This window comes from Phalacrocorax carbo, chromosome 25 (assembly GCF_963921805.1).
Source record: "Phalacrocorax carbo chromosome 25, bPhaCar2.1, whole genome shotgun sequence".
In the NCBI taxonomy this organism is placed as follows: domain Eukaryota; kingdom Metazoa; phylum Chordata; class Aves; order Suliformes; family Phalacrocoracidae; genus Phalacrocorax; species Phalacrocorax carbo.
In genome coordinates this window covers 4,687,710-5,662,503 of record NC_087537.1, presented here as the reverse complement: position 1 = coordinate 5,662,503, position 974,794 = coordinate 4,687,710, and the positions used below count along the sequence as shown (strand labels likewise).

General features: G+C 50.6%; 20 protein-coding genes and 3 long non-coding RNA genes across 55 annotated transcripts; 9 read left to right on the top strand and 14 right to left on the bottom strand.

The window, feature by feature from the left end:
- The first annotated feature begins 2,544 nt into the window (after window positions 1-2,544).
- ITGA2B (integrin subunit alpha 2b) lies at window positions 2,545-11,511 on the top strand. The gene is made up of 30 exons (XM_064473205.1): window positions 2,545-2,748; window positions 2,826-2,956; window positions 3,036-3,133; window positions 3,227-3,392; window positions 3,469-3,518; window positions 4,201-4,246; window positions 4,439-4,567; window positions 4,653-4,700; window positions 5,038-5,081; window positions 5,214-5,273; window positions 5,630-5,682; window positions 5,816-6,024; window positions 6,193-6,375; window positions 6,458-6,503; window positions 6,595-6,699; window positions 6,812-6,867; window positions 6,969-7,120; window positions 7,382-7,495; window positions 8,758-8,828; window positions 8,908-9,055; window positions 9,195-9,287; window positions 9,394-9,473; window positions 9,588-9,662; window positions 9,734-9,836; window positions 9,917-10,069; window positions 10,159-10,269; window positions 10,381-10,494; window positions 10,706-10,813; window positions 10,890-11,012; window positions 11,300-11,511. The coding sequence occupies exons 1-30, from the start codon at window positions 2,582-2,584 to the stop codon at window positions 11,390-11,392; spliced, it is 3,129 nt and encodes a 1,042-aa protein (XP_064329275.1). The 5' UTR covers window positions 2,545-2,581; the 3' UTR covers window positions 11,393-11,511.
- A 932-nt stretch (window positions 11,512-12,443) lies between these two features.
- On the top strand, window positions 12,444-20,474 carry FAM171A2 (family with sequence similarity 171 member A2). The gene is made up of 9 exons (XM_064472938.1): window positions 12,444-12,665; window positions 15,016-15,243; window positions 17,079-17,171; window positions 17,248-17,406; window positions 17,496-17,672; window positions 17,804-17,920; window positions 18,105-18,231; window positions 18,523-19,797; window positions 20,192-20,474. The coding sequence occupies exons 1-9, from the start codon at window positions 12,566-12,568 to the stop codon at window positions 20,244-20,246; spliced, it is 2,331 nt and encodes a 776-aa protein (XP_064329008.1). The 5' UTR covers window positions 12,444-12,565; the 3' UTR covers window positions 20,247-20,474.
- A 108-nt stretch (window positions 20,475-20,582) lies between these two features.
- On the bottom strand, window positions 20,583-27,970 carry GRN (granulin precursor). Of its 6 annotated transcripts, none has more exons than XM_064472940.1 (15): window positions 27,894-27,970; window positions 26,579-26,703; window positions 26,423-26,500; window positions 26,238-26,322; window positions 26,045-26,148; window positions 25,822-25,963; window positions 25,599-25,705; window positions 25,027-25,144; window positions 24,846-24,943; window positions 24,165-24,392; window positions 23,115-23,342; window positions 22,308-22,535; window positions 21,501-21,728; window positions 20,836-21,108; window positions 20,583-20,758 (listed from the first exon to the last, which is right to left on the bottom strand). In XM_064472940.1, exons 2-15 carry the CDS (start codon window positions 26,666-26,668, stop codon window positions 20,639-20,641), a joined length of 2,127 nt encoding a protein of 708 aa, XP_064329010.1. In that variant the 5' UTR covers window positions 26,669-26,703; window positions 27,894-27,970; the 3' UTR covers window positions 20,583-20,638. The 6 variants fall into 6 exon arrangements, with proteins under 6 accessions (XP_064329010.1, XP_064329012.1, XP_064329009.1 ...); XM_064472942.1 differs by having other exon boundaries at window positions 26,579-26,682; XM_064472939.1 differs by having other exon boundaries at window positions 27,888-27,958.
- A 1,216-nt stretch (window positions 27,971-29,186) lies between these two features.
- On the bottom strand, window positions 29,187-33,155 carry TMEM98 (transmembrane protein 98). Of its 6 annotated transcripts, none has more exons than XM_064473129.1 (7): window positions 33,046-33,155; window positions 30,702-30,896; window positions 30,384-30,515; window positions 30,094-30,127; window positions 29,891-30,006; window positions 29,721-29,780; window positions 29,187-29,477 (listed from the first exon to the last, which is right to left on the bottom strand). In XM_064473129.1, exons 2-7 carry the CDS (start codon window positions 30,830-30,832, stop codon window positions 29,273-29,275), a joined length of 678 nt encoding a protein of 225 aa, XP_064329199.1. In that variant the 5' UTR covers window positions 30,833-30,896; window positions 33,046-33,155; the 3' UTR covers window positions 29,187-29,272. The 6 variants fall into 6 exon arrangements, with proteins under 6 accessions (XP_064329199.1, XP_064329196.1, XP_064329198.1 ...); XM_064473126.1 differs by having other exon boundaries at window positions 30,702-31,006; window positions 33,046-33,149; XM_064473128.1 differs by having other exon boundaries at window positions 30,702-30,971; window positions 33,046-33,140.
- Window positions 33,156-34,476: 1,321 nt separating this feature from the next.
- Window positions 34,477-45,931, bottom strand: ARHGAP27 (Rho GTPase activating protein 27). 2 transcript variants are annotated; one of them, XM_064473147.1, is made up of 16 exons: window positions 45,835-45,931; window positions 44,845-45,581; window positions 41,259-41,687; window positions 39,902-40,117; window positions 39,552-39,662; window positions 39,383-39,450; window positions 39,188-39,275; window positions 37,806-37,910; window positions 37,259-37,357; window positions 37,085-37,175; window positions 36,784-36,927; window positions 36,388-36,486; window positions 36,017-36,094; window positions 35,725-35,859; window positions 35,264-35,369; window positions 34,477-35,160 (listed from the first exon to the last, which is right to left on the bottom strand). In XM_064473147.1, the coding sequence occupies exons 2-16, from the start codon at window positions 45,559-45,561 to the stop codon at window positions 34,983-34,985; spliced, it is 2,664 nt and encodes an 887-aa protein (XP_064329217.1). In that variant the 5' UTR covers window positions 45,562-45,581; window positions 45,835-45,931; the 3' UTR covers window positions 34,477-34,982. The 2 variants fall into 2 exon arrangements, with proteins under 2 accessions (XP_064329217.1, XP_064329218.1); XM_064473148.1 differs by having other exon boundaries at window positions 36,784-36,909.
- LOC135317235 (uncharacterized) lies at window positions 38,958-41,549 on the top strand. Its single transcript, XR_010376287.1, has 2 exons — window positions 38,958-39,227; window positions 41,191-41,549. It is a non-coding gene; the product is annotated as an uncharacterized LOC135317235 (long non-coding RNA).
- Window positions 45,932-46,563: 632 nt separating the features above from the next.
- On the bottom strand, window positions 46,564-67,928 carry PLEKHM1 (pleckstrin homology and RUN domain containing M1). 9 transcript variants are annotated; one of them, XM_064473557.1, is made up of 15 exons: window positions 67,799-67,928; window positions 66,693-67,139; window positions 65,496-65,579; window positions 63,233-63,324; window positions 61,312-61,556; window positions 59,246-59,881; window positions 57,604-57,997; window positions 55,091-55,331; window positions 53,742-54,650; window positions 51,901-52,046; window positions 51,531-51,724; window positions 51,020-51,083; window positions 50,301-50,458; window positions 47,807-47,864; window positions 46,564-47,471 (listed from the first exon to the last, which is right to left on the bottom strand). In XM_064473557.1, the coding sequence occupies exons 4-15, from the start codon at window positions 63,272-63,274 to the stop codon at window positions 47,265-47,267; spliced, it is 3,294 nt and encodes a 1,097-aa protein (XP_064329627.1). In that variant the 5' UTR covers window positions 63,275-63,324; window positions 65,496-65,579; window positions 66,693-67,139; window positions 67,799-67,928; the 3' UTR covers window positions 46,564-47,264. The 9 variants fall into 9 exon arrangements, 6 of the variants coding, with proteins under 6 accessions (XP_064329627.1, XP_064329628.1, XP_064329626.1 ...); XM_064473558.1 differs by lacking the exon at window positions 65,496-65,579 and having other exon boundaries at window positions 65,957-67,139; XM_064473556.1 differs by lacking the exon at window positions 65,496-65,579.
- A 790-nt stretch (window positions 67,929-68,718) lies between these two features.
- LRRC37B (leucine rich repeat containing 37B) lies at window positions 68,719-82,988 on the bottom strand. Of its 3 annotated transcripts, XM_064473116.1 has the most exons (12): window positions 82,533-82,988; window positions 82,034-82,105; window positions 79,241-79,312; window positions 78,726-78,806; window positions 77,185-77,256; window positions 76,188-76,262; window positions 75,564-75,682; window positions 71,958-73,579; window positions 70,504-70,568; window positions 69,607-69,667; window positions 69,360-69,508; window positions 68,719-69,214 (listed from the first exon to the last, which is right to left on the bottom strand). In XM_064473116.1, exons 4-12 carry the CDS (start codon window positions 78,743-78,745, stop codon window positions 68,992-68,994), a joined length of 2,406 nt encoding a protein of 801 aa, XP_064329186.1. In that variant the 5' UTR covers window positions 78,746-78,806; window positions 79,241-79,312; window positions 82,034-82,105; window positions 82,533-82,988; the 3' UTR covers window positions 68,719-68,991. The 3 variants fall into 3 exon arrangements, with proteins under 3 accessions (XP_064329186.1, XP_064329185.1, XP_064329184.1); XM_064473115.1 differs by lacking the exons at window positions 79,241-79,312; window positions 82,034-82,105; window positions 82,533-82,988 and having other exon boundaries at window positions 71,958-72,053; window positions 72,156-73,579; window positions 78,726-79,161; XM_064473114.1 differs by lacking the exons at window positions 79,241-79,312; window positions 82,034-82,105; window positions 82,533-82,988 and having other exon boundaries at window positions 78,726-79,161.
- Window positions 82,989-84,208: 1,220 nt separating this feature from the next.
- RDM1 (RAD52 motif containing 1) lies at window positions 84,209-90,403 on the bottom strand. Of its 4 annotated transcripts, none has more exons than XM_064473120.1 (7): window positions 90,275-90,403; window positions 89,336-89,515; window positions 88,823-88,945; window positions 88,242-88,404; window positions 87,567-87,665; window positions 86,408-86,496; window positions 84,209-86,181 (listed from the first exon to the last, which is right to left on the bottom strand). In XM_064473120.1, exons 1-7 carry the CDS (start codon window positions 90,359-90,361, stop codon window positions 86,170-86,172), a joined length of 753 nt encoding a protein of 250 aa, XP_064329190.1. In that variant the 5' UTR covers window positions 90,362-90,403; the 3' UTR covers window positions 84,209-86,169. The 4 variants fall into 4 exon arrangements, with proteins under 4 accessions (XP_064329190.1, XP_064329187.1, XP_064329189.1 ...); XM_064473117.1 differs by having other exon boundaries at window positions 84,209-84,938; XM_064473119.1 differs by having other exon boundaries at window positions 84,209-84,470.
- Window positions 90,404-90,641: 238 nt separating this feature from the next.
- On the bottom strand, window positions 90,642-97,173 carry GH1 (growth hormone 1). Its single transcript, XM_064473677.1, has 5 exons — window positions 97,083-97,173; window positions 93,725-93,888; window positions 92,889-93,005; window positions 92,329-92,490; window positions 90,642-90,932 (listed from the first exon to the last, which is right to left on the bottom strand). Exons 1-5 carry the CDS (start codon window positions 97,171-97,173, stop codon window positions 90,732-90,734), a joined length of 735 nt encoding a protein of 244 aa, XP_064329747.1. The 3' UTR covers window positions 90,642-90,731.
- Window positions 97,174-98,822: 1,649 nt separating this feature from the next.
- CD79B (CD79b molecule) lies at window positions 98,823-104,171 on the bottom strand. Its single transcript, XM_064473334.1, has 6 exons — window positions 104,078-104,171; window positions 102,082-102,123; window positions 100,930-101,241; window positions 100,269-100,387; window positions 99,932-99,973; window positions 98,823-99,580 (listed from the first exon to the last, which is right to left on the bottom strand). The coding sequence occupies exons 1-6, from the start codon at window positions 104,142-104,144 to the stop codon at window positions 99,482-99,484; spliced, it is 681 nt and encodes a 226-aa protein (XP_064329404.1). The 5' UTR covers window positions 104,145-104,171; the 3' UTR covers window positions 98,823-99,481.
- A 2,510-nt stretch (window positions 104,172-106,681) lies between these two features.
- On the bottom strand, window positions 106,682-140,869 carry SCN4A (sodium voltage-gated channel alpha subunit 4). The gene is made up of 25 exons (XM_064473264.1): window positions 140,593-140,869; window positions 140,176-140,294; window positions 139,125-139,214; window positions 138,309-138,437; window positions 138,084-138,175; window positions 136,076-136,384; window positions 134,254-134,317; window positions 133,782-133,923; window positions 132,711-132,923; window positions 130,584-130,739; window positions 130,213-130,336; window positions 129,233-129,471; window positions 127,282-127,455; window positions 126,615-126,971; window positions 123,073-123,501; window positions 118,575-118,704; window positions 118,106-118,260; window positions 116,701-116,874; window positions 115,997-116,119; window positions 115,455-115,733; window positions 114,219-114,272; window positions 112,590-112,727; window positions 111,638-111,742; window positions 110,647-110,917; window positions 106,682-109,679 (listed from the first exon to the last, which is right to left on the bottom strand). Exons 1-25 carry the CDS (start codon window positions 140,854-140,856, stop codon window positions 108,487-108,489), a joined length of 5,523 nt encoding a protein of 1,840 aa, XP_064329334.1. The 5' UTR covers window positions 140,857-140,869; the 3' UTR covers window positions 106,682-108,486.
- Window positions 140,870-155,758: 14,889 nt separating this feature from the next.
- Window positions 155,759-167,389, bottom strand: LOC104042938 (vasoactive intestinal polypeptide receptor 1-like). Its single transcript, XM_064473333.1, has 13 exons — window positions 167,318-167,389; window positions 163,802-163,925; window positions 160,871-160,978; window positions 159,817-159,926; window positions 159,462-159,559; window positions 158,772-158,904; window positions 158,147-158,300; window positions 157,397-157,457; window positions 157,057-157,123; window positions 156,831-156,922; window positions 156,462-156,591; window positions 156,119-156,160; window positions 155,759-155,851 (listed from the first exon to the last, which is right to left on the bottom strand). Exons 1-13 carry the CDS (start codon window positions 167,387-167,389, stop codon window positions 155,759-155,761), a joined length of 1,284 nt encoding a protein of 427 aa, XP_064329403.1.
- A 1,956-nt stretch (window positions 167,390-169,345) lies between these two features.
- LOC135317271 (uncharacterized) lies at window positions 169,346-187,681 on the bottom strand. Of its 2 annotated transcripts, none has more exons than XR_010376294.1 (3): window positions 187,525-187,681; window positions 186,572-186,734; window positions 169,346-170,745 (listed from the first exon to the last, which is right to left on the bottom strand). It is a non-coding gene; the product is annotated as an uncharacterized LOC135317271 (long non-coding RNA). The 2 variants fall into 2 exon arrangements; XR_010376293.1 differs by lacking the exon at window positions 169,346-170,745 and adding an exon at window positions 185,691-186,112.
- On the top strand, window positions 174,905-179,007 carry PRR29 (proline rich 29). Its single transcript, XM_064473427.1, has 6 exons — window positions 174,905-175,009; window positions 175,465-175,582; window positions 177,395-177,513; window positions 178,415-178,590; window positions 178,739-178,809; window positions 178,976-179,007. Exons 1-6 carry the CDS (start codon window positions 174,932-174,934, stop codon window positions 179,005-179,007), a joined length of 594 nt encoding a protein of 197 aa, XP_064329497.1. The 5' UTR covers window positions 174,905-174,931.
- LOC135317270 (1-acyl-sn-glycerol-3-phosphate acyltransferase alpha-like) lies at window positions 181,923-186,151 on the top strand. The gene is made up of 6 exons (XM_064473225.1): window positions 181,923-182,107; window positions 184,561-184,694; window positions 184,993-185,168; window positions 185,307-185,402; window positions 185,643-185,715; window positions 185,910-186,151. The coding sequence occupies exons 1-6, from the start codon at window positions 181,923-181,925 to the stop codon at window positions 186,149-186,151; spliced, it is 906 nt and encodes a 301-aa protein (XP_064329295.1).
- A 94-nt stretch (window positions 187,682-187,775) lies between the features above and the next one.
- Window positions 187,776-212,854, top strand: LOC104049865 (alpha-2-macroglobulin-like protein 1). 3 transcript variants are annotated; one of them, XM_064473217.1, is made up of 36 exons: window positions 187,776-187,967; window positions 188,430-188,619; window positions 188,939-189,101; window positions 189,211-189,263; window positions 189,874-189,894; window positions 190,476-190,629; window positions 190,749-190,833; window positions 190,935-191,049; window positions 191,467-191,581; window positions 192,370-192,479; window positions 192,639-192,809; window positions 193,434-193,667; window positions 193,988-194,045; window positions 194,129-194,274; window positions 194,577-194,726; window positions 195,236-195,463; window positions 196,047-196,128; window positions 196,244-196,343; window positions 196,683-196,908; window positions 196,984-197,110; window positions 207,851-207,972; window positions 208,154-208,205; window positions 208,454-208,528; window positions 208,696-208,872; window positions 209,064-209,145; window positions 209,281-209,437; window positions 209,584-209,658; window positions 209,845-210,001; window positions 210,129-210,346; window positions 210,439-210,654; window positions 210,728-210,852; window positions 210,948-211,038; window positions 211,215-211,283; window positions 211,387-211,489; window positions 211,662-211,703; window positions 212,140-212,854. In XM_064473217.1, the coding sequence occupies exons 1-36, from the start codon at window positions 187,894-187,896 to the stop codon at window positions 212,166-212,168; spliced, it is 4,392 nt and encodes a 1,463-aa protein (XP_064329287.1). In that variant the 5' UTR covers window positions 187,776-187,893; the 3' UTR covers window positions 212,169-212,854. The 3 variants fall into 3 exon arrangements, with proteins under 3 accessions (XP_064329287.1, XP_064329286.1, XP_064329285.1); XM_064473216.1 differs by lacking the exons at window positions 190,476-190,629; window positions 190,749-190,833; window positions 190,935-191,049; ... (10 more) ...; window positions 196,683-196,908; window positions 196,984-197,110 and adding exons at window positions 202,422-202,575; window positions 202,722-202,806; window positions 202,905-203,037; ... (10 more) ...; window positions 207,168-207,393; window positions 207,469-207,595 and having other exon boundaries at window positions 187,777-187,967; XM_064473215.1 differs by lacking the exons at window positions 187,776-187,967; window positions 188,430-188,619; window positions 188,939-189,101; ... (15 more) ...; window positions 196,683-196,908; window positions 196,984-197,110 and adding exons at window positions 199,795-200,050; window positions 200,470-200,659; window positions 201,061-201,223; ... (15 more) ...; window positions 207,168-207,393; window positions 207,469-207,595.
- A 293-nt stretch (window positions 212,855-213,147) lies between these two features.
- On the bottom strand, window positions 213,148-219,972 carry FTSJ3 (FtsJ RNA 2'-O-methyltransferase 3). Of its 3 annotated transcripts, none has more exons than XM_064473220.1 (22): window positions 219,861-219,972; window positions 219,509-219,635; window positions 219,314-219,419; window positions 219,071-219,117; window positions 218,811-218,890; window positions 218,562-218,661; window positions 218,208-218,402; window positions 218,013-218,128; window positions 217,363-217,467; window positions 217,090-217,190; window positions 216,935-217,015; window positions 216,687-216,845; window positions 216,209-216,344; window positions 215,897-216,102; window positions 215,666-215,777; window positions 215,496-215,574; window positions 215,078-215,225; window positions 214,896-214,972; window positions 214,616-214,718; window positions 214,309-214,492; window positions 214,113-214,207; window positions 213,148-213,844 (listed from the first exon to the last, which is right to left on the bottom strand). In XM_064473220.1, the coding sequence occupies exons 2-22, from the start codon at window positions 219,573-219,575 to the stop codon at window positions 213,655-213,657; spliced, it is 2,487 nt and encodes an 828-aa protein (XP_064329290.1). In that variant the 5' UTR covers window positions 219,576-219,635; window positions 219,861-219,972; the 3' UTR covers window positions 213,148-213,654. The 3 variants fall into 3 exon arrangements, with proteins under 3 accessions (XP_064329290.1, XP_064329289.1, XP_064329288.1); XM_064473219.1 differs by having other exon boundaries at window positions 215,481-215,574; window positions 219,863-219,949; XM_064473218.1 differs by having other exon boundaries at window positions 215,481-215,574; window positions 219,776-219,919.
- Window positions 219,973-220,216: 244 nt separating this feature from the next.
- On the top strand, window positions 220,217-224,734 carry PSMC5 (proteasome 26S subunit, ATPase 5). Its single transcript, XM_064473224.1, has 12 exons — window positions 220,217-220,369; window positions 220,819-220,890; window positions 221,304-221,373; window positions 221,525-221,622; window positions 222,014-222,070; window positions 222,185-222,415; window positions 222,608-222,734; window positions 222,908-223,098; window positions 223,197-223,295; window positions 223,427-223,537; window positions 223,612-223,698; window positions 224,633-224,734. Exons 1-12 carry the CDS (start codon window positions 220,331-220,333, stop codon window positions 224,684-224,686), a joined length of 1,236 nt encoding a protein of 411 aa, XP_064329294.1. The 5' UTR covers window positions 220,217-220,330; the 3' UTR covers window positions 224,687-224,734.
- Window positions 224,735-224,795: 61 nt separating this feature from the next.
- SMARCD2 (SWI/SNF related, matrix associated, actin dependent regulator of chromatin, subfamily d, member 2) lies at window positions 224,796-240,322 on the bottom strand. 2 transcript variants are annotated; one of them, XM_064473221.1, is made up of 13 exons: window positions 240,019-240,322; window positions 232,287-232,471; window positions 230,088-230,130; window positions 229,393-229,515; window positions 229,140-229,259; window positions 228,867-228,962; window positions 227,678-227,779; window positions 227,244-227,405; window positions 226,885-226,982; window positions 226,497-226,632; window positions 226,262-226,384; window positions 226,069-226,170; window positions 224,796-225,962 (listed from the first exon to the last, which is right to left on the bottom strand). In XM_064473221.1, exons 1-13 carry the CDS (start codon window positions 240,181-240,183, stop codon window positions 225,909-225,911), a joined length of 1,509 nt encoding a protein of 502 aa, XP_064329291.1. In that variant the 5' UTR covers window positions 240,184-240,322; the 3' UTR covers window positions 224,796-225,908. The 2 variants fall into 2 exon arrangements, with proteins under 2 accessions (XP_064329291.1, XP_064329293.1); XM_064473223.1 differs by lacking the exon at window positions 240,019-240,322 and adding an exon at window positions 239,493-239,509.
- On the top strand, window positions 239,322-244,517 carry LOC135317272 (uncharacterized). The gene is made up of 4 exons (XR_010376295.1): window positions 239,322-239,523; window positions 241,341-241,416; window positions 242,041-242,258; window positions 242,361-244,517. It is a non-coding gene; the product is annotated as an uncharacterized LOC135317272 (long non-coding RNA).
- A 70,926-nt stretch (window positions 244,518-315,443) lies between these two features.
- On the bottom strand, window positions 315,444-831,444 carry LOC104050730 (acid-sensing ion channel 2). 3 transcript variants are annotated; one of them, XR_010376290.1, is made up of 11 exons: window positions 417,352-418,808; window positions 364,962-365,112; window positions 336,952-337,079; window positions 323,675-323,825; window positions 323,176-323,232; window positions 322,485-322,638; window positions 321,653-321,744; window positions 319,758-319,837; window positions 316,644-316,712; window positions 316,250-316,424; window positions 315,444-315,914 (listed from the first exon to the last, which is right to left on the bottom strand). XR_010376290.1 is itself a non-coding variant. In XM_064473186.1 (10 exons), the coding sequence occupies exons 1-10, from the start codon at window positions 831,165-831,167 to the stop codon at window positions 316,323-316,325; spliced, it is 1,548 nt and encodes a 515-aa protein (XP_064329256.1). In that variant the 5' UTR covers window positions 831,168-831,444; the 3' UTR covers window positions 315,444-316,322. The 3 variants fall into 3 exon arrangements, 2 of the variants coding, with proteins under 2 accessions (XP_064329256.1, XP_064329255.1); XM_064473186.1 differs by lacking the exon at window positions 417,352-418,808 and adding an exon at window positions 830,604-831,444 and having other exon boundaries at window positions 315,444-316,424; XM_064473185.1 differs by having other exon boundaries at window positions 315,444-316,424.
- A 55,922-nt stretch (window positions 831,445-887,366) lies between these two features.
- On the top strand, window positions 887,367-915,403 carry CRHR1 (corticotropin releasing hormone receptor 1). The gene is made up of 13 exons (XM_064473378.1): window positions 887,367-887,641; window positions 896,084-896,168; window positions 905,095-905,214; window positions 906,431-906,516; window positions 907,586-907,692; window positions 908,095-908,215; window positions 908,485-908,638; window positions 908,914-908,974; window positions 909,860-909,932; window positions 911,097-911,182; window positions 912,976-913,111; window positions 913,309-913,350; window positions 914,598-915,403. The coding sequence occupies exons 1-13, from the start codon at window positions 887,600-887,602 to the stop codon at window positions 914,736-914,738; spliced, it is 1,254 nt and encodes a 417-aa protein (XP_064329448.1). The 5' UTR covers window positions 887,367-887,599; the 3' UTR covers window positions 914,739-915,403.
- The last annotated feature ends 59,391 nt before the right edge of the window (window positions 915,404-974,794 follow it).

Sequence of the window (974,794 nt, the reverse complement as noted above, 5' to 3'; positions counted from 1 at the left end):
TCAGGTTCAGGTCCTCCTCGTGTTAGAGCGGTTCGAGGGCCTGATCTCCGAGCGGGCAGCGAGGGGCTGCGGAGCCCGCGGCAGCTGCGTGGCATCCCCGTCCTCTCCCGAAGTGCAGCACCGAGACCCGGGGTGGGGGGCAGAGATCGGAAGGATTGAAAGCTTGAGCTTCCTCACTCTTTAAATGAGAAACTTTGTGTTTGGGCAGGCCGGACTGCAACACGACGGTCAAAAAAAGGGACTCAATTTCTCTGTAAATAATTAACAGAATACAGTATTAATGTCTCAATGCTGAGCTTCATTAGCTTCTAGATTCAATATGCGTGTTCTGGCACCCTTCACACTGCAGTCAGGGGTTTTTTTTGACTTCCAGAATAGTGCTAAAAATAATTAACCCATCATTACTTAACAAGCATAAACAGACTGTATTTAACTTTGTCACATAAGATATATATATAAATATATATATATGCTGTAAAATGAGGGGAAAAAACCTTTCTAATAAACCAATGATTTGTGGAAAAAAAAAAAAAGTGTGGTTGCGTGCGATGACTTGGAGCTGCTGCATCTGATCGCGGTGTAGCCCAGGCCTGTTTTTTTTCCTAAAATAACAGTATTAGATGCTTGGCTCATCAAGTTAAACTACTTTTAATTGGAATACTTTGCTTGGGAGCTATTGAGCTGGATACAGACAAAATGTACTCTTCATTTATTATTTTGGATGTTATTTTGAGTAGGAGCCCTCTAGGCACGGAGCGGGTTCCACAAGTTCTCTCCTGGCCCGATCAACCTCCCTGGTCAAACTGTTACTAAAGGTGAAACGGGGCAAGAAACGGCGGTTGCGGGTACTTTGGTGGCTGGAGTGGCAGCGTGCCCCGGGGCCGAGCATCTCTGCCACCCCCTCTTTCTGCTCTGTGCTCTCCCCTGTGCCGTTCCTGTGGCCCAGGAGGCGACTGCTCGTGGTGAGAAGCACCAGCCTCTGCTTTCTTAACTAAAGGTCCTGATTTGGTTAAAGGGGAAAAAAAAATTTGAAGCCCTGAATGTTGCTGGGCTTGGGGTACAGGGTGCCCCCTGCCTTCGCCCGGGCTGTCCTCTGTCGCGTACCCTGGAACTGGTTGGCTGGATGAATGACAACGTGGAAGTGTTGTGAGAAATAGGAAAGGAAGTAATTTGATGGGGGAGAGGAATATAGTTGCCTTAAAGCATTCTGGTGCGGGTTTCACCTGCGTTTGGGTGCTCGCTGCTGCCAGCCTGGGAAGAGACCTCTGCAAGTGGAGCAGCTACTGTAGTGCAGACCCCTGTGCTCAGCATGTTCCTCTGCAGGGGCGTGGAGCTGAGCTAGGCTTAGCTAAACCCTTCCCCATCTTCAGAGCCTGCCAGCCTGGGCTCAGCCCCAGCTTTGGGCAAATCCCACTGGTTTCTGATGGCAGCCAAGAGCGTGGAGCCACCTTCCAGCTGCTCCAAAGGGCTGGTGCTGGGGGCTGCATCCCTCCTCGGGGGTCGAGGTGGCATGTGGGCACTGTGGGGACCACCCCGGGGAGCACAGCACCCCATGGTCCCCCATGGTCCCTGCCTCGCTTCCCACCCACAGCTTCAGAGTAGATTAAAAGGTTGAAAACCCCATTTCTGCACAGGGGCTGGCTTGCAGCGAGATGCCCAGTGCCTCTCCCCACCACCGGCTCTGGGTGGGCAAGAGGGGCTGCTGGCAGCTGGAGTGGCCTTAAGTGAGTGTGTTTAAATGAACTACTCGAGTGGGTTAAGCCGGAAGGGACGCGTGGGTCCAGCCGGGCAGCTCCCGCGGCCGTCCCTGCAGGGCTGGGCCCCAGCAGCTGCCGGAGCCCCTGCCAGGCGTGCCAGGTGCCTTTTGCTCTGCCGAGACCGAGGGTCCCCTTGCTCGCTCGGCTGCGGGCTGTCCCCCCGCCCTGGCACCCGTCCCCTTGCCGGGGCCGCTTCCCTACAAAGTGCTGGTGCTCGGTGCCTGGGCTGCCCCGGCCGGCGTCCCTCCACGGGGAGGGTTTTGGGGTTTGGTGTGGTGGTGATGCCCAGTGCTGGTGAGGCCAGAGCGGGAAGCCAGGCATCCTCAACCCCGTCTGCTCTGTCCGGCCGTGGAGGGGACCTTGGGGGATGACGGATGGGCCCCCTGCACCCTGTGGCCGTCCCCCCCCCAGTGTGTTTCCGCTGGCCGGGCCCCGCAGCTGCCTGCGCCCCGAGATAGGCGTCCCACGGCGCGGGCGGAGGGCCGCGTTTGCCTCTGGCGGAAGGCGGGTGGTGGGCGCAGGCTGTTGTGCCGCTTCCCACCGTGGCCACGTCCTCCCTAGCCCCTCACTGTGTCCCCCGAGGATGCTGCCACCTCCTGCCCCCTGCCCTGCTCTGCCAGCCAGGCTGGGCACCTCCGTTCCCCCCACCAAAAGCAGCGTGACCCCCCCTGCACCCCCAGACCCCTTTGGGTCCCTGGCAGGAGCCATTGTGTGTGTGTGGGAGCTCTTCCTGTGCCCCCTGTCCCCAGCTGCATCCCAGAGATAAGCAGGGGATGTGCTGGGACGGGCTGTGCTGGGGCTGCCGGCCGCATTTCGGGGAGGCAATGGGGGCCGCTGCCGGCACTGCTGCCTTGCTCCAGGCCTTGCTGCTCCTCGGGGGGCCGCACTCAGCCCCCACCCTGGGGCTCCTCCAGGACCCCCCCACCGTGTACGAGGGACCCCCTGGCAGCTACTTTGGCTTTGCCCTGGATTTCCACATGGCCGAGGGCAGGTAGGGAGTCACTGGGGTGCTGGGGCTGGGCACGGCACCTGTCCCCCCCACCCTGACACCCGCTCTGCCCACCCCAGGCCCAGCGTGGTGGTGGGGGCACCCCGCGCCAACACCTCCCAGCCCGACGTGGCTCAGCCCGGCGCCGTCTTCCTCTGCTCCTGGCCCCCCGGCAAGACCCCCTGCCGCCCCCTCGACATCGACACTACGGGTGCGTGGGTGCCACGGGGTGATGGGTGGGCGTGGGGGGGCTGCTGGCCCAGCACGCTCCCCCTCTCCTGCTCCCCCAGGAGATGAGACCGAGATCCAAAGCACCTTGGAGCTCCACACCTACAAGTCGCACCAGTGGCTGGGGGCGTCCGTCACCAGCTGGAACGGCAAACTGGTGGTGGGTGCACCTGGCAGACGGGTGGGCACTGTTGGGTGAGGGTGGGGGTGGGGGTGGGAGTGGGGTGGGCACCCACCCTGTCCCTGTCCCCAGGCCTGTGCCCCGTTGCAGCACTGGAACGCGATGTACAGGGAGCAGGAGGCTTTCCGCACCCCGACGGGCGCCTGCTTCGTGGGTGCCCCCGGGCTGCAGCGCATCGCCTGGTACTCGCCCTGCCGCGACCGGCTCATGGCCAGCACCTACCGCGAGAGCTACTACGGTGAGGGTGGGTGGGTGGGTGGGGGCAGTGGCTGCCCCCCACCCTGGGTGGGTCTGACCCTGCCCTGTACCTGCAGCCTATGACAAGCGCTACTGCGAGATTGGCTTCAGCGCGGCTGTCACCCCGGTGAGATGGGTGCTGGGGGGGGGCAGCGTGCCCGGGGTCCCCACAGGGATGCAGAGGGTGTGGCTGGATGTGGGTGTTGGGGATGCCAGGGCAGGGGATGCTGGAATGGGGATGTGGAATGGGGATGCTCGGGTGAGGGTGCTGGGGTAGGGGATGCCGTGGAGGAGGTGCTGAGGTGGGGGGTGCCAGGGTGGGGGTGCTGGGGTGGGGGATGCCACAGAGGGGGTGCTGGGGTGGGGGTGCCGGGGTGGGGGATGCCACAGAGGGGGTGCTGGGGTGGGGGATGCCACAGAAGGGGTGCCAGGGTGGGGGTGCCGGGGTGGGGGATGCCGGGGTGGGGGATGCCACAGAGGGGGTGCTGGGGTAGGGGTGCCGGGGTGGGGGATGCCACAGAGGGGGTGCTGGGGTAGGGGTGCCGGGGTGGGGGATGCCACAGAAGGGGTGCCGGGGTGGGGGATGCCACAGAGGGGGTGCTGGGGTAGGGGTGCCGGGGTGGGGGATGCCACAGAAGGGGTGCCGGGGTGGGGGATGCCACAGAGGGGGTGCTGGGGTGGGGGTGCCGGGGTGGGGGATGCCACAGAGGGGGTGCTGGGGTAGGGGATGCTGGGGTGAGGGATGTCAGGATGAGGATGCCAGGGTGAGGGTGCCCCAGGGTGGATGCTGACACCAGCTCATCCTGCAGGACGGCATGCTGGTGCTGGGTGCCCCTGGCGGGTACTACTTCATGGGTGAGTTCTGCCTGCCGGGCACTGCCACCTGGGCTGGCCAGTGCCGGGGTACCCACCTTCGGGTGGGCACGGCAGGAGGAGGGTACCCCGGATGGGACAACGTGTAGGTGCCACCTGCAGCAGTACTGGCAGCCCAGGGCAGGTGCCAGCGGGTGCCCTGTGAGCGCTGGTTCCCACCCCGGTGTTCCCCAGGTCTCCTGTACTTGGTGGAGGTGGACACCATCCTCAGCCGCTTCCACGGCAAGTCCCTGCTGTGGCCGGAGCGCCCGGGGCGCCCCACGGAGCAGCCGGCGTACATGGACTATGGGGACGGGTACCGGGGTGAGCGGTGGGCGTTGGACAGCCTGGCCCCATAGCCAGCTCACGTGGGGGATGACAGGGGTCACCAGTGCCCATCTCCCTGCAGGGTACTCGGTGGCCGTGGGCGAGTTCGATGACGATCCCAAAACCAAAGGTACGGCCAGGCAGGTGCAGGGGACTGGGCCACATGTGGGGGGGGGGAGGAGCCAGACCCTGGGCACCCCCTGGGCTTCAGGGTGCCCTCCCAAGGGCTCTGGGACATGGGTTGTGCCAGCTCAGGAGTCCTGCCTGCCTCTGTGCCCCCGTGCCCACCCCAGTGCTGGGGGGTATCTCTGTGCCCACCCCAGTGCCAGGGGTACCTCTGTGCCCCTGTGCCCACCCCAGTGCTGGGGGTACCTCTGTGCCCCCGTGCCCACCCCTGTGCCAGGAGGGTACCCCAATGCCCACCCAAGTGCCATGGTGGGGGCACTCAGGGTTCTCATCCCCCGCAGAGTTCGTCGTGGGGGTCCCCGACAAGAGCAACACGAGGGGTGAGGTGAGTGGTGCCGAGCGCCCGCTGCCCGGCTGTGTGGGGATGCCTGGTGGTGGGGACACTGCCATGGCCGGGCACCCCGGGGTGGGACCCCGGGATGGGTACAGGGACAGGGCCTGATGCTGCTCTGGGCAGGTGGAGATCTTCAGTGTGGGGGTGACCCTGCGCCAGCTGCAGGGCATCACCAGCGAGCAGGTATGCCCCCGCCCCCACGTGCCAGCGCCCCCCAGCACCCCCAGCACCCTGCCCACTGCCCCATCACCCCCAGTGCCTGTTCCACTGCCCCCACTGCCCCCCTTATCCCACTGTCCCCTTCCAGCACCCCATGGCTCCCTGGTGCCCACTGACACCCTGCTCAGTGCCCCATCACCCCACAGCATCCAGCTGCCCCCCCAGTGCTCTACAGCACCCCAGCACCCCCTATCGCCCCCAGCACCCAACTGCCCCCCCTCACCCCACCACCCCTGTCACCCAGCGCACCCCATGGTGCCCCCAGCACAACACCCACCCTGTGTCCCCCCCGTGCCACCCCCCACCCTTCCATTTTCCAGGTGGCATCATACTTCGGGCACACGGTGGCTGTGGCTGACGTCAACGGGGATGGGTGAGAGCAAGGACTGCCCCCCCCCATCCCCCGTGGGGGCACCCTAGGGTGCTGCCCCCTGCCTGGCACACCCCTGGGTGCGACCAGTCCCCAAACCTGGGGACCCTGACCCTGACCCCCACGCTGGGTGCAGGAAGGACGATGTGCTGGTGGGTGCCCCCCTGTACATGGCCCGGCGCCCCGACGGCCAGCGCAGCGAGGTGGGCCGCCTCTATGTCTATCTGAGCGGGGGGCATAGACGCCTCGCCCAGACCCCGCAGACCCTGACAGGCACCCACCCTTACGGCCGCTTCGCCGCCGCCATCGCCAGCCTCGGGGACCTGGACAAGGACGGCTACGGCGGTAACATCGGCCTGGCACGGGGGTGGTGGGGAGGGGGGGCTGTGCCAGGGGACGTGCCACCCCTCCAGTGCCTGCTCTAACCATTGGGGAAACAGGCAGGAGCAGCCGGGTGGGTCGTGGTGACGGGCTGGGGCACCCGGTGGGTGCTCATGTGCCCTGTGTCCCCAGACGTGGCCGTGGGTGCCCCGTTGGCGGGAGATGGTGGCAGCGGGCAGGTCTTCATCTTCCGTGGGCAGAGCGAGGGATTGATGCCGGTGCCCACGCAGCGCCTCGACAGCCCCTTCCCTGGCCCAGCCGCCTTCGGCTTCGCCCTGCGTGGTGCCACCGACCTGGATGGCAATGGCTACCTGGGTACGGCCCCGCCATGTGGCCACCGCTGTGCCACCCGATGCCACCCATCCCATCACCAACCCCCTGCTTGTTCCCCCCGCAGATCTGCTGGTGGGGGCTTACGGGGCGGCCAAGGTGGCTGTGTACTGGTGAGTGCCCGTCCTGCAGGCTCTGGTGGCAGCACGGCCTGGGGGTCCCTGCCCGCGTCCCCGGGCACTCAGCTCTGTCCCCGTGTCCCAGGGGACAGCCTGTGGTGGTGGCCCAGACCCAGCTGAGCGTCCCTGATGGTCTGAACCCTGAGATCCTGGCGTGTGTCCTGCCTGACTCTGGCGCCCGTGTCAGCTGGTGAGCCATGTGGCGGGCACACCACTGCCATGGGGACACTGGCAGCATGGGGACATCGCTCTGGGGATGGCGGCAGGTCCCTGAGCACCCATGGGTGCTATCCCCCTTGCAGCTTCCCCGTGGTGCTGTGCGTCAGCGTGACGGGTCAGAGCATCCCCCAGAGCATCCGTGAGTGCCGGCATCACCCGGGGAGGGGACAAGGGGCACTGCCGGGGTGTCACCAGGGGTGGTACTGGTGCCATGCCCCGCTGCCTGCTGTGCCCTGCCAGGCCTTGACGCCGAGCTGCAGCTGGACAGGCTGAAGCCCAAGCTGTCCCGGAGGGTCCTGCTGCTGCAGGGCCACCAGTCGTCCTGGCTTGAGGCGCTGGTGCTTTCCCCGGGGACACCCCCCCTGTGCCACAACCTCACCGCCTACCTGCGGGTATGGGGACGGTGCCAGCATGAGTTGGCAAGGGTGGGGACAGTGGTGTGCCCAGGGCAAGGAGGGTGGGGGACAGGGATGGGGACAGTGGCATGTCCAGCCAGGATGGGGACCAGGGTGGGGGTGGGAGAACCCCCCAGCTCCAGAAGGGTGGGGGACAGGGATGGGATCAGTAGAGTCCCCAGCCCGTGAGGGTAGGGGCCCTGGGGTGGAGTGGGTGCTGGGTGCCCATGGGGGTGCTCTGCCCATGGGTGTCCCCAGGATGAGGCCGACTTCAAGGACAAGCTGAGCCCCGTCGCCCTGAGCCTGAGCCTGGCACTGCCCGCCGGGACCCTGGGGCTGGTGCTGTACGGGGACACCCTGGTGCAGGCCCAGGTAGGGGGGGACGCGGCTGAGCTGGGGACATCGCCGCAGTGCCCCGGGGTGGGCACGTCCCCATGGCTGGGCTGGGGCATGTGTGGGTAGCCTCAGCCCGGGGCACCCGCTGCCACTGCTGTGCTCCAGCCCCACAGCCTCCAGCCTGTCCCCAGTGTCCCCAGCCCCTCCCTGGGACATAGCCCCTGCCCTCCCCGCTGTCCCCAGTGTCCCTGTGGGATGTCCCCCCTGCTTCCCCCACTGTCCCAAATGACTCCTCAGGATTTGTGTCCCCTCACCCCCCGCTGCCCCCAGCACGCCCCCAGGATACGTCCCCTACCTCCCTGCTGTCCCCAGTCTCTCCCTGGGATATCCCTGCTGCTGTCCCTGCTCCCTCCTTGGGGCATCCCCCCAGTATGCCCTGCTGTCCCCAGTCCCTCCCTTGGATATCCCCTCTGTACCCCACCCCCATACCCCGTCCCTCCCCAGCATGCCTGCTCAGTAACGCCCCACTGTCCCCAGTCCCTCCCCAGGACATACCCCCTGTACCCCCCTACTGTCCCCAGTCCCTCCCTTGGATGTCCCCTCTGTACCCCACTCCCATCCCCAATCACTCCCCAGGATGTCCCCCAGCACCCCCCTACTGTCCCTAATCCCTCCCCAGGGTGTCCCCCCAGTGCCCCCCTACTGTCCCTAATCCCTCCCCAGGATGTCCCCCCAGTGCCCCCCTACTGTCCCTACTCCCTCCCCAGGATGTCCCCCCAGTGCCCCTCAATGTCCCCAGTCCCTCCCCAGGATGTCCCCCCAGTGCCCCCCTACTGTCCCTAATCCCTCCCCAGGATGTCCCCCCAGTACCCCCCTACTGTCCCTACTCCCTCCCCAGGATGTCCCCCCAGTGCCCCCCTACTGTCCCCAGTCCCTCCCCAGGATGTCCCCCCAGTGCCCCCCTACTGTCCCTAATCCCTCCCCAGGATGTCCCCCCAGTGCCCCTCAATGTCCCCAGTCCCTCCCCAGGATGTCCCCCCAGTGCCCCCCTACTGTCCCCAGTCCCTCCCCAGGATGTCCCCCCAGTGCCCCCCTACTGTCCCTACTCCCTCCCCAGGATGTCCCCCCAGTGCCCCCCAATGTCCCCGATCTGCCCCTGGGATCTGCCCCTACCCTCCCTGCTCTCCCCATTACCTCCCCAGGATGTCCCCTCTGTACCTTCTGTTGTCCCCAACGGCTGCCCATCCCGCACCCCCCCCACTGTCCCCCTGTCCCTCCCGTCTCCCCCTCCCTCCCAGACCCACATCATACTGGAGGACTGTGGTGAGGACAACCTCTGCATCCCCGACCTCCGCCTGGCCGCCGACACGTGAGCGCCCGGCTGGGTGAGGGTGGGTGCCCAGTGTCACCCAGGGGTGCTGACCCCTGTCCCTTTGTCCCCCCCCAAGGCCCAGCAGGCGCCTGCTCATCGGGGCGGAGGCCGCGCTGCGCCTGCGCGCCAACACCAGCAATGAGGGCGAAGGGGCCTTCGAGGCCGAGCTGCGGGTGCAGCTGCCCCCCGGCACCCACTACCAGGCAGCCCGTAGCAACATCCTGGTGGGTTCCTGGTGGGGGGGTGCGTGGGGTGGGGGAGCTCGCACCCTGCCCTTGGGCCCTGTGCGTCCCCGGGGTTGTTGGTGCATGGGGGGGGGTCCATGCTCTCTCACCCCTGGCTGTGTGTCGTCCCCCCCCACAGGGGCAGGAGAAGCTGAGCTGCAACCCCAAGAAGGAGAACGGGAGCCACGTGGTGCTCTGCGAGCTGGGCAACCCCATGAAAGCAGGTGCCCAGGTAAGGGGATGTGGGGTCCCCCCGCTGAGCCCATCACCCTGGCGTCGGGGCTGGGCACGGCCAGCGGTGGTTGGTCACCCACACATCCTCCCGCTGACCCCCCCAGATCACCGTGGACATGGAGCTGAGCGTGTCCGGCCTGGAGGACATGGGCGATGCCATCACCTTCCAGCTCCAGCTGCGGAGGTGACACAGTGCCAACCCCCTGTGGCCCTGTCCCCTGCCCACCGTGTGGACCCGGGCGCCCGGGACTCGGTGGCCTCAGTGTGTCCCCAAACTTACCCCACCATGTCCCCACAGCAAGAACAGCCCCAGCCCTACCAATGTGTCAGTGACGGTGCCCGTGGAGGCGCAGGCGGCAATGGAGCTGCGTGGGTGAGGGTCTGGGGGTGCACGGGGGACTGGGGGGACCGTGGGGGGACACTGACCCCCCTCTCTCCTGCCAGCAACTCCCTGCCCGCCACCACGGTGCTGCCCACGAGCTGGCACAGGGTGGAGGGCAGCCGGCGGCTCGAGGACCACGGCATCAAGGTGGAGCACGTCTACCAGGTAGGATGCTGCACCCATGGGTGCCCGGGGGACTGTCCCCAATGTCCCCTCCCTGGTGTCACCTCACCATCCTCCCGCAGCTCCACAACAAGGGTCCCAGCACCGTCAGCGGGGTCACGCTGCGCCTCGCTGTCCCCAGCCAGCTGGGCGGCCGCTTCCTGCTCTACCTGCTGGAGCTGGGCACCGAGGGGGGCATGAGCTGCACCAACCCGCCCGGCCTCAACGCCGAGCAGGTAGGGCGCTGCCCGGGGACCGGCACCCACCCGCTGGGTGCTGGGTGGGTGTTACGGCGGTGCCCCTTCCCCCCCTTATCGCCTTCCAGCTGGAGATCCCCCGACCCACAGGCGCAGCACCCCAGAATGGCACCCACCAGCGGGAGCGCAGGGAGGTGGAGGAGCTGCTGGGTGCTGAGCTGGAGAAGCCCGTGTCCGTGGTGAGAGGGGGCTCCCTGGGGACCTGCGGCCCATGATGGGTGCGGGGGGCTGGGGTGGTGCCCCCCGGGGTGCTGGGGTGGGGTCAGGGTGACGCCCGCCGTGTCCTGCAGGACTGCAGCAACGCCACATGCGTGAGCATTGCCTGCCAGGTGCCCAGCCTGGCCAAGGACCAGCGGGTACTGGTGAGCGTCCGCGCCCTGCTCTGGATGGACACCCTGCAGCAGGTATTGTCCCCGTTGGGGACAGGGTGGCACTGTGTCCCCAGGGTGTCCCCAGGGTGTCCCTGCCGTGTCCCCTCCTGCACGGTGGTTCCTGGGGACCTGCAGAGAGCAGCCCTGGGGATGCGGGGTGTGGGGTCATGGGTGCCCCATTGGCTGCCAGCACCCCTGACACCATGTCCCCCGTGTCCCTACTTGTCCCCATGTCCGTCCTCAGCGGGAGCACCTCCTGAAGCAGTTCCTCATCCAGTCACGAGCCTGGTTCAACACCTCGTCCATGCCCTACCGCGTCCGGCCCCTTGTCCTGCCTGCCGGGGAGGCCACGGTAGGACCTGCACAGGCACAGGGGACACGGGGACAGGCTCTGGTGGCGGCAGCGTCACCCACCCATCCCTCTGCAGGCTGTCACCGAGGTGGTGCGCACCAGTCCTGGGGGCGAGGGGGCTGTGCCGGTGTGGTGGGTGGTGCTGGGGGTCCTCGCTGGGCTCCTGCTCCTCACCCTCCTCATCCTCCTCATGTGGAAGGTGAGTGGACAGGGGGACGATGACACTGGGGACACTGGTGACACATCCCCCACACCCCCACACCCCCCTGTGGTTGTGGGACCCTGATGGCACTGGAGGGACCTGTGAAATGGGAGACACAGCCCTGGGGGTGGGAGGCACAGGGTAGGGGGCAGCACCTGGGGTGATGCCATGCGGTCCCACGGGGGTGATGCCATGGGGTCTCCCAGGGGGGATGCTCTGGGGTCCCCAGGGACTGATGCCGTGGGGTCCCCCGGGGCCGGGCTCTCACCATGTCCCTCCTCCAGATGGGTTTCTTCAAGAGGACGCGGCCACCTGCCGAGGACACAGAGGAGCTGGCGCCCAACCAGGCCCAGGAGCCAGGGGGTGCCCAGGGCTAGCGGGGTACCCCAGGGTGACCCTGCACCACTGCCCCATGGCATGTCCCCCAGCCCCCATGCCCCAGCACCCCTCGGTGTCTGTGGGGTCCAGCTCCTGGACAATAAATCTCTGCCTGGCACTGTGGTGGTTCCCATGGGGTGCCATGGGGGTGCCCCCCCAGGACCTGTGCTATGGAGAGGGGCCTGGGGAGGGGACAGGACACACATGGGGGTAAATAAGGAGTTGGGGGGAGTGCCTTTTGGGGACCTCCGTGTGCCTTTTGGGGCACCCCAGGGGCCTGTGTGCCTCCACAAAGGCCTGATGTGTGGGTGCTGGGAGGCGGGGGGGGGGGGGTGCTGGGGGGCAGGAGGGGTGCAGGGGGCTGCTGGAGGGCAGGAAATAGGGGTCGAGGATTGGGGGCGGGGTTGGTACCAGGTGGGTGCCAGGGCTGGAGGGAGATGGGTGTGGTGGCAGTGTTGGGGTGTCAGTGCTGGGGGGTCGGTACCGGGGTGGTTGGTGCTGGGGCGTTCAGTGTTGGGGTGCCAGTGGTTGGGGGGCGTTAGGGCCGGGGCGCTGCGGTGGTACCGTGGGGGCAGCCCCGGGGTGCCGGTACCGGGGGTGTCAGTGCTGGCAGTGGGGGCCGGTGCCAGCGCTGGGCGGGGGCGGTGCTGATGCTGGGCGCTGGTGCTGGTACCGGGGTCAGTCCCGGGATGCCGATACCGGTAGTGGGGGTCAGTCCCGGGATGCCAGTGCTGTACCGGGAGTGGGTATGGGGGGGGGGGGGTCGGTGCTGGGACGGGGGGCCGCGGCCGGGGTGTCAGTGCCAGTGCCAGGGTCAGTACCGGGGTGCCGGGGGCGGAGCTCGGGCCGGGGCCGGGGCGGGCCCGGGGGGCGGGGCGGGCCCGGGGGGCGGGGCGGGGGCCGGGGCGGGGCGGGCCCGGGGGGCGGGGCCGGGCCCGGGGGCGGGGCGGGGCCCGGGGCGGGGCGGGCCCGGGGGGCGGGGCCGGGCCCGGGGGCGGGGCGGGGCCCGGGGCGGGGCGGGCCCGGGGGGCGGGGCGGGGGCCGGGGCGGGGCGGGCCGCCGTGCCCGGCGGCTCCGGCAGGTGGAGCCCGGTCCCCGCGGCGGCGGCGGGCGGAGCGGAGCGGGCCGGGCCGGGCGGGCCGGGCATGGCGGGGTAACGGCGCGGAGCGATCATGCGGCCCCGCCGCCTCCTGCCGCCGCTGCCGGTGCTGCTGCTGCTGGTGGCCGCGGGCGGGCGGCGGGTGCGGGGCGCGGCGGAGCCGGGAGCGCACGGTGAGAGCGGCCTTTGTGTGCGGGGGCGGCGGCGGGAGGCGCCCGCCCCCGCCCCGGCCCGCCCCGACCCCCGCCCCGACCCCCGCCGGCCCCTCCATCCCCCCCCGGCCCCGCCTGCTTCACCCCCATCCCGCCGGGAACGGGCCCCCCCCCCACGTCCCCGGTGCCCCCCTCCCCGGTGCCCCCCCCTCCGTGCCCGCCCCCCCGGCTGGTGGCCGTCCGTCTCCGGCTGGCTGTTTGTCTGACCACCCCACCCGTCTTCCCGCCCCCCCGTTTGACCGTCCGTCTCCCCCCATCTCGGGCGGTTCTCGCCACCGGCGGGCACAGAGTGCTGGGAGGGGGGTCCTGGGGAGCGCCTAGGGGTGCGAGAGGGTGGGTGGGGGTCCCTGGCAGTGCCACGGGGTGCATCTGGGTGGGTGGGGGGCGCGGACGGAACTCGGGGGTGCAAGAGGGTGGGGTGGTCTCAGGCCATGGGGTGCAGGTGGGTGGGTGGGAGCCCCGGGCGGCGCCATGGGGTGCAACGCGATGGGTGGGGGTCGCAGGCCAGGGGGTGAAGGAAGGTGGGTGGGGGTCCTGGGCAGAGCTTGAGGGTGCAGGATGTTGGGTGGGGGTCCCAGGCAATGGGGTGCAGGGTGGTGGGTGGGGGTCTTGGACAAAGGTTGGGGTTGAAGGATGGTGGATGGGGGTCTTGAGCAGCACCAGGGGATGCAACATGGTGGGGGGGGGGGGGGCCCGGGCCAGGGCGTACAGGAGGAAGGTGGGTGGGTGGTGGTCCTGAACAGCACCCGGGGGTGCAGGATGGTGGGGAGCGTCCTGGGTGGGGTGCGGTGATCACCCTATTGCAGGTGCCTCTGCCCGCTCCTGGCAGGCAGGGTGGGCCTTCGGGTGCAGTGTGCCACTTTGGGGTCCCCATGGCTCTCCGTGACCCCCCACCCCCACCCCAAACCCTCCTGGCAGTGCCCTTGTGCCAGGGGGAGGTGTGCCCGGGTGTGAGGTGGGGAGCAGTGGGGCGAGGGGGGTCCCTGACCCCGGCATGCCCGCGGCTCAGCTGGAGCCACCCGTGCCCATCCCCATGGGGTGGCAGCGGTGACAGGGCGCAGGGCCGGATGTCTGGGTCCCACTCCCATCCCAGGGCTACCCATTATGGAGCCATGGGGTCATACCGGGAGGAACTGGGAGGCTGGTGGGGTGCCAGCATGCCCCGCGGTGGCTCTGCCATGGGCTGGGGGCCCCTTGGTGGTAGTAGGGGGCTTGTGCCCATGGAGGCAGAGAGTGGGGAGGGGGGCGGTGTATCCCCCCGCACTGGGGAGTGGCACCTTGGCCCCCCCCCCCCCGGAGGACAGCAGGGGTGGCCGTCGGTGCCAGCTGTCCCCCAGCAGCTGTGGGTGGCCGGCATGTGGCTGCAGGGACATTCCTGCCCCCTGGGTGCCGGCTGTCCCCGGTATGTGGGGGGACAACCCCAGTCACACCCCCCCACCCCAATGTCCGACCCCCCCCCCCCCCGTGCATCACAGCAGCTGCTGCAAATTCCTCCCCTGGTCCGTTGCAACATCTGGGCAACATCTGGGCTGGGGGGTGGGTGGTCCAGTGATGCGGGGGCTTTTGGGGGGCAGGATGCTGCCAGAGGGGAGCACGGGGTCCCGAAAGCACCCGGGGCTGTGGGATGAAGGAGGTCGTTGCCAGGGTGACGGCGCCCGAGCCGGGCCGGCTGCCAAGGGCTGCGGGCTCATGCGCAGGATGGCGCCGGTACGGGGGGGTGCCGGGGGCAGCGGGGGGTGTGGGGTCCCCCTACCCCCCTCAGCCGTGCCCATTCCTGCCCTGCATCAGGAACTGGGGTGGGGAACCTGTCCCTGGGCTGCCGGTGGGGCCCGCTGGGGTGGAGACCCTCCAAACTCATGACATGTGTGAGCTGCACCCTGAGGGAGAAGGGCCCTGCCTGGCCCCTTGCAGTGGATTTTGGGAGGGACACACTTGAGTGCACCCACCCCGTGTGGGCACAGCACCCTGCAGCAATACCCCCCTGCCCCTTGGTCCACCCACTTTGGGGGGCACAGGGTGGGCGCAGGGATGATGCCCACGCCTCCCCTGCCGGTGCCTGCTGTCCTGCTGGATGGTGCCCCTGAACCTGCCAGCAAGGTGCCTGCCACGCTGCTGGGGTGGCACCTGGAACCTTACTGGGGTGCTGCCCAGGACCCACCAGGGCGGTGGCCGTGACCCACTGGGATGGGTCCCACCACCCTGCTGAGGTGGTGCCCCCTACCCCATCCACCGGGCATGCTGGGGCGGGTGGTGGGGGCTTCCCACCGTCATGTGGGGTGCCCGCACCCATGCGTCACCCGTGTCCCCGCAGAGGTGCTGCTGAAGGTGCAGGTGTACGAGAGTGGGACGCTGGCCCCGCTGGCCCAGGCCGCCCTGGAGGTCTTCGGCAACCGCAGCTCGCTGGCAGCCGGCACCACCGACCACGAGGGCGCCGGCGTCCTGCCCGTCCCCTACCGCCTGGGCACCTGGGTCCTTGTCACCGCCGCCCGCCGCGGCTACGTCACCGCCTCTGTCCCCTGGCGCGTCAACAAGCTGCCGCGTGAGTGACTGGGACCCCCCAGACTTTATGGGGGGACCCCAATCCCTTACTGGGGGGCTCTGAGCCCTTATGGGGTGGCCCAATCCCTTGCTGGGGGGCTTTGACCCATTATGGGGAATCCCCATGCCTTAATGGGGGGCTCTGAGCCCTTACTGGGGACCACAACCCCTTACTGGGGGCTCTGAATCCTTATGGGGGACCCCAACCTGTTACTGAGAGGACTCTGATCCCTTATTGGGGGGACCCCAACCCGTTACTGGGGGGATCTGACCCTTATGGGGGGACCCCAACCCCTTATTGGGGAGCTTTTGATCCTTTATGGGGGTCCCCAGTCCCTTCCTGGGGGGCTCTGAGCTTTTATGGGGTGGCTCAATCCCTTTTTAGGGGGCTTTGAACCCTTATGGGGGACCCCAACCCCTTACTGGGGGCTCTGAGCCCTATGGGGGACCCTAACCCCTTACTGGGGGGGCTCTGAACTCTTATGGGGGCTTCAAGCCCTTACCAAGTGGCTCTGAATCCTTATGGGGGACCCCAGTCCCTTACCTGGGGCCCTGAGCCCTCACAGGGGCCCCCAACTTTTTATTTGGGAATTTTGAGCCCTTACTGGGGGGCTCCAATCCCTTACTGGGGGGCTCTGAGCCCTCACAGGGGGCCCCATCTCTTTACTGGGGGGGGCTCTGAATCTTCACTGTGGGTGTGCGTTCCTTATGGGGGACCCCGATCTCTTACAGGGGCCCTGACCCCTTACTGGGGGAACTGGTCCTTTATGGGGAGCCTCAGTCCCTTATGGGGGGGCCCAAGCCCTTAATGGGGTCCCTCATTTCTCCCTTACTTGGCGGTGGGGCTCCAGTCTCTTACTGGGGGCCCTTGACCCCTTCCCAGGGACCCCCAGTCCCTTACTGGGACCCCAGTCCCTTCCTGGGGACCCCAAAGGGCTTTTGGGGAGGGGATCCTGTACAGAGGGGTGTTTGGGGTGGGTCTGGCCCCGTCAAGAGGGGATGGGCATGTCCTGGTGACCCCGAAGGCCCCCCCATCCCTGTGCAGGGGGAGCCGGGAGGGACACCCTGGGCTGGGCGCCAGCCCTTGTCCCCAGGGCCGTCGCGGGGTGGGGGGGGAGCGCAGGGCGGCGTCGATGGGGTCACCTTGCTGGGGGGGTGGGACACGTGGGAGCGCTCAGAGGGGGGGCATGCAAGGCTGGGGGGTGCGCAGGGGTGGAGGTGTGCAAGGATGGGGGTGCATGTGGTGGGTGAGGCGGGGGATTTGGGGTGTGCAAGGATTGTGGGTGTGCAAGGGAATGGTGGCAGGCGGGGACTGGGGGTGCGGAGGGTGTGTGCGAGGGCTGGGGTGCAGGGGGTGTGTGCAAAGGTAGGAGTGCAGGATCGTGGTGCGAGGATCGGGGTGTGCAAGGGTCAGGGTGTATGGGGTGTGCAAGAATTGGGGTGTGCGGGGTTGCGCGGGGTGCATGGCGTGTGCGAGGCCTGGGGATGCGCATGGGTGTGCCAGGACTGGCGGTGTGCGAGGGCACCGTGGCATACAGGGACGGGGAGGTGGGGTGTGTGCGCAAGAATTGGGGTGTGTGGGGTGTGCAAGGATGGGGTTGCGCAGGGGGTGCCGCCACCCTGCCTGCCCCCACCTATCCCTCCCTGTCCCCATGTCCATCCCACTCCTTGCTGCCCTATTCCCCCCCTCCACCCACCCGTGGGGCTCTGCTGGGCCCATCATCCCCTCTCCCCATCACCCCCCACCCTCCCCCTCCTCCCTAGCCCCATCCCCCAACTGGGGGGAGGGGCTGGGCAGGTATTTTGGGGTTCTCCCCATCACCGCTCCCCTTGCAGTCTACGCCTCCATCAGCCTCTACCTGCTCCCAGAGCGCCCCGCCACCCTCATCCTCTACGAAGACCTGGTCCAAATCCTCCTGGGATCCCCAGGTGAGCGACAGGGATGGAGGGAGGGGTGACGCCACCTGCTCTGGGTGCTGCCACCCACCCTGTGTCCCCCGCGCAGGTGCCCGGGGACAGCCGTGGGCGCAGTTCCCGCGGCGGGCAGCCCGCCTGCCCCGCAGCTCCACATACAGCCAGCTCGCCGCGTCCCTCACCGCCGCCACTGGCCCCAGCCTGGCCCGCACCTTCCCCGCCTTCCTCGGGGCCGAGCAGGACGGCAGCGGTACGGGGACACCGGGGGGACTTGGGGACACCCCCCTCCCCCCCATGAGGTGATCCCGTATGTATGTCACCCGTCCCTTGTCCCCGCAGCCAATGCCACCTGGCTGGAGCTGGCACCCGTGGCGGCTCTCAGCGTCCATCTCTTCACTGGGAACGGGACCGAGGTGCCGCTGGCCGGCCCTGTCCAGCTGTCTGTCCCTCTGGCCCCCGACGCTGGGCCCGTGGTGGCCACCAGTGTGCCAGCCTGGAGGTTTGACCCCAAGAGCGGTGAGTGCTGGTTGAGGCGGGTGGCAGAGGGGTGGCACTGCTCCTGCCGGGGGGTGGCGGCGGTGGGGGTGATGATTTTGGGGGGGGGTCTCAGCCCACCTGGGGTGGGGGATGGCCGTGTCTCCCTACAGGGCTGTGGGTGCGTAACGGGACGGGGCTGATCCGTAAGGAAGGCCGGCAGCTCTACTGGACCTTCGTCTCCTCCCAGCTGGGGTACTGGGCAGCGGCTCTGCCCTCTCCCAGCACAGGTAGGGTGACACCCATGGGTGCTCCCTTTCCCCGTGGCTCTGGGGGGGGTGGGGGGTGGGGGGTGTGGCAGCACCCCAGGGTGAATGGGGGGGATGTGTGGGAGGGGGTGAATGACACCCACCCCATGGGCCGTCGGTGGGTGCAGCCCCTGGGCTGCGCTTACTGTTGGGGGCTGCCCCCCAGGGCTGGTGGCGATGGCGGCAGGTGTGACGGACATCACCACCTACCACACCATCTTCCTGCTCACCATCCTGGGCGCGCTGGCCCTGCTCGTCCTCATCCTCCTCTGCCTCCTCATCTACTACTGCAGGTCAGCACCCCCACCCGGCACCCTTGGGATCCCAATTATGGCGGGGTAGAGGCCCACCTGGCACCCTTGGGTATCCTACAGCTGGGTGGGGGGGGGGTGGTGGTGGAACCAGGATTCCCCGCCACCCCTGGGTGCCCTATAGCTGGCTATGGGGGAGCCACCACCTTCTGGCACCCCCAGGGTGTCCTATAGCTGGCTGGATTCCCCCTCCCAGCACGTGAGGGAGGTGGGTGGGGAACCCCAGCACCCTCCTGCCGTGGGGTGACCCCCCCCATCGCCGTCTCCCCGCAGGCGGCGGTGCCTGAAGCCGCGCGCACAGCACCGCAAGCTGCCGCTGCCGGGGCCGCTGGACGCCGCCCGACGGGACCAGGCCACCTCGGTGTCCCAGCTGGACCTCCTCTGCGGCGGCAGCCACCTGGAGACGGCGTCCTCGGGGGGGGACACTGACCTCCCCACCCCCAGTTTGCCCCCCACTACCCGTGACCTCCCCACCACCCGGCCGGACTTCTTCCAACCGCCGGCCCCCCCCCAGCTCCGTGCCGGTCCCCGGACCCCCGCCGGCACCCTGGCCCCCCGCCGCCGCCAGCCCCCCGCGCCGGAGGACTATGGGCGCCCTGGGGAAGCCTTCGGCCTCAGGGCCGCCCGCTCAGTGGACGGGCTGCAGCCGCCAGACGAGCATCCCCGGGGGACCCCTGCTTTTCCCCCCCGGCCCCCTTCGCCCCCAGTGTTTTCCCGTTATGGAGGGCAGCCAACAGAGCACCCGCTGCCTGAGCCCCCCCCTCGCCCCCCCTCGCTGGCCCCCCCGGGTCCCCTCCTCCTCTGCGGCCCCTTGGACCGGGGTGGGGGGCCGGATGATGTTTACCGGGGAGTGATGCCCACCCTCCTCATCCCTGCCAGGTACATGCGCCTGGCCCCTGGCGAGCCGGAGGGTCCCCCCGAAACCGATGGGGGCCCCGGTTCGACGGTGGCAACAGCTGCACCCCCGGCCCCCCCATCTGCTGGGCAACCATTTGAGGAAGGGGAAAACTGGGGGGGAGCTCGTGCCCCCCAACCGGTGAGCGGCTCGGTGGCCATCCCGGTGCTGCTGGACGGGTCGGCGGTGGCCCAGCTCAACGGGGAGCTGCAAGCACTGGCAGGCCAGCAGTTATTAGAATTGGGGGGTCCCCCCCCTCCAAGAGCTTGGTTCGTCTCCTTGGACGGCCGTTCCTCCCAGGTCCGGCATTCCTACATCGACCTGCAGGGCGGCGAGAGGGGGTCCGGCCCCGCGCCCCCCCCCCGCCTCCCCCGGGGAGTCGGAGGTGGGGGGGAGGATGGCGGGACCCGACCCCCCCTTCCCGTCGCCTCCCCAGAGGACAGCTCGCTGGCCCCCTTGCTGGAAGCGGGGAGCGGGGGGCGGCGAGGGGGGGGCAGCGGGCGCAGCAGCGCCAGTGAAGCCCCCCGCGATTCCCTGACCAGCCCTGAAGAAGAGGCGCTGGCGGAGGCGGGCGAGGGGGGGGACGAAGGGGGCGACCGTAAAAGCCCCTGGCAGAAGCGGGAGGAGCGGCCGCTGATGGTCTTCAATGTCAAGTGAGTGCGGGGGGGGTCTGTGTCCTCGTGTCCTCTGGTCCCGGGGGTGGCGGGAGCTGTGGGACCCCGGGGGTGTGCACGCATGGCAGATACGCTGCTCCTGTGTCCCCTCCTGCCACCGTCCCAGCCACCACATTGTCCTGTCACCATCCTACCACCACCGCATCCCACCACCCCATCCCACCCTGCGCCCCCCCGGGGAGGTGGCAGAGGGACAAGCCCCACGTCACCTGTATCCCTCTGTGCTTGGGGTGTGTATTTTGTGTGTCCCCCCCCGGTGCCACCAGGCTCTGCCCTACCATGACATTACCATTCATCTCCCTGTCTTTTGTGGGGAGCAAGAACTGTGTCCCCCCCCAAGCCCTGAGGCATGTCCCTGCTTGTGTCCCTGCAGGGCAGGGGGGGCCGGCAGTGCCCCCCGGGCCAGCGGTGCCTCCAAGCTGCCGTAGGAGGTGGGGAGGGGGGGAGGGAGCCCTGCCTCCCCACCCAACCTCATCCCCCCCTCCTTGGCATTGGATTTTAATCGTGTTTCTAAACGTTTTCTACGTGGCGAGGAAGAGGAGGGGCCAGCTGGGGCTGGGCCAGCGGTGGGGGGAACATGGAGACCCCCCCTCCCTGGGCACTGCCTGCCCCCAGCCGGGCTGGGCACGTCCCTGCCTGTTCATTAGATGGCATTAATATATTAAAAAAAAAAAAAAAAAAGGAAAAAAAAGAAAAAACCTGCCTGCCTCTGCTTCCTCCCTCAGCTCCAGCCCCACCCCTGCAAGGAGCCAGGGGATGGGGGCTTGTCCTAGAAACCGTTTATTGGGGTGGGGGGCACCCAGGGGGGTCCCCAAGGCCATCAGAGCAGCACCCTGCGGGGCGCAGGCAGGTCCCAGCGCTGGGGGCTGCACCCCTGGCCCCCCCGGGTGCAGCGGGACCCCCTGGGGCAGCAGTGTCGGCCGTCGGAGCAGCAGGAGCCCTGTGGAGAGACGGGATGAGCGGAGGAGCAGCGGGGTGATGGCACCCAGAACCCCACCCTAATACCTCCCCACTAACCTGAGCATAGGGGCAGCACCCCCAGGAGCCCCCCCGGCTCCGGCAGCACTGCTGCCCGCCGCGGCAGGAGCGGGCGGCATCGCAGGGCACGGCGGCACCCAGCTCGGTGCCGGCGGCTCGCAGCAGGGCGGGTGGGGCGGTGGGTGGCTGGCGGGGGGGCAGGGGTGCTGGCAGCAGCGGGGTGGGGGCCAGCAGCTTCTCACAGCTCTGGGTGGCCACGTTGCAGGTGTAGCCCCGGGGGCAGCAGTGCTGGTGGTCTCTGCAGCAGACGGCCTGCCGAGGGGAAGCTGGGCTCAACGGGGGCGACAGGCGTCCGGGTGGCTGGGTGCCCCCTCAGCCACATGTACCCCCCCACCCCGCCACACAAGCCCTGCTCACGCCCAACAGCAGCCCCAGGGACTGTCAGACCCTGTCCCCAGGGTGCCCACAGAGCCCCCATAGAGGGGGCAGCAGTGATGGAAGTGGGGGCTCTTATCCCCAGACAACCCACAGCACTGCTCTGCCCCAAAGCCCCCCCATCCCATCCCATCCCCAACCCCTTGTGCCCCCACTCCCCAGACTCCTCTGGAGGACCCCCCATACCCGCCCCAGCGGGCAGCACCCCCATACCCACTCCAGCGGGCAGCACCCCCCATACCCGCCCCGGCGGGCAGCACCCCCCATACCTGCTCCAGCGGGCAGCACGCCCAGCTCCCCGAGCTCAGCTGGCAGCACGTGCTTCCATCGGGGCAGCTGGTCTTGTCATCGCACCGCACGTCCCCCGCCCGGGCCAGCGCCGGGGTCTTCTGCAGCCAGGGCCGGCGGCCCCCCCCCTCCTGCAGGCAGCTGCTGGACTCGGGGTCGCAGGTGTAGCCCTGGGGGCAGCAGTGCACGTGGTCGGGGCAGCAGACGGCCTGGGGGCGAGAAGGGGCTGAGCCCAGCCTGGACCCCTGGGGACCCCCAGTTTCATGCTGGGGACCCACAGGGGACAAACTGTGCCCCCTCCCTGCCTGTCCCTGCCCTCCCTTGTCCTCTGTCCCTGCCCTCCCAGCCTGGCTCCATCCACGTTTTGGGGATGGGGGACATGGGGACGCCCCCATCAGTCGTGAACCCTGCAGTGGGACACTTGGTGGTCCCCAAGCATCCTGGTGGCCTCGTGGCCCTTCATTGCGTCCCTCCACAGGAGCCCTAGACAGGTCCCAGTTAGCGGAGTGGGCCTGACTGGGGCGCATCAAAGGAGGCCGGTGTCACCCCCACCCCAGTGGGACACTGGCCCTCCCTCATCCACCCAGGGAAGGGTGGACATCGGCCATTGTCCCTACCCGCCCCGGCGGGCAGCAACCCCCATACCCGCCCCGGCGGGCAGGACCCCCCCATACCCACTCCGGCGGGCAGGAACCCCCATACCCGCCCCGGCGGGCAGCACCCCCCCATACCCGCCCCGGCGGGCAGCAACCCCCCATACCCGCCCCGGCGGGCAGCACCCCCCATACCCGCTCCAGCGGGCAGCACGCCCAGCTCCCCGAGCTCAGCTGGCAGCACGTGCTTCCATCGGGGCAGCTGGTCTTGTCATCGCACCGCACGTCCCCCGCCCGGGCCAGCGCCGGGGTCTTCTGCAGCCAGGGCCGGCGGCCCCCCCCCTCCTGCAGGCAGCTGCTGGACTCGGGGTCGCAGGTGTAGCCCTGGGGGCAGCAGTGCACGTGGTCGGGGCAGCAGACGGCCTGGGGGCGAGAAGGGGCTGAGCCCAGCCTGGACCCCTGGGGACCCCCAGTTTCATGCTGGGGACCCACAGGGGACAAACTGTGCCCCCTCCCTGCCTGTCCCTGCCCTCCCTTGTCCTCTGTCCCTGCCCTCCCAGCCTGGCTCCATCCACGTTTTGGGGATGGGGGACATGGGGACGCCCCCATCAGTCGTGAACCCTGCAGTGGGACACTTGGTGGTCCCCAAGCATCCTGGTGGCCTCGTGGCCCTTCATTGCGTCCCTCCACAGGAGCCCTAGACAGGTCCCAGTTAGCGGAGTGGGCCTGACTGGGGCGCATCAAAGGAGGCCGGTGTCACCCCCACCCCAGTGGGACACTGGCCCTCCCTCATCCACCCAGGGAAGGGTGGACATCGGCCATTGTCCCTACCCGCCCCGGCGGGCAGCAACCCCCATACCCGCCCCGGCGGGCAGGACCCCCCCATACCCACTCCGGCGGGCAGGAACCCCCATACCCGCCCCGGCGGGCAGCACCCCCCCATACCCGCCCCGGCGGGCAGCAACCCCCCATACCCGCCCCGGCGGGCAGCACCCCCCATACCCGCTCCAGCGGGCAGCACGCCCAGCTCCCCGAGCTCAGCTGGCAGCACGTGCTTCCATCGGGGCAGCTGGTCTTGTCATCGCACCGCACGTCCCCCGCCCGGGCCAGCGCCGGGGTCTTCTGCAGCCAGGGCCGGCGGCCCCCCCCCTCCTGCAGGCAGCTGCTGGACTCGGGGTCGCAGGTGTAGCCCTGGGGGCAGCAGTGCACGTGGTCGGGGCAGCAGACGGCCTGGGGGCGAGAAGGGGCTGAGCCCAGCCTGGACCCCTGGGGACCCCCAGTTTCATGCTGGGGACCCACAGGGGACAAACTGTGCCCCCTCCCTGCCTGTCCCTGCCCTCCCTTGTCCTCTGTCCCTGCCCTCCCAGCCTGGCTCCATCCACGTTTTGGGGATGGGGGACATGGGGACCCCCCCATCAGTCGTGAACCCTGCAGTGGGACACTTGGCGGTCCCCAAGCATCCTGGTGGCCTCGTGGCCCTTCATTGCGTCCCTCCACAGGAGCCCCAGACAGGTCCCAGTTAGCGGAGTGGGCCTGACTGGGGCGCATCAAAGGAGGCCGGTGTCACCCCCACCCCAGTGGGACACTGGCCCTCCCTCATCCACCCAGGGAAGGGTGGACATCGGCCATTGTCCCTACTGGGGGACAGCGGATATCTGGCATTGTCCCTCCAGGGCACACCTGCCCCATCCGATGGGGACAGGAGGTGGCAGTGTCCTGCTGAACATCCCCATGTCCCCAGGCCCTCTGCCTCAGCTGCCCAGGATCCCTGAGATGTGTCCCCCCTACAAGGACACCCTGTTCCCCCTGGTGTCAGCCCAGGCCGGGGCCCGCTGCTCCCCTGGGTGCGCCGCTCTGGCCCCTCCACCCTGCTGGGGACCCAGCATGTCCTTCTCCCCATACAGGGGCACCCTGTCCCTGTGGGCAGGACCCCCATACCTGCTCCAGCGGGCAGCACCCCCCATACCCGCCCCGGCGGGCAGGACCCCCCCATACCCGCCCCGGCGGGCAGCACCCCCCATACCCGCCCCGGCGGGCAGCACCCCCCCATACCTGCTCCAGCGGGCAGCACGCCCAGCTCCCCGAGCTCAGCTGGCAGCACGTGCTTCCATCGGGGCAGCTGGTCTTGTCATCGCACCGCACGTCCCCGGCCCGGGCCAGCGCCGGGGTCTTCTGCAGCCAGGGCCGGCGGCCCCCCCCCTCCTGCAGGCAGCTGCTGGACTCGGGGTCGCAGGTGTAGCCCTGGGGGCAGCAGTGCACGTGGTCGGGGCAGCAGACGGCCTGGGGGCGAGAAGGGGCTGAGCCCAGCCTGGACCCCTGGGGACCCCCAGTTCCATGCTGGGGACCCACAGGGGACAAACTGTGCCCCCTCCCTGCCTGTCCCTGCCCTCCCTTGTCCTCTGTCCCTGCCCTCCCAGCCTGGCTCCATCCACGTTTTGGGGATGGGGGACATGGGGACGCCCCCATCAGTCGTGAACCCCTGCAGTGGGACACTTGGCAGTCCCCAAGCATCCTGGTGGCCTCGTGGCCCTTCATTGCGTCCCTCCACAGGAGCCCCAGACAGGTCCCAGTTAGCAGAGTGGTTTTGATTGCGGCCCAGCAAAGGGGTCAAGTGTCACTGCCATGGGACATCAGCGGGGTGGGTGCCCTCCCTGTCCCTCCTGGGCGATAGGGAACATCTGCCCTCATCCCACCAGGGGACAAGGGACATCTCCCGCCCACCACACCCCGTACCTCCTCCATCGGGCAGCACCCCCAGGCCCCTGAGCTGAGCCGGCAGCACGTGTTTCCCTCGGGGCAGCTGGTCCGCTCGTCACACTTCACATCATGAGCTGGGGACAAGGGGGCAGTCAGAGCCAGTGTCCCCCTCCTCAGGCCGGGACAGGGGGTGGCTGCCCCCAAGAGGAGTCCTCACCTTTGGGCAGGGATGCCAGGGGCTGTGCCCAGTCCCCTGATGACGTGCAGGTGGAGCGCTCCAGGTCGCAGGCAGTGCCCTGCGGGCAGCAGTGCTGCCCGTCGCTGCAGCACACCGCCTGCCCAGGGAGAGCCCGCCGTCGGTGCCTGCCGGACCCCTGCCTGCCCCAGGGGCCCGGCGGCACTGCGGACAGGGTGGGCTGCCAGCATGGGGTGCCCGAAATGGGGTGCACGGCATGGGGTGCTCAGTGCAGGGTGCCTGACATGGGGTGGCTCAGGACAGGGTGCCCAGCTCAGGGTACGCAACACGTGGTGCTCAGGACAGGGTGCCCAGCGTGGGGTGCTCAGTATGCGCTGCCAGTACAGCCTGGCCAGTACAAGGTGGCCGGCATGGGGTGCTTGGGACACGGTGCGTGAATCAGGGTGCCCAGCATGGGGCGCTTGGTGTGGGGGTCTGGTATGGGGTGCCTGTTGTGGGTGCCTGGTATGGGATGTTTGGCAGAGGCTGCCCAGTGTGGGGTGCCTGGTGCAGGGTGTCCAGCGCGGGGTGTCCAGCGCGGGGCCAGCACTCACGTTTTGCAGGGGACAGCAGCCGTACTGCGCCGAGGGCATCTGGCAGCAGGTAGCACCGTCGGGACAAGCCGAGCGACCATCAGGACACAGCACCTGGCGCAGCGCGACTGTGGGGGACACACACACAAACACAAGCAGTGTCACCATGCCCCTTCCCCACCACCGTGTCCCCTCTGTGAGGACAGCGAGGACACCCCACCATGCAGAAGGGGACAGCTCTTACCTGCTGCTGGGGGCTTGCGCTTCCAGGCGGGGAACGCGGTGCCCATGGGGACATCACCGGTGGGTGACAGGCAGCGCCCGTGGGCCAGGTCGCAGACGGTGGCGTGGGGACAGCAGTGCACCTTGTCGGCACAGCACGAGGCCTGTGGGCACCGGATCTGCTCGTCACAGCGGTGTCCGCGTGATGTGTCCCCACCCAACATCCCCGTGTCCCTCCCCTGTACCTGAGGCATTGGGCAGCAGCCCCAGGTGCCACCGGCCGTCATGCAGCAGGTGGCATCATCAGGACACTCAGACTGTCCGTCGGGACAGGGGACAGCACGGGGGGCTGCAGAGAGCAGGAAAGGGGTGAGGGATCCCCATGCTCCCCACCCAGGCCCACCCATGGCTCCCCACCCACATGTGACACCTCTGTACCTGGGGATGTGATGCACAATTCACCATCGGTGCTACACTGGGTCCCTTGGGGACAACAGCGGCGGCCACCAGCGCAGGGGACACCCTTGGGGAAGAGAAGTGGGGGTGGGAGGGCTGTAGTGGTGGGGAAGCCCCCCCAAAATTGTGGAGTGGGGGGGAAACTGAGGCACGGCAGGTGGGCTCACCTCTGGCAGTGGGCAGCTGGCTCTGGCAGGGCACGGCAAGCCATCCTGGCACACTGCCGCGCTGCTGGCGGGCAGGACCTGGGGGGTACGGGGGGTTACCCATGGGTCGGGGCACCCCGTGTACCCCCCCCCCTCCCCCGGACCCTGGGCACTCACCGGGGTGGCAGGGCACGGCTGCCCGTCGGGGCATCGCAGCCAGGCACCGGCTCCAGTCAGAGCCAGCCACAGCGTCAGGAGGGTCCTCATGGTGCTGGGGGCACCTGCAGGCAGTGGACACCCCCCTGGCACCGCCGTGCCTCAGCTTCCCGCTCACCGAGGCAGGATGGGGGCAGGTCTCTGCCCCAGCCCTGCACCCCAGCTCTCGCTTCCCCTTTTGGCCGGGTGCTGGGAAAGCCCCAGTACCCCCTCCTCACTTAGGGCCGCCCCCCACCCCAGGATGCTGCAAGGAGCACCCAGGCGTGCTGCAGGGACCGCTGCGGTGTCTGGCACCCCAACCGCTGCCCGCAGCACCCTGATAACATCTTCCCGCAGAATAGGAAGCCAGCACTGCTGTTGGAGGGGGGCAACCCCCCCAGCCAGAACCTATGGGTGCTAAGGGCTGCCCTGCACCCCGCTACCGAGTCGGTCCCCCGCCCTGATGGCCCCCCTCCCCCTCCCACCCCCACTTCCACAATCACTTTCACTTCCCTCTCACCACGTGTCATCACCCCCCCCCTCGGCGGGTGTGTGGCCCAGTCCATGGGTGGTGGCGCCCCACGGGGGGGGGGACGTGGGTGCTGCCCCCCATATCCCCCCCCCCCGGCTCCCAGCAGGGGGGAAGCTGAGGCAGGCCTAGGCCCCACAGCCCCCCACACTGCCGGGACACGCCCTGGGGGGGCACCACCCCCGGGACCCGGTGTGGGACCCTGTGCTGGGGGGGGCGGGGGGGGGGGGCAGCCTCGTTCCTCCGGTGTCACTGCGCTGTCCCCCACACCCCCGAGACCCCCCAGGGCAGGGCAGGGACCCCCCGCGGCAGGGCAGGGCTGGGCACTCCGCACGGCCCCCACAGGGACACTGAGGGCCCAGACCCAGTGCTCCCAGTGCCCCCCAGTACCCCCCAGTGACCCCAGAATCCCCCATGACTCCCAGTGCCTCCCAGTGCCCTCCAGTGCCCTCCAGTGTCTCCCACTGCCCCGAGTGCCCCGGGACCCCCAGAGCCCCAAGGGACTCCCAGTGCCTCCCAGTATACCCCAATGCCCTCGGGATTCCCTCCCAGTGCTCGCAGGGACTCCCAGTACTTCCCAGTGCCCCCAGTGCTACCCTGTGACTCCCAGTGCCCCCCCCCGGACCTCACAGCGCCCCAAGGAATCCCAGTACTCCCAGTGTGCCCTGAGACTCCCAGTGCCTCCCAGTCACTCCCAGCGCACCCCAGTACCGCCCGCCCGCCCGCCCACTCCCGTGCGCGTGCCCGTGCCCGTGCCCGTACCTATACCCGGTGCCGGTGCCGGTGCCGGTCCCAGCCCCGCCGCGGGGGTCGCCGTGCCGGTCAGCCGCAAGCCCCACCCCCCGCCCCCCATTGGCCCACCTCCTCACCCGCCCCGCTCCCATTGGTCAACTCGGCGAAAGGGGGCGGGAAGCACCGCCTCCCCTTGTCCCGCCCACCCCGTCACGTGACGCGAGGCACATGACCGCAGTCCCCCCCCGCCGACTGCGATGAGTTGCCCAGGTCTCAGCACGGGGGGCGCGGACCCCCTCCCCCGTCCGGAGCACGGGGCCTCGCGTCGCGCTGGTGCTGAGCCCCGCGGCCCCTCAGGTCCTCGCTCATGGGGGGAGCAGCACCCCCAAACCCCACAACCCCCCCAAGGCCTCCCCAGACCACTCCATCCCCCTCCCAAACCCCTCCCCACCAGCCCCCCGCAACTCCCCCCAACCCTCCACCAGTCCCCCCAAATCCCCTCCAACTCCCCCTGAACTCCCAATGCCTCCCAAGCTCCTTCTAAATCCCCCAAACTCCTCCAAAACGCCCCCATCCTCCCCAATCCCCCCAACCTACCCCAAACCCTGCCCAACCTCCCAGCCCCTCCTAAACTCCCACCTCCCAAGCTGCCTCCAAACCCTCTCACCCCCCCAAATCCCTGCACACACCCCCCCAAGCCCTGCCCACCCGGCCCATGGCCCTGCCAAACCCCCAAACTCCCTTCAAACCCCCTCCACCCCCCTAAACTCCCACCCCCAGCCCCTCCTAACCCCCTCAGTGTCCCCCAAATCTCCCCAACCTCCTTCAAGCCCCCCCAAAGCCCCTGCCAAACTCCCCCCAAATCCCCTCCAACCCCCCAAACTCTCCCTAAACTCCCCCCAAGCCCCATAAAACCCACCTCATCCCCCCAAGCTCCCCTAAACTCGCTGCCAAACCCTCAAGCCCTGCAAATCTGCTCCACACACCCCTTCAGCCTCCCCAACTCCTACCCCCCCAAGCCCCTCAAAACCCACCTCAACCCCCCAACCTCCCCTCAATGCCCCCCAAATTCCCCCAGCCCTCCCCCAAGCTCCCCTAAACCCCCTGTCAAACCCCCAAGCCCCCCAAATCCCTTCCAACCCCATCTTCAACCCTCCCTCAACTTCCCCAAGCCCCCCAAAACCCAGCTCATCCTCCCAGCCTGCCCTAAGACCCTGTTAAACCCCCAAATCCCCTCCAAACCCTCATTCACTTCCCCCAAACCCTCCCCAACCCCCCCCCCCCCCCCCCCGACCCTGCCATTTGGAGCCAGAAACCACAGAACCAGTCTAGACCCAGGGACCCCCACGATGGGGGCCAGGACACACACGACATCCCAAGGGTTTATTGCCAACGTGGGGTGCGGGGGGGGGGTCTCAGATGGCCGACTGCTCCTGTCGGAAGGCCTCGGTGGCCGGTGGCCGGTCGGTCTCGGTGGCCATGGCGGCCTGGCGCAGCACCGCCATGTGCTCCTCGGCGGCTGCCAGCGACCGCTCGACCCAGTGGCGGGCGGCGGGCTGGCGGCAGGCACTGCGGGTCACCAGCACCAGGTGGCTGACGGAGAGCAGCAGCGCCGCCGCCCTGCGGGGACACGCGGTGGCCTTGTCACCTCCCCCTGTGCCGGACAGCGATGGTGGCTTTGCCACTGGGAGCGTGACTTGTGCCTCAGTTTCCCCACCTGCAGCACGGGGTGCGGAGGTTCCTCCCCTTGCCCATCCTGCCAGGTCACCCCGCAGTGGTTGTCCCCAGCTGTGTGGCACTGGTGTCCCCCACCCACCCATGGGTGTCCCCCCACCCAGGGGGTGTCCCTGTCCCTTCCATCACCTCGCATCCAGCAGTTTGGGGTCCAGCGGCGGGTACATGGATCTCACCACGTCATCCACCCTGCCGGTGGGGATGGCATTAGCCCCAGGGTGTCCCCTGTGGTGGTGACACCATCACACCCCCCAGAGCCCTGCAACAGCCCCCCCCCCCCCACCCCGTCACCCTGTCACCTGGGGCTGATGCGTTTGGCCACCACGATGATGTCACCCAGGCTGGCGGGTGACTTCACGCGGGCGCCCGAGCCCATCGTCATGGCCACCAGCTTCTCTGTCAGCGTGTGGCAGATCTGTGGTGACACACACACACAATGGGAGAGGGGCCAGGGTGGGCGCTTGGTGCCACTGGTGCCACCAGTGCCACCCCCAGGACTCACCTTCAGGATGGCGATGCAGTGGGACACCAGACCCCTGTGGAGAGGGACGGGGGTGTGAATCCGGGTGGAGCCCCCCACCCTCGCCCCCCAGTCCCCCCACCTGCCTGCCCACACCCCGTGACCCTCAGACCCTTGGGGACATTCCCACCAGAGCCCAGCTTGAGGTCCACCCCTTCTTGGGACCGGCTGTGGCTTGGTGACCCCCAAATCTTGACCACCTGCATCCCATGACGGGGGGGGCTGGCACTGCATAAGGGTCCCCAGCAGTGGTGGGGGGGACACACACTTACGAGGCGTCCTCGACCCAGTCCTCGTTCTCCAGGATGGCCTCGATGTGCGGGTTGGTGATGACCACGTCATCCAGCTCCAGCTCCGAGGGCTCCGAGGGTGTCTCGGTGGTCCCCATCAGGTCCACGATGGGTCTGTTGGGGACATGGGGGACATCCCTGGGGACAGGGCCACTGCCTTGGCTCACCCCACTCCCCCAGCACCCTGATGCTGCTGGATGTGTCCCCAGCCTTGTCCCAGCCCAGGGGGTCGGGGTCCCTCCCCAGCCCCCCTCAGCCGGCGGGGACAGGGACGACGCCACCCCCCGCGGGTTCACTCACTTGGTGTCGTAGTGGTGCCGGAGGTCTTTGGGGTGGCAGTACCGCTGCCGGCAGACCACCACCAGCGCCACGAAGGACGCCAGGAAGATGGTGGCCAGCACCCCGATGGCCACGATGACGACTGTCTCCATGGCTGGTCCCCACTGCGGGGTTGGGGGGGCTCAGGCGTCCGGCGCCATCTCAGCACGGCGGGATCTGCAGTGATGGGGGCCTGGGGAGGGGTCGGGAACCCCGCAGGTGCTCTTCCCCACACCCCGCACCCCAAAATGCCTGGCCAGGACGTGGTGTCAGCCACAGATGGATCCCTGCCCCAGAAGGCAGTATCACCCGTGGGGGTGGGACCAGGGGGCAGGGGTGGTGCTGGGTGTGGGGTTTGGCCACCGTGGGCAGGATTTGGCCACGGTACATGGGGGGCTGTCCCCATCCTGCCACCACAGCCACGGTGACACAGGGCAGGGGCAGGAACTGGGAGCAGGAGAGCAAGGTCAGGCTGCAGGGACCCCCAGAGCCCTGTCCCTACAGGACCACAAGGACCCCCACAGCCACTGTCTGTGGGGACCCCCAGAGCCTGGTCCCTATGAGGCTATAGGGACCCCCACAGCCAGTGTCTATGGGGACCCCCAGAGCCTGATCCTTATGGGGCTACAGAGACCCCCAGAGCACTGTCCCTATGGGGCCATAGGGACCCCTCCAGCCTGAACCCTATGGGGCTATAGAGACCCCCAGAGCCCCGTCCCTATGGGGTTATAGGGAAGCCCTCAGCCAGCCTCTATGGGGCCACGGGGACCCCCAGAGCCTGATCCCTATGGGAACGTGGGGACCCCAGAGCCACCCCCGCCGCAGCAGCGGGGCCCCGGAGTCCCCGTCCCCATGGGAGCAGGACACCTGGCCACGCCAGGCCCAGGGGATGCCAGTCCGGGGCAGAGCCGGCCGGGACCCCCGTGCCACCGTGCAGGACAGACAGCAGGTCCCCGGTGGGTGCCCACCCTGGGGCAGGGAGGGGACCCCATCCTGCCGGAGTCGGGGACCCCCAGCCCTGCCCTCCCTACCTGCTGCCAGCACTTCCGCACCGCGCGCGCAAACACCGCCGGCTCCCGACCTTTACACCCTGACTAATGCCTGGGCCCCCCCACCGGGGGGGTGCCAGACGTGCCCCCCCAACCCTGCAGCCCCACTCCCCAGTGTGCCCCCCCCCACCTTTTCCCCCCACTAAATCTCATTAAATTTTAAGCCAGGTTTAGTGATTTGGCTTAAATTTCCAGGCCGGGTGCACTTGTCCCCGCCCCCCTCCCCCCCCCCCCCCAGGCTGGGGACAGCGAGGGGGGGGACACGGGACGGGACACGGTGGCCCTGCCCCCCCCCCTTCCCACTGTGATTAAGGCCTTTAGAGGGATTTCGGCCACCAAAGCCGGGGCTGAGCCGTAACCCCTTGGTGCCTGGTCCTGGGGGGATGGGGGGGCAGCCACGGGGGTGTGTTCCCCCCCGGCTCCGGGGGGGGTCCCTGCCCCCGATTGGCGTCGGGTCCTGCCTGTGCAGCGCCTACAACTCGGGGGGTCAAGGCAGCAGGGGAAATGTGGGGGGGTGTGGGGGGCCCTGCGGGGGGGATCGCTGCTGGGGGGGCTGGGGGGGTGTCCTGTGAAGTGGGGGGTCGCTGCTGGGGGGAGTCACTGCGAGGCTGGTGGGGGTTGCTGCCGGGGGGCTCTGGAGGTGTCGGGGGGTCCCTGTAAGGCTGGGGGTGGGGTTTGCTGTTATGGGGGTGTCGGGGGGGTCCCTGTGAGGCTGGGGGTGGGGGTTGCTGTTATGGGGGTGTCCGGGCGGTCCCTGTGAGGGTGGGGTGGGGGTTGCTGCTGGGGGGCTCTGGGGGGAGGGTTTGCTGCTATGGCGGGGTCCGGGGGGTCCCCGTGAGGCCCTGGGTGGGGGGGTCGCCGCTGGTGGTTCGACGCGGTCTCGGGTCCTGCACGGCCCCGGTTGCGGGCGGCGGAGGTCGCTCCGGGGGTCGCAGGGCGAGGAGGTCGCTTTGGGGGTCCCTCACGTCTCTGGGGGGGGGCATCGGTCCCAGGAGTCCCCTACAGCCCCGGGGGTCCCGCACGACCGCGGGAGACGGGGGTGGGGGGCGCTCCTGGGGGGTCCCAAGGGGCGGGGGGGGGGAATCGCTACGGGGCCCCCGCCCAGCCCCGGGGGGATCAATCCGGGGGTCCCGGGGGGTGGGGGTCGCCCCGGGGTCCCCTCTCGCTCCGCCCTGCGGGGTCGCGCTCCCCCCCCCTCGACGGGTCCCTCCGCGGGACCGGGCGGGGCGAACCCCCCCCCGGACCCCCTCCCCTCGGACCCCCCGACCCCCCCGCACCTGGAGCCGCTCCGCGGCGGCCGCGCACAAGATGGAGCCGGGGCGGGGGGCGCGGAGCGGGGCCGGCAACGGGGCTCTGTCCCCGCCCGCCCCCCCGGGCCGGCACCGCCCCCGCCCGCCCCGCCGGGACCCCGGCCGGGCCCTCCCCGCCGCCCCGCCCCGCCGCCCCGCCCTGTCCCCCTCCGTGTCCCCAGGTGTCCCCGTCGTGTCCCCTCGGGTCCCAAACTACCCCCGCTGCGCCCTGAAGCATCCCCCCGTGTTCCAAAGTACCTCCTTGTGCCCCAAAACGTCCCCACCACATCCCAACTTGGCCCCGTTGTGTCCCCTCGTGTCCCAAAGTACCTGCACTGCACTCCCAAAGCATCAACTCGTGTCCCAAAGTATCTCCTTGTGTCCCCAGATGTCCCCACTGCATCTCAAAGTGTCCCCAAGCACCCATGCTGCACCCTTGAACCAGCCCCTTGTCCCCCAAGGAATCCCCTTGTGCCCCATAATCTTCCCACCGCATCCCAAAAGGTCCCTGTCCTGTCCCCATCATGTCTCCTTGTGTCCCAAACTACCCCTGCTGTGCCCCTGAAGCATCCCCTCATGTCTCAAAGTACCTCCTTGTGGCCCAAAATGTCCCCACTGCTTCCCAAAGTGTCCCCATTGTGTCCCCTCATGTCCCCAAGTACCCCCACTGCACTCTCGAAGCACCCCCTTGTGTCCCAAAGTACCTCCTTGCGCCCCAAAAATCTCCCCACCACATCCCAAATGGTCCCTCTCCTGTCCCCATTGTGTCCCTTCATGTCCCAAAGTACCCCCCGCTGCACCCCCAAGCATCCCCTTGCACATCAAGGTATCTCCTTATGTCCCCTCACGTCCCCACTGCATCCCAAGTTGTCCCCATTACAACCCCAAAGTGTCCCTGTTGTGTCCCAAAGCGTCACCACCGTGACCCAAAGCACCCTCTCGTGTCTCTGCCGTGCCCTTTAGTGTCCCCATTATGTCCCAAAGCATTTCAGTTGTGTCCCTTACTGTCCCTTGTGTCCCATACTGTCCTGGTTGTGCCACAGATTGTCTCCATCATGACCCAAAGTGTCCCCAGCCCGGAGGGGTGACTCTGGGTGACGGCAGCTCATGTCTCACTGGCACCCACTCCCCGCCATATCGCCCTCAGCACCCTTCCCCGCTGTCTGCGATGACGCTTGTGGTGACATGGGGTTTGTCGATGCCAGCCAGGGAAGGTGTCCCAAAGCCCAGGGACAGTCACCGCGGTGGCCTGCAGTCTCGCCCCTCAGGGGCTGCAGAGGTCCCCTCCTCCCCATGGGGTACAAGGGGCACATCTTGTCCCCAAGAGCCACCAGGAGCCAGAGGGCACCGAGCCCCCACTGTGCTGCTGGCGTCCCCGGGGATGTCCCCATGCCCTGCCAGCAACACCTTGTCCTCGTGGCTGTCCGGGCTCTTTATTTGGGAATACGGCGGTGGGCTCGTGCCGGACGCCAGCTCCAGCCATGGCACAGCCTGGCTCCTCCCTGCCCGCCCCACCGGTGGCACCGTCCCCGCGGGCACTGCCTGGCCGGGCACCTCCATCCTCCTACCCGGGGATGCCGGGCCTCTGCCACCAGCGAGCTGGGGACCGCTGGGCTCCATCATTCCCTCTGACTGATGGGGATCGCCCCAAACCCCACGCACCCCCTGGGGCTCAACCTCCGCAGATCTGGCCCCAGCGGGAGGGGGTGCCTGAGGAGGATGGGGTGCTTGGGGTGCCCCCAGCTCCGGCACCCATCCTTTGAGCCGCATCCCGAGCGAGCCGGGCTGCTGCGCTGCCCTTCATCGAGCCCACGACTGCCACCACCCACAGTCCGAGGTGACACACGGCTGAGTCCTTCCCCTGAGATGCTGCTCCTTCATGTCCCCACGGCTGGGCTTGTGCCCATGCATGTCCCCAGGGGGGTCTAGCCGTCAGGGAAGATGTAGCTGTACTGGTTGAGGAGGTGCTCCACCACCTGGTTCTGGAAGACCATGTGCATGGCCATGTTCCCCTCCTCGTTCGCTGGCCGCAGCAGCGTGGGGCCGAAGACGATGGCGATGCTCTGCACTGACATGCGGTTCTCCTCCTTGTACTCGATAACCCTGTGGGGATGAGGGACAGTGTCACCTGGCATGTCCCCAACCCTAGGCCCTGTCCCCCTTCCTGCCACCGGGTTGGGTGTGGGAGGAGTGAGACGGGTGTCACCTGCAGAGGTGGCGGAAGAGGACCTTCATGGTGTCGTGGTGGGCAGGCGGGAGGGAGAACACCAGGTCACGGATGCACCGGCCCCGCCTGGTCGGGTCCTGCATCTCTGCAAGGGGAGGGAAGACACGGTGGGGTGCTGGCTCTGGCAGCCGGAGCATGTGTCCCTGTCCCCATCCCTGTCCCCCTCCCATCCCCATCCCATCTCATCCCATCCCACCCTATCCCATCCTCTCTCACCCCATCCCATCCCCATCCTACCCCATCCTATCCCATCCCCTCTCATCCCATCCCATCCCCTCTCATCCCATCCCATCCCGTTCCATCCCATCCCCTCCCACCCCATCCCATCCCATCCCAGCCCGTCCCATCCCATCCCATCCCATCCCATCCCATCCCATCCCATCCCAGCCCAGCCCAGCCCAGCCCAGCCCAGCCCATCCCAGCCCAGCTCCAGGCCTCACTGATGGCAGCGATGAACTTGTCGAAGTGGCTGAAGGGGACGAGCGGCTCCAGCAGCTCCCTGAAGAAGAGCTTCAGCGCTCCGGTGACAACGTGGATGTCCTCCCAGCGCCCGTCATCCAGGTCCAGGTGCTCGTCTGCAGGGCCGGGGCAGCACCTCAGGCAGGTCCCAGAGCCCCAGGGATGGGCAAGGGTCCCCATCCCCTCCCTCCTCAGCTGGAGCCCTGTCACCCTGCCCTTTGAGGGGGGGGTTATATCCCATTTGTCCCCCTTTGTCACCACGGGTGACCTTACCGTGCTCCACTTTGTAGCGCAGTTTCTGGATGGTGGCCAGGTTGCCGCTGACCCGGTACAGCCCGTCAATGTCCAGACCTGGCAGAGGATGGTGGAGATGGAGGTTAACCCCAGCTCATGGTTAGCCACAGCCTGCCCCGGGATGTGACACCAGCCACCACGGAGGAAGCTCCAGGCACCCGCGTGTCCCCACCGTCCCCTGGGAGATGCCCACAGCTGGGTGGCACACGGTAACAGTGACCAGCATGGCTTTGCAGGGGTGCAGCAGCCAGCTTCCAGGGAAACCCCAGCCACCAAATTTAGGCTTTACCCAGAGCTGTCCCCATCCCGGTGCCCCCCGGGTTGTCCCAGTCCCCACGCCCGGGCGGTACCTCTCCTCTCCACGGTCTGGATGCACTGCAGGACGAAGCGGGGCACTGTCCCCCGCTCCCGCTCGCACAGCGCTTGCAGGGAGCAGCCGAAAACTGGATCTGGAAAAACCAATGGGGACTTGAGCATGGCCAGGTGACACCGAAAGGGTGCCTGGTGGCAGGAACGGGGTAGGGGACAGGGCTAGGGACATCGCAGGAGGGCCCGTTCCCATAAAGGGCAGCTGGAGGTGGCGCAACATGCCCAAGCCCACCACCATGACGTTGGGTCGGAGTTGGGCTTCGTCCCCCAGCCCCATGTCTCAGCTCCATCCCCAGCTGTCCTCACCCACCTCCCAGCCTGGGGACACCCACCCCTGGTGCAGCCCCACCCTGGGCGCCCACCCTTGATGTACCCACCCTTGATGTAGCCCCTCTCGCGCAGGGACTGCAACGTCGGCCGCCTCTGCAGGAACTTGCGGAGTTTGTTCCGGACTTTGCTGGAGTCGTTCTCACCGCTGGCACTGCCCGCTGCCTGCCCGGCCACTGGCGAGGACAGGGCACCTGTCAGCATCATCCCAAGGGAACAGGGTCCTCCCAGCATGTCCCCACACCACCGGGAGCTGGGGACACCGTGCAGTGGCCACCCTGCCCGGCCCGGTGGGTGGTTTTGCCGGTGCCACCCCGGTGCCCGCCCCTGCGCAGGGATGCCCGAGCTCACCTGCCCTCTTCTCCTCGCCGCCCCCCAGCTTCTCCCGGGAGCCGAATTCAGCCCCGCTCTCGGCATCCTCTTCGCCGGGGAGGTCGGTGCCCTAGGGAAGGGCCAGTGTGAGACCCCTGCGCCCGTCCCCAGGGTGGCAGGGCAGGGGTTGGTGGGCGGCAGGCCCCTGCTCACCAGCCTGCTGATGCTGTCGGTGATCGCCTTCTGCCAGGCAGTGATGATCTGCTCTGAGTCGTGCTGCATGAGGAACTCTGAGCCCTCCCGTGTCTTTAGCTGCGGGAGCAGTGGGCAGTGGTCGAGGCAGGGCCGTGGGGCTGCCGCAGTTGGCCACAACCACCCAGCTTTGGGGCCAGGTTGTGGCTGAGAACTGCACCCAACTCAATACACCGATGACCCAAATTGCTGCGGCTTGGCAGTGAGCCGGGGTGGTTGGAAGCCCCCTCACTGTGCAAAGCCCAGGTGGAAAAACCCCTCTGGGAGCCAGAACACCCCTTGGTGACATCTCCATGACCGTAGGAAAGGGACAGTGGCTGGCAGCGCAGCATGTCCCTTTGCTCCCAGCCCGGGGTCGTCCACCAGTGCCCCCACCACCATCAACCCCAGCACAACCCCTTCACTGCTAGCAGGATTAACCAGGCGGGTGCTGGCATCACCACTGTCCCACAGGTCACGCGTGGACCCTAATGGGTGACCAATGTCCCCCCGCCATCACCCGGCTCACCTCCAGGACATGCTTCTTGCTGGACTTGTCCTTGCCAGCCCAGGTGAGGGTGGCCCCGCGCAGCTCCACCGTGTGCTCGGGGGTGGTCAGGGTGCTGGGCTGCCGCTGCAGGAGCAAGGGGATGAGGGTGGCACCGCTGGTACCCGCCTGGAGGGGACGGGGACACCGGGGTCCTGCTCTGCAGGGTGGGGCTGTGGGTTTCCTCCTCCAGAAAGGCAGGAGTGGTAAATGTCCCCTGTGGGACACGCCTGTCTGCTCCCATGGCACCGGGGTCCCTCTGCAGGACCAGGACATGGTGCTGCTGCCGTGGCGTGGGTGTCGTGGCCACCAGCTCAGGGACAGCCAGGCCCTACAGCCACCACCGCTTCATGGGACATCCCCAGCCCTGCCTGGAGACCCCAGGGGTCTTCAGCTTTAGGGTCCCTCTCGGTGACAGCATGGTGCGGGAGCAGCGTTACATGGGAAAAGGAGTCCCTTGCAGGCTGCTTTCCCCTGGGAAGGGACAGTCCCCTGGGGTTTTCATAGGGGAAGGGCATCAGACCCTCTTGCTCTCGCCATGCCTTGGGTTTTGGGGTGCTTTGGCTATGCACCCCCTCCCCCGGCCCCTCTCCACCCCTGTTTTCCAGAAGGGCCCCCCAGAGAGAGCCCTGCACCCGCGTCCCAGCAGAGGCACCAGCCCCATGTCCCCCCCCCGCGAGGGCGGGAGTCCATCCCCCCTCCTTCCCCTGCTGCCATCACCACAGGGTGTTGCAAGACCCACGGCAGCGTCTGCATCCGGGTGGTGGGTGCTGGGTGCCGGGGCGGGGCTGGGTCGGGCGCTGCTTCCTCCCTGCTCGACCCAACGAGCTCCAGGCGCGCGTTAGCGTGCCCCGGCACTGACCCCAGCCCGGCTCCCGCACGGGGGGTGTGAGCGTGCGAGGGGGGTGTGAGCGCACACGCGCTGCTGTGCGGCGACCCAGCCCAGTGCTGGGAGGGGTCCTCGTGCAGGGTGCTGGGCCTGTCCCATGGCTGCTGGCCCCATCCTACAGGTGCTGGCCCCGTCCCATGGGTGCTGGCCCCGTCCCATGGGTGCTGGCCCTGTCCCATGGCTGCTGGCCCCATCCTACAGGTGCTGGCCCCGTCCCATGGGTGCTGGCCCCGTCCCATGGGTGCTGGCCCTGTCCCATGGCTGCTGGCCCCATCCTACAGGTGCTGGCCCCGTCCCATGGGTGCTGGCCCTGTCCCATGGCTGCTGGCCCCATCCTACAGGTGCTGGCCCCGTCCCATGGGTGCTGGCCCCGTCCCATGGGTGCTGGCCCCGTCCCATGGGTGCTGGCCCCGTCCCATGGGTGCTGGCCCTGTCCCATGGGTGCTGGCCCCACCAAGGCTGTTGGGGCTCTTACCAAGGCACTGGCAGCCGAATGCTTGGAGTCCTTGAAGAAGGTGAGGATCCCCCCTTCCAGCACCGTCCAGGAGGAGCTCCAGTTCTTCCTGGGGAGCAGAGGAGGGGTCACGCAGGGGGGACAGCACAGCCCCTCTCCCCTCTGCCCCCCTGGGACTCCCTTCTCTCTTGGCACAGGACACCGGGATGTGCTTACCGGAGCCGCTTCCCTCTGTCCACCGTCTTGGTCCGGTTGAGCACCCCAGCTTTTTCGAGGCTTTTAAACTGGAAGGCAAAACATGGAGGGGGAGGTGTGTCAGGTTTGCCCCCTGCTGTCCCTGGCACTCGGGTGGGGAAGGGCTGGCTGCCCCTCCCCAGGGGCTCACCTTCTCCTCCTTGAGCCCCAGTGCCAGTGGCGCAGCACCGTGCCAGGCAAAAAGTCCGCTGTCCTGGCTGGAGCTGCTGCTGGCCCGGTTGTGGCGGCTGCCCGATGGCACCTGGGAAGGGATGGAGGAAGGGAGGGAGGGAGCAGGTGATGCCCAAGGTGCCTGTGCCGATGGGTGCTGGGCTTCGCACCCACTGCACCCCAGAGTCCCTGCCCTCTGCTTTTGTGGCCCTGTGGGATGCACATCCCCTGGCAGACACCCCGACTCCATCTTTGTTCCTATCCCTGTCCCTGTCCCCATCCCCATCTTTGTCCCCGTCACTACCCCCATCTCCATCCCCCTTCCCGTACCGTGTCAGAGGCGAAGTGCTCGGGGCAGAACACGGCTCCCTCAGGGTGGTTGTCCCCATACCAGCCTGGGGGTGAGCCCAGCTCCTCGGAGTGCCTCGGGGACAGAGAGGGAGCGGCCCCCGGATCATAGGAGCCCATGGGCGAGTAGTCCTCCTCGGGATAACCCTCCAGCTCATCTGGAGACAGGTCGGGATAGTCTGCTTCCGGAGTGGGCGGCTGGAGAGAAGAGCCAGGTCAAGATCTTGTGCCCCACCAAAAACATCTACATCCCCAAGCCATGGCCAGTCCAGGTGGGGGCTGCCCCCTCTCCATCATCTCCATCCCCATCCCCATCTACATCTCCATTTTAGTGTCTTCATCAGTGATCTGGACGAGGGTATTGAGTGCACCCTCAGTGAGTTTGCAGATGACACCAAATTGGGCAGGAGTGTGGATCTGCTCGAGGGCAGGAGGGCTCTGCAGAGGGACCTGCACAGGCTGCATCGATGGGCCGAGGCCAGTTGTGTGAGGTTTAACAAGGCCCAGTGCCGGGTCCTGCCCTTGGGTCACACCAACCCCAGGCAGCGCCCCAGGCCTGGGGCAGAGGGGCTGGGAAGTGCCCGGCGGAGAAGGCCCTGGGGGGGCTGGCTGACAGCCGGCTGGGCATGAGCCAGCAGTGCCCGGGTGGCCAAGGAGGCCACCAGCCCCCGGGCTTGTGTCAGCACTGGTGTGGCCAGCAGGAGCCGGGCAGGGATGGGGCCCCTGTGCTCGGCCCTGGGGAGGCCCCACCTCGAATGCTGGGCTCAGGTTTGGGCCCCTCGGGACAAGAAGGGCCTGGAGGGGCTGGAGCGTGTCCAGAGAAGGGCAGCGGGGCTGGGGCAGGGTCTGGAGCACAAGTGTGCTGGGGGGCGGCTGAGGGGGCTGGGGGGGTTTAGCCTGGAGAAGGGGAGGCTGAGGGGAGCCCTTCTCGCTCTCTGCAGCTGCCTGAGAGGGGCTGGAGTGAGGGGGGGCTGGTCTCTGCTCCCAAGTCACCAGGGACAGGACGAGAGGAAACAGCCTCAAGTGGCATCAGGGGAGGTTTAGGTTGGAGATTAGGGAAAATGTCTTCACTGAAATGGGTGTCAAGCATCGGAACAGGCTGCCCAGGGAAGTGGTGAAGCCACCATTCCTGGAGATAGTTAAAAGATGTGTAGACATGGTGCTTGTGGGCATGGTTTAGTGGAGGATTTGGCAGTGCCAGGTTAACAGTTGGACTTGATGCTCTTAAAAGTCTTTTCCAACCTGAATGATTCTATGATTCCTGTCCACAGCTCCATCCCCATCTCCATCTCATCTCCATTTGCATCCTCATCATCCCTGCGCCTCGCTGGGTACTCACCCTCTGCTCCATGGGACCGTACCGCATCACCCCAGGGTACAGATCGTGGGAGCTGCCTCGATCTCCTGTGGGTGGGGGTTCCCACGACGTCTCACCTGTTACTGAATTATAGAAAAAAACCTGTCCGCTGGCTTCGTCCATGTACTGTTCCCACTCGGGAAGCTCCGGGCTGTGGGTGAGTGAGGAGGCGGGAGAGGCGACGGGACTCACTCCATCTTCTGCCTGCCCAAAGGGACAATCCCACGTGGTCTCGCCCGTCACTGGGTTATAATAAAACAAATGTCCACTGTCCGTATCTGTGTGGGTTTCCCAATCCGACACAGAGCTGCTGGACTCCTCCGGGGCTGAGCTGGTGGCTGCAGCTTCTTCCTGCAGCTCCTGGATATTGAGGTAGATGGGGGCAGGCGACTCCTCTGGCTCTTTGCGTGCCTGGGGGACACACGGATGGGTCACTCGGGTGCTGTGGTTGGCGATGGGAGGGCAGGGATGCTGGGGATGGCATTCCTAGGCTGTCCCCGCTGTGGTAGCAGGGCTGGTGAATGGGTGAGGTGGACGAGGAGCTGGACCCTGCCCTGCCCCAGCTGCTGGGGCATCCCTCCGGATGGGCACCCAGCGGGCACTGCCCTGAGAGACCCTCTTGCGTGGGGCAGGAGCTGAGAGCCATGGGGTGTAAAAGGCTGGGTGGTGGAAGAGGGCACCCACAGCACCGTCATCAGGGCAGAGAGCACCCAGCTGGCAGTGGGGATAAGAGTCTGGCCTGAACACAAGGAGAGAGTTTGGGCTTGGGGCATCGTGATCCCCAGCGTCAGCACCTGCATCACTGGTACCGCATCACCCGCTGCGCCTGCACCCCCAGGATCTGCACCCAGGGCATCGGCATCCGCACCCCAGCACTTGCACCCTCACCACCTGCACCCGCACATTAGCACCCGTATCATCGGCACCCTGGGACATCTCCGACACCCACATCACCTGCACCCCCAGGCTCTGCCCTTACATCGCAGCGCCCAGCGCATCTGCACCCACGTTGCCAGCACCCACACCACCAGCACCCACACCACCAACCAGCACCCGCGCTGCCAGCACTAACAGCCCCTGCCACCCACACCAGCACCCTGACCAGTGGTGAGACTGACAGCCCTGTCACCACATCCCAAAATAAGTCCCCGAGCCCCCCGGCGCAGCTCCCTGGCTGCCTACACTATCCGCAGGGATGCTGGGGATGGGGGGACATGTCCCCTGGGACCAGGCAGCCCTAAGGGGGGTGGCTTCTGGCAGGGAAAGGGTGCTCTCCTGGCACCCTTTGATCTCCCCAGCTTTATAGCCCCTGAGCCTCCCTCCAAGGGCAGTGGGGACAAAGTTTCCCAATCCTGGCCTGCCTGTCACCCCAGGGTGGGGTGGGACAGCAGGTGGAGTGTCCCTGGGGACACACGGGAGCAGAGGGGACAGCAGACCATGTCTACCTAGGGACATCCCATCACCCTCCCCCCTGCCAGTCCAAGACCCCTCTGCCATGGTGATCGGGTCTGGAAACCCAGTGTGAGAAGCCACCATCATCTTGGGGACAAGGGACATGGGGGTGACGATGGGGACCCCCACATGGAGCCCCCCCAGCACCTCCTTCCCCTGCATGGGTGAGTCTCCGGGGGTTTCTCTCCCCCCAGGGAGGGACTGGGTGCCCCTTGCTGCTTCGGGATGGGCATCTTGGCACCCGCTGGTGCCCGGTGCCACCTGCACGGTGTAAACACCAGGCAGAAATTGAGAAGACAGCTTGGAGCGGGGGTGTGTGTGTGTGTGACCCCACAACATCTCCCCCCACCCTGGCTGGGTGCACCCATGGGTGCTGCCTACCTTCCCCAAGTGCAGCAGCCGCGACACCCTGCTACGGGACTGCTGCCGAGCCCCCGACACGCGGTCACCCATCTCGGCGGGCACTGGAGGGGGTGGCAGCGGCGGGGACACCGAGAGGCCCCAGTAACGCCGATGGCGCCCTGTGCTGGGCCCCGCACCGGTCGCGCTTCCTGCTGGGGTTCGGGGAGCGGAAGAGCCGCCTCCGAGCCTGGTGCTTGGCCCTGGGGCGGAATTGGCTTTTTTTGGGGTTGTTGTCACCCGGTCACCCGCCGCCCATCAAACGTCGCCCACTTCTGCAAAGCCAAGGCCGACCGAGCAGGAATTGCACCGGGACAATGCAGCGCCAGGGATGCAGCTGGTGCTAACCAGGAAAGCTCCCCCCCAAATTTAGGTTGGCCCATCCAGCATCGTGCCACTCCACCAGCCACAGCATGGGAACGAGCCGGGGGGACCGTGTCCCCCCAGCGCCGGCTCTGCCCTGTCCCAGCAGCCGAGGCGGTGGATGCACATGGCGGCTGGGCCAAGGCCGCCGCTGCCCCACCGCTGCTGCCGCTGGCTGGTTTTGGTGCCGGCTGCGTTTAAGCAGGGGAAGGGGAAAGGTCCGGTGACGGCACTGGGGTTGGGGACCACGCTGGGCCTCTCCTGGGGGGGCGTCGGTGGCTTTGGGAGTGCAAAAAGCACTGGAGGATTAATCCTGCACGGCTGGGGTCTCAGTGTGTAAAACACGGTGTAAAACCCAGCCTCCTGCCACCGAGACCCCCTTCCCTGCAGGAAAACACCCCCCTGGGTGGCACAGCCCCTTGAGCCCACCTGAAAGCAGGGGACATGAGGGTTTGGGGTGCTGTGGGTGCCTGGAGTCACCCAAAGGGAGGTGCTGGGGTGAGGAGGGGGACAAGGACATGGGACAACCTCCCCCCATATTGTCCTCTCTCCCCAGTCAGTGTCAGGCAAGGGGCCGGGGGGCTCCCCCCACCCTTGGGTACCCCCCACAAGAGGGGTGCAGTGGGGAGCCCCGGGGGGGGCAGGGAAGGTCGTTTCACTACTTACTGGCACAGGGTGAGGGTGGGTTTTGGGGTGGCGGGGCACCTGCCTGAGCCGGGGTGCACCCAGCACTCACCTTCGGCACTGGGTGCTGCGCCCAGGTGAGACACCCGCCCCGGGCAGGGAGGAGTTGCTGTGCTTCCCTGTTAACCCCTTTCTGCCTTCTCTCACCGCGGGACTGCTCGTGGGATGGGGTGCATGACCCCCCAAAGACCCGTGGGTAGCACCGAGCACCCCCCAGGGACCGCGGGCATTGCTGGGCTCTGCACCCCGGTGGGACGCTGCTGTGGGGGTAGGACGGGGGGCTGGGAGAGCCCAGGGGTGCCCATGAGGGTGGGGAAACTGAGGCACAGTGCAGCAGGGGCTGAGCAAAGGACGTGCTCTGGGTGGGTGCCTGTGAGGGGGTCGCTCACCCCTCCTGAGGTGGGAACTGCTGGCAAACCTGTATGGGGGGAGGCTGGCCCACAGGTTTGCCCCATGGGATTAGCTTGGTGAGGGGATGTGGGGGGTCCCAGCAGTGCTGGGGAGCCCCTGGATGACACCCCACCCCATGCCAGGGGACATGGGGTTGTGCTGGGGGGGTTGGACGTGGGGCACTCAATCAGCTGATGGACCCAGCCACCTGCCACCCCCCCACTCAGCCCCCCCCACTCCGGTGCTGCCTTTGGGGACAGCAAAGGGGATGTCATCGTACCTGAGCTGCATGGCTGGACCCCGGCCACCTCCTGGCTGTGTCCCTGTCCTTGCCGGGGCTGTAGAGGGTCTCGGAGCAGCTCTTGCCGAGTGGGCGAGTGTGTCCTGGGGGGTCCCTGCACGACCCCATGGCAGCAGCACCATGTGGCACCGGGGTCACGCGTGCCAGGTCATCTAGGGAGTGCGAGGGGCGCATGGGCTCGGCGGGGTGGGGACTCAGCCTCGGTGGGACCCGAAAAGAGCTGAGCACTGGCGGTGAGTCCCTCCTGGGCACCGAGTCCCTCCTGGGCACCGAGTCCCTCCAGGGCACAGAGTCCCTCCAGGGCACCGAGTCCCTCCTGGGCACCGAGTCCCTCCTGGGCACGGAGCATCCTCTGGCCGGCTCCTCCGCCTCAGCAGCGCCGATGAACCGATACTCGTAGGCTGGTGGCAACTGCGGGGCGAGCGTGGCTGGATCTGTCCCGGCGTGCCCTGGCAGCGGGGGGTCGAGCGGGGCCGGGGTGGCGATGGGGGGCAGCTCCTTCACATACTGGGCAGGGATGTAGAAGGGCCGGGTGTCCCCGCTCTTCTTGACGTGCCACCAGTGGTGGTTGGTTCGTTTCAGCAGGACATAGCGCTCGTTAGGCTTGATGGAGACCAAGGTCCCGTCCTTGGCTCGGTACTCGAAGCCGTACTCCACCAGCACCAATGCCTCCTCCGCCGGCACCGCCGCCTCCATGGCCGCCCCAGCACCTCTGCCTGTGGGAGACGGGGCAGGGAAGGGGTGATGGCACCTCCCAACCCCTCTCGGGGTGCGCAGGGATGCCAGGGGAGCCAAGCTGGGGGGCCCCCGCTGAGCCCCAACCCCACACAGACGTTCCCCAAAGCGCCCAAACCCGCCTGAAACAGCCCCGGGGTCGCACCACCGTCCTCGCCCACCATCTCTAAGCCCCCAGTGCCACCAAGCCCCAAGTCCCCGAGCCCTCAAAGCCACTGAGCCCCCAAATCTCACCTCCAGCCGGCGCTGGGGTGCAGGCGGGGGCGGTGGGGCGCACGGCAGGTCTCGCTCGTGCCTGTGCCGGGCTGGTTCCAACTCGCCCCGGTTTCCTGCCAGCGCCTCGCCGAGGGATGGGGCCGGGCTCCACGCCGGCGCTGGGTGCCCGGCCCCTCGGCCGGAGGAGAGAGGCGGTGGGGACCCGGCCTGCTTCCTCCCCTCGGGCGGGAGGGAAGGGACGATGGCGGAGGGGACCCACTGCCGCCCGGCTGAGGAAACAGCTCTTCGGGAGGTTCCTGCCGCAGGAAGGGCCCTGCCCCGTGCCTGAGCCGGGATCTGCGCCGCTGCCGGATCTGGCACGGCCTCCCCAGGCAGGGGGATGGGACCCCCACGTAGTGGGGTGCTGTGGGAGCTGATTTGGCTTTTGCCTCCCCCTCCCCTCCAGGGAGTCCCACTGGGGTCCCCATGATGGTGAGCGCACCCCAAACCCTCCCGGCAGCAGAAGCAGAGTGGCTGGGAAAACAGGGAAAGAACCACCGGAGATGCTGACAGCAGTGGGGAACAGGTGGGAAGGAAAAGGGGGCAGGGAAAATGTGACAGCGTCCCCCCAGTGACCCCACCAAACCCAGGAGGATGGGCAGGGAGGACATCAGCATCCCTGTCCCCAACCCTCATCCCACAGAGACACAGCATCAGGCCCGGCACAGGATTCAGCGCTGCTGCAGAGAAGCAAACCCTGAAGACATCTTTGCTCATCATTAAATAAACTTTAATTATTTTTGCATGGGGAGGGGTGAAAGGAAAATAAAATTTTGTCTGGGGCTTAAAAGCAGCTTGTGGGGAGGAGCAGCCCAGCTCTTTTCTCCCCTCTCTTCCCGGAGGCCACGGTGATGGGTGGGCTCTCCGAGCGGGAGATACTCGGTCAGCTCTGGGACCCGCGGTTCCCCGGGGGCACACAAGGTCCCTAAAGGCACAAATGTCACTTTTCCCCCTCCTCGCGCGGCTGCCGTCACCTCCCCGGAGCAGGCCACCTTGTGCAAAATCCCCATGTAAAAAAATACTGTTTTTTCAGTATCGAACATCCTAAAAAACTAGAGCTTTAATCAATGTCAGTTATCCACACCCTTGATTGGAAATCCTGATTTACACCCTGGAAAGCCGCTGGGTTTCCACTGGGAGGGGATGTACCAGGTTGGCACCAGGAGGGTGACTGGGAGCATCCCCCAGCAGCACCGGGTTTGTGTGAGCAGTGACACCCCCCCCCCCCGCTCCAGTCCCCCTTGCTCAGCCCTGGGCGGGCAGAGGGTCCCTCCATGGGGCAGGAGCACCCACGCCGCATCGCCCAGCACCGCCAGCTCCCTGTCCCCGGGGAAGGGCCGGGCGCAGGATCAGCCCCAGGGCAGGGGGGTCTCTTCTCGGCACTTTTCGCTGGCTCCTTCCCCTCAGCGCTAGTCTGGCTGGCCAAGAAGCGAAGGGCAGCGTTGAGGTTGTTCCCCGGATGCTAAAGGCTTGGCTCCACGCTGGCCTCCACGCTGGCCTCCACGCTGGCCTCCGCCTCCAGCTTTCGCTGGTACCTCTGCCGGCGCTCGCAGCGGGGGCACGACTTGGCACGGGCTTGGCAGTCGCGGTGGAAGACGGTTTTGCATTCGCTGCACCTACAAGAAACCAAGGTGGGGGGAATAAAAAAAAAAACCCACCCTGTTGGTAACGTCAGAGCAAAGACTGAAGTTCTCCCCACCAAACCAGACCCGGGGACATACCTCGTCTCTGCTTCCTCCAAGCACTTGCTGAGCAAAGAGCCCCGGCCACAGCAAGAGCCAGCTCTAGCTCAAGACTTGCTAGCAGGAGCAGTAACAACTCAAGCAAAAGATCCACCTCCAGCAAGCTCAGAGCAAAAGCAGCCGCTTGCCCGGAAAGCGCGTTGTGGGCAGCTGCCAGCGCGCTGCTGGTTTTTGCAGATGTTGAGGGAGATGTTGAGTGAGGTTTTCACCTTGTTTTCAGAGCGCTGACAGCACAGGAGCAACATTTCGAGGCTGAGACACCAAACCCTGCAACAGTGCAGAGCGGCGAGAGCCCGGCTGGCGACGCGTCGCCGGTGGGGCCGGGATGCAGCGCGGTGCCACGGCGCGGACCCTCCCCACTCGCCGGGGCCGGGGTGCAGCCAGGAGTCCCCCAACCCTGACTGCGGGACCCGCACGTGGCAGGGACGCTGCGTGGGGACACCGGAGCCGCAGGGAAGGGGACGGGCAGCCGGGATGGCGTTGCCTTTGAGCCGGCAGGCTCCGGGGAGGTCTCGCCAGCGCCCGCCTGGGACCTCCCTGCTCTGGCTCAGCGCCGCAGCAGGAATGTAAACAGCCAGAAATTATACCTTGCATGGGGCTGGCGGGGAGGAGACACCCAGCTCTGCGCGGGGCGTTCACTACTTATCTTGAGTCAACAGAAGAAAAGTCTGTGCTATGAAGGCTGAGCTCACGTTTTTTCCCTGGTTGCGATGCCCCAGCTCGCCAGCAGCAGCAAAATGCAGCCCATCCACATGCCAGCGGGTCAGCTAGATTATTTTTAAAATGCCCTCAAGTGCAAATACCTGCTGCACAATCGATGTGTGCATACCACTGGGTACCTTAATTTCCCAAAGGATGAGTGGCGAGGGGAGCAGGGACACGCCCAGCAGCGCACCAGGCAAGGGACCATGACACATTGCAGCCTGGGTCAAATCCTGCTCCTGACAAGCGGCTGCAACCCCCCAGTTACTCAGGATACGGAAAAGACTCGTGACGGGATGGGGGGTGTGTGCGTGCTGCCTGGTGCCGTGCATTTTCCCAGTGGAGTATATTTTCACACGGCTTCTCCAGATTAGCAGCGGTGGCGGCTCCTCCCCGAGCGCGGGAGGATTCGCAAAGCCGGGGGCTGGTTTTTTACCCTGCGTGTTTCTCAGCGAGCGGCAGCCAAAAGGCGGCATCTCCTGCCTCCACCTGCCAGAGCAACGGCTGCAGGAAGGGGCCGCCGCTGCTGTGAAAAGGAGAACAGCGAGCGCCCGGCTGGGTTTATTGTTAGGAGGCATTTCAGACGCATCCTGCAGCCAGTGACGGCGTGACCCCAGCAGCTGGCTGTCTCCTGGGGCGGGCAGAGGGGCAGGAAGCCGGGTTTAGCTTGGCAAGGATGTTGGTTGAGCTGCTTTCCTGCTGCACAACCTCCTCCGCCAGGAAAAAAAATAAAAAAATAAAAAAGAGGTCAACAAACTTCAGAGCCCGGCTTTACAGGACATGAGACCTGCAGCTGGCTGCCAGCAGAGCTCAGCCCGCGTGCCTGCTCCTTCCAGAGCCTGTACGCTTTTTCAAGGGAAAAATCGGTGCCCCGGGGGATGTTGTGCTCGATAACAAGCACGATGCTGTCGCTGCGGCAAGGAGGGAGAGCGAGCAATCGTGCTCAACTGCCCTGGGAGTATGGGCAACCACGTAACGCACGGGGTAGCCGGCGACCCTGGTCTTGCTGGTGTTTTCTGCAGCTTCTGGATGTTGCTGCTCGCTTTTAGGGTCCGCCAGGCAAAGCAAGGCCACGCAGACCATCAGGCTGTTCAACTTCTCTGCCAGGATTATACTCGTTACCAAATAACCATCGAGATGTGGAGATGTCTCCACCCACTACAGACCAGGCTCCTGGGCTGGAAGGGTTTGATATTGATTTCTTCAGAAAGCCCCGATGGTGGGGATAAAGACACTCCTTCTAACACAGCCATCCGATCTCAGCGCCTGCTCAGCTGCGGTTGACCCCACGGCAGGCAAGGACCCTGCCTGCAAAGGCCGCGAGCTCCGCAGGGAGGAGGAAAGCCCAGATGAAAGCCAGTGTCCCCTCTGTCCTGCTGGGAAATCCCCAACCTCTCCCCAGCACATCCTGCAGGGCTGCCCACCATCTACCTCCAAATCTGTGTCTGTGTGTCCTTCCTCCCCTCCTTCGCTGTAGAAGGGTGTATGAACAGTCCCACGGCTGCCTTTCCATCCCTCCTGCAACCCCTGGAAGGGGCTGGACTGAATTTGAAAGGGAGATGCATCGGCCAGGTGAGCGAGGCAGGGGCTCACAGCACCTTCATCCTCCTCCTCCTGCTCCTGCCCCTCTGCCCCCTCGGGACCCAGCACCCAGCACGGTTTCTGCAGGCAGACAGCAAAGCGCTGGCTGGCTCTGCATGTTCAGCTGGCAAAGCCACCTCGCTTGGCAGCATCTTGGCTCTGTGAGGACGGTCCTCTCCTGCCCCGAACAGCCCAGTTGTGGTGGGAAACACCTCGGAGCTGATGGGTGCCGCGAGGACGTGGGTGCCACGAGGATGCACAACCAGCTCTGAGCTATTCCCAGGCCACCCCAGAGCTACGTGCCTGGAAAGCAGAGAGCCCCAGAGAAGGACCCAGGGGACGGTCCAGGCTCCTGGGAAAAGCCAGGCCACAAGCTCGGGTGGCCTCGCAGCGGCGGGATGTGATGGAGACGTCACTCACCTGGTGGTAGTGTCAAACTCGAAGGGAAAGATGATGTCGCTGCTGTTGCAGATCTGGCAGATGAAGCCTCGCTGGGTGCACAGGTCGCAGTTGTAGACGTGATGGGAAGCAAACTGGATCAGAGACTGCAGGAAGCTCTCAAAGACGCCGTCGGCTATCTACGGGGCAGAGATACGTCAGGCAGGCGCGGAGCCCGGCTCCTGTTGGGTTTGCAGTGTGCAAAATCCACATTACAGCCGTGCTTTGTGCTGCCACACGAAGACAAGGCTGTCCCTCCAAAAACAACCCCCACCCCACGTGCCTGGGTCACAACAGGAGCTCAGAGAGCCCTGGGAGCGGCACCCACGACCTGCCAGGATGGGGCTCCTGGCTTTGGAGTCGATGCAAAATCCAGCTACCGACGACCTCCAGCATTATTTGCAATCGGTACCGGTTTGCGTGGAGATGCACTAGCAGCAACGCCGGCTTACAGAGGTGAGCTTTTATCCTGCACGATCTCCACGGTTCTCAAAGGATACAGACACGTGCCAATTATTTTGGCAAATTAAAATAAAGGCAATGATTTGCCTTTAAGCTGATGTGCACGTGATCGAGGACAGCAAGGCGAAAGGAAAACAAAGCGGTTTGAAACCTTCCACTGATGATGAGGAAGTGCCACGCTCAGCAGAAACCCGGATGTTTTCACCAGCAAAACCCCTACGACCACGCAAAGCTCTCACCTGCCTCAGATCAGTGACGCTGTATTTGTGGGGACACTCCAAGAGGTAGTGCCTGTGATCAAGCCTGCAAAGAAGCACAGAGAGGAAGGTGGCAGATGGTTTCCACCACATCTCCAATAGCTTTGGACCAAGGGGGAGCCTGGACGATGCAGACTCTTGAAGAAAATCACGGCGGACCTGATTTTTGCACCATGCCATACATCCCAAATCCTGCCATTGGTAATTTCAAAGGGGGAAAAAAAAGAAAATAAATCTCTCATCTATTTTCCCAGGTGTTTCCTGTCCAGCCAGAAGCTCCTTGGTCAGGAAGGTGTTTCCTGAGTCACATCTCAGTGTGTGGACCCAGCCAACAGACAGATAACTCCTTAGAGCAGATGACATGGAGCTAAAAGCCAGCCCATGCCTTGGCAGCATCGCTCCCCGCTCCAATGGCGAGCGATGAGGAGGACCAGGAGACTGTTGGGGTGCAGAGAGGGGGATGCAGGCATAACGTCACCCAGAGAGACCTCACCGCTTGCTCAGCTCCTTCAGGGCCCCGCTGCGGCACATGATGAGATAATCTCCCAGCAGCTTCAGCTGTTCCCTGCTCTGGCGGATCCGTCCCATCCTCTCCACGTGGTCGTAGAGGCTCTCGTTGACCAGCTTCAGGTCGATCAGCGGCTGGTTACGGATCTGGGTGAGGAACTTCAAAGCCTGCTGGCAAACCTGGGGCAGGGACAAGAAGCGGGCATGCACCGAGGAGCGGCCCAGGAGGCTCGCAGGGAGGCCTAGGGTGGGCACCTCCACCTCTGCTGATGGCGGCAACATCAGATGGACCTTCAGGAAGCGCAGGCAGAGGCAGGAGCATTCCCCTGCTCCCTGCACCACCCGAGGGGACTTACCCCTCGTTTCGTCAGATCCCAGTTGTGGATGAGGCGTGAGGGAATCACCGTCTCCTCGTCCCGGTGGCAGCTGTCGCAGTAGTAGAGACCGGAGAAGGCGCAGAGCTTGGGCTTCGCGAAGGAGAAGCCGATCTGCCTGGAGCAGCCTGCGGGGAGCAGGGACGAGGCGATGAGAGGGGATGTGCGCTGCCCCAAGAGCCTAGTCCCCTCCCGCCAGGACGGGGGGAGAAACTTTTGGGAGGGGAGGAATGGAGCAAGGAAGTTTTCGGAAGCGTTGGAGATCAGCTAAAGCACTTGTAGGACATTCGGTGAGGGGTCCCCAGCCCCTTCCCCGTGGATGTAAGACCACGATGGTCCAACAGGAGCCGCTTCAATTTTTCCTCCACAAAAAAGGAGTCTGGACTATCCCTGAGCCCACTTTTATCTATCAAGTGGTTCAACTGTTTATTTATTTTTTTTTTTTTAGGAAAAGGGAATTTTGGAAACATCCCAGTGCTTTAGGGGAGATCCCAAATCCCGCCAGCCTGCCCCATCACCTCCTCCCGTAGCTTTGCCCCGTTTTGCCTTCACTCAGCCCTTCTCTTTCCCGCTGCTGCTGCAGGGTACCAAGCCCTCACCTGCCAGGGATCCTCGCTTGCGAGGGCTGAGGTCAGGACCAATTAAGCCAAAAAAAAGCCTTTATTATAGCAGTGGATTACCTAGGAGGAACGCAGCTTGGGTCTCGGGGGAAATCTGCAGGGTTTTTAGAGTGACTTGTAAAGTGAGCACGTCTCGTTTGGAGTCGGGAAGGCAGGAAAACCCTTTGGGCTATTTTTAATGGATTCCGCTCTCTAAAATAACTGACCAAGCATATGCGAGCCTCTGCCATCCTTGGGGAGGGCTTTGCCACCCAAGCCTTCACACTTCAGGGTAGCTGGAGCACATCCCCCCCAAAAAATTCATGGAGGTCAGGTGTTGCTCACTAAATTAATAACAACAAAAAGCTTTTATCACTCATTATGCCCTGGAATGTATGGAAACCACTCCTGCACCAGGCTCCGGTGTCAGGCTGGGAGGGAGGTGAAAGCAGGGCAGGTGGCCCCCTAAGAAAACCTATATATAAAAACTGGGAATTTGTCTTTTTGGCTTGCTGCTTCCATCTGTTGGTAGGTGGAAGATGCAGGACAGAGCCTGGAGGGGAAGGTAGAGATCAAATAGAATGGAAAATATATTTATATATATAAAAAAAGAAGAGCGATTAAAAGAAAAAAAAAATCCGCTGGAGGGTACAAGAAATATAATTGAAGCAGGAGAAAAATCTGGAGTTTAATTAACTTACCAAGGTAAAGAGCAAATTATACCTCCTGTGGAGGTCAGCAAGTGTTATCCTGTTAAACCAGCATCGCCCTGCGTGCCAAGGGGCGTTAGTGGCAGGTTGAATGAACGTTTTGCAAAATCAGCTTGTCACACCCATCGCAACATTCGCTCCTGTGCTGCGTTACCGGAAAAACAGCGTTTGCCCTTGACTGTACTTTCCCTGCAAGCTTGGGCAACAGAATGCCCAGGAAGAGAGTCCGGGGCCTCTTGGTCTATCTAAGGTTGCCTTCAAGCCAAGACCCACCACTCTCTATACCATAAGCGTCTCAAACAGGAGCCCAGTAGCAGCCCAGTTGGACCCCTGGACCTGGTGTGGGGGGACTCTGTGCACACAGACCACCAAAGGTGCCGCTGATTTGGGATGCGAAACCCCCCGAGGGGCTGGCAGGACTCAGGGCGTCTCTAACTTCATGGCGACTCATTAACACAACATCATCCTCTAAGACGGAGCTGGGTTTCTTGTTTTTGCACAAGCCAACGTATACCTGCACAGATGAAGCTCTGCGAGTCCAGGCCCTTCTCCACAGGGATGGCCACCAGGTATTGCAACAAGAAGCCGTTCTCCTTCACGATGTTCTTCAGGACGACTTGGGAGTGCCCGTCCAAGCTGCCACCCAGCGTCAGCGCCTCCTCCGCGCTCTCCAGGTAGGCCATGAGCACCCCTCGGACCAGCTCCCTCCACGAGGCTGCTTCTTCTGCATTCTCAGCCTGCAGCTTCAGGACAGCTTTGGAGGTGATCACCTTGAAGAACGCGGGTCCCCCGAGGCTCGTGTCCGGAAGGATGTCCTGGATGGTCTCTATACCGTAACTGTTGCTTAAAATTTTATCGTTGTTTCTGACTTTAAAGCACTTTAAAGTTTCTAGAGACAGGGAAAAAATATAGGGGACCCAGGTTTTGTCTACGTCCATGTACAGAACAGTCTCCTTTATTGCATCCAGCTCCGGTTCGTGAGCTGGAGTCCAGTCAAAGCTGTTTCCAGGCACGTTGCTGTACTGGAGAAGAGCAGCAGAGTTGTTCTGGATGGGCTGGCCTTCGCCAGCGTCTTCTGGATACTCCAGTGTCTCCCACTCCTCCTCCTCCAGCTGAGGCCGGCACTTCTGCAGCGCCTCGCGGATCCTGTCCAACCAGTCCTCGGCCTCATCTCGAGAAGGAGCTCGTAGGTAGAGTTTTTTCCCCAGGAAAACCAGCTCAAAACGGCCGTCGGAGTGCGTCAGTGCCAGTGACTCGCACCGCAGCAGGGAATAGCTCTCGACGCAGATGCGGTCCTCGTGGTCCAGGAAGAGCTGGAGCTCCAGCGGCGACAGCTCGCAGGAAAACTCCTTCCATATCCCCATGGCTCCTCTCCGCTCCAGGCTGCCCAGCTTCAGGAGCCCTCGGAAAGGGTTGGAAAGACCTGGAGCAAAAGCAGATGTCTTAGTTTAACTGAAAAAGGGAAGAGAAAAGCCAATGGGCGGCTCAACCAGAGGCGTCGCAGCTTTGAGAGCTGGTCCTGGTGGACCGTGGGGTAGGGCAGATGTTTTCAGGACCTCAGCCTCCGTAATCGGTCTGCATGCATTTGGGTTTTGAGACTGAGAACGAGTGGGACAGCATAAAGGAAACGTGTCCCGCAGAGTGGACAGAGACACCCAGCATACCTCCCCTCCTCCAAAAAATGCTTCCCTCCAGAGCTGTCGTGGGCTCAGCAGTGCCAAGAGAAGCTGCCCCACTGCCTTCTGGAGCTTTTAGTGCCGCCATCAGCTTAGCAATGGCAAACTGTGCTTCCCAAATGGGCCATCACCTGAAACACGCCCCCAGCCCCTGAGCACCTGATGACAGGAGAGGGGAGGCACGTACCCATCTGCCTGCGATGCACAACGCTGAAGCCCTTTTGCTCCCGTTCAGGTGACATTTTGGCCTTCCCGCTCTCCGAGGACGGCACTGACAGCCTTTCCAAGTCAAGAGCACTAATGAGCCCTGGGGCCGGACCCTCGCCAGCCCCCTCTGGCCCAAAGCCATTGATGTCAGCTGTGCTTTTGCCGCTCTCTCCTGGAGGAGGCCTGTAGAAATCATCTTCTGAGATCCAGCTCTTTCTTTTCTGTTTAAAAAAACCCCAAACATTAATTACCAAACTTATTGAACACCCTGCACCCCTCACACACGCATGCCCACAGCAACCCCTCCGCGGGGGCTGCTCCTGCGCAGACTGAATCCCCGGCAGCGACACTGGCTGTCCCCACGCGATGGCTCCCCTGCTCCCTCCGATCAGGGAACGCTCCATGGGACCGTGTCAGCAGCTGACAAATAAGAAGATTACATACTGGTGGGATTATAAAGGCCAAAATTATTCAGTTGTCTTCCCGTAAAACCAATGAGGGGCTCAGAGGGAGAGCACATTCCCTGCAGTAACCCCATACAAGATATTTGGCCCTTGAAATGTTTGCGATAGAGGGTTAGAAACTGTGGAAGTGTATGAGCTTGCCTGGAGCGATGGCACCGTCCTCGTTCCAGGAAGAGCAGAGATGGGGCGAGGTGCAGAGATGTCTAGGATGAAAGAGACCCCTACGGCTTACAAGCAGATGCTACAGACACCAGGCCTGACCAGTACAAACAAAAAGTAAGGCAGGAAAGGCAGAGGAAACCTTTGTCTCCATATTTCGGGAGGGGATGAGACCCACAAGCAGAAGAAAGCCCGTTAAGCTGTAACTTCTCCAGGAGTTTTTCTGGCTACAAGAATGAAGTTGTGGGACAAAGTTCCCAAACAACCACCAGGAGCAAAACACGAACCATCTCAGTGCTCTGGCAAAAGGGAGCAGCTTCCCTGGACCCAGCACATCCCTTCCAGGGCTGCACCCACCCAGAATCTCCTCCTGACTACCCTAGCCTGCTTTTCAAGAGCCTTTCATTCTGAACAACAAACTCAATGACAGCAGAAGAGCCATCACCACCCTGCAGTGAGAATCATGGGTGGCTCGCGGTGCAGCTCCCAACATACAGGCAGGCTCAGCCTACTCCCGGACCAGGAACGCAGGTTGCTCCATGAGTCACATGAAAGCAGAGGGGAATTTCCTGTTGACACTGTATGTTATACATAGATTAGGTCAAACTGGCCCAATGCCGTGAGGAAGCAGCGGAAATGGGATAACGGGGAGGGAGCTGGAAGGAGCATGGACCAAAAAGAGAAACCATTTAGGGGGTATGAAGTATTATCCTAACCTCACCAGGACGGAAACGACGGGAACCAGGATGGAAAAGACAGTAACAGATCAGACAGAGGACAGGGCTGTTCATACAGTTTCCCAAAAGCAAAAGCAAGTGGATCAACTCCTTGGCAGCAACAGGGGAAATCCACCACCTTAAGCTAGCCTAAGTACCAGGGAATGCCATCCTGCTCTGCGAACAGATGTGCGGTGTGAATATTTTTCCACTGGAAAACTGAAATTTGTCTCCTGTCCAGTCAATCCTTTTCCCTCTTATGTGGAAGTGAAGCAAAGCCCCCATGAGAAACTCGACTCTCAGGCTGTTGATTGGCTTGCACACAGCCTACGGCCAGATTTGTGCAAGAGCTCATCACTCTCCAGATATTGTTACCAAAACCAAAAACTTCCTGTTGCAGCCGCTCTTGGCAAGGAACAGCTGGCAGGACAGGCAGGGTTTCAAAAGCTTTGGTGCCTCTTTTATCAGGAAATATCAACTTAAACCCAGTTCCTCTGAGGGCAGCTGCATGGACACAGCTCCACTGGGTTGAGAAGGATGCTCAGGGAGCATCACCTACACCCAACTTGCTATCAGAACACTGGAAGCCCCATGGAAGATGAGAGCTTGGAGAAACTAGTGCCTACTCAGAAGCTGCCACAGACTCCCAGACTGGTGGGGGTTGGCAGGGCCCTCTGGAGCTCACCCCATCCCACCCCTGCTGGAGCAGGCACCCCCAGAGCAGGGGCACAGGGCCGCGTCCAGGCGGGGGGTGAATGTCTCCAGGGAAGGGACCCCACAGCCTCTCTGGGCAGCCTGTGCCCCTGCTCTGGCACCCGCACAGGGAAGGGGTTTGTCCCCATGTTCAGGGGGAACTTCCCGTGTTCCAGCTTGTGCCCGTGGCCCCTTGGCCTGGCGTTGGGCACCGCTGAAAAGAGTCCGGCCCATCCTCCTGACGCCCACCCTTTAGATATTTATAAGCACTGATGAGATCCCCCCTCAGGCTTCTCTTCTCCAGGCTGAACAGACCCAGGTCTCTCAGCCTTTCCTCACAAGGGAGATGCTCCAGCCCCTGAGCATCTTTGTCACCAGTTTTATTTCCCTTTTTCATTAGATGTGCTGGTCAGGAAGCATAAAACCAAGGAGACTGATAGCAAGCGAGCTGTAACACCTACCGGACAACCCAGCAGCGGAGAAAGGAAGTATTCAGCCGTCGGGCTGCGGACAGCCTGGTTTGCCTCGCTGCCGCTGACCGTGCCGCTTCTGCCTGTCTCTCCTCCAGCTGGACCGCCAAGCCGCGTGGCCGAAATGCCGGCTGTGCCGCCGGCTCGCGTTGCTGCATCTCCATCCCCACCGCTGGCGGTCGCCGAGTCGCCCGTCCGAGCGGAGCACGGACTGTCGGCGCTGGGAGGCGGCTGCCGGCGAGCTTCGTGGGACGGTGCCGGGGGGTTGGGTGATGCAGCCGGGGGGCAGGCGGGCTGCCGTGGGGAGCAGCTCAGCACGCTGGGGACCAACCCTCCCTCCAGGGCTTCGGGGCTTGGCTTGGCTTTGCTGAACTCGGACAACACCCTGGGAACAGAGAAACAACCAGTTTGAATGCAGCAAACGTTAACTAGAAGCTATAAAACCCCCCCCAGTTATTACAAATTATAACCACCCAGAAAAAGGGCTCAGCATCACTGCTCGTCTCCTGTGGGCTGGCAGCACTGTATGGCTGCAAAAAAACCTGTGGCACCAGCCCTGCTAACAGAAAAATGTGTGGTTTGTGCCCTACGGAGCAGCAGTCAACCCCGCTGCAGGCAAAGACCCTGCCCGCAAAGGTTGCGTTTCCTAACTACGCCCATTAGCGGGGTTTAATTTCCTTCTGATGGACACGTCGTAAGGGAGGGCGGGCGCCGGGTGCTCCCCGCAGCCCCAGCCCCACGCACGGCTCCCAGACGCGTATCCAGCCACGGACCACGTGCCAAATTTCAAGTGTTTTCATAACCGTTAACAAGCAATTATTAGTGGAGCCTGGCCAGACAAGACGCTGTTGCCGTGCCCCTGCTCCGCCACCAGCTAGGCTGAATGAAACCTGCCCAGGATTAAAATTCAGAAGGACGTCTTTCCATCACGAGTTTAATCCAATCAAGGCAGGTTCTCCCAGGATCATCTTAAGATGCAAAATCCTCGAAGTAGGTGATGATGCCGTTATTGATGGGGAAGAGCAGACTGCAGCTCTAAACCCTCTCCAAGACCCTTATGGGGAGAGGGTGCCTTTGTCAACCAGCACCCCAAGGCCAGGCTCCTTCAGAGCCAGGTTTTAAAGGTGGCATGGAAAATATTTACTAATTACTCAGAGCTTATATAACCCGCTGGAAATCTTTGTGCTGAGTGTCTGGCAGAAATAAATCATGAGGATGACAAACTAACAACCTCCCTCCTCTAAATTATCTGCCAAAGCTGCAAATTATAACCTTTTCCTTGACCAAACTCATTTCTTTCCCCCCGCAGAAAGCCCCGGAGAATCCCCCGGCATGTGCCAAGGAGAGGTGACATTCCTGAAACCACGAGGCAGCATTTTTCTGACATTTCTGCCCTGGTAAAGAGGACAGACGCACATTTCAGTGGCCAGAGGCTCATTTGCCGCGGCAGCAGGGTCCCAGCAAGCCGTGCCGAGCGTTTCTTTTTACATTTCAGGCTCTTTCCAGGAGGAAAAAAATAGCTTGTTAAAGACAAAGAGGGGAGAAAGCCTTCCTGCCTATAGAGAGAAAATAAATGAGATCCCAGGAGAGGGTTAAAAATCCCTCTGAAGAGGAGATATGGGAAAAGACTCACTCTTGCAGCGACCTGTCCAGGTCCTCGGCGGTGGCCGTCCCCAGGTCGGAGTCGCAGGAGAGCGGCTCCTCGTTCCGCTCGGGACTGCGGGCGCAGTGAGCTGGGAGGATGCTGTCGGAGCCCAGGCTGGAGGAGAGCTGGGACGAGCTCGTGGTGTTAAGGCTCAACGAGGACGATGTGAGCTTGATTTTGCTGCTGGCTTTGCTGATGGGTAAGACGGAGGGTTGAATCTCGATCTCATCTGACCCCGATGACTGGGAGATCGAACCCAGCGACGCTTTTCTGCGGGGTTCGGATGTCGAGGACGTGAGGGGCTCCAGCAGCTCCGAAACGGGACAGAGACCCGACAGGGACAGAGGGGTGATAGTCCACTCGTTCAAAACCGCTGATTTATAGGAGAGCTCGAAGGTTAAGGACGTTAAGCCCTGCAAGTAGCTAAGGAGAAACTCGCACTCTTCGGCATCTAAGAGCAGAGCGGTCGCCTGGTAGTATTCGGGCAGCCGGGACTTCTCCCGCAGCAGCAGCTTCAAGTAACACTCCACAAGGCCATCGTTCAAAGCCAGCCTCAGCCAGGCTCGGCAGCGGCCAACGTCCGTATTGATAAAGATGAGTTGTTCCAGCTCTGAGACAGTATTTCTGAAGAAAGGGAGAAAAAGAATAGAACAGAATGTGAGCAGCTCCGTTTTCAGTCCATCACAGGGTGCAGGAGGGGCAGAGCCTCCATCAGGAACTTCCCAACCTGCTCTGCTGCAGGGAGTTTAGGAGTTGGGTCAAAAAAGGCTGTGGAAAGTCTCCTTCCCCTGTGGAAAACACGGTTTCCCACAGAGAAAAAAAGAGCTCCTGAACTCCCCAAAGCTAAATATATTGGTAGCAATCCCAGGCATCCCTGGGGTGCCTCTGGGCACTCCTCCTCTCTCTGGCTGGAGGCATCTGACGCATATCGCTCGCCCTGGACCAAGGACGCAGAGGGGGAAAGTCCCTGCACATTGGTGGGGCTCGCTCTGGCTGGATACTGCTTGGTGGTGACCGCGTGTCTAAATCCTAGCTTTGAATTTAAAATCAGCTGAAACACAGTGAAAAGGACCGGGTCAGGTTGGGCACCTCAACCACCCTCAGCCTTCTGCCTTCAACCGTTCTCCCCCCAGATCCAACAGCGACACCACGCTCCCTCATCCTCCCCGGCCCCAGCTCACGTCAGCGCTGCAGACGTTACAAAAAACAAAGCGAAAGTTTTGTAAGAGCTTTTCTTTTAATCTGTCTCTCAAGAAAGAAGAAAAACCCTTCAAAGGGCATAAAAATATCCCCCGTAGCATATGAAGGAGTTATTTTCATCCACTCTTTCATAATTTAAGAGTCGGTGATGGAGTTGGATGAGGCTTTCAAAACTATTTGCGTGTGGGCTGTTATTCAGTGTGGGAGGACTCTGCTTAGGGAGTGGCTCAGAAAAACCCCAGCAAATAGTGATAGTTACCCAGGCGAGACCTCCTCAAAGGCTGGCTGGGACATGGGGAAATGGACACCAACCATCCTGAGCACATCCAGGCCAGAAGAGAGACCAGACTCCTGTGCCGGGCACCCCACAACCCGCCGCTGCCGCACGCCAGTGGGGTCACCGGGGTCCCACCGGGGACACAGAGTCCCCATATAGAGCCTGGCACCCAAAAATAAGTAAGAAAAGAGTGTGCCCTAAGTTGTCAGCAGCGTTTCATTCCTGAACCGTTTGGGGACACCAGCTCACACCTAAATGGCACCTTTCCCCCTGCACACGCCGAGAGGGGCCGTGCTGGCAGCCCTGGGCGCCCAGCCTGGCATTGCTTGGCATCGCAGCGGCTTTGCTCTTCTGTTTGCACCTCCCAGAGGCCCCGGGCAGCCCCAGCCCCTGAGACACCCCGTGACGGCATTTCTCCCTCCAACTGAAGGGACTGAGCACACGGGACGGGGTAGAGACGTATCTTTCCATCGAGCCATCCTCCTGTTCACCGTTCCCTGAATTTTGTGGCTTTTGGACCAAAGAGAGGGGATAAACCTGAGCGTGCAAACACCTTTCGGCAGGGCCGGGCACTCACCGATGGGTGATGCTCTTCAGCAGCCCCCAGAAGACCGGCTGGGGAAGTGGTCCCCGACCCCCTTTCTTCCCTTTCCCCCCACTCTCTGCCTTTATATGCTTCGCCTTCAGCCCGTGCACAAAGACAGCTTCCAGGGCGCTGCAGAGGGTGTTCGCATTCCCATCATCGCTGGTTACAACAGCATCCGAGGTCACGTACTGCTTCTGCAACGCCTTGATGGCATTCACCAGTTGCTTCTTGATCAGCTGCAAGGCAGGAGGTACATGCTCACGTTATTAAAAAAAAACAAGTATTAGGAAATATTTCTTATACAAGGGCTCAAAAATGGCGTGGCTCATCCAGAGCAAAACACCACGCGACTCCTGCTGCATCCACGTGCTCTGCAGCGGCTCTTAGGGAGCACTACAGCCGAACCGGTCAAGCTGAGGCTCACGCTCTTGGCATCACATTTCATCTGGCTTTTTTTTTTTTTTTTTATTAAAATGAGTACTTCATGCAATTCTATCTGGCATTTCAGGGCCCACAGCATTGCTGGGATTGCCTTTCGAGCGTGTGGCGCTTCCTCTGCGGACACCAAATTGCTTAAAAGGATGGGGACAAAAAAAAAAATCAGCTCTTTCCAGGCGCTTGCTTGGGGGAAACACAGGGATTAAATAACCATGGTTGTTAAGCAAGAAATGCGAAGGAGGTAACTCGTAATAAGGGCTGTGATACCACTTGAACTCGTGCAGATCAGACCCAGCAGCATGTGATGCCCTAACGAGTCCTGCCAGCAGAAATCAAAGCCATCGATCTCGCTCTCAGCGAGTGTCGATTAACCCATGGGCGCTGCTGGGGACGGGCCTCCCCAAAAAAAGATGTTTCTGGAAGGACGGCTGGGGTTTAGCTGCTGCCTTCGGAGAGCCTCGGTGGGCTCTGAAGCAGGAACACGGGAATTTTACCTTCCAGCAGCTTTGCTTCCCTCCTTCTCACACCAGTCGAAAAGAAGCAAGTTCAGGGAATTTAACATTTTTTCTCTAATGCAGCTGAGCCCGGATGTCTCAATCAACCTTATTTAAAATGAAAGCTGCACTTCCCAGCAGGCATTTGGCAAACACTGCAAATTCAGCCAGGACCCCATCAAACAATTCACGTTTCGGTATCAATCACGCAGCATTCAAGGCGAACGCTGAACAGCACCAGCTGCTGCGACTGGGGCAGGGCAGATCTTGACTCGAGCCTGAGTTGGCAGCACAAACCCATATTAAATATCCAGCCCAGTATATTTTTTTTCAGCATCAAAATAAGATTTCCAGCAGCTGTAGTTCAAGGACGACAGCCAGGGGAACAGGCACCTTCTCCCTGTCCTTATCAGGGGACGCTTCTTGCAGCAGGAGCTTCTTTCCAGCTGCCCTGCAGATCTGCCAGCTCAAGCAACCCACCTGCAAGCAGCCACCGTGAGCTAACAGGATTAAAGAGTGCGAATGATTTTATCTGTCATGCATGCATTAGTTCTGCTGTGGGATGAATCAAACACCTGGCTTTAACTGCTGGGCTTGAACTTTGCTCACTAAACGTGTTTAGACTCCCAAAGCTGGGTAAAGAAACCCCAAATATAGAGAGCAGGAATACTCCTTCACTCAGGTATCAGGGCTGAGCGCCTTCCCCTGCCCCACGCTGGGTCTTGTCACGAGGGGCAAAGCCCAAGGTAGAGTCTGGCATGATTTAACGCTTGGCCACCCTATTTGATTTAACACCCCACCCCCCAGCCAAACCATCATGGATCCTCTCTGCTGGAAAGCACAAGCCACCCTTCACCTGTATAAACCATCCCAATCCCAGCTGGCAGCACTGGCAAGTCCTGCCATGTCCCTGCCTGCAACTGGAGGTGCACCGGGGAGTAACTGGAGCTGTCTGGGGAGGTTTGGGGCATCTCGCTCACCTGTATGGCTTCCTTGGGGTCATCGGCGTGACTCGAATGCATCTCAGCTGCTGCCGCCGCTCCCCGTGCCGGGCGCTGCCTTCACATGTCACCTTTGGGACAAGGAGGAGCATGTCTGAGCACCCATTCGGTTCACACCTAACTCACCTGCCACGCAAAGGGCACACGGCACCACGCAAGAGACGTGGATTGTCTGCTGAGGCATTTTGCAAGCGCTCACGGCCAGACCGCTGCTGGATTCAACCTGGGACTGACCCACGACTGCATCAAAACTCGCCCACTTCCCAGGGACCAGGAGAGTTTCAGGCAAAACAGACCGTGGCCAAGAGACCGAGAGGGAGTAATTAACCCTTGCAAGAGGGAGTAATTAACTCTCGCAAGCTGCCCACAGGCAGCCCTAAGCCTGGGCGAGAGGCCGGGCCGGTCAGGCCGGCAGCAACGCGCGCAGGGCCAGGGACTGCTGCTCTTCTGTTTCTACATCGCCTGCAATGCCCAGGCACTGCTAAGGGCATCAAAACAGGCATTTAGCGAGTGAGCCTGAAAGACGGCACCCAAAACCCATGTGAATGGCATTCAGGCAGCCCAGACAGAGGGTTGTCACCCCCTCTCAGACCCTGGGCAGAGGTGACAGCAGCTCACCCCTCCAGTACTCGCTGGAGGAGCGATACTGCTGCCAAACCCCACTGGGACAGACCCTCTTGGAGGTGCCCGGGGGCCTGCCCCGATGGCCAGAGCTGTCTGGGAAGCTGGGGAGGAAGGATGCTGGTTCTCTATCAGGTTTCCAGTCGCTCCGTTCACAGGCAGATGCACCCCAGGATCTCCCCGCCCCTGGGGGCACAGATGGCAGGGCTGCAGTTGGCTTTGGTGGGAGAGAGAGAAAAATCAGTGCCCTCCCACTATGGGAAACCCTGGCAAAACCAGAGCCGAGCAGGCAGCGGCAGCCTCGCCTGGATCAGCTGAGCTGCAGGGTGTCTGCAGACAACAAGGGACCTTTGACTTCTGACTTCTGGCCTCCTGCCCTGTTCTTCAGAACCATCTGCCAAAACCAAGCTGTGCCTGGAGGCTCTGTGAGCCCAGCATGGGGCTGTCAGCAAAATGCCCACCACACGGCTGCGTCCCCGCTCAAACACAGCGTGTCCTGGTGCAGAAAAGGGTCTGAGAGACGCTCCAGCACCAGCTACTGCCATAACGCTTTCCAAGGATGCAAGAGGTGGGAGAAGAAATGTATTCCCTTGAGTTGGATGCGCTTGCCATCCAGGTGGAGAAGGACAGAGCCCAGCAGTTGACAGCAGGGTTTGGGCAAGCCCATGGCAGACAACGGGCTTGGCATGGCATCGATACTGATTTTATTTCCAAGCCAACACAAAAACCCCACAGCTTTTTCCCAAGCAGACCTGACAGCCTCTATCTGCCCCTCTCCCTGCACCATGAGCCATGATACCAGGGTAGAAGCATGGTTTGGAGACCAGTTCTTACACGGCCACGGCTGGTCCTGAAGGCAGCAGCGGCCCCAATCCGGAGCAGCCCCAATCCGGAGCGGCCGGCCCATGCACATACCACACCTGCTCAGAGCAGCAGGTCAAGAGCTCTTTGGGGACAAACCCCAGATCAGTCCTCAGAGTTTCCAGAGTTCACAGACAATTTCATAGAAAAGGAAACTGTTTTTGCCATGACTTGTCATAAGATTTCCTCTCTTTGGGTTGCAACACAGAAATGGGGGAGCGCAGTGATTACAGGAACATTAACCTCTGGCTCAGAGGCTTGAGGCACTGCTGGGGGTTTTTGGGGGGAATGAAGGGACACCTAAATGACAGCAGCAGTCGAGCTGTCCCCACCTCTGCCCTCTGCATGGGAGGTTCAGGCAGCATTAGGCTCCTTGGGGCCGGGCAGCCTCTGCCCCTTTCCCCGCCACCTCCTGCAAACAAGCAATGCATCCCACCCAAGCCAAATTCAAGGTGCAAAAACCTGGGGCAGAGCCCCAAGGGCGGGAGAAGCAAGCCATGGGCACAGGGCAGCATTTCTCACGCCTGGAGAGACAGCGTGGGCGTTTCAGCTCCTGGACTGCACCTGCCATCCGTGCTCTCGGTGCCGGCCACCCTGGTATCCCCAGCTGGTTGCAGGGGAGGAGGTGAAAGTGGTGTTTTTGCAAAGACCTCATCCAGATTTTACTAAGCCTGTGGTATTTCCCCAAAACACAAGCTCCTTCGCTGGCATCATCTCTCCCAGCATCTGCAGGAGGCGAGATGCCAAGGAGGACACCCACCGCCTTCACCACGGGACTCTCCGCTCCCACCACGACCAGTCCAACCAGTTTGCTCCAGCGCTGCGAATCCACACAACACAGCTTCTCTTGGGACAGCATTTTCCTGAACAAGTGCAATGAACCAGCTCCGAGGCGGATTTCACCTAACACAAGTCTTTGGTGAAACATGGGAAATCCTGGCTGGGCTAGCTGGCTCTAGAAGGAACTGGAGAGGACCAAAGCACTTCCAGGCAGGCCCTGGAAAGTCACAGCTGTTGCTTGTGATCTTGAAAGGATAAGAGATGGGATGGATGTGCACATGCAGAGACAAGCATATCTACAGCAAAAAAAACCCCACATGGTTTCCCAGCAGTCACCACCCCGGTGGCTACGCAGGCAGGGCACAACAGCTCGAGTGAAACAGAGAAAATAAACCAAGTGAGAAATAAAAACAGCCAGCAAGCTGGCGTGGTTAAACCTACCGAGGAAGAGAGTTGCTGGTGCGAGAGCAGAGCTGTATATTTACCAAACTGCTGCAAAATAGCCAAATTCTTTGGGAATGGCTTGTTCGAATCAAGCCTTGTGCCAGGGGAGGCAGAGACCCCGTCCCAGAGCTTGGCTCTTCAGTCTCCCAACAAGTGACGCTCTCCAAGTTATAAATAAACAGCAGGTCACAGCTCGTGCTTTGCAGACGGAAAACAACAGCCCACAACAACAGCGTGAACCGGTGACTCAAGGCCTGGACGCGGAGCCAGTCATTTTCCAAGCACGAGTGCTGCACCAGTCACCCTCCGCCCCGGGGAAAATGAGGGCTTTGAGAGGACTGTGGGTCCAATGGCCGCTGTCGGGACAGCCCTCTCCTCCTACACAGCTTCTGCCTTCCACCCAGAGCCCACGCACACCCAGCCACGCTCAAAATACAGCCGACCCCAAGCAGAGGTAGCTTGGGAGCAGGAAAGCCAGCTGGCACGGCCAGAGACTTGGCTTGTTGCAGGATAAAACCCCTCGGAAATAATTCGGCAAGGGTTAGGGCAGGGTTAGAGCCCAGCCCTGGCTCTCGGCAGCAGCAGGACCTGCACAGTCCGACTTCAGCTCCTTCTCTGTGCCCAACCTGGCCCTAATTCAGCACCATCGCGATTCCCACAGGCATCACGTAAGGGAGGGGGACCTACGCGCCACCCTCCCCCCGCAGAAACGTCCTCCTTGCGGCCGACAAACCTGATGGGGTTGGAGCAGAATCGCCACTGATGAACCCCTCCACGTTCCACCCCCGCGGCACCGAGCGGGACGCCCAGGAGCAGCTGGGGGAGGCAGAGCAGCCGCTGCGCTCCCAGCGCCGCCCTTGATGGCAAGACCGTGTTTCTCAAATGCTCAAACAGAGAATTTCTTTTAGCCTGTCGCCTGCTCCTGAACCAGGCTATAATTTGCTGGAGCCGCAGGTAAAGCTGGGGTTGATTTTCCCCAGCGTTGCAGCCAACAGAGCCACCACGCAAGGGCGAAGCGGGTTGCGAAACCCCCAGCACGTTGTGGCAAGATGGTCCCGTACTTATACTCCTGATTTTTGTGTCGTTTCGGATTCCCAGCGCTGTGTTTTCCCCGTCGATTCGGTGGCCATCTGACACGGCGGGCAGCTCGCATCCCTTGACGGCGGGGAACCGGGGGTCGCTGGAAGCAAGGCAAAAAGAAACGGGTTCTTTAAACTCTGCATTTTCTGCCCGACGCAGGAACTGCCCACGATCATTCGCGACCACTTGTTTTAAGTGAGAAAATGTCACTTCCAGAGAACGTAACGCACAATAAATCTAAGAAAGCTGTAAAGATGCCGCCTGCGCTGGGGTCTCTGCATGGGTACGGTGCCTCCAACCGGCATGGGGTCTGCAGGGGGGCTTGGGGCCTCACTGCTGGAGGGGGGGCCCGAGGACAGGACACCAGACCCCAACCCCCTCCGGGAGGACCCCACGGAAAGGGGTGTCTGGCCCACGGCGCGGTGGGGTGGCACAAGCCCCCCCACGGCACGGGGGGACCCACGGGGGCGGCTCAGCGGCGTTGGCCCCGCTGGGGGAGCCCGGCTCGGGTCAGGGTGGGGGAGGCGGTGCCGGGGGGGGCCGCGGCTGTGGCGGGGTACCCGCGTGGGGGGGGGTGTCTGGGGGCCCGGCCCCCCATCCCTGCCGGGGTGGTGCGGGCAGAGCCGGCCTGGGCAAGGGGCTGCAGCCATGGGGTGCGGGGGACACACACAGAGCCCTTGCTTGTACCACCCTGCGCCCCTCAACACCCTGCATCCCCGACACCGGCACCCCGCGCCCCCCTTCGCCCCCCCGACTCACCGGCTCCGCGCCTCCGGCCGGGGAACCCGGAAGTGCCGGCCTTGCCGGGAGCGCGCACGCCCCGCCCCCTCCTGACGCCAGCGCGCAGTGGGGCGGGGCGGGGCCGCAGGGCCACGCCCATCCTGGGGAGGGGGCGGGGTTGCAGGGCCGCGCGGGCTCGCAGTTACGGGCGCAGCGGGGCACGGACTTGCAGGGCCTTCGTGCACGCGCACACACGCACGCGCGCGCACACGCGCATAGAAACACAGAATCGCTAAGGTTGGGAAGGACCTCGAGGATCATCAAGTGCAACCCCCAACCCAGCACCCCCAGGCCCCCTAAACCATGGCCCCAGGTGCCACGGCTGCACGGTGGTTGAACCCCCCCAGGGATGGTGACTCCCCACCTCTCTGGGCAGCCTGTGCCAGGGCCTGACCCCTCTGGCAGGGAAGGCATTTCCCTCATCTCCAACCTAAACCTCCCCTGACGCAGCCTGAGGCCGTTCCCTCTCGTCCTGTCCCTGGTGACTTGGGAGCAGAGACCGACCCCCCCTCACTGCAGCCCCTCTCAGGGGGCTGCAGAGAGCGAGAAGGGCTCCCCTCAGCCCCCTCTGCTGCACGCACGTGGCAGGCACCCATGCACCGACACGCACAAGCAGCCACACGTGTGCACACACATGCACACACACACACGGCAGACGCGCACAGGCACGGCCCTACACACACGTACTACACACGTGTGCTCACGCATGCACAAGCACGCACCCTCGCAGGCCGGTGCCGGTGGTGCAGCGGCTCTGCAGGGGTCGGTGCTCACTCCCCCGGCAGGCCCTCGTCCCCACTGTCTGTTCAAGGCCCTCCTGTTGCCGCAACACGCGTGTGCGTGCATGCACACAGGCCCGGACACACGTGTGCACGCTTCCATCCGCCTGTGGGATGCTCTGGGTGAAAAACTTGCAAGTTTTAATGGCAATTTCAGCAGCCCTTTCCCGCTATTGAACAAATGGAACAACTTTACACAGTCCCTGGGGCGCACGGCAGCCCCCCAAGGGCCTCGGCAGCCCCCCGCTCACCTCCTGCAGAGAAGAGCTGCCCCTAGCCAGCGCGTTCCCCCGCAGGGATGTCCTCTTCCAGGGGCAGCGTGTCCCACATGTGGGGGGAGCCTGCACGGCTGCGGCTCCTGGCACCCGGCGCTGCACCCAGCCTGCCGGAGCCCTACGAGGGCTCCCTGTCCCTCGTAGCCCTCCTGTTCCCATCCCGCTGCGATGAGGTTTGGGGTATCCCGAGCATGTGGCTTCCCACAGCATCCTCCTCCGTGGAGAGGGACCATTGCTCCAGCTCTTGGGGTGCACCGGAGCTACAAGGCAGAGGTATTGGGTCTCTGTATAATTGCATATCCCCACGATCGCAGCTTTTCTGGGGCGCTGTGGGCATCCAGCTGAAATAAGAGCAAGGAAGTAACATCCAAGGAAATAGCCAAGGAAATAACAGCAAGGAAATAACATCCAAGGAAAGCCTCAGCAGTTCCTACATCAGAACAAAAACGGAAAAATCGGTGTGGGCATCATCGCCATCCCACTTACTTTAGCTTGGACTTGTTGAAAATCTCCTCATCTGAGGTCTCTTCATCGTACAGCTGAGCCATGGATTTTTTATGCTGGGAATCGAGGGGTTGGTACAGGTCTCTAAGCCACTGCGGTGTGGTTTTGCTCGGATCTGATACGCGTGAGCTCTGGAAAGCGCCAGGGAGGGAAAGGAAGGGGGTGAGAAACAGCCAGTGGTGCAGGTAGCGGCAGGGGGGCAGACCGGGCCCATGCTCCCTGCCCTTACCTGCCCTCTAACGTCGTACTTGCTCTTGATCCATCTCTGTGGCAGGAGTTTTTGAAAGAACCTGAAAAAATAAAAAGGAAAAGAAGGGTAAAAAGTGGAGGCAGCTGGTGATGGTGGTTACGGGCAGGAAGGCTGCCTGCGCCCTGCCCTGCTGGGGAAGCAGCTACTGTAGGATTCGGGCAAGTGGCATTTAGATCGCTGCAAAACATTGGGATTTAGCAGGTATAAAGGGGGAGAAAACAGGCTTTTGTGCATCATCACCCCAGAATTCGCCTTCCCTGGTCCATCAGCAGCGGGGCTCGGCCAGGGAAGGCTGCAGTGTGTGCCAGTGCCCTGCCAGGGCAGAGGCCTCTGCCTGCGCAGGGTGATATTTCAGCTGACCCTAAGGAAGATGAGGAGCCCTAGAAGGAAGGGACAGTGCTGGCTGACATGGCTGGGAAGGAGTTCTGGTTTAGCCTGGGTGTGAAATGGATCTGGAGAGGACAGGAGCGAGCTCGTCAGCAGCCTCCCTGGGGAGCGGGGCAGGGAGAAATAGGGCAGAGCTGCCACTGGAGAAGAGTTTTGCTGGGAAGCAGAGCAGGGAGTTATTTCCTTGTGGCTGGGCGGTGTGGTCACAGGGACACGGGCCCACACGGGAGCCCAGGACCAACACATCCACCTCACCCAGGGTGTAGCATCATCACCTGGGTGCCTGGTTGAGATGTGAGCTTACGGCCGTGCCCACCACTCACGCTTTGCGGTCCCTTTTCTAGGTCTCTTAAAAAACTACGTGTTTTAAACATAGGCTCGTGAGTCTTCAGCAGCCGGCACCTGCACGGCTGGGGGGCTCGAGGATTGGAGTCTCCAGAGTAAAGACTGTTCGTGGCATGGCAGTGGCATGGTGCAGGGAGTAATTACCGTCTTGGGCACGATTTACTGGTGCTTTGGGGTTGGGAAGCGGCTGCAGGTTTTTGGGAGCAAACCTGGTGAAGGAAAGAGAGAGACTCGTAATATCAGGATTTTCTTGTCATACTCTGCAAAACAAGGTAGGCCAAAGGTAGGCTCCAGCCGAGCCCGCTATATACATGTGCAAGTCTGTGCCAGCAGCCACGGTTTTAGAAAGAGCCCATCCTCCCTTCCCGACTCCCCGCTTTTCCCTGCCTCCGGAATGACCTGAAATCCCAGAGCTCTCCTAATCTCAGCAATGTTTATGTCTGTTTTTCTTATCAGTGCAGTGTTTTGCGGGGTACTCCTCGCCTGTTTAACCCCGGTCTGAAACACATAGGTAGGCTTTTATAGAAATAAAAGCTTTTTTCTTTTTCCCTGAGGGGAAAGGCCCCAAAGGGAGGCTGAAACTCTGTGGGCATGCTGGATCCTCTCCCCACCCGGCTCCGGCACTGCCCCAACCCACGTGGAGCCCGGCGCCTTGCCGAAGACCTTGATTTGGCAAGAGGGAAGGTAGCAGGGGAACAGCTGCATGGCTGAAAGCAATTGGTGCTGGCAGGAGAGCAGAAGAGGGTCAGAAGAAGAGCCTGGAGGTGACCCAGGCTAGGGACTGTGGGATAAAACCTGGGGGAGGCTGATGGGAGAGGCTGAGATGAGAGGGAGCCACAGCCCCCTTCAAGAAAGCTGTTAGGAAAGCTGCAGAGCAGAGCTGTGGACAGGTCGTGACAGACGCCAGGACAAGCTCCCCCCCCGCAGGCTTGAACCCGTGCTGAGCTGTGTGGTGTGGATGCTGCGACAAGCCCCAAGGTTGGAAACACATCTCCTGCGCTACCTAGCATGTTCATGGGCATTGTCAGTGACATCCCAGGGCTCACAGAATGTCCTGAGCTGGAAGGGACCCACAAGGACCATCGAGCCCAGCTCCCGTCCCTGCACAGGACACCCCAAATTCACACCGTGGCTCTGAGGGCCGTGTCCAAGTGCTTCTGGAATATCGCCAGGCTGGTGCCGTGATGCCTCCCTGGGGAGCCTGTGCCAGGGCTCCACCACCCTCTGCGGGAAGAACCTTTTCCAGCACTTGCCCATGTTAAACTCCATACAGTTGGAGACTGCCCGGCTCTCCAGCCTGTCCAGAGCCCTCTGCAGGGCCTCTCTGCCCTCAGGAGCATCAACAGCTCCTCCCAGTTTTGTGTCATCAGAAAACTTAATTAGCATTCCTTCCAGTCCTGCATCCAGGTAATTTACAATGAGATTAAAGAGTACCGGCCCCACAATGGATCCCTGTGGAACCCCACTAGTGACTGGCCACCAGCCCCATGTAACCCCATTTACCTCATAAACTGTGCGGGAAGGCACCACCCTGCCCCTGTGCGCTCCAGCTACAAGGCTTGACTGACAGCTGTCTGTCAAACGAGTTATTGGCTTACCTCGATGAGACAAATCACCATGAGATTAATCGCGATGATGACAGACGCTGATACTGCTAACAGGAGCCTGTCGCTGGAGATGTATTCTGCTTTCCACTGGGAGAAAAGGCGAGAAAATCGGGAGGGGAGAGAGGGTTGCTCCTCCCATTCCCCGTTGTCTCGAAGGACATGTCCAACAAAGCCGGGTATCTCTCCTACCTTCCCTGCGGTTTTCCTGCCCGCCTCCCTGGCTGAGGCCATGCCGCTGGAAACGTTCCCTTCTGGGAGACACTGGCCTGCAAGAGCAGAGGCTCCCGGGTCATCCTGCCTCTCGCTGAGCAGCTTTACGAGCAGCCCCGTCTTCCAGACCATCTTTGCACAGGCCAGCTGGAGCTCGGGCAGGCCGCAGTCCATCCTCAGGGCTCGTGCCATGTGGGCGATGAACACCTGTGGGGCTTCGTCTGGGATGAGCGAGCGCAGGGGACGATGGGCCTCAGTTTCAAAGAGGTCTCCTTGGAGTGACGAGCCATCCGGGCTGTCAGAGCTGCCTGGTTTGCTGAGGAAACTGGATCCTTCCTTTTGTTGCTTCCAGTGTGTTTCTGCGGTTTGAGGAATGGCTGGTAAACGCTCACCTAGAGAGGAACCCTCTTCTTCAGCCGTGTCCTCTAGCACACTGCGTGCAGCAGAGGGGCTGTCGTTAACCATCAGGTTGTAGAAAAAATGCTGGTTTTTGTTGAGTCCCCACTCTGCTTCACTTTCTGTTGGTGTGGGCTTTTCCTCTGGATTCACATTGCCAAACATCTTGTAGAAAAGCTGATTACTTTTATACAGGCTGTCCCCCTGCTTGTGCTTTGTGTGAGTCCAAACATAGTCCTGCCTTGGAGATGGTGCTTCCTCTGCATCTTCTACATCCTCGACATCCTCCATCCTATGAGTTTTCTTGGTCTGTTCCACAGCATTGGAATAGTTTTGAATCTTAAGAGACGCAGACAAACGAGGGGCCTCTGCTGGGGAGCGTGACAGGGAATGTTTTGATAGGGGTGCGGATATTTTGTGATGTCCGAAAATGGAGATGTTGTCAGTGGGGTTTAACCCTCCAGCCGCTTCCCAGGGGTTTAAGGCTGCCTCGTTCAAACCTAAGTCACGCTGCTTCTGCACCCAGGCCGCGGTTGTCTCTTCCTCCGCTGCTGGGATCTCGTGTACCTCGTCCTGCATGGCGGGTGTTGGCAGGGAGGAGATGGTGTTTTTCACAGTCATGATGTTTTTAGCCTTGTGCAGCTTATTCTTGAGCTCAGCCACAAGTGCCTTTGCTAGAAAATAGAGTTTCCTTATATCAGTTTCACTGGTCCAGCCCATGTGCTGGATGCTGTGGAGCAGCAGCAGCAGCTCCTTACTGGTTTTACCTTCCTGCCTGGATAGGGGCTGAGGGGAATATGAATTTGTTCTGGAAATGGGGTCATTTGGGTTACTGAGATCACCATCAGTGCCGGTCAGGCTCAGGACAACTCCAAGTGTAACAGTGTCGTGGTCCCCGAGCGAAGGCGACTTGGGCTTTAGGTTCAACACTGCGCTGGTGTTCCGTTTTCTGGATTGTACTGCTTCCATTATTTCTCCTTGCATCCCTGCTGGAGCATCTGTGCGAGCTGTAAAACACCAAGAGAGCAGATCACTGACTCCTGCGGCATGAGAAGCTTTCGGCCAAAATACAAGGTCAAAGGTTTACCCCGAGCAGCAGATGCTCATCTTTAAGACAAGGGAGTGTGTGAACTGAATGGTGGATGTGTTACAGATGGGAAAAATCTTGTTAAATCAATCGGATTATCTCATCGGGGCAGAACAGATAGATGCTTCTTTTCTGGTGTCTCCCAGGGCCCTGTTTGGATCGGTGGGAAATATCCTGGGGGAATGGGTTTGCTGTCAGAGAGTTTCCCACAGCTTGATACGAGCCAGTGTTGTGTTGCTAAAATCACCATAAAGCTTTTAAACTCAGAGCGAGCCTGGAAAGCGGAATACCCAGAGACACGGTGTTTGTTCCTGGTCAGTTATCCCCACTAGCCCTTCTCCCTGCAGTCAGGAAAACCTGGGATATTTCACATTAAATTGCTGCTGGGTTGTTGTCTGCAACAATCTGGAGTCAGAGTGAGCCCCGACAACGGAGAGCTGTTTCTCTGCTGATGGATGCAGCCCCCATCACCCAGGCCTAGGAGAAGTGGAAGATGTGGGGATTTGACCCAGAGCCGTGCAAACAGCCCAGGAGAGCTCCTGCCCCGGCAAGCAAAGGGCACTCACTGTGTCTGCAGAGCTAGGATAAGTCTTCAGGAGTCCTACACCAAGGCTGCAAACACAACCTTATCTCTAATCCTGCTTTACAGATAGCTTAATGGCAGAGGCAGTGTGACATGGTCAAGAATATTTACAGATTACAAATGTATTTACGCCTTTTTTTCCTGTTGAAATGACAGGAAGTTGGACACATAAATACCTTTGAGGTATCTAGACCTAATGGCTTAGCAGCCCGTTTTCCCTAGACTTTCCATGAGGTTAGGCTCACTTGTCCACATCCAGTTTGAAAATGAGTTACTTGGGACCTTGCAAACCTTACTCTATGTATTTGCAGAAGTGCAGCTTGTCTCTGCTTTGAATAGGATGATGTTTACCCTGTGCAAAGATTGAGCAGGACAGTGCATTTCTCATGCTGCACAGGCTAACGTGAGAATAATGATGCTTGGTGTTCACCTAATGCCCTGCGAGGGAGATTGGGGTTTCTGTCCTCTCTCCTACACATGGGGAGCGGTGTGGCAGAGAGACCAGGCAATTTTCCAAGGTCACTCAGGCAATTTTTGGAGCCTGATATCCCAGACCCTCTCCAACACATCATGCATTAAAGCCTGCCTAGGGCCATCCATGCCTGGTTATGGGTCTTGGGGGTTCCAGTGTGGGTGGCAGGTTTGAGGTGCAGCTCAGCACATGCCACCTTGCCAGAGCAATGCAAACATTGCCGGACCCTTTGGCCATGTCTGCGCTGTGTCTGGGACCTGTCTCGCTGCTGAGCTGTGACTAGTCAAGGTGTGGTGGCACTGGAAAGGCTCAGGAGGTTGTCAGAGGAAATTTGGGGGGCTTACAAGCAGACGGTGCCTTCCAGTGCTTGGGATCGGTACTGGGCATGCATGGTTTCCTTGGCTAGATGTGCTGTGTGGATTGGAAGCTCGTGTGTTTGTTTAGCCCAGCAAGCCGTTTCTTGTCAAGATAGTATTTGACACAGAAGATATGTGTAATCGCTAGTAACTTTTCAACCCTTGTTTTTTCCAAGTCATGTGCTCAAAGGGGAATTTTTTGTGCCTAAGGCTCAGGGAGTACAGTCTGAGGCTTCCCAGGTCCCACCTGAGCTGCCTGCGCTGGCCTTTGAGCTGATTTAAAGGCCTCGCATGGATGAAGCTCCCTCTAGAGAGTCTGTCCAGATTTAGTGTCCCTGGGACTGGCCAGGAGCCACCAGGCTGCACTGATGCCATCGAGGAGGCCAACGCTGCCTGGGACCCCACACAAAATGGGGCCATGCTACAGCATCTCCTAAAGCTAGAGGAAACCAGGCAGATTTGATGTCTATGTGGACATCATTGGGAAGCCTACCGCACTGGGGAGCGCTGGTGGTGCACAGGTTCTCACAGTGGAACTTGATGGTCCTGCACGGGGTTTCGGTGGTGAGTTTCTCCTGGCAGAGGCAGCAGGCCATATCGCTGGGCAGTTTGCTAAAGACAGGAGGTTATGGAGAAAAACCCAGCATCTCAATACGTGTCTCTGAGTCCAACTCAGGTAACACACATATAATGCATCATGGTTTTGCTTGGATTTCTTCTACAGCTCTTGAAAACTTCCCACCCCCCAGTTCCCATGGACAAATATGTTCTCCAAATTTCTAAGAGAGGTTTTAAATAGAAGGTAGGCTTCTCTGGTGGCATCAAAATGTTGATTTTACCTTTGAAAATGGAACCAATCCCAAGGTGCAGTTTGAAACAGGAACGCACCCCACCTTGATTTAAAACTTCCCTTTGAAAAACCTGAAAAATGTCATCTAAAAGGGGAAATTCTATTTCTTAGCAGGTGAGTTTGGGAGGTCCTCAGAAGTAAAGAGCAAACCTTAGGCTTACTGGGGTTATTCTGATTTATTGGTGAGCTGGTTTGTTTCCCAAGCAGACCACTTGTTTCAGCAATTACGATCTGCTGGCGGCTGGGACTGAGTCCCTGCATACTCACAGCGTTTCCAAGCAGACTGTTGTCAGGAGAAGCATGAGCAATGTCTGCTGAGTCACTTGGGTTGCACCCAGGTCTCTGAAAGGATTTGAAAAAAACATATTAAATTTTCAGAGAGCATTACCAAAACTCTGCTCTGTGAACAAGACCAGGTCCCTGAGGATTGTGGTGGTGTTTGAAGAGGGATTCACTTCTGCCTAATCAAACAGAAACAATTCAAAACCCTATTGTGTTTCTGCTTTGACCTGTTCCTAACCATGGGATCTGAATCAGGAAGAGGTCCTGCAGATCTTGTGGGAGACAGATGCAAAGCGAAAGGATTCCCCAGCTCAAACCCCTCCTCCTGCTCTCCTATGAGTGCAGCTCCAGTCCTTGAAGGGAGACACTTCTTGCCAGAGAGGATGAATCCACTGTGACTTTGGAAAGAGAGATTATACCAGTGAAAAGAGAATATGTGCTGAGCAGAAAGCAAAGAGTATCTGTGGGATAGCGGGGTGGCGAGCAGGAAGGACCTCTGCAAAAAGCCTGGATGTCTTCCCCCCTGAGGAGTCTCACAGATGTGAGCAGGAGCCATAGGATGCTGTGAATCTGCCTGGAGCTATGTCAAGGCAGCGGGGTGGGGACGCGGGCTGTGCAGGAGCCCAGAACTGCCGGCACGAGCGCCCCAATGACCAGGAGCTACTGGCTCCCACCTTGTCAGTGCTCAGGCAGGAGCGGTGGCATTCCCAAACCCGTCAGGCCACTCCACAGCCCCAGACCTGGACAGCCTCTAGGGTTTAAAGTTTGTGTCCCAGCTCCTTGGTTGCTTTGCAGCTGGGCACACACCACAGCTGCTTGGCCTTTGCCTTGCTCCGCCGGGTGCCAGGGTTATTTGTGCCTCTAGCAGACTAAAGGTGGGAGAAAAGTAAGATTTGCTACTGGATCTCTGCTTTCCTGACAACAGGGCACTTAAGAGAGACAAAGATCTATATTAATCTCGTAAAAATGAGTCAATACTTACAGATATTTGACTGAAGGCAGCTCAAAGAATGATGTGTCAGCAATAACAGACAGCGGGTTATGGCTTAGGATCCTGAAAAAAATAACACATCACTGTGAGCGGGTGATGGGAAGGATGTGATCTGTGTGGGCAGGGGCACGTGGTGATGGCCTGTCCACATGTCCTGTTATGTACATAGACCCACGATTCTGGAAAGCCACGACCAACTGGCCCTATGCAGCAGGCACTGGAGAAATGGGAGCTGGTTAAAACGCTGTGGAGTAAAAAAAAAAACCCAGTGGTTCCTGGACTGTGTAAACACAGCTAAATCAAAGTGCATTTCCACTAAATCATTGCAAAGTATTTCTGTGATCATGGAGTTTTTCCTCTTTGCCAGGCTTCACTCTACCCTTTGAATATCAGAGAGGACCAAAGAGAGTTGTGTCTGTTGGATCTGATGCAGAACTATGCTGAAATCCCCTCTCCAGGCTCCTCTCTACTGTGTGAGTGGTGTAAAGAGGTTTATGGTGGGTAAGGATCCAGCTGACTTTTATGGATGGCAGATGTGGAGTTGGCTGAACAATTTTTACTCAAACCTCCCCAAAGAATTTCCTTTCAAGTGGAGAACAAACATAGGAAATTTCAGCCTGAAGATAAAAAATTGGCTCAGTGGCGTGTGAGGAAGGGCCTGGGATGAAGGCTAGAGGCAGGACAGATGCGGATGGGCTGATTCACAAAATACATCAGGTCCTGATTATCTCCAGCTAAAAGAGCAAAAGCCCAGAAGTGCTTCTTCTGGAAGACACATCTCTCTCTTTCCTCCTCAGCTCACACCTTCTCTTTGCTTCCCTCCACCAGGACTTTGATGTTATTTTGGAGTCTTACTTCCCATATTTCCTTAAGTTTCCACTGTCCATAAACTTTTACTCTATTCCTGCATCCAGCCAGGCAAAGCTGTGGCCTAGTCCTACGGGAACTGCCATTCATAATTTATTCTATCACCTTATTTGGTGTATCATGTGAGAAGTATTGCACTTTCAGGAGAGCAGAGAGCCTTTTCCCTATGTATATGAACCCTTGGTGGGCAAAATGTCCTGGCTTCCCATTTACTTCAGCTCCAGATGGAAACGGTGATCCTATTCCTGGAAGGGCTTCTTGCTAGAACTGGTTATGGATTAAGTCACAGTTTCTCAAGGCACCACAAGAACAAAGTTTCCTTTTTGTGGATGTTTGCTTTTAAATGCAAGTATGCAAAGTGAAATTTTGGGCTAGAAATCTGCGTCACATGCCCCTACCCCTCATCATTCTGCCTCTTCTCCCTCCTGCAGCATTTTTTTCTTATCTATCCCCCTGGGCTCCCACTGCTGCTGTTTAAACCTGGTGCTGGTTCAAGGAAGCCATGGAGGAGATAAGCAGGCCAGGAGAAAGTGTCTTTCAGGCTGGAGACTCCTGGTAAACCCTGGATGACATCTATAGTAGGTTTCAGTTCTTTACAGAGAGCTCTTCCCCGCTGTCACTGCACAGTCCCGCTTTGCTCTACTGTCAGACCTTGTAACACTTACAGCTTCTGTAAAAACTGCATCCCATGCCATGCCTGGAAAGTGCCGTTCTGGATCTGTGTGATGCGATTTCCACCAAGGTTTCTGGGGAAAAAGAAGATCACAGAAATGAACCGGGTCTGTCCTACAGGAAGCTGGAGCAAAGCAGTATTGATTTGTAGGAAATATGCAAATCCACGGTAGAATAGGGAGGAAACTGCCTTTTTCTCATTTTTTTTTAACCTGTCAAGGAGAGGAAATGAAGCACACATGTGCTTAATCTATTTCTGTTCCAGGATACAGCAAACCTGCAAGAAATGGCTTCTATTATGGCTGCGTTTGGACAGCCACGCTATGATCTCTCATCCTGTTGTGGGTCATCCAGCCATCTGCATTGATCTCTTTCGCTCCGTTAGTCTTTTAGTAGGAGAAATTTAGTCATTGTTCTAAAAATAACAGGAACATTTTCTAGCACAAAAGGGGTTATAAATGCAACCAGACTTCACTAAATACACTAGAAAGAAACTTTTATAACTCACATAAGCTGCAAAAAAGGAAGTGGCTCAAAAGCATGTTCCTCAACCGACAGGATTTTATTGCAAGATAAATCCCTGTTAAAATTAGAACACAAAATGTTAATTACATTTGCACTGTCATGTTTACTTTCATTTGCTTGACACTGGCAGCATCTATGTTTCACGGCTCCGATTTCACATGGTGTTTATATCTGGTATTAGCTTGCAGTGGCGTGTAACCTGTGATAACCTTCCTGACCAGAGGTGGATTTCATCTCAGCGATTTCTTTTGAGCTCTGATCCCACCAGAATTATTTTAGGGCTTCATAACAGATAAAGATTCATAAAAGACTCAGTAAAGATTACTCTGATAACAGAAAAGATTCTTCACGCAGGCACAGTTTGGCAGCTGAGGATGCATTTGCACGGACCACACCGACATGTGACCCTCTGGATGTGCCACAGATTTGTGTGCCACAAACCCTGGTGCCATCAGTGCTTTGCTTTCAGCCAGAAAAGCCTGAACACCACCTCTTGTTTGCAGGCTCAGAGACAGGTTGGTAACCACGTGTGACCAAAATGGTTATTTCTCTTGTAATTCCTCCTTCCTACACCATATTGGGTGAAAAATTATGTTAAAGGGACCCTACTGAAGATGCAAATTCAAGAACACCGAAGACTGGAAAGGGCACAATGAAGGGGTAACCAACCTAAACTCCACCTTCCTGCACAGCTCTGCTGTGAGATGTGCGTACACACTCAGCTGCTGCGGGATTCACCTGGCCTAGCTTTAGAAATCAAGAGGTTTGTTGTCTCAGCCTGAATTAGCTGCCTGGGCTTGTTCTGCAGGAAAGAGTGAGAGAGAAATATTTCTGAGGAGTGATTCATCCCCTCCTCAGACAGGTTCCCAAGATCGTTTGGGTGAATGGGAAGTGCCTGTTCCTCTCCATGGAAAATAAAAGAGCCTGAACAATTAGCTTAATCCTAGGCAATTATTAGGCATCTAAAATTAGAGGAGATGAATGCACTGGCTTTCTTCTATCCGAGATGGCCTCTCTACTCAGAGGGCGTTCAGGGAGAGCGTCGGGGAGCAACTGCAGGTCTTGCCTGCCGGGTCTGGGCCTCCCAGGGAGGCAGCTTGGTGGTGGGAGGAAGGTCTTTGCATGTGCAATCTCAGAAGTGCTGTGGAAAGTTCAGTTTTCAGCCTTGTGGAAGGGGAGCATGGCTGGAAGCCTGTTTCTTCCCATCCTGATTCCTTTAACCTGCAAACCACATCCTGCAGAACACACTTTCTGCTTTAAAGTTCTTGGATCCTTCTTTACTACGGTGTAGGGCACACGTACCTGCTAAAAAGGCATGGGGAAGGGGAGCTAGTGTGGGCAGTGGGACCTAGCGCTGGCAGTACCTTGCTTTCCACCATTCCCCAGCACTAAGACAAGGCTTAGATGCAGCCCTAGGGCTGGCTCACTGCAGAAGCAGCTCCAGAAAGGCCAAGACCACCCTGGGCCTGGCTCCTTCCAAGCCAACGTGCATACTAGAAAATACAAACCCTCCCTTTTTGTGGGAAAAATGCAAGCACATAAGGGTCACACTGAATAAATGACACTACAAATGCAAATGGTGATGGAGCTGAGATACTTGCAATGATCTACAAATATGAGCAAGGGGAGTTTGGGCCACCTCTCTGTGTCCTTATTTCAGCTACTCTAATAACAGAGGAGCGGGAAACAAAACATGACCCTCATGAGCCAACTCCAAGCCAGGGCTTCCCCTTGCTGTCAGCTTTTTCACAAGAGTAGTATTTTTATCTTTGACATGAGGTTTGTATTGAGAAACAAGCGTAGCCATGTGTCCTCCGAGGCTCAGGAAATCTGGACTCTGGACACTTAAGTTCTGAACTTCAACAGGGGATTTATTCTGCCTTTAGGGTAAGAAAAGAGAGTGTGACAGAGGCCAAGCAGGGGACAGAGAACAGGGTAAGATTTTGCCGTTCTTGTTTCACACTTCCTTTGCCTGCACCGCACAGGAAACCCCAAAATATGTAAAGAACTGAACTTCAAGGAGAAAAAAACTCTTAATGCTCCTCTGCTCCCTTCCAGTGTTAGAGACAGCACTTGTTGCGATTTCATATGATCGTGTGGCCTCAGATGAACATTTGTTCCTCCTCCAAGAGAGGGGACTCAGCAGGATATGGCCCTGAGCAACCTCATTGATCTTTTTTCATAGAAAAAACTGTGCTAGCTTTGAGGTTAGCCCTGCTCAGAGCAGGAGGTTGAAGCAGAGCTCTCCCAAACTCAGTCCATCTGGGATTTCAGCAGAGGAAGGGCGAGTGCAGGCTCCTCTCCTTCCACCTGGGGAAAAGTGATCAGCCATCTGCAGCACTGTCTTTACCGCAGCAGAGGTCTTTCCACCCAAACCCTAGAAGCAAGGCATGCGTGGATTTTGCCTTGTTCTAGGTGCTTCTCACCCCAAAAATATCGTTTCTCAGATAAACAGAGCCAGAGGTAACCTCCCAGGGTGTGGAAAGTCACTGCTAGCTTGGGGTTGACTACAAGTCGTGCAATATCTGTGGGAAATGGCAGCAGCCTCCTCATCGTGGTTGGATTTGGGGAAATGAAAGCAGCACCGTGCCACTGTGGGGGTTCTCCCATCGGGCCATCAGGCTCTATTGCAGCACCAAGACACCCCCCTCTGCTCTGGCTGTAGCCTGAAACTGAGGAGGAATAAAGCACACTTGCACAGGGGTGGGCCGAGCAGCAGGGTTCCAAGGGAGGGTGAGGCAGTAGCCCACTGTGGTGGGCAGGGGATGGTACCTACAGGTGCTTCAGCAAGAGCAGACCCTCTAGTGAATGCCTCTTCACTGCCTGCAGATCATTGTCCTGGAGGACTCTGGAATGAGACAGACAGACATTTACTGTTACACCAGCTGCCCTCCTGGAGAAAATGGGATTTTGGGGGCAAAATACCCTGCAGTAGCTTTACTAAACATCGCTCTGAGTCACTGTGGGGATCGTCACCACTCATTGCAGGAGCAGCCATTTGCTCCTGGGCTCCTGAAGCTAACTGTAGCCTGATCATTGATTAAATAGGCACAGGGAAGGCCCGTAGGATGGAAGGGACACAGCTCATGCCAGTTCTTGCCATCCTAGGAAGCCCTGGGGGTTAACACCCCTCCTTGCTGAGCAGCTCAGCTTTGAATTCAGATGGAAATGGTTTGTGTGGGTGCCTGAGCTCACCATACCCTTGGCTCAAAAAACATATGAAAGGAATGAAAATACCTGAACTCCCAATGTTTTAAATGCTAGAGGATACTTACAAGTACTCAGCCCACGGGTATTCTCTCCACACTTGTTTTTCGATGGACGAAATCAAGTTGCCAGTGAAATCTCTGCAAAGAAATGATTGACACAGTCATCCCTCAGGAAAACCCCTTCCCCTGCAAATTTGGCTGCTGACGTGGAAGCGGAGTTCGCCTGGAGATGCAATAGCATGGCCAGCTCGCCTTCATCCCTCGGTGCTGCAGCACGAGCCCCCCGAAGGCAAGACGTCTCCTGCCAGGGACTCCCCCCGGGAGGGGTGACCAGGAATAAGAAGCCGAGGAGGGGCAGATGGAGGGGCCTGGCGGGGCGGCCGGCACTCACAGGACAGAGAGGGCCCGGTGGCGGGGGGCCGGGGGCACACCGGCCAGGGTGGCGTGGCTGCAGTCCAGCAGCCGCCGGCGGCAGCGGCAGGGGAGCGGGCAGGCGCCCGTGGGCCGCCCCGGGCAGGGGTCTGCCACCAGCAGCAGTGCCAGCAGGAGGAGAGGGCGGCGGGGCCGGGGCAGGACCATGGCGGCGCGGGCTGGGCCGGGTCGCCGGGCAACGGGGAGGCCGCAGGGCTGGGGCCGGCCGCAGGCCTCACCTCACCCGGCATGGCCGCGGCCCCTCGCCACATGGCTCGGAGCGGGATCCGGGGCCTCGGGCGGCTCCGCCGTCAGGATAATTTGTAATATAATATAAATACAGTCTCTGAGAGCTCTGCCCCGCTCTGGTGAGACCCCCCTGCAGCGCTGCGCCCAGCTCGGGGCTCCTCAGCACAAGGACATGGAGCTGCTGGAGCGGGGCCAGAGGGGGCACAGAAATGCTCCGAGGGCTGGAGCCCCCCTGCTGCGAGGCCGGGCTGGGAGAGCTGGGGCTGTGCAGCTGGGGAAGGGAAGGCTGTGGGGAGACCTTATTGCGGCCCTTCAGTGCTTAAAGGGGGGCTGTGGGAAGGGTGGGGGCGACCTCTTTAGCAAGGCCTCTTGTGACAGGACAAGGGGTGATGGTTTTAAACTGAAGGAGGGTAGATTTAGACTGGATAGAAGGAAGGAATTTTTTACAGTGAGGGTGGTGAAGCGCTGGCCCAGGTTGCCCAGAGGTTGTGGAGGCCCCATCCCTAGAGACATCCCAGGCCAGGCTGGACGGGGCTCTGAGCGACCTGATCTAAAGCTGTCGCTGCTCACGGCAGGGGGTTGGACTGGATGGGCTCTAAAGGTCCCTTCCAACCCAAACCATTCTGTGATTCTATGGTAGAGGATTTACCAAATCCCATGCAGGGTTGTTCCCTCCCTTCAGTATTTCCCCTTGCAAAATGCTGCATCTCACTTCCCATTTGGATTTATCCAAATTCAGTGTCCAGCCACTTGCTTCACGTTTGCCTTCCTGGTTAAAAAGCTCACTGGGTATCAGGTCTCTTCTCCTGGATCAAATCACCCCTTTCCTCTCCTTTTTGTTAAATTAAACACGCTCCTCTCATTTCAAGAGGGATCTCAAACCGTTCCCGTGGCTCTTCCCTGAGGTCTCCCATTTTTCAATCATCTTTTTTTCCAAAGACAGAGGTCAAAAAATCAGAGCAGGCATCTGTTATCAAAAAAGCATTCCCCCCACCACCACACACCCTCGTAATTTGGGGAGCTTGATGTCCCTTCCCATTGCTTGTGCTGACCCTGAGGTTCACTTATCACACCAAGTCACAAAAGTTTACATAATTTAATGAAAAACCTGTTTGAAATTAGAAAGAATCTTTGCTTTACATCGCGATAATGTCCCAACTACTTGTAGCTGGCACTCAACCCATGGGGCTCCTGTGCCACAACACATTATTACGAGACAGGCTTATTTCTTTAAAAGAAATTTCACCAAGAGAAGTATTTTCTTCTGTGTCTGTGCAGATGTGTGTAAGCACCACAGCTACTCCTGCTGGTAAGATGTCTCCTTCTGCCGTCTCCGGCTTTCTCCTGCAGAGCAGAGCGAACGTGAACTGTAGGCTCTTGCAAGGAGGGCCTGTTCCTTTTATTCTTCTGTAAGTGCTATGCACATCTGTTATACTGTCTAAATGATAATCGTGCAGCTAAGCTGGCTTCCATATATAGCCGACCTGAATAAGTTGACAGGAAAACACTTCCTCTCTAAAAACAGCATATATTTTTGGGCTTAATTTTAGTAACACTAGGTTTATTGCCCATTTCTTTTGCTGCTATGTATTTGGTGGGAAAGAAAACACTGGATATGACACATATGTCATTTCAGAGCGTTACATTTTCATTCCTAACCAAACACTGCAGAACTTTTGGACATGAGGTAAAGACAGAGCTGTACTAATTAGATGGCATCTCCCGGCTAGGGAGCTCATAATCAAAGCTGAGATCTGAGAAAACAACTTCTTCTTCTTCGAGGTCAAACTGTTCCAAGGAAAATTCACTGACCTGAGAAGAGAAATCAAGAGTAAATTTCTTTCTCTACAATGTATTTTAGCTTCATCCCTCTGCACCTGGAAACAATCTATTTTTACCATGTACTGGAGACAGCCTCCCCGGAATTCACCAGCTCAGGAACATTTCTGTTTTGGAAAGACTGAACGACATCACAAGGCAATGAACCAAAAGGACGCCCAGCAGCTCTCTCCCCAAGCAAGTCCTTCCGAATTCCTGCCTGTTCCTCTTCCCATCAGGCTGGAAGGTGCCTTGCAGAGAGGGCGCCGAATTACCTCCCACACACCATCACAAGGGAAGTGACATGGCAGGGGAGGTGAGGGATAACTCTGCTGGTAAAAGAGAGATTTGAGAAGCAGCAGGCTTTCTGTTTGACTTTGCTGCTCACTTCTCCTGTGGTCATTGCATCTTAGGTCAGTTCTCTGCGGGTTTAAAGGAAGTCAGACAGAAGGGGCAGCACAGAGGAAAACACAGAGAAAGAAGAAACCAGCAGAAATTTCATCTTCTTAGCTGATAAAAAAAAAACATCTGGTGGACGTTACTTACTTCACACACCAAAATACCTCCTGTTTTACTGCTACTCTCAGTAAGAAAGGAAGCTAGTTCTGCCGGTGGACGCTAGGTGACTCAGTGTGATCAAGTGGAATAACATGTCACAAGGTTCGTTAGACACTTCCTCCATGCAAACTGCAGGAGTTAGACGCTGCGCAGCGCCGTGCTGATGCATCATGTGAGGGTGATGTTTGCTTTCAAAACACCGTTGTATCAGTGATTTTCCCTGGTAAGTAGCAGTGTTTTCCAACTAAATGAGATGAAAACCCTCTGCTCATGACCAGCTGCGTGCAAAGGCTGCCCCACAGAGCTCATCCTCTCACTGAGCACGATGACAGAAGTTTTACTGTTGTACCTGGGGTATTTTTGTTCGATGCGTGGTAATAGATCCCACAATTACCTGAAGGGATTTCACCAAAGCTTTTATTTGACCAAACCTTTTAACAATCATTCCCTGTGGGTCAGGATAGGTTTATGAAGTACATTTCTGGATGGGAAGTTTGATTTATTTAAGAACTTATTAAAAAATAATTTGATTTAACCTACTGTGACCTTACTGAGATTTTCATGCTCACAGATTCTATGAAGAGCAGTCCTGGACACGGTCATGTGTGAGACTTGTCAAGCTGCACCGCAACCATCCTGTACACTAGCTGCTCACCTTCCTGCTTTTTCACTGTGCCATCTAAAATATCCACCCATTTCTGCACAAAGATACCCAAAAAAGTAAAAATTTTGAAACTTTAGCATGCTGTACAATTCCAAGATGGGATTACTCCCTGGGATTTAAGTCCAGGTAACTGCTGCATAAAAGGAGGATGTCAGAGGCTGTAACAGTTAACAGCTGTGTCTCTGATCTCTAGATATAACATACAGGTCCTGTGGAAAAGCTAAATATCCACTGGTTTTACCTGAACAAGCCCCTTCAGTTCCTCTTCTGTGAAGGAGTCTGTGAGCTCCTCTTGGGTGGAATTGTACTCCACGGCCACTTTCCCATTCTCTGAAACAAGCACACAGAATAAACAGCCAGAGACATGGTTAGTTACTACCATGTATAGTGACAATAAACCTACCCTAAACTCCAAATGGGACAATTCTGCTTCACAAAGGCTTTCAGAGTAAGTGACTGGTTGGTCTGAATGAGTGTGCTGCTTTCTCTGGCCTACCTGTCTGTCTTCTCTGCAGAAAACCAAATGGCTCTTACTAAATGGAGCAGAAACTGAAACTGAGGAAGCAGAATTCTATGGAGAGGACGGATGGAGCATGTTAATTGCCTGCCTCTGTGCATGTGATAGACCAGAAGGCAGGAAGCACTGCAAAACATCTGAATCCAGAAACCCACCTTTCAACAGAACACCTTAAAAAACCCAGGGGAGGAATCTGGCAGATGAAAGGCCCCTCTCTGTAAAATGAGGATTGAGGCACTGACCTGATCCCATCAGCGTCTGTCCTGATAAGCATAAAAGACTAAAGTACTCAGATACAATATAAACAGGAGTCAGTTAAAAGCTCAGAAAGCACAAGACCTGGAACCCAGAGAAAGCAGATCTAGCAGTTCCTGGATAGGCACAGAGCCAGCTTCTATGATTAAAAACCCAAAGGAGACAGTACCCCAAAGGCGCAACCCTGAACACAACAGTGGGGCATGGACCTCTGACGGCACCTGTTTGGTTTGGAATCTGGATGGGAACGTGCAAAGCGTTACAATTCAGTTCACGTTACCCCTGGAAGCAGAACTCCCCCACATCCCCATTCGGCCTGCACGTGTAGTTTAAAAAGCTCTCCCTGCCAGGGTTTACACTCTTGGAATTTGGAGTTTCAATGACTTATTTATCATAAAAAAAATCTGACCTCCTGTCAGATTTTCCTTTCGCTCACATAGCTCATAGGGTGGAACCACTCTGTTAAATCATTACAGACCACAACACAAGTTTAATTTTGCCTGAGACCCCCCGAGCCTCAAGGAATCCCAAGGAAGTTTCAGACAAAAAGAATTCATATCAATTATCATGAAAGTTATACTATCGTTAGCCCAAACATCCCAGTGTTTAATACAAAAATAGGCCTTACCTAAGACTACAAGGAGTATCTTCTGAAAGGCGCTAGACAAAGCTTTCCCAACCGCGAGTTTCTGAACTCTCCTTGAGGCTGTGACAAACTCGAGAGGATCTGAACAAAACAAGCAGCATGTTACTGGTATTAAGAAGACACTCTGCATACGAAGCACACTAGCTGCATTGTGCTAGGAAACGTAACCGAACACAGCTTTATGGATCTGATAAGAAAACTGCTTATGTTTCAGGAGTTGCTGGCAGCATGGCAGCACCTCACAGGGGCTCTATGCGCCGACCCACAGCAGCACACGATCCTCAGCCCGTGTCAGGACCCTGCCCAGGGCAGCGGGCAGTGCGGAGCCCTGCTGGCACCTGAGCTGTGCTACAGACACGGCACAAAGAACCACATGGCATGTTTACACCAGAAGCGGCTGCGATGGGGAATGAATAATGCTGCAGGTGAGAGGGAGGGAACAGAGGGTAGGAAAACAATACTGGTGTAAAGCAGGGAGGGAAGAGGCATGCTCAGGATCCCTCACTGCACTGCACAGCCGCTCACAAGACCCTGCACATATCCTTGCCTCCAGCTAAATTCAGATACTACATCAGACCCACAAACTGTGCAAACACAAGATTGACCAGTGTCTGTACCAGCTGCTAAGAGAGACTTCCAGCTGCATCCAAAACATACCTTCACCGTTTTCTATGTCTGCCTCGCCGAGGGCAACTCCCCGGGTGCATACCCCATGGTTGGGCAGTGTCACTTCTACAGCACACAGATATTTAATGGATCGCTTCTGTAATGTCTTTCCCAGTTCCTCATTCTCACCGTCAAAGCCAGATACGTTCTGCAGCTGTTGGGAAGACCACAGATAATTAATTTTGATAAAATAGATGGGGTTGCTATGACTATTTAGGCCTACGCCTGCATACCACAGACCTCCTCTGTGCAGTGTGTGTCTCCAAGGCAGTAGCACATGGTCCCCATCCTCTGGGGTTCTCAGTCATCTCAGACACTTTCAGCATGTGAGGACTACTGTCAGGCCCTGGCACTGCTTTAATCACAGCCGCCATAATTTTTATTAACAGAAGCCAATCAGTGCCCATAGTGATCTCCTCTCCCCAGGCTTTCAAAATACCCCCATTTGTGGTCCAGAACACAGCTCTCTATTATTTGCTGATTTGAGGACAATTCTTATTCCACCAACCGCTATAATTAAGAAGATGATGAGGGGAAGGATGATGGATGAGGAAGGATAAAGGGTCCCTTACTGTGATGATGCGACTGGACCAGCCGTTAAAGCCAAGGTAGTGGTTGGCCAGCTCCTGGCACTTGTTGCTGTTGAGAGCAATAACTTGTTGTTGAAACCCTTTCTGCTTGGTGCAAACACAAACCTGTCCAGAAAAGAACAACCCTGGTTAGCCAGGCTTTGCTTGCCAGGTTCAAACTCCAGACATACCGCGGATGGCGCCAGGAGAGTCGTCCGAAGGTAACCTCCCCCTGACTGCATGAGGGCTTCTGACATGTGTTAAATATTTTTTACTCAGGAATGGGCCCTGCAAATTATTCCAGAGGAGGGATGCTGCCACTTTACTGCTTAAGTGCTGCCTGGGAGCCAGCAGTAGGGGATGTCACCACAGGGGTAGTGTCCAGCCAAAAGTTAGCAAACATTTTGCACAGGGAGCATCACTGAGATCAACAAGTATTTCATGTGATTCTGCCCTGCTGCTGGAGGTTGTGGTGCTGAGTCCTACAAGTTTCACACCTGGGGCCGTTCTGCTTACCTTCAAAGGAGATTTCTGAAACAGCCTTTGCCCGTTGCACGCCTCCTGGGCTCTGCTGGCATCTCCAGCTGAATAAAATTTGATGACGGCGTAATACCCTGGCCCTGCCACAGCAGCATTTCTGTGTGCTCGCACCGAGTAGAGCGGCCCAAATTTGGAAAATGCTGAAAACAGGGAATGCTGAGGAAAAACAAGAGAAAAAAGGGTCTTTTGAAATATCGATGGGTGCTCCAGGGGCTGAGCAACGGCGACAGAGAGAGAGGACTACTCACAGGACTTAATAACTTAGAAAGCAAGGAAAGTTTTTAGTACTGTTTCATGTCAATAAGCCCTGGAATAAGCAGCAAGACTGAAGATGAGTATCTTCATAAAAATAAGCTCAACCTGGCTGACCTCTGGCCCTGCCGATGTCTCATCTCCCTTATCACCCAGCCTCTGCACCGGGAGAGTGCAGACAGACGTGGGATTTGCCGTCTCCTCATCATCCTCATCCCAGACTGCCTCCTGCCACCCCGCTTCGTGCGGGCACGCTGTTCTGCTGAAGCTTTCAGTGAAACATCAGCACAATATTTTGAATGCAGAGTAACAGGGGTTTGTTCCAGCCCTTCCACCTTGTGCTGGGCTCTTACTTTTGCTGTGCTGACCGCAAACCCGGCCGTGGCACACGGGCAGAAATCACCCTGCGGCGGCACAACAGCCCTTCTGGGTTGCCCTGCACCCCACAAGGAGGCAAACTGAAAAACGATTAAAAACCAAGAAAATAAAATAAAAGAGAAGGATTAAAAATATATTATTAGCACACGGGTGAAACCGTCGGTGCAGATGGGGGAGCTGAGCTCCCGCGGGGCACAGGGACGCTGCGGGATGCCGGGCCCCGCTCCCCAGCCCCGGGGGGTGCCGGTCCCCGCTCCCCAGGCCCGGTCCTAGGCCTCGCCTCACCTCTAGGCCCGGCTCAGGCTCCAGCCCCCAGACCAGCAGCGTCTGGGCGCTGCCGGTGGGCACCCGGAACTCCACCACCTCCGCCATGCCGGGGCGGCCCGGCCTCCCGCCTCCCGGCCTCGCCTTCCCGCCCCGCCATCGCCCGGCCCCCGGCCCGCCCTCGCTCCCGCCTCAGCCGGGCCGCGGGGCGGGGCGGGGGTCCCAACCGCGAGTGCGAGGGAAAACCCCCCCCCAAAACACCCCCCCGCCCCAAAACAGCCCCAGCCCCCCCCCCCAACACCCCCCCTGCCCCGGCGGGGTCTTGTCCCTCCCGGCCCCCATGGCGGCCTGTCCCCACAGCCCCCCAAAACCAGAGACATGTCAGCAGTTAGCGGGTTTATTCTCCAATTTTCTTTACAAGGAGCAGGGCAGCCACGGCAGGCGAGGGGCCGGAGCGGTTGGGGAGCCATCCCCGGCATCAAACGGTGCAGTTTCCCTCTCCGAAGCGCCGGCACTTCATCACCTTCAGGTAGGTTTCCACCTTGTGCAGGTCCTTCTTGAAGCAGGAGAGCAAGCCGTAGTTCTTCAGCAGGGCGTCCTCATTGCGCAGGTGGATGTCGAATTTGTCGTAGGTGGGTTTGAGGATCTGGGGACCCCGCGGGCTCCGGTCCTCCAGCTCCTGCGAGAGGATGGAGAGGGGCTGGGGGAGGCAGCGGGGGCCTGGGGATGAGCATCCTCCAAGGGGCCCGTTGCCAAGGCTCCCACCTGGCTTTAGAGGTTGGGTTTTTTTCACCCCACTCTTAATTGTATTTCAAACCTACTTCTCAATTTCTGTGTTTACAGGAAGGTTAATTATGCAGGGATGATGCTATACAAATTGCTGCCAGCAGTTTTGCTGCAGGGAGGGAGGAGTGTGGCTTTTGGGGTCTTTAAATAAGGGGAAAGTTGCAGGGTCTCTGTGTAGCTGCTCTAGCCAAGGAGATGGGGAAGCAGGCAAATAACTTTTTTTAATCCCACTTCCCTACTGAGCAAAGCTCTAACTCAGACCCAAGACATGTGCTTGTGGAACTGAGAGGTCTGCAGTCTGCCACTTCTCCTGCCCTGCTTTGCTCACCAGCTGGCAGAGTAAACAAGACAGTTTTGGTTAAGAAAACAGCGTCATAAATGGATGAAATGTGATTGTCTAGTTTCTGTGTATCGCTTCCCAATGCCCAAGCACACATCATATGGAGAGCAAAATCTGGAAGTGGTACTGGTACATAAACCTACTTACTCTAGCTGAAGTGTCAGGACAGAAGATCTCTAGTTACTCTCAGGGCCTGACTTTCAGAGTTATTTAGGTGCTAGAAGATGTAAATAATTGTCGAGACTCATTTTTCACAGATGAAGATCTTGGAGCTCTAGCTACATGGTGATGCTGGCAAATAGACTTAGTTATAGAGTAAGCATAACTGAAAAGGTGTCTTGGCAGATAATAAGCTATTTCATTTAAAATAACAAAGCAAAAATTCTTCTTGAAGAAGATCACTTTCCAGCTCTCAGCTGTCTGGGTGCTGTATTAATGTAAGAGAGAAACACCAGAGCATAGGCTTCCATCCGTACACAGTCAAATGTTGCATGTCCTTGCAAAATTTACTCCACTTTAAAGTATTTTGCATGGAGATGTAGCAAGCATTATGTTGCTCTTTGTACACTTAAGCAGATTAAATCTGCAGGTTTAAGCAACTTTTTTGCAATTTAATTTTGCAGTTTAAGCAATTTTTGCAGATTTAAGCAATTCTTTCATGCTGGGTTTGGAAAGACTTTGGGTCGTACTGTTATCTGAGTGGTTATGGCAGTGCTATTAGCATTTGTTTTGTGTTTTCTTACAGTCCCCAGTGATGGAACGTGTGCAATGGGGTGTCGTGATCTACTTATCTTAAGGTAAACAAAGTCCAAAGGATGCCACTGGTCTTCAGAATGGAAGGTGGGGAGATTTCTCATGGTCTTTGGATTCTGTAGGAGACCCTGAGAGCCAAGTGCTCTGTACCTAGATCTCTTGTTATTCTCTAATCATGCTACATGTTGCAGCTTACCCTCATCAGAGCTTGGATCCCCTCTTCCAGGTCCTTTAGTTTGTCATACACTCTGTCTGAGGTGCCAAAAACCAGATTGTTTGTGAACACCTTGCTTAGGTATTGCACCGGGGTCAGCCAGGACTGGATGAGGACCAGTGAAAACCGAAGGAGCTCCATGTCCTGAAATTAAGAAAAGAAAGGATCAGAGCTGTGCAGGTGAGGTATTTGGTAGAGGTACCTGTGTGTCCTGCTCCCTCTGAAACAGCCTGGAGGTGACCCAGAGATGTACTACTGCTCCTGCAGCTTCAGCAGATACAGACAAGCTGAGGAGCACCACCCAGACACACGCCCTGTGCAGACAATAGTTTTTCTCCTCCTTGGGGTGGGAAAATGATTTATAGCGTCACCTAGAAGAGTCTTTCCTTTTTCATGCAAGGTTTAAATAGTAAAAAGGGGAGAGGAGGAATGGTACCTCAGGAAGCACTGAAGTGCTCACAGATGGAAACGTTCTGTTGCTGTAATGAAGCACAGCTGGGCTCTTCAAACAGGCCTGTGCTTGCCCCGGGGAGAGAACTTACCGATTTCTGCTGGGCATCATCTTTCCCTGTGGGAGCAGGGATGGCTTCCGAGTAGCAAAATGCTGCCTGGGAATTTTTGTTGGCATGTCTTTGGTCCTCTGGAATATAGGTGCGTTCCTGTGGAGACATCCCAGATACGCTCAGATCTGTTGCCCATCTACTGGGAGAAGATCATAGACACTTTCCCAAGCTGAATGGTTACTTTTTGCAAGAAATAAATGTAAGACATGAGGTGTCTCTGTAAAGGGTTGGCAGGAAGCAGGAGTTTGTATGTTGGCACAGTAGCTACTGGACCTAAAGGTCTTCCTCTCACTAAGCCAACGTGCTAAGGTGAACGCAAAGCACGCTTGGACCAGGTTCTCACAAGGAGTAGATGGCCCCCAAGGACAGCTCTTGCCAAAGTGACAGCTCATGCCAGCTCCTGGCAACAGCAGGAACTGAGTAGTTTTAAGCACTCAGAATCAGCCAGGGTTGGAGGTGACCATCACAGGGAAGACTTGCAAAATATCTGTACCATCTCCCACTGCTTTCAGAGCCTGGCTTCTCTTTGAGACAGCTGACCCTGTGCAGTAGGTTTGGACATAGGCAGCACCGGCCCTGAGGAGGGGACTGTGCAGGATTGGGGAGGGGCAGAGAGCTGAGAGGAGGCCGGGCTGGTGGGACATAACCTGCCCTGTCCTATTAAGACCCTTTTGCCTCATCAAGAGCTGACAGAGAAGGCACCAACAGTTGAAAAGTCTCTGTTTCTAGGAAGTTATACTGGGTGGGAAGCTGTGGCAAGGTCCTGAAACTGTCAAGCTAATGCGGAGGAGATGCCCAGAGGCTGCAACACTTACGAACTCTTTGTATGTCTCGGCAGCCAGGAGGTGAAGGTGCTGAGCCCTCAGCACAGCGTTGGCAAACAGGTTGGAAAGGGGCATGGCTGGGAAGGTGGCAGCTTCCTGTGGCCACTGCAGTCCCAGAGTGATCACAGCGATGAAGAGAGGAGAAAACCATGACCCTGCAGCAAATTGGAGAGGAAAGGTGTTAGCAGTCCTTTAGCGACTGCTGAGGAGGGGGGTGGCACCTGGGAATTAATTCCCAGCCTCTTCTGTCCATGCTGGCTGAGGGCTCACCTTCCTTGATGACTTGTTAGACTCTGTAGGTGGGCTTAGCCCTCCCCGAAATCAAATGAAACCCTGTCCCCTTTCACTAGACATGCCCTAGGGGCTTGTACTGCTCCCAGTGTTACAAGAAGTGCCTTTCTGGATGAAAAGTTACTGTTGCTCGATGAAACCTAGAGTGTGCCCCAACGTTTTTCCCTAACATGCTCGTGTTTTTCCGTAGGCCTTGCCCTCATGAGAAGAGCACAGTGCTCTCTTCATTGCCTGAGCAAGCAGGGGATGGTGAGTACCAGGTGAGGGCCTGGGAGTACCTCACCTCAGCCTTGGTTTACACCATGCTGCTGATGTGCAAACGGCTGTCTGCCTTTGCTAGGATGATGTCAGTACCTGTGCTGTGACCAGCTACTTTTGCTCTATGGCACATACCTTTAGAATGTGGTGATCTTTGTCGAGCCTAAAAGTTTTCAACCCATGACATCTGATTCACACAAGTGTCCATCTATGCTTACAGAGACCACAAAGTTAATCTCGGACAAATACCATTCAGTGGAGGGATGCCCTGCAGCCTGTAGGACTTGGACATATGCATTAGACATCATCCTGATCCCCATCTTAAGCTTTGAATATGAGTTTTGATATCCCTGCCAACATTTATGTTAATGATAACTATTATAACTGTGGCTTCACTTTGATTTTTGTGTTCTCCATCCTCTCCTTGCCCAGTTCAGGCTAATGACTACTTAAGTCAATTCATGGATTAAAGTCATGCTGTGGGGAAAGGTACGCTTTCTCATTGATTCAGAAGTTGCCGCATTTTAATTTGGGACTGGCACTGAGTGTGTGTAGCCCACCATAGTACCACCCCATCACCCTCTCCCATCACCCTAAGCATGCAGCAGCGCTGCCAATCCTTTAAAACTGAAATAAATAAAAGTACCTGGAGCCATTTCTGCCTGGTGAGTTGCTCAGGTGTTGCTTGACAGTGAATGTTTCTTCTTTTCATCTAGGCTGGTAAAAGTAACTGTTGAGCCACCCCTTATATAGGAGGGGGGCTGTTTAAAATGTATATATGTGTTCATGATCACAACAACATCTCTATATCTTCTCTGTGCATAAATGCACAAGTGGTCACAATGGTGCTACCTAATTGTAGTCATTTATACACAGATGTAAAGGTTGGGGAGGTTGTTTGCCTAGGGATGAATGTGCTAAATGATTTCACCATATTCTGCTGTTTATCGCAAATAAAGGTTTTATGGTGATGATGATATCGGAAGACCCATCCCAAATCAGATCCATGCTTTTACGCAGTGGAATTTGCTGCAGGGGTTTGAAAATCCACCTGATTCTCCTGCCTGCCTCTGCCGCCTTGGCCCACAGATAGCGGGGCTGACTGACCACTTGGGGAGACTTCTGACTTAAAGCATGTGGGATGTTTTCCTGTTTATTGTTAGTGGGGATGGAGCTGGCTGGGTGCTGTCAGACGAATCCTGCTTCTTCCACTTAATTTCTTTCATGCTACCAAAATTTCAAAAGTTCAGTAAATAGTTTGGTTTGGCATAGGTGCGACGAAGAGCTGCCTGTTTGGGTACCAGCCTGCCCACTGCAAAGCCAGGTGCCAGTGCGCTGAGAGGTTTCTCACATCCTCAGCTGGACAAGGCTATGAGAAGATCTGGTTATGAGCTGCTGCTTGCTCTTGCCGGAGATACAAATGTGAAATATCTCTGGGTTAAGCAGAGGGCTGGTACAGAAAGGAGGGAGAGGAGAGGTCGCAGCACACCTATCCCTGCTTTTGAGCAAAGCAAGACAGAACCTGGGATGGGCAGCTCCAGGAGGGGCTTAAAGGACTTTTACTACCCACAAGGCTCTGGTTGCCCCAAACCACCCTGTTTTCGCCCTTTGTCTGGGGTTCAGGGACTGCTCCCTGGTCAGGGGTGGTGGTTTGGCTGCCCCAGGCCCTGGCTTTGCCATGCTCCCCTGGTGTGACTCTGGTTTCTGAGAGGCAGCATTATCACTGGGGCGGCTGGAGCAGAGGGTGCAAGAGCTGGTTAATAAACATGCCTGGGAGAGCGCGGTCTGTTCCGAGAAGCCCCCGGCTGTTTGCTCACTGGGGACATGGTGGTGTCGCAGAGTAAATGTCAGTCCCTAGAGAAGAGGGAACAGTGGGTCCTGCAGCTATCAGGTATCCCGTCACCCAATAGCCAGCAACATCTGGGTGTGTTTTTTTACTCCAGATCGTGTTTAAATATGTCAGTATTTGTCAGAGATGAGCAGAGCAGCAGGCACCCCAGCCCAGCCCAGGCTCTGCTGCCTGTTCATGCTGATGCCCTACCGCTGCAGCTAGATTGGTACGGCACCTTGCACCCGAGTCCTGCCCGCCACTTGCTGCCCTGCTGCCTCTAGCTCTGTTAACAAAAGCATGGGGCTAAATCAACATTTTTTGTGTTGCAGCCAGGCATGGAGATGCCTGGATGATCCAGGCTGTGCAGTGCCCCTAAGACTTGGTTTGTCCCTGATCATCTCTGGGCATTAAATGAGGCAGAAGCGCCATGGAGATGGCGGTGCGTGACTCTGAAATGCTGGGCTGGGCAAACACGCCACTGGCAGAATTGCAGTTGCATAAGCAGCTCTCAAATATCAGCTTGGCATTTTTCTAGCTTTCAAATGCCTGCATATGCGACCCAAAGTAGCATCTTGTAAAGCAGCGTGACACTGTAATTTCCAAGTTCCTTTTGTTTTTTCAAAGAGAACCCCCCCCGCCTTAATTCTCTTCGGGGTGGTCTTGTGTTCACCCGCCTTACCCTGAGCATCACCAGCAGCATCTAAACAAGTGAAGCAACTCTCCTTGCAGGCGCGCGTACTCCTTGGGCCCTCCTGACCCCCAGCCCGGGGCGGCTGTGTGGAGGGGACCTTCCCAGGCTGATGGGTGGGCTGCACCCAGTGAATCCTGACCGAGGAGCCGGCTGCTGGCCCCCAGCCCAGGCTCTGCACTTCGGTGGGCAACGACATGGTTGACAGAGGTTTTAAGTGACGGTTGACTACCTCCAAGGTAAATATTCCTTTTCAGATTGAATCGATGGGTTTCATGTACTGGTGCTAGAACCGCTCAGTTTCACTGAACCAATTTCTAAGAGGAGGTTGATGCATTCCAGGACTGCAACCCAGTCCGTCTGCCTGACCATCCTGCCGATGGCAGGGATACAGATCAGGACAAAATACAGAGCCTGCACTGCGTATACTGAAATGTGTTTATTTACATTAAATACATTTTAAATACAAACCTATCTCAGTATAAAATGACAACAAACCCTATCTCTAGGCTCCCTAGAAACTAGTCTAAGCATTTGAAATAAAGCACTAACACTACAGAAATATTTATTTGCTTCTGGCATTTTAAAGGAGGCCAAAGCCCTGGGCCAAGAGTATAGCCAAGCGGAGGAGCGGAACTGGGGTCGCCGAAACTGCTTTTGACATCGGTGGCTTCCTCTCCAGGTGCAAACAGCAGATTCTCCTTATTTTCGTACGATTTGGTTAAGTCAGTTGAGCGAGTTGTTTATGCAGAGCTGAGAAAGTGGTTGGGAACTGGGAAGGCCAGAAAACTTGCCTTCCTCTTCCATTTCGTAACCGAAAACAAGGGATGGAGGGATGAGCTCTGCTAGTCCTAAAATCTTGGCAAACGTGGAAACCGGGAACAGCCAGTTCACTTCCCTCTCTGTGAATACTCCTTTATTTAATTAATCATTTTTATAAGTAAAACATGTTTAAGTAACGTTTATATGCGTGTGCATGCAACTAATTTGGGATAGTTTTATTTAACTAGTAAAAATCAATCTTAAAAATGCTGGTTTTGTGCTGTTTAGATTGAATACCCGTTTTCCATGAAGGTGGTTTACAACTAAACAAGAACCATCCTGTTCTGTGCTGAAAAGCCCTGTCTGCTCACGATTTTACCCCCCCTTTTCTGCCGGCTGCTTTGGGAAGCGGGGCGGTCCTGTCTTCTTGAGGCCCAAAATGTCGTGAGCCACAGGGGTGCAGGGGCCCTGGGCTCTCCGAGGGAGGACAGACTTTCAGCCCCCCAATCCTTGTCACCCCCTTGTCCTGCCTCATCTAGCCAAACCCGCCGAACCCACCGCGCTGTGGTAGCCGCGTCTCTCCGTCCCCCCGAGCCCCGGTGTTGGGTGCCCAGCCAGCCCCGAGCCGCCTCACCCACGCAGCTGCTGCTGCCGTGCCAAAATAGTTTTTATTAACAAAACCAATTAGTGCCGCTCTGCTCCTCTCCAGATGGTTTTTAGCATCTCTTGCAAGACCAGATGTAGCTGGGAGTGGGGGCTCCTGGCCCTGGGCCCTGATCTCCTGCTTTGGTTCCTGGCGATGGTCTTTGTCTCCCGTCCCAAGCTGACGTCCTGGGACTGTGGAGGTCTCCCCGTGCGTGCTCAGCGAGAGCTTCCAGGAGAACCCCGCGGCTGCTCTTGGCTTTACATCCCCATCTGTGCTCGGGGCCCTGACAGGGTGAAGTTTGGTTTCTAGCTAGGCTGGACCCATGAAAAGTTGCTCCTTATTCCCAGGGCATCCCACCGACACTGGCACCAAGGTTATGGGACACCGCCGGACCGGGCATGGCAGGATGGAGCACGATGTGAATTTACCCATTACCTTTATTAGGACTTCAAAAGCAGTTGGACATTTGCGTCCCACAATTTACATCTTTCCCACAGGTTCTGAGGTCCCCCTCACCAAGGGGACGTCCTCGTGACACAGGCCAGCTCTTGCCTGGAGAAAAGCAAGCCTTGTGCAAGACCCTCTGGGCGAGAGCTGTCTTCCCAAGTCTTCCTGTAGTCTTTGGGGAGAGAGAGGTGTGTTTGGAGGATCCTTTATCTCAGATGACTGCCAGCTTGGCCTGCTGGACACGTCCATGGCTTGAGAGCTAAATAGTGGCCCAAAATCCACTTCTTGTAACACCAGGATGGTGCTGCTCACCTCGGCTCCTCTGCCAGGGCTGCAGCAGGGCCTCACAGCCCAGGAGGGTCCTTGCAACACGGAGAGTGATCAGAACTGGTCCTCTGCTTCCCAGGTGGGGCTGGAGGAGACCCACCACCCACCCTGGTATTTCCATTGCATTAACCAGGCAGTAGGTCAGCGCCGTGGTGTGGGGCTGCCTGGGGTTTGGGGCCAGTTTGCTACTGGGGGGACTGCGGTTGGCTCCTAATTTCTACATAGGCTTTAGGGGTTCATCAGCGGGGCGGTAAGAGAGGCAGCCGGGGCAGGGCAGCCTTGGTGGGCACAGCCCGGACGCGGCAAAGCGAGCACCCAAGGGCAGCCGGACCCGAGCTCCGCGCAGGGCTGCTGGAGGTAGCTTGCAGCCCGGGATCCAGGCACCCGTCATAGCTGTGGTCCAGGGCGGGAACTGGGGGCCCGTCCCCATGGGTGCCGGCAGGGTGCGGGCAGGGAGCCGCGCCGCCGGTGCCAGCCTGGTGGTGGGCGCAGAACCCCTCACTCTTCGCCCGGGTGCTCCCCAACTGTCCACTTGGCCTTCACGTCCCGGAAAGGAGTGATGTCCTCGTAGGTGGCCATCTGCTCCACCTCCAGGCCCTGCACCAGGAAGGAGGTTAAGACACGGGAGGGAGACCATGGTTCCGTTCACAGCACATCCCGCCCTGGGGCCCGCAAGTGGGGACCCATCTCCAGGCTATTCCCCCCAGAACTGGGGCAGCTTCCGAGAGGGGAGAGGACGGAGAGGAATGGCTGGATGCGCTCAGAGCTTGGCTTGGGTTTACGAGCAGCTCTTTATGGCTGATATGAATGGGCACTTGGCAGGAAGATGCCCTGATGTGCCCTGCAAGGGCTGGTGGTACCTAGCAGACACCCAGCAAGGGCACAACCACGTATTTCAAGGCTCAGGTTGGTACTACAGAGGTACTTCTATAATTAATGCAGCATTACCTCATAGGTGTGGTCCTCCTCCGGGCTTTCCTTGCCTTCACCCTATGGAGAGGAGAGCCACAGGTTGGGTGTCAGCACCCACCACGATTCCCCATCCCCTGTTCCTGGCTTTGTCCCCCCGGGCCAGGTCCCGCTGCTTCCACAGGCAAATCCCACACACTGATTTAGATGCTTATTTTCCCACTTCAGCTAGCCACGCTCCCCTGCAACAGCCCCAAACCCAGGGCCTGCCCATCCCCACCCCTAGCAGTGTCCGACCCGGGACGCAGGACGCCGCAGCGAGCAGCGCAGTGGTGGCGCTGGGGACATCCCCGCTGCTGGAGACGCTGTCACTTACTTTATCTAGGAAGAGGAGCATGGGGATGCTGATGAAGATGACAAGCAGGATGGACTGGATGATGATGATGGCATCTTTCAGGGTGTTCCTGCTCTGGATCTGCTGGATGTTACTGTGACCTGGGAGCAGCAGCACAGGGAGAGCCCCAAGTCCCACCTCTGTGCCAGGCTCCCAGGGAACGGGGACAAGCTCGGCATGGTCAGAGGTTCATGTGTCAGCAAGAGTGGATTTGGGGAACCAGGGTGACATGTCCTCCCCTTTGGGAGAGACCAGAGCATTGCAAACTGTCCCCGGCATCAGGGACAAGCTCTGGGATGAGCCACCCCGGGCAGGACCCACCACCAGGCAGGACCCACCACCAGGCAGGACCAGGAAAAATCTGATCTATTAGGGGAATGCAGTCCCTCAGATGTGTTTCTGCGGGATGGACGTGCCAGGGCAAACTGGGCAGGTTGTCCTGGTGCTTGGTGGCTGGCAACAAGCAAAGAAACCTCTGTGGTGCCATGGGGCATCTACAGTTGTATCTGAAGGAGGTCCCACCGGCATGGGGAGAGGTGGGTGCATAGGAGTATGATGTGGGGTTCACATGGAGAGGGAAAGAGTGAGAGAAGGAGAAAGCACATCTCCCGGGGTGCGTGGAGGATGGGGAGCTCCCACTCACCCATGACTCTGAGCTGTGTCCCGCACAAGTGTGACTGCTTCTTCTTCTCCGTGAGGTTCTTGCTCTCACACACGTAGACGCCAGTGTCCTCGTAGGTGACCCTGAAGATGGTGAAGTTGATGAAGTTGTCTTTCCTCTCGATGCTGTAGCGGGAGGGGCTGAGATCCAGGTCGTAGACCTCATCACTGTTCTCTCTCATTTTGTACCACTGCATGCTATAGGGGTCGTGCGAGTAGCAGATGAAGTGTACGGGCATGTTCTTCTTGGCTGCCATGTAGCGCGGGTGCTGGTGCACCATGGGGCACCAGCTGTCTGCCAGGGGACAAGGGTGGTCATGGCAAGCAACGAACCGGCACCCTGTGAGCATCACAAAAAAAGCCTCTCCTACTAGACCACCCCCCCCAGCATCTCCCAAATCAAGGTCTTTCAATTTTCATGGATTATACTGCTTTTGAGCATTCAGCTTTGTTTTGGTGAATCATTATCGTCCGAGGGTAGAAATCAGAGACTTTTGGTGAAAACATGCTTTTAATGGAAACTCCAGTTTTCTGTAGGAATGGCCTCAAATATTTTTTTGCGGCTCCCACCCCTCTGAATGTACATCTCATTAGTCCCAGCTCCAAAATTACAGCTGTGCTGGCATGCGCCACAGAGCCTTTGCTAGGACAGACTCATCTCCCAGCAGGCTTCTGCCCTGCTTCCACATTTTTTGCATTTTGCTGTATTTTGTATTTTTGCCCATGTTTTTTTCCCAGTGCTGGTGCATTTGAGGGCTTTTTTGGGTTGCAGAGTTCATCCTTAATACCCCATGGGTGGGAATGGCACAAGCACTGTGTGGATGAGCCCAGTGCCTGGTCCCAAGGCATGGCTTGTTCAGGCAACGTCCTCTGCAAATGCAAAGGAAAAACGTGTCTGTGTGTAGGAAAGACAAAACGGATCTGGCTTTGCAGAGGGAGAGCAAGGTGCATGGCTGGGGAAATGCCACGGAGGAGGTCACAGCCTGGGAATTGCCTTTGCGATGGAGAAGGCCTGTGGGTGATGAGACATCTCCAGCTCTGCAGGGGACCAGCACCTTCATGTCAGAGCCAGCGGGGATGGGAGGGACCCTGAGGACATACACAGGGGAAGAGCCCAGTGGGCCCGAGAGGTTACCTGTGCTGTTCCTGGTGCTGTTCTTGTCTGCTGCTTCTCCACCTGCAAGACAGGAGAAGGGTCGGGAGGGAGCATCCATGTAGGACAAGTACCATGGGTCCGTCATGCCCACTCCATACAGGAAGGAGAGCTTGGGAACATCAACCAGAGCCCCACTCAGAGGACATGGGACAGTGCAGGTCTGGGTGCAAACCCTTCTATTTCCATCCTGTCTCCTGAATCTTCTCTAAGCTGCTTTCTGGCTGACATCCCAGTGAAACCTGCCTTCGCTATTAATATCCCCCTAGGCTGCCACCTCTTAGAAAGGGTCCAGACAGGCTCATGCCTCTTTATTTACCCTCTATTTTCTGAGTCAATCAGAAACACTTTCACTGCCAGAGCTTCCCTGGGCTTGGAGCCCCGCGATAGCCAGGGGGGTTCTCAGACCCTGGGACCATGCAGCCCCCCAGGACAAGGGCTGGATGGAGCTGTGGGGCCTGCAGTGCGGTGCAGGAAGCGGGGTGAGGTGGGGGGACCCCAGCACCCATGAGTGCCCCTGCCTACAGCGCCAGTCCCCCTGTGCCTCGGTTCCTCTTGCTGCAGCTGGGCAGGAAACACCAGCCCTGTTTACTGCACCGCTTCAGTGCCCAGCTCCATCAGCTTGATGAATATTTGCCAAACCCCACCGTGGGGAAGCTGGCTCGGAGGTGGGGGCTGCACCACCTCCCACCATGTTGGGACAGCTGCAGAACTCCCTCCAGAAGAAGAAGGAAGGTTCAATTCCCTACGTTAAGCTTTGCCCCTAACCTTGCCACCCGGCCGCAGACCTTTCTGCCTCGAACAGCAGCCTGGCAGGGACCTCCTGGCTCAGACGTGGGCTCCTCTCCCTGCCCCAGAGCATATTCCAGGTCTGTGCTGCCCTGTTCACCTCCAGCACCTACAACTCCGGTGGCAAACTCTCCCCTCCAGCACCATTTCATTTTTTTCTGAGATGGGGAGATGCACCTTGTCTGGGCTGTGCGTTGGGTACGTACCCATGCCACCTGCGGTCCTGCCGGCCAGCTGGGACCCAGGGCTTTGCTCTCTATGTTTTATTGGTGTTTCTAAATGAAGACCAGGCTGGTCCTTCACCCTGAAAGCCCTCACACCCCTCAAATCAAAGACTTCCATTGCAGCCATGGATGGGCTGAGCTTCTCCCGTCCTCCCTCAAAGCCACCATGAGAGCCAGGATGAAATCCCGTGACCCTGAATCTGTGCTGGGCTTGGGTGGCCACCCAACAGAAACCCTTTAAATGTCCTTTCTCCTGAGGGCACAAGTTTCCCCAGCCAAGGGTGGTTTCTGCTGCAGGTTTTTGTGGGCGTCCCTGCACCAAGCAAGAGCAGCTGGAAGGGGACAGGAGCTGCGGCCTGGGTTTAGCTGCTGCTTCTCCATGGGGATGCAAAGGGGAACAGCACAGGGATGCTCACACAGGGCCCACAAATCACTCCCGAAAGACTTTTTCCTCTCATTTCTCCTCCACTCCTGGGCACTGAACCCTACGGAGCAAAGGGGCGTCGGGTTGCTCAGCAATGTGCTGGCCCTGTCCCCAGGCCTCTGAGAAAAATAAATGGTAAAAAAAACCCACCAAACAACCCTTCTTTCCTGCCACCTGCAACCACAGCCGGGCAGGCTCTGCACCCGCTCAGCACCGGGTTCCTGCCCAAGCCAGCCGGCCACCCGAGAAAGTGTCCCCTCTCTGCACCCATCCCTGCACCGCAACGGGAAACAAAACCCGAAACCTGCAGCAGGCATCGAGCCCCGAGACCCTGCGGGTCCTCCCTGGCTCCCCTGCGCCCGGGGCTAGCTTCCTGCACAGGGCAGGACTGAGAGCTGTGACTGCAAAGTTTAAAACTAATGCATTTAAAGCCAGAGCTGGGTGAAGTCCCTCATTGCACTAAGCAGGAGACGCACGCCGGTGCATCGCCTGGGTGCACGTTTCTTTGCTCTGAAATGCAAAGCTCCTGTTGGATGCCTACCTGTGACCAGAGCCATCAGCCAGATGTTCACCTGGAGCACCCAGAGCCTCACGCAAAGATCAGCCATCTTTCACTGCAAATGGCAGGGAAACATCCAGTCACCAGCCCTCGCTTCTGCAATACACAGCGGCTGCTCTGGCTGGCTTGGCCTCTGTACCTAAAAATGGCAAAGCTGCTGCTACGTGAGACAGCCCCTTTCCTGCTCATGTAAATCCTCCTGAACGGGGACTTTCCCCTTGGGGCCGATTTTGAATGTGGCGCAGACGCTGGGGCGGAGGGTGCCTGCGCTCTGGGCACCGTCCAGCCTCGTGTCGCTGGGCTGTGCTTGTCATGGTGGCGTTATTTGATGGAGGTGGCCACGACTGGTGTGGGTCCGCACCAGAACCAGAGATGAGCCCATCTGCAAAGTTCTCGGTGATTCAAAACCTGGGCTCAGCCCAGGGGATCTGCCCCGGGAGCAGATGTGCCCAGGGGGCGGGATGCGACTGCTGGCAGTGCCGCATCCCCGAGGGGTGGAGGATGGGGGTTACCCCCAGGGTTGTACCCCAGCTCCACAGCAGCGTGGGCAGATCCCCCCTCAGGTTAGCCCTGCAGGTGATGGGCAGGGGTTGATGCTGGCCCGGCTGCAAGAGTTGGAGCAGGAATGGGGTGGAAAGAGGGGATGTTTGTGGGGTTCCTCCTCGCTGCTTGTTGTGGGGTGCAGCGGGGTCGGTCCCCCGGCTCCCATCCTCTGCATCCTGGAGAGTCCCTGCAGCTGCTCTTCCAGGGATGGGTGAAATCTAGAAGAGGGGAGAGATGGCCAAAACGACATGTCACCTCCTTGGGTGCCAGCCATGCCCACGCTTTCTCCGCACCCTGCTTGCCATGGCCGAGACCCTTCTCTGTGAGTCCTTTGGAGACAGTCGCTCTTGGGGAAAGCGCAGCGTGGCACCCCAAGGTGAGCTCTGTCCCCCTTTGCTCTGATGCAGAAAGATGGTTTCTCTCCATGCAGTGCCCTTTGGCTGCTGTGCGTTACCAGCTGCGGGTGAGCACTGAACTGTAACTCCATGTGAAAAACACCTTAGGGTACTTTTGCCAGCCATGTTGGTCCCCAGAGCCCGGGTATCTCTGCCTGGGGCCTCCCCAAACCTTCACCTTCTGCAGGTTTGGTGTTTTTTTTACGAGTTCTGAGCATCCGGTGGCTGCCAGAAACCAGCCCGAGCCTCACCTTGTATGTGAGAGGACATGGAGCAAGAAGGAGGAGAAATAAAGGTTTCCAGAGAAAAACTAGCCTGAGGAGGGAAAGGGAGATGATGGAAGAGGTGCCTTCTCCCGGTAGAGGGGCAGGTCACGCCGTGCACGGTGCTGTACATTGGGGCTGTGCTGCTGAGTTCCTGCTGCCATCACCCCAGGTCTTGCTGGAAAAGCACAGCCTTACCATGACATCCCAGCAAGGCAAAAGCAACAGGGAATGCCCATGGGCTCGGCAGGCACTGGAGAGATTTCTATCAAGCCCTGGGGTTGGAGGTGGGAGCTGTGATGACCAAGGCAGGGATGCTGGAGGTGCCTGGGAAAACCCCATATGACAAAACCAGGAGTGGGGCACAAACTAAAGAGGGTTTGCAGTGACGGTGGCCAAATTACGGTGCTGTGCTGCCTGCAGGCTCCTTGGCACCCTCGAGCAGTAACAGACCTGGTCCAGAGGGGCTTGCTCTCCCCTTGAAGTACCCTGTGCTTGCAGTACCCAGTGGCATGGGATAGAGGGAGACCTGATGGTATCACGGGGAGGGTCTTGTGTCCCCATGTCTCTTCGCCCGGGCCACCCTGGCTCCCCAGCTCACAGCGCATGGCCAGACCATGCCCTGTGGGCAGAGCAGAGCTGCTGCCAGGCAGCTGCGCCCTTCCCCAGCCCATTCCTATTCATCAGGGCTTGGGTTTCACCGCTGTCCTTTCCCCTGCCGTGGGAGGATAGGGACAGTGGGTTGTGCCACCTTCTCCCTCCAGCCCCCTGCCTGCGTGGTACCACGGTGCTCTCAACTTGAATTACATCAGCCCTGGGACGAGCTGTTCCAGTGAAAGCAAAAACACAGCAGTGAGGCCATGCTGTGGCCCTTGGGGACGTCAGCGGGTCCCGGAGGTGGCTCCTCCTCCACCTACCCACTGACGCACGAAACCTCCTTTGCCCACCGCTGCCTTCTCCCCATGATGCTGAACTGCTCCCACGTGGCTGGCGGGGCGGGTTTGGCCCCGCAGAGCCTTGCATGGGCCAGCTCGGGGGGTCTGCACCTCCTCCAAGCCCATCTCTCTCCTTGGCTGAACCTGCAGCATCTCCTATAGCTCTTGGAGTCAGGGCTCATTGCTGTGAGGCACCAAGGGCTCCAGGGGACTTGCTCATGAGCAGAGCGGAAACTCTGGGGTCTGGGCTGGGTTAGAGGTGCCGGGAGGAGGCAGCCCAGGGGGGCTCTTGTGCAGGATGGGACAACTAGGTCCTGAGGATGGCAGGTCCAGCCAAGAGCATGAACAGGGTCTCCCCAGAGCCGCCCTGGAGCAAAGGGAGGGGACATTTACCCCTCGCAGGGGCAGGGAAAGCATTTTTCCCCTCTAACACACACCACTGCATTTGGTATCATAATAATAGACCATTTACAGTTTATTTTAAGAAATGTACAAAGAAAAATGGCTTTAGCTCACACAAATTCTGCTCTTTGGCATTTCTCCCATCCCAACGACACATACGTACAAGCAGCATTGATTGTGAACCACAACCCAGGCTGGAAACCGCCGTGCCATGGATGCTTCCCATGCAAACGCCATTTAAAGCAGCTCAGGCTCCTGTTCCAGGGAGCATCACCCTATGCAACACGGAAATGAAAGCACAACACTATGGGATGAGCAGAGCGACCCCGGCTCTGCCGCCTGGCCGACAGCACGTGGATGCAAGCAAGCTCAGCACCGCTCCTGGCCAGCCTGAACGTGGGGCATCCGTAACGGCTCAGCGCCAAAATCAGCCCAAGAAAAAAAAAAAATAATAATACAAAAAGACAGACCCTTTGGCTTCAAGAAGCAGCCCTTGTTTTAACTGGAAGAGGTTTTGGTTCGTGTTCGTTTTGATCTCAAGAGGTTTTTTTCCCTTTTGAGGGCAGAAGGCGGTCCAGAGATGAACTGGGGGCCTTTTGCATGTTTTTCTTGATATACTTTTCTTTTGCCCATCTGTGTTAAGAGCAGTAAAACCCTTCCCCCCCTGGGAAAACGCTCCTCTGCCTGGAGGTTTCCTGGTGCGGACCTGCCTGGCCCCATCAGGCTCTGCAGAGACCCCAGCACGTGCCACCGGGTCACCTCCAGAGCCCCAGCCGAGGGAAGGATGCTCCGCCTGAGTAGTTTGGGATTTACACCCCGGTGGGAACATTCATTGTATTAAGGCCGCTGGTGCTCGGCGGCCGGTGGGATTTAAGGGACCCCGCTGAAGCAGCTCATTGCAAGGACTGTTCAAACACCTGCTCCGATCCCCGGGGATGCGTCTCGTTAATTAACGCTAACAAAGAGTGCTCCAGCGGGACATTTCCTCTTGCTGTGGGGCTTGGAGAAACCCTAGAGGGTTTTGTTACGGGGACTGGGGATTCCTGGAGGAGGTTTTTCAAACCCTACTTTTTTCCATTGCTTTCCTGCCACAAAATCTGGATGAAATGGGAAAACAGAGAAGAAGCATGACTATAAATACTGTTTACATTCGTAACGTAGAGACCTGAATGATTTATGATTTCAACGCATATTCAGAGACCTTTAAAACCTGATATTTAACCCTGAGAACATATCTGCAGATGCTTTGTTTTGGATATGCAAACAAATCTTTAAGACATAATTGCACTTTCTCTGTATATAACAAAAAAAAATAACCCATAAAGCTTATTAAAATATTCAAAAGAAAGGTGCTACTTTAAGACATTGGAGATTTTTGTTCACAAAACCTTGTATTTTCTGTAATTATTCTTAATATTATTTCACTTGGCTCATCTTTCACTGGCTACTTGGCTGCGCTCCGGAAGAATAATATACAAGAAAATCTCTTAATTGTGAAATAACATTAATAAATAATTACTTTAAGTGAAAGGACAGCCGTACTCATTTGTTAATGTCTGAAAAACATCGTTACCATGATGAGATCATTTCAAAACTAACATGTTTCTCTTTCACCAACAACAGTTTTCACATTTAATTCTCATAAGAAAAAATATTAAACTCTTTGCAAGTGCAATGAGCTGTAAAAACCAGGATCAGTAAGAGATCCTGCTTCGAAAGATAAGGTGTCTGCTTGAAATATCTGAAATTAGCTCAATATCTAAGATCTATTGATCTGTATATGGAAGAGCTCTTGAAAAGGAGATACAAATGAAGTCTTTTCAGGCTGGGCGAGAGACGAAAGCCTCTTTCTGTTATACCAGCGACTCCTTCACAACGCGTTCCTTATCCCATCCTTTTGCTTCACCAGGAGCATCTCGAGTCTCTGAGCTGGGAACGGGTGCAAGACCAAAGGCAGGGGCTGTCTCCGCATCTGTCCCACTGTTCCCATACATCTGGTGCATTTTGGTGGCGATCAGACCTTCCTTCTCGGGTGCTTCCTCTCTCAGGGCGTCCTCATCCTTACTGTGCCTGTACATGTAGGACGCCTGCTTCACCGAGCGCCTCAGGAGGTACCTACGGAAAGCCCTCTGGATTTTTGTAGCACAGACTTCCTCATGTTTCCTTTTCAGAGTGGTGGTGATGGGTTCATAGGAAACCTTTGAGGGGTTTGCAGCCATGAACTTCTCCTCCATGGTGGCCTTCAAGGCATCCATCTCTCCTGAGTCTCCCAGCACTTCCTTAGTCAGGGCAAAGAGGATATCCAGACAGTGGATTTTGTCCCCAGCAACCATTGGTAGATCCATGGTGATTAGCTTGATTTTGTTCGGCTTGGGAATTTTGAGTGGCTCCTGTAAGGTGTCTACGAAGTCAGACAAGGTGCTGTATGCAATGAACTGGGTGGCGTCCGGGTCAAACTTCTCCCAGGTTTCATAAAACATTTCAAAATCGTCTTCACAGAGGGGTTCACTGCTCTCCTCTGTGGCCACGTTGAAGTTCTCCAGAATGATGGCAATGTACATGTTCACCACGATGAGAAAGGAAATGATGATGTAGCTGCAGAAGAAGAAGATGCCGATGGATGGATTGCCACAGTCCCCTTTTACTGAACTGCCAGGGTTTTCCAGGTTGGGGTCGCAGTCGGGGGGGCCGCTGTTCAGGATTGGGCTGAGAAGGCCATCCCATCCAGCCGACGTGGTGATCTGGAAGAGGCAGATGATGCTGTTCCCAAAAGTTTCAAAGTTGAAGATGTCATCGATCCCTGCCTCCTTCTTTACATAGGCGAAGTTGGACATCCCGAAGATGGAGTAGATGAACATGACAAGGAAAAGCAGGAGGCCGATGTTGAACAGGGCAGGCAGGGACATCATCAGAGCAAACAGGAGAGTCCGGATGCCTTTTGCCCCTCGGATCAGCCGGAGGACACGGCCAATCCTTGCCAGCCTGATGACCCTGAAGAGGGTGGGTGATACGAAGTACTTCTCTATGATGTCCGAGAGGACGATGCCTGCGAAGGGATGAAAAAGAGGTGAGTTTGCCATGCTCTACAGCCAACGTAGGGAGGTCAGATGGACGTACTCCATCTGCTAGGACTGGGGGGACAGAGCCAGATGAAGCCAGCCCCAATGGCACACAGTGCTCAGCTCCGCTGGTGGCAAAGGGAATGTATTCCAAAATATCTCTGTGCACAGACTCAAAGGTTAAATGCTGGCTGCTCTGTTTCAGCCCTGCAGCCATGCAACAAGGGGAGCCCAACGCCAAGGAGGGGTGCGACAGGATCCCAGCCTCTCACCTTGCCTGGAGGTCTCACACCTGTCTTGTCCTATTGGCCTGTCCCTGCTCGAAGGGTGGGTGTAAGAGGGTGACCAGTGGCAGCTTGCTGGCTGTGGACCAGCCACCAGACCATTTCCACACTTTGTTATCTAGTGGGACCCCTGAGGAACCAGTGGAACCAGCAGGACTTGTGTCCAATTTTGGACCCCCCAGTTCAAGAAGGACAGGGAACTCCTCGAGCAAGTCCAGCGGAGAGCTACTGAGATGGTCAGGGGCTGGAGCATCTCCCTTGTGAGGAAAGGCTGAGAGACCTGGGTTGGTTCAGCCTGGAGAAGAGAAGGCTGAGGGGGGATCTCATCAATACCTATAAATATCTAAATGGAGGGTGGCAGGATCATGGGACTGGGCTCTTTTCAGCGGTGCCCAACGCCAGGCCAAAGGGCAACAGGCACAAGCTGGAACACGGGAAGTTCCCCCTGAACATGAGGACAAACCCCTTCCCTGTGCGGGTGCCAGAGCAGGGGCACAGGCTGCCCAGAGAGGCTGTGGGGTCCCTTCCCTGGAGACATTCACCCCCCGCCTGGACGTGGCCCTGTGCCCCTGCTCTGGGGGTGCCTGCTCCAGCAGGGGTGGGACGGGGTGAGCTCCAGAGGGCCCTGCCAACCCCCACCAGTCTGTGAGTCTGGGATTCTGTGACTCACCTAAGATGGAGAGGATGACCACCACAAAGTCAAAGATGTTCCAGCCGATAGTGAAGTAGTAGTAGCGCAAAGCAAACATTTTAAGCACACACTCTCCGGTGAAGATGACAATGAAGACCAGGTTGATCTTGTAGAGGACAGATGTTTTGAGTTCGCTTTGATCATCTGTTTCGACCATCATGGTCACCATGTTAAGACAAATCAGGATCATGATGGTTATGTCAAATACTTGCTTGGTAACAAAGTCAAACACCATCCCTTGAAACTTGTTCTGCCATAAGGGCCACGTAGGTGATGATGGTGAATCAGAGGTGAGGTGGGAACATGGGACAGACACACAAAACAAAGACACAACAGAAAAAGAAGAAGGAACCGTATTTAAAAGAGTGTAGAAAACCTCAGGTTTGTGGCCAGGTCTCACGGCCCCAGAAGCTATGGGAGGAGGATACTCAGCACCTTGCAGGATGAAACCCACCTGGTAACCCCATGGCCAGGAGGCGTGGGCACAGGGGACAGTTGCTTTCTAATTATATCCATAGGTAATGCATCGAGGCAGGAATAAACACATGGGGAAAGGCCTCACTTGGGCTGGGCTATCAAAACCAAGCCCAAGTCACAACTGCGTATGTATTGCCATTGTCCCTTCTAGGAGTGTTGAAAACTGAGCTTTCCCTGAGTAACTCCCTTTGAGACAGGAGCCGGGAGCTGAGCTAGGAGAAAACCCTCATCCCTGCAAAAGGGATCCCCTCCTTGCCCTTGCCAGCAGGCCCAGGGCTGAAGAGCAGATCCAAAGGAAGCCGACTGATGTGAACCTCTTCTAAAGGCCCAGCTCTTAGGAAGGTCCTGTCTGCAGAGTAGCAATGGGGAGCCAGGATTTGGCTCCTTGCCCTGGCAAATGCTCTTCCCTAGACCCTTCTCATTCACTTTGGGACAGTTGGTGGCTTGAAATGCTCCCTCCCCGCTGCCCTCCAGTGTGATTAACCCAACCTACCGATGGCCTGGGGATGGGCTTCTGGGGCTTCTTGGAGCCGAGCTTTTTCATGGCATTATAGTATTTCTTCTGTTCTTCTGTCATGAAGATGTCTTTGCCTCCAAAGTATAAAGGGAATCACCACTGTTAGTCTTGGGAACTCGCCTCTTCCTACGAAGCATCTCCATCCATGCTCCTTCCCACCAACCATCTCCAGCCAAGCTCCTACCAGGCATTGCTCGCTGCACTGGCTCAGTGAAACCTGCTTTCTCCCTGCTTGCCCTTTTCTGTGCTGCTTCCCACAGTTCACAGCACTCATGTGTGCTCACCCCAGCAATGTGGTTTCCTCCTGCAGAGGTGAGATGCTGCCTCCCAGCCCGCTGCGGCGAGTGGGGCGCCCTATGCCCTGCTGGGGATCAAGCCCTCCTTGCTGGCCAGATTCTACTGGGACCAAGGCAGCATCTTGGTGTGCCTTAGACCTCACTTGGCACAAACACCAGGCGCTGTGTTACCCACCCTCCACCCGATTCCCGCTCCGGCAGCCCAGGGCTATTAGTCCTGTGCTGTTCGCTTGAAAGCTGAAGTCAAGTTTTTCCTTGACACATGGAAAAATTATGAGAAAGGGTCATGGGGTCGGAAAAGAAAATAAAAGTGATGGCTCAGGTGTACAGCCATGCCTGCTGTGGCACAGGCAAGAGAAAACACAGCCCCCTCTTCCCTTTGCATCCATAAATGAAATCCTCTATATGTGCTACGGCCAGGACACAAAGCCCCACGTGCTCTTTGTCAGGCTCTCCTTGTTCCCTCTGCGGGAAGCCACTGACGGGTAACAGCAATTCAGGTTGCAGAGGGACCCTGGGGTCCATCCAAGCACGGGACACAGTCCCCTCACCCCACAACTGTACTGGTCCCCTCCACCCTGGACCAGCACCCCAGGAGGCAACAGTGGCTGCAGGACCCAGAAAATACTTATCTTTTTCTTCTGCTGGTTGAAGTTGTCGATGATGACGCCGATGAAGAGGTTCAGGGTGAAGAAGGCACCGAAGATGATGAAGATGACGAAGTAGATGTACATGTAGAGGTTGATCTCGTACACTGGCTGCTCTTCAATCTGACCGGGAGAGATGGGGAATGTGAGACTAACCCTCTCCGGAAAGCGTGTCCCCACGCCCCCAGACAAGGGGTCACTATCTGAGCTGTGGGGTGGCTGCTCCAAAATGTTTGGCAGACACTGTGCGGGTTGAGTGGTCCCCGTGGGGGCAGCCATGGGAAGGAACATCCACATGACACTGTCTGGGGGACAAGGGTGTGCTGACCCCTGATCCCGCACCACGGGCTGGGGAACAGGAAAGGATGCCCAGGTGCAGTGATATCAAAGAGCAAGCTTGAGTCTCTTCCTGATAATCACCTTTCCAAGGGCTGAAATATAGCCAAGAGGGGAAAGAAAAAGCGGTTTAATTTGTGCCACCCCAGCACGCGGGTGCGGCACAGCCTGGCGGCCTTGGGAACCACTCATCTTAAGGGGAACCACTTAAATCTGCTCTACATTGGACTGGAGACATCCCAAGGTGTCACAACCTGCTCCCCCATTTCAAGGGAGGCTCTTGGCAGAAGAGGTTGGATTTGCTCTCAAACCAGCTCTGCCTCAAGTGTTCAGGCAGGCAGGAGCCCACACCATTTTCAGAGGGAGCTGGAAGCAGCTCCTCTGCTGAGCACCTGCAGCTGCAGCCGGGGGGAGCAGAGTGCCTCTTTCTGATGCTAAAAAAAGGCAACGAAAACAATGCGTTCAGGCCCGTGGGTGTGCGAGGCTGACCTCCCCAGCAGGTGACGGGCGACTTTGCTCACTTAGAGAGAGGTAGGAAGCCCCTCCTGCTGCGCTGGCTCATGGCAGTGCATACATACGTGGGCTGGCGTGGGAAGACTTTTTGGGATGGATCACAGGAGAAACAGCCTCTGCATGAAACTCTTCAAAACACTTTTTTTTTTTTTTTAATAACCCATTTAACCCAAAGGTTAAATGCTGCTCTGTTTTAATAACCCATTTATTGTTCAAGGCAAGGCAAGCACTTTCTCCAGGATGGGATAAGCTCTCCCGGATGGAGGGGTACATGGAGGGCATCATCTCACAGCAGGGTGAAGGATGAGCCCTCCAGTGTGGAGCTGTGGAGGCAGAATTGGGATTTCAGACCATGAAGCTGAAGCTGAGGAGTGGGCTTGGGTCCAGCTGTAGCCTGGGTGGGGTGGGAGCCTGGTGTGGGGGCCAGGCTGTGGTTGGGATGCTGTGGTGACGGTGACATGAGTGGCACAGGGACACAACTGGCTGCCCTTTTTGAGGCTGTGCACCTTAGCAGGAGGGATGTTTTAGGGTTTCTTCAGTGTTTAGCCCATGTCCTAGCTGAAGCCACGGGTGGGATGCAGGCAGCCCCCTGGCACCAATGGGCAGAGCCAGAGGGGTTGCTGTGGCTGAAGGGTCCATCTCCAGACCACGCTGAGCTGTGCCTTGGCCCCAGGACTCTGCTCCCAGTCTGCCAGGGGGAACTGGCCTGGTGGGATGAGTTGATGCTTAGTGCTGGCTGTGAGACACCCATGCTTGCCCACTCACCTCACGTGAGTCCACAGCAGCGTACATGATGTCCATCCAGCCTTTGAAGGTCGCCTGCAGTGGAGAGCAGATTTGCTGGGAGGTATTTGGGGCTAGGGAGGGAGGGGAGGGCGATGGGTGCATGCTTGGGGTTTAGTTTGGGGGATTAGCTCTGAGAAAGCCTGCTCAGTCCGGAGTTACAGCTTCTCTGTGGGAATGGCAGGAGAGGGACGATGAGTTGAATCACAAGAAAGATGCCCCGATGCAGAAATACTGAGATTTGCACTTGCACACAGGTACGCATGCACAAGCTCTGTTCTGTGGCCGAAGTTACCAGCAAATTCCCAAAACACCACTGCAAAACAGGCTGGGACAAGAATCAATTGACTCTTTCCCCCCAAAACAAAGTGCATTTTCCCAATGGCAGGGCTGTGCCGGGGCCGGCTGCTCCTCCTGCTCCCAATCTGTGTCACCTCTGTAGTCCTGACTTCTGTATCATTGCTTCTGCTATTTGCTGGATCCCGATCCTGGTGGGGTGGGGGGTACACTGCACCTTTTACAGGCTTTTGCTGCTGATTTGTTAAACAAAAAGCCTAAACATCTTGTTTCCTGAATCTGATGGAGCAATAAACCTGAAGAGGAAGCTGCATTTAAAGCTGGTTAATCAATTTGGCTTATGCTCCGATTCTGCAACCGCCACTTACCCGGGATCTGATGGGAGTAGCCCCAGCCCACCCCATAACAAAGCTCACACCTATATTTTTGTTAACATTGCGGTGAGCAGTTCCCCTTCCGCTTGCCCGGCTCAGCTGCGGTGAGTTCGGTGGAAGCATGGCTGCGTTCGCCCACTGCCCTGCAGCGGACACATGCACTCTTTTTCCAGTTGTCATCTTCCCCATGCAAAACTCTTGCAGCCTATGGCTACAGCAGACTGAACTTTTCAGATGAAGAGGTGGGGGAGAGGAGAGTGCCTCCCCTCCTCGCTTTTGCGTCCTGTGCTGTGCAGAGGACTTCCTGCAGCTCCAGGCTTGGTGCTGCCTACACTTATCCACAGCGGGTCCCTGGTGACACTTACCTTCCCCTCCCATATTCTACCCTGTCCCTTTCCTCCTAAGCTCTGCAGGGTTTTTTTTTTTTGTGTTAAATACCAATTTTGGAGCTAAGAAGCAGCCAAGAGGCCCCATCTGTGATGCTATTCACGCTGCCCTGCTATGACAATACACGTCTTGAGGGATGGTAGCTGCTTTTGTTACATACCACCTGCAGCAAGGAGAGGTATCCCAAGCCCACATTGTCGAAGTTGACCTTGACGTTGACCCATCTGACTTGATTGGTGTAGAGGAGGGCCATGCAGTCGCTCTTGTTGTTCACCACGCTGGTGTCAAAGAGCTCTCCCGAGGTGGTGTTGATGCATCGGTAGTACTTCCCCGCAAAGAGGTTCACCCCCATAATGCTGAATATCAGCCAGAAGATGAGGCAGACCAGCAGGACATTCATGATAGAGGGGATGGCACCCAGCAAGGCGTTGACCACCACCTGCAAGGGGGAAAAAAGACCTTGGAGGACCTGGCTGGGGAACCAGGCTAACGATGATGTGGGCCGTCATGTCCCTGTGCCACATTACCCTCCTCGGCAGCACCAAGTGGGCTCAAACTGGACCAAAGGTACCTTAGCATCCATCCCACTGATCTGGAGGTCCCTAAAAGCCAGCTGGGATGGGTCCCTGACATAGGTGGCTGCTGAATGGTGCTGCTTGCATGGCCGTGTCGGAGCCAACAGCACACAGGGGAGGCACTTACCCTCATGCCTTCAAATCTGGACAGGGCACGCAGTGGCCTCAAAGCCCTCAGTGTCCGCAGGGACTTGATGGCTCCCAGCTCGGAGTATCCCAGCCAGTTCGCTGTCAGGCTGATAAGGGAAACCTGGAAGGAGCAGCCCAAGGGATTAACAACATTGCAGATGGAAACAACAGAGAGGAACTGAGCCACATGCCTGCAGCTCCTGCCCGCCCCTCTCTCCCCGGCACTCCCTCAGGCCAGTGGTCATTGTCTTGCCGTGACACACAAACACTGGCATCAAGTCCTTGGGACCCTGGTGACCGGCCACCAGGAGGATGCCCCTGCCTCTTGGGTATGAGGGTGGAGGTGACGGGGGACGCAGAAATACTACACAGGCGGCATGGCCTGCTGTGTCTGAGCATTTGGGAGACACTACCTCCCTTCACATCTCTACTGGGGTCTGGCAGAACAGCATGGGATTGTTCTTGGCTTGAACGTAAAACAGAAAGGGTTTGAAAGGGTTTCTGCAACCAGGGAAAGCCGTGACCCTTCCTGTGGAGGACAGGAACATTTTAAGCAATGGTCTAAGCCCTCATTCCACAGCCACTTCATTGTCCTTTAAAATACAGTATGGGTTCATTTCCAACAGCCTCCTACAATCCCTTAATGCACCCAGATCCCTTGGGTAACTGTGGCTCTAGAAGTGCTCATCAGACAACACTTACATCGACAATGAGGAAATCCAGCCAGCACCATGCGTTGGTGAAATACACCTTGAAGCCGTAGGCCACCCACTTGAGCAACATCTCAATGACGAAGACATAGGAGAAGACTTTGTCAGCATACTCCAGGATGGTGCGTATCACCTTTCGTTGCTCAATGTAGATGTCCTCAAAAGCCTGGAAGAGGCGTGGAGCTACATGACAGTCATTCTTCCATTAGACCCGCTGCACGGCCCACGCAGCCACATCCATGCCTGCGTTGCCCCTGCTTTCCTAGGGCTTGGGGTAGCTTGGAAAGTTGACAGTCTAACTACAGGTGGCGTTTACTGACACGCCTGATCAACATGTGGTCTAACGCTTGTTTGGAAGTTCTTGTAGGCTATGTAGCGTGGTGTTTGTCCTGAAGCAAAGCTTCATGGAAGCAAATGTCCAGCTGCATCAAATTCCCACCAGTCTAAGCACAAGTCAAAAGCCAGGACACCAACCCGCCCCTTTGGATGCCTTGGTAGTTTTGAAAATGCTCTTAGGAGTTTGGGTTATTGCTACATTTGCATGGCATGTAAAACATAAGCAATCAGTGGTACAGACATGGTGACCAGGTGTTGCACAGCTGTTTTAGCACAGATTTCGATTCCGGCACTAGCTATAACCTCAGACGTCCCCAAACTGCACTTCAGAGCATGATGCAGACCCATAAAGTATGTCTGAAAACCAGGTCACTCCTTCTATCCTCCTTCCCTCTCTCTTTACCTCCAAACTTGCAGAGAAGTTGGTCTCCCCATCAGCCCTGTTTATTTACAGGTGCAGCTGAGCTATATCCAGCCCAAATCCTCAGAGAGGACCAACAGCTGACATACATACAATTTTTTCATGCAGTTGATTTAAATGGATGCCCAGGTTCTGGGAGGGTGCACCAGTCTGCGGTTGGAAGTGCTGAACAGCAAAATAATAACCATGAATTATTTGTAAAGCACCTTCTGACAGACAGTTATGGAGGCCGGGAAATGAGGAATCATCCACATAAAGCTAAATAGATGATGCAGATAGTTCATGGTTGACGGGAGGGAGGGGAGGCTGTAGGCAGCTGCATGCCCTTGAGCCCATGGACCACAGCCCATGGTGGATGCCGGGGAGGGTCGCACAGGGGTAACTGTACCAATGCAGAGCTCTTGGAGGGCAAGGGGAGGATGTTTAGATCCCCTGGAAGCCTGTACATTGGGCAGACCTGAGCCAAATGGGGTTTAAAATCAAATATCTGCCCACAGCTGTGTTATTTTGCACAGGAGACAACCAGACTACGCCCAGAGCCTCCGGTGCTGCTGCCTGGGCCCTGCCCGTGTTCCTGGGCTCCCACCAAGCTGGGGAGCTGCTGCAGAGCAAATGGGACAGGGCAAAAGGTGGGACCTACCAGCGCCCCGCTGCTGAGGAGGATCATGAAGACGATGAAGGTCTCGAACCAGTCGTGCTCCACAATGCGGAAGCAGGTTTTCCGGATGTTCCACCATACCTTCCCTCTGTCGCTGGTGATGTCCACATAGAGGCAGGGAAACCTTTTCACACAGGCTGGGGATGGGAGAAAGAGCTGTGGGTCACCTCCTGCCCAGGGCGTTTCCACCAGCATGACACTATTTGTGCTTTTATTGTCTTTTCAAACCCTCCCAGGTGGAGGCTGGACCAGGATCCTGCTGGGTTTGAGGGAGCGCACACAAGAGGGGAGCACCACTGGGACCATATCCTTGGTGGTACAGGAGGATTTGGAGTTTGGGCTGAGCCAAGTGACCCTGGGGGTTGTTATCCTTCAAGAATTGGTTGGCAATAGCCCCTCCATACCCACCTTCCCCTCTCCCTGGGGTCCCCTGCCCCGCTTGGTCTCTCACCTTCGGTGAAGCACTCCTCGGGCTCATTGCTGTCCTCAGCCTCTTCCGCCACCTCCTCCTCCACCGGCGGCGGGTGCTTGTAATCCACGGTGCTGCACAGGGATGATGCGTTGTCGCTGGAGAGGGGATTCTGCAAAGGGAGAGGAGGATTCAGGCTGGGCTGCCCTGCAGAAGGGATGCTCCCGGGATGTGGCTGCCTCCAGCCATCTTCCGGCTCCTCCTGTCCCCACCAAGGGAGCCAGCTGGTGGGACACCCTTGCTTGAAGGCTGCTCTGAGTCCCTTTGCTATGAAAACGCAGAGCCCAGAGTGAAGCTGTTGAATTGTCCAGGGCTGATAACCTTGGAGGACCGTTGGTACATGAGCTTGCACGAGCTTTGCTTTTCATCCGGGTTCAGAGGAGAAAAAGGTGTTCTGACCCCAGCCTTCCTCTAAGCATAGCAAGTCTGTCTCCCATCCACTTGTACCATCATCTCAGGCTGATATTATCACCACCTCCCCTCCTCCTCTGCATGCTCCCATCCAAGAAATGCTCCACCAAACACCCTTTGGTACAATTAGACCTACAGAAACCTGGGTGGCCACCATGGCACTTCTTTCAAATCCTGCTGGCTGGGCTCATGCTGAAGAGCTTTTAGGCTGAGGTTCACCCAAGTTCAAAACCTGCATCCCAAACATCTCTCGCAGGCTCCATCCCGCACCACAGCTCAGCTTGGCTGGCTTCCCAGACACCACTCAGCAAGGCCTGGAGGGGCTGATAATGAGAGAAAACCCTGTCAAGTCCCTGGGATTTCTTTTTTTTTTTTTTTTTTTTTTCCCTTTGGCTTTCTGAGGAGACCTGCAATGCTTGAGGAAAGAGAATTCCCCAGACCTGCCTGTCCTACCTGGGAGCAGGTATGATCTTGGGTGGGCATCTCCAATGCAGGATGGCATTGCATGGGGAGGAGATAATCCTCCCCCAAGGTTGCTAGTGACTTTGGTAGTGAATAAAGTAGCTACTCCATCCTCCAACAAGCCAGGGAAGACCCCCTAGGGTAATTTGAGGCACTGCTGTTGCCTGCAGCTTCAGTGGCCACAGCCACATCAGTAGGAGATGACATTGCTTTGGGGGACCCTTACAGCCTGGCTACTGAGTGCTGGGGACGTGCAGGGCACTGCTTGGGGAGCAGGACACAGCAGTAGCAGCAGCATGAGCTGGTGGCTCTGAAGGAGCAGTGGGACCACCCTCCGCCAGGGTTGGGATGGGACAGGAGGGGCAGATGGATCAGGAGACCTCAGCAAGGAGCCAGGCAAGCTATGGCCCCAGGGAAGGACACACAGAGATTATCTGCCTCCAGGAAAAGTCTTGCAAAGACACAAGGTGGGGATAAACCAGCACGGTCACCCCAGAGATCGGGGGAAAGGTGCCCAAGAGGTGCTTGGCAGCCTGGTGTAACCCAGGAACTCTGTGTGCTGGTGCTCAGGGCAGGTCCTGTTGGATGGGATGGGGATAACCACGCTGATCCCGCCCCATGGTCCCCAAACCCCATCTCTGGAGGCTCCTGAGCCCCCACAAGCCTGTGATCAGCAGGTTTGTAGGACAATGTCCATAAAACACCTGGGAGAGCACCTCCAACCTGCCTGGGTGTTTCCACCCAAATCCATGGCTTTCCCCATCCTTGCCAGCACCGGGCATTGACATTCACGTGCTGCACACCCCGACTCAGCCCGTGACCCCCAAAATTCACAGCACTTGGCAATACTCCTGTGATGCCCCACAGCCCAGAGCGTCTGAGGAGACACCACCCTGCCCGGCAGGATGGAAGTCCGAAGCAAAAGCCCCTGGGAAAGGCCCTGAGCCACAGCACTAACTCTTTGCACAGCCACACACCAACACTGCTGTTCCTGTCACCTCCTCGCTGCTTTGTGGTGCAGAAGATAAATCAATCATAAGATGCAAAAGTGCTCAAGGAGAGCAGCCTCACTGCTGCCGTCATCCTGCCGCTACCATTTCACCCTGTAAAATATCTTTGCCTCAGAAGGGAGCTGCTCTGGAAGGGGAAGAGCATTTATCGTCGTTTTCTGAGCAGCCCAGCCAGAGAAAACCCCCCCAGTTTGCAGTTGTCACTGGTGGCCTGTGTCCCTGATGTGAGGTGGTGTTCTGGGCTTTGGCTCCATCTGGAGCTAATTGACGGCATGTGAACACAACAAGCTAGCAGCAGTCTTCCCCAAGGACCAGCTCACGGCTCCCACCAATTAGCACCCAATTCCTATTTACTAGAGAGTGATTTCAAGTGATGACCGCCAGCCCCTTGCCCACCCTGCCTGTTTGGGCAGGGGCCGGTTTGTTAATGTGTTCCCCTGGTTTGCACCTTCGGCAATGTTCAACTGAATTTAGCCACCAAAACCATCAGCGATGACGGAGTAAACTGGTATTTAGTGGCTGAGAGATGCTGTTTGCCCCCAGCACACACCGAGCAGCCAGGGATGGCTCTGAGAACACAAGCTCGGTGCAGGGCGTTGGAGCGGGTGCCACTAGATGTCAGCTGAAGACAGCCCCAAAACGCCGGAGCCGCGCTGGGACACGTCCATAATTGCACACTGAGGTTTCCCCCGTCCGCCAGGAAGCCCATCGTGGTGGCAGGGAACTGAGGGCCGCGGGGACCCCCACAGACCAGGCTGGATGTGTCCCCCCACAGCCGCCGGGCGGCATTAGCTTTGCCTCTGTGCAGCGCGACCGCACGCCCGTGTGCAATGGCATGGCCTGGGTGTACTGAGGATTAGTGCCACCAGACTGGACTTATAGTAGGAAAAATTTGGGGAGGAATGCCAACTCTCAGCCCTCCTGCTGGCAACACTCAGGGGACCAGCAACAGCAACTCCCCTCACCCATTCGCTTCACCAAAATGCTCCAGGCAAGTTTGTCCCTTCTGAGCACAGCGTTAGCAGCACCTTTGCAATGGGTCACAGCCAGCCACAACCTTTCCTGACATCTTCCTCCTGCAGCCCCAACTGCTGAAAACACCCTGTTTTCCCAGCTAAAAAAAATTAATTAAAAATAATCAGAATTGTCCCCTCTTCTTGCACTGTGCCCCAAGCGAAGCCAGGTCCCTGTCACTGCATGGAGCTGCACGGAGCCTGCAGGTGGATGAAGGTGGATGGACCTGGGGTTTTGCGAGTCCTGGTTCATTTTGCAGCCCTTCATTGGGCTCCCTGTGCAATCACAGCCAGGCATTCATCAGCAATGTTGGCACCCAGACTGCTCCACTGCCTTCTGCCCCAGCACAGCCCCCGAGCAGGACTAGCTGGGCCAGAGCTTCCCAGAGGCTCCTCAGCTCCTGGGCAACACGTTTGCCATCAATAGTCATGATAAACCCCTGGGTCAGAGCTGTTATATTATTCATACAAAATCTCTTTTCAGATTGTTGTAGTTACAGAATCTCAGACTGGTGGGGGCTGGCAGGGCCCTCTGGAGCTCACCCCATCCCACCCCTGCTGGAGCAGGCACCCCCAGAGCAGGGGCACAGGGCCGCGTCCAGGTGGGGGGTGAATGTCTCCAGGGAAGGGACCCCACAGCCTCTCTGGGCAGCCTGTGCCCCTGCTCTGGCACCCGCACAGGGAAGGGGTTTGTCCTCATGTTCAGGGGGAACTTCCCGTGTTCCAGCTTGTGCCTGTGGCCCCTTGGCCTGGCGTTGGGCACCGCTGAAAAGAGCCTGGCCCCATCCTCCTGCCACCCTCCATTTAGATATTTATAAGCACTGATGAGATCCCCCCTCAGCCTTCTCTTCTCCAGGCTGAACAGACCCAGGTCTCCCAGCCTTTCCTCACAAGGGAGATGCTCCAGACACTCCAGTTGCCTCTCTCCACCGCAACATCCCCAACTGCCCTGCATATTCCCAGGACCTCAATGCAACCCCACTGCGAGCTGTGATTTCCCACCAGACTATCACCCTCCTTTCTGTGTCCACTTAGGTCTTCCCAAGTTTCTTGTCTCGCATTGCCCAGTTGTGTCCCACGAGCCCTGACAGTCCTCTTCATGCCTCGACACAGCAATGCTGACATCAGCTGTCTCGTCAGCTTTGGATCCAAAATGCATCGCTTCATGTTCACTTGTGCTAAGCTCCTCCATCTGATTTCATACCCTCCCCGATGATGCTGAGGCATTAGCAGTGGATCCAATGTTAGTGCCATCAGCAGATTTCATGGCATCGAATTCCTCTGGAAGATCTTTAACCCCAAAATGAGCGCTTCGACCCTTGCACCAACCCTGTGGTGCAGTGGGCCGCCCTCATGTTAGCAATAACCTCACAACCTGACCCAAAACAGGCCAAACGCCTGCTTGGAGCCCACCCCTCCAGCTTACACTGGGAAATGCCAGGTTGAAAAACCCCGAGTTTGGCTCATGCCACGCACTGTGGAAAAGCTAGAAGTAACCAAACCCAGCATAATTCTTTGGGCAGCACAGCAAGAATGGGTAAGTCCCAGTTTTGGGGTTGAAACCCTTCCACCCACCTTTCTTACCTTGGCATCTTCTGTGTCAGACTGGGTGCTCGTCTCCTCGTAGAGGTCAGACTCCTCCGAGGCAATGGGGACTTGCACCGTCAGGTTGGGGTTGTTAATGAAATTCATGTGGTCCAGTTCATCCATGAAAAAATGCTCTTTGCTAGTGACTCCGTCCAGGTACTCCGACTTGGGCTCCTGGCCAGTGTCCAGGTGGTTTAGCACAGAGTTGTCCCTCTTACTGTGTTCTTGCTCTTCCTCCGGGGCCACCTTCTTCCCCTTCCACAGCCTGCGGAGCAGCATGAGGACAGAGGCCTTTACAAAGTTGATCCCCTTGGTGATCCTGCCAATAGCGATCTGCAAATTGTTCATCTCTCCATCGTCGTCAGATGCCGCCAGGCTATCAGCACTGAAGGAGCTCAGCAGCAAAGCTAAGAACAGGTTCAGCACCTGGAGGGGACAAAAGCAAATGCCAGCGCTGATTTGTGGCACCAACATCGCTCCCCCAGGTTGGAGCAGCAGGGACCAGTCATGGCCATGGAGAAGACCTGTATGTTGACCATGCCATGGGAGTCCCTCCTGTTGCCCAACTCAGGGGACTGTGGAGAAGCCAACCCCTTCTCCCGGAGGACATGGTCCTCCTCCCTCCTGTGTGGGCTGTGATGCCCTCAGTGTCATGCCCGGCTGCTTGGGTCTTGCTGATCCATTTGCAAGTAATGCCAATCATCACTTCAGCCCCTCTCAAACCACCTCCCCTGTGGGTCCATCAGCATATCCCTCCCTTCTCTCTCTGGGAGCTCTTGGCCTGGCTGGTCCCTGTGTGGGACTCCCCAAAGCCTGTGGTTCTCCCCACCACCCATAAGGATGCCACTTAGCTTCATCCCTTCTCTTTGCAGGGAGAAACCTCCTGCTTATTGTCCTCCCTGCTGCAAGTCTTCCTCTCCTCTCTGCTGGCTCTGGTAGGTCAGACACCCAGTGATCTCCTGAGGGTCTCCAAAGTGCTGGAGCCATGTAGGAGCCTGACCCACAGCCGTAACCTCATCCCTTTCTACCAGAGACTGCTCTGCTCTGGGGAGAGTGGCATGTCATCTCAGCACAAGTCAGTTCATGGGATGCAAACACAATGTTCTATATAGCTCTGAGCATGGGCTCTCCCTTCCTTCCCCCAGATCTCTCCTGCTTCCCCATGCCCAAAACGTGACTGGACCCAGCTGCAGCCTCGCCTGGCATGGGTGGGCTCACTGCATGCCAGAAACCCAGAGCAGCTCACGAGAAGGGGAGCAGGACAGGTTCTCTCCAGGGTACGGGAGCATCGGCGGCACACAGACATGCACTTGCTGCGCAGAGTGGCCCATGGGCCAAGCCCACAGCTGTTGATGTTTGTGCCTTTTTATGCCAGCAGCGTATCTGAGAAGGGAATTAGCTGCTATTCAAGGTCACTGCTGTTTTCACATGGCTCATACCATATGACTTAAATCGCATCTTTAAATAAATCCCTACTATCCCACCAGTTTAATACTTACGTTAAGCACAAATTACAGCTAATAGTTGCTGCTGGCTCTGGTTTTTTTGGACAGGAGTCTGTTACCTTGTCACCCGACTGACTTCCTCTCTTTTCCCTTAATAACGCCAAAGGAAATGCTCAAAGTGTCATTAGCAGTAAAGGACGACTGACCGTCGCCTTATTCCTCTGCAGGGGAAGTGGGGAGAAACACACACCTCCCTGCAGCCGGGATGCTCGGGAGGCTGCTCGGGACAGGCTCCAGGCCTCGGAAATACCTGAGATGTGGCCAGGACAGCCTGGCATAGAGGATGAAGAGGGCAGAGATGGCTCTGTAGGTGGTCTTGCACTGTGTTTCTCTACTTAGCTTTAAATGAACCCTGCGCAGCAGCACAGAGCACAGCAGGAGCTGCAAAGCTTGCCCGGAAAGGTGGGATGCAATCTCAGGGAGGGCTATGCCTCTGGGAGGGCTGCCTCAGGCCCCACCAGCTGAAAGTTGTACTGTCTCCAGGGAAGGCTCCTGGAGGGGTAGATGGGCTGTCCTACTCCAAAAACTGCCTCCAGAAGAAGAAAGGTTTCCAGAGCCCCTTTTGGGGAGGGTCTTCAGGGAGCCCCAGCTGCAATTCCCAGTCTCTAACTCCTGCACTCTCTGCAGACTGTTTTGGAGATGCTCCTGCTGCTTTTGGGTGATTTTCAGCCTGATTCAGCATTGCAATTCTAATAAATGAGCTCTCCCTTGAAAGGTAGCGTTACCAACTGTCGCTGACTACTGGGTGATGGGCAGCCTGGGGGGACATCGGGCTGTGCCCCACCACGAGGCGATGCATGCACATCTGCCCAGCATCACCCAGCACAGACCCCAGGACACCCCAGCGTGAGGTCTGCAGCCAGCGCAGCTCTCTGTGCTGCTTATGGGGGCCAGTTCAAAGCCCCAGATACCTCGCATGAGCCAGGGAAGCCAAGCAGTACTCAAATCCCAACTTTCTGCCTCAAAGTAAGACACTCCAAGCTGCCCTACCCCTGACCTGAGCCATGGGGTGGTCTGGGTTTCTCCCCAGGGCTGCTTTCACCCCTCTGGAGAGCTGTGCCAGCCCGGGCCTGGAGCCGTCGTGGGGAGGGAGGCGTCAGCAGCTCCCTGGGCAGATAGTTTTTCAAAGCAAATTCCAAAGGGCTTACACAACCCCGGCAAGTAATAGGAGTGATTCGGCAAGCCGCTGCGCTTCCCTCCCCTGCCTTGCTCCTTAAGAAGGGAGAGCAGGGCCCACAGAGCCTGGAAAACAAGCTTCAAAGCCGCCAGCAAGAGGGTTACCAAGTTTAGAAAGGATTTCACGCTCGCCTGGAACTTGCAGACCTGCAGCCCGGGCAGCAAGCAGCTCGGGTTAGCGGGGAGGGCAACAGGCAGGGAGGGAGGGTGATGGTGACCAGGGTTCACCAGGACCCAGGGGAAGGACCCCCCGTCCTGCGGAGAGGCCATGCATCCCCGGGATGCCACTGGGACCATGGTAAGGGCTGGGGATGCTGGGGATCTGCAAAAGTCTTTCAGGGTGTTCCGCTCCCAGAAGCAGCTGGGAGCAAAGGGCCAGTCGTGGGGTGAGGTGGAGATAACGCTGCCTCCGTCCCTCATCGCAGGAGGGTGGGAAGTGGGGGAGGAAAGCCTGAAAAGCCCTGTAGAGAAGAAGGGGCAGCTTGAAGATGAGCCCTCTTTTGCCCCAGAGTTGCTCCCGCAACTGCCTAAAGCCTGTTGTGAAATTTCCGTGCCTCGGTTTCCCGTTCTGTTCCTGATCTAGTTTCAGCTGAAGGTCTCTCAGAAATTGCTTTTTACCCTGCCTTGCACAGAGGTGGCCACACAGCACATCCTCACCAGATCAACAGGAGGGAGGTCAAGCCCTTTGCCTGTGTGCCTGTACAGCTCCAGCAAGAGCAGCCTGCAGGCATAGCCCTGTAGCTGAGCTGAGCTGGACAGCTGGCCGGTGAGCAAGGGGCAGAGGTGTCCCCATGCCACAACGCTCTCTGACTTGCCCCCCACCTTTCACTGAGGGTCCACCCCAGCTCCGAGACTCACCACGAGGTTCCCGATGACCATGACCATCATGAAGACGATGAGGCACATGGTCTGGCCAGCCACCTCCATGCAGTCCCACATGGTCTCAATCCACTCCCCACAGAGGATGCGGAAGACGATGAGGAAGGAGTGGAAGAAGTCGTTCATGTGCCAGCGGGGCAGCGTGCAGTCGAGGGAGATCTTGCACACACACTCTATGTAGCTCTTCCCAAAGAGCTGCATCCCCACCACAGCGAAGATGAAGACAATGATGGCCAGCACCAGCGTGAGGTTCCCCAGGGCGCCCACTGAGTTGCCGATGATCTTGATGAGCATGTTGAGGGTGGGCCAGGACTTGGCGAGCTTGAAAACCCTCAGCTACGAGGAGCAAGGAGACAAGGCGCTGATTTGCTTAGGGCTTTCATTGCCACAAGGTGTCAGCAAGGCCGAGAAGCTGGGATTAGACCTTCGTGTGACAGTTTTATTAAGGCAGGAGGAATTAAACACTCAAGTGCTTTGCAAAGAGCACAGACTATGACTTTCCTAAATATTTAGCTTGACTGTCAGCGTTATCTTTAACAGGGGACAAGTTAGTGATCGCCATAAAGGAGGTTGAATAAGCAATTCTCCACCCTGGTGGCAATTGCATCCAAAACCCCCCAGCACATCTCGTCCCCACAGTACGTACCAAGCGGAAGGAGCGGAGCACGGAGAGCCCTTGCACATTGGCCAGCCCCAGCTCCACCAGGCTAAGGGTGACGATGATGCTGTCAAAGATATTCCAGCCCTGCTGGAAATACTCGTAGGGGTCCAAAGCAATGAGCTTCAGGACCATCTCCGCCGTGAAGATCCCTGTAAAGACCTGTGGGAAACAGCACCCCATCAGCTTGCTTGAAAGCCAGTGCTCGGCATGGGGTGGGTAGCGCCTCTCATTTTCTGGGGTCTTCTCAAAGTGTTTCATCCCACTGGGTCCAGCCCTGGTTGAGAACGAGCTCCCCAGCTGCTGCTCAGCATGGCTTGTGGAGGCTTGTGGGGACCGATTGCTGCTGGGGAGACTTGGCAAAGGTGCATGTTGGCAGGTGGAAATTAAAAATGAAAGCCTCTTTGGCAAAGGGATGCCCTTCAAATGACTGTTGAATCACAGGGATTCCCAGCACTGGGAACTGGGCTGCTACTGGGATGCCCCTGCCCCTCCCCAAGCCCTGAGAAAGCTGATCTGGCTTTTACACATTACTCTTTTCCTGGGACTACAACAGTGCTGTGCATTATCACATTACTCTGGAGCAGGAAAAGCAACGTGACAATTAGCATCCTTGATGCAATTTCATGACACAGCATGTGCAGAGGGGGCCTGGTGACAAATTCTGCCCTGGATGCGGATTGTGTTGGAATGCACAGGTCCTTGCCTCTACTTTGCAGGGAGATTTCTGCACCGGCACCCCCAGGGGATGCTCCCCGACATGGCCCTTTGCACGCCAGCCCATGAATGTTCCCTTTCCTGCTCCTGCCAGCTGATCCCGGCACTTACAGCCTGGTCATCTGTCTGCCTGCAGCAAGATGGGCAGCAGGCGCTGCTGCTTTCATCTCAGGCACAGGCAGGTGATGTGGGGGAAAACCGTGGCTCAGTGGGAGCTGCTTCTCCTGCTCCCATCCCTACCTGGCCCTACCCCAGCATATCCCCCCGGGCCCCTGCATTGGGGTGGTACCTGCAGCCAGAAACCACCGCTGGCCCGAAGGAAAAGTTGGACCTGTCTTTGCAGCGTGACCGTGCTTCGAGCAACAGCCGATTAATCCCCTTGTATTTCCTGAATGAAACCAGAGACAAAGCAGCTATGTGCTGAGCGTCATCCTGCCCACCCGGGGCTTGGGCGCTGGCATGTGTCACTCCAGTGCCTGCACAGAGAGGCCCTGGCAGGTGCTGGAGCAGGGCAAGGTGGCAGGAGAGGAGGCAGTGAGCTCTCCCATCCCTTAGCCGCATTTCCCAGAGCTACCAGTGGCCTCCTGGACTTGTCCCACCAGCAGATTGCATCAAGCTGAAAGCCATTTACCCTGAGCTCCAAACAGGAGCAGCCACAGCTGGTTGCTAAATACAGGACAGACCAGATTTGCAGTGATTTCACTGGGAAAAGATCTGATTATTATTATTTAATGCTGCTAGCACTGTTGCCTCCTGCTCTGTGGGGACCTGTTTGCTCCCAGCATCTGAACTGGTCCCCACCCCATGGCCACCCAGCATCATGAGGACGCTGTGGTGTCAGCCAGGGCTGGCAGCAGCTCGTGCCTGGCCCTGGGTTGCAATGTAGAAGATAGCTCAGGACAGCTCTGCAAGGGCATGGCCACATTGGCATCACTGAGATGCACCAAGCAAGACAGAAGCTGCAGCAGGAGGGGAGCAGGGGGTGATGGATCCCACCCCCATATCACTTCCCTTGATCTGAGCCATTCTGGAGTCCAACCCACCACAGGGATGCTGTGATCAGATCCCTACAGGAACTTCTCAGCAGCCGGGACATATTTCCAGGCATGCATGCATGCTGTTCGGGTGACACAATGGCAGTAGGGGGATCTGCCCACCAGGGTGAATGGTGTGGCTGCTGTGGCTCTAAGCAGGGAAGGACAGGATGCCCATAGCTGCCTACCAAGTTTCCCACAGTCAGCACGTTCTCAAACTCCTCCGTCATGGGGTAGTGCTCCATGGCCATGAAGACTGTATTGAGCACAATGCAGATGGTGATGCCCAGGTCCACGAAGGGGTCCATCACCACCAGCTTGACAAACTCCTTCAGCTTCAGCCACAGAGGACAGCAGTTCCAGACCAGGAACATGTGGGCAAATTTGTACCACCAGGATGGGCACTTCTGGTGAGCTTCCTCCAGCTCTGAGGGAAGGAAAGAAAGATTGTATCAGTGTAGGCTTATCCTGTCCTCCCCTGCATGGGGCAAGTGCTAACCCACTAGGAGAGACCTGTCCTGAGGTCCTGAACCAGCCCTAGACCATCTATGAGTTTAATATGGGGGCTTAAAGGAAGACCCTTCCCATGCCCAGGCACAATGATGGTGCAGACCTTACCCTCCAAACCAGAGAGGGATGGAAAGGCAGACCAGTCAGGGGACCGTGGGTCCAATCCTGCTCTCGGCACCTGGGCAGGATTTGAGGTGTTCCTGCCACGCTGAGGTTGTGGAGACATCCAAAGGAACTGCTCTAGGGTGGCCAGAGGGTTTGGTGCCCATTCTCGGGGAGGGCAGGGCTGAGAAGCCTGTTATTGCTGAGTCCATGGTACTTCTTGCTGAAGTTGAGACAGCAGCTCTTGAGAAGCCACTCAAGAGCTCCCAGTTGGCTCTGGGGACTGCTGTAACCAATTGCAATTCCATGCGTTTGCAAGAGATATTGTATTATTGCCTCCAGGTGTCATCCTGGTGAGCTGGGATGAAAAGCCTTGCTTGAGAATCACTGCAGTGCACTGACCCCATAGGGGGACCCCAGGTCCAGAGTCATCCCTTGCATACGGCTGGAGATTTAGGACAGCTGCTGTCACTGGTGTGTGCCGAGCACCCCAAGCCCACCAATACGCGACAGTTGGGGTAAACACAGCCCTCACCCCGGCTGGGGAAGGACGTACCTTCCACAGCGTTGGAGATGACACTGATGGCACTCCCCACTCTCTTCTCGAGGCCTGGCCCGTCTTGGTTGCCCACAGTGAGGTGGTTGTGGTCTGATTTCTCCGGCTCATTGGTTGGGTTGAACTAGAAGGAGGCCACAGGGGATGAATGCAGAGCGCTGCAGGATATTTAATACCCTTAAAGATAGGGCAGGCAGAAAAAAGGGTGTGGTCTGGAGAGACCTTGGGGTGCAACATGGGAACTACAGGTGGGCTGCAGAAAGGCTCGTAGGACCCGACCCACAACAAACTGGGCGCAAGCCTGACCCTCCACCTGGGTTTGTTGGGGTTGGCACCCTCAAGGGATGGCAGAAACAGAGCCAAGCACGTACGCCAATCACCGTAGCAGACCGCTCCAGCACGACCTTGGGTACCACCTGCCCGTTGCAGTCCTTTGCCTTGTCCTGGTCACTGTTCACATCCGAGTCGCGCTCCTTCTCGGCCACGCTGCTGCGCAGGGAACCACTGCTGGACTGCCGGTCCTGCAACTGCAGCAACCCACGTCTCCATCACCCGCGTGTCCGCAGCCATCCGGAGCTTCCCGCAATCGCTGCAGGGCACCAGGCGAAGGAGGGGGGTGAACCGAGCCCCGGGGCCTGGGCAGGACTTTGTGACTCCAACACCTGCTGCTGCAGGACTTGGGCAGCAAACTCAGGTCCCCATGAGCCACAATGAGGGACAACAATTTGCAGTAGCTAAACAGAAGTTGCAAGCCTTTCCTTTTCACTTGCACACCCCACCGTACTAAGCTCTGCCCAGCAGTATCAGATCTGCTCAGATTTGGTCAGGGTGAATAATTCATAATGACAAAACTATGCAAACCTTCTAATTTCTGTCTTGCAGGAAGCTTTAATCTTTGAAACATGCTTTCAACCCAAAGAGGAAAGAAGCAAAATCTTCAAGGCTCTTGCTGAAATGCAATGTCCAAGACTTTTGGACTTGCACTGAATTTGTGAATGTTTGGGTCAAAATTTAAGATTTTTTTCCAAATGCTGTTTTCTTAGGTTTTCATTTGCACATGCAATAATTTATTTTTTTCTTTCTTTTGTTTCTGACAGTGGTATTAATATTTGAAGTTTACACACCCTCTGGTAACAGATGCCACGGTGGGGTGGGACCCTCTCTGTTCCCACTGCACATTGCTGAGATGCAGCACGGTTTCCACGCTTGGCCACTGGATATTAAACGATCTGAGCACCCATTTCTTGTAGGTGCTTTGCCCTCACTCTCAGCCTTATTCCCTCTGTCTTCTCTATTTCTCTAGGTATCAATAAAGAAGTATCATCCCTTAATAAAGCCTTTGGGCAACTCACTGGTTAATTTGCTCAGGGAACTGGCCACGGCACCAGCTCTGTGCCCAGCCCTGGAGTCCCCATCCCTTGGGCAGGGCTTGCTTAGACCCATCCTGGAAACACCAGCAGCCAGATAAAGCAAGCCACTTCCCCGGAGGATGTTGTGGCTCAGCACAGATAAGCAATGAGAGATAGAGGCTCTAGAAAGAGGAAAACGCTGGTTTGTGTCTCTCTCTCTATGTGAGGAAGCTGGTCTTCTGCCCAGACTAACAGATTTGCAGGGATGTTTCCCGTGGGTGTTGCTGACACTGGCCAAAATGATGACTAGAGATGGAAAATGTCTGGGCTGCAGTATCGGACATCACAGAAGCTTTTGCCCACATTTTTTATAGGTATATTGTGCTGAAAAGAGGCTCCCAAGGACTGGAAAGGGGCAAGGTAACACCTCAGGACTGCAGTGGGTGGAAATCAGGCAGCTTAGAGATGCCAACTCAGAGAAATATCAGTGCAGACTCTCTGCAGCACCAGGTGTGCATATCTGCTCATGTATGGGGTACAGCAGTGGGGCCAGACGCTGAGATCTGTGCCTCAGCTCCTGAAAGGACACCCAGACCTCCCCGGGCGAGACGCAGGGTCTCTCGAGCCCTCTCTGCTGTTTCCAGTCTTGGCCAAAAGCAAATTGTTTCCTAATGCATTTAGCTTTGCTGCAACTGCCCAATCTTCCCCGAGTGCTTCTTCTGTACTCTGATCATAATGTGCCTGTGCAGGCTCTCCGCCAGCCTTCCTGCTCTTGATGGGCTGCAGGAAGAGATACTGTCAGTTCTGGTGCCTTTTATGCCTTGTTTCTCACCTCCTGCTTTCAAGCAATACCGTACCTCTGTGCTGCACCTCTCTGCTGCCTCCCAGTGCTCCCTGTGCTGGATTTTGGGTGTGGAAATTAAATCTTTTCAGCCTTTCCCGCCCCCCCCAATCCACGATAGTATTTCAACTTTTTGATTCAGCTGTGATCCCCAAAATAGTTAATCAATTATTATCTCTGCTTACTATGGACCAAATGGGGCTTATTCTTGGATTTTACATAGAGGCACCACCACATTTGTCGCTGCCTGCCCTTTTCTCCCCCCATTCCTAAGGTCCCTCATTTTGGCCTCTACACTTCCCACCAACCATCTTCTCTTGCTCCTCTTGATGCTTCTTCAACTGCTCCATGAGCTGCTGAAATTCCTCCTCCTTCTGCTGCTCCTCCAGCATCGTGGCGTCGTTTTGTTCTGCATAAGCCATGGCCACCACTGCGAGGATGAGGTTGATGAGGTAGAAGGAGCCAAGAAATATAACTACCACGAAGAAGATCATGTACGTTTTCCCTGCTGCACGCAGTGTCTGTGGAAAGAGGAGGCACGGGCTGTCACAGCACCTCGGCATGATACCGGTTTGGAGATGCTTCCAACAAAAGGTCTTGTACCAGGGCACCCCCCCATTTGTGGTAGGAGTACAATATTTTGCTCCCATCTTCCCCAAGGGCTGGTCATTGCCCAGTTGACCTTCCTGCAGTCCATGGCACGGGGTTAGGACTTGTGTGAAACAGCCAGGAGCAAACCCAGCCATGCTGCTCTGTGCTATCTGGTAGCCCAAGGGCTGCAAGCACGTGTGGAGGCAGGACCAATATTTCCTCAGAGACTCACTTTGCCCTGACAGGGGCTGATGTCTCTCACCCCCCATCTTCTCAGGTCTCAACCCTTGGGCCAAGAGTGGTCCTTTTCTAACTCTGGATCTGGGCATAATAATTTCCAGAGGACACAGGTAGACTTCAGACATTGGCTTGCTTTTTTCTGAACAGTCTCTGGACCCAGGGTCAGCTGGGATTTTATGGTCTCTTCAACTCCTCCCTGGAGGATGACTCAATGCAGGGGACAAGTGACCTAGACGTAGCTTTTCCCCCTTACCCTCTTCCCTTAGTTCAAGCTAGAGATGTAGTAGATACTCTTATAAATCTCTGATTTCCATGATACAGCTGACAGCACTGCTGAAGCACACCTGGGATTTGCCCTGGAAAATACACTGCACTGCTCAGGTTGGGAAACTGGATCGAATCTTGCCCTGTCTGTGATAATCCTGGTTAGACCCATAAACCACCGGACAAGGTCCCACAAGTTTCCCGTCAAGTGACTTTTGACCTGTCCTAGACCAGGGACGGACATTGTAACGAGAGGAGCACAAGGACAAAAACTTGGTGCCTACCAGCTGGAAGAGGTTCTCCCAGAAGTCCTGCGTCATGAGGCGGAAGAGGGCCAGGAAAGCCCAGCTGAAGGTGTCGTAGCTGGTGTAGCCGTAGTTCGGATTCCTCCCTGCCTTCATGCACTGGTACCCTTCAGGGCACTTCCTACCAGAGGAGCCGCGGGGGCAGCCGGCATGAGCCCCCAGCGCTGCCCCTCCTGCACCCGCCGCGAAACGCCCCATCCCTGGAGGTGCTGAGATGCTTCAGCAGACACCCCCCCTCCCCCAGGCTGATACAGCTGGGATGCCCGGACCATTACTCCCTCCAAGCTGATACAGCTGGGATTCCCAGACCATTCACCTGCAAAACCACATCCCCAGCCCCGGTCCTGTCCCATCCCAAGCATTAGTGGTGCCACAGGCTGCACTGGCTGCCTCATCCCCTCCCGGGGAGCCAGAGGGCACCTCAGCCACCACCACCGTGAGCTGCACTCACCCAGCATCGCTGCTGTTCCCGCAGAGCAGGGCGTCAAGCGCTCCCTCCAGAAAGTAGAAATTGGCTTTGCAGTTGGGGAAAGAGCAAGACAAAAAAAAACCAAACAACCAAAACCAAACAATAAACGTTGATTTTAAAAATCTTGGCAGCTCCTTGCTGTCAGGGAAATCCCCCAAATCCCAGCATTGGGCACTGGGCTATCTCCTCTCTGCTGACTTTGCTATTTGCATTGAAATACTTGGCACTAGCTCAGAGAGCCCAGGGCATTGTTTTGCCGACCCAACTAGGTGGCTCCCAAGCCCATAAAGTGTTCTGGAAACAGTCAGGTTGGCCAGGGTCAGGGCTCCTGGGAAGGTGGGTTAACACGTGGTCAATGGACCGGGGCTGGTCTGTTTTTCTGGGAAAACGTACAAAATAGCAGGGCATTCCCAGGAGTACTGAGCATGGGGGAATGGCTGGGGTCCCAAAAAAGCCTGGGGAAACGGTCTGCTGTTGCCTTCCTCCTGCTGCTCCCATCCCAACCAGCCCTACCTGGTGGGGAAACCCACCCTTCTGACAGACCAGGGGCCCTTAAAGCTCCTCCTTACAGCCTGAGCACAGACCCAGAGCCACAGGAGCTGCCATGCAGTGCCACCACAGGCCACCTGCCCCCAGAGACACATAGATGAGCACCTGGAGACACCTACCCCAGGACATGGCAGAGGGCAGCTGGACCCTATCCTGGGCATCACAGGAATTTCTGGAGCTTCCTCAAAGCATCCCTGGCTCTGCCTGGCTTCTCGCCACCAGGCTTTTATTTAACCGACATGGGCTCATCGAGGAGATGTCCCACTTGTGAAACTCCAGGCGATATGTTTTTGGCCTGGCCCCAACAGCTGTTAACCTGAACGCATGGCTGCAGGGTGCTGTTGCTATTTGCACTGCACTCATTAGATCCTATATATTGAATTTGCACCCCTACCAAGAAGCCTTCCTGTAATTAATGCCAGAGCTACTTGTAAAGTTGGGCAAAGCAGCTCAGCCGAGATGTAACCCGACCTTCTGCTGAGCTCTGCCGAGTGCCATAAATGAGATGTGAAGCATCCCTGTGGAGCGCTCCACCACCATGCAGCTCTTCCAGGCAGATTTCCTGAGATTTTTACATTTTCATGGAGTTTAAAAACCCAAAACCAAAGAACAAACAAAAAACCCACCACACTTTTTTGGGGCCAAACTTGTTTCAAAGAGGTGGTAGGAAATAACCTTGGAGACCTGTCTGAGGGTCTGTGCTTGATCCCACCTCTCCCTCCTTCCCCTCCTGTTTGCTGTCACAGTGTTGCAGGCTTGCATGCAATGCTTACTGGATGTAGTGGTACTTGGGGAAGGACCCAGCTATGATGCAGCAGTGAAAGTGGGTGAGAAATGTCATTCCAGCATCCTTCCCTCTGGTTTTCCACCCAAAGTCCCATCTGCTCCTGGAGGGTTTGATCTCCCTGCCGAGACCAGCCAGATGGAGCAGCTGTTCACCAGCACCCACCCCAACTGGGAGCTCCTACCCTCACTAGCAAGTAGGAGAGAGATGGAGACACTGGTTTGTCCAGGTCTTCCCATGGTGAAACCTTTCTGGTGGAGTTTAGCTTGCCCAGGTGGACTGCATTTTCCCTGGCAAGGAGGATTTGATGCCATCTGTCCGTCCTGCGAGTATGCACAACCCCTGCCTCACCCACCGGCAAAGCGTCTCGGTCTGACTTGGAGGGAAGGAAATGGAACCGGCAAGGGGCAGGAAACCGAGGAGCATGTCAGAGCGATGGGTCAATGGAGGAGGGGATGCACGAGTGTTTACCTTCATCATTGATGTAGGCCTCGAAATCAAAGGTGCTGTTGCTGGTGAAGTTGGTGGTGAAGTTGCTGGCAATGTCATCAGTGAAGTTGCCGTAGAGCGTTGCATTGGCCAACATGTCGTTGTCCAGCCCCAAGTCCCCCAGCAGGGTGTCGTTGAGGGGGGGCCACCGCACGCACTTCTGCCGGAGGTTCCCCATGAAGAGCTGGAGACCAATTAGGGCGAATACGCTCAGGCAGAAGACGGTGAGGATCATGACATCCGAGAGCTTCTTCACTGACTGGATCAGAGCCCCAACGATCGTCTTCAGCCCTAGGGGGGAGGCGCCACTACTGAGCTAATGGCTCGTTTGCTAATTGTGGAGAACGTGCTATGGCGTTCCCAAAAGGTGCTGGAGCTGGTGGGGACATATGGTATCACCAAGTTCACCCCGTGTGCTCAGACCCCCAGCTCTGTGCCCCATGTTGCTTCCCAGCTGCCCCTCTGTCCCCACACGTTGCTGGGCAGCATAAACCCTTCCCCCCAAACTGTCACCCTTGGACGAGCACCAGCCAAGCCTCCCCAAGCCAACCTTAACCTGGGTATCACAAGACAAAGCCCATCCCAGCCTGGCAGCCATCAATTCCTTTTGGCTTTATGTTTTCTCCAGATGCCACAATCTGGCCTTTTTTGGCCCAAACCACTGGCATAGACCACTTTGCTGTGGCACATGGAAAACCTATTTGCCAGCCCAGCTGGAAGATGCTGAGCATTGCTTTCAGAAAAACCTCCGTGGTCCAATGCCCTCACGCTCTGCTGTCCCGTGGGTGGTTGGGAGCCCAGTTGGACCCTTCAGCCTGATCCCTTCAAGCTGGAGAAACCCCAGTGCGTCCAAGGGAAGGTGACGAAGCGACATCTGCATTAAGCATCGGGATTAACTTTTCTCTCCCCTAGCATCACCATTTCCTCTGCAGAGGAGGCTCATTCACAGATCCTCAGTGTGCTTTTGACACGGAGGATGTCATTCCCGTCACCCAAGGTCTACATGGATGATGGGTGATGCCGGGACATCCTGACGTTGATCTTAAAAGCAGCTCTGAGCACAGAGCTTTCTCATGCAGAGGCAATTCTCCAGAGACCCATGATTTTTAGCCCTGTCATCATGCCAGTTCCCCATCTCCCCAGACTGTTTAGGTAAAACCCTGCTCTTCAAAGGCTTGTCTATGTTGGGAAACTGCTGAGGACAGCCGCTCTAAACCAGCTTATTTTTGCAACTGCTATTTCTGCGGAACCTCTTGGGGGGATGTCATTCCAGAAAGAAGCAGCAGCTTACGATTTGCTAAATGCAGTTTTTAGCCTGTTTGATGGAGGCAAAAAATGTTCAGATATGAACCGTAAAGATCTGGAAACTGCCCGGACACACAAATTTATTCACCACAAGAAATTACCACTTTCAGTTCAATCTCATGCTTCTTCAAGGGGTCTGACATATCAGTTCTGTGAGCTTGCACTAGGTGGTCCAAAGGAGGGTATTGATATGGCACCAAATTTAGGGAACAGCCACCACAGGCTGGATGTTTGGGGCAATGTTAAACACTGACCACGTGGCTCTTGCAGTAATACCTATTAAATATCTCAGCCTAGCAGCAGAGCAGTCAGCAGTGGGACAAAACTGAGTTTATGGCTCCAAGGACAGCGCAAAGCGTATTGGTTAACTGAGCCCATAACACAACATGAGCAAAAGCCCACTTAAGACATCTCCAAGGAGCCCTAAAAACAGCATGTCTGGCTCATCAGGGACTTTCCCTGGGAAAACAACCAAGTGAGTGCAGCTAATTTCAAGATGTAAAATCAGCAGGACCTGACCTAAAGGCTGAATTATATGGAAAATTATTTGTAAGTATCAAATACCTTATTTCTTCTGTTTTCTCTCAGAGTCCTCAAAAGAAGAATGAATTGCTGTCAACTGTGGGAAAACCTGAGCTCAAGGAAGGGGTTGGTATGGAGAGGAGACCCCTTCTTTAAGTCCCACCTGGTATCACAGTGATGGTTTTCAAGGCACGGAGGACACGGAAGGTTCTGAGAGCAGAAATGTTCCCCAGGTCCACAAACTCGGTAATGTAGCTGCAGGACAGGAGAGGAAAGGGCTTCAGGGGCTCTGCCAGGCACCCACCCTGGTGTTTCTCAGTCCTCCTCCCCGGGGTCTCCCCGGGCTTGCAGGTCCCCTCCTGGCCTCTCCCCATCCCACCAGACTCACGCCATGGAGATGACCATGAAGTCCAGCCAATTCCACGGGTCACGCAGGAATGTGAAATTGTCGATGCAGAAGCCTCTCGACAGTATCTTGATGAGGGACTCGAAGGTGTATATCCCAGTGAAGGTGTATCTGAAATGGGAACTGTGACTCAGGGGATGCTCACCTGGGTCCAAGGGCCATCTCAGGATGAGGTTTTGTCCACCCCTGCCAGCGGGACCATCTTGGGGAGCTGAATTTGGGGGCTCACAGTCATGGGCTGCTGGGTTGTTGGGGTGCTTTGGCACTGGGGAGGTTTTCACCTCACCTCATAAGGCAAGTTGGGACATCTTGAGGTGCTAATCCCTTTGGTGACTATTCTGCAACAACTCTGATCCCTGCTGATGTCCCACCACCACCACGCTCTAAAACTCTGCTGAGACCTGATTGTGCAGAACCACAGCAGAAAATGTTGGATATTCCCCTTCTCACCTGGGGCTGGTTGTCCATCCTCCTTGGACTGGTGGATCTGCTCAGCCTCTCCAGACTATCACTGCTGTCCTGACACAACCTGCTCTGCAGTGGTCTCCTGTCACAGGGACCCCACCAGATTTTGGGCAGCTCTGAAACACTCCCACTCTTTGCAATGCCTAATGCAGAGCATGGACATCCCTTCTGAGATCAAGAGGACCACCAGCATCTCCCAATGACGCCTCTCCTCCTCTGAAGCGTGCCTGGATCCCAACACCCATCTCTCAGCCTTGATCCTGTCCCTCCTGAGGATGGCCAGGCTGGGATGGTCCCCATGACTGTGGGAGGTTGCGGGAGGCAGGGACTTACTCTACGTTCTTGGACCACGCCGGGGGGTTGCTCAACGTCATAAATACGCAGTTGGTTAAAATCGTGATCATGATGAACATGCTGAATAATTTAAAACCTGGTCAAGGAGAACTGCTTTTGCTGTTGCCTAGAATCACCCCTTCTTGGGGTTATGAAGCCAAGTACCCCTACTCCTCTTGTCCTGGCTCCAGCCTTGGTCCCGCTCCCTGACCTGCTCCTCCTGCAGCTCTCTGCTGACTCAGTCCTGTGCTCACACCTTAGTCCCCAACTCCCATACACAGTCCTGGCCCCTGCCCTCCCTTTCTGCTCCCCTCCCCATCTCCCTGGTGCTCGGTCTGCCTCCCTTCTTGTCCCCCATGCTCCTTTCTCTCCATCACCCCAGCATACAGCTTTCCCCACTTGTCTGATCCCTCTGCCACAAACACCCCCTCTTTTTCCTCCTACCTCCTGGCCACCAACCCCTGCTGCCACCAGAACCCTGCTGGAATCACTTCCCACCCATCCTAGTGCCCCTCTTGCTCTTGGGGTCCTTTCCCGTCTTTCCATCTCTGCTTGTCTCACACCAAAAGCCCCAGCACTGCCCAAGTTGCCTCCTTCCCTGTACGCCAATGTCCTGGTTCCTCTGCCGTCCCCCTCCCAAAGCATCCTTTGAGTTCCCCAGTTCACCCACTTCCCAGATCAGGATCCCCTGACCTGTAAACATTTTCCTTCCTTTCCAAGTCTCTCCGTACCTCAGAGACCTTGAACCTCTTCCTAGGAAGCTCCACCACTTAAGTAAGTTTCTACCTTTTTCCAACCAAACTGATTCCTCCCTTCTCCAACTAAGACTGAGCTCTTGGTGCCACCAAGGTGCCCAAAGCCACCTTGGGAAGGGAATCAAAGCACTAGGATGGCTGGGCAGTGGCTCCTGGCTGTGGTGGAGGCCAGCCCAGGAGATTTTCTCACCACACCATCATGAAACACTTCTCCCAGCCCTCTACCAGGGCTGTCTGTGCTCTGAGCTTCAGGGTTTGACCTGGAAATGGGTGAGCATCACAGAGGGCAAGGATATGAATGCACAAGCACTTTGATGGCTCCTCTACGAATGGGGTGGAAGGGCCCTAGCAGGTAGAGGGCAGGGGTCGCCGAGAAGCGGAAGATGGACTTCCCTTTGTTGAGCACTATGAATGTCTGTGGAGAAAAGAGAGGAGGGAGATGGGTTAACCCTTCTGCATACCCCCAAAACATCAAGTGCTGCCATTAAAGGCGAGACCTCTATGCGTGCTTTGGCTCTCCAAATGCTTGGGACTTTGCCAAGGAACGGATACTCTGCACTGGAGGAAAAGCAAACACAGCAGTCTGGGGCCAAGATGGGCTCAGACGAGACCCTGGGGCATAGTGAAAAGAAGAGGAGGTCTGTGCTTTGGTCTTTTTCTTGGGACTTCTATCTAATGCCAAGTCTACCCATGGGCTAAGTTCTGCCCCTCACCTTCTTATCCTTATAGAAAGGGTCCAGGTCCTCCAGGGGGGTTGCGATGAGCTCCAGCGGTGGGTCACCATAGATGAGAGGCAGGTTCTTGCCAGCTTCCAGGTCACTGCTGGGCTTGATCTCCTCTTCCTCAGGCAGCTCCACTTGCTGCCGCTTTACCTTGAGCGCCTCTGCCTCGGCGATGCGCTGCTCGATGGCAGCCAGCGAGGCGGGGGTGAAGGGGCGGAGGTTCTCGGGGCCCGGGATGTGCGGCAGGCCGGCCATCCTCTCATTCTGCTCCCGGGACGCCTTGCCCAGCCTGCTGGGGAGAGGGGGCCTGAGAAGGCAATGCCAGCTGTTGCTAGTTTGGGGCATTTTTTTCTCAGCCCTTAAAGCCAGGTGGTAACAGGATCTTGGTGGGTTTTTGCAAACAGGTTTATTGCAGAAATATTAAACTTGCAAGAATGGTTATTATGCATGGGTTGCTTGCAGACGGAGCACGCCGTGTGCTCCTTCTCCTCCCAGACCCCCATTCAGCCTCTGATCAAAAAGCACCATCAGGTTGAGCACCATACGAACCAGGCAGCTGTTGCCCCTCGCACCAGCTGGCTGTTGTTAGACATGCAATTTCACAACCTAGACAGGGTTGTTCAACAAAACAAAACACCTTCGGCATCAGCGGCAGCGCTCCAGCTGTCTCCCCTTTGCAATATGCTGCAAGGCATCGGCAGCTTTCCTCCTGCACCTTGTGGTGCTCAAAGCAAGAGGTTCCTCAGCCAGAGGAGCTCGGTCCTTCAGTGGCCATTTCGCAGCACCCATCTGTAGGAAACACGAGTAACCTGCAGTGGAGGATGGCTCTGCTCCCAAGAGGAAGGGGTTAAATCTTGTCTTGAGCCCAAAAGCAAGGCAATAATGGCACTTTCTAATGTTACAGAGATCAGGATGACTCCCCAGACAGGAATAGGATGGGTAATTACTCAGGAGAGATAAGGGTGGCTCCACTGAGCAGCAGAACAACAAAAAGGCTTGGAGAGAGCAAAGCAGGGCTGAGACCAGAGGTTGCACCCAGACGAACAGGCTGCCATACCCTGAGCGAGGCCAGAACGCCCGGCAAAGGCTTCCTAGACGCCACAAAGGTTCCTGCTTTGAGTCACCTCCCCTTGGCTTTGCCTTGATATCTGTTTGACCCGTAAACACCAGCTTGCTTCAGAGATGGGCCCAATATACCATAGCACTCGGTCCCGCTTTGCAGGGATATCGGGATAGATGCACCTCTGTGCCTCACCCTCCCCAGAATGAGCATCCCACTGGCAAGCAGTGACTCCTCCATGCACCAAAGCATTACATGATGCTGCTAGGCACCTGCCCCTGAAAAAGGTTTAGGATCAATACTCCTCACAGCCCCAGCCCCGCCATGCTGAGAGCTGGAAACCTTCAGCCCTTGGTAATTAAAGGAAACTGGACATTTATAGCCCTGATGGGAAGAGAGGCTCTGGGAGCATAACAGTATCGACACGTTCCTATGGTGATTATAAAACCAAGTGATAAAAGCAATGGCAAAGGGAGGTATTGATTTCAAGCAGCACAGGATAACTGCATTTTAGAAACCACTATGCTCCCTCGCTATCGCTGCTGGATTGAATCCCGGTGTGCAAAATGGATTTTCTTCTGCCAAGGGCAGGTAATCCGCACAGCAGCACAGCCTTGTGGGGGTATTACTGCTCACCCCCCATCACATCCAGCCCCAGAGATAGAGCAAGGACCAGTGCCCAGCTGCAACATCCCTTGGGCAGAGACCACCTTCATCACAACGTTTGAACAGCCCCTTCACGGCTCCAGCACCAGGGCTTTGGTGCACGCTCAAAATGCAGCTAGGAGAGAGATGGGAGCAGCTTGCTGCCTTTTGGAACAGGGCAACATTTAAAAAAATTTAAATGGCAAGAGCACCAATTTTTGTATTTAAACTTGTTTTAGAAGCAGAAGAGTTTTGTTCTTGCTGAACCGGGTTGTCTAGTAGGATAAACTGAGTCACATCACTGCAAAGCGGAGTCTGGCACTGCTTACACCCCAGCTTGTGGCCCAAACTGCTGCAGAACAGAGAGCCCGGAGCGGCTACCCCAGAGGGGCATGGCCCATCTTTCCCCAGGCCCGCTGGACCCCAAAGGTGGTCCCTCATCAAAGCAAGCAAAAAGGGAACTTTTGCCACCGCACATTTCTGCAAGGGGATGATGCCCATGGCAGCGGGTGAGCAGGATGCCACCGTTGCTTCTTCTCATCCAGAGTTATTCTGGATTTACACCCATTTCATGCTCCACTTGGGCAGCTCTGGAAACCTGCCCTTTGCATTCCCTCGATACCAGTGGCCTCAAAGCCCAAGCCAAAAGCACGAGGCTGTGTCTGGCTCTGCCGCCCCGAGTCCCATCCGGCATGCACTGATGCGCGCTCAAGCAGGTCCCGCAGCACCTATGATGGGGACCAACCCACCCATCTCCTGGCATCTCCAAGGACTCACAGGAGCTTGTTGTCGAGGCAGCCTCAATTTCCCTGGAAATAGGGTTTTCCAGAGCTGTTAGGGCAAGCCTGCGTTCCAGGCCACGTCAGTGCTCCGTTGGGCTCCAGCCCCTTCGGCAGCACACTGCTCTCCAAGGCTGCAGTGCATGGGGTGCTGCCCCTCCGAACCCCCAGCCATGCCCTGTCCCCACTCGCTGCGCCCAGCCCACGGTCCCGGCGGCGGTGGCTGTGCCTCCAGCTGCCACCAGCGATCACCGCAGGAGTCAGGTTTCTGTAGCCCCATGACTCTGCTCATTCCTCCCCCGGCAGGACCGAGCGCAGGAGGAGAGCTTGAGCAAGCAGAACCAGCTCTGCTTTCGGCCCGCGTCGCCTTCTCCCCTCGCTGGGCTGAAACAATCGCGCCGTGCCACGCTGATCCCGCTGCCGATGGAGCAGCCCCAGCACCACCCGGCACGGGGCCGGCAGCCACAGGTTAAGACGCTGGGGGTTGGCAACACTGCCCAAGGCTATGCAGGGGGTCCTCAAAGGGGATGTTGCCCTGGGAATGGAAATGCTTTGTGGCTTTTTGGGGTCTTTTGCAGCATCTGGTCCTGCTCTGACCCCTTTGTGGCCACCCAGAGATAGTGGGATGACCCCAGGGAGCAGGATCAGGACTTAAGCCTATGCCCAGTTCCCACACAGGGCAGCCCTGGAGGCATCAGCATCTCTGGTTGATCGCTGCTTCCCAAAAGAGAAGGTGCCAAGAGCCAAATGCAGGCTCTGCGGGGCCTTGGCTCAGCACCCCTTTCTCCCCCAGTGAGGCCAGTTCCCACACCAGTGCGTGTGTGAGACACAGTGCGGGGTAGACAGTCAGGTCCCGCCACCCCGAGTGAGGTGGCTCACCCTGGGAACAGCCGCCCCAGCTGCCGGGACGGGGTGACCAGCCCCTCTGCCCCCCGCCTGGCACATCCTGGCACATTTATAGCAGCTGCTATAAATAACTGAGATCAAACCCTTGGGCCTCTGATAGGTAAAAGCAGTTCTGGTGCAGCAACAGGTGCTGCCCCAGGCACAAATCACCCCCATGGTCCGTGGGGCTCAGCCCCAGCTCTCCCCAGGACCTGGATCCCCCAAAAGCTCCTTTTTAAAGGGAGATTCTTGGCTTTCCTGCTAAGAAATCAGTCACTTAAAATGTCTCTACAAAGCTTGATCTGCAATTTATTGCCTTCTTAAATTTTGGACTCCCAGCTAAGCTGGATAACTCCTTTTTACTTGACACACTTGAGCTGTTGCTTTTGGACACGCTGCCCATGTCCAACACCTTGGCATGCCACGGATGAGCATCTCACCCCCCAGTGCAGCATCAGCAGTTATCAGCAGGCAACCGGGAGCAGCTCCCTGCTCAGGAGAACAAAGCCTTCACTTTGATAGAAATTCAGTTTCCTCTGATATTTTTGCTTACTCTGAGGCCACTCGCATCAGCCTCCAAAATAACGGGAGTAGTTTGGAAGCTACCAGAGATGCTGCGTAATATGTCCTGTATAATCAGGACAGACAGAAAGATGACAGGGTCCTGTCTGAGACTGCTTGGAGAGCCAACCCCATCCAGAATTGGCATTTCATCCCTGCACAGAAAATAACCTCCTGCGAGCTAAGGAAGATGGGGAGGGACTTTCCTGGCTGCTCTGTGCAGATGTGTGGCTGTGGGAGACACAGGGTGGCTAGAGGCCTCTCCCCATCCTGCTGACCCATGCAGGTGCAGGGTTCAACCCATCACCCAAACTCCAGGGCTCTGCTCCTCCCTTCCCAGGGCACACTCTGGGAAAGCATCTGCAGCCTTGTATGCCCAGAGAGATGCCCTTGTTCCCTGACCATACTCAGAGCTGGGTTAACAAAGACAGGTATGACTGAGGCATCTCAAGTGAGGACATGCTGCTCCTGAGAGACCTTAGCTGATAGGAACACAAGTCCAAGACAGAAAACAACCTGCACGGTCATCAGCAAGTGTAAACCAGCTTCACTCAGCAAGAAACAACAGAGCCAGGTGATGCTCAGCCAAGTGCTCGCAGTGCACAGCACAGGGGGGGACTCCTGCATCAGGGATTAGCGCGGAAACAAGGAGCTCATGCACCAAAGCCAGCAAGCAGCCAGCACCAGGGGGCCCAGAGCTGGCCCACATGGTTGTAGCTCAAGATGTTAATGCCGGGAGAGATAAGCCCACACCTAGCAGCTCAAGAGCTCTAGAAACCAGACCCTGTTGCGCACAGAACCCAAACCCATCACAGCACACAAAAAGCACACTCCTACAGCAACCCCTCCTTGCTACCTGCACCCCAAAGCCTCCTGGGACACACCACTTCCAGCCCAAGCAGCACTGAGAGGCTAACTGCACACAGGACAACCCAGCCCTCTCCATCCCTCGCTTATTTATCCCCGTGAGGACACCCAGGGTGGGGCAGGATGGTGCAACCGGGACCAGCTGGGACAGCAGGGTTTGGGGATGAGTCACGGCTCAGTGATGGGTTCTCAGTCACGTGCATCCCAAGTGCTGCTGCAAACACTGTCCATCCCCCACGCTGCCGATCCCGGGGCAGCCGCCTCACTCGCCCAGGAGGACCCTCGGAGCTGCACCATGGGTCTCGCTCTCCCAACCCTGCTGCATGCCCTGCGAAGCCCCCCATAGCAGGTCCCCCCTCCTCACCCCTGCATGTGTTAAATAGGTTTTAAAAAACCAAAACCACACGGGCTAGGAGACCTGATGCCAGGAGAACATGCATTTGTTTCAAACCCAGCCCAAGGACATGGACACTTGCTGTGGTCAGGACAGTATTTGGATGTCCATGGAGGACAGGGAGCTTTATGGGGATGATTAAATACCAGAGCCCTTATCCCCCCTGCATTTCCCACCTTTACACAGCCGACTGCTGTTTGAGCTTCAGGATATTTGTGCTTTTTTTTTGATGATGCTTGAGTGCACGGGGTGACAGGGTGCTTTGTTGTAAAGTCTGATAGTAGTAGAAAAAAAGCCTCTGGGCATGGCCCCAGGGACATCACAGCCTGAAAAAGTCCTACGGGCTGTTTATTTCCTACTGTATTTTCCCCAAGTTTTGCAAAAAATAGTAGGAAAATTGAAAAAAATCTACTGTGAAATGTTTTTTTTCTGCCCACAAATAGCACAGGGGGTGGAGAGATTGGATTTAAGTCATGCACATGGGTGATTTAACAGTGTGCTGAGCAGAGCCTGGAGCTGCATTAGCAGTTTTAAGATTATATGAGTTTCTAGCAGTTACTAGGATAAACACCCTTCAGTTGTGCCAGACAAAATTAGCCATTTTATAAACCAGTTTATGCCTCTTTCTGTAACATGATAATGTGCTATTTAAGAGTCTGATGTTTACTATCCCCAGATATATTGTCGTCCTTTAATGCTTTCCTGTAACTACATTAGCAAAACTCTCTGGGAAGATATGCAAAGTCTCCCAAATTTTCTCCTGCACAAAAATGCCTCTTCCAGTGCTGCCGTGGGGCACCGGATCTCCACCACTGTGGTGGTTCTGAGCCCACCATAAACTTGCTGCGTTTTCAGGCTGCCCTTTTTTAAAGGGAGCTGGTGCTAAGTTTTCAGGAAAAGAAAATAACACCATTAAAATAGTAAGAATCACCCCAATCCTTTTCCCTCTCTATTTTCAAATAGCAGTGGGCTTGGAAGACTTAGAGAGCGAGACAAAAATTAATTCTTCATTTTCCAGCATTATCCTTTGAATTGCTAAGCTTTTTGAGCACTCGGCTGCGAAATCCCATGGGCTGCGTGGCTCAAACACCAGCCTCTCCCCTGCCAAGCCTGGCAAGCACCACTGGCTCCTGTTAGGGACACATCCCCCCATGTTGGCCTCTGTCACCGCTGTGGTTTTTTACCCTCCTCTTGTGTTTTGTGCCTTTGTTTGAGGCGTGCCCCAAGCCAACCGCACCAGAGGAATGCGGGATGCTTCCAAGCAGCACCCATCATCGTGGGGCTCCGGGTGACGCTATGCTGCCTGCAATTTGCCCGATGCCTAGCAAAGGGAAAGCCCTTGGAAAACAGTGCCAGAGCAAGCGCAGCACTGGTGGATGCCTTTCCCCAGCCAGACCAGGGGGACTGAGATGCTGCAGCAAGTTTGCGTTCGTCAGGTGCTGTCATGACTCCCCAGGTTGGTCCAGACCAGCCAAGGTCACCCTAAAGCAGCAGCTGCGGTGCTGGTATAGCTGCAGGAGTTCACTGCTATGGGAATGATGCTGCTCCGCTGCTTTCTGCCTGTTGGACACTGCCTTTCTCAGGCAGACCAAAAGGAGGTCTCCAAATGCTCTCCAGTCCCTTTCCTGGTAGCAGCCAACCCACCCCCTGCCTTGCGATGCACTCTGGGACAAGGACACCTGCGAGCCGAGAGCTGTGCCAGCGCTCGGGGGATTTACACGGAGGAGGAGAAGGACGTGATGCACAGTCCCGTGTTTCATGGTGCGTTGCAGCAGCACCTTCAGCAGGGCCCCAGCCGCGATGGGTGCTCTGCAGGTGGCAAACAAGGCGGTGGTCCCTCCCCCAGCTCCTTGCAAATATGCAGCCGAGCCTGTGCCATCGCTGGCTTCCTTTGGAGAGCTAAATCCTTGTTGTTGAACACGCTGAGGGGGCACCAGTCTCCCCCTGGGACATAAACCACTAAACCCCCAAAAATATATGCCCTGCAGAGGTGCCTCCACTCCTGCAACTGGCATCATAAGTCGCAGGGAAATTAATTTCATACAATTAACTGATCGCTATTGCCCTGAGTTTACTCAAATGCCAGTGCTGTAATGCCTGTTTGCCCCCAGCACTACCAAGGGTACCTCGATATGCTTGAAGGCGGGGGTGGCATACATACGCTGGAAGCTGTGAAGTCCTCAGATACTCTCCTGGGCAACAGATGGAAATAGGAGGTTGCAACATCCTGCAGCAACGCGCTAACCCCCTCCTGCCTGGAGCCGGGGGATGCAGCTGGGGGTACCACCCCCTCCCTGCTGCCTTTCCATCCCACTGTCCCTACTGATCCTCGGGAGGCGATTGATGGAAAGGGGGCACTGGGGTGGATGGCTGCTTGGGTTTATTTTTGGGGGGCTTTGGCTCTGGTGGAGGCTTGGGCAGGCGGGGAAGGGTTAAAGCGGGGACCCTGTGCTTGCCCACTGCCCATTGCCTGCACTCAGATGTCATCCAAGGCTCCTGCTCCTCCCTGCCAGCAGCTCTCATGTCAGGCTTGGAAAAGATCTGCGAGGTGCTGTGAAGGCAGAGAGGGGACAACGTGGGGGAAGGGAGGGCAGCATGGGGCCGTAAGGAGCTGCTGCCCCCCACAGGGTCCCCCAGGCTCAGGGGACATGGGGGGCAGTGATGCAGCCACCTCCGAGGGATGCCTGGAGAGACACAGCCCCACCAGCTCCCATAGGGATCACCAGTGAGCAGGTCCCACACCTGATGCTCCCATGGGATTTGCAATATCGTGGTCCCTGCAGCACACTGGGACTGGAGGATGCCCATTTTCCGAGGCTCTGTGCCCGAATACCCCGTACCAGACACCATGCAAACCAGGACCAACATGGGACACCTGCAGCCATCACAGCCCTCCCCATGCCCAGCTCCGGGTGCTGAGCCCCACACCTCAGCTCTTGCTCTCCAGGTCCCGAGGGATCTCATTCAAATCCACTCGGATCTGGACGAGGGGAACTTGAAGATGAGGTGTTCGCAAGGGCTGTATAAATAACCAGGGAGGGAGGCAGCTGGACAGACAGACACAGAGGCTGAGCACCCTTCCCGGCATCTCCGGAGCTATAGCTGGGATCTTTGCCCTCATAACTCCCCAAAGCATCCACTATGTTCTCCCCCTTCCTCCCCTCCATATCAATGACCTAATTAGTCCAACCTGCTGAACACAGAAACGATGCTGGATGGCTCGTCATTACCTGCTGCCGCTCGCTCTCCTAATCCCAAATCCAGCAAGTTTCCCTGAGCGAAGATGGAGCTGCCCGAGCGGCTCCACAGGGCGCTTTTGCCCTGAATGATGCTCACCAGACCCTTATGAACACACCGGAAAATAGAAAACGCTATTTACGTATTAGCCCAGCCAAGTCAAGGCAGGACTCTGTGTTCTTTAACCAGTTCCCATAAATAAGCCCTTTTTCCCCGAACCATTATAACGTCGGGTGTTTTCCTAGCAAGGACTAGAGGAAGCAGCTCCAGCGCTCACAGCACCAACCCATCAGCTACATGTGCAGGATCTCCTCTGTTTAACAGGACCAACTGGGGTGTCCCGCTCTCCCCAGGGTTTTATGGAATTGTTGCCCCTCATCGATATCTGCTGTTAAACCTTTTGCAGTGCGATTTGCTCTCTGCATGCCCAGGCTGATCCCTCACATCTCTGTCAGCAGCGGTGTGGGCAGGGGAGGAAACGCTTGTGCTTATCTGCAAACCTCACGCTGCAACTCAGCACCAGCACCGGGGAGCGAGAGAGCAGCAACGCAGGATCTGGCCGAGAGGGCTGGGTGCTGTTGCGAGAGGTGGGAGGACCAGGGTGGCTGATCATTTGTGGGTAGACCCCAAAATGGCACTGGGGGTGCACAGTGGTCTCCGCACGTGCAGGGAGTGATGGGAGCTTTGCAGAGCCCCGTGCACCCGCTGCCGGCAGGGTCCCGCGGCCAGGTCAGAGCCGTGTGTGGTGATTCAGCACCCAAAAAATGAGCCGAATCCCACCCTGGCCCTGCCTGTTTCTCTGCTGCCCATGGAGGGATCCCAGCACTGAACCCCACATTGGGGTCACCCTGCCTGCCTGGCACCCCAAAGCTGTTTGCTGTGTGCGTGACCCCGCAGCCCCTGCGTGCGGATGGGGGAATGATGGCCTCTCACCCCCGCATCCCCCATCACCGCTGGTTTGGCATGGCAGAGGGGCCCCACCTCCTCCCCCATCCCCGTGGGGGTCCCTCTCCTCTCCCCCACGGGGGACCGAGGCTCTGCGGGGACAGGCGCCTTCCCGAAAGGAGACACTGTGCAGCAACCCGCAGACCTTTCCTGCAACCTTGGCTTGGCCACGCTGAGGTTTATATTTAGATCTCCAGAAGGAGAAGCCAGGAGAAAGGCAACTTGTGACTTTTAAGCCCTGCCTGTAGCTCCCTTCCTCCGGGTGGGAAGGTGGCTCAGAAAGCGGTTGCCCGTCACATCCCCCGCTGTCCCTGCTCACCCCAGTGGCAGGTCTGTGGCCACCGAGGGTCTGGTGACTGCTGGCACCCTTGTCCCTGCGCCCCGCCTGCACCTTTGCAGGGACTTTCACCCCCCCCATCCTGAGCTGTTTTCGATGCAGGGGGGTCCGGCAGGTGCCTACAGCCCTAACCACTGCCCCAGTGACTGCAGGGCCTGTCCTGCTCCCATCCACCTCCGGTGCTCAGACGGTGAAGCCCCCGGCATTGCTTGCACTGCTCCAGGCACAGCGAGAATGACAAACCTGGGGACATCAAAGACCCCGTAGACCCTGCCCGGTGGCCTGGCATCAGCCCAGGGCTGACCCCAGTACTTACTGTTGGGTGGAGAGAGCAAAATCCCAAGGAGAGACCTTTCAGGGCCAGAATTTCCCTCTCCTTCGACTCCTGGAGGCTTTGGCTCAGCGAGTGCCTGTTGGCAGAGCAGCTGCTGCTGCTGTCAGATGGTCATGAGTGAAACCTGAGGACATGCGGGGTCCTTCAGGTAGCCTCGGCCCCGTCTCAGCTGTGGCATTCGTCCCCCGCCGCGCCAATCATGGGGCTGGCGGCGCCTGCAACCCCCGCGGCCGCATCGCCCAGCGCTCCCGGGGTCCTGCGTGCACGGACCCCCCTGCACCGCAGCCACCCTGGCCATGCCCAGAGCCGGGGACGCCGGCCGCCCGGGGCGGTCACGGTGGCGGAGCAGGGTGTCCCAGATGTTGAGGTGGCTTCAGGCTGGCCTTGGCACCAAATGGTGTGTGGGGAGGTGGAGGGGAGGTGGGAAGGGACCCTGGCCAGCACCTCCCCAGCTACCTCTCCAAAAACTGACATGCAATTGGAAAGAGCAGCAGGACAACTGCGAGGGCGGGGAGGGAGTCGGTGCCAGCACCGCTGCCAACACTGTCTCCGAGCTGGTGGCTTTTTGGGAGTGTTATTCCCGTTGTGCAGCATCCAGCAATGGCCACAGCTCCTCCTCTTGCTTGCAAGCGAGGGGTGTCTGTCATTCCTGCTTCATTCCCCCCATGCCCACCCTCTGCTGCTGCCTAATTTTGCACCAGCACCGTGTTTCTTTGCACGCCAGGAGCATTCGATGGCCGGGACGGCCAGCAGCCATGCGGGGTCACCCTGCTTCGACACCAGCACACCTCACCCTGTGGGTCCTCGCCACACACTCTGCCTGGGGGCACCCCTGTGGGTCTGAGCCAGACCAGGGTGGCACGGGATAGTGCAAAAGGGAGGCTGGCTGTGTGGTTGGCTCCCGTCTTGTCCTTCTTGATGGGACCTTTGGGTGCTCTTTCCATGCCCAGGTAGTTGCACAGGTGTGTAGGGTGCACAGAGGGCACCCAGGATTGGGAGCAGAGCACGGAGGGGTGCCTGGATGGCAGGGCTTACCCCTTTTGGGGTGCACAGGGCTGCGCTGGAGGTGGACCAACCACCCCAGCACCCAGCTTGGTCAGAGGGGACTCATCATCCCTCCAGCACAGCCATCTCTGTGCAACTCTTCTGCTGCTTGTCCAGTCCCAAAATACCCTGTAGCAACTTTCCCATGCTGGCAGGGGCTTTTCTCAAGCTGAAGCATCTGCCCTCCCCAGCAAGGCATCCCTAGCTGGCGCGTTCCCATGGCAATTCGCCTCTCCCTGCCTGCAGTCTCTCACCCACGGGGCTCCTTGTGCTCACTGACATCCCATGCCATCAATAAAAACAGGGCCAAAACAGTACACCTGAACATCCAGGAAGCTCCTTGGCTCAATTCTGCTTTTCACTCAATAATTGTCCTTTTCTGTTCAAGACAGTGTAAATATGGCAGCCCAGGAGACCAGTTTCAGCTCTTGAGGCAGAGGCTGTGTGGGACAGAGGATTAGCTCTGCATGGGAGATGCTGAAGGTGTGCTTTAGGAAGCATTAACTTTGATTTCTTGCTGACCTGGAGCCCAGGCCGGGCTCAGCGTGGCTAAATCCAAGGGCAGGAGGGAGTGAGGAGCCCCATGTTAGCTCCCAGGGGATTGCTACAGCCAGGACAGCGGGTGCAGGGAGCCCATCGGGAGCTCAACAGCAAAGCAACAGCCTGTGCCTGTGCGCAAAGAGCATCCTTTGTGTGCCTGGCGGTTGGTGGTTTTGGCTGGTGAGGAGGGCAGGTGTCCTCCCGCTGTGGCTGTGGGGACTTTCCACTTGCTCCGTTGGCCACAGCAGGAAATTCAGGGGATGCTCGGTGGGCCCCATCAGCTGCCAGCTTCCCCAAACCCAGCCCTGTCACCACCAGGAAGCCTGTGCAAGCTGTACTGGTCTTTTTTTGCTTTGCATATGACCTAGAGTAAACCTGGGGTGAGGCACATGAGGGTGGAAACCACGGGATGTGGCTTCTGCCCTTCTGGAAGCTGGGGGCACCCCAGGGTGCCCATCTGGGCACTGGGCAGGCACAAGGTCACAGCTCTGCCTGAAAAAACAGCTAAATCCCAAACAAATGGGAGCTTGGTGTATCCAGGGGCACTCGCAACACTAATCTGGGAGCAAAACCTGTGCCCTGGGGGTGACAGGGTGGGATAAGGGCAATGCCTGGCACAGCCTGCGGGACCCTGGTGTGTTTGAGGTGCCTTGGCATGCATCTTCCCACGAACCTGCTGGCGCTGGGCGCATCCTGACCCACCGTGGGGCTGGCTGCATCTGTGGGGGCTCTGTGGGGCTGAGTTCTGGCTGATCTCTGCACAGGCAGGACCTGGGCAGAGTCAGAGCTGCCCATGCTGGGCAGGGTGGGAACAAGGTGCACCAGCAAGCTGGGGCGCGAGGGAGGGACATTTGCAGGGTGAACTCCCTGAGCCGCAGAGCTGGGCACATCCCGGAGCCGGGGTGAGGGAGCGGGTGCGGGCGCTGGCATTGGGTGCACCCTCGGCACCCAAGCAGGGTGGCCTGGCAGCCCCCAGAGGAGCAGGGGATGCAGGCAGGGAAAGGAGTGACAGGCGAAGGCTGTCCCAGACCTAAACCTTATTCCGATCCCCATCGCTGATTAACCCTCACCTGGCCAGGGTGGCCGAGGGAGACCCTGTGGGGTCCCAGCTCTTGCTGAAGCCTTGGGACACGTGCGGGGCTGGGTGCACACTCCCCCGAAGCGGCGTGGCCCCTTACCTTACTCCCTGGGTGCTCTCAGGGCCCTGGGCAGAGTCATTGGGTGCTGGCACCCAGGACCAGCAGCCGGCAGCCCCCGGGACGTGCCGGGGTCCCTCCACTCCGGCTGAGCCTGTGTCCAGGGCGGTCTGTGCAGGGACACTGTGCAGTCCAGGGCTGACACCCTGGATCCGATGTCAGTGCCCGCGGCGGCGTTGCGGGGCCGCAGTGCCACCCACCGGCTCCAGGCAAAACACCCCCCCTTCTCCTAGACATCCCTCTGCCCGGGGGGAGGGCAAGGGACCTCCAGGGCAGGGCGGGCAATGGGGGTGCCAGGCTACTGTGGCACCCTGGGCCATGCTGGAGGGGAGATGGGAGGGAGACCTGGCCCTGCTGTGCCTGGCCTCAGCTACCCCAAATACATAGCTGCAGGGCATGGTCCATGCTAGAGATAGAGCTAACCCCTTTGCAAACCTTTCCTGCAGACTGAAAGCGATGCAAAGTCCCCGTGGCAGTGGCACATCAGCCCTTCTGCACCCATGGTGGGCTCCTGGCTTTGCAGGCTCTGCCGTGCACCGGGGAGACCACAGCATTGATGCCCAGCAAAACCCAGGGGCTCACTTGAGGTGCAGGTCTAGCACCCAGAAAGGCCCATCTACAGCTGAAATTACATGCAAAACCCAGAGCTTTTCAAAGCTTTATGGCAACTGTGGCATTCCCATGAAGCATCCCCAGCCCTGGTCCGATGTGCTGCTGCTGTCTGCCTCACACCCCTGCCAAAACAGCATCTTCCTTGCGGATGATGGGGGGAGATGTTTATTCACCTGTGGTCTCTGCTGCTGCAGGCAGACATTTATCTGACAGCTTTCATGGTCCTCTGGAGGTTTCCTGGCTGGCGATGCAGGATGTTGCTGTCCCAGGGGGGTTTTTTAACAGGACATCTTCCACCTCACCTCAAATTAAGTCTGGGACTCTGTTTCCCTCTGAGTGCCTCTTTGTGAGGCCAGACGGGATCTCTGGAGATCCTGCAGTCTGGAAAGGGGCCAGCAAGTGGGCTTTATTTAAGGAAGGTCATGTGGCTACATGGAGAAATTACAACCCAGAAAGTGTGAGAGGGTCTGCTGAGATCGGGTGGCTTGGGCCTCGGGAGCACGGTGCAGCCAGGAGAGGCCAGGAGGTTTGGGGATTGGGCATTTGAGGCCTTTCTTGGCCCTGGAGACAGTGTTTGCCAAGGCAGGAGCTCAGCCCAGGGAGGGCAAAGGATGCTTGTGGGGGTGAAAGGGGCCAGGCTGCAGCGTGGTGGCGGCAGCTCCAACCTGGAAGGGACACAGCACCCCAGAACCTCTGGGGCAGCCCGTGATGCACCCACCTTGTGGTCTTCCTCGCCTTCCTCCTCCATCTCCCCTCCATGGCTGTGCCCAGAGCCTGCAGCTTCGCCAGGCAGAGAAAAAGCAGGTATTTCTCCCACAGGGAATATTTCCAGGCTTTACAGACATTGGTGGGTTTCCACCCTCTAGCAAGCCTGGTACCAAGTTATCTGGGTTTGTGGAGCAAACCAAGCATCTGAAAAGCAATGCTGCGTTTCAGGACAAGATTTTATTGGCAAAAACCTCACTAGTCCCAGGCAAACAAATTCCCAGTAAAGATGGGTGACCCCCACTGCTTGAAAACCATCCTGTCCCTCTGGTGCAAAGCCCCTGGGGAGCTGCAGAGCCCCTCAGAGCTGGCATGGCAAGGGTGATGGACCCTCTTCCCCAGCTCTGAGAGCAGATGAAGCAACAGGCACAGGAGAAAGGGAAACATTTTGGAAATCAGGGGGGATCTAAGTCATGAGACCATTGGGTCTCACGTAGAGAGCTGTGGGTTTTTGTCTGTCTCTGTATTTGCTTCTCCCACTCCCAGGATGGCTCCTGGGGGCTCTGTCTAGGCATCTTCCCGTAAGGGAAACAATTCTGTAAACCAAGGAAGAAGGGGAAAATAACCAGCAGTAAAACCCTTCAGCACTGAGGCTGCTTCGGTTTTCATTCCAGTGCCAAACAAAAAATGCCAGATGTACTTTGTGAAATGATATCTGTGTTTCCTACCGAGTCCCGGGGCAGAAAAGGGGAAGCAGCTCTCTTCCCTTTGCCTAAAATACCAACCAAACTGTGAAGAGAGCTTTGGGTGGGTGAGACACCATCACAGGGATCCACAAGAGCCACCAGCACCCCAGCAGGCAGAGCCTTGCCCAAGGGCTGTTCACACCACCCTCCGAGGATGCCAGACCCAGAACCTACAGAATCCTTTTCATTGTGTTTCTGGGACCATAGACACAGAGCTGCATCACCACCACCATCCTCGAGGGAGGTATTTCCCCCCGAACGCCGTTCTTGTCATGCTGTGAAGTCTTGGGTCACCAGGTTGAAGACGTTGCTTTCCATGGACAATTGCCACTTGCTCCAGTTCCTCTTGATTTCAGCCTGGACCTGAACCAACACCACAGGCCGGTGATGGCACCCAGGGGCGCCCACCAGCACCCGCTGGAGGGGCAGAAGCTGCACCCGGGGCTTGACAAGGGATTTGGGGTGCCAGAGGGTGGGGACCCCCATGCATGTCTGCATGCCCACATGTGCACACACGCATTGTCGTGTGCATGCAGTGCTCACTGGGGTGCCGTGCACCCTTGGGGGTGTCCGCATGACCACGTGTGTGGCTGTGGTGCCCAGGGGATCGGCGCTGGGGGGGACACTCACCTCCCCATTCAGGAAGCAGTACAGCAGGGCTACCAGGAACCCCTGGAAAGGACAGAAAGAGCAAATTTTGCCCAAGGAAAGGGGCTGAACCCCTCTGTGTTCATCTGCTTCCTGCATGTAGCATCCTCCCACACCTCTTATCCCATCCCACAGGCGGCAGGTGTATGGGGTCCGTGCAAGTTCACAAGACCACAACCCTTGTGCTTTGTCCCTGGTGATTGAGGGGTGTCTGGGACATCATCCTCTCCCAAAAGACTGCACATCCCAGGGTCTCCTGGTGTGATCTTGGGATGGGACAGGATGGGTTCATGGGGATTTTGCCTACCCAGGTCCCCGTCCGTACCTGGTAGGAGCCGAGGACTAGCTCAAAGTATAGCCGGGCGTCCACACCGATGTGCTCAGGGAATAGCGCAAACACCACATAGTGCACCCCAAAGAGAGGGATGAGGAGCAATGTGGACTTCGTCAGCCTCCTGCAGAGAGTGGGGCATGAGCAGGGGCCTGGGTGCAGGCGATGGTCCTGTTACCCTGCAAGACAATCCCTTCCCAAGGACTTGGTCTTAACCCAAAACAGGTTTTCCATGAAAGGCAGGTGTTGGAGGCTCCATGGATGGTCCTCCTCTGTGCTGCACCAGGGAAGGGTCCTTTCTGCCCTGGGTCCCCCCAGAAACCAGGGTGAGGGGAGCTCCCCATGGCCCAAGCTAGCCCTTACATGTACTGCTGCTTGTAGTTTTTGCTGATGTCCGGGGACCGGATCTTCTGCGCTAACATCCTGGTGACATTGAGGAAGATGAGGAAGTTCACCTGCCGCAGGAAACCATGTCTCAGGCTCTGCGGGGACCCCTGGTTGGGTCCCCCTGCCCTTGTGGAACGCCCGGCTCCGGATCTGGGATGCTCAGGGGACATACTGGCTCACATATCATGACTGACATACTCACAAATATGGCCAAGAGGATGGGAGCCTTGATCACCCACCAGTAGAGACTGGTGTAGTCATCCCAGCACCTATGGGAGAGGAGAAATGGCTCTGCCACCCACTTGCCCCCTTTTAGCCCAAGTCTTCCCCACGCCCCCACCCCTCGTCAGCCCCCTGCCCTCTTGCAACGGGGCCCTGCCATAGTATGGGCCCTACCAGAAAAGAGAAATAGCTTCAAAATAAAGTGCTGCCCTACTTCTCCCCTCCTGGGCCTCCCATGCAAGAGGTTCATCCCCACTGACTTGCATGGGGGACACGTGGCCGAGCTGGCCTGGAGAAAGAAGAGGGGTGGCTGCTCTTACCCATGGTTGTCGTACTGCAGCCTGGTGACCACCCAGACACAGACTGTCAGCATGGGGACGCCTGCAAGGACAGGAGCCAGGCAGGGTTGTGGCGTGACCCCAGGGCTCTGGGGAGTCCCTGTACCTCCCATCCATCCCTTGTCCCCAAAAACACATGTCCAGGTCAGGTCTGGGGCCCTGGGTGTGGCAGGAAGGTGACAGCCTTTCCCACTTCTCCAGCTTTTAAAAGGAGGTGGTGCCCACTGATGGTGATGTGATTGTCTGTGTGTCACCTTCTGGCCACACTCCTGGTCCTCTGTGTGCTCTTACATCTAACCTGGGCACCCGGGATGGGCGTTTTCAGCCCCAGATGGATGTTGGAAGAGGGAAGGCCCTGTCTCTGTCCCATTCTGACCATGTTCAGGATGGGTTGGCAGCAGATGCTGCTGCAAAGACTCTTTGGTTGGTGTTAGCAAGCATTCTCCCCTTTTGAGTGATTTTGTACACATCATGAGGGCGAGGATCAGGCCATGCTGCCCGACTAGCTCCAGGGGCTGGGAGGAGCTGGTGGGTGCCCCACCAAACATGAGGCCATGCAGAGATGCTGGGGTGGGGTGACATGAGAACAGCCATGGGGAACAACATGCCTGTGGACCTCTGGCCAGGTGGGTCTCAGAGCAGGCAATCCCCGAATCCCCAGGGGTGCCTACCCCTGGTCTGTGTCAGTGGGACCTTGCTGGAGGGTTGGTGTGCTGGGGGTCCCGCACTCACCCCAGCCGATGAGGATGTACCACCAGATGTACCTCTTTTCAGAGGTGAAGGTGAGCAGCAGCAGGGTCTGCAGGTACATGCCTTCCACCAGCAGCCAGTAGAAGTTGGCCAGGACCGAGTACTGGAAGAAGGCGATGGCTGCTTTGCAGTTCACCTGTGAGGATGAGGATGGGGAAGGCTCAGGAGAATGGCTGAGATGGCTGGCATCAGAGCCTGTCCTGGGGGCACAGGGTATGTCCACAGTGGTGTCCACAGTGTTGTTTCGGGGCTGCACGCAGGGGTTTCTCTTCCTATTGACAACCCCAAATCTGCGCATCCAGCAGTGCAAGGTCTGTTGTGTGTTTGCACGTACATGGCGCTGCTGGGTTTGTGCAGAGCTTTACCCCTGCCCGGAGACTCTGAAATGAGGGAGAGCTTTGAGGGCAGAACATATTCTCTGCAGACAGGGCCCAAGCAGAGATGCTGTCGTGAACCTCCTGAACTCCACCCAAGCCAGCCTTTCCTCCCCAGGGTCACAGCCTCTCTCTCTCCTCTTTGCAGTGCTAAATCCACTGCAAATCCCCGTAGACCTCTCCAGATCAGCACATCGTGCCCTCTCCTGCACCGTGCCTGGGCTGGGCCTTACCGTTGACATCGTACAGTGGTCAACAGACTCATCCGAGAAGAGGACGGCATCCTTGATGAAGACAGCAGCCCCGCGCAGTATGAAGGAGGTGAAGAAGTGGATGTGGATAGAGTTCCTGGTGCAATGCAGCTTCCTGTGGGAGGAAGAGATGTGCTGTGCTGAGGGAGTAGCAGAAAGATCACATGGGCAGGGAAACTTCTCCTTCAGGAGCCACTTCCATGGCTGGACCCCAGCCCAGGGGGCCATGGGCTGGTAGTGCTCAAGCACAAAGCCCTGGAGAAGGTTTTCCTCCTCTGAAATAATGGACAGGGTTGTGATGTGTTTGAGTCAGCTGTCCAGGGATAAGGTCTGCTGGGGAACGTCCTCCAGCCACCTCTGGAGAGCATGGTTGGACCTGATGATCTTAGAGGTCCTTTCCAACCTTAATGATTCTGTGATTCTATGGTTCTGCAGCACAGTGAGGTCTGCAAAAGCCAAACTTGAAAGGGCAACCTGTGGGTTTAAAGTCTGTGTGTCAGCAGGAGAGGACAACGCTGCAGTTCATCTCATGCCTCCCTTGTTATCAGTGTTGGCAGGGATGGAGCCTGGATGCTCTGGGAGAGGAGAGGCTGAGAGCAGCCATCCCCTGCTGATGATTTACCCTGCTTTTCGCCAGCTGCAGCCCACCGAGCAGGCGGCGCCGAGCCCTACCTGAAGCAGGAGAAGATGCCGATGGCCAAGAACAGGGCTGCCAGGGACGTGGAGTAGCCACAGGTGTAAAGCACCTTCATCGTAACAAAATAGCCTTTCTGGAAGGGAAAGCACCAGTGGAATGAGGCAACATGGGCTGGGAGGTGCTGGTCTGCGATGGGCCAGGAGGTGCCAGCGTGATGTCCCAGCCATTGCCCAGGCTGGGCTTGTGCCCAGCCAAACTCAGGTCCTTCCAGGCAGCCCAGCAACAAGGATGAGGCCAACAAGATATCCCTGAGAGCATCTTCATGTTCCATTGCCCAACGGTATGGGTCAATGCGGGGTAGGGTGATGCTGGGGAGGGGGACCCACTTGCCTTGGCCTCTGTGTCGTTGCTGCTGCCAACGGCCTCCAGCTCACAGGCGATGTAGTAGGGAGGGCTGGGGGAGCTCCACCCCGACTCCGTGCAGTTCCTCTGGATCAGCGCTGCAGCAACAGGAAGGGACCTCATGAGAGCCAGGGAGCCTCTGCATCAGCACCCCCAAAATGTCCAGCCTGGGGATGGCATGCTGCTCTCTGGGATGGAGCCTAAATCTCAGCACCAGCATCCCGGCTGTGACAGCAGCATGGTACCCGAATGGCCCGGCTGCCCCATCCCTCCCATCCAAGTCAGATCTCTGCCCTCCAGTGCTGTGCCTGGAGATGCCAGGGCATCTTAGGGCAGGATGTGAAAGCAAGCGTGAATCCCCACGGTGGGAGGGAATTAAGGCTAAAAAGGGGCTTTTTTTTGGTCCTGTGAGGGCTTCATCAAGCCTCTCCTGAGCTTTTTCTACCCTAAAGAAAGCATTTACCAACCCTCCATCACCTTTTCAATTAGCCCAGCCGAGGAAGCGCTCGGATGCTGCAGGGGCTGCTCGGGTGCTCTCCTTCACACTCTGCTGCCTCCAAGATGGATGGAGGCAGTGGCTCTCCCGGCAGCAGCGTCTGCCCTGGGAGTGCGCCCAGCCTTGAAATAATCATGATCTTATGCTGTGTTTTTTATCCACATGGCTTGGAGTGGTACAGAACAGGTCAGGAGCATGAGGCTGGTGTGTGGATGGGGAAAGGAGGGCGCGGAGCAGCTAGGGGACTGTCCTGGTGTCACCCAGTTGGAGGATGAGGTCCCCAAGGGCTCTACCCACATGGGATTCTTGGTTCTGGTGATGAAAGGGTTTGGGGACTTTCCTGGCACGGCAGCACTCTGCATCTCTGCTTTTGCCCATCCCCTGCTTGGATTGCAATATATGCCAAGCTTTTGGATGGGGCAGGAACTGTGGGAGCAGAGGGGAAGGGCTGGGGTGGCACAAGGGTCCCAGGCAGGCAGGGGTGGGTGCAGCTCAGCCCTCAGTCCCAGGGGATGAGATGTCTGGGCTGGATTCAGAGCACTGCACCTTCAGACTTCTTGAAGACGTGGAGGATGTCGGGGCAGGTGACAGCTTGGGACTGGCCGACGGGCACAGCTGACCAGCAGCTCACTCCATCCCACTCGGTCAGGCAGCCTGGGGAGGGACGGGAGGGTTAGTGCTGCTGGGAGGGGACGTGCCGGGGAGACACAGAGACCCCTGGTCCCCAGGCACAGCCCGCAGCAAGCACGGCTGCACGGATGTAATGGGAGAGCAGAGAGTGGCCGGCCGTCACCCGATCTACAGGGCGATGCCGTACCCCCTCAGGAATTAGGAGCATCCTGGCTCAGTTCTAGGAATGATCTCCCCCGGCGCAGAGCTCTCCTTTTAGCCCTGCAGCGAGACAGGACCTGCTATTTCCTGGGGCTACATCAGACCTAGAGCTCCTGTGGGGAGTCCCCAGGGCACAGAAAAGCTGGGACTTTCCTCGTGACATCTAAAATAATACAGGTTTTTGTTGGATTTCTGCACCCAGTGGCTGTGGTGGCTCAGCTCGGGACGTCTCTCCAGCTGCAAGGGGGAGGACAGGAGAAAGCACCACAAGACTTTCTGGAGAGCAATTAGCTTAAACATGTTTTGCTTCTCTCTCTAGCACTAAGTTCATCTCTAAATGACTCCCCAATTGCCCTGGAAACAAGCACGGCCGAGCAGATGTGGGGCCTTGAGGAATTAGTGCTGCGGCACACTGGAATGAGACATAGACATCATACTTCTAGGACAGCTCTCCTCCTTGCACATGTACATTATTAACCTTGTAGATATACATTATTAACCTGGAGCCACATCTATTCCCAGCCAGGGAATGTGGACTCAGACAAGTCTAATTAGTTTTCTCTGATTTCAGCAAAGCAGTCTGTAGGTATCTGGCCAGGCTGGGAGGGATTTGCAGGGCTGTCATTACAACGCCAAGGTATGTCTTAATTTTTGCTCTGGAGGACAGGTGAATTGAGCACAGCTATTGGGACCGGTGCTGAGAGTGGTTGCTTCATTTCTTGGGGTCTGAGCTCTGGCTGGGAGCCAGAGGAGCAGCCCATGGCACAGGGACTGAGCTGGGATTCATGCAGCTCTGCAGTGGAATCCCAGAGAATAAAGTCATCCCTCCATTTGGATGGGGAGAAAAGGTGTAAGTCCCCCTTCCTACTCTGTTTCCCTCTCCTGGGATGCTGCAGCATCTAAAACCCCACATTTCTTAGAGCTGTGCAAAACTAAAACAACTCTCCATGGAGAAGAGGTGATGGAGGCAGCTCCTGGGGGACAGGGCAAAAAACACGAGCAAAGGAACTGGCAACGTGTCCCATTGCCCACCTCGCAGGCAGGAGCTATGCCTTCAGTGTCCCCACACTCTTAGTCCCCAGGGGCCACCACATCCTCTCACGGTCCCTGTCCCCAGGCTCCCAGCCGGTGTGGCCCGGCAGCCCGAGGCGTTTGGTTTGGATCGACCCAAAGCAACCTGCTTTATTCCAATTTTCCCAGCGGGGAGGGCTGAAACATTCCCAGGATCAACATTATCCTCATGATGTTCTCCTTGACATGGTAGAAAAGAGCATTTTTCCCATCAAAATGCAGTTTGATGGGAAGTTCCTGCCCAGCATTTCTACTGGTTAATTATAAGCAGACATTCAGGGCCGCCTCCAGATTTCTTGCTGCTTTAACTGGCATCCGGAGATCTCCAGAAGAGATCATTTGAGCCTCACCAGCAGGTTATTTCTTCCCAGCTATTTCAGAGCAGTAAATGCTGTGAGCACCAGAGCAGACTTTGAAGTGAAAGTGCTGCAAACACGCTCTCTAACCAGTTTTGGTGCCCCATGGTGGGTTCCCCAGCAGGATGCTGAAGCCTGACGTCCCTGTCCTGTTCCTTCATGCTATGTCACCACCGTGCCCAGGGCGTCTGAGCCTTCCCTCCCATCGTCACTTCGTGCCACACTCTTCGCAGGACCCTCTTTACACTGGCACAAGTGAGCAAGGGTCAAGGGATAAATTCAGTTCAGGTGGGCAGAGGAGGCAGCAGTCAAGCAGGACACCTGGGATTAAATACTGATTTTAATTACGCACTCGTGTTTCTCGGTTATTTTCCTACAGTGAGATTCCTTCCCCCTGGCTGGCACGATCTGGGCTGTGAAATGGACCTTTTCCAATCAACTTGGCTTTTCTCTGCTAAGCTGGATGATACGTTATATCTCTGCACAGTTACTTAAGCAATTATGCACCTTAACATGCATTTATTGAGATGCTTCATTTTTACATTTGTATTAGATGAAACCCGTTGAATGACGCATTTCTTATTCACTAGGTGATAATTTTTATCCAGAATTTGAGCCAAGCTGCTTTTGGATGGAAACTGAAATGCAAATTAAAAAAAAAAAAAGTACAAAAGCAGCACTTTAAAACTGTTTTTCAATTAGTTAATTAGTTTAAAAGTCCTGGATATGTAAAAATTAAGTTGCTCAAAACATGTTTGGCATTAAAACTGACTGGATTAGGGAGGCAGGAAGGCATGAAGTGGTGACACGCACTGTGCGACCCTCGTGCTGGTGGCCAGGGCTCTGCATCGGCGGAGGGAGGACGGGAGCAGGGCAGGAGGCTCTGCCTGGGCCACGGGCCACGCTGTCGTTGCGATATGCCATAAATCTGGAGGGACTCAGCCGTTGTGCTTGTTTGCGTCCCTCAGCCCACCCGTACCCCCTGGCTGCAATCTCAGCCCTCCCTCCTTGCAGCAGCAGTTTTTGGTGCTCTCCAGGGATGTTCGTTAGCCTTTACGCCAGTGCTGCTCTCCATTTTCCTGAAAATACCTGCTTTTCTGCATCCACGTGCACTCTGCAACCCCCCTACCATGGATCATCTTCCAGAGACCCCCTTAGCAAATCCTCCCCCTCCTCCCGAGGGAGATGAGCCCTGTGCACAGCGGCAGCTCGCGCTCACCTTGCTGCCCGGCGCGTCCGGGGGAGGCTGCCCTTTGGCTTTCCCTCCTGGTAATCTCTAGACATTCAGCTTCTTGCTCTTGGAAATAGAGGACGACGGAGCAGTCAGGATGTGTCGCTTGCACCTTGGGAGGGGGGAGAGGGCAGACAGTAGGAGGCTGGGCATTAAAAGACCTGAGCAGGCAGGGTACCGGCCAATATTCACTATTTCTGCTGCAGCCAGCCCCAGGAGAGCCTATCTACGTAACCGCGCTTTTGGACCCTGACATTTCCTTAGCTTTCTACTGTTTGCCTTGTAAACACCATAAAGAACTACCGCAATTATTTCTAATTCCTTCTGAAAGCGTGTGATGCTTGAGGGCAGTGCTCCACCAAGGCACGAGCGCCATGCAGAGGAGCTGAGCTTGAAGACGGAGGGGCCAACCCCATCCACAGGGCAGAGGCAAGCACGTTCAAAGCCTAAGCAAGGCAACTATGCAATTAGAGATTTTAAAAAACCACCTATTTGGGGATGTCTAATCCTTCCCTTGCTGGCTGGGTTTGGCTCATGTGGGTTTTGCTCACGTTCAGGCTGGTGTGTTTTAATTGGCAGCATTGCAATGGCCGTCGGAGTTCACCCTGTTCCCCGCCTCTTTGGTGAGATGCTGTGAAATGGGCACACTGATCTCCCTAAAGCTCTCTGGTTTGCTAGCAGGAACGCTGAAACACAGAGGAGTGCGCCCCAACCCCGCAGCTCCCCAAAATGCAAGGGGTGTTGTGGCTCAGCACCCTGGGATCGGGCGCCCCGGGGAATCCCTGCTTTTGGGGTTTGCCCCCTTCAGCTTCCAGCTGAAGAGCCAGGAGAGCAGGCCATGAATTTTGCATGCCTATTCCCAAGCATCCGTCCCCATTCCCAAGCATCCATGCCCGTGGGGGGGTGTGGCGGGGGCTGCAGCATCCAGATACAGGCCACGTCTGGGGCAGGGTCTTTGGGCCAAGATGTGGGATTGGGTTGCTGATGATTTTAGGTGTGTGCGCAGAGATGTAAAAGCTGGAGAAACAGAGGGATGAGGGTGGGCAAGTGGACCCAGGGACTGGAGGGAAGTGTGGGGCGTTAAAGCATCGCTTGGCTGAGTCCTGTCCTCCCCTGCCCTGTCCTGGCCACCATGCAGCCGCTCCTCTGGGGTCCTTTTACCTGCCCTGGAGAGTTTGTTTCTTTTTCCTGCTGAACATAAGATTTACAAGGAAATTCCTGGTCTGCAAAATGCATTTTGGTGATGGCTGCTGGGCACAGCACTGAGAAAGCACACCAATTCATCACGGTGATGAAGGACCTGGCCTGGGCAGAGGGGCTGCAGCTCCTTTTGGCTGCAGAGCTGCTGGTTTTTATTATTTATGGCAACGCAGCCTGGCTTCTGGAGCAATGGAGCAGAAAACGTGCAGTGCTCCCTTCAGAGCTTGTTTCAGGGCAGGCAACTGTGTCATGCCTCAGTTTCCCCATCTGGGAAGGGGCCTGATGCCATCACTCTCCCTGTGAAGACCTTAAAGCTTCTGGTGCTCCCCTGGCCCTGCTTCCCTGCTTGTTCTCCCTCGTCTGTCTTTTCTTTCTTTCTTTCTTTCTTTCTTTCTTTCTTTCTTTCTTTCTTTCTTTCTTTCTTTCTTTCTTTCTTTCTTTCTTTCTTTCTTTCTTTCTTTCTTTCTTTCTTTCTTTCTTTCTTTCTTTCTTTCTTTCTTTCTTTCTTTCTTTCTTTCTTTCTTTCTTTCTTTCTTTCTTTCTTTCTTTCTTTCTTTCTTTCTTTCTTTCTTTCTTTCTTTCTTTCTTTCTTTCTTTCTTTCTTTCTTTCTTTCTTTCTTTCTTTCTTTCTTTCTTTCTTTCTTTCTTTCTTTCTTTCTTTCTTTCTTTCTTTCTTTCTTTCTTTCTTTCTTTCTTTCTTTCTTTCTTTCTTTCTTTCTTTCTTTCTTTCTTTCTTTCTTTCTTTCTTTCTTTCTTTCTTTCTTTCTTTCTTTCTTTCTTTCTTTCTTTCTTTCTTTCTTTCTTTCTTTCCTTCTTTCCTTCCTTCTTTCCTTCCTTCTTTCCTTCTTTCCTTCTTTCTTTCTTTCCTTCTTTCCTTCTTTCCTTCTTTCCTTCTTTCCTTCTTTCCTTCTTTCCTTCTTTCCTTCTTTCCTTCTTTCCTTCCTTCCTTCCTTCCTTCCTTCCTTCCTTCCTTCCTTCCTTCCTTCCTTCCTTCCTTCCTTCCTTCCTTCCTTCCTTCCTTCCTTCCTTCCTTCCTTCCTTCCTTCCTTCCTTCCTTCCTTCCTTCCTTCCTTCCTTCCTTCCTTCCTTCCTTCCTTCCTTTTCCCTTTCTTTTCCCCTTCCCTTCCCTTCCCTTCCCTTCCCTTCCCTTCCCTTCCCTTCCCTTCCCTTCCCTTCCCTTCCCTTCCCTTCCCTTCCCTTCCCTTCCCTTCCCTTCCCTTCCCTTCCCTTCCCTTCCCTTCCCTTCCCTTCCCTTCCCTTCCCTTCCCCTTTCCCTTTCTTTTTCCCCTTCCCCTTCCCCTTCCCCTTCCCTTTTTTCCATTTTCTTTCTGTTCCCTTTCTTTTCCCTTCCCTTTTCCCCCTTCCTTTCCCCCCTTTTCCTTTCTTTTGGTTTTCTTTCCTTTCCATTACTCAAAGCCTCCATGTTAGCTAAAGAGCTTGCGGAGCAAGCAGCACCGAGAGAGGTCCCAAAGGATTTGCAGAGAAACACTGAGCCAAAACCCTCTCCATCCCCCGGCGTTTGCTGCCGAAGCAATTGGACAAGTTCAGGACGGGTTTGCGGGTGCGGCTGCCAGACGTGCCGCGCATTGCTCCGGCAGCACACCCGCTCCACGTCCCCCATTTCGGGGGGGGGTCAGTGCCTGCCATCCCCACGGGTCTGCCCGGGACTGGGGAGCATCCCATAGGTGGTCCTTGCTCCCTGCGCCCTCCGGCCATCCCAACCCTCACGCCTGCGGATGCTCCACCAGTCCCTTGGGGTTTGGGGCTCCTTCGAGGCATGTAGGATGATGTGAGCAAAGCCCTCACCAGGACCCACGTGAGGATGGAGGGGGCTGTCCCCAGGGGAGGGCAGAGCGGGGTCACCCTCCCTGGGGATGCCCTGGAGCAGCCCCTGTGGCTGAACCCCTCGGGAGCTTTGCTGGCTGCCCCGGCCAGACCCCAAGTGCTGTCCCAGGCAGGGGGAGCGCAGCAGGGTCCCAGCGTTGCCCACCTCTCTCCCTGCCCGTCCCTGCCCTGCGTGTCAGCAAATCCTCCCCCAGAAGCTGCGACGAAAGCACCCGAGTGGGTGCAGCGGTGTCGGCAGCGTGCAGGGCTGCGGCTCGGCGTCACCCCTGGATCGGGTGGCACGAGGGATGGGGACAGGGATGGGGGTGTGCTGGGGGAGATGTGACCCCTGACCGGGACTGCAGGCATGCTGCTCCCCAGGGCTGGCCAGACCCGAAGCGGCTGTCAGAGGCAGGGGACGGCCGCGCTCACTGCCCACTCTCTCCCCACCGTGGTCCCGTTCTCCCCAGGGACACTTACCCGAAGCACTGGGAGCGCGAGCAGCAGAACCAACAGCATGCAGGTGCCGGGGGGCTGCCCTGGGACCCCCATAGCTGGAATCAACCCTGTGCTGCCCCATCCACGGGTGTCCCGGCTCAGTCCCCAAGGGCCTGGGGACAGCCCAGCTCCTTCTGCATGGCCCGGCGGGTGGGGGGCTGCATCAGGACACCGGCTCCAAGGGGCGACCCAGCACCCTCCTCCCCCTAACCCTGCTTCGCTGCTGCTTCCCAGCCCTGTCCTGCTCCTGGCTCACCCTGGGACCACAGTGGGTGCTCAGTCCCACTTGGGTGGCCCTGACCCACTCCCCGTGCCCACCTGGCTCTGGCTGTCCCACCCTGCCTCGCTGTCCCTGCCCAGTGCCGATGGGCTCTGTCTCTCTGCGAGACTGAATGTCACAGCTCCTGGATCTGGTAATATGGCAGGCTCCACCCTCCGCTCCCCCTCCCCACACAGAAGGTTGGATGCGTGGAGCAGCACGGGGGGGACACCCCAGCCTGGCACTGCCCAGCCTGGCCACTGCCAGGATCCCAGCACCCCATTACCTGCTCCTGTCAGGGACCTGGAGTCCCCCAGCTGGGCCCTGGGGGATGTGCAGGGGCCACGGAGCCCTCCCGCCTGCTCCTTGGATGACGCTGAGCTGTAAAACTGCTGGTAAAGGCTGTGGGAAGTGGGGGTGCCACCAGGATGGGATGGAGGGGGCATGCCGAGAGTCACCACACTCTCCGACTGGCCGTACGCGGGACGTGGGACTAGAGGAAGGTAGAGAGCTCAAAGGAGATGTCGTGATGCTGGGATTGTGCGCACACGTGTGTGCAAACACATGCCCTGACACGTGTGTGTGTGCCTGGACCGTGCATGCCCATGGGGTGGGGGCAGTGATGCTCCTCCAAGCCCTGCCTGCACAGGAGGCTCTGCCGGTGCCAGCATGGCAGGCAGCGCTGCCCATCTCCGCCCCCGGCTGCACCCTGCCCGCTCACCTCCTGCCTCTCCTGTCTGGGACACACCAGAACCCCTTTCCAAAATGCAGCCCCTGCCCAGAAAGGCCCAGGATGGGCACTGGGTGTCTGGCAGGCAGCACCCAGCTCTGCAAAATAACCTTAACTCTGCCCCAACCGAGGTTTTCAGTCTCGGCTGACCTCGTGATTTTGGCGGTTTGGTGCTACCAGGATGCTGGGTGCTGTAATCTGGGTACCAAACCGGAGCGGAGCAGAGGGGGTGCTGGTTTACCCTGGGAGCAGGAGCAACCCACGATGGACACACACCTCCCTGAGCACGAAACACCCAGCGCAGCATCTCCCCCCGTCATGCCCAGGGATGGGGCGGCTCTTGGGGCCAGCTACAAGTTCCCAGAACTTCCCTGGGGTCTTCTCCATATATATATGTGTCCAAATATCTACCCGTATATGTATCTAAAATAGAGAAATATTTATAAATCTCCATGCTAGAGAGACCCAGCCCCTTTAGCAAAGGGAATTTTGACCCAAACTTTACCATTTTAATGCTTTCAGTGATGAAGCAGAGAGGGTAAGAGGGGCAAATGAAGGAGGAGGAAACCCAGGAGTGCCGGGAAGGCAGCTCTGATAATCTCTTGGGATTGAAAATCCAGCCTCGCATCCCTGGACCACCCAAAATCCTCCTCACCTCAGCAGCTCAGGTGTGGGCGATGGTGAAAGGAGGGACTGAAAATGGCCCCAAAGGCCCTCGCTGAAGGGTGGAGGGCTGGGGGGCCTGCACGGCGCTTTGTACTGGGGTGAGAGGAGGGTGAACCATTTATTTTGCTAATTTTAGTAATCCTACGTCATCACGATTTCTTAATGAGGCAGCAGATCACATTAGCTGGTCCTTCCATAACTTCTCATCATGAGGTACAAAGCCTCTACTGTTGCTCTGCCATTCAAAGACCTCCATCAGAACTGGTATGTAAATTAAATACCCCTAAAAAATGCAAATAAAAGAACTAGGACCTTAATATTTAAAAGCACCTGTTTGACTTTATTAGGAGGGACCAACGCTGCTCTCGGAGGCGCTGACCAGCTAAGGCTGAGCCCACAGTTATGTTGACACAAAAGGCTGCCGAGACCTGGCCAGACTCATTACCGTTTAATAGTTTCCACTGAAATGCAAACGCCCAAACTTAATACTTTAATTTTCTGACAGGGTATAAACACGCAGCAGGAGGGTGCCTTATCAAATGCTGCTAAAACCACATAAAACAATACCCGATGCAAATGCCCGAGCCGGCTGCATCGTCCCATGGGCAGCACGGGCAGCTCCGGCTGCTGCCGGCCGAGGTGGGGAGCAGAGGAACGGGGTGATGGGAGCCAGGGTCTGGTTCAGGCGTGGCAGTGGCCCTGGGCCACCCCGTGTGTCCCCGCAATGGTTTATTTGGTGCCATCTGGTGGCAAATTGACCCGAGTGTCCCGTCCCCAGCTGGTCGCTGGAGGGGAGCAGCCCAGCTTCAAAGGCGGCCGGGTCTGGTCCCTGTGGTGGGAAAGGCCAGATGAGGTTTGCAAAGCATTGCTTTGCTGGAGGAGGGACATGGCTCTTCCCTTCCCCAGCAAGCACCCCATGTGATGGGGGGTGCGATGGGGAGCACCGGGGACCCCTTAGGCGATGCCCAGCAACCTGCGCCTTCCTGAGCTGGTCTTGTCCTTCCTCCACTGAGGGTGGGCTGGGACAGACCATGGTGGCTTGACCGCCTGCCTGCGCTGGGTGACCTGCCCAGCCCTGCTGGTCTTAGGGCCATTGCTCTTTTTTGCAGCAGCAAGTGGAATATAAACGAGGTCAAACCCACTGCACTGCAGATCCTGGCTGGCCTGGGACCCTCCAGCCCCCCTTGGGCTCCCCGCCTGGACCAGCGCATGGGCATGCGATGGTGACACTGATGGGGACCTCGTGGCTGGCTGGAGGGGACAGGATGGGAGGATTTGCCTCAGGCACATTGCTTTGGTGTGGCAGCACAGGCGTGCCTAGCTGTGGGTGGCGGGGAACAGTCACTGTGGGGCTCCGTGTCCGTGCCAAAGCCCCAGGGAAGCTCCTGGAGACTGCCCTCCAGCCACGGGGCTCCCATTAATCCAGCGCCAGCGCTGGGATTGCTGCTGGTGCGTGTCGGTAATTACAAATGACTCAGCCGTTTCCAAAGCAAATGAAGTCACTCACAGTAATCTTGTTGCGTGTGGCAAATGCTCATTTACCAAGGGCTGGAAATCACTAACTGTGTTACCTCCACCCCACCTAACAGCAAAGAAGTGGGGTGTCCCCAGCCCTTGCCAACAGCCTCTTGCTTAATGTTAGGCTCTGTGGAAGGAAACAGTCTGCGAAGGGCGATTTGGAGCAAGCGGAGATCACGGTGGCTGGATGATGGCATGGGGAAGATGGGGCTCAAAGCAGCAGCGGAGTAAGACCTCCTGGAAGAGAAAAGTGGTGTTTTTTTTGTAATTAGCTTTCAAAATGAGATGCTTTCACCCACTCGTGCTCCTGGGCCCACAGAGCATCCCTGAGAGGTGTGTGCCTGGGTGGCTGTGTGTGACGGCGTGATGCAGAGCACAGGGGACTGTGGCTGCCAAGCTGCCACTCCATATCCAGAGTTTGTCTTCATGTGCAACGACAAACTGGTTTTTGGACTGGTTTTTTTATACCCCTTAGGAGCCAGCAGTGATTATGGGGGGGATGTATTGCCTCAGTCATGCTTACTTCATCTTCCATGAGTCTTAGGCAAGGTTGCTGCCTCCTGCCTGTGTATCCTAATTTTGGGAACCTCTCCAGCTCCAGTTTGTCTCACGGGAAGGGGGATGACACAAGGGATGCTCCGTCACCTCGCTGCCCTCCCTAGTGATCGGAGGGCAGCTCAGTGAGTCACTGCTGACGGGCCACATCAGAGCACATCTCATCTGGGTTTGATGCATCCCTGTCCCGGTGTTCCTGCTCTGACAGCCGGCCATCACGCCCCGGTGCCCCTGCTCTGCTGCTCAGCTAATTTGATGAAGTTTGTTGATGCTAAGCTTTCATTGCTTGCATTGCAAGCAGAGACCCGTTCAGAGAGAGCATTTTGTGCCTCTGAGGGTCTGGATCATGTTGTTCCTGCTCCAGATGCCTGGTGCAGCATCACCCCCTGCTCCCAGCTTGTGCTGGGGTGTCTGCTTGCACCTACATGGTGCGGATGTTGGGTTCATGTCCAAGGTGGTGGCAGAGGGTGCCTGTCCCTCCTGGTCCCCGGGGGCTTGACCCTGTTTCAGGTCCACTGCCTTGTTCCTGATCCTGGCTAAAAGCAAAGCTTCTGGTGGAGCCCACCCTCTGCCTAACCAGTGGATGGGGCTGAGTTCCTGGCCTTGGGTTTGATTTAGGGTGGAGATTTAGGTGAGGGTTTCCAGGACAAGAAAACCCAGACTTACAGTAAGAGAGGGACTCGAGAGCTTCCAAAAATGAGGGCTGCTAGTAAAATTATCTGCTGAGCATCCTCAGGGTTTCTGGACACATCTCAGTCTAGGGGTTGGGTTTGGCAGAGTGTCTTTTACTGGGGACAGTGGAGTCCATTCCCACCAGAACTTTATAATCCTCTGATCCGTCCTGAGCCCTGGTTTTCTATGATGCACGTGTGGGTGCCATCATCAAGCATGCCAAGACAGGGAGCATGAACTGGTCCTGGGCTCTCACCTCTCCCCAGTGTAGGTGAGTTGGCTGATGGGGGTCCTCATCTCACCTCCTTAGTGAGAAGAGGTGGTATCTCCAGCCAGAGGCTCATTGCTGCCTGTGAAAGGTGTTTCTGGGCAGCGTCCTGGAGACAGCACAGCTGCGGCTGCCTTTGTCCCCATCCCACATGCCTCAACACTTGCATTTCCTTGCGCACAGACCATGAGTTCTTGGCCAGCGCTTATGATGCCCCTCAGCACCCCTCCATCACCTGGCTGTCGATCCTCCTGTTCACCCACATGGCCATGAGCGCTCCTGCCCAAGGGGGCCTGGGCAGGGGTTGCCCCTCTCTGATATCTGCAGCCCTAACTCAATGATGTTGTGATTTAAAGAAGATTGAGAGCCGGGCTGACATGCACAGGTGGGCGCACGGTGCCTGCTTCTCCTGCTCCCTCTCTCCCACGGACGCTCAGACCTTCTCTCTGTGTGACAGATGTGCTGGGGGGCTCTAAAAAGGGACATGCCATGGTGACAGGCTGCAGCCAAGCACAGCCCTGCCCATAGCCGAGCCCCCAGCCTGCGCCCTGTCCCGCAACGCTGCACGAGATGCATCGGGGCTGTGGGTTGCACTGGAGGGCAGCTAATAACACCCCGAAAGGGGCTCAGGCTGCCATGGAGGGGGGCTGAGGATGTTCAGAGCAGGTCCCCTGTCTCCCCTTGTTGTCCCACGGCTGGCAGAAGGTTTCCTTACACTGCTCAGCCCTTTGCCCTGGTGCTTGAATCCTTCTAACAGATGAGAACAATATTAGCACCAGCGAGATGGCTGCCCGGGCTCTGTTCAGAGCAAGCCAGCCTCTGCCAGAAGCAGGGGGTAATCAGCACAGTAATTAAATGTGCAAATAATGGGAATTTGGGAGTTATAACAAAAGGCGGAGAAATAATATGAAGAGGCTTGGAGAAATTAGGAACACAGAACAAAATCTAATCAAGCAGAAAATAGCCTGACTGGAGCCAACGGCTGGGGGCTAAGGCAGCCGGCCTCGGAGTGCTCCTCCCTTGGCATCTGGGGGTGTCTCCAGTGCCATTTTGGGGCAGAACAAGAGTTTTTTGAGCGATCTGTTCCCGCTCGGTGAACAGGGCTGGCTGCAGGCTGGGTTCCTGGGAAAAGTTCCCAGATCTGCACTATCAGTGGATGGTGGATTTTGGATGTAATATTGATGAAAATAATCACCCAGAAGATCGGTCTGGGGAAATGCAGCTGATGGAGGTGGAGGAAAGACACCTGAGGCCAGCAGGAAGTTGGGCTGTTCTGGGGGAGAAAGTGGTTTTTCATTGCAATGGGTTTGCTGGGGCTTAAATATTTTGTGCAGACATACCCTTTCCAGCCGCAGTGTTTCCCTGGGATGAGCTTGGACACGCAGAGCTCTCTGGCCGGGGGAGATAAATGGAAAACATGTTTTTAGTCTGCTGGACACAAATCCCTGGGAGGGACTCGTGGTAGGGGAGAGCAGCAGGCTGGAGTCGGGCTCTGGTGCAATCGATTCATGCTCATGCTAAGCCTTTCCTGGGTTTCCATGAGGGGATATGGTGGCCGGTCATTGCATCCCTGAGGAAGTGGTCCGCGAGGCTGGGAGCCAGACCCAGGGACCCAGCACTGACCCATGGGTGCCCTGGGGACCAGACCTCAGGTGGCACTGGCAGGGCTGAGCGACCTCCCTGGGCAACATGCCTTGGTCGTGTGTGTGGGATGTTGTCTCTAAGAACCTGCAAGGGGACATCCCACGGGGTGGAAGGACCTTCTCCCTCCACCAACGGCGCGCCCAGACCTGTGGTGCGCAGGCAGGGATGCCTCCATCCGACAGCAGGCACTGCAGAGCCTTTCAGGTATGATCCCAGCCTGACATCCAAAGCTATCCTGGACTCTCACCCAGACCCAACTCTCAATGCTCCCTGCAAGGCACCTTGCCAGGTTTGCTCCGACACCCTGGAGCTGCCCCCAGGTGCAGGTGACACAGCTCAGCCCTGCAGGGACATGCCACAGCTGCCTCCCGGCCCCTCCACGTGCTCTTCACCAGCACTCGAAAGGACCTTTCAGTAAGTCCCAATCCAAGAGGTGGCGTGGCGAGGAGCAACCCACTCTGATGGGAAAGCATAGCCCACCAGCCCCCACCCCATCCTTGTTTTCTCATTTCTCTGCCTTCCACCCCAGGGAGGTGACCTGGCAGTGGGCTTGAAGCCAACGCAAGGCAATGGCCCTTAAACTGGAAAGAAAAGGCCAGGGATGCCTCTGGCTTGGGATGTTCTAGAGCTCCAGATTGCCAAAGCTCGGGAGAAGGTAGCAGGGAGCTGTCATCCCAGGTTTTCCCTCTTATCCCCCGGCTGAGTGACCTTTGCTCTGTCCCAGGGTGGCTGTGTTTGGGCTCAGTATCCCCAAACACCTCGCAGCTCAGAAATGCAGCCCCTGAGACTGGGAAACAGAGGCACCGAGAGCACAAGCTGCAGGGCAGGAGCAGACCCGTCTCCTGCTGGCTGCGATTGATGAGACCTGTGGAGACCACAGGGTGCCGCGACCTGGGATTTTAGGACAGCTCCCAAAGCCACAGCTGTGAGATGCCAGCGGGGCTGAGCAGCCCCAGCACTGGGACCAGGTCTCCCCTGCCACTGGGACCAGTAGCAGGGCTTGAGAAAACCTGCAGCCCCCTGCTCCCAGCTTGCTTCCTTGCAGGGAAGGCTGTCCTGCAGGATCAGAAATGCCACTGGGGGGGCACGAGCCATCCCTGCCCCACAGCCTTTTGCAGTGGGGGGGGTTATCCTGGGGATACACTGCAGGGAAAACCAGCCCAGGACACTCCTCTGCCGGCCAAACCTCTGGGGAGGGTTTGTTTAGCCCCAGCAGCTATAGCGACGAGCCCTGCTGCCTGCAGCAGCTCTGCTCGCCCCATCGCCTGCCTGCCTGCCCGAGCCATGCAGGTGGGGGCAGCGGGGGACCCCCATGGGGTCTGGGGAGACATGCCAGCAGGAACATATGTCATCCCACATGGGGTAAGCCCTGGAGAGCAGCTCTGCTTCTGGATTTATGGGATGACTGGGGCTCACGAGGGTATGGTGGGGAAAATGAGATGGGGTGGGAGGAGAGATGGGATGGGGTTGGGGTTTCGGGTGGGCACTGGGGTCTGGGACAGCGAAGCTGCTCTTTGCAAAATGCCCCCCTGCTCCCTGCAGACCCCAGGGACCTGGGAAAGGCCACTTCTGCAGAGGGACGTGTCCCCAGGGGTTGGGAGGGACTTGCCAGGCGTGCAATTCATCCAGGCTTGCAGGGCTGCACCCCTGGAAAGGGGGATCAGTGCAAGCCACCCCTTCCTCTGAAGCTGTCATCCCTTCTGTCCCCTGCCACCAGCTCCTCTCCCCTCTCCTCCCCGGCTGCCCGGCTAACAGGGCACTAAATTAAAGCAAGAGTGGGAGATCCCTGGGGTTTTCCTTCCCCTCCTGCCTTTCAGCTCCAACCTGGGAGATCTGGTGAGGCCATGCCGGTGCCCCAGCAGCCAGTGATGATCCTCCAGCAGCTTCCCAGGACTGCCCTGGCCCCCCCCACTGGACCCCCACATGTCCGGGGAGGTGCGTGTTGATAGATGTTGTAGACGTCAGTGTTAAAACCAACTTAACTTCATCTTCTATTTTTTCCAGCCTTTTTAGTACCAGGGGCAGGCAGGGGGGCTGCACCTTTCCCCCACAGCCTCACCGGGCTGGCCACACCATGCTTTGATGGCTGCTTTGCCCCATGAGATGCAATTTTTGGGGGTTTTACCAACCTTGAAGTCTGGGCTGGCTTTGGCTGCACCAGGATGCTCCCTGGGAATGGTTTGGGGCTGTTTTTTGAAATCCACCTACCTTTGTTTTCCAAAACCCCATTTCACATGGGTGTAGGGAGCATCACCAGGGAAAGCCAGGGTGACATGGGCTCCTTGGCCATGCTAGGTGGGACTGGTGGGAGACACGTGCCACCCCCAGAGCCTGTGGGATGCAGCAGGCAGGTGTGAAGACCAACTGTCTACAGGGGCTTCACCCAACCTTGTGCAACCCAGGATGCAGCAATCCGGGCTGTGGGAGCAGGCAGCAGAGGTGGTGGCGGGGGCTTGTGATCCCCAGAACATGCTGTGGGTGAAGCTGTGCAGCCTTGTGGGGAGGGGGGAAAGGTTGAGCTGTCTTTAAAAATACACAGAAGAAAGGGCACACTCAAAACTGATGTGGGAAGAAAAAAGGGACCCCAGCCTGGCCCCTTGCAGCCTTGCGGTGGGGGCTGGCTGCTTTTCCAGTGGGATGGGTGGGATCCATTAAAAGCCACCAGCCCTTCGTGTGCTTCCTCCTCCTGGTTCAATGCCTGGCTGCCGGCCCGCTCCCTCTTCGTGGCTCCGACTCCGGCCACCTCCCGGTTGTGCTGTAATGATCCTCGCTGGAGGGTTGGCTGTCTCATGGGTGCCCGGGGAGCCCATCCCTGCAGCTGTGAAAGCATTTTGGGATCTGGTATGTGGGACGTGGGCATTCCCAGACCCCTTGTTACCCATGGCTCTGGCTAACAGGGGCTCACGGGTCTCGTGTACAAATCTTCGAGGCAGCCCCTCTGGCAGGTTTACAGGCATTTTGCAGGGGAGCTTCACGCCTGCGGCAAACGGGGATGTTTTAATGGGGGTGCAGAGCCAGACGCCGTGCTTCCCCTGCAGCCAGATTGCCCTCAGCAGCCACGCTGCGGCTTGGGCACCCAGCCAAGGGGACTGGGAAGCTAACCTGTACGTGCACGGCCGCTCCTGGTCCCAGCTCCGGGTGTGGAGCCAGGCGGGTCTGGGGAGGCACCGAGCATCTCAGCTGCTCCTCTCCTGGACCCAGCTCTGTAGGTGCTTGCCCCTGGGAATGGATATGGGATCAGCACCCGCGGTCCAGCCCCGGCCTCCTTGGGGGTTTTCTGAGCTTCCCCGTGCCTGACACGGTGCAAAGTGCAGCTGACCCTGCCGCGGTCCCCATGCGGTGCCACCCCCAGGACACCAGCCTCCTGCCAAGGCAGAGGCTTTTGCCAAGCCTGAATGCTGCCAGGACCGGAGCAATTCTCCTCCGAATGGGCGGAAAGTCTGATGCCTCCAGCACCACTAATCACCTTCTGTGAGCAGCCTTCAGCAAGCCAGACCAGATGTTTAATTACATTTGCAAATAAGAAAAGGCTGAAATATGGCTATTTTAAAGCTTTAGCCAAGCAAAATAATTTTTAAGTGCCACATGTGCCTTTCAAATTGGGGTGGGGGGAGTTTGGCTTAGCTCCCACCGCTTGGGCACAGGGACAAGCCTTGGTGCTGCCTCACCCCAGGCACTCATCCCATGGCCATGTTTCTCATGCCTTTGCTCTGATCTCACTCTGATGCAGAGCCCTTTACTCTCCAGCAGATTTAATTGAGTTGATGATGATTCAAAACTCCCAAATGCATCAGGTGGTGATGAACAGCCTCACTGTGTCAGCACTGATGGCCTTTGGGTTTGGGACATCCCCAGCTGCTGCCCAGGTAAGGGTCAGGGACAGTGGGTGGGCAAAGGGGCCATAGAACCAAATTGGACCAAAGACAGGTGCAAAAGGACCCTTCCAGAGCTTCTCAGGAGAGTGGGATGCCCGTGTCCTGCTTTGGCACAGTGTGGGACCCCTTTGGGTGCAGAAGCTGGGTGGTCTCTGTCCGGGCTCTGCAGCCCCTTGGGGTTTGGGGGCCCTTTGTCCATGTTTGACCCCCCAGCTCTGCTGGAATAGATCACATCCAGGCTGCTCGGAGGTGGTTTAGCCCAACTGGGAAGAGCCAGAACCCTCCCTGTGTGCTGCAGCATGGGCAGGGTGCAGCGCTGGGCTGTGGCGGCCAAGCAGCGAGGCTGAGCACTGTTCATTAGGCAGGATGGCTCTGCAAGGGCTTTCATTTAAAAGTCCATCTTGAACCAAAATCATATGAAACATTTTATCCCTGTGGGGGGAAACAAATGCTGCTTTCTCAGCGGGGGCGAGAGCTGGGCTGCGGGCAGCTGCCTTGCTCACTGCCAGCTGGCATCTCTAGGCATGCACCCCCCCGTGCTGCCCACCCAGTACCCGCCAGGTCACCATGCTGGCCAAGACCAGACCCTGCCTGTCGCATCTCAGCGGCTGGATCAGATGGGCTCTTCCCTGCAGCGTTTTGCGGTCCCATCTGTGGGGCTGCCACCTCCCCGTGTCCCCAGCAGCCGGCTTCCCAGGCTGGCTGACCGCGGGGCTTTGTGTAGGATTGAGCCCACCCAGCCAGACCCTGGGAGAGCTGCTCCATGCCGGCGGCATCACAGCCAAGTGCAGCTCTGTGGGAACTCTCTTGCTGGTGCTTTGGGGAGCAGTGCCCCAGGGAGACGGCTGTTGAAAGGGCCCGGCACAGCCCTGGCTTTTGTTCCTCCCCACAGGCAATGGCGGTGCCTTTACAGACCGGAGAGGAAAAGGAGGCTGTGGTTTTCCACCATCACTACGTCCCCTACCCCAGTCCTGCTCCTATCCTGGCATGGCCGGTCCCGGCGCAGGGTCGGAGGCTGACGGCCATGCGGTACCTGGGCACAGGCTCATTAGCCGAGGATGGGGAGGTGTGAGTAGCGCGGGCGCTGCTTTGTGCCACCCGGCGCGGAGCTGCGCACGTGTCCCTGTGACCCTGGTGTAACAGGACTTCCAGCCCACACTGGGACACAAGGGGCAACACTATGCCCGCACTTACGCCTGTCCTTGCTCCTCTCCAGCAGTGCGGTTCCGCCCCCTCCACCCCCCAGTGCCACGGGGACCGTGGGAGCCAGTGTCCCACCAGCATCAGGTAAGGACACGTTCTCCCCATGTCCCGCAACGAGGGGTATCTTGCCCTCAAGCGTGCATCAACCGGGCAGCCCCCGGTCAAAGGCTGAGCCCTCCCTCTTCCCTCCATCCATTGGATCCTGGGGGTGGCTCTTGCACATCCTCCACGTCCCCTTTTCTTTCCACAGAGTACTATGACATGGTGGAGGAGAGGCTGTGAGCTCCATGCTTCCTAGGATGGTTTCTCCTGCACATCCCAGCCCTTAACCCAGAAGATCCTACAGGTGCTGAACATGGGTGCTCCATGATGCCCGTTGTTCTGGGGTGGCTCGCAGGGAGGAAGCCAACGTGCCCAGCAAAGTGCATTTTGTTGGGCACATTAGCTTCCTCCCCTTGAGCCACCCCAAAACGATGGGTATCATGGAGCCTGTCACCAAACGCAGGTGACAGCATGACCCCAAACAGGGACAGGCTCTGTTTCCGTGCTCTGCAGAGGGCTTGTTCCCTCTGCAGAGGTGACATCCCAGTCCCAGCTGGACAACATGTGTCTGCTAAGCCATGAGGACTCTGCGGCATGAGCTGTGCTGTGTCCCTGTGGGTGGGGGGGTGTGGGTGATGCCAGCCCAGGTGGTCCTGGTCTTCATTAATCCCTTCAGATCTCAATGCAGCACATTGCCTGTAATTAATTCGCTTTGTTAAGAAAGCATCCTGCTGTCACTAATTAAGCATCTGTAATTACCCGGGCTCCTGGCTTCGTGCCTGAGTGCAGGGTTTCCTCCAAGCTGGAGGGGTGTGAGTCTCTCGTGCCCAGCGGGGAGGGGGTATATCAGTGCCTGGTGTGGGTGCTGGAGCAATGTAGGGAGTTGCTGATGGTTGGTGCTGGGAAGAAGAGTGGGATGCTTCTGGCTGAGCACAGCATGGGGAGAGCTGGATGTGTCCTGCAGCATGTTCCTTGTGGGGATGCAGTCAGGGCAGCAGCCTGATAAAGGGGATGCAGCGTGGGTGAGCATGGGGTTCCCTAGGACTCAGTGTCTCCTCTGCTCTCCAGGAAAAAAGGGGCAGATGCACTTTGGATGCTGGAAGCTGTCCCCTGCCTCTGCTACCTCTCCAAACCCACTTGGGGGTGACAGCCCTGCTCTGACCCCGGTGAGGTTACAGGCCAGTAATCAGGAGGCTTTGCCTGAAGAGCAGCGATCCTGGCAGGAGACTTCAGGGCTGGTGGTCCTCTGGAGCTCAGAGTGTGCAGAGAGATGGTGCCCAGGCAGCTGCATCTTAAATCAAGGACATAAGGACTGTCACTCTTCTGGGGTCCCTATGGAAAGGAGGGCTCATCTTCCCCAGGACTGAGCTGTGTTCTGGCACAGGCAGATCTTCCCCTGCAGTAAAGCTCAGCCTGACTCCTGCTGAAGATGGATAAGAAGTTGGAGAAGCAGCTCCTCAATGCAGAGCAAAAAAGCCTGCATGAAGGCATATCTCCAGCTGGGACCAGCCTGAGAGGCTGCAAGACTGGCTGGGCAGAGCAGCAAGAGGCGACCATCCAAAAGCTGAGCTGGATTTGATGGGGAAACCAGGCTGGTGCACAAAGGTTTCCATGTCCGTATAGACAGAAAGGGAAGACAGTGGAGAGGAGTCACCTGGGGATGGGGTGGACAGGAATGTTGGGCTCACGGTATGGCCCAGTCAGCTTGAATATGAGAATAACAAGAGGAATGGGAGGATGAAGCAATGGGGATTGCAACACCCATGGTGGAAGCAACCCCTGGAGCCCTCTCTGGGTCACGCTGGTTGAACTGGGGCACCTTTCAGCTGGCAGCACGGAGACCATCGCACAGCCAGGAGCCCAAAGGCATGTGCTTGCATCCACAGCAGCAGGGACAGGGAGAAGGTGTGAGTAGAAAGAGCAGCCATGGGCATGGAGGGGAATGGAGCAGGGGAGATGCAGAGCAGTTTTGCTGAAGGTAGGCTGTGTCAGACAAGGGCAGGACTGCTGGGTTTGACGCAGGTGATGTGACACCTCTCCCCAGCCTGGTGTAATGGTACTGTTTGCCCTAGAGCCCTAGTGAGGTTGTTATGGGAAGGTATGGATCAGAGATGAATCGATGGGTCTGGGCAGCAGCATGTGGATGTCTCTGGCAGGGCTCGGGAAATGGAACAACTGGGCTGGGAGATGCTGCTGGTAGCTGAGACCAAGCCAGAATTCTCTCTGCAATGACAAACACTTGCTTTTTCAAAGCAAGACCAGAGTTTCTGCAGGGCAACCTAGAGCTGGCCTGGATCCTGCATGCCCAGTTCAAAAGCACCAGAGCGGGAGGAGAGGCTAATTACAGGCCTGTGCATGTTAATTGTGCCTATGTAAACACCTAACACAATGCAGCCCCTGGCTGCCAACTGGGATAAGGGCTGGCATCTCCTTCAGCCCGGGAGGGTGGCAGGGCTCAGACCCCTGTGGCATTGCTTGGACCTCGGTAACAGATGGTGGGCCTTGGGAGAGGAAGGGCAGAGGGGCTCCTGCAGCCCAGATTGGTGGGGAGCACTGGCACCACGTGCCTGCTGCAGACCCAGGCAGGGAGCAGCAGGGAGATATGTTCCAATAATCTGATACTCTGCAGGGTGAGGTTTAGGGATGAGCCGTGATGCCAACAGGGACCTGTGACAAGCCTTGCTGGGGTGATGGGCATGCCCAGAACCAGCTCCCACTGTCCCTACCATCTGAGATCATCCTTTCCCAGGGTTGAGGTCCCTATAGCCAGGAGAGGTGCCCAGAGCACGGATGCTTTTGTGGGAAACAGATCTGATCACATCAAGTTGGAGGCACAGCAATGGCTTTTAACAGCCTACGAGGGCACTTATCAGCAGTGACACTTTGGGTGACCCAGGGTCCCTGGCATTGACTCACTACCACTCCCCACCCTTGGTGGGGTAGCCCGCCTCCTGTCTGAGCCAGCGCATCCTCAAGCCTCTGTACAGGGTGAGATACACACAGGACCTTCCCCTGGACCAGCCCCAAACGCCCACACACTGCTCTGCTGATACACCTGATTTACCCGCCACACTCCTTGACATCCCCTGCTCTGCTCATCCTGCTCCCAGGGACGTGGGCTGAGCACCCCAGCATCCTCCCGCTGGAGCAGCATGATGGAGGTGGTCCTGCTCCACGGGCTGCTGCTCCTCTTCCTCTTGGCAGCCCTGCTGCTTTACCGGTACAATGCCACCTTCCACTACTTCTGCAAGGTGGCTTTCTTCAACGGCTGGATCGTGGCCATGGCCACCCTCCTGTCCCCATTTGCAGCTCTTCGGGGACGCTCTGTGGAGAACATGAAGTGAGTACAGCTTGGGGATGTGCTTCTGATGTGGAGATGGCTGGAGCTTGGCTCTGACGGAGGACCTCATGTGGTCTGGTGGACCCATGCTCTCTCCTGCCCCAGGCATACCCACTGCTGTGTTACGGCTGGCAGTTGAGCCCTGGGGCCACAGTGAGGGCTGTGGTCATGTCCATGTGGTAATGAAGGGTGCATCTGCATCTTGTGGTGTGGTGAAGAGGTGCTGGCTATGCCCCAGGAGGGTTACACCACAGAGGTGGCCAGCTGGGTCGGGACTAGTGGTCCCTGGGGGATGAAGCAGTGTAAAAATGGGATCGTTCTTGGCCATTGCAATGCTGTGGTCACTGGCTGGGTGGCTGATGGGTTGGGGTCTGGCAAAGCTTTGAAGTACAATCATTAGCAGGATGTATGTGCACACCCATCGCTGTCTCCCTGGCACTGCATCCAGGTCTTGCTTAGTGGGAGCCTGAGGGACCGTGCTTTGGCAAAGGGATTTTGGGATGTCTCAGTGCCATCCAGCTGTCGGGCATGGCACAGTCGTGTCCTGGCGGGTCATGCGCTGGTGCTGTCAGCTGTGCTCAAGGGTGGTGGCAGCCAAGATAACATCGCTGTGCAACACGAGAGGAAGGTCTGATTGCTTTCAAGTGTGTTGCAATCTTGTTACTGGATTCCTGGGCATGATAGCATCCAGAAGGGATATAATTATGTCAGAGTGAAAAATGTCTGAGCTTGTGGTATTTGCTGAGCTCGAGCCATCACGTATTTGTGCTGATGGATTTCGGGCCCTCGGCAGGAGTGTGGTCAGGGGTTTGATGTTATCAGTCTGTTGTGTAGCCTCTCTCCCCCCTCCTTTCTGTGCAGAAATGCTGTGCACACACGCCCGCACCTGGAGGTGCTCTAAGCCCGGATGCGAACGCTTCCGGCTTAGCAGAAATACCCAGCGTGATGCAGCAGTGACTCACGTTGCCTTATCTTGTCCCGCTGATACCTCACAGCCATCCTCCCCTGGAGCAGCATGCCCAGCTCCTTCTCCTCCTCAGCATCCAAATCCCAAAGCCTCCGGCTTGGAGCATGTTCCTGTCATTAGTCCTGCCTTTGGGGCATTGCCACAAGTGTTCTGCTTCTCTGCAGACACAGGGATGTCTGAGCCTGCACGCCCCGAGGAATGGGTGGTCTTCTGATACAATGGACCCTCTAAGCATCATGTCTCCTGCTCCCTCTGTGCCTGCCTCTAGTCTCTCCTCCCAAACTTCTTCTCACCCCTGCCTGGCGCTGAGCTCTTGCTGACAGCCCTGTCCCCTGCCCTGAACCCTGTGGGCTCCCTGGGACCAGTCGCTGCTGGATGTGTGGACCCTGGCACGGGTGCTCTTCATGCTGTGGGTTGCAGAGTGCCCCATTTCAACACCAAAACTGTACCAGTTTTTTATCTCCACTGTGGATGCTGCAATCCCCATTGCTCCATCCTCCCTCCATTCCACTTGTTATTCTCATACTGAGAGTCACCCTTCATCAGCACTGCCATCCTGATGTTACAACCCTCCCTGTCCAACCCTCCCTGGATGGTGACAACACTCTTCCTTGTTCCACTTCCATCTGCACAGATGGAACCGCCATCTCTTCCTGACACTGCAGGTCCAGTGAAGCTATTCTTTGTGATTTCCTCTAATAAAGGAAGCTGAGTTGGTTTTCCCTTCCCTGCTCTCTTCCCCCTCCACGTGCAGCACAAAGCTTGGTGCCTGCAGCGCTGCCCTTTGGCTGCTCTGCAGGGACAGGCCCTGGTGATGGCCACAGCCCTGTAGACCTGTCTGTCTCAAGACTTTTCCTCTGCATGCCCGTCTTCAGTGCTTGTCCATCCTCAGTGCTCATCCATCTACAGCTCAGTACCTCTCGGCTGCAACCCAGCTCCTCTGGCTTTAGGTGTCATCTGCAGCGCAGGCTGCAAGGCTGGTGTCTGAGTTTCCAGCCCGCACACACAGACCCAGCTGTGCACACAGGGGAGCCTCAGGGTGAGGCTCACCTGGCCAGAGGCAGATGTCCTCATTGGGATGTGATGATTTGCACCTTGGCTGCAGGCAGACATCCCATCCTTTCTCTTGATTTCCCATCATCCCTGGACAGCAAAAAGCCTGGTTTTTTCCCTCCCACCGCTGGCTGCTGTTGTCCGTCAGCAGCTCCAATGCAAACTTCCTACTGTTGAGACGGCAGCTGGTCTCACCTTGGGGATGGTTACAAGGTTAGCTTTGAGCCATACAGGCTACAAATATGCTTAGAAAAGCAAAACATCGCTGAGACTGAACACAGATCCACCTTGGGACACAGTATTTGCTCATGAAGACCAGATCTAGCCTGGCCCATCTTACACTTTGCTCCCTGAGTGATTGTGAAGCGGTGGAAAAAGTCAAGCAGCCACCCTCTGTGTCGATCTGCTCCCCACGTGTGTTCCTCTGCCCTAGGCTCCTGCGTGCTGTGATCCTGCCCCTCAAACACTTCTATGGCATCAAGATGCAGGTGTGGGGCTCTGAGCATCTGAACATCAAGGAGCCCTACGTGATAGTTTGCAACCACCAAGCTTCCCTTGACATCATGGGTACGTGCAAGGGAGAGTGGGGGCTCATCTCTGCATGGGCAGCCTTTGGGGTGCTGCAGGCATTGACCAGGCTCACCCTGATGGGTCCCAGCAAGGCCAGCACCAGGATTTGTACAGGGCAGTGTGGAAGGCATAAGCCAGAAGAGCTGGCAGGACACGATCTCCGGGCTATGGGTGTGCTGCGGGGAGAAGGTTGGGGCAATGGAAGAGGATGCCAGGTCACTGTAGCCACAGGGCTGGTTGGTTCTGAGTGCCATTGGGCAGGGATGGATCTTCTCCTCTCCCATCCATCCTCCAGGCATGGTGGAGGTCATTCCTGACCGCTGTGTGCCCATCGCCAAGAAGGAGCTCATGTACATGGGCACGGTGGGGTGGGCCTGCTGGCTCAGTGGCATCATCTTCATCAACCGTCAGAAAAAAGAAGATGCAATTGATGTCATCTCCCAGACGGCCAGGACCATGCGCCGTGAAAATGTGAGGGGGGGCTTACAGCAGAGGGGAGTCGGGGAACAAACACAGATGGGGCAAGGGGGGTGCGGGGAGGACTGACATAGTGGGTCCCAGGGTGTTCTGGTTGGGGTCCGTGCTCATGCATCTCCCTGTCCCGTGAAGCTGCGAGTGTTGGTTTTCCCTGAAGGCACCAGGAACGAGGCCAAATCCATGCTGCCCTTCAAGCGCGGGGCTTTCCACTTGGCCGTGCAGGCTCAGGTAAGGCCATCCTGCCCCTCCGCTTGCCCTGGACGGAGTGGGGTGGGCATGCAGTGGGGCAGCAGGATGGGGGACATTAGGGTCTTTTGGGGTCTGCAGCCCCTAGAGACTGGCACCCTGATGTGCAGGACCCAGGGAGGGGACAGGGACCTGCTGAAGCCTGGGGCACGGCAGGAGCTGGACTCCCGCCTGGGGAAGGGGTCTGTCTGGAAGACACCCCTGACCCTCCATCTCCTACAGGTTCCCATTTTCCCCATCGTGATCTCCCCATACCAGGACTTCTTCAGCTCCAAGGATAAGAAATTTACCTCTGGTAAGCGATGGCCAAGAAGCCCCATTGCTGGAAGGCAGGGCTGGCAGTGAGGATGAGGCACGTGGGGCTTGGAGGTCTCTTTGGGGGACATTGAGGCATGGGGAGGCAGCTGGTGGTGGAGGATGCTGGTGGGAAGGCCTGGTTCCTGGTGGGTTCATCTAACAGCATCCCTGGCCTTTCCCGTCTCTCTCCAGGGACGTGCACCATCCGAATCCTCCCCAAGGTAAAAACTGAGGGCCTGAGCCCAAAGGATGTCCCTGAACTGACGGAGACTGTCCGCCAGGCCATGGCCGATGCCCTCGCTGAGATGTCTGCAAATCACTGTGGGGACCAAGGCGCTGAGCAGCCTCTGCTCCTGCGCTGCGCGGGGGCCGGTGCTGGCAGGGGGGCAGGCAGCCTGCAGTGTGAGGAGGACGCAACAAGGATCAGCAATTAGGCAGGGGGACCGAGCCCCTCGGGGGCGTAAGGGAGGGTGTACAGCCAGAGGCTGGGCCACACCATCCCCTTGTACCCTGCGGATGTGTCCCCCAGACTTGCCACCGCCCCGGCAGCCTGCAAGAGCAGGACGGTGCCCTGGTACAAGGGGAAGCAAAGCAGTGCAGAATGGGGACCAGGGAGCACCCCGAAAAGAGTGCAAGGTGCCCCCAGAACCCCTTTGCTACCACTGTGCATCCCCTCCCCAGGGCATCGGCTGTCTCGCCCGAACCTGGCGCTGTGTCTGGCCCCGGGCAGCAAGACCCGTCTCCCTGGATGGCTCCTGCCTGCACATTGGGTAGGGGGGAGACACGTGCCAGGCAGGGCTGGGCGTTCCCCGCACCATCTTCCACCCCTGATAGTGTGACTTAGTGGGGTTTACCTGTGGGTTTGCTGGGTTGCTTCTTCCAGAGGCTCCTGTGAGCTGGCGATGCTGTTCAGATGCAGCCAGCCGTTGGGGGGTTCCAGAGCGCAGTGTGTGCCTTGCAGGGGGGCAGCAGGTCCAGGGGATGTTGCCACGTGGAAAGAGCATCCTTGATGCTGGACTCTGAGACATGGGTACAAGATTAAACAGTCCATACCTGGTGGCGTGTGTACATGGTGCCCTGCCTGCGCCTCGGGTGCTGAGGGGAGCGCGGGGAGGGGGATCTGTCTCCTTTTGGCCGTGCAGGGTGCCTGTGTCACTGCACGCAGAGCATCCCCATGGACACCACAGCTTCTCCATGGGGTGCGGTGCTGGGCGGTGTGAGGAGCGTGTGGCAGGCTGAGTGACACTGGGGTGGACTGGGTCTGCCCCTGAGGTAGACCTCTCCCTGCCTTAGGGTCAAGCAGTAGGTGCACAGGAAGGGCATTCATTAAAGCCCCAAACCCTCAGAGGGCAGAAGTGACTGGATTATGCCCACCCAGAGCAGGAGGGACCTCCCCATGGCCTCCAGACCATGGCACAACCAGACCCATCCACCAGCTACCATGTCCCCTGGCCTGATCCCTGCAGCCAGGACAGGGCTTTGAGCGACTGCTGGCTCCTTCCCAGTTGAGCAGCTCCTCTTGCAGCCACACCAGGGTGACAGTGGGGCAGGGAGAAATGCAGTGCATGGCTGTCCCCAGTGCTGGGAGCAGGGTGGGCAGGCTTCACCTCCCATCTTCAAAGAAGATGTGCAAACCATGGCCAAACAAGGGCACAGCACTCCAGTTTGGCATCGTTCCCACTCCTGGGAGCGGCTAGGTCATTATAGAGGAAATTCTGCAAAACCGTGGCAATTGTCTGCTCAGAAAGATACCACCAGGCAAAAATATTAGCAACAGAAAAGAGGTTTCCCATGAGTAACAGCTCACCAGATCAGGAACAATCATGTGGAGATGGTCAAGGGCAGCGTGCACATGAAAGATCTGATTTCCCAGAAAGCGCCTTTATTCCCTTCCTTCCTGCCAGGGCTCCCTACGTGCAGCATAGTCTGTCAGCTCTGAGCTGGCTCGGCAGTCCCACCACGTGCCCACCATCATAGGTGTGGTTTGGCTGCCCAGGGCCTTGAACCCAGCAAAGCTGGGGTCTGGTGGTTAAACATTGTCCTAGCTGGATGGCTGGGTCCCAGCCAGAGACCTTGCTGGCATTTGCTTGCTGCCAGCGGGGAGGTGAGAGCTTGAGGAGAGGAAAACTCAGCACGGTGGCTCTGAGACCACCTTGCTTCCACTGGTCCTCCAAGCATGGGCTCTGCAGTTGCCCTGCCCTGCCTGCTTCTTTGCATCCTATACCTCACAGCTGGAGCATCTGCAAAGCCGTAAGCCCTCTCTGTGTCTGCCTGTCCATGCCTGGTGGGATGGGGGTTGGTCTCGGTGGTGTGACGATCCTGCTGTGACAGTGGATGCTGGTCAGGGTGGGAATGCTTGGGGTGGCAGTTGCCCCATAGAGGACATTGCACCCGAGTTTGGTGTCTCCGAGCTGCTTCGCTGTAGGTGCAACCTCACACAAAAGCTAGTGGGTGAGCAGAGCCTTTCCTCCCCTCTGCAGACTGACCCTTCAGCTCTTTCCCAAGGTGTTTAGACAAAGCGGCTCTGGTCTGTGAACTGGCCAGCCTGCCTGGGTAGACGGGGGAAGATTGGGTGTTGTAGGCCTGCAGAGAGAAACCAGGGCTGGAAAAAACCCAAGTGACCTCTGCCTTGAGAGTCTGGAGTGGAGGGGAGCCCTGGGATTTGGTGGGGGGTCCCTGCTCTCCTCCGCTATCAAGGTGTCCCCTCCCCAGGCACTACATGGTGCTCTTCCCCTCTGTGCTCTACTACCCGTACACGGGCAAAGTGCTCGTCCACCTCATGGACCTGGACGAGCCCGTGCGGGTGACCCTCCACCTGGCGAGCAGCCACGGCGTCCCCAACGTCACCCTGGAGGAGCAGGGCAGCGACATCCTCCAGCTGAACTGGCCCCACTTCTCCAACGTGAGTCACGGCCCCGCGGCAGGGTTGAGGACCTCAGGAAGGGGTATCCATCCCCTACCCACCACCAGAGCCGGGCTGGGGGAACTGGGAGGGGACATGGGGTCCATCCAGGATGGCCAATGAGTGAGGTGAAGGGTGGAGGGACATGGGGCATGTATGGCGACCTTGTGGGCTGTATCTGTGTCATCTTCCCATGCACACCGGTTCCCTGGTGCCTTCATGGGGCAACGGGGTGGTGGTGAGGGGCGATGGGTATGATATCTCACTGGCATCCAACACAAAGGCTTTGCAACCACTTCTACTGTTTCCCTGGGTGCAGATTTCTACCCCTCCTGCAGGGGTCTACGAGGTTGCGCATCTTCACGTCTCCATCCAGGGAGGTTCCCTGCAGGTCTCTGAGCAGAAGAAAGTACTGGTGAAAGCCCTGGAGCTGGGGACCTTGGTGCAGACAGACAAGGATGTCTACAAGCCTGGACAAACTGGTGAGGGGCAGGAGCTGCTGGAAGAGCTTGCAGGCTCTTGGGATGGGATCCCTGGGCTTGCGTCCCAGGCCCTAGCGCTCACTCCTGCTCCTGCCTTTACTCCCTCCAGTGAAGTTTCGAATTCTCCGTTTGGATCAAAACTTCATTCCCATCAATAGGGAGGTGAGAGGGGGTGGGGTTGCAGGGGGGACATGGAGGCAATAGGGTCCCCACATGCCCAAGACGATCGGTCTCAGCAGCAGTGGCACAGCATTCAGTGTCCCCACAAGCACAGAGGAGATGGGGGTGTGTGTGGGTCCCTTCCCCCAAACACTGAAGGGATGTGGGATGTGAGGGGGGCTCAGCTCTTCCCAGAGCTCCCAGCCTGAGTGCCCAGGGTACAGCCACTTGCTTTTGGCACTGGCACAGGAGATTAATTATTCCTTTTAGAGCATCCCTTTGCCTGTCTTCTCTCGTGTAGCTTTTATGCACCATTATAACGCCTGCTGGTTTTAGCCCCCCAGTGTTACGCAGCGCTGGCAGCCCCAACTGCACAGCTAATGCTGTTTGCACAACGCAGCCTTGCTGCTTTCTTGCTGCTGCTTGGAAAAGGCAGTGTGACGGCTCTGGACATGGCAGCAGGAACCAGGCAATGATAGCGGCTCTGAGCCCCCAGCCCTGCAACCAGCTCTGTAGGGACCAAGCCAGATGCCACAGGCTCAGCCCCCTGCCCCACTATAAGCTCAGCCCTCTGTTCTTTGATCATGCTAAATGCTCCTCTCTCTCTTTGCAGCTTCCCTTGGTGGCCGTGCAGGTGAGTTGTCACCCTGTGCCAGCGTGTCGGCTCCCTCGGAAGGAGCAAAGGGCCCCAGCACCTGTGTGATGCTGGGGACAAGGAGCAGGGACAGGGACATCCCCACTGCAGGTGCTGAGAGAAGTTACAAGGAGGGTGGAGAAGGGCTTGGGTTCCTCGTCTGCATTTCCAGCCCACTCAGGGTCAGCTTGTCTGTCTGCAAGACGGGGGTCCTCTAGGGAGATGCTGCTAAGGGACAGGTTACATAGATGAAGGCGGCAGTGGCTGTTGCTACAGAGACTTTGACCCAAACTGGAGAACCCCCTGATCTCCCAGTCCAGGCTGGAGCATCCCCCTGCCAGCTCTGGCTGCTGTAGCCAGGCTGGAGCTCAGCTAACAGGGCTCCTGGGGAGGAATTTTCCTTCTGGAGAGGTGACGCCCTCAGGGCTGCTCTGAGCGTGATGGCAGGGCAAAACCTCTGCTTCTTGTGATGGATACGCAGGGTGACTTGAGTCCTTAAGGCTGCCAAACCACCACCACCACCACGCACCCCACCTTCAACCCCATAAGCAAGTGCTGATGCTGCGTGTCCCTGTGCGCAGGGTCCCCGCAGGAACTGCGTGGCAGAGTGGCGGGAGGTGAGCCCACGGCAGGGCATCGTGGACCTGTCCTTCCCACTGGCTGCAGAAGCGGCCCTGGGCACGTACACCATCGAGGTGGAGGGGAAGAGACACTCCTTCAGCGTGAAGGACTATGGTGCGTGGGGACAAAGGCTGGGCTCCGCATGGGGTGTTTGGGAGCCATCGCATGGGATGGCAAGAAACTCCCGAAGGAAGAAATGGGCACAATCCCATTGCCCGCTGGTCTCTACCAAGGGCTGCCCCACTTCGAAGTGCTGATCCAGCTGCCCTGCGTCGTGACGGTGAAGGACGAGAAGATCCCGCTGGCTGTCTGTGGGTGGTGAGTTGGAGAGCAGCCCCAGCAGCAAGGCTGGCTGCTCCTGCGGTGATGCTTTCCCAGCAGCCTCCCCATCTGCTCCCCTTCCTGCTCCTTCCTGACAGGTACCCATCCGGGAAAGCTTTCCGGGGAAGGGCTGAGGTCAGGCTGTGCCAGCTTTACGAAGCTATTATTTTGATGAAGGGCTCTGCAGGGATCTGCACTGAGTTTAGCGGCCAGGTGAGGGAAGCAGGGGAGGGAGAAGGGACATGGGTGGTAGTCCTGGAAATGTTTCCCCACCGTGGGGTGCCTGAGCTGATGATGACTGGGTGCATCATTCAGGCATCACAGGTGATCCAGCTCTCATGTGAAAGTGCTGCAAACCCAGAGTAATCCCAAAGAGGAGAGAGGAGCTGAGCAGGGACTCTTGGGGTGGTCCTCAGGCCAGGACGGGCAGGAATGGGACAGCCAGCTGCATGGTGGAGTGTGGTACCAGCCCCGGGGGACAAGTCTGCAGCATCCGGGGGGTGCAGGACAGGATGGAGGGAGGCAGCAGCAGCAGGGCGAGTGGCAGCTGGGAGCCCAAGGATGACAGCAGATGACACTCAAGGGCCCGGCCACAGCACTGCTGCTCATGCGGGTGACTCTCTCCTTCAGACAGGGAGGAACGGCTGCTTCTCCACCCAGGTGCCGGTGGCTTCCTTCAACCCGACCAGCTTCTACAATAAAAGATGGCTCCATGCCTACGCATCGCTGCTGGAGGAGGGGACCGGTGAGCACAGCCCTGACGACAGCCACCCAGTGATGTCCTAGAGGACATGGCACAACTGCTCTGCTCGGGTGTCCCCAGGGTCTCTGTCCTTCCCATCCACAAGCACCAGCTGCTCTATGCCCTTACTTGCTTTGGTGTCAATTTATCTCTACTCCTGAGTGCTGGAGCAATCCCTCAGGACCCGAAGGCTGATCAGGAGCTTCTTCCCCTTCTAACATCCCACCGGCAGATATTCCTTCATCACCCACCTCTCCTTCCCCACCCTCTGCCTCCCTGAGACTAGTTAGTGTGCTGGATTAGTGCCTGGAGAGCTACCAGGGTAATTATTTTTCTAATTGGGTCTTTCTGACTTTGAATCTAGTTATAAATAGTCGCTATCTGCCTGGGAGGGCTTGTTAGGGACATCCTTAGGGTCAAGTAGAAAGCCCAATTTCAGCACAGTGCAGCTGTGAGTGGCCTCTTCTATTTGTGTGCAGCCATTAAGAGGGGCATTTTGGGGTAAAGCTTGGTATTTCAGTAGCACGCAGACCTTGGCTGAGCATGATCCTGTCACACCTGAGGACCATTTTTTGCATTTGTTGCCCAATAGGTGTGGTTTTTCACTGCACAGCCTTGCCCCTAACCACTACCTGTAAGAAGGCAGCTTTGTTTTATATGGCCACTTGCAAAGACAGCAGTAGGGAGAAAATGTGCAATGCTACACGTTTGAGACTCTCTGACCCATCTTTCCTGAGGGGAATCACCAAGACACATTGCTGAGTGCCTTTCTCACCTCCACCCCTCCACAGGGAAGTGGCGTGCAGTGAGAAAAACCTGTAGGATTGTGTATGAAAAGCCCACGATCACCTTTGAAAACACTGATAAATTCTACAAGCCTGGGATTCCCTACACTGGGATGGTAATGGGGGGGGGGGGTCCCTGTGCCCCCCAGGGCTCCCCCTGAACAGTGCTGCACCCAATCCCGCTCCCTCTGACCCCGAACCCTGATATTCACCCTTGCCCTCTGCCCCATGGCTGCAGCCCAGCCCAGGGCATGTCCCCTTCCCTCCCGGTGCAGGTGCAGGTGCTGCTGAAGGCAACCAATGGCTCTGCCCTGAGGGGGAAGGAGCTGCTGCTTGTGGTTAACGCTGAAGGAGAAACGCAAAATAAAACCCTGCTCACAGACGAACTGGGGAGAGCCGCCTTTGAGCTGGACACCTCTGGTTGGAATAACAAGGTCTCCCTGCAGGTAAGTGACCCATGTCCCACACCCCTCAGGCACCCTGGATTTAGTAAAGATCACAGAGGGTTTTTTTACATAAAGTCTTCCAGCCTCCCCATGACCCCATTTGGTTTTTTCGCACCCGCAGCACCCTATGGTGAAGAGCTCCATGTGTTTATTATCCCTGTTCAATACCTTAATTGCCTGTCAGACCCAGCAGATGCTGCCACTCTTCCTGTTCCTCTTCTCTCGCTTTTCATGTATTCTGCAAGCTCTTCCTTGAATTCCTTCTTTCTGCCTTACTGTTTTCATACTTCACTGCCGAATTTCAGGATCCTTTCTACCTACAGCATCTGGCCACAAGATCGGATAGTTCTGGGATGTGTTTTCAGTTCCTACCACCTGCCCACATGTGCTGCTTAGCCATGCCTGCCTCCTCTTGCTGGCTACTCCTTTGGACAAGCCCTGTGATGGCATGCAGCTCCGTTTTTGGGGGCTGAGCACAGCTGGATTGCCTTTCTCGGCGTACTCCTGCAGGGATGTCACAGCAAAGCACACGGCAGTCGCAGCTGCAGAGTGGCTTTCCACCCCCACCATGCTCTGCTTCTGAGCTGGTCTTTGCCATTGAGAACTTTGATTTCCACCCCTCAGGCTGAGCTCAAGGATGACCCTTCAGCCTCGGAGCATGAAGACAAGGAGTATCTCCAATACCAAAGTGCCACTCGTTACCTGTATCCCTTCTCTTCGGACAGTAGAAGTTTCCTGAAGATCCTCAGGGTGCAAAAGAAACTGCCCTGTGGCCAGCCCCAGCAGCTTGGGGTGGATTACTTCTTTGATGAGAAGGCCATGAGGATCAAGCTGCAAAGCCTGGATGTGGTGTTCCTGGTGAGCCTTCACCCAGGGAGAGATGGGAGACTGCTCCAAGGGCAGAGCTCAGAGGAGGAGAATGAGGCTGTCTGGGGTGCAGGGTTAAACCTTCTCCTCCAGCTGATGCCATTTCCAGCCAGCCCTGGGCAGGTACTCTTGGGTTCAGGGTGCTGGGATGGACACTGGAGCTGTCAGGTCTTGGGCCATGATTTCCATCCTTCCTGTAGGATGCGGCTCTAATAGTCTCTCCCTGAGCGTCCTCCCATGGCCTCCCCTCACCTGCTTGTGCCAGTTCCCCCTCATCATCAGTTTTGTAATTCCCATCTCCTCCTCTACAGGTCCTGGCCAAGGGGACCATCGCCTCCGTCCTCAGGAGAGAGCTCCCTGCAGAGGCTGGTAGGTCCTGAGGCACGGACCAGTTGCGCAGGGCTCTGCTCTCCATGCCCGGGCCTCATCTCCCCTCCTTTCCCACGGCCCAGGGCTGAGAGGCTCCTTCTCCCTGGAGCTGCCCATCGGCCCCGAGCTGGCACCCACGGCCAAGGTGCTGGGCTACGTGGTGCTGCCTAACGGCGAGATGGTGGCTGACAGCACCGAGCTCAAGGTGGCCAAGTGCTTCCCCAACAAGGTGAGCAGAGGCTGCTGGAGTCGGGAGTTGCTGCTGGGCTCGTTGGAGAGACGTGGGCACTGAACTGCACCCTTCAGCAGAGCCTTTCTGCATCCCCTGCAACCGGGTCTTCCCAGACTCTCCTTGCAGGGAGGTTTTTCCTTCCTCTCCCATTCCTATTGCTGCTGCAAACCATCTCCTGCCTTTGATCACAGTCCTCACTCTCCGTCCTCTGCTGGCATTTGTGGTCCGATTGAGGCACAGAGGTCCTTCCTGGGACCAGCTCCCCTCTCCCCTAACCCAAAGGCTTGCTCTCTCTCCAGGTGAATCTGTCCTTCTCGGAGCAGAGGGCTGAGGTGGGCGCTCAGCTCCACCTGAAGGTGCAGGCTGCCCCAGGGTCACTGTGCGCCGTCTACACCGTGGCTCAATACATGCAGTCCTCTGATCCCAAGGGCAAGCTCAACCCCAGCATGGTGAGTCTGGACTATCCTCAGCACTAGGCTGCTCCTGGGCTGGACTGGACTCACTGCTGGGGCATGGGGACAGCAGTTTCTTTCCACTGTTACCCATTTTAGGGGAGGGCAGTGGGGACTTTGGGGGAGCTGTGCCTGCGGGATGAATGCCGGGTGTCCAGGAGCCCCCAGCGAGCCCCTGCCACCACCCATGGATTTTGGGGCTTTGCAGGGGAGATAGTGCTTTGCTGACTGGGAGGCAGAGACACAGAATTGCTCTGCGATGCCTCCTGGGGTGGTAATCCTGAAAACAGGGTGCCGGCAGTGGAAGCATCCCCTGCTCTTGGGGAGAGGAGATATGGGGCAGTGATGGGTCCCAGCGGAGGGGCTGGGGCTGCCAGCAGAGCAGCATCACTGTGATGCCTGGGGAGGTGCAGATGCTATGGAGGGATGCCAAGGGCAAAAGGGGTTGGAGTTGGGCCAGGAGCATTTCATGTCTTTCTCACCCAAAGTTCACATGTTCAGTTTAGGTCTATAACTTACTCCCAACGTTTTCTGAAGACAGCTATCCTTTTGAAGTTGAAGATCCTGATTCACCTAACTGCTGGAAATATGAGTTTGAACCCCCCACAGCATTTCTTCCAGCCATTAACTGTTTTGATGTGCCAAGGAAGAGCTGGCAAGATTGCCATTCCAGACGGTGGAAAAGGGAGGTACTGGCGTCTGACATCCAGCCAGGCTCCTACAGCCTGGTTAAGGTACGAGCCCTCCAGCCCTACCTCGCACTCCTCTTCCTCCCAGGAAGGATTACTCAGGGTGCTGGGGGTACCCCATCTCTCACCCAGCCCATGTCTGTGCTCACAAACCATGCTTTCACAATGCCCTGCCCCTCGCTTCGCCAGCCAGGACAGATGTGAAATGCATCTGTCAGTCCAGGCACAGCAGCATTTCATGGGGATGCGGCTAAGCTCTGCTCTTCTTGTCTCAAATCTGGGCTTGGAATCAAGGATCAACTGGCCTGGCATTCCCCTGCTATATGGGGGCTGTGTGTGTCTCCCACTGGCAGCAAACCCAAGGGTCAGGGCTGTTTGGGAAAGGAGTGAGCAGAGAGATCCACCAGATCTTTCCCAAGTGTCGCTGGTGCAGCAGCTTCCCCTGGCACAGATATTCCTCTCCTGCACTCCTGTTGCAGCGTGGCGGGGGTCCTGATCTGTGGGAGCGCTGTTCTGGCATGGGGCTTTAAACGCATGCCGATTCCTGGCTTCAGAGAGCGATGGAAAGGTGTTTCGGTATCTCTGGGCTTCAGTGCGGTGCTATTCTCTCTCATGTGTTGTGTTTCAGGATGCAGGTTTGAAAACTGTCACCAACGCCCAGCTGGGCTGTGCACCAAACGTCCAGTTCCAAGGGCCTTTATACCCCCAAGGCGAGTGGAGCCAACCTGTAACAGCCTCCATGGTGGCTGCGGAAGGGCGGCTGGGGACAGCCTGCCTCCTTCCACCCTTCCTGGCAGCATGGTTGAGTCATGCCCCCGTTTGCAGGAGCAGGACTGGAGGATGATAAGCAAGCGGGTGTCAGGCAGGACACAGGGATGCAGATGGATTTCTTGGAGACATGGCTGTGGGAGCTGGTCCCTGTGGGGTGAGTAAGGAGTCCCAGCAGACCTCAAGCCAGAAGACTACCCTTATTGCATCAGCTTTACCTCTGGGTGCAGCACCCAGACCGTTGGTGTCCGTGTATCCAGGAGTGACACAGACATGTCCAGCCTCTTCCCTTGGATCTCAGCACAGACCTGGGAGAGGCCAGGGCAGTCTGTCCTGTAGGCAGGGGATGCCATAAGAGATAAGAGAACTGAAGGTACCTCTGCCCATCTCCAAGCGTGTGATGGCCACCAATGGTCCCCAGGAGTGAGAGGAAGGGGGTTGGCTCTGCCCATCAGACCCAGCCTCCAAGGTCTGTCCATCTTCTACCGCCCTGCAGGGAGGGGGGCTCTGCAGAGGTGATGGTGACGGTGCCCGATGCCGTCACCAAGTGGGAAGCCGGGATGTTCTGCATGGCCCCACTGGGCTTTGGGCTGGCCCCTGCTACCACACTCACAGCCTTCAAGCCCTTCTTCGTGGACCTGGCGCTGCCCTACGCCGTGGTCCGCCACGAAACCTTCACCCTCGTGGCCACCGTCTTCAACTACCTGCATCAGTGCCTGCAGGTGAGCGGGGCTGGGGAGGGGGCCCTGGGTCTGGGGTCTGGCGGGGGCTGATGGGCCGTGGCTGTGGTCTGGCAGGTTCAGGTGACGCTGGCGGAGTCGGCAGAGCTGGAGGTGTCAGCGAGTGCGGATGAGGTATACGGTGGTTGCATCTGCGCAGATGAAGCGAGGACCTTCCACTGGAGCGTACGAGCCACCAGCCTGGGTACAGAGGGGACAGAAAGGGCTGGAGAGGGGGAAGAGAGCCCAGCAGTGACACTGCTTGCAAATCTCCCCTTTGCCACTGCTTTTCTGATCCTTTCCTCCCCCTCCCAGCTCCCTCTCCCCTCCCCTCTCTCCTCTTTCCTTTCTCCACTCTCCAGCCTCTTCCCTCCATTTCCTGGTCCCATTGCACCCTCTTCCTTCCCTGGCTCCCCGGGACGGCTCCGAGCTGGAGCCAGCCCCTGAGACAACGTCACAGCCACGTTCCCCATCTGCCTCTGCAGGGGAGGTGAACGTCACCGTCATCGCCAAGGCCCTGCACTCCGAGAAGCTCTGTGGCACCAAGATGCCCGTGGTGCCCACCCAGGGGCGTGTGGCCACTGAGACAAAACTCCTGATGGTGCAGGTGAGCAGGGTGAGGCAGTGGGCTCGCACCATCCTCTCTGGGAGCAGAGCTGCACAAAAATCACTCAACCCCAGAGCAGAGCATCGCCCTATCCCTCGGCCAGGCTAGATGGTGCCTGAGGGTGCCGCAAGGCGCAGGGAGAGCACCAGCACCCAGAGCGAGGGGAGAGTCTGTGTCCATGCTTAGGAGCCATCAGTGGGATGGTGCCTTTGCTTCTCTTTTGGGGTGAGATTGGTAGATTTGAGGCCACTGGGTACGTGATGATCAGTTTGCTCCCCTCATCACACCATGCACAGGGCTGCTCCAAGAACAGCCTGGCTTGACCTGGGTGGCCCTGAGCTCTCCCGGCCCATCAGAGCCCGTGGGCTCTGCTGGTGGGGGACGGGTTCCAGGTGGGGTGTTTGTTGGAGAGGGGGAGGCATTTCTGGGACAGAGGAGGGCAGACTGACTCTGATCTCCACCTCATACATGCTGTATTCCTGGTTTTAAAGCCTCCAAGACCGATGTGAAGGAAAATTGCAGCTGCATGGCTGTCCCTCTGCTCCTGACCCTGTTGCACCCCACCAGACAGCCACAGTCTTGGGGCTGGCAGCCTTTTCCTGGCCCTTCGTCCCGTTCACCTGACCCGGCAGGAACCTGCAGGAATGCGGTTGAGACAAGGACTTGGAAACCCAGCCCCACTCCCCAGCAGCCCTGCCATCCCGTGGGGGTCGGGGGCTGCCTGGGGAGCAGCTGCTTTGCTGCCCACTGTGAGGTTGTTGTTTCCCTTGAGCTGATGCCAGTGCATGGGGACCAGGGCAGGTGAGATGACCCTGTGCTGACAAAAAGCCTTGGGAAATCAGTGCAAGCCTGATGGTTGGGCATGGAGAGGATGCTCAGGACTGCCCTGAGTGCAGCCTTGTCCCTGTGCCTCTCCCTGTCCCTGCCCAGCCAGGCTGAAAAATGAATAAAAACGCAAGTGGGGTAAAGGAAGTGGAAGCAGCAAAATGTGTTTCTTGCAAGAAAGCTCGCTTTCTTCAGGCTCTTTCCCCCCATCCCTGACCAAAGCCAGCCTCGTGTCCCACAACACACTTTGGGTTAGGGGCTCTGACCGCCTTGATGATGTATAAGAGGGGCTGTGCCTTCACTTTGCTTTGCTGAATAAAAAGCTGAGGCCAAACCAGAGAGAGCATTAATTGCACGGGCAACAAGGCATCAGAAGAAACAGCACGACATGGGGTCAGTGATGCCTGGTCAGGAGGGGCTGGGGGACAATACAGTCTGGGTCCTGCTCTGAAGTCACCAGCAGCACCGAATGACAAATCCTCCATGCAGTATTTCCCCTCAGCAGCCCCAGAGACGCAACTCCCGAATCAATCTCCCCTTGGCCACACTGCTCATGGCCCTCACTGCATCCTGCCCCATGCCCTCAAGGGCTCGCTGTGCCAATGGCCCCGAGCTCCTTGTCACATTGGACTGTCCCCGGGATGCCTGTTGGGACACTGACCCATGCCCACAGCCTGGGGCGGCAGGATGGGCTCGGGGCCATGCTCCCGCCTTGTGTCCGTGGGGGTGGTGGGGACCAGCCTCCTCCAGACGTCGACACTGTGTGGGGCTGCTCCCAGAGGGCGGGAGGCTGAGCACAGGGCTGTATCCAGCAATACCCAAGCAGGGCAGGCATGGGGACAGCAGCTGTGGTCATCTGAGAGCCCATGGCTTCCCACAGCACTGCCTCTGCCTCTCCCCACATCTCCAAAGGGAAGGGAACTGCAAAACCCCGGGGCAGGGGATGCCCTCAGGACACTCTGTGGCTGTCCTGGAGCTGCCTCAACTTCCCTAAATTCCCACCAGGACAGCAAGAGGTAGCTCAGCCCATGCCCCGGCTGGTGTCTGGCTTCCAGGCATGGTGCACAGAGGAATGAGAGGGGGTGGAGCTGGCACAACAGCCCAGTACTGTCTGCTCCTGTGCCCATAACTGATCTGATGAAATTGGAGGAAACCAGGCAAAAAGATAGCCTGAGACCTGTGATGAGCCCAAATGGCTACTGATTGGCTAAATTTGAAATTCCTGAAAATAAGCCCCTCTGAGAAATCGCCAACTTACAGTCTGTTCTCATGATGTGCTGCCTTCTTTCATCTGGGGAACTCGTTCCCCCTCCCTCCTGCCATCACTTCCCAGCAAACTGGTGTGTAGGTGGGTCCTGCCCCCTGGTTTTGAACCTCTACAGCCTATTGGAACCTTTTCTCAAATTGCAAAAATCCATCAGAGCCTTGAACCCCGGAGGCTGTGGGCAGATAGTAAACATTGCCTTGGCTATATCTGCAGGTCCACGCTGGATCCCTCTGCCAACCCTTGTTCGCTCACTGGATGGAAAGCAAAGATCTCATTTCAGAGCCTGCAGCAGAGCAGACGCAGGTCTACAGCAATCCAACACCTGGAGAAGGAGGCTGTGGCCCTCCCCAACACCTGCTTGCAGCTGGAGACATGAGGTCCCCACCTGCCCTGGCCGTCCTGCTGCTCCTCATCCTGCACCTCACAGCTGGGGCGTCTGCAGCACCGTAAGCCCTCTCTGTGTCTGTCTGTCTGTGCCTGGTGGAAGGGCATTTAGATGTGGCTCCTTGGCAGTATGTAGTAGGAGCTAATCCTTCCCGTGCATGTGATTGTTGGCCAGGGTGGAAATGGTCAGGCCGGTGGGTTGTCCCTGCCCACGAGCATCGAGGACTTGGCACCCAAGGGCTGGTGGGTCTGGGATGGTTTATTGTGGGTTCTGCCTCACTTGCAGCAGCTGAGTGAGCAGAGCCTTTGCTTTGCTGAGCTAAGTCAAGGAGAGCCCAGAAGCAGAGGGGGGAGGCTGGGGGAGGTGGCCCTGCACCCCAGCACAGGTTTCTGCACACCCAGGAGCTCTTGAGGACCTCTGTGGGGTCTGTACTGGGATGTGCCGCAGCCCCACGTCTCTTATGCCACTTGTCCTTGCCAGGAGTTATGTGGTCACGTCCCCAGCTGTGATCTACCACCCCCACACAGCGATGCTGTGGGTGCATCTCAGTGGCCTGCACGAGCCCGTCCAGGTGACCATCCAGCTGCAGAGAAAAGACAGGACCCGTAACATTATCCTGCTGGAGAGGAAGGTCCAAGAGCCTCAACTGCACCTGAACATCACCTTCCCTGTGAGTTTCGCTCCATGCACAGCTGTAAGCACAGAATGGGATGCCCTGGACAGCCCGCTGTCTCGAGGCAGAGCAGTTTCCACCAGCTCCCCTGAACATGGGGCTGTGGTCCCATGTGGGGCTGGGAGCAGGCTTGACTTCCCTGTCTTTTGGAAGAATCTCATCCCCCATGCAGGCTAAATTATTCTAGGCTCAGCCCAGTTATTCGGTGGCTGAAATAATTTGCTGGTAGCAGACCTGCAAGCTAGGGCAAGGGGTTGGGGGGACATTTCTTCCTTCCCCTGGCTTGGGGAAGGTGTCCCTGTGGGTGAGGAGTGCTCTGGGTCACTCGGAGCAAGCACAGCATCCTGGCCATGGCATATCCCTTGTCCTCACCCGGTGCCTGGTGTTTCCCCTGACAGGCTCCAGCCCCCACCGAACAGAAGGAGGAAATCGTAGACCTGCACATTTCGATCCAGGGAGATTCCCTGGATGTCTCCAAGAAGAAGAAGGTGATGCTGAGAGCCCTGGAGCCTGGGATCTTCATACAGACAGACAAGGTTGTCTACAAGCCTGGACAGCAAGGTGAGGGAGGCAGGACGGACCACCCTGCTATGGGCTGAAGGACCTGGTGGGAGAGGTGTGCAGGAGGCTCAGCCTTGCTCCTACACTGCATGGACATAGGAGGGCTCATCCTGGGATGTGCTGGGACCCCCAGCACTGGCCAAGGGCAATGCCAGGACATGCTGGCAGCGCTGGAGGCTGTGCTGCTTGGGGGTCAGTGCATCACTACAGAGCTGAGGGTGGATTTCCATCCACCTTCCCCATGGAGAATCCCCCCTCCCTGTGGATGCACTCACCACTCACTCCTGCATCCCTGTTTGCTCTTTCCAGTGAAGTTTCGAATTGTCTCTTTGGATAAAGACTTCACTCCCAGTAGTAAGAAGGTGAGAGCAGGGCTGGGAAAGGGGGGAGGCAACAGGGCTTCTCTGCACTGCCCTCCTACAGTCTTGGCAAGCCATGAGAGAGGTGTGGGAGTCAGCCAGCGCTTCTCCCCTGGGAATCTTGCCCCAGCCATCTCTGCCTGGGTGGCTGTGCTCCCCAGGGGCAGGGATGCCCTGTGTTGTCCTGCAGGCTTCAGCAGGCTAAGGAAAGAGAGAGCAGAATTGCAGTGTGACACGGGAATGTACTCGCTTATACTTTTGGTTAGGGATGTAGCGATGGCAAGTGGGAAGTAGGGAATGTGCTATTGATATACATCAAGTCATCAGACTCCAGAATTACAGGTAAGTTCAGTCTCTGGCACCCTTGAGCAAACATCTGGGTCTCTGGAAGTGCAGGAGGTTCCCAGGTGAAATGGTTGCTGGCTTCTTGCAAAGGCGCTAGGAGATGCCACCTTTCCATGCCATGCTGGCAGTGCCCTCAGCTCACCCCAGCTACAGCCCACAGGCTCAAAATCAATCCCAAAGCAAATTGAAGGGTGGGAAATTCACAGCATCCCACAAATAACCCTCATTCTACTCCATCCATGGCTTCATAGATGTCCCCGTCCTGGTGAGACCCCAAGGAACGCTTTGAATTTCTCCTCTAACTATCTTCTCTTTGCCTTGCAGCTGCCCCTTGTGTTCCTGAAGGTCAGTCTGAGAGCTGGAGGGAGGCTCCTGGGCAGTATGGTCTTGGGAAGGCAGCGTGGCTGGGAGAGAAGCATAACACAGCCATGGGCTGCTTTATCGCGGGGTGCTGGGGTCCCCGGGGTGCTGACGCTGCCTGTCCCTGGGTGCAGGATCCCAGCGGGAACCGCATTGCGCAGTGGCGGGAGGTGAGCCCACGGCAGGGCATCGTGGACCTGTCCCTGCCGCTGGCTGCAGAGCCGGCTCTGGGCACGTACACCATCGAGGTGGAGGGGAAGAGACACTCCTTCAGCGTGAAGGAATATGGTACGTGGGGACCGGGAGGTGCGCGGAGGGTGGGAACCCCACCTCAGCATGTCCCTGTGGGCAGCATGCCTTTGTCCCCCTGGCCACCCAGGCACCATTGTCCTTGTCCTGGGAGTGACAACCCTCTCCTTTTGCTTCTCCATCAGTGCTGCCCAAGTTTGAGGTGACCATTGATCTCCCTGCTGTGGTGCTGGAGAAGGACAAGAAGTTCCATATGGAGATTTGTGGACGGTGAGCCCAAACAGGCTGCGTCAGGAAGAGGGAGGGGATGGGGAGATCTGACATGATGTGGCCCATCAGGCGTACCCTCCCCACCTTCCACCCAACAGGTACACCTACGGAAAGCCCGTCCAGGGGAAGGTCCAGGCCAGCTTGTGCCAGCCCTTCAGGCACGTGGGGATCCTGAACAGACTTCACGGTGCCCCCCAGAAAGAGATGAACTGCATCGAGGTTGGCGGGCAGGTGAGGACTGCTGGGAAGTGTGGGTGCCACTGGGAGAGAGCCCCTTCCCAGGACTGCTGCGAATGGGCTTGACTGCCCCTCTAGACCGAGAAGAATGGCTGCTTTTCAACTGAGGTTTTGTTGACTGCCTTCAACCTGACCAGCTCCATGTATCAGAAGGAATTCCAAGTCCAGGCATCGCTGGTGGAGGATGGGACAGGTAGGGATGGCCGTGTTGTCCTGCTTCTTGGATTCCCAAGGGCATTGCTACTGATGTATGGTTTTGTATTCATCCCTGTGTGCACCCAGACGCACGTGGCGTGGGGATATTGGTCTCCTCTGGGGAAGTCCAAAAGCAACATTGTGATTTAGAGGTGCATGTGTGCAGGGACCGGGTCCAGGTGGGGATGTGAGCCGGGTCAGCCAGACAATAATAATTCTGACCAGAGAAATGGATGGGAGGCAAAAATGCCTTTCCAAGATCCAACAACTCTCCCAGTGCTATGGCTAGCAGCGAGTTGAGTCCTTGTGACACAGAGCAGTGGCTTCACTCAGTCTGGTGGCGTGGCTTCATTCTTTGAGATAATCCACCTCACTCACCACCTCGGTTCCACTGGAAATGACTGCAGGTGGCTTGGCTTCAGGAAAAAGGGAGCAGACCAGGGGTTGTCCCAGGCCCACCAGCACCGAGGTGGCTCTGCATCATGGTGCTTTGGTGAGGCACTTTTTGTGAAGTCTCTGCAGGCAGCTGTGCCTTGGCTTTAGGTCTAAAACATGCTGTAGAGGTTTGGCACCTCTTGCAGGAGGTGCCAACTGTGCTCAAGGCTGCTGGCTGCAAAGGGACAGCCTAAAATGTCCAGGGACCTTTTCTGCAGCGTGACGGGGGAGGTGCCAGCAGCTAACCTGTTCCCTGTGTCCCCACAACACTCAGCTCCCCGTTCCCTCTCCACAGGGTTGGAGCTGAACAACACCAAGAGCTGCAAGATTTTACCTGAAATCCTCACTGTCACCTTCGAAAACACTGACGATTTCTACAAGCCTGGCATGCCCTACACTGGGACGGTAATGGGGGTGTCCCCGCATGCCGCAGGGCTCCCCTGCACCCCTCTGCACCCAACTGCAGTCCTACCGATGTGCAACCCCACTCTTCCACCTCTGTCCTGTGCCCCACGCCTGCAGCCCAACCTGGGGCATCTCTCCTTCCCTCCTGGTGCAGATGCTGCTGAAGAGAGCCGACGGTGCTGTGCTGCCACAGAAGCAGCTCTTGCTCATCGTTGGGCAGCAAGGAAAAGATACAAGACAGACCTTCCTGACAGACAGATCAGGGAGAGCCTCCTTTGAGCTGGAGACCTCTGGCTGGAGTGGCACGGTTTTCCTGCGTGTAAGTGACCTGTCTCCCACCCCTCGCTGGTCCCCGCACTGTTTTCTCCAGTAGTCCGGGGCTGGGCACCTCTCCAAGCCAAGAACCTGCATTAATGGTGCCCGGTGACGGGACCACTATGTTGTGGAGTCTGGACAGCTTCAGAGCCTTGATTTCTACCCCCATTGCTCAGGGTCAAGTCAACGAGGAAGCTCACACCCAGAATGACAGCTCGACACTCATCTACCAAAATGCCCACAGGCACCTCCACCCCTTCTTTTCGGCAAGCAGGAGCTTCCTGCGGATCCGCCGGCTAGAAAGCGAGCTGCCGTGCGGCCGGCCCCAGCAGCTCTGGGTGGATTACATCCTCAGCAAGGACGCCTTGGGGACGCAGCAGGAGAGCCTGGATGTGGTCTTCCTGGTGAGCCCCAGCCTGGGGGGGGGGGCAGCAGGCATTAGGGTGGTTGTGTGCAAAGGTCCACATCTACACACATGTTCGCGGTTGTGTCCCTGAGGACAAGACAATGAGCGATCTGTCCTGGCTAGATCGAGGGTCGTATGCCTGTTAGTAGAGGTGTCTGTTGGCACTGTTGGACCTGCATGCCAATGGGAGATGTTGGAGGGGCTGGAGACTGGGGAAGGTCAAAAGCCATCCCGATAGTGTCACCCTTGGTCCACCCTCCATCAGGGCATTTCTGTTCCCCCCTCAGCATCAGTTTTGTAATTCCCATCTCCTCCTCTACAGGTCCTGGCCAAGGGGACCATCGCCTCCGTCCTCAGGAGAGAGCTCCCTGCAGAGGCTGGTAGGTCCTGAGGCACGGACCAGTTGCGCAGGGCTCTGCTCTCCATGCCCGGGCCTCATCTCCCCTCCTTTCCCACGGCCCAGGGCTGAGAGGCTCCTTCTCCCTGGAGCTGCCCATCGGCCCCGAGCTGGCACCCACGGCCAAGGTGCTGGGCTACGTGGTGCTGCCTAACGGCGAGATGGTGGCTGACAGCACCGAGCTCAAGGTGGCCAAGTGCTTCCCCAACAAGGTGAGCAGAGGCTGCTGGAGTCGGGGGAATCACTCCATGGCTTGTTCATAGCTGCATGCCCGAGGCCCATCCTGCCCCAGGCGTACCACAGCATCACAGTCTAACCCATGCCCTGATCCCCAAACCCTCGAGCCTGATTTTATCCTTCTCTAGAAGAGATCTCCATCTCCGTGGCTTGGTCCTGCTCCTCCATGGGAGGTGACTCCCCCTCCTGCCCTTGCCCCCTGACACCCCTGTCCCTCCCAGGTGAAGATAGCTTTTTCGGAGGACAGGGCTCTGCCCAGCTCAGCGCTGCGGCTGGAGCTGGAGGCTGCCCCGGGGTCCCTGTGCGCCGTTCGTGCCGTGGACCGCAGTGTGCTGCTCCTGAAGCCCGAAGCTGAGCTCAGCGTGGAGGCGGTGAGTGGTGGCATTGCCCAGGGCCCCTTCTGCAGCCCCAGGAGCTGGCTGGGGATAGTGTGCCTGTGGGAGAGATGACATTGTCTTGGACCTCCCCTACAGTGCCATGGTGGCTGCTGTGCAGGGGGTAGGTGCCTGGTGGGTTTTGTACGTAGCACATGTGTTTATTCCCAGGTCTACAAAATACTCCCTGAATTCGACTATCCTAGAAGCATTCACGACCCATCACGCTGTTCAGACTTTTTCTGGGACTATTCCGAATTTGACATTCCCATCGACCCATTTGTACCGAGATGGCAAGACTTATTTCGCCCTTCAAGGAGGCATCGCTTACCTCCCCTTTCTTGGAGGAATTCCCAGATGGACACCTACAAGTTATTTCAGGTAAAGGCCCTGCCCGCTCGTGCCTCTTGGTTCCTCTTCATCCAAGAGCGGGCTGTGGTTTACTCAGTGTGCTGAGAAACCACAGCGACATCCTGTGAAAGCCACACTTGTGGCAAAGGTTTTGTCCTTTCCTGTGGACACCAGGCTCTGGTCCTTCTCCACTTGTCTTCTTCTGCAGCCCTGTGACTATTTACTGCTGGGATGGGGATATTCCTCCTGCTGGGTTTTGGAGATGGCCAACCTCTTTTCTTTTTCACAGAATGCAGCACTGAAACTTTTCACCAATGCCAAGACCAGCGACGTTTGCAGGACGTTCAGATCTCCTGGGATGCCGGGTTACAATCGTGCCAGAGGTCAGCACAGCCCTTGGCTTGCTTGCTCCACTGAGCCCTCTCGAGAAAAAAAAGGCAAAAAGCTGGTGCCTGGTCCTGCCTCCCATGTCCTCAGGGGAACTTGGAGCCATCCTGAAAATACACTCGGCATCAGAGGAATCAAAGAGGATTGGAAAGGCTTTTGGCCACTTTCAGGCTGTCTGCAGGCGAGGTCCAGCTGAGATGTGGAGACCTCTGGACCCTAATTTCTGCTCTGCCTTTTCCAGGTGTCAAGGGTTTATTGGACACCTCTTTCCTGAGAGGAATTGATGTCCCAGACGTAATGAACCGTGCTCTCCCAGACGTAATGAACCGTGTTGCCCCAGAAGTAACAGCTAGTGCCATCCCTGTTGTTGCTGCTCAGGAAGAGCCACTGGCACCCCGGACGTATTTCCCAGAGACATGGCTGTGGGATCTGGTCCCCTTGGGGTGAGTGAGGACGGTCCCCATGGGGCTAGTCCTCTCCCCACCTCCCCTCCTGCATGGAGGGAGGTTGGGGACATCAGGACAGCTCCTTCTCCCATAGGGAGAGAGCCAGCCCAGCTGCGGATGACACCAGCTGTGGGTGAACATGGTGGGATGGCCTCATGATGTCCTTCATCCTGCAGGGAGGGGGGCTCTGCAGAGGTGATGGTGACGGTGCCCGATGCCATCACCGAGTGGGAAGCCGGGATGTTCTGCACGGCCCCGCTGGGCTTTGGGCTGGCCCCTGCTACCACACTCACAGCCTTCAAGCCCTTCTTCGTGGACCTGGCGCTGCCCTACGCCGTGGTCCGCCACGAAACCTTCACCCTCGTGGCCACCGTCTTCAACTACCTGCGTCAGTGCCTGCAGGTGAGCGGGGCTGGGGAGGGGGCCCTGGGTCTGGGGTCTGGCGGGGGCTGATGGGCCATGGCTGTGGTCTGGCAGGTTCAGGTGACGCTGGCGGAGTCGGCAGAGCTGGAGGTGTCAGCGAGTGCGGGCGAGGTGTACAGAGGCTGTGTCTGTGCAGATGAAGCGAGGACCTTCCGCTGGGGTGTGCGAGCCACCAGCCTGGGTACGGGACACCAGGGCCATGGCAGGACCCCTCTGCCCTGCTGCCTGGGGATGCCCTCAGAGGATGGGGGGGATAAATGCAATTCTACTCCACTCTCATCCTCCCCATTGCCCCCCAGCACTGCTCCTCCACCTGATGACCCCCATCCCAATCCAACCGGCCCCACGCAGAGCCCCACGGCTGATACAAACCTGTGGGGCTGCAGTGTGGGCTGGGGCGCTCTGTGGGGACTGAGTGCCCTGCTTGCATCTGCAGGGGAGGTGAACATCACCGTCAGCACTGAGGCCCTCAGCTCCAAGGAGCTCTGCAGTAACGAGGTGCCCGTGGTGCCAGCCCAGGGGCGCGTGGACACCGTGATAAAGCCCTTGCTGGTGCAGGTCAGATGGGTTATGGAGGAGGAAAGCGGGATGGGGTCAGGGACAGGGTCCGAGCACCCCTCACGGTGCAGCAGGACCAGGAGCAGGACGGCATCTGGCCCCAAGCCTGAGCTGCAGGCATGACCCTGGGGGGTGCAGCTGCTCTCTTCTCCTGACCAACTCTGACGCTGCTTCCCCACAGCCCGGGGGGATCCTGGTGGAGAAGGCTCACAACTCCCTGCTCTGCCAGGAAGGTAGGACTGGCTGGTGGTGTCCAGCAGTGCCATGGGGATGTGGGGCAGGGATGCTTGGCTGCTGGTACCAAGGGCCAACAGGCCAGAGGAGCCAAGGACCAGGGTCCATAGATGCTCTTGTCTGAGATGCCCCAACCCAGCCTTGAGCATACGGAGGGTCAGAGCAGGAAGGGGGTGGGCAAGGGTGCCATGGGGCCAGGCAGGGAGGAGCTGGGCATCCTCACTGCCATTGCCCTTGATCCCCACAGTCACTGAAGAAATCTCCCTGGAGGTTCCTGCAAACATCTTGGAGGGCTCCCAGCGAGCCCATATCACTGTGATGGGTAAGGGACAGGCAGGGGACAAGGGACCACCTAGGGCAGAGAGGGTGTCCATGGCCCAAGCCTAGCAGGAGGTGGGACTGCCCAAAGCTGGGGTGGGAGGGGATATGGGGTGCTGGTGGCAGAGGCCACAGCCAGTGATGGTGCTCTCCACGTCCCCCCTGGGACAGGCGACATCATGGGCAATGCTCTGCAGAACCTGGACCACCTCCTGGCCATGCCCTATGGCTGTGGGGAGCAGAACATGGTCCGCTTCGCCCCCAACATCTACATCCAGCAGTACTTGGAGAAGACTGGGCAGCTGCACTCTGACATCCGTGCCAAGGCACAGAGCTTCCTGCAGAGTGGTGAGCATCCCCAGTCCCCTCCTCTCCCTGTCCTACTCTGCCTGGCTGCTGAAGGACACCACCATCCCATATCCCCCCTCCCCGTTTTCTTCCTGTGCCCTGGGGTGGGTCTGGGCTCCAGGCTGCCTCTGGGATCCCCTTGGGTTCTAAAGACCACTGCGTGAAGACTCATCTCCATCTCCTCCCTGCAGGGTACCAGCGAGAGCTGCTCTACAAACATGATGACGGCTCTTACAGTGCCTTCGGGAAGAGTGATTCCAGCGGCAATACATGGTGAGGGACTGCACAGGGCTCAGGCAGGCGGTGCAGTGGCATCCCTCCGGGCACCGGCCGTCCTGGAGCTCCTCCTGCCACAAAGCGTACTCCAGCCCCAGTCTCCCATCCCTCCGACATGTCTCTGGCTCGTAGGCTGACAGCGTTTGTCCTCAAGTCCTTTGGGCAAGCCAGAGCCTACGTGTCCATCGAGGAGCAGCACATCATGGATGCGCTGCACTGGCTGCAGAAGCAGCAGCAGGAGACGGGCTGCTTCCGCAGCGTGGGGAAGCTCTTCAACAATGCGCTGCAGGTGGGTCGGTGGGGCGGGACATGGGGACATGCGGCTGGAGGCGGGTTGGCCCCAGCATTTCCCTGGTGTGTGGTCCAGGCAGTGGGGGAGTCCCTGTGCTGGTGGCATGGCACGGCCGGACCCGTCTCCTGCTGTCCCCTTTGCAGGGTGGCGTCTCGAACGAGGTCTCGCTGTCGGCTTATGTCACAGCTGCGATGCTGGAGCTGGGGCTGTCCCCAACGGTGAGGATGGCCCCACCTTCCCTGGAGGGGCTGGTGGGATGGGGACGGGTGCTGGGGCAGAGAGTCTTGCTGTTCCAGGCCACCTCCTAGCTCGACCTGGGTGCGACTGGTCTCACTGGGCAGAACTGGGGTCTCTGAGAGACGGCCGTGCCCATGGGCCGGCTCCTGACTCTGTTCCCATGCCAGGACCCTAAGGTAAGCTCAGCCCTGCAGTGCCTGGAGGCTTCGACCACAGACGACCTCTACACGCTGGCACTGCTCGCCTACGTCTTTGCGCTGGCGGGGCGCGGGGAGCAGCTGCAAGCCCGGCTGCAGAGCCTGGCCCAGCACAGCATCAGCACAGGTACCACCCGGCACAGGCACTGGCCTCTCTGGGCAGTGCCACCCTCTGCCTGGGTCACCCCATGTCACCCCCAGTCCTCCGGGATCCCTGGAGCAGGGGGCTGAGCTCCCAAGCCCTTTCCTCCCAGAGGGGCAGCTCTACTGGCAGAGGAAAGGGAAGGCTCTGCCCTCCTCGCAGCCCTCCTGGGCTGCCGCTGCACCGGCAGAGGTGGAGATGACCTCCTATGTCCTCCTGGCCTACCTCACCCAGCCCCAAGTGTCCTCCACCCACTTGATGACGGCTACCCAAATCGTCCGCTGGCTCACCAAGCAGCAAAACCCCTACGGGGGCTTCGCCTCCACACAGGTACTGGCACCAGGGTCCATGGGGCTGCTCCAAAGCATCCACTCCCTGTACCTGCAGTCAGGGGTGACCCTCGGAGCTTTCTCCATGCCCAGGACACGGTGGTGGCCCTGCAAGCCCTGGCCAAGTACGCCGCCCTGACACATGGCAGCAACGGGGACTTCACGGTGACGGTGACATCCCCGATGGGCACCACCCAGGACTTTGTGCTGCACAAGAGCAACCAGCTGGTGCTGCAGCAGGCGGCTCTGCATGAGCTGCCGGGGACGTACAGGGTGCTAGCCCATGGGCAGGGCTGCGCCCTGGTGCAGGTGGGTACGGCCCGGGGTCCCTGTCCCCGTGCGGTGCCCGCTCGGTGGCTCTAACCCTCCTGTGTCACCCCAGGTGACCCTGCGCTATAACGTGCCACCCTCTCCGAGCAAGGGGATGTTCAACCTCCGTGTGGAGACAGAGCCCAGGGAGTGCACGGGGGATGCCAGCACCCGCTTCCACCTCCTCCTCTGGGCACGGTAGGGGCTGGGGCTGTCCCCTGGGTTTGGGGGCACCAGGCAGCCAAGGAGGCAGGGCAGACCCTAGCCCCCACCCTGGCGTTCTGCCCTTGCAGGTACAGTGGGGAGCGTCCCACCACCAACATGGTTGTCATCGAGGCCAAGCTGCCATCTGGTTACATCCCCAACAAGAGCTCCGTGGTGGAGGTGAGAAGTCCCTGCTGCCCCCAGGACCCCCTCTGCCCTACTGGGGCACCCACCCTGCCGCCGAGTCCCTACCCCTCGGGGGCAGTGGGACATGGAGGGGCACCTACTTGGGCTGCTGGCCCTGGCTGGGGCACCCAGCGAGCAGCTGCTGCCCATCCTGAGCCATGTCCCTCCAGCTGAAGAGGCAAAAGCTGGTGAAGAAGGTGGAGGTGCAGCCCGACCAGGTGACAATTTACCTGGATCAGGTGAGATGGGACACCGGGACAGGAGCAGGACCCCGTGTGCTGGGGCGTGGGGATGCTGCCCCATCGTGGGTGGCTGCATCTCCCCTTTGGGCTGTCTCCACAGCTGACGAAGGAGGAGGAGACCTTCACCTTCACCGCCACGCAGGACTTCCCGGTGAGGAACCTCCAGCCAGCCACCGTGACGCTGTACGACTACTACGAGACGGGTGAGCCCTGCCGGGGACGTGGCCCCAGGTTTCCTGGCCCCGCTGCCACCCCTTGCAATCCCAGTGGTGCAGAGTGGGTCTGGCTGAGCTTTCAGTTCACGTCGATGAGCTTTGGCTCGTTAACGGGAGCAGCTCACCCTGAGCCCATCGGTCGCCATCCTTCCCATTGCAGGTGACCGCACGGATGCTTCCTACAGTGCCCCTTGCAGCTCAGGTAGGGGCTGAGCCTGACGGGGCAGAGGGGTCACCCCACCATTGGGACCCTAATGGGGACCCACCGACCCTGAAGGGCCAATCTGGGCTGCGCTGAGCCGCTGGACTCAGGGGAAGGAGGGCAATGTGGGGTGGAGGAGCCCAGCCCAGGGTTGATCATTGGGGACTTGGTGGCCAGAGCCTGGGGGGCTAGAGGTCAGGAAGGACCCAGGCATCCAGGTTGTGTGGTGCAGAGAGGAGCTGTGCCTCTTTGAGGGGGCTTGGACCCCCATCAGCCCTGGCCATCCTCCTGTTCACCTTATGGAGCTCCCCATCCATGGGTTTGGGGTCACACAGGGGCTGAGACACTGAGCTCCCAGGGATGGAGCTCAGCTGGAGGGTGGCTAGGGGGGCAGGGGGGCTCTCCTCTCACAGCACACCCTTATTTGATTTTGAAGGGGCTGACGGTCAGCAGGAAAACTTCTAGCACAGCCTGAAGCCTGGCAGCTGGTCCCCTCCGCTTGCCCCAACTCCTTCAGCCACCAAGGACTGGGACAGCCGATGGTCTCCGGCCACGGCCTCTACCCTCCACCGGGGCAGAACGAGGCCCAGAGCTGCTCACAGCACCGCCGGCCCCCAGCACGGCGCGGCTCACTCTGGACTCAGCCAATTCTCCCTGTTGCGCAGCTCCCACCCCACCAGGACCCACCAGAGCCACAGCCGAGGGACTGCCCCAGACCCACGGGCAGAGACATCTTGCTGCTCTGTGCCCCGGCCACAGATATTTGACTGGTTGAGCAGCCCAGCGGTGGCTTTACAGGGACACCCCAGTGCATCCCCACCACCACCCCGAGGGAGCTTTGGGGCACTAGGTCTGGCCCCTCTGCTCCCTGCGGCACTGGAACAGGATCAGGACCTGCCCCCTCCTGTCAGACCAACTGTCCCTTCCCCAGCAGGTCCCCACTGCCACTCACCCCATCTTGCTCTCCCTGGGAGTCGTGGTGCTGCCCTGCTCCCCTCCCCGGCACTGACACGGTGCCGCTGTCACCAAGAGGGATGTGGGGACACCTCCTCAATGCCATTAAAGCAGATTCAGGCACTCGTCAACAGAGAGAAGCTGCAGTCCCCCCAGCCCCTGCCCCGGGTCTAAATAAATACATTTGCTCAAGTGCGTATTTTCCCTTGGTCTTTCTTTTCTTAAACTCGAAGGGTCCCACAGCTGGAGGGGTGGTGGGGACGGGGTGGCTGCTGCGGTCAGGGCCGGGAGGGTGGATGTCAGGCAAGTCAGCTGTTCACCCGCTTTGGCAAAGATAAAACGAGATGGCCCGAGGGAGGAGAGCTCCCCAAGGTGTTAGCAGAGGTGTGCAGACCCCATCCTACACTCCTCTCTCTACCAATGAGCGCATGAAGGGGCATGGCAGCTCGCAGCGCAGGCGCCTCACCTCATCAAGACGCAGGACACATCCTGGGGCTTTGTCAGACCAGGTTTTAATTCTGCTGCAACTGAGGAGCCGCTCCATGCAGACCACCGACACCCACCCGCCTCAGAGCTCAACACCCACCGCCCTGCGACCCCAGTGACAAATATGGCCCAGGAGCCATCCACCCGAGCCATGACCTCTCAGGACAGCGAGGGCTGGCGTGGGTGCTCGTGCCATCTCTGCAGGGCAAGAGCCTCCCAGCAGAGCCAGCAAACGGTGAGAGACCTGGAGATGCGGCCACCCACAGTGAGCACGGGAAGGGGGTCGGTGCTACAGCGCTGAGGCCAAATAACCCCTCCCTGCCTCACTGGAGGACAGGAGGCAATGTCACGTCAAGGCACGGACTAATAGCAACAGGGGGCTAAGTCACAGCCCTGTCCCCACGATGGGGGAGGGTGGCGGGGTGAGTCCGGCTGCTCCCAAGGCTGTGGTGGGACAGGAGCCAGTCATGCCCAAGCCGAGTCCCTTGTGGAGGATGGAGCCAGTCCCACATCACTTATGGCGTTTCTTCTTCTGTTCTTTGCGTTTCTGAGCCCTTACATCCTTCTTCAGGCGGCTGTCGACGACCTTGAACTGGCCCTTGACGCCGGGAGGACGGCGCACCCGGGGTCCTACGCCTTTCTTAGCTACCAAGTAGGTGACCTGCCGCTTCTCCTTGGCCAGCCCAGCCTTCTTGTAGATCCTGCGGGAGAACGGCAAAAGGTGAAACCGAGACCTCAGCACCCCAGCAATTTGGCTTTGGGATGTAGCCAAAGACCAATATGGGGTCCCACCACTCCGCTAGGCCTTTGTGCCCCATGACAGGGCTCCCGTGCTCGCTCTCCCACCCCTCAGCCTGCAGCCGGATCCAGCCCAGCCCTTTCCAGCCCTGCTGGGTTAAGTGCAGTAGCTGTTCCCGCAATCAAGCCTAGCACAACACGCAGGATCTGGACCCCAGCTTCACCACTCACCGCCGCAGCTGGGCCACCTTCTCCCTCTCTGAGATATCCACCGTGCTCACCACGGCCTCTGCTTTCTTCTTCATCTGCTCCATCTTCTTCAGCATCTGTGGGGACAGCGAGGGTGAGGGACAAGGGGGATTGGAGGAGGGACAGAGCACCCAGGAGGGGGGACGGAGCACCCATCCAGGACCACAGCCCCACTCACCCGCCGCTTCTTGCGGGCCTTGGCCTCTGCCACCTTCTTGATGGGGCGAGCATTGATTTCACGCCAGCGCTGCCGATAGGCCTCGACCGTCTGCCGGTCCACAGGTATCTGCTTGCGCCGGTGCTGCTTCTCCTCCTCTGTGAACCACTCCGGCAGCTCTCCCTCGTCCTCGTTGAAGGAATACCTGGGGAGCAGCTTGGGTGAGTTGTGAGCAGGACACGGGGTTCTCACACCAATATATCCATGGCCTGTCTCCTGTTGGGAGACCGAATGCTGCTCCCCCTCCAGCACCCACAGCAGCAAGTACCTGTTGAAGGAGTCATCAATCAGGTCCCGCCTGGCCTTTTTGGAGGTGGCGATGACAGAGCCGAGTGCCAGGCCCTCTGCGTCCAGGATGCGGGCTCTTTTCACTGCAGCATATGAACAGATTAAAGCTTGGCCTATCTGCAAGCAGCCTGAGACCCAGGGAGCAGCCAGCAGCCCTGCCAGCCCAGAAAACCATGGTCTGACCCTGCCTCCCATCCCTAAGGAGGCACTCACATGGTATCACCGGGTGCACAGGGGTCCAAAGAGCACCCCCCACTCACCTGGGTTCTCAATGGGCACCACCTCAAAGCCACACGGCTCAACACGGCCCTGCTTCTTCCCCACCCGTGTCAGCGGCCTGCGGAGAGGTGAGTGGTTACAGCTGGCATCCTCACCTCCCTGCTCTCCGGGACGGTGGAGCTGGGCGGAAAACATCCAGACCTCCTCCCTTCTCAGCCCTCACCTCTCCTCGTCGCTGCTGCTGCCATCATCACTGCTCTGCTCGTCCTGCGCTTTACCAGCGTCGGGCCCTGTGTCTGCGGCAGGCGGGGGCTCAGCTGGAGCTTCCTCCTGGGGAACCTTCTTCTTCTGCCCTTTCCTTGTGGCTTTGTCTGGGGAACAGGAGCCACTGGGTGAGAAAGGGTTGAGGCAGACCTCACTGCAGATTATTCCTCTAGAGAGCCAGCTCGTTAATGCTACACTAATGCTAGCTCATTAACTGTGTAATGATCCAGACTGGAATCAACCTCTGGAGATCTCCGGTCCTGCTCAGAGCAGCATCCACATCATAGTTTGATCCAGTGCCCCAGAACGGGCCGTGTGGCCTCCCTCTGTGCGCCCTGCCAGCGACGTAGCCCCCCACTAACCTCTCTGAGACTCACGCTGTCTCTCAGCCAACACCTGCGACTGCCCCAGCTCCAGGTCCTCATCCGCATCGTCCTCAATGCCGGCAAAGGCGTCCTGGGGACGGGGAGCAGCAGGTCAGGGGAGGCAGGGCAGACCCAGGGAGCTGCTGAGGCTGACCTGTCATTTCTGGCCCATTAGGACTCACCTTCCCGAACCACAGGCTGGTTTGCCGTTCCTCCAGCTCCGACTTCTCCTCCAGGGGCACCAACAGGGGATTCTCCTCTTCCTCCTCTTCTTCCTTTTGCTTAAACTTCACTCTGTAACAGACAGCAGCAGGATCGGCGCTCTCCAGCCAGGATGGGGTGCATCCACTGCCAGACTCCAGAGCTGCTCCATAGGAAGCCCCTGCCCCAGGGGGGCCTCTCCTGACTCTCACCTCTTTGCACCCTGCTCTCGCCTTTCCCGCTCCAGCCGGCGCTGACGGGCCTCTATCTCAAGCAGCTCCTCCGGGTCTAGATCGCTGGCCAGGGACACATCGTCCCCTTCCTCGTTATCTGAGATATAAATGTCATCGTCCCCAGGTCCTGTCTCCAGCAGGGCATCTGCCGATGCCATGTCCCCCCGGGTCATCTCGTTCAGCAGCTGCAACGCAAGTGAGACGAGTCGCAAACTACAGTCCGTCAGCCACGTGCCCGCCTGTCCCGGCCCTGATGGCTTCGGGAGCCTGGCCTCCCCCTGCCCCACACACCGGGGTCCTGTGGAGAGTCCGGAGGGAGAACATGCTGGTGTCACCGTCATCGGCAATGGAGACGCCAGGGAGGTCCATCTTCAGCTCCACTCGCTCGCGCTGCTTCCGCTGTTCCTTCAGGATCTTTTTCTTCTTTCTGGAGGACACAAAGGAATGAGGCTACATTGCCCCCCTCGCCACACACACGCATCCGCTGCCGCATTGGTGCCAGATCTCCCCCGGGAGGGGACCCAGCAGCACCATCATGTCTCTGTGAGGGGTCCCCAGGCCTGGGGCAAAGGGGGCCCATGCCAGCTGGGAACAGCTGCTTCACCTGCCTGGAGGAGCAGACAACCCTGAGGACCCCAGACCCACAAACCCCATGCACTGTCAACTGAGCGCCAGGCTCTGACACAGCCGCCCTCTGTCCCCAGGGCTAGAGCCCCCCTGTGCCCTGCTGGCCCAGTACTCCCCCATCACTCATCTGAGCTCTTTTTACCTTTTTAGCTCTGCCAGCTCCTTAGCCTTCATCTCTGCCAATGCCAGCTCTACCTCCTCCTCTTCCTCTTTTACCACCTCATCAGCTGCGGCTCTTGGCAATGTCTTCTTTTCCCTCTTCTCCTCCTCATTGCCTTCCTCCTCTTCACCGGAGCTCAGGCTGCCAAAAGGAAGGAGCTCAGAGCATCTGTCCTGGTGGCAGGCCCATCCCATTGCACTGGTGCTCTGGGGCAGCCCTGTTGCTCCTACTTGATATCCAATTCCTTTGCTTGCTCTTTCAGCTTTTTGGCCAAAAAACGCCGCAACTTCGTCCTCCAGTTCAGCAGGGCTCTGCGTGGGGAGGCAGACTGTTAGAGACGCCCACCAAGCCCAGCATAATGCCCTGTCCCAGACCCCCCCAGTACCTGAGCTCTTTGCGTCCCAGCACGCGGATGTCCTTGCAGCACTGACGCAGCTCCTCCGTGGTGGAACTGTGATTCTCCAGCTCACCGTCCCCCAGCGTGATCTGCACAAAGCAGAGGGAAAGGGCTGTTACGCCTGAGCCCCAGCTCCAGCCCTGCCTCCCCGCCGCAAGAACAGGAACGGGGCTGCTGCTGGGGCACCTGGCTCCTTCTTTTCATTGCTCTGTGCTCCTCGGGACGCCTCAGGGGCCACCACCCTTCGCTTCAGGCACTCACCTCATTGGCCTTAGAGAGGAAGTCCACAGGGTTGGGAGCCTTGAGGAAGTCCATCAGGGTGAAGCGGTGGTAGAGGGTCGTGTCACCATCTGCGTAGCCTTCTGCCTACAGGAAGAAGGAGCTGTATGAGCCGTAGCAGGTCACACACAAGCAAATACAACCACCCCTAAAGGACGAACAATGTCATGTAACTCATGTCTTGCTGCAGTGTCCACCTAAACGTGCCCACACGACGTAGGGACAAGGGCAAATTACCAGCCCCAACCTGCCAGCTCCACAGCATCATCTCCCAGCACACACCTCAGACTCAGAGAGGTGATGGAGGTTTGTGTCAGCTCTGTGTCCAGATGAGGCCACCTGACATGGCCTTTACTGCTCTGTGTCCTAAAGACACTGCACAGAAACACAAAACCAGCAGCCAACCGCTGTAGGGAGAGTTTTACCGATCCATCCCCAGCCTCACAACTTGCTCACCACTTGCCCATCAGTATACCACCTTCTAACCTTCCCAAAACTGTCTCTTCCACCACTTTGCATCTCCAGACCTTTCACTTCCCTGAGCAACTTTGCTTATTACAATCTCTTTGGCCCTAACTCCCAGCCCCTTTAGCGTGTGTTTGGCCTTGCTGCCCAGCAAAGCAAGCTCATACCTTTGGTTTCTTTTTGTTAACCAGCTCACTAACAGACTTAGCCTGAACCTCCACCTCCTTGAAGGCGTATTTTGGATCAAAGAACTTGCTGTCGATTTTGTCTGGAGCTTGATAACCTGCGATGGAGGAATCAGAGATATCAGCAGGTTATTCCCAGTTCCATCCCAGCAGCTGCAGGTGCCCCCAACCACTCACCCTGGCACACCACAAAGATCTCAGCAGACTCGTTGCGGGAAGCTTGGGGCTTGGTGGCCTGGACCTTGTGGAAGAACTGCTGGAAGATCCAGAGAAGTGGCTGGTAGTCCCGGGAACGAAAAACCTTAGTGATGAACCAGCCGCCTTTGCAGAGGAATTCGCAGGCCAGTTTCAGAGCCATGAGGGTCAGGTTGGCTGGAGGAAGAAAGAAGAGCAGTCAGCAGTTGTCACCATCCTCACCGCCCAGCTCCCTGTCCCACCGCGCACACCGCTGCCACCCTGCCCTGCCAGGGTATGAGATGAGCCTGCCCTCGTAGGCCCGCAGACCACACGCCAGCCCCGGGTGGGCCCTACCTTGGGAGTAGGCATCGTGCACCCAGCTGGCTCCCACGTTGGGTGCTCCATCGTTCAGCACCACGTCCACCTTCCACGTCTGCAGCTCCTTGCGCAGGGCCTGAGGGATGGGGACATGCGCTTTGTCCCACTAACCCCTCTGCAAGAGCCAACACACAGCATCCCATCTGTGTCAGCTCAGCAAAGCCCCCTGCCACGGTTCCACCAGACCCGCACACAATGCTTGGGGCAGGGGAGGCAGGTTCGTACCTGGCGGCACTTCTCAGTGGTGATGTCCTCCTGCAGCGTCACTACGTTGGGAATGGGCTTGATGGGGACCAAGTCCACTCCTGGTGTAAAGAAGAGATGTGAGCAATGCAACCTCTCAAAACAAGGCTCCAGCCCATCCCACATGGCTTCCCCACCTGCCCTCTCCTCCTGCCAGGACTCCCAAATCCAGGATTCCCTTCCTTTGCCCCAGGCAATGGGCAAGTCCAGATCCCCCAGCTCACCCCACACCCATCACTCACCAATGATCAAGCTGGAAACTGGCATGAATTTGGAAGCCACCTGCAGCCTGGAACAACAGAAAGGATCAAAGCTACAGCAGAATCCCAGGAGAGCCCCCAGCTCAGCTGTTTGGGATCAGCTGTGGCATCGAGGACTGTGACTGGGATGAGCCACCACAACCGAAAACACAAAAGCCACTTCACAGCGAGGTCCCAGGGCAGCTGGCGGCACCGGGCTGCCACTGGGGCCCTGACGCCACTCACCACCCGCCGGGGGCCGCACACAGGTCCAGCAGCGCCCGCGCCTTCTGCAGGAACTGGAACTTCCTATTGAGCTGGAGAAGCTTGAAGGAGGAGCGGGAGCGAAATCCTGCGGGCGGGAGAGCCGCGGGTTACGGATCACCGGGGTTACGGGGGCCGCGGCGCCCCGGCCCCGCAGCGAGCGGGGAGGCCCCTCACCCGTCTCCTTCGCCAGGTGGTAGAACTTGTCCCTCCGGCTCTTTCCCAACTTGCTTTTCTTGCCCATGGCGGCGCGCGGCGGGGCCCTCGGCGGGGTCGGGACCTGCTGTCAGCCGCCGGCACCGGCCTGCGGGACGCAGAGGGGGTGAGCTGGGGGCGAGGGACGGCCCGGTGGTCCCCCGCGGCCTTCCCCGGCGAACCCCGGCATCCCCTCGGCGCTCTCCCGCTGCTCCCGGAACCGCGGCCCGCCGAAGCCTCCCGGCCTACCCCGGCTCAGCGTCTTGCACGGCCCCGGGGCCCCCACTCCCCCCGCCCGGGCCGCAGCCGCCACCGCCGCCCTCAGCGCACACACACGATCGCGATCCCGATCCCGATCCCGATCCCGGTCCCAGTCCCGATCCCCCCGCGGCCGCGTGCCGGCACCGTCTTCCCAGCGTGATTCGCGCAGGACAATAAACTTCCGCTTCCGTTCGCTCATCGTCGCCATCTTGAGAGTGGCGCATCCCTGTCCGCCGTGTTCAGACGGGCTGCCGCGGGAGAAGGAAGGAGAAATGATAACGGGTCCCCTAGGAGGAGCTTCGGTGTCCTGTCCTTGGGCCTCTGGCACCTGGTGGTGCGGAGAAATCACCTTCGACCCTACCGAGATGGCGGCAATGCCCTGACGTGAGGGAGCCACTGCTGCGCATGCGCTCTGCGCCGCTCGGGGGTGTGCAGCGCCCAGGGAGAGGAAGTGACGCAACTACGCCCGGCGCGTGGGGGGCGGGCCGCGGAAGGAGGGTGGCGGCCATCTTTAGTGCCGGCAGGAGCGAGGCTGGTGGCCCGATGCCGGCGGAGAAGATGGCGGTGGACGGGCCCGAGCAGGTGCGGCGGGCCGGGGCGAGCGGGGCCGGACAAAGCCGGAGCGGGGGGTGCTCGGGTCCCGCCATGCTGCCGTGGGGCTCTGTTGGGACCGCGTCTGGTCGGGGCCCGATGGGCGCCGTGACTCGGCGGGTCCCGCTTCGGCGCCCCCGAGGGGGCGGGGGGCCCGGGGCAGGCCTTGGGGTGCGGGGTCAGGCTCGGGGCAGGGGGAGGGGGTGTGCCGATGGGGACGGTGAGGCTCGGGGGAGCTCTGGGGCTGTTCTTGGCCACCGGCCGGGGGCGAGAGAAGGCGGGTGGCAGGGAAAGCGGGGACCCAGGACCCGACCCGAGGAGGGGGGAAACGGAGACCTGAGGGTCAGCGCGGAGATGGAGCGGGAGTAGAGGTGGTTTCCGAGGCTCTGCGTGGAATGGGAGGCCCTCCGGGCTATGGCCAGTGCTGCTCTCTCTCGCAGATGGAGATGGATGATGGGAAAGGCGGCACAGGGCTGCGACAGTACTACCTGTCCAAGATCGAGGAGCTGCAGGTGAGCCAGCCCTGGCTGCACAGGAGGTGCTCAGCCAGCCCGCCCCAGAGCGGCGTTGCTGTGGTCTCAGCCCCGAGATCACCTGCAGCCTTTTCTGTGCTGTGGGTGTCCTGTTTTGGGGTGTGAGGAGGGAGCAGTGCCCCAGGGGCGGTATCTACAAGCAGGACCCAACCTCTGAGCGGTGTAGTTACGAGATGGCGTCCTAGTCCTGAGAGCTGACCGCACCGCTGTGTGTGTGCGAGGCACTGCCCAGCCCTTGGCAGTGGGGTTTGGCTGGCCACATCCTGCTGGGGAGGGCTGGACCCCTCCAGGTGCCTGTCCCAATGCAGAGGCCGTTGTGCTGCTGCCCATGCTTGGTTGATGTGAGTGCTGCCTGGGACACGGAGGACTCAGCAAAGCTTTTCTCCTAACAGCTCATTGTGAATGAGAAGAGCCAGAATCTGCGGCGCCTGCAAGCGCAGAGAAATGAGTTGAACGCTAAAGGTACAGCTCAGCTCCTCTTATCTTCCTCGCCCGCGGCTCTTTGGTCCTACCTGTAGGGCTGCTGGCCACTATGGCGAGTGCAGCCCCTCTGTTGTGGGTAGGGGGTCTGGGTGTGGGTGCTAGTGGTTGGTGCTGATGCCTCCCTCTGCAGTGCGTCTGCTGCGGGAGGAGCTGCAGCTGCTGCAGGAGCAGGGCTCCTACGTGGGAGAAGTGGTGAGAGCCATGGACAAGAAGAAAGTGCTTGTCAAGGTATGAGGCTGAGCAGTCCCAAGGGCAACTGGGGCTGGGGCAGAGTCAGAGTGGGCGGGCTGGGGTCCGACAGACCCTCCCTTTGGCCCAAAGGGGTTGGAGCAAGTGTGCGCCTGAGTTCTGAGGGGATGTAACAACTAAAAGATGTGAAATAAGAGTTCTTTTTCCAGAAGAGCGTGTTGTGGTGCCTGTCCTGGGCCCAAACCTTCCCCAGACTGGTGGGAGGCAGCTGGCTTAGGCCTTCCTGGGGGCAGGAGGGTTTGCAGGGTGTTTGGCAGTGGCTGAGCTCTCTGGCTCCTTCACCCTGCTCTAAGCAGCCAGTGCAGGTATCGGGCACGTGAAAGGACCTCTTAGAGAAATAACTCTCACGGTGGCAACTGCTACCTTTCAGGTGCACCCGGAGGGGAAGTTCGTGGTGGATGTGGACAAGAACATCGACATTAATGACGTGAGTGTCCTGGGGCTGTGGGGGGGGGCACAACTGCTCCCTCCAGGCAGCCTGGGGCTGCCTGCCCCCTTCCTTGCTGCATACATGCTGAGCTCCCCTCTGCTCTTGCTGCAGGTGACCCCAAACTGCCGCGTGGCCCTGCGCAACGACAGCTACACGCTGCACAAGATCCTGCCCAACAAAGTGGACCCTCTTGTGTCCCTGATGATGGTGGAGAAGGTTCCGGATTCCACTTACGAGATGATTGGGGGCTTGGACAAGCAGATAAAGGAGATCAAGGAAGTGATTGAGCTGCCGGTCAAGCACCCGGAGCTTTTTGAGGCGCTGGGGATCGCCCAGCCCAAGGCAAGTGCTGCTGCTGTGGGCCTGGGGTGGAGCTCAGCGTTTGGGGGTGCTGCGGTGCCACTGTGATGTTGCCTGTGTCACCCCTGGGGCATCCCGTGTCACCTGTCAGGGTCTGGCTGCCTGTGCGGCTGTGGACAGGGGTGCTGAGCCCGGCCCGGCCGCGGTGCTGAGGTCTCCGCATGGCCGTTGCAGGGTGTGCTGCTCTACGGACCCCCTGGTACAGGCAAGACCTTGCTGGCCAGGGCTGTGGCCCACCACACCGATTGCACCTTCATCCGCGTCTCGGGCTCTGAGCTGGTGCAGAAGTTTATCGGTGAAGGTAAAAGGGTCTGAGGGGGGGCAGCTGCGTACGTTGGAGCCCCAGTGAGGGCTCTCGTGGTGCTGGGTGGCCTCGGGACAGGCCCCTCGCATGGTGCCCAGGGCAGACGGAGGCGCTGTGGCCGTGCTGAGCTGTGCACGGGGCCAGGACTCAGCCCTCTCTGCTCCCCACAGGCGCCCGCATGGTGCGGGAGCTGTTTGTGATGGCCCGGGAACACGCTCCCTCCATCATCTTCATGGACGAGATCGACTCCATCGGCTCCTCCCGCCTGGAGGGGGGCTCTGGTGGGGACAGCGAGGTGCAGCGCACGATGCTGGAGCTCCTTAACCAGCTCGATGGCTTTGAGGCCACCAAGAACATCAAGGTAGGAAGGTGCCACCCCTGCCAGGGGATGGGGCAGTGTCCCGCTGGCCCTGTGGTGGCAGTGGGGTGCCCAGGGTGGTGACAATTCTCCCCGTGCAGGTGATCATGGCCACGAACCGCATCGACATCCTGGACTCGGCTCTGCTGCGCCCTGGCCGCATCGACAGGAAGATCGAGTTCCCCCCTCCCAACGAGGAGGTAGGTGGGGGGCCCTGGTGCTCCCTTGCTCCCCTGCTCTCCTTGTCCCTGGGAGGAGCGGGTCGTCCCCAGACATCTCCGGGAGTGATTCCTGTGGCTCCAACCCTCGCTTTGCTGCTGTTCTCCTCCAGGCCCGCCTGGACATCCTCAAGATCCACTCCCGGAAAATGAACCTGACGCGAGGCATCAACCTGCGGAAGATCGCGGAGCTGATGCCGGGGGCGTCGGGCGCAGAAGTGAAGGTGAGCCGGGGGCACCGCGGTGGTACCGGGGCTGGCAGAGGGGGAGCGGTGGGTGACATCTCTGTCCCTCGCAGGGGGTGTGCACAGAAGCTGGCATGTACGCGCTGAGGGAGAGGCGGGTGCACGTCACGCAAGAGGACTTTGAAATGGCTGTTGCCAAGGTAAGTACCATGGGGGAAGTGAAGCTGGGGCTGCTGGCGAGTTCCTCCCATAACAGAGCGCTGTTGGTGGGGCACAAACTGTCCTGGGCAGCATCTGCTGGGAGCTGTGAAGCTTGGTGGGGGTTGTCACAGACTTGCAGGATGATGGGGGCTGGCAGGGCCCTCGAGAGCTCACCCCGTCCCACCCCTGCTGGAGCAGGCACCCCCAGAGCAGGGGCACAGGGCCGTGTCCAGGCGGGGGGTGAATGTCCCCAGGGAAGGGACCCCACAGCCTCTCTGGGCAGCCTGTGCCCCTGCTCTGGCACCCGCACAGGGAAGGGGTTTGTCCTCATGTTCAGGGGGAACTTCCCGTGTTCCAGCTTGTGCCCGTGGCCCCTTGGCCTGGCGTTGGGCACCGCTGAAAAGAGCCCGGCCCCATCCCCCTGACACCCGCCCTTCAGATATTTATAAGCATGGATGAGATCCCCCCTCAGCCTTCTCTTCTCCAGGCTGAACAGACCCAGGTCTCTCAGCCTTTCCTCATAAGGGAGACGCTCCAGTCCCTGAGCATCTTGGTAGCTCTCTGCTGGCCTCTCTCCAGTAGTTCCCTGGCTTTATTGAACTGGGCGGCTGGGAACTGGACCCAGACCTGCAGATGTGGCCTCACTAGGGTGGAGTAGAGAAGGAGGACAACCTCCCTTGACCTGCTGGCTACACTCCTTTGAATGCAGCCCAGGATACTGTTGGCCTTCTTGGCTGTGTGTGACATGGAAGAGGCCAGGGAGGTCATGGACACCTCTCCCAGGGCTGTGAGATGGAGGCCACAGTGCCTTCCCTGTGCAGGGCTGAAGCTTGGTCATGGGGGGTGGTTTTTGGGGGATTATTAGCACCCAGATGGGGGGAGTAGGAGGGGATCTGCCTGTCTGGAACCAACTGTCTCCTCCTCCCTGCCCAGGTGATGCAGAAGGACAGCGAGAAGAACATGTCCATCAAGAAGCTGTGGAAGTAACGGTGAGGCTGGGGCTGCGCTGCCTCTAATAAAGTGCTGCTATGGCCACACCTGTGCGCTGACTTGGGGAAGGGGGGCTGCAGGACGCCAGCACACACACACACAGAGCTGCTGCTAACTGGTTTTATTAGAAAATATCCAAAATAGACAAAAAATGGTTACACAAGAGGCAGAGCAGGCACCCCTGAGCCGCACACCCTGGGAATATGTAAACGCCCCCCTCCCCTCTGCCTGCAGCCGCCCAGAGGCAGAGCTCTCCGGCCCCACCGCGAGGAGCCTGCGGGCAGGGGGCCGGCGGGGGCAGGGGGCCGGCGGGGTTAAGGCACTTCAGTAGGTGGTGGCACCGTCCCCTCAGCCCAGCGCTGTGGTCCCCTCGCTCCCCAGCGGCTCCAGTTCTCGCGTTGCCCCGCTGACTGGTGCGCGGCACACTTCCCAGCCCCGGTGAGCCCACTGCCCGCAGGCTCCCGGGGGCAGAGCTGCCCCCAGAGACCTCGCATCGCTCACAAGACAAGTCGCTAATTATAATTAACTGATTGTCAAAAACTTAACACTAAAAAACTTGGTTACGTATAAAAAAGAAGAGCTGGGGCTGAGCCAGCTCTGAGACCACCACGAACCACTGCATAGATTGAGGCAATGAGTGCAGTAAGAGGAACTCAATATATTAATCAAATACAAACCCACTGTACAAAATGCTTCCTTTTTTTTTTATAAAACCTGTTCACAAAAATAGTGCAAAACATTGGGCACCAGCGGGGAGGGGAGCTGGCGTTTGGAATGACAAAACTTTGGTTGAAGAGGGGCAGGGCCGGGCCTGCCCTCGCACGGCTGGGCTCGGGGAGGGCTGGCGGGGGCCTCCCAGTCGGCACAGGCACCTTGTCCCTGCTGGGCAGCAACTCCAGGAGGGCTTTTGGCCAGAGGAGGGGAGCGAGGGCTGCATTCAGTGCTAGGGGGAAGAGGCGAACAGCACGATTCAAAAAGCAGGACGCGTTAATGCAGCAGAAGGGCCGCAGCGGGACTTTGCGGGGACCGGGGGACCCTCCGCTGTGCTCTGCCTGTGGCTAGAGCTTCCTGGCTGAGGGGAGCCCAGGGGTGCAGGTGGCTCCGAATCCCTCCAGGCACGTAGGGTTTGTGCAAGTGCTGTATTTGATTCCAGTAAAAAGTACCATCAGGCTCAGGCAGCAGGGACAGGAGAAGGAGCTCCCGAGCCCCCACCAGCCCCTTAAGTGAGGCGGATCCCAAGCACTTGTTCCAGTTCCTGCCGACGCTGCTGGACCTGCAGGAGATGAGGGCGGTCAGGCAGGGAGAGAGGGGCTACCCCAGGGACCCCCCGCTGCCACCCCAACCCACTGCACGCCCCACCGGCACAGCACAGAGCCCACCTTGGCGAAGATGTGTCTGCCCACAGCCTCCTGCGCCCAGGGCTGCTGGTAGAACTCGGCTCGCCGTTCCTCCTCAGGGTTCCCGATCACGTCCGTTATGATCTGAGCAAAACACGGGCCGGGGGGGATGTGGGGTGAGCGCCAGGGCTGCCCCCCCTGCAGCCCCTCACTCTGCCCAGCCCCAGGGCTTTACCTTGAGGTCCCTCCTCTGGGATTTGATCCATTCCTGGATGAAGTCCTGCGGGTTGTTGCTGAAGCTCAGCATGAAATCACGCTGCGTCTTCAGCTGGTTGATGGATTCGATGGTCTCATGAATCTAGGGAGATGACAAGGGTGAGAGGCAGCTGTGTCCCCCTCCCAGAACAGGACACCAAGCTCCCCCCCAGCTCTGTGGCGCAGCCTTGAAGTGTCCCCCTGCATCCCCGCACCTTGGCGTCCAGGGAGGCGATCTCCTGCTGGTTGGTGGTGGAAGCCAGGAAGTTGCTCATCTGAGCTTTCAGGGGATCATCCACCTCCACATCGATGTCGTAGCAGGCTGTCTTCTTCTGGTCATTGGGGTCCACGCTGGGATGAAACGGGGTGTTAGTGGGGAACATCTTCAGCCTCCAACTGGGGAATCCTCCAGTTGGGGGACTGACTGCCCCGAGCAGCCCCCAGCTGATTCTTCCCCTCCCAGGTGACTTGTGCTCGCCCTGCTTTGGGCTGGAGCCCTCGGTAGCCCCTGCAGGTACAGCCCTCCCCTCCCGCACCCCATGGGGGAGGCAGTGCCCCTCCAGCAGCCCCGGGAGCGCGGCCCAGCACGGCCTCCCCCCCTACCTGATGGTGTGGTTGATGATGATGGGATCTGGGTGCTGCAGGAGCCCTGCCAGCTTCATGGGGATCTCAGAGAAGCGCATGCGGATGCAGTTAAAGATCTGGAGGGGCAAAGCAGAGCATTTGCTGTCCATGGCAGGGATCCTTCACACCGGCCATGGAAAGGGCGGGCAGGAGGCGGGGACTTGCCCAGCCCTGGCAAGCTGATGGATGCGAGCCATAAGGAAGGGGCATAGACTGAGACTGGGCAGTCTGGAGTATCTGTTCTGAGCCAGAAAAGATGCTTTTTCTGGCCTTACTGGAGGTGGGAAGAGTGCTCTCCTCCCAGCAAAGCATGCTGGTGCCGTGGGGCAAGGGCTGACCTGGCGGAAGTAGCGGTTGCAGTTTATGTACTCCTTCTCGTGACTGTCCTGCAGCTTGTTGTGCTTGATGTAGAGCCAGAGTGCCTGCATGATGCTGGCGCGGGTCTGGGTGTGCACCCCGAGCAGGCGAGCCAGGCGAGGGTCCAGTTTGTACTGTGGTGGCTGCAGGGACAGGCAGGATGAAGCGGGTCTGGCACTTGGAAGGGCCCCTTCTGTGGGCACGCTCCCCTGCGCTGCCCGTGTGTCACACGCTTGTGTCGCCACAGGCTGCAAGCTGGGAGCTCTGAGAGCTCTCTGTGCTCCTTTCCATCCCCACGGCAGCCTCATATTAAGGCTCTGCCCTGGCATATTTGCCCCCGCCAGACCTCCCTGCACAGACAAGCCATGCTGGAGGAAGGGCAGCAGGGTACAGCCAGCACCCGCACGGCCCCTACCTGGTGATCCAGCATGAGCAGCAGAGTGCATTTCACATTGACATCGCCGGGACGCTTCACTTGGAAGCCATCAGTCTCCTGGGTTGTGGGCAGCCGGTGCCACTGTGGGGGACCAAGGGGACACTGGTCAACTCCAGGATCATGACAAGCCACCTGCTGACAGGCTTTGGGGTCTGCAGCTGGGAGCCGGCACTCGGGCTCCGCACAGGGGTCTAGCAGAGGCAGGCAGCCTGGATCCCACCCCTGCGGATCTGGGAATCTGACCCCAGTGGGCTTCAGGCAAGAGCCCACCTGGTCCAACAGATGCAGCTTGATGTGCTCCAGCCCTGAGGCGGATGGGAGCTTGGACGGGCTGGGGGAATTACAGCCCTGAGCACTTGATATCAAGGGCTCAGACAGCTCCTGGAGTCAATGCAGGATCAATCCTGCCTCAGCCAGTGCAGGGGCTGGGCATCAGAGCTGCTCTCACAAACCGCCCCACGCATGAAGGGGATTCACCCCCACCGCAGCAGGCACCGCCACAGAAACAAGCATTTCTCAAGGCCAAAAGTGTGAGCTGGGTGCAGGGAAAGCCTGCTCCAGGCAGAAGCACCCCAAAAAAGGTGTAATCCCACTCACAGGCAGTGCGTAATCTCCCCAAGGACCTTCCAGCTAGGCAATGGGCTGGGAGGCAACAGGGGAGACCCTTCTCCCCGCATGGTGCTGGGACACACGGATGAGCCTTTTTGTGGCATCACCACCTGTGTTGGGCCTCGTATTTGCAAATCTGTGGGGCCTGGAGCTGCCCAAGCTGCCTCGCAGGCCAAGTCCTCGCTGCAGCCCCACACCTCTCAGCTCTAGCTGCGTACCTGCAGGCATGAGGGGGTTAAGGGCCGCACGGGCAGCAGTTGCTGCTGGGAGCCATCATGCCAGCCACCAGCCAGCACCAGGGAGGAAACCAGAGCTCTAACTTGAGCCTGGAAAGCACGGCAGCGTGGTTGCCCAGGGAGGGCTTGGCACCGAGCCCCGGCACCCGAAAGCACCTTGCTCAACCCCCTCTCGCAGCGGGACAGGTGCTGGGCTGGGGAGCGAGTGCCCGCAGGATAAGCAGCGGGACCACCTCCCATCGCCCGCTGGGGATAACAGCTCTCCCACCCGGCTCGGGCTGCGGAGCCAGCGCTGCAGGGTGGCCAGGAGCCTCCAATCTCACCTCCACCAGATGGTTGTCTGGCCCGTACAGCTCTTTGTCCAGCTCGATGACAAGACTCTTGAAAAAGGAGGAGAACTTCCTCTTCTGCTTGCTCGGCTGTAAAACAGAGCGGGAGAGGCTTGGCCTGACACCACCAGCCACAGAGGGCCCCAAGCCCAAACACCACCTCCATCACCCAGCGAGCAGAGGCCGCCGTATCCACCCCAGCCAAGCTGTCAGCACAGAGCACCAGCGTGGCCGCTGCAACCAGTTCACCCCTGCCTGTATCCTTACGTCCTCCAGCAATTTGCCCTCCACACGTAGCTCCCAGGAGGCCACGCGCTCACCACCCTCCCCTTCTTCTTTGGCCGGGGTGAAAGTGTTGGAGATGTAAATCCTCAGCTTCCGCTTTTGCTGTGGAATAGGAAAACAGAGAGGGGGGATGCTTGGAGTGAGAGGGTGGCTGGCATCACCCGCACCAGCACCCACCCCGGGTGCCCCCGCTCCACCCAGCTTGCCCTCCCAGGTAGCCAGGGCTGCCACGCACCGTCAGCGGTTTCTTAATGGCCTCCTGAATCTCCATCCTCTTCCGAGCAATGGTTTGGTCCAGCTTGCGCTCAAAGGCGAGGAGGTCCATGTAGGCCTGCGATTCTGGGACCAGTTCCCGGATCTGTCAAACAGAAACAATCAGCCCCTTGCATGCCAGGATGGGGTTGTGACCCCGAAGCCAGCCCCAGCAATGCTACCGGTGCTGGGCTGACTCACCAAGGAGTCACCAAGTGCCAAGTCCAGCACAAAAGCACCAATTCCTCATTTTAAACAAAGACTACAAGCCCTGCAAAGCTCCTCCCACATCACAGAGTTGTACCATGGACCCCAGTTTTGAGCCCATCACGGTGCCCAGCAACCTGCCCAGTGTCACAGGCAGGTAAGGGATTGTTAAGAGGGACCCCCAGGAGAGGCTTAGGGTCCTCCTGGGGTCTCCACCCCAAGTCACCGCTGCTCCTCACTTGCCCAAAGTCCTGCTTGTCCAATTTGTGCACACCCCAAACCGCTCCTGCCACCCCAGAGGGAGAGACAGAAATCTTCTGAGCAGAAATGCCCAGCGGGCAGGAGGCGGCTCAGCAAGATCCTCCTCCTCGTGATGACCGCATCACCCCAGATGCCCTGGGAAGGCAGCACGGATGCACCACCTCCCTCCAGCAGCTCAGCTCCTTCCCCACGCACCGAAGCAGCACTCACCCTCTGTGGCAGGACCTTGTCAGCCATCTTCCTCCTTTTCACCCTGCAAAAACCACAGACACAGGCAAAGACAAAAAAAAAATTACACTGCAAGCTCTTGCAGGACAGCTTGTTGTGCCTGGTGGGAAGGTACTGCATGTCCCACGCTCGGGCAGCAGCGGATCTCTGGGGACAACGCCAGGAGCCTGGTGGCTCTTTCGGCCCCATCCAGGCCAGGAATGGGGCCGGGCTCCAGGGAGGGGAGTCACAGCGGCAGTGCCAGCTGCGTGCCACGTGCACAGCTCAGCCTGAGCCAGGTGTCAAGGCTCCTGCTGCAGGAACAGTTCTGGGGGAGCAGGTCCGCTTTCGGGGCTGCTGTGTGTGTCAGGGACTTCGGACTTGCAGGGCAGGGAGCAAAGAAAGGCTGTAAGATCACCTGGAGTGCAGGCTTTTGGATTATTGCTGGAAAGCAAATGAGTGAGAAATTATAACCCTGTGGGCCCAGATGACTCCAGGGGGGAAGGTGTTGGAGGTCTGCAGCGTATCATCAGGGAAGGAGATCCAGTCCCTGGTTTCAGTTTGCTTTGCTGCTGCTTGCTACAGGTACTGCAGGGCAGGAGCAAGGAGAAGGAGGTATAAGGCAAAGCTGCAGCTGCAGGCATGCTCCCGTCTGCAGGACAGTGTTCCAGTTTCCTCTCTGGAAACAGCTGTCACATTCTCTCAATGCTACAAACCGAAGCCCAGTTCCAGGAGCTTAAAAACAGCTTAAAACAAATCAGCCTTGCCATGGCAGGGCGGCCTCTAGAGCCACAGCACGGCTGCAGCCTTGCTCAGAGCCATTTTAGCCCTGTTCAAGCTTTACGCTGTCAGACCACAGGGCCCTGAGCTCTCCTCCCATCCCACATGCTGCAGGCTCTCAGCCCCATCAGCCTGAGCCCACCCTGACACCCCGTTAAATTCACGCTCAACGCCTGGATATGCAGGCTCTCCTCCTGTTCTTCTGCACATGTGAGCAAGACATGGGGCAGAGTCCAGCAGGCAAAGGGAAGTCCCTTTCCCTTGGCAGCATGTGAAGCAGCAGGGCAGCACACGTGGGCTTTCGTGCTGCCATCATGAGGTTTCCGAGGTAGGCCGGCTGCCCCACGGCTGTTCGTGCAGGAGGACAGGTCGGGAGGGCAGCCCTAGCTAGGAGCGGGGTCAGAGTGCTTCCCTGAGCTCTTCTTGCTGCATCAGATGCATCCTGCCCTGCAGGGTTTAGCCACCTCATCAGCAGCTGGCAGGTGCTGATCCCCTGATCCGCAGCCGGCTGACAGCGAGGATGCTCGACCAGCTGAGCATGGCTGATCCCACACAGCCAGCCCCTGGGAATGGAGCCGCAGCCTTATCTGGCTGCTGACGTCCTTGCAAGCTGCCCCTTGTCCTTAATCCGCAGCTTGCCCTGGAGCTCCAAAGGGATGCGCAGGCGCTCTGCAGAGTCTGTGACTCCCTGCGGAGGGATTATGGAGCTAACCAAGCTGTCAGCCACCAGCCCTGCCACACAGCCGGGGCAGGGAATGGGGCCCGAGTATCCATTAGGACCAAGGGACCCTGCCCTGAGAAACAGCCTCCAGTAATCAAGAAGCCCTCATGGAAAACAGATCAAAGGGATTAGCAGCATTGTGAACAAGTGAGGAGCGGCTGGCAGAGCCTTGCCTGCAGCCTGCTGAGACCAGCCCCAATGAACACTCCTGCTGAGACCGCAGCTCCGAGGAGCGTCTCTGCAACCTGCCACCCCCATCGCCTGTTTCCACCCATGTCTGTGCCTGCCAGAGCCAGCACGAACCCCTGTGAGAAGGGGAAAGACCCCGAGGAGGCGGTGCTGGGGCCTCTGGCAAGCACAAACACATGCAGCGAAGCTTTTCAATTACTGGCGTGGAGATCAGAGCATGGGGAAGCTACAAGCTGAGTGATCTCTGCCCCCACTCCCGCCCCTCCATCATTGCAAAACATGCCAGCCTCGAGCTCTGGCAGGTTTCCCAGTGCCAGCGGTGCTAGCTGGGGAGAGGCTGCAGGCAAGCCGTGCCAGCTCTTGCCCCACTGCGGGCAGCTCTCCCCTCTGCAGTGGGGCACGGAGCTGTGGGTTTCTGCAGTGAAGTGCAACTGGGACCCAGTGGGTCAAACCAACCCCCTCCAGCCTGGCGCAGGTGTCTGTCCCGGAGCGGGACGGTGCCAACCCCTTACCCTCTCCTCTGGGTGGCCAGTGGCGGCTGTGCCTGGGGGGTCAGCAGGCGCTTCCTGAAGGGGTCCATCATCGACTGTGGCAGGCCGGGTCTCATCGGGGACGCTGTTCCATAAGGGGGGGCTCCTGGTGGTCCCACTTGCAGCCCTGCCATGGGCATCCGGCTGCCCGGCGGCATCCCGGCGCGCTAGCGGGGAAGAGAAGAGAGGAATAGTGTGTGTTAAACACTGCCCTGTGAGGGAGCCTGACCTTTGCCGGGGACCAGCGGATGCCATTCGTCGTCTTGCTTCTTCCCTGGGAGAGATTTTGGAGGCCATTCTCTGCTCCGAGGTGCAGGCGAGGGACAGGGCAGGGAGGAGGGAAGGACATCAGGAGCTGCGTCCTTCCTTGCAGGAAGAGAGATGGGAAAGCAGAACAGGACAGGCAGAAGCCGCTGACCGCAGGGGAAGCCCAGCCTGCCAGCCGGCACGGAGCCGAAGCCGCATGTGGCCCTGAGCCACCGCCACAGAGCAGGAGACATCAGACCTGGAGCTGCGCGAGAGCCCATCATGAGGGTCATTGCCTTCAGGGGACATCAGGGGCTGCGGTGTGGGTTGTGCCGTGGGTTCCTCTCCAGAAAGCGCCAGTGCTGGCAGACAATGCCCAGGAGGGGAGCGGGGCAATCCCACTTCCTAACGGCACTGGTCACGAGGCCGGCTGGCAGGAAGGAAGCCGAGCTCCTGGGCGCAGGGGATGGAGGCAAGAGTTCACCCCTCACCGCTAGCTCCTGCCACTGTCCGTCCTCCAGGGACCCAGAAAGGACATTTATGAGTCATGACATGATACTTAACCATTCCTGCAAGGGATCCCAACCCAGGGCAGCACTTGCAGCCCCTCCCTGGAGCAGAGCAGATGGCAAGCCAGCACCTGCACTGCTGCCTCACAGGTGCCACCAGGTCTACACCCCATGCATCCCTCTGGGGCCCCTGACAAATGGTCACAGCACCCCACAACCCGTCAGCCGTCCCTACATGCTCCAGCCTGCTTCACCAGCAGTCCGAGCCAACAGCTTCCCAGGATCCTTTGATCCTCAAGCTCCCCACTGCCAAGATGCGAGGCTGGGAGAGCCACCAAGCCAGCAGAGCCGTATTTCTCCCCTGCTGCAGGCTCCTCAACATGCCAGGACATCCCCCACAACTCCCCTCCCACCGCCCTGCTGGGGCACACAGCCATGCCATGGAAGAGAGCTAATGAAGCCACCTCGTTATTCCAAGTGAGCCTAGCATGGCAACACCACGAGGGTTGACGAGGTTACCTGCATTCAGGCATCATTTTCAGCACAAACCCCGGGCGCAGGAGTGCTCCACAAGACCACTGCCGGCAGCCTGCCTGTCTTCTGCAGCTTTTATGGGCAGGCTCAGAGCTGCAGCAGGGAGGTTGGTTTGACAGCAGCAGAGCCAAAACCCACTCACCTCCTCCCTGAAGAACTGGTAAACACAAAACCAAGAGCTTGACTTGCTCTTACTCCAGAGCCCCTGCAAGCAGGACATCCCAAAAATATACCAACCGCTGCATTGAGAAGCGTATTGCAGCCGGGAAGTCAAGCAGCAGGAAGCCACAGGATTAGCACCGCACGTGGAAGTTAAAAAACAGGCACACGAAGCATGGGCAGAGCCCGTTACACAACCAAATGCTGTCTCCACCTTTGCTCAGCCTTCCTTTGAAGCAGCACCTCCAGAGCCTAGACCCACCTTACTTACTGCCCTTACTACAAGGTAGGAGCCGGTTTCTTCCTCCTAACAGCCCCCAGATGTTCCTCTCCTTTTGATCAGCCACATTTGCACAACTCCTCATGACAACTGGGATGGCACCAGCATCGCCAAGAGCTGACCGTGGCCAGCAGCACCTCCTCTTTTGCCAAAAGTCATGAGGCAAGAACCCAGTTTCTCCAGATTTATCAAGAAATCCTCCGTGGCAGGTCTGGGAGGAGAGGCAGCACCGAGAACTACACCCTTTGCAAAATTAAGAAACACAGGCAGTGGGTAAATACTGTTTGCCAGCGCAGTGTTCACAGGAGGGCTGTGCCATCAGAAGAGGCTGTGAAACTTTTCATCAGAAGTTTGTGAGCCCCAGTAAAAGTTGCATAGCGCCAAGGCTGCATGCAGTCACCTGCAGCTCCCTAGAGCCACCAGAAGCATGGAGAAGACAGATGGCTTTCAAGGAAAGCCTTGCCCCTGGGTGTTTCTCAAGCCCACGTAGGAGACTGTGGTCAGTGCCATGGGGAAACCGGTCTGAGGTCAGGCAGGTTCCCTATGTGACAACATACACCACCACGACCCCTTCCCAAAGCTTGCGGATGGGGGAATGCACTCAGTAGCTCGCTTGGACTAAGAGGTGACGTGGCCACGACCAGCTCCCATCCTTTGGCCAGGGCAGCTCTCACCACCAGCAGGCCCCGAGGTCTCTCCTGCCTCCCTCTGCCACTCCATGGGTCACATTTCTGATCTATCCCTGAAAGGTGAGATTTGGAGGCTGGCTGAGATGGTTGAGAGGGTCTTTGACAGCTCCACGTGAGTGATAACATCTTATGCAAGGTCTCTCGCACATCCATCTGCTCTTCAGAGGGCCAGAGATTGTTCAGTTACACGAAGAGGAGACACCTCTGTCAGCAGGGAGAGATTCAGCACAAGGATGAACAAATCCGTCACACTTAAGACTTTAACATGAGCACCACAAACATCTGAGAACCATCAGCCACAGTTAAGCTGCCAGGGGAGTGAGCTCCAGCCCACCAGGGACCCGCATCTGATCACTTGGACAAGCAAAAAAAGGGAAGGCAGAACCCTGCACATGGATGTTTTCTTCCCCTCAGTTTACCATCAAAATTTGCAAATTGCTAACGGATTAGCCTCTTGGCAAAGCAGGACCAGCCTCTGCCTTGTGTTCAATCAGTGACCGCATCCGTGTCTGGGGGAGCCTCAGCTCCCCGAAGGCTGCAGGCTCCTAAGGCTCAACTCACGCAAGCATGGCGCAGCCTTAAATCTCCAGCTAAGCCACGAAGCAGCATTTCAGCCCTGGCAGGCTGACGCCAGCCTCCAGCCCCTTTCGGAAGCCCTGAAAATTAGCACGATGCAAGGGGGCTTAAATTCAGGAAATTGTTTTAGACTGGCTCAAACCAAGGAGACCTTCCTTAGCTCCTCTCTGGCTAACAGAACCCCTTGTCCCTCCATCCACGCTTCACCCAGGGCAGCACTCCTGCCCCATCGCCTCCGGGTTCTGCCTCGTCCTCCCCTGCCAGTGGGGCAGACAAAGGGCAAATCTTGCAAGCTCAGCTCTGAGGAACGAGCTGGACTGCCTCCAGCCTTCCCTGCAGAGAGCGAGCGGAGCCGTTTGGAAACAGGACAGAAAACAGCTTGTTTCTGTTCCCTGCCAAAGCTGAAGGAACGAACGGGGCTGGCTGCGGTTTAGCGGTTCATCCCAGGTCAATGCACAGGCCGCTTGCGTTTGGGGAGCTCTGTTGAGAGTCAGCTTCACTTGAATCCAACGTGAGGCTGGAAGGCTTCCCGATGGACGTTCGTTGGCATGACAGGAGCCTCTCCGCCTGCCAAAGGCCCCTTCTTGAGGAAGGGCAGGCCAGAAATTGGAGGCTGGTAGCAGAAGGGAGAAACAAGGGGAGCAATAAATTGCAGGATGGATCTGCAAGTGGCCAGGCTGGAGAGCGAGCTTGAAGAAAAGCAGCATTTCAGAAAACAGCTTGAGAGCCTCTTCATCCTCCTTCTAAGACCGCAGCTCTTTTCCTGCAGCTCCCAATGAGGGGGGAAAGGCCCTTCCCAACGCATGTCCCGTTTCGCTCTGTCCAGAAAGGCGTGATCCAACTTTGTACATACTAACAGTCAGGGAGCAAGAGCCCACATGCATCCTCGCCTGGGGCTTTGGGAGCAGAGCCCTGGACAGATGCCAGGCGACGACAGCTTTTCCTGCAAGTCCACAAGCCTGGATGGCAGCACTTCCCGTTAGGGCAGATGCAGAAGCAAACCCTGTTCAGATGGGATTTAAATTCCACGCCAGGCTGGTCTCAAGGAGAGCTTGGCTGCCTAAAGCCACCGCTCAACCCGGGGCTTTGTATGGATTGGGACCAACCAAGTCACCCCCAACACACCCCAGAATGGTGCTTTTCCTTTCTTTGTTCACTCTTATCTGTGAGCAAATCCCTCTTGGGAGGGTGCCAGGAAGAGCCTGGCTTTGTGCTGGCAGAGATCTTTATCCGGGAGGTGGTGGTGTTACCAAGATGCCATTGCATACTGCAAGCTTTTGAGCAGCACCCTGCTCCCAGCAAGCCCCCAAACTGCCCCAACGCAACTTGTCATGCTTGGAAGACTTGGTGTATTTTGATACAGGAGGAGCTCCAGGAGTCAGATTGCTTCTCGGCTAAAAACCATAGACAAGGAAGTAGTAAATTAAAGGGAGAAGGGCAAAGCAACAGGCAAAGACAGTGAGCAGATTCAGGACATGTGCTGGCAATGTTTCAAGCAACAGCAGAGATGTCTGGGTCCAGACAAGCCTGCCCATCTGCGGCCTCACATCCGAAGCTGCAGATGTTACAGGTCAGAGAAAGGAAAGGTCGCAGGGATTCAAATAATAACATGGGTGTTAACGCAAGCAGGAACAAGGAACAAAGGTGTTGGGTTCCCACTTGAAAGAGAAATTCTGGCAGCCTCTAATGCAGCGGTGGAGGCACGCACAGGAAGAGCGGAGGTAGGTGCCTGGTATAAAACACTGCCTTTGGTGCTGCTGCAGTGCTAAACTGCCCAGAGAATGGCGCTGAGAGCTCCTGAGAAGGTCCTACGGAGGAAGGTGGAGGGAGGGCCTTCAACAGCAAGGTCTGGAGATGTTTTCCACCTAGCAAAACTTCACTGTCACGTTTCTCCAGGAGAAACAAAGGGTCCTGTGGTCTCTGTTGTTGCCTTCCTCCCTCTTGATCCAAGAGGACAGCGTTCATCTGCTTTGTATCATCACTTAAACTAACTCGAGGCTCAGTCTATGATGAAACCTGCCTTGGAAACCATCTCCCTTGGGAAGGGTGGAGTCACCCAGCCCAAGCAGCATCACAGCTTTCTGGGCAGCTGTCTGGTACAGCTCAAGCCCTGGCTGTTGTCCCCAGGCCCCCTTCAAGCCAATCCCTATCGCCTGAGGAGCAGGAACACTGTTTTCCTGGCTCCCAAAGAAGATTGGAAGGATCTCTCCCATGCTGCACTACACCCTCTCCAACGTGTCCAGGCCACCCCATCTTTCTCCTGGCTCCATACCAGCAACCCACACTTCTCCGGCTCCTCCATCCCAGCTGCCTGCCTGGGTTTCTCCACGAAGCATGCCTGTTTTCCTTCACACTGCTGCCTGCCCAGGGAAAGGATCGCTGAGCCGCAGCTGCTTTCAGGGTTAGGAGTTGCTTGGACTGCAGCAGTCCTCCTGTCCCACGGAATCCAGGCTCCTTCCTGCCAGCAAGTGCCAATGAAACCCTTTTAACAGGGCACCTAAGGAACGCTGCTTTTTGCCACCTCTGTGCACCAGTGAAGCATCAGCATGGGGTAACTCTGAGGCCGGGGCACTGCTCTGCCCAGTCCCAACTCCACCACACAGAGCCAAGCCCATTCCCTGCCACAGTGTCAATCTGATAACTCAGGAAAAACTCTCCTAAGGCCAAAACTAGCACCTGAATAAACAGAAGAAAGGTTCCTTCTCACTGAGTTTACACCAGCCAGCATAACCGGGATGCTGGGGGCTGGGACTCAGCCTCGGCATCTGTGCTGCCACCAGCACAGGGTCTGCCCATAGACCCCACCACCACCAAGCAGTCTGATAGCTCAGCTGATCATCCTCCTCCTGCAAAAAACCCTCTCCTTCCTGCTCTGAGCACTGCACCACTGCCCGGCTGCTCTGGAAATACCAGCTCCCACAAGGGTGTCAAATCGGTCCCAAAAGGGATTCCCAAAGGCAACTGTCGTCTTGAATTCCCTGCTTGAGCCAGCAGTAAATAACCAGCAGACGTGGAAGGGTGTCAAAAGGACAAGCATATGTTTAATATTTCAGTGATTAAAGAGCCCCTAAGCACTTGCTGGCATGGATGAGGGCTGTTGTGTCTCCTAGTGCCCAGATAATGTTCTTCATTAAGCCAGGGCCTAACGGAGCAGACAAGTCCTCCAGGTACAGCAGGGATGGCCACTGGGAGGGGACGGGCTGCTTTCCTCAGCCTGGGAATTGCAAAACAAAGGGCAGACCCTCTGGATCATACCCGCTCTCCATCCCACACGCAGGCAGCCCTGCCAGCGAGTCGCCAGCCAGACGCAGCTCGCAGCCAGACGCAAGGCACAGCGCTCACCGCCAGCCCCCCGGCTCGACCAACCCCGCCGACCCAGCCAACTCCCGCACTGGCTTGCCGGTGCCAGATACCGCGGTGATGTACCCTCGGTGTACATCACCCTGCGCCAGCCGCGCGCTCCCGACACCTGCTACCATCACGGCATTACGGCCAGCAACGGGGGGGGGAAAGCAAGCATATGTTAGCCTGTTTACCCACAGCAGCGAGCGGCTTGTGGCTGCTCCCGTCAGGCTCCAGCTTCTCGGCTGGATTTTGCAACCTGCCACACGGAAGGTCAGGGCGAACGATCGAGCGCCCGCTCAGCCTGAAACGCCTCTGAGTCGAGCTACCGTCGATTCACGCTCAGATCGGCCTCGGCTGCGCCATCTCAGTTTTCAGTGCCGGGCTTTTCAGCATTTTTAGGGTTACAAGGGGAAGTTGTTTCCCCATTTTGTATTAATGAAGCTTACGAGCTGGAAATTCCCTCGGCTTGATTTATTTCTCAAGTTTTAATTCATGCAAATAAGGCGGCAGCTCTGCAGGAGGCGATCGGCGGCGGATGAGAACGTGTTGCACAACTGGGCTCCTCCATTTCAAGCCCGTCTGGAAGATCGCGCTTCACACCAGAAACCTCATAAGCAAAATAATCACCGTGCGCCTAGCTGCTGGGGCACTGGGGAGGCGGAAACTTGGGTGTAGGTCAGAATATACTTCTTAGAAGAGAAATGGGGGATTTCTGTTGCTTTTTGAGGGCTGCTCCCTGTTTAGATTTACTTTCCCCCAATATTAGCAAGCGCCTGCTCTCCTCGCCCACCGCTGAGCCACCTCCCGAGCTCCTCCCAGGAGCCATCCACCCGCGGCGCCCCACGGTTACCTCCACCTCTGCCGGAGACGCAGATAAACAGGTTTGCGGGCAGCTCCGCGCTGCGGGAAATGGCTGCGGAGCCGGGCACACGCTCACGCCTCCTCCGCCCGGGGGCCCCGGCGGCACCGCACGGGTACCGGGTCAGGCCCGGCGGGCGCCGGCCTTCGCCGCGGAGGGGCCGCGCTCGGCGGCGCCGCCGTTACCTTGGCCTGTGGAGCGGGTGGGAAGCCGGAGCGCGGGGAGGTGTCCTGACTAAAACCGGCAGGAAAATAGCGTTACTCGGGATTTGAGGCGGGGGTGCCGGCGCGGGCTGGGCTCCGGGGTGAGGGACCCCCCCCCCGGGTGACCCCGGCAGCGGGCGGAGGCCCCGAGCCGCTGCCCCGGCGCGCCGCGGGCCCTGCCCGAGGCCCGGGGAAGGCCCCAACGGCCGGCGCGGCGCCCTCCGCTCGCCGGCGGTCCGGGGGGGAGCCCCGCCACCCCCCGCCCCTCACAGCGCCCCTCACGCCGCACCCCCCCACCCCCGAGGCCGCCTCACCTGGTACTGCGCGGCGGCCGGGCCCATGGGGCGGTAGCCCGGGGCGGCGGCGGCGGCGTTGGGAGCCGGGCTGGGCCCCCGCAGGATGGCGGGGCCGGGCCCCGGGGGCGGCGGGGCGGCGGTGGGGGGCAGCGGGCTGAGCGGGAAGGCGCCGCGACCGGCCATGGCGGGGGGGACGGGACGGGACGGGACGGGACGGGGGGGGGGGGGGCGGCCCCCGCCCGCGGTGCGCGCTCGGAAACGGCAGCGGCGGCGGCGCCCGGACACCGAGTCAGCGCGCGGCGCCCGCGGGCCCCGCCCCCGAGAGGTGGCCCCGCCCCCGAGAGGTGGCCCCGCCCCCGAGAGGTGGCCCCGCCCCCGAGAGGTGGCCCCGCCCCCGAGAGGTGGCCCCGCCCCCGAGAGGTGGTCCCGCCCCCGAGAGGTAGCCACGCCCCCGAGAGGTAGCCACGCCCACGCTAGAGGCCACGCCCTCCCGGCGGAGACGCCACCGCCCAGCCCGGCCCGGAGCGGGCGTGACTGTACGTGTGTGTGTCTGTGTGTCTGTCTCTGTGTGTGTCTGACTGTCTGTGTATCTGAGCGAGTGTGTGCGTGTCTGTGTGTCTGTCTGTGCAGGCGTGCAGGTGTCCGTGCACATGGGTGGGAATGCACGCGTCCGTGGGTGCGCAGGTGTGAGGGTGTGCTCGTGTGTGCAGGCGTGTGTGTGAAGGCACGTGTGTTTTCAGACACGAGTGTGAAGGCACGTGTGTGCCTGCAGGCGTGTGCGTGTGGCCGCGTGCGTGCACGTTGATGTGTGCGTCTGCCAGCACGAAGGCCTGCACGTTCGCACGAGCAGCACGTGCGTGTGCAGGCGTGGGTGCAGAGCCCCACGTGTTCTCTGGGACGCAGGTGTTTGGGCATGCACATTCGCACGTGAAGCGTTTGCATGTACACGCGTGTGCGGGTGGCTGGGTGGGAGGGCCTGGGTGGGTCTGTGTTCGTGGGGGGTGGTGTGCAGGCGTGGCGGGTGCTGGCGCACGCGTGTGCAAGCGAGCACACACGTGGGGCGGCGGGTGGGAGGCAGGACCAGGCCTGGGGCAGGGCTTACGTTAGATATTCGGAACAATTTCTGTACTGACAGAGCGGTCAGGCGTTGGAACAGGCTGCCCGGAGTGGTGGGGGAGTTTGAACCCCTTGGGGGGTTCAAAAACGTGGCACCTGGGGCCATGGTTTAGGAGGCGTGGGGGTGTTGGGTGACGGTTGGACACGCAGGGCCTGGCGTGGGTCAGGGCGCAGCAGCCTGCTGCGGGATGCGCTGGTTTGAATCGCAGTGCCTTCCCTCGCAGGCACAGGGAGGCGAGGAGCGGGGCCCCGCAAGCCCTGCAGCGCCGCGGGACAGCCACGAGCCCGTCACCCCCCTGGGTGAGGACCCCACGGGGTGGCACCGGCCGGGCTTCGGCCCCACAGCCCTGCCCCTCCGGCCAGAGCCCCTTGAGCAAAGGGCGCTGGTGTGGCTCTGTGCTTTCAGACCATGGTGGTGACTGTCACATCCCTTCCTGGGCCTTGGGGCAGGGCTGGGGTGTAAAACCCCCTCCTTGTCACCACGACCCCCCATCTGGCTGGGCCAGGTCCGTCCAGCCACCGCAGAGGTGTCCCAGCGCGTGTCGTGTGTCCCTTCCGCAGTGAGGATCAGCAAGGCAAAACTGCTGTTCAAAACTGGTTTTGACCAAAATTTGGTGTTCAAAAACATGTAGACGTGGCACTTCATGACATGGAGGCATGGGTGGTGGTGGGTTGACGGTTGGACTTCATCTTAGAGGTCTTTTCCAACCTTAGTGATTCTATGAAGACCTTTCTCTGTTTGCTGTCATTGCCTTGTGCACGGTCCCGTTGTCACTGGTGTACTCTGAGCCCGGTGGTCTCAGAGGTGCCGGTGGCTGGGGACAGGGAGGTGACAGCCCCGTGGAGGGGTGACCCGCCTGGGGAGCGGCAGAAGCTCTGCGTTAGCATCTCTCTCCCATCATCATCCCCTCCGTTGCTTTGCAGATGCAGACACGGAGCCTCCCTGGGGGCACCAGGAGCCACTGCATGGTCGGGCAACAACCCCCTCATGCCTGGGGCCATCTCTGGGAGCAGCTGAAGGCCACCCTGCAAACCCTGCCAGACCCAGGTGAAGAAGATGCTGCAGGAGCTGATGAAGGAGCAGAAGCAGGAAGGAAGAGTCTGGCGATGCTGGAGGGCTGCAAAGGGCCCCAGAGGCAGAGGTAAGGGCTGGCGGAGCAGGGACCCCTGGACATGGCAGCAGGCTGCCGTGGATTTCCTCTTGTCCCTCCTTCCCCCGAGCCGTGTGTCTCTCTCTGTTCCAGCGGGCAGCGGGACTGGGACGGTGGCAGAAGAGATGCCTCCTCGGGTCGGCAGCGCAGCGATGGCGGGTGATGGGGCATCTTCTCAGGGCTGCCCAGGGGAAATGACCCCAGGGCTTGGAGCAGGACCCAGCCTGGGCTTGCCAGCACTGGGGAGCCCCTCAGCAGGATACCCCCCCCGCCCCCGGTTCGTGGGGGTCGTGGGGAGGCCGTCAGGACAGCCAGAGACATCCCAGCCCCTACGAAACCCTGGGTGGAGGAGCTGGGCTGAGGCCTCCGGGCTGGGCGCAAGGAGGGCTGCAGCAGGCAGGGTGATGGCCCCCCCCAAGCTGTCGGGGTCCTGGAGGAGACACCCCACGGCTGCCTGGATGCTGAAGAACTCTCTGCCTTGCCACAGGCCTCCCTGCTTGGTGCGGAGGCTGCCAGACCTCTCCTGCCATGGGCAGAGCTGGCCCCCCAGCCCCGGCCGTGGGGAGCCTGGGTGACTGCCCGGCTTGCGGGAGGTGTGTGGGGCCGGTGTCCCCCGTTGTCCCCCAGCAGAGAACGCCCTGTGAGTGCCATGTCCGCCTCAGCACCAGCCTGGCCAAGCACCCAGGGACCACTGAGGGTTCCCAGCCCCAGGGCTCCTGCGTGGCTTGCGGACGGCACGGCAGCCGCTGGGGCTGCCTGGCCGAGATGCCCACAGGCTCGCAAGCAGCCGGTGGCTGTGGTTTCCCCTCTGCCTGCTGGGAGCTGCCGGTACTGCCTGTGTGCCGAGCGCGGCAAAGGCTTCACGCAGCGCCCAGCCCTGAGCAGGCGCCGGCGCATCACTCGAGCGAGCGGCCGCACCAGCGCGGGGACTGTGGCCGGCGGTTCCTGCAACGCTCCGACCTCACCGTGCACCAGCGCCGGCACACGGGCGAGCAGCCCTACGACGGCCCCGAGTGCAGGTGCCACTTCAGCGACAGCTCCAACCTGGCCAAGCATCGCTGAGCCTGCCTGGGCCAACGTCCCTTCCCCTGCGCCAGCTGCGGCAAAGCCTTCATCCAGCGCTCCGAGCTAGCCATCCACCAGCGCCTGCACACCGGCCAGCGGCTCTTCTACTGCCCGCTCTGCACCAAGGGCTTCAGCCACCGCTCACACCTCACCCGCCACCAGCCACGGACCTCGGCACCCCTCCGTCCCCCACCCTGACTGGGGGCATGGCCCGGAGCTGGGTGGCACGGCCCTGGACCTGTCGTGGTCCCCGTACCCCCCTGCCTCAGGTGGTCCCCCAGTCCTTGCAGCCGAGTGCCACCACTCTGCCCCGGGGGCTTTCTCTGCTTCTACCTGGTCAGGTAGAGCCCACCTAAGGTGGGACAAGGTTTGCTGCCCCTCTGGGGCTCAGCTTGGCCTCTCTCTTTTCCTTTCCCCCCAGCTCCGGCTACAAGACCCTCAGCTGCAGCTGACCCACTCTCTTTTCTAGCTCCTTGCATCCTTTTTCTCTCCTTCCCCCTCCCTTTGCTGCTCCATTTCTATCCCAGAATAGTCATCTTGTGGCCACTGATGCTCTTGACTAGGCAGATGCATCCCCCCCTTCTCTCTTTGTCACCACCGCTTTTTAGTTGGGCAGGACACCAGCGCTCAGCGCCGTCCCCCAGTGACCTGCCCCAGCCAGCCCTGGGGCAGCAGGATGCCTGCCTGGGCCCAGTTCAACCAGTCTGGCTGCCAGTGTGGGGACCAGGTCAAGAGCAAAGCTCTGCCTGCCTTCTACCAGCAAGCTGCTTGCAGGAAATATGTGGTGCTGTGGGGGGGTTCCCATCCCCACCCATGCGTGCTGGGTGCCAGACAGGGGCCGGACCATGGAGCACCCCTGCATCTTGCCGTCAGAGCTCATGTTTTTTGAGCTCATATTTTTTGGGGGATGTGCTGTGATGGGGAAGGTGATGCCTACGCCATCCCACAGGTAGGGATGCAAAGGAGACTTTTTTATCTTCTGGCATTCAATTAGAAGTAATAAAGTAGAAGTTTTGCAGCTCTTCAGCTGAAGTCACAAGTGAAAATGGGCACCCCAAGGGGGATGGGGTCTTCCTGCAGCTCCCAGCCCCACTCGGATGTGGGGGACCCCATGGCTGATTACAGGGTGGCCTAAAAATCCTGCAGCCCTCAGTGACGGGGGGCTGCATCCATGGGAGATCAAACCCAATGAGCAGGGGTAGGGGCAGAGGTACCTGGGGCATCCCTTGGCATGGGGATGCAGGTACTGGCCCTGAACTGGGGTGCACGGGGCTCTCTGGAGGAGGCTGCTGCATCCCCAAGCCACCCTGTGTCTTGTTGACTTGTCCTCCACGGCTGCTGATCCCCTGTGCTGGCGATGTAGAACTGGCACATCTAGGCCTATTTTTGGTTTATTATTCATCCTGTGGGGCTGGGAGCAGGGTCATTCCTCCCCAGAGGCTGGGACAAGCCAGGGCTGCTCCCCACGGAGAGCAGGGGGGCACAGTGCTGGAGGAGAAGGTCTATGGGACGAGGTGGCTTCCCCAGGGGCAGGTTCTCAAAAGGTGACCACCAACACCCGTGTCCCCTTCGAGCCTCACTCTTGGCACTAGGTGGAGCAAGGCACCAAAAAAGTGAATTTTCCTGTTAAATTACATCTCCCGCATCCCTGTTGTTTGACTGAGTCCCGGTGGTGGATCCCTATGCCTGGATGCAACGAGGTTTTGGGGCAGTTGGTGCCAGGCAGTGCTCTTGCCTGTTTCCAAACCGTCCACCTCTCTCCCCCCGCCTGCGTGCTTCCACCGCAGCCTTAAACCATCATTAAAACACGTATCTTCTCCTCAGAAGCACTGACACTTCATTAAGCAGAACATGAAACCCTGCTCTGGTGGCGATTACGGAGCTGCTAATAACCCTTAATGAAATCCCACGAAAGGCTGAAATACCAGCGTGGGAGTTGCTCGGTGGCGGCACAGGGCAGCGAGCCATCCTTGGGGACCGCGCGCTGTGCCTGGGAGTTACTCGCCTGATGAATCAATCTCTGGGCTGGCATCCTAACCTTGCTGCAGATTTAGTTGCTGGCTGCCATCCCAGCAAGCCTGCTAGTGGTTTTGGGGAGGTTCCTAGGATTTTGGGGGAAATCTGGATGTTGCGTAGTCCCTCTCTGTCCAGTGAAGGCACCAGGATGGGTGGTAAAAGTGATGATGTCTTTCCCCTCCAGCGGCTTCACTGCAGTGTCCCAGGCCCTGGGCATGGGCTAAATCCATCTGAAGGTGATAGTGAAGCCTCTTCACATGGCGGTTGTCACCGAAGACCTTCCCCTGAGCAGACTAACTACATATAAATGGGTCAGAAAAGGCTCCTTTCAGCCCTTTCCCTCTCATAGGGCTTAAGTTCCCAGCTGGACTTTGCCCCAGTCTCAATCCTGCTGGCTTCTCAGCTCCACGGGACGGCAGCGATGGTGGGTGTTCACTCCCATGAAGGACTCACGTGGCTCTGCTGTTCATCTGTGCAATCACTGAGATTATTTTCCTGCTTTGTTTCAGACTGGGCTGTGCTGGGCACCAGTTTCTTTTCCCACAGGAAAACCATTCTCCAGGGTGCAGAGGTGCTTTCGTACTCATAGGTAGGAATGAGATCGAAACCAGAGAATCCTCACTACTTTTTTTTTCTTTTGCTGAAATGTAAGAGATGTTCCTAAACCCAAATAAACTTCTGGAAATAAGGTAGATAAACAAAAGGCTTAAGATTAAGAAATGCCAGCACAACAGCGATTTAATTTGCCTGCATGTGTGCTCTGCAATGCAGTCGGTAGGTACAAGGCATCCTGCTGCGATGCCGCAGGGCCCTTGCAGAAGCAATGGGCTTTCAGGGAAAGAAGGCAAGGATTGTGAGGATTAGGGCTTTATTGCTTTTTCAGCTCTTGTTTTTGTTCCTGTCGTCTTACCGTGAGCGCACGGAAATCCCCAGGGCTTGGGGACGAGCACAGGCCAGCAGCCGGGATGCAAGGTCCTCCTCCTGTCCCAGGTTTGCTGAATGACCTTCAGCAAGTTGCTTCTTTTCCCTTCTCCCCAATTTCCCCTCCCCTGCTGCAGAGGTAAATCCTCCATCCCAACCCGCCTGGTCCCGCTGCTGCTGCCAGGAGATTTCCCTGCATGGGGCAGAGGTGGCCAGTAAATCCCGGCACCAGTTTCCCAGCGGGAAAGCAGAGCAGGCTATGGGGGACCATCTCCCTGGGTGCTTCCAGTGTCTAGTGGGCACATCTTTGCAATCGTTTTGTTGCCTGAGAGCTTTGGCAGCTTTAGCAGTACCTCTCTGTTTCAGTCTGTCTCTGGTCATCAGCAAGTGCTTGGGAAAAATCCTACTTTCCTTTTTCCCTTAATGCAGAAATTCTGGAGCGCCCAGGAATGCTAGGCACCATACCGTCTTTTCCACTTACTCAGATGTTGTTTTAAATCTCCTCTTGTGTCACTTTTCAGTGGTGTGGAGACCCCAACAATTACTTTGCTGAAGTTCCTCTTAAAATTTTGAACTTTTCCAGCATCCCACCAGGTGCCAGATCATTAACAGGAGGTCAAAGCCCAGATGATGGTGATTAAAGGACCTTCTCTTTGTCACCTAGGAGCAAACGTGATTACTCTGGCTTCTTTTCCCATTATGTGGCACAGTCTGATGCCAAATTAGTGAGACCCTGTTCATCAGCATAGGTGAGGCTCGGTGCCTCTCTGGAAAGGCTGCCTGTTCTCAGCTGTCTGCACAGACCAGGGGAACCTCCTCTCTGGATGAAAAGTCAGGAGCATCCTTTGCATATTTTTCAATTAAACCTCCCTTTCTGGAGGTCAGCGCAGTCCCTGGAGGCAGATACAATTAACATATAAATTGCAAATCCATGCCAGCGGCCAATTCACACTCTTGGGGTGGAAGGCAGACATTTAGCTTATCACAGTAACACTCCTGGGAGATGGAAATATCTCCCAGACGGACAGTCACAGTTGGCAGAGGAAGGCAGCAGTGGCCAATATGGCTTGATGAGTAGCCTCGATGGTGTCAAGGAAAGGCACAGAGTCCCCAGGCCAAGACAGCTGCAGACATCTCCAAAAAAAGCTGTGCTCCTGAGGAAGGATTGAGGGGAACCAGTAGAGAACCACCAACCAAAACCTGGATTTTGCAAATTCCGTCATTGGTGGGATTTATTTCTTGGGAGACTGAAGTAGTTGGTCTGGTGGGAGCTATCAACATGCTCTCCGTGGGTTAAACCCCTTCCCAGGCACCAGAGGCTACCAAGAGCCCAGGAGAGCATTAAAACAACAAGTTGCTGGAGGTGTTGGGTCGAGAGGGCTTTGGTTCATGACTGGTGCAGAAGCCTGGGTGGCAAGGACATTTCACAGCAAAGAGCTCAATATATCAAGCCTACTCTCACCGCGCATGGGACCGTACCGCCACCAGATACGACCCTGCAGTGCTCCATCCCGCCAACAGCCTCCGGCTGTGAGCACGTTGCATCTGCAGATGTGTTGGGTGTGAGCCCGCTCTGCCTCTCGGCCATCCATCACGCCGTTGCTTCCAGGAGAGCTGCAGCCTCAGCCCAGTAATCCATGGACAGCCCCTGTTTTTCCCTTGCTGGCAGAGCAACATCGCTAGGGGTGATTTCACATCCCAGCTGCAGGACCACTGGCTTCGTGGTGCCCAATAACATCTCAGGGCTCCACAGCTTGAGCTCGTTGCTGGTGGAAGTCTCCCAGCAGTGTGGATGCTGGTCAGAGGACATCACTCTCTTCACCTGGGCAGACGTGTTGCTCATTTTGGAAGGTCAGTCACTGCTTTTTATGTAATCTTTAGGCTGGCTATTGCAAAATCTTCATCCAAGCAGAAGTCCTTGCAAGCCCATGTCTACCCCAGTCCTTCCCAACTCCATCTGGGTGCAACCCATGACACAGCTCTGCCTGACACCTCGCATAAGGCACATGATTAAGCTTTCAGTTATCAGCCAGGTAACTCAGATTTTAAACTATTTACCTCTGCAGGGAAGGTTTCCCTGTCAGGGGGACTTAAAGCCATACTGGGAAGATGGGGGCTGTTTAACCTTCTCCAAGCTGTAATGAGTTTGAGTTTGTCATCTCACCTCACCGTTCTCATCCGGCAGCTGTAAGCTTTTAGGCTGTCTCTGGAGCCTGTCAAACTCCATCCACCGCTAAAAGGTTGTGCGATGGGCTTGGGATGGGATGGGTTGTGTTGCCTGGAGGCTGGCAGCAACCCATCTTGGTCCCCTCCATTCCCATGGGTCAGGTGGCAAAGCCTGGGCTTGGAGTGCGGGTTATTTCTGTGGCATTTGGTACACCAGGACAGAGCTGAGACGAAGCCTGTGCTTTTCAGCTGAGCCAAGATGCTTTGAGGGGGAAGGGAGCAGCTTAAGACAGCCTCTTTATGCTGAAAATCTGGGATACACCATGCCGGGAAGCTGCACCCATGCTGGCAGGTGAGCTGGGTCTCCTGGCAGATCCCCAGCATCGTTCCCAGCCCCATTGCTTCCTCCTGTGCCTCTCTGGCAGCGACGGGCTGCCCCACCATGCCATCTTCACAGGGAGTCACCCCAAATCCCCCCTGCCTTCCCTGCTATGGGTGACCTGCCTCGTAATTCAAGGCACCTGGTATTTAAAAGCATTAAGCCTAATTTTTGTTGGCCTTATCCCTTCATAGGTGTCATGCGTTAGGTCAGGATCATGCTAAGGGGATTGATCGTGGCGGAAAACCTTCTCCCCTCCTCCCAAAACCACCGGGGAGACCTTTGCCCCAGCACCTCTCCAGGATCAGCCCCTCCATAAACCCTCTGTGCTTGGGCACAAGAGGGCACTGAAACACCACTGTGATCGGACAGTTTCTGAGCGCAGACAGAGCTGCTGGAGCCATAAAGTCCCTTCTGCACCTTTCGCCTGGCTCGGCAGGGTCACTGTACACGGAGGGGTGAGCAGACACATCCAGAGGCTGCTCCTGCCCTACACCGTGGCGTGCATGGCCATGCAGTGCCATTCCCATTGCCACATCATCTTAAATGAGGGGAGCAAGGGCCAAGGGGAGCCAGCACCTCCTCCTGCATGAGCAAACCTGTTATTTCTGGGGCTGGGACCAGCAAGAGCAACAAAATCCCTTGGGTTTTGCATTTGTTGGGGTCAAACACCCACTTACTGTCTGCAAAAACCCCAGCTCCTTCACCTGCTCTGGTTAAAGCAGGTGGAAATCACCTGTTTTAGGTGACCAGTCAGCTGTGCTCTGCAAACCTGGGAGCGCTTAATTGATATTAATCTCATCAATGCAAATCATATTAGCTCTCCTAGAAACACTGGGCCTTTACCAATAGCAACACTGACAATTCCATATAAATCAAATTTACCAGCCTATAAACATTAGTACATCCCACAGACATATTCACCCTCATAAAAAACATCAATTGCTGCCTGACTATATTAGTGGAAATAAATTACAGAACTTTATCTCTCTGTCATGATTATGGGCAAAACCACATAAAAGAGACACTTGGAAGATGCTTTTGTGTCGATTGATACAGAAGTTGCTGATGCTGTTCGGCTTCTTCAAACTGCTATGAATTGCATATAATTAAGGGATTTGAAGACCTTCAATGACTAAATTATAAAAATGCCCCTGTTGCAAGCCCTGAAACACTTTTGTGAGCAATTTTTATGCAGGTGAGGTGAACAAAATCAACTTATTAAGCATTGCACTTTGGGACGGAGTGCAGAATAGGTCCTTTACACTGCTTTTTTCAGGGATGGGTGAAGAGGAGAAAGTGTCTGATAGGGCAAAAAAAGAGTTTGTGCCATTTAGCTCCTCAAAGAGAAGACTGTCAGGTGGCTTTGTTGAGTGTGTGACTCTCTGGAAGAGCAAAGCATCCAGTGGAATAAAGGTACAAGAGCGAAGCGCTGGCTGGGAGGGAACTGGATGAGAAATGAGGCTCGTGCTTCAGGCAGGAGGGGTGGTTAAGCATGTGAGCAAACCTCTTAGGGAAGAGGTGGGTTTTCCTGCGGAGACTGGATGCTTTGAGAGATGCTTCATTGCCACGTGAGTTATTGGGGAATTGGGGGTTTTGATGTGGTCTGTGGTGCTGAGAATGTTGGTCTTGATGGTTGAACATGGTATATGCCTGTGAATCTGTGGCAGGGGGAATGAGGAGTAAGGTGGGGAATAGGAGACTTCAAAGCCATGGGATGTGCCTGCAGGTGTCCCCAAGCGAGGGACAAGCCTTATCTTCCCCAGAGCCTCCAGGGTACCCATGGGTCTCAAACCATCCTTCCCTCACCACACCGTTGCCTTATCCTTCCTTCCTGCCCTAGACATGATGCCCAGGCTAGTTTAATGTGCTCTGCGGTAGATGAGCTTGGGGACATCATCCCCTTAAGTGTTGGCCAACTGTTGGGTTTCCTGCTGGTTTCCCACCCAGTGAAGTCACACTGGGGTGCTGCAGGTGGTCCTGTGTCCGTCTGACCCTCCTGAGCAGGGAGGAGGCTCCCAGCAGAGCTGATCTGCCTCTCCCATCTCACCTGCTTTATCTCCTCTTGAGTGTCAGCCTGGGTCACTCATCAGCCTGGGTGGTGGCACGGTGCCTGCTGCCAGCTGGCAGGGATTAGGGTAAGTCTCCCATTCTTCTGCACCTCTCTGCTCTTTTTATCGAGGCCTTCTCCTCCAGGTCTGTCTCAGGTATGTGGTACTCCTGTTACCATAGCAATGTATCTCACCATCTCACAGTCTTCAGCGCATTTATCCTCGTAACGTCGCTGTGCAGGAGAGGAGCACTATTGTCCCCACGATACTCGTGGTGGAGGCAGACACTAGGATGAAAAGCTCAAGTGAGGTGGGGATCAAAAAGCCCCTGAAAGCCTCAAAGGCTTGGTGTGGTCACCCAGGTGTTGGACAAATAACCATCGCTGGTTGCTCTTCTTCACCCTTCCTCAGCCCCATAGCAGGGTTTCTTGTCTGGCTCCACCACTGATGGTGCTTACAACCTCGTCCCTCCTCTCTGAGCCTGGTGACAAGAAGTGATTAAGGGGTTTAATAATATGGATTTATTCTTTGATTCTGTCCAAGGCTGTTCAAAGAACAATAAAGTGACTCCAGTGTGATTAAGGCTTAGTATAAGTGTCCAGGGATGCTTCCCTTGGCAGCGCGCCCGTCGGTGTGACAATATCTGCGAGGGCAGGACGCCTCCCCATCTTGGGGGAGGCTCATCTTGGGCACGTGTGAAACCTTCACGGTGGTTTGCAGTGAATTTTGGATTTTCCTTTGGGTTAAGTCAAATGCAAAAGAGATGCATGTGCCTGGCAGCTGGGCAACGGAGCCTTTCGTACCTCATAGGCTATTCATTGACAGGGTTTGTGTTTAATGTGGGAGCCTGGCTCCAGCCCAGCCTTCTGGGGCTTCCTGTGATGTCTTAATGTTGTCTCTGCCCTTTGGCAAGGAAAGCATGGAAGGAAAATTGTGGAAACCTGCACTGCTGCAGAGCAGAGCATGCGGAGGGGCAGGGAGGCTGGCGTGGGGCTGGAGGGCAGCGGCCTTCCCTCTGGGGTGATGGGGAGCTCAGCTCCACCAAAAATGAGACTTCAGCACTTGTAACCAGGGGAAAAACCCCTCTGTGGCAATGGGATATGAAGGCAGCTGCATGATACTACAGGGGGGCTGAGAGTAAAGCTCAGGGAAGGGTCTCGAAGATGTGTGAGCACCATGTTGTGGTGCCACATTGCACCTTCCATCAGCCCCAATTGGCCCGGAGCTGCACCCGAATGTGTTGTCAGCCTGCAAAAGCTGGATTCTCTCTCAGCTGAATCCAGCTTTTTCCAGGATCAGATAAATCCTCCCCTGAAGCATAGCTATGGCAAATGCTGGTGTAGATGTGCCCTAGCAGTGTGCCCAGGGCTCCTGCCCATGTGTGGTCTGCCAGATGCCCCCAGGCAAACCCCTCTCAGTTCGTCAATGGAAATGGGATGCTGCTGGGGCCTTTATCCCCTTGCCACGCTCCCGGGAGCACCCAGGGCCTCACCGCATGCTTTAGTCTAGCACTGACTAATTACTGGAGCAGTTGCCACTTGGGTAGCTGGACACAACCTAAATCCTTCTGTTGAATCTGGACTTTATGGGCAGATAGGAAAAAGCAGGAGGTAGCCACCAGTGGGGGTCCAACCCACCTGTCAGCTCCCCTCTGTGGATGGGCACTGGTTTCAATATCACATTAACTCTAATTGACTTATTGCTGTTCTTTGCAAATCATCCTCTTAATGATGGTTACTACTACAGTGTGTGCAAATTACCCTGCTAATGACGGTTACAGATGTACTAAATGCCTTTGCTTATTCGTAGAGCCAGGCAAGAAAGCGTTTGAAGCCGAAAGGTCAGGAGCAAGAGTGGGATGGGAGAGCATCATCTCCTTGGCAACTGCTCAGCTGGACCCCTTCTCTGAGGGTCTGTCCCACCAGCTGCTGCTCTGTCCCGCACCTCCTTGCTGGGCTCGGATGAAGGACATGGTCTCCCCATGGGGAAGGAGCAAAGCATGGACTTACCTCCCGGGAAGTCCCGGCACAGGGATGCTCCTTGGAGCAACATGCGGAGGGGATGAGCCCATTTTCTGTGGTGTGATAATTGCAAAGCTGAAATAGAAACCAGGGAGAGGGAATGTGATCTCTACCGATTTAATATTTTGCCAGGAAGAGGCTGTGGTAGGGGAGGATGCCTTCTGAGCCACCTGTGTTTCTGGTGGAGCCGAGCCCCTTTGCATCCTCCCCCAGCCCCATCGCAGCAGCCAGCGCCCCGCGCCACGTCCTGTCCGCCAGCAGCGCAGCGGCCGTGCGTGGAGCTCCTGGGCTGGGGGATGTAAACGGCTTTCACGCCTCAGAAAAGGCTAATGATTGTTTAATTGGACCCCTCCATGTTACCTGCGTGTTAGCGGCTGGTTTGGCTCGTGACCAGAAGCAAGGCCAACCTGGGCTCATCAGAGCTGCTATTTCCATGCGAGGTCTGAGTGAAAGTGCTTTTCTGGCTGACTCTGGTGGTTTGATGACTTGGGTTTATCACCTACCAAAATGAATCGCCTTCTAGACCTGCAGCGGATGATGTGATAAGCAAATAATAACTCAGCCACGGCAGCTTAAAAAAAAGCACCATCTCTGCTGGCATGCCAGCACTTTGGCAACCCTTGGGGCATGGGGGCAAAGGGCAGCAGTGTCTCGTCTCTGTCCACAGCATGGTCTGAGGGCTGATGGAGATCTTACAGCTTTTGTGGAGGTTGTTGGCTGAACAGAGAGAAGGGACCCAAATAAATGCCTGTCCAAGAGGAAGGCGGGCAGCACTTGGCCATTAGATGGTGAGTTTGGAAGTAGCTGGTTGGCCAGCCAGCAAGGTGGTGGTCTCCTCTTCCTCTGGACGTCATGGGCGGGGAGCTGATGTTACTGTTCCTACTGAGCACATGAATGCATGAGAAATCAGGCTCTCTTCTTTCCGCTCTTCACAGAATATCTTGGTTCTCTTTTTTTTTTCTTTGATATAACTCTGGATTTTCTTATTATCTGCATAAAACTGTGATCTCTTTTTAAATGCTGCCAGATGATATATGATGGCAATCAGTTTCAGAGGCCAAGTGTGTCATGCTGTTATGAGTTTCTCTAGTGAATTTTATTTAGCTGTTTCAATCCCTTGCTCCTGCTATGGAGCTTCAGAAGAGCACAGTCCTTCCTACGGTGTGGGAAGAAATGCAGTGATGGAGCTGCCCACCAGGAAGTCATGCTCAAGGTGGTCTCGAGCACTTCTTCATCCACTGACATGTCTTCAGCTACATCCAGCCTCAGCTTTAAAACGTCCATAATTAATGCCTCTGCTTAAGACAAACAGTGTTCAGGAAGATTTATCATTTCTTCTCTTGTAATTACCTGTCAGAATTAAAATAATGGCCTTTTAGAAGGAATGGAGGGTTTTTTCTTTAATTAATTAAGTATGCAGCTTGTCATGCAAAATCAAGGTCATCAAGATTGAGATGAAGACGACTGCCCCACTAGCACTGCTATTTTCACAGCACAGCACGTACCCTTGGGGGAAGCGGGGCGGTATTTGAGGAAAGTGGAGGGGGTTTATTCAAGCATCTAGCTCCTAGTGGATCTTAATGAGCTGAAACTGTATTTCATACATACATTATTCCTTGTGCTGGTGGTCCATCAGCCTGTGCACCCTGGATAAGGACGCTTAGAGCAATCTGTCACGGACCGGCCTGTGCAGACACAGGCCAAGGCATGGTTTGCTACACCCGACACGTGGCTGAGACCTGAGCTCCTCTCCTGCCAGTCTGCAAGAAGTGTTGTGAGACCTGGCGTCACCATCCAGCAGGAAAGTCCTCCCGTATAGGTGAGGAGCAGTGACCTTCTGCTGGGAACAGGCTACCAGGCAGTGTCTCACATTTCAGATGTCCTAAGTGTCCCCGGAACCACCTGGCACCGCGTCCTGGTTCTCCTGGACTGAACGTCTCTTGTCCCTGCTGCATGAGGGCTAGCTCCTCTTGGAGAAACAGGTTGCAAGCTCTGGATAAAACTGGGGTGTCATGGAGGTGTGAAACAATCTCCGAATGCAGATACTGCCGGCTGCACCCCATGGGGCACAAGGGGAGAGGCACGGTGCTCTTAGCATGGGAAGGATGGGGACCTTGCCCTATTTTCCTCCATCTCCACCCCTGCACCTGATGGGAGGTGGACGTCCCTGCTCCTCCTCCCAGTCCTGTCATCTTTGCTTTTTGGGTGTGTCCCAAAAGCAGGTTCTCCATTTTTAGCAGCCTGTTGCTTTTTGACCAAGACGTCTGGATCCCTGTGCTCTAAGATGCTCTTCTCTGGGGAGCTGGCGAGCTGGTTGCGCAGGCTTATTTCCCTCTGATAACAGACTCTGTTAGCATGAAGTATTGCTTTCAGTGCTTCAGTGAAAAATGTTAGCTTTCTTTGTAAGAGGTATCTATTGGGTTAGGATTACACTGCCCATAAATAACAGAGACAGGCTCAATTCCAGGCGCTTTTCCAGCCCATAATTGGAACACCATTATAAATTGTAAACATCTACTTTGTGCTATAAATGCACCTTTAAATGCATCAGGGTGGGGAATGGCACAAAGTGGCTGCCAGGAGGAGAGCAGGGATGAGGGTCCTCTGTCACCAGCTCCAGGTGATGGGGAAGGGGGCTGCGGACCAGCTTTGTGGGGGTCACCAAAATGTGCGCATTTTGCTCTGTTGATGGAGAAGCTCACAGTCATGGATGCTCTTGGTTTTTCGGTGCAGAGAAGTAATCCTGCTCCTGCATCTTGTCCTTGAAGCTTGACTCTGGGCTTCGTCCCTTGCTCAGCTGCAACTGGAGTCACCCACTGCCTCTAGGCTTGGTCTCAGCATCCCCTTCTCCATCCCAAGCTGGGCACGTCTGAAGCCTCTAGCAAGCACCAGGCTGGATGTGGCGGGTGTCTGCAGAAAATGTGGACTTTTAACAGGAAAAGAAAAAAAAAGAACTTCTGAGAAACCAAGACCTTCTGTAATTTGTTGTCGGATATTTTTTTTCTTTGTTTTCTGTGTGTGTTTTCATCCTACTGCAATGCCAACTTCCCGTCAAAAAAAAAAGCACTGTTTGATTTAAATTTTCCAGCTGTTCCTGCCTTTCTTTTAAACTCTTCTCTGGCGGTATTTAAAGGGTGTGATAAGAGTCATGCAGGGGTGATGGGGGCAAACGGCTTGTTTCATCTCCCCTCACGATATGCAGTGACCTAAGACTGACATTTATTTCAAAGTATTATTGAGCTACTGATTTGTATAGGCAGAAACCTTTTAGCCGTCAATGTGTTTGATTTCTTCAGAAATACATCTCTAAAGGAGCCAGTGACCTTCTGCTGGCTGCTGCAGCTCCAAAGATGCTCAAGTAGACCTTTTTTGCATAGGAGCAGATGGAGGGACCCTATGTTACAGGCATGCAGTGGTGCAGGAGAAGACCCAGGAGCCATGGGTATGGGATCATGTCCCTGTGTGGGGTATGGGACAGAAAACATGAACATCCATAGGAAACCAGCTTCCTAAAGGTGCCTGAGGCAAAGGCTGCTTGGTGTCTCAAACAAAAAGAGGATCTGAAATAATTTCCTTGCGGTGCTTGCTTATCTTCACAGGGGAAACACGAGCATTAAGGGGTGAGAAGAGCAGGGCCGGCAATGCTCATGGTCTCAACAAGAGGTACTATCTGAGAGCAGGAGGTGGGGAGGACGAGGCTACCAGATGTGATGGTGTGGAGGTAGCCTGTGGCTCGGGAAGTCCCCGAACCACTGACAGCCTCAGGGTGACAGATGGAGTCAGGAGGAAGATTGCTGGGGACATCGTCTGCTGCCACGATCCAAGGGGACATGAGGGCTTTGGTCCGAGGCATGATGTCCTCTGACTCTTCATCCCTTCTTGGCCTGAGGACCGTGTCGGAGCCTCCCTGTGGCATCCGCATGGCTGTGCCGAGGAGCTGATGCCTGCTCCCGCAGAGGGGAGCGGTGGCAGAATTAATTAGCTAGCAAAGTCTGAGCGCTGGGCACTGCTCATTTGCTTCTACTTGTGTATTAGTATTGTTTATTAATTAGATAATATATACAAGTTTATATGAATCTCATTTCAAATCCCAGCAAATTTGCTGGGCAAATATTAATAGCTACAAACGCCAAGAGGATAGCAGAACTGCGAGCAGCTCAGGTTTATTAAGAACAAATCATGCTAGACAAACTTAATTACATTTTTGATAGAATTGCTAAATTAGGGGGTGAAGCGAAGGCAATAGACATTCATATATCTTGATTTTTACTAAAGTGTTCAACTCGGCCAAGTGTGTATCGCTACAACACGTCATATAAACTGGCAGGGAGTTGGCTACTGTCATGGGAAGAGTGGGATCACTGCAGGACCACGCGGGTGAAAGGGGATGGGTGCATTGCAGCCCACTGGCAGCTGCTCCTTTGTCCTGGTGCTGAGATGCCTGGGTGAGCTGGGCTGTCCTGAGGCTTCTCCTTCGACCCACAGGGGGGTCACAAGCCCCCAGATGTGGTGTACCAGCGGGTGTGGGTCTGCTTGCATGGAGGAGGGGATGCTGGGCATGGTGATGCTGGAGTGGGGCAGAGCCGGAGGAAGGCAAAGCCATCCCAGCAGCTCCATCTTCTGCCACCCTAATTTGCCCTAAAGCTGCAGAGCCTGAACATGTGTCCTGTCCCTAAGAGGGCCACGAGCTGGCTAAAAATGCAAGGGCTGCATTGCGGCTTGGTGGATTGATGGCTGCAATGCTTGGCAGCTCCAGGACCTGCTGCAGCTGTCTGGAGTTTCTCTTCCTCCAGCACCATCGGCTGCAAGCAGAGGAAGATCTGGGTGGATATTAATAAGGATGCAGTGCCTTGCTGGCAGCAGAGTTGGTTTTTCTCCTCACCCCATGCATGAGCAGCTTGCTGCAGTCAGAGATCAGCACGTGGTCAAGCTCTGCCATCAGCAGGAGAGATTTTCACTTAATACAGCCACTGGGACTGCTAATGCTGCTATGGGGGAAAATGCTGTAATGCTAATATCGGTATAATTCTGTAAGAGCTCCACCTGCATGACTGTTACAAAGAGAATAAGATATACCGCAGTAAGCGCTCACCCTTATTAAGACCATAATCCCAGCTCTGGTTTTTCTTCCCCTTTGTCCCTAGTAATCCGTTCAAACGTCGATGGAATAAGTCATCAGCTTTATATGTTGATTTTCCACTGCTTCAAGCTCATCTCAGGTCACTTATGTTGGAGCGAAGCAGAAAACAGGGCTCATGGCAGCGGGGTTGCATAGGCAAGCTGGGATGATATCAGAGGACATCCTTCTCAATTAGATGGTATAATTTGGGCTTTGCCATCTCCTGCCCAGCTCCCTCACCTCTTCCTACCTACAACAAAGCACCCCTGCCCTTGCTTCGGTGTTGTACACCCAGGCGGGTCTGCCAGCGGAGCAGCAGATGGGGTCAAGCCACCAAATCTGCACCGTGGGGGCAAGAGCAGCATCTTCCCTTAGCACCATGCTTTTGGGATACTTCTGTGCCAGCAAAAGTCTTGTGAAAGATATCATCACTTTGCCTGGCCTGGATCAGACAAAAATGGAAAAAGCCATTTCCCTGCAGTCAGACCATGCTTTGGGATGAAGAATGTTGCCACCAGCTTCACCAAGAGCATGGTGACAGCAACATCCCTTCCATAGTTCAGCAGCTATCCCAAGAGGCTGCAAGCTTGGGAGCCGTCCCTGGGGCTTGTTGAATGCCCCTCGATGTGCCCCCGCTGTTTTATCGTAGGCACATCAGCTTCATTAGAAAGCTGCCATCTGCACTTGTTCAGTGTGACTTGCTTTGGTCCCAGCCAGGAGACGCATTTGATCACCTGGAGTGGTGGTTCCCTGGGTTCAATAGATGCGGGTGCTTTAGCAGAGCTTTCCTTAAAAAGACAGATGGGTTTGAGAGGGAACGAAAGCTTTGCGTGCCACATGGGGAGGCTTTTCCTGGGATTTGCATGTTTATGCTGTATTACCGAGGCCATGAGCTGGGCGCCTTTGAAAAGAGGTTTAATTCCCAGGAAGGGAAATGCAGTCATTGAATTTTTTTTTCCTTCTGTGCCAAGAGAGGGGAATAGTGTTGGTGCTTGGGAATAAGCATAGCCTCCATCCACCTCCATCCATGGGCCGCAGGAGCTCCATCGTGGTTCTCTCGGGGTTGCTCCACTGCCACAACCCCTGAGCTCATGGCCACACAGGGATCGGGAGCTCAGACCCCTGGATCAGGACACGTACTTGCAAAGCATGGGATTTTTCAAAAAGGGATGTCAGGTCTTTTATTCCTTCATTAGATCTAAGGCTTTGAGTGCTGTTTCAAGGTGGACTTTTTGTCTGACTCCAGGAAAGCTGGGAATCTACTTAAAGTAAAAATGAGTGCTGACATTCCCATGAAATGATGCGATCCTGGGAATTGGGGTTGCAAGAAACAGCCTTATTTCCTGAGACTGGTGTCAAAGCTGTGACCCAGCAGCCCCGTGGGAGGGATGGGTTCAGCTCCAGTGCCAGGCCAGACATTTGGTGGGGTTTCCTCTCCTTAGTGGCACAATTAAATAGAATTACTACCATGGGATTTTCCAAAACAGGTCACCGCTCACCAGAATCCCAAGAAAGTAATGGGTGCCCTGGAAATGGGGCAAAACCACAAGCTTTTGGTGCAACCTCATACAGGTTTTTCCCTCCCTTTCTTCTCCAGAATACCATCGTTTTATCCATTGTTGTGATGATTTTGTCCATCCTCAAACATGGTCATGCCTAAACATCACCAGCCCGCCCCTGCTCTTGCCTTTCATATCTTAGGATACATGAGTTGGTTTATTTCTGATTTACCTTTGGGTGTTATCAGTCCTCTGCTGTTCACAGGGTTGAACTCTGGGTAAAGGGACAGGTCAAACAGATGCAAAAGGCACAGGCTCTTCCCAGCTCAGCGTGCTCCGGCCGAAGCCACCAACGCCTCTCGAGCTGTCCTGCGCGACGCAATCTCACCTCGCGCGGCTGGATTTACACTAGCAACCAGTGCCAAAGAGGGAAAAGCTCTTTGTAAAACAGGGGTTTAAGCCTCTAAACAGCTGAGAGCAGCTGCTTGTGGAGTAAATGGGTGTCCTTTGAGGGGAGAAAAGCATTTACGGTGCGGGGCTTCGTAACATGATGGCAGAGAGCTGGGTAGATCTGTGCCACCTGCCCGTGCAGCAGTTAGATTTCACTCCACTGCTCGTTTTTTTTTGTAGCTGAATGTAACCCAGGTAAAATTGATTCACTGCCTGGAGCTTTATAATGAAAATTAATGTCTTTGGTGCATAGCTGTTGCCTTCAGGGTGCATGCAAACTAACAACCAAAAAAATGTAGCGTGGTGTAAAATCAGGGTTATATCTGCTTCGAATGCTAATGTTTTTTAAATTGTCTTGATTTATGAAGTGTTTCTTTACTGAATTTCCCTGATATTCATCATGATTACTGCATCTTTGCTGGAAATCTGCATGAAGTTAATCCAACAAATGAGACATATAACTGGACATGGCTTTTTCGCAGACCGAGATATCACGGGTCAGTCACAGCGTGGCTTTGCAGAGGTGGGATCACAGCTCTGTCTTCTGGTGGTTTCATGCACATCCTTCAGGGATGGGCATGTCTGTCCCCAGGGATATAAGAAGGAAATTTTGTTACATTATCTAACAGCTTTTGGATCTACCAGCTGATCAGGGGGCAGGTGAAGACCATCACCTCTGTGTCTTGAGTAGCATCAGCCAGAACATCACATCTGGCTGCAGCTGGAGCCAGAACATCACCGTGCAGGTATTCCCACTGAGGAGACACCATCCACACAGAGAACCACGGCGGGGGCAGGAAGGAAGCCTGAAGGCACCATCAGAGATGCCTCTGTGACTGGAGGAGCATCCCCTGGACTACAGCGCCTTCAGAGGAGCTCAGCCAAACAGAAGTTTGATTGCTTTGGGCCACCAACTAAGGAAAGGAGTTTGCAAAGTGTTTTAGGACCATTTGGGCTTGAAAGGTGGTATATAAATGAAAATGAATCGCTAATCCCCTGAAGGCCTCCAAAGAGCTCTCCTAAGTGCTGGCAGATCCAGCTGGACAAGTTTAACCTCAGGAGTCGGTTTATGCAGCAAAACTAATTTCTCAGCAAAACCAGTTAATTGCATGAAAACTCCCCAGTGACTGAGTTTCCATCCACAATAAACCTTATTTGATAAAATGCATAATAATGAAACTAATCTGTGACCCGGGTCAGCTCTTCTGAGGAATTCGTACCTCACATGAGGATGTGAAGATACTCACTGGGATGAGAAAACAACAGAAATGACTGACCTTTAGCGCAGAGGGCTGGTAGGTAGGTCATAACAGAAAAGCAACGATTTCTTTTGGGAGACAACAGAAAACAATTAAACTTTGGATTTACTGGAACACAAAGCTACTCCTATTGAGCCAGCACTAAATCACTGCAGGAGCAGGCTTTGTCCTCAAACTGCACATCTTCAGGGCCGTTGCTGCCCTTCCAAGGTTTCTCTGGGGAAACCTGGGTTTACCTGCTCCCTGTTGCAGCAGGATAAGAGCCTGGCCTTGGTTTTCTCTTCTGTTTCCTCTTGTCTCTGTGCTGAGGTGCAATTCATGGCTAAAACCTGCCCGTGAATGAGGACAGTCTCTTATAGTGACCGGTCCCTGGAGGAGGCCATTAGCTGGCTCTTCCAGATGGAACACAGCAAGCAATCACAGCCAAGACTTTGCTATTGCTCTGGATTTCCCGATAGCGCTATTGAACAGGCTTTGCAGAGGATCAGATGTGCCAGTGTGGTGAATTTATCACTACAGGGATAAATGAGAGAAGGGCTTGGAGAATCCTGTGGAGAGTACCAGGACTTGGCAGGCTTCACTCCTGAGGTAATCATTGTTAGCTCTGGTGATTATTTGTTAATTGGTGGGGGCTAAAGGGAGAAGACCTATGCAAGAGCCCTTCACACTCCTATGCTGAACAAGGCATGGACCAGCTCAGCCTTCAAAGCCAGAATGGATCCAGTCTGTAAGCTCCGGAGGCTGGGTGGGGGAGGTTTAAGCATTTATTTCTCTACATTTATTATAATCTGTTGGGAATACATTTCACAGGATCTCTCCTGTCCTTCACACTTCCTCAGCCAAGTCCCTTTAAACTAACAAGCTCCCCACCACAGCAGCAAGGTGAAAACAGCAGGGAGAGGGGGAGGTTGAACACATCAACATTATTCCTCCATCCCTGCCATGGAGTGATGGGGAAGCCGGCGGAGGGTTTGGCAGTACACGGGAACAAGCAGCTCTCCTCCTCTTGCTTATGAGTGTCCTAACCTCTCCGGCGGGGACCAACACCCTGCAGCAAAGGAAAGCCGAAACATCAGTCACAGCCTGCTGGGAGCAGGGCAGGACTGTGCCCTCTCCTGTCTCTGCTGCTGGAGATAAAAGGACAGCGGAGAGCTGCCGCAAGCATCCTTACAGCAGGGGAGGGAAGGCTGTGTTAATGGTGCGAGGGCGTCAGGCTGCTGAGAGGCTGCACAGCCATGGTCAGCTGGGCTGCAATTTAAAGATGTTTGCACTGACTAAAGTGCTCCAGAGAAACATTTCTCCTTTATCACATGCAGGCACACATGTGCACACATTTCTTTCTACTTCCCCTACTTCGGCCAGCCCTGCATGCTGTAGGTGAGGTTCATCTAACCTACCTTTTGGTCCCTATGATGCTGATTTGGGGGCTGAGCTCATGCCAAGCTAAGTTGGCTGAGCAAAATTTAACAACCCTGGCAGCCTCTTGGAGATGCGTCCATGGCCATGAGGACAGAGCAAGTGCAGGAGCATGCAGAGATGGGGAACAAGGCATAGCCCATCCTCTCTTTTCACAGAATCCCAGACTCACAGACTGGCGGGGGTAGAAGGGCCCTCTGGAGCTCACCCCGTCCCACCCCTGCTGGAGCAGGCACCCCCAGAGCAGGGGCACAGGGCCGCGTCCAGGCGGGGGGTGAATGTCTCCAGGGAAGGGACCCCACAGCCTCTCTGGGCAGCCTGTGCCCCTGCTCTGGCACCCGCACAGGGAAGGGGTTTGTCCTCATGGTCAGGGGGAGCTTCCCGTGTTCCAGCTTGTGCCCGTGGCCCCTTGGCCTGGCGTTGGGCACCACTGAAAAGAGTCTAGCCCCATCCTCCTGACGCCCACCCTTTAGATATTTATAGGTATTGATGAGATCCCCCCTCAGCCTTCTCTTCTCCAGGCTGAACAAGCCCAGGTCTCTCAGCCTTTCCTCACAAGGGAGATGCTCCAGCCCCTGATCACCTTGGAAGCTCTCTGCTGGACTTGCTCAAGCAGTTCCCTGCCCTTCTTAAACTGGGGGGCTGAGAACTGGACAAAGTACTCCAAGTGTGGTCTCACTAGGGCAATTTTCCTCATTCTGCCTTTCTAAATCCCTTTGCACTGAGCTGCCAAGGCATCTCTGGGTCTCACCCATGTCCTCATTGCTTGGGAAGTCTTGGATCCTGGCTGCTCTCACTTTACCACTGGCATTATGAACTTTCCAATGATTTTTCCCTTGTTCCTGGCCACAAAAGTGTCATCCCCTCTGCTGCTGAGGCATCACTTAAATTGCACTAGGAATAGTCCTTTATATTTCCCTTAGCTACATAAATCTTGCAGACGATCCTTATTAAACAAAATGCAAGTTTTTTAGTCACCCTTTTCTTGAGTTTTTGCAATTAAAAATAGTTCCAGGTGACTGGGTGGATGTTCTCAGAGGTTTGAGAGAGGCAGGCTTAGCAGAGGCAATGCCTAGTGGGGCTAAGTGTGGTGGGAGAAGGACAGAGCTCCCTCTACCCAGACACTGCAGGAGCAGAAGGACCCCACAGAGCCCTCCAGATCCAAGCTGCCCTTTCCCACTGCAATACCCCACTGCTCACTTAGCCCAATTAGCTCCTTTTTAAAGACTTTTCTTAAATAACTAAGAGACTTGTTCAAATGCCCCCGTGCAGTTCATCAGCCCAGAGCCACGAGTGTGGCACTTTCTACAGGAGGGCCTGAAGAAGCAGAAACTTCCCTTCCAAGTTCCCATTTCCCTTCTCCTTGGGGATCTGGATGGGACAGATCCACCTACACTTGCACTATGCATCCAAGTAGAAGATTTTATCACAGTGGATTTAGGAGGGTGGGCTTTGCCAGTCCATTGGACACCTCTGCACCACCAAGTCCCAGCTTGGCCATGACCCAGCCCTTTCAGATGTGCTTTGTCAAGGTTCATCTACCAGTGAAGAAGGTTACTGAGGCTTTCAGCTTACCATCACGACAGCAAAATATGGCCAAGGAGATCTCCAGGAAAGGTTGGTCCACCTCCCTGTGGACCACGGTCCCATGCAGCCCGGCTCCGCTAATTGCCACCTCTTTCAGGGAAGGAAGGTGGTGGTAACCCCGGCTGGCTTACAGTGTTTTTCTTGGTTTCAGGCTGTATCTGTTGTCCCCTTCTGGCTCTGCACTTTGTGAGTATGAAGCTGTAGGTGGGATTATCCCAGGGCCCATCAGGAGCATCTGTTCTTATATAAGTCCCGGTATCTCTGCTGGGCCCTTCCCAAACTTTCTGGACAACTCTAGAAGTAAAGACATCTCCTCTTTATTACATCCTTTAGGGTCCTCTGAGAACCATAAGCTCTTGCAAACAAGGGAATTAACCAAAATTTCAAGTCTTTTCACGTGTTAACAGCTCTCTTAAAAATGAAAGCCTTAAGACACAGCCTTTCATAGCAAAGTCTGATTATTCTCTGCGCTGTGTCAGCCCTGTGGGCAGGTGGGATGAAAGCTTCATGGGGAACTCACGGCTTGTATTTTCCTATACTCCTTTCTTTCTATTAAAGTGCCAAATCGTTAACGCCATGCTAATGAAATCCATTCACTTTGTCTGAACTGTCCCTTAGTCACTTGATAAATCACTTGATAGAGGAGTAAATGAACCTGGCAGGCCATCAATTGATATCCAGCATCAATGCATCCAGTCAGCAGCACTTCTCTTCCCTGGGGTTACCAGCTGAGGTGAACGGAGCTGCCTCCAATTCTGTTCACTCCTGAAATTGCCAAAAGCAGGAAACAAAGGAGTTTGGGAGGCTGAGCATCCCCCACGGGGCGAGGGCCTTGTGCTCCATCTCAGGATGTGGGTGAGTGGTGTCTGTGGGGATATACGTGCTGCTTTCCACCTGGGAGCATGCTTTGGGAGCAAAACCGCTGGCTGGCAGTGCTCAGGGCGGGCCTGGGAGGGTGGGAGGTGGCTGCTGGGCTGCTCCGATGGATGCCTGATGCACAGCAGAGTAGCAGGATCCTCCCCATCTCACAAGGAGGAGGGTATAAGCTGTTACTCTAGCAAAGGGTCCAATAGTTTTGCTATTGTAATGGAGCAATGAAGGGTTGGACAGACATGAAAAATGCCTGAATCAAGATAAATATTACAGACTGGGTCCGAAGCAGCCCCCAGTATCTCTGCTGGACTGTGCATTAGGTGGCTTCTGCCTATTTAGCTGTCAAAGGCTTTGTCTTCTACTGCGCGCTCGGCTTCCTGGTGATGGAGATGGGTATCAAGGTTTGCATGTCCCAAAGGACTTCAGAGCACAAATGAAATACTGCTGATTAAAAAGAAACCTGTAACAAACCCAGTCCTTACCCTTATTCTGAGATTGCCTTAATAAAGCATGGTATCTCTAAATTGCTCCTCTGTTTCTTGCAGACGGACAGCAATCCCTGCATGTCCACATCAGTGCCAGTGACTCTCCATACCAATAATGAGATAATTTTGTGAATTGTTTTTATCCTGCTTGTCTGTTCTCCCTTTGCTCATCTCTCCAGGCTCTCAGGTACCTTGAAGGGAGCCTTACACTCTGTTCACTAGGTTTTTTTTCCCGACCCGTGCCCTGAAATATGTTTGTGATCCCAGTTCTTGGTGGAGCTGACTTGTGTCATTGACGATGAAACCAAGATCTTGGACTTTCTAGTCCCTTGAAGGGAGAGCTGGTCTCCCTCCTATGCTCTTTTGGGGGGCAATGTCATGTTCATCCAGAAGGCGTCCATCTCCTGTGAATTCAGAGAGGGTTTAAGCTTGTTGAGCACGCCGAGGTGCCCAGCTCCTCTGCTGCTGTCCGGAGACAACATCCCATCCAGCTGGGGCTGTATGGTTGACAAGGCTGATTTTTCACTTCTTTGTGTGGCCACAGCTCTTGTGTTCCCACTTCCCTTGATCCTTGGTATTCATGCCCATCCTCCTACCACTTTTCCATCATTTCTCATCACTCCCTGGCAGTTTATGTCTTTACCTGAGGCTCAGCGGTACCAGACAGACTCCATCTAAGCCATCAGGGTGCACGTGGTTACACAATCTCTGCAGCTTCTATAAGCCATTCCTGAAGGGAGAAACAGCTCTTCCCGGCCACTCAGAGAAACCTTTCCTGCTCTTGATATAAGCACTGTCAGGTTTTCCTCCCAATGCTGGGTGTTATGAGAGCTTCTGAATGTTTGTCTGAAAGCCAGGCACCTGCTGACTTGATGCTGTCTGCTGCTGTCCTGCAACACTTTTATTTCTGTCATCCCCCCCCTTGCTCCTTTAGCTCTGCTGTTCCCCCTTGCTGGCTCAGCTGGACGCCATAAACAATTACATTGTTCTGCAAGAACAATTGCTTTTCTAACTAAAATATTGGGAGAAAAAATATCTGGTTGAATCCAAATGAGGGTGCATTTGTTTCTTTTTCCCTGGCTGAAAGGAATTAATTATTTTGGGCAGAAGAGAAACTTTTCAGTTTCCGTTTGGGAGTCAGGGGATGCAAGGTCCTGCAGGAGGTCTGAGCTCAAGCACAGTCATGGCACAGCCAGAGCAAAGGATTCGCGTGAAACTTTCCCTCTGCCTTTGGGCTGTGTGGCCTCGACTGGGGAGGTGCTCTCAGGCTGCCCAAGGACCAGCACTGATCAATGCCATGTGTTTCCAGTGAGCCCGGTCCTTTTTGGTCACTCCCCAAAAGGTATCTAAGCTTTGGGCTGGGTGGTCTCTGCTTGGTGGGGTTGGTCTTTGGGCTTTCGATGGATGGAGGTTTTCTCTAAGTGGGTCTCCTTGGCCCGATGTGGACAAGAGGGGTTAGAAATGGTGCACGTGTTTGTGGCGGTGAGGAAGCTCCTTGGGGAGGCAGGGCAAGGATCGCTCTCTGTTCAAGGGGATGCGTAAAGGCTTTCAGCAAAGCGGAGCAGCGGCAGAGAGACGCATCTCCCGCCACCCCTGAAATACTCTTTTCAGAGAAGAGCCCCATGGGCTTGACCCCTGCCTGGTGGAGGAAGAGGTCCCATGCCAATGTTGGGGGTAGGTGCCTGGATGATGAAGCAGGCTGTGGTGTGGGGGTGTCCAGGGGTGCCCCAAACTCTGCCCTGGGCTTTCTCTTCAGGGCATGGGCAACTGTAAGCGTCCGGTGTCTGAATTCACAGCTGGGTGTGGATGAACCAAAGCTCTGCTTCTTTTCAGCTCATAAAATATCCCTGGGTCTTTCTTTGAGGCTTTTATTTGTTTTGGGTTTTTTTTTTCCCTCGGATTTTTAGCCCTTGGCATATACACATTACTTTTCCTGGCACCATAATCATCTCCCCAAGAAACTGCTTGAAGGTTGTGTGGGTTTTTTTTTACTGCTACATCTCCAGGCATTCTGGTCTTTAATAAAGAGCCTTGTAAAATCTGTATTCACAGGTCTGGCTTTCTCTTAAATCTTTTACAAACTCCTTTTCTGTTTTTCCCTCAGTCCGCTCTCCTCCATTACAAGTAAAACTTAGGGAACCATCCTCAAACACTTCAATTCTTTCTCCAGCTCTTTCTTCCCCTCCCCAGAAGCTTTGGATGGACGCACTGCACTTGTGCCTGTCCCTGCAAAGAGCAGAGCAGTCATTACACTGTCCTGTTCCTGTGGCCCCGGGGTTCATCCGTCACAGACTGCCATGCAAACCCTTCGTTTGGGCTGGTGGGAGATTTATCTGCAGCTGCTCTGATTTCTCCCATAGTCATTTAATGTTACAGCTCCCTATAAGCTCTCCAGGGCTCTGTACATCTGACTTCAGCAATGCTGTTAAGCAAGACTGATTGAAAGAGAAGCCTGTTATTAAGAGCTGAATTGGTGGGTGAAAGTAAGGTAAAGCATTTCCCAAGGTTCAGCTGCATCCCATGAATGCAGACTACCCTTTGGTCCTTTCCTTATTCTTCTGCACTGAAAACACGCCACGGCCTCGAGCAGAGCACGCGCTGAGGAATAAATAGGGAGCGGCTGAATTTCCCGGAATAATTTGCCTTGTAGTACACGTTGGAGGCATAACTTTGGGTCTTGAAGCATTTTGACAGTCTGGGCATGGGATTAGCAGTGGAGGTGCAATTATGCCTTGCCCTGTGTCATAGGATCTTTGAATGAAGCAGATGCTTTTTTTCTTCTTTCTCATAAAAAAAGACAAAATGAAGCAAATTGTTTAAAACAACCCTGTTCTGTCTGAGATTTTCTGTTTGGGGACTGTGTGCGTTGCTCCAATCCCTGCATTTCTTGCTCAACCCATGATTTTTTAGGAAAAACACCCCTACTTTTGTCATGTTAATCTTCCTTTTGTCTTGGACAAATCTATGCTGACTGAACCCAAGGCAGGCTGCCAGCAGGTTTTCTACCTCTTGGGGTTAACTTGATTAAAAAAGTAGTGATACAAATGCCTAGACTGAATGTCTTGTTTGGTAACCACAAATGATACAGCTCAGCTGTCTATTTTTTCCTACCATGCAAATAAAAAGAAGGAAAATAAAGGGATAGAAATATTATGAAAGGAGCCTTGTCTGAGTTCCTGGAGGTAAGTAAAAATTCATCAGGTGTTTACAGCGCTTCCACCTAGTGGTTGAAATAACCTCCTTTGTGGAGAAGGCGGTAATGAAATGTGCGTTGGTGTGGTATTAGATACAAGTCGCACAGTGAATATTTTCAAAAGGAAGAATTTGCTGGGGCATGGGGCTTCAGCTGAAGCTCATGTTACCTGGTTGCCAGTTAAAGCAGGCAGAACTTCCACTGAACATTTCTGAACGAAAAGCCCCAATTTCTGTTATATGATTTTTTCCCCCCTAGAAAATATCTGTTTGATGTTTTGCTGGAAAACTGAAAAGTTCCAGACTACTAAAACATCAGAAGCTGGTTCTTTAGATGACTTGTCATAACTGGAAGTGTAAATCCAGGTGCTTCTCTTTATATTGAGATTGAGGGGCAGTAAATTCACCTGGTATTGTGGATTCTACTGTAGCACCTCAGTAACTTTTTCCAAGGCTTTCCGAATAATGCAGATGTTTCCAGCAAGGCCAGCTCACTGATGCATTTTGTTTCTAGGCCTTTGAGAACAAACCTTGGACTTTAGGACATTCATTTGTTGCAGGATGCTGACTTTATGAAAATCCAATATTTATTTGTGCAGTAGAGGAATAAACGTGGGCCAGAAAATTCAAGTTTTTCTAACACAAGGAGATGGTAAGAGCTTTCTGAAAAAGGTTGTTTTATGCAGCTATTGATTATTGGCCATGGCAACAACAGGTTAAGCAAGGTGATATCTCATCTGGCTCAGGAAAGACTGGGTTCTGGCTCAAGGAAAGACAAGTCACCCACCTGGCTGACCAAGGAAAGCCAGTTGATGTGATCTGTTTGGATTTCATCCTCCCCCTGCACAAAATGCCCAGCACACAGCTGGATAAACACCTAATGCAGGGGGCGAGCAATGGGCCGATGGGTCGGGCTCAAGGGGTCGTAGTACCTGGGGTTACATGGGGCTGGTGGCCAGTCACTAGTGGGGTTCCACAGGGATCCATTGTGGGGCCGATACTCTTTAATCTCATTGTAAATACTGGAAGGAATGCTAATTAAGTTTTCTGATGACACAAAACTGGGAGGAGCTGTTGATGCTCCCGAGGGCAGAGAGGCCCTGCAGAGGGCTCTGGACAGCCTGGGGGGCCGGGCAGTCTCCAACCGTATGGAGCTGAACAAGGGCAAGCGCCAGATTTTGCCCCTGGGGCGCGGCAGCCCTGCACAGACAGCCTGGGGCACGAGGGGCTGGGGAGCAGCTCTGCAGGGACCGGGGGGCTCTGGCCGACGGCAGGCTGAACACGAGCCCCCAGCGTGCCCTGGCAGCCCGGAGGGCCAGCCGTGCCCTGGGGGGCACCGAGCCCCACATCGCAGCCAGGCGAGGGGGGGGATTGTCCCGCTCTGCCCCGCGCTGGGGCGGCCTCACCCCGAGCGCTGTGGGCAGCGCTGGGCGCCGCAGGACATTGGGGGTATAAAGGTACTGGAGAGTGTCCCGAGGGGGGTCATGGGGTTGGTGAGGGGTTTAGAGGGGAAACCGTACGAGGAGCGGCTGGAGTCCCTTGGGTTGTTCAGCTGGAGCAGAGGAGGCCGAGGGCAGCCTCATGGCCTCTGCAGCCCCCTCCCAAGGGCAGGAGGAGGGGCAGGGCTGGTCTCTGCTCTCTGGTGCCCAACGCCAGGACCCGAGGGGATGGCAGGGGGATGTGCCAGGGGAGGGTTAGGCTGGGTATTAGGGAAAGGCCCTTCCCCCAGAGGGTGGTGGAGCCCTGGCACAGGCTCCCCAGGGAGGCATCGCGGCACCAGCCTGGCGATATTCCAGAAGCACTTGGACACGGCCCCCAGAGACACGGTGTGAATGTGGGGTGTCCTGTGCAGGGACGGGAGCTGGGCTCGGTGGTCCTTGGGGGTCCCTCCCAGCTCAGGGCATTCTGTGAATCTATGTTTATGTGGCCCTTGGAGTAGAGAAAACCAACAAGAGCTTGGGGTCAGGGCTGTGTGGAGTTCCTGAAGATCTTATCTTTTCCTGGAAAACCTGGCTTTCTGAAGATGACTGTGACTTTTTGAGTATAAAAAGTGTATTCTACCTGACTTTTTGTGATTACCTTTAAAATTAATAAAAAATGCAAAACCATGACAACATCCCAGGAATGGGCACCATCTGGGGCTGGTGGGCTTTCAGGGGAGGAAACATTTCCCAAGGGGTTTTGGTGCTACTCTAAGCTCCTAGCAAGGAAATATTTAATGCTGATTTGTGACTCAGGCATGGTGCCCTACCTGGGCAGGGGATGGCAGTGATGACGCTCTCTTAGAGCAATTCCTCAAGGGCTGGAGGAGGGTATGTGAGAACTGGCGTGAAGGACATGGGCCTAGGTGTGCCTGTACGCTGTCCTGCTCGTGCTTGCTTGCATGGAGGTGCATCTGTTTGCACCTGCAAGCACAGAGCTCTGAGCTCTTAACCCACAAGTCCCCATCAAACAACAGATGGGAGAGTGATACAGAGCAAATGAAATATGTATATTTGTCAAAAAAGAGATGAAGATTAATCCGAGGCAGGTATGCATGCTCCAGGCAGGGCTGGCTCTGCATCAGGGTACCAGTATAGCTGCGAATGAGAGAAGAGGCTTTATTTGTGTTGCCATAAAGCAAAGAAACACCACAGATGATAATAACAATAGGCACAGCACCACTGCCTTAGGGTCTTGCTTGGGTCAGCTTAAAGTTTGGGCGGAAGTTTGCAAGCAGGAGGTGAAAAATGCAATAAATCTATAAATCCAAGCATGGTGCAGGTGAGGCTTGGAGGAAAGCGGGGTGTTAATGGGGGGATGGTTATGTAGGGAGAGGGTGATGAGGTGGGTGACCTTGGGGAACTGAGGGGCAGCTGGGGCAGTGACTAGGGGAGAAGGTGGGATTTCTACTGGGGAAGGGATTTTGGTGATGGGAGCAGCTGCTTCTGTCATCCATGCGAGCCGAGGAAGGTGGTGCCAGGCTTGACCCTCCAAAGCCCCAGGGAGCTGTTCCTCTGCAGCAACAAATTTTCTTTCCTCCTTTCCCCGGCAAAGAGCAGTTTTCCCCAGAGTGCTGCATGCTGCGGGCCCGTGCTTGGGAATAAACGTAATCCTGGATGTAGCCTCTTGCTTGCAAAAGCTTGGCTGCCTTTGGAGTGTGCCCTGCCTGCCTTGCTTTGGCTGCTGCTGGGATTTTTCTGTAGCTAGCTAATGGCTCTCTGCAGCCAGCAGTACACCTGTAAGATCATTAGTGGAGAGGGGGTGTGTGAAAGATGGTCCCACCAGAAGGATAAGGCTGAGCCAACCTGTAGTGGTGTAAGTAGCCATAAAAGCAAAGAGGGGGAGCCCAAGTAAAGGGTTTTGGGGCTTTCGGGTCAGAAGTGGATTTGCTTAGTGCATGTTTGTCGTGGTTCAGCCTCAGTCGGCAACTGAACACCCCGCAGCCGCTCGCTCACTCCCCCCACCCCTGTGGGACGGGGGAGAGAATCGGGTGAGCAAAAGAACTTGTGGGTTGAGATAAGCACAGTTTAATAATTACAATAAAAATAATAATTATAATAATAATGATTATGATAATAATAACAATAATGATATAATAAAATGGAAAAGAAAAAAAAAAACCCAAAACCCAGAAACACAAGCGACACAACCGCTCACCACCCGCCAACTGATACTGCCGGTCCCCGAGCCGCGATCGCTGCATCCCCCCGCCCCGGCCAGCTCCCCCCAGGTAACACACTGGGCATGACGTTACATGATACGGAATATCCCTTTGGCCAGTTTGAATCTGCTCTCTCGGCTGTGCCCCCTCCCCTCCGGCTCCTTGTGCCCCCGGCCGAGCAGGGGAAGCTGGAAAAGCCCTTGCCTAGCACAAGCACTGCCCAGCCACAGCCAAACCATCGGTGTGTTACCAACGTTGTTTTCATACTAAGCCCAAAGCACGGCACTGGGCCAGCTACGATGAAGAAAATTAACTCTGTCCCAGCTAAAACCATGACAATGCTGCAACCTGGGAACCAGGTCATGGCCTTGGGGAATAAAACCCCATTTCACCTGGTTGTTTCCAGCAAGAAAATGCTGGAGTTGTGGTTCCTGGGACACTGGGTTTGTTTCCTGCCCATCCTCTGCTGGGTGCGACCCAGCCCTGCTCATGATCACCTGTGCGCAGGAGTTTGAGACCTCATCCATCAAATGGGAGTGTTTTTTGAGTAAGTGTTGGATTAAATCTTCCCCTGATGGGGCTCCAGCAGAGGTGGGGTGCAGATGAGCTCCTGCAGAAATGCCCACAGCTTCTGGTTGATTCCTATCAACCTGTTTCAGTGGAGAAAAGTCTTCCCTGAAGGTGCTTCTCCAGCATTTTTACTGGCATCACATAAGTGAAGGTGAGAGAAGTGTTTAAGGTAGTAAAAGAATAAGTGGGAAAAGGGTTGTTAGGCAGATTGGAGCTGAAGATGTGGCTTCATTTAAGCAAGAACACAGGAGAAATGAAATTTAAGCTGTGTTTTATGGGAAAAGCAATAGCAAATAAACTCTGCAGATCATCTTATTTCATTTACTGCTTCCCCTGTAAATTGTGCTGACCGTCAATGTACCAGGTGGAAGTGGGAAACCTGCAGGGTTTTATTACTTCAGGAAAATTGGTAGGCTTTTAGTGGGTTTTATCCCTGGAAAGAGCAGCTCCTCTCTCCTTTGGGGCACAGGGAAACCTCTTGGTTTTCACTAGCTCTTTGCAGCATCACCTCTTCTGGCTGCAAAGACTTTCCAGGCCAGCAGAGATAACTTTATTAACATACTGGGCTAATTATATTTATAAACAAGAGCCATTGATTTCTATCCCCACAGAAATGCCAGCTTCTGAACTCAGCACAACCCACGGAGTCGGTGTGTCATGAGGGGACCCTGTGGAGGGAGGTGACGCGGCCAGGGGGCAAACGCCGCTTGCCCACGCCTCCCTGTTGCTGAATTGCAGGTGATGGAGGCGGACTGCATTTGAAGTGTGATGTACAATAACGCTGATGGCAGAATTATGCTGATCCATTAGCTCCCGAGCTGCTCTGAGCTTCCTCCATCACATGCGGGTCGCGGCGAGCAAGTGCTGCCGCATGCTAATGCAACCTGCCAGCATCACTGGGTGATAAAGTTTGTCCATTATTGGCTTGTTCGGCATTAGCCTCTTCGAACACGGAGTCATTTTGCAGCTCGTGATGTTGGACAATTTGGAGACAGGAGATTCATATCTGCTTGTGTGGGAAACAAAGCGCTCTGTCCTTAATCAGATGAAAATAGGAGCAAGGAGCGGCTTTTTCCATCGTTTGAGAAGTGCGTGGACGGGTTCCCCCCCTCATTTGTTCCTTTGGCTGCGTTTCAGCACTGGGCAGAGGGTTGTACATGGGGTGGAGTGCAGACTTGTAAAGTGCTGTCGGACCCACTTGGGTGTGACACGGCACATAAATGCGTGACCATTAGAAGGACTGATTGCTTGGAGGTAGAGGGGAATAAACAAACATCCAACACGCTTCTCAAATTGAAATGAGTTCCCTAAAAATTCTAGATAATAAGTTATGCTATGGAAAGAAAAAAATCCAAGCCTGAACATCATTTAAAGCGTTGCTCTCCAGTCACTTGGAAAGAAGTGATGGATCCGTCCTTTTTTAATTGCGTGCAATCATCAGTCCTGGGGGAGGAGGAGGTCTGTAACTTTGCTGTAGCAGCAGGAAAGGTCAGTGTGCCTGTGCTGCCTCGAACAAGTGGATTTCCTAGCAGTTTCTTGGGACCACATCTTGTCTCAAAGCTCCCTGAAATACCTTTTTTTTGCCCAAAAATCTGGTCTGCTACATGCATGTGGTGTTGCACCCTGGGCTTGGCAGCCTCTTGCAGGCTCCTAATGAAATGGTCCACTGGGAGAGCGGAGGCCTGAGCTGGGCTGGATCTGTGCGTGGAGCAGAGCAGCTGCCTGTGCTCTCAAGCTGGTGCGGGTGCCCCCAGCATTTGGGGACCAGAGCTTGTGGGTCCATGTGGCACAGGCCATGTGGCAGGCTCAGCACCCTGCCATGGCCATGCTTGGGCCATATTCAGGTCTCAGTGGGTCAAGTTCAGGGATTTTAGGTGCTTTTGCATCATGCTGCATCCCTTCTGGGTTAGGGGAGCCAAGCAGCACAGTGGGCTAACATCACCTACTGCTAAAACAAATCAGCCTTGGGTGTCTTATCATTCTTTCTGCTTTTATTTTCTCTTCCTCCCTGGATGCAGTTGCCTACATTGCCCCTCCTTGGGGTGACAACTGCATTTGAGATGCCCTTTAGCAGAGCCGCCTCATTTGAGCTGCTTGTTGTGACAGCCCCAGTCCCCTTGACGTTAGATCTTCTGTTTAAAAGGTACTTCCAAATGTTGATCGGCTTTTACTTTTAGCAAATTACCATATAGCCACTAATATGATATGAAACAGCATAAACATTTTTATGGCCAGTAATAGTCATGGGTAACAACTTCTCCATATTTACACTTCCCAGCCCATTACACATTCTTAAATAATTCATGTTATATCATTATTTAAGCCTGTGTGGCATTGCTTTGAGGTGATTATGGTCTGTAACAAACCTCTACTGGGAGTGGTAGAGTTAACACAAGTTACTGGTTTAATATAGGTGATGGCAAATGCTGTGATGCTACCTTGGGGTTAGGAGGGGTGAAGTTTATTATCCGTGCCTGGGTTATGTAGTAGGGGTCTGACCAAGCCAAGATGCTGCACTGGGGTGGATGAGGAGGTGATGTGGGACTGGAGCGGGGAGCTGAGGCCACTGGTACCTGGCTTGGCAGAGCTGTGCCCATGCCATCAGTGTCACTGATGACATCTGGATGCAGAGACTGTGGGCTGAGATGCTCTTTTCTATTAGATGTTTGCAGAGGGACTATTTCTTGCCCCTTTGCAGATCTGTGGTGCATGCAGCCAGCACAAAGCAGCCACCCTGGCCCCAGGAGCAGGGCTGGGATGCCAAACAGGTACAGCCTCCCAGAGTGAAAGCGATCGCAGTGTACCCCAACCATGCACCTGCTTTGGGGCCCATGGGGCTCCTCAGCAAAGCTCAGGAGGTTTTTATTTTTTTGTCCCAGATGGTCGAACAAACCAGCTCCACCAAGTGATGGAGGTTGATTGTCTATGTGATGCCTCTCTCTCCTCCCTGATGCTCTTGGTTGGCCCCAGCATTAGCTTTCCTTCGCAGCCTTCTCCTGATCTGCCCTCATGTTTAATGGATGAAAGCCTTTCCGTCCTCCCCGCCGCAGATGGCGAATGGAGAGCTCTGCTCCGACGGCAAATTCCTCCCAAGGCAGATGGAAATCTTGTCAGAGCCGTAAAGTTGTCTTGGTGGTGTCAAGCTGGTCATAGAAAACTAAAATATTGACCTGTTCTTCCCCACAAAACATGACTAAGTAGCTGCACCAAGTGCAATGATAGAGGGTGGCTGTGTTTCCATAAGGTCTCATCTAGCTGCTGGAAAGGCACTTTCTTTGCTGGTGAGAATTTGTTTGGGTTCCCCAGGTGGAAGATGGTTTTAGGAGCTAGAAAAGCTGCTCAGGGCTGTATGTTCCCATGTTGGGTCCTCAACTCATTCACCTCAGAGCTGAGCCCTTAAAAACATGATGCCTGTCATCTTTGGAGACTTGGTACTTGAAGTGCCCTGTTTCAATACGGTTTTACCCCAATTTTCTAAATTGCTCGTCTCTGTGTAGAGAGCTCCAGGAAGGCTTCAGCTGTGGTAAATAAGGTAGATGAAATTGGGACTCAAGGCATGTAGAAATCTGTTTATTTGTCCCTAAGCTGAGCAGTCATAAAACTAATGCCCCATGCTCAAGAGGGACCTTGGCCTTTTCTGTCCTGATGATCACCCGTGGGAGGAGTTCGCAGCTGCTCTTCCCCTCCCCGGAGAGGCACAGCAGGATTCAAAGCCCCATCCTGAGCCCAGTCCTGCTCCACCAGCTGCAGCATCCCAGGCAAATAACCAAGAGGGTCGCTCCGTTTGCACGGGCGGAGGGAGGTTTGCCCCTCTGAAGCAGCACACACTGCAGCGAGGTGTGCACAGTTAACACCCACACGCCTCCGACAGCAGCTCAAGTGTGAGTTACGGCTCCGTTTCATTCATTCCAGGTAGAGGCACCCACGTGAAAGCTCCTCTGACAGCCCCCAGTTGCACTTAGGTTTCCTTGTCAATTTTTCTTCCCTGTCTGGAGTTCTCCAAGTTAGCTTGGTCAGCGAGCAGTAATGGGAAAAATAGATTATTTTAAAAATAAACTTTGGGGGGTTGGTGTTTTACCTGAAACTTTAAAAATAAGCAGTTGGGGGGTTCTGCTGTGCCTGGAGTCAGGGAGAAGCTTCCCCAGGCAGCTGCTGCTGTGGCCGAGCTGTTCCTCTGCCCATGCGGCACCTCCCATGGTATCGCTGCCACCCCACCACCCTGTGACAGATACAGCCTTGTCTGACCCAAAGGAGGACTGCAGCTCGCACAAGACCCGCTGCCGACATTTCCGACACAAAGCTTTGTGCCGAGGGCTCGCCATGTGGTTCTCTCTCTTACAGCCCAAATCAATACCTCCCCCAGGGAGCAGAAACCTCTGTGTGAAACATGCCGCCGGACCAAAACATGTTTTTTTACCCTGGGGAAAGTTTTTGGCATGTGACTTCAGAGTTTTTGTGAAATTTGGACTGCAAAGCATTTAACTGGGGATTTCTCAAAGGGACCAGAGCTGATCCCAGCGAGCAGCTTTTCTGCACGGGGGGTCCAAGCTCTTGGGTGCTTTAAGCTGGGCGACAAGCTCCAGAAACCTTGGACACGTCCTGGCTGATGACAAGTGTCCCCCATCACCCAGGACTGAGGGCAAGTCACCCCCAAACCCTGCCAGTTCTCAGAGCAGCGGGTGTGAGCAGCATCGTTGCTGTCCATTGGAAGGAGGTTAAGCAAAGTATTTTGGACATCAGCATCTGCCCCAGGGACTGAGCTCCTGAGCTGCCCTGAGAGCTTCACAATTCAATTTTGCTTTGCTGCAGGGCTTAGAGCCCCTTACCCATGGAAAGGAGGGGAAGAACTAAACTGATTAAAAGATTTAGTAAAAACCTGTCTCCATGACCAAATCTTTCTTATAGCAAACAATGAGGATGTGTGGTCGCCCCTCACCCTTCCCGTGCTGTAACCTTTTCTCTTCTCCCTGACTCACCAGTGACCTGGAATATTAGTCCAAAGCTTAAGATGAGATATCAGATTTAATTCTAGAGATTAACCTCTGGCCATGCATAAATCCCCCCATGCAGGGCTGTTTTGCTTTATACCATCCCTGGTGTTTTCCTGAGCTCTGGCAAGGGCGGCTTTTGAGGGGCTGCACCAAACACTTGCTTTATAATAAGCTGTGTATCAACATTCAGTTCAACATTTGCCCTGAACCTTATGGCAGTGCCTGAGCAGCTCTGCACTGCACTGGGAGTCTCTGAGACGGGTGCCTGCAGAGAAGGGGCGTGATGTGTTAAACCTGTTCATTTTTATTGCACGGGAGTGCTGTCTGAGGAAACCTGGGTCTGTGGCTGATGGGCTACGAAGGCAGAGTTTGGCCAAGGCTGGGCTGGCAGTTCTCAAAGGTCAGGGTGTGATGGCAGCAAGTTTTGTGCCACGGATGATGGTTGCATCGATGCTTCCCTCCCTGGCCCCTTCCTTGGAGGCTCATAGCTCAGATGGAGCAGCCTGGTTGCAGATGCTCGGGGCTGTCTGCAGCGGGATGCAGCAGGATTTAGTTTTCCACCCAATCTCCAGCTCTGCTTGGGCTCCAGGAGGGGCAGGGAGATGTGGAGAGAGGAGCATTGGGCAAAAGCTGCCGTTCCTTGTCCTGGATGTCTTTGCTGTGCGACTGAAGCTGTTCAAATGGAGGATCTATGGTGAAAGCATGTATTTTGGTCCCCAGGTGAGGATGGGGCTGGGGACTAGGAGCCAGTAATCTGGGTCTGGGGATCCAGCATGAGGACTGGGACCAAAAGCTCACAATCCCTCTGCTCCAAGTACCCATCCACCATGTCCCTTCAACTGGTCCCACCAGCCAGGACACGCTCCTGTCCCACCACAGTCCTGGCTATTGGTTGCTCTGCAAATATCTAGAGTAGCTCTGCAACAGGGCTATGTCCTCTTAAAAAATAAAATAAAATAAAAATAATCTGGGAGTAGAAGTAAGGTGGTACACGAGCAATATCAGCCCAGGGAAGCGGAGGAGTCCTCGTGGCGTGTTTCTGCAGCATCCCCACCTCCTCCCCCGGTGGGGACCTGCCACAGCTCCCTCATCTGCATTCACCCCCTGTGCCGTGAGTCCCTGGGCACGGTGGGGATCGTCACATCTTTAATTTCAGCTTTGGGAGGAGAATGTCTCTAAAGCAAAGGAGTAATTGTACATCCAGGGTTTAGTCACTAGAGGGAGGGGTGCCTGCACGCACGGGTGGATTTCCAGGCAGACCTGGCAGCGTTTTGGGGGTACATTGTTTTATTCACCAAAAATGTGCCTCACACCCTTTTTGTAACAAAGCTTAAAACTTTATTTTTCCCCCGAAGTGACAGGTTGTATGTGTGACAGCTGGTCTCTGGGAGAACAGCGGCAAAGCTGAAAATGCACAAATACCTTCTTAATTTGGGGCTCGACAAGGTATTGCCGAGTGAGAAGGCAAAGGCTGCCAGCGTTTCTTCCCTTGTTGAAAAACAAAGGACCAGTGGTCCTGCCCATGCCAAAACTCGCGAGAAACCTGCTCCAACCCCAAACCAGATGTAAATACTGGTTTGTGGGGGAGCAGGTCTTGGTAATATTTAGGGGTTAAACAGTTGAATTGGTTGTGCTGGGTACCTGAATAATAGTGACGGTATCTAATGTCTTTTAAGGATTTGAGCCCAGGCCAGTTACAGATTTTATCCTCCGTCTCTGCCCAGTTTAACCTGCCGGACAGGGCAGAAAGCTGTGTTTGGTGCCTTACGCAGGCACTGTGACCTGCAAGAACAGGATTGCACAGAAACAGCCAATTTCTGTTCGCAACAAGTTTTATTGAATTGGAGAACTTTGCAGCAGGTTCTCGATCCTCCTCTGCTGCCGTTGAATTAATGAGCGACCTGGTCACATCCCAGCATCTGCAAGTCCTGCTGACACCGTCCAGCGAGGAAAGGGACAGCACTGGAAGCCTGAGGTGAAAAATAACTAGTTCTCAAGCACAAGAAAAATCTGAAAATATCAAAACCATAAATTCTTCCAAATCATTCTTTTATTCCCATGCTATTGGAAAACAGCAAGATGAAGGGGAAAGTAGCTTTGCTGCTTGGAGGACTTTACTTCTCCAAGACTTGGCTGTATCAGCAGGAAAGGATGTAGAGCGGAGGCAGAAAAGAATAAGTGAAGATGAGAAGCAGGAGAGTGCTTCAAGTTTCCTCCAAGGTAAGTCCTGGGAGCTGCAAAATAGCCATTATAGTGCACAATATTTGTTATTACAGACAAATGGGGAGAATTTTCCCCCAGTTTTCCTCTAGAAATGGAGCACAATTTGTGCAATTTGGCCAACTTTTCCCCAATTTTCCATTGACCTGGGATGTGCCTTGTAGTCCCCTCTCAGCGTGATAGCGGTGTGTACATCTGCAGTTAATGATTTCAAATTGCATGGTGTGAGGCAGCCGCCATCCATTTACTCAGCTAAAAATGCCTTCAGAAAGCAAACAGCCCTGTCCACGCCGCGATGGTGATGGCCGAGCCCAAGCGTGTCCAAACAAGCCGTGTGGCTCTTGACAGGTAAATCGCTCAGGGTTACATCAAATGTCATCGCTAACAGCTCCTGGGCCTGGGGTATTTATTTACTAATCAAAATAAGAGAAGAGAAAATGCACTCTGGCTGGTTTTAAAAGCAAGCCAAACTCTAAATAAAGCTTTAATGGTGTAATTGCTAATTGATGATGAACACAGAGGATTGGAAAAGCCATATTTCTGGCTATTCGTAAAACGCGTTCTCCACAATGGAGAAAAAGGGGAATTTTTTTTTTTTTTCAAGGTTTTATTTATTTTAGACTTTTTTTCATAAAGGAGAGAAGTAACATGGGGATGTGGAGCTTGTTGGCATCCTTGGAGTGAAATGTCACCCGTGGGCACTGGTGACCAGTCCATGCTTACTCAGTTGGCAGTGTCTCTTCATGCTTGATCCTTATAAAAATAGAAAATCACTGGAAGACAGTTTTGGACCCTTCCTTCCCAGCCATGGGCTGTAACCACAGGGCTGGTAGCTTTTGGGAAGCTTCCTCTTCCGGCTCTGACTTTCAGCTCAACATCAGCTCCCAGCTTTTTTCCTGAACTGAGATTTCTGTGCCCTTGCGAAAAGCTTGATTTCAAGGAAGTGAGCTTTTCTATATTTTTTTCAGACAAAATACCCTTTCCCTTGAAGTCCCTGGACTTCAGCAGACATTGCTGGAGGAACTGATGGGCACCTGAAGACAGGGGACCGTCAACCCATGCTTTTCCCACCGTGCTGTCTCCATCCCCTCCATCCAGCTCCATGGTAGCCCTACACGGCGCAGGGGCTCTGGGTGCCTCAGTGCGGCCCCAAGGTCCACAAGAAGGGGATCAGCCCAGGGTGTGGGTGAGTAACTCTGGGCTGCTGGCACCTCTGTGGCCCCAGACAGAGAGCGGTCTGTTCTTGGGGCTGGGAGAGGGTTCCTGTGCCAGGGAGTCTATAGCTGGACTTGGCATGGTGGAGGTGGATTAATATACTTGTCTGTCTTCAACTCCAGGGGAGCAGAGAAACAATTAGATTAAATCCTGGATTAAATGGAGGCACATAGTGATGGTATTTAACTGAGGAGCTCAGCTGCTACAGGTCCCCTTGGATGGTGGATGGATGCAGGCCCTTCCCAAGGGCAAGATGGGTGCTTGCAGGGGCTGCGTTGTACTTGCTGGTGGCTGGAGCAAATCCTGGTTGGGAAGTGAAGGAGCATGTGGGTTGTCCGCTGATGGCTGCAAGTATTTTCAGGCTTTGGGACAGCTGCAGCTTTCAGTGGTGCTGGAAGCAGAGACCTCTTGGTGTTACCACTGCCTTGCATGACCCAGCGCAAAGCTGTGTTCAAGCAGTCATGATGCTCCCTTCATTTTAGCAGGGCAAAGGCTTACTGCTGGGCTCACTCTGGCAAAGCCAGTCACCCGGGGACCTGGAGCTGCAAAGTGTGATGAAAAAATCCTCCTCTAGCTACCATGAAGAGCTGGGCGGTGGAACAGCTTGCTTGGAAGTCATTGCTGCTGGGAGAGGGGTGCTGGGGGGAGAGGTAAAGGGCAGAGCTGAGCTTGCCACATGCTCTCTTTGTAAAGCATGTAAAGAAGGTTTCCTTCGCTGGTGCTGTTGGGTGCCCAGGAAACATTCCAAGAAGTTAATTAATTTTCTCTCATCAGCATCCACAGTGCCAGCAAACACAGTCTGGAGGGGAGCATTGCCATTTTGCAGCGGCAGCTCCCCCCTAAGTTACAGTGGTAGTTACTTTGTCTTAGCAAAAATGAAATGTCAAGTGGAGACAGAGAAAAATACTCTCTTAATGCTGAGCAGTAACTGGGTTTCTGAAGTGCTGGGCTCTGGAGGTAATGGGGAAAGCTGGGACCGAGGCAGCTGGGACCACACAAGATTAATTTGGACTCCAAATGAGGCTTCATACGTGATGTGTTGCACTATCCATCACTGTAACGCAGACAGCAGTAGGTTCGGCTCAGAGCTCACTTGTTTGCTCCAGATGCAGGGGTGGGGTGTCACGGATGTCTGCTGCCCACCCTTGCTGTATTTTGGGTAAGAAGCTTAAGAGATGAAGGACACAGGGAGCAAAGTGCACACCTGAAGCAAATTCTGCCCAAATGGACCCAGAACAGCATGGCTTAGTGGGGGATAACCCCGAGAGGGACCACAGCCACTGTGTATTGCCCCATATTGTCCTATCTGAGGCCATCACATCATGACACGCAGAGCCTGATGCAGTAAATACTCAGCAAATACTGGTAGATATCCTGCCTCTTCCGAGAAGCTGGGTCTGGGCTTGTGAGTAATTTTCAGATAAATAAGGACTCCGCTTCCTAGATGACTTATTTGCAAGGGATAATTCAGACAGCCGTGGCCTTGCTGGTTTTTTCCCTTCTGAATCATCAGGCTGGCATTGTAAGTGCCATACTTTCATTAAAGTTTAATTTCCCTGAAGAGTGAAATATTAATGAGAATAGGCTTAATACTGTCAATAGGAAACAGACCCAAACAGATAATTTGCTAATATAATGACTTGGGATTTTATCTATTTCAAGCTTCATGATTGCTCTTCTGCTATGATCTTGTGCAGGTAATAACCGTCGTCGCCTCTGTTCAGTGAGAAAGCTTAATGAGTTTAGAGCTAAATCATTGTTTTGCACATTCACGTGCCAGCGTACCCATGATAATTCCACAGCCCCTGCTCCCCTGCCCTCTGTGTGCTTCATCTTGCACCCTTGGGTGGTGGTGGGACACCAGCACTGCTCTAATTCAGGTTGGAGAGAAGCTGAAACAAATTTGGGGCTGAGATCCAGGAGCTTGGATCCACTCAGCATCCCCCTCAATGACTTACCCGAGACCAGGATCCCCAGATACCGGCACCCTGGAGACTCCTGCCTTTGTGGATGTGGTTGGGTGCTGCGCAGACCTCTGGGACCTCAAAGCCCTCTCCCTTTCCCCAGCACTGGGGACCATCTGCTCCATCATGCTCCACCGCTTGCTTTCACCTGAACGTCACATTTAAAGAGCTGCCCTCTCTAATCTCTGCTGCTTAAGGAAACTAAAGGCAGTGAGTTACCTGGAGCGGTTCCTCGGTCCCTTGGCAGGTAGGATGTGCTGTTAACTGAGGGGTGCTACATGAAGGTACGTGAGGAGGTGGATGGGGCGAGCGGCTGGGACGTGACCCAGGGACAGCCTGACCTGCTCAGTCCAAACGGACACCTGGACCAGCTGGGGAATCTTAACATGTTAGGAAGTATATAAGAACTGGAGAGCGAGCCGTGATGCTCTCCCAAAATGCTTTCCCAGCCCCACCTGTTTGTAGCTCAGATGCTTTCCAGGACAGACCTGTTCGCTTTGCATTTGGTTTTTTTGGGGTTTGTTTTTTTTTTTAATGGCTTTTTCTCTTGAAATTTTTCATCACTTTTTGAAGTCGCACATCTTGCAGCAAGACGCACCGCAGGCTTGGTATGAAAACTACCTTGTCTACGGCAAGCCTGGCTTTTGCTAGTTCGCTTTTTTCCCATATTTTTGCCTCAGAACAGACAGAACAATTACTTTCTGTTCCCTTTTTCTATGCCATTAGGGGTTTGATGTACCATATCTTCTTTTTGGTAATCTTTTCATTTTGGACTGGCTTTGTCTACTCGACCACTTCTCATCCGGAATCTGTGCCAAGCCTTTGCTCGCCCCCATTATCATGCACCGAACCTTTTCCAGTCCTGCTGTACTCTGAGATGGGAGACCCAAGCCACTCTCAGCATTCCAAATAAGCACATGGATTTATAGAGTGATTGGAACTGTTTCGAAGACAGACTTTATTCCCATGGAGGTAAGTCTCTCCCCTCATTTCTCAGTGCAAGCCCACTGTGGCCAGGAAGGGCATCATGAGTTGTCTCTCTGCCCAAGAGCTGCTCTTTTTCTCGAGCTCCATCAGTAGGTATCCTAGAGGATGCTCTCCCTCCCTGCAAACCATGATGTCTCCCTCTCTCCTCTTTCTCCTATCAGCTAAAAGAAAGACTATCTGGTGCACTGGCTTTCATTCCTGATGTGTTTGCCAGCACCTGGGGCATCCAGCCACTCCAATAAAAATACAGATAGTAACATAGTTGTTTCCAGCCCGTATTTCCCCTTGGAGGCCAGGACGAGTATTCACACCCTCTCCAGCAGGTCTGTGCATTCAGAGCACTGAAATTTCCCCGTTACGGAGCTTTCCTGAGTAGTTTCACCCAGCTGTCCCTAGTAAATAAAACACTGTGGTTTTGGTGTTTGGAAATGAATGCAGATCTAGCTGGTTCTGGAGCTGAGCATATGGGCTGTGTTTGAGTGCTGGGAATGTGTTTGCTTGTGATTTAATAATACTGTGAGTCGTGACTGTACCTTCCTCCCAATTACTACCCTTGCATCTCTTTGTTGTAGAGTGGATGTTCTGGAAACTCTGTTTTCCTTGTAAAATCAATTACGTTCCACCCTTTATTATCTGCCAGGTCTCATGCTGTCCCTGCTTGCCAAGAAAACCTCCACAACAGCTCGGGTGTGAACTGCGGCAGGGATGCTGAAGGCAGCCCAGCCAGGAGATGGGGTCTGGGGCCAGGCTTGGGGTGGGAGCTCCAGGGTCTTGTAAAGCTCATTCCCTACCCCGTGTTGCTTGGCTGGAGCAATCCCTGGGGTAAGGGATGGTCCACAGCTCTGACTTCTGCACACCCCTCTGACCCAGAGGACTGGCAAACCCTGTTTGCACATGAACTGTAGTAGCCACAGATTTTTCACTAGAGCGGAACATGATTCTTTCTGAAATGAAGTCAGATCCTATGAGACTTCAATAAACCTTTAAAAGTGTTTAATTAAAAAAGCACAAAGCCTGGGAGGATCAATCTAGTGTTAATGACCTGCAATGGTGCCGTGTGTAGTTTGTTCTTATTGACCCGCAAGGCAGGAAGGAACAACTGTGTAACCTGAGGTCTCTAAATCAGCCTCACTGGTGCTATCCCAGCCCGCAGGAGAAACGGGAGCTGCCTGCTTTTAATTGCATCCAGACGGTTCCTGATTAAAATTCAGGTAGCACTTGAAAAGGTCTGGTTCTGGAGGCCACAAGGGGTGTGGGGCTGTCAGCAAGTAGCCAGCTGGCTTCCCCCCAGCAACGGGGCCATAGTGGCGTCTCTGGGTGGAGAACTTGGAAAACTGGGGGTGGCGAGTGAGAAAGGGCTCCTCTTGCTTTGGAAAAAAATCATCTGAGCGCAGGAAAGCATAAAACCAAAGTTTTAAGACAGGGAAGTTGATTTTTAAATCAGAATTTTGATGCAAGGAAAACAAAGTGGAATCATTCAAAAACTTGCAGCTGCAGGATGGAGAAGGGCCAGAGAAGGAGACAGCTGCTGTCACCAAACATCTCCACAAACAGCCACGACATCTTTCTTGGAGAAACGTGTTTTAAAAGACAAGAAATTGGAGAAGAAACAGTTCCTTTTATTTCCCTCCAAGTCCATCCCTTTGGTCTTGAGTTAGTAGAAAACACATTTGTATGGCCAGCAAGATGTAAGAAATGTTTGTGGACGTGTGTGTCGGAAGAAAAAGCCTTCATCCCCTCCAGTGGTGAGGAAAAGGAAACTGGTATGAAACTGGACCTTGAAGAGACAGAGGGAGGTGGGGGTGAGGACAGAGCTGCCATTTTAGACTGAATCCTTCAACAAAATGGAAGGGAAGGACATTTTCTACCCAGAGCAGCAGAAGGGGAAATGGGAATATTTTTCTCAGAGTGAGTGATCAAACGTGTCAGAGAAAAGCAGATGTTTTGGGCAGATATTTGCATGTAATCAAACCCTCTGGTTTTTGATTGAAAAAATTGGCAGTGGCAAATTTCCAGTCACCACCCTGCAATCAAAGAAGAAAAAAGCTTGTCAATGAGGAAAGTGGATAAAAGAGAGGCTGGGAGAGACCTGGACATGTTTCCCCACACTGACTTGCATCAGGGTCATTAACCTAAGCCTTCCTAAGCTGGGCTTTGGGGTGCATTTGCACACTGGGCACGTCCCCTCCTCTGAGCACCTTGTATTTGTGGTCACGGTCCCTCAAGACCTCGGTGAAGCTGCCCCTTCAGCAGCTATGCAAGGCCATGCTGCCCATGGCAAAGCTCGTGCAACACATCCTTAGGATGTGGGGAGCCAGTGTGTGACCCATAACCACCCAGAAAATGTATTTTTAAAGCTCCATGATTCATCTTTCTGGTGCTGAGGACAGTCTCTGCATGCCCCTCTCGCCTTCCTCGCTGTCGGGGAATGGCTTCGCACAGGGGCTGGTGGGTCCCCAGGGAGAGGGGGGGGCTGGGGGCTGGGCTGGGGCAGGAACAGAGGGAATATGCTGCATCTCTCTGGGGGAGCTTGCTTTGCACCATGGAGGCGTTTTGCTCCACAGCCTGGCTCAGGGACCGCACTGCTTTTGGCTGACTTACGCTCCGTTTTATTGGACTTGAAGCAGCCTCCAAGCCAGAGATAAAACACGTCCTTCCTGTCTGTAAGTGGGTAAATTATTGACATACTTAATAAGCATAACTTATCATTAGCCATAATTCATACTGGTGACAGAGATACAGCTGTTCCTGGAAAGCAGAGTGGCTCTGAATTTCGATTTCCATGGGCTGGGCTCCCGCTGCAGCTCCGGAGCAGTGACACACATCACCGCACACCGTCCCTTGCCCTGGTGATTGCCATCCCAGGGCTTTGCACAATGTTCAAGCTCTTGTCTGTGCTGGGAGGAAGGGGAGGCTGGACACCGTATGCCCCTCTCCAAGGCCAGGGATTGGTAATGCAACTAAATGCGTAGTTCTTGCAGAGCTGGTGGGGAACGGAGTGTCCCTGGAGGCATCCAGCTCGCAGCCACATGGGGCCAAAAAGCCCTGGTCGAGGACGAGGTCTCTTCTTCTCCCTGCAGTGCCCAGCTGCAGCCCAGGCTGCTCCTGCTGGCAGTGCCCAAATCCTGGCAGGGTGGTCGCAGCCAGTACAAACTTCTTCTCCTTTAATTTCTCTCCCATGTTCACCCTGGTTCCTAATGTGATAGGAGTGGGGAGGGCATGTTCCCACAATCTACACTGCTTGCAGATGAAGAGCAGCCAGTCGTTTGTAGGCATGGAGAAAGCCCTGGGCCACTTGCCAGAAGTTTTCATAGCACTTGTGGAAGAAGAAGAGAGACTGAAGCCTCCCACGCTGGAGACAGTTCATGGGGTCTGGGGGTCTTACAACTAGTAGGTGAAGTTTCATCACTAGGGGTGGGAAATCATGCAGGGTGGCTGTGTCATGGATGGGACAGGCGTGTAAGATGGGGTCTGGGGACCTGGTGTTCACTGCTGTCTGGCAGATGGGTCCACGCTGATCTCATTTCCCTGTCAGACAGGGAGCTCCCAGCTTCCTTCCTGCCTCTGGCCGAAGGAGAGGAGATTCTTGGTCCTTGTCTCCCAGGTGGGACCTAAGGAGGGGCCACTCAAGGTAGGTGCACATCAGGGAGGATGTGGGGAGTTATTTCCCACACTCATTCAACCACTCTTCCAAGCTGTTTGCAAAAATTTGAGCTCCAGTCTGGGCCCTAGAGAGCAATGTATCCCCACGTGGGAGCTCAGCCCTCACCGGTCTGGTGCAGCAAGACAAACGGGTGATGGAGGTGTGCAAGGGCAGGAGAGACTATGTGTGAATGTGTGTACCCCACGAAGTGACAATGCACCCTCTGAATAGCCAGCAAATTCCCAAAGCTTTAAGGTGCCTTTCAGTAAAAATATCCTCTGCTCCCTGCGCCTGGGAACTCAGGCCTGGGTGTCAGCCTGGCTTTTGGAAAACTCTCCCGGGGATCTTGGCATGTTGGACATCTGCAGCGAAGTGCTTGTGAACACCTGAGCCTCAGCGCCGGCTGATTCCAAATAAAGAATCTGTTGGGGAAATACTGCTTTTTTTTTTTTTCCAGGCAATTTGCAAGAAGTGAAGACAGTGGAAATCCATCAAGTGATGGCTGCCACGTTGTACATTTGATTTGCTCGATGGCTTGAAGACATCAGCATGTTTTACAGTGACACTGATTTTCAAACCATCCCTCTGGCTCGGCAGCTGTGGGAGATGGGAAGGCAGGCACAGGGCTGCCTGAGCGTGCCGAGCGTGCCTCACGGCATGTATTTCCCCACTGCTCCAGGGAGGCATACGAATTGCATGCTCCTGTGGCCAAGGATGCTTGCTCAGGGCCTGTGGTGCTTTAATGGAAGCAGCAGTCAATGCAGGACGTTTCTCCTTCTCCTCTCATCTCCCTTTCTCACTGGTGCAAGCATTGCTTGCTGTCAGCTCTCTCAACGAGGAAGGACTCTTGCTGGATCTTGGCGGATGTTGGATGTTTTAAAAAAGTTTATAAACCAACTTTTTCCCAGAGGGGTTAGCCTTGCAGCAGCTTGTAGGAGCCAGGTATCATGGCTGCAGTCCTACAGAGGGGCAGGACAAGAGGAAAAGCTTGGGCAGCCCATGGTCTGCCCTTTGCACCCAACATCTCCTTGGCCATGCAGGGACGTGTGCGTGTGTGCACAGCCTGGACCGTGCCCTGATGGATGGGCAGGCCATGTGTGACTTCCTGCTTTCACAAACAGCTCACCTGAGCAGAGGACAGGCTGGTAGCCCCTGTTCGCCATCATCCCATGGTCCTGTCATACTGAAACCTGCCTCAAAGATGCTACGATGTGCTCTAAGGTGGCCACATGTAGATGGAGTGCACCAGCCCCAGGGGCTCCTCCTAAGGGCTCTGTGGAGGATGTCCCACAGCAAGTTCACATGTGCTCTGCAGCAACCAGCCCTCGAGCAGTCTTGTGCTTTCAGGGGGAAATGGAGGTGGGCCAACAAGCTCTGGATGTCGTGAGCTGCTTGCATGGAGGTGGGAGAGCAGGAAGGTAGGGGTCTGTCTTGGTCCATGGCTCAGGTTGTGAGTCCCCCTCACCAGCAACGCGAGGCTAGGACTGTGTCTTCTCCAAGCCCATGAAACATCATTTCTTTGGGGGGAAAAATATTAAAGAGCCACTTACAGCATCTCCAACCTGCATGGCTGGTGAAGTGCTGTTGCTTGAGCTCAGCAAGGGGGTATTAGTCACGCCTTATTGCCTTTAAATCCTACAGTAGCAGAAGTGCCTTCCATTTGCTATTTTAAATAAGAATCAGCCTGATGGAGTGTTCCCAGCACAGTCTATCGGCTTCCCTGTTACCCAGGCAGCATTTAAAGGATTAAGCTTTCATCTTGCCTCTTTCCCTGCGGTTTGTAAAGAGCAGCTCTGCCTCTTGCATCCCCTGTTTATAAAGTGCTGTTTGCATGAAGGATCCCCTGCAGAAAGATGAACAGGCGAGAGCAAGGGCAGGCTTCTCCCTCCCCGTGTACCTTCTCCCTCCTGCACATGCAAAGAAGGCTCTGAGGATGGTGCATCCTTGGTGCCATGCCTGGAGATCTTGCACCAGGGTTTGTTCTGCAGTCCCTCCTCTGCCGTCTTGGTTGTGTGTGGGCTGGGGGATGCACAGGCGGGGTGGGGCTGGTGGGAGGAAGATCTCTCATCCCTGGCTCTGGAAGGAAATGGGGAAACGAAAATAGGAAATGTTGGCAGAGCAGGATGACCAGATACTGCCAGTATCTTGTGCAGAAAAAGCCTTTGGCCTCTGGTCATGCCCCATCCTCTTAACTGGGACTTGATGGCATCCAGTGCTGTGACCTCCCAAGTATCTTCCCAGCTTGTAGGCTCCCCAGCACCAAAGAAACCTTCACTTCGGCCTTTCTGTGTTTTTTAGCCTTGTCTCAGCATTGAGTCTGGTGGGGCTTTTGCGTGCCCAAATACAGCGTTGTCATTCCTGTTTCCCTACTTAAATTATTGATGGAGATCTACAACCACTGTTCCAGCTTAACAGTGCCTTTTTCCTGGGGTTTATTACCAGGATCAATCAAATCAAACCCTGATGCCTTAAAAATGTGTTTCCTTCTCCCTCTCATTGTTATTTGCTTGTTTATTATTAGGAAAGACAAGTTTTGGCTCCGGGAGATTTTGCTAGCAGTAAACAGTGTCATTAAAAACAAATCAGAAGTCCCTGCTTTGCAAGGAACCAACCTGTGTGGAGCGCCCTGTGCTCAGGTCCCAGCCTCCCACCAACGCGGTGGCCAGGGCACGGAGATGGGTTCACGGCCAGGCACATTCACGTGCTCCCATGTGGATTCATAGGTTTTTTCCCAGACTGTCTCTGACTCCTGTCCTTGCTGCCGTAGGGGGGCTCCTCCACCCTGGATGTGCAGTGCTGCAGGGTCAGGAGATGGGTCATGATTTGGGGAGGTCGCTGTCACCGAGGTCTTTGGAGGCTTTTGGACCCGTCCTTCTCCTGCTTGCAGAGGGATTGAGCTCCCTGTGTTTTGGGGATCTGGGGTCTCCCCTCAGGGCTCACTCCTCCCTCCACACAAGGAGCAATAACAGGACTGTCCTCTGGAGGTGGTGGGATGTCACTCATTTGTGTTTGTAGCAGGGTTCATGGTGATTTCGGGACTAAAGGGGCTGAAGGTGGGTGTGAAGTGTTGCAGGTTTGGAAAACACCATCTCTTTACCCCCAGGGTCGTTCCCAAACAGCCGGGCCACCCTGTGCTGTGCACCCCTCATCCCTCTGCCACCACCCTGCTCCTAGCCCTTTCCCTGGGTCCAACCCCACGGGGGAACAGAGACGGCCTCTTCCTCTGCTGAGCACCATCTGGGTGAGCTTTGTTGCTCCCTCTAGATCAGACTTGGGCTTTGCAGCACTCTGGTCGCACAAACACACGTCCCCCCCAAGAACCACCAAAGCCCAGGTGGAGCGGGGCAGGAGGACGTCTGCCTGCCAGGGGGATGCGGCTGCCTCTTCCTGAACCTGGGCCACTGCGATGCGATGGAGGGGGTTCGCATGGCCGAGGCGCTGGGAGAACCGCGGCGCTCTTCATAACTGCCAGCCCAACTCACAATAAACAAATTGAAGAGTGATGGGGAGGATAAATTGCTTGTTGTTTTTTTAATGCATGCAGTGAAGGAGTTTATTTTTAAACCCATCTGTGCATGATGCCTGGTTTGATCTTCTAAATGAAACTGATTTATTCTATTTGCACAGGGGCTTGGGAGAAGAGGGACTGAGCTCGATTTAATTTATGCATTTAACTTTGCCTTGGCAGGACCGTGACAACAGCAGATAAATTGAAGCTGAGAAGCTCCCTCCAGTGATCCCAATGATGCAAATGATGTCCCTGGTTTTATCAGATGATCTCGAGTCACTGCTCCCAGGTTGCCATTTGGGGCAGGTATGAATTGTGTGGCCTTTGGGGGAGCTGGCAGAACTGGGGCTGGGCCACCTCACAGAGGGCTTGGGGACTCCTGAAGCAGGTTTCCATATCTGACGTAGAAATCTGGTCTCTTCTACTTCATGGACCTGATTTCCCAGTTGACTGGTCTTGCTTTCATCAGCTCTGCCTTGTCTAGTGGCTCTATAAATGGGTCAGAATAAGATACAAGGACTGGGTCTACTATTTCATTGGCAATTCAGTGCACAGAAGGATTCACAGCCTTATGAGCCTTTGCCGTGTTCCTCTCCCCAGTGCATATCAGGGAGGGCTCCTGGGCTTGGTCCTGAAGCAAACAAAAGGTGGCAAATGACTTTTGCAGTAGACCCATGACCTTCAGTCCTCCGTGGGCTCCTCAGCTCGTTGTGGGATTGCTGGCAAAACCCTGCCAAGCAGATCTCAGTGGTGACAGAGGCTGGGGTGGGGCACTGCTGCAATCTGTGCTGAATGGAGGCCATAAAAGTCTGAATTACTCTCCCCAAAGCCTCCCTTAAAAAGGATGTGAGCGTAAAAGTGAGTCTTAAACCAGGCGAAATGATGAAGTCACTGGTGCGGAGGGAAACAATCATTCAACACCACTAAGCCATGCATCACTTGGGATAATTATCAATTATTACAAGCAGAGCAACTCCCCTCCAGAAGCTAATGAAATTTCACATGGAGCACGCTCTGGGAGATGGATCGTATCAGCCTGGACAAGATTCATCTTCTCTAATGTGCTGCTTATTCCTGTTTATGAATCTTAAAGCTCCATGTGCAAAACACCTTCCTGCTGGGAGGGATGAGGAGCCTGGTATGCTCCTGCCCGCAGGCGGCTGCACCGACTGCACCGCTCAGTTTCTGATGCCTCAGGCCCCAGGTGGGTAGTGGAAGCACTGGGGAAAGGATCCTTTCCCCCTTCCATCTTCCTAATCCCTGCCTTTTGTGGCTCTCTGCCTCTCCAGCCTTTGGGAATCTGTTTGGCAGAGCTGGTCGTGGGCTCTGGACCACCTTCCACAGTGCCTGGTCCTCCTCCCCTTCCCCTCCGGGTCCCTGCAAACACTCCCCCCCCTCCCCAGCACCACCAGCCCTTATAAGCATTTTGCAGTCCCATATGAGACTCCTCTACTACAAGCCATCAAACTCAAATGGGAAATAATATTTTATGTACAGTTTAGCTGCAAGGTGGGAGCCCATTTTGGGATTTTAATATTTTTCCCAGGTCCTGGCACAGTGTTTGCAAACCTGCGTGTGAGGGGGAAGGCCAGGAACCCTATCCAGGCAAAAATGCACGTCCTTTGCTTCTAAATATTTCATCTACGACCCATATGATAAACTGCTGCGTGTAAATACAACTATTATGCCTTATTTTGTCATATATAATTGAAATGCTGGGTCCTGTACTCAGCAAACATGTAATTTGCAAGGATGCTTTCCTCTGGAACCTTCCGGTACTTGCAGCAGCTTCTCTCCCCCTCAGGGCTGGTGGTGGGTAGCGGTGGGGTCCCCACTGGGGAAGATCTTTCCATCTGCGCAGCTGGAGAGGTCCCTGTTGGAGGTTCCTGGAGGTGTCCCCCAAGCTCTGCCCTTCTCCTGAGGTGCTGCTCCCACCCCTCCTGGTTTCTGCCTCCAACACATACTCACCAGGGCCTGGGGCTGCTCTTGCACTTTTATTTTTGCAAATGAGCACGAATGCACCAAGAATAGACCCAGTTCATAGCTCTGCTGCTAAGCTTGCAACCAAGGCAACCCCGCTGCCCGCGGCACGTTGAGCGTCGGGCCGCTGCCCCAAGCCCTGTCTGCTGCTTTTCTGTGGAAACGGGCTCCGGCGCAGCTCCCGCCGAGGCTGCAGACTAGACCTTGGCACCCTTGGTGCTCACTGAGCTCAGTGATCACCTTTGATCCCGCTTTGCCCGCCGGCAGCACGGCACCTCGTTTATTAATGAGCTGGAGGTGGGCAAGAAGGAAGGTGGCAAACTTTGGAGTTCCTGTCACTTGTTTAGATGAGTCATGACCAAAAAAAGGCTCCAGGGAGCTTGGGAAGCACCTTGCCAAGACAGGTGGGTGGGAAAGGGTGGAAAACGAAATTCATGCTTGTCAAGTGAAAATAATGTATGTTGGAAGGAACACTTTTAATTGCACGTATGGGTTATCAGGGTCTAGATTAGAAGTAGCTTCTCAGTAGCTTCCTGGGCAATATGTTTACCTGGGGACATCCCACTGCTCCAGGGGGGCTCAGAGGCCGGTCCTGGGGACTGCAGGGATTTGGGAGAGGGTACAACCACAGGTGTGCAGTTTAGAGGAAGGCTTAAGAGCAGAGTGATGCAATGAAGTGAGTGGTCCCTGGGGGCAAACTGGGCACCTCTTCCTAGTCTTTCTTCTTGCCTGGGGACACCTGAGACCACCACATTCCTGCTCCAAGCTGTGAAGCAGCAGAAGATGTTGTCATGGGGGTCACAGATCAGCTATAACTGAGTAGAATTAAGATGAAACATCCTATACAGATCATTTGAATACTGATTTATTGCAACATTTTGTGAAGTAGCCAGCAGTGCACACTGTGGGAGATGGAGCCGTAAGCTGAAAGGGCTGCGGTGTCTGCCAGCGACCTGCGCTCATGGATAGACCCAGTGTTAGCCAGGACCTCAGGCGACATCATGCCTTTGCTCCATTCACTTTTGTCTGGGAAGTTGTGGAAACTTACCGGGGAACCCTGAGTTTGGCTCAGCCCTCTAGGAGAATCAAAGCCCCTTGCATGGACCACATCACCCTGTCTTTCATTACACCTTTATTTTGAGGCTGGATTGCTGTGGTCTTCCCCCTGTAGCAGCTGCCCTCTATGCTGGACGTGCCCATGCCAACCTCCAAGCTGTGCATGTGCGTGAAGGGGATATTCCTGTGGGACAGCAGACCTTGCTGATGGACACAGCCTAGGATGCTCCTGGGTCTGAGAACCATGATTTAGGGTTGGATAGTGGAACTCCCACCTGGGCATTCAGGCACTGCAGCACTGCCACTAATAACCCTAATGAATAAAATCCACCACAACAAGGGAGACTCACAAAAGTCCACAGGAGCCTTTGAGTGACTGATGTCTTCCACGGACTGCGGCAGCATCAGGGAAAACCTGCCTCTAACAAGTCCCAGGCCTGCAAATGGTCTAGAGGCAGCGTCCGAAGAGAGCCAAAGGTGAGACCTCCCCATCTCGGTGCCTATCCAAACCTTCCCCGTGGCCAGCTCAGCTTTTCTGTGCTGCACAGCTCGTGTCTCGTGAAAGCCATTTTGTTCTTGTAGCCCAGACACTGCCTCCACCCATCTCTTGGGTTTGGCTTATTCGTTTGGTCAGCTCAGATCTTGCAGCAAATCTCTCTCTGGCACAATATGCTCCACGTCCCTCGCTTTAATTGGCACGGGTTGGTGCCTTGCGTCGGGCTCTCTGCCGGCCACCCCGCGCGAGCCCATCACATCTGAGCACATCAAACCTCACGCTTGACAGATGGACTGACAGTTTCCAGCCAGGGAGGCTGCTGCAACAGATTGACCGGCTCTGCCAAGGGCTGGGAGCTGGGTCCCGTGCCATGGGTGGCTGCCGGGTGCGGGGGCTGCGAACGCCGGCTGGGGCAGGCAGGCACGCACGTGCCTTTGCACACTGGTTGTGTTCCACTTTGCTCTTCTTCTGCCACGTTTTCCTGGGGGAGCTTGGTAGGAAAAGGGGCTTGCTGCTCCTGCAAAGCTTCTCTGCTTTGGCTGTTTTCCCTGCTCTTTGCCAAGTCCATGGGGTGACCATAGCCACTGGTGCTGGAGTCTTCCAGCAAGGACACAGACCCTGGAGGGGACCCAGTGGGGGTCGCAAACAGACTGAGAAACAGAGACAATACAGCACAGTGGAAAAAGACATGAGCTGCTGCGTGCCCATCTCACATGTCTGCCAAACTTCTTATCCCTCAACAGAGCCGTGCCTGCCCTTCCCTTGGCACCACCACAGCTGCACGCAGCAGCACGAGCTGCACAGTCCCTTTGGTGTCTGCAGTGGGAAAATGGAGAAGCAGCCTGGACTGCATGAAAATGGAGGAGCAGCCTGTCCCCCTGCAGGGACTGTGGCGTGTGATGGCCGTGGCTGGGTGTTCCTTTGCTGGGACATGTGGCACCATCAGGGCCCGGGGAAGCGCCTGGCCCAGCTGCCCTGGTTGTATCACAGAGAGCCCAGCAGGCACAAAGCATCTTCAGCACATTTGGGCAAAACAGTGTCAAGCTGCAGCTGCTGAGGTCTCTGGAAGACCGGAGGGAGAGATGGAGAAAATTATTTAAAGTGACTGGAGTGGCAGAAAAGTTTTGCAGCAGGCAGAGAGCGAGGTTGGGGACCCGCTGCCCTAGGGAAGCCAAAATCAGGGACAGGCTGCAGGAGTGACGTAAAGTGAACGAAACAAAAGTGCTGGGAGGTTTAGAGAGGGCAAAAATGCAACTCGTGATCAGGCAGTCCTCAAACCAGTGTCCTGAGAGAGGCCCTCTCCCCTGTCCTACACCACCAACCACAGGACCCACCACCACCTCTCGCTGCAGAGCTCCACCAAGGCAAACACGGAGACGTGGCTGAGGGCTTCAATGCTCTGGTCCTTTAGGGGCTGCAGGTGGGGTTAGCCTGACCCTCCCTACGCCAAAACCCCTCCGCAGCATTTCCCAGATGAAATGCAGTGATGCTGGCTCATTCTGGTCCACGGCCAGCAAAGCGTTTGTGCTCCGAATGTGCCGGTGACAACTCGCTGCTTCTTGGCCTGGGGAAGAGCAGGAACCCTGCAGAGTGTCAATTTTATTTTTTTAAGGAGGCTGAGAGATATTTCTATATCTGGAATAACAATGCAAAGGCAAGGAAACACGCAGAGGAGGGGAGAAAAAATAGAAGCTTCCGATAGTGTAAACCTCAAGTCAAACATGAAACACATTAATATTCATGTGCTTAGATACAGCCAAAAAAACAATGACTGCAGCTGTCCAGAAATGCCCTGAGCTCTTGGACTGCCATCAACAACTGTGGGGTGGAGAAGGCAACAAAACCTTCAGAAACCACCGAGCTGTGGGAGAAGCATTGCAACAAGCAATTCCCATAGGGCTGGGGTTAGGCTTTGGCTCCTTTTGTCCAAACTAACACATAACGAGGACAATCTTTCTGCTAAAAACATGAGTCTAATTGCTTCTAATTGATCTCCTTGCTGGCAGTCTCTGAAGGGAGGCACATGCTGAATGGCCCATGGAAATGTACTTTACAGTTTGTGATTATCAGGAGTGATAAAGTGTTGGTCTTCAGAGCATCTGATGTGATAGAGGAACTTTGTGCATATTGGAAACAAAGCTGGTATAGGGGAGAGGTGGGTTTCTCTCTACCCTAGTTGGGTGGCCTTGAGCAAGTGGCCATGAAATGGAGGTGACAGGGATCCTTCTTCCAGTGGCCTTGGACTGCTGACATGCAGTACTGCTGGAAGGCAGCGAGGGGCTTCGAGGATATTTGTTGGATATTTTCTGGTCCTTGTGGAAACTGCTTAGGAGGCAAAACAGCTTTGATGGCTGGTCAGGGCTCTGTTGGCTGTGCTAAAAATACAGGGGGTGTGCTCTGGCCTGGAAACCAAGCATCTCAGTGCAAAGCTGAGCTCTCTTATTCCCCAGAAATGCAGCCGCAGTTTAGAAACTGCCTATTGGGGCTGGGTCTGGCCCTGCTTTTTCTCCTTAGGCATTTCTGGGCTTCCCATGTGATATTGCTCCTTGTCCCAGGCCTGAGACCTTGCCGCACAGCACAGAAGGCCCAGTGCCCCGTGCCTTGCCCTGTACAGCTACAAGGGGGCTGCCCCCTTGGATGCCAGTGCTGGCTTTGCTTTACGAGCCTGCGTGTTGCAGCTGACTTTACCGAGCTCCTACTAGGACAACCCCCTTAGTCCCACTGAACTTCAGATCTCCCCAGCTCTCGCACAGGAATTTCATCTCCCACAATGACTCTTGATGCAAGGAGCCTGTCATTTTTGACATCAGGATCTTGGGTGTCTCAGAAGCTGACGGTTTGCAGAGCTGCTTGGCAGGGCACGGCGGGTGTCTCTCTGCTTTGCTCTCCCCAGGGCATCTCAGATATAGCCTTGCAAACTAGAAAGAAAAATTGCAGATGCAAGCTTAGCGCTGAGTTTATGAGCAAAACCTGACACTTCCCGAAAGCTTCTTTTTGAGTGGGAATCGGAGAAGCAGCTCCTCATTTGAAAAGCAGAGCATAGAGTCTGCGCAATTTAGCAAGGACAGTGAAAGACCTGGGACAGCCCTTGAGCCAAAGTGCTTGTTGCTGTTCCTCTTCTCCCACAGCTTCTCCTGTTCCCTCAGCCACACAGTTTGGAGGGACAACCAAAAAGTCCTGATGCCGATTCACCTGACCTGTTACAAAAGTCCTGCGTAGAGGCCAGGCTCTGCAGCCCTGTGCTGAAGAGGCTGCAGAAAGCTGCGATTAATGCAGTGTTGAAGGATGAGAGTCCATGCCCTGTCCTTCATTTTGATTGATGGCCTCTCGTTTTGGATGGAGTGCCTTGCTGCTCCTCACTGTGAGTGTTGTCTTCATCACCCAGCAGTGCCCTCATCATCAGGGTCCCAGCCTTGAGGAGTCCCCTTTTGTTGGGATGAAACCAGACTCAAGGCCCAGAGCGGGAGACAGTGACACCAGCCACCATGCCAGCAGATGTGGGGCTCACGGGGTGCTGTTTGCAGCCCTTGCTCACGCTGTCCCTAGCCCTGCGGGAGGCAGCAGCCTTTGGGCCACCCCTCAACCTTGTTGGCCCCTGGCGATGGGGCTGCCAGAGCTGAGGTCCTACCAGACCTACCCCCAGCTCGCCGTCAGACACCAGAAGAGGACATGGTCTTCAGCCAGTGGTGTTTGGTTTCTGAGTTTGCCTTCAGTCAGCATCAACAAATGCTCACAAATGTCTGAAAATTCACAGTTGGATGTGGTCGATCAGCACCCCAACCTTGGCTGGAAGAGAGACCATCTCTCTCCCCCAAGTCTGGTAGAGGAAGACATTCAGCTTAGTCTCCTTCTGCAACACTGTGCCACTACAGTCAAGCTATGTCTTGCTCTCCACCACATTCTGGAAAAAGCATTTTGGGAGCTTCAGCTTCAATCTTGCTGAACTTTAAAAAACAACCTTTTTAACCAAAATTTCACCTACGCAAAAAGTGTCTGAGCAGCTCCCCTGGCAGTCCCGCTGCATGTTTCCCACCGCCTTCTCTGCTGGAAGAGTAGAAACTCTGACCTACCTTCTTCACTGAGACCTCCCAGAAACCTGGATCCCTCTGCAATAGACCTAATCGAGGCATTACAACTGTAGGAGGAGCTCAGCTGGGATGAGGATGAAATGGCTCATTGAAGAGGCTCATCTGCAACACTCAGCACTTGTCGCTGCTTGGATGACATGCTCACACTCAGCTCTCCTGCTGGTTTGACTGGCATTGCTGCATGTTGGCTCTGCCGGGCACTCATGTTGGGGTGAACTGCCAGGGCCTCTTCTTTGGCAAGATGGTTTCTTCTCGACGTTGTTGCTGCAGAAGGTGGAATTACCTCTGTGTTTTATAAGCTTTGGAAGAAGTAGTGGCATCAGCCACAGCTGAGCCCTGAGCAGACACGGAGCCGGCTAAATGCCATGTGCTGAGCTCCACAGAGGTCACGGCGGGTCAGGTATGAGACGGTGGATCTCCCTGGGGTGCTCTCTGTCCTCCATTTGGTTCTGGCTGTTGGTTCAGAAATGGAGAGGATTTAAAGCCTTTATCTTCAGGGCAAGACAAGAAATTTCCAGCCATAATCATACCTGGTACAAGCCAGTAATTTCATTTTCCACTTAGGTCTTCCAGAGTTGCCATCCCACCTGGCTTATGAAAGCAAGTGGTCAGGAATGCAGCACTTCCAATAGTCAGTTGGTCCAGTAGCTAACCAAACACCTTGTCAGAAAATATTACCACCCTGACTTTACCTGGCTACAGCTTGACCTTGTTTCGTATTTACTGGCTATAGGTTTGTCTACAGTCTCTCCTTGTATAACATGCATGTCTTTCTTGGTCTCCCCCGGAAAAGTTCCATACCGTCAGCTGGTTGCTTGCTGGCTGTTAGCAGCAATGACACGCATGTGGCCATGAAAGGGGCCAGTCTGAGCCCAGCAGAGACTTAACCTCCACAGAGAGGTTTCTAGATCTTGGAAAAGATTAAAACCTTTCATGGTGAGGTACTTCCCATCGCAGACAGGGCAGCGGATGAACGTTCTTTTAGAGGTGCCCGTCCTTCCAGCGGTGGGAAATGCCTCGATGACTCTCAGACTGGGGGCTGCGCTTCCAGACAACAGGAATTGGGTGTAATAAAGGTCCCATCTCCACTCAGAGTATCGAGACCTTGGGTGGAAAACATCAGCTTCAGCCAGCTGCAATCACCACCAGTGGCCTCTCAAATTGAAAACAGCCTAGGAAAGGCTTCGCTGGGATACCAGCAGATCCGAACACAAGTTAAAACAATCTGAGTGAACACAGGGATGCACTTTTCACCTCCGTAATTAATTGCCTCCGTGGGCCTGGGAGGCAAAGCTGTGAAGAGGAGAACTGGGATCATTCAGGAAGCAATTAGAGACTGTCCTCAGGGAAGAATGATATGGAAATTGATATGCACTGATGGGACAAGTGGACATTTCTAATTCCCAGTGTCCATCTATTTATTTAATGTGTGAGTAAACACCGTGGTTATGGGGTATAGCGTGCGTTGGAGCTGCTGGCTGCAACATTAACATGCCAATAACAGCACTTTATGGTAGAAACATGGCTGCGTTATCATTAATAAATTGAGCCCGGAGGGAGCTGGATGGTGTAAACTGCTCATGTGCAGCAGCATTTGTGCCAGCAAAGCGTCAGTACCTGGCAGACCTTTGTCTGAGTGTGGGTGAGACGACCTGGATGGATCTGGGCATGTGCCACCCCCTGCCTGCAACCTGCCATCTGTGCGAGCACCAACCACCAGACACTGCCCTGAGCCCCAGCGCTGCCCGCCCCCGCTTTGCTGGCCTGACTTCACCACCAAATGGTGTCTGCGTGGGGTCCTCCCCACCGGACTTGCAGGATCTGCACCGGGAACGTTTATTCACGGAGCAGGATGCTTGGGCATGGATCGGCGCTGTGCGTGCCGGCGCTGCTCCCAGCTGGTGCGTGCACGGCCGCGGCAGCGTGTGCGGGCGTGCAGAGAATCACAGAACGCCTTGGGTGGGGAGGGACCTTTAGAGCCCATCCAGCCCAGCCCCCTGCCGTGAGCAGGGACAGCTTCAACTAGACCAGGTCGCTCAGAGCCCCGTCCAGCCTGGCCTGGAGTGTTTCCAGGGATGGGGCCTCCACAGCCTCTCTGGGCACCCTGTGCCAGCGCTTCACCGAAGGGGCACCGTGCCCCTTTGCCCATGTCTTTACCCACAAGCCCATCCACCTGCTGGAAAAGCAGCTGGATCTCCATTCATTTGGACCTTGGGGTTTTGGTGCTGCGAGTGCTCGGACCAGCTCCTCTCCCTTCCTCAGCCAGCTGCCCTGCTGGTCTCTTTGGCTCTCTAATATAGAGATAGCAAAATTGCAGAGTGCCTAGTGCCTCAGGAAGCAAATACACCACATAAAAAACCCTTGCCAGGGAAAACGTAAGATGCACATTTAGCATCACAGGCTCCCGAGGAGATGGCACTCGCCTGTCAGCCCCCACGCCGAGCAGCTTGCTTGCAACGTTTGAAGTTAATACCTCCCGACGCAGAGACGAGAAGACCTCTAAAAGCACAAATTAATAAAAGTGACATGCCAAGAGGAAGCGTGAGCGTGGCGGTGACAAGGAAGAGGCTCTTTGATGTTATCAGAGCAGGAGAGAAGGCAACAGAGGAGGATATTAAAAAGATGAGAGAGGAGCTGAATTTGACTGGATGGGTACGATCAGGATCAAAATGAATTAAGATTTTTTACAAGGAAAAACCATATGAGAAATAAGTTTCAGCAACTCAAATTAATAGGAGGAAAACTTCAGCTTCCTGTAGACAGGCTGGCTGTATGATGTACAGAGAGAATTTATGCCTCCTGGAAAATCTCTAACAGTTTTGGCGGGTGTTTAAAAAGCAGTGCAGACAGAGGGAAGAAATTGGAGCATCCAGAAAGCTGGCTGTTGGCAGGAGCTAGATAAAACTATCTCCAAAGGTTTTATTGTAGCTGCTGGAAAAGCTTCTCTGATGAAAAGAAAATGCTCAGTTTGAAGGGGTTTCTCTTGAGAAAGGCTGTCTTAGAAACTGAAGGTAAAAAGGGACAGTTGGGATGGCTGGTCTTACCAAACTGCAAGGGAGGTGTTTCATCTCAAAGAGGCATTTTATCTGGAGCTGAGGTTTGTGCTACTGGGTGCATAAAGCAAGCTAAAATCAAACATGATGGTTTAGTGTTACTGAGCTGAACTCCTTTGAATGGCCCCAATGGCAGATAACAGGAGGGAAAAGCTGTGATTGATGCTCCTTCCTCTCCACTGCAGAAGGACAAACACCACAAATTTTATGGCTTTGGAAAGGAGACTCCAAAACCGAACCCATTTTGCTCAGATGCACCCAGAAAATGCTGCAGAGCCTTCTGGTGTTGCCATGAGTGAGAGAAGGGAGAATCAACAGGGAGTCACGAGCCTGAGCACGCTGCCAGCATTGTCCCTCCATTCTCGGATGCGTTTTGGGTCAGACGTGGCGTGATAGCAGCACTGGCACTTAGAGCTGGCATTTGGGCATCCTGCAAAATGGTCCGGACCAGGGTGTCATCACTTTGCTGTTTTGGGCTCTCACTTGCACACAGACGCCAGAGGGAACGATGTGACAGACACACGTGTGCGCATGTGCTTTTTAATTTTTCAAGACTTGTCAGCTTGAAAGGGAAGGTTGGGAGATGTAACAGCTTTGTCATGTTCCCTTATCAAACCCACAACAGTGACCTTCTCTGCTTTTATATCAATTACATCAGCTGAACAGCACATCTCCATCATGTGCTGCATCCCAAGAGTGGCTTATTTTGCCTTAATGCTGCAGCGGTCGCTGGGAAGGTTGAGAGTTAGCAGATGAGCTGGCTGGAGGAGGCGGGACGGTCCCCCCGGGAAAGGCACCGGTGATGAGACCAGAAGCCTGTGTACAGGAGACAGTGCTGGGGGTGGCAGGAAGATGGCAAAGCTGCAACTCGAAGCCGAGACCCATCAGACAAGCTGGCATACCAGCATCTTATAACAGGACCATGCCAGCGAACTGCTTCAGAGACTTTCTGATGGGCTACTAGTGCCTTGCAGGGATATTACATATTTGGAGGAGTATCTTAGCACGCTAATGAAATCCCGAGGCCATGTGCAATAATTAGGCCACTTGACAGCCATGCACAACCACCTTTGGCTGCCACAGGCAGCCTCTTTGCTGCATTAAGTGCTTTTGAGAGAGTGGCATTGCTCTCTTGGGGCAGAAGGAAGTATGAAGCTGGGGCATCCTGTTGATATTTTATTCATGCTGTCTTGCGAGTCAGAAGTGGCTCAGCTCCAGCAGTCTCAACTCCTCCTCTCTTTGTTAATGCCTGAATTTTCTGGAGAATGCCCATCTGGCTGCTGGGCAGGAGGCAGTGCCCAGCCCGCACCCTTGCTAGCCCAGGCAGGAGAGGCCCGTGGGCTAACGCACCACAGCCACGCTGAACCCGCTGAGCTGCACGTTCAAGACTGTGGAGGATCCAGGGCATGTTGTCTCAGCTTGGTGTCTTTTCCCTGCCTTTGTGGTGGCAAATGGGCCACACGCCTCTCAAAACTCTGTATGGGGAGCACAGGTCAGCAGGGCAATGCGCTTTTATCCAGCTCTTCCTTGGGCAGGAGGGGAATCCGTGCAGGGAAGGTGTGTCCAGGTTTTTCACAGGAGAGCAACAGCACCAGGATTGAATCAGCTTCTCACACACTTATAAATGGGAATGGAAAACCTCCCCATGCCCCAGTATTTTCTGCGTATTCGCTGATCTTGCCTAGGTGCTAAGCAGGGAAGCTGGCTGCAGGCAACCATTTCACCATGCCATTCCCCAGCTCATTTTCTGTCCTAATCTCTGTTTTTTTTCAGTAGTTCTTTGCCTGCTATTCCCACTCCTCCCACAGCAGTGGGAAGCTGCAGCAGCATCCCTGCTGTCAGCAAACAGCAGGAACGCCGGCTCCCAAGGTGCTGCAGGCATCGGAGACAGGACATGGCATTGCGAGGTGCCGGTGTCAGATATGATGGCGGAGCACGTGGAGAGCTCCAGCTATTTCTCCTGGTCCTCATGGGAAAGGACAGATGTTGGATGGGAGGCAGAGGTGGCCACATACACAGAAGCTGCTGGAGACAACCTGGATAGATGGCCAGGTGCTTCCAGATACCTCGAAGGATTCCCCCAGGCATAGTTTGGAGGCATCTTCATCTGGATAAGAAATATATACATGTGGCTGAAAGGCAGAAGCAGGAGGAGGACGCTTTCTGAATGCAGGATGAACTGAATGGACAGCATTGGCCAAGGAAAGGGAAGCATTTGATAAAGCATAAACAAAAGATTATTATTATTCTGACATTGTCAAAGTCAGTACTCTTTTTCCTTCAGTGTGCAGCTGGCTGATTTTAAAAAGAGGAGGGAGAGGGTTAAAAAAAAATCCGTGACAAAAAAATGTGTTTTGGGCCACCTGAACTGAGGGGATGTTTTAAGTTCTTTTTTGCATTCATGCAGGAATTGTGCAAAAATTAATAAATCCTCAGATATGAGGCAAATCATCCACCCTGTCCCACGTCCTCCTGTCTTGCTCTAAAGCCCTGGGAAATGTTGTCAGAGCAATAGTGCAGGATTCATATTTTTTTAGAACTGTTTTCCCCAGGAGCTCTTGTTGCAGCTCCAAAATATCTTGCTGATCCTCTCTGCTGGCTCAAGCCTTGTTTATTGCTGCCTGTGCTCTTCAGTCCCCCCACTTATCTCTCCCCCAGCCCTGCCCCGCTGGTGGGCTGAGCTCTGCCCGACTCGTGGGCGAGCAGGACCCCGGTGTCCCTGTGCTGCCTCCAACACCAGCACTCGTCACTGATAACCTGGGCCAAGCCAGCCGCAGGATGCGACCGAGTAGAAAGCTATTTTTGCTTTTGAATTCATACCCACTGAGTGCTTCTTCCACCGATTCCAGTCCCTGGGCATCTCTCGCTAACAAACTTCTCCCAGCAAGCACTGAGGCTACGCGCAGGCTCTGCTTTGTACCTTTGTCTCCACCTTTGTAAAACAAGAAGAAAGGTCTTTGCTTTGTGGAAACCAGCCCTGTATGAGCAGCTGGGCAAGCGAAGCTTGGGTCTTCTGGGCTGGGTCCTCTGCTGTCTGCCCGTGATGCAAGCTCTGATTGCCCAGTTGGGACATTTGGGGCGTCTACATCTTATTTGGTGCTTATTGAGCTCTCTCTGCATCCTTTCTCTCAACGTGGGAATAATGAACGTTTCTCATCTCTCGGTCATCCCTAATATCATAATTCTGCAGTGAGGGCACCCAGTAAAGGATTGCACCGGGGCAGCGATCACATTAGCTCCTTTGGGACCAGGGGCACATACCTAACCCTGACCCATGGGACTGTGACCGTACAAGTTTCCCAAAAGCCCTAAATTATCTTTGCACTGCTCAGCCCTGTTCAGAAGGAGCTGAACAAAGACTTTTGGGGAACAGCTTCCTTCTCCCTGGCTCTGGACACCACCAGGAGCTAAAATGTCTCAGGCTTGGTAGGAAACGTGCCACCTCCAAGCATGTGCTGCTCCGAAAAGCAAGATGTGAGAAGCCATAAGATGTAGACAGGGCTCATCCTCATGGCAGAGATAACTGGGACTGGGCTTTTGGCAGAAATCTCTCCCCGAAGGAAGCAAGAAACCTGCCAGAATATATTTTTTTAAAAGTTTTATACCCACTGGGCCCTGCCCACTCACTGAAAAGGCTGGGGATGCTGGTTGGAAAAATACCTCCCATCAAAATAAATATTTTTTAAAAAGTCTTGTTTATTTGTTTGTTTTAACTCAGGATGTGGAAACATTTTTATTCTCCTTCAAAAGCCGAACCTTTCATATCCAGAATATTGGGCTGGAAAACAGTTTTGCTGTTTCCAGATTTCACAGCAGAGGGTCCGTTTTCAGCTGCCAAGAACAACAAACCGGTCTCTCTTTTCCTTTCATTTGCTTTTTTCCCAAGCACTTCCATTTTCAAGCAGAAACCTTTGCAAAGACTGAACCTGGAGTTGCAACGATCTTTTCCCTGAAGCCGAAGGGATTTGCCCTCAGCCCGTGGCCAGGAGGCTGCTCCCATGCCCTGGGCTCTTCTGGCATCTGGGCTCCAGCTGGAACCAAGCAACTTCCAGCCACTTCTACCTTGCAAATACAGCAGCCTTTGACTTCCGAGGCATTTCAAGTGATTTATTGATCTAATGACTCCCGCCGTGCGGCCCGGAGTGTCTAGCTGTCTTCCACGAGTTTGCCGATGTAGCCTTGTGAGCTTTTAATGCTTTTCTTGGCAAAGTGGCCTCTTCTCCTGCAGCTTTAGCTCTGGACTTCTGGCGTAGCCATCCCCATCCCTCCCACCTGTTTTGGCTGAAGTTCATTAACAATTTCTATTTTTAGCCACTCTCTTGTGTTCCTGACTTCTCAGGCATTTCAGCCTTTGTATGTGTTATTCCATGGCAACTTCAGCCTGTGATAGCTCATTTTGGTGGCCTTGGGAGCGTGTTATTTATTAGTGTTGAGTGTCTGATTTGTGCACTAAGAATCCTGCTCTTTACCTGTCCTCCAGGAGACACCAGAGGATCCTTCTCAGCTGAAATCCACCTGAAGGGTGGTCAAACAAAGACCAAACCCGCACCATCTCACACTGCAGTACCTGGCTGGTGGGGCCAGACTTGGTCCAGAAGATGCAACCCATACAAAACCTTAGGGAGCAGCAGCCATAGCAACCGGCATCTCCTCCCATGGTGGAGATGGGAGATTTTGCGATGTTGTAAGTCCCCCAGATGCCTTCAAGGTGGTTTTCAGAGAGTCTTTTGCAAGAGCTGATGGAGCACCTTGTGAAGTCTACACCCAGGCCTTTGAAGCCATCTGAGCACTCACCCAAAGCAATGCTGACTCCCCCTGCTTTGTCTGCTCACAGCTGCTGCACCTGGATCTGCCAGGGGATAAGAGCAAAGAGGATGATGCCTCCAAGAAGGAGGCAGGAGACATTAAACCCCAGCTTGCTCTTTAGCGGCTGCTGGCAGTGCAGCGTGGGGCATCATCCTGTTAGCTTCTAGCAGGCTGAGAAGATGCAGGCTGCTTCAGTTTTAACAACACACACAAAATTCCACCCTCTTTCTGACCTTTTCCTTTTTTAGTGCATGAGAAATAAAAAACAAACCCCCAAACCAAGTTGCTGCATCATAAGGTGATCTAAATTTCCTTACCCTTGTGTCCTCCAGAGCCGTGTGAGTGCCCAGCCTTCAGCTGGCTGCAGTCTCTGCTCTTCCATGAAACATCCAACAGATGAGTTGCTTCAATAAAAATTGTGCTGATGGAATCAGCTCAGGAAGAAGTGGAGCCAGAAAATGTTTCTAAATCCCCATGCTCTTAAAATCAAAAACTTAACCAGGAAAAGTTTTACTGGGCCCAGGCAGCAGGAGGCTGGTGCCCACGGACTTTCCCAGTGGAGGCTTCCTATGCTGTAGCAAATATTAATAAATAATCAGGAAAGTTGTTTATCAGCGAAAGGGTGGGATTGCCAAAAAAGCTGCAGCTGCCTGAGATAGCAATCCGCAGAAGGATCGTACGCCGGCAGCGCAGACCTTCCTTTTCCAGCCGGGGAAAACAAGGCGCTGCAGCGCAGCCATCACCTCTGGTCCCCCTCTTCAGACAGCTCAGCAGACTGAATGCAAAGCGCCTTGCACCGTACAGACAGATCACAACAATAAACAGACAGTAATAGGGTAGCGGGGATGTGCCGTGCCGTGTCTGTTACATTCCTCTGTCCTTTTGTTGAAGTGTGCTCCAAGCCAGCGTGGGGCTAATTTGCAGCAAATAATTTATAAGTGCTTAGAGCCGCCCTTTTTGCTTGGCAGATCTTCTCGCACTTCAGCATAGCTGTTCTCTGTGCTTGCTCAGCAGGTTGGGTTTGGATGTTGCTTTTTTTATCTGAAACCCCCAATAATGCTGCTTTCCTTGATCTTTAATCACCCTTTTTTTTTTTTCCCCTCAATAAGGGACTATTAGTCCCAACAGAAGATGGGGTTTTGCACTGGCAGTGCAGTCTCCTTCCACCCTACCTTGTCCAAGGGGGCTGCGGGTCCCTTTTCCAGGGAAAGCCTCAAACCCTCAGCTGGCTCATTGAGTTGGTTTCAAGTTGTAATGTCTCTCCTGCTGCTGAAGAAGTGGCAGAGCTGCCACTTGGTGCCCGGACCCAGGAATGAAGCCGCTGCCAACACGCTTGTTAAAGGGGAAGGCTTGAGCGGACGTGCTTGAATGTCACTTTATTTTCTTATCACCCTTTTGAGCCAGGTAAAGTTGATCATAAAGGGAAAGGTGTAACCAGCTGCCAGCGTAGCACTGCTCCGAACCTGCCAGCCCCAGCTGCGTGGGGTTTCACAGAGCGGCTCTCCCTGGCTGCTAAAACCTATGGCTTGGTGGAAAGTAATTGCTCCTTGAGCAGTGGCCTGAAAGAAACCTGATTTCTTATGGCTTCATGCCCTTTATCCCCCCTTTGCCTCCAGCAATGCATGTGCACCCCCCGCCTCCTCAGACAGTGCTTCAGAGAACGCAGCAGATGCTGGGAGGAGCTCGGAGCCACGTGCATGGTCCATCAGCCCCGCCGCTGCCTGGGCTGTGCCTGTCTTCATCCCAGCAGAGCTGCCAACTTGGTTTCCCCTCTCCTACTCAACCGGTGGTACTCGTAATGTGCGGGACCTGAATTATTTCTGAGAACCCACTGCCAAATTTTCTTGGAACTGGCTCATGGATTTGAAAGCTGCCGGGGGTGATGAATGAGCAGACAAATGGGCTGACAACAAGATCTCATAAGGTGTTTCCTCTGGAGATGGGGTCAAAGTCATGATTTGCTGTTGCATCCTTAAAAAAACCCATAGCACAGCTACAATTCCTGGCTTTTTCATGACCCCATCCAGGCGCAGCACGTCTGCGGCCGCCAAATCTGCTTGCCGAGCCTGGTGGGGGGGAGGACAAGGGCTAGAGGAGAGCCAGAAAGCTGGTGATTGGGTTGAGGAAAACCCTCCAGCATGCCATGCCATGGGCTTTTAAAATGGTGGGAGCGTGCTGCCAGCCCTTGTGAGCGTACCCTGAGTCTCACCGGCTCCTCGCCGGGCGGGTGGGTGGAAGCAGAGGATTTGCGTGAGAATTGCAGTTTTCTTTGCACATTTCCAGGCTTCCTCCCGAGCGCTCGAAACTGTGAAGCGAATGTCACCTTTCTCGCTCGGGAGGTGGGAGGAACAGGAAGAGAAAACAACACCCAATTTGGATTTATTTTTTTTTTTTAGAGGAAATTCTTATGATTGTTTAAGGCAATCTTGTGGTTTTGGGGAGGTTTGCTGCCGGGTGTTGTTGCTCTGCGCACGCAGAGCAGGGGTGAGCATGGGAAAATACCCAGTGGTTGAATAGCTTCCAGAGGGTGTTGAAAAGCTCCTGTCTGGTGACCACAGCACCAATGTGTCTAAGCCCTCATGGGATGATGCACCTTCTCATGAAGTTTCTCCCACCTCACTTGATTCAGAGCTCCAAGATCTGAATACTTGATCCCTGGGATGCCAGGAGAGGGGATGTGAGAGCATCAGGAGACGGAGAAGTGCATCAGGAGACAGGTGTGAGGATCAGGACCTGGGAAAAAGCATCAGGGTGAGGGTGAGAGCATCAGGATACTGGTGAGAAGATCAAGAGAGGGAAGTGGTTTTTTTTGTTTGTTATTTTGTTTTGTTTCATTTTTTCCCAGCAACTGTGGAACAAACCACATTTCCCAGCCTGCGGAACTTGAACCTCACTTATTTTTTGACATCTTGAAGGGAGAAACACCATGAGGTTTCTGTGCAAGGGGGTTTTGAGACTATGGCGAGCTGCAAGACATGGTGCAGTGCTGGGTGAGAGCAGAGAAGGATTGCAAAGAGCTTTTTAAGCCTGAGGATGGGACTTTTCTCCCAGAGCTGAGTGCTGCAGCTCTCAGGAGTGTGGTGGCACTGGGAGAGGTGATGGAAGATTTGTCACCCCGGGGCACAAGCAGGGAAGCTGCAGGATGTGAAGCTCTGCTGCCTGCTAAGGAGAACCCAGAGGAGCGAACCAGCTCCTTCACTTCCCAGCACCCATGGGTGCACAGTGTTAGGCATTAGAGCAGGAGAAAAACAGGTAAAAATGGGAAAACTGATCTGGAGAGGCAGGAGGAGGATAGGGAGAGCAAAGCGAGGGCAGAGAGGACTTCCAGCATGACACAAGTGCTCAGGCTGAGGTTTTATGGCAAGTGTTCAAGTACATTTTTCCTTTGGCCAGCTCAAAAGTTTATGTTTTGAGGACCACACACCCAAGCCTTGTGGGTCCTGTGTCACCATGTGAAGGCAGCTGTCCTTCTGGAGGGTTCATGACAGTTTCAATCCCTGTTTTATAGCCTGGACAAGAGTTGTGGATCGATGTGTATTGCTTACCCCACCCCATGGGGGCTTCTGCAGCAGCCCCAGCCATCGGGCTCAGCTCAGCATCACCCCGTGATGCCCTCCTGCCTGCTGCCATTGAGATGCCTCTGAGCACAACAGCCCCTAAAAGCTGAGCTGTTTATTAGTGCTTATATTAGTGTAGGGCGTGGGCAAGAATGTCCTCAGCCACCCCCAGGACGTGGTATAATGTTCCCTTTCTTCCAGTATGAATTTGGCTTTGCAGCTGATAGATGAAAGACAGCCGGAGTCAACACAATGTGCGTTGCCTCTAATCAATTGACACGCCAGATCCTTGACAGAAAAAGACTTTGTACCCAGTGGTAATTATTTGTTCCCTGCCAGGCTTGGAGATCACACCGCTTTCAGTGTGATAAGCGATTGAAATATGGACTTTTCTTTTTTTAACCACCCCTCTGAGGCTGAAAGTCAAAGACGTCAGAGATATAGCCAGGAGTGGAGGAATAACTCTGCTGCAAAGACCTGTCCAAGCTCTTGCTGTGAATTCCTAGGGAAGAGAAAGGCTTGCGGATGTCTAAGAGGGGGAGAATCCAGTACAAGTCCAGCTTTCTAAGGCCTTGGGTGAACTCAGACACCAACAGGCTCAAATGCAGAGTTTTGGGGTCTTCACTTCTAAAACCTTTACTACCATCTGCAAGGTCTTCTTCATAAGCCAGCCCAGAGAGTGCTGGAGGGACGGAGACCTGCTCTAGGAGCACATCTATTGGGAAAGGATGTCCTATCTTGATTTAAAGACTTCAGGGGCTGTGGGACCATCTGTGGTCCCAGGCAGGCTCTTTCATTTGAATGCCTTTAGCTTCCCCCTGTCATGACCCCCCTCTCCCTCCCCATTCTGGCTTTGTCTGCCCAATTAAAGAACCCTTTATTAGAAATCTCTCCACAGAGGAATTTATAGGCTGATGGACCCACCTTTTCACCTTCCCTTTGTTAAACTAAATGACTTGAACTTTCGCCTCGCTGGCAGGCAGCTTGCCAAGCCTCGTGCCTGCCCTTGCAGCTCTCGGTTGAAGCCTTTGCGATGCACCAGCGTCCCTCCCAAGGGCTGCTGCCTGAACGAGGCTCCACGTTGCACGGGAGGGTGGCAGTGGGACAGCTGTGGATATGACCTGCCTTAGCAGAGTGTGAGGCTCTTAAATTTGGGATATATTATACCGACCACTGGCAAGAGATACTGTGTTTTGACTCCTCCGGCCCCTCCTTCCTCCATCACCCACCCCCTCTGCTCCCCAAACACAGGCTTTTCAGGAAGAAGAGGGCAGGCAGCTGAAGGGAAGAAGGCTCTTGAATGACCACCTGTGCTGAGCCTGCCTGAGAGCGGAGGTGGCTCCAACCAGCGCTACCTCTCTGGGCTCAGTGGACACAGGAGCAGCCTTAGAGCTGTGGGCTTGCAGAGCCGGGCAGCATGAGCCATCAGCATCGCTGCTGGAGACACCTCAGGGCCAGACCCCGTGGCAGGAGGTGGGAACGGGGACAGCTTCTAGGCAAGTATAAATCCACCGGTGTTAAAGCTGCCAAACACAGTGAGTGCCCCAGAGCGACCCACCTTACACGGAGGGATGGAAGACATCATGGCTAACAGGTCACCTTTTTCCACCCTCTGCTACCCTCCTGCTCAGACAGCCGGTGCCCCAAGGCACTTGGGGCCAGCACAGAGCCAGAGCAGTATGTTTGCAGTTACCGCAGCCCCCTAAAGCATGGGAGCACCCCAGCGCTGGGTGTGGGATGGCTTTTCATCGCAGCTGTTCATACATATTGAAGTCACAGGGCAAAAGGACACAAGGCAGCCAGAAGTTTTGCAAGCCTCCAGCATGGCTGGTCTCTGGGTCAGCTTGCTTTCAGCGTGGGGTAGTGGCTGTCCTTCAAGCTACCCACTGCGCTGCTGCTGTCCCAGCCGTGCTGATGCGATGCAGTTTGGCGGTGACCCCTAAGGTGCCTATGGGGCTCTTTTTGTGCCTTGAGACGCATGCTTAGCATCCAAATACCTCTTTTGGTAAAGGGCTGCCCCACAAATTGAGCAAAGTATCCCAGGAGCTGAGATTTATTAATTTGCCCAGTCTGGTGGTATCTCCTCCAGGCTTAGATGTCAAATGGTACCAGCTTATCTTCTAGGGACGGGCACTGTCGGCAGTGTCTCACCGCTCATCCCCCACCCCCTCGCGATACCTGCACTCTGATGGTGAGTTGTTTTTGCGTTTGAGGGGATGGATCCTGTGAAGTCCCAAGTTCACCCTTGGACTCCAACACAAAGGTGGGGACACTCCTGCTCCTTCAAGCACAAAGAAATCCAGTACAAAGGTCCACCATGAGTAGAGGGACAACCCCCTTCCCAGCCATTAACGTGCATAAGGGATAGAAAGACCAGTTTGTACCAGAAGCCCAGACCAGGCTGGTCTTTGATGGCTGGTTCGACCCAATGGGCATGGCTAGAGCCTGGAGATGCTGCAGTGAGTCACCTTGAGCCAGGCCTGGCACGAATTTCCTCCACTGGTCCAGAAGGGACGACAGGGACCAGGCTGGCACAGGGATTTGGCAACAGGAGGCAGAGCTTGGCAGCTCTGCAGCTTCACGGCCAGGCTGTCGATGAGCACTTGTTACCAGCCGATGGCTGCTGGGCAACCCACGGATAATGAACGCGTGGGCAGCGTCCAGGTCTCAGGAGATAATGAAAACTGATAACACAAAATGAGCTCTTCAGCAAGTCTTTTGGAGAGTGTGCTTTTCAGGAGCAATCAGAGATGCCATGCCTGGGCCAGCCTCTCTGTTCAAGTGGCTTTCCAAAACTCTTCACAGCACCTCTGGGCACCCCTGTGGTGCCCCACCTCATCAAGCTTCAGCAGATTTCCAATGACTCTACCAAAATTTCTAATGGAGATTTAATAAATTGCCAAGTGGAGAAAATCATATGCATGGAAATGACTCTTGGAGTCACTGTCACCCTTAAGCCTTTAGAGGACACACATCTGAGCACACATCCTCTAAACACTTCTCCGCCAGCCTGGAGAGAATTGGACTGAAACCCACCTGCTGCTACTCGATATCTGAAAGGACTCTGCCTGCCTCCTTGCTTGGTGAGGGTTTTGTTGGGCGTGTTCAATCCCACAAACCAGGTATTTTGTTGGGAGCCTTGCTGCTTTTATTTTTGTCTAAGGGAGAAAACACTGAGGGGCTGTAGAGTACCTTCTGCTGTAGAGCAAGGCAGGGAGGCGGAGGTTGCAGCTGAATAGCCTGCAGGATGTGTTAATGTGGTTCCTTGGTGCCACAGCTCATGTTTGATTCAAGGAGGACCCTGATGAGCTGGGAACAGCTTTGCAGCAGCCAGAGAAGACCCCTCCAACCCAGCCGCTGAAGGAAAAACCGAGAACCACGTCCTATGGGCTTGGGAAAGCCACGGGCATGGCTTGGGAGCCTGAGCTTGGGGCGGGCTCCAGCCTTTGGCGCTGGGGCAGCTTTGGATGGCTTGTGCTGTGCCTGAACAGGTGGGTCACCATCAGAGCAGCTTCTTGGGCTTGATGAGCAAGTACAGGGGAAGGGAAGAGCGGGGCTTCAGCCTGCCCTTGGTGGACAGTGAGCACGGCAGAGGGCTGGGCTGCAATCCTGCCCCTTGGTCTTGCTTCAGCAAGGCTCTCTTAACACACAGTCAGCCAAAGCAGGGAGGCGAGCCAAAACATCTCCAACCAGGGAAGGACGCGTGGCAGCTCCAAGGCACGGAGCCTGCTGCATCGGAAGAGCCCGTTGCTGCGGCTGCCCTGCCAACGTGCTGCTTCGCAGGGGCCATTTCGGGCAGCCGCAGCGGCACAGTTGGGAGCGTTGCTCCAAGGCACTGCCTTTGGCATGGTGGGGTGGGCAGTGGACTCGGGTTTGGTGGCGTGTGATGGGGGGGGGACATGATTTGGGCTCTGCAGAGACAGGATCTGCCTTTCCCCGAGGCAATGGCGTGCACTGAGGTTGTCTGTGTGGTTGCCCAGCTGGGACTTCTGCCCAAGCACGGGGAAGCTCTTACTGACTCATATGGCCCAGGACAGACCCACCCTGAGCACCCTTGGCCGGCTGCTGCTGGGGGATGGTCTAGTCCAGAACAAGCGACAGACTGGGCGCCCTTTGCACCATGCTCTGGGCGGCAGCAGGATTTGTCCCGCAGGAAGGCGTTTCTGTGCATGAACATGAGCACTCAACACAGGCTTGGAGGATGGATTTGCACCTTCTGCAGGGCAAAGGGATGTCCTCAGTCCCTCAGCTGGCTGCAGACCCCAACACATCTCCCATCTGCAGCATCCCCTGCGTGTAAATCTGGGCTGGCCTCCACTCCCTGGAGTCCCAAGGTTTGGGACTCCATCACTTCTCCCAAAACAACTTTTCAAAGGCCGGCTGTGATTCTCCCTGCTGTGGCCACTGTGTTGGTGAAGGTCACTGGCCATTCAGCAGCACCCAGCCATGAGGTAGCAGAGGTGCAAACACACCCACACATTGCACCCTGCTCCAAATCCTCCAGGCTACAAAACCAGCAGGGTTTGGAGCTCCAGGAAAATTGCCTTCTCTCTTTATTGGGGTAAAGCAGCATCATTTTGACCCTGTTTTATTTAAACTCCTGGTTGCTAATAGATGAGACTCCAAGAGATGACCACACTGCACAACATCAGAGCTGGCCCCACCATCACAGAGCAGATGGGGATAAAGCTGAGCATGGCCATGGCATCATGCCTACCCCATCAGGAGGTGTGTGAGGACATGGTGGAAGGGGTAAAAGGGGGGTGAGGGATGAGGAACGGCTCCGGGCAGCCCCTGGGATGGGCTTATCCTGGTGTCTGCCCCTCACCCTGTGCTGAGGCTGCGCCGGGGGCTTCAGCTTGGGGTGGTGGGGCAAGGCAGAAATGACACAGCCCGGCCATTTCCACAAGACCAGCTTTAATATCAGTCATGAGAACGAGGAGAAAGCACAGAATCCATTAATGGGAAAAAATTAAAAAATATTTAAAAAAAAATTAAAAAATATATAAAGAAACCCACTGCCCCGTGCCCACCTGCCGCAGATGGACTATCCAGGCACTGCAGACAGAGGAGCACGACACAGCAGCCGGGGAGGGGGACGATCCACCGAGAGCCACCGGTCCGGCCCCTCTCCAGGGATGCTCACCTTGGGGTGACTGGTAGCGCTGCGGAGCCCCGGCGGTGGCCCGGCCTTGGGGGACCCGGCTTAGCTTAAATTCATCACAGACTGACACGAAGGACAAGAACGTAAGAAGAATCCAAGAGCTGCGACTTTTTGTTTCTTTATTCTAATTCAGCCTACGACGTTAGTAATGGTGATTTCAGGGGATGGCTGGGCCCGCGAGTTCCTTCTTGTAGTGAAAATCAGAGACTGTAAAGAGGAACAGAGCTTATAAAGACAGATAGGAATATATTGCCATAAAAAGAACTGGCATGCAAGTGCTTTATACATTTGGCAGTATGTGAAATGGCAGGGCCTCGGTTTTGGTTTTGGTGGTGGTGGTCTCTGTTTTGTACAGTTCAAAAATGAGCTGCTGCCTTCACATCTTGAAGACAACCCCCCCACAGGAAAGGACAACACAAGTCAAGTCCAAGGTGCCTCTCGCTTGGTTTTGGCAGAGTATATATATATAATATATATATATATATATTTTTTTTAAATGCATAGCGATTTTCTTCCTTTTTTTTTTTTTCCCCGTTGCAAACCTGAGCTCGGTCCCTGCTTTCCCGTGCAGTTTTCCTTCCTTAGGTGTTGGCACTGTGGAGCGGTCGGACGGTGTCAGCAGGCGATCTCCTCCAGCGTTCCCAGGGTGGCCTGCAGTGGCACATTCACAGTGTGGCTGATGGTTTCCGAATGATTTGGCATGGGGTCGCAAGTGCTCTGCGGACGGAGAGCGGGGGGACAGGGTTACCCCAGGACCGCTGGATGCTCCCCGTCCCTCCCCAACCTCTATCTCCTTTCTTTGGCTGAGCCATAGCATTAATCCTTTGGGAATAACTCAAGCCGGGGCTGAACGCTGCATCCGTATCGAGCAACTTCACCTGCCTACGGAGCCGACCGCAGGGCAATTTCCTCCTCTCTCCCAATGGGGCTCCTTACCATGTTCTCATCATGGCTCCCCTCCTCTTCCTCCTTTCCGAGTAGGTCTAATAATTTCTCCTTGATCAGCTGCAAAAGAAGGAGGTTGGGTTAAGGAGGGCAGGAACATGCAAGACATCTGTCATGCCTGCGTGGGCATCCGCGAGGCACGGGGCAGCCTCAGCCAGCGGGGCTGGGGGCGCAGCCCTGGGGATGCGCTGGCTTTGGAGGTCACCCTCCAAAGGACATGGAGAAGGAGACAAGCTTTCCAAGAAAACCACCCCAAGCGTCAAAACTGACCTCTTCCTGTGGCAACAAAACACCAAACCCTCAATTTTAAAAAATATATTTGGGGCTTTATTGAAAAATGTCAGCTATGTGAGCGTTATTTCCCTTAACAGCCACATTATTTCTCTGTCAGCCGCTGCTGCCAAAAAACGTATTTTCAAGGGAAATCCCAGAACAGTTGAAAAGTGAGTGTTTTTCTGAAAAACTTCCACTGGGAGAAAAGGAGAAAAAAATGAAAGCAAAAAACATGAAAAATTGGGTCAGTTCCTAAGGAAGCAAGGTGGCTGGTGGCTGGCATGCAGAGACGAGGGGTGGGATTCGGGACCCCGATGAGCCCAGGAGCACAACTCTGCCCTGGGGCAGGGCCAGGAGGATTGCACTGGGCGAACAATGAAAGAAAACCATCTCTAGGGTCAAACCTTCACCTGATGTTGGCTAACCCACTGGAGAACCTGGCAATCTCAAAGAGTTTATACATGCTTTGGTTGAAAACGCAGTGAGTTTTAGGTGTGCTGAGCCCCACCTTGAAAAAACCTGTGCAGATTAGCTCAGCCACGTAGATTAGGCGTTGCTGAAGACATTTTATTCCTTTTCTCCCTGTCTGGTTTGGGTTAAATATCTGTCACGGGTGACCGTGAAGATGCCCTGCATAGGGCATAGCTGGGCGAACCTGCTGGTGCATCCCCAGGTGTGCACGGGGAGCCTCTCTAAGGAGTCAGGATACTCTCTTAAGCCTTGTTTGCCCAAAAAGCAGAAGAAAAAAGGAAAAAAAAACCCAACAAACCACACCAAGAGGAAACTATTTGCTAAGTTTTATAAGCAGATGTCAAACAAAGGAGTAAAAAGAGAAGAAAAATGCAAACTTTGCAAGGTTTCTTATTACCTTCTTATGAAAGAACCCCAATAAAGCTGGAAATAGGTGATTTTAATGAAATATTGTGTGCATTCAGCCTGAGATATAAACTGAGGCACAGGTTTTGTTTGCACTCTGAAGTCATTACGAGCTTTATGCTTGTAATTTTCAATATATTTTATTGCAAAATAATGCCACCAAGTGCTAACAGCTGCCCAGAAGGGACTGTGATAGGGAGCAGCTGTCTTAAAACGTAAAGCCAGCAACCCGACTTTAATAACATTAAGGGTTTTTTCAAGCTGCCCCAGTGAGTTTGGAGCAGGGACCGAGGTTCCCTGACATCCCTGTGCACCCACCTGGCTTGGCACACACTAATGCAACAGCCACGAACAACCCCTGCCTGCAATATCCCATGGGATTAAAAATCCCTGGTCCCATTATGATACGGGGCTGTGAGAGCGCTGGACTATGCGGGTCTAAGATATTGCGTATTTGGGTTCAGGGGGCCCAAAGCCATTGCATTTAAATCACCAGGCAACGGATAGATGAGCTGAATTAGCAGGAGGCACCTTCCCAGGGACAAGGGCAAAGGTGCTTGGGCTGGGATGTCCCAGATCTGCTGGGAACTGCCTGTCTCCATAGGCGTTTGCATCCTCCGTGAAACTATCCCAATCCATAAACTCATGCTTTCCTGCTATAAAACAGGACACACGCTTGCGTGTTCAGGTCCCTGGGGTTATCTTGGTGTAAACTGGGTGCTCCCCAGCAGCTCATATCCAGCTGCAGCCCCCCTCCCTGCCTCAGTTTCCCCTTTTATAAACAAAGACCACGAGCCTGACCCCCAACATGAAGCCTCTGCAGTGCAGCGATGAATACGGGGAAGGAAAATCAGCGACTGGTGGGGAGGATGCTCCAGGGAGCGTTATTTTGGACTGTAGCCCATTTAGGTGAAGAAGTGGGGTGGAAAAAGTCCAAATAGCAGAAGGGTGCAGAGAGCACCTGGAATCTGCCTCTGTGCTCGCAGGGGCAGTGGTGGAGGATGCTGGCGGGACGATGCCCACAGGCAGGCTGTGACAGCACGGGACCACCGAGGCCTGTGTTGGCACAGGAAAGTCGAAATCCCCTAGGAGATGCTGAGCTGTGCTGCTGGGCCGAGGCATCAGCGTTCACTTGGGGAACTTGCTTAGTCAAAATAAGATTAAAAATATACAAGTTACAAGCAGTAACTCTGCTGCTGGAGGGCAGGAGGAGGGAGGGCTGCCAGAAGGCAACGTCCCTCTGGACTGTTTATTGCAATAATTCCCAATAAAAAGGGCACGCGCTTCTCTCCGGAGCAGCTGCTCTTGGCCACTGCGGAGCCACGAGACCACGCTTGAGCTCGTTTTGGTGCTTCCTAGAAAGCTCCTTGCTCCAGGGCTGCTGGCAGAGCTGCAGACAGCAGATAACAGGGACTGGGGTTTTTCCACCTGCCGGCAGCAGTACAAGGTCTTGCCTCACTATTTCTCCCGCCTGACGGCTGGACCGGGACTCACTCAGGCATTAAGTAAGGGTGCTTCTATGGGATTATGATACCGGTGTGCTGCTGGGAGCAGCCCAACTCGGGACAGGGACAGGAGGGTGCATGAACAGGTCCCCAGCCAGCACCCCAGGCAGTGCAAGCCTCAGGGTGGGCAGCAGCACAGCCACATGAAGGTGGTGCTTAATTAGCCCAAGCGAGACGCAAACCTCATTAGTGGAGGCAGGGCACCAAGTGAACCTGGCCATGCCATGCCATGGCTGCATGCCAGCCCACCCCCACGGAGAGCACCTGCTGACGCAGGGACCTCGCACCACGCTGCACAGCACTGTTGTAGAGCATTAATTGTGTAGTATCATTAATTAAAATCAATAATCCACATGGGCATGGGGGTTCTGGTCCATGCCCACCCCAGCCTGGCATCAAGCTGGCAAACCCACACCCTGCCAGAGGAAAAAGAGAAGGGCGAAGGTCTTACCTCGTATATATAATCGAAGAGCTCTAGTATAGTGAGGATGCTAGCACCGATAAATAGCCCCATCTGGCCTCCAATGTCACCTAGGAGAGAGAACAACGTGCAGATAGATGGCTTTTACCCCTGGGGTAAATGTTTTTAGGGGCACCTGTGCAACCGCGGTGCAGCTGCCCTGGGTACTGCTGTCCCCAAAGAGTGAGGAAATGCATCACTCCCAGAAACACCAACAGCTCTAACGGCATGAAAAGCATGCCGGGAAGGACGTTGCCAGCCACCGAAGCATTTCTCCTGCTAAGGGGGCCGTCAGCTGGAAGCCTGATGAGGATGCGATACCGCTGTAACGCACACGCTGGCATCCAAGGAAGCCATCTGTCAGAGTTAGACAGCAGGTTTCATCCCAGGAATCCCACAGCCCAATTCCCAAACTGAGCGGGGGAAGGAGAAAGATGCTGGACAAAAATTAGGTAATGTCCCCTGGAGCTGAGAAAAACCCAAAACTGCCAAAGAGAGGAAGGGGAGAAGGAAGGGGGCCTGCTTTCTGGGGGAGCATCTCAAGGCTGTCTCTGCTTGAGTCCTGCGATTCCCCAGGGCTGGGGAAGGGCTGCGGAGGAGGCACCTTGGGGAGAGGAGACTTCCAGGGATCTGCTGGGAAGATAACTCCTGATGTGAGATGCTGTGCTGTGCCAAACTGTGCTTCAGGGAAGACAAACCTCACGGATTTTGCTGAAAATGCCCATGTTTCAACTGTGTTGCTGCTCAAAGCAAAGGCACCCGCGGGTGCAGGGGCTACAGGACCTTTGCTGTGGGTGTCCATGAGACAGAGGCAGAAGAAAGAGACGAAAAAAGATGCTTGGGGATGAACTGCTGGTTCAAAAGGGGTTGGCGGGCTGGGGGAAGATGAGACTCTGCCCAAAGCCCGCGGTGCCCTGGGAACAAGGGTTGTGCAAGGTCGTGCAAATAAGGAGGCTTATGTCAAAGAGGCTTCATCACCAGCCTCCTCTTCCTCACCGTAACACTCTTGGGAAACCCACAGCAGGTGCAGAAGGGCTCATGGCATGTATGTTTTGCAGAGCTACCGCTGCAGGGTGATGTGGGGGCACCCAGTAGGACATGGGGTGCTCTGCTCCCCGCAGTGTTCCCCATCCCGGGGCAGGCTCGCAGCACCCAGCCCCGCGGGATGGCCCAGCTCCAGCTTTCAAACAAAGGTGCTGATCGCTCCCTCGTTCCAGGAGGGATTTGGGGACTCAGGGTGGCTCATGGGGGAGCTGCAAGGCTGAGCACGGCCACAGAGCGTGCTTGCTTTTCCCGACTGAACATCTCCACCCTGAAGACCCAAGCACCCAAATCTGTAGCCAGCGCCCATAAAGCTTGACACAATTTGAGGCCGAGCAACTCAACAACTCCTCCACTTTCTCCATCAAGCTGCAGGGAACCACCCAAAGGCACAAGGTCCTGGCTGGCCTCCCTGGAAAGGAGGCTAGATTTGGAGCATGTAAGAGGTGATGGGTAGATGGTTTTAAGAGATGCCCTCCTCCACACGCTACCCTTCCAGCATGGGGGGCACCACAGAGCGCACCCATCACCCGCTCGGCCCTGGGATTTCCAAACAGGGCCCTGGTAACAAGCTGAGATGGAGCAGCTCATGTTAGCCTTTCATGGGTGACACACGGACTAGCTGTGGTCTCTGAGACATTCCTGGGATGGCTTGGTGTTGGAAGGAAAATAAGGGATGGGGTTGAAAGCGTGCTGGCCAGGAAGGTGGCAGGACCTTGCTGGGATTTTCAAGGCAATGTACATAAGTTGTGCACCCACTCGTGGCATCCATCTGTCCCATAAGCACACAGGGACTCCAGCAAAGGCTCACACAGACTCCAAAACGCCCCCCCATCTCTCCTTACCCAGTAAGGCTGCCACCTCATAGGCTTTCTTCTGCTCAATTGTCTCATAGTTGAGTGCTTCAAAAAATATGTCCAGCACAAGAATATTCTCTCTGTAGAAAGAGGACAACAGCATCAGCCCATCAGCCACAGTGGCCTCATGTGCTTTGGAACAAGAAAAAAAATGGGACTTTGGGGCTTTATTCCCCTCCCTGTCCTGACTGTTCTTTTTCTGGGGTCCACAGCAACCCATAGACACTTGGACCTCCTGGAGACCAAGACACGGGCACCATTAGGACTCTGGCAGCCTTACCAGAAGCTGGAAAATGTTTCCCCAAGATTTCTCAGGATTTCTCTGAGCTCTGGATCTCACTTTGATGATAACAGCAAGAGTCCAAAGGATGCTTAATACGGAATAACTCTCGCTGCCTCCACAAGGCAATAATACAGGCAGGGCTTGGAGAGGTCCAAGACTGTGGCTGCCTGAAGTCCACAGCCCAGGCTTAGGTAGAGAGCAGCCATGTCTCAGACAGGGAGAGCAAGACAGGGCTTCCCTGTGTAAAATAAGAGGAGTTTTTGCACTTTTTTTGTGGATATGGACTATGCTCATGAAGGCAAGGCCAGGGAAGGAACATACAGTTGTCTGGAAACACGTCTACTGAGGAGAAAGCAACCTACACCTCATCTCTTCAAGGGTTTCACCCTAACCCTCCCTACAGGACACACCTCTGTTCGGTGATGGGAGGCATTGGCAAGGTCTGCTCTTAGCACAGGCTGGTTTAAACAGCCAATGGGGCCTTACAGACACTTTGCCTCCATAAAGCAAAGGCGATCTGTTTTCCGCAACACTTACGAGATATATTTTTCTGACTTGTTGAACTTCTTCTCCAGGTACTTGGCCGAGGTTTTGCTGGGGATCTTGACCATGGAGAGCTCTTTGTTGTATCTGGTAAGGTTGCAGGGTGTCCTGCAGATGCAGTAATTGCTGTCCTTTTCAGCAAGCAAACCTGGAGGAGGTCACAGAGTTAGATCTCATGGAGTCAGGGACATACAGCAGATGAGGGAGCAGAGGTCACGCCACCCAGAGAGGGGCCAAGGAGTCACATTTCAGAAGAGCCGCAGGAAACCCAGTCCTGGCCATCCCCACCATCTTGGAGAGAGGCCTTTTGCTGGAGGCTACCAGCATCTGCTCAGGTAATGTGTGGTGACTGAGTCTCCTAAATCCAGACCTAGAACAATTCCCTCCATCCCAGACTCAGATGCAAACCAAGACCCAGAGACACTCCCCATCTACATATCCTGGGGTGCCCATTATCCCGAGGGTTTCTGTGATGAGGGAGCCCCATGTCCTGTGTACAACCAGAAGAAACTTTGTCCCAGGGTGTACCCAACTTTTCCCAACAAGTTGGGTCTCATCAAACCCCATCGCCAGGTTGCAGCTGCTCTGGATGACCCCAGTCCTGACAGCCAGGAGGATGCAGGTTGCTGGAATTCCCTCCAGCTTGGGACACCCATGGTACCCAAGGATAGCTCTTGGTACTCACCGAGTGCAGGCTCTGCACATTCCTTGTACTGCTCCGGGGTACAGAAGGGAGCATCTCCTGCATGGAAAGGACACATCCATCAGTGGGCATCAGCCACCGCTGCTGCAAGGGAGCTGGGGACTGCTGGGCTCTCTGCGGGGGCCACAAGGACCTCCCCTTAGCCAGGTGAACCCAGGTTGGGGGTGGGCAGCAGAGGTACTGCAGTGTCTGCCCCACTTCTGCCGGCCACGGGGATCTTTTCTTGCAGACTGAGGAAGGGGCTGCTGGAAATGCCGCACTGGCGTGTTAATGGGGGCTAAGTAAGAGGAAATCAGACCCATGTCCCTCTGCCACATCTTGCCCCTAGTTCAGGGCCCTTTGCAGAGGATATTAGCACTCTGCTTTCCTTCAGGAAAGGTATTCCCAGCTTCTTTAATCCCTGGTCCCTTTCCAGCTCGTTAACCCTTAATGACCCAGGCTGGGTGGAGGGAGGGGGTCCCTGTCCCTCCAGCGCACTGACCTGGCATGTGAACCATTTTGCAGTTGCAGTTTTCCACAATATACCGGGTCTCGCAGTCGATCCTGCAAGCCGTGATACTGTAAACGGGAAAGAAGTCTAAGCCCATATCCGACGAGCGACATTCACCCCACGGCGGAGGCAGGTACGTCAGCTGCAAGAGAGGGAGGAGCGGGGTGTCAGGGGGTGCTGGGGACCGACAGTGAGGAGTGGGGCGCAGCATCTCCCTCCTCTTGCACAGAAAGTGCAATTTTAGTGGTGTTTTTAAGGAGGAGACCAAGCAGTGCTGCTGCAAGGAAAGGTCACAGCATGATTTTTGCCAAGTGAGAGGTTTGAGCAAGCTCTTTGGCTCCAGAGCGGCTCTCCTGCACCCCTCCAGCCCAGCAGCTCTGGGAGCAGAGCCGCAGCAGGATGGTGCACTGGAGATGTGCAGCACCAGAAGTTCTGCAAGACCAGCTCTGTGGTCTTTCTTGCACCATCGGGAAAATCCTGCCCATGCAGGGACTGAAGGGGAGGCTCTGACCTGCAAATCATCTCCGACTTTGGTGAGAGCAAGCACGGGGTCGTTGGCACTGCTGTGTCGACAGCTCCCACCTCCAGCTTACTCTAATCTCCTGGCTGTGCTGCTACGTGCCACTCATGGGGACAATGCAGACAGCGCTGGTGACACTGAGGAGTGGAAAGGGGTGGCAGTGAGATCCTGGCAATGGCTGTGATTGCTCTGGTGTGAGCAAAGCTGCCACATTTGCACCCTTCCCTTCTTCAGGCACTTTTCTCTTTGATAAAAAAATGCAGCAGTTCACAAGCCTCAGAGAGGGCCAGGGACTTGGGAGCACACGGAAGGACCAAGAACAGTTTATCATCTAGAGATAAATGCCAAGGCAAGGGCATACCAGTGCCAGAAGGAGCCTCCAAACCTCCATGCTCCCCATGGAGGGATGGCTCTGCTCAGAGCGGTGCTACCATGGGAGATGGTGCTGCGTTGCAGAGCAGTACCTCGCTGCAGCTTCAGAGAAGGCAGACAAGTCAATCATGTCCTTTTCCAACCACCCAAGCTCCGGGAGAGCCCCATGGAGCTAGGTACACTTTTCCTGGCACCCCATGATGTTGAGGAACCTGTCTTCTTCTCCCATTTGCACACCACCTTGTGTGAGGCTCATAAGTTGCTCTGCTCAGTGCTAGTGCAATGCAAACTCTTCTGCTGTTACCGCTTTATTTAACACAAATGCAAAGATAAGATAAGCAGAACTCCACAATCCAACTCGGAGACCTTAATTCAGAGCCAAGAACATGCTGGAGGAAAAACAGTCGCTCTCTGGCCCCCACGGCCAAATCTACCTTGTTCCTCTTCTGTCTGCAGCTTGGCAGCCTTTCCCGTTTATCTTTGCTAAATGCTCTGCACTACTCTTCGCTAGAGAACAGAAAATAGCATTCCCCTAACCCCTCCTTCTTTGTGTTTTAAAGCAGCATCCAATTTGCTGTGCTTTGCTCCAAACATAGAACGTTTTGTGCTGGCAAAGCACGTTGGCTGAACAAAAACATTCCTTTAAAAAAATGTAGTAACATTAATCACATCCGAAAATAAATATGTAAACATATGTTGAGGGACTATGAGCCTAGAACCTAGCGGCAAGGCTCTGTGGCGCTTGTTTTGGGTCTCTTCTGGAGATGTGTGGGAAAGGGAGGAGAGAAGAGATGACCCACGAAGTGGAGGCACATTGCAGATGCTATTGGATAAATAACAACCCCATGAATCCTTCAGGCATGGACGTGGGGTAGCTATGACAGCACTACCATGGCGTGAGCCATTCAGAACCCATGGTCTAGGTCTGCCCCATGAGATCTGCTGTGAGAGCAGAGCTCCACCTCTCCAAAGCACCCTGTGAAAAGATGTTCACCTTGTGCACCAGCTTGCAGTGCTGGGGGGCTGGTAAAACTCCCTGTGGCTTTGACTTATGAACCACTCAGACGTTAAAAACCTGTAATGGCCTTAAATTGCAGCCAGGAAGAGAAAGATGAGGCACTGGGATGAACATGTCCTGTGGCGAGGACAGTTGGGTATGGGAACAGTCTGCCTTGGCGGGGCACAAAACCTGGAAGCTAAAGGAGAGTTTGGGGAAGATGCCAGGCGTCAGAGAGGGTGATCCTGCCCTCTGGGGCTGGACAAGCTCTCAACTCAGCCAAGCCAAAAGAATTACTTCTCTAGGAACAATTTTGCCATGAACAGGTCCCATCTAGCAATCCAGAGGCACTTTGCTTACTCCAGCACTTTGCTTGCTGCATCTCTGGGCACTATACTGGTTCCCAGTTACTTACGTCTCTACCAGGCTGATGGAGGCTTTGTGGGACCAGCTGGAACCACGGAGGTGGCAGCCCTGTGGCATACCCACCTTCTAGATGAGCCTCAGGTGCTCTCCATGATGTTCAAGGTCTCCCCTTGCAAGACCCCAGGATACACCTCAGAAAAGCTCAGATCCTGCCTGCACAAGGGTGAGGGGGGGGTCTCCATGTGATGGTGAACCCCCCTGTGGCTCTGCTTCCCCCACCAGCTGGGCATCACCAACTCCCTTCCCTTGCCTCTGTGAGCATCATCCCCAGTCTCAAGTGCCAACAAGACAGAAAACTTTGCAGCGATGCTCAGCCACGGCAGGTCTGCGCAGCGCCTCTGCCTCCTGTGCACACCTGCAAAGAAGCAGGATGCTCTGCATGCCGGAGCTGGCATCGCCCACAGCCTCCCCGGGCTGCTCGCTGAGGGACGCGAGCTCCGGCGTGCCCAAAGTCTGCCTCAGTCCGTGCTGCTGCTCGGGCTGCTCTGAAAAGCAACAGCAGCGAGAGCTATTCAGCTGTTTTGAGCAACACGCACCGACCTCTGCGTTAAGCGGGCCCGGTCTGAAGAGCAGACAGTATCCACAGCGGTGGGAGGTGCAGCAGGGGATGGAGGGATCCCATCTGCGGGGACCAGCTGAGGCGTTACGGGGGAAAAACCACAGGTGCCAGCAATCCTGGCATCCTCTAAGAAACAGGCCTGGCTCTGAACGGGATGGTTTTGAAAGTCAGCAAAGCAGCACCTTGGAATGAAACTATCAAAAGCATCTTTGTGACAATAGAAAAGTGCTGTTTGAAGGGGATCTTTTCTCATTTGCTTTACACTTGTAATATAACAGAGTACCAGATGCCATCATTTAGTCATCTGCGGTGGAGAAAGGGGCCCATATGTTGCACGTTGTATGATAAAGGAGAATAAATAATCATGGTCTCAGATGGAATCAGCTCTCTTCCAAGCACAGCTACACACAAATCTTTTAAGCCCTTTAAACTGTATGCTGAATGTAGGTGACTGGATCAGAAAATGATGGAGTCGTGATCAGATATTGAGCTTACGCCCTTTTTTGTTCAGCCAGTGTTGCATCCGAGCCACGGTGCTATAAACCGGCACCGCGTCTGCTGGAGGTGCACGGGCCAAATGATTAATTAAACGCTAATCGATGCAACTTCATTAACAGAGTTATGGCCTGTTTTGTAGCCAGGTCCGTGAGCACTGACTACTCGCATACCGCGAAGCAAAGCTGGTTTGCAGGTCCCCAGAAGCATGGCGTTCCTTGGGGACTTGTCGCCTTGCGATGCACACACTTGCACGCACGCACAAGTGTGCAAGTGCAATTCACTTTTCCCTGGTGTCCTAAAAAAGCAGGACTAGATGCAACACATCTCCCCTGCCGCATGCCAAGATTTTGCTCTCCCCACCACTCTCTGAATCGCTGATACTTAGGAGCAGAAAGGCCTCTTGGTACGTTTAACACCTGTGGAGGTTTTTTTGCTCTGCGATATAAAGGCTCTCCCTGTTTTGGAGAAAAACACGTCGTGTCTGGGACTGACAGGAGACTCCAGGGAAGCTCCAATTTTTACTTTTTAATGGAAATTTCCCCAGTGAAACTCCTGGCCATGGAGCAGAGCCTTATGGGGTGTGACACAGGCACCTCGGTCCTACCTTGGTTTATATTAAACCCCACCTCTTCTGTCTCTGTAACACAGGGCAGGATTTCCTGCTGCTGGCTGTGCCTCCCAGCAGAGCCCTGAGATGCAGCAGCTGTAAGCAAAGCATCTCCCACACCCAGGGGACCGGCACCGGGAATCCATGTGTTTCCCCTCCATCACCAGCTCGGAGGGAGGCAGCGTCACAGCAAGGGTTTGTTTGAAGTTTGACAGGCAAATCTGTGCTTCTTCCTTAAGGGCAAGATTTTAGAGACAATTCTCCCTGGGCTGGCAGGCTGGACCCTCCCTCCCTTGAGCAAGTTAGTGAACTCTCCTCTCTCCAAGGAGCTCATCAAAGGCTATTACCTGGAGCCTCCATGGCAATTACAGCTTGAAAGACTCCTCGCTTGCCTCACGCTCTGTAATTTGTAATCAGAAGCAAACTCTCGAGTGATCAGCAGCCAGATAAGGATGCGGGACCTCTCCGGAGGGAGAAGGCACATCATTAGGGACTGGGCTCTGCAGAGAATAGCAGCGCCACACTTCCCAGATCCTGCCTCAACATCCAAAGGAAATTTGGCCCGAGGAAAGCTCCTTTTGCCTTTCCCAGGTGACTTTGGTGAGCAGACGCCAATGTGCCGAGTCTCTGAGGTAGTCAGCTCTTGTCCTAACCTTCTATTTCCAATTTTCTCTGAAGGCAGCTGCTCTGTTACCGTCTGTCTTTGGAGCCGCAGCAGCATCGCTCACAGGTACACGGCGACTGCCAGGACTGCTGGGTCACCTCCTCTGAAATGCTCCCTGTTATTCTTCAAAGAGAGGACTATCCAGCCCCAGAGCTGGGTATGGTTTTACTCAGCAAACAGTGCACCCTGCGGTGAAAGACTTAAACCGAGGGGTCAAACTCTTTGCAGCTCACGGCGGGTTTCCTGCCCTGAAGTGCGATGGAGCAGGATCCCACGGTTCTTCCCTGTGGTTTCTCCCCCCACAAACCAGCCCCATCCCTGCTCCCGTTGCCTCTCCTGCCTTGGCACAGGCCTCCCAATGCCCTGCGAGCCCTGGGGTTAATGCAATGGTGAAGCCATCCATAAAAGCATCCCTCCTTAACCCACTCCTCACCAAAACACGTGCTTTCTCAGGGCTGCAACCTCAAGCAAAGCTTTTACATCCGAAGCGCTCAGCCCCGGAGAGCTACCCAAGCAGCTCATTTTAGACATTTGACATCTGAATTTCCTGCCCACGATGCTAGCGAGGCCGCTGCATTGCCTGGAAGAGCGCACTGGGGAGCCAAGCCTGCCTCGTTGGCCAGCAAACAGGAGCACGCGCGACGGCGCAACCCCGCAGACTGCGGCCATGTAAACAACGTAAACGGGAGAGATGCTAACTGGATTTGATTCCTCCCCCCTGCAGCCACTCCTGGGCGGCGTGCAGCCACACAGACGTCTCCTCCTCTTGCAAGAATCACTTTCCCCTCTTCCAGATGATGCTAGTTTGGGGTTGGCGGGAGGGCGCTGGTGCTGGACCAGCGGAGGCTGCCCGAGGGTGATGAGCTGCTCCACTCCAACCTGCTCTGCAACCACCAAAGATGCGCTAATTCTCTTTGAAGCTGAAGGGAAAAAAAACCCACCATAAAAGCAAAAGGAAAAGCAAGGGTAAAAGCAGTAGGAAGAGTTTCTGCCCTCGGTTCCTGCAGGAGAGCAGTGCTGAGCTCTAATCCTGCTCCGCTGCCATGGCAGCTTTCCAAGGGCTGCCCGCGCATACCCCTCCCTGGCACTGCGTGGTCTCACGCTTCTAGAAATTCAGCTTCAGCCTCTAATTGAGGTTGACAAACTCACACCCTCGTGCTTTCACAATTGTTAATACTTAATTAATTAATGAAATGCTTTTTAAATTCTCTTGATCCCAGCTATTAGGGATTACGACAATCAGTTACAAACTGGCAGGAGCCAAAAGGGAAAGGAACAAATTGACTTGTCTCCTTAAAAGCAGGATGGATCTTGCTTGCCCAAAATGCAAGGAAAGGAAGGGCTGTTCTCGGCAAACGGGCTGGGGAGGCTGCGGGTCGGGGAGGCTGGGGCCATCCAGCGCTGCCTCCTCCCTGCCACAGCCCTTTTTCCTGGCCACGCTGCTGCCCTTCGCACGCTGCTTTTGGCACTGAGCCTCCTGGTACATCTGTCTACAGCTGGAGAGGTCTTTTAAAAAAAAATCTAAGTGATATCACACTTTTTTTGCATAATTAATTTTATGCAATAGGGAAGATACGGAAATGCGGCAGCGATGTTTTCAGCATGAGGTTGGGGCAGTTTCAGCCCGGTTTGCAGCTGGGCTCTGTGGGTAATCCGGCTTTGGGGATGCATCCTGCACTGACTCGGCGCTGGGCTACAGCTCAGCCCCTCTCCTGCCTCCTCCACGTGTGGGTCCCCAGCTGATGCCATCAAACTTCAGGCAGCGATTGCCAAGGAGGGGTGCAAACCTCTCCCCGAACATCGCAAGGTCTAGATGGGGTGTGTTTGCATTTGCTCCAAATGAAATAATAACCAGAAAGCTCCGTTCTTTAATGAGACATCAAATAGCATCAACTTAATAGAATTTCAATCCCAGGCAACTTTAGCACTTGTAAAATGCTTAAAAATCTCGGCATACCCACAGCTCGTTGGCACCATCTCCCAGTTAATGATGCTGGAAGTTATCTATTTGCCGCCTACCTTTGCCGTGCTGGGTGTGATGCGGCTGTTCTTTCTCATTTGCTCCCTTCACACAAGCACCAAAAAAGTTTAAGGACAACAGCTTAACCCTTTCAGCACCTGGAAGGTCCCCCTGAGCAGAGCTCGGGAAGTTATAGAGCCCACGAGTCCCCAGGTGCTGGAGGTGAGTGGGCATCAGAAGAAAAACGTGATTTTGGAGCTCTAAGCTCACCCAGGTCCCCATTTCCTTGGAAATAATTTTGCAAATGAAATAGCAATATTGAAACCTTCAGTGGCTCCCTGAAGAGTTGAGGACAGCCCCTCCTGAGCCTCATCCTGGGTTTGCTCCCAGTAGTTGGACAGCTGCTTCTGGTGTTTGCTGTGCTGAACATCTACAGCTCGCTTCTAGCACCCCGCTAAACGAGCTGGACCCTTTGCTTGTGTGCAAACTCCGTCTTAAATTGCAACAAACTCTACCCTGTCCCTTTGGTCACCTCCTCGGCATAGCTACAGCCAGCAAAAGTCCTCCCCCCCTCATTTTGCTGGATGCCATTGGCTGTATTTGTTGGACTACATTGGCCAAACTCTTACACAGGTGCCCAATTTGGGGGGTGCGCCATGGGGGCTGGACTCACCGAAGCTCTCCTGTTCTCAGCAAGCAGCTTCCCATCTTTTTAAAAAAAAATCCTCTATCCATATAATATGTTGAAGGGCTAGCAGGAACACCCAGACCATTACTTCATCTACACCCTTGATATTTTCTTTTACTGACCTCCTTCCTAAGCGAGCCCCTTCCAGCCTCCCCTCGTTCAGACACACCGCTCCTGGCCCCGAGTCATTTCCATCCCTTGCCTCCAAACCCATCCTGTTACAGCCTCATTCACCCCTAACGCTGCTTTCCAAGCAAAGCCACTCTGCTGCCTGACAAAAAAAGCCACGCGATCGTTTTCTTACATCGCCGGCTTTGACCCGCTCCTGTGCCATGAGGTTTTCTATGGGGCTGGCCACCGCTGCCTGCCAGTTTGCTGCTTCTTGCTGAATTAATTCAGAGGCTGATGACAGACTGGAGGAAATCAGCTGGGAGGGTGTGTGGGACTTAGGCAAACAGAAGGAAATCAGAGAGCGAATGTTTCTCCAGGAGGAGGTGTAAGACCGTAGGTAGAAGGAGATGTTCTGAGTGAGGGTTAGGAAACATGGGAAATGCTATTTAATTGCTCCTAATTTTCAAATGCTACTACCAACACCCTGTTCGGGCATACGGGCGCCAGAGCGATCGCTGCCAGACCCCAGGTCCCGTTTTCCTGCCTCTGTAATTGCACTTCTTGATACTGCAGTTGTCGGTAGCTGATGCTCTCTGTCCCATGCTCCATTATGAGGGGATGAGTCTCCAAGGCACACTAGAGCCCTATTAAACAATATTGCTCCATCTTTGAACCTGTTGCTTAATTGAAGCCTCTTAAATTTTTATTGCCAAGTTGGCAGAAATTGCCATTTTTTAGTGCGCTTTTCATCTTCTCTAACGCGTCACGCTGATGGCATAGCGGGGAGCAGCCAAGCTGGGGATTTTACGTTATCTGATCCCACCCGTTAACGGGAGAGGCTTGGGTGACGCTGCTGAGATGCGGCAATGGTGCTGTAAAACCAAGCTGGAAAAAGGGGATTAAAAGGAGCAAAATCCAGGAGAAATTTGTCCTTCTCCAGGGGATCAGCCCCTCAAAATATAATTTCCAGTGTGTCTGCCCATGCCTTGGTGCTATGGTCGGTGCAAGGGTATGGGGGGACACTGCAGCCCCCCCAGGGCCACGCACAATGCAAGGTCTGGTCTGTTATAGTGCCAGACTCACCCAAAACAGTCAGGAAAAGGGAAAAATTGGGGTGGATCCCCCCAAAGCCAGGAGCAGCGGGAGCTGAAAGGCACTGCCCTAATCGGCTTGGTCCTGCCCTCCCTTGGGACCCGTCTGGAGGGTGACGGCACGGCATGTCCCGCGCCAGCTCCTGCGCAGCTCGGGGGTTTGCCCATTCATGAGAAAACAAACCTTATTCATTAGATTCAGCAATTGCCATGGAAACCGGTACCCTGTGAGGCCGGAGCATCTCTCGCTGCAAGGCACAACGGGGACCGCAGCCGGCTCGCCCCGTGTAAAACACTGTGAAACCCCCAGAGAACAGCAGCTATGGCCTTGCACGTCCACGTAAACCACCCTAGCCCCTTTCACGCTGCATTCAGACCCAGCCACTGCCGTGGTGCGCAGAAGGTCACCCACAGAGGATGTTTTCCGCTGTTCTCCATCAAGACACTCTTGTTTTAATTGCAGCTGTCCCTCGTGTGTTGCCTTCTGCTGTGCCACCTCCCGAGCTGCTTTAGGGAGCTTAGTCTTGGCTCCCTTTAAACTTCAGGCGATAGATTCAGTCTGAGATTTCAGACAGAAAGCATCTCCCTTTAGGCATGAGTCTGCAGCAAAGAACCAGCTTGGCCTACATAACAACCACGTTTTATGGGGGAAACCTCCTTGCAGGATTGCTTTTGCTGACTCAGCACATGCAACCGATACGTGTGCAAAGTCCTTCTTATGATGCTACTAGTGCAAACCAGCACGGCATCATTACTGCATTAATGACGCAGTTCCCGAACTGGTAAATGTATCTGAAAACTGTCGCTCTGCAGGAACCAGAGAGCTCAGCCACTACAGAAGGAGGAAAACTGATTTTGTTCCCTTTTTGAGACTGACAGCTAATTTTGAAGGGAGATCTAATGAGATCATGGAACCAGAGTTTGCTTTTGACAAGGGGCTTTTGGAAAGCTCTCAGTATAAAGATCCAGGATTTACTGCTCTGTCACCAAGACGCAAGTCCTTGCTTGCACTAAGTGGCTGCATACCTGGAAAGTCAGGAAAACAGAAACTAAAGCCCAGTAAATACTCCTATTTCCAGACTGGGATGGTGGGACGAAGGGATAGATTTGAGCATGGCCACAGGGGATAGTAGCAGAGCCCAAATAAAGCCACAAGCCTCTAACCCAGCCATGAATAAATCCCTTTCACCCCAAAGCCCATTTCAAAGATGATGCATGGCTCCCACCATCATGCCAAGGTGAGTCTGCCCAAATCCACACCTATTTTTTTTAGCACTGGGAGAAGTGCTTATACCTAACACAGAGGCTGCTCTGAGCTGGGAGATGTGAAACGACCCCCTCTTTATCTTTATTTCTATACTTCTCCAGCTGGAGGATCATTTTGTTTATGTTTCATGGTGCAAAACACATTGTTTAGGACCCCAATAACTGGCTGGACTCAGTCCTCTGGGTGATGCTCATGGGCTTTTCCACCTTTTGCTCTGACTTACTGAAGAAGCAGCATGTGACTGCCCCAGATGTAGAGATTTAGTAGAAAAAAATAAAAAGACTAAATCAGGGGTCTGAAAAAAAGATGTGTGTTCAGGGCTTGGGAAGGTGGGTGATGCCTGGCCAGTCCCTGCAGTGTAATTAGAGGCGTCAGTAGCACGTGTATGCTCTAGTGGTTGTAATTAGGTTAAAAATGACTTTATGGAGAGGAGGGATTGGGGTTGGCAGCAATGCCCAGGGAGCTGAATGCTGCTCCTGGCAGGTGGCTTGAAGAGCCCTCCGGGTCTCCTGGGTGAAGGCGTCACAGCCCGTGGTATAATTTTAAACCAGTTACAGAACCCCTGTCCCTGAGCAGAAACATGCCCTTCCTTCTCCCAGCACCAAAACTCTGGCAAAACCTGCAGGAGAGGGGACACACCTCAAATGTTTTTCTTGTCATGTTCTACATCTTCCCTGCCTGGAAGGAGGGATCTGGGGAGGGATGGGGTTTTCCCCCTCTCTCTCAGCTGGCTGTCTTCCTGATAGGAAGTCTGATCTTTTAATAGAAATAATGAAATAGTTAATGCCGTCAACAGGATGGGGAAGATTTACAGCAGCTGTCTTAAAAGTCTCCAGTATTTATGCTATTTCTATCTTAAAACAAAGTCCTTGAGATCCTCCCTGCAGGCTCCAGCTCCCAGCCACGCTCCCAGATCTTGCTGAAGCCGGGATGTTTAAGGAAGACAAATCTTTCCAATTACCGCTCACGCTGCCAAGCGGGTGCGATTCGAGGCGGTGTTGCCAAGCTCATGCAGCATCAGGCGGCTGCACCGCAGCACCCGATACCCTGCCCAGCGCTGCCTGCTAACGGGGGATGCAAAGTGGCATGTGAACGGCTGGCGATGCCCTTCTCAGTCGCCAGCCTCGGCACCTCCGCCAGCTTTTCTGCAGGGCTGATGTGGTCTCACTAAGGGGGTGCTGATTCTGCCGGAGGTGTTTTTCACAGCTGACAATTTGCTAAACAAAAAGCCTGCTCTTTGCTGCTGAGAAAAGAGGAGACGGATTCGCTCGAAGGCATGTGCATACTGGGGATGGAAATGCAAGACCCCAACACAGGACCATCTGCTCTGACACAGACTCACTGAATGGTTTGGGCTGGAAGGGAGCTTTAAAGCTCAGCCAGTGCAACCCCCTGCAGTGAGCAGGGACATCTTCAAGTATATCAGGCTGCTCAGAGCCCCGTCCAACCTGACCTTGAATGATTCCAGGGATGGGGCATCTCCCACCTCTCCGGGCATCCTGTGCCAGTGTTTCACCACCCCCACCATAAAAAATTTCTTCCTTATTCCTAGCCTGACATGGGACCCTCTGCTCCGACACTGACTTCCTCCATGACCTTTGGCATGTCACTTGTCCTCCCTGGGGTAAGCCAGCATCTGCGAGCTGCCTGCCAGGTGCTGGCATGGAACGGCTCCCATATGCAGCTCTTGTAGGGGACAACCAGCCGCTGGCCCTAGCCCCAGGGCCGTATCCAGACCCCACTGCCAGTGGCAGCTGCAGGCACGGGGCTGACCCCAGCGCTGCCGCCTCGGTGTGTGGAGACCCCCAGACTGCTTCAGGAGATGTCCCCAGGAGAGAGCGTGGATAAAGCATTCCGTGCCCAGTAATTACTGCCAACAGTAGTTAATGTTTTCCATCATTCCAGAGTCTCTACCTTGCAGCGTGCCCCATGTAAGCAATGCCAAACACTGCTGGGTCCCCTGGGACAGCAGAGAGCAGCTCTGGAGAGAGGTGAGGACGCTGGGGACACGTGGAAGGGCTTGTGTGAGGCGAATGGGCATGAAAAATGCCTACAATGGGTTTCCAAGCCCATTTCTGGCTTGGACTTCAGCAGCTGCTGCCTCATCCCCTGGAGAGCCCTTTGCTTCGCTGTTACTAAGGTGTTACACTCCAAACGAGAGCCCCGCGCACTAATAAAGCTGCTCATTTTCTGCAGCCCACCGGACTTCCCACAAGATACCAACCGACAAGAGCGAAACATTTCTCTGCTTTAATTGAGAAGTTTCCACCTGGCGCTCGCCCACCAGGAGCCCACACTGTTCGTTATCTCCTGGCTGATTACACACAAGCACGCCGTAATGAAGAAGATCTGCATCCAGGCTTACCGAAATGCAGCATCTTCAGGTGTATTTTGGTAGCCGGTGGCCACGGAGAGATGCCTTAACGATATATTTGGTGGTGAATTCCTTGTGTTGCTCTGAGCTGAAGTGTAACGGCTGCAGCTCTGATCTCCACGGAGGTTTAATCAGAGCAAAGCCTTTAACAGCTCATGTTCACTCTCCTCAACTTGATTTATGTCTCATTTGAGGGTGGCTGCAAAAGCAGTGAGGAAAATGAGAGAGGCAACGAAGCAGGAGGGCTAGGAATGACAGCACCGGGGCCAAGCTGGGGGAAAAAATCATTCCGCTGGATGGCTTTCTGAACACCTACCCAGGGTTTGGGTCTAATGACGCTACGTCACATCGCATCCATCTGCTCTGTGACGATGTGCCACCGTCGGGGCTCAGGGAGGGTGACGCACCCCGAGCCATGAGCGTCCCACCACAGGTTGTAACAAATAACGCAACTGAAAGGATTCACGCTGATCTACATAATGAAACACTCTCCTCTCGTCTCTTTTTATATCCTTGGAGCGTGAGAGCCTTTTGGCAACAAGCATCCTTTCTCGGTGGGTGGGGAAGTACCCAACACATTGAGCGACTGCCACAGTGGAACGATAACCGCGGAAGAGCAAGGCTGGGAAATTACCAGAGATGAAGTCCCTTCTGCAGCCAAAATTACAAGGATTGTGGGTGATGCATGGGAAGCAACGCAGAGAAAGCTGCCCTCATCCCAACCAATTTGAAGCAAGGCATAAAAATCATAGAATCATAGAATCATTAAGGTTGGAAAAGACCTCTAGGCTCATCAACTCCAACTGTCAACCCAACACTACCATGTTTCCTAAACCATGCCCTGAAATGCCACGTCTACATGTCTCTTAAATACCTCCAGGGATGGTGACTCCAGCACCTCTCTGGGCAGCCTGTGCCAGTGCCTGACCATTCTTTCAGTAACAAAATTTTTCCTAATATCCAGTCTAAACCTCCCCTGATGCAGCTTGGGGCCGTTTGCTCTCGTTCTATCGCTACTAAGTAAATAGCTGTTAACGATCAAGGTGCCTCTCAAGGGGCATCAGTACTCAGAAGCAACCTCTCATACAGACCCACTGAAGGGACCTTGGTGTGTAAATGAAATTTAGGACTTACCCTTTGCTCCTGGGTGGCTACAAAGGTCTGGAATCCAGGAGCCACCCCGAACCCCAGCTCCTGGACAAAAGGTGGCTCAGACTGGCTGTGGATCTGGACTTTGACTCCAGCCTCGAACGTCGTCTCCTCTGGAAGAAGAAGAGGGGAGGTTAGCAGGCTGTGGGGGGTGGGATGGTGTCCACTGGCATGGGCATGTTTGTCCCGCTGTGGAAAATGGTATCCAGCCAAGCTCTCCTGCTCAAAAGCAGGAGGTAAGCAGTTGGGAGGGCTCCACCTGGATGATCAGACTTCTGGGCATCAAGGAAGGAAACATAGCAGCAGCATTTGCTGGGAGCAGAGCACACCTGGGACTCAGCCCAAATCACCACTGCTGCCCATCGGGACAAAGAACATCTCCAGGCTCCTGGTCCTTACACTGCTGCCCATGGCAAGGGCTCACCCTCCCTCTAACACAGAGATTTGTGATTCTCCAGCTTGGCCCGTACTTCCAAGCTACAGAAAACAGGAGGTGACTTCTACTTTCTAGCTGGCTACAGAATTTTAAATGCATTCCTGTATTACTACAACAAATAAACTCCTTCCCCCAAACGGAGACGTTTCTACTATCCATAAGGTCTCCAATGCTGAAAGCATGGGTGCACCCTGCATCCGCTGCCCCGCCTCTGACTCTGCCTGAGGCCACTTGGGAGACAATGTAGGTAATTAAATAATGAAAAAAAGCATGTTAAATTCCAAGAAGCTCATGTTTTTGGCAGCTGAAGCTGTTCCAAGCTGGACAGAGGTATTTTGCAGTGCACAGGCTCAGACACATCACCGAGTTATGGGTGATGTGAGGTTTCCACATCCCAAATCTGTGCTCAACACCGCATAACTCGAGGTCAGTCCCCGCCTTCCATTAGAAAATAAAACCCACTAGAAAAAGACTTTCAGAAGCAGAATTAATGGGATGCAAATCAGACCCGAGTGTGATACATGAGCACTTTGGGCTCCTCTATCACACAGGCATCTTCATGCAGCTGGGGCGCGTAACCTTTCTCTCTTTAGCATCGCTGCTACGGTCTCGCATCCCAACAAACTAGAGGAAGCATATGGGACTAAGGGGTGGGGGGCTGATTTGCAAAGGAAGTTGTTAACTCTGCATAATTTGGCCTAAAAACTGAGTTACCCACTAATACGAATCCATGCCTGTGGCCAGCAATGCCGCCTCTACAGCTAAAGAGCTTCTGTTTAAAGATGAGTCACTCTATTTTCTTTGCTTACTATTCCTTGGTATTTTTCTACTATTTTATGATGCCTTTCAATTTTTAACAGCACTGTATTCAATCCAAAGTGTTAGAAACTCAGCACCAAGGAATCACAGCCGCAGAGCTGTTACACCAGGGACTACATAAGATTTGCAGCAGGAGACGACAGCAGAAGACACCAGACCATGGGGTGATACGGGATGAGGAGAAGGACAAGGAAAGAATAAAGTGACACTGGATGACATGAGGGTTACAGGTCTCAGGAACCCATTGCTTAAGAGGATGCAGCTCTGCTGACTGAATCGGGCAGCAAAGGGATCAGCCTTCCTCTCCCAAGAGAGGACTTTCTTGAACCCTGCTCACACAGTAGCCCCCAAGGCAAATGAAGCCAAAGACTGCATGGGTGGGAACGGGCTTATGCATGGATTTGTTGGGCTAAACGAGAGCATCTACAGTGCTCAGATCTACCTCCTTTACAGCTAACCATCCTCTGAGGCTTCAACACTCCGTCATGGCCAAACCCATCGAGTGTTGGTCCAAGAAGGTTGGCCCAGAGACCTCCAGAAACTCCCAGTCAGACATGCTGCCGTCACCTTCATCCCCTACTGAGGAAACCAACCCTCCCCGCCAGCCACAAATCAAAACACACACTTCATTCAGCTTTTGGGAACACACAACATTTTAAAAGCCCCACTCTGACAGCGAGGCTGCTTTACTTCTTGGCTACGTGAAACTTCATGCTCTGCACCTGCAGTGATGTGTCTACCAGCAGCATCTCCACATCTCAAGCATTTTATCTCAGCAGCCTTTGCAGACTGAGCAGCTGGAGCAGGCTATTACTATTTAACCCTTTAAAGCCCAGCTTTTCTACCTTAGGCACAGGAAAATAATTTGGAGATAATCAGGATTTATTAAAACAGTTACCTTCCCAGGCCTTGCATACGTCTGCAAAATGCGGGGGGGTGGCGAGGGAGTGAGCTCTCCGCATGCTTGGTCGAGGCTCATCTCCAACCAGTTGGAGTTGGACTTTGAACCAGTCAGAGGTGTTCTGATCTGCAAGGCTCACTCTTGAACACACACTCCCATGGATTGATGCCTCCAGTGCCTGCGCTAATCTGCCTGCCCATGCACTGGCTCTGCGATGCTCCACGCAAGGTAATTGTATGTTTTTCATAGAATCATAGAATTATTAAGGTTGGAAAAGACCTTTAGGATCATCAAGTCCAACTCTCAGCCCAACCCCTCCAGGCCTCCTAAACCATGTCCCCAAGTACGACGTCTACACGTTTTTTGAAACCCCCCCCGGGATGGTGCCTCTGGGCAGCCTGTCCCAATGCCTGACAACCCTTTCAGTGAAGTAATATTTCCTAATATTAAGTCTAAACCTCTCCTGATGCCACTTGAGGCTGTTTCCTCTTGCCCTGTCCCTGGTGACTTGGGAGCAGAGACCAGCCCCCCCTCACTCCAGCCCCTCTCAGGCAGCTGCAGAGAGCGAGAAGGGCTCCCCTCAGCCCCCCCTTCTCCAGGCTAAACCCCCCCAGCTCCCCCAGCCGCCCCCCAGCACACTTGTGCTCCAGACCCTGCCCCAGCCCCGCTGCCCTTCTCTGGACACGCTCCAGCCCCTCAAGGCCCTTCTTGTCCCGAGGGGCCCAAACCTGAGCCCAGCATTCGAGGTGGGGCCTCCCCAGGGCCGAGCACAGGGGCCCCATCCCTGCCCGGCTCCTGCTGGCCACACCAGCGCTGACACAAGCCCGGGGGCTGGTGGCCTCCTTGGCACCCGGGCACTGCTGGCTCATGCCCAGCCGGCTGTCAGCCAGCACCCCCAGGGCCTTCTCCGCCGGGCACTTCCCAGCCCCTCTGCCCCAGGCCTGGGGTGTTGCCTGGGGTTGGTGTGACCCAAGGGCAGGACCCGGCACTGGGCCTTGTTGAACCTCAAACCTTCTGCCTCGTTGTGACAGAAGTGGTTTTGGTATATAAAACATGCCTTGCTTTAGGGCATGCAGCATTGCTAATTGCATGGGGTGGCATGCGGTGGATGCAGAGCCTGGGTGCACCTCTTCTGAGATCTGCATCTTCTCTATGGGTCACGGGCACAGACAGCGTGAGTTTATTTTGGCTTTTCCCTACACTGAAGCCTCCTGGAGCAAGACTAGCATTGACCAGCCTTGCTCTTGGCTTCCAATTCTGCTCAAGACCCAACAACTGTGACCTGAATCACTCCCCACTGCCCTCCTGTGATGGGGGTTACGGGGAGGAACGCAACCCAATTACTGGGACCCACCATGACAAAAACCTGCCTTGCCTTTGCCTTGCTCAGCTGTAATTGGGCTCCTCTCCCTCCAAGAGACGTCAGATGGATGTCGACACATCCAAGCTCTCTTGCTGTCTGCTCTAGCTCTGCATCTGCCCACCCACGGGGGTCCCATTTTTGGGTCTCTTCCCTGCCAATACTTCCCCAGTGCAGATCCTCCAAAACATGCCAGCGCTGAGGGTGAAGCCCAAACTTCCCCCCAAACCTTCAGCAATGCAGAGCATCCCCATCCAACCTCATCGCTGCTCAGCAGCACCGCAGCAGCCCCGGGGGCTCCACAGCTGATTGAGCACTGTGATGCCCAAGCCCCACGCACACCAGCATGGGTCAAACCGCTCTCCTGAGCACCCACCAACTCCTCCAGTTTCAATCCCGATCCTGTTATCCTCCCGTGACGCCCACTCCTACCAATCCCACCCAGCTCCGTCGCTTTGCCTGGCGTTGATCCCCTTCCAACACTTCAGAGGAGACACCATATGCTCCCTTCAGTAATTACCTGACAAGTTGGAGGAGAAAGCTTCTATTTAGTCTAACTTGTTGGGCAACGGGAACTGTTTTGTTAAAACATTTTCCATCTGAAATTATTCTGCCCATTTCTGCACCTGCCCCGGGTCTGTTCAGCTCTGACTTAATTCCATATATTTCCAAGACTGGGTGCTGTGCCCAGGTCCATCTGCGGGTAAATCCCTGTACATCCATATCAAGCAAACAAGATACAGCCTGCAAGTATCCATGAGAGACTTAAAAGCAACAGGGTTTGTAATTTTAAATAGAAAATCCTGGCATGCAGCCAGTTGTAATCAGGATGGGGAGGGAAAAGCATTTTCACTGCCATAGAAGAAACCTTGGTTTTAAAACACATAGTTATTAATTTTCATCATCGATAATAACAAGAAGAGCAAAATAAACAGTGGTTTTTTTTAGAAAACCTGCCAAAAGCCAGGCAACATGCATTGCTTTTCCTGCAAGAAACACATGCGAGGATGAAACTATAAACAAGAAACTGGCTTTGAAAAACTGTCACTTCTGCTAAAACTTCATTTTCTATAAAATAGCTCTTTTCCACTAAGAGAGAAAAATTAAAAGCCCAGCTACAAAACCCTTTGATGGAATATGCCTGGACCGGTCCTCAATAGCTGCATCTTAAACTTTCCAAGCTCTGTGCTGAGACTGAGAAGCATTAGTGTGCTGCAGGTGTAAGGAACAGGTCTCAGAGGACCCAGAAGCTCAAGACTGTCTGGTTTTAGGTGCATTTAGGTTGCTAAAATTAAAGTCCCTGGGCAGAGCAAACCCTAAAAGGCTCTGTGGCAAACCCTGGGTCTCAAGGTTGTTACCCTGAGACTGGAGAGGTGCAAGCAGGGGTGTGAACATCCACAGAGATGCATCCCAGCCACGGTTTTGCCAGTTTTAGCATCGTTTTGAATGGCTTCTTCTAGCAGTACCTTCTGGAGGCAGGGGGCTGCGTACCAGACCAAGCTGTTGCTGCTGTTCTGTTAGACGTGTTTCCTGTAATCACCCGTCAATGGGGAAAAAACAACCCTGAAAATGCTCTGATTGGCTCCGATGCCAGAAAAACTTCAAATAGAAATTCCGGTGACTTCGGGTTTGGTTCGTACCTTATGGTTTTTAAACTAATTTTGTGATGTTGCCCATCCACAGCCCTTCATTCACGCTCCAATCCCACTTTTCAGCGGACAGTGCCTGTAAATTCATTTCTTAGGGCATCCCAGGTTGGGAATAGAGCAAAAACTCCTTGATGACTGCATTTTTAAATACATTAATATACATTATTTTACACAGGACAGTGTTTCCAAACAAATCCTGAGCTGTTCTTTTCACTGAAGGATTAAAGTAGTGTTAATTAAATTGGGGATTAATTCAGCGTGTGCTTCAAGCTGGCTGCGGAGTATTTTGTGTTGCAGATTGCACAGCTTTCTATTTCTGGCGTTGGCTCTCCATGACTTCATTGGGCCCTTCTGCTTAGAGCATCGCTCGAAAAATCTTAATAAAGCTCCAGCTGACTGTACGCTCGGGTGCGGGCTACAAAGCTCATCCCTGTGAATCTGCAAGAAGCTGCAATTAAAGTAAGAAATGCAGCCAAAGGCACGGAGCTACCCTTCTCCCCCTGCCTTATTACGTCCAAACTGATCCACTTCTCTCTGGCAATTAACATCTGAAGCCGTGCTTAGCACTAATTTATTGGGAATTGAAGATACAGCCTGAGTCACGGGTCATTTCCAGCTGGAGCCGTCACCTGCCAGCTCTGCCGGCAGCACCGGCAGCTCCACGGAACACCCTCCTGCTCAGAGAAAACCAAAACAGATCCCATATGGCTCAAACTGAGCACAGTAGATGGTATTTTCTCGGCTGGTTCACATAGTGACTGTACTAGAAGGTGGCCCAAAGGTTTATTCTGGGTAATAAGCTTTCTCCTGCAGTGTGCAGAAGTGAGCATGGCGCTGGGAGGTTTGGGTTCTCCCCAGACTCTCGTCGTCCTTTGCCTCAGTTTCCCCATCTGTAAAACAGGAGCAATGTTGCTGCTTAACTCATCGGGCTGGAAGAGCCACCTGTATGTCCTCTACCCTCTGCACAGCGCCGTTCAACAGCGCAGCGTATTACTGAGGCGCAAAGACAGCGACTATCTCATGGGGACAGTATCCTTAAGGGGTACGAGCAGCACTAAGTGCAACATCTGGAAGGAAGCACAGATGTTCATCCCTGTGCCAGCTGCACTGCGTCCAGAAAAGGTATGTCAGGACCACGGTTTCTTGTCTCCCTGGGGCAGGAAGGCTGCCCAGGCGCAGGGGAGTTCCTGCGGCGGCACAGACATGCCCAGAGACGCTGTGAGATGTCACGGTTCATCTCTAGTTGTTACGGCATCCTTTGCTCAGTATTGCCATGGAAACAACGTGCATCAGAGCAAGTGCTCCTCCACCTCCCCTGTCGGGGTCCGGGCGGGTTGGCACCCCCGGCACCGGGGCCGAGCACCCCGAGTTGCTCTGGGTGTGCAAAATAGCATGGCCCTGTCCCCATGCCCACCAACCCAGTGACGCCCTAAATCCCTCCTGCATCCCTCCTGCACGCCTCCCATTTAGCTCAGCAGCATGTGGGACCTGGCTCATGTCCTCACATCACCCGGGGTCTGTGCCCGCAGCTCAGCACCTCCTGAGCACGTCAGGCTCATCACGCCGGGGGGCAGCCGGCACCCACAGTGACCCAGCAGATGTGCCTTGTGGTCCCACACTTGGGAGTCAACTGCCGCTCCATCCACACTATATCTGTGCAGAAATCTTAAATGAATGTGCAACATTCACATTTTTCCTAGACTAGAATTTATAGATGGAAAAAAAACCCACCCCCAAATTGCCATGGAAACATAAGAAAGCAGGACCGCCAAGCCTACTGCAAAATAAACCCTGGAGTTATAAAGAAACCAGTTTAACGCCAGCAAAACCAGTTTCGCGCTCCCCTGTGCATGTTCTAATTTCTGTGGAAGCATCATGTTTTGCTTCACTTAAAGTTGCTTGGATACAGGATGAAGTGAAGCTGAAATAAGAGTATTCGCAACCGGGCTCGCGGAGGTTTGATAGCATCCGTTTGACAGGCGACCAAATCGACGCAACTTTCCCCACTAAAAACCAGTCGCTTGAAATTTGTCCTGTGTGTTGTGCTACTGTGGGATGTGCTTTGGCTGCTGTTTTGGGAGCAATCAGGGACTACCACCAGCTCTGGCAGATGTCGGGAAAAATACCATGCGTCCCGTTCGGATGCGGCAGCAGTGAGAGTCCCAGCGGGGCTGTGCAGAGCGTGCATGAACCCAGCCTGGCTGCTCACCTCCATTTAAGAGGGACAAATTAAATCTACAGAACCCACCGTGCGAGGGTGGCCAGGGGAGTGCGGAGCCTGTCGTGGTCTCGTCCATCTGGCCAAGCTTTGGAGGGGTCCGGCTGCTTCCCAGTGTTTGGTAGGGCCAGCACTGGCCCAAGGGAATGGGGATAAGTTGATGCTGGGGAAGATGAAGAAATCCCTAAAGCAGCTGAAGAAAAGTCCTTGTTGTAGAAGAGGGGAAAAACTCAGTAACTGCTTTCCAGTAGGTGGATATTACATTTGGGGTAGGGGTGATAAGATGGAAAGTCCTGCAATCTACAGGTTATAGCCCTATATAGAGGACTGACAGAGACCACCCAGCCCTTCGTTCTTAAGGATGGGTCCCTTAACCTTGTCCCCTTTCCGCTGGGAGCCCAAAAGGCAGGACGTCACCTCCAAGACCGTTCCCCTTGGCAACCTTTTGAGCGCACCGAGGAACACCGTCTTTCCTCTCCAACATGATCCCCTTGCCACAGTCCATGCCAGGGTCTTGTGGGTGCTGCAGTGATGCCCCCGGGGTCCCTGCTGCTGCTGGAGGAATCACTGCTGCTGACAGCACCAATACAAGCTCCGGGCAAGCCCTGTGCCCAGCTCTGGACAATTAAATCTATTTTCAGGCTTTTCCTGTCACCGAAGAAGAAGGGCAGCCAGCTTCAGAGTGATTCATCCCATCCCAGGGAGATGTCTACAGCAGGATGAGTCACGTCCAAGGTGTTGCAACTTCCCTCCACCGAGCCAAGGCAACTCCTTAATCTCCATAAGCAGATACGATAGGATCAAATAAGCATAACCAAGCCCCAATGGGAAATTCAGGCGTTCCCTTTTCAGAGCTAAGGAACTGATAAAGGCAACCAGCCTCTCTCTCTACAAACCCTTCCCCGTAGCTATGAAATCAAACCTTGCTGCTTCAAAGCGCTGCTGACAACCTGCAGCAGGGACCTCCTGTTCCCCTGGTTCTCTTGAACAATCAGTGTTGGGATGAAACGGGGGGAAAAGGAATTGCTTCCTGGCAGACCAACTCATTCTCTCTCACGGAGGTGGGAAGTGAACCGAGACCCCCCAAACATCGCCCATGAGCCGGACAACCCAGGTAAATGTGGCTCCAGCACATCAGCGGTGATCTCAAGGCTACTGGAGGCTTTGATGGTGATGGAGAGCAGATGAAGAGCAGCACAGAAGCATCGTGTGACAAGCTCCACTATAGCAAGTCATCAGGGACTTTGTGTGCAAGGTTAAAGATTTATTCTGGGAAAACAAACCCAAAAGCCCTGCACCTGAAAGCTACCAGCATGAAAGGCCACCAGCTTGTATTAAAGGCAAGCGAGGTAGTGGTATTAGCTACAGAGGTAAATCAATTCTTCCTCTTTATCTCTTGGGATACAGTCAGTGTATTTCAGAGGTTTGGTTTTTTTTCCCCTTTTTCTTTTCTTTCTTTTTTTTTTTTTTTTTTAAATGAAAGAATACTTTGAAAAACCTCATGTCCTCCTATCTGAAAGGTGCAGACAGCCCGGCTCTTGGGGCGGCGACAGGAGCACGGAGGGCTGCTTTCCAGCCTTGACTGCTCTGCGGAGGGCATGGCAGCACTGCTGTCACCCAACTGTCACCACGAAATGACACCTCTTGCTTCTTGTTTCTTTTTGCTTTGGCAAGAAATAACAGCAAGAAGGGATTTGCATGAAGAGGAGAGGAAGAGGAGAGCCTTCTGCCTGCAGAGCCTGCAAGAGGGAGGCTGAAAGGAAGATTTGGGAAGGGCAGGAGATGGACCTTGCATCCTTCTCTCTCTTCCCACGGCCCAAAGGCTGGACAAGCAGCAGCGAAGCCTCTGCCCTATAATCCCAAGGGATGAGGGCGCAGAGGCGATGCTTCCACCTGGCACCACTGGGATGTAAGCACTGTGCGATTCCTACAGTGTGAACTGGGATAGTATATATGGAATATAAACCCCCCAAACCCAAGCTAACGCTCCAGGACATAAGGCAACTACTACACCTAGCTGGTACTCAAAGCTTTCCTACCAGCAATTCATTACTTAATCCCCCACTAAGCATTTATGTGGGTATCTTCTACTTAATTATCTGGTCATGGTGCTGGAACAGGCAGGAGACGGGACATGACTGAGCTCCTTCACTACAAAAGGCAAGCCCCCAGCAGAGGTTTTTGCCTGCTCACTCCATTCCAAGCTCTCTGTAAAGCGCAGCCGCGATTTGTTACTCACCAAGTAACAGAAGGTGTTATAACAAACTACATTAAGCATATCTGCTATTTTTAGTTAAGCATATTGCATTTGCATACTAAATCTGAGGGGCCATATGTCTCAACGTATATTATTAAAAAGCTTGTTACATAATAAACGGGGCAGGAGAAACCGGCAGGTCTCCAGCAAGTCGAGCCCAGAGCTGTTAAAGTGGTTTTGCTGGACAGTGAGGAGCCAGCAAATGAATATTTTAGTTCCTTGCTTCTCTCCTATTAAGCTTAAGTTTTAATCATTAAAGTGGGAAAACAAGTGTCTCGTAACCTGCTTTATTGGCGGGGTCATGCCAGGGCAGGGAGGGTTGCTCCTGCCAAGTTTTGCTGCTCATATGATCGCTTCTTGGTAGGGAAAGAAAATAAATTCCCCTCCCACTCAGCATCCTTTGGGAATCACGTGTGGCTGGGAAGGGCCACCACAGGAGGGAGGATAGCCAAAAAATCAGGGGGTGGTCAGAGCCACCCCCGTATCTCCTCCGCCCCTGGGAGCTGCTGCCAGAAATACAGGACAAGGAAGGGAGAGATATTCCCTGCAGAGGGGAGAAATATCCCCTGCATCCAGAGCCGGAGGTGCTGGCCCCCAGGTGACCCATCTGCCAGTTTCTGCTTTTGCAAGCGGCTGCCACCGCAGCGACAGAAATTACCAAAAAAACCACCCAAACCCTAGAAAAAGAAAAGAAAAAGAAAGGACTCGTTCTAAAGGTGCAGAAGCGGTTCTCGCACATCCCTCCCCGCCTCCAGGAGCCTCACCGCTTCCCCCAGAACATCTTGAAATATTAAACAGTGAAAGAGCTGCTGCTAATTTTGGCTGGTAGCAGAGCCAGATGGAAGCAGATTCCCAGTGCCGTGGCTGGGTCTTGGCTCTGCTGCTGCCCTTGTCGGGGTGGATGGATGGACGGACGCAGGGGACCGGGATGCCGCGCAGGCTAAGCCCAGGGCTCCCGCCAGCTTTTGGCAGTGACAAAAGGGAGACGGCATCTCCATGTACTTGGAAGAGGAGTCAGCAGGATGTGCTTTCTCAAACTGGAGGTCCAAAGAGGTGCCAGGGAGATCACCTAGCTCTGAGCATCACTGGCTCCCAGGAAGCCCCTCTGCCTCCTGACACCTCCCTGGGAATGTGGGTCCCATGGGAAGGCACAATAGTCCCAACGTGGGACAGAAGAAGACGACTGGGGTGGGTCACCATCCCAAGGTGGTGGGTCACCACCCCAAGGTGATGATCCCATCGCCATCACCACCCCGACCCGCGGTGAGAGCCTCCACAGGACTCCAAGGTCCGTGCAGGTCACCAGAGCGAGCTGTGCCAGGTCCCACTCCTCCGCAGGATCAGTGCTTAATTTTCCTGCCTGAAGGATGCTGTAGAGCTCGCACCGGTCCAGCACCACCAGCAGATAACCAGGCTTTGCTCCCGCTGGGCCCTTATCCTGCACGGACCAGACTTCCCTCTCGAGCCAAGCTCGTGCCTTCCCATCACCCACCTGCTTTCCTCATTCTGCAGCCACTCCAATCAGTAATAATGTCTTACAACTATTTATTTTCTCCTGGTCCCTCTCCAGGACACGTTGCTGGAGGCTGAAGCACAGAAATCCCTGCAGGCAGGAGCTGGTCCCATTTGCTTTTGCAACCTTTTGGAGAAAAGCAATTTCACCCTGAACGCAAAGCCGGGCTGGGTGGAAAAGCTTTGGAGTTAGTGTGCAATTAAATAAAATCACTGCCGGCACAAGGACGTTTGAAGACAGGCGGCGGGCAGAGAGGTTTTCACCATTTCGAGAAACCTTGACTCCGTGCCCTGCCTGAATTGCACTGACAGCTGTGGTTATGTCTATTTAATTTGCATCATCTATAAATGTCAGTGTTTTGAGTGATGTAATTTCTGAGCACTTTGGTGAACTCGGCAACTAAGTAAACACTTATTTTAATGGAAAAGGATGTGCCTCAGATGCAGTTTATGATTACAAAATTTCAGGAGAGGGCTAGTCTATCAACGTGGGGAAAAAAACCCAAGTATTTTAGTGACATCGGTGAGGGAAATGCTTCTCCTGCTCATGCATCTGAGATTTCAAAGTATTGGCCAGCAAGGACCAAGATAGACCTGAAATCAACAGCTGACTTTTCTGGAGGTGGGGAAAAAGAAAAAAATAAGGAAAAAAAGATAAAAAAAGATAAAAAGAAACCCCAACCCCCTGCTCCACTCAAGGATACATGGGTGTAAGTCTTGGTCTCACATTCAAAGAATGCTTCAACAACTGGGATGTAGGGTATTTTAGAGAGATTTAGGTTTGTCCACACATTTCCACAGGAAGTTTCAGTTCCCCCATGTTTCCTTAGAAAACTCTCCACCTAGTAATTTTTACCCCTAGCAACCAAACAGATTTTAGAGCTAAAAGAGCCAAATAGATTTAAGAGAAGAAAAACTAGAAGTCTGCAGGCCTGGGGAGTGGAGAATTTCATATCTCCTATTTGTGAGCTTCATGTCCTATTTTATAGTGATTTTTCAGGATTAGGGTTACCGAAGTGGGGAGAGCGGGTGGTCGCAGGAGGTGATGCTCCTCCAGGGTCCCGTCTGCTCCTCCAATCTCAGCTTCCCACCTGCAGACCTTCTAAGGTGCCTTCACCACTTCTGTCATCCGCACACCAAAACCAAACCCCTCCTGCACCAGGGAAGGATTCTCCCTCTCTATATGTGTCCCATCTTCAGCCCAAAGCGTCGCTGCTTCCTCGCAGCATTTCCACCTCCCTCCCTTTGCCCCCCAAAGCCCCCGGTGTGTGTCCCCCCAGCCCTCTCTCCTCCCGCCATCCCCCAACGCCGCAAATGGAAGATGCTATATATAAAAATATTTGCATTGTGTTGTAGCGTGCTGCCCACAGTAAGGCCAGTGGGGCACAGACAGATCTCACATGGCAGCAGGCAGTCTAGTATTTTCCTCTGATAAAAATAACCTGTGAAAATTACACCTAGTGCAGCCTGCAGTGCTGCAATGAATTTTGCTGGGGGGTGGGGAGGGGGGGAGGGAGAAAAAATCCCTCCGTGCTAACCTGGTGGTTTAAGCAGAAAATGGCATTGCTGGTACCAGAGGTTGCTTCTGAGGCTTTTCAAGGTATGGGAAGAACATGGCAGTACAAGAGACCAGGCTGGAGGTGAAATACAACAACAGGACAGATGCCAAGGCATAGCTGGGCCCTGCTGAGATTTTGAGGTGATGAGGTGGATTTTGCAAGAGAGACAAAGCAAGGGGAGCATTCGGCTCCTTGCATTTTGGCCGTCTCGGAGTTGAACATCAAGTCTCAGCCTCTCACTAGGGTCCCTCCACAGCCCATGGGGAGGGATGGGGGATCATCCACCCCATCCTTTGAGTGCTGCTTGACGCATTTAGAGGAGAAACCTCCTTTCAGTGGGCAATGGAGGGTGGGATGGCTCCACTCCAGCTTTCAGAGCCCTGTCACCTTGTTCATCGTGCAAATCTACCTTCTCAAGTGCCAACACACAGAAAGAAACGATGCCTGCAAGCCAGGGGACTCCAAAGTCTCAGCAGTGAAACCTCACCTGAAACACCGTCATTGGTTCTGGTCACCGGAGCCTGATCGATGGAGAAGGGGAAAGGAGTGCACCAAAGCTGCTGGGATGGTGAGGAGCGGGGAACCCGGCATTTGGGAGGAGTCCAACACAGCTTGGGTTGTGTATCGTCTGGCGAGACGAAGGCTATGAATCCTCACTATAAATACATCAAAGGCAAACACCAGAAGGGAGCAGAGCGTTTCCATCGACAGGAAAATATTTGTAAAAATATAATCCAAACTAGGATAAGCTGATGGTGAGTAAGTCTAACCTGGAAATCAAGTGTTCTGGAACCAACAATACACAGCCGTGGAGAAAGTGTATTGCTAGCACGGACAGCTTAAATACCTCATTGCAGCACTGGGGCCAGGGTACAGTCATCTGGCCTTCGAGAAGCTTTGCTCTTTCAAAGCCCAAAGGGATTTTGGCTGCAAAGGCTCAGGAACAGCCCCACGGCTCACTTCCAGGCCCTACAGTTCAAGGCAAAAGGCTGAGCTCCTCCATCGTCCCGGTGCGCACCATGCGTGGCTGCGCCCGCTCTGCACCCGCTTTTGCACCCAGAAAGCAAAACCATCAGGGAGCCGGGCAGGGGAACAGACCGTCGGGGTTACGAAGGTACAAAGGCTGCCTCCCGCATCTCCCCACTCTTACCCGGCCCCTAGGACCTGCATCGTTCCATTTTACACACCCCAACTCCAACCCCAAGGGAAGATTTTTGCCTCCGGAAATCTCAATTCTTGCCCCATGCCGGGGCACAGCGAGAGGGTCCCCGTGCTCAAAGGACCCACTCAGCACCCTTGTGGCAACAGCTCTGGGCTCACACAGGCTCCTGTGTGTCCTAGGGCAGAAAAATGACCAAATCCAGCGCCCAAAGCCTTGGCCCGCTCCTGTCCAAAGCCCAGCCCTGCTCCCCTGGCCGCAGCAGCGCGGGATGGAGCTAAGCCAGAGATGCAAGTGTTCTTGCTTTTATGAGTTTGCAGCTTTCACAAGTTCAGTACTAACTTGCATCGCAGCAATAATGCTTAATTATTGTTTTTATTATTGAAATATTTATGGAAGCCCATGCAACATCATACAAACAACCCCACGAGGCCATTACTACCGTTATAGAAATAAATATCTGCACTGAAGGGCATTATGATGAGCCACTGAAGATAAATTGTTCTTGGCTCCTGGGATGGAGTATAACAAACTGCTGTGTAACGTTAAAACGTCTCAATTTTTCCCTTGGGAACATGCTCGGATGAGAGCTCAGAGCATGAGAAATGCATCTCCATCAGGACATCACTGAAATAAACAGGATTTTTTGCCATTTTCCCCCCCAGAATCGGCTCTGACATTCCTCATGCTGTGGCTACACCACAGAGCTGCTTCAGCCCTAGCCTGGAATTAGATGGGAGTTAAACCTCCGTGACCTGGATGTCTTGGAGGAAGAGGTCGGCAGGAGAGAGTCCTCTAGTGAAACAGCCTGGATCATGGAGGAGCAAACTGGGGGGGCCTTCTGCTCCCCCACTGGACCCCGCAGCCTGGACTGGATCCAGACTTTGTGGCAGGTGGTGAAATGTGGCAAAATAAATTAGTTTTGGGAGGATGCTGGATGGCTCAAACACCATCACCTGGTGCGCAGCTCCACGGTGCTCAGAACTGCTGGAAAAAGGGTTTCTTGCCTGAAAGGGAGCCTTCAAAAAGAACGTCCGTGAGCTGATGGTCTCTTGCCCCAGACCAAAGGTGACCAGATCACAAGGAAAAGCAGAGATGGCTCAGAGCCCTTTTTCTCCAGGCTCCTGCATGAATCCTTTGCTATCTTTGGCCTTTCCCCGTAAAGAGGAGGACTTCTGCCCAGCACGGTTCGGGATGTATACAGGGCTGTTCAGTAACAATAACTTCTTTCACATCCCTGTTTCCAAAGACACCTATTTTGCTTTTCTTATGCTGACCTTCCACTGGAAGGAAAGAGACTTTTCCTTTTGTACGTCTATATTTGAGTGAAGGCAACGGCAATCATTTCCCTTCTCCGCTGCTCACACTCTAAAATATTTGAGTTAACGGCACCATGTAGTATAATTTGTCACTTGGCCAAACGCCACAGATGGCATTTCCCTCTCTTAATCCTTATAAGCTTCTCCTTAAATAGTGGTAGTGGAAGTAATAACCACAACAAAAATATTAAAATTGATAAACAAAGCACAGTCGCGGTCCTCTTTATGAAAGCCACCCAGTTTCGCAGGGTGTTTGGTAGCAAAGTAGACATCGGTGGTGGCAGCATGCCAAAACCAACACTAGATAGCCCCAAAATGCTTGGGTTTTTTTCCTAGGTAGCGGTGCCTCTGCGTACCACGCAGCTCTAAAACAGCTCATTTTTTATTGCCACGTGGCTTTGAGATCTCACTCTGCTGTCACCGAGCAGGAAAGTCACCCAGCCCCACCAACAGCCATGACCTGGCACAACCCACTTTGCCAAAAAATGAGAAAGCATTAGAAACATGTCCCGAAGAAGCAGAAGAAAGATGCCAACGCACCAGCAGTGCAGGTGACCGGTACCATCACCCACGCATCGCCCCACAGGGCAGCCAGGGCCAGCTCCTGCTGGGGTTCCCATGGGCACCCAAGCGACCTGGCTCAACAGCCAGGGCTGGAAGAGCCCTGGTAAGACCACCAAACCCAACCTCCTGCCCCAGGGCTGCATCACAGCAGTGCCCACGTCCTCCAATGGACCATCATCAAACCTGTCCCCAAAGCCTCCAGTGAAGATTCCCTCACTCCATTATGGGCACAGGAGGAGAAAACATCTTTCCAGGGCTTCACGCAGTGTCCTCCCCACCAGCCAAGTCCGTTCGTCCTTCACACACCCGCCACGGCTTGTCCTTCCCTTTCTCCCTAGCTTAGTCTTCCTCATACCCAAAGACTTATCCGGGTTTCTCTTTCACCCTCTCTAAACCACCCAGTGTCGGCTCCTTCCCCATTTCAACTGTCCCAAGTGAAGCCCAGCGCTGCTGCAGGTAACTCTGCGCGGCAGCGGACCTCACGTGGCACCAGGTGCCACCACCGTATCATCGCAGCGGACGGAGCTCTGGCAGCACAGATAAACACCTTGCAACACTCAAGCTTTTTTCTCCCTTTTCACCTTTCCTCCACGCATCCGACCATCGCGGCTCTAGTAAATACAGCGGCAGAAACGCACTGCTCGGGGGCTGGTGAGAGAGGAGCTTTGACTCTTTCCTGCACTCCTTTTAACCTGCATAAAAGCTGAATAATTAATCACAACTCTTGTTTTTCTCCCCTCTGCTCTGCTAAAATAGCCTTCACCTGCTCTCCAGCCATCCAGAAGCACGCTCTAGATGCTCTTTGCCATCTGTGATTCCTTCGAGTGCTTTGTATTACTGCAACAAGACACGGTACAACCACAGGCAGCTGTGCTCTTCGGCAGAGATGCTCGACGTGGACCGCTGGCTATTTTGTCTTGTAAACAAGCAAGGAGAGAGCCGTAACTGAAAGGACAATGAAAATTTGGTGATGCTGCCTGACGATGAAATGAGACAAGGTTAAGGAGCAGCCAGCACGAGTTGCAGGAAGCCCTCATGGTGGGTGGCCACTGGGGTTCCTCAATTTCTTTCACAAAGTCCTGCGTTATCTCAGGAAAGATACATTTTATTTGCTCCATATCTCAGGCAAGACAGATTCTTTCCTCCTTCAGGGCTGGCTGAAGCAATGTTGTTTTTAAGAGGAGACTGTCGGTCTCTACTCATGCTGCTCAGCGCAAGGGAAATGCTTCCAGAGCACCTACAGGAGGGGAAACCCCTTCCACCGTCATCCTCAGCACAGCTTGACGCCGCGCGGGGACTACAGCAATTTGCCTTAGGAAACACCTGGGAGGTCTCAAACGTCACCCGGAACCCGTGTCGCTACGGGCTGGACAAAGTCGGAGCAAAACGATGATCCCTGCACTAAAGAGATTAATACAATTAAATTTAATTAGCACTTGCAAAAGACTTTTATCTTCAAAGCGCTTTCTCACCACAAAATCCCCTGGTACCTCTGTGAGACTGATTAGTATGCACCGAGCTCTTTCTCTTCCAGGAGGGAAACAGAGACACCCGGGGAAGGGTCAAGACCAGAGCAGGGGGTGACGACCTAGATTATCCTCACATAAAACCGGTGCATCCAGAGGGCATCCCAAAACCTCACCAGAGGCACTGATGCCTCGCTCCCAGTGCTCAGAAAAAAACAGCAATAAGCCCCAGGTGTTTGGGTGTTTGCAGGCACCTTTGCAGCTCCTGGGACAGCCAAGGCTGAGGCTGCAGAGAGCAGCCCCCAAACCTTCTCACCTCGGCGCGAGCCACCCGGGCACCGGCCGACAGCCACGACACTGGCCATGCCAGGCTTCTTCTCATGGCTCCTTCCTACCCCACAAATTACCGCTATTTTGAGCGCTCATATTTCAGCTACAGACATTTAACTTTTCACACCAGCCACAAAGACTCCAATGAAAGTTACATCATAAAGTGTATATTTAATTTTAATGCTGCATGGCATTGCTTTGTAACATGTATCCATTGATCTTAGGTGCCTTATCGCTGCTTTATCAGCTTTCCTAAAGCCAGCTTCTAGTTTTTATTCCTTTTTTTTTTAAGAAAAGCTTTTGAAGCCTCCTCCTTCCATAAAGGATTTTCTCATTAAGTCATTGAAATATATTTACAGCCTTCAGTTTAATGACTGTATGTGACTGGGGATGACTGACTGTGCCTGCTAATACCAGCCCTGCAGAGGACAGAGCCTTGCTGTCACAGTCGCTCACCCACCTTCCCAAGCAGGAGCACAGGAACAGGAGCAGCTTTCCCAGCCACGTCTGAACTGCTCCGCACATACGTGTCCCTGCAGGGGACTGGGTGCTCAGAAAGGAGGAGACGAGACACCTGCAGCAGACAACCACTGTGATTTTATTTTATTTTATTTATTTCTGGGTGTCTAACTGCCAGACAGGCATAAACTGGACTTAGAGGGTGTTGCATGATGTGCTGATTGCACTCGGGTGGGCTGAAATACACTCCTTCGATGAGCTCCTGGGCCACACCTCAGCATCAAGCTCGTCTTGGGGACCAGAGGGGCTGATGGACAAAACACAGGGATGCTTCCGACTCGCCTGCCCTGCCTGGTGAGGAAATCCCTTGCAAAAAGCCCTCAGGTTTCAGGCTTGTGTTCGCTTACCCGCTGCCAAAGCTGTTGAGATGTTCTGGATGGTAGGTACCTGTTTCGGGCTCAGAAATCCAAAAGCTTCAAGACTGGCTAAAAATGAACATTTCCCCCTATTTCTTAAAAACAACCAACAATTTGATTTTAATACCAAGTTGAAATCCTCCCCCCCCAAGTCCTTTCCTTCCACAAGCAGTGTTGGATGGCCAGCATCAATCCTTGGGGCAACCTGAGCCTGGATCAGCTCCTGACAATTTCCCGGGTGCATGGAAACAGCAGTACCCGCTACATCGCAAAAGAGAAAAAACAGCTTTTTCAACAAATGCGTTGGCTCTCTCCAGCTCCACGATGACATCGAGAGGCCCCGGAGAGCAATTCACCATGAATGGGAGTATATCGGTTATGTGACAACATTAATGACACAGCCCAGACACAAAAACCCAAGTAACCTTTGAGCTGCCTCTCTTCGCTCCGGCGCTATTGATGAGTGTGCTCAGGCAAACATAATTAAATTTTAGTGGCAGCCTAATTTTGTGGATGCTCTGGTTGTCAGGGGGCTGGTGGAAGGTGGAAATAACGTTGACCTTTTCTCCCTGGGAAACCTGGCTAATTGAATGAATTCTTGCTCTCATTAGGAAAAGGTCCAAGATGCAGCACACTTTACACCTCCCTTTAGGTAACACCAACCAGCCTCCTAAAGGTCAAGCTGTCTTTGATGTGTTGATCTGATCTGAGATCAGAGTTTCCTATTGCAAAAAAGCAATGAGTTCTTCTGGCCCGAACTCCTCGGTGTTATTTATGCTCGAGGCCACTGCTGCTTTATAGGTACCATTTATCTCTTTGGACGTTCAAGTCTTCAGAAGGATGAATCAACCCTGGGTCATTGGGGTTTGGGGTGTTTTTCTATTGCCTTGGCTAATTATTGCTGCCTGGTAATTGCTGCCAAACCTTTGCATCATTTCAAACAAAGCTGCGTTCTCCCTTTGCAGCACTGACTGGGTTTCAGCAGAAGTTGTTTTGTAGCATTTAATAGCTTATATTTAAGCAAGAGGAGATTTATTCATGGAAAACTCTACTTCATTTTGCAGAAAGGGACATAACCACCAAGGAACATTTGACTCTCTAAGGATGAGTTTGATGTCATGCAACAAATTACGACCCTAGTGCAATCTTCTTCATCACTGTAACGGCCTCTCACTGCAGATTTTAATCTGAAATATTTCAGACACGGAGGTGTCTGTGCAGGGCTCTGAACATACCGATTACCACCGGTCAACCTCACAGCTTCATAAACACTGATACGCGAGGCTTGCCCTTGGTGATGGGGGACACCAGGTTCATGGCTTCGTGGCTGTCTTGACTTACTCAGATTTTGATTTTGTGACTTTCTGGGGCTCTACGCTCTTGCAAAAACTGAAAGCTGATGCCAGCCAAGCTTCATCTCTCTGCTCTGGCTTGCTGGGAGACAAGGTGCTGGCTGGGAGAGGAGCTGGGGAGGGATGTCCAGCACCGCTGCCACAGCACGACATCGCCAGGCCTGTGCCCGGCCCTGCAAACCGTTAGGAGCAGACGGCTACACCCGCCACCTCCCCTAAAGACCATGAATAAAGCTGCAGTGAAGATGCTGTGGCGTGTCTTATCTGGCACTCCTTATGAAAAGATTAGCTGAAGCTAATCAGGAGGGAAAATTGTTAATTCAAGATCCCAGACGCTTCTTTTGCCATAACAGAGGGCATTAACGCGAGCGCCCTGCCTAAATGCCAAGCAAAGCCACCCCCCTCCGGCTCCCCACGTCCCCGCTGTAGTTTCCAGATCAATTCAGTATTATTTTCTCCATCTTAAACCATCACGTAGCCTTACTGTGAATAATAAAAGCCTTTTTGGTCTTTCCTCCTTCCAGAGGGAGCAGCATTTCATCCGCCTGTGCTGTTACACGTACACGCGCGGTTTGTTAATCAGCTGGTGAAAATGCTCTGGGCTGAAAAGTGCCGGAGAAGGCAAGTTACTCTTACACACACCTTGCCCTGCCTTTCCTCTTTTTTTTTCTTCCTTTCCTTTTTTATTTTAATTGATAAATTAAATTGAGAACCAACCTTTCCAACGCAAACAAGAGTTTCAGCTGCAAAAAAGCTGCCCTAAGGCTGCACGCAGGAGGCAACTGCTTGCAACATCCCCGTAATGGAAAGGAAATTGCAAGAGCGCCGAGAAGCCCTGGAGTCAGCACTAACACATGGACTTTCAGGAAGCGGTTTCTCATTTTAAAACGTGCTCAGGGTTTTGCATCAACACATGTACAGGATAACCCCACACAAGCCATCGCCAACCACTGCCGTAGCCCACCGTCCTACCACGGCACATACCTGCACCTACCCATCACTTCTTCCACTCCCAGGTCATTTCCTACTTATTTTATATTTACGGATGGGTTTTATGTTAATTACAACAATTCCACTTCTAACTCCACAAGCTGCAAAGAAAGCAGATGCACAAACCAGGGCTTTTTTTCCTTTTTCCCAAACTCTGTGGTTAAAACCAGCGGCTCAAAGCATGCAGATGATTCCCCCTGGTGTAAATCTGAAACAGCCCCTCGGACCACACCAGGAGCCCAGCGGGTTTGGCAGCCGTGACCTGGGAGAGGCCAGGCTTCCTCCTCCACCACTTGAACTGAGATCTTTTGTAAGCAAAAGGAGGCCTGGATGTATGAAGGACCGCCGCTAATCACATGAATATGCAGAAGTAAATGACAGAGAGTGCTTTGTGCCTCTCCACAGCTGGCAAATCAAATGCTCCAGGGCTTGGGCTTATTAATGCGCCATGCACAGAGGCTGCACAGCTGGAGACCAAGTGCTGGGGCTGGGGAGGCTTTGGGGAAAGAGTGGGGACATCTGACCCCCGAGCTAAATCAACTGTCCCTCCTTGCTGTAAAAATTCTTGCAATCAGATGCTGTAGTGCAGCAGGAACGACGCTCTGCAGACCCACCTCAGCAGCACAGAGATGCTGTTTGAACCTGTTTTGCCTGGCATGAAATCCTAGAGGGTGGGGGGGTGGGGGGAAAACAACACAAAAAACCAAACGCCCAAAACAACAACAAAACCCAAACCAAAACAAAAAATCAGAGAAACCAAGGAAACCTTTAATTTGTGCCCGTATCAGTAAACTTTCTGCAAGATGAATTTTCAGCGTTGGCAGTGCTGGCCTCCAGCCACCTGCACCTGCCTGGGGTCACCCTCATCCCCTCCAAATCCTCTCTGCAGCGGCTCGGCTGTGGCATCCCTGAAGTTATCAAGGCTTTTGCGAGCCATGAGGAGGAACAGCCTTGTCTCAAGCCAAAAGCATCACCGTGGTGCTGGTTGCAGGGAGTGAATGTGGATGATTTGTGCTGCAAACCCCTTTAAAGTCACGCCTGGAGCATCCCAAGCTTTGGGCAGGCCCTGGAGATGCTCCACTACAGATCCCAAAACCCAGCGCAGGCAGTAGATCCCTCAACACGGCCCTGATAACCTATTCTTCTCCAGAAAAAAGCCACCAGAGAGACAACGTCTCTAAAATATGACCTACCCCGAGTCGTGCATAAAGCGAGGCTCGTGCCAGTGTTGGCATGATGTCCCAGGGCACGTCTCTGCTCCGCAAGCATCCCACCACGAGCCGGTCCCCAGGGAGATGCAGCTGAAGGGAGGTCAGGGCTGGCTGAGAAGTGCTGCTCGTCGCAGCATGGATGGAACCACCATCACTTTTCCCCCCTTTAGAGACTTAAGGAGGACCCAAAAGCCCTTCCCAGAACAGCCAGCAGCTGCCAACAAATCCAAGCTAACTTCTACCGCATCAGGGCTTGTGTGAAGACCCTGGTTCAAAATTAAAACCACACTAAATCAATTTGTCTAAATTGAATCCATTTGGAAATGGAAAGAGATCAGCGGAATTAAGGCGGCTTTAATGAGGAAGAAAAGCAGCGGCATGGAAATTCAATGCCACCGAAACCACCTGCACCGCTGGCTAATTTGGATTAATGCTACAGACATGCCTCAGCTCCCCCCACAGCGATGCCCGGAGGGAGCGCGAGCATCCAGCGCCTCGGGAACGGCAGAGGTTGGTCCCCAAGCTCCCACCACACATCCTCTGCTTTCCCTTTTCCCAAACCACAGCCCCCTGGAGAGGGGCTTCCTCCAGCTACCAGCGGATGGTTTTCCCTTGCGTCCCCCGCTTGATGGCAGCGGTCGGTACCCACCACTTGTAACAGCATGAAAAAGCCCTACTGGGAAGCAAAAGATAAACCGCAATCCAAATGGGTTGGGCGTGAAGGAAATAGGCTCGAGATCCTTCTCTGCATGACCTAGATCAAAACTCTTCCTCGCAGCCCGTGTTTTTTATCGAGCTAAATAATAGCAGCCCATAATACTATGTGATAGGCTCCTAAGTGGATTGAAGCCTCGAGCTGTATAGATTTCATGCTTCTTCTTAGTGCAATTTTATAGCGCTTTTCTCATCCCCCTGTTTTTTTATTCAGCGTGTTACTTGATTAATTGGTATGAAATGTTCATCTTTATCCAACAATTCCTGAAACACAAACGCAGAACTCTCCGACTGTATTTCTTATTTACAGCCCTGTAGCCTGAGTGATTTCCAATTTACTGTGCTGCTATATTAGGTCAATATATAATACCTTGGGCCACTCCAGAAAGATTAACCAGAAGTGGATTCCCTTTCCAATCAAATTGTCACCGCTATAAATTAGTTTCTTTTACTATATTTGATTGCATTTCTGCCAATTTTCCTATCAAGGGCAATAAAACAAACACCCTCCGCAGCCCCGTCACGCCCCGGCACCTGATCTGGTGAGACAAAGATGCGTAACCGCAGAATTTGGGAGACTCCGTGCCATATGTACGACTGGCTGCAGCTTCCACCGACGCTCCTCCGAGTCTGTGGTTTGCTGTTTCCCCCCTGGTTACTGGAAAGTTTTCCCTGGTATAAATTCTTTTCCATCTTGCGTTTTACCTCCAGGCAGGATTCCTAGGTTTTGTTTGTTTGTTTGCATCATGGCTCCCATCTGGTATATTTAAGGCTTTCTTTAAAGCAAAAAGGTGATGTGAAAACTTCAGCCACAAATTATTTTCCCACTCTTTTCATGTCTAGTACGCTCGTGGTTAAACTAAATGCTAGAAAATATAAACTCTGAAGTGCAGAATTCAGATGACAGAGATTTCCAGTTCTTTTTGTCATCATTTTTTTCCACGCGCCTCACGATTTTGACAGTCCTGACACAATATTTTTGCACACCCAAAGATGGCAAGGCTGCCTGATGCCACGACATCCAGACACAGTCAAAATACCCTTTTCTTTGCACTTGAAAATCAAGACTGAAGCAGCCTGTGTGTGCTCGCTATTCCAAAATTAGACTGCACATAAATTTAACATGTTCAAATAATGGGCTTGCACAGGCAGTCAAGGAAAAGGTATATTCTTCTATTACAAGCAACTTGTTAGACAAGATATTTCAGCTTCCCAAGATATTAACGGATACTCAGTAAAGGTCTTTTTAGAACGACAATAAACGTCATTTTGTTTGCTGAGACGGTAACAATTAAATCACTTCTTGGATTACAAAGCATATGCCAATATGACATGGTGGCAGCAGCTCCTGGAGCAGCCCTATCCCAAGCTACGAACCAATATTTTCCTTCTCCACTTATTTGAATTGCAAAGAACAGTTTAAAAAAGAAAGCAGAGATCCTGAGGCATGCAGCCAGCAACAAAATGAGGATTTTTTGAGTCCACGCGCCAACTATTTTCATGCGGGGCTGTGAAGGAGAATGTGGTTTTACGGCATCTCCAAATCTGGAGCAAAAAGCAAAGCAGCTACCGGACGAAATACAGAATAAGATGACACCGTTTGAACTTGGCATTGATAAAAACCAGCCCTGCATCCAAGAGAACCACAACTGCTCTGTGCCAACGAGGGCCTGAGCGGCGCGGGGTGCAGGAGGAAAGGCCCCATGGGGTGTCCCAGCCATGGTTGGACTGGAGACGCAGTGAGCTGGGGCCTGGAGGGTTCTTTGGGTGGTTGTTTTCTATGGGACAGACCCTTGCAGGAAGCAGGAGCCAAGGCCACCACGACGGGCCAGAGAAATGCATACTTTTCCCTGTGAAGACCTCCCTGTGGTGATGGAGGTTGGTCCACCTCCAGCACCTGTGAAGCCCTAATGGGGTGCAAACACCATGTCTCAGACAGCAGCTCGGTGGGGACAGCTCTAGACAGTTCTGGGAAAACTTGGATTAACGTGGGACAACCAGCTGGGAAAGGAAATGTTTTGAGCCGCCACATTTGAGGGACATTGCGGAAGTTGGAAACTAGACAAAAAAGGTCGAGTAACCCAACCACACAAAAATCCTTGCCTAAGAGGCAACTAAAAGACCAGCTGCTGGTACAGGGTGGCTACTGGGAAAATGGAGCAGCAAAGCCAGTCTGTAGAAGTGTCTGAAGGTTAAAGTTAAGGAGAGAACGGAGCGGCTCAGGTGATAAGGGAGATATGAACTCACTGGGAAGAAAAAACTCAACTCCTTCCATCCTGGAGGTACCCCATGGCTGGACCACCCCCTGCCTACGTGTGGCTTCGGCACTGCAACGTGAAGATCTCACCCCATGTCCGCCCCCACCCCTCTCCACAGCGCGGCTGAACTTCACCGCTAAGAGCTGCGTGCCCTTGACGAAGCTTTTCATTGGCGAGCCGAGTTTGTGCAGTCCCAGTGGTAGCAGCTGAGAAGACTGAATTCCAAACACTTTTACATTACTATGCAAATATTTGGAAATCATCAACTCTATCACTTACCTACCAAGAGCTGAGTTAAGTGTTTCCATGGGAACGACAACTATTAACGACTATAGTTAATATTTTTATTCTGGTAGTGTCCAGAGAGCTCAATGAAGATTGAAGGCGGCTTGTACAAGGCACCATATGAATGTGGAGGATGAAAAAGTCTCTTGCTGAAAGGCAACGATTAATGTTTTTATGAGCTTCCAAGTTAAGTACCAGTTCTACCTGGACCTGTAAGAACACAGCCAAATTTGCTTGCAACGAGTCCAGGAGGCTCTCCTACAGATTTAACCAAATCAAGACCCCTATTTATATAGTTTTGCCTTGAATCCTCTAGCATTTCATGGTCAGAGATCTTAATAACTATCCCTGTGCAATCCAGCCCCATAACATCAACCCAGTTCTAGGGACGTAATAATCCCTCCCTACAGCTCTAATCTTTAGCTGAGTACAGATTTAAGTTAAATATGCATGAGATTAACAGTAGTGAGACCATGGAGGGGCAGGACGTCATCAGAGGCATCTTGAAAACATTCAAACCAGTACACTGCTCCCTTGCACGTGGTCAAAAGTCAAGCCTGAACTCAAAAGACCCTAAAAGCCACAAGATTTTTGAAAAAGAAATTAATGCATTTGGGGTTGTTTCCTGCTCCCCCCTGCCCAGGTTTCAAGTCCACAGCCACAGCCAGGTTTCAAGCACCTTTGCCACATGCAGGGCTTGAAAGTTGGCTGTAAAGAGTGACCGGAGCAGAAGCTGCCATCCCACCTAACCTCTGGATGACAGTGATGCTCACAGACATGGAGGTACCAGACTGGAAATCTCCTCCCAGCTGTCACAGTCTCTCCTGCCCGGCCTCCCTGCCAGACAGCAAGAACAAGACCTGGTTGATTCTCCTCCCTCATCTTTTGTCTGCCCAGTTTATTTCTCCACTTGCTTCTTTTTTTTGTTTGCCTCCTGTGTAATTAGAGTCTGGTTTACCCATCTGAGACCGATCCACCTTCCCCAGCACCGCAGCGATAGAAAAGCACGGCTCTGAAGGCAACGCATTTCTGTATGGCTTCCTCCTAAAGGTCCTCCAAAAGGCAACTCAAAAAAAAAAAAGCCTAAAGTGAGAACGGTGTGCCACAAGGTCCGTGTCTCCATGGGGAACCTCAGAACGGTCCAAAACCCAGCAAGGTTGAACACACACAGCTCGTGGCGTGGCTGTCCGAGCCTGCTGCACCCCTGAGCCGCCAGCGCGGTGGTTCCCTGCCCCCAAGGCAGCCTGGAAGCAATAAAGCATCAGAGGTGGAAAACGCACTTCATCTTCCCACTCGGTATTGTGAATCTGTTTTGCCTTTAAAAGGACAAGACTTCAAACAAATGCAACAAGTCAGAAATGATTATCTCAAATCACCGTCTCCTCCCCCTCAACCGGGCCAGATCAGGCTGACTTTGAGTACAAGATAAAATCTGGGAGAAAAAGCTCTTGCTATAAAAGCCTGTGCAATTTTAAATGATTGATGGGACCGTAGGAATCTGTTTAAATCTTAAGAATCAAACACCACACAAATAAATTTTAAGTTCTGAATGACGGCAACCAACTCTCCTCTTTGCTATTGAGCAGAAGTTTGAAAGGTGCTCGAAGGGCCTCATTTGCACAGGATGACGAGTGATGGCAACACAGAACCTTAAGTGATATTTGCTCCTCTTGCTTTCCTGATACCCAAAAATAAACACAACCTCATCCTGAAAAACTCCAACCGCAACGCTCTGCCTCGCAACTGCCACAGAAACAGAGAGGCTGGCAATTTTTCAGACTTTTTTTTTTTGATGTTTTGTTTAAAGTGCCAGCACGGGTTCATGAAAACTCCAGCCACCACTGCTGAAGAAGTGATAAGGCTTGCTCTGAATAGGTGCCTTTGGTGGCACGTGCCACTCCCCAGGCTGTCCCCTGCCCGTGCCACCCCTCTTGCAGAGTCCAGCCTCTCACCTGCCATTTTTGCAGCAGGGTTCATTAAAGAAACCGGCACCAGCATTGCCAGTAACTCCCACCATGGCAGCTCAGCTGGGATGCCGGGAGCCGCTGAGCTGCCCTTGCTGGAGACAGCGTTTCCACATCCATGTCCACTCCAAGGGCTGCCACCCCAGCCCACGAGGGCGGCGAGGCAGCACACAGAGCCCTCCTGGTCAGTACCTTCTGCCCTTCCCTGCGCCAGGGCTAGAGGGCTGCAGGGCAGCACATTGGCTCTCCAGAAGACGCCTGACCCAGTAGGGTTCGTTAGGGGACAGATGCTGTTCATCCCAAATGCTCCGAGTGCAATGAGCCGAGCCCTTGGTCCTTCCCTGGGTGCACTAATCCGTGCAAAGACAACAATTAGGGCAACGAAGGTCTCCAAATTTCAAGGAGGAGGAAAACACAGACAGCAGCTGGAGGCCCACCTTGAACACGGCCTCCCAGAAATGCCTTTCTGGGAAAAGGGATGTGCTGGAGCATCTGGAGGAGACACCACACCTCTTGCCACCCACAGGTGCCCACCCTTGTCCCAGGACAGGCGGTGAGACTCCTGTTTGGCAAACTTTGGTGCCAAGACACTCGCTGATGAGCTGAACTATGGAAATGCTGGTCCCAACTGGCAGCTGCAGACACTGAGAAGAAAAGCAACTTGTTTCTGTACAGACTGAGCTCCTCTTGCTTTCAAGAGCTATTAGATTTAGACATTGGTTGGGGAGGACAGGATGGTGTCTCCAAAAAAACCCACCAGTACATAGATGTTTGCAGAAAGAAAAAGGTGATCTTACCTGTTTCTCCCCATATTGGCAAATATTCATCCTGCTGTATGTCTAGCATGATTTCCAGTCCATTGCCTGTCCCACCCTTAACCGTGGTAAGAAGAGGCCGTCCTTCTTCTCCTGAGTTAAACATGTAGCACTTCCCATATTTTGTAAACACCTGCGGGGAGAAAAGAGAGAAATAATATAATATTTCCCATATAATCGATGCCTCTTCCCACCCGATCGCAGGCAGAGGGATGAGAAACGGCCATGCGCCGCAGCTCAAAGGGAAATGTCTGCAAATAAATCTAATCCAGTTTAATCATTTAGCATATTGTGCTCTCCTTACAGAAAATAAAAGATGGAAGAGAGGAAGGGAAAGCCGATTTAGAGCCGCGAACAAATGTCTTCAGCAGCTCGCCAGAGTCATATCACGTTAAGTCTCCAAGAATCGCACGTACACGCTGTGTTTGAGCTTGTACTAAAATATAATGTAATTCCACCTTTTGTGCGAGGCCCCTCAGTCCCCCGCCGCTGCCCGCTCACGGCTGCACGCCTAGAGGCGGGCTCATGCCCAAAGCATGGAAACACCAGCGCTGGAGCCCACGCTTACTCCATGTTCCTCCAGCTGCTGAATCTCAAACGCTGCAGGCACATCATGCCCGCTGCTTTCCACCCGACGGGAGCAATGCGAACGACGCCTGTGCTCTCCCGACAAACAAATGCAATATCCCATTAACTCCTCGCGCCACCACTACTTGGCAAATAATAAGAGTTAAAAACACTTGGGCAAACGAGGGAAGATTTCCTCCATGGCTTTTGATCTTTCTTTAGTCTCATTTTGGCCTGTCTCTTGAAAGAAACTCTGGGCAAAGCCCAGGTGGGGGCTGCCAGGCCACCAGCAGCTCTTGGTGGGGAGCGGAGATGCGACATCTTTGCCCCCAGTGGCATTGCCAGTCTCGGGCATTGCCAAGTCCTGCACTCAGCCTTCCCCTTCACTGGGAGAACACACGGACAACCAACGATTAAAACACCCCAAGTCCCTCCTATGCCTTGCACCGACAGACTGGACATGCAGATATGCGGGACTGCTTCCTATACTGAAAGAGGACAAAATGGCTCAGAGCCATTCAGAAATCCCCTACGCATTGCACGTGGTGACTCCTGACAAGCACCAATGTGAAACGGGGAGCGTGTGTCGTCTTCGAGTCACTCTGCTGCTTCACGGCTCTGACAAGTCCAGGTTTTGCAATCAGTGGGCAACTGGCAAACATCGGTTAATGACCATTCAGAGCGGGGGGAGCCCAACACCGAGCAGCGCGCTGGCTGGCTGCAGCCCTGCCCGAAATCGCACGTCCCTAACGCAGATCATACGACCCCAAGATGATTCATAAAACCAAACAGAAGCTGGAGTCATCAGCAATTTATTCTCCTCAAATATTGACATATGCCTCACAATCACAACATCAGGGAAACAGGGGAAAAAAGAGAAATATGAAATCATATTCAAGTTAAAAACCTCCAATCGGAGCAAAAGGGACACAGAGATATGAAGCATGTGCAGGAAAAAAAAATATGCCCTTTAAAAAAGACTTAATATCCAAGTGAAAATTCCATTTTAATACTTGACTGACCTATTAAACCATTCAAGCTGGAAAGATAAGCTGAACAACAGTAAGCCTGGGTTAGCAGCCAGTGCCCGTAGATGGGTTTTCCCAGATAGGCTTTGAAGGCAGAAGTCAAAAATATCTAATTAGGATACTTTAAAATACAGCAAAAACAAAACTTACATTAGTGAAAATCACAGGACAAGCAAGCTTATATAGAGAGCAACAGCGCAACGTAAATGCTGAATAAGGATTTAGATGCTGATGTACCCAGTGCAGTCTTTAGCCAAATAAATCCAGGCAATTTTATGGGGTTTTTTATACGGCCCTTTGCAGCTATAAAATTTTAAGTGTAAAACCTCCAGTTCGGAGGAGTTAGGATGTTTATCCAACAAACAAGACCTAACGTGACAGGGGCCCGAGGCTCACTTCAGCTGCGTGTCTGGGACCCCAATCCCAGAAAAAGAAATCAAATGGTGACTTGAAAAGGACGGGCCGTTCCTCCATCCCCTCCCCTCCACTGCCCCAGGGCCAGCTACCTCCTCCCTCAAACCTGGGGCAGGCTCCTTCCACCTCCTCTGCTGGGAGAAACCCCGGGCAGCGCGTGCCCCTGTGGACAGCCTCCTACCAAACCATAGAGAAATGCCATATATATGTACCTATAGGTGACATTTATAGCTATATATGGCACCCCCAGGTATAAATCCTGCCTGCACGCAGCCGAGCCGGGCACAGCGGGTCTCAGCCACGCTGCTCAGTGCCCACGGTGGCGGCAGGCTATGGCACGGCACAACCGCGGGTACCCCTCTCGAGCCTCAGCCACAAGGGCTTCCATCTTTCCCTAAGAAGCTATAAAAGACTATTTATAACAGCACTTAAAAAGACATTGCCAAGTTCAGAACCCCATATGCGTTCATTTCAACTCACATTAAATGGGGTTGTGCTGGTCCTCACCTTTTCACCTTTGCTATGAATGATTATTTGGGAAGATACAACTTTTTTTCAGGGGATCCTCTTGGTTTTGGGCTCTTTTGAACTCCCTGATAACAGGGGAGGATTCAGAGCGTTATCAGATCATCAGGACAGAAGGGTAGAGCTGTTCGGAAAGGGCAACATCAGTATATACTAAGTGCCATGATACACCCGAGACAGTAAACACGAGGCAGAGCAGAATGATTTAACCTCAGTTTATTTGTCTTAGGGGAAAACAGCACTCCTTGCTGTTAGTAATGTTGTAACTTGCAATAAAACGAAGGTCCAGCACAAGCCAAAAACAAAAATACAAACACGTACCTTGAGAATAGTCTATAAAAATACCAATTTTTTTTCCTTGATGGACCACTTCTTTGTCAGCTCATCTGAAAATCCCCATTTCAGTACAATGATAAACGCGTTCAAAATCTGTGAAATAGTATTTGAGTGACACAATGAGCCCTTCTTTAGCACGTAAAGGGAAAAAATCCTGTATCCTGTGAAATTAAAAAGCAGAGCATGGGTATCTCAAACAGGCTGCACGTACGAAACAGAAGTCAGCGCCATCAAAAGCGCCGAGACACCAATGTATATCCTGCTGTGTGTCAAACCAACAGGGCAAAAAAGACTGATATTCAAAATGCAAGCAAGCCTGACCAGAGTAATAGAGAAAAAGGTATTTCACAGTTTATAACCAGCATACACAGAACAAGCATATCTGCTGATAAATTATCCTCTCAATATGGAGCAAAATGATGGTAAAAGCAAGTAATTTGAAGTCTGTAAATTACTTTTCTAAATCCGGACAAAGACGCAGGCTAGAGCTCACTGACAAGGCAAGACATTAGTTGTCAGATTAAGGTACTAGCCATTGAAAAGAGAGCGAATTAACATCCTTCACGACCATTTTCTCCACAATTGCAGTACACAAAGGTTCAGAGACATGTGTCCTATCAAACCACAACCAACAGCATCATGGAGCAAAGAGGAAAATGAAGGGACCTTGCAGACAGGTCCAGGAGAAGGGGAGCACGAAGCTGAAAGGGCCTGGGGAGAACAGAGATGGGTTTGGGCAGGAACGTACATGAGATGATGGGAAAAAGATCCTGCTTAGGAGGAAAGACGACCTTATTTCTGAATTTTTGGCACAGCGACGCATTCCCATAGCTACCAGCTCTCCCGTGGCACCTGCTGAGCCAACGGTGGCATTGAGCCATGTCATTATTTCACTCGAGGTGCAAGGAACAGCACGGTCCGGTTGGCTCCGTGCAAGCACATCACGATGGCCCATTTGTTCACACCCTGGCAGGAGGCAGCAGTACGTTATTTAAAATGAAATGATGGCTGCGAAGAGCAAATCGCAACGGATGCCTACAATAAACAGGTTTCTGAAGCGTCACATCCCAAGAGGATCTCTTTCCAAAGGAGAACAAGCCTGCAATGACAGCGTCGTAAGGAGGGAATCCACACCTAACGGGCAGAAAGGGCTTCACCTCCCTTCCGAACTGAAGCGCAGAAGGAAAGAAGGAACCAAGTCCTTATCTCACGCAGAGGGAGATGCAAGCCTAAATGAGCATCTTCTTCGTTGGAGAGGATTATGTACCTCAGTCCTACAAAAACACTGCGGTAACACAAAAAACTCACAGACCCATGTATTCAAACGGTGACTTGGTCAGTCGGCCTCAAGAAACCGTAAGACAAGGCACGGCTCTTTCAAACATTAACGTAAGCCAGGAGGGAAAACGCATATAGATGACATACTTTGTTACCTTCTCCCCCTCAAAGGTTAGCCATGGATTTCTCTTTAAATTCGTGTTTGTTTTGTATTATCAGAAACCTGGCACAGAAACATGTCAGACAAGCAAAATATTATCCATCCTTCATGGTGTCAGGTTTAATCTCGCAACGGAGAAGAATAATGGGGATGGAGCTCCCTCCGGAAAGCAGAGCCATAAAAGTTGTCAGAGATGTGTTTACAAGGACAGGGTTTTCCTTTCGGCCTCCAAGACTGAGATATCCCAGCGGGGCTTGTCAAGCAACTCTGCAAGGCAAGGCAAGGAGATGCTTCGCTGAAATCAGTTCGATGTCTGCCTGCACCCCTCTGGGCACCACTGTCGCACGACTGTATGGGAACAGCAGGGATGTCAGCTCTGGTTTTATACAAGTCTGCTGCTTTCAAATAAGAAGTTATTGAGGTCCTAGGTACCGCCTGAGGCTAAGATAGCCTTGTACTGGCATTAATGTTATTTCTTTTACAAACTAGCAGCGGCCAGCATCCCAAATGTAATAGTCTACCATTGCCAACAACCTGCTACATAACGCTTAATTCTCCTCACACATCGATCTCCGTCTTCAAAACCAGTTTTTGCCACTGGACAGGACCAACTCTCTTTTTAATTTGTTTATTTTATAGGATGGCATTAAACGTTGCCCAGCGGATCACAATTCATACCCCAGTATTCCACCCTTCAAGAACAGTTACACTCTAGCAGCACTAACGCAGAGGCGCGACAGGCCGACAGGTTTAACTCGCTGAGAAATATTGCCATTTTCTTATTATTTGTGCAATCGGCCCCTCCCTGTAATGGCACATTGGTGCAAGCATTGGTTTGAGCGGTGAGTGCTTATGGAGGGTCCTTATAGCTGGCATAAATCACCTCCACAGCCATCACTGCAATTTAGCACTGGTTGAGTGGATATTTAAAAAGAAATATAGCACTAATATTCTGGCAGCAAATGAATAAACTATAATGGTGAAGCTCCAAATATTTGAGAATTATGTTGATCCATAAACTAAGAAAACTGCTACCCTCTCTCTGATCCCCATCAAGCCCTAATTACTTCCACACATAACAAACTGACGCAGAACAATGCGACAGGAGCTCTGTCCCACCGGACCGCAAGTTATCAGTCGTAGGAAACAATATCTGCATGTTCCCACAAAGGTTTCTCTCCCACATGAACAGAAATTAACCCATGAGCATCTCTTAATTTCCCAGGGCTCAGTTTGCAAAACACGATCCACCGGTCCTTCAGTAACCTGATGCAGAACGCCTGCCGCCACTCTCTACTGGTTTGGGGGGGGGGGGTTTGGGGGGGGAGAGTGGGGTGTTTTTAACAAGAAGTTTCTAATGTTATGGAGGTCAGTGCCCCAGCACAAGCGTGAGGTCACCCGGCAGGTACCAACATGCATCGTACGCGGGTGAAATGAGGTCGACGGCCCGAGACACGCCAGGCCCGGCCCACGATATCACCACACCTGGGTGGAACGAGGTCAGACGAGACAACAACCTGGACGATGCCCTCAGGAAGCAGCAGATGGTGTGGAAAGAGGAGAAAGGCGGGTGACGGTGTATTGCTTTCCTCCTTCGTGACCACCAAGGCTGTCCCTCCACCAGCAGCAACCCGCGGATGAGCTCTGCGCATCCCGGCAGTAGGAGCCCCGGAGCCTTTTAACAGGTGCCAGCACACGGCTTGAAGGCCAGGATTCATTTAGATAATAATTACAATCTGTCTTCCTAACCTCTCCCCACTGATTCGTTTAATGAATTGTTCTTCATTACCCTTGCTGAACTCCCTACCGAGGAGCAGCACAGCTCTGTCTCCAGCCCAGCAGCAGCTCTGGGACTGACAACGGCAATGATGCTGAATGGCCCTGCCAAAAATACCTCGAGAGCGTGCCACAGGAGGCCCCGGATCCCCTCGGCGCCCATCCACGTGAAGACAAGCATGCAGGTGCTATGGAATCTTAGCAAAGAGGGCGGACAAAACATTTGGCCTTGAAACGTCAGCGTCACACCCAAACCCCTCCAGCTAAGGAAGGATATCACGTACCAAATGAGCTCTCCAGAAAATGCTGATTGACCATTTTCAGAACTCCCATGCACCTTAAAACCATCAAGCAGCACCCCACAGCCAAAGGAGGGATGGGGAAACTCCCATGAGCCGGTCTGTCCTGGTCCTCCAGGGTGAGACTGGCTGGAGACTCCTCAGCCATGGCCTTCAGCCCCTCCACAACCCTCCCGAGATACTGAGAACCTGCATGACGGTTCCTCCCCAGCCAACGCCAGAAGCGTTTGCTCCTCGCTACAAATTCTTACATCTGGAGTTTTTTAGGCCATTCCCTGCCTAGAAAGTCCAGCCTTTCCGCAGAGCCAGCACAGGAGGGAGGCATCAGCCGCATGAAAAGGACAAACAGCTCCAAATATTCCCAGTGAAGCAACTTCATCTCATGCCTTTTCTGAAGGAGAAGCAGCAACCGCTTCCCTCGTCCTTACTCAGAGGAGATTAAGTACAAAATGTCGTACTGAAAACAGCATCTCTGTAGCCAGCGAAGCTTAAAACTGCGGAGGCTTTTACTAGTTACAGCCCTGAGTGTGACAACTTCGGGATGAAGTGAAATATTTGGCGCACAAGGAAAAGCAAAGCCTGTCCCCACCCAGCACAGGCTCAGGACCAGCCTGGCCACCATGGCCAGTGTGAATTGCACTGTACGTTCTCACTGGCATCTGTCCAAGCCATAACTCGGAGCACCACCATTTACGCTCCGAAGTTCTCTCTACAGTCAATTGAGAAAGATATTTCCATAATGCACTTGCCGGCGTTTTAGTTAGAGCTGCTCAAAAGTCAGCACAAAGCACTCTCTTTGACTTTCCTGTGACGGCTACATCATTTGGAAGCGCGAATGTTGGGGCGGCTGTATGCATGGTGTCCTTCTCGCACCCGTTGGCTGCACACAGACCTCCCAGCAACGCCCCAGTGCTCTCCAGTGCAGAAAATCCCAGCAAGCAAAGCTGTTCTCCGTTGCTCGTGCACGCAGAGCAATTCCCCATCACTCGTGCACGTGCCGTCAGCGTGGTGGCGAGTCTCCTCTCAAGGACACCCTCTGAGTGCGTGGAGCTGCCAGGACAGGCAGCTGTCATGTTTCTCACCTCCTGCGGGGAAAATGCAGCCTGTGGATAGGTAAAATAGGGCTATCAGCAGTGGCTGACTCCACAGGAGTATGTGAGGACACCTGCATTGATGCCTGCGAGGTGCTTGGAAATTATGGTAATACGAGGAGCGCAGACGTTGTAGCCGTGTTTATACCATCCCGCGCCGAACGCAGGCAGTGGGAGTTCGCTACAGACGAGCATGAGCTGAATCAGGCCTCTAATTAGGTAAAATGCTACCACTTTTGACACACTACTATGCAACCTTGCCTTGCAGAGCGAGACAACCTCCATGCATCGGCTCACAGGAGGCGGCTGCTGCGCTCCCGGGGCTGCGCACACCTGACCCCATCGTGCTCCGCCTCTCCACTCCCTGCCACGCAGGTGCGTTACGGTATCGCGGGATTTCTGCAGCCGCAGATACGACAAACGAAGCAGCATTACCTAGAGTAAGATGTCGGCTGGTCTATCCCCAGCTGGAACCAAATTACTGCCAATGACAAGCTGCAAAACAAATGGTCCCCTTATAGCAGGGAAAATAGGAAAGTAACAGCTAAAGCAGATTTTATCTCACCTAAATTCAGGCCTCTACAGTAAAATGTGGACCCAAACCCTGCTACCAAGACTCCTGCAATCAGTGGAGAAAGGCAAAGCAGGGAGGGAAGTACATATGGAGGTACATATACAGGTACAGATAGATGTAAACACAGATACAGTTCATTTTAAGCCTAAGCCTGATGATGACCAGGATTTGTTGCACCCAAGCACCTGTTTCCCCAGGACGGATCCATCCATTTAAACCACATGGGACAAGAGGGACAGCTCTATACAGCCACTGGTTTATAGCAAGGTATAAAAAAATGCTGTGCTTGAAAATTCGAGTGAATTTCTTGCAAAAAGGGCATTAGTAACCATGGCCCCTTCCTGCTCGGCTGGCTGTCTATAGGCCAAAGATTGACCTATTGAATTATTTGACTAAGAAGTCAAACCTTTTCGCTCTTTTCCCCCACTTCCAGCTGGGCAGAGCCAGCGCAGCTGGGGGCAGCAGCAGCCCTGTTTACTGGCCCATTTTTCAGCCACAAACACTCACCCAGGGGTGCAACTACAAGTTTATATCCTCATCATTGCCAAGGACATGACAAACTTAACTTTCTGATTCCAGGGCAGATTGGTACTGGCAGGCAGGGAAAAAGAATTCACGCTTGTAAATGGGGCAGATTGGATCTAGAAATCAGTGAGTGGCAGTAAAGCAGGCATGATTTGTTGGTGTTTTTACAGTCAGATTTTAGAGCAGAGCGGCGCTGGAGGAGAGCACGGCACGGGGTATCGCAGCCCAGCATGGGCTGCACCCCAGCATCGCGGTCCCCGCCAAGGGGCCTGTGCAGCGAGATCTCCAGCCACGACAGCAGCGCGGCAAAGAAAACGCTCTCGGCAAATCCACTTGACTCCCACTGGGTTAATATAAATCGTTCTTGATAACTTTCTATGTGGGATTGAATCAGATTTGGAGTATGGAATATATACGCTGATATAATCAGGCAAGCAGCAACGGCCGGGCTCTGCTGTTCACAGCAAACGTACATGTAGCATGGTTGTTGCATGACAGCTTTTTGGAGACAGCCCTAAAAAGACGCTATGAAAAGGACAGGAATATTTTTCCAGGGGAAATTAAAAACCAACCAAACAAACAAAACCACTACAAAAAACAAGCCAGCAACAAAATAATGTTGCATTCTCTGTTCCCGAACTTCACACAAGTACCCGCTCCACAGTCCGCAGCCAGAGCAGCACAGACACTCTGTAAGCATCCTTTGGCTAAAGGATTAACCTCAGTTAGCCTTTTAATCTAAATTACTGCTGAAGTAGCTGATTCAGCGAGTGATTTTATAGCTGCTGTTTATTATTTGTACAGCCACAGCTCCAAGGAGCCCCTCACCGTTCCAGAAAGGCAGTGGGACACAGCACCCCGCGGCAGAGAGCCGGTGCTTTGAGTTACACGGGGGATTTTAGGAACTACCTCCAAATGACTCGATCGAAGCCCCAGGACCAGACGCACACAGCGAAACCCCGGCTCTCGCCACGAGCTGGGGTGTGTTAAAGGACCTGCTGCACACAGCCCTCAGCTGAGCGGCAGCAACACGGTATCTAGTGCAAGAGACGAAGCACCGGCCAGGCACGAGCATCTCCTCTGTGGCTGTGTCCCCCCTCCATCACTGATGATGGACGAAAGCCTGATTAGTCCAAAGGCAGGGTGTTTTTTTTTAATCTCTTAACTCTTTATTTGACTCAAACCCTTCCCGAGAGATCCCGATGCATGTGGAATTTCAGGTTAATTATAATGACACCAGTGATCCCACGGGGAGTGGCATTGCCCAAGGATGTCCCCAGACCCTGGGACAGGGATAATTTGCTTTATAAATGCAAGTGTGAAACGCAGCAAGGCAAGAGAAAGTAAGGGATATCCCTTTATTACAGCAAACACAGGGTGGAACAGGACATGAGGGAGCTGGGCATCTCATCTGCATCCCTCCTCAAGACCAACCCTCAGATATTTTTGGCGGAGACCTCCATAGAGCCTATTCATGGTCCACCACAGTTTAAAGTCTATTTACTCACTACCAAAGGGCTTAAGTACCCACCAGGTCCTTTTTTACATTTTTGCAGCACGTTTCACACTCAAGGGGGACTCAAAGCACTTTATGGACCATCATAGTTTCCCAGATGTTTTTTTTTTTCCTTTAAAAAATATTTAGATATAGAAATATTCAAACCATGCACTGCCTGCCCCTTGGTGCAGATGAGAGACAGACCCCGAGCTGTAGGAGGTATGAAAAAGCGCAATTAAACCTTTGCCAGACACAAACCACCCCTCAGCTCCCTGGAGCATCCTGGAGCCAGAGATCTGGTACCTGGAGCTGAGCACACGTGAAAATGAAGCCAACGTGGCCCATTTCAGTGCTTTTAGTTGCTTCTAGCTCGTAATAACCTCAGAAGATGTTCATAACCCAGGCAAGGAAATGAGTTTGTTCGGCGCACACAGCATGGTTTTAAAGTAGAAAAAAAATATATCCTTTTAATTAGCTTGCCAAGTATATTTATATATGCGTCTCCACCAGAACCTGCCAGCCCCCGAACCACGCTGCCTCTTCCAGCTCCGAGGCTGAGATGAGGGTCCTAGTTGCACCGCAAAGACCCTTTCGGCACCGAGTGCCAAATCCTTGGTCCAATTACCCGTCCCCCCTCCAAACATGACAGTTTGGTATCCAAGCACCTATAGAGAGACTTCTCTTTCTAATGTACGGGCAGAAGCGCGTTGCCGCTGGCCAAGCTGATGCTGGGAGGGAGCAGCATTTGTCGGACAAAACCCACCACCCTGCTGTAAAAGCCACCGGCTGCTGCTGCAGAAGCAGAAGATCACAATAATGCAGAGTTTTGAGAACCTGCACTCAAAACAACTATATATTTTTACTTTCAAGCTCTCCCTTTGATGCCGCTGGACAGCATCGCTTTGCCCTCGCCGGCTGTTAAGTTCACAGCGCAGCAACCAAATGTGCTCTGAAGAAGCCCAGATGCCACCAGCGGTGGGAACATCCTCTGATCCAAAAGCAAATGTCCCTAGAAGCGCAGTGCAAAGGCTTCCAAAAGCAACTACATAAAATGTCTTTATACCTGTCTTCTTTTTGCCTTTTAAATTTTATGCAGGTAGCATGCATTGGTCCCTGCCCTCCTAACTAATAAAAGCACCAGAAAACACTTTCTCAAGGAGAAAATACCCACTATATATATATACACACACACACACACACACGGAGGACCAAAATCCCTGAACCCTCAGGATGAACACCCCAGTCCGGCCCTGGAATTACAGATGCCATGACTCCCTTAGCTTTCCCTTGGTCTTGTTTAATGGTTCGCTTCACAGGAGTAAGCCTAAAGTAATCATGACCAAAATCCAACTCTAAAAATGTAAAAACCAGCTGCTCAGAAATGTAAAGGCCTTATTTTGTAATTAATTTGACACATTCCCTAAAAGGCTCGGTTCTTTAGCACTCCATTTGAGCAGCTCACTGAATAAAGATTTTCCTTCTCTCCATTTCAAGGAATTTATTTGATGCAATTTCAGTTCCCAATGATATCCTGCACATCCAGCATATAAACACACGCAGCTCTATTTGCTTAGCGGCACCAATGAGAAAGACTATTTCAGAAACTCCTTCAAGTGGACTTGAGAGAGATTTTGACACCAAACCTACCTATAAAAAGGGAATTTTAGTTTGATCCGTGCAATTCCTATGCAGGAAAACCGAGAGCGGGCGCATGGCAGCATCCTGCAGGCAGCAGGGGAAGGAGGCCACGCTTGCAGGCAGGTGAGGGGCTGGGAGCCTCGGTAGACTCTGTGTAGGGCTGGGGATGCTGCTGAGGGTCAGGATGCTGCAGGGATTGCAGTGGCCTGGGGATGCAAAGCTGCTGCAGCAAGGGACCTGCCTGCACAGGATGCAAACGGGGAGCGATGCTCGGCTGCAGCAGAAACAGCTCTTGCAGCCAAAATGGGCTGTGTTTGAAACAAGGGCTCCAAGGGATGGCGCACTTGGAAGCAAAGAGCTGTTGCATGACCCAAACGCCAGACGGATTAATTAAATGACATCGATGGAGAATTATCTCTGGGTAAACAATAGGAAGCTCTTAAAACGCAGCTTCAAGAGAAAAGCTTTTATGAACAACCTGCTATTGGCAAAGTAAATCTAAGCAAGTCTTTGTGGACACGAGGTCTGTCCCAAGAGGCCAAGAAAAACAAGAGGAAAGGAAAAACAAAATGGGCATCACTGAAGTGGGTAAACCCAGGCGCCCCCAGCCCCAAAACCTTCCCTTGGGTGCTTTGGCAGAGAGGGATGGAGCATTTCTCACTGCAGCAGATTCTACCACAAACAACTTTTCTCTTTTCCTTCCAAAACCATACTTTGTTATAACTCCATATATTCATAGCTATCTGCAGAGCCTCCTTACAACCCTAGTGAGACCACATTTGGTGTACTGTGCCCAGTTTTGGGCCCCCCAGTTTAAGAAGGATGTGGGAACTGCTTGAGCAAGGCCAGCGCAGAGCTACCAAGATGATCAGGGCCTGGAGCATCTCCCTTGTGAGGAAAGGCTGAGAGACTTGGGTTTGTTCAGCCTGGAGAAGAGAAGGCTGAGGGGGGATCTCATCCATGCTTATAAATATCTGAAGGGTGGGTGTCAGGGGGATGGGGCCGGGCTCTTTTCAGTGGTGCCCAACGCCAGGCCAAGGGGCCACGGGCACAAGCTGGAACACGGGAAGTTCCCCCTGAACATGAGGACAAACCCCTTCCCTGTGCGGGTGCCAGAGCAGGGGCACAGGCTGCCCAGAGAGGCTGTGGGGTCCCTTCCCTGGGGACATTCACCCCCCGCCTGGACGCGGCCCTGTGCCCCTGCTCTGGGGGTCCCTGCTCCAGCAGGGGTGGGACGGGGTGAGCTCCAGAGGGCCCTGCCAACCCCTCCCAGGCTGTGAGTCTGGGATTCTGTGAATCCATCGAAGCCTTAGCCCCACCAGGGAAGTACGTGACAGCTTCGTCAGGGCTCTCCATTTTCAATACAGTCAGTTTTCCTTTCCCCACCCCCGACTTGCCACCCTGCAGCTGCCCTGAGCAGTCCCTTGGCCGTGGGCGGGCAGACATGATCTCGCCACCACCATCCTTCACAATGAAATAAGAAATACAGAAGAATTTCTGGAAGCTGTCTGCATTTTTCACGTCTCCCTGGTGACTTCTTAAAAGTATTGCCAGATCCTGGAAAGCCTCATATGCTCTGTCAAGGGCTTTTGCAGCTACTTGTTCCCAACCAAGTCAGCTGTACGGAGTCAGCCTTGGAGATATTATTTGTCTGAACTAACTTAGCCTGAGCTGGCACATCTTGTATCACGGCGGCTGTCACAGCTGACCTGTCCGAGACGCCAAGTCAATATAGAAAGTAGTGGAGGGAGTCAGCGGAGGGAAAAAAATAGCTGAGGGAAGAGCAGGGAGGGATTATTTGCACGGAGGTGGCCCCGCATCAACAGAAAAGGGTTTTTTATCCTTTCTTAGCTTTGGCTCCCAAAAGGCAAAACGGGAGCTCATCCTGGGAGACCATTTTGTGATGTTTTCCCCATGATTGCTTGCCCTGCTTCTGCCTTCACCCTTATTGAGGGTCACCCCATTCTCCATGCTTACAATTACGCCAGTAAGAAATAAAGGCTCAAACTGACCCTGCTATGAGACTGATGCTCCAGCGTGAGCTGGACACAAACTCCCAGGGCAGGGGACTGTCCCCATGCACCTACTGCTCCAGCATCGTGGTCCAAGGCTGGGTTGGAACCATGGTTTCATGAAGCAAAACCATCAAGTCCTGTCGGCCCAGGCCTGGCCACCGCTATGGTTTCCATCATGGATAAACCCCATTTCCCAGCCTTTTGGGTTTCAACAAGAAGGAACATACCAAGTACCCTCCGAGCTGTGTGATGCCACGTGGCATCGCAAACAGCCAAGCATGTTGGGGGAACAGATGCTCCTCAGTCCCCTTGGTTTTTTCCTGGATCTCAACAGCTTAGTGGGTCTTGGCCAGCCTGTCTCATACCCTCTGGGAAGTGGCTTAGCTCCTACACCAATTAGGTGCCTTTAGGAGATAAGCTGCTCCATATACTATACAGGTGTACAGATACATACCTCAAACACAGCACAGTTATGGGAACTATTTACCAAGAAGGTCTGAAATAATGATGAGGAGGGAAAGGACCAGCTCCAGGGGCAGGAGAACAAGTGTTTCCTTCATCTACAGCAATATGAGCCCAAATCAACTAACAGAGATGGATTATCAGAAATGAAACTAAAAGAGGACCTGGCCTGACTATTCAACCAGCGAGGAAACGTCCCGTGTCCCTACCAACAGCCATCTTCAGGCACTAGCAATTACTAGTCAATTAAAAGCAAAGCAGCATTAGGTTAGAGCAAGAGCAGCTGTCTGAAATGCTAAAAGCTTCTGTAAAGCAACGTAATAACTTGGGTCTTTATTCCCTCCACACGTTATAATTTTGTTAGTCATCGCATTGGGTTATTTCACTTTGCTCCTGGGCTACTTGGCTGCCTTGCAAAGATGCGTTATTCACAACGCATTTTATTATCAGCAAAGAAGGGTTGACAGCTTGAAAGTTTATTGTTGCTAACGTAATAACAGCCCTGGCATAGAAGCAAATTACAAATTGCAGAGGCAACCGGCCGGCCCCACGCAAGCGAACCTGAACTGGAAAATGAGCAGAACTAAACAAATCCCTCCAACCTTCTCCTTCTGACACACACTGGGATGAGCTGAGGCCAAATCCACAAAATTGAGATTGTAATGGGAACAGGGAAGCGAAGCTCGGATTTCTCTCCTGAAGTTGACGGCTCCACGTTGGGTTATTCCATTATTATTTGCTGATGTGAGGACCTGGCAGGGTGGATAGATTTTGCTAAGGCTCCTCTGCCTGGAGAGATGTTAAGGCTGAGCCTAGAGATGGTCCTGATGCAAGGTGCGGAGGCAGGTTGTGCCATTCTGGGATGCTGTCGGGTTTCACCCCAGAAAGCCACGCAAGAAAAGAAGGTTGGGCACCTCAGGAGATGGGTGTGTTAAGGTGTAAGGGACCAGAAACTTGTCTCAACATTGTCGGCAGAATGGCTTGACTACCAAGGCTTCACCACGACGGCAACTGAGGAAGTTATCCATATCTCATTGTCTCGGAGCACACAGGCCCCATCCTCTGCACGTGCGCCTGGCCCCAGGGTCATCTTACAACATACGGGAGGGGGCTTGGACCCCCTGGAACCCTCTGGAACCGTTGAGCACCCTCTAGTGACGATACTGCCGAGTGGGAGATGTGGCCTATGCAACGAGACATGCTATAAATAGCAAAACCAGCAGAGACCAGTGGGAACGCTCCCCCGCCGGACTGACGATACATCGGACTGACGGGGCGCCGCAGAGCCGTGGTGGTAGCTATTGTAACTCTCTCTCTCTCTTTCTCTCTCGCTTTTTCCTTTTTTTGTCTTTCTCTCCTTTTCTCCTGCGTACTTGTTGGCGGCCAAATAGAGTGACTTGGCACTTGACTCCATTTGGAGTCTTAATTCTGTTCCCGAGAATACAACAAACCTGGTCACGATAACACATGCAATTGAGCGTCACTCCGAAGTGAAGCCCAGCCGCCCAGAGCCACCCAGAATTATCCGAGGCTGGTTAGAAAACAAGGGAGCTCAACTTCTGCCGAATTGTGCAACCCAACAGTGGATCAAGACATAAGGTGAGCATCCAAGGAAAGAAAAACTGAAGGCAGTGGGGATGCCTCAGGTTATACTAGAATCCATGGAAGGATCATGAAGCAAATGCAAACTTATTTTTAATTTCTACATCACCAAAAGCAACAGGGTCGGCAATACCAGCGTGGGCAGGTCCATGCTTCAGGGACATGACGCACAACAACTTCAAACCCATCTCAATTAAAGCAGCTGAACTGACCTAGCTTGGAATTATGTATGCAATTTAATGTAACACAGGACACAACACAGACCTGGCTCAAACAACCTTTGCTTCTCCATATTTTCTTTTGTCTTTTTTTTTTTTTAAAAAAAAAGGGAACACTTGTTTTTGACTAAAAAAAGGGAAAATAAAATTAAGAACTCCAGTCTACAACATAGAGACTTTAGCTCCAAAGGACTCAGACTGCCTGTTTCTGCCACAATGCAATAAAGTAAAAGCAAAACACAAGCAGAGAACGACCGCCTGGAGTTGGACTTGGGGTGGATAAATCAGACCACAACCAGGAGCGTTTGCAGAGCAGAAGGTGACGTCAGAGGTGACGTCAGACACTGGCCTCGCCACTGCAGACACAGAGAGGGTGGCCGTTTGCAGAGCAGCGAGCTGTTAGCATGAGATAGGGCACGCAGAAAATTGCAATATGCCATAAAAGCAATATGTTTTCTGAAGCCTTTTATGTCAGTAGCCTGTAGGATTGCGTGTTTTGGCCCCAGGAGTGGGTTTTGAGCTGTATTTGGCACCTCTGCCTTGTCAGCTGTGGGATCAGGGATTGTTTGGGGCTCTATAAAATGCTCCCGTCCTGACTGCTGGAGTTGCGGTTGGGCCACGAGGGCTCATCGGTGGTCTGTGACCGCCCCGGTCAAGGAGAGCCCAGGATGAAGTGTGGCGCTGGCCGAGATGCACCACCACGAATGGCACATCCCTGCCCAGCCTCTCGGCGACGCTGGGGACAGCAGCACTTTGCGAAGCTCCTTCACCCATGACCACGGCAAGCCACAGACAATCCCCCAGCACAAATCCACTCATATTTGGAGATTTTTTTAAAAAAAAAGTTATTACTTTAAAGACTTTCTGTCCAGAAAGTTTTATTTAAGATTTCATTTTAATAGCTTGAGCTCTCAGCGCCAGCCAGCGCTCGCTGCCAAAGGGCTGCGGCAGTGGCACCCCCGCCTCCCCCACCTTCGCTGTGCCACTCTCGTTTGTGTCGCTAGTACATTCCCCATCACTTCCCAACACTTATGAGCTCGGATAGATCCCATTAACTAATCAGTGTTATCGGCTACCTGGTCTACCTTATCCAGGTCAATGGATTTTGAGGAAAGCAGATTGATGTTTAAAGACCTCCACATCTAATAAGTCTTTTAATTATCCTCAGATGCTTGTAGGGGTATGCATGCGCTGGATCAAAGAGTAACGTAATGAGCTGCCTTTGGGGTCCATCTCCCTGAGGCTCCACTTGGCCCCATGGGTCCCCCATTGCATATGGTGGCCATATGAAATGACTCTTTTAATCCAGAAACAAGGACTAGAAGCAAGAAGAACACTGTAGGCCCCCCTGGGTAAGGTTTCCAGGTGCTTTATACATCTTGAAGAGCAATGGGGGGTAGACAGCAACAGCACAATTAATCTCCCTTAATGCTATCTATGAGCAACGTGCCAGGTACAACAACAGATGCTGCAAGGACACAAGGCACCCCATCTCCTCCACATGCAGGATAAACTGAATTATGCCTGCGTGGTTCTAACTCCCTTTGCTAACGAGGGAAACCTACGGCTCAGATAGTCTCTCCCTGTGTGCTGCTGACACCCCACAAGCACCGCTTTGCTTTTACCAGGTTTTTCAGATTTTATATACAAAAAAAAAAAAATTAAAATCCCTCGTGGACGTTAAGATCTTCCTCGAGGAAGCAGCAAGCTTTTGGGGCTCCCGCTGCGCTGCCGCCTTCGGTGCACAGCGATGCTCCGCACCCCTTGCCATTGCCCTGCACCTAAGTCACCCCCCGGCGCTGTGCCATGGGTGGGTACAACGGAGCCAGACCCTCTGCCTGTCTTTTCTCCACCAACTTGGAATGAGCCACCTCCTTTGTAACTTGTTGCTCAGATTTCAACCCCTGCGCTAACCCCAACCACCCGCTGCCCACGCATTAAACGCAATCAAGTTAATTCAGAGAGATAATGCCCCCGGCTCCCCAGCCTCCCGGATGCATTGATCGTTATTTACTTAGGAAGTGATTTTTGCAAATCATGACCATGCGAGGACTGCAGCAACAATACCGAGGCATGGAAAAAATGGCCAGGTTGCTTTTGATTTAGAGCACAGGGATTTAATTTACTGTCTCTACAGGAAATACCAGAGCTGGGGTGCAGCCGTGCTCCTAAAGGGGGTGTCTGAGAGGCAGAAAAGCCTTGCTTGCACCCTAGCAAACCACATATTATAGCCCTATTATATACATTATAGCTAGTAAAAATATATATATGAAGCAATATCGTAAATAGCAATCGCTCCTGTGCTGTACCCATCCTCTTGCCCTGTCCCACATCAGCGCTGCCAGGAGCCCCAGCTCTCCCCAAAGGGCTCTGACGCCGATTTCCCTGCAGGTCTCGACAGCGACTCCAAGTTAAAGCTCTCGTTTTCACCGTGGCAAGCTGCTGTCCCGCAGGTGACCACACGAGCCCTCTCGCCCTGCGCTGCTGCTTGGCTGAGGGATAAATGCGTCCTTCTGGTACAGCTGTGATTAATGCCCAAGATGACCAGTTTTCTCACTTTTCCCCATATCTCATCTGAGAATTTTTTAACCAAGGTGACAGGCAACACCGCTGACATTTAATACATCTGCCTGCTGTAAAACACTTCCCAAATGAAGCCTTAAACTCAGCAACAGAGCAGCCTCCTCGCTGTCTCCACTGTCCCCACACTGGCAGGCACTTTGCAGGGGCTTTCCAGTCCAAACCTTTGAAGGCAGGTCTGCTCGGGGATATTTCCCTTGCCAAATCCCTGAAGGGCACTTGTCTCAGTACTTCAAAACCAGACTCTTTCCTACTAAGCATAAAAAAACCTCATTTGCTTCTTTTTTTTTTTTTTTTTGCTTCCTTTTAACTTTTTCCCCTCCTTCAACAGCCCATTGCCAGCTCCCACTTGGGGCAGTGGCCAAGACGACAATTTCAGCCCATGAAAAGAAACCTTGGGAGTTGAATCCAGCTGCCACAGAAACCGTTTAGACCACCCTAACATATCTGAGGATGAGTCTAAAAGCCACAAAACTGCCACCCGTCTCCACGCTCTGCCACAGACTCCCCGCGGGACCTCGGTCATGTCACTTGTCTTACGCAGTCCACACCACACCGGTGAACCCCTGAGAGCACCCACGTGCCTGCTGTTCTCATGCTGTAACCCAGCACATCCTATTCCCATCTGCTATTGCCTGGATGCCTGCAGAACAAAGCTCTAATCCCAAATCCCTTTTCAATATATGCTATAAATAAATCAACTATAAGCACTGACCAAATCTGTTTCTACACATCAGTATGCTCGCCGTGGCGCGAGTGATGCTCTCTGCGGTACAGCTCCTGTTTAGCCCTTTGCATCACGGCCTCCCAGAAGCTGGGGAGGTGCCACCCCACACCTGCCAGGCAAGCTCCGTAGGCGACAAATCCATCCCTCTCCTCCCCGAAGGAAAGGGTTTGCGTGGCTGTGGCGTGGGACCGAAGGCAGCTTGCAAGGATGCCGGGCTCATGGCTGCACTCCAGCAAGGTCCTTCTGCAGGGGTTTAAAGGGAAGCGGGTTCTTGGCTCAAGGCTGTGGTTGGTAGGTGCTACACGAACAATAAGGAAAAGCTCCAACTCCCTAAAGCCAAAACTGAGCTGGAAAATTAGAAGTGACAGAGATCGCGACGTTACCTGGGGACAGGGGAGTTAGGCTTTAAAGAGACTGTAGGACGGACTCAGGTACAGGGTGGCTAAGCTCCCCCAACCAACTTTTAATCCTGTCCCAGATCAGCAGCCAGTGACAGTGTCAGATCTGGGGAAAAAACCCCACTTTTCATGCTCAACTCGTTGCCAAACCAACCGCCATCTGCACTGACCACCCTGGCCCACCGTGGATTTCAGAAGGAGCACGTGCTGCGTCCTGAGACGTGGCACAGAGTTGCCCGGACAAGCACGCTGCATCAGCCGGCGAAACAGCGAAGGGAATCTAAGTGGATTGATGAAGTGCATTAACCTCGGAGTGAACCATCCTTTCCAGTCCTGCCATGGCCAGACTTGGCTTTGAATTTTAACTAAACAAGGTTAAAGCCTCTAATTCCAGTGAACCATCTCACAGAGAGCTTTAATGTGCTCTAATGAGCTTCTCTGAATCCTAACATAATTTTCCACTTGCGGCATAAACTAAAACATTGAAATCATAATAAAGCATGAAATTGGCCTGTGGATGGGGCGAGAATATGGTGCAGAAATGAAGCTTATTATTATTATTATCTTGGGTTATCAACAGTCCCTGCAAAACACCCACTACAAGCGGCCGATTTGCGCGCCCGGCTCTGGGCACGCGTCCCAGGTCTCCTCCTCTAACCAGGTCAGTGCAATGTACAGGCTCTGTGACATCTCTGTATTTAATTTCCAGTTTTAAAACAGACACAGGGAAAGCGCAGGGAAATGTAGTTACTCAGCCAAGAGACACGAACTCACAAAGGGAGCGAGGAGAAACGGCCGGGCCAGCCTCCCCCAGCCTTGCCGGAGAGATGCTCCGCTCTCCTCGGGAGTTGGACGGGGAAACCACTGCTGGGGAAAGCGGGTGCTCTAATAGCTTTTCCAGCAGGAAAACAAGCTGGGCAAGCATCCAGGGCTATAAAGGCAGATATAAAGTTTAATCAAGCCCAACTACTACACAGGTTTCAGTATGAGGCTTTCTATACACCCTTCTTCATGCACCGTATGGATCGAGTCACGTTGCAAGCCGACCCGCAGGTAAATCCAGCCAAATGCGATCCCAATTAAACACAGCTCCAAAAGAGCTCGCACAAACGAATTGCAGGCAGAGGGCTGTTTACCAGGGGGCAGCAGGCTTTTCATTACCCGCTCGCAGCAGGAAAGCCTGTAACCGGAGCTGGAAAGAGATGTATTAACAAGGAGGATGATGGTGCGACAGGCACACGTGCTTTGCTCTTGGTCACCCCGAACCAAGGACACGGGCTATAAATTGGGTAACAAATTGGCTAACGGGACGGAGGTGGGAGGTCACCCCGAGCAGACGCGGGTCAGTGAGGCCCCGTTAGCTGTTGGCTTTGTTTCTTAATGACCGGGCTAAGTCTGTCAAGTGGAAATATTAATACCGCTGGTACCACAGATTGTCTTTGGGATGATTGAAAGCCACAGGCGTGGGAAAAAAATAATTAAAAAAAAAGGTGACAGATTTTTGCATGCGTAAGTCAAGAAAGATGCATTTGGGGTGGGGGAACTAAAAACAACACCAAAAGACACCAAGCAAGGAACAGCCTCCCCCGCGAGCGGGTAGCGAGCGGAGGAGAGAGGACTGGGAGCGCCTGGGGATAAGTGATTTTTCTCCTCGGGACTGCAGCTATAACAGCGAGCTGGAGGATAAAACCACTGGACACGCATCAGGTCACCTCCAGCTAAAGGACAGGACTAGTTTTCCCCCTGTTTTCTCATTCTACAAAAAAACTTGGACCCTAAAGCACTTATAGGACAGGGAAGTTGCCCAGGTCCCCATTTCTGAGCTGTCTCTGGCAACAAGGCTGAGAAGCAGCACTGAACATCAGTGATTTTCCGTGGTGGTTTGCTTTCCTTTGAGGAGAGGAACAAGGAGGGACCTTCAGCGTATTCCCTGCTGCCCATCACACCCATAACACATCCATCATCCCCCCAGCAGCGGGCACCACTGTCTGCATCGGGCCACAGAGGCTGCTCCCTGCTCAAGCCACGGGATGCAAAGAGCTCCTGAATTCGCCCTTGAAGCCAAATCCCAAGGCAAGGATGGGCCAAGAACACGAAATCACCCCAAAGCCTCCTGCTCCCATCCATGGACAGACAGGAACCGCCTGCGCCTGGCTGGCAGAGGATGTGGCTTTCAAGAGCAGAGACCGACGCCAGAGAGAGCTCATCCCTCCCGAATTCACACCGTTTCTGCTGACGTTGATAACATCAGCCAAGACCGACTATGGGCAGGTGCAGCATCACTCCAGCTGCGACGCTGCTGTCTAGACTGAGCCTAGAGCAGTGGCATCCCCTTCTTGTCACTAATGTGTCTAGACAGTCACCAAAACAAGCATGCACTGCATTTGATCCGCAGGTCTTGGACTCCAGCTGCCTCTCCTAGTTCCTTTGCAATTTAATCTACTCTCTGGAAGCTTGGTTTTAAAGAGCAATGAAAGGAGATACCCAAAGATGTTAATTTAGAGGCAGCACATTTCAAGTTCCTTTGAACAGAAGAACTAAAGCAAGCAGAAGCCAGGGACAAGCCAGTCCCACTCAGAAGCAAAGATCAGGGTGTCTTCAAAGAAAAGCTACTCTAAGGCTCCAGTAAGGATTTTGAATGAGGAAAGAAAAACAGAAAAACAGATATACAAGCCTTACTTTGCTTTGCTCCACGATTGCTATAAAATGCCGAGAACCGTGCAACGTGCCACGGAAATAACGTTTTGTAAAGAGGCGAAAAAAATCCAAATGAAGGTGAACTTCTCGTCGTCCGCCCTGGAGTCGTGTTTGCTGGATCCACGCTCCGGCTCTAACCCCACGCAAGCCTCGGGAGAGCCATCCTGCCCAGCAACGCGCTTCAGCAACAACAGAAAGGCAGAAGGGAAACCAGTTCTCGCCTCCGCAAGCCCTGGCAGACGGCTCGGTCTTCCCCTGCAGAACAGCATCTGCAGCTGCACAGTATCGTACGGCGACCTGGGGAGCATCCTACGAATCCTTGATTTGGAATTAAAAGCCTCCAAATAAGGCTTTTTCTCAAATTCCACACTTTTTCCCAACTGTTTGGACAAAATTCCAAGAGGTGGTGACTCAAGAAGCAAGAAGTGGGTGTTTTTTCGTGGTACCGCTCCATGCAAGTGAGAACTCCCTCGGGCAACGGTGGTGGCCGAGGGGAAAACCCAGCCAGACCATCTGGGCAGGGAAAGAGCTCAGCAAGAGCCGTGCGGGTGGGGACCGTCCCCGTGCACATCGGCCGAGCACGGGCAAGCGTGGCACCCCGGCCGGACGCGATGACGGGGGGACCTTCATTCTGCCGAGGCAAAGTGCAAGGTGGAGCAGCCCATGGGGGGTAAGAGGCTGGAAACTGGGAGCACTGGGAGCACTGGGAGCAGAATGCCACCCATCATGAGTTATTTAGACTCACAGTGAGAGAAATGGGATGCTGAGCGCATATTTTAGAGCCTCAAGCAAAGCAGCGCATCCCAGGCTTTGGTTGTGCTGGATTCTTGCAGGCATAAGTGATGAGGGATGTCCCAGATGTCCCGGGACTGATGCTCTCCAGGGGCAGCATTACACCACCTGGAAGGGGTTTAGGGCTGCAGGAGGGTCTAAGGCAGCTGGACGACAAAATTTGAGGCCAAAGCGCAAGCTCTCACATCACATTGAAATTAAAACTGAATCCCGACAGGGCTTGCATCTTGCCTTAGCACAGACACCTGGTACAGAGGCATCCACCTCTCCAAGGCTTCCTCTGCCTTCCTCATGGAAACCCCAGGTACCCAGCAGCATCTCAAAAAATGAGGTTTAAATATGAAAATCTTGTTGTCATTACCACATCTAAGGAGCTGCTGGGACACACAACTACACAAACCGAGACTGGTAGGACACATCTCCCCTCCAGAGCTTCCCGGCAGTATAATTGCCATCTGAAACAGCGTATTCAGTATCTCATTTAATGAATATACGCTGGTGCTTTGTGCTGGCAGGCTGTTCACATGGCTCTGCAAGGGCCTTTCTCATTTCAGAGACCAGATCTGCCTTGTACATTTTGCATTTTATTCAAAATACATATATCCTGCCAGTGACATTTATGGATAAACTACAGCTCCTGTAACACGAGAGCACAGTAAAATCCTTGAGACCGATGCACTTCTCTTTGCTTTCCCAGCTAAGCTAGAAATCCTGGTACAGCTAAAGGTAAATAACATGCTTTGACAGGTTTTGTGGGCAAACAAATCATCTGACGAAACATCGCTTCTATTTCTGGGCTCCAATCCTGGGGAACCGCTTTGCTCCTTGCAGGCTCCAAGAGGCGAGCATCTCCAGCGCTCTCATTAATCAACTTTTAATTGAAAGCAGACAAAAACCCCCCTCACACCTAATGAGGAGGTGAGGGAGCCCGGCAGAGATGCACGCTTCTGATTATCCCTTGGCAATAGGAAGGGTGGATTTCATTTTGAGAAGCAACCAGAATGCCCTATTAGCTTAATACTGTGGATATACTCTGCTGCTGTCACTGGCACGGAGTTAAGCACAGATGCCCTCAGGGTTTGCCTTGCAAAGGGTTCACCTTTGTGGCATTAATACTTTGGGCTTTGGTGACCATCCCTACTCAGAAGACATGACGTACATCATGGAGCGACCAAAGGCAGCCGGCCGGGCAGATAACCATGTATACCTGCTACATTTTCAGGCCATGCAAGTAAAAGCATATAGAGAAAAAGCTTTCCTGCAGCTCCATAAAGCTTTATATTGCCTCATGCTGAATATATATGTGCTGACATAGAATCATAGAATCATTAAGGTTGGAAAAGACCTCAAGGATCATCAAGTCCAACCATTAACCCAACACCCCCAGGCCTCCTCAACCATGGCCCCAAGTGACATGTCTACATGTTTTTCTGAACCCCCCCAGGGACGGTGACTCCCCCACCTCCCTGGGCAGCCTGTGCCAGGGCCTGACCGCTCTGGCAGGGAAGGCATTTCCCCTCACACCCAACATAAACCTCCCCTGGTGCAGCTTGAGGCTGTTTCCTCTTGTTCTATTGTGCAGGACCTGGCACTTGGCCTTGTTAAACCTCACACAACTGGCCTCGGCCCATCGATGCAGCCTGTCCAGGTCCCTCTGCAGAGCCCTCCTGCCCTCGAGCAGATCCACACTCCTGCCCAACTCGGTGTCACCTGCAAACTGACTGGGGGTGCACTCGATCCCCTCGTCAAGATCAGTGATACAGACATTAAACAAGGCTGGCCCCAACACTGAGCCCTGGGGAACCTGCTCGTGACCAGGAGCCAACTGGGTTTAGCCCCGATCACCACAAGTCTCTGGGCTCACCCAGCCGGCCAGATTTTTACCCAGTGAAGAGTCCACCCATCCAAGCCATGAGCCACCAGCTTCTCTAGGAAGGTGCTGTGGGAGACAGTGTCAAGGCTTTGCTGAAGTCCAGGTGAACAACATCCACAGCCTTTCCCTCATCCACCAGGCGGGTCCCTGGTCGTAGGAGGAGATCAGGCTGGTCATGGAGCCATGCTGGCTGTGCCTAGAGCCCCTCTGAGTCCCTGGTGCTAGTGGTGCCCCAAGAGATTTGTTTTACAGACCCTTTCCGTAACTGCAAAGCCATTGCAGGCAGGCAGGTGATTTTAGGTGCGCTGCTTTAAACGCTGGTGGTGTTTTGGGTGAAGCCAGGTCTGCCCCTGTGCCATACAGGAGAGCATCTCCTCATTGTGGAGCATTATGGTAATTTCTGCAGCAAAACCTCGTATAACTCATGCAAGCACAAGCAATACCTCTGCCCCAGCAGCTCAAATTCCCGCTTTTTCACTGTAATAGCATCTCTGTTTTTAACAAGTCCCCCATATTTTGAAGCAAAGTTCCTTTTTCTGCCACAACCCCCTGTTTTTTTCCTGAAAATGGAGGAGGGGGAGGAATCAAATTTTGCTGCAGAAGAAGGAGAAAGAGCATTTGAGCACAGGCTTCACCGTCCTCCCCAAAACTTGCTGCTGTACACATTTCAATACAGCCCAGACACACAGACATGTACAGACTTGTTATCAAGGTTAATTAATTAAAAAACATGAGGAAGTTCAGGTGAGAGCCCAAGCATCTGTGTGAGAACACTTGTGCAGGCTTCGGGATGTACCAGAGCCTGCATTTGCTAGGACGGTGAATATTTCCTTTTTAGAAAAAAAAAAAAGGAAGAAAACAACAATTTGCACAGCACTTGTGTCTAATGGCAGCATCTTTAATTAAAGCATCCTCGGAGCTGGCAACACTGATTGCAGCTCTCACGGTTTTAAATGCTATTACAGCACAAAGCCCTCTAAGATGTGGATGGCTTTCTGTAAAACGCTTGATATTCTCAATTTCACCTCTGGTCCATGCAAGTCCACGTGGATGCCGGGTATTTAATCTGATTGGTCTCACCATCAAATAATAAAATAAAATAATAAAAGCCGGCAGTGAAGGGAAGCTCCTTCTCTTCGGCGTGGAGAATAAAACCAAAATGTTTCAGCACTGTTAAGGTTTTCTGGGGGAAGGCTGGGATTTTTGTTTCTCTCTTCTCTTTCTCTTCGCAAAATAATTTTCAAAGGCATCATCACGATGCTAATTTCTTGATTCTCTGCTCCCAAAATCAGCAGGCTCAAGCGCCAAGAGCTGCAGCAGGCAGGAGGAGGCACACAAAACTCATCATACAGCAGGAGTGGTTTCAGGTCAGGTATTTTAGCAGTGGCACATCTCCAGGAAAGAGATGAATTGCAGCTTTCCAGAGGACAGAAAATCATTCTGAAAGTTGAAGTCCAGCATTCAACAAGTGTAAAACATCAAGGCCCTACGTTCAAGGTCAGCCACTGGAATCAGCTCAAATCAAAGCGTGTAGCTGCAAAGGAGACACAGAGACACGTTGGGGGGTCACCCAGAGACGTCCCCATACTGTTCAAAATATAACTTTGGGATAAAAGCCTGAACGTGTTCAAAAAACCAGCAACTCTTTACAGAGAGGTATGTATTTTAACTCCTGGTTGCCCACGTGCAACACCTCCCCTGGGCTGGGACTAGGGCTGGGGAAGCGAGCAAAGTTGTCTCTCCTTCAGTGCAAACACGCCGGTTAACGCCAAACCTTTCAGTGACCCCAAACTGCAACACTGAAGTTTCCCATGAAGGTTTTCACGCTGAAGAAAGTTTTGCTTTTTGTTTTCATATAACCCAAATGCAAAGGACAAATGAACTCGAGCAGCTCTTGCAATGCAAACAGCAAGCACTGACGTCTGCAGCTCAAAACCCGAGCAGTCTTCTCCACGCCTGAACAGCTCAAGTTTTAACTCAAAACAGGCACCGTCTCCACACTGCTCTGAAAAACTCAATAAAATGAGAATATCCTATTTCTTTTTAGCCCTGAGATAGGAAGAAAACACATCTTTCATGAGCACTGTGGGTTTCCCATGCTGGTCGGGACCCCATGGAGACGTTCGGCAAAGGACGAGCCTCGCGGTGCCATTCCCAACCCGCATAGCTTAAGCTAAGCTTTCCCACCTCCGGGTCAGTAGGTGACACCAGATTAGGACACGTACGAAGAAAAGAGCCCCAGGGGCTCAAAATCTGTCTCAGTGTGACAGCACCCGAGTGAGGCCTGGATCCGCGGCTCCCTTCCCCCTCTCCTGAGCTGGGAGCATCCCTGGACGTGAGCGGTATAAGGTACCAGTCGCCCCCGCACCCAAGGGGAGCCTGGTGACTCGCATCAAGATCAGATGCCGGGCCAGATCTGTGCTGCACATCAACCCCCCGTAATAACGCCTAACCCACCAAGTACCAAAAAACCTAAGGAGTGAAGGTATCTTACTGCCAGCTCTTGCACCACACCATAAAGCTGTCTTCTATGGCAAAGTAACTGTCTAGCATTTCTAAGGTGTAGCGATGCTAAATGATGCACGTGCAACAGAACAGAGGTTGGTGCTGGGATGGTTAATGCAGCCTCGGTTGTGATCTCCACCGCTGGAAATGCTTGGAAGTGTTATTTTTGTTTAGGGAGCGCTCTAATGCTCTCTCTTCTGAACAGCATTTAGCAGCTTTAACTGTAGCTTAATTATCACTGGTAGAATATGAAGCTGATATTATGAAGGGTAACAAGTCATATTAGCGTAGTTATTATGCAGTCCAGCCCAATCAACTTATTCAACAAGTCTCCACCTGAAAATTGCCTCTAAATATATATATTACTTAACGTAGGAAGGTGAAGAAAGCCTTGTTGGTAAACCACAGCTAGAGAGGCTGGACGGGAAACCCATGATTAATTGAATCGCTTAGCCGTGTCCGTCCTTTCATTTTCTCTTCTAAGTGCTCATGATTATATGATACACAGGAAAATGACAATTAATAAGTATATCCTAACCCACACAAACACTCTGGAAAAAAGATGTGCTGCAGCACAGCCTGTCTGCTGCGACAAAGTTCCTTAAATATAAAACACGGAGCTGGGTTTTTTAACATTGTTGAACATGATTAAGTAGGAAACCGCACTCCCAAAGCAAACGCGGCTCAACGCACCGACGCTGGCACGCAGGGCTTGCTGCCCCCCGAGCCCCGAGCCGGCGCCTGCTCCCGTCGGCTCCGCTCCCCGTCGCTCCACGCTCCCAAAAAGCAAATCGGTTCCTTCGGGAGGTTATTGCAGCCGGGCGCGCTGGAAACCTGCGGCAGCCGAAAGGCCCGAGCTGCGGGGAGGCACCGCGGGGTTCCCGGAATCGCCTCGCGTTTTGGATAACGCACTGATGGAGCTGAGCCCAGCCCAGCGGGGAGCTTTGCCTTCCCGGCCCGGCTGGAGCCCAGGGTTTTACCATCCAGCTTTTGGGCTGTGTGAGGACAAGCCCGTGACATCCATGTGGCTACACCCCCAGCATCACCCCAGCTCTGCTATCGAAATAAAAAGGCTCCTGTGTTCCCCCTGCACCTGTAAACCCAACACGACATTAATCCCCGCAGCACAGTCCCTCCCCTGCCATGCCCAGACCCTCTTGAGAGCCCCAGATTTCCCATCTCCACGTCTCACCGACCCCTTTAACAGTTTACAATTAAAAAAACCTGCCTATGCTTACACCACAATTTTTCTCTGGTTCACTCTTTCCTCTAATTTCTCTTATTTCACCCCGGGGGATTTACAACCCTCTTCTCCTGGGCTTAATGCACCAGCCCAAAAGCGGAGTGCTCCATCGCTGTTGTTCCAGGCACTGAGAGCACCGTAGCGTCCCTACAACAATACCCCAGAATGGAAATGACTTTCCAGAAGAGCCAGAAATTACAGGAATTAATTTGCTTCTAATCTTTCAGCAAGCTCTTTATTTTGTACGGCAATGCCGATTTACAGTCTCCTCAGGCACCCACCTGGCAGGTTTAAATTAACTCACTAAACAGGCGGAAAAGAAGCGCAAAGGAAAACGTTCAACCTTTCCAAAAGGCAGCTAAGACCTTCTGAACCAAAGCGCAACGGCAGGCGGAGGAGATGAAACCGGGACTCTCTCGAAGAAGAGAAAAAACACCAACTAACTGGAGGAATTTCTTCCTTTATCACTGCAGCTCATCATTAAATAGCAGGTTTGGGCACCGGCTGCGTACGACGGAGATTTTTAGGCATCTGCGGGGACTAGCAAAGAGTAGAGGGTTATTATTGGTTATTATTATTACTGGTTTTACTTTAATAGCAGCCAAAATAATTTAAGGGCAGGACACAAAGCCCTTTCAGGAGCTGGCGTGTGTTGGACACCCCTCTGTCCATGCATAATTCATGTGAAGCTCCTCGCAAACCAAAGCTGGTGGCACATCGGCGCCGGCAGCACCCAGACCCAACCACAGGCTCTCCTCCCCCCTGAAAACAGGAACGTATTTCTGCTTTCTCAAATATTTCTCTCTGGAATATTTCTTATCTGGTTTATCATACAATAAATAGTAAAGTTTGGATTTTGTCTAGCTGCACCCTTTGGTCCTCCCAGCCTGACTCCTCACCCCTCCCCACTCCTGCACTGAGTGTGACAGTGCTCAGCCCCACACTGCACCTGTTGGGACCTTAAAAACTAAAACATCCCCAACCTCAGCTCCATCCAAAAAGCTGCTTTGAATGACCTTCAGGGAACGACTGCCTCTGCCCTGTCCCCAGCACACGCCTGCAAATCCCGTTAGCATTAGCTGGGCTCAGCCACGGTGCTGCAAGAAGGGTCCCAATGGCTTTGTGCTGCAGCAGAGCTCGTATTGACCAGGGCATGTATCGACGAGACCTTCTGCCACATGGCAAGGTTATGAATTACAGCCCCAGGGCTCACACAGAGCCATTCTCAGTGAAATCACCTGCTTTAAACTCGGTGCCCGCTGCTACACATGGGCAGCGGCCAGATCTTATCTTAGACGTACAGATGCCACCGGGGCACTTGCAGCCCCACGGGCCGGTGGCACCAGACAGGGAGGACTTACAGAGTTATCTCCAGCTGGGAGAAATCGGGGTGAGAGCTAAGGGTGATCCTTTTCCGCTTTGACAGCGAGGAAGCAATGATCTCAGCCTTCCCGTCAGGCAGGGGCGAGCCACGAGCCCCTTGCCGTGATGCTACATTTCCCCGCCGACTTAGCAGGGGCTCGAAGCTGGCAGCACGGGCAGAGCCGACATAAAAGCCCGGTACAAAGCAGCTGGTCAGGTTGGTATTTTTATGACTCAGAAATGCACTTGTGGCTGTGCTTTTTAATCAGCCAAATAAACTGCGGCAAGACCTTAGAGTACGTGGCAGTAGGAAATGAGAAATTCTGTTGCAGGTGTCAGAAGAGGTCGGCGGGTGATGCTTTATTTGTCCCTTCCCTGCATCCTCATGCCGCCCGTTCAACCAGCCCCTTTTCTGCCCATCAGCCCAGGGCTGCGGCTCCTTTCTCCCTCCCGGGCAAATCCAGGAGAGCAGCTCACAGAGCAGCTTGTCGTTGCCGTAAATTCGCACGGAGGTGCGTGAAAGCAAGGCACCTCCATCCCATCAGCAAGGGCACGGAAAAGCTTTCGTTAAGAGACCTGAAGCAGCGTTTCAACTCGCCGTGTTATATTAAATAGGTACAACTCCCCAGCCTCCCTCCTCCTGCTGCACACACCACAGGCTGAACTCACCGAGGCATAAAATAACTGCGCAGGTGAGCTATTAGCAAACGTGTCAAAACCTTCCTTCCAAATCTATTACTCCGCTAACTCATAAAAAAGTACCACTACATCTGGGGCTTATGACAAACACACACCAAAAAAAATAGGTCAAGAGAAAAACGTGCCTGAACAGCATAAACAGGGAGTGGAAGTTGGAAGGGCTGCTGCTCAGTCCGTTGTAGGTCGATGCCTTGCACCCTCGCTCTGCAAAAGACCGAAATAATGCCACTATTTATAAATGGCCCTTTAAAAATAGAAATGTCACCCTTCCTTGCTAGGAAATTGCCTGATTTTTTTCTCGAATACAGGTGAGAGGGAAGGGGGAACAAAGTTATGCATTATACAAGAGTCATTTTTTATTAGACTTCTTGCAGCTACATCATCCCCGCAACACCCCTGGAGCGAGCAGCTCCTGCAAGCCCCGCAGCCTGGGGTCCCTCCCGCAGCGCAGCAGCCCCCGGTGCATGAGACGGAGAGACGGAGCCACCATCCCCAGCATCAATCACAGCCGCCGCACCGGTGTCAAACGCAGAGCAGCGATTTACACGTCACCAACTCGACGCAGGCGCTCGCTGCCAAGTTTCCGCGATGTTTTTAAGGCCTTACACCACCAGTCTCTGCCTTCGCTTGCAAGCCGATGGCTGGTTTATGGATGCCAGACCCAAAACTGGGAGCGATCCATACCCAGCACAGCGTCAGCACCCGAGCATCCCCCGAGCAGCAGGCAGGACCACAGCGGGGCTGCACCTGCCTTCCCCTCCACTTCCAAGCCAGGTAAAACCCCGGCAGAGCTGCCCAGCGCACGTCACGGCCCCGTAGGCAGAGTTACCGTGTCCAACCCCTTCAGTGGCTGCCGCTTCCACCCTCCGTTTGACCATGTGAAGGCTTTACCAAAAGCCGTGCACGAGGAGCCATGAGGAGCTTCAGCACTTGGCATCAGTAACCGCCGACGTGCGAGGTGGGGCGCGTAGGAGTTTGTTTTGAAACACAAAAAGTCACGTAAGCTTCGTGTTAACGGGGAAATAGTCACTGACCTTACTGAGTCTGGGGAACAGACAGAAAAGGTACAACGGGTTGTTCGGTCGCTTCTAGACTAAATCCCACCTCCCTTTGCTACATGGCAGCCGGATGAGGCGTCTGCCGGGCCAGGTTACAGCACCCTCCCAGCCGAGCGGAAGAGTAAACATGCAAAGCACAGGGATAATACAAGGGATTGAAGGGTATGAACGTGTAAGGTAGATGAATAAGCAGGTAAAAATGACACATTTAACTGGAAGAGCCTGGAGCTGTTTTCCCAGAGATGGTATTTTCTGCTCCCGTTAGTCACCAGGTGCAGAAGGGGCAGCAGCTAACTACTGTTTTTTCTGCTGCGAGGCTTCGCTTTGGTTGTCGCAGCCCAGAGAAATCACTCACATCTTGTTTGGGGTAAGCATACACATTCCTGTACTTTCCTATATATATCCCAAGAACACCTCTGTAAAGAAGGCAGCGACCCCGCCTTTTCTTAACGAACAGCTTTTTGGCTAAAAGACCAGACGTTTTCATCAGCCCTTCATCCACATCCGCACACGTACCCGCACACACGAAGACACACAGAGCCTCGGTGCTCCCCAGAACACGGCTGCAGGCAAACTTTAACCCTCATTAACCCCCAGCTGCAGCTCCCGAAGCGCAGAGCCCCCAGGAAAACACTTCTCTGGTCCAAAGGCACAACTGTGTCACGAGCACATCTCAGTGGCTTCCTTTATTGCTAAATAAATAGAGTAAGTCCTCCTTTGCATGCAGACTTGGTTCTCAGTGCAAACCTTCAGCTTCATTTAATGCTTATTAACTTCCTATGTCCGACAGCCACGTGAGCCAGGAAAGAACACAGCAGTTCCTCGCTGCAAAGAAGCCGGCCACGCACGTGCGCGGCATCGGCAAAGCCTCAGCGAGCTCTGCCAGTCCCCTCACAGACGCTTCTGCGGAGCGGGAGGGCCGCGGTCGTTAAGGTTAAATTAAAGCAGCTTGCAAAAATAAGCTTCATTTATCTCTTGATTTGTTCCTTCCGCAGGACGTCCCCAAAAGCCAAATCTTTAAATTTTAAAAACTTTTTCCTTCCTCCACTTGTGAGCCTTCCCAAGGATTAATTTGCTTGGAGTATTTAGTCATTACGGTTTGGTGATTTGTGGAAAGGAAGACGAATGAAACGCAAGAGGAGGAGAGCGCAGCAGAAACTCTGTGCAAAAGCAAGAGTCCCATCTCCATTTTCCTTTTCTCTTTTAATAAAGGCATCTTTTTTAGAAAGGCTCCCGGGGCAGAGCAGCTCAGCTTTGAAACAGGCACTTCAGTCCAACAAGAGGTTCTTTAAACCCAGATGCCCAACTTTGCTCAGGAAGAAACTGGGTCTGCTTTCGCCAAGTGGTGGGGGTTCAAATCTTGGAGCAACCTGCAGCAGAGCTCACTGCTCAGGGCCCGGCCAGGCACAGCTGAGCTCCGTGTCACCGTGGGGAAGAGCTAAATGAGCTGAGCCCTAAACCAGCCCTGGGGCAGCCCGAGCGTGTGCGCTCAGGTGCAGTGATTTTCCCCCACCACCACTTGCCACCCAGGCACCCCAAAGCCAGGGGAAGGCACACACAGGGCTTGAAGCCATCAGATCTGCTCCGCATGGGCTTGTTTTCACCTGCCAGCCCCAGGCAATGACAGTATTTGAGCTTAGTAACAGGTTGGTCCTTCCCAGCCACAGGCAGAGGAGCAAATCCCACCAGGAATGGAGCAACTCCCACAACGGCATCTGTTCTAACACTTTGATAAACAAGCCCCACAGGTAGATATCCTTCAAGATACCCTTCAAGATATCCCCCAAATGCCTGAGTCCAAGGTTTGCCCAAGTCCTGGCCCCACAGCTCCGGTTTATTAACCCAGCAAGAAGAAAACGGGGCAGGAACCCACAGCTCTGGGATGCCACCTGGGGCCAGCACCCAACTGCGAGGAGAAGCTCAGCAATCTACCCTGCGCGATACCTGCAAAAATATAAATAAAAATGCACAGCAAGTATTCTGCAAGTTTGAGAGCCAGATGCACGAACTCCGAGGTCCTAGGTCAGCCCTTCAACGAGTCTGTAATTCAGGGGTTTAGACCCTATCCTGGATTCATTTCCCCATGATGAGGCTGGCAGAAATCCAGGCTCTGAACAACTGGGACATGCGCCATGCTGGAAAAACCCTTATTTTTCCCCAGAAAGCACCCTTGTCTCTGTCAGTCCAAACTGGCACTTGAAGTCCCTGCACATCCCGTCCTCCCTAAGGTGTGCTCTGCCATCCACGTTTCCTTGCACGTGTGGGTAGGGCTGGGTTAGAAAAAGACTTCAGAGAGAATTAAGTTCCCCAGTGCATCCCCCAGCCTGCCCATTAGGAGAGAAGGGAAAATTTCCAGGCTGGAAATGTTTTTAAAAAAAAAAAAATCCCCAAATTATATAGGCATATATAAATCCCCAAATTATATCTATAAATTATAATCCCAACCTCAGCCAAACTATCCACAAAAGGACATGGAAATAGAGCCACATGCACTGATACATCCTGCCCATCAGTCTTGAAACCATTTATTCCAACCCTTCTCCACCCAGTTCCCATTAAACCCCAACTTTTCAGCCGCTGGGCTCACTGCGTTACCGCTCCACACCACAGCAGCCTGTTCCAATAGCAACTAATTGCTAACAAGCTCATTACAAGACGAAAGCAGCAGGAGTGTAATGCTGGAATTCTTTTTTGCCTGTCTGCAAAGTGAACAGCTGGCCACCAAACCTAGAGGACTAATCTAATTAAACAGCAACAAAAATACCTACATCAATGGCAACCCCCCCCCTTTCACTTAGGTATAAACGCTCACTCCTCAAAGTTCATCAGAACTTTGTCGATTCTGAGACGGTTTCTGACTGTCGCGCTCGCAGGGAGAGCGAAGATTCATGATGGGAGCCCAGCTGGGTGCTGGGAGGGAAAAAAATTAACAGGAGGAGGAAAAGCAGATGTTGGCAAGGTAACCTTGCTGTGAGAACGAGGAGTCACGGGTGGCGTTTGGTGTAAGGCTGCTGCTTTGGAGCCACGTTGTGCAAGCGAGGCTCAAGCCGGAGCTACGCCAGTGTTGCCAGAAAATTGAGGCATTGCATGATCTGCTCTGGTGTTTCATACCTAGAGCTTCCTTCTTGCAAATTCTCGTACTCGGTCGTTGCTGTTTGTTTTACTCTGTGTCATGCTGGACATCAGGGGTTCTACCTCCCCCAAAACGCCCATGGACAAGAGCAGAGAAGCAGGAGGGACGTGGGATAGCACCCATCCAAGCACAGCCTGTCTGGGGGAAGCACGTCCTTGAGCGCAGGGTAAGTAGAGCTCTCCAGCAGCGAGCTACTGAGATGGTCAGGGGCTGGAGCATCTCCCTTGTGAGGAAAGGCTGAGAGACCTGGGCTTGTTCAGCCTGGAGAGGAGAAGGCTGAGGGGGATCTCATCAGTGCCTATAAATATCTGAAGGGCGGGTGTCAGGAGGATGGGGCCGGGCTCTTTTCAGCGGTGCCCAACGCCAGGCCAAGGGGCCACAGGCACAAGCTGGAACACGGGAAGTTCCCCCTGAACATGAGGACAAACCCCTTCCCTGTGCGGGTGCCAGAGCAGGGGCACAGGCTGCCCAGAGAGGCTGTGGGGTCCCTTCCCTGGGGACATTCACCCCCCGCCTGGACACGGCCCTGTGCCCCTGCTCTGGGGGTGCCTGCTCACGCAGGGGTGGGACGGGGTGAGCTCTAGAGAGCCCATCCAACCCCTGCTGTTCTGTGAGTCTGGGATTCTGTAAGGACATCAGAGGAGTTTCCAACCTACCTTCCCTGCAGCTTGTCACTCTGCTGCAACATGGTCCCCAGGCAGTTTGACTTTGAACCCTCGCTCACATGCAGAATGCACGTAGAGAGGTGCAGCCCAAGATCAGCTCCTCCATCTCAAGGTGTAACAGAAAATCAGGCTGAGGTAAAAAGAAAACTGTGAGCAAATCTACGGCTGATGACCCCAAGCCTGGGCTGAAGCCCTTGTGCCAACGCCTGCAATCCCACTGCTTGCTCCACCACGAGAGAGACTCCAAAGCTCTTGCTGATCCGTCATTAAAGTTCACAGGCAGCCAAATATTCACCTGCTTCATCACAGCACGAGCGATTTGTTTTACAAAGTTTGAGTCATCCCTCAAGGGCCAAGGTTTTACAGCGTTTGTTTAACCAGGATTTTGCAGGCCTGCAACAGTGCCAGCTTGCTGCGTGGTTTGAGCTGGGTTTTGCTCAGCTTTTGAACCAAGTCCTCCAACCATCAGCGCCTCGATGCCCTGCCAGTCCATGCAACAAGGACAGCAAAACGTCCTCCTTCAAGGCTTTCCACACTAGTATTGGTACAACACTAAATAAAGTCATTTTGAAAGCACTAAAGATGCACTAATTCCTGCATCATGGACACACGGAGCTTCCAAACCACTTAAGAGGCAGAGCATGAACGAGCCCATGGCATTTCCCAGCCTGCTGCTGAGCTTCTTCCAAAGCAGCAGCACATCTTCATCACGATGAGCGTTAGCCTTACTACACACCAGCTTTTCTTCCACCCATTATTTAGTTGCTGCTGCATTATATATTTAAAAGATAAGGAAGAATGAATTGGCAAATAAGCTCTGTGTTTAATGCAATCAGCTTGCTACAGGTGGCTGTAGCCCCCGCGCTCCGGCTGGGATCCCCACATCAGCAGAAAGGAGCCTGTTGTCTTGATATCTAACATCAAAAGGGCATTGCCTTTCCAAACCCAGAGGAGAGCAAGATGAAAACGGAGCAAGTATCAGACTAATGCTAACAAGCACTGATGTCTCAGGAACAACTTCTAAAGCAAATAGGTTGCCAGATATCAAGTGCTTTGTCTGGGGTTTTCTCCTCCCTCCTGTTTAGTTGCTGGGAAAACACCTCTTTTGAGGCATCTCAGACCCTTTTGCACTTGTTCCTTGTTCCCAGACAGAAGGTGAGAAGAGGGGGTGATCCTTCGGATGGTAAAATTAGAGGTGAAGACCTGACTATGGCACTGCTGCCCCCCTCAGCACTGGGCTTTTTAAGACCAAAAGGCCAGCAGTCCCACTAATAACCTGCCTTAACACGGCAGAAGGGCTCGCGCAGTTGGCGCTGATGGTTCGGTCTGCCCTTCATCTCCATTGGAGCTCATCTTTAACAAGACAGGCAGGAAACAGAGGCCAAAGAAGCAAAAACGCTTCAAAGAAGTGGAGGGGAACCAAAACAATGTAGTATTTTTCCACAGGAATTGGCTTGGGCTCGTGTGCCCGGCTGTATGGAAGGAGACCACACCATCTGGGTGCCGCTCGAGAAGGCTGGTTTCTCCAGAGTCACCCAGTGAGGACATCTATTTATTAACTGGTTTTCTATTTCTTCATTTAACCCATCTGGTAGCTCCAGCCACGCTCCTGGAGAGCATCCCCATTCACCCCTCGCCGCAGAGCCAGGCCTGCTGCGCTTCATAACGTGTTTGAAAGACAGACTAGCCATTCTAGCATTTTTATTTCACCGTCTTAAAATTCTCCTCTTAGAAATGAGGCATTTAAACATTTTAGGTTAGTAGGCCACAAAAACGTCCGAGCATCACGACGATCATACAGATGAAAAGCCTCTCGAGCTACTTTCCTCTCCCCTTGCACAAGCTGCCCAGAGTCACTCAGGGGCACCTGCATGTTTCAAAGTTGCTCCCATGCTTTATTTCTCTCCTTCTTCCCCTTACAAACTCTTTTCCCCAAATCCATCCTCCTTTCACACCACCTTGGGAGAGACAGCTCGGGGCTGAGGTCTCTGTCAGCTGCAGGAGGTGAACACGGACAAGACGAGGTGAACATTGGACTAGATGACTGTTGTAGGTTCTTTCCAACTGAACAATTTTAACATCTAAAAGCTGCCAAGAGTGCCCTCAATTCTGACCTTCTCCCTACCAAGCAGGATAATTACCAATTCAAACATTTCCATTAAGCCTACGCAGCCGCCAGCTCCACACCCAGCTCCAGAAGCCCCTAGAAATACCCACCTCCCCGCACCACGTATTCTGGGTTGGGGCATGAACCACCTACATCAACCCGCGGTTCTGAGCAACGAGCTGAAACAGGGAGGGGAAGGGACAAAAAGAGAAAAGGAGACAAGTGAGAAGGGATGGGGGCTCATGAGCGCACAGCCAAGATGGAATTGCCATCGCAGAGACGTGGGTAAGAAGGAGCCCCAGGCCCCTTTCGGAGGTTAGGGAGGACCCCCAGCTCCCCTTATCCTGGCATGTATCCCCTTATCCTGGCATGTATCCCCTTATCCTGGCAGCAATAGCCTTTCTGTAGGGACCCCTTTTTCCTTATCACACAAAGTTTAATTTTCTCCTTGAAGCCAAGGTTTGTTTTCCATTTCCTTCACATACATATTAACAGTTGTGATTGTGTAGGGTGCTGTAAAGGAAAATCCTCCCCCTTTTCCAAGACTCCTCTCCATCACGCGCTCCGGGAGCACACTCAGCAGCACAGGGACTCGGGCACATCCCACCAGCACCTTCCTCGAGAGGCAATCACCACCCAAGACAGGATGACAAGCCAACAAGGAAGATCCCCAAAACAGCGACGCCCACAACACTAATAAAAAGGTAGACCGATGACTCAGCCAGGCTAGGAAATGCAGAGAGGAGTGCATCATGCACTATTTTTAATGTTTGGATAGCACCCACCTACCACAAACTCAAAGCTCTTCCCGAGCACTTGGCATCTTTCTGCCTGTCTTGTCTGACCGTCTCCAAACCCCTCCAGATGTTTCCAGCAGCAGGAGAGTTGTTGTAACAGATCGGAGTAGCTTATCAAATGCACACAGCTCCTCTTTGTGCGAGGCAAAAAAATAAATCACCTTGGCAGATCCTATTGGGATGTTAAAAACAATCACCTATTTCCTACTAAATCCCACATTTCTCACCTCCGTCCCTGAAGCCAGTGACGTTTTTAGGTGACCGTATCATTAACAACATGCGCGGACATCACAAAATTACCCCGGGCTTTTGCTGCGCACAGCCAAACCCCCGGACTCTGTAATCCCACAGTACTTGATGTTTAAAGGCCAGTGCTAAGGACACCCATGAAAACCTCTATTTTCAGGTAGATGCTTTCTAAATCTAATTGCCCAATCCTTACAATTGTAAAGGAAAGCTTGGAAAACTCCCCTCTAGCAATGCCCATGCCAGAAGGCAAAACACAAATACCTAGGAAAATCTTTAACCCTCTTAAAATGATTATTTTTATTATCCTTCATCCAACTATCAGGATTTGTTCCTGCTAAACCATTTGGTGCATCTTCACACGAAACAACATCCTCTGCTGACATACAGAAACTGCGACGGGGTTGCTTCTACCCAGCGTCCCAGCCTGTGTACGGCTACAAAACCTGCAACTTACATCGATGGAGCTCACCCTCACGTACGTACTATCTTTGCCAAGGGGAGGCCGATCTCAAATCCAGGAGTCACTCTAAATATACCCTCCCCAGCCCTGGGAAGGATGTGACGTTGTAGGGAAAGGGGACCTGTAATTTCACCATATCGCCAACGCTACAGCCAGGCACTTGATAATGACGGTGTAATTCAGTGGGAGTAGCAGGGCACCAGCTCATATCTGTTGAAAAGAAACTCCTGTGCAAAGTCAAAGTTGAATAGTTTGACTTCATGAGCAAAAGGTCTTTTGAAAAGCAGGAGGTATTTATGTGAATACAAAGACAGGAGGGTTACAAAACACTTGCGCATCCCACAGCTATAAATCCCCAGCAGCCAACACAGAGAAACACCAGGAGTTGAGAAGACGCTTGTCCAAGCAGCAAGTCACGCTGTCACAGGACGCTAATGAATTTATTGCACTTCCCTACCCAGCCAAGAATGTTATTTATACCTGCCTCTTCCAACGGCTTTGCCACGCAAGTGCCTTGGACGTGCTGGCACATGTAATTAATTTAGCACAAAAACGTTAAGCCAGGAGAATCGACAAAAGCAGCGAAGTGATGGTGAATTGCCCAACGCTTGGAAAAAAAATCAAAGGCAGAGGACGTTCTAGAGCATGGTAGCACTCGGTCAAAAGGTTTGTGTTCAGTATTATGCAGAAAATACTGCTCAGCCAACACAGCAACGTGGGTTGGACTCAGGCAACGAAGCAGCAGTACCTGGTAGTAGCAGTAGCACTGTAGTAGCACTCTGGTGCTCAAGAGCCAACCGGCAGCTAAAAGCTGGGGATGGCAGCGACGGGAAATGCAGCAAGAGCAGCACGGAGGTGATGGAAAGGAGAGGGAGGACGAGGGAAAGTCACCTGGAGGGACCCAGAGCACCAAGGAAGGAGCCTTCTCCAAAGGCTGTGCCAACGCAGGGGCAGGCCGGGGGCTCGGGAGCGGCTGGGACTTGCAAGTGGGAGGGGGGAAAAAAACGGCCAACACAGGCACATCCATCTGTCCAGTCTCTCTCCTCACTCCGCTTGCCTGGCAATAAAGCCACAACAAAGCCTCTGCCCTCCAGCATCATGAAAACATATGATCTTAGAGTCAGGAAGATCATACTTTTAATGCCTGTAAACTGCATTTTAATTATTTAATGAGAGAGCAGCTAGAAGAAACCGTGACACTGAAATAGCCTCCTACAACCACAAACCCACCCTGTAGAGCAAGGGGCCATTATCTCATCAAAAGGTTGGGGACATTTGTGTCCCCAACCCCAGCACGGAGGGAAAGAGGAGCGGGGTGAGAGCAGAGAGGGCAGGAAGGATGGAGGATTAACGCTTCCAACCACATTTGGAGACTGATGGAGGGAAAGGATGAGGGAAACGAGAGCTATGTTGAACGCAGGGACAGAGAAAAGGAGGCAAAGTCTGCAGATATAAAGCAAATTAACTTTTCAGAAGAAAACCAGCAGCTTTTCATGCACCCTTGGCTGGTTGCTCAATTGAAATATGTTGGAGGATGCATGAGAGCGAGCATCGAAAACCAATAATAAAACGCACGGCGCAGAATCCAGCGCAGCCCTAGGTGCAATAAGTCATCCAAGACTTGTAGGAGGTTTCTACAGAGAGACTATACGGATGCAGACATTATTAGAAACAGAATGATTGATGTGTTTGATATTATGGAGCATGTTGATTTTATGATGGTGTAGGTAGCTGGGATTATGTGCGTGCAACGTCTGGATTTGTCACCTTATACAGTAAATATTTTAAGTATTGTTTCGCAGTGAATAACTCAAGGCAGGGTGATACCTTACGTTGAAAATACACTCTCCGGAAGGAATGCATTTTCGCATTCAGCTGAGCATAAACTGGTTTAGAGACCAGGAGAGGCTTAATTACCATCCAATGCAGTGAATTAGCTGGTTATTGTAACTGGTACATTCCAACCCGCTGCGCCAGCTGCAAAGAGGTAGACCCAACCTCAACACTCCCACACCCCACCGTGAGCAGTGCACACATTTCCATGCGTAGTGCCAGGAGGTGGTGGCACAGAAGGGAAAGAAAATAGAGGGTGAAGACTAGCAATCCCTTAGAGAATCCATTGCTATTGCAAAATACGTGTTACGAAGTTGTATGCACCTGGGGGAGCCGTGTGACACACATCGGTGGGTTTTAGGGAACCTTTCGGGCTGCTTTCTGGCTGTAGTGCAGCAAAAAACTTGCCTGTTTTCCACTACTTTTGGAGGCTTTTGGTAGTTTTTACTAAATTTAGCAAGAAAAGAAGGTCTGAAGAGATGAAGCCCCACAGCGCAAGCCCCAGGGGAGCAGGCTGGTGACACGGTAGCGGGTGTCCCTGCGCTCTCCCATGGGGTTGTGCAGGGAGGAGCAGCCCCAAGGGCTCGCTCCCATTTTCCGTGGTGCCACGGAGATGTGCGAGTGCATCCGCAGCTTGCCTTGGGACCTAGCACCACCTTCAGCATCCATCCCTCCTCAGCTCCCCACGTGCAAAAAGGAGAAACCCGCTCCCCTAGCTCTTGAAGGTGATGGAAGGGCAATTCCCAAGACGTGGTGCATGCCAAGACAGGCACAGCGCAGAAGACTGGGCATGGAGGAAAAAGCAGCAAGGAGGAAAAAACATTCCTTCCAACACTCAGCAAGGAACAAGCTTCGAAAAAATAAAATACAACAGTGAAGAGACGCTCACAAGCCGCATTGCTTTCTAGACTGCAACAGGAAAGGACCATTAGACCTTCTCACCAGCCACCTCTGTAACACAGCCCATTAAATCTCTGCATAGTGGTTACTTCCCTCCCAGCACCTTGAGAAAGTGCTGGTGAGAAAAGTCCATTTAAATTTCAATTCCCGTTTTGCAAGTGATTTCAGACCCATTTTCCTGGGTATTTTGGCCACCGTGCTCGCCCTCGGGCAGAGCTGGAGGTAACTACAGCTTTGCTCACCGCCTGGTTAAAGACATCAAGGAAAGAGAGGGGTTTTCCTCTCTCACAAGCCCATGCAGAGGAAGCTTTCAAACGTCCCATTCAAAAACATGAGGCACAAACCACCCAGGATCTACACGAAGTATCTCCCATTGACGTTGCCACCTGGATGGAGAAAAGCCAAAGACTCCTGGTTGGAATTACAAGGCTTTAAGGAGCCTAAGCCCAGGTCAGAGCCCAAAGGGCCTCATGCACCAACTCCGTATGATTTGGGATGAAGCCTGAAGCATCCTTCCACAAGGAACACGGTTTAGGGCTCATAGCCCCAAGCAGCAAGTCCTCTAAGAGACCACAAAACTCCACTGCAGCCCCGAGCAGCCCGACAGCACGTGGAGGTGTTTCCAGCAAGCCCCCAAGCCAGAGGGAGATGCTACTCAGCTCCACCATGCCTTCAGCTGCTGGCAAAAAGGTTCGACAGCTCCGAAATCGATGCTGTTTTACAAGTGGGTTGTAGCTCAAAGAATACAGCTCTAAGGTCAAGCTGCCGATGCTTTTGCTCCTGCCCACTGCTCAGACAGATTGGGGTCCTTCCGCAAGAGTGCGTTGGGAAGCACTGATGCATTAAGTCTAATAAAGCTACAGGATGAGGTTCTTTTTGTCAGTAACGTATGTTGGGAGCCTATAAAGATTTACATGCCCACAATGAGACACTTTCGGTCATTACATGAATTTATTTCAAAACACAGAGTGAATTCCCTATCACAGGCTTTCCTTGGTTGCAGCTGTTGAAGTGTTCTTAAAAGGCAAAAAGGCAAGAAAAAAAAAACAACCCTCGAATCACAAAGGTTTCAGTCTTTTCCAATCGTATTATGCAAGTTTTCCCCCACACTGGTGACAGTAATTCCTGCTTGTGAATCACAGCTAATTGTATTATAATAGGCCATTCTTCTTGATTTAATATACCATATGAAAATCAGTACGTGAGCGAGTGTGGTCATAAGATTAGTAACAGCTCTAGTTCTTAATTTATGTTCACACTTTATTATTGAAGAATTTAAAGCTCAAGGGTGTTGAGGAGGATGTTTTGCTGGAGTTTGTTTTATTCCAGAAGTAAATTACAAAACTGGGGGAGAGGGAAGTGGAACAAACCAAAACAAATGACAGATACCTGCTCCCACAGCATGGAATTACAGCACTCAGGGTGAGGGCGGGGGGGGAAATAAAAACCAGAGGAAGAATTCCCAGAACTGCCTGAGAGCGGAATGAATCAGCTGCATTATCACAGAGGTTTGCAACAACAGGGTTCCCCACTTTCAGAAAGAACGAAGGAAAGTGGAGGGAAGAACATACTCCAAAATAGATCAAGATTTGTGGGTGGCTTTTGGCTGGGTGAGAGGGGGGACTGGGAAAAGGAAAGGAAATTAGGGAAGGGTGAAAGAAGTGGCAAAAACTGCAGAGAAGGTGAGACAGACCAGAAACGTAGGGGAAAAAACTAAACAAAATAAAACAAAATGACAACTGTAAGCAAGCGAAAGGGCAGAGAAAAGCAAAGGAAGAGGAAGCAGCCCGCTGCTAAACCCTGACCAAGGCTGCCTACGTGCTTTTAAGCCTTTCAGGGCCAACATGTGTCTTTTGAGTTTTATTTCGGTTTTCTAAAGCATGGGCAATCCATTACAGGCAGGATTTCCCCAGCCAGCTTCAGCCCCCACACGTGCACACAGCAATCGTTGTCCCTGCAAGAAGAAATAAGGGCACTGCACCATCCCTGCCCTGCAGCCAGCATCCGTGCCCAGGACCAGTGCTACCCACCAGTCGGTGCCGACTCCAGGCTGGCCTCTGCCTGCACGGTCAGGGAATGGAAAGTGTGACCATGGATGGCATCAGGGTGCAAAACTTACAGACAAGCAGCAGACCCGCGTGCAAGCTTAGCCCTAACCAGGGATAAATGCATTTGCAATAACGCCCCGCAGTCTGACTCGAGCAGTTCTCCTCCATCCCAGCTCAGGAGGAGGCAAGCCTACAGCCAGGATGTTAAAAAGAAAGCCCATAAGAAAAAGCTCATCCCAGCTCCAATTTCAGCCATCCTGCTGGGAAAAGTGACTGTTACCGGAGCCAGCCCAGGGTGCTGCAGAGCCCTTATGGCTCGATGTGATGCTCCAGCCAGCAACAAACTCCGGCAGCCCAGGGATTTCAGAATAAATGACATTACCCTGAATTACACCCAGAGTAAAGGGCAAACCCCAGCAGCCTCCAGGGGACTGCAGGCTCCCCACAGCCATTTTCATTAAACAAACTCTCAGCATCATCTCGCAAGTGCGTGGGGGCTGTGCAGAGCCCAGGCCTGACTCCCATCCTGCAGAATACCTGGGCTTCTGCTGCATTTATTTAACCTCCCCACACCAGCTTCCTTTGGTACCTACGTAAAAATACAGGAATTATTATTCTTTGCATTCGGTACGTATTAGTAGATGATCGGTGGATCCCGAAGCAATTTGCAAATATTAAGCCTTAGCAGAATGCCCGAGTGGTAGGTAACGGTAATTATGTCCCTAATTATATAAATTCTGCTGTAGGGTGGCAAGTAATTATTCGGATTCTATCATATAACTAAAACAAACCCATGTTGATGATTACATGTTCAGCACGTGACTAACCGGCATTTCGTTTCCTGACTGATGGCTTCAGCATAAAAGAAAAAAAAAAGCGGGTAGAAAAAAACCACACAGGAGAGTCCTGCTAAAAATCCCTCCTCTGCTTCTGCAGTCTGATTCCCCTCTCCCAAACTCGCTCGTCCCTCCCCTTGACAAACTGCGTGTCTGCACGTCCCGACGCAAGCAAAGGGGTTCGGTCCTGTGCTCCAACCCAGGGACAAAACAGGACCAGAAACTGGGAGAAGCCCAGAAGTTTCGTGGCAGTAGCGCGAAAACCTTGGCTGAACCATTTCCCCACTGAACAGATTTTCTTTCCTGCCTGACATAACGGTCCCCATAGCTTCCACCCCAAACGCTTGCCCAGGTTTTGTTAAAACCTATCAGTGCACGAAGTTTAAACGCTTGCTCGTATCTGGACCCAGGTCAAGTGGGCTGTAAAGGATTCGGGAGCACGTATCGGCACAAGCACGCCCCAACCCCGTTCTTTCCAAATGCAGCGGGCCCAGAGGTTGCAGCCCTTCCTCCCTTTACAGCCGCACAACCCGCGGCACGTCTGTTCTCCACCAGTCCAGCGAGGAGCCCCTAGTGCAGCCCCCCTACCAGGAAGACATTTAGTCGTCACAGACATCCTCCACACCAAGCACGTGCAGCGCTACCCAGAAATGCAGACCAAGGGGCCGTAAAACCATAAAAGATAAAGAACCTTCAATTTTTATTTTTTTTTCCTCCTAAGTTAGCCAGGCAGAGCAGGTCTCCCGGAACACCCTCATCCTACACAGCCCGAAGAGTTCACGGCAAGAAGCCGGGCAGCACATCTCTGCGTCAGCTTGAAAAATTCCACCGCGGCCTTCCCGGCGCAGCGTATTGATGGAGCTTGGAGACATTAGTGCTGACCCAGCAGCGAGGTACATTCCTCAGATCAGCTTTATGCCAGCCTTTAAAACCCAATGTCATTTTTCAAATTAAAAAAAAAAAAAAGGCAAAAGTCAGAGAAGCTTTGCTGGACCAAATTGATTATCCACAAGACAGTAAAGGATTGTTCCCTGCAGCCTGTTCTCAATAGCCTGTCTCTGGTAGACGACCAATTAGGCAAGTTTCTGTCCACCCTCATTCTTGAATCTTCTCAGTCCGTGTTTCTCTGCTCCATCCCAAGCACATCCTCATTAAAGGCTACCTCCTCAGAGATGCACGTCCAGCTCTCACAGCCACCCTTGGCTTGGGCAACCTACGCAGCTCCCTCGGTCCTGCCTCATGAATCAACCCCCACAGTCAGGCCTCTTTTATTGCTGTTATCCTGCAAAGTCGCCTCAGTTTGTCAATATTTTTCTTCTTTCAAGGAGATGCTCCAAAGACAGAGGGTGGAAAAACACAGTTTTGTTGCAATTGCATATTATCCCTCTCGTGTCTGGAAGGATGCTGGTTTGCACTGTATTAAAAGGTACCAGCAATGACCTATCTAAAATATGCTCAAGTAAGAATTGGCTAAAAGTGTTCCAATGGAAGGGTTTTCAAAGCACCTTCATTTTCCGATGGAAAATCATCAAAGGGTTCCGCTTTGACTATATGGTTGATGCTTAAGGAGAAGATGAAAAGTCAAGATGATGACACCAAACCGGAACGTTTTCAGAGAGTGTTACAGGACGAGAAATTCTAATATCATACCCTTAAAAAAATTAATTCAAACCAAGTCCTCCCAAGAGATGGGAGGGCTGAATTTCAACCAGACCTAACCCACCTCCTGAGAGCCACAACTGGGAAGGAGGGCCAGCCCTTTCCGAAACAAAACGCACGCCTTCTCCACGCCTGATGCCAAGAAGCGCAAAGCGCTTTGGCCGCCGACCACACTGATGAAGATCAGCGCATCAAAGGGCTAAACCCAACTCCAAGGAACCATAAATAGCGATGGAAGCGGCAACCCCTTCGCACCAATTCGTGTCACTGTCAAGCCAAGCTCCCCGCACCGATGGGTTGATCATTTTAGTTCCCTCCCGGGCCCTGACTGTGCTCCTGCTCCCAGCACCATGCCCACCTCCTCTCCCAGCTAACCCCTCGCCGTCCCTCCGCTCAAATGTCACGGCAAACAGCCCTTACAAATTCAGCCCAGCATCAAGGTGGCGTTTGTCTGCTGGTGCTCTGCTGATGTGGCCTATCAACCCCATGAGACGTGATAAATTAGGCTATCTGCTGAAAAAAAATAAAAATAAAAATAAAAAAGGACTTAGGTACCCACATTCCAGGCACATCCCATTTCAGACTCCTAAATCAAAAATATGTGATAATAAAAGCCCTGCAGAGCTGCTGACTACCGCCGAAGGAGCCTGTTCTCCACAAGCATTAAGCTCCCAGATTAAATGAGAGGAGAAGCCCACGACCCCAGATCACGCACGCTGCCGAGCTTTTCTTGCTCCGTGGATTTATGTGGGATCTCAAGCTCTCCAGAGCAAGCCCGCTCGGGAAGGGCCAGCGCAGCGCCCGCCGGGCGACGCTCCTTGGTCCCTGCCCCTCTTCAGCAGCTCGACGCCCATCTCGCACCCAGCCAGGATCCAGAAATTAGGTGCCAATCTCCAAGCCAGCTCATCTCACTGTGTGTTCCCCAGCCTAACTGCAGTCACAAGCACCTCAACAACCGAGCCTGCAGGAAACCCTCAGTGCAGGGACCCCTCGACCCAAACGACCGCTAAACCACCCCGAGCCCCTCTTCAGAGCCAGCCCACCTCTCACGGCGAGCGTCACCAAGGGCTGTGCTTGGGCAGCGCTTCACACAGTTCAGTCCTCATTTCTCCTTGGATTCTTTGATGCTAACTAACACAAAATTAGGAATATTACTTAATGCCGTTGCAGTCTGGTGAAGAGAGCACGGACTTGGCACTGCTGCTTTAATGAGCGAGACTGAATCCAACTGGCTCCCCTCGTAGTTCCCTTAAATGGCAGCTGTACAAATCGGGAGCATATTTAAAGCTTCAGCCCCACATCAGCATAATTAAACTCAACCCACTTCCCTTCCAAAAGCAACAGTAACAGCGAGCCAGATTTAAGTTATGTTTGGAACTGGTGCTAAAAAAAAATTTAAATAATTAAAAATATAACAGAATAGGGGTCTGAAAAGGAAATGGGTAAAACAGTTTGTTTGTAGCCGAGTGAGCAAAATCCCCAAACAAACAAAACCACGCACGCACGCTGAAATCACCACACAGTTAGTTACGGTGGTGCTAAACACGGTGCTTACGGCTGCCCCCAGCCTCGGCCCACCCAAGGTGGTGGCACGGCGCTTGCTGTCTGCGGCCACAGCGAAAGCCGGTGTGAACCCGGTGCTGGAAGCGTCTCATTAATTTAGTTTGATGAGTGTTAGCTTCACACTGGGCACGGCTTATTATCTAGTGGGGAAACGGCAAAATCGCATCTCCCCCCTCCAGCATTCAGGAATATTTTTTAAAACGCACTTTCCTGCGGCAAAGCAGCACCCAGGTCTCTATGCCACTGCTGCTCCTTAAGGCCCCTGTTCTGGGAGTAACTAAAAATGTTTTTTAAAAAAATATAAACGGTGAGCAAATAAAACCACTAACAGGTATTGACTGCAGAGCCTTCGAAGCAGGCCCATAAATCACAGCCTTCACCAGGGCTTGTTTCACCGAGGCACAATCAGGATGGAGACCGAAACCTGCCACCCCCCCCCCACAAAGCCCCTCTCTCCCCCCTTGCAACGGGCAGGTCGCAAGCTACAGCTTCCCAGGCGGAGCCACAGGTGACGAGTTTTATTTGGAAAGTTATTAAATCAGGATGAGGTAATTAGACCGTAAATCCCAACCTGTGAGACGCATTAGTAACTTTCTCAGGAAAAAAAATAAAAAAAAAAAAGAAATCAATAAGCGCGGGCCAGGACAACCAAGATAAATATTTTGGAAACAAACAGAGCTCAGTGGAATAAATCAACCCCCAAATTCCAGCGATGAAGAGCAAAGCAATCCTCCACTTAATCCCGATACTCAGTTACAGATAGATGGGGCCATTCCTGCAGGGGAAAGCAAATACTGTCTTTAATCATTAAACTGCCCAGTTCCGACAGTTTTATATTAGAAATTGGAAGAAGTTTCTGAAGGACACCAACTGCTGAAGAGTTGCTTCCCTTAAAGCCTCTGCGCCAAGGTGGCAGTCGAGCACGTGCATAACCATCGCCTCGTGCAACGGCCGAGCTTTTAGGTCCAGCCTATGGGAAGAAGCAAACCCACGTATATTGCCAGAGGGGTACGATCCGAGTCTCCATCCTGCCCATGTACCACCATCCTCATCCTCATCCAGCTGAAAACGCTGCACGCAGCCGACAACACCTACCTCGCGCCGTCAAGAGAATAACTCAAAACTGAGTGCTCATAAATACCCTAAACATGCCCAACCAAACCATTGCAGTCCTGCAGCACCGAGTTCCACAAACCAGTGCAAACCCCGAGTATTCACATAGATCGGGGAATAAAAAAGGCAACGCTACTACACGTGTTGGTTTTGCTGGGCTTATTCTCAAGCAGCCCTTTGGTTTTTCACGTTACAGAAGTGCAATCGCCACCGTACCTGAATGGGATGAACAAAGCGAGGCTGAAAGGAGAGTGCACCTCATACAAGAGACTGCTTAACAGAGTTGGGAAGAATAAAAGGAGACCAGCTCTCTCATCCAGAGCCTTTGCTTCTGCTTCAGATCTAAGGAAGGACTTGTTTGCTCAAAAACAAGTCTGGTTTACTCTGTTTTGTTTTTTTTTTTTACCCAATGAAAGCTTTAACCCTGCAAGCATTACCTCACTCCTGCCTTTTGAGACAGAAGAGGCTCTTTATGCATCCGAGCAGGTATAAAAACTGCAAAATACTCTTTACACTATCATTTATTCCATTCGCATTTGATCTTTTTCACCTGCTTTCCTTCAGATCTGTGCCCAGTTCAAGCCACACAATGTTCTTGCCCCTCCTTGGTGTTATTTCCTCCCAACTCAGGAGGAAAAGCAGAAGCTTCAAGTAACCCAGACGCAAAGGGGTGCCGGGAGCTGCTCACCACTCCAGGCAAACCCCAAGCTCCGAGTCTGGTACGTCGACCCCAGCCCCCGGGCCCCGGGGAGCGAGGTCCCCCCGCAGCGAGCTCTCCGGACACACACCAGACCCCAGAGAAGTTGTTGCCGGCATCTCCCCAAGAAACATCTCTCTTTAGTAGGGATTCACAGGTGGAAAAGCCCCTCAGCCTTTACTCAAGGACAACACAGAGGTCACTCTCTTTTGCTTTACAACAGAGAGGAGGAAGGCCGCGCCGTGACGGAGGGAGCTGGCACTAACCCCCCCCGCCCTGCTTCACGCAGCAGCAACTTGGTGCAGGGAAGGCAGATCCAGTTGCTCGCCCTGGCTCAGCGGGCTCCCATCTCCCTCCACCCTGCTGTCCTTCCCTGGGACCACACACCCTGTATTTTCCCTATTTCCCCAGCTGAGCTATTCCACACGATGGCACAGAGCTGGGGAGTGCTCCCCTGCACCCTGGGTCCCAGCATGCTGCAAGCTCCCACCCAGGCTCCCAGGGCTGACACACACCCGTCTCCTTCCCTCCCACCCTCGAGGGGCAGCTTTTCAGGTCTGCGCTTGACGGCTGGAGAAGACCACGTTCCTTAGCCCTCCTCAGTGGTATAAAACAGCCGCTGCAGAGAATTTAGTGGCCAGTTACATCAGAGTCTGCCCTTAACTCCTGCACCTCTCCCCGCAGCACCCTTCGCCCCTGTCAGGCCAAAGCAGCACTCCAGGCTTTCTGTTCCTTGGGAGAACGTGAATCATGCTGCCTTGCTCACCGCAACTCGGAACAAGAGTTCGCTAAAACCTGCAGTCAGGCCCTACTGACGACCAGCAAACATCACCACGCTCGTAAACTGGGGAAGGGGAAAAGGGAGGCAGCTTGCCACAGCCCAGAGGCCGAGCACCTGTTTCTGCCTATTATTCCCAAATTTCCTTATGCCGCTGTACCGGTTTGCAGGCTCGTCCTGCCAGAAGGGGCCTGTCTCAATACGATTTTTTTGGTTTTTTAAGTGTGCCATTTCTGTTCTCATCTTTGCAGCAGCATATGTTAAGTCAACAGTCCTGGGCAGCTCACTTCATCCCACGGGGATTTTCTCTCTCCTCCCCTTTACAATTTAGCAGCCAACTACGCTGATGTGACAAGTCCAAAGAGACCGTTTCTTTTGATTTTAGGTATGCATCTCAGGCAGCGCTTGCAGAACAGGGAATTCAGCTCCTCTCCCGTGTGCGGAGCAGCAACAGCTCTAACTAGTTATCTCTCCCCACAGACACCTGCACCGCTAACAGCAGCGAGAGTATTTAATCACAGTGTATACCTCTCTCTCCTGGATATCTGCAGAGATTAGAAGAGTAGAATATTCCAGCACAATAAACATCCAACTGCTGTCAATGAAGTACGAAACGGTCATTCGAGAGTCCAGTTTCAGCTCTCATTTAGAGCCACTGCCATTCAGCATCTCCTCTTACCGCGCCGTACCTCGCCAACAGTCCCACAGGAATTTTTTCAAGCAGCGATACCCTTGGCGGTTTGCAAAACAGGGCCCTAAGTTTAGGGGTTTGATCCCACAGCAAAGTCCCCAGACAAACTCCTGCCTGGTGCGTCAACCCTCCCACAAAGGGGGCCGGGGCCCTTCTAGAAGGTAAAGGCAGCAGCTCAAATTAGCTGAGTTCATCACCTGCAGACCGCAGCCCTCTGCGCAGCACCCCACAGCTGCGCGGGGTGCAGCTCAACTGACCCACGAGGAATTCCCTGGGCAGCAAAAGGAGCAGGCAGCAACCCGAGTGCCCCACGCCGACCCCCGGCAGGGCCCCGGCTGCCAGCCCCCTCCTCCTCTAAAGCCTACATCCGCAGCCAGAGTTCACCTGGGGAAACTTTGCCTCCGGGCTGGAGATGGAAAAAGTCGAGATGCAACTGTGCAGAAGGCAACAGGGAAAGTGCGGCAGAAGTGGCGGGGATGGCTACAGCATTTTGGTTTTTTTAATTAAAAATTAAGGGGGGACAGAGCCCCTCGCCACCCACTGCTGATGGCCAGAGTTACCCTTGAAATAGAAAGCATCGGCTTTGGTCCGGAGGAGAAATAAGCATCCAGGCGCACGGCTTCGTGGGCAGAGATCTGCCGGGCAGCTTCTGGGAGGGGGCTGCGATGAGAACCCCGCAGGGGCCGTTCGGTGCCCTGCCCGGGGTGCTGGGACCCGCCGCCGGCCCCGAGCGCCACCGTGGGAAAAACACGCACCGAGCGGCGGCGGGAGCCCAGGCCGGCACCCGGGGGGCGGGGGGGGGGGGGGGGGGGGGGGGGAGCGGAGGGGTACGACAGGGGGGTCCGGGGAGGGGGCTCGGACCGAGGGGAACCGGGGAGGGGGGGCTTCACCCGGCAAACTCACCGCGGAGAAGTTGTGGGGCCCGCAGAGCTCGCCGCGGTACTTGCAGGAGAGCAGCATGTCCTCCAGCTGGTGACCCAGGCGGTCCATGAAGTCGGCGCTGATGCCCTCGTAGTGCCGGGGGGGCAAAAAGAGACGAAAATCGGCCAGTTTGGCGAACCAGCGGAGCCGCGCCTCGTCTCCGCGCAGCAGCTCGGTGAGCAGCGGGCGGGCGGTGCGGTTGGGCAGCAGCAAGCCCAGCCAGTGCCCCGCGTAGTACAGATCGCCCTTGGAGAGCCGCGGGAAGCGGAGCGGGTTGTTGTTGCAGAGGGTGACGGCGGGGAAGGGCAGCTGGCGGCTCCACTCGGTGCGCACCTGGGTGTGCGAGGGGAAGGAGAGCCAGTGCAGCAGGCGGTTGGAGGACCAGGAGAGCAGCAAACCCAGGGAGGTGCAGAAGGCCAGCACCCACAGCGCCCGCCGCGGCAGCGCCGCCCGCCGCGAGCACATGTGCCGCAGCCCGTGCAGCCGGGGGTGCGGCCCGGGGTGCGGCCCCGGGGGCAGCCGCGGGGGCGGCCCCGGGGGCAGCCCTGTGCGCAGCGGCGGCGCCCGGCGCCCCCGCGCCATGGGCGCTCCCCGCCGCCGGCCCGGGCTCAGGGCGAGCCGCGCCGCGCCATGCCGGGTCCCGCCGCTCCCCGCGCCGCGGCCGGCAGCGGCCCCGAGCGGCGGGGGGAGCCGCCGCGGGCGGCCGGCACCGAGCTCTCCGCCGGGCAGCGGTTCCGGCAGCGCGGCATGCCGGGCCCCGCCGCCGCCGGGCCCCGCGGGGGGCAGCGGGGCGGCCCTGCCCCTCAGCCGCCGGCCGAGCCCCCCGCCCCGCTCACATGCTGCGGGGCCGCTCCCGCTCCGCGCCCCCCCCGACCCCCCCGCCCCGCCGGCACCGGGGGGCTCGGCACGCCCCGGGCACCCCCGGGACCTCCCGGCGCTCCCCGACACCGACCGCCTACCCGAGCCCCGGCGGCCGCCCCGGGACCCCCCCGGCGCCGCTCCGCGGGGCGAGACCCCCCGCCCCCCCCCCCACCCCAGTCCCCGGGCGGTTGCTTAGCCCCGACCCGCGCTCCGCCGGCCCCGGGGGGCTCGCATGCTGCCCGGCCGGGGTGCCGCTGCCCTCCGCTCCCCCGAGGAAAGCCCTCGGCCGGGCGCGCCCCGTCCCCGGGCGAGGAGGAGGATGGAGAGCGGGACGAAGCTTCCCCGAGCGCAGGTCCCGGCGAGCCCCGCCGCTGGGCGCCAGCCGCGCTGGGGAGGCGGAGGGAGGGATGCTCGGCCGCGATCGCGCCGTTGCCTCGCTGGAGCAGCCCCCTCCTTCCCCGCTCTTTATCCCCGGCAGCGCAGGGGGAGCGCGGCGCCGCTCCCGGGACCGCCGCTGCCGCCGGCCTCGGCCGGGGCTGCCTCCCTCCCTCCTTTCCTCCCTCCCTCCTTCCCTCCCTCCTTCCCTCCCTTCTTCCCTTCCTCCCTCCTCCCGCCGGAGTTTGTTTTTCTGCTTTTCAGCATCCCCGGGGGAAAACATGATATCACCAACACAAGCAAAGCCTCTAGAAATAGAGGCAAGGTTTGCAGCCTGCTGTTTGTAGCGGTTGTTTTCTGGGGAAAGTGGTTGATTGTTTTGGGGGCGTTCCTTTTTTTTTTTTTTTTTGCTTTCCCTAGCAAAGCTGCTCTATGGTCCTCCGCTTCCATGAAAGACGAGTGGAAGCACGGAGAAACGCATTCCTAGAAGCATCGCCCTCCCTCCGACCCTCTCCCCGTTTGCCGGTGTCACGCTGACGCCTGGGGAGCCCGCTGGGGTCAGAGGGCTCGTTTGGCCCCGCGTCCACCACACGAAAAAGCCCCTTTTCCCCAGCGCCTTCACGAGGCGGCAGTAACTTAGGGTACGTGTTGGCATCTCCTGGGGTTTGCTTAGCTCTGATCTTTGAGAAGCAGCTTTACCTTCCTTTGGATTTCAAACAGTACCAAGAAGCATTCCTATAATTGTGCCCAATTAAGCTGTAAGTGCCGGTAACTGCTTTGAATCCCCTCTCATATTTTTTTTTGTCTCTGAATTAAATCTCCGTGTGCATTTTGATCCGTTGTGTATTTTCACCCAATAGATGGAGCCGTTACAGCCTGGTTATCTCCAGCCTCTCGCCCAGAGTTTCTTTTTCACTGTGGCAAACCTGCAGACGTGCAGCAAACCCCAGCAAACCCCCGAAATCCCACTCCCGGCCCTGCGGCCATGGGCAAAAATGAGTTTGAGGGGCCCTGCGCCTGTGCCCCCGCGCTGGGGTTGGTGGCAGCAGTGATTTGCACAAACACCTCGACGTGGGCTCAGCTTTACTCCCTCGAATAACCGATGATTTGCCTGGCCCCAGCTCGCGGCGTGCTTGCGTCCAGGCTCTGCGGGAGTTTTCCCATTTTGCAGCGCCGCTCCTAAGTGTCAAATCCTTCTCAAACCCAGAAAGATGGCCGTGACCTTTCTTAAAGGGAACGGGAAAAGGCCAGTAGTTACAATGTTCGTTATAACGTGGTATCTGGTAGCTCCTGCTGAGCCTCTCAGCCTGGTTTCAAAGCAGATCTCAGCTTTTTTTCCTGCCGCCTGTTGCAATCAGTGGGAGTTTTTCCCCTTGGCTCGCTCACGGGGTAATAAACATCCAAACCGCTTCGCCACGAGGTGGTCTGAGATCGTTATACCCATGATATATTGACACAAACCCGAGGAAATAGAAGTTGCCTGACTATAAACATCCTCAAATATTCCCTCCCCCACAAACCTCATCGCTACCTTGCAGCAAAGACACTCTTGGACGGTGCCAGGTTCTCTGGCAGCGCCCGGGCTATGGGCTGTGCCTGGCTGGAGAAGCACAGCACAGCCCTGGACTTTCTCCACTTGATTATTTTCGACCTCTTCCCCTTCTCTAAAGGGTTTTTCACTTGTTTTTTCGGGTCGGGGGAGCTTGCCAAAAGGGGACTGTAAAGGAAAGTTCGTGTGGAAAACTGCTTTTTGCCCTTAAACGCACCCGCTCCAAATTATCTGCTCAAATCTCCAGCCTGAGTTACAGGGAAGCACCTTTTCTTAATTTAAAAAAAAAATAGGCGTAAGACCAACTTCATCCTGAGCTGAAATTCAAAAGCTTCCTCATGAAAACTTTATGAAGACAAACCAGACAAAACCTGAGCGTAAGATTCAAAGCCTGCGTCAGCTGGCGTGACGTCTCGCCTTGCCCAGCCTTCCCCCCTTCGTAAACCCGTTCCCATTTTTCAACTTACTTGAGAAACCAGCTCCCGTGACCCGCTCGCCCCGTGCGCTTGCTTAATCAGAGGCCTGGTTAATTCTTTCCGCAGCCGGAGCAGCTTAAAAGCTTATTGGGCTTAACACATGGAAGGAATAATAGAGCTGGGATCAATAAATATTGCTTATTAGTCAACAAGTCACTTTTAAAATTATCCCTTGGGGTGGGTGAGTTTGCTACTTCTGTGGGAGAGCAGGGTTGGGATGGAAAGAAAACTGAACAGGAGAAAATCAGTGAATCATTTTGGGCGGATGCTGCCATTCTCCCCCCCAAGACGTGACCTGCGCGCTCCCGAAGCGGGTAGGAAAGACAAATATTGTCAAGTTTTTTCTTCTAAACTAGAAGCGTTGCCTTCTTTTGAAACTTCATTTTCACTTCAAACATCGACTCGGGTTAAGACAAAAAGGATTAAATAAAAGCTTTAAAACCCCTGGAAAGTAAATCGTAATACGTTGTTCCAGCTGGACCCTTTTATTATTGTTATTTAATTCATCCCATAAGGGAGCAAAAGGAGTGAAAGGTGAAAGGCTTTTCCCTCTGGACTCGCAGTGTGAGTGGCAAGCTGAAACCCCCCCAAACCCGAGCCCTCCAGCCCCCCGGGAGAGCTCAGGTCAAGGGGACGTGAATTTGGTGAGAGTTTCCGAGGTGCCCGGGCTTGGCGCGCGGGGCCGCAGCGTCGCTCCGCCCCGGGAGCGGGAGTTAGCGCGTCCCCGGGGACTTACGGGGTTCATTCCCTTGCTGAGCTCTGCAGAGCAGCGCCTGGCGGGGGAGCGGGCAGCGGGTTTATCCCCGGTTCGGCACCACGACGCGTTGCGGGTTGGCGGCGACAGCGCGAGCGTACCCCGGCCGTGGCTCGGCTTCGCAAACGCTGCGGTATCTCGTTTATAGAGGTTCTAGTCCCTAAGAGCAGGAGGCGAGATTACAGGGGTGGGATCAAAGGGTGCGGGGCTTGATCAGCACCGTGCGGCGCTGCGTTTGGCACTGTCAAAGCCCCTGAAAAACACAGGGCTTGATTTTAGCTCTCAGGAGCTCAAGGCAAGGAAATCAGGGGTCAGATATGAAAGGCCGGTTGTCCCCAGGCAGGAGGTTCTGGTCACCACTGGTCAGGCAAGAGACCCTCTTCCCCTGCCCAGAAGCATCCCCTGGTGCCACCGGAGGTGCTGGTGGAGAAAGCAAAGGCTGGGCGCAGCTGGGCGCAGCTGGGCACCGCTGGCTGGCAGGGCAGCCTGCGAAGCTGCCGGCTCTGCTGGGGTGTGATTCGGGCACCGCCACACAACCAGCCGCCCCGGTGGGGCAGATCTGCTGATGCAGCCCAGCCAGCTCCTCTCTCATGTTCTGTGAACACCAAGCTCTCCGGAATAACCCTCTGCTTTGCCTAACTGCTGCAAAAACAATTCCTGCTGAAGCCACCATGTTATGAGAAAGTCATAAACTGCTTGGAAATAGGGGTTTCCATGGAAGCTACCATCTCAGCCTTAATTCTATTACTGCTGCCTCAAATCCCGTAGTATGCAACAAACCCGCCCCAGAGCGAGCTGAGACCGGCGCAGCTCTGGGGAACCTGCAGGGTGCTGCCACCCCACAAACAACGCCTTTGTTCCAAAGGGGGGATTTGTTCTCTTTGGTTCTGTTTTATTCTCCTTGAAAGTAAATTATTGAGCTTCCAGCTGTGAAATTCTCTGAATTAACTGAGGATTCTCAGAACAGAACCCCCCTAGGTACAGCCCTGCACTGCATCCGTTCTAGGGATTCTTCTGGGTCTGCAGCATTTTGGGGCTGCGTGTTTTTAATGTAGGGAGGTGAAATACTTGATCCATAATAAAATATTGAAGGCACATAAGTAATATGTCAGTAGCCTATTTTTTAATCTGCTGCATGCATTCTGGCATCAGTAGAGTAGTAAAACGGTTTGCATTTTACAACTCCGCTTTCAGATCCAGAAATAAGGAAACTTTTGATATCTCATTTCCATGCCTCGTGTGTGTATATTAAAAAAATCCAAACCCAAGAGAGATCAAACAAATGCCCAAGTGAGTAAAGATGCGGCTGCCCTTCTGGGGATTGCGCTGGGACTCGCAGTGCGTGAAAAGCAAATGAAAGTGGGGTTTTCTTGGGTTATGCAGGAGGCTGCTAAGGATTAATTAGAAAGACTTTGGGAGGAGCTTCGTCTCAGCTGGGGCGGGGGACCCGGCTGGGACTCCCCTGCAGAGGTGTCACCTTTGCCTTTACATCAGCTGGGACACGCGTGCGGGGAGCCCCCCCATCCCCCCACGTTTGGAAGGATTTACTCCTCCTTCTAAGAAGTAATTTTAACATGAATTCTATTGAGCAAATTAAACAGCAAAGTTCTCACAGCATCTTAATATCAGTAAGCTCCTTTTCTATGGCACTCAGTAAATCTGTCATCGAGCATGGGGTGTCTGGTACCCACCGGTGCCCTGGTCACAAGGGAAGAAGGGGACTACCCACCTCCTGTGGCAATGCTCGCCGCGCATTTTGGCGGCCCTGTGGCCACCATCCTGCTGGCCAGAGCTGCCAGGGCTGGCCAAGAGCCTCCCTCCACCACCAGGTAGCCCCAGCCCTTGGCCACCTGCAGCGTTTTAGCTCAGCCCCAGTGAAACACCGCGCGGTTGTGCTGGGCAGGAGGGGTCAGGCAGCACCCTGCGAGCTGGAGCAAATCACTGCTTCTCTGTCTAGGGGATCAGAAGGAAATGGAGAGAGACAGCCAGAGGAGGAGGCTGGCACCCGATACCCCAGCTTTTGCTGTGCTTCTCCCACATTAACTGGCCCTGCCGGAGTTTTCCTGGATCCTTCCAGCCCAACACGAAGCACAGACAGGAGAAAAGAGAAAGCAACGCCTTTAAAAAGCAGCGCTGCAAGACTGCAGGAGGGCCGGGATATGCATGAGACATGGCCAGAGGCTGGAGAAATTATTCCATCTTCAGGAGGACAAAAAAGAAAGTTGAATAGTAGCTCCTTTTTAGCGAGAGAGCCTGCGTCTCTGAACCGCAGAGCCTTGGGGCGGCTCTTCACCGAGCAGTGCTGCAGCCACGTTTTTGTGTTGTCATTGCTTTTTCTCACCCCCACCCGCCCGTGTATGAAGGGCTGAGGTTTGCTTGGAGTCGCCTGGCATTTTGCTGGGTGAGCTCCTGCTATTTTAGCTCACGTCTTTATTTGTGATGGGCTGTGCAGCGCGGGAGCAGGAGCGATGCTGTCGCTGCTTCACTTGGGTGTTTAATCACACTCCAAAGCTTTTTACCGCTTTGTGTTCGCCGCCACAGGAGACGTTCTGGCTTAATTAAAAAAGAATCTAGGGAAAGAAAAAAACCTCTAAGTTCACTTTACTATTCAAATCTGTGTGATTCTGTGCTTTGGTCCTGGGCTGCGTGGCCATGAGCTGATCCATACGGGGATCAGATGTCACCTATACCTTCATATGTGGTAGGGGGCTGTAGCAGTGGGAAGTGTGGGAGGGAGATCCCCCCTCCCCTGTCCTGGGGGGATAACCCTGGATACGACGTGGGCATAAGCCTGGAGTGTGAAAGTGGGTCTTGAGGCTCTTCTGGACCTCACCTGGCCCCAAATGTCACACCCCAGGGAGCAATAGCACCTGGAAAATGGGAACCTGGAGCTTCCCAGTGGGCATTTGGGGCTGAGCGTGGCGTCAGCACAGCAGCCCCTGCGGTCGCGCCATGGTCAGGAGGAGTCTGGTGAATATTTCATGTCACCTCCTCTGTCTGGAGAGAAAATTCACCCGCTCTCTTAATTCCACCCTTCATGCCTCTGCTGAACCCTTTTTTCTCAGGTTAAATTTACTGGACCGAGCAAATACAGAGGAAAGCTGCTTTGTGTTTAGATGCTGAAGGGGACTGAAAATTATATCTCTCCCAGGGAGTTTTGCTTCTAAATCAAGTTAAGGGAGCAATTTCTTAAGTTAATATTTATTCTTTCTCTTTCCTAGGTATTTGAAGACTCTTCTGGGAGCCAGGTGGGAAATAGCCCTTTCTCCTCTTAAACCTGTTGCTATTATTTCAAATACAAGCGAAGGCGAAGAGGCTGCCGCAGCCCTGTTCTTTATAGCAGCAGGGAGGGAAGCAGGGAAAGCCATGCTTCAAATACTGAAATATGAGCACAGCTCGGTCAGGATAAAAGGGGACGGTCACCTCTTGCATGAAGCAACATCAGACTTTCATCCTACAGCACTGGGGCCGCGTTTGGAGGCTGCTTTATTTGCTGCGTGAGGGTCGTCTGCTGGAAAGCAACTATTTAACGCTCTGGGCCAGTTTGGGGTCTGCCCACAGAGGCTTTGGCCGGAGTTTTAAGGATTAAGCAGCCTTGGAACAGTCCCGCAGCCAGGCTCTGACCCAAAAGCTGCCAATGAAACCTTCTCACCCCCAAAACTATTTGTTACAGGGACTGATTTGTGGCACAAAGAATTGCACGATAATTTGCTGCTGCAAAAATTCTAGTTTAGGGTTTTTTTTGTCTTTGTGAGCAATTGGCTCTGCATGGGGAGCAGGTACCAGAGGTCCACAGCATGAACGGCCACCTGGGGACAGATGTCTTGAAGAGTAGGAGAGAGGCGTGTGCATGGGCCGGTGTTTGGGAAGAGCACGGCTCACATCCGCATGCACACCCTCATGCTTGCTCGCAGGCTCGTGTGCTCTAGCCGAGCGCAGAGGTCACATTGGAAGAAATCAATAAATGCAATTATTATAAAAATTGCCGGTGTACCTGAGGGATGCAGCTGGAAGCATACGAGGGCAAGTTTCCAGCAGCTACAGCTTTGACCTAACTCTGCTCCTGGCGTGGTCACCCTGCGGCGCGGCAGAGCGAAGGCACGCGGAGGCTCCCAGGGCGACAGCGGCTGGGGATTTTCAGTGATATTTCCCAAAGGAAACAAGCCTTTTCTGCGCATGGAAAAGACTCCCCCTCTCCATCAAAAAAACCCCTGATTTCCCATCAAAAACTATTTCAAAGAAAATATTATGACAGCCCCAAAGTTGCTCCAATTCCTTTCAAATTCAATGGGAATATTGCCGGGTGTGTCAGCCCGGGTTCATCGGGACAATTCCCATCCGTGGAAATCCCAGGTCACTGCAACTCCTCCTGACACCAGCGGCTGCTGCAAAAAGAGAATTTCGGGGCTTTTACCTTCTTACTGTGATTTGGCCAGGACTAGAGGACAGTGGGTCGGAGTTAAAGACTGTCCCCACTAATATTCCCGCTGCCCTTGGCAGGGGTGCAGCGTACCCGCAGGGGTGCGGGGCAGGATGCGAGCGGGGCTGGCTGGAGGGGCAGGTAAGTGCTACCTGCTGAGCTGCCAAACAGAAAGGATCCATCTAACGTTTCTTTGGCAGGCTAATGGGTGACAGCAGTTGTGTGGGAAGACTAATGGAGAAAAGGTTTGATAAAATAGAAGCACCATCCCTAAGTTTTTCTGATGCTTTTTGCAGTTATGTAATTTTAAAATGACATTGATTTAAAAAAAAAACAAAACCCAACACTGGGAAACTTTGAACACTTAGAGCTGGATTCAGCTCTCGCTGTCAGCAGGCAAAGTTTAGGTCTCTCTCTATGAAGTTCAGGGGAGGCTCAGCACATTTTCCCAGGAGAGGGAGCGGGAAGCAGGATTTGGCCCTGCAAGCTGAAAAGCCTCTAAACGCCACCGGTGCTGTGCAGGGAAGAGAAGAGGGGCTGAGCTGTCAGACGCAGGGAAGTGTCTGCAGTTTGCACCCAGCCATTATTCCCTGCGCATGTTGTTACTATGCCGACCGGCATCAGCGCAGACCGGGATGCACGGGGGGGGTCACACCTCGCGGGGTGCGGGACCGTCGCCCCGGCGGCGGGTCTGGTTGCGGGCAATGTCCCAGCCTCACGCGGACCCTTGCAGGTGCCTCTCGTTGGGCTGTGCAAAGCCACCTCTGCAGTTCCTGAGGAGCTTTTGGGGATGCCTGGGGGAATTGTAGCTCTCATCCCGAATGAATCTGGCCTCGGGGCTTGTTTGTAAGGGAGAGTTGGTGGCAGAGGTTAAACCCAAGGATGGCGGCATGTGAAGGAGCAGCCTAGGCAAGCGGTTGGATGGCCAGTGGAGCTGTGAGCTGAGTGTCAGACCCTCACCCCTAGTTCTCCATGGCCTGGGTGCACTCAAGGCTGGGTGGCTGCTGAGGGAGAGCTGGGACAGCGGCCCCAAAACCCCGCTGGGCTCACAGGGCTCTGCTGCAACCCTTCGTTGGGCTGCCAGCTGCCCCCAGGGCACGCGGAAGGGACACTGGGGGTATCACTCCTGCTCTGAGACGTGAGGCTGCACGCCTTGCTCTGTGCCTCAGTTTCCCTGCCCCACTCTCTAGTGTAGACCAGCAGGTTTCCAGGCACAGGCCGGTACAGCATGAAGGACAATGGGACCTGACTTGGGTCGAGCCTGGCCTCTCTCCAGGCCAGGATCCAGCCCCTGGCAAGCTGTCCCTCTCCCATCCTAGCCAGTCAGGACTTTTTTATTAATGCTTCCCTGTAGGCTTCAGCATTTGGCTCATCTGAAGACTTTTTTTAAATTATTATTAAAAATAACTGCTTTCTTCTTTAATATAATCCCATGAGAAGCCAAAATGAAGGGAGCTCTCAGATGGAAAAAGCCCCAAAGAAATAAAACTGCAGCAGAAAGAAGGTTCCTCCAGGAGGGAAGTACTGACTGACTGATGTGCCACAAAGAAAGGTGTTGTCAGGATTAGTTTCCCTGAAGAAATGTGCTCAGTGCTTTCGGGGAAGGTTGGAATTGATTCTCTTACCCCTCCAAGAGAAGTGGCTTTGCTCCAGGTATATAATAAGGCACAAAGGTGAAATTTCCTGGTCTTTTTTATTTTCCTCTGTAGCAGTCCCCATAAACATTGTGTACATTTATATTCATATTCCTCTCTCCCACTCTCTCCTACTCTTAAAGTCCTTGGATGTGGCTGGGTGAGCGCGAGGCGGGTGCATGGGGTGCTTTGGTGCTTCTCTGAGCAATGGTTAATGGACTGGATGATTCTCCGAGATGGTGCGTCAATGTTTTTTTTCTTGTCGAGGCTTTTTTGTCTCTGCATTGATATTTTACAGCAGTACACCTGAAGGTGTAAAACCTCCATGGAGAAAGGCTGATTGGAAATGCACCTACCAAACCCTTTCTGATCTCCTCTGCGCCCTCCTTTTGCGCGCTCGCCCCCACTTTCTCCTTTATATCTGCAAGAATATGAGTTGTTTTAACAACATCACAGGAGGTTTTTTTTTTAAATTTTGCCATTAAGCTTGCAAACAACACGATCCAAGGAAGCAATCGCTCTTGTGCCAATGTACCAGGCTTTAAAATCTGGGGAACGAACACGTCCTCATATTCTTTCCCCACTTTGCCAGGATCAATTCCTTGGTGCCATGAAAGGTGATGGCAGTCATGGATCTTCAAATAAGCGGGAGTCAGCAGCTGGAAATGTGCATATTGCGCTCCAAAAAGCCTCCTCGAACCTTCCACGATATAGAGGAGAAGCAGGACCGGTTATTTTCCTTCCAGCTACTCCTAAATATTGTTGCAGCATCCTCCCGCATTCCCCATTTAGCCCCTGGGGATAGTGACACCGCATCTCGGAGATGGACAGAGAGGGACTGAGATAAGACATTCCCACATGGACACTAAAAACCCTTGAATAAGTTCCTTGTGGTGGGTGTATTTCATGACAATAGAAGGGTTTTTTTTCTGTTCATTGACATCACATTATGCAGTAAGTCCCCAGGGAACTGTTCCCAGAATAATTGCACAAGACAAATAATCAGTATTTCCAATTTATTTTCTTCAGCTCTTCCGGATGAAGTAATGTGGTGCTGCTTTGTGATAATTGGAAACACCTGATGCTGACCTTAGAAAAAGAAGGAAGAATTCAAAATATTGATCTTAGAGTCACTTTAAGGGGAAAACTGGCATCCTGTGCTTGGAAAGCCTAGCCTGGGACAGCTCGCTTTGTCCTCCACAAGCTCTCGTGCAGAGGCTCAGCTCTTGGGCAGCAAATCAGCGCTGGGGTGCAATCCGTTTCCTGGCCATCAGCCTGGCCACCACCTTGGCTGCAAGCCTGGGGGCTACAAGTCTCCCTGCCAGTCCTGCCTAGTTAATCCCCACCTTTGCTTCTGCAGGGAAGTTTACTGTGATATTGTGTTAATGCTTGTCAGTGCTCAGCAAAAGGTTGGTTTGGATACCAGTATCTCCAGTGCTAGGAGGTCATCCTCTCCGGCTGATCCCTTCTGAGCGCACCTGGAGTCTGGAGTGCACCCAGAAATGCCAAACAGAATTAGCAGATAGGGTTCAGAACGAGCAGAACAGTGTAGTGCTCCACATCATGCATGGTGAAATATCAGCTATTAATACAAAGATAGACCTCTGGCTTTGCTAGACTCGGCACAGGCTGATAGAGATTAGCAAAACGTTTTGGGGAACGGTTACACGCTGTCCGTATTCTTATCCTCTTCTCTAGGCGTATGTTTTTATCAGAGACAGGATATTGGAGAAGATGGACTCTGGATCTGATTTAATCCAGCTACTCGCATAGCCTTACGCTACGCTCCTGACATTGGAGACAAAGAGTGCAGACTTTGCAAAGTGGGACATGCCTGACTCCAACAGCTTCCCATTAGGCTGCTGGAAAGCAAACGGATTTCAGCTCAGTGACAAGTCGGTAAAAACAAAACGAACCGGCGTTTCTCTGCACCGCAAACCACATGCGCAGGGACCTTCCCTGCACCTCTAAAATCGAGACCCGCGGTGCTTGCCAAAGGCTGCTCTTGGGCTTGCAGCAGAGCACAAGGAACTTGGGTTGCTCAGTCGCCTCCTGGGAAGGAGCAGAGGGCGAGCACGGCTCCCGACATGCCTGCGACACCGCTTGCGGCAACAACTGCCCTGCGTTTTGCACAGACTGGAAGGGGATTCACAGGCACGGGTGTGGATGGGGAGTTTATGAATAACCCAGTATCAATCACTCTGTTCAAGCATTATAAAGATTTGTGTACTTTTCAATTGATATCGTATAAAGATATAAAATAGTGAATTGTTTGAAAAATGCCAAGAATCAGCTGCTTGTTACCTGCGTATAACTCAGCCAGTGCCCGGAGCAACCACCCACCACAGCCCAGTGAAAGCTTTCTGCTTGCCTGGATTTACCGGACTAAGGAGCTGGAGGGATGATGCTGCTCTGACCAGTGTGCACCCGGCAGAGCACAGAGCTTGTGCAGCCTGGGCTACACCGGAGCAAGGAGCCAGAAACTGCTGTTCTGGGCAAAGGCTGCGCTCACCCAACCTTCCCAGCACGATCGGTGCCGGGGGCAGACGGGATCGCGGCCGCAGCGCTGCCAGGGAGCCTGTCCTCAAGGGTTTGCATCCGCTCAGCCTTCAGGGTGCAGCAGCTCATAAATGAAACACAGGCGCTATGCTCTGCCTAGTCTAGTACGGCTGGATCTCCTCGCATAGGTCCCTATAGACTTCTCTGGTGGTATAAAAGAGACTTTAAAGGTAATACATGCCTAAAGCTATGTGAAGTGGCCTCAGCGCGATCCAGGATCGTCTCATCTCCAACAGGTTTCTCTAGGTGCAGACCAGATTCCCTCCTTGCTGGTGTAAACCTAATGCACCCGCATGAGCTTGGTGGTGAAATTCAGATGAGCACATGGCCCGGAGCTACTATCGTGAGTAACAGCTTCATGCATCTTAAAAGGGACTGAATCACTTACCAGAATAACTCTGGGCTTCCATATCCAGGCAGCGGCATATCCGCCCCAGATTCATCCACGCTTCCTGAGAGTTAGGTTTGTGTACACACGCTGTGCTTGCTTTTATAATTATCATCTCTCAGTTGCCTTACAAACAGTAGTCGCCTTAAGGGCGATAGTCTGAGCAAATTCCCCTGTTTGTTAAGAAAACAATACGGGCCTGATTACAAGCTGAGATCTACCTATTGCTAAGCCGGCTAAATGTGCTAAATTCAGGAGCGTTGTACACACGCTCAAGTGGTGGGGAGGGCGCTCAGAAGAAAGGTTGACCAGGGAGGATTTGCCTCTCAGAAAGGCCATGTGGTTTCTGGAGAACTGCTTGTCGCTTCCCGTTGCGCTGCGCTGGAGGGCCGGGGAAGTCAGAGCAGTGTTGTAAAAACCTCAACAAATGCAGCTGGGCTGAGCAAAGCAGGGCAGAAATGGTGACCTCCCACCCGCAGCGGGTACAGCCTGGACCTGCTTCTCCAGAGAACCAAAGCCCTGAAACATGAAGGGATGACCCTGGTGAACCGCGGTGCAGGTGTGTAAATAATTAAAAATTAACCTTCTCTTTTTTTTTTCAGTTGCACGGTGCTGGAAGGATTGCCAGATCCGTCCTCTGGGTGACTGTTGTGGTTTAACCCCAGTTGGCAACTAAGCACCGCACAGCCATCCGCTCATTGCTCCCCAGTGGGATGGGATGGGGGAGAGAATGGGGAAAAAAAAGTTAAATCCGTGGGTTGAGATAACGACAGTTTAATAGGACAGCAAAGGAAGAGAAAATAATAATAATGATAATGATAATGATGATGATGATGATAATAATAATAATAAAATAATGATAAAGAATATACAAATGAAGCGATGCACAATGCAACTGCTCACCACCCGCTGACCGATGCCCAGCCCGGCCCCGAGCAGCGATCGCTGCCCCCCGGCCAGCCCCCCCAGTTTATATACTGGGCATGATATGGTACAATATGGAATATCCCTTTGGCCGGTTGGGGTCACTGTCCCAGCCGTGCCCCCTCCCCTCCCAGCTCCTTGAGCACCCAGCAGAGCATGGGGAGCTGAAAAGTCCTTGACTAGTGTAGCACCACTTAGCAACAACTAAAACATCTGTGTGTTTATGATTCTCATCCTAAATCCAAAACGCAGCACTGCACCAGCCACTGGGAAGAAAATTACCTCTGTCCCAGCCAAAACCAGGACAAGGAGCGTTAAGGATCACACCATGGCCTTGCTGAGTCAATGGTGAAACTCCCTTTTGCTTTCCTGCTCTCAGGGTTTCATCCCATTAACAGGGCTACTACATTTAGCGTTTATTGGGCTTGATCCTGCTGTGACAGTGGCGACTGGCCCGGCCAGAACATGGACCACCGATGCCTTTGCAGAAAGGCAGGGAGCATGCTGCTAACCCAGTTGCATCGGAGTGAGAAGCTCGGGGGTGCCGAGGCCAAACCGTTCACGGCACGGTGCAGCAGAGTGCCGCAGCCGCCCTCCCCCGCAGCGCGGCCGAGCAGGAGCCTGGTGTTACGTCAGAGCAGACACAATTAGCCAAGAGGAGCGTGTGTGATTAGCAGGGCGCTGCTGGGTCATTCTGGTTGAGCTGTTTAACAACCACCGCAAAGCCCTCTGTCAAAACAGCAAGGTTAAGCCCAGTGGAAAAGAAGATGCTCACCTGGCACGTAGGAAAAGTCACAACACACCAGAAAATGCTGATGAGGAAAACGGTAGTGGCGATGCAACGGGCTACACCACACCAGCGATGGGCAAACACAGGGCTGTGGAAAGGAGGCAGAGTCCAGACTGTGCAGGCTGCGCTCTCGGGTGCCACCCGTGCCTCTGCACCTCTTCTTTGCTACCAGCTTCTCCAGGCACCGGCAAAGAGCAGGAGCCCGGGGGATGCAGGCAGAGCATCAGCCCTCTGCATGCGTGTGCAAGGCCGTCGCACACCCCTGGCGCTGGAGCGGGTGGGGTCCAGCCAAGGGTAGCAGGTCAGTGTCTGTTAGTGCTTGGTAAAGTATAACTGGGGAACTCTAGCAAGAAAAACAGCAGTTGCAATAAAAACATGAAGCGAAGAGCTGCCTTGCAATGGTGTGCCCACAGCTGGCCTCTGCCCTACGTGGCACAAACCCAGTTTGGCTGCAGAGCAAGGCAGATGCCACTGAAATAAGCGAGAGGAGGCTAAGAAAGAGAAGCTTCTCTATGAACCCCATGTTTTATCAGCGTGACGAGGGCTTTTCGAGTCGCTCAGGGAAACAGCTCTTTATTTCAGCCACCGTCACTGCAGGACTTGAGGGACTCCCAGAGCAAAGCGGTGGAGATGCCACCAGCAAAGCCCGCATTGGCACAATAAAAACGTCGGTGGCCTGAAGAAAGACGGTGACAAAGCAATCTCTGCAGGAGACAGAGCTCCGTCTCTCAGCCACTTTGGTACAAGTTTGCTTAATTTAGTGCACAGTGGTTGAATTAAATATTTCTTGGCCTTATTAAAATAAGGATTTACTCCCCATTCTGTTATTCATGGGGCTGTTCAATAAGGACCAGCCAGTCGGAGCGTAATTAGCAAGGAATTATTTACAGAGATGAGAAACTGTTGCTAAAACCAAGCAAATAGTGCCTCCGCGCTCTCCCGGAGTGGCCTGGCAGCGGGACGGCTGCTCGACACGGCCCATCGGGGCAGCACCTCTGCAAGCAAGAGTAATGATGCCTTCAGAGGCAGGCATGGGAGTAACTCACAGAAACAGCAAACATGCAAACTGTCAGCATGATTCACTGAGTAATTATAGAATAATACAGTGTAAACTATTAGGAGATAATAACAATAAGTCAGGACTGACTCGTCTCCTTTAAAGCTTCAGGCTGCCTCCTAGCTATTTGTTATCTCTCAAAGCCTGCTGCACGCATGAGAGGAGGGCTGAAGGGTGCTGCTGTGCAGGAGCCTGCGCAGGAGCCTTCTTCTGCAGGCTTTGACAGCAGCAAACTTCTGGAGGTGGAGCTCATGAATCACCTGGGCTGACGCCTCTGCCAAAGGCAGATGTCTGCTGGAGGCATCTGGAGAAATGGTCGTGGAAAGGACAGCACCGGGGCACATCTGGTGGAGCAGGGAGTGGTAGGGGATACCCGTTCTCACGCTTTGGGACTGATTAAGCTGCGGGGTTCAGGTGGGAGTTTCATCTGACCTTTTTTTACAAAGGCACCTGTGATGTTCCCTGGATGCTGCTATGTGCTAAATTTCACCTAAGCTGAGCTGGTTTTAATAAAACTGAACCCAGAAGCTAGCCAAGGGGGCAGCTGAACTCACCTCCCATCTATCCCAGTCCTACATTTTCATAACATTAACATGTTGGGTTTCAATTTTGAAATTTAACCTTTTTTCCTTCCCAAATAGTCATTGGACTCATTTAAATAAAATTAAATTTTAAAAAGGGCTCTTCAGACTGTAACTTTCTACTCTGAAAATGGCAAATGGAGCACTGACATAACTGTGGGCTCCGTTGCTGCCTCTCTTCTCTCTGCACCAGCTGTCTTCGGGGTGGGATAGTTGTCAGCTCCAGCCCTTCACTACAAGCCACTTCAGTTAGATGAATGTCATTTTTAGTGAGAGAATTTAATCCAAATAGCCTCAGTTGGCAGGACTTGGTATTGCATTGCCGACTCTCGCTTACTATGGAAAATCCTGGGTTCCAGAAACATTTTTACAACGGGCAATGCCTAAATAGCCTGTTGCCTTGAAAGAGTGGGTGCCACGTGAGGCTTCTGGGGAGCAGCCACTCTGCCCCTGCGTCGGGGCTGAGGATTAGACAGGAAGGTGGGGTGCAGATTTGCATGCGTGTGCAGACACACGTGCAGGTGCACACGCGTGTGCAGAGCCGCGTGCTTCTGCAGGGTGTAAGGCCAGGCAGGCTGAGGGCCCTCAGGCCCATTCTGCCTGCCCAGCACCAGCAGAAGTGCTCATGCATGGTGTTTGGTGACAGGTCTCTGGAACAGGACGGCACAAGTTTAATTTTGTTGCAAGGAATGACAAAAATGTTACCTTTTTTTGGTAAATCAGGCCACAAAAAGCCACTTGTTTGGGTCTGCTGGGCAAAAAATGAGCAGGCGGTTTAGGAAGATATCCTGAAACACGTCTCCAAAGCCAAGCCAGCAGGGCAAGGGTGGTGACCAAGACCAACATTTTGTCGGCTAATAGCCGTAGGCGATGCTTGGCGGGTGGTGCACGGACATTTTGGGTCCCACACCCCCCCTCTGGGACAGGCTCAGCCGGCAGAAGACTTGCCGCGAGACGGCTCGCCCCGGCCGGCAGCGCGGTACTGCTGTGCCGGAGAGCCCTGCGTCAACACGCGATCCGTCACTCGTGATCTTTACTAGGGCAGGAGAGCAAGCGGCAGGCGTAACCGTGAGCCGCCGTTGATCAGAAGACAGCACAGCAGGAACAGCTGTCCATCAGCTTGAAACGTAATTATCCAAGCTGCAGCTCTCCTTTGCATAGGTGTAATCAGCTCCTTATACAGCATATCATGCATTTGCTTACCGGTTATAGCCTCTGCCATGCACTTTCTAGACAGTTCATTCCTTATGCATGTGCTAAGCAGATATCCTTCCCCTCAGTGGGACCTGCATTGCTCCTGAGGGATGCCAAACCCTTTTCCCTCGCTGAAGGGCATCCTACGGACAGGGAAGCAGCTGGCGGTGATGCTTGCGAGGACCTGGAAAGAAGGTGGCAGCATGGACCTAGGAGAAACCCTACCACCCTTGCAAACTTTGGCCATAAAAGCCTGTGGGGTTTGTGATCGAGACCTGGAGGCTCCGCTCTGCACTTAACAGCGGTTCTTAAAGGGGACAGAAGAAGGCATGGCCTGTTCAGTTGTTTCACTCCGTCATATTTCCAGGAGTATGACTCCAGGCAAGTTTGCAGCTTGTATTTACAGTTGGATTCTTTGGTGGCAAGAGCAATGAGCAATGATTTTTGTCCTCTGTGCTTCAATACTCATAACATTTCCATTTTTATGGCATTTGATTGTGTATTAGACATTTAAGATGCATTTATAATATTAACCTCTCAAAAGAGGCCACTCCTAGAACAGCTCTGTTCACCTAGTTAAAATGCGACTCTCACTGTTGTCTGTGCCTCAAGTGGTCTGAGTCGATGAATCAAAGATCTGATATGCTAAAACAAAAAATATATATAAAAAAACACCCACGGGGCCGGGGGCGGGGGGGGGAGGTCGGTCTTCTTTCCTAACAAATGACCTGTGCTGTAACATCAGCCACTTACTCATTTGTCAGAGCGGCGCGGTTCTGCTCAGCTGCACCGAAAGTTGTAATTTGCAAATCTGAATCCAATTTGATGCTTTGTCATCTTGTGACACCGCGGAGGGGGGAGAAGGTGACTCAGTACCGCTCACACCGCCTGGCTGGCTGGAGCTGCCCTTCCCTGGCGTCCCACAGTCAGGATGGGGCTGCGCGGGAGCGATGCACCCAGTGCCCCAGTTTGTGGGGCTTCTGTTGACATCTGGTGCGAAGAGGAAAGCACCAAGCAGGTTTGCAACTGGAAAGAGCCCAAAGCGGTGAAGGGGTTTGCTCCTAGTGTGAGTCCAACTAAATACAGAGCCTGGAGCAGCACTAGAGGTTCCTCATCCTCGGCCAGTGGATGCGCCATTCGATCACGCTGACCCTCCCATGCCCTCCAGGCTGGTTTGGACCTTCATTAATTGCTCAGTCTCTCTAAGTTATTATTTTGAGTCTGTTGCAGGAGCAGCTCGAGAGCCTACCGGAGGACGCGGACCTCTCGCTGCTGGGCGCTGCCACACATGTAACCAGAAAAGAGTCGTGACAGCGCAAGGATCTAAACAGGGACTGCCGAAGTCAGACGGCTGTGACAAACACTGCGGAGAGTGACTATCCATCACGGAATATAACACAAAACTGTCCCAAAGCAAGAGTTAAGAAGCTCCGATTGCTCTGCACAGCTCCCTGCCTCCTTCTCTCATCTCCCATTAGCCATTACAGGGCCTGGCGTGTCATCTCCTTCCACGGTATTTCCTCACGTTCATGAAATGCTTGACACAAGCACAGTGAGAACTGTAGAAGAAACTCGGGAGATAACAATAACTGTCTTTTTTTTCCCCTAACAAGCGCATAAGGCCTGAGAACCAACACCGAGCATAATGACAGCCAAGGTAGTAAATCCGCTCTCTCTAAACGAGCCGCGTCCATCCCTGCCTGGTGCAGGCAGGAGCTCCCCGAAAGCAGCGTGAAATCATGAAAATAAAGACAGTATCATAACTCACGTCAGAGGTGAGGAGCGGAAATGATGAATGAAGAGTGCAAAGCGTATCTTCTATTCCTCATATCCGAAGCATTTCGCTTTGCAGCTTTAATGAAATTCTTTCTTTTTTGTTCCCCGGCTTTGCACTACGTACGCGTACCGCACCCGGGTTTATATTTAACAGTACAAATAGTAACCCCGACCAGAGGCAGAGGCCGTATGACTCCAGCAGTGATGCTGGAGGAGCCTCTGGGTTGCTCATACCCCGCTGTTTGTGCTGCTACACGCGGGTTGAAGGCAGTGTAGTTATCTCACTGCACACGTGTTATTTTGCTAGGCAGTGCGGGATCTTAATGTATGTACACTATAATTACTTTTAGCTGCTCCCTTCTCTTTTATTGTAATTTGCTTGCTAATTATCGTTACAGAATCTTAACTCAGTTGTTCCCATTAATCTTAAATTAATTATAAGGTAGTCCATACTAATTTAACACCAGGGTTGTTTTTTTTCCTTCTAATCACATGTTTTTAGGCTTGTTGCTGATGTGCTAGAAACAGTCATATTGGAAAAGCAGCTCTGTCCTGAAAAGTGATGTGGCAGAAAACACAACCGCAACCCGGGGGTGTCCTCTTCTGTTTTGAGGATTCGGGACTAAACATGCTTCATCTGACATGAGAAAAGAGCTGCTTTCCCATCTACTCCCCAGGTCCATGCAGAAACCACATTAATTTCTTTAATTTTCAGGTGCCATAACTGTTTTGACACAAGCCTTTTGGATGACCAGCCTCAGGAGGGAAGGACTAAACCCCACGAGAGCTGGGCTCCCGCCTCCCAGAGGATCCCTTGCAAATCTCCGTCTCACTTAAGCATCGTACCAACGGTGCAGGAACTTCAGACGACTCCTCAGCCCGCCGGCCTTGAGGCGCTAATGGGAGGAAAAAAGCCATCCTCTAATGGATTTACACCCCGGGGACAGAATATTTACCAAGCCTCCAGTGAGAAGCATCTCTATGCCTGGTTAGGTGCTAGCGGACCAATATATCCGGATGCAGGATTTATAGGAATGCCTGTTTTCGGTAAGACTGAAGGTTTAAAGCTGTATCATTGCGCCTATTATATCTCAGCTGGGTGAGAAGCTTTGGCTGAGCCTTTTGGTGGTAAAGATGGTGAGTCAGTGACACCAAGGTTTTTACTGAATTCATGTCAGGCAGTAGTTTTTCTCCAAAAACTCCTCAGAGCCTCCCGTGAGTCGAGGCACGTTCCTTGAGGCATCGTCAGAGTAGGTGACTCCATGTGACCTCACCGCTCTTGTCTCCCAGCCAGGCTGGAGTGGGCCGGTGGGCCGGCGGGTAGGACACGCGTCCGCCCTCCGCCGTCAGTGCGGCCCCAGCCCAGACTCCGCGGGGATTAGGAAGCCACGGTCACTTGCCCACATGCAATTGCGTACCCCAGGTGGCATGTCTACGTTTTTATCATAGAATCACAGAATGCCCTGAGCTGGGAGGGACCCCCAAGGACCATGGAGCCCAGCTCCTGTCCCTGCACAGGACACCCCAAATTCACACCGTGTCTCTGGGGGCCGTGTCCAAGTGCTTCTGGAACATCGCCGGGCTGGTGCCGTGATGCCTCCCTGGGGAGCCTGTGCCAGGGCTCCACCACCCTCTGGGGGAAGGGCCTTTCCCTAATGCCCAGCCTAACCCTCCCCTGGCACATCTCCCTGCCGTTCCCTCGGGCCTGGCGTTGGTCACCAGAGAGCAGAGACCAGCCCTGCCCCTCCTCCTGCCCTCGGGAGGGGGCTGCAGAGGCCATGAGGGCTGCCCTCGGCCTCCTCTGGTCCAGCTGAACAACCCCAGGGACTCCAGCCGCTCCTCGTACGGTTTCCCCTCTAAACCCTTCTAAACCCTTTTAAGATGAAGTATTTAGGCTTTTTCAAAATGTCATGTAAAAGACATGCTCAAAACTGGGGGGAACTCTTTTCTTTAAGTCCAGAGAGGATGCTACAGCCATTGCAAAATCATTTTCGCTAAATTTTTTTCAGAATTGTCTATGAGCTGGACAAAATACTGGATTTTTCCAGAGCTCCCATCCTGCTTCATGTCATGCCCAGGTGTTTCAGCACATTTGGAACAAAGCGCTGTGTAAAGTTTGCTGAAAATGCTGATGAAATCAGGAAGGTCCTGCAAAACGCTTCTATTTCAGAGCACCCACATTTGTCTTTGCAAGACGATTGTGTCTGATAAATCTTGACAAATTCTGCTGTCCCTCATGTCGTGGCTAGTTTTATGTACGAGGACTCTGCCCCAAGCATTTGCTGGGTGCTCCTGAAATGCCAAATACCAGGCAGTGCTGGGGCTGAAAGCCCACGCGTCCTACAAGGACAGAGGAGCGCCAGTGCTAGGTCAGGCTCGAGATGCCCTGTAAACACATAGAAATGGGGCGGCCTTTGTCCAGCGGTGTCCAGCGGCCATCAGACACGCCATCTCAACAGCTACCTATAGCAGCTGAGGAGAGAGCCTGCTAAAGAAACAGTGGGGCAGCTCTGATCCATAAAATATATAAAACCATGGGATGCCTAAGGCTTAAGTAATATTGACTTATTTACAGACTAAGCAGGAACATGAAAGGATTGGAGGGAGGATGAGGCTTTGGCAATGGGATTAAATTAGAAGTTTCCTAATGCTATTATGAATTTTGTTTTGTTTTCTCTCCTAATTTTGGAGAGCTGCTGCTCTCACACGACCCGTGGTTAGGGTAAGCGCCGGAGCAGGCCGGCGGCGTGCCGAGGAGTCTGTGCCCCAGGAACACCTCTTATCCGAGAGCTGTCGCTCACTTCGAGTGCAGCCGCATATTGCAGTTTTGTGTCTCCTGGAAGAAAATCGCTTTGGTTTTTCGGAGGGGAATGCCAAGGGCTCCCCGCCCGGCAACGTCCCTGGCCCCGAAAGCCGGGCGCGAGGCACAGCAGGCGCCGTCGGTGGCTCGCAGCAGCGCAGAGGCAGGCAAGCAGCAGGGTGGGACTTGGAGGAGCTCGCTTTGCTGACAGCTGAGGAACTGAGCCATGGCGGAACGATTGCAGCACATTATGAAGTCTGAGTACTTCCCTCTTTAAATCTCTTCTGGCTTCAGTGAAATGTTTTATTATGCAGACACCCCAGTAACAAATTCAGAGGGCAATTGTGTTTTCTCCTGAGTTTTTTCTGAGAGATATAAATACATCAGAGGAAACACCATATATGTCATCTATAATATTTTTCTCCTTTTCCCTGAAGCCCTCAGAGTGCCTCCGTACCTTTGGGGCCATGGAGGACTTGCTGTTGCCAATAATTTCTCAGCAGCTTCCTCCGAAGGTTGCAATGGGATGTGAAAGAGTTAGACACAAAGCTCAGCTTTTAAAAGTACTCATCTAGACTCTACCGGGGAATGGCTTTGCTCTGTGTAAATGTTTGGTTTTAAGTGCAGGGATACTCTCCCCTCCCCTTAGCAGAGCCAGCTGGGACCTACCTCGCACTTCATTTAGAAGAAGTGGGGGGTTGTGGCAATGTCGCTTGCGACGTGTGCGCAGGACCACGAGCCCTGGCGAAGGCAGACTGCAGCGACACCGGGGCTGGAGGGTTTAATGAACACTACGAGCAGCCCATAAAATCCCCCTTGCTTCCCCTTGGTGCCAATGCACAGAATGCAAATCAACCCACCTGTTAATGTTGCAGCATAAATAGAGGCTGAAGGATATTCATGCCGCTTACTGCTAGCTAAAATGTCCCTCAGGAAGCTCTCAATTAGCCTCCTGTCTCCGAGCCTTTGCTTGATACAGTCCTTGTTAAAAGATACTGCCAGAGCATTGCCATTGTGGATGCTTAGAAAGAAATAAAGGGTAAATAGAAAAATAGGCTTGTGCTGATGGAGGGAAGGAGAGAGGCTTTGCAGGCGGGGGAGAGGGCTGGGCTCCTGCTGACACGTGCTCCTCACCCCAGCGTCCCCAGGATGTTGCCGTCTTTGCGTTTCTTTCCAGAAATCTTGCTCTGGGCAAAAAGTTCATTTCAGAGCTGCTCAGCTCAGCAGATGACATGTCACTGGGGAGCTGTGTCCGTGGGAAGCCCATCCCCTGCCTGCCAGGGGGATGCCAGCTGAGGGTGGCTTCTGGTGGCCAAGGATGTTTCATTGGCCAAGCCAGGGCTGGAGAAACCTTCCACGAACAGCAGCGTCTGGCTGAGCGGATCCAGGTGCGGACCTCCAGTGCACGCATGAAAAACCAGCCTTCGTCCCCCTTCTGTTGTCTGCATGACTTTTCCAAGCACTTACTCTCCTCAGCCTACCTTGCTTGAGGTCCACATCAGGCGGCCATGTAGGTGCCACGACCTTTGCACCGAAACCCAGGGTGAAGTTACGTGGCAAATGAGCACAAGCTTTCGGGACATGGTTTTGAGCTCAGATTTTCACCATCCCTCAAACAACCATTTCACAGCCCGTTTTAGTACTTTCTCTTCAGTTCCACTATCACCTGTGTTTATTTTTTAGCCACTAAAAGGGCTCTGCATGTGTTTGTGCCCATCTCTGTGTTGTGCTGTGGTGTGCGGGGGTGTGTTTGACTCAGGCAGTGTCTCTGGATACTGTTCTAAAGCAAGCAATAATAAATAAGTCTACACCACGCTGTGCTAATTAGGGAGCATGGCTGACAGCATATTGGAAGTCCTCATTTCAAGACAGCCTGAGATGAGGGCCTTCCACAGCTCATGTCTATAATGGGAATCCACCAGGCCATGAGTCTGGGCTAAAAATAGACATCGTAATTAAAAACAGGATTCAAGGCATAAGCAGAGGTATCACAGGCAGATGTATCTCCTTGTAAATACAATATTTAAACACCTAATAAGCATTCAGCGTATCGCCAAGAAGGAAGTTAGGAGAAGGTCAGTCTTCCTTCTATTACTCATGCAGAGAAACAGTATGTATTTGATTTGTTCAATATATGTCAGATCTCTAATGGGACTTTCATTTGCCTGTAATATTTATCATAAACTGCTTTGCAAGAGAAAGGCTGGCAATATATCTGCAGCAGAAATGTCTTTGTGCCCTCTTTGCTCAGATTTTCTCTTTGAGATGTTCCTCGGAGGAGCTCTGCCAGGAGGAGAGCCGTGAGGTTTGAGGCCAGTTGTGCCCTGACCAAGAGAAAGGACCAAGGACTTTCGGTAAAGGTGTGGTCATAAATGTGAATGCTCAAGCCAGCAGGGAAGAGTGCCACTGTGCAGCTGTGTGCTGCCGAGTAGAGATGCACCCCGTGGCCTTGGTCCTGCCCAGGCTGTGCTAAATAAGAAGTCACTTTTACTGAGCATTACTCTGAGACTGAAGCGCGAGCTGCTGCACAAAGCCCTCCCTGTAGGGACATGCCGCAAGGCTTTGGGGACAGAAATCACCTTTTTCTCCTGTTGATCTCCTGTCTTTGAGGAATCTGAGCTGCCTGGATCTACGTCAGTGCTTTTCTCACCCTCAGGCACAGAGACGTTGCAGACTGTCCCCCGTGGGCAGTTAGCAATCCCCCACGGAGCTAAACCGCTCCGCTGTCATTGTCCGGACAGCGCTAGGGACCGCAGGCTACCTCCAGCCCAGGGTGACAGATTTGGCACCACACACTTGGAGGTTGCTTTGTGCCGTGTTGGACTTTCTTGCCAGTAAATTAATGCAGACAGGACCCTGCGCTCTCTTTAGTGGCTCCTCTCTGTTCCAGCACTGCATTAACCTGGGCTGCAGGCAGCAAAGCAGCGCTGCTGCCTTTACAGCCATCACCCCAGGAGCAAGAGAAACATTCTGAGGGTCTCCTATGAGCTCCACTGGAGCAGGACAATCTGCTAAAGAGCCAGCGTGTTGGGCTTTTTTCTTACTGCATCCCTGCTGTGTCAGGGTCACACTCTACTTCTTTAATTCGGGACTAGGAAAAAGTGAAGACTCCAGATCCAAAACGGACATCCTCCTCGCTGCCCGCCCAGAGCCCTGCAGATGGGAAGCCAGCTTGTTTGCAGGGCAGCCTGGTGCACAGTGATTAGACCACAGCACAAACAAGTCTGGAAATGATGAGTATCGACTTGGGAGAAGTCCAGGAGCAGAGAGACTTCTAGTAAATATTACCCTGAACCTCAGGACTTGGCTCCATTTTCATGTCTTGTCCTTGGGGTACAAGCCTGGGGCTGCGTGCCTGGACGCTGCGTTGGATCGATGCTGTTCCCAGGCTGTAACTCTTTCATCGCTTGCAGGAGCAGGCTGCATGCAGAGCTGGGGTGCAATGGCTGCATGCAGGGAAAGGGGACGCTTTGCTTTCCAGCTTACCCCTATTACTGTGCCGATGCTCTCAGTTTGGGTTCCCCAGCCCTGTCACTACTCATTAACAATTTGCTGTGGGTGGATTTAGGACTCATTTAAAGCCAATGAGAAAAGGAAGATCCACTGAAGTTGGTGGCGTTACACTGTGAAGAGCACAGCAGAGGTGCTGGTCCTGGCCCACTGTGCCCATGGTTACACGTCTTCATCAAAGCGACATTTCTCACCGCTCACGGAGGGCACAGCTATTTCCTCGCTGCCTGCTGCTAATGAACTTCGCTGCAGTGAGAAAACTCCTTTGGTGGGCACGACTGGCACTGCTCATTCCAATTAAAAATGCACAATTAACATCTCGTGCCATCCTCTCCATCAGAACCACCGCAGGAAAATGTCCGTGACCCCTTCTGTCGCGGATGGCCCTCGTGCTGTCACTTATCCCCGTGCCTGGCACGCTGGCCAACACCTGAGGGTTAGCACGGCGTGGTTCGGCCGCCCCCTCCCCTCCCAGCCTGGGTGACGCGCCCATCACACGCCACGAAGGACAGGGCGGTTGGAGTCGGAGGTGTTTTGGATGAGAGTAGAGGCAGCTTCCAAAAACCACCATGAGGAATTATTGGGAATCACCGCTGAGACAAGCAGCAGTGGGTCAGAGGGTCACCATAAGCGCGTGTAGATCTTGTCACCGGCATTGCCCAGAGATGGCTTCATCCTCAGAGGACCTGTCCTTTTCTCTCTTTTTTTGTTCCTCTCTGGAAATAAGAATTGATATTCCATCATTTCATCTGGATGTTTTCACATCCTGACAAAGAATGGGAAGGTTTAGGGAGGAAATAACAATTTCTGGTTTTTCTCCAGCTGGGCTGAGCTCTGCCCGCGCTTCAGCAGGAGTGGGTCTGAGTGCACGTCCGCGTGTGTATGCCCAAACGGCTGCCTGTGGGGCTGCAGAGAGACACGGTGGCCTTCAGCTGCTCAGGCACGGTCCCCAGCAATGTTCAGCATGCCCCAGGGTATCCTGCACCTACAGATGCTGGAGGCGAGGAAGGATCTGAAACAGAGCCTGGATGTCCACAATGGCATCAAATCACCTGTGTGAGGGCTACTGGATCCTGCCTAGCCGACTAAGGAGCACTAGAACTCCTAAGGATGATACAGGAGAAGGAAATCTCCGCTAGACTTGCAGGAAGAATCGCTATTTTCTTTTGAATCTCTCGCACATCCATAAAGAAATGCAACTACCAAAGCACCCACAAAAAGCAAAGCCTGCAGAGAGGGTGGTGGCACTGCCCCAGGAGGGGGGGAAGGAGCAAGGAAGCCCCTCATGGATGCTGTCGGCCTGTTACTGCTAACTCGGAGAATTAAAGAACCTGCAATGAATCAGACCCAGAATGTCAGATGAATTAATAATATATAAAGAGGGAACGGGGTCTCTGACGCAGAGGGAACATGCACACATAACCTGCTTATACAAGGAAGAGGGAACAAAGGTTCAGAGTCCTTGCAAAATGTGTTTTCTCTGTAAAATCAGGCATGGGAGACTGCTGCTGCTGTTTCTCTATAACCGGAAATAAAATGTCTCCTTAAATAAAAATCAACTGTAGATGCGTGTTTCTGTGTGTCCTGAGAGGCAGAACAAACCCATTATCCTCACAGGGGTGGGGAGAAGGCGGCAATGGATTTTCTGCAAATGTTCATTCATCTTTTCAAATTAATTTGCTTTCTCTGGGCGAGGGTCCATTTTGGATGTCCATTCACCAGCTGTTCTAACAAAGGAATTTTAATAGCCCAAAAACTGTTGCCACTGCTTCTACCTGGCCGGCAGGATCTCCATGGCTCATGCTGGAGATTTTCTGCCCTGGAGTTAAAGACAGAGTTGGTCAGATGAGAAACCAATTTGTTGAGCCTGAAATCTTAGTTTGAAATATCTTAGCTAAGACTCCCTCTAATCCTATTCAAAACAAGTCGCTACCATCAACATTTGGCTGATCTGACTCATTTGAGGGACTGGGATTTTCAAAGACACATGGTCCCCTGACTTTCTTCTGCAGGTCTGATACACCGCCATTTTAAAGCCCTGCAAAAACATGGATATCTTTGAAACTGGTGAAATTCCCAAACTCAAGAGCAAGTGCGTCATCAGGGCATATGAAGCACTAGACACAGGATCTAGACACAGCCCTTGAAGCTGGTGGGAATAAAGTCAAGGAGGATTTGGCTACTAGTAATCATGAGGGGGCTGGGGGGGTTTAGCCTGGAGAAGGGGGGGCTGAGGGGAGCCCTTCTCGCTCTCTGCAGCTGCCTGAGAGGGGCTGGAGTGAGGGGGGGGCTGGTCTCTGCCCCCAAGTAACAAGCGATAGGACAAGAGGAAACGGCCTCAAGCTGCACCAGGGGAGGTTTGGATTGGGAGTTAGGAAAGACGTCTCCACTGAAGGGTTGTCAGGCACTGGCACAGGCTGCCCGGGGAAGTGGCTGGGTCACCATCCCTGGAGGTATTTAAAAGACGTGTAACGTGGCACTGAGGGACACGGTTTAGTGGTGGGCTTGGCAGTGTTAGGTTTACAGTTGGACCTGATGGTCTTAAAGGTCTTTTCCAACCGAAATGATTCTATGATGCAGCCAGAGCAAGCCCTGACTCTGCACGCAGGCAAAGAGATCACCCTTAGATTTCCCACTAGAAACCTCATGATGCAACTGTAGATACAACCCTTCGCCTCTAGTGTCTAAAGTCAGACTTTTTAAGCTTAAAGGGAGAAAAAGAGCTAAAAGGAATATTTCCTTGAGAGCTGTTCTCTATTATCATGTACCATTCCCTGAGGTCTGGAAACAGAAGGTATCACTTCATCAGTAAAGCCAAAAAACTTCCCTATGCTGCCTGAAAGCACAGTGAGTGCCACAAGGAAGGAGTTTCCTTCTCCATTGATTCGCTCTCGCTGGCACGGGCATACACACACGCGCGCGCACATGCAGCTCTTTCTCCCATCTCCCATCCATAGTCCATGATTTATTCATTCACAGATACTCATGTGGGACGTTTATGGGAAAGGAAGGTTTAGTTCAGTGCTTTGGCAGCTGTAGCAGAAAGGTGAATTTATTTAGGCTGATAAGCTGCAACTAAACATTCACCCTGTGCTCTAGGTCCCCCGACACAACAATTTCTTTAGGAAAATGGTGCTGAGGAAGCCCATAAGAAGAGGTTGCTCTTCTTGAGTAGAGTTACTTGGCTCAGCATCAGGCAAGTGTTGTGTCAGCACATTGGGTACATGCTGTCCTCCCATTGGGGAGACAACTGAGCTCCTTATAGCAACAGAACGGCCTCCACCGCCCCAGAGGCGTAGGACTGGGAGCTTTCAGGGTGCAGCGGACACGTGATGGTGAATGCCAACACTACATTGGTACCTAGAATCATAGAATCATTTAGGTTGGAAAAGAGCTTTAAGCTCATCGAGTCCAACAACAAGGCTCTGTGCACACCTCTGGAGACCTTCAGACACCGATGCTATGGACCTCTCTACACCCAAGGACAGCAGTGCCTTGAGCCGGATCTCACTGCTGCCACGCTGCCATCCCCAGGTGTGGAGGGAAATAGAGAATCACATCCATAGGATGTCTCCGAATCACACCCTTCTCTTTTCTGAGGGGACAGGATTCACTTGCCGTTCTTTACTCCTACCAAGAGGTGGCAATAGGCAATTCTGTATTGGCCTCAGCAAGTGAGAAACCCTGAATTTTAATTTCCACCAGTCAGTGACACATGTAGTCTCTCCGCCGGGTATAGCGTGAGCAAAGTCCCTGGACTGGGAGGGGGAAAGGGAGGGGTGCTGCAATAAAAGTAAAAAAGGACACTTGCAAAGCAAAAATGACATTGATTTGAAAGAGCAAGAGCAAAACTGCCATTTGCAAAGGGCAAAGAATCTCCAGGGAAAACTGGAGAACATTATCGATAGATGGATAATTTGGAAGGAGCACAAAACAAGAATGTTTTTTAATGATGAGGCAGGGAATGCTCAATTAACGCATGCTAAAAAAAAAACCTCCTATAAGCAACTGCAGGTGATCCAGACATGGTAAAGCCAAACACAAGACTTAGAAGATCATAAGTCAGCTCCCTTTCTCCCTGGGTAGTGATAGTAGCCAAACATTACAAAACTATCGCCAGATGCGCATATATATGCGCAAACACTCGTTTCTTTTTCATTTGGCTTCTGAACCTTGGAGGATGCGTGCAGGTCACAGTTGCACAATACAGAGGGTCAGAAGCTTAATACAGAGGAAGAAAAAGCAAGAGGTCCTCTCCCACCGCGTGGCTCCAGCAGGCAGGCATGGATAAAGCTAACAAACTCTGCCAGAGACGCAGTGACATGGAGGGGGTGGGCAGGGAGCACTGGAGATCTTGGGGGAGGCCTCCATCGCTTGCCTACTCAGCCGCTGCTCTTTGCAGCCAGCTGGGGCTGTTTCTATTTTGTGCCGAGGATATTATCAAAACGGACGCCTGTATTGCAGCCGTTCCTGGAGCAGCAGCACATCATCGCCTCCCTGCAGGAAGCCTATGGGCCGTCTGCGAGGGCAGTGGGTGACCTCTGCTTGGGTGCATGGGTGCTGAGTGCTCCACTGAAAACACTGTAGCACTGTAACCCTGCCTCTGCCTCCATCTCTGTGCTCACCGTCAGCCTAGGAGCTATCTTGGAGGAGAGGGGTCTTGCCCTTTTCACTTACTGACCCTTCACTCTGCAGCTTCCTGTTATGAAAAAGACCCCCACTCTCCAGGAGATGATGCTGACATACCAGGAAGCTTTATGAGACCAGTAATCAATTCCCCATCCCTCTGCAGAAACAGCTTTCACATTGTGGACTCTACCTGGCAATTACACTCCTGTGCTGACCTTTAAATCACATCTGCTTTCCCTGGAGAGCACTGAGCTGAGAGGTCACAGCCGCACCACGTGTGTGCACTGGGGTGCCTGACATTTTGGGAGGAAACATAAAGGCAATTTCAATCTTCTTGTAGCTCCAAGGTGCTACTAAAATAATATGACATGAAATAACATCTCTTCTAGGCCCTGCTGCAGCTGCTTGGAAATGGAAGTACGAGAGAGAGATCGTTCCAAGGGATGGCTCAAAACCTTAGGTGAAAGGCTTGTGTGCTGGGTTTGGCTGGGGTACAGTTAAGTTTCTTCTCAGTAGCTGGGACGGGGCTGTGCTTTGCATTTGTGCTGGAAACAGTGTTGGTAACACAGGGATGGTTTCGTTCCTGCTGAGCGGGGCTTGCACAGAGCCAAGGCCTTTGCTGCTCCTCACCCCACCCCACCAGCGAGGGGCTGGGGGGGCACAAGGAGCTGGGAGGGGACATGGCTGGGACAGTGACCCCAGCTGACCCCAGGCATGTCCCACACCACAGGACATCACGCTCAGCACACAGAGCTGGGGGAGGAGGAGGAAGGGGGGGACGTTGGGAGTGATGGCGTTTGCCTTCCCAAGTCACCGTTAGGTGTGACGGAGCCCTGCTGTCCTGGGGATGGCTGAGCACCCGCCTGCCCGTGGGAAGGGGTGAAGGAATCCCTTGTTTTGCTGTGCTTGTGTGTGGCTTTAGCTTTATCTGTTAAACTGACTTCATCTCAACCCAGGGGTTTTCTCACTGTTACTCTTCTGATTCTCTCCCCATCCCAGTGGGGCGGGCAGTGAGCGAGCGGCTGGGTGGGGCTGAGTTGCTGGTTGGGGTTGAACCACAACAGCTTAAGTCCAATCTTAACAAGTTTGTCCCCTTGGGCAGAGCCCTTTCTTGCCTGCAGACAGCAGAGATGTGGGATGGATGCAGGACACTGCAGCTGGTGGTGTGCCCTGTCTGCTCACCGAACAGGGCCAATATGGGTGCCCAGCATTGAAGGAGACAATCCAGGACAGCCCTGGCCTCTGGCAAGGTCAGGACAGGGTGGATCTATCCTGAGAAAGCTCCACTCAAAGTGACATGTGAGTCACTCAATCTATTTTGTGTGGTCTTCCATACAGCCGCAGCCCATGGCTGGGGTTCAGCCAGCAGCGCTTGGCTGCGGGGCTCCGCAAGGCCAGCACGCTCCCTCTGCTCAGACCGGCACCTCCAAGGAGTCCCTCAACCCATCCAAAAGCAGCCACATGGGAAAGGGGAGCTGGACCTCCCTTGGGAAGGCTGATTCCTCAGTGTAGCTGCTTAGCTGTCATCATGTACTGACATTTCAGGTGATAAAAGTTCTGGAGAGGGCCTTCCCTTCCAGGTTGAGCTGTCTGTGCAGCATGCAGCATACAGCATCCCAGCTGCAGATGTGGCTGGCTTCGGAGAAACCCACGTTTCCAAGCTCTGTTTGCAAAGGGGAAATCACAGGTATGAACTGCGTGCCCGAGAGCTAAGTCAAAACCACCTCAGGTTCATGGTCTTGTAAAGCAAAGCTTGTATCAGTTGTGAGACTGCAGGGATCTTGGGCTCTCTGTTTAACAAAAGGTGCTTTTTCTGCTTAGAATTCTGAATTTCCTCCTTTCCTACTCTAGTCACCGTGCTGAAAACCCCTAAAGCAGTCATACGCAGGGAGCTAACCAAACACAAATGCAGGTTAGGAGAGCAAAGAGGATTTCTTGGGCTTTGAGGCTACAGGTGTCCTCACTGGGCAACTGCGGGTTCCTCATTGCTGCGGCTGGAGGTCATTTGAGAGAACCGGCTTTAGCTGTTCGTTATAGCACATGAAACCCGCTGGTTGTGGACTCCCTTTGCAGCCAGTGGAAATCTGCTCCGAACCAGCAGTGGCCTTGAGGTGGGATTCCCCGAGGGAGCTGATGACCCTTGCTCAGACGAATCCCAGCTCCATGGCTGGGGGAGGTACCTCCACCCGAGGTGCCCTACCCAAGTGGGATCTTTTTTGTGTGCCTTAAGTACCTGTGTAGACATCTAAGAGAGAATAAGGGCATATATATTTGTGTTCTGAACTGAAATGGTATAAAAAATCACTGCCCTAAGTTGCTTTTTCCTACTGTCCGTTATGGGAAAAACCACAAGGGCTGCTGAACAAGATGTGTGCATTTTCTTGATGTGTTTCCATGCAGAATCAAGCAGATTAATTAAACCTCTGCTGAAGGTGATCAAAACTGCTCTATCTTATTTTGCAATGACCTCCGTGACCTCCATAACCTTTGGCTCAGAAAGTCTTTGAGCTGCATATGCCTAGGGAGGGAGACATTAGCATTTTTATACGCCTGACCTGTACTTACACACTTCCCTTAAGCATCCTCTACAAACCATTACCAGAGATGGGATCCGGGTTTTTGATACCTGAAGCTTATCAGAGCTCTGACTGAATCTGACTTATATTTACTTGTATTTGAATGGAAAACTGAGGGCGGTTTCAGGGCCACGAGTAGGGGATGGTGACTTCCAGATGAGGTCGCAGCCTTAACAGCTGCAGCTTCCCGCTTCTTCAGCCCCACCAGCAAGATTCACATCATACACCCTTCGCAGCAGGGTTTTGCATTCCCTGGCAGGAGCTACTCAAGCAAATTGTTTATCGCACACTTTAGGTAGGTGCATCCTAGGTAGAACAGTGTAAATAATTGATTTTTTTGCTTCTCTGGCATTTTCAAACAAACAAATAAGCAAACAAAAATTTGCTTTGGGTCAACTTAAGACTCAAATCCTTGGAACTTTTCTGGTCAGTAAGGAAGTTGGAAAAAGTAAACTTTGGGTTTTTGTTTGCTCTGATACAAAATATTCCATTTTGAAGCCCAGTATTTTCTTTAATCACAGTGTAAATATAACTTAGGGAAGTTTCTAACCAAAGACTGGTTTATTTGTTACATTTTTACTTTTTCTGATGTTTTGTTTGTGTGTGTCACAGGCAATTCTGCAAGGCTGAAATTCATCCAGGGAACAGTTGGCTGCTGCTGAATCTCAATCCTTTTTGAGACGAAAAGGTTTGGCAAAATATTTCACCTAGGGGAAGCTGTAGCTTTTTAAGAGCCTTTTCTCTTATGTTCTCAAATCACCTTTTACCCAGTAGGCTTGGGACATATTAAAACGCCTGGTTTACCTGTGAGCGAGGTAGGTGAGACCTACCCTGGGCAGAAAGCCAGCACAGGAGCTATTTGTGGATAAGCTGGGACAGAAATAACGGGAAGCCTCATTTTCCTCTTGCAGGAAAGGCCTTAGAGTGCAATACGGAGATTTTGTGCAGTTTCAGCTTCACAGAAAGGATTCCTGAAGGACCTGAATTGAATGATTTACTTCGACAATGCTGTAAAACCAAAGATAATACCCAGATCCTTATGATCTGTCTGGTCTCTGTAATCTCGGTAACTCAGGTTTTGGGGTAGGAAGCCTGCCTTACGCAGTCATCGTGCCGATCCTTCCATTCCTTCCCCAGGCTTACGATGCCAAGATAACATACTTGGGCTGGTCTTGTTGAAGGTCGTGCCAAGAGCCACTGGTGGAGTTGATAACTGAACCCAAGAGTCGTGACTGGTTGCACATTCCTTAGAAATAATGTGATATGCGAGTGCCATTACATCAGCCCTTGGTTCTAAGCACTAGATATAAATCTGCCCCACAGGGACAAACAGCAGAGATTAGAAGAAACAGAAAATTCAGATGTAAGAGAGCAGCTGGCAGCTTAACATGAACTAAACCCGCATTCTTTTCGTGTTTGTATCATTCCAAACTGGGTCTCTGTAAGCCTGAAATGAGAAGATCCTATCAAAGCATTTGGAGATAACTCATCCAAAGCTACGAGAACAGCAAAGCCACCACCCAGCAAAATCACTTTTGAACTCTGTGCAGCAGCAGCCCGACTAATTGCATTTCAGATTAATGAGTCTTTCACTAAAGTCCTAATTGCATAATGAGAACCTTATAGTTCACTTTTAACTACTGAACTGTTCCCAAATTAACCAGGCAATGCACATGCACCCAGCGCAACCTGTAGTTGGGCTGATTTGCATACGATAATTACAAGTGTTTTGCTTTATAAGTGGCTCTCTGCCTTCTCTTACAGAGCGTTTGTTTCTGCTCCAGCAAATTGTGTTCTTGGACATGCGTATTATGGTTGAATCGTGAGTGGTGGAAAGACTGTTAGTGTTGTTTTGAACTGCCTTCCAGCTAGAGCACACGGCTCTAATCGCGCTGTAATTGTTCCCTGCCAGCTGTCTGTGTGGGATGGGACCGTGCGCTCTTCTTGCTTATTTAAAGGCAGCAAGTCCCATTCTCCAAGCTGGGAAAGCTTCTTCCTCACCCTTTGGGCCCATCAGGTTCCCCAAAGGTTTAGTGATTATGCCCTGTCGGGCTAGTCCCGGTTTTAGCGAGGCTCTTGGATTGATTGGAGGAGGGCTGAGCATGAACTGGGATGGGCAAACACTGCTTTGCAGGGGAAGGGATGCGGGGTGGGGCCATAGGGTGGGATGGGGAAACAACTGGGGGGCTGTACATCTCACGGATCCTTTTTCATGTGTGATAGTGAGGGAAAGAGAAACCGAGAGAAAGACGATGAGGATGTGGCAGCTCTCTCCTCACCCTCATCTTGCCCCGGCCACCTCTCTTCCCAGGTCAGCGGGAAGAGCAGAGGGCACAAGGTATTTGTCTTCTGAGTACAGCAAAATGATCATTTCAGTTTGAAACTTTTTTTTTCCAAATCAGTTTGATTTTGTTTGCTTTCAGTAGTAAACAATGCATTGGTAAAATTTGCCTGATGACATTATGACAACAGCATCTTCCCTAGCAGAAAACCTGTCCTTTCAAGGCTGGAAAAGACCTTTATTCTCAAGCGTAATATTTCAAGATTTCTGCATTTTGCGCTAATAATGTTTATTCATAGAGAACATTGCCCGGCTTCTTCATCCTCCCCGAGCACAGAGCGTGTTACAAACCCCAGCCGCTCCCCCAGCCCTTCTGCAAAGCGGGCCCTGCAGCGAGGCCCACCGTGAGCCCTGACCTTCTCCGCCACAGCGGGCAGAGCCCCACATCTCTCTGTACCACTGCACTTATTCTTTCTTCATTCACTAGAAAGACCTGAGGGGAAAGAAACATGTAACCTCTTTCTGAGGGCCGTTAAGGATGTCATTGCACCTGCACTTCCTCCGCAGGCGTTGTTGGATGTCAGGCAAAGCCGAATCCCCGCAGTCCCCTTGCTTTCCCCAGATCTCATCCCAGCTGGCAGCGGATTTCTCTCTCTCTCGCCTTTGAATATCACAGGCCTTTCCCTAATTCCAGAATAATTTTAGCTTGCCTCAGCCGCTCCTCTCCATTGCCTGGTGCTATGGCTGATTGATGGCTCTTTTCCTCTTGGTCTGTCTTGTCAATACAGAGAAGTCATTTCATGTCATAGATGAAGAGCTCAGGTTTGTTCCCTAAACTGCTGTCTAGGCTGTAACGTGAAGGTCTCCCTGCTTGAAAAAGGAACCGTGAGTCTTTAGAGACACCGCAACTGCAGATGGCCTTGCAGGTGACCACTCCGGCTCCCTGTAGCGCAGCCTCAGCTCCTCCTTGTGCTCCAGGGTCTCATCCTCCTCCTACAATAGTTCCTCATCTTTAATACCACATTTTTTCTGCCTTCCTCCATCTGCACCAAAGCTCAGCCTCAAAGGGCTTTCCTGAATCCTTTTCGTTCCTTATCCAATTTTCTTTCCCTTCTTCTCAGCCCCGTTGCCAGCCCAGTTTGCAGTGAGTGACCCCGTGTCCTGGATATGTTGTGCCATCCTAGAGCTGTCCTGTGTCCCACCCGACCGCAGCTTTTACCCTGCGCTTGGCCCAGCAAAGCCTCTTTCCTGCCCCTCTGCAACCTCTCTGCTAACGGCGGAATGAGCCTGATCACCCCATCGCACCAACCTCCTGCCTCGCCACCCGTTTAGCATCGCCTGGGAGAAATCACCCTCCTTAAAACCATAAGGACAACTTCTTTGTGCCCCAGCACCCCATGCCCTGACTTGTCCGACGGGGATGTGAGAGGTACAAACCGACCCCGTTCAGTCTCCTTTTGGAAAAGAGTAAGGGTAAGTTTTGAGGATACAACTTTTTCCTGAGATACAAAGGGACACCTGCCAGCACGACAACAAACGGATCTTTCATAACGTACTTGTAACAACAATAATAAAAATAACAAGTATTATGTTAGAATACAAGGAACAATGGTAGAGGAAGGTGGATTTTATTATCGATAACTTTACAGTTGAGGAGTGATGTTCCTGGATAATAGTGTATTATAGTACAATTCTTCCTGGCTGGGAAGCAGATTGCCTTCCACGTCCACGTTGTATAGACGGGACAAAGGCTCTTGTGTCTATTCAGTACAAAGAAAATAGAATCTGTTTCCTGCGGCCAGACAGACATCTAATTGAGCTCACTTGCTGCTGCTTGGGATTGCAGAAATTCTTTGTTTCTCATTAGTGTTAAACGTTGCCCGCACAGCATATGACACAAGCACACACAATCATCGGCGCACACAGCGGACTGTGCTGCTTCAGAGGTTAAAAAAATAAATCTAACAAAAGCTGCAAACAAGAGTCCCGTTTCCAATGTTCGGGGTTTGTTTTGCAGTCAGTAATGATGGGCTTTCGTTACGCAGGGGTCCTTTGTCCTCGTCTTTCCTTGACAAAACAATGATGGTAAATAATCTTACACCCGATATGTGAAGCACATTTTTGCAAAGGGACAAAGGAATTACTTGATTAGACACAGGCATTTTTTTCCTTCTTCTCATGGTACAGGAGCCATATTTCTCCTCTGCCATTAGGAATGAAAACAGATTGTAGAGTAGCAAAGACAAAGAAACTTAAACCGGTTTGCCCTCTTTCCAAGCTGGGGTATAGCTTGTTATATATATATAGATGTGCACACATACATATACATTCACATGTATTAAATTAATACATAGGTACATATTTGACACATGTATTTGTGCACGGTGCATGGTGACTGTTGTGCGTGCTCAGAGAACTCGTTAGATTTTACAGCTCAGCCTAACTAAGATGAATTTCCCTTTGCGGAGCAGGAGCTGGTGAAGAGGAAAAAGGGAAAAGCTACTGAGGTAACTCAGAGCTTTGAGGTGACCAAACACCTCAGGGGACTTATTGCTGCCTAAACATTGCAAAATATTCCTTTCTGTACCCCTCAGGGGGCTGCCCCTTCCTTTGGAGATGTGGTGGATGCTGGTGACGCTCTCATCCTCCTGCCTGCTTTAATACAGCCACTGCGGGTTTAAAGGAAGAGTCTGTTTTGCAATTGGGGTCAAATTGCTTAGCCTTTGCAGAGAGAGTTTGGCTCACAGGCATCCAAACTCAGCTCCGCAAGTGATTTTTGTTACTTCTCTGGCTGTCTGTCTCTCACTCTGTCCCAAAGGGGAACTTCCCTTCCTCCTAAGCAAGCTCCAGCAAGATTATGAAGAATAAAACTTCTCATTTATTCTTTACAGACACAGCTTGGCAGTCAGAGCCCATGGGAGGTGTATTTGGCTTTGTATGCCTCGAGACAAAATTCAAACACCTTCGGATTTCAGTCAGTTGAAAAACCTGTATTTTGTTTGCTTTGTGAGAATACCTATCAGGATGAAATTCCTCTCCATTCAGGAAGGACTTCGTAGCACTAAAATCTTGCTAGCGACGAACACATTTACCTTGCCATTTAAGCCGACAAACCCCAGAACCATCAAACACTCACAAATTCGCTTTTGCAGTGCAATCTAATAGCAATGTTTCCCAGCAGGTTGGGGAAACTGAGTCACGGCACCGCAGAGGGGTGTAGCCAAGCAGAAAGGACTGATGTGCTGGCCAGCCCGATCGAGGGGCGGCAGCACACGCAATTCACCCACCAGCCCTTACAGGCAGCACGGCGCCTTTTTGAAAGACTTATTTTAATCATCTGAAACGTTTCAGGTTTGGCTATTTTGCCCCAAATCCTTCAAATTACTTTTTTGCAACAATTTTTCAAGAAAAAGCCCTGAGTTTTCCTAGTTTTAATGTCATATTTTACCTTTTAAGCCTGAGCAGCCTTTGTTGCAGTTGAAGGAAAACCGCTGCCGGGTGAAAGAATAAAACACGGATTTCCACGAGAGCGAACACAGTGTGTCTGTCGTGCTAAAATGACAACTGCCCCTTGGACACAAAAACGGCTTTGGAAATGTAGTACAAGCATGAAAATCTGAAGTTTCACAGCTGTCTGCATTATGGAGCCTTGGATGACTTTTGTGGGGACTTTGCTCTATCTCACTGACAATTCCTTTCTTCAAAACGGTTGCCTCTTTGAGCATGATTAACTCAAACATCACACCCTGCCTTACATTTCCCCACCTTGGAACGGCACCTGGGTTATCTGCGGCTCGTGGCATTTCTATGTGGGTGCCCTGGACAGAGCCACCACAGAAAAGATTCTTCCAGAGGAAAAAGAAAAGCTGTGCAGAGCTAGCAAGGAACCCAGAGGCACTGAGTCCCATCAAATCAACCACAGTGTGGCCCGAGAAACAATTTGTTTCAAGTTGGTCATCACCTGAAGCTGAATTTTGGGTACAACACCACGGTCCTGGAGGGGTCTCTAGCTACCGATGCAGTCCTGGCCATGCTGGCGCCGGCCTGTCCCCTCCCTGCACTGGGTTTGTCACCTCCTGTCCCCAGTTCTGTTGCAGGGCGTGTGTTATGTGCACTCACCAGCTGGCTCCAAAGGGATTTGACAAGCTTGGTAAGCGCCAGCCCTGCACGTCGGCCTCTCTCGGACCCTGTGGCCGCACGGCACGGCACGGCACGGCAGCTCTCCAAGGAAAGCAAAGCAGCTCTTTGGGGTGTCTTCCCATGCACCTCATTACTGCTGTATTTATTCATCTTGCTTGGGCCAGGCTGAGCTGATCCAAAAGTGCCTTGACAAATACTTCAGGCACTCCTGAAATTCCCAGCGACAACCCACGTGGCAGCAAGTCCCTTTTATGCCAGCAAAAGTCTATGGATGGGAAAAGCTGTCTCTGCAGCAGCAGGATGAGATTCCTGAGTCCTGCTCCCATGCACGGCTGCAACCCGTGAGGCTGCACTCTCACACGTGTATTTTTATTCTCTTGCTCGGCACTACGATGCTTTCATCCATTGCAGATTCTCCCAGACTTGCGCAGCACTGATAAAAGTGGATCCACTTCTCAGAAATGTTTTTGTCATGTTTTCAAACGCTCCTCAGGCATTTCTGAAATGTTGCCTTCTGCATGACGTTATCCTTCATGTCTCAGCCTAGCCAGCTTGCCTGCGTCGTAAATGTTCCCCAAATTGAATTGCATTAGTCCATGGTTTACAATTAGAAGCCTTGAAAATGTAAGAGTGCTTTGCTTACTTTGCTTACTGTGCTTGCTATTACTACCTTCCGCATTTAAAGATATCTAAGTAGATCATTGACTACATGAATGGCTTTCTAACAAGAGTTGGAACTGTATGAGCATTTGGTCATTCTCAGGACAACCTTTAAACCAGCTCATGGGTGAACTTCCCTGTAAAAGCTGGAACACCCCTAGTTTGCTAGGCATGCCTGCAAGTTATCTTGGATAAGTCACCTGTGCTTTACGCGCACAAACCCCAGCACTTACAGCCCCTTTGCGAAGCCGTCCTTCCCAGCGGCGTGCACACAGCCCATGTTGTCAGCCATCGCGAGCCAAGGCGAGGGGTTTAGAGCAAAGATTGCGGGGGGAAAGATCTGTCTGTATGTAGACAATAGAAACAGTTCTAATAAGCGCAGCAATGAGGAAAACACGTTCATTAATAACGATAATTTTGCAATCAGCGTGTCAGCATGTATCTAATAGTCTGTTCCCCTTAAACTGAGATGAATTGATGGTATGTGATTTAAACAGGGTTTAGGCTTTGCTCTGTAATGCATGATTGCTGTAGAGCATCTCAGAGGAGCACAGAATCACCACTTGGGACTGCTTAGTGCTGCGTCCCACGTCTGAAGTTGCATGAAAAGTTGCTGTCGACTTAGTGGAATTGAAAAAACTAATATTTCTGTGGCTGTTTCCAGCCTGCTTGGCAGAAAACACGATGCAAGATTTTCCTTACAGGAGGAGGACGCTTTATCAGCAGCTGTTGAAGTTGGAAGCATTGCTCCCAACACAATCAGTCTCATTTTTAGTAGCCATAGGTGATGGCATTTTTATAGAGTATTGGAGCCCAGGCATGGACTAAGATCTTACTGTAAAAGTTACCATGCAAGCGCCAAGCAAAAGACAACCTCAGCTACAAGAAAGATGAAGCCTGTAATTAATCTGTGCTCAAATCAAGCCATTATTCAGTGTTAAGTGATCAAGCACTCCTTTAAATGACTCTGGGGGGCTTGGGGTTCTTCTCATTGAATTTCAGAAGGCCTCAGATCAGAGGAGACAGGTCAGGGTAATCTCTCTAATCCACATATCAATCAGTCATTCAGTGGAGATTGGAAGCAAACTGCAGTTCAAAGATGCCTTGTCCCTGCAGCAGCTCAGTGTGTGTGTTGCACCTGGGATGGAGCCCAGAGCTGCCCAGAGCCCTCGCTCTGCTTCAGCTTGAGCCCAAGCTGGTCTCTACGTGAGTTTCTCTGGATGTTGGAAAACTGGTGTGAATCTAAGCTGGCTCAAACTCCCTGGAGAGCTTGATGCTGGAATCAGGATCTCTGAGCAAAACATAGCAGCACAAGCTGAAAAGCATGAGCTACCTCACGCGCATGTCCCTAGGGCAGCAGGTAGCTCGGTGACCTACAGCCGAGCACAGCCTTGCGTCAGCAAAGGATGTTTATCCTGAACATCAGGACTCAGAGCTGTTAAAACCCTCACCCCGGTCCAGTCTGGGGCACGGCTGCTCTGTCAGTATGAAAAGTTGACATTTGATTTCCTTTTCAGGAAGCAATAACCTAAAAGAGAAGAGTCTAAGCTGAAAAGCCATCCGTTCCTCCAGAAATGTGAAACGGGATGGTTTGGCTATTTGGAGACTTCTCAGGAAGCTTTATTTCCAGAAGGAAAACCTCAGCACACTAGGTTTCTACAAAACAATAATTCCTGGCCAGAAAACATTTAGCTGGAGACTGCCCAGCTCGCTAGTAAATAAGAGACACGCTAAATGTGTAGCAGGTCACTAACAACTTGCTGAATTTGATTGCCTGTCATGTCCACATATTCACATGACTCCAGGAAATGGGGATTTAAAGTGGAACAAAACATACTGTGATACAATCCAGTGCTAAGAAACAATGAAATCATGCATAATGTGGCACGTATTTTATAGCTTCTGGACAGCTGAAAAGGACCCAAACCGATGTCACGCTTTTTCCCCGCTCACCCACTTCTCTCAGATGGTGCTTTCCCTCCTCCACACTTCCTTGGCACCATGGCACCATCTGTCCTGCCCGTGCCTTCCCTGCGAACACCCTCCCGTCCTCCTTCGCCCGGCACCCTTCCTGGCATCGCCTTCAGCCACGTTTCCTCCGGCAGTAGATCCTTCCCTAGGCTCTGGTCTGGTTTTGCTCCTTCTCTGCTGGCATTTGTGTCACTTGAGATGGAATTGAAGGGGGACGTCTCCTCCCTGCGTATCTGATTGCCTCCTCGCCGCTTTGCAAGACACCAGGAAGAAACTAGGAGGCAAGAATAGCTGGGTTTATCCATTTTTTTCATGTGGGGCTTGATGTGGGTCTCAATCCACAGCCAGCCTCAGCAGGCGTGCCACACAGAATGGGCCCGTGTGCTGTGCACCCTGCAAGGTCCAGGACTTACCTCCATCCTTGGCGGAGGCAGGAAGGTCTCAGCAAAATGCACTGCAGCATCCTGCAGGTTCCTGCTGGCCCTGGGACCTCGTGACCTCCAAAGGCAGAGCCTGGGGCAAGTTGGTGAAAACTCAGCCGTCGATTACCTCCCCACCTCCTCAAAGCTCCTCAGCAAGTCAACACCTTGCAATGATCTTGACGAGGAAAAATCAGACTAAAATTCTTGTAATTTCCAGCAGGTATTACTGATGTTCCCTCCCTGACCCCTCTCCTCACCCAGGCTTCCAGGAGTGTTCAAAGCATGTTAATGCCCAAAGCAGCTTTCTGCTGCACTAAGCAGCAGGGGAATAGGAAAAGGAATCAAATCTCTGTAATGCAAAAATGATTTCTTTATATTCAGTCACTCTTTGCCTTTACAGGAGCTTCAGCTTACAAAATCAGAAGAGGGCATGGACACAGATATCTTCTTTAATGCATTTTTTTTTAATGGAGCCCATCTCTGCTCCCTCTGAGAGAAAGGCCTGGAGATAAAATCCATGGGGAGGCAAGTAGGACCTGGGGAGAGAGCCATGGGGTGCTTGCTGGGCACACTGCTGCCCCCCCTCTTCATCAGGCCCTTTCTTTTGTTTTTTTTTCCATCTTTGCTAATACAATTCACAGACACGGAGGGCACTCGAGAAAGCGAACGGCTCTGGTGTGTAGCTGGAGTCCAGCCTCTGATTTCTCTGTGTGTAATTACTGCCCCGAAGCACGGCGGGCTGTTGGGCTGCTGGTCGCGACTGAGGCTCGGCACAGCTCGCCGGTGGCACCACGGCTAATGCTTTCCACATTGTCGAGCCAGTGTGTGATTCTAACCCTCATCTGCAGGGTGGGTGCTGAAAGTCACTGAAAGTCAATGGTCCCTCTGGAAAAAGGCAGTAGCTCCTTTCAATGGGCAGAGTACATCCAGTGAAGAAAAGGTTTGGAAATACAGATGTTTTCAGCCATATTAAATGTTTCCCTGGAAAATTTGAGGATTTTGTGCTGGAAGGTATTTTATTTTCCTTTTCATGTTGTTTGCGTATCCTATCGTGATGCCAAGAGCAGTCACGCAGAGGTAGTGTATAATCACGGCAGGGCCTAACAAAATGCCTACAGCCAAGGCCACGATATGGCAGGGGGCTGCGGCTGCTCAGAGCCAGCGCTTGTCGGCATCGGCCCCGTGGCCCTCACGCCTGCGAGCTGCTGCCCGCAACTCCGCTAACGCCGTGTCTGCGGCTCGCCATCCCTCCACGGCAAAGCAAGGGATGAGAGCTGCTACACATGGACCACAGGCACGCGGGGACGGGGCTGGGCACGTGCCGTAGCGCCTGACCCGGGTTCCCATCGGCAGCCAAGGGATGCTCAGCACACGGGAACACTTGTCTGAGAGATCCTAACGGGAGGAGGCTCTGACTGCATTAATCATCATTTTCTAAGAGGATATGATTCCCCAGTACGGCACACACTCTGCTATATTAGGAATATAATTTATTCAGATGATAAACTTCCACCAGCATCAGCAGCATTAGTGGGCTTAAACAGCCAGGAGCTGAAACAGCTTCATCAAAAGAAAAGGATGAGGGCAAACTTATACAGCACCCTTAACACCGTGACACTGTGGGCCTTGGTTTAAGGGGAAAAATGTTCATTTTTAAGATTGGTGGTGTTACCTGCAAACCCTGAATTCTGAGCGTTACTCCAGATGCGGCCGCGCGGTGGATTGAGCGGTGGTATTCCCAGTGCAAGCCCGAACCACACAGACAACTTCTAGTTTGAGGTTTTCTCTCCAAATCACAGGCGGGACTTGATATTTTTCAGAGAAACTAAAACATGCTCAATTGAAACGCAAAAGAAAGCCAAAATTCTGCGTGTGGTGAATCAGCATTTCCTGATCAAGGAAATATTGGCCAAATGCCCCATGGGCTGCACCTGCCAGGGCACCAGTCGCTGTCGCCGGGCCCGCAGGCGGGTTCAGCACAGCGCGGCTTGCTTGCTGCCCGTTCGTTCCCAGCACCTCAGGTAATAGAGTTCCTACGGTTTCCTGTGAGAAATTAATTAATGGAAATACAGTTCACTGTCAAGCAATTCTCCCTGGCGTTTGGTGTAGACGCTCCCTTTCTTTGCATTATCCCTAGTTAGAGTGCCTCGGATTAAGCTTTCCTTTCCCTCCTTGAAGCGTACATACTTTGCATACTTATTAAAAAATTAGTACTGTGATTTAGTCATAACTGAACGTGTCCCTGAAGCATCAGACTCCATTCCTCTGTTGGGTTTTTTTCAATTAATCACCACTTATTGTGGTTTCTAGGACTGCAAACACCCGGTTACGGGGAGCCTCACTGATACTGCAAACGGTATTACTGCAGGGATCTTCTGGAGGTTGATTCTAATCACTCGTGTCATCCTGGCTTGGTACCACGTAAACCTGGAAGGCAAGGGATTGCCCAACCGGCAGAGGTGAGGTTACCTTCCGCCCATCACAGCCCTGCCACGGTCAGCGCCAGCATCGCTTCTATAATCTCCTCTCTTCCAAAAATAAACAGCTGAAACTGTCATTGTACTACTGCCATTTAGAAATAATATAAAATATAATCCGATGCCAATATATTTCTACTTAAAGAAAAGAGTTAGTAATTACTATGACTTTGAGTTTTTTAGGGCTGAAAATATGTCACATTTCAGAGCTGTTACCCACTGGAACCCTCAGAAATGTTGGAAATGCCCTGAGGGGAACCCAGTCTGTTGTGCACATACTATTCAAATATATTTTTATAAGAGCAGATTGTGGTTTTGTTTATTTAGAGCTTTTTCTCCCTGCATATGCTTTACTATTTTAGTCGATGAAATATTACTGCCTCTAGACGTTGGCTACTGTATCGTTGTTACCTACACTGAATGTACATGTTCCAGGAGCATTATGAAACAGGAGCTAATCGAATTTAGTGGGAGAAGAGGTGGTAGTCACGTTTTTCAGCATTAGAGCCACAGAGGAGCAGTGTCCTGGGAGGGACTAGCAGCATCCCCGGGTCTAATTTTTAATTCTTGTGGCACAGGTGTGACAGAAGTGAAAGAAATTTAGCCGGGGACGTCTATCAGCCATTAACACTTCTCGGTGCTTTATAACAAACTTAAAACCTTTAGTGGAAGACCAAAAGCCAGACATATAAAATCCCACTGTAGGGGAGAAGCAAGGGGGTTACTAGTGGATGGGGTGTTAATTAGAAGGGCTTTTCCCAACCAGTTCAGGGCATTAAGGAATGGGATGGTTCGTATCTGAGTGGGTGACTCTTCATTCAGGAGGGTCATGGCAGAAGGGTTTCTGAGGCTGCAGAATTACCGGGGGTGAACACCACCGCGTGGCCCACACGGGGCACTACTCACGGAGAGCTTTATTAGAATGGGAAAGACATTTCAGCAGAACAAAAAAATGGTCTGGGACAGTCGCATCGGGGCTGGTTTCTACGACAGGGGCTGGAAAGCGCATCTGTGTCAAGCACGTAGAGGAGCAGCAGTGGGGCAGGTCAGGATGGGAGGGTTTGGAAAACCTGTTGTTGTAGGGCATGGAAGCGCGTGGGTATTTCTGACCTTGGCTCAGGGCACGTGTCCTAAAAGCAATTGCTCTGCTGCCCAGGCAGCTTGCTCCTCCTCTCAGTAGGCACCCGGCGGCTTTCAGGAACGGCCGCCTCCTGCGCGCAGCTTCTTGCGAAGGAGCTAATTCTGATCCGGCTCACTTGGATCAAAGATAACTCCATGGAAGGAAATTAAATGACTCAGATACTAAACTGGTGACAAAAAGGTAGTCAGTCTCCAGGGACTCTCTAGAACAGATCTTCCCAATAAAGCAATGAATTGTTTTATAGAAGGTTGGAAGACAATTAATTCAAGGAAGAAAATAAGTTTAAAAATAAATACAGGATGTTCCTTGGCTCCAGAACTTTGCCGAAGTAAACCCTAATTAAATCCTAGTTAAATCAATTTTGTGGATGTGCCTGTTTCTAAACCAAAACTCTTTTCCTTATGCAGTTATCTATATAATGAATAATGTTATAAAAGCCTTTGCTCGCACAACACTCGAAGAGGCTCCTTTGGAGATCGAGAACTGATTTAAAGCAAACAACAAAACCTGCGAGCGAGCCTGTCCCAGCACGTGACCGTAATCATTCCCACCCAGTAACAAAGCACTTGTCTCTGAATGATCAACACGAGCTGCTGCTGGTAACTTGTCTAATTACCGCTTTCAGAAAGGATACATTATTTTTAATGAGAATGCATTTCTGCCTTCTCTCCCGCTTGTTTGCGAAAGGCCAGAAGGACGCTTTCATGTTCAGGCTGCTTCAACCCAGAGAAGCTGGTGCTGCCTTAAAAAATGCCAGAATAGCCTCCTTAGAAATGGCTTCAGAGAGATTCATGGGACTTAGAAACAGCGCTCTTGGAGTTATCCCTGAAGGTTTCTCAGATGTAGCTGTCATTGAGTTTCACAGGGAGGAATTATTAAAATAAACTTTTTTTTTTTTAATAGCAAATTTGGATTTGGAGACTAATCCCCCTTCCTGGGGCCTGCGGTGCAACGGGTGTCAGCGCTGTGCAGGAGCCTCGCTGCCTCGGTGAGGGAGGCAAACCCTTTCCTAAGAGCTTTTCAGCTCTTATTAAAAATGTGGGGATTTTTAGCTACAGATGTCTGCCTTGCCTCATGTTTCTAATCTCACATTCAGGGTGGGTTTTAAAGAGTCTGTTCAGTCATTTCTTCGTATGAAGAATTTTTTTTTTTTCCCAGGGAAATATTCTTTTGAAAGGGAAACACCCACAAATACATTCCCGCTTCTCTCCATTTCTGTTCATTTTTATGACTTATTTCTCTACCACAGAAAGAGATTCGTAGCCAAGAAGCGTCTTCCCACTTGTCTTTCTTAAACCCAGATGACAAAAGATAGGAAGGACCACCTCAAGAGCGGTGTCCCTGATGACAGCGAGCCCATTCCTCATTTTTGCCCACAACAAGAAGTACTCAAATCCGGAATCAGCGGCTCGGAGCGCACAGGGGGTGGCCTCTACCCACACGGAGAGCATGCCTTTGGGTGGGCTCTAGGGCACAGGGCTGGCTCAGTGCCTGCGAGGGGAGCACTGAGGCAGGAACACGGGCATGTGGCATCAGCAAACACAGCTCCTCACATTAAAGCTTGGAAGAGAAGAGATTTGCTGCTACGAGAGGATTAATTTTATGACTCATCAAAATCTCAATTGAGATGCAAGGAAAAGGATTGAGGAGAGAACATTGCAGTGAATGAGATTATAAAATGAGGAAATCTATCACAAACTCCCTCAAAGGTAGGGAGCACATTCTTAATTCTTATTTAATGGCACCATTCCTTGTGTCAATAGCTCAGTTAAAGATTAACTAGAGGCCTTGTCCATCTGCATACTGAAAAAGAAGCTGGAAATGCTCTTTAGGGTAACGCACAGAGACAGAGATAAACAGTCACTGCTAATTCCACCTGCAACAATTTCAGAAGAAGAAACTGTTCTACTTTTTGGAAAACTCTGCAGGTAACTAGTCCCCGCAAAATAATCCATCCTGACTCCGGGAACAGAGAAAATCTTCTAAAGTAGAAGTTTTGCTTTCTCCAAAGCACAGAAAGCCTCAGAGATACAGAAAAAAACCAGTCACCATGTCATGCCAGGCCTGAATCACAATAAGTGCTCCCATTTTTCAAGTCAAATGCCCTTGGAAGTGTTAAATTTCCTGACAAATGAAGCTCGGGGTCTCTCAGCAGGAACTTCAGAACTGCTTGATTTAAGCTTTGCAGGAGCAGACTACTTGTGAAAGACACTTCATCACTGTGTCCTGAAGCTGGCTTCCCAATATGCCTACACCGAAGTCTTCACTTGCGTTCCTACATATGTTTTACCATTTCCCTTCGCTCTCTGCCAATTCCACTTATTCAAAGCCCTCTAGTCCTAGACGGTTTTACTTTGAACCTGTGCCTGTCTCTAAGCTTAGCAATGTGGAAGGAAAACTGAAGTAAAAACCCCACCTATTCTGGAGTCAGGTCACCTCAAGGTCCTTCCCATGATACCTTCTGAAGCCTGGGTGCCACCTCTCAGTCGGTACCATCAGGAAAGAGCCCCAGAGCACCCCACCGCATGGAAGCAGAATGGATTTGTGGACACATCTGGCAGCAAGGAGCTTCAACTCCCACACAACTGTCCAGTGTGGCCAAACTTGGGTGCAGGGTTTTGCCAGCTGATAAAACTCTAAATGTTAGAAGTGGAAAGGACCCGAAAGACCAGTCTTCACTCCCCCATATGTTAACGAGTTCTATTTTCCCATCTGATTTTAATCTTTTTCAAGCTCCAGGCTCCTGCCCACCCCTTCTGGGAGATGCCTTTGCAGTCTGGGAGCTTCTTCTGCTGGATGGAGGGCTCCCAGCTTGGCGCAACACAGTCACATCCCACCTGGGATATTACAGCTTGATTAATGCAAGTTGGGAGAAGGCAAATTCTGTCACTGAAGTCACTGGATGCTCAAAAGCTCTGAAAACAGTTACTTTTCTGACTGGCATTTCAGGAGACTGTAATGGGAGTGGAAGTTCAGAGCAAAAAGTTGAGTGGTATATTCTAGAAATACTGTCACACCCCTCGGACACTCACATCCTTCCAGGCAACAGAGCCAAGACAACCTCTGTGAGCCCAGGCTGGACGCAGCCGTGCTCTGGGGTGGGAGGTGGTGCGGCTGATACCCCTCCACGTGACAAAACCGCTCTGTGTCTGACGATACTGGGTGCGGATGTCACCTCCTTAGCGCCTGTGATAAATCCAGCCCCAGAACTAGCTAAATGCTGGAACTAGGTAAGAAACACGCAGGCTGAGTGCTTGTATGTTGAAAACTGTATTTCACTGAAATGCTTTGGGGAACGGTATAATTATATGCTAAATGTTGGGGGTTTTTTAAGAGGAAAGGCAAAGCATTTTGGTGATGTCGAAACATTATGACAATATTATAATGGAACATTTAAATTTCTCATTTTGGAATACTCTTATTTTGCTATGCCACTTTACAAATATATACCAGTAAAAGAATATGATTAACAGTAAATATTGGCATCAGCAGGAAATTTTTAGTTTTTATAAGAATGAAATCTTCAGCTCAATCCTACTGTTGAACTGTCTTCAAAATAGGTGTTTTCTTAAAATTGTTATTGTTTTGCAGTTTCTTTAAATCTGGATATTATTCGTGGTGGGTTTTTTCGCATGTTTTTTCATGAACTGAAACTGTCTTGGCCTTGTCCTGCTCTGATTGTCTTGACGCAGCCAGTCCTCCCCTCTCCTGACTCTCAGGTTTCAAATCCCCCACTCCCGCAGGTTCCCGGCAAGCTCTTCGGCTGTTCGCACAATTCGGATGCAGTAGCTGAGGGCATTACCTCATGCATCCCGACCAGCTGTGCTTTGTGCTGTCGCTTTGCCTTCAGACAGCTAAATGTGAGTCGCACCAGGACTCGTCAGCCTCTTCTTTTGTCATCAGCTGCCTGCCCAAGCCCTGGCAACATAAAGTCTCTGCAGAATTCATAACCGTTAGCCAGCAGATGGAAATTAGCAGTAATTTTCTTAATATTGGCAATGTAGAAGACAATGAGAATGAACACTTCCACTGATTGCTGTGAATGCCCAGCTAAATTTGCCCATCCTTCTGGCCCTCCCATCCCCGAGCCCTTTGCTGCCACAAAGCCATGGCTGGGTCATGATCACTGCAGCCAGCAGTGCTTTTTTAGCACAACAATTTGCAGAATTGCAGCTATGAGCCAACAGCACTTTGTGGCAGAGTTTATCCCTACATGGGAACAACTACCAGGGCCATGACTGCGCTATGCTGATTTTGAAAGCAAAGACCCAGCTAGGAATGTAATTTTGGACACGAGATGTCTGGATACACCAAACTCAACATGTGAATTTAGGGGGAAACTGCAGCTTTGGGATACATTTGGCTGTGGGAATGAGGCCAGGTCAAAGAGTCGTTGCCCATTCCCATTCCTATTCCCATTCCCGCTCAAGCCACTCATTCATCTACACACTCCAGGACACCAACCTCCTCAACATGTTGGGACACCTGTTTGTGTAGCCACGGTGTAAAACACAATAAACTGCTCTGTGTTAACTCAACCCTCCTGCATCGAATCAATGTCTATCTATAGCACGCCCAGAGATGTGGGGGAGTCACCATCCCTGATGGTATTTAAGAGACATGTAGACGAGGCACTTCAGGGCATGGTTTAGGAGACATGGTAGTGTTGGGTTGACAGTTGGAGTTGATGAGCCTAGAGGTCTTTTCCGACCTTAATGATTCTATGATTCTATGATTCCTAACACAGTGAGAGTATTCAGCTCATGAAATGCAGAAGATGCACCTCCAAGATGCAGAAATTAGAAGCTACCTGCATGAAGTCCCCAGGGCAGCTTCACTGTTGTTTCCTTGTGCATGTCTGTTATTGTACAACTGGTTATCGATGGTTTTGCAAAAGCCTTGTCTCAGTCAGTGCCCAAGATGGAGCTCCTTTAGGGAAGCAGTTGTGGCTGCATAAAGAATATGGGTTTTTGAAGCCCTGGAGGGAGTGAAAAGGTCTTGCTCTGCTGGGACACCCAGGTACAAGTGCAGCCCTTTAATTCTTTGCCTTTAGAGAACCTGTATAAAGTGATTCTTACTCTTGATGCATTCCTGCTGGAGCTTTCCTGCCTTCAGAGTAGTCCAGACTTTCTGCAAGAAGGCAGCTACACGACTGGTTTGTGCTGTGCCTTGCTTTCACACACATGGGGTCCTGAGTTCTGAAATGATGTCATCACAACCTCTTGATTAAAGGGTATCTAAAATGCAAGTAACACTTTGATGAGCAGAGATCACTAGACTGCATGTAGACGTTGAGGGCACTTCTTACTGCAGCAGAATCACTGAAGTGAACATTTCAGATACTTGTACTTCTCACAGGCTGCTATTCTCAGATTTAATCTTGTGCTTGTCACAAGAATTGCTGGTTTGTCCCTCCGCAGCAGCGTCAGAGTCACTCATAGACCATACTCCGTTCTCCACTTGATGGATGGGAAGTATAAAACCAAAAACTTTCTTAATACAAGAGCTAAGCACCTGTGGATTTGCACTCAGGGATGAATTTACACATTTTGGTATTTGTCCCAGATGGTGGGAAGGGGAATTGAAATTGTCATGTTCTATTTTCCTTTGTGGAACAGACTTTCAAAATTATTTCAGTTCGGAAATGTCAAATGTTACTTATCAGGTGAAATATTTCATCACTTCTGAAGCTGATGAGAAGGTATCTTTGGTTTCCAGCCACTACGGCTTGTATAATTTAACTGATGGTACCTCCCTTGGGAAAGAGCGGCTGGTCCCTGGAGCAGGGCCCAGCGTGTGCACAAATGCACATCAGGACGGTCAGGCCCCTGTGCGTGCTGGCCCCAGAAACCTTGTGTTTCTTCTGCACAGTAATGCCCACACTGCCCAGAGCAGTGGAGAAGGGCAGAGAGCCATCCTGCTGAGCCCTCTCAGGTGGAGGCAGACGTCAGGCAGCTACAGGCAGGAGTGGCGCTGGAATGCTTTAGCTCAAGCCAAGTAGCTCTGGGTAGCCAAGTGGGATTTCTGGCACATCGTGCCTCTCAGAGGAGACCTCCAGGTGCTCCTAAGGCACCGACTACCCCTAAAGCACCTTTCTTCTATTTTCTGTTCATCAAAGTACCTAAGATAGAAAACTACAAAGAACGATGCAATGTCTTTTGCAGTCGCAACTGCAAAGTCTGCCATCGCCCTGCTCGCCGAACATCTTCCCCACCTTCCCAGCTACACACTCCCAAGTGACGGCACGGCTGCAGTGAGTTGGTCTGGTCTTGGGATCTTTGGGTAGCTCACATAATGCCTGGTATAAAGCCATCACAGCAATATACCTTCCCCGGCGATGTCCTGTCCTTGGGAGTGCCCTCCCCACCTGCAAGCTGGACACTTTATGCTAATAGTCAAAGAAGATAATTCCGTGCTGGTGGGGGCCTGGATTTGCAGGCTTTGGTTCTCTGATAACTCAGGCACACGGAGAAGGCTTCTGAGCAAAAGGACTGCATGGGGGGTGACAACTCTTTCTATTATGTTCAGGGCATCTGAATCTCACTTGTGTTATCTAGGAAGGAATTATAATGACAATGATTGTGTCTAACTGAGACTACGGAAACATGAAATTATCTTAAAGCACTGTTAGTAGCAGGACACTTAGAGGATAATGTCAATAATTTTACTTCTCCTTTCTAATGTGTTTTTTTCACCAAAAGCTCTCACAGCTCTTTTTAGTCATTAGCTAAGCAAATCTCACAACGCTCCTGCAAGAAAGGCATTAAGCTATTTTACTTCTTAGTAGGCTGAAAGAGGGATCAATAAGAATGGGGATTGGCGACTCTGAGCTTAAAGACAAGGTCTCTGTGAAATGACCACGGGACATGTGTAAGGAAATGTAGTCCTGCTGTTCTCCTCCATGAACACATGTAGTAACTTTTCCCTGGACCTTAGAAATATCCGTTCTCTAATGACGGCTTGACTTGAGCTCAGCCTTTCTTATGCCAAAATTATCCCTGGGGAGGAGCCCGTTCCTTGTCAGAGCCCTTGTGGTGGCTGTCTCAGCTGTGACTCTTACAGGTAATTTGCAGGCCGAACATTTTTACTTTCCAGAAGTGTGTCCTGGGTGCCCCCCACAAAGGACATTCAGAGAGTGACAACGGCAGCGGCCAGAACGTCACAGCCACCTCCTGTGTGCCAGCATCATGCTGAGAGATCCTCCAGATACTCGTGACCTCCAGCTGCTACGGCAGACAGTAGAGACCTGGAGCACCTGGCTATGTGTGTCTGATCTTCGCTCATCTGCTGGGCAGCTTCCAGCCTGTTCTGTTCTCGGCTGCTTAAAGGTTCCCAGAGAGGAGAAGGAAGACAAAAAGAGAGGGCAGAGCAGGGCAAAAAGGGAAAATAAGGAATCAGGCAGGAAAAGAGGTACTACGAGAAGAGGAACGGTCTTGGGGTCCCTTACAGTGTGAGTCTCTGGTTTTCCAGACATTTAGTCCTGATCGAGGCTGTTCCAGCTGCTAAAATTTGCCTTTGTAAAGGACTCTGCTCTCATCTCAGGCGCTGAGATTCTCCATGTGCTCATGCACATGTCCGCTCCATGGATGACTGTCAACTCCGACCCCAACCTGAGTGTATTTGTACAAAAAAATGTGCAGAAGCAAAACCAAATTCTACACAAAAATCCAACTTTGCAGTTTTCTTCCCACCTTCATTAAGCTTAATGATTTATGCCTTGCAATTGCCACAAATGGGCAAGAATCCCTGAATCTTAACAAGTCTAAGTATGCCGGAAGTAAATTTTAAAATCCTAAGCAAAAATTAAGTGACCATAAAAATGCGTGTTTGCCTCCCAAGAGACAGTTTTCTTTCAACAAGACAGCTTAATTAAAAGCTGAGTAAATTGGTCACAACATTTTTAAATAAACAGTCTTTGCGTACAGTATACGGGAGAGGGCTGGCGCTTGCAATGCAGTGGAAGTAACCGAAGTGATCAGAGGCCCCCCTTCGATGACCTCTGCAGTAGCTAAAATCAGCTTGAACCACTGTGAGGGGGAAGCTGAGGCAGGTGAAGAGCTGCAAACCACGTTTATACTCCACAATATCCACTCAATACAAATTAACATCGCCCAGATTTAACTACATGGGAACGCATTTAAATGGTTTAAGGTGTGGTTGTGTCTTTGAAGCTGCAGCGCTGGGTGTGTGACCTGTCCCAGATGTTCATGTGGGGCTCTGATCTGTCATGCTGGGAAACATTTGCACTATGTCCCATTGGTTAGAATACCTGGAGACTTAGAGATCAGCGTTCCTTGCTCCCAGGGCAGCTCCCTCGACCTTAACGACTGCGTAACCACCAGGCTGTCGGTGAGGTTGGACAGCTGGGACCTGAGGTCAGGAATGCACTTTGTAAGGGATTGCCACACACCCAGGAGCCCCCTCGTTGTTCTCACTAACCTCAAGTTCCTTTTCAACTTTAGGATGCAAAGAAAAAAAGAAATTTTGTTTCAAAATCACCTTCTGTTTTATTTATTTTGAAACACAAAATACCCCTCGGCTGCTCAAATGAAATATTTCATTTCAGGAGAAATGCAACACTTCATTCAACCTGAAATGACTTTTTCTTTCCCATTCAGAAGAGCCAGCGGACCAAAAAATTGGTTATTCCCTCACCTCTACTTGTTCCCCATCTCCTAAGCCAGATGGTCCTTTTATAATTTCATCTGAAAAAACACATCCCAGGTCCCTTTCTCATGCATTTAGTCTACACAGTCACCTGAGCAGTCAGCTCGCGCTCTGATCACATCACACGAGACACTTGCATTCCGTCTCTGCCACAGCATTGAACCTTCTCTCAGTTATTTATTTATCTGATGTTTCCTCTCTCTTAGTTTAGGGTTGTGGGAGGAGGTCAGGGAGCTCAGAGCCTGAAAAGGAAGAGCAAGAGCTGCCTCTGGGATGATCCTTCCCCGCAGCATTATGGGACTCACTGCGACCCTGGAGACAGTCCCTTGCCCAAGCCCTTTCCTCATCTCCAAACCCAAAACCGTGCGAGTCGCGGGCTGGGGCAGTGCCCTGTGAAGCAGGGCTGCTCCCCCTCTCTCACACATATGAGATGTGATGGGAAACCCAGCTAAGATACGCGCTGTGAGCTGACTTCCACCGGCCGCAGAGCCACTCGCCTTTCATCTGTCTCTCTTCTCCGGCTTCTGTTTTTTTTCAGAGCACGACACTCAGATCACAAGTACTCAAAAAATGAAAGACAAAACTTTTTAAAAATCTCTTCTATAAACGGTGTCACTCTTCCTAACGCTTTGGCAAGAGATCAAACTAAGGGGCTGGTGGCTTCCAAACCTCCTGACTTTTGTTTTTGCAAAAGTTACAGAAATTAAGTTTTCCATCCAGGCAAATTTCATTTGGGCTGAAATTTGTGAAGTTTTTGCATTTCCCAACTACTTTCACCTTGGCCTCATGAAAACCTGTGTTCATGGTCACACTGGATATAAACCAACCCACCACACTCTTCTGCATTTGATGTCTTCACATGTCCAATGTTTTCATGCATGGGACAATCCATCATTAGGATTAATTCATAAAGACATCAAACAATCACCGATGAGAAAGATTCAAATAGAACATCCCCAAAGACAGGAGGGGAACCTCATGGAATTCATCAAAAGCAAGTGCAAGGTCCTGCCCCTGGGGAGGAACAACCCCCCGCACCAGCACAGGCTGGGGGGGACCTGCTGGAGAGCGGCTCTGCTGAGAGGCCCTGGGGGTGCTGGGGGGCAGCGAGGTGACCCTGAGCCAGCACCGGGCCCTTGGGGCCAAGGGGGCCAGCGGTGTCCTGGGGTGCATGGAAAGGCGTGTGGCCAGCAGGGCGAGGGAGGTTCTCCTCCCCCTCTGCTCTGCCCCAGTGAGGCCACATCTGGGGTGCTGCGGCCAGTCCTGGGCCCCCCAGTTCAAGAAGGGCAGGGAACTGCTGGAGCAAGGCCAGCGCAGAGCTGCCAAGGGGATCAGGGACTGGAGCATCTCCCTTGTGAGGAAAGGCTGAGACACCTGGGTCTGTTCAGCCTGGAGAAGAGAAGCCTGAGGGGGGATCTCATCAGTGCCTATAAATATCTGAAGGGTGGGTGTCAGGAGGATGGGCCGGGCTCTTTCCAGCGGTGCCCAACGCCAGGCCAAGGGGCCACGGGCACAAGCTGGAACACGGGAAGTTCCCCCTGAACATGGGGACAAACCCCTTCCCTGTGCGGGTGCCAGAGCAGGGGCACAGGCTGCCCAGAGAGGCTGTGGGGTCCCTTCCCTGGAGACATTCACCCCCCGCCTGGACGCGGCCCTGTGCCCCTGCTCTGGGGGTGCCTGCTCCAGCAGGGGTGGGACGGGATGAGCTCCAGAGGGCCCTGCCAACCTCTGCCATTCTGAGTCTGTGAAGTTAGAGAATTTTTTCCTCTATTGAGTCTACCAATCTGTAAATATGAAGTTTCTTGCAAAAGCTGACTATCTGGAAAGAAGCTATTTGGCTAAGATTTATGGATCATATACAATGCCGTCAGGATTGGCTTGCAAATGATTTACTAAACAAAAATGGGGCTGAGTTCATAATGGATGTTACTCAAAACCAGAAATTTGACTGGTGCTATATATTTCATCTATTGTCCATAAAATGCATTTGCTGTAATAAAGTGAAGATATAAATGTTAAATATATTCTTTTTTTCTTTTTCCCCACATGTGGATTTGTGCTTAAGGATTCTTCTCGGCTGCTGGAACTGTGATTGATAACAGCCTTGTTGAAAGCTTTGCTAACACCAGTTCAGTGTTGGGCAAATTTGCTTTGGAGTATACTTGCCTTGAACAAATATACCTTGGAGTCCATTAAAACTGCTGGTGAATTTGGGTTTGAAGCCTGCAGCAATTTCAGCAGCCCCAGAGCTTTCAGGAAGATGGATTGTAGCATCTGCTGGTTCCTAGCTCCTAAACCACTGATTGCTGGGAGCTGAGAGGGGATAACCAAGGAAAGGACTTTATTCTGCTCGTGGCCACTGCTGAAGACAGGGTGCTGAGGTTGAATAGCTGGCCCTACAGCTTATTTCCTAGGCTGAACAGACTAGATTTTGCCTGTGCAGAATACAAAGACTTCCTATAAAAATCATAATAGCAAGTTGTCTTCCTCCCTTCCCCAGCACAAACATCCCAGAGGCACTGCACAAATTCAACCCCACCCTGAAATCCACTTCTGACAAAAGCCAGTAAGACATTGCCATCATCTTTCTGCTGAAAGTCTTAATTCAGGCTGTTCTGCCCGCTGCCGCAGATGCCGTGCCCTTCCAGGACACAGATTCACAGCCACGCTACGTCTACAGAGGTGCCAGCTCCTGACACAACAGAGGTCCCCACCTCCCCAGTGGCTGGCACACCTTTCTCTTCCACCCTCGCGTCACTCGCACACCCTCGTGGGCATAGCAGAAATCATCCCATTGTAGTTGTTCTAAATATTTTGTTAGAGACAACGGATTTATTTTTTGCAGTCATCTCCACGTTTCTGACAGTCTCAGCCTCTTGGGGGAGAACATGAAAAGGACTCCAGTGCCTTTGATGCTGTGGCCACGGCTGCGTTGTCCACCTCGGTACAAACAGGACTGTACCTGGAACACCACCTGCTGCAAAAGCGATGCCTGCAACGGCCGCACACCCAGATGGACCCGGGACAGTGTCTTGGAGGCTGTCGGGACAGTGTCTGACAGCCGCCCTACTGGGATGTTTTAACTTACACATCCTAGAGCTGGATGGCCAAGGGATAAGGTTTCTATGCCATGAGGGACACTCCTGTGCAGGCTGTGGACCGTAGCTCATCATGGGGAACAGGACGCGCAAGCACCTCTCCACCCTACACTAAAGTACCTCATATAGTCCCTGTTTAACCCCACAATGCGTTATCTCGTGGGGGTTTTCAGGATGGCTGCCAGCCAGCCAGGGGTCTGGAAGTGATTAGAGTTGAATCTGTGCTCATAGACTCAGACATACCCTACATTTATTTTAATCACAACAGAACATCAGATTCTTCTTCTTCAAAGAAAATTCTCTAACGTTTCTTTTTTGTGGGATTCGGAAGGCTTCTCCTAAAATTTCTGTATTTCCAACAGGACAGAAATTATGAGTTTTATGTGGCTTGCTGGAAAAAATAACTCGTACAGCCCCCACACCCCTGAAGGCCCATCCCTACCAGCGTGCCTCCCACCGGCGATGCAGGATTGCCTCGTACCCCAGGGGCTGTACGGTGCTCGCAGAGGAAGCCTGCTCAGAAACCCCTGATCCCACTGGCTTAAGTCCTGAGCCAGTTCACTAAAGGAAGCCATGCTTTCAAAGACCACACACAATATCACATCTCCACGTTTGGCCCCAGACCTCTGGAATCAAGAAAGTAGGCTGTGCTGCATGAGAATGAGATACTAATTAGCTAATAATCTCTAATGGCCAAAGGAAAATGAATATGACTAGCTGTCATTAAGTTGGTTTTGAAAGCCTTTCTTCAGTGTATAAAGCACATTAAAAATGATTTCACGATCCATCACGCCATATGGTTTCTACGGCATAAAAGAGGAATTATCGGCAATCATAAAGCATACAATGACCATCATTTAGCCTTGTCGTTAACTACAGCAGTGAGTGAAGCAAACTGTGGCTGCAAATAAAGAACAACTTGCTTTTATTTTTAGTCCCTAGCAGTTTGCTTTGTCCAGCCCGCGGGACCACATTTCACAGCAACCTCTCTTCACGGATGACAGATAAATGGGGCTCCTTCCCTGATCCCAGGGCTGCCCTTTCAGTCCTTGCAGGGACTGCTGCAAAGCAGCCCGAGGCTCTTGCGCTTGGGCTGGAGTCCGCTGCCCGTCCTTACAGGGGGAGGGCTGCGCGGCTACATCAGACCAAATATTCACAAATCCCTTCTGCCAAGCGACAGCCGGCTTCTTCCTTGCAAGTGAAGAAATGGGTGTCCTTTGGTTTAGCCTCATTCTGTCTCCAGCCTCTCTCAGCGCTGTTCCTGCCAGACAGCGACAACACGGGTTACCTGGCTCCAGCTTGCATTCAAGTTCACAAAGGAATTGATAGCATGCCAGGCTTTGGAGCCTACTGTCTTTGATAATTCAGGGCCAAGAATTGTCAATGAAAGTGTTTCATTTTAGGCTGTGAATACCAGAAATATCTCAATGGGAAAGAAACAAAGGAAAAAACAAGAAAGAAAAAAGGAAGGTCACTGTTTCCTGCAAATATCCTTCAGGTGACACTGTCCCCTCTGCTTTCCAGCACCAGCTGTAATCTGACATTCAGAAAGCTCCGAACAGCATGAGAAGATCCCTCTGCAAAGAGTGGTCAGTTTAAATAAATCTTGCCTTCCCCCGAACAAGGGCAGCTGCAGGTGTAAGCAGCCACGGAGAGCAACCCCGCTCTCTGCTGTCAGCAAAGGACCCAAACACAAATGATTTGGTGCGATCCAAGAGCTGCTTTTGCAGCTGAAAGAAGTCAGAAATACATCGTATTAACCCAAGATTTTGGTCTAAAGAGACTTGTTATTCTTCCTCAGGATAGGCAAAGGGATAACACCCATTGTTGGTGCAACGGTTCGCTCTTTTAGATCGATGAATGATAAATATTACTCAGGTCTCAACAGCAGCACAGCCACAGCACCCTGGGAATCAACTCCACAAGGGTTTTAGCAGCGCAGCTTTAGGGAACAGCTCCCAGAGGGGCCACCCAGCCCCACACGGTGCTCACCTCTTGCAATGGTGGCTAGAAATCATCTCTGCAGCCCCATCCCTGGTGTTAGGCAGGCCAGGCTGAGGGCAGCTCTCTGCCCAGCTTGTGCTGGGAGGGGAAGGCTGCTTCCCACAGCAGTGCTGTCTGCAGTCACAACACTACCGGAGATATCCGGGGGTTTCCCTGCGTAAAAGACTGCCTAGAAATGCAGCTGGGATAGATGATAGATGCAGCGCATAAGTCTTTGCTCAAATTGTCACATTCCAGAGTCTGATTTGGGGCTAAATCTCAAAGTAAGAGATAAATCCTCAACAGCATGGAAAAAATTCATGCAGTGGCCCAGCCAACCCTCCACTAAACTTACACAGCTGACAGACCTAATACAAGTACTGCAAATATCCCAAGGTCAGAAGTGCTTTTCTGCAGTCTTAATTTCTTTTATTAGCTCTTTTAACCCTATTAAAATGTACTAGAGAGGCTTTTATACAGGAACTAGCAAAATTTTAAGTCCAGTCTTTTCCTATTACTGCAACTCTAATGACTTCTTAGGAGTTACCACTAAGTGGAAAGCAGGTTAGTCTACTGCTCTGCTACAAACAAAATAAACCCCAAAGCCATCATTATGCAAATCAAAGAGGAAAAGAGCAATTTAGCTATGCTAAACAGAGGACAGTTTTACAGGCTAAGTCTTAAAAGAAGAGTGAGGAGCTCAAAAGAGTGCCATGCCTTGCCAGTAGTCAGCTCTGCAAGCCTTCAGATGCCATTAAATAGGGAGGGACTGCAGCTGGGCAATCATGGGGAAGGTGGTTCAGGAGCTGATCCTGGCCCGCAGAGGAGGAGGCAGATACGTAACACCTGAGTCAGAGCTCCCAGGTGGTTCTGGGGCACCTGGAGTGCCAGGGTGTCATATCACACCGCTGTGAAAGAAACTTGCGGTTTGGCTCTTGCAGTTGCAAAATAAAAGTATTTCCACAGATCAGTTAAAAAGTCTGGCAAAATGTTTCTTTCCACCCACCCCCCACTTTTCTCTCCAAGCCCCCGAACGCAAAGAAATCCCCCAACCCAGCTGAAACACCGATTCTCTGCATTAGCAGTTTAGCTAACGGTTTCTTCAGCACAGGGATTAACACTGCCCCGTACAGGGCTGCCCGTGGTGGGTTTTGGGAGCCTTTGGGGTGGCTTGAAATGAAACCTCTGCTGCTGCACAGCAGTTTGTGTTTCCAGGAGGATATTTCTCTGCTGGCAGGAGAGGACAACTGCAGCTGAATCAGGGCCCACGGGCGGAAGGGGCTGGGGTACCCGGCTGCACAGATGGCATAAGCAGGAGGCAGAGGCTGGAAGGGGTTTCACTTCCACGGTCGTGCCCAAGCCCACGAGCGTGATGCTGCACAACCACTTCAGCGGCACTAAAGATTAAAGGAGTGAGATTTGCATTGCTCTGGTGTCTGTCTGTTCTTTCTTGCCTTTTGCATTCTTTCTGGGGGACACATCTCCTGCCTCAAACCTTACAGATCAGGCTTTCAGAGGTATCCCGGCTCTGCGATGTCTTTGAAGAACTGGCCCAAAGTCCTCAATCAGGGGACACTGGAGGCAAGAGAGGAAAATATGTTCTTTCTGCAGGGGATGAAAAAAATAAAATCACCTTGTGTTTGCTCCGTTCTTCTGAGCAAATGAGGTGGTGTCTCCTGAAGCAGAAGTGTGGAAGGAGGCAGGGCTGGGCTGGGCACAGGGGTGGAAAGGGAGGAGCGGGATGCCAAGGGAAGGTTACAGATCTGATAGTGCTGGCAGCATGCCCCCAGCCCAGCTCTGACACATGAAAGAGGATTTTATCCAGCTTGAACACATTGCCTGCAGCCTCAGTGCAGATCACATGGATTAATGGCTTGAAATTAAACCTCTGCTCATGCAAAAGAGCAGTGTGAGTTTCCAGCAGAACATTTCTCTCCTGGCAGGAGAAAGCAACTGCCATGTGGCATTTGCACAGGGGGCTGCTGGTGGGCAGGCATCTCCAGAAGAGCAACCAAATCATTCCTTTCTCAGCTGCAGTAATATTTCTCCCCACTGCATGTTACAGCTGAGCTCCTCTGACTCCCACTACAACGGCTAAAACTCAGTAAATATGAAGAAATCAAGAGGTGCCTGCTCCGTGCTGTCACCTGGATGCCAGATCAGGTCTACCCAAACCTTAGACAAGATGTCCTTTCAAAGACACGCCAAGTTCTACATACCAAGACATTCAAATGCTTCACCTTTCTGTTCTGCTAATGCTAACGCCTCCCGGAGCAGAAAGGCCACAGGAGGAAAAGTAATTGCTCTATACAACATGCAATGACGATTGATCTGGAGTTGAGGAAACCCAGTTGTGTCCTCCTGCTTATACGTGTCAGCTTTTTTTCCCCAGTATCTGCAGCAAAACCCACCTACAGCTATCTGGATGCATCAAAGGTTGGTAGGGTGGTGGCTCAGCAAACAACTCAAAAGGGTGCGTCTACCACAGCTACACCTCCAGGGAACAGCGCGTTCGCAGTAGTAACACCCGCTATGCCATAACTCACCGCTGTCCTGGTCTGCAGCGCCCAGGACAGAGCAGCAACCCAGAGGCAGGGAGAAAGGCAGGGCGAGACTTGTCTTTCCCAGCCCAGAGAGAGACAAGGTGAAGGATCTACCTGGAAATACAGTTTCATGCTTATTGAACCTTGACAGGGTCTCCAGGCACCAAAGGCTGTGATACAAAGCTCTTCTCAGCTGTTCTGTGGATAAAGTAGATGGTGAGGAGTAGCAGAGGTAGGAGGAGGCGCAAACCCAACCCGCTGAAGCCGTGGCATGGACCTTTCCACGCACCAGTGATCCCAGAGAGGCCGCCTCCAGCAAGGGAAGAATCTTACGGTGTTTCTTAGCTCACCTGCAGCAGCCCAGCAGTAAGCACAGGCTGCCATGCAGAGGCCTGGGCACCGTAAGCACGAGCACTATTTATCTTTCACTTACACTAGGATTCAAAACCGCTCCCCAGCAGCCCACGGCAGGACGCCAGGTGCAGACCCGTGCATCTCCTCGGCTACTCCAGCCACTGCCAGGCACCGAATAAGTTATTTAAAAATAACTGCAGGGTATTTATAAACAACTTTCAGTTAATACATTGTGAGGTGGAAGCGCCTGTGACCAGCATTCGTTGCAGAGCAAACAAGAAGCTCTTGCTTTTCAAAAGCTGAATCCCAAAGGCAAAAAGCAACTGCAGGCTCTATTTACCAGGAAGAAATGTCTAATAAAGAAGAACATGCATGATCATTTGGACGCAGTTAAAAGTGTTTTAACAGCTTTCCCCAAAACATGATTTTTGCCCAAGGCTGACAGATTTTCCCTTCTAGTCAGACACAGGAACAACCAAGTAGCCCTACAGAGAGGAGACTCCAGCTCCGTGAACCTGCAGACATGACGCTCCCCTGGCTTACGCCAGCAAGCCCACGGAGTAACTCTGCGCTTTCAGACCCAGTGGTTATGCTTCTGCGATACAGTAAAACTGCAAATGTCGTTTTGCCTTTTTGTGGAATAAGAATAACCGTGTTTCTGCCTAATAACTTACATTTTCTGTTAGCACATACCACCCTGGGTGCCTGTCAAGAAGAGAACCACATGGTCAGCACAGCTCTGTAAGCACCAGCACAGGGCTCTTCTCCACTCCCTCCTCCTCTCCACTGGCTGGGATGCAGTCAGAAACATTCTTGTTATGATTACTTTAATTTTGCTTTCATCAAAACCAGATGAAACCCTTCCCCAGAGGCTACTGGCAAGGATAGAAATGTGAAATGCAGACGAGTGGTATCTACTAATAACAACATTGCATTTCCCTGCTAGTTGTTCCCAGTTGCACCGTGGAGCCGCACAGCCGAGAAGATTAGTTCTCAGGATGAAGCCTGGGCTGGGCAGTTGCTGTTTAATGCCTGGCTATCTCCTCTCTGCTTGCAGTGCCTTGTTTGGGTTTTTGATTATTCATTGGTTTCAAACTCGAGGGATGAGGGAAATTGTTTGTTTGTTTGTTTGTTTGTGCTGGGGGGGTTGTTTGGGGCTTTTTTTTTACAGATTTAATCTCTGGGATTAGTGATTTCCCCAATGACAGGCCTTTTTTACATCAAAAGAGATTCTTCCATCACTCTGAATTTATATACTCTGACTGTATTGACTCAGTGCAGCCGGACCAAGGAGGTCATCCTAAATATTCTTCTCCTTTTCCTCTTGCAGAGGGAGAATGAAATAGGAACCTAATATTTATTTTAGATCCCAGCGATCTAACACAGGCGCCTCAGGTTTACCAGGGGCTTTCAAAACCCTTCCAAATAAACTCCCGGATATTTTCTTTTCTTTTCCCTCGTTGTGTTTGGAAAAACACAGGCATACGCAGTCCTTTTACAGTAGCGCTTCCCAAGCTGTTTCCCACTGTTTACTCTCCCTGTGAAGTTTCTTAGCAATGAGGGCATTATAAAAGCTCCCTCCATCACCTCCCCCTCTTCCATTTCTCCTCCCTTCATCCCACCTTCCCTTCACTTGTAGATGCCTCAGAAAAAAAAAACACATATCATGCGGTTAGCGGCTCTGGACCATTAAAGCCCAGATCTGGTATTAGCGCTGTGGAAATGGAGAGCTTTCATCACCACTCCAGAGTGGTTTTTTTATGGGTAATTGATGGGAAGCCACAGACGGCTGTTGACAGTACGGAGAGATTAAGCAATTTAGTGCACAGGGGAAGCCTGGCCAGTCCATCCGCCCTGCTTCAGTGGCCAATCTGTAAAGGAATAAATGATGCTCATAAACACATCATTTTTCTCCAAATCATTATGCACGTCCTCGCTACAGTGTGATCTGCAGGCAGGGCCCGATCCAACACCCACGAGGCCCACGGGAGTTGTTCCTGCCAGTCTGGCACAGATGCACAAACCATTTAGAGTCAGAATTACTGAACACTGGAGGTGCCCAGGGAGGAGCTTGGTGAAATTTAGACCCTCAAATGCAAAACTGCAATTAGAAAATGCCAGGTGTTCAGCTTAATCCTCAATGTGCTGGACCACAATGTTCCCTGGGCATCTGAAGTTCTATCCCTGTGCTCCCAATTCTAGTTTTGAGCTTACTTCAGCCCCTTCTTGATACGGACAGGAAAGCAAAGCTGGAGGGACAGTTATCTTCTTTTTCCAGGGCCACCTACTGCTACAAATACCTGCAGCACCAAATCCAAGATCACCTCCCGTTCAGTGAAATTCATACTGCCACCAGAAACACAGAAGATGTTTTCTCACCTCCCCTTTTGCTAAAGTCCTGCCACTGTGCAGAAAAGCTCAGACTGGAGGAAGACGGAGCAGCAGAAGCAGCAGGACTCTGGTGCTGGCTAGTTGGGGCACGCAGGAAAGCAGCCCGCTTCTCCTCCGTTTTTCTTTATTGGCTTTACTGCTGCTGCTCATTTAAAGCCGTGTTAGAAACCAAAATAATTGTAAGAAAAAAAACCCCAAACAGTTACAGATGAAGACTCTCAAGTGCCAGAGCAGATTTGATGGGAAGCTGGATCATAACAGCTCTGCAGCATTTGGTGCCTGACTCACCTGTGCAGGATGGGGTTCATGGGGGACTTCTGGAAGTTGGCACCTGGTAGAGGTTTTATGAACAAAGGAGACAAATTCAGTCTCTACAATCCCTTTTTGTCCTCTGATAATATTGCCCTTGAATTTCATGCTATGAGCTGGGCCAGAAAAAAGCTAATGATTCAAGATGTAAACTTTTTATTTCCTGTCTCCAAAGCCAAACACAACTTTAACCCTTGCCCAGCAAGCGCCAGCAGCTGTCAAGAAAGCTTTTGTGGACTTAAAGGGCAAGATCCTGGCCCTGCTGAAGTCAATGGGACTTTTGTCATCGCTTTGGGGCATTTTGGGAAAAAAGGAATGAGGAAACCGCCAAGGACAGAAATATAATTCTTATTAGATACTGCCCCAGAGCAGATGCAGGCTGGCCGCAAGCAGAGACCCTGTAAGTCAGGATGCCCGAGACATTCAACCTGCAGTTACACCGAGACACGACAGCCAAACGAGGGTAATTAATTCATCAGGCATTTTGCCCTCCAAAAATGGGCAACCTAAGAGGAAGCGGATTCTTTGGCTGGAACTGGGGAGTGTGTAGGGGAGAGATGCTCTGCCTGAGCAGGGCTTCTTTTAAGGTCAGTGGAAATCAATTCAAAGTCAATACCGTTAACAGGGTCTGGCACAATTCATGACAGCCTGAAGTAGATGCTTTGAGCTGGCTGGATGATTCCCACCCTAAACTCCACTGGCTATGAGGGCAGCTGAGGGTGACTAGCTGAGGTAGCCTTATATGTCTGTAATGGAGGGATTTTGATGTGAGATGAATCTGATGCTTTGGGGAGGGGGAAGATTAAACCCGTTGTTCAATAGAGAAATTACGACCACTTTAATTTGTCACTGCCTTTTTTCCCTGTAACCACCTGTGGACCACCTATGGATGAAGGGGCTGTGCCAGTGATCATGCAACCAACCACTTGGAAAAACATTCTCTGGGCTTGGCCAGAAGCCACAGCACTTAGTTTAACCCTGAATACAGGGTAACGCTGTTGCTTTCACCCTTTCCCAGGCTTTCAAGGATTTTCAGCACATGGGAGGTTTCAGCAGCTTGCGTGTGTACACATTATGGCCATCTTCCCTCCGTCTGCTGTTCTATTCTGAGACGTCTGAGAGCACGAAGGATGAAAAATGAGCAGCCAAGCCATTTAACTCAGTCCCAATTATCATTAATAGAAGAAGGGGGGAAAATGCCCTTGTATAATTTAAGCAACTGTTTGCTTAATGTTTCTGGTCATGACATGAGAGCATAGAGTTGATTATTCTTAGTAGGTGCAGGATTATTTTTGACCTGAAGAATTTCTTGCTTATCGTGTAACCTCTGTCTCAAGCACTGAGTCCTTCTCTGCCTGTCTTATCCAGATTCCTTTAAGATGCAGCCCAAGTCAAGATTGAGCAGCAATTTGTTTTTGTTTACTTGGCCAATTAGGGTCAAGTTAATGAAGCATCGGGTGAAAAACAGCATCTCTTGTTATGTTGCCACAGCAGCAATTACAGTTCTCTCGAAAGAAAGTGAAGGAATTAAATGCAGTGTTTCTTTAGATATAAAAATTAAGCAGAGGTTCTGTCTTAGCTGGTTTGGGGAACTCACTAAACCGTCTGGTTCTGTGGAAAACATGTATTGGCAGCACAGTGGAATAAGTTCATTCTTTATTCAGACGTTGCTGGTGTTTGAGGGAGGACACATGTTGGAAGAGCAGGCAGCAGCCCTCGGAAAGACAAGTTCTGGTAAAGTGATGGATATGTTTTCTGGAGCTGCTGGCCCTTGGCTGCCCAGATCTCAACAAGACTGATGGCCTGCTCAGTAAGAAACGCCTCAGGAACAGGCTGAACGATTGAGAGAGCAAACCCGGGATGATCACGTCCTGGCCCTTCAGGGACAGTCAACTGACCAAGGGGAGCAGATGCAGGTGGAGCAACTCGGAGAGCTCTACGCCATCCTCCCCCTCGCCCCCTCTAGAACCTGGGCTGCTTCAGCTGCACCACTGGAATGAGATCAGTGCAATCCTTACCCTCCCCGCTCTGGGTGCATTTTAACTCTGATGTGGGTGGCTGATGGAGGAATGTACTCGTCTCATCAACGGCTCAGCTGCTCAGCCGCTGATGACAAGAGCAGACTGCTCTTGTTTAACTGCCTGAACAAAATGCTCTGTTAAGCTGGAAGTTGAGCTAAGAATTCACGTCAGGGGCTTCCAGGTGAACCAGCCTTATGGGATCAATTTAAAAATGAGACACCCTGGAAATGCAAGAAATTAAAATGGGAAAAAAAAAAGCATCATCTGCAGAGGTAGCAGTAACTGAGGTGCCAGGCCAAGGAACAAGGACAGGGCTCTGGCATGCTGGGCTGTGATGCCTTGAGGAAAGAGACCAGCTGTATTACAGGAGATTCCTTAAAAGTTGTTGAAGGTACCAGAGTTGCCCATTGGAATTTTATCCTCTACCCGTAGAACCTATCCACTCATCTGCTGATTCAGCTCTTGGTGCTACATTTGAAGGAGATGACACAAGAGCAGGCGAGCCTCTCTAACCTGGGGAGTTTTTACAGCCAGCAATGAATCTTCAGGAGAATCCCCCAAAATGCTGAGTGAGACAGTGAGAGGATCAAGCTCTCTCATTTTAAACATTAAAAGTACATTGCCTAACCTGGAACAGTTGCAAAACTCTTTGTAGAGATCGGCACCAGAAAATTTTACCCTGCAGGGAGTTTGAGAATAGATGAAAAAGCTACACTGTCAGCCCTAAGTTATGTTTTTCTTCTTCCATCAGCAAAGGCACACCACAGCAGTCTTCCAGGGTCACTTAAAGCATGCCGGCCATTTTCTTCACAGAGGAAACTTAACAAAAGTGGCTTGGTTTGAATTTGGATTTTTCTGCTCTGGATGATTCTAACTCAAGAATGATGGAAAGGGGCATTTAGAGAGCGACAAGGATTCACCACCTTAGAAGTAGGCTTTTTAAAAGTATTTTTAGGTAGATGCCCCAAATTGCTAAACCATTAGCTGCTTGATAAAAAAAAAAACACACCAGCATTGTTGCTAATGCCAAGCTTCATTCCAAAGCCCTTGAACTTTCTGCCCTAGCCACCACAGCTACAGAGATGAGATTATCCCTTTGCTCTTTGCAGTAGCCTTTGAAATATTTAAGGACTGTTAGAAAGCCCCTCCTCAGCCTTCACGTCCTGCAGCTAAACAGCCCTGCTTCGGGGAGGGTAAGAAAGGAAGCAGGGACAGTCTGTATTTCCACCCATCACAAAATAGGGCATTAAACAAAACCAGCTCTGAGAAGCAAGTGAGCAAGTCAAGTGCCATCAGGCCCAATGACTTCATCCGAGGCCCTCTGTACCTGTTCCCAAAGACAGCCAGTAATTATTTCATCATACGCTATTTTTTCCTCAGTCGCTGACCCGGTGCCCAAGACGAACCTGCCCTGGGCGGTGAAGGAGGCTGTTGCCTGAAGGACTTTCTTGCGTTAGAAAAAAAAGAAAGAAACAACAAGAAAAGGCATAAAAAAGTCATGTTTGAAATGGAGGAGCTTTTTCTGAGCAACTGCAGACAATGTTCTTCCCTGCTTCCTCCCGCCACTCATTGTTTTATAAATGCACTTTCTCTGCTGAATGGATGGGGAAAGCAGCCCAAGTCCTGCGGAAATTAATGGCCTGTGTGGTTTGCTTTTATCTGGCAGGTTTTGTTTTTCAGAGATGGCTAGAAAGCAATTCATTTTTAAATTAAATAGACAAAAAGACATTTCTGAGTCGGGATCAAAAGCTGTGAAAAAGAAGATTTGCACAGCATGGTCACAGAGATGACCTTCATCATTTCTTACGTCCACTCCATTTGTTGCTTGTCTGACTTTGCAGTGTGTTAAACATCCATAGGAATCTCTGCAGTGACCTTCATGGCCTGAGCTCTATCAGTCATCTGCAACAGGGACTAATGTTTGCAAGCTACAGAGGTTAATCCTTGCTTTCAGCTTTCCTCCTCTCTCCCCAAGGAATAAACCTTCTGGGTAATTTTCATAATCATTATATTCTGCTGGAAAATGGTATGTAAATAAAATTTCAACATGCTTCACAAAGCGTTTATTGATGTTGATGAATTTCTTGGGGAGTGTAATATTTCCTAAACCAAATATCCATTTTTCATTTCTATTTTTCATTTTCATTCTGATGCCGAAGGAAAACCTTCCTCAGGATGGAAACTCCAAGCTTAGGCCAGCTCCTTGTGCAGACCCTGCTCCCCGCTCTGAGTCTCCCCTTCTCCCATGAAAGCATCACTCAACAACCGCCCTCCCTGTCTCCCTGGAGTCTAACTTCACTGGCTCCACCTGAATATCTCCCAGACCATGGCCTGATCCCACAACTGGTCCACTCTCACCTCGCTCCTGCTCTACATTCTTATTTTAACTATAGAAAATCCCATTACTCCAAATTGCCTCCTGCCACTTGCCTCACGCCAGCACCATCAAGGGCCTCTTGGTCAGTTTTAAACATGTTGCATGCCTCCTTCCAGAGCGCCCTGAGCAACTTTGAAATAAGATGTCCCTCCTGCTGGATTTTATTTCTCTGTCAGAAATCGATCCTCTCTTTCCTTTCTGTCAGTGTTTTTAACAGAGCTTGAAATTAATGTGCTTCTCTGCCGTCTGCCGCTCCCTCCGCCCCGCTCCATGGTGTGCCCCAGCTGCAGAGACCAGGTCTCCTCCTGGTCCCTTGGGGAGCCCCGCACAGGGCTCCCCAGGCTCTGGGTTGGCTCAGCTCCTGGGGGGCACCTCACCCTGCCCATGGGATGGGAGAACCTGTGACTTGGAGCTTCCAGACCAGCTGAGATGTGTCTTGAGGATACCTTCTTTGCTCTAAAAGTCACTGAGGCCAGCAAGGCTGCTTCCTTGCCAACGAACAGCATGGGCCTGCGTCTCTATGGCCTCAAGGTGCTCCTTCTATCCAGAGGGAGAAATGGCTTTGGACGCTGCCAAAAAGAGTCACCCCTAGTAGCTCCCACTTCAGCACACAGGGTGTACGTGGTCCAGCAAAGGGACCGTGACCGGGATGCACCTTGTCTCAGCCCCTGAACCTGCCCAGGGAAACACACAGGCCCCAAGCTTTTACTGGGAACCCAGCTGAGCGGGGATCCCTGAGGCAGGATAAACTGAATGCAGAAGAGCAAAGGTCAGTGACAGAAGAATATTGGAGTAAAACTTCCCAGGAGCTGCTGGAGCAGATCAGAATACCAAAAAATGCAAATTTTCCCTGCAGGAATGACTCCCCGTACAGTCTACAGGAGCATTTGTGTGCCAAAATAGACCCCGGTGCACAGTTTACTCTGCAGTAGTCTTTGAGAGAAAGCACTAGTGTCTGGCCATATGTTCCGAGCTGGGGAACATACCAGCTTCCCTCGGCCTTCCCAAAAAGCTATACAATAAGAGAGAGGGAAGAAAAAATTTTTCTTCTTTATGCCAGGGAGCATTTCACAGTGACTTCCCTTCCCACAAGCCAGGTCTCCCCAGCTGGGCTGCAAGTGCCGCGATGCGGTCTGGCCGTGCTCCCCGTTAGCAGCTGCTGTGGGGCTGGCTGTGCAGCAATTGCCCTTCTGGCTCAGGGTGGTGGTCTTAACGCTGTTTTGAAAGAATGAAAAGCCACCTTGACCAAACAGTGGCCCTGCCTATTTTTAAAACCAAAATAAAAACAGGAATGAATTGGCTCGTGATATGAAGTAAAAATTTTCAATTTTGAGGGAAAAAAATGTTCAATCTTTTGTTTTAAAAATACCTTGGAGTTACCTGAAAACACAAAAAGGAGGCCAAAAGATTGTTTTTAAATTTTTTTTCTTTTTTTTGTTTTTAACGGGACAAATCAAAATACAAAGAACTCTGGGATAGTCTATGAAAATACTGACTTTGCAGAGCTCATACACCAATCAGCACAAGAATGTTATTTAAGCAATAGGAAAACATGAACAATTTCCCTGTGGAATGCTTCACATTGCCTTCCCTAACCCTGAACGTTGCTGCTTTGTTTCTTTTTACATAGAATCATAGCATCTTTAAGGTTGGAAAATACCTCTAAGATCATTAAGTCCAACCCCCAACCCAACACCCCAGGCCTCCTAAACCTTGTCCCCAAGTGCCACGACTGCACATTTTCTGAACCCCCCCAGGGACGGTGACTCCCCCATCTCTCTGGGCAGCCTGTGCCAGGGCCTGACCGCTCTGGCAGGGAAGGCATTTTCCCTCATCTCCAACCTAAACCTGCCCTGACGCAGCCTGAGGCCGTTCCCTCTCGTCCTGTCACTGGTGACTTGGGAGCAGAGACCAGCCCCCCCCTCACTCCAGCCCCTCTCAGGCAGCTGCAGAGAGCGAGAAGGGCTCCCCTCAGCCCCCTCTTCTCCAGGCTAAACCCCCCCAGCCCCCTCAGCCGCCCCCCAGCACACTTGTGCTCCAGACCCTGCCCCAGCCCCGCTGCCCTTCTCTGGACACGCTCCAGCCCCTCCAGGCCCTTCTTGTCCCGAGGGGCCCAAACCTGAGCCCAGCATTCGAGGTGGGGCCTCCCCAGGGCCGAGCACAGGGGCCCCATCCCTGCCCGGCCCCTGCTGGCCACACCAGGGCTGACACACTATTCTGATTGGGTTGGTAACCTCCTTTGGGGGAAACCATCATCTGGTCAGGTCACACCCTGCTCTTGCCTCTGCCCTCGGCTGGGCCGGTGGCCGAGCGGCCCGTGGTGCGCGGGAGTGACGCAGGGTGCCCGGGCGCTCTGGAGCTGCAGCCAGAGGCTGCGGTGTCGCAGGAGATGAGGTTCACTGAATGGAAATAAGAAACACCCACCTCCTGTACAACACGGCAGCACACTAAGCATGCTCAGACTAGTGAAATTAAATGTTTTAATGCAGGGTTTGGTGTCCTAGGACTCGCACGGCTTTCCGCAGCCGGGCAGCAGGAGGTGTGTTGGCAGGGAGCATCCTTCCCTTCGTCCTTCACCCCTGGAGGGCGTTTGGCATGCTTGCCGTACTCCCATGCCTCTTGCCCTGCCACTAGCAGGGACGCTTGTCACAGGCTTGTGGTGGATAAGCTCCTTCCTACCACTCCCTGCTTCCTTTTTCCCCTTCGCAATCTATTTTCCTTCACTCGGCTGCAGCCAAGAATTTAATGCACTGACATTTTTCTGTTTGTTTGAGTTTACTGTTCCAATCTGTTTACACTTCTCATTGAACATAATGGCTCGAGAGATTAGGAGAGGAGTTAATCAGACCTAGGTCCCCAACAAATCTGCTGAAATGCTCCAGTGAGTTCGTCGAGTTTGAAGTATGGATTTGAAAAGACCATGCCAAGCTGTTTGCTTGAAATGTGTTTGCGATGCTGAGTTTACTTCAAAGCAAGTACGTCTGAAATTGCTGGATGCGCTCAGCGGGGGGCATGTGAAGCCAGTGGGGAACTGATGATCAACAGAGCCTACCTCAGAAATATCTGCAGGCTAGATGGACAGGTTCAAACCTCTTCATCAAAATACAGAACAGATTTAAGGGCGTAAAAGTGGGCACAGAGGCAGCTGGGATCTGAGGAAAGCGGAGAGGTTACAAATGTAACTGCGTCATGTTACCCAGAGTGTGTGACAGACTGCACAGTATTAATTTGAAGGATGAATGGAAAAGCAACAAAATCCTTAAAATGCCTCTGCTATACCCCCAGATCAGTCCACACCCGAAAAACACTGACTTTCACAACCTACTCTAATATAAGTGGCTTCTCTTAGGACACTTGGACACATACATCAAGCCATGCAGGTCCCCCCCTCCCCGCTTTGCTTTATCTAAAAAAGATTGTTTGTTTTAGATACTTTTTATGCAGACTTTTTTCTTGGCTTCAAGAAGTGTGCTATAGCAGCAAGTTGAAAAGCAAGCATTCACAAACTCATCACGTCCTTGAGCAGAGAGACGCTAGCTGGAGATGGCCAAAAAGCAAATTTGTAAGAAATTCCTTTTTTTTTTTCCTTTCGCTTGTTGATTTTGGTCCAAATTGAACTGAAACCAATACTATTTTTTTAAATTTATCACAGAGTAGAAACTCCCACGGTTTTGCAGCTGCTGCCGTGAAACTACCATCCCCGACTGCTTCACCGGGGATAGAAACGGGAAAGGCTGTGAATGGCACTGAAATGCTGGTGGGGCAGATCCTGCACACCCCCAAAATCCCTGGTCCTCGGCAGACCTGCCTGGCCTGGTGGCTACCAGCCTGCAGCTCCCGCTACTCCTGGCCCTTGAGCTAACTGGAAAGGAATTTCACAGAACCCGGCCTTGGGTTTGGCCAAACAAATCTGAAGCTCAGGAGTGTTAAATGGGATAATCGGTGCTGCATGAAATGGTGGGTTTCATGGGGATACTTGGTTTCGCTGGAAAGTTTTTGACTGGCTCTAACACAATCCCTGCCATTGCCAGCTGGGATGTGACTAAACTGGGCTTTTACAAGCAGCTCAAAGCACCTCGTTACGAGAAAGATTGGAGTGAGATCAGAAAAATGGGAAGGAAAAAATAATTAAAGCATTGGTGGGACTGAGTCAGGAGCGTAGATTAAAAGAGTGGAATACCTATAGCGTGACTAAGCAGTGAGTAATTTGGAAAGGTGAGGAGAGAAATCTGTGCATTTGAAGGCTGTGAGTGTCCAGAAGGGAAGATTGATTTGGCAGATGCTCCGGATCCTGAGGGTATCCAGGAAAAGGAAGAGCATCTAGAAATAGTGGGGCAGAAGGTCAACTACTAAGCAGCTCTGGTAGGAACGGACACCATCTCCAGGCAGCGCCTCTTCCTCTTGATGCACCCTGGGAGATGCGGCAGAGTCCATCCTCCCGTGCCAGGCTGGGGCGGGTGCCAGAGGAAGGACTGCTACCCCAGCAGCTCTTCCTCGTGGCTTCAAAATGGAAGATTTATGGAGAGATTCATTAGCTGGTCTGGTTTACATCTGCTTGAATACCTGGACCTGAAGTCCCCCGTGCTGCAAGGATTTTGCAACAGCGTAAGTCACCCGCCGGCTGCACCCTGTCTGCTGCGGGAAGCCTGGTCACCGTCTGCCTTTTCCAGGCCCACCTTAAGGCTCCACCACCTCCCGCTTGCCCGTAATAATTTCCTGGTATTTCCTAGTTAAATGTCAAGCCTGACTTCCAACTTGACAGTATGTTTCCTTCAGGTCACTGGTACCGTAACTGAGTCACCCGTGTGCGTGTGAGCGTAAGCCTCCCTTTAGAGGAGGCGTGCTGGGGAAGCCACGTGCCTTCCTCATCCTCCCAACACGGCCGCAACTCCTTCGCTCATTAAACTGCCATAGAGCCAAACACAATGAGAGTGTGTGCATCATTAGAGCTAAATATGCTTTTTTCTTTGGTTTTGTTGTCTAAGGGATATGTTTGGGGACTTGTATAATGAGGAGCTCGTTGGCAGGGCAGTTAGAGAGCTAAAGGCAATGAGGCAAAGCGTTATAAAAAGAGGCGGGATCAACAAGCAACACCCTTGCTGTACGGGAGGGCGGTGATGTCCCCTCACACCTACACAGAACAACGATAGTCACAAGAGGTCACAACCATCTGCCTCGCTTCGCTGGCCCCACTACTCTGGTGCCTGAGCATCTCCTGACCCTTCCCGTACTCACACGGGGTCCCGGGGAAAGGCAGTGCTGTTAGCTTGAGCCAAAAGGAAGGACTGAGCTTTGTTCCAGGAAGTTCTCTGTAACAGTGAAACACTTTTCTGTCTTGAACTGTGGCAAAAAATGTTATGAATTAAATAAAGCCAATGTGATTCCTTTTCCTGTGGTGCAGGGGAAGGGATTCAAGCAAGAGTCAGTCAAAATGCTGAGGTTTGTTTTGGTTTCAGCTTCTTAATTTCTTTTTCCTAGTCTAAATAAACTACAATTTTTTACCAGAAAGCCCCTGATTCAGTGCCCAGAGACTCCTTATTTCAAAACTGAAATGTTTCGACTATGGTAGCATTTTTCTCGAAACAAAGTTCAAGTCAAACAAGGCTTCAAATCTTCCTCTTATGGGTGTCACAAACTGGCGTTTTTCCATGTTAACAAAAACAACAAAGGAAAATTCACTGAAAAATTCCTGGTGGCCACAGCCACAGTCTGTGACTGTTCAATATATCACAGCCATGCAGGAAGTGTGTTGCAGTGCAAATGTAGAAGCCCTGGAGTTCAAATGATTAAAGGAATGCTAAACATAAATTTAAAAAAAAAGTCCTAAACACTGCCATATCTTCCCCGTTTCTCCCAGAGTCCTGTTTCACGCCAGGGTGCTGCTTGACACCTTTGGTCATCTGCAGCTAAAACTCAGTTTTAGGAAGAGGGAGGCTGGTGTGTGACAATCTGGAGCAATGTCAGCAGTTCCCACGAGCCGAAGTTTATGCCATGTGCAAGCGGAAGTCTGCAGAAGAAGCAGTGATAGCAAAAAATTGGATTGAGGCATCACACTGTAAAACTTAATCTCCCATATAGAGACTTAGTCTACCATAAAAGAAACAGTGCTGGAGGATGTAAGAAAACACAAGACCCTAGGGATGATTTAATGTCCTAAAGACATAAAGGCATAAGCCATAGCAATGCAAAAATGAGCTCGGTAACGTAGAGGCTATTACATTTCAATTGGTTATGTGTACTCTACATAAAACAAAATCAAAACACTTGTTTTTAAAGGATGTAAATGCCTTTCTCAGGCAGAGCAGAAGCAGTGTTACCGATCTAGAATCTTAAATATCATTTTAGACTTTAAACCTGAGCGATGCCACCTCCATTCAACCAAACCCCCCACTGAATCTGGAAAGGACCATGCAAACTTTGTTTCGGCAACATTAATGTGAGACCTGGCAGCTACGTCAGGAAAAGCAGGTTCATTTTCTGTTACAGACTTTGTGTGTAGATTGAAAAAAGGCTATTTAATCCCTGACTGCACATTTATGGGCTTTGCTGGCTGGGCTCTGAGGAACTGCCGGCTGTCCTGCTTGGAGGCACGTCCTGCGTGGACTATCCCATGGTCTGGAAGGTTTCTCCAGGAGCTGGGATGACCAGCCCCAGGACTGTCTTTCTAAGAAGTGTTTCTTATTCAGCAACTTCGAACCCCTCAGCCTGTGACCTTTTCAGGGTGGAGTTTGCAAAGTTTGCCCCTTTTTGTGCACCCCAGTGGTCCTTGGTCTTCTGGTTTTTTCAGTGGGAATGTTTCCTCAAGAAAGACAGGTGATGGAGTCTCCGTGGAGGGCCTCCAGGCAGGGAGCTTAGACTTAGAAAGTCTAAAAGGTAGATGTTGAGGTTAGGAAAGAATAAAGCCTCTCCCCTCTTCTCCTCCTTTCCTTGATCACCCCATACCTAAAATTATGAAAACAAACCTCCCATCCTAGGTGAACATATATGAAACCTCTTGCTGGGAGCACTGAGAAGACCTGTACCTGTTGCTACAGCCTGGGAGGGATGTGTAATGAAACAGTATTTCAGGAAAAAAGCTGCCTTTTTCAGGAATGGGAAGATCTAATGAGAATGAATCACCCTTGGAAATGGAAATAATCTGGAGCCAAAATGGGGTACTTAATTTCCAGTTTCTTGTTTCATTTAACTCTGGTTTTACACTATTGTTTTAATATAGCACAGTGAGGTATAATAAGAATTTAAATAATATAGAATGTGATAAATATTTTATAGGTGCTTAATATTTATATATTACATCTGCTTTTTCAAATCATCCTGCTTCAGTATTACAGAATAAAGCATTTCCAGAAGGGGGTTCTGACGTTTCCAAAATGAAATTTCCTCTTGGTGAAATATTTCTAAATTTCCCCTTTCATTCTCATGTGAAGGGAATATGAATTTCAAAAAGCTGATCCTCCCCAAAGACAAGAGTTGTATTTCATCTCTCATTTTGTTACACTGCCCTTTTCCAGCGGGCTTTGAGAGAGGTCGTCCTCTGTACGGTCAAGGCTTCAAGAACACTTTCGGAGGGCTAAGCCAGAGCCGTGAGAGATGTTTAGTTCATTAATTGCCACAGATTTCAGTGGGAGAGGGCTGCCTGAGCACTTCTGTGGCTACAGCACTATGAAAGTACTTATCTCTCTGATTCTACCTTCTAGTGAGGCATCGGGTTAACATTTTAGCTCCTCTACCTTCCTACATGGCCAGGCTTGCTCAAAGTCCATGAATCCACCATGGGCCATGTTAGCACAGGGCAAAAAGGTCAGCAACGACTGTATTAGTGTCCAGCCTGCAGGGTTTCTGCTCCTGCGGCTGCTGGGGAGCAGGACGGGTTTGTAACCTCTGGCTGCTCAGCACAGAGCTCTGCCAGGAGCCAGGTCAGGTCTGGAGCCAGGCCACCCCGGGGCCAGCAGCCCCCCGAGCACAGCAGCGCATCGTCCTCTCCCAAACCAGCTGCAGGTGAGCTGGTGTCGGTCATAACCTGGGCGAGGCTAAATCCTCCCATGTGCTGCTTTTTGCTTAGCCGCTGCGGCTCTGCATGGCCAGGCTTGGTCTTGCCTTACCAGAGTGGCGTGAGTTTGGGTTTTGGAGCTGGTTTGTACCGCAGCTGTACAGAGCAAGGGCACTGCTGCGCCATGAAGAGCTGTGCCAAAAGCAGCTGAAGTGCCACAGCTCTGGGCTTCACGGCTCGGGGAGCCGGCAGTCATGCTCAGCGCGGGAGGGGCAACCTCGCACCCTTGAGCAAGCACGTGTGTGAGGTCGGCATGCCACAGAGCGCATGCAACACCCTTAACTGCCCACAGGAGCACCGGCTCCCTTGCACCTCTTTTGCTTTGCTGTCCCTTCCCAGTAAACCCCTCCCCCCCCCGCCACTTTCTTTCCCTGCACTCATCATCCAGAGCCAGTGCCGTTACTAGTCACTGAGACGTATTTAGTTCATCTTCTGGAGCTGGGTTTAGTCAAAGGAGAATAAAAATAGATGGGCTTGGGGGGCTGAGTGGAACTGTGTATCCCTCAGGTATTGCTCAGTCCCTAATTTTAACAGCCTCAGCATCCACCTGTATCTGGTGCTCCCAAACACTTGGGAAAGACAGAGAAAACATCGAGCAAGGAGGAAATCTGGAAGAAAAAGATGATTAACCCCCACAGGGAGCTAAGGAGATTCGCCTGTACCCCACAAATCCAAAGGGGTGGCAGAGACCCCAGGGAGCAGGTGGGGCAGGAAGAGCAGGCAGCAAATCTGAGCCCTTGTCTTGGCAAAAATTTTCCCTGAATAATTAAACACATAGGAAACACCTTCAGAGTTGGAGGAATGACCCAAACCTCGTCATGACTGTCTACCTTTTTTAACATAACCCCACCCCAAACTTGGCAACCCCTTCAGACACAGCGTGCATCATTTCATCCGTCAGCAGCACTACAGATGGGGACAGGAACCAGCTGTCAGCCCCGGCCACGCCATCCAAGCTCCGCACATGCGGAGCAGGCAGTGATTCACTTCTGACGAGTGCAAAAATCTGCCGCTGCAGATTTCTGCCTGGGGAGAACTTCTTCCCTTCAGGTCTTTGCCTTCTGGAGGATTTTGTTTTCAAATCAAAATACAATAAGCTTAAGCTGAAAGATTAGCCAGGCTCTGGCTCAACCGAGAAGGGACTGCTGACACTGGGAAGTTGTGGAGGTTAAAACCACAGCAAACCTTCTTCTTCTGACTGCTCCAGGACCAGGCTCTTACTCCCAGTGTGTCACATCCATCACACATCTCATTCTCCATCATTTTTATTATTAGGACCTTACGCACGAAGAACAGCTCCTGGATGCTTGTTCTGAAGACACCATGACCTCCCTAGAGGTCAAGATCCTCTCCACCCACGGCCTCAAAGGATTCCCCCAGCCACTAGCCAAACTGGATTTATTTATGTGGAGAGAAGAAAAATTAACAGGAATTAGCTGCGGCTGGGGTCCAGCGATGGAGGTGTCTGGGCTGCAACAGAGGATGCTCTTAGATGTTTTATAATCCTTCCTGAGCAGATGGTTTATCTGAATTACAGGTTATTTCCATGACTGAAATTACACATCTGTTTGCAGGAACTGCTCGCTCTGTTCTGCAATACCCAGCCCAGGATTTCTGGAAGGAAATGCTTTTTGTAAAACGCTCCTTTATCCTGATTTACGTCAGGCAAATATTTGATTTCCTTCTTTTCAGAAGTAACAAAATGCATTAGCGCATGTGGGAGAAGATACAGGACGACTACAATGGAGCAGTAAATAGATGAGCAGCGCTCAGAGAATGGCAATGACAAAACTGCATTTAGGAGCTAATACAGATCCCAGTTGTGCTGGAAGGGAGCTCATTTGTGTTTATCTATTTTCTGGATGTTTTGTTAGATTTTGGAGAGTTTTATATTCATGGATTTCCCTTTGTATTCCAAAACTTGGCAAGCAAATGAGAAATGTGAAAAAAGGGAGAATAATAAGTCAGCCCTGAGTTTGGGATTTCAGCTTTTCATACTCCTAAGAAAAGTGCAGAAAGCAGAAAACGATCCTTCTGTTTTCAAGCCTGAGGACGGTCTCTGCTTGAGGATATTTCCTATGCTTTTTCTTGATAGAAAAGGGACATTTCACCATTTCTGAGCCCAGGAATCTGCTGCTGCATATTGTCAGCTCGTGGCTGCCCGTCTGCTGCAACTAGCCACAATCGGTACCCTGAGTCTTTAGAGCTGCAAAATCTTTTCATTCCTATGCTTTGGCTTATTCTTGCCAGAGGAAAGCAACAACAGGAATTTGTTATCTTGTTATTAATCATGTTTATTACAAGAATGCCTAAGGATCAACCAGGATTAAGCTCCTGTTGGGTTCAGTACTGTACAAGCACAGGGCTCAAGGAAAAGGTATTGCACAAAGAGCTCCTCTTCCTGGGTTTGCGTTGATGAAGCAATACATTATGCAGCCCCTGTGGCCCATCCCGTATAAATGAGCTTTGAGGTAGGACAAGGAGCAGTTGGTTTAATTTCTAACAAGGGAGATTTTGGTTAGACATGGGGGAAAACTTTTTTGCGATGAGGCCAATTAAATACTGAAATAAATTGCCTGGCAAAGGTGTAGCAACAGTGGAGCTGTGCAGAATGGATTAGACGTGCATTTCCCAGGAAGAAGCAACCCGGATGCTCTTTTCTTTGGCAAGGCAATCACCACCTGAGGTCCCTCCCAGCCAAGATTTTCTATGATTTTAATGACTCTTACAATCAACCAATGTTTATGCCCTTTATCCTTCATCCTACCCCCAACATCCCAACATCGTGAAACTGTCTTGGTTGAGCCAGGCTTAGCAGGGCCGTCTCCAACCTTCTCTGTGCGTTTCCCCATGGAGCAGCACACGGCAAAGCTCACATTTTTGCTCTGTCGGTGCAATCTATCAAGCAGAATTTGGTCTGTACCCATGCCCTGCTTCCTTACGCCCACACTCCAGGACACATGGGAGAAAAAGCTTAGCCCCAACCCCTGGCCCTCCTCACTGGATGTTTATAGGCTAACTGGCAGCACAACACACATCTCCACGTTTTTGTTAAAACAATCAGTTTTGGCACCTCTCATTTGTGTTCCCGCACAGGGATGTTCCGTTATTTGCACCACAGCCACAGGAAGGGTATTCACCCTCCAGAGCTGCGATAAGGACCAGGGTGGCTTTCAAATGCCTGCTTCTGTTCTTGGGTCAAAGAAATAAAGCTGCAGAAGAAACTAGGGTCAGAATGTATTACTGTTAATGGGCTGATGAACTTGAAGGAGCGGCAAACATCTGGATGCAGCAACCGCCTAATGGCAAGCAAGTAAAAATGACCCCCAAGGAATATGAACCCACAGATCACAATGTCAGCATGGCCGTTTGCATGGACTGAGGTTGCTTTTTTAAGGGCACAGAAGAGAACAGTTTGTGTGCCCATGCCTGTGCCAAAGAGCACAGGAAGACTGCGCAGGGATTCTACGTGCGAACACAACTGGTCACGCTCTGAGCTAATGCTTTGGGCCAAGCCCAGAGTGTCTTGTAGACATCCACAGGAGCTGTGCATGCCAGATAGGCTTGGCTGTTTGCAGTGTTTTGTTGGAAGCAATAAGCAGGTGGAAAACATGTCTCTGCCGAAGCTGTCTCTGCTCCCGAGAGGCCGTTATTGAAATTCAGAACACAAAATCTGTATTTCAGCCCTGAGATGCAAAATGTTGAAAAGTAAGTGGCCTCCAGTGGCTAAGCTCTCAAAACCTCATCTCTGCTATCCTCACTACAGAAAATGCTGGTGGTTTGTTATTCCAAAGCCTGATGCTTTCTAAGAGTTTAACCTCACCCTCCTCTCTCTGTGCAGGAAGCAAAGCACTAAACATATTGAGAGGCTGATCTGGAAAACCAGAAGGTGGAGTCAAACAGAGCTCGGTCCGAGAGGGAAAAGCAATTCTCCCAGGAAAGAGGTATCCAGCTTTGCGCTGATTCAAAATGCCTCTGACCTTGCGTATATTAACGTATGGACCCCTCTCCATCCCAGCACTGCAGCATGACTGTCCGGGCTTTGAGGACTTGGAGAAACACTTTATGCAAAAGGCCAAAAAAGTCACAATCAATCAAAGTCACCTAATCAAAGGTAACCGTCTGTTTTGGGATGAGATGACTTGTGCCTCTCAAGTATGTAAATCACACTGATAAACTAAGGGACAGCAGTGGATCAAGGACAAAAAGTCATAGCAGAAATCAGCTGGAGTTGTGACGTGACCAAACTTTCAAGATTTATTTTTTTTAAATAAAATAAAGGAAGAAAACAGTGATAGCTAGAAACAGAGCATCCCCTCCCTCCACACCTTACCGAGAAGTAGCTAATTAGCACTTCTACCTGCACTGGCAGAAGCGTGCATTCAAACTCTGCTTTTACTTAGATCCTCACCACACATCTGTATTAGTGAAGTGCAGACGTTTCCAGGGACTGCCACACTACCTAAGTGATCCTTTGCAAGCTTCGGGCCAGGGCCTTTGGCGATGCCCGATGAAAGTCTCAGGCACAGACCTGCAGACGGGACAGCCCCGTGACGATGGTCGCAGGGCACTTTGCATCCAGCCTCCCTGATAGGAGGGCTGTGAAGTCCCTCCCTGGCAAACCGCCCTTGGAGCGGCCTGTCTCCGCTGGAGAATATTCCAGGCACATTAAATGTGCCCACATAGACAGAGACTGGATGTGCCCAATGGAAAGCAAAGCCTCTAACCACCATGCTGGTTCAGATGTTTTCCTTTTGGATCTGGAAATACCAGCCCGCCTATAGGAGCGTTACTTAAAATTATGCATATGAAGGAGGAAAAAGGAGAAAAAAAAAAGTGTTTTCAAAGGGTTAGCATTTTTGGTTGGAAAAAGTTTTTCTTCTTTCAAAAATGCCCGACTTACTCTCCTGTGCTTGCCAGCTGCTCCAAAGGGTGCCTCCAGACAGCAAGCCACACGGTGGCTTTCAGAAGGATGCCCTGTTCTCCTGGAGCAATTTCAGGAGAGTGTTTTGCAGTCCAGGCTAAGCTTCTGAGCTGGCTGAGAGCAGGCAGGCGTGCAGTGCCTGCTGCAGGTGTGCCTGCCGCTCTCCGGGCAGGCCTCGAGCATGATGTTTGCTGAGCACAGCTCTTGTACAAACAAGAAATCTTGTTGACTTGGGTTGGATCGCTTGTGTACACATGAAGCTTTGTATCAGGAGAAAGGAGAAAACTGCTTTCTCCTCCACTGGGTGATGTTCTTATTTATTTCTCCTACTCCCTCAACAAAAAATCCACTGATTCTAGGTAGTTCAATTACTTCCAGCACCTCAGGTAGAGAAATACACATGTCCAAATGACTGCCAGTCATGGAAAAATCAGCTAACTAGTTACTGTCTTTTAATATTTCCCCTGCCTTGTCAATGTGGTGATACATCGCACCACTGAGACAGCGTTTCTGTACTAAACCTTTGTTGTCAGTTGCCTAAAACAGTCGCACCAGAAATAGCTTTATTAGTTTGACATTTCTCAGATGTTTTCTGCATTTCAGAAGAACTTAATCACCTCTTCTTGAGTTATGTGATCATAAAAAATATCTACAGCCCTTAAGTTTTTTTTCTCATCCTTTTTGTGATCAAGTAGCTAAAAAACCTCTTTGTTTTGAATAGAGCTGCTTGTAAAATGTTCCCTCCTACCCCTTCTTTCACTGTAGAATTTTGCCTTTTTGTTAAGAGTTATTTGGGTTTTGACGTCAGGGTTTTCTGATGAATACTGAAGAACATAAGAGAAGCAGGTGCTTCTTCCACAAGTATACAGGAAAATCCAAAACCTGATTTTTCATTTCAAAAAATTCAGGTTCAGTCGGGGTTTTTTCAGTCTGTCTTGGGTTTGAACTCAAAATCACTTTAGAGATAAGTATCATGTCAGAGTCTTAAGCTATAAAAAGTTTCTAATGCCTGTTTCTTCCCCACAAACTGAATCAAAGCCTCCCCCCTTAGACAGCCCATTTGCATGCGGAGAGATTTGAAACTAGACCTTTGTATGCGGTATGTTGTACAAAGGCACTAACAGCCCCCAAATCAAGCAGACTTTCTACAAGCGTGGCCAACTGCTGAAGAGTACATGTTCTTGTCCCACTAAAGCCGGTGCCAAACTACCAAAGAGGGCCATGTTGTGACAGGTAACTTTATGGGGTGTCAGCATGGCGCACCCTCTGCAGCAGGCGGGAACAGCCCAAGTCTCCTTCTCGCTCCGAAGAGCTCATTACTGCTGCTAAATTCCCTCATGCAAACTGCCTGTTGCCAGCGAAGCTTGACTCGTGCTAAATCTCAGCAGTGGCCAGGACTCAGGAGGGTGCCATGCCAGGGAGCACACTAATGACATCACGGTGAGGACGAGCAAGTTTCGGTACCCAAAAGCATTCCCTGGCATGGTGTTATTTACTGATATGGATTTAGCCAAAGAAACCGTGTGGCGCCTATAAATTCCCCTAGTTTCTATGGCTACGAGGATGTTGTAAGTACATCGTAGAGAGAGAGATTTGATTGCCCCAGTAGAAAACCTACAAGACAATCACTGTGATTCTTGCTGGCTTTAAAATCAATTAATCTGTTGTAGCAGGAGGTCTGTAGGGCAGACCTTAGCAAGCTGCCCAGCGGCATGAGACTGCAGCAAATGGCTCCACGTGCAACCCTGGCAGATGAGCTGACTCTAGCTCATAGGTCAGACTCCCACAGCAGCGCTGGCTCCACAGGTCTCCTTGGAGAAAGCAATATGTGAGCGGATCTTGCTGTTGAAATCGAGGAGCTGCGGGCTGCGGGCCCCAGGGAGGGGAAGGGAGGGGTCGCGCTGGGGAGGACGGGGACTGAGCAGAGCAGCTGGCTGGTGGCCACTCCATAGTGAAACCCTACTTCACCCCAGCCTGTCACTAAATGTCAGTTGACTACCATCACAGTGGACATGAAAAATGGTTCTCTTTACAAAAGGAAAAAAGACAAATAAAAAGCAAAGAAAGTGTTCAAGATCCCCTGCCAGGAGTTGCAGAGCAGTCATATGCTGTTGGAGACTTTTCTGATCAAAGAGCCCTTCCCAGCCTCTTTCTTCTGCCATCACGAAGTCAAGCCCTTTTACAAGACTAACAATATGCAGACATTAAAACGGTGATACAAAGGAAACAGCGAGGATTATGGATTTGATTAATCTTTACAGTATAAACCTGGAAAGCCCTGGCTACTGTGGGCTCTGAAAACTACAGACTTTTTCCACTTGTTAAATTTCCATTAATAAGAAACTACAATAGACTCTGCAAACATTGCTGCTTTTTCATGCTCTCAATCTCCATGTGTGATTGCTTCGAAATCCCCTGATCTTGGGAGTGCTACTTAAGGCGCTGCCTGTACCAAGTGGAAGACCAAGCTCAGACCAAGAAAGAGACAGTTGGATTTCTGATGGCCTTTTGTTATCTCTAATACAATTATGCTGGTCATGTAAAACCAGCTTTCTGGCAAACAGGAACTGCATATAAAATAACCCTGGATCCAATTTCTCATTCCAAGACTTCTCAGCCCAGAAGTCTCCCTGAGTGACAGCTGCAGATGATAAATGTACTGACTCAGATGAAGCTGAGCTGTACCGAAACAGTCTGGTCTCGTTTAGTCCTCTCCTATTAGAACAAGTTAAATTCAAGCTTAAAACTAAACTGGAGAAAAGCTCTTAGCAATCTAAACACGAACCACACCTCTCAGATAACTGATCTCAAAGTCAGCAGAAATAGGGTCAGCTCTTTTGCTGATTTAGCAGGAAAGTCCAGTTTTATTTTAAGGGCTCTTTCAGGGCAGAGTTTGAAAAATGAGGCCCTGTCTGCCTTGCCAGCACCCTGGGGAGGCTGTGTGGCCAGATTATGTCAGCAAGCAGAGTTTTATTTCCCCTGTTCTGTCCAAACTCCCACTTGGTCTCCCGCAAGCAATATTTGCAGGCATGGTAATTCCACCCAAGAAGCTGCTCCATCTCAGGTTCAGCATCTGAGCTTTGCAGAATTTCATAGTCAGGGTCCTCATATTTGAGCCCATACAAGTCTTGACAAGTATTGACAAATCTGCGCAACAGTCTTGGCTTTTTCAAGCAATCATCCTGAGCCTTCACCAGAAACCCCAGAGATTACTCTGAAGGAGATCAGATTTGTGCGAGGGTCCACCTCCGGAATTGGCAGCACTGCTGGTGATTTTACCGTTAAACCAAGGCTCCACGCCAAGGTTAAGCCAGGACATCTGTCTCTCCAAATAAGGCAGGGCTGTTCCTACCTCCCCTTCATTCCGTTGATTTTTTTATTACAGGGCTATTTTTTGCCCATTCAATGAGCTGAGTCAAGGAATACCCAAAGGATAAGAGCTTCTAGGAATGGGACCACTTTTTGTGCAACAACAAGATGGTAGATTTTTTTCAGCCTAGCTCAGGGAAACTCACGTTTTAGTTTTTCTACGCTGGAGCTAGTCAAATAATACTCAAGACCCAACACATTTTCCCTATTATGATCTTAGCTGCAGAAAAAAAATATCACAGGTTGTCCAATATAATCTTTGCAAATAATGGCTCCTGTCTTTGTCTCATCTGTCATCTGACCCTCCCTTTGTCCATTCATGATTCAATATCTTAAACTTTTTAAGGAGGCAAGAAATAAAAAAGAGAAGGCATTTCCAATTCTTCTCCAAATATAAAGCCTACACACAACAAAAACTCAGCTGCATTTATTTATATCGATTGGGAAGGTATTTACTTCAAGCACTGAACAAATGTCTCTGCAAACATCAATATTGGTATTAGACTCATAAATGTCGTCTATATTTCATAATGTGAGAAGCAATGACTTTTGGGAATGCTCCGGACCTTCATTCATTCCATCTTCTTATTTATTTTTTTCCTCCCTTCTCTGGAAAGAGGCTGCAGGGCTGAGATATATTTAGTTCCATACTTCTGAGCTTGCTGCCATGGCTGCCAGTGAATATAGATTTAGCCAGTTGGCTCAACCCTGAGCTGAGTCTGTTTCAGGAAATGGATGGTGATTTTAAAGGTTTCAGCGCAGTTTCACTTGGCATTAGGTACATAGTCCACGGAGGAAATGTAGAACTCATGATACGGGGTTCTTCCTGACTTTTGGCTTTGGGACAATGTCTGGGTGTCTTAGCTCCAGCATCCCGAAGCAAGGGGTGTACAAGGGCTCACATGTTATTTCCAGTCTACAAAGGAAATGGAGGCTTTCAAATTTAAGCAGCTAAATCTGTGGTCAAGAAATTAAATAGGCACTTCAGTAGCTGCACCAGCTCCAACAGCTTCTCTCTTTAGACCAGTTTCTCTCCAAGATCCTACGACATTTTCCCATTATATCCAAGATCCTATTACTTTTACTGGCCCTCCTGGTGGGGACAGACTGTTTGCCACCACTCTTCTTCAGACACTTGAGAAAAGCAGACAGAGTACCATCCTTTTTTAGAAATAAGTCCCAATCTGTTGTTTTAAGAGCTGGATAAATCTGGTCCTCCTAAATGTCTACCTCTAAAGCTGCCACTGCCTTTGTCCCAGCCTTATTTTGAAGTTAAACTGCCCAAAGCAGCTTGGGGAAGTGCTTGGGAGCGGAGCGCAAGAGCCCTGCCTCAACCTGTGCTTCGGTGCCAGCCAGGCATCCCTTATCTCAGTGCTGGAGCTGAAAGGAAGAGCTCCCCTGCACACTTCAGAACCTGCCAGCCAGAAATGAAGGATTATATTTTTTTGGACACAAAACCATCTTCTAGGCCATGAAAGGAAACAAATATGTCAATTAACAACAACAACAAAAAAAGCAGGCAGGGTGGGGGAGGACGACTCTGGTTCATTTCTTGCATTGCCTCGAGACAGAAGCATCAGCCTGGCTGTGATGTGTCCCCAGGGAACGGAGGTGACATCTGGCCATCCAGGCCTGAGTTGAAAAGGCCACATCAGGCCATGAGCACGGCTAATCTAGTCTGTGTTTTTCTCACAAGATACCTGAGATGACAATCATGACTGCCTTTACACTTCCCCCAGGCACTGGGAATCCATGCAATGGCTCGTCCAGGATCATAAGGGGTTCGGTTTATTAATGATAGTCAAAAAACATGGGCAAGATCCAGTTTCAATGTCTGAGAGGCAAGAGAGGGAGACTAGAGAGGCTTCTGCCCACCAGAAGGTCCTGCAGAGCTCAAGATACCCTGGGATGTAGTTCAAGGCAGCCCTTTGCCTTACCATGGGAGAAAGCAAACGCCTGTCTCTGCTTAGCTGAGATTATCCTCTTGAGCAGCCATGCTCACCAGCTGCAGAGTGGGCTGTGAAGGTGCGTTTGATGTCTGCTAAGTGCTTTGAAATCCTCAGATGAAAGGAGCAAAGCATTATTTTGATGAGGCGTTTCAACAACTAGCACCAAGCACGCAAATTGGCTGGGCCACGCTCCAGCAGCTCCGCACACCTGAACGAATCCAGCGCTGCAGCCCAGTCTGCTTTCTGACTGCTGCGCAAGGATTTTTGTGTGGGGTCTGGGCACGTCTGTGTCCGTGGCAGAGAGAGGAAGGCCACAGAAACACATGGGAAGCCATGTGCCTCGTTTTCCCTACGGTAAAATGAAAATGATACCACCTTCCTTTATAATCCACATTATACTCCAGCCAAGAATCTTTTAAGCCCTATGACTGCCCTCGCCCCGTCTCGTCTCTTCAGTTGTCCATTTGAGCATATCAGGACACTGAGCTTATTACGTATCCCTTATACTCAGAGCTGGAGAATGACAGCTTTCCAAGATTACATTACAGTCCTTATACTCCTTACACCCTTTAAATTCATTATAAAAAAAGTGGATTAAATGACCAACAAACAAAACCAAAATATCAATATTATCTAATAGGATTATCCCTGGTATCTAGAGAAACTTAAAGCTGGCAGAAAAAATAACATTTAAGAATTTAGGAGGCTTCCTTCACTGATTCATGTAGCCAGAGATCACCTCTCCAAGTTTCACTGGGAGTTGTGGAGTAGCTGTGGTTTTATTAAAGTTTTAAGACTCAGAGGCATGTGATGAGATTCAGCTTTCAGTTCAGTAACTTCCAGCACTGCTGATAAAACCCAGCAACTTAAAAATAACACCTCCCCTCCAGCTTCAAATCTCAATAAAATAAGTTAAAAAATGAGAATCTGACAGATTTTCCATTTTAAAAAGTCACATGCTTCAAAAGACAACCTCCAGATTTTTTAGAAAGTAACTTCTCAAGTTTCAGAGGTTGCAATACTTTGCAGGTAGGTCTCAGATGAGTGGTTTCAGGCTCTGTTTCCCTGAGCAGAGGCCAGCACAGGGGCCAAGTGCTTCCAGGAATCCAGGCTGCTGTGAGGTGATGCTCCTGGGAAATAGTTGTGTGATGTAGGCAGAGCTGAATGAGGAGTCCGGGATGGTTGGACTTGATAATACTGAAGAAAAAGCAATACTGTTACATCATTGCTTCCTTCAGCCTGGGCATGCCTTCTCCCACTCCCTCGTGTTTCAACAGCTCCTCTACTCCCCCCTCGCTGAAGAATGGTGACAAACTCCTCAGAAGATCATAAGAAGGATGCCTAAGAAGATTTCAGGCCCAGCTCTGGATGTCCAATACATCAGAGAGCAGGGGCGGTTCCTGGAGGAAGTCGCTCCTCCAGCAATGCACCGTAGCTCGGAGAAGGGGACGTTCTAGTTTCTCAGTACCATGAACTTGCTGGACTTGATGATCCTAGAGGGCTTTTCCAACCTTAATAGATTCTATGAGTCTATGAAAATGCAAGCCTTCAACACCTCACTCGGAAGCATACACTGTAGTAGCACTCATAAACAACAGCCCACCATGCTTACCCCTGCTGTGGGATATGAGTTTCCTCATCAGGGAGGTTCGCCAGCCTGCGGGTTTGCACCCAACCTATGGGTTCTCCTTGTCGTGCTCCCAACATGTTCGTATGTTCTCATGTTCAAGGGCAGTGAGAATTATCTGCGTGTTGCCATTATACCAGCAGATATTGGTATTGCGGCTTGTAGAGGACAAAGGGACAAACCAGAACTCCTCTCTCTTGAGACAGGAGCATGTTTTGTCCTGAGCAGAGATGAGAAATGCTCAACACTTAGCTAATAAAATAAAATGGAATGGAAAACCCACAGCCCTGCACGTCATTAGGCTGCGATTCAAAACCCAAACACAAATAAAACAATTTCCCTGCTAAGTGAAGCTTGCAGAATGACAGTCCCGGACAGGTTTGTGTGTGCTGTGGCTTCAGATGAAAAAGAGAAGAAAAAAAACCCCTCCTTCTAAATGGGTGAAGTAATTTTTCTTTGTAATTTCTGTAGTTTACATAGCGACAGAATGTGCAGTGCGGCTGGCATGGACTGCAGCACAAAGAGCACGGCTGGTTACATCAGGGTGTCTCATGGCCCGAAGGATGCTTTTTAGCCTTGCAAACCTCCCCAGGAGCCCGGTGTAGCCAGAGCATGCCCGCTGTGCAGAGGGGATGGCAGGGCGACCGCTCAGAGGCTGCTCAAGAGACGCCCGAGCGAGCGGCCGCGTGCTCCTGCCGGAGCTGCTGCCCAGAGGCTGGGCTGGGGCGAGAGTGAGCGGGGGCGGCTGCGAGTCTCCCGCAAACGCTGCTGGCGTCTGGGGCTGGGGAAGGGTCCTGCCCCACCCCCCAACCTTCAGGATTAATTAACCACAGGAACTACAGATATACAAGGTTTTGGTGTAAAAAGCCCACTCCAACAACCGCAATACTTGGCCCTGTTTTATAAAGAATAACAACAATAGTTATAATGTAACGATTACTCCTATAATTATGAATAACTGCAAATGTCCAAGTTTTATCCAAATAAAATAACAATAATATTAATATCTGATTGTTATAGTTAATGACAAATATATGTGCAATGCAGTAACAAACAATTAACACCATCTGTAGGTTATTAATGTCTCTTGTTTTCACTGATATTATTATCATGTGAAGAACACTTCAGGAACATTCATTTTTTGGAAAGATCCAGGATCTCTTCTAGGGAATTTTGTTTGTTTTAAGCTGAACACAAATTACAATTTCCACTTTCGGTGCTGAGTTCTGGCTTTCTGAGACGGATGAAACTTTTAGGGTTTTTCAAGCTCTGATTCTGCACAGAGATAGAGTCTTGATGGCTCTTGAGTGTAACTGGGGCAGCTCTGCATAATGCAGGAGAAATCTCAACTGTTTGGCCTCCTGGTCTGCTGAAAAATCCATTTATTCTGACTGGAAAGCAAAATATGGCAATCAATGTGATTTGGAGAAACTGGTGAGGTTTAACAACACCTTTTTTATTAAAATAAAATCCTTCCTGACTGATTGCAGCAGCGAGGGAGGCTGGAAGATGCTGGCTGTGAGAGAAGCACGCCCATAATACACGGCTCGAGGAGGGCAGGGAAAGAGGCACGGCTCGGGCACGTTCTTCTCCAGCATTATCCAAAGGGGATGGCCTGAACCAGCTGCTCCATTCGCTCCGGCCCGGAGCAGCCATCGGGCCTCTGCACTGGGAAGCTCAGGTCCCACCAGCCGCTGGATGTGAGGATGAGGCTGAGCTCTGCTTCCTCCGTGCCTCAGCCAACGCTGCCAGGCAGGCTCTGAACTGGGCTGCTGGGTGGCAGGGCAGCCCCGTGAGCCCTCAAGGGACTGAACCAAGGCAGCACCCATGATTTGTCACATGGCTACACTCAGCCCGGTGACGCTTTCCAGGTGAAGTACCTGCAACCCCGTTCCCATTCACGGAACAGGGCTGCTCTCCTTTTACTACCTGGCCACATCCCTTTACTGAAAGACCTGTGAACATGATTGTTGTTAGAGAAAAAAGGCTGTGGCACCTGCTCTGAACAATTAATCCACCTTGTTTCTGATCATTTAACTTGTTCTTTCTCCCCCACTGGGAAAAAAAGAGAGCTGATTATGCACGGTCTATCTGTGCAAACATAAGACATCAACTGGAGTACATCAACTATGCATGAAGGGGAAACAGATTCCTGGGCACTGGAAGGCTTTCAGTCAATGTAACAGAGGAGACGGAGGAGGAAGCTGCCAGATAAATTGTCAACGGCAAGTAGTTGGTGCAACTCTGCTCCTCTTTGCAGTACATATTCTCCTCCATTTCCATTCACACTTGCAGCTTAAAAATAGCAAAGTCTCTGTCCCTGGCAAAGAGGTGTCACCCTTGGGTGCTAGATTCACACAGCCGCTTCTTGTCAGAAAAGTTCTCTCGGTGTGTTTGGAAATTATGAGCTCTCCCAGGGAGCCTATCTGAACTCGAGGATCCTCTAAAGAGGCTCAAAACCCACTGCCTGGGCCCCGAGGTCCCTTGGGAACCTGCCTCCTCCATCCTCGCTCAGCTCCACGGCTCTACTCTCTGCTACCACACCTGCTTTCTCAGAGGTAGGACGAAAGGGACTTAAATCTGTCCATAACAGGGAAGATCCACCTGCAGACTGAGTGTTTGAGCCCTTGCTCTGCCTTCCATAGGAAGCTGAAATGCCACTGGCTCACTGAGGCAGCTCCGGGTGTTCGCAAGAGCCCCCCCCCTTGCCGCTGGCATCAGCTTTCCTGTCCTGGGGGTCTGTGTGCTCCTTTCCGTCGCTGTCCCACACGGCACTGCCCTGCGAAAGAGCCTGGGCTGGCTCAGACCTGAAGGCCCCTCTCTGGCAGCCTCAGGGGCTGGGATGGCAGTTCTGCGAGACAGCATGGCAGCAGGCTGGGAGGCAGAGAGCTCCTGCCAGATGCAATCGCATTGTCATGAAAAATGAAGCATGAAGCTAGCTGGGAGGGATGTTGGCTTCTGGCACTCCCATCCAGTGCCAGATCTGCCGGCAGAGGATGAGGAAGGCATAAAAGCACGTGAAGGTGTCACACAATGAGCAGCTCGGCACCCAGACTAAAGGAGAGCTTGGCTGGCTCTAAGAAGAAAATTAGACATGGAGAATGAAAAAAAGACATCAGGTTTTGCTGCAGGTTAATTAACCTGGGAGGTCATCAGTACCTTGGCTGAGCTGTCTTCAACAGCTCATTAAGAGTTTTTTGACAAATTGATTCCTTCTCTGTCCTCTCTTTCTTCTCAGAATGGGAGAAACCGGCTCCTGTCCAGAGTATGAGATGTGCCCCGGCAGCCTGGCCAGTCCCCGGCCCTGCCCGGTGCTGCCCAAAGGGGCCCTGGAAGCTCAGGGGGAGCTGTGTACGGTCTCAGCAGCAGCAATAGGAAGAAAACACTCCATTTAGAAGAAAGTAAATGGGTTTTTCATTAACAGCTCTAGTTCTTTATGAAGAGCTGAGGGAGGGACTCCTGTCAGCTAAAGGCACATCGACTGCCCCGTGTCTCTCCCAGCCTCGTCTTGCAACTTTTTCTCCACGCTCCAGCTCTCAAGCCGATGCAGTCGGAGGAACTGAGCACTATGAACGGCCTGAGCGTGGCTCATCGCTCTCCTCACCTCAGGGCTTGACTATCCCCTCTCTTTGCTTTCTATCAACTGCTGAAACTCAAGTTGACACCACGGTCTTCCTCATCAGAAGGGATCCTGACTTTGGCATTCCCTGTTCATGTTTGCTGGTGCGGCCCTACTCAGATGGCGGCCAAGGCTCAATGCCCGGTCGCCTATTTTATGTATCGTTTGATGAGCAGCTATGAGGCTTTTTTCTTTAATCTCTGTAATTAAAGCCCCCAGCTGCCACAGCTATAGAAGGGACACAAGTAACAGCAATCTAATAATACTCCATAATTCACACCCTGCCACCTTCTTCCTCTCTCCCTGCCTGTCTCTTTGTCGATGCTCTCAGGTGTGACACTCCACCTGGGTGGTGGGACTTGTGAGGGAAACAACAGACTGGTCTAGCTCAATTCCAGGGAAGTCACTGATACAGTGGAGACTCCCACTGAGCCCAGAGAGAGGAGATCTTAATGGCAGAGTCACTTCATTTCTGCGTCTGATGAGTTCATTTGCACCAGGATGTATCATATATCCAACAGGAAAAACCCCTTCTTTCCCAAACCTCATCAACAGCCACAGATCAAGCAATACGGTAGAGAAAAGTGATGAAGAACCAGAGCTGAAATTGTACGGATGCACGAGGCAGCAATTTAATGAAATTGGTTCATACAGCTTTGGAGTCCTTTGAATTCTCTTGGTCCAAATGAGATCACTCATTCTCCTGTCCCTTTACTTTACTTCTTCTTAATGAACTCAGTGTTAATCGATGGAATGATGTGAGTGGAGTATTACTTATCCATGCTTCAAGAAATAAGGCATGTTCATACCATTCAGAAGTTATCTGATGGCCAGGTCTCTGGCTTAGAAAATACAAAGAAGCCTAAACTCTTCACAGGAATGCAGTGGGGCCAAAGGCACACAATAATTTAACTGTAATTTTAAGATTAAATTGTTCCTTCGTACTCTGTTGGAGCCGCACGGAGGAACACGACATTCGTTTTCCAGGCAGAGGAACGCCAAGCAGAGATGGGACCCGTGTCTCCTGTGGCCCAGATAACGCAGGAATGTAGAGGGCCGCAGGGAGCAGGAGCGTGTGATGCCACGCACGGTCTGGAGGGACAGCAAGGTTATTAGACAGCGTCGCTCGGGGGTGTCGGCGCTGTCCTGCGCAGGACGGCTGCACTGCTGAGGCTGCCTGCTCCGGGCCGCTCCTGGGACAGGTGCCACTTTGCGGAGCCATACGACGTGGCTCCTACTGCAGGGCTGCAGTCTGACAGAATCCCGTTTCTTTCCCCCAAATTAGGTTCCTAACCTTCCTGCCTTAATGCAGCCCACAGTTCCCTGGAGGCTCCTTCCCTTCCCCTCTGCTGTGAGATCTGACGTTTATCTCCTGTCTCTCTCATAAGGAGGAAAGGACCAGAAAATCTCCCTAGCTGGAGCGGGAGTCCCACAGGGGCTGGGATTTGCAGTGCCCAGCAGCAGAGGAAAATCTGAGGCCTTTCCTTGTGTACTTTCATAAACTTTACTTCTTTCAAAAGTTTAAAGGGTTATTTCTCCTCTAATCCTCTGGGTGAAGAGCTGAATACGGACCTGGGAATGTTGATAAGGATCCAGCTCTTCCAGGTGTTCCCACGCAAGCAGCTCACGAGCAGTTTCTGCCCCTCAGAGGCATTTCACACCGTTTGGATGGTTTTCTGTTCAGCCTCCACACCTCAGCGAGCAGAAAGTCTGCCTTGTACTGTGATCTCAGAGGTCTGGCCAGCGGGATGAGTTTGAACATCTTTTTAAAATGTCCTGCTAACATGGACTGGGAGACCCAGCACAGCGTCACCCTCAGCTGAGTGGCTCCTGCTACTGCCATTACACAATGGAGAGGCCAAGGATGAACGTAGGGGGATGTGATAGAGAAATACATCTGGAGATAACGCTTTAACAGCATTTATAGTGCTATTAAAATGCCTGAACATTGCCTATGTTATAGTCCTTCTTTCACTACCCAAAATAAGATTTCTTTAGAACCAAATTATAGGGGTCAAGTTTTACTAGAGCAGGTCTTTATATCACAGAAAGGAATGGGTCCCAGGGCGAGTTACTGGGGAGGAGAGTTCCTCCCCCAGGAAGGCACTTTCTGAGCAGGGGGTGATCCGCAGCCTTAGTTTAGACTAGCAGTGGGAGCCCAGGAGCCCCCATCACAGCCAAGGAACCCAAAGGCATCAACCTTTTTTTGTGATAAATACAGCCAAACTGAACCAAGTCATCTTCATTTTCAGCTGCACCTTTTCTGTTTTCTATTTCATATATTTTTAAGAAAAGGAGAAAGTTGTTCTTGTAAACACCTCATTCACACCCCCAATTAGCCTCGAATCAGCCTTAACTCAAACATTCCAAATATTTCTTCCCCCTGTTCAGCTCCAAACCTTTCTGCTAACGTCTGCCCTGGTCTGAAACCACCAACACCTAGAGACGTTCTTCCCCTTGTGTCATTTATCATCTCTGCTTATTGTTTCCGCTTTCTTTCCATCTTTTTATTACACATAGGCTCTGCAGATGCATGGGGACAAGCTCGGAAATGTGTCACAAGGGAGGCGGCCGTTGGTGTTTCAGCGCAGAGCGGCTCAGCTAGCAGCTAGTGGATGATAGTGTCGGCTGCTGATAGAAGCCTTGGTGGTTGTCCGTCCTGGAGAGAGGCATCATTGCAAGTATCACTAGGTTTGATATGAATACGCGATGTCACATGAGTGACTGGCTGAAATCCTGCAGCTTTATTTACAGAAATGATCTTATTTCAAACTCAGGGTTTCCTATGGGGAAGGAAAATTTTAAAAAAAAAAAAAAGGAAATGTTTCTATTTTTTAGCAACAAACACCACCAAATAAATGAATAAATATATAAATCACAGAGTTTTCATTCCAACCTCCAAAAAAATCCAGAACGTTGGAATTTTCTGCTTCAAAACCCTTAAAGTATTGCTTGACTCTGCGCTGGCTTAAACTTCTTGTCCCTTTCTGGCACAATAATTTTGCATTTCTAAATCTGATCATCTTCATAAAGGCAACTGCATCCTGCTCTCTGGAAGTGCTTTTTTATTTAACATAATTTCAAACCAATTTAATTGAATGTGTAATGAGCAAAATAATTGTGCCAAACTATGCTTGCTAGTGATAAGCTGTACATGCGTCATATGACATTTCCAAATATTTCTTGAGCTTTTTAAAAGCATCATCATCCACCAGCATCAAAACATGCATGTTTGTTGTCAAGACAAAGCTAATGACTTTGGAGCAGTCGTTGCGCTAAATCCACAGGCACGTTAACCACCTGGCCGTAATAACCAAGCAGCCACAGAGGGAGGCAGGTCTGTCCTTGGCTGCCACCCATTTCTGAAAGCCTCCGCCCTGCAGGTGAGTGGTCCTGACACCAGGCATCGCCCTGGCGTGGATGGGGACAGGATGCAGTCACGGGGCAGGTCGGTGGATTCAGTGTCCAGAAGAGAGCTGAAAAATTCATCGGACAACACAACAGTGGTTGCTGGCACGGGAACAGCTGTCCTGGAGTCTGGACCCCTCCATAGCTGAACAGATGAAGACTCCTCCTCTCTTCTCCTCGGCCTTAACATACATGATCCGCTGTCCATCGCCAGACGTAAATTTGGCTTCCTCTGCTCTTATTTCTCCACTGGTTTCCCCTTTCTCTCCACTCCAGTCATCCTTCCTGACCTACTCCTTCCACCCCAAACTCCAGATCTCCTACAAGCATCTGCGCCTACCCAAGCCACAGAGGAGGAATAGCAGCAGTAATTTAGCCTCCATACAGGACATAGGAACTCTCAAACAGAGCCAGGATTCATGCGAAGAGCATCCAAGAAAGTCACTGCTCTCCCTCAGTGGATCAAGGCTTCCAATTATTTTCAATACAGATTTCAATGAGCTGCAGAGTTTTACATGCAAGAATGTCTTTACAACATCAAAAACTAGTTAAATGCTGGGAAGGAAAAAAATAACCCTCACCCAGACAGAGCCTTCTATAACTCAGTGCTGTCTTTATGCCTATAATCCTTACATATAAACATATCTCTTAATTTACTGCCACTAAAAGCCTTTTAGGAAAAAGAAAAGTCATTCCAGTCCCTTTGTCTATTTTTGATAAGTGCATGAGTATATACATTAGCAAAATTACAAAAAAAAAGAGAAAGATTTAAAAATTATTTTAATTAAAATGTGATCATACAATTGTTTCAAGAGATAAAATTAATTCTCATTAATTTTAATTAGTCTTTGTTTTTGCATGCCTGGAGTGTTTTCTCCTATGCTGGGGCCCTTGAACACTCCTCTAACTCTTCCTGCCTCTCCCATCCCCACAGTTCCTTCTCTCTGCCCCATCTCAAGAGGCAAGAATGGGAATGTGGGGCATGGGCAATATAAGCAACACAAAAAGAGAGGAGAATTTCTCTGCCATTGAGAGTAAGCTGCTTGGTCTATTTGCCACATTTATAACTGCAGAAAGACAGACTTGCAGGTGCATGCGCTGCGAGAAAGAAAATGGGAGAGCCACATCTGGAAGAGGAGGACTGTCGTGGTGCTGCGAGGGAGCAAAGGAGCTGAGCAAGTCCAAAGGATTTGTAGGACGGCACTTTGGGTTTTGACAAAACGGTTTTATTGGGAAAACAATGCTTTGCAGAAACTGCCCCTTTACCCACGGCCTCGCGAGGCAGGGCTCAGGATCCCTTTCTTTACTGGGAATGGGATGCCTGGAAAGGAGAAGGGCCATAGCGTCAGGGGGGAAGTGGGCATCAGAGGGGAGCAAACTGTGCAGCTCCTGTGGGGCTCAGAGAACCTCTCCATGACAGAGGCTGAAGGTTCCAGTCTGCCTGGACTGGGTTGGGGGGTGGGGGGACCTGTCTGAGGTGCCTGCCCCGAGGCAGTCGAAGCCCAAGCACGTTGCATTCAGAGGCTTTGACCCACTTAGTTCCAAGGCAAAATCCACTGTTACAAACCATAATATTTGATTAAAGACACAGAAGAATAGAAACATGCAGAAGCATGAAAAAGCAGAGCATTAAGGCTTCATTACGAACAATAACCCTTAATGCCTCTCCCTTTCACAACAGAGTTTTTAAGACAAGAAAGCATTCAGGTTTGGCAGTCTCTTAGCTGAGAGGAGCAATTACTGCTCTTTTTACCGGACAAAACTAGAGAGCTGAGATAGCTGTCAGGTCTGCTGCCTGTTGTTACTACAATCTGCTCCTGCTTCTCAGAAAACGTATCAGGGAGAAGAAAGGATTTGCCAAACTGGCAACAGGACAAGGGTAACTGGGAGTATCTCAGTACTCTGTGTGCCATGCTGCCGCGATGAACTGGGCCGGTGCTGGAAGGGAGGACTGGCATGGGCTGGTACAGAGCAGCCTGGTACCAGGACTGTTATGGTATCTGTGATGGTGCATTATTTTTCTCATGGCACAGCACTGTTCAAGGAGCAGACAAAAATGCAGTTCTCTGCGGTTGCCCAAGGGGGATCCTCCTCAGTCTGGCATTTGCCATCCTTCCGTCACCGCCTTTCACACCTCCTCAGGTGGCTTTGTTCGGCTTTGTGCGTGGAGCTAACGGCACGGGGATCTGCATGTACCTCAGGTGACTTAGCAAGCTGCCAAGCGCATTGTGCAGTAGCCACATGATGGGTCCACTTCACTGATGAACTTAGTGCCAGGAGGATACTGCTTTTGCTGGGATCGAAACTGGAGAATAGATGCACTGAAAGTGATAGAAAAAGTGATGCCCAAAAAGCACAACCCTCCCACAGGTGCAACGTGGGGAGCCTAGATTGGGACTTCAGTCTAAGAAATCCTCTGTTTCTAACCAGGAATTAAATACTTGCTTTCAGTGGAGGGTCTTGGGTCTAAATGCTCCCACTACAAACAAGGACTCCTAGACTGTAAGGTGCCAATGTCACAGAAGCTATTGCAAGCCAGGCATCTTGTTCAAGGTTCCTGTGCCTGAGCAATGCCTCCCTGGGCTGGAAGGCTCCCTGAGGCATCCATACCTACAGGGAGGTCACCGGCAGCAGCGGCCGTAGCATCACTGGAGTGGGACGGACAAGCCAAGACCATCTTTCCCAGCAAATCACTTCAATGTTTAACTCAAATTGGACATACAGATAATAATGCCCCCCATTCCTGGTTACAATGGTTGATTTTGCAGCTCGTTCCCCATTCCCAGTGGGCACGTTAGAAGCGTTGCAGAAGACAATGACACAATAATTTTTGCTCCGGGTGCTGTCCTCCTGTGGCATTCTCATTTCTTTCCTGCTCAGAGCACCACTCCCCATGGCAGTACTGCAGACTCCCACTCTGATTTAATTTCTCAAATCATTCTCCCCATTGCAAATATTTTCTGGTTTGTAGCAGCTGAGGTTTGAAAACAATGCTATGTGCACAGATATAACATCTTTCTCTTGTTTGCTTTTATTCCACTGGAGAAAATAGAACTGATTCATTTATTCATTGCATATAAATTAACCAACTGTTTGACTCTTCTTTTTTTAATTATTGTGTTGCAAAACAACCCACAGTTTGATTTTTACAAGTTTACTCATACTTGTTAACTAGGATATGTGAACACTAAGGTGCTGTTCGTTTACTAATAATTAATTTTCCCTACAATTTCTCATCCATTTCTTGAGGCATTATTGCCGCTTCCCAATCTGATGCCTCAAACTTGCCTTTAATAGAAGAAGGACAGATCATTACGGGTATATAATAAACAATCAAAGATAACAGTCCTTGTTTTCATAAGTAACTTTGTTCTTTAGCCAGAGTCCTTACACTGCTTTTCTTTACATGAAGAACAACCACTCCTCTGAGATGGAGACATACTAGTGTTCATTCTCTGCTCAGGGCGGTGGGGTGACCCTCCCCATGTTACTCGAGATGACTGCCTTGAACCACCGTCCCATCGGTAGCTATCCCGCTCACCTCACAACAACGTCTTCCATCAGACCCCTCCCATTCTCCTTTCCTTCGAAAGCTGCAAGCCTGTGCTCGCCGTAAATCACTCCCTGTCGTGATCCCAGCCGAGCAATTCACCCTGCAGCCCTGGCCACCCGCGGTAGAGGTGGCTCCGGCACACAGCAACGCAGCTCTCCTCCTCCGCACAGGAGCCCCTCTGATCCACCGCAGCGGGGAACGGCTGGGAAACAAGAATTGCCTTTTGCAAAGTATTGTGAAGATTTACACTTTCATTTTTACTCCCCACTGATGTGAAAACAGGACCCTTCAAAACTTTGATCAAAAAGCTCGGAAGAAAGAAGCTGTTCGCCTGCCTGAGGAGAGCCCAGCAGTCAGATCGTTTCACCAGGACACAGAAGAGTCTCGATTCAGGTTCATACCCTGCCTCTACGGCAGCACGCCTTTAAAGAAATACCCCCGGCGGCTGCTCGCGCTGTCTCCTGGCCATTGCAGAGTAACTCTATAACTGCCTACCCACAGGTTCAACCCAAATCCCAAGAGCTTCACTGAAATAGACTTACTTTTTTATTTTTTTAAAACGGTCTCACTCATCAAAGCCCCATTTATTGCTGTAAAAAAAAAAAAAAAGAGGTTGGCTGAAAACTTGCCAACTAGCTCTAAGACGGATTCCTTAGAAAGTCTCTGCCAGGGTGGTCTGGCAGGGAATGCGTTCTCTTGGGGATGCCCACTAAACTGCCAAAGGCACTGACTCAACCAAGGAGCGGGGAATAGTTCACCTGGACCGTGGCGGGGCAGAGGGGTGATGGGCCAGGAGCTCTCACGGCAAAGCAGGGCACATCACCAGGGTTAGGTGTGAAAATAGTCTCAGCCTTTAAACCAAATGGGCTGGAACAGCAGCTACCCTATGGTGGAAGATCAGCATAGCACTGGGAAACCAGCAGGGACTGCCACTGTCAGCCCTGGGTTGGGTAGCACAGAGCGTGCCCTCCTGGCCGACTGCTCCAGCAGGAGCAAGAGACGGGTTTCTGGAGGCAAGTGAGGAATAAGAAGGTCTCTTCTGTTTTTCTGTAGCCCTTGTGCACCCAGAGTGAGTGGGGCACCTCTTACAGGGTTGCACAGGCGGCAGGGAGTCAGTGGAAGTGCTATACTGATCTGAGAGCGCAGGATTTTGGGGTATTTGCAACATGGTTGGCTAGATAAGCCAAAACCAGAGATTCCTCTCGTCTCCTATCAGGGACCCCATCACAAGCCTTTTCTACCCATGCACTGAGGTCAGGGATCGGCACAAGTCTCTTGCACGAGGAAACACTGTGAGTTCCCCATTGAACAAGGAAAATAACCCTTGAGTTCTGCATCACTGCTCAGAGCTGCACCTCCAAACCCCTCCTCACACAGGGCTGTTGCCAACTGCTTGTTTTTCCTTTCTCACTCCAAAATCGCTAATATCCACACAGAAGCAAAGAAGTGCTATTTCACTGAGAAACCTCATGTGTTTTATGACATGACAGTTCTTTTTTCCTCAGCAGTGCAGAGCATTCAGAAACACCCCAGGGCTCTAATTTCCTAGATGACCCCGCATTTAAGTGTCTCCATTGCTCACTGTCCTCGAGCACAATTATTGCCACCCATCCGCAGTCACCGGCGGCACTTCTGGCTATAGGTTTTCATCATTGCATTGAAAGCAGAGAGAGATCAGCACTGCTGTCACCCTCCGCGCAGAAGTGATGAGAAGGGAGAGATATTTCTGGGTGCCTCCCTGCCATGCTGGGATCATTATTAGGCCCTTCCTCACTAGCTAGACAGTCACATTAACCTTCCTAAAAAGCACAAATGCATTTCTGTGGCATATTCAGGAAAACAAGTGACTCACTGATGGCTATTACATAGATTATTCCAGAGTGTTTTGAAGTTCCCATTTCTATGGGAACAATGGCTGCGACCAGCCTCACCTCCCAGAGCAGCCAGGAACCCCTGAAAACCTCCCAGGAGCGGTGCGATAAGCACAAGGCAAGGAAAAGGCCCATCGGTTCTTCTTGTGCTGCGGGCGCAGCTGTTGGCAGTACGGAGAGCCAGTTCTGCTGTGAGGCAGGGATCGGTGTTGGATTCGCATGGGATGAGGTTTTCATGCATGAGGGTTTTGCTGTCTGATTCCTGCTGAGACAGGGACTTTAGTGGGAGTTGGGAGCTGGCTAGTGAAGTTGTAGCCAGGTCTAGGAGCCTTTGTGTAACAGGAACTCACTCACCACACTTGGTCTGCTGAGTCCCACCTTCAACCCCACAGACCATCAACCACGAAGGCTACTTGCCTTTGAGGTACAGCGTCGATGTTTCCATTGCACACACAAGCAACGTGAAAGCTTGCAATGCTGCCCCTGTGCCTCCACGGGGCTGGGAAATGGTGATAAGTAGGATAAACACAGCACCCCACTTTGGAGATTTGGGGAGGAGGAATTCAATAGATTATAATGCATCCAAGCCTTGTAGAGCGAGCCAGAGAAAGCCTCGCAACAGCACATTTTCTGATTACATCAATGAGAGCATGTGAAGCAAGAACTAGTCTCACATCATGAAGCTAATGTTTGTTTTCACTACATTTGCTATTGAAGGCGATGTCTGAAAGACACGAAGGTTTCGTGTCCCCTCACGCTCCTTTCCCCCCCAGCTGCCAAGGGGACAGTTAGCTCGTGTCTCTCCTGGACGCATGAGATTGCGACTCCTCCCAGAGCAGACCCAGACACTTCCTCAGAGCACTGGAGGGGCTCGTGGTCCTCGTTTTCACTGATTCATCATCTCTGTGTCTTCGCCAGGCAGCCCAGAGCCGCTGGACCAGAGCAGGGGGAAAACACAAGCTGGTGGGTGGAGCCAGACCACAGAGACCCCAGTATGCCAGGAAAAGGGAACAGAGTTTGCTCTGAACTCAGATCAGCTCAGGGCAAATGGGTGGGATCAAAATGAATTACTTGGGGGGAGCCAGAAGGCAGAACTAAGCAATTTCTTTTTTGTTTTTGTTTCACCGCATCCCTTGGTGAATGCTGCCTTTGCCCCCTGCCTGAGAAAGGCACCTGCCGTGGGCCTGGAGAGTCTGGTTCAGCATTGGCTAGAAAATTCAGTCGAAGCAAAAAAAAGCAAGCAGAAAGGGAAATTCATTCTGCTGTTTCAGTTAATGAAACTCTCCAAGGTTTGTTTTGAAACGACCCAACATGAAGCTCAAACATCCAACCAGAATATAAGTTATAACGCTTCTGTTCAAGGGGCATTTTAATTCTATGCCTACCACAGTGCTTCTGAGGATGAATGCGTAAAAGGAACAAGGTAGGAAAGAAACCTGCCTTAATTAGAGGACCCAGAGTGTCATGTGAAAAGGGAACTGAAGAGCCTTTACCTCAATTACCCAGCTTGTGCCATTAGATTTATGGGGATGGGGCAGGACACCCGGTGAGAACCGGTGGAAGGTACGGCGGGACGTGGCCACAGGCGCTGCGGGCTGGCTGGTCTCTGCTGCCTGCACACACCCCCACAAACGTGTTAAATATAACGCTGTGGATCACTTGCTGGAAGAAATGAGAGAAGAGCAGAACAACAAGGAGGGCACAAGGACAGAGAGCTGTGACAGTTCACCTCTTTTCCTGAGCTCCCATTGTGTCTGTGATGAAGTCCCGTGAAAAACAATTTCCCAGGAAAATGTCTATCTTGCCTAAAGATTTTCAAAAGGGAAAAAATATTCAAAGGCAGATTTCCAGCCAGTTTTGTTACTGGATAATGAGACTATCTCAATAAAAGGATGTAAGGGCAGGGTATTTTTGGAGGCTGTATATCAGGAAGCCCTTTTCTTTCCTGCTTGCATTGAAGGAAACCTGTGTACCAGGGAAGGAGCAGCTCTCACCCTCCCCAGGCCCCAGGGCAGGCTGTGTATGCGTACGCTGCACACACACACGATAGCTCTGCCTCGCTGGAAAACTGCAGCTTGCCATCAAATGGAAAAATTGATAGTGACAGAGAGAAAGGGGAGGAGGAGGTGGGGCAGAGGATTTCTGCAAATACGATTAAAACACTGTGGGGCTGGGAAAAACTTTCCCAGTCTGTGCAGACTGCAGGGCTCCAGCGGATAAGACGCCAGTGCTGGTATTTTGTATGTGCATGGTGAATGTAGCACCCAGGTAGTGTCCACCACTACTCCGCTAGTCACTTAGTAAAGGGATAAACTGAGGCACAGAGTGAGTCAGAGGTGTACCCTGACTTACAGGCGCTCACAGGCAGTCCCTCAGCACAGCCTCTGCAGGGACTACAGGAATATGCTCAGCTGCTCCCAGCCCCATGCCAACCTTAAGCAACATTATTAAACCCGGGGGGTTTAGCCCCACTTGCACCCTGGCCACTGCCAGCGTGGAGATGTACGATGCGTTTTGCAAGGGCCCCCAGATCACCTCGGGCTCATTAGCGCGCACTGTTGAGATCTCTTTTGGAAAGTTTCTTAGCAGGGAAGTAACACAGAAATGCCAATCACCTCCCCTGTTGGAACACATATTGAAATGTTTTTCCAATCTGTCAAATTATTCAGTGCTTGTTAATTATACATATCAGAATCTGCTCTCCATCACATGCTCAGGCCACTGAGCTGAGAAGACCAGCCCTGCCAGGGTCTGGAGTAATGAAGCTTTAAAAATCCTGTCTGCCTACATCTTTTGTCAGAAAATAATTCACCTTCATATTTTGACTAATTACAGGAGTTCAGAATGGCTGGGCTGGCTCAGATCCAAGGCCTGTCTGCAAAGGAAATCCCCTCTCCGGCTCTAGGCAGTAACCGAGACTTCGGGGAAGGGACTCAACCCCGCTTTACACTGAGGTGCCCTGGGGGGAGAACCGCAGAATGGAGAACATCTTTGGGGCTGATGCTGTGTCCCTGATACCAGGCAGATGGGGCATCTTCAAGGCCCATGATCTGAACACAAATAAATTAATCACATAAAACTTTAGGGAATGGGCTCAACCTCATTTAATTTCCAGGCCCTCCACATTCGGTGTCTACCTGGGAATGGGGTAGAACATGGCTTAGAAGCTCTCATTTCTCTCCCCAGGGACTGTCAAGGGGTCCCAGCCACGCTGCTGAGAGGGAGAGCCACAACATGTAAACCCATGGCTGGGAGATGGCACTCACAGCTTTGAAGGGGGGAACTCAAATCAGGACAAATCAATTTCTGTAAAATTTTAAGTCCAAGGCATCAGCTCGTAACTTCAGTGATGTGAGCAGCACTTTGTGTGTAAAATATTAGCATGTAGGTAGTAGCCAGTCTCTTAGCAGGGAAGTGTACTTGTTTCTTCAACTGCCTTCTGAACTCTTTCTAAGATCTATGGTCTGACAAAATACACCTGCACACTAGCAATTTTTCAACTAAAAAAGTGAAAATAAAGAACAGGCAGCTTGTAAATAAATATCTACCTTAAATTTAATAATTACTTAAATAGAGAAAATCATTACACAAATCAAAATCATTACTTTTTCCTAGCTCAGTAGCTGGCCTATTCAGCTTCACAGTCTGTGTGCTTTCGTATAGAGGCATGCCAGTCACCAAGGAGAAACAATATCATATCGACTGAAGAGATCAATCACGCTGTGAGAACAGTGGAGAGATGAACAAGGAGAACTGGAAGCCTCAGGAAAGAAGTTGTGAGCAAATCTACAGCCTGAAATACACTGCCACCAGTCACACTTCAAACCCGCAGAAGCTTGTGAGCACGTCAGTGAAAAGCAGAAGTCATTTGCCACGATCAGAGAAAGCAACAGAAAGGACTCAGTAAGTGCTTTGCTTCAGAGAGCTCACCTCACTCTGTTGAAGAGAGAAAACAATTTATAGTATCGCTCGCTATCCCCAGCCTCCTGTTCCAGCAAGGAGAGGCAGCCTGGCTGGCCGGAGCAAAGCTGACTCCTGGTGTCCTGCATGCAAGACCCTCATACGCGACTGAGCACTGAGCCATGCGGCCCTGGTTTGGCCACAGGCTCCGTGTCTGACATCCACAACTACTACTGAGCGCCGCAAAGCCTCCCCAAGAGGTAGAGGCAAATTCAAACCCACATCCCAACCCAGGGCTTCTGCTGCAGCACACAGATACAAGGTTGTGAGCAACTATTGGGTCTTAATGAGTTACCGCCTCCAGCTGAACTGCTGTGAGTGACTGGACTCGTGTTGAATGGCTTCATTGCGAACGCAAGTGAAACCTTCAGCCAGCCTGAAGGGATGCAAGCCGATGGCTTCCACTGGGCAAGCAAGTTGTTGTGAATCCTAGTCCAGGAATCTGAATCTTCTGCAGTCGAGTCTTTTGAGATTTAGGCATCACGCTCAGCCATGAGCACTTTGATTCATTAAATCATGCGGGAGGTTGAGCTGGGCATCAGGGAAATGAGCACCAGTCTCTCAAACCCTAGTCTAGCTACTACCTACCACGTTGGCCTTATTAGCTGCCACTTCTGATCAAATATGTTTCCCATTCTAAGCACAAAAGGGCCAGCAAAATGAGCTACTCAGCTCGTGGATGCATGTTTGGTGAATCCTGCAAGCCCGGCTTAGCATTCAGGCCAAGTGAAGAGCAACAAGTGCCTTTATGCCGGCTGGACAGCTTTTCTATTTTCCTGGCAAAGGGTGCCTGGGAGGATGCTGCAGTACGCCTCTCACCTCTGACATCCCTGGGTAATGTAGGCTTTGATTGACAGCGGTGGGGACATGGGGACCTCTGCCGGCGTGCGCCCAGGCAGCGCGGCCCCCTTAGCCTTGCAAAAGCCAGGCAGGAGGGAGGAAAGTGCTTTGTTTAGCGAAGAGTCATGATAAATGACCCTGTCTCTGCAGCTTGATTATCCTAGTGACAATGATTTGTCACCGCAGGATGTGGGGTGGAATCTCTGCGCTGACAAATGAAAGCTTTCACGCCTCTCATGGGGCGGTGGGGGCAGAGGCTTCTCCCCTCCCTCGCCCAGCACTGGGTCTGCCATTTCCTAAGGTTGCCCATATTAGTGGGTGGCAAGGAGAGGCTGCCTTCTTTCAAGAAAAGCTAATTTTACAAGTGGAAAAATAAAAGGGTAAAAAATAAAAGCCTTCACAAAGCCTTTTCTCATGATTGCTGTGGTGGTTCAAAGCAGAGGAAAGGCCTTCAGGGCCTCTGTTTCTCAACTTGAAAGGCTGTGTCTTCGGGCTGGGGGGAGGCAGGAGAGCGAGAGCCTTCTGCTCCCAAAGACTCACAAGCGGGTGCTTGCGGGACCCCAGCAAGGAGGCAGGGCAGCCTCACGCAGAGCACATCAGGGTAATGTTAGCAGTTCCACTAGCTCTAGTTCTCCACAAATCTGCTGGATTTCCAGCACATCACTCTGGGTCTCAGTTTCCCCATCTGTAAACCGAGGCTTGGTGACATTTCATTCCTCCCTGGTCCCCCGGGGAGGAGGGTGAGGTGCTCTCTGAAGGGCTGGCCAGAGCCAAGCCTGTTATGGAAAGCACATCCTAATAAGGTTTGCCCCAAAGTGGAGCTGCTCTTGCTTTGGTTGGCAGCTGAAATCCTTAGCTGAAGGAGCCAGTTCTGCTGGAAATCAGGATGCGCAAACGATGCATTGCAAATTTTTGCAGGCAAATATTCACTCTGGAAATGGATAATATGCACTCCCAGCCACAGATCAGAAATGATACCTCGGGCTTATCAGAGCAATCATAGCTCAGCAGCAGAGCTCACGTTTTGAATACTGCAGACTACAAACATGATTCAAACACAAGGAAGGAATGAACTGGAAGAAATTGCAGTCCAGAGCAAATTTCAGCTAGCAGAGAAGTTATTGTTGTGAATTATGCACCATCCCCGGGGCTGACAGATCTACAAAGCCCTGAGTGGTCTGTGCTGGCTGGGGAGAAAGTACCCAACCAGTATTTCTCCTCTGCATTTGGAACATTTGGCTTTGCCTTTCTGTTTTTGTCACCTGCCAGCTGAATTATTGCAAGAAAGGGTTTTAGTGTTTTAGATGAGGGCCACAGACCCCCGGACGTATGCGGAGCAGCAGTGCAGAGGCAAACGTGTGCCCTCGCAGCCCTGGAGCACACACAGCTGCAATCCCTCCCTGCCACTTTGGCAAATCCTCCCTACCTTGTCCCCCAAGCCCGTACGGAGTTCAGCTGCCACTTTAATGAGAAACATGTTTTAGCATGACACAGGGAGAGCTTTTCAGCAGATTTGGGTTGGGGTTTTTTGATGAAATTAAAGAAAAAACCAAGTGAGTTTCGACAGAGCATGTTAGTCTTCCTCCAGACCAGTGGGAATTTCCTTCGGTTGGAAAATTGACTTCTTCACTCCCACAGCTCATCAAAATAATTCATTTTCAACCCAACACATACCTGGGTTGGGGTTTTTTCTTTGTTTGTTTGTTTGTTTGGTTTTTGTTTTTGGAAAAGACTGGGCTTCAGCAAAAATTCAGCTGTAAACATCCAAGGAAATATTATGAAGGAGAGAGCAGGGAAGTGTTCTGGGGCTTGTTTTCCACAGGGGCAACAAAACATTCCAGCCTCTCGTAATACTGTGGTACACTCAAATCTTCTCTGGCTCTCAAGCTGCTCCCTAATACAATTCAGAGTGCTAGCATCCACCTTGGCACTGAGCGTAGGGGACTGGCCCCAGTTCAGCCAGTTCTCAGCCACACGTGCCATCAACATATTGATTTTCCTGGCTTGACAGCGTAGGTTAAATTCTCTGCTGAACCCAGGTCTCTGTACTTTACCCACTTTTTTTAGTCTCAGGCAAGTCCCTTCCACAGTCTCAAGATTCGCACTCTGCTGAAATTTTACTTGAATAAAGACTTTGTGTTTTGAGTCCGTAGCACTGCACAGCATTCATTACCTCTGCAGGTCTCAAGGAAGGTCGTCACTCCTCCCTGCACACCGTTGAGCCTCTCTGCATTTCTTTCTGAAGGTAAGGAGCCCCGAAGAAACCCGGGGACAGTACTAGCAGCGAGCAAGCTGAGCAGAGGTAGGAGGGACAGAGAATTTGCAGGGACCTGGCTCGAAGGCATAGTAGGGGTTATCGAGAAGAGATAGGAGAGGAGGGAGGAGAGGTGGGGTGCAATGTTTTGGGGATTGCTATTGAACACAGGCAGCCACCAGGCAGAGGTTGCATTTTCTGCAGGCGATGGACAGAGCAGTGGTAAAGTATTTTGCAGAAAGCTTTTCCCAGTGCCTCCCTCCATCATCTGAGGACTGCTCCCTTCCTGGCTCCTTCATCTTCCTCACGCTGGCATTGTCCCCCTTGCACACCTCACATGACTGTTGCTTTCTGTGTGACACGTCTATGATGTCTGCATAGAGCCACACTGAGCTCTCCTGAATTTCAGCAGCTCCTTATCTGAAAACACTGTATCTATGTGGACCTTTCCCTGTCTCTTTATCAATAGCTCCAAAATACATCATTAACGAGATCTGGAAGAATGAACCTGAAACATCAATAATTGTCTTATTTTTCCAGCCATATATTGCTCCATCTCCTTTTTGCCTCCATACGGGTGACACGCAGGACACCGCACATTGTGTCCTACTAGATGAAAGGCATGTCAGGCTTAACCTAGTGCACTTCAAAATTGTACTGAATTAATTTCCTGTAGGTTGGCTCGGTGCAGTACGAGCCTGTCTGGAATGCAAAGCAGCCCTGAGTTTGCGCGGAGGACTAAGAAGTCTGGCAGAAAGTGATGATCAATTGAATTTCCTCTTAAATCAGATTGAAAAAATATTATGCACTGCAGAGTGATCATTAGATTGAGTGATCAGGCAGAGCAGTGCAAGGAGCCAAATTTCCATGCCCAAGCCAATGCTGTTTTATTAAGCCTTCCCTGGGAAAGAGGTGGGTATAGCGAATATATCAAGTAGGGATTGATTGATACTAAAGTTAAAGACTGTAGTTTGGCTCCTCTTCTGGAGCCCAAGCTGCCTACTTCTTAAGCCCAGACGCTTTGTGTGTTGCTATAGAAATAATACAAGGCTCTGCTTGAGGCTCGTATCATACACCTCCCCCATGCTGACATTTTGGGGTACAGTGCAATGAACTGGCATCTCACGATGACCTTGCCAGCCTCTGCCCTCGCCTCCGCCGGCGCTCCCTGGCCGCTGACAGCCCCCCACCGCAGCCTTCAGACAATTCTCCTCCGCTTTTCCTCACATAGGCCACAAAAAATCCTGCCTTCCTCACCCTGGGAGGAAACTCGCCAGGACCACTGGTCTGCAATATACGATAGGCATTATTCAGCCCTGCTCAGTGGCATATTTAAGGTCCTATTATTATTATTTATTATTGGATCTTGCAAACACTCCCCATGTGGAGCCAGTGCTTTATGTGCCTGGGATCGGGGGCGAGTAGTACCTTTCCAACGGTGCATGCAATCTACGTCCAAATCTTGCAGAATATGAGATACTGGACCTGAAATTTGCCTTATAATGTGACAGCAACTTTAGATCACTTTTAATTCCCAGTATTTATCACTTCCAATATTTTCTCTGCTCTCCAGCCCCCCAGAGTTGCATTCAGCTCTGTGAACCCTTGCTTAGCTTGCAGGAAGGAAATACAAAGCAGTCCTATTAAAAAGAATAAGCCCCAAACTCCCAACAACCCTAAAACATTTGATGCATTTCCTACATCACTTCAGGAGAATATGCAATGTAAATAAGTTATGAGCCGGCGAAAGTCTATTATCCCTGACCAGGAAATGATTTTTAGTAAGCATTACTGTGGCGTTACCTATTGCAAGGAGGAAGGGATGCCACAATCAGGCGAATCAACCATCCCACACGACTCCGTGAGTGCGTGCGTGTCCTGCGAGTGCATGTCTGCACCCTGAGGACCATGCAACGTGCATTCGGCAGTGGGCCGTATTGCCTTGGGAAGCTGTACGAAGCCAGAGAGGGACTCATCTTTACGTGAACAATGAGAATAACCAGAATTGTAATAGTTATCGATAAACAAGGTATCAGAAGTCAGAGTAACTCCATATCTCAAACCAGCTGTCGGTTATAAAGGATTAAGAAAGTAGAAAACCGATTATTTCCCATCCGCTTGTTGGTGATGAAGTAAGTGTAGCCTCTCTGAGATGCAGTAATGGTCTAGATGGATCTTAGGTCTAATCTAATTTGACAGTTCTTATATTCTCAAGTGAAATCTCCAGGAAGTTTGCAAAAATATCCCTTTACACCTTGTGATTTTTCCCACTGTATCACTCTCCGGCTGGGGAAGGTTGCTGCTTCCCTTAGATCCTGGGCAGTCGCTTGGCACCACAGCTAACAAATATTCAATATGACTTTACCATCCACTTTGACTCCCACTATATTATAATGGAAATTCTTCATCTGTGCTTTGCCCTCAAGTGAGTGTGTTACTAAGCAGTTAATAAGCTTCTCCAAGACTTAATTAATGGTCAGCTTAGATGATCCTTTCTCATCTTCTTTGTTTTTTCCCTGCCGGAACCAGGAGAAACACTTGCTCATGTGATTTCTTAAAATAACTGCTCCGACTAAAGCTTCACCTTCTTGTTTATAAAACGGTATCTCACACAGGCAGGAACACATGCATTATTAAATTGAGCTATTAATTAGAACCACATTTAAAAGCTGTGCATTAAACAGATGAATTATGTGAGCTCCTAGGATATGTGATGTGGAAGAGAGCGACAGAGATCTCCACAACCATGTGTCAGCTTGAGGCTTCCATAAATCTAGCTGGAGTCCCTGCTCTAGCTGGAGGAATCTGGGTGATATGTGCTCAGTGCCTCGGTTTCCCCATTTGTAATGCTAAACTTACAAGAATATTAACATTCTCTTAATTCCAAAGTTACAAGAATAGGTTTATAATTAGGACTTTTGCTAAATCCCCTGAAAAGCAATTTGCAGTTGTTGAACTGTGGCTTGGAGCAGTACAAAGGACTGCGATGTAACACAGTTATTTCTTTTGTTATGAAGAACAAAATCGATCTAGACTCCGAAAAAGTGGTAGCTAAACACTGAATGATTGAGCAACAGGAAAGGAATACTGTGTGCCAAATGAGCGTAATTACTGGATAGGAAACAATATGTTGTTTATTAAAACACAATATTGTTACCAATTCTGCACCTGAGAAGAGGGGACAAGAGGATTTGATGCTGGGATTTCAAAAAAGAATTGACAAAAGTATTACTTCAAACAATTCATTTCCTTCTGTTATGAATAAGTCAGTGGCTTAATGTGCAACTTAATTTCCCCGGAGAGAAAGGAAAAAAAAAAGTCTTAGAAACACTTCTGTTCTTTTTAAGCTTAAAATAAAAATCTGATCCTGTTCAAACTGCTCTTTGTTTTATGGTTTCCCATCGTAGTCAAATCACATCTGTGCAGTCTCCAGCTATATCACTTGCTCCTGCATCTAGTTAAATCCTGCCCTTCAGAAAGCCAGCATCCACATGACATGTCTGTTTGCTGTAACTCTCCACTGCACAATTTAAAAACTGATTAAAGGACTTTCTTCCAATGGGATCTATTGAATGCTCTAATTAAAAAAGAAATTGCTATGTCAGGAGCTCCCACTCAATCAGTTGCCCCTGGTAATGTTGGTTACTATTGCTCTGGCCAAAATTAAAAGAAAAAGAGACCAACAGGAAAAAAAAATCTAATTATTATAAGATAAATACAGGCGGTTGGGAAATGCAAGAAGTTCAGGAGAGCTTTTCTAAGAAGACATTAAAAGAGCTAGAAGTAGTGAGGTAGTGAGGGCAATACCTTATGGCTGCCTCATGTGAGAACCATACATCTGCCTGCTCTTGGGGTGTCTCAGCTTCACGCAGGTCTGGGTCCGTACTAAAGTGTAGATAAACCCTCAGTCACAACATTTATGTGCTGACTTAGCTCGAACGCTGGGGACGGATGTGTGATTGCCCTTGTCTATGGTTTAGGCACCGTAAATTTATTCTCCGCTGACTCTAAAGGGTGCCAAGCCCACACCTGGATGTCTGCGTGCCTTCGGCTGGGACAGAATATCCTTGAGGCTTCAGATTTCCTGTGGTGTGTGGATGGACTTATGGAAGGCGGGATGCTACAGCCTCAAATACACCCAGAGTTCAGCTCTTAGCACAGAGCAGATGCTGAGTGTGATGTCCAGCCAGCGTGGACAGACACCAGAGTGGCCCAAAGGCACCCGGGCTTGAACTTAATGGACTTATTTCCCCTCTGGGCCTGCACTAGATTTAATTACAGTGGCAGTAGATGTTGACGTCCACTTTCACCCCATCTATCAAGCCCTGCATTCCTACAATGGCAAAATGAGAGCAGGTCACCAGAGGACGCAAGCGATTGCTCAGGGGAGGGAAACTGCTGGCGCAGGGCTTAGGTGATGCACTGGAACGAGGCACTTCCTCACTTATTAGAATTTCTTTGAAGGGCGTCACGCTTATCCTGCACTAATTCTTTGCAAAGAACTTCTTTGCTTTGGTTTTTTTTGCTGAAATCTGTTAACCTAGACTTCCGTGCACTTTCCTGTGGTCTGGGCTGTTTGGAAATGCCAAGAGGGGGAGAAGGTACTTTGTGAAGAGGGAGGCAGACTAGTCAGCGACAGTATTTAGCAGCTACACCTGAGAGCATCAGCTGCTTTGTCAGCTTTACAGCACAGTCGTTCTCAAGCCACAGGTGGGTGCAGAGATAGCCTTTGTGCTCCTCTGAGATGCAACTGCTCAGTCACTGAGACGAAGCCCGCTGGGAAATGGGGGCTCTACTCATAACTTCAGTAACCTTGTAATACAACCCACCCAGCAGAATTACTCCAGCCAAGGTGGGTGTAACAAATCAGAGAACCTGTGCTTCAGTGCTAGCTTCACCATCGCCACGGAGGCTTTTTTAATTAGGTCATGACACGTAATTTTGTTCAGGACTTTGCAAGACAGCTTGTTGTATGAGGCAGGCCACTGAATCAGGTCCCTGGGTGTGTTCAGCTGGAGCAGAGGAGGCCGAGGGCAGCCTCATGGCCTCTGCAGCCCCCTCCCGAGGGCAGGAGGAGGGGCAGGGCTGGTCTCTGCTCTCTGGTGCCCAACGCCAGGACCCGAGGGAACGGCAGGGAGATGTGCCAGGGGAGGGTTAGGCTGGGCATTAGGAGAAGGTCCTTCCCCCCGAGGGTGGTGGAGCCCTGGCACAGGCTCCCCAGGGAGGCATCACGGCACCAGCCTGGCGATATTCCAGAAGCACTTGGACACGGCCCCCAGAGACACGGTGTGAATTTGGGGTGTCCTGTGCAGGGACAGGAGCTGGGCTCCATGGTCCTTGTGGGCCCTTTCCAGCTCAGGGCATTCTGTGACTCTGTGATTCTATGATCCATGACCTTTCTCTACCGGTGCAGTGTGTACACCGTTCTTATTTGCACCAAGCTGAGACCCTCCCATGGAGATGCAGTGTAAGAGCTGGCATCATCCCCAGGCCTGTGGCAATAAGGCCTGATTCCTTTTCCCATCTACTCTCGGTGACTTCAGCGCTGTCGCTACTGACTTACACCAATGTGAACTGAAAAAGATTCAGGCTCAAGACTCAATAAATATTCATGTGTCTGGAAAGACTGGGGACCAATTAACTCTTGAAATGAAAAAAATTTTTGCAAATGAACCTAACAGCCTCCAGCCTTGAGAGGAATAGGTTTTTGAAGGGACCTCTTAATTTTTGCTCAAGCATCCAGAGAATCAGACAGAGCTTCCAATAAAACACTCTCTGGAGTATTCAGCCCATCAATCGATTCAGTATTCACCATTCTAAGTGCTATTTAGACTTAATTAAATTGTGCTGGTTTCTGAATAAGAGAGAATTGACTGTTCAATGTGCTTCCCTGATTCATTTATTTCTGTAGTAATCAGGCAACAAATACATAGAGTGCTCATGTGTTCCTTCTTCATTAGCAGAGTTACTGGGAATCTCCCTGTATCCCCCGGGGTCTTTCAGCAGTGGTGGCTAAGAAATGCAGAAGTTCCTACCCTGCAAGGCTCAAGGACGGTTCTGGGAGCAGGCTGCGTTCCTCGTTAGCAAGCATTTATCGAACAAAACTTTTCCAGAGTGCTGTTTCTGAATAAATAACACAGCTTACTGGGAACTGTGCAAACCAGGAGCATTTCTGCTCCAGAAGACCAAAAGTCTTGAAATCTCCAGTATCCCAGAGGAAAAGCCACACAAGCTGGTCACGAGAGTGCAGAGAACCTGGAGAGGTGGAAATACCCAGATGCAGAAATATTTCTAAGCGCTCAGCTGCATGGGGGAAACGAGAGCAGCTCTGGGATCCAGGTCCAGCTCTACTGGTAAGGACTGGTAAGGACTGCTGTCTGAGTACATACACTGCATAATAAGATGTTTTTCCTTTTTTCCCTTCAGCTGAACTAGAGTGAAAAGGAAGGTTGCATTCATACCTGCACTTCTAACAGAAAGCTATAGCCTGTAAACACGACATAAGCCCTTTGGGGAAATTTCCTCTTATCTTATGCTGCTCTTGCCCTTGGGAACTGTATCTTCCTCAGGCCCATGTTGAGGTCAAAGGCAACTGCAACAGATCTTTTTTTTTCTTTTTTTTTTCCTTTTTCCCCCTTCATTGTGAGAAAACTTGTTTACTTGTGGATTACAACCCTTCCAGGATTAAGCCAACAGTGCAGGACAGGGCAAGAATTTTCCACTGGATGATTTTGCTAGTGGAAAGCGCTCATTTTAGGCAATCAACATTTTCCATGGACATTTCTCAGAGGAGTTTTCAAGGACATGTGACTCTGGGGAAGGTTTCTGGAAAACACAAGAAAACTGTTTCCAAGCTAGAAGAAGAAACAACAGACAAAAATCCAGCATTTCAAAGCGGCTTAATTTTTAATGATATCCTTCCTCAAGGGCACATTAATGAATTTTCTTTGTGTGTTAGAGAAACATGCTAAGTAAAACTCACAGTCCAGCCCTGTTTCCAAGACAAAAATAAGAGAAGACATGAAGACATGTAAAAAGTTTCATTTGAAAAAAAAGTCCAAATTTAACTGTACGTGCTTGGTTCCAATTGCAAGACTGCAATGAAAAGAAGAAAACAGTCCCAAGCTAGGCCAGATCCATGCCCCCTGTCTGAAGCTTTGGCAGAAGCTCATGCCCCAGGAGTCTTGTTCCTCTGCACTGCCGTGGTTTAACCCCAGCCGGCAGCCAAACCCCACCCAGCCGCTCGCTGACTCCCCCCCGCTGGGATGGGGAGAGAATCGGAAGAGTAACAGTGAGGAAACCCCTGGGTTGAGATAAAGACAGTTTAACAGGTAACGCAAAAGCTGTGCTCGCAAGCACAGCAAAACAAGGGATTCCTTCACCCCTTCCCACGGGCAGGCGGGTGCTCAGCCATCCCCAGGACAGCAGGGCTCCGTCACACCTAACGGTGACTTGGGAAGGCAAACGCCATCACTCCCAACGTCCCCCCCTTCCTCCTCCTTCCCCAGCTCTGTGTGCTGAGCGTGATGTCCTGTGGTGTGGGACATGCCTGGGGTCAGCTGGGGTCACTGTCCCGGCCGTGTCCCCTCCCAACCCCTTGTGCCCCCCCAGCCCCTCGCTGGTGGGGTGGGGTGAGGAGCAGCAAAGGCCTTGGCTCTGTGCAAGCCCCGCTCAGCAGGAACGAAACCACCCCTGTGTTACCAACACTGTTTCCAGCACAAATGCAAAGCACAGCCCCATCCCAGCTACTGAGAAGAAACTTAACTGTACCCCAGCCAAACCCAGCACAGCAGCCAGGGGAGATGCACTCACCCCTTCAGAAATCTATTCTTCTTCATATAGCCACTCCCAGACAGACTCTGCCCTTTGACTATGAATCAGGTTTTATTCCCTGCACAGGGGCACTAGGTACAATGCTGATAATTCTTAACTTATAAAAAGGTTTTGCCATGTGGTATTTTGCTATTCCACTGAAGATTTTCCTTTTGCACCTCTTTGTTTGCTCATCATTGCAAACTCAAAGAAAAGCCATTCAAACCAGAAGATCGTCCTGCCTTTCTGTGCACATGGAAATTCAGGGTTAGCCACACACACACGCTCACAAAAAAAACCCCACCAAACCATAAATCTGACACTGGGCACATGTTTTTTTCCAAAACAAGGAATGTGTTGATGGCATTTCCAGGCTGGAAATGGACATCAGCTGATGGAGTGTTTTTAACTACATGTTGAAACCCTGTGGAAGCCAGTGCTGCGGCTTGGAATCCAGTCACACAGCAAATTGGACCACGGATTCAATTTGAATCTTGCTTTGGGAGCAGCAGCGATCCAAGCAGCATATTGCAGTACTATCACATACTTATTGTAGGCTTGTTATGTAAAGAGTCGCGGCCTGTGAGAACAGACTGCCCAGAGTCTCTGAAAGGAAAAGTTAAGAAACATATTTCCCTACTGAAAAAATAAAATTCAAAAAGAACTTCAAAAGTGAACCAAAAATGGAGAAAATCTCTGCTCATTAAAGGTTTCCCACTGTTGAAAAAGTTGTGAAAAAGAGAAGTACGGGTCCTTTGATGCACGCTGTCTGCAAACTGCCTTTTCCCCACATTCAAATTAACATGTGGTTCTTTGGATGCCAAACAAAAAAGAAAAATTTAAGTCCTAGGAAAAGTGGTATTTTGGGCCGGCTGCTGCTGTCTGAGAAACGTTCCTGATCCTGGGTTACTTTTTCGGACAGTTTGTACCCCAAAGCACAGAAGGTCCTGGGGAGCCGGCCATAGCAGGCACACAGCGCATCCCCTCTCCGAGGGCGTGGGAACTTTTAGTTCTTTCACCAGCACCCCACAGACGAAGGGGAAACTTCCATAGTGATGGCGTGTGTTGGGCTGAAAAGAAACCTTGCAAGGACGAGTGTGGGGGGCAAAACAACCCCTTCAGTTATTTAGACCATTACGTATAAACCTGACTTTAAATTGTTGTTTCGACTGTGCTATTGGGATTCAGGGATAGCAAAGGGTTTCAGTTACAGCAGGAACTGGAACTGGCCAAACCTCTGGGCTGCCCTGAAATCACAGAAGGAAAGTACGATTTTCCTTGTAAGCTTTTAGGAGTAGAGACATCTCTTTCGCTGCCTTTCTAACAGGTCTGCTACGAAGGGTACTAAGTTTGATTAGCGCTTCTTTAGTAGAACTGATTATGATTATTAACCGTATTTCATAGTGACATTTTCCCTACTATTGTGTCACTTATGATATTTACTTTGCTTAGAGAAATTTAATGGCGTATGATATCTTGACAATGGAGTAAGTCCTGCATATTTCAAACCGCTTCCAGGTACGGAACATGTTGTCATAGTCTTTTTGCAACCCACCTCTTCTCCCAGCAATTCAACTGCCGTGTTCTACAAAGAGAGGCGATATAATTTCCCTGAGACAGCTTCAGCAGTCACTTACAAAACCTAGATTAAACTCTTCTAGCTGCTTTTAATGACCTGACATAACAGGAGCAGTACCGTGTGTCCAGGGAGAGCCTTACAACAGTTTCATAAAATCTCCAGATTCACTCTCAGGATGCTTTAGTAATGAGGGGAAGACAGTTTTACTCACATCCCACATATTTTTCCTGGTCCAAAGATGCTCTTTTGCCAAGCCCAAGAGGCAAAGATGCTGCCTGGTTGAGGGAGATACTTCACCATGGTGTAAGTCTCCCATAAGATGGCTCTCAGTGTTGCCACATCTCATGACACAGCCTTCAGACTACCCTTTGTTGACATCTGTGGCAGTATTTGTTTGCCAACATCCCACTACATGATTCACAGGAAGGATGAAATATTGTTCCTGACAGTGTCCAAAGGGCTAGAATGAGGAGTCTTTGATTCAGAGCCTACGCTGGTGGGGGAAGAAACTTCAGGACCTGACTTTATGCAAAAGCTGCACTAGTGAAATGTCTCTCGGTGAGCACCGGCTCCTGCTCGATTTTCCCGGAACTAATTCTGTGCTATCCCACTGCATCTATCTTGTCACACTGCCCTCATTGCTGAGTCCAAGCACTCCCGCACCGCTGCCTTCGGCAACACAACTAACATCTGTCTGCAAATGAACTGACCCGTGGCCTTGCAGGGCTCTGCTTTGGTGAATACCAAATATCTCCAACTCCTGCCTTTTGGGAATGAAGGAAAAACAAGGAGTTGAGTTTAACGTGAGGTCTAAGTTCTTTAAAACTGTGAAAATCTGGTGAAGAGATGATCTGAATGTGACCAATGGGTTAGAGCCAGGTTTGCTGCATTAATGCTATGGGAAGCACACCCTAAGGGGCTTTCTGCCTCCTGGGTGAAAGAGAGAACAGCCCTGCCTCCTCTCAGTTCACACACAGTGCAGCGGGCTGGCTGGCTCCGCGTACGTAAAGCAGCTGCAACGACATTTACTCAGCTGGAAATGATGAAGTTTCCCAGTGCTGTGCATCCCCCACCACCCTGGCGTCTTTGGGGAGCTCCGTAAATAGGGCCTGCCGACACTGCAGCAGGGACGAGAGCAGGCAGCTACCTAGTGGCAGCGTGGAAATTCAGCTGGCACTGCCAGCTCTAACGGAATATTTTCTAATGACTTTGGGGGTTTTTTGCAGAGAATTGGGCTTATGACTAAATATTGGGTTTGGGGGGGAGTTTCTCCAGAAAATACAGAGTTTATTGTTTGTTGCAGAACAGCACAGTGCCAGCAATCAAAGCTATTTCAGTGGACACCAGAGCGGTCCAGTTTGGAAAGACCTGGCAGGAGTGGTCTGCTGCTGCAGCCTAGCTGTCCCTTGACCCTGGTCTTCACTGCAAGGACGTTCGCAGCCCATATCGTGTTTGCCATCATGCAGCAAGATGAGGAAATCCCATGGTTCCTTTCCGCTTTCCAGGGCAGGAGGCAGTTGTGTAGCATGGGAGATGCAAGATGTGAAGGCAAAGCATGAATGTGGCATAATAAACTTTTGTGGACTGAGAAAATAGTTTTAAGTCGAGAATAGTTCAGCAAATCTCTCTTGTCCCTACAATAGGACAGGAAAGAGACCATTTCTGCATGCCTGGATAAACCTGGGCTGTCGATAACTTGCTGCCCTTCCAGGTCCAGCTGGCCTTTTTCTCTCTTTCTGCCTCGTTCAGAGACAGGCCTCTGCCCTCCGGCAGGCGCCAGCACCGCCTTACCAAGTAACAATGCTGCTCATGCCGGCCGAACCAGAAAAGCTTGAGAAGTGACCACTTGCTCTGACGGAGGGTGGGATAATTAGCTCAGAGGTGGAATAAGCCAGCAGGCTGTCTGCAGCGAAACGGCGAAAAAGCCTATGCCCACAGAGAGACTCAGTGATTGATACTGTGACTGACGATGGCACCGTCGTGAAGGCGAGGACTGTGAAATGACTGATGCTGTTCCGTACCGTAAATCTCCCAGATATATTTTATCCACAGCCAGGCCTGCTTTTTCCAGCACAACCAGTAGCAATTTCCCTGATAGATGGCAAGGCCATACAGTGAACATCTGAAATCCATCCGACAAAGAGACAAACGCTAATTAATGCTGCTTTTCAAGAGCTCAGGCAGCCCAGGCCTGGCGGTAACCTTGTGCAAGGAGCACTTTCAGCCACAGATGGGAGGCAGGACGTATCAGAGGCTGCAACGCCAGGGAAAGCACTGGGGTTTATTTGCATGCCCATGATGCAGAAACCGCACTGTGGAGAGATCTTTTAAGTAGGGAGTCAACCTGCTTCAGGACGTTTTAACAAATGTGATAAAAAGGGACTATTTTTGCAGAAGACAGTCTCTGGAAGGATAATTAAAATAGTGCTGGCCCCTGCTTAACTTGCTCAGCTTTCTTTTAAGAGCTAATGAAATGCAAAGTATTGCTCCCTGTTTTCATCTGTAAGAGAGTTCATTAATGTACCTTTCTGCACCGGATTAAGCCAAGTGCTCAGAAAGAATAAATTGAATCTTATTAATTGAAGACCAACATTTTTTGGCTGCAATCCGATATTGGAAACAAAATCCTAAAAAAATGGAAAAAAAAAGATGGGAGGTCCATGTGTAAAAAGAAATGTTGTGGCTTTGGTTCCATGAAGAAAAACTGAGCGTTTGGGGGGCAAGCAGACACTTCCTTCAAATTTTATCGACAAAACTAAGAAAAAATATTTGGCCAGTCCTTCAACAGGCCGTTTGGGTGGAGAAATCCCCTAAGAAAAGATTTTCTTTGTTTGTTATTTTTCATCTTTAGTCCTGGGGACATTTAATATCACGCACTGCAGGAGTGGATGCTCCCTGAGTGGAACGGTTAATTCTTAAGCTAAAAATATAACCTAATAAAATAAGCAGGTATTTTTTTTTGCTGTGCCAGTGGTTTGTAGGAAGTTGCTATACTCTTCAAGCCTTGCACTGCAATTCAGATTTGAAAGTGGGTCTTGCTTCGGACTAGAAAGCAAATTGTTCCTAGAACAACAGAATAAAGCCTGGTTTTCAAAGCTGTTTCTTGTGTGGACTCTTTGGTGTCTACGAAGAGGTGAGCTAAGGATATTTTTTCTTCCACGACTGCATAAACCAGCCCACCTTCTTGAATATTGCTTCCACTAAGCCATAATAGCTTTGAATCCTTAATCAGGAGGTCAAATTTTACAGAAATTGGCCAATGTGTTCAGAAGGGAATGGGGAGGACCAACAGACGCAACCGCCCACGCGTGCACGCACGCGCCACCATTACACGACCCACGTTCCGTCGGAAACCAGGCTGCAGACAAGACGACCCCCCACCAAAATCCAGCTACATCCAAACAGTGGAGAAACTTCCTGAAACTGGTAAAATATTCCAAAAAAGCTCTTGATATTCAAACTGCCATCTGTAAAAGTCTAGGTCTCTCATGTTTGCTGAAAGTCGTATGTGTTAATATATGCACAGGCTGTATACATGTCCACGCCTCTGCTGTGCCACTTCTTGGCACAAACAAAGAGTCTTTGCTCTTATTAGCAGCGTCTTATATCACATTCTGAGCTTCTGTTGCAGCTTTATCTGAGATTTTTTTCTTCATTATTTTCTCTATAAGGCCACAGTCTGCAACTGATAGCACAGATTTTTGCAATGATTCCAGTTAATGACAAATAAAACCAGCCAAACAGATCACAACCAGCTCTGGAGTCTGTATATTAAGCTTTTTTCTTTGGAAATAAGTGTCCATGAAAAAAAAAAAAAGATAAAATTTCTAAATTTGTTGCTCAAAACCAGTGTTGCTCAACAAATATTTCCGTTTAAGTATAACTCTTGAACTGGGCACCATGACTTCTCTATATTCATGAGGCAGTATGTCTCCGTAGTCATCTGCTGTTATTTTTCTCCCTTATTGTGTGGTCTTGCCAGACTTCAAGATATATGGAAATATGAATGTGATTGCACTAAAGGAACAAATATGGAAAGTCTAGAGACTGTCAGATTTGCAAGGGCTGAAATAAGGTTTAAGAGGTCTTAAATTTTATTTCCATACCCTCAGAGTGTTAGCTTTCTTGTAAATCTAACCAAACTCTGAATTTCCTAGAGCATTACATGTTAGCTCAAATCATTCCCGCAGTATTCTTCCAAAACATTTTTTCACCAGGTTATTGCATTTTCCATTCAACCTTACCTCCAATTCAATAATTTTATTCTCATTTTGGATGGGGATTTCGAAAGATTGTCACCCTAATTTTATTTCCAGCTAAAATAAATCTCGTCATTAAATGAAGCTTGTCTCACGGGACATAGGTCACATCCTGCAAAAACCACCAACCAGAAAAAAACATCCGCTGCTGCCAGCGTTTCTGCAAAAGTGAGTGAGGAGACCCTGCAAAGGCAGCTAAGCAGAATGTAGCCCAGGAGTCACCAAGGTATTTACAAATAATTTTTCTCATTTTGCTGGAAATGTTAACCTGTATAAATAATTCATGCAGTGAGTTTGACGTTCAAATCACTCCTGTAAGCTTAGCTAATTACCCTCATAGCATCTGTCTGCATTCAGCTTTCCTTACCCACTTAATGAACCAGGAAACTGAGGCACAGCTGTCAGGAGAGTATATTAGGTTGGAGCTGAAGAGCTTCTTGAGCTTTGGAGAGCCTTTTAGAAAATAATCCCTAGTTAATAGTACTTAGTGTCTTTTTGACATGCAACAGGTTGGATGACACTTTACGGTCTCAGGTTTGCTGAATAACCCTTCCTGTTCCTTCCGCCTTTTGTGTGCATTGATAACAAGCTCTTCCAGCAGAAGAGGCAGCGGCATTTGCTGGAACCTTTTGACTTAGACAAAAGGAGAAAACATTTTTCCTGCCAGGGTGGGTGAAGGAGCAAAGGATCCGTTTGCCGCTTCCTTCTGGAGGTGATGCTGCTGGATATCCACAGCCCCAGTCAGGCTAGAGGGGCAGCATTAGGCTTTCTAATAAATCATCTGTGACACACTCCTGATTTTCTCTGGCATGCTTCAGTTTATGCACATCTCAACTTCAGAGTTAGGGGAAATTCTGAAGACAGATAATTTATATGCCCCAAAATACCAGTGAAATTTGAAATGGACTGGAAGTAGCTGCACATTTTTGCTTACTCCGGGAAGACATTCTAGAAAACCAGGAAAAGGCAAGACAGAGGAAAGCTTTGGAGCTGGAAGGTGGAATTGAACAGGGAGAGAGTCTTTTAGGCTTTGGTGGGCTGCCTTGCTCCCTTGATGGCTATGTGGAAACAAACACCATACTTAGGCCAGGGATCATCATTCTGCAGATGGGGTCAGGACGCAGCGAGAGGAGAGCAGCGAGGAACAACGCAGGTGAAGCCTTGAAATTGGTAGGGCCCTGCAGGGAAAAGCCTATGAAGCGCTGTCTCCGTGCTCGCCAGCTGAAAGCCTGTCACGTGCAAGATGCATCACCGTTTCCTCAGAGACAGAAGAAGCCCCTGTCAGCTATAAAACACCCCTCATCCTTCAGCAACAGCCTAACTCACTCAGCATTATGCAGAGATGTGGTTTCAGCTCATGACTTATGTCTCCCCAGCCAAGGGAGAAGATCCATAATGGGGTCAAGGCCAATTATCTCATCCTTCAGTTCCTTGTGGAGGGCCACTGCTGGGATTCAGCTGCCAGAGGAAGGGAGGGAGCAGGCATATCCAAAGACTAAATGCTCCTGGGAGGTAATTAACCCTCTGCAGCAGGGTGATGCAAGTGAGCAAAGCTCCTAACAGAATCCCCTGCAAGGTCTTGGCCAGAGGATGCCCCGCAAACTGGAGCCTGGGGCTTTGCAAAGATACTGCAAAAGGCCTAATGTGGGTGGAGGCGAAACTGGTTTGGCACTTGTGGGCACCATCGTTTGGGAAACCTGCCAGCTTTTCACCTAAGCCTCTATCCCTTGCTAGGCTGGAACCTGGTTGCAACGGTCTGTGGCGAGCTGCGAACACGATACTTGCAGCCGAGCCAGCCCCGGCAGCACTCACGTTGCCCCAGCTCTTTCTCATCTCACAGTGAGTTGGCACGAGCCTGTGCATTACGAACAAGGGCAATTAGTCAGAAAGGCTGCCATTTACTCTGCATCCCCGTTCTCTCGCGTGCGTGTCTCTGCCAAGCACAGCCAGGCTCATGAAAGCAAATGAAAAGGCAGATGAGACAAAGTTCCTCTGATGGATTCTTCTCCCTTTCTCCAAATGCTACGCAAGTCATTTTTCAGCCATTGGAAGGGATCAGGATGACAATGTCTCCTTTAAATCACCAGTACTAATGATTTCTAGCTCGAATGAGAAACATGTAATTGCCAGCAAGGACAGACAGAAAGGAACAGACTCTATCAAGAATTGTCCCAGCGCAGGTCTCTGAAATGTCCTGCTTTTGGTGGAGTCCAGTAGTCGTCAAAGCCTTTCAGTGCAACTTTGTAGTTCAACTTTCTCTGCCTGACTGAGCAGGAAACTACTAGGCACCTACGTGCTTCAGAGCCAGAAACAAGGCTCCTGCCTACCGGCCTGCCCGCCTTTCTGTTGGCATCTGGTATTCGCAGAGAGTGAAAGAGGAGCTGTTTCAACGTCTGCCAGTGGTCTTCCACGTACTCGGGGAGCTTTAATGCTGGCAGAGGTCTGTTGTTCTCCTTGGGGTATTTTCTGATGTTCAATTTATTCCTTCAGCCATATGGTGATCAAGTACCTCTCAGCACCTGCAGTGCTTTCAAGAGCTTGGCTTTATTCTGTGACTGGTTCTGGCCAGCTTTGCCTCAAAAGTTCTCCACGGCTGCTCAGCTGGATGCCTGCAGATGGTGTGACACTGCCTGGCTAATGAAGCCGCATCGCGTAACCAGCTCCCATGGCCGGGACAGGTACACGGCCTGGCACTGGCCTCTCGGAGCCCGTCCTGCTACCACGTTCACAGAACATGCTTCCTCCCTGGTGACTTTCTGCCACAGTGCTGCGCCGGTACAGAAAAACATTGATTTGTAACGCTGAATATGACTTTGCTTCATCTTCCCTTGCCTCTAAGGTATTTCCAAGCTTTTATCCTCAGCTCTGATTATTTCTCTAGCAGTTCCCATTTCCGAAGATGTTCACTCTTGCTCCTGCTCTTCATCTCAGCTGTCATCGCTGTCAGCCCATCTCCAATCTACTTGCTTTTGCTTGTAGCGGAAACAACACTTTGGAATCACACAGCGAACAAGAACCCATTTTCCCCTGGGAGACCCATCGTCACTGGCAGGAACCGCAGAGCATCAGTCACGTGCCACCAAGCCGGGAGGCGGGGAGGGGAGGGCTTCACTTTCCCTCTGTTTATTTTTGGTGACAGGCTCTGGTCACTGAGGGACAGTGTGGGACAGTCCCCAGCGGGGCAGAGGGCAGGCTCCTAGGTCATATTGCCCTTGCGTGCTGCCTGCCCCTGTTAAAGGGACTGCTGAAATGCAACCTGGCTCCCAAGTAACACAGCATCCACTCCTAAGGACTAGGAGAGACTGGAACTTCTCACCAGGCTGATCTCCTGTATGTCGGAGGCCCTTGTGCTCCTCCTCTGGCCATTTCCCCCTCACAGCTTTCCTGCTGCATGACCTGATGTCCACATGCACGTCTGTCCCACACCAGAAGTGTGTCCCATCACTTGGTGGGAGCTCTGCGCAGTTTTGGTCGTAAGACAGCTATGCTGCTGGTCAGAGGATGAAGCTGGGAGGGAACTAAACAGACCTGGAAAGAGGATGAGAGAAAATGGCTAACAGGTCAGGCACGATGTTCTGCTGATCCTGGGGTGGTTTGTAAGGTGTAGGTTGAGCACCCTTGCTCCAAATTGTCTGTTGCTGCCCGCTCTTGGACACGGCACCCTAAATCAGCCAGATTATAGCTCTGGTCTGGTGTTTCCTCTGGCCAATGACTGTGACAACATCAGAGTAAACCTCTGCTCCTCATCCTCTGTGCAATATGGACCTGCTAAATTACTGAACAAGGCAAAGTACCGTGGAAATACAGGGCTAAGACACCAGTGGGGCTTGCTGGCTCCCAGCCTGCTCCTGAAATCATTCTAGAGGTCCATTTATTCATGTGTATATATATACACTTAAGTATGTTTGGGGGTGCGACTACGTGTGTATGGGATGGGAAACAAAGAAGTTTATTGAATAATGCATGACAGAAATGGCAGATTACAATGCTTTTTCTAAAATAACTAATAACAGCAATAAAGCAAATGCCTGAAAGGGCTGTCATCCCATTTGTCAGGCTTGAGACAGATTTTTCAGGCCTGTACCCGAAGCTCCCTCATTGCAGCCCACAAATAAATCACTGCCTCGCCTTGTCCCCCCTCCCCACTTCTGCCTGCTTGTGCCTTGCTGTCCTGCACCCCGTAGCTGCCTCTCCTCCTTCAGCCAGCTGGGCCCTGGGTTTAAGAGCAGGATTTCTGTCCACATCTCTGCTGTGAAAGGGGAGGTCGGCTATAAGAGTTTTCTCACACAGTGAGCTCGCTCTCCTGCACTCAGTGCACCAAAAACCCACGCTCTGCTTGGAGACCTACTTCCAAACATGGATCAGCAGCTAGAGCTCATGCAAATGGCTGGGAGTGGTCAGAAAACCAAGGTGGTGAGTTAAAACACGCCGTTAGAAGAAAAAGAAAATAAATTTCTTTAATATGCCAAAATACAGGCACACACACGGTGCCTGTAACCAGCCAGTGTGAACAGGGGAACTGGAAGGACAAGGGCCAAACAGAGAGGGATAAAAGGCAGGGTCAAGAGATGGTTCAGACAAGCCAGAAATCCCCCCAAATTTAGAAAATTCAACCTAATAAGTGGGCGTGTAAGCTCAAATGCTGGTCTTACGTGTGTTACCCTCCTCAGCCTGGAAGGCTGGGTCCTTTGGGGACCACACTCCAGCATGTCTGCCCAGTTCAGGAGGCCCCCAAAGCCCCCAGAGCAGAACAGGAGGACCCAGGGGCTCCCAGGCAATACGTGCAAAGCTAATCGGGCAGACCAGTAGATGGAGGGATGGGAACTGGTCCAGTGTATAAATTAGGATTCTACTCATGCACATTTTATAAAAAATTAGTTACTGATTAATGGATAAAGCTGCAATCACATAAATTTAGGAGGAAATGTGTCAGTAATGCATTAGTGTCAACAGATGGAGCCTGGGAGAGCGGGAAGAAAATGTGCTGTAGCGTGCAGATGGCACCCACACGCACATCGGTGTGCCCAGGTCTCCACATCAGTTAGGGAGAGGGATGGTGGGCACCACGCAGTTAGGAGAACATAGTGACCTATTGAAAAGGTGACAATTTAAATGGCATTAACCCAGTGCTTCGTGCCCAGATTGATGGAGGGTTCATAGCAGGGGCCGTGCTCCCGTGCCCTTACCGTTATTCTGTCCAACAAATCAGCCACAGGCGGTTGTTCCTAAAACTCCTGGCCTAGCTTTCTCACTAGCAAAACACCCCTTCCCCAGACAATGCCAGTTTGCTGATGCCAAAAATATCTGTGAGAAAGGATCAATTTGATGAATCTCCTGCTGGAGGAAAAAAAAAGTTGAAAAACTGTTGAAAGCCTATTTTGTCATTTTCAACAAAAACAATATTTTTTGTTTGGAATAACTTCTAGCTTAGAAATGTAACTTAGTTTACACTACAAATGTTTTTTAAAGGTCAAATGGAAATAAACAGCTTGAAGACCGAATGTTTTGACTGGTTCAAGTTTTTCCTTCCTCAGTTAGTGATAAAAAAATTGAGATTTTTGATTCTTTCTTCCAGTTCAAAACAGGAAAATTATTTAAAGATTCTTTCAAGATGAAAAGACTGTTCCCATGCAGCACAAATTCCACCTGAATTTTGTTCTAGGGCAAAGCAAAGCACAAATAAGAAAGGATGACAATCATTCAGAGATGGTCCACTGAGAAACATGGTGTTGCAGGCTTCCTTTCAAGACACCTGCCTAATCAGAAGGACCAAATCCTTCATTTCAAAGTATCTATGTCTCTGAAGAAAGAAGTTTCCCAGAAATTTCAGTGTTACTGAAGGAAGAAAAGAAACAAGGCTGAAGGCGTGCTCTCAGCTAGCCTGCTAGCAGTATGAGCCCACACAAATCATCCACACAAGTCCAGCCCACGCCCGGGCCAGCCCGATCACCCATCTTGCGTGGCTCACCCGTGTGGTGTGATCCCACAGTCCACGTCCACAGCGGGGCAGAGCAGCTTCACCCCCTGGCAGGTGCCCACAGCACAGGGGTCCCTACGAGTGACTCCTTTGTGTGATGTCTATGTGTCCTCATCTGAATGAGCACAGCCCTCTCACACAGCATGGCCTTGGGGAATCAAGAACTAAAAACCTTTCCCCCGGGAGCAGCTGTTTCTTTGTGAAGTGGCATTTGCCTGTTGGGTAGAAGAAGCGGTGGGAATGTCAGCAGGGGCACGAGCGCAACAGCATCTCTAGGGAAAGCGCATGCCCTGGGAATTGTACTCCGCTTCCTCTGAGTCCTCATCGTACTATGTGCATATACATGTTTCACACACGTATGCACATGTTTCATATGTGTATAAGGTCCTCTGACTACCTGAAGATGAGGATTTTCCTCCCCAACGTTTTCCATAAGCCGCAGGAGATGCAAGAGTGAGAGGTGGATCGGGAGGACTCGGGGATTCAGTCTCACAACAATGTTTTCTCAGTGCCCAGGGTCAGCACTGTCGTCCCTTTCTCATGCTCTGAACGTCTTTGTTCCAAGTAAGGCACAGGCTTCTCCCCTCCAAAGAGCATTGCCTGGGAGACATCACTTTTACAAAGCATGTTTGCCTTTTCCAAAGAGCATTGCTACGGAGACGCAGCCCTTCCAGAGGAATATGTCAGGCAGCATTGTCTGGAGAAAAAGTGTCTCTCCCCTCTGTGGGATGGGCAAGGGGCAGGTGCGGCGTTTCCCAAGCCCGCTTACAAACTGCAGCTCCTCTCTGCAGCCCATGTGCACGTATGCACGTATTGGAACAGGGGGAAAAACACCTACCATGACAGCAATTCCAAGGCTTCCAAGTTTCTGCTCAATTTACCACGGCAGCAGGAACAAGACACACAGCCGCAACCTGGCATTAGTCCCTTGCCCATTTTGCCTGGAGCCTTCAGGGGTGGAGGCATTTTGCTTAACGCAGTGAGGTCTTCCTTAACAACCTTTGTTTCCTTTTTTCCCTTCAATCAGCCCATTCTTCTGCAGGTCTGCCACACAGGCAATTACTTGTCCCCTCAAAAAATGGAGAATTCAGCCTTATCTCTGAGAGCAGAGTCCCTTTATGATGGCAAAAAGCCATATAGAGGATAGACGATACTTTAAATATTAACGACAAGGAAAAAAATGGAGATTCATTAAACAATGTCACTATCACAGCGAAGCCTTGGCTACAAAGCTCTGCAATAATTAGCTGTCAGGAGACAGAAATACAGTTGTATTAGGATTCATCCTAATCACTTACAGACCACTTCTCTTGCAGACATCTGCCAAGCTCAGCTTCCTAGAGTTGGGGGATTTTTCTCACTTGTCCTGAAACACGCTTGGTGGGTGACACTTTGCCCCGAGCAGGCTGCTGAGCCCAGCGAGGCAGCGAGTCATTCACCCCTAGCAGGACAGGCAGCTCTCACTGCTCGGTTCCCTGGTGTGACCCCTCCACTTCGGCCTCTCATCCCTGCAGCTCAAGGACTGGCCATCCCACTGCTACTACCATATCCTCCTACTTTTTTGGTTGCTTTTTTCCTTGTTTATAACTTGCTGAAGGAAATACAGGAGGTTCGTGCAGATCTTCCAGGGGCAGCTGGGTTTACCCCTGCAAAGCTTCTAAGTCACTCTTGTGCTCTGTGAAGTTACTGCTTTGTTTTAGCTGCAAGAGGCTCTTATTACCGACAGCCCTAAGTAGTAAATAACCCAGAGGAGTTTGTTTCCACCCTGCCTGGAACAGAAGAAGATGCTTTACTGGCTTGGCATGTTGTTGCATCTTTCCTTTTGGGAAAATGAAAGTCTTTACCAGGCTGCTTATAATAGCGCAAAAGGCAGTGGGCAGGAGCCTGCTTCCCTTGAGGGAGTTTGGCAGCTTATTCCACACTGCGAAGGAATTTGCTGAATTGAATGGTCGATAAGAATTTGCAGGGGCACCACCAAAGCCCATGTCTTTAAAATGCCATTTTATGTGATTTTGCTCTTTAGGAATAGGGGTTTTTCACATTTCAGTGGGCAGCAAAGCACTTTTCGATATCCGACAATGGAAAGAGTGCAGTGAAAGATCAAACTGCAGAGGTTCAGTTGTAGTTGTTTGAAACCTATTCCTTTGCCTGGGTGAGAAAGGAAATTTTTTTTCGGGGGGGGGGGGGGCAGATTTCAGTGGGAATCATTTCATCAGAAAACAGCTGCACAGAAAATTCTGCTTTCTCGAAAGGTCTTCTTTCTAGTGGAGAAAAAATTAACTTCACTGTGATGAAAGAGAAGCGATGAGCATGTGTAAGACTGTGAGCTTTACAGTATGAGGTTGGTGAGGGATCCCAGGATCTCCTGCCCTTCATTACTCTAGTATTTGGACTGAAATTTCTTTTCCAGATCAGCCTAGACTTTAGTCTTGCATCAGTCAATAGAACTGGGATGTTGTGGCTGCTGTAGCCATTTCAGTTCACTTTCCGGATAGTTCGTGGGAGTAAAGCTCTGTGGCTCAGTGTTACCTTTCCTTTTGCTGGAGGAAGTGTTGGAGCTGAAAAAACAAATTGCTCCAAAGTATCACGCCTGGAGTCAGAAGCCACATACTGTCAGCCAGCTGCTGCGCTGTGGGGAGTGTCTTACGTGTGCTGGTACGTTAACCTGTCCCTTCTCCAACGCTCACGTGAGCGAACAGAAGGACTTGTTTTATAGTTACACCGACAGTTTTTCCTTCCTTCATATTCGCTGCCTTTTGCCCAAGGTCATCCTGAAAGCAAGCGTTGTGTCAGGATTGAGCTGCACATCACACATATGCCCCCTGAATGTCCGGTGTAGGTTGGTCATTTTCTACTTCACTGTTCTGGAGCAAAAATGGCCCAGACTCCTCTGTCCACTCTGCAAAAAAAACTTCCCCATGTGCGATGTGCGTTGAGGTGGAGTGTCCATACCAGTGGTGGAGGAATGCATCCCCCTCCACCCTCCTGTGCCTCAGTTTCCCAACGTGGGACACTTCCAGACTCCAGTCTGAAAGTGAGCCCGTGGTGTGAAAACAGTAAGTGACCAGGAATTTTGGGTTTGAACAGGACCTCAAGCTTTGGGCATGGTAAAACAGCCGCTCCAGGAGAGGAGCTTTCCTTCATCAAACCTGTGTCACTTCTGTGACGAATGAACACAAGTTTCGGCAGCCTCAATGAAAAGAATACAAATATAAGATGAAAATATAGGCTACTATTTCCAAAACCAGCCCTGAACTTCTGGTTTTTTTAAAGAAGCACAAAAGATTCACAGTTGTGTTTGCTTGCTACAAACCAACAGAGAAAGATCTTTGCCCAGATATACTCTATTTCCTGCTGGGCTCTGCTATTTTGATAGAGAATCTAATTCATTCGTTTTCCTGGAGAGAAATTCGATAGAGAAGAGACTTGTGATCAATACCTGAGTGGGTGTTGGACCAGCACACTGCAGACAGTCTGTGCTCAGAAAGAATGAGGCCCAAAGCAGTGGGACTCTGAGCTTCCAGAGAGCCAGGAAAAACAGCTTGTAGCTTGTAGCTGTAGTTATTATAGTTACTGGTTATTTATCTGATCAAGGAACGTGAGCCTACGACCCAGTTGTGCCAGGTGCGGTACAAAACACAGAAGAAGGATGAAAAGATGGAAAGGCTTCGCACCAAGGCCAACAGCTGGCTACAGTGAGGGGAGGCAGCGAGAGAGCAACGTGGCAGAGCAGCTCAGCCTGGCAGTGATTGCTCTCTGATGATTAGTAACTGCTGTCAAGTTATTTCCTAGATGCCAGGAAAAGGATTTCAGGAAAGGATGGTTTTGGGAAGGCTCTGAAGGCTCTTGGGGTACTGGGCTTGTCTGTGTAGAGTTCCTATCATGTGTGAGGAGCAGCATGGGAGGCAGCACAAACACCCTCGGCTAAAAATCTAACGGATGGGTGATGGAGCATTGTGGACAGGTCTCCAGGGGAACTGAAGTTGTCTAAAGGGAATAAGAGACGATGCTGAAGATCCTGAGATAGGTCTCTCAGGCCTATAAAGCCAAGACAAATAACTTATGCCTGACACGAGAGGAGGAGCCAGAACCTACATGTACAGAGACTGGTAGAAAAGCATCCAGGACAGCACAGCCCTGTAAAGCGAAGGCAAAACACCCATTTACTTCACCGCAGGCTCTCATTATCCATGACAAGCATCGCCTTCCTGATTACATGAGAGACCCTCCTCAGTTACAACAGAGTCAATTGTTTCTTCCTTAGTCTAGCACAGATTAGATTGGACTTTGTGTTTATGTACCCAGCTTTCAAATGTGTTTGCCGTGACAAAGCAACCACAGCCACCAGCCCTTGGTTTAAAGCCAGCTGTCTCCGCTCGGAGCCTCGGACAAACAGACACCTCTGCCTGAAATGATCCCGCCGCAGAATACAGCTCTAGCACCAAAAGAAGCTTGCAGGAAAGTCTGCTTGAAGACAGGAGTTGACATGAAAACCTTGTTTAGAAGGGAGTGGCTGAATAAACGTGGAGACCAGTTTTGCTGAAAGTCTGCAGCAAAAAAAGGGCTAGAACAGGACACTCCATCTTCTTTCTGTACCCACTCTCCCACTTGCCTTTCTTATGCTGCCTTTGTTTGCAGATTATTTTATTCAACTAGAGCTGAAAACCTAAGGGGCTGTCTCTCTTTCTGTACAAATTTATTAATACGTAAATATCTCCAGCAATTTCTTTTTAAAAATCTAAGAAAACCCTCGCTCTCTCCCTCCCTCCCAAAGGCTTCAAGTTCCATACAGACAAAAAACAGAGCACTAGAGAAAATCTATACAGTCTTCAAAGGAATCACGTTGCTGATACACAGAGCAGAAGGCAATAAATAAATAAATTTAGGCATACATAAGCAGATTTTGTAGAAATTCTGGGAGCAAACTCTCAAGATGAACAACCAACCAGGCAATAGTTGTGAATGTGTGGCAGTGCGGTTGGTGAGTATGTGTCAGAAACTACCCTGGGGCAAGACAAGGGTTTGCGGGGTATGTGAGTGTATGGAAATACGTATTTCTCTGAGAAAATTATTTGCATTTATGGTGAAACTCTTCATGTCCTAAGGCCAGTGCTTATACAGAACTGGAATGCAGATATCTGGTTTGTAGATACCTGAGGTCAGAAGGGATGAATCCCATTCTGGCCATCTGCGGTCTTGCCTGAAGGCCTCCTCCCTCCTGCTTTCCTGGCATCTTCATCAGAAGACACCAGACTTGGGTGGTTCCCTATGTATCGCTGCTTCTAGCAAGTCTTGGTGAGCTGGGCTACGGGAAGGCAGCACTGCCTGAGGCTTGGCCAAGAGCAGCCCAGTTACTGCTGCCCGGGATGGAAGTGCAAAATCAGAAATGAGAAGAACACCCACACACCTATCTCACACCTTAGGCCAATAACTGGAGCGGTAACTGGAGGAAGCTGCATGTGTTCTCCAAGGCTCTTGATTCGTTATCATTCCTTTGCTTTCTCTTGCTTCCAGGAGAATTCGCTCACACTTTTCAGAAAGAGAAGGAGGGAGAAGACTTGCATTAAGTCACATGGAAATTCTATCTGTACTGCCTTTAATATTTATCTGAAACATCAGAATAGCTGAATCTATAAATTGCTTTCTGCAGCAACTTGCAAGACACTGAAAAGACTTCACAGGGGACAGGAACTTTCCCTGAGGTGAGGAGAGTAAGTAGAGTTTGTAGGCAAGGAGAAGAGGTGGCTCCGCTCCCCCTAGTATCCATGTATGCCCATTTTCCTTGAGCTGCATTTAGTGCTACTGTCCGTGACAGGTGGAGAAGCCGGCTGTATTGCCAGCTCAGCTGCCTGCTACCACCTTTGATAATACTGCCAGAGCAAAATCTTGGGGATTTTAGAGCACATTAAAAATTGATCTCAAGGCATGCTCCCCAAAGGAGTCTTTACAAAAACCAATAAACACTCAAAAACCGTCTTCAGAAGATGTTCTTACTCCATATGCACCTTCCCTACTGCTGTTTTGCTGTATTACCAGACCTGATCTGAAGCGGTAAACAGGCTTCTCTGGACACAGTACTTTACAGCTCTGTGCTTCAGTTCCTGCGTCTGTGTACCTGGGCATAAAACCACAGACACATCCACCTTCATTTCTTACTTTCCCTAACACTGAATACCGATCAAGATCCTGCAGAGGGCTTTGGGCAATATTGCACTGATGAATATTCACCTCTTCCTTCTATTTTTCTTCCTCCTGATTGCAGTTCTTCTTGCTAGCCATATTTGCATGAAAATAAGGCCTTTATTGCTTATGTCCCTGGAGCACTATTGCATTTAGAAGCTACGAAGATTATAAAAACTGCAGGTGATGAATAAGCCACTGGAACAGATGTCCATAGTAATTAAAAATGTGGGAATATTTTCACCTGTTAAATATAGTGCAACGGACAGTGTTGTTTCTAAGCAGCACCTCTCCTGTGAGCTGCTCACAGAGATCATATGCCTCCTAAGGCTGTAGTTTCTCATGGAAGTAAAACCTGGCTGGCTTTAAGGTGGCAGAGATGGACCCCCTAATTTCGGATCCCTCTGTCCCATGGCGGCTTCTCAGGAGCTCAGTAGCAATTTCTGAGTAAGCAGCTTCAGCGAGTGCTGGACATGAGACTCTTCTTTAAGCACCATGAACTTGGTCCAGCTCCAGCTCCTACATCTTGCCTCCCTCGCTCTGCTCACCACCGGCCTCCTACTTCATCACCTATGGCAAGAGCCTGCCTTGCAGCTCCCTGTACATGCTCCTTTCATGTTGTCTTATCATACCTTTTGGCCGAGCTTCAGGCTCAGGCGGCCTCAGCTGTTAAATCCTAATGCCTAAACCCAACGGGCTTGTGATCCTGCCTGTAAAACACCTACATGGACTGTAAATTGTTTAGGAAGTAGAGTGTCTTTCTGCGCATGAATACTGTGCCTAGGTAGTACGAGAACGTGACTGACTGAGCCCTTAGGCAGAGCTGTAATGTGATTAATGACACTTTCCTTTCTCTGCTAGTGATGAGCATATTGGAAATGCCTTGATCAATACAGATTACAGGGATCAAGTCTTCATCTCCTTTCAAATCTGGTCTATAATGTGTTTCCTCTACTTTTGTTGAGTCTTTAAATGCCTGCCTTTTCCCTTCTGCTTTAATTATTTATCTCACTAACATCATTAGCTCCCAAATATGTTTTGGACCGCATTTGTTTGTGTTGCAAGACACAGACTAAACTAGCATTGATTTTGAATGCTAATTCTTCACTTAGAAGTAACTGTAGACAAGTTATACAGTCTAAAGATACAGAATTTGACTCTGATCTTCTCTACCTAGACACAGCTCTTCTGTTCTTCATTATCGGCGGTTTTGGTGGATAGGGAATTGGCCTATGAAACTTTTGTCCCACTTCTCCACCTGAGGCCTTTTATATGCTCTACTTTTGAGACAAATCTGAGAGAGGCACTGGGTACAGGACTTATTAGCACTAATTGCCTCCCAGGGTAAAATCAAACATCCAGATCACTAAAATGTCCTGCTCTGTTTTCATAATAGCCATTTAATTCAATGGGCAGAAGTGCAGGGAACTTTCCCAGGGAAAGGTAATACATGTAAATTGAAAACATAATGGGATATTGGGACACATTATACCCAGCAGGTCTGCCAGATGTGATTAAACTCAGTTCCTTTACAAAAGGCTAATAGTGCTCATTGTAGATCAGCAAAATCAAATCCTCAGTTGTTCTTATATTAACACTAAACCAACCCAATGTGATGGTACTGCCCAAATCAAAATTAACTTTTCCGTCTCTTGTTTCTAGTGCAGGAAGATCCAAGGCAACAGAATCTGATTGCTCTTGGTTTCCAGTGATCCATCCCAGTTGAAAGTTTTATTTTTTTTTGCTTTCGGTTTATTCCTTATATCTGATAACCATCATCTGAAACTAGTTACACTCAGAAACAACCTGAGCAAGTGATTGCTGGATTGGAGTTATGCTGGTTTGGGCCATTGTATCATTAGAAATGCTGATAAACTCGGTGAAGAGGGAGAGTAATTTGTTTTATGTTTCTCCTCTCTGCCAGCTTCTTCTGAAAGCCTGCGTAAAGTCCCAATATATTGCAGTTTGATATCTTGCCCCATTGAACAATTTAGTGGCAATGCCAACTTAGGCACAAAAGCAAAACTGAAACATATCCACTGCTCAAAATGGGGCACGGTAACCTGCAAGTGTCCTCCTCCTCAAGGATGTCAATCTGGACCTTATCTTAGAGGTCCCTGCAAGAAGGTGCCTCGGGAAACAAATCACAGAGCCAGAAGACAGAGCGGGGATGGAGCCCAGAGTATGGCAAACTCACGTTGCGGAAGAATTGCCTTCAGAGGATGACCAAGGCTGGTCTGGCAGGGCAGAAGGCTGCAGCCTTGTGTAGGAAACACCAGCACTGCCGCAGGGCAGGAAGCGAGCAGTGGGGTGGGCAGAGAGCAGGAAGGAACAGCCAGGAATCCGGGCTGAGCAGAGGCAAAATGCACACCAGGAGGCTGCTGCGGGGAGAGCTGGGAAGAGAAGTTTGCCAAAGGAGGTGTTCAAATACCAGCAGAAGAACAGCAGAGCTGTCACGGTGTGTAGCGCCTCCTTGGGGGAACATTCACGGTACCCCAAAGGAGTGGGGAGGGAACCGATTAGCTTTTCCTTACATCTCCCCCTATTCTCTATTAACTCTAGTTGAGTATTATCAAATTTTGTACTATGGACATGTGTATTCAATGCTGCTGGATCCAGTCCTGCTGCTGAAACCAATGTTTCCCACTTGGCTGCTTTTAAACCTTCCACTAAGCACAACACACAAATAATAAAACCAGGAACATCGCTAGAAGAATCTCAGTGCCCCTGTGGGCCAGTTTCCTCCTGGTTTGTTTCCTTTGCACAGTCTGGTTAGGGTAATCAAACAACCTAGGGCTTGCTAATGACCCAGCCTCATCTCTCCTACCAATGCTGCAGGCATGAGATATCATGTTCTTCTCAACCAGGCTGCATCTCCTGGTTTCTTGGTGTTATCTTCCACCTCCAAGGCTGGATGCAAAGGCAGTGGCAGGGGCAGCAGAACATCAGTTTGACATTCTGACCACTTTATTTCTGTATCTCTGCATCTTTGGCTCTGTGTATTCACCCCAGGCAAAGAGCACAGAGATACAGAGGCCTTAGGAAACGTATCAGACTTCTTGTCTCGTTAACATGTTAGGGAAACAGAAGAGGAAAGGTCTTTGTTGGTAAGAAGACAACAAATATTGACATCTATTTACAGCAGAAAACTCAGCACAGGTATCCAGCTTTGCAGGTTCTCACTATTTTGTAAGGAATACAGCAATATTAAAGTTTCAGTTGTTCAGCCCTGTGAAATTCTCAGGTAGCACTAAACAAACAAGACGCCTAAATCTTGTGGCTTCTGAGGAAAGCTCTTACACATAGCCTAAATGAGCCACCAGGGCCCATAAAGCTGGAAGCAAAAGACAAAAGAAACCCTAAAATGCAATTAAAAGCAAAAATCCCATTATTCTTTCAAGACTTGATTCATATTTTGAAATTTGGGCCAGGACAGGAGTAATTATCTCCCTTAGTGTTCTGCAGCAGGTTTGCAATAGGTTTAAAAACTGTGGCTCCAAAGGATGCCTCATCCCTCTTGATACCATGATTTTATGTCTGGGAAAACATAACCAAGAGTCACATCTCAAGCCTGAGATCTGTGATTTCCTGCACCAGCCTTCCTCCCTGCATCTCTCTCCTCCAAGCACACAGCAATTGGCATCATTTCTGGCACTGCTGTTTTGGGGGTGAAAATCTTCAGGCCTTAATGTAAAAGAGGTGCCATCTCTGCTGTTTTCTGAGATGTGTTTCACCCTATCCAAGGCTGCTACACGTTTCATTACCATGGGAAAAACAAGCTCTCATCCAAAAAATTACCTGCCCTGCATGGAGGAAAACCTAGCTGGTCCACAGCCATCATTCTAGAGAGTTCTGAACTGGGCATGTATCACTGCTGTGGATATTGATGGGCTGGTATCTTCAACTGCAGACACTTTGGGAGGGACCAGGAGAGAGTTGTTTTGCCCCCAGATATGGGGCAATTTAATAAAGGTAGGATTATTGCCTCTTATTTTACATCAAGAGACCTTTTATGTTCACAGAATGGGCAAATTCTTCTCTTAACAGGTCCTGAGAGAGGCAGTATCCCCAAACACTTTTCACGTGGATACCAAGCAGTGTTACGTGCCATTTTCTATTCAGTCCAGGGGAAGTAGCTGCAGAAGGGAACTTTTCAATCGAAGCAGCAATGCTGGCTCTGAAGGTGATAATCACACATGAACTTCGGAGCCCTGCAAGGTGCCAGCCCATCAGATAATATATTCTAGGCCGGAGAATTATTTCAGTTACAAATGTGGTAATTTAGGGTTTTGCAAAATCTCTGTTGCACTCCGGGTGGGCTGGTGCTGGCACATGTGGCAGTGCAGCCTTGAACCTCCAGCTGCAGAAATAGGTAACCTACCCATTTCCAGGTAAAGCCAAAATACCTGTTTGGTTGGTTTGCCAAGGCTTTCCCCAGTCAGAACAGGTCAGGCACTGAGACAAATACCCTGGAATCAGGTGAGCAGTCTGTTTGACTTGGTCAAAACCTGCCACCTGCAAACCCCACCCAAAGACAGATGAAGCTCCAAGGATGACCTTCAGAGGCAAGGCTTGTGCTGGTCCACAGTGAGCTCGACAGTAGCCATGGATAGGGTCAGAGGTGCCTTTTTATAATAATAATAATAATTATTATTATTATATTTCAAATAATTTCTGGTATGTAAATAATGGACATGATGACAAACTCTTTTGTAATTGTCTCTAGAGGAGATTAGGAACTTGTCAATGTAGTCAAATGAAGGCCAAGATGCTATTTATCTCATCCTACATTCTCTGTGTGATCTGAAGTGCCTACCAGCCTGTGAATATGAGAAACTGAGAAAACATGCCACGAGAAGGCAACTGATCTGACCCATGGCAGTGAAAGCAGTGAAAACCCATGGCAGAGCAGAACATTAGATCCAGACCCTCTGATTCTTAGCAGCTTTCAACTGGAAGCTCCAGCTGGACAAACTCTGAAAAGATTAATCCTGGAAGATGGTCTAAAAAACACTTTCAGCACATGCCTAAAAGAAGCACACGCCTAAGAGAAGCACAAGCTGCTCTGCAAAGGTTCTATCCTTTCCTCATCGCTGCAGCATCCCAGCATCTCTCAGCAGTGTATTAAGCAGTGTGATTACCATTTATCATGTGACATTTTTCCTGTAGCTGGAAGGAAAAGTAGTATCTGGCAGAAAATGCCCTTTTGTTAAGTGGTATTTTTCTTCTCAATATATGGCAGCATCCCTTGCACTTTGAACACTAGACAGTAGAGCTTACAATGGTCCTTAGCTGCTTGAGGCCAAGGGTATATTGACGTTGCTTATAAGGAGGGATGTTGGGAGCAGCTGCGAGCACAGCATGTCCCCTGATGTGTCCATCTCCTGTTCACACAAGGGCCTGGCAGACACCCCGCCGAGTGCTGGCACGACGTCTGAGGACAGCCTGCCCAGCAGCGTCTGGCAGCTGAACTTAACGGCAGAACAGCAGTGTGTGCTGCTGGGGAGCGGGTGGACACCCTGAGTGCCACATGCTCCTGAGGCTGTCCCCAGCTGTGCCTCTACCCATGCTTGCAGCTGTAACCTGGGCAGCCAGACGACCTCTGCTGGTTCCACGGGAAGCTCAGATAAAAACACCTAGAATATATTGACTGGGCTAATGCCCAGCCCGAGTTTCTGAGCATCATGCTCAGGACTGGGGCTTCACAGGCCAAGCTTCCTAGTGCAGTAGAAGCAGAGGGATTTCTTGGGAAACCTTTTATTTGTTGTTCACTCAAGGATGACAACAGGCAACCAGGGAGAAGTGTAGGTGTGTTCAGTGCCCTAAAGCTATTGCTTTGTTACTCCAGGCAGAGAAAAAGTTCTCAGGAGAAGAATAATGACTAGAGGTTGAAGTTCACCTTCAGGCTATGTTGGTTTGTCATTCTCTTTTCAAAGGAAGGCTCGTTGGGAGAGCTAATATGCTTTATCAGACCAACAACCCTCTTTTCAGCCCTTCCTTTGACAATGGGACTGATGTTGTGCTACTGTAAAGCAGCCTTATGCAAATCAGGCTCCAAAACCAGCAAAACAGCTTCCCCCCACTGCCTCTGTCTTCCTTCTACTGTGGCTTCAAGAGCAAAAATTCCTGAACACAGAAGAAAGGAGGAAACAAGATAAACTGTATAATCCCACTTCAAAGGCTCTTTCAGCTGCGTTGCACTGGATGGGAACAGTGGCCTGAAGGGATGCATTTTAACTGTTTGCAGGGTGTGTTGCACCCCGCGTGTGTGCCATGGGCCAGGCAGCCAGGGCGGAGGGAGCAGGACTGCAGGTGTCCTTATTTCCAAAGACTGTTTGTGAAGAGGCCGTGCTCATTGAATTCTTTCTTCTTTTTTGTTAATGACACCATCTTTAGTCCCTGCCAAAAGCAGCATCCTCCAACCTAAAAGTTGATGTAGGCCTAACCAAAACATCATGTGTAACACCACGGCCGGCAGCTTTCTAGAGGATCACAGAATCCCAGACTCACAGACTGGTGGGGGCTGGAAGGGCCCCCTGGAGCTCACCCCGTCCCACCCCCTGCTGGAGCAGGCACCCCCAGAGCAGGGGCACAGGGCCGCGTCCAGGCGGGGGGTGAATGTCTCCAGGGAAGGGACCCCACAGCCTCTCTGGGCAGCCTGTGCCCCTGCTCTGGCACCCGCACAGGGAAGGGGTTTGTCCTCATGTTCAGGGGGAACCTCCCGTGTTCCAGCTTGTGCCCGTGGCCCCTTGGCCTGGCGTTGGGCACCGCTGAAAAGAGCCCAGTCCCATGATCCTGCCACCCTCCATTTAAATATTTTTAGGTATTGATGAGATCCCCCCTCAGCCTTCTCTTCTCCAGGCTGAACAAACCCAGGTCTCTCAGCCTTTCGCTGGAAGACTGTCACACTCACAGGGCAGGTGTGAGGTAGGGCAAGGCAGGGGCCTGGGCCTGGAGATGACTCATGTCTACCATTGGCCTTAGGTTAATTTCCCCAGTTGTCAATTTCTTTATCTATAAAATGGGAATAGTGTTACATTTTGCTCTGGGAGATTCAAGTGGAGAAAGCTAGGTAGGAATTAACAGCTTTCCCAAATATGATGTCGCTAAAAGCTTCTGAAGAGACACAGAAAAGTATTTATATTTCAGTGTCTGACAAACAGAAGGATGTGCCTGCTAAAGCTGTGCTTCCACCATGCTTTCATTGAAGCTGTAAGAAAAATAAATGGTGCTTTCCAAAGATCCTGAAGATAAAAACAAATAATAGCCAAAGGAGGAGGTTAGGCACTACGAGCATGATGGTCCCAACGAGACTGGTCAAAGATTGTTCATCAAAATAATTTTTTTTGCATTCAAATAGGGCTTTTTATGACAAAATAATTTACAAAATGTGAGTTGTACCCCAGCAAAGGTTATTTCTGAAATTGAAAAGTGACTGAAAACTCATGTTTTCGGGCCAAAAAGCTGTTGAATTTTTAATGAGGAATCAATATTTCCAGTGAATAAGTGGTAACACACACACACACACAAAAGCAAACAACAAAAAAGACCAAATCCCCACCAGAGCAAAGGTCTGATGTACAAAGAACAGGTGGGGGGAAAAATAACCAAAACACACAAATATCCTCAAATTCTAGATAATTTATTTCCACAAGGAACTGATTTACCAGAAAGCAGTGATATAAATCGATCTGGAAAAAAGGCAGGAATACAGCCTTCACTCCCCTCACCCCCCCAGCACTAACTGCATAACCTCTGCACCCCCACCTTCTCCTGGTGACTACGGTGATCCCTGCTTCTTTTGCAGAACTTGCAGACCACCTACATCAGAAGGACATCCCCCCTTCCCACCACGTTCTCTTCACAGGGAGATAGATGCCCAGACAAACGGCATTCACCTTGCCTCGGCTAGGTCCAGAACCCAGACCCTCACCTCCTCGGTTTACCAACAGAGAGGAGTTGCAGCGGAGGCAGAGGTCTGGCATTGAGTGTCATGTCATGGTGAGAGGGACTATCGCCAGGGGCTGTTTTGCATCCTTTTTCATTGCTATCTCAAGCAAAGCTGTGCTGAGATATGTCTGATGGGTCACAGTTTTGCCTCTGTGATGCAAAGTCAAAATGGCCTGAAGTAAATTTTGCTGAGCATAAGGGAAACTAATTCTCCAGCCTAGCTGATCAGGGCTGCACTGACAACAACCAGGAACCATGATGCAGAAGGTAAATTACTAACTAATAAATGGCAGCTGAATGGGTATCGGGAAGGCAGTCAAGCCTGCTTGCTATTATTTATCACTTGTATTGCAGCACCATCTACATGTCCCTGACACAGAGCACAACTCTGTGGCATGAGGCCCTGAAGAACTACAAAATACATAGGGCGTTTGGGGTGTGCTGCAGTTCGAGATTAAAACACTCAAATGCAAATGTACACATGTGAGCTAGGGGCTTGGCCGCGTTGCTGAACCTGAGCATCGGGCCATGGGAAATGGCCTACATCGCTCTTGAATTCCAACATCCACGTAGGTGTCCCCCAGGTCTAGGGTCATGACTGACAGCCCCGTGCAGATGTCCTGCTCTCAGATGGCACTGTTTGGGCAACTCAGTCAAGCCCCAGGTTTTCTTTGGCTATGGTGTTAGCCTGGCACCAGATATGCCTCTAGACTCTTACATGTGGTCAACATATGTTTGGGTGTCCTCTCTGGGGGTTGAACCCATCTGTTCTACCCCAATAAGTTTGTAAAAGGAAATACAAAAGCAGATACACGAAGGTTCAATTCTTATCCTGATTTGGGGATGGGGATCATCTGAATAAAAGTCAGACAGACACTCTCACAGAGGAGTGCATTTAATCTCTTTCTAAAAATGACTCCTGTATTTAGACAGATGATTGCGTTCTGTCGTCCATCGCCTGAGCTCAGTGACCACCAGGGAACTCGGATAACTCGCTCATTTGGAGACATGCTGTAGGTGTACTCATCCCTGAGATGAATCCCATCCCTTGCAAATTCAGACCGAGGAATGGAAAGTATCAAAGCCACAATGGAATTGTATGTGTCGGCTCAGAATAAGCAGTCTTAGCCTTCCACATTTCTTTTCATTCAGATTTTCTAACTGCCTGGGGGAAGAAAAGTTTTTTAGAAAGGAACAGGACAAATATATCAGCCCCAAAGATCTGGATCAATCTACTAAATAGAAAAGAAAAAGAGTCAGTTCAGTCAATTCTCCATAAAGAAGATGAAACTTTGAAAGTCAAGTATTGGCCCTATCATGATGTTCTAGGCCTTATGCTGGACATTAATTGTAATTCAACTGCTCTAGCACTGGGTAGCAGCCAATGCTGTAATGGATTTTAAAGACAACGTAGCCGCTATTTTGTATAAGCGATGCTGGCAATGCAAATTATGCTCATGGCATAGTGGTTAACCAGGGTGCTGGAAAGCTCAAAGAATGATTTTACCCTTACAGGGAGTTTTAACATTAAAGAAGCTGTTTAGAACGTAGCAGCAGTGGAAAGAAGGTGTCTCAACTGAGGCAGCTTTGAAAGGTCAGCAGTAAAGCAAGGGTACTCATTAGAGAACAAGGGAGAAGGACAGAGGAAGATTGTTTAACAGCATGAATATCAAGGCAGAGAAGCGGAGATGTCTCTAAGTACGTGGAGCATTGTTCGGACAGAGTTCTTCCAGCTCACCAGTCTTCCCATTCAGGAAAAGAAGCAGCATATCCATCTTCCATGGTCAACCTGCTTCTGGTATGTCAGAGAGGGTCGGGGAGCACTGGAAACACTGCCTCCTCTGAGCAGCCCCTAGAACTCAGCTGGGGAATGGCTTGGAGGCATTGCACAGAGGGATGCATCTTCAGCCCCGTCTCCAGGTGCCCAAGACTGGGAGAGGTCAAAGAACACCCTGAAAATTGAACACAGTGAGATGTGGCAGCATTAGGGAAGAGAAACCTGCAGCCAAGAGTATGGAGAAAGCATTGATCCCGTTCCACTCAAATAAAAACGTATTTGGACGTGGATAAGGCATCTAGCATTACTTCATAGCAACCATTCTTCTATTCTTTGGAAAAGAAAGCCCTTAAAGGGCAACGATGGAACAAACTGTGCTCCGAGGGCAAGTAATATTAACTGTGAGCCAGATTGTGGCTCAGACTAGAAGTCTGTACCCATGCCTGGGAAACACTCAGCTTTAGCTAATGAGCTGTTTGCAAGACACCAGAAACAAAGGCAAACAAATGTAAACAATGGCCTCAAGCTACAGCTTGTAGTGAGACATTTTGCATCTGCACTCCCAGATGACGAAAGATAGATCTAAGGTTATAAGCAGATCGCTATAAACTTAAAGCATTAGTCCCAAAGTTACATTTTCTCTTCTCTTCATACAGCCTGACAGTTCAAAGCTTTTTTACCGCTTTTGCTTGATCTGTGCTTCAGTTGTACTCTGAGTTTTCTCATTACTTGGGATTACTTATTAAATTCTTTGAGTGATCAGAATTCCAACTGGAACTGAACTGTGATTCTCTGACTGCAGGGCATTGTGCTTGGTTATAAACTGTAAAAGGAGGCACATTGAATAAACGGCTGTGATTCGGAAATTCTAAGAATGGGAAGGAGGAACTCTGGGCAGAGCAGACCTATGAGATGTGATTTTTTCCTCAAGGTTTTTCCAATAGCTCCATGAATAGAGCGTAGGATTAGGACATGAAAGCCCTAAAGCAAATTGCTGCTCTGTCCTGGGAAGAATAAGGACTTGAACTCTGCCATTGTAGGTGAAAGATAAAACACTGAAAAGTCATCTCACAGCTCTGAACCACTAGACAGATGCTTCTCTAAGCAAAAACCCATCTGGACCCATTAAATATGAGACTTCAAGGCCACTGGTCTCAAACTGGCATCATATGCTCCCATACAGCCATTAGGACTCTGATTCAAAACCTCCTCCCAGATTTCCTACTACTCATTTTGTTGCCAATTTGACCATGACCAAAGAACATGGGTTTTTAACGGAGTGTATACTGGCTTATAGTGCTGTTCCCTCCATATCATCCAGAGGAGCTGATTTCTCCCTGTTCTCTCTGGCACAAGGTAGGTGGGATCTGATCTGACCTGATGAAGTCCCCTATAGCTAATCATTAACCACGGGAGCACTGAAAGGTCAAAGATGATTAGAACCAGCAAAGGAAGGGTGATACCTCTGCACGGAGCCGTCCCTGGAGCCCAAACAGGGAGGACAGGGCAGATGCTGCAACGGGCAGATAGGTCACCTACGTCCATGTGTTGTTGAGAGGGATCATCAGATTGGGCCAGACCTCATCACCTCTGTTTTTCACAGTCCCTAGGCTTTGATTAGAAACTGTTATAAAGCAGATGGAAAATTGTAGGCATGTAGGCATCTCCACTGGAGCTAATCTTCTTAAAATTGCCCAGGCTCTTCAAATGCCATCTATTTTCACAGGATTAATCTAAATGTACAGCATGAGGGGAAACAGGATTCGCCCCACTAACACTGCTACTGGGGTCTGTGTGTGTGATAGAAATCAATAATCCCCCAGACTCCAAAATCTCCAAACTAACCGAGCATCTCACCTCTACGAAGGACATTCACCGTGTTCTGTAACAGTGGCTTTCCTCCCTCAACCTAATGGAGAGATGTCTTAAGTAAACAAGGTGTCCATATTCCTGTCACTAGGACACTAGTAGAACCAGCATGGGAGGCTCCCACGGGTTCTGAAGTGACCAGGGAGGTCTTATTTTCCTTGAGAGGATAGAAGAGGTAAATATCTATATGTAGAGATAAATATATCTATATTATTTGTTATAAATATCAAATGAAGCATGCAAAAATAGGAATTTGTTAGTCATGAAGCAGAAAGGAATACACATTTCATGGAAACAGTTGTAATTTTTCTGCATTCTATTTTTTTTACTTTGATTATCTCTGCTGATTAGCCTTTTCTGTGGGAGTCAGAGAACGACTGGGCTTGAAGGCTGAACTCCTGTTCATCTCAGCAGAAGCACTGCATTGACTCAGACTGGGCAAGAGGCAGGAAACTCTTGTTCTTACTTGACCTATTTTCTAAGCAGAAGACATAAACCTGCTGATTTCTTCTTGGTATTCTTAATTACCCCAAAGGATTCTAGATTAGAAAGAGGGTTTTGTTTATTTTGCCCTGCTGAGAAATCCTCCTTCCTGTAGTATTTTATAATCAATTTGCTCCTAGAGGTCCTTTGGCTCAAAGTCAGGCCCAGAAGACACAAGGCAGAGGAATAAGCAGCAAGCTTAGTGGTGGCTGAGGCATCACTGGAGGGAGACCTTCACTGCAAACAGCTAAACTGAGAGAGGTGAAATTCCTCTTCAACTTTTATGTTTGTAATCTAAAATTATATTGCTGAAGAGAGGCTGATTTATGTGTCTAGAAGCGAACACGATTATTATTTTCCAGTGCCTTTCAGAAGCACCTGAGATGAAGCAAGGACCAAACAACACTGCTGCATCAGAAGAATGAAATTGTCTCTTTATTTTAAAACATCACAGTAAAATTAGCAGGCTTTGAAATTTCACTGCTGCAAAAAGATTTGTTTCTTTCTTTACATGTCCCCAAAGATAATCTGGATAATACATTTTTTAAGGATACAAAGTAATCTATTTTCATTTCCTACTCATTGGGGGGAAAAATATGTTTTTAAATGGAAAATTATCCATTTTTAATGGAATCTGGATATAAAGGCCAGTTAAACCACTTCAGAAATAATCAAACCCATATTATTGTCAGCTCCTTTAAAGAGACACATTTCTACAATAATTTCTGAGTGATATTCTTTATCCTGTTCTTGTTGCAAAGCTTTTCTTTCTATTGCTAAAAAACCATGAGTTTTGTGAGTTATGACAGTTCTTTGCCAGGTGTTTTATGAGATAAATGCACAGTCCTGTGCACGCTGCAACATTTTAGTTGAATCATTTCTGTACAGGTGGCACATTCAGCATTGTGTTATGTCTTTCAAACCAACCTCACACTGATGAAGCCATCATAAATCATGGTTTGGGCTATTACCCAGGTTCCATTTATAAGGTAGTTCAAGCACTCTACATGACACTGAGCCTACAAAATAACCTTAGCTCTTCCTTGCTGCTGTCCAAGGCACTCCCCTTCCCATAGCAGTGTACATCAGGCAGAAGCATCTTAGCTTCCTGTGGATTTGGGATGCTTGAGGAACAAGGCTAAGAGAAGAAGAGAAAGCCAATTTTCCTACTAGGAGAGAATTAAAGCTGTGGTAGGTCTCTGTACTGTGGCTGGTAATGGATCCAGAAATCCAGCCCTGACCTGGAAAACAGCTGCTTGATGAACCATTAATAACTTCCATGACAGGACGAAAGAGTCCTCCAAAAACCTCCTCAACTTTCCCATCCTCCTTAAATCTTCCTCTCCCTATAACGCCTTTGAGGCTCAGCAGTCGCTCAGGGCTAAGGAGCGTGGAGGAAGTGCCAGTCATCAGTATGTGAGCTCTGATGGAGCAGGATAGCAAAAAATGAGTCTCCAGATGACAAAACGATTGATTCCAAGTGCCCCTAATATCTCCTAAAGGCCTTGTTCCTTACATCACCTTCTCGCGCACAGAAATAACACCTGTCAATCAGCATTAACATGATACTGTGAAGAAAAACCAGTCTACTAACCCTCTAATTACCCATCTAGTTACCCATCTCCGAGGTGCTGTGAGCTGTCGTACAGAAGGACAGGCCTTTGGTGTGACAGCAGGACTATTATTGCCAGGCAAAGCTAAACCCAGTAATCCTGACTGGGACATACTCTGGGAGTCAATGATTCAGCTGCAGTTATTGCAATCTTGTTGAGACTTCATCAGGAGGAACGAGCTGTTTTGTTTTGGTCTCCCCACCCTCCTGTCAGAGTTGGACAGAAGGTTCCCTTTTTCCCCAGAGGAACCATCTCTAAGGTACCTGTCTCGTCTTAATGGAGCATCTTGTCTTGCAAAATCCCTGCTGTTTGCAACCACTCTTCAACATAAAAGGGGATTCTCATCTGTATTTTTCTGAAGTGCAGGGCAATTCTTAGACCCCCAAATCTTCCTGACATACTTGTTTCCCATAGCTGTCTTCTTATACATCTGCAGGCCTCTAGCACCATTTTACAGGGATTCTCATACCAGAGAATGTCAGACCTCCTTGTGTACAGCTTTCTGCTAAATAAAAAGCCATCAGGTAGCAACTAATGTGTCAGTGATGACGTCCTCAAATATATCAATACAAAATCCAAATCAGAGTCTGATTCAATGCCTTTTGCTTTTGATAGGGAGTAGGTGTTACATTAAGTAACACCTCACCTGTCAGCCTCACCTCTGGGCCTGGGAAGATCATGGAACCGATTCTTCTAGAAGCTGTGCTAAGGCACATGGAACACAGGGAGGTGATGCGAGGCAGCCAGCAGGGCTTCACCAAGGGCCAGTCCTGCCTGACTGACCTAGTGGCCTTCTGTGATGGAGTGACTGCATCAGCTGACAAGGGAAGAGCTGCAGATGTCATCTGTCTGGAATTCTGTAAGGCCTTTAACAAGGTCCCCCACAGCATCCCTCTCTCTGAACTGGGGAGATACAGATTTGATGGGTGGACTGTTCGGTGGATAAGGAATGGGTTGGATGGCGGCATCCAGAGGGTCGTGGTCAATGGCTCGATGCCCAGATGGAAACTGGTGACGAGTGGCATCCCTCAAGGGTCCGTACTGGGACCAGAACTGTTTAATACCTTTATCAGTGTCACAGACAGTGGGATCGAGTGCACCCTCAGCAGGTTTGCAGATGACACCAAGCTGAGCGGGGCAGTTGACATGCCAGAAGGACGGGATGTCATCCAGAGAGGTGGGCCTGGGAGAACCTCATGAGGTTCAGCAAGGCCAAGTGCAAGGTCCTGTACCTGGCTTGGGGCAACGCCCAGTATCCATACAGGCTGGGGGATGGAGGGATGGAGAGCAGCCCTGCAGAGGAGGACTTGGGGTTACTGGTGGGTGAAAAGCTGAACATGACCCAACAATGTGTGCTCGCAGCCTAGAAAGCCAACTGTCCCCTGAGCTGCAACCCCAGCAGCGTGGGCAGCAGGGCGAGGGACGGGGTTCTGCCCCTCTGCTCCGCTCTGGTGAGACCCACCTGCAGCGCCGCCTCCAGCTCGGGGCTCCTCAGCACAGGAGGGACATGGACCTGTTGGAGCGGGTCCAGAGGAGGGCACAGAAATGACCTGAGGGCTGGAGCCCCTCTGCTGTGGGCACAGGCTGGGAGAGTTGGGGTTGTTCAGCCTGGAGAAGAGAAGGCTGCGGGGAGACCTTATTGCGGCCCTTCAGTGCTTAAAGGGGGGCTGTAGGAAGGATGGGGAAAATCTCTTTAGCAAGGCCTGTTGTGACAGGACAAGGGGTGATGATTTTAAACTCAAGGAAGGTAGATTTAGACTCGATGTAAGGAAAAAAAATCTTTTACTATGAGGGTGGTGAAAGACTGGAACAGGTTGCCCAGAGGTTGTAGAGGCCACATCCCTAGAGACATCCCAGGCCAGGCTGGACGGGGCTCTGAGCGACCTGATCTAGTTGAAGCTGTCCCTGCTCACTGCAGGGGGTTGGACTGGATGGGCTCTAAAGGTCCCTTCCATCCTAAACCATTCTGTGATTCTATAAGTGGAGGTAAATTCACTTGGTCTACTCTTTATCTTGGACAAACTGGGGAGTCATCCATCCGAGAGTAGGTGTCTACAGTATAGGCATCTGCACGGGAGCCAACCTTGTTGGAGATCTAATCAATACGGTCAGCTGAACCTACAAAAGCGAGTCAGATAACCACATGCACTGTGCTCTCTAGCCCCTGCAATTGCAAGGCCGGTTCTTCAACTTGATACATTTGTGACTTTTGTTCTCCATTTTCCCCTATTTTTTTTCACCCAGAGCCATGCATTTCATTCTACCTAGAGTGCAAAATTCCTCAAATTTCTTCACTGCAGTTTTTCTATTCATTCTCCTTCTTGAAAGAGCAGAAAATTATTGCAAATAGAAAGTGCTTCAAAATTATCTGATGTCCAAAAAAAAAAAAGCTTCTTCCCACCATCTTCCTTCCCAATAGAGCTTAAGTACAGCAGGCTTTTTGAAGGATGACAAAGGGATCTCGCCCGCCACATAGTCATTGCACAGGTGGTGGCTGAGGGAAGACAGGCTCAGTTAGCAAGTCACACCAGCTCCCAGGACCATCCGCTGCAATTGCGGTGGTGTATGCTGGGGAAGCACCCTGCTATCCCCTGATGCCATACTGGGGCTCAGCTGACCTTCGACCACTGCACAGAGTTACACTGACTGCCACGTAGCATGGGATTTGCTGGGCCAAGGAATGGGAAGAAAGGAGGTAATTTTTCTCTGCTTCCTAAATTGACCCAATTACAGCCTGATCTGGATGCCTTTATGCTGTGTTAAATATACTCTGAGGCACTGCTGAGATGAGAGTAATGCCTTCCCCACCTGAATGGGGAAAGAGCTGAGATGGTTTCTAATCAGTGACCATTACATTGGCTTGATTACCTATGGATAAACCCTCTTCATTCTCCAGCCTCCAAGCTGAAAGAAAAGGCAGAGATGACCTTTAAAAGCTGAGCTGGGATTACAGTAATTGGGCAATAATATGAAACAGCAAATACGAGTCAAAATGATCCCTTTGACTTCAGTGAGAGGAGCAGCTAATGTATTCGGGAGTGTTCTCATTATTTCCACTTGGCACCAAGACTTCAACTACATCTGCTCAACACGTTAGGCTGTTAAGTGGATCACTCTTTCATACAAGGGAGTAACATCACCTGTGAACAAGAGTGAATCAGTGTGATTGAGGCAACGAGATGTCTGGAGTTCTGTGATTAGAGCCGCATAAATAACTGATGTTTCAGTTCACTGACCCTCACCCCTAAAATGGGAAAAAAAATATTTTTTTCTTCCTTTCTTTTTCTCCTGGTATATAAGCTCTTCAACAAAATTTATTTCAGCTCAAATGAAATATTCTATATTGTCTGCAATTAATTATTTTATCTGGCTTTCAAATTGTAGTTTCATTGCTTGCTTTTTGTTTTCTCATGTACAAACGGGAGGACCTAGGACACCACCCACTCAAAATATCATTTAGAAAAAGCTGAAATGGGAATTTTCAATGTTTAAGTTTCTTTTTCAATGAAATTGTCAAATGAACTTAACACGAACGTGCAAATGCATTTAATTGTTCCAATTCCTGAAATGTTACCAAAGAAAACGCTGGAACTATGTGTTTCTCTTTGTTCTTTGCCTTCATGTTTGTCTGACCTCTGTTAAATTTCCAAATTATTTGTATTTCTAGATGAAGGGTTTCACCTCAGGACATATTGCCATGCTGAACATCCTGAAGGAGCGGTATAAACCAGATAAACATCACGTCCCCATCACCTGGTGCCTGGAATCCAGACCTCTCTGTTTCATCTCTGCTCGTCCTACACCTTAATCTTACTGAAAGAGCCTCAGTGTTCAGATCCTCCAACACTAACCCACTACCCCTTGCCATGGGCGGGCATCTGGAACAGATCGACTACCAACTCTTAAAGCTTTTCTTCAACTCCAAATCTTACTAGAGCCTCTTTGATGCAGAGACATGATGGCACTGGCAATAACATTTTTAAGGCTCAGTCTCAGTGAGGTGCCGTTCAGGGTTGTGGCATCTACATGTGTGCAGGACCTCTATGTGTTTGCTTGAAATATTGATAATCTTCATGCATGCTTGATCCTATTTATTCTTGCCATTTGAAAGTAGATGAACGTGTTGTTTTATTTCTTGTCCACCAAATCATTTAGAGGAGGAATTTTGAATGAATGTCTGCAATGCCAAATGAGTGCGGCTTCTTGACATTGCAGTCATCACTGGGGCCATTTCTCTTGTCTCTTAAGGATAATCCATATTGAACCAAGATTTATGACCCTGTATATGCAAATACGTAATCTTATCATCATATAACTTTAGTCTCCAGGGAATGCATCTCTCTGGTTCTGAGCAGATAGGTAACAGAAAGTGTTACAAAGTTTTGCCTTGTAGGACAGAAATTATATTCTTCCAGTCAAGGACCACTGTGTTTTATTACCATGAAGGCCCCTGGTTCATTGGGTGACCTTAAACACATCATTTAACTTCTTATGTGTTTGTGAACCCAGCTGGAAAACTTCACAGAAAACCATCCAGCAGGCAACTTACGGCAAGGCACATGCCGTGCTTGCATTTGAGCTTTCCTCAGGGAAATAAAGCACAAATGAAAAATGCAAACCATCATCAACCCAAAATAAATGTTTAAAACACATGCTGGAATCAAGATAAAAGACTGAAATTTAAACATGAAGCAAGCCAGACTATCAGTTACTTTTTAAAATATTTTTTGTCTGTGATTTAGCCCTGCTAACTCTTCTTGAGTCTCAGTTTCTGCATGCACGCTTGGTACTTTTTATATTATGACCATATGGGTTGAATGAACTAATTGATGAGCTGACAGCAAGCTGCACCATGTTCCCCATCTTAATGATTTTACCCTGATAGACCTGTCACCTTGAGGCTTTACCAAAACAGCCCAGTCCTCCTTTTACGGAAGCAGGAGGGAAGCGCACGCTCGCTGACCTGTCCCCAGCCCTGGCGCTGCTCTCCTGGCACAGCACAGGCATGGGCCCAGCAGGCTGGGCCAACAGTCAGGGTGTATCAGCTTTGTTTGATGATGTGGTTGGCACCATGGATCATGTCAGCCCGGAATATGCCACATGGATGTGAGCATAAGATGGCAGCTGTTCCCAAAGTGCTACTACTTTGAAGGGACATCAGGATATCCAGTCCTGTCTGATTACACTTCATTTCTAGCATTTCATTATATGGCAGAACTAGGGGCAACAACAGAGTAGGCAGCAGAATCGATTCCACAAGGCGAGGCAAGAACAAAGGACCACATGAGGATGGGTAAGAACCATACTGAATCGCCAAAGAGCTGGAAGTTAGCCCAGGAGTGGACACCTGGTGCTGCCCCTCAACACCCTACGTGGGGACTCGATGCATGTGTTAGTTGCATGCTCGTGTCCGACCAGAAGATTCACTGTTGAGCTACAGCTGAGTGCAAGTCTGGGAGGGGAAAAAAAAAAGAAGAAAAAAAGCCTTTATGATCAGAGATGAAGTTAAATACCAGAAATAGTCTGAAAATACATCTTAAAGGATGACAAGCCAGGGAAAGTGCTCTTAAGCTAATGAAAGACTGAGTACAAAATGCAAACTAATGAGACATTTTCCCCAGAACCTGCCCTGATGAAGAGCTGGTGAAGTGGAGTTGTACTTTGTCTTCCAGGGGTAAACCCAGAATGCGATTTCGGGTTCAGGGCAGATCAAGAGGTAAGGCAGAGAAGAATTCATCAGGGAGCTCAGCTCCCAAGGAGGTAGATTATCTGCTGAAGAGGCAATGGAAGAGAAATCAGAGAACAAAAGGTGAGGCAGCTTGCTAAAAATCAGGGACAAAATGATGCATAAGAAAACATTGGCAAAATACATGCTATTCTTATTATGTGCCAGGCAGGAGGGAAGCCAGTAACCTAGGAGTCACTTTTAATTTAGCATGAGACACTAAATTGTGCTAAAAAATGCACCAGAATTCTTTGTTTTTTCACAGCAGATCCAGAACCTTTTTTTAAAAAATCAGAAAGCAAGCCTAATCTGAAGTGAATAGCTAATGGCCAGTAAATGTTGGGCCTCATTCAAACAAAAATTCTTTTAGATGCCAAAGGCTTGATTCAAATGCATGTGGGGCTCTTCCCTCATTATCACTCATGGGAGTCTGTGGATTTGAGCTGATAATTTGAAGGAAAGGCATTGGAAATGTACCCAAAGCAGTGCTTGTCTCGGATGTGAGTCTAGGGAAACAGGTCACCCAAGCATCATGAGCACAGTGGCACGTGTGAACGCTAACCAGGCAGGTCTTGCTGAAGGGATCAGACTGAATCTTTCTTTTTTTTTAATTGAAAACTGGATTTTTGGTGATTTGTGTGTAAAATACTTGTTCTCCTTCTAAAAAGAAACTTTCTACATAAATCATAAAATGGCAAACAAATAAGTTTCTTCTCTCCTTACTGAGGAATATTAACAAAAATCACTGTGTGGTCGTTTGAACAGAACATTTGGGAATTCTTATGAAACATTTTGGAGGAATCAAGGATATGTCACTCTTTCTACAGGCAGTCCATCATTTCCTGCTCAGTTCTGCAGTACATATCCCCAAAATAAGCACAGCTGAAACACAGGCAGTGGGAAGGGTATTGTCTGCACTGGCAAGCTGATAAACGAAGAGGAGAGGTTGTGAAACTGGACATAGATAAAACAGAATTTAAGGCAGCAGGAAGCCAGCGGTGACATTGTTTCCTGCAAAGCAGCAACATGAAATAAAACAGGACACCAGCACGTGAATTACCCAGTGATACACAGTGCAGAGACTGTGGTTTCCCCTTCCTCCAAAACAATTTGAAGAATGGGAAGTCAAGTTTCCAGCCCCTACCAGCAGCAGGAAATCTGACTAAACATGGATCAAATGGAAATATTGATTTGCAGCAAGCCAATCATCCCCAATAACACTCCTGTGCTACACAGGCTGGAAGCTAACTGTCCCCATTTTTCTCTTAGGAGACAAGTACACTACCACATCTCTCCCTACAACTACCATCCGCTCTACTGCTACGTACCACCTACCTTTTCTTTGAGAAATGAACCAGCTGATACACCTCTAATTAAACTGAGCAATCATCCTCAACTTCTGTTTAGCTTTCAAACCTGATGCTTCTATTCCAGACCTGAATAATGGCAAGTGTGCCTGAAAGCTTCTCTGCTTTTTCCAACTATACTTGATCTAATAAAAGATAATATTTCTACCTAAAAGCCTGGTCTCACTGTAGAAAATCAAATCCTTCATAAAAAGGCATTCTAGTTGTCCCTCTGGTTTTAGTTAGCATGCTTGTACCTATCAAAATCCATATGGCAATGGGACAGTAGCTGTAAGGCCACTGAAGACATGAACAGGGGGACCAACATTTCGTGCTCTGAGGCCTAAGGAGTTAACAGGCTGTGTTCCTCCAGGGGATTTTATCAAAGTTATCTGCCCTCAAGGAGGACCTCAGACCAAAGATCAGCTCAGGTTAGACAAAGCTAATCTGCTCCTGGCCACGCACATACTCTGAGGTGCTGCCACTTCGCTGCCCAATGATGCACCAGCCTCTGCCGTATTTGGCTCAGTAAATCCTGGGGACAGATGCCCGAAAGCCGGTCAGAGCTGCTTGGTTTTCTGACCTTGTCCAGGGCGAAGCAGTCTAGCAACGGCTCTAAGCTGCAGCTGATGGGAGTATTCAAGGGGGCCATATATCAGACAGCTCATTTAGAGGCTGCTGTGCATCACTACACATCCCCCTCTGCCACACAACACCTGAGACTCAGGGCATTTGTAAGCAGGTTAAAGCTAGCAGAGCAGCAGGTACTACTGACATGCCGGGTGCTGTCTGAACTCCAGCCAAAGGGGTACAGATCTAAAATGGAGAACTGACCACAGAAACAGTGATAGGGGAAATAATCAGTCAGGGAAGTCTTGGGGGAAAGCTCTCAGCAAAGGGAGACGGGGACTTCAAACTGCCCCATGGTCCTTGGGACCCTTGGTTCCCAAGCGTGGGACAAAGGCAAACTCCAACCTTGGTGCTGTGTAAGAGTGTAGAAGAGTGGAAACAGGCTGGGAAGACCTGATTTAGGAAGCTTGTGCCCCTATTCTCGCCCTCATGGTTCACTTAAAGCTCTCAGTACACTGTACGCCCTTGGGGTCCAGAATCATTCTGGTGAACTGACGCTGCTCCAAAGACAAGGAGCCCTTGAAGACCAGAAGTCTTCGTGCCTTGCTGATGTTATCATTAAGCCTGCCACATGGCTAACTAGCCCCTAGTGTCCCTGAGCATGGCCAGCATTCAACTGCAGCCACCCTTGACACCCTGTCATAATTACTACAGTGGATTCCATGCCTGGGCAGTGCAACAACAGAATGCCTTTTGTAACTTATCTCAATTAACGTGCTTCTGATCTGGGCTGCATCTCACTAGGCTGTTGGCCAAAAGGGCATTCTCTGCTGCCTCCTCTGTAGGAACGGCAGGAAAGACAGTCCTTGCACCAACTGCTGCAAGATTGTTTCACAAGGCTTGTGCTCCAGAGCTCCAAGCCCAATGTGGAGCAATACAGCTCCTGTATTTTCTCTGTAGACTAACACACAGTGTAATTGCTCTCCACTGAAGTTATTTTCCTTGCAATTATACTCTGCAAAGTTTCTTCTGTTATTCTTTCTTGTCTCACTTCAATCAGTGACTCCTCCACCCCTCTGTACTCAGTATATCACCCTTTGAATATAAGGGATGCCCTGTGAAACATAATGAGACTGTTAATCCCACGCACTCCATAGCAGGGCTATCAGTTTCATTCAAACCCTATTAGCCACTTACAATTGCTCTCAGAAGATTTTCTGTAATGAATTCACCCACCTATTGAGAAAGATTCTACAGAACTCAGTACCCTTCCGCATACCGTTCCGTTGGCCTATGAATTCCTCTCCCTGCCCGTTTCTGCATTGCCTCATTCATTTCTGCAGGAGGGCAATTGGGAACCCTGCAACCAAACTCCCGTTAAGCACAGCGGCTAAAGGATTCTCAGCCTTTTCTGGTGCTCAGCTCACTAATGAAGGATTCCCATTGGCTCCAGTGAGCCCTGGATCTCTGCTGCCAAATGCCTGTTCAGCAATAGCCCATGCACTCGGCACCCGGCGCTTAGAGGCAGTTGTTGGGAGCGCACAGCTCCCAGCACAGCATCGGTGGACACTGACTCCTCCAGAAACCCATCCAAGCACTGCCAGGGCGTGCGGGAGCTGGCAGACATGGAAGAGAAGTTTGCTTTCCAGGGTTAATCATTCCTTTTCTCCCTGCTGTGCCTCTTCACAAGGCCTAGTGTGGGGGCTGCTTCTCTGATTCAGCTCATCAGGAACTACGATAGGGCCACTGCTCTCTCCAGCTGGCTCCCCAGAGCAGGTATCAGATAGAAATAACTTACAGCCATTTATCGCAGCAAGTCACCTTCAAACCAGTGAGCTGAAGAAAAGCCCTCCCCTACCAATACCCTTGCCTTGAGCCTTCCAGGCTCTCCTGATTGTATTAATTTCCTTTAGAAATACAGTAATGTCACCTGACATCTCTTAGGGCAAACAGTGGGAAACAATTTGAAGTTTCACTCCTAATGAGAAGCAAATTGCTGTCTCCAGCCTGCGTTCTGGACTAATGATACAATCACACCAGGCACAGTTCATAACTTGGGGAGGAGCAGACAGGCAGCTAGAGGAAGAGCCACTGAGAAGCCAAGTGTGGTGAACTGTACATCACTGCACCCATTACAGGGTGAAACCGGAGTTAGCGAGTGTAAATCACAATGTCAGCTTTTCCTGACAGATGAATGCAATTATCCCTTCACTAAACTGATACAATTTATTCAGCGTGGGTTTACCTCCCTTTTTTCAATTTAAAACTAATTTGTTTGAATGGATTTGATTACAGGCACAGAGATTAAAGCAGAGGTGTAGAGAAGCAGCTGCTCCAGGTGAACGCTTCCCTCCGCGCAAGAAGGGGACTTCGGATCTCATAATGCCAGGCCCCTCCATTGCTCCCAGGCCCAGCAATGTCTGACAGGCTTCCCAGCAAGCAAATCCTAACCCTTTATAATCCCTTTCTCAAGACAAGTGGGTAGCCCTGCATCCTTCCATAAAAGTGGGAAATTCAGGCATACAGCAGGGGAAAGACTTGCCTGTGGCTGGACAGGATCAGGGATGGACTAGGAACAGAAGCCGGGTCTCCTGAATTTAACTATTGGAAATTGCTTTCTTGTTACTAACATCTCTGATTAGTTGTATGGTGCCACATAAGAGGGAGAGGCGGTTCTTTGAGATGCCTGCAGCAGCTTATGTATCGAAGCATGAGATTTGATTGTCTTTAGCTCAGCTACTAATTCTAATAATGAGAAAATCCAAGGGCTATATTTAACACGCTGCTTCTGGTGAAACTTGTCACAGCTTCTTCCTTTTTGCTGCATTTTCAGTTCTTTCGCTCAGCGGTGCTCAATAAAATATTCTTTGGATTTTATCTTTCTGTTTCCATGATGCCTCCAGTCCCCACCTGCCCTCACCCAGCTCCTGTTCTGGCTGAGACAGATATACTTCAGGTATACTGTCTATTTGAAGGGCTGACCTTCTGGATCATAGTGCCCAGGCCCAACAAGTGACCATGAATCTGCGCAGAGCTGCTACAGTGTGTGCTCAGCCTGCAGGATCTCAGGGTTACATGAAGCTGAACTTCACCATGATCACTCTGAAACAAATCTACCCTATGAAAAACGGTGTGCTTGGAGTGAGAGGTTGCTTGACTAATTAAGAAAAAGCAGTTTGCTTCATGTGTTGCAAGGAGAACTCAGAATCAACCTGAACTTTGGGAATATTCCAAGCAAATATGTAATGAGAAATTTTGCATATTGGGGAGTTGGAAGAGTAAAAGCTGCTCTCTGTGAGGTTAGCATCACCCTTCTTTGACACAGCCATGCCCTACCGAGCAGCAGACCTGTTTCCTTGGAAGATGAGGTCTCAGGAGACAAAGGCACCTTGAGCCCATCTAGTTCCTCTTTATGAAGACAATTATTTTATGATTGTTTCCAGATATTTCCTGCCATATCACTGCTGCCAGCAAAGAAGCTTGGGACAGGCCCTCTGGGAAAACATTACATTCCTCCAATAGCACTTTACTGCTTGGGTACCTCACTGGAGATGCATCCATCCCTGCTCCAAACCCGTAAGCAAACATAGAGAGCAGGGGCTGTAAAGAGCATGCAGGCAGGGGTGGAAGGAAAGGAAGACAAGCTGCACTCCAACATCCACATCATTCATCCTGAAACCGTGCTGGCCTCGGAGCTGCTCTCTTGCTGCAAACAGAAGCACCAGAAAAAAGGCAGTTTGGTGGCAGATACGAGTGCCTCCCCTCCTAGAACACAAAGCTCTGATCTTAGAGCCTATAGGCACTGCAGAAATGAAAAAGAACTCCCTTAAAATTAGACGAGTGGCTGTTCTGAGATACAGGGAATGGTTCCTCTCCAACAGCTCACAGTCTTCTCCATTTTCTCTACCCCAGCTTATTTATTTTGCTTCAGCCACAGCCGCTAAGTAAACCACTAAACCAACCAGAGCTGAACACCCAATTAAAAATGGCTGCTCCAGGCCACAGGCAGCTTTTCAATTATTTGTTTGTTTATACCCCTCCCCCCCAACCCTCTGGTATTGCTTTATAACGGATAATTTGTTGAAAACAACCTCCCACACTTCTAATCCTTAACAGCAAGTCGGCTGGAAAAGCAGAACTTCCCACAGCAGCTGGTGCGTCTCCGGCTGCTGTGAGCCCTGTGCTGGTCAAGAGGATCTGGGATCCTCTTGTAAAGCTGAAGGACGTGGGGTTCATTCCTTGAAGGAAATACTTGTTTTGTCTCTTTAATGAATGTTGTTGCAACTGGTATCCCTGCTTCACCTTCTGGGTGAACTGGGACCATTCACCTAGGACGTCTACCATATTACTCTGGTTGCCATACAGCCCATGACAGGTACGCCCACTGTTAACTGCCTGAACAGAGCTCAGAGGGTCGTGATTAATGGAGCAGAGTCTGGCTGGAGGCCTGTCACTGGTGGTGTTCCCCAGGGGTCTGTGCTGCGTTCAGGCCTGTTCAACATATTCTTCAGTGACCTGGGCGAAGGGACAGAGCATCCCCTCAGCAAGGTCGCTGATGACACCAAGCTGGGAGGGGTGGCTGATACACCAGAAGCTGTGCTGGCATCCAGCGGGGGCTGGCCAGGCTGGAGAGCTGGGCCCAGGGGAGCCTCATGGGATTCAACAAGAGCAAGTGCAGGGTCCTGCCCCTGGGGAGGAACAACCCCCCGCACCAGCGCAGGCTGGGGGGGACCTGCTGGAGAGCGGCTCTGCTGAGAGGCCCTGGGGGTGCTGGGGGGCAGCGAGGTGACCCTGAGCCAGCACCGGGCCCTTGGGGCCAAGGGGGCCAGCGGTGCCCTGGGGGGCATGGAAAGGCGTGTGGCCAGCAGGGCGAGGGAGGTTCTCCTCCCCCTCTGCTCTGCCCCAGTGAGGCCACATCTGGGGAGCTGTGTCCAGTTCTGGGCCCCCCAGTTCCAGAAGAACAGGGGACTATTGGAGAGAGTCCAGTTGAGAGCTACAAAGCTGATCAGGGGACTGAAGCATCTCCCTTATGAGGAAAGGCTGAGAGACCTGGGTTTGTTCAGCCTGGAGAAGAGAAGGCTGAGGGGGGATCTCATCAATACCTAAAAATATCTAAATGGAGGGTGGCAGGATCATGGGACTGGGCTCTTTTCAGCGGTGCCCAACGCCAGGCCAAGGGGCCACAGGCACAAGCTGGAACACGGGAAGTTCCCCCTGAACATGAGGACAAACCCCTTCCCTGTGCGGGTGCCAGAGCAGGGGCACAGGCTGCCCAGAGAGGCTGTGGGGTCCCTTCCCTGGGGACATTCACCCCCCGCCTGGACGCGGCCCTGTGCCCCTGCTCTGGGGGTGCCTGCTCCAGCAGGGGTGGGACGGGGTGAGCTCCCTTCCAACCCCCACCATTCTGAATCTGTGATTCTGTAAAGGTAGCTGGATGATTTTCTTTTCTTGCCTATCTAAAGGATGAAGCCATCAGCATGCAGAAGGTGGCTGAACATAGTTTGTACTTTAGTCCTGGTTTTGGCTGGGACGGTTAAGTTTCTTCACAGTAGCTGGTACAGTGCTGTGTTTTGGATTTAATATGGGAACAGGTTGATAACACACTGATGTTTTAGTTGTTACTAAGTAGTGCTTACACTAGTCAAGGACTTTTTCATCTTCCCACACTCTGCTGGGCGCACCAGAAGCTAGGAGGGGACACAGCTGGGCCAGCTGACCCCAACTGATCCAAGGGATGTCCCACACCACAGGACATCATGCTCAGCACACAGAGCTGGGGAAGGAGGAGGAAGGGGGGGATGTTGGGAGTGATGGCGTTTGCCTTCCCAAGTCACCGTTAGGTGTGACGGAGCCCTGCTGTCCTGGGGATGGCTGAGCACCCGCCTGCCCGTGGGAAGGGGTGAAGGAATCCCTTGTTTTGCTGTGCTTGCAAGCACAGCTTTTGCTTTACCTGTTAAACTGTCTTTATCTCAACCCAGGGGTTTTCTCACTGTACTCTTCCGATTCTCTCCCTCATCCCAGCAGGAGACAGTGAGTAAGGAGGGGGGTGATCCCTGATTGCCAGCTGGGGTTAAACCACCACAATTTGTCACAAGAAGGTGGCTTCTCCATTTCCAGATTTGGACCAAGCCAATAGTATTTGCTTTCATTCTTATCTTATCAGTAAAAGGCCTAAATGTTAGGGCCCACCTCTCAGTGGTGGATATGGGACAAAATTCCAGGAGCTGCACTCCAAGAAAATTTCAGAGCTCCGCCAAGCCATGGTTTTAGGGAATAGGTGGCACACAGGCTACTTTAGAGATGTCGTGAAGCCCCATGCAGAGTGCGTGTGGATATCACATCAGTGATGAGATATCCCAGATCATGGCAGGTCCTCAAAAGCCACACCAGATAGCCAGAGCCAGGACCAAAAAAGAGGTCAGAGGAAAACCATGTGTCAGCCACCATGCACCTTCGGTTCCACCAGGGGCAAATGCTTGTGGGCTGTGCTGTAACCCAAGGCTGGGAACTGACCTAACTTTCCAGCAAAGATACAACTGGGGATCTGGTGCCTGAAAGCACAGGGAGAGTTAAAGCAAGTACAGGAGGCACAGATGGGGAAAGAGCAGAAAAATGTTGTTGCATCTTGTGACCACGCAACCATGGCTTTATAGACTTAGAAAGCCAGGAAAACCAATGCACAGCTGCAAATTCACTGATGCCCAGAGCCCAGGATGGTCATTCATTCAGGGAACTAGAGGAAGAAGCTGCCTAAGTCTGAAATACAATTTAAATTACTATCAGCTTAAATGTTACCTTGTTGAGGGCTCCCTGGCAGCAAAATGTGATTGTGCATTCTGGGTACTATTGGCCAATATTTCCAATTTTAAATCATTTGTTCTGTTAAGTTAATTCAGAGCCAACATTTTTATGAACCAGTGGCTAGCAGGGAAGCTCTCCTCTGAGCAAAGCCGGGGCTCCAAACTTTGCTCTGTGACAGTCCACATACCACGAATCCTGCTTTTCTTTTTCTGTTGACACTTTATGTATGTGTTCAAATAAAAAGTTTGAAATGATGCTACCTGAAGGGATTCGAGGTCCATAGACTTAAGCTCCTTTTCATAATATCTCAAGATCCTTCTACTGATTTGGAGTTGTAACAAGGTAATTATTGCCAGGGACTTTGGCAGGAATGTCCAGTTCAGGTTTCAGGAGATTTTGTGATTCCGTTAATGGCTTTCTTTTATGGGACATTAACTAATTTGGAACATAGTACAAAAAAAAAAAAAAAAAGCAGCAGCATCGTTTCAACTTCTGCATCATAAGTTAATTTCATCATTATTTCTTTTTAAAGTTATAGCCCAAGCACTTTGGAAATTACTCATGAAATACCATTTCTCACTTCTATTTCTATATTGCCTGCTGATGTAACCCCATTGACTTCAAAGCATTCCACACTAACAGGGAATTTGGCCATGCAATGAACTGAAGAAAAAACCCCATACCCTGATATGGATATTTTGCTCTGTTTGGCCCCTGGGGATCAAGTTCCTTGCGTACAGCATGTGCCAGTGCTGCAGAACCCTGAACTAGTTTTCCGAGAATTCATTTCTGAAATGCCATCCCAGATGTCATAAGGAAGCTATAGAAAACGGTGTAGAACAAACCAAGGTAGAGAGGTGAAAACACAATTAGACTCATATATAAGATATCATTTTCATTGACTGACCATCAAAATGAAAGGATGCATTGACTGTGTTTCCACGTGGCTCTGTGCTTGGCACAATATTTAGTATTTGTCACATAACCAGGTGACAGAGCAGAGGTCTGTGAAACTGCTAACAAGCTGAGAAACAAAAGGAGATGGTTCTTCATACAACAGGTCATACACCTCTGAAGCTTCTTGCCAAAGGTGTAGACAGAAATCACAAAGGCTCCGGAGATGCTCAAGCAGCCAGGGGCTGGGAAGGCACCTATGGAAGTGTCACACACACTTAGCCCATTCTCATACCTCCCCAGTGCGTGGCCACTTTTGGAGGCAGGATACTGCGCTGGAGTGACCCTCAGTCAGAAGCAGAAGAGCATTTTTGGTATTTTCAGGGAAATATAGGCACTCTAGAAGGATGTTTTTGAAAAACTGGAGAAATTAACTTTAAAAAATCAGGATGACATTCAATAAGAAGATGTCCTAGGTATTACTTATGCTTAGACTGGAACATCAACTGCATAAATATGTGCTAGATAAACCTTGTCAGACAGCAGTTCTGCACAAAACGATCTGAACTGTTTAGTGCACCCCTAGGGGAACATAAATGAGCAATGCGATGCTGTTGTACCACAGGCAAAAAACCTCCTGGGAGGCACCAACAGGAGAACGAGGCAAAGGGAAATCTGTCCTTCTGGTGCATCAGCACCAAATAGGTCTGATCTAGAGTCCTGGGTGTGGTCCTGGGCTGTACCCTCATGAAGGCTGCGGACTGGCTGGAGGATCCAGAAGAGCATTGCATGAATTATCAGGACTCTACAAAACAGCCTACAATAAAAAACTGGAATGAGATCCTTTAACATAATAAAAAGAGAAGGGCAGAGATAATAACAGTCTGCAAATATACAGGGAGCTGTTGCAGAGAGGGCAGGAACAAGCTGTACTATGTGGCCAGTGAACAGGACAAAAAGTTGCAGCCAGAAACATTAGGTTAAATGTTAGGAAAGCATTAAATAATTTTACCAGTAAGCACTGGAGTAGATTGCCTGGGGTGACGATTACAGTCTCCATCATCAGAGGCACAAGCATAGACTAGACAAACAAATAATGATTCAGCACAGTCAATAGTGCCTTGAGTAGGAAAAAGGACTGTGCAACCACTGTGGGTTCCCTGCAAACCTCTGAACGCTCACGGTTTTCCAAAGCCTTGTGCTGACCCTTCCTCTAAACCCCTCCATGCACTACAACCTGCCGTTTTCATGGGAAGGTTTCTTACAACCTGGCGTTTCCAGGGGTAGGCGCCTCTGTGTAAAAGCCTTGGTACAGTCAACGCACAATTACTTCTGGTAATGAGGAGGTGGGTTAAAACACCCAAAGCACAATACTTATGCTATGCAAAACGTATGTAAATTAGGCTGAAGCAACAGATTGAGCACATTCACCTTTGAAAAACTTCTGAAGACATTAACATGGCAAGTGGGAACAGCTTTAAACACCAGCCAGCAGGACAAGAGCTGGAGTAAATTAAATGTGCTCTTCATCACAGCTGCTTTGAAGCTCACCTGTAACCATGAGTGCTGGAGGAAATCAGGGCACAAAGAAACCACCACACAGGCACTACACCTAAGGATGAAAGATATTTTGATCTAGATGCGTCCCACAGAGTATTAGACCTTTAACTGAAGTGTTTAAATTAGGAGCCCTGTTTAGATGTGGTGTCTGAGCTCTGTCCATAGCCAGTAGAGAGAGTGAGGTCCTTCCAGAGGGATCTTGTTCTAGACAGAGAGAGCCGCCCTCTGTCCCTGGGTTGTACGGTGATTCATTGCTCCTTATTTTTACCAGGCTTCTCACTTAGGTGCTTCAGTTACAGGCATTAAGTTAGGTGGGATGTGTCCAGACCTTTGTGGCTTCTCCTTGGCTCAGAGCCTAGAGTTTTCAAGACCATGACATTATTCTAGCACAATAAAAAATAATAACTAAACCACCTGTTCCAGGGACCATCTGTCTCAGGGGAGTAGTACAAAATATGATTAATGTAGGACTGGAAAGGACATTCCAGCCGGCTGCACCCTGAGGACAGTTAGCACCATTTTATGAGTCTACCAAAATGTATTTTTAAATTCTATATATTTCTTAATCTCTGTGCTTTGGTCAGGTAGCTGCTCCACAACCTCCTTCTCAATTTCTAGCCTATTTGGGTTTTTTGTGCAAAGTCTGTCCTGTAACTATAGGAGTTCCTCTGCCACCCTGGAGCGTATTTATGGAGTTCATCTTATCTTCCTCAGCTGAAAAGAGGTGGATTCACTCTTGCCTCTTCTTGCTAAGAGTTTTAAGAGAGAAGAAAGATGCTGGAAAGGCTGTGGGTCTTTATCTCTTGGTCTTAGTTGTGTCACCTTGCAGACAAACAGTGGTGAGATCTGGAGGTGACACTTGCATGGCACCCAATGGTCAGCAGCTAGTGGTCCTGCCTTGCCTTCTGCTGATCCCCACCCCACAGGAATTGCATCATGGGCTGGTCCGTGAGCTGCATCAGGCAACTGAACTGGCATAAACAAAAAACTAACATAAAAAATAGAGAATTATTTCACCGCCTGGTCTGCGATGGCTGGGGCCGCACGTGCAGCATGGCACTGGGGGTGGTGAATGAGCACAGAACAGGCAAGAAGGCTGAGCGCCGGTGGGAATTATCTGAACTGGGATTGAGTTAAATTCTTCACAGAGCAAAACCACAGCCTGAGATGTGTTAGTGGTTCCATTACCCAGACACTACCACAGTTTGCATATCTCGATCCACCCAGCAGGAGCCAAAGTGAGTGTAATAAAGAGCAAACCATAGACAGACCAGCAAAGAGATTAAGGTTAAACGTAATTGTTGTATATCAACCCAGTTAATGGCTTGGAAATAGAAGTTTAGAGACACATGAACAGTTTTCTGCACAAAAACAGTGTTGAATTTAACAGTTGAATCGTGGCAATGAGACGTGGTCCTTAACAGGCAGGCCTTTCTGCAGGGGAGCTAACTGCTGGTGGCAGCGAGGAGCGCTCTGAGCCTGCGCGGGGTTTCACAGGTGACACAGTCCCTACAGGATCATTACGCCTGTTCCCCAGTTTGATCCCAAAGCTGGTTCTGGGCCTGATCTAGACCTTATGCTGGGACTGGGGCCATGCTCTGGCAGTGTCTCATAGTTTGGCTGTTCCTGCATCTCTTGCAGTCTTTCTGGAAATATGAGCCGGCCCTGGTGGGGTAGGGACTGCACTCAGTCCTGGCATGAACTGTAAGTGAAGAGTGGGAGATAACTAAAGGAGGGAAACCACAGAGGTGAAGGCTCGAGCTGATGTGCCTGTTCCCATCCAAAGCTTTTCTGGGGTCATGTTGTAGCAACACAGGAGGGAGAGCCGAGGTGCTCTGCCTTGGCTACAGAGCCAGTGGGGCTCCTCCCAGGCTGTCTCTTTGAGGCTGACTGAAGTTCTCCCCGCTGTGAAGAAACTTCAAGCTAGTTCTGATCAAAGGGAGTGGATTTGGGCTGAGCTGAATCAGTCCCCTGAAGCAGGAGCGGAGCTCTGCGGCTGACTGTAGGACAGAGATGACTGATTCAGCGTCAGCATCTACGCATGCTGTAACCTGCATCTTGGACTCTCTCCTAACGAGAAGAGCTGAAACCAGCTCCCTGGCTCCCTCTCACAAGTCTAATGTCACGGGCTCTCCTCTGCTGTCTTGTGCTTCTGTCGTCACAGGGTTAATACACTAAACCCGAATTTCCAGCTGGTAGAAAAATTCACAGTTTCTGTCTGTTCACTGAATTTGCCATTGTGTGGTATAAGCTTACTATTAAAAAGCAGTCTTGGAGCCGGGCGGCACTGGTAAAGCAGCACAAGGCTCTGACTTACTGGTGGGGAGTGTCGTGCTCATCAGGATCGTGTGGTATTTTCCAGCACCGAGTCTCCATCGCTCACATCATTTTGTCTCTGTCAAGAGCCTCTATGAAACGCAGAAATCAGCCAGTGAAAGGCCACACCACACAGCAAAGGCTTTATTGTTCTGCTTGGTCTTCTTCTAACCTGCAGTTAATTGATAGCCAATTAACTTGCAAAGCTGGTCACTCCGTGCCCATTAATAGCAGAATATAAATGCATGCACTCTGCCCTACAGAGGCATGAATGTTCCTTGCCTGGAACAAAAGTTAGGGGGAGGGCTGAGCTCAAACTAACCTTTACAAATGTGTTATTAACCATCTTGAGTTAATTGGTTACAAATTAACTCAAGGTCAAAACCTGGCACCTGAGGGCCTTAAGGCAATTTTTTTTAACATTATTCTCAACTGCCCTGGGGATGAAAAAAAGATAAAATGTAGTGTCACCTGTATGGCTGCTCTGGCATTGGGACAAGCAAAGAAATGTACCTTCTGTCCAGCCAATGACAGGATCCTGCTCCCCGATTTTCTCTCTGCACCCAAATGCTTGTGCCCTCTTTTGCCACCTCCCTCAACATGTGTGATTTACACTTGCAAGAGGCACCTGCACACCCAGGCTGCTGGTCAGACATCAGGGAAAAACAAGAAAATCAATGGGCTTATCACCTTGCAGAATTACCAGATAGAAAGAGCAGCTTCTTCAGGTGGGAGAGTGGGTGTGTTGCAGTTTTTCTCATCTCACAGTGAAAATGGTGTGAAGAAATTATGTGGGCAAAGGTAGGGTGCAATAGTGAGAGCGTTACTATGCCTGCAGGGCCTGCCCAGTTTTATACGCACATGTGCACACACTCTTTGCAGTTTTGGCTTGTTTCTGAATCCTGGCGTATAGTGAACGCCACTGGAAGGTTCATAAACTTTTTAGGAAACCATGTTCTAGAAAGCATGTGAAAAATTTATTTCCATAGACAAACCAAACCTAAATCAGGAAGGCCTCTTCAGGACGTCTCTAGAAGAGCACCCTGCAGTATTTCAGGCCACACTGGCCTTCCGCATGGTCTTGAGGACTGCTGAGCACCCACTTCAGCATATCTTTGTTTGTGAAAAATTCAGCATGGTTCTGCGAGCCACACACAAAAATTTCTCAAACTACTCATGGGAGGACTATGGTTTAGGAACCACTACTTCGGAGGCATCCTCAGCTTTCCCTAACCCATGGCCATAGCACTACAGAGCAGGACTGGAGAAAGCAGAACAATGAATGTCTTACCACCTTCCCCACAGAGCCTGAGAACAGGCCAGAAGTCCTCCTTGGACCGCCTGTAAAATTATGTCTGTTCCAAATAAGGACTTTAAGGTAAAAAGTTTACAAACGTGAACTTTCAGAGGTTTTTTGGTAATAACTTTCCTCAGACCAGCCTCTAAATGATGCTATTCATGTAGGGCTCTGGACAGCCAAAAAGGAGCTGTTCCCAAGCATGTGGGAGCCTGGCTTAGTTAGTTCCCAGTTTTCTCAGGTCATTCCAGTCCTTGTAGTCCTCGGGGAGAGGAACCAGCAGGTTTTTAGAAGCCAGTATATTGGACCGCTTTTACTGCATGTACTGTGGAACTATTTACCCATTCTTGATAAATGGTTTGCCTGCATTGCCAAGGCGATAATAACCAATGAGACACAAGAGTTAAAAAAGGTTCCTTCTATCACCAGCAGCATCACAGGTGGAGGAATGAGAAAAGAACAGATTTGCGAGTAACACATTTGGCAAGCAAAAGATACATGCCTTGGCTGAGCTAAACAGTGGCTGTTATTTGACCACTGGTAGGGTTGAAAACAACTTTAACTTTACTGGGTTTGAATGAAAACGTCCAAATAGTTCCAATAATTCATCTAAGAGATAACAGAAATGGGGCCAAGTCTTTTCGGGAGAAATGACAGTGCTCTGCAGAAAACAAAATCAGATAAAATTAGCTGTGAACATAATGGTAAACAAACTCTAGCTCAGCTTTCCTGTTGCTCAATACTGTTATAATTTCTGCCTGAAGAGCACTGCAGCTGGACCACAATCCCTGCACTAGATGACCCACTTTCATCCCTAGCCAGAGGTTTGAATCAAAGACAACCGACCCCAAGAAAGCAGACAACAATACTGGTCAGCACAGCACGTTGTAACGCGGTCCCCCGGGGCGACAACTGAACACCTTTTAAATCTGTGCCACCAGAAAGCCCTATTACACAAAGGCAGTCACTCTTTGAGATAATCATTGCCAGGGGACTTACCAGGTCCCCCCCACCTGATACCCCAGAGCTATAATTTGCGTGCTGCTCACCCCCAGGCTGTGCCCTCCCACTGCTATAAGGCTTCCAGAGCAGAGACACAGTATGCTGCTCAGCCCTGATGGCTTGTATTTGCTGACAGCTTGCAGGTGATACAAGGCTTCCAGGGGACTGAGGAGGGTAGGGAAGAAAGCAGGCTCAGAAGGAACACATATCTGCACAACCCCTAATTGTTCTGTTGACAGCTTCTTCAATGAGAAGAGCTATTCTTGGAGACGGATTGTTTAATTTGCAGATGCAACGCATTTTGAAGAATCCATTGGGTCAAGATTTTTTTAACAAAGGTAGATTAACACCTGCTTTGCTTCATGTTGGGGTTTGGTTTTTTCCACAAGAAAATCAGACATAAAATTGTTGGTCGTGTGGGGGGGGACACAACTTACAATGGAAACTATTTTCAGAAATTCCTAACATATCCGGGATAGAAAATTAAAAACCAACAGCATCCAAAAACAAAAGAGAAGCCTTCAGTTTCACAGGGTCCAAAATGAAATGTTTCATTTGGGGTTTCAGCTTTTCAGTACTTTTTTCCTCTTTTACAAATTCAGAGTCTATTTTGAGAAGAAATAGAAAAATTGAAGCTTTCTGTTTTGCAAATGCCAAGAGAAAATATTGTAACTTCTTCAACTTTTTTATTTCGTTCTTGGGAATTTTTTTAACCAGATGATCCATTACTGACTTCTATTTGACTGTGGTATTTAAAATGCATTGCTCAACTTAAATATGAGGTTTCCAGGACAAAAAAAGTTCATCTAAAAATATCACCTACGCCTAAAAATAAAGTCATCCCTCATTCTTTCCCCTGCAAAAGGTGTTTCAGTCTCCTACAATCTGTCTGTGGGCACTGTGTCCAGTCACACCCTAGGTCCATGTGGACACACAGCAGAGCCACAGAATCACACTCACAGACTGGCGGGGGTAGAAGGGCCCTCTGGAGCTCACCCCGTCCCACCCCTGCTGGAGCAGGCACCCCCAGAGCAGGGGCACAGGGCCGCGTCCAGGCGGGGGGTGAATGTCTCCAGGGAAGGGACCCCACAGCCTCTCTGGGCAGCCTGTGCCCCTGCTCTGGCACCCGCACAGGGAAGGGGTTTGTCCTCGTGTTCAGGTGGAGCTTCCCGTGTTCCAGCTTGTGCCCGTTGCCCCTTGGCCTGGCATTGGGCACCGCTGAAAAGAGCCCAGTCCCATGATCCTGCCACCCTCCATTTAGATATTTTTAGGTATTGATGAGATCCTCTCTCAGCCTTCTCTTCTCCAGGCTGAACAAGCCCAGGTCTCTCAGCCTTTCCTCATAAGGGAGATGCTTCAGTCCCCTGATCAGCTTTGTAGCTCTCAACTGGACTCTCTCCAATAGTCCCCTGTTCTTCTGGAACTGGGGGGCCCAGAATTGGATGCAGCCCTGCAGATGTGGCCTCACTGGGGCAGAGCAGAGGGGGAGGGGAACCTCCCTCGCCCTGCTGGCCACACTCCTTTGAATGCACCCCAGGGCACCGCTGGCCCCCTTGGCCCCAAGGGCCCGGTGCTGGCTCAGGGTCACCTCGCTGCCCCCCAGCACCCCCAGGGCCTCTCAGCAGAGCCGCTCTCCAGCAGGTCCCCCCCAGCCTGTGCTGGTGCGGGGGGCTGTTCCTCCCCAGGGGCAGGACCCTGCACTTGCTCTTGTTGAGTCCCATGAGGCTCCCCTGGGCCCAGCTCTCCAGCCTGGCCAGCCCCCGCTGGATGCCAGCACAGCCTCTGGTGTATCAGCCACCCCTCCCAGCTTGGTGTCATCAGCGACCTTGCTGAGGGGATGCTCTGTCCCTTCGCCCAGGTCACTGAAGAATATGTTGAACAGGCCTGAACGCAGCACAGACCCCTGGGGAACACCACCAGTGACAGGCCTCCAGCCAGACTCTGCTCCATTAATCACGACCCTCTGAGCTCTGCTGTTGAGCCAGGTCTCTGTCCACCTCACTGTCCACTCATCCAGCCCACGCTTCCTTAACTTCCCTGTGAGGAGGCTATGGAAGATGGTGTCAAATGCCTTGCTGAAGTCAAGATAGACAACATCCACTGCTCTCCCTTCATTGACCCAGCCAGTCACCATCACAGAAGGCTCTCAGGTTGGTCAAGCATGATCTTGCCTTGGTGAACCCATGTTGACTGTTTCTGATAGCCTTCTTGTCCTCTACATGCCTGGAGATGACCTCCAGGATGAGTCCACCCCTCCGTTTCTGGGATGTTGGGAATCAAACCTCCCTGCCCCTGTGTGAGGAGCTGTTGTGTTGGTGGGGCTCCGCTTGCTTCACAGTCAGCATTTACAGAGCAGATATCCTTGGTTGTCACTCTCCACTCCTTTTATGCTCACAAGAAAGAAAGAGGCAGGATTCATCTAAGTGAGTTTAGAGGTCTGCATAAGGAGGAAGTAAACATGTCCTGGAAGTGCTTGCATCTCTCTACTGACCATAAAGGGTGGTTAGCATTGGAGACCCCTGTGTGTCCCAGGTCCCTTTGCCACTGTGCTGGGTTTGACTGGGATAGAGTTAGGTTTCTTCTCAGTAGCTGGGATGGGGCTGTGCTTTGGATTTGTGCTGGAAACAGTGTTGGTAACACAGGGACAGTTTCGTTCCTGCTGAGCAGGGTTTGCACAGAGCCAAGGCCTTTGCTGCTCCTCACCCCACCCCACCAGCGAGGGGCTGGGGGGGCACAAGGAGCTGGGAGGGGATATGGCTGGGACAGTGACCCCAGCTGACCCCAGGGAAATTTCACTGTTCCATGTCATATGTCACCCATTCGTCATCATACGTCCACCATATGACATCATGCTCAGCACACAGAGCTGGGGGAGGAGGAGGAAGGGGGGGACGTTGGGAGTGATGGCGTTTGCCTTCCCAAGTCACCATTAGGCGTGACGGAGCCCTGCTGTCCTGGGGATGGCTGAGCACCCGCCTGCCCGTGGGAAGGGGTGAAGGAATTCCTTGTTTTGCTTTGCTTGTGTGTGGCTTTAGCTTTATCTGTTAAACTGTCTTTATCTCACCCCAGGGGTTTTCTCACTTTTACTCTTCTGATTCTCTCCCCATCCCAGCAGGGGGGAGTCAGCGAGTGCCTGGGTGGAGCTCAGTTGCTGGCTGGGGTTAAACCCACTCATTGACCTGGCCAAACACAAGCCAGCCCCTATACAGAAGCAGTTTATATAAATTATCACAGCAAGCTGATAAAGCCTGCTACAGTCTAGTTCTGGTACCCTGAGCACTGCACCATGCTGGTACAGCCACACAGCTTTCACATCAGAGCATCCAGCATCTCAGATGAACAAGCTTACGTCTCTCTGACCACACTGATGTGGCACAGATCCACCTGAAAACCTTGTGGCACAATGTGTTAAATGGAGCAAAAGGTCCATATCACTTAAATAAATAAAAATTTTAAAAATCTTTAAAACTCCAGCTCCCACTTCTTTCTCCTTCTCCTTCACATACTTGACATAATAAATTCCCATTTCCAGAGGATGTGGAGTTAAAGATCTTGGAGAACACTGATTTTGGTATACAGTGAATGTTAATCTATTCCTTCCCTAACACATCAGTGTCTGTGAATTTTAAATGAACTGTATTAAATATTGATTTCCTTTAGCTGTAACTGTGCCTGAAGGCGGATATGTCCTGAGGTGATTCACAAAAGTGACAGCACGTTTCTCAGACACCCCTTCCCTACACTTGCGGTGCTTTCTCTCCGTCAGGTGTAGGGAAGAGAGCATGCTACAGCAGCGCGAGGGGCTCCCAGGGAATTCAAGGTGTCCTGGTTCCTAACCCATAATTGCCAGCACCTTAAGCAGTTCAGCTCACTCATCTGTTCCACAAACTCCTTCCCTCTGTACAATAGGAATACAAATAATGAATTAGACATAACTTCTGTTTGCAGAGTTACTAGCCTTAACAGCAAAGGGTAGTTAACATTACTGCAGGATATTCCACATTGTGAGCAGAATAATTCTCCTAGAATACAGTCCTGAACAGTCTGTACACAGGCACAGCGTTGATTGCAGGACATCCTCTGCCAGACCCATGCCGGTCAAATGCCCCACACTATGAGAAGGCAGTACTCCAGGCTGCCTATAAATGAGCGGTGGACATGTTATCTCCTGAGAAGTTAGTCTCAAAGTGTATCTAATCTAAGGAAAGTGAAGGCACGATGGGATGTTGCACTTTATTTATTGACTAATTTCAGCCTCTTTCTGTGATCGTTACCCAAACTGTTGCTTCATTTAAATCAGTTGAAATCGCTCTCTCATTGCAAACTGGAACCAATGCAATTCACTTTTCTTATTCCTCTAGCTTTCAAGATTAAAGAAAAAAAAAGAAAACTTAAAGCAAGAAAAAAAGGTAAAATCCATGGGAAAATGGTACGGGTTTCATTTGTGCACATACAGGAAATAATCTACCTTTGGTTTAACCCTGAGAGCCACCATGCTGTGTGCAGAGATGGCAGCTGTCTCTAGCTCACGCAGCAGCTCGCGCAAGCAATGCACTTCCAGAGCAGGGACTTCCCACATGCCTGTGTGCAAGGAGAGCTGCCCCAGCTGGGAAGTCACTTCCCACTTCTTCTTCCCTGCATGAAAGCTAAACATCATTTTCCCTGCATGAAAATGATGGCTGAGGATGAAGTTCTGCTGCTGAAAGTTTATTGTCACCTTCAAAGGGAGAAGGGAGGAACTGAAGAGTGTGACACCTCCCTGGCTCAGGGTGTGAGTCTTTCTGTTCTGGAAATCTCATATCATCAGAAAAATTAGAAATAGAATTTGTTGGATGGGAATGAAAGCAGGATACTTCCTAGAGGCCTGTTCTCTGGGGCCTTCTACATTCCTGCTTAATGCAAAGCAAGCAAGAGAACTCCCCTACCTACTGTCCATGTACAGAATTCACCTGGCCCTGTGGTCACCATGAAAGGCTACCACCACCAGAGCTGGGGCCGAGAAAATGAGTTTTGCATTTCCTTTCCCTCTGCAACATGATGGTCCAACCCTGCTCCCTTCCCACTGTGGGCATCCACTAGGATTTCAGGACGTGTGGAAGCCTCCGGTGAAACACCTAACTGTTTTGCCTGCCGTCACTTTGCATCACCTAAAGGTACATCTAGAAATTTTCAGTTTTACTTGGCAGTTTCACATGGCTCTTGAGCTTCTCCTTTCAGCAAGATTTCCAGCCCTGCTGAATTGCTCGGTCGGCTCCTAGGACAGGGACCAAGACCACTGACTTATGTTAGTATTGGTGTCCGATAACACCAACAAGAGAATGGAGCTGCCATAAAGCATACATACAGCTTTGTCAGGTGGCTTTTGCCAGATTTACAGCAGCATGTACTCTGCTTTCCTTGGGCACTTAGCACAGAGTGCCTCCTTTCAGAGAGCTTGTCATATATCACTGCAGAAAACGCCTTCATTGTAAGAGCAAGAGGAAAACATTTAACATATGGAGATACTGAAATGCAGCATAATTTCCCATCCCTTCTTCCAGGCATCAACACAGGGCATGACGGAGCACCCAGAAAATTTCATTCAAAATATTCCAAAGTGCAAATGCTCACGGGTAAGCTTTGTATTATCAGACTTCCCATCGGATGAGATACTAGCCATCCTTCCGCACTCGCTGTATAAAAGCCTAACGCTGCATAAGCAGAGCTGAGCTCCTCTGTAGCTGCAGGCAGAACCCACAGTCCATCGCAGAGCTGGACAGCAGGGAAGCCTCTCACTTTAGCCCAGCCCACGATGCTGGTTTTTGAACAAATTCACTATGCAGATCTTCGTCCAACTCTTTCCAGTTTTCCCATCAATTAGCTCCAATCCTCAGACATATTTGGGAAAAAACATTTTCCTACATTATTTTCTCACTGTTAGAACCACAGACAGAGGCAGAATTGGAACTGAAGCATCAAAGATGGTGTCGGCTTCCCATTCGCTCAGTATGGCATAAATTAAGAACAATTAATTTCTTCAATTTTCTTTAAAAAATAACCCTGTTCAAGTGGATTATTCTGAATTTTTATTTTAAAAACCTGATTTTAGGTTGTCTCTAAAGCAAATCATGTGCTTGTTCCTGGCAGACTGCCAGGGCTAAATTAACTTGATACATTTAATGCAACTGCAAGCTAATAGGCAGCCTGGTCTTCTGTCGAACCTATGCAATCTTTTAAATGTTTAATCAAAAAGCAAAATTAGAGCTTAAAAATCCATTGCTTCCAGCATTGTTTTTCTTCTAAGTAAGCAAGTAAAAATTTAAAAAACCCCTCTACCAAGGCAGCATTTTTTGTGATGCTGAAGGCACCTTTCTTTGGTCAACAGGATCCGGTGCTGGAGAATCAAATGTTCTGAGACAGAGGGGCAAAACTCTGCTGACTGCTGTGGGTGTGAAATTCTCCTTCCCGAGCCAGCAGATTAGAGCTTGTGATAAGAACAGTCCCAGGTTCCATTGGGGATGGAGGGTTCAGGAGAAGATGGCAGCAAAGAACCTGTTCTATGTCTGTCTAAATATACGTAAGGACACACACATGCGTGTGCTCACGCACGCAGCTCTGCGCACCCTGCAGCCTCCTGGTATGCCAGACCCAGCCTCCAGCCCAAACCTGCTGCACCCCCTGGGAATCGAGCCCTGGCGTTCCCACAGCCTGCCCCGATAACACCATTCACTGCCAGCTGTGAGTTCCCCCCTGCACTGTTAAAATGCTGGGCTTCCACAAACATGATTCAGTCATTACATACCTCCAACACAGCAGGATTAAAATGATATGGGATCCCAGAGCCTCTATGCACAGCCGTGCCCTTACCCTCTGCACCTGGGTCTCTCTACAGCGCAGCCAGAGCAGGGATTTCTCTTGGCTAAAAGGTATCATTACAGTATTTTCTTTCCTCTCTCACACATGACAGAATAGTCTTGCCTCCTCCAGCAGCAATATAACAAAGCAATAACATAGCTAATATTATACTCCCAATCCTCCTCTAACTCATGTCAAATGTTTGCTGAAGCCCAAGGGAAGCTTTGTCTTTTTAGAAAACATATTAACTACATGTGAGCCTCGGTACAATCCCATGTGGAACCCCAAGGGAGCGGCATAAATGTTTCGCAGTTACCTTTCAAAGAGAAGACACAGTAATATCTCCTAGTAAAACCAGAAACACAGAAACAATATATATCCAATAAACTGCATTTGGACTGCTGTGGATAATGTTTGAGTAAGAGTTAGCAGGCAAGAAGTCTGCAGGGGTCTCTCAGGCTGCCTTCCCTGCTTTGTTGTTGTAACAGGCAGATCTCAGGCTACAGTGTAAAAGCCGCACCACGAGGCTTTAGCATATACCTACAAACCAGTTTCTTGCTGCCCTTCATTCAGGGGCGGGATGTCCATCTTTGCAGCATGCTGCGCAGACCCTCTTACCTGAAGTTCTCAGAACACGAGAAGAAAAGCAGAATCTCCACCCTTTACAGTGCTTTGGTAACACGCCAGCAAGCAGGCTGGGCGCTCTCAGCCCGGAGGTTAATAACTCAGTAGCCCTCGGCTGCAGCTGAAAAAGCACCTTTTGGTTTGCAGCCAGTGCTTTCAAGTTCACATGGCTGGTAAACATGGGATAAAAACCATGCCCACGCTAGGCAGCAATGAAATGTGGTGGCTTTTCGCTGTGCTGGAACCTCATCCTCTCCCGTTGTCGTGCCCCCTAAGCAGAGAGCTGCTGCATGGCTCTGTCTTTAACCTGGGGATCTTCCTCCCTCTTTAACGGCAACATGCTCACAACATGGTATCATGGGGAGACATAAGGCTGTGCAGGAACACGCCCTTGGGAAGGATACCCTAGAGCTTTACTGAGAACGAGTTCTGGGAGGCGCTTAGGATGTTATCTCCTGAGATGTATTACAAATAGGGTGCCAGGCAGACTTCAGGAGGCAGATGCTCTCTTTTCAGTTTTTGCAATGTGTAAAAAATCCCCAAATCCTGCCTTGTCATACCCAGAAGTGTCCTCTGGCATGCTGCTAAATTAAAGTGGTATTACTTTTCCGGGAAGGGGCTGCAGATGGATTGTTCATGCTGCGCGTCCGGATTTGACAAGCAATAGTAGTATCTGGATGGGGTGCAGAGCTCTCCCATGGATTGGGATGGGAAAGATGCACGGAGCTTCCCTCTCTAAGACTAAGCACAAAGTTTTCCATTTGGGAAATACCTTGGGCCCTCACTTTGCAAACAGTCAATTCTGAACAAGGAGTGGGAAGTAAACTCTGAAATTTACCAGAATTTCCTTTGATGGCTTGGTTCAGAAGAGGACTGAATTCAGACCAAATAGGTAAAGAAAGTTATCTATTAAAAATACTTCTGGATTCTTTCACTTTTCCTTACCACTCAGGTGGGGTGGGAGGGAAGCGGGGGAGGGCAAAGAATTTGTTTCCAAAGCTGATTTGATAGGACCACCTGCCCTGGCTAATATGATGCAGGCAAAGGGGGATTCCTCATGGTTAATTTTGTTTGGTTTTGTTTGGTTTTTTTTTTAATCATGGCAACTGAAATGAAATGTGTCCATACAACCCTGCTATGGTTAGCAGGGATAATGCCATAAAGAGCAGACACTCTGGCAATCTATGGAAAATCCTTTTTACCCCAGGGCAGACTTGAGTGTTACAGATCTTCCCAACAGCATCTGCAGAAGTTTTATTATGGCTATAATTTCAGAGAAAATACAACTAACAGTCAAAGGAATTGTTTCATGCCAGAAGGCAAATAGATTTTCTAAGTTTCCCAGCAAACCTGCATGGTTCTGAGTAGCTTGTGTTAGAAAATAACCTTAGTTGAAGCATAAGTCATAGAGGCCCTGTACGCCTTTGCTTTATTTAAATTTTCTCTGATTTCATTTAGGTATTGTATATTTCCAAGAGCTTCCTGAGCTAAATGCAATCCCTGCTTCACCACTTCCAGTTTCCACTGACTGCAGGGAAATTTCTCCTCCTTGAACTGAGAGAACAGGTGATTCACTGGGTCTCAAAATGCTGTGTTTGACACTGTGGCAAATGGAGGATGGTACAGAGAGAGGTCAGGAGAGTGGGGATTTACTTCATACCCTTGGAGCCTCGAAGTTCCACCTTGAAGTAAAAAACTCACCTGAAAGACATGGCTCAGTCCATGCTTCCAAACAAGCACCATATAAGACACATAGGTTTTAAAGAGTTTTCATGATAAATTGAGACAAGAGAGTTTATTCATGCCTTTTTGGAGATGACAGGCAGAGACAAAAAGGGTGGGATTCACCTCACTTAACATTAGACAGCTAATTGTTAAATGTCTCCATCTATGCACGTCACCTGTCCTCCACCACACAAACACACTTCTAAGCTGTAGAGAGATGTGGGTGCACCAGACGGCAGTTCATCTCCAGGTGTCTCAGGTGTCTGTCTTGCAATGGGTTGTACCAGCCCTGAGGCATCCTTGTCTTTCTTGACCAGACAGGAGCTGAAATTATTGTCTTAGACATCTGCTCAGCACCCAGATCTAAGGTGACTCCAGCTTGGAGCAACTTGCTTCTGGGCCTATTGCAAGCCAATGCAAGAGCCAAGTTTTGAACTATTTCTCCAGCATATGGTGCCTTAGACAAGACAGCACCCTTCCTCCACCGGCAGGGAGATCGACCCATTCACTGCTGGGTCGCTGTGACTCAGCACTGGGGGATGTGCCAAACCTTCTTTAAAGGTCAGTGAGTTCCTCTGCCAAGGCTGAAAACAGCAGCTTGGCCCCTTCTTCTGTCAGGTCTGTTTTATATCATCTGTCAATTGCTGGCATCCCATCCTAAAATAACTCACTTCACCTCTGTTTCCAGCCTCGCAGCCCATCAGGCTGTTCCTACCCTGTCACCTCCTATTCCCCTGTGTCACATCATGGGCTTGGTATGACATGACAGGCTGAGACACACTGAACCAGGGAAGCCGTAATCATGGTTCAAGAGAAAGAAAGAGAGAGGACAGGATGGGTCAGCGGTGCAATTAAACAGACCACGTTTGATCAGCACTATAAACCTAAAATAGATGCGTTTCCTTTCAGCCTTGGGCAAAGTATTTTGCAATACTTTACCTCCGAACCATCCCAGTTTCTTACAACTCCCAAAGGCATCTTGTTCTACTCTTGCACTGATCATCAAAAGTCAAAGAGAACAGATACCCTCACTAGTCTGTGTGGACTGTGCTGCAAGGATCGGGATACCTCTCAGCCCTCCGAAACATTTGTATCACCAAAGACTTCAAGAATGAATAAACAACTTTATTCTGTAAGGACATTTTATGCCTAATTGGAATGATAGAGCAAATTGGACAGCCACTTTAGCATCACAAGGAAAGACTTCTAACAGTGAAGGCATATTAGGGCATTGCCGTAACCCCTTCCCTAAAAAGCCAGTGGGGCTGGAGTACAAAGAGGCAGGGAAACTCGTGAACTGCTTTACTGCAGGCTGAAAGGGACAGTTCATGACACCCTTGTCTCTAAATTGGAGAGACATGGATTTGACAAATGGACCACTCAGTGGATAAGGAATTGGCTGGCTGGTCACACCCAAAGAGTTGCAGTCAATGGCTCAGCGTTGAGTGACGAGTGGCATTCCTCAGGGGTTGGTATTGGGACCAGTGCTGTTTAGCATCTTTGCTGGTGACTCGGACAGTGGGATGGAGTTTGCCCTCAGCAAGTTTGCCCACAATATTGAGCTGTGTGGTACGGTTGACACGCTGGAGGGAACGGATGCCGTCCAGAGGGACCTTGACAGGCTTGAGAGGTGGGCCTGTGGGAATCTCATGAGGTTCAACAACGCCAAGTGCAAGATCCTGCACGTGGGTCGGGACAATCCCAAGCACAAATACAGGCTGGGTGGAGAATGGATTGAGAGCAGCCCTGAAGAGAAGGACTTGGGAGTGTTGGTTGATGAGAAGCTCAACATGACCAAGCAACGTGTGCTCACAGCCCAGAAAGCCAACCGTCCCCTGGGGTGCATCCCCAGCAGCGTGGGCAGCAGGGTGAGGGAGGGGATCCTGCCCCTCTGCTCTGCTCTGGTGAGACTCCCACCTGCAGTACTGAGTCCAGCTCTGGAGCCCCCAACAGAATAAGAACATGGACCTATCGGAGTGAGACCAAAGGAGAGCCATGAAGATGATCTTAGGGCTGGAGCTGGAGCACCTCTCCTAGGAAGACAGGCTGAGAGAGTTGGGATTGTTCATCCTGGAGAAGAGAAGGCTGCGGGGAGACCCTATTGCAGCCTTCCAGTACCTGAAGGGTCTACAAGAAAGCTGGAGATGGAGTTTTTCCAAGGGCATGTAGTGATATGACAAGGGCTAATGGCTTTAAACTGAAAGAGGGTAGATTTAGACTATATATAAGGAAGGAATTCTCTACTGTGAGGGTGGTGAGGCACTGGAACAGGTTGCCCAGAGAAGTTGTGCATGCCCCATCCCTGAAAGTATTCAAGGACAGATTGGATGGGGCTTTGAGCAACCTAGTCTAGTGGAAGGTGTTCCAACCCATGGAAGGGGCTGGAACCAGACGATCTTTAAGGTCCCTTCCAACCCAAACCATTCTATGATTCTATGTATTGGGCTGATCAAGACACCTCAAGTTTGTTGCTAAATAACAGTGCGGATGGACCCAAAAGCTACAGAACCCGCTTTCCCTCTCTCCAAAGATACACTGTAAGCCTTCATTACAGGGTGTTATTAATAATTAGTAGCTATGGCAATATCGTACGCGTGTAGAAGTCCAATAGCTCACAAATTTTGTGAGGAACTTCAAACTGGTGGATGAGGTCCTTGGATACACACCTACAGTAACATTTACATTGATGCAGAGAGCTTGAAAGAGAAACGTCTGTTACTCGCTTTGCAGACATGTCACACAGGGTTGGATTCATGCAATGCCCACAAGGCAGATACCCAGCTGATGCAAGGCGACAGCTGCCTGAAAGCCAGGTGATCATCTGCCCTTCAAGGGCCAAAAGAAGAATGTATCATGCCCTTGGTTTGGAAATGCCAGATGTAGAGGAGAAAGGAGTGGAAAAACCTGTGTATCTCTACAGTTTCTGTGAGGACAGATGGCTTTGCATGGTCCTGAAAGAAAAATTCCTTATCTTCCCAATCTTATTTTTTAAAATATCTCATCTCTGGCAACAGGCCAGACTCACTGGGCTAACAGGGGAAGCATGGCAGTGCAGATGGTGCTTCCCTCGCAAGATGGCCACTGATTGAAGGAGGGAGCACTGACCCCTGCACAGTACCTGATACCCCGCCTTGTAGAGCACAGCCTTCTTTAGGCAGGTGGTCGCCAGGATATAAGCACACTGGCATGGGCAAGAACTGACCCTCAGTTAAGGACGTCACCTTGATCTTCAGCTTCCTGCCCTGCCATAGACTTCTTTTAGGGTGGAGCTCCCCATCACAAACTGGCACATTAGGGGTTTTCCCACCTCTCCTGTTTCAGCTGCGGGCTCTGCTCTGTGTCATGGTGCATCTCTTCTTCTATTGTATTGTGAGCTGGTACATTCAGCCACAGCAGGGAGAAAAGGTGTTTGAAGGTGCGCAGGCACTTCATTTGCAGGCTGTGATGTGGGACTGACAGTACTGTTCAGCTTCACAGAGTTGTTGTGAGTACCTGCGTTAAAGGGATTAAACTGATGGAGGCCTTACACGGATTGCAGATAGGCAAGATGTCTCCTTCTAGCCTGTTGCTACTGAAATAACCAGGCTAGTGCTATGCAATGATGTCTCCCTTCTGCATGATTAGAGATTACAATGAGGAGATGTCTGTGTCTCTTGTCATCTGCTCTGATAGGCTTTAGGAGGAAGAGAACATCAATCTGTTACTTCATGTTAATGGCTTTGTCTGTTCTGCCTTATCGGGTGTCTTCTACCACCTTCTCCTTGAAAGGATGATAGATTTCCAGCCAGTGCTCATGTGTTAATGAGACCAGAGACTGAATGAAAGCCCGTACTTGCAGCCCCCTGCCCCTGCAGGCACTGTGTCCTATCATCACATTTTTATTGAACCCTAGCTTCAATGTTTCATTTCCAAACACGCTCGCTCTGGGCCAAGAGCCACAAGCTGGAGTCAATCAGAGGACACTTGGAGTCATTTCTGAAAGGACATTAATTTCAGAGCTGAGTCTGCCTACGAACCACAACAGTCCTACACCAAGCCTTGCTGCTGGAAGGTGTCTTACTAAAGGTGAGAGCTCTGCTCTCACAACCCTGATGGCAATGGGCACAGCACTCAACAAGCAGGTGAGCTCATTAAATGAATAAATGTGCACAAATCAAAGAGATGCAAGCCCTCCCCTCAGGCCCAAGTCAGCCTCCCAACTTTTGCACGGGCCGAACACACTTAGAGCAAGCTGCAGTTATTCTGGTGCAAATCCAGTGCCATTTGCTGGAGTCACTCGAGTTACACCACCCTGTGAGAGCACAGCCCAGAAAGACAGTGAAATACCTCCAAATTCCTCTTTCAGTGTTTCTGGAGCCCTGTACATACAGGTTTCATGTTTGAGGTCACCTGTTACTTACAAGTGTGGTTCCTTGCCCAGAGCTGCTACTGGCTTACTCGGGATATGAATAATGCTGTGCAATAATTAACAGGCCTGTGGCCTGGATGAGAAGCACAGCTGGTGGCTCAGAGCCGTGTCCAGCCAGCTTCTGAGTGTCACCAAGGATGGAGACTCACAACCTGTCTGGACAGCCCAGCCTACTGTTCAGCCACCCTCGCAACAGAAAAGTTTTTTCTTATGTTTAAATGGAATTTCTTGCGTTTTCGTTTCTTCCCGGTGCCTCTTCTCCTTTCACTGGGCATTGCTGAGAAGCATCTGGCTCTGTCTTCTTTACTCCCTCCCATCAAGCATTTATACTCATTGATAGACCCCCTGAGCCATCTCTCCTCAACACTGAACAATCCCAGCGCTCGCCCCTCCTTGTATTTCAGATGCCCCAGTCCCTTAAACATCTCTGTGGACTCGCTCCAGTATGCCCATGTCTCTCTTGTACTAGGGAGCCCAGTCCTGGACGCAGCACTCCAGATGTGTCTCACCGGTGCTGGAGAGAGGGGAAGCATTACCTCCTTTGTCCTGCTGGCAGCGCGCTGTAATGCAGCCTGGGAGGCTGTTGGCCGCCTTTGCTGCAAGGACAGATGCTGGTTCACGCTCAGCCTGCTGTCCACCAGGACTGCAGAAGTCCTCCCACTGAGCACTTGGATAAATGGCCCCATACTGATGTGTCAGAAGTGCAACTTTGATATAAATTCCACATTTACACTTCAAAAAACACAAGCTCAGCACAGTACAAAAAGGTATAATTACCATTTCAGAAAAAAATAAATGTTAATTTGACGTTGTGTGTTATGGCTCTGACAGCTCCCAGGTCTTGTGAAATGAGTGTCACAGAGACATTAGGAACAAATACAGAAGTGTTTGGTTTTCCTCTTCCTATACTGAAGAGAAGGATAGGGGCCAAGCTCAAGCAGCGAGTGGAAAAATCAACTGTTAAAGGAGGAGGCAAAGTCATTACAAAGCAGTCTGCGATTTTCAGAGCAGGCAAGTGTAGGAATAGTTCTTGTTTTGCAGGCAAATGTGAGCTGAAGCCCTTGCAGAACAGAAGTGATCATACACAGGCAGAGCTGACTCCCACTGGCAGGGGCTGAGTGCCTCACTGGTTCCTTAAAACCCTCTCACATGAACAACCAAACTCTGCCCTCAGAACAACTCTCCTCTCCTTCTTTCTCCCATCAGTTTGATAGCAGCGACATGTGCTCAGTATCTGCAGAACAGCATTAGAAGGAAAATGTAGGAATGATTCTTGGAGTATCCTATTCAAAGAGGGATACTTTGTGTGTGTTTACAAGAGAAAACTTCTGGTTAAGGCTGGGCTAAATGCCTCCCTTTAAACTTTTCCTCTCAATCAGAATATTGTTTTTAGAAGAAAAATTGAAGGTGTTTTTCTTTCGGTTTTGCCCCAGGAAGCGCATGCTTTCCATGAACACAGAGCACAGTCCCCGCCGCTGGAGGGTTTGGGGAAGGAGCCAGACGAACGCTGCCAGGAGCGGGGCATGTGGAGCTGCCTTCTCCTGAAGAGACAATCTGAGGGTCCTTCTGACCCTCAAGCCTATAATTTTTGTTTATTCATTTTTTGTCATAAAAACTCCTTAAACTTTTTTTTTCTTTTATCTCTCTAAACCCCCTCTAAGAAAACAAAATAAGTTCAAGTTCAGGATTTTCAGCAAAATGAGAAAAAATGTCCATAAGGGGGATGCTTGGGTTTTCCCAACCTGACCTCCTTCCTAGGGAAGGAAGCGCGTGGCACAAAACCCAAACACATTTGTTTTGCTGCTGACAGCACGTTGGCTCGAGCCTAAACATTTCAGACTGAATCAGTTCCAATGGGTCCAGTACTAGGCAGGATGGAAAATTAGCCTTGCAACATAGAACAAGCAGAAGTAGTAAATAAATATTTCCATTCTGTATTTGGAGAGAATTTGGATGATGTATTCATACCCTATAAGGATAATGAAACACTTTGCTTTCCGATGGCCCTAAGCAATGTTTGATTGCACAGAAAGAATTCAATATAATTAAAGAGAGTGTTAAACAACATCTATTCAAGTCAAACATTTTAAAACCTGCAGCTCCAGATCATTTACATGTAGGAGTATTAAGAAAAGCATTGCAGGAACATTCCAGATCTTGTTACAATTTTTGAGAAATTATATATGCAGGATATCCGATTCAGGCATAAGATGGCTTTACACCTGGATTTTTAGTCTCCTCAGGGAATGCCCTAATCAGCAGATGCTTGGCTCTCCTAGCACGATGCTGACTCAGTCTTTCTGCCTGATACCACTCTCTTTCTCTCTGCCTTTCCTCCATCACCCAAACAAATTTCTGAAGGACTGGACTCTGTCTGAGACAGAAAAAAACATCAATTATCAAAACCTACCCCTCTTTTCTTCATTGGCCAAGTCCTTGCACCAACCAGGCATCCTAGAGGGCAGAGCCAGGGATGCTGCAGACAGATGCAGCACAGCTCAGCCAAAGAGCGAGAGTGGGTGAAAATCTGCCCAGGCAGGGGAGCTACGTCTTCCCTTCTCGTACCAGGCGGAGGCACTGGCTGGAAGGCTGAATGTACAACACATCTAGGTCCAGTAGCTGAACCTTGCCAAGAAAGCCACAGACACGCTGTTGCTGGAGGGAGGCATGTCCAGATGGGGATTCACATGAAGCCTAGACCACGACCCCAGCACTGACTTCTCCTTTCCTAGCAGGGGAGGCAGGGTCTCTTCCTGTAGTTCAGACAAGGCCTAACTCAATGAATGTCCAGAGACATTCACAATGTGCTTACTCTCCTCCACTCAAGGGTTCGTCTCACGAGCTAGGCTGTCATGCCAGCCCTTCCTCCAGACACTCCTATTTCTGGCCTCCAGAGTCCTCCCCATCCTACCCCCAAAAGACCCCCCAGCTCTCTCATGTCCTGACCACTCTTTTCCTACTGCATAGAATTTTTTCTTGCTTGGATATCCATCAGTCATCAGCACATTTAAATAATGTCCTACCTTTGTTCAATTCAGGCCCTCAATGAGTAATTTATTAAACAACTGAGAAGCAGTTCAGATGACCTAGATGAACTTTATTAACATAGTACAAATAATTCAGATTTCTAATGAAAGAAATTGGCCTTGAAAACACTCATTTTTATTCGTAACCAGCTTTGGTGTAGCTGCCACATGGGGTCACACAATAACCTTTTTAGGGGAGTTGTAGGCCAGGGCCACAATGTCCCAGATTTCTTCTGAAAGGGTAGAAACCTGACTGATGAGGCCAGGAAGGCTGTGGGGTCACTGCTCCTCAACTGCATGTCACTCAGCTGCTGAACAGAGGCACAGCACAGGCAGTGGTGATGCACTATAAAACCCTGTGCTTTAAACTACTCCCTTTCAAGACACAAGTGACAAGCAGCTCAGGCACCTCAGCAGAGGAGAAAGGCAAGCAGGGGGCTCTGCCGCCTCCTCAGATCTAAAATAATAATCAGTAAGAGTCCCAAATCTCACAGTTACCGGTTCCTGAAGCGGAGCTTTCCTTTTTCATCCTTAGGGCACAGACTGCCTGGATGGACAGTCAAAAGATGTGACATTTCTACACCGGGGAGGGGAAGCTTCCCAAGGTACTTAAGCAAGACAGAATGGGAAGTCAGACCCTTATGGTCTGAGCACAGTGTTCACGGAGTGGAGTCTTGAAGTTTGATTTAAACATGCAACTAATAAAGCAAGGCTTTACACAAAGCAGGATTATCCCATGTTGCATCCACTGAATGAGCCCCTTGACCACTAGGAAACCTAATTAAGTAGGTAAATACTAGTAATTTGGGGGGAGCTACTGCCTTACTCCTGGAGGGAAGAACCTCGGGTAGATGGTCCTGCAGAGCAGCTGACAAGCCAGTGTCAGCTGTACAGCCCAGAGATAAGGAACAAAGCAGGAGCCGGTGCATTACAGATGGATGCTGTCACCAACGAGGGAGCCTGCGATGACAGAGGGACGTTGATGTTCCAGTGCACCAGCAGCCAATCAATAAGTAATTAGAATGAGTCAGTGAATTTACTACACAGAGCAACTGATAAAATGATTTTAAAAAATTAATATATCAAGTCCATAGGACAAGTTAACTCTTGTTGGCTCCCATACTCCAACCCCCACTGCTTGATTTTTTGCACATTTATAGATTTTTAAGGTCTCTGTAGCATCTAGCAGGCTCTGAATGCAGCTAGTAACTCCAGCACTGAGCCCAATACCAGAAGCCAAAGATTAAAGCATTTCTTCCAGTCCTCATTCAAACAATTACATAAGATGAGGAAGGCAACACTTAAAATTAAGATTTATTTTTTTTAATTACAGAGAAAAAAACATCAAGATGAAAAGGAAAAGAAATATTCTTCTTCCAAACAGAAAGGAGAACTGAAGAATTCATAGATTAATTGGGGAAAATAAACCATCTCTCCCAAATGTACTAATATTACTCAGGCATAAATGAAATATTTTATACCAATGTTTTTTAAGAGCTTCATTTCACTGTTGAACATTCTGAAAAGCTTTTGCCTATTTGAGTAACATACATGCAGAAGCAAAAAGCTCTTTCCAATGGAGAACCTGAACTTTGTTTTGAGAACACTGCAGATTTATTTTTTATTACTTTTCTCTCTCACAAAAGAGAAAAATGACCTTTTACTTCGAAAAGCAATAATTGTGATGCATTTTGATATCCAGTGCACAAAGTTCTATTTGAGAAACTTTAGGGCACCCTGACTACATCTACCTTGTTACTCAGCCTAGGTTAATCAGCCTGACTTTTAGAAAAGTGTGATTTAATTCTGTTAGGACCCTGCCTGGCTCTCAGTAACAGGGCTAATGAGAATATCACACTGCAAGCTGTGTAAGAGAAAGGTTATCTTCTCTGGCATATCAAATCCAGCACACGTAACAACACATTCTCTATTCCACTGATCTGGAGGTTCAGCACTGCAAAAGCCTGAAAAAATAATAATACTGGGTAGGGCTAGGAGCAGCCGCTGGAAAGCAGCATGATCTGGGTCTTCCCTGGGTGGAACAATAGGTGGGTTTAGCAGCGACTATCAGAACGTCTTCCCTGATGTGGAATGGCAGTAAATGGCTTCAAAAGCTACGTCTGAGCCTTGTTAGGTACATCATCACCTTCCAGGCCTAAGCCCCAGTGAACAGCTTGTCTCCTTCCCAAGCAGCTGTCCACCAGCAGCGTGTTTAGCCTGGCTGCCTGTGAAGCAGGAGTTTGGGTTTGGGTTTTTCCCCCCAGACACAAACTTGAACGGTAATCCAAAAGGAGAGTATTTAAACATTTATTTCATAGACTATTCCATTCCCTTTGCAAGCAAAATCCCTACTTTAATTCCCTTTGCAGTGAAGTTTTGTCTGTACTGCTCAAGGAGGATGCTATTCATATTATTTGGATTATTAAGGACTATATATCCTTTCAACATTTTTGAAAACTAACCTAAGTTTCCAAAATGATACAAGTGACCATCTTTACTGGCTCCAAGTCCATCCTCCTCTACCTCCTGAAGTCTACTGCTACTTAGAAATATTGGAGGAGTTCAGAGCTATGGAAACAGGTATCACCTATTACTTCTGTTACAGTCACGTTAATGACTTGCTAAGCACTGTAGCTATCAGAACTCCTTTTGATACTCTTAAAATAGATCTTTTAGAGAAGCCATTTTGGAGAAACTGAATTTTCCACAGACTTTTTTTCTAGGTGAAAGTTTCTCAAGTTCCATGTGGATTTCTTGTTTAATATTCAAAAAAGACACAGCCTTGAACAAACAATAAAAAAGTTCAGTCTGTTGACACCAGGGACAAGTTTGTCCCTGGCAGATGTGCGTCAATCTGTTCTTAAAATTCCCCTGATCGTTTCAGGTTTATAGAAAGGTGGGGGGATACAGCTCTCCAGGATGGTGCAACGCTCGTCAATCCCCCACCCAAGCAGACCATGCAGGTAACACCTTCGGTGTCCTTTCAGCTCTCTGCTTTTACGCTTTCAGCAACCTTGGGTCTCTCTCAACTCTGAGGAGCTCTTTGGCTAAAAGCCTATCAGCACTTTCAGACTCCCGGGGTGAAGCTGTTCACAGTCCACTATCTGGAGCAGCAAGTTCAAGGTCTATGTGCCATTTTCCATGCGAGTGCCCTAAATCCTCAGAAGATCCGGTGCCTCCCTGTCTTTGCTCTTTCTGCACTTTGTATATGGCATTAACTATTCCTTGGGGTAGAAGGTGTAACTTTGCCAGGCCATGAAAACCACTTCTCACCCAATTCCTGTGAAGTCTTTCTCCAGAGATCACACAACGTGACTCTAAAGACAGCATACAATAACAAGCCTGAAGCTTGGGCTCAGGTAACCAGAAAGGTGAAGGTTTTAATCCTTTATTGAAAGGGTTCTGTCACAGAGGCAGAGGCTCTTCATTGTCTTTAACTCCAAGCAAAAATGAGGTATCTTGTCAACGATACAAATTAATTAATTAATTCCCCATAACACTTCCTTTCGCAGGAAGGCTGGAATATAATCAGAAATATGTTAATGTGCCATTTGCTAATTTCACTCTTATTCCATCTGGGGACAGTAAGATCTTCTCCTCTGATATGTTTTCCATGTACTTGTCTGAATTATTAGATCCTGAAGAAGAAATCAAGTTTCTTGCTTTTTGTAAGTATTTTTTCATTCTTATCCCTGAGTCCTCACATGAGGCAAATCAAGATAAACTGGTTTTTTTCCCAATTAAGCCAAAACCATTTCAGCTGCTGCTCATGCTCTATCTTCTCTAGATATCTGGAGTGAATTTTTATTGTTATTTTTCTTTCAAGATCTTTTCTTGATCATAATTGGATTCTAAAATTAGCCTGAGAGAGGGACAAATTCAATTTTATTACTTTAAAGATTGGTCTTTCTAACCAGAGGTTGCATTACTGCTGGTTATAGAAATAATATCAAAACATTACCTAACAAGAAAGAAACTAAGGGATGAAAGATACCGCTCTATGTCCATTCACTCCCTTCTACTGCTCACGTGCAGAGAAACCAATTCTAACCTAAGACAAATTCAGGTCTTCCAGCCTGCCAAGCCTACACAAGCACAAAGCCCCTACCCAGGAAACAATCACCTTGGTCTCCTGGAAAGCTGCTACTTATCTTCTCAGAAACCATGGCAGAGTGCTCTGCCATGGCTAATACAAGCATTTAATTTTCCCTGATTCCTCCCACAGTCACTAATGAGAGACCAACTCCCCCAGACGAAGATTCAGAGCCTTGAATTAGGCTCCCACTCTAAACCAAGTCCAGGGAAGCTGCCTCTCTCCGCTGGCTACAGACAGAGATAGCAAGTGAAGTCAGCTGGCAAAGCATCTACAGCCTCCCACACTTCTTCAACACCAGCTAGTATTCAACTAATACAATCTGAGATTGTCAAAGACCCAAAATTTGGACCGTGTGTCTGTCACAATGTTTTCAGAGATTTACATATGCCTCTGGCTCCTGTCCTCCAGGCAACCAGATTACTTTGATAAATTCATACATATTAATTCATAGCCCAGACCATGCTTCCCTTTTCAAGCAAGATGGAGTAGCTAATTAAATGCTCTTCTAAATCATTGGAGATGTCCCTGCCTGCAGAGAAGGAGGCAATGGAGAGATGTTTCTGATTACAATTTTCCCCTTTTCCTGACAATTAGATATGTGGAGGCCTGCCCCCCACTTCTGACCTGCTTTGCTAAATTCTCCAGGAGTTTAGAAGTGATGTGTTTGCTATGTGCAGGCAATGTTGCATAGGGGCTGGAACAGTGGATGTGGATTCAACAGTCAGCTCAGCCACTGGCTTGCCACGTGACTTTGAGAAAGCCATGATGCTTTTCTGTTTCCCATCTCCTAAACAGGGAAAAAGCTACTGGTCTTCTTTCAAAGCACCTGTCAGCTATGAAATCAAGACTTTAGAGTTCTTCCTATTTTAATGCATTTATTTACTTTTCTATTCTTGTTCTATTCACAATACATTTTCGAGCTTGCTATCAGCAGAAATATACAACACAGGCTTTAATATTAGAGAGAATTGATACTGATGGGGGCCCTGTTACAATTTGTTAGGTTTTTATGTTCCATATAAAAAAACCTGATGGGCTCCAAATTGGTGAAGTTATTTTTCAACGGTGTAGTGGAGCTTAAATTATGCTTTGGCCTTGTTCTTCTCAGGGGTGGACTTCACCTGGGGTGAAACAGAATGGCCTGGTTAGTGAGGATATAGATTTCAAATAGTAACTCCTACTGTTTAATGATCACTTAAACTTGTGCTATCATGATGCATAATGGCTATTTCCCTTGAAGGTTTCCAGCATAGAATTCAGGTTACCTATTACAGAATAGGGAGGGAGCATAGACACTGAGAGTGCTTAAAGGTAGAAAGGAAATAGAAGCTCATATTGCATATTACAACGTATGAACAACCCTCCTACACCCCCATGTTACCCTCAGATATTAGCAGTTGCTTTGACTGTGAAATGATGTGGGGAGCACGTCCAGCTGCGCGTCACTATTGTGTTGATTTTTGCCTTGACAGAAGCCCTAATTAGAGCCACGGGCTTTGCTTTGTCCAATGTAATTCTTCTGCATAGACAAAAGAGATTTCTCTCCCCAGTTACAGACTCAGAATCAGCTGGGAGGAAAAGACTGATTTTTCACCAGGCTACTTCGAAGGATGTGAAATTTTGCCTCCCTTTTCCCTCCAAATCACAGGAACATCAATTTCAAAGTCTTTAATGAACTGAAATTTGATCAGTTATCCATCCATCAAACTCCCCATTCTTCTACACCTTTTTGTGACCCACTGTATTTCGTAGGAGGAGGGAAGGTGGGACAAAAATAAATAAACAAAGCTGGAATAAAGAGAAGAGTTTTGTTTTGACAGAAATCAAACCGTGATTTTTCATTTCGATGACCCAATCAATAATCATGAGCAATGTGAAATCTCTTTAAAGAAACCTTTGTTGGCAGACACTTCTTGCCCACCTGCCTTCCCACTGCTGCAGTGGGGGAAGGCAGCTTTCCTGGAAGGGAGGCTGACAGACAAGCTGATTTGTATTTGTCTTCCTATCCTTCCTGTTGCTTTCTTTGTCTCCATCAGATTTAACAGAGTTAACTCACTCATGCAGCCATCAATCTCCCGAGTGACTGCAGAGAGCTGTCTTGTCTGGCACACTGGGCTGCAGGGGCCCGCAGTTTCCACTGAGGAAGTGCCGTACTCGGGACAGACCATGCACGCTCATTTGAAAGGATTTTTTGGCTAAATTCAGTCTGTAAGAGTCCAGTAAGCACATTTCACCACGACCAGCGACTGGTGACAACAACCAGCCTCCTCTGCAGGAGGCTTCAACTAAGAGGCCAGAGATACCAGCACAAATTTCCTTTGGAGAAGCGGGGCCAAGGGCCGTACCATGGAGGAGGCTGGAAAACACCGATACAGAATTTGGGGGAATTTGTCCATGGTACATGAAGACGAGTAGCCTCGGAGCTGTTCATCTGGAGCGGTAACTGGTGATTGCTTTATGTTCAGATAATGACAGACATGTATCTGGGGACTAGGAAATTCTCCCCTTTGTTTTTAAAGCAGTTCTAAGTTATTCCCAATTAATTTTTGAGTGTGCCTGGAAATACTTGCTAGGAAGTGTTTAAAGAAAATCTTTACAAAAAGTGTCTGTTTCCTACAAACATTTTTGATATTTTTCTTCCTCCTGCCCTTTGCTGTCAAAAAGCAATCCTCAACACAGATATGTATCCTATGAAAAAAATATGAAATAATTAAAGAGTAGAATGGAATATTTCCTGTGTCAATGCACGGTGTTGTCACAAGGAGGGTGTACCTTGGATGTGAGATACTGCTTTCCTTTTTTTTCTTTTGAATGGAGACTCTGGCCAAGTATCTGTCCTCTGATACTAGACCTGGGGACCTTTCTGTTGTATGTCTATCTTCCCACTCAGAGAGGAGGCAGCTGCTTATCACAGCGAGCGTTGGCCCAAGGCCCAGCTCGTTTTTTATTTAAAGTTTTCTTTGAAAACCAGCTCCTGTTGTCAGAGTAGATCCAGCTATTTTAACAGTGTAAACCAGCACTGCCTGCTCACAGCAGCCCAGCCCACAGCATGGGTGTCACCCCGAGCAGGACATCAGAACCAGCAGTGACTGCGCCCACGGTGGAGCTGTGCCCTGCTGGTCCCCAGCCTCAGGTCCTGCTGTGTATTTGCTGTTTGGAATTTGTTGGTAAACACGCCATTCCAATCAATACAAATGCATCTGAAGAGCTGGGCAGCCTGCTGAGACTCCAAGTAATGCCATTTGGATGGGAGGAGAAGGACAATTTCCACCTTGTGCGCGGCTCTGCAAGGTGTCCTGATGGCCGTGGGAGGAAGAGGAGGAAAAAGATGCCAGTGCTGCTTCATTCTCCTCCAGGAATGAAAGGATCAATAAAAAGCGCTAAGGATGGAAGAATTGGAGGGAGGAAAGCCAGGATGAAAAGTTAAGAGAGTCATTTTGATTCTGTAACTGAATAAACGGTCCACCTGCCTGCTGCTCCCACATGCTTCAAACAAAATGTTCCACACTTCTTACTCTGTTTCCTCATAATACAAGGAAACATTTGAATGAAACCACACATACGAAATCATCATTTCCTCTGACTTTCAGCCTCAAAAATGAGGGCAGACCACTGGCAGAGGCAGGAGCTCTGTGCTTGACGCCTCCACCTCAGCAAGAGTACAACCAGGTGAGTCCACGTCTCTCTTGCTCACTGGTAAAGCCAAGACTCGCTGTGCCGCGAGGGGCTGCGCACCCGCACAGCGCTGTACGATGCTGCTGGGAGAGCAGATGAGAGGAACCAAATCGCTTTCCTTCTGTTGATGCTACAGAAGAGTAACGCTGGGCCAAGCGGCAGCACACCTAATGGCCTGACATTTCAGTGCTGAATTGTTTGCTCCACAAATGTGAGTCAGAGCCCGGACATAATGCTGAGAGCTGGACTTGGAGTGATTCCCAGCATCACCCCCAGGAAAGGGCTTCCACCCACCCCAGACCCTGAGGATGACAACTCAGCAGCTTTTGTCAATATCTGTGTTTGCTTGGCTATCATTTCTTTTGAAGGACGTACCATTTCCTGAGACATTTTTTCTCCTCAATCTTGCTCCTTTCTCCTTTCTTCCAATGCTTGAGTTAAATTAAACAACTAATTTTCAGCTTAAAATCCTTCAAAATCACTATAGAAAGCTAAATTTCCAGACAAAACACTTTCAACAAGAGAATTTAAAATGATTCACTGCAGAAACATCAAAATAAAACAATTTCAGCTTCCCAAAAAGAAATCCCACTCCCACTCCTGTATATATTTATAGTGGTCAGATTTCTGATTTTTACCAAATTTGAGATTAATTCTTCACTGAGTCAAAACAAATGCACAGGCAGATTTATTTACTTCTAAATGGGAAATCTGGCAAATAAACTGTTTTGTCCAACCTCAGTTACAGGTCACTCAAGCCGTGCAGAGACTTCAGGGCTGATACACGGCTGAGCAGACGAAGGGCCCTACCTGTGCTCCATCCCCAGCCGGACAGAGGGCTGCGTGCTGTGCTGGTAGATACAGACCCAGCCGGGGTTTGCAACTCTTAACTCCAAGGCTGCTCATTTCGCTACTCAATACCCAGGAAGGAAAGCCACACACTCTGAAAGGTTGTATATTAAGGAGGAAAAGACACAGGGAATATCCATCCACACAAAAACTAAATCAAACTCAGGTTCTTCACCACAAGGAGTTTAACCACCATACAATAAAGAGGAAGAAGAGCAATCACATGATTTGATTGCAAGAATTTGTGCAAGAAGTAAGAAACCACTGCCCGGTTACTTTCATATCTCAGCCCTTCAGCCTGAATTTGTCACATCCTGAAACAAAACGGTATTACAGCACTCCTGGCTGAAAGCACACTCAACTGACAATGCTGTTTTCTCTGCCAGTGAAAACAGTTCAGTTTATTAATTTTGCCTGCAACAGACAGATGCTCAGATACTACAGCAGTGAAGTGTGTGAGTGTAAAAAAGACAGATATATAGAATAAAAGAGATAGATAGATAGATAGATAGATAGATAGATAGATAGATAGATAGATAGATAGATAGATAGATGCTAAGTGATAAAATAAAACAAGATGTAGAGTCATATTCAACACAGAGAAGAGAGAATTCTTCCAAAGCCAGCAACTGCGAGCCTCTGACAAGAAGCTACAGGGTCAAACCCACTGATAGGTGAGCAGAGGAGGAAGATGAGATTAAGCAAGGCTTTTTGAGATTGCCAGATCACTCTCTCAGGAGTGCGGGTGACTCAGAACGTCGCCTGCTCACCCCGCGTTACATGCAGCCACGTGTCCAGGCGCTGGCAGGAGCGTGTCTCACTGCCTCAGTCACCTTGCCTTTGCAGGAGGTTTCTGTGGCTGACCCATCACTGTTGCTGATGAAAGGCTGGAGGAAGGCAGTGAGGCCTCTTACTTTTTGCTCTACTTATGTATTTTTTTTCCCTATTAAAAATCCTACTTAGGTAATAGGCTCCAGAAAAGGGGAAAATGTCCCCTTAATGAGGAACCAATAGAGACTTTTCAAAGCACCTGATGGGGCTAAAGCCATAAATTCTCTGCATTAACTAGAGTAGAGTTATGGATGCAAGTAGGAACTCAGCCAGGAATGAATTAAAAGAATTCAGCCTCAAATTCATCAACATCCTGGTTAATATTTTAGCCTCTCAGTGGTCCAGAAATGATAAGGGAGAGAACAGAATTGACAGTAATAACAAGGCTGTTGAACACTCTTTGTGAGTCTTATTGGCAAGGAGATTGGTGAGAGGTGTAATAGCTCACAAAGCGCCGTTACTCCTCCCGGGAGTCTGTGATCAGTGCCTGCGAGCAAGCGTCTGTCTTCCAGCAAGTGCGGCTCTCCGTCACGCCTTGGTCTTTGCTGGAAGAGAAGAGTCTTGGGGCCGTTTTGCTCAGAGTCCATGGGAGAAATAGAAGAGCCAAGGAAAATGTGCATGTGTCAGACTGCCCAAAAGGCTGTTCTTCTAACGTTTGTTTTTGACCACAATGAGAACAGGAGAAGACAGATGTAAAATGGTAACAAAGATGTTTCAAAAGGGACTATTAAGAAAAGGAAAACACTGCTGTGAAAGTTGGAAGCTTTTTGTTTACAGCCCAAGCAGGTCAGTCATCCCAGCGCAGAGATGTTTGACTTCATTTGTGAAATGGTGCTTTGGCCAGGTCGACTGAAATGTTTCATTTCAATTTTTCATCACGATAAATGACCCTCCATCATTGTTACTTATGTTTAATTTAAACGCAGGCCATGGTTACACATCCAGGTTTCAACAATACATTAACACACCTGTGTTAAAAATGTATGATATATTGTGCATATTTACTCATTTACCTTAGGAAAAATGTCCAACCACTTACAAAAAATCATTATTAGAGAATTTTCTTACAGCCAGTTCAAGGAGGATCCTTCACTCATGGGTGTGGTTGTTCAAAAATGTAAATGTTCCCTTCTGAGCTAATTATTTATAGTCTTTTGAAGAGACAGGCAGTTCTAAAGCATGATTTACTTCACACATTTCGATACTGACCCCAAGAGAAGAAGGAAGACGTGCCTATTTCTTTCAGCTTTCAAATAAGTCCAGACAATTGGTGCAGACTGAACTCCTACACTACAGACATCTAAACTTAGATTCAGTGACACGCCTCTCTTGAGACTGTTGCAAATCTTTACAGGTCACAAGGCTCCAGGCACAGAAAAAAAGCAAACTCATTGCTTTTTATTCACGCAAATATTCTCAGCTATGTCACCAGACAATCCAACCAGCTCTAATGAACACTTGCCTTTTTTCCTCAAAGCAAGCATGCTGAGGTGTAATATGCAGCTCAGTAAATTCACTCAAGGCTTTGAGAGAAAATAAGTTGGGTTTTTTTCAAAGTGCTAATAACAGGCTCATCTATTCTGAAACTCTAACTGACATTAAGGGTAGCAGGAGTGGAGGCTGAGGGGGGGAGATCAGCTACAACCCTTAATTTTTCACAAAGAAGTAGCTGTCTTAATTAAAGAAGTAGCTGCCCAGCATCCCATCCACAATTCTGCTTGTGTCTTACTGATTCCTGGGCAGAGTGCAGCAATCCATCCACCACCTGCCATTGTTAACCACTAATATCAGAAGTCAGAAGGCAAGGAGGAGTATCTGCATGCTCCCTCAAGGCTCTACAGCCTGTGCTCGGCAGTTTCCAGGTGTTCATCTGCACTACAAACACCACCATTTGTCAGACGAATCTCACTTTTCAAGAGGTTAAACAGCTATTGAATGTTCTGGTTTCCCTTTCAGTTCTGCATTTCACCCAGCATGCAGAACTGGAGTCACAATAAATACATCCTGACTATCTTTAACAGACACAGGTACCAAGAACAGCAGGATGGACTTCAGCCCTGCCTGAATGAGTCCAGATAACACTGTGCGGAGACACTCGTAGACAATGCTCGTCAAAGTTTGGGTTTATTCACTTTTTGTAGACTTTGTGTCACTTTACATCTAATTCCCATCAGTGAAGAACTCTTGGTGCCTTGCGACGGGATTTAAAACACACACACATGCACACTCCTGTCACTGGAGATGGAGTCAGAGTAGCCTGTGCCTTGCAGGCGTGGCTCACCCCCTTACATTCATCTGTGGGTTATGGCTGGGCAACCTGTGGCTCAACATCTTTGCTCTCCAGTGGTTGTGAAGGGAATCTGGACTTTGGCACGGATGCTTACATTGCAGACAGCAGAGTGTGGTGAGGTAAATCAAACACCTCTGTCTCCCAGCTTCTTTGCTTACCAAAACGGTGCCTCCCTCTCCTACTACCCTGCCTGGCCTGTTCTCTCTGAAAGCTGCCTGAGCTATTTTAGGTGAGTTTGAATGCCTTGGGCATCCTGGTGGATTATGTTCACCCTTGCACAAGGAGAAGCCCAGGCCTGAAAAGGGGAATACCTCCTTGCCTGTGAATTCAGCTTACTACCAAGAGATTCAGGCTCTGGTGTATGACGGGGCGCACCCAGGTTTCCACAGCACACAACTCTGCTTCTACTGTAGACGGCATGTAAACATATCTGCACACAAATCTTACACCACTCATTCCCACAGGCCATTCTTCAGGCTGGCACAGCAGATTCTGTTTGGATATAATCGTCTTTTTTTTTTTTCCCCGCCATTATAATCAATCCTTCAGACTTCATACACAGGTCCCTAGAGCTGATGGCTCTGTGGTAGGTCTAACGCCTTAAAGATACGGTAATGTTAATGTCAGTAATGATGTATAATGTTGGCTCTTCCGCTCTAGGATCCAGCTTTATCTACCTGCTTCCCTGCCCCAAAGAATTATCTATCTAACATCCTCAAATGTGTTTTGTTTTGTGTCTGCTCTTGATAATGCTGACAATGACAGACAATGTAATTTCTTCTGCAGGCTTCAAATACAGACTTACCAGAGCTGGCACCAGGCATCTGCCCAAGCATATGACTTGTCAGAGCTTCACTGCAGGAACAACAAATTGTTTCTCATTGATTTCAGTTCCTTCCCCAGCTGGGGATTTAAAATTGGAGGAGGATATAGCTAGAAAACATGTTCCTCAGACCCTGAAGGACAATTACCACTTGGTGGCCAGATCCTGAGGAGCAAACACACACTCAGATATTTCAGAGGTAAATAACAGATAAGTACCTAGAGACATAGACTAGATTATGTTAGAAATCGTTGTTTTGCTTGGGTTTAAGAACCAGTAGTGTCAAGCATAAACACACAGAATCATATGCCAGGTCCTTAGCCCCTGCCCAGCAATCAACATACTGCTTGGAAAATCAGGAGGCCTTAGGACATTTTTTTATAGCACATTTTAGGCTCCCTTCACTTGGAAGCTGGTTTCTGGCCATTTGGAGGGTATATATTTCATGCTGTCAACGTTTTCTCCGCTAACATTTAGAAATGTATGGAAGGGGAGAGCCTCTCTGAATCCTGGAATTAAATTATATGGACTTTAAAACCAACCGACCAACCAAGTGACCAACCAACCAATCAACCAACCATTCCATATTATAAGATTAATAACAATAATAAAATTGTAACTACAACTGGGAAGAACTGATCTGAACTTTTTCCATGAAATTTAAACTCAGTGACATCTAACAAAAATTTAGTGTAAATAATACCTTTTACCTAGAGTAAATAAATAATAAAAACATCTTTGTTGATTTTTTCCCTAACATGAATCAAGGACACTTCAAAACTTTCAGTTGGTCCTTGCAAGCGTTGGGACTCTTGTTAGCTACTTTATCTGGCCTTAGTCAAAGCAACATCAAGGTGAGTACTGCTGCCACCAGAAAGGACAACGTGACAACAGTGAACCCCTCAAGCCCTCAAGATGAGGTACAAAAACTATTATGAAATTTCCATTAATTTTGGGGAGGAAGAGGAGAGAGAAGGCAGGAAGTTAGGGATCAAAATCCATATTTAAGTAGATACATTATTAATTGTCCAGATACACATTTTAGTTATTCGATGTCAGCCTTCCAAGTCTGAAAATATGGCCCTGTAGCATTTTATTTTCTGTTTAAGCCAGCTCAATAGGAATTTATTTTCACATATACAGAGGAATGGGGTCTCTCAGGCAGAGATGGATTTTTCATTCCTTTTTTTCTTTCCTTTTTTTTTTTTTTTGAGCGAGAACTACGTCAGTGCCTCAAAGCTAAAGGAATGTCAAGGGCCATAAAAAAACTTTATTTAAACTCCGCCTGCTTCTCCAGGGAATGTGTCTAATCCTGGCTCTGTGACCTCCCTATGCACAGTACCAAGAGAAATGGTGCCGGCTTACTCTTCTAAGTTTTCATTTCATAATAAGCTTGCACAAAGGATCAAAGAGAGAGCACCCCAGATAGACAGAAAAGCCAACAGACAGAGGAAAATTGATACAGTACAGTTCTCTGTCCTGCACTGAATCCCTGAAAAAAACCAAACCTTTTTATTAGATTTTTTTTCCCACTAAGCACCTTCTTGGTGATTGATGTTGCTGGCAGACCTGGGGACAAGAGCTCCCTCTTCTCCTGCAGCAAAAACAAGGTGATGTATTTCATTGTTTTTTTGCAGGTAGGGCTCTTCTGTGACTAGGTAAAACAATCATTCACTTTATTTTACTGGGAATAAAGGACTTGGGCAGAGAGGAGTGGACAGCTCGGGCAAGCAGGCATCTTTCCCTGACCAAATGCCTTCCAGTTCTGAATTCTACTTCTGTTGAGGACTTTGGCCCTGCAGAAACAAAAGGTGCCACACTGCTGTGTGGCCTCCTTGTTGCTTACAGCATGGCTAAAGAGACTAGATCCTGAGGTTTTAGGAGAGGAGCAGTAATTCCCTTGAGATGTTTGGAAAATGCCACTGAACCTAACAGCATTCCTTCCTCTGGATGACATGGGGGGCCAAACACTTTTTGGGATGCAATAGTATGGTACATTGAATGTATTGGCTGTGCCTTGCGTGCAGGATGGGGAAAACAGGAGACACTGTTAAACCTCAGGGGGACTCTAAGCCTGTGTTTCCACACCAGCAACAGCCAAACAGATCCTACTGCCTCTCTCTCCTCCCCTTCCAACACAGAACTTGTGTACATACATATACATATATGTATATTTATCATACCAGAGCCACAGCCTAGCTCTGTTAAGCAAAAGCACGGTCTGTGCATCCTTGAGCCCCAGCACGAAGCCACATGCCGATGCTGAAGAGAAGGATCGGGTTCCCACCTGCCAGTTCACACCCACTGCCACAGCCCTTCCCTGCCAGCACCACCAGATCACGGTGAACATGGTGCAGTAACCTGGGAACCGATTCCATTTAATCAATCATTTCTTTGTTCACTGGGTCAGTTTTAAGCTGGACCGGTTCTCTGTGCATCCTCAGCAGTGCTTGTGGCACCAGGGAGAGGCCTGTGCCTGTGGCAGGAGCCTCTCTTGTGGGAATAGGGGGCAAGAAGGAGCTTTGGGGGCTGGTGTCGATCTGTATCTATCAGTGGCAGAATTACAGCTGTAAGAATGCCCTGAGTCTAAAAAAACAGATCCCAAGCACCACACAGCTCAGTTGGAGAGCTGTGCTTAAAATCTTGGATTGCTTATCTCTGTCACAGTACTAAGTATAGCTCCAGATTTAAATTACACTCGAATACCTTTTTTCATACACGTACGCTCTCACCCAGAATAAGATACCCTGTGTTTGACCCAGCCGTACACACTAACACCATGGACACACACACTCTTGCAGACTGTCTTTCATGTTCCCTCATTTCCTTACCGTTTTAGGTTAAAGCGCTAATTTTCTGTAACTAATATGGATGCTTACAGAGCAAAGAGACAGGCTGTCTCTCTCTCACATTTTCTGAAAAACACTCATAATATACGTTTGTATGTTTAGAGGAGTGGTGGGTTTGAGATAGGGGGTTTTTGCCACCTTGCTTGTTTGCTGCTGAAGTGTAAAATCTCTATGTATGTCCATTTTACACACTGTCACACATGCAGTGATCTCTTTTCACAGCCATTTACCTCTGTGCCATGCCTGTCCATCCTGGAACCTCCTTATTAATTAAAATTATGTTTCTCAGGTTGCTTTCTAAACACGGAAACTCAAGCTTAGCTTATTGGAACGTGCTTTGGGAGGCTTGGCAAAGGAGAGGGGGAGTTGCAGAAATGACTTGATTTTCTCCTTTACCAATCCTGTAGGATGAGACTGCAGGGTGCCCAGATCTCAGAAAAATTGCTGAGGCACACGCAAGTCCTGACAGTATATTCGTGAGTTCTGCAAACCTGGATGTGGCTGTCCTTCAGTCTGAATCATCCAGGCAGCACAAAGCAGCTGAAATCACAACCTTGACCTTAGGAATTTTTGTATCCTCCTGAATTTATGGCCATGGTAACTCCTCCATGGCTCATCTGTGGATCGAACAGCAGGACTCTGGGAAACATTTATTTAGACCATCTAACAAGTTCCAAGGGAAAAGCATGACAAATTTTGCTGGGGTGTCTAATCTCCATGAGGTGGAAGGCTTCCCAGACAAAAGATTTGCCTGGAAGTAGCTTTTGTCCTCCAGACCTTATGAGAGACATGGTAGCCAAGCCAACGTGGTAAAGTATCACAAACACAGCACAGTTTGTGCGAAGAGAGCTTCTCCAGTGAGTGCCAGGCATTTCTGGCCTCGAAGCTCTCTCTAATGATACAGAGAGAGGGGATGGGTGGCCCCACCTCTCAGTCGGGGCCTGAGATTAGTGCTTAGTCCGGCACTGACTCTGCTCCCAGACTGCCTCGTGGTTGTTGCACAATACTATGAAAGAGTCCAGCTTCCCAAGGCAGTTTCCTTTCTGAGCAGCAAAAAGGTGCTTTGCAAGAGCCTCCAGAAGGAGGCTTTCAGGGGAGGATGAGGAGGGCTTGAGGGAGCGAAAGGCTTTTTCAGTGCAACTGAAATCTTTGTGCAAGGAGAGTTTTCCCAAAAGATGTAAGAGCACGGTGCCTTTCCGCCTCCTGCAGGTCTCCTGTGAATGCCCGTCCTGGCATGCCTGCAGAGCCAAGCTGATGTGCAGGGCTCCTGGCAGAGGAGGAGGAAGGGAAGATAGTGCCTCTGTGCTGTGTCTCAGGGTATGTGGCCTTCCTCCCAGGCAGGGAGAGGCTCTGAGGGTGGTCACCGTGTTGGCTTTTCCCTGGTAAGTGGGACACAATCTGCCTGCTAGCAGCAACAGGCTGGGGTATTTTCCAGCTCAAGAGCCAGCTAGGTGTCTGGCCAGGAGTCCAGAATGAGCTGTAGGCTATAGACCAGCTTAATCACCAGATGGCCAAGGCCCTTGGTAGATGTTATAAATTACTGCCTTCACAAGCAATTTGCACTCATCATCAGGTACTGAATGTAGCACAGGAATGTACTGTGTATTTGACACCAGAGATGTGAAGCAGCATGTTACCTCTACCCTGGAGACTAGCACTGGGAACATTTTCAATAGAAAGAAATGGAATTATCTCACTTCATATTTCCTTTCAGTCTTTTACTATTTTACAATTAAACACCTCATTTTAAAGCCTCTCTCTTTTTCCTTTCTTCATTTTCTTTCCTTTGAACTGCCCCTGCCTCCACCTTGTATTTCTACTTTCTCCTCTTTTCTTAAGGGGAAAAAGAATGAGTGAGAGAAACTAGGGCTGATAAGTGAGTCAGAGGAAGTCGTCTTCTCCTTCCTCAAATAACTTTTTTATTATTTTCCTCTTCTCTGGATCTGTCCCCAGCGTGATTAGCTCAGAATCATTTTCTTCTCCCACCCCTCTTCTTTCAATGAAACCTCACTGTACTGGGGCGGGGGCAGGGAGAGCAGCTTTTGCAAAAAAAACCCAAACCAACCCAACCTTTTTGATCATTTGTTCTTTGAGGATTATGTTCAAGTTTGTTCTACCAGACCTCTCCCAGGCCCAAGGAGTAAAGAGAAAACTGACACTTCTCAGTCTCTAAATTTGGGGATCCAGAGAAAGGGGAGCTCTTTTGTGTGACTTCTAGGGAAAGGAGCTCATCTGTCTTCTAGTTGTTCTCTTAGTTCTGTCCACCTGTGACTAAAGACCTTGTGAAAAATGAGCAGCCACTTCTCTCCAGAGACTTGAAAGAGAATTTCCATATCCTCAGCAGAAATCTGGTCCGCACGGAAGCACCAGGTGTTCCAGTTGTGCTGGGTTTGGCTGGGGTAGAGTTAAGTTTCTTCTCAGTAGCTGGGACGGGGCTGCGCTTTGCATTTGTGCTGGAAACAGTGTTGGTAACACAGGGACGGTTTCGTTCCTGCTGAGCGGGGCTTGCACAGAGCCAAGGCCTTTGCTGCTCCTCACCCCACCCCACCAGCGAGGGGCTGGGGGGGCACAAGGAGCTGGGAGGGGACACAGCCGGGACAGTGACCCCAGGCGTGTCCCACACCACAGGACATCACGCTCAGCACACAGAGCTGGGGGAGGAGGAGGAAGGGGGGGATGTTGGGAGTGATGGCGTTTGCCTTCCCAAGTCACCGTTAGGTGTGACGGAGCCCTGCTGTCCTGGGGATGGCTGAGCACCCGCCTGCCCGTGGGAAGGGGTGAAGGAATCCCTTGTTTTGCTGTGCTTGCGAGCACAGCTTTTGCGTTACCTGTTAAACTGTCTTTATCTCAACCCAGGGGTTTTCTCACTGTTACTCTTCCAATTCTCTCCCCATCCCAGCGCAGGGGAGTGAGCGAGCGGCTGGGTGGGGCTGAGTTGCTGGTTGGGGTTAAACCACGGCACCAAGACATCTGACCCCTGCTAGCTCACAAGTGAAACTCAAATTCTGCTTTTGTTCCACAAACTTCTTAATTAGCTAACCGTGCAATTAGGTACTCAATATCTGCCTTCTAATGTGGCCTAGAGATGTTGTGTGTCCCCAGCAGGTGACAATTTTGCCAAGTATTCACCTTCTCTGCCAGACTGATGAAGCAAATGAGGAAACTTCTGCACTCCCCTCAACTGACCCGATGTGCTTTGGAGGTGAAATGCCTGTGAAAAAGGAAGGCATCCTGCTGTGAATGGCCCACACATTTCCATGGGGAATTAAAATAAGCTCCTTTTATTCTTTATGTGAGGGATAGCAAATCAAAAGCTTTTCCTTGCAGAGCTCAGAGGCATGGGCAAATGATGCCAGCCAGATGTACAGGAGTCCTGGCACCTCATTGAGACAAAGGCATTTAATATAAAGAGCAGATGATTGATTTTCCAAAGGACTTAAAACTGAGGGTAAAACTCAAATTTCCACTGAGATAACCCTCTGGGACTGGGCATTCCTGAGTCCATCAAACACCCTTTACATTACAAAAGGGTACAACTTTGGTGAACACTGAGGGTCCAATAAGCGTCTTGGCTTCCACTGGGCCAAAACACATTCTTATTTCTACCATCCTTATCTCCTTAGCTATTATTCAGATATTTCAGGGATTTGTGGCGTTTTTTACAGTGACAGTTTTCTTTCCATTTTTGGAGTGAATTTTCTTTCTAGTCCCTTCATACCATCTAGTGGGGTGTTTGGGTAAAACACATCAGCAAACGAATGCTTAGAAAATAACAGGTGGTGCTAGAGCACCTGATATTTCTGGCATTTCTGCACCTCTAATTAAATGCAATGGTGATGAAGGTGATAAGTAAAAAGCCCTCAGGTCATGCAAACCGATAATCACTTGGTCTCGAGATAGAAACTAAGGGGAAACCCAAAACATCTGGGGTTTATTCTTGATTTGCAGGATGAAAAGCAGAAACATGTGAAATGTAAAATGAAATTAATATTGGAAACAAAACATAAAGGGTGAAAAGTGATTTTTGGAAGTGAGTGGATGTATTTAACCTGGAAATCGTGTGAAAAAAAAACCAAACAGTCCCGAAGGGGTTTTTAGTCCTATGATCGAGCTTCATTTTTACTCCGTGCAGAGTCTGGAATATTGTTCCTTAAACTGTATAAATACACTGTGAGAGATGATCCACATCTTCAGAAATCTTCACCATAGATGGAGGAGAACAAAATGGTCCTGACAGAGATGGAAGTTGAGGCACAAACAAAAGTAACTAGGAAGCTTCAACTCATGCAGAAATCAATCCAAGGCCAGAATATGGAAGTTCCAGCTGCTACTTTTACCATTTCCCTTTTTTTTTTTCTGCTCTTTGAACGGCCTGCAAAGCAAGCAAATCTGGAATATCCAAAAACTGTGGCTCTGTCCAGGACTGCCAGAGGAGCCAGAGCCTTTCTGAAGGCTTTCGTGAGTGTGTGTTTTGGTGGTTTGAATGATGCTTTTCATGGAGGGCTGCATAGCTATAAACAACACAGGGAAAGCAGTAGATCTGATGGAAACCTTCTGACAAGTTTACATGACAAAATATAGAATATTGTCAAAACGGCTATTTCCTAAAAGAAGGCTCTAAACTAAAGCTTCTGAATCAACGTTTTGAAATTTCAGTCTGTCAGAAATTACATTTCTTTGAAACTAGGTATTTATTTTGCTCAAAACAGACAATGATTTTCAGTTGCTGTTTTCAAGCCAACATTTTCCTGAATAAGTTTAATGCCACAAAAATGTTGATATTTTGGTTTCTGGTCCAGTTAGCAAACAAAAATGAATGCTAAAATAATGGAACTCCTAGTTAGAGGAAATGTCTTTTTTGTGTTCTAGAGAGTGAAGGAGCTGCCAGTCTGAGGACAAACTTCCCCTTGGGTGGTCTTACCAGCTGATGGGCTGGAGGACTAAAACAAAATAAAACACTGCATTAAAGAAAATTATGATGGAAACTCTGTTGTCTGAAAATGGTGGAGAAAAGCTAGTTTTCTGCCTTCAGAGGAACAATGCAGTCGCTGGCTAATGACAGTTTTACTTTAGATTAAAGGAATTCAGACAAAAAGGCAAGGGGGAGGCTGGTGTGTCAGAGGGAATGTATCTCCCAGAGCTGCACCTCATGCTGTGAGAGGTGCTATGCTCTTTTCAAGCTACTATGAAGAAAATTAACTCTCTCCCAGCCAGAAGTACAGATGCTAACCTCTGCTGAGTCTTCATGTTCCAAACATGTTAAAAGGCTACAGACAGAAGGAAACAGGCACTCAGATCCATCATTTCATATTGTCCACCCACTAGTCTGAGAGGACAATTTGACAGTTCCTTTCTCTGTGCTTGGGGACCCAACGAAGAGATTGGCAGCTTGCAGCATAGCCACTGTGTTGGTAAACACATGAGTTGAAGCCAGAGACCTCCCCAGAGAAATGCGTGCAGAGCACATCATCTGTCACGTTCTTAATTTCTGAAACCCCATTACTTTTTTTAGGTCCCTAAGAGCTTTATAAAAGCAACCATTAGTCCCATTTCTCACTTGCACACCAGCAGCCACATTCAGATCACACAAAGTGAGCTGCCCAACTTATCATCACAACCGCTCTCCATCCTCTGTACCAAAAGGCCACGGCCGGCAGCTTGGGCGAAGAAGCACTGTGAATCCTTTATCGATCTCATGACCTCAGATGTCACGAGTACTCTTGTCAGCAGGGTTTGTTTCCTGGAAAAGATGGTCACAGTCTGGCTCTCAGGTGACTATGTGCTCTGGCAGCTCTAGCTACAGTCGTTTAAGACTCTTCTCTCCCATCCCACAGCAGAGCTGACAGCAGGGAATACGTATGTGCGCTACAGGCCTTGCTGTTCTCAACCCAATGTGTTAGCTTAAACTGCTGAAGGAAGTGAGTTTACGCAAATATATCAGACAGAGCTAAAGCAATGTCATTTCTGCCAGTTCTGTGATGAAGATAAGGAGACAGCAATAATTCCTGACTCAGGTGGAACAGACAGCAAGGGAAAAGGAAAATCTTAAAAACACCTCAGCTGATTGCTTCAGGGCACGTGAACCAGAGATGCAAAACCTGACGCAATTAAATGAGATTCTCAAGAGTCCAAGACACCCTGAAAATCCGTCTCAAACTCCGAAGTCACTGTTGGGGATTTTACTCCTCACCTCAAACCGTTCAGCATGCCCCAAACTCACACAATTAATTCATGAATGTACTCTAGCCACATCACTGGAGCATGAAGTCCTGTGGCCATTTTCCCATCAGATACTATGAGACCAACCCAACGGAGTGGCAAGCGTGAGTAAATATGGAAATAGGGACAAACCAGAGCCACTGAGCATTCTGTTGGCGGCTTTGGGGTCCAAAGCAGCGAAGCCATATGCTGACACACTTTGGTGACTGAGAAATTTAACTGAAGAAGAAACTGTAACCAATGGGTAAATGATTGCATGTTGTTGATCTCTTTTCCTGAGGGCCATCACAAGTCAAATGAAGCACGTGATTGGGAAAAGCCAAGATGGCTTCACTAAGGGCAGATCGTGCTTGACAAACCTCGTGGCCTTCTATGAAAAAGTGACTTGCCTGGTTGACATGGGGCGGGCGGTGGACATTGTCTACCTGGACTTCTCCAAGGCCTTTGATACGGTCCCCCACAGTCTCCTCCTGGAGAAATTGATGTGTTATGGCCCAGACAAGTGGTCTGTGCAGTGGGTGGGGAACTGGCTGACGGGCCGCACCCAAAGAGGGGTGGTAAATAGCTCTTTCTCAAACTGGCAACCTGTCACAAGTGGGGTCCCCCAGGGATCGATATTGGGCCCAATGTTATTCAACATCTTTATAAGTGATCTGGATAACGGGATCAAGTGTAGCCTGATGAAGTTTGCTGATGACACCAAGCTGAGTGGGGAAGCAGACACTCCAGAAGGGAGAGCTGCTCTGCAGGGAGATCTGGATAGGCTGGAGGAGTGGGCCAACAAGAACCTTATGAAGCTCAACAAGGACAAGTGTAAGGTCCTGCACCTGGGAAAACATAATCCAGGAGTGCAGCACAGCCTGGGATCCACCTGGCTGGAGAGCAGCTCTGTGGAAAGGGATCTGGGGATCCTGGTGGGGGGAAGCTCAACATGAGCGAACAGTGGCTGCTGCGGCCAAGAAGGCCAACAGGATGCTGGGCTGCATCAAAAAGGGCATCGGCAGCAGGGACAAAGAAGTCATTATCCCGCTCTACTCAGCGCTTGCCAGGCCACACCTGGAGCACTGTGTGCAGTTCTCGTCCCCGCTATAGAAAAAGGATGTGGCCAGGCTGGAAGGGGTCCAGAGAAGGGCCACCAAGATGATCAGAGGACTGGGAAGCTGCCATATGAGGATGGGCTGGGAGAGCTGGGTTTGTTCAGCCTTGAGAGAAGGAGGCTTAGAGGGGATCTCATCCCCATGTACCAGGACTTAAGGGGCAGCTACGAAGAAGATGGAGACTCCCTTTCTACAAGGAGTCCCATGGAGAGGACAAGGGGGAACGGACACAAGTTGCTCTTGGGGAGATTCCGATTGGACACGAGAGGGAAATTTTTCACAGTGAGGACAGTCACCACTGGAATAATCTCCCCAGGGAAGGGGTTGACTCGGCCTCGTTGGACACATTCAAGAGTCGGCTGGACAGGGTGCTGGGCCATCTTGTCTAGACTGGGCTCTGCCTGGAAATGTTGGACTAGATGATCCCTGAGGTCCCTTCCAACCTGGCATTCTGGGATTCTGGGATTCAAAGACAAACCAAAAATCAAGAGCAATCACAGTTTTATAAAACAACTTTTAGCAAAGTCTATTAAAAAATTATTTTTAAATCTGAACTCCCCTAGCCCACAGGGGGATGCCAGAGGCCTTGCTATGCTGGGAATAGAAGAAATTCTCTGTAGAGGAAAGAAATCTTTTTCCAAAGTCTGACACTAAAATTGTCTCAGGGGCCCTTCTTCAGATCAGATACAGGACCAGAAATGTTCCAACAAAATCTTACTGTATGTTGCCATGACAGGGGAATTTCAGCAGAATCAAAGATGGTTTTGCTCTTTATGTCAAATTATACCCTCAGAAAATCACAGCAATACATTTAGTTCAGAACAGTCCAAATGAAAATACTTTATTTTGGTTATCTAAATACCAGTTTGCCCAGTACCTCACAGACAGTTAACTCAGTCATCCCTCAGCCACACTTTGCACAACCGGGTTTCATGTTAAGGTAGTTCCTTTCCAACAACAAAACTATATAGAAGAAGTCACTGCTGAAGCTGTGATTTCGGATGCAAAGAAAGAGGCCAATCACCTACGTTCCTGCAACCCTTTCTAGACATGAGGGAATTCAAACGGGATCTAGATGTGAACAGAACAAGCTGCCTTGCTCCTCCGCAGGGACAGCAACTCCTCCTGCACAAAGCTCCCACCCGAAAAGGAAATCAGTCCCCAGCAGCCCTCAGCACCCTTTAAGGAGTTGGGCACTGAAATTTTTTTAAAGGCACCTACTTGCTGACATGTTAGGGCACAGGCAAGGAGAAATAACAGGGAGAGATGGGAATAGGTAAGGCAGGTGGCTAGAGAGTGCAGAGTGAAGGCTGGAGATGTGTACAGGCAGACATGTAAGCCGTGGGATAGACACGTCTCTTCAGAAGGACAGCCAATTGGTACTTCTATCTCATCCTTGAATGTGCTGTCCCAAAGGATTTCTGTAACACTGTGGTAGTTAAAAGCAATGTTCAGGTGAGCCGATCAAACCCAGACACGAGTATGTGGCGCCTTAAGGGTTCTGGGACCATCCTTGGGCTTTAATATGTGGAATCAGGTCTATGTAATGATTTCTAAAATGCATCGTGACACTTATGTATGGTGCCCTGGAAATGAATGGGTTTTATTCAGTGTCTTAAGAAGCGTACAATCGGGGCTGCATTCTAATATGGCTTTCTATATGACAAGCACACCACTCCTGAATCAGCATTCAGCTCTCATGCATTTCCAGGCTCGGAGAGAAGTGTCTTTTTTCAACTTAATAAATGCAGGGGACTACTCTGGCTCACAGCAGGAAAATACAGGGCATGGGGGCACTTGGTGTCACTGCAGAAGGCACAATTTGCTGCACGGAGATGCTTATCCTTGTATCTATAGGATGCAAGAATAAGCATCTCTATACCAGCAGATCACACAGACACACACAAGCTTGCTGTGGAACAGGGAGCTTGATAATACCATGCACAACTTTATTAGCTGTCAGGATTTTTTTTCACTCAGACAGTGCCACAAACTGTTTGCCATTAGGAACAACAGTTTTTAACTGAAGAAATCTTTTGGCCAAAAGTTTCAAAGATAATTTGGAAATTATAAATGAAACAACTCCTGAAATGTCAGAAAGCAAAATGAAATTTCATCACTAGCTTGAACATTGTGATTTTAAGATGCAACCAGGTTCCCTTGCAGGAATCACAGCTGTCTCCATCACTTCTCCATTTCTTCTTCACAGTCCCACCACAAACAAATAGCCACACTGCACAGCACCCCTCAGTGAAATGTTGGTGAGCATTCAGATGTAACCCAGATGCATATCATAAATGCAGCACAAGCCAACCAGATTACTCCCTATTTCTATTTTAACTTCAGTCCCTGCTGACCTGTTCATGGCCAGACCAGACTAGACCTCCACATTACCTAGCCTAAAATGCCATAAAGCCACCTCTAGCCACAGGCAGGACCAGACACTTCAAAAAAAAATGCAAGGAATTTCTTCCGGGAGAACCTTCACTTAAAAAAAAAATCAAAACACGTTATACCCAATAGTAATTTTTTTTACATCTTACTTCACTTATGTATTTCAGGACTCCTATCTGATCAGAAGGACATGTTTTCCTTTACACCTTTACTCCTATTACATCCTGTTTCCTTTATGTGATTCAAAAGTTAGCTTTAAATAGAATTTCCAACATTCACATACACACCTCTAAGTTTTGTTTTTCATTTCCTGAGTTTAACCTTAATTTACTGAATAATCGCTAATTTGGGTTGCAGCTCAGGCACTTGAATCTTAAGATCCATCAGTATTATTGTTCACTGATCTGACAGAGTTATTGGAAGTCTTTCCACTGGAGACTTAGTGACATATTCAAAGGTCTAGTTAGCATCTCTGTTTCTCTCTATATCACTATATCATCCAGCCGAGCTTTGATGTGAGTAGAGCAGAGGGTTAGTCAGCTTTGGCTACCTACATCAGCCCCAGTACCTGCACTTTCACTAGTGCCCTTCACCACAGGTTGCACAGAGTGTTTTCTGGTTTTGTTTTGTTATATTTCTTCACCAGAAAATTTCCATTTATTGAAACCAAAGCTTTTCTTCAGTGAGGTTCCTGGGATCCAAAGGAATTTCTCATCAACACTAGGAAACAGAGAGAGAATGAATCGGCAGTTACAGGCTGCATTTCTGGTCAGACCATTTCTCTCTTGAGATTTCTTGTGTCCTGGTGTTGTCACTGGCCTCAGAGTGTGATGGAAATGGGTCTAGGTAAGAGGTCAGCAGCACAGGAGTGTGCAATCATTATACAGGTCACATAAGCTCAGCAATACACCAATTTTAAGGTGTGCAGCGTTCAAATGAAAAGTACATATTTTTAAAATTCTATGGCAAATAGATACAAATGTAACCAAAATCTCCATTTTATGTCAAAAAGCAGTTTAGTAGGGAGAATATTTACCCAGCTTTAGCATAAAATAGGTGACATAGAGTCATGAATGGCTCTTGGCACAGGCACCACTTATAGCTGCCTAAAGGTTTGGGTAAATGAGCCTCTAGGCATACCAGTAGCCATTTCTCCAGCAAATACAGATAAGCATTTAAGATACCCGCATCATGGCAAAACACCTAGGGAGGCATTATAGAGAGTTTTCCTAAGGCACAAACAAGGCAAACAAGGGACTGCAGAGAAGCTGGATTCCCCATTTTCAGCTTTCTGCTGCAAGCAAAATAAAATGCGGAGTGGGAACGAGCCAGGGCCATGTACAGAGGATCAGCTCCTTCTGGCAAGACCTGCAGCCTCCCATGGAATGAGCCCCAGTGGCCCCTGGATGGTGCTGTTGTTTCACAGCTGGGTTTGCTGCCGGGAGAACAGTTCAGCATTTTCACTCAGAGTTTTGCTGTGAAAAAATGAACAGAGCTGGAAAAGCATCAGAGGAGGCGAGGCTGTAAGATAGCAAGGGAACAATCTGTCTTGGTGCTGAGATTTAGGGATCCGCCAGCTCAGCACCTGAAATTTGTGATTTCTCACCTTGGGGACTTCATAGCGCTAGAAATAGGAATCGCTGGGTCACTGGGTAGGATGAGCTAACAGCTCAAAGTCAAAGACTTAAAGTGCCATGCTGCTGGGACTGCCACCCTCGCCTGTCAAAAAGTGGTTATCCAAACCAGAGGCCTGGGGGACTGCAGGAAGGTCTTTTCTCACTTATATAAGCCAGGAAGAAGCCGTAAGTGGAACTGGGCAGGAAATGGAGTTCTCATTCCAGTAAAAAAATGTTTAAGATCAAAACAAAATCCTCCCAGAAAACTCAATCACACATCAGAGCAAAACAGAGACTTGAACACATTTTCATGCAAAAGCAAACAAAACCCAGAAAACAACAGAGAACAGGAGTTTCATAAACACAAGTAGTCAGACCACTTCCCTGAGAGGTGGCCACCTTGCTTCAGATATGGCCTAATTAAAGAAAACAGGAAATTAGGCTTATACACTATAAACTCAGCCAGAGTTAAATGCAGTTATCACCTAACAGCTACCCCGGATAAGCCATTTTCAGGCTTCCCTTTGAAGCCGTTGTGCTTTGTAGGCACCATCAAGTCAGAGGAGGATGAGGTAATTGGATACGTGATCCGGGCACTGGGATGGGCACTGGAAACATGATATTTATATATAGTTTTTATAATTATATATATTTATAAATTTCAGATATAGATTATATATATAATATTTAAATCCGAGATGGAGTAAAGGAACTGTTGCACTGGTCAGGTAGCCACCATGTGACCGACCTCTTTACATTAGAGCAAATTGTGTGCTTGGCACATTTCATTCTCCTTTACAGGACACAAAGCCTCATCTGCACCCTGAATTCCTTCTTTGGCTCTGTATCCCACAGGCAGGAGGCTCTGGGGAGAGAGCCCTGGCACACAGGCTGGCTCTAGCAGCCTCTAAGCCCGCAACATCTTTGAAATACAGCTAAGGCAGCTGCTTGGAAAGTCTTCAAAGAAACTTCTCTTCACCATTCTTCAGCCCAAAAGGAAAGGGAAAGGGAGAGAGGAGAAAGATCATTTCAAATCCATCCCATTGCTTGGCCAATACCTGTCAATTCTTCCCAGCTAGAGGTTTGTAGCGCCTTGTGGGATGGTTGTTTTAATGCAAATTACGTAATAAAGTAATTTTCCTTACTGCAAATACCCTGCATTCAGATCTGTCTTTACAAAGAGGGAAGAATCAGGTTATGGATAAAAGAATCCTGCTGATGAAAGGAATCTGGTGTACGCACAGAGAAGTGGATGGAAGGGGACATTGCTTTCTGCCCTGCATCCTGCAATGCCGCTGCCTGCTCTGACAGCAGGTCTCTGCCCAGGGCTCAGTTAGGCTGCCTCCCTGACCAAAGTGCCCCTTCACCTTTCTCCTAAGTTTAATCAGTCTTGCAAAGCTCATGGAAAATCGTTAATTCGGAAATAGAGACAAGCTAAACTCATTTCATGGAAGAGATTCAGCAAAACCATTAAAGGCTGTCAAGCTCACGTTTCGCTAGCTAATGAAGGGGGGGGTTACTGTCCAGTCTAGAGCATCTCCCGATGCCACCCCAGTTTCACGCCTCACATCACAGAACAGCAGAGTGGCTGCAACACAAAGCTTCTCTGAAAGGGTCTTTGCCTCGATGCCTTTGAGGGTGATGTCTCCTGGCGAGAATCCTGTTATAGGGCATGGACAGAGGACACAGTAACCTGGGGGGATGATTACATATGTGACACGAGGGCTTCCTGGGCCAAAAAGCCAGCATTTTAGCCCCACACAGGATGCACAGCCAGAAACTATGTTCTTCATTGGTATCCTGACAAAGAGATATGTGCAACACGAGACAATTTCTATTAGCAGAACCACAAAGCTCTTTTCTGCTTCTGCTCTGTATTAAAGGTCATGTACCCGCTGCACAGAAATATATAAATTACTGGAACCCCCAAGGGCTGCTGGAAGAGTAAGCACTGTTCAGAAAGCGTCATGCTGTACAGGTGCTGGGCAACGCTGCTTGTCGGGACTGATAGGTCATTTTGTGCAAAACAGATTGCTGGGCCCTACAACTCCAGTGGGAGAAGCAGTCTTGGACTCAGGAGCCTCTGGGTTTATTTTAAGCTCAGAGACTGTGGCCTTTCCTGGCTCCTCATCACCAAAACTGAGAACAGTTTTTGCCACACAGGTCAAAAGATACTGGGACAGTCTTTGACCTAAGGACTCTGCTATCTCCAGGTGACAACTACAAATGGCCAGGTATGGTTCACTTGCTTCTCCGTGTTTCCTGTGGAATATGCTGACTCTGAACTCCACAACCACTGAACTGAGGATTTCCATTTTTCATCACCAAATATCAAGTTTACAAGCAGAATGGCATTTCCTCATTGTGTGCAAAAAATTATCTTTTCAGTGCAAAATAGTTAGTTGGAAAACTGTCAAGCAGTGCAGCCTGGTTTCCATTGCTGTATGGTCCTCTGAGTTATGGTGAGTTATGAGTGATGCTTTCTCCTCCCTGCTCGCTGTACCAGATAGGGGTTAGTCTCTATGTTCTCTTACAGGACACAAGCACAGAGTAGTTCTTCCCACAACTGCAGCCTGTACAAGGTCTCCGCTTCCCGCTCAACCGCTTATTTCTACAGCTGCAGGAATATAATCATCTTTACGCCTCTGTTCTGCAGTCCTATTCACCTGGCATTAGCCAAATTCTGCAAAGGTGGCAGAGAGGAGACAGCACAAGTAAAAGTGGGAAAAAAAAAAAAGACAAATATTCTTAAAATGCAGCCCTGCCTGTACATCTCCTTCCTGCTGCTGAACAGCCCAGAGGCGGTTGCACCTGTGCTCTGGGGTCCCCAAAGCACTGGCAGTCCAGCTCCCGGGTTTGATCAGTTACTGCAGCCCTCTTGTGATTAGTGCCTGCATGTCAGACGCTAATCAGTTGTCAGCAGTTACACACAGGGAGAAAGATACGTGTGTATCGTTGAGCTTATTAAACCCTTAGATCACAGCTGATTAACTTGGGTGTGAGGGTCTCCTTTCCAATACAGTGAATAATTTACACAAGATTGAAAGGGAAGAATCAAGACCAGGAATGCTGATAATTTTTTCAAAGAACTAACTGTGGAGTTCTTTAATTCATTACTGCTCCTGTGTGTTCAGTTGCTGACCAGAGCAAAGACACCTGAGTGTGTTTTCCATTCCTCTCCCTTTCTCCATCCATCCATCCATCCATCCATCCATCCATCCATCCATCCATCCATCCATCCATCCATCCATCCATCCATCCATCCTTCATAAGAGGCCGGCAGCCCTGTTCTTGTAATGAAGGGGCATTTGAAAGGACACCTCCAAGCTGAGCACATCCTAGAGGATGCTTTAATAATTACTTTGAGAGCTCTGCAAGAAACAGGCCACTGCCTTGCTTTTCTGTGGCATTTTGGCAGGGAACTGCATAAGTGAGATCACATGGATTTGAAGTAATGATCCTCCTAGTGTAGCCAAGGACAAACATATCCTGGTTAGCTGCCTCTATTCCCTCTTCCCAGCTGCTTCACGGGGTTGGGGTTTATTTTACTGGCCTTCTAGTCGACTGCCCCTCTGCACAGATTTATCTGGAAATTCACATGGCAGGAATTTGGCTCCACTAAGTCCAGCTCCCTTCTTGATTATACTGGTTTTCTACCAATTCCATTTTGTTAGGTTTAACAAAAATAGTCTGCTACATTTAAGTATTACAAGCCATGGGAAAGTGAGAAGATAGCGGACTGGATTCATCTCACCTGGCTTGATCTGAGAGAGGTACAAGCATTGCAGGCACTTAGAGTCAGCCAAAGTCTAATCTCAGAGTCAATGGAGGGAGACAGACAGATAAATTGCTCAATTCATACATTTTGGTATGAAGCAAATCTTGCCATAAAAGTGCCTCTTTCTGTCTACTGCCCATGAAAGGCTGAAAGGTTCCATCACTCCCTTTCCTCTCCCATAGAAGAAACTTCCTTTTTTTGTGGTTCAAACACCGAGGCAGGAAGAGCTGAAATCAGCCAGGACAGTTAACACAGGAGAACATCTTCTCACCCAAGAGATCTCCATCAATTCAGGGATGCTGAACTGTTTCCTCAGTTGGAAATCCAATACATTGCTGGTCAGTGCATGCACTACAAGGAGATGCAAATGTAAATCCTTGCTTTAGAAGATGTTTAATTAGCTGTATGTGCAAGTGGGAAAACAGGTATCAATCCCAGAGCAGAGCACCATACCCAGAAGCCTGCAGGAGGCAATCACTGGACTCCTTCTCCTAGGTCATGGGTTAGCCCGGACTGAGACAGCAACAGGGATCTAGGAGGTGCGGCTTCTTAGTTCCTACTAGCAGAGTGACACAAAGGTCTGCGGGGGGAAGAAAGAAAAATAAACATGCAGGCTGACGTGATGTCTCACTTTGTGTCTGAACCCTCTCCTACGGAGTTCAACCCTGTGGCCTCAGTGCACTTGGTGCCTTTGGCTCCCATCTCGCTCCGGCTCAAACTGGGGAAGGATGGGATGTATCTCAGCAAGAGCTGGTGTCTGCCAGCTCAGCCTAGATCAGTTCCTATCAACCTTGCCCGCATATCAAAGCAACCTGCCAGCATGACACGCGGTGCTCCAACGGAGATTCTGCTGATTCAACAAAAAATCTCACTGAAACACAAACACCAGGAAGGACGAGCGTTCTCCCCAAGCACCTGCAGATCCATTCCCTGCCTCTTGCTGCACTGCATATGGGAAAGAGGAATAATGCACACACAAAGGATGAGGGCCAAAATTGACTATGGTCTCGGTAGGAGATGCTCAGTTTTGCACCACGTGCCTGGCAGTGCACGTGCGAGAAGAGGGCTTTGCTGATGCAGGTGCCTCAGAAGGAGACCTGTGGATTAGAAAGCCTAAAAGGCAAGGAGAAACTGCAGAGGCACGTAAGGGAATGCTGCACATGTGACCTAATTGGTTTAGTTATTGCAGACATCACGTATAACCCTGTGATCAGTTAAACCTGACACTGGTTCCCAGTTTGCCCCAACATTCATAGCTCCTTGGCCTGGAACCTCCAGATGCAGGTGATGGCCTTAAACTCCTAGCCTTTAGTTTCCAGCGTTGTTTTTGCCAGGCAGGCTTCTTGCATCTGCTTTCCTTTTGTCTCCTGCAAAATCAGTTGTAGAGCAACATAGTTCTGCAGTTCTCCTGCTAACCCTAGATGGTGCAATTTAGTTAGAAAGCCTCAAGAGAGGAAGCACTGATTATTGGAAAGGTTTCTTTGCAAGTCAGGTAGGACATGTGGAGAGGCGATGGCAAGCACACATTGGACAACCTGCACCAGGCACAAGAAGTCATGGTGTAGGTCAGTAGATGAGCCAGTACGCCCATTGCTTGCCTGCCTTACACCATGCCTGCTGTCCCCTCTGTGTCAGCGTGGGATGGGGAAGTACAGCTCCCTTGGTAGAGCTGGTAGCAGCTGTTGTTGCTACGCTGTTGTTGGTAGAGCAGCTGAGGATGTGACCCTCGGTGCTAGGGAACAAGCTGCACAGCTCAGCTCTTTCCCTCTGACTTGCTATGGGATGGAAATCCCCACGCTAGCCAAGGTTTGAGCTTAAGGACTGACTGGACCTCCAAGCTACAAAAGATATAGCTCTTTATGTTCTGCCAGTAGGAATTCTTAAATAAATAAATAAATAAATAACAAAAAAAGCCCACCAGAGTAAATGCACAGTCTAATACAGCAAAGCGACGAAAGAACACGAGCATTATACAAAGCCAAAATTACCTGTCCAAGAAACTTTTAATCCTCAGTGGGTCTCTAAAGCCCTAGCTCTGGGAGCTCTCATGTTTATTGTGCTTATTTTGTGACTACAAAACACAAAAACATGGAAACAAAACAAATTCATTCCCCTTCCCAGTGGAAACAGACCTGGAAAGTCAAAGCCCTACACTAGCTCATCTTGTTTGGATTCCTTGGGGGATATGTTTGCAGCATGTCATCAGGGAACTAGTGCTAATGCTATCACCCGCCTGATAATGCAGACAACCATTCAGTCTTGATTTTAAGACCTTTTAAGTGACTAAATGTCAATTAATATCCGCTGCTGCTGCTATAAATGCTTTCATGGGAGATGTGCATGCTTATCTTTCACCTTTATCCACCCCCAAAAAAACCCACAGCAAGAGAAGAGGCTCTGAAGGGCTGTAGCTCTGATGACTGCTGCTCAGAGCCTCTTAGCAAGCACCAAATCTTGTCCCGGCTACTAGTAGGACTCAAATTCCTCAGTCTCAAAGTGACAAGAGCGCAGCTTTGAAAAGGTTTTGCACCTTCTCTGGTGCTCCCTTCCCAAGAGTCTGCAAAGGCTGGCATATGGGGGTTTAGCTTCAACACTGAATCAAACTTTCAATCCAATGCTAAGGATAGGGCAGCACCAGCATATGTTGTTTGGGGAGGCTGTGGAATCGCTACCACTGGAGTTTAACAATATAGACATGCTTTGGGTAGAGATAATGCAAACTTAGAGCAAAATAGGTTGGATTAAATGACCCCTAGAGACCTCTTCCAGGCCTATCTTCTTTCAATTTTTTAAATGAATGGCAACAACCACCTTCCTATCTGAATTTAATCCATGGGTCTAAACCAGCCTTGGACCTACCAGAGAAAGATTCTGATGGAAGGTTTGGAAAATGTCATAATTTTTAGGTCTTACTAAAATAAGAATACCCAACCACCTCGAAGCTTCATGAGAGACAAGAGCCTGGCTTGGCAAGGATCTGTAACCACAATCAATAAATTTCATCCTAAACAAAGGCAATGATGCTAACAAGAAGCAAAGGAAGAAAACAAACCTCCAGCACAGAGAATGCACAGCCCTTCTTCTCTAATAGATTCTGTCGTAGCACAGCCACAGCATACAATAAAGAATAACCAACCATAAGAATAATAGGCAGGCTCTCCGATACAAAAGCATTTAATGCTTTCAATAGTATACCATTGTAAATATTTTAATAATAATAAATAAATAGTTAATTACAAGAGTTCTTTAAAATCACTTTTCCTAACATGAGGTATGACACTTTATACAGACATGAATACATCATTTTTAATGCTTATTAAAAACCCATTTCAAGCTACTTGTAAAATGGAGTGCATAACATTAGTTTCATGTACTTCTATAAACATTTTGCCTTTTTTAGTCATTCATACATTCAAATTGCCGTCGTACCCAAGTCACTAAAATGAATATTAAAATAAAGCACAACTCTACATTATTATTAGCATAATTGCTCCACTATACAAACAATAGACGCTCTTAGCCTGAATGGCTTTTTCAAAAATAGATGGAAACAAGTACCAAAAGTAGTCTCCAGTAGAGAGAGCAATGTATGCTCACAACTTCTGACAGCCTGCATTAAACTGAACTGGAAGCCATTTTAATGATGAGAAAATTCATCAAGTAACCCATTTCAGCGCACCACTACTCATGGCATTAGAAAGATTTTGCTAGTGCCTAAGCTGAATCTTGCAGCAAATTCATTCCGCTGCAGGTTGTCCTATGTAGCAGGAGCATGGAGAAGAGATTTTTTTCCATTGAAGACCACAAGAAGACTATAAAAACAATTTTAGATTAGGTAGGCCACAATATACACCAAGAATTACACATAAGGAACATAGAATAAGGAAGGTGGTTTGTGCAAGAAGGTGTTAGAAACTGAACTTTTGACACAGAACGGTTTGATCTCCATTAACCGCAAGATACACAATTAGGTGACTAGCAGCCAGGGGAACCGATGCATGGTATGGTAGCAAAGTTAATATATTGCTTCCTAAACTGGCATTTCTGTAGTGATAATCAGCAGTCAAATGATGTTGGTCTCTGCCCAGAGATGCTGTTCCTATGACACACAGTTTCTCTTGATATCAGGGTCTCTACCCAGAGGTGTAGCAAGACTCTTGCACCCTTATAACTTAAGCTACAGTCCTTGGTTAAGATATAACCCAGCAGTTGCCTTAATCATTGCCATTGCCTAGAATGCTAGGCGCTAGCATTCCTCTCTTCCCATGAGGCTTACAACTCTCGGGCCGTGCGTGTGCACCGTATTCCCACTGCATGTTCACCATTTGCTGTATTCCTCTTTAAGATTTTTTTGCAAGGTCTTCCCAGCCTGCACCTCTGAAATGGTCAGTTCTGTTGGAGTTCCCTGAACTCCTCTCTGTTTTGAAAAGAACCTTTGGTGGTGTGGAGAACCTCTCTGAACCAGTGTTTCATATGCCTGAAGGATACATACATCCCTCCTAAGCTTTTCTTTACACTAATACTGGTTGTAAAGTCAGCTGCTCCCCTCTCCTATCCCAGATCGGTATTCCTAAATAGCCCGATGAGTGCTAGCTATTTTGCTTAGCAGTAGCTGCTGTATATCTGTATTCTAACGGAACCACTCCCCAGCACGCTATTTGTCAAGATCACACACCCAGTGCTCTTCCCAGCCTTCTGAAAATGTAATAAATGCTTCCACTATCACATGGTTCAGATAGTTAATGGAAGTACTGCACAGAACTGGACAAAGGACAACTCTTAATCAAACCTGACCCACCCTACTGTAGTTTTATCTAGACTAAATTTCCATAACGTGCTTATGAAAATGTCATATTTCTTGCACTTAAGTACATTACCTCCCATGACATCTGCTTTTCTACTATCCAAAAGGCTTTTCACTGTTTTAGGAGTAAATTCAATTTACTTGACATGATTTATGCTTCTCTAATCTAGGTTGGCTGAAACTTATCTTCTTGCTATCTTTCATATGCTCAACAAACAGTTAAGGTTATTTATTCAGTATTTTCCAGATATTGAGGTCAAGCTGAAACCCCTGTCTCCTCTTTCAAAAAGAAAGCCTTTTAAAAAACACACAGGTTCAGCTAACTGACTGCTCAGTTCTGCCCCTCCTTCCCCATTGAATGTTGTTATCTAGCCCTTTGCACCATAGAGCTTGCCCCTGTAAACTGGGTAAATGAAAAGGTTTTCGCTTTAATAAAAAACTGGCAGAATTTCAGTGCCAACAAGTGTTATCAGGACAGCGGAACAAAGAATGAATCTCAGTGTGGAAGTATGGATGCAAGGCCAGGTTGGGGGGGTGGTTAAAGTGGCTGTGCCCGTGCAGGAAAACTGGTGTCAGGCTGTTTGGTCCCTTCGAGTTCTCCAGCATGTTGGCATCCTGTAGAAATTAACTCTCTCCTCCGCACCCTTTGATGAATTTCCTTATGAACAGCTGGTTTGACCTAGACTGCTTCTCCTCTGATCTCTCTTTGATCTGGGTTTTGTTGCCCTATGAGTTACACCAACCACTTCCCACACACAGCGTTTTAGTGAGCGTCTCTTTAGCACTGTGGGGCTCATCTGTGAAAGGTTTTTCCATAGCCTCACATAGTATTCATTGTATGATTTCATTTAACCTGGGATTTCTCTCACCTCCTGTTTCTTATTTATTGCTGCCCATTCTGACTGTGTCCCTCCACACATTGACTATTCTTAAAGTCCAGCTTTTCTCATCTAGCCTACTTTCCATTTTCTGCAAACACAGTAAGGAAACAATAAATCAATGGAAAGTTTCTATTTTATCAAGCTGCCTTTTATTGAACCTTCTATTCTTCCTCTAAATTGAGATGATTTGTGTTCATAGTCCTGCTATCAAATGAAAAATGCCTAGTCTTCTCCTCAGTTTCTTTCCCCCTGGATCTGATTCCCATGAGATCTCATCTCCTGTTTCTGAGCTGATTGAAAGTTATCAGTATTCTGTCGTTCTTCCTTCTCCCCCTCACAAGAATCATGGTCACTCTCACCCCAGCTCTCCCCCCTCTTCACCTTCACCAATTCCTTCTTCTATGGGTAAGAATCCAGCTTTCTCTTAGGTGGCTTCTGCCTCTCCGTTTCCCAAAGCATTTCCACTCGCATGTTCCAGGAACTTATTCTTGCATCAGTTTTCTGCTCTTTTCCTTTCCTAGAAGTGTATATAGATAAAATCTCATTTCTACCCTCCTTACCCATCCTCTCCTTTCCATTAGGGGTAAAGAAGAGTATGAGGGGAAATCAGAAGGAATGAGGGCAAGAATGGCCTCTGCAGCCCTCAGGGCAGTGGCATTAATTGAACATTTCTGCACACCAGATTGAGGAATGAAGGTCGCTGCCACTCTGCATAAGCAATGTACAATCCAGCCTGCTGCATTGCCACACTTTATTGTTATGGTTCATAGAAAGGTGAGTGCACATTCATTTTTCAAGCTAACCCAAATATTTCAAATAAATGCTGCTTCCATTTTCTACTCAGTACTTTCCTTCTTTGGCTTAAGTAAACACTTCCAAAGAAGAAAAGTATCACTAGCAACAAAAAATAACAGAAGACAAGAAACCAGCTAATCAGATGAGACAAATAAAACTGGATCAGACATAAGGGTCTGAAATTAAGGGTAGTGAAGGCAACACTGAACAGTACTGCTCCTTCCCAGTGGCCCACAGGCTCCGTGCACACTGCCCAGAGGCTCTTCTGCAGCGTACAAACAACTCTAGCGAACTTCCCCAAGCAAGGAAAGCTGCCTGAGCAGCCCTGGAGGCTTGTTTTCCATGTAAGCAGCCATGCTCAGATGTCTCAACCTGCAAACTCAATCCCTCCCTGCACAGCCTTTGCCTTTTCCTTCCTGAACATCTCTTAAGGGACTGATAGGTAACAACGAGGATGGTCCTGGGAAGGTGCACCTACATGTCGCACAGCAACATTTCTGTTCACAGACTGTCTTTAGGTTTTTTATGTGCATGCCTGTTATCTTCCAGCCATGAGTTTAAATATGCTATAGCACACTGCTCTCCAATATATCAATGCAATCTATAATCTAATCTTTTAATTAAACTACCTAGAAAGAAGCTCTCAATGGGGTTGTTTCATCCCAGGCAGCAGATTTATTCCCATTTTCAACTCTTACATCAGGATTAGTTAAAAACTTATGCAGTCCCAGCTCTATTTTGGAGCTTAAAACAAGTCTGAACAGAAATATATGCTTCTTGTTCTTATCTTAAGGAAAATTAAGATGTCTTTGCCATGGATAAGGAAGACATCGAAATGCTTCATGTATAGAAAATGACATTTATGAGCACTGAGGTGCTGGCGAAAAGCATGATTTATGTCAACTTCTTCACTGGAAATTGAACTTTTGTGAGGTTATCACGGCAGCCTTTTCAGTACTTTGGGTCAAATATTTCCTATCAGATTTCTCTTACTTTCAGAAGACGCATAAAGACTTGAGTCCACTGGATTATTTAATTTACATTCCTTGGGAAATTCTGACCTTTAGAATAATTTAATTTCAAGTAAAAAATCAGCGATCCAGATTTAGAAGTTTCACAGAATGAACTACCCCAAACAGGCAAATATCAGTATATTCCGTGATAAAGTGAAGTGTTTGCATTTCGGTGAGAGAACGTATTATTAAAACTGATAGCTTGAGTCCCTCAGACTGAAAACTTATGATCAAAACATGCCAAGTCAGTCATATCTGTATTTCCAGGCTCTGAAAAACACTGGGACACAGCTTGTTGGGTCATAAAATGTATTCAGTTTGTGATTTGCAAGGTCTCATAAAGCCAATAAAATTTTTCATGTTATAGGATGGAGTCATAAAGCTATTTCAATTTACTTCCTAAGCAGAAGGATAAATCTAAAGAGGGAAATACCCATATTGAAAGATATTTTTGTATTGATGTGAATCATTTCCAGGCAAATTAGCATTTTTTAATGTGCATTCTCACAGACAAGGAGAGGTCAAAGCAACCGTGCAATAAGTCTTCCTAAAGTACTAGAGAAGGAGGGAACGTTGTCCTACAGAAGCGCTTTGAATATCTATTTGCAAGCAGCAGCATTTAGATAACCTCCAGATGCAACTGGAGCGGCCAGCAGGCAAAAATGAGGCAATGAAAGATGTTGCTCAAGAGGTGAAGTGCTGCTGAGTGAGTTCCTTCAAGACTTCCACCCTTGAAAGGGGTGAGCAGAACTCTTGGTAGGACCTGGGAGAGACTGCAGGGAGGTTATACCCAAAGTTCATACATCTTATGCTTCCTTTGCAACTTAGTAATGAAGACTATAACCCTGAATTTTGCTAGTAGAGACCATTTGCTTAATTCCATTTTCAAATCAACTCCAAAATCTGGTGTACCCAGAGGTCTGCAGAAGTAACAAAGTGCTTTACTTGCAGCTGCCAGCGAGCACTTGGGTTGGGATATACGTGCCACAGAGTTTCAAATGCTGAACCTTGGTACGACATTTCCCAAGAAATACCCAGTAGTGAGAAAACCGATGGCTATTGCTAAGTTTTGTCAGAGAAACATTTATTTTAGACATTAAAGCAAACACGTAGGAGCAGTCAGATTAATTATTCCAGTGTAAGAAGTATTAAGAAATATGATAGCTGCTTATACTCTTTAGAGCAAGTAAAATTTGTGTTACTGCAAATGTTGCAAATTGTATTTCCTGACCAAAAACTTTTGATAAGATATAACCAGCCAGGTTCAACAAGGACAAAACCCAAGAGCTAAGGCAGCCACTTGGGCTGAGCTGCAGTGGTCCAGCAAACTGGCAGCATCCACGTTTTTGGGTTAGGATGAGGGTGAACTCAAGCTCGGCATACCTGCACAGACACACCCCAAAGGATCGGACATAGCCCAAAGGAACGGACACACCAGACCTACAAAAACAGGTGCTCAGCATTTGCAGCTCTACGCTTGGGGAAGGAATGCAAATGGTTTGGGGTAGATAAAACATCAATAAGCTGAAATGAAAGAGCTCTCATTACCAGTCCCCCATTTATATGCAACAGACTCCGATCCCAGAGGCTGCCGAAGTAAACCATCACACAAGGAATGAAATGCCAACTTTTGAGCAAGGAGATAAATTAATCACTGGAACAACCTAATGCAGTTTGGCTTGCAGTTAAAGGAAAATCTATGGGGTCACTTCCTCTGGTTCAGCTGATGAACAGGAGTAATTTAATCACTTGCCACTGCATATCTGTACTCAGAGTCTCATTAAAAGCTCAAAACTTGTGGCTGAAACCTAAACATCTTCCGTTAGGCCTGTCTCCGCAATCTACATTCATGTAGTGACAAGACTATAGCAAGCGAGGAACGAGGCTTACGCTTACCTAGCACTTTTCATCCCGAAGATGCACAAGGTACATTTCTACGAGGACAGTATGTACCACAGCCTTAGTATACAACTGCTCCCGGCATGTGAATATGCAGGCAGGGCATGGCAGGGCATAGCCAGGAAGAAGGTGTTTAACTCTGGACATGCAGAGATCCTGACACTCAGACAACTGCATGTGGCTGGGCTGAACAGCTGCGGAGACCAATCCAGCCTTCACTTCCTGTGGTCTCTTTGGAAAAATGACTGATCCTTCTTAGCAAATAATTTGTCCAGTTTTGGAGGCTGAGACCCTTCCTCCCACACTAGCTTGGAGTAATGAAGTTTACTACTCTAGGAACTAAACAGCACAGCCCTGTGCCTCCACGCTAAAGTGAGTACTTTGCCAGTAACAGTTCCACGAGCAGACACAGCTGTGCCTAGCAGGGAGCATTCATACTACCTGCTTTTCGCTTGAGGGAACTCCTGTTTGCTGCCGTCCCTACTGCCCTACTGATGATGGAAGCAGGCAGAGTTCTATCCCAAACCTCTCCCATTTAGCACAGAAAAGAGTAGAGAGAAGGACAGTTACCCAACGGCTCAGAGAAATGCTGTTCCTCATCTCACTGCATCCTCTGGGCAAAATGGGTAGCTATCTGCTGGCTATCTTCCTGCTGGCATTGCCCAGCCTGGGAACAGGGCTGAGGCTCTTCTGTAATGCAATTTACCATGCGTCTTCCTTCTATATCTTCTCAAGGTCTACAGGTTTAAGAAGGACCTCATCTACCCACCTATGAAGTGAATAACGATGTTGCAGTTAGAAATTCAGTAGAGGCAGGATTAATTTGGAGGCTGGTGCTGCTCTCTCCCATTGCCTTCAGGTAGCTATAGTTAAAAGAGATGAATTCCACCCAAAGTATCAGATATTTCTCCCAATGAAAGGAAGATCATTCCAACAAAAGAAAAGAGGAATTGAGTTAAAAGATATATGACTGCAATGGGGTGGGAGAGAAAGGAAGAGGAAAATGAGATATCAAACAGAAATAACCCCAAAACTCTTGGCTCTAAATTATTCAAGCTTCTCTCAGCTAAAACCTGAGCAGAGACAAAGCAAGATCTGCAGTAAAGCCACTGAAATGAGTAATTGCTCAGTGAGTTAAATCTCTTAGGAAAAACAGCCTCCTTTTTCTCCCTGCAACTGCAGGAAGGGGTTTTGCTGTATGCACTAGTGCCAAAGAGCTACTTTCCTGCACAGGCTGCAGTGGCTGGTTATTAAGCAGCACAACGACACGGGCAGCTGTGTTAGTGGGCTCTGATTTCATTCAAGCTGACAGCCATTGCATAAGGCCTGTTCAGCGCTGAACTCTTAGGCCTGTTTCAGCTCAGCTGATCTGCACAGAGCAGGGCCTGGCAGTGTTTGTTTTTCAAGTCTAACAGAGGATCACCAGGAAGCTCCTCACTGAGCACTCACTCCCTTTCGCAGCCTCAGATTTAGGCAGCAGGATCCCAGGTACAGACAGCCCTCCTGATTACAGAGAGTGTCTCGGAGGTGCCAGCGATAAAGACCACCTTTGCCCTCGTCAGGATCCTCAAGGCTTCAGTAGAGAAGAAAGTCACTGTCACACATCACTGCTATAAGGCCAGAGCACAGGGTCTCCCAAGAAAATGCTCTCATACTGAGACACCTCTTTCTGCTTGTTGAGGCTTAAATACCCTTCAAAGCAGGACAAGGCTGATGGGACTGGTCAGGAACACGGATAGCTGTCAGACAGCACCAGTGTCCTGGCTTCTCTCCCATGTTAGCTCCTCTCTCTGTCTCAGGTTTTTCTCTAGGCTTGCTGCCATCTCTCTCTTCCTCCCCCGTGCAGAGCTTCTCCATGCAATTCTGTTAGCCCTGGCCCATGGCAGGAGGAAGAAAGCTACAGGGTACCTTTTCTGGGTCTCTCACACACACTATGTTTCTCTCCATCTCATCTTGCTCCCTCACCTTGCTGCTTCTTGTCATTTACTGTAACTCAGCAGCTGCAAAGACACCAGGTTGGAGCACACGGACATGTGAATTAAGGCTGTTCCTTAGATAAAAGAAGCCGCTGTGTTCATGGGGAAAATATAGTGTATGGAGCAAGGGACATGTTTCCCTCTCCGGGAGGTGACCAGGAGGTGGAAGTTTTGAGTCCTAAGCTTGCTCAGCTCCTGAGCAAGTGAACACTGTACATGACATATATTTAGTAGTCAACCAATGCAAAACAGCCTCCTAACATGCTTCAGCAGCTTTACTGTGTTCTACTAAGTCTCCCCTGATGAAGAACTGTGAACATCATATACCTATTTCTTGACTTCTAAAGCATCTTTCTTGTAGAGCTCACACACAGGGCAAGTGTGCAGCCAGCCTTTCCAGAATCTCCTCTTTCAGCAGCTGGAAATTTTATACATATGGATTTTGTGGGTGTTGTGCATTTGGCTGAGGTGGAATGGGATTAAATGGCCCCTCAAAACCTAGTAATGGGTGTGGATTTTTCTGCACTGATTCCAGGGGTCATAACATGAGTCAAATGGACAATAGAACAGCCAAGAATCTTGTGACGGTGGAGAATGCTTGACAAAGTCTACGGCCCAGAGGCAAGACAGAAGCACAGCATTATTCATGACACGGTTCTTGCACTTGAAGTAGCCCAGCAGTCCAGCGAGACATACAAACTAGCATAAAACTACATACCAGTTCCTTGTAACTACAGAAACATGGACACCCCAGGATGTTTATGCAGTTTTACGCTAGTTATACATTGCTCTTTAATATGCAATTAGCTCTACCCTGCTAATTACTTGCAAAGGTTTGCCATTGCAGTTTGACCAGGGTTAGCTCAGCAGTGGCTGAGCTACACATTGCTCATGTGCTACAGGCCGTGGGACGGTTACCCTTGAAAGTGTTAAACGGGACATCTCCAGAACTCAAAACATGTGCAACCTCCATAAAAAAAAGCACTTAAACCCCCACATCTGCAGTTACTAACTGGTATCCCTGTGGGTTGGCTTCTAACACAGACACGGTGGTGGGAGCTGTAAGCCCTGCCAAGAGCTGGTTACACAGACTACTAGAAGTGACACGATCCTATTCTTAGGCACCATGAGCCTCCTGACGGGTTTTGTCATGGTGGGCTGCAGACACTTGCAGAGCCTGGGAAATGCCCAGGAGTTTTACTTTGTTGGCACCTTACGTTTTACCCCTGAACTCCTCAGGGACATCCCTGACCCCTCTGCTCTGGTACAAAGCTACTCAATAACAAGTCTCTATCACAGCAGGTTTCTTCCCCTGCCCGAGGCTCCTGGCGCTCCAGCCCCCGGACAGCGGACGGACAGCGGACGGACAGCGGACGCTGTGCTGCACACCCACCTCGGCACTCCCGGCTAGCTCTGGTTAGGCAGGTCTGCCAGCCAATTTCCCGCTGCCAGGGCGCATCAGAAAGTAGCCAGCCAGCGGAAAGCATTGAGCTTGCCTCTCCTGCAGGCTGCCTCAGGGCTACTGGCTGTCTGGGTGGCTTGTGCAAAAGAAATAGCAAGACCTCAGAATGTAGAGAATCAGAGATTGTAAATACACGGGAGTCACAGGGAACTTGTCAGCGTGAGGACAGGGAGTAGAGAAACCCCAGGCTTACAGGTCCTCAGTACAGACCCCTGTTCCTGCCGTGCCTCCACAGCCACCCTGCCTTCCCGTGCTTTGTTTTCACTGAAGGCTTTTCTCTGTTCAGCCCGTCTGGCTCAGAAGACCTTTCCCGTATGTACAAATGAAGAGGGCACATCAGAATGGAGCTGTGCGAACAATGGCAATTTTAGTTCATTAGCCATATGAAAAATGGATAGACAGAGACAGAAGGAGAGAAAGAGAGAAAAAAAAAAAGGCTGTTTTTTCCTGCTCAACCTGAAAAGAAGCATTTGGGGCTTTTTTCATTTAATGCAAACTGAAAATAAAAAGAAACCCTTTCAGGTTCAACAAAAATTTTTAATCCCCCTAAAAATGCTTTTTTAGTCTATTATTTCCTAATTAAACTGGAATATTTTTTAGAGTTAAAAGCTCTTTTGAAGTGAAATAATGAAAAACCCCAGTTCATGAATACCTAAATGGAACATTCTCATGTTTCAGAATTGCTCAGTCTCACTTCTATCCCACATTTCAGAGTTAACCTCTTGGTCACTGTCCCCTTCTCACAGAGTGGGACTGCAAGGACCTATAAAGATTTTCTAACGCCTGTATACTATATTAACGGGTTTAACTCTGATAGTTTACCTCTCCTAAAACACCTCTGACTACTTTTGGGACAGGATCTGAGGCCAGAGGGGGTTTGGTGGGATTCGGTGCGGTATGCGGGTCCTTGGGAAGGTCTGTCCGTTCAATCCTCTTTGACTCCACCAGCCCAGACCTGGCTCCCTCCCAATACTGCCAAAGGAGCAGCAGGGTAGAGGTGGTGGGTGTCTCTGCTCTCCCACTCTGACTTTTTATAAATTACAGGTTTTGTTCTTAGCTGTAAACCTTTCACGCCAAACAGTTGGGAAACTATCTCCCCCCACCAATAAAATACAACGTCCTCCACTTCCCTCATCCCCTCTTCTTGTGCCAATTAAAAATTCAAATAACACGCGGCTACAAACCCACAGCTAAATCCCTGGGAACACATTATAATAATTACCTTCAGCAGTATTTCTCTTTCTTTACATCATTCCTTAATATTAAAAGACATCATGGGAGCATTTAAGCCAAGCAGTATGAGTGCACAGGTAGCAGTCTTGCCCAGCCACATGCGGTTTCTTTCCACAAAGGTATATTCTGCAGTTCAGTCCAGCAGTCTAGGGAACTACAGCTCCTGGAAAGAGCCTGAAAGCCATGACTGGAGTGTATATATGGGTATTTTTTTCCCCTTCATCTGTTCCAATAGCAAAAAGCTGTCAGAGATACAGCGATTTGCCCTGTCACTGCTATTTCTACATATCAGCAATTGGTAGGGAGAAAAAAAAATGAAGATAAGGGAAGAGAGGAAAAAACCCAATGTGTTATCTCATTTCAGTAGTATTTAGATACTGCCCATTTAATAGCTGATATTTATCCAAGCATTTAATCATGTTGTAAATATAGCGAGTCCTTCGAGCCACAAAACACTTCAGTTAATGAGATTAAAGAGGGATTTACAATTCAGCTCCGCCTTTCCATTCTCTCCCCTGGGCTGTGCCTCAGCTCTTCAGAGCAAACCTTAGACTCAGTTTTGGAGGAAGCTCTGAAATCAGCACCTTATCCCCCAAAATCACTGTGACTGACTACAGGAATAAAGATGTTTAGTATTTCCCATTTTGCATTGCAACTGACTAGTCCCTCTTAGGGAGAGGCTGGGAAGAAGATAGGAAGAGGTGTTTAAGGCAAGACAGTGCCTCAGAAGAAACAGACAACACCTACAGCATCCCAAAAGGCAGGGAGGATCTTCAGATATTGCTGCAAGCAGTTGGTGGTACTGCCCTGCGGTGGCGATGGGGAAATTGCCACAAACCCATTAAAAACCACAAGGAGTACACAGAAAATTGCCAAATTCTGCTCCTGGTGGTTATAAATGCATCTAGAATTGTGCTTAAAATCCTCAGGGCTTTGTCCTGCTTACCCCAATGCCACTGAGTGAACATGTTTTGGCCACAGGACTGCACTTCATCCAGCACTTTTGCTTCCTATGGACGGAACTGTGGCTGTAACAACACCTTCACCTCCAGCAGATTTAATCTGCATTTACACCATCTAGGAAGAATAAACCCTGCACATATCCTGATCATATCTGCTGACATGATGATCCATTTTTACCCCTGTCAGCACCATAAAAGCAACACAGCTCTAAAGCCACAGTACCCTCCACCTCAGGCACCCTCAGCGCAAACATGTCAGCAAGTTTCTAATCTTGGAGCATTTATTGCTAGAGATGGGGCAGGAGAAGCAGCACAGCTTGATTCATTAGCTAATGTTTGTTCAGCGCTCTGAAGGCTCCAAAGTGCTGTATAAGGACTAAGAGTTACTATTATTATTTTTCTGATCTCAGGATGAGTTTTCCTTGCTGGTGGTTAGAAATATTTTGCCATGTAAATTGAACTAATCTGACTGGGAATAGCAGAGATGCTCAGAGGAGGGACGTGCTGGCAAACATCCTCTGATGTGCTTATACTCCCAGGGCTGCAGGCAGTTCTAAAGCCTGCCTGTAAACAGTTCCTCCTTCCCCAAATCTGCGCTAAGCCAGGGACCCCTTTCCTCTCTGCACGTTCCTGGTGGCCTTTCCCCACACTGGGCCCATGCCGGAGTCCAAATCTAGGTGCCAACTCCTTAAACAAATGCCTGGAGCAGAACCACGTATCAAAGCACTCTCAAGGGACAAGTCAGTGTAGTCACAGCTTTGCCTCCCCAAACTGTCAGTCATTTTGATACCTGGTGAATGAACTGACATGTTGCTTCTCATCTTTTGTATCACACAGCCTGGTACAGAAACATTGCAAAGGTCCTTCCCAGAGGACACGTTACCATGCAGATCCACACTGCTGACAGCAATACACCAACACCATGGCGACAGCACAGGCCTAAACGTGGCCTGGTGTAGATGACATCCCAACAGGCAGGCACGGATACCACTGCTGGGGCAGTGTGGCATCACTATGAGCTGCTGCGGGGACCGAGGTCTCCCAGGACAAACCGCAGCGTCCTAAACAAGCAGCAAAAACAGGCTAGAGAGGAGAAAAGGATCTTTCCCCCGCGCCCCCACCCCCCCTCCTATCACCAGCCCTGAGGGCTCACAACTCCTTTGTCCAAAAGGCTAAATGGCATTGAAAAATCTGATGGCATCATCAACATTTAAGTAGCTGTGACTCAGACAGGCAGAGCTCGGAGCCCGTGTGCTGCTCTGCCTTCCCAGAGCCGGCAGGAAGGCCCAGTGGCAATCTTGGGCACAGTGTCACGGTTTCACGTCTGTCTCCTTCAATCAACGCAGAGTTCAGAGGCAGGTCTGCACATCCGTGATGCTCTGTAGGGACTTGGGCTTCCTTTAGGTTTCCTTTTCTTTGCTTCACACAAAGTGCTATTCTGATGCCCAGAATGGTAAATCCAGAGATACTTGTTTCTTTCTTGACGCTCCAGTCTACTGAATTATGATTCAGTGCTTGAACTTATATGAAATTAAAATGAGGAGAGCCAAACACACTTGTGTGCTAAAGTGCTTGAAGTTAATTTGATCAGACTTTGGGGTATAGAGTCCCAATAGACCAGCACAGACTGACTGGAGCTCATTTACATTCTTGTGCTTCAGATGGAAATGAATGGAAAACAGTAGTTAGGTCCAGTCAAAAGTGCTGTTGAAATCTCTTTGCTGGAGCCAACAAAACTATAATGTTTGAAATAGTTCCCATATCTCCATAATAGCCTGCTGAGCCCTTGATTGACTATAACAGGGCTCTGGGCTGCTGACAACAGGTTGGTTATAAGCCTGCTGCTGGTCTAGAAAGTTGTTTATAGAAAGATGGGAGGTTGCAGTCCTCACATAGCTGTTACTCATTTACTTTTGCCTGCCGCAAACTGATTTTTGGCAGCTAAAGCTGAAAAAGCTTTTGTGAATCTTGGCAGGAATTTTCCTTTGTTGGAAAAGATGCCGTGCATCTTCTCCAGCTTTATTGTGCTCCACAGGGTCAACAATAGGCAGAATTCATCCTTTTTTTAATAGCTCCTTTTCTTGCTGTTTTGTTCTGTCAGTGACAAGCCTGTTCTGGACTGCACTCAATCTCCTCAGAAATTTATTTTTTGAGAACGACCTGGCTTTAACACCCAGCACTGTATTACTGCTTTGCATTAGTGGCTAATTGCCCAGGGATGGTTTCTAGGGAGACATCAACAGCCTCTGAAAAGGACCCCGCAAATGATAAAGCATTTGTTCCTTTGCAGGAAGCATACGGCTGGAAAGGAGTAGCCCTGGCATTGCACAGGATTACATCCTCTCCCGCATTTGCATTGTGCTGTCTTGGAGGTTTTCAAGATCCAGCTGGAGCCAGCCCTAAGCAACCTGGTCCGAATTCAATGCTGAGCCTGCTTGGGGCAGGAGGAGGGACTAGATGATTTCCTGTGGTCCCTACCACCTTTCGCTACCACCTGTGCCGCTCCTCAGGTTTCAGAGTCCCAAGAGGTGCTAATAGGCCAGTGCAGAGTTTTTATCTGGATTCGCTTTCCAGCGATTTATAGAGAGCGACCCTGTCAAACTTCGCAATAGCCCTTACTGCTCCTCACATCTGAGGCAGAGTTTGTCAGTTTGACAGGGAACATCTGAGCTGGCTGTCTTTGTGAAGGCTGACGTTTTAGTTCCACAAATGATCTTTTTCTTTGCCTCCTCACACCAGCAGTCTGTTAGCACAACAAGGGCAATCTCTGTGCAGAGATGTAACTTGCTCGTCCTGCTTACTGAGAGTCTGTGGTGGCACTGGTCATTATTCCCACAGAAAATAATAAAAAGACTAAAAAATAGCATAAGATGTTTTGCCCTGAGTTTCCATGAAAAGCAGTTGGGAGTTTTCTTGGCAGCATTTCCAGTGTTAAGAGACATATGTGAAATGTTTGGTTTACATGAGTTCAAGTTTTCAATAGGAAAAAGAAAAGATTTTTTGTGGAAAGCAGCCATTTTTTCTCAAAGGCATCTGCTCAGCCACAAATCCAGCACACTGTCAAAAAGCCATTTCAGTGAAGTAGTTTCAACTAGTCCTTCCTACTCACCTATTCCAGTAATTGATTGCACACCTCTGCAAAGCAGCTTCTTTTCTTACTCTACAAGCATTTATATTTTTGCTGTCAGTGCCCACAACTCAGACACTCCCTACATTTCGCTCCAGATCACTGCCCGGTTTCTCGAATCTGTTTTTGCCTGCCTTTCCTGTCTGATGCAGATCATCTATCATTTTTTATGGCCTCAGCTTTGGGGCTGTTTATTTCTCTGCTCTTTGCAACAGTAGCTAACGGCATGACCAAGAACCACCTTTCAGTGTGTACCTCTGACGTTCACCTAACGCTGATGGGTTTTGAGGGGGTTTGTACCTGGATCTCACTACCAACGCATTGGTTAGGGCCAGCAGCCCCCAGAGAGTACCAGAGACTACCTTCCCTAGCTGGAGAGGGGACATCTGCACACTGACGGATTTCAGAGTCCAACAGACACCAGTTTACAATGCCTGAACTATCACATCTCTAAAAACCTGGTCTCAGTGATAAGTCTGCATCCAGCCTAGCTACATATGGGTGTGATTTCTGTGATTTCCAGGTTGCTTGATGAGACCTCACCAACACTGAATTCCTATGTATTATGTTTCTTTTTAATTATTTTGTTTTCCCCTGAAGCATCTGAGATTTTACAGAGTACTCTGTTCTCCTTCTCACGACACTTTCAGGCCATTTTCCAGCTCTGCTGCCCCCAGTCTGGCCCTGTCTTCCCATTTATTCTGGCCCTTGTATCCTGCTGTATCCATTACATCTTCACTCGCTCTCTACAAGTAGCTCGGACACCACTCTCCCTTGATGTAGCAAGTGAAAAAGACTGAAGCCCTCCAGTTACAGTGTAAATTTTCAGTGCCACAAGAGCCCTCCTACAACCTCATCCCTCCTTCACATTAAGACAAAATCCCCTTATAATGGGTCCAGTTGCAGGCAGATTAAGAATCAGTCAATCTGTCCATCCACCATCAACATGCTCTGATGCAGGCACAGTTCCAGGAAGGATTTTCTCTATGCACCAATATTATAACAGATGGGATCAAAAATGGCTCAACAACGCTGTGCAACGGTCAGCGCTGCTCAGACACAGCACAGCTGAGAAGTAGGGAAGAAACAGCCCAGAACACATCTATGTGCATAAGACTCTTCCCATGATTATAAGGTGAAAATTGGCTCTGCTTGAAGACACAGGACTCATTTTTCCCCAGAAACGGACTTCGTTGTTCCAAAATTTTCACTCTGTAACTTAGCAACATTTTTCCTCAGACAAGGAGTTGTTGTCAAATATATTCTGAAACACAAAAGTCCTTGAATTTTGAGCAGTTTTATGCTTTCTTGCATACAGAAATGCACGGCAGACAGACAGACAAATGTATCACTGATATAGAAGATTATGGCTTCTTCCTCCAAGATTCAAGAGGGCCAATTACTTCCAAGCCATTTTGCCTTTTCCTATCTGCCACTGTTGCTTAATCGATGGCCTCTGTTTAATGAGGCAGAAAAACAGCACAGAGAATAGCAAAGGCTTCATCCAATAGAGGAATATTTCAAATTTAACCATGTCTCTGAGGGAAGAAGATTAATTTGCTCTGGAGCTGGGACTGCGAAAGTCTGTACAGCACCCAAGGTGGACCCCGTCTCTCTCTGGTAAATGTAAGCTGGGGTTCCACATTAGTCTAAAGGGACCCTAACTCTAAAAAAACAAGCAAATCACACACACTCACCACCCCCCCCAAAAAAACACCACCAAAAAACAAACACTTGTCACTTTTCAGAAAGCATCTTCATCACAGGGCAGCCTGAATAGCATGACTGTAGAAAGATCCTCAGTTTTAGCCCACAGACATGATTCCTAGCTTCCCCCTCACTCATTATCTCCCTGGAAGTTGTGTCTTTTTATGAAGCTGCTTCTCCCTGTTCTAACCCACACAGAGCTCTTTCTCTGTCAGAGAGCAGTGCCAGGGCAGCAACTGTATGGTTGGGTCCTGGGCATCGGGTGCTGCTGGCGAGCACCACTCTGAGCGGACTGCAGCATGTACAGGGATTCCCATGGCAGCAAAAAGGTCATGATATGGTATTTCAGGGGATGGAGAGAACGTGAGAAGGGAACACCTGAGGTTTCTGAAGTCTTGTAGCATAACAAAGATGAAGGTACTAGAAGAGCCTGGAGAAACCCTCTGCACAGCAAGGGCACAGGACCCAACCACCCCATTTCCTCTCCTTCCCAGGAAGGGTCTCGGGATCCCTCCCACTGCTTTCTTCCATCAACTTCCAGCAAGTAACACAGGACTCCTCTTTCCTCAAAGGCTTTCAGGGGAAACAGGAGAAAACTAGGAGAAAGTCATGCCCAGCCATAGAAGCAGCCATAACTTTGCAGCTCTCCAACGCTCCCACAACTGAATTTCAACTTTACAGGGATGTCAGGGGGCCTTGAGCTGACTCTGTTGGGAAGCTCCCACTCACCTCTGCCTTCCCAAATCCCAGCACTTCAGTGGTGCTGACAATCCCAGGAACAACATGGTGTCTAGACCAGTGGAAAATAAAATAAAATTAAAGAAAAAATCATAAGAGTCGTGATACCTGGGCTAGTCCTCGGTCCAGTTGGCAATTCACAGGCTGTAACTTAACAGCTGCCATTGCCTCCAGTAAATATGCAGGGATAGCAATCAGATGGTATTTAATTAAACCACAATTACTGTCTCATTAGCTCTAAACAGAATTCTTATTATGGAGCCTCCTTTTGATCATGGGTACATACTTCCCAGGAGGCTTTGTTTTATTTTGAATTGGATTGAGGGGGGGATGGATGAATCTGAGGTTGAGCTGATAGAAACCACACCAATGTTTGCGGCATCAACAAGAGAGATATTTTGAATACTTTCACAGATCGTGTTTTGTGTGCAATCAGGAGAAACATCTGAAGTATGCTTAGAGTCATCGGCCCTTTGTTTCTTGAGCAGCTGGGGACCAGTGAGGGTGGGGGAAGGTGTTTTGATTGTTTTTTTATTCCTGCCGCTGTCACGTGGTTGTTCTAAACACTCCATCCCTAGAAAGGCAGAGACAAGGGGATTTGTAGTAAACCAAGTACACCGGTAAGGTTGTTTCTCTTACACACAACATAACTACTGGTGTCAGTCAACTGACAATTGTTTAGCCACTAGCTTTTCCTTTGTTTTTTTCTTTAAAGTTCTTGCATATAAATTACTTTGTGTAATTTACATTTTTTTCCTTTCTTTTTCCTCTACGGCAAAAATAATACCAACAGCCTTCATAAATCACACAAGAAGGTAAAAAAACCAACATCTGCCTGTGGAAGTGAAGGGGGGGAGGTGGGAACCAACACAAAAAAGAGGAAGGTTCAATTCACCTATAAAAGTACTTGGCTAGCTGATAATTCTCGGCACAAAACTAGAGAAAACCCACAGAAGAAAACCCCAGGGGTACTGACTGGTGACAGGAAAGAGCCACGGGTACATTCTACCACTAATAGGAGTGGATTTACAACAGCAAGCAAGAAGTGGAAATCACTGTAAAGGAACCAGCGTAAGAATTGATAAAATACTATGTTCCTGGATGTTCACTCTCCACATCTCAGAGAAACATCCTCTCTTTTGGACTCAGTGAGTATCTTTCACCAATAAGAGAAAAATAAATTAAAAGATTCAGGTTCATCCCAACATAGAACAAGGTAACTTTTGAGCTCACAAAATTCATGCAGGATGGGAAAGCTATTTTCTCCTCTGTTACAGGGCCAGGGGACACTGGTACGTGACTATAGCAAGATTAAGTATTTTGTAATAGCACAGGCATCTCTAAGATGAGATTCATGCTGTCATGGCTACTGTTGGTTTGGGAAGCCTGGACGTACTTGAGACCACGCCACTCCACCTACAAACCACACAGAACATCTCTATCCCTGTAAGATACTTGGTCCCTTCCACAGCAGGCTCCAGGCCAACCTGTCAGCTCTCTGGTTCCCTCTCCAAAATGGACGGGAAACACATTCATACGTAGGCAGAAACACAGTTACATGCACTCTGATGTTTTGGCTATATTTAAAGTTTCCCTATGCTTCCTCATTTCACTCACTGAAACCTGCCCCAAAGATATTTCTGAGGTTCAACAGTCTGAGTGTTTGGCAAGTTTGGTCTCAATACTTTTATCTAAAGAAAGTATAGCTTAGACATAGTCAAACATTCTCCCTGACTTAGAGGTAACCATTTCTCTTAGTTGACAATCTGTCACTACAACTGGTATGCTTCTGGGAAAAGTTGATTTTCTGACAACTCAAGATTTCACTGAGAAGTCCTAAACCTCTCTGGAGGTGGGACCTGGACAAAATTCCCTCTCCTGAGAGTCACAGTTTGTGGTTCTTAATACCTTGGCTCCTAGAGATATGAAATTAAACGAAGTCTTCTGCATTTAACTCTGAATGCTTAATTTTTATACTTAACGATTTTGAAAGAAATGCAACTCTTAAACTGTTGGTATGTTTCTTTCTCTCTGGTTATCTTTTCAGATATTTCTTGATTGTTCAATCCATGTCATGAATGGTAGGGGAACGTAGACTCGTGATTTCTGGGTGACTGAATCTGGCAAATCTCAAACAACACATAAGGAAGCCAATCCCAAGACAATGTCAAAGCTGCAATTTATTATTTCAGAAGCTGTTATACTAAGAACAAAGGCCCCAGATCAGCACATTACATATGGTTATGTCTATCTTTAAAGATATATGTAGTAAATCCCCTTGAAATCACTGGAACTACTCATATGCTAAAAATCAGGCACATGCTTAGGTATCTTGCTGAGCTGATGCCTAAGGATCATGATAAGCTTAATAAGCATTCATCCTAAACACTGTGAAAATATAAGCTGTGAAATTCTCATCAAAAATAAGAGGCCTCAAGACATCCAGAGATGAATCACGAAAAACAAATTGGCAAGCTTCTTATTAAAGCAAGAGAAAGCACAACATCATGCAGACAGAGCAATAAAGAATCTCCAGCTCCACATCAGCTGGAATAATCAAATGAAAGCAACATAAAAGAAATAATGGCAGACAATCAAAACCAAAGGAGCGGAGCACCTAATGACTCCTGCCTGGAATAGCGTGCATCTGTTTGGGAAACAAATTCTTCCCCAACTCATCAAAAAACTAAAAACTGCTCAGTGTAATCCATGAATGACAATATCTGAAGGAGCTGTACATCTTGAGACCACGCTGGGCCCACTGGTGGCCCTCCCAAGGAGGGCAGGGCTCCATGCCCGTCAGTAACAAACCTCTAGGCTTTGATCCAGAGTATGCACACAGTATGTGTGAGTAAGAGGGTTGCATTTCTCTGAATTAGCCAAAGCATACAGAATTTCCATGAGCAAAATCAATTATCTGTGGGTTTCTAGGTAGTGTTCCTAGGCTGGAGTGTTGCCTGGGGAGGTTATGTACTTCTGATGAATCAGGGTGATTTGAATAATACTGAAGAAATTTGTCAAGTTTCCCATTATGGGCTTTACTGACTAGTTCAAATAAAGAAAACAGTTTTCCTTCGAAAAGGGTCTGTCTGCACAAAAACTCCATACCACGTGAAAACTCTGCATACTCCAGCCTTACCTGAAATGGGAGAGGTGGAGATTAAGAGTTAAACTCCAATATGAAATGGAAAAAAAAAAACAACCAACCAACCAACAACAACAACAAAATCCCCAAAGTCACGCTCTGGAGAAGTGGCTGGTAATACAGCAGTGGAGGATTAAAAAGTAGAGAGCCTTGGCTAAGGAGGGTACATTGCAGCAGGGCTTATTGAATGACGAGTGTACTTCATGAAAGGGAATCTATCAGCTTAGCACTTCTTTGCAAGATCATGCAGTGAGGTTCAGTAGCTCCTATAATACAATTACTCTCTCCAAAAGACCAATTCGAAAGCAATTACACACCATTAGCAATGTATTTCCAAAGGCCTCAGCTCACCCAAGAGAGCCAGCCACACACTTGACTAAGCTACTGTTCTGTGCCATTTATACCCGTTGTTCCCGAGTCAGGGAGTTCCTACCGAGAGCTCAGCTCCGATGATTTTACACAGAGAGGTTCAGGCAATTGGAAAATGCAATACAATCAAGAGGAACAAGGCTGGACTGGGAAACCCCAGCAGTTTAAATATATCATTTAGAGACCTTTGCAAGCCATTTTTAAAGGTTTGCCTACACCAGAGGCAAAACAAAGGGAAGGAGAGGATTTTTAGGCATTAGCTTTAACTTTCCTCACAGACGAGCTCTGCTACTGCATTTTTCCACACTAGTTACGCTTACCAAGCATCACTTTTAAACAGAATTAAAACTTTTTAAAAAGACATTTGAAATACGGGAGTTCACATGAGGCTGGTCCAACATAGCTGACCAGGAATGGCTCTACCTGTATACAAGCTCTTTGCAGCTGAAAGCATGAGTACAGTCAGCTAACCACAGATTAGCCTCCATCCAGATGCCTAGGCTAGTGTCAGCAACGAAGGCACGGCAGCATGGTTTTCATCATGAATTGCACAGCTTTCGTTGGAAATACAAAGGATCCTGGAGCAAGCTTATGCTATCCACACCCAAGGCTACATGTGCGCATGATATGATTGCTCATCTCAGTATGCAAAAGCCAGCAAGTCTGCACCCCTCCATAATACAGTTGCTTCTCTTGTGGCCACTTAATTCTACCTGCAGAAACAGCTCATACTCCAACACAGGTTCACTGGCACATTTAACTGGCGTAGTGGAACCCCACACTGGCCTCAGCAATGTCCCCCTACCCATATACGAGAGATTTCTGTCCCTCACAGAAGAGCAGCCTCAGTGAGATTATCCGCTGCAGACCTCCACAATTCATAACTTGGGGCATTCATGTAAATTCCCACTGATTCCTATTTAAGGTTTGTTTAATCTTAAATTAAGTTTAAAGTACCTTTCACCTCATCTACCCCTTACCACACATAATCATCTAGACTGAATAACAATACATAAGTTTATATTCAATTCAGTTTTTCCTGATTGCTTTCAGACCTCTGAACTGTAAGAAAATGATAGGATGGTTAAACTCCTGAACTTTATTAGATTCATTCTTCATCAGAGTTACATGAAGATTATGGAAGTTACTATAAGAAATATACATTTCCACGGTTCAAAACACCCCTCCGTAATGTTCCCAATAGAAGTTTCTCAACCAAGCCATGCATTTAGCAGTTTCTATACTCAATAGTTCTCCCTCTGACTTGACAAAAACCGTTTAAAGGATGCATCAAAGATCTCTTCTTAGCAGAACGGTTTTCCTGTCTCTAAGAACTCTGCTTGAATCCCCAGACCATGGGAATTTATGTATGCATCAGTCAACTCTATCTACTGGTTAGGTACTTCGCAGTATTACTCATATATCTTCCTCTATTGGTTACATTACACTTGCATTATAATATCTCCAGCAGAACTCACTGTAAAGATTAACTTAGCAGACATTTGGAAAACACAGCCTGACTTCATTAACCATAAGGACGCTCACTGGACACCAAACTGCCTCTACCTCCCACATTACAAACAAATCAGCCGCATGCAGAAGTGTCTTTCAAGGTCAAGTGCTTTCTCAGCAAGAACCACTTGACCTGTTACAGCCACCTCTTACAGGTTTGCTATACTTATTTATCCAAATGTCCAAATTCTCCTTTCCTTTGCAGAATTCGGACAAGCTACAAGGGAGGGATCTCAGCAGGCTTACAGATTTTCCTCCTTCTAGGCCTATTACAGCAAAGCATAAAATATCTTGCTGTCTTTAGCAAAGTGCTGCCAAATGGTAGCGTACCGAGGACATCCATCCCTCAGTAAGTGTAGTTACGCATGGCTTCTTAGCAAACCACTGGAGATCGCCTCTCCTCAGAAGACCTCAAATAAAATCCAGCAGGCTGATGGGACAAAGTTTCTAGAGGGGCTTTCTGTGGCTCAGCAAGTAAAAACCCAGTGCCAACTCAGAAAGTGCTGAAGAGCAGGAAAAAACACCATCTCCTTTAATAAACCTACCTAATAAGCAAGAAGTGCAAGAACAGCCCTTGTCCAGAGCCTACAGACCTTCCTGCTATTTTTAATGCTTTCTTCTGAGGTATGTGGCTTTAAAAGCACTTGGGAGCCAGGGTACTGACTCATAGGAGGTGGCAGATTCAGCTGGGGTGCCAACACTGTTAAATCTTTGTCTTCTCAAAGAAAACGTGCTGCTGCTCCTCCTCACAAACGTAATTAAGATAACGTAACAACAGGAAGGAGACAGGAAACCTACCTTCCACAGCTCCCTGCCCATGAGCCTTATGTATCTGGAGGCCTCCATGGGACATACCTCTAAAACTGTTTCCCAGATCATTCTCCTCCACATCCTGCTCTCTAAGTTTGCCATTTGTGTTAACCCCTTCCTCACAGCCAAAATTAGCCTTTTGGGGGGGAGGGGGGGAAGAAGTTTAGTCCTTCCCACCCCTCACTTTCAAGTCTTCTGAGGTTTCCCTGAACCCTGTAGCAAGGTGATCTCCCTTCTTGATATTCTTTTTAATTAAAGACTAATTAAAGGAAACATTTTGCTACCATGAAGATGAGACTTTTAAAGGCCCCAAATTCCCTATCTGTCATGAAATCCATGAAGAAATAAAAGGCCCAAATGGCAGAGGTTTAAGGATTTGACTGTTTGAACCTTAGCAAGGTGCTCCCTGGTTTATAAGTCCACCCACCCATGCTATTATGTGTCAGAGAAATACTAAAATGCATTGCTGATACACTTGCAGACATAACACAAATCTGGTTTTGGTACAAAACTAAACAAAGCAGGGCAACCTTCTAAATAATTTGTGGCTCCCAGATGAGTTTTCTACACCAAGAAGTCAGGAGATCATTCAGGGAGAAATGAAATTATGAACCTAATCTCCTTCTGTTGAAGAGAGGCCGATACTTCAATTATTTATGTGGGCTTTAAATATTTAGCTTGGCACTTATACCCTTAAGGAAACTGTAGTTACCACTTCATCATTACAAGGAGCCAATCATTTATTCATGGAATCAATAGGAACACAAAGCAGCAGCAATGCTTCGTTGCTACGTGTGCACCGTGGGGGTCACACAGACAGACCCCTACAGAGCCTCTGTCCTTCTGGAGGGAGCAACCTGGTTTCTGTGGTCAGCACAGTTACTCATAAGACAGGTACCTTGTCTTGAAGCCATCTGGTATTGAAAAAGACAATTCCAAGAAAGAGGCAGCAACCCAAACAGGAGGCTGCATAAGTACCATACAGGTACCCCAGTGTGCTCAAGCATGTCCGTGATTGTAGAACAGAGAAAAAGCCACGTACCTGCACTGAGTGTGGTAACTGAAGTCACTGAAGGTTTTTGGTGGACTACGGTGCTTTTACTGACAGGTGATGGTAAGGATGCTGACTCTGACCAGCTTTCTAGCTGCAGGAACTGAACCTGGGACCTTGTAACCTGCAATCAGAAATATTTACGGCTTCCCTAAGAATCTTGGTTTTAGCTAAGCCTAAAGCAGGCCTATAGAGAGGTATATAAACATGATTTTGCTTTGCCCTGGGTAACCTCATTTCATGGAAGGGTAGGCAAGTCTAGTTTCCATTGGCATCCTTTGGGGAAGTTACCAACAGGCAGATACTGTTCAAGTCATTCCAGTTAAATCAAAGATTAATAAAATTGGAGAAATAGTCCAGGGAAGCTGGCACACCAACTCATTTTCAACAACCAGAGTGAAAAGCATCCTTCCAAAGCAGCGTAGTAAACTACAACATTAATCTATTTTTATAATCCTTAAAGCTCTTTATGTCTTTTAAATTTTCTTTATAAACAATGGATGAGGTTGGCATAGAATGAATTCAGTGCAATCAACCTTGTTTCAGGTTTAACCAAATGGAGAACAGCCAAGCAAAGGTGCAGACTCAGCTTTTTACACTGTTCATAACTGTGGCTCCGAAGCCTTGCATGTCCCCTTTCTCTTAAGGAACCTACACCACCACCCTGTTAGCCTACAGACATTCCCACAAAGGGCTCATACTGACAACATTTTTAGAATGAGCCAGTATATCGATTACCCCTTCCCTGACATGCAGGTGACTATCCCCACTCCTGAGCTGCACTGACCGACACCTCTCCAACTCCTCACCTCCCCTAGCTCTGCCACCAGCACCTGCAGTATTTGCAGCTCCACGGTTCCTGGTCTTTTTGCCTTGAAGATCATTGACAACTCCCCTGTTGCAAATGTTTGGGTATTTTCACTTTCTACCATTATTTATCACAGCTGCTTCTTCTGGCAGCCATACAAATATAATTTGAGATGCTGTAACATCTGCACTGCATTTATTTGGTATTATTTTATTTTGAAACACTACCTGCACCAGGACTCAGATTGCTTTATGCCCCATTATAAACTAGACAGAAATACAATTAAAATTAATCGTATTTAGGATAGGTCTCAGCAGATGCTAGGACACTATCAATGGAGCTCTTATGGGGAAATAACACTCTTATGACAAGAAAGGGCAGCTGGATTCGTAGCTTGAGCAATAATTGCGCTGATTCTCATCATTAAGAACTCCCTTATTTCTGAGTGTTAATGGGAGTGGTGATTTTCGCAAGCCCATTACTCGTCAGCCACCTAAAGGCCTGCTGACTGGTATCCTGCATCTTCAAAAAAAACCATTTCCTATTCAATACAGCTGTGAAATATATGCATTTTTACCTGTATCTGGCACCTACACACCCAGTGAGTCTTCTATTGGATTTACTTTTAATGTCCCCTTTGAAAAGGGAAGTAATTGATTGTAATATGTTTATTTATTTTTAGGTGCCACATTAACAAATTGACTCTTGCTGTAGTTGCACTTTCACTCCTGAAATGTAGGTTCATGGAGGCAACGCACGTCACCAAAGAAATCCCTGATGGCAGAATGGCAGTCCCACAGACCAACTGGAAATAACAAACAACATCAAGAGCCAGGAGAGCCTGCTGGAGCTGAGGCTCCCTTGCTCCTGCTCTTTCCGTCGTTAGATTATAGAGCTGTGCAGTGGCGGATGTGGGAGGGCACCCTGGCAGTCACAGCCCAGACCGCCACGTGCTGCACAAGCCAAACGATTCAAAATCCCTGAACATTAAAGCCCCAGGGTCTGTAAGAAGCCAGCATCTTGAATGTTTCTGATCCCCAGCTTGCACCCCACACTCCCTTGCCCCTTGGTTCTGTCAAACATCAGTAAATAGTTCTATCACTGACTCAGAGGCAAATCTCAAACAGTTGCTAGTTTAGCAACAAATACAGCAGCCTATGAAACGGTAAACATGGATGAGGCCAAGGTTGCAATACAGGGCAACACGGAACACTTGGTGAATGAAGATTAATTGAACTTCATTCATTTTAAAGAAGAAAGAAAGGTCATATATCACAGAATAAAGGCAGAAAAAAAATATACCTAACACCTTGCCGAGGTGATCAGAAACTGTGGTTATTGAATTGGATTTTACAATCTGAGACTGAATCCTCAAGAAAGGAAAAAATTAATTGGGGTCACAAAGCATTTAAGCTTTGGTTCTCTGTGCAAATTCTGGATATACAAGCTGGACATTTAGTGGCATGAAGAATGATTCCCACCTTTTCTTCTTTGCTTATTACCATATCCCATGTGTGGCAGAAAACATAAGAAAATTTTATGTTCAGACTTCCCAGTGGAAATGGAGAAAAACGAATGCATTCCATGAACATGTTAAAACAGTCAAGGCAGTCCTTATTTCATTTTCTGTCAAATAAGTTCTTACTGAAGAATTTTGCCTGTGCCATTTCTGTATGTACTTATTCTCACATATATAAAGACATTTGTCTGTAAAAAGACTCCAGAAAGATAAATATCCGTGACTCAAGCCTACTGACTGAAGAGAATGTTTGTCCTGCTCCGGTTGCCCTTTGAGCTAGGCAGCGGTAACCATCTCACGTTCCTCCCCCTGAAGCTCTCACCAGAACCTCTCCTTTTCTGTGGCTGCAGCACCGCCTCAGCGCTGTTGTGTTTACTCCACCAGGAAGTGGTGAAGCTTGAACAAACCAACATGAAAACAGCTGTAAACTGAGAAGCAAAATTCCCTTCCTGTGGAAGAACAGTGGCATTTTAACATTTTAAAATGCAAAAACACCTGGTGTGATGAGAGGCTTGGAATGAGAATTTCTGTTCAGGGATGTTGGTGCATATTGGCTTTGATGTCTCTTCCCTTGCCAAACACAGCAGCAGAACCAGTTATCATTTCTATAATCCATCACAATGCTTTCTGGTGACTAAATTATATCATGGACATCTCATGACCACAGCGTAGGGCAGAAGATTGCTGTTGGCACAGGAGTTTTACCCAAAATTCAGTTGTTGGGTGTTTTTTTTTTTTAAATTAAAATCAGGAGGAACAGAATCAAAACCCTGCAACTCCCATGCACTAGAGACAATTCAGGTCCAGACCGATGCCTAAATCAACACAATACAATTTGCTGGATTGTTTCCTGGCAGGAAAATCAAAGCTGGTTTAGTCTGTCAGCTTTGGCTCTATTGATATTTTCCCACATCAAAGTTTCATTTTGCAAGAACCAACTCTCCTGCACGGAAACACTGACTGAGCAGAGGAGCTGCCTCCAGCCCTGCTGCTCAGCTGAATCCATGCCCCTGCGTATAGGACTCCAACAACCCTCTTTGCCAAAGAGGTTGGAGGCTGAACTAAGACAGAAGATGGAGGGAGGGGAAAATGCGCAGTTCCAGTGATTTTTCACTTCAGCTTCTACCTTTTGCTCAGAGATGAGCTAGGAATTAAATTTCCTCAAATCCTAATATTTAAAATACATCCCCAAAAGTTTGGTTCATTCCTCCAAGTTTCCCTCTCAAATCTTCTCCCTGTCAGTCAAGAGAAATCCAAGGGAACATGACTGCCAGCAGGCAGCAGGTTTAAACAAAATCTATAAAAATAGCAGTGGCTATAGAGCTGGTTACATCCTTCCTTTCCTCTAAAGGAAATGCCTGCTTGTTGCATTACAGTACTGTATTCTTGCAAGGCGATAATTACATCAATATTTGTCGGTAATCCAAGCCTGCTGTCACTGGAAATTTGACACAGAACAATATTAAACTGGATTTAAGACACTGTTTTTACATGATGGGCTTATAATTACCTGGCTAATAGCAATGACTGTGATAGAGCAGTGGTGTTAGTTACTGAAAGAAAATTAAAATCAAACCCCAGTTCCACATTCACCGAGAGCTTGCCTAGGAAATCCAGTTGAGTTCACACAAAGGATTTGCTTTCTGTTACCACGGAATGTACAGACGGTTCTTGGCTTCAGCGACCAATTGGCAACACCAGCGTGGATGGGCCAGAGTAACATCCACATAACAGTTCAGTACTACAGAGCAACTGACTGCCAACCCCCGGGCCGGACTGGGCCTTCTCCACAGCGGTAACGATGGTGCATCGTATAACAACCCCCGAGGAGCAGAAAGGGACAGAAGTATCTACGGGAAAACTGTCTCAGTGGAGCTCTGTATCTTGTCCAAAAGGGAAACTGAGAGAATGCCAGAAACAAGAGCAGGGCTTGGAGGAAGAGAGTCTAAATCTGACTTGCAAACCCCTGGTAACAACTATGTTATTCCTGACTACAGTCATAATATTAGAAAATTGGGCTCAGATTGTTTCTCAGGATTCCAGCAGCCACTGGTAACTTTTTATAGTTTGTCTTTACAAAAAAAAAAAAAATTGCAAACACATACACAAAACAAACTTTCTCTGTATTGAAGCACAGCACCGTCAACTCGTGCAAAATTAGCTTGCAGTATCATCACCACTGCTGTTTTCTTCTTTAGCATGTCACTCATAACTTTCTATACTCAACCATCAAATTATCCTTTCACATAAAGAGAAGAAAAGAGAATTACAGTCATCAGCAGAGAACACAAATAGAAAGGAAGGTTGTAATTCAAACAGATCTTCCAAAACTTGAAAGTCATTAGCTGTCCTTTCTAGAAAACTCCAAGTCCGACACCCTCCTATTAGGGTGACAAGCAAGGCCAGCTGGGGTGGCAGCTTAGATGCTGATTTCCAGGTGTGACCTACCCAGGCCCGACTACTTGACTCGTACTAGCTGTCTGGTGAGTAAATCCTTTCAGGGTCTTCACTCTCAACCTCCAGCAACACAACCGTGAGCTCAGTGTGAGCAATCTGCCCGCCTGCCTTCTCCACACAGCACGCACACACCACGCACGCATGTCCAGGGAAGGGAGTTGGCATCTGAATCCTTCACAGTAACCACAGCAAGCCCCGAATCTCAGCTCCTTCAGCTTCTCAGCTTAGTAATAGTGGTCTTTTGGAACTGGGTGCATTCCTTGCCTTCTCTACCCCATCTGCTCAGCAATGCTAAATAGCTAGAATAAGACTATTAGAAAGCCTAGGTGACAACTAATTATTTTTAGAGCAAAAGCAAGCACTCACAGTATTTGGTCCATCCTATATTCTTACTTGATTTAGGATTTGACTCTTAGTTAGGGAGGAGTATTTCTTAATTAATTAAACAAATATCTACCAGCTTGGTAGAGTGCACCTCAAACTTTAAACAGTAAAAAAGAATTCATATTTATTTTCTTTTTTGGTGCATTGTAGACATAACTTGCTTCAGTTGAGCCTCTGAAGTTAGATTTCCTGTATTTAACATCTTAATTGTAATAACTATTACTGATATTACAGCGAGGTCACTAAAAACGAAAACACAAACACAGGAGGTGAGTCCTAGACCCCAGGCTGAGCCTTAGCATTAACAACTCAGTGGAAATGCAGTGGTTTAGATGAGTACGGGACTGACTCCATGGCAGAGAAGGGAGTGCAATCTGAAGCTCAGTCCAACTGTACCCTGAGCTTCCTTCAGTGAAAAAAGGAGTGTTAGAGATTTAATGACACAACAGCAATGTTCCGCAGCAAAAGGCAGCGGTGATCTACGCACGTGCACCACACACACTCAGATCTCTGCTGCTTCTACCTCAACTGTTCACACACCAATCTGACAGAAATTTCTAGCCCTGATTATACCCCAGTAATCACATAACTGGGGATTCCTGCTAAATGCAGCAGCTCTGCCTTGCCTCTGTGCTCCTAGCACATCCATAAAGATTTTATAATTTCCTTTTTTCACTCTAGGCTACAGAAACCGCTGGATTTTTCCTTTACATACTGGATTTAGCAGGGATGTCAAATGCAGAGTGGGAAAAACAGATTTAAGAACCATAACTTTTTCTGTCCAACAACCAGTAGTACCCTGCTACTGACTGTATCAGCAGTCATCGACCTACACAGATATCGATACGTATGCTGTGATAAGAGACAATTTTTTATAAAACACAGATGAGCCAAAGGGCCAAACTCATCTTTTTCAGTGCTCTTGTATGTCAGGCCACTGTTTAGCTGAGCAATAAACGGTCATCAAGCTGCAGTGTCATGAGGTCAGGGACAGATTTTTCTCTCCAATGTCCAATCATACAAATCATGATGCAAGGCCAGGAGCCTTTTCTAGTATCAGAATACTCCATAGTATCAGAAATGCTTTCCTTAAAGCATTATACTTTGAGGAATCAGCTGGTTCCAGCAGATGAAAGACTCTATGGTTTTCCATTCACGTGCTTACTAACCACAGTTTTTAGAAAGATGTACAGTCTTCAAGAGACTGAACTGACCTTCTCAGAAGTATCAGGTATCAGCACAGCTGGTGGCAGATAACAGATTTGCTAAGCCAGGTCACCAGTTGAGAAAAGTGATCAGATTCTGCATTCTTGCACAAAATTGAAATGTAAGTACCTAGCTGGGGCCAGCCATAAGTACTGCACTTCTGTTTTCCAGAAATTATATTCATAATGGTTTGGATATTCAAACAAATCCTAATTGTGATTTAATGGCTTGCACTGTAATTAGCCTCCAGGGAAAGTACTTTCAATTAAACAATGTAAACACACCATCTAGTTACACCATTACATGTTCTGCTAAATTTCCTGATTAAGAGCTGGAAGTCATATAGCATGAGGCCAGAACTCATGACACAGGAGAAAAACACAGCTCTGACTTGAAATCATCCCTTTTCTTCTCCCCATGAGGCTGCCTGGTAGTCCCTAATGTCTCCTGCTACCATGGCTAGGAAGGAAGTGTTGTGGTTCGTGAGTTTGTTGGTTGGCACTGAGCCACTAAGCTCCTGCCTACCAAGGCAGAGTTCTCTGATGGATAACCTTGCTCTTATGCCCAGATTCCAGCAAGCAGACAGTACAAAGCAGGACTGTGCTTATGCATGGGGTATATAAGAGGAGTACTAGGGCCATGAAGAAAAAGACTTCACTGCCATATGTTCTATCTGTCCTCGTGAGTGGAAAGACCAAAAAAATTAGGATGGGTCTCTTTCCCCCACTGCCAGGTGGATGTACATGGCATCATTCTTCCTAAAAGCAATTAAAAAAAAAAAAGCGAAAAAATCAGAGTGACCATACCACAGGTGGAAGCTACTTCTGAAATTTAACCAAAGGCCAACAGAAATTGAATCAGAGCTATTGACTCCAGCAGCCTCTGGATGCGGAAGTAGGAGCCCCTGTGGTGTCTTAGAGTTGGTCTAAGACAGATCAGATTTCCAGCAGGGTGCATTAACTATCTTGCCCCTCACCTGATTTGTGTCAGTTCAGCACTTTTGTAAACTGCTTTTCCAGCATTTCACACAGGCAGTTCTCAAAGGGAGAAAGACTGATGGGGGCTGGAAAAGGGACTGTCCGAGGACTGAGTTCCTGCAGTGTGTGGGACGGACGGGGGGTACATGTACCCAACATGCCTGTAAATGCTCTTATCTGGGAGAGAGGAGACAAGATTTGCCCCTTAAGCAGTGGGCAAGGCTTATTGCGGGATGTTACTTAATTCTGCCCTTGGTTTATTCCAAGTTATGCCTTTTTATAAAGCTCAGTTTTGGAGCCAAGGAAGGGGAGCAGAAGTCCAGCATACACTCCTCCTTGCACCTGCTTCACTCCAAGACAGGTCTGTGTCTTCTGCTCAAGACAACCAGGACTGCAGAGAGGAAAGGCCAATTCTGCGACATTTTCCCCAGGCAATTTCTTTCTAGTTTGGCACATCAGCTGAAAAGCCAGACTCGACAGTTTCCTGGAACTACAGGGAAGTACAAGGCATTCCACTTGGGATTCTGATGTACCGTTCTCCAAGATATTCAGCAACAAGTATGATTTACACACAGCAATTACAGCCTGAGTCACTGAATAAATTGCTGATTTTGAAATAGCGAGTGACACGTTAGCAACGATGCACACTGAACAACATGCGAGAATAAAAGAATAGGTTTCATAGCTCTTTTTATCCTCTCATCATGTATATTTGTGTGGCAATTCTCACTGCCAGAGAGCTAGCATGCCTAAAAGCATCTTGAAGAGTCTTTGACAGCAGTTCCAGTTTATAAATAGAAAGTTTTGATGGCTTTTTTTTTCCTTTTACCATTTCCACAAAATACAGAATTTACATTTTCTACATTTCTACACTTTATTGTCTACCCATCTTTGATTTCCTCCCTCTAGCAAAAGTCTAAAAAAGTGTAAAAAGTAAAAGACCAGGACTGAAAAAAGCAAAGATTCTGGGTCCTATCCAGTAACAAATTTTTCAGGAACTGTTTTTGCAGAACGAACCTGAAATTGCTTAAAAACAAACAAAAAACCTCCCACAAAACACAACAGCAAAAAACCCACGCAAATACACACACCTCTCTAGGGAACAATCTGCATGCAGAAAAAAAAGTTCTGCACAGTGAAATTTCTGAAATGATTGATTCCCACTGGAAAGTCCTCACTTTTCATCAAAATATTTAAGTGCTGCTTTAATGAAGGTTTTGTGGAAATCTGACTGCACTCTTCTACTCCCAGTTATTATTAGCCCAGCACTGGTGGTTGCAACTGGCACTCAACACAGCTGACTTCACTCCTATCTCCCCACCACAGGCTTCCCCACTCGGCTGCCGATCTCCTTCTGTTGTCCCAACTGCTTGGAAGACCAATGCCCGGGATGCACAACACTGCCACGCTGTTAGTGTTTGCTACCTGGGCTGCTGTTTCAGGTAACCATTTCAAAGTGAGGAGCTAACAGTTGGCCAAGATCGTCCTTTAGTAAAGCTTTCTTCCTAAATCTGAATGCCTCCAACTTCACCTTTCCTGAGCCTCAGCTACTCTTGTGCAAAATTTGACATTTTAAATTGCTGATGAAGCATCTTGAAGGTGAAATTCTGGACTATGGGTTGAAGACGTCAAGCGCAGGTACATATTCCTTCCTGCCAACCCTCGCACGACAATGCTACATCAGCCAAGGGACAGGACAGAGATCTAAAGGCAATACAACTCCCAATGTGCTTCTCAAAAACTAGATTAGACTGTTCAAAACCATTTAGGTGTCAACGAGCCTCTGCTAAAAAGGATTCTGGGCCTGTCTGTACCGGCAGCAAAACAAGTGACCTCTGGTTTCTGTTCACATTTTGTGCCCAATGTCAGATCACCAGGTTTTGAAAAGCCTTTGCCCTTCTCAGAGGAGGCTGACAAGCCCAGGAAGATTTCCAGCCTTTATGAGAAATTTCCAATGAACTGTCAAGAGACAAAAATATAGATTTTTTTCTTTCTTAAACAAAGCAGTACAATAATTCTTCTCCTAAAGAGAGGAACCCTAGTGAAAATAGTGAGTTCACAATCCATTTGCTATGCAACTGCATCCTACTTCTCCTACAAGATTTTATATCACCTCAAATATGGCCTATTTAATAAACAAAATGTTAATGCTCAGTCTCCTTCCAAGAGACTCAAGACAGCGCCTCTTTCAAGAATGCTTTCTTGTGCCAACTAGAAAGAAAAAAAATTGCAAAATAAAATGAAGGCCTGGAATATATTTTTGTTCCAAGAGAAATGAAGAAAAAACTGAGGCCTTGAAAAACTTGTCAAAAGGCAGTTCCCTCCACTGCCCTTCTATCTCCTGCCCTCACTTTTTACCGTCTCCCTCTGGTCACCCGTACCCCAGGAATTTGGGAGCACACTTGCAGGACATTTATTGACTAGGATTTAATTGCAGGGCCTCCTGCTGGATATTATTGCCCTGCCAGATAATTACATATTGTGAGCTTCACACTCCAAACTAAAGGAAAAGAGCCCACACATCTCACATCAAGGGACCGCCAAACTTGTGTCTGCTCTGATCAGGTAGGTTGAGCTGCATCTTGAGCATGCACCTCCCAGACCCCCCCCAGGTCTCTTGGGTGTCTGCAGCCCCAGTCAGCAGGGCTGATTTCACCCCACAGCCACAGGCCCTGCACACCAAGCTGCCATGCATAGGCAGACTGCTGTGGATGTTCTTGTCTGACTTGACTTAAAAATAGCAATTTATCTCCAGACTTTAGAAACAGGATCCCCCTCCCTGAAGAAAAAAAAAATAATCCTAAAGCCAACACTGGTTTTTCTCCTCATCCTTTAACCTCCTCTTTTGTTGTTTTGCATTCAGTGAATTACAATTCTATAATTTAAAGATTTTTAACTAGAAAAAACTCCTTACAACTCCAGTATTTACTAATCTTCTGACCTCCAGAATTCATTTTCAGTGATGGAAATCAGAATACAGGTACAGGATTTGGTTTTATCCATCTTGCTCCCTTGACACAAAGAAAACAACTGCAATCTCTGCCTTTTTTTTTTTTTTTAAAGTAAAAAATTAAGATGATAACATTATGTTCATATGGGCACCATCCCCCGGTACACCCTCTGCCAAGGCCAGTGTAGGATGAAGCACAAATGATCAGTACCAAGAGTTTAAAGGATTTAATGTCTCACTCTCCATACAACATTGCAGGAGAGGGTATTTACAATAAGAACTCAGTGAGTTACTTATACTTGAGATGAAACCCTCAGTTCTACTTCTCAGAGAAGCTTTGTAGCTTAAAATAGTCTTACCTACTGAGAGAACTATCCCCAAATAGTGTATTCACTTCAAATATCAGGTAACATGGACAAAGGTAGACAGCTAATGTGAAGATGATACTGTCAAAGGACATGACAAAGATAAAGGGCAAGTAACAGGGACATCAGTTAAAAAGTTTAAATATCAGAGCTGGTTCTGATTTTCATTCAGAAATCAACCTCATCATATGTGACATTTCAAAAGGCTTCACTGACCATTTTCTGCAAGCGTGACACTTGCTCCTGAAGCCCCCCCTACCATATATACTTCCCTATGTGAGACAGCCCCTCCCAAAACTGCAGGGCCACCTGCAGTATCCAGAAGAGTCCGAATAAACCAGTGCACCTTCTCCAGCTGCGATTTACATCCTTTTTGTGTGACAGGGCTTCATTGCTTCAAGTCAGTCTCCTCTTAGCAGGTATTAGTCAGTCCTGTCTGACTGTGCATGTGTCTTTGAATCTAATGCATGTCCCCAAAAGCTTTCGTTTGCTGGGTACACTTTGCAAGCATCAACATTCAAAGCAGCAATCCTAATGTCTTCCTTTCAAAGGAAGCAAATGGCCCTGTTGGAGAAATCAGTCAATTCTAGTGAAGCATCCAACCATCTATTTTTCATTTCTTTGAACATACTTACTGACAGGTTGGTTTCAGTATCAGTGCAGTTCCCCAGACCTATTTTATCCCAGTCACAGACGATGGAAAACGCTCTTTGTCTCCCATTCTCGCCTGCCCCTACTGACCTGCTCCTTGAATCTGTCTCCCTACACAGAGATGGGAAATTAATTTCCTAGATTTGAGATCTGTTTGAAGTCCGTGAGAGCAGATCTAGCCGTATCACTAATGGGCCATCTGGTAAGTGGCATTATCAAAGGAGTTGGTTTCCTAGTCATGTTCTGCCCTTGCTTGAATACAGACATGAATACAAAAGACAGACCCTTTCCTGTCCCCTTCCAGCATAAATATGAACTTAAACAGTTTGCATGAACAATTACATCTCCTCCACTGAACTCCCTGTTTGAATTCCTAGAACGTGCTCTCTTCCATTTATTACCTAGTAACCTATTCTGCTCAGGCACTGCCTTCATTTCATTTCTCCTAGAGCCAAGTAAATTTTTGGCACTTAAAACAATAATAAATATTTTCTGCTCATTTTGACGTTTTCATAGCACACACATATCAAGTATCTGGCATCCACCAGCGGCAAAAATACCATGAGGAAACAGAACTGACCTCAGGAGTGAACTTGTTTCCATGGTTCATAAAACACGGCTTAAGTTCCTGCCCATCAACAAGATAAAAATAGTCCTCCAGGAAGTAGAAGCTTCCTGAACAAGGCATCTGCTTTTGCTGAACATTTGTCTTCAGAGTAATTCTAGCACCAGCTGAGCACTTAGAAACACAAACAGTTCAATGTAAAAATAATTCATGAAGAGCATAGCAGGAGCTTCCTAGAATCCACACGCAGGTGTAACTCACACATATGTTTTCAAGTGACCACGAATTTCATGACAACTTTTGGAATTAAGAGTAAGACATTTCACACGTGTCAGCATGAACTTTTTTTTTTTTGGTGCTTCCACCTGAGTAGAAGAGAAGCAACACATTACTTCAGTAACGCAGTACAAGGACGTCTATCTAGAAGGAAGCTGGTCATCTCGGTCGTATGATACAAGGAAGTAAAGAGACCCAGATATATAGCTTATATTTCCTTGTTAGGCAAAAGAAGATGTCAAATTAATAACAAGTATCATCCACACTGAGCTGTTGGAGCTATATCACACATCTTTCCACTGGGAATGAGAGAGACACTTTTCTGGGTGAGGCTTCCAGATGGTTGCTTCGCCTGTTGGATACAAATGAACCAGTTTATGAGCAACCCTTCTTTGAGCTTCACAGGATTGCTTATGCTTCACAACATATGGTCCTTGAGCTAACTTGCTTAAGTTTTAAGAGTCTTCAAATGAAGGTGGGTATGTTAAATATATGACCAAGAATCATGATTTTCTTTCCCCTTTCTGTCTGCACACCATTCAGCACAAAGAGGAGTCTGTCTCTACCGAAGGACTCTTGGGCATCACAGAGCAGGTAATGAGCTGTGCAGACCTATGTCAGCAGATCCAGCACAGGTTCAGTATCACAGTTTTAAATCTCATCTTTCAGCAGTTCCGCACTCTTCACTGCTAACTCTGCCCTCACACACATTTCAAAACACTTTTCATAACTATAACTCCCCGATGTCGAAGACAGTCAGCAGTTGGTGAAGACAGATGACAGACTAGAGCATGAGATAAAAACAAACTCTGCTGTCCAAGAATAGGGAAGAATTATGAAGCAAACTGCCAATTCCTTCAATCATGACCAAAGGGTCCTTTGAGCCCATTTCCAAGGCAGAATCAGCAGCACCCATAAATGCTTTGTAGGCTGCCTTCCTTTGCACCTTTCAAACACAATCTCTCCCTCAGTCACCCAGGGCACCTCAGAAACCTATTTAAGACATCACCACTGTTTTGGCAGTATTTGTTATTTCAAAGAGAATAGTTGTTGTTTCTTCCCTGGGCAGACAACATAGTTAACAGAGAGGGATGGCGTGGGAAGGATATGATACAGTGGAAAGGAAGCAATACAAAAATTAGGGTAGTGGATTATCTACTCCGATAATTCTTTACTTCTTTGTGGAGGTATAGAAATACAGATGTCTTCCTTTTGTGAGATTTCATTCACAACTGTTCCATTTAACTTGGTGTTCCTGTGATCATCTTAATTTCTATACAAAGAATATACCCCTGGCAAGATTCTGGTCTTTACTAACTGCATTATAAATCTGATATCTACATCTATTACTCTTTATTTCCGTTGTTCGCATCTCTTCAAAGGCAGAAAGAACCAGGGTCACAAAGGATGAGATTTCCCACACATCATTTCTAATGATATTGGTGCAGTTGCTCAGCAGTGAGCAGAATTAGAGCCATGGTTATAAACTGTTCTTGGGAATGAGAGAGAACATGCAACATGTCAGGTAATGATTGCTTGCTACCCTTAGGGCAGGGGCGATCTCACTTAATTTTATGCATTCACAACCATCCTTAGTCAGTGAATGGAAATGCACTCGTAAGGTGCAGTTCAGCTTATGCTGCAGCGGGTTAGATGAGCTGCAAGCTAACGTACCGATTCCCTCCCATGGCAATTAAGGGATTCTAATACTGCGCAAAAGGAAATGCCCAGGTGGCAACTCAGACATCTAAACTTGGGGGAATTTCTCTCCTATTTGCACCCAGTGATGAAGATGAAGACCTTAAATGAATCTCAGTTCTCAGTCTTCTCAGACAGCAAGTCCAGCATGGCAGACGCAAAGCACCATTACCTAGATTTGGTTTCCTAACCCTAAAAGTATTACAGTTTGATATCTGTTAGAGATTTCAGATTTAAGGGACCCACCTAGTCTGCACACAGAGACAGAGGTCACAGACTCACAGACTGGCGGGGGCTGGCAGGGCCCTCTGGAGCTCACCCCGTCCCACCCCTGCTGGAGCAGGCACCCCCAGAGCAGGGGCACAGGGCCGCGTCCAGGCGGGGGGTGAATGTCTCCAGGGAAGGGACCCCACAGCCTCTCTGGGCAGCCTGTGCCCCTGCTCTGGCACCCGTACAGGAAAGACATTTTTTCTCATATAGGTCATCTTTACTCCCTGGGGGATGATATGCCAAGGATTCACGTCTTTAGAGAAGAGCCAGATGCTAAGGTCTTACAGCACAACAAGCACAAGTGGACAACAGAAGGGCACGGCTGGTACAAGAAAGCTGAGCCCTGTCACTGTTCTCAAAAGATAAGTCTATTCAGATTCTTTCCATGTTGTGGGGACCTTCCTGCCAAGCCCCATTTCCTGGAAGACATAGCCAGGAAAGTTTGCCCAGTTTCTACTATTCCAACAGAGCCTCAGTGGGAAAGAGAGAACAATAAACTGTCTACCTAATGGGTTTTAAAAGAATGGAAACATCTGTTAGCACGAGGATGACAGCTTGTTGGCAGCTTCCAACCAACTAAATCCACTATCATAGCAGGGGATCAGGTCTGCCAAGTAAACACACCACACAACACATGCAGAGAGCACAGAGGAAGCTTGCTATGGTATCCATGCGTATGAAATAACCCAGTGTTGGGAAGACGAGCCTTGAGGAGCATCGCACTCCTCTTCCCAGCTACCTGCAGCCATCACAAGCCTCTATGTCCTTAAGAAACTTTGAGGTTGGCTGTAGGACTAAGCCAGGCTCTGCTTCATCCTAAACTTTGTAGGAGTCTTAATGGGAACAATAGGTCAAATTCCTGTCCCAAAGACAACTGTTAGGATCTAAGCCTAAGCTAGTCAGAGAAGCCTCACCTGCAGTCAATGAAAAGAAACAGGTATTCCTGAGGTGTCTCAGGTAGATAAGACACAGCACTCCCCAGAGAGACTGTGCGAAAGAGACCACAGAGAGACTATTTATCTTCATTGCTTATAGGAGGGTGTCAGTCTCAGACATCCAATAATTAGACCGCCACAATCAGGTGAAATATCAGGAGGACGTGGTGAGCTGATACAGGAAGCCATTAGCAGGAGGGTTACATCACAGCTACATGTTTGCATGCCTCTGTAGCAGTCCCACCCCCCAATCCCTTAACAAAACCAGCAGAAATTATTCCTATTTGTGGGCCAATGCCAGAAAGAACTAAAGAACCTATTTTAAGTTAATTGCAAATATATGCTACTTATCTAAATTTTTACACTCTCTGAACAAAGGCCCAGCCTCTTGAACTACATTCACTTGACCTCTTCTTCTCCTGTTGCTATAATCTATTACTTTCAAATTCCTGCATAAATGAAATGAAACTCTGGCACTTTAATTAAGGCCAGCATTTACCCAAGGAATCTCCTCTCTTAGTCTCTACAGCTTTTGCAGATCCTCTGTATAAGAAGCACATGGAGTCCTGGAATTAAGAGGATGTAAAAATAATCCATAAAGAACAGCACAGCAAGAAACACACTGAGAATCTATCAGTCTGAAATGCATCTGGATACCCTCAGCATGGAGGGCAAAGCATGATGGAATTCAACAGAGCAATACTTAAAATTCAGTTTTCATCCAAAGAGCAAAGCACTTAAATTAACTGAGCTTAGCGTCCATGTTGAGAGCTCAGCACTGTTACAACCGTCACAGGAAAAAGTCTGTTTTATGACTGGCTGAAAGAAGCACAACAAGGCCTGAACAGACTAATCACTACTCCTTAGAGGCCAGTAAGATGGAAAAATGGCAGCCCCTGCAATTTTGGAACAGCATAACTCTGGCCTTTTGTTTTTTACCCAAACACTGAACCCAACACTGTCCAAGCTCTGTCCCCAAGAAGCAACACATCTTGCCTAGTTAGGTATGTGACACAGTCTCTACTATTGCCTTATTTTCCTGGTTTCTTATCAAAATATGATACCCTGTGGGCACCACAAGCCTTTTAAGATGAATTTTTTTCTAGCTACACATCCTAATTGGCTACCACAAACTTTGAGAAGCTCAGTTGCTCTCCTCCCTCACAGTTTACCTCTGCTTTTTACTCCTCCCCTGCCAGATGCTGGTGGGAATGTGCACAGTTAGACAGAAATCCTACCCACCACCACAACATTGTTTGAATTAAGTAGCACCAAGTAGATGGAACAATAGGGGTCTGTTCCAACGAACAAGGTTGATCATCCCTTTAAGGGGATACTGACTTTGCCTTTGCTCAGTCAATAATTGTTTGCAGTCACCCACAACTCCCCTTACAACCCGCAATCCACCACTTACCTTCCTACCTCCAGTCCCAGAAGAGCTGAGCTGTTAATGATTTTTTCTGGATCACAGAAAAAGTAAAATATCCTTCCCCCAAAAGAATCGTCAAGGAAGGGATAAGAGCACCAGGTTGTGAACACCCCTGATGTATATGACCACTTATGATACTTGGGCAAGTTCTCCTGCTTTGTTGTGTTAACTATTACACTGTATGCATCTAGCCATTGACTATTTTTCATGTGCTCTGCAAAGCATTCAGTATACAGGATAATTCCATACTAAACAGTACCCTAAAGAAGCATTAATATTCCAAAACAGCATGCTGAAGGTTGATAAATGCTAGCAGTAAGGTCACTGCGGCCACCCTTTCCAGCTACCTAATGACATATTTTCTCCACGTCTCATTCTCAGAAATGACTGAAACTGTTCAAAATAGCTCAGATGGAAGCAGGCACATACACAATCTTAACTCAAAAGCATTTGGCAGAGTGATAACTGAAACTCCAATAAGTGTAAATCAAGTGTCATCGTGCAGTACAAACTATCTCAAGTATCGACCAATTCCATCTACAGTAAGTAATTACTGCAGGGGTCACTGACTCTCCGTTTGTAAACTGAAGCACCGAGCATTTCAGCAATTTTCCCATTGTGACACAGATGGCAAAGGGAAAGCACGGTAATCCCAATTCTCAGCCCTCCACAAACACACCGAGTCCACCTTCCTGCTACACAAGTCTTGCAAAGGCAAGTTCCTAAAATGTGAAGGGGATTCTATAGAGCAACCAGAATGAGAAAGTAAAAAAATAACAGCTATTAGGAAAATTAGGCTCCATTTCCCAGAAGGAAAGAAAGACCTAGCCTAGGATTCCTGGCATCTTCTAAAGCCACAGTATTCAAGTGCTGCTTTCACAGCAAAGCAAAGAACACAACAGCAAACAAAGAGTTAAGAGGTTAGTTCACATCAAACCAAACTTTCAAGCCCAGTGTTTTTCCTTTCTGCTTCCTCAAATTCCTGAAACCAGTTGGGTCACAACACATTTTCTTTCTTTTACCGTGTATGCAGGATCTGAAGCTGTTTCTTTTCCACACCACTGCTGAAAAAGCCAACTGTATACAAGTGATAACAAGCAGCATTTTCAAGATGTCTGGAGATGCTTATCATAAACGCCATAAAGTCCATTCTAGTTTGATAGAAGACAGCAGCTCACCTCTGAGCCATGATTTCAGGCAGTTGCAGAAGATTCAGAAAGAGTTACTCGGCAAACATGTAATCTGCCATGATAAGGAATACCAACTGTCTGGAGCAGGATTTCTCTGTGTAAATTGAGATCAGGTCTGTGCAAAGCCGAATTAAACCTTTGTCACAAAACTGCAGACATGTCAGTTATATTCTTCCAGGTTAAGCTGGCAGCATCCATTGAGAGCACAGCCTCTGAACAGTACGCTTACTACAGCAGTTGCTTTTAGGATAACAGCAACAGTAAGATGATCTGTTCTTCAAAATCCTTAAACGATATTGATTTACACACAAAATAATGAACTGCACCGTGCTCTGCTTAGATAACTGTTTCACGAGCAATACTGATTTTCTACAATAAAGCTGCTTTATTTCCATAATTGTCCCTCCTGAGAAATTTTGTTAATTGTTCCTCCCTCTTCCCCTAGCTTTAATTCCAATTTTCCCTCTCCAGCCTAAGGGAATAAACCCAAATGCTTTTCATCTAGAGTTTGGAAAGCTGGTCAGCTTTCATTATGGCCTCAGTCACTTTTAATCAGCTGCCTCAAGAAAACAATTGAAAATAATTAACTGAGCTTCTCCTGGGCTTTCGGGCTCAATAGAAAGGTGATCAACAGGGGACAGACAAAAGGACAACGCTCCTATCAAAGTCTGGACACTTTCCAAAGAATTAACACCAAGCTTCAAAATTTCTGTCCATACCAGTTAAGAACCTATGCAAAAACTCTTACAAGATTTGTATGTGATTTCCAAGTGTAGTTTATGCTGCTGGTTCCTCTGGCTTTGTCCTGGGCACTGCTTCTCTAACAGGGATAAAGTCAGTCAAGTGCTCCTGCACAGAGAACTAATGTAATTTCCAAATCTCCCCAGCGCACGCTGCAACCATTTACCTGTACTGCAGGAAACCGATAGCGGAGGGCTGAGGTGTTTGAAATGAAATGCAAGGCCTGTGGTGGCTATTCCACATGGAACGATGCACAGAAGAGGTAAGAGAGAAAAGCTCCAGAAGCAGCAGAACAGTCACAGTTTCTAAGAGCAGCAGGGAAAAATACAGCATTGCAGTACTTAGCTTAAAGGCTTTAAAAGCGTCAGCTTCACCAGATGGGATGAGCTGATCTAACAGCTCTGCTTCCCCTTCTCCCTTTGCTCCTAGATCTCTCATCTCTCCCTTACCTCAAACCAGCTCCAAGCCCGGGGCAGTCCTTCCCCGAGTAGATTCGTCTCACTGACCCAAAACCAAGCCTGTTTTTAGCTGGCTGAATTGACCCATCAGACAGGAAATGAGCACCACCAGAACCAGCACAAAGGAAGGAAGAATATCCTATTCAACAGTAATGAGCCATGAGGGCTCCTCCTGTGCAATGGGCTGCGGGGACAGAAGGTGGTGATGGGGTAGGCAATGCACGCTGAAAGGAAACGAAGGGACAGGCCTCCTATGGAAGCTATGAGGCTACACTCCAATATTATCAGTTTTATTCCTCAAAATTCAGTTTCATGCTTACAGACGACAGGACTTAGTCATCATCTCCATCTCTGTACCGCAAAGACATGGTTACAATAAGGCTTTTGTTACTCAGAAGTAATGCTCCCTGGCTGCAGGACCTTTCTCCTGTGGTGTGACAACGGCAGGGGCCAGCAGGACTGCCATTACCCAAGGGAGCTGATGGTGCCTGTAGCTAAAGGGTAGTGCTATTTTCCTTGCTAGCTGAGCGCGTTCAGAGCGCCACTTGTAGGGGGAATACCTACAGAAGAACGAAGCAGCCATGTGATGTGGTTGTATGGTGGTGTTCTCTGAGTGAAACTGTAATAGCAAACTGCTATGAAATGGTCTTCACAAATGGGGAAATGCAGGCAAGGTAGGTCAGATCCCCCAGCAGAATTTAGATTAGGACTAAAGTCTGCCAAGGCTCTTCCCATCATCCACCCATTACACAGTCCTTGATCACCCAGTGTATATTTGCTCACTGAATGCCTTTGCAGCAGAAACACACACTTAAAAGAATCCCCATTCCCTCTACTTTTCTGCCTTCTTCACCATGAAATCCTTTATCACAGCGAAGACAGCTCTTGGCTATTGTAGTGCAGGAACAAGAAGGTCCAGAGGCGAATAGGATGCTGGGGGCATCTTCATTGCACTGTCAGCCCAAATTGCCTCCCCAGAGCAAAGCACCACGATGGCTGCAGGGGAACAGCTCTGTTCCAGCTGCCTGTCACCTCCCCTTGAAGCAGGTTAAACGTATATACAGAAAACCCTAGCTCCATAGACCGTGTGCCTGGCTTACCAGCAATTACACTGTAGATCAAAAGAAACATAAATGTGGATGTTGCTTTGCTTATTAGTATCAGCTCTGTCTTTGATTGCCTGAAGGCCTTTCCAAAAACGTTGACTTTAATTACTTTAATGAGAGAGAAAATGATCTGAGGAGTGTCAGCTCAATGGGGCAAGGTCCCAATGAAAATGCTAGGTCTAGGATCATTAGTTTAGCAGTTAATAGTACATTATCTTATGTTATTGGAGCTAAATGTAAACAGCTACTGAAGCTCAACTGCTGTCAGAATCGAACCTGGGGAAACAAATTAGAAGAAGCTTTGAAATAAGGTTGTATTGGTTCTGCTACTCACTTTCAACAGTCTGCTCTTTTTTGATCCATTGTAGGAAAAAAATGCTTGTAGAGAGAAAAGCAAATTTAACATGCTGTGGGCTTGTCTTCAACAAAATACTCATGACAATTATTTTAAATGAACTTTTTGAAGTGACTGAGTTTATCTAAAGCAAATTAAGATGAAGCAAATCAAGGCCACTTCAATTCTTAAGGGAAGCCCAAGCTGCTAAGCAAGAGGCCGTGCATCTGCTCAGCAGCATTAGCAGTCCTGTGTGCCTCCTCTCAAGCCACTGGAAAGGAAAGATGGAGCAATTTAGCTTCATTTGTAATGAAAAAGGATTAAATTACATTGTATGACTTGGTATCTGCTCCAGGTGAAAAACATACACACCTACCACAGCTCAGCTGACGCACAATTAATTTTAAGCAGGGGTAATGTGATTATGATTCTGAGCGATACAGGGATATAATATGGTTAAATTAATCCCATTTAATTTTTTACTAGACTTGGTGGTGCCTGCACTTGTAAGTACAGCCATTCCTTGTGTTCCCATTGTGGAGGATTAGAATTGCCTGTTGTTTCAGCATGGAATTAGAAAGGGAATTGAATGAAAATAGATGAAACTAAGAATTTTACTTCCCAAGGAGAAATCCCTTCCTGATGCATAAGCCAGGCACAGCAGGCATCAAAGAGAAGCGAAGCCATCCTTGGAGATTGCAGCTCATCAGACACACAGATTCCTACCGCAGGCTTCATTTTTTCCCTAAGGAATAATTTTGGCTTTTTGTACAAGTCCTTTGAACAACTTTACTGGTTTGTGGCTATTGGAAGGAAGTTGCATTTTTTAAATAACCCCAGAGTCCACATCTGTTGTGAAAGCCCCCTTAGAGAGCAGCCCTCAAATACCTAAGTAATGTCTAAGAAGCACAGCCAAGAGGGTCATTACTGAGAATGAAAGCTCTTCTGCAGGTAAATGAACTCATTCAGCACTTTAGAGGCCAGGGCTATCATGCTCTTTCCCAAAATAAGAAAGCTGAATCTTGAAGGACTGAGTGAAAAGCTAAACTGTAGGCCTAGTGTTCTGTGTTTTCTTTAAACAAGGATTGTAATGGCTCTTTAGCATATAGTGGAAACAAGGGGGGAGTTTAAGTAGCGACTTGCTGACTGCAGAGAGGGAACTCTTTCAGTTCTTGCTGTGGAAATGGCCAATAACTGGTTCTCTGGCCCACTCCAATCTCTGGTGCAGGTTCACTGGGAAAACAATAGCACTTCAGGCTTAGCTGCCTCTTCCCTGCCTGGGAGAATGGGGCTCCATAAATAGTTGTCTGCCCTTTAGGATACAAGGTTTGTCCAGGTCTATCTCCTAATCCAGGCAGCATCTTTTCCACAGTTTTACATGCTTTTACATGTAAAAGGAGTGGCAGTATTTAATATTTGTCTGGCAGGCATGAAGAAGAGCAGTGCCAGGTGTGGAAGGTCTGACAGAAAGCATGCGAATCTGAACACATGACAGAGTACGAGAGCAGAGTGCTGGCTGCTTTACCCCTGTGGGACAATTATAAATGAGTTACAGAGGCTGCCCCCATGGCTGTCATGCTGGAAGGTGCCTTGTCTTCCTCACATGGGCACCAGCAGAGACCAAAGAAGCTGCTACAGCCTGGACTAATAGGGCCAAGCTTTAAAACTCATGCAACAGAGACTAATTCTTCTAGCTCTGGATGGTGTAAGGTTTGTAGTCCTGTTGCGGCAGAGCTGCCCTGGAGCCCAGACATGCCCATGCCTTGCTTCCACACGGTACTGTAGATGCTCTGTGTGGCAGGTACAGCACTCCAGGAAAAGGGCATTTTGAAAATCTATTGGGTCTCTGAAATTACACTGTCAAGATTATTTTTGGGTTTTGCCATTTCTATCCATCTATAAATCCGAAAGCCTGAATTATCACCACGAAAACTACGCTGGGTTCGCAAGGAGCTATAAAAACCTCTTCAAATGACATAGTGCAGCTTTGCTGATGGGAACAATGGCATGATTTTACAGCTGGGTAGCTCAAGACATGCCAGGAAAGGAAGCAAGTGGCCATGCACCTCATTAGGAAGCCAGTAACTGGCTCATTCCAGTGAGCTTAAATATGTGTTACCACCTCTGCCTATTGGTGAGATATGAGCCTTCTGTCCCAGCTACGTACTGCCTGTGTTGAGCTTCAGGATGGGGCCAGGACAACAAAGGACTAGGCAGAAATGAGGGAAGGAAGCTCTTCTGCAGATTGATCGCTGAAATAAAAGTGTCTGTTGGAAGTTTCTGAGTGCTTTTGGAAGGGGGACAGTGCTGGAGGAGATAGACAAGCAGGCAGGAGTGCTGCTGACCAGGTCAAAGCACACTAAACATAAACACCTTGCCCAGACCACTGATGCTTTTCAAGTGCCTAATACCTTTGGCCGTTGTCAGCCCTTGAGCACTTTCTTGCTGCTATAAGAGGGAAGGCCAAAGCTGAATGATTGCTTTTAAAGTCTTGAGAGGTTTAGCCTGCAGCTCTGAACTTTATCATAGGTCTATGTGAGTGCGTGTGGGTAATTTAGAAGTGCCTGTTGCTTGCTGCGTGAAACACAAATGCTACTGTGACAAAGCAGAGTTTACCTCTCAGAAGTACGGTACTTTTTAGGTTAACTCTGACCCATTTGTATTGTAGCTCAGTTTTAAAGGCATAAGACAATTTCCATGGTGGAAAAGCTGTATCTTTTTGTGCTATTTTGCCCACTAGGTTGCCTCTCAAGGCTGTCTCTGGTCCTCTGGTTTTTATAGGTACTCTGCCTGATACTAGCGTGTATGTTACCTGAGAGCATCACAGGAAGCTCCACGTTGAGACTACAGGATGGAAAGGAATCACATGTGCTTCCAGTGATGTTAATGAGAAAAAAAACACGTGGTTGTAGAAGGATACTCTGAGAAGGACACACAGGTGCTCCTGGGGATTACTAAGCTTAAGAGAATGGAAGAGGAAAGGAGGAACAGACTGCAGAGCTGAGCTCAAAGAATGCTACTTTTCAGAGCCAGGTTAGCAGCACTGGAGAGCAGAGCCTGACCTAGAGTTTAATTGTGATTCCAGCCAACTTGAACCACCTTTGGTGGCTTTTATCCATAATTCTTAGGGATGCTTTAGGACCACTCTGTGCTGACTGTCACCACAGGGTGCTGTGTGCCACCTAATAGTTCCTCATGCAGGTGAAAAAAAGAAGACACAAACCTGACACTGAGCACTGCGAGTGGAAGGAGGAAGAGTGGAGCTAGGGAACATGCGGGCATAGCATAGCCTGTAGCTTTTGGTACAACAGCAATTTTATTTAACGAAAGACCTCAGACACTTTCCAGCCTGCCCCTTTAAGACCATGTTTGCCAAGGGAAAGACAAACATATTGTTAACCAGAAGCACCAGAAACTGAAGCCCTGTGATCTGAAACATGACCCTGATTCAACAGCCAGGAAATTCTGGGAAGCCTCCAGAGGCAGCATAAAATCCCTTGCTTTGGGGTGAAGGAGAAGGAAACAACCAAAATATTTATGCAGACTCAGAAAGGATCAGCCATTTACAGAAAACAAGCAGAGCATGTGCAATGACAGAAGTTAGAATCATAATTACTAGGGCACCCAATTTTTCTGCTTCAAGGCATAAGCTGATCAGCAGATGGCATCCAAAGGAGCTCTCCCATTCCAGTGACATACACAGCATAATTAGCCAGGGCGTGGAAAATCTCTGACACAGTCACAATAGCCCTAGAGACAACAAGCGACATTTTCTGACGCCAAAAGCCTGACTGCAAGAGAAAACTGTACAAATGCAACCATGCTTGAACGTGGAGCAACAAAGGGTTGATGACCCAGCCATTTATTCCTGCCTGTGTGGACCAGAAAGAAAAAAATCAAATGATGAATGTGTTGGACTGATCCACTTAAAAGTAATCTGCTTTACCCACAGCAAAATGGGAGTTCATGAGTTGACAGCCCCAGGGACAGCTGTACCAAGAATCTCAGATATGAAAATTCATGGGCCTTAATGGTGGAAGCAAGACTATAGAGAAAAGTTAATTTTCGAGAGGGTGGAATTGGGCAGTGTTGCCTACTTCAGTGGTAGTTGATTTTTTTCTTGGAAACCTCAGATAATAAAATTTAATGGGATAACGTGTGCATTTTTTTTCTTCTTTAATTCAAGTCCTTACACAGATCTGAATCCAAATGCTGCTGTGCTTATCACTGGAATTGCTGGATATGCCAAGTAGCACTTTCTGCAGGATAGCACAAAGACTCCAGATGCCTGAAAGGTGCTTTACAGTGGATATGTCACTGACTCTTTCCTTTTAGATCAGGGACAGAGACTAGCCCTTTCTAAAGTGTCCAGAGATCAGAAATGTTTTGTGTACAAGAAATGCAGAGCAGCCTCAGTTTGTCTTGACTTCTAAACAAGTTCTCTGGGCCTCAGAGACAGCACTAGACTTTCTCCTCTTAAGCTACATCTTTAAACTCATCAAAAACCAACTTTCTATTTTGCAGGAAATGCCAGTCCTTTAAATGCTACTTTCACCTCAAACCCAAGGGAAAACTAGCATCTTCTAATGGAGAAAAGAAATGGCTTGTTTTCTTCCACATGGAGACATCAAGCCATTTCATACAGATGGTGCTGGCCCTTTCATGCACATACTGCAGCGCCATTTTAATCTGAATGCACTACACGGATCGTATCATATCCATTTTGTTGGGATCAAACAACATAGAGGATTCCTCAACCAAAATCGCTATTGATGTGTTCTCCTGACAGCTTTTATTTCAACAAAATGGCAGCTTCTGATGAAAAATCTACTGTTGACAGTGTTCCTCCTGGCTCCCCCGTCATTATCTGCAGCTGTGCCAGCTCTGCATTTGGATCAGCATTCGAGCTAATGAATGGGAAGAAGCTGTACCAACTCAACCTCTCTGCAGTCCCAGCATCTTGCTTCTCTCTTATGTCCACCGTGATGGTTTTCCCTACCATTTATCAACTAACTACCTTCAGTAAAGTCCTGGTTGGCATGCCAGGGCTGTACATGCTTCGGCTCCTGCAGTGTGCTTTAGGGCAAGCAGAATATCCTTGACAAAAGTTATTCCCTTGTATTTATGCCTTAGGCATTGTGCGGTTCCAGCAATAACTGCAGGTTCTGATATTTTATTATTTAAGAACTTTTTCTGCACTAAATTCAGGACATGAACCTTGGGGATTTCTCATCTCAGGAGCTTAATTACCTCTTTGATTGAAGTAAGTGTTGGATCAAGTGGATAGAGGGAGGTCATGGTTGGAATGATCTCCTTGTACACAGATGAGAAGCACACCTCCTATATCTACCACTGGCTTCTAATGAGGAATTTCAGATTCACCAGCTTCAAAGTAATCTCAAAAATACAGATGAACGGTGCTGGCAGAAGTGATTCTACTTCTTTGTTGCTCTGAATTTTGCCACCATGCCCCTTCCTCTCCTTTTTAAGCTGTTTGAAATTGTCTGTATTCCTTTTGCTCCAGAAACTCTGCATCAGAGACTTTGGGAGCAGCAGCTGGATGATGAAAGTGATTAAACAAGCCAAAGGAGTTGGTTTTTCTCTGCTTGGGCTTGGACGAGGCAAACAAACTTGGCACAGCTTCATAGAGGAAGGGTTATTAACAGCACCACAGGGGAAGAGAAACATCTTGTAGACATTATTTATTTAGTGTCCCACCTTCCCAGCCCTGCCACAGTCCTCGTAACACCAAATCCAGCCTTACCTGAGCAAAGGGTGAGTGGAGAGAAAATACACTATGAAATGTTGCAACAAAATAAAGGGAAGAAATGCAGCTTCACAAGTTCATTGAATCTGAAAAGTTTCAATGCAAATCTCCAGTAGTCTTGGTGGATCGGGCCAAGGGCTGAAGGCTGGGAAACCAGGTCTTATTCCACTAGCTGGTATGCCCAAAGCCAAAGTTTTAGAAGATGTCGCTTATCCTGGAAGATAACAGTCTTGAGCTCCAAAGTAAGTGCAAATTCATGTGGAGCACTGTACCTGCTTACAAAGTTCCCTTCACGAACATACATCTTAAAATTCAGGGAGGAAGGTTGTTCAGCAACAAAACTTGCCCTTGGTTCTCATCTTTAAACTTCTTGAACCAGGGCCTTCAGAGCTATAAAACTTACTGCAGAAAATTCAACCCAAGTGCCTCAGGCTGGGAATCTAATAACTGAAGGCACTTAAAAAGTGCCTAAAAGTAGGAATTTAATAACTGAAGTCTGGTTTTGATCGTAACTCTGGAGTGTGGGTACCGTCAAGATCAAATTGTTCAATAAGAGACATCCTGGAGGATGGTGTATTTCTTTTTCAGAAGTTTCCTCAAGTATTTAATGAACCAGAATTCTCTTCTACAAATGCTCGAATTTCCTCCTGTTCCCACTCTGACACATTGCAGCAGGCTTTCACCTGCAATGCATCAGTGCTTCTCAAGAGTAAAAAGCTAACTCCACTGACCTTTTAGGAAGAATTCAGCTCTTCTAAGTGGATGTTTTGTCCTACATCTAGCCCCTCCCTTGTGATTGCCCTTCTCTGGCCAGGCTAATTTTCTGAGCTGAACAAAGGCACTTTAACTCTGCCTTTTAACTTCCTCCACTGAGAACAGGAAGACTCCTTTCAGCTTTAAAGCCACTGCATATCTCCACGCCACTGAGTATGCCCTTTCCCTTCTCCATATTATTCCCTGTGTGTGGACAGGCCAGAGACAGCCTGTCTGCCCTAAGAGGGCAAACAGAAGAGACACACCCTGCATGAAGACAAGTTATTGCAAAGCAGGTTGAGATGATGTGAGAGCTCCAACCCCAGCACAAAGCAGGCCGGAATTCCCTCATGTTGCTCTTCCTCCCCCATCAACCTGCTCTCCCTCCAAACACAACTCCCAGCAGTCTCCCTCAAGGAGATGTCAGCCAGGGTCTAACACATCTGCTTACATCCATGCCCTATGTGCTTGAAATAGGACCAGTTGCCACCAGAGATGGAGACAGATCTTAGGCTCTGTGGGCTGTCATCATCCTGGGTTGAGCTGAGGTAAGTTAAGAGCTTACCAGCCTCTGACACTAGCTGGCATAACTGATCATATAGTTGCTGTCTAACCTGGTTCTGTCAAAATGGGTTTAAAAAATTCAACAAACAAAAACCTACTATTAGCAATGTTTTAAACTAATCCAGATCATTTTGATAGAATTGGGCTAGTGAACAATTCTAGCTGTCCAATCAGAAGTAGTGCTAACCTCTGGCAAGGAACACAGCAGTGAACAGGTAGAGAAGGTAACTTCTCACTCAGCAGCTCCGCAGAGCACGCAGAAGGACGCGGCTGCTCACACAGCCTGTTTCCAAACCCTGGGCTGCCCAGTTTGCTGCAAAGCATGTTCCACAGACAGGTTCAAACTGAGACTGCATCTAAAGTAAGTGTAGAACAGGACAGATGGATCTGATGGAATCAGTACAGGTCATACGCCTTGCTTTGTTCCTCAAGCCAGTGCTGCAACATCCTCAGCCAGCCAGGAACCATGGCTGTTACAGAGATCTGCCTCGGTTGGTCCAGGAGCAAGTATGAAGGAATGCATGTGTGGTTGTGACAAGGCAATGAACCGTGCCACAAACACTACTCTAACATAGGGTTTGTAAGATATTATCAGCGTGACAGCAGCAGTCTGGTTATGATTCACCCTTGAGCCATGGGGCTGAATAATTCAATATTTCAGTGATGCCACCCAGGAGTTCCAGCAGATCACCACATACTGCCTAGGACTGAAACAGCAGACTCACAGCTCCCCAGCCGTCCTGTGGGACCTGTATCTAGGTGATGTTTCTTGAGAAGCCCAGCCTTTCCCACCACCATGACTAATAAAGAATTTGGCTGTAATAAGAGGACATCCTTGACCCAATTAACAATTTAAATAAGAAAAAACCATGCAGGGAGTATTTCCCTGTTTGTATACTGAGCACTGAAGCACAGAGATTTCTAGCTGTGCGTTGATCAGAAGTGGGGACAGCTTTTTTTTTAAAAGTTACAAGTTCCCAGCAGCTAAGCTTACATCAGTTGTGCAGAGATTTCCAGTCAGTTGCCATCTGTAATGCCAGTGCAGGACTCGATCCATGTATCCTCAAGTCACTTCTAAATAATAGCAACCTCCATTCAGACCGGCTGTTGAACAATCTCCAGTTAGCCGTGTCTGATCATAAGTACACAGCAGTGACCTTGCTGTGGTATTGCTCGGACTTGGATAAATTCCTTTTGGCTCTGACCTGAGAGTGGTTGGTGCCAGTGCAGGCACTAACCTCACAGTTGTAGCTGAGCACAAGGAACATCTGTGCTCCACAAGGTGACTCCTTCATCGTTCTCCTTCAATCCTTCCACTGACCCCATTTTAGCTAGAGCTACTCTCACTAGGAGTTACAGGCTTTTAAGGGGATGGTTCACTGTGAAGCTGAGCTCCATGGGGAGCAGATCTCTGCAGCTGCAGATGTGTTCCCAAAGCTTTCTACCTCAATAGCTACTTCAGGATTTTCAAAGAGAGTGGACATGGGGTCTTTACTCAACAACCTTCACAGATTTCTTACAAACAGGCCTAAGAGGCCTCCCCTCTTTTGTTTATACCTTGCAAACACAAACACATCCAGCAAAAGTTGGCCTTTTTGACTTGAGTAACTAATTTGATGTCACAGGCAGCTGTCAGACACCATGGCACCATCTGCCACATTCACGTGACTGTAATTTGCAAGACACTGTGCATCACCTCCCTGTTTAAAGTAATCCTTTCCTCTGAACAAAGACTGTCTTTAACATATGCACGGTACATCTAAAGGAAGGGAAGAATATGTAATGACTATTTACCATTATCCACAGCAATACATTATTCATGCTTGCTTCCACTAGCAAAATCTTTCCTTCCCTCATATTAAAGTGGTACATATTGAAGTAGAATGGCAGACCCTCTGGGATTCCAGACAACTTTGCACTGGTCTCATTAGCACAGGCTCTCAGATTAATCTGTATATTCATTATATAGCGATTTCACTACAAGGACTTATCTGGGAACACGTGCCATGCTGTTTCACCTGGAGTGGGAGCATAGCACCAGTATCAGCTTTTATGGCAATCACAGAATGAACTGACACCATGTGCCACTGACTGAGATAACCAAATTCCAGGTAGTGTGCTGAGGGCTTGGCGCTTTAGAGAGTGTTGGTAGTTACTCAGATCAGGAAGAGTTTCAGCAGGCAATGAGATGCTGACAATGGCCTTCATATGAGATGCTATGCAGGTCCTGTCTGCTTGGGATTAGTTAAAGGGAACTTAATTTACAGGAAATTAAATCCTTGCCCTTCTGTCTTGGCAAAATCTTGGCTTCCTTCCTCAGTTCCTGATTTATGGCACACTATATTCTTCACTTTCTATCCCCAAATCTTGCTATGATATACCTCTGCTGTGTTCTGCTTTAGAGCTCTGTGAACATGGGACAGGATTTGATTGTATGGACTCCTGCCCAGGTTGTGGTTTTGAGAAAAAAGAAAAGCATATCCCCTTGGGCATGCTGCAAAGCCTCTAGAAACACACATGGGCTGTGAGCCAGGCTGAGTCAGGTGTGCCAGAAACCCAATTAATCCAAAATTATCTGGACAGTACCAGCTGTTGGCTGCGGGATGGCAGGTGTGGCTGTGGAGCAGCTGGGTCACAACAGGGCGTTGGGAGTTGCTCCCACTAGCAAACCAGACCCCTGATTCTGATCTTGCATTTAAGTTGGGAACATTTTTGATAACACATGCTGGTGAGATGCCAGGATGACTTATGCAGAGCAAAGCTCTGAGGGCAGTAGTCCTCAGCACATGAGCCAGTGAGACTGCCCTATATTCCATAAAGCCACCACAGCATCACCTAAGTGGACAAAAAGAGCCAAATGTGGCTTTCCCCAAACACAGCTTTGCACAAACACGTTGCTACTAACACTATTAAAATAATACATTGTTATTTTACTTGCTGGTGCACCAGAAATTGAGGTGTGCATCACAGAGACATTTTGGGGGTGTTCACTGGTGGCTATGGAGTGGGACCTGGCACAGTCGAGTTAAGTGAGAGTCTGGATGTTGGCACCTCATGGACTTCTCATTTGCAGGGGACTGCTCACTCTGCAACCAACACAGAGCCACTCACTGATGGCTACAACCCCAACGGCTGCCATGCAATTTGGACTCATTGGCTCCTGTAGCTCATGAGCCAACCCAGACTGTTCGCTCTCAAGCAGCCCAGGCAGTGATCCCTGCCTGTGGTTATCCGAGCACAGCCTTGGGCTGCTCCTGATCTTGAAAAACCAGTAGTGCACTGGCAGTTTTGGCACCCCCTGCTCAAACACCAACACACAACATCCAGCTGTATCCAGAGCCATCTCCGAGCAGATATGTGGTGACTGTAGCAGGTCAAGAGGTGCTCCCTGGTGCCTTCATTTCGGCCTTTCATCCATAGACATCAGGTGACAAAGATTTCATTTATTAGCATTGTAATAGTGAGGTCTCACAGCAGTGTCGCAGCTGTGATGATCTTAGGATATTAGAGAGACAAGGTTTTCAGGGAGAGGTAATACCTGTTATTTGAACAACTGTTGGGTTTGGTGATGGGGCGAGTAAGACAAACATTCAGGTACACAACCATTCAAGGATTTGTTTGTTTTCTTCTATCTGTATCAGTAGAACTAATAAAAGATATTACCTCTCCCACAAACTTCAAGGGCTGCATGCCTGAATTCCTGTCAGTCTTTTTTCTGTATCTATCAGTTACTGTTCCTGCAAACCTCACCTCTGACAGATTTGACTTGCACTTTCCCTCCAGACCTCTCAAAGACTGTGGTGGAACATCATTATTTTCATTTATCAGGCAGGGAAACATCTGCCCAGAGCAGTGATGTGACGTGCAGCAAAAGCAAGGATACACTGTGAATCCCAGGGCATGCCGTATCCAATGCAACGCACTGTTACAGCCTGGACTTGGGGGCTGAAATTGCTTCTTTGTTCCATGTCCTGGCTGTGGGGTTGTCCCACGAGTGTGCACCTTCTGACCACCTCTGGGCATTGCTGTAGTCCCTTGCAGGGCTCAAGGCTGTGTTACTGCCCACAATACCCAGCGTGCAGCAGTTTCCCTTTCTCATTCATACACTACAAATACGCCCTCATTTTGTAACTGCTGACATGTGTAACACTCAAGTAACTTCCAGCCTTGCTTTCCCACTTTATACCATTTCACAGTTTTGTGAGATAGTTTCCAGTACTTTCCATGTTTTTGCTCAGCCAGAAACATCCATCACTATGACATTTGAATATAAAGTCCTAAAGAGGACTTTGTGTCAGTGCATCAAAATGTGTGAGTCTTCCCCCAAAGCTCACTACCTGGAACGCAGTTCACAGCAAGCATAATGTTAGCTCTGATAGGAAACAGCAAATGTCTCTCAGCAGATAGTATTTACCTGCCTCACAGGAGCAGCCAAACAGTACAAAACATTTATTTATGAATAATTTATTTAAAAAGTGATGGGAAAGCTTTGTTCCAGGTCTTTTTCTCTTATTTCCCAAACAGCTCCTGAGCAATTCAATGCAAATTCTTGACATTTCATGACCTCCCCCTCTTCACATGTGCAAAGAGGCGATGTAGTACAGACACAGGCAATATTGAGCTATCTACAAAGAATTTTGTACCAGCTAATCCACTCATAAAAAATGCAGTCACCTCCAGGAAGTGTGAAGTTCTCCTTTATTTCATCCCCCCTCCTTTCAGTTCCTTTGGGACCATGCATTTTTATAGAGAAGCTATTTTAAAATTGGTTTTGGTAACAATGTTTCTAATAACATGACAAGGTCTTCATCTCTTCCAGCTTATAAAAAACAGCCCTAAGCGAAAATGTTAGTGAGGTGCACAGAAGGAGGGAGTTCTTGGCTGGGGTACAGTTAATTTTCTTCACAGTAGCTGGGACGGGGCTGTGCTTTGGATTTGTGCTGGAAACAGTGTTGGTAACACAGGGGTGGTTTCGTTCCTGCTGAGCGGGGCTTGCACAGAGCCAAGGCCTTTGCTGCTCCTCACCCCACCCCACCAGCGAGGGGCTGGGGGGGCACAAGGAGCTGGGAGGGGACATGGCTGGGACAGTGACCCCAGCTGACCCCAGGGACATTTCACTGTTCCATGTCATATGTCACCCATTTGTCATCATATGTCCACCATATGACATCATGCTCAGCACACAGAGCTGGGGGAGGAGGAGGAAGGGGGGGACGTTGGGAGTGATGGCGTTTGCCTTCCCAAGTCACCGTTAGGTGTGATGGAGCCCTGCTGTCCTGGGGATGGCTGAGCACCCGCCTGCCCGTGGGAAGGGGTGAAGGAATCCCTTGTTTTGCTGTGCTTGTGAGCACAGCTTTTGCTTTACCTGTTAAACTGTCTTTATGTCAACCCAGGGGTTTTCTCACTGTTACTCTTCCAATTCTCTCCCCATCCCAGCGCGGGGGAGTGAGCGAGCAGCTGGGTGGGGCTTGGTTGCCGGCTGGGGTTAAGCCACAACAGTGAACTAGCACAAGTCTCACAGTGACTTCTATGACCAGATTTTTATGGTTTATCACCACACTCCCCTCTGCACTTAGGTCCATATCTCACATTCTAGTATCAAGGCTTCTCTCTTTTGTTCAAGGATCACACATGGTAGACATAACTCATACCACTGAGCCAGGATTCACCAACCCACTAGGTCAAAGCCTGCGAGGTCCCTGAGCAGTGAACAGCCATGGAACATCACTCCACTAAATGCAATAAGGAAGTGGCAGGTCTGGTGCAAGAAAAACAAATAAAAGCAGTCAGAGAGCTGGAAAGCAGATCCCTTAAGCCTAGCACTGGGTCTGTCAAGGCTGTTACATCTATGAAGAAGAGATCAGACAGTGGTCATGTGAGTTCACTTGCACAAAGACAGAATCCTGGGTCTGTTACAAGTCTTGTCTGGAAATGAAAGACCCACTGAATCAAGATAAAAGCCAGAAAAATTGTAAGGTGAAAAAAGACCCATATATTAATGACAAACTGGAAAGAAGTGATCAAGGGAAGTGGTACATTGCAGTTTTGTGATGCCTCCAGCTAAAGAGGAGCTGGCTTCCCAGTTGAGATGTTTTAGCCCAATATCCATTCCCTGAGGAGCCAGATGGATTTCTACAGTTTCCATTTCAGGAACTGGGGTGGGAGGGATGATGGAAGATGGCATGCTCCTCCTCTAAATACCACGCTTCAGTGACTTCTCTATAAAATCTTAAATGGCTTCTTCATAAAACAGAAAGTCAAGGACTTAAAGCATAATAACTGTGACCTTTCACAGCCAAACAAGTTCCCTAGCCAAGTGAAAACTTCCAGCACCTCCTGGATCCCAGAGGCTTTCTAGGTTTACAGCCTTATGCCTAGGAATAAGTCACAGTGCAGGGTTTTTTTGGCATATGTACTCTTGCAAATAGCAAAGACAGTTGTTTGCAATATGGCAAAAATCCACCATCTTTAACCAATTTCTAGAAAAGACCGTTTAGTAGGCAGTGTTCAGACAGAATGACCAAAGCTACAGTGACAAAGGCTGGTGCCTCCAGCTGCTACAACATTCAGATCACAAATCTAAATCCAGGAAAATCAGAAACTAAGGAAAGTGTAAATTGGTCTTATCCCTCCTGCCAAGCCTCACTCAGCTGCTTCTAAGGCAAGTACAAAGGAAGAATTGCATAGGGTTTCAAAGCAATCTAGCACGTATGAAAGGGGTCTTCTTTAGAAGTGAAAGGTAGAGGTGAAACAGAATTGCAGCCAGTTGGAAAGCAGTGCTTACACCCCTCCTGGCCCCTTTCTCGCTCCATTCTGTCACTGGAAAATTTCTGATCTTATAACAAAACTAAGAAAACTTGTAAACTTGAAAGCTTCTTTATATTAAAAATCAAAACTGTAACTTCTCTGCTAAAATAATTCAGTTAGGAATTTCTGCCAAAAAAATAATACAATATAGGGAGAGAGGTAGAAGTCACTGTGTTTTTAAACATTCAGCTTGTTCTAATCTGAGTCCCCTTAGACTGTTCCAAAAACCTCAATCCAGGTTGTTTCAAATTCCACCTTGTAAACACACAATTTATTGAAGCTTTATTAAATACAGTCTAGTATTCCTGCTCAGATCTGCAAACCTTTTACAAGTTGCAAATGATCTTTTATTGATTTTTCTCTTTATAGAGCTGTTATTATTTACTTTGTATCTTTTTCAGGAAAGCCTTTACCCAGAAGCTAAAACCGTGCTGGAGAGAAGGTTCATTTCACTGCAATTTGGATGAAAATAACTCCAGCAGTAACTGCTTAATTGTTTTGAATTATTATTGTTAATTGGAATTGTGTCTTTGATTTGCTGGAAGGCAATGATCAACAATTTAACTTGCACTGCAGCTAATTAGTAGCATTTATGATTACTGTGAGCTTCAAGTGGCACTAACCGTTTGCAAACAGATTCTCGAGTGATTATTTTGCCAAACATCATGGGAGGAGATAATGGCAACGCGGCCATCAGGGGAAAGCAGACGGACATCCAACCGATGGAGAATGGTACTCGGAGAGTAGCTGAGCTCTACAGATGGAAAAATCATCACAACCAAGAGTACGTGAGCTGCTGATCACACAGGAAAGGAGGAAGAACTGTGAGCTGTAGCGCAGGTATGGAGATTAAGTTTAGCCCTTTATATGCACTGTGCCATTACACTTGGGAGTGGAGATATATTTCCTCATTGCAACATTCATGTTTGAATTTCTGTGCGTTTGAACAGGAACATTCCCATAATGTAAGTGAAAGGGTTTGGCTCCATTTTGAGGAGATCCAGCATTGCTGGAAGTGGAGATGTGGTGTGTAGGAGGTTTGAAATCTAGACAGAAACAGGATGGAAACAGGCCAGCTCTACCCTGCAAAGAAATCAGCACAAGAATCACTAGGAAGAAAAAAGACGTATATCCTTTTTTTTAAGATCGTGTATTTCCTCTCCACTAACAGCAACCTTCATGTGTACTTTTAAAATACCTGATCAAGAATTCTCAGTGCTTGCTCCTGTCATTTACAGCATGAGTCAGCTGTGCATCCAGAGCCACGGCAGGGCCCTGGGGGTGCGCTCAGCACTGGACAACTTTTAGAATTCATGAGTAGTTCCAGGGTGCTTCTACTAATGCTCCGGCTCCTGGGGTCACACAAAGCAAATGAGAACTGAGCTTTGAAAAATAGATGTAAAAATGACTGGAAGTCGGTGTCTCAGTTCCTCATTACTGACTTGCAGAATGTGTTTCAGATGCCTCAGGGCTATTGTTTCAGGCTGTCTGCAGATTCAGGAAGAGAACTCTGCACTGCTTCCAGTCAGGTCACAAACTGGGGTGGGAGAAAAGGGCAAACATTTGAACTGAAGATTTACCATTTTTCACAAATGTTTAATTAAATTTTTGGAATTGAGACAGAAGACAAATCCCCATTCTGACGAGTTAGCTGAGAAGGGAGGAGACATCTTTTCTTCTTTTGTACTGAGGGGGTCGGATTTTCATCTGTGTGCTCCAAATTAGCCAAGAGTGGGGAGCAAAGTCACTGCTGAGAGTTTCCCATGTGCTGAACTTTCCACAGCCAACCCCTCTGATTGCAGAGAAGCTCTGCATTTCCCAAGTGCTGTGCCAGGCCCATGGGAAAGGGCAGCTTCCACCACAGGGCCCAGTTCACAAAAGGTGGCAAACCAGAAGGAGCTCTGCATGGACTGGTACTGTGATTTTTTCACACTCTTGCTTTTGTCTCCAGTACAGCAATCCAAAAGGCTGCCTTTTATCACAACCAGGATTCAACATACTTTAATGTACTAAAACAAGAGGCAAAGAAAAAGAAGCATGACAAATACTAACTCCTAAATCATTACCAGGCAGGATGGGGAGTATAAAGCAGAGCCACTGTGCTCAGTCCTTCAATGATGCTTCAGTGGAAACTTGTTCAGGGAAGACAAGCTGCCTTTGGAGCCTCATTTGTCATCTGTCGTAAGGACACTGTTTTTTTTCCATATGAGCTGGCAATATATCAGCTTCATCCTACCCTGAAGTTGTTGGCCTTGTTTGCCAACAAGGCAAACAATTTTTGGTGGGTGGGAGGGAGAAATGGAGACTGAGGAAGCATTGGAAAGCTAAAAGAAAAGAAAAAAAAATACGGAAAGCTGTTGCCAGGTTAAAAACACCATCTTGCCGGGATGCTTATGCATTTCTTCAGTGAATCCCAAAGATCTACAAGAAGCAAGGACACAGTAGTCCAAGTGACTGAGGCATACTAAACATATGAAACAGTTACTTCAGAGATTAAAAAGGCAAGTCTGAGAAATAGTTTATTCCCAGGATAAGACCTCTAACATTTCTCCATCCTCTTCTTCTGCCAGCTTAAGTAGGTTCAGGATCCAAGAAGGGCAGAGGGGCAAACAGGCTTCACTTCATTAAATTGTTTTCTTAAATCACAGAATCACACAGAATCATAGAATGGCGGGGGTTGGAAGGGACCCCTGGAGATCATCTCGTCCAACCCCCTTGCTTGAGCAGTCACACCCAGAGTAGGGGGCACAGGAACATATCCAGGAGGGAAATCTAGTGAGAAAAAATAGTGATTTGGCCTTGTAACTTTTGCTTAGTCAAAATAGGGACTGTGATAATGTGAACATGTTTCTCTTTAAAAGGCATCAAGCTGCTCTGAAGCAAAGGCAAGCTGCATTAATTGGCCCCTGCCCATCTTCAGTCCAATCTGACAGTTGGCTCTTCACAGGTTTCCTATTTTCTGTGATTCCTTGAGCTCAGTCAGTCAGTGCAGGCATAGAAGGAATGAACAGCAAAAGCACTGGGTGTTACATGCCACACAGATGTACAATACACAGCTGTAACTGGAAGAGTGCTGTAGGTGTGGGGCTTGGGATTTCTTTATCTGATGCTACACCACAGCTCTGCAGCCTTCTCTGTAGGCTGCACCCAACTCAACAGTCAGAGAACTGCAAATCTGTCCGAGATCGTTCTCAGAGAGAGTAAAAGAAGCCACAGAGCTGTTTTCAGTGCTCTAACTACAACTATGCAGAGACTTCAGTGGACTGATGTTCACTGAGTGAAACCTGACAAATCTGTATTGCAGCAACACCACCACTTCCCTGGCATCCCTCAGAACAGCACTGTGCTAGGCACTGCACATACAGCTCCCACTCCAGTCCCCCCAGAAGACAAGCAGCCTAAATTACACTGATTTTAAAACACCAGAAAGTAATTTTCTTTGCAATGTAAGTTGTTTTATAATTCACGAGCTCACACTGCTGTGTTTAAGCTGCATCTCAGATGATAATAAAAGAAGGAAGCCACAAAGAAAAAGGCTAAATGTGTCACACGCAATGTCCTCAGGGTCGTATTATTTGGAACAGGAGTTGCCTGGCTCCTATCACTGGAGAATCTCTTATGGGAAAGAAAACATAATCACCGCAGTATTGAATTTCACTGAAAGATTTATGATCTCATTTAAAGGTATAGGGATTTATTTGTTAATTGTAATAAACAGCAAGTTCATTACACTCCAGCTTCCAAAGAAATAGCATATTGTAGACAGGGGATAAAATATTAGTTTCATCCACTTGCAGGGCAGAAGTTAACCACAGAGATGCCAAGAACTGAGAACAAAACACTACTACCCCTCCACCAGTAAACTGTCTTTTAATACAAACCACATGAAAAGAGGCTTTTCCTTTGAGTAAAAGAAATACCTCGTTCCTACATAGCACTTTCATCACAAAGCACCACTCAGGGGAGGTACCTATTGTTCTCTCCTTTGTGCAGAGACAGAGGCACAAACAAGGCGATCAGGCTAAAATCAGGATCCTCTGGGATCTTGCACAGAGTTTGAGATACCAGACTCTAACGGTCTGGCTGGAAAGCTGAGGAAAGCGTCCAGCCCAGATGACAGCTTTTTACCTGGCCCACATCATCTTCTGCCATAGCGTATCTCCCAGAATCTCTGACCTTATCCACGGGACCAATCCAACATGCCGCCGTTTTGCCAGCTGAGGAGGGGTTTGTGATGGCTCTGTGTGACTGATGTTAGTACCTCAAAACAGAAGAGAAGCTCAGAGCACAGAGAGCACTGAGCCACTCCTTCACCTGAACTCACCTAGGAGCTATTCAAGTTGCCAGTGGGGAAGGACTAGATCTAGCCTTGAGCATTCCAAGCAAATTTTTGTGTGTGAGTAAGACCAAACTTTTGTAAGGCAATAGATACATATTTCCCTACATGCTATTCCTTTGAAAAACATTACTTTTTTCAGAGGAATAGCATCCTGAGAAGCCTTTCTAGGTAACTCATTCAGCCACTTCGGTGCTGCAGCATACTATTGCCTTTCTCAGCACTCAAACCATTTTGAATGTATTTATATATGTGAACTGCAGATCTTCCTTGATGATTAAATACTTTTATTTACCTGCTTTTATTCATAAACATTTTGATGTTGCCTGTTAACAGCACATTTTCCTCTGACCATGAATATTCATTGGAAAATGGCACTGGCCTCTTACTTCAGTCTGAATGCAAAGATTTATGAGCTGGTTCATTCAAGAGCTTGCTTGCTTCAGCATCGGGATGCTTGGCAATGATTCATTATTAAGGGGACCTGCAATTTGTCATGGGCTTTTGTTGTTGACTTGTGCAATTTGCTGATTATATCTGCAAATCACAATTTAAAGTTTAATCTGATCAAGGGGATGGGCTCCAAGTGACACGCTCTGGTGGAAATCAAAGAAGACTTTGAAGTAATTCAGTGAACAACAAAAAAAAAAAAAAAAAGATATCAATCAGATGCTAAAAAAATGAAACCTCTCTTAAAAGTTGAAATACTGCTTATCAGAATTAATTCAATTCCCTTAGGAAACAGTAGAACATTGTGCCTGGAACATAGGTAGTCAGAATTACTGCTGGGTTGAAGATTGAGGGTGTTATTATTTTTTTTCCCTCTGGAGTTCTTGCAGGGAAATTATAATTTGAATTTTCCCACTGGGAAATAATATCCCACTTGAAATGTCAAACTAGGAAAGCACAGAGAAAGAATACACCCTTCCCCCATATTTTTCTGGTCTTCTTAACAGTTTTTGGCTGTCTGAAACACAGCACTGAATGGTAACAAGTGGATCCTTAACCTGCTTTCAGGCCACAGCACCACTTTTAGCTGGATTTCCACTGGGCAAAACCTGGAGATACATCCACAACAGAGAGAGTGTACATTTGACAGACCTGGATGCTTTTCAACTCCACAGACAGATGTGGACTTGCCAGCAGTGCTCAGGGCCCCTTGTCTCCCCATTCCCTCTTTTTTCTGTTTCCCACTCTTGCCACAGAACTGGTACCATTCCCAGAACACGAACCATACCAGTTGCATGGTGTGACAACAAGCAGTGGGATAAGCGGTGCGGGTAGTAGACTTTCCTTTCTCTGAAGCAAGGGAGAAGGATCCATTCCTTTCTCCCTTCTTTAGTCACATCGAGTTTGCATCTGCCCTCAGCTGGAAAACACTCAACAGCCGTTGCAAGTGTTATTTCTCACACTCTCACCACTCAATACTAGTCAAATTCTGTAGTTTAGGAAGTGAAAGCATTTTTCCTAAAAAGGAAAGCGACATCCTACATCTCCTTTAAAAATAAGTTTACCCCAACTTTTCTAAGAAATAAACATGAGAAATGCTTTCTTTCATTGGGAGATACCATTGCTGCCCTTATTTCCAATATTTCTATTTGATTCCAAAATTTTGTAAAAATTCCAAATATTTTTATTTTATTTTCAGTAAAACTCTATTTTTTAATTAGCACAATTTAACTGTAAGAGAAACAGGCTCTCACTACTGAATATGGAGGGTGGATCCACCATCTGGACAACAGACCCAGTACCCACACGAAACAGAAGCAAAATAATCTGATATCATCATTCTTCAAAGTATCATCATTTTTCATTTGCAACTTTACAACTTACTTAGGGAGATCTCTGGCTAGACAGAGGGAGGTTTGTTTTTGAAAATTCAGGTACAGTTCAGCTCTGCACCAGGTTCTTAACAGGCATCCATAGGAGGACCGTGGACTACACACTGAAGTGAAAACTTCGCTTTAAAAGACAGTTTGGTTTTGCAGAGACAGGCATAACGATGCTTAGGGCTCACTGAGCCAGTGCCTTGCTTCTCTGTAGGAAACTGGTTTGACTATATTAGTGTGCTGCACCTGATGGTATCGCAAGTCCAAAGAAGTCAGGTCAGGCAACAAGGAATGGTGTTTAAATGCATTAAACCTCTGCCTCTGTGGGATTTGTTTTCTAGCACTTTTTCTATCTTTACTCAAAGCATTTTCATCTCTTTGAAACTATATTAAGTAGGACCAAGTCAGATGTGACTGTGATTGGGAAGACCATTCTAGCTGCTACAGAACGTGCCTACAAGAGTGAGGAAATAGATACTCTTTTATCTGAATCAAAGCTGGATCAATACTATTGCATGGAGCTAGAAGGGGCTGTGTTATTACAGATGCTGTAGCTCAGGCAAGATGCAAAAGCAAGGTCTGCTTTGTTTTCATTTGTTATGGCCTGTGGCAGCACCTGTATGAACTCTGGTATTAAGCCTGCCCAAACCCTGTCACAGCTAATCAGATTATGTTTATTAATATGTCTATCACAACAGAAGAAAGACAGGATGTAACAATAATAAATGCAAATGTAGGAGGTTTCAGAGGCTGCTGGACTGAGACTCATCCTATGGTTCTGCCGGGTTTTCTTGCTGCCTTAGTAACACTGTCATAAAGCACTGTTTCCTCAAAACCTCGACCATATTAGAGGGGGAAGAAGATACGGAAGATGACAGACATCATTTCAACTGAAAATATTGGTGATTAAGTGGAAGTGCCTAAGAAGGTACTTACACACCATAACCAAGTCACCTCTTTTAACACCAATCCCAGGTAAACAGTTCAGACTCGCAACTGAAAAGAGTAAATCAGAAAAATTATTTCATTAAAAAAGCCAAAATACAAAAATATTTACAGAAAAAAAGTGTTTGACTTCTGCTTTTAGATCAAAAACATCTTAAATAAAGCGTGTGGGAAAAAATCTGCTTTAGCAAAGTTGGAGAGAAGAAAACTAAGTCCACCAAAGAACATTAGAAAACTATTAATATTCTATAAAGCACTTCTCCAGACCATAAAGGCAATCACAGTTTTGTTGGAAAATCCTGCCTCAACAGATCTACTCACATGGCCTTTCTGTGACATTCTCTCTCTGATGCAGCACAGCTGGTCATGCAAAGAAAATAACCTGAGGCTGCCCGGTTCATGGTGGGTGAGCAGCAGTTGGCCAAAGCACAGTAGTCTATATAACTTTGCACAACCTTTAAAATATTAACCTGCTCCAGAGATCTACTTAACTTGCTTTGTATCCATGATTGCTTCACTTGCAAATGGAGTTTGTGGGGAGTTTGCTAAATAGGTTAAGAGGCCACTTCATATTTCAACGTGTCTCCCATATGCAACACTCGCTGCCCTTTCTGCTGAGCAGCTGTTTTATAACCTTTAAGAGTTCACTGCACCACAAGACTACTTAAGTCAGCCTCACTGTCTAGCTGTCTAGGAATCTACAGAAAGGTTATTACAGAGCTATATGGAGACAATCTAACAGCAAAGGAGGCGAGTTCACAAGTACTTGAAGGTTGCGTACAAAGGCCAGGAGCTGGCCCTCCAGGAGGGGATATTTTCAGGTGGCTGAGAGGATGAAACCATTCATAATGTCAAAAGAAAAAGATTAGAGGAATGCTACACCAGGATTGTCTCTACCTCCAAGGTACCAGGCAGAGGGAAGAGAGAATTCCCTCTAGAAAGGGTGTTGCGTTTGAGAAAATCCTTAAAGAATCAGAGTTTGCATGTGGGAGAAGGAAAGGCATTACACGCGTGAGAAGGTTTTTCCCAGCACTAAGGTGGAATATATAAAAATGACCAAGGACCTTAGATGGTTCCTGAGACCTTTGTGCATGTACATCTTACACAAGGCATATATTGTGTTTCTACAGAAGGGTTAGCAAATCGCAAAGCTACTTATGATTAATGTTCATTACTAGAGCTGATGGGGACTCTACAACCATTGCAGGTGCTCTGTTCCTGCCTCAGAGGGCCCACAGCTTAATTTTTGGGAGAAAAAAAGGGTAGTAGGGTGCAGAGAAGGAGAAAGGTGCAGCAGTCTTGCATCCTTTAAGTGTATGAGTGCACTACTCGAAAAAAGTAAGAGAGTGGTGGTGGGTATCAAAGACTCATTTGAAATGTAACTTCTCATTCATTTGGAATGATATCATAATTCTTGCCATATGTAGCACGTCCTAGTTCTGTCTTCATTTTCCTCGGTGTAAGACAGAAGCATTTGTTGAAATGATGAAGGTGGTACAAGTACAAAAGTATTTCATACATTGGAGCAGACCACAGGGTTCACTGGGGCTGGTGGCATTGCTGCCACACAAGGAAAAGAGCTGTAACTGCAGCTAAACCCCCTTCTACCAGGTAGCACGTGGAAAATGAGTCCAGACATTTGTCAGAATTTTCTCAGAATAAAAGCAGCCCAGAGAAGCTATGATAATGGCTGTCTACAGCCAAATGTACTGTTCCAAGTGGCCAGGCCACCCTGCTTTGAAAACCACACCTGAACACAGTACTTGCAACCTATAGGATCACACTGGATACACACTGTCAAGTCATTCAAATCTCTTTTGGAAGCAACCAGGCCAGGATTGCCCTCTGCTCTTGTAGAGGCAGAGATGTTTGCTCTTTCCATTCCCCTCTTCTCAAAATTCACGAAAGCCTCAGAGCAAGTATATCAGTTTTGGTTTAGGTTTTTTTTTTTAACTGATCACTATCAGACTTCAGGTCAGAATCGATAGATAGATACTTTCAAGAGTTTCTTGGGAAACCAGGTGGAAAATGTCACAGAGCATAACATCATCTGGCCTACAGAAGCAGGAGCTGACCTAGTAGAGGAGAAAGGTAGTTCAATGAGACGTACCTGGAAGCAGAATGTAGCTCAGATTTTTCATTTGGCCACTGGGCAGAGGAGAGCCAAGGTCAGTAATTCCTCAGATCAGAATTTCATTATCAAACTAAAGCTCTCTGCTGTGATTATGAACTGATGTGAAAGTCTGAATACCTGAATTCACGATAAAAGGACTCACAGAGTTTCCAGACAAGATTCTCTGCCACTCTGAGTCACAGAGAAAACAGTACACTTCCCTTGTTTAATTCTGGGCAATGAGATGGGTTGTGCATTGTTTTCTTTGAAACTGCTTACTCCATCTGTTTGCTGCTTTTTCTGTAAACTATGTTTGCCTAGTTTCTAGTCTCAGTCCTCGCTTTGAGTATACAGCTCCTCATCATTTCCAGCTGGTAACAACAGCCTTAAGACAGCAACAGGCAAAGGTCAAGCTTGTCCTGAAAATTTACCAAGGACAAGTTAATGCATAAAGAAACAAGAAACCCCTTTTTTCTATCCTGTAGTTTTCTTGGAAATAAGAGACTTACTGAAGCCAGAGGGGCTTCAAGAGAGTCATTCAGTAAAAAAAGTCCACAAGAAACCACTGCCTTGGGACAATCTACTTTTTGTCATGAAAAACACCAGATAATATTTGAGAACATCCACAAATCATTCAGCATTAGGAGGTGGGCAGAACCAGTGGATACAAAAACTTTGGAAAGAGCAACATCCTTATTGCCGGGGTGAATATTTACTGACATATAGAATAAATTTTCTCAAGCCCCTCAGCATCCAAACAAAGGCACAATCTACGTGGAACCAAGAGGTCTCATTAGCTAGAGGCTTCAGATGCTTCAGATGAGATTTTTTTGTTTTCAAAGAGAAATAGTAAAAAAATGAATTAGCATATCCTCCCCTCCTTCCCCCACATACATCATTGTATTATACTTGCAGACATGGATTTTGCTCTGCAAGGACAGAAAACACAGATCTCTGTGGATAGGGAAGGATGGCAAAGTTTGTGTATTTCAAAAAGAGGTGCTCTGATCTGAGCACAGATCGGTTGCCTGCCTCTCTGGACAGCTGGTAAAGACTGATAGCTGTTCTCCAGCTAATTACACCAAGCCTGGTCCATATGTTTAATTGCACAGTCCAAATTCATGTGTTCAAGCGCTTATGAACCCTTTGTTCTTTCTCCACCTGGACTGCTCAAGGTATCTCTCTTATCTCATCTTTCTTGCCAGCTGTGTCCACCCAGCACTCTGCTCCTCACTTCTTTGCACTTGAGGCAACCAGCAATTATTTCTCCTGAGGCTCTTGACTGGACAAGGCAGTTTTGCTGCTCTCAGAAATGGTGCCCAGCAGACACTGAGGCACGTATTGGCAGCAAAAGTTCTCTCTAGCACCTGGGTGCCGGGGTACCACAGGCTCCATTTATGCATGAGGCTGGCACTTCACACAGTCTCGTCACCAACCTTGAAGCTGTCATGTTATTGCAAAACTGCAAACGTGATGTTAAAAAAGGAAATGCGATATAACTTCCATACCACGTGCTAATCCCTCCTCAGATCTGCCAGCAGCAACTCTCCATAGCTGATTTCTTTAATTTCAACTTTCTTTTGGTCATTTAAAAAGACACATATAAAATCACCTATTATTCAGGAGTTTCGCTGTTTTTTTTTAAATGTAATCCTTTCTCTTGCCTCTACTTTGTCATTCCTTTCTTGTTCCCCACCTTTAAGTAGCAACACACTAGCACATCTTCAAAAGTCTAATGATATTTTTCTGGGTTAAGTTGTCTGGTTGCTTCTTGTAGTTTAGCCAGCTCAGTTGAGAAAGCAAACCATTTTTTCATTCCCTATATACGCTCTGTTTCACCATAGCATCCTCAGTTTCTTAACAGCTTTATTTTACCTGGCTTTCACAGAAGCAAATGAGTCTTTACATATTTCATGTGCATTTTTCTTAAAAATCATACAATCACTAAATTTTCAAGTCTTAATGCTTTGATTAGCAAAACTGAACAAATACCAAATAGAAAGGCATCATTTTATCCAGGGGGTCTTGAACTTTCCAATGTTTACTTCTGATTTTTTTTTTTTTAATTTTCAGAAAAACAAAACCTTCTGTTTAAGTGTAAATTAATTGGCAGGACTCCTTTCAACATTCTCCAGCTCTTCATGTAGCTCTCAGCTGGTAACGTATGTTCTACATCCTTTGGACTTCTATACTACCTTTAATCTGAAAATCTCAAAGTGCTTTGCAAAGGACTAATTAATAAGTTTCAGCTCTCAATGAGGCAGGTAAACTTGGCAAGTAAAAGTGCTAATATTCTTGCAAGAATCATCACGGATAATTTTGCTAGACATCTTGGGCAATTGTTAGACCCACAAGAGTTTTCACGCTCTTTGGTTTAACATAGTATGTTTGACCTTGCTCGGTAGAATGCAGCGCGAGGGCAGCCTGTTTCAACACACAGGTCTTTGAAGCTGTTTTAGTCTCTGTTTGAAATGCTGCATTAAACTATGTATTGAGCGATTCTCAAAGAGACACTCTGACTGAACAAGCACACAAAATAGATTATTCTCTCAAACCAAACAAAAAATTTCCAGCTGTCTGAAAAAATGTGACGATTTATCCCAGCAGATTTTCCTGGACTTCTGCAGAACTTCCAGCCAAGGGCCTCACACACTCTTCTTTTTTATTGATAGGACTTTTCCCTACCGCACATTATTTTACCTCTTGTAATACTGGATGTAGGAAACTCAAAATACCGAAAGAAAAAATCTCAACATGCTTTGTTCAAATACTATTGACATTTGAATTTGATCAGTAAGGTGGGATTCTTCAAACAGGGTTCATCTGCAATGTAACTCACTGAATGCAGACATCGACTCCATGAGAACACAATTCTTACCCTGAGCTGCGCTAACTACCCAGGCATTGGCTAGTCACTCAAAATCCCCCTTAGCACATGTCAAATTAGAGTAAAGCTATTTATTATTCAAAATCTCAATGTAAACACTATTGTTTCAAGGGTCAGGAGGAAGATGAATAGGCACTAGCAAGCAAACATCTGATATCTGTGCATTAAAAGTACATATCCAAGAGCCTTATTTCCCTCCTCGTTATCCTCTGGCAGCTGTTTGGGCATTTATCTAACCCTGTAGTTGCCATTCCACTTCTGGTTCAAGTTCACATCCTCTGGTGGCATTCTCAGAGGAGGATATGAATTTGGGGGAATAAACTTGGTTTTATACCCAGCCTTTTTCTTGTGGAAATGCTCCCCGAAAGTAACATTGCCCATGATCAAAGCACACGGGCCCATTCTACAACCAAGATAAAAAGGCTACATCTCCCATCACAGGGATGTATCTTCCCAAAGACATGAGGATGGGCCTCTTTTATGCAACCCTACACGTGGTACAGGTTCCCTCTTACATGTCCATCTTCCTTTTCTCCAAAAGGCAAACCGGTCAGTTTATTTAAGTCCACATCTGGAAACGTGCTTCCACATAATACAGACTGTGGGAGAATACGGACAAGTGGTCTCAGAAGCCCAAACAACTTGAGTGTAGATAGATGCTCTAGGATGATTGCTGCCCTAAAACAGGAGGTCCCAGCTTACAGCTGCTGAAACCTATTGGCAAGTGTGCTACAGTGAGCATGTGCTTTATGGCAGCAAACAGCCCTTCATCAGAGGTGAAGGAGAGCACAACAGTCTCTTGGTACTCTTTCACCAGCAGCAGCCCGGTCAGCATCCCAATACTGTAACCATCACCCTCAGCTCCAAGTGAGTTAGGTCTATGTCCTGACCCAGCAATCGGCACTGGTTTTGGCTTACAAGCCCCCCTCATCCCCTTCGCACCTCTGGAGTCTTTTCAGAATCAAACCCCACTTCCACTGTGCCCTTTGCACTGGTTGCAGTTTATGTGTTCTCACTGAAATCAGTTCATCAGAGCCCTCACTGGTTTAAACTAAATGGGGAGTGACAGCTCTGAGTCTGTTGAGGAAGCGGGGTTGTCATCTCTGAGCAGTTTGGCTTGCTGACAACGCCATGGGCTAGAAGACGCTCCTGTCACTTTGAATTACTGTCACCCATGCTCCATGGATGCAGAAGCTATTCACAAGAGATGACCCTTAAAGCCCTGCTGTGGCAGGAGGTCCTTCTCCAGTTGTTGAATGCATTAAGTCACTTTTGAGAAGCAACATGGCAAAGTGCAAAATAGCTTCACACATGCATGCCCAGTCCCCCATACACACCCTCCTGCGTCCTCAGACATGAAGAGGAATTGCAGCTACTCATGCTCTGTCTGAGCAGCCACCTGCCTCGCTGCTTGTGGCTTCCACTTCAAGAATGCAGAGCCTTCCCCTGAAGGGTATTATAATTCACATTAATGTCTCCATCCTGCAGGGACTGCAAATGAGGAATACATGCTATACCCATCATTTAAAGAATAGCTGTTGTGTTTATAGGTTGATCCGATGCTCTCACATTCACACGTGTGGTAGATGGAGATCTGTAGCGTCATGTTGTGTAACCCACTCCTGAGTGTCTCTGTCCATAGGTGGATAAGAACCACTGTCTGTCTCCTGTAACCTCACAGCCAGAATGGCAGAACTGGGGTTCTGAAAGTAAAACTCCTGAAAAAGTGGGATTCCTATTCTGAAATTTAAAGCTTTCCACATTTACTTTAATCCCAGTGCAGGAGAGGTTCTGTGCAAATATTCTAAATTATGCTTGGCTTGCTTCCTCCTATATAGAGAATGCAGACACCATATGATAAGCCAAAACATGTTCTCATGATTTCCCAAAGAAGCTGGTGAATGTCAACATCATACCATGAAATGCAGAGCTGGTGTTTCTCTTACACAAAATTGCTCCAATGGAATACTTTTGGCATACCTTTTTAAGTACCTCTGGTTCTGCTAGGCAGCCTGAGGAAAGTGAGGTTTGCTGTCTCTGGACCTGCAGTGTCTCCCCTGAATGAGCAGTTCTACTGAATCCAAGAGAACTTCTACTATGAGCAGAATGCCCTGAATGAGCTGGAGGCTGGCAGGACTATGCTTTGTGTTTTTCATACAACAAAAAGGAATTAAGCCTTTACTCATTAGTATCTGTAGGAGTCTGATAACTAAATCTCATGCTAGGCTTCGGATCTGAAGCTGCGCTTTGGAACAATGGACGATTTTTGCTGAGATGTGCTAGAAGATGGCAGCAGGTATCCCTGCCCACAGCAGGAGGGTTGGAACTAAATGATCTTTTAAGGTCCCTTCCAATGCAAGCCATTCTAAGATCTATGAATCTGGAAGCAAAGATGATGTTTTAATTTAGAAGCACCTGAACATTTATTACCTCAGAGGATTAAAACCTTTCATAGGATGCACAGAGACCTGCACATTTATATTTTAATTTTGTCACCTTCTTCTTAATTATACATCCACAGAAGGTTAGAAGAATTAATGGATTTAGAAGTGCCTATTTCCACTAATTCTGAAAAAAAGCATCGTTCTGAGGTAGATGCCTTGCTACTGGCATCTGAAGTGAGATGAGCCGAATCCCTTCACCACATTTAAATTCCAGCATAAAACCATTTCACATGCAAAGGAACAATGTAAGCCTGATTCCCTTATGGATATGAGTCCTACAAACAGAGCCTTCAAGCAGTCACAGAGCATACCTTCATGCAACCTTTTTCCCCTTGAGAATCCTCTCCTGACTATTAAGTGAATTCATGTCACTGCCATCTCCTCAGTGGAGACACTTACGGGATCTCTTGCCTTTACCTAGCTTCTGATTTTCACAAAATTCATAGGACCTTTATCTTCGAGACCTCTAATTCCTCACCAAATTCACTTGAACTTGACTGATGGGTTCAAAACACACTAATGGAAAGAAACAGACAGACATGTGCACAGGCAGCCCAAACATATCAGCCTCGTTTCCCTAGAAAACTAGGCTAGAGAATCTGCAAAGAGTCTTATGAAGTTCAAAATTCCTATTTCATCAGAAATTAATATTTGACAATTTATTTTCAAGATATAATACTTCATTAAACAGAAATTGTGTAAGCTATCAGCTTTCTAAAAATATTCCCTAGTTTCAGAAAAGGAATTATGTTCCAGTTTACATTAGTTTTATTATTTCCCCATTATTTCATGAAACACACTGCTCCCACTGGCATAGATAATATGACATCATATAAGAGTTAATGTAGTCTGGTTTTTAGGGTTTTTTCCCATCATTAAGTGCTGCTGCTGTTCAGCACTGATTGAAATGTCTCATATCCTTCTAGATGAAAATGTCTGCAGCTTGGGGTAATCAAACAGTTTGACACTTTACAGTATAAACAGGAGATTATTTGGATGTAGAAAAGATGAGATTTTCAATCAGTGCTAAGTAACTGCTGCACTTATCCTCCGAAGTATTATACACTTTTTAAATAGTTGTATTGCGCATTCATTAATAGTAGCATCTGTAAAGGTCTACTATTGACAGACAATGAAATATGAAACAATATAAACAGGAAAAATGCACAGTATAGATGCTGGAAAAGTGAAACAATGTCAGAACATGCTTATATACTCGTATACATTATTAAATATTTTCTTATAGGCATTTTTCATCCAAATCAAAATGGGCTTTTCAATTGGGAAAAAGCATTCAGCTAGTATAGCTGCACAAAACACGATATTGTGCCCTGATCTGGACAACTGCTTCAGAGAAACTGGTCAGCTACTTGACCTCGCTCCTTCCCCAGTTGTGGGAAACCTCCAAACATGTCTGGAGCTTGGGCTCCACTGACTATAGAGGAAGCTGACAGAAACAAAATATCAAGGAGATAATTAAAGCAGACATCTAAAACAGGAATGTCCCCAGAGACAGTAACCATCAGTGTAACACCTCTAATTCAGTGCTAGTTCATCAGTCAATACCTGTTTCGCTATTAAAGGAACTACCCATGTGTTAGGTTCATTTGTGCCCGATGAATGTAAGAGGCCTTCCAAGGAAACCTGCAATGAATCTGAAGAAATACGAGCTGTGTAAATAAATACAGGTTCACCCAGGCCCATTCTTTTAGTTCCTGAAGCTGTCACAGCAAGCACTGATGCAACAACCCATCTGCTTGCAGAAGACTGCTGCAGCACCAGACATCTCTTCAACATCTATCTGTTTGCAGCTCTTCTTAACGCTTTCCTCAAACACTCGTCACCTTCTGTATTTCAGGGATCTTAAAGTCAGCACTGTTACTGGAGGCGAAATCATCAGCTCCTGTTGATTTATTTCCCCTCACGCACTGAAGAAGATCCTTTCCTGAAAACCACATCTCTGCCAACATGCTGTGCCCTGAACTCATAACAGCCAGATCCCTAGAGTCACAAAACACTGGCCAGGAAGAGGGGCAATTTTTGAGGGAAGGATTTTTGAAGGGAGATAGAGGCATTTACAAAGACACCTTAATCACTTGCAGCATGGAGAGCAGTCAATACAAAGGCAGCTCTAGGCCACTTGCAAAGACAAGACGAAATGTTGGAAGGGAACTGTTGGTCATCCACAGGGGACAGGAGCATCCTGGCATACACAGAAGGGTGAGAAGAACCAGGTATGCATAAAAGCAGCCTTCTTACAGGGTTGAGGAACATCTTGGCAGGGGTCCTGCATCACTCAGAAGGATGAGGCTGTGTGTATGGGGGAGTCCCTGGGTCAAACATTTGGGGAAGAGCAAGGTGCAGGCCTGCCGCTCGCTGGGAAAGAAAAGGCTTGTTATGGAAGGTCACAGCTAGCTGGGAAGAATCAGAATGATTGGGCAAACCTAACAAGAACCGAACACAGCAACCTGCGGGCCTCCTGTCTTTGTGCAGAGTCACTATGGAAACTAGCAGGCTAAGCCTGCTGAGGAGATGAATATTCAGGGTGCTAAATCCCTCAAGGCTTCCCCAACGTGTCTAAGCACACCAGTCACATCTGCACACTGCGAAGCACACGTCACCTGGAAGCAGCGATATACGGGTGAAGGACGAGACATCAATTGTGCCTATGAATGCTCTTTCAGACAGGCACAGATTACAGAAGGATCTTGTTATGTTGCCTCCTGTAGTTGAAGAACCACTTGTCCTGGGCCCTTCTTGCAAGGAAACCCAGCACTGCCAGACTGTTCATTTGGATGCGACCAGCGTGCTGCTCTCGGGTCCTCTGTCCCTGTGCCACTACCCTACAGATCTTCTCCAAACATAGCCCTTCATACATCCCAAGGAAGAAAAAGTACCTTCACCTTTCAATGCTTCAATGAAGAATGCCAACATAATGTAGTAAATAAAGAAGAGAAAAATTACTGGCAGTTTTTACAAGAGAAAAGCACTGTTCCCATATGAAACAAAAGCAAAATTTTTCAATACTTTAGAAAGAAATTTTTAAAAATAGGTCAAATGAAAAGTTTAAATGTTGTATGGTTTGTTCTTTTACAAATTTGCAAATTTTTCCTGCACTCTAACATCTCTTTAAATCAGGATTTAGACAGATTAAATTCAAAAGCTTTGGAATGGAAATGCAAGTTAAAATGTCAAAACATTCAGATTAAAGATTTCACTGTTTAGTATTTTAGTATACAAGTGCACGTGAACTCCTCCCCTCCAAATGTATTTCAAGTGGAAAGCAAAAAGCTGTCCCATAAAAGGGTACGTTTACATTAATGAAAAGAAATTGCCATTTATCAGTGTTAGCAAAATCAGCATCTTTGCCTGAAGTGATTCACACTCATGAGTTAGCAGTTTCTGGATGAAGTTTCCAATCCGCTTTATGCAGTTTGTAATATAGAGCTTTGCTGCAGTTGAGAATCTGGGAGGGCTGTGATGCAATGAGTCTCTCTTTGAATTGCTTTTTAAAGGCTGAAGAGCAACACATACTCTGCCTGTGGAGTTACGAGTAGTCTGTTTAAATGTATCTCACTGTGAGAAAGCACATTATCCGTGATGAATATGGAAGAGTCAGGAGCACTCACTAGAAGAGAGGCTTCTTCGGGGAAGCAAAGTTCACTGTTCATTTGCTTTGCCAATAATGCACCTACTGTGTATATAATTGGAGTAAGAGGGTTAATGTATTTTCTGACTGGTGTATTAGGCATTTCATAAAAGTAAGTGCAAGCTGAACTCCAACAATGGCAGGTTCAAGATGGCACAGTGTGTTTAGCAAAAATCCTGCTTACTGTGGAACACGTATTGATATGGAGTGAAACCTCATTGATGATGAGGTGATCTAGTTAGAAGAGCTGCTCCCTGACTCTCATAACAAGCCAAAGACTTACGGATTATCTCTGTTAAGACTGCGGGAGTATCTTTGGTTGAATTAATAAATATACAGACATCATTCAAAACATCATCCTAAAGGCAAAGGGGGAGAGTTTATGGCTGAAAATGCTGCCATAGGTGAGAGAAGAGTTCATTTAGAGCTCAAAAATAAAATAAAATAAAAAGTATCTACTCAGTCAAAAACTCAGACACTGAAGATCTGTTTTAATGCCCGAACTGGGATATAACGCTGTTTTGTGTGTATACATACATCTACAGACTGAAATGGACATTTCAGCCTTGTCTGCTTTAAGCATCATGGTCTGAATGAGTCCAGCAGTGATTTGTATTATCTTCCTGAAAGAGTTACCACTTGTGGGAGACTGTTTGAAAGCCAAGTGCCCTGATTTTTGCAAATTGGACATTTTCTTCTCACTGGACTAAAGTCCTAAATGCACAGACTGCATGATAAAGTCCAAAAGGGGCTTTCAGAAGAAAGCCCATAGAAAACACGGTTTCCCTACATAGCCAGCCAACCTCAATAAGAGAGAAATAACAATTCAAACTACAAATCTCATAGGTAACAGCTGGCAAGGAAACTCATTTCAAGTTCTGTCAAAGCAAGTCATAGACTGCAGGGCAAAAAAGAGATCACAATGAACATGAGATCTGATTTTCTGCATAATACAAGTCATTGGCTTTGCCTGAATTACTTGGTATTTCAGCTGAAAAATATCTTTTTGGGGAAAAAAAAACAAGTGATTTTTGTGCTTAAAAACTGCTAGCAGTTGAGAATCCAACACTGCCCTTAGTGAATTGTTCCAAAGCTTGATTAACCTCTGTTAAACATTTATGTTTTACTTCTAGTCTGAATTTGTCTGGTTTAACTTCCACACGCTTGGTCTCTTTAAAACTCAGCCCAGTAGGCTGAGGAGCCTATCATCAACGTTTTATGCCACACACACTTAAATTTAAACTTAAATATTTGAAGTATCTGAGTGTTGTAGCCCTGGCTCCTCTTGCTCCTTGGTTTACACAAATGAAACCTGATTTCCAAGGCTTTTAATATTTCACTTTGCAAGAGGTGTGTTGTTTGAGGGTTTGGGAGGCGTTTTGGGAGTGGGGTGGGGGATGGTGTCTCGCACCTTTTAATAGAGTCTAACTCTGGGAGACATTTAGAACAGTCCCTTTGTAACTGACACTCCCTTTCCAAAGATAACATTTCTCTACTGCAAACATCCACAAGCTCCCAGAAGGAGACAAAGATATGGTGAACGTGAACTATTTTTACAAGTAATTTTCTTAAAGTGACAAAGCGACAGACTATTCACTAACATCACCCAGTCCCATTCCATGATGCTAAGCCCAGCACGACTGTAGCACCCCGTGCCTGAGTTACTGAACACTCAAGCAAAACGCAGGGCTCCATAAAGCAGGGTTCTCCACACCCAAATATATTCATTTGTTTAATTCTCTACAATTGGCCTGCCCCAGCCAGTGAACAGAGGGCTACATCCAGCCTAGGCACACTCTCCATTTTGCGCTTGCATCACTTAACACCTCTTAAAGACTTTTTCCACTTTTGGTTTTAAGGTTCACTTCCACCATGGTGATACTCTTATGTCCCTAAGTTGTTCCTTCTGTATCTAGGCTGTTAAGGAGTACCTGCACCCCTGTATTGCTTTTGGCTGAGGTAAAGTTTCTTCTCAGTAGCTGGGACGGGGCTGTGCTTTGCATTTGTGCTGGAAACAGTGTTGGTAACACAGGGACGGTTTCGTTCCTGCTGAGCGGGGCTTGCACAGAGCCAAGGCCTTTGCTGCTCCTCACCCCACCCCACCAGCGAGGGGCTGGGGGGGCACAAGGAGCTGGGAGGGGACACGGCCGGGACAGTGACCCCAGGCGTGTCCCACACCACAGGACATCACGCTCAGCACACAGAGCTGGGGGAGGAGGAGGAAGGGGGGGACGTTGGGAGTGATGGCGTTTGCCTTCCCAAGTCACCGTTAGGTGTGACGGAGCCCTGCTGTCCTGGGGATGGCTGAGCACCCGCCTGCCCGTGGGAAGGGGTGAAGGAATCCCTTGTTTTGCTGTGCTTGTGAGCACAGCTTTTGCTTTACCTGTTAAATTGTCTTTATGTCAACCCAGGGGTTTTCTCACTGTTACTCTTCCAATTCTCTCCCCATCCCAGCGCGGGGGGGAGTGAGCGAGCGACTGGGTGGGGCTTAGCTGCCATCTGGGGTTAAGCCACAATAAACCCTTATCCAGCTGGAAAGCGGTGGGACTATGTCCATGTGCAAATGGTCGTAGGGAACAGCTTAATTAGCTTGTGATAACCCTGAACAGCCTGACCAGTGCTGAGCAGTACCCCAGTGAGGACAACCTAGTTGTGTCAAGCAAGGAAGTTTCCATAGCCTTCTGATTCCACTTAAAGTATTATCATCACCCAGGAATCCCACAATGACTATACAAACAACAGAAGCTGCAAACACCAGAGAACTAAGCTTTGACTAAGCTGCAGTTTTAATTTAATTTACTAGAAAGGACTAAAGCTATCCAGAAGTGTCAATAAATACAAATCATTCTTTTCTTCACCAGGTGTCGAATCAGGAAGGAAGGCACAGCAAATAGGCTTGTTCTTAAAGTCACCAAGGTGCCATGTCTTCCTGCAATGGGAGCAAAAGCCCAATCCTCTATCGTTATTTCTCAGGAAAGACAACATAAATACACAGAGCAAATAATTCCCTATATTCAATTACATCAGGAGTAATAAAGACAGTGCTCTAAAACCAAGCTATCTCCATCATATAAACTCCCAAAATGTAGTAAACAATCTCTCTTTTTAATTACAGGGCACCAGTAAAGCAAAATAACAACCCTAGTTAGACTGCATAAAGCTTAGTCTGATCTCAGAAAGTTGAAGTCAGGATTAAGTAACGCCATCAAAAACATTTTTGAGACTTCCGATTTTCACTGGCTCTGGAAATTACAAACCAGTCCATCACTTTGGGAAAAAATCAAATAAAATCAAGCTATATCGCATTAGCATAAAAAAAGAATAAATAATCTGAGCTCTTATAAATTATTTGAACAGTCTTTATAAGACACCCAAGCACAGTTCAGGCTCATAAGTTCTGCTCCAAAGGTGTGAGTAAGAGCACAACTAAACACTACCAGTGCAAACCTTCCCATGGCCATTTCTCTCTGATTGTATGCACCGACAAGTTTCTCAAAGGCTGCTCCAACACAAGCCTACATGCAGCTGTGTGACAAGTGTGCATATGTGTGCATGTATGTGCATGTATGCATATATACCCATTATATATGTGTGCGTATATGTATATATATTACTTATACACACCCAGACATGAGACCAGGGCCAGAGGCAGCATGGCCATATATAAATGGAAGGATATCAGCACTTTTGCTTGTGTCTTATCGCCAGAGTCAGATGGGCCGCCTGGAGTGTATTCCAGCATTGATATTTAATGTTTTAACTGCTGCAGAGATAGTTCATTTCTTACAGCTTGACCAGTGAGGGAAGAGCTGACTCTCTGGGGCATGATAGCTGTATAGCTGTATATCAGTTCAGGTAACACAGATGAGAAGCTGAAATGTTGATCATTTTCATCAGCTGAAAAGCCAAGAAAATACTGATTTGATTCAGTCTAAATATTTAATTTTGATAATTTAGAAGTATTGCATTTCATATTCAACTATTTTTCATGTAACAAAAAAATAAATTCACACACTAGCTTCCAAAATGAAAAAAATCATGCCTGGCCGGTAAAAAACACCCACATTTTAACAACTTCAACCTCCCCTCTCCATCTTTCTTTTTCTCTCTTGGGAAGTTAATTACTATTTGGTTAGACTGAAACCATATTGGTTTCAATTAATTTACTTTATTAAAGTGGAAGTTGGCACAACAAAAAACTATCCGCCACAGCCAGTAATGTTCTCTTTTTCCAAACTCTTTCAAACCCACATATAAAATCTAGCAGAAAGCCATGGTTTCTGATCAAGAATGGGATTATCTCTTTTCAGCCAAGTTTTCTTTCTTATTTTTAAATTATATCAGAAATAGAAATTCTAATTTATTTCAGATCTTGGTCAAAATTCTCCAAAAGACCTCTAAAAATTAAAACCACAAAATAAGGAGTCTTACGGAAAAAAAATTAAAAAAAGAAAATAACAGGAAAGTAACCATCTGTAAAGCCATAGAGGAAGTTGAGACATTCACTCTGAAACGTAATAAAGTTACAGTTCATAAAATGTTAACACACTGCCTATCAGCCACTTCTGTGAACAATCAGTTGTGATTAAGAGGTATGTATTATTAAGTGATCTGTAGGAGGTTTGTGCAGAAATGTCTTTTGCTGCACAGAAGCTCCATCCCTGAATCTCAGAAGGATGCTTTGAAAACGCACCCTCCTAAATGTCTCAGAGTCTGCTTCTAATTTAACAAGACCCTAATTGCCTGATTATTGATTATCTCTTTGAAGTACAGTAATCATGATATTGCAGCAAATTTGCCATCTGCCTGTCTTGTTAACAACCCGTCTATTTTCACCACAAGCTGTCTTACCAAATGAAAACACATACGGTTTCATTGCAGTGCATGTCCTTAAAAGGGTTGCAAACACAGATGGCTTTGGAGAGGAACACAATGGGGTGACAGCTCGAGTTTGCCACTCCTCTGGAACTGTTGTGATCATCTGCCTCATATCAGTGGGTCTCTGTCCTCCTCTTGTGGTGCCTGCCTGGGATGCCTATGGAGGGTGCTAAACTTCCAGGCTTGGCCACCAAGCATAGATAATTGTGGCTTCAACCATAATTCTCATAGATCACATATAAATATCCAGAGACCCCTTATGAGGCAAGCAATTGACTTAGAAGGATTAGGCAGAATCCAGGCCTACCACCTATTTCAGGCCTATGAAACTGCATTTCTTTTGGTACCCTGATCACACTCAGAAGAGCAATGGTTTCCCTAGGGTCATCATCTTTGGCATGGGAGCCACCACTGTTGTTTGTCAAGAATTATTTTCAATAGAAAGGGCGTATTTCCAGTAAATCTTATTCCTACATCCCAGCAGCTCCTCCAATTTGAAAATCTTTTGAACCAATACAGTTGTCTTCATGCTGAGGCTTGGATTTCTCTCCATTAAGGTGAGATGCCTGTAAAATAGCTATCCATGTCAGAGTCCAGTAATTCCTGGACAGAGCTTATCTCATTCTAAGGCAGCTATCAAAGATAAGCTCAGTTCTCAGTGTCTAGATGTCCAAAATAGCTCTGGAAAATACCCTAGATAACTATCAAGGTATTTCCAGCCCCAGAAAGACAAATTCCACCACCAGTGCTTTTGCTGCTACTGCCAAAGTGATACACCTTGCACATGTAGACAAGCCTTCACAGAAATCAGAGAGAAGCAACAGGCTGATGATGAGCAATTAATAATTAGCAGAGTAATTAGAGCAGGCAGTGTGGGGAACGAACTCGCTGGCTATGCTCCATATGACCCTGAATGGTAAGGACCCTCGAAGATAATTAAGGTAAAAACGAGAAAAGAAAGCAGAAGTGATCCATGTGCAAAGCAGAGCTGAAACACTCCCAGCTGGCAGAGTGGTTTCCCAACACCGACAGCAGAGCTGGGGCTGTGAGTGCTGCGTTGGGCCCGCCACACCACCAGTCTCCTAAAATGGCATTTTGGGAGGGGTGTGAGAGATTTAATCTTCACCTAAAACATCTCTCCTCCTATTGGCAAGAATTACCTTGCGCCTCTATTTTCATTCTAGGATCGCTACAACGCTTACTGAGGCAGCATCTGTTCAGGACACTGTTTTTTCAATTACTTTGAGCTCCCTGCAGCTTTCCCCTTTTCCAAGAAGAAAGTCTTTGGAAGGATTAGTTCCACCACTAGCTTACTCTTCAGAGCTAGGCGGTTCCGAAATGTGTGTGAGAGAGATTAGCTTCCTCCGGGACCGAGCACTCTACTGGGAGGTTCAAGTAGCTGCCCCTGACCTTATGTGACGTGCAGGAGCAAGCAAAAGATGCCAAAATGAGGATTTTGTTTTTATTATAGTTTTATCTAAATTTCAAATAAAAGCTGGTAAACTTAACAGCTCTGAAATGCTAGCTGCCAGTAAAGAAGTAAGTAAAAGGAGAAACTGGTGGTCAGTGAGGTCAGAGGGGCTTGTGACAGCCATCTGCAGAACATGAGCTTAGTGACTGTACATGAGGAATTTCTCTATAACCAGAGCAGGACTTCAGGAAGAAAGATCACCTAACGTTGAGAACCATGCCTATAACAGTGATGCTTTGCAAAGCAGGCATCAAACCTGCGCACAACCAGATGTGCAGCTGGGATGCTGTGTTCATGGAAGTCCTAAAGATTCACAGCTGAACATTAGGCTATCCCCTTCCCAGATACAATTTCTACCCTCAGAGTACCTTGTTCACTAGGCTGATTAATCAGCCCCACTACAACCCAGTTCATTTTTTCCTTACCTGCAAATTCAAACAAAAAAGGCACCCCTGAATGCTCCTTAGAGAGCCCTGGCTGGATTCTTGCTGTACCAGCAGCCACAGGAGTTTGGAGCTCGTGACAATAACCTATTGCTGTTGGCCACATCAGCAGACATTAGAACCCTTCCTAGAATATGTATTTTTTAGACTGCATTTCGGAAACATCTGACTCTCTCCATATGGGAGAAGGGCATACACTATTTCAGCTCTTTGGGTATAACTAATTTGGCAGGCACCTCTGGCACTCGGGGTCCTCAGGCATTTATCAAAAGTCACACAGAAGTTTTTCACAGACACACACTGCAACCAAATCACCAAGCCCACCAGTGCCTCAATCTCAAGACACTGTTCTCCTTTCAAAAACTGTCCTTCCTACCCCTTGATTATCCAGCTTGCCCCTCTGGAACTTTCTACCAGTATTTATGGTTACAGGGGAAAATGAAGTTGTCAGCTTCAAATAGACTTTCATTGTCTGAATGGATTTGCCAAAGCAGCTGTGCTGTTTGGAAAACTCTCATAAAGGTTTAACATAATTGCCTCTTTGAATAACAACTTCTCAAACCCCAGACTGAATCTCCAATGTGAAAGTCTAGATGTAGGCGTAAATTGGGAAAGCGCAATGCCCCAACACCAGTGTTTGCAAACTATGCACAGGGGAAAGGTTTACACCAGAAAAGCTCCATACTCAGGACTGTTCCCTCACTCCACACACTGAATACTAACCAGTAATCCAGCCGTCCTCGACCTCCTCTGTCAGCTTCAAGTCCTTGCACAGATAGCCAGCGGCTGGATGACTAGACGTTACAGCTTGCAGCGTTAACTGGGCCTGAGGCGCCTTCTGCAGGGGGTAGCACTCAAAACTAGGTTTCCTGCTCTTTACATGAAAAGATGCACTCTGGATCAGACTTAACACAGCAGCACGTTGCGCTGTTTAGCCTTCAGAGAGATGTGTCAAGTAATTGCTGCCCTCTTAAATCATTGCTGAGCACTTTAAATATACAGATTAGCTTATTCATTTGAGACATGGGGCTTAGAAAATCGTGTGGAAAATGTCCATAATATAATTTGCCCTGTTAAGCAGACACAGTTCTTCAGGCAAGAGAATCCAAAGACCCTGATTCTTGGAAGAGACAGCATGGGGAATGTAGCCCCAGCGCTCCAAGTGAGATACTCCAGTCTCAAGCCTGCAAACAACTCCATCTGGGAGGAAGCCTGTTTTCCTGCAGAGCTCTGCGGATCCAGGGCACGTGTCCAATGCAGACTGCAGTGGGGATACCCAAGCAAGCTTTCCATTTGTTTGCTGTAATTCTGTACCCGTTATGGTATGGAATGGCTTTTTCTGGGGTCTTCTATGTGTTCACATTCAGGCTGGAAGCTGCACGTTACCAGGGCTCCAGCCTGGGGCTTGCTCCTGCTTGCTGTATCTAGCCTGCTCCCATTCCTTCAGGCTTTTACGTTAAAACTGTCCCCCATACATTTCTGCAACACCAAGTCTCCAGCATGATTGCACAGCTCACTTGAAACAGAGAAACCGACATGCTTAGATCTCCAAACACTCTGATCTGAGCACATCTTACCTCAGTCCCCTATGGTTTCTGGCCACCATGCCATGAATGATAAATTAAGCATATAAGAAAATAAGTCTGACCAAAGTTCATTACCACTTCTCATTAGCTCTGGGCGAGAGCTGTAGTGAAAGACGTGATGCCAGCATCCTTCAGACATTGGCACCTCCTTCCCACGTGGCCCCTTCATCTGCTATTAGCCAGCTGCTTCTCTGCATAGCTGGCAGCAGAGCTGTAGATTTGCTTCTGTTCGATGATCCCAGACACTTGCGGGAGGTTGTCAGCATTTAAGCAGATCAGGCGCTTGCAATGACTATTGTGAACTGTCTGTCCGTTAGGAAGCTGGAAGGGGAAAGAGAATCAAATTTTTTAAGAGATTGTTTGGCAGCAGGGAGGTGACGCAGAGAAAAGACTAATGTCCTTCTGGTTATGCCAATTAGCTGAAAAATTGTCTTTTAAGGGTGACAGCAGCACCTCCCAGGAGTCAGGCAAAGCTGAGGCAAACTTTCCATCCACAGGTGTTTAGAGTGGCTGAGAACACACTTGCTGTTCTTTGAAAGCTGTTTTACAATAAGGCCAGACTCGGCCTGGAGTTGCACTTTCATTCGACAACAACAAAGGCCAAAAAGCCTAATAGACTACACACAAGGAGACTTTACACGTTCTCCGTGAGGGCTGTGCAGGCAGCCACGGCGACGACGCTGAGGGGACCCGTGAGCGGGCTCGCAGCTCCTCGGGCGCTGAGGCAGCAGGGCCGGGCGTGGGGGCCTCGTCCCGGGGCGGGCGGTTCCGGGCGCGGCCGCGTTCCTCAGGGGCCGCCGCCGCGGCCCGGAGCGGCGGGAGCGGGATCGGGGGCGGGAGGGCTCCAACGGCAGGCGGCCGGCGGGTGGCGGGGCGGCTCAAAGGAGCGAGCGACCGTTAGCGGGGCGGTTCGGACCGGCGCGCGGCGGGTGGCGGGGCGGCTCAAAGGAGCGAGCGACCGTTAGCGGGGCGGTTCGAACCGGCGCGCGGCGGGTGGCGGGGCGGCTCAAAGGAGCGAGCGACCGTTAGCGGGGCGGTTCGGACCGGCGCGCGGCGGTTGGCGGGGCGGCTCAAAGGAGCGAGCGACCGTTAGCGGGGCGGTTCGGACCGGCGCGCGGCGGTTGGCGGGGCGGCTCAAAGGAGCGAGCGACCGTTAGCGGGGCGGTTCGAACCGGCGCGCGGCGGTTGGCGGGGCGGCTCAAACGACTGAGTGACCGTTAGCGGGGCGGTTCGGACCGGCGCGCGGCGGTTGGCGGGGCGGCTCAAAGGAGCGAGCGACCGTTAGCGGGGCGGTTCGAACCGGCGCGCGGCGGTTGGCGGGGCGGCTCAAACGACTGAGCGACCGTTAGCGGGGCGGTTCGAACCGGCGCGCGGCGGGGAGCGAAGCCCGGAGCTGCCGCCCGCGCTGACGGACCGCAGCGAGGCCCCGCCCCCAGCTCGCCTCAGGGCCCCGCGGCTCTGGGCGGGCGAAGCGCCCTCCCGCGGTGGCGTGAAGGTGCTGCCGCAGCCGGGCAGGGCTGCCCGGGGGGCGCTCCCCTGCCACCTCCTGCCCTGGCTTGGGTGGGTGATAGCGCGCTGAGGGGAGCGGCCCATGTGTTGGGGGCGGGCTGGTGAAACAGGCTGGGCAGAGCCGCGTGAGCAGGTGCGAGACCGTGCGGCTGCGCAGGCTGGGGGCTGGCTGCCCGGGAAGCAGCGCCTCGAGAAAGGATCGGGGCTCTCGGTGAACAAAAAAAGTAGGAAAAGAACTTCAAAAACCCCTCAAGCTGTAGACACCATCAATAAGTGATGAAGAGAAGAAATGCTTCTGGGAAATCATAGAACCATAGAATGCCCTGAGCTGGAAGGGACCCACAAGGACCATCGAGTCCCTGCACAGGACACCCCAAATTCACACCGTGTCTCTGGGGGCCGTGTCCAAGTGCTTCTGGAATATCGCCAGGCTGGTGCCGTGATGCCTCCCTGGGGAGCCTGTGCCAGGGCTCCACCACCCTCGGGGGGAAGGGCCTTTCCCTAATGCCCAGCCTAACCCTCCCCTGGCACATCCCCCTGCCATTCCCTCGGGTCCGAAAGGGATCAGTGAAAGGTGATCCATAAGTGAGGAGAAGTGCTCATGGGAGAGGCGATTCCCGCAAACTCTATGTTGTTTCTGAAATCACCTTCAAGGAGCTGGCGTGGTGGCTGCCCGAGTAAGGTGGGACATGAACGAAGTGGCTGCTGAGCTCTGCGCGAGTGGGAGTGCCTGGGAAAACTCCATGAACACAGCAGCTCTCACCCAAACCACAGTTGTTACACATCTGGTAAGGGTGACATGGTTTCAGACACACTATTCATGTTGAAGAGCTGGGGTTATTTATGTTTCCAGGCATGGTGTTATTCATTTGCATAAAATATTCCATGTAACGAGAGCATAGTTGGATGCAAAAAGTGTAATTACAGAACTGCTGAATCATTATTCCTGACCTTAACATGGCTGCAGAATGAAGTCAGTATTATCACAGGTTGCAGGTTAATTGTCAGTGTCCCTGTACCGAATCATTACTGAGGAACTGCTGGGACATTTAATTGCCTAAGCAATTAATTCCTGGGCAAAAATGGAGAGTTATATGTTCCCATGGATGACTTCCTGCAAGCGTTAAAAAGTTGGCAACTAACTGTAAAATGAACCATAAATGTGAGCAGTCGCTATCAGTTATTACACACCGATACTGAGCAGGGAGTTCACAGGAGAGTTTGGAGAGAACTAGCAGGAATTGCAGTGCTGGGAATGTCTCCTAGGACCTCTTCAAGGTGGAGAGACTAACGTTTGTTAACTCTACCTCCTGCAGCTTGGGTCGGAAAGGCTGAAGCTGATGGCACAAGTTCTGATATTCACGGGGAACACAGAGGATAACTTCCTAAGCCCCTGCAAGGAGTGCTGGCTACTACTGGGAATGCTTTCTCCATGTGTTCCCCAACACTAAGGTCAGCCAGAAACCAAAGGTAGCCTTGGCCCTTTTCATTTAGTCTTAAGTGGCTGCAGCTCCAATGAGTCACTCCGCAGCCTAGAAATGCCAAGTTACGGGGCTGTGCAGTCATGCCCTCTGACACGAGTGTGCCGCTTTGGATAGACACCACTCCTGTGGGTGGATCTGCAGCGGGTGAAATTAATAATGAGCTTGCTGCCTTGTGCTGCTCCAGCAGCTGCAGAGGGAAGCAGAGGCCAAATTCTCCATGGCCTCCAAGCATGCTGCGCTAAAGCTGGACAACCCACTCATGAGGAACACGCTGCTTGGCTGTAAATAGCAGTAAATGCTCAAAGATCAGAACAGCCTCGGGAAGTAGATAATGGCTAGTGTACGACAGAGATCTTCTCTGGCATAACTACACCGTCAGACTCCCCTCACATAGACTCAGCGTATGGCAGTTGCCAGCTTCATTATACAGTGCCCCCAGGTGCCACGAGTTGAGCTGACAAAAGTGGTCTGTTGCCAGTATAGCACCATCCATGCTGGGAGTTTTGCTGGCATCAGCAGGTCGATTTTTTCCTCTTTTTTAACATTTCTTAGCTAATGTAGTTACACCAGCCAAATTCTGCTGCAAATATCAATTCCTTGAATTCAGAACCACATCTAAAGTATCTAATCCTCTCCTCCCTGCAAACACAGCTCTCAGAGATTCATCCATACTTCATGCTCGTCCACTTATCAGCAACAAGAGACCGGCCATAAACACCACGGAAGGGAAATGGGCATTTCAGAGCCACTAGGCTTCAGTTTCAGAAACAAAAATTGTTGATGTTCATTCCTCATTTATTCCCAAATGCAATGATCTACCGTTCACAAGTTGATATTGAACTAAACGGATATCCTGGTGGCAGTTGTCCTAGCAGTCACCGGTAACATCAAGGAAATTTGGCTTTTAGTAAAAAATGGTACCATATATGCCTGTTGTGAAGGAAGAGCTGAACATTGAACCCAAGCACGTCTGGGTCAGACCCAAGTGTTATTCCCCCAACCCTAGGAATTGGTCAGAGTTTATGTAAAGAGCTGCAAAGAAGTAATTTGTAGCAGGGAAAAAAAAAAAGATGTTTTCAGTTCTTTTAAAGCCTCAGGAACAGTTGTGTTCTTTAAATACACTTTCTAGCACCTTAGCTATTCACTGTTTAAACAAAGAGAGGCAGAAAAACTCTTGTAACTTGGCTCAGCTCAATCAACTGGTTTATGTTTCTTGGCAATCTCAAAGTGAAGATTAAACAACACACTTTTTGAAGTTTCTCTTCTGGTCATCCCTCTTCTATGTGTTGTGCTGAAAAGGAAAAGCGGAGAGAGAGCATGCATGGAAAAGAACCCAGGTGTTGTATTTTACTTTAGTGAGAAGGGAAAGGAGGGGACAGCTTGTGAATGCAATTAAATCAGCTAGCAAAAAGCTGAAAATCAGCATGTGTGAAAAGAATTTGAAGCAGTGAGTGTGGTTCTATATTTAGTGGAAAGTTTCCTTTTTCCTTTGCAGCTTTTGCATAAAGCCCAAAGGCATAAAGAGAATAGATCTGTCTATAGCAATCTGTAGCCCAAAGTGTCAGAAGTCTAGAGTAAATATGTAACGCCGCCAAAGGAGGCTTTTAAAAGATGAATGCCCCAAAGCCTCTGAATTCAAAGAAATGAAATCTCTGTAGTGCACAATACCACATCTGTACAACTCAGGGTAACATTGCCTAAAATAAATCTGTGATATGACTCACTAACTCCCTCCCACTTACACTAATGGGTTACCGATGCATGCGCTGCAGGAGCCCCATCTCCGTAGAAAATCAGATATTCCAGGAGCACACAGCATAAGCTCAGATTCAGAAGCAGACACTTGCTTTAATCCTGGGTCATTTCTTTTGCTGGTCGAGGGCACAGCCCCAAGACCCCTGTAACATTCGAAAAGATGGTTATTGTAAGAATTTTCTTATGTACAGCTTTGTGTTAAATTGTTTTCTGAGGAAACTGCACCATAACTTTCTCTGCTAATGATATTTTTGTAAACAGGAGTTTATTTCTGAGAGAAACAGGAAATCAGGTTACAAGAATGGTTCTGGCATTCTTACTAAAAGACTCTCAAACACAGGCCATGCCGTGTTTGATTGGGCAATTGTTACCCAAGGTCCAGGAGCTCTCGGTTTCATGTGTCCTCGGAGCAAAGCAATGCTGTCACCCCCACTTTAAGGCAAGACGGACAACCGTAAGGAAACCTGCTATTATGGAGGTAAAGATCTTGCTTGATTTTGGCTATCTAAAACCTAGGAGTCTAGGTTAATCTAAGCTAGCCAGGTATGCTACTTGGGAGAGAAAGATCCAGAAGGCATTTCATCACACCCTAAATGTCTAACATACGGGAGATGTGAGAGGCTGGAAAAGAGGGAGAGGTTATATAGTGCATTCCTGTACCAGGATATTCTAAGTACTCTGAGCCTACAAGGAGGAAGGCCCAGGGCCGTATACACACTCCCCTTGAATAGCCAGACCCCAGGCCCCCTCCTGGATCCCCATCTGCTAGACTCTGCTTTGAGATCTGCTGTGAAGGTGGCCAGGGACTTGTCATCTCGTGAGGTGCAACGTCGTGGCAATGAAACACCCCATGAACGTGTATCATGGGGAATTATACTGTAATCAGAGCCTGCCCTGTGACTTACCCTCAGTGCGCCCCCAGGCACGAAGGCAGTAAGGGAAGGCAGCAAATTCTGTTGGTAGGTGTGGGTTTGCATCTGTGGATGCAGGGCAAATACTTTTATGGGCATCTTTTCAGGAACCCTGCCTGAGCTGTGTTTGAACCAGGGACCCTAAAGGGACTAGCCTGGTCATAGTGATACTCATGAAAACCCTTTGGATCCCACCCTGAAAAAAGGTCTTTGAACATGTGTATCTCTGGGAACAGACTGGCATTCTTCCTCTCACTCTTCAGCTTTAAATGGCTCTGGCCTGCCCTGAAAGCTTGCTCGGTAGCCAGTCTCACACCTCTGATCTGGCAGGACTCAGGGAAGCTGTGAGCACCATCGTGACTGCCAGACATCACAGGACATCTTTTAAAATACAATTAACAGGCTCTGTAGCTCTCCGTAGAGGAGAGAGAAAAGGCTGCATTTAATTCGGCAGACCTGGTGAGTGAAGAAGTTATGAGTAAAAGTGAGTGCTGGTTGAAAAACTTATTTCAACTAAACTTCCTCCAGTTGGAGGAAGGAGAATAACAAAACAGAACTTTATGAAATCCTATGCTTTCAGTTAGAAATTCACAGGTAAGTTTACTTTGGATACAGTGGGATTGACCCTTGGAGCAGGAAACAGCATGTCTAGAATAGGAGAGCATGGAAGGATGGTAGGATCAGGGTGACAAGGCACAAGCCCCTCTTCCAGAGCCAAAATAAAGAAGGCAAGGCTTTACTGCAAACTTACTCGTTGCTATTGCAAACCATAGCTATTCCGCTCATTAGAAGATGACTCATATTACTCAGCTCTGTCAGGCTTATCCTTTCTTTTCTTGGAGGAACAGGGAGAGGAAGCTAAAACAACTGCACACTGGGCAACACTAGCCAGGCCAACTGCAGTGTCAGTCTCCAACTGCTTCATCAGCTGCAAGGTTGACATTGGCAATGGGCTCTGTTCAGTCCTTTTACTGTGTTATTGCTTATTTACTCACACGCAACTCCTAGAAGACCCAGTTCAATAAGTACCATTAAAGAAAAGAAGAAGATTTGGGAAGAAAGCTCCTTCCCTACTTCTCATCAGCTCCCACTTCAAGTTTTCTCCTTTTAATTCTTGAAATCAGAGCCAACTTTTTGGCATGGATAATATTTGCCTGGTCACACAGTCCCAAATTATTACAGTGACAAAATGGAATTAATTATGTGGGGGACTTTCAAATAAGCTTCTAAGGAAGAGTTCATAGCACAGTTTTAACCAGCAGTTCTCATCCTGCAGAAACTATCTCAATGCTGTGGGCTTCTTCAAAAAGATAAAGGTCCCTTGCCCCTCCTATGGTTTTAGGAAACGTGGCTGTCATTTGGTCTGAAAGAGCCCCTGCACTGGGCAGCATGGGTATCAGCAGGCTGCTGCCACTTGGAAAACAGCTTGAAAAACAATAGGAATTGAAAAAGAGGGGAAGAGGAAAGGGGACTTGGGCAGAGAAAATGGGATGTAGAAGACAAGAATCCAGAAAGGAAAGAGGAAAAGTGATGGATGACCTTGGCTTTTGAAGTGCTGACGGATCTGAATTCCCTTGTCCCAGGAAAGAGAGAGGCTGCTTCAAGTGACAAAGCCCCAGCTCCCACTGGCTTTGGCTTGACTTCTCACAGCAGAAGTTCCTGGAGAGCTGCCCCAGAGCACCCCCGGGCTGACACAGGGCAGCCTGGGCTGACAGGTTCAGCAGCTACGTGAGCGACAGGGAGCCAAGTATCCCAGGAAGTAGATTAGGAAAAAAAACGGGGAGCTCATCTCTCAATTCTGACTCCCGTGCTGGAAGGGAATGTGTTTGCTCACACCTGCCAGCAGAGCTGCTCTGGTGCCATCTCTGCCTGCCTGCAGAAAATGTCTGTTGTCGTTCTTTGGAAGCTTAATGCTACATCACCCTGCATTCATGCAGGGCAAGTCTGGTACCTAGCTCTGTTCGTCCTCCATGCTCTGACTTTGGGTTATCTGTCTTTTCCAGACCAGCAGCCTAAAACATCCCTTCTTGCAGGAACCCTGCTTGCAAATCTAAGGGATTAAGTATTAGCAGTGAGAGAAAGAGGAATTTAGAGCTACACCTGCTGCATTTCTGGTGCTTGCCAGCAAGCAGGGCTGCCTAGCCAGAGTCTGCAACTGTACCCTCCCAAGAGCAAACACAAGTCTCCCGAGAGCAACTTTTTCAGAAGGCTCCAGATTTTGGTGTCATGTGGCCCTGGAAAACTCAAGAATGTGCTGCTAAAATAAAAAATAACCTAACGACAAAATAATTTTGCTGCAAAACTAATCTAAAGTTGAAGTAATTGTATACAGGGTGAAAGTCAAATAAAAAAACTATACGAATGACATGAAATAATTTTACTTTGCTTAAACAGAACACTCGGATACTGTAAAGTCAAAGATAAAAGTTGGAATAATTTGTACTGATTTTTCCTCTAACAAATGGTTATGAAAAAATGAATGTGTTCCCATGAAGTGATTTGATTTAAATGAATCTGTATTTTCTAACAGAAAGACATTCTGTCAGTGTGTTTTCCAGGCACCTCTGACAACAATAATTAATGCAGTGTTGAAGAGAGGGATCATATGACTGAGCCATACTCATATTATGGTATATACTTATAGAATGAAGAGGTACATCTTTACCGTGCTTCAAATTTCATTGTGGTTCCAGACTCTCAGAAAGAGAGTACGTGACCAGGCTGTGACCACCACAAAACGATAGTCTCTACTTTCTACTTCGATGACTGTTTCATTGTAGCCCATCCACAGGGACAAGGAGTAACAGTGGCAAATTTTAACCTACTGTAAAATCACAGCAGTGTCACTTGTCTCCTGCTGCCACCCAAAGCATTGCTGGAAAATCCAGGGCCAGATGACCAAGCTCAACACCGAGCTGTTCAACCTGTAATCAAACCCTCACAGTGCTAGTGCTAGATCTTCACAGGAGCAACTGATGATCCGCAAAAGGGCTGAACTGGTCATTTAAGAGTAGATTTGCTAAAGCCCTGGTAACATTAGTAACACGGTATAGACTGGAGCCCATTGTCAAAGTGCTACAAGTTTTACACGTGGTGAATAATAGAGATAAAACCAAATGTGACCATATGTATAAGCGTATTTATTGCCCTGACATGTAAGAAGTATTAGAAATAACAATGCTGATCATTTTAACTGAGGAATAGCGTGAATGGTTTGTTCACAGTCACGATGTAAAAAGTCACTTACTTTCTCTGTAAGGAAGATTTTTCAGGCCAACAAGAGACTTGCAGCATAAATGTGGTCCTTGTACAACTGCATAAAGCCAATGAAAGTTTCTCTTCCTGCCTACCTGTGCACCACAGCACATCATCTCTTCACGTCCTTCCCTGTTTTCTCCTCTGTGATCCATACAGTTTCTTCCAGCAATACTTTCCTGAATTTGTGCTCCAAACGCACTTGTATGTTCTGGCTAGGCATGAAAGAGTGTGGCCAAGTCAACAGCTTGTGGCCCAAAGGGTTCAAACACTAATGGATGTGGTCCTGCTCTGTTTTTGTTCTTTTTCACTTAGGAAATCCCTGCCCCACACGTCCTCCCTCCAGAGAGATCAAGTTTCATCTTCTTATTACACACCAAAGAACAGCCTGGGGAGGGCTTCTGAGCCATCACTGGAGCTCAGAGGTTTGGTATAAACACCACTGAGCTGAGGGGACTGGATTTTCACATGCAAATCACCATTTTATTGGGCTCAAGGAAAAACACAAGAATACATTTGACTATGCCCTTCATCTGTCTGTGAGAGAGAGAATTGTATTATCAACAGTGCAGGGAATGGGCTGTAGTTAAATCCTCTTGAAATGTTCTGAAATACGGGAGCATGAGTGACTCTTTCAGGGAACGTGGGGCTGCTTTGTTGTGGGGAATGGAGTGGGAATTCATGTCATTGCATAGCGTGTGCCAATCTTTTCACTGAATTTAAACACACCAGACTCCTACATCTTTGCCTAGTCTTGACATCTGGATCCATTACGAATTTGCAATTCTAATTTGAATCAGCCACACTAATTGTGCTTTTTTTTTAATTGGCTGCACTATTGATTTTACAAGATATGTGATGCTCTTCCACCTGTGTGCAAGGCTCCTGCTGGGAGCTGCTAATGGAAAAAACCACCTCATTTAGCAAGAATTCCCTCTGAAATCCTTGAAAATCCAATATTGCTGATTAGTTTGTTAAAAAAAATCTTATTAAGAAATGCTTGGTGACTTTCCTAATAATATCAAGAAGCAGATCCTCATGCTGGGCTCCCTAGAAGACTAATCTCTCCCTCTCCTTTTCCTTCCCTGCCTCCAGCAAGATTCAGAATTTGCAGCATACAGGAATTAATTTCCCAGCCCCTCCCTAGTGAACCGTGGAGGAGGAGAACGATGCTTCCTTTTTTAGCCCCATGCGGGAAATTTAGCTGTGTAAAGAAATTAATGATGTTAATCCAGATTTAAGGAGAATGGTGGAAAGTAACAGAAGGAAAAGTCCCTTTCATCCCTTTAGTGCTTCATCAGACAAATTAGCTGTATTCTTTGCTTATCGCTTTCCTACTTCAGTCCTGAATTCATATTAGCTTAGTCAAGTTATCTCCTCCTGACAAATGGAAAAGGTGTGTTCTTCCTGCATCCTCTCTTGCCCATCACCTGAACACAAGAGGTGGCAGAACCCGGAGATAACAAGGCAGTATGTGTTTGGCACACAAGCTAGTGTTCACTCAAAGCATAATGATCTCCCTCCCGCAGGTGTAAGACTGGCTTCCTTTGCTTTAACTTGTGCCCACGGTGTCAGGTAACAAGCAAATTAATACAATGCAGAATTAAGGCAATATATGCATCTGCACACAGTTCAGCCTATTCCTTTATTTTCAGATAATCATCGCAGTTTCTGTGAGCCAGCCAGGCTTCTAGCTTTCTTAAAAAAATTACTTTTTCTCCCTTTGTATTTACCTTGGCCATATCAGCATTAAAGAGGCATACTTGGAGAAATGGAGGGGTCACAACTGGGGCCTTCCCTTTTGACTGCATATATCTGCAACCAGAGGTCTGCGAGAGAGGTTTGGCTTCACAATGGTGCTCTCTACAGCTCCCAAATGTGATTTGAGAAAGTCTTGGTGCCCCTGGCAAGTCAGTAGATATAACAGCTCTATTTCCAGAAGCATCGCTAGGTGAAGGAGAACTCCAGCAAGCAAGCACAGTCCTTCCCTTCTTCCCCAACTTAACTGACATATCAACAGCTTACAGAAGTTCCTGTCATGCTGAAGACACATTCAAGTCCAAAGGGATCTGAAGCAGTGCCTCCTATCAGCAAGGCTACGCACGAGTCTCAGTGCATTCCTCATTTCCTTAGCCATGGAGTTTGGCTGAAACGTTTCCACAAAGTCTTGACAAAATTTTGTACAAACAATAAGCCACCCCAAGTTGTGGGAAGGATTCCCTGACCAGCTCTAAAGTTTACAAGATAGCATGCCTGTTCCAGTTGTGAGTCATCTTGCTCATTTTGTTTTAAACAAATATAGGCATTGTGAAAATGAAAATGGTAAGTCAACAGCTGGTTAGGAAGCAGTGAGACTGAACGCAAAGGAGCCTTCCCTACCTTGGGGGAACCCAGGAGCTCTGGAAATGAGTGTGGGAACCTTCATCTTTCCTTAAGCCTACCCTTCGTTGGGAGACGTTGCTCCCCCCATCAGTTAATGGGGAAGGGGGACACCGCCACAAGGGAGTGTCTTCCTCCTCCACAGAGCAGGAGCCGACTGTTGGTTTTTCTCTTCTCATGTTATGCCTCTTGAAAAAGTACCAGCTGTGGCAAAAAGTGTCCAAACAGTGGAGTAACTGCTCTGCAGAGGGCAGGTAGGAGCGGCCACAGTGAGAGACTATTTCCCTTTCTCAGACTTTCCTTTCCATGCTCCTTCGGAGCCTCCAGACTGTAGCTAGGGCCATCCAGTGTTCTCATTTGGCACATGCTAATTTTGACATTTCCATAATGTCTGCTTGTCATCACCAACTCTTAATTTAACCTCACTGCAGAAATGCCTCCTGCATTTCAACCAGACAGGCTGGAGTTTAATTACACAGCCAGGCAGCTGGACTGTGTTGCAGTATATCCAGCCAGCCTCTGGTTTCATGCATATAATTGCTGAAATACTTCATTTTCCACCGTCCTCCCCTCCCTCCCCCCCAATCTACTTTTTCATTTAGCAACCACAGTCACTGGAAAATATTTTGCTAGCAAAACAAATTGCTGCTGAGTTCAAACAGGGCTTTTCCCCCCCTTGGATTTCTGTATCAGCCTGTTGACATGGAGAGGATGCTGTAGGAGTCATTGAGTTAAAGGGGCCCAGAATCCTGGTTTTCCTCGTATCCAGCTGATGCCGTGCCTCAGCATTGAGCACTATTAGTCTCTCACATCTCTTACTCCTTGACACAGCACAATTCTGAATTCCTCCTTTTGAGATGAGTGGGCACTTGTGCTGCTACAGTCTTTTTTTAAATTCTGCAGACTCCCCTGCCTCTTGAGAGCTTCATCTGTCTTTGAGTCTCTGGCTCTGGGTGCGTCGAAGACACAACAGACTGCAGAACCGGGCAGCCCCAGGAAGGCAGGCTGCTAAACAGCCAGAGACGCAGGTAAGCACAAACCACAGGAGTGCTGCCATAGCTCAGGGTTACCCAAGGACTTCAGCTGAATCAACCCTTCTGTGCAATGCATTTCCCCTTTGCCACATTAGGAAGTCCCAAAACCCCAATGCTGTTCTAGGAAAAATAAAATTATCTTACCAGCTTTACCCAGTGACACTTTAGCAGAACAAATACCTAGCTCTTACTGAAAAGCAGTAGCAGTCTAACTCCAGTCTTTGCAAATACCCCCACTCCAGACACCTACTTACGTCTTTCGGTGCACTAAATTCATTCACAATTCTGGCTCCCACTTTATAGCTAGTCTGTCTAAACAACAGTCCAGAACCTTAAAAAAAAATAACCTTAGTACGGAGTTGAACATTGTGGGTTCAGTGCCTGTCTTACAAGATCAACTACCCTTGCAACAAGAGTGGAAATCTTGAAGGGAAGGGTTAAGCTGACAGCAGGTTCTTATTTCTCTTAATTGATGCATCAAAACCCACACTGAAGACTTAGTGTAGTACTTAGCAAGGCTCATAGGTCCCTACCTTATCCATGGGTGGGAGTTACATCACTCACCTGGAACCAAAGTCGCTGCTGGCACAGGGCATGGAGAGAGCATATCAGGGGGATGCTTGAACATGGTAGGAGAAGGAAACAGTGAAATCTCTGTATCCAATCTGTATCCAAATGCAAATTATCAACTGTGTCTGACTGACCTGGTCTGTGGAAGTAATTACTCTTACACTCAACCTGTACATGCCATCCCAGATCCCCTCTGTGTGACTCAGTACAGCCAGCTGCAACCATCAGCAGGCTATAATAAAGTGAAGACAAGGAATAGGCTTATCTATTGTAAATAGGAGATTTCTGTATTATTATTCAAATCAGCCTCAGTCGGCTACTGCCGTCCCTCTGATCTACTCTGCTAAACAACAGCTAATGTCGTTAAGGCACATTCAGACTCCTTAGGATGCTCAGCTAAAAGTACTGACACCTCTGAGTGGCAGCTGGAATCAAACTGCTTAGGCAAAGAGGAGGAGGAAGAGGAGACAGTAAATGGAAAAATGCAATTCTCCAAGCAAGCTGTACCATTGGAATACCTGACTTCCCACTGCTCTGCTAGGCAGCAGCGAGGAACTGAAGAGGGAATTAAGCTGTCTCCTGTCAAAACCTTAACTTGAGTTTTTGCAAAGAGTAACTATGTCTCTACTTTAACATTTTACAGTGTTTAATCCCCAAATTTGACTCATTCCCTCTCACTGCCAGTGATGAGAACGCCACTTAGCGACACGTTTGCTTAGGGCTTTACTTATTACAAAGATGTCCATATTTCCAGGAGACTCCTGTACATCTGCGACTGCCTCCAAAGAGAGACTCAGAAATTTTTTAAGGACAGAAAGCCTTTTGCCAAGTTATATGGGAAATCTTACTGCTGTGTGGGCCCGTCACTACAAGAAGGACATTGAGGTGCTGGAGCGTGTGCAGAGAAGGGCAATGACGTTGCTGAAGGGTCTAGAGAACAAGTCTTATGAGGAGCGGCTGAGGGGGCTGGGGGGGTTTAGCCTGGAGAAGAGGGGGCTGAGGGGAGCCCTTCTCGCTCTCTGCAGCTGCCTGAGAGGGGCTGGAGTGAGGGGGGGGCTGGTCTCTGCTCCCAAGTCACCAGGGACAGGGCGAGAGGGAACGGCCTCAGGCTGCGTCAGGGGAGGTTTAGGTTGGAGATTAGGAAAAACTTCTTCACCGAAAGGGTTGTCAGGCCCTGGCACAGGCTGCCCAGGGAGGTGGTGGAGTCTCTGTCCCTGGAAGTATTTAAAAGAAGGGTAGACGTGGTGTTTGAAGATATGGTTTAGTGGTGGACTTGGCAGTGATAGGTTGGTGGTTGGACTCGATGATCTTAAGGGTCTTTTCCAACCTCAAAAATTCTATTATTCTATGATTCTGTGATAGGTGTTTTCCCAAGGCAAATGAATTCCTTTAATTAATTTGTGTTTAAACTAGAGCACGGATTTTCAGAGCCAATATCAGCCAGTCCCTCTTGGCCTTATGGACTGTTACTGTATGAAGTCTTGAAATTAAGATTAAATGTCTTTCTAAAAGCTCTGTGGCCTAGAAGAGGAGAGCAATGGAATGGCACTTGCTGACCTGTGTCATTTAGTAGTCCTCTAATGTTAATTTCTAGCTCTAAAATATGTAATACTCTAAAACTGACTCACTCCACATTCCACAGTTAGGAAGTTCATAAAGAAAAGATGGCTTTGCCCCAAGCACTTTGCACCTTTATCTACTGAGAGGTCTGCTTTCACTTGCATGTTCGTAGGAGTGCTCAGTAGAATCCCTGAAGACCTCAGTGGAGGAAGCCTGTTCCAGAGAGAAATAGTGCCTGTAATTGTTCTGCAGAATCCTGGAAAACGTTTTGTTTCCATTTTCCTTTGCTAGTATTAAATTTTAATGCAGGAGTGTCCATTGATATTCATTATTCATCTGCCCTTGAATTTTTAACCGACATGTGCTCAAGATTATTTCAGAAATTCTGTATTTATAGAGAGCTGGGAGTGAACAGCTATTCAGCTGGGCTGATAACTGCTGTCACACTTCAGTATCCATTTGCAGCAAAAATAGGTGGCTGATAACCATAATTGGAAAAAATTGTTAAATTTCACAAACGAAAGGATGCCAGGAGTCATCTGCTCAGTAAGAGTGAAATTCATCTCTTCTGGGGTCTGTCTCAAGAACTGTGTGATCTCCAACACCCCCAGTGTGAAGACTCTGTGTTATACAAGCCTTGTGTTGGCTCTCAGCATGAGGATGAATTTCACTTTCTAAGAGCCAAGTTACATGATTGGTTACAGAGATTTTTTTTTCTCAAATATAGCTTATTTCTTCATTATTTTCCTCAGGAATAATCCAAGTGCAAACTGCACCTTTCTTTAGAAGCATTTGGAATTCAGCTTTATTTTATCTTCCCTTTTTTCACTCTATAAATAGTTTGCAAATCAGTATTCACATTTCAGTTGTGTTGACTTGATGTCTCTGGCACTCTTCACTTTTTAAATAGGAATCATGATGTTTAGAGCAGGCGTTTTTTCAGCCACAGCTCTTGGAATCATGTAACTGTTTGAGAATCTCAGTTTGCCCTTCTAAGGGTATTTGTAGCTTTGTATTGCAAAGGAAGTAGGAAAATATCACAGAAATGTGCTGAGAAGGACTGACAACTGGAAAACAAATAGAAGAACTTTACATTTATTCTCCAAAGAAAATCTGCACAACTTGTCCCCTCCCCCCATCTTTTTATCCTTTATTTGTAGCTTTTGTGGGAGAAGGAAATGGAAAATACATCTCTCCTGAAAGCACCTAAGATAGGTGGGATCGATTTTCTTCTGGAGCTGCCTGTTGCCTTCCCCTAGCTATGCAGAAAGGTTAAAGGATGGGATTCAACCTACACAGCCTTGTAGGTTGAACCTGGGTTGAACCTGGGGATCAGCCCAGATGCAGAAGCCTTTCTAGAGTCACTGGAGATCTCATAAATGGGGTTTGGGTGTTGTGCATTTCACCCAAAGTAGATGTTGACTTTGGTGACACAGATGTGCTCCCCACTGTAGTCAGTAGAGCATTAATGAACACAAAGTGACCTGGGGGCATCTGTGCTGGGGATTGGTGGTGTGTTACCGACTTCAACTAGTGCATGAAACCCAGAGCTTGCGGGTGACAGTTTGATCTCTAGGAGAGCGGAGCCATGGTAGAGACTAGAAGGAAGCTAATGGGTGAAGTTGAGTCTCCTTTCTTACCTCAGGCGAAAACACTGGAGAAGATGATTTCTAATACTTCTCATACTTCAGCACACTTTGCCATCATATTCCTGCAGTTTAAGGAGCGGATTTTAGACTGGGGCACAAGCCACCAGGTTACCGTGGTTACAAACAACACTGAGTCCATCCAGCTTTAGCTCTTGCTAGAGACCCGTCCGAGAGGGTCACTATGAAAGTGCAGGAAAGCAGAACACCTGGCCCCAAACAAGGAACTGAGCGAATTCTTTTCTTAGAGAGGTTTACCCTGGCATGGTAAACTGTGTACAGAGAAAATGACAGAGAGAAGCAGTGCAAAGATGCAGATTCCACCTGAAAGGCAACAGAATTTAAGAGATACAGACAAAAATATTGAACAGGCAATTTGAACAAATATTTGCAAAGCTTTTATTTCAGAATTGATATCATTATAGCCCTTCAGAAAACACTGCCTTCTTCTCTGATAAAACCATTTGGTTGCTGCAGTGGGTCAATGAATAATAAAACTACAAAGATGTGGGCATGAGTTTGTTGGGATGCTCTGTGAAGTCTACAGGCCAAGAATCTGCTGTGGGATAAAGAGGTAACAGTCACCTTTGTGATGCAAAATGGAGACATCTGTTTAGTTCCAAGTATTCCAGGGAGCCATCTGGCGAATAAGAGCAGATAAAATTAATTACCCTAAACCCAGATGCCTAAAGTCTTCTACCACTAGGATTTGGACAGTGCTAAAGGCAATCTGAATCTCGATCTCCATCTAAAGAGATACCCTGTTTACACAGGAAATGTGTTGCCAGTGAAATAGATAGCAACAATGGAAAATAGAGTCCTTAACAGACAAAACAGTGCAAGTACAAGTCTCCAGACACTTCTCTCATGCTTGTTGTTATTCACCGAAAGAACTATCCTTTCTCCTCCTGGCCAGCCTGAAACACAGAAGCACTCACTCCACATGCAGAAGCTAGCATAGCTTGAACCCAGGGCACTTTTAGCAAGGCACTGATTTGCAGAGGCTCTGAAAGCCAGGCTGTTTACAAAGTTTTTATGTATTGATCGGTCCTTGTCAACACATACAGTGTGCCAAGCTCAAGGATCAGTGAAAGCACTCTCCCTGAGCTAGAAATTCTCCACAGCAGCAAGGAGGGTTCTGTTCAGGGGTGTACACGCGATGCGTTCATAGAGCTTGGGGCTGGGCACTGTCCCCAGTGTTTTCACTAAAAGGCAGCCCGCTGTGTCTCCCCTAAAATCTTGCCGATTTCAGGCCTGGCATGGCTGCAGTCAAGTGGGAGAGAAAGGAGGGGAGTAAACATGACCAATAACCACTTCATAACAACTCTGTTGCACTTTATCCCCCTCATCAGGCTCTGGTCTCCTCTCCCCAAGCACACTCAATCTCCCTCCATCTCTGACGGGGGCCCTGGCCAGGCCAGTGATTTCCACTCACAGCTAGTGCCCTGCTACACCATCCTTTTATGGCTCTTGAAGTGGTTTTGAGAGAGCACTGCTGCCAAATAAGGCTGCCCAGTGCTTGCCATCCACCTGGGTGTTTGTTCCCAGTCTGTCCCTGCCCTGTGCTGGGGCTGACATTGACACGGGATGGACAAAGTCCAGGAATGTGTGGCTGGGAACCAAGGGGACAGACTTCCACCTCCAGTGGTGGTATTGAAGCAGTGCTCACTGTAACCCGGGCTCTGCAGGGCAGTGACGCACAAGCACTGCAGGTCTCCCCAGGCTGATAGGGGTTATTACCACAGCAGCCTGAGACCCCTCCTTCTGGCCCATTTCCTACCAGAGCACAGCACGTAAAGCAGCAGGCTGGATTACAGGGTCCTAAATACAATCCTAATTCTAATCACCAGAGCCTGTGGGCCTGCCCTTGCAGGGAAACCCACTGCAGCCAGCAGACACTGGCCATCCTAATCATATCCCTACCACAGCTTCCCCCTCTTTCCACGAACAACTGCCGTAGTGGGGTTGGTTTACAGAGCACCTTGCACAGCAGATACCATATTCATGACCGGTCTTTCTCAGTGTGATATAAACCACTGTTGCCCCCTCAGCCTCTGTCTTTCCAGATCCTCTTTTCCAGCTACTTCAGACTAATTCCAGCACATACTGATTTCATCTTCCTGCTATCCTGGACTTCCAGTCCCTTTTTGACTGCAGCAGCAGTTACAGAGTGTAGGTATACACAGTGAGCATGGGTGACCTTCCCACACGTTCCTGGCTTTTTCATATATTGCTTCTCCCAGTAAATATCAGGCAGGATTCTGTTGTAATGAACACAGAGGTGACCCTTTATCAAGGTTCAGGTACTCAGGCATGGATCCAAAAGAATTTATCTAAGTCATACTAAAAATCAATTACAATTATGCATTTAAATGCTTTGCAGAGTTGGTCTTCTGTGATGACAGCTATTGAGAAATACTTTTTTTTTAATGAAAATCTAAATTTTCCATAACCATGGCAATAAAAACAGGGATTGCAGCTAAAGTTTTCAGTTTCATTTTTTCATTATTATTATTATTTCCCTTAGGTCAGAAACAGAAACAAATTTTCAGAGTAAGGAGAGCCTTTTCCAGAAAAAAGTTACAGATATTTAAGCTGTGTGGAGAATGGAAGAGCCCTTCACAAAGGACTGTGAATCTCTGGGAAGTGACTGTATCATTTCTGACCAGAACAAAACCAGTTTCAAAAATGTGATCTGAAAGGATATAGAATATACATGATGCATATATTTATTAGCATGTGGTATATATTTTAGATCAACATTTCATTCTGAGAATTTTTTATTTTTGTTGTTTTGTACAATAATACAAGGCACTTGGATTCCACTGAACTTTAATCCACAGAAGCCTGAGTATTTCACAAGCCAAATGTGATCCAGCAGAAGTTTATTTTGGGTTGGCCTTCATGGAGTATGTTCTAACATTGCCTAAACACACTGTTTTATGTTTCATGATGGAAAAATACTGTACAGATCTTGCTGAAAGAAAAGAAAAAATGTGAGGTGGACTTAAAGCATGAAAAATCTTTGCGGAAATGTAGAATCAGACGCATTCCCAGGCAGCTGAAGGCTGGGTGCTCTAATGAAGAGCATTAGCAAATATCAATATCATTACCAGAAAAGCATGCAAGAGATAGAGAGCATTAGTTAACATGGAACAAATCTGTTCCAGAGACTGTTCTATGAGTTTAGTAACAATCAGTCTTATTCCCATGAGTCTCTTGAATTTACTAGCATAGATATAGCTTTATTTTCTCAGATAGTAGCTTTTATTGCCCCTTGAAACTTCACTCTAAAATGGCTCATTCTATTCACCTTGAAATAATGGTGATTTGTAAATTCATTTGAAAAGTACAATGATTCCCATTTCCCTGACTTTCAGACGTGCATGTTAAACGAGATAGATTGTCTTCCCAGGCCTTAGGGAACATCCGTGTGTTCAGCAGCAACATGGGATCACAGTGACACAGGAGACTAAGAAGACAGCATTTTTCAACAGCTCACAGATACTTCAAACATGAAGTGGTTTTCCTTGGACCACCAAAACTGGCTTACCTGATGTCCAGATTATGGCAGTAAGAAAAATGGACACTAGAAAGATTTTTATCTTGGATTTCTGCTGATCTTTAAAGAGTTTTAACACCTCCACAGCTGATAACAAGCATTTAAAGCTGGCCTCTAGAAAAGTCGATGCTAAACCTGTAAAAAACTGTATTACTTATGCCTCTTATATGTACTCAGGTGTAAGAGTACTCTGTTCCTAATTGTGTTGTTCTTTGAAACCGTCCAAACAAACATCAACTCATCCTTAGTACATTATTTTTTGAGCTTGGCTAAATAAGCAAAAGATAAATCTACTGGTAATGCAATTAAGTCATAATTATACAGAAATACATATGCAATTACTTTCTCATCCTCATTAAAGTTGAATGAATGCTTAGGAGTTTAACTACCTTTTAACTACAGAGCAAAAGAAAGTTAATTAGGTAGTTGCAAAATTTTACGTTTTAACTTTTCCTAGTAGAAGTGTGACAATAACTGCCTTTGAAAAAAGTTGCTCTAGTTCTTGGAGAATAAAATACAGCTAAACATTTTGTGCAAAGAAATTAAGAATGCAAGTAAAGTGTATTAATAAAAATTCAATTATACACTTATTGCATGTGCAATTTTCAACTCATTGCATTGCAGCAAGATTTCTCTCTTGGATAGGCACTACATTTCCACCAGAAAGAACAGCTCAAGATAATATCTATTGAAGCTTTGTTCAAAGAATGCGACAGAGGAGATTAAGTCTTGTTAAGTGCATGCCAAAGGAGGAGTTTCTGAGTGTCATGTGAGAAAGGTCCCTGAAGACAGCGGTGTGTATACGTGGAAGTTATATTCTCCCGTGCAGACACAGGGGGCTCGCACAAGTGCTGCTAACATGGCTTTGACCAACTCTCTTGTCCAGAAGCATGGAAGGGGTCCTGCTGCCAGGCACATGGGAAAGAGGATAAATTCTAGTAACAGCCCCAAATGACACCGTACAGTTAGGGTGTTCTCTTGCAGGTTTGGGGTGCCCATCCCCCGATACAGGTGGTAGATGATCAGGATGGTGCAGCACAGACTGGGATTCACCTGGCTGGAGAGCAGCTCTGTGGAAAGGGACCTGGGGGTCCTGGTGGGCAGGAAGCTCAACATGAGCCAACAGTGGCTGCTGCGGCCAATAAGGCCAACAGGATCCTGGGTTGCATCAAAAAGAGCATCGCCAGCAGGGACAAAGAAGTCATTATCCTGCTCTACTCAGTGCTGGTCAGACCACACCTGGAGCACTGTGTGCAGTTCTGGTCCCCGCTCTACAAAAAGGATGTGGCCAGGCTGGAAGGGGTCCAGAGAAGGGCCACCAGGATGATCAGAGGACTGGGAAGCTGCCATACGAGGATGGGCTGGGAGAGCTGGGTTTGTTCAGCCTTGAGAAAAGGAGGCTCAGAGGGGATCTCATCACCACGTACTGGTACTTAAAGGGTAGCTACAAAGAAGATGGAGACTCCCTTTTTACATGGAGTCCCATGGAGAGACAAGGGGGATGGACACAAGTTGCTCTTGGGGAGATTCCGATTGGACACGAGAGGGAAATTTTTCACAGTGAGGACAGTCACCACTGGAATAATCTCCCCAGGGAAGGGGTTGGCTCGGTCACGTTAGACACCTTCAAGAGTCGGCTGGACAGGGTGCTGGGCCACCTTGTTTAGACTCTGCTCTTCCTAGAAAGGTTGGACTGGATGATCCCTGAGGTCCCTCCCAACCTGGGATTCTGTGATTGTGCTCCCAGTAAGAATTCGTGTGCAGAGAAGGGCAACGGAGCTGGGGCAGGGTCTGGAGCACAAGTGTGCTGGGGAGCAGCTGAAGGAGCTGGGGGGGTTTAGCCTGGAGAAGGGGGGGCTGAGGGGAGCCCTTCTCGCTCTCTGCAGCTGCCTGAGAGGGGCTGGAGTGAGGGGGGGGCTGGTCTCTGCTCCCAAGTCACCAGTGACGGGACAAGGGAAACAGCCCCAATCTGGGCCAGGGGAGGTTTAGGTTGGAGATGAGGGAAAATGCCTTCCCTGCCAGAGCGGTCAGGCCCTGGCACAGGCTGCCCAGAGAGGTGGGGGAGTCACCGTCCCTGGAAGTATTTAAAAGACAGGTAGATGTGGCACTTGGGAGCATGGTTTAGGAGGCCTGGGGGTGTTGGGTTGGTGGTTGGACTTGATGATCCTAAACATCTTTTCTAACCTTTCTGATTCTATGAATTTTACAGTAATGAAATGAAATCCTCTTAAATCCTGTGCTAGAACAGCGGGAGCTAAAGGCCCTGCAGCAGGGAAGCTGAGGCTTCTCAACTTGTTGCTGTTCTTTGGGCAATCTGAGCTAGACACAAGGAAAATTAGCTGCAGTGATCCCTAGTCCAAAGGCCCTTGATGATAGGAAACGCTGGACTCAGTGTGAAAGACACCTCTCGCTCAGCAGGAGAACCAACGAAATACCTAGTAAAGACTGGCATGATGGACAGGGAGAGGAAGAAGAGACTAATTTGAAGCACCTGACAAGGCTGGCCACCACAGCACTCTTCCCGAGAGGGAACGCTGTAATTAACATATCTTAGAGGCATGATTTGTCATGGTATTATCTTTCTCTCAGGCTGAAGAATGCAGTACTTTATTATTCTTGCCCTCCTCCCCAGCTGGTTAGTTGGCTGATGAAATTACACGATCAATATGTCACACGCAGACTAGTCAAAAGTCTGGCTAGTCAAAATCAGTTAGCCTGCAATTACCTTTGGTGTATTAGGGGTAACGCAGTTCAGCAGGCCTTGCCTCTGTTTTAAAAAGAGGCTAACAGTATAGTGTCACTGTGCTGGGTTTGGCTGGGGTACAGTTAAGTTTCTTCTCAGTAGCTGGGACAGGGCTGCGCTTTGCATTTGTGCTGGAAACAGTGTTGGTAACACAGGGACGGTTTCGTTCCTGCTGAGCGGGGCTTGCACAGAGCCAAGGCCTTTGCTGCTCCTCACCCCACCCCACCAGCGAGGGGCTGGGGGGGCACAAGGAGCTGGGAGGGGACACAGCCGGGACAGTGACCCCAGGCGTGTCCCACACCACAGGACATCACGCTCAGCACACAGAGCTGGGGGAGGAGGAGGAAGGGGGGGACGTTGGGAGTGATGGCGTTTGCCTTCCCAAGTCACCGTTAGGTGTGACAGAGCCCTGCTGTCCTGGGGATGGCTGAGCACCCGCCTGCCCGTGGGAAGGGGTGAAGGAATCCCTTGTTTTGCTGTGCTTGTGAGCACAGCTTTTGCTTTACCTGTTAAACTGTCTTTATGTCAACCCAGGGGTTTTCTCACTGCTACTCTTCCAATTCTCTCCCCATCCCAGCGGGGGGCAGTGAGCGAGCGACTGCAGGGTGCTTAGTTACCAGCCGAGGTTAAATCAGGACAGTCACCTTTGCTTTCTGCAAGTTACCATCCTGTGCAGTGGTGAAGACCCAGCTCCCCTCTAAGCCCACCTGAGATGCAGGGAGCAGGCGCTTCTCTCCTGCTCCCTCACTTGTAAGCTGTTTTGCTCGCTGGGTGTGCAGTCTCAGCTCTGCTACAGCAGCAGCTTTCAGTCCACTTGACTAGCTTTCTGAGAAATGTATTGCACATCTTTGACACCTAAGGAACAACAATAGATTTGTAATGGTGCAACTGGGAGAAGTATCTGGCCCATAGGTCCTGTTCTTTCTCTCCTCCACTGTCAAGTTCTCAGTCATCACCCCAGTTATCCAAGGGGCAGGTTTGCAGTTGCCTGCACCATCAGTGTGTTCATTTTGCCATATCCTTTACCAGGAGAAGGTAACTTCCAAGTAAATCCAGAGAGGCAAGAAAAAAATCACAGCTCTTTGGAGAGGCTTTGCTGAAAGAAGCAATAGGCAAACTGGGAGTTTCCCGTGTTAGATATATACCCTCTGTGCCTTGATCTGGTGACCGTGTCTGCACACAGGCATGAGCAACAAGCTGTCAAGCTGTTTTACTGGGATGACAGATGAGTCAACCAAGCAGAGATGTACATTCCCTTATGGCATCTGAAGTGTGGGTTTTTCTACAGCCAGGCAACCTCCTTTCTTCCCTCCTGCACCCTTGCCATTATCCCTGGCTAAAAGCATCAGGCAACCTGTCCCAGCAAGCCTGGCATCAGTAAACAGCCTGCTGTGCAATTCCAGGTTGGAGCAGGATGTGGCTGTGGCGGTGACAGAGGGCAGACAGGCTCACAAGGGTACAACGTCCTTATCTCCAGCCCTCCTTACCCTCAGAATCTTGGGCTTATCCTCAGATGAAAGGAGGTCATTGACCAAGAACACCAATCACTTTTGGTGACACTGAAAATAAGCCCAGAGGAATCCATGTTGCTCTGTAGGGTCTAAGTCTTCATTTAAGAAACACAGAAGAAAAGCAGGGAAAGGCATTGAGTTACCACGGGGGTAAGGACAGTCAGCAGTTTACTGTGAGTCTGTCTGTCCTCATGAGGCCTCCAAGGCCACGATATGTGAGCTGTTCCCTGGTCACAACTGCAGGAGAAGACATTAGCTTTGGCAGTGGGCACTGTGACGATTGGCATTCCTGGGAGAAAGAGCTGAAGCTCAGATAGCTAGCAATAACTCAGACAGTCAGCTAGGGGTGTCCAGCTAGACACACATGTGCAGTCTCTCTCTCAGAGTCTGTCTCACTTCCAGCACATTGCAGCCACAAAGTCATGACCAAAGCAAGTTTCCATCCCAGAGATAGCTGCCAACCAGGAAGAAAGTTCAGCGCTATAACAATAGTCTGAATGTTGGCCATGAGAAACATGCACTTTATCAGCTCTTCATTCCCATGGCTGGGAATTTGTGGCTGAGAAACCATTCAAGGCGAAGTTTTCCGAAGGGTTTCAGGGAGGTGATAATCATGGTAAGGCCACAGCTTTGGTACCATGGCTGTAATGGTAGGGACAGAGGAATGGGGTAGGAGTATGAGTGTATTAAGATGGTGGACTAAGAAATATCTGGTGTATATGAGGCTTTTTTATATCCAGAGTGGGATTTAAGTGGAAGCACAAGAATGGATATCCCTGTAAAAGCACCAGGGCCTGCCTGCATAGATCTGGATGATCTCAAGAGTCAGGCAGATATGCTTCCTTTTTGTTCTGTTGGGATTTCTCTTTTTTTTTTCCACTTCTTGCCCTTAAACACCTCAACCCTCAGAACAAAAGGTTCTAAAGAACTAAAAGGCACTTGCCTCACACAGTTTTGAATCCCCTGGTGATCATTCGGGTGGAGTGCCTTCCCGTGCCACCTGGCAGCACAAAGGATAAATAGGAAAGGCCACTCTAACTTCTCTACACTGGTGTTATTTCATGCACTCCTTTCTTTTGTTTTCTCCTGAAGCTCACAATCTCAGCCTTTCAGGCTTTTGTTGTTTCTAATGCCTGCCCTCAGCCAGAGTGACTTGACCTTGGACCAGAACAGCCTGGCAGAGTGAAATTAGTCTTTTGTTGGATAGAAAGGGCTGAACTGATTTGAGGAAAGGTAGATGACGGAAGCTAGTTCAGGAGATGTTTCTCTTGATTTTCTATGGAAGTAGCTCAGATGTTATGATGGGTAGTGGTAAAAGTATTTTCACGTGCATCTTTCATTAGCCACTTGTATTACTGAAAGCCACAATATTGATATCCTTTTATTAAAGCGAGTGAAAGCAAACAGAAAGAATAAATATCTTACTCTTAACTTTTATGCACTCCCTGATCTGCCAGGAAACGGTTATTGCCTTTCAGAAGTTTTTCTGAGGCCAGCTGCAGTAAGTTCAGAGGCTAAGAGCAATCCAGCTGCTGGGCCACAGATAGGTCATAGTCCTATGCAGTGTTAAACCATCAGCCTTCCTACAAACTGAATTTAATATATTGTCAAAAGCCACTTCCTTCTTGCCCTCCTACTTCTCACGTGCAAGTAGACGTTTATCAGTGGTCACTGGTAGCTGTGAGCTTCAGTGGCCCATGCTAAAATGGCTCACACTGCTAAATGGCTTGGTTTATACTAATAAAATAGCACTTTACTGGGCTGCTGCAAGGGTTTTGTCAACACCAACCTGCTTCCAGGAGCTTGTACTCCTACCATCCCTTACTGGTGGCACTTAACTGGTAGCACTGGCCAGGCACATACAACTACACAGTTACAAGGGTGGTCCCTGTGCACATTCACTGAGATCTCAAGGACAGAGGAGTTTATTCCTACATTATTTAGGTCCATTAATAGAACCCTTTTACAGGAAGCCGAGGGATTGGCGTACACGTCTTCACTCAAGCTGTTAACCACTCCAGGCCCACCCCCAGAAGTAGTGTTACCTGGTTATCCTCTCATTAGCATGCTCAGCAAGATTGAGGACAAATTCACCTAACTACATGTCTCCAATAGAGGCATCTCCAGCCCTGCTAAGAGTCACCTGCGACCCCTGTTACAGCCAGCGTATAAGATGGCTTCCGCCAGGGAAGGGCTGGGAGTATAAGATGGAGGAATTTTTTCCTCTCCTATAGCCATTAATGCTCTGCTTAAAAGCAGAGCGACTTGTTTTCCAGAGCTCTCACTCCTGTACTTAGAAGTGGATGGGGATTGTGTGTCAAGATGGATTTGCATTGCAGGAGAAAAAAGGTTGACAGAAAATGTGGCTTTGCTCCATTTTCAATGTTGCAACATTTTTCCAGGGGAAATGTTGAATTTTTCATTTCTGTTTGGGGAAGTTGAAGCAAAACAGTTTAGAGATGGGGCACTAGGGCTGATCCTGAGTCCATCAGATACCTCACATGAATTTCAGCACGGATACCATGTGCTTCTCTTTTCAGGCGTAATGCACCATGGCAGTACAGGACTGATGCATCCATCGAAAGACCATGAGTTCAAGGCAGGAATGAGTGGGAATAAGGTACAAGAGTATCAATTCTAGAAGGAAACACTCATAAACAATTGAACTGACCGGTCTGGAAAGTGTTCTGTGTGGTAGTGTCAAAAAGGTCTTTTTAATGCAAGTCCTTTGACATTTTCCATTTTTATCCTTTGCCCAAGTACAAAAAGGGAGAAAATATTGGTGCTTCCTGTGGCAGGAAAATTCCAGTTTTCAATCAGCTGCTTCTGCTGCCTTTTACTCATGCTCTGAGAGATGCCTGGGTTGCTGCTTTCCCTTACAGATTGAACAGGGATGAGGTGCTTTGATCTTTCACATTCTAATGGATTAATTTGTTGCCTTCTTCTGAACTGCAATGAATTATTTGAATTACAATTAGCAAATCTCTGTGCAGAGTCAGCACCTGGCAAAGAACAATCCTAGGAAAATAAAGGACCTTCTAGGTGAGACATGATGAAAATATTATAAAGAGGAGCAGCTGGCCACTTGGCATGCTTCCCAAGGGACGCGGTGAAGGCATCATCACCACAAGGAGTGGTGACAGGCAAGCTAACATGCTAGTGATTGAGATCAGAACTATGAATCCTGTATGTCATAACTCATGACTGATACACATTTCTACTTAAGCCAGTCATTTTGTCCATCTCCCTGCTCATCTGGAGTATAGTCACTTCTAGGTGTCGGTTAATGGGAGCAATTCTATGAAACTTGTTCCATTTCTGGAACACCTGAGAAGGATGACTAGGATTTCGCAAGGCTGCCTGCCTTTGAACATTCATCAGTCTCATGGCGTTTCTTGCTGCACAGCCCATGCAGCAGCTCTGACAGCTGACTGTAAAACCAGCTGTCATTTATTTCTCCCTCCAGCAGCCTGGAGCTGCGAGGAACAGAATTAGCCCAGTGAGCGACCCTGGCCTTGGATAAACAAGCAGAAGGAATGACAGTGAGATGCTTTTCAGCCATGAGACCCCTTTTTCTTCCTTCTGCTGTTAATCCAAAGCCTTTCCCTGGGGTTTCTCCAGGGGATGCTTGCTATGCAGTGATGTCTGCAGAAACATACCATGATCACTATCAGTTTGGATGCTGCCACTAAGAAAGCTGGGCCAAGAATATGCCCAGGCACATAGCCACTACCAGACGGGATGCTCTGAGACCAGACGGGTACTTAAACTTGCCAGACCACGGGGCCTGGAGGAGGAGGAGTTGTATTCCCCTTTAGGTGTTTATCATCTGTGTAGGTCGGGGTATATAAAGAGGTCACAACTGAGGCAACTGCAGGATCTCCTTTCCTGGAAATGCTGTGTTCCACAGTTTTCTTAATAAACTGTATCTAAATCAGATTTAAAAAGCTAAATTTCATTTAAAATAATGTTTTCAAACAGTGGATAATGAGTTAACAGTGACCATAATGTTCTTTTCCTGTGCTGCTCCTCATTTGAACCTGTGATACGATTCCTGAGAAAGCATCCTCCACAAGCACCCTACATAAATCTCTCATTCAGAGCAGCTCTTGAACCTGTGAAGGAACTCTAAAGGGACCACACAACTCCCAGCGCAAGCAGATTCTCCAGCACAGGGTTGAATCAAAAACTGGTTTTTTTTTCTTAAAAGCGTCTGGTTTCAGCCTTAATTTCTAGGTCTGTTACACAACAAAGAAGCCACTGAATCAGACAAAGAAAATTAATTCTGTCATTATTTGGGGACAGAATTTCACATATTTTTGTGCATAAGCATTCAAAAAAGGTTACTGCAAGTGTTAAATTCAATTCAGTGTCCTGCAAGAGATGTCTGTGTGTAACTGTCTAATTGTAATTAGATCCACAGAGCTTAAAAAAAAACCCCTCTTGATTATAAGAATGTAATTGTCTTTGTTAATTGCCATGAAGTTGCAGATCTTACTCTTAGCTCTGGCCTCAATGCTTGTCTTTGATTTTAAATAGAGGCATTGTACTCCAGAAGCTTTGTTTAAATGGTGTGGGTTTTGTACAGCATTTTTAATACTTTTCACAGTGACTACACATGAAAAAATTATAGATGTCAAGGTTACCAGGCATGCAAAGTAATAGCATTACTGAGAGCTTTCTGTACTGTGACGCTGTGTCTGGTGAGAGGTGGAGTCTGGAGGCCAGATTCCCCATTTTCCTGTAGCCATGGGGCACCAAGCGTTTCCTCTAATAAGGAAATCCGACTGCAGTCCAGGACGCTAGAGGTGGATTCAGCTCACTTGGCCTTTGTTCGAAGAACAGGAGCGCACACACCTGAGTGCTGATATCAAAGCAAAGCTATCAAAGCTATATAGGCTATAGCATAAGGACCTCATCAGAACCCAAATAAGCTCTTATCCATCCTTAGCACCTTTGTGAGCTGCTTCAAATGTGCACCTAGGGATTCTAATCATCTAAATCCTATTTATTTAGCTTATCACTTCAACATAAAATACAGAGAAGACACCTAGAAACAAATTCAACCCAAACTGGAAAAAAAGAAAATTCTCTACACAGAAAAGGAGAGTAGAGCTGGTGTGTCCTGCCACTGCCATGCAGAAAACCTTCAATTTAAAGCAGCATTTAACACAAAGCTATGCCAAAGGCAACCTGAAGATGTTCTGTCATATCTCATTTATGCTCTGATGCCACAATAAAAAGGAAGAATTCCCTGTCAGCATGGCAGTCCTTCTCTTTCAAAGGCTAAACAAAAATCACCAAGGAAATGAAGTCATTGATGAGGGCTATATGTGAAATATCCTTCTTTGTGACCCTGTGGAAAATGCCTTTCTTCAGACAGCAGAAAAATAATAAAAGAAATAGTTTGGTTTTGCCACAGATATTGGTGACTTTCATGCCACGGGAAATGGCTTGCTTATTTGCTTTCAGTTAGCAGGGTGGGGGGACACTGGCTCATGAGTACTGACAAATTAAGCTCATCATATGATTGCACCTCCCCACCGTACACTTGCACCACTCTCAGGTGTTGCCGGAGCACAGGGAGCTGCTCCTGGACCTCCACTTTATAGCTCATTATACTAAACCTATGATACCAGGGGCGACTGTGAACTATTGGAGTTCAGCAACACTTTGAGAAGGAATCACCACCCCGAGAAGGAGTGAGCTGTTCTCCAAGGTCCAGCTGTCATTTCCCTCCCAAATGCCACATATAACTATTTTCTCCTTACCACCGAGGAAAGCTGTAGTGTGCTTGTCTCTCAATATTTCAGCGGAAAGGAAGTACTGCTTAGCTTCTCTCCAATTCATTTCCATCAGATCACTGGCCAGGATTTGGTTGAAAAATTGGACAATACAAATGCTGAACTGCTGTCCTTGAATAGTTGGGGCACCTGCCATGACTGTCAGATGGAACACTTATGTTAGTCCGCTAGGAAATATTTCGTATTGAAAATTATTCAAATGCTGTTGTGTTATCCTTCGGTAACAAATCTGGGCCAACAATGTTGATTTCTCCTACATCCCAAACCGTGCTGTTGGATGCATTGAGAAAACATGTGTACACGCGTTAAGCTGCCAAGAGTACTCGTTGTAAATGAGCAAGCAGAGTTAGTGTTTCATCAGCACATTTGTTGGCTGTCTGGGGAAAAGTCCTTTGAAAGGCTTTGGGAGGAAAGAAATGGAGAACCTGCTGACGTTTCTAGGATGAGAGAGGAGAGATTATTGAAGACAAGGCCTGAATAAATAGTCTGGATTTATACTTAGATATATTTTCCTATGAAAACTCAACCGTATCTTTTCTTGTCACTGCACTGATTAATTAGCCTGCCTTTTTTATGTCAAAACTGAGACTCTTTCAAAACAGTATTGCTGATAATTTGGACCCTTCGCTCCTTTACAACAGTTAACAGCTGATGACAAGGATTATGTGAAATATCCTAAAGCAATCTCTCCTATGTTAGCTTCAAGAAAGGAGGCAGTTAGGAGATTTTAAGGCAACAAAGGATGGTTTGGCTCATTCTACATAACCGTTAAAATTTTCTGACACTGACAAAGTCTCTTAGAATTTTGTGTTGGAAATGCTAATAGGGAAAATTCGTCGTGGCCCTGAATGTAAACTCAATAACTATGAATTAGAATCTGGAAATTTGTCCCCTTACCTGTCTCCTCAGATGCTTGATCTCTGCCTGTGAGCAGGAATGGACCGAGTGGGATTGAGTTTAGTTGTACATAAGCACTTCCAACATCCTCAGCTCCCTTCTCAATTCCTCTCTTCTAATGGTGTCAAAATTAGGTTTGCATGATGTCATGGCTAAAAAGGACATCCAGAAATCCCACTAGACTGCAATCAAAGCATCCTGATTACAGTCAGATTTATTCTGCATTAATTACAATATAGTGCAAACTAACTTCCTACTCACTGCTTTAGTCCTTTTTGAAAAATAATCATCGTAACATCCAGCAATAACAATGCAACAACCATACAGCAGTTCAGGGGACATTTCAGAGTCTGCCTGCAGGCAGGATGACCACCACTGTTTTAATGTATCTATTACATATCTGAAGAAGAGATCAGAAAATCCCCTGAAATTAAAGGGGAAAAAAATATTTCTCGATATGATTAAATGACCCAAATGTCTACATCAGAATCGTAGCTAATGGCATTAATAACGACCTGAAGTCCTAGCACAACTGTCTAACTGTGAGTAGCCATTCTGTCTGTCACGCTTTCTAACAATGTGGTAACCAGCACTAGCAAGTTATTAAAACAGCATAGCGGATGCTGTAGGCATTTCATATAGGGAAGATGATAAATAATTTGGGCTTATTCTGTCTTGTGAACCCATCAGGCTGCAAACTGCGTAGCCTGGTTCTCTGAGTGGCAGTTATCGCCCGGGGTCTTGGCAAATGGCTGTGGTGGCCCGTGTTCTCTCCCTCTCCCCTGCTACCACCCTTGTTCATTCCTCCCCTTCTCACAGCGCTGGTGCCCGGTGGAAGGAGAGGCAGTGCGAGTGTGTAACAGCGTCTTAGTCATTTCAGGGGAATAAATCACCTCCGTGAGCACAGGGCACTCTACTCAAGCTGGTAGTCACCCCTACCTACTACGAGCTGAGAGGTACAAGGAAGGTGTGAGCAGAGGAAGGGCGTAAACCGTTGTTTGCACATGAGGAGACCTCACTGGGAATTGGAAAATACTTTCCTAAAAAGCTCAAACAAAACACCTTTCTTTTTCCTTTTCTTCTCCTTTTTCTAATTTCAAGAAGGTCCATTTTCATCCTGGAAGCTTCAGAAAAGGAACTGCCCTATTACCGCAAAAGTGCTTGTCTTGCTCTTCTCCTTGACAATAAATCCTCTCATTGTGTGTTCCCATGAGATTTCCTGGAAGGGAATCCTGGAGAACTGATCGAAAACCTGATCTCTACCTTAGAAATCAGCACCTTCCCCGTTGCTCGTGCCTGACACATTGGGAGGGCATCAGGCTGTTCCTGCAGATGTAATCACATTGATGACAAGACCCCTCAAAGTTCCCGTCTTTCATGACAAGATAAGTCCTTTTAATCTTTCAGATCCTGTCTCTGCTCAATCACGTCTCATGCCACAGGAAAGCCCATACCGAGACACTTTTCGTGAACATTCAAGAGACAGATCTCAATGTGGTAATGTGTGATTTTAAAAATTAAGACCATTTAAATATTCCAAGAGAAAAGAAGCACATTAAAGTGTGTTTGCAAAGTACCTATTTATGCCTGGCATGCATACAATCAAAAATTGCATTAGCTGGTGAATTACTTGCATTCTTTTTCTCCTACCACAGTTCCTCTAAGCAGTAAACTTGGGTCTATTGAAGTTGTCCTTTCCATTTGACAACTACCTTGACACTCTGACTAATGTAATCAGATATATTCAGAGAACTACAGAATGTAAAGGCACTGCCATTACAGCCAAGCCTGTGGATGTATTTTTGCAAATTATATAGCAAAACCAAGCAGTAAATCAGTGTCTGATTAGCTTGGATGTTTGAGGAGGTTCTGATTTGAAAACTGATGAGAAAATTCGCCTCTGGAATGATAAATGGGATAACTGTAAAGTCTTTGCTAGTATTTGGGAGAGCAGACTGTATTCAGGATCTTCCCAAATCACAGCTGTCCCATGGCAGTGGTTGAGGGCCAGAAGATCTTGTCATGTGTTTTAACTCCCAGGGGACATCAGGGCTGTGTTACACTGCAGCAAATGCTGCAAGCGTGGACTAGACAAGGCAGGACCTAAAGCAGCAAGTTTCCCCTATCACTACATGGTCGGTACCTAACCTGACGCCGCTCCCAGGGTCTGTGGATATGTCCTTGCCTGAGCTTCGACTTTGGTGCTGAATGTGTCAGGGCGTAGCAGCCTGGCGTCTAAGATACACTGGGTCTCAGCTGAGTTGTCCCAGCCCCTCGAGTTCCTGCCTGGTACTCAGACAGCAAACCCGCAGGACCTGACACCTCCTTTGTTTTCTGTTTTTCCAGCATCTAAACACACTGGTGTGCTGCTCCAGTACTGTAACACTGCTATTAATAATAATGAGAGATGCAAATTACCCCTTGGATTTCCCCAAAGCTTCCCTGCAGTCAGAGATCACCTCTCCCCTCACAGCTAAGAGATGATTCACTGCTCTCCTTTAAAGATCACATGCCGGTTTAGTTTTCCATCACTGACATTTTACCCTATCGATATTTTCTGATTAGTCCTCCCTGTTTTGGTGTCCATGGCGACAACTGCTTTTCTTCTGGAGCCAGAATCCCAGTGCCAGTGTGGGAGTGCTGATGAGATCCCTCCGACTTAGCAGTCACTCACACTTACTAACAGGGGCTGATCTTCCCCCGTGCTCAGCACCTGGGGAGCCATGCAAGATCAAGGGAAGCAAGGAGGAGGCACCCCCAGCTAGCTGGGCTTATTCATTTAACAAGCCAAGTTGAGCATTAACACTTCACAGCACATTCAGCAGCCTCGAGCATGTTTTGGAAAAGCAGTGGAGACAGTGTGTGTTCACTTTTACCTGCTGTCTCCTGTTAAGTAGTTGATGGAAGGAACAGGGAGGAAGAAGAAATCAAATATGAACATTTTATGGTGCCTGCTTTAGTTTACTGGACTGACGAAATTTCCGCTTACACTGGACTTTAATTGACGACAATGAGTGATTAGTTATTTCAGTGCACCTCAGATGCTCGCTGCTCAGAAAAGAACACGGTTTGAAAACACTAACACCTCCTGCAGTGAAAATAAGGTAAGAAGTGTTGATAGAGTTGATCTGTTCAGCTCTGCGGGATCTCAGCCAGCCAGTCAGATGCTAAAGGAAAACATCGCATCATCTCTGGCTCTGCAAGGCTCCATAACCAAAGCATCTCAGTGCCTTGTCAGGAATACATTGATGTTCAGGGAAACTGAGGCATCAAGAAGTTGGAATGAATTATTAAGTGAAAAACAGGACCCTGGGGGTGCAGTTCCCAGTGTCATACAGTTCCATTAGACTGTTTTCCTGTTTAGCCAGGCATTCTCAGAGGATTTCTGAGATGTCAAGAATAGAGCAGCCATCAAGTAGTAACATAAAAGATTTAAAGCATGTCTACAGCAAAGATGGTGATTATAAGATGCTGTTCTGTACATGTGCTCTATGAGCTGGAGATATGACTCTAGAAAATGTGCGACCATTTTACAAAGACTTGTTAGAATGTCAGTACTCATTAAATGGAAAAAACCTGGTAGAGTACATGAGCCATACCCAAGTCACTCGCAGCCCACCGTTCAGCCATTCCTCATGGATTCCCCTACAGAAGGGGAAAGAAAGCAGGCAGTTCCGTTTGTAAGGCAATAATACTTATCCTGCTACCTGGAACTGCTAGCAATATTTAGAATGTCTGAAAAGAATTGCTGCTAAGCATTCAAGGAGAATGAAAATATAAAGAGACATTTGTACGAGCAGAGGCAAGGGGAGTAAATGGTTTCTTTCCCCTCTCTAACATGCTCTTCAAATGAATTTTGGATTTGAGGAATGAGTTTACAACTGCAACAGACAGCAGCCGGACCGGGGCAAACCTCAAATGCAGAGGTTGGTACAACGTGTAGCCACCCACCTCCAGGCTCTGAACAGGGGTGCACGCAGCGTGGGAAGTGCACAGGGAGACTTGGAAGGTTGTAGCGAGCCGCAGAGCTACAGCCTGGCTGGGGTCACCAAGAGGCGCCTGCATGGCAGGAGGGGTATAGTGGATGGTTACACCTCCCTTCAGCCATCTGATAAATCTCCGAATCTTGGATGAAGCAACACTGACTTGGGAGAAATGAGAACAGCCGAAAATCCTGGGCGGGGAAGGAATAGCAAAGACAAAATCCCATGAAACCATCCAGGAAGGTGAATTCTACTGAAATTTTTTGTGAATCAGGTTGCCGCCTGTTCTTGCTCTTGACTTTATAATACAGGATGTCATTTTCAAGTTGATTTGATTTACCAGAGCGTGCACAGTACTTCATAGCCCCGCAAGTGCTTTAATCCCAGAGCAAATACTGGGAGTGCTATAATCACTCATCTGACTAGGTAATTATACTTACAGGAGATAAAACAACAGTTTTTATATTTATATGTCATGCCCAACACAAGCAAAGCCTTTTGTTGGCGTCCAAATCCTCATCCATTACTGAACCAGGGTCTTCGTGCAAATGTTTCAGCCTTCAAAGAGCTAAATGAGGCAATCAATTAGCTCAGTTCTGCCAATTGCAGAGTCCTCGTATGCCCTGCTGTGAAAAGCAAGAGAGGGATGCTGCTACTGGCAATCGGAGAAACCAGCAAGTCACCGGTGTTTGGGTAGCACCAGGTAATCGGTACAAAATGAACAAGTGGGAAACCAGGTGCAGAGCCACATGAGAAAACATGGGAAGGTTTGTTATTTAAGGGAAGATAACAAGGATGGCCAGAAACAATAATATTTTGGGGGGTAATTGATATTTGTTGCAACTTAGGATGAATACAAGCTTCAAAAAGTCAATATTTCTCATTTCCTGTGGAACAGGTGTAAACTATGTAAATGTGTTTGTTTCATTTCAAACTCTGTTTAAATAGGAAAGTTTTATGGCAATATTTACCTGTCACAATATTGCTTTACATTATACATGCTGACAGTGACTATGCAACATTCATCAGCAATAGTAACATTCAGGCTTTACCAATAGGCAAGTCATTTTAGCAAAAGTCAAAATAAAGCCTCTCAGCTTGTTGCAGTGGAAACCAAAAGGTTAGAGTGCACGTTCCAGTATGCTGCAGAGTCAGAATCTAAACAACCCCACAAAATGTTAATTTATTTATAATTTTGATGGCAATCAATTGGAGGGATTGGAAAGGGAAAAACAAAACAAAAGAACACGGCGTTTTCTATTAGAAATACCAGATTCCTGGTGAGCTGAAATTACCCCAGATCTTCCAGTACTCATCTGAACCAGTGAACACAAAGCAGCTGAGAGCTGTCAGTCTTCTGGAGGGATATAAGGAGCACAATGAACTCTTAGCTCTTACCTATATCCATTATTTTCCATAGCTGACGTATTTCAGGAGAGTCAGACCCCACGCTCATGCCAGGTATTGCAAATCTCTGCTCTCCTCTATGGGAGTCACTATTTAGGACTTTTAAGTCAGGTTTGAAATGTGGCACCTAAAAGTTCCCCCAAAGCCATGCTCTGTCCTCAACAGCAGCAACATGAGGAAGCCACAGAAAGCAATAAATAAGCATTGATGCCAGCCCATCACATTCTGCTATTACAACTAATTCAGTCCTTTGATGTTTATATTGTTGCTGAAATTAACTTAATGAGTGTTCACTTCACTAGAGGCATAATCAAATATTAACAGCTGAATGGGATGAAACTCCCTGCCAGGGCTCACCATCGGGAAAGAAATGGGTCTGTAAGCAAGAAGGATCAGATGAACATCAGCGGGTGGGCAGAGATGACTAACGGAGGCAGCAAGGAGCCTGCATGAACTGCAGCTGCTGGCGGCAGCAAAGCCTTACCCAAGGGAAGCTTTTTGCTGCTTATCCTCGTGGTGCAGCCCGGTGCCTTCGTTCCCTGTGTTGTTTCGAGGCAATGGCGATGCTCCCCAGGCAGCTGGCTAATGAAATCCAAGGGAGAGGAGGAAGAGGCAGTGGGGTTTCTCCTCCTCTCCCTTGGCTGCCCGGTAAGTCTGGTGTTCCCGGCAAAAAGAGATGACTGAGTACAAACCGGCTGAAATAGTCCTTACCCCTTTTCAGCATAACGCAGTGTTTGCCAAACCTGACACTTGCCTTTGCTTCTGTTTCTAACTTGTCTTGATGATTTTCTGAAGCTCAGCTGCAAAGAAGGTGGGAACTTTTGTTTCATCTGGAGTAATCCTTTTCATTATTTTTACCTACTGGGAATAAAACATGATCTGCCACAGGCAACGTGGTTTAATACAGAAACAAAGAAAAACTAATTAAGTAAACAAAGGTGTATAGCAACTTTTGCTGAAATGACAGAGTGTGCAAAGCAAACAGGACCATTTACTGGCTGTGCAGGTTAAATAGGGGTGCTTGCTCCTGCATTACAGAAATAAAACTGCTTTAAAAAAAGTAAAGAAAATTGTATTTCAGTCTGAGCATCCCTTCCTCATCTGGGAATGAAATAACTATAGTGTGCCAGCATCCTTGTTTCTTAGTAACCATGGAGCCAGGCTAATGCATCTAATTTCTGCTATGTCCACATGCTTCTACTCCTGTTAGACAAAGACCACAGCTCTATTAGTAACTCAAACACACATGCAGCATTTAATTTCCACGAGGATGTTTCGTCTGGTCTTGTGACAATGGCAAACGTGAAGAATCTCTTTGCTCCTGGAACAGTTTGTTAACTGGATGTGCATGTGAGCTTTCATAAAGCAGAACAGATTGGCAGGGACTGAGCATTGTCTCCAGCTGAGAATGCAGACCCTTCCTGAGTTAGAAAGCCGCATCCGGCAGCCCTTCAGGAACATGGCACAAAACCCATGAGACTGCTGAAAATCAGGAAACGGACATCACAGCTGACGTCCTTAAACATTACAAGATGAAGGTTTATCCACCAGGAACTGGGCAGGCAGGACCTAACCAGCAGCGGCAGCAGCAGCATGGGCTTGGTCAGCGGCAGCGTCTTTGGGCTACCTCTCATTTACCCAGGGAGAGCGTGGGAGAAGACAGGAGACTTACAGATCCAAAGTAAGCAAGAAGCAAATCCCTAGTAAGAAACCAGTTATCCCACTGAAAAGATAAATGACACACTCCAAGAAATTGGCATGGCTGAAAAGACGAATTGTGAAACTATTTGAGGTTTGCACATTTGTTTTCATTTTGCATCCGAACAGTCAGAAGCTGTTGAAAAGTTTCATTAAGAACTTAAAAAGACCAACCCATCCTAGAATGACGAACGGCCTGAGACCGGAGCGCTCAGCTGGGGTTTGGGAGGCTCCACTCTGAGCTCTTGTTCTGGATGCATCGAGAAAACACAGTCCTTGGAGTACTGAGTGTTTTGAAACTGGTGCCATCCCCTCCCGTCCTCAAGCCCCACATGCTGCGCGAATCTTTTGTCACTTCGACCAAAGGCTTCTTCCAAGGATACATTTAGTGAAAATAAATGATGCAAAGAAGTTTTTCATTTCAATTAAAAGAGCTTTCTCTATAGAACACACAAGAACCTGGCTTTTAGTTAATTTATCTCTTTTCAGCTTACATTTGCCTCTGTATCCATCCCCACACAGTTGTCCATTTGCTTGCTGCAAAGAAATCTCAATTTTATGATCCTTATAAAATATGAAACTTGTACTGAGCCGAGTCCTTTTTGAAAAAAAAAAGTAAAAACAAGAACCCCACAATTTTTACAAAAGTTTTTTATGTCACAAGATCTTCAAGATATCTGGATTTTTATCTGACTGTTCTCCTTTATACAAATACAAGAAAGAGAATTTTCAGGTAACCTTAAATTGCTTGGCAAAATCTAAATTGTGTGAATGAATGAGAGTTGTGCATGCATCTTCCTACTGATCTGTGGCAAATAATTGAAAATTCTGTGAATAGCATGAGAGAAGTAATTCAGAACTGAATGATTCAGGCCAGACTTCATCTGTGCAAGTGAGATACCCCAGGCACTAGGACTCCCAGACACCCATTTTTAAGGCAGGGACTTGCTCTGACCTTAGGCAAAGTGGCCCCCAGGACCTCACTCCTTGCTTTACTTATGCCCAAGGAAGTGGTGGACAAGTCTTCGTACAGAATAACTGATTTACATGTCTCATATCAGAACAGGGCACAGACATGCAGCTCAGCCATGGCAGCTGCCACGGAGGCAAAGACGGGCTGCAAGGCATGGAGGCGTGATTTTTTCCCAGCAGCTCTGCTTCCGCTTCTCTGCTGGCAGAAAACCCAGTTCTCCACAGCTCATCCCACCTCGTTATCCTAGAGGAGTTTTATCTTCCTCTGTACAGATCCAACAGCTCCTACAGAGTCAAAAAGCTTTTCACCAGCTTTCCATGGGCACAGGCTTTGTGTTTCATAAGGTTATAAAATGCAAAAGCAGGCCCCTGCATGGACTTTCAGGCTTCTGAAGTTTTAAATTTGTCATCAGATTGATAAGGCTCATTTAGATGTCCTGACCTCTCACCTCCCCTCCTATTAAAACCAGTAACTGATGAATCTCCAAGGAGCTTTTGCATATGTAGGGAGGGCAAGGCATGGCTCTGCCAGCTAAATAACATTTCAGTTAAAACATAACGTATGATGTTGACCTCTTTGCATGTAAATCTTCTTGATTTATAAAGATTAAAAGGCAAAACAAACTTTCTGTGAACAAATGAAGTATCTCAACTACTACAAACCACATCAGTTTCTTGGACATCATGCATTGGTCATGTCACACACCTCATCGGGTTTGAGTCACTCATGCAAAGAAAGAAAGAAATCAAGGACCAAGGGGTGGCAACTGGCAACTGCCCCTATTTTAAAGACTATTTTAGTCTTCTCACCTTTTGCGAACTACAGAACAGAGAGGTCAGAGAACAGCCTGACATTACCCCGGTGGTATTCATCCTGAGAAGCACTGCAGGTGTTATCAGTGGCAGCTCCAGGAGTCTGTGAGATTAAAGCATCCTGCAAGAAGCTACTTCTATGACAGTTACCCAGGCAGATCCAGCCAGTGTTAAATGGTTAATTAATGCAGGTCTTTCCTTCTGAGATGGTCAACCTGGGCTCTGTTGATGGTTAGTGAAGAGAAATAAGTAATTCAGCTTATTTTACTACGGATGATTGAGACCTGGGGGAATTTGCCCAGGACTGTGAAGGAAGCATGGATTACTAGCCCAAATGGGAGGGTGGCTGCTGGTGGTACGGGCCAAAGCCCAGGAAGAACCATAGTTCTGTACTAAAGATATGAAAGGCACAGTGTAAGATAAGGCTGAAATAGGTGCTAGGTGAGCAGTTTTCACTTGGTCTGCATGAAATGGCTTGTACTATGGGAAAAGTAGGTGGCAAGATAGCCATTCCCATGATACAATGGAAAATGAGGCATGAATAGTAAGATGGACATTATAATTTCTAAAAAGTTAATTATTGGTGGCCTGTAACAACATAAAATAAGAAGTTCCAGCAGAACACAGTAACAAAAACAACAAAACCCCCCAAACTCTATTGCAATTTATCTTCCTCCTGTCAGTCAGAAAGAAGCCACAAAATAAATGCACGGGCAGAGAGAAGTCGCCCCCAGAGCAAAGCTCTTTGGTTTGGGCAGAAGAGCCTTTGTTAAGGACATGCCTATGGCAAGAGCTTTTGCCGGTATGTAAGTCCTTATTTCAGCAGAGGGTTCGACTAGATGGATCTCCAAAGTGGCCTTCCAACCTAAATCTTTTCTTGATTCTACGTTAATTGCAGGTAAAGAAACAACAGATGGCACTCTAGAATATATCATAAGGCTTCTGGGGTTTTCGGACCACTAAAGCAGGCGGCCCTGTACGATCTTTTTCTAGTTAACAAGACTTCAGCCACAAACAGACTGTCCGTGAAGCAAACTCAAGGCTGAGCCAAACTCTCTGGGGCATCAATCTAGAATTATTCAGCCACACCAAAACACACAATAAAATAATAATAAAGAGATTTAAAATAAGTTATTAGGAGAAATGTAAGTGGAATTGTACCCTCCCCTTCCGTGGCATTAATGGGTATTGAAATGTATGGATTGACAACGCTGTATAACAGCTTGCTATTACTATATTACCAATGCCCTAAACCACCTTGCCTCCTTTTAGAAAGAAACACTAACTCAATTCTCTATGGAGCTAGAATAACATAAATTTGGTCTAAGTGGAAAATCAAGCCCATTTTCTTTCAAACACATTATCTTGCGTGTACTTTTGTATCACCTTCTTTGCCAGAGTCGAAGAATGTGGAAACGAGACCATGTTGACTTTGCCCACTATGGTTACAAGTGATGTTCGACTGGGGCTACATGCTGCTCCTTTCATAACAGCCTAGAATTATTTGGTTATTTAAGTCATTAAACATTCAAACATTTTTGCCAGGGGTCAGACCGCCTGCTGCAGATTCCTACCAGATGGAGATTGTTGCTAAGGTAACAACCAACATCAGCTCCCTCTGTATCCTCAGTGTCCCCCCAGCAGCATACTCAGAGGCTTATTTCTTTCTGAGTGAGCTATTTGCATGTTTAGAGATATGGATGCCTCATGTGAGTGATCTACTTGTTGTTAAACTATTGTGACAGGCCATCAGAGTCAAAAGGGTGTTGGATTTTTGTCTTACTATTGCTAGAGTCTGGGGAAATTCCGACGTCAGGTCCAGAAGAACCAGACTCTAGTGATACTTTTTCCCTAAACCATCAGTAGCAGAGCAGAGCCAGACAAGCTGCTAACAAGTGATGATGTGTGACCATAGACTTGGACTCAACCATTGCTCTGCCACAGTGAGGCACTTCAGTTAAATCCCACCCTGAGTCATCTGCAAAATATGTATCGACATCTCAGCTAGCCACGTTGACTCCTTTTATAGCCAAAGGATAGATTAGTCATCCTCTCTTTTGAACATCTGAGGATGAGTTGTCTCTGTTGAGGAAAAAAAGTCTAGATGCCTTGGCTCAGCTGTTGACATCCACTCTCTGGACACCTAACGCATGACGAGATGAATCTCACCCCTTAGACACTTGGGACTGATATTCTTTGTCCAAATGTATATGTCCTCAGTGCTGACATCTCCATCTGAACAAGTGATCTGGACTGCCTTGACAGATAATGGAGAAAAACAGGCACCCACAGGACACAATTCATCACATTGCAAGGGAGATGTGTAAAAATAGGTTAGACAAAGCAGGCAAGAAATGCCTAGTGTTGTATAGGAGGTAAAGACAGGAAAACGATAGAAGCCAAAACCAGCTGCTGTTGGTGTTCTTCTCTTGTCACCCATTATAGCTTGGAGGGGAAATTTAGTAAATTGGAGGAAGGATTGAATTTCCAGAAAAACCTAGTTATCCATGTACGAACCACGGGCTTGGAGGCTAATGGCCAGCCTGTAAGGGAAGAGACACATTCCCCTCTGTTACAGCAGCTCCCACAGATGTTCAGGGACTCTTCCTACAACTCAGGGTAACCAATCATTGAAACTGATACGGAGAAATAGTAAAGGCCTTGTCCTGGTTTCAGCTGAAATAGAGTTAATTTTCTTCATAGTAGCTAGTACGGGGCTGTGTTTCGGATTTGTTCATAATATGGAGACTTTTTAGTTCTTGCTAAGTAGTACTTACACTAGTCAAGGACTTTTTCAGCTTCCCACGCTCTGCTGGGTGCACAAGAAGCCGGGAGGGGATGTGGCCAGGACAGCTGACCTCAGCTGGCCCAAGGGGCATTCCACACCATATGATGTCATGCTCAGCATATGGAGCTGGGGGAGAAGGAGGAAGAGGGGGCTGTTGGGAGTGATGGCGCCTTCCCAAGTTACCCTTCCCAACTTAGTCTAGTCCTGCTTTCCTGGAGATGCCTGAACATCCACCTGCCCATGGGAAGGAATGAAGGAATCCCTTGTTTTGCTGTGCTTGCGTGTGTGGCTTTTGCGTTACCTGTTAAACTGTCTTTGTCTCAACCCAGGAGTTTTCTCACTTTTACCCTTCCAATTCTCTCCCCATCCCAGCGCGGGGGAGTGAGCGAGCGGCTGGATGGTGCTTGGTTGATGACTGGGGCTAAACCAGGACAGCCTTTACCAACTCACTTTTCATTCCTTCTTGGTTTGGTCTCCATGTGCAGGAGGTGCCAGCTGAACACAGAATAAACAACCAAAGTCCACTGGAACTGGTTGTATCTGTTTTTTCAGTGACGTTCCTGCCAGAATGTGTTTCCTTGGGCAGTGAAAGAAGATCAAATTGTTTTGCACAAAGGAGAGATCCTTCCAAAGTTTTTAAAACTTGAGTGGGAGGCAATCAGAGGGTCTGTTGCCAGCAAAGGCTGCTGGAATTGGAAATGAAAATGTCAGCAGGGTTTATGTAGTGGCACTTTGCCAGAGCTGGACTGAATTAACTCAGCCAGGATAACTGTAAACACGATGTACTAATAGGCTCTCAGAGTATATTTCAGACAGATGAAAGCAATTGTCTCTTGACCTTATGCACCACAATTCACCTATGGCATTTACAATAGCCCAATAATATGCGTTTTGGAGGAAGATTATTGCTACCTTGGCAAAACTATTTCACTCTATCCAGAGCTCCTTATAAACTCCACAACACAATAGACTTCTCTTGATAAACCGTGGATGAAGCTTCTCTGTGCTGAAGGCATCACACCCCATGTGGGGACATCTAAACAACATCCTGCTAATTCATTAGGCTTTTCCACAATCTATGGAGGAAAATGAGTTGAATTCTGCACCTCTGTCTGTTCTGTCCCCTAAAGATTAACTGCTGGACACAACACAGAAGAAATGGAACCAGAGGAGAGGGAAGTATTGGGTTGTGTTCTATTTGAGCAAATCCCTGGCCTACCCTTCAAAGCCTGCGGCTAGTAACATGTTTCAGCTGTGCAATACTTTATTGGCTGCTCACAGCTCAATGCCATTTCTCCATTGTTCCCTAGGGAACTATCAGTGATTTCCAGGTCTTCCCTGGTGATGAAAGCTCTCTGCAGAATCACTCAGGGGGACGCAAGACAGAACCTTTCTGTAGCACGCCTGAACCCCTCACCTCCATTTATTTACCTCCTCTTCTGATGGTTTTTAGTTTGACATTATCTGTCGGAGCATAGTTATAGCTAATATTAACAGAGTGGGTTTGGAGTGGACTCAAAAATGGTAATGGGCATGACATATTTTTACAGTGAAGACTTTAAGAAACTCAAAGTCAGTCTGCAAGAACTGCGTGTTTGGAAAAGACGTTGTTCTGCTGATTTATCCTAACAGCAATGCAGCCACCACACGTACAGATTCACATTCAGTCTCCAGCTCAATTACAGAACTTTCCTCAGGAGACATCCCACGAGCTCAGGAGTCACCCCGACCAGGACAGAGGGTTGTGAATCTTTGCCAGCACAGTCACCCCCTGGATTTTAACCCCCTACAGATTCATTAACATTTGGCAAGCTTGACCAACATGGACTGAAGCCACTGAGAAAAACAGCTATGAAAGTCTATTACTGTGAGCAATTTCTGCGAGCCTGGAAGACACCTGCTTTGCAAACTCAATGCTGGGACAGTGGCAGAAAGGTGGAGGCCCTCAGGTACTGCCCTGAGCTAACATGTAATTGCAGAAGACTCTTCTGGCTCATCACAACAGCCCCTTGCTGGGATCAGAATCAGAGCTCTCAGCTCAATTAAATTGAGACAGACTTACTGCTGCCTTCTAGCCTCCAATAGCCAGCATGGCCCTGGGAGAGGGACCTCACTGGAAGTTCAGGGGTGTTGGAAGCACCGCCACAAGAGAGGCTTGGAGTTTGAAAGACCAGTTAAACAAAAGCAGGACATATAAGATACTGCAGGTGCCAGGGCTTTTGCACTGCCTGGTCTATAACCCTGTCACAGCACAGAACTCCTGTATTTCCCACAGTCTCCTAAATACATCATTGGTCTCTGTACCTTTCTGGGTTTTCCTTGAGAAATATTATGGCGTGCAAGTCTCTGTGAGAAAATAAGCCCGGAGGGGTATAATGGCACTTGGCATTTCTCATCGGCTCCTGCTGGCCTTGGAATTGATTTCATGGCAGCAAAGTTAGGAATGAAAATAAGAACTCTAATAATCAGGGATTCTGTAAAACTCTTTGGTTGAATGAACCTATATAGCTGACATATTCAAGAAGCGGGGAAAAAAAAAGACAAAATTGCAGAAGTCTTACAAAACAAACCTCACCCAGTTCAGGCATTACACAGGTCTGGCAAAGGGCTCAGGCATCATTTAACTTCTAGGTCCCAGAAAATATAGGTTAGTATATCCAAACCTCTGTAAGAAAGTCTACATCAGAGATCTCATGCCAGTGCATTAACCGGGCAACCCATGCCAGCAGGGTACCTTGAGATGTTTCTGCAGTATGGGAACGACTCAGCATAATTTGTATGTTGTACGGGGCTTTAGCATCTCCCTCTGCATCCAGGCCCCGCAGGGAACACGCACATGACCTACTTTGAATATGCAGGAGGTTTACCTTGTGCTAGGTGAACCTCAGGTATTCTGCAATGCTGAAATCCTTCAGAGCACAGATCGGCCAACGAAGAGGTTTGCAGATATTTGTTTTGCTAAGACAGCTTTTCTTGGTTGTGCTTTCAGATGGTTTGAATCCTGGGAGCAGGGAGCTAGCAGACTCCTAACCTGACCCATGCCTGAACAAGAACAGCAATTCCCGTGTAGCATTTTCATGACTACATCTCCCAGAAAGTTATAGAGGAACATAGCACTTATCTCCATTTCACAGACGGAGCAATAGAAGCATCAGATCAAGCTATTCAGCTTGGCACACGGCAGATATAGGAACAGAAGCTGCCTCAGTGGCTGCTCAGCCTGTCTTACTTCATCCAGCAGCAGAGGACAAACTTTCACAAAGCAATTACTCAGCTGAAGGGAAGCACAGAGAACAACTTTCTGTGCAGGTCTGGCAGGATGACCCAGACATACATTGGCTCAGCCTTTGAGCGCGATGCAGTACTCCATCATGCAGCCATCACCCCGCACTGGCCCGTGGCTGCATTGACACTAGCAAAGCAGTCATATCCCAGAATGTCCTCTGGCACCGATGGCAGGTGATGGGGAACAGCCCAGATCACTACAATTCAAATCTTACTCTCCACAGCATGGTGGGAGTCGTTCCTTGGACTGCACTAAGGATTTCTATGAGAAAACCCCACTGGGACTGGTCCAAAACCAAGCTGGGGCCCAGGTCTAAATCCACTACTTGGTATACTTGAGTCCTTATGCCAGGATTGTTCCTTGACATTGTAACTCAGTAGTTCAGATGTTGGAAGTGCCACAGAAAAGCGCAAGAAAGCCCTCATGTGGGTTACCAGAGCAGGAGTCCTTCCTGCCAGCTTGCCCCTTTCACCGGCACTGGGCAGATGAAGAACAAGGAATTTACAGCCCAGATTCGTTTTGCATCCTCCTATATAGGAGTTTATTATTCTGATGGACTGACTTTTTCAGCCTCCTCTTTTTCCTGGCTTCTCTGTCCTGGGTGATGTCTCCCAGCACTGCTCATCGTGGTCAGGGAGTCTGCAGTTAATTAATGGAGTGTTTGTTTGTTTGCTTTGAAAGGACAGGGAAGGTGAGAGGCTGGAGTTCACTGGCTTTGCAGTCAGTGCTGGCTGTGTTGCTTTGCAGCTCCCACACTGAGGGCAGCTCAAGGCTACAGCACCAATTAAATTCCACTTAATCACTCTAATAATACTAAGAAAATAAAATAAGTAGCTTCACCCTTGCACCATGCACCACGTTGGAGGGATTTAACCCTGTCCTTCATGTTCTGCGGCTATCTATCACTTTTACCCTCCCACACCCACCTCCCAGCTGCCACATAAAAGCCAACTCCACCTCTGCTCCTGTTGTTTGGCTGGACCAGCCCTCTCGGTTAAGAAATGAAGATGCTGGATCAACCACTCTGCCATGCTCATGGCTCAGGCTGAGCTCAGCCACACAGTGAGCCTCCTGCCTGGTGGGCAAGCCCTTCTGCGGACTGCTGCCAACAGTAGAGCATCTTTCCCTCTCCAGAAGAAGGAAAAGTACTGTGAGGCTCAGAATGGGGGAAAAGAAGAGACACAAGTCAGAACAAAATGAGCCGAAAGCTGGCAATTGCACATGGGCCATACAGCACCTGCTTCCATCCTCAGCTGCAGAACTATTATTGCATGTGCAGCATTTGAATTTCCATCACGGTGTGATCTTACATACAAGGATGCATTGAACAGATGCAAACGGATGCTGAAACAAGCAGAGAACAGCCAAAACCAAACCCCAGTGTCTAAGCAATGACATATAAACCCCCATGCATCCAAATTTTTATGCTTTGTATTTGTATTGGGTTGGTTTGGTACATGGAATTGTTCTTAACCCTTCAAGATCCTCAGATAAGGCTCCTCAGACCATCAGATAACGCTGGTGGAGCCCTGGCACAGGCTCCCCAGGGAGGCATCACGGCACCAGCCTGGCGATATTCCAGAAGCACTTGGACACGGCCCCCAGAGACACGGTGTGAATTTGGGGTGTCCTGTGCAGGGACGGGAGCTGGGCTCGATGGCCCTTGGGGGTCCCTTCCAGCTCAGGGCATTCTGTGATGCTCTGTTGTCCCTTGTGTTTCTCCAGCAGAGGCTGAATCTGCCTGTGTCAGTTGACAAGGGATTTATGCAAGGCTCGTTATACTCAAATTGAGAAAAACGTGCTTTTTCTTCTACTGAAAAAATATTTAGGGAAAGATATTTTGTGCAGGACATTCTGGAAGTTTAACGTATGTGACCACTGACACAATTTTCTCTTGGGTATTATATACATTCATCAGCAGCCCCATAAATAAAATCTCAAACTTCTCTGCTGGAAAGAAATGTACATTTTATATACGTGTAAAATCTTTTCTCCCATATACATTTTAATTTCCGTGAATGGCCCACAACCTGCCCCGTGTTTTGCCTGGCGCACACAAAAGGACATTAACCCGCCCCATGAGAGAAGCTGCCCTAGCTCGAGTCCTCCCTGGCGAATCCACCCTGACCCGCACAAAACTGCTGAAACACGTGAAAGCTTTGACCTTCCCGAGGAGTTCTGGCAAGTCAGGCCCTGGCACTTGGATCACTTGGAAAAAACCAGCCCTCGTTTTGTCAAAGCTCTGTCTTTCTCCTGCAGAGAGCAGTAATCATATTTCTCATCCCCTAAACAGGAGTTATTGCCCATATGTTTGATTTGTGAGGCAATTAAGCAGGTTGGGATTCTCTCCTCATACTTTTCCCATTTTCAGGCTCGACTGCTGACTCCAGTAGACGCAGCTTATTTGTTCTTGCAGATAATGTCATTTATACTGCTAAAAAAATAATTTCTGAGCACACGGATTCAATGGCCCATAAGCTCTGATTGTATTTTCACAGATGCATTTTTTTAAGGCTGGAAGGAAATATTATCATCACCATCTACCCTGACCTCTAGCATAACACAGGACATAGAAATTCACCCCGTAATTTCTGTGCCTTGTAATTTCTGCTTCAGCTAGAGACATGAAGAAACATCCATCCTTCCCTTCATTTTTTGCAGTAAGAATATACCATGTCACTAAGCAAGGTAATTCAACCACTTTGATATTGAAAGAATTTGATTGACACGTGTGAGTATATTTATATTGGATATATTACCTCAAACTTTCTTTGACATATATGGTGCTTTTCTGTGACTGATGAAGAGTCAGTGTAAATTTTTTTCCCTCCAGCAAATTTATTACATTGACATTACGAAGTTAGAGCTGGTCAGAAAATAGTTGCATTTGTTTTGCAGGCACGATGGCTTGTTGTGCTGCTTGTAACTGAAAAAAGTCCGTGTTCATGAAATCGAGTTCAACATTTTTCATTTCTCCTGCTGGAACTTTCCAATCAATATGAAATGAGAAGTTTTATGTAACAAGGATTTTTCTCCTGGTGTGACATTTTGATTTGTAGTTGCCAACATTTGAACATGTTTTTTTCTCACCTTTAAGAAAGGGACCAGAGGAAGTTTACACCAACAAGAGACGTTTTCCTCTTTGACCAGGACCCAACGAGCCCGACAGATGTGCTTAGCAGGGTCGGTGTTTCTTGCAAAAGAAGCTGGTGAGCATTTTGCTTTGAGGTAAAAGGGTGTAGTGATTCTGAAGTCTGCAGGTGGCAATATGCTAATACACACAGGATTTAAGTTTGGTAGGATTATTTTGTTTTCCTACACAATATTTTAATTATGCTGCGGTTATAATTACTTGAGTTAAAATGGGATTTATAATACATTTAAAAGGTCTTTTCCTGTCTTCTCTCATTCGTCTAGATTTCTCAGGTGCTTAAAAAAGAGCAAAAATCAAGACAACGTAGTACGTGTGCACACTTAATGAAGCCAGCGCAGTCCCACAAGCAGTGCTCTTCGGTCTGGATCCATTGCACCTAAGCTGCAGAGTAACATGCAGTTAGAAAAAAAGATTCAGAGGAGCCAGCTAAAACACCGCCGTACAAGGCGTTTTATTGCTCTTACATGGATGCCAATTCATCTCAGCCTGAAAAGCTCTGAGTCTATATCAGAGGTGAACAAGGGAACTTTTTAAATTAACAGCAGCTTAAGGACTGAAAGTCAATGAGAGAATATATGAGGCAGAAAAGACCACAGTCATAATACTGTATCCAGCCAGCAGGAGGCTGCTAAGGTACCGTCATGTAAACACTGTCCCTTTCGTGCAGATAAATTGCATGGGATTGTTTGTCTCCTGTACTCTTCCACCTCTAGCTACTGCGAGCTTCCAAACATTTGATCTCTGATGTATCTCTTTCAGGTCGTCATGTGTCTTACAGCATTGTAAACGTACACCCAAGCGCACCAAGACCGAGATTCATCTTGCTTTTGGCACAGACAGCTCCTGCAGCCCTAAATATTTCCTCTGTTGTAGCATATTGCCCAACATTGCCCCTTCAGAGTCACTGTCCTGAGAACTAGAGGAGCCCAAGCACGCCCCAGCGTCAGGCATGGCCAATATCCCACTGCCACGTGCCAGGCAGACACCTGAACGTGGCATAGTTGAGAGCCATGAGTAACTGAAGCCGAGAGGTGGATCTCTGAGGAGATTACGGAGACCATCTGTCCCTGTGAAACGCAGGCAGGTTGAATGAGGAAACTGGTCCTACAGTCAAGTAATTGCTGAAAAGTCTTATGAGATTGCGTCCCAACCCTAGACTGGCTCTAGTCTACATGAAATATAAGTTCTTTGGAGCTCTTCAACTCAATTTCTAAATGTCCCTTTTGCGATCAAGGCTCCCAAATCACCTTCTGGGAAATCTACCTCCAGTACCTCTTCACACTTCAGTCGCCCAACTTCAAATAGGTCCTTTGCACCCTGGGGTGGCCCGAGGAGCCCTAAACCTTACAGTGACAAAGTGCAGACAAAACCCTTGCAACTGAGTTGAGAACCAAAAACTTTTTGGACAAGAGGACAATAGCTCTGACTGATTTGTGGAACTTTTCCACCAGTCTTTGATCTTCATCATTTTGCAGCAAATGGTGGAGATATTAACCGCTGCTGCAGTGGCAATTATAACAATGATGTGTCACTTTTAGATTTACTGGGTAAAATCATGCTAGCTGACACTGGCAATTTCTTGTGCGATAAATTCTAAAAAAGCATCTAAACCAAGCTTCTAATTACATACAGATCCTGCTTTGGTGTTGATTATAATTCCCAGTCCTGCAGAGCAGGGTGTAATTATTATTTTCTCATATGTTGACAGGGGAATAAAATATTAGAAAAGTTGAACACATCCCTGGTTATCAGAAAGGAAAAATAGTGCAACTCTTCTGTGCCAAGAATGTGAGCCCATGGCCATGGATGTGGGGTACTGAGATTCACAATGATGGCCCTCATTTGAGATGATACTTCCAGGAGGCAACAGCTGAGACAGCCCGATTGCACAGATGGCCATACGTAGTGAGACCCGAGACCCGGAAACCAGTTGCTGTAAAGACGGAGATATGAAGCTGATGTTTTGAGAAGATGAAATCGACCCCAAAGAACCTGATTTACAGTTTATCAAAAAGCCTGTAGAGAGGAATGGAAATAACAAAAGCAGAAAGCTTGGTTTTCATTAAAAGTTTTTTAGTTTCTTGTCAGAACTTTGTGATGTCTTGTTAAAAGAAGTCTGCAGCCTTGAGGATTTTTATTTGGAGAAAATAATACAATCAGGGAAGTCAGGCTCATTCCATGAACATCTCTGTGTCATTAAAGCCCCTGGTTTTCTCTTGACAAACACCATTCTGCTTTGAGTAATGTCGATTTGAAGTACTTAGAATCAGGTTTTCATCTAGTAAATCAACTTTGGGCAACAGCTTTGGCCACCAGGACATCCAGAACCTGCATCCGGAACATCAGCTGCAGTAGTAGCACTAAATGGTGTTTCTGACAAGATTTCCTGACTTCCCGATGAAATAATCCTCAGTCTGTGCTGAATTTTTAAACTGAAAAACAGGTCAGAGGTGTCCAGCCCTGGCATAGCCCAGCTGAAACACTTTCATCAATGATGCCTATCTTCTTTTAAAGAACCACGTTTTGCACAAAAGTGTGGATAGTCCTAACTCAAAAGAAAGCTTTTCTTATCTCTGGCTCTGAGAGAATCAAAGGATTTTCTCCTCCAGCCAAGTAAAATGACAAAATCCACAGATCTTTGCATTATTTAATGTTTCCATCTTCAAACTGCAATCACTTGTCTCTGCTATTTTAACAAGCATTAAAGAGCCCTCATCCACTGGAGTGGAAAGCTGAAATACTAAGCTACGCATGAAGATAATTTATTGACCTGAAATATCTAGCAAGGTTACCAGGTTTAGATTTCACTCATTTATTCTTTTGCTTGCTACTTCAAAGAGAAAATTAAGACAAATTATTATTTGTAAAAACAGCAAACTAGGTCATTGCAGATGTCATAGAGGAAGCACTACAGCAAAATATCCACCATTAAGCTGCCAGAAGGAATTATTTAGGATAACTTTAGACTTAAGTGGAGTGGAGTGTACTTTTAAACCGGACCTCTGGGAATTCATTTGTACATTTTCAGCCCTTTTGCTGAGTGTCATGTGTAGGATTGGGGCTCTTTTTGGTTAATTATACGGGTGGGGGCATTCATCTGCTTGACTGAGCCAAACAAAAACCAGTCTAGGTCTGAGTGGCCACCTTTGTAGTTAACAGAGAGAAGGAGGCAACCCTGAAGGACAAGAGGTGCCTCTCTTGGGAAGTGAATGTAGGATAGGGAAGGCGAATTGCCCTTTAGTAGCATTTCTCTCCTCAGCAACTACAAAGCAAGCCCAGAATGACTACATCAGACTTACACATCTGCATCTAGGTGAGATGAAACATGTACTTAAGAAAGGAAAGTCTGTGAGAGTCGGGGCAAGGCATGATTAAAGCAGGAAGGCAACGGCTTCTAAAATGCTAGTGACCGTGAGCTAGTGCAGAAGGAGAAAACACTAGCAAAAGGGAGTATGCTGTGGTATTTTTGTGTAGTACAAGCTGGCCTTGCTTCTAAGACGTGTTTTTTTGGTTGGGATAAAACTCAGCAAACAGCGTACATATCGGAGAGGCAAAACCTGGACACCTATCAGCTTTGAAGCTCCTCCAGGCATGAACAAGGTTGTCTGGGGAGGAGGGGAGGAGACCTGCAAAATCTAGAGCAGCAGCAGATCTCTAACAGGATTAAACAGAGCATGGGCTCAGGAGGGACAGGGGGGTTGTGGTGAAGCTGACAGACAAAACAGCACAATGACAACGATTCCAGCTTGCAAGCAGTTTTGAAGTTGGTTATTTTTCTTACTATTAGGGACTGTATATCTCTGTAAGCACAAGAGGTAAAGCCTGCATTCCTATCCTTCTGTCTCCTGGGCAGGAGACATTAACGTGTACTACAATACGTGATACGTTCCTGCTTTTTTGGCCAACTGGCGACAGAATGGATGAGCATTAAATTTGTGCCATAGCATTTTTTTTCCCAGCAGAGAAAAGATCTCTCCTAAAAAAACCTAGATGGGTACCTACTTAGGAAAAACAGACATAAAGAGAATACTGCAAAAGACTTCTGGGGGGGAAAAAAGTTTTTTTTTTCCTAAGGGATCTAAGAAAACTCAAACAAAATTAATTAATTCTTCAGTACTTTGAAGCCATTTTTCAGCAGTTTCACTGGCCTCCTTTATAGCCTGGCTGATTACAGCAGATCTAGCTTGGCTGGACCAGGCTCGGACGCAAACCTCATCATTGCGCAAAGGCACATGAAGATCAGGCTTGCTCCTTTCAGCCACAAGGTAACAAGGGATGGACCTTGACCACACCATGGACGGAAAGACAGAGGCAGAATGAAATTGTTTTGGACACTGTAGAAATAGAAAAACAGATCTGCCCTTTGTGGGCGGGTAGACTGAGGGACAGTGCAATAAATGGACAGAGAGGTGACCTACAAGCAGAGACCCTCCGGGACAGATCTTCAGCACGCATGACATTTATTACTAACCATGACAGCAAGTGATGATGACACTAATTGAAAAAAAGACGCAGCTGTATTGGGGGAAGATGTCACCTGTCACACCCAAGGGCACCCTGTGTCAGGCTCAGCGTGACAGTCGGTAGAGTCTTAAAGCAAGTGATCTACCATAGCACTTTATTTGCAGGCACTGAAAGAGGGTGTCATACCTGAAGGAGAACTCTCTGCAAGCAACAGCTTGAGAACATCCTTTGATTTCATTATGCCCCACCAGACTTGCTACCCTCAGCTGTACTTCCCTCCCAATAAATCCTCTTGCAAGACCTATTTTTTCCCTGTAATCTACAGATGGTTCAGGAGTCTTTTCTGATAACCAAACCCTTCCAATTGTAAGTTTTATTCATGAAAATAGAGACTTAACCTTCAGGTACCTGCATTGTCTTGACAAAGTTCCAGTCATAAAAATCTCTCGTGCAACTTGGGCACTGATGGATTGGAAGCCATAAATCTTGCTGTTATTAGAGCCACAGCGCTCCATGCTCATTGCAACAAGTACTCACTAGCCATAAATCCTCATCTCCTTTCTAAAAGAGCCCATTTTGAATGCTTCAGTGAGATCCAGATTATTCTTTAGCTATTTGGGTGCTTCTTAAAAAAGGCATTAGAGGCAGTCTCAGAGAGAAAACGAGTCTCCCGGTGAAGCTTTCAAAGGAATCCCAACATTAACACAAACACCATTCCTTGAAGCCACAAGGGAAGCAGGTGAAGAATTTTCTTCCTTAAAATATTTTCCTTGTCCTCTAAACACCAAATGAACAGAACTGAGGACCAGACGCTTAGAGAGTCATTGCTTAGTTTCAAATGAAGTTACCCAGAAATAACAATCAAAGAAAGAAATGAATAATTTTGACCAGATTTAGAGCGATATTTAGATGTAGAGATGAAAAGGTGAGATTGTCTTCAGATCAGGGTAGAAATATACTCCTGAAGTAATTTTCAAACCCCAAAACATTCTGTGAAAAAAAACCACAAAAAACCAAAACCAAAACCCAAACCATAACAAAAACCAAACAACTTTAAAGCAGCATTTCCTTATCTTTTGTAGACAACCCAGAACGATAACCAATGGCTCTGCAAAGCAGATAGGACAAGCTGGTTTTTTTCCAGTAGCAGTATCAGAAAAGAGTTAATTCAGTTTATGAACTGAGAAATGCATTGATCAGTTTTGAATTCTGGCTTGTTGCACTGAGTAAAAGAACAGTTTTAAACTTTTACAGAGCCTGAACGATGCTTGCTTCCAACTCCATGTCCCTGAAGAGACGCAACAGAGCCCAGGGTGTTCCCAAGGCCAGAGCTCTGAAAACTGTGTAACTAAATCCTTCAGGACAGGCAGCAGAAGCAGAAGAAATGAGCAGCAGTAGCACTGGCAATGAGCCGCATGTTCAGGCATCCTCCTTAAAGATCTCAATCAGACCTTCAATGAAATCCAGGAGCACTCTGCCTAGATAAATGGTGATGGAAGACCTCAGCCTCCTGCGTGCATTCGTACAGCTCTGGATGCATGAACATTTATGAACACACCCGTGCACGTTCACATAGGTGTATTCACACACCCTACACTCCAAAACATCAGAAAACTCAGTGCTAGAGACCTAGGCTCAACCTCCCCAGGATGAACCTTCTTGTCTGAAAGGTGATTCACCTGGTCCAAAACCAGGGAAAGAAAAGAGACTCGGCGTCACCTGCTTCCCAAGGCAGCAAGCATCCTCTGCCAGAAGAAGGAAGAATCCAGCCCTAAGTCAAGGCAAGCACTTGGACGACTCAGCTGACAAAAACATGGGAATTTTTGTTGCATTGTCAACATGTTGCTTTGTTAAATGGCAACTGAGAGCCTTTGCAAATTCCTGGATGTGTTTGGGTCTTCGTCAAACCTGGGATGTCAACTCTGGTGGACACGTGCCCGCATTGCAGGTACAAGTATGGAGATCTCTAGCATCTTCAGTAAGAGGCTCACTGGAGACACCAAGGGCAAAGTCATGCCGTGCCCCAGCAGGCCAGGGCTGGTGCATGGCAGTAAGGTCAGGAGAAGGACAGCAACCAGGGAACCACCTTACCTCTGCCACAAGGACACAATCACAGGGAAGGAAACCACCCACCCAGAAAATTTCAAGTGTAATTTAATTGGAAAGATTAATGTCTTTAAGCTCAAAGTTCTTTCAGACAAACAGACACACACCCCCAGAATAGCCATTACAAGTATTTTCCTCCTACTCAGCAGGAAAAGGCACCAGGGATAATTTAATGGCTTGAGTCATTAGTTGCATATCGATGACAGGGGATGACGCCAAATCCTGAAGCTTGGCGAGGAGACAGAGATCACATTATAGTTTCTATTGTACTTGCAAGACCAGAGTGTGAAAGCTCCTTACTATAGCATTAAAAGAGGTGAAAGCTCACGCTGACCAAAATAACATCTTCAGCTACCGTATTCCCTGTTTGATTTTTTTTAGAGAGGGGAGACCAATGTCTATGCAAGCTGCTGGTGCAGGTCACTTAGCAAACCCGATGATCCCCCTACACTGAGCAATGGGCACCTCAGCCCCTGCCCTTCTGCACCACGGGCGGTCAGCAGATCTCTTTCTCGTTCCCAAGGCTCTGGGACACAGGGCAAAGAGACAGTCAGGGCATGGCCCTACAGCAAGCAACAGTCGTGTCCCAGAACACCAGACTGTTGAATAAGTATTGGCTCCTTTTACCTGTTTTCTGGTCCATGAACTTTCAGGTCATTCTTGGGCCTCAGTTTCAAGCCACCCCTAGCAACCAAGTCAGTGGAAAACTAACTGTTGGAACAAAAAGTAGCATTTCTCACTGATTCACAAAAGCATTCAGAAAATCACCAATTATCTCAAGGCAGTAAAACCGTGAGAGCCAGCAAGGGAAGGATTGCCATAGGATATTGCCTGGAACCCATCGCCAGGGACTGTTTTCAATGACCATAATTTTTCCCTGCGTGAAAAGCAAGCCCTTCACCTAAGCCATATCAGAGTAATACCCAGGACTCAAATTAAGCCCTTATTCATTGATAAACACAGATTACCAAGCAGCTGGTATCTGAGGAAGAAAATTCTCTGTTGATAGCATATGTGGAACCGCCTGTGACCCCAGCCATATCGAGAAGGAAGCAGATTTTCTCTCCAGATGGCAAGCTTTACTTATTCTAATTACAGATATGTCCCCTAACACCTGAACGCTCTCCACATACACACTGAAACATCACTTTACAGGCTGGTGTCTTGAAGTAAAAATCATTTAGTTATTTAGTAATTTTTAAAAATCAAAGTTTCAGCTCTCATTGCTGCCTGCTGTCTTTCTCCAAACAGCCTTTTGCAGTCAGTGTGTTGTACGGCTCTCCTCGGCCGCAGCGTCGGGCATCTCTGGAATACAAACTTTCAGAAAGAGGGAAATAAGCTTTAAAATTAATCCTGGGATTAATTAGGGGGGAGATAGAGGTATAGAGCTCCAAACTGCCTTACTTCCTAATTAAAGACTGCTCACTTCACAGCCTCAGGATCAAGAAGCAGTAGATAGGGCCAGGTATTTAGCAATACAAGTCGATACATCCCCATTGACTTTGCAAAGTCAATTTATGCCTCTTCTACCCAACGCACTCCGAAATCAGTGATGAGACTCACAATGACTTCCATGGCACTTTGGGTCAGGCCAATGAAAATGATCCATACTTATTAGGTCTTACAGTGTTTGGCTGGTCATTGGGAGATTTTCCCCCTTGCCGCCCCTGCTTCCCTCTTCAAAGTCTACAGAGGCAAATTCTACTTTTTCTTAGCACTGGGCTGTTTACAGAAACATGTTTAATTTCAAGTCATTTTTAATGAGTTAAAATCTATTTAATTTAATTTAATAATAATAAAAAGTATTATTTATGTTTTATGATTTTATTTGTATTTATTATTATTTAATAATAATAAAACATATTATTTTTGATTAAATTTAATTAAATTTAATTAATTAAAAATGAAACGTGCTTCCATTTTAATTCATTCATTAATTCAACATTAATTCATTTTAATGTTTGACAGGATGAGTCAATATAAAGCCTTATTTCTCTGTCAAAGAACTGCTTTACTTAATTCACAGGAAAAGTCCAACATTTGCTGAAAAAAACCCCCCACGTTCTAATATCAGGCTGCATGGTATCTGATAGAGATGCACAGGGAATAAAGAAATGCATTCCCCGTGCGAAAGTGTGCTTGAGATGTCACAGCAGATTTCTTTCCCTTTTCACAAAGTGGCAACTACACTTTGAAATCTCAAGAAGCGTTGTGAGCCCAGTCGACCAACCATTCTCCAGGACGTGGTGCCTCAGGCTCTGATTTCAAACTGTGTGAAATGGAAGTTTTGAGTAAATTAGTGGCTGTGAGTTTAAACTGAGGGGATTTGGGGTTTTTCTTTTTGATCAGGACAATGGTGATTTAATTACATCTCTAAAGGTGCTCTCTGTTGCGTCTTCCAGAGGTGGAGACAAGTGGAATTCATCAGCCACAGTTCCCAAACCACTCTGACAGCTCTGAAGATGATCGACACAAAAAACCAATACCTGAAGTGTATCCAAATGAGATAAAAATCAAGGATTTTTGTTATAACCCAATGCACGCACATACCCCTCTGCATGTCTAATGCCAGGCATTACTTTGTGGCGACTTGAAATCCAGCAGCAGTTTTTATTGACTGAACATATGCCAGAAAATCATTTCGCAAACGTCAATGGGCTTGAAAAAGAAAATGAAAAATTCATCTAGGGAAAGAGACAAATGAGCTTAACTCATTTCTTCTCCCAGAGTTAACAAGTGTTTAAAGGATTTTATTCACCATTGCCAGTGTTAAATCTGTGCAATGTGCTGTAATGCAAATGTACCTTCCGTGTAAAGCTGTTTTACAATTATGGGACCTGTCTGGGAGTTCAGTGAAATACCTGCTCAGAAAGTGGTCAAGCGAAGAATTCAAAATTGCTTTCATGCATGAAGCAGTTACGGTGAAAACAAAGTGGGGACGCGGAAACTGCTGAAATGGAATCTTTGCAACATTCCTTTTAAATCAGAATGTTTCATTTCAGACTTAAAAGGATTTTACTGTGAAGCAGTTTGGAAATGCAATATAATTTCAAACCCAGATCAAGGTGCTCTCGGCATCTAGGTGTGTGAACCAAATCCTTCCATCTTCCTCTTCAAGTTAAGAGTGAAAGCTTCACAGCAATTTAAGCAAAAAGTTTCATTGTGGATGAAAAGAAATTTAATTTCATGACGAATGTTGATTTTCATGTTTTCTTGTCTGTTCTGAATGGGAAAAGTATTTGATCTCTGTAGCTAAAACTGTTTCTACATCCAGCAAGGATCGTGGGTGCAAACCGTCTATGTTCTGTGGTCAGTCATGTAGGGCCAATGGGTTTTTTAGGGCAGTTCCGCTTTATGTGTCTAGTCCTGCCCTCCCAGACCAAAGGTAGCTTGACTATAATGAATTTTTCAAAAGAGGGTTCTTGTGCTTCACTAAGGCAAAAACCTGAATTATTAGGGTCAAGTACAGTGTAGGTCGTTATCCATCCCTGCCCTGCTATGGCCTTCGTGATGCTAAAGAGTGACAGCAAAAATGGATTGGCCTTGCGACAAATTTAAAGTGATAACGGTGTTGCTGATTTTAGGGCTGATGACATTTTCCACTTGAGCCTGGCAGGATTGTCTGGCCCGACTGGAAAGCAGCACTATTAGCTGTGGCCCGCAAACAGCAGAAGCACGGCATTTTCTGATTCTAGAAGAAATATGATTTTTCCGTACTGTCACCAGCTATGTTCCTGTACAAGCGAGTTATTTACGATCTCTGAGCTTCAGCTGAAGCATTTCTAGGAAGTTGTGAATTATCTAACCTTGACAAATGCTGCTGGTCCAATCCCTCGTCTCTGATCTTGGCACGTATCTGTTCTTCAGAGGGCTGAAAACACAACAGTATGCACGTCTGGGATTTTTTTTTAAGTGTCTCTTCCTAATTTTCAGAAAGTCCCCTTGTTCCTATGGTCTGACCAAAGCAGAGCAGAAGCTCCTCTTTCCCAAGGCTGCAGCAAACATTTGCAGACCCATAAAGGAGATATATTCACATTTAGCAAGTCTATGAGGTTATAAAAGTGTTGGTTAGCTAATGGATATGAAAGGTTTCAAAGCACCCAGGGTAGTGGTTTGTTATTTTTGGTGTTCATGGAGCTAACAAATGTGAAAAGACTTACAAAAGCACAAGGTAACACATGAGAAACATCAGAGGGAATGGCTCCTGGTGATCCTCAGGTTATCGCTCTGGCCATGGACAGACAAATATTTCTACCACTCCTACTAAGACCAAAACTTTTGCCATGAGGAAAAAAATATTTCTGTGCAATCAAGGTTTTCTTAGGATGCTTCTCAGTTTGGATAGCAGGGGGAAAGGACTACAGCCAACTGTCCTTCATGGCTTCAAGTTTACCAAAACTGGAATGTACTTTTATTCTTGCTTATGTCATAAAAGGCAGAAAAAACCCTGACAATATAATTCCAGAACATTGTCATGACTCTCATGCTTAGGTTGAGCATTGTGATTTTTAACCTTGGAATCACAGGGTTGCTGAAACTTCTTCCAATCCCAGCTGCCAAAGCCAGCTTGAACAAGTTGTGCCTGGAGGGTCTAGCACCAATGGGCAAAGGTCGAAAAGCAATTGTCTATAGATACCATCTGGATGTCCCTCACTTGGCAGATAAAGTTCAAGACCCATCCCCTCTGTGGACCATCCTCATCTCTCTCCCTTTCTAGCGGTGAAGCTCCCCGGGTGTTTCGGAGGTCAGCTCCTCTCCATGCAGCTGGGGTTGGTAGAAAACTCTTGACCTTCCCGCTCAGTAATTATCAGCTCTCAGCCTGGCTGAGCAAATGCTTAGATTCCCATTTCTGGATGTGTTATGCATCAAATTCTTCTGGTAAGCACGGTTTAAAAGGCTTAGAGTCAGAGATTAAAGGAAAGTGTGCTCTCTCACAAAGAGACATTGAGCCCTGGAAAGGCTGTGGTCGTGCTCATTGAGGCCAGGGCTGGCTAGCAGTGCAGGAAAGCACGGAGAAGAGCTTCAGAAAAAAACCCTAAGAAGTAATGGGAGTAGGACATGATAAAACTCATAAACTAGATAAAACCAGGGCACCTGCTTCCCAAATGCAACATTAGAGGGGTCAGGGAGTGGCCCCAGAGACCTTTCTAAGGCAGTGGCAACTCTTTCATCCAGCACATAATCAAGTTGCAGCATTCATTGACACAGGCTTTGAAGGGTCCAAAGTTATCTCAGGAGGAGATAAAAGGCTCAGAGGCTCCTGGATGGAATGGAGCAATAGTGGAGTGACAGCTCCAGCAAGTCTGTCCGAGCTGGGGTACTGGCGGGATGACAGACCACCTACACCTTGTGCTCTACCCCAAAAAGCTCATGGCTTGCAAGTGTATGAGTCCCGCCCATGCTGGTGACCTAACAAAAATAGGAAGAACTACAGGTGACAACACCTTGAAAAAGGAAGACGTGTGTGGGAATGAAGGGGTCAAAGCACAGAGGAGAGGCCTAGCAGTTGTCATTGATGACTGAGCTAGATAGTGCCAAGATCCGAACCTGCAGAGACATCCTTGTGTGCTCAGGGGCAAGGGAGGAGTGGTTCTTCCTAAGGATGGGGCAGATCTTCAGGAGCTAAGGAGCCTGGAAGCTTTTTTCTAAATGCAAGCAGCTATCGAACGTTCCTTGGTCCTAGACCCCCACCCAGTTCAGAGGGTGAGCAGAGGAGGCTGGCATCGGTTCACTACATGACTGAGCTTGCTTCTGCCCACATGGACACCATGCAAGGCACAACGTCACCTGGAGCATGTTGCATGGAGGAAAACCCTTCAGCTTTACCTCTCCCTCCACTGCCCATGCTCCCCTGTGGTCTGCTCCCTCCCTCCAGTCCTGAGTTTCCTATCCACTTGGCCAGGTGAGCCTGCAGCTCAGCTCACTCCCTGCAGCTACAATGGATTAAACTGATGCCAAAATACGCAGATGATCTGGAGATGAAGCACCGTCTAACCCAACCTGGGCTGCATGCTGGAGTCTCATGTGCAGATGGGCTCCGTTTCAGCAGGCATGGCAGAGCATTTGGGAGTTATTTGCTTTTGGGAAGGGAACCGGGCATGGAAAGCATCCCAAACTGTCAAAGAAATACGCAGCAACTTGAATGCAGCTGTAAAAGCGTTAATAGGAGAAAAACAACTTCCCCTCCCAGCTCAGCTGTGGGACAGGGGTTTTACATCACCTTCAGCATTGAACTTCTTGGCAGTTGTTTGGACTGAATAAAAAACCCCACCCTTCCCCCATGTGATTGCAGGACCCTTTCCTGGGGTTTCTATGGAAACGCAACTGCTTTTAGAAGTATCTGCTCCTTCCTCCAGTGGAAGAGGCTCAAACAGCTAATTTCCTCCTGACCAGTTCTCCCCTTTGGATGGGCTGTTTGCCCAATGACACACCAGATCAAGGGCTCTCCCTCGCTCCAGCTTGGCAGTTCACTTTGCTACAGGTTAAAGCAGTGGCTAAATTCAAAAAGGCATCACAGGACACAAGCACTGGAAGCCTGGACCATGAAGAGCCCCCCAGGTCCCAGGAGGCAAAAACCAGGAGCTAATTCCACAGCTTTCCAGCACTTGGTGGGCAATGGGTTGAAGATCCCTCATCCTGGCCAGTCCTGCACCCACGTGGCAGCTCAGCTTTGTTCACCATACAGTCACTGGGGAAGTCTGAAGGACTTTGGGGTCTGGCCCAAGTGCATCTTTTCTCTTTTGCATGAAAGCCTGCCAGAAAAGACCCTCGTGTGTCCACGCCTGGTGCAGCAGTGTTGGATGCAGACCGGAGGGGCAGCATCCCTGCCTCTCCCTGACCCCGCTGAATCTGGCATCGGGAAGGAAACCGCCCCCCAAGCCCGCTGGCTTCCCAACACTCATTACTTCTGACAAGCGCTGCTGCCTGCCCATGTTTGCCATAACAACCGTTTCCAGGCAGTCGTGCATCCTGGAAGCACAAGTCCTGGCACTTTAAATCAATCTAAACAGTTTCACAGACAAAACATCTTGTCAGCATCTACACAATCTCTGCTGATTGAACCAGTGATGGATGTGACACATCAAAACACAGTGCTTATAGTTTTTCTCTGCTTGCTAAAGCTCTCTTGGAGGGGCCAGGAAAGCAGTTTAGGGAAGGGCAGGGCAGGGGACCCTGGCTTTGCTGGCACACAAAGCACATTCAGAAGACATCCTGTGATTACTAGCTTGCATTAAAGCACAAATTGTTACTTATCCTCCCATCTTCTCATGCATACCTCACAGTTGCTCTAAATAGCACCATAGATGATTTAGAGAGGGCTGCAGCGCTTGGCAGAGGTTGGGCTAGTGGGTTTTGCAGGTGTTTGCATTATATTTTGCCAACTATTTGCTCTGTCTGGCTCTCCAAATTTCTGGGACAGAGTGAAAAGAGAACCCTGGGACAACAAGATCTCTAGGGATGAACATCAGGGTTTGCATCACTTAAAGGTTAGGACATCTGGAGCCAGAAATGTTGCAATGAGGGTTTTGCTCGGAGAACTGATCTCAGCACTGCGGCGACTCAGGGAGCTCCTTGCAGGGGGTGGAGGCGTGAGCAGCTCTCAAGAGAGAGATGAGGACCAACAGAGGATTTGGCACGCTGTGAGGGTTTGTGGGCAAGCAGCATGCTAGCCCTACCCCCTTCCTGCTAATAGCTCAATATGCTCACACATTTGCAGATGCATGTGTACATATGTATGTCTGCATTTATCGGGGTAGGTACTGAGTCCTCTGCCCCACCACAAGCCCTGCTCTAACCGAGCTAGCTAGTTACCCACAAAATAATGAGATTTTGCTTTAAAGTAAGGAGATTTAAATGAAAGAACATGAGTACCTTTCATTTACTGGCTGGCTTTTCAGCCTTTTCAGTCACACTTGCCACCTTCCCTCTGCATCTCTGAGCCCAGGGTGTGCTTTGTAACGACATTGGTGTGCAAGTTCACATTTCATCAGAAGAGCTGAAGCTTTAAGGAAAACATTAGGTTTTGCAAGATTCATAATAAAATCACTGGAGCTGGCACCCATGTAATCTGAAGCGTACATTTCCAGCCCTTCTCCCTGGCAAAGACAGCTGTCAAGCTGATAACTCACTGCCAAAGCTAAAGTTTGTCCAGATTATTTAGCAAATGCACACAAGTACTTCAGGAGAGAATCCACAAACAAGTCACTAATCCAAAAAACCTGAATTCAGAAGGATGACGGCAAGTTTGCTATTCCTGGCGTGCTTAGAGCACAGAGACACGAGTAATTCTGGCGGTAGGATTAAACACAATTTATGCTTTCAATCATGATAGAAAGCATATTAGGTCTGCAAGAAAAGCAACATGACTGAGGGTTTTTTCCCTTTTAATAGCAACTTACTTTCACCTAATGTTTTACCCTGACTCCTGCATTATAGGGCAGCCTTCCTGCCAACCTCTTGTCCCACAGGAACATTGCATATACCCAAAAGGGGAAGAAAAAGGCTATTTGCATAATAGGACAAGATGCACTTCTAAATAACTTCCGATGAGCTGAATCACAGGGGAGCCCAGGGAGTGGGGCCAAAGCATAGTACCTGTTGTATGGCCCACTACATATTGCTTTAATATGTCATTAATATGCACCTCCCCAAGGCATTCCTGTATTTTCTCATGAAATATTAAAGAGAAGGCAATTTCTACTAATCACACAGTTTTCTAGATTGTTCTCCCACATTTTGCTGAAGTGGAAAGAGAGGACTGCTGCTTCTGTCTCCAAACATCCTGGGGATGGGGTTTATTTCCCAGTGAAATCACCCTGCAGCAAGGCACAACTCTGATGCACCAAGGGAGCGACCCAGCTGCCTCTGCGATGGCAGACGTGGACCGCCACGGTCTGCGGGCAGCCCCTCTGCTCCTGCCTGCTTTCTCAGTCTTTCCACTTCAGAGCCCCCCAGGTTTAGGATGTTTAGGATGGAAAATCCTCCCTCAGCCTGTTAGTACGGCACTGACCCTTCCCATCACTGCTCTCAGCTCTTGTTGAGGTTACTCAAGGCTTCTTATTGGGAGGAATAAAGGCACAAAACCCACTTTTTTTTGGCTATTAACCTGTTAAAAGCTGCTTCATGGAGTACATGAAATGATTCCTGAGGAGAGGGACCCTGAAGCTTGTGGGTGCGACCAGCTCTGGGTGCGCGCATCCTTGGGGCTAAGAGCCCTTCTGGCGGAGGAGGCTCTGGCTGCGAGCACAGGGGTTTTGCCTGACTGCTTGACAGCGGTTTGTCTGCTGACTCCTGTCAACCATCTTCCCCCTGCGACAGGCCAAAGCCAGGGGAGGGGAAGGCTAACGGCCAGCACTTCTGGTGCCTCAGTCTCCTTCCCCTGCCAAGTGTAAAGGAACTCACGAGGAGTGACAAGGACTCACTGAAGAGGCATAAAATACAGTGCAATTCTTTTGACAAGTTTTTTTTTTCCATTTAAAAATGTCAAGTCTTCAAAACCAAGCTTTTTTACATCATAAGGACAGCTTCTGGTGCACGAGGGAGTATTTAAACTGAAGCAAATGATTTTTTTTCCAAGTTCTATAAACAAGAAACATATCCTTTTTTCCTTTTGAATCAGAGCAACTTTTTATTTAGCCTAAGTGAATGATTACATCAAAGATGTCATGATGGCACTTGCAATCCCAATCCAGCCAACTCCAGGCCTCTCAAGTCCATACCCCAAGACCAGCTCTCCCTGCAACACCATGCTCAGGACCAGGAGCAGTCTTTTCCGCTGCATTGCTTGTAGACACAAACTCCCCAGACAAGGAGGTTTTGCACATGATTCCTCTTTCTGCAACCAGCTCTGAGCAGGGGGTGCTTCTCCTTCAGCCACAAGAGCCCTGCCTCATTCAGCATGCAGCCCGGGAGGGGGGGAAGCCCTTCTCTTCAGTGAGCACCATCCCCTAAGGATCCAGACAGAAAATCAATAAGAATGCAGAGATTTGCTGGCTCTGAAGTGCTAGGGAGGTAGGAGCCCACCCATGCATGATTAGATGTGCTGATTATCTGTTGATTTTTAGCCGAGGGATTCCCTTAACAGCTGCCTCTGGCTCCTCTATCCCTCATCTGTCCTTCTCCGTCTCTGCTGTCACCTTTCTTGGGTCAGTACCAGGTGTGGTCCCCTGTTTTCACGCATCCCTGAGCTCTGGGACCTTGTGCGAAAGTTCACTTGTGTTTTTAGAGAGAGCAAGGGAGCACAGAGGGTGGGTGGGTGATCCTGAAAAGGTCCCATTTTGTTTTCCTTCCTGGGATGCCACCTCTTACTGCAAATTTTGCACCCATGTCAAAATCCAACAGTAAAGGCAAACTGAACTAGTCCATTTTAAACTGTCCAGGATTCTTGCTCCTTGCTAGTTGGGATGTTCTACCAAGTTTCACCGTACTCCGGTTTAAGCTGCTTCTCAGACTTAGTGTTCAGTATTCCCAAGTCAAGATGACAAGGTTGCCTCATGGGCTGCAAGTTATGGGCTGCAAGTTATGGCCTTGACAAAGCAAAGATTCCCTGCGCAGAACAGGTTTTTCTAGTGACCAAAGCAATGGCAATAATTGACAGCAGCGTGGAGTTCCGCAGCTGGCTGATGCAAGTAGTCCTCTACTTCCTAAATGGCAGTTACTAGCATATGTGCATGTTCACTTGCGTATGTAAACACTATCCCTACGTGGGCTCTGCAATCGGCTGGGTGCAGCTACCGCGTAAGGTGGACAGAGTTTCGGTTTCTACAAGTTGGGTGAGATGCCTGGAATGGTATGACCACACCTGGAAGTACTGCAGTCAGATATTCATGCTTCCAACCAGGCAAAGCTCCAAGGTCTTCCAGAAGATCTGCAAGGGGGGAAAGTGTCTACTGGCACAGAGCTGCTCATGATCTTTCTAGACTTTATCTCATCCTGAGACTGTTCCTGCCTGATTCTACGCAACCTTTAGAGAAAAGGAATGGTAAATGCTCTGAAATAGGAAAATAGGAAAAGAGGGAATTATAAAAATTATGTATCTTAACAGTTAACAACAGTATGATTTCAGTTGGCTTAATAAATTCCCTCTCTTGACGTGCTGGGGACACTGGTTGAGTGATTAGACAGAGCAATCCACTTAAGCCTTCCAGCTGGGCTCTCCTCTTGGCTGTACCACGGACTTGCGGTACAGCCTTGCAGCTTGTCTGAACTCCCCTCGTCTCCATTCTCCTTCTGCAGTGCGTGGCTGGTTGCAGTTAATCAACCCCCATCTTGTTCTTGCCTTCTTAGGCTGTAAGCTGTTCGGCAAGAGGCTGCTGTGGTCCATACAGTCCATACAGAGCACAGTACAGCTGTGTTCTGCCCTTCAACAGGGCTTCCAAACATTTTAATGCAAACATCAGGGAATCTATAATTAGATCTGCAATCATTCCTAATAGTGGCTCATAAAGGCTATTTTGTGTTTCCATCACTTTTGTTGCAGTGCTTAGTATTGGACTAAAAGCAGTGGATATGGTGTAGCAAAGCATTTAGCTGCCAATCAGAGGTGAGAAAGGAGAGGAAAACAGTGAGTTCTGCTTTTATTTCTTCTGCAGTCCATCTATTCTTAAATATTAGTATGAGCAGGTACAATCTGAGTACAGCACAACACTTTTGTCTTTATGATGTTTACAGCTGTAAACCAGCCAAGTATGACATGCAATTTCCCTAAAGAGCTTAAACACTTGCAAGCCTAGTCACATCCACACAAGCCTCAGCTCTCTTCAGAATGAGGCGATTGCACTAGAACATTTCTGCCGAACCCCAAAACCATTGCCCAGGACCGACCTCTGGAAGACGCAGGACACCCATTGCAGGAGGAATGGAAAGTGCATGCCCTCAGCTGAGCTGTAAATCCTGGCTCTGTTTTTTAGGCTAAAGGAAATGATTTTTGGTTTGCATTTTGGAAAGGCAGGGGTGCTATGTAGCCCACAGTACTTATGAGATGAGACGCCAGAGGTCCCTACTCCGGTATCCATCTCCTTTACCACTGCTGCAGCCATTCAATAGAAGTAGGCACTGCCTAGCAGTTTAGGTGAGAAGAAAGCTCAGAAGGAATAGTTACAGGTACCTACAATGAGTATCTTAAATAGAGACAGCTAGCACTAAAATAATTGAAGTTCACCCTAAGGAATAGCTTAGATATAAGCATCTATAGCTGGATTCATCGATAAAAGAAAGAGCAGAGAACTCAGAGCCTGCAGCTGAAACCCTGAGCTCCAGGAGGGAGAGAGTCCTGCTGGCACCCTCCCTGTCAACCCTCAGACCCCCCAGACTCCATCAACTGCCTCAAAGGAATGAAACTTGCCCCTGTTTGAGCATAATGTACATTCAGAGCATGGGTGTGCCTCAATGGGAAAATACTGAAAGAAAAGTAGGAAGGACTAAGAGGTCTCATTAGCAGTTTAATTGCATAAAGAAAGTCCCTAGGACTACTAAAAAAACTTCTGCCTAGCAAATAGCTCTTCTTTTCAATTACTGGGGAAATATCTACCTGCTCAGATAAGGTGTGTGCCAGAAGGATGCTCATTAACCTAGCTGTATTTGCTTTGTTGGACTTGGCTGGTAATTAAAGGTTTTTCCTTTTGCTTCCCTTGGGAATGAAAGGGTCTTACTGTCTCTGCACAGCTCTGTCGTGAATAATCCTTGAGGCAACAGGCTTGTCTGAGAGAATGTGATCTGTAACAGGCAAATTGACTTTCTGTGGAGGAGCCTAAGCTAGGACAAGCTCCTAAGCTCCTAGCCTAAGCTAGGACCTGCCCTGGGCAGCACTCCACAACACCGAGCCTGGATGAGAGCCGAAAGAGAGCTTGGAAGGCGAGTCTTCCCTAGCCTGTGTTGGCAGGGACTTTAGGATCTCTGTCCTGGCTCTAGGTGCTCGGCACAAAGGGGTGGCATCCTTCTGCTTGGGGACACTAGTGAGGGGAAGGTTCGTGGCTCTGACCTGGTAAGCCGGGCTTGCAGCTCCCCATTGCAAGAGCTGCAGAGCGGCGGTTGGTTTATGAGGGCTCGAAGTGGCGCAGCCCTCGGTGTGGTGGTGGAGGAGGTACAGATGAGCCGAAGGACCGGAGCAGGTCCCTCCAGCATCCCCACCTTGCTGGCAGGCACGGCCGGGCTCTCTGAGCCGCTCGCACCGGGCTGCCGCTCCCTGGGTCAAAGCGCCCAGTCCGGCTGCGCCTTCCCCACCCTACCGCAGCCGCAAGGCAAGGGGTGAGGGCTCCTCCCCTGCTGCACCCCCCTCCTGCCATCAAGGGGGTACTGTCAGCATCCTGCTAGAGAAACCTGGTCTTCAGAAAGGAGAAAACACTGCCTATCCCTCCTCGCCTTTCTCAAAACAGGCAGAACTCTCTCCTTTCTTTTTGCCTATTTTCTGGCTCTGGCAGGTCCGATGCTTATTTGTCCTGATGGTTATTAACCAAAATCTGTAGCATAAACCGCCCTCCCCAGGCCAGAGCACGAATGGCTGCCAAAGAAAACAGCTGATCCTTTACCCTGGGCGTGTGAGCGGGCTCCCGCACCGTGGGGTAGGCAGCAAGCAGGGCATTTGAGTGTTCCCTGAGTCCTTTAAACCTCAGACTATGCAGAAAGAAATGATTCAACGCAGGCTTGGGGAGAGGAAGACTCCTGTTTCCCTCCAAAGCAAAAGGCCTTCATCCACATTCAGACACCCTCACGCTACATTGACATGGGGATCACTGACGAGACAGCCCCATAAATTCATAAGCCTTCAGGGCAGCGCCTGTGCACTCACCAGTTCAGCAACCTCTCAATTAAAAACTTTCCTGCTACGTTTGACTCCACCGAGACAGAACTCTGTTTATGGGTGAGACTGTTCTGCTCTTAACAGCGCTGAGAGCTGCAGCTGGGCTTTGCTGCAGTAGCCCGGCACCCCCCTGCAAGCTAAGAGTGGCTGCGTTGCCCATCCAACCGTCAATGAAGCTTAAGTGGAGCTGGGATGGGAGTGGGGCCGCACAAGTTCAGCCAAGCTCTCGTGGGTCTGAGTGCCCCAGCTGCAAGGTGGGGGTGTCAGCACGCTGCTCCCTTGGGGAAGAGGTGCTAACAGGGTTAAACCTATCACAGGCTGCGGATGGCACAGCCCTGCTGTGGGTTGGCGGCTCGCTCAGGGGCGGAGGTGAGCTCGAGGATGGAGCCGGAGGAATTCTTTCTTTCCTGCATCCCTGGAGGCGCCTGCCTGTTCTGGTTTTTTGGTAAGTATTTTAAAGACTATATTCTCTGCATACTTCTTTACCTGCCAGACCCCTCATGCCAAGATGACCGAGCAAATTCATCAAAGACCAGAATACCGTAACTGAGATACCAAGTTTTTAATTTCCTTGAACAGTCCTTCCTCTTTCAAGCTTTCCAGAGGCACCAAACCAGGGAGCCCAGCACTGCCTCTGCCTGTTCTCGCTGCAATGAGAAAGAGGGATCAGGCCCAGAGAGGTTTCCTGGGTATTTGCTCAGAACTGGCTCTCCTGCCTGCACACTGCTTCCCAGCTCAAGGACTAATGAGAAAGGCACTTTGAGCACGAAGTTAGCTAGATGGCTTTTGTGCCAAACTTGTGCCTTATATGCGAGATTAATCCTTACCTCCCAAATCTTTTCATGTTAAGGAGGAAAAGAAATGGTCTGTCAATGTCCAATAAATGATTCCAGAGACAAGCTTTCCACTGGAGGGAAACAAATAAAATACAGCAGCCCAGGATTTCAATATCAAACATCTAACTCCTTCAGAGCTGGACTGCTTAACAGTCATCAGAGGCATCACTTTCTTGCACCAGGGTAGCTCAGCACCTCCTGGTCACAAACGCCTTTTGGGTGACAGCGCAGACCCCTTGGTGGGGCAGAGCAGCCCCTATTAACCTCCAGAGGTGGAAACATCTCTGCCATCTGATAAACGCACAACCTGCCTCTAGCCGATGAGCACCTTCAGCCAGATGCTGAAATTTGGCACAGGCAGCTCTGAGCTCTCCAGAAAGCCTTGCTCACACGGAGACGTGTGTGGTCGTACAGATGTGCCCGCTGAGGTGCCCAGGGGTGTGTGGAGGGGCTGGGTGCTTATGCAGGGCCCGGTGGTCTGTGTGTTGCTTGCTCTGGCTCAAATTGCATGAAAAGCTTGCTGGATGCTTTTGCACAGGTACCTACACGCTGCAGCCTCTGCAACGCAGTGGGTTAACCCTTTCTCTCCTCCTCCACTTGCTCTTCATGAGTAAGACACCTTCCTGCTCTGGATTTCCTAGCAAAGGTAGGGAAAAGGCTAATAGGCATCCACACACGTACCTACTTGTCTGAGCTTTGCTTGAGTCCATGCCATGGGCTGAACCAGGGGACCCAGAGAGTTACAGAAATGTGTCATTCTAGCAAAAAAGCTGCCGCTCTCCTCTCCCTTGTCTCTGCCCTCTCCTGTTGGGATTCAGTGCTGGTGAAGCTTAGACCAAAGTGAATCTTTGCTCAGATCCTTGTGAGTGAGTGCCAGGGCAGGCTCTGCTGCTTGGCCAGGAGGTGAACAAGCCCCGGGTGAGCAGCCTCTGGAACTACTCTGCTTTTACCCCCCGTCAGGGTGTAGGGTTCAAAGCCCTGGCTCCTCGCTGCCCTCCAAGCACTGCCAGAGCGCTGCGGGGCTGTGCAGGGTCCAGCTAGCAAATGCTCTTTGGCATTTCACTCCTCTCTGCCATGCCTTAGTCTCTCCGAGGGCATCTCTGAGCCATCAGGTCAGAGCAGGGAGCTCTGTATGCCTGCGTGTGTGCTGATCCCAGCTTCTGGGCCGCGTTTTTTCTCAGACACCTGCTATTTCTGAAGGGCTTTAATCCCCAGGAATTCAGAGGAACTCAAACTTCAAAGGCTTTGAGAAAGTGATCTCCAGGCAAGCATGAACGTGGAGCCATGGCTACATAACTTGTAAACTCTGCTCCATGCCCAGCCTGTGAGTACACTTTGCATGCATCTTGCTGAGTTCCCGTGTGGGCTGGCTCCAGTTTGGCTCCGTTCCTCTCCACCACTCTCCTTCTCTTGACAGTGCCTTCAGAGCAGGGATGAGGGAGGATCTGCAGTTCCTCTGCACTCCCACTTATTTATAAGCCTTTAAGTGTTTTTTGGTGAAAAAGGTAAACAGCCTAGGAAGGGTGGGGTGAAATGTCATCCCCAGCTATTTCAAAGCAAGACATAGCTGAAGGCACTTACCAGATGCCTGTTACTGAGCCCCTCAGTCGTTCATATAAAAATGTGAAAGCAGAGCCCATAGGATTCACAAGGTCACCTAGGCAATCTCACCCCCTGGCAGGCTCAGCTCCCCCCAAAACCACCACAGATATTTGTCTAACATATTGTTAGAAACCTGAAGTGATGGAGAGTCCAATTCCCAGGGAACCTGTCACAGGGCTTCATTTTCCTTTCCATTAGGAAGCTTTTCTTAATGTCTAACCTAAATCTTTCTTCCTACAACTTAAACCCATTATTTCTCATGTTATCCCCCATGGACAAGGAGAACTCGTTATTGCCTTCCTCTTCACGGTTCTCTCTTGAAGGCTATATTTATCTTCACAACATCTCTGGAAAATAGAACATTGCCATTATCTCTAGCAAACAGATGGGAGCAGAGGAGCTAAGGGTGGGGTTTCTTGCTTAGTTTTAGATATCCAGAAGTTAGAAGTGTAAACTAGTTGTGTGATGCTCGCTGTTGTATCTAGCACAGACCTCTCCAGCTGGGACTAGCCTGAAAGGGCTTCCCTGTGCCACCCCTCAATCCCACCACTGCAGCCAGCGCTGTGATATTTAGCTTCCCCGTCGCACAAATTTTTGTTTCGGGATAGGACGAGGGGAATGCAGGGTGCTGCTTTCCAAAACATGTCTCAATTTCTGTGTCCCCAAAGCACCCATCACCACCAAGGAGGGTGGAGAAGGGGACCCCCTGAAGGGGCGCAGGCACAGCAGCGGTGCGCCCTGTGTGCTGCACAGCATCTGGGAGAGGCATCCTTAGGCAAAACAGCAGTTCTGAGGCACGTCTCAGGAAAAAAAAGCTATTTTCAAGTTTACTTACAATGCTGTCTTTCTTGTGCAAAGGAACTGTCTCACTTCATCAGAGCAAACAGCATATATTGGTTGCTCCTTCCTTTTCATTACTTTTTAACACTAAGTTTGTGTTATGTCTGAATTTTGGCAGGAGCATAAGGCTGTAACGAGTAGGAGGTAAAGCCTGGTTAGTCTGGAGAAAGAGAAATATAATAATTTTTCTCCAGTTTAAAAAAAAAAAGTAGTCTGATACTAATACATGCTGTAAATTTAAGCTGTTAATTGGAAAAAATGAGAACATAAACATTTCAGTCTTTTTAGTGTTTGTGTCAATCTGGCACTTTGAGCAAAAACAAGCTTTGGTTATTTTTCATTTGAAGTGGTATTTCATTGCAAAACGTCCTTCCACTGACTTTTTATTAACTGAAAATCAGTCAAGAAATGCTAGAATTGTAAAAGATGTATTCAGTTAATTTCTAAAGTATTTTTTAAATTGTGTTTTCACTTCATTAATACTTTGAAGGTCAGTTTTTTCCCCTTTTCCTCTAGAATCACCAGCCTACCACCCAATATCTTCTTTACTCAGTTTGGTGCAGGTGGGGGTTGAAAGGGAATTTCAGCCGCTGGCAAAGCGGGGTGCAGGAGAGCCAGGGCTGGGCAGGGCTGACTCGCTGCCTGGGCTTGCAGAGAGCTGCTGCTCTTTGCCTTATAGAACCTTACCAGCCCCTCTCTGAAAAATCCCAGCATTCTGCCAGGTGCTCTTTGCTGAGCTTGAACAAAGTTAAACCAAACCCAAATTAAAATAAAATTTAAAAAAAAAAGAAGAAAAGAAAAAAATGGGGAAAGGGAGAGAGATAATTCTTTGAGATGGAATATTTTGGTTTGAGATGCTTTATTCTGAGTAGGGGCTTTCTTAAAATAAAAAGGACATTTTAAAAAAAAAGAAGACAAAAGTCATTTAACCTCACAGTAAGACAAAACCATCAAGGTTTCGCTGTGCTACTGGCAAATAGAATACTCCTCCTGTTAAACTAATTTTCTGAATAAGACTTTTCCCGAACAACACATTGCAGTTTAGCCCCAAATCCCAATAAAACAGACAAAAACTAATCGAGCTGGAAAACTCTGAGCCAGCTCTGCTTGTGAACCGGACGACCTTTGCCAATGAAAGCCGTGCAGGATGACAGCCCAAAGAGCTCATATGTTTTTTTCTATTGGCACATGATAACCCCTGAATCCCAGGACCGCTAGCTTTTGCTGTGCAATGTCAATACGGTCTTGTCTGAGAGCGGTGGCGTATCCCTTCCCCAGAGCCTTGCTAGGGCTGCCTGTCCCACGTTGTCGCTGGCAAGCTGCCCCGGGAGGAGGTGGGCGTCTGTTTGTTGGTGCCGTAGGGTGTTAACACTTGCCTCCATCTGCTATCATGACCCTCTGCCTCCTTCCAAGTCTCCTGCCCATTGAACGCAAAGCTTTGCAATGCTTCAAGTACCAAACAAATCTGGTTTAGCAGGGCAGCTTGCAAACCTGCTTAATGGGCCCTTGTTACCCAGCCGACCTGCTTCCCTGGGAAGTCTGCCAAGGAAGCGGGATCAGGGTAGTGCATTTCAGTGCCTGAGTGACAGCTCAGCATCCCACCAAGCATAACAATTTGGAGGTGTTCACGTCTCCTGACTGCGCTAGCTGTCAGTACTGTGGAACAAGGACTTGGTAGCAAGAGTTTATGGCTCCTTTTCACTCACTTCCCAGATCCGGTCCAGCTAATGCAAAGACCACTGCCATGGCAGGACATCTTTTTCATGAGACTTCTGTGTAGCTACTAAAACAATTGGGATGAAAAGCAGAACAGTATCTTTCTCTTCCAGAGCCAGGCACAGAGTGCTTGGATGATGCCTCCCTTTCTCAGGGGACACAAAATCTCTGCAGCACCTTTTAGCAAGTGCAGTCCTTGGCCTGGGTCCACGCCAAGACTGGCCTGGCTGGTTGGATCTGTATCTTCTGGGATGGACTGCGATGAGCTTCACAGCCTGCAGCATCTCCTCTAATACCATGCTGACAAACAGCAGGGTTGGGAAGTGTCTTTCCTCCGCAGCAGAATCCCTCCAGATGATCACGGGACAAGAGAACCATGCTCCTGATTTCCACAGCTTCCTAAAATATTACGTGGTAATTACAAATATCCTGTTTTTCCCCATCCTGGTATCAAAGATCTGTCCTCCTTGGGTTCTGTGTCTGGCAGTTGGGGGGACGTTCCCGAAGACTCATGAAGGGCAAACTTCTGGATCCGAAGAGGCAGCAGGCTCCCCATTTTCTGCTGGTGCTGCAAATGGCAACAGGCTGTGGGAACCAATTCATGGCTCACAACGAAAAAACAGGTTGCATGTGGTGGGGAGGAACACAAGCATCATCCAGGAGAGAGAATTCTTAGTGAAGTCCTCTGCGGTTATCATCAGTGTTCATTCACAGCAAGTATCATTTGCAAAAGACTTAAAAAAATATTCTGTTTCCAGCCCATCCTATACTGAACCAGGGGAAAAGAAATTGCTCCCTTTTAGCACATACCACAGGTGTCTGAGCAGACATGAAGGCAGATTGCACCCTAACATCTCTAAAGAGGAGTCTCAGCCACCTTTACTGGCTAATTCTGCTCAACCCAGACAGGAACATGGTGCTATGGAGTAAGAGGACAGTCTGAACTGGAGAACCTGAACAAGAACCAGATACGCCTGCGACCATCAGTCATATCTTGCAGCCATCAGTCAAATATCACCACCTAGAAGCAACACAGGAGATATCTCATGGGAGACCAGCTTCTCCTATGCACACTGCCCCTGAAGCACACGCGCTATGTCATTGTCAACACAATGTACACTAACAATGCAAGAGCTCCTTCTACAACCATTGAAATGAGGAACAGAGGGATGCGTTCAGGAGTGTCTGCAATTTGGAGGCCACATGGGCCAGAAAAAAATGATGCTGAGGAGCTGTGTTTGGGAAAAGTTTTCAAATGAGGATTTAAGTCTGTTGTGGAGCGGCTGGGTCTTCTTGAAGCTGGTGGAGGAGGTCTTGCTTTTGATAATGTATTTTTTAAATGTATTTCTTAACCTAGAGATGACAACTGTTTCAGGGAATAGGGAAAGATGACATCCAAAGGCTGTCTGAAATCCAAAATTGGGTCTAGCATTCTCTCCTTAAAACACAGACTGTGAAATGATTCTTGTTGAGACCATGAGGTTCAGTGTTGTGAGTCCTCCACTCCTCATGCAGTCACACCTGAACCACTGCCCTCTTCTTATGGGCAATGACTGAGTAGGTGGCATCTCCTGGGCAATGCCTATGGTAGGGATACCCATAGTGACATCCCTCTTTGGGATGGCTGGTCCAAGCTTGGGATGGTGACAAGTATCGGGTTCAATGCGTCTCCTTCTCCCTGCATGGCCACACCACATAGCTGTGGTGTTTGGTGATTCATGTTACTCCCATCCAGTGGCAGCTGTGGAGAAAGGAAACACATGACACTGACATAATCCTTGCTCCTCCCATGCCAAAATCCCATTCTGCCTGGCTTGGGGGTTATCCATAGTTAAGGGGTCCTGATCTCCTTTCCCTTTGGCATTAAGAGCTTTAGCACTCTTCCTTTCCATCTCTTCTACCTCACCGCCCCCTTTCCCTCCAGAGCAAACAACGTTCAAGTGATTCAAGCTCAGCTTATTAGTGCTTTGAGGCTACCACAGCGTTCTGGTCTAACACATCACGGACAGACCGCAACTGCGTCCCTAAGATGCGTCATCAAGACAACGTCAAACACATCAAGACTTAACTCCTCCTAGGATATACGTTACCGCACGCACTCTGCCTTTCACCTCCTCAGTGGGCGTCAGGACCTCACTTATGGACCTCAAGATGCAGAATAGCTGAACCTTCAGAAGGAAGTGGAGAGGTTGGCTGCCTACTGGCTCTAGCATTTGCTGAGGGGGTGTTTGGCTGTTCCTGCCAGAAGCAAAAGCTGCTCTGCATGGACCTGTTAAAAAAGAGTAAGTCTGGCTGTAAATAGGCATTTCACCGTGATCGCGCTGCTTACAAATGTAGTTGAGGAGAGGTGACTTCTCACCAACACACATGCAGAAAGGACTACCCTAATTCAAACGCAAAAGGGATTAAACTTATTCCCAATCAATTATTTGCCCCAAATGAACGCGACATGGTAGTGAAGCTGTAACTGCGTGCTACGTCAAGAACAATCCAAAACAGTGTTACTTCAACGAGAAGCTCCTACCAACAAAGCTCAGAGCAGAGCCTGCCAGCCATCTCTGAGGCAGCAGGTTATATCCTTCACTGCTGCAGTTACTCCAACAAAGCCGAGAAAGACCTGTTGTGACACCCCTTGAAAGGTTCCCACGTTCCCACTGCCTGTGCTTGTGGTCACTATGATATCAAAGGAGGAGAGCAGCAGGAACTCTCTTGAATCATCAGCCATCATCAGTGTTTGTGGCCAATTGAAACAAAGCTGAAAGGGTGCCATCATTTTTCTATAGCTCATTAGCTTCAGAGGATGTGAAGCTGCCTTCCTGTTCTTCCTGTCAGGCTGCTGACACCATCCAGTTTGTAGTTATGTGGCAGAGGTCCCAACATGGGTGAAAGACTCCCAGATGTGCTCAGAACCCTGAGGCATCCTTCCCTGCTGGGGATCAAGTAATCCAGATGTTGATAGTGAGATGGAGGAGGTGGGAAGGCAGCCAAAAGATCAGTAGCTGTCATCGCCAGGAGCAGAGTCTTGTCTCAAGAACATAATGGCCCATCCCTCCTCACCTGGAAACATGACATTGGTGGCAAGTTGGATGGGTCCCAGGCTAAAGAGTTGGAAGTGGGTGAATTGACCCAGCAGAATGGATTGGTCATGAAATTAGGAATAAAAATTGGCTTAAGTGTGGCATGTTTGTCACCTTCCCTTCCCTCCACTAATCATGACAGGTATGAACCCCTTTGCCCTCCCCAGCCAACCTTTCTTCAGGCAGCCTTGTCAGGTACCTACCCAAAACCAAAATCTGTGGTTTATAGCTAGGGACATGGGTGAGTGATTTTAATATCTTCTCATGCTCATTCTACAGCCAGCAGTCTCAATGACTGTCACCAGGACTGACACAGGATGGCTATGGCCCACCCAGCTGCACCAGCTGCGGCCACCGTGAAGCTCCCCAACCTGTGACGCTACAGGGACCCTGCCTCAGATTTTAACTGCGATCAAAGTCGTGTGGCACGGCTCGTCTCTCTGGGCACCTCATGTCACTCAGGTGAATCAGAAGGGATGCAGGAGGTAGCTAAAGTGTTTCTTTCCCCATGGGGTGCAGAGGCCATGTGCTTCCTGCTGAACATTAGGCTCCCACCAGAAGCATCTCTGAGGTTCAATTTGTCCTCTCAGATCTTGCATGCAATACCTGTAGGCTCTGGGCCAACGCTGTTATTCATGATGCTCCAGAGTAGCTGATGCTGCTCATTGCTTCTGTCATTGATGCCAGTTGGTCACGTACAACTCACCAAATGAGAGAATTTCCCATGAAACTTTGTAATGTCCCCACTCCCAGGCTCGGATTCTTCCTGCATGCCAACTGTGAAAGAAATGTTTCTATTTTTAGCTTTGAGGTGTTGGCAAGAAATGCAGTGTATGGATCTGCATTGCAAACAGTCAGGTAATAGCACAGCCCCTAATCCTGGGTCTTCGTTCAGTTCTGCCTGTACCGAGGATTGCAAACCTTGGTGCTTAATCTAGTGCCCTAATTGCCTGTCGGCCACCCTCCCACGTGCAGATAAGATGGAACAATAGCTAAGGTTTTTCATGAGAAAGTGCATGAGGGATTGAGAAAGCTTTATGCAGGCTGTGTTTAATAATGCCTGTGTTTAAAGTCTGAAGTGCTTATTTCTCCTCCTGAATTTTATTTTCAAAGAGGGAAGAATCTTTTTCAAGGTCACAGAGAGGTTGTGTCTTAAGATGTTTGCAGTGCATCACTTCAGGCTAGGATAAAATTCCCTTAATGATTGTAGCCCATCTTGACTGGGATTAATTTCTTCTGCTATCTTTATCTTATACCTTCCTGAACCCTGTTAGGGTTATGATGCTGCTGACATGGTACGACACCAAGGACAGAAGACATTTCTTTCTCTTTTTAAATTTTTTATGTAAACTACAATATTTGTTTGTTTGTCTCTTTTTGTCTTCCTCCCCCTGCTTTCTCATGGCTTCTAGTTGACAGAAACGAGCTGCTTAGCTCTGCAGTCAGGATGCTGCCAAAAATGCAGCAATACTCTTTATTCTAGGGGAAATTGGGTACATTCTCTCTGTTTTAGATAAACCCATTCCTTTTTTTCCAATACAACAGATTTCCTTTGCACTGGCTTACTATGTGCCACCTCTGTCATCTTTCAAGTTATAACCCCCAAATGGGGCAAAAGCACCACCCCACCCCTTCTGTGGGCAGACCCAAAGACTTTACTACATTCAGGAATTAAGGGCCTGTGGCACTGTGCTGTGGGAAAATTAACCTTAAATGTGGAACAAAAACATTCTTCCATGGTGCCTGCAGCTCCAACCCAACCTTCATCTCCCATCACAAACTGCTTTGATTACAGAGCCAGTCTGTCTAGCTGGTGAAATGCCTTTGGGGAGGAGAAAGATGCTGTGCACTAATAAATAATAAGCGATGATGCTGTCTGGGGGCTAGCAGGGAGGCAGAGCTACAGCCTCAATGAACAGGTGCGATCTGCGTCCCCAGAGCCAAGTACGTGAGACAGCCTACAACTAAATTAATTACTAACTGAAAGGCCAGGGCCTCTCGTGGGACAACCACGGATACGCTTTGGCTTCTGCGTAGTTTTAAGGCCTTGACTGGAGAGACTTTGTCTCCACTCTCATGCTTATAACAGGGGCAGATGACCCCATATTTGCAAGGAAAGAATATAGCACAGACAAATTGCCCTTATATTAGCTGAGGTTTTGAAGCACTGGCTGCCATTGCATGGGACAGCTGCCAGGGCCCTGCTTGAGGTCCCTTAAGTACTGTCACGTCTGGGTCTGCATTAGGTGCCATCCATCAGCTGAGGTCCTGCCCAGCACGGAGCAGCCGCAGCCAGAGATGACTTGTGTGCGCTGCTGAGAGCTCCCCAACGAGGCTCTTGCTGCTCCCGCAGCAATGCCAAACGCTTTGTCCATCTTCCCTCTCAGCCCACGCTTCAGTTAATCCTTTTCTGGGATTACTCTCTTCTTGGACTTCGGGTACCTTCCAAACTGGGGTGAGCATCAGGGACATCTGCCTAACGTGTTTCTTTAGCAGCTGTCCCAGCTTTCGTCCCACTGGCTTTGTTGGGACAGTTACATGGTTGCAAGTAATTTATATGCTTAAGGGTTCTCCTAACTTTCCTACTTAGGATTATTCTTCCCTCCCACCACCTTTGGCTTTGGCCAGTTTGTCCCAGCAGGAACCAGCTGTGGGCAGAGGAACTTGCTGGGTCAATAATTATCCACTCATGGGCAAAAAACCCCTACCAGGGAAATGGTCATTTTGCTCACTGGTCGTGTGTTGCTATTGCTAAAGATTTACTGCCAGGCTAGTGTATTCCGGGTGTTGCCAGAGGGACCTAAGGAAGGTCAAGGGAAATCCATTTCTTGTATGATTTCAGAATTTCTCCATGTACAAGTGCATTAATATTCTTCGGTACCTATTTGAAATGCTTTGTCTTGGTCTGCCTTTGCCTTTATTGTCGCTCAATCACGAGTGGTGTCCTACACTTGTCACTAGGCCAGTGATAACCCCGGTTTCTTCCTCCTCTCTTTTCTAACCAGTTTTCTCATCACATAGCAGAAATAACATAAACATAAGCACAGTCATAAAATACGAATGAAGACGATAATGCAATTTCTGAATTCAGTGATAGTCATCAAGACTACATTGGTAATATTATGGTGTTCTATAGCTCAATCGTTATGTAGCTGCCATTACCTCTGGTGTTGAATATTATCCCACTCCAGTAGTACAGGAGGGAATTTATGCCTAGACCTGTGCTACTACATCAATTTACAGTGCGTACATAGCCTGCCCTTCAGTTACTTGCACTCTGCATCCTCTAGTAATTCAGTGAGTGAATAAAAGCACAGGAGAATCAAGGTACCTGACTCCCCTACATGATGCATCTTTGCTGCGCTCCAAAATAAAAGCAGAAAGTAGCCTTGTTAATCTTAACTTTTCTGGAACTCAGTTCAATGTCTCTATCTTTAACACTTTCTCTCCCACGAGCAAAAAAATACCCTGATTAGCAGATTCCTTGTTCTTTGACATGTTTATACTGCTGTTATGCTCCTTATGCCCTGCTGAGATGAGGAGCCAAACTGTAACCAGCTCATGCTGGGTCAGTGACACCAGTGTCACCAACAAGGGAGCGTGAAGATGATCGTGAAGAGCAGAGCAAGCATCAATACGATTTGAGGTGGGCTGTTATGCAATGTCTGTAGGAGCTGGCACACGTAATTTGCCAGGGTGAAGGAGAGGACTGTATCTGCACTGCAAAATAGCTGTATTATAACCTGCTAACTGCAGGACAGCATCCAAATTATGTCAAGATAATGATATTAGCTAGTTAAATGCCAGTATCAGCAACAGAGGTTGCATGAGGATACAGAAAGAGCCAAACATGCCTATAAATCCTGGTGAAACAGTGTTAACAATTAGAGAGCCCTAGGGCTGATGGGACCTGGGCATACTTCAGGCAAAAGTGTAGTGTGGGCAACACAGCTCACCACTCGATAGCTGACTAGCCTCAATACAAGGCTAACTGTCCTCACTCCAAGTAAGAATTGTGTCTCATACTGGGGGTCTAGAGCATATCTCCCTCTCCTGAACAGTCTGTGGTTTGATGCAGAAGTGGCTTGAAAGAGTCGCAGGTCACAGAAGAATTAGACTGTATTCTCCAGGTTTTCCAGCTCTGAGAGCAGTGAACCTAAACAGGACTGAGACACACACACAAACATGCTCCCTGAACCTTCTCCATGGGACATCGTCACCATGGGTGCACGAGAGAGAATGAAAATTTAAACCTTAGACCTATAAGAAGAAGGAAGAAACAGCCCCATTTGTGCAAAAGTAAATTGGGAAACAATTACATGTTGCAGGGGAAAAATTACAGTAGTAGCCAGTAAGGAAGTCTTCTCTTAATCATCCCATATTAGCTCAGTGAATCGGAAAATTGTGGCAAGTCTGCCAGAGAATATACTGCCCAAACCTCGTATCAACTGCCGAGCTACATAATATTTAGCTGCTTGGACAGGAAAATGCATTGCTTCCCATAAAGCATGCCTCCCAGAGAATTACAATCTCTTATTTGTCATGCCAAGGTGGGTGTGTGGGGGGAGAGGATTGGAAATAAATGCTACAAACGCTCTGTTGCGAGTAGGGAGTTAGTTTATCTCTTCAGCCCAGAACATAAAACCCACAGCTGCGAGTGGAAACAAGGGTTATTTACAGCGCATCTTTTTTGATGAAAGCCTCCTAGAAGGGGTGAGGAAGGTGTTTCTTCTTCATCACAAGTCCGACCCTTGCCTTTTGTGGATATGGGAGGAATAAAAAGTGTGAGATCCTTGAAGGGAGAGAAAAAATAGTGTTTTCCTATGAGATGTCTTCCCAGGGCCACGCTGACAAATCCGCAGTGCTTTTCATTATGGTGCCTTGGAGCTCTTTTAACGAATGCACCCAGGAAAGTGAATTCCTCCACAGCTCCAAAGCCACAGGGGGACCTGTGGTTGAGAAGCCACCAGCAGTTCAGGAGAGGAGCCTCAACTCTCCTCGGGTGGTCGGACCGAGCTCTGACCTCTACCTGCCCTCCTCATATATGTCAGTATATCCAGCTCAGGCACGTGTTTTATCTCGGCACTGGAAGCCACAGTGGTTTCTTTGGTTGTACCCACCCATGGTAGCTCATAACCAGGGACTTTTGTAGTGGCTAAACCATCGGGCTGGGATTCAGGGGACAGTTTGCTCTATCACAGATGGGTTGCAGAGCCAAAATAAATCCCTTCTCTCTTTCAGCCTTTCCCCACTGATAAAAAAAATCAGCCATGGGGAGGAAGGAGGTTTAAGGTCCACTGATTAAGAACTCACGTTCACATTAATCCTATTTTAATAATGACAATAAAGATTCAGAGTTTCCCCTTCTGTTTGGGGAACCTCTGCTTTAAGGTGAGGAGCTCAGAAATCAAACGCTTCCTTGAAGCCGTCTCAGACCTGCTGGCCCAAAACTGCTTCTCACGCTGGCTTGTGTGCGTTCACAAACGCTCGTGGCTAGAGGGGCCAAGGGTGGAGCCTGGATGTATGCGACACCGCGTCGCGTGCAGCCACCAGGTGAACCCAGCTGTGCAAATTGGTCTGTGGGCAGGATGAATAGCGCTGGTGTACGAGGAAAAGGAACCTTTTGGCAATTGCTCTTGACTTGGTGGGTGTTCTTGCTTGGGCTTTCTGCCTGCGCACCTTCAAGAGCTTTCGCAGTTCCTCCTTGCACCGTGTGTGCACGCGACTGCAGAGAGAGCCGCTGCCCAGCTGACTGAAGTGTGAGAGGTCCCAGGCACTGCCTTGCCACCTCTCAACAGGGCCTCCCATCCAGGGGCATACTCACCCAGGCTGTAAGCGCGTGCAGCTGGGGTTAGGCTCCGTTCAGCTGAAAACTCTGCGCTTTGGTAAAAAGAGCCCATTCCCTGCACAGGGGTATGACCTGAGGGAGAATCTAGCTCACATGGATCTGGTTTAGGGGAAAGCACTTCACTGTGTCTTTGCATCTGTGAGATGGGAAACACGATGCTGTATCTCATGGCAAGTTACTCTTTAAAACTAGCTGAAGCATACTTAAAACAAGTTTGTTTGTTTGTTTGTTTTTTAATATGCAAGTTTGTAAGAGAGAACCTATTTGATATTGAACTTCGCAAGAGCTAAAATAATGTCTCTAGCAGTGCTTAGCTGGCTCCTCTCATGAGAGTATCTCGGCTCCTAAAAAAGGTCTGAAAATCTTTTGTAGAAAACACCTGCCTTTAAAGAACAACTTCAGAAATGCTATTCTTGAATGTAAAGAACAGAGCTCTGTGGACGGTAATGGACTTGTAAGAGCGACTCGCAAAGCTGGTGAAAGAGAGATCTGGGGAATGTGCACAAAGGCGGCGACACTCCATAGTCCTTGGATGGAGCCGGCTGGTTTTGCAGATTTCCCCCACCAGCCTGGTAATAAGCAGCAATAAATTGTAGCAGGAGAAGCTGGAGATCCCCAGTCATTTCAACTCGGGAGCTGAGCTTCTTCCTGCTCCCAGGCCATGGCACGGGCAGGGGAGGAGAAGGGAAAGTTGTCCACTGTGGAACCAGCTCTCGGCTTCTCTCTGTGCTAATTTACCAGCTCAGGGAACAGTTTACGGAGTGGCTTTGATGTTAGCGAGTGGTTGCAGCCTGCTACTCTCCAGGAAACTTTTCTGCAGCCCCTGCTGGGTTTTCAGAACTGCTTAGGGCAAAGTAAAAGAGGGGGAGAATGCAGGACGTCCCCTCCTCTGTGCAAGGGAGGGGATGAGAAGAGGTGATGCTGATCCATCACAGCTACTGATGCTTTCAGCTGCTTTTACAACACAGATGCACCTGCATGAGTGTGCGACAGACCCCAGAGCTCCTGCTTCACTCCCCCCTCACTCCTGTAGCTTTGGCCATCTCTCCCACACAGGCTGTGAAACTCTGGGACTTCTCAGTCCCTGAGCCCATAGTACGGATGCTGGAGGAGAAAAGAGCCCTGGGCACCGCCTGCTCACCCAGCAGGGCGTGGGAGAGCTGGGATCTGTGGGCAGGCATGAGTCCCCGCTGCAGCCCACATCCCTCTCTGATGAACCCAGCACAATCTCCAGCCCAGGAGGTGGGCACCAGCAGCAAACAAACTGGAGAGGCTTGTAGAGCCTTTTTATGGCATCCCTTGAAGGACATATTTGTCTGCCTGAGCCCAAAACTGTCACAATCTGGCTAGGAAGGTCTTCATGGCTTCTTAAACCACCCTCCTCTTCCTCCTGCTGGAAGCCCTCTCAGCACGGAGAGGTGCCTGCTGCCTCTCAACACTTCACACTCCTCGCTTTGTTGCTAGTTTTTCCTTAGGCTTCCCCTGGAGCCATGTCTTGCCCAGTAAACAGAGACATCAGCAGCAGCCCTGCCGACACCAGAGACAGCAGAGCAGATTGCGCAGGGGTTTCCATACGGCTCTCACCTTCAGCTGGCAGAGGCAGCCCTCACCGCTGGGCGTTTGTGACCACATCTCAACCCAAAGCTGCCTCAGAGAGTTCTGCTATTGCTGAACCAGGCCAGATGATTCTCACTGGGGTTTTTCAAGGCAGGCGAAATAGCTGCCTGCCCACCACCCCCCCACCACCCCCCGCCCCGAGTTTCTATCTGCTCCTTCTACTCAGGCTCTCTGAAGTTCAGCAAAATCCCTCAGCTCTTCTGAAAGCAAACATCCAGCGACAAAGCTAAGCTGTCCCAGGCTGTCACTCCGAGTGGTTTATACCAGCAAGGAAGGCATTAGTCACCAGTACCACAGGGTCTATGTGTATGTGCATGTTATGGCATGGTTTTCCACTGTGTGTGCCTGTGGTGGCTGTGTGTCAGGAGGCTCTGGTGGCTACCAGCTGATGGAGGGTCTTTTGGGACGTCTGTACTCATGGAGAGCCCTTCACCTACATGTGCATACACAAATGCACCCGCATGCACACTCACACACACGCCCCTGCTGCTTTCCAGCTGCTGCCTGGGGAATGCCAATAGCATGGAAAGCCCAAGGGATAAGACCACACTAGAGGAGGCAGAGGAGTCATCCCACACCTGGCCATTTTTCCCAAGGTGCTGAACATTTTCCTCTGCAAATACTCAAAACCCATGCTCTGGCGGCTCCCACTTTTCCACCAGCATCCCAGAGCCCACGTGGCCCTGGCTTGGAGGCTGCCGGCTCCCAGGGCTGGGACGGGGCAGGCGCTGAGTGGAGAAATGATCAGAAAACCCTTGAGATGAAAATGTGGTCTCATCTCATTTCTACCATTTCACAGCAAAGTGTCAATGTGATTCAGTGAAATCCACTTCAGGACAAAAGCCTGAATGAATCACTTGGACTTTCTTGTTTAGTTTCAGAAATGCTGAAGTATTTTATTTTAGGTAGGTAAAACAGTTGCAACTTGTCACTTTAATCCCTTTTATTTTCAACATGGTGCCGTATTGAAATATTGATGGCATTTTGTAATAACGATGCCACTTAATTTATACTAACTATCCACTTAATAATATATGTGCATAAAAACCTATTTAATATCGTACTTAATATGAACTCTATAATATATGAAGCCTAGTATAACACAATATAAACCCCTATCATGTTATAATATATTTTCATATTTTATAGTAATAAAGGAGTAAAAGGCAAACAAGCCCACATCAGCGTTACCTTCACGTTGCTCTGATTTTTATTCTGATTTATTTTACACGCATCATGGAGCAAAACAACATTAATTGGTCCCGGCACACTTTGAAAAGCAGGTTTGACTGGGCTCTGGTCCAGCAGGACAGGAACCCATCATAGAGCAGCAGCATCTCCAAGGGAAGCCATGAGGCACGGCTGTGAAACGAATCTACCCCAGCTGGAAGATCTCAGCTCAGAAGCACCATTTCCAAGGCCTGTCTAGACAGGGAGAATACAGGGCTAATTGCTGCCTGGCTCAGCAGAGCGCTGCTGGCTCAAATCAAGCTGGTGAGGGCACCGCCAGCAAACCCTGCCCAGGGGAGATGTGCTCTCTGGGGTCAAGGGTCCGCATCCCACGCACGGCTGGTCTGAGAAATCCTTCTGGCTGCTCTCACACGGGGAGATGAAAGGACCGCAGCTCTGCCTTCGTGTCCTACAGGCTCAGCCCAGTGGAGAAAAGGACTGGGGTTTAAACTGTCTGTTAAGAGCATCTCTCTGAACAAGAAAGCTTGCTCATCCGGGGGGGATGGCATACAGCACAGAGAGCCATAAATAATGCATAGATCCCTCACACACAGTTTGCTTCAGCCTTGCATTCCTCAGAAAGTCAGCAAATATTATTTTTCTATTCTCTCTTGTACTTCTGTTGAATGGTGGGTGGCTCTGGGAGAAGGGAAAGTCACTCAGAGGTGCTGTGCTGACCTGCTTTTACATCTTCCTCCTCCTCTCCACTGCCTTCCCAAAAAGCCTGCGAACCCGAGCGCTGCTGGCGAGCGGTGTCAGATTGGCAGTGCTGCCAAGCTCCCCCGGAGTGTTGTAGTTGCAGCTGGGTTTGGGAAACAGATTGGCTTAATGTGTTAAACTAAACGCAGATTTTAGAGCACACAGCAAACAGGGCAAACTGCAGCTCAGCAGCCGCGGTGCCTGGGACTGCTGCCTCCCAGGAAAATGAAGCAGAAGGATTTGGCTGCTGGGGAATGACAGGAGACAAAATGTGATTTTTCTCTCCAGGCTAATGGAAATGCTTTCCTGAAAACAGGTTTGAAAATCCCTGGGACTGCTAACAGGGGGATCCAAAACTCACAGCTGCTGAGCAGGTGCCTGAAATCATGATTCATTGGTGTTGCCTTTTCGATTCCCAAAACGCTAACAAGCTGTTCAGAACCCTAAACTGCTAATTATGTGTCTGAGACCTAAAAGGAGCATCCAGGATGCTTTCACGCTATTAAAATCGTCCAGACTGAATTGCTGACAGACTATCCAAAAAAATCTGGTATTACTTAATGAGACATTACAGTCTGAGTGGATAAGGTGGTTTATGGGACCCCAAATCTTCTAAAAAGATGCTCAGGACCCTGGTGCTTCTCCAGGTGCATTTTTCTGGAAGCAGCTTGAAAATTTGACCCTCCAATCCCATGTTTTTCTTGCGCTGTCTTTGTTTCTGCCTAGGTCCATTCCTTCAGGTGGGATTTGTGACCCATGGGTTGTCCCAGCTGGATGCGGCGTTTCCTCTGTGTTACAGCCACTGTCTGAATCACATGGCTCTGTAAATGGAGAGCAACGCTATTGAAAGCCACTGTACAGAGTGGTGTCACACTGACATGTATTTCTTCTTCTACAGAGCATCCTGAGACGACTTCAGTTCTGCAGAGTCTGACCTACTTTAAAGGCAGGCTGATTTTGTCCAAGCAGCAGCTGCATTTGAGGGCAAAGAGATAGAAGTAAAAGCTTTTGAAATCCGAGTCCAGTTTCCTGGTCACAGGCTCATGCCCCCAGCAAGATTCAGAGCTGTTCAGCTTTGACGTCCACTCTTCTGTCCGCTCCTTGGCTTTCCTGACACGTCCTTCCCAAGCACATGCTGTAGCCTTGGCTTTCGCAGCAGGGAGGAAAGGAAAGCGGTCTCTATTACTCATTGCACCATTTGCACAGCCATCAAATGGGAGAAGTAATTAACTCAAACATGTTTATCTACCATAATTATGAATTTGCATTGCTCTCTCGATCAACAAAGTGGATTGGACTCCCAACACTCTCTGAAGCATTCACATAGCTCATGCATTCCCGTTTTTGCATGAGTCCTGGGTCTTTAGCAGAATCGTGTTCAGTCCTGACTGTCTATAGCCTTTCTGTCTCTCAATACCCTCCTGATGATCTGGGGCTCCTGGGATGTTTCTCTAAGGCCACTCATCACCATGCAATCAGAAGACCCTAGTTTGCTTCCATCCTCCACCTGGATGATCAGAATAGCAACCCAGATAACAAACTGTGCAGTGGGAACAGGAGACGGTGAGGTGCTTCAGTGTGGCGGTGACTGAGGCTACATTTGGATTTTCAGGGCATTTCAGCAGGGCCCCGATTATCCCTGAGATTTTCCGTTGCATTGGCAAGCAGTATTCAATCTGCACGGCTGCTAGGACTTTCTTGCAAGACTCTCATTCACAGAGTCTCCCTCTGTCTCACACCGCAGGCGGCGCGTGTCACATAATATATTCTTGATTTGTTTCTGAGCTTGATTCCTCGCCTTAGATTGTGTTGGAGGCTGCTGGGATGTGGGCTGGCTCTGCGCACCATGCACACTCCCTGGAAAATGCTCCACTGAACAAATGTTCATTAAAAAACAGCAAACGTGAATTATAACTGACTGTGTAAAGGTGCTGGTGAATTGGCAACATATGCACGCAGTCAAAGCAAGCGATCTGGAACACAACAGTGAGAGATGGAAAACTCTCTCACACCCCAGTCTGACACGTATCTCGGGGGTGTCATGGAGCTGCTGGCCAGGGCAGATCCTTCTTGCTTCTGTCCTGCTGCATCTTCACCACTATGAACCTTTTACTGCTGACCAGGAGAGGCAATTCCAATGTCCAAGGGGGCACCAGCAAAGCCACCCCCACCATTCAACCAGCTTTACTGTACTTCACACCAAGCAACCCGTACAGATCTACTTTTTAGTCTCCCTCCTTGCTGGCTGCGTTGGTTAAGCAGAGCATCCCTCCTTTTGCAGCAGGACCAGCCGAGATTTAACCAGCCTGAGCCATAGTTCTCCTGTACGTCAGGGTAATGCCTCTGCAGATGGGTCATAGGTGAATCTAGCAAAGCACCAAAGGGTTCCGGTAGCACTAGCTCTGACTCCAGCACAAAGTGGTGTTAGCAGGGTCACTGCTGTCCTCGCTTTGAGTGGAGCTTTCAAGCACAAAATTTAGGATTCAAAAGAGGACAAAATAGACTCAGAGCAAAATCCCAGTGCTGGCACTAAAATCAAGAAGAAAGAAGGTTGAACTGCACATTCGGTACAAAGCTGGGCTGCCAGTCCCGGGTATGTTAGATCATCTCCCCTAAGTCAACAGAAAGTGAGTCTTAATTAGTCCACATGTGGACCTCAGTTTGTCCTAAATGCATTCCCGCATCACTTGATGCCAGATCTCTGTCTCACTCACTCCCTTCAGGCATCGCAGCTCAGCTTTCAAGGGAGTTGATTTGCAATTTAAGCCTGTAACACAACCCTGCAAGGCATGTCTGACGTGGCTCCAGGTTTGCCTGTGAATGTTTCCATACAGCTCTAATTAATAGCATCAACAATCACTTTTTAGCCATGGGAGGGAAACCCCAGTGGGCAGAGCAAATATTTCTCTATCTGCCACCGCAGCCTTGTCTCTCTAGGAAACCTGAGGGCAAACTTCCAAATGTCTTCCCTCTTCCGCAGCATATTCCATGCGTGTGGCAGCCCTGCAGGGGAGCCATGCTTTGTAACGGAATGACAGTGCATTTCCTCTAGCTTATTTATGGGATAATAGACCAGGTGCTCTGTTTTATGAGACAATAATCAGAGTTCCCAGGTGGATAAAATCAAGACCAACTAACTCATTTCTGCAGAGGGAGTGGGTTATTGTCTTTTCAAATAAGGTTTGCATTTCTCTCTCAGTTGCATTACGAGTACTGGAAAGCTGTTGGTCAGAATCAATCCAGCCAATGCTCTCCCTCTTTTTCTCCCTTGCTGCTCAGAGACCCCTTAAATCAGAGAGAACTTTACATTATTTTTAAGCAATAGAGAGGACAGACCATCTTTCTGATCCATTTTTCTACAGTGCCTAGTGCAACAGCATTCCAGGGTCTCACAGGTGCTATATCAATACAGATGATAAACAAAATCCCACCACATCTAGTGCCTTGGTTTCAGTCAGACTGGCCATTAGCAAAACCCCCAGGATGTTCTTACCATGCCTTGAAGGTGAAAACACAGAATAATACTCAGGCATGTCCTCAACTTGACATTAATCTGTAAATTTGAGAGATTGTCAGACAGGAGATTGTCGGCAGTTCAGGTATTCTGCACTCACGTTTTGGGTGGATGCTCATAGCAAGCAACATGAACACCCTCAACCACAGAAGCTGCTTCAGCCTCCCCATGGGATCTTCACACAGCACTGGACAGCATTAAAGCACCCAAAGGACTTGCACCCTGATGGACTAAATATTAATATCTCCATACAGGCATTAACAGGGTCTGAGTTAATCAAATTTCCAGATCTGAGTATCTGTATATTAAAATCTTCCCATGATTGAGAAACACAGAATTCACACCATATGTCTCCAAGAACTGAGGGGAAAGAACTTTCCAGGACATGGCTATGCTTTTCCAGGTTTCCAAGGCACCCCACCACCTTGCTGAACCCAGATTGACTGTGCCTGACACCCACGATCCAGGTGTACACCCAAACCATGCCTGCAGTAAAGCAAAACTCTGGTGTGCACCAAATTGGAGAGGGCCTCCAGCGCAAGCTCCTGTTTCTGGCAACCGCATCATATAATCCCATCCACAAGGGATGATCCTGTTTTAAAACCTGCTAGGCTTTTTATCCCCATTATTTGCACTGAGCAGTTACTTCAGGATTTCATTTCTTCAAGCATTAAAAAAAACAACCTTTCTAACTTCCAGCATAAAGTTATCTCTGGCCAGTTTATACCACTGGCTCCAAAGCCAGCATCATCATTATGAAATAGCTGCATCGCCCTCTCAGTGCTTATCCCCTTGACGTATTTTCTACAGAGTAATCACAGCCCTTCACAAGGCCTTTGCCTTGCTAGCTTAAACGAGCTAAATTCTCATAATCTTCCCTCCTAGAACAGGTCCCTCTTTTCCTTAATCGTCTCTCCCTGTACCTGTTCCAGTTTGGGTTCAGCCGCTTTTGAACGCATGAGACTGACCGTTCGCTCAGCATTAGCATTTACCACTGCTTTCCTTAATGGCATTAACATAACCTGACCTCCATAAGAAATAGCTTTGTAAAGATCCTTGCCAAGGTATATAAAGTGAAAGCAGCCAATTAATTATAAAAAAACTAGTCAGGACCTCTGCCTTATCGTTCTGGTAGTTTATGTATCTGCACAAAAATTCTCAGGTATGGACTACTCTGAGCCACTGCGTGTATCATCTGGGATCGACACGTGCAAAATGAATAGGCAAGTATGGAGCACGGAGAAGGTCTTTGCTCAGTGATGTTTGAGATCTGTAATCTTCAATACATATATTTTTTAATACTCCGTGACGGTGCAATCTCTCCCTACGCTGCAGAGTCCACAGCCCTTGCGGAAGGTTTATCCAACCGCAGGGAGGACAGAGCTTTGGCGGGATCAATGAGGAGAAAAGCCGCTAGCCGGCTCAGGGGCAGGCGATGGTTTCATGAAGGCAGGTCTGGCAATACCTGCTGGCAATAGCAGCTCCCTGCTGTCAGCTCCAAAGTGTGGTCGTAGACATAACTCCACAAATCAACAGAAACCTCCTCTCTGGAGCTGAGCCTGGGCCCCTCCACGTGGCTCGTGCAGGGGAATTTGGTTTCTGAAGAGGAAACCTTTTACATTGCACTCTGAGGTCTTAAATGTCATTGTTCTCTATTGAGTGTGGGTTAAGGGAGGAAAATAGTGGTACTTTTCTCTTTGGCTCTTTTGCTGCTCTCATAAAGGCATATAAAAACAATAATGAGCCACTCCACCACTTTAAGTAGTCAGGCAATGACGAATGAGACCCACTAAAACACTTCTGTCTTTGCCAAGGGCGCTCTGGATTATGCTTGAACCTGTTTTAACCTTAGCACTTCACCTCCTTTTCCACAAAGTTGCCATTGCATGGCAACAACCATGATAGAGCTCAAAATAACAAGGCAAAGGAATGGTTCCCTGAGAGGAAAGGAATATTTGCTTCACAGTTGGGGCTGGGTTTTTAAGAAGTGTAATTTATCTACTTGCTAAACCTCAGAATTTTAAAGGAATACGAAGATAATTCTGTGTTACTAGTAAAGAAGAGAGGAAGGATATGAAGTTCAGCGTGGAAGTAATTTTTTTACGACAGTCTGGCATTGAACAATACAGGGAAAGAATAGAGCTAAGCATTATTTCCAGCAATGGAGGCTCAGACAAATGCCCCTCACTCCCCGAGAGTGAGGGGCATTTAATTCCCAAGAGAGGAATTAAAATCCTTTCTTGGAGTCAAGATCACACAGGCAGCAGAGCAGGCATTTGACCTGAGGGTTGGGAGAATATCAACTGTAGCCATTGGAAATGCTTCTGCTCATGCTTTTCCATGGCCATCTGTGCCGCACAAAGTGCTACAGTTTGAAGAGCCCCCAAAATAAACAGACATCGAAGAGCAGAGCCTGGGTTCCCAAAGATGCTGCACGTGGGGACCCATTCCTGCAGCTCTAGCTCTAGAAAATTGGTAACTCAAGCAAAAGCTTGGTGTTGATCCTACTGCACTGTGTCTTGCTTCTACTGTGTGGAGCGAAGGAACACGAATCTCCTCTTCATCCTTGCACTCAGCCACAGACCTGCACATTGCTTCCACCGGGAGAAAGTCTCCCCAGCTCACAGCCACCAGCGTGCTCTTCTCCCCCAGTGCAGGTTGGTCCAAAGGACCAAAGGCAGCTCCCTGGTGCCTGCAAAAACCAAGCCACTTTGCCTACTTTGCTTACCTCCAGCAGAGACGGCAGCCTCCCCAGTCCCCACGAGCCCAGCACTGCCCCTTCCCCCTTCCTTTCTCTGCCGGCTTGCACAGGGTAGGTAGAAAAACCCAGCAAGTGGCCTGAGGGGGACCCCTGGTCGCACACCCAATAGCTGGAAAACGTCAAACCTGGGTGTGCCTGGACAGAAAACAAAGAGAAGCTATTCCAGGTGGGACCCTGAAACACGGCGGGGAGGTGGAGCCGCTTGGGCGCGCAGCTTAGAGGCGCAGACCAAAGCAGAGAAGCTGCGCGATGTTTTGTGGTTTTATTGTGTTCAATGAAAGTGTGTGTGTGTCTTTATTTGAAAGACAAGTGTGATTACAAGAACATACCTAACTCGCACATTTCTTTCTCCTCCTGCTAGAAGAAAATCATGGAAGGAGTACGCAAGCTACAAGGGCTAACAACAACAGTGTTAACGAGTCACTTCCACCCCTTCCCCGGCTTCTGAGATTACTTCGCAAGCGGGGACTGTGTATGTAACCACCTGATCTGCAACAAAATAAATGCACGACACATTTCCCTATCCCTGGTGACTAAATTGTCTTTGCTTGATCTCTAGAAATAGTTGGCCACAGAAATTTGTGTGTGGTAGCGGCGCTTTAACCCCCTGCAAGGGGTACCATTACAGATTGTTTTGAAACATGGGAGGAAAATATTCTGCAATTAATTGTTCCAACAAACAGCCAACGACGCACGAAATGGAGGAGTAATCTTAGGCTTAGAAATACCCTTCCACATTTAACAGCATTCCAAAGTGGAAGGGAGGCAGACGTTTTACTTAGGGATGCTGTTTAGCCTGCAGGCACTTGCAGAAGCTATCTGGGGTTTGCAGAGCTGAGAATAGCTATGGACGCTCAGGTACGCTGTGTACCTGACTTGCAAATGTAGTAAGCAGGGCTATGAAAATGGTTTTTGAGTGAAGACATTCATAGAAAAATCTCTTTCATTTTAATTCCTTCCAAATGGGAATGATGGATATTCATGTCTCTGCACAAGATCACAGCCCACGTCATTCTGTGAGGTAGGCTAAAACAAATCCCCTCCCTTATTAAATTTTTAATCAATTTTAAAAATAAATGTTTAATAATAAACATAAACCAGGAAGACAGTCCTTGCCCCAAGGAGCTGACAATTTTGTTGTCGATCCAAACGGAGGCATGCAAACGCCGTACCGCCACGGTATTACAGAGGCTCGGAGCTGGGCGGGCGGCTCTTTGCACCCATGCCCCGAGGAGCGCGGTGCAAAGGTGCCGTCAGCTCGTGCATTGTGCACAGGTTCACGGCAGTACCGTCGGCCTGGTCTTGCTGCTGAAAATTAGGCAGACTCAGAGCTAGTTGGCTGGAGGTGGAAAGCTATTACCCATGGAGTTAAGCTGCAGGTGGATCCTGGTGAGACAAAGCAGCATCACCCCATAGGGGTTTTGGGGTCTTCTCCTAGTCCTTCTCAGTGCGGCCACACGAACATCATCTTTGGTGATGAATATCATGGAGAGGGGTCTGGTCCCTGGGAGGAGGCGTGCAAGGCAGCTCCCACCCATGCCATCAGTCCTGTGCTTGCCAATGGGGCAAGATATCAGTGCCCCTGTTTTCAGCCCAAGGAAATTAGCTGCTGGCTCACTTCAGGTCGGAGACAAGAGCTAACCACTGTGGATGTAATGGGACCAAATGGGTAACCCGGCTGTTGAAGTGAAATGGCAGCTCACAGTCTCCTGTTAGTGGGGTGGAGCAGAGAGCACGGTAGGAGCAAGTCTGGTGGGCTCCACACAGGAGCTCTTTGCCTTTTCCCACCTCTTTTGGAGAGCCATCAGCCACAAGTGCAAAAGAAGTCACACAAGGATGATTGGGGACTATTCAGGATGGCAGAACCCAGCAAAAGAAGTTGTTAAAATGGTTTAAACTCATACTTTTCCCACCCTTTCCCAAGCTCAGGAGAGAAGAATCAGTGTCATACAATTTGTCTGGGCCTTAGCTTAAAAAAAAAAAGGATATCTCCACTCTCCCACTCCCTCTTCCACATTCCCACTTTTCTTCTGAGAGATGGGGTGTGGGCATTTACTGCATAAACCACCCAGTACCACGAGGCTCTGGTCCCCCTGCAAATCCTCTCTCTCTCTGTGTCCCATATTGTTTATACAGTTCTGTATTCCAAAGCCAATATAGTCAATAATAATAGTCAGTAATAAACCAGCATGAGCATCTGTGACTTTTTGGACAACATGGTGATTAAAAAATCAGGATGCAGCACCCGTGCTCCCAGCAGGGACTGCAGCGACAGCCCAGCAGGTCAATTCGTGCGTATATAGGTAGACACACGCGTGTGCCCGTTCAGTGACCCACACATTCAGCAGAAGAGAACATCTTCAGCTAATGCAAGGGGGGCAAATGAATGCCTTACATAATCTGTGAAAAACCAACTCCACTATAAAACAAGTTGTTCTTGAAATGGAAGAATCAATGAAGCTTGTTTTCCTATGGGTGAGGATATTTTGTCTTCTAACCTCTCCCCCTCTGTCCCAGGTACCTTGGGATTCCCACCAGGCAAAAGCAAAAAAAAACCAGGAGCAGGCAACATCTGCATCCATGTACCCACCTTCTCACGCACACAGATCTACCTCTGGGTTGTTTCCCCGTGTCCCATGGGTAGCACAGCCCTGTGCATACTGATTTTTTTCTTCATCGTGCTATCTGTGCTGTCAGAAAAGTGTAAGCTGTCTTCTTATTGCCAGGCTGCTTTTGGAGAAAGTGGGGCACATATGTTTGTTGGACAGCTGGTCGCTGTCAGACAAAATGTATAATGCCATCGTCGACCCTACTTTTCTTTGGTGGACTTGAGTTTGGGTCTCTCCCATCTGCCAGTTTTCATGAAACTTGTAGAAACCGACTGTTTTTTGAGACTTCTCCTGCTCTTTCAAATGGAAGCAAAATTGCTGAGACCTGATTATCAGGAAATAATGCTAAAACGGAACCATCTCCAGAAAGCGCCGAAGATGGTCATCAGAAAACATCTCGCTCTACAACTGCCCTTTGAAAGAGGGGACCCATTTGGAAGCAGAGTATGAAATCCCCCACTTTAGGGAAAGCCAGATATGAGTATGTAAGTCATGGTCCAACCTTACTAACATCAGATGATCATAAAATCATAGAATCATTAAGGTTGGAAAAGACCTTTAGGATCATCAAGTCCAACCACCAACCCAACACCCCCAGGCCTCCTAAACCATGCCCCCAAGTGCCACATCTACCTGTCTTTTAAATACTTCCAGGGACGGGGACTCCCCCACCTCTCTGGGCAGCCTGTGCCAGGGCCTGACCGCTCTGGCAGGGAATGAGGCATTTCCCTCATCTCCAACCTAAACCTCCCCTGGTGCAACTTGAGGCCGTTCCCTCTCGTCCTGTCACTGGTGACTTGGGAGCAGAGACCAGCCCCCCCCTCACTCCAGCCCCTCTCAGGCAGCTGCAGAGAGCGAGAAGGGCTCCCCTCAGCCCCCCCTTCTCCAGGCTAAACCCCCCCAGCTCCCCCAGCCGCCCCCCAGCACACTTGTGCTCCAGACCCTGCCCCAGCCCCGCTGCCCTTCTCTGGACACACTCCATGCTCCAGGTTTCGTCCCAAACCCCATGTGGAACAGAACCTGGGGTGCACCTGGCCTGCAAGTGCATGATGTGGAGAGTCCACATGGTAGAAATTTCCCCAGCTCCAGGTGACTTTTTCCATTACTTAATTCAGAACTAGCTGAAAATCAGAAATCCACTTAACGAGACATTCCACGGTTTCATGATTTTATTTTGCTGTGAGATTTTTTTTTAAATTACTTTCATGGAAAACAGAAATGCTTTAGGACAGAAAGCTTTCATTTTTCTCATGGGAAATCTCATCCCAGTCAGCATAACTTTAGGAAAGCAATTTTTTTTGCATTCAGAAAGCATTTTCTGATGGAAAGTTTTCAATGGAAATGTTCAGGCCAAGTCCAGACTCATCAATCTGTTTTTCAAAAACCTGTGCTTGTTTCTGATCTGAATTTGTCTTTCTTTGAGCGAACCTCTGCTTTCTCATGCCATAAACACAGTTTTCTCCCATTTCTTTCTCACCTTCCCTCTTCCTCTAGCGCTCTCCCCAATTCCTTTTCCCACCCCATTTAACCTGCCCTTCACACCCTGCACAGCACCTCAAGATACACAGCACCAATTAAGAACAAGGAGCTGGGAGCCATGGCTTAACATGACACGACACGCCAACAGAAGCAGAGGTGTAACTCAAGTTTCTGAACACCAAAGTTCCCAGCAGAGAAACAGTTTTTAGAAACTTTGGAGTCCTTTAGGCACATTTTTCTGGAATCATGCGTGAACATCATAGAAAAATCCTTTCCTTCTTGATCTGTTTTTCCCTGGAGAGATGCAGATGTTCAGAGACATCATCACAGGACTGACCTCTAAGGGTCTTTTTGTACTACCAAGTGATAATGAGAAGAGAATGATTTTTCCAGGGATGGATGCAACTGTGGGGCTAACCGCATGATCTCAGTCTCATTAACGGCTTTAGGAGGCAAACTCCACTGGGTTTCAATAGAAATAGGATTGGTTTGTCAGCCTGGGACTTGCTTTTTCCCACAGCTCATCCTTAACAGCCATCTATGCCATTGCACCTTCGCACTCATGGCCCCCCTCTGCTGTCAGTGTGTCCCTGTAATTACAAGGAACCCATTGCAGTCGGTGCGGAGCAGCCAACGGCGCTCCTGTTAATTCAACGGCAAGCCGGTGTCATTGCCTTGGCAGAAACAAATTCATTTGTTACTCCTGTGGATGTCACATGTATTTCAGGAGATGCTCCATCACAATTTAGCATCATTTAATGGCCACTTATAGTGTTCCTGGAGCATCTGTAGAGGGGTGGTGGCTGTGGGATTCATTACCAGGGTGCAGTACAAAAAAATACAGTTCAATCAAGAAGTATGAACCTTAACATGAGGCACAGCAACTCTTTCTCTTAATGAGGGCATGATATCCACACCCTGCCTGGTCATGCTACTCATGAAAACTGGGGCAATTTTTTTACATAAAGATTAGTTTAGATGGGAATGTTGTTTGAGAATCTACCACAGCAGCAGTTTTCACAAAACCTTTTGGGAAAACACTGTTTCTTGGCATTAAAAAAAAAAAAAGAAAAAAAGAAAAAAAGAATCCCCAAACATTAAGTGCTTCAAAGAAAGGGATTAGTACATCGGGACTGTGTGACTGCTGTAACCAGCCAGGCCCTCCCTAGCAAAAGAGGAGACACCATGTTACATTCTGGGAGAGATAATCCAACCAGTGTGTCCAGAGAAAAATGGGAATACGGTGAATGGAAACTGCAGTTCCCAGCAGACTTCACAGTGTGTTTCTGGTTCATATTTTCAGTGAAAAAAACAAGAAACATGGTGGCAAAATTTCTGTTCTAATCCAAGGCCCCCCCAGCAAATAAATCATCACTTTCCAGGTGGCTTAGAGACCCTCCCATCTCCCAAAACATAACGCTATGACACATTTGAGGTCAAGCTGAAGCATCTCTGATACCCTCGTTCAGCTCTCACAGGTTTCTCCATCACTGGAAAACTGCTGATGAGTTAACAGTTCTACTGACGCTGCCGTTTCATGCATGGTAGGCAAAGATGGATCACACAGGCTGCTCTTCCAAAGCATAGCAGGTGGCTGTGGAAGAAATACAGGGGCTTTAATGGATGTCTCTATATATACCATCCATTTAGTGCCAGGGAGCAGTGGAGTGTGGTCTTGGAATTTTAGCTAATTAAGGGTTAAGCTTACATTAATTCCTCCCGCTGGTCATTAACTCTCCTCTGCAATTAATTCCATCCTTTATTGTCCTGCCCATGGCACACTGCGATTATGTTTTCTTGCCTACCATTGAGCGATCCCACATGACAATTATACTCTCCTCTCTGTTGTACCAGGGCTTCAGCTCATCATTTTCTACTTGAACTGGGGGAAGTAAGTCACTTATCACGGTGGCAGAGATTTGAGCCCTTAAATTATCCTGCTCACAGAACATGCAGTTAAGTCACTAGAGAGCATTTGCATGGGTTTATTTATTCTTTTCTCCTGGCCTAAGATTAATTTCCCTCAAACGTTCAGGTGAACAAACAGTTTGAATCACTCTTATGGGATTCAGTCCCATAAAGTGAAGCCCTTGCATGACCGTCCTCCACCTCATGAGCGTCGGATTTCAGAAAGCTTGGAAAGAATACAGATGAAACATGAAAGAAGATGTCTAAATGGGTTGTTTTGACTTTCTTCCTCCAATAATGTCAAAAGCTTTAAAAAGGCCAACATATTTTTAATTCTTTTAATTTTTAAAATTTAATTTAATTTAATTAATTTAATTTTTTATTCTTTTAATTCTTTTAATTTCATGCCCAACTTTGTATTACATTCTTTCATATATAATCTTCAACATTGTTGAAACAGCATCATGAAGATTCAGATTTAAAAAGCAGCTAAAACTTGGTCCCACTCAGAGTTTTGGCCCTCAACCTGTTGTTTGGTTGGGTTGGGTTGGGTTTTTTTCAGATATGGAAGGAACTATCGATTTCCCTCAGGACAAATTCCCTCACTGGAAGTGAGATCTGGACAACCTTTGGCCTGACTGAGAGGAAAGCCCAAAGGCTTGGTGTGAAGCTCCCACCACTTGGGCAGAGCCTGGAATCAGGCTCAGACTTCCTCACTTCTGATCTTCCTTTCAAATTCCTGTCCCTGCGGAGCTGGCTCATGTGACAGGAGCAGACAACTGAGCAACTTCTATTGCACGTGGAAAAGCCCTGATGGCCCAGGTTCCCCTGTGATGGGCTCCTCCCTGGAAATCTAACCTCGTGCAGATTCAACCTCCTTTCATCTATCCCACCCTGAGCAAATATATGTGCATTTTCCATTACCGTTCACGTCCTCACTTCACGCTCCCTGACTTAACACACAGGCTAAATCCTTTCTTCAGCAGCAACAAATGATCAAAACAATTCAGCTTTTCTTCAAATAATGGAATGTGCTTCAGCTGTAAATATTCATGGCTGGATGGAAATTGTTTCTTGATGGGCCCTGAGCATACTGATGTCAATCTGTTCAAATGACTCACAGTCTCTTTTACCTCCAAGAGGCAATTTTGTTTTTCTGGTGCTGGTCTCATAGATAATCCGTGGCAGATGGGAGTCAGGCATGTCCACCTCATCTAGCTCATTTTCCATCTTAGCTTGTTGAGCCTGTGATCCCTATGAGGTTTCCTCAGAGCTATTTGCAGGTCTGGAAATCCTGACCAGCTTTTAGAAGACCACTTCAGGTTTTCCTTACCCCTCAGTAAAGAGAATATATTTAAGGCATTTTTCTCTTAACTTTTCAGAAGATTCAGGTGGCCAAACAGCTGCTGACTTTTGCAAACTGAAAACATAGCTACAGTTATTGTTTTCTTCCCTGTGGAAGACCTGTGTCCTCCCACCACCCCTCTCTCTCGTGGCTTTGGTCACCTTGTAGGCAAGAAAGCTTTTCATAGATCTGCATTTCCAAAGAGTTCTTCCTATCGAAACCTGCATGAAGGGTCACATCAGCCCAGTAGGCAAAACAATTTCTATACCTTATGAGTACTGTATGGAGTTGGTATAGCAGTTGCAGCAACACGTCCACCTGGCACCACGCTTGGCCCTACCTTATCACGGCATCTGGGCAATATACTGCCTTTTATCGCCTGCACCCTGGCCGTGCGTCCCCTCTGACAGCCAATTAACGTGCAATTCTGCTGCACTGGCCAAGCTGAGTCTGGCTGACTCTCCAGGTATAAATTCCTTTAACGAAAGCTTTTGTGAAGGCGTAGGAGGGACTCACAGACGCTGGGCTCTGCCAGAGGAGATGGAGATGCCTCAGATGACCTCGCTGTCGCTGCTGCTGTGCAGCCGGCTGTGCTCCTCAGGAGCTGCGAGGCACATTTTCTCAGTGAAGAGGAGCTGACTGATGGATTTGAGGGGTATTTTTCAGGAAATCTCCTCTGCCTCCTCCTGAAACAAACAGGGATGCTTCCAGGAGATGGAAAAGGCCAGGGACTTGCTCAGAGAACCCGTGAGAGGTTCGTTGTGGAATCAGAGCTATGAAGGCCTCGGATGCTCAGTGCAGACAGAGTTGTCAGCAACAGTGTGTTTTAGGCCAATTTATTTCCTTAGGTTAGTAATGCAAACTCGAACTTGCATGCAAGGCTCACGGAGGGGAAGGTAACCGTCTTTCAAAACTGGGTCTCATTTTTCATGCTTTCATTGAAGACAGAGGGAATCGAGCATGAAAAGATGGTACTCCCAAAAAACAGCAAAAGGAGATAAGACCCAGCAGGTATGCACCTGCTTTTCATTATAGAATCATAAAATAATTTAGGTTGGAAGGGACCTCAAGAGGCCACCCAGGCCATCACTGAAGTCAGAACTGCATTCTCCCTTAATCAAGTGAGAACTCTTGTTTCACTTTATGACCGCTGGTTTCGCTTTGTGCCCATTGCCTTCCATGGGGATCAGGGACACTGAACCGTCGTGGTCAGGACCCTGCAAGGCATGTTTAGAGTAAACCCACCGAGTGGTTTACAGCAGTCACATCATGTTTTTTCACATGGCATCACTGCACTCGGTCAGATAAGCACAAAGATTCTGCAGGAGGGAACATCTGGGAGGTTGGTTATTATTTGTCAGGAAGTCTCCAAGGGGCACTTACATGAGGGGGATGGAAGAAGGTCAGGACAAGCCATGTTGTTCCAGTTTACCTCTCCAGATGGAAACCATGCTGGTTTTTTTTAAAGTTCCTTGTTTTTCCTGGCCTTCACTTACAGTTTTGGGCATGACTAGATTTAAGTCTGGTTCCTGTAGAAAAAGCACAAGTACCTTTGAATGCTTCCCATGGTGTCCCCCTTCATCCACTGCAGACAGTGAGCTGTACCCAGGAGACCTCTGTCCAAGACCAGTTGTCAGGGAGATGCTGTGAGATGAAAAGTCTTAGTCGCAGACAGCCACGGGCTAAGGAAACACCAGAACATGGTGGCTGAAAGATGTTTATCATCCTTGTTCTCTGTTTTTTACAACCTTGCCTCTCCCCAGCTCTCCAGCACTTTAGTTCTCAGCGTCTCTCTGAGAGAAAGGCTATTTCCCCCCCATTTTGCAGGTAGAAGAGCTGAGGTGCAAGAAACCAGGCTCAGGGGTATTTCAATGCAAAGGAAAGCCTCATGCAATTCACAGGAAAATTCTGATAAAGCCTTGCAGCCCTCAAACGTCTCCTCTGTCCTTGCAAATCTAATGACATCCTTCTTGCTCAGCATTTCTTCCTCATCTCAAGGGCGGTGTTTGTATTTTGCTTCAGCTCCAGATGCTGTTTTGAGTGCAAATCCCTCAGCAGGTGTGGTACAGATGGGGGGACAGAGGAGCTCTCACTTGGCCTCCTGATGAATAACTGTGATGAATGGGAATCACTTAGAAGACAAGAGTGGTTCTTGCTCTCCCTCAAACGAAGTGGCCAGGTGCATGGCGTAAGCCAAGGCCAAGGGCAAGGGAAGGCTGAGCCCACAGCTGGCTCCTACATACAGAAGTGCTTTGTCTTTCCTCCTCCAGGGCCCCCCTTGAGCCTCATCTCCCTTTGCACTCACAACCCTCTGTTCTCCAGCTGTCTCTGATACTTTGGCTGTACTCATATCTGAGATATCTTAAATCTTTAGATGTCTTCCCATCTCAAACCCCTAGTGAGGGAAGGGAGAGGTCAAGAGTGAGGTCAAGAGATAGCTCGACCTAGAACAAAACACAGACCTTTTAAAAGAAAGCTAAGGAAGAGTTTATCACCATGCTTGCTCAGGTCTTGAGTCAGACCAATGTCTCACACATGGATCACCCACGTCCCAAGTGAATGACCTACAGCCGCACTTCTGAATTTTCTGTCCTATGGTTGCTGTTTCACCACAGAATCACATGATCATTTAAGTTGGAAAAGACCCTTAAGATCATCAAGTCCAACCAGTGTGAATACTCTCAGTATTAAAGGACTTAAAATTGGGTTTGCCATGAGAAGACCCCACTGAGGTTCTACAGCCTTCTCTTTGTTAGATTTTAACTCCAGTAGCAATTCAAGACCCAAGAAGCTTTTTTCATGAACGGGGTTCATCACAGCTGGCATTCTCCCATAAAATGTTCTGGCAAACTTTAAAGCATTATCCTACCATTTTGTAATAAGTAAAGGAAACACAAACCCCATCGGCTCCATGAGGAAGCAGCACCACACTCATTTTAAAACTAAATGCTCAAGGGAGAGAGAAACTTAGTCCAGGCAAATACTGGGTAGAATGAGGGGCTGTGTTTCAAAAGGATATGGCTTGCACGTCAGCCAGATACGTGACCCAGGAGCAGTCCACCTCATTTAAGACACCCAACTGAGACACCAACAGCCACATGACAACCCTGCGCTCCCTCCTGTGCCCATGCCCATGCACCAAAACTCAACAGCCTGTGCAAACTCCAGATGTTATAATGCAGTCTGGGAAGGCTGCACAAAGATTTGGTCTCCTAGTGCAAGAACTATCTATTTGAGTAAAAGGTGTTACAGAACTGCAGATCTCATTATGGCATCTCAGATTCTGGAGCAAACTTTGGAAAAAGTCCTGATTTTCCAGAAAAATTGTTAAATACAAAGAAATAATGTTTTTCCGAATCAAGCAGACACCATCCTAATTTTGTTTTTCTTGAGGAAAGTGTAAGTTCTATAATAGAAAATTAGAATGGACTAATTAGTCTAAAAAGCAAAAGCTATTTTCTAAATACTGGCCTCATGGGCACACTAGAAAGAATGGGAGAAAAAATATGCATGGAGAAAGACAGATTGACAGAAACTTGTGTCTCAGAATAGAAATATTCACGAGATACTCTCCATTATGCGGACACTGTCTGTTAGTAAGAATGTGTATTGAAAATAAATGAGTTATACCCTTCGATTATCACGGCCACTGAAAATAAATAGACATCCGGCAAAGAAGGGATAGCCGGCACAAGGCGAGTTACCGCGGTACCTCCGAAATGAGTAGGTTGTGCGAGGAAGCGCACGCTACACATTCCATTTAGCAAATGACCCAACTGAAAAACATGTTCGCATGCCAGAACGCACACCCACTGCCATTGTCTGAATATGTCTGGCTGGGCTTGGCTGCGGGGGCCAATTTTCTCGGCAAGGTGGGCTGAGATAGCCCGTTGCCCCTGCTGCTCATTCTCCCAGGTCATCCCATCAGCCATTCCACATTTGCCCCATGGGCTGAAAGGGTTTTCACAGACTTTTCTCCCCTATTGCCCCATGCATTTGCTGTGCCACACACACAAGTCTCCCGCAAGGCTCCCCTGCCATTGCTCGGTTCATCCCATGCTGGAACAGCAAAGGACCACGAGCCCTACCAACAGGCCCAGGAAAGAGGCTTTGCTCCAGGACGCTCACAGAACTACCCAGAAAATCACAGCAGTGTGACTAGAGCTGATGAGCCACAGCTTTACAATGCTCAGCAGCAGTAGGATGGGAGGACCTTAATGTCATGTTGAGCAGCATGAGCACAGCTCCTCCAGAAAAATGCCATCTGTGAGGTCATTTTCAACCGAGACCTCCTAGGAGGAGCAATGCATAAAAAAAGGAGGGGATTTCCTCTGCTGCTGCTATTATCAGGCTTCCCTCCTGCAAATACTCTAAGGGAATGGGTTTGCTAAAGCGTGTTCTGCCAATTTTCTGTTCTTCATTGCTTTGCCTACAGCAGAGGTCTGCATTATCTTATCTGCTGCTCAGTGCATTGCAATGCCAGCTCAGGAATCAGCACATATTCTGCTAAGACCTTGCCGTTCCCTTTGGATGTATCTCTGCAGAAGAGCTTAGGGGACTCACTCCTCTGAGCAGACCATAATATGGGGAAACGTTGTCTGAGCAGCATTAGACATCATCCTGGGGAGAAGGAACAGAGAGAACAGGAAAGCACAGCTCAAATCCTATTAATAAAGCAGCAACAGAGAATCTGAAAAGAGAAGTGGACAAGAAAAGAGGGTAAAGTCACGTTTTCAAAAGTGCCAGGACACTGCCATTCCAGCTTCTGCTTTCCCATGCGGCCAAAGCAGGGTGTGCGTTATTCAGGGGACACACTGCACACACCACACACACACATGCATCAAAAGGGACAGCTGACCAGCTGGCAATACTGCGCTAACTTCTTTAGCAGCACCTTATTGCAGGGTTAACTGCTTTGATGCAGTCTCCTACTGCAAAACTCCTGCTTCCTCTGCTCCCAGATGCATGAATTTGGGGAGTACAGAAAAAGAGCGTTCTTCACCATGATGACATATTACAAAACTGCTCTGGGATTTACACCCTCCGTTTCCTGACAGGAAAGAAGTCAGGCTTCGGTGATGATGCTTCTCTTTTTCAGCTGGTAATGCAGCAGAATGGATGGGCTGTCACAGAGTCTCTAAGCAGTTGCAACAGGTCGTTGGTGATTGAATGCAAAATTCATCCATGACATGAAGTTCTGATTCAGCCCAGAGGCAGTTCAAAGACCTTTACAGCATGCTCCCTGTGGAAAGACCTACTCAGCTTTCAAGCAGACACTTTTTGCTGCTTTTTGTCTCTGAGAGGTAAAGTCTGGGAGGAAAGCAGGGTTGGTTCGTCCCTTCTGAGTGCTGCTTCCTGGATTTCCATAACCTGAGGGATTACCTGGAGCCAGAGAGACTGAAACACCTGCCTCTGTTAGAAAGGCACAGCAGGCAATGCTGGGAAGACATTGTCTTTTGGATCATCTGGGAGTTGCTTTGCGGAACGGACTGACGCATTTCACTACACTGTTTCTGAATCTCTACAGTAATTTGACAAGGACAAGCGCTGTCAGCCTGTAATATCCTATCTGTTTCTAGCTGGCCCTAACCTGTTCTAGCAGAGCAAGTCTTTATTGGGCAGACAGGGAATGTTTAGTCCTTCTGGAAACTACTGTATCCCCCATGGGGAAAAAAAAATCATTGTTTCAGAAGCTACCTCAAAGAACGAAATGGCCGGGGAGATGAGACCCCACCATGTCCCAGGGAGGCTGCTAAAGCTCCTGTCTTATCTGAGAACAAGATCTGCTTTTTTAAGCCCTGCAGATGTTTTGAATGTGCTGTTTGCTTGGTGGCTTTGAGGTTTTCACTTTTGGCTGGTGTTTACTTCATTATCAGAAAGGCCACAGGCAGAATACCTCCCTCTCCCCACACCCTCACCGTAGTTGGGGGAAGTCTGTCCATCCTGTTGGGATCTGTCCTCACTCCCAAACTCTTCTGTCCCCTGGACTTCTGCATCTGTTTCTCCTTTCTATCCCATTCTCCAGACTTAGTCACACATGGCTTTTCCTTAGCAAGCTCTTCTCCTAGTGACTTTCTTGATACCTTCCCACGACCCGCGTGGCCCAACCTCTGCCCAAGGAGCGGAAGCAAAGGAGCGGTTCGCCTGGATATCCAGTTTGAAATGGGCAGGGCATCAGGGTTATGCACAGGCAATAACTGAGGCATAAAATTATATGTTCCTGCTCAGACGTTTAGCGAGAGCACAGTCCAGGTGGTGGCAATGACTTTGTAGCATGAGTCAGTTGGACTCATTTGCTGGGAGATCCAAAAGCAGCAGAGACAGAAAATATTCCCTTCTTAAAAGAGACAAAAATCCTGCTGACAAACCAGACAACCACAAAACCTGTTATGACACCTGCCTATCTGCCGGACAGTGAGTAGTGAGCAGAACAAGCAGCATCGACCCCAGAGAAACAACCATCTGAAAGCCGTAGCGTTACTGACTCCAGGATTACCAAACCCCCAACTGGCTGAATCAGTGCAAAGGGACTGGCCAGCGTGGCTTGAGAGCAAAGTACAACTTAGCCTGGTCCCCAGCCCACACGCCCACGTCACCACCAGGATGGGGTTCAAACCACCAGCCTGGGGGTTTGAGACCACTCTGCAGCCCCTTCCCCAGCCCAGCACGCTCACCTGCCCCAACGGCACATGTGGGGGCATCACTTCTTCCAGGAAACCTACTTTTTATCTTTATTTTAAGCTCAGCCAAACTACCCAGACCAGCCTGCACTGCCATCAGGGTGTCATCCAGAAGCTGTAAACTGAGCAGCATCTGCTTCCTTCAGGATCCTCAGGCTACCCGGCTCGCTCTGCCTCCCTGACAGCCTGAGAGCAGACTGGGATCAGAGCTGAGCCTGATTTCGTTTCCCCTTCTTTTCCCCCCACCCCCTTCTCTCTAACACAGCACCAGGAGGGGACCCAGCTGCTGCCCACACTGCACAGCAAACTAGGACTTATGAGCCGTGACCACCAGGAACAAGCAGAAAATTTCAGGATTTCAGCAAGGCTACAAACACCCAGGGAAATACAACTGGCTAATGGACATCAGTCAGACCGTCCTCCAACACTTGCCTTTCTTGCTGGCCTCTTTCCAACTCTCTCCACTTTCTTCAGCTGGCTAACATTCACTGGCCATAGCAAGAGACTCCCAAGCCTCCTCTGATGCTCAGCAGGACCCATCTGATGCCCCGGTCTGACACCAAGCCACCGCCTGGGAGCCGCGGGCCTTATGCAGGATGGAGGCTGGACCTGCTGCAAGCCCCTTGCAGGGCTGGCCCCACGTAACCCCCCCACTAAGACTCCAGCAAACAAACTTTAACTCAACAGGCTGCCTCCTCCTCCTCTGTGTGCCAGAGCGCAGCAGACACCATTCACTCATCGCACCGTGCCCACACAGGTGGGCCAGTGACCTGCAATGCTGTCCTGGTCCTGCAACACCACCACCGTCCACACACCCAGAGAAGAGGAAAGCAGAGTGTCTGCTCATACTCACAGTTTTGAAGTCCTCATGGGTGCACTCTTGGCCTTTGAATTTGCAGTACAGCATCATATCCTTCAGGTCATGGCCAACCCGTGCCAGGAACTCCTGCATGTTGAAAACTTTTGGTTTATACTGCTTAAAGTTGGCCTTTTCTTGGAGGACGGCTAAGACAGCCGGGTCAGCCAGGTGCGGGTTGGGGATCTGCAGGTTGACGTCAAGCAGAGCCAGGAGCTCCCCAGCATGGTACAGGTCGTTGGTGGTGAGCCGGGAAAAGCGAAACTCGTTGAGGTTACAGATGGTGACAGCAGGGAAAACCAGGCTGTTTGCCACAACCTCGTCCACTTTGGTCACGTGCTGGTAGGAGAAGTAGAAAGCCACCCGGTCTGAACTCTCCACCAGGAGGAGACCCAACGAGCCCACAAAGGCCAAGGTCCAGAGCAGGCGACGGATGGTCACTGGCCCGTAGACAAAGACGTGACGGATCCCGTGGAGCGTGGAGGTGTTGGCAAAAATCTGGATGCTGGAAGGCTGCAGGCTGCCCATGCTGCCCTCACTGGTGCTGTCCTTCAGATCCATCAGGGACAGTTAGTTAAATCCTGGCACTGCTTTTTGGGTCAGTCTGTAGCTGGAACTGGGATCCAGATCTCTCCCCTCCCCTCTTGAAAGTAATTAAACCCTTTTAAGCGTGGGAGAGAGAAGGAGAGTCTCAGGCCAGCTGCTGCGAGTTTATCCCACAAGCTCAGCAGTAGCTTCGTAGGGGTAAATATTTATATAAAATCCATTCAAACTCTTGCTCTTGATTTCCTTGGTGCGATAAGAAGGGCTGGTTTTATTTAGGGAGACACCAAGGTGATGTGGAAGAGATGTGGGTGGGCAGCAAAAGCAGAGCCAATGGAAATAAAGTCCTCCCCCTCCACACACACGCGCGCGCGCGCGCGCTGCACGGAGACGAGATTAAGCGAGAGAGCGAGCTTAAAACAAGTCCAGGCAGCTCGCAGCCTGTTAACTAGTGCGTAAAGCCCAAGGATGCCGTTTCCCAGAGCTGATGTCTTGCAGAGCAGCGGGGCTTTCAGACCGATCGGGTGATGCTCTCCCTGCTCCGGGAATGTGAGCTGCTGGATTTAGGCATCTCTCCTCCTCCCCACCCCTCCATTTTGGGCAAGGCTCCAAGAAATACCACCCCAAAAACCCACCCTGTGCTGACGGTGTTATTTCTAAAGGCTTCTCCCAGGGAAAGGTGGGCAGCTAATTCAGCAGCAGAAGTACGAGAAGAAAAGGGGGAGGGAAAGGGAAAGGCTAAAAAAAATGAAAAGGGGGGAAAAATTGTTGCTCAGCTCCATGCGCGCACATATACACACACAGAGGAGGGGAGAAAGCAATAGCACGAAGCCTTTCCTCTGTCACACAGCAGCAAAGAGCAAAAAATCAGCCGGGGCAGGACTAAGTGGGGAGAGGCAGCGGGAGGAGAGGGGCTGCAGCATCTCTCGTCTCTTCTTTCTCTGCCTCAGAGCTTCCCTTCACTTCAGAACTCTCGACAGGCTGAAGCGCTGCGAGCCGTGAGTCATGCATCGATCCGGAGCCCGCAGCAGGGCGAGAGCCAGGGGAAGGCAGGGAGAGGGAGCTGTGATCAGAGACCCCCAGCTCCTGCCTGGGGGTGAGCCTGGAAGGGGCAGTGCCTCAGTGGGGCCCAGGGGGGCTGTGCCGAGCTGCTCCTGTAGCCCCAGGCTCAGCCCACAGAGGACTCGGAAGACTTTCGGCCAGCAGGATCTCCAGGTGTTTTGTTTGCTGCTGGAATGCAGCTGTGATGGATGCATTTGGGGAAGATGCTCCCAGATGTGCATTCAGCCAGGAGGGTTGGAAGGAGGAGGTGGGGCAGGAGGCAAAAAGGGAGAGGATTCCTAGCCAAGAGATACTGCAAAATCCTGTAATGATACCTCCCTACGCGAGGGCATCCTTAGCACACGCTGCAGGAGGTGGGAATGAGCAGGGTTCAGCCCAGAGGTGAAGGTCCTGGGGTCTGAGCAGGGTCTGGGGTAACTCCCCTCCATATTGTCTTGGTGCATAGCGGTATTTTTGCCTGTTTTTGTTCAGATCCCCAAGAAAATAACAGTTTCTGTCTCTGTACAGCACCCAGCACTATGGTAGGTGATGGTCCCTGGGGCCATGGGAGCACCCAGGAGGTAACTTTCCCAGCCTGGATGAGGAGGGGGCAGAGGGCCAAAGCACAGACAGAGCCTGTCACAGTCTGCAGTGCGATGCCCAGTGACTCTCAGCCACTCATGAAGCTACCTTAAGGACAAACCCAAAGATTATCTGGGACAAAATAAGCCTGGTTTTTTAATTTATAACCCCAAGTGTTCTTTTCATAAGAGCAGACCCTGAAAGAGCCTTTGCACTTTGCACCATTTGGCCCCTTCAGCACTTCAGGTGCTTCAAGCACACTGATGGGCCCAAGTCTCTTCAGGGACACCAGCTGGCATGGCCATGAGCCACCCTGTGCTCCCTGGACACTTTTCACCCTGAGATGAGGCAGTTTCAGCTTTTCTACCTCCAAAGCCACAGTTGGCACAGGTGGCCAGAGACAAGCGCAGCTGTGGCATCCTCCAGTACAGAGCATCCTATGGGAGCCTCTCTCAAGCTGAGCTACTCATCCCAGCACGGCTATGTGGCAGCACAACACTAGTCTCTCCATTTTACACCAGGGAAACCAAGGAAAAGAGAGGCCAAAGGACTTAAGAGCGGTCACCCAGGCAGCTTGCAGCATTGCAGCATAGCCATGAGTTGAATTACCAGCAGTTCTTTCAGTGTACCAGGTTTCTGCCCTAAAGCTGAACCCTCCTTCCATAGCCAGAAGGCTCCAGGACTGTGCCAAGACCACGGCCAGTCCTCACGCACAGCTGGGCGCTGAGGGAGCAGGAGCTGCCACCAGAGGCTGGTTTCCTCTTTGTACAAATCCACATCAGCCCTGAATGTAAAAAATGGTCCCTCCTCCTGCATCTCTGCTCGTGACCGAAAGCCAGGCTCTCAATGCAAGCCCATTTGTGGCTAAACAGAGCTGTGCCCCTTCTTTATTAAGCAGAAATCCAGCCAAGGTGAAGCCTTACAAACCTCTTACGTCTTGTCACACCCTTTCCGTGTAGAAGACAGTGCTGAGAAGACCCAAAGAACATGTGGACCAGAATTAAAGCAGCTGAGGACAGAGCGGCCGCAACACCCTTGTTCCTGGGCTCCAGACCTCCCTGCCCATCTACCCCCATGCTCACCTTCTCCCCCTGTCTGGGGACAAGACCATTCCCATGCTAAAAATCTCCTGGCAAGAATGGGGTCCCTTTCCCACCCATGACCAACCCATCTGCAAATCTTCTTCCTCTTCCCCCATCTGCATTATTTAGCCTGGTGCATTAGCGCTTTCATTTGTTCACCACGCGCACTGCCTTTACAACCCTGTTTTCTGTAATTCATACCATATACCATCTGCTGCCTTTTATTATTTAACTATGTAGAGTGCTTTGGCTGCAGTCTGGAGGAAAAAGAGCCATCCCAGCAGTGCTGCCTGGCACTGGCACCGGCTCACCAGGCTCCACTCCGCTGCTCACGGGGCTGGGGACAAACCGGGGGGACAAATGCTCTCTGGTGAGTGCCTGCGGCTCAGGTTGTGCCCAAGAGCTGGCGTCGGCCAGGGTGTCCCGAGAGCTGAGGAAAGCAGCTCCGGTTGCGCCGGAGGCTGCGCTGTGGGATGACACCAGCAAGGATGGGGTAGATGTGTTGTAAGGGATGGTGGATGTGCATGGTAAGGACAAAGCAGCCTGGCCAGTCCCACAGAAGCCCCCGGGATGGCAGAGCCCATCTAAGGAAACCTGCCTTCCCCTTCCTTGGGGACATGCAAGGAATGGCAGTGCATCCCGGGCTGGGGTGCATGTGAAATCGCTGCTTTGGGAGCGCACAGCCTAGCCTCAGGACCTGAATATCGCAGATCTTACGGCTTCAGATCTCCTTCAGAAAGAAGGACAGAGGAGCCAGGCAGGACCAGAAGACGTGTCACTCAGGAAAAATCCCTTTCCCCCCCCCCCATACAGAGATGTGGTGGTGGTGGTGGGCAGCAGGGCCAGGGTGGCTGAGGGACACGGAGCAGAGATGGGGCCCGCTCTCGTTTGCACAGCCTGTGCCTGCCCTCTTGTGTCTCAAGCCCAGGTTGCACTGCTCAGAGTGAGGGATCCCAGCCCTGAAACCCGTGGGAAACAGGTTTATTAGGGGGGGAAGAGAGAGAGAGATGGGCCCCCCACCTGTGTGAGCCCCTCCACTTCCACAGCCCCAGCCAAGCACCCTCAGAAGCATGCCCCAGGCAAAGGGTTTGCACTGGGAAAGCCAGGACTGGCTTTACGGACAGAGCAATGGGTTGTTTGAAAAATAAAAGACCATTCTTTGGCCCCCAGTATGGTTCAGCACACAGTTCCCGCTGCCCTGGGCCAGACCATGCTCCTTAGTGCTGGAGACTGCTGCGTTTTCTGCCAATTTGTTGGTTTTATGTTTCCCTCTGGGCTTGATTCGGAAAAGAAAAAGAAAAAGAAGAAAAAAGCAATGACGGTTGCAGTCCAGGAGAATGGTTCAGCTTCCCTGGCCCAGCTGCAGATCATCTGTGTGGTTGCACTGAGCGCCAGGAAGATGCTGCCATCGGTGTCCCGCTGTGTTTTCAGTTTCACAGGACACTGCTTTTGCCGCATCTCCGTGGGTTTTGCAAAAAAGGACAACAGGCATTTGGCAGGGAAGCCAGGCAGCACTTGGTCGATGATTATAACACCTGGAAAAAGAAGGGCTTTGCTCAAGATGGTCATGGTCCTACAAGTCTCCCTCCATTCCTCAGCTTTTCCCCAACCTTTTTGGACCCTCTTGTCACCTAACTGCTTATTGCCAATATCTTTAAACTGCTGGGGACCCAGAGCTCCACTTAGCAGAGAGAGCTCGGCTGCTTAAATGAGTCTGCCTTTCCAAACGGGAACATAATGTTGAATGCTGATGTTTCCCCTGAAATTAAAAACCGTCCCTTCCAAAGTAGCTTTGCCTCTGTCAAATGACTTTTTAATATATACAGAAAATTGAAATTTTGATTGGATTTCAATGTATTTAATATTGTGCTTGGATTTATAACGGGATATAAAATGAATGCAATGAAAGAGAAAAAAGGTCGCCTTGAAAGAAAACCAAAAATACTCAAGTGGCTGCATAGTGGGAAACACCTTCTAGAGGAAGGTCTTGGAAGACAATGAACCACTCCCGTTTGATAACCCAGCCCCCAAAGGCACTGATAAAAACATCGTATTGACAGAGAGTTGAATCAGCATTCCCCAGTGAAAGAACTATTTTGGGGTGGGAAGATTTTTCTACCAGCTGGGCCTGGCATCCCCCAGCAGTAGAAAGGATGCTCTGGGATGCCTTCCTCCTCTTCCTCCTCTGCCTGTAGAAACATTACAGCACACAAATAGCTCAGTGGTGGCAGAGCCGAACCTCCAGCCTCCAAATCTGGCTGGTGATGCGGGGAGAGGCTTCCCTGGGGCATAGAGATTACTCTCAGCCCAAATCAGCCCAGAGTCTGCAGAGTGAGTTACATCTGTGGATTTTATTACAAAGAGACTATTGGATCAGCGGTAGTGGTTTTCAGCAATCAGAGCCTGTCCTGCTCACTGACATTCCCGGCTTCTCTGCAATAACTCAGATTTATCAGCCCTCTCTCCGGGGCCGTGTTTGTCAGGCGGGGTTTGAAGATGTTCGCGCTAGCGGTGACTTGCATGGCACCCGCTCGGGGTGCAAAGCGAGCTGGCTGGATCGCAGGGCCCTCTGGCTCCCGCCTCATGTGCCGTTGCTTTGCTGCATGACCCTGAGCAAACCACAGTGTTTTCTCACTCCATACAAAATTAAAGTAATGGTGCTTCTGTCCTGTGTCTTGGGCTCAGGGATTTGGGTTGAAAAATGCATTTTCCTTTGGTGCCTCCCTGTTTAAATAGCGCTTGAAATCATACTTGTTCTGTGTTAAGCTTGACATGATTTTATTTTGACTTAAATGCATTAGTTCTGCCTCATATTCTTGTTCCTCAGCAAGTCTATGAAAGCACTTTGAATTACTCATGATTAATTCAAGTTTAGGACCCATTCCAGGCCCTTGTTTCTGGATAACGCCAGGCGTTTGTTCTTGTCGGCACATGAAACAGGCCAGGAAAATTTACCAAAATATTTTTTTTTTCATTCTTTTGCCCAAAAACGTCTTCATCAACCATTCTTTCTTTTTAACTTCTCCTTCAGCGCCAGTGCAGCTCCCAGCAGAAATTCTCCAAAGGCGGCAGTTTTCATGGAATTACAGTTCTCGGAACAATTAAGAGAAAGAATCCCACAAATTAAGAAGTCATCTTTCCATTGCTATGGCAACCCTGATTGTCCCTCCTCAAGTGGCTGAACTGAGAGAACAAGAAAAAAAAAATCTAAAAGATAATTGCTATCCTGCTGCTAAAGGAGCAAAACTGGGAGGTGAGATGGGCCGGATGGTCCTCGGTGCTCCCCGGGGGGGACCCTCTCTGTGCCCTTTCCATTTGACCTCAGCATGGTACAAGGCATTTCTTTTAGCTCTCACGAGCAAGGGGTAAAACCCTGGGGGCAACGATCTGCTTCAGGATGAGCTGAGCTGCCCTCTGGGATCCCAGGTTGGGTTGATCCAGTGCCCAGTGACTGCTGAGGGAGTGAAGAAACCCAGCACATGGGGACGTCGTCATGTTTGGGGTGTCCTGATGAGGACATTCCCCATCAGGGCATCAGGACATCCCCCATGCCGATGGAGTATTTGCTTAGGGAAGCGCTATCGATAGGAAGCTCGAAACTTCTTTGGCACAACGAACAGGTCAGGCAAAGAGGGATTTACCCCACAGACATGCTCCTGCCAGAAGAGAAGATGCTGCTACCCTCATGGAAATGCTTATCCTTAGGAGATTTCCAGCCTGAAAGTAGGATAGTTTGAGCAGAGAGAGGGACTCGGCTCTGCTCCTGGAACACCACAGTCCCAAGCAACCTTCAAACCCAACCCTAACCCCACAAGTGCCACGAGGACACAGCGGGATTTCCCAGCCCTGACCGACTTTGCAAAGCCAGCACGTAGAAAATTTTTGTTTGCATTTTATTGAAGGCAAATCCCAGCTTGAATTAATTAAAGTGCAATAGCGAAGCTCCTGGGGCTGTCGCCACAGAGGTCTGAACCTCAGGGCTCCATCGTGCGGGCAGCACGCCCCTCCGGTTCCCGTCCCCAGTGCTGGGCCGCCCTGGGCTGTGACACTGGCAGTGCTGGTGGCGTGGTGGTGCTCAGTCCCAGCCACTGCACAACCAGGAGCTGAGCCAACGTTATGGCATGAGTTGTGCTCAGCCTCTGCCCTTCCAGGTGTCTCTGGAGCTTAGCTTAAGTTAGCTGGTGAGGCACTGGAGGATGAGTGTGAACCTGAGACCATGCCAGCCCTGGGGTGTTTATCTTAAGCCTGTTTCAACTATATTTAACTAAAATTGCTTCCTTCCATTTCCATAAATCAGCAGAGATCTCCTCAATGGGGAAACTGCAGCTGATACAAAGTGACTTGATATAAGAAGCCCTGTAAGGCCTCCTAGAAACACTATATTTTCTGGGGACAGATTGATACGCCAAGGCTACATCCCATGACATCGTTAGGCATTTCGTTAAGGAAATCAGAGGCGTGGATAAGGAAGGGGTGAAGTTTGCTGTAGGCCAGCCGAGGCACAGGGTGTCTGGAAACATGTCATTTAATTAGTTTGTGCTCCCCCGTGTGCTGAATGGGCCTAATCCTTTCCCCTCCTCGGGGATGTTGGATGGGTTAGTTAATATTTATTCAATGGTCTGAGGAGCAGCAAGGACAGGAACTGGACCAGATTATGGTATTTACTCTTCAGTAAGATTATATCCACTCCAGAGAGGAGCTGTTCTTGGACTGATAGAACAAGACTCATCTTAAATCCTTGTCCTTTCTGAGGAGGAAGTACAAATAAAATTTCTGTATTCCTTTGGGGTATAATTTAAGTTAGTGCAAAGTGACACAGTAGTAACTGTGCAGAGTTTTTACTTTGCAGATCTGAGCAGCACAGTCTTTGTTGCTCTGTGGAGCTGCCTAGGCTAAACAGAGTCCTTCAAATTGTCTAGGATGTGACAGAAAAGTGTTTTACCATGAGCCATTTGCTCCTGTGGAGAGACATCACAGGTTCCCTAGGTGGTACCTGAGATGCTGGGTGAGAAGAAAGGCCCAGAAAAGCTAAAGGAGCATGTTGAATGCTTTCAGTGGGGAAAAAATGCAGACTGGGCTCTATAGATTTTTTTTCCAAGCTCATCTCTGTATTTTCAAATACTGCATGTCCAAATTTAAAAAAGAAAAACAAAACAAAAAAAATAGAAACCCAAAAAAACAAAAAAAACCTGTACAAATTAAACCCAAAGAAGAAAGACCCAGGACCCTGTCATGGTTTTAGCTGGGACAGAGTTAATTTTCTTCCCTGCAGCTGGCCCAGTGCCGTGCTTTGGGCTTAGTATGAAAACAACGTTGATAACACACCGATGGTTTGGCTGTGGCTGGGCAGTGCTTGTGCGAGGCAAGGGCTTTTCCAGCTTCCCCTGCTCGGCCGGGGGCACAAGGAGCTGGGAGGGGAGGGGGCACAGCCGAGAGGGCGGATTCAAACTGGCCCAAGGGATATTCCGTATCATGTAACGTCATGCCCAGTGTGTTACCTGGGGGGAGCTGGCCGGGGCGGGGGGATGCAGCGATCGCGGCTCGGGGACCGGCAGCATCGGTCAGCGGGTGGTGAGTGGTTGTATCACTTGTTTGGGTTTTTTCTCTCCTCCTGAGATTTAACCTCTCTCTCTATCTGTCTCATTATTTTCCTTTTCATTATATTATTATTTCTATTATTACTGTTTTATTTTAATTATTAAACTGTTCTTACCTCAACCCATGAGTTTTCTTACTTTGGCCCTTCCGATTCTCTGCCCATCCCACTGGGGTGGGGGGAGTGAGCGAGAGGCTGGGTGGGACTTAGTTCTTGACTGGAGCTAAACCACAACACACCCAAACTGAAATGCTCTGTTCCATCTGCTGTTGATCCTTCCTACTTGATATTCAGACTTCCCAAAGAAGCAAAACCCAACTCTCTTTGGCATCAGTTATTAAAAACTCCGCTCACGCAATCTGGGCTTCATGACCCAGCGGTAGGAGGCTTTGAGAGTTTTCTCTTACCTGACCAGACAGCAACACTCACCCTCGCCATGATGAGCCCATCGCTGGCGTTCCGTATCGACTATGCGCTGTGATCATTCCCGCATGCTCACCCAGCTGCGACCCTCCCTCCCAGCTTCCCCAGACCCCAGGACCTGCAGGCACGACCCGCTGCCCAGCACAGGGGGAAGAAGGGCTGAAGAAGCTGATGTCCTCCCAGCATCTGACGCTCCTGCCCTCCTCTCCGTTTTGTTGGTTTGCAAAAGGCAGAGCTGTAGGTGCAGGCATGCATGAAGACATTCCCTGCAAGCACAGCCTTGCTCATTCCCATCTGCAAATGCATCCCCAGTTCTCTCCCCTGGTGTCTTTGGTGGTCTCCTGTCTCTAGGAGGATAGAAAGTTCATCCCAGAAGATGAAGGAGGGATCAGTTTACCCTGGTTTAATGGCATCAGAGTGGGGAAAAAAAGCCCTGCTGAGCACTCTCTGTGGGCGTGAGCTTTGCTGGCCTGGCTGGTGGAGCAGGCTGGTACCAGGTTTGTAGAGACATGAGTGACTCACTGCTCTCACTTGGCAGAGCATTTAAGATGAATTATCTGATCAGTGGAAAAGCATTTTCAGGTCAGCCAAAGCTATTTGTAGTGAAGCTGGTGAGTGATATCTGGGCAAAAAAAAAGGCTGCCAGAAGAATCAAATGAAAAAAACATAAACCTTGTGTAACGACAATAAAAAAATCCAAACAAAACCAAAACATTGGGTTGGTTTTTTTTCTTTTTTTGTGTGTTTTGAAACAAAGAATTAAAATTAGATCAGCCTAAACATAACAGAAGAAGATAAATATCCCCTTTCCCCACCACATTCCCTGTAGTCCTTCCAGCCATGTCTCTGCAAAAGCAACACTTTTGGGTTAGGTTTTTATGGACGGAGAAAGCCCACTTGAATGTGGGTTTCTAGAGTACAAATATCCACACCTAAAAAGTCCAAAGCTTGATTTACAGTTGAAGGACACCTGGGCAGCACAGCAAGGCAAAGGCACGGCCCAATTACCTGTCCACTGCCTTCTTTCTGCTGGTCTGAATTACAGCAGAGCTGCCCCTGGGGAGGAAGGTCTCTGAGTCTTATTCCTACACCACTCTTTTGGTGGCTTGTAACATTGCAAACCGCAAACTGGCAGTTTCAGGAAAATCCAGGTGCTTTATTAGCGCTGCTGAGAGTGCTTGCGTCCTCCATCGGAGACAAAAGAGGCCAATTCCCTACTTTCATTTGTGAAGGTAACAGAGATGGCTCTGTAGGCAACCTGATTTAGAGTTTTAATAACAGCAAGCGGGGAACAAGAGTCCCGTCTTTGCTTTCTCAGTTATTCATGTTTTCATACAGCAACAAATCAACTTTTAATGGAAGAACAAAGCGAGCGCTGCTCATTTCACTGTCATAGCTCTGCATCTGGCCATGATTTTGGCCAGGCGGGATGTGATGGGAGATTTGCTGCTAGACTAAAATGAGCCAGGACTCAGATCCCATGAGCAGGTCAGGGTAGTGAGGAAGCAGCTCTCCAGGGCAGTTGGGAAACTGCAGAAACAAGTTCCCAACTAGCCAAAAATTGGCCATCACGGATCTTCACTTGGAAGCCAGGCACGATAACAGTTATCACCAGAGCAGATAATGCTTTTAAGACTGGAAGAACATTTCAAGGCTCTTGCCTCTAACAAAGTGGCCAGGAAAGACCTCACTTACCCAGTGCTCAGTGAAGGCCAGCATGAGCAGAGCAGAGCCCAGCAAGTGGGCAGGATCCCCACTGCAGCTGCTGTAGCTGACCTGGAGAGAGCAGCAGAGATGGTGGCTGCACAGGAGGCTGAAGCATCTCCTGAAAGCATCTTCCTCAAAGCCGCTCCCATGATGGCACCAGTCCAACGCTCCAGAGACCCACCCTGGCAATCATAATTTCTGCTGTGGCACCAGCAGGGAACCCCCATCCCCAGAAGCCCAGCAGGGAAGGAGCTGTAAATACAAGACAAATTTGCAAGACGCAAAAGCCCTTAAACAGAAAACCATGATTCATTTGAGCGAACCTTGCCAAAAACTGCTTTGTTTCCTCCTCTCGGGGAAACTGCTGATAATTGCAGGATAGATGCAAGGCTGACACCCATTAATCAAAACCAGGACACAGCAAAGCGACCATCCTCTTCCAGAGCTCGTCTTGTCAGAGTCAATTGTTTACGTTTACTCGTCATTACATACTCATCATTTTCAGCACTCGGGGACTGCCTGATACGGGGATGGCCCCAGGCGGTGGGGAAGTCATCTTCAGCATGTCATAACCTTTGGCTGATTTTCCGCAGGCGAGCTGCTCCATGGTGGTGTAATGCAGGTATTTAGGAAGCTGAAGCATTTCTATGTTCCATCCCCAGCCCAGGTTTTACAAAACCAGTCTAGTTAGAGCAGCGTGATCTGCTGTCTGGATGAATCTGTCTGAATGGCACATTTCCATTTACCTTGTTTCAAACCAGTTTAAGCGGAATTGACACAAAACCACTTGAAAGCAGAATCAGAGTCCTTGTAAAACCCTCTGATGATGATTCACATCTCCTCCGTTAAATCATTGTCTTCCTGCAGACACCAGGTGTAAAAATCCCTGATAAGGATTTCACTGGGGTTCCCGAGGCACAAAATCTTTGGGCGGTCATGTCGTTTTGTCACTCATTCATTCAAGGATTGCTTTTTATCTGACAAATATCAAATTCAGAAATCAATGAAGACCAGTATCCAGAGTGTGCATCTTTGCCAAGCAGCAGGGGGTGTCAGCACACCCCATTGCCTCTGCGTGCCTGTTCGTGGTACAGTGAGACCAAATTTAGTGTGCGCAGCAACTGCAGGATAGCTCTGTGTGTGAGTGCGTTTATCCCAGAATACAAATGCCTCGCTTTGGGAAAGGTTAATTTGGTTTCAAAGGTTAAACCAGAATAAGAGCATTCAAACTGAGTTATCCCAAGACCATTTATTTTTCAGAAAGAAGTATTTGGGGCTGTTTGGTAGCAAAGTCAATGCCAGCAAAATGATATAAGTCTTTGGTCTCTCATCAACACACCGCCTTTTAGCAAACATGGCTTTAGTCATCTGTCAAATGGGAGGTTTAAAAAGAGAAGTCACGTTCTTTCCGAGAGCCCCATAGCTTTTTGCAGACTTGCTGAGTTAAGCTTAAAAGAAAATGGGTAGAAAGACTTTGGAAAAGTCAAGATTCTTTGTCTTGACACTTGCAAAATGAAACGTCTTGATTTCTCATTGCAGTGCTTTCATCTCAAAGACTGCCACAACGCAATATTGGGAAAACCAGACAAAACCAGAATTCAAAGGCCTTTTAAAGTAGAGAGAAACATTTATTTTTTGCTGAATGCAACTTTCTGTTTCACCTACCATTACTCTTATTTTTAAGGTGGATAATAGTTTTACTGATAATCTTTTTAGTTCACCTTTTAGGACAAAACCAAAGCAAAATAGTGATTCCTGAGCCAGGATCATAAATTCATGACTATTTTAGTGTTTTCATATGATTATTTTCCAGTGCATGTTCAGGAGGAGGAAGCATTACTTTAGTTTCATTTGTGGGCAAAGGGTTAAAGTCCGTTAATTCAGTCCCTGCAAGAGATTTGAAGTCTCTCAAACCTTTTATCTTCACTCCCCTCTCGTGCCAGTTCTTCCCAAGTTTCGAGAATAGATGGCTTCTAATTAAATCTGGCAGAAACCAATATACTTTCACTGAAACCATGGTAAGACGATGCATTTTTCATTAAATCATCTCTGCCTGGAATAATGTCATTTTATTTCCACCACTTGAAACTTCTGCTTGACTGTGAGCAAACGGCAGGGGTGGAGGGCTGCCCCAGACGGCCAAGGACCAATGCTGCAGACAAGCTCGGAGCCCTCTGCCCCACGGTTCTGTCCCCCAAAGCATGTCAGCCCATCACTACCCCATGACCACGAGCAGGCTGCCATGGGATGGGGGAGAAACAGGCCACATGCCACAGCTTTAGATCATGCTTTACCAGGCAATTCTCCCCAGACACCAGAGGTGGGGGCCTCTCCATCTTCTTATTTGGGAAAATCAGCTTCCATTTGAAACCACTGTTGGAGGAGTATGCCAGGGCAAACAAACATATAAACCTACTTAATTTGTAGGTGAGTAACAGTCACATTGCTCCCTCTTTACCTAATTTTGGGGGAAGAGCCAGCACACTGGGAGGAAAAGCAAGTCCTCCAGCTTAGCCTGTAGCCCTTGCAGGTCTCAGATCTGAAGGTCCTTAGCTGAAGTCATGGTACGATCCACTCAAATGCTGAGACACTTCTCAGGAAAAGAAAAGCCAGCCTGGCTCTAATGAACCTCTCGCTTTGTACCTTCCAGTTTCACTTTCTACAACTGATCCAGCAATGGGGCTCTGGGAGCAGGAGTCGGTGGCGGCTCAGCAACAGAGACCTCCTGCACTACTGTGCTGGTGTTGCGTCCTTACGTAGCAATTCATATGAAAAATGAGCCAGATTGTCAAAATATGGAGAGCTTTTAAGAGTAAATAGGTAGGGTACCAAGCATCAAAGGAGAGGCTTGCCCAGGTGGAAGGGTTCTGACTCCGCACCTCTTACCAGCAATCTTGAGAAATGTCCACACCCTTGACCTGCTTGGTGGGCGGTTCACACACAAGCCTCCCCAGAGGTGATGACTTTCCCTGTCATGCAGGCAGGCACTGGGTCAACTTCAAAATCCAGAGAACACCCCTCCTTCAAGAGCAGCCAGGGTGATCACTTTGCAAATTCCCTTTTAGAGACAATGCTGAGAGACCGGGGCTTGTTCAGCCGGGAGAAGAGAAGGCTGAGGGGGGATCTCATCAGTGGGGCCGGGCTCTTTTCAGCGGTGCCCAACGCCAGGCCAAGGGGCAATGGGCACAAGCTGGAACACGGGAAGTTCCCCCTGGACATGAGGACAAACCCCTTCCCTGTGCGGGTGCCAGAGCAGGGGCACAGGCTGCCCAGAGAGGCTGTGGGGTCCCTTCCCTGGAGACATTCACCCCCCGCCTGGACGCGGCCCTGTGCCCCTGCTCTGGGGGTGCCTGCTCCAGCAGGGGTGGGACGGGGTGAGCTCCAGAGGGCCCTGCCAACCCCCACCAGTCTGTGAGTCTGTAATGAATCCAGCAGCGACTATTCCCATCAGCATGGCTGTAGAAATCATGCCCACTTTGACAACCATTTGCAGTAGTTTAGAAGAATAACAGCTCCTTGCAGTGGCTAATTTATTAAGCACCAATTATTCCACCGACTCCAGCAATTAATTGCAATTGCAGAATAAAAGCCGAGGGGAAAACATGAAGTTCCAGTGCGCTGCACTAGATGGTGGTGCCTGCAAAGACAAAATCACATAGTGGCTCTCTCCAGGATGCTCAGCACTGAGCAGCACCGTCTGTGCACCTCCATGTCACTGCCCCAAATTTAGGGTAAGGTATGCAAGAGAGGCACATTCCCCCAGTGTGCAAGGGAACAGGATTTCACCCTTTCTGGTCCTGTACTGCTATAAAGAAATTTGCCAGCATCATTCAGAAAGCTAACAGCACTGTGCGTCTAAGGAGAAGGCAAAAGAAACTGTCTAAGAAAAAAATCTTTACACTACAAAGTAATGAACAACTAAGAAACAATCATCCCTAGATGAAAGTGCACCCCTTTAGCAGAAAACCTCTTGGGTCTTCACAAAGCACCGCAGCAGCATGAGCTTCGTTGTATGAATGAGGAAGAACGATATAGCAGGGACGGCGGGGATATCCTTCCCCAAATTACCTCCCTGGCAATGAAATGATGACCTCCTGTGTCCCAGGAGGCATAGATAATGTCAGAGCTGCAGATGGAAAAAATTCAGTTGGTTTTAGTTAGTGGCATTCTCTGGGTTGTGCCGGTGTTTTCTCCAAATCCAATTGCAGGAGACCCAAGTACACCTATCCATCTTCTGCTGGAGACACAGGGGTATCAGTGCTGTCACACAGGCCAGCGGGAGCCCTGCGAACTTCTGTCACCAGCCATGATTCACAAAGGAGGAGAGCGTCTGGACTTCAGCAGCACAGGCTGAGTTTTTGGAGATGGGAGCTAATGAAAGGAGAAATTCTTTTGTAAACTGTGAGCTTGTTTGCTCTGGAGTCACTGTCCAACAGTAAATATTGCTGCCTTTCAGCCTAAACCCACCATCTGAGTGCTGTGGCACAGGGTAGGGGAAGAAATAGGAGTTATGGCAGCAATACCCAACTCCCAAGGAATATCCTCTCCTATGTCAACATTAATACTTTATTTGGAGAACAAGATTTTACCGTCAGCTTTGCCACATGTTTCCCTACAAAGGGATCCCCGTCACCCCACGTTACCATCTTTTTTTCCTGTGAGGGCCAGAACTCAGTTTAAAAAGTTTCTACTTCTTAACTCTGTGTCACCAGCTGTAGCCCTGGGGCCTCTGGTGAGGGCAGAAATGAAAGAAAAAATAACCAAACATACCCATTTTCTTTGCAAGCTGCTCATTTAACCCTGACCCGCTGTGCCCAGGGGTGCTGCCGACAGAGACGGGGTAGAAGAAGTGGGTGGGGCAATGGGGGGGTTCACACCTGATGTTCCTGGCCCCGGGCAATGGACCTGGACGGACATCCTCACCCTGTCCCCCAGAACAGCCATCTGGGGAGGCCTGGAAAAGACCAGCACTTGTATTGGGCAGGGGTTTTCAGGAGCAATAAACGGGTATTAACATGCTTAAGGCTCTAAGTGTCTCAGAAACAAACCAGCTGATGCGTTTAACCAGCTTGTTTCCCTTCTTTTTACACAAATGACTCAAAAGCAATTGCTGGGATGCAGCAATTTCAAAGCATTTGGAAGAAATGGAGGGAAGTGCTCATGTTTGCTTCTGAGCAGGCCAGCAAATGGATCGACCAGAAATGCCCTTATAAGCACTTACGGGCAATTCCCATGTCAGGATCAGAGCCGAAGGGTCTTCTGGTATGAAATTTTCAAATCTCTGCTCTGGCTTTTCACCCTCAATAGAAATTAGATTTCTGGAATTTTGAAATTCCTGGCATTTGCCTCTGAAATATCACACTGTTTTGTTTTAATAATGTCTAAAGGTTTGGGTAAAGAAAAAAAAAAAAAGCAAAATGTTCAGTGCTTTTAAACATCTGAGTATATTAAAAAGCACTTCAGTACATCCTACAAAATGTATTAAAAATATCAGCATCCGTATCACAGTGTAAAGATGTAAATGGAACAAGGAGGACAAGGATTTTCATTCTGTGGGAGTGAGACTACACAATTTTTTTTAAACTTTTCCCCGTGCTATGTTATCCAACCCAGTGTGTTACTATAAAACACTTTTAACAGATTCACACTTGCAAATGGGGGCAACTCCAGTTAATTTTGCATCTGCTGAGGACATGAGACAGAATTTGACATTTGTAGATAATCAACTGGGCAAAGTATGGGGAGTAAAGTCATATCTTTTATTAGACTAGCTAGAATAGTTGGAATAAAAAAAAATAGATTTGGGAACAGCAACACACCATCACTTAAAAAATTACATTGCTCTCTTGCTCGATTTTATGTGATTGAGCCAGTAAGTTCATGAAGTTCATATCTTTCCTTCCTCTGCAAGAGTCTGTTTCTCATGTTCAACTCCTACTCAAGGCTAGTTCATTGTGACTTCTCATCTGCTGAAAGTTAAACAGGAGAATTGCTCAAAAAAGGATATTTTTTTTTTCCCCGCTTGAGGAAAGTTAAAGTCTGTGAAAACCAACCTGCTCAAGTTTCTTCAAATCATGACAGTTTCTAGATGAATCCACAGCATTTTCAGACCAGACCTATCAAAAAAGTAGAAGTTTCCTCAAAGAAAATACTTTGATGTTTCGTCTTGGGGACTACACAGGGTGGAGAAGCATGTTGGTCTTTGTGTTTCCCACCACAGTGAAAGAAAACATGGCATTGAAAACTTCCTTTCCCACGAATTCTGATGGAAATTTTCAAGATCCAGGTAGAAACCATTCATGTGCTGCTCTAAGAAACCAAGACCCATGAGTTCCAGAGCCTGGGAACAATTCTGCTTGGTTTCCCCCTGCCTGTTTGACACCCAAGGGGTTATCAGCAGGTCCACCAACTCAATACCCCCAGTCCCAGGTAGCTCATGTCCCATCGCTGGGTGTGCCCAGAGCCAGATGTGCTGGGGGAGAGCAGGAGGCCGTTCCCCAGGTGAGGGCTCTGCTTTTGAGGTTTTAAGTCCTTCAAATGCACCAGCACAGGCTGGGGGGGACCTGCTGGAAAGCAGCGCTGCTGAGAAGGCCCTGGGGGTGCTGGGGGGCAGCGAGGTGACCCTGAGCCAGCACCGGGCCCTTGGGGCCAAGGGGGCCAGCGGTGTCCTGGGGTGCATTCAAAGGAGTGTGGCCAGCAGGGCAAGGGAGGTTCTCCTCCCCCTCTGCTCTGCCCCAGTGAGGCCACATCTGGGGGGCTGCGTCCAGTTCTGGGCCCAGTTCAAGAAGGACGGGGAGCTACTGGAGAGAGTCCAGGGGAGATCTACGGAGATGGTCAGGGACTGGAGCATCTCCCTTGTGAGGAAAGGCTGAGAGACCTGGGCTTGTTCAGCCTGGAGAAGAGAGGAATGAGGGGGGATCTCATCAGTGCCTATAAATATCTGAAGGGTGGGTGTCAGGGGGATGGGGCCGGGCTCTTTTCAGCGGTGCCCAACGCCAGGCCAAGGGGCCACGGGCACAAGCTGGAACACGGGAGGTTCCCCCTGAACATGAGGACAAACCCCTTCCCTGTGCGGGTGCCAGAGCAGGGGCACAGGCTGCCCAGAGAGGCTGTGGGGTCCCTTCCCTGGGGACATTCACCCCCCGCCTGGACACGGCCCTGTGCCCCTGCTCTGGGGGTGCCTGCTCCAGCAGGGGGTGGGATGGGGTGAGCTCCAGGGGGCCCATCCATCCCCCCGCCATTCTGTGAGTCTGGGATTCTGTGAAATGCGGGCAATCCAGTTCTGTTCCTTCACCAAGAAGATGAAAGCCTTATTACCTGCATTACTGGATGGCAGTGGCTTGGCATTCCTATTTTGTCCTTGACTTTAGGGAGCATCCTTTACAGCCTCATAGCCAGGAACGCGGTTGGTTGTATGGCTGTAAAGCGCCATATAACATTTATAGACCTGAAGAAGAGAGGTATGTGCCAGAAGCTTTTCCATTTTCTAACTATATCTGTCCATCTAATAAAAGATATTATCCCTCGGAACGTACTCCACCTTTGTCACAACACTTATGGTCTCACTATGAAAGACTGCATATTCTGTAGCATCAAGCCTGAGCACTGCCCCAGCGACGGCTCTGCATTTCTCAGCCACACAAAGGCAATCTTACATTGCCTGGAAGCTAATATAAATTTGCACCCTCTTCAATGCTCCCTAGCCTGACAAGTAATATAAAGCTATCTTGTTGTCAGCATGAATCAGGGTTAGACATTAAGTAAACCCCTGACCATGAAATCGGCTCTGGGATTAGGGATTTGTTGAGCCGCAGGAAATGGAACTCAGCAGCTTGCGAGCAGAGGGACTGGGGAACCGGGAGGGATGTGGGATGGTTTGTCACCAAGATGCAGCTCTTTCCCAACATCAGATCTGCCCCTTTTCTTCTATGCAGCATACATTTGAAAGCCCTCCAGTGATTTTTCTCTGAATTGCCTTTTTTTTCCTGCTTCAGCTGGAGGTGAATAGTCAAAAGTCCAGCATTTTTCACAAATGACAAACCTTCATAAACGTGCAGAAATTTGAGTGCTATCAAGTGCTGTGTTCTCTCGTCATTATTTTTTAATATTTTTAACTTCTGCTTTACATAAATTCCCAGGCTGAAAGCAATTTTGAACTAAAACAGAGATTATTATTTTGATCATATCAAAGCAAATAGTAGATAGTCGCAGAAGTTCTTTTTTCACAGCTTTTATTATAAATATGACCTTTTCCCACAAGTAGCTGTAAATCCACAGAGATGACATTTGGGGAAAAGACTTTCATCAACAAATTCCCAGCCGGATATTACTCCAGATTTGGACGCAACATCACATCACGTCTCCAACTGCCCATTCAGCCCTGCTATAAGAAATCACACAGCGCTGTGTGCCCCATTTCCTGCATTAATCCCACAGCTTTTCCAATCTGTTGTAGTCCACCATGAGTTACTGTAGCATTACATTTAACACCAGGTGACCACGATAAGGCTCAGACCTCGATAAGCAGAAGTATTGGCCGGGCCAAGACATGAATCCCTTATTCTATTTCTGCACATGGCAATCTCTGCCTTTTTTTTTTTCCTCCTTTTCAGTAGCGAGGCTGCAGTTTCAACAGCAAAGGACACGTGGATTTATTACAAGCAGAACAAAAACTGAGTAGCAAAGGGAAGATTAACAGCAGCCAGCTTGCTGAATCCTACTGTTGGGGACCTTATAATTCACTAGCTTGTCTCAACTTTATGCCTTTAGTGGGATACACTGAAGCAGCTTGACAGAAACCAACCCTAGAGCGAGCATAACAGATGGGTTTGCTGCAAACAAGTATTGCAGAAATTGTGTAGCGGAGGTGGGAAGGTGCAAAAACTCCCTCCGTGCACCCTATGGGGCAGCAATGCCCGACAGGTTCATTCTCAGGTGGCCCTGATGTGTCCTTGAGTTCTTCCTTGACGATCAGGCACGCTGCAGAGCAAATCACACATCCTTCCTGCAGATCCCATGGGAAGACATCCGTGGTGTGGATTTTGGTGAGGACCAAGGGGGTGCTTTGGCCGTCAGACTGCTCCACCATGGGTTTGCATCACTGGAACAGGGAGCTGGGAGTGGCATGGACTGGTGGGGCTGGCCCAGCTGGGGTGGGTTTCCAGCCAAGTTGCAAAGATGTTTGCTAAATGCAGACTCCTGGGATTTTCCTAGAGTGAAACCAACCTAAATTGATTTGAGCAGCTGGGCTCTTCCCAGTCCCAGCTTTATCTTTTATTCAGCAGGCTAAATGTTCTTGCCAGTGGCGCATCTCGTGTTGCAGCATTTGCTTGGCCACTCTGTGCCTCATCGGCCCTTATGATAAAAAAAAAGGAATAAGCAAACCAGCATTTCCCCCCAGTCTCTGGGCAATTTGCTACTCTGATTCAGCAGTTTGTCTGGGTTTAATTGCACTTATGTTGTTGTGTGTCTAATTAACCCAGTGCTTTTGTTGTTTCTGCCAGGATAACAGCAGCATCAAGTCACTGCAGAGCCAAATATCTTCCAGGGGAGAAGCTCTGTCAGGTGGGAAAAGAGTGCCAGCCGCACGGAGATGCCAGCGGAGGAGTTTCTGCCTTGCTGCAGGCACAGTCTCACCATGCCTTCTTCCCGCGGCAACGCCAACCTCCCTCGATTCCCAGCTGTCCTCTGCTGGACCCCCACAGCCATGTAAGAGCTACGCCTCCCTCTTGCCTTTCTCTAGAGCAGCAGAGGGGCCCAGCGCCGGCAGCACTGATGGAGGAGAGAGAGGAGCAAAGGGCTCCCAATAGGAATATCCCCCTTGGGCTTATTTGCACCCAGGCTGGTTTCACAGAGTTGTGCTCAGCCAAGTTCCCAACAGCTCCACAAATGGGGTTTCCACCCTTTTCTAATAGTAAGAACTCCAGGGCCATGAGTACATGGACACGGGGTAAGAGAGAAAGCACTATGGATGCAGAAGAAAGTGGGGACAAAGAAAGGGTAGACAGCATCATCTTGGGATGGACCTTCAGGTGTGAGCATGTGGCACCCAGCACCAGCCGTCAAAGCCCTGCTCACCCGAAGTCCGGGCGCTGCATTTTCTGATGCTCGCCGGCTCACACGTCCAGAAACACATCTGTAATCTTCCAGCGCTGAGGACAAGTTGAAATTTCTCACTAAACAAAGCCTCTGAAAGTGTGACAAGGATTGACAAACCTTGAAACGCTTCACTTTGATGTGGTCAGCTGGGTCCGTTCCAGCGGCAGCAGTTCGGTTCTCTGCCTGAATTTTATAAAAGCAGAAGGAAAAGATTCAATTCCCACTTCAATCATTTTCTTGACAGAATCAGTCCATTCAGGGACATATTCTAGTTTCTTTAAATCCTTATTTTCAGCTGAAAAACTGTGGGGGACTTCTAGCCAGTGGTGTAAATTAGAAGAAACTCCTTTAGAAAGCAGAGGAAAGCTGCCTTTTGTATGCTCAGCAAGTTCGGAAATGTCACACATGATAAAAATGTGCAGGTTTCACAGGTCTGTGCCTGGTTCACAGCAATGCTCAGGCCTAACATTTGTGTGTTTTGCATCATTTTCTCCCAAGGGCATTGATTTTCCGTTGTCCCTAAACCATCTTTTGGTCTGGCCACAGGACTTAAAAATTGCATGTTCTTTCTTTTTTTTTTTTTTTCCTTTGTCCTCTTTTCCTTTTTTTGGTCTGTAAATTTTGGCCTTTAATACTTTTATTTCCAGCGTACACGCACGTGTTTAGATTCTTGAGGCAGCTTTCCCAAGAAATCCACCAAGCTGCAACGTGCGTGGTTCCATCCCTTTGTGCATAGGCTAATAAAAATGCAGTTGCCCAGAGAGAGGCTTTAAATCAAATCAAAGAAATAAGTATCTAAAGGCTGTTAGCCTGGTAGTGATGCACAAAGTCCACAGAAATTAATCGCAGGGAGCAAGGGTTCTCAGAGGTGGAGACCCTGGATGGGAGGGTTGTCGGTGTTTTCAAAAGCTTTTGTTAAACACAAGGACGTGAGAATCTGGCAGTGAACAAACACTCACATGAACCTTTTCTTCATGTCATTAGAAAGCATCGAGCTTCTATTTCCTCATCTCTCCAGCTATCAAAAAAAAAAAAGCTTCATATTAATCACACCAAGTTATTAATTTCACCAATTTTCTTCTGGCTTGTAGTTTAATAAAGACTTTTAAAATATACCTCTGCCTGTTTCTGCTTCCAGATAAAAGTTTTTGGCTTAAAGAGTATATTCAAGAGCAGAAATAATCAGCTGGCAAGAAGGGATTGGCTTTTCAACTAAAGCTGAAGCAAAACTGTATCAAAACTTTTTTGCATGGTCGTATGGGCATGGGCTGCTCTGCTTGTTTCCCTACTGCTTAAAAAAGGCAATGGGAGGAAAAGGCTGCTTCCTACATCTGAGACAAACTGTGACCATTAATACATTAACATTTATGGGCAGGCAGATAAAAGAACAATTCACAATGTAGAAAAGTCTTTTAATTATGTTTAACATTTAAATTGGGACTTAACATGGCTTTCTCTAGCTGTACTTAGAATAATTGCTGTGAAAAGAATGTATCTTTCTTTTCAGGGATCAAATAAAAAAGGTGAGGAAAGAGTAAATAAGCCTTGGGCAGGTCCAGTGCCAAATCCTTGTACAGTCCACAACAACAACAACAAAAAAAAAAAAAAAAAAAGAAAAGGAAAAGAAAAAGAAAAAGAAAAAGAAAACTCTTCACTTTGGGTTGATTAAAGCATTTTTCTCAAGCTGATGTGAAAGGTTTTCTCATTTTCAGGCTCACCTTTTGTTTTAAATCAACCAGAGAAAGGATAAATTGATTTCTGAGTCAAGATTTTGTTCTAAAAATAACAAAATAAAATGCTCCAACTGCTTCCATGCAAAGGCAGAGAGAGGCTGCAGATACATGTGCACACACGCCTTGTTTTCCTCCCTCGTTATTAACAAAGGTCATTTCACTTTAAGGGTCATAGCTAAGACCATAAGTGTGACTTTCTCATTCCTAACTGCAGTGTTTACCGACTGTATCTTCCTAATGAGCCGGTATCATCATTATTGCTCATACTGATAACACAGACCCTTTGTTTGAGGAACCATGCAGGCACACAAGAAGAAAATGAATCGTCCACCTCTTCTGCCCTTCCCTTGTCTGCCTTTCCCATACATTTATTGCCATATTTTTTCCTCCCTCTTCTTCTGTAACACTCTTCGGCATAATTAGTAGCATTCAAATAGCTGTAAACACTATTTATTTGGTTTCTTTTATCTTCTCTCATTAAGTCAATGAGCTTATTGCATTCATAAATTGTGCAGCGAGGAAGAATCATTCTCCTCTGCCTCGCATTTTTTGCCCAAAACACAGGCTTGGGTCAAACAATGACTTTCAAGAAGGTGCATTAACTCCCACAAACTGTTTTCTAACAGGGAAAGAGTGGAAACCTTTTAAAGATGCCAGGGAACAAAATCTTTCCTCCCCACCCCTCAATTAAAAAATCATTTTCGAAGTGAAAATGACATTTTCTTTGGAACATTCTTCTTTTATCAGAAACCAGTGGGGAAAAGGCTAGAAGATGTGCCAGAAGAATTGTCTGAGCTGAGATCCAAAAAACACTTGTTCAAGCCAAAGTAAAGTCTCATTACACTCCGGATCAACAAGTGTGTTTTAGTTAATCACTCTAGGCAAAATACAAACAAAAATAAAGACGACGACAGTGGTGTCAGAACTGTCACTCAAGCGAGGCCACTGGTTTTGACCCAGCTCTATTCTTGCCCCAGTACCAGTAGCCTTGTGCTGTGTTTTCATCCGTCTAAGTGACTTCCCTGCTCTGTAGCTCTTACTGGCCCTGCTACCCACCACTGGCTCTTCCTTGCTTTGAAAAGCCCAACAAGGGATCCATTCCACTGTGGGTTCCCAAGAAACCCATGGGGATGAGGCCACCGCTGTCCCGCAGGAAGGCTGTCTGTCCAAACCCTGTCTTTTCCAGCTCTGTCGAGGCCTTTAATAAGATCAATACCCTCCTCCCGTTGCCATTGTCTCAGCTGGACACGACGTCTGACATCTTGATGACTAAATTTCATTGAGTTTAATTCCATTTCAGAGACTCAGACTGCAAGAGTCATGTAGTTTTTAATGCATGAATAATTCCATACAAAATACTTTAAAATTAGCCACTTTGCAAATCCCGGGCATGCAATGATTAGGGGATAGCAGACTTCACTGTTCATTAAATATTAATCTGCCCGGCTCGTGCATATCCATTCTGATACAGCCTTTCATTATACCAACGCACTCTACTTTTTCCAGAGTCCCTGCCTGAGACTTCTATTCCCAAAGAACAGCCCTGAAAAACATTAGGTCTGCCAAGAAACTGCTCGTGATATTTCATTTTCATACAAAATGTATTGTAATGCCCCTTCCTAATCCAGCCCTTTAAATCTGTCTTGACAATAACATGGCTTGTTTTACAGAAAATAAATCTTGTTGTGCCTTTAATAATAATGACAATTTAAAAAAATAACAATCCTAGGAGAGAGGAGAGAAAGCTGCAGCAGCAGTTTTGTCAGCTAACTCGCGTATATAGAAAATGGTGGGGCGTAAAAGAAAAGTGGGGCTGAGCTCATCTGCTCGACAAAAAGCTTTTCTGAGTGCATCTCCACGATGGAGGGAGCAGCCCCAGATGCACCTTCTGCCTTGCTCCTGTACTGCTCTCTGTTTTGATGGCAGTAATTGAGAAAGGCTTCAGGTAGAAAGCAGTCCTTGAGACTCTTAAGGTTCCTTGGTAATATGTGCAACACCAGCCTGTGTCTCATAAAAGTGCACTGCAGAAAGGCTTGGGATTTTGATCCCTTTGCAGTTTGAAAACAAAAAGGGGGAAAAAAAGTATAATTCAGTTTTAACTTCAAACACCTAAGGTCTCTGAAGGCCTTCTTGAACACTGAGGACTGTGTTTGTCTTCCTCAAGCTTCCCATATAATCACATGGCTGTGGTTCATAAGCCTCACCCCAGTTTTAGGTCCTAATATCCAGCTACGCCCATGATGCTGGAGAAGATCGTAAGAAGCATTCCCTAGGCAGGACTAAAGATGACACCCTATTTCAGCGTGACCAGCACGGTCTGTGCGGTCTGTGCCCAAGCAGGGAGCTCAGCCCCTGGCTGTGCCCCAGCCCCTCCTGCAGGCACCATGGTCTTCAGCCTCAGTCTGATGATGCAGAGTCACAGGACAGAAAGCCTTATTGACATTTAGCACCGGTAAAATTATTTAGCAAGCGCCCATCCCGCACAAAAGCATCCACGTTGGGGTCTCCAGGACCCCCAGCAAGCGCCCCATGGGCCATATCCTGCAAGCCAGAAACCTGCCTGGGCGGGCATGAACAGCTGTCCTCCAAGCTGCTGCTATGAGCTACGTGGCCACAGCCCTTATCCAGGATCATTTGAAGGGGCAAACCACACTAGCCTGGCAGCCAGAACGAAGCTGGCTAATTCGACATCCCCATCAGAAAGAGCTCTCGCTCTTTTCCCAGGTAAGCAAGAGTTAATCTGCCTTCACCATGACAGGTTGTGGTGAGCAAGAGACAAAACTTTCCAGTATCAGGCAAAGAAGCTCATTTCAGGGGGCTCTCTCCCAAGAATTCAATTCACAGGTGCCAAACCGCTTCCTCCGTAACCTTGGCTAGAGATAATTAGAGAGCATTTAAAGCAGAGCCTCTGACTTCCCTGAGCTCACATGGTGCTCTGACCCAGGATAGCAATTCTGCAATTTCCATAGGTAGATATTTGCTTGCAGGCTAACGAAGTCAAGGCAGCATTATTGAAACCACAGGGCATTAGTTACAGGGCTAAGGAAACAAATCTCACAGCATAATCCTGAGGTGCCTTTCATGTTCTAATTAAACCTATATATAGAAGCTGCAGGCAGGAAAAATTGCGTGAAAAGTTTCTCAGCTGCTGAGTATTTTTCCATCCTTTCCCCCGCTACCCCCCACCCCTTAACCCAGAGAGGGGCTGAAAAAGATCCTTCGCATTGATTTTGATGGAAAAAGAGAGACAGAAATGCCAGGCAGACAGAGATCAGCAGCATTTCCATTCCCTGAGCCCTGTTTGAAAGACACAGCCCTGCCGACACTCCCCGATAAGACCGACTTCTGCCCTGATAAGCCAAAGCCAGCCTAAGCCACACACAAGGGGTCGAGACAGCATTGTGGGCATCAGTTTTTTTCTCCTCTAATTGCAAGGCGAGGCTGGAGATGGGACAATAAACCTGCAGGGCTGGGGAAATCACGAAGGCTGCCCGGGAGAATTAGTGTTCAGTAAAGGATGGGAGGGGGACAGGGCGAACCTCACTGCTTTTCAGTTTAGGAAGGGTCACAGGAGACAGATGAAGAAGGAGGGCAGAAGCCTGCTGTATCTTTTGCCACTCAGCGGAGCCATCAGATTGATGGATGACAAGTCTGGGAGATAGGAGGCACTTTGCACCGGCAGAGGCTATTTCCTAGGGGTGAGAGCTGCTGGGACAGCAAGGCATCCCGGTGTCTGCAAGGGCTTGGTGTTGCTCAAGCTGTTAAATGTTTACATCTTGCATAAATGGTCCTTTTTCATGTAATTTGCTGTCTGTGTTTTGAGCTTTACTCTGCAATGCACCGTACACGCAGGGTCTCATGGAAGGAGCAAGGGGACACACAGTGAGGTTGCACTTCCAGGTTCATGCAACGTGTGGAGGCTGAAGTCAGTTTGAAGTGCAAAACCTGAAGAAAAGAATCACAGCGCTGGCTGAAACTTCTTCTAATCATACCAAACATCATCTAAAACCAGTTTTTTGTCACTTGTAAGAAATGTATCTGCTCTAGTGGAGCTTTCACTAATAGTCACGACCCAGTTTGGGGTCTAGCTTCACGTGGGAGCTCCCTGGGTTATCCATGCTGCAACAGGCGTGGCAGTGAGATCCTATTTCATCGTGCCAGCGCTGTCTGAGACCACATACTCCTTTCTTTTATTTTCCTTCACAGGGTCCACTTTGGAGGTAGCAGCCAGGGGTATCTTTATCCCTAAGGCGGCAGAATGAAGGGCTGAGCCTGCTGACAAGGAGGCGGACTGAGATGTTCATTACCACCCTCTCCATGCCAAAGGAGCCCCTCCCGCAGCAGGAATTATTCTATAATTAGCTTAGAGAATAAAGCACTTTTAATTAAGGAATTAAATTCAGCAGGCCATCTGCCTGGTTTTATTTGCAAGCAATAGGCATCTTCTGCTGGCAGCAACATTTTTCCTGGTTCCTCTTTCTAACTCTCCAAGGTTCTCTCTTGGGCTAAGACCAGGACTGAGCATGTGGGTTGGAGCCAGGACATCACATTCACACTGCCCAAGACAGTGCACTGCAGTTTGTTGGTTATTACATTGCAAAGCTGCTCTATGAGACACAGGCATGGCAGCAGGGAGGGCATCTTGCTCTCCTTACAGTCTTGCTGCTGCTGCTTCTGAGCTCCATGACAGCGCCTGCTACAAGAAACCCACTCAGAAAATCTCGGCAGATGATCTTGCTATTAGTTCCTGGACGAGGCCTTTAGTCTGCTCTGCAAATGTTCAGTGAGCTTCAGAAAGGCCAGGAGTACAATTGCTGAAACTTGCCTGTTTTGCACAGGCGTGGGAGGTAAAGCAAGTCGGATAACTGCTGATTTAGGGGCCACCTTGACCAACCTGCACAAAGAAGCAGGAGCCAAAGGGACTCACAATTACACATCCCCTTTAACCCCTCATTGCATTAACCACTGCATGGCATTTCCAAATCACACGGAATAAGCCATTTCTCTTTTTCGGTACCCTTTCTGTACTGCCATCTCGTACTCCTTACGCACTTGAGCAGAGATGAAACAGCATTTCATGGTCTTGCAATGAACACAAAAGACACGTTTCCATTTTTGACAATGATGAGATCTTTCATGTCAATTAAGAACTGTTAAAATATTTTGACATTTCCAAAATTACTATTTTTTTTAGTCCCTCAGGCTTTCCCTTTATCGTGCTTGTCGAAATAAAGCACATTCAGCGTGGCTGTGCAGGAAAGAGAAGAGGCAAATGCTAGAGTAAATCCTCAGTTTGAGGTTTGGATCCCACAGGAATGCCCAGGAGCACCTTATAGCTAGGAAAGGCCTCACTAACGGATGCTTTCCTGATCCGGCCACATCCACCCTGACACAACTTCAGTCCCTGCAACACAGCAGCCAACACTACCATATTTTGGGAGAGTAGAAAAGAAAATTGGATGCTATCTCCTCCTCTCATGCCATCACTGTCTGCCTTTTGGCTCCTTCTCCAAGAGGAGAAGGGCTCAGAGTGGGGCAGGGGAATGAACATTAGCCAAGTCTGATTTAGGTGGAATTAGGATGTTACCAGCCATCAGCTGAGCCACAGTGCCCGATCACATGCAGCCATGAAGGCAGGTTAAATGGACCTACTGTATTTCTTACCTGGGCTGATTAAGAAGGAGCAAACGGTTGGTTGCTATGTCTTAATAAAAGTAGAAGAGCTGTTAATCTGATAAACTGAGACTCCGACTATTCCCAGAGTGGAAACCAGCTCATTTTGTAGCAGACATTAGATCAAGTCCACACACAAGCTGTTAACCAGGGCATCCAAAACGTCTCTGATATTCAGTCATTCATTCTATTCACATGAATTTATCCGGATCCATTCAGCAGCTCTAGTCACCTACACAAGGAGCAGTCCCTTGACAAGAAATCTGCGCCGTGTCGTACTGCCAAGTCCCACCACCCAGCCTCTTCCTTCCTCTTTGCCCTGCTCCTCACACCTCGCATCCAAACTCTGTCATTCTGGAGGAGATTTCTGCTGGGGATGAAGTAAAGCATCCCACATCTGAACCATCTCTGAAACTCTCCCTCATATCTGTCATCCGGACTTAGAGGCATCAAGCAGCTTTTCAGCGCCAAAAGATAAGAATCAGTCTGCCAGTGACGCCTGAACTGATATTCAGGCATCTGAAACAGGTTTATAAATATATTCAGCCCATTTCAGGTGGCTAAGTGATGCACTGGAAACACACTCTGCTTCTTGTGTGAAGACAGAGGTATGGAGCAAATCCATCTGACAAATTATCTCCACAGACCACTGGAACAGCTCACAAAAAGATCTGTCTCACCGGCAGGCTTTCAGGCAGACACTAGTGTTGTGTGTGCTTTAGTAGCACACTTGCTAATCTTTATTCATTTATTTATTTTCTTTACAAAGGAGAACAATTAATTTTTAACCAGCCCGCTATTAGCTTTTAGCACCTAATCCTCAGGTCAAAAACTGCTTCCAGAGTAATATGAGGGAGGAATTATGAAACACACAACAATGAGAAAATCAGATAGTCAGTGACTTAGTCAGGCTTGAAACAAGTGATCCCCCTCCTGAATTGAAGAACTGGTACCGAAAAGACAGTGAAGGTATGAAAATAAAAATTAAACAAAAAAATCAAAAGGCAGCTGAAAGCTTTCCCTGTTGAGAAGGGTGTCTGCAGAGCGCTTTCCACTGTCTGTCACAGTGACAGCTTCAAGAATCAATAGGAGAAAGGAGAAAATAACATGTCAAGATATTTTTGGAGACTGGTGAGGCTTACAGGGAAATTCCTTTGCGAGCAAAGAACAAATATTTATTGCCCTTGCTTTAGTTCTTCTGCCCGCTCCAAGACACGAAGGGCTCTTGCTCAGCTCTCAGTAAACAAGAGCTGACATACATCCTCTGATCTTTGGCCCAGGTTTAGATCCATGCTGAAAGTCACCAGGAGCATAAAAATTCTTCTAATTTGGGGGGCATCAGTGGAAAACACCATCATTAGGATCCAGGGAAAAACTTAATTGGGTTTGGGTTTTGTCACAAAGTTTGATGAGCTTCTCAACCAGGGATGTTGAATGCCAAAGACGCAAATGCTGGTCTATCCTGAACTAAATGTCCAGCCTGAGAATCTGCTCCAAACCAAGACATGGAGAGATGCTGTGCAGACCTGGCCCAGTCGGAAGGTTGCTGTTCTGACAACCCAATGGTTTGTTCTCCCCTTACACTGGAAAAGTCAGCAAAATTCAGTGGCTAAATTGAGTTTTACTTGTATGTAAGTCCACAGGCATAGTGTGAAACTGGAGACCTATAGGACCTGGCATGAAAGGGAGGTCTCTCGTGTGTTCATATGGCCCTTGGAAGGGCATAAGATGAGTTGGTCTCACACTGGAAGACCATGGATCACTCTGTCCCTAATCCAGCCTTGTCCAGCTCACTGCAGGTGTGCCAGGCACAACCAGACCCAGCAGCAGATCCATCAAACAGGTTTCTCTGTCAGGTAGCAAATAGCAAGTGTAGCCGCCTTCTGCCATCAGCTGATAACAGCAGGGCAGTATAAGCTATCCAATAACATAAATGTAACTTGCATCTTCCCTTTGGGTACACTAAATCTGTCCTCCCAACACGGTACCAAGCTGGCTATCTTCTGTCATGTATCTGTTTAATAATCTGTATACCAAATGTACAAGCAATAAGGCTTGCGTTGAATTCATGCTAATCCTCCTTAAAAGCTACATTTGGATATTTCAGTGTCCACATCCTTCTCTACACAATTGGATAGGGTCTTTGAGAGTCCCATGTTATTCCTTTGACAGTCTATAGTTGTGGTGTTTGCTCATCTAGCATCTAATTGCTCACTACTCACTCTCGGTGCCCTTGTTATTCCAGTTGCACGGCTACCGCCGGCACTTCTCAGACCATTGCACAGCTTTGCCAAAAGGAGAAAGGGTATTTGTTCCAGTCACAGGGATAGGAAAAAAGCCCATAGAGTTGCTGGGAAGGGATGAAGACACCTTGGAAGACCTCAGGGACATGGCACCATGAGCAGAGAGACAACCCAGAGGGCAACCCACTGAGCTCTCCCCCAGAGAGCTTTGGAGAAGCTGGATGAACTGGTGTCTCACACCATGGTTCACTTGGTGTTTGAGGCTCCTGGGCTGCAGAGCACTAGGGCAAGGAAATTTCTGGAAACCAGAAGCTTTTTCTCTCCACAATCCATAGCTGCCAAGTTCCTGCCCTGTTCAGGTGACATCTGTAGGCAGGAGCTCAGCCTTGTGGCAGCTGCGCTTTGACCTTCTTGACAAGGTGCAAACCCTGGGTACCACCCAGGCACACGCTTGTAACTTGGCTGTGTGGTGCGGGCAAGTCTATCCATGCTTGAAACATTTATGGTTTCCTCCTCTTGCATCTGGCCAGCGTGACCCCGGTTCCTGATTGCTCCTCACAAGCCGTATCTGATAAGCTTTGCTTCCTCCTTCCCGTCACGACCCTCAATGCTCCTTTGTTTCTCTTTGCAGCCACGTTCGTTTCACAAGGGCATTCATGGGCACTGGAAAGCACAAGTTTCTTTTTGTAATTGGTGACTTCCCTAGGGGAGAGAAATCTCTGGAGCATCAAGCAGGGGCTGGAAAGGCCACAGCTCAGTGGGTTCCTTTCACAAAGGTAGAGGTTTAACGAGATAATGACTTGTCAAATGCATTGAATATACCCTCCCATTTGCTGAGCCCCTTCTCCTCAAGAGAGGCAGGAAAACAGTTACCTCTTCCCACCCTTTGTCTGTCTGATTCAAATATGCTCTCTTTTATCAGCTTCTTGTATCTGTTTTGACCTCTCATCACGGCCACAACATAATCTCTCCATGTGCATGGATGATGTGGATGAGGTAGGGAGAAAGAGCATTTCTGTATTGGGACTGCAGCCCTGTGTTGTGCAGAGTGGGACTTTGGCTTAGGAGGACAAGCATGTTTGATGAGAAAATATCTTTGTTTGATAAGCAGTATGTCTTTTCCATTTCTTTCACCTGCAGATGACTCATTTAGGGGAGAAGATGAGGCAACAGAGGTTTTCTTGCAGTGGAGAGCAGCATTGTCAAATGCTTAGAGCTCATCAAGTGAAGAGTCACATCTGTCCTCCAAGCAGAGGGTACTTCAGCCCTTTGGTTTAAAGCTCAGTTTCTGGTGTGCTTCTACCAGAACAATGTTTTTCTCATTTGCGCTTCGCTAATTTGCGTGACTTTTGGCGGCTCCCCCAGCCGCCAGACCACGGCCACAGCTCAAACACCACATCAGTGGAGGGAAGTACCCCCCCATCGCAATTCGGCTGGCGCAGACCTGTGGCAGCCCTGACGAGCTGCTGTTGGAGTACTGTTTATTCCATTGCAAAACCCACCCTCGCTTTCATGGCACGTTCAGCAGCACAGCTTTCAGCAGCTCTGCAGCGTTCAGAGTTGCCTCCACATACTGCAATAAATAGGAGAAGTGCACTCAGGCACAGGACCTGTATCCTATCGTGTTTTGCTGCATTTGCTCGTGTCACAGATTCAGGCACTTGAAAGCTGGAAGGGGTGAGTCATCTTCCTCGTCTTGGCTGCCCAACACAAGCCAAGGGATTTTGTCCATTTGTTTCTCCTATAAACTAGTGATTTTTTTTTCTCTGGCAGCCTTCTTCAGAGGGTGTGCTCATCGCAAGTTCAGCGCTAGTAGCTGGCACAAGGTGCCTGCATGTGTGTCAGCACGTGGGGTTGGTGTCTAAGCTTCAGCTGCAGAAAGGCAGCGAATGGAGCAAGAGGAGTGAGGCAGCTCACCAGCCATGTGGCCCTGTCGTGGTTTCCTGGACGGAGATGTCTAGCCCTATCTTAGGTGCAACAAGGTGCTCAGGCTGTCTCTTTTGAAGAGTGTAATATTTCAACCGGTTACATTTTCCAGCCCTGGGGACCTTGCAGATAGCTTGCAGCACCTCAGACAGCAGTAGCCACTCATGTTTGGCAACTGAACTCAAGGTATCTCTTTTAGACAACCTTGATTTAAGCCATGTGGCACCAAGGAAGCGTTCCTGACCCAAAACAATTGGAGGTTGTGCTGAAATACTTCCATTTTCTGCTAGATACACTAATTCTACAATGGACATCCTCCCAGTCTCAAAATATGGCATGGGAAAGCACCCTGTTGCCCTGGCTCCAGGCGTACGTCCCCACTTTCAAGTGATCCTCTGGCCTTGTGTTCAGCTGTGCCTCGGAGGCCACAGGCAGAAGGCCATGGCAGAAGAGACCGTTGCCTTTCCGCTTGGCACGCCACAGCTCCTGAGCCGCTGGACTTTGTGGTTGTCATGCAAGGAACATCATCGTGCTCAGTGGCTGGTGGGCGGCTGTCTGGAAGTGGAGTGGAAGTTGTTTGTGGAATATGTAATGAGGATTATGTATGTATGCAGTTCACCCAGAGATTGGCTGAGCTTGGCATCTCGCGAAGATGTAACCTCCTTGTCTCACGTTGGTTTTATTAAATGCAGGAGGGCCCTTCCCCCACCAAACTGAGAAATCAGGATACATCCTTCCCCTCTCCACCCTCTTCATCAAATTGAGGTGACTGATTCAAGTCACAATATTTTAGAAAGTATAATTGATATCTGAGTGTCTTTTCAAGTTGCTTCTTGCTTTTCTGAGCCGGGAAAAGTAAAGATTTCAAACTGAACTGCAAGCACAAATTATAAACGCCCCCTGCTTCTTCAAACTGTACTGGATTTCTTGCACCATCCCCAAGTGATTTTTGATGGGACCTTCGAGATTTGTGAAGAGAAGCAACACAGATTTCATTTTACTGTCTGTTCCCAGTGCTGCAGTCTGATATATCAGAGCAGTCTTACAAGAAAGACAGCAATGGGAGAGAGACACGTGGGGCTTGGGGGTCCTGGCTCCAGGCTAGCAGGGGTAAGACATGCCTGCGCACATCTTCCAGGATTTCTAAAGAGCACTTTGCTTCCTGTGGCTACATTTGCAGGTAGTTGACAGGAAGAGGAAAGGTTTTTTTTTCCTCAAATCTGGAAATCAGTCTGAACTTACAGAGCTGGACTGGGACACTCAAGCCATCCTACTCCTAAATTTCACAAAGCACATTTTTGGTCAAAATTCCATTTTATTTTGGGGCTGTTTTATTCCTATGTCCATGAGTGTATTTGTTATTAGGAAGGGGCACAGTATCTGCCCTATTCCCCCTCCTTACAGCCCAGACAGTGCTCACCCCCACCCTCACTCTACGCACCTGAACCCATACTCTGTGCAAGGACCCCTGCTCCCCGCTGTCTCCCTTCCCGCCTGGCAAAGCCTTCATCCCTCCTTCTTTGAACTGAGCTTCTAGACAAGTGCTGCTTACAAAGTGTTGGCTCAGGATGGAGAGGTGGGGAGGGTGAGGAGGGTGAGCCTTCACTGGGGAGGACATGGGGATGGGGTGTCAGCAAGGGAGTGGAGGGGAGAGAAAGGCAGTAGAAGAACAAGGTAGGAAGGATGTATTTGTACTTTCTCCTGCAAGTTTCTGTGTTGTTGACCATGAAGACCCTGTCAATAGGAATAGAAGAGAATAAGGTTTGCCAGTAAATCAGCTGCATACCCACTACAGCACAGGAGTCCAGGTTCCCATTCACATGGTTTTGCTGACCCTCAGCAAAGCACTTCCACCGACAGACACTGAGGTGCCCAAGAGAACCAGAAACATAGCTGTACTCACACCCTTAGCCTTTAAGTCTGACTCCGGTCAGCAACAGAGGCAGAGACAAAACCTCTGAGGTGTCTGGGGAAACTCAGATTCATCTATCAAACAACCTTTCTGGCTGAAAGGTGTTTCAGAGATGAAGCAAGTGTCACTATCCAAGGCACAGGAATTATTTTAGCAGCCTTTGGTAAGAGGAATGCCCACTCCTTCTACCACTTCAGCTGCTTGCTGGGGCAGGAGAGCAGCTGGCGGGTGTCTGAGATGTGCCATGTCCCCCAACAGAAATGAGTGAACAGTGGGATAGTCACTCCATCACTTCGGTTTCCTTTTTCCTTTTCATTTAGCTTTTCCTGGAGGCTTCAGTTTCTGACACCGTGTGCTATAAATGAATGCTCTGTGTAATTATATTATTTCCAGAACAAGAGTCAGAGGTTGCCTTTGGTTTTCCTTTTAAAGTCTTTTAAGAAATAGCTTCCTCTCTTACAAAAACAGTGGTAATTTTTTCCCCCTAAAAACATTAACTGGGTTATTTCCAGACTTGTCTTTTGATGAGGTTTCATTCCTCTGTACATCTCTAAGGAACAGATACTGGCATCCTTGAAAAGATCTCCCATAATATTTATTTTTTATATTTGCGAAGGAGCGGAAAAACATGCGTGTACAACATGACAGAAATAAAATGCTTTGCAGTCCATCAGTAACTAAGGAGGTTGTTAAGCAACACCTGATAGGAATAAAACTATATTTATATAATTTCAAATTGATAGTCCAAGAAAATTTTCATCCAGGAGTCTTCAAAAAGCTCGCCAAAGAGTTCTCCAGCACACTGATATTACATGCTAATGAGTGAGAAATCCTTCTTCTGGGGGGCCTTGCAGAAGCTGATGGAGCGCTGTGCAGAGAAGACAAGCAGGATGTCCCAGACCACAACACATTTGCTAAACAGGTGTCTGTCAAGGGCAAAATAATGGGAAAGTCAGTAATGGCATTCAGTTCATTGGGAACTAAAGGCTGGGAATGTCTTGCCATGGACTGATTGAAGCAGGCTCTGTCAAGTGGACTTTTCAGTCTCACACTTATGGTTGATAAAAGTACCTGCTCTGATACATCAGATTTTTATTTCTGAACAGCCTTTGGCTTAGTACTGATTAAATGGTTAGCAGTAAGCTTGAAAATTACTTTGCCTGCCCAGCTGGACTGAGAAAAGATATTACCTCTCCCAACAAAGCCTGTCTTGCCAGTCTTAATGAAGCAGATGAATAAAGAGCTGCCAGGGGGAAATCACCTTTGGTGGGGTGTTTCTGGTGGAGTGCTGCAGAGCCACAGCCAGGCGCTTCCCTCCCGTTTATCACCACCGTTGGAGCAGATAGAAAATCACATGCAATAAAGGTATGTCCAAAGCTTGATAAATTGGTGAACAGCAAAGAAGAGAAGACAGGCCAGTGATTACAAGTCTCCCATACAATAAGCCTGTTCTAATCCATCTGTTTATACACCTCCCTTCCCTTCATCTCTCCCCAGAAAAAAAGCCCTGCACCAAAGGACAAGCCAGGCTTACCTATGGGGGTCTGCATCCTGGAATCTGACAGCTCACAAAATGAACCAGGCTACATAAGCACCGAGCACCAGCCTGGCTGAAAGGGCTGGATGCAATATGTATCTGTGTTAGAGACAGAAAGGGCTGACTAATAAATATGTGCTTCCCCGGCTCTGCCTGCAGGGACAGCTCAGGTGTTGCCAGCATCTGTGGCCTTTAAGAGAAGGTGGAAAATCAGAAGGGTCCAAGAGCAGGGATCAGGCATGACTGAAGACCTAGAGAAAATGCTATACTGTGGGAGATTTAAAGAGCTCAATCTGGTTAGCTGATCAAAAAGAGGAAAAAAAAAGAAAAGAAACCAGATTGAGAGGTGATTTGATCACAGTGAATAAGTGTCTCCCTGCAGAGAAAATACAAGGTACTCAAGTGCTCTTGAATGTAGAGGACAAGGAATCCGAGGTGAGGATCTGAAGCCCGGCAGCTTTGCATTGGCAATGAGGCAAAAGGTTTTTTCCACAATGAGCATGACTAATCCGCACCACAAGGCACTAGCCATCCTTCTGGTGTCCCCAGAGCAAAGCTGGGTGCCTTTCTAGCAAACAGGCTGTGTCCAGCAGAAATGATCAGGCTCAAGAGCTTAGTGACGTGAAAACTGAATAGTGCCTTTGCAATCCCGTCTGCGTGTAACCGGCTCTGGCAGGGCTGGAAATCGTGGGCTCAGCCATGAGAATGAGCCTGCGGCTAGAGCAGCCCGGAGCTGGGGTCTGTCCAGCAGAAATGCGGGGTCCTCAACGCACTCTCTTCATCCAAATTTAGGTTCTCTGCAGAAAAATGGAAAAAAAAAAAAAGAAACACAAAAAGGTTGGTGTCTTCCTCCAGGTGAGCAGGAGTGTCACACGAGGCCATTAACCTGTGCTGCAGTGGTCCAGGTATGGGGAACGGGATGTAGATGTGTGCACCTACTCCAAAACCTCTGCAGCGAGCAGAGGGAGCCCAGCTCCTGCCTTTAGCCTCCCGCTCTCAGAAACACGGGGTTATTCCCAGATTTATACTCGAACAATACACGTGGCAGGTGAGCTCCTGCTGAGCGGGTGCCGTGCTGGTGGGGAGTACACCGCAGCCGGGCGCTGTGGGTGACTCAGCCTGAGTGGGAGAATGTGCTGAGTAAATGGCATTGCAGGGGGGATGACTCACAGCGCAGGAAGGGGCTGGGGGGCTGTTTGCAGGGCCGAAGGCAGCAAAGGAATACACCACCCCTGGCACTGGTGGATGATATGACTCAGGCACCTTTACCTTTTTCATCCATTAATGAAAAGTGGAAGTGGGTCAGGTTTGAAATACCTGGAAATTGAAGCCCTCCTTGGGCAGGGCTGACTCAAATGCTGATTTAGCTCATGGCAGCTATTGCAGCTGTGTTCTTTGCTGCTCCCAAAGGTATTTCCCTCCACCTCTTTGGAAGTGGCATCTACGATGAGGGAGGAATTCCTGCAGCCTCTACCCAGGACAGCTGCCAGACAGCACCAGCCTCCTGCCATTTCGAGGAAAAACATTGCTTCTCTCTGCGCATCACTTCCCCAGCACTGTCTACTGCACACCAGGGATGCCCGACAGCCTCTCCTAGTCCTGAAGACTATATGTGGTTAAAAAAAGATGCGTGCCACTCCTGCAGTGAAAGCAAGTTCATCAGATACATGCTAGAAACAGCATAAAACTTCACAAAGGAGCTAATATACCCCCTTCCGGAGTGCCGTGCAGTTTAAATGAAATCTTGCCAACTAATTAAAATCCCTTCATCCATCTCATAAACATCCTGGAATCGTTTTTCTCCCTGACTGAATTATTTAAGAGTTCATTCTCTCAGGATTCAAAACGATTGTTTTAGTGTTGCATCGCTGCAAGTTCGGTGCGGTGAAAACCCTTTGGCCTCTAAGGAACTTCATTTGTGTAATAAACCAATACAGAGGCGCTGTTGCTCTGCATTCAGGCAACTTCCTTCAGCAAAACCTGCCACTGGTCCTGGAAAGCAATAAGTCAGAGCCTTTAGGGACACCTCTTCTGCACTCATGCTGGCAGAAGTATGTTCAAGAAAATGAGAGAAGGGGAGATCTCAAAGCTTCAGTCAGTTCCTTGGTTCACTTGACTAAGCAAACCCAGAGATTGCACCTCCAGCACAACTGAGAACCTCATATGGGACTGGGCGTGAGGAACGGGGTGAGGAGGAGGCAGGAGATGCATACCTAGGCACTGCCACCACACAAGATAACCCTGGCATCACGAAGGAATGGGTGACCAGAGGCAGCTCAAGGGACCTGCAGAATATAACCGCACAGCTGAAGAGGAGCCTCGGCTAAACTGCCCCGATAGACTCCCATGTTGGTCCCGTCTGCATCTCCAGTTGAATTTCAACTATCTAGAAGGTGGCAGCTGGACAGTAGGACACTGAGGACTGGGAGGGCTGGCTGAAGCCCCCAGCAAGCCTGTTTTGGAGGTCTGGAATCCAACCCCACCTGCTGGTATGTGATGGTAGCATTGGTACCATGCAGCCTGCTCAGGGCATGCCTCCCTCTCCTGGGCAGAGCCATCACGGAGGGCTTTGCAGCCTGCTGGTGCAGACCCACCCGTGGGGAAAGAAACTTCTGCGCTTATGGATTAAGATGTATGGGTAAAGTTCTTGCTAGCCCAGACTTTCAAAATCTGTTTCAAAATCCTCCCCTGTTCTTTTTTGTGACCCTTTTTGTAGGTGTTGACCCATCAGCAGACAGACCAAGGTGTTCAATTCAGGCAAAGCTCCACACCCACAGCAAGAGACGGACTTAATTCATAAAAAATAGCAAAGCACTTCCCAGCCGCTTAGCTTTTTGGGCCATGAATGGTGTCTTCAGAGCACACGTTTCCTGGGTCCGGTGCATCTACGCCAAAGGCAAGGAATGATGCTTCCAAATGGCATTTAATAACGTGGAGAAGTGATTGAACAAGGCATTTCACATAAGCACTATCACTTTGCCTGTCTCACATTCACTCAGGAATTACTAACCATAGTACACCAAGCACAATTTATTTTCAGTTACAATCTCTCTGATAAAGCTTATGGTTTCTTTCCCCATCCCCCTTCGCACACCCTCATGCACTCTTGCTCTCATGCACACACAAGACAGCACAGAGCACTTTCAGAAAGAAGATCCAATATATTTCTGTTGCCTTAACAAAGCCTTTGTGCTGACATCATCTCCCCTCCATGCATACAAGGCATATTGAGAAAGTAGGAACATTATTAACCAAACGTTGCTCGTAACATTAAGAGTTAATAGATTCCCATGGGAAGGAGATGCAGTTCTGATTTCAGTCTGACACTTGGGAGGAATCAGAAGGAATAACATTCCTTTATTTGACGGACACTCAGCTTGGAAAGCTGCAGAAAATTGTATTGATTTCACTGAGTCCGTAGAATCATTACGAAGGCTCTGGCTAGAACATATAATGGGTATTTATCTCTTCTGCAAATGGCATCTGCAACCCTTCGTATGGTCAGCAGAAGCTGGGAGAGTCAAGGAAAGAAAGCTCTGTGGCAGCCTGGAGCTGGAAGCTCAGGGAGCTGGGAGCAGGACACAGTGAGCAGGTAAAGGATGGAGAACTGAGGGAGAAAACCCTGCCTGGGAACTACCCTCAAAACTGGGGTCACTGGAGAGACCTTTGAAAAGACCGGAGGGGACAAGGCCATGGCCAATGGCAACAAGATGTCATTTTTTTCTTGGCCTTGGTGTGCATGGCCTGCTTTTTTTTAATCATCAGGCAAACTTCCAGATGATGGATCTCACTCTGCAATCCCTTTCTTTTCTGTCCAAGACCTGACACATGAACACACATATATGTGTGAATTTTATAATTAATTCCCACATTTAGCCCAGTGGAGCTTTAACTCTAGCACTTTCAATTTTCTTTTTTTTTTTTTTTAATTCCATTTCAGTTTTGCACCTGCTCCTGTCTGCTCTAGAAACCTAGTTCACTTTGGAATAGAACATGAAATGTTGAGAAGACAAAAGCAGCAAAAGGCCACATGGCCCTGCACACAGTCGTTAGACCACGGGAGATCAGAGCCTCCCCCCAAAAAGCAAATTACACTTGGTGGCTTCATGGGGACAGAGACTCAGGCAGCTTCCAAGGAATGTCTCATTCAGGGTTATTTTCATTTCAGTTCCTTTTCAATTTATTGCAGCTGACCCGGCTTTGGAAGATGCTGTTTAAAAGAATAATGTATGGGAAGCCCTGAGTTTGCAGTCAGTGCAAGGGAAATGGTAAAAACTAAGTCTCCAGGGCTGGAGTCAAGCTCAGATAGCTCAGGGCTGTGTCTTTATGGGCTACCTGAACCCAAAAGCTTGAACAGGCAGACCACCACCAAGAATAGCCTTCTCCACTGCACAGGGGCAGGGGAGTATGGGCTGCACCCTGGCTGGATCCCCCCTCTGTGAAATGATGGACTTTTGAAGAGGTTACTGGCGGTTTGATTGCATGCCAGCAGAGCACTACAGCCTCGAGACTCTCCAAAAACACCCCAGGCTCTCCAGAGGTGAAGGCTAGGAGGACAACCTCATAATCTGTCTCTCTTTCCTCCCGTAAAAGTGAGAGATTTGCATTTCTCTTGCAAGGGAATGAAGGGAAGAGAGGGATTGAAGGGAAGAGAGGGACCGCAGCATTCCGCTTTCCCCCTCACTCCTGCATCTGTCTCTTTTTCACCCTTGTTCGTTTTCTCTCTATTCCCCCTCCCCAACACACCTTTTCCCTTCGTCCTCCCCCAACACACGAGCTCCCAACTTTCGGAACTTGGCCCTAACTGCCTGCAGCCCTTTGGCACTTCTCCCTTAAATAAGACTTTTTATTTCATATGCAAATACTTTTCAAATTGCAGCAAAGCCAGGAATCTGCCTCCAATTGAAAGAGCTTTTCAGAAATGTGTGTCAAGCTGAAGTGTGGGCCTCACTGAGCTCAGTACCTGCACAAGTGAAAATGGAAGTTGTCAGGAGAAAATGAGATTAAATCTTCCTGAAGTGTGAATAGCAAATGACCTGGCAGCCAGAAAAATAGGGGATAGAAGATACAAATTGCTTCTAAATATCATTTTTATAGATTTTGAGGATGAGCTATAATGTAAAGATGAAAGGAAAAAGAAGAGGGAAAAAAGGAAAAAGAAAGATAAAAAGAAAGAGAAAGAGAAAAATAAAAAGAAAAAAGAAAAAGGAAAAGAAAAAGGAAAAGAAAAAGGAAAAGAAAAAGGAAAAGAAAAAGGAAAAGAAAAAGGAAAAGAAAAAGGAAAAGAAAAAGAAAAAGAAAAAGAAAAAGAAAAAGAAAAAGAAAAAGAAAAAGAAAAAGAAAAAGAAAAAGAAAAAGAAAAAGAAAAAGAAAAAGAAAAAGAAAAAGAAAAAGAAAAAGAAAAAGAAAAAGAAAAAGAAAAAGAAAAAGAAAAAGAAAAAGAGAAAATGACAAAATCAAGGGCGGTAGGAGGTGCACTGACCCTGTGGGTGGAGGAGACAGCCTAGCTGTCTCTGGGCAGTTGCAGGCAGGGTGGCTTTTTCACAGGGGACATTGGGGTCACCCTCCCTGCTCGGGTCCCCAGTGGCATGATGTGCATGGAGCTGGGGAACCCAAACCCAGCTGTGTCTGAGCTGAGGAGGGGATGCCATGGGTGCCCCCAGACACCATCCTCAGTGCAGAGATGTGAGCTCTCCTAGGGGCAACCTTTGGCCTCTCTCAGATCTAGCCCTAGGACAAGAAGAAACATGACCCAGAAGTCCCCCAGACATCCCTTCTGACTTAAATTACTCTGTGATTCCCCTTGTTTACTGCTTTTAGCCAAGTTCTTACAGCAGTGACTTTCTTATTCAGCAGCTGAGTCTTTCACCAGCTCACTCTTGTCCAGCAGTGAGAGGACTGGTGCTGGAAGAGGACTTGAGTAGGAATAAATCCTGACCTGTGGGTTTGCGGGAGTCTGCTGTGAATGAAACCAAAGCTCTCCACGCCTCCTGTATGAGAGCTGGGTTATGAACCTGTTCTTTGGCTTCCACAAGTTCCCCTTTTTTCAGCAAAGAGCATCTCCAATCAGGGCAGTGATGCTGGAACGGTCCGTGGGGGGGTGGTGCCAGCGGGGTGCAGTGAACAGGACCCCGCTGCTCTCTCCACATGCTTGAATGAATTGGTTAGCTCTGGCACCAAGCTAACCCACACGTCCTTCAAGAGGCTAAATCAGAGCATTGGAGAGAGAGCATGTGGGAACTGACCGGTCATGCCTACATGGACACTGGAAATTACTTGGCTGGAAGTGCTGCCCAGCGATGGCGCTTTCGCTGCTACTCCTGGGACTGCCTCATGTCCTCTGGCATGGCATGCTTTTGTCAAGTCAATTAGGTGCAGAAATGCTCTGCTTTCTAATCCCGCCAAGGTCCCCCCAGGCAGTTCCTTGTGGACCAGATCAGTTCATAGCTATCGCAGCTGGTCCCACGCTGCAGACGGGCACGGCTCTCCACCGACCTGCCTCCCCCAGCGCTGTCGCTGGACCCGGGCGCTCTGCCTGGCTGGTGCTGCTCCGTGTTCTCCGCCTGAGCCTTTAGATTTGCTCCTTGCCTCCGGCAATTCCCCCTGCAGCAGCTGCAGTGCTGTCAGCCTGGCTGAGACACCTCCGGGCTGTTCGCAAGGCAGGTGCAGCTGCCTGGACAAGCCCCTCTGTCCCGGGCCCTCCTGGGGGACAGCCCTGTGCGGAGGAGCTCAGCCTGACGCTCTCCCATCGCCATTCCACGGGGGAACGTTTGGCATCCAGCGCTGTGCGCTGGTTTGCAGCGAGAACACGCGACGCCCGCTGCATGTAGGGTACAAGTGGGGTCCAGTCCTTGGAAAAGCCAGCTGTGGCTTTAGGTGCTGAAAATGGCGTTGGGAGCCTGTCCCGTCCTCATCCCCTCCACCAGCAACACTGTTATCCCGAAAAGCGGCTTCGTTCGCCCGGTGTGCAAAACGCCAAACTACGCACAGAGCAGAGGTATTTTATTGAAGATATTTTTGTGCAAGGATTGGTGCTAGGTGGTAGCCCACAAAGCTAGCACACTGCACCAAGAAACTACCAGGCATTTATACAGTTAAATACGTCAATCACAGCTGGTATTCACACACTTCAACTAATAATGGGTTAATCTCGTTCTCAATTTCTTTGATGAAACAGTACAGCTCACTTTAATTTACTGCGCATGCCCATAGATTAAGGGATTTACTACAGGTAGGGCGGTTCCTGGCCTATGGACCTGATTTTCAGTGTTATCACAAGGATATTCCTACTGGGCACTTTGTTTTAGTTCTTATCTACATCCCCATTAGTTGTTCTCCTTGACTACACACGTTATCACCCCATTCTCAGGGGCTTCTGAGGTGGGGCATTTGCTTTAATCCATCTCTCAGCTCTCCTCAAGGATATAGTCATGAAGCAGGTGTTTCCCTATCTCTCAGTTTCTGTCTGTGGCCTTCACCTTCTGTTTTGCCAGGCTCGCGTAGTTCATTGTTATGTCTTTAGCAGACAGTTCCAAAAATTCCATTTTCTTAGGGATATCAACACTGCTGGGGGCATAGAAGGGGCCAAACTCAGCCTTGTCCACCGCTACTTTCAGGCTCTGCCTTGCAGATAATCTCTGTGAGAAGCAGAGCTGCATTCGGTTGTTCCTTGGGCCCCCTGAGTCATTCCCCATGCCTTCATTTCATCTGAATCCAGTCAGCCCAGGTGGACAAAGGATGTCCCCTCCTCGGTCTGTTGGATCAATGACATGGTGGTTGCGTGGTATCTTCCTTGAGAAGACACAGTGCCCCTCCAAACCCTCACAAACACCACCAGCAAACCTCGGCAAATCATAGGGGAGCGAAAGTCTGCTTTTTTCCAGTTCAGGTATCATGCTGTGCAATGTGAGAGCCTTTTTTCTCCTGCTGGTACCAACTCTTATATCCCTAGGGAAAAGCTGTTATTGAAATAGTGGAGCTAGGGAAATAAGTTCATACATACCGAGATGCACACAGGCAGAGAGAGAGAGAGATCTAATTACTTTTTTAGGACCAGCTCTTTCGCTGGTAGGATCTAAGAGGATTATACCAAAAAGCCCAGCAATGTGCTCATGACCTGGGTTTGGTCCTGCTTGGCTGGTTCCCTTCACCTCCGATATTCGTGAAACATCGAAGCTGAAAAGCCACCACACCCACGCCCCAGTTTCAGAGCAAATGGTGGTCCAAAGTATTTACTGGTACAGCCAGGCTATCTCCTGCCATGGGTCAATGCCAGTGACTCTGGTTTGTCTTTTTTCCCCTCCCTGAGGTGTCCCTGTGCCGCCGCTGAGCACGGGGAACCTCTCTCTGCCTCTCACTCGTTCACGCTGTCTCTGTGCTGCTGCATTTCAGTGGGAACCTCATGCATAGCAGCAGGGAGCTTGTCACAACATATTAGCAGGGTATCTATGGATAATTCCCTTCCGTCAGCTCAACTCATCTCATTTTCCAGGAGGATTTTAGGAAATTTTTGTATGTGTTATAGAAGGCTCAGCAAATATCTCTGACTTGCTTTGCAGAGCTTTCACACAGCCTGGCTGGTCCTTCACTCGATGCTTTTGATACATTCCTTGAGGTGATTTTTTTCCCCAGTACCTGATGACTTTCTTGCCTCTTCCAGATTTGCCCTGCTGAGGGCTTGATTCATCTGACCTAATGCAGATGCTTGTCTGGGGTGGGAAGAAGGGAGCTTAAGGTGACCAGCCCCAATGTGGAGACCTCTACAGTAACCTTCCCCACCAAGCAATAAAAAAGTTAAAAGAGAATGCACTGAAAGAAGGTGAAAGATGTGGGTTTGCTTTACAAAATATATCAGTGCCTTAAAAAAATCTCTCCCAAGCTCAATACTGGGATGCCCTCAGGCCTTTTCCCCGATGAATCCCTCCAGATCGCCGTTTCCCCCTGAATGGCCTTTCCCAGCCCCTGAATCATTTTGTGTTAAATAATCCCAGTCACTGTTACGGGGCTGGTTAAGTGGCAGGCAAGCATCCATACATCAGTCTGTCTCATCCTCATGGCATGGTGATTACATGGAAGATGTATCGACTGGGTAATATCCTCGGAGCAGCCATTAAGCTGACTGGGGGCTGACCCAGGTCCTTTGGCTGGAATAACGCGGTTAATCACACAAACTTGGTTCATGAGTATTACTTTTGCGGCTCAAGCTCCCCATGCACTTTCATCACAGCAGCATAAGCAGAGTAGAGAAGCCACTGGGCATAGCATGGAGGAAATCCCGGCTCTGCCCTTGTCCTGTTTTTGGGAAATGGGATGATTTCAGCTTTCAGACATCGGATTTAGGGATGGAAATCTGGCTGAGCCATTGCCATGGTCCCAGCATCCCACAGACAAACCCTGGTCTGCATCGGCAGGGTTTCCCTTCCTGAGCCCTGATGGGAGCTGCAGTCCTATAAAGCTCATGTTAGAGCAGAACATAAGGCACAGTCAAGCTCTTACAGAGATTCACATCAAATAAAAGCAGCTTGAAGGGACCAGAGCAACCCCAGGATCTGATGGGATCACAGGGAAGAAGGGCTGATAAAGAAGATGCACAGGCTCCTTCTCCCCACCAAGCTAAGCCAAGGGCTTCTGGTAGCTGGCTAACTGAGCATGCTAAATGATAACAGAGTGAGAAGAGAAAAAAAAACCAAACCGCATTGAAAACTGGAAGAAAAACCGCAGCTCATCAGGATATCTCTGGTCCAGGCAATGCTTAAAATCCAGGTAAAGTTTGACAATATTAACAATTTTCTGGGCACCCAAGCGCCCTGGCAGAGGTCAAGCCAGAGCTTTTTGGTTTGTAGCGGTGGACCTCTGCTCTGAGAACAAAGCTCTACTCTCTGGTGCCTGTCACTGAGAAGCAATTTTTCTCTGCAGCGCCTTGAGCTTGTAAAAGCCAACAAAGGTCCTGGATTGCTTCAGGTTAGACAGGATTGTATCAACGATTCTATCTCATTGCAGCATGAACGTAATGGCTATGCGCATTATTTATATTCCTGCATGTTTTTCTTCTTCCCTTGCTAAAAAATTACATGTGCAGAGATCAGAGTCGTGCCTCAGCAGCCAGGACGTTATTTATTCAGCTGTCTTTTTGTCCTCCTTTGCCCCCCAAATGCAGCCGGACATCCCTGTCATAGCAGTGTGTGCCATTCCTGCAAACCACAATAAAACCTAAGCCTAGATGAAATCTGCTCAGCAGCAGGTATAGCCTGAAACACAGAAAATTCATCAAAAGACTCACAGACTAGTAACGACCTCTGGTCGGTCAGCTGAGCACCAGGTTGCTGGCGCGTAAAAATGCGACGGTTGTTTCTGGGCCCCCTGTTTTGGGACTTCCGTGATTTTTTTTCTGCAAATGAGAAGGCACTGGAGTGAGGTCTTGCGTGTGTCCCCTAGGTGGCATCTACAGACTGTGCAGTGACTGTCCCCACGCCGGGTGTGGGGTGGCAGCCCTGGGACACAGCCCCTCAGCCCGCACGGTGCCTGCTCAACCCCCGGCCAGGCACAAAGAACATTTCCCTGGGGGTACCCCTTTTCTTAAATGCAGCACGACTCTTCCCCCTGGGCTCGAAGCCAGGTGCGTGTGTTTGCGGTAAGAGAGCCTGCACACACATCGCGTTGGGATCCTGCAATGTAATTCACCCTGTTAAAAGCATTGATGCACTCTGCTTTGCCTCTGTGACATCCTTTACGAGATGGGCTTTAAGCTCGGTTTGCCAAATGGGAAATGAAAGCACAGAGGAGCCCCTGGTTTCCCCAAGCAGAGGCTCACAGGGCTGAAAGCCACCACAAAAGGGCCTGATTTCCCAAACTGCTGTGGCTCTCCAGCAGATGCAGGTGGAGGAAGTTGCACAGGGTGATGCTGGTCCAGGTCCATCTCGTGACGGTGCGATTGGCCTTTGGGGCTACAGTTTGTTTTAGCCCGATTTTTAAAAGGTTCCCACCTGCCTGTGGTCTGCTCTTCCAGCCTTGTCAGTCTGCTGCTGTCACTGCTTCCCTCCTTCCAGCACCCTCCACTGTTTTGTCCTCTTCCTCCCTCATCTTCCCAGGCTCCCTACATGCCCCCTCGAAGCCAGCACCTCCCAGGACCCCCTGCACCCTCCCAGCCAGGTTGGTGGCAGCTGCCCCTGTTTGCTCTGCCTAAACTGGGAAGGGGAAAGGGGAACTGCTGGGAAGCCCCAGCTCTTGAAGGCAGGAGCTGAGGAAATGCCAAGCAAACATCAGATGGATTAAACACACCGTTGTCAGATTGCAGGACCCTAGAAATAATCCTGGAATTTGTCCTCTCACCCACTGGAGGAAGTGAAAGGGATGGAGGTGCCTCAGAGAAGCAGCTCTCTGACCTACATTGCTTCACTAGAAAGGGCAATGTTGTCTCAAACGTTCTGCCTATAGAGCACACGTGTGAATTTGCTTGGGAGGCAGTTCACCCCCCGGGAGGGGATGGGGTGCAGCAGGCTCCAGCGCTGGCTCAGCATGTTGGCAGCGTGACATACATCACCGCTGCTCTCCCTGCCCATGCTGCTTTGTCTGCTGAGAGTGCAGGATGCACCTTCCCTATAAGTGTACCACGCGGGATAATAAATGTCCGATCTCTGCCCGGAGGTAGTGATAGATCAGCAGTCCCTTTAGTTCTGACCTCCTTGCACATGGCACCACTCCGGAGCTGGGGATCCAGCCCCAGTGGAAGCCATTTGGACATAACTCGGCCAAGGACGAGGACACATCCCTCTGCTTTCAAAAAATCTTACCTTGCTAAGGTATTTCTTGGCTCCTTGTTCCAGAGCATCTCTAGGACACCAAGCCCTTAGAGCATCCCTCTGAGGGTGGACCAGGCTCCCATCCTCTTGTGGAGCCTCGGCTGTAAATGCCTAGCAGCTCAGAGTGCTCATCTAAAACCCCAGCAGCCCAGAGAGGCTTTTACACTGGTCCCTGCAAGCATGGCTCGGTCCATAGGAGCAAAATGAATCTGTGGAGGGCAGCCTGACCTGAGCTGCTTGTACGTGGAGAGGAAAAAAGGCCTCCTGGCAAATCCACCACTTACTAAATTACTGAACCTCCACAAGCCAAGCTTAAGGAGACGGGGCAGGTGATGCTAAGAGAGCTGGCGTGCTTCTGGGCTGGGATTAGCTGTCAGAAAGGTTAACCGGCACTAGAAATCCCAAGAATGGAGGAGAACCCCAAATGATGTTACTGGAGACCCAGGTGAGCAGCCCGAGCAGCCGCTGCGCTCACGGTCTGACCTGCTTCCCCCTGCCCGCTCCCCTGCCTGCTGCTCCACCGCTAATTTTAGGTTAAAGGCCTTTTATCAGCTGCCAAGCCTCTGGCATGCTCCAGGCACTCTGTAAGAACCGCGTCTCCTCCCCGTGGCTTTCCAAAAGGAAATATTTGCAAGGTTTTGAGGGCAGCAGAAGTGACAGCTTCCAACAACGCAGCCGTACCTCCTGCGATCTGCCCTTGGAAGTGCCCAGGAAAAATATCTCCTGGACCAGAACTTCTCAAAGGGCATTTCTGTGCCTCACTCGACCTGTTTTGGCACCTTCAGCTTCAGGGGAGCCTTTCACCTGATGCTAATGAGTCATCCCTCAGTGCCTGGAAGGCCCCAGCTATTAAAAAGGCTAAGTTTCCAGATTATTTATGAAAAAAGGATGCATGTTGGGATTCTTACCGTCCTGGACATTGGGTCACTCTTTCTAGCCTTCATTTCCTAATTTTCTTGCTTGAATGAAAGGTGACCATTCCTGCAGGTTCAGGATCTAGAGCATGTACACAGACCAATATTTTGGGACTCACAATAAACCTAAGCAGCACCAACACCTCTAGTCTGCCTAGAAAGCAAACAGAGCCAGTTCCTTCCCATGGGGGAGGAATTCATAGACACTATGATACCTTCCTCAGCATCCAGGAACCTTTCAAAGTGCAGAGTGCTTTCAAAGGCAGCAGCTCGCTCAGCCTTAAATGGAGCAAATTTTGCATCTTGCTGAGCTCCCCTTCCAGCTGGAGGTAGTTTTGAGCAGACCAGTGCACTGAAGTGCCAAGCTGGAGCCAAACCTTGTAAAATTAGTTAATTTAGATGCTTATGCCCAAGTTAATGGGAATGTGGAGGCTTTAGCTGTGTTGAGTCAGCCTGTGTAGCAACAAAACCCCAAGTAGAAGACCCATGAGACCACATCCCTGCTCCAGAGTGGATGTGATTGCCTTTCTGAAAAGCTCACGAGCCGGGACAATGGATTGTGCCTGGCAGAGCTAAGCATAGCTTGCTTCTGCTGGCAGGTAAGAGCGCTGCCAGTGCACCTTCTGCTGGCACACGAACAGAGGCAGCTCCAAGCTGCTGCCCATTTCCTTCCTGTGCTTAAGATGTAAAGCTGTAGTTAGTTGTGCTGCCATCACGGCTGGTTTCTGAGCTGCTCCTCTGGATAATTGGCAAAACACAAGCAGCAGGATTGATTGCAGAATTGAATTAGATGCTGAGGCTGCTAGCTGCACGTCCTGGCCTTGCTCCGGGGTCCCAGCACCCTGGAGGCTGTCACCTCTGCAGCAGGCAGGAAAAAGCAGGGGAGATGGATGGGGAGAGAGGAATGAGCTATAGTGTACATCTGCCAGTGCATCCGTGAGGCTCTGCTGCTGGATCCAGTCCCGATGAATTGCAGTGCTGAGAGGTTTGGGGATGGCGTCCTCTCTTGCAGTTCAGCACACCCAGTGCCAAGCGGCTGGGATGTGGCAATGGAGGACGGCCCTTCCCCAGTGCACACCTGAACCATGACGGGGACTGGTGACCTCTCACAGTCTGGGGTTGACCATGGTGAGTTGGGAGGTCAGGCTTTCCTGCAGCCCAGCATCAGCACAGACAGAGCTGCGTTTTCACCAATGAGCATCATTCCTGCTAGCGGGCATTCCCTGGTAGCCTGAGGTCAAAAACTCCCCATGCAGAAGCCTGGATGTGAAGCCTATAGCTTCATACCTGGCTCTGTCCCAGAGGGCCTAGGACATGCACAAGAGGGTGGAGGAGTCAGGCTGCAAGGAAGAAAGATCTTCTGCAAGTGGGACACACTGCTTTGCAGAGGGGTGGGAAAGGATGAAAAGCTTCTCTTCTCTTCTCTTCTCTTCTCTTCTCTTCTCTTCTCTTCTCTTCTCTTCTCTTCTCTTCTCTTCTCTTCTCTTCTCTTCTCTTCTCTTCTCTTCTCTTCTCTTCTCTTCTCTTCTCTCCCCTCCTCTCCTCTCCTCTCCTCTCCTCTCCCCTCCTCTCCTCTCCTCTCCTCTCCTCTCCTCTCCTCTCCTCTCCTCTCCTCTCCTCTCCTCTCCTCTCCTCTCCTCTCCTCTCCTCTCCTCTCCTCTCCTCTCCTCTCCTCTCCTCTCCTCTCCTCTCCTCTCCTCTCCTCTCCTCTCCTCTCCTCTCCCCTCCTCTCCTCTCCTCTCCCCTTTTTTCTCCTTCACCCAGAAAAGGCAATATACCGCTCCAAAAGCAGCTCTGCCCTGTTATTAGCTGCTATGCAGAAGCAATTACTGCAGTTGCCACAGCAATGCTCTGTGTGCACGGAGGGAGGCACGGGCTGCCACGCATGACTTTCCCATTCAAACACGATGCCCACCACAAAGACTTTAAACAACACATGCTGAGGTGGGAAATACATCCCTGCCCAAACTGGATCCCTTTCTGCAGTCTGGCTTTGTGATTTCCTCTTTCCCCCTATAATAAACTGCAGTCCTTTGGTTGACCCTCACTCGGCAGTTAATTATTCCTAATGAAGAGAAAATCCTGGCTGAGCAATGATGGAGTAAAACATGCATGGGAAACACAGCAAACTGCCAAGGACCTTAAACTGGAGCATTATAGGTATATTAATAACCTCTGTGCTTCTCACGGACGGAGGGACTTCATAAAACAAGAGAACAGACCAAAAGAAATGCCCAGTAAATGACTCCTTTTTTATAGTTCCTCCACTGAAGCAGCAAGGACCCACAGGATCATAGTTAACATGTTCCTGAAGAAAAACGTTTGGTAGAAAGACGATTTTTACCCATGTGGCCAAATTATTTTATCACTGCAGCTAGTAGGCAAGGTAGCTTTCCCATCACTTCCCACAATAACCACCTCATCTGTACACAGGCCATGGCTGGAGAAACAGAGAAGGCGGAAAGTTTTTTTGACTCATCAAATATCAGGGAATTTCCTGTGAGATTATTGTAAGGAAAAGGTGAGCCAACATCCCCAAACGTGCAAAGAAAATGGGCTGAGAGGATACAAAACTGGATAACGCTTTGCCAGACTTTTTTTGGCTGCGTGTGCAAACCATTTTGTACCAGCACCATCCACTGCAGCCGCGAGTGCTCCCCAAGAGTCATGTTCTTGAGCTTAGAAAGGCAGAGGAGCATGGCTTTGGAGGCCACAGTCATGCAGAACACCTCAAACAATGGCTTTGGAGGCCATTTTCAGGTTGCATTGCCCTGAAAGGAGATGGAGACGGGGCCTTGTATCAGCCTTGAGCTTTGAAGGGAAGCAGCCCCATATCAAAGCTCCTTCCCCACGAGACTGCCAGCCACCACCACGCCAAATGGCGCGGTTGCTACGAGTAACAGCCGGCACCACCTCCAACACATCCACCGTCTGGCTTCCTCCCATCCCCGAGCGCAGTGGCCCGAGCTGGCTGTGTCTTGGCACAAACCCACCCTCTAATTAAGGCATAAAAGAAGGAAGGGGAAACCTTCAAAGAAATCCCACCGCAGCTCTTACAGGAAAGCTTAACACCTGCCCAAGCAATGCCTGACCCGAGTCCTCTTCCTACCCATCCCAGTATGGTCCTGCTCAGCCTCCCAAGCCCATCTGCCCTGAGGCCACCGGATCACTTCATCTCTGCCCTTCGTGCCACCAGAGATGCCTTTTATAGAATTTTACATTACATTTGCATTTTTATTTCATTTTTATTTTGCTGCTTTTTGCTTGCTCCATCGAGGCCCTGTGTGTCATTCCTTCTGGGTTTTATTTGATTGCCTTTTGGATATGAGGAGATTAATATTTCATCAAATGTACGGGGCATAAATAACTAGATTTGAAAGACATCCAGAATCTCTCCTGCCTTGACTGGCGTTTACAGACCTGAGGACTGGGGAGGTATTTTTGCCACAAGCCATTTCTGTGCAGGCCATAACCCTTGCCACGATCTCTGCGGAACATTTCCATCACCCATGGCAGGGCCGTGCCCATGGTGTTGGGGTCATGCCCAAAGCAAGGGTGGCTTGGTTGCAACACGTGCAGCCCTGTGGATGTGGCCGTACCACTGGCAGGTCCCCCGGGGCACAGACATATCCCTGCCTCGGCAGAGCGGCACCAGCCACCATCCATGCCACGGCACCACGTGCAATGCAACAGCACCTTGCAAGGGAGGGTGGGTCCCCGTGCTGCTAACGGAGACGCAGCCACGAACAGGACAGCTCGATGCTGGCGGAGTCGTGCATCTCTCTGTCACACGGTGCATGAAAGCAGAGCCCTTTCGGCTGGTGGATTGATGGGATCAGTCTCCAGAGTAAAACCGTGGAGTTTTTCCCAATCACAAACTGTGGCGTTTTGTTTGATCAGAAATGTCAATCTGCTGATTGGCAAATTTTGGTTGACTTAGCTAAAAGCATTTTGACTGAGGAAAATAATAATTATGACTATTATTATGATTAGTTTAGCATTCTGCCTTGAGGTTTAATTAGCTGTAAAACAAAAGCTTTTGTGTTTCTGTTCTATTAAAAATTGACACTTCCTCCCAAAAGAAAATTTTAAAATATGACAAGCTATTTTAAGAAACTCAAAAATCAAATGACACGTTCAGTTAGAGCCCAGATCTTTGTGGGTTTCCCAGCTTCCTTGAGTGTTCTTGTTTTAATTTGCAGTTTTGGTGTTTTTGTTAACACAGTATCTCCTATTGACGCACACAATCTGGGGAGGGGAGGAGAAAGGGCGGGAGGGAATTATCCATGTACTGAAGGAATCGGTCATTTGCTGCATGGAGCAATGAGTCAGAGCAAAACCCAGCCCAATGCATGTTTTAGTTGGGATTTCCTTCTCCCAGGAGGACACTGGTGTCTCTCCCTGCACAACTACATGGACAACTTCTGCATCTCCAGCAGAGTTTGATGGGATGGACGGGGTCTGAAGGGTCCAGAGGCCACCTTTGCAAGGTCTTCAGGCCCAAGAAACCTTTCTGCCAGCCCAGCCCTAAGGTAAGAACAATAAAAGGAGGTTGTTGATTGAGTAACAAACCTTTTTCTCCCCGGCCCCGAAATGTGTTCAGCAGGTCTGTGGTTTAAGATTTCCTGCTTTTCCTTTTGAAGCGGCCGTAAGGCTTGCAGGGATGAGGCAGCCTTATGGAGCGCTCACATACAACAGGACAAGCTGAATTTGGGGCACGATTATATGATGTGGTGACCTGGAAGGAGGGAAGCCTGGTCCCAGCAACCACTTTCTTTTGTCAGGCAGAATTTGAGAGTGTTCTTCCCCTCGGTGTAGGCTTAGGAGCAGGAAAAAGGGTCAGGCACAGGACAGAAAGCCTCAAACTGGATTTTAAAACCAGGGCAAAAAACAAGTCTCCCAGGAGAAACTTGATGTGCTGTGGTGGCTTTGTTTTTTTTTCCTCAGCCCACAGCAGAGCAACCCCACCAAGCACCACACTGAAAACCACCCTCTGCCTCACTCGATTTATGCAGGGAAGAAACAGTCCCAAAGCAGCAGTAGGGAAACTGAGGCACGTTGCCGATCTCAGCCTTGGTTTCAGCTGAGAAGCCAAACTACACTCTTCCACCAATCTGATCTGTATGTTCTTGACACTGAGGATTACTTTTTCCTACAGATATCCCACTTGGAAGCAAAGCCCCATGGCCCAAACTGCTACTGATGCCCCATGCGGGAAGCAGGGACACGGGTGCCGGGTTCCCCCGGTGCAGGGACCGGTCCCAGTCTCGCCCCCACTGTGCAGGATGGACACATGCAGCAGCATGTTTTTCCCAAGCAAGGGAGGGGATGGCTGCAGGGGACAACATAGGAGCGCTGCGGTGGCATAAGTCACACAAACAACCCCACAGAGCAGCCGTCACAGAGCTGCTCGGAAACAGGAGTGTCAAACCATATGCAGTTACATAAAATAATAATAATAATATACCAAAGGCAGATAAAGTCAGGCTAAATCACTCCTCTCCCTCCTTCCTGAAGATCCGCTATTTCTCTTCATTCTCCCCGCCCCTAATACCCATCTCCCACGTTTGCGCCGCACCGAGGAGTTTGAGATTAACCATGACGAATGGACTGATTTCCTCGTCTCAGGGACTGTTTTATTTTTCCTTTGCCACATTTGACAAGTTGCATTTTACTATAAATCCCCTCAATTAGGCCTTTCAAATAGCACTGTAGCCGTTTCCCTGATATATGGGGAAGGAATTATCTTCATGTCCCTGGCAACCAATTCCTTGACTAAAAATAGTTGTTCACTTTTGCTTTCCTCCCATCACCCCACATTTTGGGCACCTGAGAAGAGTGTGGCCATTGCATGTGTCCCACTCGGTGGCCATGGGCAGCCTGAGATGGCCAAGGACGAGCTCCAGGGGCTCAGCATGGACGTGGGTCCCCAGTGCTCTCAGCTGCAAGGTGCCTTCTGTGCCCTGGGGTGCACAAAGCCCTGAGCAGCCCCCCAAAACCAGAGTGTGGACCTGTGTCCTAGACTCATGATGAATTAATGAACAGGCCAAATCCAGGCTGCCCAAGGACATGGGAGATTTCTCAAGCCTTTTTTAGAAAATTTTGCATTTTTATTTGGGTTTACTGAAGTGAAAGGTAACCCAAGGGTGGCTCTGGAGTGTGTCTCATCCTGTCACTTGTCAGGGTGCGGGTGTTAGGATACCTAAGAAACAAAGAGTTTCCTGAATTTACCAGAGCTTTGCATATTATCAAACTTCTTTGCCAAAGCAATGACACAGTTGATTAAATCCAGCTAATGCCAAAAGATTTATGTCTGTGTTGTTTATTCCCTTTAATTACTGGGTCACAAGCATTTACCCTTTGGGGCCTGGGATGGGTCACTGGTTTCACCTGCATGCTCAGGTACAGCCCTGGCCGGCTGCTTGTGCCTTGGTCCAGCAGATGCAGGAAGGACCTTGCTCACCTCCTGCCCTCTCCCACGCTTCAGAGACAGAATGCAGCTCAGCAGAGATGGCTGGAGGCTTTGGCTGTGAATCCATCAAGGCACACTGCCCTCCTGTTGATCTCTCTGTGATACACCATGGTCTGCAGCCGTTCCCAGAGGTGGAGGCTGTGGTTGGGACTAAGAGGGGAGTGTGCTCCAGCGCCCCACAAGAGGCTGTTGGTGGATGCACCAGCATCGGGTAGGGGAAACATCTTTGCCGCCCCCAGGATGGTGACCCCAATGGCAATGTCTTCCTTCATCCCCTTCATCCTGCAGCAGCACACCTCGGCACTCTATTTCCTCAAGAAAAGAAGAAACCATAACTTGCTGCTGCCAGGTCGCTACGGGCAGGCAGAGCCTGGCTCAGTCTCTGGGGTGGGCGCAGCAAGCCATGGCTGGTGATGACCCCCCCAAGACCCAGGCGGGTGCAGAAGGGATACCCTGAAACTGCCCTGGCATGGGGGAGCAGGTTTCACCCAGAGAGAGATTCGGCCAGCTCAGAGCCTGGCCATGGCATCCCCAAGAGACAGGGGATGCAGGGGAACCCTCCCCAGGAGCCCAGGGTGGAGGCTGCCAGGGGATGGCAGGAGGTGAGACAGAGAGGTGCAACAGAGAGCCCTTAATGTCTGAGGCGGGGGGGGGGGGCATTAGCCAAGACCCCAGAAGCACCATCCAGGCTCCCCTCCACCTCCTGCTCCCCAGAACACATCCCCCAAACCAGTGCCCCTCTCCTTGGCCAGTTTAAGCCCCACTGCTCCTGCTCATGCCCCACCGCCTCTGCCCCTTCCACCACCCAACCTAGGAGAAAAGCCACCCTCCCAGCAGCACCCCAACCTCCTCCGTGACTCAGTTTCCCCTGTTACTGCCAAGTGCCCTCAGCACAGCCCCACTGTGTGGAAGGACACACGCCCCACACCCCCTCCTTGTCTCAGGAGCATCTCCCTCACAAGGAAGGTGTGAAGCCCATGGCACCCCATCCCCATGGCACAGGGGCTCTCACCTCCCTCCACATTCACCAGCCACCTTGCAAAGGGCTGCAAAGGGTGTCGGCAGGAGGGGAACCTCCCCTTCCCCCAGTCCCTCTGCCAGAGCCCTGGAGCCAAGTCCCCGAATCCATAAACCCTCCCGCGAATTGCAGCCCCAATCCCTTTGCGTACCCAGAGGGGAGCCCCCAGCTTCCACAGGAAAGCCCACAGCAGCGGCTGCAAAATGGGAGTGCAAGGGGCAGAGGGGGGACAGCCTGGTCCAGGGGGGAGCTGGGGGGGGGCAGGTGGGGGTCCCTGGGTCGAGGGGGAAGTTTCTGCTGCTGAAGATGCTGAGGAAGGGAAGGAGAAAGGAAAAAAAATAGAGTTGGAAGGCACTAGGGAGGTGGAGGAAGGAAAAGGGGAGGAGGAAGAGGAGGAGGGAGTGAAGGGGGGAGTGGGAGGCTGGTGAGGAGGGATGTAGCCCATCGCTAGGCAAGCTGGAAGGTGGGAAGCCAGAGGACCGGCTCCGAGGGAGGTTATAAAAGGCAGGAGCAGGTCGCTGAGCAAGGGGGAGGGTGAAAGGTACCTGCCCGGCTCCCCGCAGCCCCACCAGACCTGGACACGCTCCTCTGCACGAAGCCCAGAGGATTTTATCCCTGACGGCAGAAGGAGTCCAGTAGGAGTGGGGACCGCTGCCAACCATGCCCCGGGGAGCTGGGCGCAGTGGGGGTTAAGGATGGTGCCCAGCCTACGTCCTGCCCTCCTCCTCCTCCTGCAGGTAAGATGCTTTTAAGTCCTTTTCTCCTAGAAGGGCCTTTCTGCCTTCCTCCCCGTCACCCCCTCCACACCCTGCACCGCTTGCTTTCTCCGCAATGACTTTCCCATTTCTTTGAAGGAAGGGAAAAGTAAAAGGAGAAACCGCTACACAAAGGGCCCTCAGGAGAATTCCTCCGGTAGAGGCACGGGGGCTTGGCAGGAGGTCACCATGCCCAAAAACTAGCGGGGTGAGGCTGGTGCCAGTGAAAGGATCTTTAAATGGGGAAGACTTGCAGCCAGGTCCTCCGGAGCATAGCCCAGCTCCAGCAGCTCCCCACCTCACACCTCCCAGTGAAACCAGCTGCCGCCAGTTTTCCTTAGGCTGCTGGGAGGGGGCGGCCGCTCTGGGGGTGTGATGGATGGGGACACACAATGCACATGCCTAATTGTATCCCCCTTAATTGATTTTCTAAAGAAACCGCTCCTTTTCCCCCCCACCCGCAAAGCACAATACTTTCCTCTCTAAATTGCTCGCTGTGGAACTGTAGCCACTGCTAATTTTGCAGCTCTGCACAAAATGCAAATGCTTTGTCAGAAGGAATATTCCTCCTCCCCGAGGGCTCATCAAGAAAAGAAATGTTCCCAGCCCAAAGCATGTTTAAATCCCAAACCCTGGGGAAATGAGGAGACGAAAAGGTTTCCAGTGAAATCTTGAACGTTATTTGAACAAACCTATGTAGGCAGTTAAACAAAACGATCAGGTTTTTGATTAAACCTCTGTGTCAAGAGGGTTAAAAGAAAAAAACTGCCTGGTTCTCTGCAAAATGCTGTCTCAGCGGGCCAGTGGTGACTGCGGAGTTAAAACGGCAGAAAAAGCGGAGGGTCAGCCCTCCCTGTCAGCACCGTTGCGGTTCATACCCTGTGGGCCGGTTTCTCAGCCTACACCGCCGGCAGTAAGAGCAGGAGGAGTATTTAGCTGCACCTTTGGGACAGGAAAGTTCTCACCTAAGCGATGAGAAGAGCTGATGTGCGCCAGGCGACCTCCTTGCCAAGTTGGTGCGGCTTTTAAAAGCTCCCCTCCTGAGCAGCTGCTTTCGCTTATAACTGCACACCCCTAATCCTGTTTTATAGGAGCTCTTTTGCAGTTATATTCCCCAGTTTGGGTTTTGTTTGTTTCTTATGTAAGAAATGAAGGTGAGACAGGGCAGGATCTCTTCTCCCCAGCCCAGGTGGGCTTGGCCAATATGTGGGGACACTGTTGGCAAAGCCCAGACCCAGTGCAATAGGGGCAGGGTCTGAGATGGGGACAGCCAAGCGATCATGACAGCTCCCAATAGCTACTGCGTGAGCAAAAAAGTGGTCAGAAGAAAAAGCCCAAAAGTGCTGAGACACAGCTCCCATCCTCTGCTAAACCTCCTCGAGCTCGGGGGTTTCCCTAGCCATCACTAGGTCTTCCCCAAGGATGGTCTTCTTGTGAAGACAGGGGGCCAAATCCTCAAAAAGCATCCAGAGTTTGAGAGTAAAACCATCTCTGTGCTGGGGCTAGGACCAGGAGGGGGGCATGAAAACCAGCCCAAGAAAAATAAGTCTCTCCCAGACAGATCCAAATAAAAACACCCAATCTACATAACACCCCTTTGCAGCCAAACTATCTATTTGTTCTTCTAAATATATGCATTCAGAATTCAGACCCTTTTCCAGCACAATCCCAACCTTCTCCTGGGGACACCATGGGCTAAAGGACCATGAAACTCCAGCCTTAAGTGAGCACGTCCCTGCAGCCAGGCGTACCCGCAGCAGCATCCAGCCTGCGAGTGCAGAGACCTGCAGCAGCCCAGCTCCAACGGAGGGCTCAGCAAGGGGGATCCTCCCCTGCTTGGGCAAATTTTGCAGCCTGCAGATCCTTGGCCTAGCACAGCTAAGATGTTCCCCATGCATCTGGCCAGCAGCTCCGGTTTAGCATCTATTTGTCCACCTTGCTTTGCTGGGTAGACGTGCCTCAGGGGGTCGAACAGACAGAGCAGGAGACAGGCAGCCGAACTTGCTGCAGAATTCTCTCTAGCACCCTGCAAGTCATTTAAACGAACTAAACAAGTGGTTAGAAAGAAACAGTTCACCTACAGCTTTGTCAGATACTAACAACAATTCTGGGGCTGATAAAACTCTTTGCAACAGCATTTTATGAAGAAACAGAGTGTGATGCTGCGGGTGGGGTAGTTCCCCCTCTCCCTTGATCAGCTCCAGCAGCAATAAGCCCAAAAACCAGCCCCCTGCCCCTTTGCTGCTCAGATCCTTGGGTAAGCCACGGAGCTGCAGTAGCAGGACATGCTGGCCCCGGGGATCTCTTCCAGCCCTTGCTTTCCTTAAAAGCCAGAGTTGATTCAGTGTGTATGAAATCATCCCCGTGGTTTCACATCTCCAGTGAAGAAGTGAATGGAAATGGCACAGCCTGTTCCCAGAATAGCTGCTCTATCACCATAGGATGAATATATAGAAATACGATGAGAATAGCCTGCACAGCCAGCTCAACCCTGCCCTGAAATACAGCTCTGCTCACCAGACATCCTGCACAGGGCTGGCCCAGAAGTTTGTTCTGAGCGACAAGCTCAAGCTGAGGTCCGAGCCTGCAGCATTGAGAGGGGCTGCATCTGCGGGTTTATCTTGGAGAACAGTATTTGGACCCAAAAGAAAGCACAGATCATTAGCATGGGGCTCCCTCAACAAACTGAGCCCAGGAGCCGTTGTCCAACGCTTGAGAGCTGTCACTCATCAGCGGGTGGCTCTTTCTGAAGATGGTATAACATACCGAGAGGCCCATCTGTTGTTTTTCCTTTTTTCCCTAACTGTATTTTGAGCTAATAGAAGAGACCCTCCTTCTCTGCAGAGTGACCTGCTTTATCAATGAGTCACCCACCCAAAAACAATTGCCTCTGCTCATACGGCAGAGGGCAAAGGGCCTTTTGCAGATCATTGTCCCTCTTCCACCCTGAAATCCCATACTATTCACCCTGGAAAAGCAATGCCAGATGCGGCTTTTGTGTGGCCAAGCTTTCCCTAGCTGTGAATGCAGATAAACTGGAGGAAAATTGTAGGTGAATTAAACGGTGGATGTTCAGCCCAGGGTATGACCCTAAAAAGGTGATGGGTGAAGGAGGGGGCTCAGGGCAGCCAAGATGTGGGTCCTGGGAGGCAGCTGGGCAAAACAAGCCTCCAAGCCCAAAATGAAAATATCTGTGAATGTGACCAGGCCCCACATGCACAATCTGCAGGAGAGTTTAATACAACCACCTTAGAAAAACAGCCCTCGCGTGTGCTTGTGTCTGTCACTCCAACTCTTCTTTAGCAGCCTTTGCTCTGGCAAATCCGGATGCCATAGGAGCCGCTTAGATTGACACAGCATCCTCTTCCCCGGCTTGTTTATGCCTTTAGATTCCACCACCCAAATGCCATTATTCTTTTTTTCACCTCTCCCCAAAAATCCACACCCCTTTTCATAGATAAATGAAGTCAGAATTATTTATGGCGAGCGAGAGAAACCAGAGCTTAATCCAGGAAAACCTTTAATTGCTCATAAATCAGGTTTTACAGGGCATTCATTTAGCCCTGATTGATATTCTTTTGTTAGGGTCTGCATCCAGCATGCTCAGAGGGAGACTCCAAACAGAATAAATACTCACACCAAAGCCCCTCTCTACACAACGACAGAGGCTGGCCCTCTAATATGGCTAAATTCATAAATTCACAGGTTTTAATGCCAGATGGAGTCATTCTTGCTGCCTGCTCTTCCCCCTGAGAAACATCAGCCACAGAAAATCCCCCTGTGGTTCTTGTCTGCTGCCTGTGCTTTGCCTTGATGCCTTGACGCTAGCAGAGCTTCTGATGTGGCTTTGCACGAAAGCAAGCGACGGAGCACCGAGGTGCTTGTTAATAAAGTGGGGGTTTTGGAGAAACCTTGATCTCAGGGGGTGGAAAAACACTGTCAAGGCTAAGGGAAGAGGTTGGAGAAGGGGTCTTTCATGGGTCAGATGCTCCCTGGGGGTTTCATTTGTGGCTTGGACTGGGGATGGGACTTTTCCACGTGAAAGCCCGCAAGGTAGAGGTCCAAGAAGCTCAGCAGCTGCAGAAGACGGTATCTGGAAGTCAGAGGAGACAAGGGCAGAGAGATCCACCACAGCAGAATGAAGGTAGGGGACAGGGAGGGCTGGGCAGCAAGGACTGGAGGCACCATGGCCACCTCCAAGAACATTTGAGGGGGCAGCTCTTTTAGTCAGGCTTTTTCAAGGCCACCTCCAGCCTATGGCTGCGGTGTTGGCAAGACGTGCTGCTCCATGCCCTCCTTTCCTGCACTGCTGATGTTGCTCTGCCATCCGAGGTTGGCATCCATCTCCTTTAACTCTCACTGACCCAAAGTCTGGCACCTTTTCCAGCAGGCTTGGGGCCAAGAGCAGCCTTGATCCCAGCCTGACACCCTGGGGAACCTCAGAAAAGGTCTGGGGCAGAGAGACCGTGCTCAGCCCTTCCCCTGCCCATGGGTGCCAGGAGGCCTTTCTTCTTCCACATCAAGTGTCTGGGGGCAGGAAGCCCAGCCAAGCTGGGGAGCAGAACCGAGGGGTGAGAAAGGTCCCTACAGCAAGGACGACTCCAGGGTGGCTAGTGTTGACCACCCCCCCAGGGGGGTCTCAGCGGCCATCACCATCCATCGGTGCCGCTGACCTCTCCAGCTTTGTGCAAAGCCATTGGCTCGCGCCATTCATCCTGCTCATTGCTCCGCTCTCCAATTACAGCCCTGTTGGCAGTGGAAAACCCAAGCCCCATCTTAGATTGCTAATTAGGCTACGAGCCATCTATCTCGCTGCTCTGAACTGTCAGCCCTTCCTGCCATGCAGATCCGATCTTGTCTGAGGCAATAAGATATCAAGGGGGGACAAGCCTGTCTCTGGATAGCATGGGGCGGGGGGGTTGATGTTTGACTCAGATGTGAATATATTAATATCTGTGGATTGGAGAGGGAAAGCACTGCAGGGGACATTAATAACTAATTGTTATTAATTGAATTTTGCTGCTAGGTCAGCGGCAGGTCAGAAAGATTGATGTCGTGTGTGTGTGCGCGTAATGTTTGCTGCTCACACCCATACCGGCAGTGAGACCCCCAGCCTCCTCATGCCAAAGAGCTGACACCATCTCAGCCTGCTGTGCTGCATCTCGTGGCCCAGGGGACCGGCCACCCCGTGCCCCTTGTGGGCTCCAAAAAAACCCATCAGATCATGGCATCACATCAGGGCACAGCTGGTGGGTCCGGGTAGGAGCAGCCTGCCCCACGCGGTGCAGCACAGCCTGAGTGACCTTAGGCAAGCGGGACTCAGAGCCTCAGTTTCCCTTCTGGGACAGCCTTGACTCGGTGGGTGGTGGGACACTGACCGCAGCTGGTGTTTGCTGTGTGCGGGAGGCAGGAAACACTGCAGCAGCATCAGGTTTTGGTGTCTGAGCCGTGCAGTGAGGGCTGGTGGGGACCAGCTGATCCCGCTGCAGGAAACATGGTGGGGAAAGGAGGGAGCGTGCTGCTCTGTGAAGCCCGAAGTTAACCCAGCACCATCACCTTCTGCTGCGATGCCTCCCCGTGTGTAAAATTGAGACATTAACAGAGCCTGGAAGGGAGCTGGGCAGATGCTGAGGCAACAGCAGTGGAGCCATTGGTGGCTCCTGGTGGAGGAGAAGCTGTTGCCAGTGTGGGACCTCATGGGGTCTGTGCAGCTCTGAGCAGAACCGTGGTTCCCGTGGGAGCACCTCCCCAGGCTGACCAGGACCTCTGTGCAAGGTGGCTGCTTCTAGAAAAGCAGATTGCTTTTCTTTCCCCGTGCAGCTGAACGCTCAGCTGAAGCTCTCCAGGATTTTGGCAGAGCAAGAGAGGTCGCAGAGGTGTTCTTCACCGCAGAGCATGATTTACCATAGCCTGTGCCAAAGCAGAGCTGGAAGGGCAGAGGGACACAGCCCTTCTCTGGCCTGAGCATGACCCACCACCATTTCAGGGCTGTTGAGGCATGCTTGGCTCCAGCCTGGCCAGCCTGGGACCTGCTGGGCACCATGTGGCATCTTACGGCAGCAATGGTCTGGCAGGCGAAGCTCTTCAAGGACGAAGCTTTGACCCAGTCTCTCTGCAAAGCCTGGGGAGGGGTTAAAGTAACCTGCACAGGACAAAACATAGAAGAGAGCCCGACTGTCAGGGTACCAGATGCAAATCAATTGGAGCTGCCACCTTCCCCAGCTTATCTCCCTCGATCTGGGGCTGACAGGAGTGGGAAAAAAAGCTCTGCCCCTGATGAGAGCATGGCCACATTGCAGTAAGACGAGACTTGGAGCCTGGTAAAAAAGCTGTTAGGGTTTGTTGTGTTTTGGGGAATCTTTTTTCCCTTCTTTCTTCCTTCTGTAGTGGTTTCACCTCATTTACAAAGCCTGCAAAAAGCCAGAGACGGCACTCCATCCGTACCCTGCTCTAGCTGTAGCTTGGTCCACGTTGCCGCTCAGTGCCAAGACCTCTCCCTGTGTCTGGAAGGAGAACGGGCACTGCAAGGCTGGAGCAGGCTGTGGTTAGGAGAAACACATCCAATTAACACTTGAGAGCCTGTTCAGGTAGGCAAAACATCCCAGCCCCTTTTGGGAGGAACTCTTTTGTCCCCGTTGCCCATGTGAAGAGCCATGAGGTCTGGCAGGCGCCAGCTGCGGGCATCAACACAGAGGGGAGCTGATGCCACGACACCCTGTTTACCCCATATCTGGAGTTTGGGTGGTCTCAGCCTTTGGCAAAGAGAGCCAGGAGGTGCCCGGCTCCTGCAGGACCAGCACAACAGGAGCCCCACACGGCACCTGCTCTCAGGGCAGGGTTTAGCTGCCAGATCCCCTGTGCCATCTGGAGCAGTCATAACAAGGAAGCTATTCTCAGCTCCATTTACACGTCTGCCTGACATCTCTCTTGCTGTCAAAACCAGCTTCCCAAGGCAGTAAATAGTTGTTTGGAAAAGAGCAAGTGGGTGCTGAGCTTGTCTCCGTGCCTGAATAAATCCTGCTAATGCTTTGGTAAGGCACAGGGGAGTGCTGGGTGTGCCAGCAAGAGCAGCCAGTGTTTATATGGCTACAGTGCAAGAGGAGGACCATGTCTTCCCTACCCAGGGCAGTTTTGAAGGTAAATGGCACTCAGGAAGGGAGATCAGGGACTAGGGACCAGCCTGGCTGGTGGGGAAGGCAGAGGTGGTTGTTCATTTTATTGGCTCAGCACAGGACGGCATCTGAGCCCACCACCCAGGGAGCTGGGGGTTTGCTTGCAAGCAGAGGAGGCTGCAGCCTCTCCTGCCTCCAGGCTCAGGTTTGAGCTTCCCAAGGGATCTGTATGACCTTGTATGTTGGGGCACGGCTCTGCCATTCAGTCCGCAGTGAGCTTTCCTCCAAGGGGGTTGGTCAGTCCCCGCAGGGCAGGCTTGGGGTGAGAGAAGTGGAGTTATGCCTCATCCACCATTGGCATCCATCCCCCGAGCAGAGGGGATCAACCTGGTCACTGTGTCACCCTCTCTGAGCTGGAGGAGAAAATGGACAGCTGTTCTGGTAGAAACCTGGGTGTTCTGCAAAAGAGCAGGTTCCCTCCTTCCCCCACCTGCCTCCCTGGTGAGCCTTGGGTCTAACAGCACCATCCCTCTGCCATCTTCCACTTGCAATTGCCTTTCTTGGTTTTAGTGTCCCCAAACTCCTTCAAAGACACCATAATTTGGAAGTAGCTTTTCCAAAATAGCTCCCCATGTAAACGGAGTTGATGGTTTTCACTTCCAGCGGAGCTGCAGAGCCACCCAGTAGCAGCTCGGGAGAAGGGATGGGATAGATCCCAGTCAATGCTTCCCAGAGCAATGGGAATGGCAGTGCTTTCAGACGAGCCTTTCTGCTGGAAAAAGGCTTTAGCCAGACATGGTTAACTGTGGATCAGATCTCCTTAAGGACGTGTATTAACATCTTCCCACTGACAGCTTACAAGGCTGTGATTTTAATAAGGTATTGAAAAATCTAAGCATGGTGTCAGGCTCATCCTGTTTCCCCTGTCTGCTCTCAGGATGTGAAGATGCTAAAAGTGTGGATTAAATTGCTAAATAGCAGAAGCTCTGTGGCCTGGCAGGGGCTTTGCAGGGCTGCAGTATGGTTTGCTGAGGTGGATATTTGGGGCAGGAGGGGATCAGTGGGTGGGAAACAGAGCAGGGAGCATCAGCCTCACAGCCCCAGGCTGGATAAGCCCAGCTCCTCTGGGCTGGGAAACCCATCCTACGGATGAGTACATGTCCATGGTGCAGCTTTGGAGGTGGCATCCACTGAGACATGGACAAGCTCAGATCTGACCCACCTGCTGCCATGTCCAAGGAGGGATAGGGGCCTGGAGAAGTGGCATATTGCACATATAACGCTGCCTGTGGTCTGCTCTCTCCCCGTGCAGGCATTTCTCCTATGGGATAGCCCAGTTGCAGCCTCCATCCAAGAGCAGTACTGTGAGAGCCTGCCGCCTGTCACAAACCACACAGGTGAGTGCCCCGCGTCCCCAGCCCACCCTAGCCATCCCCAGGGGACCCTGGTGGCAGGGATGGCTGGAACAGGGGGTAGGGGGGTGTCTCCGGGCTGATCTGCAGCCGCCTGGCTCCTTTTTGGGGGGAGGTGGGATGTGCTGAGGCTGCACTGCAGCCCTGTGCTGGCTGCTGCAGCAACCTCTTTGCAGGGTGACAGTTGAGGCAGGTAGAAGATGCAGAGCTCCGGAGAGCTAAAAATAGAGAAAATAAATGTCTGCTGGGCTGGGCTTGAGGGGCAGGTGGGCAAAGAGACATCTGTCTAGTCCCTGCTCCTGCACTGCTCGTTCTCTGCCATGCCCAGGGACACCAGGACCTTCATCCCTTATGTCCACCCCCCTCTGCCATCCCCATGCCCAGGGGTGACAACTGGAGATTGTGACTTTCTGCAGAGACCACATCACCAGTGCAGTGTGGCCACCACGTGCTCAGGGCTCGGCCACCCTCCGTTCCCCAGGGCTCCTAGATGTATGTCACTGAGCACTTTGGGAGGCCACCAGCCACAGGGAGCTTCTGGGGGTGTGACCATGGCCAGGGCTGGCTCAGCCGCGCTGGGTGAGACCAGCAGGGTCATGGGCAGCTCACTGCTACTCACCACCCATACACGGGTTTGCATCCAACCAGGTCAGGCCCAAGACGTGTTTGTGCCAAAACTGACTTTTAAGCCTATATTCAAGACGTGACTTGGATGTCACCTCAGCAGTGGCAGGGCTTGGGGGAGGAAAGGTGGCTAGGGGAGAGGAAAGGAGCTCACAGGGACAAGGAGAAAAGTCCTCCCCAGCTCAGGGATACTGCAGAGTTCATTTTCCCACAGTTGCCCGCCTTTCCCCAGTCCCTGCTGCTCAGAGCAGCTCTCTCCATCAGGGTGATGGATGGCCACAGGGGCCCGGCACTGACGGATGGCTGCCCGCCACCCAGCTCCCATTAGCAGCAGTGTTAAAAATGCATTTTTAAAAAATTAGAGCTTGGCACCAGCTAATTCAGTGCATGGCAGAGCATCCCCAGCCCAAGAAATGGAGGCAGAAAGCCGAGGGAGAGCAATGCCAGCAGTGGAAAGGGAGATGCCTGTGTGTCTCTGGCCTGGGCACAGTGCAGACAAGAAACCTGGTCATCACTCATGCGCTTTGCTCCCTGAAGGTTTCATCACTCTGCTTGGCAAGGTGGTTGTCCTTGATCATGTTAGGCTGTGATAAATGGCAATTGTTTTCTTCTTACTCACCTCCCCCGGTGCATCATGTGTCCAGCTCTGTGGGCTCTGACCCACAGAAGCACTGGCCAAGCACCACAGGGTCCTCTTGCGATGCACGGACCAGCTGGTGGCACAAGCCAGGGCAGCAGGCAGGTCCCTGACCCTCCCCATGCCCAGCTCACGGCCTTTGCCCCCCACTGCTGGAATCTCCTGAGCCCAGGGGAGAGGGCGCAGCATTTCTGCTATGGCTTTGCTGGTGGATGCACCCTGCAATAGCCACCATCCTCGAGCAGTGGGTGCTGCTTTCTGCAAGGACTGGGCTTTGCTCAGTAGGGATTTATTAGCATGAATCCAAGCAGGATTTAGTGCACCTCAGTGCCCATCGCCCTGGGACAGCGGAGCACAACATGTCAGGCTTCAGGTTGGCAAAGTCTCCAACGCCTCCACACATCTGACCTGAGTAATTCACTAAGTTGGGGTGGGGCTGGCGCATGTGAGAGCTGCTCCCAGCTCGAGGAGGGGGCTTAGAACAAGAGGTAGAGAGGAAACTGTCTTATGGCTGCTGCTTGCTGAGTGGAGCTCAGCGCCAGCCCTCGTCCTTGGGGTCCATTTAAGTCCTGCCTGATTCAGGCAGCGATTCCTAGGGAGGGATATTTACAAAACTGGAAACTTTGTTTTGAGGCTATTTAACGTGGAGAGTTGTTAGGATGACGCTAATGAGAATTGCAGCGAGGCCGTGAGACTTAATTTGTTAATGTCTGCATAACCCTTGGGAAATGGCACATGCCGAGAACACGAGCCCAGCGGTCCTCCAGCACACAGCTTGGCAGGGCATCAGTTGGATGCACAGAGAGGCCCCGCCTCGTACCCGTGAGCAGCATCCCTCCTCCAAAACACAGCCCAGCATGGGCTCTCCTCTTCTCTCAGGTCACCAGGCCCTTCATGATTTAGTCTCACGCTTTTTAATAAGGATGCCTGGCTGGACAGTGATATCACCAGGGTGCCAGCACTCTCTGAGGTGCATGCACTGAGCTGGAAAGGTCTCTGCTCACAGCAGGGTGGTGGAGACAGACCTGGGGTAATGCTCACCAGGCTCATGGGGTGCAGGCTTGTAAGCGAACCCTTATCCCAGGAAGCGGAGCAGCTGAGCTCCACAGAGCTCCCTTGCCCTCCCCTCTTATCACCGTTGATTTACCCATCTTCCCCTAAGCACCCTGTCCCCAGCGCAGAGTGATGTCCCTTGGGATTCAGGCTCCATGCACAGGTGTGATGGTCCAACCAGATATTTTAGGTATGGATCAAAAATACCTCTCGGTGAGCCCCTGATTCTGGCCAGTGCTGGGACACATGGGCACCCATGCATAATTGGCCACTCCATCAGAAAGGCTGCTTTCCTCAGTAGCAGTGAATATTTTCTCCCCCAGGCAGAAATCATATCAGGCTGGGCTTGAGGTCAATGTGGTGCATTAGGAAAGTTGGGTCAGCTGCACCCCCAAACACCTGGAATCCAAGAAATTCCCAGATTAGGCTTGAAAAGGAATGCAGCGAGGATCAGCGTCGCTTGTCCAGGGTGGATAGGTGCCTGTCCCAAGGGCTCCCAGCCTACAGATTGCCTCAGACCGTGAATTTGTCTTCCTGATGATTTCAGCTCCCCGGGGTCTGTGCGCAGCTGCTTCCCGCCTCGCCGGGCCATGAAGCCCGTTACGGCGGCCCAAGGTCATTTCACCCATCAGGGCAAAGCATCCTCCTGCAGCTGCAGGACCGCTTCCCATCGTGGCATCTCCCTGGGGAAGAAAGGGGCAACCTGACCAGGTGGGAAAGCCTCTTCCTAATTGATAGATGAGGCTTTTCCAAAGCAGCCCAGCAGAAAGCACTCGAGTGGAGCGAGCTCGGAGTGCTCACGGGGTTGTTTTGCTGTTTGTAGCATTTAAGCTTGGATCAGCTCAAGAAGTTGGCACCCAATTGCTAATAGCCCAGGCTGGTCCTGGCTGCATGGTTGACTCTTCTAAGTTGTTTAAACTGTTACCACAATAAAATAAATTGTTATCCTGAATCCCGTGCGTATGCTCAGGAGAGGGGGGGGAGCTGATTCCTTCCCAGGAAGGAAATGTTTCCTGCCACTGTAAGTTCACCTAAAGCAAAGGAAAATGACACCAAAGCTAGGCAGAACTGAATAGAAATGTCTTTTTTTTTCTTTAACTGGAGGTTTTTTCAAGGAGGGGAAGGGAGCACAGCTTTGCATTTAAATAAAGCAAATCAAGTTGGTCCAGATACAGCAAAAGCCTGTGGCTGAGAAGCACAGGAGAGCGGCGAGCGATGAGAGCGTTTCCTTCGCAGGCACTTCATCAGACAGGTTTGGAAACATGTTTCACAGCGGGTGACAGTTTGACCAAGAGACTTTCCACCTGCTCCGGCTCAGCTCCCCAGACCGCTGGCGCTACTCCAGCAATCCCTCCTCGTGCCGCTGCTGTTCCATTCACTCTCTGATGCCCCTGGGGAGAGACTTGAATTTAAATTCATAAAGGTCAAATTAACAACATCAGCACCTCTTTTCCCTTCAGCCTCAGTTGGTACCACTTCCACTAATAAAGGACCTGAGGAGGGACTAAGGAGGCAGCAATGAGTCCTGCAGGGATTTAGCGCCAAGGGAGAGCAGTGATACTGGGGCAGGTTTGGGAACCAAAAAATGGGAACTTACCTATCTAGAAAATCATAGTGGTTTAAGTGTATACTAGTATCGATAAAGCCATTTTGCTCCATCAGCTAGGAAACAGGGATGTCAATAGGAAGATTTTATATTCGTAGGTTTTATTGTACTAGAGGTGGGAAGAAGGTGATGAGGTTTTCTGGTATGAAACAGTGTCCTGGCACGTCTCAGCATGAGTGGCAGCTACAGCAGTTAAACTGCACTTTGGACTGGATGCAGTAAAATCGTTGCCAGCTACTCTGTTCAGTTGTAGCCGAACTAGAAGTCTCTGCTAGGAAAGCTCTGCCAGCGAGGGATTATGCTGCTTTGCTCACCCACCAGCAAAGCGCAGCCAATACCAGGGAATAAACCACTTGCTGCTACCCTTGGTAATAACACAACTCCAACCACTCTACGGGTCATATCAGGAGAACAAGATATGCCCCAAACCTACCCCAGTACATTATATATTCAATAAATATATATGCTCCACCGAAGCTGGACATGGGTCAGTCTTAAGTGACAACATTGAGCAGATGCATCAAATACCAGTGGCAGAAGCTAGGTTTGATGCCTCCTATTTATTCTTCTCTAGAGTAGCCACAAAGACCCAAGGGGACAGTCAATGATGGTGAACAGCAATAAACTGAAAATTCATTACAGAGACACTTTGCTTAATTAGCCTGTGTTATTTTACGGTGAGGATCATGGAACCTGAATGCTTCGGAGGCTTGCTGGGGATTTTTTAAGGACTGGACTCTTACAAAGATAAAAGGAAACACCCACTGAAAGCTGTGCTGAAAGTAGGGTGTGAGCAAGGATCTAAGTATTTTGAAACAACCACAGTTAATCCCAGCTATATTGAGTACCCAACCCTGACTCTGAGGGAAGGCAAGCAGCTCCACCACCCCAATTTCAACCCCATGTTAACATAAATTGTCCCCCAGTGCCATTTCCCTCAATGCCTCAAGGAGTTACTCAAGCATTTAACGCCTGAGTGTCTCTGGAGCTGGGATCCAGCGACCCCTCCTTGGAACATCAGCACCTTGAAATCAGAGCATCCCCCAAAAGACCCTTGCTTTGGGGCAATAAGGGGTGAAATGGCTCCTTCTGCTCCACCAGTATGGTGAGTGTGGTGGAGCTGCCCAGGAGGGACAATCAACCTTTTGTGTGCTGGCCGCAGGGAGTGTATCTTTGTTAGACATGGAGACGAAGCCCTGATTGCCCAATGCAACTGCTGCAGCAGGACGCCCTCAAGGAGCCAGAGGCTTCAGCCTGCCCAAGAGGCAGCAGCAGCAATGCAGTCACTGAGGACATCAGGGGTGGACAGAGATCATTGTGGTTAAATAAGAGCTCAGGACAGGTAGAAATATGAGCTAAAAACTTTCAGTTGTTACTCAGCCTCCTGAGACACCTTAGATAAATAACCTCATCACTCCCAACCACGGGAACAAGCCTGTGATTCAGATTTCCATCATCTGTCCTGGCCCCTTTGCATCGCACAAGAGGAGAGAGGTTTTGAGCAGCCGTAGTGTTGCTGAGGGCACAGCAGCAAGCTAGGATGCATAGCTTTGCTCAGTGTGAGATGAGGAGGTGCTTACCAGCACGGTTATATCAGCACAACCTTTGCTTTAGTTCTCTTCATACCATCCGAGCACTGGTTTGGTGGTACAATAACACTTCAGACCTCTTGGCATCAGCTCAAGACGCACTGTGGCCACGCGTCCGGTGGTGCTGGCCCAGGATAAACACCTCTTTAAATTTGCTCAAAATCTTCTGGCAGATTAGCTGGGACTGGAGATCTTTACCCTGCCAGGCTTCACACGGCTGCGTGGCTTTAGCTTGGAGCCCTCTCAGGGGCCCCTGCAAGTGGTGGAAGCAGGCTGGACAAGGATGTTTTATACAAAGAGGAGAGAAATTGCTATAGTCATCCTGAGGCAGTTATTGTGATGTAGTTGTCTCAGTGTAAGTCCCTGGACAAGCACCCTTTTTCTTCAGAAGAAAGGATGCTTTATATTGCTCCAAAGCAGCACAATCCGAAGGAAATGGGGTGAGAAGGGATTTGAGTGACTTCCCCCGTGCCACATTCCCCATCTCAAAGCAGGAAGGGCTCCTTCCAACCCCAAATGCCATGTTTCTGTGTGGGAGGGAGCCAAGTCGGGGACATTGGATGCAGGTAGGAAATTCATTGACCTTTCTTGCTGTAAAGCTGCAAAGACCAAAACTGTCTGTGCAGCCAATGGTGCTGAGGAAGCTGGAGCAGACATCTGCAGGACCTGGGAGAATAATCCCACTGCAAATACGGATGGGCCGCAAAGCAGATAAGAAAGCATTTATCACTGATACATATAATTTCCATGCTAAACAGTACTCTAAATGCTGGGAGCTCTGTGCCACTGGGGAGCAGCTGGAGCAGACAGTCGTTCTGGGCAAATGGGGTGTCACAGACCTCACGGCACTCTTTGACTTCGCTGTTTTACTTAACCCTTCCCCAGCAGGAGATTTTTTTTCCTCCCTATATGCTGGAGAGAGCAAAAAGAGCAGCATCTGCTTTCTGCAGCTTTTCTTCATTAGGCATTTCTCAGTGTGAGCCTGGGAAAAATATTAGAGCCACTCACTAGAATAAAAAATGGTGGGACAGACCACAAAACACTGCCTACAGCAGTGCTGGGGTGAAGCCTGTTGTGGGCAGGGTGAAGTCCCAGGAGCCTCCTACAGCCTGGCTGAGCCTGACCTCCACTCACCCGACCGCAGCCCCCAAGCCCGAATGTCACCCCACACCATAACCGCGACCCACGGGACGAGGAAGGGGCTGAGCTCCTGGTGATGCTGCTCCACCTTCACCCCGTATCCCCGCCACGGTGGGACTGCAAGACCCATCCACTCAGCTTGTCATCTGGTGGGTATCCGCAGTGCTTTAATAAGAGGGACAGGCAGCATTAAATCAAGTGCCTTGGAGAAATGTGGAAATATTAAATCCAAACTTGAGCTGACATATGACGGAACAATGCCACCTTTGCCTGGCCACATCATTTCCATGAATCTATCTTGGTTTTGGTTATTAATGGCATCGCTGTGGTTTTGTATTACTGATGCAGAGTACCATCGCTGCCGCTCTCTTGCTCTGCTGACTTTTAATTACTGAGTCTTCCTGCTTGTCCTCCCTGAGCAGTCGGTGCCTGTGCCCCAGCACAGCCCCTGGGATGCAGGAGGGAAAGTGAGGCGTGAGGGGATATGGAGAAAATGGAGTTTGTGCTCAGCCCCACCAGTCACAGGGAGGGTTTTCCGTGACTGCGTGAGCTGCTCTGGGCATTAGCACCGTGCAAGCCCCGTTCTTCCGTGCTGACTTAATCCAAGCGGAGCTTTTCCTAATCCAGATATTCAAGCAGCTTCTCACCTGGGTGGAGTCCCAGGCGTCTGACAGGGAGAGTACTTGCAATTTAACTTTGTCTTCGGTTGAAGCAATTACCAGTTGTCTTTTCCCTTCCTGGATGAATATTATAATAAAATTTTTAACAGGGACTTCATTTTCTGTGACCCTCCATTTCTCTGTCAAATTTGGGTCAAAACAACTAAGGAGCTAAACAAATGCTAATGGATGCTGATAAGCACAGCCACACTGCACGTGATTAAATGCACCTTGTTTCCTAAGATATACAGGCTCAAAACAGTTAACTTAAAGGGAAGGTTGCCGCAGCAACCGTACACATTAGCAAAGCTAAAAGCAAAGGTCATCATTAAAATTAATTTCTCCCTACAAGCTATGGAAGGCAGGAGGTATCGCTCACCATGCTCTGATGCTTCCCCAGCTCATAGGCTTGGAAGTGTTTTCCCTCGCAAAAATGTTTGATGAAACCCCTCCTTTTCTTTGCAGTGAAAATTTGCTCTGAGGACATCGCAAGAAACTAAGGAGACAATTTTTCAGATAATCGATGAAAACGAATATCCCCCCATTAAAACCTTCATCATATTAATGACACAGTATCTTTCTTTTTCGTTCAGTCACTGTTTAGCCAGCTCTATCCATAGGAAGTTTCAGAAAAGGCGTTCAAATAACAACCATCGAGTCCAGGTGGAGAGGAAATGCTGTGTTCTTGCACCCAGAGAGCTGTGGATCAGGGTGCTTTGCCTTAGGAAATGGCAATGCCTTCCTCTGTGCCAGCAGCACAAACATCTCTGGTACCCAGGAGAGGTTTGCACTGAACTCTGCCCCTTCCAGGGCCTGCTGCCCATCCATCTGCTGCCTGTCAAGGACGGTATTATATGGATATCACAGCCGTTGTGCTTCCTACCTCACTTTGAAATGCAGCTAGGACATATTTAGCTACAGTACATGTTGTTCTAAATATACACAAATTATACATTAAAAAGCCTGCAATCTGGCCTACCTAATGCCTACGTTAGCACACTTGTGTAGCTGGGAAAAGCACACAAGTCCTGCCTGAAATCTGAAATAGCAGCAGCAGGCTTGGAGTTTTCTTCCCAGGAAAGGCTGGAAGAGACCAACGGGAACAGCTAGGAAGGAGATCTTGCAGCCAGGTGTGAGAGGGTTGGAGGGGCTCTGAGGAGTGTCCCACAAGCACCAGGCTGGAGTCACCACTGGGAAAGAGAAAATCTGGCTTATTTGTGGCTGTTGCAGGGCTGGATGCCAAAGTCATGGTTGAAGAAAGGAGCAGGGCTGGAAGACCAGAGCCAGGGAACTGCCAGCTGACTTGGGAAGGCAGGTCAGAAAACCAGGTTTGTGTCAGAACAGGGCTTAACCCAGGCGCTCAGACAGGACCAGGGCAACAGTCATGGCCAGGATGGATCAATCAGCCCTTGGGGAGTCTTGGCACAGACCCCGTTTTGCTTCTGCCTTGAGGCTTTTCGGGGGGTTGAGCTTGCAGAGACCCATCAGCTCAGCCAGGACTGCAGCTCCAGTTCTCCAGGCAAACCTTGACCCTTCAACAGCCTGGAGATGGCCCACAGTGGCCCACAGACCTCCACTAACCCTCTACCCTTTTTCCCTGCAGGTCCCCAGTGCAACGCCTCCGTAGACTTGATCGGCACGTGTTGGCCCCGTAGTGCGGTGGGACTGCTGGTAGCTCGCCCCTGCCCCGAATATTTCTATGGCGTACGGTACAACACCACAAGTAAGATGAGCAGCACTGGTGGTGACATGGGGAACGAGGGATGGGGGAGTTCATGGAGCCAAGTGCATCAGGGGCTGTGGGGGCATGAGTGACAATACATCTCAGAGCTTGTTGGGGGGCTCTGTGGGACCCATCAACCAGGAAAGAAAAAACACCCTCACATCCCAGCTTTCAGGGAGGGGGGTTTCATAGCAGCAGTTTTATAAGCAGGTCCTCCTGGAAGCACCCCTGTGAAGGGGGAAGAGGGCTGATGTCCCCATCTTGGGGACGGGAGAAGAGGAGTGAGCCTGCCCTGCTGTTGGAGGTGGCACAGAGGTCTGCAACCCCCAGCTGAACAAGGACGGGGCAACCTTGCAGCTCATCCCCTCCCAGCACGGGTGACTGCGTTGTCACTGCCAATGAGGTGCTGGGAGCAGGGGTTGAAACGAAGGCACTTGAAAAGTGCCCAAAGCCATTCCTAGCACACAGTTGAGTTTCCGGCCACCCAAGTGCTCCTTTTGACAAAAGAAACATCTTGCTTCCCACAGAAAACATCCATTTTTCTATCCTGCATGTTTTTGCAGCAGTAGATCACATGCATACGGCTCCTGCTTTGCAGTGCCTCTCATGCTGTTGCAGGAGTCCCTTTGCATTAATCCATACTTCTGCCTGCCTCAGAGACATTCCCATCCCTGTCCCATCCTATCGCCCTGATGAGGCTCACGGTCTCTCCTGTTAATAGCAGAAGCCCAGCACCACCCCAGTGCTGGCATCCCCACCGCTGACGCTAATCGGAGGCTGCTCTGGGGCTGTCGTGGCCATTCCTTCCCAATTAGCCTTGCTGCTTGCCGTCCTTCCTGGGAGATGAAAAAAGCTCCTAATGCAGGTAGAGAAGTGAAGACTTCATGCTACCATTGCTGCAGGATGGCATGGGATCAAGCAAACAGCGCAGAGGAGGGGACAAGTCAAACTTGTGCGGCTCCCACTGCATCTCGGTGGTGGGCGGGGTTGGGGTCCCCCAGAGCGGAGGGGCAGAGCTGGTACAGACCCAAAGCCCTTGAGTGGGTCTGAAATGTTCTGGGGATTTTGGTCCTGCAATTGCAACCAAGGCAGCATCTGAGCTGGCTCCAAAGCAAAAGATGCCACTGGCTTGATGCCAGCAACTCCCCCTGCATTAGAGACGATCATCAGGTCAATCTTTGTGCCCATCCCCTTTGATGTGCACCTTCTCTTTCAGATAATGGCTACAGGGAGTGCCTCGCTAACGGGAGCTGGGCAGCACGGGTCAACTATTCCCAGTGCCAGGAGATCCTCAGCGAAGAGGTAGGACCTTGGTAGCCGCTCAGCCAGGCTCTTGGCAGGAGGGTGAGGGCGAGACAATGGGGTTTCGAAGGGCAACAGCACCCAGGTCAGGAATGGCCAAGAGAGCTGCGGGCTGGGCATGCAGCAGCATCCCAGATACAAGGTTGTATGCAGCATATATGACCCCCTTCTTGATTTGCATTTTCATTCCCTGCCAAAAATAAAGCCATGCCTGTTTCCTTCCCTGCTAAAAATCCAAGAGGACTTTCAGTGTCAGCATACCCTCTAGCCCTACCACCCTCCTCTAGCTCCCTCTTGACACAAGCACTCAGTGCAAACCCTGTCCCTCCCCACTGGCAATGAAATAAAGGGGGTGCTTAGGAAGTAGAAAGGGATAAAAAAAAATGGGGACCAAGAATTACAGGCCTCTGAGTAGGTCAAGCCACTCCTCAGAGCAGAGGAGAACAGATATGGTCTGTTCATTTGCAGTTGATAACCACCTCTGGTATTTAAGATGCTGATATCTCTTGCCAGGAATGGTTTTCTCACTCAGTTAATTGCTAATTCACAGGTTGGATGAGTGCCTAACAGCAGGAGCAATCAATTAATTTAATTATCACTCACACCTCCCGGAGATCCCCTGCTCCCTCTGCCCAAATTCATCCCAGCCTCTGAGCTGCCCTGAGGGCAAAGGGGAATGAACTGAGACATCAGATGGCACCTTGCCAGTGAGCTCGGCTGAATTACAGCAGGATTTCCCCAGAAAACGGGTCGGGGATGTCCCAGTGCTGAGCAGGGGTGATGTAGGGGCAGCAACCATGAGCTGCCCTGGCACGGGTAGGATGTGAAATGCTTGAGCCATTTGTAGGGCCAGCTTGATGCCTCCTCTGTCCACACGAGCCCCATCCGGCCAGCCGTGTCCCCTCCCAGCCCCATCTCCACTGTCCTGCACCAGGTGGGCTCCAGTTGCTTTCTGAAAAAGAGCCCAAAATTTGCAGTGCAGCTCTCAGAGGTGATGTGCTTGAGGAGGCGGGTTTGTGGTGGTACCTGGGGCTGCTGCTGACCCCCTCCCCATCTTCCCCCCCACCAGAAGAAGAGCAAGCTGCACTACCACATTGCCGTCATCATCAACTACCTGGGGCACTGTGTCTCGCTGGGGGCCCTTCTCGTGGCTTTCGTCCTCTTCATGCGCCTGCGGTGAGTGACCTGACCCACTGCTGTGCTCCTGCTGCGGGGATGAGCCCAGGGAGGCCAACCCACGGCCCTCAGGCTCGGGATGTACCCAGCCCCTGTGTTCTGCCATATCCTCCCCCACAGCCATTGCTCTGCGGTCTGTGAGGATCATGCCTATCTCATGGTTATTTTCCTCATGAAGCTTTTTTAAAGCACTGGGTTATGGAGGCAGAGGGTCTTCCTCGGTGCCTTCCACCTCCTGGCCTTGGACCTGCCCACCTTCCCCAGGGCACGGCCCCAGCAGCTCACCCTTGGGGTCCCAACAAAGACATTCAGCTCCACAAACAGTCCTGTCGCCCAGCCCACACACGGCTGGTCCTCAGGCACCCGCCACGCTCTGATGGTCCCTTGTCCCCTCTTCTCTAGGAGCATCCGGTGCCTGAGGAACATCATCCACTGGAACCTCATCACAGCCTTCATCCTACGCAATGCCACGTGGTTCGTGGTGCAGCTCACGATGAACCCAGAGGTGCACGAGAGCAACGTGGTAGGTGCAGGTCTGCCAGGCAGCTGGCCCGAGCCCAGCCCCGAGCAGCTGGGGTGTGAGGGGAGCCTGAGGGTCCTAGACATGAGGCCCCAAAAGCAGCTTGAGAGCCCAAATAGGGCTGCCTGGTGGTTGGTGGACAACCTAGGCTTATGAGAAATGTGGATTCAATTGCTCTGCTGGAGTCTGCGTTGCTCTGTGTACCAGTTTCACCACTGTAACCCAGAACTCTGCTCTTCACCCTCCGTGTCTCCTCCTGAACCCCTTGGCAGGTCTGGTGCCGCTTGGTCACTGCCGCCTACAATTACTTCCATGTCACCAACTTCTTCTGGATGTTTGGCGAGGGCTGCTACCTGCACACGGCCATCGTGCTCACCTACTCCACCGACAAGCTCCGCAAATGGATGTTTATCTGCATCGGCTGGTGTAAGTATGGGATTTCCCCTTCACCCCCCAGGTACCCAGGGTTTTAGTGATGGGTGATGCCCACCTCCATCCTCTGCTCCTGCTCTTCTGTGGAGGTAGCTGCAAATAGCGCTATCTATCCAAATAGCTGCAAAAAGGCTGCCAAGAGCAGGAGGAGGGGATTTGCATGGCCATATCATCTCTCCCAGTGGTTTGCCCTGTGTGAGGAAATCCCTGTTACAGCATTATTTTGTGTCACCGTTGTACCCCCGACTCATCTGTGTGTTCATCTGCAGGTATCCCTTTTCCCATCATCGTCGCCTGGGCCATCGGGAAGCTGTACTACGACAACGAGAAGTGAGCCTGATTGCTCTCATTCCCCATCTCCTTTCTATCCCAATTCCCTGGAGATCAGTTGTGCCAGGGGCTGTGGCAGGCACAGATCCTGTCTGGCAGGGCTGACACGAGGCAGGGTACACGGAAAGGTTGGGAGGAAAAAAAAAGATAATAGTCTTCCATCCTTTCTTTTATCCCACCTTTAGGCTTTCTGCCACACGAGCCCTGCCTGCTGCTGCATTTTTCTCTTCAAAGGGCAAATGAGATTTTTTTTAAGGGGGAAAAGGTGAGATTAATCCACAGCTCCTGCAATGTGTTTGCTAAAGGGAGCTGGGTTTTAATCTACCAGCAAAAATATACCCTGCCACCATCTGAGCCATTTTCACAGACACTTGCTAATCGAGGACTTAACAGGCACCTGAGAGTTCATCATGCGGACCGGGAAGTTAAAAGGAGCCTGGTTAGATGAATGGCAGCTTGTCTTGTTTTTCTGTGCCAGTTTTGCCCCCTGACTTCAGCAGTCCCATGCTACACACACAGACACAGCACTGATTTAACAAAACCCAGCGAGGTGCTCCCAGGACACCGATACACCTGTGTGAGCTCCCACAGGGTTTGCTGGGGACAGAAGCAACCCAGGCCTGTCTGCATGTAAGGTTGTCCCTGCTCATCCTACAATAACCAGTTCCCACATCCACACAGGGCCCCCAGAAGCCCCTATGCACCTCCATATACCAGATTCCCAGGGAAGCTGTTCCTTGGCGGCTACAGGAGCTGTAGCGCTTTCACCCTAGGGACAGTAACTTACAGAGATTGTGCAAGGACAGGAGTAAACCCAGGTCACTCACGCTGCAGGCTGGTCCCCGACACCAGATGTCCCTGACACCGTTTGTCCTTGCCTTGCAGGTGCTGGTTTGGGAAGCGAGCAGGAGTTTATACCGACTACATATACCAAGGCCCCATGATCCTGGTGCTTCTGGTAAGGGCAAAGTGACCTTGCTTGCTAAATATAGGGTCCTTCTTGCCTGCGCGTGGGATAAGGCTGTTCCTGAACAGGGTGTCACCCCCTCCTTCGGCATGGCCCTGCTGCAGCTGGCTGTGCTGCCCCACAGCAGCAATGCCGCTCACGCTGCAAGCCCGATTCTCTGGACCCAAGCTGCACCTTGAACATATTTGGGCACCTAACCCACAATGAGAAATAGTGTGTACGGATCCTGCTGGCTTGGGATGGGTTAGGAAGGGAGCCTGGAGACCTCACTCTGACGGGGATGCTCCCATCGGCAGACTCCCACAAGCATCAGTAAGTCCCTCCATCCCTGCCCTGGCACTATTTAGGTGCAGGTAGGTGTTTGCCAAGCATTCACAGCAGCCTGGGGACCTCAGCCCCATTCCCTGATCCACATCACATTGCTCCTGGCTCTTGGCTGAGCAGTGATGCTTGAACCAGGAGTCATATGGACCATAATTTGCTGGGGCTTTGCCCTTTTGGGAAGGGGCGAAGAGGTGCAGAGGTGGCAAGTCACAAGCAGCAGTGCCAGGGTCCAGCTGTGTTTGTAGGGGGAAAACTGTGCTCAAGGTCCCACAGCTTTTCCTCCCTCCTTGCCCAATACTGAGAAAACCGGGGGGAGCACTAATCACTGGTGCCAACCAGCCTCGCTGAATAATTGAGCCTGCTTCTCATCTCCCAGCCCATCAGGTAGCCAGGCCACTTCTAATCTGTGTCAATTGTGCTCAGGTCCCAGTGCTGCCTTCCCGCGCCCTCATTAGCCATTCGGCAGCTGGGAGAGCAGCCAAGCAGCGCCTCGCTGCGATGGCAGCCACTCTCCCAAAATCCCTTTGGCCACTTTATATTCCTTCTCCCCTCCAATTTCTTCACCTTCAGCCCTTTCTCTTATGCTTGCCCATCCTCACCAATCTCCTGGTGTGCCCTGCTGCCCTGTGCCCTTGAACAAACCTCTAAATCTTATTGCTAAAGTGCTTTAAGAATGGTAAATGTAGTTGTCCTTTCCAGTGGGTGGAAGGCAATAACTAGGTTCAAGGGGAAGCATTCCCATTTCCCCTGGCACAGCCCATTGCCTTTGCTGAGGAAATGGAAGCAAACACGGGGGGAGCAGACACTAACCACGTGCCCTCTTCCTCCCAGATCAACTTCATCTTTCTGTTCAACATCGTCCGAATCCTCATGACAAAGCTTCGAGCTTCAACCACGTCAGAGACGATCCAGTACAGGTAAAGGTGTGAGCGACCCTGCAGAAAACAGACCTAGCAATTGCATTAGCATGGTTAGGGGGGATAGGAACAGCCCCATCAGCCAAACATCAGGGGGATGCGAGCATGGAGAGATGTCTAAGAGCACCCTAAATGATTTTTGGAGACATGTGGCCATTGCATCGGGGTTGTGGAAAAACCCTGGCCAGTGAGAGCTTTGCAGTGGAGAACATGGATGGCTGGATCTGCCTTTGAAGGGAGCCACTGGGAGCTGAGTCTCTTTGCAAAAGCCTGTTCTGGTGGAACCTAATCAGCTCACCGGCCTTGGAGCTGCAAATCCTGGCACGGAGGTGAGAATTAAATCGCCACTTGGCAGAAAAGCAAAGGGCAAGGAAGGAGTAATGAATCGATGCCACCCCAAACACCTGCCTGTGAAGCCGCAAGGAGAAGGCAGTGCTCTCAGCAGCACACGGCAGGAAGACTTAACCTTTCCCTGCTGTGGGATATTTTGCAGACAACTTGGGAGGTGCATGGTCAGAGCAGCTCCCCAAAGTACCCGGAACAGGAGAAGACACCTTGGTCCTTATCAGTGGTCTTTATCATTTTCTGGGCAGGAATCAGGGAATCTCACTGTGTGCTAGGTCAAGAGAAGCAGGTTTGGGGTGGAGGGTGAATTGTTTTAGCTGAGAATGGAAAAATTCAGATGCTGTCATTGGGAAATGTCAGCTTTTCTCATTGCAGGGTATTGAGCTGGGATGAATGATTCAGCTTGGGGTGAGAAAAGATGAAGGTTATTGAGATAGGCTGGTTGGCCTCGGTCAGCAAATTCAAGAGACTTTTGGTCTTCCAGTATTCTCCTGATCTTGACAGGGAAGGTTTTTCACCTTTGGGCAGAAGAACACTTTCATTTGCCAGAAACATTTTGTGGGGCAGGAGCACTTGGAGAGTTTGGTAGGTTATAAACTGCGCAGTCCTGCTTAAACCAGGCAAGGGACAGCCCTGGAGGGCTCCTGCTCACCTTAGACAACGGCTTTCAGTAAAAAGCTGATGGATCCCCTCTACCATGGCTGCTCCCCTGAGGAAGCTACGCTGGTGCATGTGCTGTCCCATGGTTTGCCAGCCTGAAGATGGTCATGCCCTCAGTTATTTCCAGCTCCTCCGTGCCATCTGCCAGTTTGTGTCAGTGGCTGTGGCCCTCCTCCAGGTCAGCGAGGCAGCACAGGTCCCAGGCCCCATCCCTCACCAGCCCAGGCCTGCCAGGGATGGCTTTTCCTGATTTCAGCTAATGTTGGAATCTGTCCATTAACAGGATTTTTAAGCAAAAAGTGTTGACTTGGCATTGTTCTTGTCCCCTAATCCAAACGGATGAGATGCCAGGCCCCAATCCTTTCTCTTGTATCAGCACTATTACTTTTCACAAACTGCACTTGTAATCTCATCCAGAAAAGATAACAAATTAATTAGCTGGGATAGGTTTTTCATAAACCCATGTTGAAGGGTGTGAATTATTTTCCCCTCCTTAATTCTTTTTTAATCAAGCCTTAGATCAGCCAAGCAATCATTTCATGACAGCTCAAGGTCAGGCCTCTACCATCCACTGCCCTTTTCTGGGTAGAGAAGCCACAGAAGGCACCCAGTGCTCAAACCAGCCCAGTCACTTGGGGATCTCACTGGAAAACAGCTCAACTCTGCTCCATCCTCCCCCTGTCACCGGTTTGCCTGGATCCAGCCGTGCTGTTACTGGGAGTGGGGTGGGGAGAGTCCTCGTGCCCAGGGCTGCACTGCAGCCACTCAGGTCCATGTTTTCTCGCCAGGAAAGCAGTCAAGGCCACGCTGGTGCTGCTGCCCTTGCTGGGAATCACCTACATGCTGTTCTTCGTCAACCCGGGGGAGGATGAGATCTCCAGGATTGTCTTCATCTACTTCAACTCCTTTCTGGAGTCCTTCCAGGTATGGTCCTTAGCACTAGTTTCCATCCCAGTCCTGCACCAGCGGATGTGGAGGAGCCCATCCTGGCTGATGCCTCACCCTCTTTCGCCCCCTCCCAAAACCAAACATCCCCAAACCCCCAGGTTGCTCCAAAGCTCCTGAGCCTGGGAGCTGCTGGCTATAGCTCCGCAGTGACTCCACTGTTTGTCTCCTTCCAGGGCTTCTTTGTCTCTGTTTTCTACTGCTTCCTGAACAGCGAGGTGAGCACTGGGGGCTGGGGGTGCTCTGGGGGGTCTACACCCTTCCTTGCAAGCAGACGCAAACTCAGCCTGAGGCTCTGCCCCTGCACAGTGCTTGGAGGGTGCTGGCACCCAATTCCCCAGCTGAAGGTGCTTGCTGATCGGAGTTGGTGCTTTACCCCCAGCTCCAGGCACATCTGGACTCACAGGTTGTGCCCGGATGGGAATAGTTACTGTTGGTGTCCTTTGCAGGAGGAAAATCCACCACCGAGAGCAGATGCTCTGGGGGTACACCCATGTGATTTGGTGCAGCAGAAAAGCCAAGGGTCCCCCCATCCCTGGGAAATCCTTCCCTGGGGTGATCCCCATACACATGTGGGTACCTGGCACGCAGACGAGGGCACCTCCTGGGCTCTGACCCAAAACACAGACAGCAGAACGCAAAGGGTGTGAGAGTAGAGGCCGATCCTAGGGCTGACCATGTGCGCAGCTCTTTCCTCTGCCTCCTCCCAAATGCTCTTGCACCTTTGCTGGCTCAGGACAGTTTGCCCCAAACAAATTTGCTTTGTTACCAAATCATATATAATTGAAGCAGAACGAAAAGGGACTGGATCAGGGCTAGCTGGTGACCCAGGAGCATATCACACCATGCAATTCGTGGTCCTTCATCTCTCGATCCCAGCTTGGCTGCCTGGGAATGTCAGCGTTCACCCAACCTCACCGTTTCAGCTGCCTGTGTCCCAGTGCCCACCTCCCACAGCCATTCCGCTCTGCAGTCAATGAAAAGGCATTTCTTCACTATTTGCCTGCTGCACAAAGCAGTTGGGCTGTTGTAGGGTGGAATTAATGTTGAAGAAATGGCACTAGCATGAACCAGACAAGCCATAAAATCTCCCAAAAGTCACTCGCACCTCTCCCAGCCCCTTGCAGCATCCAATGCAGTATGTAAGATGCTGGCTTTCCTGCAGAGCCACAGCTGAGGTTTATTTCTCCCTTTTGTTTCTGTTTCGTGCTCAGAGGCACCAGCAGCCAGGTTCATCTCTCTTCACAGCTACCAGGGCTGCGTTTCACCAGCATTGCATCAAACAAGGGTGGGTACCTTGGGAGGTGACAGGGACTCCAGGACCCTCCCTGCCCCCAGGGAGCTGAGCAGGGTTTCAGTAGCGTTTTTGGCTGAAAGACTGAGGATGAGGATGGCCGGTGCCTCTGAACACCCTTGGACAGCTGCGTGGTGACTAAATGTCCGCTCCTCTGTCTTGTACCCCCAGGTCCGATCAGCTGTACGGAAGCGGTGGCACCGATGGCAGGACAAGCACTCCATCCGCGCCCGCGTGGCTCGGGCCATGTCCATCCCCACCTCCCCGACCCGCGTCAGCTTCCACAGCATCAAGCAGTCCACGACTGTCTGAGGCGGGAGCGAGCTGCCGTACGGGATGGGGGAGCTGGTGTCCCTGTTGTGTGGGGCCCCTGACATGGCACAGCACAGGAGCCAGATCCTGCCTGCACCCACCAGTCTTGCAGAGGGCGTACAAACTCACTGCAGCTATAGGAAACCCTACAGAAGCTCCTGTCCCATTTGCTGGGGCAGATCTGTAGGCTAGGACAGCTGAGATGCTGCTTTGTCATCTCCCAGGCAGCGGTGTGACCTGCTGGGGTGGCAGAAGGAGCCAGAGGAGCCCAGAGAGGTTGCAGCAGCCTCCCTGCCTGCCTCCATCCTAGGCACGATGCCCTGTGTCCCATTGCTGTCTCTCTCGAGTTTGCCACTGTTTTGAGGTGACAGGACATTGCTGGGACGGCTTATGGGGCTAAGCCTTGGGAAGCTGGGTGAGCTTTCCAATAAGTGCATGCTGCGGTGCTGCTGGGATGGGGGAAGCCCTCTGGGTTGATGGGGGATGGATGGAGAGTCCTGGACTTGTGGCAGACAATGCTATACGTGGCTGTTTTTGTACCACTGGGGTTATCCGAGCCCTTCCCCAGCCCCTTGCTAGGTGCCTGGGGTGGCCTGTAACTGCTGCTTGGTCTGACCAGGTCATTTCTCATCTTGACACTGAGGATGTGAGGCAGAGAAATGGGGTGGGAGGGGGAGGGGAACCATGCAGGGGATGGGGATGGGTCCCAGGAGCTCTGAACAGCCACATGGAAGGGGCTTGGTCTGAAGGGAAGCATGAGGTTTAGTTAATCCTGTGGCCTGGCCTATCCTAGATGACTCTACAGCTCTTTGCAAAGCCCTTAGGGCTCAGGCTGACTCCGTGGCCCTGCCTGGGGGATGGGAAGGTGAGGGACCACTGCAGTGAAGTGGTGACTGAGCTCCCTGAAGGCAGCTACTGTGGGGACATGCCATGGCTTTGCTTCCCCTCCTCCCTGCCCTGCTTTTACCCGTGCAGGCGGGCTCAGTGCCAAAGCTTCTCCTTGTTCTTACGCAGGGGATGGGGTCAAATCATTCCCGCACTGGGGTTAAGTGCCTTGGAGGAGCGGCAGCCTCCCTCTCCATGCTGGGGACCTCAGCTCATCTCCTGTGCAGCTGCCAAGTCCCTGATCCACCCACGATGCCCTGTTTCATGTGGTCACCTAAAGCAGCTGAGCAGAGGGGTCCATGCAAGGTGGAGGGTTTTACCCTGACCACATCAGAGCTATGTTTTCCCTGCTCCGTAAGAGGTGTGGGGATGCTCAGGCAGGGAGAGGATGCCAGAGGGGTTACAGGGCAAGTCTGCTTTTGGCATCCCAGGGATTTTCCCACCCCTACAGGTTCTGGTATAAGTCCTTTCACTCTCCGGTGCCTCAGTTTCCCCACTATAAAGAAGAGGCATAAGTATTTCCTGCCCTGGGGAGATTTAAGCGTCTTTGAAATTGTAGGACTCTGTTATTTCCTGAGGATACACCACCAGAAAGGAATAAAATATTTCTTTTTTCTTTAAAGGGATGCATAGGCAAAAACCTCCAGGTTCATCTTTAAACATCTGAGAAGTTCAATAGTTTGAAGCAAATTCTTCCCATTTCCCAGCCACTAAGATTTGCTATCTGCATGTCTATGGTGCAGCCAAAACCAGAAATACCCCATTGCCTCCAATAACGTGCTGGGAGCAGCAACAGCTCCCAGTATTATGGAGTGACCACAACAAGGACCATATCCTGCATGTGGGGCAAGTTTCGGTCCTTGTACAAGCTCATCCATTTCCAACAGTCCCAGAAACTGCCCCTTATCTGATATATGGGAGAGAAAAAGAGCCCCAGAGTGATGTAATGGGGAAACCAGCAGCTCCCACCTTTACAGACGCTTTCTGCTGACACCCTACAAGGAGTAGACTTGCATGTCCCCACTGTGGGTCAGTCTGATTTCTCTGCCAGGTGCTTTGGCAGGAGCTGGTAAAGATTTGCTGGCTACAGAGAAGGGGAAAATGCCCCAGGGCGCTTTTTTCGTCACACGTACAAGTGATGTTAGCAAGAAGTGATGTGCTACATATTCAATTTGGATTTTTCTAAAGCAGGGTCATTTTTAGTGGAAAAGAGTCTGGAAATTGAAAAACCAAAGAAAGAAACCCAAACAGAAACATCTGTGTTCACATCACTGTTTTTTCCTTCTCCTCTTGGTGGTTGCTCCGACTGCTTTCTGTAGCTGGAGAAGTGTGTGTATGCTGAGCCTTGGTTGATTAAAATTACTTCAATTCCTCTCACAAGGACTCTTGGGGCATGTTTATCTTTTGGAAAAGACAACCCCAGCATGGCCCCTCCCCACCTTCCATGGTAGCATCCTCGTGCTGCAGCGGGCTCAGCACCCCACAAGGGCAGCTCGTGGCTTTTTTGTCTCCTCTCTACCCCATAGCATGGAGGTGGAATGCGGGCTCTCTGTGGACGTATCAACACCGTCTCATCTAAGGGGGGTGAGGAGCACCCCGTGTGGGTCTCCCACGCACACACCATCAGGGCTAGAGAAACTCCTCCAAGTTTTCATGATGCTCCCTCTCCCCAGCTGAGCTAAGACAGAATAAAAGCATAATGTGCTTCGCAGCAGGAGGGAGGGCCAATTAAACTCGAATTTCATTTCATACATCAATGTTTACAAGTGAAATTCAGACACAAACACCTCTGTCTGGTCAAGCTCTTCCATTGCAGAATTAATTTGTTCATCACACAGAGCCCTGGAGAGCACTGTAATTTGGTAAGCACCGTGCGCATAAATAATAATTACAGGTTCCTGCTGATTACATGATTGTATTTAAAGTTATCAAGTAATTCTGAGATTAACAACCTGCCAATCCTTTTCTCTTGACGGGGATTTAGCCACTTGAGATAATCTGTCATTAACCCTTAATGTTATCCCAGCACCTCTTGAGGCCGGGAGAGGCAAAGCGGGACCTTGAGGACGGGATCTTGTGGTGCTCTGGGACATCCCAGGCTGGGAGCAAGGCACACTCACAGAAACCTCTCCAGCACACAAAGATGGATTTTAATTTAGCTTCTTCATTTAATTGACACGTGAAATGTACCAGAGGCTACCTCCAGCCCTGGAGTCACTCCCCAGCCTCAGCCCTGCCACCTGGAGTCAAAGCTCAGGGGTCCTGACTGCCCTGTGCTACATCCCCAGCACACCGAGCGCTGGCAAAGGAGAAAGCCTGCTGTCCAGAGCCTGAACAGAGGGAGGGAGAGGAAAGCTCACCATCCTGACCCTCCATGAAGGACCTGAGCTTTCACCCTACCTTCCAGCCAGGTTGCCCTGGGCAAACAACCCCATTGCCAGAGCCAGGACCTCCCAGTTCATGGGCATGGTGCACTGTCTGTCAGTTGGAGGGTTTGTAGCTTGTATTTAAAGCCAAGCTGGGACTATCATTCCCATTCCTCCATCCTGGCTCAGAGAGCACATTTCTGTCTGCTTGTCCAGAGCTTTGGGCCATTCCTGGATGTTTAATGCTCTCTGTAACTTCCCAGGCTGGCAATGATCCTGGAAGGGGTGGGAGGTGGGGAGGGAGAGGACATCTCGTGGCAGTTTATAACCCCATGGGCTCATCTGTGGCTTTCAGTGCCGCCTGCCCCAAGATGCCTCTCGCCTATGATGTGTCATCCTTCCAGCGCTGCCAAACCCCAAATAAATATTTTATCCTTTAATTCTGGTGCCCTCTCGGTCGCTGCTGTCCCCGCAGTGCGAGCCTCCCGCTGACACTTGTCACTGCAGTCACGGCTAAATGGCTTTCAAAAGCGTGTGGTGGCGAGAGACAGGCAGCTCTCTGCCACCCTCATGAAATTTTCAAAGGGCTGTATTTTTCCAGTTTGGAAGAGATCTAAAGATCAGAGATGCAAGTGTGGCTCCCCCGATCCCATCTGAGAGCCTGTCTGTTCAGCCCTGGGGAAAAGGCTTTTCTGGCCGTTTCTCGAGGACCCCCAGGGCCATGCCGACGGCAGCAGCGGTGTGTGTCGCACAACGTGCTGGAGATAGGCAAGGAGCAGTGATGGGTCAGTCCCACAGCCAAGAGTCACTCGTGCTTGTGGATCCGGATCTATCCGCTGTGGTTGCCCACACCCAAGTCCCTCCTCCTGGCTCGAGCCCTCAGCGATGCTCCCATGGGAATGTGCGCCAAGGGTTGCCCACGTTTTTCCAGGTTTCTTTGGAAATAGCTTGGTGCCTTGCAGTCCCCATCAGCCTGCTCCCAGCGCAGCACCAGCAGAGCCCCTGCAAGCACCGTGGCCGGGGTCTCCTGACCCACCCTCCTCCCTGCCGGGCAAAAGTTCCCAAGGGAAACTATTGCTTTTAGGCTGCTCAAACCTGCCGCTGAGCCTCCTGCTAGCAGGGGAAGCTGAGGCACGGGTTTGCACCGTGCTGCATCAGGAGGCGCCGCGTTCTGCCTGCTGAGCACCGTCCTACCAGACACCTTTTGTGCAGAGCGCCTTCCAGCCCCAGTAATCCAGGTCTGAGACCTGCTTCAGGAGACATCAGTGTGATGGGGGGCCCAGAACCCTCCTCAGCAGCCCGCAGCCTCCTTCTGCCCGGAGGAAACAGCCCCAGTGGGACATACCCCATCCTGACCTGACCACCAATCCCTCAAACACAATTGCTTTCTGCTCAACCAGCAGCATCCATTTCCAGCCAGCTTGCTGATCTATTCACAGAATGGTTTAGGTTAGAAGGGACCTTTAGAGCCCATCCAGTCCAACCCCCTGCAGTGAGCAGGGACAGCTTCAACTAGATCAGGTCGCTCAGAGCCCCGTCCAGCCTGGCCTGGGATGTCTCTAGGGATGTGGACTCTACAACCTCTCTGGGCAACCTGGGCCAGCGCTTCACCACCCTCACTGTAAAAATTTCCTTCCTCTATCCAGTCTAAGCCTACCCTCCTTCAGTTTAAAACCATCACCCCTTGTCTTGTCACAACAGGCCTTGCTAAAGAGGTCGTCCCCATCCTTCCTACAGTCCCCCTTCCAGCACTGAAGGGCCACCATAAGGTCTCCCCACAACCTTCTCTTCTCTTCTCCAGGCTGAACAACCCCAGCTCTCCCAGCCTGTCCTCGCAGCAGAGGGGCTCCAGCCCTCGGAGCATTTCTGTGGCCTCCTCTGGCCCTGCTCCAACATACTGAGCTGCCCTGCCTGGCTCTCGCATCAGGACATCCCGAATTCGGGTGCGGCAGGGGAAGGATCACAACCTCCCTCACTCAGCCCTGGGCCCACAGGGACCAATGCCCACTGGGGTCCCCCAGCACTGGTGGTGACAAGTGCTTGAGATCTAGAGCTCCATCGACTCTCACGGTCCCTGGCTGCTTCACTTGCTGCCTCCCCATTCTTGCACTGAGGCAAATCACAGACGGCTGGTCCTCACCTGCCCTTCCCAGCACACGGTGTCGGTGACACGGCCATCCCAGCTCAGCTGGCACAAAGTCTTTGGGGTTTGTGTGCAGAGTGTGGCTGAGCCCCGATCACAAGGTGTCAGGGCTCGTGGCTCGGTCGCAAAGGATTGTCTCTGACTGCCGAGAGTATTAGCACCTCCCTGCTTCCAGAAGGGCTTCAGCTCTGCTTGGGATGAAACCAGCCTTTGGGAGGACAGACAACCCAGCCATGATGCAACTAGGAGAGTCTCCTGCCCTGTGCTTCCAGCTCCAGGGGTGTCGCGTGAGGTCAGATGAGTTCCTTCTTGCAGGAGCATGACTTCAGCAGGGCGACTGGAGAGCCCCAAGGAGCTGGTGGCTCTGGAGAAGCCTGTGGGTACGTGAAATACGGGACAAAAAGGGGACCCTTGGCTTAAGCACTTGCAACATTCCTGACCACAGAGGGGTTGTCGGCAGAGCAGGAGTCAGAGACCTGGAGGAGCACACAGAAGGAAAACCCCAGCCTGAGAAGCACATTTAAATGAAATACACTACAAACACCGAAGTAGAATCTCAGTACAAGCCAGGAAAAAGTAGTGTGACTGTGCCTGCGCCTGCTGGTTTGAAAGGAAAATAAGATGAGATATTAAGGAAAAGCCTTGGATTATAAGCTAGAATGATTACATCCTTACTGACTGGTGCTGCATTACTAACCCAAAGCCATGGTAATAGAAAGGCTTACGATTCTGATGAAAATTATTTGGGTGGCTAGCGGGAGCTATATTTTAATGCATTAATATGGTTAAAATGTGCTTAGAGGCCACAGATTGACTAACAGATCAAATAGCCCCTTTTTTGCTCAACGGGGAATGGCTCATGCCATACAGCTTTCCACATGGGGATCTTTCTGGCTGCTGCCTTTGTGCCAGGCAGTGCTAAGGGAAACTCATCCAATTACTACAAAAAAATTGCAAGCTGAAACCAAGCAAGCTCACACACAGTGAGAGGGAGGTGAGCTGAGCCGCTGCAGCTTGTCACCTGCACGCCCTGGAGACTGCCCAGCCTGGTCGGGGGCAGCCCATGACCACAGTTTCAGGGCAGCCTCCAAGCTGTGTTGATGTGTCCTATGAATTAGCTGCTACCTCCCCTCCCGACCTCACGGGTGCTGCTGGGACTGCCGGTTCCTTGCTGTGATAGCTGGGAGATGCCACCATGTGCTTTTCCCCACTCACCCTCAGCATCCCCAGAGATGGTCAGGACCACTAGGCAGATTCCAGCATCTCTGTGTTTCTGGTCCATCTCCCCAGGCCAGCTGAGACCTGACACATCCATTATAATCGGGATCAAAGTGCATCCCACCACCTCCTCAAGCAGCCCCACTGCTTCCCGGCAGCATCAGGTGTTTCACTGGCAGGGAGGCCTTTGAACCCTTCCTTCCTTCATGTTAGCCCTTGCACACAAACCCATGATGAAGATGGACCAAATCCACATATTTTAATTCAGATCAGCCTACAAATACTTCATTCATCTATTTTGATCCCCAGGGGAAAGCTTTTTTGTTTAATGCTAAATTTTGGTTGGCTGGTTTGTTGTTTTGTTTTTTTTTTTAAAGAAGGTGTGTTCCTTGCCCCTAAAATTTTCCATCTGTGTGTAATTCCCATGCTTTTCTGTTTCTTTTTCCAAAAGCAGTGCCCCAATACACTGTGATAGGAAGGAACAAAGCCTAGCCCAGTCCCCAGAGATTTTCTTCTCTAGAAGCTTCATCTCAGGCATGTTGCACCTAAATTGCCTGGAGAGATTTGAAGGCCCCAACAAAACCTGAAGCATCACAAACCCCAGCCTGGCAAAACACGACACAAGTCAAGCACTGCTGGAGAGGAGGAAGTGTGGAGCCAATGCCATGGCAATCAAGGAAAATCTATGCAAAATGGGTAGCAATTAAATGAGAATTAACCGGGTTGCAAGAGGAGAAAATTGATTCTTTCAAACCCTCTTGATTATAGAGCCTAAATGGCCCTTCGTTCCCATGGCTTATCACCGGCGTGAACAGATGAAGAGGCTGTTAATCTAGATTGTCAGGAGCTTTTCCAAAGCCAAACATCCTCGCTGGAGCGATGGCTGGGTGGGGAAATTCGCTTTGCCTCAGCTTCATCTGCGCAGCTATTAACCACAGAAGCACTGGCCTGAGAAGGCGGACGGCTTGTTGGATTCTCCAGAAGAGGGCCGGGGATCTCACACTAGTGGTCGGGAAGGTGATACCTCTGATGGGGTGGGATGGAAGTGGGCGCTCTGCAGCCCATCCCCATCCTGCGCGGCTCTTCTCCTTCCCTGATAGCCCGACAGGCCAACGGTGTCCGCCATCGGTGCCGTGGTGCAGCAGGCGAACAGGGTGCTTTGTCAGGCTGTCTCACCAAAAGCCAAGCCTTGACATGGGCTGATGCCTGCCCATGGGCTGATACGTGGGCTGGGGGCCAGGGAATGGCTGGGGTGGGCACATGTGTGATTCCTCCCCCTGTCCACCCTCACCTCCCCAGCACAGGAACCAGATGGACAGTCACCTCCAAGATCCACACAGCCCCAGGGAATAAAAGGCTTTGGGAGAGGACCTGCATCCAGCCAAGGTCAGATCTGGTCCTCTGACCCCCTAAGAGGATAGACCCCATCTCCCCAAGTCCCACAGCTCTGGGAAGCTGCTGGGACACCTCTCATCATCTCCCCTAAACAGCTCCGGGTGTTCGAAGCAAGGACCGAGGGGGGAAAATTGTTTTGCATTGCAGCTGAAGCAAGCAGGGAGAACATGTGGGCGCACAACCAGGGATCCGCACAAAAACCAGCCCATCCTGCGCTTGGAGAGGTGACCACCGGCCGTCTCTTCTCACTGTGCTCAGATAAACCCCAAAATAGGTGCCACTTGGCACTCAGCAGCTGAGCTGCAGCTGCCTTCTGTGCCAATTACATACTTACGCTAACGCCACAGTGCTAATTGCATTAATAGGAGACTAATCGCACCGCTAACAGATATAAACGGAAGCTAATTACCCAACAGCCACGCTGGGCTCTATGAAGAGCTGTCCACCTCAGCGAAGCGTGGCCGATCCCGGGAACACCCTGGCAGCAGCCCTGGGGTTCTGCGGGTGCCTGCACCACAGTCCTGGGTGAGTGGTGGTGAATCACAGCGTGGTTCTTGGGACACATCTGCTCCTAACCCCCAGCAGGAATCGCTCCCTTATGCCTCATCTGATTCTTCCTGGGGAAAATTAAGCCTGCTGCATTGTCTAGGAGGTGTATTTAGGTGGAGAGCACCTATAGGCAGAGGTCTCTGACCATGTATCCAGATGACCCATGATGAAGGGTGTTGCCAGTGTCCATCAGGGCCTTGCCCTTATCCTGGGCTGCCAGCACCCTGGGTATGACCAGAGGCAGTGGGTCCACCCTGGGGACACCTGGTATGCTTGGCTAGAGGGTAGGAAATGGGTTATTCCTTCCTGGAAGGGGCAAGTAGGAGCTGGGGAAAGCGCTGACCCTGCTCAAGTGCTGCAAGGCCAGGTTTTTTATCGTGTTCCCATTCCTGATGTCTGGCCCTGCGCTCCCCGTGCTTCACAGCGACTCGCTAATACCCATCCCCTTGGGCTCCTCCAGCTCTCTGCCTCCGGCACATGAAAACCGAGCCGGAAACTTCGCACGCCCCCAACCAAGGCTCCTCTTCCCGGGAAGCATCACAGCCCAGTGCTAAGCAGGCAGCAAGCAGGGCGGTCATGCAGGCTCCTTCCCTGTGGGCACTGCGCCCTTCTCCCCCTTGCTGGAGGGTAATTAGTGCCTCTTGGCTTGATGGTGTGACAAACTAGCAGCAGCAACGGCTCTGCAGTGGCACAGCGCGGGCAGCGGAGCGGGAGCAGGAAGCAGCCAGGTGTCAGGACGCCTGGTTTCAATACCCAGCCTCAAGCGATAGAGTCCTCCTCTTGGGGTTTTGAACGAGTCCAAGCACGTTTACCCACCCGTAGCGCTACACTGACGAAGGGCTCTTTGTTGCTTGTTTAGACATGATTATGAGCCCACCAAAGCAGCGCAGTCCTCCAGATACCCTTAACTCTGCCCCCGTGATGCTGTACAGGAACCAAAGCATTCAAGGAACCAAAGGAACCAAAGGAACCAAAGCATTCAAGAAAGCAAAACGTGTTTGGGAAGGAGGGAAAATGTGGATTTAGAGGTAACAGTTTCAGCTAACTGGAGACCCCATTTAGCAGGTGAGCTAAAATCTACTGGAGCTGTTGGGCCAAGGCAAAGATGCACTGAGGAAGAGGCTGAGTAAGGCTTTTCACCTGGCACGTGGCTTAATTAAGGTTGGGATGCACCTTAGCAGACCATGATCAGGAGGAGCTAATCACCCACGCCGTTACAAACAGGAGAGGTGGTTTCTCCATCAAACATATATTGTTCTTTGCAATCTTCCCACAGCTGAGCCTGAGCAAGCAGCTTTGCGCCACTGCAAGCAGAGCGCGCCGGTGCCACTTGCTGCAAGCGCTCCCGTGCTGCAAAGCAATTGCGGAGGAAACCCCGGCTGGGCTCTCACCACGTTTGGAGAGGGCGATTTCACGGCGTGAGAGGAATCCTAATGGGATGGTGGGTGGCTGCGGCACCATTTGTCATCTCAGCTGTCCTTCCCAGGCAGCACAGGGCTGCGCTGGCACTGAAGGCATTTGGGGGCACTGCAGGAAGGGGCGCAGGCACTGTTCTCAGGGCATGGATGGGGCAGAGAGTCAGTCTTTTTTTTTATTGTGATGCTCAGTGCATAAACAGTGTCATGGGGTCCTTAACACAAGCAGGGAAGATGCTGGGTTCCCGGTTTTCACTGCCAGAGGGTAGTTCAGTGCTGCCCCATGTTGATCTGGCAAACCCGGTCACCCAAGCTACAGTCTGGAGCTTGCACAAGACAAGAGCATACATGGGATTATAAGAGGTGAGGAAGTAAAGCAAAGCATTTCTTTCCCCACTTCTCCACTGACTTTGTTTTGGAGTTAGGAATTCCTCAGTGGATAAGAGCATCTGTCCAAAAAATAAAAAAAAAAACCACCAAAAACTAAAAAAAGGCTTTGCAAGCAAATTTCCACCCAAATCCATACCCTGGGGGATCACATCGTGTAGTTTTGAAATATCACAACAAAATATTTCAAGCTTGAATGAGAAAAAAAGTCATTCTGGATTTTAGGGGAAGCTGACAAATTCCACCAGAAGCCCTACACACCCCAGTGTGTGCCAGCACTGCTCATAGCACAGAATACTTCTGTCTGAATTCATATTTCCAGCCTCAAACAGACATTTTCCAGTGGGTACAGATCTGGGCAGACCAGCTGCATTTTCCTCTCGGAGGAACATTATTTATTTTCCCACCCGGTTAAACCTTTGTGGCTACGCCTCGCTGCCGACCTCTCTAAAGAAGGGGCTGCATTTCATTAGCCAGGGGAAAGCATGCAGCTCGCAAAGGAAAAATCAATACCTGTCATCTGTATTTATGTATGAGCTTTTATTAATGTGGACTTTGGAGTTAGGCTCATGTTCTCTGTATCTGCCCTAATACCCGCTGCTCCACATGCTCTCCCCGCTCCAGTCAATAGCCATTCTTGTTTCCAAAGAGATGCACTTTAAAAAGTATCTGCGCCGCTTACTTTACCCAAAGGAGTGGGATTTTTTTCAGCAGTTCAATACTATTCATGTACAATATAAATTAATACAATATCTTTCGATGCCCTGGCCAGGTTGATGGTATTTCTCTCTTTTCTCCATCATCCCTTTCCTACAGTAAAGGAAAAAAATTAGACTAGGCTCATCAAATGGTCTCAGTGAAAAACTGTTTGTTTTTATTTTTTTCTTAAGAAGCATTTGGGGATTGATTACTGCTTTCTTCTTTAATAAAGTACCTATTTTTTTCTTGTTTTTCTTTCCCACTGGAAGATCAAAACCCCAAGCATTATTTTATTGGCAAAGCTTTCAGTTGCTGAAAATCTAAGATGTTTTGGCCTGGAGACAAAAGCATGAAAGTCTTTCCAAGGAATATTTTAAAACCTCGAAACTCTTCTTAGTTTTGTAGGTTTTCAGTTAAGATTTATTTTTAACAAGTCCTGGAACAGATGTAGTCTGGGAGGAGGTAGTGCATTCATCACCTCTGTCTACAGGTCACATCTTCCACCATGCTCACGGCTATGGCAGGACAAGAGCTGAGGGTGCACTGGCACGTCCCTCCCCTTCCTCCTGCACAGCCACTTCTGGGTTAAATCGGAGCTCTGAGCTGGTTTCACCTCCCTTAAGCCCAAGCTGGGAGCCGAGGATGGGACATATTGGGAAGGCATTCGTTTTGGGTAGCAGCAATGCGCTAGCAGAGGCAGCTTTCTCACTTGGCATCTCTCCACAGCAGCAGCAAAAAATAATCAAAAAATTTAAATGGGAAGAGAGAAATCCAGGGACTTGAGTGCCTTCTGCCTGTGGCGGAGCCGGACCTGCCTTTCCCCTGCGGTGCCTGAGGATGCTTTGAAGTCCTAGATCCTCCCTGCCGCATTTGGATCCTCTTTCTTCACCTCATTCACTGCCCAAGAGTGCATTTAACCTGCACAGTTGCTGGTTTCCCTTTGAAGAATTATGTGACCGAAGCACCCTTGCCCCCAATCCTCCCCGTCCCTCCAATCCTTCTCCTGTAAAAAGAAAGCAATAGCTGGAAACCACACAGGTGGCACTGCCGGCACCAGCCTTGGCACAGGGCAACAGGCCACAGCAGCGCTGGGAAGCTTGATTGTCTTCAAATTAAAAAGTAATGACTGAACATCCGTGTCTCGGTGCTGGAGAAGTTTCCTCCTCCTTTACTCAAAAACAAAAAGGAGGGGCGAGGTGAGCTTCCCTTGCACAGGTCCTGGATGAAACCGGAGAACAAGGGGCTTCTTCTCACTGTGTCACGCTCCATGAAAGGGTTTTTTTCAGCAAATATTGAATGCAGGAAAGGTTGTGTGGGTGTGACCCCATTCCCTTTTTTTCTATTAAATTGCTTTCGCCTCCCAGTGCAATTCTTACAAAACTAGCTATTTTTAATTCACCTGGAAAAACTCCCTTCTGCTCCTTTCACCCGAAGGGAAATTGCTGGCAAAGCCTCACAGATGTGGAGGAAAGGCTGGGGCAGACCCAAGGCACCCCATGGGCTCTTCTGGGGCATCTGCACGGTCCGCACCTCCACCTCCTGTTGCAAAGAGGCTTTCCTGAGCTGGTGGAGCAGCTCTCCTCCACCGGGACCGGCTCTGCAGTGGGAAGGGTCCTGCAGCTCCTGGCTGGCCCTTGAATGTCATCTGAAGACAAAGTTCCCATTGAAATAGCAGCAGCAGCCAGAACAACACATGGATGATTTGTACCTTCACAGGCAACTGCCTGAGGATCCAGGACAGGAATAAAGAGGAGAAAACACCTTCCTGGTGCAAGATGCACAACCTGGGTCGACGTGCCTGTGCTGCCAGGCTCTCCCAGCCATGAGAGCTCCAGCAATGTGGATCCACAGAAAAGCAACAGTGCCGGACCCTTTTATCCCCAGGGCAGAGCTCCGATGCCTGCCGGGACCCCCACGCCTGGGGACCGGCTGGCTCTGAGTGCCACAAAACTGGTGGCTGGCTCAAAATGAAAAACGAGAGGCTGGGCAGGCTGCTGACCCACAGCAGCTAAACACAAGCAGCTGGGGTCCTGCTAAAGGAGGCGGAGACCTGCTCTTTTTTTAAAGCACTGGATAGACTGACATGTCTTAGTGAGCTCAGACAGCTCCTCTCTCTGTGTTTTGGGAGAGAAGAGCAGAGGTAAAGCGGCCTCCTGGTCCTGGGGAGTCCCCGCACCGTAATTTCATCACGCAGACAGGGCAAGCATCCGTCGGCTGGAGGTGAACACCAGCGTATTTATTGCTGTCTGAGCCAGAGGCACTCTGCGCGGAGCGTCTTTCCTCCCAGCGCGGTGCTCTGAAACGCCTGGCTGATTAACAGAGTAAACAGCCAAGCGAGGAGAGAGAGGCCTGGAGATGGGATCTAAACTTAGAAAGGGTGGCAGCAAAGCCGAGAGGCGGTTGCAGATGACAGGAGCTGCATAGGAAAAGGAGCCAAAAAGGAGCCAAAAAGGAGAGCTGCAGGTGGCATCAAATGGAAATTCCCCCTAGGATTGCAACCAGCTGTGATTTTATCCATCTCCTGCTGCCTCCCCAGGTAGCCCATTAACTCTCTGGGGAATAATCAGGTTTTCTAGTTTCATTAACATGCAAAGATGATCTCCATGAACTCACTTCTACTCTGCAGCAAGCTCCTGGGGGATCCAGGTTTCCACACCTGCCAAATTAAAGGCATCGCATTAATTCAGCATCCCAAGTGCTGGGGAGGGCATGCGGACGCTTGCACCCATGTCCAGCCTAACGCAGTGTAAGAGCCTCCGCATCCCACAGCAGCATCAGTTCAGACAACTCGCTTTGCTCTTGCTGGTGGCCCTCTGAGGATGACGCCTCCGAGGAAGCCCAGCGCGGCCCCAAGTGCGATGGGGTGGGGAGCGCAGCTGGAGCCTTGCCACCCCAGCCACGTTGCATAGCTGTCACCAGCGAAGGTGTCAGGCTTATTTCAGAGCATCTCCATCTGCAAGGAAAGCAGGGCTTTGGCAGGTGGGTTTCTTGGTACTCCCAGGCAGAAGCTGCTGCAACAAACCTCCAAGCTGTGGGGAGTGACCTGCAACGCTTTCTGCCAGCTCAGCCCGGCCACAGGTGCTGTGTTCAAACCTGAGTGTGAGCTTGCGCCTCTTTACCAAACCAGCCGAGGTCAATCAGGTCAGCTGAACACTGCTGTGCCAAACACGCAGGCACAAGCAGAGCCATCCTTATCCCCCTGCCTTCCCAGGATGCTGGGGATGCTCTGGGATGCAGGGCTGTGAGCAGGGAGAAGGAGAGAGAAAGTACCTTGTTGCTCTGCCACTGAGGGGTTCAGCAGGGGAATCTGTGACAACTTTGCTGACAGCTGAGAAAAGTTGCTGCTGCAGCCAGTTGTTCTGTTGTTTGCAGAGAGGCAACGTAGTGTTCATTGTCAGGCTGTTTTCTGCTGGCTTCTCCCCTTCCTTCAAGCAGGAGAATGCCGAGATGCAAAGCTGCTGTGGGGTCTTTAACAGCAAGTTAAATATAACAAATTGCAGGGATCTTCAAATCAAGCCATGCCATCACTCGAAACTAAAACCTGTGAAAATCCATTTGGGAATTTTTGTTATATGGGTGGAGAAATTCTTGGCCTGCATAGAGATATGGGTGCGTGTGACGGAGCATTACAACACCTCTTAAGACAGGTGATAAATAGCAGCTGGAGCAGAAAGCCAGACTCAGCATGGGTAGTGTGATCCTAAGGACATTTTACTGCTACCTTTAGCTTCCTCTAGTAATTACTGAATTTATTACCTTATTCCCCCTGTTCATATTCAATTCCCTATTCTCCATTTCTTACAGATTAAGTTTATCTTTAAAACATCCTAAACTCGGCCTTTCAGGCCGATGTTAATGCAGAAAGGAGAAGGAGCAGGAACACTAGCCATCACAGTCTCTTCCCAAGACTGCTCCCCCTTTCCTGCCAGGGATGCAAACGATTTAGCATGAACTTTTTCTGACTTACACTCTTCCATGGGAATTTTTTTGCATGTTGATTCTTTGTTCACAGTTAAAACCCCAGAAAAAAAAAAACCCAAACCAAAAACTTAATCTGCTGCAGCCCCCAAAAATGTGTTGAATGCAGTGCCTTTTTCAGCAGGTGATCAGCAGCAGCAAGTTGCAGAGATTTCATTTACCTTTATCTACCTCTCTGTTAGGAGTGTGCTTCCCTGGGTATACTTTATGTGTTAATTACAATAACTGCTCCTACCTAATTTTTGCCCTATTATCTACTTTTCACTGGGGCTGCAAAGAGACCACCAGCTGCAAACAAATGGGATTAAACTGGAATTGGTTCTACAAGTGTAATCAGAAATAGGAGAAACTCCCAGAGGTCTGTCAAGGAATCCCGCAGCAGTAAATACCCGGTAATTCGTAATATGTGGGTACACATCCATGCTGATGCTCTGTAAGACCTGTGATGGTTCTCAGGTTAGGCCATCCTAGTGTCCCACTTTAATCACCATTCTTCCCTGGCTAGAAGAAGCTGCTGCTGTCATCCCTTGGTCCATGGGATGAGGCATCAGAGCCCAGCACCTAAATGGATGCGGGCTGAGCCTGCAGGGTCTATTTTTAAAGAATTGCTCCAAAATACCTTCCTACAGACAAGCTACATTGAAAGAGTCACATGTGCAGGTGTTTGACTCCAAACAGCTGCCTTGGTTTATTTCCCAATGTTCTGGGAATTTCGGTGGGAACTGATTTCAAAGCTGTGGGATTTGCCTCTAAGGGCTCCAGTTCCCAGTGCTCAGCTCCAAAATCAACTGAATGCCTCTGAAAACCTCCTGCTTTTCCCTATTCAGTAAGAATTTACTGGTTTGTGGTTGGATTACCTGCCAACCCTGGCAGTCACCTTCTTATCTGTCCCCCTGGGGCTTTCCAGTCCCCTGTTCCTCTGCACAGGGAACAGTTTGTCCACCCTGCATAAGGCTTAACCTGTCGGTTTGACTCTCCTTTACCCAAAACAACATTAGCAGTGAGAAGCAGCATGGAAGGGAGAGCTGTCTGTGCTCAAAAAGCCTCTCAAAACTGCCAGCTGGATCAAAAAACCAGAGTCAGCCCTGGCTGGGCTCAGCTGGCTGGTGCTGCCTCTCCATGCTGGCTGCCTCCCGGTGATTGCAGCCAGAGGGAATTTGCTGCAGGTCTGAGTTAAGTATTTTGTTAACACAGCTAATCTTGGCTAATTCCCTGCCTAGCCCAGCTCCTACCTGATTTTATTGCCTTACACCCTCGCTGAGAGGACCCTGTTGCTGTCTGCTTTAGCAAACAGACCCTGCTCAGCTGCTGCCAAGGGATGGGGGCACAGAGAGGGGCCAGAGGGACTGGGGTTCGGCTCATTGCCTCTGACGGAAAACCAGAGTTTTCCCAAATAAGATCACTGGTGGCCCTGGGGCCAAAGCCAAGGCTTGCACAGGGATTAAGCCCAGTCTAATCTAATCTAATAAAAGCTGTGTCATAGCTTGTGCAGCCTGTCGATGTGGGGGAGGTCAGGAAGGTTCTTGGTGTCCCCAAGAGCTTGTGGCAAGGAGATCCAGCTACATCTGCGGGAGTATAAGGGGGACCAGATAACCATGCAGAAGGGAAATTCAGAGTTATTACACAGTGAAAACACCTCTGTCTCACAAACTCCCTAAGCCACAAACAGCTGGGGGCTAGGTACACACCTTTGTGCTTCTGCTCTTTTCCTACCACTTGCTTTTGGCCACTGATGATGTGCTACATGGTGAGAAGGACCTTTACTGCAACCCATGAGGCTGGTCTTATGCTGGGCAGGAGCACGACTGCGATGCGGGACCTGAGCTCATGGCTCAGCCCTCTGCTCAACCCCAGGGCCAAGCTCGAGCTGCCTGTGCGGCTGCGGGAGTCGCCGTAGCCTGTGTTTGCTGGAGGAAGGCAACGCAGCAGCATCTCTGATGGCAATACAGAGACCTGTAGGTGACAGCAGCATCCCCCTTCTGGTGCTAATAGGCCTTCAGGCATCAGGGTAATAACTCAGACAGACAGGATCAATCTTTCTTCTTTTGCTGGAAATGGTGAGGAGCAGGAACAGAAAGATCCTGAGCCTGCATTTGACATCAATCAAATATGCATGGAAATAGTTTGGTGGCGGTAACAAAGCAGCGGGGAGGAGGAGAGTGGGGAGGTGCTCATGAATCACAAGCCAAGTGTGAGAGGGGGGTGGTTGGCTGGGCAGCCGAAAGCAGCAGCCTGAAACCTGCTGCCCACTCAGCCCTGGAGCCAGGCATGGGGCTGGGCTATTGCCCACAGAGCCCGTGCATCCTGCCCAGCGCTGCTCTGCCAGCCCAAACCCGAGTGCTGTGGGTGAGAAGCCTGCAGGCAGACAACATGCTGATGGGCAGTAATGAGCTCCTCCTCCCAGCTGCCTACCGGGTTGTGCCTGAGCTAAGAGAGAACCACGTCAGACACCCCAAAGGAGTGAGAAGATGCTGTGGATGAAGTGAGCAAATGCACCTGATTTAATCCTGAAGCTCTCCGGACAGGCTCTGAACAAGGAGAGCTTGGCAGCACCACCCTCACCCTCAAGCTCTGCAGGGCCGCTCTGCGCAGGTGACTTCAGGAGCTGCCCCAGCGTGACACCGGCAACTGAAGCAGAAAAACAGTGGGTCAAGCAAACCAGTAGGGCACGGACGAGTCTCCCCCCAGCCTCTCCCGCTCTGGCCCTATCAGTCTCCAGCCATGCATAACCTCCATGCTCTCCCTGGCTTCTCTCACATGAGTTTCACACCGCAGCTTCTCCCGCCACCTCTCCAAGCACTTTGCACATGGGTTGCGGCACCGCTGCGTGTCCATGTGCTTTCTGCTCTCTGCCGGCTCCCATGTGCAGCTGCAGGGAGCTGCAGGATCGGGAGCTGGTGGAGGAGTCTTCACGAGAGCGTGCACTGGTGACAAGTCCTTAATAAACCAAGTGGCTCAAGAGGGATACGACCGAAGAGCTTCTGTTGGTGGGAAGCAATTCTGGGTCCCTCCATTAGGCAAAACTGGCACCCACAGCCCTGAACTGACTCTGCTCCAGTTCACCTGCAGCCCTGCTGCTAGAACTGTACGCAAAATGAACGTTTTCCTTCTGATTAGCAAGAGAAAAAGCTGCAAAGGTTCACCAAAATCTTGCAGTTGCAAAACTTCAGTTTCTGTCAAACAGTCATTTAGATGTAAACACCCTCCTGTTGATCCAGAGCTGCTTACAACAGAGTTGTTGGGGATTGGGCTCTTTATGGCATAAAGCTGTGCTTTATTTACCTGCTTTGGCAATAAAGTCTGGAGGTTGTTCAGCAGCAACAGTTCAGCAGCAGTTTCTCGTTAAAACGGCCGCACTCACCTTTAATTTTATTTTTTTGTGTGCGTGCTTTCCTCCCCGCACGCCTGTAAAGGCACCCGGTTGGATGCAATAAATCCTCGTTTCCCAGGTGATGTCAATGGTGCAAGGCTGACTCACATCAGCTATGGATCTGTCCTGCCCCGTGCGTTTGGCTTCCTAGCACAAAACAGCAAGACATAACTTCTGAAGGAAGCAGTTATCGAATGAGGGCAGAATTTGTTATGAAACAAGGGAATTTTTGTGCTGTACATGAACAATGATCTCTCTCACTTCCTCAGTGCAAGGGCACTGCCAAGGTCACCAAGTCAAACCCACGCCAGGGACCGCCTCTCTTTACATTTGGTTGCAGCCGTATGCAGCAAGGGAATGTACATCTCGCAGGAACATTTCCGTTCATCACTTTCAATTAAGAAAAAACACACAGAGAGAGTCGAAGTACCTCTTCAGTAACAAATCCACTGATGCAATCAAGCCCTCCTAAGTAATGTTGTGATCATATACCTTCATCTAGATTTCACTGCTGCTGCGCCACCAGACAACAATTAGGATGAGTGGCCAAACACCCACCAGCGCAAAGAGCACAGAGAACCACTGTTTGCAGCTCTCCAGCATCCGACGCTAACGCACAGCACCTGCAAACCGGCGCGCGTTGGGAATGCCGCAGCGAAAAGGAAAATCTGACATGACCCCGTGCAGCCACAGAGAGGGGTAAAGGCAGCGAGAGATGGAGAACTGCCCCCAGCCAACAGCTGCGCTCCCCAAGGAGCGATCAGGAACACAGAACCCACCACGACCGAGGAATCTCCATATATGTGCAGGCACAAGGAGGCATCACCCATATGATGATGGTTTATTGGCTCTCCGTGTCCTCCAGTCCTCAGTTTCTCTCCTCCAGTGTTTGTGAGTATATTTTTCTCTCACCGATGGTTTGTTGAACCATTTCCAGCTGCTGCAGAACAGGTCTGAGCATACCCTGGCACCCCCAGATAGTCCCCGCTGGCCACCACCCTGTACCGTGCAAGGCTAAGTGCTGCAGCGGCTCGTTGCGTACTGCCCAGGAGCTTGTTTAAAAGGGGACTGAACTCCAACAAACTCATTTCGTGCAGGTTAGAAGGCGTTTGCAGAGGGCAATAACTTTCTGCCACTGTTGGCCTAGATGGGGTTGAATCTGAACTCCCAGCCCATTCCTCACACCACAGCTTGGACCTGAAGACAGGAATTGCCACCAGTAATATGGCCAAAGACCCCATGTCCCCGTTTGAGGTGGCTCAGAGGCTTGCTGTTTGCAGGTGCTGGTCCCATCCATCCATCCTTGTAATTCCCCATTTCCTCATCTTTCACCCACCTCCAGGAGATTTTAAGGCAGACCCTGCTCCTGTTATAGTGTTACAGAATTGGTGTTCTCATGGATACGGTGCTTTACGCAACACAGGAGTGGGGATGCACATCTCTCCTCCCCACCACTGCTAATATCACCCAGGATGCAGTCAGGTCCTCAACAGTACAAGCAGGTTGCCTGAGGATAACCTTTCCCTACCCCCCAAACTGAAGAATATTCAATTATTTACAGGAAGAGGTTACAAAAATGTACTGAAAATTACTTGAGATTAGGTGAGGCTTTCTTCAATAACAGGGTCTCTCTTTCTCTGCCTCTATTGATTCTGCAGTATAAAAAAAAAAGGAAACACAAAGTTTACAAAAAGTTTTCAACTGTTTTTTTCTTCTCAAGCTTCTGAAAACTCCAGCTCCAGGGAGGCAAGAGATGTGAGCCACAGCTTCAAAAGCAAAAGGGGCTGACAGGGGTGAGTATGGGTCTCGGCAAAGCTGCACAACGATGCGCCATGGTCCCACACAGCAACTCTTTGCCCTTCCAGCGGCTGTTCAGCCACAACCTCCCAGCGATGCGGGACGTGTTATACTGCCCTGAGCACCCTTGGCAAGCAGCAACCGCTTTGCTGGGCTAAACCGGGACAGTGGCTTGGACCAGCCCTTACGGAGGGGGTGGGGTTGCTCTAAAGCTCATCTCACCAAAAACAGGCATGAGAAGGAGGATCTTAGAGGGGGTTTTTCTCTGTACTGACTCCTGGCATTGGTAATCAGACCAGGAGCCCGGCAGAGAACCCAGGAGTCCTGCTGCTCCACCACCAGTGATGGCACCCTGGGGATGCGGTTATCAGTGCAAACTTTTAGCTGAAGCTTATTTAAACTTTTTTTTTTTTTAGCAAACAAATCCTCCAGGGAAGGGATTTTTTTCCTGCCACTGTTCTCCAGGGAGAAAGCATCCCTGGGGGAGTTTGCCTCCCCATCCCACTGGAAGCCAGCTCAGCTGCCAGTTTTGCCATCCTCTAGGTGCCTACAAGCTAAAAATACCCTGTGTACAACCAACCTGCCACTCATTAGCCCCCGGTGATTGGACTGACAGGTGCTCGTGAGCTGCAGCAATTTAAATGAGAGCTCCACAAACAGAAATGAGTGAGATTTGAGATGTCTCACTGTGCTGTGAAACTCCTCTGCAGTGGGCAGGGAAGGGCTTTCAAAGCACCTGGGAAGTTAGTGCCGACGAACAAACGTCACGCAGAGGGGGGTGCCCTGGTAGACCGCTGGTGCTGGGCTCTCCTCCAGTGCAGGACTTGGATTTATTTGTGGGGCTTGACCCTGAGGGCTGCCTCTGAGGAGAGGTGCGCATGGATGATCACGGTGAGCACAGCTTTTTGCATATAACATTTCTTGTAGCAAAATGAGGAGGCTGATTCAGGGAGATGCCGTGTCCCTGATCCTCAGTTACCAGCAGCGAGGCCAACTGCAGGCTCTTCGCATCCTGAGGATCCCTTTACAACAGACCCATAGCACTTCTGTGCTCCTCTGACCCATTTTAGGTGGCTATTGGGGTGGAGGTAAAATCTCGGGGAATGAGAGTGCTCCATTAACCCAGAGTACTAGCAGTGACCCATTGGGATTTTCCCTTTTTCCAGAGGAAGAAGAAGGAGTCATCTAAATCTATGCTGTTGGACAGAGGAGCAGACTGCGGCAGCCAGCAAAAGCAGCACTGCTCACTGCATAATGATGCCCTGGCACCAGTCCCCATGTCACAGTCACTCCTGTTGGCACCCACTTAAAACAGTAACAACTACTGACAACAAGAGATGCTCAAAGTTCACAAAATACTGGATTTTGCCTGGCTTTTACTTTATTAGCAGACAAGTATCTTACAGACGGCCCAGAATATCTGCAAGCCCCCAAGGGTCCATCTGCCCCAACTCTCGCCCGCTCTGCCAGGGCTGACAAGCCTCCCAGACCCCAGTGAGGGGGCAGCCAAGGAAGATCATCAAACCAGGGCCGTGGAATAAGCTACAGATGAGACCCAGCAACTGTCCCTGTGAGAGCCTGTCAGTACGGCAGAGCAATGAGTCCGTAAGTGTTGTTGTGAATAGAAGCGCTTTGGTTCCAGGCATTGTGATTTAGACAATTTCGTTGTCACAGGAGATAACGAGGTGTTTTGCATACAGTGGATGAGCATCTTTAAAGGTGAAAATACCAGGTTCTGAATACCTTTTTCATCCAGTAGAGAAAAGGCATAGCAAGACGTCAGGAGGCTGGAAGGTAGGCAGACACACTGACATTAGAAACCAGGCATGAGTTTGAAGAGGTTGCCATCAGGGGCTTTGCCAGGCCCGGCACCGACCTGTGAAGACCCCTGCTGCCGTACAGAGAGAGACCCAGGGGCTTGGCCGTGTCTGCAGGGGCCCAAACGGGGCCCCACTGCCCTCCCGGGACTTGTTAACGGGAGGAGTGCTGGACTCACCCCTTTTTTGCCGTCATCAGGTGGAAGCCAGCAGTGGTCCTGGCTGCGATGGTTTCATGCAATACGCCACGGGCTTGTGTCAGGAGACAGGCTGACATTCCCTGCTCTGTGTTCATCACAAAGTCAACCAGGTGTAACATGTAGGACTACCTCTGTGGGTTGAACAGCTTTGGTGTCGGTCACCTGAAAACTCTTACCAAAAATTATAAGATAACCTCTGCCAGAGAGAAGCTGTGATGGAAGCAACGTACCTGGCATCTGCTGTGAGCTTTCCTGCTTCCAAAGGTCACAAGGGAGCATGCAGGAAAAGCCCCAGGGTCCAGAGTGCTGCACTTGCTTGTCCAGTTCTCAGCCCACTCCTTGGGATGGACATCACAGTCACTGAGCTGAGTAGGGAGAGGCTGGAAACCAAAACACTCTGGACTGGGTATCTTGGCTTGTTTTTCTTCTCTGCTTTGCTTTGACTCACTGAACAATCCCATCTGGCTTTTCTGAACAGCAGTGTTACTCACCTTGCACTTTATGCTTTCCTGGGGATCAGTAATAAACATCCCTTCAGTCGATAATGAAATAGCAAGGAAAATTAGCAGCCTTCTGCCATGAGCTCAGAGCCAGTAAATCCCAGAGAAATGCCATGGCACTCACATAGGTTTCAGACACTTGCTGGGACTGATCCCCACGTCTCCCTTCTTCATCTTTATCTCTTTACCTGTAACTGTTCTTCTTCCTGTGATGCTGAAGGATGTCCCAGTTGTAATACTGGAGCCACAGCAAATCCTTCTCAAGCAGCCCAGCAGCAGCAGTTTGTGTCCCCAGCCCTCCCTGCCAGGATGGATGTGATTCATTTCAGACCAGTGGCTCCACAGGAAATCTATTATTTCCTGTTCTTCCAGTGAGTGATGCTTCTCCCTCTAAATTGAAGCTTTTCACAGGAGCGGATGGCTCCTCCATGTATTTCTCACCTCAAGGAGACATTTGGCAAAGCTTTAAAATCATCCAAGTATTTGGTTTCAGCTGCCTTGGGGTGAAAATCTAGTTTTCCAGTTCAAGAGAGATTTCGGCACTAATGGCTAATGATGGTAAAGTAAAATAAATATTTAGATGCAAATGGCCCAAGGCAAAATGAGATGTCATGAATCACTGAACTGTTTGGCCTGATATAATTTTCTTCTTTTTTTTTCCCAGTTTGAGAAAAGCTCTGCCTTCTCATCCCGATTTGGAGCAGTAACACATTTTGAGCACCCAAACTGGTCGACTATTTTCCATCCAGCCTTGGAATTAGTCCACTGCTGTAGCGCGTCGTCGTTTCTACTACGGCTACAGCGTCTTACTCAACCGTTATGCAGAGGAGGAATGAGTGTTAGGTGTCCCAGGGGGCAATGAATGGACACCAGCAGCGCTACTGCAGGACCGTGAGAGTTTTAGTCTCAGTTACTGACACAGTGGAGGGAACATAAAGCTTAAAACTGAGAGCAGGGAAAATCTTTAGGAGGGAGCCACGTCGAGCCACAGCGAGGCAGATCCAGCTGGCTTTGTGATGACTCAGCTTCAGGGAGATAATTGCAATCTCCAAATATCAAGGGATGTTGATGCCAAGGAAGGAAAGGAAATATTGATGGTGGGAGAGAGTTCAAAGGCAGCATGGCTGAGATGCTTGTGTGAAAACAGAGGTGGGATGATCCGGGCTGAGCAGTAAGGAAAAGTCTTAGCATGTGAAATTAGCCTCCTGAGCATGGAAGAGTTAGAAACTCCATCATTTGGGATGCTCAGAATTACACCGAACAAGATCTGAGTGAGTTCTCTCCAGGGAGCGATCATGCACCAGCTGAGATGGAACTCTCCTGCCTCCCCACCTCTGCATTTCACTACATTTTCCCATATAACTACAGGAGTCAGTAAGGAAATTATTAGATCCATGTCCTCGGTGATCCCATGATGCCTCCCCTCAGTTGGAGCTACAAGTTGTTACACCCTCCTGCCAACAGGCTGTGAGATGGCCCTGCCGGACAGGTGGGATTTGTTTCCCCAGGGCTCTTTGACCTCTGCAAGAAGGGAAATTGGATGCATAGCCTCTGCATCCCTTGCCAGGCTCGCAGCACGCAGGCTGCCCCACGACATGTCCCTGGGGCACAGCTATCACAACGCTGCCAATGACTGCAACCAGCTCCGACACCAACTGTTTGAGGACAAGTGAAGCAGCTTGGCACCACCCTTGCCCTGGCACCACCAGCCTCTGCACTGTGTTATCAGGGGAATGGATAAAAAAGAGCAGGAAAGGAAAGGGAGAGCCAGAGGTTCCCAGAGGAGCTTGGCAAGATGCCTGTCAGGAGCCAGAAAATAAATCCAAAGGGTTTCCCTGACTTAAATCATCTGTCATGGGACAGCATGAAGGCTGGCAAAGGTTTAGCATTGCCAGATGGGAAAAATCTTTGTAGAGGAAAAGCCTCACCATCCAGAGAGAGGGAAATAAAAGCCTCCGCTCTTGGCTGATGTGTCTGCAGTGAGCAGCAGAAGAGAAGGTGTCCTTTGCTTTGGCTGCCAGCTTTCCTCCAGAAAAAGCAACAGAAGGAAGAAACCTTCACCACCACAGTGCCGAGATGGACAGAGGTCAGGCTGCACGCAGATCCACCCAGCAGCTCCCTCCTATGAGAAGTAGAGACTGTTCCCCATCCACCCAGGCTATAAAAGCCTGCTGCCACTTCGGTGTGACCCCTGCCCACCTCCCCACCTCTAACTCGATGTCCCTGGGCTGCACCACGTTCTCTGCACCTCCCAGGTGCTCTCTGGCAGCTGGGGTGGCTGCATCACCTCCCTGCTGTAGCTGGACCCAGCGTTTTGGGTGCTGCCTGCGGGGTGGTGACGTGGGAGGACACTCAATGCTTTATGTTAAGAGCACTGGTCGCATCAATGCCACAGCCATCTGCACCCATCTGGTCTCCTGGCGCCAAAGTCTTCCTCCCTCCGTGCTCCCCAGGGATTCCTACACAGTGTACTGGTGTCAAGGCCAGGATTTGGTACATGCCTTTGGCAGAAGATAGGATCCTTATCGCCATCTTTTAGAGGGAGGAACTGAGATACGAGAGAAGGGACTTGACTGGACTCATCCAGATCATTTCAAGCAGAGCAGAGATGGAAAACCATGCTTTCCAGCCCTGAGCAAATAACCCAGGCCACAGTTCCAACATCCCACCCTGTTTGCCAACCACTATATTTTTGTTTGCTCTCGCTTTCAAAGAGAGGTTAAATAACCCCTAATTACAATTCAAATTGGAGGAACTACGGCTTCTTCAGCTATTAGCATGGGGAAAATCAGCTGGAAAGGAAAAGGCGCTATCTGCTATGTCCAGGGTTACAGATCGATTTTCTCCTCCTGTTCCAGAATATTTTGACATCAGAGCGAGACAAAGTGAGGAGAAATTTTCATCCCAGAAAAGCAATTGTTTGCTTTAAAAAGGTACAAAGCTGCTGGAAAAGAGACTTAAATTTGAAGTGACCATTTAGCCATATCTACAACTTTGCCAGCAATTTGCTATAATGTGGAATGACTCAGAAATACAAAACCAAGGGGAAAATCTCTTCCTGTGTTCAAGGGAAAAAAAAGAGATGTACCCTTCTTTAAAACAGAACTGAAAGCTCTGCAATATTAGGTTGAATTCAGAGCAAAAACTGCAGAGAAAATACTCCTGAGTACCTGGTCCCAATCCTATCACTGTCTCCCTCTTAACTGTTAATACTTGGCCCTCTTATTCACAACAGAAGGGTGTAAAATGTGTGTGTAAATAAGTAAAGAGCCAGTTAAATCAACTCTGAAAATCATCTGCACACTGTTATTTTCCTGCATCAAGTGATGTTTCAAGCTGCCACTTTTCCAGTCAGGTAGAAAGCATTGTATCCCCTGGCCAGGGAAGTGTGTTTGGCTTGTGGGTTCCTGTGTAAGGAGGGCAGGTTGGTAAGTCTAATGGGGAATACGGACCCTGTAAGCCCAAAAATGCATCTCTGGTTTGTGAGTTCTCTCCTGCTTCATGTGCCTGGCACGCCAGACCCCATGGCCATAGGCCAAAAATTAAGCAGAGCCTTGTAGTCATGCAAGCAGCATGTAAGAGGTTGCTCCTCTACCGCCTGTAACCCACTTACTGTGTTAAGACTCACCGTAGCGATAAGCAATGGGGATCTCATTAAGTGCTACCTGTGAACACTGAAGATGCCGCTCTCGTATCTCTGCAAGAGCCTCTCCGGCCGGTGACACAAGCCTGAAAACTGATTTCACCAAACTAAACATGCCTCAGCGAAAAAGCTCCACTCCTTTATACTTGGCAGAGTCAGCTGCAGCCATCATAAAAAATAACTCAGCAAGGATTTTAAAGATTTTCTGTGAAGAGCAGGGAACGGCCTTAACTCTGCCCTGGGATACCGCAGGTACCACCACACCAGGACCAGCCGCTGCAGATGTTACCCCAAACACCCAGGGGTCTGTGCCCTCCTCCCACCTAAAAATCACAACTCCCTCACCAGCCAGAGCCTGGGAATGGCCTGGCACACACGGCCCCGCTCGGCCGGCTCTCTCATGAAGATGAATGATCCTATTTGCTGTGATGACAAGAGCCAGAAGCCGGGGCCATCTCCCAGCCACTCTAAGGGCGAAGCAAAGCACTGAGTCTGATGCTGATCATCTGCATCGCAGGGAAGGAGGGAGACAGATTGCCCCATAATTAGCCCTGGGGTGCTAACAACACTTAGAGCATTTACAGTCATCCCCTTGCCCAGTGCCCTGCATTAAATGGGGAAGCCGCAGCAGGCAAAGGGCAGCAGACCTTGACATGCCAGAGGTGAAGTCTCAGCAGGGCCAGCTGTGCTGGTTTGTAATGGCAAGATTGTGAGCAGGATTTAGGCACAGGGGACGGCTTTATGTCCTCCAATATGAGTGCAAAGTGCTGCTGCACTTTTGATTTGTACTTGGCTGGCTGTGTCTGCAAGCATGAAGGAAACCTGCTTCCCCTCTGAACCAGTGAAACCAGATGTGGCCTTTGGAGGATACCCAGGGAAGGGAACAGGGGATCTCCATCCTTGCAATCCATAGGCACAACACCACAGCAGAGCCGGGCAAAGCTCAGGCCTTAAAAGCTGGGAATAATCTGCCCAAATAGCAACCAAGATGCAACATCGCTACCGTTCCTGGGAAATGAAATCCCCACACAGAGAAGTTTCTTTTCATTTGGTCAAAACCTTCCACTTTGATTATAATCAAAGCATCACATTCTGCCTCGCCTTCTCCCTGGCGGTGATGGGGTCACTGGGGATATCTCGGCAGGAAATTTCTAAAGGAAATGTCTTTCAAAACAAGCCTTTGCAGTAAGAACATATCTGTCTTATCAAAACGCCTTGTTCCCTGTTTTATTTTTAAACCAAATCTGCCCAGATGTGTGCCGTGAATCTGTACCAGGCTGCATCACCCAGCCGCGCCTCTGGCTCACACCAGCCCTGCAAGGCCAGGGGAGGAATTCAGGCATTTGCTACCCTCTGCTGTCTTCCTCCTACTATTTCACCTCCCTCTAGCAGAGGCCACTATTTTCCTCTCTCCTTTATGTCCCTATGTCACCTGCCATAGAGGCATCATCATCCTTCACATCAGCAGCCGCTGAGCCCTCTGCCCCCCTCAACCACCTGCTTCCCCAGACCATTCAGACCTATCTCCCAAATATTATCATACCCACATGCAGAGTAGCTGCCTTTCCCTCCATTCCCCAGCCTGCTTTTTCACGTTGTCCTTTCTGCTCCCCAGACGCCCCCCCTGCCCCTAATCCTACCCTTGTGCCGCTCCTCCCCCTGCGGCGCCCACAAATATGAAATGGCTCATGGGAGAGCTGGATTCTGACCTGCCGAGCACCGAAAGCCCTCCTGCAGGTCTCAGAGAACAGCCTGGCATCACCAGGGTTAATTCTGAGGTGCCATCAGAGCAGCCTCTGCCTTTATTAACAACCCTTGACCCTTCACAGAGGAAAGCAAGCCAAGAGATAAATGCCAGCCTTGTTCCTTTGGTGCCTACGGTGAATATTTACCACCGCAAATATTATTTATCACAGGAAGAGATATCAGGGCGTAATTCCTTCCTAATGAGCCATGTTTAACTGACTCCTGATAGGATCTGAAGTGTGGAGCCCCCTTCTCTGAAATGGGTTGTTTACCGCAGCCGCCGAGCTGTGCCGTTCTCCCCCGGGAAGCCGCACGCCGCTGCCTGTCCCAAGGGCTGGGGGTTTCCCAGGGAGATGAATGCGACCCTGTGCTGCTAACACAGCCTGTGGACTGCTTATGATAATGTTGCTGTCTTAGGCAGAGAGAGCTCCTGGAACAGAGTATAGTCACCAAATCCAGGGTGCTAGTCTGAAACCAAGAGACCTGGCACCTACGCCGACATTCCTAGGTGGTGCTCCTTGGATCCGGCCTGCGTGTTGCTCCGCAACAGTGGGAGCCCAAAGGATCTCTTCAGGAGGCAACATGATCTCAAGAGATCCACCTCTGTCTTCCGTGGACCCTCAAGGGCTGCAGGAAGGGGCACGTTCCCTTTGTGCTAAACAGCATAGAAGGATCAGAACCTCATGGCTAGGAGCCAGCCGTGTTCATAACACACTTGTTCCTCCTGTAGCCCTGCGGTATTTTCCTGGATGCCCTTGGGGAGTCCCCAGAGGACTGGGGCACCTTCTCATTCAGTGCTGAAGCCGCTGACTGTTTTGTTTGACAAGTTTAGTCTCCACCAGAGATCAAATTTGGGCACCTCTGTGAATCTGGACTTAGATGTACCCCAGCCTTAGCACATTTAACTTAATTTCTGGCAATCCAGATCTCCCCAGTCAAACAAAGCCGATTTTAGGGGACCAGTGTGGGGACATACAGACTGTGAGATCCTGTGAGATCTGCCAGCACGGGATAGGGAGGGTCGGCAGGAACAGTGCCAGAGGCAGCAAGTGTTTGCACAGTGCAATGGGATGCTCCTCCATCCCTGGGCACTGGTGCAGTTCATATAAGCCAAGGGAAAAGGAAACATACTTGATGCAAAACAGCCACAAATCCGGTATCCCTGCCTTCCAGCCATGTAGGGGTGCAGAAACTACCGAGGCGCTCCTGTATCAATTCTTATTTATAAATGGCATTTGCATCTGAGTGTAACTCGCATCGCTCTTTTGGAGGGAGGGAGGGAGGTTAATTCCTAGTCAGTACAATACAGGGAATGATCTTTCTGTGTACTTGCTGAAGCAGTGGTTGTGCTCTAGCCAAGATAAGTAAATGAATAACAAATGCTGTAAGATGGTAAGAAAGTGAATCTGTATTCTTGGCATTTTACTATGGATGACCCAAGTTCAGCTTCATACATGAGCCTGAATTTTGCATTTCAAGCAGGCATCCAAGCTTTTTGCTATGTAAGAAGGGTATCCCTTCCCCTGATGCTGCAGCGCACATTCACTGACTGCTAAACACGTTTTCTGAGAACCCACAAACAAATCCCTGAACGAGCTTATGAGTTAAAATGAATGCAAAAATATGAAATTTCAGAAATGTCACACCTGCCTCAGATCATATATATTTTTAGCCTGGTTCCCTCAGGAAATGACATCCATGGAGTCATTCAGAGTCTGGCCTGGCTGGCTGCCCCCTTCATAATAGCTTTTGAACATGATTTTCACTCATATTTGACAGACTGGAGATCTTAAAGATACTACCAAGCTCCTACACGTTTAGTAAAACGAGGTGATCAGGCAGAAAAGCCACAGCTATGCCATGACCCAGCCTGCACCAGGCAGGAGGCGACACACAGCCCCCTCCCAAAAATCGAAAGGAAACCTTCATTCGTTCTGCTGCTCGCGCAGGTCTGTGGTTTTATCCCGAGCAATTACAGGCCAGACTTGGTTTATTTATGCTAAAAATGTCAGAGAAACTTGAGAGCTGGGGTGTAGGGGGATTATTTTTTTTCTTTTTAAAGAAACACTAAGGATTCATTCATCCCATTATTCACCAGGGTGAAGCTTTCTCCATAGGCACAGCCCGAAAACAAACAGCCTCCAGAGATGCTTGCTCAGCCCTGCCCTTTCCTTCGGCTCTCGCCAGGATGGAAGGGTGAGGCTGCCCTCACTGGATCTGGCCCCCACCCCTCCTGGCCACAGGGCTGGAAAGTGTAAGGTTTTTCACTGATTTTCACATGATTTTGTCATTCTGGGAGGACAGGGAGGGAGGGCTGCCTTCGCTTGTCATGACTTTCCCCAAGAATAATTGCTGGTGCTTTCTACTGTCTCTAAGTTGTTGTGGGCTCTGTATTTCTGTTGTATCTTAAATGAAGGGGTAGGTGTTTTCTGATTTCTCTCAGGTTATTTTAACTCGTGCTGTTTGCTCATGTATACACTTTTTTCACAAGCCAGTAGGATGATTTGAACATATTTACCGTAAGAGCATTTCTCCCTCCCCCTACACCTCGCCTCCAGAAACCCTGGCACAAGTGAGAAGGAGTTTTTAGCCTTACTCTTCCCAAGTTTCTGGTTGTCTGTATATTTTAACTGCTTGCTTTTAGTTCTCAATGGACAATCATAGGAACCCAAATCTCATTTCCAGGACAAACAGGAACATTGAGAAAACACACCCTTTTTAAGAGCTTCCGATTTGAACCAAGGGATTGCCTGAAGTGTCCCAGGCTTGAATCCAAACTTCTTGCTGGAGGCTATGGGCTGAGCTCTTGCTTAGGATGTACCCCATCTGGCAGAAAGAAAGTCCCCCCAGTACACGGCCACATCTTCCTCTTCTTTGCTTAGCAACTTCTGTCATTTCTCCCTCTGAGTCTTTTGGTGTGTGTAATTTCCCCTTAAAACTGCAATTCCCTATTTTCTTCAACATGCTCTTATTTTTTCAGATGTCCTCCACACCCAGCTCTAGGTGTCCTCCATAGCTGGATACCCTGGAGTCTCCCTCTTGAGTTATGGTGCAAACTCACCCTCAGTCTAGGCTTTCTGGATTTTCCCTGCCTCTCGGTGTGCTAGGATTCCACCAAGAAGACCCCACGTGGAGTTCTGTGTCCAGCTCCGGAGCCCTCAGCACAGGAAGGACATGGAACTGTTGGAGCGGGTCCACAGGCTGGTTTCATCCCAAGCAGAGCTGAAGCCCTTCTGGAAGCAGAGAGGTGCTAATACTCTTGGCAGTCAGAGACAATCCTTTGCGACCGAGCCACGAGCCCTGACACCTTGTGATCGGGGCTCAGCCGCACTCTGCACACAAACCCCAAAGACTTTGTGCCAGCTGAGCTGGGATGGCCGTGTCACCGACACCGTGTGCTGGGAAGGGCAGGTGAGGACCAGCCGTCTGTGATTTGCCTCAGTGCAAGAATGGGGAGGCAGCAAGTGAAGCAGCCAGGGACCGTGAGAGTCGATGGAGCTCTAGATCTCAAGCACTTGTCACCACCAGTGCTGGGGGACCCCAGTGGGCATTGGTCCCTGTGGGCCCAGGGCTGAGTGAGGGAGGTTGTGATCCTTCCCCTGCCGCACCCGAATTCGGGATGTCCTGATGCGAGAGCCAGGCAGGGCAGCTCAGTATGTTGGAGCGGGGCCAGAGGAGGCCACAGAAATGCTCCGAGGGCTGGAGCCCCTCTGCTGCGAGGACAGGCTGGGAGAGTTGGGGTTGTTCAGCCTGGAGAAGAGAAGAGAAGGTTGTGGGGAGACCTTATGGTGGCCCTTCAGTGCTGGAAGGGGGACTGTAGGAAGGAAGGTTGTGGGGAAGGTTGTGGGGAGACCTTATGGTGGCCCTTCAGTGCTGGAAGGGGGACTGTAGGAAGGAAGGTTGTGGGGAAGGTTGTGGGGAGACCTTATGGTGGCCCTTCAGTGCTGGAAGGGGGACTGTAGGAAGGATGGGGACGACCTCTTTAGCAAGGCCCGTTGTGACAGGACAAGGTGGAGTGGTTTTAAACTACAGGAGGGTAGATTTAGACTGGATAGAAGGAAAACATTTTTTACAATGACAGTGGTGAAACACTGGAATGGGTTGCCCAGGGAGGTTGTGGAGGCCCAATGCCTAGAAACTCTCGAGGTCAGGTTGGATGGGGCTCTGAGCAACCTGATCTAGTTGAAGCTGTCCCTGCTCACTGCAGGGGGTTGGACTGGATGGGCTCTAAAGGTCCCTTCCAACCCAAACCATTCTGTGATTCTACGATTCTGTGCAAAAAGCCTTGCACGCCCATCACTATCTCCTCTTCCTTCCCTCTGATGGTTTCTCCTACCGTGTCTCTTCTGCTATGTCCCCAGCGATATTTCCTCTAGTGCATCCTGCCCAGGCCATCCCTAGAAAAAGGACCATGTTTCCCCCGAAGCCCAGACCTAGTGAGTGTGACCAAGGTGGGCAGGAGACATGACACTGCCCAGCCTGCGAGCCATCACTAAGGTGACAGGGAGAAGCAGCAGATTCCTCATCGCCATGGTAACAAGATATTCCACACTGCGTAGTGGGGCAGAATGCTCAGTGCTCCACGCATCTGGCCAGATCCTGGGGGACCCAGGGTGTCAGGGATGATAGAGATCCTGACTTTGGTGCTTTGTAGCTGCTCAGGTAAAAGATCAGCGTGGAGGTGGATATATTCTGCTCTGGCTCCTTGGAGGGCAGAGGGGAGCCTTGGAGAGACCAGAGTGAGGTAAGCACCCTCCAAACGGAGCCTGAACGCTGCCCCTCTGCTTTCCTCCTAGGACAGCCAGTGTCCCTGCCTTGGGACCCGCCAGCCGCCTCCAGCTGGGAACACCAAGGAGGTGAGATCTGCAAAGCTCTCCTGCTGGACCTCCCTGACTCCTGTACTCCTCTTTCCTGGGTGAAGTAGTCTCCCCATCCAGCCTGTGCCCAGGTGAGGAGAGGGCCCTCTCCTCACCACCCGCTCTGCCAACGACCTGGGCAGAGCACGTGCCTTCCCAGTCACAGCCAACACGAGCAGAGATGCCCTGGTCTGACTCTGCGGTCTCCACCAGCTCTGCTCACCGCAGCCTCACTTCTTGCCACTTATTCCTATAGCTCCTGGCATTTTCTTTCCTCTAAGCACATAAACAACCCCAGGTCTCCCTGTAGGATGGTCCCCAGTGGGGCTGGGTCCATCTACACACCACACAGGTTCCCAGCCTGCTCCAGTGCCTTCCCAACCCTCCTCTCTCCTCAGCTCCAGGCTTGTTTTTTGCAATGACCCAAAATTCCTCAAATGTGTCCCCAGCTTTTGTCTCTCTTTCTCTGGCCTAGGCCTTGTCTTCATCCACGCGGAGAGCAGCCTGTATTCACTGCCCTGCAGCCCTGCTGAGATGGAGGTGGCTGATCCCACCTACCGCTGGGTGCAGGACAGGGCAGGTAAGGTCCCAGCTGCTCTCAGCCGCACAGTCAGGAGCAAGCAGCTGTGATGGGCTCTGCTACCGAAAGGCGAGAGAGGGGCAGGAGGGGAAACAGCCACCAAGAAGCAGGTCTGTGGAACAGGTGAGGGGCATATGAAGGCCAGGATCTCATGAAATTGAGTGTGTTGGGCAGTGCTGAACTGAAAAAAGGACATGAGGTTATGGGGTAATTCTGTATGGGGTAGTACTTACCCCTTTTTTCTGTCCTAATACAGTCTGAGAACTTTTGTTAAGAAAGTTTTCAGGCATTTGGCTGGTTCTTTTGCAGATGGTGACATTTCTGGCAGAGGAGAGGGCGCTGCATTTCTTAATTTCTTCTTGCCTCTCCCTCAATAGCTTATCAGAGAAGGAAAGGGAAGAGCAGCTTTGGGAGTCTTTTTAGGGTCCCAGCAGTGGTTTAAGGAGACCAAATCTGGGGCAGTCCAGGACAGCATGACACAGCCACTCGGGAACTGGACCAGCTCAGCACAGGACAGCCAGCTCATGGCAATCACCATCAACCTCTCTGTCTCCTGCACTAGTCCCCAGGCTGTTCTCAGTCACCAGAGAGGGGCATCTCCTCTTCCAACACTTCCAAGCAGGCGACAGTGGGAAGTACTCCTGCACCATCTCCTACAGGAAGCATGGGGTCCCTGTGTCCCACACATTTCACTACAGCATCTTTGGTGAGTCCAGCACCGTGCTAACAAGCAGGGGGGCCAACCCAACAAGGGCAGGAAGGGTGGAGAGGTTATGGGGTGGGAGAAGGGGTACAGCTGTCTGTACAAGGGAGATCTCTCCTGGCAAGGGGGATGAACCAGGCACCTTTCAGGGTTTTCTCTCACAGGCTACCATGTGCTCGGAGGCCTGGACATTGTGCTGCTCTTCCACAGCAAGCTCTGTGAGGATGAGTGGACCAAAAGGTTCCTGTGGGGTCTACAGGATAAGCTGAGGCGGCTGGAGATCGAGCAGCACTGCAAACTCCAGCTCACTGCCACCTTCTGCTTCCCCTCGCTCAACAGCCCTTCGGATGAGTTCATCATCCAAGTACAGCTAGAAGGTAGAGAAGGGAGACCTCCAGGCAGAAGCACCACAGCAGAGTTCCCAGGGGACAATGGAGGCAGTGGGGCAGAGTGAGGCATCCAGTGGAGGTTCACGCACCACACTTTGTGCTTGCAGGGGGAAGAGGGAGGCAGAACAGGGGTGAAGGGTATGTAGTGAAATTAGGGGCTTTTGGAAGACAGTGGTGTCTAATGGCTAGGTTTGTTCAGGGCTTTCCCCATCTCCTGCTGGAGCTGGGGCTGCCTGAGCTGCACTGGTGACTCTCCGTACTCTAGTGTCTCCCTTTGGGCCCCACTGGGACGAACACTGCAATGCCCAGGACACGGACGTGGTCACGGACTGCTACCACAAAACAGTCCAGCACAACCTCAGGCAGGTAAGCCCTGGGACCAGTGTACCGGCAAAGGAGGGAGCTTGGCACGGGCGGGGGTGGGACTGGGACACTCTCTCCAGGCCCAGGTATCTCCAGCAGTGCTGGAATGAAGAGAAGCACCCCTGAGGGTTTGCTCAGTCTCTCTGGGGCCTGGCTAGAGTTCCCACCCAGGCTGGCGCACAGTGCCTGTCCCCCTTGGCTCACACACCACAGCTCCCATGCTATGGCACTGGAAAGACATTTTCAGTGCAACAGGGTCTCTGCTGCCCTCTTGGAGACCAACGTTGCCCTGCTGAGCTCTGCCTGCTCTGCTGTCCCCAGGTCCAGCTCGCCCTTACCAGGTTCTTCAAGGAGCGCAAGTCCTTCCACATCACTGGGGCTGATAGTCCCAGCATGAACTTCACCAACGAGTTTGTTGGTTTCTTAAAGACCCAGCAGTGCAGCGGGGGCTATGGGCAGACCAAGCAGCTGCAGAGATGTCTCAACTGTTGCAGTGAGCCCAGAGTCCACAGCCCTTTGGTCCCCTCTCTTCTTTCCTCCTGCTTATCTCCTTCCCCTCCCATGCACAGCTCCATGGTTCTGGGTCCTTGCTGCTCTCCGCATGCACACCCAGCCGGGGAATGTAGTGGACAGGGTAATTCTGAGCCCTTAAGCAACAGGGCTCAGTTTCCCTGAGTCTTTGTTGAATACAACTTCATCAAGCAGCCAGTGCCATTGCTCAAAAAGGCCTTTCTACACGTCCTCTCCTCAGTTGTATGTCCACCAGGGATGTTCAGCCCTCCTAAGAACAGCCAGTGCTCCCCGTGCCCTGTTGGGACCTACAGCGTGACCTACGGCGTGGCACTGTGCACTCCCTGCAAGGACGGCATGATCACCAGGTTGCCAGGTGCCAGCTCCATGAGGGACTGTGTCAAGAAAGAAAGGACCAAGCAGGGTACACAGATCATCTGCTGCTGAAGCAGGGCAGGGAGGGGACTGGGGCGCTCTGAACTGAGGGTAGGCACTACGGTGGAACCCCAGAGAAGCTGCCCCAAATATGTTGGCCGTGGCAACTTCTACAGCCCTTGGAGGTCCCTTTGGAGACAGGTAGCTCTTGTTTCTTCCATCACCATCCCTGAAGAGCTCACGGCTCCCCCGCTGCTCCTCATGCCAGCCAATGCTGAACAGTCTGGTTTCCTTCTCTCCACCTTGGTGTCCCAACTTGCCTCGAGCTCTGACAACCTCACTGCTAGGAGTAATGTAGGTCACAGCATCCCTGCCTGTCCCTGGGGCTGGGCAGAATTAGCATCAGGATTATCTCCAGGGTGTTTGCAGTGGGACTTCTCCCTTTTGAGTCAGTCCCACCCATTTGTCTCCCCTCAGCTGTCTTCATTGTGCACAAGATCCCAGGCCTGCTTCTTATCATCTTGCCAGCATTACTAGCCATCAATTTTCTCTTCATCCTGTAAGTCTGAGCTCCTTCTCCCAGCCTGGGCCATTCTGGGGGCAGGTTATCGGTGTTGAGTTGCCCAGCTCTACATTCCTCCTTAGACTGGGAGATGAAGGAAAACCTGAGCCCATCACTGTGACACCAGCAGGAGGTGGCATGCAAGAATAAGTGGGCAGGACACCAACAGCTGGGAAAATCCTTGGCAATAGCATACACAGCCATATAGGGAGTGGTTGGGTATGGCCCTGGGGAATCCTGGCCCTGAGGGCTGGTGCTGGGTGGCTGCAGGGCTCTGATGCTGGTTCCTGGCACTAAGTTACCGTTTTTAACTATGGGCTTCTGTCTTTCTGTAGCAGCTCTTGTTACTGGTTCTACCAAGAGTACCAGGTGTCACCTCCAAGGGCTTCCAAAATGACAGGCAGCACCACGAAGAAGGAGACAGTGACCGGTTTCTCCAGGATCCCCAGGCAGGGCCCCCAGGCTGGGCCTGATGCTGGACCTGCCAGTGACACCAGTCATCCGGACACCAGCGCATCTCAGGGGGGTGATGAGGAGCACACACATGGAGCACCATCCCCTGCTGTGACCTCAAACCTTGCTACTGTGACTGATGAGACAACTCCTGTGCTGACACTGGAGGACAGAAAGGACACTTTTTGAGGTTCCTTCCACGTACACAACAACATTGAGAGAGAGCATCCCTCCAGCCATTGCTGTCCATTTTGTCTGTGTCCCCAACCACCTCACACTGGCTGAAATATCCAGTGATGGAGAAGAGGGATAGCCTTCTTCTCCTCTGATTTTTTCTTCCCAAAGAGCTCTGATGACAGCCACTCATTCTGCTAATAAAGATTGGCTTCTATTTGCATCTTTCTGCACCACTGGATGCTCCAGGCACAGCAGGACTTGGGGGGTACGAACAGGGGACCTATCCTATAGGTTGAACAAAGTGTTTGCTTTAGTCACAGAAGGCATCATTCCCAGGCAGCCTTGGACTAAGGCATGACTCAGTTTCATTCTATACCACTTTTTTATACACCCCTGCATAAGCAGCCCCTGGGAAGAGCTTAAACCAGAGCATTTGCGGGGGTCAAGGTTATATAGGACAGGGCAGGATAAAGCTCAGCCTCAAAGCTCTTCATTTTTCAGAGCCAGGCCTTACCATGCAATGGACACGGGGCTTCGGGAAGGAGTCCCACCTTCGTGGGCTCCAGAGCTCAGCAGCTGTAGCTGAAACTTTCCCGAGCCCCGCGGCTGCTGGAGAGCCCAGGAGAGGGCAGCAACGCACTGCGGGAGGCACCGCTCCAGCCCAGCTCGGGCCCGGCGGGGAGCGGGGGATTTTTAGCAGAAATAGGTTCTGGATGCAAAAATGCAAGCGCGAGAAAGGGATTGCTCTGCTTCTTGGCGTAGAAGCAGCAAACTCCGAGCAGGGGCGTTGGTCCAGCTGCAGGCTTTGTGTTCAGTGTGGTAGTTTCAAGGGCACTTAGCTGTCCCAAGAAACTTAGCAGACAGCGTGGGCTGGCAACAGTTTGCCGAGGCCCAGTGAAGAAAGAAATGGTGCGATTCACCTGTTGCCTGCAGACCGCTCAACCCAGCGACGGCCGGTCCCCGGGCAGGAGCACCAGCAGCTGCCTCGGAGATGGGAGGAGGGAGAAGAGCGAAGTGGAGAAGAGGCAGAGGAGGAGACAGGGCTACGTGATGTCTGAGGGGAGGGAGCTGCGAGTCTTCGGGTGGGAGGCGCAGGCAGGAGGTTACAGGAGGGCCACTGGTCAGCTGTAGAGCTACATGGTCCTTCTGCTCCTCATAGCTCTTCTCCAGCTCACAAGGCTCCTCTGTGGGACCGCAGATTAAACTCAGCTTTGGCGTCAGCAAGGTGAAGGTAGGGAATAAGTCAGTGATGGGAGTGCTGGCTTCCAGCGTCTCCGAGGCAGGGACAGGGGAAACCTGTAAAGCCAGAGGAAAGGACATGGTGGGAACAGGCAGGTCAGTTCTGGGTCCATCACCTTAAAGTTGCTGTGCGGGGCTGGAGGCTGGGGAAAGGCTGTGCGCAGCTTCCTGAGACACAGGGACTGAGTGTGGGGACCGAGGAGCACCGGGGCTGTCCCCCTCTGATGTGGAGCCCGCACGTGCTCAGCCTCCTCAGTCACTCTCAGCTTCTCCCCTCTGCAAAATCCTAACGGGGGCTGCAAACCCCCTTGTGAATGAGCCCGGCTGCCAGCAGGACTGCAGCCCAAACCGCAGTCCTGTAATGAGGCAAAGCTAACGCCCACCCGCTGCCTCGAGGAGGCTGTGTACATGCCAGAGACCCAGCAACACGTAATGAGGCTGCTCGCGCCGCACAGACTGGGATGAGGAGGCAGTGGCAGCTGCCGCCCAACTTAGCTCCACAGCCCGGCTTGGAGGGAACAGATCCCTTCTGACTAATCTTGAGACAAGTGTAATTAGCAGGTCTGCTGGGGGGGCTGTGGGCGGGAGTCATGGTTGTCCCCTGTCCCCAGCTGCGTGGGCTGGACTGTGAGTGGGTGGGAAGGGGTGGGGGGAGCTGGCTCTCAGTACAGGCTGGTTTGCCCCTGCAATCAAGAGCTGAGCAAAAAGCCTGGCGGTGAAATTCCCCATACCCAAGTCAGTCTCCTCCAGGAGGGTTCAAAGAACTGGACCATGGAAGGGGTTTGGGCAGAGCAGGGCTGGCAGCTGATGTGCGGCCGATGGCGTGGCTGCTAACGAGCATGGCTCTAGCACACACGTCTGTCTGTCTGTCTGGACGTCTGTCACAGGATTGGTCAAACGCCTCTTTCGGTTCGTTATGTTTTGTGGGTTCCTCGTTCTTTCCTACAACACGTCAGGGTTTAATACCCCACTGCCTTCCTGGTGCTGCTGTTCCACACGAACACAAAAGAAACCCGGCTGCTCCCATTCTGGATTTAATTCAAAAGTCTGTTAAGCACCCATGTTATTTTCAAAAAACCCACATTTCCTGGAGAAGGTTGTGTCAGCATGTGTTAAGGTGCTTCCCTGGACTGGGATCTAAAAGAAAGACCAAGGTCATTTGGTTTCTGGAAAACCAAAGAGCTTTTTGGTGTGGGGTGATAAGGCAGTAAGTGGCAGCAACACAATCATTTGTAATCATCTGCCCACACGGCTATTTAACCAGACTGAGATAACTAATTGATGCTTATGTTGGCAAGCAATCATCTTGAAATTATTCTTGTTTATGTCAGATCTCGGTCTTGCTGGATCTGAAAAGGTCTTCCGTTAAATCAGGGCAATTCTGTGCATGTGTGTGCGTGTAATAGAACCTTTTCAGCAGTAACTCAGGAACCAAAGTTTCATCTTCCCAAGGTCCCTCAGTAATTGCCATTTTAAAAAAAATGTTCTGGTACAGAACTTGTTTTATGCCTAAAATCCAACTAGAACTCTGCGGTCAACTCTATAGGGAAAGAGCAATGGGAAATTTGGATTGGCCAGAATGAAAAACAAAAAAAAAAGGCATTGGATAAATAGCAACACTAATTTCAAATGGGAAATCCAAAATATTTCAGCATGAAATAATCAGACCTCTCAGTTTTATACTTGGAGAGATGGTTTCCTCTGAAAATGAAAACATGGTGAAACTTGCCTGCATTTGTAAAACTTCTGGAGGTCACAAAGTCAGTCCTACACAGCCCAGGGGAAAAATGCTGAGTAAAGCTGCTGCCCAGTTCTCTGCAGGGCCCTGAATCCAGCCATGAAGAGGTTTGATCTCCCCCATAAATTCAGGGTTAGGGCCTTCTCCCCAAGCTGCCAGACACCTTTCCTTGCATGTACCTTTTCCCTCATCTTCCTTTCCACCATCAGTGACTGGGTAGCCCAAAATATGTGCTGGTTTTGTGCATTTGGGAATATCCATGCTGGTTTGAGGGGCCGGGGGGATCTGCACTCAAACCCTTGTCCCAGTTTTGCCCTCAGGCAGGCTTGTTTGAATCCAGACTCATGCCAGTGAAAAGGAAGCTGGGGGGTACAGCTGGGTGAGTAAGAGTTAGGAACCAAAGCCACATTCATAGCAGATTTTAATTTTCAGTTGCCTTTACCTCCGTGATATGAACTGGGGCCTCCACAGATTCCACACGACAGGGCAAGGGAGGGCAGGAGGAGCACAGCAGTGCAGAATTGGGCCCTCAATTGCATATTGGTATCCATGACAACCTCTCAGTTCTACTTGCTCACAGTAATTGCTGAAACTCTCCTCCTGCACCAGAGCACCCCTTCCTGGGGGTCTAAAGGAGCCCAGGGACTGCAGAGTGTCTGCAGCGACTGCACATGAGGAGTCGGGGACGACACCGAAGCGTGATTGCTCACAAGGACAAGAAACTTTCCACGTAGTGCCAGGGTTGCGAGCAACGCTGCCCTCAGCACTCTGGCATCAGTGGTGATGGACAGACCCTCCAGAGGGTGAGTCATTCCATCCCTGCACCTGCCTTGGGCTCCAGAGGCACCCCCAGTGCCCCTGAACCCCAAGTGCAGAGCAGCCAGCAGGCATGGACGTGGCAGCTCCCAGGTGAGCTTGCCCTCAGCAAGCAGCCGTGCCCCCCATGCATTGTAAGGCCATCAGCGCATAGCTGCCCTCGCAAGCACAACACAACTCTGCGGCGCCGCAGGAGCCACGCTGGTGTCACACAGCATCAATCCCCGCAGTGGGTCCCTCTCGGAGGGCCACCCTGCGCGGCAGTGCTAGTGCTGTTCTGTTTCCCAGCACCAAGGTCTGCAGACTCACAGGCCCACTGGTTTTAATGATTGGGGAAATTTCCTCTGCTCAAAGGAAGCAAATGGGGTGCTTTGAAGTCCAGTTCCCTTCCCCAGTCAACGCCAGCAGCACCACTGGGCTCGTGTGATGTCTCATTAGGTAGCTCTCCCGGGCACAGGATGTGTCTTGGGGAGGCTGCACGTCAGCTCCAATAATGAGGCAAATTGCAACCCAAACCCTTTTGAGGCAGCCACTCATGCCAGTAGGACCAAGCTTGCTGAGAAACATTAAAGACCCCCCATCTGGCTCACAGCCCTCCTTCCCCAGGATGGGGTCAATCTGAAGGCAGAAAACAAAGGTCTGGCTTTTGATTAGCACAGGGGCTGCCTGGAGAAGCAAAGGCATGGTGGGTGGGTGTGGGAGTGAAGGGCAGTGTGTTTGGTGTCTGTAGCCATCAGTGACAAGCTCACTGTTCTCCAGTTGCACAGAGGACCCCGAGAGAGGAAGGGGGTTTTTGCAGGATTGCAAGCAGGGCTTTTCTCAGCCTTTCTTGCAGGCTGCCAGGCTTGAGCAAGGGGTTGTCACCAAACAGTAGAATTAAGCCAGGGAAAGGCCTGGAGCCACCTGAGGACTTCTTAGTGCCAGAAGCAAGACCAAATTTTGCCATCCTGTGAAGGCTGACTGTGGCCAGATTCATGCGATCCTCAGTGTGAGGAGTTTGCTGTTCTTGCTGCTGGGGGTAGAGGAGACGGTAGTGCTGGGATTGCTGTTCCCAGTCCCTTGCCACCAACCCCCACACACCAGCCCTTCTGGAAGCAATGTGCTGCGATATCCTGAGGCTGGCACAGGCAGGGCACGGGCCACCAACACTTCTGAGTGGGTGAACTCCACCCAGACATCCTCCTCCTGGCCCCCTCGTCCTCCCTGGGCTGGAGGGCAGCCTCCTGCATGGCCTGCAGCACCGATTCAGGACAGCAGCCCCCAGGTGTGTCCTCACTGCGGCTACCTGCATCTGAGCAAGCCCATAGGTCTCCAACGGATTGCGCTCCGCTTGTCCTCCAGGTGCATCGCAGGGAAAACGGGAGCCCCTCCAAGCTCCTGGGGTGGAAGGCTTGTGCCCTGAGGCGTCGCCTCCTGCGAGGCTCTCTGTGCTGCAGGGGTCCGGCTGCCTTCGCAAGCCAGGATGGAGGCAGGGGAGGTCGAAGGAGGAGGAGGAATCCCCTCTGCTAAGGAAGGGCTCTGCTGCTTTTATGCTCATTTTCTCTCCTTCTCTTGCTCAGGCTTTGCTGCGGCTTTGCTCCTGGTGCCGCCTGAGACTCGCCGCCTCCCAGCAGCCGGGTGAGCCAGGCGAACGTGGCCGTGCCGGTCTGACAGGTGCTGCAGGTGGCAGACTGCACCTTCTCCCTGTGGATTCTGGGACTGCTGAATAAAACCACTTCTAAAATATATTTGATCGCCAACTATTTGATTCACAATTGGAGCTTTTTAATGAAAAAACCCAAAATAATTATGAGCAAATACCATGACTGCTGTTGCTTGTGACAGTTTATAATATACTTCCTAGCTGAAGGTAACTGCAAGTTCAGTTTACGGCTTGCAGTTCCAGCGCCTGCTTGTGTAACCTCAGCCTTAAGCAAGACCTGCTCTGAGTTTGAGCATCTGGGATTGTTTCTTTCTTGCTAAAGCTGCCTAAGCTGATGGAGGTATAAACACCTCGATGACAGCCTTGTATTAATTCACCGCAACTCCAGGAGCATCTTGGATCCCAACTATCCACCGCACAGCAGTACCCCTGCACATGTGGCAAACAGCCTACAGACAGGGATCTAGCAGGAAAATCAAGTTGTTTCTTCTGCTCATGTGGTGCGAGATGGACTTCATCACAACTCCCCAAGGACCTGGGGCTAGGAAAGAGCATGTCCTCATGCCTCACACAACATGTTCCACCCCAAACCGTGAAAACACAGTCCGCCCAAACCATTGCGCCTCACCCGGTAGCTACAGGGAGACACATGTGGGTTAGCTTAGGTGCAGAGGGAGAACAGAGGAGCCCCCAGGGAGCTGCGCTGGGGGCTGGCTCATGCTGTTGTCTCAGAGATGAACTCCTAGGGCAGCAATGGATCAGTGCTGGCAGGACCCTGCTGGCGGGTCTGTCTGCAGCAGCCTGTGCTCTCTTGCTTGGTTTCCCGTACAGCCCCCAGTCCAGCTGCAGCTGAGGACTCCTCCTGCCTGACCACAAACCAGCTGTGATTTCCAAGTAAAAGGGTTGCCGCGTTGGCAATGCCAAGGATAAACTGTTGTGGTAGCATCTGCCACTGTGAGCAAGCTGGCTTTGGGCTGAAGGACCTTGGTGACGCAGGCACGGAACAGGCTCCCTGTCGCAGACAGCTCCTGCCAAAAGGTACCAAGTGAGAAGCTCCGTCGTGAACCCTCCCTGGAGAAGAATGTTTCCCTGACAGCGCTTTGATCCCTGAGCTGGAGACTGAACCCTTTGAAGAAATGAGATGTAGAGATTTTTCTCTGCAGACAATAAATGATAGAAGTGATTCGCTTTGATCTTATCCAAAATATGAATAAATACAAGTCTGTTCCACCATCTCAGGTGGACTGCAGAGTTAACTAATTGTCTGAATGCTGATGGGCAAAGCGCTGTCTTGCCAGCTGCTGTCAGTAGGCAGCAATTAATTCAGAGTGTTCCTCTGTAATTTTGCATATCTTTTCTTTCAAGTCCAAAAAGACCACGATCCACTTGGTCTGCTTTTTCTCCTCCAGAGATACATACTCACTATCTTATGCAAGATGCAGGAGTTTAATTAGAGTGCTTTGCTCACCGCTGATGAGTTCTCAGCTGGAGACTGTCCACTTTAGAGCATCATGCCTTGAAAGATGACAAATTAGAGAGGGCAGATGGCATCTGGAAGGCCTGAACCACTCCCTCAGCAGAACTGAGAGGTCAAGTGTATTCAGTTCAGGTCAGAGAAGGCTAAGGGGGCAGAAGTAGGCTACTGGTCCCTGAAACAGTGTTGAGAAATGGCTGTCCACGTTCACTGAAAGGCAAGCAAGGAAATGAGCATAATTCTCAGCCCAAAAGATTTAGGCTGGATATTAGACTATCAAGCAATGAAAATTAAGTTATTGAAGGAGGTATAGTTGCCTTCACTAGCAACCAAACAGCTGTGTATTACCGCCAGACCCTCTTCCATAGCATCGGCTCGGGGAGGAGGGATCCAGGGGTCAGCCCAGGCCAGAGCCCAGCCCAGCGCTGGGGAGGGGCCCTGGTAGAGCGGTGGTATGTCCTCCAGTGGGGCCACTGCTCTGAACCACAGAGGGGTGCGGACCTTACCCAAGGCCGTGATGCTCATTGCCAGTCCTGCGGACTCCAACCCATGCCGTGGGAGCCATGAACACCCACTCGCAGCTGCAGAAGCCCATTTTGCAGAAGACACTTGACCTCCTGAGTTCAGACACCCACCCTCCCCTCACAAATCCCCTTCAAGCATTTTTCACCCTGGTCCTGGTGTTTCCAACTTCCTTTAAGTACCTCCACCCCACTCAGGGAAACAACCTCTCTCTTACTGTGCTGCAGCTGTGGTGGGGAGCGTGTCCTGAGGCAGCTTTGCGTAGCTGCAGTCATCCCGGGCAGGAAGGTGCTTGGTTTCTTTGCACGGCCGCTTAGGGACTGTAATTATTTCAGCGCTGCGTGGTTTGTTTTGCATTGCACAAAGCTTCAGGGGGGTCAACCAGAAAGGGGGTCTGATGGGGTACGTGAGCTGGCTGGAGGAAGGAAAGGCTGAAGTCATCAACAGCCTTCCTGCTCCGCTGTTCTTTTGTGATTTCTCCAATTAGTGCTGAGCAGGAAAAGCAGTCACAATTAAAATAATTCCTATTCAAGATGAAATTATAATTACTGTGGGTTCTTTATGCAAATTTGGCAAAGCACATAGGAGCTGAACAGCCACCCTGAATCTCCTGGTCTAAAGGCTGTTCTCAACTATAGTTATGGCTCAGTGCAATACAATTTTCACCTTTCTGTTTTTCTTTTTTTCATTTATTGCCTCATTTCTAATTTTTCTTGAGTTTAGGAAGAGCTGCATCCTGCTAAGCATGCTGTGAACTCTCGTATGGTGATTGCTCTGTAGGTGTTGAGAAAAACACTTCCAACCAGTCAAGAGTGGCAGAGGGCACACAGCTGGACCTCCCTTGGCTTAGTCGCTGGGCTATGCTGCTTTTCGTGGTGCTCAGCTAGCAGGACACAGACTCACGTGACTGCAACTGGTGGTGCCAGCAGCAGGCGCTTTCTGAAGCACTCTTCAACCAGCTTTTGCGTTTCCTCTGGCACATTTGAGACATTAGATCTGATTCTTCTGGAAACAAATCCCCACAAAGCAACATCTCCCTTAACACAGTCGAGGGAAATGGATGCTCTTGTGTCAGGAACTGGCAGGCTAGGATCCTCAAGCCTTTCCCCGTGCTACTGTCTAGCCTCTCCTTTTTTTTCATGCTCTTCTTTCTGTGTCTGTAGCAGATAATTCCATGGTCACACAAGGCAAAGGGTCAGCCTGGCTGGAGGGTGTTGCTACAAGCTAGAAAGCATCAACACCCCACCAGTTTCTCATTTGCTTATTCTCATTTGATCTGACAGATTCTTTACCATTGCCTTCTCATTGTGAGGGGTGTGGGGGTCCCCCAGGCTTGGTGGTCATAGTTGTGTGATTGAGAGACTTGATTTGCTTCAACACAAGGACAGCAGAGTTCAGTTCTTCCAGCCTATGAAAAATGGGGAGCTTGATTGATGGGATGAGTCGTCCTGGCCTCGCTCTGCAGGTCAGGTGGAAGCAGGGTGGAGCAGTGGGAGAGGCCATGGTGAGGGTTACTCTCTGCTTTGAACTTAGAGGCATCCCCGACTAGACAGGGTTGTGCATCCTCCCTGCCCCTTCCCTCCACACTGAGGTTCAGAGCTGACGGCGAGGCAGCCGAGGAGAGGGTTACATTGAGAAAGCTGAAGGCCAATTTGACATCCCTTCCCAGAAAGCCAAGGCTGCCGTCTGGTGAGGGGGAATGTTTGTTCTGTAGGGTAAGATACGGGTCTTACAGCGGAAGGTGCACTTCCAGTCTCCCAAGAGCAGTCAGGGCGCTAGGGAATGTCTCACCCTGGCTGGTGGCGACGCAGGCTCGGTTCCAGCGGAGGCTCCCAAAGTATTCAGCTGGGAACCGCTTTTAGTCTGTCAGTGTGGTTTGGCCCCCTGGGAAGCATCAAGTTGAAATGCAGCGCTATAATTAACAACCGACAGCTTAAATAATGTAGGGGAGCTGGGAGGCTGGAAACACATCCTCTCTCCCAGCGGAGGCTGTGGGGGTGGGCAGGCAAGGCAAACACTGCCAGAAGGAATTAGTCCTTCAGATGGGGGCATGTCAAATAGCTTTCAGCGCGGGTTCCAAGCTGAGGCAGGTGACTGTAGGGAGGAACACGGTCAGCTTGGCACAGAGGTCTCGTTACTGGTGTTTCCCCATGCCATGGAACAGTGTGTACTGGGATGAGGTGATACTTTGCTCCTCTTTTGGGAAGGTAGAAAGGACTCTTAATGGATGCAGCTGAGCTGTGACCAGTTTCCTGTTTGCTGACCAGTGACATAACGTTTGACTCCACTTCCTCGGTGACACAAAACCAACCGCTGGGGTTGAGCTGCAGCCGGGCCGCAGTGGTTCCACCAGGAGCGAATAAGGTTTGTGTTGGCCAGAGTCCTCCTGAGCGTCTCCTCCCCTTCGCCCCTGGGAGATAACGGGTAATGGTCAGGCCAGCTATCCTGGCGAGGGGCTTGGTCTGTGAGGAAGGATTGGTTTAACCCTGCAGGTGTTGTCATCACAGTTGATAGGCTTTTCCATGTGGGTCATGGTCGGGTTCATGTCCACAGCAGTGTCTTTCATTCCTCCTCCTTCCCCTCACCGCTTCCGTGACCACCAGCAGATCCAGCTCTGTTTCCTTCAGCCAATCCCATGAGGAAGGAAAGCAAGCTGTGGCTGAGCCAAATGGTTGTATTTCACTTGGAAATAAGCAGATGGAACAGACAGATGGGAGAACAAAGCTATATATATATTTTTATTGCACAGATATCTAATAACCAATAAAATGGGCCTGAGACCACAAAAATCTCTGCCATGGTTGCCATGGCAATATGCATACAATTCCAGTGAGATGCAGGAAAGAAATCTTTTGTGTTGTTAGGGAGCTTTCTAAAAAAAAAAAATAAATGAGATTTAAATGAGTGATTACGGCTGCCTCAAGGAGCACCTGCCAGAAACCCTGGGCCAGATCATCTACAGAGTATGGTGTGGTTTTTTTAAAAAATTGCAACAGTGGCAGAGTGTCCTTTGGAGCCAAAGCTGAGGGGCAACAAGAGAACTTTCATTTTGGGAAATTTTACATATGAGTGGAGTTGGCCTGTACAAGTCTTTGTCTTGTTAGCGTGGTAGAAGTTTCTATGAAGTTAAAAAGAAACTAGGTAAATTCATGGAAGGGAAATCCACAGAGACTTACTCAATGAAACCTCAGCCAGCCCAGGAAATCTGAAAATAACTGGGGAAAGGGAGATGAGGAAAGTGTCATTCTTGGTTATACAAGTATCTGCGTGTGGCCACTGTGAAAGACAATGCTCAGGCCAGAGAGGGATTAAATGACACAAACATAACAGATTTATAGGGATACAAGCCATTGTCTGCCCTGCCATCAGTCTGACACTGACCTGGTCGCTACAAGCGGGTGAAACGCTGAATTTGGTCCCCTATAAATTTTTTATAGATGAAATCCTGGGAGGATTCAGTGTGTTGGATGTTTCCATTTGTGAGACTTGAACATGGGGCTTGCTGGAGTTTCCATCTATTGCAAACTACTCCGGCGAGCAACTGAAGTGGGATAGAAGTATTCACAATCTCAGCATCTAAGTCTGTTCTAGTGGTAGTAACACCGCAGTCTGTCATCTTCTGTATCAGCTTGCTGCACTCTCCATGCGTGCATTCCCCAAATGGCCAGTTCCTGCTTTTCTCTGGATATTCTCATTTCATGTTATCAGTTCCCACAGAAGCAGTCCTTCATCTGTTTTCTGAAAAATATGTTCTGCGTGTTTCACAGTTGAAGTACTGTTACCGAGTCTTTGCTTACCCGCATGAGTCCTTTCAGAGTAGGATGGTGTTCTGTGTTCTGGATGAGCACGTTCCCTTCATGGATGAGCACGTTTCCTTCATTAATGAGCACTGGCCTGAGTCTGGAAAGCAGGTGAGGTTCTGAACTTGCTCTTAGCTTATGGCTGTGGTTGTCTCCGAGATGTCTCAGGAGAGCGGTGGTTCGCCGAATCTCTCGCCCTTGTGCTGTGTTGTACTCCTGACAGGGGGCTTTCAGGAAAATTAGTTGTTTCTACAGTAAGAAGGATGGGTCAAAATCCACAGCAACCAAAAGCTTTTGGGCATTGCCAGCTCTCCTTGCATCAAGGAGCCAGAAAGGAGTTAGGACTCTTCTCCAGAGAGCCACAAACCTTCTGCTCTCCTCAAAACAACCATTTGCCCCTGGCCTACCACCAGAGTGGGATCTGCCTGGGACCAGATCACCAGGTTGGCCCTGAGCACTGGACCCCATGGTGTTACCATCTGGGAGCATCTGCCTCTGCTTGCCTTGGCTGGAAACAGAAACCAAGGAGTTTCTGGTGTTCAAGGAGCCCATGGTGTAGCTTTTATCCCTACGCCCTCTTCCTGCCCTTGGTGGGAAGCAGGAGACAGCTGCCCAAGACCAGCGTGGTACGGATTAGGCCTGCCACATCCTCCCTGGGGTGTGGGGGGCAGCAGGTACCCCTGGGTGCCTTTGGGGCAGGGCCGGTCTGCAGTGCAGCCTGGCTGGGGGGAGGCAGGCTCGGAAGCAGTGTTTGTTCAGAGCAAGGAAGCGAGCTGCTGGGTGAGCTCTGCGTGGGAAGGGACCTGTGAAGTGTGACGCTTTGGGTGGATGGATTCTAGGCAGGCTTTCCTAGAATAGACCAGGTGGAGGTGAAGGGAAATGAATGCCGTGGAGATGCATTGGTCCTCCCCTCCAGGCTGAGCTGCCAGGGGTTGGGGTGTGCGTGATGCACACAAGTGCCTTGGTCTGGTCTCTTCTGACAGGTTCCTTCCCCCACTTGCATGCCCTCACTGGTGCCCTCTCCATCACTCCTTTACTTTGCAGACACTCGTGTTCACGTGCAAAGCTACTACCAGTGCGTCAGTGAGTGAAGGGGTTGCCTGAGCTGCATTGAACCTGGCTGCTGGGAAGTTTCATGCTATACTGTGGCTGCTTCCATGAGGAAGAGGGGGAACTCTTTGCCTTTGTGGACATGTACGGATGGCTGCTGGATGAAAGCCCACCCTAACTCTTCAGTGGAAGCCACTCATTGAGCCATTCCTTTCACTTTTCCAAGGCTGTAGAATACCTTCACTGGCAGAAGTGGTTTTTGTGTCACAGCACCCAGGACTCCTGTACATTTCCAAGGAACAAGAAAAGAGAGAAATCTCTCAGATAAAACACCAGACCTTTTTTTTGCAGGGAATATTATGCCTGGGCACACCAGCTCTCTCAAGGAAGTGCCAGGTATGGCTAGCGAAAGCAAGCACCTTTTACCCTATAAAGTAGGCTGGGAGCCTCCTAAAGCTGGCCAAAAATTGGTGATCGGACTGCAGGAATCCTACTGCATCATGCAGAGGTTCAGGCCTCACACGAGAGCTTTTCCCAGTCCTTAACCAGACTTCTTCCCTGCACATGGAAGGGCATCAATACCGGGCCCTCTAGGACATCTCTGGCTCTGGGGCTCACATGTTTGCAGGCTATAGTTCTTTTTCAGAAAATCTCATGTTACAGACTCATTAGGGAATCTGAAAGCATTGTTCTGAGAAAATCCTTTAAAAGCTGACATGCCCAAATGCGTATCGGCTAGCAACAGTTTGAATCGCAGTGTTCCTTCATGTTCTTTGTTTCCCAGACCGCGTGGGCCAGTGTTTAATGCACAATCTGGATTTATCACTGGTTTATCTTAATGCAGAAAATTGCCCAAAAAAAAAAAAAAAAAAAGAAGAGAGGGAGGAATGGGGGGGAGGGCTTATGACTGTTGGCAGCAAATTTTAATTTGGGTTTGGCAGATGAGGGGAGTTATTCATGGAAATCTTGTCCCGAAATAACACTGAGCCTGCCCTGCGTCAGCCAATGCAGGCAGGCGTGCACAGAATGTGTCTCTTCTTCCCTGCCGTGGGGCCGAGCAGCACGCAGGGGGTGAGAACAGGCATGCTGGGTCGGACCAAAGGGCATGTGGCTTGGTTGCTGCCTGCAGGCAGTGGTGTTTCTTGAAGCACGTAAGTAATAGGGCAGAGATAGACAGTCTGGCCCTGCTTGTACATGTTCCCTCACCAAGAGCAGATTAGGGATTGTTTTACGGCTTAAAGTCCTGGTGAGGAGATTTCAGTGAGTGCATCTCACCCCATGCCGAGCCCATCAGTGGCTTTGGCTCCTGCAAACAAACATGGAGCCTGCAGTGTGCAAAAGCACTGTTGTACATTCCTTTTGCACCTGCTGATTTTTCATTTCTTTTGAGTTCTGCCTTTCTAGTTCCTAAAGAGTGAAGAATGAGCAATATTTGCTCCCTGGTCACTATCTGAAGGTCTTACAAACTTCAGCCATTTCTTCCCTGTCACTGGACTCTTTTCCAGGCTGAAGATTTCTAGGTTAGTCCATCCCTGTAGAGGAGCTGTTCCACACTTCTGATCTTTGATTCCTTTTAATTCTGTTAGAAGCTGCAACACAGACACCACATCAGTCCCTTCTTGCACTGCCACGGGAGAGAAAGGCTGAAACCATAACATTCCCCTCCAGCAAAGCCAGAGCATCTTCTATGGGCCATGGGCCCAATCCGTACTACAGGAAGGAGGTGGCAGCAGTAATCTTATACAGGGATTACAGTTGTGCTGCACAGAGGCTTCTGGGATGATTTATACACAGGACAGTGGCTGCTTATGCCCAGCAAGACCTGTGATCTGTGCACAGATCGATATCCATCATATGCTCTTGTTTTCCTGTGGGAAGTGCCAGTACCTAGGGACCATCTTACGCCCTTCCCGCCTGCACTCTGTTGCAAGAAGTCCTACATTAATGGAGCTGCTGGTTGGCAGGTGGTAGCTCATTCACAGTATCGTCATCCCAAACGCAGTTTGACAGACCAACTGGGACAAGTCTAACTTCTCGGGTGCCTTGGGCAGGGAAACAGGCAGCCCCTTCTTTGCCATGGGAAGAGGGCAGCGTCTACTGCTGCCACCAAAGATCCTGGCTTTTTGTTTCCTTGTAATGGTACAAATAGGAAGGAAGTCTGATAAGGTCCAGAGGCTGATGAGGGGACGGGAGTAACAGCCCGGATCAGACCCAGGTCTGCAGCACAGTAAACTGTCCTGCAGTACTTCTACAGAAGGTGAGCATCGCTGTTATTATAGATGGGGAAACTGAGGCACACTGCCTGACTGAAACAACTCAGTTACCGAGCAGCTCAGAGCCAGCTGGAAATGATCCTGAGCTCTTCCTGCCGTGGGCTGTCATATTGTTTAACCAGGACTGGGCTCCAGCTGCCCCAAACATGAAAGAACCTTGCAATGATGGACAACTGCATTGCTTCAAAGCATGACTTCCATTTTACAAAGTCTTTGTTCTTGTGTAACAAACTGGCTCAGCTTCATTCAAAACTGGCTCTGTTTCATTCAAGGTGCTGCAGGATCAGGCCCTGAGCTGCTGACCTTGGCCAGGTGATTGGCGGTTCCCTTCCTGCAGAGGCTTGCACTCTTCATGTGGTCAGCTCTGTGCAGCGAGCTGTGCTGCAGCATGGGAGCTGTGTAGGCGGCAGCTCTTTCAGAAAGGCCAGGGAGAGCTGGAAAATAGACAAGTGCCTGACTGATCTTATTTGAGCCTCACTCCTGCCAGCCTGTTGCATCTAAATGGATGCGGGTACCACGCAGGAGGGGAGGGGAGGATCGAGCAGGTCTAGCTCTCCTCAGGCAGCCAGGAGGCCTGGGAACCCTCCCAGCCATCTCTGCTGACGCAGGAGGCGGCTGTGTGAAGGGTTGTTGCCCTGCCATCGCCTGAGCCCAGACGTGCTGCTCTGGCCAGCCCCCCCCAGCTATCGTGCTGAGCGCACCCAGTGCCTACCAGCCAGCCTCTGACCCCCGGCCACCTGGCCTGAGACAGCCCGATTAGAGAACAACCCGCAGGTCTCTGGGCTGGGAACCAGGCTAGTGCTGGTACGAGCCATTTGGCTTGGTGTGAATGCTTGGGAGCACATAGGAAGAGAAGAATAAGAGTGGGGGGATGGTGGGGCGGTGCCATGTAGGCAACCAAATACCTGGCTAAAAAAACCTCTTACTTCCCAGGTCTGTAGCTTCACCGCTTCTAGTGGTTTTTTCCAAAAGGACTTGTATGAGGCTGCTTTCGTGCTTCGCCCAGGGAGGCAATGCCAGTGTTAGAGCCGTTAGCTTGCTTCCTTCTGCCTCCATCCTCCAACCCTGTTTCTAGTGGGAAAGAGCAGAGGGGGAGGGACCTGGAGTAGCTTTCTGCTGAATTGACTTCACAGTCGCTTTGCTGCCAGCCTCAGCCCCATCCCAGGGGACGGTTAACTCTTTCATCATCCAGCCTGCAGAGTCCGGACCCATGCTGTGGAAGTGCTACTCAGAGTAGACCCGATGAAGGCAAAGAATGGGAAATATCAAGGACCTCTGCAGCTCAGAGCTCTGCAAGGTGGGCTTAGTTCCACCATCCCACAGGCCGCCAGAATCACAGGCCAGCCCTCACAGACTTCCTCTGTCACTTTACAGACCCTTTTCCAGGTCTGGGGCAATTGTCCTTCATGTGTGGGCAGCGTGGAGAGAGATGAAGACCTGGGTGCTGCCCTGAAGCTCTGTGTCCTCACGGTCCTGCTCTCAAAGGACCTGTCATCTGCTCTCTGCCAAGCACCGGGGAGCATCCCCGCAACAGGTTTGACCTCGACATTGCTCCACACCGTGGGAAAGCGTGGGCGCAGGAGGCTGAGCCCCAGGGGCCCACTGAGAGGTGGGAGGTCTCCACAAAGAGCTCAGCAGCAAAGAGGGACGGGGCTGGCTCGAGGCACAGCTCAGCCTCAGCTCTTGCTCACTGGCACCTGTCAGCAGACGCCGGCCCGAGCAACTGGACTGGTGCCTGGCTCTTAAAACACAGGAATTCCCCTGGGGCCAGGCGGGTGCAGCCACAGCAGTGAGCAGCATGGGATCAAGTTTCTTTTCTGCTGCCAGTGCTAGTACTGTGGGTAAACAGAGCCAGGTCATGGGCTGGCATTGCTTTTATGCATTCCCATGCATGTGTCTCCCTGCATAGCAGAATAATGCTGCAGAATAATGACCAGAGCCTTCTAGGGAGGTCTGAAATACCTCATGGCCTGTTCTGCCACTTGGAGGAAACCGTGGCTCTGCCCAGCTCCTGTGTCTCCCACCTTGCCTTGTTCTTAAGCCCCTGGGTGACTATACAGTGTCACAGGGAGATGGCGAGGGCAGAATGTGTAATCATGAGCACGCTGCTCCTCGTCACGGTTACAGGTTTTGTGCTGAGAGGAGGAGGGACCTGAGCCTGCTCTCTGCAGCATTCTTAAGCCTCACAGCATCCCTGTCCCCCCACCTTCCCACATCTTTGGCACAGAGTGCCAGCATCCTTCCTGCTGCTCCCATGGAACCAGACTGGGGTCCTCCCTGCCCGCCCAGGGAAGGATGCTGGCACTGTAAATAGCAAACTATCTACATTTCAATGCTCCTGCTACAGGAAAGGGCTGGGCCTCGGTGTGTGGGTGCAGACCAGCTCCTCTCTCTCCCTACCTTTTGCTTCTTCTGCACAGATTTTTCCTGTCACTGTACTTGCCCTACTCCCTCACCTTCATATCTGCTCACCACTATCTCTTTTGCTTTATTCTCCTGAACCATCTTTAGATGGGGCTTGAGTTGCCCCTCCCAGGGCTCTGAGGTGGCAGCGAGCCAGAGAGCCCAGTGTAAGACTAGCCCAAAGCAGCCAGCTGCTCATCCTTCAATTGCGGTCTCCTGGCCCTCAGGGCCGCGAGGCTGGAGGCTGCTGTGCAGAGCCCTTCGGGGCTCCCCAGGCCCATGAGGGCTCCCAGCTCATGATGGAAATGAGCCCTGTCACCTAATGTGACAATGATTTTTCACCAGCCTCTCTGAATTCAATTTCCTTATCTTAGGGAAAGAGGCTCTGGCTGCCTTAAACACCAGTGATCCCCACTGCTTAATGCCAGATCCTTGAATTCTGGGATCTGAATCCAGGGATCCTTGAATTCAGGGAGACTCTTCCTCCATCGCAGGCAGGGAGAGCCATTGCTGAGCTGTTCTGAGTCCATATATCTGTCCACCCCTTCTTGTCTGTCTACCTGCTGCCAAGGCAGAGGAGTGTGAGATCTCCTAGTAGAAAAACAGAGGGAGAAAGCGGAGAATTGCCAAGTGCAACAAGGCAGAAGCAGGAGGCAGAGAGACGCTGTGCCAAGCAGAGATGTCAGTCACTCCTTCCGCACCAGGCGGGCTGCGAAAGGAGCTGGCACCCTGGCAGCCGAGCAGAAGCGGCTCTCTCCTGCCATGGAAACAGAGCCCGCAGCATGGAGCAGCCGCCACCTGCACGGGCTGGTGTGGTTCCTGCCCGTGTCCCCGCGCAGGGCCATTCCTGCCTCCTCCGAGGCATAACCCAAGTGACAGCAGTTCACAGTCACTGCCTTCCCTGTGCTCCCCTTCCCTTGCCGAAGTGTGCTTCTCTCCCCGCTGAATTTCCACCAGACAGCAGGGATCTAGGGCTCCATCTCTGACTAGCCCAGCCCTCCTCAAACACCGCCATGATGCTGGTGCCTCAGGAGGGGAGGCGAGCGGTCCCCTGCTCGAAGATACTGAGCGACATGTGCCAAGACAGAGGAGAGGCAGTGGCACACCGAGGAGTTTCAGAAACCGGCTTTTGTCAAAGCTTTGGCTCGCCCAGGGCCCTCTGTGTGCAGTCAGCATTGGGTCTGTAAGAAAAAGAGCCAGTATTGGACACTAGCTGGCAAAAGGAGACCCTGGCTTATTTTTTCCGGCCCATCTGGCTCTGCAGGGCAAAACAAAACGGACTGGGCAAGCAGTCGTTGCAGGCAGCTTGTGGGGGCCTGTTCAGTGGCTCTGCAAAAGCAAACACTCCACCTCAAGCCCCAGCTCACTTCCAAGCTCCGTCTTTGGCACAAATTCCTGTAGAAGGCCTTGATGTAGCGTGAGAGAGCCGGGGAAGAAGTGTGCGCGAGGTGGCCAGCACCTTGCTCCAGCCTCCTGCTGTCTCCTCGGCTCCGGCGCCAGCCGCGTGCTGGCAGCACACCCCATCCCCAAACACCGCCTCCAGCGCAGGAGACAGCAGAGGAGGAAACACGGAGGTGACATAAAAAACAGCATTTGCTTTCTTGGCCATCTGTCACAGTGTCGCAGTCGCCTTCCCAAACACATCCCAGCTCAGCACTGCTGGGAAAAACAGGGAGTTATTTTGGTTCATCAGCATCCAGCAAGAGCGGGACGATAGAGCCCACGTAGCAAGCAGGCAGGCAGCGTTCAGCATCGGGACTGCTGGCTTCCCTGCTGGGGCAGGACGGAGCACCCCCTGCACCCCGAGCCACCGGTGGGGTTCAGTCGCTGCAGAGCGTCCTCCAGCATCTTTGGTGCCCCGTGTTCGGTGTCTCCAGGTGCAGGGCTCCTCCCTCTGCCTCATCGACCTCCACAACGGAGAACTGATTCGCCTGAAGGTTCAGCCGCGATCTTGAGGCTGTAGTCAGGGAGGTGCAGGCCGCTGCCGGATGGAGGATCCCGTGTTCCTACTTGTCTTCCCTGTGGCGGCACAGGGATCCTCGCTGTGAGTCAGGTCGGGGAGCTGATCCAGACAACTGAGAACAAAAAGTCCCAATGTTCTGCCAGATCAGCTCCCTGATCTGATCCTGTGCCTGGTGGGGACAGGAGAAGGGGTGGGAGGAGGGAACCCCCCTCTCTGGTGGCTGCCTGCGCCTCCATGGTGTGCGATCGTGAAGCTGCGGTTTCAGCTGGTGCAAGCGTGCAGTCAGTGCAGGACCTGATTTAGCTCAGCAGGGCTTCGCGCAAGGAACTGTGCATACTCAGAGCCTGTTCGCAGCAGCTCAGCGGGTTCCTGGCTGCCTGCAGACAAAGCCGTGAGGTGCTCGGGGCCAGTTTCAACCCCAGCACACCACAATGGGCTCCCTGTGTTCAGCTTGAATGGAGCAGCCACGCCAGAGCTCTCTGGCCTTCAGGAGATGTTTTCCTCAAGCCCTGCTCTGGGCAAACCTCCCCCCCGTCTTCCCATTTTCCTAGTCACGAGGCAGAGTCCGCAGAGCAGACACAGCAAAGGCTGGTGGAGTTTTGACACGTTTCATAAGGAGCATTAATAGCACGAAACCGGAGGCTGTTCTGTTGGAGGGCTTCGGCTCTTTCCATATTCATTTCTCAGGCAATTCATTACCCAGCTGAAATTATTCCTTGATTAAAAAGACAGGTAATTCTTTTACATCGAGCTTGGGATTTCAGGAGGAAATAACTTGCAGGCGACCCAAACAAAGCAAACCATGACAAGAATGGCTTAGAACTGGTTGCCCTAAGATACTTGTAAGTGGAAGCAGTTCCTTGGCATAGCCCGGACTCATAGGGAGATTGTCCCAGCTCGGCAAAGGGAGCAAATTTGAAGGAAAATGGGGAAAAGAAATGGGGGAGGGACAAGAAGTGGAGCTTAGACATTTTGACATAGGTAATTTGACAAGGGCCAATCTTGTAATAAAAGGTTGTTTTCTTGTCACGTTGCAATAAATGGCTACTAAAAGAAGGCAGAAAAATCATGAGAAATGGAAACAATGTGTGGCAGCTGGACTAAGGCAAAGCAAGCCAAGTTTTATCACGAGATTTTAATGTTTTGTCTCCTTCTGTTTATTTCCCAAGCTCCAAAATTACCCATCAGTGGGAAACCGATGCCACATACTCCCACCATCTCTGCATTGTGATCCAAATTCAAAGCGGGAGTAAAACTTCCCGGCTCCACTGCAGTGAACGGATCTACACTGAAGGCTTGACGTTGAGTAAGGGAGCAACAGGTCCCAAGTAAATTGCTTTGGGCAAGGTGTTTATTGCTGTTGCAGCTGGCAGAGTCGGTGGCATGCTACCTGTGCTTCCTGAAAATGCCTTATCGCGCCCAGAAAAGAAAAGCAAGGGAGAAGCGAAAAATCAAGGGGCTTCTGCACAAGGACTCGTTGGTGGCTTGAACAAAGGAGGCGAGGATGTGTAACACATTTGCAGCCACCCCACGGTGGGAGGAGAGGTGTGACTAATGCAAGACAAGATGAGAGTTTGAAAGGAGCCCAGTAAAAGAGAGAAATGGTGCTGAAATTAGCCCCTGTGATGGGGTTCACGGGGAGCAACTGCAGAGTTCGGCAGACCTGCATTGATCGTCAGCTACACAAATTGTGGGTGGGGGACAATGAGCTAGGCTGCAGCTATACAGGAATGGTCCTGGGGTTTTAGTGGGTCCAAAGCTGAGGGAGAACTCTTCTAAAGCTGTTTTTTGGGGAGCTTGAGAAATACCTTTCACAATGTGACAGCCTTTCCCTCCTCTTTGCTGAAGCAGGACGCAGATCCTGTTGGTTGTGCCAGCAGTGTTGCCTGGGGGCTGCATGGTGAACCAGAGAATGAACTGAACAACATGGAAACTTATGCGTAGTGTTAAGTTTACCATGGGATTTTTTTCAGGTACCCTGACCTGGTTCACAGCATGACTCCCCTATGTGTGAAGTGGGGAGGCACGAAGAGACAGCAAGGATGCAAGGAGCTGGGGGTGCTCTAAGCTGTAGCTGCCACAAGCTTTAGCGCATGAAAGTACAGTCCTAAACGATCCTCTCCTCCAGAAATGGCCATAATTGCGAGGCTCAGCTGGGCATTTCCACCATAACAAAGAGGGAGGGCTGACGCTGAGCTTTGGCGTTGCTGTTCTTAGATTTCTTCATGCCACAACCCCCTGCACATGAGGAGGGAGCTATAAAAAGGGACTTTGGCCCAGTGCATCCAAATGACCAGCTGTGTTTCTTTGTGTTTTGTTGCCAGGTGTTGTTCCCTCCAGTCTGTAAAGGGAAACCTGGTATATACCTTGCAGAGCATAATGGAGCTGTTAGTCATCCTAAAGCCCTGAAATAAGACACCTGCAGGCAGCGGGCCTGAGCCATTTAAAGTAACTGTGCATGTGGCAAATTCCTAAGCAGCCGAGGTTTCTGCTAACTTCTCTCTCCCGTCAGCCTTTGCTGCTCCACCTAGAGCCAGGGAGAAGGAGCTGAGTTTGTTGCGGCTCATCCAGCAGCGCTGCAGACTTCATCTCTAGCGCAAAGTGCCTTGAAATCAGAACCCCAAACACAAGAGGATGGCAGTGGGCAGAGCCGTTCATACCATCCTGAAATGTGGTCAGTGCAGAGGAGTACTTTGGAATTGCGTTGCAGCCCAAGGGAAAAATGAGATGTCTGGTCTTGACTTGACACTGTAGCAACATCCAGAGCACCCAGCCACTGCAGAGCTGCCTTCTTTCTTTTTCTCTTCCCCTTCATTTGGGAGTCACATAAAGCTGGAAATGGTTTTAACCCCAAAACAACAGAAACAGCCCTAGTGGTTCAGCACAGGCAGATGGAAGTGTGAAAAAAAAAAGCCACGAACTACAGGAATGGTGCAAATGTGATTAGTACCTCCCTTCTGCACCCCCTGCCTGCCCCAGTGATTATTACATTTCTGTACAAGGAGATGACGAACAGTCAGCGCTGAGACGTGTGTGTAATTTTTCATCCCCCATGCCTTGTTTCCCCAGGCACTTTATAGGCTCCGTAATGAAACGCAGCCACCTGGCACACAGCACGCTGCCTAGCAGTGGGAGAGAAGGGAAACTTGAGCCAAGGATGAAGAATAAGTCCAGCTTTTTTCTAGGCATGACCCTTCAAGCACTGCGATGAAAGGAACAACATGTTTGTTCCTGCCTGTGCAACCTCTCTGAACCATCCCTGGCCACTGGGAAACTGCCGTCTGTACCAAATACCAAGTCTTTGCTCCATGCAACAGGGATGTGGAGTCTCACAAGGGACTTGCTAGAAATAGTGTGTGCACCTGGGTAAAGCAACCTATTTCCCGAAGCTCCTCAGCCGGGATGATTGCTTCACTTTGCCTTGTCACATTCACGCTGGAGATGTTCAGTTTCATCCAGGTAGAAGGGAGCTCCAGTACAGCCAGAGGCTACGAAATCTATGGTTTTCTACAAGAAAGCATACAAGGCAGATCTGGAAGTGTCTCTGCCAACTCCAACTTGTACCCGAGAGGTTTCCATCAGCCCAGGGCAGCCCTGATGATGAAACAGAGCTTCTGGAAACCCACCAGCTGAGACAGACTGAGAGCTGAGACAGGAGAAGGGGCAAGCAGAACAGCTGATGCAGCGCTGACATACGCAGCCAGTCTTTGAGGCCAGGCAGCTGCTTGCTTGCTGTAATCATGATGGAGGCAAGTGGAGATTAAACCCATTGTCCTTTCCGGCTGTAATCCTCTGGCATGCTGCAAATGGCCCAGGGTAGGTCCCGTCACACTAGGATTGCTGGCGTGCTCCTGCCTGGGTGTGTGAGTAAAGCTCACCCGCTCCCTGGTTTGTGAAGAGTGGGATGAAGAACAGTGAGCTTTGCTGTGTATGTGGGTCACTAAACCACCCTCACTGCAGCCTGGGGGGTTCAGGGGTTTTAATATCTGCCTGGAGATGAGGAACTGGGCCCTGCAGAGTATTGCAGGTCACTGGGTAGTAGTGTTCAGCTTCCAGGCTG

Bases quoted from the DNA above. Each gene is read 5' to 3' on its own strand.
- FAM171A2 (XM_064472938.1), top strand. From the start codon at position 12,566: ATGCGGCCCCGCCGCCTCCTGCCGCCGCTGCCGGTGCTGCTGCTGCTG. The intron at 12,666-15,015 runs GTGAGAGCGGCC...GTGTCCCCGCAG, and splicing joins GGCGGAGCCGGGAGCGCACG to AGGTGCTGCTGAAGGTGCAG. The intron at 17,172-17,247 runs GTGAGCGACAGG...TCCCCCGCGCAG, and splicing joins AATCCTCCTGGGATCCCCAG to GTGCCCGGGGACAGCCGTGG.
- RDM1 (XM_064473117.1), bottom strand. From the start codon at position 90,361: ATGGCGGAGGTGGTGGAGTTCCGGGTGCCCACCGGCAGCGCCCAGACG. The intron at 88,946-89,335 runs GTAAGCAGAACG...TTTTCTGGACAG, and splicing joins TTCAGAAATCTCCTTTGAAG to GTTTGTGTTTGCACCAAGCA. The intron at 88,405-88,822 runs GTAAGGGACCCT...TCTTCCCAACAG, and splicing joins GGTCCAGTCGCATCATCACA to CTGCAGAACGTATCTGGCTT.
- LOC104050730 (XM_064473185.1), bottom strand. From the start codon at position 417,951: ATGGCGCGGGGGCGCCGGGCGCCGCCGCTGCGCACAGGGCTGCCCCCG. The intron at 337,080-364,961 runs GTAAGATCACCT...TTCTTCTTCCAG, and splicing joins GCCAATATGGGGAGAAACAG to AGGAGACGACGTTCGAGGCT. The intron at 322,639-323,175 runs GTGAGTACCAAG...GACCTCCTCCAG, and splicing joins ATGTGCAGAGCCTGCACTCG to GTTTGCTTGCTGAAAAGGAC.
- TMEM98 (XM_064473129.1), bottom strand. From the start codon at position 30,832: ATGGAGACAGTCGTCATCGTGGCCATCGGGGTGCTGGCCACCATCTTC. The intron at 30,128-30,383 runs GTAAGTGTGTGT...CCCTCTCCACAG, and splicing joins GACTGGGTCGAGGACGCCTC to GGGTCTGGTGTCCCACTGCA. The intron at 30,007-30,093 runs GTGAGTCCTGGG...GTGTCACCACAG, and splicing joins ACTGCATCGCCATCCTGAAG to ATCTGCCACACGCTGACAGA.
- CD79B (XM_064473334.1), bottom strand. From the start codon at position 104,144: ATGGCTGATCTTTGCGTGAGGCTCTGGGTGCTCCAGGTGAACATCTGG. The intron at 99,974-100,268 runs GTAAGTGACAGC...TCCTCTCCATAG, and splicing joins TGCTCCTCTTCCTAGATAAA to GGTGAAGGCAAGGAAAGCCC. The intron at 99,581-99,931 runs GTAATGCTGCAT...TTCCTGGTGCAG, and splicing joins AGGAGGACCACACCTATGAG to GGCCTGGAGGTGGAGCAGAT.
- SMARCD2 (XM_064473221.1), bottom strand. From the start codon at position 240,183: ATGGCCGGTCGCGGCGCCTTCCCGCTCAGCCCGCTGCCCCCCACCGCC. The intron at 232,472-240,018 runs GTGAGGCGGCCT...CTTCCCCGCTAG, and splicing joins CGGCCGCCGCGCAGTACCAG to CGCGCCGGGATGCCGCCGGG. The intron at 225,963-226,068 runs GTGGGCTCTGTG...CATCTCCTGCAG, and splicing joins GCAGACACATCTTCGCCAAG to GTCCAGCAGCGTCGGCAGGA.
- SCN4A (XM_064473264.1), bottom strand. From the start codon at position 140,856: ATGGCCGGCCTGCCGCACATCCCGGGCCCCGAGAACCTCCGCCCCTTC. The intron at 139,215-140,175 runs ATATCCTTGCCC...ACCAGGTTTTAA, and splicing joins ATCAAAGTGCTTGTGCATTC to ATTATTCAGCATGTTCATCA. The intron at 116,120-116,700 runs GTAAGTGTTGTC...TGCTCCTTCCAG, and splicing joins TGGATTTCCTCATTGTCGAT to GTTTCCCTTATCAGCCTGAC.
- CRHR1 (XM_064473378.1), top strand. From the start codon at position 887,600: ATGGTGCCCAGCCTACGTCCTGCCCTCCTCCTCCTCCTGCAG. The intron at 908,216-908,484 runs GTAGGTGCAGGT...ACCCCTTGGCAG, and splicing joins AGGTGCACGAGAGCAACGTG to GTCTGGTGCCGCTTGGTCAC. The intron at 909,933-911,096 runs GTAAGGGCAAAG...TCTTCCTCCCAG, and splicing joins CCATGATCCTGGTGCTTCTG to ATCAACTTCATCTTTCTGTT.
- GRN (XM_064472940.1), bottom strand. From the start codon at position 26,668: ATGAGGACCCTCCTGACGCTGTGGCTGGCTCTGACTGGAGCCGGTGCC. The intron at 25,706-25,821 runs GTAAGAGCTGTC...TGTCCCCCACAG, and splicing joins GCGCAAGCCCCCAGCAGCAG to TCGCGCTGCGCCAGGTGCTG. The intron at 20,759-20,835 runs GTTAGTGGGGAG...GTCTCTCCACAG, and splicing joins GGTGCTGCCCCTATGCTCAG to GGCTCCTGCTGCTCCGACGG.
- ARHGAP27 (XM_064473147.1), bottom strand. From the start codon at position 45,561: ATGGAGGCGGCGGTGCCGGCGGAGGAGGCATTGGTGCTGGTGGAGTAC. The intron at 39,451-39,551 runs GTGAGCCCCTGG...TTTGCCTTCCAG, and splicing joins TGGGGCTCAAGGAGGAGAAG to TTTAAAAGCCTCGAAAAAGC. The intron at 39,276-39,382 runs GTAAGCACATCC...TCTGCTCCCCAG, and splicing joins GACAGAGGGAAGCGGCTCCG to GAAGAACTGGAGCTCCTCCT.
- PSMC5 (XM_064473224.1), top strand. From the start codon at position 220,331: ATGCCGGCGGAGAAGATGGCGGTGGACGGGCCCGAGCAG. The intron at 220,891-221,303 runs GTGAGCCAGCCC...TTCTCCTAACAG, and splicing joins CCAAGATCGAGGAGCTGCAG to CTCATTGTGAATGAGAAGAG. The intron at 222,416-222,607 runs GCAAGTGCTGCT...TGGCCGTTGCAG, and splicing joins TGGGGATCGCCCAGCCCAAG to GGTGTGCTGCTCTACGGACC.
- LOC104042938 (XM_064473333.1), bottom strand. From the start codon at position 167,389: ATGGGGGTCCCAGGGCAGCCCCCCGGCACCTGCATGCTGTTGGTTCTG. The intron at 163,926-167,317 runs GTAAGTGTCCCT...CCCCCTCCCAAG, and splicing joins TCGCGCTCCCAGTGCTTCGG to GTGCAAGCGACACATCCTGA. The intron at 156,923-157,056 runs GTGAGTATGTCA...TTCCTGCGGCAG, and splicing joins CCATCCTCTTGGCCATATTT to GTGAACTTCCTCATCTTCCT.
- LRRC37B (XM_064473114.1), bottom strand. From the start codon at position 78,973: ATGTGTGCTTCATTTCCTCTCCTTGACAGGTTAAAAAAAAATGAGAAA. The intron at 76,263-77,184 runs GTAAGTATTGAC...AAATCCTTTCAG, and splicing joins CTGCCTTCAGTCAAATATCT to AGACCTGGGTGCAACCCAAG. The intron at 69,509-69,606 runs GTAAGGGCAGGG...GGCGCTTTCCAG, and splicing joins AGTACGACGTTAGAGGGCAG to AGCTCACGCGTATCAGATCC.
- FTSJ3 (XM_064473219.1), bottom strand. From the start codon at position 219,575: ATGGGCAAGAAAAGCAAGTTGGGAAAGAGCCGGAGGGACAAGTTCTAC. The intron at 217,468-218,012 runs GTATGAGCTTGC...TTCTTCCTGTAG, and splicing joins TTAACAAAAAGAAACCAAAG to GCAGAAGGCTACGCAGATGG. The intron at 214,208-214,308 runs GTGAGTGGGGCT...CTGTCCCCACAG, and splicing joins AGGCCCGCAAGAAGCGGCGG to ATGCTGAAGAAGATGGAGCA.
- LOC104049865 (XM_064473215.1), top strand. From the start codon at position 199,860: ATGGAAAGCAAAGATCTCATTTCAGAGCCTGCAGCAGAGCAGACGCAG. The intron at 205,805-205,978 runs GTGAGTGGTGGC...GTTTATTCCCAG, and splicing joins CTGAGCTCAGCGTGGAGGCG to GTCTACAAAATACTCCCTGA. The intron at 210,853-210,947 runs GTAGGGGCTGGG...CTGCCCTTGCAG, and splicing joins CACCTCCTCCTCTGGGCACG to GTACAGTGGGGAGCGTCCCA.
- GH1 (XM_064473677.1), bottom strand. From the start codon at position 97,173: ATGGTCAGGCAGACGGACTGGGTTGCAGTCCTGGAATGCATCAACCTC. The intron at 93,889-97,082 runs GTACATGAAACC...AATTTGCTGCAG, and splicing joins ACTGAGCGGTTCTAGCACCA to GGTCATGGTTTTCTCCTCTC. The intron at 92,491-92,888 runs GTAAGTTCTCTC...TCTTAATTTCAG, and splicing joins ATGATGCCCAGCAGAAATCG to GACATGGAGCTCCTTCGGTT.
- LOC135317270 (XM_064473225.1), top strand. From the start codon at position 181,923: ATGGAGGTGGTCCTGCTCCACGGGCTGCTGCTCCTCTTCCTCTTGGCA. The intron at 185,169-185,306 runs GTGAGGGGGGGC...TGTCCCGTGAAG, and splicing joins GGACCATGCGCCGTGAAAAT to CTGCGAGTGTTGGTTTTCCC. The intron at 185,716-185,909 runs GTAAGCGATGGC...GTCTCTCTCCAG, and splicing joins GGATAAGAAATTTACCTCTG to GGACGTGCACCATCCGAATC.
- ITGA2B (XM_064473205.1), top strand. From the start codon at position 2,582: ATGGGGGCCGCTGCCGGCACTGCTGCCTTGCTCCAGGCCTTGCTGCTC. The intron at 3,393-3,468 runs GTGAGGGTGGGT...CTGTACCTGCAG, and splicing joins CTACCGCGAGAGCTACTACG to CCTATGACAAGCGCTACTGC. The intron at 9,837-9,916 runs GTAGGATGCTGC...ATCCTCCCGCAG, and splicing joins AGGTGGAGCACGTCTACCAG to CTCCACAACAAGGGTCCCAG.
- PRR29 (XM_064473427.1), top strand. From the start codon at position 174,932: ATGCAGGTGGGGGCAGCGGGGGACCCCCATGGGGTCTGGGGAGACATG. The intron at 175,583-177,394 runs GTGCGTGTTGAT...TTTACTCTCCAG, and splicing joins ACCCCCACATGTCCGGGGAG to CAGATTTAATTGAGTTGATG. The intron at 177,514-178,414 runs GTAAGGGTCAGG...TCCTCCCCACAG, and splicing joins CATCCCCAGCTGCTGCCCAG to GCAATGGCGGTGCCTTTACA.
- PLEKHM1 (XM_064473558.1), bottom strand. From the start codon at position 63,274: ATGCATTCGAGTCACGCCGATGACCCCAAGGAAGCCATACAG. The intron at 55,332-57,603 runs GTAGGTGTTACA...TTTTTTAAACAG, and splicing joins CTCCGCTGCTGGGTTGTCCG to AAAAGAAAGAGCTGGATCTC. The intron at 54,651-55,090 runs GTACGTGCCTCC...CTTTTGCTCCAG, and splicing joins TGTGCATCGCAGGCAGATGG to GTCTTTCCAACCCTTTCCGA.